This window comes from Cuculus canorus, chromosome 6 (assembly GCF_017976375.1).
Source record: "Cuculus canorus isolate bCucCan1 chromosome 6, bCucCan1.pri, whole genome shotgun sequence".
Taxonomy (NCBI): domain Eukaryota; kingdom Metazoa; phylum Chordata; class Aves; order Cuculiformes; family Cuculidae; genus Cuculus; species Cuculus canorus.
Window position 1 is genome coordinate 5100837 of NC_071406.1, and position 1153433 is coordinate 6254269.

General features: G+C 37.8%; 2 protein-coding genes and 1 long non-coding RNA gene across 3 annotated transcripts; 2 read left to right on the forward strand and 1 right to left on the reverse strand.

The window, feature by feature from the left end:
• Positions 1-74482: 74482 nt before the first annotated feature.
• On the forward strand, positions 74483-797127 carry LRP1B (LDL receptor related protein 1B). The gene is made up of 91 exons (XM_054070318.1): positions 74483-74623; positions 247599-247724; positions 356347-356484; positions 444800-444919; positions 446291-446419; positions 453682-453939; positions 475885-476047; positions 516273-516495; positions 519308-519479; positions 521915-522058; positions 523462-523698; positions 529675-529855; positions 532697-532916; positions 535527-535716; positions 540155-540277; positions 541910-542050; positions 544761-544886; positions 546768-546884; positions 551607-551687; positions 552974-553141; positions 554951-555133; positions 561705-561905; positions 565175-565420; positions 572535-572732; positions 575232-575436; positions 579377-579541; positions 579953-580197; positions 590936-591067; positions 592611-592838; positions 595427-595601; positions 595914-596008; positions 601293-601442; positions 614039-614179; positions 616267-616392; positions 618250-618381; positions 625346-625480; positions 625897-626026; positions 630849-630975; positions 631131-631282; positions 631574-631698; positions 634832-635203; positions 650167-650356; positions 651734-651938; positions 661631-661823; positions 662298-662423; positions 664810-664938; positions 667565-667684; positions 668701-668814; positions 669027-669176; positions 673166-673288; positions 674959-675078; positions 677342-677470; positions 678409-678531; positions 680955-681095; positions 682286-682473; positions 683886-684069; positions 686097-686182; positions 689364-689486; positions 693161-693342; positions 695219-695418; positions 703987-704175; positions 704952-705100; positions 707956-708049; positions 710965-711081; positions 711255-711374; positions 714212-714331; positions 720477-720593; positions 726405-726511; positions 727177-727306; positions 728010-728116; positions 728886-729018; positions 732207-732329; positions 732869-732991; positions 733250-733387; positions 733862-733996; positions 735008-735127; positions 737369-737610; positions 743876-744099; positions 744360-744466; positions 747711-747827; positions 750003-750176; positions 750697-750822; positions 759266-759430; positions 767855-768016; positions 772961-773135; positions 773742-773846; positions 786527-786603; positions 788687-788777; positions 790992-791136; positions 792156-792254; positions 794783-797127. The coding sequence occupies exons 1-91, from the start codon at positions 74557-74559 to the stop codon at positions 794921-794923; spliced, it is 13785 nt and encodes a 4594-aa protein (XP_053926293.1). The 5' UTR covers positions 74483-74556; the 3' UTR covers positions 794924-797127.
• On the reverse strand, positions 623262-629410 carry LOC128852542 (uncharacterized). The gene is made up of 3 exons (XR_008450454.1): positions 629226-629410; positions 624435-624748; positions 623262-623404 (listed from the first exon to the last, which is right to left on the reverse strand). It is a non-coding gene; the product is annotated as an uncharacterized LOC128852542 (long non-coding RNA).
• Positions 797128-930278: 133151 nt separating the features above from the next.
• Positions 930279-1111301, forward strand: LOC104065221 (von Willebrand factor D and EGF domain-containing protein). Its single transcript, XM_054070274.1, has 29 exons — positions 930279-930523; positions 969707-969891; positions 979739-979967; positions 982525-982757; positions 990889-990978; positions 992255-992390; positions 996015-996232; positions 998950-999023; positions 1005394-1005664; positions 1008728-1008906; positions 1012414-1013339; positions 1026707-1026843; positions 1027921-1028082; positions 1033038-1033142; positions 1035787-1035901; positions 1039322-1039572; positions 1040740-1040959; positions 1046823-1046960; positions 1048933-1049085; positions 1050539-1050703; positions 1064194-1065084; positions 1073049-1073144; positions 1073933-1074028; positions 1076934-1077029; positions 1078588-1078683; positions 1093588-1093683; positions 1094838-1094933; positions 1102069-1102166; positions 1109821-1111301. Exons 1-29 carry the CDS (start codon positions 930418-930420, stop codon positions 1109833-1109835), a joined length of 5673 nt encoding a protein of 1890 aa, XP_053926249.1. The 5' UTR covers positions 930279-930417; the 3' UTR covers positions 1109836-1111301.
• The last annotated feature ends 42132 nt before the right edge of the window (positions 1111302-1153433 follow it).

The window sequence follows — 1153433 nt, forward strand, 5'->3', positions numbered from 1 at the left end:
TCAGTACTGCATATAATGCAGCATATGTAGTTAAATATTCAGCAACGAGTGATACGAGGCTCCCCACCTTTTACCAGTCACTGTCTGCAAACATAATGATGAAAAATTGCAGTTGTTTTCCCATCTTACATTGTTCTTCACAACAGCTAGCATAGGAGAGGTATGACAGGAGACACAGGATGCATCCCTGTGATACTTCTTAGAGACAAAACTTTTCAATATATTATTCACTAAAATGCCCTTGTTGAAATGGTGATGATGCCACCTCTTTTTTTTCTCTTAAGGACAAAAAAGCGGTAAGCTCCAATACTTTTTAATACTTCGTTACATGTGCAGATGATGGAATGCCAACAAAAATCATGCAAACAAAACCTTCATCAGCCTGTCCTGGAGGCCAGCCAGAGACTAGATAATTTGGACAAGACCATGATGGGCTGGATGAATGAGTGGGAATGAGGTACTGCTTCCAGGCTTTGTAAAGCTGCTGTAGGCGGTCTGTCCCTTTTTAACATGTGCTTAATTTTTTTCTTTCAGAGTAAAAACAAAACTCAACACTTTTTCCTCGCTCGTTTGAAAATAAAGCCTCGAGAAGAAGGAGAGAAGCCACCTTTTGCTGTAATGGTGTTATCCAATTCAGTCATAATCTTATAGCACCAAAAGGACAGCACTTAAGAATCTGCTTTTTAAGAGCTGCCAGAATTTTTAACCTTTTCTCAAAATACATGAAAGACCTCTTAAATGTATTGCCTTAGCACATTGCAAATCTATTCATTTAGCAGTTGTATCAGATATATTTCTTTGTCAGTTACCCATTTAAGAAGGGATAATCTTAAAAGGCACTGACATAAATTGTTGTGTGGAAGATCGATTAGTTTAAAAGGTTTTTCCTTTTAACAGATCAGATAGCTATTATATCTTGCCATTCGCTATATGGAATTTTCATTGAACAATTTCAGTATTTAATGACTTCTTTAAACACATATTCGTTTTAAATGATTTCACCCAGATTCCATGATCATGAGTTACTTAAATGAGTTTTCCATTGTCTGGAATGGATGTGACCAAATGGCCAGGAAATTCTTCCAAAGAAACCAGTTGAATTGGCTAAGAGAGGCTTTTGGTGCAAGAATAGAAGTTATTCAGCTGAGGCAAGTAAACGCAGCTTTTACGAGGTAGGTCATAAATTATCAACCCTTTGTTAAGTGTTGGGGAGCACACAGATGAGCACAGCACATCTCTAGCTGTCATAGCAGGGGCAGTTTGTTGGATCCCATCCTCCTCAGTGTAAATTACTGAATTAATTCCTACAGGTGTGTAAGGAAGGGCAGACGAACTGTTGCTATTTACTGTTCTGAAAATCACACTTTTTGACAGATATGTAATTGTTATTGTTTCCTGAAATTAGTTCATAAGAAAGATGCTGAAAACAGCAATCTGGTAAATAACTTTAATTGAATTCTAAAGGCAAAATTCTGCCAATCATTATTCCCGTTGGGTAACAATTTTCTCTGCAATTAGTCTATCAATTTTGTCAAGATTACTGTTGAGGTCCACGTTAGGTACCACACAAGTAAATGACAGAGCAGGACTTCACAGTAGCACTGAAATGTGGCAAGGATGTTTCCATTCTCGGGGGGTTTCTATCTTGCACAGGCAGACAGACTTCATTCCCTGTCTTGGGCCACTACTCTTTATCCTATAGCAGGAGTTAGACAGGTCAGATCACAGAAGCACAGAACCATAGAATCATAGAATAGTTTGGGTTGGAAAGGACCTTAAGGATTATCCAGTTCCAATCCCTTTGCCACGGACAGGGACACCTCCTGCTAAATCAGGTTGCTCAAAGTCCTGTCCAACCCGGCTGAGTAGTGCTGAGCATCTGTGCCAGTAATTTTCCTTCCTTCCTGTCTGGAGAGGTCCTACCAGCTAGAACAAGAGTCCTCACATCCAGCAGCCATGACCCGTTTCTGCTCTGGAAGATGAGCCTACAATGTCCATAGAGCCACCCCTCTTTAATATCAGCTTTTATATTATAAATAGCATATACCAGAAGCATAAAGTTTCAGTAGTAGACTTCACTTATGTGCTTTCTTCTGTATGAATCCAAATGATTTTTTTTTCTTTGACCCAATAAAAAAAAAATGTTTGACAGCTCCGCAAACTTCAGACTCCCTGAGAATTAAATAAACAAACTGCGGTAGAACTATGATCTCATCAACCTCCCACACATTTACTTTTGTGTTGTACTCATTTATATTGCATGCCTAATTAATCAGGGGATTTGACAATTACAAAACTAAACTACCAACAGATTTTCTTATGGTTTTTAAGCTTTGGAAAAAGAAACAGAATCAAAAAGAAAGGATTATGAATCAGAAACTTGCTGGAAGAGATATAACCAAAATCCTTCATATTTAGAAATCATACAGCTCTCTTTTCAAGCCCACCAATGAATTTTCAGGCTAAATCTCACAGCAAACCCAGATTTATACCACCACTGAGGGATTTTTTTTATGGTTTGTTTTCTTGTGAAAGCCACATAGAGAAAAAAAAGCATTTCCATCTTTATTCCTTTTTTTAGCATACTTCCATAATCTCAACAGGAACAAGAAGATGTCACATTTCAGATGAGTTTATACAGATTCATAGAGTTTTGGAGGCAAGAATATCTCCATATGAATGGCATTTCAAAGCCAAATTCAAACATTATGCTGTAATTTCCTCTGAAGATTCTCTTTCACATGCTACATACCGAATAAGTCCTAAAAGGACTCCATGTTTCTAAAACTAATTTTTTTTTCTTATTGTGATAACTATTTACAGAGAAGCCGCACACTCCACATACAACACACTGACTTTCTGATTCCCCTTGAACCTCTTTTCTCTGCTAACCTATGCTCTTGTTTAAGCTCCTTGTTGCCTGATACAAGTTCCTTTTTAATGTTTGCTGTTTGTATTTCACACAAATGTCTGCTGGGGACAGCAGTTGTATAACAAAATGCAGATTCGCTTTCTAAAGCCGCTGACCTCCCAGGTGATAGAAAGGACATCTGTGCCTAAAATAATTACTTTCTTCACTCTTGAACATTCTTTTCGTCCTCTAAACATTTTAAGCTTGCATCATTATATACACACCATTGTGTTTGTACTAAATCCAGCTGGAGAGTAGAAAGGAACAAGACTCCTTATACACTTTTTGTGTCTATTTTCTGGACTCCCAGCACTGCTCTTCAGAAGTCAGCAGATGACCTGCATGGGAGAACTCTTTAAAATCAAAGGAATTTGTTACAATATTCCTATATTAAATGTTTTTCTCCTCAAAGTTAGAATGACACTAACTATAGCTTCAGCTACAAGGGAAGCAGAAGTCGTAGAATCATAGAATCATAGAATAGTTAGGGTTGGAAGGGACCTTAAAAATCATCTAGTTCCAACCCACCTGCCACGGGACATCATCCAGCCTCTATCTCCGTGGCTTCCCACGGAGAAAGGAAACAAGTCTGTGACCCTTCCAGTCCCTTCTTCACTGTGTCTTGGGCAACGCTACCCCAATTAGAGCAGCAGTTCTCCAAGCACAGCTTCTGCAAGAGCTTCTGCAAAGGCCACAAAGGTGATCAGAAGGCTGGAGCACCTCCTGCATGAGGAAAAACTGAGAGAGCTGGGCTTGTTTAGCCTGGAGAATAAGCAGCTCCGGGAAGACCACATAGCAGCCTTCCAGTACTTAAAGGGGGCCTGCAGGAATGAGGAGGAGGGACCCTTTATCAGAGGGTGCAGTGAGGATGATGGGTTGTGGTTCTCAGCTGAAAGAGGGGAGATTCTCTTCAAATATTAGGAAGAATTTTTTACTATAAGAGTGTTGAGGCACTGGAACAGGTTGCTCAAAGAAGTCATGGCTGCCCCGTCCCTGGAGGTGTTCAAGGCCAGATTGGATGGGGCTTTGAGCAACCTGATCCAGTGGGACGTCTCCCTGACCATGGCAGAGGATTTGGAACTGGATGAATTTTAAGGACTCTTCCAACTCAAACCATTCTATGATTCTAAGATTCATGTCCATATTTATTCACATTGTTTTCAGAACTACATTGTCTCTTGCTGTCCACCACAGCTGGTATTAAATGACTTGAGAAAAAGCAATTGTGAATTTTGCCTCCAAATGCCTAGCAAACTTTTTTCCTACATTGTACTTATTACCTTTTCCACTTATTACCTTCCTTTTGTCAGTCATAGTTTTTTGCCTTTCATGTTACTTTATCATACAGATAATCTTGACACGAGTATGTGTCAGCATGTCTAGCTCTTCACCGAACATTCTAGTCCTAAGCATAGAAACCAACTTGCTGAAATATTTTCCAGACATCCCCTTTGTGGGTTTCTCTTGAAGAACCACTTACAAAAAATTAGAGAGAACTGAAAGAAATCTGTCAGGAAAACGGACCAAATGTACTTTGACAGAAAAACCTCATCATTGGAGACATTTTTGTCATTGTTGGGTCCTTAGTTATGTACCCAGGCAGAGTACATGCCCTACTAAAACAGATAAAGCAGTTACATTGTGGATTAGTTGATTCAGGTTACAGTTTTCATTGGAATGGGCAATGTGTCATCTGGTATTTCTTATGTACCAGTGATGACCAGCACTTTCAAGTACATAAACAAAATGCTTTGGCAAAACAGGCTCATGACCCACATTGGAATTTGAGAATATAGCATTAGAGTTTCATCTCTAACCACACTAAACCTATGTTGTAGGACACATTCAAAATTTGCATTAGTAGCATGAGCTATATCCTTTCTGTGTACAAGTTAAAAGTAGGTAATAGTTCCCAATCACATGGAAGGAAGAATCTCTTGAATAATCAAAGGAGATTTGTATTAGTATTTCAGAGTTGTTTCTAACCCAGGGAAAGCACTAAGAACCTCTCAGGAAAAAGTGGCATATTGTATTACACAGGCAGGGTAAAGAGTCAGACCTGGTTTTAGATATATATAAGAACAACTGCAGTTAAAATAAGAATCCAAACAGCTCGTGTATTATGCTTGAGGGCATTCAAGCTCCTAATCAATAGATATAACGAGAAACTTCCCATTTAGCTATTATATTGTTGTGCTGTATAGGGTTTTTCTACCTTTATCTGAAGCATCTGGTATGGGTTATTGTCAAAACCCTACTTTGAGCATTGCTTTGGCTTAACATAATCATTTCTATGCTCCTGAAACTAGGACATTCTAATTATCTTTCAACATTACAGTACTGTGTTACTAAAGCCACTTTAATCTATAATAATGATAGAAAAGAATCATAAGCCAAAAGGCTGTTTACAAGTTGACACAAATGACCTAATCTTTGTGAAGAGCCATAGCGGAAAAAGTGTGAAAAATGTACTTCACAGAAGCATCCTTGGCAGAAGTGAATCCAGTGAAAAGGTTTAATACATTTTAACGAAAGCCTGAATTGGATGACAGTGCTATAAGAAGTCTATCTCGTACGGAAAGAGAGGCCAGAAAATATCTTGGAAAATATAGGACATATCTGCTATGTTACTGAACTCAGTTTAAAATAGCAAATATAATAAACAAACAAATGGCAAGAAAATGCCTGAACAGAACAAACTAATCTCTCCAAGATTCTTTCCATTTTATCCTCTTGTATATGACCTATGATTTGAATGTATATCAATATTCTTCTAGCAGTTGTATAGGTCCATTAGCCAAATGCTATTCTTCATAACAAAACCATTATAAATATATGGCCATAAAGTGCTTTGGGCCTGATTCCAACTGATCCCATATTTCAGCAAGCTATTTCAATACAGAGAAAAAGAAAGGAAAAGGGAAATCTTTTTTTGAGCATGCCGTACCTCCAAATCTAATAACGTGTAGTGGGACAGAGCAAGCAGATTTCAGCATTGTCCGAAAGTTATAAGCTAAACTTTGGAGAGACTGTTTAATGAAGTATGAGTGCTACCTGGCTTCAGTACAACGGGCAACCACGATGTTAACCTCCATACTGCTGTCTCAACAGCATTTATTTTCCCTTGTGGAAAGAGAAGTGAGATTTGAAATTCCGCACTCAAAGAAGAAATGCTTAATAATATTGCAGACTAGAAGAAGACAAATAGAAATAACTATTTTATGAAGTCTTATCAGGAATATTATTATTTTATTTTTATTTTGGTTAAGTAAGAGAAGTGAGAAAATTTACTGTCAAGTCACTGTGTGCTTACCACAGTGCTTTAAGTGAGCCTAACACAGTTCACCAATACTTTATCTCTGAGAATCGATCTTTATTAGCAAAATAAAGGGGAGGGCTGTCTCAGGCAGCATCTGTCATGGCACAAGCATAACTTCAGTGCTGTAAGGAGAAAAGTTAACGTGGGTAAAGGAAAAGGCCAAGGCCACATTTTCTTGACTACTATTTCCTAGATTTGTTGTTGTGGCCTCCTGCAGATTCCTTAAATTTTACTGTGTCTCAACTTCCACATCTATAAACTCGGCATAATTTGCTTTAGCTGCTTTGTGCATCTATTCAGTCTAATTCATTTTCCGAGTACCCGGGGTACGTATTGTCAGCAGAAGCCTTCTCTGCACAGCTACTGTTTTGTCACTCGCTATTGCGTTGTTTTCTCATTTCCATAGGAATCGCACATGGTGGAGCTACGGAGCAAGACTTCTCAGAAGCTGATCTGCAAGACGGTGTGAGCTTCTGCACACATTGAGCAGCAGCTGACCACTTCTGGTGGCCCAATGGCAGCAAGACTGTTGGTGAGAAAACCCTCTGCTACTTTAAAAGAAATCTGACAATCAGATTCAAGTCAGGGCCAATATTTATTTTCACATGATACCTCACATATGTTGACATTCCAGCGTAATCAGAATGTAATTCTAATTGTGGGCTTGTTGAAATAAAAGAAATCTATATGGGTTTTGTTGTTGGTTTTTCTTAAAACACAGCCTACAATGTGATATTAAGTAATTCCAGTAAAGTTAATGGAATCATGAACAATCAGCTGATCAGCCACTGGGATTTTCACCACGCTGAGGATGTCAGGTGTAGTATGGATTAAGGTAAAAAAATGCTAGCAAGAAGCAAAGTTTCTTGAAAGCATACAGACGCTAAGTATTATAATGACAAAGAGATACAGACAGTCAAATATAAGGAGCCGGTCCAGAGGAAGCTACAAAGATGATCGGAGGGCTGAGGCACCTCCCATATGAGGACAGGCTGAGAGAGTTGGGGTTGCTCAGCCTGGAGGAAAGAAGGCTTCACTGAGACCTCAGAGCGACCTTCCAATATCTGAAGGGGTTACAAGAAAGCTGGGGAGGGGCTGTTTACAAAAGCTTGCAGTGACAGGACGAGGGGCAATGGGAGCTATTGGAACGGGTCCAGAGGAGGGCTACAAAGATGATCGGAGGGCTGGAGCACCTTCCCTATGGGCACAGGCTGAGAGAGTTGGGCCTGTTCAGCCTGGAGAAGAGAAGGCTCAGAGGAAGACTTATAGCGACCTTCCAGTACCTGAAGGGGCTACAGGAAAGCTGTAGAGGAGCTGTTTGTAAAAGCTTGTGGGGATAGGAAGAGGAGCAATGGGTACAAACTGGAGAGGGGCAGATTTAGACCAGACATAAGGAAGAATTTCTTCACTGAGAGCGGTGAGGCCCTGGCCCAGGTTGCCCAGGGAAGCTGTGGCTGCCCCATCCCTGGAGTGGTTCAAGGCCAGGTTGGATGGGCCTTGGGCAGCCTGAGCCAGTGGGAGGTGTCCCTGCCCATGGAAGGAGGCTTGGAACTGGATGATCTTTAAGGTCCCTTCCAACCCAAACTATTCTATGATTCTAAGATTCTATGATTTTATGATTAAAAATAAACATCTCCACACTTAGTGCCACAAAATAAGATACCTATCTCTTTCCCTTGTTCCTGTGTTTGTCCTCCCCCCAAGAAAGCTGAAAAAGACCAATACATGTACAGAAAAAAAACCTGCACAAAAACAAATAGCACAGATGAAAAATAACCCAAGGGTTTGAAACTTATCTTATATAGTTGGAACAAAGAAAATATTCCATGATTCAGTTCAGTAATGAAAGGTAGGTATCAGAGAGGCCTTAGTTAGTTCCATCCAAGACAAAGACACTTTAGCCAGAGGTCTCAGAATAATGAGAGATTCCACTAAAGCAATCACTAGAAGTAAACAAATATTTGAGCCTGTAGTAAAAAGGACTTTGCATACATGCCTGACAAGAAATCCAATGAATAAACAAATTACATATAAACACTGCAAAAGCCCTCAGCCCTGCAGATGAAGTTCTGAAGCAATTTGCTGTTGCAAAAACATTTAGAAAACAGGAGAGATTCAAAACTGAGATGCCTTTCCCTGTCCCAGTTCGAAAGGTAGTTTGGCACTGGGAAAATGATGCTCGGGGGGGGTAATGACCTGCAGATGCTATATCTCGGTTGTCAGCTTCGTCACTTGCTGATTTAGTTTAACAGCATGGCAAAACAAAGCCACATCAACCCTGTCTGGAGTGTCAATCCACAAGACATTCCCGACACAGGCCTTCCTCCGGCACAAGCATCATGGTATTGGGCTTTACGCAATGTAGATCTGTTCTTTTCAAAGCTGTCTTCCAACAAACCAAATACTGCAGCAAAAATCAAAACCAGGGATGCTGGCATAAGGGCTCCAAACTGCAAATCCCCCACCAAATGCTGAGAGGAAGTGTCAGAGTTTCAGGTAAAAGTCTATTTTGACTGTCTGAACCATCAGGTTATGGTCATTTTAGCAAGGCGCTAACACATGATGGAACTGGGAAAAGAATATGTATTCATTTTGGTTCATGATTTTGCAATTTGTAATGTTTTTAATGATTTCTCATCAATAGCATATTCCTTCATTTTTCCAGTGTCTGAATCTGTCAGACAGCTCTGAACCAAAGCCAGACCACATCTACTGTCTCAACTAAATGAAAAAGGTGGAAGAAGAAAGTTCTGTTTCAAGTAAATTGAATAAGAAAGTTCTGTTGCAGGTAAACCGAACACACAAAAATAAAACCCAAGCAAGGCGAACCCATCCTTAATGGTTCTGAGAATCACATATTTTAAAGAAAAGTGCACAATTTTCCAGGAAAATGTCAAACCTATTAAAAAAAAAGAATAAAATTCTTGGGGGGCCATATCCCACGCTCCATTATGGCATTAGGTACATTGGGGAATTGTATTCTCAGCTGTGAGTTCAGCTCTGGTGACTCTGCCATGTGGCACCACACGAGCGGGCCTTTACACCAGCTGAAGATAAGCTTCAGTTCAAGAGGCATTTATTTTCTCCTTTAGAAACTCATGAAAATACGATACTTGGATTGAAACACTCATCTTGAAAAATAGCTCTTCCTTTTCAGATCTGCAAAAGTTATTTGGGTAGCACGTACTTTCTGGTCCTTCATATTTAATGGCCACAATACCTCCATTGTATGGTTGTCATTAAACATAACACAGCCTTCAGACCTCTGAATTGCCACTAGAAGCCACTATGAGCAATGTATATGCCAATCTTGATTCCCAGAAGAGGCTCAGGCACAATTTTTTGTAGCCTCTCCTTTTAAAATGTCCAGACATGCTTTGTATCGAAATAGAAAGCAATATACTTGTGAAGTACTTACCATTGATTACAAATATCCGTTGCAAAATTAAGTTGGTGGAAGGTTCTTTTATGCCCAGAAACTTTAAAAAATTGCCAAAAGCTGAAATCTGTCAGATATTTTAAGTAGGTTTATAACAGAATATTGTATCTTTGGCTTTAGCACGTCATGAGGATAAAGTTAAACTGACAGAATTAAAGCTATTCATACTGGCAAAAAAACACAGTGTAATTATCAGACTCCAGGAATCATATGCATAATGAAAAAAAGCCTTGTGATCAGAAGGGAATTAAAGAAAAAAGTTGGAGGAAAAACTCATTAAAGGATAGATCCTCGATGTTGATATGGTATTAGCACATGTGTTATTCACCTTTCCAGACCAAAGCCCAAAAGCATTAGATGCTTCAGATACCTTTCATAATCAGATATAGGTATTCTGTACTTCACTATTCTGTATGAACCATTTGCTTTATGAAGGATTTTGATAGTGGGAAGTGTTATGAATTATTTTTAATAATTATCCTTACTTTTTAAGACTTCAAAATTGCTTTTGTAGCCTTCGCAAAGGGTTTTCTCTTTTTCCAGTATTTCTCCTATCCAACTACCAAACCACTTTTAATCCATTTATTCAAAAGAACACTATAGTCATATCTTCTGTTTATATGAACAAGCACGGCTTCTTAAGCATCTTGAGTTCTTGTGCAGACCCGTGTGCTATTCACCGAGTACCAGAAGGAAGATGGGCATCAACACATGTACATCAGGTATTGCGCACTGCTTGTAGGATCCCTTTCATATTAGGGGACCATGAGATAGTCCCCACGGGCTCATGCTTTGAGACAGCACTAGATATAAGCATGAGAATAAAGTAGTCAGAAGAGCCAAAATGCCACTGTGCTCTGCATATTTTATGTGGTTTAATTGTATTATATTGATTTGAGTCCATTATAGCCTGGTTTGTTATTCTAATAAATTACATTGTTCTTTAAAACAATGATGGCTTAAGACTGAAATATTATATTGAGTCTTACATCTGAATGACACGCTTCAAATTTGATATTTACCACTGACTATGGAAAAAAAGTAATCAAAAAATTGAAAGATTTGCATCCTTTGAATGAAATCGCTAAATCAGAACCTTAACGTTTAAAAATAGTCCCCTAACATTGTTTAGAGTGGGAGGAGAACAGCAGAGACAACAGCTGGTTTTCAGGCTGAGATTTACAAATGGGATATATAAGCAAAAGAAAAGGAATACTTCCTCATTAAGATCCAAGGAAAAGAAAAGTGTTAGCTTTTAAACCCCAAATCAAGGTTTATTATAATAATTTTTCTCTAGTGCCTTTTTGTATATATATTGAGGCTTTGGAAGGGCTAATTAGTAAAAGAAAAACAACTTTCCAGAAACATACCTGTATATAAATATGTCTTTTATTATTGATTGTATGCTCTATGTGGCAATTCACAGGAAACCTGAAACTAGAAGGATTTGCATAAGACAGCATATAAAGATGAATGATTTTTATGACTGGGCTTTTTATTAAAAACAAAATTGAAAGTGAATATTTTCAAAGTACATACCAAAAAAAAAGACTGAGAAATTATTTTTTAAAAAAAAAACAACTGCTAGGCACCACACATTCCACATATCCGATCTGTTCTTCTGGAAGTACATATTTTTTTTAAGTGACGTAAAAGGAAAATGAGGTATTGCTGGAATGGAAAACAGCCTAAACAGGAGCTGAGAGTAGATTAAGAAAAAGAAAATTTGTGACATCACGCACACTTAAAAGATGAAGCTGAGTCATCAACACAAGATGAATACTTTATCTTTTAAACCCTATGGGACTCCTCTTTGATAAGCAGTAGTATAGTCACTGCAAGTAGATGCATGTTGAGAGGCGAAGTGCTGCATTGCACTAATTCCCTCTGCCAGAAGTTCCCACAGTAGCACTAAGGTGAGATTCTTGTGGGATTTAGCTCTTGGGATGCATCAAGCCTGGTGATGGGACCCTGCAGAGGTGGGTGCTCAGTGGCAGACCTGGAAGCTGTTATTGAAAAAGCAAAGACAAATTACTGAACACTACCTTCTGATACGCAGAATTTTAGACTTTATGCAAACTTGTTCACAAAAGTGAACTTCATTTAAAATACTCATACACCTCTTTCAAAAATACCACGAAAAGGTATGGCTGACAGAAATGGAATTTTTGTAATCGTGTTCAAAGCTGTTCATATTCTGTTGCTTATTTTGAAAATGTGTATATAATATACTTAGAATCATAGACTCACAGAATCACCAGTTTGGAAAGGACCCACCGGATCATTGAGTCCAACCATTCCTAACACTCCCTTAAACCATGTCCCTAAGCACTTCATCCACCCGTTCCTTAAACACCTCCAGGGAAGGCGACTCCCCCCTCTCCTCCCTGGGCAGCCTCTGCCAGTGCCCAATGACTCTTTCTGTGAAGAATTTTTTTCTGATATCCAGCCTGAACCTCCCCTGGCTGAGCTTGAGGCCATTCCCCCTTGTCCTGTCCTCAGTCACTTGGGAGAAGAGCCCAGTTCCCTCCTCTCCACAACCTCCTTTCAGGTAGTTGTAGAGAGCAATAAGGTCACCCCTCAGACTCCTCTCCTCCAACTTCCACTTCATTGATCATTTATTTTGTTACTATACTGATTGCCTTCTGATGAGTCTGACAAACACACTTATCACCTGAGAGCTGTTATAAAAGCAACTCTACGTGATCCCTCTGAATTGGACAAAGCGGGACTGGATTATTTGCTCCGAGTGCCTCCGCTTTGAACAGAAGCAGAACCGAAGCTGAAGAAGTCTGACACCCTGTGTTACACAGACAAGAGGAGCTGATGTCTGCAGTCCCTCCCAGTCCCTCTCCCCAGTTAGGCTTGCGGACAACTCAGGGTTTGGTGGGTTGTGCCATTGCTGGAATTACCACTGGGACTGACATTACAGAATTGGTCATTCATCATGTTTGACACCGGGGCTATTTCAGAAAGTACTGCTTTGGCACATTCAGGAATAATTATATCAAAGTTGGTGCTGTGCATTGCTTCAGAGGGAGGTCATGCAGACAATAATAATGCATCATGGTTTTTTCTCGATTGTAATGCTACCTATGTCTTATATATGTCTCTCGCCATTTGTCTGTAACCTTCCAGTCAGTGTGCCAGGGCTATTTGCCTTCAGACAGAGCCTGCACGCAGATATTAATCAAATAGCAGAGAAATGCAGAGAACAATACAGATGAAAACAAGAAGAAACAAACAAACAAACAGAAAAGCGTTTGGAAAAAATAGCATTCTTATACAAAATAATATATGTTAAATGTATTCAGGAGAATTCATAAGAAAATTCAATGTGACTTGCATAAATCTAAAACTTATAGAGGAATATGCAAGCTCCCATTACGGGTACAAAACAACATATTATGTTTCATTTATAAAGGCATATTTCTCAGTCGCAGGAATAGACACTACAAAATGATCTGATTTACGCAAAGTAGAATGTACACAGACCAAATTATAAATATAAACCAGAATATTTTAAATTTAATCAAAATGCCTATCTGTACACCTTCCATACTAATAGCAAAATTATGTTTGCAGCAGGCATAAGATTTGTTCATAATGGCCTAATCCCACCAGTGTTACTTACCTTGGCACAGTCTGATGTCAGCCTTATAAATAATTCTGCGGGTGTCAGGAAAGATGTAGCTGTTAAAATGGTAAGCCAGGCCTGATCATTGCATTAGCCTGAAAATCATGACTTAAAAAAGTTGTGTTTCTCACAATTGACTTCTGATGTAAAACCTTTAAATTCACAGAGATGTCTTTCTCCACCAAAATGTGCAATATAGGATTGCTGCTTTTTTCTTTCTCATTCTCTTCCCTTTTGAAAAGCTCAGTTTTCACCACTAACTGTATTGTGTAAGGGAGATTTAAAGAAAATATCAACCAAGACAAGATTCACAATAAAGAGGAGAGAATCAGCAACACGGAGTTTGCAAAAGATCTCTTCATTCACTGAGTACTGCCTTAAGGAGACACAGACTGTTCAGCACCAGAAAAATAACAATACTCAATCTTTTTATATCAGTACAAAGTGAACTTCAAGCTCAAGAAACTATATTTATCTAGTTATATTATGTCCTGTTCACAAAGATTATTAATTTGACAACCAAATCAGCAGAATAGAGATTATTTCAGTCCTTGCATGTACACAGTATCTCAGTTTTAACTGTTAGTGTGCACCACTGATAAACAGAACACCTTAAAACATGGTTAATTATATGTACTGCTGCATGCTCCGGGTGATATAAAAATATGTCTGTTTGTTAGGAAAAGCACTAGGACTTTGACCTGACGGAAGTTTACACTGAAAATAAAAGATCAAATAGCTTTCTAAACATTTAAAGACAAGGTCTTATCGTGTGAGATAAGAGCAACATTAAAAGAGCTGGTTATTATTTATCTTCTTCATAAAGAGAGTGAAAACAGGACATGAAAACAGTTCTTGAAAAAAAAAACCCTAAGAATTATCCCTATGCATTCTATTTTTACAGCTGCATATCACATATTGAGCATTTCATCATTACTGTCCTTGATTTCTTATAGGCAAAGCACTCCTAGGAGTTAAACTGCACACAAAAACCTAATAACTGTACCTGCTTTCACTTCACTGGTATGAATGCTTTAACATTTCATAAACTATTTTTTTTACCCTACAGAATTACAGCTGAACATACCCCACCGCAACATAAAGTTATGTTTTAACATCTTAACCACAACCCAAATACTCTGTTTCTGACACTAAGTCACACAGAACTTGTCTGGAAAACACAGAATAGGAGCTGATAATGAGGATAATTCTTTTTTGTAGGCTCTAGCATCTCTGAAAGAAGAATCTTAAAGGTACGGGTATTAATGAAAGCGGCAGATGGAGTTGGGAGTAGGAGGAAAGGTAATGTCTAAGCACGAGGAAGGAGGAGGCAATGCAGGAGTGTAGACAAGAACCGACCCTCCTCCAAGATGCATGCTCCGCTGGGACCCTACGTACAAAAAGGATAACCATTTTGTTTTAATATAAGAAAATTGTCAAAAGAATTCTACATGAAGGAGCTATGAAAATCTGTTTGAGACCCTGATAAAAACGAGCATGACTGAGTTTCCCAGTTAGAAAATGTAGGAAGTCAGAATGACAACAGTACCTGGAGAAAAACATGAGGTTTGGAACCCTGCAGTGAAGACCAACAAACCAGTCTCTGTATTACATCTAAATCATTAACCAAAAAGCAATCTCAACCTTAAACAGGCACTTCTTCTCCATTTCTGGTGCCAGGAAACAGTCTCTGAACTCGCTGTCTGGCTCAATTGCTTCCAACTGACCGTAGAAGTCAGTGGAAGGTGTGCCTGTACCTGTCTGTTCCTGACATTTGTAAGACCCTATGTGGCTTTAATAAAATGAGAGGATTTTACTTTCATTTCTTTTACCATTTCAGTGCAAAATTTGAGGACAATTATCCTCGGCTAAAGGAGAGGGGAAATTCAAATCTGTTCTCCTGTTTTGAGATTTAAGGCATACCCCTAGGTATCAGCTGTGGGGTCATATCTGCTGAGCGGGCACCCCAAAGTACATTGCACAATAGATGTGAAGCACAGCAGTGATGATATTTGGCAGGGTTCAGATTTCCAGCTGAAGTTACACATTCCAGAGCTTGTGAGAACCATGCAAAACTAAATCAAACAAAACTGATTCACGTAAAAACCCTCCATTATATTAAAAACCTCCTAAAATACTAAAAATGTACTATGTAAAATTGTCCTCTAAAACAAGAGTGATATTGTCCTTCTTCACCTACAAGAAAAAAAACAAAAGCTAGCCCTGGATTCTCACTTTTGAAAATAAGCCCATAATTTGGATTGAAACTCTGAGGAAAAGGTTAACACTTAGCAAGACAAAGAGTCTCCTTTAGGTAAATTCTCTGCTTCCCAATAGCCATTAAGAAGGGGAAAGACAAGGTTTTGGAACATAAAGGATACACAACTCCATCACTTATACTATAAGTTTCTTGGAACAAAAAATGAAAGCTTTATGTTTGATGAGCACAAGAAGCTTCAGTCTCTATGTCATGTAGTTCTTTTCAACTTTCATGTCAAACAAACAAAAAAGGGTAATTCTGGCATAAAATCCTCCAATAATTTATTGTAACACTTGCAACTTATTCAAGAAGTATCAGGTAGGGAACAAGTGACTTCGCTGCATCTGGAAGAATTGAATACATACACTGAATAGTAATGCAAGAAATTAATTTGGATTAAGGGCTAACACTTTGATTAAGCATAGCCGTATACAAGAAGGAATTTTTTATAGATAGATATGCTGGCTTGCATATTTGCCAGAGTTAACATAAAGCACCATAAATTGCATCTGTAGCCTGGAATTACCCTGTTTTACCTATGATATTACACTCACAAAATTAGAATGTAATTTAAGATTTCTTGCCCTTACGCTAATTGAACTGACATAGCTCTATTAAAATGCACACAGGCTAATACCAGCATTTCAATGGACGGGAAATACATTTGCTTGTTCTTCTTAAAAGAAAAGAAGGGAGAAAAAGATATTTTTGGGTTGGTTAAGCATCTATTCCCAACCCATAAGAAGGTTGTTATCAACCAGAAAAGCCTATTAAGCTAGAAAATGAATACTCAAAGCTTTCTAATTAAACACTTTCCACTTACATGATACTGAAAGAATAGAGTAGGAGATGGTTGTACTGATACTCTTAGTCATTGTATCACTGATATTATGTTGTTGTAATCAGCTTTCGGGATACTGTACATGAATAGCTCAGGTGCTCAAGCTGTGCTGCGATTCGTAATTGGAAATATATTTGGATAATAGGTGTCTCCTGAGTTGTTTTCTCTTAATGTCATATTTTTTTTAATGTTGTATGACTTCTTATTGAGTTTTTTATTAACTGTCACGGAATTGGTTTTGAAAACTTTAAGTTTGAGGCTGCTGAGCTGCTTTTTGTAGATTTGTCCCTGGCTGGAGTCGAGTATCCCTGTAGAAATTGTGCAGTATGGGTCCTGTGCCGCTGAAGCAGCTGGCAGGATTAGGGCTACAAGCTTTTTATTCTTTGAGAGGGGATATTATTTTCATACCTATCCACAAAGCAGCCTACGGCCTGATATTGTTGTTAAATTATTCCAATAACAACAGAGCTAAAGCAACAGCAGCATTCCCTTCCTTCAGATGGATTTCTCGTATCACTTCTTACCAAAATTTTATGTAGCAGAGGATCAAATGAGTCACAAAGATTTCATGACATTGAAAGGGTAGTGCAATATTCCAAAATGTCACTAACAAGAAGCATAACTTTTGCCGCAGCTGCCAATAAGTTCATAATTCTACGTATCTGGTTCATTTAAAACATAGTCATGACTTTTGTTGTTATATGTAGGAAAGGGGGAGGATTTGATGGGCAGCCTCATATGAAAGAAGCTTGAGAAATGCAGGAATTAAATCTTTTCTGAGTGGAAGGTTAAAAATCATACCATCTCTGCATGAAAACTGCTGGTAAATTTTAGATTCAAAGCACAGTCATAGTGAAATCCATAATATTTCAATTTACATAACTTATTTCCCTCATATTTTTAACGATGTTTTCCACAGATCTGCCACATACTGTTCATGGGCTTCACCGAGACACAGCACCAATTTACACAACAAATAATCTTGATCAAACCAAAAACTTCATTATTAGCTTTAACATTTTTCAAATATAAACTGTTTCTGGTATGCATTATTCTATGTAGTCTATTCAAAAGTTATTAAATTATGCAATAAGTAGGGTACTACAGGTACATGGGTAATGCACAGATGCGAGCACTTAATGCAGTAATTTCACAGAGGTGAAACGGATACGATGAGGGATAACAGTTTTAAGCTGAAAGAGAAGACATTTAGATTAGATTTAGGGAGAAATGTTTTCCTGTGAGAGTGGGGAGGCCCTGGCCCAGGTTGCCCAGGGAAGTGGTGGCTGCCCCATCCCTGGAGGTGTTCAAGACCAGGTTGGATGAGATTTTGAGAAACCTGAATCCAGTGGGAGGCGTCCCTGCGCATGGCAGGGGGGTTGGAACTAAATGGGCTTTAAGGTCCCTTCTATCCCAAACCATTCTAGGATTCTATGATTCTATGATATAAATATATAGTCAATACATTAAATATAATATTCTTGTTTGTTGAGGTTCTTCCAAATCCCTTCCTGAGGGTGATTGGTTTTCAGTTTTAGGAGTGTGGCTGTTGTAATTTCAGATTATGGTGATGGCTGATTATTTTTTTTTAATATAATTTTAGATAATGATTTGGTTTTGACCCAGAAGGAAAAGTGGCTTCCTGGTAGTGCTTCCCTGCAGAGGAGACTGTGCCATCAGCCTTCCTTGGCTGATTAACTACAGGGTGATATGTGAAAACAAAGTCCAAGCTTTAATTGCACTTTTCTTTGGAGAAGATGACTGTGGATTGTTGAAGCCAAGCCTTAGGGCTTCCTCACCAGGTTTTACTGGCCTGGCTCTGTTGTTTCATCTCCCTCTATATCTGGTTACACACAGAGATACATCCAATATTGCCTTATGCTGTACAGTGGCAGAAGCTGCCCAAAAAATTATACTTACTAGCCAAACAATTTCCGTGAGGCAATGAAGCTAATTCTTGTTCTAAATTCTACCATCATCACCCGCAAGGTCACTCTCTCCATCCCTGTGTATCAATCTGCAAGATGGGAAGCGAAATATGTTGCAATGGCCCAAAATTTTAGATCTAAATTGCAAATGTGCAAAAAAAGCACCATCTCAGTTCTTTACTTGCTGTTAAAATATAGAAACCTAAAACATTTTCCTTAGATGCAAATTCTGCAGTGTTTGACAGTGCAAAAGCTTCCTGCTCGGGGAGTTTGAGAACTTAGTTAACCATGCAAACATGTGGTCATTTATTCTAATGAAAGAGAATACATTTGGATTTGCATATCGATCAGCTTTTGCAAGCCCAGAAACAGCCTACAGAGGTTTTTACACAATTCACACAGATGTGCTGGTGGAGCACAGGACATGTTGGTCAGTGCAGAACATTGTAGGTACCCAGTGCTGGAGGCCCCAAATCTCTTTGCACTGGTTGCAGATCAGCTCAATGTCTTAGATACTATAAACACTATAAACTTCTGAGATACATTCCACTCCTGTCATCTGGAGAATATAAAGGTGTTACACACATGCACTGCTCATCTCTTTGTCATACCAAGGTGCTTGGCGTACAGTTCATCCCCGTAAAGTGCTGGCACGGGCAGAGGCATCTCACAAAACTCACCCATAACAGCAGCAGAACTTGGGTCTTCAGTAGTAATGAAACTTGATGGGACTTCTTATTAGCTCATTAATACTTTATTTGCATCCTGAAAAAAGAACCAAACTGACTTGAAGATGAGCTGAAAGAACAACTGATAGACTAGAAGTGCAGTAGAAGGATAAACAAAGTGGTAGGTTGGAAGAGTGGGCATCGACTTGAAAGAAGCATGAGGGGACAGAAGCTGCAGCCTCAAAGGCTGAAGGGGAAGGATTTGCACAACAGGGAAGGCTGAAATACCCTTTACAGGCAGCATACAGGAGTAACCCTATGAACAGTTACTACAGCTAATCAGCCTTAAAACTCATAAATGAGAACAAGCCGGTAGGATAGATGGTATGAATTTGCTATAAAAATTATATAAACTATTTTCACATAATGAGGCTTCCTATGCAGTCACTATATACTTCCTACGCACTTACTATGTATTTCCTATGCACTCTCTTCTCAGGAGAGGTTTCCCAACGTCTCTGACCCCTGAGAGACTGAACCTAATGTGTAACTGTAGTGGAAACCTTTTGTTCTGACAGAGACAGAGATCAGAAACTTGACTTAATTCTTCACATTTATAAAAATAAAACTCAAAAATGTAGATGAGTCTCCTTGAGCCTGCATAAATTAGAGCTGGCCTGTTCCTTTGTGCTTTGTTCCCAGTTGCTGTTACTTTCTTTTACAGACAAGATTTTATTTTGGAAGTCACAAGTTCTTAGTTAAAACAGGTTTAACTATTTAGCATCAGATTCACCCACCTACATAAAACTCTCCAACTGTTGAAGTTGTTAAAGGGACACTGTCAATTTTAAAGCTGCGCGTCTGTTTAAAAATCTTTTACCTTCTGTTGTTAGGAGTGAGACCTAAGGTTGTGTACTTGAAAGGCATTAGAGTGAAAATATCTCCTTTGACAGCATTTTGGGTGTCATCCATTTCATTGGTTTTTCTTCCTAACACACCTAGGCCAGATCCTGCAATGACACGCACTGATGTCTCCATGTGGGACCCAGGCTGGAGTGTAACTGATCTAGCTTTAAATAGATATTTTTTCCCTAAGTGATTGCCTGTCAAGGTGATATTCTTCTATAGTTCAAATATAGGACAAACCGTGGTGCAAACTTTCAATAATGTCAGCTGAAAAGATCTGCAAGAGGCAGAGTCAACTTCAATATTGCAGACCTTGCCTCCCATCCTCGCTGAGTCCCTTGAACCCAGCCCTTGATCAACTACTCCACATCTTCTGGTCCTTACCAACAATTAATTCTTCTAAAGACCTGTAGCGGGAAAGGAGATTTCAATGGTTTCAGGGATGTGGAAGTAATAAAGAGAGAAATTTAGGGGTGAATGAAGAAGTAATAAGATTTAAGGACAGGTGAGATAAGGCAAAGGGAGACTAATACCTTGAAGGACTGAGGGAGAGCTTCTGTGGAAAAAGGTATAAAACGATGTTATTAAAGACAGTATATTTCTTACGCAGATGGAGGCTTAGTTTGAAGTGGCATGAGGCAGCAGTGGTTTTTATGGCATTTCCAAACTCCTTAAGTGTTTGATTTTGCTAACTTCACATTCTTTTAATGTATTTTTTTATATGTAATATAGAGATTTGGGATGTTTTATTTTTTTATGAATGTAATGTATAATTCTGACTGACTCAGCTCTTATTTCAATTTCCTCTTCATAGTTCAGATGAAAGGACTTAAATTGGGCTGTACAATATAAGTGAACTTTCTAGCCTTTAACTGCAAAGGCATGGGAGATTTTGGTAAATATAGCTTTATATCAGGTAGAATAACTGGAACAAATAGTGAGAAACTGAGGAGACACTGGCAGGTGGTCAAGGAATACTCCAAACTACTAATGCCATAAGCTTCCGAGGTGGCACAGCAAGAAACAGCCACTGGAGAAGCCAAAAGAAACTCTGAGGATAAACTCCCTCAATGGCTCATCTCCATATGTTCGCATACTGATGTATGCAGAAGGGCAGAGAAACTTTTGTTGATGCTTTGAGAAGCAGAACTGGCTCCCAATGCATTTTAGATGTTGTATCAATTCCCTACATAAACCCATGTTGTCCTCATGTGATCCTTTGGATGTTTCTAAATAAACAAACCAATGTTTCTCAGCAGTTGCTTTTTTGAATGAAGACTAAGTGGGCACACATCATTGTGCTCCTATTCTGCAAGAGAATGTAGGATGCATATTCAGAAAAAGAGGGAAAAGAAGCATTTGGTTACTTTCTTTTCTTTCTAGGACACTCTATCTTCTTATAATTTTATATTTTTAAGCACTGTAAATTGTAGTAATAAGCACTAATGCCCTCTTCCACTTAATTTTAACTGAAGGAGATAGGAGTAAACTCACATTGACTTTGATAGGCAGATGGATACAACGGTTATTTAGAGGGACAAGATAAAGAAATAGATATAAACACATGTTCAGAATCACCGTTCACTATTTGTCAATAAAACAGCCTGAATAAATGCAAGCATTTAATGGGACTCCTCTTCTGAGTAGAGTTACATTGTGGGTATAAATACCTGAAGAACAGGGATATCAGCTAGCTGATATTTCTCTTGAGGACCATCACAAGGGATACTCGTTCTGATTTCGCTATCCCAGTCTACAAGATAGTAGAATTTTTATAACTATCAGATTATGTTTTCTAAATGACCTGATGAACTACGCATAATAGAAAAGGGAAAAGGAAGGCTTAGTGCCTATGTGAAGAACTTTACTCCTATTCTGGCAGAAGCAAGAATATTAACAAATTTTCTGAATAAAGGCAAGAAGTTTCCTATTAGATGACATTCATTTTCCCAAAAGATATAACTGCTCTACTTAATGCCTGATCGAAAACCTTGTGAAATTTTACTCACTTCATTGTACTCCCATCTTCTCTGTGGAAGACATATTTGGTCAAACAGCTAGCAATTAATTAAGTAAATTAAGTACTTTGGCCCCAAATTCTTTCCAGTAAGACTTGAGTAATAGTAGTAATATCAGTGTGTGACATATGTGCAATGAAGTCAGCATTTGACATAATACATCTAAAGAAAATTTCAGTGAAGTGTGTTGTATTAATGACGGTAAAGCTAAGAGAATAAGCTTAAAACTCTCATTCTCTTACTTAGCAGCTCTGATCCTGACGATCCCTGGGAATCTGTCAGATATATGTTTGACTCCAAAACATACATGAGTCACGGTTGCCGGAAGGCAATAAAAAAAATGTTTAATGGATTTCTTTCATAGTATATTTTCATAGCAACTTTAATGAGAATGAAGCAAGTTTATGGGGGTAGGGAAGGTAAGGAATTATTACCACATAAACATGCTACAGTATTAGTGCAAAGGGAAAACAGAATCAAGCAGAAAAAACTCAGAGAAGTCTCTAAGCACAACATACTGGAGTTACAGACATTCCAGATGACAGAGGAAAGGATGGAGAAAATCATTTTCTGAGCTATACTATGAATGAGAAATATCCTAAATAGTCCAGAGAGCCTTGGAAAGAATTTTGCTGCTACCATTTTCACTCAAAGTAAGATTTGTGTATTTGTAAATTAAAATAGATTTAGTTAATTTGCACATTTTTTCCCCTGTTGCAGCTTTATGATGTTAGCTGCTTTACTGGTGAAAAAAAACCAACCTGCCCTGGAGGTTTGGTTAAGAGCCATTAGTGTATACAGTAATTTACAGCTACTCAAAACTGTGCATTGAGTTACTAATTGATTGCTAATGTTGATGCGCTTGATTGAATGTCAAGTTATGTGTAAAATGTATTGAAAATAGTTTTGTTTCTCTCCTCTCTGTACAACTACAGTCACTAAATTGAGACAGATATGCAGGGTAGCTATATCTATCTCCTCGGGCCTGATCTTTTATAGAACCTCCTACCAGCTAAGACCATTTCAGATTATACAGTTACTAAGAATAAGCAAAATATAATATTCTTGTGCCCTCTTTTCCCCCACTATTTCTCATGAAGACGTGAGAAATGTCAATAGCAGCCAGTGCCGGGGGAACTATTGCAATGTTTCAAATCATATTCAATTTAATAAAAGCATAATGAAAAGTCAAAAAAATCACAGCGTGATCACTTCATATTAATTTTTCTTTTGTTTTTCTTCTTGGATTTTAAGTGAAAATAGAGCAAATGTGCCGAACACTTAATTCAAAGACCCAGTGTGCCATTGGGATTAATGAAAGGTTTTTGAGATCACCGTGATAGGAATTTCAGCAGTAAAAAAAACCAGCAAACAGTACAGCTTTCGATTTTCTAAACTTCCATTGACCTCTCTTCAAGTCGCTTCATTACTTGTATGAGAAGGTTTAACCTACTGTGCTTTGAAATCAGCGGGAACATTAACTGTGATACTTCTCCTTTCTGTGCGAGCTGCTTGAAGTCCCCACGGTCTTTTAAACTGGGAGTTCCAGGTGCTGAATTACCTATGCGAGATGAAAAAGCGATAGGTCTGAACTCCATCAGCTGTTTGGGAGGCACAGAGTATGGCACCCCAGGGAAAAAGCAAACCCGAGGAGCAGCAGCACTGGGGATGTCACAGCGCACAACCAGCAGCCCCGTTCGCAACAGGGTGTTATGTGATTTTTTTTCCCTGGGTTTGTACGTGTTTCAGGACATGCTCAAAATTATCAAGCGAGCGAAAGATTTTTCTAAACCCAAAAGAAATTGCAGCTATTAATGCACATCTATTGACTCAACAGTTGAAAAGGTAGCTCAGGATCAACACACCTTGAAGTTTACTTACTCTCTAACTGGTAGAGGGGAAAGATATTCTCAGGCATTTTATAATACTATTTGTTTCAGTTATTGAAGACCAAAATAGGACTACTACCCATCTAATCAAAGGGATAATTTTAAAAAGGCTGGACTTCATGCTTCCTGGCACGCTGAAAGGCAGAGAGGATTGAAGAGGAGAGAGGATGGACCCAGTACTTGCTCCTGCATCAACTTTGTCACAGCACTGTTTGTATTCAATACCTTAGGAATACCTCTGTGTACGTATGTTCATGGAACAGGGTACATTTTAATCTAGAAGGAGGAAAAAGTACAAATAAAATTTGACAGTGTTTAATAATAGCTTTTTTCTTTCCTCTCCAAAGATGAGCTAGACAGGAGAGCACAATTCATAAGAAAAACAAGTTAAGAGGAAGAAGAACAGATTTGATCAAAGTGCCCTAAGAAGCTCCCTGTCTTGGAGGAGACGTGGGATGATGTAACCAATACTTTTGTTTTAAAGATTCACTGAAAAAGTTATTTTCAAAAGGATTAAAATTACTAAGCAAAACCCAAAACTTATTGAAGTCTGTGACATTTAGATCTTCATATTTCTTTTGAGGACTTTTTTAATGTCCCTTCTGAAACAGCAACAGGATTGGAGCACGGTCCCTGTTTTTACAGTAACTATACCTGTATCCGCTAAAGGCTGTGCCGTTTGTGCTCTACAGACCCCACCACATCAGTCCAATGAGACAACAGCTCCACAGGGTAAATGTTGAAGAGATATTGCAACACCAGCCTGCTTCCCACGAGACCTCCCAAAGGAAAAGCCAAACTATCCTGTAAAGCCCAATTTAAGACTTTCCATGAGTTTAAAATGTGTTTTCTTTAAGGGATAACTAATACATATTACTTAAATACAGAAACTTAAAGACAGAAACTTTACAGAAGTAGGAGCCACGTCTGTAATTTTTTTTTAAAACAAATCGAAATATTTCAAATGGTTATTTTGAATCAAATGTTTTACAAGCTATTGTTGCAGTATTTTGCTGTCTAAACATCCTATTCTGTGCTGTCATCCTATTCATTTTTCAGCTTTCAGTGACAGATGCAAATAGCAAAATAGTGGCATGCCCAAATTAGCTTGTATAATCATGTGTAGAGCAGAGTAAATAATTTAATAGCAACTACGTATCTGGAAAAACTAGCTTATTTTTTTTTCTTTTAAGACTGCATTTGAAAGAAGTTCAGAATTTACATGAATTAATTCACATTCTGATCTTGTACGAAGAATATTTAGCTTGTAGTCTCATCTTGAATACCTCTTCATTAGGTTTAGATAATCCACATCTGAAAAGAAGGCTGCCCCAGTGCTTAGCGGGAACTGGGAGAACAGCATCACATCTGGGAGGGATTTGTCCTTAATTTCTCTGTGTCTATAATATCCACCTGAAAGAAAATGAGAATATCACAGAAGCACCAAGGAAGCCTCTTCCCTTGCAGTACAAGGGGAATGCTATGAAAGTGACTGTCTATGCTTCATATTCTTGGGTTCCACCTAGTGGCATCAACTTGGTTAACGAAGGATGCAACTAATTTACAGATCACTCCAGTGTTTGGTTTCCATGATTCTGAGATGATGTTTGCGTCCTTAATAAATGATCTTTTCAGTCTGTATAGAAAGCCATCAAAAATAACTGCAGGAACCCACAGAAAAAAAAAGCAGGCAAATATTCACAGACATTATACAGCAATGTTTATTCCAATCTAATCACAAGAAGCCATGTCCACCATTTCATTATAGTGCTCACTGTGATTAATCTAAGTCTTTTTCCTGAAATTTCAACTGATTTACTAGCAGTGAAACAACTTTAAAAGTTTGTACCAGTTTGCTACTGCAGGCATACTATTGTTATTCCCATGGAGAATAACTTCTAACTAAACAGGAGTATACCAGACCCTTTATGTGGGTTTGATGGTACATCCATCAGAAGGATAAACTATTCACAGACAATGCAAAATGCCTTCATTTTATAGATTCTTCTCCCAGTGTCCTGAATGAAATGCATATCACTAACCTATTAAGTACAAATCGTTTAAAGATGTAAATTTTTTATGACTTGCTAAATGTTAATGTATGACTCGTAAAATGTTAAAGTAGTAAATAGCTTCTTTGAGCCCATATACACTAAATTTTATTTGGTAGCCCTAAGCATTTAAGGTAACAGTCACAGGGTATTAGTCAGAAAGATTTCCATAATCCTCATTGGCTTTAATTTATTATTGTTAAAAAAAAAAAGATAATTAAGAGTTAATGTCAGTAGAATAGAAAAATAGACCATTGTCAAAGGATAATGGTCTCCAACTAATAGGAGACTGTTGAGACATTCACTGAGAATAAATGTTATCAAATATGAAACACATGATACAATACCATAATGTGTAATTATAGCTTTTTCATGTCAGATGTTCTGAATAACTCTAGAAGACGTTATCAAAATCTGATTAATGTTTCTACATTTGATACTTTTTGATTTATTGACGTAATAACCAACTGAGATGGACTCCTCAGAAACCAAATTTATTTAAAGTTTGCCATAGAAGCTCATCTATACCCTGCTTTCCATCTGCTAGAGTATTTCTTATATTTAGAATAATATTCATGCACAAATGAAAGCCACCGCATGGAATTTGTTCTGGCTAAAAGTATCAGAGGCTGATATGGCTATTTGTTGAGAAGGGAGCAAGCCAGTTCCAAAGAATATTGATGAATGGTTTCCAGATACACAGCAAAGAGCTAAATTCAGAGGTGTGAAACTAATGTGACCGCATCTGCGAATACTATCCATGAATTTGATGCAAAACGATCTTTTATGAAGATGGAGAGAGAACAAAGACATCGAGGGTTGGAACAAATAATGTAGCAAACCATGAAGATCCTACCATTAAAAAAAAAAAAAAAAAGGAAAGACAGTTGTTCTTTATCCCCCTTTGCTTAACTATTTCAAAGTTATCTATATATTTAGTACCAAATTTTGATTCTGCTTTTCATGGAATATTTTAATTCTCAGGGACTGTTTAGGAATTGATTCTTGCCATCAGTACAGGTTTCCCCTTCAGCTCCCACGTGAGTAGATGTGCTAAATACTTTCATCTTTTAAAATAAAGATCATTCTGTTTCAATTTTAATAACATTTTGAGAACAAACGTGATTCATTTAAACAAAAATCGATAGGTTTAGCCTCTTCTTTTAAATCATTTAGCACAACACTTTTTCATTGGCTCTTCATCGGGGGCCAAATTCTGCCCTGATTTATGCTCTGATTTACACTGCAACTCGTTGACTTTAAAGGATTTGCACATTGCATAAATTAGCACAGATTTGGCTCCAGGGATCTTTGGTAAGCGGCATAAATTAAGAACAGGGAAATTCTGCTCTCTTTTAAAACCCCATAAAGGTCAATACAAAATTGAGAACAAGATACAGCCCCAAGTCTCCTAGTTAAAATGTATTAAAAGGTTTCATGAAACCCTTTTATCCTCTCCATCGCCATCTACCCTCGTTCTCCTGTCCCGCGGTGTCTCATTTCACACCCACCATGCTGGTATGCTGAGAATAATATGAGTCAGATTTTTGCCCCCAGAGAAGCATATTTCGCATACTGTGTTGACTTCTAAATTGGACGATAGCACCTGGCATCGGCTTAAGTAAAGGTGACTGTGGCTGCAACAATCTTTTTAATCGGCTGCGATCCCACAGGCTGAAACTTCCGGCTGAGGAAAGGATTTACGCAAATGCTAATCTCAGCATTTCATTACAAGCATTAATATTTGAGGGCATCTGAGACTTTTCCTGCAAGACAACTGCATAAAAAAATCAGTAAAACCGAGGAGCCTTATTTATTTTGGTTTTTTTCTCTTTTTTGCACGAAGGCTCCTTTCTGGCAAGAGCATCTTCTCTCTCCTGTATCACTTAACACACAGGGAAACAGATATTTCTGGTCAGTGCCTAATATTATGCTCTCCTTGAGCAATCAATCACTTCCCCTCGGTCACCAGGACGGTGAGGGCAGATTGCCCACTGCCATTTGTGCTGACAGGGGCATTTTGGCAGAAGCAGAAAAGCCACAAAAGAAGGTGAGATTTGATTCTTTTGAGCTGTGCAGCACATATGAAGAAGGAAAGCTGTAGAGACCTGTATTGGAATTATTGAAGAATTTCTTAACACGCGTCAGCATCGTTTCCTTGTAAGATGTTGGGTCTCTTTTACTAAGATCACCAATGGTCAAAGTAATGCTCAGTTGCATCCACTATTTTTATGAGAACGACTGGATAAAAGAATGACTCTGCAGCTGTGATATGCAGTAATCTCACAGAGCCTGACTCCTGACCTCGTCCTAAATTTATGTGCTCTGTGAAAATATGTCCTAACTAGAACATTTCACATGAAGCAGTATGTTGTGCATTAACTTCTTGTAACATAAGCAATATCCTCCACCTTTTCCTTCTGAGTATGGAAGCAGTGGCTGTGGTGTATATTGTGAGATCCCATCAGTAGCATTAATGGCATGAAGACAACATTTTGTCCGGTATAATCTATGATTCATATAAAACAAGAACTAGGGGACCAGACATCAATTCTGAAATTAAAATTCAATTTTCTCACAAAGCTGCAGAAAACTAGGCTTTCTGATGTGTGAACAAGAGCAGCAAATAGTCCTGATGGACTGGGCTCTTTAATATATTGTGGACAGAATTAATGATTGCGAGAAGAGGATTTTTGTGCATTTGATGAATTCAGAATGATGAATTGTACTACTTTGCTAAGGAGAACTTTTGTTGCCCTGTTGAGAGAAGCACAGGGCTTATTACTCATACGATAAGTGATGCAAATGAATGCAAATATTTTGTGTGGGCTATAATAGAGAGAATTTTACCTTTAAAGAATAAGATAAATTCCTTTTTAATCCCAGACACGCAGCTATGTTTAAGCATCCAAAGCACTCAGTATATTGACAAGTTCATAAATGCCAGACTCCACAACGGTCCATGTAGTTCTCAAGAGTTATCTCCAGGCCTCCAAGTAACAAAGTTCAACTTTCAAATTGAATTGAGAATTTTTGTCCTTTCTTGAATCACGCTTAACATTTCGCATTGCTTGGCTTTGCAGGAATTGGCCTTCAAAAATTATTTCAGTGGGTGCAGAGATCCATCGTAGCTATGGTTTCTAGCGTTTGATACATTAAGTCCCTATTCTTCTGCAAACAGTAGTCAACAGCAAGAATCGCAAGCATCTTGCTGTAATACTTGAGTAGTGGATCTATGAAAATTGCATATTACATCTACATATACTATACCAAATGCATTTATAATGAGCATTGTCATTGTGGTGAACAGCAAAACAATGAACCGTGGTTAACCTCTTCTTGTGAAGTATTGCCATCGCTTTTGGCATTTACTACAGAAATACTTTTAAAATTTTACAAGAGATTTGAATAATTCTATTGATATTTTCGTGAGCTTTTTTGACTACTGAGAATTGAATTATCTGAACATTTTAAAGTCATGAATATACAAGAGATGAGGAAATGTGACAACATATATCAAAATGTTTTATCGACTTCATTAAAATCAGCTTTAAGGCATAGGATATAGGGAATTAAAAAGCTGGTCTAGCTAAACTGTTTATAACTATCTGATACTCTTTCAATCACTTTAGTTAACATTAGGCTATTTTGACAAAGACATAAAATAAAATCCTCATCACACTTAAATTCCTGGACTTCAAAGGCTTCTAGAGTTCAATGCTATTCTGATATTTTTAAGGAATAACAACTGAGTGAAAGATAAATTAATTGCTTCAAGCTCAGCTATTCAATTATACAAATATTCATCTAGTTTCAGAGAGTTTCCCAAGTTTTTCATCTGGATTCATTTTCAGAGGTGAAACTGGGCTTAACCGGAGTAGACTTAAGAGCTCCCTGACTTAGGTGAATCAGACATTCAAAAAAATGGCTAGTGGATGAACAGGGTAAGGGTTGGATCTCACATACCTACAGAAGTCTGACAATATTTCTTCTGTGCACCTTCAGGCAGAATTAGGGTAAGAATGCAGTTATTTGCTACTAATTTGTATCAATGTGAAATTCCAGAAGTTTATGCCTGATTGATGTTTTTCAGTAAAAAAGCCAGCAAAAATAATTGTATCTAGAGTATAATTCAGCAAGACAGGAGATTCCAGTGTCAAGGAAATATTTATGACAACACATAGCATTTTATTCAATTAAGAAAAATGTGGATTACTCAGTAGCACTTATCATTTATTCATACAAAGTAAAGATCCTTTCGGCCTTATGAGTTCAAACATATGTCAGATGTTTCAGATGGAAGAACAAGCCCTCTATCCTCCTGAGACAAAACACACAAATCAAAGACACTGAATACATAAAAGAATCAAAAGCAATGAACACATCTCTGAGAAACAAACAACAATCAGGAAGAAGTTATGCAAGAAGTTACTTCTGAACTGGTTGCCAACATATTTTGCAGTCAACTCATTCTCTTGTGAGCACAGAGCATCCAGTGACCACTGAGGATGAACTGAAGGCATGGAGGGGACAAAGAGCTGGCGGTGCCAGTGATGGGCCACCAGCCACTGTGCTATTGAGTAAGGGAAGAAGAGAGATAGAGTCTTGACTAGGTTTTTAGAGACTCCAGCCTTCAAAGTAGTTCTGCCTCCAGGCAGATAACCCAGAGCAAATCACCCAGAATAGTGGAAATAGCGGTGTGGGAGTATTCGGTTGATCCTCACAGATTAATCTCATTTGAGTGTGAGGGTCTGATTAAATTTCTAGATAAATTAAGTTATAATTTAATAGATTAGATAGTTAGGAAGAAGCAACTCCTGACTTTGTCCTAGAAGCCACAGAGTAACAGGCAGTCTAGCTGTGCTGAGGTACTAACAACTTCATTGAAATAATAAATCATCCTAAATTTTATACAGTAGTTTTCAAATAAATATTTTATATAAGGAAAACTATAGCAAGCTGAGACAATGTTTTAAAAGTTAGTAAAAGAGGAAGCCAAAGAGATTAAATATTTGCAGTAGTCAAAAAAGAACTCACCTTGTTTTTGACTTAAGGCAAACTCTCAGCAAAAATACCTTTAGAAAGGTCAAGAAAAAAAAAATCATGGGGCCTAGCTAAAGAACATGGTACAGGAGGCCATTAGAAAGAATAAGACACCGTTAAAAAAAGTTAAATCCAAATAAAGGAAATAGAAAACAGTATGAGCTCTGTCAATTTAAATGTAAAAGCACAGTCAAGCAAACCTGAGCAATATGAATGCTTTCTGCAAGGAGTAATGAAAGGATTTCACAGCGCTGAGTAACAGAGGAATAAAATAGGTAAAGAAATTATAGGTGTAGAAGTGTTATGGAAAGTCACTCACCCAAAGTCGGACAAGCAAACAAAATACTAGGATGTGTTAGGAAAGGTACAGAAACCATGAAGTCACACAGCATTGTGTCACTGCACAAAGCCATGGTATGCACACATCCTGAACAAATAGCGTAAAGGCATAGCGGAATAGAAGAGTTCTAAGAAGACAACTCGAGATTTTTTAAAAAATGGGATAGATGCTATATGAAGACCAACAAAATGGAATGACACCTGTGGTCTAGCCAAAAATTCCATTCTTTTCCTTTCCTGCTCATGACAAAGAACAGCAGCATGTGTCCAGCCTCATTTGTAGTGTTGGCATTGTTATTTAACATTTTTTTTGTGCGTGATGCCAAAATGTTGATAACATACAAAGCAAGGTGTTACATGGGAAATTTCAATCTTTTATATCACAGCTTGAAGAGAATTTAAACAGCCTATTTGTCTGATTCTTGATTTAAGGAGCCCTTACATTATCAATTGGCCTCTGTGGTCTGAATTCATGGGGTTTTTTCATATTTACACCTCAGTAGTAAATGGAAAGATGTAGTTCTCCAGCTTCTCAGCCTTGGTCACATTGAGATTAGATCCACATCTACTGCACCTTCAGTCTACTTGGCAATCAACTGAGTCACAGAAGGCACCTGTGCTTCTAACTGACACTTTCAAGTTTTTCTAAAGGCTTCTGGCTTGGATCTGGGCTGGAAATTTGTCATCTATTAATTCCTGAAGGCCGCGTGACCTGCCTCTAGGAAAGGCTACAGCTCATCCTGACCAGTGTCTTGTACAGGTTAGCAACGTCTTCAAAAGTCATTATAAATGATGACATTCATATAAGAATACTCTAGTAATTCCCATGTTTATGAACATTTAATGTACCCATATATCATTCTCCATAGGTAAGAGAAAACCTGGTCTAACACTGATCCCCTTGATCTGTTTGTATTTCCCAAAGTAAGTAATGTTGTTACCAGAAAGATACTTCAGTGATGTTTCATTCTGTCCTTAATGAGGATAGTCATGCCTAATGTAAATTAAATTGCAGGTTACCCTGAAAAGAAGGTAAACAAATAATAGATTGAATATTTTACTTAACATTATCTATTCACTGAAAGAATAAACTTTTTAAAGCCAACCTCTAACCTGTCCTTTGATTACACATCTCTAGGCTCCGGCCACACATTAATCAGAGTAGTAGGAGTGAAACCTGGACCATATTTGACCCTTATACACAATATCAATGCACTGTGATTTGTCCTTTCAAACACGTTAGAGAAAGAGCTGCATTTTAGTCAAAAAATTAGTAAACCCATCACTTTCTGAATAACATTAGGTAATCAAATGAAAAACAGAAATGATATAATTAAGTCAGAGGAGGTAACAGTTTGCAAGCCACAAGTTCTCTCTTTTAATAGCTTTTATAAGGCTTCACTTTAATTTTGTTTTCAAAAAAGCAATAAAGCAGAAGTTGTTTTCACCAAGCAGACAGAAAATTGATTCACTAAATGTTGATCATTTTCCAAGGGTAGTTCAGAATTTCTAAACTCTTGCATATTTAATAGTAATTTTGTTTTTATTTTAAACAGAAAATCTCAGTAAATAGATTAATGGTTAACTTCCTTACCATTTACACATTGATATGTTATTGTTTCTGGTACAATTATCTGTTCTGTTCTTCTGATTTCATATTTAAAAGTCAGACTTGGAACATTTTTGTCCTTTTTTTACATTGATTGCTCTTTATGCTCACCTCAAGTAAACTACTTCATAGTTGAAAATAAGAATCTGAATATAATAGCATATTGCAAGCAATTTACTGCTTCTACTGCTCATTTCAACCTTTTTTTCAGTTCTTTGACAGGAATGCAATTTGCATTTTCTTATTAATACTGATAAGAAGCCGGACATTACAGTTATTGGAAACACAAGTCAATTTGGTTTGCCCTTCAAACAAAATACTCCTTCGTTACGAGATTTGGCAGCTCTGTGTTAAAAGATTGATAGGTCTGAATGCGGAATTCTTTGTGAGTGAAAGGTTACCAGCAAAGACTATTTATACTGGGACAGAATCCGAGGCTACCTGAAAGAAGATTAAAAAAAAAATATTTTAATTTATGAATACGTGTCTATATTTTAATTCTAATTTTTTCTGAAACAAATGTGATTTTTAACCAGTGCAGTCAGTGTACAAGAGAGTGTAATCTCCACGGAGTTATTAGAGACGTGCTGAAATAGAAAGTACAAATGAATGAGCTACAAGAATAACACCCAAAACCTGTTTAAGGGAAGGGGATTTTTTTATGCAGTTCAGATTCGAGGGGTTTTATAGCCAAAGTCACATCATTTTATAGGTAACAAAAGTAGTGCCAAGCAGATAATAGGCTGCTCTGTTCAGAATGTTTGGTTTTCAGAAAAATTTAAAGTATAATGGTCCCACTTCTCTTGCCAGGAAACTGGATGTTTTATTTGTTAAATTTTGACAAAAAAAAAAAACCAGACACTTCTTTTTTTCACTCCCTTAGGAAAGCTGTTTTCTCAGCCCATCTCTAAGGACATAACTTGATTCAGAAGTAATATCTGCTTTGGGTTCTTCACATTTTTTTTTTCAATTGAAACCTTACGAATACTATTTTTGTGTCTAAAAAAAAAAAGCAGGGAAGATGGAACAGTGAAAGAGATCACAAAAGAGAATGAGAGAAAACTGAAGCTGACCATCAAAATAGTTTTTGGCCTCTTTTATTTTCATTATTGTTAATTTTTCCACCTTAAACCTAGCATCCTGAAATATTGGAAGAAATATCCATCTCAGAATAAATGTTTCTTTGCCCTTTCCAAACAACCCTTTGTTTAGGGTGGTGGTTTGTTGGGTTTTTTTCTGCATACACAGCAGGAGTAACACCAGCAGTGGTCCGAGCCCATTTCCAGTAAGAACACTACAAGTTTCGCTGCTGAGGTTTTTTAGGATTTTTATTTTGCAAGACTGTACCCATAAGTTGCTTTCCTCTCAGCTGGAAGGATCACTCAGTGTAAGAGTCACGTGCGACAACTGAATGACTCAGGCTTTGCGCTTGGCATACGACTTATGAGCAGGTCATTTATTAGAGTTTAGCCTGGGCAATGCATCACCATACAGAGAATGCCTTTATTGATAAAGATATTCTTTTTATTTAGATGCATGCCCCTGGCGAATGACAAAACAAAAAGAAGAGGTGCCACATAGTTCCTTCGGTGCTGAAAATAGAGTTTGCTTCTAACTTTATAGAAACACATCAGGGCTCGGAGATCATATGACACCAATTTGATTTATATAAACTAACTCCACTGTTTGCCTTTGTAGGTTGTACTAGACTTCAAGGACAGTTTTCATGTTGGAATGACAGAATGGCAGGATTCAAATAAACAGAACAGTCAGGGTTTTTTTTATTTTGTTCTCCTATTTAATATAATTGCTAGGTTTTTTCCCAGAGTGACCCTGAAAGTCACCCCAGTGGTAATGAAATCGAGCTGCATAAACAAAGCTGTCTGATTTGAAAAAAATAATTAAGGTCCTAGTTTTTCACTGCTAAGCAGCCCTTCACAGACTGACAATTTGGTTTTAAATTGACCATCTCCAACTGAATGTATGCCTTTATCATAAAAAGTACTACTGTTTTCTTGATTAGCCGTTATAGAAGAGAAAAATATGTCTTGATCTACCATGTTAACTGAATATGCTCTTTAACTTAACGATAACTTCACCACTCCCACTGCCCCCGAGATGTAAAGGAAATGTTAGGAGGGCTTGAATCTACCATGCTGTACATCCAACACGATAGGGTTTACTTAGTCTGCCTGCTTTCAAATTTGTGCTCTGGGCACAAGGTTTCTGTAGGATGATGGTGATGAGAAGGTGGCTGTATTCTTTCCAGGGTGTTGTCACTGCTCCTTTTTAATTCTGTCTTTTATAAAAGGATATGAAGGCATCAGCTGCATCATTCCCTATCCATGATCACAAAGCACCAGAGTGAGAAAATTTGCAGCTCAACTCATGAGTCTCCATGGGATAATCCTTTTGCAATGGGAGAGAGCTCAGAGTTCCCAAACAAGGAACGTTTGAGTTCAGTCTAGAGGAGACCTTAAATAAGAACCAACTTGTACGTTAGGTAGGACGAGTGGGACTAAGAGGACACAAAACAAGGAACTCACAAGGGAGATAATTTTGGTTCAATATCTGAGCAACCAAGTTAAGCTTAAAGCCACCTCATCACAAAGCCCAAGACCACACCCAGCTCAGGAGCTACAAGGACTTCTCTGTCCAATCACAGACATCATCTTCCAAGGATCCTGCTTCTGCCTACTGAAGCTGAAGGAGACAAACGTAACTGCTTAGCTTGAGTACCTAAATGGAGTGATATGGGGAACTGGGAGAGTGATTCCTGTTTCCTTAGGCACATGGGTACTCTCAGTCCTCTCTTCAGCATGTTTGCAACACTTTCACCCCCTGCAGTTGCTTTCCTCAGTGCCTTCCTAGATCACTTTAAAACATCAACACCTTTCCGTATGGATAAATCTATCATTTCTGAGGAGCTGAGAATGTTGCCAAGGATGTGAGCATTCATATGATATGCCCTATTTAATCATAGAATCATAGAATCGTTTGGGTTGGAAAGGATTTAAAGACCATCCAGTTCCAACGCCCCTGCCATGGGAAGGGACACTGGATCATGTTGCTCCAAGCCCCATCCAACCTGGCCTAGAACACCTCCAGGGATGGGGCAGCCACCATTTCTATAGGCAACCTGTGCCAGGGCCTCAGCATCTTCACAGGAAAACATTTCTTCCTAATATCTAATCTAAATATCATCTCTCTCAGCTTAAAACCCTTCCACTTCATTTTGTCCCTGCACTCCCTGATAAAGAGCCCCTCCTCACCTTTCCTATCGCCCCCTTTAAGTACTGGAAGGCTGCTATGAGGTCTCCCCGGAGCCTTCTCTTCTTTAGGCTAAACAAGCCCAACTCTCTTAGCCTGTCCTCATATGGGAGGTTCTCCATCCCTCTGATCATCTTTGTGGCCTTCTGTGGACTGACTCTAACAGATCCATGTCTTTCCTGTGCTATGGATTCCAGAACTGGATGCAGGACTCCAGGTGAAGTCTCATGAGAGCAGAGTAGAGAAGCAGAATCACCTCCCTCAACCTGCTGGTCGTGCTTTTATTGATGCAGCCCAGGATACTGTTGACTGTCTGGGCCACAAGCACATGGTGTAAACTCATAGGATATAAAAGGTACAGCCTACTCATTAAACCCAATTTCTCTGACTTTGGAAAGGAGGGCTATGCCTTTCCCCTATTTGTTGCTGTTGGCTCTTTACAACATTTCTGAACTATTTCTTATCTGTTCTGTTATTCTCATATCTGAAATGTTGACAAAGTTTTATACTTTTCACACTGAAGACAAGGGATGCTTTACTAAGACCACAAAAATCAGCAGTAGGTGAATTCGGCCAATTATTTGTAGATTTTTTTGCCTTTACTCTCTCCTAGCATTAAGTTTTCATTAAGTTGTCTTAATTGAAAGCAGCTGAGTTTAACTAACACAGCCAGTTTGCTTTTGGTTGGCTTTTCCAAATTCTGACTGTAGGCACTATGCACACTGTCTCTTCGACATAAAACCATATCTACAAGTTACTTCTGTGTTAACTTCCATCCAGTAATGATTTTTTTCCAATATCAATCAGAACCACAAAGCGGAATGGATAGCTAGAAATAGGAGCCAAGATTTTGATTGACAGTGAATAGCAAACAATATTTCCAGCTCAATAAATGTCAGTGAGCTTTTGATAAGCAAGATAAACTATAATAATCTCCGGAGTATAACATAGTACAAGAATAGTAAAAAAAAATATCTAAAAAATTTAATTTAGGTGAAAGAAGCAAACCCAGCTATTTGAAATGTTGTGATCGTTTCTGCACACTCTGGTTCACAATCCGACATGAACAGATGTATTTGGGAAAAGGAAAGGTAAAGATCTTGATTTCATTTATTCTGCAGATATAATTAAGTGACCTAAAAGACAGGCAGCAATGTAAAGGGAAAAAAGGCTAGCTTTGTACTCCCAAAATTAACGTTCACGTCTTATACTCAAACTATTAAAAGAGTAAGTTTAATCACCGCATTGAATATTATAGCCGGTCAAATGCAAGTGTAATAAAGTACATAATAGGAATCTTTAAGGATCATTCTCAAAAGCTGTACAGATAAAAACAAAGTAAAAGAAAGAATAGAAAATATTTCCAAACTATACATCAAAACCCTCTTTCTGTTTGTTTGATGTAGCTGACTAATCTTACTAGTGGATATATTTGGGATCTCTGGACATCCATTACCATTGTGCATATATTATATGTCTCCAAAAGTTGTTAGTGTTGAGTCTTGTCATGTACATAATTTTTCTTTCCTTTTGGGGCAGGGGAGAGGAAAAACACAGAGCATTGATTTCTTGTGCTTAGAAGTCATCATGTCATCTTCTCATTAATCAGGGATATGCCCAGTCCTAGACGATTACAAATTTTGTAGTCCATCCTTATATTTTCAGCCTCTAGAGATCTTTTCATGGAGCATGGCAAATCAGCAGTCAATACTTGGACTTAGGCAGACCTAGATTAATAAACACGGTATCTCTTCGCTTTCTGAAACCTGTCATGCCGTGCCATAACTTGCTTCAATAACCCAGCACAAAAAATAGAACCACATCAAAATTTTAAAGCAATTCTAAATCTTGAACTTCTACACTATTTCCCACATTTATTTAGTAAACTCTAGATTTAACTAGTGGATTCATACCTTATTCTCAGCTGAATAACTGTTTATATTTTTCCCAACATGCCATAAAAAAGTTGCAGAGAGGAAAGTTTTGGAGAATTTTCTGTGCCTGTGAAGAGGTATGAGGTATAGTATGTTTGACTGAGAACTGGGTTTAGATGTATAGTACCTTGTACAGATGTTTCGGGGGTAAGAAAACATTAATTTCCTGATAGAATATTTTTGCACAGTGCAAATAACACTATGATTTATTCGTCTGGTCAAAGTCTAGTGGACATAAAAATCAATAATGAAACTATGTCAATTAGCCTTCTAATGGCATATTATTATTTTGGTAGATTCAGGATTGTGATGGATCTGGATCAAGGCTTAAAAGGGTATTTTGGGACTTTTTGCATCAAATATTTAGTTTTCTATTGCAAAATGTCAATACTTAAAAAAGAAATTTTTCTGAGACACAGATTACTACTATTTAGGAAGCTGAAGAGCTTCTAAATTGTGAATAACCTCCTTAGATCTTGGTAGCTGTATGGAGTTTTGACCCACGCAAGCTAATAACATGCCATAGAGTCATATTGGAGGCTTCTTTGCAGTCTGATTTTGTGCATTGCTTTCATTTGGGTCTTGTTTGTCTGCAGTCCTGTCAACATCTGTGTGGGAAAAAAAGTGCATTAAAGATTTTTATCAAAACTAGATTACAAAAGAGGAGATCTTCAACACTGCAAAGTGTTCACTGATTTCTAGTGCCTCCATTGTGGGAGGCAGAGAGGGATAGGCACTCACTGGAGACATCTAAAACTTGTTCAGATATGTAAAAATTACTATAATCAGCCTCTACGCATAATCAGGATCAGCGAGTAAGTATTCAGCTAAACTAAAAATTGATCTCAAGAGTGTCTCTAGCTGCATGTTCACCCAGGACGCAGAACGAGCGAGTGCTCTTGGGGCTCTGGGTGCGCTGCCTGGCCAGGGTTGACCATGGAGGCTTTGGCAGCACTGGGAATCAATCTGCTCTAGTTCAGCTCCATTCTGTATCCAATCCTCCACCTCAGTTGAGATCAATTTACATCTGACTCAATTGCTCCGCTACAGAGAGCTGCTCCTGGTCATCACTGTGGACTAATGCAGATGCAGCCACTAATCGCACGCATAAATCTGGGGAAGGTTGCATTTTCAGTTGAGGTTCTGCACCCAACACCCTGATGCTTTTCATCTGGAGAGAGTAGGACAAAACAGAACTTTCCCACTAATAAGAGATCTGATAGTCTGGCAAATGCCTGGTATATTTTTTTTTTTGCCCACTAGTGGAAATGTTACAGTAACATACATTTTTAATTAACCAAATTAGCATGTTTGGTCTCTTAGCTATTCACAGCCATCACCTTACCTCAAAATAAAACAAAAAAACTTTAACTATTAGGATTCAGTGTCTAGAAACAATATCACCTCGCTGAGAGCCCTGGAAACAGCATTGTCATTTTACCACAACAAATAGCAACAATTTGTTCAGTGACACTGAAACCCACCCACCCTCCAAACTCTTTTACCTCTCACAGCATTGATTTGATGGGATCCATCTCAAAGAGAGACACAGTAATTTTAGCTATTAAATTCTTGCCTTTTCCCTTTCTGCAAGGTTGGCCACCAGAGATTATTTGGTGGAAATATCTCATCATCGTAAGACAGGCTGTGAGCATCAGTGAAGAACATAGTGGATCAGGTGGGATGGGTTAATAACAGTTTCCTCTTAGCAACAGAAGTGACCAGATTTAAGCAAGACCTCAAGTGAATTGTACCTATATGACACTGAACTTGGATATCCATTTTGGCCTGTTGTTCATTTAAATTAATGAAAGAAGGGGAGGGGGAGGGAAAGGAGGGAGTATTGGAGTGACCAGAGTTTTGCCTTTCTTCTTGTAAGTCATTCAAGTTGAGATTACCTAAAGTCTTTCTCTTAGCTATCAATTCGGCAAGTTTCTTACTTTTTAGGACATAGTCCATTGTAAACAAAAAAAGAAGACATCTGTTACAAGATTAAATACTTCTTATCCTGTTACCTATCCCCTCAACTATTAACTGCCTGCCCAGTTCCATCACGAGTGTCTCATAATTGCACTTTTCCCCTCACATACTGAATGACAACCCGTACCGATCTGGCAAAAAATCCTCTCCTAGTTTAAATCCCCTTCAAGCCTTTCCTCTGTTGTGATGACTTTGGGAAATCATCCAAGAAATGGAAAATTATTTGGATGAGGAGAGGCATGAAGAATTGTATCGTTAAAGACAGGAAGTGTATGTAAGCCCCATGTTCCTTCCCTTTTCCAGCCTTTTGCCGGTAAGCTGGCAGCACAACTGCCTCATTTTTAGGAGCCAGTTAGCCAAACTGGAGGGGAGGAGCTCCCTGGCTCTGCCCATCGGGAAAAATAAATATGGGAGCTATGCGGAGGATATCACTCGCATAGACTTTCTGCACAGAGTCAGCACTTCTCGCACTGCCGTGCTGCGGCTCTGCTGCCGCATATACCCACTCCTGGGCCAGATGTTGCAACATCTGCAGCTCATTGCTGTGCAACGAGCCGCAGAGGGCAGAAGGAGCAGAGTTCAGCTCATCATCTGTCCTGCTCTTCCCAGTGGCCATTCTTCGACTCCTGTCAGTCAAAAAGGGCAAGTCAAAAGGGACACCCAGTCCGAGAGCCCTGAACGAGGCCAGCACCACTACTGACACCACTGCGGTGCTGAACCTCAGGAGCTGAATGTAATATGGTGCATTGATTGGACCAAATAAATCATTTCACAGATGCTTTTAATGTCATCATTCAATCAATTTGGAGTTTGCTTACATTTTTAATGTCTCCTAAGTAATTGCCAAAGTTATCTGAGGATGAAGGTGCATGTGAATAACATGGTGCACATAGCCTACTGATGGATGGAAAGCTGACACATTTAGATTTAGCTGGTTTTTTCTTTATATATAAATGCATTCTTCAAATGACTTTGAACCTTTTTTAAAATATGAACGTACCATACAATATGTTGTGACAACCGGTTAATTAGACCTTTTTTTTTTTGCAAGTTTTCCTCTCGTGGGCACACTAACCTGTGAATTATGTTTACTTTCCAGTGTCAGTGATACCAAAAACTAAAAAACTTGTCACAAAATCAGCTACCAAAAGATGTTGTTGAGCGTTTTGATGATTTTTTTTCATTGGCTTGGCTATCATTTATGTGACATTAAAGAGAGAAATTTGTAACCATGCATATGAAAGAACTTCAACAAAACAGCCAGATTCATGCTGTCACAGTTGTTTGATCTCCCGCGTTTATTTGATCTTTGGTGTTCATTACACAGAAAGTCAGGTTTCACAGATTGGTGAAGTTGCAATCAATGTGTTGTATATCTGGTCAAGTCAATGGTTGGCAGTGGGTGGCCACAGCAGCCTGGGATGAGTTTTTATTGCTTCCTGAATTCATTGGTTTCCATGATCTTCTCCATCCCTATCTGTGGACATCTGCCCTTCCTCAGGTGACTTACAGTGCTCAATGGAAACCATGAGCCCACAGAAGTCACAAATGCCCCATCCCTGGAGGTGTTCAAGGCCAGGTTGGATGGGGCTTTGAGCAACCTGACCCAGTGGAAAGTGTCCCTGTTCATGCCAGGGGGGTTGGAACTGGATGATCTTTAAGGTCCCTTCCAACCCAAACCATTCTATGATTCCATGATGATAGTATCTGAGATAAACTACTGACTCTCCAGCCATATTAATGTAGACTGAAGCTAAGTTGTTATAATTGGTAACCTTAAAATCTACAAATCTGTGGGAAAATTATGAGTTGTGAAAGACATTGCATTCATCGTTAAGACAATTCATTTGATCAATACCAATTCTAGTGCTATTGACTGTATATTTCTTTGGAACAAGAAAATCCATATATCGATAGTCGTCATCTCTAAAACCCATGAAATTGAATTAGTGTTAATTCACATTTCATTATAATATTATTTTTATCTGTCATCTAAAGCCTGTTATGTAACAAAGCCTACAGTGTGCAACAGAGAAAGTGCCAGGAAATTAAATCAGAAAAACTTAAAAAATGCATTATCTATATTAAACCTATGATTCTGCAGATATTCAAATTCAACATAAAATTGATCCACAATATTCTAGAAGGAAGAAGATTGCATTCTGGTCATAAAAGTACCAGACTAGTCTCTTTTGTGCTACCATGCCAGATCTTATCTTCCTCTCCTTGGAGGTGGGGAGGCATGAGGGATGACAGTAGATATATACTTCCTATATCTTCCTGAGCACCTTTCAAAAGCAAAAGTATATTAACAAAAATAATAACTAATTTCATATATTGTCAGTACTTGTGCATTTTGAACAATTACATATCATTAAATCCTGAGGGTCTTTGGGGTTTTTTTCTCAGTTTATAGCCAAAACCCCACTCATACAACTATCCACCAAGACCATGAACTAGCAGTTGTAATTTCTCACCTTTGACATACGGATCCTAAAAATGTCAATCATCATTTCAATTTTAAAGAAGTTTCTATCTTCTTCTATGTATTGTAACAATTGCACCAAAAATTAGTTCTCAAAGGTTCTGAACTTTTGAAAAACATGACTTTACATATCTTGATTTTCTGAGACTATATCAACTGTGAGTCATTTCACCTCTTGTAAAACTGGGGCAGACAGGAGTAGTCCCCCTTCTCCTCCAGTATTCCTTGCTTCAGGAAAAAACATAGCTTGATGGGATTTCTGACAGCAGGAGTTGAAGAAGTGAGCACTGAAATCAGCTACTGTGCACCAGGGTGACTTCTTACATGGGAGAGAGTGAGGTCCTCCCTTTCACATCCTGCTTTTATTTGTGGGGTCAGTTGTACAAATTAATTGTGCCCTTGAAGTCTCCTTTTCATGTGTTGGAAAACAAGTTCATCGAATGCATTAGTGGATTCTGGTGCCTTCATGCATCAAGCACCAGCCTTCAGGATGGATTTCATGGGCTGACCCAACCTCACCAAGATAGGCATACTTCAACTCTTTCTAACCACAGAAAGTGTGGTAGAAGACCAAGTTACAAGGACATTTATAAAGAAATTAATCCTTTTTTTTGTTTGTTTGTTTTCCCAAATATAACTAAATATTCTTGCCTTGAAATTAATCCTTTTTTTTGTTTGTTTGTTTTCCCAAATATAACTAAATATTCTTGTCTTGAAAATTAATCTTTTACAGAGGGTTTCTTTTTATTGTACAATACTATTCTTTCAAACCTGTGCTGCATCCACACACTTTTGCACACACACGTACCCACATGTCCACTGCAAGTCCTTCTGCTGAAAACCTCCCCAGTTAGAAAGTATTAGAGCCATCACTGCTGCGCACATAATCAAACACGTCTGAGTTACAGCAGTTTAACTGATTGCACTTATTAACTGAGTGACTGTAGCTGACTTTGTACACAGTTTGGGCTCTTTTTTACAATGACAAGAGTAACGCTTTAGCTTAAACCTCTGTGGAGGTGATTTAAGTAAGGTCTACTGCTTTATGATTTCAGCTTTGAAAGTGCCTTTCTTGTGGTCTGAGCCAAATAATTTAATTTTACCCAATGATGTTTCAAACACTTTCCTCTAAAATAGGCACAGCACTCGCTTGACATGAAAGAGCATAAAATAATTAAAGTTGTTTTGTTAACCGTTTATTTAAAATGCTAAAAGGAGATCAATACGGTGATTTGTGTGAGCAGATACTGATTTGCATGAGCAGATATTTGAGATTGTGACTAAAGTGTTAATGCTCTTTCCTGACTAATTAAAACCTACGGAACACTGAAAAAAAAAGTCCTACAATGTACTGAATATAGGGGTATTTAAGGCTTGAAATTCCCTTCAGCTTATTCAGACATTTACTGCCAATTTTTTTTTTGTCTTAAAATGGTATAAAAGCTTCATCATGATGGAGTCAACGCAGTCATCAGCCAGGACAACCTAAAAACTATTCAATAATGGCACTTTGGGTCCAATTTGAAAAGTAGCCTAAGTCAGGAAGTAATTTCCTCATCCCATAAAACATTTTCAGATTACAGACGTCTGAGGTGAGGTATAACCAAGAGGTTTCAGAAGTTTTCACCATAAAGCATAATTATAAAAACTCAGTGTTGGAGGCATTCACCTAAGGTGCGCTTGAGCCAAGTTCAGCTCTCCCCATGTCTGGTTCAGGGACTTCAGTCTGGGCTCCTCCCAAAGACCAGTGTCTGCCCATCTATTAAGTATTCCTCTGTTGTCCTTCTCCTGCTGAATCGACTTCTCAGAGATAAATAAATAGTTTTTGAACAATTAGAGGTGTAAAGGTGAGGAAAGGAGGCTGACTCACTACTTGACTCAAAATAACGACTAGATCCTTTTCCCAGGTGTGGACCATAACAAATTGTTCAGAAAGTCTTTATCACAGCAGTTTCTTTCCATATAAATGCTATTTTGGAACAGGCAAAAAGAGTGAGAATGTGTCCTAAGGGGAAAACTGATATGGCGTTTGGGGAAGGGTGGGTTCAAGGGCCAACTGTGTCCTTTGGCACATCAAGCTCTGCATTGCTGCCCAGTTGAGGGAGGTCATTGTCCTGCTCTACTCCACACTTGGAGCAGCCCCACCTTGAGTATCGTGTGCAGTTTTGGGCACCACAGTATAAAAAGGATATAAAGCTACTGGATAGGATTTTTGGATACAAAATTGGTGAAGGGTTTAGGGGGCAAGCCGTATGAGGAGTGGCCAGAAACACTTGATCTGTTCAGCCTGGAGAAGAGGAGGCTGAGAGGAGAGCTTGTCACAGCTTACTGCTTCCTCACAAGGGCAGGAGGAAGGGCAGGCACTGATCTCTTCTCTCTAGTGGCCAATGATAGGACCTGAGGGAATGACTGAAGATGGCCCAGGGGAGGTTTAGATTGGATATTAGGAAAAGATTCTTCACCCAGAGGGTGCTGGAACACCGGAGCATCTCCCCAGGAAAGCAGTAATGGCCCCAAGCCTGACAACATTCAAGAAGCATTTGTCCTCAGATACGTAGTGTGAGTTTTATGCTTGTCCTATGCAAGGACAGGAATTGGACTCAATGGTCCTTGTGGGTCCCTTCCAACTCAGGACATTCTGTGATTCTATGAAGTCTCTAGATTGGATCGGATAGAAACAGATACTTATTTCTAGAAATAAGTTTCTCTCTATATAGCCAGAATCAGAATTTTCACCCTTAATTTGTAAAACATTTGAGGCAAAAGTTTTCTCCAAACTGGCACTTTCCCATGAAACACTTTATTTTGTTACAGTGAGTCAGAATTTCCTGACTGAAACATTCTGCTTAAAAGAAAATATAGAAATAATCCTGTCTGACTATACTGTAAATTTGTCCTTCCATCAGTAATCCTGTTAGTGGAATTTGGTACATACTGGCATCAAGGTTAGAAAACAATTGCCCGTATGTAAAATAAGCCATTGAAGTATGAAGTCTGCTGTACACCGAGGTCATAGTAGACTGACTTGACTTATTTGCACTGCAGAGAAGCAACAAACTATTATTTTTACCACCTTCTGCTCAGTCAGCCATCTCAGCTCCTATTGATTTCAACAGAGATTCACTTGCCTCAAGGTTTGGTTTGTAAGCTATACGTTCTGCATTTGACCTATTAAGAAGATACATTTTTACCCATTTTCTCCATTTCTATACATGTATTTTAATCTAATTACATCTAATTACATCTAATTACAAAAAAAAAGCCTTCTCTTTGAAAGCTAATTTACAAATATACAGCTTTTAAAATGTTCATAGAGGCCCATGGTTTTCTTTGTCATATTAATCTTTTCTGTATGATGATCAGAAATAGAATTAAAATAATTATCTTTGCCTCCATAACTGAGGAGCATCTTTACAGAATGGGGTAGGCTTCTAATTTTCTTCTTCCACTTATGACCTGATGTAGGAAATTATTCAGTGTTATTGTGGACAAGAACTAAACATGATGCAAGTACCTAAGGCGTGACTCTGGTGAAACTGAAGCACCTAAGTTAAAGATTTTGCTCAAAACATCCTCCTTGCTGCTATGTCCGGGGCCATGTTGGGTTTGGCCTCCTCTGCTGCCTACAGCTTCTGCCCTCTCAGCAGGGTGGTGCCTACTTTACCCATCAGGCTGATCAGCACTTGGAAACCAGCCTTCTTTTCCCTATCTCTTGAGGAATTTGATCTAATAGCTGTTCACAGATTATAACCAACAAACATGAAGAAAACAGATGAAGTCACTTTATTTTTAAAACTTGGCCCTCAAGAGCATGATTGGTAGTAGTGCTTATGTGTTATATACGCTAGCTATTTCTTGCACCGTCTGCACAAGAAACAGAGAATATATATTTAATTTCACCTTCTGCCGGGGAAAGTTCAAGCCCACATTTCCAGCCTCGCAGTGTAGTTCTTTAAACATTATGCTACAAACTACCCATGGGTTTCTGATCTCAGGACAAGAGGTGTTTTCCAAAGATGGTTTCATCTAGCAGCAGAGTTTAAATGCTGCTGACTGGGAAGGGACACGCACCCCAGGCTTCCGATCAAACCGGTTGGCTGTTTCACAAGTGCTGGACGTGACTGTTGGCCCTTCCTGAAATAAACAATGAACCTCAGTTGGCCTCTGAAGGGATAGTCAGAGGTTCCACTTCTAGGCTGAGGGCATCAGATGGACAATTCACCCACCATGGCCATCGGTCTGCCAGCAGACAGCTAAGCTGGGGTGTGAGCAGGAAAGGAAACCTCAGTGTTTGCCACCACCGGGCACATCATTGCTTTTACCAGGCTCCTTTCCTGAAGAACTTCTCAGAGACTTTCCGCGTAGTGTGGTCACTGTCCCGAAGATGCTTCATGCAAAGCAAGCGTCCCTCAATAAACTGCATTTGTTGAAACGCACCTCTCTGGCTTTCTTCCCCTTAGTCATTTAAATAGTATATTACTATAGCAACTAGTGCCTCACTATCTTTAACATATTAAACTTCATTACACCATATGAGGTAAGGGAATATTATTATCTTACTTTACAAAGGTGGAAGCAAGATATAGATGTTAAATGGGTGTTTACATGGAAAAGCTAAGCTAGGATTTCAGCAAAGAAAGCGTACCCATGTTAACAGCAATTTAGCAGTCACTGCTCACAGGAGCAAAGACAGTCTTGTGTGGACTGGCAACTGGGAGCAGGAAACTCCCAGCTCACACTGAAACCCATGCTGTCATCTGAGCCCTGTTCCCCTCGATGGGTCCATGTGGCTGACAGACCAAAGTCAAGGGAAACTCATATTCACACACAGTTATTATTATTTACGCCACTCATTATTTCGCCTGAATGATCAGAGGATGAAGTATGATGGACACGAGCTTTACTTTCATGAGTCATAATAATACGATATTTCGATCTCTACATTTCTGCATGTAGGAAACCAATTCTGGACAAAGCTGAAGCATCACTCAACTAAGAGCCATAGACCCAGCATCATGCTCCATCCGTGCCTGGGTCAATACTGTATTGAGTAGAAACGCACTACATCGCATGGCGCTTTGTGTGTGTATCACATATCATACAGTATTATACAATTGAAGATGCATCACTTGTAGAAGTCAACAGCATTTAATTGAGAAAGCACATGAATTTATAGCACTGTATTAGCATTGCTGGCACATCAGTGCTGTAAAGTAGAGTGGCAAACGAGGTCACTCCCTCCTGTGAAGAAACGCCTTGTATTATTCCAATGTTCATTTTGATCTTTAATTTATTTGCTTCATTTAAAAAAAAAACACCGGCAGATATGTTGATCCAGAACATCTGCTAGTGCTCTGAGGCTTATCAAAGAAAGGCATGTTTGAAAAGTAAGTTGTATTTTGAAAAGAAAGAAAAATCAGAAGTCAGATATAACACAAGGGTATTTTTTTCTTAAAATGCTGTGTGAAAATTATCCTTGAACTTTTAATAGCAGCTGTTGCTTCAAATAGATTTTCAGTTGTTTTTTTTTTTTTTTACTTTTTTAATTAAGATGTTAGAAAAACTAAGTTTGGACTTAGATTTAACCCAAGCAATCATTATAAAATTCTGCATATAATCAGGTGATCCAGGACCAACAAGAGTAGAAGGTGGCTACTCATATAGATAGCAAACGTATGGACTTGAGACATAGCCTGCAGAAGTCACCTGAAGTCTACTTACTGACTTTAGCAACCTGTAAACAGAACCACTGAATAGAACATTATAAAGCCTAACTGCGCCCTGCATCAGAATTTGCATAGAAATCTGTTCTTTACGAGGAAATGATTTTCTGGAGTCTCAGGTCAGGGTTTTGAATTATGATGCTGCTAGAAGTGATGGTTACAAAGGAGCTTGAAAAAGCTGGCTGAAGGTAAGACATGACAATAACATATCCCTGAGTTTTCAGAATCTGAAATAGTGTTTGTGAAAAGCAGGAATGTGACATTCATCTGAAAGACTTACGGAGTCCCAGACCCTGGGGTAACAGCAGGCAGAGAACTGCATGTGCGGCGACCTAAAGAAACAGTGAATTTCAAATCAATATAAAAATATATAATACAATTGTTACTGTAACTGAATTTTGTTCTTTTTTTTTCCCATTGAAACTCCACTTCTCCTTTGGCCATATTCCTGTTATTATTAAAATAAGCAGCAGAGATTTCTTTAATTTCACTACGCCTGTAACTAATCCACACCCTGAACTGCTGCCACAAACAAGACCAAAACTGGTGTTTAAGAACAGATGCTTATTACTAGGTTTACGAAAAAAAATATTATTATAATTTCTGGAAGCATTTATTACAGCCTTGCAAAGAAAAATAAAACCCCTAAGTGATGAGGGAGTCAATGCTGATACAAGGAAAACCCCCAGGATGTGTCTCGTACTGCAGCACGACTCAACACATCATCAGGGATGCTCTCTCTTTCTAAGGATGCCTGTGTGTGCTTTCCAGAGACCAAACCTTTCGCAGGCAGCGAGTCCTCTGCTGATTGTAAGGACGTGGGATGGAGGGGTTTGCTGTGGGGTGGAGAAACACAGCAGAGTGTTCCCACAGCCCACCTGGGAGGTTGAACAGATAAACCACTTGTACTGTTTCACCTAAAGGAAAAACTCCACGCTAGAGTGCGATGATGTGAAAAGACCTTAGTGCTGTTCCGAACCCTGGGAATAATATTGTGAGATGTCTGGGAGTACCAGAAAGGAGCCTTGCTTGGGGAACAGATTCATGAGGTTGCAAAAATTATTTCAACTTCCTTTTTGTCACTTTAAAGAGTATAATCTGAGGGGGTCTTATTGGTACATTTAAGGATTTATTTAAGTTTTCATCAGCATTTATTTTTTTAGTTCTTAACTCCTTCAGAAGATGTCTTGAAAATATAAATGGGATTTTAAAAAAGCAATCTGATTCCAAGGTTTGCAGGAGGATCACTGTTGGCAGCGTGGTACCGCACAACCAGAACCTAAGCAGCCACAGTCCTTCTTGCTCGTTTACTCACCTTATGACACGACCCAGCAAACACTGAGGCTCCAACACTCTTCTCACACTCCTCTTCCTCCTCCTTAGCTCTGCTCTGACTCTTTAAAATAGTCCATTTACCTCCGTGCACTGCCTAGGTGCTCCTTGTCCACTATATCCATCTTTTGTTGCTTGATATGAAGTGATGTGAACTCTCATAGTCACTGGCTTAAAAGCCGCATTTTCAGGAATCGTGTAAAAAGCATTACTTTTAAAATGAAAAAAAGCGAACAAAACATTATTTCTTTTTTACCTTCAAGGCTATAGATAAGAGCATGGAAATATATGAAAGTAACCAGCTTATTGGTGCTGTAGGTGTCTACTTTGGATAGATTATAAAACCCATCTTGAATTATTTCAAAGCACATTTTATAACAGACATTTGACTATTGAAAAAATAGTAAAAGTAAAAATAATGGAACAATTTTTTTTTTTAAATCAGGTTCTCTGTTCAATCTATAACAATATTCCAGTTAATGACTTGACCCATTACACAGTTCTGTTATATGCTAATAAACTTAATATAGTTCCATTTGAAAAGTGCTTTCCAAGCTTATTGTATCAATTATTCTTATTAAAGTCTTCTGATAGTCCTGTGCGGTGGGTTGTGCAAATTCAAGGTATGTTGTTATTCTGCCTCCCTAGCCCTTTAAAACACGGCTAGTGTAGATGCTTCATTTTGAGCATTATTATACCAAAATGTAGCTTTTGCGTATTACTAAACTCTTTCCCAGTAACACTGTCAAGGGAAAGTAATGCCATGGTTAGCTGTACATTGAGCAAACTAATGGATCTGAAAGAAATCACAATGTGGTAAATAATCTTCTGTCTACTTTAATTAAGGATGTAGTTGAGAAGAGGAAGATTACTTATCTGCTATCATGAAAGGAAAAGACCATGAATGAAAATAAGCTATGTGCGGCTCTCTGCAGTAGAGAGGATCTCCCCTAGGTGCTCGCTCCAGGAGATTTATGCATTCCTGATGACATTCCTGCATCTGCCCCTCTCTGGAGAGGAGCAGGCAGCTGTACCAGCAGCCGCTCCTGCTGGGTATGAGTCCTCCAGGAGGATGGAGGGGAAATCTGCAACTCCATGGCCACCGCTGTTCCCTCTATGACAGGAAAAGGCAAAGCCAACTCACTGTGGCAACAGCCTCTCCATGTTGCATAAGTGACTTCACACCTCATTACACCACATTAGCAAACTATTCTCCATTCAGATGTTGCAAGCACTGATAGGACATTTCTTTGGCTGATGTGACTTAGCGTACACCTATGTCTGTATTATGTCATATTAAACCATAGTAAGTAAGAGTTCTGGAAAACCAGGAAATATTTAAACAATTCCACAATAGCTATTCTTTAGCTACAAGATGAACTATTCTTCTCCTTGCCCTGCCTTTCAGAAGTTCTTACAGGATGCTCATACCCCAGATTCCTGCTCGCAGCACACATTAGGTTTGTCAGCAAAACCAGCAGGTAGGTGGAAAACAATTTCACCTTGTGATGGGTGCACACAAACTTATTTATGAGGAATATAGCACGATGTATTTTGGAGAGTAGTGAGCAGCCCATCTACTCACGTACAAGCCAAATAGACTTTATCATAGGATCACAGAATCATAGAATGCCAGGCTGGAAGGGACCTCAGGGATCAACTTTTTTTATGTGATATATTGTCTAAATGAGATGGTCCAGTACCCTGTCAAGCTGAGCCTTAAAAATATCCAGTGTAGAGGAATCTATCACTTCCCTGAGGAGATTATTCTAATGTTTAACTGTTCTCGTGCTGAAAAATTTTCCTCCGGAATCCAAACAGAATCTCTGCAGAATCAACTTCTATGTACTACCCCTTGTTTTTCCATCCTTTAGGTAGATACCCTTTATGTACTGGTACGTGGTAATAAGGTCTCTCTGAAGCCTTCTCCTCTTAAGAACAAAACCAATCCAACTCTCTCAGCCAACTCAGTACTAAGATCAAGCCAAAATAAACATTGCATCTCATCTCCTCTTTATTTGTGTGTTTTCTCCAGTGCACAAATATAAGGTCCTGGCTACCTCCAGCGAGGGACAGTGCTGAAGAGGAAGAAGTTGGGAGGAATAAGTTTTGGAACAGAAGACCTGGTTTCAATGAAATATTAAATTATTCATAGCCATAGCGGTTCAGGAATCCTGTGAGGTGTTGCTAATTCCTTTGGATGCAGCAAAATATCAGAGTCACTTGTCTTATATTTGAGGAGGCACTGTAATATCACTATGGACCCTGGCATGGTCAGAAAACCCCATAAATGTTCTTCCCTCCAGCACTCGTAAGAAGGACACCTCAGAAGGCACAACAAGGTTGCACAGAGATATCTTTTTTCCGACTGCAGTATGTGGTTGGCTGATCCCATGAAGTGTAAGCATCTTATGAAGTTGTCACTACTCATTTGATGGTGGATGCTCTTGTTATCTCCACAAATCCTTATTCTTTAGAATCCCAACAGGGACTGACATTGAGTTCCAGAGGTTAATACTGTGAGAAGAAGGTAGGAGAGAAGATGTATAATTTTATGTTTTCTGACATTTTTGAAAGGAGAGAGCTTTCAGCTTTATTGAATGTTTTATCCTTCTTACATTAGGAAAGTTTATATGATCTCAGAGTTTACCTCCTGGTAAGTAATACACAACACTTAGCATTTTATTTACTGCTTCCTTTTTATCATTTCTGCAGAATTCAAACCTTCTTATTATGTTCTATCTATTCATATTTAAAGCCAAAATTATCTGAAGATTTGTCTTTTATACTGTTTGCATCTTTTCTTAGTATATCCCTTTATTATTGTTACATGTTCTATGAAATAACCAAAATTGAAGACATAATTACAGGTAAGAACATACTATTTGGATGATTTGTTGATACTGTTAGCCTTCCAGTAAAAAATAGAGCAGAAAGACATCTTAGTATTTTGTTCGCCTTTCATTCTACCATTATGGCCAGATATATTATAGTATTATGTTTTCCACTAAGGAACTCAAGAAATCTGAGCGAATGGATTAAAATAGATATGTTTACTTTTACCTGGAACTGCAATGCTTTTAAGAGGCACTTTCTGGTTAAAAGGTGTAGACTTAGTGGTTATTTTTGTTCTTTTGCAATCATACCATCATCAGTGCTGATAAGCATCCTGGCTCTCACAGACCTTAGGAGCAGAAATACTGGCTCATAATCATTATGAAAGCTCCTGGAACAATCCAGAGGCCAAACTATATTACTATGCATCGGTACAATATTGTTTCACAGGAGAACCTGAAGAAATATAGTAATTTGAATGGATGGGAGTTCAGATGGAGGCTATATTGTCCAGAAAATCCAGGTGCGTAAACTAGAAGTTGTGACTCCATGAGCCAAAATGGGAAACAAACATCCTCTTTAATTGCAAAGGATAAATTCCAGCTCAGTTTACTCAACATTGTCTTTTCCTTTTTGCTTTACGGGTTTCCAGATATCCTACAGAATGCCCCCTCATCACTGCTTTCTAGAGCAGTGTGACGCTAAGAAAAATGAGGTACAAATCTTTTTTCTCCCTCCAACTTCTTAACATTACCCTGCCTGAGTTGATCAAAATTTGGATCTCATTTCTTATTTAAGTCTGTGCCAATATGGGTGGTTTTTTTGCAAAGCACTGGCTGCAAGAGTATCCATAAGCTGTACATACATATATATATATACACATATTATATAGATTCAGGTTCTCTGGTCATGCAGAAGCGACACAAACAGCGTAGAAGGTTTGCCAGGAAGAGGAGCTCTTATTTTACTGTAAGTACCAAACTAGAGCTCTCTGCTGTTATTTTTCTCTTCAGTCTAATTTCTAATTTTGTTTACTTTCTTGATATGACCACTGACATCTGAGGAGAAGAGACTGCTGACTACAAATGTATCCCTCTTTGGCAGAGTCATCCCAGTAATTTGTGCTGACCATATGAATGCATAGGTAGTTAATATAGCAAAGGAAGGTTTCACTTTTTTAAAGAGGGAATAAAATCTTTTTTTTCGTGGTGTCGAGTGAAAACATATGATCTCCTTGAACAATTCAGTTAGGAAGAAACTTTGAGTTCAAGTGAAAAATGCTGATTTTCACTTCCTCTGGTACAGATCTGAAATTATTTTATTGAAGTAGGTGAATTTATTTTTGTGTTACCTTGGGCTAAATGGTCAGAATGTAGCCACACTGCACCAGGACGCATTTTTCCCTTAATAAAAAGGCAGAATATAATACTTTACTTTTTAGTGGTGAAGAAGGAGATACTAGTACCGTATTTGAAGTGGAAGTTTTGCTCCTGTGTCTACGCAATTGCCAGGGAAATGTCACACATAAACACAGGTCTGCACCCTGTCTGTCTTGGGATGGTAATTACTTTTCTGGCTTGCAGTTGTTTGCTTGTGGTGTATTTCATTCAAAAGAAGGCCTTTTTTATATAGAGTCAGAAATATATATATATTACACACACACACATATATATATGTATATGTTCTGGCAATGACAAAAGCAATGTAGGAAATATGTAGGGGAAGTGCCATCCTTCTAGTAAGGTCAAGAACAAGTCTAAGAACCTGAAGACTGAAGACAAGTCTAAGTAAAAAAAAAACCAGCCCTGAAAATCATGAGACTTTCAGTGTATGAATTGCTTAGCCTAAAGTCAACCCAATTACTGTCTCTCCAGTATTGATTCTAATTCCTTCTGGATATTTTTATTCATTTCCTTGAGCTTCCCTCAGGCTGATTTCTGAGTTTTTAAGCTAATTTTTAGGTTTGGGGTTGTTTGCTTTGGAAACTTCAGAATATTTGTAGTTTTCGTGTCGCAGATATCATGGCTTAATGGACTAAACCCACAGCTCTCTATTTCACACTAAATGAAGGAGAAATAAAAATCTATTAATGACTTATTTTATAACAGCTCCTAAATTACGTGAATTATATTTTGGAGTGAAAACAGAAAGGCTTTTAAAACCAAAACTTAGGAAGCAATCTCTGTGTATTCAGATTGGCTCTTAAATCAAAAGACTGTTTTGGGTTTTTTTTACTGTTTTTAACATTTTTAAAGAAAAAGTTTGTAAAATAACCCAGTATTCCATTTCAAATCTACTGAGTTTTATAGGTAATCACTGCTTATTGGAAATTAATTTGCTGTAAATTCAAATGCCCACTGCAGCGTGAATGCAGTTATTAGCCTAGCTAGTGAGATTATCTGGATTTGGAGTTTCTTCTAAAATCATTGCAAACACAAGGGAGTGCTTGAGGAAAATACCCTGAATTCTCTGCTTGATAGACAGGAAAAACAAAAGACGAAGGGGGAGAGAGAATAGGATGGAGCTGATGGTAGATTAAAAACCCTATTGTCCTAACAGTCAACTCTGAAAAAGATCAAAGAAACATAACGCCTTTACAGAGAAAGCTTTAAAGAGAAAGGGAGTAAAAACCATCATTCTAAAATTGCTAGCATATTCACTTGTGGCTCTATAACTCCAGCAACTCTCTCACAGCTTCCCTTCATGCCAAATGCAATAGCGCACGTGCATCAGCAGACTGACATGACAAACTAACAACATTTTATGTAGGGAGCTATATTTGACATGGCTCAGTACAGTCTTTTATAACTCTATAAAAGTATAGTCGTGTTTTTTTCAAAATCACTGTTATCAAACCTATTTTCTTCATTTACTCATCCTGTCCAGGAAAGTACTAAAAGTACATGCAAAAGTGGGTCCCTTTTTCCGACCTAAATTTAAGACTGTTCTACCAACAGAATCCTGTAGCTTTGGTCTTGTCCTGAAATTCAGACTTATATGAATTCATTGTTACTATTAATGGATGACATTTATGACAAGGCCTTGCATAAATTTAAAAGATGACAATAACATTGAATCCATGCTAATGAAGTAATCATTTGGTAACATATTCAGGTTCTCTTAATGAGCAGAAGAGAAAAGTTTAACTTGAATCATGACTGCGTATGGCTATTGCAATATTATTTCATCTTATTCCTTAAGAAATGTGAGCTACTTGAGTCAAGTTGAGATTGAATGACAAATAGGATGGAAGGAGCGGCAGCATCTATTTTTCTGCAGTATAATCTCTTACAATACATTCTTCTTGTTAACTTTGGGGTGGGTCCTTTGTGTTCCGATGCATGCGGTTTAAGCTTCCACCTTGAAGTGAATTTTATACTACAGTAGGCAGAGCAGCCGTTATGTAGGAGCAGAATGAAATTCAGAGAAACTGGTTTCATGTGAGTGTGAGTGCTTTGGAGTGCTGTCGCAATGCAAAGGCCTGTCTTCCTAAGATGGTGAGGGAAGATGGCTCAGCAGAACACTCCTCTACGACCTGCGGAAAAGGAAACACATCTTGCTAAACAGCCACAAGTCACTTAAGTATAGAATTAAAAATGGTGAGAAATAGCAGGACCCCAAGAAACAAGGAACTTGGACTAAAACTTGAATGCTTTGAAACTGTGAGCTAAAACAACAATGCACTGAGCAGGGATGCGCTCTGATCTGCAACAAGAAATGCCAATGACAGAAGTAAGCCTAAAACCTGAGCTCTGATGCCCGAGCTGAGGCTGAGTGCATGGTGGCACCTGTGTTGCCTGGAATGAAGCCCAGAGGCATCTTGTGAAAGTAGCTGCCCATTGCTGCCCTTCCAAGTAGGGCTTTCTCCTCTTAAAACCCAGCTGGATGACGCGGTATTACTGACCCACACACAATGTAAGAGTTTCTGACCAAAAGACCCATTTCTAGAGTCACCCTAAGGAGATGCGAACTCCTCTTTCCTTGTGCCAGAGCGTTAACTGACTGCAGGGACATTCTCCAGGTCTGTTTCAACTTGCCAGAGGATCAGAAGTGGGGAAGAACATAGTTTTCCGAGCTTAATGTTTAGAGCTCTTGGTTGATGGAAAGCAGCTCTGATTTCATGTCTTATTCCCATACATCTCAGTCTTTATATTATAAATAGTTAACAGATATACATGAAAATAACACTGATTAACAAAGTGTTATCAGAGATTACAGAGCAAAACAAAACTATGAGAGAAAAAAATGAAAGATGGCATTTTGAGATGTCTAAGAAGTTTGGTTTTGTCATGAATACTTGGGTACTGCAAGAAACCTGCATGAATGGGATAACATATCTGAGTACATTCTGCAGCAAAGAATAAAACGGATTAAATTGTGAGGAATTCAAATTTGAACTAACAGTATTATCTTTCTCTTCTTGATATTTTTTTTTTTTTGTGAGGACAGGGAGATATTTAGGGGAGGGTGGTGGTGACCCTAGTTTTTCATGTGCCATTTCTCAGGTAAGAGACAGATGCTGGGAATTAATCAGATCTCCTGTGCCAAGGTCACCATTTTTCTTCACATAAAGCTGCTTTTGCCAATATGCTCCTAATCAATGATGTTTGCCTTGACCACAATCCAACTTTAGATCCAGTGATTCTTGGCTGTTCAGGTACAAAGAAACCTACCAAGCCAGTTTTGACATATATACAGATGCATCTCAGTACAGGATTAAAGCCTGATTTGCAGAATTAAAGCTTTGACAATAGAAGCTGTGAATGGGGTGTTCTTGGTATTTCTGGTGGGTATAGTAGAAATTAGTATTTATCTCTAGGTGCTTTCTGACTCTGTTCCCTCACCCATAGCCTTTACAAAGTTTATTGCTTTTACTGGTATGGGAGTGGAGTGATACCATGCTGGGTTGCTGCCAAGCTGAGGATGCTATTAAAACTGCATTTTAAGGTTTATATTTTGAGTGCTCTTTTATGCAACTTTAGATTTTGGCTGAAATGTTGTAATGCTAGAAAAATGTCTAAAAATAATACTTTATAATTGCAGTGTATAAATCTCACATAATGCTGCCTTTCAGCTGAGACAGGTACATTTGCAACGGGAAGCTGAAGCCCTTGCTACTTGAATCATATAATCATAGAACACTCTGGGTCGGAAGGGACCTTAAAGACCATCCAGTTCCAACCACCAGTCATGAGCAGGGACACCTCCCACTGGATCCGGTTGCTCAAAGCCTCATCCAATCTGGTCTTGAACACCCCCAGGGATGAGGCAGCCACAGCTTCTCTGGGTAACCTGGGCCAGGGCCTCAACACCCTCAGCAAAAAAATTTTTCCTAATATGTAAGCTAAATCTTCCCTCTTTCAGCTTAAAACCCTTCTCCCTCATCCTATCCCTGCACTCCCTGACAAAGAGCCTCTCCCCAGCTTTCATGTAGGTCTGCTTTCAGTGCTGGAATGCTGCTATAAGGTGTCCCTGGAGACTTCTCTTCTCCAGGCTGAACAACCCCAACTCTCTCAGCCTGTCCTCGTATGTGAGGTGCTCCAGCCCTCTGATCATCTTTGTGGCCTCCTCTGGACTCACTCTAACAGGTCAATGTTCTTCCTGTGCTGAGGACTCCAGGTGAGGTCTCACGAGAGTGCAGTAGAGGGGCAGAATCGCCTCCTCAACCTGCTGATCACACTTCTTTTGGTGCAGCCTAGAATTTTAACCATTTAGCAAGCAGCAGGCTCAAGTTTGGGATTCAGGATTTCCTTTTGCTCATCTTTTTGTTCATCCTTTATATTAATTTATGTGAAATATAAAACACGGTTGAAGTGAATTAAAATTCACTAATAATCACTAGTGAATGATTCACAATAATCATTAGACCCAAACTAAATAAGTTTTATCCATAGGAAGCATAAAAATAAACCGTGTATGTCTTCAAATACAAAAGAAATTTCAAAACTGAGCTATTATTCAAACATCTTTAGACTTTAAACAGAAATAGCATTTTTCCTGTTTTGTTTTGGTGAGGTGTGAGATCAATTTTTACTCTTCTGGATCCACTTTTTTTCATTCTTAATTTTTTAGTCTGGTAAACAAAAAGCATGTAATTGCCAGAGCTATGGCTATATCTTTGCAATTTAGGGATCAGAACATGTAAATTCTATCTTGAAATTATTGGATATTTTAATCTTCTCATCTAAGACCTTCAATACATGATTGTACATGTGTGTACTGACTTCCTAACAAGGTCCAAAATGCAAATACCTCTCAGTAAGCCATTTTTTATTCAGCAAAGAAGGAAAGCTAATAATTAAACCATTTTTTTCTCGGCATCATTAGGTGGGAGAGGAAAGAATACTGGACAAGTATAAGACACCTGCTCATTACTTGGTATGATATTTTCATATTCCCCTGTTGAGCATGTTATGAATAATGTTTTTTTGATAAATTCCACCAGCCTTATTCAAGGAAAAATTGTTGTCTTCATCAGCAGAGGCAAAAGAAATCTTTTTTCTCTTTTTCCTTTTGTCCAGATCTAATATTTCTGTGGTTGCTATACGAAGCTATTACTGGAACTCATATCTAATAAATTTTCTCCTCCATCATCAAATAACTCTGTAATACCCAGTTTTCCTAGGTGTTTGGTTTAGATATTGTTCTCCATGATCCCTCTCTTTCTTTTTTAACCTGTAAAAGGGCCAGACATCTTCTAACCTCAAAATTTCTGAATTTAATGTTATTCCCCCATTGTTAAGCAACAGCCACTAATATACACATCAAACCATTATTACTTGTTTTGCTTTTGTTCTGTAGTAAAGAGAGAGTTTCATATGAGTTCATGGTTCCTGCTGGAGGTGACAAGGACCAGCTTTGGTTGCCTGACATTTTCAGGTGGATTGATTTATGCAGGCTGGCAAGTCTTATTGTCTTTCTTCCATAGCAGCAGGGATGCTGTTAGGCTCTGCTGGGTCAGTGGGAGTCAGGATGGGCATGAGAAGTGGGGTGAGCAGGAAGAATTAAAAAAAAATATGGAGAAAAAAGTGGCAAAGTGCAGATTTAATGTTGGTTTTTTTTTCCGTTTTCAGACAAAATAGCTGTGGCAGCAGCCTTGCTTCTGAAAAGCTGATGTAATGTGGGTGACAGGAGAAGGGTGAACTTAAAAGTCTTGAAAGCAGCTCTTGCAAAACAGGAACCCCCTTTTTGTACGGGTGATTGTTGAAGATGGAGTTTCGCCTAGGGTAGCAGAGCCCCTCCCGCTTGATCATGTGAAGGGATTATTCAGGAAAGCTGCTTCTTAGTCAGTCTCAGGTATGTGCAGCAGATGATGCATAACTTGATGATGCATCATTTGTGCTATTGTCCTACAAGGGTTATGAATTCCAAAGTGTGAAAAGCACTGTATGACACATATCTACTTTTTCCACTCCCTTTAGTGACATACGGGACTAAAGATGTGCTAAAAGCAGAAATGTTAGCTGAATTATACCCCATCATGAGAGTTTTATGTATCAAACAAAAAAGAGTCATACTTTTAATTATGCAGATTCAAATGTAATAGTAAACTCACAGACTTTTTATCTTAATGCTTAAATGTTAAGCTAGATATAAAAAGGATGCATAAATAAATGATAAATTGTTGATTACTTTGAAAGCTTATTTGAAATTTGTGTGCTGTGTTGCTGACAGTGAGTGTCCTGAATTGGCCTAGCGGATGCAACTTAATGTAGAAAGCATCACAACAGCATTTATATGCACCTGATAGCAAGATGTGGGGGTTGCAGTAGGGTTCAAAGTACTGTAGTGATTCTGTCCACATGAAAATAAAGCCATTACATAATCTCCTACAACGAATTTGTGAGATTTTCAACACAGTACAGTGAGGGAGAAAAAATAACTCTAAATTCAGCCATTAAATCTGGCCGAGACGTGAAGTATGCATACAAAATTATGACCTTGATTTCCCTGTGTTGAGTATTTCAGTATAGTATAAATCTGTTTAACTAGTTCTCCACTCCCTGCCTTCATTTCTACCAAACATTACATTTGTACAGATGCACGCTTACACTTCACCATATGTACGCTCATTCCACAGCATCTTTTTAGGTGTCTGAAATGGGTATAGCAAGTGGCAGAGCATGCATTTAATGGTCTGACTTCAAAATTACACCTATTTTTCATGCATTGTGCATTCTCTCATTTCAAAAAGGGAACTACTACCCTTAATCAGTCCTTTCCTTTGGGTTGTCGTCATGTCTCCTCAATTGGTTCTGGTGGTTTTGCTCTAGTGTTGGCATTTATAGGCTCCTGGCAAGCTCACAAGTCCTCTCTCTACCACCCAACAGGATAAGCATTGTCTTCAACAGCTGAGGGCAAGGCAGGCAGGCAAGGAAGGAAGAAAGGAAGCAAGCAAGCAAGCAGGAACACAGGTCTTCTTTCTGCAGCCTGTAGACAATTTAGGTGTTACTGAGAGTTAACACGCCAAGAAATGGGATGTGAAGCTGACATCTGAATCTCTGTTTGCTTTTACAACTCTGTTATTTGACTAGAAAATCAGGGTTAGTCATTTCCCTCGGGAAACCCCACTCCCCTCCAAGGAAATTGCTGTGCTCTGGAAGTCTACATGAATATTGGCTCGCGGTGCCCTTCTGGGAATATAGATATTTGGTAAAGTGGAAAAGGCTTTTGTGCATTGCATGGAAAAGCCAGAGGAGCACACTGTCACAGCTGTTTCCCTCCACAGCTATTTTATAGAGCCGTGCAGGCACCGAAATCAGCTGCTCTTTGAAAGAGTTCAGACAAACAGAGAATATTTGATCCCGGTGATGTATACTTTTCACTAGATTAATCTCGTGCTATTTAGACCTCCCCTGGAGGAACTGGTAAATGAGTGGGGCAACCAAAGGCAATGCCTGACAAAGCTAGCACAAAGCCAGCATCCAGTGGAAGACAAGGAACTTGCCCCATAGGTATTCTCCCATCCATACTCCCCCCTTGAATGACCTTATCACGGGCAATCCGGCTCCATCTGTGCTACAGCCTTAGTGGGTTGTGTGCTTCCTATTGACACTCTGCAAAATTAGGAAGGCAGTTTTGCATTGGTCCATAATTAAGATGCGTTTTCGATCTGATGCCTCTCTGTGTGCCGAACACTGATCACATTTCCTGGATCATCCCCTGCTCCCTCCCTTGCCACCCACCACCCACCTCTGCTTGTGCTGGCTGCCTTCTGCACGGCACAGGGAAGGGCAACACACGCTCCACAATCAGGAACATCTCCCCTCTGAAATTTGGGATGGATGGGCGGCCAGCCACAGTATGACAGGTGACAGACAGAACGTGGATCGTGCGGAGGACCTAAGGGTAGGGGGAATAATGCATGCCAAAAATCTCCAAGGTCTGAGTGTGTTCCTGGAAGGTTTTGATGCTTGGCCAGACCTGCTGCTGCTTTGTGCCCTCACTCCTCTGGGGATAAACGAGGTGAGGCTGCATCTTTAGGAAACTTAGATAAGCCCCAAAGCTGGAGGTTTCAACTTGTGCCTCCTTGGAGAGGAGCAAATGCTTCTTTCTGAGGTGGTGATGAGGAATGTGGGTCCCAAAAAGTGGAATCACAGTGTCAGATGCCAAGGCTGACATCTTACAGCTATGGGAAGGAGAGCAGCACATCTCCTGAATCTGAATTTAAGGCCGTAGGCTGCCAGGATTTTGTTAAATAGATCTCATTCTCTATGCGCTGGACCAGATCTTGCACTTTGAGCATATCACTCCAGCTGCTGACAACAGGGTTCAGCGAGCTGAACCTGCAGGATCAAACTCTGCCCGGCATGTAAAGTCTGGGCTCAGGCAGCAGGCTGGGCTTTAAAGGAAGTAAATCTCATATTTATTCATGATTTAATTAAGAGAGATCAAGCTTTTCAGCCTGTTTTCAATATACATGAATACAAATACATAGATAAGGCTATCGTTCCTCATATCAGCCCTACGCTTCTAAACAAAACATAGCAATTCCAAATATTCTGGGTAGTGTGATTTAATCCATCATTGGGATCAGACTCCTCTTTCCCTGTACAGGGATTTAGAGTATAGCACCACAGGTTTGGATCCTGAACGCCAAATGAAAGACACGTGAAAAGCAAAAATCCCTCACTGAATTTTGTTCAAGCCATGTTTGAACACAAACCTCCCTGTGCTCTGGGTTTTATTCATTAAAATAAAGCACACAAAATAACTCTCACCTACTATTATTAATCATCAGGATTTGCTCAGGAAAACAAATATACTTGGGCTTTCAAAACAAATTAATTCAGAGAAAGGGACTATTTTGGCTGCCATGGCAGCCCAGAAGAGGGTAAAACCAAACATCTTTGCTCCTGCAAGCTCGTAGCTGACTCCGAGATGGACTGTTGGTGATGTGTGATGCTATTTTTAACTAGCGATTGTTTAATCACTTCTGTTCCCCTGGGCTGAGACTAAAAATGATGCCTCCAGAGCACTTTGTCTACAAGCAGGTAGAAATAATTTGATCACATCCTTTATGGCTGCAGCAGAGATGGAGCTGTACAAAGCATCGGCAACATGTTTCACAAAGAATCTAAATATTGAGCAGAAGTGAGAGTGTGTTGATCTAAGTGGTGCAATGTCACAAGTGATTTACTATGAAACATATCATGATCTCCAGCCGAAAAGGAAATAGCTCACTTAAAATTGTGATTTCTTTTCTGGTTTTCCCTTTTTTTTGCTGCAGAGTAAACTCTTGGGGCACATGCACCCACCTTACATGAAAGGGATAGGTTATTCTGAAGCATATATGTAATTGTATGTAAGCATTTCAAGTGCAGATATTTCTGAAATTGTTTATTGGATTTGCTGTTGGTTTGTAATAGCTGACAGCCCTACTGTGGACTTTGACCAAGGAAAGTAGAATTAAATACAGATGTACTTGCTAGGAAGATGGTGTGACAGTGTCTCACCGACAAGATCTGAATTGTAAGCTCCTTGCATTTCTTTACAGAAAGAAAAAAAACATTTCTGTGCCTGGAGTTTTATGGCATATCTGGAACTTACTCGTAATACAGAAACAATTCCTATTATTAATGTTAGTAGGAGTGACTCTTGCAGAAAAGCCTTCATTTCAGCAAACTGGAAATAATTCCACAGTCAAACTGTGATGTAACTCTGTAAATCAGCAGCATTATGCAAGTGAAAGACTTGACCTACCAGATAGAGCAAACACTTAAACCTCCAGCACATAGAGTAATGGCCCGGCTTCACAGATGTCAATGGGAATTTTACTATTGACTTCCACAGGGCCAGGATCTCACCCACATCTGCATAGATGATTAATAGCTCCCCTGTCTTTCAATATTCTCTCTGGCTAACAATAAATTATCTCTGCCAGTGATTACTTTTAAGATGTAGCTCATAAAAATTCTTGTGAAAAGCAAATAGTTTTGCCTTTGGGGCAGACTGTATTAAAGTAAGTATTGGATATTTTTGATATCTTCCCCAGATGGATTGCCATAGGGCACTACAAGATCTTCCTGCCTTCCTTTCAAATAGTCCCAGTCGCTCGTCCTGCTACAGTGCTATCCCTGTAGGTTTTTTTTCAGAAAGAAGGAATTAAGCTTTCTATCAAAGTGCATTTAATATGAGTGTTTGTTAAATGGTTTTACCTCCTTCCTTGTTTATGCATTTGCAGATACTTTTGTTTACTTTGAGAAAAGATATAAATACAATCCCTTGCGTCTGGTTTCTTTTTTTTTTTTTTGTTTTTGTTTTTTTGCATACATACATACCCCTAAGAAACAGTGCTCAGTACAAGTTGAAGGGGGGAATCTGTTATTGTAATTTTATGTTCATCATCTTAAAGTACTGGCCAAATGCCAGCTTTGGGACGTGCATTGTAGTAAGAAAAAGCCTTACTGATAAAGAAGTAAAGATGTAAATAAGCTCTGGTTTTGAAAGCTGCAGAAGCCTTTCATTCGATAATCTTCCTGTGGATCACTGCCTATTTAACACCTCTTTATGTCAGATAAGTACTTCCCATTCCTGCCTCTCCTTCCCTCTTTTCTTGATTTGAATAAGCTTTTAAGCTCAACCGCTCTTCATAACCAGTCCTGCTGCCAGCGAGTTTCTCTTCACCGTTCATTTCTTGGGTTACCCTTTCTGTCTTCTCTTGTTCTCTGTATCATTTACTCTTCTTCAGTCTCCTGCACTCTTATTCAGAGGAAGGGCACCAGGTTACTGGTGTACACAAGGCTTCTGCATGTATTAAGACAGACAAAATGTAAACCGCAATGTAAGTGATGTCTCCTTGGCTTGTATGTGATATTGCAGAAATATTCAGTCTCCTTGGGGACTCCAGTAGTGACTTCCACTTTCTCCACTGAGAAAATATCATTCACTGCTAACCTTTTATTCCTATCTTTTAGTTATTTATCCAAGAAAGAACTTCCTCTCTTACCCTGCTGCAATTTTATTTTAAGACTTCTATGACAGGAATCCTTGAAAGCTCTTTGAAAATGACCAGAGAGATGTTGAACCGTGTCCCTCTTACATGGAGAAGAGCAGCTCAGCCCCACATTTTTACATGTGGGGAGAAGAGCTGTCATGCTGTCACAAAGGAAAAAGGGCTAGAGAACAACAGGCCCATATTCATATGTTTGTGATTAGCCCTGAAAATGAAGTCTCAGTTTCTCAGGCCAGATCCCTCACAGCCACAGACACATATGTGTTTTGCTATCACCTGCCCTCTTTTGCTGCTGTTCAAATGTTGAACAAAAACTTTGCAGCCTTTGAAGTTACATTGCACGCATAACTGGCATTGGATATTACCTAATATTCAGTGCCCTTTTATTTCTGTATGAGTGCACATCCTGCTGCTGATTTCTCTTTGGATGGGCACGCAGCACACAGCCATGAAAGAGCTTCTCGGGTTATTGAAGTGAGTGCCCATATGAACCAGGGAAAAGGGATGAGTTTATCATAAAGGTCTTTTGTCTCTCTACTATTCTCCCTTTCCTCCAGTTCCACTGCCTGTATACTCATCCCAACTAAAGAAAATGGAAGATTTGCACTGTCCAGAGGAGGAGGATATCCACCCCTCAGAGAATGGAAGGAGAGGGGAAGAGGAGCACATCAGTATTTTGAATTACAATCACATTTTTCAATTTCTCTAAAGCCCCAGGAAGCGATTGTAAAACTGTTAATGACAAAGACCTACCCAGCAACCTGCTTACGGAAACTTCTTCCAGATCTACTCAGGGTACACTGCAGGGAAAGGGAAGGGAAACAAGCTTCTGAGTGTTCCACTAAGATCAGTGATGTCCAAGTGAGCAAAAGTCCTCTCTGCGAGGGAAAGCTAACAGTAAAGGATTTGAACATCAAACAGAGGGGAATCATTCTATGGGAAGAGTAACTGGACTTTGAGGACAGGGATTAAATTTGATGCACAGGGCTATGCTATTCTCATTTGCACACTTACATGACAGCAGATCTAGCTGCTTCTGCTATAAGAAAGAAGAGATATAAAGATGAATGTGATCTTCATTTAGAAATTTAATTTGAATTTTTGATCATTCTTGTTTCACTCGGAATCATTCGCTGCATTTTTCTCATTTCTAGCTCTTTTCCTCCATGTAGCAATTCCTGAGTTTCATTGTTATTCCATCTACTGACATGAAAGAGCAAATGCTGTGATTCCCTAACAGCATTAGCCAAATAAGCCTGGGAGATTTAACCCCTCAGAGAGTTTCTGTGCTGTTGTGAAGCTCGTCATAACATGCTTTGCAATGACTGCACCTCTTGAACTACTTTTTTTTTTATGTCACAGTTGATTTTTCCCCCAGTACTTTCCTTTGCCCCTTCTGCCACCTTCCTTCTTCATTTTCCATAAGCGCATTTATGCAGACGGAAGATGCTCCAAAGCTAGGCAGGTATTTGACAAGGAGATATCTGACACCCCCAAGGACAAATGCGAGAAGTTTCATTAGCTACTAAGTGCAATGTTTACTCAAACATTAACCCGCAGATAAAAAGACAATATATTTTAATGTCCTGTCAAAGATAAGTGGAAGGTATTTAGAAAAAAGAGAATATTCACATAACTTTAAAATCCCTACTTTTAAAGTATGCATCATAATTAACTCTTTTTTTTTCTTACGTTGATTCTCTTACTTTGCGAACTATATCATTGACAGTTACAATATCCTTTTGCAGTTTCTATTCCTATAAACCTTGAATTGTTTGATTCTGTTGGAAAAAAATAACTGCTCTTCTTTTTCTGAATATGTTATATATATGATGGAAGACAGTTTATCAGTTGGCCAAATATAAATAAGCTATATTTAGAATTAACTGAAGCCTTAACCCCTTTAAACACACATAATTATATACAAAAAATAGAGTGACTAGCATTAGAACCATGTAAACCACTGTAATTTTCCTTTGTCAGGTATATCTTGATTGGGAGAGGCTGTTTGTTTTTAAGGTTTTAGGCTCCTTTTCCCCAGGAATGAAAGATTTTCAGTTTCATGCCCAGTTTAATAACAATTATTTGAGCAGTAGCCTATGGGGGGCACTCAAGGACTGCAAACAGATCCTACTCCATCAAAGCAGTCGGACTGCGCCTGGCTGGAACGGGGCAGCCTTGGAGCACATTTTCACGTTACCTTTTGTAGAGAGAACACCACTGAGTAAAATAAACGAAAACATTTTTTTTGTCGCAGCCTTACTATTCCCTGACGAAAGACAAAGCAACATTAAAAGGTGCATTTAAATGACATTCGGAGCCTGATTATGCTAAAAGGGTAAAGGCATTGCGTAGACTGTGGAGCTTGTCTGCATTTTTTAATTCTAAACAAGGTACTTTGTACATTATGTTTGAATGGTAGATACAGTTATTAGTTGCCTACTGTATTTTTGGGATTGTTGTAAACTTTAATGACATTCAGATGCTCTGTTCTTGTTTTTATGGAGTGAAACAATTATTTATTCAAATTATTTTGGGGTTTTTTTGCTGTGGAGAAAAATTTTGCCTGCTGTGGTAGTGGTGGCTGTTTGCCACGGTCTTCATTTGGACTGCTACCGTAAAGCCTTTATCTGATGGCAAAAACCTTGTACCAGATGTTCCTTTATTTGATCTCTTTTATGATTAGTCAGATTTATCCCAAAACCAGAATGAAAAATCCCGCTACGACACCTGGCTGCCATCATACAATAATTTGCTTTGAAGTTGGAGGGAAGGCTCATTTAGTTTTTAAGATGCTTTGGTGCAAACCCATACGGTTTCATTCCGATAGATTTTGGAGGAAGATACTGTAAAAGTGAATATAATAGCTGTTGGCAGGATAATTTTCCAAACATCTCAAACTGGTAAATACTACTAATTTCTCCTAAAGGAAATGTTAAAGGAAGTTTGGATAGCAAACAGTTATGCGCACAAGCTCTCGCGTCTGGCCAGGCAACACTGATGCCACTGTAATGCAATAGGACTGGGACGGAGCCTGGTACGATGCACCAATAGCCATAGGGCTAAATCAAGCTAAGAACTCAAACTCGGCTTCAAGCTAAATCAAGCTAAGAAATCAAACTCGGCTTTTAAAAAGCCATGCTGGAAGGAAAGCGCTCATACAGGCTTCTTCAGTAATGCATGTGTCTAGCATTTGTCAAGAAGGGGAAACGTTTTGAGGGTATAACACAGATGAATCAGCCAAAGTTGTGGTATGTTTGGGATGGAAAGGGATCACTTCTTGTGGGAAAAGCACCTATAACCTCACACAGTCAGGAAATGCGAAGTGATATCACTGCTTTACTCCACACTGAGATTTTTTTTTGCAAGTGGAGCTCATATACAGTGGCAATTTAATGTTTAAATAAAATACATGTATTAGAATTGATTGTATTGTCATAAGGAGAATCGATTTATATAGTTCCAGGGCGTGTTAGATAACAACCAGCTTCCGAGATTGGTCAGTAGAGGCACACCCATTTGTGTCATATAACATCTTCTTCTTCATGATATGCACCGTGACTGTGAATGCACGATTGATATGTGTCACAACAAGATCCATTTACCGTACTTATTAAGTGGCACGAATTTCTCTAATTTCAGTACCGCCAGATGTCAGTCTTAAAAAAATACTTACTTTTAAAATATTACTTCTAGTTTCTGCACTTCTGGCAAATGGCAAATATATGCTCCTTGAGAGGAGTAAAATATGGAAACCTAATAGGAGATTGTGGAAATGGATAATGACTTCTGTCGAATGACATTATGCATTATGTATTATTATTATTTTAATCATTTGCTATCATGGAGAAAGATCCCACTAGGTTATTCTGGATGCTGTGCTTCAGAAATAAAAGAGGTAGATAAAGCTGCACACTTTACTTCACAACACATACATGATGAAATTGAAAATTTCATAAATTAGTGGCATTGAGATCTAATAAATAAAAGATGTCTTCTGTCCTTAGAGAGAATTTTCCTGTAGATTTCTGAATAGGCCCTGTGCGAGGGCTATAAACCATGAAATTAATTCAAAATTACTATTGGTAGGACTGGTTACCTCTGTCACTCTTTGGTACTACTGTAGCGGTACTTAGGTGTCCAAACCTCAATCATTTCAGTAACTGGACCTTCAGGACTAACGATGTGGAATATTTGCATTTGTGTTTAAGCATGTGCTCATGGGTATTTGTGAGATGAACTCAAGGTGTCCACTGTCTTGGAAAATCACATTTTATCAAACAAACGTAATTTTATTACAGTGCTCACAGCTACAGGGTATACTTATTTTTTGATAAACAGGAGAAAGAAGTATTTTGAATGGGTTAATACCCCACATGGTCTTGACACAAATTTTACTTTGAGAGTTTGAAACGGATTTAACCAGATCTTTCTCTCCTTTTTTTTCCCCTACTTTTCATATTTTTTTCTCAACACTGGCCATAAAAATTACTTTTTTGGACAAGATATTTCTGCTCCAAGTATGGGAAATAAATGTGATCTCTCCTTGCATGTTGGTGCAGAACCTGTAAGTGCAACAGGGTCTCAGGTAAGAAAGTTGGCCTGATTTATATAAGCAACTTAATTTCTTGAGTAGTAAAATACTCTGAAGGCTGCTTTTTAAAGGAGATTCTCTCTTCCCCCTCCCATAATTGTCTTTTAAACAGACTTCAAAAGATGCCGCGTTCTTCTCTGTTCAAATAACTTTTATAAGCCTATTTTTATGAGGAACAAACGTTGCAATCAGCATTAAGGTTTCCCACTTATGGCTTTGCTAAAGCATATTCAGTTAACAGCAAACTGCCACTTGTCCTAAGCAGATGTCTGGGTACCATAAGCTGGCAACAAGCTGCCTCGTCTTTAGCAGACTTGCATCAGTTCATTGCATTTCCCCTGAACCAGCGTATGGTCCAGTACCACCTCTCCAGCCTTTGCAAGCAAAATGATATAATGGAATTTCTTTATGATAGTCAGAAGATGGGGATTAGGAATAGCTCATGATCATGGTTTCGAGGTTTAGGATTTTGTTTTTTTCTTGCTCTATTTATTGTTGCACTTTTGAGGCAGATCTAAACACTGATCCAGTTTCATATGTTTTTCCAATACCTCCCAATTTATGTATTAAAGCCATGCCAAAACATCTTGAACGCCAGGCAGCAATTTCTTTCCATGGCACTTGGTATGCAAATATACACATTACAGCTCACACATGAAGAACTTTTCCAGCAGCTGTTGAAGATGCACATTCAGAAAGTCTTTAATAATGAAACCACTGTTGCACTGCAGTAATGAAAAATTCCTTTTGGGATGTTTTCTCCAGTAGGGACAGCTTGCAATGCAAACCCCTGAATTCAGGCAGGGTGGGTTTTTTTGTTCTTTTTTTTAATCTTTGGTCTTTCTCCTTTTCTCATTCCTCTGAAACACTTTCTTCCTTTTTTCTGCTCCTGTGTCAGCTGCTGCCTGGCAACTTTTCTCTATTTCCTGGGACAGGGCAGGGCACCCGATGGCCTTCAGACTGGCTGCCAGCACCATTCCCTAGCAACCCCGGCTGGGCACCCGTGATGCTCTCCAATTGGCCGCACACACTGCCAGCAACCTTCGGATCTACTGCACTGTGCCCGCAGCATACCTTAACTCACTCCCTGTCACACTGGGCAATGAAAGAACCATCAATACAACCATCAATACATACCTGTGTGGCCACTTGAAGGCCATGGCTGATCTTCAATAAATAATGGCACAACCTAATTTTCTGCGATGCAATCAAGGTAGTTTCATTCTGACTAATGTCAGAGTTACCTTTGGATGATAGTTAATATTCCTCTGTTGTGTTATACAGTGAGGACGAATGATTGGTTCTACTTTGTTTAATTTATCTCAATAAGAGATTTCATAATATTCTATAGCTTGATGAATTAATTTATTTAACCTGTCAGTGTTAATATTTCTGATTAAGAAGAAGAATTTATACAGCAGTGTAGCAGCAAACAGCATTTTTAACTTTGAATTTTCTGTCCAGCCGTACTTCACTCTAGTCTCCTACATAATTAACTTTCCTTTGGCTGTAGCAAGAAGAAGACATTTCTACACACTCAATTCCTTTTTGTCTCTCTCCTCTGTATCCACTCTTAGTTCAACTCCCCAGTGCTTCTGATTTGGTTCTTTCAAATGCGAGTGGCTGGAGACTTCAATAAATATTTGACAAACCGATCTGGTTCCTGATCTGTGTATCTGCCATCAGTCCCAAGTCTCTCGATGGTCACCCACTATGTAGAAGCCTGGATGAAGTAGGGTACATACAGGTAACAGCAGGGAGGCTGGAAGCGCAGACCCTGTATCCAACTAAAGTCTCCATTTCCTTTAGTTTTTCTCAAGTCTGAGGTATAAGAAAAGTATGTTACACAGTGGGTGGTTGTTGAGAGCATTTGAATTATAATATACAAATAGATACCTGCTTAGATTCTGTCTCCAGTCACTTCAGCAAACATTTTAGGTTTATTCATAGAAGATATGCATTATAACTTTTTTATGGCTCCTGGTGCTGCCTTTTTCTTTTTCTGTTTCTGTTTTTTTTTTTTTTTTCTTTTTGAAGTGGAGAGATGAGAATTCCAGTTACGCACAGGCATTTTTATTGTACTGTTGGAGTTGTCCCATCTCACCTTATAGAGATGTCCCATCATCCCACCACTTCACAGTGAGTGATGTTTAATGGAAATGAAGTTGAAGAGAATGATTTATCAAAGGTCAACTTGTATTTGTTCAACAGCCTGTATTTTAAAGCCAGGCTTCTATGGCAATTATTGCCTCATAGTGTTATCTTAAAGGAAGCTACACTTTTAGGCAGTAATTTGAACGATCACTTACAGGTAATTGCCTTTTTAGTCATAATTCTGACTGCTTACTCCATAGTGACACTTTATGTCCTGTAAACAAGGAGGCCATTGACTTTTATGATAAATATTATTTAAATATTTTAATAAGTTCATGTGCATATGTGATCTGCAGTGTTGAAAGCAAGATCAATAATTCTTCAAAGACGCTCATAAATGTTAATGTTTAAAATGGGCAGTAAATTGCACTGCATCATTAAAGGAAATTATTCAAGAAGAGTAGTGAGGAGTGTTGTTAAGTAAGTATGAAATAAGACTGAAAAGGAGCAAATTAGAAATGAAGCACAAGAAGCTTGAAAAGGATTTTAGTTGAGGCGGTTTTGTGACAAGGCATGAAAGGGCAGCACACCAAATAACAGATAACATTTAGGGGAAAAGCTGGACCACTTGTAACCTTGCAGACCTTGAGACTTTGGCAGAAGATGCAAGAAGTCAAGATGAAAGAAGACCATTCTGTTAAGATAGTTCTGTATCTGAGAATACAGGGACAGCACGTTCACTGGCATATACATGTTTCTTTATACCATGTGACAGTCCTGGCACATGGGAAATGTCGCTGATTTAAGTAGGAATTCCTCACAACTTGGAATTCCCTGGTTTTCCTTCACACATTTTCTCATTTGGCTCTAGCGTCTACTTATCTTCATATTTGAAATGCAAAAGGTTGCTCAAATAACATCATAATTGATGAGTAAGAGCCATATACATGGCTCTGGTGGTTTACAGAAAGATGCAAAGCAATTTCATCGGTAAATGCGGTGGGAGAATTCTTCAGTGTGATGTACAGAAGCATGACTTTATTTTGGTTATAAAAGCAACTGTTTTCCAAGACCATGGACACTGCCAGATTTTTTCACCTTAACTCAGATCTGCTTATTTCTGTGTTAGCAAAGGTTTTCTACGCTGGGATCTATAATTCTGCTCAGTTATGGCTGTATAAGTACTAATTGACTGTAGGGGAATTACATAGGCTTTATAGACAGCAGGTAAATGCAGAATTTGATCCAACTGGATTTTCCTCCTCAGCTGCAAATTACGCGCAGTGATAAAGCTACAATCAACCCTCTGTGAGTCCTGCCAGGCCCTGACCCCAAAGGAATTCCTGGGACCAGGACTTGGCTTTTTAGCTTTTGGGCACCCTTATCACAGGGTCTTTCACCCATTTCAATAGAAATAGTTAAATATTTCTCCTCAGTTATGTATTATACTGTCCTTCAGCATCACCTCGTCATTTTACCCCTGGAAGTCTCTTGGCTGCACTGTTTCATATAAAAGGTATTTAGGTTCAGCGCTGGGGAATACAAACATGAAGTTAAAAGGACTGAAGCTTTACCCTTGAAACGTAAAGGTCTCAGCAGTCAAGTTTCACACCTCGCCGTCTTCGAAGAAAACAAATATGTGAGGATGATGTAAGTTTCCTCACTTTTCATCTGCTAAAGGGCCTAGTTTAAAACAAACGATGTGAAAATGCAATAGAATCATAGAATCATAGAACCATAGAACCACAGAATCACCAGGTTGGAAAGGACCCACTGGATCATTGAGTCCAACCATTCCTAACACTCCCCAAACCATGTCCCTAAGCACTTCATCAACCCGTTCCTTGAACACCTCCAGGGAAGGCGACTCGACCCCCTCCCTGGGCAGCTGTTCCAGTGCCCAATGACTCTTACTGTGAAAAATTTTTTTCTGATATCCAGCCTGACCCTCCCCTGGTGGAGCTTCAGGCCATTCCCCCTTGTCCTGTCCTCTGTCACTTGGGAGAAGAGCCCAGCTCCCTCCTCTCCACAACCTCCTTTCAGGTAGTTGTAGAGAGCCATAAGGTCTCTCCTAAATAGAATCACTAGGTTGGAGAAGAGTGGTGATAAACAAAAACCATTTCTGTTATATGACAATTTCAGAGAATCATAGAATCATAGAATGTTTTGGGTTGGAAGGGACCTTAAAGATCATCCAGTTTCATCCCCTCTGCCATGGGCAGGGACATCCCACTGGCTCAGGCTGCCCAAGGCCCATCCAACCTGGCCTTGAACACCTCCAGGGATGGGGCAGCCACAGCTTCCCTGGGCAGCCTGTGCCAGGGCCTCACCACTCTCATGGTGAAGAAATTCTTCCTTATATCAAGCCAAAATCTGCCCCTCTCCAGTTTATACCCGTCCCCCCTCATCCTATCACCACAAGGCAATATTCTAAGGAGAAGTTAGGCTTCAGCCAGAGGATGAGCACCAAACATGGGCCTCATGTGCTTCAAGGAGCACCATCACCTGAGGCTGAGCCGCGGGAGCTGGTTTGGGTGCGAGCTTTCTGTTCAGGGACAGAAGTGGGTCCCTCCCCTCCTCAGGGCACAGCTGAACACAGGACTGCGATTTGGGGTGGTTTTATCTATTTCCCCCCCCCCCCCACCCCCCCCCCCCCCCCCCCCCCCCCCCCCCTTTTTGCTGACTCACCCACCCCGCCACCCTATTTCTTTCCACGAAAGCGCTTTAAACTAGAAAACACCAGAGGAGAGACGATGCCGGGACACGCTTTGGAAAGAAAACGCTTTAAAACCGTTGAGGCAGGCGGAGGCAGGCGGGGCAGCGGGAGCCGGGGCCGGGGCGTGCCGCGGGGCGGGGCCGGGGCTGCCCACCGCCCGCCACAGCCCGAGCCGCGCTCCGCCTTCAAAAGTGACTGCGAGACGGCGGCTCCCGCAGAGCCTCCGCCGCTCCGCACCCGCGGGAGACACCGAGGCAAAGATCCGCCTTTCCACCACCGCGATGTCCGCCTTCCTCCTGCCCCTGGTGATGCTCTGGGGATTACAGCCCGCAGCGGGAGCCCGCGGAGGTAAGGAGCATCCGCGGGGAGATGCGCTGCCGGATCAACTTTCCGCCGATCATTGGCTGCGGGAAGTTTTGAGCGCTTCCCTCTCCGCTTCCCTTTCCCTCTCCGCATCCCTCTCCCGTGGGAACTTGGGGCGCCGAGATGCGGCTCCCGGTGGACCGGGGAGGACGTCCATGGGGATGGGGGAATGGGATGCGCATCCTTCCCCGCCTTCCAGTGGGATCCGGATTGAGCGCACCCGGCTCGGAATCACCGGGTTTTAATTGCCGGGGGTCCGGTGCTCGGTGGCAGCGGGAATACTGGCTGTTAGGGAATGCTTGGGAAGCGGGAGAGGCCAGGGTCTCCCCGAGCGAGCCGCGTACCAGTGCCCGGCGCTTCCTCGAGGGCTTCCAAAGTTCCTTCCTTTCGTTTGGCTGAGTTGCCCCCCGCTCCGTCCCCGCAGCCTCAGCATCGCTGCCGGCGGCTGCTGCGCTCGGCGGAGCCGCTGAGGGAGAAGGGGCTCGGGACCCCTCAGCCGAGGTGGGGAACGCTCGCAAGTTGCAACTCTTTCCGTTTCAGAAGTCTCTGATGGAAGAAGGAGCGTTGCTCCTTCCGGAGCTAATCCCGGGCTTTCTCGTCGCGTTTTATCCTGTTACCGGCTTTCTCTTATTCCCCCGGGAGGTGTTTGAATTGGATGCTCTCTAAAGCAGAGCCCGTTCCGTCGCGCCGGGGTGCGGGGATGGCAGTGCGCTGCTCTGGCTCAGCTTTTCCTTAGCGTCAGAAAACAGTCGGCTTGTTTGCAGCCCTTTTGCCTTCAAAACTGCGTGTTCTCATGAATGAGACTGCTCTGAACGTCGCTATACCCAGTCTACGAGGAGCTGGCTGGGTTTCGGTAGGAATATAACTCTCGAAAGCATTGAATTCTCCCTGTTAGACATCCAGCTCCCCTCCATCACGTACACGCTACACACCAAATTGTTTACTAACTGCTTACAACTCGTTCGGGTGAGTGTGGATGCCTCTAGATAGTCAGTCTGGGGTATAGATTTCTCCTTCAGTCGGACTACCAAACCTTTCCAGTCCCTTTCCCACCTCGCTGTCTGAATTACGGAGGTGATTCGTGCTGTAAAAAGGAGAAAGAATTACCTATCGGAGAGAAAAGTGTTGCTGCAGCATCACAAACTTGAATGTTTAAACCACAGCAGCATAAGGTTCAAGGGTATTGCAAAGAAGTGGGAATAATATTTGCTATGATGGCACCTGAATAGCCAGATGGGAAAGGTTCTCTCTCTCGGTCTTAGGAAGGGAACATATGCGTTTACTTTGATGCATGAAGATTTTGTGGCTGTGATAGTGCTTGTTTGATAGAAGATATTTCAAGAACTTTCCATGGTTATTCACAAAATGGTCAGATTACATTTCAGCAGCTGTAGCGTGCGTCTGATTTTATGAATAGAAATCAAACTTTCCAGCATTTTGTGGAATTGTTCTGGAAATGGGATTTGTCGCTCTGCCTTCCTTGATGAAGATAAGCTGGTGCCAGTTATTCATAAATGTTAATTTCTGGCGTTTAGTTTTGCTTCCCTGTGTTTTGTTTTCCTAGCTACCTTGCTCTGATTTAGAGTTTCACAGAAGAAAAAAAAAAAAGTGCTGTCAGCTTCCATTAAAATCAATCCCATCTTAAAAGGCAACATCCTTGTAAATCATACCAGCCCAAAAAGTGGGATAAATCAAATTTGCTTAGAATCAACTAACTCATCATATCATAATGTCATGTCTTATCAAAACCGAGTGGAGTACAAATTAGGACTTAAAAGGCATTTTGTTTAAAAAAAATGTCAAGTGTTCTCAACCTAAAAGGGATTCAGGATGAAGCATCCAGAAAGAGAATTTCATTTGCACATCAGATAAACTTTATGATACACCGCAAAAATTATTGACCATACCAAGCTGATTTGCCTTTACTGGAGGAAATTCTGAGTCACTAGAGCATATGAAGCTTAATGTATGTGAAAGACACTGAAATTTGGAATGCACTGAGGCTCACCATTGGTAATAAGAGAATTGGGAAAATGTCATGGGTTGTGTTAATAGCAATGTTGTGGTAGCCATGGTAATATAAAATATTGGTGAGGTGCTGTAGGGAGAGATAACACCTTCTATTAGACCAGTAGATAACATCAGGAGAAAAAAAAAAGAGGTCGTGGTGGGAGAAAACCCACTGAAATGTGAATTATCCAAGGCTTTTCTCGGGGTTTGAAATATGGTGACATTCCTCCAGTCTATCAGGTTTGTCTTCAGCCAGGTTAAGACTCCTCCAATATTAGAGATATAGGAAAAGTTGGGAGGAGAAAATGATATGGAGATGGAAAAAGGAAGTGGGGAGAAGGGAATCCAGCCAGGAGGATGATAGGTTGAGGGAGAAGTCCTGCTAGTTGAGGTTGTGCTACTTAAGCCATGAAGAGGTATGATTTCCTTTTCTTGTGCTTCAATTAGGCTCTTCACCAGGAAGCTCATAGACTCAGATTCCCCTGAAACTATTCAGTGAAGGAGTTGCAACTGTTGCAATAAAGGGATTTTAGAAGCCTGAGGAAAGCCTTTCTAACAGCTCGTGAAACTGAGAAGACTGAGTTTGGTACCTGCTCTCTGGAAAGACAGGGGGTGAACTTCAGAGGTCTCCTCTCCACCTCCTGAGTGCTTGAGCTGGAGGTACTCTGCAGGCTCTGGTGGGCGTATTTCCTTCCCACAGCTCTCTCCAGCCTTGGAGCTTGGCTTTATGCCTAGGCTCCTACAACCCTTTTTCTGTTGGACTTGTTTGGTTTTTTGCGTTTCTGCTGCTGTGGAACAGCGTTACACGAATCCATTGTACTAACTGGCCTGATTACCTAGAGGTTATCCAAATTACATAGATGCCTCGGATAACAGGAGCTTCATTTGGATAATCTTCACAAATGTGTGGAGTTGTCAGTGAAACATATATCGACCGTAACATTAATGACTATGTCACTGATTATTAATTGACTTACTGTGTGTGGTGAGGTTGCTGGTTGGTTTGTGTTTGGTTTTGGTGGTAGATCACTTCTGTCGGCAGGGCTGAAGTGCTGCCTCACTACGGACTCTTTCACATGTGGTTTTAGCGTTTTGGATCTATCGCTTGAGTGCTGGTGTGATGAATCAGTGTGGCAGCAAAGTCTTGCAAGAGGCCTTCCTCTAAAGGGAGACTTTGCACTGAATGGGAAAATGTTGCCAGATAACTTAAAACTCTGGTTCCCCAAGTGATGGCATATCACATTTTTAGTTTTTTTGTTGTAACGTTTAAGCTGTTTTAAAGAACAAAAGAAAAAAATTTATGAATATGACTCCTCTAGGTAGTCACAAATGCTTCTAAAACTTCCGTCGTTATACCACTTAATAGGGAATTTTTCAGTGTCCTTTCACTGCATTTAAGTGAAAGCTGGAAAAAAATGACTTTGAAGTGGAATTTTCAGGTTTAAGGTTCAGCTGATGTGAGTTTGGATTTGTCACCCTGGTAGCAGAAACACAAATTTAGGTGAAATAAATCTGTCTCCTTGTCATGACTGCTGGTGGCCTTCTTTCCCTGGTAAGGTGTCACAGCAGGCAACAGCGAGTTCATTAGGAGGCTTTACAGCCATCCCATTAGTAGGAGCTTAATATTTGAATCTGAGTGTACTAAGCACTGCAGTACTTTACCAGCCTGAGCTCCAGACTGGCCATCCCTTAGAATGCATTCTCAAACCACAAAACTAACCAAATAAACAAACTCCATAATAAAAAGCTGTTTCTGTGTTGTACTACAGAGGTGTCTGTTTTCATACTTAAGTCTGTTATGTCTTAAATGTAGATAACAAGTATTAGTATCTTTCATGAAAAAAAAGAAATGCTTCCAAGGTCACGGTGACATTGCCTTTCATTTATTTATTCCAAGGAATGATATTACTTAAGAACTTAAATGTCGTTAGAGAAGCAAAACTACAGAGGAGGGGAGAAAATATGCTGAGGAATTTAGGATGACGGCTAGAAGGATATGTAATAAGAGGTAATTAAATACAGAAATTGTGATGTGCAATTTCATTGATGGGTTTTATAGGCAATCAGTGATGTATGGATGTCCTCAGTGGAGTGTGTGATGGCATGCATACAGCCCCGATGCTTCTGGAGACTGAACAAACTTTATGTGGTTTTCTGTGAACCGACGCCCGCGTTCATTCTTACCTGCGTTGTTATTTTCGGTTCAATGGTTTTGGAGAGTTTTAGTATAATAAAGAAAAGTGGTAGAAATGCAAACTATTTAAAATGCATTTTAAAATTCGACACTAGGTGTTAGAAGTGAAAAGGCCATATGTAAACTTGTTTTGTAGCAAACCTTTTACTAATTTATCACAGAGTTTCTGCTGGTACTCCTGCAGGTTGAAGTAGCCATCCCCAAAGACTTACAGCAAAGCTTTTGCCTCACACGGTGGCTTTTTTGAAGTGTTATGTGAATGTCTCTGTGTAAATCTGAGCGACTGTCATACCTTTAAGGTTCGCATGGGCCCCAGTCTTTCTCCATTTAAAGAAAGTGGCAAAACACACTGACATCGGTGAAGTAAGTCTGCAGCTTGGAAGTGCCTGTTCCTCTAGTGCCTTGTTACACGTCCTCAGATCTGTTGTTTGCAGTTGAAGGAAATAGGTTTCTTTATTGCATACGCGGTATAATTCTCTTTATTGTATTGAGTCTAAATGATGTATGTAATTTTAATTTGTGAATTTACAATTGTGTCTATCTGTAGAAATGCTAGTAATTTAGATAGTGAAACATTGGTTTTGTTACAGTAGCATACTTTGATTCCTAGTATGTTGTTGCTTTTTCTTATTTTTTTATGTATTAATCTGTTCTTTAATAGTCTTGTTCTCTCATGTAATTAAAAATTTTGCTTAGGCAACTCATTTTATTTGCACTTACTCAAAACATTCTTAATGATGAACAGTGAAGATGCAAATACCAGAACTTGGCTATTTTTATGCAAGTCATGCAGACTATTGAGTCTGTATTTAGTGTAAGTTTGGGCTAAGTGTAGACATTGCAGAACTAGGTCCTAAATTTGTAAGTGCAATTAGGAACTAATTGGATTTTTTAAATATAATTACTCAAATAATGACTGTGCACCTTCTGTCCAACCTGCTAGTTTGTTTTTTAATTAAACAAGTTGATTTTTTGCCCTTAAATTCTGTCTATTGAAAAGATGAAAATAATGTTAAATGTAGTTATATTTCTGCTAGCTAGTCAGTCGTTGACCATAATGGGAAAAATTACCAAGATATATCGAAACTTCCTAGTGCTGTAAAGCATAATCTTCCTTTTAATGTAGTTGGTAAAGTAAAATAACCAGGACTCAATACTGTAAAATAGGCTATCAAACTCAGCTGTGATCCCGCTGACAGGGTGCCTTCACTGTGTTTGTGCAAGGATGCTCCACGGCCTCTGTGGGCTGAGGAATGGCCGATCCTGTGGGTGTCGAGCTGTGTGTGAGCAGAATTGGTCCTTGGTAATGGAATTCCAATAAAACTCAGTCAGTGCTTTTTAATTAGATTTAATGGGAACTGAGAAGGATCATTAGAGAGACAAACACATGCTTTTGCCAGTAATATGTTCACTATATTATTAATCTGATTTAATTTGTAAGACCTCTAGCAGGAATAAGATCTTTCTATGTACCTGGGAAGTGTTATATGGGTCTATTATATTTTGTATATATATGTCACTGCTTCCCAGGCAGCATGCAAACAGAATTGAAATTGGGCTGTATGTTTGGTGTTTATGAAGCCTACCAATCCGAGGATAGAATTGGATGCTGGAAAGAAGGTTGTGTGTCTCACTAGCATCCACATTTTTATTGACCATTTTGTAGTAAATTACAGTTGTGTACTAATAACAAAACACTGCAATATGTAGAGTGTACTGCTAAGTAATTGGGCTTTTTAAAGATGATGTAATACCAGTATGGAAGCGAGGTACATTTTGAGATTTTTATTTCTATTCAGTTAGAAATACAGTGTAATACTCAGGTGGAAAAATGGAGATTATAGTATTATGAGTTCTAGATACGGTACATTGAATCCTAAAATGTGCTTCAACACCTGCTGGATGTCCTCAAACATCTCGCATGCTGCGTTGTGCTGAACGGCGTAGCCTTCCAGAGGAGCCAAACTGTAGGAACTTGGCTTTGTTTCAGGAGTTAAGAATGTACCTATTTCCTTTTCTTGGTAATGTGTAGTGATAAAACAAGGAGTAATGGTTTTAAGATGTAAGAGGGGAGATTTACATTAGATATTAATAAGAAACTTTTTACTGGGAGTGGTGAGGCACTGGCCCAGGTTGCCTGGGGAATTGGTGGCCGCCCCATCCCTGGAGGTGTTCAAGGTCAAGTTGGATGGGCCTTGGAGCAGCCAGATCCAGTGAGAGGTGTCCCTGCCCATGGCATGAGGTTTGAAACTCTATGGGCTTTAAGGTCCCTTCCAACCCAAACCATTCTATGATAATATCGATCTATTTTGGGCTCTCGATTGCCTGATTGTCAGGAGGGCATTCCTTGTTAATTTTTGTGTGTGACATTATTGAGTGACTTATGCTTCAAGTGTAACAGGATAAGTGCTGTAAACTAGATGTTAAGCTTTAGGAAGAAGAATATGTATAATTCTTCAAGGTTTTCACTGCCACTATGATACTTGAATAGCAGTTCCTAAGTGTTGCTATTGTTTCTTTTCATATGAACAAGGGAAACTTGGACAATGAAAAGGTGCAGTTTTGGTTTTCAAGGATATATTGATGGGGAATGGACAATGTGCAAGACATGCTGATGCAATGCTTTGCAAATGCAGCATTTCTGGTGTGAGATCTTCTGTCAAGAAGATGACTTCTGTTAACACTCCCACAGAATGAAAAGATACCATAAAACATTACACAGAAAATGGTTACGTTAATTTATCTACCTGCAAACTAGGAAAAATACTCTCGACAATAATTTTTAAGAGAGAGTTCTGATGTTGTCAAATACTTTGTGCTGCCACTTAAACTATGTTCTCAGAGGCTGTCACATGGTGGAGAGCACTTGGATTTCCACCTGTAGGTTCTTTAACATGCAGACAAGTTTTTTTCTTCAAACATTATTCTTCTGAGTTCTTCCAGGCACTGAAAGTACAACAATGCTACTGTTCCCCATATATCCTTGTTCAAATGTACCATTTTGGAGAAATGCTGTAGTGTTGCATAGTCATAAAAATACACATTAAATAAAGTTACATTAATGCAAGATCATGAAAAATCACCTTAGTTTCCTATATGATATTTTTTCCCAAAACTCTTTCTGCTTGCAAATACTGTGAAGATAAAAAAAGGAAAGAGCAAAGTAAGATCGTCGCTGGTTAGATGCTCTTTTGCATATGCAAACACACACTGATTTACCCAAAGTATATTGGTATTTGTGCAAAAATATGTGCTTTATGAAATGAAAGTATGTCATTTGTCAATGAAACTCTTTCTTCTCTGGAGAACAGTATTTATTTTTTGCTGTGTTAACAAATAGATCACAGACCTGAATCTACACCGTTGAAGTAAATGGATTCTTTGTTTTATACCTGGTTGTTATGTGGTCAGGCTGCAGAAGTATGAGGGAACTTCAGACCATTTTATTAAAATTAAATCTTAATTAGAAGACAGTTAAATTGTTGTCAGTATTGTCCTTTGGCTTTTATGGAAGAAATAGACATGTCTTGCATTATTTTTATTCCAAACTTTGATTCAGTTTTGCCTGGGTTCCTTTAATTGAACCCAATTTTGTATTTCCTACATCTAATTCTAAAATACATGAATCAAAGTTTTGATTGCTTTCGTTTCTTGGCTTGTAATAATCCTCTAGAAAATGAGTTAGTACGTACATGAGTTAGTACATAAATTATTTATTTTTAATATATAACTTGATAATTTCTCATTTTAAAAATAAATTTTTGTGAAGAGGCCACATTATGAGGTGAGAAAAAGGAAATTCAAGACAGCTCGGTGTGTATGGTCTGCTACTTGGAAGTCATTATGACACACCCAATTCTGTGTCATACAGATGATGCTGCTGTTTTATGTAGATGAAGAATGTACTTTTCGTTGTGGAAGGTTTGGTTGGCTGTTGGTGGATCTTGGTTCAACTTTGAAATGCTGATCTGGAAGGGGTGTGAAGGTGTTACCTCCTCATGTGGCATGTCAGTTCCCCATGGATCTTTGTGGACTTATCCGGGGATGAGCACAGTACTTTCTTTTAAGACCTATCTTAAAATAGCTTTTTTCCTAGCAGTATTTCACAAAGCATAACTAGGGATGGGTCAAATCTGCTTGTTCTCCAGCACTGATGCTCATGTAGTGCCTGAAGGGAAACTGGCCTTACCTCCAATTTAATTGGAAACACTTGGTTTATAGTACATTCACTTTGTGCAATTGTATTAAATGGTTTTTATGAGGGATGTTTGCAGGCATTGGGAGTTAAGGACTGGAAGTAACAGAAGAAAACTGTCAAACTGTACTCATTCCTCTTGGATCCCATGTTCTAAACTGAGTGGTTCACTCTTATATTTGGATTACAGAAGGAACGTGAACAGTGAATGGATTCTTCATAGTGGTCTGTTCCTCCAGTAGTCTTAGGCAAACACTCGAATATTAAATCGTATATAAGGGAGATGCAATATTAAATCATATATAAGGGAGATGAAGCAATCAGGACTACAAAAGTGTGAAAACTAAGGCACTATCCCATGCCTACACCTTGTCGGGTTAAATTGCTTCTATGATTTTGATAGAAACAAAGCAAGGTTGTATCAGAGCAAGAAGGTATTTTGCAGACTGTGTCTTGGAGGCTACTCTGAGCTGCAGCAGCTAACGGTACAGGGCTATAAGCCACTTATATGCGCAATACATTCTCATCTATATGTCTATATAAAACCTTGGATATGCTGTGAAAGGTACTATTGCTAAGTAAGCAAACCCAGCAGTGCCAGGGGTTTCTGAGCACACAAAATCTTATGTCCTGACCCAAGTGGCCCATTATCGCATTTCTTCAAATTGGAGCAAGCTATTCAGGTCAGCATGTGTGTACAAACCCGTCTGAATGAATTCCTTTGCTGGCACTGGCTGCATTACATTTCTTTCCCTGGGTTTCGAGTGGCTGTGACTTGAACAGAGTTGACAGTACACAATATCAGCCGTTTACTCTGTAGATTATACTCCTCCGGAGAATTGGTGTCAGCTAATCTGCTACTTCGGCGTTTTCAGAGACCTGTGAACTGCATCTCCAGTAATATCGCAGGAGAGTGTCAGATCTCAATTTCTGTAATTTTCCTATTTGTTTCCCCTAGTTTTCTAGGCACGTATGTCCACGTCTCCAGCCTTTGTCACTTACTTTGTACCACGAATCGTTTCCTTTCTGTGTAAAAACTCTGTCAATACCCAATTTTGGCCACTTTTAGGGAGGTAGGGAATCTGAAGCAGATGGTTGTCAACAGATGATGATGAAATTCTGAAATACTGCTCAAATGCAAACTGTGAGGCTCAGTATTTAAAGCACATTGGAGTGTATAAAACCTGCTTATATTTCTAATGTTGTTACTACATTTGTGGAATATTCATGGTATAATTCATAGATTTCCATGATAAAAATTCGTTTCTTTTACTGCAAACAGCAGAACTCCCCATACAAATTAGCTGTATACAGTAATGAGTAGAATACTATGAACCCTGGTATGTTTTCATGTCTGTTAGGATTGTTCAATGTACCTCAATGAAACTGCACTAATTTACATTAATTGGTGGCGTGTCTTCTTGCAGTAGGATTGCAGTGTGTCAAAAGTGCCCTGCAAGCAGTGTAATACAACGAAACGCGCAGCGATTGCCCCTATTTGCTATTCTGTTGTTGATTGGCGCTCTGAAGGCCACCAGTGAAAGACTTAAAAATTGAGGGGAACTTACTATGTGGCTGTGAATCTCAAGAGCATAACTAAAAGCTTCTTGCATAAAGTAAGGTGCTAAAGAGCTGGTAGGTCTGGCACAACTTGGATTCTGCATTGCGTTTTCAAATTCAACAACTCCAAGTAATTTAAGTGCGTTATAAAAGGCTGTTTATGTATCTATGAAAAGCATGATGCAAATATGCAAATTTAAGAGAGTGTCTTCCACAAGTTTATATATCTTAATGAAAAATGTCAGAGCGTAATAGATCAACAGTCTGTTTAACCACACAGTAGCCAATTTTTTCTAAAGACAGCACAGCCTGTCCTTGGTCTTAGGAATGAATTAACCCCACAGAGACCTTCCTCTGGAAGCCAGCTAATGACTCTTCCTCTGATTTTGGGGAGGAAATGCCTAGCTGCTGAGCCATCCCCAAGTGGTCACCACTGCCCGATTGTGCATACATACAAGTAATTTCTCTTACTAGTTTGAAAAAATCCCTTTATGTGTCATTCCATGTGTCATTCCATTCCTTTTGAGTTGGAAAGTTGCCCCACTTAAGGTGGCATCTTTTGAATACTTGTATTTCATGGGACACCTGAGAAGCGTGTAGTGGCCTTGGGCTTTGTGTTTGTGTTGTGAGCAGGAGGAGTGGTAATTCTACTTGTTCCCTTCTTACTTTACATTGACACCTCGAGTAGGAGATCTATTTCTCTCTTCTATCAAATTTACAGAATCTTCTGTCTGGGAAAATCTCATATAACTTCAGGTGACCAGACACTGCAGAGCTTATCAGAGAGTAACACTTTTCAACAATACAGGAGCCTGTTGAGTGCTGCTTTTGTTTGGGATTGCAGCCTCAGGGAAACAGACTGGAAGTGGATAATGGAAACAAAGAGAGGCAGGGAGGGTTACTGCTTAAATTATAGGATTATTTTATTCAGTAGGGAGCAAGAAGTGTCCAGTACAAAAAAACCCCCAACAGCTTCTGCAGTGCTTCTGAACCAAAAAGAGCTTGTATTGCTGAATAGGTGAGGAGATAAGCACCAGCATTTGGAATGTGCAGGTATTGTTTTTTTATAAGCCATGGGGAAATCAAGCTTCCTCCTTTCTTCCCTGAAAGTGCAGGAGAGCCTCCATGAAGCACTTGCTTTTGGGAATGAATGTATTGGTGAAGAAGAATTCATGGATGCTCTAGATCTAATTTTTATAGAAATGAATGGTAGCACACTGTGGGACTCAGGGTCTGCATGGTTTATTTTACATTCACCTGCCTTATTCTAGACATACACATTTATTTATTTTCTTTTTGTTTGTGACTGGTAAATACATGAAGGTTTTAAGAAGCTTATTCCAATAGAAATTGCTACCACATTCAGGGGGGGAAAAGTTGGTTGTAGTGCAGTGATGTTTTAATAACAGAAAGTAATCCCCCCATACTTCAGCAATAAAGTTGCATGGGTTGCAGTTAGCTTTCCCATCAGCATCTTTCTATTGACACCTTTCTGTCAAAACGATGAAGTGAAGGGTAAAACCCAACTCTTATTTTCTCTTACATTAAATGTATTCTGCAGAGCTTTTGTGAAATACAAAGCATATGGACTCTGCAGATAGTGTTTGCATTTGGGACTTGCGGGGAGATTTATGTGAACTTTGTGTTGTGGAAATCATTGCCCTTTAAAGCAACACATTATATTAAAAATAAACACATCCCTCAAAACTGTATTTTGTAGAGTAGTCAAATCTGTTTTTTAGGAGCAGAAGCGTATAATTATTGTGCCGCGGTTTTAACTTCAGTTGGCAACTAGGACCGTGCCACTCTTCTCGCCTCCCCGTGCCCCATGGAATGGGGACAATAGAGGAAAAAACTCGTGGCTTGAGATAAAGACAGTTCAATAGCACAACAAAGGACCTCATCATAAGGATGATGGTAATAGAATATACAAACCACGCGATGTGCAATTAATTGCTCACTGCCTGACAAATGATACCCAGACTATCCCCAAGCAGGGAAACCTGGCCCCTAGCCAACTTCCCATTAATATGTTGAGCATGATGTTATATAGTATTGAATATCTCTTTGGCCAGCTTGGGTCAGCTGCCTGGCTGTGTTCCCTTGCAGTTTCTTGAATACCTACTCACTAGCAGAGCTTGGGCAGCAACTAAAACCATCAGTGTATTGTCAACACTCTTCCTGTACCAACTAAATCACAGTGGTTGCTGGGAAGAAAATTAACTTTGTCTCGACTAAGCATAGACATTACCTGACAACAACTAAAACAGTGTGTATGATCAACAGTATTCTCATACTAAATTCAAAGAATATGAGCTACTGAGCAAAAAATTAACTCTCTCCCAACTGAGGTAAGGACATATTGGTATAAACTGAGTTTTCAGAATTGGCCACTTGGTAGATCTATTGACACATTCAATGTTTTTTGAGAAATTGGTTAGTGTTTAAAACCAACAGACAAAAAAACCAATGCTGGCAACCTAAGCCGAAGTGCTTTGCAGTTGTGGGCTGAAGCTGTCTAATAACATAGCCCAAAAACTCGTTAATATTGATCTTCTTAATTCTCTCAATAACCTGAACATTGTTTCTAATTAAGAGGAATAAAAAGTAGACTAATATGTCCTTAGATGTCAAAGTCTGATGGACCACAAAACATCCAAAAGAACATCCTTCAGAAGCAGTTAAGTAGAAGGTATGTGTATGAATTTAGTTAGCTGGTAACAATATGCGTACCCATACCTGGGCTAAACACCTCTTAAAATATGTACTTTGTGCTAGACCAGTGGGGCTCATATACTTCCCAAGGTTAGATCTTCTTGCCTCTCCTTTGCAGGCTTTTCTGCGGAAGTGGCTGGAGCAAGGCTTTGCAGAACTGTTAAGTTAGATATAATTTATAACTATAAATATAAAGTTCCTGAACAGTTAGGACTAAGTAAGGCGCTGCCATAAATATCGAGAGTTGGCCCGAGCTGGTGGTGGAGCACCGTTGCTCATGGGCGTATTCTTTAAGTTTATTTTGTGAGCCAGGCCAGCATCAGGAGTGAGGTTAGTTCTTAGAGCAAAGAGAAGTGTGCACTGAATGCATATTACTTAAAGGAAAAAGAAGCATTTGTGGCTTTCGGGGCAGTTGCATGGGTTATAGAGTGTGGGGAAGAAAGTCTTGATTTTTCCTTCCCTCTTTTCTCTTAGTGACTCTTTAATTACCAGATAATCTGATCTGAGAGCTAGCAATGCCTTCTGTGCTGGAGGTGGCGGTGTAGCTGTGCTGTAGCGTGGGGTCAGGGATGCACCCCTGCGACCTGCCTGTCTGGACTGTACCCTGTCTTTTGCCCAGAGAGAGATGTCCACTCCTCACACCTCTTTACCTTCTGTGACCGGGCAACCAACTTTGATTTTGAACTCAATGATCGATCTTCAAGGTCTTTTCCAACGAAAAATGATTCTATCATTTATGTCGGCTTTGAACCAAATACTGAGTAACACAGGAAGGGGCAGACCTTGGGCCATGGCAGTATTACCCTTGGAGTGGAGGATGCTCTTTCCACGCTCTCATTGGGTGGGTGATGCTGAAGTTTGAGATCGCTCTTAATTTTCAATGGCAGAAATTTAGAGAGGACTGGCTAGTAATAGCCTGGGGAGTAGAAACTGTCCCCCAGAAAAAGCATAGATATTGCTGAATAAGGAAACCCCTAGGGATTTCCTTCCCTGGGTGCTCGTAGCTGGGCTCTGCCCTGTATGGAGGAACGAAAGGAAAGGCTCCATCAATCTCCCTTTTACTAAACTGGCATGGCTAATATATTCTGCTAAAATGTGTTCATCATGCAGTTTAAACAACTAGGTTAGAAATCTAGTGACAATAAATGAAGATTTATTATTTTCAGTGTCGTTGGGGCACTTAATATAGGTTCGGAATACTAACTGGATTTCGTGAAAGGGGAAAAAAAAATGTCCCAGTGCCATTTAATTAACTATCTGGCCAATATTTCTCCCTCTTTATTGAAAAATCTGTAAGTTGCAACTGGCTTCAAGCACACTCTTGTAAAACTCTGCCAACAGTTCACAAATAAACACATTAAAATGCAGAAAGCCTTTTACAGCTCCACGTGTACCAGATAAAATCATACCTTGAGCTGCAGAGGTGGTTTGTTGTAACACCAACGAACCAGAATATCATAATTGCATTTTGTAGTCAAAAGACGGTGATTAGAAGAAAATTAGTATTTATTTTATAAGCATATCAGGAATATCTCTTGGTAAGTAGATCTGTGTGGGATAACCAAGAGATCAGTGCAGATATGAACAGTGTTTTATTTTAACTTGACATGCTAGTAGCCTGATGTCAATAACCTATTTTAAGTAAGTAACACTGCACAGAGATTTTTATTTCTTAATCTCTGTTATATTGTCATTCTAAGTTGCACTGCAAGCTGTGATCAAAATACAGGAGCTTCAAGTCTTGAAATTTTTATAAGGGTTTGAATCCAGGTTGTGGATTAATGCCTTACAAGATTTAATGAAAAAAAAAAAACCAGTGCGTTGTCTTTTTTGAGAGCTATTTTAAATAAACTTTCATATAATTTGTCTGAGCAATCTTGAGAGAGAACAGTATGAATTGAGTCCTTCCTCTTACTGAGATGCCCTAGAATTTTAAACTAGAAGTTTCTGTGCTTTGCTGGTAGTGGTCCTGTCTTGCTTTGGGAGTGTTGCCCTGCTGGCTTCTGGGTGGCTGGAGCTCCCCAGCCCTAATGGAGATGGTAACTGCTGTTTGCGGAAATGCTACAGTAAAAGAAAAATTCTGCATTTGTCACTCAAGGCCAAAGCACTGGCATAAAAATAAAGAGTTCAAGTTTTAGCTTAAAATGCTGTAGACAGCGTTTTATTGGCACAGAATATGTAAAGCTCAGCTTTTCTTAAGATCTACCAAAGAGGGAAACACCTAAATCTGTCTGGTGGCACGTCAATGCCACCTCGAGGGACTATGTTTTGGGGAGATAGAGGCCAAGTTTGGATAAAAGACAGCTAAAAGAAATCTAAAACTACAGAATTAACTGTATTAACATCTCTCACAGCCGGTGGAGCTCTTGCAGTCCTTCTGATCAGGCTTCCAGCTGTAGGTCTCAGGTTGAAAGGTTAACGACTCATTTACTAAACGGTGCAGTTTTCTTTCATTTTTCATTTGCAGTTATCTCTGCTCCTTTAAAAAAATGAAAGACCCCTCCAAAACTTATTGTACTTATGTTATTGCTGTCAGTTAAAGTTATTAAATCACAGACCCTTAAAAGTGAAATCCAAATATACATTAAGATGTTTGGTCTCTGTGTAGCTACTCTGTTCTAGAAGTGGCGAGTATCTTGCTGAGGTAGCTCTGGACATTGGCAGATATTTATTTCCGAGGACTGAAATGTTCATTCGGATTTTAATTCTGTGGGATTGCTGGACAGACAGGAGGAGGGGCAACTGGAGCTGGTCCAGCTGCAGCATTGGCTGTGGCTTTGGAGTTGCTGGAGCAGAAGCTCAGTGTAAAAGTGGAGAGAATTAATGTGAGCAGATGAGATGGTGATGCCTTGTATGTAGGGGTAATAAAAGATAAGAAAAGAGGAGCTACATCCTGAGCTCTGGTTAGAGGGGTGATAAGGAAGAAAGGAATCGCTAGTAACTTTTAAATCCTAGGCCTAAAAGACTAAAATCCTGGTGATGGTTTTGGGGTATGGAAGATGATGAGGGCAATAGCCAGATATGATACAGTACTTGTGTTCATACTCCTTTGTGAATTCCTTAAATTAGCAATTTCACTTTTCTGCAAGTCTACTGTACTTTGACTCTTAACTGAATTAAGTCCCATTATAAATGACATCTTTCCAACAGTAGGAATACAGGTTAGTGCTCCCCAGAGGGGTGTTTAATGAGGCTGTTGCTATGACAGCTCAGCTTCAGGTGGCACACGTGCCACTTCAAAATACCCTCTCTCCCCTCAAATATTACAGCAACTTCTGTGAGTGCATTTTAGAACTTCCCTTTTAGTGGAATTTACGACCAGCACTTTGTGTTTCTATTCTCCCAATAATACAGCTGAGGTTCCGACAGTCCATGCTGTTTATTTCAGCTTTTATTTCTGAAATCTTAAGAGCAACACATGGTTTGACAGGTTAAAGATAGAGCAAGGAGTTAACTCTATGACTATTTCAAAAAATGCTCTGTGGACTAAGTGAACAGATTTACAGAAAGAACAAGTATGTAGACAGAGCACTTGTTGTGGAAATGAATGGGGCCTGACTATCTTAAATTCACATTGGGGAACTCTTCAGTGGATGGAAATTGTTTGTTCTAAACTATCACAACTGGTAGGAATACAAGTGTTCCCATCACGGTGCAACTGTGTAGGTGGGTGCAACGATTTCCCTTTTCTGAGGAGCTGGCTGTGTTCTACGGCAGTGCTGTGTATAAGGTGTCTCTGTCTCAAAAATGTTAAATCATTCAGTCAGGCTCTGTTCCTGTCTGATGCCAAGTTCCTCATGGTTTAATGTCGGCAAGATAGTTCCAAGCCCAATGCTTTGAACCTCAACAAGGTCCAGAACAATGTTGATAGTAATGTGTTATTCCATGAAAACTTTTGGGCTAGGCTTTAGGAAGGATAGTAGCAAAGTAAGCAGCCGATAAAATATTTCTCTGTTGTTGCTAGTTTATGAAATGGAGAAATGTAATGCTTAAGCTCAAATGAGCAGCTCTAAAATGTATTTCTGCTGCTTCAGTATTTTCTGGTTGCTGTAGACTTAGGTGACTCTTTGTTGTTCAGTCTCCATTTCCTTCCAAGCCTAGAAAGTGAGTTTTTAGATGCAAGACTTTGACATACAGAAAGCAGTCATACTCTAAGCTACTGTGACCTATATAAATATTGCCTTAAATGTTAGCCTGAATGAAAAGGTTTATTCCCTTTCCATAGGTGTTCTGATTTCTTGTCTGCCTAGCTATGAATTGTTGCAGTTGCTTCTCATCTGACATGTGCCTCTACACCCCAGTGGGAGCTCTGCCACCTTGCTACCTGTTGGAAACAAGCTTTCTTATCACTACTCATCTCAGTGAAATTACACCTGTGACGTGGGGAGGAACTGTGTGTTTGACCCCAGAGAGCTTTGCTTTTGTAAAATTAACTGACTTAAGAGTTTGGGTTTTTTTTGTTTGCTGCTGCTTTAGAAACAGGGCACTATAAAGATCTCGATTTATTCTTCTGAGTATTTTTTTGTAAGCTAAAAATACCTTGGTACTAAAAAGGCTGGCTATATAAATCAATGCTTCATTGTATTTACTATGCTATTTACTAGGCCTATAAGTATACTAAATTTTTATAAATGCAGAATCATTGAGCTTTGTCCAAATTGGTTCAAAAGATGCTGATAAGAACATTTAAGAGCTTTGCAGGTTCTGATAATACTGTTTGCTGTAAGTGTGCTTGTCCCAGTTTCTTTCTATGAATGAACTAAAAGTGCAGTTTCTGTATAATTTTAATGACCAGTAAGTAGATTCACATATTTCACGCATTGTATTCTTTTTCCTATTCTCCATTTTGGCTTGCTTGGCCATTAGTGCCACTTATTCCCTGATCATAATTGTGTTCCCCTTGGAAATAAGTGGAGGTGGAGATAGGCAGGTGTCCTATCCCCTGCCTGTCTGTGTGTGTCCCCTGAAAAAAAAACTAAAAAACAACAGGAAAAGCAACCCCAGCACCCAGGATGCATCGACGAAAGGAGACCAGATGCAGAGTGAAAAGCACATGGTACGGATTCTGTCTTTTTGCTACCGAGATTGCTACAAGAACAGAAGACATGCTGTGATTTATTCTCATGGCGAAAAACTGCAAATGGAACAAGAAGTACAGAAATCTCAATATGTTGTTGCTAATACAATTTACATTTAGAACAGTGTGTCCTCCTTCACCATTATGCTCTGTTTAAACATAGCTAAATTAAAGTAGTCTATAGGCAGAGCTGCTTGAACTGCAGTCAGAACTTGCACTAAATGAACATCTAGCACTTAATTTAATGGTAATTGTACAGCTTCTCAAAAAATATTTTTTCCCATATATTATATTTGTTCAGTAGTTATCTCTGTGTATAATAATATCAAATTATTATGCTGTCTCTCAAAGTTGTAAATCGTATCGTTTTTACACAGACCAGAAAATGACTTGCACTTAAAGATATGTTTATCTGTATATATATGGTGGATTTTAAATTGAACGGTTCCAGACATAATTTTCCTAATATTGGTTAATCCATCTTTAATTAAAATATTAATTGCTAATCCAGCTATTACCCATAGAAAAATCAGCCTATGGTAAACCGCTCCTTACTTGCACAAGGAAGAAAAACTTGCAATTACATGGCACTGTGCTCATCAAAATTGCGATGTCGTTGTCTTTTATCTGCGATAAGCAGCTAAGAAAACTTTGGGGCCCTCAGCGCGGGAAGGACATGGAGCTGTTGGAGCAGGTCCAGAGGAGGCCGTGAAGATGACCCGAGGACTGGATCACCTCCCGTACAAGGACAGGCGGAGAGAGTTGATGTTGTTCAGCCTGGAGAAGAGAAGGCTTCGCGGAGACCTTAGAGCAGCTTCCAGTACTGAAAGGGAGTCTACAGGAAAGCTGGGGAGGGGCTCTTCATTGGAGAGTGCAGGGACAGGACAAGGGGTAGTGGTTTTAAACTAAGGGAGGGTAGATTTAAACTGAATATAGGGAAGGCATTTTTTACGACGGTGGTGGTGAAACACTGGAGGAGGTTGACCGGGAAGGTAGTGGAGGTTCCATCCCTAGAAACATTCAAGGTCAGGTTGGATGGGGCTCTGAGCAATCTGACTGAGTTGAAGATGTCCCTGCTCCTGCAGGAGAGTCGGACTAGATGACCTGTAAAGGTCCCTTCCAACTCAAATGATTCTGTGACGATTCAGTGACTCATATTGTTGCGTTATTGTACTAGTTGTTTACACCCCTAAAAAAGAGAGGGGGGAAGTTAATTTAGCGCTAGTTAAAAACTCCCACTTGGGTCACAGGAGGGCCTTATGTACTCTTTTAGGGGAATTGTTGCACAGAATGGGTTATGCCAGTGCTGCTGTGGCTGAAGTTGCTTCTGACAGTTGCTCGGCTTGAAAACACTGCTGAAATCATGTCTCCTACATAGTCCAGAACAGAACTGCCTCTGTGTCTGAGCAGTCTATGTCAGAAGTCAGACCCAGTCAATCTTGTTTTCCAGCCAAGGGTTACGGAAGGTAAAGTTAGCCAGATGAAGGTCGTGCTTGTCATACAGAAAGCGCATTAAGGCTGCTAACTTGCTTCGGAGGGCTGCAGTGAGGAGGACTCACTTTAGCTTTTCATCACTGAGATATCTATCAGTCCATGTGCAGCTCAGTTTACTGGTGGGTTTTTCTTTTGGTTCTGTAATTCTCTGTAGAGAGAATTAAACAAATAAGTTTACAATATTTCACGCTTAGTAAGTAATAATCCTGTGATTCCCTGTGCAAAGACACATGTGCAAATGCAACCAGTGTGTCTTTGTGGGGCATGAGCTGAATGGCCTTGTTAACAGAAGATAAATATGATCCTAGTGGCTGATAATTTGTTTCCTTAGTAAAATATTAGGGAATACTTCAAAGCTGAATGGAATAACATACAGTGCTTTGAAATCATTCAGAGCTTTTGGCACGTGCACATCTTTTTTCATCTGCCATTATTGTTCCTAACAATGCCATTAGAATTCAAATATGTTTCATGCAACTTTTTTTGAGTAGTCATGTTCAAATTGCAAACTTTTCAAATAGCACAAGATTTTTCAGTCAAAGCCATATAATAAATGAGGAAAATAGAGACTTGCCTATACAGTGCCATCTGTTGATTTTAATTTAATTAGAAAAACATTTTCATAAATCTGTCTAGATTATACAAAGTGTATAGTAATAGATACACTTTTAAAAATACCTTTTTCTTCCTAAAATCTGAAGAGAAAACCAGTCTTGCAAAATACATGTCAAATATTAACTATTGCTAAACAGCATCTAGCAAAAAGCATGTCTCTCCATTCCAGAAATCTTAACAATCTGTTGCTATTTGGGGTTTGTCTGAATACTATTGCAAAGACTTGAGCTTTTGGGTTTCGGATGTGCTTTTTTCGTATTTTTTTAACCTGTTCATTTTTTTTCATCAAAGGAGGTCACCTCTTCACCTTTCTTTTAATCTTTTCTCCCTTTCATTCCCCTTATTCCAGTGTTCTTTCCAGCTTGTGAAAGTCACTTAATCTCTGTTTGAATCTGTACCTGATTTGCTCCAGCAGCACGGCTTCTCTTAGCAAGTTCATCCAAATGGATAAAGAGGGAGATGCCTTTGACATTTCTGCTGTACCAGGAGGATGCAGCCACTCCTTGGCCAAGAGCTACAAAAGAGAGGTTATTTTAGGAATGGTATGGATCTGTATATATTGCTTTGGCTTGGTTTACAGTCACTGTCTTTGAGACCTGTTTGATTATATGCTACCGATGCATGAATAGTACTGCTATTTATAACTTGTTTTCAGGCAAGAAAACTGGCCACTGCCACCAGGAGAGGCAGTCTGCCTTCCTGCATGGAAATTGTGTTCACCTCAGTTCCTCACAAGGCCAAAATAAATCTAAATCGAGTCCAAACTCCACTACTTTTTCAAGGTGAGGTGGTGATTTTGAGCTGTGTCTCTTGGCCAGGCAGAGCCCTCTCCAGAATAGCTTATGCCAGCTGACCTATCCAGGCGAGCCCAAAGCCAGGCTCCTGGGGGAGCTCTCGTCTTTTAACCATCTCTAGTAATAAATGTGAAGTGTTGCTGTGTACTGAAAATGTGCCATCCTACCACCTGGTATCCTTATTTCTGCAACCTGTGTGAAAACCGATCTTCACTATGGTCTGATCTGCTTAATGCAGATGGGTAGTTGGGGCTCTGGAGCAATTTAACTTGTGCCTTTCTTTTCTTCTTCGCTAGACAGACCAGATTAAGAATTATTTCCTATTCTTCTTGTTCCTGTTCCTCTACAACACAAAATCTAAAGAATTTGCTATTACAGCAGTTATCTATAAGAGGATAGGATAAGTGATAAAGTTCATGATTCGCAAGGGTGTAGACACGCAAAACTGATCTTCATGAGATAGTCCCAAAGTCATTATTCGATGAATACTCTTACAAAGGAGAGAATCATAGGATTGTAGAATGGTTTGGGTTATAAGGGACCTCATCCAGGTCCACCCCCCCTTGCCATGGGCAGGAACACTTTCCACTAGACTAGATTGCGCAAAGTCTTAACCAGCCTGACCCTGAACAATTTCAGGGATGGGGCATTCATAGCGTCTCTGGGCAACCTATTCCAGTGCCTCACTACCCTCCCAATGGAGAATTTTTTCCTTATATTTAATCTAAATCTACCCTCTTCCAGTTTAAAGCCGTTATGCCTTGTCCTGTCACTGTGTCCTTCTAAAAAGTCCCTCTCTATCTTTCTTGTAGGCCCCCTTTAGGTACTGGAAGGCCACTATAAAATCTCCCTGGAGCCAACTCTCTCAGCTTGTCCTTTTATGGGAGATGCTCTATCCCTCTGATCGTCATTGTGTCTTTCCTCTGGACCTGCTCCAACAGGTCCACTCCATTCTTATGTTGCTTCCAGAGCTGGATGTAGTATTTCAGGTGGAATCTCATGAGAGCAGAGTAGAGGGGCAGAATCACCTCCTTCAACATGATGGCCAAGCTTCTTTTAATGCAACTCAGGCTACAGTTGGCTTTCTGGGCTGGAACCACACATTGCTGGCTCATGTTAAGCTTCTCATCCACCAGCACCCCCAAATCCTTAGTCTATTCACTGCCCAGGCTGTATTTATGCTTGGGATTGCCCTGGCACAGATGCAAGACCTTGTACTTAGCCTCGTTGAACTTCCTGAGGTTTGCATGGGCCCACCTCTCAAGTGTGTCAAGGTCCCTCTGGATGGTGTCCCCTCCCTCACTGGTGTTGACTGCGCCACAACTTGGCGTTGTTGGCAAACTTACTGAAGGTGTACTCAATCTCACTATCCACATCTCTAACGAAGATGTTAACTTGTCCCACTATGAGCCCTGAGAGTTTATCTAACAATTGCATTCTCAAGAATAATATGTTTTGTTCTCAGGAGTAATAAAGCTTGCCTTTGCAAGTGGATTTTTCTTGAACCTGCAGATTGAATTCTTTCTTAAGTGGAGGATCACTTAGGAAAATTGTGAAATTCATATAATTATGAAATGCTTATTGGATATATGTTGAGTCAAGAGTTATCTGGTGTAGGAAAAGGGATGAGTTTAGGAAGAGAGCAGGCAGATAAATCTAAGTTTGTCTTAGAAAGAGATCAGGGCACCCACTCTGAGGCTCAGAACTGCCAAGCTTCGAATGGCACCTATTAACTGGTGATGAAGTGAGAAGAGGAATGCAGAGGTCAGCCGACTGGAAAACAGTTTGAGTAGGTGTTTCAAAAAGAACAACAAAGGCTTCTGTTAGCATGATAAAAGGGAAGGATAGGAGCTCTCATGGGCTTTTGGTGGATAAAGTGGCCAGAATAGTCCTTAAGTTTAGAAGCAAAAAGATTAGATTGATGTAGGTAGTTCAGTGGGAGAAAAGGGACAAATGAAAAGTAGATGTCCTTAACTTCTTGAGAATGTTTTCATTTTCCTTGTTCTACATAAGCAGGTTCACTCTGGGTTTGAACCTCTCACATTTTATCTTGCAATAACTGTCCCCAGAGCTTCAACCTTTATACTAAACTGCCTTGGAAAAAAGCTCTAAGTGAGAGTCTAACAACCCCTCTCCTCCAATAAAGATTGTTCAGTAAAATCATAACAGTGTATGTCTTGGCCCAAGTCCATGTATCTAATTTTACAGAGATGCAGAGCAAAACGTGCTGAAAAGACTAGGACATCCTCTACACTTCCACTATTTGGTTTTCCTTTGCTTATTTTATCTCTGCATGTCCCTGAATTGCCTCCACGCTTTCCCTTTACGTTCTTTTGGTGCAGCAGAAGTTTGAGATGGTGTTTGTGTTCATAGTGTATGATGCCTATCTTCTTGCTAAAGGTATTTTGGACTAGTTTTAAAAAGAATCCTTTTCTGATTGGACACCCATAGCTTTATGTTATGGTGAACATGCTTCGTGAACAAACCCCACAATTCTCCTTTATTGCCAAGCAGCTGATGCTGGGCCAGTGTGCCATCGGCATCAATCCCATGTTGTTCTCTTTGTGGTGAACTGCTTATTTCTCATTTTAGTGTTTCAAATCCTACTAGCTTTATATTTAATATGCTATGCTTGTTGTCATCAATTTAGAATTTCCTTGCAAAGTAAGCACAACTCTTTTGCTCAGGCAGCACTTTAAGACCCAAAACTGTGAGTGCGGTTGTAGCAAAACATATAGGACAAAAGTCTCCCTTTTAAAAATATATCTAATAACTGTGGTTTTAGTTCTTCAGTGGTATAGCAATAACTTCTAAGTGCCTTCCCGCAAGTTTGCTGACAAAAACCCAGCTTACTGAAAATGTCACAATTAATAGCCTTCTGCTGGTACAAAGCAAGGGAATTCAATAGGATATCCCAGTTAAGCAGGGTACCTTGTTTGTGTTGGGTTCCTGCCCAGCAGCTGCTTGTGCTCAAGATCTACGAATAATACAGGAATTAATCAAGGTGTAACCATGGGGACAATTTCATGTTGATATTCACCCAATGTGAGTGTAGCCACCATAATGTGACCTGGAAAGACGAATTACATAATTCATCTGCAATTTGGTGTGATCATAGGTAATAAGCTACTGATTTCTTGACTGCCTTGGGGATATGGTAATGCTGTTGTTGCTGATGCTTCCTGGAAGAGTTGAAGAAAATGTCAAAACAGTATTTATTGAATTAGGGTTCCACTTTTTTAAAAGGTGTGTCCATAAGGTGTGAAAATAGGTTCTAAGTATATCAATGTACACCAGCATAAACATGTTTCTGGGTGCAAATTACATGATAACTTGTGCATGTTTTCTGAGTTAAAAGTGCAAGAGAAAAACAACTGGTTAGTATTAGTGAGCATAAAGTTCTTTAATTGGATTTTTCATTTATTTTTGTCATGTAAGATAATTGGCTCATTATGGGTAGGAGCTTCTAATTTTATTATATCAATGTGTATCCAAACTACATGCAGATCTCTGAGAAATATAACCAGTCATATAGCTTTTTGCTCAGAAAATGCTATAAAGAAAGGAATGGTTCAAATACATAAAGATGCTGTATCTAGCGAAACAGACATTTTTGGGGGGGCAAGCATCATTACGTTGTTATGTTAAATTAATAGTACTATTTCAGTTAACTTGGTCCTGCGTTTAGAGCTCATCAAGACACCCATGGGAATATATGAATTAGTTTGTTTTAATTGCATTATTTAATTTGATGGTCTAAATTGCCTTTCTATTTTTAAATGCAACCATTTTTTAGCTGAAAACATTTTCTGATTTGGGTTTGTGTGTGTGCTTGTTGTGTACGCTCACTACTTTGGTTCTTCTCCAAAGATCTTTTCTTGTTTCCTCAGAAAAAATAGTGAGAATTAATGTGTTGGCAAAACCCAGTCATGACTTCAGAGAGAGTTGTGAATAATGAATGCAGGATCTTTCTCTTTCACTGCAATGGCAGTAAAACATTAGCCAGCTTTTTAATAAAAATGCTGCATTTGTAATTATGCCCCAGAAAAGAACAATTCAAGCGCAGAAAACTTAGACCCTGATCCGCCAATATATTTTCTGCAATTGGACAGATGGGGCCTGATATGATGTAAATAGAATTTTGCAGTGGTTCAAACAGCTCTGTTACGTCCTGCTGGATCTGGGTTGAAATGTTCCTGGAGGAGAAACAAAGTTAGCTTTCAAACAGGGCTAGTTAGAAGATAAACGTGGGAGGGGATGAACTAGGGAAAGCTTTCTGATTGTCGTCTCCGTCTCACAGCGTGAGGTTGTGCGATTCATGGCACTGTTCTATAACAGTCTATAGAACACCTTTATCAGATGTGGCTAATGACTGTTTTAAGTGTGATTCTGGCAAAAACAAGCAAGAGTTTGGTTTGTGCAGCCTAAGGGAATCCTCCTAAACCATCTTTTTGAAGTCAACGGCAGCCTTGTCGTTAACTTCGATATTAAAAGGTTCAGTAAGGTAAATTGTCTTCAATCAAAGTGATACAGCTCTGATTTAAACCTACAAGCAGAAAACTTTGATTTAAATAATTGATTTTAATCTTACTGTGAATTTATAGTGTTTGCTGTTTTCTTAGAGACGAATTACTTGACTGGCGTATCAGTTTAAATGTTCTGATTTGTGATTGTAGAGAAATTTAACAGCTATATTTTTGGCCAGACTCTTCCCAGTTTTATGAGTCTTTTCTTGACCAGATCCATATTCAGACTTAATTTTTCATAAAATTTTAGCACCCGTTTGAAATGTAAATGAATGATATTTAATTCAGTGTCTCTTAAGTCAAGCCATGTACTGTTTTTTGTATGCCTTTGTTTTAAAACTGTATGTGACTTCGCTCTGATTCCATGCACTGTATTTGCCATTTGGAGTGGATTTTTGTGGACACTAGAGGGAGCACATATTGTTTCAGGAGCTTAGAAATTTTAGTTCTGTCAAACCTGGATGATATAATCAACAAAAAAAAAAATATAGCTGAATATATGAGATATTAGTAGTTGGGTTTGTATATCTCTGGTCCCTTGTCAAGGGGGAAACATGGGGTATTTGTATTTTTTAATCCTTAACAAATAAAATATTTTTTTTCTTATGTTTCCTAGCATGCAAGAGTAGCACCTTGTGTTACCCAGAATAGTATAAAATACAAACCAGGCACAAAACAGCAAGGAAGAGTAGGCAGATTTCAGGCATAGTCTGTTTCTCAGTCAGTACTGCTACATGGTTGGAGATGGGAGGAATGTACCGGCCAGTTGTTGTTTCCCATAGGACTCGGTGTTTTCCTTGCCTCATCACAAGTAACCCCACAAAAACCATAGCATCCAGGCAATATAGACATGTATTGATAGGCTATTTTTTTTTTAAACAATACTAAATTCCTAAAACACATAGGTAAATAAGGAAAAAATAAAAATAAAAGTAGGTGGTGCAATGCTCTTCAACCTTCATCCTCCTTTCTGTATTAGGGAAATCTATTGTCTGACTAAAATGAGATTTGCCGTGATGCAAAACATCCTTTGGGCAGAGACTTGGAGTTGTTGATATTGCATTAATTTATACAAGATGAATGAGGTTAGTGTTTGATGAAGAAGTGGAAATATTCCATGTTTTCTGATACATAGTAAGATTTGGAACACTAGTAGTGACTTTTTTTTAATTTTTTTTTTCCTTTCCTTTAGGCTTTTAACCATTTTTTGAGTTCAAATGACTTTAGGTTGGTTTCAGTAATGTTACATATGTAATCCATTCCAGGGGAAATGGATCGGTTATAATAAGAATATTTAATCTCAGATGTGATTTTATTGGCTTGTGTTAAAATGCATTGATTTTTTTGGCTGAAATATTTGAGCTTTGGGAGAGATGCATTTATTCTGGTTAGGAGTGTGCTGGAGTCAGTAGAGCTCTTGTGTTTCAGCAAATACATTTCCGTTTAAAAGCAAATGCAATGTTTGAAAAGATTAAATGGGCACAAATTGGTTGGGCATCATATTGTCAAACAGGCTGTCCTTTGTAACATGTAAAACATCATGACAGTTGTAAGAATGCTTTCTAGTCTTACATATATTAAAAATATTAATAGAGTAACTGTAAATCTGTTGTGTAATGTTTGTCTTACTAAAATATGTGTTTTTATCGGTGATCTTTGTCTTAACTCAGAGATAATAAGATTGGCTGACTAATGCCTATTTAATTTCTCTTACCTCTGTAATGTAATTGAAGTGAGATGTGAATGCAATGTCTTTAACCTATCATCAAACAACAGCCTTCAAGTTTCTGGTCTAAAGTAGTGCTATCAACATCATCTATGATAGCAGGTAATCAGTTGCACCTATTGATTTGACACGAATTTCCATCACTTCTGCCAAGTGTGCTGTAACCCCTCAAAGCCTCTGATATCTAAAGTTATTGTCTTCTCTTTTCTGTTCCCTTTTTAAAATGGGAATTCTTTCCTGTCTTGCATGGGGAAGAATAAATAATAGTTTTAAAAGCATTATAAAGTTCTAGAGCCTTCTGGCACCGTCAGAGTTTGAAACTCTGTCATTACTGCACAGAGTGAAGTTCTCTGGTGCCAGTGCTGGAATCCAATAGCTCTTGCATAAGAAACGACCACCTTTGAACCAGAATCAAGACCCTATGTTGGAGCTCAAATCAATGATTGTATGGCTTTTTTCCAACAAATTACTCTTCCTTCTGTATAGTTATTAAGCAAGCTCTTTGCTGTGGTCCTTAGCAAATATAAGTGTATATATATATAAAATATATTGAGCACATACATAGACTTGTATTTTCCCTTCCCACATTGAAGTCCATGGAAAAGGCTCTGACAGAGGGTATCTTCATTTATTTTGTGCAAAGCGCCTCTCCCCCCTTTTTGTTTTTATATCGTTTTCCTCCATGTAATTCTCCACCGGTCATCTTCCATTGGGGAAGTGTGGTCTTGCTTCCTTCTGTGTGACTATGTACTAGCTTAGATTATTGACAGGCCTCTGCCAGAGATGAAGGATCTGTGGAAATCATGGATGTGACAATTTCAGTTGAGCTTTGGCTGAGTTTGTTGTCTGTGTCAGCAGATGGAGCTCCAATAGACCTCAGCTCTTTTGCCAACACTGAAATTGCCTCACTGGCATGGCAGCACGGTTGTTGCACAATGCCTGGCAGTCTGGTTCTGGCTTCATAAGTTAAATGCTATATTTGTTGGGTTTTGTTGTTGTTTTCCACTATACACGTGACCAGCTATAACACAGATGGTGCGAGCAGGCTACGGTGGAAACGGCTTAGAAAGCCATTACTTCTACCTGTGGTGTGGCTGTAGACTGCTGTGGTCTGTGCTGTTTGGCCACATTGAGGAGGGTGGAGAAGCCTTCCTTTTGTTCCCTTTCTCCTGCCAAACACCCTTCCCCCTAATAAATCTATGCCCAGAATATGAGGAGAATGACATGAGCTTCACAGCTTGGTTGAAATGTGCATTATTAAGTCAGTCACAACACGTGAATAAGATGTGCAACGCATACCTGTTATGGAAATGTTGTTTTAGGTATATATCTCTGTCTTGTGAACTTAACTATTTTTTCCACGCTTTGGCTGCTAAGTTATTCTAAATATCATGCAAGTATTAGGTTAATATTCAAATTTTGTTACGGCTGCCATTAATTCATGTAAGTGTAAGAATATTTTTTTAAATACTGAAAGAGTTTAGCTACATGCAGAAGTCTTATCAACTCTAGTGGTTGTAACTCAAAGTTCAGTAAAGGAAAATAAATTTTTATGTGTTTAAATCCAACTGGGATGGCTATCAACGAATTAATGACTTACAACACCAAAAGCAATTCTGCTACATTTAATATTCTGAAACTGCTCGCCAATGTATTATATACATTAATCAATTTGTCATAAATGAACCCCTACTTTGTATACAGGCAAATAAAATGGATGTACCACAACATATTTTATTCATAAAGCAATATGTAACACACAAATAGACATAGATTTAATTTCACTTTTAAAATAAAATATACTTGCATCAATCTGCTTTTTATACAAATTTATGTAACCTATATGAATCAATATATGATATATATAACCTACTTTTAACTCTTGACATGTTTGTTACATCATCATTACTTCAATTTAATGAGAAGTTGCTGGTTTTAAGACAGTTTGAGAAGCAACTCAGATTTTAATTAGAAGTTTTAGTTTGGTTTTAAAAAGGTCATTTTAGCCAAGGGGAGATAATGTCCTTTTATAGTAGCACATCTTGCTTCTCTTCCTAATTGATGTTATTTGCTGGCTGCTGAAGAGTAATTCATGCTGCTGATATGGAGAGGAGGAGGAAAAAGATCGGTGGCGTTGCTGCAATTTTTATAGAATAGTGATTTTCAGAGTGTCAGAATGCTCGTGCTTTTCTTTGTCCTAGTAGGTAACTAGTGTTTGAAAAGGAAATACAGAACAATGGTCTTCATTTGTAGAAAAACGTGATATTTCATTAACAAAGTAAAAGTGAATTCAACAATGTGTTTATTGATGAGACGACAATGTGCAATGTGGCCCACTGGAAAATTAGATGTTGAAGCAAGTGCCTGTCCTGGCATTTCTTATCTCATTTCTTTTCATTTTCATTAAGGAAGGTGTATTGTCTGCAACATTCAGTGTGGAGTATTTACTCCGGCACTGTGCATGTAGGATTCCAGAAAGAGACTGGTAGATACCTTTAAAAAACTGCAAATTATTAAAATAGAGGAAAAAACTGCAAGAGCTCAGCATCATTCAAAGTCAAAATAGCCAGCCTTTAAATCCAACAATTTTTTCTGAGAAAAATTCCCCTCTGATGCGAAACACTTTCTTTAGGAGAATAAACACTAAGAGGATGTGTATCAGAATGTAAATCCAACCCAAGGGCAAGACAAACAATGGGTTGACAAAAGTGATTGAGGGAAAAGTAAGCAAAATAAGGCGAATATTTTGATGTCTTGATCATAAGGAAATCTCCTAGTCATCCTGGCATCTGAAAGAGTTGTCCTGCAATTGTGGTGTGGTGCCTGTTTAACTCAAGGGAGCCTTAGGGCTGGAATAACAGGAACTTGAAGGCAAAAGCTGATCCTGCGAGTACTCATCTCCACTAGCTAGATCATAGCTGACAAGGAGAAAAAGGAGAACTTCTTGAGACTTGTTATTTTTACTTTTGCTGTGTGTGTGATGATGTGCCCAAAGGCACAGAGGAATGTTTCAGTATCAGTCAAGAAATGGATGCATATGGCTGAATTTAATTTATTGATTCCATCATTGCTTCGGTATAAATAATCCCTGTGTATAAGACACTTCTCGGTCTTAAAATTATAAAGAGAAAATTCTGTTTCTTATTTATCAAGAAATTGGTTGGCTGCCTAGCTGGCAGTTTCATAAAACTCTGTTCACAAGGATTGACCACTGCAATGACTGATGTACATGGAAGTTGTTAAATTTTGGAAGACAAACTTGCAAAAAAAAACCCCTCAGACACCTTTTGTTAAGGCACTTACTGTTTAAGAGACAGATTTACAAATACTTGCTGTTGGCTTGCTCTGAGATTCAAGGATCCTGCTGAGCACTAAGAATTATTGAAAATCGATGAATCCTTAGTATGCAGAAGGTCAGATGTGTTTCTAAAATACAGAGATGTACAATTAAAGTATTATGGTGCATATGTGCCTTGTTTAAAAGATCTCTTTACGACGGATTGTTATTCCCCTCAGTCCAAGTAGTTTAATTTTAAATCCTAAGGAAACACATAACCACATCTATGTTACTCTGGAAAGGAAAGTTATGTTACTTTGGGCGTAGTAGTGCATGGGTTTAACATTGTGTGTGTGCTTCTGTTTTCCTGTCAAATGGCTATCAGAGCTGTTGTTATCTTTTATGCTAATTATGAAGTTATCCTCTTGCTGTTTTGTAATACATCTCAGGAGTTTTAAATTTAGACTTTTTTCTTCTTTTTGCCCCTGCCTAGATAGTGCAGTATTTGTCTTCACAGCTGACGCTAGCCTGACTGTTCCTGAATTACATTAGATTTCTTGATTTAGAATTGTAGAATCTTTAAGGTTGGAAAAGATCTCTAAGATCATCAAGTCTAGCCATCAGCCTAATGCCACTGTGCATACTACACCGTGTCCTAGAGTGTCATGTGTCCATGCTTTTTGAATGCCTTCAGGGGATGTTGACTCCACGACTTCCCTGTGAAGATTCTTCCAATGCTTCACCACTCTTTCAGTAAAGATTTTTTTCCTAATATCCAATCTAAACCTTGCCAGGTGCAACTTGAAGCCGTTGCCTCTGTCCCATCACTTCTCATGAGTGAGAAGAAACCAGCACCCACCTTGCTACAACCTCCTTTCAGGTAGGTGTAGAGAGCGATAAGGTTACCTCTCAGCCTTTTCTTTGCTATACTAAAAAAACCCAGTTCCCTGAGCTGCTACTCATAAGGCTTCTTCTCCAGGCTTTGTCGCCCTTCTCTGGACTCACTTAAGCCCATCAATGTCTGTCTTGTAGTGATGGGCACAAAACTGAACACAAGATTTGGGTGCAGCCTCATCTGTGCTGAATAGAGGGGGACAATCTCTTGCTGATCCAAACCAGGTTGCTGTTGGCTTTCTTGGCCACCTGGGCACGCTGCTGGCTCACATTCAGCTGCTGTTGACCAGCACCCGCAGGTCCTTTTCCACCAGGCAGCTTTCCAGCAGCTCTTCTCCAAGCCTGGAGAATTACGTGGGGTCTGTTGCAACTGAGGTGCAGGACCTGACACTTGGCCTTGTTGAATCTCATTTACTACCTTGGCCACTTGACCTGGAGCTTGGATTTTCAGAAATCTGCCCTAAAGCTTAGTGTACAAATTCATACCAGAGTACCAGAATAGGTAATTTGATCATCTAAATTGCACAGTTCCCTGATATTGCCATAAAGTCAGATAAGAGCTGCTCATTATTCATCAGGGTGAATTTAGCAGGCTGGGAATGTTTCTGGTTTTAGAAATCTTGGTCTAGATGCTCGTTTTTGCTAGGGTAATAAAGTTCGGCAGCCTGTCTGCCTGTCGCAGAAGGTACCTGCAGCATGGGGTAACGTTGCACCATTTGATTGTAAATTTTCAATGTATCATGGAACTGTATAATAGAAATCTTGCAGTATCTGTTCTTATTTTGTCTGCTGTGTTAACTGCCATTGTGCCACCGTGTGTCTGCGATCCTAAAATTATCTTAAGTTCTGAATAATCAGTGTAATAATCAGTAAAAAGCTTGTTTAAAAATAAATATTATTTAAGGGCTTCCCCAGTCGTCTCCAAGGACAGCAGCAGAGCAGAGATGGTTCATCCTAAAGCTGGTATCCTCACAGCTGGTAAACTGTGCCTGGTATCATTAAAAAAGAAAAGTAATAGACACACATTATTTCCCTTATATATTTAAAGTGCCTGTAAGCAATTAGGGACCGTGTGGAGATGAGTAGCATTTCTATGCGGGAGGTGGGAAAAGACTTTCTTTGCACATGAGTTGCAGCAAGGGAAACTCCAACTAAAGGTGACAAAGTTTTGCCACAAGAAGCTGTTTTGCAGTACAGGTGCCGAGAAGGGCTGTGACATCTCCATCCTTATAAATACTCAACTGTATACGTGGTAAGCTCCAGCACAAGCTGATCTAACTCTGACATTAATTCTGCTTTGAGCAAGGGAGTTGGACAAGGACCTTTGGAGCTCTGTTCCAACTTACAGTAGTGTATGATTTCCAAAATAGGAGTGTCCAAACACTATTACAGTCTTAAAAGACTTTGAACCACCTTCCCAGTTAAGTGCTTAAAAAGTAAAAGGTGCATGTCAGCTATTGAAAAACACAGGGGCTGTGAAAGAAGCCTTTCAAACTTTCCTGAAAACTGGGCCAGAATAAAGACAGTCCCGTAGTTGAGGTATACAATTATTTCCAGTTAGCTTAAATCATGGTTTATTTAAAAAAGATTTGTGAAAGCTATGGTATTTGAGCAAACCATTAGTATTAGATAGCACAATATATCAAAAGCTCAAGAAGGAGCTGCTGTGTATATTTGCAAAGGAAAATTTCTGAATATAAAAGGCTTTTCTTTGGAAAAGCCATTTTGCCTATGAAAATGCTTCTAACCAGTGCAGTAACTGCTACAGGACACATGTAGGGTAGCTGTTAAAGCAATGGCAGCACTGTAAGGTAATGTCAACCTCAAAGGTGGGTTTTCACTGAAAATCAACTTTAGGGTTGCAAAACTGATAAAGATGGATATGACGAGCAGCTTAATAAAGTGGAGAAAGGTTTTGCTTTGCATAGTGACATTGATTATGCTTGGAAATTTTACAAGGAAATGAATCTTGCCTACACAAAACAACTGGAAAAAAAGACTGGCAGGAAAGGTCCAGCTGCGGTAATTTAGCTTCTGACTGAAAGAGCCAAAAGTGTTGTTAATCCTCAGGCAAAGGTAGCCTTGACTTTGACTTGTCAAGACTGTGGATGTGAAGAGGAGGACATGATGTGCTGGCTGTGTATTAAAGGCTGCCGTAGCAGTGTTAATCTCATTGCCCTTGGACAACTGTGTAATAGTTGAGCCAATACAATGGAAGTGTTATTTGGACACAGCATGTAGAGCTCTTCATGCATAAGGGACCTTGTGACTGGAAGATAGAGGTCCTTTGAGTAATGCCAACTTTTGTTGGAAAATTGTCCTTCAGTGTAAAGTGCAAACAGCCGCTGAATGTATTGAGAAACTCTGCAATGATTTGAAAGTCAATGCTGAATGTAGTGGAGTAGAGCTAGTCCCAGAGATGTCCTCCACACTGGTGGTCGTTCTTTTATGCGTTCATCTCGCTCTTGCAAATGCTTTAAGGAGAAACTTTTTGAAATAGAGGCATGCATTGATGAAGCTAGCTAGGACGAAAACCAGACTGGCTGGTTGTGCTGCACACTGTATATGTCAGAAAATTGAAAAAATACCGCACGTAGAAGTTAGCTGTAAGCAGAGCCGAGACACATCGTGACCTGAGATTGACTTTGAGGGCTGAAATCTGCACAGGATATTGAAGTAGTAGTCACTGTGCAGATGTACTGAAGAGACTATAATAAGACAAGGACAGATGTAGCCTGTGAGGAGGCAAGAGTCCTGCTGAAACCAGAATTAAGTGAAGTTTCACAGCCACTGAGCTTTTGCCGTGTTTATGAGTGCTGAAGATTGAGAGGTGTGAATTAGAGGGGTTTAACAGTGATGAGGCCAACAGCTATGGGAGATCTAATAAGTGTCCTGAGCAGGTCTTAATGACTCAGTACAAAGGTTACTGACAAGTCCTGCTTGTTTAGGAAGAAATCTGTTTTATGACTGAAGAGCAAGGGTGTTTTGGTTACTGTGGTAGCAATCAGAATTTGGTCAAAGAATGTATCTTGGGACTCAACAAATACACCTAGTCTGTATTGCTGGCAAAGCAAATTAGAGAAGTAACATGGAAAAATAAAGGAAAAGTGTCTCTCCAGCTTTCCTGTTGGACTAGTGGTATTAATGAAGCTGCAGCTTAATGGAGGGAGAATAAAAAGAGAAAATTGAGAATAAAACTAAACTGTTCTGGAATAGTGCTCAATGGGGTCAACAAATACCTGTGAGATACTCAAAAGCTGATAGATGAATGTCCTGTCTAGTTGAAGGGGCTGGTTTAGAGACCATAGAGTTTTAGAGGAGGAAATGCTTCATTGGAAACAGATGATAATGTGGAAAAACGTTTGTAAATTATAATGTCATGTGCAGCACAATCCTTACAGTGCACAAGAGCTGGAGAGAGGGGCAAATTTTAATTAATGTGTCTTTGAGAGTCTGTAAAGGTTAAGAAATATCATCTGGAATAGTCTCTCTTTAGCAATGACCTTGTTTTGACTTACTTTCTTCTTATTTTATGTTAAAAAGCAGTTGGAAATACATTTATCTGGTAATTATTATTTCTAATTACAGAACTGATCTGTATGAAAGTGTTTATTCTCTTGTTTAGACATCCCTATCATACTTTATTGTTCTAATAGCCATGGGAAATTATTAAAATATGCCCAGTAAAAATATATCTTGTTAATGTCTCTGATAGTCCAAAATAATTGTATAAAATTGTGCTGTATAGTGAGAGATGGCCATACACTACCTGTATGGAAACTACTGTTCCTCTGCTTTCCTCACTTTAGACCTGTGATTTCATATGAACAGATTTTATTTTCTTTTTTGGCTGTGAATGCAATATGAATGCTCAGAAGAATGCCACTTTCCATTACCTTGGTATGTTCATCTAAAAGATTAAAGAAGTCCAGGTTTTAATTTTTTGACAGCACTTTTGGTCAATTCCTGGTTTAGCTAAATTGGTTCAGTCTTCCCAAGCTACACTAATATGAATTCCTACACGTAGAAAAAAGCTTTGTGGAGCATAACATGTCTACGGACTTTTTTGTAAGTGTAGCAAGATCAGACATAATCAGTACATCAAGGGGAAAAAATACTGGCTGAGCAGTTAATTTGCAATAAAAATAAGAAAAGTAAAGGCTGTATAAATTAATTGCTGAAGTAGCACAGTCTCCTTTTTTGAAGGGGCGGAGGAGAAGTGTAAGGACAAGAGTGACTCAGCTGAGATTTTATGAATCACAAACTTTAGGCATTCAGTTTGTTTTCAGATTCTGACATATATGCTAATCCCAACCAAACCACTTTTCTTTCAATATTCATGAATGAACAGTCATTTTGTTCTGAGGTTTGCTTCAAAGGAAATGGTTTCCAGTACTGAGAATGGCCTTTGGAAATAGAAAATTTTGGATGAGCAGATGAGTTGTGAGAGATGGGAACAAAATAAAAAAATGAATAAAAGTCATCCACAAACATAACTGAGGTGGTTTCCATAGGAACACAGATGTGTGGCTCCTGTGCATGACATATTTAGCCATTTGATTGCATGTTTGTTCTGACCTTACGATTGAAAAAGGCCATTCGAGAATTGTAGCGTTTGAGGATCCTAACAAGGCATCGTTGCGCTAATGGCTCCTGAAATATCCCCAAATTCCTATGTTAAAGTTCATAGCTGTAAATGGATCTGAAACATAAATCATTAAATGACTAAGTTCCACTTTACCCTCGGCAAAGTACTCTACTGACAGTTAGTACAAAGGAAATGTGCATGGAAATGTTCTTTAATGTATGTCATGGTGATCTTGAAAGCTGAAGTAGAAGTAATGTTGAGTAGTAACCTTTATCCAGTAAGTACTGTGTTTTCATAGGTTGCCATTATGGTAAATTTACCTTATTTTGTGGTAGCCCACCAGCAGTCACACAAAGCTCTTCTGGGGCTCTGCAGCTTCTCCTGCCTCTGACGCTCCCCTCCTTACTGCACTGGACATCAAAAAAGTCTCCCAAGGCAAAAGCTACATTTGCAGAGGTGCGTAACTCTGCAAAGATCTTTGGAAATTTGATTACAGATAACTCATCATAGAATGAATCATAGAATGCCCTCAGTTGGAAGGGACCCACAGGGATCCTCGAGTCCAATTCCTGTCCCTGCACAGGACACCCCCAACATTCACACCATGACATGTCTGAGGGCATCCAAACGCTACTTGGATATTGTCAGGCTTGGTGCTGTGACTGCTTCCCCGGAGAGCCTGTTCCGGTGCTCTACCACCCTCTGGGTGAACTTGTTGAAGAGTGTGAAACATTTCAAAGTGTTCAATAAGGTAGTTGTATAGGCTGAGTTTTGTACAGTGTACAAAATGATTTCAGTCTAGCCAGGTTGGATGGGGCCTTGGGCAGCCTGATCTAGTGGGACGTGTCCCTAGTCATGGCAGAGGGGGTTGGAACTACATGATCTTTAAGGTCCCTTCCAACCAAAACTGTTCTGTGATTCTATGATTCTATATAGAACTTCCTAATCTACATTAAGGCCAACCAGTCAATAATTTTAACCTCTGCTTATTTGAGGACAGGGAAAGTTCACATTGGTGAAAAAGCCTTCTGTGTAACTCATATAGCTTTGCATTTCATTTTTCGGATGTGCAGATTCAAAGCCACAACCTGAGCTGTGGCCCCTCTGTTGTGGCTCTCTGCCCCAGCAGGTGTCGGGGACACATAATCACCTCGAAGGCACCGTGCCACGACTTGACTCGCTGTGAAATTCTCTTATTTCTACTGTACTTATTAGGGGTATCTAAACTGGAGCATAAATTTTCTCTAGTTAATTATTTCATTAAATGAACAATGTTGACTGCTAAGCATTATTATTCCCATTTTACAATTGAAGAAATGAAGTTAGCCATGTCTTGCTGATACGGGTGTGAGTATATAGTTGCATATCTGGACTCTCATGAGTGTCATAAATAAGATCAAAATCTGGCAGGTTTCAACTGTTCTGGTCATTGAAAACAGACCGATAATGAAGATTAATCTGGCCATATGCTGTACTTGTTCTGAATGTACAATTGCAACTCATCTCTGCAAGAATCCAAGGCGAGGTCTGAACTCTGGCTATGGAATGCTGCGGGATAATTAGCAAGCCCCCCAAATGAATTCCTAAGTGGGCTTTAGTAATACTGCTGATGTAGGAAACTCAGGTGGTCCAGCAGAGTTTCTCTACATTTAGATCCTCTCTTTTGTCTGGCACATGAGTTTTTTCAGAGATAAGGATAGACATTACAATCTGGTGGTATTTTTCAAGCATCTTTGTATGTTTTCCTTTCTTTTTAACTGACAAAAAAGGTTTGTTTTTGTTGCAGATCACTTCTTTTAGTAAGATAGGTGTTACCTTTCAAAACAGTGGGAGAAAGTGACCTGACAGAGCGCTTGCACAGATTTCCTTACATTCCCAGACTTTTTCCTGCTAAGTCTGGACGATATATGGGTTTTAGCACTCATTTCAGTTCATCAGAGATGTCTGAATAGAACACCAAGGACACTTACCTCTCTGATGGGTTTGTGAGTGCTCTTGGAGTACTTGGGTTGTGAAAGAAAGAAACGGATTTCACTGGCTTTATCTTTCATGAGAAGACTTATTTAAATCCTTTATTTTGGCTCATCAAATAACCTTGCGGTGTGAAAACAGAATGTAAATTACTGGTGTAAAATGGCACTGATGCCAGCATTTTTTTTTTTTCCTCCAGTATGCACTGTTTTTTCCAGATCCAAATTTCCTTTTGTAGATTCCAAGCGTAGGCATTGCCAAAATACCAACACGGGGTGTACGCAGGGGTGAACGCAGGGTGTCATGGATTCAAATGACTGTTTTGTCTTAAGGATCATTGTCCACATAGCATGATATTATTATTCCTTGCAGTAGATGATTATGTTGTTAAAATACTCAAGGAGTACAGTATTTGCATAATAACCACAAATACACTTCAGTGCTGTAATTAAATAGTTGTGGGGGGGTTCTTCTTTCTGTGACCTTCCACCAGCACTGGGGTACTTGGAGGACCTTGTAGGCAAATGTAAACGCTCTCGATTTGTGGAGAGCAGAGTTCCTCGACGAGATGTATTTGTGAGATCCTGCAGGGAGCCGAGAAAATCTATGTTTCAAATGCACTGTGCCCTGCAGAGAGAGCTTTCACGTAGGCACTTGCTGCAGATCTCGGAGAAAGTGCTGAACTTTTAAGTGCTCGCCAGTGTGTATCTCATCCAGCCCAAGGGAAATAATTGGGAAGTGTTTCTAAAATACTGCTTTGCCATCAGCATTCAGGAGGGAATGGGATAAAATGAGATCCCATGTCGTGGCAACCGTACTTGTTATTGTAATAAAGCAACTAAAGAAAGAGGATTTGTTGTAACTGGAGAGAAGATGAGGAACTGCTGCGTCTGGAGGCTTGTTGTGGAATGAATGAAGAATGATTTTATTTCTGGTTTTATTATGATTATGCGTATCCTTTAAAAACTTTCTGAAGAAGAGTGGCGCACTGTTAGGAAGACTTTTCTTGTTTTACCTTTAAACCAGACACACCATGTACCCATCTGCCTAATAACATGACTTACAAAATGGCAGAGAGAAATATGATGAGTATTTTTAATTGCGAGGATCACATTTGGTTACTAAAATCTGTCAGTACTTTGTGACTGGTGTAAGATGTTTTTGCTTTAGGGCAGTTGTGTTGCATGGGGCTGACATAAATAAAAGCTCTCATTTAAGTGTTATTTTTAGGCATTGAATAAAGATGCAAGCTCTCATGTTCAACCTGGAAAGCAGAAGCAGGTAGGTGAAGAGTACAGAGTGTGACTTGTGCTGTTTTGTGGGGTGGGGTGTTAGTGCTGGGGGTAGCGTGCGTCTCAAGTCTTCTTACACTTCAGATGTGAGAGGCAAGACAGTTCTGCAGAGCCTCTGTGAATCCTGCTTCTTCCTTCCGTTCTCCCTGTGTAAACTGGAGGTAGCTCAAGGAAGCTGCAGGGTTTCACTGATGCAAAACGAGTGCTTCTTTCCCTGAAATGTTCAGGGTTCACAACTTCAGTAACATTTTTCGTGTAGCAATATTCACTCCTCTTCACATTCCCAAAACATAATAAAATTGATCACAGTCTGGTGCCTTTAGACCAGCTCTGCTGACTGTGCTCAGTGGTTATGTTAATCACCACGGGAAGAAAGTGGTGAATTTTCTGTTCACGAGAGAACGGAAAATATTTTTCATATTATTTCTAGAAAGCGTTTTAAGAAAGACTTCTTCCTTTCAGGTGCTCATACTGAACCAATCTTGGATATTGATGACTATCAGAGAGGATCCAAAAAGGAGAGTACTGGGTGACAGCAAGAGCAGTTGCACCTTATGAACATCTAGCAGGCTTTTCTGTCTGGAATGTGCAGACCTCCAGCCTGCCTGTCAAAGTCTGTGCTGGAGAATCAAGAGTTCTAGTGCAAAGTAAAGCAAACTCGGGGAAAAAAAGAGAGTTGGAGCTTTCAACTTTTGTCTTTGCCTTATGTTTCTGGCCAAATTGCTGTGATTAAGTGTATGCAGATGAATGGTGGGATAGTATTCTTTGGGTATTTGCTTCATCTACATCATCCATGGCCCAAACAAAAAAAGCTTGAGAATAGAAATGTCCAAATCTACTAATTCTGTCTCGCATGCATTGAGTTTAGAGGCCAGTTTTTTAAAACTCCATTACTGAAACAATAGTGGTTTAAGGCAAAGCAAATTAGATGGGAAAAGGCAATTTCTAAGTAAGTATTTTTCACACCCTCACACATTTGGCTTTTGGTATACTGACCTAAATAGTTTTCCTGAGGAAGCTGAACCTGCTCTTGTCCATGAGACAGCAGGCAGAGAACAGAGGTCATGGCCGGTTCAGATGACACAGAGCATCTCTGGATTTGCCAGGCCTAGAGAGGCTATCTTGCTTCTTCCTCAGATCTGTTTATCTGCTTTGCTGTTGAACTTTGTATGGATAATGTTTGAAAATACTGACATCTAAAGAGAAGCAGTTGTGTTGTATGAAAGGCAGCGTTTTACAAACTCAAGAAGATGAATCTTGTTATTTAATCATAGCATCAAAATCGTAGACCCAAATGTGTTTGATTTTTTTTTTTTTTCCCTCTTTGCATACAGTTATGATGGGACAGAATTTCTTTGGAAGGTATCGTATGAACTTGTGGAAAAGAAGGCAAAGGGGATTGTTTTGTGGCTCCATCAGAGTGTTTAAAAACCACAAATGTGGCATTCAGGGTATTATCGATCCATTGCGTATTTTGGCATTGTTATTATCATTCATGTCTTGGTTTGAAGATGAAATCAGAAGGTCAAGATTTCACAGGCATTTCTCTTCATAGACCTCTTTTAGGCATGCGGGTTTTTTGATTCAGAGATAGAAGGCTGGATTTTGAAAACTGGTTAGTATATAACAACTGTGAATGATCTCAAAGGGAAGATTCTTGGAGCCCTCAACAGGCACAGAGCAGCTATACCCTTCAGCAACTTAGGAAACTTAATTAAGCGATTGGGAATGACTCTGCTCAGGTCACCAGCTACCCTGGGTCAGTGCTTGGCTGTCAGGTATTGTGGGGTTTTTTATGTCATGGCCAGATAATACTTTTGAAGTTAGTGAGACTCTGCTTTGAGCATATTTGAAATCAGAAGCGTATTATCATCGTAAATACTTACTGATGTCATAGAAAGAAAATTGTGCCCTCTTCAAAGAGAGAGCAGGGCACAGATTAAAAAGACCCCAAACTCTCTTTGTTCTGACATCTCTTGGAGGGACATTGTCATGGTGCTATTCTTTATCCAACTCCACATCCAGTTATAAGGACTCTATTTTAACTATTTCATTATATTTTATTCTTAATTCTCTTAGAATGGCTTTTAGACCATTTACGCTTTTGTTACTTATTCAGTTTCTTGGTAAATGCAGTAGCAATGGATTTTATATTAATAATGTGGCATTAAGTTGGCCTAGTGTAAACTAATACAAAATTATTTATTCCCTTCTTATGCGAAGTACTACATGTTCCCAGAGGCTTGGTTTGTACATGTCTTGGAAAAAAAAAAGGATGTTACGCTACAATATCAACTGATATTTGGCTTTAAAGTATGTTCGTTTTGTCTCAAATAATATACCTTTCTTTTTTCAGTACAAAAGGATGATGATCTCTTCCTGCAGTCCCTTCCTGTAACACTGGAATGTAAAACTTGCTACCAGCTAATGTACAAAGCACCTGGCACTGAACAGAAAAGGCATAAAAGATTGACCAGAATTCAAACTACCACAAAATGAAATGAAAATAATCTCCTATCAGAGGCATTTCAGAAGTATAGTTTCCTTTGAACAAAGAAAACTAGCATTTAAGTTACGTAACAGCCCTGAACAGAACCACAGAGCATAAGAGGGAAATACAGAACACATAGGTCAGCAGAGCTCCTCTGAGCTTTTCTTGCCTAAAAGGAAAGGCAATGGCAGATGAATGCGCTTAAATACTGTAAAAGATAATATTGCGTTCTGGCATTTAATGCCTTTCACTGGAAGAATCTCCAGCTGTTTTTCTCTAAATAATAATTGTTCACATAGGCTTGATTATGACCTTTTATAAGTCCTAGAAACAGAGTTCTGTCCTCCTTTTTCCCAGGTTAGGAATATGGGAAATGGTAAATATAGGAATAAAATCAGTGTGTCATAGAGCAATTGGATGTTTTCACTCTAGCCTGTGAAAACAGGGGAAATTTAATTTCTTTCCCTTCAAGTTCAAATACTACAAATCATAGAATCACAGAATTATTAAGGTTGGAAAAGACCTCTAAGATCATCCAGTCCAACTGTCAGCCCAACACCACCATACCTACTAAACCAAGTACCGAAGTGGCATGTCTACATGTTGTTTTGAACACCTCTAGGGAAGGAGACTCCACAACTTCCTGGGAAGCTTGTTACAATGCTTGACCACTCTTTCCATAAAGAATTTTTTCCTAATACCCAATCTAAACCATGCCTTCACTACTTGAGGCCGTCTCCTCTCTCTCATCCTATCGCAAGTTACCTGGGGGAAGAGATCATCACCCACCTCGCTACAACCTCCTTTAGGTATTTGTAGAGAGCAGTAAGTTCTCTCCCCTCAGCCTCTTCTTCTCCAGGCTATAGAATCCCAGTTTCCTCAGCTGCTTCTTAGGCTTGGTCTCCACACCCTTCATCAGCTTTGTTGTCCTTCTCTGGATGTGCTCCAGCAGCTCGATGTCTTTCCTGTGCTGAGGGGCCCAAAACTGAATACAGAGGTCGAGATGGGTTATATCACAGGCTGTCTGATTGTGGATTTATCTTGTCGTTTCCCCAAAGTGGCCTCTGCTTCCATCCTTTCCTGCCGGGGAGTGCTCTTCATTTTGCAGAAGCCTAAATGTCCCAAAGAGAAGTTGCCCTTAAATTCACTTGACTGTATAAATCGATGAGTTTGAAAAATGGCCATAATCTGGATACCTGGTACCTTTTTCAATCATTATACCACATAATAGGGTAAAAGGAAATAAGAGCAAAATAAATTAGAACTGAGGAAACTAGGTATTTTTTAACCTCTGATTTTTAACAGGTGAATTTAATGGAAGATCAATAGTGCTGGCTGGGGTCAGTTTTACTTTAGGAAGGTAATATGCGCGGTTCTCAACATGGCCTTCTACAGCAACTCAACCATGACCATCAATACTCTTTGTTTGAGGTAGTGCATCAGTTTGAAACAAAAAATGCCAATCATGCTTTCTTGTGCACTGATGTATGAGGAAATCAATAATAATGGAATTTAGTCATCAAAGCGTGTTACAAGGTAGTGTACAAACATTAATTAACCTTTGCGAATAAGTATAAAAAAAGTGTAATATTGGTCCCATTTCAGAACTTGTGATGACTGGAATATAGGAAGATGAGCATGGCTGGGTTTTCAAAAAATTGCAGGGGTCCAATTGAAGATGAAGGAGAATGCTCAGATCCTGAGGTGCAATTTCGTGTGCAAGCCATCGCTAGAAAGCCTCAAATCATCTCTAAGGGCATCTAGCTTTCCTAGTCTTGCCTAACATACCAGTTACAGTAGAGTAGCGCAAGTCATTGGTGGCTGTAGAACCAGTGCTTTTGCTTGTCCATGCTTGATATAAGACTGGATCTTAGCTAGCAGCCTCTGCTTGGGGCACTGTGCTTACAGAAGGTTTTTCCTGGTAAGGAGAGGGAGTTTTATGTCCTTTTGCGTACATCTTAACAGTATGGATTTATGCTGGTGTCCAGTGTGAAAACATGGTGATAAGTACCCTGAAAGAGAAGCTTTGCATGCCCCATTGCAGTGTATTTTTTTTTAAGTTGAGGGTGTGGGTGTAACTCCGCATGCCTGTGGCAACGTCTCCTCTGGAAGTGTGTGAACTCATTACTTTTTTCCTAGTATATAAAATAATATGTCCTTGTGACAGATTATAGGCTCTTTCATTAGATTTAATTTCTTTTCTTGTTTATTTTATTGCACTGACTTAAGAAAAATATGATACCATGCTTGTCATTGCCTTAGGGTTTTTTTTCTGTATAAATATTATCTTTTTGATGATTCCGAGAATTCTGAGGAAAAAAAATATTGATTTCTCTATGTCAAAAGGCTCTTCTGTATCTCATAAATATTCTTTTTGTCAAGATTTAATAATTCGTTGTCCAAGCCAGTGCTTAAGTGGAATAGATTTATGTTAATACAAACTTTCTTTGGTATTAAGATGATCAATTTTTCAAGGGAAGAAAAAAGGGAAGGTGTCAGGAGCAACGACTGATCATATGCACTATGGTTTACTTGTAACCTCAGGTTCAAACCAGATGATTTTGAGGAAGAGTTCATTAGGTAGATGTCAAAATGCATAATACAGGGAAAGAGATACTTTCTGCATATCTACCTGTAGGGGAGGTACTAATGCTTATCCAAGTCAACAGATATTGAGTCAAAATGTTGGCAAGATGGGTTTTCCACACTCATCTTGGGTAACATCTGGGAACATGAAATCTGAACACTGACTCTAAGTTTCGATTCAACCTGAAGACCCCAGTCCAGTGGGCTTAAAAAGCTGTGGGAAAGTTCTCTGTGGTGTTCGCTGGGCTCTTAGCCAGGCTGCGGCCACACACTTGCGAGGCAGGAAGACACTTTTGATGGCCTTGAATAGAAGTCCCCAGAAGGAGGCAAAGGCATCCCTCCCCCCTGCTAGAAGAAAGAGTAATTAGGTTTTAAAGTACTTATTGTATCAGTGAAACCATGGCCATTCCAGGTGGGAGGATGAAAATGAGTCAAGATACTCAATTTTACTAAGTGTGATAAAAGGCAATTTGGGACCAAAGAGGTAGAGGACTGGTACAGTATTAATCTTTTTAGGCTGTTTGTGCCTATTAAAGGGATGCAGCTGATAAACTGAGAGTAAATGCATATTATATCTAAGATGAACCCTACAACTTCTATAGGAAAAGTGCAAAAAATAATTCTATATCTGTTGCCTTCACTGCTCTGCTGTTTCTTACGGGCTTTTTATGGGTGTTTTTTCTTATGTGTATTCTCTCTAAATGTAGGCTGAGTTTTGTTGCTGGCTTTCTAACCATGAGGAATGCAATTTAGAAATAAATCAGTTGCTGATTTAATTACCTGGGCTTTGTTTTTAATTATATGCTTCTACTAATCGAACAGCAAATTATGTAAAATAGAGAATGGAGAAATAAATGTGCAGGATATTTTTCTTTGCGATTCTGGTGACTCTTTTATGTTACACAATCATACTTTATTCACAAACTGAGTTGGGGGGCTGAACTAGAATGTAGGTATTTTGTTACTTGTGTATTGATGTTTTGCATTTTCAGATGACTGCAAGTTTGCCTTGTTGCCTGATGAAATGAAGAGTGTTATGGTTTATTCTGCAGCAATATTTCAGACCAATGAGCATCTGGCAGGATGATCCAAGTTAAGTTTCGAGGATGGCTGTACAGATTGCCAGATTATATTGTATATAATTAGCATATGTTGTTCAAAATTCTTTTTGGTTATACCAGTGAGAAGCCAGAAGTACTCTCTTGAGATCAATGCATTTTCTCTGCTATTTACACTGCTGAAATCACAGTTTAGCTTATTGTGTGTTTTTATAATATGTTGTGCACAACTGTGAATACATATTTGATTATAATAGAAATGTGATTAAATTTTAGCTTTGTTCACTTCACCTGCTTTTGCTCGCTATATCTCTACTGAGGTTTGTTCCATCGTTCAAAACTCTTCAGCTGCTTCAGATAGCTGCCAGAAAAATGAAAACAGCAGACAACAAACAACCAAAATCTCTTCTGCCAAGACCTTGATTCCCTTTCCTCCTACAAACACCAGTTTCATCTCTACTAGTGTGTCAAATTTATACATCGGCTATTTCCATTCTCTGTAATGACAGATAGAGGCTGGCGGCCAAACTATAAGAAATGGATAGGTTTTCAAATGCTAAATTTAAAAAAGTAGTCGTTTTATGTAACAGATAAGTATAATTTCCTGTATTTCGTGTGCAACGGCTTGTTTTCCAAAAGGAAAATTCTGAATTATTCTGATAACTTTAACACCATTTCAGTCTCCTGGAAGCGTCTTTCCATAGCAGGCGTAGTGGTGGTATTGGAGCGCCTTACCCACACACACATGAGCTGCCCGGCGTGAGCCTCAGCTTTGTCATTCGTGAGTACCTTTGCAATGCCGAACACCAAGGAGCTCTAAAATGATAAATAAAACTTTGCCAGAATTATTGTCCTGCCTGAAACGTGAGAGGCAAGCTCTTGGGGTAAATCAGCACTGTTGCTTTAATACCTGTTGACAGACGCCAAAGTTCTCTTGCTGCACTATTTTTCTTTTAGTATTGCATCCAGTTTTATGAAGTGAGCTTGTGTTTATTGTCATCATCTCTCGCTGTTTGAGGGAGAAAAATACAAGATATCTTTCTGGAAAAAGGAGCAGATATGGCCACGAAACTTGCTTCTCTGTAGTGCCCTTAATTTGCATGATATAGTTTTCCTTTTTTTTAGAAACAATGTGCCAGCCACTGACTGGATCAATAAAAATTGATTTTTGAATAGTGAGTAGAAGCAAACAATTGCATAAAAGGGGAAAAAAATCTTACGCTGACAGCAATCGGATAATACACGTTTTACCAGTAAGTGATGAGTGCATAGAGATAAATAACGCAGGGCATTGGTGACCTGGAGAAAAAAAGAAGAGTTAAATGAGGTTTTAATTCTGATTTGTGATATTCTTATGACTGATATGGAACAAAGTATCTAATTTTATACTAAGCAGCGTTATTCGGGGTATGGGTTTTTTTCCCTTTTCTTTATCTTTGCTGTCTTATTTCTGTTTAGTTGAGAGAGAAGTGTGCTAAGTAGACCCAGAAGGGCTTTCGAGGGATAGATTGCTAGTGCTTTCGGTTGTACAAAAAGGTTAATTATGGAGGTTGGGAAAATGTTGCTGCTTTAATGATAAGGGACTGCTATACAGAAATGACTAACCGAGCTAGTTTCCATGGTCATCTTAATTTTAAAATAAATGACAAAACATCAGGCTCCTTGATCATTCTGAGCCTTAAAAATGAAAGGTCCGACATGCATGAGAAATACCTAATGACCAGAAAATCTGGGATGGGTAACAGAGGAGGAGATCAATGAAAAAAATAATTCATTAGAATTTCTATGTAACACGGTCTTTCTGAAAACTAATTAAAAATATGTGCAAAACCAAAGTTGTAGAATTTTTGCGGCAGTTTACAGACTTAAACAAAACAGAATTTGTAATATAGTAAATTGTAATTAAACCTCCTATTCTTTATGCTTTTCATGGATCTTTTTCACCCCCTTCAAGAAAGTTAGGTACTGCAGGACGCAAAGGAGAACAGAATTTGGATTTTATTGTTGGCACACTAAAGTTGATATATTATCACTATTTTTTCTTTAGTGCTGGTCCTGTAGTACATGTTTTCAAACAGAAAATATGTATTGCCCCTCATTTTTGCACTAAGTGACTGAAAAAAAGAAAAGGTCTGTTCAAGGTTTGTGCAACATTTCTTTGCTGGGAATAGGAAACCTGTAAATGACAATGTTTACTAGAAAATGCTTGAAAGACGTAGCGGTCAGATTAAAGAATGATTGCTTAAGAGCATCATTCTTGAAAAGTGTTGACACCAATGGTGGATAAACCTCTTCAGGCACCAGAAATTCACATTCTACTTAAATAAGTGTTCTTATATGAATTCATTGAGTCCAATGAAAATTGCTCCAGGCTAGTGAACCTCTAAGAAGTCTTGCAATAACCAGCTATCTTCTGAGATTGTCTCAGCCAGGTGCCCTTCAGAATCACCTCTGTGAGCAGCACTAAATACAAGTTATTGGGACCAGGGGCTGCTCCCGTGTTAGGTATAGTTGGTGCTCTGCTGCCAAGCCAGTATTGGCAGAATTTCACAGCAAAGGGAAATCCTCAAGGGCTTGGATGCAATTTATTTTTTAATACTTTCTGTATCTATTACCTTACGGCTTTTGACTGCTGTCGTTATTTTAAGTCATTTGGTAGACTCTCAGTTTATGTTTGAGGGCCAAGCTAAGGCAGCCAAAGCTACAAGGAGTTTTGAGCTTTCTTGTTCTTTTCTGTCTTTGGAGTTGAAAGAATTTGCATTGAATTTTGAAAACAGACATGTTTTAGTCCTTTTCCCCCTCCACTTTACTGCCTTGAATGACCTGAAAAGCATTCTCCATCTGCCGACTCTGCAAAAGGACTATCTGTAGAAAATGACCACGCAACAATCTCATCCGTATTCCCAAGATACTATATTTGGTTGTAATTCTTCAAACTCTAATACCCTAGTATTTAAAAAATCTAAATTCCAAGCCTGTTGCTGTTGTAGTCAATGAAAAAAAAAATACGTTCAAATAATGCAGACCTGCTAATACAGTATAAATTAGCAAAGATAGATGTTCGGAAGTTATTGCTTTAATTTATAATTCATAAAATTAATGAGTTTTATATAAGAGTTAATATCTGGAGATGCTTTGAATGAAAACAGTTATTAGAAACATTATTAACATTGAAATGAAGAAACGTTTTGCTTTTCATATTCATTTTTCGTGCATGTCTTTTGCAGTTTTGAGATATGTTTGTCTTACAAATCGTGATGACGCAGGAACATCAGTTGCGGAAGTTTAGTGGTGCTGAGGCAGTGGTGAAATATGGGAACTCAGCAAAGCATTACCTATGTCAACGATTAGTATTTGCATATTTGACTTGTGTTTATTCCTGTACTAGTTCTTTAATATAAGTGAAAAAGTATTTTTCCACTGTCTAAGGACAGGACTTGCCCTGACTTTGAGTGTATTTGAAGCAGGTTTTGGTTCAGGTCAGCAGTGGTCAGAAGGTTGTAGCTATTGCTTAAAATTGCACATGTATGAAATAAATAGATATATGCGTGAGCTTCTGCACCTCTGTGGTTTCTTTTCCCTGTGTTCTTGGTAAAAGTTACAAGATTATTCCCAAAATTACGTAGAACATTGGCTACCAGAAACTACAACTAAAGAGCAAAAGTGTTTCTCGTTTCAAGGAATCATTACTGAGATCTTGGCAGAGACCAAATGTAGCTGCAGGAAGGGACTGATTGGTGGATAGAAAGGGCCATTGCAAACTAAAATAGGTGGCATTGCACTCAAAAATAGGTGACTAAAAGCAAGCCAAAGATGTGGAGAAGAAAAGAGTTCAGTAGGAAAAGCCTGTGCTGAGCAATGGGTTTAGTAGCTTGTGAGTTTGTGGTTTATCTAAGAGAATATTGGATGCTGAGAGCAATAAAAATTATGAAGCATAGGAAGTTGGAATTATGGATATTGATAGTCTAGAGTACAAGACTGAAAGGAGGAAACGGATTGAGAGGAAAAGAATTTTGGTGTGACTGTGTTTGCAGTGAATAGATAAAGCCATTGGTGAAGACTCCCCAGCGCCTGAGGTTTTCTTGAGGGGAGTAAGTACAGCAATACGTCTGTGCTCCGGAGACCTCGTGGGCGTCAGAGACCTCCCGTGCTCAGGCTGGCGCTTAGTGCCATTCACTTAATTTGTAAGTTTTTGCACACATAAAAATACAGTGTATATGTAGTAAGATACGAATGCAGTGTGTCTTTCATTGAATTATCTTCCTCAATAAATCTAAAATATATGCAGTTGGATTTACTTATTCTGAAACATGTAGTTTTGTTGTGACAAATAGCTCCATTTGCTTTTGTTTCACATAAATACAGGAAATAAATTTTTGTATTTACTGTAGCTATTCCTGACTAGCGTATGTTAGTTTGAAGCCTAAGCAGCATATACAGATATAAGAGTTAACCAGACTGAAGTGTAATTCCTTTTGAGCTTTTAGCTAACTTCATGCATAATACCACTGAGTTGCTTATTTAATGAGTTATTTGTTTATATGGAAAATCAATTAGTGTGGCCCCTGGAGTTTCCTTACCTTTTCTCTTCAAGGATTCTCGCCAGGAGGGGGACTGACACAGCGTGCTTTTGGCACCCACAAAGTCCCATGGGGAGCTCCTGGCGTAGGAACCTGCCAAGTTAATGCATCAGAGTTGGGTTGGAGCTGGGAAGTGAGACTTCAGGGCCTTTGAACTTACCCTTAAGGCTAGCATTAATAAATACCAGCCTCAGGTGTGGACGGGGAAGATAGATGTTTCCCTTTCCATTAACGTTTTATTTCATTTGAATAATTGGTGGCTCAAAAAGACTCTGTTCCAGACTGTGCTGTATGAGCACTTGCAAATATTTGTTTGCTTTTTTTTTGGCCTCCTTGTTTAGAGATGGATGTCCTTTAGGACATGTATGTACTGTGAAGAGATGTGCTGCAATAGCTCCGTATACACGTGAGGATGGAGGCAAGAGGTGCTGGGCACATCTCTCTGATTTGCTGCCAATTCAGCTGGTTCTGGGCCATGGTGGTTCCAGGTCTGGGTCTCCTCGGAACAGGAGCAGCCAAGTGCCAGTGTTTCCAAGCTGTTTGGAGGGCCTTTCTCTGCTTTGAAGCAGGCGCACATCCTCTCAGGATTCTTTCTTGAAGCCTCCAGCATTTTTTGTGCTGGTGACTATGCCTAAATTGGCCGAGGCATACAAAGCAGTCCACGTATGCTTGTTACGCTGAGATAAATCAGTCTTTTTTTTTTTCATGAAAAGTCATCTGTATTCCCATTTATCTGCCTGCATATGGTTATTGACAGGAAACCTTCCAGTCCAGGAATGCACAAAGCAAAAAGCATACGATGGGCAGTGAACCCCACACCTTTCTTCTGGTGTGAAGATATTGAATCAGCACCAGCCTGCACCAAGATAACACCGGAGAGTGGGGCCGTCGACAGCAGTATGTGCTTGTGGCTACTGAATCCCAAATTGAAAACATATGGCTGCAACAACATGAGCGAGATGTGTTTCTAATAACATTATTTTGATACAGCGTGCAAAGGACACAGTGGGTCCTCTTGGTCAGTAGACATTCAAGAATACTTGATTTTTAATCCCAGACTTCTCTAAACGATCACTGCAAATAACAGAGGAAACTACATAAATAATACAGCAATATCTGATCTTCTAAATTATTTTTATTGTTAGTCATTGGTATCATGGAGCTTCCTAAAGGCCGCGAAATATTTTGATGGTTCTATGTAGCTTTTTTGGAGAATAAATCTTTAATTTTTTTGTAGTAGAAATGGAGAGAGAACATTTATTTTTGCGGTGGCACCTACTGAAACAGTCTGTTTTAGACAATTTCTAATATATTCGATGGCTTAGAAGGAAACTGAAAAGTAAGAAATATTTAGACCTGTTTGGAAACACTACACCTCCAAGTGAATATTGATTTATTTAAATAATTGTGCTCAATTATGAAAGTAAAATTTTTAAAAGGCAAAGACATTATTATTCATAGAAAGGGTGTAATGAGTCATTTCACAGTTTATTAACCCATGCTGCTCAGCAGAGGAAAGGCGGGGGAGATATCAGTTCCAAGCTGAACAGAGTTTCATCATTGTGTTGGATGTTGATGAACTGAAACAGTGACATTCAGGAAACAGGTTTTAAGGCTTTTGTGGCAGATATGAAATGGAGAGTAAATATTCCTAGTGGACTGTATAAGCTTATCCCATCAGTGTCTTAGATTGCCTCAGTCAATCATAAACCCCTCCGAGAAAGCGCTGGAATTGGCCTAGTGTTACGCAGGCTCATTGACTTTCATTGTGTAATGTAGTTCATCCTCTGTGGGATGAAGACAGTGGGGCTAACTTAGTCGTGGCATTCAACTTGTTCTTATTTGCAGGAATGGAGATTTTTGGAAAGCAAATCAGGACAGCCACTTGCTCTTGGTAGAGGAGGAGATGCTTTGGCTATTTTAGGAGACATCAGCCTGAAATAGAATTAATTAATTGTATTTTTACAATACTCCACAAATACTTTCAGGTGTTGTATCTGTGCCCGGGGTGTCAACAATTTATATTTTTTCTACTTCTCTCAATTTTCACCTCTGCAGCTCCGTGAGAGCCTGACACATACAAAAGGCAGCCAGACTGAGACTTTATTCTGCCATCTGCCCCCATGGGAATATGTGTACAGTACCATTAAAGCGAAGGGATTTCAACATAGAAGCAGTGGTCTGCTTGGACACAGCTGGAAAACTGGAGCTTAAATAAATTTTTCAAAACAGCAGTGGTGAAGTTGGTTACTCACTACAAAAACTGTTATCTTACTATGCATAGTTTTTTAACATACAGAGTAAGATATGTATATAAAATACAGTTAAAGAGCATTGGATTACCTTTAAAAGAAAGTTCAATAATTATGGAGCCTAGAATTTCCCTAGGAAAAGTTCAGTTTCTTAGAAGTCCCAAAAGACAAATTACAATCATAGAAATCTTTGGGTTGGAATGGACATTTAGAGGTTATCTTGTCCAATTCCTTTAAGTACTTTAAGGGTGCTCTAAGGTCTCCCCAGAGCCTTCTCCAGGCTGAACAACCCCAACTCTTTCAGCCTATCAATGAAATAGTGTACATCACTAATTCTCGTTAAACCTGGAGATTGTGGGGTTGGAAATGGCTGCAAAAGGTGAGAAAATAAGAAATTTTGGATGTACTTGAAAGGAGCAAGATTGGAATAAGTGCTGGCGTTCAGAATGCATCGGTCGTTTTGAGTACAAGACCGAGGGAAGCTGGTGGGCTGGGCTAGAGGAAAATCATTCTAGGGGAAGCCCTTTAACTGCTCTGTAAGAAAATACATTCTTTGTGGTATTTATTACAGAAAAGAAAGGTTATATTCATAAATGTTATATTTCACTGTGGAAATACCCGATTCTATATTAGCAGTCTCCATGCCAAACAGGAGATAGACTTACGAAGCCTGCTGGCAAATGAATAACACATTTCCATTTAATGGAAATTGAATGATGTCACATGTAAGAACTTGGGTGCAGCTGGCCAAGAAAAGTAGAAGTAGTAAAAGATTATTTATCATTAAAGGCCATAAATCACCGTGGTCAGATCTCTTTAGCAGGGAATAGTGCCTCAGCTGGTTGGATGTCATCCCTGGTGAGCTATAACGGAATAATGGCATCCCTGTTAGGGCAAATTGAACCCAAGGAGAATTTTGAAATGTTCCCAGTTAATTAAGATATTACCAGTTCAGCAAAAATAATAAAAACATTAAAAAAATGGAACGAACATAGATACAATTAGCATGTTCTAATGGATTCATTCTTTGATCATTTATCTCCTGGTCAGCATTACTTTCAAATACAATAAAAAATGGAAGAGCTGTGGAGTGTGACTGGAATAAGTGGTTGTAAACTTCTCTAGGAGTGGTGTAGTGCTGATGCTCTTGACCACCACTCACACCTACATGCTGACACTTTAACTGAAAGCAGTTACAATTAAAAAATGAATCCGGGTGCCTGTTCATGTCAAGGAAAAGAGAGAGAGAGATGTTATATTTTCAAAATATCTGTAAACTATAATATAACACATCTGGCAGTAGGTGGAAAGACTTGCTAGTTGGATGGCAGGAAGAAAATCGTATTTATATTAGCTCTCCTACCTTTCAGATGCTTTTAGAAAGGCTGAAATGTATAGCTCAAAGGAAAAGCACTCTGCCTGAAGCTAGGAAAAAAAGAAGTCAGGCCTGTTCCCCTTTCATCTTGCTACAATTATAATACAACTGTAAACTATGTATTTCAAGAATTGTTTATGAACTCGGAGGTCTGAACTGAATAACCATCTGTAAAATTTTAAAAATTAAAATCCCTTTAGGAAATAGTGACCTTGCAGAGCTTAAATTGCTTATAAAATTCTGAAGGCTGAATTAGTTAGGAATAGCGATGAACTAGATAAAAAAAAAATACAAGCTTTTTCTCTTATTTTATCTAAAGGGCTTGAAGAAAAACCTGACTTCTTGTTGAACTGTGTAGACTATTTCTTTCTTCCGGTTTACTTCTTATTGTATTTATGATCAGACCCCTGAAGCTTTAGCAAATGGCTCCCACCGTAGCTCAGCTTGGAGTGATAAACTATCACCTGCCAGTGCAATTGATGTGGTCGGCGGGATGGTCTGGAACGTGTCGATGGGGAAGGACAAATGTAAAATGGTGCTTACCCAACAGAAGCTTTTCTGGAAAACTGTGGGTTGAAGTCACTTTACAAGAGTGGATCCATCACATTTGAGCTTCTGTTGGGAGGTGCTTGTGTTGCAGCTCATTGGTGTTCAGTTATTTTTTATCGAGTTCACGTCTAGATAAAGGCGGGGGATGCAGAATGCCTGGTCTTGCAAACTCAGCTGAGCCAAGGTAATGTTAAACCTCCTCATCTGCATACTGCAGACTCCACACTGTTAGTAGTAAAAGAGTTGTTTTCTTATCTCGGGTGGTGGTGGCCTGCTGCAGTAGGAAAGGTCTCGTTCCACTCTTTCTTTTCTACCTTTGTGGAAAGGGTGATGGTCCTGAGGAAGTTTTTGATGGCAGTAGAGGAGTTCCCAGTGGCCTCTGATTTTCAAACATTATAGACATTTTATTAATGGTAAATAAAAGATGTTATGAAGGAAAGCCATAAAGAGAGAGATCTTGGCCAAAATACCATACTGCAAAATGGTCTATAAATTAACATGCTAGTTAACTCAAACACCAGCAGAAGCGAAGAAGCTTATATTGGCCATTATGGGGCACTTAAGGTTTTTTACAGCACGCTGAACTTTCTGCCAGTTAATTTTTATGTTGTTTTTAAACTTGATCATCTTCACTACTGTTGTCCAAATGCCATCAATTTACAAAACTGTCAATCAAAGCTGATTATTAGTATGCAGGGGTTGCGGTGAGCTGCATAAAAGGCGGAATTCTTCGAAGACTGAAATGCTTTAGTTCGTTTTGTTTTGTGTACAGGGTGGAGATCAAATACAACAGTGGCTGTTAACAAAATGATGAAGAATCACACAAGGTTCACAACGTGTTTTAAAATGTACTTTGAAGTGGAATTTGGAGTTGTAAATCTCTGTTATTTAATGTTTAAACAATAAAAAGAAGTGCTTTCTAAACTGTAGGTAGCTGCAGTGACAAGATATAGTCATCTTTTTGTTAGTCTTTTTTTTCAGATGCAAACCAGAATTTGCCTAATTAAGAGTTTAAATCTGAAATGGACAGAATTTTTGTTGCAGTGGTGCAAAATTAAACTACCTGTAAGAATAAGCATTACTGTAAATAGAGAATAAAATTCTCTGTAGAAAACCCTAAGTATAAAGTCATTCTAATAGTTGAAAACTTTTACTTGCTTTATCTGGGATCTAAGAAATGGCTGAACCATGTTGGTTACAAGTTAGGTCTGTTGACTTCCTGCTCTTGATTATAGGTAGTGTCAGCTTTGTACTGAAAACAGTAATAAAACTCTGATATAACCAACAGAAAATCTCAATAGTGTACAAAATGTCACTTAGGAAACTCTTTGATGTTTGTGGAAACAGAGTATTAGCTTTATTTGTCAGCGCTTTCCATTTGCATTTCTGTGCTCTTTGCTTCCTGAGGAGATCTTTTTCCATTTAATTAGAAAGACAAGCTAAGATACATAACTTATTATCAGGCTTAATTTGCAGCGCAGTGCCAAAGGTTCTTTGCAAGTCTTTGTAGGGAGTGCGGGAATAGAAGAGAGTTTCGTATTGTTCCTGTTAAGCCCGAACAATAATGGATGTTGCTGCTTTCATGACACTCTCTCCATTATATCTGCTGTTGAGTTCCACACTTTTTTGCTTTTAATCAAATTTTATAAGGACTTCAACTCACCTCCCTCCGCACCTCAAGCACCCACCGATGTGCATGTAACACCACCAATGCTAGGTGTTGTTAAGGCTGTGATTTTCAAAAGCTCCTGACTTTAGTCAGGCATATGTATTATCAACTTTTTGGGAGATAAATTCATGAAAAAAAAGTTTTCCAAAATTTCCTAAAACTTTAACGTTCGCTTAGGATTATGGCCACCTGTTACCTTTATTGAGTTTTATAACCATGTAGAAAACAATAAGTGTGAAAGATTATGATGTTAATTTCTCCTGTGCACAAGAATACATACAATATGAACGTCCTAATTTGCAGTTCCTTCCTTTGTGTGTGGATTTTCTATACCAAATGATAACACATCTGCAGCATGATTCTTCATGCAAAGTAACTTTTTTTGGCAGTTCACATGTCCTCTCAAAAGGTACTTTCCGTCTTTCTTTATACAGATAGGTTGCATAGTAATATTTTGCAAATGGTAAGAAAAAATCACTCCGTCTATCAAAAAGGCTTAAGGAAGCTAGAGATTAACAATGACCTAGACAAAGTTATGTTCTCCTTTAAAAAAAGAATTTATCAACCAAATTGAGTCCTAGACTTCAGTCAGCTTGTTGATTCATTGTCCAAAACCCACTAAATCATTGACACGTTACCATCACAGGAGGAATTGCCATATTGTGATAGTCAGGACGAATGTCTCGGCCTGAGAGAGTTGCCCATGTAATTCACAGTATTCCATCTAATGAAGGAATAACTCTCAATCCTCCCTCCTACCCCCTCAATCTCCATTATCACAAGCCTGATGGCCAGCAGTAATTACTTGTAATGCTGAACACTAGTTGCCAAGCACATTTGTTTAAACTAATCCCCATTAGTTTAAACATCAGCAGTGTAGTCCCAAAAGGTAACTTCCAAATCATTTGGATTTCCAAGTGCTGGCAAAATGCAGCTGGGAATTGACTCACTTTGGGTGTTTTGTAATAGCAGAAGATGACTGGATTGTCAGAATTGAGACATCTAGCAGCAATAATTTGATTTCAGTAAAACGGTGATAGAATTGAGACAGAATTGATTGTTTTCTGCCAGCTTGCTCGGAGTTTTCCTTGCAGATCAGCAGAAGAGCTGTTAGCTACTGGGAGCCCAGGCAGTTCCTGGCATCACTCTGGCTTTCTCTGTCTGCCATCTCCTCTGCAGAGATGCTTAGGGAATGATTCTTAAGATTTAGACAATAATTCTGAAGATTTAGACAACAGGGTGATTAAATATCATTGTTTGTCTTCCAGCAAAAAAATAATAACTTGCCAGCCTGTCTGTGAGTTGTCCTAAAACTTCTTTATAATTGCCATGCTAAAAGTTTGCAAAACAGCCTTACGAGTTTATGGAGAAAGGCAGGCTGTAGCAGCATCCAGCCCAGCTCCTCCAGACAGCACTTCTCCGTAGACTTAGTGTGCAGATGTAAATTAAGGCTAACTAATAGCAGCTTGATAAAGTATACATAAGTAGTTTACACATCAAACAGCATATTGCCCTCATCCTCTCTTCTTTTTAATTCCCTTCTTAAAAATGATGTCCGCATTTCACTTTTTTATAGGCAGAATCCTCATGTTTTCCAGTATTTTTTGCAAACTAAAATTTGATTATTGTATTTTCTCCCTTTAGTTGGTTACTGCCTTTCCATCCTCTTCAAACAGTGATGTACACTGTAGCGCTTGAGACATATTTCACAGTGGTCCTGCTGAAATTCCTGGTGTTCGGTGCAGATAAAAGCGTCTCTACCCTTGGAAACAGCTGCAAGACATGGGACTTGGGTTTTGGATCTTTAAATCACCAGATGATGGTTTATATTTTAAAGCACAATGTACATTCATAGTACTGTTTGCATGGTAAAGAGTTTAGAATCCATGCTGAATGAATTCTCTTATTGTTTCCCAAATAATTGGTATAATTAATTATATTTACTCTCACTCCAGTGCTAAAAGCTACTCCAAAAGCAGGTTTTATAGCCACTAGGAGTGAAATAGTTGAATTTAATTCTGTGGTTACCCTTGCACTGTGCATTGGAGCAGCTCAAGCTCACGCTTTGGAGACCTGCAATTTGATCTCGATCCTTGACTCTCCACCCACACAGCATCTTGGGTTCAGTAGCTCGACATCTAAACCTGAACACCCGAAAACTTGTCACAGTTTCACAAGCAAAGATTTGGAATTCGGTTCCACAACTGCCTTTTTTTTTTTTCCCCCTTGGATGATTTTGAATAAAACCCTGTTACTCGTAGGCGCGATTGGCAGTCGGCCGTGCCACGTGGTGTTGGTTAGATTTGTGGAGACTCGAAGTGCTCGATTCAGTCCTCTTGGGTAGCCTTAGGAAGACTTTAGAAAGATACTTGCACATCGTTAACACACTAGTAGCTATAGAGAGACGTTTAGAAGGCTGTTTTGCAGCCTGGAGGAGTTGTCGTGTGTTCCACATAAAGAGCTGATGTAGCCTTCTTTTAGAAAGAACAGCTGGAAATCACAGTGCAGCAGGTAGGACAAGCTGTACTTGAACTGGTTTTGCAATGCCCGAGTTAAAATAGACAGAGCATCTATGCTGAGACCTGGGGCTACAGCTCCAGGGAAGAGGATTACAAGGTTCAAGTTCATGGGATGTCAAACTGCACAGGCAGAAATGCCCACAGGACATCCATGTCCCGATCCATGAGGGAATTTGCAGAGAAGCCACCAAACGGCTTTCACTGCATCCAGTTGCCACCACCTCTGCTGACTCGGCTAGGCTATACAAAGTTATCCCACTTTGGGACACTATTTCAGAGCAAAGTCCCAGCAAGTTTTGCTATGAGGCAATGCTGAAACATCCGATTTGATCATTTTTCAAAATATTTCTGGATTTCAATTTGATATTATTCTTTATTTTGCACTTACAAGATGTTATAACACAACAAGGACAGACTTGATTCAAAATAAATTATTTGGAGCCACTTAACTTTTTGAGAACATTCATTTGTGTACATTTTGAAAGTTAAAGGCTTGTCTGGAATTGAAACACAAATAAGTATTTATGTTATGTAGGGTATTGGTTACATTCTTCATATCTGATTCGACTAAAATTTGATTATGCTGAATCCAAATTACACCCTGCCCCTCTAATAAGTTAATGAAATACTTTCAGCATTTTATATTTGTAGCATTTTCCTGAATATGCTATATAAATTGAGTGTTTTTGATCAAGGAGAAGAAGAAGAATCGTTTTTCATCTCTGACTTGCATGTACACCCATTGTAGCATTTAGAGCTAGGGCTGAATTGCTGCTTAATTGAAAAACCCAAAGTGTAAGAGATTATACGTCTAACAACATTTCAGAGCCTTTGTGTTATTTGGAGAGAGAATCAATAGTCTGCTTTATCAGGCAATATAGGTTTTTAATTCCTACTGTCCTTTCAGTACTTACTGTCACAAATTAGTCATCATTTATAAGTTGGGCTACACAGGATGAGTCATTAACAGTGGCAATAGATACTGTTATCTATGATATCTGTACATATAAAACACATAAACCAAACTGCATATGTATGTGTACAAATACAGTTATAATAGTGTATATTTAAGGACATACTGGCTGCATTCTGTCAGATAAAGGATGGCTTTCTGCAGTACCAAATGAATTATAAAATCTCTTCTGTCTACTGCCAGTGTATAGATCACATTCTTAGAGCACCCATAAAGTCATAGTTACTGTCAATTTGAGAAATTTTTGCTCACTGCTCCTGTTCCTCTTTTGCTGTCACGGGAGAAAAGAAATCCTTCTTATTCGAAAGACAAGATGTACTACAGGATCGTACCTTGACAAATGACCTTTTCCTGGCTTTTATAGCTCCAGGAAGGGTATCCTTGAAAACAAGCGGGTGTTTACACTTGCTGCTGAGTGAGGAACATTGCCTGTTTCACATGGCCTTTGCGGGTAACCTGGGTGCAAATTGCCTGTCTGCATATGTATCCTATACGTTTCTCTGTGCTAAGGAGCAGTTTGGAATTTCTCCTGCTGCGTTTGTTTTACTAAACTCTTCAGTTTCATAAAAATAGCTGCTGAGAATCTTGAGGAAACAGATTGGTGCGGTATTACTGGTTGTAATATTGCATCGCTGCATTAAGTGGAAAAAAGGCATTATTGCAACTTTTCACTAAGGAAGGACGAAATACATCCTTCCTTATTCATTAGACCCTTTCAGGCTGCGGCTGTTCTGTCACAGCTGAGATGACAGGAGGCCATCCTTCACAGCAATGAACATGTCAGCCCGTCCTCTCCTCAGCTGTCACCGTATCATTATGCATATGGCAGAGGGAAAAAAAAAAACCAACCAGGATGCAGTTTGATTGAAACATGGATTTGTGCAGACATAAGGATCGTGGCTCAACAGATGTGATCCTTACGTTTGAAATAGGAATGAAAATACGAATCAGCCTTTATTAAAGTTTGCACAGCTGCCTCTTATTACTGACATATTGGGTGAGAGGGGTTCTGTTTCTTCAGCTTTCCTGCACGGAACGCTTGCCTTCTGATGCCATTCACTATTTGACCACCCACAGGATAAGGTCCTTTACTTTTAATAAGACCACAGCTGGGTCTTAGAGTGTTTGTAATAACAGATGCAGCTCCTAGTCCTGTCCTTCATGAATTAAAGCAGGAATACCTAGTTAAGACTGCACTGGGTAGCTTGCTGCCTGTCTGAGCCTTTAGAAAGCAAAGCTTTACATCATTCATGGTTGGACAAGAGTTGATCTCCAAGGGGAAGGCTGCTGTACATTGCTGTGCTGGAGCTGAGTGTGTGGCTTGCAGAAGGACCTTGAGTAAATGGCTGAATCTTAAGAATCTTGTAATAAGCACAGCTCAAATAATTCAAGTTCTATTTATTTTTGTGCAAATAATACCAAGCAGCTATACAAACCTTAAATGAAAATCTGATTGCAGTTAGAAATCTATATTATTCTTACAATTCACTACATGCTGCTTTGACCCAGACTGTGTATCTAGATTCTTAAGCACATTAGCTATACAGTTGTCTAGAGAGAATAAAAACATCCCTTGCAGTTTTCACAACTGCCTGGTGCCAGTAGGAGTGACATTGAAAGCCATTATATTTGAAGTCTGTTTTAGAAGAGGTTTTTGATGCAGCAAAATCATACATTGAATATACTGACGTGAAGTTATTTGAAAATGTGATGAAAATGTGACAGAAAAAATAAATGTGAAAACACGAAAATAAACTGTTGAAGGAAAGTAAATCAGATGTAATGCCCGTGATGACCACGTCAAAGCATTTGACATGGTGATAGGCGAAGAGGAAACAATTGCTAAAGGAAGGGCAGAGGAAAAGGGGAACAGGAAGGATTTTAGAAAAAACTTATTATTCTGACTTTATGCTTTCGTGTTATACTGATTAAGGAAAACCAAAGCCAAACCCAAACTCATGTCTCCGGAAATTCACATAATGCATTTAGGCTGGTTTGAGAGTTACCAGTGATGAAAAAGCTTGCTAGAGGATTCAGGGAGGAAAAAGAAAAATGTGATTCAGTGTCTTTGCCTAAACCTGATCTCATTTACTCTAGTTATTGGAAATTAGTGGAAACTAATTTAATCCTTACTGCTCAGGTGCTACTCTGACCGACAAAATCAGGAGGGAAGAGGAACTCCAGTATCAGCGGTCTATACGCTGCTTTTTCTTGAGGCCCTGAAAAAGCCCCACACTCAGTACTTTTTTAACTTACATCATGTGTTCCAGTCCCAATTGCTCTATCTATCTATTAACCTATATACGCCTATGCTGGGAAAAAAAAAAAAAGGGCAAATCTAAGATGCCATTTGCTATTTCAGTCTGTCCTTGAAACTTCAAATAAATCAGACAGAATAAGACCACTCTGATTTCTGCCAGCACCACTCACCGCAGTGTTTCACAGGGAGGGAGTATCAGGGCTCTCTCTGCAGCAATTCCATGGAGCTGCAACATATTTACAGGGAGGCTTTTTATTATTTTCAGATTAAAATGTAGTGTCAGTGATAATGCGCTTCCTTGTAACCACACTCTAGGCAATAACATCTTTTGAAGTATGATCAGTGCAGTATGCAAAGCTCCTTTCTTTTCCGTGACATAAAAATGCTGGGTATTTTTAACTATGACATGCTTTTAAAATACTACCCTCCTCTGTCACTAGACTTTAATAAGGGCAAACATCACACAATAAAATAAAAGGTCATTTATGACAAGAATGTAAATACGTGGTAAATCCTTAGCAATGATATGCCTTGAAGTTTGTTGGGAGAGTTCATTCCAGTCTCGCTTTCATAAGGGTAGAGTGTCTTAAGCTACTTGTTTATCAACAGACGTTATTCTTCATAAATTTCATACTTTGCCTAAGTCTTTCTTCCCTGTTTGCTTTGTCTGCAAAACCACACACTGCCTGTGGCTTCTTCAACCTGATCCGATGCAATCCTTAGCAGAAGGGCAGCTGGTCCAGCTCCGTGTTATTTATTGGGGATGAGGCTGGGGAGTTAATATTGTTATTTTTGTATAGAAGCATTTATTTGATTCAGCCAATATGAGCTATATTTGAAAAAAAAAAAAAAGGAAAGAAAAGGAAAAAACTAGGATAACTTAAATGGATGTTTAGGAGCTTTGCTAGCAGAGCTGCAGAGCTGTAATTGCTGCTGACAGGACTGCGCAGTTTAAGACTGCCTTGGCACAAGAGCTGCTCAGCTATATTGTGCATCCCTAAAAATTGCCTATAGGTCCCTCCCCCCTGCTGGCCTCAGGTACACAGTGGTACCCCAGGGATTAATTACATGGACTGACAATTAACAGGACAAAACTAGGTTCAGCTGTACTATTCCAGCTTTAAGAATTGCTGGCGTTACCTTAAAATGATGCTTTTCCTCAAAGGTTTGAAAGCCCATCTGAGCTTGAGCAGAACAAGAGATGAGACTAAGGAAAGCATAACCAAAAGTAAGAAAATCCTTAGCCTAAATCTGACCATTCAACAATTTACTTCATGCTTGATTTCATTCACGTCCAATGTGTCCCAACAGAGGACTTTGTTTTCTCTGTGCTTGTTAATAACACCACACGGGAAGACTAAGAAGAGGCAGAGAATGTTTGGGGGAGCAGGTACTGTTACTTTTTTAATTTGTTTCCATAGCAATTATAATATTTATGCATTTTTGGTTCCATTCTAGGACCATTTTTAAGAAGCACTTACATCCAGATCTCATTTTTTACTTTTCTGCCATTCTCTTTAAATAATAGAGGTGTTTATTTAAGGGCAAGTAAGAGGTGCTGGAATGGGCGGGCATCATAATTGAACTGTAGGCTCCAAATTGAAAAGACTTTTAAAGTCGGGTGTCATTAAGAGTGCAATTAATCAGGGAAAGTGACAAACAATTTGTTGCAAGACACATAAATGCTAGTGGGAAACTAATTTCAGTGGCATAAAAAACATTTAACTCTTGCATATAAAGTAGATGAAAAAAGGATATTCCTGCACGTTATTGCTGCTGCGGTGGGTACCACATTCATTTACCACAATTACTTTCTTCTCTTGACCAGAACAGCCTTTTTTTTTATCCACGGAGTAAGGCGGGGGCATAAAAATATTCAGAAAACATGGTAATAGGCAAAAGCACCATGGGATTTTCCTTTTTTCCTTCTTAGTTGGTCAGATTTAATAATCATAAACTGCCTTATTGCTTAAGAGCCTGACCTTCTCTGTTAGCAAAGCTCGCACCTAAAAATCCTGCAAAGTTTCAATTTCTAAATGTCACAAAATATCAAATGGGTGCAGAAGACAAGAAGCAAGTCAATAAATGTTTGTATTCTGCTCTTGATGCTCTTTTGTGTTTCATTTTACATGGAAAGAAAAAATTAACCCAAAGTGCAATCTCTCCTCCAAATACAATAAAGAGAGAGAGCAGAGCCTGGGGTAACAGTCAGTTAAAATATTGATTACAGTGCATAGCAATTTACTGAAAAATAAATAAATAAACCCAGAATGCCTTCAAACTATTTAGGAGAAAGCATGCTGTTTCCTATGGTGGGAAGAAGTATAATTAAAAAGCTATCAACAGTCTGGGATTGTCAAAAGTACTTTGTCACCTGAAGCACATTCCTTGTAATTATCTTTCGGGCTTTAAGCTAGATCACCATTAACCTCCAAAGAAGAAGGGTTACTATGCTTTCTGGTGTGAGAAATTGTATCATCATGTAAATTAAACCCTGTTAGGTAGTCAAATTGGATTTGGGAAACGATTGAGTACTAAACCTAGTCATGTATATTATCAAATGACACAAAGCATGAAATGCTAAAAGGGGAAGAAACAGAACATTATTTTTTTGCCTTCCTTAAAAATGTTAACATTCTGCTACAAAAAATATTTTTTTTTTGTGTGAAGGTAAAAACAAGAAATGGAAGTAATAAGTATATGTATATACATTTTGATTACACACTTCCCCCCCTAAATTTCTAGAGAATGAGACAACCCAGTGCTACCTGATAATAATGCAGCAGTACTTGAAGTCACACTTATCTCTTACTCGGGATCTCACACCCTGACATGTAATTACCAGGGCTGATCAGCAACATTTCCTTTTACCATGTGAATCTAGTTTCCCAAATTTCCTGCTAATGCCACTGCAGAAGTAGTAGGTGGAGAGAAGGCAGCTTTCTTCATCTCTGCAACTTAGTCTAGCTGGTATTATGGAACACATGAAAAAGTTCGAACGTAAATGCTGAAAAATTAATAATATCCTTTAGAATGTAGAAGTTATTATTTAGAAAAAAAAAGAAAGAGAAAGTGACTGAATCTTCTTTTCACTGTATAGTAAGTATATGTTTGAAGAATTCGTGTTTTGAATGCAACGAGAATAAATGGCTTTTAAGTATAGATTTTTTTCTTGTTAGCTTTTCTCGCTGTGTTTAGAAAGGTGTGGTATTTCAATGAGTGGCATAAATTAAAGGGTGGTTGCACTCTACTTGATAACAAGTTAGTACTTGGCAGTGCTAGGGGTGAGTCTGCAAAGAAGCAAAGTCTGCAGAGATGTTTAACGCTTGCGTGTTTCTGCAGTTGTTTTAGATGGTCTGAGTTGAGGTTTATATTCAAAATTTCAGGATTTCAAAATTGCTTATGGTGATATTGTCCTGTTTCATGCCATCCTTTGAGTCTATTGCCTGCTTGCTTAAATACTGTCACCTGTAACAGAAATCTCAAGCTCATAACAAATGTCTCCGTCTACCGAGCCCACAGGCTCCACGTGTTATCAGCTCTTCCAGCTCAGATATGTGAGCAGCTGCACTCGGCTCTGTGGCCATCGTGATCTTTGCCGTTCAGCCGTGCTTAACAAGGCTCTGAATTGACATGGCCTTTTTAATGTGTAAAAGGAAAATTTTTGCCTTTTGCAAAACATGGTGTGCAGAAAGGAGAATGCTGAACTTTGGTTAATGGTGAGAAGTGAGTGGGTAATATATTTTTCTCAGAAAGAGAAGTGAAACCCAGGAGTGAAACCAAGAACGTGCAGATCCATCATTAAGGATCTCCTTTGTAGTTGCTAAATACAAAAATAATTTACCAAACATCTCCAAAGCTTTCTGAGAGTTTAAATATTTTTTGTTTTTATTTAGAAGAGAACTTTTACAAAAAAAAATTCTGCCAAATTACCATGTGTTGACAATCACCTGCATTCAGCATTTGTAATCTTTCTAATTTCAACTTGTTGAAGGTGGGTAATTGAAGTGGTGTGCACAATAAATGAGAACATCCATTGGTTCCGTATAAACCTTTTAAAAGCCTCGGAATGTAAAGTAAGGCAGGCTAATATGAATTGCAAAAGGACACAATTAATTTGTACATGAAAGATGATTTTTAGTATGCCATTAGCCTCTGTAACAGCCAAAAATAAAAAGGCAATCAAGTATAACCTTGCCAAAAGTATAACAAACCGCTTGTCATGGAAAAGTTTTGTATTTTAAGCAAATGCATAATGTTTTTATAAAAATTATTCGGTTAACTCATGCTAGCTGCCAATGAAATTAGGTTTAAAAAATGATATTAAAAGGCATGGTAGTTTCAGAGTAGTTAAAAAAAAATAAAAGAAAGTCAAGAGCATCTGCTAAGGCAACTGGAAGTTCTCTTGCTGTTTGAAAGACTTTTGAGTTTTTACCAAACCAATTCTGTCTTCAGTTTGTCTGTGTCCCTACTCCTTTTCATGTGCTTTGCTAATGGAAGCATCACCTAAATTCATGAGGAAGTTGTGAATCTCTGTTCTGCATCCCATATCTTTAAGAAGTTAATTTTTCCCATCTTCTTTTTGGAAATGGAACTTAATCTTTTAGTTCTCTTTCTTCTCCTTAAGTTACTTAATCTTTTTCAGCATATTTTATCCGCATATTATATAGCATATATTCTATTTTTAGAAACAGCAAGTAAATTCAAATAAATTATGAATTGGTTTTATTTCTAGGTATAGCTAGCCAAGGTCATAAACAGCTCTTTGAGGATTCTGGCTAACGGTGAAAGTTAAATTACGCGACAGATATTAAAAGGACAAGATTGTGCTAAATAAATTATTTTCTGCATACCATGAAAAAAGGGAATCTAGGGATTTCAGTTGCCTGATTTAATCAATAACTCTGCAATTCCTGGTCAATCATAGCTTACTTTTATCCTTCATTACAAGAGCATAATAGTTATTAGTCCTCTCTGAAAGTATCTGACAGCATTAAATAATACAGGCAGGATAGGAGCACTCTCATGTAACAACAGGGAGTTGGTGTCATGTCAGGGACTGTGGGCAACTATCGTTTAATGTTAATAGCACTTAAAAATACCACAGTAGCCGGAACAAAGATACTCGATTCTTAAAGCAATAATAGGGATTACAAATTGTGTCTGCTGGAAATAGGGTGGGAGATATTTGCTGGAAAAATGTATTTCTCAAATATTGCATGGTTTGCAGTGCTTAGTGTGTATTTATTTGAAAAAAATCGTTATGATAATTTATGGTACAATAAACTGCAGTATGAGTGAATTTTATAAGCCTTTCTTGTGTGGCTACTAAGGAAGAGCCTTATCGATTATCAGTCTGTTTTTTTTCATCAATGCAGCTCATTTACAACTCCACTCAAAATCGTTTCATAGAGGGAAAAGGGACAGTTTCTCGATGCCTGTGGCAATCAGGATAGTTCGCCTCCAGAAAGAAATCTCCTTTCCAAGTCACAATGCTCCAGAAGCAGCTCTGTAACTTCTCTGTGAAGTCCTGGCTGATCTGAATCCCCTTCTCTCCTTTCTATTTACTCACCTTCATGCTCTTCCTATGCAAAGGTTTATAGTTTTTCTGATAGCTGTTTGGTTGTACATGTCTGCACGAATGACTTCTTACAAAGATCCAGTTCAGTCTCTTTGTATTGGGTAGATTTGTGATTGCCTGTGATAGCACTTTGCTTTGGCGTATTTTGCCATATACTTACATATATTTAGATTAACCGTATTAATTATGTTCTGAGTTTCCCTATTTCTCTTTTCTTCTTTGATGTTGTAAATCTGTAGAAAACGTGACTGACGAGAAACTTGCCGTCAGTGCATCTTATGTAGCAGAGAACCTGTTTCTCATCATTACACCCAAGTTTTTCTTCTCCCTCTGTGATCCTTCTTTGCCATTTCTGACAAATTTCTCCACTCTGCCGTGTTTTATTTCTCTCATTTTTCCTTCCTCTTCTGGATAAATGCTGACTTCTTCAGCCTCTCATATTTTCTCTGGTCGTGTACCACTCACGGCTGTGCTTGGCCCTGGGCAGTATTTCTTCTATCCTGTTCTCCACTACGGTCTGCACTCATTGCAGCCATGGCACAGATTTCATGTTTCAGTTTTGTGATAGCGTACATTTTCTACCACTTTTCCAGCTGTGGAGAATACCCCTCTCGATGAGCCAGCCCTTGCTGTAAAGCAAGTAATGACAATTACAAGCCCATTAAGGATTCCTTCTATACGTTGGCTATCTATAGCGCTAACCTCAGGATGGGATTGAATGGCGGGGACAAAGATTTACAACCTGATCTAGCGCCGGATTCAGCCCTTGTATGGGCAGGGGGTTGGACCTCCTGAGGTCCTTAAAACCTGAATTATTTTATAGTTCCAAATATAGCTTTTCTTTTCCCAAAGAATTCTTTTAAAGACACGTATAAGACTCCCTAAGGATGCATGAAGCATCTCCTCTTCTTCCCCATCTGGATTTCTGTGCTTCATTTTGCCTCCCAAAGAATCTGCACTTGAAAGCACAGCTGGGGTTTGGGCTTCTTTCCTAAAGAGTTAAAGAAATATCAAGTTCCAATTAGTCTTAAATGTCCTGATTTTTTTCTCTTTTGTGTTCTGATATAGGCAAAATTAATAATGACTGTTCCCATACAGAAAACTGGGAATTGTATAGAAAAGGATAATAATAATAGCCCTAGATTTTACTTGAATGATTCTCTCCAGATCACTTCAATATTCTTGGCTTATTTATTTAGATAAAAAGGTTAGGTGAAGGATTGCACCATTCGTACGATAAGTTATGAGAAGAAACATTGAAAGGTGAAGAGTCAAGACTCATGCTGGTGAAATTTGATCAATTTTGGTGAAGTTACACCAGGGAATAATTTGGCCCGAGAAGTTGGTAATCATGTACCACAGATGTTACAGTATTTGAAGGCAATGGTCCATAATAACAGGAGGAACAATATCATGCCCCAAAGGACCTATCAAGTGGATGAGATGTTAGTGAGGTTTTTTTTTTACGCAAACACTGAATCGTTACTGGTTGCAAGATCCAAGTGTGCCTAAGAAAATTAAACTTTATTGGATCTTAATATTTTAGATTAAACCTACTGATGCCTGTTTTCGAGCAACCAGAGGGCATCTTAATATTATTCCCGAACTGCCTATACAGAAATGGAGACTTCAGTATGGAAATGGCATTTCTATTTCTTCACCAGTAGTCTTAAAAATTTTGAACTAATGCTGCCTTCATTTGTAGCTCAAAATCTCGCAAAATTTGGTAGAAATTCTTAAGTATATTTTCAAATATTTATTGTAAGTAAATTCATATAAAAATCTACAGGGATTTATGTGTTTTGAAAACAAGTTACACAATTTATCATCTGTCTAGGGGATAGAGGTCAGAGATGTATTAGAAATAGAACAATTATGGTTTGTACTCTGTGATTAAATATCAGAAGCATTAACCAGCCACAGCATTACAGTCATAATATTAGAATAAAAATGACAGTTACTCTTGTAAAAGGCTAATGAGGTTGTATGTGTGTGTAGCTCTTCTGTAATTTAAAATCGGATACAGACCTGCACATACTGATTCATTCCTCCCACTCAAAAAAAAAAAAGGAGGAGACTTCCCAAATCTTTCATGTGCCCCAAGATAAACACTGAGTCCTTTGTTATAGTACAGCCAAAATCTGAATCACTGGGGACTCATTCCCAGCAAACCAGCTGGTAAAACCAGGCAGCTCAATAGCTCTGTCCTTTTGGGTTTCCTCCACCAGGCAGGTGGTAAGGGATGAAAGTTGGTGAATCTCAAAAGAAACTTTAGGTGTCCTTAAATACTTCTTTAACTGACAGTGGAAAGAACTTTCCTGGCAGGTCCAGTTATCCAGTAGAGTCCATATGCTTCTCCTGGTGACGGAATAACAATATGCTCTGTCTTATGCAGTTTCTAATTTCTTAGCCGTTTGGGTGGGTTTTTTGTTGGTTTGTTTGATTTTGTCAAACTTGCCCCTGAGAGCTCACACGAGTCTCAAATTCTGTTCATCTTGGCATCGGCTATGGACTGCTCCATTGTTTCTGGTTTACTGTGCCTGTATTTTATTTAGATTAAAAGGCAAAGCACCTTCATTCAAGGCTTACACAATTTAGCACAATTAATTGTGCAATACAAATAATTTAATTAAGTTTAAAGATTGCTGAATTAAAGTACTTGGAAACCACACGTACTGTTTTTATACTGCCAAACATACACACTCAGTGTTTGTTGGCCTTTTTTTTTTCAGTGTACACAGCACAAGAAAGTGCTGGAGACTAGGAACAGTCCAAACCCTCACCACATCCCAGTGAGGGCCCTTTGCACTTCTAAGAAGGGTGTGAAGGTTCTTACTGTAAGAGAAGTGATTCTCCTTAGCTGTTGGATGGCCATCACATTGAAAAGGCTGAAATGATGCGCGTCTCTCTCTGCCCCTTCAGTTTCTCGCCTGGAAACGTTGCCCTTGTCCCGTATAACAACGTCTGTTTTAATCTTGCATTTTGCACATCTGTCCTACTGAAAATGGCCTGAACATGTCTGTCAGCCCCATGAGGTCTCCAGACAACTATGATTTCTTCATTGCTCTTCTGATGACTGGATGTCAATTAGTGACTTAAAAATAAAGTCTTCATCAAGTTAGGAATCCCTTGAGTTCCTGAGTCTTCCAGCACCTCAATCATTTAATCTAATCTATTATACAGATAGAAATGAAGTAGTGTTGTTAGGTTGCACTGGGGAGAGAGAGCAAATGAGCTCCTGTGTGCTGTGAAGTCTTGGAGACGCTGCCAGTGCCCAGAGGGACCACGGCGCGTCCTTCGAGAGGCTCATCCTTGCACCAACTCACTCGCTTTGGCTTGGTGACTGTTTTCACCTTCATAGTATGAACCCTGAAATGTGCCCAGCACTGCATATTTGTGCCTTTTTGCTAGTCAAGAAAAAGGTTACGAATGCAAATAGCTGCCAGCTGAGGTCTTATCAACTGTTTTTTTAAGATCGAGCCCAGTTGAAAGATTTTGTATTGACAGCTGGTGAAATGTTCGTAGAAATGACATCTGCCCATTAAAAATATCCCCCTCGCTCTTCTTTGTCCTTGGGGGATTTCAAGACTGCAAATCATTTTCATAAGAGATGTAACCTCAGATCAAATTTTGTAAAAATATATCACTTCCATCAAGTGAAATAATCACAGTATGATACAGGAATATTAAACAACTGCCTTCCTGCATGGTATGCACAGGAATTTTCAGAGTTTTCCTCCGAGTGTCTTCGATTGTTATTTCATATTATGACACCTGTAATTGTATATAGCAATCTAGATTTTAAAATCCTGACAAGGCTGCTGTGGGTTCCACAGCACACATAAATCCATCACAGCCGGTGAGATAGATTTTAAATTGATGGTACTACACCACGCACTGAAATAAAAGCACTAGCAGCACTTATCCCTGTAGACTAATAGCTGCAAATGATTTTATGAATCATTAGTTCAGATCCTATAGTCCTACCCATTTTAAACCATTCTCAGATTAATGCTTTTTTGCTTTAATAGTGTGTTGAAGAGCATGTAGTTTCTAGCAGTGTGTCACAGCAACGTGTTAGTGATGGAAGGGAGATTGTAGTATTGCAATAACTCATTAATTGCTCTGATTTGAGTAGCCAGTGCTTTATCAAGAGACCACCTCCTGAGTGCTAGTATCCTGTGAACGGATCCAACTGCTGAGCACAGATTACCCGCTTCTGAGTAGCTATATTTGGATGATAACATGGGACAAAAAATCCTTCAATTTTATACCCCAAAAGTTCTCCCTGAAATAGCAATCCAGCAGGAACCAGCAATCAGTGTTTCAGCGTTCACCTGGTTTTGCACCAGGTTATGTTGGTAGAAGAGAGAGCAAACCTGATCATCAGTTATAGAATGTTCTGAATTGGAAGGGATTCACAAGTCTCTTTGAGTCCAACTCCTGTCCCTACATGGGACAATCCCAACATTCACAACATGTATCTAAGGACATTGTCCAAATGTTCCTGGAATATTTTCAGGCTTGGCACTATGAATACTTCCCTGTGAGCTCTTCCAGTGTTCTACCACCCTCTGAGTGAAGAACCTTTTCCTAAACCTCCCCTGGACAATCTTCCTGCCATTCCCTCAGGTCTTACTATTGCTAGCCAGAGAGAAGAGATCACTTGCATAATCTCTTGTTCTTCGTCTTCCTCCCTAAGTTCAACACAACGGGGACAGCTTACGGTAAATACAGCACCAGCAGAGGTGTGTTTTGCCTGTGCCTGGGATCGGGTGGGGAGCAGGACAGAGGAATGAGTGTAGCTGCAGCAGGTCCCCGTGTTTTGCTCCTGCGCCCTCTCCAAAATCCCTCTCTTTACGCTCTGACAACACTCAGGACTTTCTGTGCATGCCACAATGAAGTGCTGAGAGATGCTTTCTTCTTCAGCGAGTAAATAAGAACATGAATCAATTTTGTTGAGGAAGCGTCATCTCAGCCTCTGCTCTTTAGTCTGCAAAAAAGTTCCCATTACATGACAGTGCATATTTGTTCTGTACGGTAACTCTGCATTTAACCAGTCATTTTCTTGTTCAATTCAATTAGGTTTTCGCAGTATTTCTGTAAACACCATGGGGTAAATGTCATCAGTGGTTTGCAGCAGTTAGCTGTTTAGCTCTTGCTCACATGAGCTGTATCGTATTGATGAATCCTGATCCTGCTTTTAGTATTTAGCTGCTGTTTTCTACCCATTCATCTCTCATGCGATGAAATCTTCTTGCTCTGAGTAGGATTTCTCACAACTAGTGTTTCCTCTGTTGATGTAGACACGATGCCTATATGAGCTGTAGGGATATGCTTTAAGGACAGAATCAGCACAAGGAGGGCTGTGCGTTCAGGTGTTGGGGCTTTGTTGCTCGCCTTTAGAAACTGTGGGTGTCTTTCCTTCCGAGGTGTTGGTTGCAAAATAAAGGGTTGGGCTGACAGTTTAGAAAATCAGTGTTTACCACGGTAGAACTTTATCATTTTTTGCAGCAGAAGAGGATAATGGGGTGTCTTCCAATACTTCTTCCACCCTCCATATGAATGTGCTTTCCTGGATGAGGAGCTGTGGCAATGGCTATCTTGAACAGAGCTCTGTGGGTTTATCTGCCTCCTGTTATCAGGGACAATGACCACAGGCCTTTACGTTATGGTCTATGGAAAGGCCATGCATCCTAGCACATGCTGGGGTTTCATGTAAGCCTGATAATCACAGCAATTTCAAATACAGCTTCGTAAGAGTAGTTAACAATGACATAGAATGAGCGAAGCTATTGAAGTGGTAAATGAGTCACAACTCCTACCTTTTGGTTTAATAGGTATTTAATATTAATGGAACTAAAAAGGTGAAATAGAGCTGGGTAGAAAAATAAAAACCAGTGTGTCTGCTCCTGTTCAGGCAGGGAGAAAAATGCTTGTATTTTCCCCCTCCCTGTCATCCTCCCTAGAGAAGCTGAGCTGACTGCCCTTTGAAGGAACCTCTCTGCTCTCCATTAAGTGTACAGAGCCAAGGAGATTAGGCTCTTCATCTTACATATTTAGAAAATGATGGTATGATGTCACGTCTTCAACATGATGGCAGCAAAAAAATCTATGGATCTGTTGTTACTTAATTGGCTTTCTTTATTGTGCTCTTGAATCCAAGAGGATCAGAGGTTACTAATAACAATGTGATATAAGGACCTGGAGTGCTGGAGGGCTGACACTAGAAAAGGATGCACTTTCTGTAATGATGAGTTCTTGGAAACTGTTGCAGTTTTAATGTTGTTACTGCTGCATTTAATTTGCTTCTCCTTCTACACTGGGTAGTAAATGACGTTGAATATATTTTCTCCCGTATCCTGTCTCTCATTTCTCACATGAGAGACTGACATCCATCTATGCCTCATTTGAAGTGAAAGTTAGAACCATAATATTTTTTTCCCTTTTCTTCTACTCTGTTCTGAATTCATAGGCTATAGTGTCTGGTTTACAGTACTAAAAACAATAGAAGTCTGTGCATTTTCCAGATGTCTGTAAATAAAACATGCAGGCGTGCCCGCATTTTTAAGTTGTGGCATATAATGTTATCTTCTAGTAATAGGTGGAAAAGTCAGATTGTGCTTTCTACATGTTAACACTTAACTTTTTAAACGGATAGATAGGTAATTTCATATGTAGATCACTTTACCAGACACATTATTCAATCACTGCACTGCAGACCTTGAAAACGCGCGCACACACAGAGGCTGACATTGATAGCTGCGGAGGTTACAGAAGAGTTATCTCTATCATTATGTGCCTCTGTGTTTTTTAAATAAGCCGAAGGAATAAAAGAGGGAAGAAATGCAAGAGCAAGTTTTCTAGAGGATGCCTGTGTAAACCTGAAGAGATGGATGGGTGTTAAATCCAGTACACACATTCCTGTAGGAGGCACCTTCAGACCAATGTGACCCGTATTCTTGCTGCCGGAGGAGAGTAGAACAGCACAAAGTCAATTTTACTCCTCATCTTCCTGAGGCTTTTTGAGTTTTTTTTTCCCATTCAAGGTTAATCACTGAGGGATCTCCTGCCATATAAATTAGAATAACCCATCAACTTCAGTAGTGCTACCGGGAATTCCACCGGCTGAGGATCGGTTCTCAAGCCCTTCCAGAGGTTAGCAGGGGGTATCGCATACCTGAGTCAGCCTTCTCTGTCTAGTTGCCTTAATCAATTCCTGAACACTACGCTCAAACGTGTCATGATATTCATCAATTCCTCTCTCCAAATAAGCAAGAAAAATTCCAGGAAGGTTTTTTCTGTCATTGCTGATGTTTATAATGTAGTCAGATTGATGGATTGCGCTAAAATCCTCACTGTGGCAATGGTGCATTTTGAAATGCATTGGAAAAGAAAATGACTTTAATGCAGAGGTATGCAAGAATATTTAAAGGTGTTTTGGTGAAATGTGCTGGATTTAGAAGGGATATGGGAGTCTTAGGAAGAAACATAAAGTTAAACAAATGTGTAAATCATGAGATAAAAACTTGTTATTGAGATTTAAAAGGGTTGTATTTTACAAATGCATCCCTTTTATTGTTTAATAATTATTTTAATTTATAATAAAAGTGTGTTGTGGATGGCATTTGAGAAAACCTTGGTGTTTCTCTAACAAGCAAAAGCCTTCACAGGAGGTAGTTAAAGGGCTTTCCAGTAAATTTAAAAAATTAGTTCGATTAGGAGTACTTAGAGTGAACATCACACATACAGACATTTTTGCAGAAGGTAAATTGGTTTGTGTCTAAAAATGAGAAGGAAGCAAAGCACAGGATCAAAGTAAATGAGCTTTTAGATCATACAGTGTGTTGGTGGCAAATGTAACATCTGCTGATATTATTTGGCTCCATATATTAATCTACACGTTTGTGGAAAATGTGTATGTAACCATGAAAAAAAATCCACAAATAACCACTATACAACTGACCAGTTTTCCTTTATTTTTCACTAAAAGAAGGAGAATTTCTTATACAGTAGAGAAAATGATGTTTTTGTAAAGATAGAAGGCACAGATACTAAGTCACAGCAAACATCACTTGCAAAACTAACCTGCCACTTTCATCTGGAAAACAGCATTTCACCTTGAAAACTGTTTCTTGATCTTGAGCATTTGACACTCAGTCCACTCTAGTCTGGTCAACAAGATCAAACTATTAGGTACTTCCATGTAAAAGGTCACACAAGGCTATCAAGTCTGATTTAGTCATGTCTGAACAATCACAGCAAATCAAACCCCTCAATCCTGTATTGAAAACTCTACTTTCTGCCTCTGAGATCGTATCTGCTCTATCTTATTTTTTTTTTGGGAGAACATATCAAGCTTCCTTTCAAATCAATTTGCCTTTACCAGCCTCTTTGAGAGGTCTGCAAATTGTCAGAAATCTCCTAAATTCCAGTCTAAATTTATTCATGAACAATTTATAGCCCCTCAGTCTTGTAGGAGTATCGGCCTTTAAAGTTAAATAATTCTTCTCTCTCCCTGCTGTTTACTTCCAAATGCATCTATAAAGAATAATTGTATCCCCTCTCAGACTTCATTTTGCTGGGCTAAACAGACCAAGCTCTTTTTAATTTCCTCCTCCTTAATCATCCTACCAGGACTTAGCTGTGCTTTTTCAAGCCAAGGCACGTAGAATAGTGCACAGTATTCTGCATTGCATCCTGCTAATGCTTCACGTGATGGTCTTGCCTCTGCTTAAAACTTACCTTTGTGACTTAACTGTTACTAAATTCTGCAAATATGAAAATATACCTGCAAATTAATTGCAAAAGCTTAATTCTTATCCGAGTAAGGAATTATCCGTTTGATGACAATGGCTGTTACTGCCTAACTGCTTGTCTTGGACTCAAGCTTTTGCATTAAAACATGCAAAGGCTTCCGAGAACCCTGATTTCTTTAATTAGCTTTATTTTTATGTTTTCAAGAAAGAGGCATCTTCACTACAGGGTGCAATTTTTAGGTTGAATCGTAACTGCTCCAAAGCCTTCCTAAGTAAAAGTTCATGTCCTATCCTCCCTAATTTTGTCAGCTGTGGAACAGGACAAGTTCTTCAGCATGGGCCAATATCCATAAATGCCCCGTTTTGCTCCTTTTGCACATAGGTGTTGCTCCTTTTGCAGTTTAGGCTCCTTTAGACACCTCACTTGGTTCATCAGGTTAATTTAAGTAGAGTTTTTCACTAGATGGGTGATTAGCCAACATTCACTATAGTCCTCCTTTTGTCCTCTGGGATTTTCTGGGATTTTCATCCCATGCAAGGAAACTCATCAGTTGTGTCGTTGTAGATTGTATAAATATTTGTGAATATCTCGGATGTCAAGTACAGTACATAATACCAGAAATGCAAAAAAAAACCACCCAGACTCATAAATCTCCTTCCATGATCTCATTTTGTGAACATTAGGTGACCTGCCAGCCAGCCAGATGGTAATTCAGTGATCTTAAAATTTTCTGTCTGCTCCTGAAAGACCAAACAGATAACAGGGGAGTCTGTCTAGCAGCAGTGTGGACTCTCTTCCCAGGTCTGCCTACCATGACCTTCCCAACTTCTCCATCACCATAGCTATACATATGGTAAATTACAGTTAACCTAGCCCCTGGCAGGGTCTGGGGACCTTGGTTATTAAAGATTATAAAGAGCAGAGAAATATTACAGTCAGTCAGTAGAAGAGCTGAGATGATAAATCATGTTCTCCTTGCCTGGACCTTTGTGCTCTTTGTGCTGAAATTGAGGGTATTGTGGCAAGTGGCTCTTGGAGCAAACAGGTAGCGTTTTCTTGGTTGCTGCAGAAGCACATTGCAGAGGTACAAAATTCATGACGCTCCCCCAGGACCCGTGGCAGAGCTATATACAAGTGTCTTCAGACTCCCAGCCCTGTGCTTTAACCTCTGGCCATGCATCTTCTCAGGGCTTCATTCTGCCGAAGACAGGGGCTCGACCGAGTGACCTCTGGGATAAGAAGAGTGAGTGAACAGTCACAAGGTCGCCCACAGGCTGGTAATAGTAGGTGGCGGAGTAAAGAGGTGGCACAGAGACAGAGCATCGTCCTGCCGAATGAGTGAGGTTATTCTTTTTCTCTGTTAGAGATGGGCAGAGTTTATGGAAAGCGAAGCTCTCCGTTGAATTCATGCTCTTAGAGAGAGAAAAGTCTCATGAATTTTTTTTTTTCAAAAGTTAAGTGCTACTTCCTCAGAAATAAAAACTAAGCCTGTAGCATTTCATAATGGACCAACACATCTCCATTGACATCAATACCATATTGAAACGGTGAAAGCCCAGCGAAGAGTGTGCTCCCAAAGTGTCCCTGCTGTGGAGAGCAGAGATGTTTTCACCATCAAATCAGCATTCCCTTTCTGCCTGGCTTGAACACCAGTGGCCACTTCTGTTCTCTCTGCTGTGCCCAGAACGGATGGAGGGATGCTCACTGATTTCAGTAGGCTTCAGCTCTTGTTCTAAATTGTCAGAAAGCAGCCACTTGAATGTAGTAGTAGATGTTATGAAGAATGAAATTCACTCTTGATTATGAAATTCCCACCTTATTCACAATCCAGCAGCTGAACAGAAGATGCATGTGAGAGTGAGTTCTAAAACAGTGAGTTTCTATTTTGTTTAAGTTAATCATGCAGTACATGTCTCAAATCTCCAAACCAGGCATTTATGAAGTGTAAGATAATCAAACTAGTGTTGGGAATCCATACCTTGGTGGAATCACACCTGAAAATAGCTGATACTTTTTTTTAAACTGGAAATTGTACTTCTTCTGCGTGGCTCAGGTATCGGCAGAGCAGTTTTGCTCTTGGGATTTTCCTTTTAATGGCATGCTGCTGGAGAGGCAGCAGATGTCCATGGATGTCAACATGGTTTTCCCACCCCTTATCAAACCGTATATTGGACTTCTTCCTTAGGGTCTATGAGATCTTACCTGTGCAGAGGTACCTGCTTTTCCTTAATGTGGAGAAAACTGGACATTTGAAGGCGTGAGATCTCATTTGCTATGAATGCGTTTAGAGAAGCGTGCAGGGCATTATGTGTTTGCTGGACAAAAGGAATTAGAAAGTTCCTTGTAAAAGCACATGTTAAGGAGAGATACATAAGAGATGGAAATCACCTTCTTTCAAAGTAGCCTCAGAGGCTGCCCAGCTTGTTTCACTTGATGGGTGTTTCTGTTTTCTGCAGAGTATGTGACACCTGTATGTGTGCAGGATAAAGAGAATGGCTATTACAGGTATAGATTATATCACTCAATTAAAAAGAGTATAATGTAGATTCCTCCCCAACGCCCTATCACAATTGCAGTCCCTTGAAAAGGCTGGAATCGACTCCCCACAGATGCGTCTAGAGGATCGCATGATTTATACATCTGAAGGCTTCACTGTGGAACTACAATTGGAAAAAAAGCTACAGAAAAGCATATACGCGTTAAGTGCCAAAGCCTTCAGTCTGAAAGCAGCCTTTGGAAATAGTTTTTTTTGAAAGACCATATTGACAGGCTGAGTTCTAAGCACAGTTACACTGATTATATGGAATTATAGTCTCCTTTGGACTGAAATGTGCTGCTATCAGATGGATTTTTAGTCGGGTGTTACGCGAGTCTCAGAAGAACGACAACCAATATACTGACGCAGTTAGGCTTTCTTTTCTATTATTAGTGGCAATGTTCTCCTGAATATTGAAAGAAGCGTGTATTTTCCACTGAAAACCTCATGGATAAAAGACATCAGATAGCAGGGACTGGTGTGCCTGGAAGAATGTGTCCTGACAGCACAGGAAAAGGGGGTCACCAAATACCAACAGTTGATCTTTAAGGGGTTCTTCTATTACCCATATGCTGTCATTATCTCTCTTTTGCCACCACCTATGCTTTTAGTCGTATATCATTGATCATAAGGCTTACTCAATTTTTCTTTAAGTATTTCTCCACTTTTTTTTCTGGGCTGCTCTGTAGAGCTCCTGCCACCATTTGACCTCGGGTCCCTTCCTCACACTTGTCCCTGGTGTGGTATTTACAGCATCCTCAATAACAGCCGTGCATTTGCGCGCTGCAGGTGCTGACTGTGGCACTGATCATCATCATTTTGCTGTCATGCTGTATGGCTTTAACCTTTTGTTGTACCCATGTGTTGTCTCTGTCTCACCTTATGCTTTGCTTATGAAATTGTTGTTGTGGGCATTGTCTGTCTGGCGTTGCTGTTTGCTCAGCACTTAGTATACTCCAGCCCTAATCCCAAACCAGAGCTTTTAATTGTTGCTACAATACAAATATATTGACAAGGTCAGGCCAGCGGGTATAAAAATCAAAGCTACCTTTTCACTGTAATTCTCTATGCCGTGGCCTTCACTTACAGAGAGAAACACTGTGTGCCTGCAGGAAAGATGAGGAGGGGCTCTTTGTTGGGGAGTGCAGGGATAGAATGAGGGGTAATGGTTTTAAGCTGAAAGAGGGGAGATTTAAATCAGATATTAAGAAGAAATCTTTTACTGTGAAGGTGGTGTGGCACTGGCACGGGTTGTCCAGAGAAGTGGTGGCTGCCCCATCCCTGGAGGTGTTCAAGGCCAGGTTGGATGAGGCTTTGAGCAACCTGATTGAGTAGAAGGTGACCCTGCCTGTGGCAGGGGGCTTGGAACTGGACCATCTTTAATGTTCCTTCCAAGTCAAACCATTCTATGCTTCTATGAGTCCGTGATTCTATTTCTGTGCCCTCAGTTTTCATCTCTGGTGTTTCATTGCTATGACCTTTTACCAACTTCTCTCTCACATTTGAATTATTCCTGTAGTTTGTTTCTGATATCAGACATTCTGCTACGATGTCTCCAAGCCAGGGAGCATGCCTGATATGTAGGATGATTCCCACACGGCCCAGGGGCCTCCACAGGTACCACTTTGGGGGCCTTATCCTAACTCTTCCATATCTTTGGGAAGCCTCATGGAGATGTTGCGGACAGACATAGCTGTGATAATAAGTAGTTCTCACACCAGCAATCATGGGAAAAGAATACCTTTCCTTTTGTGCATCTGTGAATGCCTAGCAACAATTTTCCCCTGGGCTTTCAAGAATACTTTGCAGGCTACCATAATTTAAAAGGTTAGGTGAAATGGCTGGTGAATTTAAAACTGATAGCGTCGTCTCTTGTAATTTCTTTATGCTTGTTAATGAGCCTTCATCTCCTTCTGTTCATATTAGGGGGTAAAACAGTAGTGGAAGTTGAGATACATGGAACAGCTTTGACAAAAGCCAGTCTTCCATGAAATAGAATCTCAACTTTAAGGAAAATAATGACCCATTAATAAATTAGGTTTCAAAATGTGTCTTCAAATAATGCATGAAGTGTGATTTACATAAAAACATGTCTTGAAGCCGTTAAGCTCTCATTGTTCTGCAGCAAGCCAAGATCTCTTTCAGAAAGACAAACAAAAACTGTCCCTACTTGAAATCTTAGTGAAGAAAACAGAGGATTTTCCTATGTCCCCTGCTGTGATCGCATTGTTTTCCTAAAGTTAGTCTGTTGACAGAACAATGCAGAGTATGTCCAGAGTGCTTTGGAGTAATGGGAGTCCAGATATGCTGTATACGTCCTCCCAGAACCACAGAAAATCCACTGCACCTTTTGTTGTGTTTGATCACTGAAGTGGATCACACATGCAGGATGAGTTTAAGCCCTTAGAGAAAAGAAAGGAATATCATAGACGGCAGAAGTAAGTAATGATGCCAGCTAATGCCAGTCGTGATTAGGGTTTGTAGAAGAACACCCGTTATGGGATTAATCACTCTTCTCCTCTGTGCTGCAAAGGATTCTGCCTGCCTTACACCTGATGTGTTTCCACTCGCATGTGCCTGGGTTTGGAAGCACTGCACCAGGGCTGTGTGCACCAATTAGCTCTGGGGCAGCTCATCAGGTCTCCTACGGGCAGAAGAGCCAACATTTAGAAAAGTGTTGGTTTCTAGAATCTGGAGAATTCTGCTGAAGAGCAGCTTGATCGTCAGCGTTGTGGATTCAGTGAAAGGTCATTGTGTCTCACTTCCAGAGAGGCTTTTGTTGGGTTCTGCATTGAGCAGGATTTCTCCGCATGGTCACTGTAATGTGTAAATGGCACCAATTCCCAAAATACTCTGCCTCTAGCTAGTTTTCCGTCAAGCCCATGATGGCTGATTAGGCTCATTCTCTAGAAAATAGCAGTTACAGAAATACTGCTGACCCATAATGTTAGTTATGGAAAGATTAAGTAAAGAAAGCAACAAAAACAAACTTCCTTTATTTTCCCTTCATGATTGTGCTTTGTGGATGCAAGATGCTTTCAGAGAGAGAGGGGCAGCAGCTTTAGCTGGGAAATTAAGACGAACCCTCAAATGAATTAGTATTCAGTCTTGGTATCAGAGATTTTTAATCCTTCCTTAGCCTAATGTCTTCCCAGAACAGTCTTATAAGAAAAGCAGACCAGGAAGGAAGGAGCTTATAACAGCAACTTACAAATTTTCTTGAAGTTTAATTAATTACTATTAAGTACTGTAGCAATGAACAGTAGCTTTGAATTTGATAATGAAAACCAAAACAGAAAAAAAAAATAAATAAAAGAATAAGGAAAAACTCATACGGAACAATCCTGAGTTTGCAGATGTGTTTTTTTCTGTTCCCTCTTGGTAGGTTCAGTTTGCAAACCTAACTCAGACAATTTACAAATATAATTACAGCAGAGAATTAATTTAGGGGCTGTGCGGCGTGGTGGAAAGAACAAAATGTTTTCATTCGGAAATTTGAGACCAATTCTGTGAAGGGCTCAGTGAGTAAGACTGTATCCATGTGCTTCACAAAAAAAGGGTGATTTTAGGTAAGTTTGCTCCCTGATTTTTGGGTAATTTCTATTTAGATTAAAATAGATACTGAATCATTAGGGGAAAGGATGTAAGGCTCTTTTTTTCTGTTTTGCCTTCCGTTGCTCTTCTGGGCTAGCTGTGTTGGGCAGTTCTCCAGAGGAGTGTGTGCTGAGGAGTACAAACCCAGGACTGGGATAGCCCTTGGAGGGACTAGAATCACGGTTTCTATCTTCTCTTTCTCCTTCCAACTCAGTGATCTAAAGGGACTGCTGTCTGTTTGCTGTAAGGTAGCTCCAAGAAGCTCCAATCAAAACTTGTGGGCAAATGTTAGGAGATGGATTCTAACCTAGACAGCTCACGAGCGTGAAGGGTGGGGGATGGAGACAATAGAGGATGAAGTGATTTGTTCAAGGCTAAAGTAAGTGGCAGAATTAAAATCAAACCCAGAACTCACTGCCTTCATATTGGTGTGATGTTCCCTCTCTCACCTCCCTCTTTGCCTCTTGCCTATCTTGGTGACAGTGTTTGAGCTGGTGGTTCAGTTGAATACCCCTACGTGGTAGCCTGAAAATTGGTGACCAGGAGCACCGTGTCGCTGTCAGACCTCTGGGGATGCTGCAGAGCCCACAGCACTGATGAGTCGGAGGAATTCATAGCAGAATCTCCCCGCTTACCCTGGCCCGAAACAAGAGTCTCACCGTGCAGGGGAATTAATTTCGCTTGCTTTCTCATCTGCTGAACTAATAGGGTCAGATCAGTGGGGAAAGCAAAAACTATTTCTGAGTTTCCCAACTCCCTGAGAAGGATACTCTCTGGTTATGATGTGCTTACTGCTCCCACACTGATGTATTTATTTTACAGCCGTAGCTCTGAGAGTGCAGAACAGGGTTACACAACAACAAACTTTGCAAAAAGAGATACTTACCTCGAAAACATAAAGCTAAAATAACACGATGCAGGTACACTCGGAGGTATGTGAGATGTTGCTGGTAGTGTTTGTTCATAACAAACTCATCCTGTCATAATAAAGGATCCCTAGAGCCATCTCAAAGTCTTATTTCAAAATTTATTATGCTATTTAGCATATACAAGGTTAAGAAAATCAGCACCACAGCCAGATGGCTCGGGAATTGTATCATCCGGTTGCTCTCTTCCTTACTGCCAATAAATTCGGTGGCCAAGGCAGGGCACCAGATGCAAGATGCTGCCCATGGGACCAGCTGTGGGAGAGAGTGCTTGGAGCGTCTCTGTTCTGCTGCTGGTCGCTGGGGTCTGCCTTTGTGGTTTGGCTGGGTAGTCTCATTCACATGCGATGTTCCTGCTGCAAAAGGAGAGCACAACGGGGATGGGATCAGAAGAATCGGCACTTTATCTGCCCGTTAAAGAGGAAAAACGTTACCAGTGCTATGAGCTTGTGACAAAACGAATGAGATAAAGAAATAAAAAGTCATATTCAATTAAATCATGCCCTTTTCCTCTTCTAGACAATGTGACACTGAGACTATGCTTCACAGTTTATAGATTTGTATAGAAATTGGTGCTAATAGTTCAATTTTGTATAATTATCATGCTAGTAACATTGAAAACGAAGAATCTGGGTAGAGGGAGGAGGAAACAATATCTCTATAAATAGTTAATATCCAGAGGAGGCATATGGGGTAAAATTCTATTTAGAGATTAAACTGACAGCAAAGAACCTCCACTATCTAATTCCATCTCCGACCTAGAGTTTCTGTCCATCATGAGATGTCACTAACGCTCTCTGGGTTTGGGCTATTTTTTTTTTTTTTTAAATCTTTTACATGAAGATAATACCTTGCTATCTCACTGGGGCTTTGTGACAATTCCTGTCTGTATAATGCTTTGAAGCAGAGCTTGTAAAGTGCTAAGTATTATTAAGATGAGATGAGGAGAATCTCTTATCTCAAACATCAAGTTCTTCGGGGATGGGGAAGGAGGCAGTGATCTATTATCCATAATACTTCTCTTCAGCCTAAGTTTGATCAGCCTTAGTGTGATTCAACAAAACCCTGTTCAACTGTGGACAAATGGACATCTCTATTATAAGTGATGAAATGGAAAGCTGTATAAAGGGAGACATTGCCTGACACCGTCTTTGATCATAATCTATTTGTATCTCAAAGGAGAACGTAACAATACAAACATATTTGCAGGAGAAAGCCAAAAATAACTCCCGCTGTTGTTCTGCCTGTATGAAGCCATCATGAATGCGCACAGACAGTTGTTGTTGTTGTTGTTGTTGTTGTTGCCAGCATTATGCGGTGTTGCCGTGCCAGTTAAGAGGCTGCCAAGCAGCTCACTATTGGGGCTGTATTCTAGTGATGTGATCCCCCTTTGCAAAATTTGTAAAGCACTTAAGCACCTTTCAGAAAGGAAATGAAGAATTATGAGAAACTGCCCCTCAGTAATGATAAACACCAGCTAGACTGCCTCTGCATTAATTGAAAAAAAAAAAATAAATAAAGTCATGTTTTGAGGCAAACGCTGGTAGAGAAAAAGACAGGACAGAAGTGGCTGTGGCGGTAGATGGTGTCAGGGTGGGTGTTGATAAGTTTTAAGCAGTAGCACAGGTTCTCATCAAGTGTTTGAGGAAGAACAGAGGGAAGTAATTTTGTATGTAAAAATGCTCTTATCTGTCGATAACTATGTTATGAAGCAGCCCAGAGACACACTCAAACATTCAAAGGCTGTGCTTTGCTCTTTCACCAATTTGAGCTTTCTGGACATTATTTCAAGGTCATACATCACTGTTGCCCCTGTTATCCATCAAATAAGCAGCGTCTTGCTCACTGTTCCTTACTCTTTCTGTCTAATGTTCCATTCTGCATCCACGTGCACAAGGTCAGCCTTTGCAGCCTTAATGCCTTTTACTTAAAGGACTTGGTGGTTCAAAAAAATAAATAAGACCTTGAATTCTTCTGATCTGCAGATCTTTGAGTATTATGCTCTCCTTTTCAGAAAAAGTTTCCTTTAAGTAAAAGACTGGGGAATAACTGCAGATTCCTAAACGTAACTTGTTAGTCATTTGTTTTCCTTGTGAATCTACAGCACCTTTCTGTGAGACACTTGATGAATATTGACGTGGAAATAATGAATGCCCGTTGCTACAGTGTCACTTGCGTTATCCGTTGGAGCTAATGCCTTTGTAACTTAATAAAAATAAACTAATAAAATCTATGATATCCATTTACAAGGTGACCTATAAATTGTACCATAAATTCTTATCTTAAATAATCGTGTACTTCAGAGAATGAGTGTCCTGATGGGAGTAGAATTTTTAGAGTATTTGTAATCTCTAAGGGACGTATTTCAACCAATTTTCATTAATAATTAATCATGGCATACTGATTCTAGAAGGTTAACAAGAACATAACAAGTATATTACTTCCAGAATCACAAGCTTCAGGTGAACATGGCATTATATGTTGGCATCCTTTGCTGCTTTTATCTGCTGTGGCTGCTACTTGGGATGTGAATAGGGATGAATAATGGACAAGGGTTGGTTCTCTGCCCTTTCCTGCTGTGTGTGTTACTTTCATACCAAAGACATTTTTCCAGATCATTAATGATGGACTTATATGCACGTTCATTTGTGAATATGTAGGATATACTTATAGCAATATATATGTGGCAAATATATTTATGGGAAATACTAGTATGAGCATCTTTATTTGAATTTTTACCTTTAAAGTTTTCATCTGCACTCTTCAAAACTATCCTGTGAGAGGTGGCATTTCTCTTATTTTGTACTGGCATAAAAATTCAGGATTGTCCTAATTGTGTGCATCAGGTTTTGCAATGCAACCTATGAGCCCCTCCACACGCACCAAATAATGTTTCCGTGATAGCTAGGATGCTCCTTGCTATTGATGTATTGTTTTTTCAATGTGCACTTTGGAAATTTCAACTTACTAGAAGGTAAAATTGCATAGGGTAGAAGCTCTTAAAAGTCAGATTTTGCCAACCACAGACTTGTCAAAGGCAAGTATATAAGGCTAATGAAAGAAGAGTAATGGCATCTTGAATCTCTCTGTGCTTTATATTAATTGCTCGCAAATGCTGACTGCTGGCAACTATTCCACAGTCAAAGCATAATGGACTTGAGAGGCCAAACTTGCTTTCCTGCAGTGTAGCAATTTTTTATAATGCCGTCAAAATAATTGCAGAGGACGTTTAAGTGCCTCCGTCTGCCCGGCGTGGTTTGGGAGGTCTGCAGGAAAAGCAGCCTTCCTCTGAAGGCAAGAGAGGAGGAGCGGGGGTGGCACAGCTGTTAACTCTGCAGGTGGCCTTCCGTGGTCTTGAAAACCAACAAGAAGCTTCTTCCAGCTGGAGAAGTGACTGGTTCTGCGCGAGGTCAAAGTCTTCCTTTGCTCCTAGTGAGTATTTTTCAGACCTCTATACGGGCAAAACACCACCACACCAGGCATCTCTCTTGTTGGGTACCTGGCAGTCATTAACACCTACGCCTGCAGGTTCTGAAAGTGTGAATTCCCGTGTCGGCACGTGGAAGGGTGAAAAAGCATTAAAATCTTGGGAAGGTTTTAGTGTTTGAAATCCCAGGCTGCCAGAGTTCAGCTGAAGGAGACAAAGATAGACTGATGCTTTTTGCCAGATGGATAAACCAAGGAAAACCAGGTCCAGCTGTTACAGTACTGGCTTGCTATTTTGAGACTTTAAACTGAGCATTCATGCTTATTTCCATACAACTTAAAATAGCTCCAATGGGTAAAAAAAACATAGTCTGTGTTTTACGTTTTTTTGAGAGGTAAGAGAGTTTGTATTAATAACATTTTCATTCTGTTACAATTAAAGCCTTTTTTACATTTATACAAACACAGGATCTTATACACGTTACATTATCCAGTCTAAGAAACAATGAAAAATGCTTTTGATGTAATAGTAATAAAATAATCGTATAAAATGCAAATCAGCATACCTACCTTGTTATGTACACTGAAATTAGCTGTTAGCAAATATTCACATGAACCTTGCAGATGCAGGATGTGGAAAAAGAAGGTCCAATATCCTGTTGGCTCTTAATTTGTCTCAATTTACCAGCATAGTCAGAGATGATACACAAAATATCGTAGTTCAAAAATCAGAGAAGACAAATGGTGTTAAAGTTCTAGCCTTTGCCTACTCAAAATGTAATATTTTTTTTAGAAGAAGAAATAAAAGATATATTAAAGACAGAGGAGCATTTTTCATCCTGACTGACAGATAAAAGACTGTTGAGGGGCAATGGGTATATACTGGAGAGGGGCAGATATAGACTGGACATAAGGAGGAATTTCTTCACCAAGAGAGTGGTGAGGCCCTGGCCCAGGTTGCCCAGGAAAGCTGTGGCTGCCCCATCCCTGGAGGTGTTCAAGGCCAGGTTGGACGGGCCTTGGGCAGCCTGAGCCAGTGGGAGGTGTCCCTGCCCATGGCAGGGGATTGGAACTGGATGATCTTTAAGGTCCCTTCCAACCCAAACTATTCTATGTTTCTATGACTCTATGATTCTATGACAAGAGGAAGACAGACAGGCCTGGCACAGGGAATCTCAGAGCTTCATTTGCCTTTTTGTAAAACAGTTCTGAAGTTTTCAACAGTCTTCATTAAAATGATCCTTTTACCCTCCATCCGTACCTTGCAAACAAAGTGAATAAGCAGAAATGGAAAGGATAGGATGCCAGGTTATAATATGTCTCTTTTGCCCTCCTGACTTTTTCCCAGCTCAAAATATATTAATGTTTTTTCTGTAAAGGTGTTTTTGCAAGTTTTTTTTGCATATGATGCCTCAGGAGTTTTTAAGAGCTGCTAATGGACAAGTTAAAACTAAACCAGCACCATTAACACTTTGGGGAGTATTCCATTTATGGAACATATTTCCAGCGTTTCCCTTTTATCACTGGGAAGTGTTAGGACACTGTGCAGGTGTGTGTTCCAAAAAGGTGATGTTTACTTGTAGCCCTGTGCTGTGGAAATGATAAAGAATGAGCAGTCATAAATTCTAATTAAAAGAAATGGGGGAAAAATATCAGGAACAACGAGATCTTAAAAAACAAGACTCCGTTTTCCTGCAGGTTTCTTTAGCAATGGAAAATAAAAGAGAAATTAGTAATTACAATAAATTGCATTAAAACCTTGTTTCTCCCTTACTCTGGCCATAACTGGGTGGGTTAGTTACTAAAATGATGACTCGTTAGTTACTACAATGTTTGTGGGGTTGAGCGAGAGGTTGAGGTGGTCACCACAGACCCACTGCTGCTTGTTGAGGGATCGGCTGTGGTGTCTCCTGTGCAGTCCGGTTAAAGTTTTCCAGTTTGACAGGCAACTTGTTTGTCTGAAGCTGATCCTCCTTTGACAAATGTCCTCTGCTGCCAGATAGGTCTTGTGCAACGTGAGTCTTTAATAACACAGCGCCAAGACTTTGGGAAGATGGACAGGCTTGGAGGGTCCCTGCGTAGCATTGCTTGTGGTAGGCTTTCACCCATAAAAATCACTCTGTTGACATCAGAAGAAGCATCCATGTTAATCAGCTCATCATTGTCTTTATGAATAAGGTTGACACAGCTGCAAGCTCAAGGTTCAGGGCAGGGTTTCAATCAAAATATAGACCCACAGTCAGTTTTGTGGCTAGTTCTGCACCCTGTGCTGTGACAGAGGAGCTGTCTCTATCCGTGACATGCAGCATTCATAAAAGACCTTAAAAGCATCCTGCTGACCAAGGTGGACTGAATTGTGTCCCCTGCAGAACTAGCCAAAAGATGGATGGAGGCAGTCTTGTGCTTTTTTTCACCATGCCCTGTGCATCCAGACTGTCGCCCTTAAACAAACAATCTGGGTGGGCCTCCAGGTTTACCTGGAATTTAAATTTCCTTATAAATAACCACAGCCTACTATAGTAATTATTTTTTTAAACATTGGAGACTTTTTTTTTCCTCCAAAAACATGTAAAGGGTTTCTTAAAAGTTGCTAGAAAATATATCTAAAGTTATTTTTACTTGTGCTAGCAGTAAATCCTCTCATACTCAAATTAACTTTGACAAGGTCTGAGCATTCCTGGATCGTTTCATGTTATTTTACGTAAAATATGTACACAAACCCAAGAGTTAATATTCCTTCCTTTTGTGTTTAGATAGAAACCAGGTAGGTTTGCACATTAGGCAGCAAAAATTATAGCTCTAGCAGAACGATGGAGATAAGCTCATTCAACCTGAGTAAAATGTTGTCATTTTCAATAACTTTTCTTATTCTGCATGAAGAAAATTATGTTGAAGTCTCAAAAAAATTAAGCGAAATTACAGTTGCATAATGAAGCTAATCTTTTTATGGCTAGTAATAGAGGAGCAAGAATTTAGAGTTTAGTAAATTCATAGTGGCTCAGAAATGTTGTGACAGAAAGAGGGCAATGCAGATACAATAACAGAAGAACTTTCCATCCTGTGAGTTCATGCTTCCTATGAGCAGATTGCAAGTTCTGGCACAATCTGTAACAGAAAACAGATCTATTTTTTCATTTTCAATTATCAGAAAGATCAGTGATTCCTATTTTTGTAGATTTTTGATGGGGGAATTCAGCTAAGTTGTTCAGAAGCCAATCCTTAAGTGTTTTTAGAAATCGCGTGCATATATATACGTACCTGGTTGTGGTAACCCTTTGCTCAGTGAGCAGCTTCATCCAGATTCACAGTGACAGCCCCAGAAGGACCAGCAAAGCATAGCTCAAAGCAGTTCCATGGCTTACCCCAAGTCCTGGACTGCTCTCCTCCTCCCACAGAGGCTGCAGCCTAATCCAGCTGCAGTCTGAAATACTGTGCAGTGCGAGTCATGAAGTCATTTCATCCCTTCTGGTTCAAAATCGGGCTGGAAATCATAAATAAAGAGAATAAAGTTGGTGGAGCTTTTCTGAACAACAGCATATATGCAAGTTTGATTTTGGCAAAGACTTGCGAGCTCTGAGGTACAATTTGCAATGTTCTTTTATTTGTTTCGATTTGCTTATGCGTAATGTTGTCAAAGTGATTTTTTTCCCCCTCTGTAAGGCTGTTGTATCTATTGGAGCTTCAAAATCAACAGTACAGAAAGTCAAGCATGACGGTGTACGCCAAGTCATCTATAAGCAGTAGCTCTTAACACACAGAGGAGAAAACAAAAACTGATGAAAACTTCCTTCAAAGACCATGTTTCTTCTGCATCAAGATCACTGGCTGTGTGATGCAAGAGCTGATTGCTGAGATATATTCACAGAGAACAGCGAGAGCGTTGATACCGAACGTACACAGGCTACAGTGATTTTAACACTGCAAGTGCAAAGGAAGTCATGTACTTGGATTGTTCTGTGTTCTTTTAAATTAAGGAGTCATTATACTAATAAGCAAAACAGATGCATGGGTAAAGGTGTCTTGTAATGAATGTAGAAGGCTGTGTTATACATAACATAGCAGAGCATTGAAATACTCTTTGGCTTTCCCTTTGTGGATGCTCAGCTGCTTAATGCTGGGCTTTTTTATACTCACAAACCAAAGGAAGCTCTTCCGTAGTGCCTGTTGGCTTGGTGTTTGAGAGACATGCGTCGTGACAGAAGGTTTCATATTTCTTACTTTAGTCTTAACTGGTTCCTAGATGAACCATGGTTATCACAACTTGGGAACCGCTATGATTTGCATTGAGTACCGTCAATCCCTGCTGAGTGGGCACCAGCCACTCCATCCATCTCCATCCTTTTTTTCTGTGAGCTCTATTGAGATCAGGCAGCAGCTCCAGCATCTTCCTTCCGAGCAGAGCTTGGCTTGTTATAAGTTGTTATAACAACGGGTTGTTATAAACATAAAGAGCACAGATGGCTTAGTTCTTAACCTCTTGAGAACTTTTATTTTTAATTTCATTTGGGGTAATGGCAGAAAAGACATTTAACTTTTCATCATGGAAAGAGTTTCCCTAAATATTATTGCTGCAATACAGATAAAATTCAGGACAGGTAGGAAGAGGAAGTCTGTGTCACCTCTTTCAGGCCAAAAATTCATGCATGTTTGTGCTGAACACAACTGCAATGTTATTTTTGTTTTGATGTGCCGAGACCTCTAGGTGGATGTAAGTCGTGAGAAAGTGGTGAGGTTATTATTATTGCAAGGCACAGAGCATCTGCATACAGCCTCTAGATAGCAGGTGATGTATTCAGTTACACCCATCCTGCACCGAAATACTGAAGTGCAGCACTGTTGTGATAGTGGTTTGTCTTTTACTTTTTTCTTTGTACAGGTTCAAGCAGTATTTACTGCTCCTCTAAAACAAGGTGCTTGTAGGAGATCTAAACCTCTGCTATGTTTTCTTCAGAGCATAAAACAATATCCACAACAAACTTCTTCAACGTTACCTGCCTGGAAACAAGTCGGCCCCAGGGCTAACAATACAATCTCACACTGTTCCTCCTACATGAGAATTTCTCTGTATCTATTTTTCTGTCTACTCTGTAGTGGAGCTGCTCTCAAGGATTGCTTTTTCAGGTTAATTTTCGGCTCATGTCAGCTGGCGGCTTCATAAGAAACAGCACAGGCATTCAGGGAGCAAAGTGTTAACCCCAAACAGGAAGGGGAACCAGACAGAGAAAAACAGGAGAAGACAGCAGGAGGTGATATTCCTCACCTGAAGCATTCAGTCATGCTGTGTCTGACAGTTCTTTTCCTAAACTGCCGTGTCCCAAAGCCAGTGCCTCCGGGCACTTGGGACCCACGGAGCCCTCTGTTCCTGTCCCTGCTGTGGAGTGGCTGTGGTACCAATCTCTTACATTATTGCCCATCAAAACTAAGTGTTATTTAAGCACTTCATGAGATAAAAAGTGGGAATGCTGTTATAAATATAAACGCCAAAGGATGAGATAGTTAAGAAATACATTACTTACGAGTGGAAGGCGATGCAGCCCTGCGTGATGCAGATAAGAACTGGTTCTACCACCGAGCCCAACGTGGAGCTCGCAACTGGTGAAAAAGTTTTGTCTAATGCGAAAAAAAGCTGAAGCAATCAGTGCTGCAAAGTGCTGACTGGAAGAATAAACATTAAAGAGAGAAAGCAGACCAGAAGGCAAAAGCAATCAGATTTGTAAAAGAGAGCAGATTCTGATTTTATCTTATGGAAATAAATGCAATAAAAGCTTCCTAACTGGAGTTGTATAGAGCTGCAAATTTTTTTATGCACTAGGAGAAAAAATGATGCCAGTGGTTGTTTTAATATTTTATGGAAATGCTTCAGCAAATAAATTGAAGTGTTCTTTTATTTGCAAACAGAAGGTATATGAGAGAAGTGAAGCTTTTTTCTAAATATGTTTTTCCTATTAGACGACTTCACCCTATGGTTGAGTAGCTTTTGCAAATAGCATTTAGATACCATTTAAACATCATGAGCCAAACCGTCTCTGAACATCCAGGAGTGAAAATGGTAGGGGCTACAAATGCTTACCTCTGTTTTACCACAGCGGTGGACTTCGTAGCCATGAAAACCTATCTTAACATTTCACCAGAAGAGCAGTGGTGGATGATCAGGTATTCTGCATGTTGGCGTTTGCTGTCCTGAATTCACATCGGCACCCGAAGGATTTCAGAGCCTCTCTGAGCACGCTGAGTGTGGACCATTAATCTGACCTAATGGCCAGCATTCAGATCCTGTCTTGATGTTGCTAATGTAAAGCCTCTAGTATAATAAAAGCGATGGTGAAACTGCAGCACATACAGACATATATGGCTTTTCCTTTGAAAAGTAACAGAGCCAGCACAATGCATTAAAGCAGTCATTTCCTTTTATCTGATGGGGAGGGCAGAATTAACCCAACTAAAAATAGTTAGGGCATTTTGCCCTATAATCTCTCTTCATCCTATGGATCAATATGTCCTGAGCCTGCATCCAATACATAAATAGCTTTCATGGGGGAGATGACCTTGCTATGGAATAGATGGATCTTTAATCAACAGACCCGTGGTACAGTAGTGTGAGTAGGACAGAGGCTTGCGGAGTTTATAAATAACTGAATTAGATTAAATTCTAACCAAGATAAATCATAGAATGGTTTGGGTTGGAAGGGACCTTAAAGCCTATCTAGTTCCAATCCCCCTACCATGGGCAGGGACACCTCCCGCTGGATCAAGTTGCTCAAAGCGTCATCCAACCAGCAGATTATAGTGAAATAAGAAACTTAGGGCCGACAGTGAAATAAAACATCATGCTAAATATTTCTTTTATTTTAATGTGCAGGAAAGTTTGCACAGTTTTTATCCTTAAAATTAGTAAGAATTGAGGACACCTCTCTCTTTTTGGAGAACTGTGGTTCTTTCATCAGTAAAGTGCTGGGCGTGGTGTCCCAGGTGAGTCTTCAGAACATTGAGGTTTACCTGCATGACTCTGTGCTTTGGTCATTTGGTTTCGTACTAGGAGACATGTATTGTTAAAGCTAAGAAAGAATTATTTAATTTACTTTGAAATTTTATTGCTAATTGCAGGCTAGGTCCCACATTAGCAGAAAGAATAACCATTAATTTATTTTGTTTATATTATTTCTTTATCAATTTTTTCTTTTTTCACACGTGGGAAATCATTTTCTTTAGTAAAGTAAGTCAAGGAGTTTATAGGAACTGTAAAGTTCTCTGTTTAAGAAACAGAGAGGGGAGGCAGGATTAACATGCTTGGAAATGTGTGCAATGTGTGAGGGAGGCATGCAGGTTACCTGCAGGAAAAACACGCTTCGTGCATTTTTCCTTTCTCTCTGCAAGACTGCACCACGTTAATGCAGCCAGCAGTGAGGCAAATAAAATGCATTTGAAATGAGGAAAACCTGAGCGTAATAAATACAAAAACTCTGCAGCAAGTAATGTCAGACACGTTCAGTTCTAAATTACATCTGGAGTATGCCAGGGCTGCTTTGTGAGAAAATATAACCGGATGAAAGCGGGTAATATACTTCACACATTGAGAATGCACCAGAGTAGAGAGAGAAGTGGTCCAGGAGTCCACAATTACATTGATGCTCCAGCATTCAGCACTGCGTTGAATTTTTATGATTTCTGTGCTGCTGGTGAGATTCAGACTCTTTGCAATTCACAGTGCATGAACCAGCCTGCCTAGGGAAAGGGGACCGATAATTAACCCAGGCCATTAGGACGGCCAAGTTAGTCCAGTCTGATGGGTGTTCTGTCACATTTGATTTATTTAATTTCTGCCTTGATTAATATCAACTTTTATTAAACCTTCAATGCACAATTTTCATATCAGTTTTAAGCAAAGTTCAAGTAAAAGATGTAAAGAATTAGAATTAGATGAGATCCTTCATGTCCTGATTTGATTTCTGGAGAGTTGCAATGGAGAGGAAACATCCATGGAAGTGCAGAATGCAAATTGCTCAGCACGCAGCGAGTCCTCATGCACGCTGGGTGTTAATTTATTTAAAGCTCATGATACTGCAGTGAATTCAGGTTTTGCTTGACTTTGAGGTAGAAATTTTTTATGCATTGGGTTGCGGTAGGATCTAATGTTCAACTGGTTGGCCTGGCCTCTGCTCTTGTGGATAAAGCCCATGCTGCTTCCTCCTTCGTCCTTCGAAAGCAGCAGCACAGCTTCTTGGGGATAGGATCAAATCTTTATAAAGCTGCGCCCTGGAAGGAAGGCAAGTAAGAAAGAAGTCTATTACGGAGGTGGAACAACATCCTTTCAGTGTCGGGTATACCATGTCTTTTTATTCGGGGGAATCGCAAACTCAGATGAGGAAAGGCTAAGCCATTTAAATTTTATGGCCATATAAATTATAGATAGGAATCATTTCTGGAATAGGGTGAATTACAATTGCCATGTTCAAATGGAGCATTCAAATGGCAGCTGATGGTTAAGTTTTGCGAGGTGGTGATCACTGGTAATAGTGGCTAGTAATAATTTTATTTAAATTTCAGCAATGTCCAGACACTTCAGTTGATTTCAGAGCCACTGTGGAAGTCTTTACACAAACACCTGACATGAGATTTGCACAGCATTTTAGTATTGGAGATAAAAATTGTTATTATTCTCATTTTAGAGTCTTAGAGAGTTTGAGCAGTTTGGGTTATGGCTCCTGGAAAGTCTAAGGCAGAGCTGTTAGTAAGCAAAGAAATCCAGTTGATTCTGCAATTTAACTTTTGTGCTTTTAAAAGCCATGCCTTTTCTGCCTTTGTTTTCTGGAAATGTTTGGTGTTACAGTTCAACTCAGGAAAGACTTCCATTCAATCCTTTGGCAATGTTTTTCTCATGGTTGCAGTGTTTCATTTGTATTAGTCTATAACCACTGTTCAAAGGCAACTTTCTCTAATTTAATATGCCTGTATTTTTTATTTTATTCTAGTGTTATCTTTAAGTTCAGTATGTAAATTTTGAAGTTTTTCACCCGAAGTCCATATAAACAGAACAAGAGAATAATAAATATAACGTTGAATTACTCATGGCCCAATAGCGTGTTAACCACTTCAGTGTTCACCAAGTGAAATGGAGAAAAGCTATTTGTGTCTAAACAAGGGCAGTATTTTCACGTCATGGAGGTCACTGGAACATGTTGTACTCATTAGATACACAGCAACCTCAATAAGAAGTTGAATCCCAGATAAGCACAAGCAAACCTTTAATGGGTAGTCTGTGAATATATCAGCTGATTTGAGAAATGTAAATGTTTTATGAGTAATAGGGTTTTAAAGCTGATTTTGATTAATGAAATGCAATCTACTTATTCCTTCAGCAGTCAGCCCACAAGCTTCTAACCAACTAATTAGTTTGTTTAGGGAAAGTATTAAATCTGCCTTTTGTTTAAAAATAGGAGAAAGAAAAACAGACCTGCTCTGGAAAGTATGTGCAGTAAGGAGAAACCTTTACTTGTGTGAATGACCTAATTAGAGAAGTACAATGATTATGTAAAACTTTGCAAGGCTTTGTAGTTCTAAACATAATGACTGTTTCAATCTCATAAGTGAAATTATTAAGTGGAAAAAATGAGGGGAAACAAATTACATTTTTATATTTTGCAGACTTTTGCAGCCTAAGGCAAAGATGGTTTAGTGAAATCAGGTGATGTCATGAATCTTCGTGTCAGTTTAGTAGTCATTAAGATGGGCCAGTTCTGAAAATCTGAGTAAGTTCTCGTTTGTCCTTGTAATTTGCATCCATGCCCCAGATGCCTTAGTGCCATCAGTTCTGTGTGTTGCACACTATGGTGTTTGTGAATCGCATTTCTTAAAGGGTGTGCTGGTGGAGATGCTTCCGGCAAGAAATTGCTGAAAGCCATTGACACAGACCTTATCCATGTCTTACCACTGGTTTTGACGTTCATAATATTTGCAATGGGAAGCATTAAAGTGGATTTGGCTGATTAAGTTTGTTCCAGTTTTACCATTCTTCCTCATTTTATCCCATTAAAACAAGAAGACTAGTTCCAAAATTGTTCACTTCTAGCCTGTTCCTATCAAAAAGAGACAGTCATAAGACTGAAAACAGCAGGCACTTGAAAACAATGCCTGAATCAACCACCCACCCTGGGGTTATACTGTTTACATACCCTCATTAATGAAAAAACGGTCCAAGGCAGCAAGATAGCACCATACCTTCATCCTGTGCCAACGTCCATCAAAGACGGTGACTGAAGAGCAAAGACACTTTAAAAGATAGCAAGATGATGCCTTTGCAGGGATTAGAGAAGGGAGAGCGGCAGAGGGAGCCTGGAGAAGGCAAATGAAAGTTCATCTCGTTCCTAAGAACTCTTTAGTTTTCTGAAATAATGTGCTGGTTGGGCTTTTTCATTGCAATTTCTGATGGTGTCCTCTCAATGAGAGCTTGTAAGGAAGCCTGAGGTTAGATGAGGCCAGATACCAGCGTATTGCTCTCAATATGGTCCATTCTGCAACACTCAAACAACGTTGGAGCTGTTGAAACATTTCAGACACATTGCATTTCATCTTGTTTGACCACTGATGTTAAATAATCGCTCTCCACTGAACTACTGGTCTTTGCATAATTCTTTTATGTTTATGTTTACTTACTGTACTGACTGCTGCTAGGGACAAATGGTAATTTTCACCAGACATGATCTGGAATGATAGCAGTATTTCCTAAAACCTCAATGAAATTATGCCGTCCTAAGTCACTGAAGTCTCATTTGGGTATAGCTTGGACAAATGTAGAAGTTATGGATTGTCTGTAATCAGGTACGTTCATCTGCCTGAGTGACTGCTCCACTGCTGCGGAAGGAAGGTTCGGTCCTTCATCAGTGGCGGAGACTTTGTCTGTTGAGAAATTTCTCTGATTCTGTTTTGCATCTTCTCAAAAATAATGTTTTTTTCCTAAAAAAAAATATCGATTTTCTTTGTTCATATTTCGTTTCTTTCAAATATATTTCAGATATACCTCTTTTCCTCTGCCCTCCCATTTCCCATTAGTTCTCACAATAACAGGCATTGATTGTTTTTTACTGGTAGTGCCAAGCTCAGCCTGGCAGTACATCAGCTGTTTCCCTTAGGAAATGCATTTCTTCTTCCTGGAAGAGAGGGTAGTAGGAAAAAAAATATTATATATCCATTATATTTCTAAACCAATCTAAATTATCTGCTTCAGTACACGTGTAGACAGTACAGCAGAACAGAGTTAAACTTGTTTTTTCTCGATTCAGAAGTTTTCCTTTGCACATCTTGATCATTTCTTTCAGTGAAGAAACTTCTGCAGAGAACGTCACACAAAATCCCTCTGTTTCTGCATTTTGTGTGATCGGAAAGATTTGATACATAAACAGCATTTCGTCCTGAAGCTGTACTAATCCACACATTATTAATTTCAGTGTTTCCTCAATCCTACTTAGGATGACTTTGGTAAAGATCCTTTGGCTGTTATTCAACATGCTTATCCTGCTAATATTTTCATGATTATCGTATTCTGTCTCTTTTGGATGTGAATTAGGATTTATTCTTCCACTACTCTAGAACCTTCTCGCCCTTTCACATATCCCAGGGGGATCTTCATAATTCAGCTGCTGTTCCTCTGCAGCTCTGGCTGTGAAAGCTCAGGCAAAGCTGCTTAGCAAATAAGTGAGCTCACTTTTAGAAACAAAATTCTGGATTCACTAGGCTTTTATGTTTGACATATCGGTACCACATGTCGTTTTACTGGGGTCTCCGATTCCTTCGCTTCCTTGTAGCGCCAATGTCAGCAAAAAATGGGTTGTCAACCAAAAAGTGACATAAGCTGTGTATCTTGCCCTTTGCTTGCTATCAATGTATTTGTGGTCCTCTAGCGCCTTTCTGTTTTATTTCCCGCGAGATGCTTTTAGCACTTATCCTGTTTAATACCCTCTGAGCACTCAGAACGCAACAACTTTACATCAGAAAATGTTCACAGCTAAGTCCAAAAAGTGAAATGTTGTCATCTCTCCACAGTGGAGTGGCAAGTCCTTGGACCAGGACAATGCCTAAAAGTCATTGGTGGGGATGGAAGTGGGAAAACTGCTTTTATTCCTAGTTTTCTGGTGTGATGATATCATAAAGCCTCAGACCACTGCCGCAACAACGTACAGCACTTTGGCACTCAACTTTTATGTCTAAACAGTGCAACTGATGCTGCCCGTGGAAGCAGTGTCCTCCTCTGCAGATGCAGAAGTGGAGGAATCCCAAGACTATCCATGGAAACCCAGAAAAATTAAGGTCCATATGAAAACTGAATCTTAGTGAGCATGTCTGGGTTGATGGAGAACCCATCTGAAAAATAAGGATGAAAAAGCACTAGAAGGCCATAGTTAGTTCATGCTGCTGGTTCATCACTAAAATTACTAAACATATTCGTCATTGGGGTACATTCGTTTTAAAAAATGGACAAATGCTTTCTTGCTGCGAAGCTGTTAGACCATTTACAAAAGTCAAAATGGTTGTACATTCTGTTAATGTGTTACTGGAATAAAATCATGCTGCACATTTTAGTGCTGGATTATGTGGAGTGCAGCCAATACTTGTAGCATCGATTACAAGGTCTATGCCTAAGTAGTTCTCTTCCTGATTTATGAGCAATGCATTATCATTCATTGAGTGACATAGTAAGCTACTAGATTTGTTAACTGGACACTAAACCACGCTTTTATTCACATGTTACTGTGTTTTCCATTTAAAAAAGAGACACATCTAACATTTAATGAAATGCTAAATAAATAAATAGATACGGAAGTGTTGAATATAGACCCCTTTGCTCATTTCAGCAGAAAGTAGTGTACAGTGTTTATTAATTAGTCTGGCAAAATGTAATTAAAGGGCTGTAAGCACTGTGAGAAAGTTAACCAGGCTTATAATAAATGCCAGTCTATAGGTACGGCAGTTCAGCTAGTATTAAGTAAAGAGGTAACCTGCATAGAAACTAATTTTTAGCAAGGAGACAATATAAATAAGTTATCATCGTGAAAAATACAGCTGACCTTGCAGATTCAAAGGCAGCAGATTGCAATGTTTTCACAAGTTCACGTCATTTTTTATCTCCTAGCAACTGTATGTCATTTACATATTTTACCACATTGCACATCTTAAAGAGATTTTCTGATGACTGTTGTCGGAAAAAAGTCATTGTAGTGTAGTTCCTGGAAGACTGTTGTTTTTTATAACTGTGCTTAATGTCTTTATGGGAAGCTCTGAAGCTACATAAAAGGTTTTGGTGTAAGAAATTGATATTATAAGCACTTGCAGTTATTTTCTGGTGTTTACAAAACCACTCAGGTCTGAGTTCAAGAACTGGTGCGACTCCTACTAACGACAGTCTGAGATGCACCACTATAAAGTATACATACTTTTTTTGTATATGCATATATATATATATTGACATAGACATTTATACAGTGCATGTATAATTATATATTCGCTACACATATATTTGCTATATAAGTATAAAGTACTGTATTTTTCTTCATTGGGGTTTCTCTTCAGTAGTTTATCAGAAAAGTTCTGCTCATGAATTATCTTATGGCCTCTGCAGTAAAAGGTCACCAGGTAACACGTAGGGATCCCAGCGGTGCCAAGGGAAGGGCGGGTCATGGTGTGACACATATTAGTAGTGTTTCAGTCTGAAAGGATAGGCATGAATTAGACTGGATATTTTTATTTGTGTAGGGAATCTTTTGTTCTTGTACGACTAATGGTAGTAGATGGTGAAATTTCAGAAGACTATGGAAAAAACATATTCTTATCTACACTGATGCCAGGAAAGTTCTGGATCTTCATCCACAATACATGAGGAGAACTGAAAGTTTGTTGCTATGTCATCCATTCAGTCTTCTCCTTGCTGTAGCGGAGAAGCAGAAAGACTCCTTACAGGACTTGAGCTTCTCTGAGGAAATAATAAGGATAGGGTAGAGCCTCTCTCGCTGTAGCACATGGAAAATCACTTGAGCTCATTTGGGCCTCATCACCTGAGCCTGTGACATTGCAAGTGCTCCCCTCAGTTATAGGTAAATCTGATAAGAGCCGAACTCAATAAAAGTCTCATTCACTCACAGAGAGCAATATTAGGGAATTTCAAAGCAGACTTTGCCTTTGCAGAAGTTGATCTGGTGACTGAGCAATGTACCTCCCGGATGAACTGAACGGCAGAGTAAAGATACCAGTAGCAAAGCTGGTATTAGGCTGGCATCACTTGCAGAGAGCCGGGGAAGCAGCTCAGGGTTCAGCTTCACAGAACAAAATGCAGCCGTTTAAACACTGAGCACTGGCTTTTCGCTGTGATACGCACTGGAAGGCTGTGCTGTGCTGCTGGAGATTACCCTAGGCCGATCTGCTGGCACAGTATAACCAGAATCACTTCTTACGTGATATGTAACTTAACCATGATCCTAAGATGTGAGTATTGTACCTGTGCCTGCCATTAGGCTGCTATAAACCACGGCTGCGGTTGCTATAAATCGCTCTTCGGTCCCACCAATTTTCTATCAATGTAATTGATAGTGTGCTCGTTTCTCTATCCTGGCAATTTTGTGTAATCAATTACAGCACCCTAGTCAGAGCAGTTGCTTTGTGAAATTCATGAGATGACACACACCTCATGCAAGCTGTACAAAATTACCAGTTATAGAACTACACAATCTTTTCTAGGATGCCATAAAGTGTTGTTATTTACCCTAGAAAGAGAATGTCTAAACAGATCGGTTTCTCATCAGATGCCATTGCTCAGGGATCTGAAAAATATGGAAATGCCTGAGTTTAAATCATCCGTATGCCTGAAACAGCATAAGAAATTAGTTTCTTGAGCTATTTTTATGTTTTTCTAGCTTACAGCTAAATCATGCATTATGGTGAATCATTAACTACTGACTTTTATAGCTAATCCGTATATAGCCCATTTATAGCTTCTATGATATTTTTGAAATACAAGAATTTATAGACTACAAATATGCATCAGACAATGCAATTATCTGTTCTCAACATGTCTCCAAGTTTAGTCTTTCTCTGGAGAAAATATATAGAGAGGCTGACCTTTATTTATAGTGTGCTTTGTACTGTACTTTGATTCCTTCTACAGCCTCACCTTCACGGGGAGTGATTTTCCCATCATTTGGGAGAGATGCACAATTCAGTTCATGCTACACATAAAATCCCTGCCGATTTGTTGCACAGACTGAAATAGCCGACATCTGCAATACCAAGCGCTCTGCATTCACTCTTTGTCACCAGGGAGGGGACAAATCAGTTCAAACTGATTCCTGTCAGGATAAGATTGGAGACACCTATCTGTTTGCTCGCTACATTTCAATTGAGAACAAGTCAGGCCTTTACACTCGAATGCCATTTCTCCTGTAATTTCTTTGTACGGAAATGTAGGTAATCAAATCTTTTACTTGCCAGAGACAATGTAATTTTATGCTTTGATTTATTTTGAAGCATTCGATTTGTAGTTCTTCTTGGTCCCAAAGAGTCCTGTTGGAATTGAATAAAGCAGTGGCTAACATCCCAATGAGAATTTTCTGCAGGGAAATAAAATAAGTAAAGGAAAATCCGCTAGGAAGAGTTTCTTGATGAAACGCGGGGCTTGTAAGTGTTTTAGCACATGTAACTCTCGGTGACAGCGACAAAATACAGATAAAACTGAGGATGTAAATAGACAAGTATGTGGGTTTAACTCCATATGTGTGTGTAAACTCAAACTATGGAGAGATGCAGGAGCCTCAGTTGGGTCCACATGAAGTCCATCCACATAGGATGTTCTTATGCTGCCAGCAGAAAATGCCTGGCCAAGGTTGAAGCCTGGGTCTCCTGCTAAGAGCTGTTCTTTTGAACATAGCATAGTGAAACAATCAGTAAAATAAAATAGGAAAGGAGTGTGGGAGAGCAGGGGTGGCGGTTAGGTAGCACCTTCATTTCTGGATGCGGGGAGCAAGGACAGCTGAGCTATAGACTGGTGTGGTGCTCTCAGACCTCAGATTGCACTGTGACTTGTCTGAGCTGCAGGAGACACTTTGTAAGAAAACTAAGATGCTTTGGGGAAGGAGATTTGTGCTAAAAATGAACAACGCACTGGCCCTGCAGCAGGGCAGGTCTGCAATGAGCAGGGAGCCAAAGCTGGTGGGGCCATTGGTACTTCGCATGATATAGATATCAGAGAGTCCAAGGGTTTTTTAGGAAAAACAGGTATCCAAATCCTCTTGAACTTTCTCTTTTGAACGTACCTTCCAGAGAGAAAGGGACCAATAGAAGTATGCTGAAACATATAGCTGTTTTTTTGATTGCTCCATTCTCAAGAAACTCACAGCATTACTCACAACTCAGCTCATTCTCTTCATTATATTCAGAAATGCTTCACAGTATTTTATTTTTTAATGAAAATACCCCTTGGCAGTCCAGATAGTTCGACATTAATATTGAATGATTTGATTTAGATTGAGAAATTGAGATGCCTCAGTTAAACTTCAGCTATCTGAAACAAAAGTATTTGTTTCCATTTTCCTAGGAAATGATAGGAAAAATCAAACTCTATGTAAACTTCGTTTAACTTCAAACTTCACACGTAGCTCTGCTTCCAGCTGAGCTTTGGGGGGTTTGTGTCTAGGGCTTGTTCAAGATCAGGTTTGTATGTAGATGATATCTTTGTACCTCCTCTGTGGCAGCACCTCTATGGGCTCCTGTGTGGTACTTCAGGAACTAAGGAACTGGTCTGGTTGAACTCATAAAAAGAAAACAACAAACAATGGCAAAAGAATATATGAAAAAGAAAAAAAAGAGGAGGGTTCAGCTGAGAGAGCTGCTGGACGCGGCTGGTTGCAGAGGATGGAGTCTGGAGCTGGAGGCAAGGGCAGGGCAGCCTTGCTGCAGTGGCTGCAGGGATCCAGGTTGGCGTGGGATGAAGGTTAAACTGTGTCCTTGGTCTGGGAATGGGATGGAGGGCCCAGGGAATGGGTAAGAGGTGCTGGGTTTACATTGCTTCTGGTATGTGATGGCAAACACATACCAACTTACCTGTGTGTTGGTGCCCGTGTCTTGCTGGGCCAGTTCTAAAAAGGTAATAACTGGGCCCAGAGAAGTGAAAAAGAAAAATTTACTCATGCGGAAGCTGAAGTTTTATTATTTTTCAGGTGGCGGATGTGAAATTATTAAATAAAAGGAGAACTTTAAGCTTAATGTAAAGATAAGCTTCATCATAAGCACTTGTCTTGCCTCGCAAAGGTAAGGCAGGCAATTCATTCTCATATGCAGATGCACCAGCAAGGCTGGGAGTATTATGCAGTAGATGGTGGGTAATGATGCTTTAAGGGAGAGACTGTAACATTTCTGAATTTTTCACAGCTCTCCTTTTTGTTCTTCGTGGATGGGAAAACAATTAGACTTCTAAAGCTTTCTGATTAGCACTAGGATGGGCAGCGACGTATCAAATGCCTTTTCTCACGGGGAGGTTAAAGCATTGTCGGTAAACAGAAGATTTATTCACAGTAGTTGGGTGCCTTTCTTCCAAACTGAAGGCATCCCTTTTAATAAAAATTATTCAGTTCCCCCTTCCCCCTGTGGCCTCTGAGGGTGTGCGTCTGCAGGGGCGAGCGCAGGGAGCGCGTTCCCGCTGGCTTTGGATGCTTCACAAGTCTTTCTGTGTGTGCCTTAATAGCCTTCCGAGGGAACTGAAGTCTCATTTTGTGTGACTGTGAATTTAAATCCAGGTCACAGAGATGTTAAATAGCAAATGACACATTTACTGTGCCACCCAGCTGCCTTCTGTAATGCAGCAGGAATGCTTTCTGAGCAGGGACAGTATGCCAATATTAACTTACATACAGGTTGTTTTGTTGTGGATGCTAATGCTAAAAAATAAGGAAAAAAAAGAAAGGGATGCTGCTTACATTTAAATAGCTACTTATTCCCTTTACACCTTCTCTCCTGAAGTGCTAATGCTCTTTCCTGATTGAAGAATTCCTAAAACATTAGTTCTTTCTGGTTCAGACCTTTACATTTGTGTTTATTATACCAAAAAAAAAAAAAGGATACCGTTTTCCAGGTCACCAGAAATCAAAATGATGCTGTCAGTATGCTATTCTAACTCCTGTGCTTAGTTAAAACCCCAAATTACCTTTTCAGTTTATGATACTGTCTGTAATATTTTCCTTTTGTAAAGGCACATACTTCATTTCTCAGGGAGGAAAGTAGCTTGTCAGAGGCTGCTGCCTTGTTGCAGCCTTATGAGCAAATAATGAAGTTGGACACCTGCATTCTGTACAAAAAGGCTTTTATCAAGCAGATGGAGAATGTGCTCCAGGGCATCAAAAAGGCTCATCACAAGATAGAAAAGATGGGGGATATTGGGGTATTCGCTACACAGATGTCCTTTCTGGAATACCGTTGCAAAAAATATATACCCAAACAGCAGCTAAATTAACTTTGTACCAATAGGTGGAGACAAAAAGTGGTTTTCTTCATTAACCTTTCTGGTTCCTTCCTATTGAGTAGGTCAGTTTATCTGCAGTTCCCTCTCTGATAGCGTTCAAAGCAGGTGAATTTCTCTCCCCCTCCCTCCCCACAATAAATATTATCAGATGAGGGATTTAGCTCTGCTAAGTGCTTTCTCAAGCAACATGCTTTGCTTTCACTCAGTTCGTGATACTGTTCTGATGCTGTGGAAAAGCTCTTTGGGTTCAGGATTTCATGTTTGCTTCAATTTGTTTAACCCCATATGGACACTTGCTGAACTTCAGGTATGGCAGTCTCTATCTTGCTAACATTGGGAAATTTTCTTTCCAAATCCTGTGGTTCCTTGAGAGAGGGGAACCCTTCAGCCCCTGGGACCTGCAGCCAGTCTCCAGAAATGCTCTGGAATATATTAGGATGACTGTCGTCTGCCCCAGTGACGTGTCCAAGCCCCTGAGCTTGGCATTCAGGAGTTGCATAGAAAACCATAATGGTTTGGCACTAGAACAGGTTGCCCAGAGAATTTGCGTCTGCCCCATCCCTGGAGGTGTTCAAGGCCAGGTAAGATGAGGCTTTGATCAACCTGATCCAGTAGGAGGTGTCCCTGCCCGTGGCTGAGGGGTTGGAACAGGATGATCTTTAAGGTTCCTTCCAACCCAACCCATTCTATGCTTCTATGGTATGGGGTTCTGGAGGATCCGACTGCAACTTTCAGCTTATTAAGCATGTCTGTTTTAGAGCACCTCATATTTGCTGTGAATTTCACAGGTGTTTATTCCTAAATATGGAACAACTCAGCTACCAAATCCAAGAATGTACTTTACTTTATGGTTTTAGGCAATTCCATTGACTGTAGCGTTTTTCCTGTGAGCAATTGAAAGCACAGGTATGTGTATGTTATATGGGTGTGTGCATGTGTGTGTGTATATATATATATACACATACATTTGTGAGATTGTAGCTACAATTTAATATGGTAGGGTTGAAGGCAGAAAATCCACTAGATGCTAATCTGCCAGTGTCACCACTGCCCACGTGCAAGAAATGCAATTTCACAGACTGGACTGGGAAAGATCCCACACTTGGGAGAAATACAAGCTGTAGCCTCAGCGTAGAGTTCTCTTCCAGAGGTCTTTTCCCTGTACATTTCTGCTACACTTCCCTGAAACAGGGAAATGTGAACGGTAATTAGACTTGGCTTCATGTTTCTTCTCTGCTCATTTGCCAGTATTTTTGATTTAAAAGTCAATCTTGTATTAAAACTTCCCTTCTTCTGAATCTCTCCCTGCCTTCCAGGACTGAGTTACCCCACCATCTTAGAAGTTTCTTCTTCCAATCACCAGGTGCATGGCTTTACCTCTTTTTTCTTTCTTTTTTTTTTAATGAGTTCTCATTGTTTAAAACACACATTTATTACTGAATCCTTATTAAGCTCTGACACTGTTGTCTTATAGATCTAATGTAGATAAATGTGTGCTAAGAACTCCCCCCTACCAAATCTCAATAGCGTTCTGCCGTCTGTTGATTGTGTTTTGATATGTTGTACTGAATGAGTATGTATTTCTGATCCATGAATCGAAACATAATTTCAGTTGAGTTCTGATTTCCTCAAACCACAAGCTACCGTGTTTAATTTATAAATTGCTTCTAATATATTGCACTCATGGCTGGTGAATATAATTAACATTTCCTTGCAAAAAAACTGTAGCGATACATATCAAGAACACAACACGTTATGAATTAAGAAAAATGATGGGGGTTGTTGGTTTTGAAAATATATAAATGGCTTTCCAAAAGTGTGTAATAAATGTTCACATCCCCTTTCTAATAAGTATAAATATATATATATTATATTTATGAGGAAGAGGATGTAAGAATACTATAGTAGTGTTTAAATATCACAGCAGGAGCAAATCAATGAGACCTGGAATCACTGTTCATTACTAAACACCCCTTCCCATGCATGCAGTGGATTTTGGTCCTGAAGGAGGTTTTTAAGGAGTTCTCGTTAATGCATGATTTCTAACCTAGAATCAGAGCAGTCTGGTATTTCTACCCTTTCTCGATTATTTACTTCTTTTTGGCAAAATACAGCCCATTGCCCTTGAAATACTGTTTTTCTGTCTTTGGAACCATTAAAAATAGTCTTTAAACTGAAAGTTAATCAGTTAAAAATGTGTTGGGGGTATTAAATCTTTTGAATGACAGTGAAGTGTAAATCCAGGCTTGGTCTGTCTCAAGCAAACAATCAGAAGATGGACTTTGATTATAACCATACAAGCCAGAGTCTGAATTTCAGAGTAATCTTCTGTCTGTTGGAAAATAAACCAACTGACTTCAATAAATTTGAGAAAGTAAAGCTAGAAATAATCTGTGCAAAATGAGTTCTAATCCACACTCTTGGAGTGAATTTCTGGAAACCTCTTAGTGACTGGTGCGAGTCAGCTGTCAGAGCTGCTCTGCTTTTCCAGATACCTCTGCTTTCCTTGAGTTTTTAGGATTGTTATCTTGTCCTTTTTCCCCAAGACTTTCATCTCAGTATTTATACAAATTCTCTGGGCACCTAATATGGAAAGTTTACTTCTTAACACTCATCTTTTCATAATTAAACAGATGAGTTTTAAACACAGAGATCCAATTTTGAAAACTTACATACAAACATGCAGCAAAAAGTCCCTTTAAACACAACTATGTTTTTAATTGCCCACTGACTATGGATTTTCTCAAGCGTTGGTGGTGGTACAGCAGCAGCAGCAGCAACATGCTCTTCTGTCAGCTCAGGATGTAAGTTTGAGAGGATGAAGGAGTTTTAAGTGTCATTCAAACCCTTGCTCCTGAGTCTGCGTTCTCCTCTTTTCCCTGGCTTGGAGTTCCTATAGCTTTTCTTCTTTTCTTGGATAGATGGCAGATTCTTGAGACCTTTCTTTTCTTGCATGCACAAATAGGGCTTTTCTTCAATATGAAATATTCATAGAATAAAACACTTAACAAGATGTTAAAGGATAAATTGCATTTAGTCCTGGTCCCAGCCCTTCCACTAATTCCTTTAACTCCATAAAGGTTAAGCTGGGGCTCAACATAAAGCTGTTACTCAGAAATAAGGTAATGAGCTTCAAAACTGGTTGGAGTAACGATGCCGACTATGAAGTTGCTCATAATGTAGTGCTAAGTATTTAAGGGTCTTACTTACAACCACATTTTACTGCAGGTAAATGAGCAATGTAAAGTTTTAGCTCATTTTCTAATGTACCCTGCACCCAGTTTTCTGCATGATTTCATGCCATACTGAACTTGGCCATGAACAAGTCCAGATCAACTGGGAATTCAATTAGGACAAGAAAATTAATTTTTACTGGGATTTAGGGTTTATTTGAAGCCACTAAAGAGAGGGTAGCCCTATATTTCACCTTGATTAATGGAAAAAAAAAATCCCAACTATTATTATACAATTACACCAAAAGTGACATTATGATTTATTGTGTCAAGCCTTTCCTTCTTCTTGTAGTACCACAAAGGTCAGTGACAAAACAAGGCTGCTGCGTAAGATGGGGAAAGAGACTAGGGGCGTGAATAAAAGCCAGGAATGTAATTTTTAATTTTCAGTGCCCCTGCTTTTGTGACGGGGAGCCAGAACATAACATTTCACTTACTTGTAAAAAAATTGCACACAGTGGGTTTTTTTTTTCAGAGGACTAAAGCTGAACTCCCTGGAGAACTGGGGTCAGGGCTGGAGGTGTAGGTAAGGGCATGGTAGAAAAACTGTCCACAAACTTTTTTCAATGATGTAACCTACTCTGATGGGTTTAAGAGTGTTAATTTCTTTTTAGGCAGTTTTATGGCAAAAGGAGGAAAGAGGTCACTTAGAAAAACTTGCAGTGGCACATGTTGGCATTGCCCCGTTATATCATGCAAATGGTTTCTAATTCTTCAAGCTTATCATGAAGCAGAAAGAATGGCAGGCACTTGAGCTGATAAATATTGAAAATCAATATTATTTATAAATTAAAAGCTTAAACAGCAGAGGAAATAAACAGCAAATATGCAGAAGATACTTGTGCATGCAGTTTATGCTGTTGAGTTTCTTCTGAACTGCTCAGTCGTTCTTAATACTATTAGTAGTATGATTTCAATATATCAGAGTGACACTTCACCGAGAATTACAGAAGTCTTTTGATCATTAAATGAAAAACTTTGATTACTTCTATCTGCCTCTAATGGTAAACATGATTATCTTTAATGTGAAGATGCTGTCTTTGGGATGGAGAGCAGCTCAGTTCTCGTACCTCTTTTTTCTAATCTCCCAAAGTGTTTTATAAAGTGGCGTCTTTACATGTCGGACATTGGAGTGGAGAAGCACATAAGCAAAAGGTGACTGAGGTTAATAGTGATTTTTCAGCTGACTGCAGTGATCTTTGATGTGGTTGGCAGTAATTTAACAAAGTTTGTGAGCGCTGTTGTTCCTGTAGGTTAGGTTCAGAAGCTGCAATGCAGAAAGACTGGAACTAGTCAAATAAACCGATTGTTCTATAAAAACAAGTAATCAGCAATGTGCTAGAAAATCCCATTTTGGCAAGCAAACACTTCAGCTTTGTTCTTCTGGTGTTACGATGTTATGAAGAGCTCTCAACAGAGCTATTAATTTGTGTTATGTCATTGTTTATCTCTGGGCCTCCATGCATGTAGGGTATAATCTGAAACACTGTCTATGCTCTTTTCTTGTGCATTTGTTCCTTTGCCTCTCATGGTCTTTTTTTACAGGAGATCTCCATTTCATACAGGCTTAGGTGATTCAGATAAATTAAAACAAGCATCTCTAAAGACAGTGTTATTTCAGTTTATATGACGTATTCCCCTTTACCGCAGATTGCCTGTGGTGCAGAAATCTGTTACTCATGGTAACGAGTTGCTGTGTCCAAGACTTTAATCTGTTTTTTTTTCCTTTTTTTTACATTGATTTAAACCACGGTAAAAATGGTTTATAAGGTTTACAAAGTCTTTTCACTAGTTTAGCAAGATTAATTTAAAATCATGCTAAGTCAAATAAAAACTTGGGGTAGATAAGCCCTTATTATTTTTTATCTTTCTCCTTCACATGTTCCTTGTTCTTATAATCTCTTATGACTATGTATATTACATATTACTATGTCTTGGTTTAATTTAACAACAAGAACTTTTGAGCTGTTTTCCCCAGCAGCTGCGGGAGATGGCCAGGTTTTTGAAAGAAGATAGTTCCAGCTCACTGTAGTAAAAATTACACTTCTAGAACCTAAAGATCATGGAAACTAACCATGTGCCCAGTCAGCTAAATGGCTAGGAAACATCTCAGTCTTTGAAATCCAAACCGCGGTGCTCTAAATTTTGGTTTTGTTAAGGTAATTAGGTTTAACTTTGACTTAAGTAATCCCACTTTTGGGAATGAAAATAGATTGGCTCCATGATAGTATTGCTGCAAAACTTCCATCATCTGTGGACGGAAACATGATATATAATGTTCACATATCTAGGGATATTTGCACATAGAATCATAGAATCACCAGGTTGCAAAGGACCCACTGGATCATCGAGTCCAACAAGTCCTAACACTCCCTTAAACCATGTCCCTAAGCACTTCATCCACTCGTTACTTAAACACCTCCAGGGAAGGTGACTCCACCCCCTCCCTGGGCAGCCTCTGACAGTGCCCGATGACTCTTTCCGTGAAGAATTTTTTTCTGATATCCAACCTGACCCTCCCCTGACGGAGCTTCAGGCCATTCCCCCTTGTCCTGTCCTCATTCACTTGGGAGAAGATATACCTCATCAGATCAGTGCATGTGTGATGGAAAGAATGTGGCTGTAATACAGAGAATTACTGATTTGCTCACGTAGTGAAAATAAGTGGAGGGATAGGAAATCATTGTCAATTGAACCTAGGCAATTTCTAGTTAAGCATATTAGAAAAGAGTTGATTTTGGAAGAAATCTTAGCTTCAGGTAGTTGAATATAGTGATAGCACTGAAGAAAGCTGATCACACCGCACTGTGCTTAGAGAAGAGACTTTGTTTTAACGCAGCTGGAAGTGCCAAGGATAGGATCCGCCTCTCAGCAATGCATGACTCCAACTTGCAGCAATGCCGCGATGTCCACTGGTTGGGGTCACATTGCAGGGGATACCTGAGAGGTGTTACATTAGTTTGAGATAGGTACTGCATAGTATGTGAGAACGGTGGAGTGAAAGTAGGCAATAGCATGGATTATTTATGGAAAGTGTGGGGAAATGGTCATGGAAGGCTGAACAGGTAAGATCGGTAAACCTGGTAAAGGTAAGTGGAATGGATTAGCACACCTGTCTTAGGATCCTTGTCTTCTTTTTGAGCTTGTGAAAGCAGATACCTCTAGGAAAAATTAATACAATGATATTACCTAAATGTGCCCACTGGATTCAAAGACTATTCAAATGACTAAGAAAAAGAAGTTCAGAAATTTTCAATGAAAGAAAGTAGACTCTTTTCCAGAAAAAAAATACTCTTCAAAACTTCTTAAACGGTGACTCAACTCCGAGCTCTTTTGAGGGGATTCAATACGAGGCTAACTTAAATGTCAGTATCTATACGCAGCCAACGTGTCTCATCTGCTGTGCCAGTGGAGCCCTGATCAATAAAGCCAATGAACCCTGGGGAGTGGCTGGGCTCTGGCTCGCCATCGTGTTGCTCTGCAAATTCCTCTGCCTGAACGTGCTGGATCTCCAGTGGTGATGGCGTTTTAGGCATTGGTTTATATATAGGCATACACATACTGGCACAGAAATTTAATCTTCTCGTACCAGAGCTCTCTTGCCATGACCCCATATTTTTGAGCTTATAAACTTTTAACTCCATCTTAATGAAGTTGAGCTAGGAGAAGGTCCCATATAAATAATATAATAATATGTCTGAATGAAATGACTGCTCTCTAACTAGTAGAAATAACAGAAGTGATTAAATTAAATTCAATATACACATTAGCCACTGAACTACATTGCCGTAAAAAAAAAGAAGAGTGTGGTCTGAAAAGTTGTCTCCTTTCCTCCCACAGCTTTATAATTATATCTTCAGGGAAATGCCACAGCTCAGCATTTAACGATCTGCCATCAGAGACATTTATGAGAAGATTTTCAGGGAAGGAGAGAGCTGATGGTATCTTTTTCAGAAAAAAACCCCAGTCGTTGAATAGTCTGGCAATCATCTGCCGAGTGGAGCACTGATCTATATATTTACATATCATGTGAAGTTAATAATTCTAAGTTTTCTCCCAAGAAAATCCACAACAAGGTCATGATCTCCCAGGAAATATTTGGAAAATAGAGCGTTAATCTTGGACAATGTCAGTCTGTCACTGCCTACAGCAGATTTGTATGGTTTTAAAGGGCACAGCTGGTCAATTCAGTGACTCTGAATGTTTTCCATGAGGGATGGCTCCAGCAAAACCCAATCCCTTTGCAATGCTAAACCACAGGGTATGTGGGGAAAGGGAGACATTTGCAGTGTAGGAAACAGTGGAATGGAGTATTCATGCAGAATTAACAGATGGCATGGAGTAAACAAATGGAAAAATTAGCAGAATACTTCTCCTATTGCCAGACTGTAAATCAAATTGAAATATCCTTTGTAGCTGTAGCTGGTATGCATATGCACATATTACTATTACTTTTGAGGTGAAAACAAAAGTCTGGATGAAGACTAATCTATTAAATGCTCAGCATGAGTAGCTTCCAACTTAAATATATATGTGATTTCCCCACTGGACTAGAAAAAGTACAGGTTGTGGCTGTCAAGTGTTTCTTAGACATTTCAAAACATGGCTTGCATAACTTCTCATCTCTCTGGGCAGATTAGATTGTCCAAACTGATTCTAAGATGCAGGAAAAGATCAAGTACCCTTAAGAAGAAGAGGATAAACTTAAACGGATCTGTAAGTGCATTTATTTGACTGACTGTAACACTCAATAAGAGTTGAAGAAGTCTCTTATAATTAAGTTACATGCACTTCTAATCCAGTGAAAAAGGGATTTCTGAGACGGTTGTGTCAGATTCCAAGCAAGGTGCTAACAACATCTACTGCTTTGTCACTTATGGTGACCTTTTATCACTTATATTTGTCCCAGCATAGGTGGTTGAATAGGTTAATCACAATCATTTCTACTTACAGCAAAAATCAAAATACTTCACTATCTTTTATCCACTTTTAAAGTGGTAGTTGCTACTGACATCATTCATGGACTTGAACCTTGCAGAGCAGCTTTGCCATTTGTGTGAGAGTGATGATAGTGTGCTTTTTTCTTCTGAGCATTCGCTGCTGCAGCCTGTGAACAGAAGAGTCCGTCATCACTGCTGGGATTTTGCAGAGCAGGAAGTAACCAAAAAAGCTGGTTTAATTTCAAGCTCCATTAGACACAGTGTTTGCCAAATGGAAGACAACCAAACTGGTTGGAAATCTTGTCCTGAGACCTCTATGTTGGTATTAAAAGTCAGAAAGAGTAGGTAGTAATAAGCAGAAATCATGTAATATATCATCTGAATCATTTACTTTGAGATCACTTTGAGTATTTTAATGTTTGTGGTTTTCTTTTTTTTTTTCATGTAGAAGTGTAAAGTAATTGTTCTGGGAATACTGATTCCAGAACTGTGGTATCAACCCAGCTTTTCCAGTACCGGGTTGTTGAGATGAGTATTTGAATGACTTAAAGATAATTAAACCATGCATATATGTCTGTGTGTATCTAAACGTAAACTTTCCTTTCCTTTCCTTTCCTTTCCTTTCCTTTCCTTTCCTTTCCTTTCCTTTCCTTTCCTTTCCTTTCCTTTCCTTTCCTTTCCTTTCCTTTCCTTTCCTTTCCTTTCCTTTCCTTTCCTTTCCTTTCCTTTCCTTTCCTTTCCTTTCCTTTCCTTTCCTTTCCTTTCCTTTCCTTTCCTTTCCTTTCCTTTCCTTTCCTTTCCTTTCCTTTCCTTTCCTTTCCTTTCCTTTCCTTTCCTTTCCTTTCCTTTCCTTTCCTTTCCTTTCCTTTCCTTTCCTTTCCTTTCCTTTCCTTTCCTTTCCTTTCCTTTCCTTTCCTTTCCTCTTTTAAAGTTTTGCAAATGCATGTGTAGCACTATATTATTTGAACACTGTAATTAGAAGAAGAAAATAGTATAATTAATAAAGTGCAAAGCTGATTTTAATCCAGTCTATTATTTTTAACATGATGATTAGTTTGAGTGGCAAGATTTATTCCTCACTCTGCATACTGAAGCGCTTGTTTTCATGCAGAACTCTTTTCCCCCAGGAAGCTATATGTTCAAGTCTCATCTGATTCACTGCCATTGCGATTTTGATATGCTGTTCTTCCTGCAAATGTTGAATTGTCACAGATGCCGGGGGTGGTGAGCTCCTGCGCATGAATTGAGAGACAGGTCCTCCTGAGTGGAGTGGATGCCAGGACTTAAAATTTCCCATTATGGAAAATTTCTTCACCAAAAGGGTTATCAAGCATTGAAACAGGCTGCCCAGGGAAGTAGATGTATGTAAAAGATGTGTAGATGTGGTGCTTAGAGACATAGTTTAGCGGTGGACTTGGCAGTGTTAAGTTTATGGTTGGACTTGAGATCTTGAAGGTCTTTTCCGACCTAAATAATTCTGTGATTTACATTTAAATAATGAAGTTGTACTCAAGTTTTTAAGGTCAGAAGAAGTCACAAGAGTGCCCTAAAACAACATCCATGAACCTTCGGGCCCACAAAAGGTCATCTCCTTATTTTGCATCCATCGCAAGTATTTGTAGGGAGAGTTAAGTAATTAATGTATGAAATATCTCACTGACTGTAATACGCAATGGGTCGGGCTTCTGCTGTGATGTATTAGTTCAACTGATTCAGCAGCCAGAATGATTGATAGGAAGGTATTTGAACCCGGTCTTGCAATTTGGGCTGATAGTCATTAGCTGGGCGCACGGGCCCCGGTGTGTCATTTGTAGGTCTGCCAAGCCAGAGAGTAGCTGTTGGGCATCAGAACTGTGCAGTCTATTCTCCATTTTAAAAAGCTTTCCCTCGAGAGCTATTGCCAGGTAAAGTGCAATATTAAAACTATCCTTAGTTTGGAAAATAGGACCCACAAAAGGCGATAGTGACACAGGATCTCCAGTCATGTCCCTGTGAGAGAGAAGGGGCTTGGGCTGGAGGTGTCGCCACAAGTAATGCAGAAAAGATGGGGAGGAGAATTGAATTGATTTGGTGGACCCGATTTAAGTTAAATCAAATTTAAAATGGATATATATTTGTGTACTTGTTTATTTAGAAAGATGGAATCAGATCTCAAAGCCACCCTTGGAGTCTGTGCCTGCCGCCCACGTGCAGTGTTGATATGCAGTGCCAGCAGCAGGCTTCTGCATCCCGGAGTGCTGGAGACTGAATGTCAGCTCATTTAATCTTTGTCAGCATGGTCCTCCCTCCCTTCATCCTCTGAAAAGAAAGTTTAAAAAGATGCATTTAAAGAAATGTTTTCAAGATTCACTCAAGGAATTGTGCTTCTCGGCATCTCTCTGATTTAGTTTAACCTGTTGCTCTCCAGGCAGGTGATTTCAGAATCGCCTCCAATGCCAGAGCTAAAGTGTTTAGTTCTTATTGAAGCTCATAACACAGTGATTGCTCTGTAACTCAGGAGGGAAATAGCTCCGTGTGTTCTGGGCACTGTTTAAAAAGGCAGTATTTACCAGAAGGCAGCAAATCCAAGGGCTTGCTGTAGTCGGAGTGGGACCTGTGCTTGTCCCTCACTCGGATTTTGTATGTGTGCGTATGCATGCATGCATGTATATCTATATATGCCAGTATATCTATCTGTCTGTCTGTCTGTCTATCTATCTCTCTATCTCCCTATTTATCTATTTCCCTATTTATCTATCTCTATCTCTATCTCTATCTCTATCTCTATCTCTATCTCTATCTCTATCTGCATATCAAGGTTGGTAAGGAAAGAAGTAGATGTGGTCTCCTAGAAAGATCTATTTTAAATGAATATTTTCAAATCTGAGTTTCGCTTGAAGGAAATAATTCTCAGCACTTCGGGGCTTAAGTTGTTTAGGATCTGACGGGTCATTTTGAGAATATGCTGAATATATTGGTTTGCTTAGATACGTTGAATCATTTGGATGCTTTTTGTCACTGTGGGAGGATAGGAGACTTTTACAGCTGGGAAAGAGCAGCTCGTATAGTCTTTCCTACAGAAGCCTCCTCTCCCATACCAGAAATTTCTACTTCCCAGGGAGCGGAAGACAGCACACACTGCTCGGCTTTATTGCAAGGCACTGTACCAGCTGAAGAAATGGATCCACTCATTCAGGACAAGTAAGCAAATTCAGCTGGCTGATGAAAGGAAGCCTAGACAACGGTGTTCAAACACTCGCTCCCATTTCCTCCCAACCCCCAGCTTCCCCAGACGTCTGGTTTCAGTTTTAAAACATAATAACATTTCATTAAGGAGCCATAGCAACCCTTGACTAATTTGTGAAGAGTACATCGTGAGCTACACTCTGTACTTCGCAACGTTTGAGCACTTTAGATCTTGTTTCATCTCATTAGTGGATGTTTATGGGACCTGAGGGTTTCAGCACTCCCCGACTCATTAGTCAGCCTGTGGTGGTGCAGGTTATATACTACGGAAACGATTTCCCCAGCCTTCGCATGCTCGCACAACCTTCAATAGAAGTTCAGTTGGTTTGCTCATGTTAAACAGAAAGGATTATGCAAAGGTGTGTTCGGGATTTTTTTATATAAAACCACCACTTAGTGTAACACCGCGTATATCAAAGCCAACTTGTGCTCAATCACAGCCAGCTGCAACATCGAAGACGTAATTTCAAAGCGCTGGATATTTAAATTACTGGCTTTGGATAATTTAGCCGTGGGATGGCATTCACAGGAAACAGCAAATAAGAATGCATTACATTGGAATTTGGTTGATATTAACATCAGAAAGAGTAGGGATCTTGTTTCCTCAGTCATTAACTATATCGAAGCATTTTTTTCCCCAAATACCACAATTAACGTAGGTTCATGCATGATCTAATTTGTATGAGAATAAATGTTCTTTTTTCTCTACTAAATTTATTAAGCAGTGCACCATTTAGTAAAATGTCAGTGGCATCTGTTGGAGAAAGACAAATAAAACACTGATGCAGGAGGTAGTAGTTTGTCCAGATTACCAGCAAATAATTTCAGGTACTGTGGAAAAATTCCCTGGGTGCATAATTTAATAGAAAATAATCCTCCGATCTGCTTCTTTGTGATTTTGTGTCGAATATTACTTTTCTTCCGCATCATGATGTACGGTTCTCTCTGAAACGCACTAACAAATAGGAAAAACAAATACAAGTGTGAATTAACAATGTGATGTAAATGATGGAGCAGGAAATGGCATCTTAAATTTGTTTGCAATATGCTGCAAGTCAAAGCATAGGAAACTGCTTTATTAATAAACAGTTGATAGTCATGTTAATTAGGAAATCACAGAAAAAATGTGCCACTTATGTGATAATTGCCTTATTTACACTGCATAGCCTATATCCATTTTTTTGAGGATTAATGTGGAAGTCAGATTCACATGTAATTTTGGAAAATGAGTAGAGATTTGCTTTGTTATAGGTGGAGCTCTGGTACTGTGATTGGGAGAAGATAACTGTTAAGGCCCTTAAAAATCTCTGCCAAGTTGGAAATGTGGTGAAGATCAATATCGTATCTTATCTGAATAAATATTTCTGAATTTTCCAGTTGCTACATGGCAAAATGTGCTTATGGAATAATAACTTTACAAACTGGAAATCTCTTGCTTTTCTTCCGTGTCAAACATGTGGCCAAACAGCTTGTAGAACAACAAGCTTTTAAGTTTGAGCACGTTATCCTCTGAGAGCCTTGTGCTGCCGAAGTTGTCGGAGGACACAGCAGCTTGGCCACGAATCCCACTCATGTGAGGCAGAGGCTGTCAAGGATGCTGCAGGAGGACGTGCTGCAGCTCCAGCAATGGGATCAGGCACCAGGGCAGCACCAGTACACCTGCACCTACCGGCTTTCCTCTTGCTCGTGTGAAGCCAGAGTAATTGGTGGGCTCCAAATGGTTTACAAGACAGTGAGAAGGCTGCACTTAGGCCACATTTTACTGTTTTCAGCAGTTAGTTCGATGCTGGTCATTGTGATGCAAGGACCCTGCTAATTAGAAACAGTCCCTTGCAGTATCTGTGTCCCCACCGGAGTGGCTGTACTTCAGAACTAGGCAGCACTTGAGAACACCTTCAAGCTCTAGTGTTTGTTCCATTTTATCTACATTTCTTGATTCGTTTCTTCAGCTGCAGAAGTTTCTGTACAAAGTTTCTTTGTTTTACACAAAGGGTAAATGCTATGTTCATAGAGCTGCCTGGCAGCACAGCTTTCCAAGCTTGTTTTTTTTTCTGTTTTGTAATATTACTTGAAGGAAAGTGCTTGCTTGTCTGCTGAGCAGAACCGATGCCTCTGTCGCAGGATGGCCGCACCTGCACACACCTGAGCTTATGCCATCGCTGTATCATCCGTATTCAGGTGGTGGATATGCGATCAGTTAGAGGATTCCATGAGAAACCTTCTTGAACGGAAGCTGAAGGTTGGAAACCTCTGGCAGGGTTTGGGCATAAATGTGGTTTTTCATAGGCAAGATGTATGCTTGACCGAAACGATTGCAGCTCTGCCTGGAAGCAGAGCCTCTTCTTCCCGTGATGGGCTTGCAGCTCAGTGGAGGGAAATGGGTCTAGGGAATAATGAGGGAGAGCGTTGGTAGGCCAGAGAAAGTTTTGGGCACTGCTTTATCTTTAGATTTTAGCCCTGTGTTGCCACAGATTGTGTTGTAGCATTTTGTTCCATCACTGGACAGTTTTGTCACTCTGACTTCATGACCTGTCATGAATCCTGTTTAGGTGATCAGCCCTAACGAACCAAAGGAAGGTGGACTTCTCTGAAGTGTTTAGGGGCAGGACCATTAGCTGCAAGAGCATGATTAAGCTGTGCTCCAGATCTGTCATCCCGTTGGCTGTTGGGAAGACAGGGGCTACCCTACCACTTTGAGGTGTCCAGGTGGGAGAAGACAATGGGCCATGCTGAGCCATGCTGAACTGTGCTGGGCCGTGCTGGTAGTCAGCACCACATCCCCTTCACAGAGAATCCTGCTGCTGGAGTTATAATAGGAAATATTCATAATTACTTCAAAAATACTGATAAAAAAAATCTTTGTGGTTAAATTTGCCGCAGATTTCCATGATCAAAGCATGACTTCTAATTTAAAATCAAATTTAAGTGTTCTTTTACAAAGCCTGCCTTCTTATGAAGCGTTTGTCCTTGGCCATGGTCCATCCAGTGTCACATCTTGGCTCTGGCCTCAGATTTGATTAAGTAGATTGCTTACATCTTCTTTACTATACAGTGATACATCTGGACCGCAGCTCAGCAGACACTGAAGTGTTTTATTCAAGTCAGGGACATGTAAAAATGTATCGCTGAACTGCAGTAGGCAAAGTTCTTTGGTGAACTGGAAAATGAAGAAGAAGAAGTTGTCGCAGGGGCCTGATTCACCGTTTCGCTATGACTCAGTGAAATTACTGAAGTCACAGAGATGTCAGACTGGTGTGGCTCAGCCCTGAAACCGGTCTCTTGCCTTGCACTTAGAACCACCGGCGCTGCATTTTCCAGTTGCTTTATGGCTTTACCACGTCAATGCTGAGCAAGGAAAATGGGCGCAGATCTCATTTCCTGTTGTTATCAGTAACGGTGACAGTTCATAACTCCCCGGTGGGTTAGATAATATTTTTGCTCATTTTTTACTTTTATATAAATGAACAAAAAGGACTTGCGATAAGCGCAAGGTAGTCGAGAGCATCCTGATGCTCACCATATGCAAAATTTATACAGTGACCACAGAACTAAAACCAAATTGATATTCCAGTTTACAGCCACTATTTACTTTGGTCTGGTTTGCCTACATGGCAAAAAATACTCCTCCTAGCTGTGAGATAGATGGCACTTTTCCTAAAGATACAGGGAAAACCAGCAATTGTTCCAGTCAGTGATGACATTTGTCATTGCTCACTTCGTGAACTCAATCTCTTTACCGGTTCGAAGTGTTGTTTGTGAAACGCTTGGTATCTGACGCATTTATTTGTCCATGTAAAAAGCAGAAATACCTAATATTTACCAAAGAACAAAGTTTTCCAGCAGGTATCTTATTGGCAGATCTTTCTGGATCACATGGTGAGAGTTTCTTTACCTGCAACACAGAGGATGTGTGAAGAGGAATAGCGGATGCTGCCTTTTGGCCTCATCCCGCCACATCAATTTCAGGAACTGGGAACTGCTACAAGGTTCCCACTCTAAGCAAAACTTTAAAGTTTACCTCTGCTTCTTTTAGCATTAGCTCCTGTAGTCCCTTGATTACTGAGAACATTGTTTGTATAAGGCAGTCTTTCAGGTTAAAAACTGAAGCTAATATATAAATGTTGTGATTTTGATTTAGTAACATAACTGACACGTTTGCTGTTTAATATCCTATTCTGCGCTGAACAAAGTCCCTAGGCTCATCACGTGCCATTTATCTAAAGTAACAGCAAAATACATTATTTTCTATTTTAAAGGTCTATAAAGGAGATGTTAGCTGATTTTCAAATACACGTACATTGTGCTCTTGTGTAAAGAAATCAGTTTTTTCCAGTTCTGCTCAACTGCAATTCTACAGAACAATATTTCTTTTGCTCAGATCAATTTTTTTTTTTCCTGTGACTGTTTAATCTGGGGATGTGATTTGACTTCTTTCAACGTTTAGGACACCAGTACAAGTCATGCTGTGCAAATGTACATTTTACATGCTATTCTGCTTTCACAAAAAGCTAATGAACATAAGCATTTGGGATTCATTGGAAATGGTCTACTTAATGTGATGCTTCTGTAGCAGATACGGTACTTTCCAGAAGTTACTGCTTCTCCAGTCCTTGCAGCTATTCCTGCCATATACACAGGGGAGTACTGGCAAGGACATGTAGTACACTGGCTTTTATAGGGCCAAAGTGACTCTAATTTATATTAATTCTTATTTATTCTTCGCACTAACATTCAACAGAAGGACAAGCTCCAAATTATGACTTGTGGCAGTCCTTTCATTAAGACATGAGTAAGGAATCCACACAACTTCAGTGCTTGGGACACTTCTTAATTGACGTTTCTGAGTATTTCCATGTCAACAGGAGTCTAACCTGATCTTACTCATTCTGAAGCCTATGATGATTTTCTTATTAAATGTACTGGCACAGCCCTGGCTGATAATAAAAGAAGAGGGCAATTGTCCTTAACAGTAAACCTTTCAACCCAGATCATTGTAAAAGTGGTGTTAGTGTGATTAAGAAGAACCAGGCCAAGACTATTTAACTGCTTTATCTTAGAAATGAGATAGCCCAGATTGCATTGCAAATGCCTGGGCTGCAAGATCAGCACAAGACGTGTTTTTTTAATGCTGTGTGTGTGAAATTGCCTTGTCTGTCTGTGAAAAACACTGGATGAATGTATTTGTCCCACCTGTGCTGCAAAGGCAGCAGGAACGAAGGAAGCCCTGCCATCGTGCTGTGCAGAGAAATAGATCCAACTGTCCTCTGCTGGAAAGCTTTCTGGGCTTCTCTGAGGGACAGAGGTATAGCTCAGCAATTGTATAGCTGCTGTGCCTTGTGAAGGGAGCAGATCACAGCCATTCCTCTGCCCTGTTGAGCTGATCATTTGTGTCCAGTTCTGTTTTAGGTCAGAGGCTTTGTTCACCCAGTCCCGGTTTCCATCCACTTTAGATGCCAAAGCTGTGTGCTGCCAGTTCCCTAATGAATCCCTGGTTCTTTAGTGTATCAATCTTCATAATTCCTCTGTGAAGTTAGGAAAAGCACAGAAACTTTAATTACGGCATTAAAAGCCACCGAGATCCTTGTACTGAAATCCAAAGGTGCCTGTGAGATTTCTAAAAAATCTCATATTGGGAAAACTGACAGGGAACTGAATCTGCATCCTTTTCATTACCGACTATTGCTGTAATGATTCAAGCATCTTTTCCTCATCGGGGACAGCATATTTACTGTGCTATCCATTAGGGAGACAATTGCTTCTGGAAGATATGCCAAAATACCACTTTTTTTTTGATGTGTGAATGTTCACAGTCACCTGTATAAATAGCAGTGAGCTGCTAGAGAAAACTGTATTGATGCTTTTGCCTTTACTTCTGGGATTTAATTTATTTGCCTTTCATGATCACTGAGGTTTTGTAGAACTGCTTCCCCAGAACAATGCCTGTAAGAAACAGGGAGGCAGTGGGCGAGTGCCAGGATCCTGGGGGGGATGAACTATCAGTCGGAGCTGATTTCTGTCTGAAACCGTGAGCCTCATTTAAAAGAATATTTGATGTCTGCAACAAGTTTTTTTTTCCGGGACTTTATACTTTGAGACAGAAGATGGGCAGGGATTTGAGAGGAGTTATCTGTTATTGTTGCCCTGTATGCTGCTGCACCAAAGCAGCAATAGATGCCAATAGGTTTCTGGTAGATAATTCAATGGTAACTTTCTTCTGAGCACAGCAGCATGGGAGCTTTTGAAAGAAAGAGGTTAAGAGACAAGTAAGTAGGACTGGAGTGCTATTATTACAGCTATTTTTCTTTACTCCTAGTACACATCATCGTCTTTTATTAGGAGTTGGCTGTTGAACCAGGAAAACCGATGCCACGGTATAAAAATGACACGTAGACGTAGACAAAGAAGTATCATTGATAACTGATCGAAATGGTACTGACCTTTTGGAAACATTGAGTAAGAACAAATATGCCTTGAGACTTTCAAAAGTAGAAGATCACCTGCATCCTCTCATTCTGCTGAGAGCACAAGTGCTTCTAGCAGTAATGAGGAAAAAGCCACTGCGATCCCCACCGTAACCTCCCAGCATAGGGAATTAGTACATCAAGCACTGTATGTCGCTCAAGTCACGACACTCGCCTCACTGGGGAGCTGAAAAGGGAACTGAGAATACCTGAGATGTCAAATCTGAGTGAATGCTCCCCAAATCCCACTTGTACAACTGTTACACTCTCAGTACACTATTCAAATATCAATTAATTAATGTTTGCTATTGTGTGTGATTTAACCATATATTCAGGGCTTCTTTGTTCACTTAGCAGCAATAAGATGTCACTGCAAGATCTACTGAGAGACTGAGGAGGAAAGTCAATTTTTAAGTGCAGCTTCATGAGCTTTTAGTGATTTCCTATAAATTTGTCCTGGCACTCTCCCACATTCACATTCTCATCTTCTCTGATCCTCCATACCGATAGGCACCCAACCTTCTTGTTTCATGTATGAGATCACAGTGTTTTTCTTAAATATTAATTTTTTAAAGGTTAGATTGCGTAAATATAGTGTTTTATCTACTGGTCTGTTCAGACACATTTGATGTGAAACTTGCCTAGTTTGCTTTTCATCTCCATAAACCAAGTTTGCACATCCTGCTCTGCTGAGGCTGTTGCTCTCAACCTTCCAGGACTCTAAATAGGAGGTTTTGGCAGCATTTTTTTTGCTGAGGTTCTGGTTGAAGAAGCCTGGGGAAAAGACATTAGCCAGCTAACAGCAGCTTGCTACATCTCAGCTTTCTGCTGCCTTAGGAAAGAATTCTGTTTAGATTAGATTTTTGCAGCAGGGGAGGCATTCTAGGCCAGCTGAATATAGCTTGAACAGAGGAGGTTTTAGTCATATGCATCCCATTCTCTTAATGTACCCTAAACATGTATCTACAGAAAGAAAATGTAGGTGATAGGCTGGGGGCGAGTATGAGGGGGCTTTCATAATCATAGAATAATAGAATCCTTTGGTTGGAAAAGACCTTTGAGATCATCGAGTCTAACTGTACCTGTCCACTTCTAAACCGTATCCCTGAGCACCTCACCTACCTGTCTTAAGGTGTGGACATACACATGCATATGTATACACGTAGATAAGCTATTCACTAAGGATTTTAGCTAGGGAGATTGGTCAAATACGGCCCTTAAAGCAATCTGAGATGATCGATTGCTTTCTGCCTGCCTGCCAGCACAAGGATACCTGTGCGTCCACTTGCAGGAGGCTCAGAGGAGCCGGTGACTGGCTGAACGCAGCCGTGGGGATGCCTGAGGCATGAGAAGTGGCTGCTGATTGAGAAAAATAATTTACCCAGGAAATGGCATTCCTCAGGAAACATACAGAAATGAGGAAATAATAATTAGAGAGTTCCAAATCATCCAGACATGGATTTTCTTCTTCCAGTGCTTAGTAGCATTGGAGAATTGGAGAAAAGCTGATTTCTAGAGAGAGTGCAACGTAACATACTGCTAGGTACCTCAGAGCTGCCTAATTTCCCCTTGCTGTTTCCTTCATTTCTTATTTCTTTTACATGTTATCCGAATGAATATTCCCAGAAACTGGGAACAAGGAGAGAAAGAAATAGCTCCAATGTCACTTCGGAAGTTGGCTGTGCTACAGGCTTTGTGTTATGCTGATAAAAAAATCAACCGACTGAAGCGTTAAAAGATGGATTTTCTTTTAAATGAATTAGGTTGGATTTAGCTCGATGTTCCATATCACGGAACTGCCAGTCTTTCTTCTGTGAACCTGGAGGCTCACGGTCACGTGGAAGTGAAGGCCATATGTATGTAAGGGCAGTGGAATTTTTTCCTTTTGACCTTCAGCAGAGGTTCCTCTCGGTAACACTGAACAAAGTTGCTGAGGTCTTAGGGCTGGCCAAGGTCTTTGTCTCTGCTGGGATCTCTAGGGGCAAGAGCTCTATTTTAGGGACCTCTCTTTCTCTAAGCAACGGGAAAAAAAAAAGTAGTATGGAGACTGGGAGGTTAAGGGGAGCAGATAAGAGGTAAGGAATGAAAGGAGAGCCAAGAGGACTGCCGTCAGCCAAAGCTTGACTGAAGCATTGACTTGGCTCATCGGAGACAGTATGTCAGTCTTGGCCGAGGAATGGATGGAGATCATACTGGAAATCTAACTTGACATTTTGGCCTGCTGTTTACAGACTGTTCTGTCATTTTCCTGGGAAATAAATTCCCTCACTTCCAGACTGCTAGTGAAAATAAATAAATAAATAAATAAATAAAACAATTCTTTTCCTATCCAAGTCCTCCCTGTCAGGATGTTGGGTTGGTGAAAATTACTTGGCAGCAGAGGTCTCGTGTAATGACATTTCATAAGGCATTGACTCCTTAATAAAGTAGAATTAAAAGCGTATTTAGGGAATCATCACCTAAAGAAGCAGCCGCAGAAGGTATTGACAGCTGCATGTGATATAAAACACTTCCATCCCAAGCTCCTCTTACAGAGGACAACTATGAGCACCCTAACAGTCGCCTTACTCCAGGTGTGAATGCAGGTGTTTTAAGAGAGCTCAAGAGCAGAGAGAGAGAAAGGGCAAAACCCAATTTAATTTCTGGACACAGTTGGTATTATTGGGAATACAAAAGTTAGTCAAAATACATTAACTCTGCTGGTATAGAGATGACTGTTGCCCCCGGGCAGTGCAGACTGACTATCGAGGTTCTCGCCTCTCCTCCGGAGTACACCACACAGAACTAGAGCCTGTTAATTTAGAGATTGTAGTGTAAAATGAGGTGAGAAATTCAAGCCTTTAGGACAGGGTTTTTTTTAATCTTCGGATTTAATTTAAATTGTTGCTTAAGCTCTGCACTGAAATAGTGTTATGTGAGTAATTAGCAAATTAATAGCTCACCATGTTGTGCAGAAATGTCAGCCCCTAGAAATGTCATTGCTGTTTCTTTACTAGTTTAACTTTTCATTTTTAGACCAATAATTTTGTCTCCATTGAGAACGTGCTGTCTTTCTGCTGAATAATGGAACAATATTTATAAGAAGGCTAGCATTTCAGCGTTTTAAAGACAGCTTAATTGATATTAATTGACACTTAACATACATAAATACATTTTTTTCCCCAGGGTGATGTTTCATCACCTTCATGCAGGTAGGGGGAAGGTTTGTATCCTATCTCCTCCCGCCACATCTCCCAGATGAAGCAGAAGATCCTGGAGATTTTGATGCTTAGGCACCCTCAGGATCTAAAACACCCAAAGATGTGACCAGTAGCTAGTGGAGAGACCCACTATCAGCCATCAGGCTTGTCTAGGGCTTCATCAGGAGCAGACACCTTGCATCTCTGGCCTTTATTCTGAAAGCTCCTACACTACATGTTCCCCGAGGTGGCAAAGGTCCACCTGTTTGTTACACGCTGGCAATACTTTTTTTTTCCTTTGGCTATTCTCAGGCAGCCCGTTTAAAAATAATGATCGGGATGTGGGAGCACAGATCTGGTGGCATCCATGAGTAATACAGCACTTAGCGCTTTGTGCCCCAGCCAAGCGGTGAGCACTTAGCGCTTTGTGCCCCAGCCAAGCGGTGCTGGTACGGCCCCGTGGACACGCGCGTGATGTATGTGCCGCTCCTGCCGCTCCCCTGGAAGCAATTAGATTGCCCAAAGGGCACGTCACTGGGTGTGTTGACTGCACTGCTTGAAGAAGTAACAAGACATCTTATTCTCCTTTAAGCCATAATAATGGATGTTGCAGTTTGCGCTTCTCTGTTATGTACGATGCTCAGGGAGGAAAAAAGTCAGCTGGGGTTTGCTGGAGGAACTTAGTTGCAGAGCTGGGATAAACTAGTGAGGAATGAGAGGGTGGATCGTGGCTTCTATATCCAGAGAAATCAGCTTGAGCTCAATTGCAAAAGCCGTATTGCAATCTGGTAGGTCAGCGAGGAATTCTACTCTGTTACAAAGTGTGTGGCGTTATAAGAAAGCAAATAAATAATGGAAATACTGTATTGCATTGCTTTACACCTACCAGAAAAAATGCAGAACGAGGCCTGATTTTCCATCCTGGTATCTGCCATTTAAAATTAGTTACCCCCCAGTTAGCATTCAGTTTTGTTTTGCTGGATAATTAGACGACTCTTTCGTCTTGCTAGAGCAAGTGCAAAAAATTGATCACTTTATTTTCAAAATGCATTGCTTTCTTAAAAGTAATTGAAGAGCTGGGACCAGAAAAGCACCATCAATACCCATATTTAGCTAATTTAAAGTTTTACAGAAACTTTTCAGGAGGGGGAATGTATATTGAGATGACTTTTTGATGCTGATGAAAGTAACACTGGAGTTTTCTTTTATGTGTTTTTATTTTTTAAGCTAAACCTCTTTGTTATATACTCTGCTGTAAGAATTATTTGAAGGTTACTATGAGATAAAAACAAGTGGTTGGTAACTACTTTTTCAGTTGTTTTATCCTAATTAAAATCCGGACTGTTGTTTACTGCATAATATTTATTTAATTGAGGTTTGCAAACCCCGAGTAACAATTTACTTTTATTGTTTCAGCAGTTCAGCTTAGTTTCATTTTGATCACAGAAGAGCTACCAAATAAACAGTTCATCTGCATACCATAGATTATTTCTTTTTTCCTGATGGGAATTTTTTCCTAGGGGATTAACTCTTTCGACAGTGACTTTGACATTAGTGCAATTGCACCTCATATATACCCTATTACATCAGCAGGGGGAAAAAAAAAATAAGAGAAACAGCCATTAATTTCGTTCATTTAAATTGTGTTTGCTTGCAAGAATACACGCTATTATTTCTTCTTATAAAAGTCATAATGGGAAATTTTCTGAGCTGATTGTTCCGATCAAGCAAAGGGCAGTGTGCATTTAATTAAAGTCCACCTGAAGCCTCGAGCCCAGGCGTATCCAATGGGAAAGCAAACTTGGTTTCTAAATCCTGGAACAGTTAGGTAGGCACCAGACCACTGTCAGTTGGGGATTTTTAACAGAAAAAAATAATAAAATCTGTAGGGCTATATTGGCTGGAAAGGTTAAAGCTAAGTGAGAAGAAGAAAACAAACTCAAGAAGATCTACTGTGGGGACTTCATACCTTGGAAAGCACTGTTGATAAGACTCCGATAAAATCTTTTCTTGCCTAGGGTAGATACCACTTAGTTTTTTCTAAGTTAATTTTACATTCACTTTTTAGAGATTATTCCCCTCCTGCATTGTTAGTATCTCTGTTTTCCCACGCAGAGCACCAGGGAAATAACAAGCAATATGAAATTTGTAAAAATATCAGTCAGTTGGATGCCCCTTACTTGGTTATATCCATAATCTCCCTGGGTAGACATGCCATTTCACAGGAGCCGATCAATAAGGTAGCAGCAACAGGCTGTGAGCTCCAGCAGTGTGTTAATAAATCCCACTTTTCTGGTGAGCTATATATGAACTCACGTTGAAGTCACTTGGAGTTTGGTGCTCTGATCAATGTCAGGATTGGACTCAAAAGCCTAATGAAGAGGGGAAAAAAATATCCTGCCACTCCAAGTAGCATTGCCACGAGGAATATGAGGAACTTTATACTTGTATCATATAACTTGCGGCATGAAGTAAATTATTTAAGTATCACCAGCAGAGTTTTGCTGACGCTGAAGACTGTATGGAAGTTACAGAGAATAAGTTAAGGTGACATACCTCAATCCTAAATGCTTGCTTCCATTTATATTTACAAAAAAAACCCACCAAACCCAGGCAAAACATTTCTCCTCACAATGCACTCAGAGGAACTGCTCACCTTCTTTGTCCAACAGCAGTGCCTGCATTCCTGACTTTGTGGTCAGTTCAGAGTAGCTGGTAGGAAATTTAGATATCCTCAAGTGGATTTTTTTTTTCCCCCCAGGAAAAAGCTAGAAACAGAGGTTGAGGGAAAAGGTGAATAAGAAAAGGATGTCTTTTCAAAGCTAGCCTAGGAAGCAGTTGTGCGTTGGGCACTAGCCTGGTGTTGCCCTCCCTGCCCGCTGAACAGAGCTATTGGGTAAGACCTGGATGAAATCTCAAGAGGTACATTGGTGCAACTCTAACAGTGGGATCATGAGAACCATTAGCTATGGCAGTACCCTTCTATTTAATTTACTTCGCTATCTTTATTTTGTTGTATCTATCCCTATTAAGTCTACAAAGATTAACTGATGTCCTGGTAAAACAGCGGTGTTGAGAGGCACAGGGAGTATGCTCTATGTGTTTTGTAATGAAAAAAAATACAAAATTCACAGAATTGTTTAGGTTGGAAAAGACTTCTAAGACCATCAAGACCAACTGCAAACCTAACACCACCAAGTCCACCATGTCACTAAGCACCACATCTACTTGTCCTTAAATACCTCCGTTTATGGCAGGTGATGGTGACTCCACACTTCCCTGGGCAGCCTGGTCCAATCCTTGACAACCCTTTTGGTGAAGTAATATTTCCTAATATATAGTTTAAATCTCCCTGGTGCAACTTGAGGCAGTTTCCTCTGGTTCTGTGAGTAAAACTTTGCAAGCAAGCCGAAGAATCCCACGGAGAAGTGATAAGATTGCTCTCTCTTGAGTTACAAACTTTCCTGTCTCTGAAGAGGCTCAGAGGATGGTGCGTAGTTTATGCTTTTTGGTTTGAAAGGACTTGGCGTTACCATTCAGTACAGAAAAAGTGGTTCAGTAGAAAAAGCATCTACTGTAGCATCTACTTCGCCAGAACGTACTTTATTTATTGCCTTGTTTATTTATTGTCTTGTTGTAGTAGGAGCAACATGCACGGTGGATCTGCCTTGGAGTCCTGATGGCAGGGCAGAGTTTTGCGAGGATGTAGATGAGCCCTGTTAGAGGTAAATCAGACATCTCACTGTATTTTCTTTTCTCCTGAGCAGTGTCTCAGATAGTGTACAATCACACCAAGTCTCCATTTACAAGCTGACACCTGGTTTTAGATCAGGATCAAGCAACTCTGCTTAAAAATGAGCTATGGAAGTGCTTCCTCTGAAGGACTCCCATTGCGAAAGAGGTGGTGGTAGAGAATGGATCAGCTCTGGAGGGCTTGCTTTGCCCTAGTAGTTACACAACCTGATAAGTCTCATTTCCGGGCTAGTCTGTGTCCTGGTGGAGAAGTATATTCTTTTCAACTTGACCTGCCTGCAATCCTGATAATTTGCTTGTGGTTAATTGAAAAATAATTGAATTATTTTTTTCTTTTTTTTTTTTTTCAGCTGATATGTTATTTGCTGAAAACCACAGTTTTTACCAATGTAAAAATATTTGTGAAGCCTGCTGGTTTCTTCTCATACTTTCAGCTATTTCAGCATAAATAATTCTGTGTGCAGGAAAGGAAGTTTTGGAAATAGTAATTAAAAATCTGAAAATGTCAGGTTTCCTGGAAATGTCTCTGGCTTGATAACCATCTCATTTAAACTATATATTACCTTAAAAGTTGGACCAGATGATCCCTTCCAAACTGGCATTCTGTGTGATTCTGTGACACAAACTGTTGCCTCGAGTTGTAATTTCAGACATAAGGCTTTGTCTCAGAGCTGTTTGAGCGTTTATTACTGACGTGGCTATTTCCTTGTGCTCTAACAGAAAAGATGAGAATACATATGTGTAACTGCATCATCTTTCATTTCTCATTTTTTTTTTTTAGCGAAGGACAATTAGTGTTTTAGTGCTTTTATAGCTTGGTATTTGAAATCCAAGCTTTACTTGGATGCACCGCATCATGAAGCATGTTTTATTCTCCAGTTAGGTGTCTACTTCCATGCCCAGTGAAGTCAACAAAAGAACTTCTATTGATCTGACACACTTTGTCATCAGAATGAGGTTCTAGCAGGAGGTCGATGAGTGAAAACTATTAATAATTATTTTTGCATAAATACGATTATAAATTTAGAATTCACATCCTAATGAGAGTCTATTTATAGTCTGGGATATTAATTTTAAATGCATTGCTTCAGTGATTACTCTTGCCTTAAAATAAATGGCTGAAATATCGAAACCCAGGGAACACAAAGGGACAAGAGTGGAATCAAAAGAAACTATTTTAACTGGTTACTGTTCTGGGATTTACTTAGCCTTAGATTTTTTTTTTTCTTTCTTTCTGAGGTTTTGTTTTTTCCCCTTCTTTTTAAACTTGCTGACGTAAGTGAGGGCAGTGGGAGTTTTTCCATTAACATCCTTGAACTATGAAACAGGCACCACGTGTCATTGCATACAGCAACCTATCACTTTAACCTTAGCGTCTTATTTTTTTGAATGAAACAAAATAATAACTCTGCAGGGCAGCTGATCACCTTATTATTTTCTATAAATCTACATTACTGTCACACACAAGAACTGCCGCTCCGCCAGAGGAGAGATTCGATTAAAAGCCTGCCAGAATAAATGTACCTGCCTTGCATCCCAAAGTCAGCCGCATTTGGTTCCAGCAAAATAAAAGAGCGTATCTCTCAGGTGAAGGCCCTCCGGTTGAAATGTCTTGCCACTGTTTTTACTGAGATTCCTTGAGGAATCAACAGCTTTTTACTGTCATGATGGATCCTGAGTCACTTTTTCTCTATCTAGAAAGAGATCATATCATTACAGGGCAGAACCTTTCACTACAGCTGATAACGTAGTTTTGCTTTGCCAACTATTTACTAAAAAACGTCTGAATGTGTTCCTAGTCCCCATTACAAGGTATCTTAATCCTAGATGGGATCATGGTAGATGATAATCCAAAAAAACATAGAAAATAAGTTACTTTTTTCAGGAGCCACCTCTATATAGGGAAGATTTGTTCAAGTGCCCTGTGCTTCCACAAGGGTGCATTCCTAATGGTCTTACTTGGAAATAAAACCAACCGAACAGAACATCTAAATCAGAAATTATCTTTAAATTCCCTGGATTAGTGATGGGGGGATTATGTTTAAAGAGTCTTGCACATTGTAATTAGTTACTGACAGTATAATAAAACAGTATTGAAGCCACAACTTTAAAAGCTTGTATTTAAAAAGAATTTCAACTTTCTCTTTAATTATATATGTGATAGTTAAGTTTTTGCACCTTAAGTCAAAACTTAAAAGACTGATACATGATCTGAATACTATTTATTTCTTCTACTTGTTAAGAAGTTGGCATTTCCAGTGTTGCAGACTTAAATCACACTTTCAGTAGCCTTTGGTTTCTTATGTGAAGTATCTAAGGGTAGCATAAATGCTCACTGGAGTCTCATATTTAGTGTATCGTTCTGGGGTACTTAGTAGGCTTCTAAATACTTCACTCTGCTTACAGAAACAAAAGAAAGTCACCTGTCATCTATTTTTCCCATGCTAAGGGGCCTCGGACTTTTTGGTTCTGTGGCTGTTTAGCTATGTGCATATGCATTATCGGCTACGATGCTGTTAGTGACCACCTTTACTCAGGTGTCACATTATTAGTATTATTTTCCCTTTATGTGTTCTGCTGTTAGTTTATTATTGATTCAATTTAGCTCATTTTTAAAGCTGTCGGTGACATTATAGCAGTAATTTAGTTTCCTTCTGATGAAATTACTTGTACTTACCATAATTTCCTGAGTTTTAGAGAATTTTCTGGGAATGAGCCGTGTGTGTTCCCTTTGTGCTAGAAGGTGGGGTTGGTAGGGGAATAAGTTACATTCTGCTGTACCACCCAGGTCATCGAATAAAGTTGTTGTTTAATAAGAAAAGCTGCCTTTGCAGGTTCATAGCAGATATGTATCAGTACAGAGCCCATTCTGCACCCATTATTGGTGCAGGTGTCTCGAGTGGTAGGGGTTGGGAGTGGTTGTGTAATTGAAACAAAGAAAAACTGCAGGTAGGTTAAAAAACCAGTAATAATACTTGAATGAGATGCTTCTAGAATTAGAGCATTTAAAGGGAAATCGTTGTGTTATGACCTACCTTAAGGAAAACTTAAGGAAATCCTTCTGCAGTAATGCTCATCGGCGTTCCACAGAGTATAGCATCAAGAGGGGCCGGTAATTGTAACGTTACCTACATGGCGTGACAGGCAATTTAAGGCTAAGCCCACATATTGATGGTCTTTGAATGTAAGCTTCCCTTCCCTGGGTACCTTGGGGAATGACAATGAAGATGTGAGAAATATCCAGCCCCTTCCCTGAAACACTCTCCCTCTTGGGAGTAATTAAGCTCGGGGAGGCTCGGGAGGTGTGCAGACCTTTCTGCCTCCCTGTCCACCTTAATGCATCTCCTCCATCTGGGATTTCTTATGGGAAGCGTGTATGCACTCTGCAAGAATGGTTTTGCACTGATCAAAATACAGTGCTAAGGAAGCCTTTGAGAGATGCAGTTTCGAGCAGTGAAGTCGACTTCAAGCCTTCCAGAAAGCCTGCGGACACAGCAGGTATTTTGTAATGTTTTCCGGCTATCTCATCTCCAAAGCTGCACCAAAACTGTTTGGGGAGAATCAGTTTGGTCCCAACAAGCCAATTTAAGATAATTTTAAGGGTAAAAAACAGTGAAAACCTGTGTTGATCTTGTTGTAAAAGGGGCATATGTCACACCTGCTAAGTTTTCATTTCTTTGAACTTTTGGAAGTAATCGTTCTTATAGGTACAGTAAAAGAGTAGAAAGCTCCCCTCAAGCAATACATAGATATTTTTTGTCCCAGCAAATGACTAAGTGTATGATGATTTGTTTGATGATGTGAAAGATTTATTTCAAACTGCTTTATCCTTCGGTAGCTCATGGAAAGAAAACAATACCGATAGACCCGTACTGCATTTGAAGTCATTTTCTTTGCCCCCTAAAGAGCCATTACAGGATGTGGACATGAAGCTGTAGAGCAATGTGATGTATGTGCTGGACATCCACTGCATGTAAAGCAGAGGAGATGGCAGCAGCTGGGGTAGAGTCCAGGAGCAATTACTCCAAGTTCACAATGTTATTTTTCCATTTCCTAAAACAGTATAGGGAACAGGATAGTATTATTTCAGAGTAACAGTAGATGACGACCTGCAGAACGAATATGCTAGTGCCTCTTTGGAGGATGATCCCTTTACCCCTCTCTCTACAAGAAGACTGTGGAAAACAGAGTTCAGCATCCAAAATCTCATCTCCTGCTTTGAGATTTCTCTGCCAGTGAGCTGCGACTTCGCCAACTGTCGCAGAAACAAAAGCTCTTTGCAGTTCACTTCACCCAGAAATAGCCTGCTGTCTGAATCCCTTCCTAGCCCAGCTCTCTGCTCTCTATTTTAACATCCCCCCACCAATTCTGTGGGGAGGATCCTAAACCTGCGTGGCATTTTTACCGGCGGGTCTGGCCTCGAGCACCCTGCTGGCTGGGCTGCGGGATGCCATGCCACAGCCTCCTGTCAAGATGTAGGGCACAGAGGCTGCTGCAGAGACGGGTCACAGCACTTCACGACGAGATCCAAGTGAAACACGGCTTCACACACCCTCAAAGACAAAATCTTGCAAAGACTATCACAGAAACAGATATGTAGTATCTCAATTCTATTTTAGAGCTGCCAGACAATAATATAACACTGAATCCGTGGCCTGATAATCACATTCCAACCAATGTAGACAGTGGAAAAATACTTTTATTTCTCAGGAAAAGAAAAAAAAAAAAGATCGGATTATGCTGGTTGTATGCTGACATCCAGAAATCCTCAAAGAACAGCCAGTAGACACTGGAGGTAGATCTCCCATTTGGATTTGGATTTGCAGTTTGCAGATAGCTGGATTTAAAACAAATAATTCTGTGAAATTTTACATGCTAGTGCATGCACAGGGCTGTGTACTGACAAGTTTCCCAAAGTATACTTTGGAACAAATAACTCGTTGTGTATGGTGTTTGTGATGAAGGCGGAATGGGGTGTCCGGATCGGGTGCTGCTCTTGGTTCTCTCACTCAGAGAAATAGATGCAAGAATATTCTTCAGTGGAAAGATTACTGATGTAATCAGTATTGTCTGCTTAAATTAGAGTTTACAAGGCAGCTAATGGATTATTGATTCATAGGAAAGATCTGATTGCTGAAAGTTACTTGAAAGTTTGAAACATTATTTCAACCTCCTCTGATCAGAAACAGAGCTTTTTTGGGATTTTAAATGCATTTTCAGATAGAACTTTAAATCATTCCCATTTAGTTTGAGTGACTAAATACATCAGTTCCACCAGAACAGAATATATCTATTAGATATGCTGAACCCCTGAGCTCCTCTCCCTTGTACTTCACTGGGAAACTTTGTGCTGGAAACTTGGTGATCATGTATGACACTATTCCAGCTACCTACATCAAAATTTCTTGATTGCTTTACAGACTTGGCTTACTTTGCAAATCCTGCAAGTACATTTCAATCAAGCTTGAATTTGACTTAAAAATAAAAATATTTCATCCAAGAAATTGGATTTTTCAATTTATTATATCGTTAAAAAAAGATTCAAGCTAGTGTGGATGACCCAATATAGTATGACTATGATGTTTTAAAAATCATCAAAGCAATTCTTCTTATCCTGTGAATTTGCTTGCAAGTTTGACCTTACTTGCTACATCTTCTCCATGTACTGCAGTGCTTTAACCACATGATTTCCAGTAATCTTTCATGACTGTAGCTCTGCTTAGAAAGTCAGATGGCTAATAGCATTTCACTGATACCACTTTTCTTTATATCAACTTAATCTGAAAATTAAATACATTGAAATTAAAGGAAAACTGAGAGTTAAGCAGAAGCTCTTTTTTTCTCATGGAAATGATTTAAGATTTGTATATACAGCTCACAAGCCTCTTAAAAGCTGCAGTAGACAGAATGGCTTTCCTCTCTTCATCTGTGAAATACGGGAGACTGGAAATGATAGTTCTTATTTGTGTAACCTTAGCGTTGTTGTAAGGAAACGATTACTGTATATGCTGTACATGCTACCAGTTTGGCATTTCCTAGACTGATAAATCAGAATACGGCTTTTCTCTGCATTCAAGTGAGACTTGGAAGAACAGGCGACTGAACTTATCAAGAATGTTAATCAAGCTAGAAGTGGCTGTGATTCCATGAGCATACAGAGGATTGGTTTCTGAGGTTTCTAGGAAATTTTAAGGCATATTGATCAAAGCTCCAAAAACAAGGTAGAAAAATAAAATCTAATCTCTTCTTTTTTTTTGTTTCCTTGTCCTAAAATTAATCATCTTATGCTCCAGCCATAGTGTAGGACCCCAGCACTGGTGGTAAAAGTTCTCCAGTAATCACAGATCTTGCTTTTCAAAGCCATAATAAAGAATAGTAGGGAATGTGACATCAGAAATTCAAATTAACATAGCCTTGATCATCTCAGGTACTTTTCTGTCTTTTCCTGTGTTTTACTGACACCAAGATAGGGAAAAAAAACCCAAAACCAAACCCAATCTTTTTATAAAGGTCAGATGCAAAGTATAGTGATAAATGCTGAATTTTATAAACTAGGAAGCTTAAAACCATGAGCTCTAGCAAACTGTCTGCTCTCTGCATTGTATTTTATACTTGCCATTTTTGCTTACTGCACGAGTTTGTTCTTCTGAATAGTTTTAAGTGTTATAATTACAACTCTGCTGAGTGCATCATTCTTCAGGCCACAGCCCTCGGGCCATGGCACCTGTGATCCTGATGTTTGCAGAGATTTTGACCCCATTAGCTGGGCAAACCTGAGTGCCATTGAGTCACAGCTGTGCTTTGGGGAAATCTTTAACTTGATTCCAACATAATTAAAAAAATCCAGGCCACGGTGGTTAAACGTAGAGTGTTTTACGCTCACTCAAGTAGCATTACAAGGGACTGGAAGAGGTGTGTTAAAATCTCCAGGATTGTAATCTGTGACTTCGATCGCCAGGCAAAACACTGAGACGGGTATTTGATGGCTTGGATGTTACATTTTTTTACTTGTAAAGACTATATTGTCGAACGGGATAATTTACACTTCTGCAAATCTAGTTTGTGTATAATATCTATGGAATATATCAAATCTTTCTATAGTGCATTTTCTTGGCAGCGTAGCTGGTGCTACGCGGACAGGCCAGCTGTGACTGTGCGATGGGAACAGGCAGCCTGTGTGGCGTGACCAGAAGCACATGTTGGTCACACAGCCCACAGCATGAGCTGGACTTTTACTCTGTGGATCTTTGTGCGGCAAGAGAAAAGTGCAATATTGCATCATTTGCATGTCTCAAAGGACCGAATTGAAATTCCCCCTAGAACAAGGTCAGAATGATAAAAGTGACATGAAAGAGGGTCTTTCTAGAAAGATGTCATTGAAAAACATGGGCTTTAGAAGGAAAAGAAAAATGTCTCAGGGAGTTGGTAATGGGATACGGCTTGTATTTCCTATAGGTCACTGTCGCTATTCCCATATAGATCAGTAGTAGCGGCTGAACATCATTCCTAGCTAATAGCTGCGTTTGGCAAGGCAATGTGAATGTACTGACTGTTTTGGTCTGTTTTCTTGTGTGATTATTCACAACTTAAAAATGCCATCTTGACTCTGAGTAACTGCTGTCCCCATTAGCACTGTAAACAACGAGGTCAAGGACTGGACTGGAACAAAGGCTGAGCTATTGCCTCTTCTCAGGCTAGATTGAGCCTGGAAGCTCACAGGGAAGATACAGCCGCTCTGTAGTGAAGTTTCCATCTGCAAGAGACTCTTTTTAAAGTGCTGAAATGTCCAGCTGTTTCTTTGCCTTGACATTAGAAATTAAAATACTGGGATGAATAGTTCAAAAAAGGGTAGTTAAAGCTCACACAGAGATAACAAGAACGCTGACTTTATACCTGAGACAGAAAAAGCGTGGCATCGCTTTCGGGATTTTTTTTGTCTCAGTCTAGTGAGTAGCCTTTAAATATTGTAACATATTTACATTTCTAATTTTATATGTTTCTAATCCCATACATTTCTAATCCCATGCATTTCAGTGGATGCTATGCACTGAAATACATTTTATCCCATTCTCTCCTCACCAAACAGAATCTCTGCTTCAGGGCCCAACGTTCCCCTGATGGAGAATTCGCTGACACTTTTTGAAGTGAGAACATAAACCCTCCCCCCACCATGAATCTTCCAGTCTCTAAAGCTGTATTTTATTAGAACACAAACCTAATAATCTAAAAAAAGGTAAACTCTGGTTTGCTGAATGACACAAAGTGCAACAAAACAGTAAAAGCTAAGGAAACAGCATCCCATTTATTTCCATCCCTGTGACATTTGTAGTCCTCCAAGATGGTCCAACGGTGTGTAGGGATTAAAAGGAATGAGTAAGAAGTAATGAACATCTCCCTTCTCCAGTCGCACCCTGTTACTGAAACACAGAACAAATGCTGCTCATCCGCTCACTTAAATGCTTCTATCACCTGTCCTCAGTGGTAATACTATTTATCTCACAAGGATGTCAACGAAGGCGTTGAGCACTGAAAAGGACTAACTCTTAGGCCTTTGGGAAGGGCCAGAGTGCTCTACAGCTCAGCATGGTGGCGGCAAAGCACTCCACCGTCTCTTAGCGTTCGCAGTCACGGGGAAGTGCTTTGCCATCCTCATTGACTGGCCAAGGAGAGTTAAGTACTGGAAATGGAGTTGGCGGGGATCCCACCTGCAGCGACGGGTTGCGCTGCTCTCTTGACGGAGGAGTAAATCGGTACGTGAAGGGAAAGGTGTCAACTTGGCAGATGTTATACAGTTACTCAAAGCTTGGTTACTGAGGGCAGGGATCCCCTCTTTGCTCTGTGATAAACTCCGTTATCACAATGAGCATTTTGTCCTCTTTATTGCAGATAGAACTGCTTTTCTCAGATGTCTTCTATATGGTTTCCAGATGTGGTCCGGAGAAGCACATCAGTTCTACCTGAAGACAAGAATGGCCTTTTTTAAATGCATGTAGCTATTTCCAATCACTTTTTTTGCCTCTGCAGTTGTAGATACATTGGGCAGTTTCATATGAGAAATAAAAATGTGCTTTTAGGGTTTGCTTGGACCTGTTTGTGGATCTCATTCACCGCTGATTTGGTGATGGACAAGCCAGAGGTGCATGTGGGACAGAGGAGACCTTCCTGGATCGTGACAGGATCACATAATCCCTTTTATTAATTAATCAAACTCCATTTTAAGATGATTGAGTTTATGGTGTACTTTTTGTCTCTGCTGTCATTCCTGGGAGTTTGTCCAAGAAGGCGATGTCTTATAAGGAGCTGTCAACTTCTTAACCTTTGCTTTTCCTCGACAAAATATATAATAACTTACTCCTTGGCAATGTCATCCTTAAACTGACTACTTCTTTCCTCCTGATATCTACTCCTTTTTGCCCTATTCCATCAGAGAATGGGATTTTTTTAATGGGAAAACCCTGATTTTTTTGGTGTCAGGGCAATTATTGATATATTGGACCTAATTTTTTTTTTAAAGGAGATCTCAGGTAAGAAGTGTAGTATCAACATAAAGTCTGGTTTTTTTATGTCAGTGTTATCTTGGAGTGATTCAGTATACGTGTCTGCAATGTGACTAGAAGGTTGATAAAGTAATTACCGTTTTTATGAATCTTAGAGTTATTATTCCCTCAGTACAAGCCCTTGTAACTTGTAAGCTTCAGGGGGAACATTCATCACAATTTTTTTTATGGTGACATGATATGAAAATGGCTTATGCAAGAAAATTCAGCTTACATGTTCTAATAACTGCTTTCAATTTGTTCTTCCCATCAGCGCTATTAATATGCAAATATGATACAAAATTATGATGTCACATTATAACCTATTAGCTACATTCTACTTTGTATATGATACTCGCTATTCTTCCAGAGAACTATTAAGTATATGGAAGGAAATAATGGTGATCCTAATTACTGTTCACCATAACCGTGGCAAAAGAAGGGTAGAAAAGGAAAAGTGAACACTAGAAAAAAGAATTATACCTCTGGGTCAGCCACTGGCAGGCATCGTTTTTAGACAACGGAAATGTAGCAGTGATGTCCCTGGAAAGCATTAGTTTATTATATGATGGTTTTCTATTGCAAGAGTCAGAAGTTCATATTGACACTCAGATTTGTGATTTTGTCTGTTTTGCTCCGTTTTACTATTTTTCAATCTATCCACATAAAATGATTTTTAAAAAGAATATTCCTATGTGGTTGGAACAATAATAAATACACTGTTATGATATTTGTATTTAATTGTAAACTTTAACTTCTCAGTAAGTATGAAGCTTTTAAAGTATTCAGAGAAATGCTAATTTAGAATCTGTCTTTAATTCCTTAAAATTAATTTCCAAAAACCTGTGCAGGACACGTACAGAATGAGTGCAGCCAGCACAGAATTAGCATGTGTAAAAAAAAGAGAAAAATACAAAAAGAAGAAATCAGTGTTTCCAGCTGCTAATTTGAGATGTCTTCTCTGGTCTCTTACGATCCACAGGCTGTGGCGTAAAAATAATTTGTTGGAAATATCAATAGGCAGTAAGAAAAAGTAATGTCGAAAACAATACTGGAAAACCAGGCTTTAACCAGAAGTTCTAGCAACCTGCTGCTTTTTAAATTTTCAGGACCACGATACCCAATCCTGATGATGTGAGACTGACAGGTTTGCTTAAAGGTGTTGTTCTTGGGGTAGGAAAAATAGTCCAAGAAAGGCAGTGCATTAGGCAATGCTACAGGAAAGTTGCATGAACTTAGAATCCATTTTATTTTGAACCCATATATTAACATACTTTCCAGTTCTGTTTGTTTTGTTCTTAAATGGCCCTACTGGCAGGTGAGCCTGAACAAATCCATCATTTTCCTCTAAGCTTCATCTGATGGCAGTGATTATAACGTTATAAACGCCATCACTGGATCCTCCCTGCAAGACCCAGACACTAATGTGAGATTTATGAAGTATTTAAGTACTCAGTCTAGAACTGAGATCCAACAACCACCCTTCATCTCCTGATTTTTTTTGGCTAAGGTTTTCCCAGACATCTAAAGATCTGCAGAAGCTCCTCTCTCTTCTTGAAAGATGTAACTGGCTCAGAGTAGAGATAAGTCTCCTCCAGCATCCATAAAACATGCAGGTGGTGGGATTACCCGTTATGAAACACTCAAGGACTGAGGTCATGCCAGCAACTTGTATGCTTGCTCTTTCTCCTTCCAGGAAGCCCTGAGGGCTGTTCCTGGCCAGGGTGAGGGATCAGAATGAGGAGGCACTGCACGTTCTGAGCAAAACACTGCAAAAAGTACTCATGTCCTCCAACAGCCCCATAACCTAAAACCACGTACCATTGCGATAAAGCAAGCTAGTTCCATTTTTTTATCTCATATATGTGTGTTCTATAATGCAGTTTTTAAAAGACTGTAGATAAAAATTACATAGCAGGCTGCAGGACTTCCAAGTTTTCTTTAAGAGGGTAGAAGTTCAGGTCAGGTGTGATTAAAGAGAGGAGGAATTGAGGTCACCTGTGATTAATGAGTTGCCTCCTCATTGGACTTGGTGGAAAACACCTGGGCCGTGTAGGGATTCAGGAGGCAAGGTTAGAAATCCAGCAGCTTTTATGGTGCTGTAAAAGAAATCGGCTTCGGGATTCAGTGCCAGAAGAATGAATAACGAGAAATAGAATTGTGCCGAATGAACAGGGTGAGTAGTAGGAGCTTTACGAGTTTTAGATAAAATATGCAGTTTTGGGGGTGAAAGGAGAGAGCTGTCTTAACAAAAAGTGGAAAAAGAGTGTTGTTTGCTTTTAGTGTGGGTGAGGCTGGTGGGGGTCTGGGAAATGAAATGGGAAACTTCCTTGAGGCAATGATTACACTGAAAGAATAGCAAATCTGATGAAGATAAGAAAGGTAAGGCAGAGGATATTGACCCTGGGGTTGGTCTCCAGTATTCATGCCCCAGGGCCAAAAGCCAGGGAGGCTCCAGTGATCTTGGGTGTGGGATTCTCAGTTCTGCTGACAATTTAATGCACTGATACTTTCTAAATTATTCCTGAAAATAGCTACTCGGGGTACACTTAAGGGAAGAGCAAAGATTATTTTGAGTGTTCAGGAAAAGTAACTCTTATTCAGGTCTGTTGCTAAAAGAATTTTCCTAAATGTATGTGGAGCGTGGGATTGGGGTATGAAATAGAGAAACATTCAAATTGTGGGTTATTAGACCTAGCTGAACTGTGACTCCTGAGTGCTGTACAAAAGCAGTGGCACAACAGCACTGTAACAACTGGGGAGACCTAAGTATGCGAAAGGAAAAAGAAAACACCTGCCCTGGTGTCACTGGGGAAACTTAGACTAGAACTGGTGTTGACCTTGGCTTATCCCAGTGGCTTACAAAGCCTTGCGGAGCTGATCAGGTTTGTAACCTCAGAAACGCTTCTTGGTGGTTTCTTTGAAGTCAGCTGTTAAAGCAGGGTGGATTTTGTATGATGTGGAGTCAGCTATGAAGTTTGCTTGTGCAGTGATAAGACTTCTTGTGTGTGTGTGTGTGTATATATATATATATAATCACTGTCTTTCTATCAATTGGAACAAACTATATTAAATATACATACGTCTTAGAGGAACTCAGATTGAAGAATACCTGTTGGCGTTGTTCTGCTGTGTCAGAGCGCTTTTGCCGAACTAGACTGTATCTCTGGTCAAAGCAGAGGCGAATCATTTAGCTTCTTGGATATAAATGGATAGAGAAGTGGGATTGACTGTCTACTTGAAAGTGATTTGTGTGTCTGGGTTGTATCAATTCTATTTCCTGAGGCTTGATGCAGCCACTTTGAAAAGCAGAGGTAGCGTATTTTTAGCTTCAGGCACAGTGCGCTGTATCCCTACACCTAGATAATAACTATACAAATTTCCAGCAAAGATCTCACTCATGTTTCCTTTTATTTTGGAGAAGGGGGGAAAGGTCGAACACAAAGAGGATTCTGAAATAGCATCATTTAGACAGTCTGGAACATACGTGGGGCCCAATCCTAAATTTGGTTAGATAAGGCTAAATCCCATTGACACCCATGGCTGAATATTTTGGTTGGCAGGTGAACTGCTTTCATTTCCCTGTACTTCTATACATATCCCTGCATTTCATGTCCGTCAGTTACGTAATATTTTATTTTCAAGGTCAAACTTAAATTTGCCTCAGCAACTTGTTCCTTTATATTAAAATAAATGTTTCTGGTTGTGTCAGCAAAACCTATCAGTCTAATCAGCATCACACAGTAAATGCCTTCTTAATAAGAATTGAGAAGCACTATCTGGTGTTTGAGGCTGATTGGCAGTTGCAGTGATACTGTGCAATTTAAAATGTCAGGGTTACATCTTGGGATGCTGTAGCGTTCCCTTGAGTCCCAGAACAATCTAAATTGCTCTTCTTTTTTTTCCTGTCTGTGTTGTTCTGCACTGAGCGTTGTAGGACAGGGCTAATCAAAAATATGTTTGCCCAAAGGAGAAGGTGAGTTTTGCAGGAAGCACCTCCTTCCTTTTAGTTCAACTGATTAATATGTATATATAAAGAAATGTGTATATTTAAACAGATGTAATGAGGTCATTCCTTCACTGAAATACATGAGAACTTCTATGGTGTTTCAATTTTGTGCACTGGTGACAAAGAAACAGCATTCAAAATAGTCATATCTTATTTATTTGAAAGATGAAACTTTATCAGACTTTCAAAGCCTGGTTTTAAGTAAATGGAAGCATAAATATTATTTAAATTTTAGGGAAAAACTTGACCTTTTCCATGTACCTTTAAGTAATTTGATTTTTAGGCCACTTTGGACCTTGCTTCTCTATTGCAGTTAATCAGTGATATACTCAGGAAGGCCAAAGTGAAGCATTAAATGCAAAGAGGGATCACTCCAATTTGTGCACAACAGTTGTTGTAAAGGATGTGATAACCATCTTGGAGATATCTAGAGATTATTGGGAGTCTCCAAGAGATGGCCTCTGTCTCTAATTATCTGTTAATTAAAATCCTGATTATCTGGCCTGCGTCCAGTGGCATTTACAAACAGGATAATAACACGACGCATGTATAATTCTGTTATGTTAGAAAACTTTAAGTAGGTTTAACCAGCTGTTGTCACATAGCTGAACTGTTAAAACATCTTTTTTTTTTTTCCAAAATCTGTTTTCTAAAATACATTTATGAAAAGACCAGGTGAAATAGCTTTCAGAAAACCCAAACTGAATGGATGAAATGGCCCCAAGATCGTTGTACTAATGTAGCAGTTTTTCTTTTGTCTCTGCTTCTCTTGGAGTTGTTTCTTTCTTGCACATAGCTCACATTTGAGCCTGGAAAGAGCCTGTTATCAAGTTAGAAATATCAGGGTTTTGAATGCAGAATGCTGCGACTTCAGCTGCTGAGATAATGTAGTGAGAGGCTGGCAATGGGGAATCATCTGGACCTCCCCGTGTATCGGACTTTACGATAATGCTGTATTTTAAGATTCCGTTTCCCACCTCAAAACCTTTGTCCCTTGATTGTGGAGCTAATGCGAAAGCTGCTTTAATGCAGCTTATGTAATTCATTGAGCTTTTCTCCTTTCAGTGCCTGCCAGCATCTGTCATCGTTTAGTCCTTGGGGAATAGAGCGTAGTGCGAAGGAACGTGTTTCTGTTTGCTGATTACAGCAGTCCTGATGTTACTACATAATCTGGACGTTGTTCTGAAGTGTTAGGTGTTGCACGTTGTTCTCGGTGATCACAAGGTCAGTAACGTGCTGCCCTAATGCGTGGGAGATCATTTGCCTACAAAAATTGTTTCCTGAGAGCTTAATTGCAAGGGAAAGCGACTTTTACTAAGGAGCAGAATAATTTAATAGATTCTAGGCTACGTGGTGACTAACCACCAGCTATTTTCAAGTCTAGGTAACTTGTTGGTATTTTCAACGTAAGTTTTCTTACATAAGAACTGCAATAAACGAAATATTTTTAGAAAATCCTGTAATGTCTGCATTGTATTAGTTGAATTTTATTTCATTACAGTTAGCTACTAGTAGTTTTTTATTCAATTTAATGTCTAAAAAGACCGTTTCACTATCTTTTTGCATGAAGCCCATAAATGCCATGCCCGAGTGATTTGCTTTCTTCTATCTTTAACAGAAGATGATCTTCTTTGTCAGTTATTTCTTGTTGGTTGTTCTAGATAGGTTTATTAAACTTGTGCATTAAGTTTTCTCAGGGAGGTTTGAGCATCCTCCAGGAAATAAGAGAAAGATCTCACAGTTGAGGCTTTTCAAGGCAATTGTTGAATTGTTTTTATTGTCGTTCAGTAATTGTTCAAAGGAAAACTGTCTGAGCCCTCCTAGAAGCAGGGGCTGGAGCCCAGTCCTGACAGATGGTCTATGATCTGATGGGTTCCTTGGTGAAAATGCTCTCTCTCAACCAGAAAACCTTGTTATCAGCTGTGTGAAGTCCCTAGCCAAAAGCTCTGGTTTGGTTGTTCCATTTGGAGAAGGAAATTTTGGGTGAAATGTCTTCCTTAGCTGAGTTCGAGCTGTACGCCAACTGCTTTGACGCGCACACTAATCATTTGACTGCTATGGAAGTGGCTCTTCAGTGTGATTTGAAAGAAAAAAGTGAGACATTTCTTCTTATTCATCTAATGGTATTGATACCATCCTTGAGGAAAAGGTTCTAGTCTGTGGCTCTTGTGCAGATAGAAGCACATGCCAATATATTAAATCAGAAGTAAATGCTCTAGAAGGAACAAGAATTCAAGCCTGTGTGGGTGGCATTTTTCATTAACTTTAATCCTAGTTTAGTCTTTCTGAATGTGCATCCTTTAGAGTACCGGCACACACTCGCTCCCTTAGCTGGGGATTTTTGTCTCCACTGCTCTGGAACCAATTTGTGGTACCCCTGATAACCCTAGCAGAGATTGAGAGTGCATAATGGAGCATCTTCTGGCTCTGGGCAGAGCGTAGTTACTGGTTCAGCATATTTTTGTTTCTCTACAAGAGTGTGAGTGGTGCTGGATATTTTTTTTTTAAAATATTTATTTTTCCCTCTTTTGCTCACTGATTTCTCTAACATTCAAGTACTGTTAATCCTGTTAGTCTTAGTTTGGAAAGCATAAGGCATTTACTTTTCATCTATTGTCTCTTTAAACTTTTCTTTCTAGAAAAAAACCCTACTAAAATCAAATAAGAAAGTTCAGTTGGTTTTTTTGTCTAGCTGTAATGATAAAGTGCCATTCTGAAATGAAGACAGTGGTGATGTTAGGAGCTTGGTAAGGATACATGGTGAGGGATGGATCCATTTTCTCTGTTCTCCGTGATTTTCTCAGGCATGTTTTAAAAGAAAATAAACCGTCTAGAAGCAGGACGCTGCTGCTCTTGCACTGAGAGCTGGCAAGTGTTAATGGCATTGTGAGCAAAGCTTTTTGCTTATTTTATGCTAATCTTGTGAAAGTTTTATAGAAATAACAACTCTGTAGTTCTTTTGTACTAATTTTGCCAAGGGGAAGATCCCAACCCTTTTGAAGTTGGTGGCAAAATGCCATTGACTCGTTCAGCCTTTAAATCTTCCATGTATCAACCAGACTGTACAAGTAAATAACCTTTTCCCGTGACTTAGATTAAACCTCACTACACCCCCCCCAAATTTGCAGAACATTAAAACCAGGCAAAATGCAGCACATGTACTATTTATATGTTGAAGAATTCCAATTTTCTTCAAAGCCAGATCTTCTGCAGTATCATGCAATTACTTTCACCTGCGTATATGCTTTTACTTCCAGGACTTGCCTTAAATGTATTTAAAAGATAGGAAGGAATTTCTACCGGGAGATAGCATGAAAGATCAAATGTTTTCCCTGTCTTCATTTTCTTTATCTCTTTAGAAGGCTTAGAGACGGCGGCAGGTAATTTGGGGTCTATATTTTTGAAGAACTTCAGCCCGTAGCTGTTCCCATTACTAAACCAAGCCTTCAGAAAAAAACATGGTCACTGCAGAAGGACGTCTAACGAGAGCTGTCTTCTTTTGAAAGAGCAAGGTGTTCATCCTTAGCTTCTGCTTAAATAAAATTGAAATAACCTAAAAAGGAAAGCAAAAAGAGAATAATATTCAGCAAACACAGAATATATATGGTAAGGGTAGTAGCCTGTCTGGTCAGATTATAAGAGGAAAACAGATTTTTGCCTCACTTTGTCCTTGTGTAATCAAGTAATTAAAAAGGGGTGGCAGGTTTGGGGTTTGGCAAATGATAAGAATTTGTGCTAGCAGCACTGAGGGGGCTTAAATCATATTTTTGGAGTTTATAAAAGTTGTTTTCTAAGTCTAGTTTGAGAAAATATTACATGGTCTCTTTGGTGGCTCATGACAAATAACTGCAGTCGTAAACAGGTCATCAGTTGTTTCAAAACAAGACATGAAGTTTGTGTGGGGCGAAAATAGCGAGTGTCTGCTGGGTTGTGAAAGTTGAGTTTGGAAGAAAGTGAGGTTTTTCACTCTGAATGTGTTCTCGCACTGAATTTATCACATGCCACATTCCTCCTCTTCATCCTCCCCTTCACTTTTTCTCTCAATGATACTAAACAAAACACCATAAACATTTCTTAGAACTAAAAAAAAATATTTGCTACCACTCTGGTGTTTTACTTAAACAGGAAATGTGTTTAGTTTTCTTAGATGGACTCGTTCCCTTGCATATAGCTCCTTCAATTTTCCTGTATTATTAAAAATAAGATAGGTCTTTTTGAAAGCCAATCTGGCTTTTCATAGCCCTGCTCCCCAAATTCATCCTCTTGGCTTTGCATTGAGAACATCCATTGCACTGATAACCCCAACCGTAGACTGTCTTCACAGCCAAGGGACTGGTCAAATGGTTCTGCAAATGGTAGGCTTGTAACGCTGTGTAAATTCAGAAAAGCAGGATAATAAACAGATTTAATTTTGTTTCTGCTTGCTGGAACTTCATTTGTGTCTTTGTTCTTTTGCCACATTGCTTTGTATAGCATCTACCCTGTAAAATGTAGTCGTATAAAACCATTAAATTTGCTTAAATTCACTGTTGATATTAAAGGTGCAAGTTTGAAGCTGGTGGGAGGACGAGCGAGGTCGAACTTTTCTCCTCCTCTTTCTGAAATGGCACTGCTCACAATTTCTAGAAGGCTTATAGAAGTAGCTAATATTTTAATTGCCTTACATTTCTCCAGCTGAGATTAATAGTGCTGTCAGTGCATCAGATGACATGAAGCTGAAATCCATGCAGGAAAATGCATGGCAAGAAATGCAAATCTTCACTGTTTTGCTTTGAAGGGCCAAATCCTGCTCACTGGCTATGCTGCAGAGATTTAAGACCTGGCTGGTCATGGTTGTGTTATACAGCAGTCGGACTAGATGATCGTTGTATGTCCTGTACGATTGAACTGTTCCATCCTAGGTCCCCAACCCTTAACTATCATATAAAGGTGTATATATACATAATTATAAGAAGTTGCTCAGTAATTCCTAGTGGAAAATCCATACCCTCTGGCAGGGCACTAAGGAAGGGAGGGAACTGCTGTCTGGAGCTGAGTAGCAGCTACCTTCAGCTGGAGAGGTTCGGGCAGGTTTGAAGCTCTCTTCGGGTTTTCACTTGTAGCCCTACAGATGGTTTTAAAATCTGCTGCCTCCTTTCCTTATAATGAATAGTTCCCCCTCTAATTCCTGGTCTGCTGGCATGAAGATACATAATCACTTGCATTGTAAACCTGAAGGACACCACAGCTAAGTGGAAAGATGTGTTGCTCTTAGATTTGTTGTTTTTCCTCCTTAGTATGGATACAAATTCTTCATGTTGACTCTTCAGTGTACACTGGGAATAAAAAAAAGAAAAAGACCCTATTGTAAGGGAAGAAATATTAATAATAGAGGAAGAAAGCATCAGAATTTGCTATTTGTTGTTTGGTCCTTTGAGTGTTTTTAAGGTTGTCAGCTGGCAAGGGGCCTTCAGCCCAAACAGATGTCCCTTTTCTCAACCGGAGACTGAAAGCGGAGGGTTGAACTGGATTTTTCATTGCTTATATTTCTCATGAGACAGTGAGTGATATGAAACTTAGTTTCTACATTACCAGAGAGAAAACAGCTGTTTCTGCAAGCTTCAACTACAGATTTCCAGTCATCCTTCTGCTTAGCGCTGTGTCAAAGTGCTTTGCTGCCAGTAAATGCCGGTGGTTTCCATGGTGCAGAAGGATGGAGCAGAAGGTGGGGGGAGCTGGCATTTATGGGTTCCTTATAGCCCAAATTCAGGGCATTAGATTTATTTGTGTAACTAATGGGTTTTGTAAATTGAACTTACACTTGAGGTAATGCTCATCTCGAAGTTTTTAGCAATCGTGTGGAAGGGTTGAGGTTTTTAATAATATGCGCAACTAATTTGCACCCCTTTTTCCAGAGGGCGTAAGATATGGTACAAACATTTCCTAAACTTGTTCTTGGAAATCGAAGTTGTCAAATGTCTCTTGGAACAAAGGAGGAAAAGATAGGCTACCTAGAAATAAAAAAAAGAATAAGTGTGTTTGTATTTTATTTGTCATTTTAGGAGATAACGGGATAAGTCTGCAGAATAATGCACATTATTGTGGAGAAGTCCTTGTTATAGTCTCCTGTTTTTCTGTAGTAGGAGAGATGGATGTGAGCTTAGTCTCCCGGTTTTATTTACCCAGGTGAATTCCAGTCGTGATTCATTCTCTGCAATGAGATCAAAGCACAGACTTCCCCTTGCACTAACACACTGCCTCGAAGACGTTAATTACTTCTCCAAAATATATGTGTGTTGGCAAACCCACAAAACTTCATTTTGTTTTTGCAGGTGCTTAACCAACCTTTGAGCTTGAAAGAAAATATTATTTATTGTATTGCACTTTATGCCAAATGAATCGATGAGAGATTGCTCTCCAGTGTAGCTGATGTGAAAGCAAACCCTGGCAGGTAGCAGCTCTCGAGGAGTGTAGCCAAAGGTCAGCCCTGGGCAGGGTGTGGGAGCTGGTGTAGGACATGCTGATAGAGATAAGCGTGATGAACTTTTATTTTCTAGCCTGAGAAATTGTTAGGGCAGTGGAAATGGTAGGATAGCAGTGTAATGTCTTTCTAAATGGACTTAAATAGGATTGGAGCCGAAAAGGTGTTGGCAAATTATAGTATGTTCACATCTATCTTTGTGAAATGTGTTCTGGTTCATCTAAATTGGTTTTGACTGTTACTGTGAATCAAAAAAAGGTTGACCTATAAGACAATTATTTTCTTTAACTTAAAGAGTTTGGATTATGGACAGTGTTATGCTTAAAATATTAAAAAAGAAAAAAAATATTATGCTGATCCAGTCTTTCATAATGTAAGTTAAATTCCAGCAGATGTGTATTGCAGGTGTAGATGATCAATGCTTTATGACAATCCTGTTTCTAATTTTCCTCTAATTTCCTTGATTGCTTATGAGTTAATTGTGCGTGTAGTGATAGAAAGCCTTAAGAATGCTGTTTCATCAGTTAATTAAGAATAAATCAACACATTTTAAAATATGGTAAAATAATTTTAGACTTTTGTTTGTGACTTGTTGAGTGATGTTTTTCTTTTCTTTTTTTTTTTTACAATTTATCTTCTTCTGAACTTAATGCTCTGCAAACCTCACGTGTCATTGTTGATTGGCTACTGAATTGGAAGTTAACTGATAACCCAACTGTCATCATCTTAATTAGGAGAGAGGGTTATATTTCTAGATCTCTTCAACACCTCTGCTTTGCTTGTATAAAGAATATGGGGACTGGGTGATGGTTTGGTTTTAGTTCACTAAAGAGTTTACATGAATATAAATATAATTGCACCTTTTTTTTTTGCCAGTTGATTTTATTACAGTGCTTAATGGTTTGTTGAATAATTTTATAGGATAATGCATGTCATTTCCTTGTATTATACTATAAATAACTTGGCAAATTTTTAATTAGGATAATCATGGTAGCTTTCTCTAGTGCTGTAATCAAGCTTCGCTTTTTGCATCCAAGAACTAATGTACATCTATATCAAGTTAGACCAATTATGTTTTTCTAGAGAGTACAAGTTTTTGTTGATTGTATGTTTGGTCTTTTTTTAATAGCACTTTCCTTCTTGAATCTTGGCTCTGTTTCTATTGAAATGATAATTAGCTCCATTGGATGGGTTTTAATTACTTTAATATTTTGATTAGAAGAATGCAGAGGACAGAAGTTTTGTTCCATGAAAGAGTTTGAATTTTGGCTTTCTGTAGCATTTGAAGACAATCAGGTGTTTCCTTGATTATTGTATAAAGAAATTTAAAAAGCACTAGTAAAGGTAAACGCTTACTTTCGTTTCAGTTGTGATCTTAAAGCTTGTGAACAGTTAAAAAAAAATAAAAATAGAGAAAAAGAGAAGCAATTGAAATAAAAATACCGCATGGAGCAATCACCTGATTGGGGAATCTGATGCTGGGGCTTGTATCACCGGCAGAGTTCAGAAACGCGCAGATCTAAGGGCTGGCAGGATGCCGTGCTGCGCTCACACCCCCGTCTGATACTGTTATCCTGACTTTGAAAAGCATTTCTATGGCCACAGCACTGTATATTGTGAGGGAACAGATTCCATTTGCTTCTCTGACCACCTCCACTTTGTTTGTTTGTTGCCTGTGTAGTTTTTACTCCTTATGTGGTTCATTAGTGTATGACTGGTCTTTAAAAAAATGATTTGGTACCAAGGTAGTGGTGTGGATCTCATGCTAATAAAAGAGTCCCCCTAATGGCAGTTTTGGCTAAGTATATACTACAAATTTCTACAGATATTCATTTTTATGTGGAATTCCGTGCTGTTAATTCAGTGGGAGTCTTATTTACAGCTGAGGTTTCACTAGTGCAGCACAGGATAGATGTGAACCGTGCTGCTCTACAGGCATGGGAATGAAGCCTTGAGGTCGGTGGGAAGCAATGTGCAGCTGCAGTCAAGGGTTTCATTAATATCTTAATTTCAGTTACTGTCTTCTGCTTTTAGAGTTTAGAGGTCACCTTGGCAAAAACGCTCAGGGCTTCTTCAGTGCCTTCAAAAATACATTTATGTGCTCAGGTGAGTTTGTCAAGGACTGCAACCTTTAGAAAGTGGTTTTGTCATTCAAGAGTGAAATATAGTCCTGCATTTGATGACTTGTTATCTTTTGGAGCGCTTATGGAGGGATAATGTGTGGAGTTGCCCATGAGACAGATACTTGCAGTTGTGAGAACCCCCAGCCCTGTGCACCTCTAGTGCTGCTGTGCCATGAACTCATTCTCTTCGGAGTGTTTCAAAAGTTGCTGGTTGGAAGTTTTTTTTTTTTTAAATTAGGTAGATTTAATCAGAAAAGAAATCTGCTTGTCAAAAAGTGAAATGTCTTCCATGTATGTGGAAAGCAAACCACTCGCAGTGAAACTTTTAATTAAGAAGAGGGTCCTTGGATTCATGAAGGAATTCTTGACGAGAAAAAGATTCTAACTCTAATTTTGCTCTTTTGAGCAAGAAGCAGTTTTCTGCCACCTACAACTTCATAAAACATTCATGAAGTTTCTGTCTTACCATATTGCTCTATTGCGAATGATGATAGATCTACAGAAAGGCCAACTGCTCTTCGCCACAGAAACCAGAAAGTTAGATTCAAGTTTACTATTTCCTCTGTTACTTCTGTAAAAGTAAGGGAGGGACCGAGTTTATATTATGAGCTGCCTGGTTTCATGCTTCTACTATAGCTGACAGGATAAATACCCATTTCATTGCAGAGACGTGGAAGCTGTTCATGTGCTTCCACTGCATTGCAGAAGGTTTCTTCGCCTCTGTGGCCACAACCCGGCGGACATGCAGAGCTCTAGCTGCTCGCTTGCTGCAGTTTGGCAATTATGCCATCAAATACAAATCTAAACATATGGTCATTTCTATAAAATATGGAGCCTGAGACGACTGAAGAGAGCAATGATGAGTCAGAAAAAAATCCAGTGGAAATACAGAGTTAAATGTCAATGTCTGCATTGTGCCTAGTTAGTATTTCAGAAGAACACCGTAAACTTGTTATAGGGCCCAAAGGATTTATACGTTTTTCTGACAGATGATCATGATTCCCATCAGTATATTTAATGCCAACATCTGTAGGGTTCCACCTAATTTGAGAAACAAATATATTCTGTTCTCCACAAAAAAGAATACTTTGTATGTTCCAGGAAATGCTTATTACTTTAGGGTCATTGCAATTAAGTGGAGGACAGAGATTTTTTTAAAGGCGTATGGCACCATAACATTAAACTTTCCTTTTGGCTGCTGTTTTTAAATGCAAGTTGGCTGATGCCAGCTTCTGGTCTTCATAATGCAGTGAAAAAATGCTATTGATAATAACTCTGAGTAAACACATTAAATTAAAGTGCAAACTTGCTCGTTAGTACAAACTGTGGAAAGTTTCGGTCGTACGTGTTTTATGGATCAAGAGTATCGAGAATTGTATCATATAAAACAACTTTATACCCCATTCATAACTTTCTTTAGGGTCTGCTGTAATTTATTTATTTATTTTATCCCTTTATTGGTCTTCGGGGAAAGTCTCTGAAAATCTAGGTTTTTCTAACCTTCTTTACGTTAAGTCATGGCAAGTTTAGATACTAATTTACAAGGACACCTGTATAAACATTCCTTTTTCCAATGCCTCTTCCAACATCTTCATCTATGAAGATATTCCCATCAGCTTTACTTTCATTCTGCTAAATAAATTATTTTCACTTGGTCTCTTCTCTTGGTGCTCTTCATTCCCAAGATGACATTTCAGCAAGCTGAATTTCTGAATTATTTATATCAGTGTTGAACTCTCAAGGAAAAGTTATACTTCATGTTGTGCATGAATTAGTTTTGTATATACAAATATAGTTGTATGATACTGATATAGGATTACTGCACGTAGAAGTAGGACTTAGTGTTCTTATGTCCTTCTGTGGAAAGTCCAGAAGAAAAATAAGAGAAGATACGTCTGTTCGGTTAATGATATAATTGCATGCCTAGAGGAGGTGAAGCACCTCCAGAAAGTCTAAAAAATGGCAACAGGATTTCTGATGAACTAATTGAAAAAACAATAGAAGGTGCAGAAAGTGGGAAATATTAGCTTATATCTGGTAAGACAAAAGAAATGCAACTTGAGTTTATTCAAACAGGTTGTTCCTTACAAACTTTCCTATAATCTGTGTAATTTCTGCAGAGTTTTCTGTTACTCGTCACTGCTAAGTTATGTAAAGTAACTATCTAGGTTAATTTCAGTGTTGCTGAATTTTAATTTTTGCAGTGCTTAAAGCAGTTACCTTCAGGGTTGGGGGGAAAAAAAGGAATTTTTCATGAAGTTCTCTCTTTTATGTTGTTGTTTTGTGACCAAACCGTGATCAGAAGAACTTAAGGAGTTTTACCTGCCGCAGGATAGTAGTTGGGATATTTTTAAAATTGTTTTCTTTTGACTGATAAATGTACTATTATGTACTAAAATGTCAGCCTTGAGATTGTCTCGGTCCTCTGTTCTTTCGACAAAACAAGGAAGCACAACGATGTCTATCAGTGAATCTGATCAGAATAAAAATGAGCTTGTAGCAAAAAAGGGTGAGTCTAAAGCACTGTATTATTAGAAGCAGCGTTGAGTTAAACAGGAGTGATACTGCATTTGGCTTTGAATGATAAATACGACTTCAGTTACAAGTGTTATTTTCTCTGTCTTCTTGATGCAAACTTAGTGTAACACTGATGAAATGTTCCTTCTGACTCACTTGATTCCTCTCTGGGTTCTGGATGTGTAGGGGTGCAGTGTGTTTGTGTACAGGAGATCTTTTTTCACATAGCCTTTGGGCTGCTCTTTGGTTCACCTTCATCCTGATGTTTTGTACTATTTTTTTTTAATTTGTTTCTATTTTCATCTCTTTCTTTTCTGTCTTATCTCCAATATCATTTCATCTCAGTTTTGCTTCCTTATCAACTGTCCCATGGAACTATTTGCCTTTTCCCTCTTCAAAAAAGAGACACTTTTTTTCCTCGCAGCAGCTCTTCTGGGGCATCATTAAGTAATGTCTCTTTCTAGAGATGAGTGAGGACATGGTGTCCAGTGATGTGTTTGGGCCAGCACAAAAAAACATGAGGACCAAACAACATCTTTTTTCCTTGCTGAGGTCAAACACAATTAGGGTAATGAAACCATGAAAAGCTGTTCTCATGCAAGTATCCAATGAAAGCCTTAAACACCTGATTTTCCTAGGGTAAAATCAGTGGGGTTCGTAAAACTTTTGTGGCAACAGCTTTCTACCTTGCTTATCTTTGTAAAATATGAAAGATTTTCATTTTCCTCCGTATTGCTCACAAATATACAAGTATTTCTGCTGCAGAAATTAAGATTAATTTGGAATGGCAGGTGAATCTCCATGGGAGGTTAAGCTGGTTGCACGTCCACCAAAGAGGGAAACTATGGACCCAGCTCTGCCTCTTTGCTCCACAGACTGCATTGTGTCATGTCCTTTTTAGCTAAAACGGATTTGCGGTGTGATTTTTCTGATTGAACAAAGGAAAATGTTGCCCAAGGTCTGGGCTGAAGTAAAGTGGTGTGCTGACGTGGATCTCCATCAACGCGGCAGGAGGTGGAAAGAGAAAAAGTGATCTAACTGGCAAATGGAAGCCAATGGCCAAGGCTCTTTGAAAAATATTTCTTTTGTGAGGTATAACATAGGTGGTTTTACATGTTAATGCCTCAGGCCATAGGGATGATGGGAATGGTGTGCAGAGGTCTGAACAGAACCTTGAATCTTCTGCTATTTGGCAGTGGGATGCAGCTGACCTGGCTCATCCTCAGGAGGACTCGCTCTGCCCCCTCCAGTGACTGCTCAAAACACATGAGTGTTCCCAGCTGGAGATTTTGGGAAAGTCATGTTTACCTATATATGACTTACCATCTTCTCTGTCGTGTTCTAATAATAATGAGAAAAAAATCCTCGGTCCATTTAGCAAAGCGGTGTACAAAATATTGTGTGACTCGGGCATCTTATCCTATTTTTATTCTGATTTTTATCTCTGGCTTCCAAATTATGAATGTTTTTCTCAAGTGTTTGCGATATTACAATGCTATCTTCTTTCTATTTCCGTAAAAGATAGATTTCTAAAGTACTTTAAAATATCCAGTCATTTTTAATGTGTGTCTCAAGGGACCTTCAAAATAACTTTATACAGGTGGTGTGAGTTTAAAAAAAAAAGTCTTCCCTTTTGTATTCGCTGCATTTATCACCTTGGGTCTTCTTCAATATTCATGTCTTCTATTTGGATTACTGTTTTTGTCCTCAGTGATAACATGTGATTTTCTTCAAAATGAGACATATGGTTATTTTTGTAGTCAAATTGTCCTTAAAATCTCTCGGATTTTTTCTGGTATTTGTACCTTCCGCAGTTTGAACGCTTGTTTTGCTTTCTTTGTATTGATGATAGTGATCATTACTAGGTAGCAAATACCAGAAAAAAATATTGTCTTTGTGCATATGCACAAAGCAATTTTCAAAACTCCCTGTGTATGTTGCTGGATTTTGTCTAATGTTTCCTCCCAGCCCATCATAAATTTAGTCTTTCAGTGTGGTCTTCAGAAATATATGTGAAACCATTGTTTTTTTTTTATTTCTTTTCTTTAATGCCACTGAAGAAAGTGAATCTAAAAATATGTTCTTGAAACATAGAGTATTAGATGAGGGGAAAAAAAATAAAAAAAAGTCCTGTATTGTTATCAGTCAAATAGAATGAAAATAATGAAAAATTATTAATTTGCTAATTCCAAAGCCTGAGTTTATTTAGACTTGATTCAGTCAATATCAGTCTTGTGGTATCTGAACTTGTTTGCATATAGGTCAAAGAAACTAATTGTAAGGCAATTAGTTCTTTATACTACTCAACCCTTAATAATTTCATTAGAAATATATTTGAATAGCATAAAATAGTCATTGGCACCAAAGTCCAAGCCAAGCGAGGGAAAGCATGGACTTTTCTTAAAGTGAGAGGTTGAATTTGTCTGCTGATGCCGTAGTTTAGATGGGTGGAACTCAAGGCTGAGATGTCCACAGAGGGATTTCTTCCAGCCATGGTGCTCTGGAAGTGAACTCAGCAGTGAAGTCATGCAAGGTGCTTGATACCAATTTGACACAACTTCATGGGCTGATTTAATTGTGGTCCATAAATGATTGTGTAACAGTATCTCTGATTCAATTAAGGAACAAGGATTTTACTGCACTTCTTAAGTGGAAATAAATACACAGGTCTTTGAAGCTACCTTAGGAATTAGTGAATTTTGGTGGGTTATCGGTGTATTTTTTAATACTTTATTTTTTTTAGATAGAGAAGAATAGGTTCCTTTGTTCTGCTACAGGTGTGCTTTCTGTGCAATGACACTTAAAATCTACTTGAGCATCATTACTGAAAAAACTCAAACTGTTTAGATCTTAATTAATATTAATAGGAATAACCCGCAATGACGTGAACTTGGCAAGTCAGGAATTGCAGCTGTTCTCAGCAGCAGTGGCATTAACAAAGATAATTAATTGTTTTTCCCTGAGAGATATATTTAGATTATACAATCTAAATATTCCGTTCCCTGAGCCCAAAATCAGCTTGTATTTGGTCTGCAAATACAGTAAATGAAATTAAAGTTAATGATTTTTGACTCTTATGCCATAATATGAGCTATTGCAATTACTTTTAAGGAAGTATTTTTAATAAAAAGTTAATATAATATTTTAATAAAATATTTATAGTATTTATTACATAAGCCTTAAAATGATGACTGAAGCAGTTAATGCTGTTAATTATTTTATTAGTATGAGGTAAGTACTGATTTGTTTCTTTTCTAAAGAAAAAAAAAAGCTTTGTTAGTGTTGGTTTATAAGAACCAGTTCTTCAGCTGGCCCCAAAAGTACTGTACAAAGGGGATCATAGTGAACGTGGCAGAACATATGTTCCTGGCAGAGTTCAAGATAGAAAGTATTCTTGAGCGAGTACAGCTTCGTTTGCTAAGAATTTGCAGTCAACATAATAATCCGGGAAGATTATAAAAGAATATATCGAAGTTCAGTCTTGAAGCATTGAAGTGTGCAAGGATGTGTTAATGGCACTGTAAAACGTTGAGACCCATCATGCAAGAGACCTTCGCTTGGGTTATTGATTGCCAGGCTTTAAACCCCTTATGTTTTACTTTGTTTTGAGTGTTAAGGAATCTTCATGGGTAATTTTCCTCTGAAGGTAACCCAAATTGTGATGACCATTGAAATGTTTGGGACTAGGGACACTACGGCACCTGGAAGGGAATGAGGCATCAAAGTTGTGTCGCATCCGAACACCTCCTTCATCCTTTTCTTTATGGATGTTCTGTCATAAGCGGGTTGCAATCTTGGGGAGTATTTAGTCCTGGTTCTTGAAGCTGTCATAGATACGCCCTCAAGAGTGTATGTTCATATGCTTTAAGTGTGTCGTTTTTATTAACGTTATTTTAACAGAGATTGTAGAACTGGTGCATTTAAATGCTGTTCCATAAAGCGATATCATTCTGGGCCAGGGTTTCTTTCACTATTTATTTATTTCTACAGTACTAGGTCCCTAGTGTAGGTACGACTTTTGTCTACGCTGATAACATCCAGCCTGAAAACACAACATATACGGGATGCTGTATCACTTGCTACAGTAGTAATTTCCTACTACAGGTCTAAAATCTGTGAAAACTTAAAAACCAGACAGCAGCCCCTGGGGTGGGAGCTGCTGCTGCTGTTGTGGGCTGGTGATGGAGGCAGTGTGGGCTCTTCCTGAACAAAGCAGGTGCCCTCCAGCAGCTTCACGAGCACTGCCTAGTCAACATGTGAGACTTTTTTTCCCCCCTAAACTAATATGGCACTAAACCACCAAACTAAACATTTACCTTTGTGATGTAAGTATTTCCTAAGCTGAGCTTCTATCAATTTATGCATTTATTTATGCTGCTCCGTGAGAGATACAGACTTTGCAGCAGGAAGATCTGCTGTTTATGAATGGGATGAAGCATTTTTTTCACTTGCATCTTAAATGAAATCTAAATTATACATCATGCTTTGCATGCAACAAAAGTATTAGGTGTAATGAAAAAATGATTGTGTGTGATCAGTAGTAATGATTTGCATGTTTTGTCCTGTATCTTTCCTTCAGCCTGCTGCCCAGAAAAACTACTTTGTTAGTGTATTGAAAGCAGTTATTTGAATTCATCAACTGAGATATTTCAAACCTCCGTATCTCTGGATCTTCCTGTGTTGCTTTGAGCATTCTATGTCTGGAATATCGGTTGCTTAGGATGCATATTAAAAATGTTTCACAATGTAGGTTGGCATTCAGGTCTGCATCTTTTCAACAGCAGCAGATTTGAGAGGTAAAACTGCTTTTGCTGATGTCCTAAAGTACAGTGCACTGCTCTTAATGAAAGCAGCTGGGGGACTTCTAGAAATGTGATGCCATAAATAACAATATTTACAAGCACTGAAACATACTGCTGTTGATCGTAGATCTGGTCAAACCAGCTCTTTGTGGGCTGTATGTACATAGACCTATGTTTCCAAGGAATTATAAGGACTGTGTCTGCTTCCAATGATTTAGCCCAGTGGCTGACATTCTGTAGAGCAGCTGGAAAGAGTAACTAGTGCAGCACCAAAGAAACAGCCTTCTCAGTAATTCTCTGACTCAAAATCACTTGCAAGTAAAATTGTTCTACTGTGGAGCTCCAAAGCCGTGTCTGTTTTTCTGGGGAGAATTGCCTGGTCGTATAGTTCTGCATCTCTTTCTTTCCTGCTGTTAGGATATAATTAAAGTTGCTAAAAATACATACTTCCTAATATTGTTATTTCTATGTAGGCATCTACTGTTATTTTATCCTCAAGGGAAGAGACGGTGTAAGATTGCATGGTACTTTAACTGTATTAAGTGTTCCATACTACATAAAAATAGGAGCTCCTTATTTACATCCTGATCCAAAGTCCTCTGAACACTAGAAATTATAAAAGAAACTATATAAAAAAAAATCGGAAGTACTTGCTTTGTTAGTTTTGCACAAGTATTTTTACTCCTAGGATGTGAGGAGACCTGTGAACTATTGATTTCACAGTAGTCTGTGAGACTTCACATTTTTAGTGCTAAGGAAATGAGTCGAACAAATTGGAGCATTGTTACTGCGCTTTTACTATACCGGCGTCGTACCTAATTATGGCTTAATCTACAGAACATACTGTTTGCTTAGTAAGTCCCAGCATAGATAGTTTAAGCATATGTTTTCACATCACCTGGAGGTAGTTGGGAACGACAGTGGTAACACTGTCGAGAAAGTGACAGTTTTTGAGGTTTTCCGGCATGGCTCACCTTCAATAAGCATGAAATCACTTAAAGGTAAACAGTAATAAGCATTTAAAGCCAAAGTAGCTCAATGCGAATAAAGTCTTTGTTCCCCTTTATGTGTGGTAAAACCAAGGCATAGTTTTCTCGGTACAATCTCGGCAGCTAGCAAGGTGGTAATAAAAACCTCAGCACCCCTCCTGCTCAAGTGAGATCTGGTTATTACTAATGAAGGTTAGATATCGATCACCCTTTTGACCTGCTAAAATGATGATATCTGCGGGTTTTAGCCTGAGCTTGGTACCTGAGGCTGTTTTCTTTTGATTTTTATTTAAAGCTGGCCAGTTTTCCCCGAGTATGAAGCTCTCTCTGTTTCCTCTCCTGTCTCCTCAGTTTGAATTTTAATTATTGTTCCCCCACACGTGGAAAGTCTCAAAAGGAACTTAAAAGACTTTTGGAGGGAGGAGAGTTGGGACAGAGAGAGAAGCCTGAGTTTGTGTTTGTGATGGTTTTCCTCCAGCCAGTTTTGTTGTAAGGTGGGGCCTTCCTCTGCGAAAGCTGTGGGATGTCATATTTATTCAGGTGTCTGCTAACTCCTTAGTCAGCACGTCAGCCTTATGAGCCTGATTTCCGTGACTGCGGTGGAACTTCTTAGAAGTTAAGATTACCTTGGCCACCCTTCCGTCTCCACGTACCAGGACAGCTTGAAGAAAGCAGTTATGTTAAAAGTGAAATTATTTCATCCTTAGTTTTCACGCAGTTGGCATTTGTGCAGTCTTGCATGCCATCATATAAATTCTGTTGTTGATGCTGCCTTTAGTGTTCATTTGGACTGTTTCTGTCCTCTTGTCCATCTCGTGTGACACAAGTAGGCGTAGGGATGGCAGGGATCTGGACCAGCAATAAGGTGCTGTAAGTCTTCCCAGAGGAACACTGCCTACAGATTCAATGTTTCCCCCATAAGGATGTGGGGTTCTTTATTGCCAACACACACAGACACTTGACAAACTTTAAAAAAGTGATTTTTACAAAGTTGCTTGTTAACATTGTATCAAGACTTGTCTTTATTTTCCTTTTTATCTGTTTTACTGTCTTTTTACAGTATTTAAAAATATGAGTTAGCACTTATGAAGGATAATAGAATTTCAGCTAACACAGGGAATTATGTAATCTGAAGGTATTTTAATTCAAAGGCAAAACAAATAATTTATGTATCTGATTAATTTTCTAAAAAGATGTTGAAGTTTCAAAACATTCAATAAATATATTTCTTATGATTTTTTGTATAACATTAAATAATTCACAGAGATAGTACTTGGTTTTCCTTGCATGAGGAACCACTAATGATCCTAGTATTGATGTCAGAGAAGAGCAACTTTTTGCAAGAAAGCTTTAATCAGAGATGGGTGATTCCTAGCTTGCTTTAAAAATGAAAGTTTTTCTTATCAGTCCATGCTTGAGACCTGTGATAGTCCCCTCATCCTTTTATCAACTCAACTCTTCTCCCTAGTGTCAAAGCTTTGACACTTTCCTCCTTGTTTCCAGGGAGAAAATGGGCATATGTGCTCATTAATCCTTTGAGTCGTTACTCAAGGCTCACATAACTCACCCAATGCTATTCCTGTTGTCCTGGGTGGGATAATAAATCCAAGCAGGGGTAGTTCCAAAACTAGTTAGTAGGTAGCTGGGTGACACTGTGCTGTTCTAGTGATGCAATGTGTGTATGTGTTGGCTATATTTTTACGTAGAAGAAAGGTGCTTCAGATGTGAAGCCCATCCTTTATTTTGATGTGATCCTTCTTTGTAACTTTGCCATTTTAGACAGAATACGAACTGTTCTTGTGAATACCATTTGAAGTTTTCCAGTAGCAACTTTTTACTAAATATTTCATCTTTCATCTTTCGTCTACCACTAAATAACATGTTTGCCTACTCGGATATTCACATTCAAAGCATATTGGCAGCAGCAGCTAAAATCACAATACATTGTTCTCTCTGTGTGTGAAAGTTATTATTCAATGAATACATTTCCAAATTATACCTTAAATTATCAGTCTTTGATCACACTATCAAAACAGTCCGACCTGAACTGCAGAAGATCACAATTTTAACTACTTTTCCCAACTGTTAAATTGCAATTAAGCCTATATTAGGCAACCCTGTAGTGTACCAGTGACTTAATTCTTACAATTTAACTTAGAGCTGTTGATTGGAGTTATTTAAAATAATGGATAGACTTCAATATGGAACCATTTGCAAGATTAGAGTCAAGTTTAAAATTATTTTTATGAAACCCTTTTTTGTTCTTATAGCTGCAAGTTTCTAATGTTATTTTTTTCGTATTTGTTCTGAGCTTTTTTGTATTAGAGCTATATGATATCCAGTTTGAATTGAATACTTAGTGCTGGTAATAAGACTCTTAATTGTTTACGTTGATTGTAATTATAAAGGAAATTTAGCTTGGTTTTCTGTAGTTCTTTTATCCTTTTAATCATTGATTCTGGTATACGGTTGTTTTACAGTCTTTAACCTCTTTTCCCTGTAGATTAATTATTCCAATATGAAATGATCATGGATTAAACATATGTAGTTGCTTACAGTGGCAGATTTGGCTGTTTCATTTCATATAAATCTCTCGTTGCACAAAGCTAACCGTTCATACTTAAGACTCATCTAGTCATTAGAATTGAATTATGTAATAGGTGTCCATCTGGTATTGAAACCTGTTCATCGCTATTTCATGTTATTTTAAGTGGGATCGTTCCAAGAAATGCTTAGGGACGTCAAGTTTGCCACTCCTGACTGTGAGAGTGTGGTAGGACAGGGCTTCCTTCCTAGATGCAAAAATATTTTCATGTTTATTGCCTTTTGATAAGGTTTTCTCCAAGAGTTTAGTCCTCAGTCCTCCTTTTTTTCCATGCTCTGTGTCACTCTGTACTACATTTGAGTACTTTGGTTGTGTGCAAGTCGGAAGTTCTATACATCTCCCCCAACCCATTACATTAATCGCTGTGGGATAGAACAGTGTTGCTATCCATCAAGCTCGGCCACTATCTCCCTGACACTGATCATGGTTAGCAGAGCAGTTAGTATTAAATGATTGGCAATGGAATGACAAAAGAGTGGGTAGAGAAGATGGATAGCCCCGTGTTGCCGCACTTAAGAGCGAGCTGGAAGCAGCAGTTCAGAGCTGGGTAAAAATTATCTGATTGCTGTGATGACAGCTAGGCTGCCTGTTATGGCAAACGTTCTCTCCGTACGAATAGCTGAGTACTGGAATAGATGAGCTAAGAAGGACACAACTGTCACTGCAGGATTTAAGAACTGCATTGGTAACTATGTGGCCTTAGGAAATGAGGCTGTTGTTTATATCACAAGAGCTGGACTGGTAATCTCATGCGACCACAGCTAGTCCTGTGTGTTTTGAAGTTCTCTGAAGCTGCTGATGATTCCGAGTTGTTCCTGAAGCACATGGGTGAGAGGGAGGGGAGAAAAAAGCCTACAGAAGAAGCCAGAGTATATGAGCTCTCGGGATTTTTCCTGAACGAACTGGTTTGTTGCTGGCAGACTGTATAATTCCAGGATTAAATTATCTAGTACAATATTGAAAATGTTATTTTTTGACAAAAGGAATAAAATAAGCCTTTGAGTCCTAAAACAAAGTAACCAAGAAAATCGGCCGCCAATGATAAGAAAGTCTCAACATCCTTATCTAGGGAAATAAGAGAAAGCAAAGATGATGGTTCAGTTCCATCCAGATAGACTAGAGTTCCTTCCATGCTACTTTGAGATCTTTCATCCTTTAAGATAACTCACTGCTTATGGTTCCTTTTTTTCTGTTTTTTTTTTTTTTTAAGTATAACTTTATTTTCCCATTATATAGTCATCTGAATTACCTACATCTTACCTGTTTCTTTCCTTCATGAAGTTATCTAAAATTTTAAAGAAGACCCAAAACTTTACTTTATTCAAAGTGATGATAAACAGAGCAGAATTTTTCTATTCCCACAATGTTCTTGGTATCTTCAAATACTGCAACGCTTTTGTTTGTGCTTTTTGTTTCTGTCTTGGGCAGATGTTATTAGAGGTTGAAAAAAATCAAAGGAAATGGTTTTGGTTTTTTTACATGGTAATAAACCTACTGAATTGAACCAATGACATCCTTGATTAGCGTTTGGTATGTGAAATGTATCTAAATTTATTATCTTCCAGCATTTGCTAAAAATAATAGTATATGAAAACTCACAACTAGACAACATCTGCTCAACAGAAGACTTATCAAAGGTGTTGTAATAAACTATGTAATGAATGTTTTCAGCTTCCAAAAGAGAGAAAATAATGTGTATGGCATTTTTTTAAAATAGTTTGTCTGAAGTCAGGATTTCCATCCTAATTTGAGAAGAAGCAGCAGTTTCCCCCTGAAAACATTGAGTAAATTTGGAGTCTTTACAGCTAGCGCAGTTAGAAGTGTAACTTCGAAATCTCTGCGTTAAAACAGCTAACACAGATAGTCGATTACAAAGATTCATTTGAAGTCCTGCTTAGAGGCACAGTAAGTGGCCCACTGCATCGAACTGGGTTTGAAATTGGCTCAGGGTGACTTGTTCTCAGTCCCAATCCGTCTGCTCATTTCTTCTGCTTTTCAGGAGTTTGTCTGTTAGATCTTTTTGAGATTTGATCCTGGGAGTAGCTGAAAGCCTCAGTCTTTTTCTCCATTGAGCTTCTCAAAGAAGCAGCGAGCGTGTATGTGTACAGAACAAGAATGTATTATAGGATTTCTTCTGCATGGGAAAAGTTGTGATGTTTACCAAGGGGTATGCTTGGACTAGGAAGTGTATAGCGTAGAGGGTGTCCCCGGAAAGTTCCTGCTAAGTTCCTCATCATTCCTAATAGGAGCTAATTTCTTTCTTTCTTTATGTAAATATTTGTAAGTGTTCTCTTGCAACCCTTTCCTCCTGCCAAGGAGGCTTGCACTAAAGCAACAAAATGGTAATATCATGGTTGGACTTGATGATCCAAGAGGTCTTTTCCAAACTTAATGGTTCTATGAGTCTGTGATAATTAATACAGACCAAGGTGAAGAGGATCAGGGGTTTTCACGTTCCATATAAATGGTTTCTTCAAAGACATTTTGTTCTGTGACATGGGAAGAAGAGAAGACTTGTTTCAGTGGAAACCTTAGAGGAGTTTCCACAAATGAGAGCATTTTCGTTTGCGTTCACCCTGGCACTGTCTGGCTGTCAGCAGCTAAACGATCGTGTTGTTGGCTCTGTTATGAGGTTTGTCACCCTTCATACGTAGAGGAATAAGTGCTGGTCACTTTGACTCTTCATCCTGACGTTAGCATTCAGTCAAAATCTGGCTGTTTGGAAAGAAGGACGACTTCACACTGGGGAACGTGTTCATGTTTCCTCCAGTCTTCAAGGACGTAAAATGTAATTGTGAAGAACTGGTTCATAGTGAGCTTGTTGAGACTTGAGCTTCTGTTCTGCATAAGGCTACTGGGAGTGGCAAATGACAAGATTACAGGTAATGTTTTACTATTAGTATAGCTCTATTTTATTAAAGAAGGCATCTGGCTATTCTCTAGTATTTTTGTGTCATTAGAGAACATCACTATCATGTCATTTTGTAGTTTGCTGAGATATGTACTATTGTGTGACCCTTTGCCGATTAGGTAAAAAACGTATAGGGAATATTTGGGTCTTTCTCATTATCTGAATAATTCTTAGATTTCTCTGTCCACAAAGTGTGCCAAATTAAGGCTGAATAATAACCTTCTCTGCCTCAAATCCACAGGAGGGGACTCGGGGTCAGCCTCCTTAATGAAAATATGTTTCTGTCAAAGAAAGAGCAAAACCAAGAGGAACAAGGCTGTCCCTAGACTTAGCAGCTGCCCACCTCTAAAATACTTCAGGATTTGTATGAACCAGTGGATAGTTTTAGTCGTCTTATTAACACTGATCTCTGACAATGTTTGCTCAGCCTGATCCATAAGTAATAGTCGCACCGTGCGAGTCTGAACTATATAAAGAATTATTGTAGCTGTGTGATGTAAATGAGGGATTTGAGAGTGAATATTAAAGGTCTAGGTTATGGGTTGAGAAGTAGGGTAGCTGATGTCAATTAAAAGACTGACCAGATGCTAAACAAGATGTCCATGACCTTGTTGGGAGGAAGATGTGCAGGCTGAGGAAAGCTTGCACGTGGCGTTAAAAGATATGTAGCATAAACTGACCATATGGTGCTTTCAGTGACTGGTACCTGTGCATGTGCTTTGCCTATGGATGAAGCAATTAGTTGATTATTAAGTGCTGAATAAATGAAAAATACCATGCCAGCAACTGAATAAATAAACATAAATCATATATATATTCCTGTTCAGGAATGCTATAGTGATGTGAACACATGCAGCTGCTTAAGCCCCTTTCCGCAACAGAAGCTCAAATCGTGGTCTGGTAAATCTTGGGAGAGATTTTTGATTCCTGTGAATAAAACTTTACTCCCTGACGTTGAACACAGCATTGTGTTGAATCGGGTAGGACAGAAATAAATGATAACATTTTTTTTATACCCTGAATGTAAAAACTCTCTTTACTGTTTTGCAAGAGGCAAAAGGATTTTGTCTGTCGTTTAGTGTGGCCAAAACATAAATATTGTACTGTATGCTGAGCTCTAAAAATGTAGATTTAACTCAAAAGGTATAAAAGGTTGAAAAAGGATTATGTAAAAGTCTGAAAAGTCATAAATGGGAAATGCTGTGTATGCTTTTTCTTCCCTTCTCCTATTCAGTTACAGTAATTTAGGTTTTAGCATATGATGAATTCTATCGTAAATTACTACCAGAATATGCTTTTCAACTTTTGAGTAAATTTTTCAGAAATTAATCTGCAAACCCTTCCATGTTTCAGGGAGAGATCAAAGAAAATCCCAAATGGAAAACGTGCTTGGGGGGGGGAGAGAGGGGGAAGCTCTGAGTTTTCAAGCTCTTGTAATGAAGATAACTTAATTAAAATCAAAGCAAAACTAATTAAGAACTTAAAAGTACATGTTTTTGACTGCATAATATCCCTGAAACATGGCAGAACAGGCTTATTGTCATGGATGGACATTCCTGGCCATGCAGACGGGTGACACAGTCATTGGTGGATCACAGTGAAAATGTACAGCTCTGTTAGTTTTCTGACTATTCTTATTGGCCTTTCTGTTCTTTTCTTAGTCTCTGGCTTCCTTAATGTCTTAAAAAATTGCTATTTTGGCAGGCCATGCTCCCTCTTCCCTGGGGGTTTTGTCTGGGTATGCGGCTGGGGTCAAAGCGGCTGAACTTAGTGTTTATCTGGTTTGTTTTATCGTGGTTCTTCTCTTGATCTCACCCATTCCCAAATTATAAGGGAAAGTATGTTTATACACACATCCACCTGTTCTATACACATCTTTTCTTTCCCTTTCCTTTCCTGGAAGAGAAGATTGAAAACTCCAAATTTGTTTGTTTCACTTGAACCACAGAAAAAGTACCTTTAATTTCTTAAAAAGTGCAAGAAGTCATTAAATTGAATTAATTAAACATTCTTGATTAGTCTTCAGCTATTTTTATAGAAGCTTTAAAAATTGTGTTGTCATGATCTTTAATCCTTAAATATTAATTTGTATGGTACTATATCATATCACTTAATCCAAAAACCCACACTTAGAAGCTTTTAGTTTGCATATGTGTTTTTTTATGAACATTTAGTGAAAACCTAATGAGCATATTCCCTGCTATAATGGACCAAAATTTTAGTAGACTGAATTTTTTTCACTTTGAAAAGTGTCGCCATATGGTAGGTTTGTTTTTTTCAGGCTCTCAGGTGCTCTTAGCAGATGGAGATTGAAGTGCTCTGAAGACGGCGCACCAAGCAACTACCGTCGAAGCGGGGTGGTGGGGTCACCGAGACCATAGCAAAAGCCTGGCAGATCCATAGAGCCCAAACAGTGGAATTCTGAAAGTGGGGACAATGCTGATGCCTGCAGGGAAAAACAATTTAGAAGTACAACAGCTTCCCTGTGCATCTGGTTCCCCGATGAAAACAGATATTAATTAATTAGATTCACAGGAAATAACTTACATTCTCATGATAGACCTGAAGAAGCACTCAATTATATAAATGTTATCTCCTGTATAGTTCTTTTCAAGGACCCTGTTGACCTACTTTTCATAATTGCATTCCCTCAAATAAGGAAGATTTCGATACCTTTGACCTCTTCCAGTCAACGTGATCACAGCGGGTGACCTTCCTCCCTCATCACTTAGGAGCTGAATGTGTCTTTTCTTTCCCTTACTGAAGTGGGAGCATCCCTCTTGTAGGCAGGCACTGCTCCTGTCTTGTGTGCTGACTGTTTGGTTTGTTTGTTTGCCTTTTTTTGCCCCTTGTCTATCAACGGCAGAGTGGAATTCTGTTTTTCCAAGTCTAGTGGAACTGCATAAATTATAATTGCAATTACTTATTATAATGGAGATTTTGATCTTTATCTTCTTTTAGAAAGAAACATTTTTGGCTCTAGAAACATCGAGTTGGAAACAAAGGCACCTGTTTTTTTTTTTTTTGGTGAAACTTTCCTTCTAAGAGACATTGCCAGGTGTTCGCAACGTAGGAGAGGAGTACTATCCTTGGGGAGGCTGAGCTTTCATTTACCCATAAAGAGATGATTTCTAACCATCTGCTCTGTATCTCAAAGAATTGATATGTTAAAAATATGTGAATTTTCGCTTCCAGTGGGAGCCCTCCTGTGCAGCACACACAATACTGAAGGAAACGGTGTACAAGAAGTGTCACTGAAAATAACTGTTGTCTTCAGTTATAAAATAAAACCATCTTAGATGACAATTTTTTTAGCAAGTTTGTTAAAGAAAGCCCACTAATTAGTGCATGTGTATGATTAACTGCTCTAATTCATTTTGCAATGATAGCTGAAAATAAAGATAATTCTATAGATGCACTAAAAAAAAAACAGTTTGAAGAAGCAGTTTCAGAGCCAATAAAACCCTGAGCTAATATTAAGCTGCTTTATTCTAAACAAGATCTATTTTTCAAAGTGTGTTTTAAGTTAGTGTTTTTCTTCACTCTGCTAGGTTTTTCTTGAGATAGAGAGCATAAAAAGCTCAGATCTCCATAATTTCTGTTCTGCCGCATAAAATACAAACCAAGAATTTAATTGTATGGAAATAGCTAAATTATTATTATTATTTTTTTTTTAAAGTAGAAACTAAGCCTGTTTTCCAGGCACGTGTACTGGAATCTGCGCCATATAGGAAATAGCTTTTCAGAACTTGTTTATGTCCAGTTAGTTAGGCTGTTTTCATATATTTTGCCCAAAATAAGAACAAATGTAAGATTTATTTGTGTAGACACGTGACAGCTTTAGAAGAACCTGGTGCACTGACAGGCAGGGGATAATCACCAACAGTGGTGCTCAGTGACTGCTGTATCCATGTTGCTCTTGATATCTTATTTCCCATCAGTTCTTTGTGTCAGACACTTGTTACCCTTGAGCCTGGTGGTAGGTTACTTCTCTTTTCCGTATAGCTTCTTGGTTGAATGCCATTTACTCAGGCATTTATGGTGTTTCAGATGTTTCCATTGGATTCCTGTTCGTTACGGCTGGCAGCAGCGCTCTTTGGATGGGTTTTGACTGGCAGTTGACACTCAGAGAAGAGGGATGTTTATTCCTGATAGAAGTCTAAAGCATAAGGAGATGTTGCAGGGGAGAAAGGCCTTTGATTTAAAGGCAGTGTAGCAATATGTTTACTTCTGCCTTAAATTCTACATTCCCAGGGAAGATATCATAGAATAGTTTGGGTTGGAAGGGACCTTAAAGATCATCCAGTTCCAACCCCCCTGCCATGGGCAGGGACATCTCACTGGCTCAGGCTGCCCGAGGCCCATCCAACCTGGCCTTAAACACCTCCAGGGATGGGGCAGCCACAGCTTCCTTGGGCAACCTGTGCCAGTGTCTCGCCACTCTCCTGGTGAAGAAATACTTCCTTATATCAAGCCTAAATCTGTCCCTCTCCAGTTTATACCCATTCCCTCTCGTCCTATCCCCACGAATGGCCCCTCTCCAGCTTTTCTGTAGCCCCTTCAGGTACTGGAAGGTCGCTATAAGATCTCCTCTGAGCCTTCTCTTCTCCAGGCTGAACAGCCCCAACTCTCTCAGCCTGTCCTCCTATGGGAGGTGCTCCAGCCCTCCGATCATCTTTGTAGCCTCCTCTGGACCCGTTCCAACAGTTCTGTCTCCTTCTTATGTTGAGGATTCCAGAACTGGACACAGTATTCCAGATGAATTCTCACAAGAGAGGAATAAAGGGGCAGAATCCCCCATCTTGACCTGCTGGCCACGCTGCTTTTGATGCAGCCCAGGATACCGTTGGCCTTCTGGGAGTGATATTAAGGACTATGTACAATGGGATCTTTTTTTTTGTACCAGCTTCATCTCTCACTCCTAGGGTTCCTTCTGGGAAAGCCACAGGGCTTATGGACAGGGTTTGGTATAGACATTGCACTAAAAACCTACAAAAGAACAGCTCTGCACATTTCACAGTGATTTCATTGGCATCACTGTTAGGATTGTTTACAAACTAGGCTGAAATTCTTCATTGGTTTCAAATGTGATTTTCCTAACACTGGTCTCTCCTTGGTGCAGTATATAATTAGGCTGGGAGTATTAGATTTGGACATAAATGACAGCATTGATTTCTCCTTTTACCCGATTATTGACCAGACTTAGGAAAGAAACAAGGTTTCTTTTTCTGTAGGTATTTTGCATGTAGGTAATTAAGTTCATGTAGATCCAGCCACTTGCGTAAACTTGACTGTATAAGTGTTTTCACAAATTTACATTTTTTTTTATTTATTCTTTAACTTTTTCCTCTTAGCTGCCAGTTTAGAAATCTATTAAAAAACTAAAAAAAATCTAATTTGAAGTAATTTGATTTTATGAATCTTAATTCATTAAGTGAGCCATTTCAACTCTTTGTTTGCTCTGAGAAATAGTTGTTCTTGAGTGATATAAATACATGGACATGATAGATAACTACTTTTGAGTGAGTTTTAATATTCCCAGGTCTTTTACAAAGAAACGTGTTTTACTCAAAAAATGATACTTTACACTGTAGTAAATGTTTTCCATAAAGAAACAGAAATTTACTGTGGATTTCAAGAAAACAAATATTAAACAGCTCTTGAAACAGGTTTTGCTCACACTACCATGTATCTTTGAAATGCTGAAACTTAAACTCCTTCCTTCTTTCTAATTTCCAAGATGTTTTTCCAAGAAGTGCTTTCAAAGCAGGACCTTTAATCATCTCCCTGAAACATTTAAGAAAACCACTTCCATACACATGCAAACTAACACTTCTAATTATGCAGTCACTCATTTTATCCAAAGATAGACAACTGAAAGGACTGAGCGCTGTTTGTTGTTGTAGTAAATGCAAGGGATTAAAATGTAACAAAAACGCTTTGATTCCTACAGTTATAGATGCGGTGTTGTAGCTGGGTTAAGCAATATGAAGCCTGTCTGCGTAGTAGTTGCAACTTGAGAATTGTCGAATGGTTTGGGTTGGAAAGGACCTTAAAGATCTTCCAGTTCCAACTCCCCTGCCATGGGAGGGACACCTTCCACTAGAACAGGTTGCTCAAAGCCTCATCCAGCCTGGCCTTGATCTCACTTGAAACTCCAGCCATCGATAGTTTTAGAGACTGACCTTGGAAATGAGGTGTGCACGAATGAACTGATAGGTTCATTCCTAATAACAAAGGTTCCCTTTGTTATTTGCTGGAGTAATATTAAGTAGATGTCCCAAAACCTGTACTGTAAGAGTTTTCCTTTGAAGCTCGCAGGCAGTTTTACAAGGGTGTTTAGTAGTATATATTAGAGCGATTGGACGATGCAACATGTATATGGCGTCTGCAAAACAGATATTGTGTTCAGAGGCCAGTTGAGTTGTTCTGAGGAACAGTGGTTTTTTGTTATCGTAATACCTGTTGTTGTATCAGACTAAGAAACCAGTGTCATAATGCTTCTTGAAAAACCTAAGCCCTTAATCACAAGTTGCAGCAACAAAGGTCTTTCAAGAGAGTAACTCAGTTTGGCGGGCACCAAAGCTGGCGGTGTACGGGGCACCAACTTACAGCATTCTCATAGTGATAAGAAAGTAACAATATCTGTTGGCTTTCGATATGAACTAAACTGATGGATAGGTCTACAAGTGGAATTGAGCTTAATTCTCTCCTTTATTTATACCTGGTTTTATCTCTCTGTAACAGTATTGGCTTCACTGAAATTATTTCTCACTTACATCAGTGAGAAAGTAATCAAAAAACCTCTTCCCGGCGATCTGCAATGTAACCATGTTGAAGGCACTACTGTCATTTATATATTGATAAAACTAATGTTACGTATTGCACAGAGGCTTTGTGAGCTTCAACTAATGTTAAAATAGTTTTATATTAATTAATGAGTAGTCTTGAGCTAATTAACTCTAGATCTCAAGTACGTCACACTTTAATGGCTGAATGCAGCAAGCTCCTTGTGTGTGCCAGGGTTCCAAAACTGCCCTCTTTTTAAGGACTCAGGTTTTCAAGATGCCTCAACGTTGGCTTTTGATAACTAAATGCTTTGTTGGGAACTTTGGCAGATGAAATATAAAATAGATTTTATATAAACTGAGATAGGATTTGAGAATTAAAATATGTATCTGAAGAAATAGTAAAAACTATATGTTAATATAAAAAAATCTTTGCTTACCAAAATACGTATTTGAAAATTTGATTACTCGAAACAGCAATTTGCAAATATTATCTGGGATAGGAGAGGAAAATGGGGGTGCTGATAATATGAAATTAAAGCTTGCTGATTTCTATCAAGTGAATAGATTTACATCACAGTGAAATAGAGAAACACAGAATTTCTTAAGATTCTACTTGCTAGTGCTGTTCACGTCTGGTTGGGTTGGAACAGTTAGAAGGTGCTCCTACTGGAACACCAAAGTGGGATATTAGGACTCGACAGCCTAGGGAAGGGCATAGATATCTCGTTAAGTTATTATTTCCCGTTGTTTCTATTGCATACTTTGATACCTAAGTTCAGAATCACTTCATTTTCACTTTTTTTTTTACATTGTACCACTTTGCTTTCCTTCATTTTTAATCATTGCATTCTAAACCATTCTCATTTGCAGAAGAACATCAGTTATGTGACGTAGGAGAGTTTCAGTGTCATGATCGCGTGACTTGTGTCTCCCAACACTGGCTGTGTGATGGAGAGCCTGATTGTCCCGATGATTCTGATGAATCTTTAGACACATGTAAGTAAAGAAGGATCCACTCTTGTTTCATCTTCCTCTTAGCAGTAACCTTTATAGTTGTATTAACTGTATAGTTGAAAGAATGTATTCTTTCTTTTGTTTTGTTTTAATAAATCCTGAATGAATCGAGGGAGGGAAACGGGTTACATTCACTTTGCAGGTGAGAGACAAAAGAAATGGAAGAGATGGGAGGTGTTTTGCTCGTGTGCCACTTTGTAATTAACACTGTTGCCAGAACGTATGTTCCCTGTCCTTTCACTGAGCTGTAGCGAGGGCAGAGGCAGTGTCACGCACAGGGAAAAATGTATTCTGCTAAAAGAGGGGAGGAGGTGGGGTGGAACTGAATAGTGCAAAATGTTTTCAATAAAAGTATGAAAAGCATGCAAACATCAAAGGGAGAAATGAAAGAAGATGTGAAAACTATGAGGGGAAAAGAAGCAAAGAAAGGAAAATGAGGGAAAGCTTTAATAAAACATGTTTAATTATAATAAAAGACCTTGTTTTCTCGAATGTAGCTAAGAGTTTCTGAAGACCGGAGTAGCAACCTCATGGACTTTTTTCTTATCAGCCTTGTAGACTATTGATGAGGTGATATTAAATCTTAATGTTGCCTTGTTTCCTGCATTCAGAGGAAAATGAGGAAATCTCCTGATTTATCCCCAGAATAATCATTTAATATAGGAGAAGAACCCTGTATTTTGTATCAAAGCAATACTGGCAATCAGGAAGGCTAGAAATGTGGTTTGTTGCTAAAAAGAAAAGAAAATATCAAACATCAGACAGTATTTAGGACTGTAATCTTTAAAATGAGGGATAGAAAGTCGAGATGTCTGGAAACTGTTCCTGTCTGGGCAAACATCGCACTGATGATTGCAGCCTTCCTGCTCCCACCGTTTGTTCTTTGGAACAGATAGGAAAATTGCCTCCGGGGCTGTGGTGAGGGTGCTCTGATTCTCCACCTTTGAAACTCTTGGGACTCTCGAAACAAAAATGCGGTAATGGGAAGCACTGGGTGCATTTAAGTTTTTATGACTGCATTGATGATTGATTACTGTCTAATGCAATATTTTCAAGCATAGCGTTAGTATCTGCAGTTACAAGTTTTTCTCATAAGTAATGAATGTAGTGATAAAAGCACAAAAGCATTCACACACACAGTTTTTAATTTGCCTCCTAACATTTAACACATAGATCCAGATCCAGTGGCTTTCTGGATGCCCAAGTATTTTCTTCCCAGTATATTGCATGTGTATTATTTTGGACTAGATGATCTGTGTTCAGTGGTGCCATTCGAAGTCACAGCATATTAAAACCACAACTTTTGAAGTTTGTTGATGGCTTGAAGAAAGAGCGATGTGGTGGGAAAACAAGCCTACGCTCTTCCTGACATCAACCCAGCCTCGTCCTCTTGGAAACACCTTCCTTTTTGCAAATGCTAACAGTTCTGTAGGATGCGTTACTTAGGCTGTCCTACATCAAAGATAAGAGTTGGCATCGTTGCTTTTCTGGTTGTGGAGCAGAAATATGTTTGAATCCTTACGCGTGCACATCTCACACAGCCCTTTGCTGATGAGTTTCTGGTTAATGTGGTGCCTGGGCAACACTTAAAGGCTGAGATGGTAAATGTGGTGGGTCTGGTGCCCTGATTCACCTTTGCTGTTCAGCTCGGCCTCAGACCTTTGTGTGAGAACCAAGCAACAGCACTGGGGTGCTGGGTAAAACTTTCCCACAACTATATTTTGGTCTTGATGGTTCTGTATTTGTTCAGCAGCGTAATTTGCTGTCAAATGTAGTATTTCTTGAAATATATGTATGTACTTTATCAGGTAAGTTGTTTCTTGTTAGAGGTGAATATAATGTTCTTGGATTTTCCTGCTGATACTTTGCATCACAGTTATCTGTAAGGAGTTACAAACTACCTTAAAAATGTTCTCATGAAATATTTGAAGTCTGTGTTGGTAATGTAGGGTACGCAGCACCTTCCATTATCTATTTGTCAGCTTTTTGCTGACTTACCTAACAATGAATTATTTGATGTAGCCTGACAGATATTGTTAGTTGTTCCTATAGCCATAAACAAATGGAGTTTGATTTTTTTTTTGTTTTCCCACGTGGATTTGTGCCTAGTAGTATGATTCTCTGGGTTATAATAACATACAAGCATTGATGAAAGCTTTTCCGGCAAGTGGAAGTTCTTAACTTCTCACCTACAGCGATTGCAAGGTGTCTGAAGGGAGAGAAATTCTGATGCTCCATCTTTTCCCACAGTGGGAATATTAAAAGTTGTACTAGTCTCATCGCTCAACCATCTATTTGCAGAAAACTTTGAGGAACTAATATCTTTGTGGGCTCTCTCCTGGTAGCATTTTAACTAGGTTTTGCAATGGAACCTGAAAGTTATTAGACTTTACAAACACACGTAATATGACTAGATCAAGTAATTTCTTAAGGAATCCACCTGAAATCATACAATCTAGTCCCTTTATTAGTGTTAGTAAAGAGATGGAAAGGGCAGAAAAATGACACTGTTAGTTGTTGAATTCAGTGTCTGTGTTGGCAAAGGTTGGGCTTTATACAGCCACTGGTTTCGTGGGCTTTTAATGAGCATAATGCAGGTTTCCTGTCACTGCCTGTGTTCTTCTGAGTCAATGGACAGCTTCCATCACCAATCTCTTCTTCTACTTCTCCCATCTTCCACTAAATAATCTCACAAATAGCTTTGTAAAACCAAAAAATAATTCCTACAGTACCTGTACTTGTCTTCTCTCCCCTCTTTCTTAGCAGCTGTGATTCTTTCTACTCTCCCTGGAGCTTCTGCATTTTATAGTACTAAAGAACCTGATCCAGTAATTTGTAATTTAGTGAACAAATTGTTTTGTTTTTGTTTTTTTTTAGTTCGTGAGTTGTTCAGAAGAATATTGATTTAAAAAAAATATTAATAATACTCTTGACCAAGTGCTTTCTATCATTTCTTGGGTGGTTAAGTCCTTAGGTTGTTTATAACATTCTTGCAAATAGTCAGGATTCAAAAATCAATTTGCTTAACCTAATCGGATGATGTTAGGTTCTTCAGTAGAATAAATCAGCAAGCTCACTTGAAATCAATAGAACTCTATCAGATGCCCCAGAATCTGGCCAGACGTGTTTGACTTTTACAGATAGCTGTTGGCCTGGAGATTGATGAAAATGTTTAGAGGACTTCCTTACTGTAAAAAGAAAAAAAAAAAAACGAAAAAAGTCTTAAAAAAAACCTCTAACACTGTCTGTAGACTCATCTGCCAAACTATTTTGGTGGTACAATTACAAGAGTTGCATACTGGTGGAAAACGGAGTTTGTATATGTATCTTTAAATAAGCCATATCGTTACCTATGGAATATCAGTGACTTCTGAAACCTAAATATTTGATTTGATGTACTACTACCTTGTTTCCTCTTCAGAGTCCTACAGGGTTGAGATCTACAAGCTATAATGGCAAATGACTCCATCCACTTGGTAATTGAGAATTTTTTTGTGTTTGCAGCTTCAGGATTTGTCTGGTTTGCATATTGTTTTTTTAATCTTTGTTCACAAACTCTTCTCTGTCAGAATGCTTTGTGCTAAAGCAAGGTGAAACAAAGGAGCAGGAAAAAGAAATTGCTTATTTTCTAGTTTCCTTCTGGAACCGTACACGTTGATTATGTTTGGTTTTTGTAATGCTTGGTGCGACGGCAGTTCCAGCAGGAGCTGGTTTATTGTCTCTTAGCCATGAAGAAGGAAAAGTGCTGTAACACTGCCTAATACTTACCCTTTGAAGAGAGCCTTGAGGTCTTGCACAAGTATACCCTGAGCTCTTTTGTTATCCGTCAGTGGCGTGTTGCGGGCATCAGTGCTTAGTTATGGTACAGTTGCCTATTAGGAATATCTGTGACCCTAAGTACTGCTTGAATATCTTGAATATCTTATGAGAGGGGAAAAAAAAACAGTACAGTATGAGAATTACTACTACCAAGACGTGAAACTACTTGATGCTCAGTTATTTTAACAGCATCAACATTCTGAAAACAACTCGCTCTACGCTGCCAGACTGCAATTCTCTCCTTTGTGTTGTCCACAACTATTCATTCTTTGTTCTCCTGGCACTGTTCTTGTATTTGAGTTTTCTTAAATGCTATCGGAATGACTGCATACATGCCACACGCAGTTTATTGTAGCTGACTGGTCCTGAATTGAAAGAACCCCAGTTTTTATTAACAAATCATCAAATTTGAATGGTCATTGCCTCTTGAAGTTTGAGTAGCCTTACCATAGCATATTGAAATTATCTCTGATAATAATATTTCTCTAGGATTTTAAGAGAATATCATCTTCTATAACCATGATTAAAATGAAGTTGGAGGAGCAAATTAAATGTAGCAACCAGAAATAACTTGTTTAAAGGCTTGTGTCTCACTTTGTTTGCTAAAATAGCTTCTTTCATTCTCTGGATGCTAATTATATAAGGCTAGTTTCTCAAGCTTAACAATTATTAATTGGGTGCCTCAATTGTAGTTCTTTTACCAGCAAAGGATAAGATAATTGGATGTGATGTTGCTCCTGTAGTATGAAACAATAAAGATTAAATTTCCTAAAGCTCCTAATTCTTTTATGAGTAGATTCATTGAAATTCAGTAGAAGCCAGGTTACCAAACTGATCTGAAGTAGTTTTGGAAAATCTCAGATAAATAAATACCTTGCGTACATTGAAGATGAGCTCCATTTACCATGTTGAAGGTAAATGAAGAAAATGCTGGACGTGAGGGAAATGTGATCTTGTGTTATCGCTTCCATTTACTATGGAACAAGGAATCTGCTGTGTCTAATAGCTGCTCACACCTATTCTTCAGCCGGATACTTGACTGTGTTACTGATCATATTAATCGAAGCAGCTTTATTTGAGATGATGAATGCGTACTGACTTTTTCGGTCTGAATCATATCAGTAGAGTAAAAAAGTTATAAAGTTGTTATAGGGAGTGAACCACAACAAAGTAACAGATGTCCATAAATTTTGAGAAACTTCTGCTACTTTACATAAAATTAAGTTAAATGCTTAAGGCAGCAATGCAGTATTGCCATGGTGTTATGTTATCTGGTGAAAAGAAGTGCTTCTGACAGGACAAGATGAATGTTTTGGAGTAGGATTAACTTTCCTGATAGCATTGTTACAGACCTGAAAGAAAACACTGTTCCAACTGAAGGTCTCCTTGAAGTTTACCCTGGCAAACTTACTGTGGTGGGTAACTGCTGGTAAAGAAAAGATGCATGAAGATGTATTTATTATAACAGATGTTTTTTGCCATCCTGTGTTGTGGCCTTTAGACTGTCAGGTCTGCTGTACTCAGTCCCATTAAGGCAGTTTAACATTTTCTGCCCTCTTTCCCTGCAGTGAACACCTCCGTAGCTTCAGCTTCTGAACTCCTTTCTCCTTACTGTGTCGTTTGGGAAAACTGCTGTGCTCTGCCCCTCTAGGAAAGGTCATTTTGCTGGTGTGATGGGATTGCTGATGTTCTGGTAGTTAACCGAATATTAGAGCAAACAGTCTGGAAAGGATGAATGTTAATGGTGTTCACGCCCTCTAAGCATTTTTGAAAGGTTATAGAGAAGCACCCCATTGAGACAAATCCTGTATTGCAGTTGGTCTGGAAGAGTTCAAGTTGTTCTACTGTGGCATTTGGGACCAGTGCTGATGAGGCCAAGTTGTCTTCTTGAGAGGGTTCGTACTGTGGAAATATTCCTATGTTTCTCATCACTAATTCACTTTTCCCTCTGGATTGCCCCATCTTTGGGTGCAGGGGAACGCTCATCTCGGGCCAGGGAATAACCTTTGTGTGTTTGCACTTAATTTCTGCCACATCACATATAAGCGATGATATTGTAGCTCTAGAGAACATTTAGAGGCAATTCCTTTTTATGATTTCCCAACGGACGGTAATACTACTTCTGAGACAGAAGCACATTGTCAAATTACTGAAATACGTGTGTTATCCTTGTCTGAATTGTTCATTCTCTAGCTCGTTCATTCTGTGTGAGCGGCTGTGAATATTTGGTATGATTAAACATATGGCTGTGACCTTACTGTGGAACTTATTATTATTATTTGGACTTGGACCAGGTATGTGTATCCAGATGTTGGTGGCCAGGCCTGTGGGGGTCTCTGTGAGGAGACACTGAGGCTGCCTGGTGTGGGACACGTCCAGCCAGTTCCAGAGCGGCTCCAGGGCAGGACATGGATGGGCAGCAACGCTGATCATCCTTCGAGGAAGATGTATTTGGGAAAGAGCTGTCTGGCAGTGAGGGGTGTGGAAAGAAACAGCCCTGTGAACACCAAAGTCAAAAGAAGAGGAGGGGTTGGGGTGCTGTGGGTGCAAGAGCAGAGATTCCCCTGCAGCCCATGGGGAGACCATGGATGGAGCAAGTGGATGTTTCCTAAAGAAACTGTGGCCTGTGTAGAGGAGTTTGTGCTGGAACACGTTCTTCTGACAGGAACTGCAGTCCAGCTTAGAATTAAATGACTCTTCCTAAACTCAAGTATGTTTTTCTTGATGGTAACTGGTGATTGATCTCCTTGTCGTTATCTCAACCCATGAGCTTTGCCATCTTATTTTCTCCCACATGCTGTGTTGGAGGGGGGAGTGAATGAGCAGTTGGGTTGGTGCCTGGCACATGGCCTCAGTTACTGTCTCTGTCTGATCCTGATATTATACAGGCTGCTTTTATACAACCAATATATGTATCTAAGCTTGTGGCAAATGAAAGCCAAGCGAATGTGCTGATGTGGCACTGAATGAGAGTATAGCGCTGAACATGGGCTGATGGGTCCCACCAGAAGGAGGTGGCTTTTGCTTAGAGCTGCGTGGCATTTTGCCATCTGAAGTTTGGAATAACAAAGCTTATGCCTGCTTGAATTATTTTTTTTTTTAATAAATTTTTAGTAATAAAGTTTCTGGTTCTGTGTGTCCATGATCACTACGGGAAGTGGAGTAGGATAAAAAGACCAGATCCGTAAGAGAGAATATTTGAAAGATGAGTAACACGATGCTTATGGACTGCCACGGTACACTGAACACCTATTGTCTGTATCGTATTAAAGCCAGGTTACACTGTGGGAACTTGAATTTACACCATACCGAACACAAGAGCAATCTTGCAAGAGAAAGGTGGAAGTTTGTCCAACTGATAACAGAAATATAAAGAGTTTCTTAAAATTGTCCTTTACACAGACCCTACTCCCAGTCCTGTTTCAGCCAAACATAATGGCCTTAAAATAATGGTTGAGGACTTTGTAATAGATTTTCATTATCATTCTGAAGTTAGTGTGTTGTATATGTATAACCAATTATTTACAACTTACCAGAATAGTTACATTAACTTTTATTATACAACAGTAGTTGTTTTTGTAAGGCTAGCTCATTGCTGGTTTACTAGTAATGATTTACTCCTTAAAAATGCGTAGTGTGAGATCTGTGTGGTGATTAAAAACTTTAAAAAAAGAATAATTTCTCTATTTTATAAGTGCTTTGAGCTCATAATATGAAAAGATCTCAAGGTAAGATTTTCCCTTGTGCTCAGAAGAGCGCTACAGTTTACGTCACCATCTGAGAACATAAAAAGCAGCGTTATGTTTCTTTTTTGTTTTCTACATGGGGCAAATTTTTCAAAGTGTTGGGCGGGGTGGTAGTGCTGAAATCGCAGAACCTCTGGTCTACAGTGAGAACTACATAAGGAATCACAGTGTTGTTGCTGCAGGGAAGCTTAGCATCCCTGGCAAGAGGTCAAGGTTCGAACAAGTATAATTTCTGAAGCTCTCTGGATGCGTATTATCTTTTGGAATAACGTGTGCAACAAGAAGTTCAGATTGAAGGACTTCAAGGTCATTGTATTCTCTCAGTTACATGGTCATTAGAAATACTACTTTTCTTTTTTCTGTCTATGGCTGATTATCTTGTGCATGGTTTTCCAAAAGTGGTTCACAGGGAATTCAATTAAATGATTGCTGACAAAATGAGCCTCTTTTAAGGTCTGTGGAAACATGTAAGTATAATACAAGGCCAGGATAGAGCCTTTGAAGGATGATGCCCAATACCTAAAACTCTGAAACAGCTCATTTATGGATTAATTGCTTGCTAAAATTGCACTTTCTACACAGGAGCAGGTCTAATGGGATATATACTCATAAGACAAGAAAATGAAAAGATCAATCTTTTGAAAAACTTAGAAAAGTAATTCATACTTTGACCAAGACTTTGTGTTTAGGTTTTTAACTCAAAGCAATTTTATTTTCGTAGCTAAACTTTAAATTACACCTAAAAGATGTGCATGCGTGGAAAGAAAAGCTGGAAAGACTTGGCATGATTTCTCTTTTCATGAGGTTGTGCTGGCTGTTAAGTCTAACCTAATGACACCCCTCCCTCCCCCCCATCCTGTTGACCATCTTGACAGTATTTGCCACAAATAAGACATGTTTCAGTGTTAATCGTAGGCTGGACCTGGGCTGTCTTTCAGCTACAGATGCACAGGAGGAATGTGTCTCCTGCACTGTCAATGAAGGAGACCCCAGTGATGAGCTAAGAGGTAACATTGTGGTTGAAAGAAAATGTACTGGTGAATCTATAAGATTCACTGAGGCGAAATTGCCTGTCTGCCTGAAAAAGTGGGGCAGGAACTGTTCATCAGGCAAGCGATGGAGCGAAAGGATGTGAGGTTGCAGTGTGGGATTGTTTTCTTTTTAGTTTAGTTTGATATGTATACATCTGGCCTTTTTTCCATGAGGCTTTTGTCCCTATTTCCATGCACAGTTGTCTGTAATCCATTTAATTTGTATTCTCTTTTACAGTTTAACAATTTTATTGCATACTTTCTTTTCTCATTTTTGCTTTCATACTTAAGTCCTTGCAAGTCTTTCGGGGTTTTCTGTACTTCCGTTACCCCTTGCACTCCAGCTCAGCATTTTCACTCCTTTTTTTTTTTGTTTAGCCCTAATCCTCGCTGTGGCTTCATTTACTATTTTCCCACTCTTTTTTTCTGACTTTTTCGTTCTGCTGACAAAACTACTGAAATTACTATGAAAACTATTTTTCATCTTCTGTGTTCTTTTATTTTTCCTCTGTCGTTATCCTAAACAGATTCCATTTCCCCTCTCATAAAGCTCATTCTTTTCTCTTCACTCGCGTCCTAATTCTTATTCTTTCATTTTCTATCTCAGTTTTTATCTTACTGTTAACAGTCCTTTGTCTTTTGCTGTCTTATGATACCACTGTTCAATAGCGTCAGGAAAAGAGAGTATTTTGGGAAATGGGAAATGCACCTTAAGCAGCATAATTCAGCCAAATATCAAGATGATTGCGAGAGCTTTGATTGTTAGGCTGCCATTGCACTCTACCAGGAATAGCTACAAGGTAAAAGGGAGGCAGGGAAATTACTGCATGACAGCATTGTCTATTGATTAGGCATTGATCAAATTTAAAAAAAAAAAAACAAAACAACATATTTAGAAAAAAATCTAAGTAGATGGCATAATCAAAAGCCTTTTTGGCTTTGCTGGTATAAAAAGATAATTTTTGACAGTGCAGGAATTCATAAATTACAGCAATCGTATGGATGAAATTTCTTGTTGAGAGATTTTTATCTAAGGTGGTGCTGCTTCACTGTGGACTTCAGTTGCATTGAACCTCGTTACAAATACTCATTTATGATTATAATGATACATACGGCCTGTAGGTCCTGTACTGGGAGAAATGTAGTGAGTTTAAGTAGTGGGCTGATGGTATTCTTTATTTGTCACTTAAAAAGTGTTAAAGTGCAACAACCATTTTTCTTCTCAAAATTACTGATGAAAACAACTCTCATTAGCAAGCAGATGGCTTTCTGGAAGAAAAGTAAAATTGCTTTTTTTTGAAAATAGGGCTGTGATTTGAAACAAGAATTGAGATGTGCTATTAGCGTTAAAATGCTCAGTAGTTTGAGTCAGCAAAGGGGGCACTTTGCTATGGGTGAAGAAATAATGCCAGACAAAAACCTCTGCTCACATAGAATAATGCATAACTTTGACAAAGAAGTGCTACTCACTGAGGCCGGTGGTCTGAGTGCAGCTGGGTTACATTTCAGCCTTTTGATAAAGCAGAAAAGGAAATGATGGAAAAGATTTCATTTCCAAAAGTCTCCTTTAGGATTTAGTTCCTTATGTTAATCTATGGATATACGAGTCTAATCCTGAAAGTTCATGTTTTAGCCACTGTTTACTCATACTTCTGTACTTCTGGGTGAAGGTTAACTGTGCCAAATTAAACGTTTGAACGTCTGCATTGCTTAATGCCTTCGTCTTAGATTATTCAAAAATAAATCAAACATTAATGTGCATCTACTTTTTAGGACTGTGAGCTGTGCCCTCAGAAATAGGTCTTAAATTGTATGTAAAACTTGAATATACCCAATGTGAAATAATTTTAAGTGAGTTCTACTCATGAGAACAGGTGTTTATAGGATTGGACTCAAATTTGTGTATATGATTTCCTCACGGAGAATACTAAATTAATTTTTATCTGACATTTATAACCTCATTAAAGGCACAGCTTCTCAGAAGGTATAGCTGTTAATGTATTTGCAATAACTTGAGTCACTTCAAAGTAAAGATTTGGCAAACTTATTTTTCATTATTAAGTGTTGTAACAAAATCCAAGTGGAAGAAGTAATTTAGTTTGCAAGTGACCTTCATAATCTAAACCCATAGGTAAGTTCAAGTAAAAAAGACCGAGTACAAGTCATGGATAGTATCAATAATAGACATCTGCTGTACTGTTAAGAAAGAATGATACTTGTTCAGTACAAAAAAGAAAAAAAAAGATTTAATTAAAGTAATGCTCTATCTTCTCTGTGTTTTCAGTGAAATAAATAGTGCCTCTTGCTGTCTTTCCTCCCAATGCATTTGTCTCCAACTTTTACATCCCCTTCAATCGGTAGCGTTGGTGGTGGCTACAGCTCTGCTTTCAGTCCCTGGGAAGTCGACCACGCGGTGAGCTGGGACCGCAGGGGCAGCACATGCTGTGTCCAGCATATAAAATTAATAAGGGAACCTACTCAAATGTTGGATTTTCCCTAATAACAAATGCTTTGTTTCATTGATTTGTATTTCCCTGTTCAAAATGAGACAATTTGGTTTAATAACAGACATTTTCACAGTTGGGGTTTATTCAGTGATGCAGTAGTGAGTTCTCTCTCCATGCTGGAGAACAGTCCTCTCTGTACCTTAACCAAAGCCAGATTTTTAGGTTTTTATTTATTTCTGTGACCTGCATGTGGATCTAAGTGTACTGAAGCCTGACGACTTTACTCATTAGGCTCCTATAATGCCAAATCTAATTTCACTTTGGCTGCAGTGGAGATGTCGCTGAGGTCAGCCGGGTCAAAGCTGCAGTTGCTGCAAGGAACTACATAATTTCTTTCCTGCTAACAATCCTGGTGATTTGAATGCAACTGATGAATAAGGTCAGTTGAACTGAACTATTTTTGTATTTACGAAATTATTTAATTTGCCTTGTTCGTATCTTCGTTTGCAATGACTTTGGCCTGGCCTTCCACCCTGGTCGTTTCTTGATATGCAGAGGAGTTCAGGCACATCCTGACTATGTGACTTCCTAGCAGAAGAAGGAAATTACAAGAAGATCATTAAAGTGTGAAATTAAATGCTTGAAGATGAAACATCTAAAATAGCTAAAACGTTACCCCAAAAACAAACAGTGCAATTGATCCTACTTAATTACATACTTAATAATTTTATACCAATGTAAAGCACATTGACGATGTACTAATCCATTTCATATTCACTGCCACCACAGATTTCCTCCTTCTTATTTGCTTTGAATCTCATCATTATCGTGCACATAAAGCTAGTATTCTTAGAATTTTTATAGTATTATTTCCATATAAAATGAGGAAAAGTCTAATATATGAATACTAAACAGCTCATTAACATGGTTTGTAATATATCTATTCATGATAAAAGCAACTGAGAAACACTGATATAAAATAGTACTTTAGTCCCAGAGTATATTTAAGATTAGAAGAATCATGCCTTGGATAATAAATACTTAGGGGAAAACAGGAAATCTTAAATACAAATAACATCAAATAAAGAGCTTTGTATGGTTAATTAAACACATTAACAGATGCATTTATTTCAGTTAAATAATTAATATATTGCTAGTACTGGCAGTGAGAAATTTTTGCGATTAAAAAAAATAACCTGAAAAGGTTTTAATAACAGAGGAAAAAAAATGCTGTCTTAAAAAAGACATTAAGGACATTTTTATCTGGAACTGGCCCAAAGATTGTTAATGATTAAATTATACAGCAAGCAAAATGTGCAGAAGAGAACCTAATCTACCATGTCAAGAACCTTGATCTTTATATTTACTGTATATGGGCAAACTATTTTCAGCAGCCTAGGAAACAGGACTGGCTTTGAAACGATTCAGGTGATGAACGGTGTCTTCTCTACACATGTGCATTAGGGTTTGGTCCTTGGAGTTATTGTCTCTTGCCTTTTAGCTGTGCTTCTTGTGTCCAGGCTGCAGGAACAGACTGTTGTGAATTACCTGTCCAAAACCGTCCATGGGATGTATGACAGAGAAAAATTCTGTGGTCACCGTGAGCATTTGTTAGAGGTTAGAGCTCAAATTTAAGGAGATACGCTGCAGGATGAAATGATGTATTTGGGGTTTTAGGTATCATCAGTTTATATTGTGGTAAAGATTTAGCTATGTGCTCTTCACTTTCTGCAAGCTCTCCACACTGACCTAAAACGGACTTCTAACCTATGAAGAAACACCACTGAAGGGGCCAGGGGTGGTCTTAACCTTTGCTCAGATGAAAAAAAATATAGAAAATATAATTAAGATTAAGATATAAAAATGTTTGTTAATTTGAAACGCCAATACATAAATATCCCACAAATTATTTGTACTGGAAATGCATCTGGTATTGTTGACAGAAAATATTATGCAATGAACTTTCTATATACTTCAGAATACTGAGCCCCGAATTGGAAAATTCCCGCTGATATTTATTTTTTGCAGACAAACAAGAACTTGGCCTGCAGTTTTCAGCTTGGCTTAGCAGGAATGGGTCACCAAAGCAGCAAAAAATGGGAGATGATCAGAGGGAGAATGAGTTCATATATAAGTAAGGTAGAATGCATACTTGGGCAGAAGATCAATACAAGGACCATTCAAACTGTCCGGTTTTGCTTGTGAGAGCACAATTTTGGTGCTGAATTTGGAGATAGGGCTGCTCTCCAAGTGCTCCTTTCATTGTTCATGAGCATCATTCACACTAATCGTATAGTTAACCGGGAACGTTAAAAGAAGCCATTGCGTAGACAGATATGGAGCTGTTGGAACGGGTCCAGAGGAGGCTACAAAGATGATCGGAGGGCTGGAGCACCTTCCCTATGGGCACAGGCTGAGAGAGTTGGGGTTGTTCAGCCTGGAGAAGAGAAGGCTCAGAGGAAGACTTATAGCGACCTTCCAGTACCTGAAGGGGCTACAGGAAAGCTGTAGAGGAGCTGTTTGTAAAAGCTTGTGGGGATAGGAAGAGGAGCAATGGGTACAAACTGGAGAGGGGCAGATTTAGACCAGACATAAGGAAGAATTTCTTCACCATGAGAGTGGTGAGGCCCTGGCCCAGGTTGCCCAGGGAAGCTGTGGCTGCCCCATCCCTGGTGGTGTTCAAGGCCAGGTTGGATGGGCCTTGGGCAGCCTGAACCAGTGGGTGGTGTCCCTGCCCATGATGGTGGGGGGGAATCTGGATGATCTTTAAGGTTCCTTCCAACCCAAACTATTCTATGATTCTATAGTTCTTTAGTTTGCCACAGAAAAACCTGCTGGAGGAAGGGACTTAGCTAATTTGCTATGAATCATGGTAATAATTGGTTCACGTATGTATATAGATTTAAATGTTCTATTTAACATTCTTTTGTATTTCACTAGAAGCGCTGGAATTACATGAAATAGAGAAATCTTTCTTAATAAGCTAGAACAAGGTGAACTTAGACTAAGCCAAGCTTAAAGAAAAATGGGTTTGGTAGTTGGCTCTTTTTTGAGCTGATGATAGGTTGAAATGATACATGTAATATTCCTTGACCTTCAAGACCTGGTCTCTCTGTGTTTTGGCTTGCTGCTATCAGGAATGGTAGCTGGAAAGGTGTGACAGCACAGAGTGGTGTTGCGGTCAGCGTCTGTAATGCATCCTCAGCTCAGTAATGTAGGGAGCGGAGCTAATGCCGGCGCAATGATGTGCTGCAGCTGCCATGGAGAGCCTCGGTGGGACAAATGGCTGAGGAAGAGCCCTTGGCCTCGTGAGGGGAAACTGTAGATGGAGGAGCGACAGGATCTAATCAGTTCCCATGTCTCCTAGCAGCCTACACAGGTCAATGCAAACTGTGCAACCTTTACACCTCAGCCTGGATTACAAACGGCTGCTGCCAGACAGCGACACATGCAGTCTCGCACTCGTGATTCACCTGCCCCTGCCTGATCTGCCAAACGCTTAGTCACAGCGTGGCGTTGAGTGCTTTTCTTAGTCAACCAACTTTATCTTCTAGGCCTGTCTGCAGTCTATACTTTTTTGGGGTTTTTTTTTGTTTTTTTTTTTAAAAGGAATTAGTTTTCAAATTAATTGAGATACTTTGCTCTAATTGGAAGTGATCCAAGCCTAGGAAGGAAGAGAAAATTGCAGTGATCCAGACAGCTCAGTTGCTTTTCTGTAGTAAATCATAAAACTATGCATCATGGTATGTTTATTCTTTTTTTTAACATGACTCAGTTGTATTTGTGGTCACATTTTAGTTGCCAGTAGGCTTACAGTTTTAAATGCATAAAAAATACTGTGAGATTCTTTTTAAGAGAATTTAACTTTATTTTCAATCTGATTTTTTTCAACAGTAAATAACTGAAAAACTTCATGTCAGGAGGAATTTTCCTTTTCCATTGCGGAGAAAAATGCTGAGAGATGCATAAAATTGCAACTGAGGAGTCAATTGTGTAGAAAAAGCAGTGATGCAGCACCCGTAATTATCTTAAACTTTCACTTTTTTTTAAAATCCAGATTTGGACTCCTTGCATGTCTGAGCCTCATTGGAACAGGAGGGTAACTTCTTATAAGAGAAAGAACAAACACATAGTGCTTGAAGATCCTTGTGAAAAGTTTCTCAAAGCAAAAGAAAGCGTTGGATTTAAGGTTGCTATCAAGTAGCTGTGTCTTCTGGGACATTGCTTTGTCATTGAGCTCTGTTTACACTTTCCTGGCTGCGCGGGGGAACACTACGTCAGATGTACTTTTGTTTATGTTTGAATTTAAAGATTTTTTTTCTCTTCTTAGAGCAGTGTAAAAGAGCCTTCTCATAAATGTGTTTGTATTTTTCTATAACAATTCTACTTTTAGTTGTATATAGCACATAAGGAGCTCCATCCTTGTAAATGCACAGGGATGTGCGCAGATTCAGGTTAAGCCTGAAAGCAGATCTGGTATTACTCTGGGACGGTACTGTATGTACTCTTGAAGTTGAGATTAAAGGCTTTGCCCAGGGGAATGCAGTTTCAGTGCCCAGGAGTAGGAGGACTTCTTGGGCACAGGCTTACTAGTGGTACAATTTAATGATACTAGGATGTTGGAGGGATTTTGTCTTATACAGAATATATGCATCAAATAGACAGTAAGACCACTCTTAGCAACTGAAATTGCCAAAATAAAAAGTATATGAAAAAATAAAAAATCATTATCTGCATAGAAACATCCTGAGCAGCAAAGCTAACTCCTACCACCATGTGATGGCCTTGGTAAACTTATGACACCACGTGCCCGCTTTAGTGTCATTTATAATGATGGATATTTTTTATCAAGATGGTTTGAGCTTGTTAAAGCTTCATTAGTTAGTCTGCAGCTGGCAGTAATATTTGGACAGGGACCCATGCCCGCCCCAGTAAACTGCTCACGACGCAGGGATCTTTGGTGGAGAACTCCGTGCATGGTTGTGCTGAGCTCATTAGGATGTCTTAACCTCATAGAAGGTGTCAGCTATATTAAGTACAGCGTTCTGGCGATAAAAACAAATGCGACTTGGCATGGGAATACATTAACATCCCCTGGCTCACTGTAGTGTTGTGTTTTCAGGGAAACAAACAAAGGCGAGATAATAAACTGAGCTGGCATCAGCCCACTTACTCTCAGCAAACTGTAATGGCTTTCACAGGGTTCAGGGTTGGGTCTTCTCCATCATTAATACTCCTCTGAAGGCACACAGGATCTTTGTTATTGAAATGAAGAGTAAAAAAAACCACAAAAATTAGAAATCCTGGAAGGTTGTACAAGACCTGATGCTGATGGAGAGAGGTTTGACAAAATGAAGAAGCTTGGTGGTAGCGTAGACATATTTTCTGGAAGCATTTAGGGCCTCCTCCAGCCACCCACAGCACAGCCGGTCTGTGACGCCGCTGCAGTGCTCACTCTGTTGCCATTACTCGTTATTGACAATTCAGTCATCAGTTAAAGCCGGTCTCTTGCATTCCTGCTTTGCTTGGTGCCTACGCTCCGAGCGTTCCGTGTGGCTCACCGGCAACAAACTGTATAACAGCCATTGTACATAGATGGCCAAAGCATCTCAAAGACGTAATCCTCTGTCTCATATTGTGCCAGACAGAGGGAATGGTGGGCAAATCACGAGTGTGGCTTGTGCAAACTACTGATTTCTCCCTAATCGGTGTGGCACCCTCCACTGCCGCCTGGATAGCGGAGCGCATCCTGCCCGGCAGCGCTGGCAGTCACTGCCTGCTTTTTAGCTGGTGTTGGAAAAGAGTTTCCCTATCTGCTGAGTCTGCTTCCAGTCTGGGCTTCATGAATCCTTTGTCTACAGAGCTCAGGTGCTAAATTCAATGTGTTTTGAAGTTCCATGTGGAAACCCTCTACTGGCAACTGGATTTTTTTTTTTTTTCCTGATTTCTTTTCCCCTCTCTTCCCTCTCCAGAGGGGCTTTGGCGAAGGTGGAGTGCAGCTAATTCTGGCATCTTGTGAATATCAAAACAACACATTTTGTTTTTACACTAGCATAGTGAGGTCAAAATTGTCTTTTTATTCAAATAGACAAGCATTTTATATTTTTTAATAACCAGAACTTAAAAGCTACAGGAAGAAAACAGAAATTTCTAATACCGATATATTGATGCTTAACAGACTCTCTGAGGGAAACTTCTGAAGATAAAAATATAAACCCCTGGTATAGCATTCTAATATATTGCAGCTCTCGTTGAGTGCTATGTATGGTGGTACGATACTTGTAATGGTACAGTGAAAGGACTGTTGGTTGTTTTTCTTGGAGGCATTCTTAGCTCTATTTTCAGGATTGTTCCGTCTGTTAATTAAATCCCTTCAGTTTCCATACTTTATTTTGAGATTGGAGTCTGATATCCCTTGCATTTTCTGAAGAGTAGCTTTGTCATATTGCTGACGCAGTTGGCATTATTCCCCCAGTGTCAATGCATCTTATTTACTTTGTGAGCATCTATTTAGATCTTATACTCCCTCAGGGCATACAGGATCACTAATCCAAGTCTTCAGTTTTAGCTCACTCCTTTCTTATTCTTGCACTTTGATGTGCAATATAAATATTGTTGATTGAGCACTAATGTACAATTAAAAACCTATAAATACCCCATTTACTGAAGGCTAATAGTCGATTCGGAATATTTTCGCTGCGATATCACCTGTTACTTCTGTGAAAAATTTGTCTTCTGAAGAGGTGATTCTGTGGTCTTTGCTATGCTGTGCAAACTCTTGCGAAGTGATGTAATTTTGGTTCTTTTTTTTTGGCCAATGTGGTACACAGCCTCAATTGTTTGCTTTTTTTGTGGATTTAGCCTGATTGCCAGAGTGGTTCTGCATGCCAAGGCAACTGCTTGCCCTATGGCGATGCTTTGAGTGGTGGAAACATGGCACAACCCGACTCAGACTCTGGAGGAATTGATGCCAGTGCTGCGCGGACCCCTGCGCAAATGGAGCTTGTCTTGAGATGAAGGGTAACTGTACTGCTTGGTTATGTTCTCGGGTGTAAGACTGGGGACACGCAGGCTTTGCTTTATACTCAACGTAGCTTGATTTTAACGTTATGTTACCTCCAGTGAGTTAATCAGTGCTGCCCATCCCTATGAATTATAACCCTTAAGTTTAGTGGTTTTTTTTGTTTACATTTATTTGTTTAATTATTATTTATGGGCTAATTCACTCATAAGGAGTGTAATTCCTCATTTCGGTCTTGTATCACCTCAAATCTCTTCTGTATTTCTTCTTCCTTTTTGTACTCTGTAATACAGGAGAAATATATCTCGCTATTTTCTCGTATTTTAGTGAATTGCAGTGGTCCCTGGGTTTCATAGTTTGTTTTTTCTAATGCGAGTCACCTGGAAACTTTCTGCTGCTCTAAAAGAGTTTTCACTCCATATTTTGAGAGACAGGATAACCTTTAAAGGGCTCTATTTCACCCATGTCATTAAAAAACAGGTTTACAGTGCAAATGTTATTATGTAAGCATTCATCCAGGAAAGGTCTGAGGAAATTTAGTTAAAACAAAAATGTGACCAGCATATTGCAATATTAGCTTTGGCGTAAGATAACAGCCACTTTCACACTCTTCCCAGAGACTTCTAAATACACAGGTTTTGGCGTGCAAAGGCCACTCTGAGAAGTTCTAGGAATAAGAGGGAAAAAAAAATGGTTTACCCCTCTCTTTAATAAGAATTTTCAGCTTCAACTTGTGAAGTATGTTGTAACTTGAGTAGAAAATAAAAAATTAAATAAGTCCAGTAAAATAAGCTGTGCTTGGTTTTGAAATAGGGAGTGGTACATAAAGAATCTAGGTCTGTCTGGAAGGGAAATATTAAAATATGCGATACTTTATTATTTCAGGAATTGTCATTATTCAATAATGAGGAAAAAGGTTATTTTTTCCTTTCTTCTTTCTCTCTCTCTCTCTCTCTCTCTCTCTCTTTTTAACCAGTGAGATTATAGAGAATAGAGAATATTATAAAATTTGTGGAGTGTAGTGTTTATCAGACTATTGGTACTGGATAAATATCCATTGGAGTAGATCTACATATGTTAAAAGAATCTCATATTAAGTGAGAGTACTTGGTAGAGTACTCTGTTATAGGTGTCACAGGTATCACACAGTAGATATAACTAAAAGATAAAGCATTTTAAATTCTATTAGAAGTGATAATTCAGATAAATTTAGTAAAAAGAATCAGTAAAGCAGTTTTCCACTGTTTTCCCAGAAATATTTTTGTTTTACACTTCAAATTAAAAGTTAAAGCAACACATTATCAAATGGCCTATAAAACATTATTCAGAATGTTCTAAACACATGGACAAAGCCTACTGAATGTCAGATAGAGTGGGCAGAATTAGAGCCTGTGGTGACTTCATATTTGGCAGGTATCTGTCCCATCTATATTTGCTTATAGCTTTCCATAAACATGTTGGTTTTCTTTCTTTGGCTTTCAAATCTGTGTTGATTCTGGAACATCAGTTTGTTGGATGAGGGCTTTGTAACAACTGCCAGGCTTTTGTCATGTTGATGACAGAACGATAAGATAATTAAACTATTGATCGTATCAGGAATTCAGTCACAACTTACTGAACTTTATTCACTAATATTCCGGTCAACATATTTCTTTCTCTCTTCTAATCATAATGTACTTCAAGATTCATGTGACAGTTTTTGGGATACAAGGTTGTTTAAACTGTCATCTAAGAACCACTACTTTATTGCGATGGTTGGAAAACAGTTGTGGTTTATAACAGGTAAGAAGTGAATTAGTTTGCCTACTGACTTGGACACCTCCTTACTTTCTATATCAGGCAAAATATGCCTCACAACATCAGGTGACCTGTGTGATGTATTGAGCAAAATTTATTGAAAGAGTTGAAAAACCTTCTATGTCATGATGCACGATTGGTTAATGTGGTCTAGAGGATGAGGGTAAGGACCATTTAATAATAATGATTAATGACAATGATTTAATGATAATGGTTATTACTGGGGCACATAAATTGCTAATGAAGCAGGAGGCACACTCTTAAGCTTTCCTAACCTTTTTAGAAAGTCTTTTATTTACAAGGTAGGAAATAAAAATACGTGCATTTCTTTCACTGATGTCAACAGCATAAAATTGTTCAAAGAAGCTGTTGCAATATTTGTGGTGGCCCGCAGGCAAACTGATTCAGAAGGATGCAAACCTCGTGCTATAGTGATTGGCAAAAGAGAAAAATGCAGAGGAGTTGTTGTTTTGAAGCCTACGCAAGCGACGTGTATGGATTTGAGCTGAGCAACCAAAAAGAAGACAAAACTGAAGCTTTGATGATGTGCTTTTAATCTGACTGTGGGCGTCATTGTGTTTATCTGAGCGTTAGAGCAGTGTTGTGCAGAGCATATTGAATTGACTTATTGGGACAGTTGTACATTTGTCTTGATTTCCTCTTACACATGACAGCAAAGGATGACTTTCTTCAGTGTACCGGACTGAGACAGAAGTGTACTCACACGTGTGTTTCTCAGGTAAACAGAATCTGTAAAAACATATTTCAGAAAGAAAGCAAGACTATTATGATTATTTATGGCATTGCTCAGTGATCATAATATTTAGCTTGCTTTAAAGGCTTTTCTAAAATCTTAGATGTTTTCAGTGTAAAATATACTTTCGCTGTTTGTTTGCCTTTTTAATTGTATTTTTCATATGAAACCTCTAAAGTGCCCTTTTCAGCTTTCTTCCATGAAGTGTCACAAGTAAAGCTGAAGACTTAATCTACAATTCTCTGTCATGTCCTTTAATAAAAAGATGAGGAGAAGCTAGTTAAAGCTATTTATCACAGCATACTTGGCAAGTGTGGGATTTGTTAAGTTAGATAAATTGGCAACTACTTCTCCATTCTTTATCTTACAAGACAGAATTAAACCTAAGTGAGGCAGAGAGCCTTCTTCCTTTGGGAAGATGCTGAAGGTTACTACTGTATTTTTCATTTAGTAAATTCAAAAACTGTTGAAGTGAACTTAAGACGCTATACCTTCGCTTCTATTAAATTTTATCTTCAGCATAGTGCCTTTATTTAACAAGTATAATTTGCCTTTCAAATTGATTTTTTTTTTTAACTGTGTCTGTCATGAAATTATTACGTATACCTGGTCATTTCAACCACTTACACTGCATGCTAAATACACTCAATAAGCATTTCATTCAGCATTAATGGGATAATTATTGTATTTGAAATACTGATTTATGATAAAAGACACGTTTACTAGGATCTGACATTTGTTCAATTCATTACTCCTGTTAGATAGCAATTAAACTTTACAAGGTTATTTTAAATTGATCCATACAGAATTTTTGTGACAGTGGTTACTATAATACATGTGCAGTGATACATCGTCTACTGCCGCAGTGCCATCCTAACCAAACATTAAGTTTAGTTCATGTCTAGACATTCGGCTGCTAATTACAGCTACTTCATTTGTTTACAGTACGTTGTAGCATAGAAGACGAAGTATGTTAGTAGGTATAATGGGTATTTTGCCTAAGCATGGCTTTGAAATAAATTCTATTAAAACCAGTGACATGGTACTTTTGGATTTCTTAATTATGCAGCAAATGGCACACAAAAGCGATGTCACAGAACGGAAAATACATCAGAAATTGTTTCTCTGAGCAACGGTGCAGATGGACATAAAGCCTGCTGGTTTTCATGAAAGGCACTTTTAGCATCTCCAGCTTTAGTCTCTTATTTTCCTTAATTTCCTGTACTTTTCGGAAGAGCCTTGCAGAGTTAGTTTCATTTTAAAATTTCTATTAAATAATGTATAAAGTCCCTGTCCTTCCAAAAAAGTCAGAGACAGTGAACGCTAAGTTTCATCTTAAGAATAAGGGCGTGTTAGACAAGAAGCTGACCTTGATGTTGATCACTGCCTTTGAACAGCGAAAGTTCTCAGCATTCCTGTAGAGAAGAGTAATACCGCACTGGGAGAGGGGTATTGAGCTCAGACAAGGGAGGCAAATGAGCAATTGTGTAGCTTGTATGGGACTCCTGAGCTGCCTCTATAGCTTCTGCCAAGATTTTGTGTTGGCGAGCTCCCTGTGGCTGTTGAACATCTCAAAGGGAATGGACAACTCTGGGCTCTCTGTCGCCACTGACCGCCCCACAAATTCTTGCTCTTCCAGCTGACGTTGAAAACAGTTTGCCCTGAGTAGCTAGGGAGCCAAATACTAAAACTCTTTCACTTGTGGCTTGTTACTTGCTGTTTCTTCTCTTTCATGTCCTTGGTAGCTGTTGAGATTCCACTGCTGCATCTTTTTTTCTCTTTTTTTTCCTTTTCTTCTTTTTTTTTTTTTTTCTCCTCCAAAAAAAAATAAAAGGGAAGTATAAAAAGAACAGAATGCTGATGAAATTGGAGGATGCTCCAGAGACTAGAAAAAAGGAGCCTGAGTTTGGGAGGGAGTTGAAAGAAAACAAATCTTCCATCTAGCATTAAGTTAGGGTTGTGAATTCAGAAAACTGGTATTTCCAAGCCTTTTGAGTCTGATTTCTACAAATGATGACTTCCTTCTAGTAAGATAATTGGTCTTTATTAGCGAGAGAAAGCCCACACAGACTTTGCAGTATTTGGTTGAGGAACCAAAATGCATATTTATGAAAAATAGTGTGGATAACCACTAGTTAGCGACAACTCTGGTGTCTAATGGAAATCACTCTTAAATACAGACTTTTAAATTAGCATTATGGCTATTTAATAGCCATGATATGAGTCTACAAATACTTCTGTAAAACAGTTAGAAAAATAGTACTGTAACTGGCAGGTTCTTTTTTGTTTTGTAATAATGTGTTTTGATTTAAAAAGGAGGAAAAAAAATCCATCAAAACTGCTCACGCATCAGCCCTGAGTACATAGAGAAGAACAGCTAAGTGCAGCATGTTTGTAAGAAGCTGTCTGGTAGAGCATCTTTATGTAATGCACCCAAATTAATTCTGTATGTGATGAAGGAGGACTGTGAAGGAGACTTCTTGTCATCAGAAAATTTGGATTTTGAGCTCAATTTCTTTGATCAATTTGCCTTTTCAGTGGTCCAATAGGAATCAACCAAGAATAATTGAAAATATATGGGACTAGATTCTTACATATTGTATGCACTCTTTAGAATTTCTCTGGCTGACCTTTCATATCGTTGTGGCTTTTTGGTAACATCTGTCATAAAAATGGGTTGCAATTTTTTTAATCATGATGATATCTAATAGAAAAGTATATAAAAACAAGCCAGCAGAACATAAAGGTGCATTTACCTCTATGCAGTATACTTGCAATAATAATTACAGTGCAAATAGTTACAAATTAAAGGCTTGTTTTTTGGTTTTTTTTTCCTGTTTTGTTTTGGTTTTTTGTTTGTTTTTTAATTGATGGTTTTCTTATCACTGTGAGCCCATGGTTTAGTGTGCTAACTTTCTTATATTATCAGAAGTTATTTTACCTTTTAAAATCTCCTAGGATTAAAAAAAAAAAAAAACCCACAACAAAAACCTAAATTTTTTGTTAAAGTCAGATGGTTTCCAGAATTTATGTATTATGAAACACCATCTTTTTAAGCCCTGGAAACTGGTTCTTGTAGAGAACTCTTCTCAAGCTCTTGCTCTGATTTATGTAACATAATATGTATCCATTCTTTTTAAACATCCAATTAAATAGTTTCTCAGTCATTGTTACACTGTTCCAAGGAGGGAAAAAAAAATAATCAAATCATATGGAAGAAGAAGAAAATATTTTTGAGACAGATTTCTTAGTGCTTTTAAAATTGGCAAGTTGGATTTTATGTAACAGCCAGTGGCTGAAACATCAGCTCAGAAATTAAAACTCTTCTGTAGTTTTGAAATGTGTCATCAACTTCCGTATCACTTCTGGTTCAATGCTCTCATGATTCCAGAAAGAAACTAAAATACAAGTTTTTTTGCCAGAAGAGCACTGGAAATAATTATAGTTTTATTTTTCTCTCTGATACAGACAACCTAAATCACTTGTGTTGATAAAAAACCCCAAATCTTAGCTTTTTTTTTGTTGGTTTTTTTTTATGTTTGATGCAGATAAATGCTTAACGTTAATTGAAAGGGAAAAAAAAAAAAAAAAAAACCAGAACAGTTTGGATATAACAAAATGAATCATCTCCAGTTTTTTGAGGGTCTGCACCCCTCAACTTGTGTATCAGATTCTAATTGGTGTTACCTCTGAACTGTGATTTTTCTTTTTTTCTAATTTCTTTTATCTGAAACTCCTCACATTTATCAAAAGAAAACTTATTATTTCAATCTTATCGATAATTAGACTTTTTAAGAAATTACAAAAATATTGTGTCTTTTTTTTATAAAGGACATAATTAGTTTTTTTTTGTATTAGTCAATAATTTGTTTAATTAAGTGGAGAGCAATAAAGTGCTCCAAAGTATGTTTTTTTACAGAGGACTACTCCCACAGCATTATTTAATTTTCTCTGTTTGTATGTATCTTAATGAAGTTGCGTGTATTCCTTCCTTCTCTCTGCCTCTTTGTGCATAAAGAATCTTATTAGTAATTAGTAATTTGCTGTCCAGAGTCCCTTGAGGGGCTTTTTACGCTGCTCTCCCAGGTGTCCTTGTTCAAAGTACAATGAAGAAACCTCTGGTTCGCAACAGAAATCCTCCCGTATCTTCAAGGCACTCGTTCTTTTTTTGTGGAAGAGATACAAACGCTAATGTAATTGAATGGAAAGTTATAGCAAAAATTGCTTTCTCTCACAAACTGGTGTCCCTGCTCCAGGAGTAATAGTAGATTAGTATGGGACAAGGGAAGTTTTGCTTCCAGAGCTCGGGCGTAACTGGTCATAGGATTCAAGTGTTTTTACAAGTTTGGGTTCTTTAGCTTTACTTTGACGTTTTTAGCATGTCTCTCTTACGCTGCCTGAGGAAGTTCCTTATCTCTCTGGTCACAAAAGGGGAGCAGCGGGGAGAGCAAGATCTCCAGGGAGCAGCCGTTTGCTTTTTCTCCTATTGGAATTACAACTGGAGCTGTTCCTCTGCTTCTAGTAGAGGCTTTCCTACCTCTGGAGACAAAACACTTCCCCAAGTATCCAGGATTCACTTTTTACATTGTGTGTAGGTTATCAATTCAGACTGACAGGGAAGTTTCCTGACTATTTCATGCTTGGCGTGCTGTGCTTCACAACATCATCCGTAGCCCAGACTCCTCATGGACAGCTTGGTGTTCAGTGGGAATGCACCGTGGTTGAGCAGGACACGTACACGACAATTTTCTTATCTGATTGGGCTGCCAGGCACCGAAACAATTAAAGGCTACATCCCCAGAGTTAAGGCAGATGCCTGTCACTTAAGAAGTGTAAGTTCCGGCTTTTGATCCTCAACAAGCGGCTCAGCTGCCACTCAAACTGGCAGTTTCAACCAGCTGCTCGCGCTTTCCAAGGAATCGTGCTCTGCTACGCACTGGGTGTGTGACGGATTGGCTTATGTAGGAAATCCTATGGCAGCTGTAAATTAAGTATTTGGCATTTATTGGAGTGAGACTGCAAGTGAAGTGGTCGTCATTAGCTGAATGTCCTGACCGGCTTGTTCTTGAATATGATTTTTTTTGTCTCAAAATGCTCTTTTGATGCTGACCCGATGAATTTTATGTATGTAAAATGGAGCAGTGCCAGCAAGCAGAATGAGATTGCTAGCTGCACCTGGCTCAAAGACATTGCTTAGGGCAGCATGCGGAGCAGGATAAGTGGGACATGAACGGTTAGACCCTTCTGATGTGGTCTGGGTCGGGTTTTGAAAGACAAGCTATTGCAGAGGTGTGGTGTTAGGGCACTGAATTGCGAATGAAAGCACTACTGTGCTTTTATCTTAATCCCACAAAGTAAAGGACTATGTTTCATATCTGCTTTTTTTGTGTTTTAATTAGTCATAGAAAGATGAAAAATACAAGATCTTATTAATCATAAATGGCATTTGACCTGTTTCAGCACCTCAATTCACTTTCTGCTCTTCTTTTAGGCTATGACAGACTTACCTTAGTTTAAGTCAAAAGATGCTATCTCTTGATCTTGCATTTTCCTTCATCCTGACCTGAAGGTGTAAGGGGATGAACCAAAGAGAGAACTTTAGTTTCCCAAGAATAGCTCCGGTCGCCAAGCCGCTGCTTGGACCTGCGAGGCAGAGCCTCGTGGAGGCTCCGGTGGCATCCTGTGCTTTGCAGTGTCATCCGTAGCATGAACTCCTAATAGGCAGCTTGGTGTTCGCTGGGAATGAGCTGTGGTTGAGCAGGATGTTTACACAGCCATTTTCTGGTCTGCTTAGGCTGCCGGACACTGGAACATTTAAAGTCTACATCCACAGGGTTAAGACAGTTGCCTGTGACTAAAGTGTAAGTCCAGGCTTTTGACCCTCAACGAGCATATCCTCAGGAAAGTGCCTCTGCTAGGGCAGTTCCTGGTGGTCACCGTTTCCCGGGCAGTGCCAAACCTGCAGCCTCTGAGACTGAAAGCCCAAGCGCCGCTCTTCTACTGACGTTGAGTGATTTAATTTAATTGTAGGAGGAAAAAGATGAATGTAAGGTGTAGCAGGTTCCAATCCCTGTTCGTTCTTAGCTGTTGTCCGCAGAGACCTGGAGAGCTTTAACACCTTTTGACAAGATTGGCTGCTAAAAGGCAAAGTAAACCAGGGAAAGCTGTGGAATAGCAGTAGGGAGGCTGAGGCTGCTTTTAAATATAGAGACTTCATCCACTGTACATCAGCAGCAGCCATCCTCATGTTGTAACCTGTTCAGAATATGTGATTCACTTGGGAGGAAGATCTGGGAGGTGGTGGTGGAAATAAAAAGAAGGGCATGAAATCTTAAGTGATTTTGTTGTTTCTAGAAAAAGCTTATGTTTGCTCCTTTGCTCTGTGCATGGGGAAGGGAGAAGGGAGTGTGCAGCGTTAGCGAGGGATAGCAGTGTGCCGAGTTGCTCAAGAGCCTTCCCAACCTGCTGCCAGTTGGCAAACTGGGCTTGTGTTCAAGCATCAGCCAAGAGATTATGGGATGAAATTGTTTTGCAAACACTGCCTCTCCATGTGATTTTAATGATAAGCCTACAACATCTGGCTGTGGCTTTGGAATCAGAGCTCATACATTTGCATGCCCTGGTCCCTCCAGAAATGATTACGTTCGTGGAGGGTGAACAATGGACTCCATATAAACACAACACCAATGATTTGTAACATCGTCTCTTTTGATTGTTTCTTAGCGGCTCAGAACAGATATTTTGAAATTGGTTAGGAACATATTCATTTTGAAAGAGGTTGCTGGAAATTTCTCTGTTTAATTGTGCCCGATGTTGGTTACCTTGTGTTGTTTTCAAACTTCTCCCTAAGCTTCTTACTGTTGTTTCAACCAGTTCAGTTCCACCAGAACAGTGTTTTTTGTGTAAACCCAAGATGCCATGGACCATGCTACATAGAGCTGACGTGAAACATAAACACAGGCACTTGCATCTGGTATATACTGAGCTCCAAAAGTAACAATTCTGATGCAATTAAGATGTTAAAAATAATTTACGTTCTCATTTTCATGATGAATTAGTAGTGAAATCTGAATACATTTTTTTGGGTTTTGTTGTTACATTTTGGAGGTGATTTAATTATCTCAATGTCAACATTAAGAATCATTTCAGTGGCAATCATGTGGTCAGAAAATAAGTCACTTTGACTCACAGTCAGATCAACGTTTGTAAAAGGAGGAGCACGGGATGGATCGTGTCGCAATTGTAGTGAGGAAAAAAGTTCTGGTAATGGGACTAGAAGTGACTAATGATGCCTTTATTAGCAGTTCTAAACTCTGTCTTCTCAGGGCATGCTAGTGTATGGGAGATCCAGAATAAAAAGGTATCATTTAAAATGCATGTTTCGTAATGGTCCATCTTGCATCAAAAGTAATGTCTGATTTTTTGTGTGTATCAGACCACTGATTCATTCCTTATTTTTAGTATTAACTCATTTTCTTTTGTTTATGGTAACACATATAGGTTTATAGTTTATATGTATATACAGTGTAGATTCTTCATTTAAAACTCCACCATATCACAGAGTTGACAGGAATTTTGCAGCTCACATTTCTGTGATTTTTACTAAGTGAAACTACCAAGCAAGCCTAAAGGACTCCGTAGTGTGATACACGATGAGTGTGATATTTGTGGTTGGCTTTCTTCTACTCCCATCACCCTCTGCTTCAGCTGTAAGGAACAACCAGTGCAGGCCTGTGTGGTTTGGTTTGTGCCCTTGGAGCAGAAGCTGCAGTGGGTGCAGTTTGAAGTTTGCTGTCACTGAAGTCAATAGTAAAGAGTTCATTGATTCCAGTGGACCAGGATCAATTGCTCTTCAATTAGAACATGACCTTCATATTCTTTCTTTAATCGTCATTTCCCTATTGCGTGAGTGCTGCTTGGCACTGTCCTAGCTTCCATCTCAGTAATTTTTGTTTCTATGGATGTACATTACTGCTTTTAGATTATAGTGACTTGAAATAAGCTTCTTCCTTTGCTTTTATACCTGAACTTATGTGAATCATTTACTTAATGCAATCCATTAGTTGTCTTTCTCTCCCATCTATTATCCATTATTTTATTTGCTTTAATTTAGAAGCTGTAGATTTGCTTCATTAGTCTTTCAAGTTTGCTATGGATCCCATAGTAATTCTTATAAAAAAAAAAAGAAAAAAGAAAGATCATATAAAATGTGCATCGGCAAATACCCTACTTCTTAATATTAAACATATTTGTTACCTTTTAAAAAACAACTTCACATTTCCATAAACTCTTTATGTATGCTACTTAATTGCTATATGATCCTTCCTAAATGTGCCAGATCACTTCATCCTGAATTCCGTTTAGGGTTGTAAATTTTGTTTTCTGACTTTTAATCATTAGTGGTTACTCCCCTGATGATCTTATTAGCCTTGAGTACAAATACTTCATATATCCCACTGAATAACTGAAAGTCTGTGGAACTCCTTAAATATGCATGGAGGTCCAAAGTTATTTTTCATCTTTCCTTTTTTCTTCACAAAAGCTAAAATGAAGTGAGGCTGTTGCTACGTCATTTCATCTTCACTAATTCTACTGTTATAAGGCTGAGGATGGGCGTGTTTTGTAGGGATAGATAATATCTCCCGTTTGCTTGATATGGATGGAAAGTACAAGCAAGCATTGCACAGACAAGGTATTGAAAAGGCTCTTTATCTTATTTGTTTGTTGGGGATTCCCCTTTCCCACCCCAATTATACTACCTAGTCCAATTAAAGATACCACGTTACAAATTTCCTTTATTTCAAGTCTTTAGACTGTACATTTCTGGTGCTGTTTCAGCAAGGGATGAGTGTGGTCCAAGACCACTTTTTCTTTATAGATCTATGATGAGAGTTAACAATATGTAACTATTTAGTGTATAAAAATGATAAATTAGAATGTACAAGTGTTATTTTGATGAGTGTCCAGAAGAAGGCCACAAAGTTGGTGACGGGTTTAGAGGGGAAGCAGTATGAGCAGCTAAAGTCACTTGGTCTGCTGGGGCTGGAGAAGAGGGGACTGAGGGGAGACCCCACAAGGGGAGGAGGAGGAGCAGGTGCTGATCTCTTCTCTCTGGTGAGCAATGATAGGACCCAAGGAAATGACAGGAAGATGTGTCAGAGGAGGTTTAGGTTGGATATTAAGAAAAGGTTCTTCACCCACAGGGTGGTGGAGCACCGGAACAGCTCACCAGGGAAGCATTCACTATGCCAAGCCTGACAATATTCCAGAAGCATTTGGCCAACACCCTCAGACACATGACGTGAATGGTGGGGTTGTCCTATGCAAGGATAGGAGTTGGACTGGATAGTTGTTGTAGGTACCTTCCAACTCAGGACATTCTATGATTCTATGACATAGAGACTGTTATTTGGAAATGGAGGAAATTAGCTGAGGTTTTGATTGCACTTCTCTATGGTTTTTTTTTCTGTTCACTCTCAGACATTCGTCACTTCTGTCTTTCTGTGTAGACTGAAAGCCAGAATGGTTTTGTCATCTTCAGTGTTGGTTTTCTGCAGATTTTTAATCCTGGAATACTATGCACTGTATTTACAGGGACGTAGGGAATTGCTAGTATCATTATTGTAATTACAAATGCTACCTCTCTATGTAGAGTTTGAGAGGACAGTTAAAATTTCTTTGATGTTTACGCCTTTTTTCTTTTTCTAGAGTTAGGATTGTTTTACCAGGTACTTATACATTCTGGGACAGGTGCTGACACTGACTGCTTGTGTCAGCCTGGATGGATTGGATGCTTTTCTGGATTTGGTTTGCTCAGTTGATGGTGGTGGAATTTTTTTTTTGTCTTTTTTTTTTTTTTTTTTCATGTGGAGTTGTTTGTGGGTTTTGGTTTTTTGTTGTTTGTTGGTTTGTGGTTTGCGTTTTTTTTCTTCCCTTTTTATTGCTCTGTAATGGATCAAAAAAGTCCCACTAAAATCTATGACCAATTTGAACCAGTTAGCTTTTAATGCAACGTGGGAGAGAACGGAGGAGTTGGAACCTGAGACAAGCAAACAGCAGCAGGGGGTTTATTAAAAGATCTAAGTGTAAGGTCACATCAGGGAAGGCGCGGTTTTCCGAGCTGTTCGTTATAACTGCCAACCAGTTGTGTTTTCTCTCGGTTTCTGAGGATTCCTAAACACAGAAGTCTCCCAGTATACTTTAAAGTTTCATAGCACTTATTATCCTTGCTGTTTTCGGATGATACATTGAGGCACAATGGGGTTGTGTGGTTTCTCCAGTGAAAATGAGAATAATTGAACACTGGAATCCCGTTTTTAGCACTGAATGTATGTATAATGTGTGTGTATATATATATGCTTGTACATACACACGTAGTGCTAAAAGTGTATATTTATATATATTATTTTTCCCAGCTACCTTGTTTTGTTGTTGATCAGTTTAAGTTGAATTTTTCTCTTTTTAACCTACTTAAAACGTAGCCTTTCCTCAAATATTGCCAAATACTATGAAACATTTGTAGTTGTCCTAATTCAAGCTCATAAGCCATGCTAAAAATTGCTCCTTCAATTGACAGCTTTCTTTGCCAGATTATAATATTCCCAGCAGATTAGTTATCTTACCCGCAGGGTTTTTTTTCTGAAAAGTACAATTAGCAGAATTTGTTTCAAGCTACTGCCACCAGTTTGCTGTAGGATGTCTTTCTTTAATGTTTTCTGAGCAATGAATGTTATTTATGTAGTTTTGAAAAGTCTGTTGCTAAGAGTATATTTTCCTTTCTTTCCTTCTTCCACAATGCCAAAAAATAAAGTAGTGAGGAAATCCAGAACTAAGAACAGCCCTGGCATTGAACTGTGTGGCATTCTGGATGTGCAGTAGTGATGATTGTTGAGATACAATATTTATTTATGAAAATAACACCATGTGGAGAGCTGGGAGGAGAGGGGAAAAGCAGAGAACTTTCAGGAGTGCAGAGCTGGGGATTTCTATACCTCTGAGCAGGGTTTGCACACTGCGCTGATTTAGAAGAGGTTTCACCTTGTAGTTGAAACTAGAGAGAGTCAGGAATGAAAGTTGTGCCCTTTGCCAGCATGACCATTTCATTTTCATTCGTTAAGAAATCCAGAGTCTGTAAGCTATAAAGTAGAAAGCAGTTGGTTTATACCTCTTTGTTTATCAGCACTGATTAAAAAAGCAGGCAGCAATCTTGCGTGTAGCTTTTATAGAGCTTTACAAAGATAAAAACCCTATAATATATCCTTCAGTTCCAATACAGCAGCTGATGTTTGCGGAATGTCTGCTGAAGTGTGATTAAATTCTTGGGGGAGGGGGAAAAAAAAGAAAAGTTCCTGCAAAGAGCTTTTAAAAAGCATTAGAAGTAAACGCTGAAGACTGGATGTGTCTGGTTTCCATCGTGGGCATAACAGTGTGGTGAGAGGTAAGACTGGATCTGAGCGGAAGAGGGAGGATGCAAGGAGAGATTAGAGCTCGTCCCAGATTTCACACTGTCAAGTTGAACAAAAAGTGAAGTGATATTAAAAAAAAAAAACAAACCCTGTCTCGATGTGTATTATATACATCCCATGTGTTTATAAATTGGAGACATGGACTACTGCTGTAAGAAAGGCATGGATAGGTGTTCTGTTGCTCAGAATGAGGAAGGCGTAAACTCTGTCTACTGCTGTTTATACTTGATTTTTGTGACTTCATATTCCATTCAGACAGCAAGAAGACTGAAGTGCTACACAGGTACTTTGGCAAATGCTGTAATTGCTCTTTTAGCTGCCTAGAAAATCTAGATTTTTTTTTTTTTTTACCCTTTTATCAAAGGATCTGAATCTACTCTTATTGTAACCTTTCAATTTCACAAATCACTTTGACAGATTTGTTGAATTTAAAGATACTGTAATAAACATCAGATGGAAAGCTGGGCAGAGTATTTAAAGACCTAAGTAAAATTTTTATAGTCATTTGCACACGTTAGATGAAACAATGATAATTTTTACATTTACCATTTAGCGGAAGGCAAAATAGCTGTTTAAACTCAGGATATTTATTTTAAGTCAAATGGTTATTTTCAAACTCAAATCATGTGAGTTTGCAGCCTGCTTCTCTCTGTTTCTCTGTTGTCTTCTTTTTTTGTGTGTGTTTGCTTTTAAAAAGAAGTAAAAAACCAAAGAGATTTACATTGGCCAGAGTTTAATTTGTATTGACATTTATATGTTACCTCTGAGGTTTAGGAAAAAAAATGGAATCAAATTAGGTCAGACACATACAAATGAGAAGATATTGCTTAGAGCTGTGTGAGCGTTGAAACATCTAAATACAACTTAAAGAAAAGTGAGCTAGAAAGTCACCCCTACATGTGAGACATGGACTGGGGAGCTGCAGAAATCTGGTAATGTTTTACTGAATATTTTTCAAAGGCATGAAAGTCTGGTTTGGAAGGAAATAATTCATGATACTGAATTCATATTTATAATAATCTCATTGATTATATTTGTATAGGAGAAAAATATCAGTTAATCTGCCATCCTATAGATGATAGAGAATGTACAAGCTGAACTACTTTGCAATAATAATGCTGTAGCTCTTGGTCATCTCGCACAATTCAACACAGCATGTTTTCATAGGCATTTACATTACAAAATAAACTTGACTTTAGAGTATTATAACTTGTATTATATATAGCACAAAAGTAGCATTTAGGCAAGTCATAAGACCATACGCTGAATAATGTTCCTGTTCTAAATTATGATGGATTTTTCTTCTCCAAGTTATTATTTAGTTTTTATGAAAAAAATAATTGTACTGATTGGTTGTTACTGCTGTACCTTTTGTAACGCTGCCTCGCCTGGCACTTGGAACAGAACTTCATGAAAAAAACATTTATGGGAAAAGCAAGGTGAATTCTTAATACTTTTTTTTTTTTTTGTTTTGTTCTGTTTTGGTAAAATAGATGCAGAAATATCCCTAGGTTTCCTTCACGGTCACCCTCCTCACTACCAATTTGTGCATATGTTCAGTGTTCTCAAAAGCTTTTTGATTGTCTATTGTGTATTGAGTACTGAAACCGTTTTTTCCCCGCAGTGATTGCTTAAAGTGGACTGATGAGAATATCAGTTGAATTCTCAGTTATAGGGAGAAATTTCAGAGCTCGGCTTTCTGTTACCTATAAATTTCTACCTAGAGACCATTATTCCCAGAAACTTTGTGTTCATGTCAAGTGGGATAAATGCTTTGCTATTTATGTGTTAATACTTACGTGGTACTTGGAGTTAAATAACAACTGTTGCATCTTATGTAATCTATCACAATGATGTTGCTAATTGTGTAATTATTAATGATGTTTTTGATCAGCCAGTTATTGCAGTGATGCTGCAGGGAGCAGGGGAGTCATCTCTGGCCAAAAAAAGCCAAAGATATCATTGACATTGCTCTGTACATCCTGTCAATGAAATGGGTACTCTGAACATTCTCTGCTGACCCTGATGGATGATGATATTTTAAATATCACTAGTAAAAAGCTGGTTGTGGTGATAGGAGTTGTTGGCCAATGGGGAATTACGTGTCCCTTTTAAGGGAAGCTGTGCTGCCTCCATGTATCACCTACCTGCAAAAGACGCTGCTGGAAAATTATGAAGTATGTCATTGTAGAGATTCTTGTGAGATGAAAGCAGTGCTTGAAGAAATCTATTTAAATAACTTCAGTTTCTTTAACAGGATGTAGCTTGAATCACATTCCTTACGTTTCAGTATTAATGACCTTAAAAGTAAAATTACGTTTTTTATGAGCATTTATATCAATATAATTGAGAACTTATCCAACACCTGCACGACCCAGGAAACAACTTTGATGTAAAGCATCATAATGAATGAGCATTCGTCCTCTCCCTTCTTTCACTGATGTTTGAGCATAATAAAGTGTGGCAGTTTGACAGATATCTTTTGGGAGCACTTAGCACTTAAAATGGACTCTCTGTATTGCAATACTAAATTGTAGAGTTACTAGCATAAAACACCCCAAATAGATTTACATTTAAATTGTAACAGAACGAGGGAGATAATGTCACAATGAGGCAAGAAAACGATAAAGCAGATCCCAAAATACATCAGTTCCTTATTTCAGTATCCCATTAGCTGGGGAGTTAGGAACTTAATTTTATGTCTCACCTTGCCAAGAAATAAACACATTAAATTGTTGGTTTTTAGGTTTTAGGAATAATTTAAGTGCAATTTGTCTTCCTTGATACTGTGGGTGTTTTAGCGTAAAAGGGGTGTGTAAATAACTAGTTTTCGAGAATCTGGGGTAGAATATCTCTAAATTTTCCTCTGGTCCATAGAAGCACAGTGTATTAAGTCAATTCCAAATAGTCAGTGGCGTGATAGTGATTTTTCTGCAGCCCATCATTGTGACGTGGCAAAGTTGCACTACAAGAATCTGCACTACAGATTCTGTGATTCTGTGATTCTGTGATACAAATATTGAGAAATATCAGTGGAACTTTTATTTGAGTTGACTTCTACTTAGTTAACTCGATGACTGGCATGAGGGTTTCATTTCAGAACTGTGCTTTGTCAGGATGGATCTTCAGATTCATAAAGAAGTTGTGTGTTAGTCAAACTTGTGCAGATAAATTCTGCTTTAGCAAAAAAAGCATGGCCTTCCTGAACTTAAAAAATTGACTTTTCCATTGCCTGAATCTGTGGTCTTCCCTGAGGTCTGGTTAATTCACTTAGAAAACTTTCTAGGTAGCTTGTGATTTATGAATAGATGGAATTGTGCTTTTAATATAAGTGCTTTTTTAGTAATATGAAAATAAAGCATACATTTAAGAAGGGACTAGCCTGTAATAATATTTTCTGTCACTTACATAAAATGTATTTGTCTTAATAATAACATTGATTTTTATAGCTCTTATATCTACAAAAATAATTAAGAGCTTGTCACTGCACTAAGGAGGGATGTTTCCTATTCACTTGAGAATCAATTTAAATTACAAATGAAATAAGGAAAAGACGCCCTAAAAACTGATGTGTACATATTCGTACCGCAGTGAACAGATAGCAATTAGTGATAAGTGATTTGCCTCAAAGTTGCTTTGAATAGCACATGACACAAAGCTCAATACATAGCAAATATGCTTAGTCTCACTGGGGAGAAGACAGAGAAGTTAATCTTCCCTCCAGGGCAATAATGTTCCAGGTGATATATTTACGATGGATTTTGTCACATTGTGTTTTAATGCTCCTAAACAATGGATTTCTACTTTCCTGAGGAGGTTCTTTCGCAAATGATCTATTTAGCAAGGCTTAGGCTTCCCTTGGAAGCTTGAGTCTTTTCTTTCCAAATGAATCAATAGCATCAATTAGGATTGATTAGTTAGGTCAGACTTGGTATTGCACCGGAAAGATCCGTAACCAGAGAAGGTCATGGCGTGAGCATACAGCACTGACTCAATGTGCTGTCTTAGTGGGACATCAGAATTAAAAGCAATTGCTGCATCTGGAGACTACTAAAATAATGTTACACAGAAAATGCATGAAAAAGCCAGTAGCTAACCCAGAATTCAGCCTATCTGAGACTCCTAAGAGTGCTCTCTTGACAGTATTTTATCAATGAAATAAATAATTTTCTTTCAGTTAGTTAAAGAACTAAAGTTAGTTGCAATGCCTATAACAAAGTTTCAGCTACTTTGCTTCTACCAATTTTGTACAAATAACTAAAACTATTTACAGATTATAGAATTTTTATATCGTTTTGTCAAATTTACCACCTTTAATGGTGACAATTTTGAAGTCTTATTTTATGTATACATTTTTATATTGATCAGGTTTGAATCTGTTTTGTTTTATATTCTTCCGCTATTTCTTATTCTTGGTTTTAGTTTTGATTATTTATTTTGCTTCCTGAAAATTATATAGTACAATTTGACATTACCAGCAGAAATATGTTTGAAGGCAGATTTTTTTTCTTTTTCTTTCTTTCTAGTTTAGCAGAACTCGGAATACTGCATGTCTTTATTTCCCTGAATATGTTTATTTTCCCAATGAATATCTTTTTTTTGACTGGACTGGAAAACTTGACACCAGACATCCTGTAGTGTTGTTACAGGCAGTTTTTTTGGGATAGACTGGAAAACCCCAGGTCTGCTCTTGAACCAGAGTAGGCCAACAGATCGGTTCTGGTGCTCCCAGTGAGTCCAAACAAATAAGATACACCGAATACGATACATGCGGATGTATAGGTATTTCTGTCTAGATAATCCAGGACACAAATGTGTGAGGCTTAACGACATAGTAAAAAATAAAAATAGCTGGGGATCTTAAAGGTTTATTTCCTGCTAAGTGTCTCCTTGCAAGCAACTTTAAATGAAAGACAGTGGATGTAGATTAGATATTAGGAAGAGCTTTTTCACTGTGAGGCTGGTGAGGCAGTGGAACAGGTTGTGAAAGCCCCATCTTTGGAGGTGTTCAAGGCCAGGATGAATGACCTGATTCAGTGGAAGGTGTTCCTTGTGGCACGGGGGGTTGAAACTGGATGGACTTTAAGGTCTCTTCCAACCGAAACCATTCTATGCTTTTTATGAACTTTTATTCACCAGATAATTTCTCTGACTGATTTTGGTCATGTGTGTCTTTCACAAAGAGGAGAATATGGTCATGAGACTCTTAGCAAGTCAATTAAAATGTTCTGGGAAATATGGGTGACTTTGTGTACCCTTAAATATCTGGCTGCCTCTCGTGGGTGCTGAGGCCTCTCTGTCCTCGGCTGGCATGAAGCTGGCTCAGCTGTCGGTGCTGTGGTTTCCAGTCATCAGCCCGCTTCATCTATCCACATAAAATCAGTGAGGAAGTGCCGTGCAAAAAATTAACGATAAGGTTAGGTCTTCACACTGAGTGGCAAAGATGAAAGGAACCTAAAAAAGGTGGAAAACCAGAGCATGGCTTTATTCCAGTATACATCTTATTATAGAAGGTCTTACAGGAACCTGAAGTAGTCAAGGATGCCACCTGTGCCAGCTCATTTGCAAATCATCGTGGTGAGTTTGAGCAACTTCTAAGCTCCTCCACCCCCTTCAGACTCTACCAAGGGTATTTGCTGAATGCCAGATATGAACTGCTTCATTAAAACAGAAATTACTCACATTGATTTTGATGATGTTGGGCTTTATTTCAAAAGCTTGAGATGTTGCTCTAGTGTGGAAGTAAATAAAGGGCTTAAAAAAAAAAATAAATAAAATCCCTTTGAAACTCCAGGAGTAAGCTGGCAATCAGAAAAGCACTGGCACCTTTCCATGATCTGTAGTCTTATTGGAAGGAATGCAAATCATCTTTGGGCTAAAAGTTGCACATGTGAAAGCTTTTAATTTTGTTAAAGTGAATTACCTATAATTATCTTGTTGTTAATACGTAGAAGTGGAGTACTAAAAGACACTGAATATTCACAGCAATTTACAATTAATCAAGGAAAAAAAAAAAAACCATGGAAGACAGGTTAAAATCACATTACTGCAAAAACAGCTTACATCTTACATTGGTAATTTGCTATGTAAAATTCAAAACACAAATAACAGCAATGCGTGAGACTTTATCAACAAGGTTTGTATGAAGGGTTTCTTACAGCAGTAAAGTGTCAGAGAGGTACTTTGCAAATGAACATAAAGGCAAAAAAAAAAAAAGATGTCCTTAGGCCAACAGGCGCATATATACACATTTTCTTTGCAAAGAGTTGACCTTCTCCAAGTGGCTCGTTGTTCCCTAGGGACGTACAGTCTTTCCAGGAAGTTGATATCAAGTACTTAGAGGTGCTGCAGCACAAAGAGGGACCGTGCATCTCTCCACCTTCGTTTTAGTTCTTTTCTTCCAAAGAAAAGGAGAGCAAAGACAAATTGCACATTAGAGCGAGATTGTAGCCCTCTTCACAGTCACACAAAAGCAAAGAATCGGTATGTCTTTAGCAAGTGTTGCTGTGTCATGACCACCTGGTGTTTCACTGTAGGCTTAGTTCACCCTTCATTTTTATTTACTTTTTCGCCTTCCTCTAAGCATGGATAGTCTGGGCTTGGTCCGTATTCTGCCTCCTGGGAGCGATGCAGCACTGATGCTTGAAATGTTATGTTTGTTGTTCTGTGTACGATCAGGTTAACCTTATTTTTTGAGCTGCGATTATTAAAAAGAAGAGTGACATTTTGCAAGAAAGGGAGACTTCATTCTAATGAGCACACTTTCATAAAAATTCTCAATACTATTTGTTCTCACTGTTGTGATTTATTAACAAACAAGACAGAGAGCGATCTTAGTAATTCCTACAGCTAAAATTACAGGAAACGGATTCTGTTTCCTTTAATAGGCAAAACTTCAGATTTTTGATGTTTTCAAACATCGGAAACCTTTCCTATGGATGTCATGAAGATAGTTACCAGTGCTTTTACATTTCTCTTACTATAAATGTTGGCTGATATGTATCATAACAGTAATCCTTTGGAAGTTAGTGAATGCAATTGTACTTAAAGTTTGTTTGTCTAGTTTGAGCTATATGAACTTTACAGGGCCATTCCAACCCAACCCATTCTATGATTCTATGTGCTGAAATAGGGTTTTTTAAAATCAGGTTGTAAATGAGAAAGAAGTGCAAATTCTTTAAAGTCTGGTAATCACATTTAAACAACATGATGATTACAGCGCTGCTGCAAGAATGTGGGTCCACACCATTACAGGAAAGGTCCCTCCCATGATACAACTCCAAATGCACCTCAGCACTGAAGACTTAACTGCCTGCATCATTAAAGAGTGAAGGCGTGGACCCCTAAATCCTTCTGGTGCTTCTTTAGGCGTTGCTGCATAAGCTGCTATAACTTTAGGTAGTTCCCTATAATTTTATTCAACTTTATGCATTGCTGTGAAACTTTGATCTTTGTACGAAGCTGACAAGTGATGAGGAGGTTTCTGGAGTCATGTTCTGTTACTGTACGGTTTATCTTGTCAGGTTAGCAGCGAAGAACAAATGCTCTACTCAATCAGACGGATGTTGCAGGTAGGATTTGGTTACTGCAGCAAATGATCTGTGATTTTGCCTTTGCAGTTTCTCAAGTCCTTCAGTGTTTCTCATCGTAGTGTTTTAAAAACAAAAGCAGAAACATTTTTTACTCTGCTAACATGCAGAAACATTTAATAAATTATATATGAACGTCAGTAACGTATGACTGTTGATGCTAAACTGATAGAACATCTTGAAATATGTTATGCTAACATATAACATTATCCAGTTCTCATTTTTAGAGTTTCAGATTAGGTAATCACTTAAAATAGTACTTCAAAACTGCTTAAAAACATATTGTCATTAAGATAACTTAAATTTTTATGCACTATCACTGTGCAGCAGCTGCCATGTCCCGTATGCTGTTATAGATGGGTTTTCAGAGGCTGGTGTACTGCTTTTTCATCTGAAGTCGTTAATAAACTTTCTTGTCAAGCTCAGTTAAGTCAATGCTGAGAGTATATAAAAAAAATCCTTGGATTTTACCCTGTAACTAAGGATAGACCATTGAAAAATGGAAGGCAACTCCTCGGAAAGTTTTTTTTCACTATTACGTGTCACTGCACTAGGGAGGAGCAGTATATACTGATCCATGTGCAGGCAAACGTAGAGGTTACACCCTGAATACCTTTATCAATAAAAGAGTGGTAATACTTCTTGTCAGCTCAATAACATCTGAAATTTCTTTTCTTGCGCAGCTTTATGTGTTAGCTTTTCTGTCTATCCAAATGAAAAAAAAAAAAAAAAAGAGGCTTGAGCATTTTATTAATCAGGTAAGGTCATCCAAATTAGATTAATTTACTTGAAAAACTCTTTCAGGACACATGAATCTGTGTGATCTCACTGTTTTTAACAGGGAAGGGAAATCTAGATGAAAATAAAAAATGCAGCTCTAAAGTCTTGCTAATTCTTCTCTTAAAAAGCTGAACAGAAACCTAAGTTTCTCTTTGTGGTCACTGAAAGATGCGAAGCCAAATAGGTAATGTGCTTCACAGTCGAAAGAGCAGAAGCTTTTTGGTTATTTATGCTGATTTTCCTTTTGCTTTCAACATTTGAGGTTTAATTTTTTCCCCTAGCTTAGGATACAGTGCTCCTTTCTTAGAACAATATGGGTTACTTGTACCGCAGCATGGCCTAGGAAAATTCAAAGGGACATAATTAATTGGAATGTCTGAAAACAACACGTTCCCTAACCACAGTAAAATTCAAGATAATAATTTTGGTCTAATTTCTTTCAACTGTTTTGAAAGATAAAGTTGATTGTGAGATCAGGTGGACCTTGAACTTTCGTCCTTAAGACATTTTGGAAGATTTATTGTGGACAATGAAGGAATGAAAATATAAATGAATTATGTAATTTAGTCTCAGGGAAATACATACGTCAAGACTGAAAGCATTCATCGGTATTGCAGTCTACATTCCGACTGCTTTATTGGCAGGCATTGACTTGTGTTGCTTCTGTAGCTGACCATTCTAAACAAACACACATCAAAATTACTTGAAACAATTTAATAATTTCTTGTGCCACATGCATGTTTCATTTAGTATTTATGTTTCAATTAGGCTTTATATTGAGATGCAGGAGAAACCACACTTGTTTTAATGGATTTAGAATGGATTAGTGTGGTTGTATCCTTTTTATGCTGGTGTTAAATGTTTAGGAGTTTCAGTGCTGTCTATCAGTTTGACTGGTTTTGAAGCATTTTCATTTTCTGTTCACAAATGTAATTAATGTTAAACTACTTAATACCTTCTGTTGAATTCCGAGTAAGATGTTTATGCGAAATAGTGAATCAGTTCTATTTTTCATACTATTAATCTGTGTTTTTAAGAGCAGTCTTCCATGAAAACAGCCCAGTCAAACTCCTCATTTTCAGAATGCCTGGAGTAATTCCTGAGATATCAGTCTAAATTAGGTAAATCTTAGCAGGGTAGATTTTCCCTTCCCTCAAATACTGCTTCTTCTCTCTTTCACTGTTCCATATTTAGTGCCACAATTGTCCATATGTGTGGGGTTTTTTTCCCTTTCTTTTTTGTTTTCATTTTTGTTGTTGATGCTGATAAAATTGTATCATTTTGTCCAAGCTGGTATATTTATTCTCTTCAAAGCATGGCACTTGCAGGTTCACTTTATTGAAATGCATTTTTAGACGTAGACTGTAAAACTTAACAATTCTTTTGTTAGATTTTTATATGGAATAGCATTGGAAACAAAAGAAAAACAACAACACAGGCTAAGAAAAGGAGTATATTTGGAGTGTTTTGGTTTTTATTTTCATAGACACTATCCTGCTCTAAATCACCTGTATTGAAAGTAAAAAGATGTTACATTTTAGATCTCGTAGTCTTACTTATCACAACTGGTTTGTTCACAACATTTGGTGGCTTGCAGCATATGGAAGGGAAATCTTTTGAAGTGTTTGAAAGGGAGAATATTTTAAATATCAGGAGTACACATGCCCTATTCAAATAGGAATGTTGTCAGTATGGAATGTTTTTATTTTTATGGCATAAATCCAACTCCTACACTATTTTCTCCAAATCTAATGGAAGTACTATTAAATTTAATGTGGTATTATGGTGATTTACACCAATTCTTTACTACAATGCGTCTCCAGCCTTCAGTAGCTTCTACATTGACTAAATAAAGGGCTGCAGGTAAGGGATCCCTTTGAATATGTTTTATTTTTTTGAGTTGTGAGCAGTGTCAGAAATTTTGAGTGTTGTAACGTCCATGAGCCATAATCTGTTTCTGCCGTGCTAACGGTGACTCAGTGAGTTCTTAAAGTCAAGCTCTTAAAACTGACCTTTAAATCAAACCCAGGTAGTATGAGAAAACGTGGCCCTAGGGTGACCTGCTACCAAGACTATGGAACTTTAGCTGTCATAGCTGTATTTACAGTTATTGGTAACTTAATATAGGAAATGACTCACCTATTAAATCTATTAAGTCATTTCTTTGTGAGCTACTGGCTAGCAAGGTTGTTGGCAGTAAAAAGTGTCTGTTCCCTTCCCTTAGTAATGAAAGTAAAAGGAGTTTGCCAAATGCCAATTTTTTTTCCTCTATCCCTTGGCAGCATCTTTCTTTGGAGCCCTTTTGCCTTCCTCTAGTTGATCTTTCTGTAGGACCCTGAGCCCTTTAAGGGGGAAGTCTGTCCTGCTCTCTGCTCTTTAGAGGCGTAGGTAGGTTAGGACCTACGTGTGGAGCAGCAAAATGCATCAAAGAATCTTTAGGCTTTTTGAAGATTCTTTTTTTATCAACTCTTTTTTTTTTCATGCGACTGTTTTCATGACTTTGGCCAGGGCTCTGCCAAATGGCTTTAGAAATGTTGGTTATTGTCTCAGCAAGTTTCCTACCTCAGTTCACCACAGGTGGTGCCCTTATTGCCTAGGAGAGAGCCGTGCTATTAAAGGGTACCTGCCTGCTTACCTTGCAGAGCCAAACAGGACACAGCCTTTACTCTACAGCTCCATGAGCCTCCACTTAAATCCACCGGAAAGAAGCTTTTCTTCAGAGCCAAATCCCACTCTGATTCCTTGGGACTAAAATCCCCTTCTCGAAGCAAAGACTGACCTACTCGGGAACATTTCCACCTTATCTGTTGTTCCCCAAGGCTGAGTTTGTTCTTGCCATTTGAGTAAAGCTCTGGGATGTAAGGCTCAAAGTAGCTGCAGAGGAGGCTGACTGCATCCTTTCACGGAACAATAGCTCTCATCTCTGTTTGTTAAAGAAACTGAAAAGAAGAATCATAGAATAAAATGTTTATGCCTGGTACTCTTTGACAATGTTCTTCCCAGACAACTAAGCATCAGCGCAGGAGAGCTTGCAGAAAAGAAAAAAAACCAAGACTGCTGGGTATCTCAGTTGTTTTCACCTGCACTTTATCTTCTGGCCTAGACAGAAGGATGCTGGTTGTTGGGTGTTTTGTGGCCTCCCGTGATGGACCCTCTTCTCCTACTGTTATCCCCATGAGGGACCGTCCTTGTCCACGCAACCGGCCCAATTACTGTATGATTCTGGCTTGATGTGTGAGATAGTGTTATACTGCTATCCTGAACTAAATAGTTACTGAGGAGCAGCCTCTGGTTGCTCATTTGTGAGTTCTGCATGTAATCAGCTACAGTGGAAATAAATGTGTGGACAGTCACTCAAAGGGCAGCTCTGGTAGCTTGGTTGTATTCTCGGTGGAAAGTACAGAACAGGTTACTGTTCTTACTCTCCCTGCTTCTTCCGGAGTAAAATCTAATGGGCTAAATGGACATTGCCCCTTCATTATCAGATCTGTGATGTGTTCAGGAAGGGTTTGGGTTATGCCACCAAATAAAAATAGTCATAATACTCGAATAATATTTCTTGCTATTTGCTTATAATTGTGTTGCTTTAAGGCTTTCTGTACAGAGAAGGTAATTTCAGTTGTGGACAATGTTATTGGCTGAGGCACAAAAGTGGATTGTGGCAGAAACAAGAGACCCTCCTACCTGAATTCCATTATATCTAACTGAAGTGAAGAGAGAGATTATAATTACCACCCTAAATCCAGGGTTAGGAAAATGTCTACCTCTCTGTTCATGGCTGTGAAGGAGGTTTTTGTAAACATGAACTTTAGGTATTATTGGTGATTAATAAAAAGTTCTTAGTCGCTAGGAGTGGACGTTTAAGATGTCTTTCTGACAACAGCTGACAAGTAATAGAGGGCTGTGTGGTAAAGGAGGGATCTGTACATTTAATTTTATTCCAGGATGCTTAATGATTGGGATAACGTCAAGCCCCTTGTAAAGCTGACTGGGCTCAGTTGGCTGTTGCTTTTCTTGCCACAGCCCTTTTACAGAGCACAGGATGTGTGGAAGGTCTTCTGATTTGCTGCTTTATCCTTGTAGACCTGCTGGGGGTCAGGGGAGCCCAGAGATGTTTAGGATCAACTGCTCGTTTGTTCCTCCTCTGTGCATTTTATTCTCGATAAGTGGGTGTACAAGACTCCATAAAATAATTTGTACATGCAAATGAACAAACAAGTGAATTATCAATAACTATCAGTTGGGGAGGGGGAAAAAAAAAGTCAAGTGTCTTATCTTTCCTGGAAACATATGCTATGCCCAGATAAGCAGTTCATCTTCCCAGGTATGTTCCATTTAGTATATTATCCAATCAGCTAGGTTATAAAAAACATATTGCAACTCTAATCTCCTCAGGCAAGTAGTATTCAGTTATACTTACCATTTTAAAGAGAGAAATATCCTGATCATTTAGAGCGCTGGCATTTTTGGCACTCAGTCTTGTTATGTGAGGGCTAATAAAGAACATTCCAGCTAAGAAGGCAGGGGACACGCAGATGAAATATTGAAAAAAATAATATTATATAAGTCCTGAAGTGAAAACGTTCACGATCCCTCAAAATGGTTTCCTGACATCTTATCTAATGTTTTGAAATTAGGTCAAGGATGAAGACTGATATAGAATTGTTATCCATTTCTATGCCTATGGTGTACGTTTTGTGTGTATAGTTATAATTAAAATAGACATGCTGCTGAATACTTTGTTTGTAAGTGCCCTTTCTCTTTTTTAAAAGTGCATTCAAAGATGTACTTTGTTTTGTTATGTAAATTGCTTTTTGGATTGAATACTGTTCAGACAGACCAATTTTCCTGTTACTCTTCTAAGCAAATATTAGAGATGTCAGAAGTCTCTCTGTCCCAGCTCCTGCAAGCTCTCTTGAAGAGATGTCTGCTCTACCGCATAAGATGTAGCAAATCAGCAGCTAATTTCAGTCACAGACAGGTTCATAATTTGGTAGGAGACTACTACTTTTATTGACTTGACTTGAAAAGAATCTAATGTAATATCTTTGGAGGTTTATGGGAAAAACTCTGCTTCATATCTGTTACTGGAAGAACTTGCAACAGGGGTTAGAGTTGAGGTTGTTTACCGCCTTCCCACGTGAAACCCTATTTTCGGTTGTTTATTTTCTGCAAAGCTCTAAATATATTGGCAGAAATGTCAATGTGTGTAATGAGCTTAGCTAAATACTAAGATATTTCAGTCTAAAAATATGTCCATTATTTAAAAGAAAGAGAAATTAAGGAGAATTACATTGTTTGGCTGAGTATTACATACAAATGGTACAGACTGAGATGCTCTGAAGACTCAAGGAAACATTTCCCAAATTTCTTTATCCCTCCATCCCTCTCCAAAGTGACCCATGACCTTCTTTATTCAAACCACAATTAAAAAATGTTGTTGAGAGAATACGTATTCTATTTCTGCTCCTGCCCACGAGATACACCAGTATCTTAATTCTTCATTTCCATATTTGGCCGAGGTATAAACATCTGAAAATTCATGCATATTAACTAGATATTTTCTTATATTTTAGCATGTACATTCTTTAAAGAATATATTACATACTCCCAGGCAAGTGATTACACATACAGTGTTATTTTTCCTCCTCTTATCCTTTTTGTTCTCCATTGCTCCCCGAGCACAAATCAGACATTATCTCAGGACTAAAAAGAATGAGCCAATCCTGAGCTCCTCCTTTCTCCTCTTGTGTGTTTGTGCAACACAAAAGGTGAGGCTGCTTGTGGCCAAACAGATTCTCCCATATGTCCCCTTCTCTAAGACCTTCCATTTCCCCAGTTCTGGTGATCTGGGACAAGGAAAGGAGTTGTTTCCTGCTTCAGAAGCAGAGAAGAGAGATCCAGTGCAGGAAAGGGAATATTTAGAAATACAAACATGGTCTTATGTGTCATCCAGGAAAGGTCAACTAATAGAAGGGAATTCATCAAAATAAGTGTGCGTTATTCTGCTTATTAGATAGGGAGATTATTCGTATAGATATTTAGTCTTCAGATATGCCTTTTGGTGTGACTAGCCAGAGCTGAAACCTTGCAAAAGTTAACAAATCTTTAATTAGCCCTGTGTGAGCTGGAAGTAAGCAATGCACAATGTATAGAAGGTTTGAACGAGATTTTCGGTGTTATCAAGCACAGGGGGGAAATAGATATAAAAATGAGCTTCAGAGGATGTGTGGCCAACTTTGGTCTTATACGCTCTTAAAATATCCATTTGCAAAACTAAATTTGTGAAGGTAAGTAGTCAAGTTAGTAAAGGTACATATGTGTTAGTAGGAAAAAACAGATGTACTCAAGCTGAAATTGGATGCTGATACCAGAGGAGTGATATTTCCCTTCCCTACGTGTTTCTGTACCCCATAGTTGTTCTCTACTCCATTTATACTGTTCTCAGGGCAGTTCTAACCTAATCAAGTAGAACACATCTTTCCCCCCAGCTAGAGCACAGGGCTATTTTTAAATTAAGGTTTTTGGAGACTGGCTTTTTCCCTGGCTTACAGTTTCTCAACACAAAACCGAAATGAAAGAAAACCTCTAATGTGGTAAATAGGGCTTATTACTTAGCGACTTTGCCTTCCATTTCCAACATCAGCTTCCCAATGGGTCCAAAGTCCTCGCTAGCTAACTTTGCAATGAGCTGTTCATCTCTCTCAAAGAGAAATGGCTTTTCAGAAGATAAGCGGTTAAGACAGCATTAATCAAAACCTCTGTTGCAATGCTTCTGGTGGTCAGTTGGGAAATGCTGCCTTCTTTTACGTTACTTTGTTCCTGTGTTATGCAGGAAGGAAAAGTGTTTGTCTGATTGTCCCCATGGCTGTTGCAGTCCAGGCAGTCGCAGGTACTTAGGTCATACTGCATCTTTCCTCCTGAATTCAAATTTTTAGAAAAGTTCAAAACTCCCAGTGGATCAAATTAATTGAGGAGTAAACGCTGAATCAGTTTCTTAACCTTCCCTCTCCCATAGCCAATGTTTCTTTTGTCCTCAGGGAATCCTTTCCAGCAATCCGAATGTCATGAATTTCAAATAGCCAGTTTGTAAATAAGCAACCCAGGCTGCCAAAAATGCTACAAAATGTTTATTTCACTTTTTGTAGTAGTATGTTACACCAAGAAAGGTGCTATTCATGTGAAAATCTCTACTTTCTCTCTGCATGAGTTGTAGCAGAAGAGTTTGTTATATTACTTAAATCATTGCTGTTATTCAAACGCGCAAACTACTGAAGGAGCAGTAAGATTATTTGAAGTAAACAGATCTGAACTGGTTCTGTCCAAGCCAACAACTTTAATTAAACTTTAAAAACTAAATTTTACTCTTTGTTAACAGAATAATAATTGTAATGATGGATCTGTACGGTGCAGGCATTATGGGAAAAAAAACCCCAAACTTCTAATTTTTTATGCCTACCTTTCTATGATATCTTCATCATAAATATAGTAGAATAAATATCGTGTTGTATTGTTTGCCTTATGGCTTTACTGAGAAGAAACGGTTCATTTTCAGTTGAATTGTATGTAATATCTCCTGCTTAAGGGGCAATACTTACATTTGGCAAGCAGTTCTTGGTACTGAATTAAAAGTCCAACTGTTAAGAAGGTATTTAAATTTGGCAGAGTTCACACTTTCTACTGAAATTCATGTATTCCACAGTTCGGTGATGTTGTAGTACATAAGGAATACTTCTGTCATGAAGAGTAAACCTGAAATAGCTAATAACAGGAATCCAATACAGGCTCGGATCTGAAGAAAACCATACCCTCTGCTGTGAGACTTAGGTGCTGTAGTTTGTGCCTGTCACTCTTGCGTACTTACCATGACTGCAACTGAAAAAGCAGCTGTTTTGCAAATGAAAATATCCCTTGATCACCTGCGGTACAGGTCTGCGGTTCTCTCTACCTGCCTTGTAACACCTCAGTATAATTGATTGTGATGAAATCTCCCATGACAAAATGTTGAAAAGATTTTTCACCTTGGCATTTCGGATGCGTACTGTGTGCGCCAAATTTTCAAGCATTAGTTCAAAAATTGTTTGAAGATAGCTTATAGAGTCACTAGTGCACCTGAATGGCATTATTAGAAATTTGATAGAATTATTAACATTGGGAAAAAACCCTCTAAGATCATCAAGTTCAACCATCAGTCTAACACCACCATGCCTACTAAACCATGGCCCAAATGCTGTTGGAAAGATATATAATATCTTTCCAGCATATATATATAAAAATAAATAACAGCCTCTGGGACTAATGATTATTTAACCTGAAGTACACTAATTCTGTTTATTGTTCCTCAGAGTTATTGTTCATAATCATAAGAATTTGTAAGATTAGATTTCATATGGAATGTAGTGCGCTAAACAATAAAGCCTTTTATTATTTTTGGTTGATCACTGAATTTAGGCAATATTCACAGGTACCTCTGTAGGAGATATACTGAACTTTGTTCATAGACTCATGGAACGATTTGACTTGGAAGGAACCTTAAAGATTATCCAGTTCCAACCTCACCCTGCCATGGGCAGGGACACCTTTCACTAGATCAGGCTGCTCAAGACCAATTGTTATTTACTGTTGTTTTAAACCTACATCTCTGGGCTTTGAGCTTAAGGAAAAGGGTGGTACGATCTTGCACGTGAAACGCTTTATTTCTGTTCTGCCTTGGTGAAGCATCATTGATGTACGCTCTCAGCCAACCACTCAATATTTTAAGGTCACGGAGGAAAATAAAGCGTGGTGTGGTTTTGATTTAATTAGAAGCTGTTTCCTCTAGAAATAAGGTTCTGCTGTTGGTAGGTGACACCGTGCTTCTCAGCCAAGCAAACTAGCCTGTAGCTCCTTCTTAGGGGTGAAAATGGTGATCAGTTCAAAGTAACAGTTCCCTACAGGTTTCTGCTCCTGTTCAGAATCCAGGTAGTTGCCTAATTAAAGATAATGATAATGAAGATGTGTGACTGCTCAATATTTAAAAATAAAGTGACAGTAGAGATAATTTTATGATAATCACCACTGCAAGCACTTCAGTGATCTCAATTAAACCACCTTTTCAAGGACTGTCACTTTTTTCATATTTATATCTTCATGGACTTCTGATATGAAGTCCATCTTATGGACTTCTGATATGCCTTCAATATGACTTCTGATGTGAAGGCATATTGTAGTTTCTTGCTTTATATGCCTTCATACCAACAGCTTTCTCTTTCAGCTTTTAGTGCATAACAATCAGGTGAATCTAACCCAGAATAAACACATTTAATAGAAAAGGAAGATGAAGTAAGAGAAGTCAAAAGCATAACACATGCAAAGGTGTTTATGTGGATTTTGCACAGACACTTAGCAAGTGGAGGCTCTTAACTTTCTGGTTACGTTTCTCAGGTTCGTGAAAATATATGCTGCTTTAAGAAGGAAAGAAGAATATTGATGACTGAAATTTGTTCTTTTCTCCTTTCCTCTTTCAACAGCAGTTTTAACGATATATAAAATCAGCAAGCCTTTTAAAAATCTCTTTTGCTTTTTAGAGAAATAGAAAATCTTAACCTAAAGAGTTCTGTGGAAATATTGCCTGGGGATATCAAATTTATTCTGCATTTTAATGAAATCGCAAATGAGTCGATTTAAAACTAGTATACCATAAACTATGCTTCCTTCCTACATCTGTTCATAAACATAGGAGGATGTATACCTAGGGGAAACTTGGTTCTTCTTACATGCAAGGAGGAAAAATTCTAACTAGGAATACATATTTCTCTGCATTCCCTGTGGGTAAACATCACAGAAGAAAACCTAGTTAAGTTTCATTTCTAAGACACGGAGCTTCTTGTCAATCATCATTGTTAATAAGGTTTGTTGGAGACAGAAGTGTGTCAAGAAGTATATCTGTGTAGTGTAGCAATTTGCGTTGAGTCAGTCAAGCATAACTCTTGCCTAACAAACCATACAAACCATAATATCAAAACATAAGACTAAGAAAAGTCTTTCTTACTAACAGCTTGTTTTGCGGAAAGTTTCCTGGATTCTATAGTAAACAGCAACTCTGTTTTTAAAGAAACAAGACCAAACCAAACCTTGAAGACCTATTTAGTAATTACATATAATTAAAATGGATGTATGTAATTTCTGGGTGTAAGTGGATATTTTTGGAAGTCGGAACTGACACATACAGGGAGACTATAAATGAAACTTGTGTAATTGTGGTCTGCTTTTGTCAAAACTGGATCCTGAAACACTGCTGAATTGCAATGTATATATAGGTATTTCTAAAATACTTTTATATATTATAATTTGTGCTAACTGATATAGTCAGTGTCACAACTGATGTCTTGGCAGTCATCCATTAAGTCACACGATAATATGCTGCTTAGGTTGACTTTATTTAGTTTAAAATGAATAGACTAGTCTTTGCTCGCCAAAACTTGGGTCCTAACTGTGTCTCTTAACAGCAATGACTGGTCATAGTTATATTTGGTGAATAGAAGGTATGTTTTGAATGCTAGTTAGCTTTCCTTTTCTTAGTGACTCTTTGTGTGCTGTTATTCTTGCCTATCTCCTAACCCAGTCATCCGCCATATGACTTTAGAGAAGTAGAACTTATTCCATGAACCGCAAGTTTTTAATTAGGATTAAGCAGTCGCACCAGTAACTCTGTCAACTTAAATGGAACTGTACATGTACATACACAGTGCACAAGTATGGTATTATTGTGCTTGAAATAGAAATATTATTTGAAAAAAAAAAGATTTATTCTTATTGGTTCAAAACTGTTGCTTCATTATGTCATTAAAGTGTTTCCTGGCTTTTTGTGAGGTGCAGGTTATCATAGCATGTGGCGTATGGACTTCATGTGCTCAAATTACATAAGGATGGTGCTTCGTGAACCCAGCCACAACTAAATTACCCAATGGGGTTTACATTGCAGTAGCAATCTTGAGAAATCCTTTGATTGCGTAACCAGTCTTGAGCAACCCTGAGTAAATCTTGTTCCTGAAATGCTCAAAGGAATATAACTGATGTGTAGAAGGAAGATTCAGACTTGAGAATGTGAAGGAGAACTTTAGGGCTCACTGAATTAATTGTGGAAGTTTCTTGTCCCTAAAAGTATCCATAAACTTAATTGGCCCATGAAGATACTGCTACATTTCTTTGCCATAAGAAACAGTAGAGATGACAAGAGGTCTGCCAACTGAAGTGTTGATTCACCATCATCCCAGTATGATCTCCAGAAAGTGTTTTACAAACATTACCATATAGTGGGAATGCTACAGCAATACATACTTTCCTTAATTCCTGTAAATTAATTTTTTTGCATCTAATTTCTGTACTGAATCAATTAGAAATGGTCACAATATTTTATTTTAACAGCTTTTCTTCTCCTAATATGGGATTTTTGTTTGAGGTGAAAGTTGTGCTGCCCTCCATCTTTAATTAATTGTGCCAGCAGCCATAACATTGTATTATGTGATCCATACAGCTTTTATTTGGCATGAAATAGAAGAGAGCTAGCTTTGGGGTATAAGCTGTTCCAAGAGTAGAGCCTTTTATTTAACTCTCCTCACCACCACCTTAGAATGTATTTAAAGATTCCGTTTAGTCTTGTTCAGGCATTTTTAAGGACCTTGGTTGTACTCTTCAGAAATTGTTAGCTGACAGTTTGAGCATCAGCCATTCTGGTGATGTCCCTTTTCTTCTGCATACAGTGTTCATCTCCAGCCCTGCAGTATGGTTCTGCCAGCTGGTATCCGATCTCTGCTCACTGCAGCATGATGACAGGGCCTGCCAAAATACTTAGGATAAAAGTAAGCTTAATCCCTACACCAGGCAGTTGTCATTCATCGTTTCTCTTTTCTCAGCTCTGGGTATATTAATGCCTTGCAGTGACATCAGTTGTGGTCAAAACACTTATTGAGGGAAATAAACAGTAGAAGGGGAATTGCATATCAGGCTCTGTAGGCCGGCTCCTTTCCCTCTTGCTTTCCTACAGGGTATTGACTCAAACCACAGTGTCGTACCTCTGCCAGGGCTTGAAGGGAAAGACTGACTTCCAGTTACAGAGAGATAAAGAACCTAAAGGTAATAGTCTGCTTTCTTTGTAGCGATAGTAGAGCCATCATTAGTCATATGCAATTCTACAACACCTTCACTATTGGTTTTGATTACAATCCAGATCATTGCGTTTTGTAATAATCTTGCATCCAAGATAAGTCCATACAAGATTAGAATAGATTTAGTAGAATATTTTGCATGGTAGCAGCCTTTAACTCATCAAGGCAGCTATATTAGCTAAATGGGATGAAGACTTTTGGGTTCTAGTGGTTGATTAGCAAAGGCTGGATCTATTTGCTTTAAACACAAAATAAAGCAAGATGAAGGGAAAGAAATATATTTTATGATGGGTTCATTTTATGTGGCTTCCTTAAATCTCTGTCTTTTACTTAACGTCCTGTAGTTCAGTATAAAAAAAGTTCAAAATACAGATGATGTTAGGTCACTGTAGTTGCTGAAATGAATGGACCGAAGTGGAATAGCAATGCAGCGTTTTAACATCCAGTAAAGCTGAGATCTTGTCTCTAGTTCATGGTAAGATGATACAAACAATCACGCAAAACCTCAGAGTCTACGTGGCAGTTTTAAGAAGTCGGATATCCTATTCATGCACTTCTGTAGCAACCAAAGGGAACGATTAATCTTCAGCTCCTGTGACTTTGACACCTATATACAAAAATAATTGCATTTGAGAATAGTTACTATTCACCCCTGTGGCCATTACATGAATATTTAGCATAAGATCAAAATGCTATAACCGTGTTCTTACTTCTGATTCAAAACACACTATCATCAGGAGTGATTTGCTGTTAATATCAGAGGGCCTCCAGGTGACAACTGCCTCTCAGAAACCAACCATCATGAAATGGCATTCAAATGCCGTCTGATTTGCAAATGCATAATTCTCCAGGGTTTTCTATACAATAACCTCAGATACTAAGAACAGTTTTGTCTTCCCAGAAGTGGCTTTGGGAAGTTCTCTGCTTGAAGCTGGTTTTATGCGTGTTTTGTAACTTACTGATGTAATTCTTCAAAGTAAATTCCTTGGACCTTTTTCTTTTTAAGATCTATTGATTTACTAGAGAAACAACTTCAGGAAAAAGAGAAAACAGTCTAAAGTATTAAAAACTGAGTGGAGGATAGAAGAACAAGTCTGGTAAATGTACTTTGAATCACAGTAACACTTGCAATCTTATGATCTTTGAGCCAAAAAGAAAAGAACGACCCAACCAAAATGCAGACTGCTTGGAAATCTCTGTCCTCCAGCAGATTCCAGAAGGTCAAACCGGTCATTTGGATATTTAGGAGGTGCTATTCGAAACCATAAGTCAGATCTTGTGCCCATTTTCTCTTAAACGTTAGTACTTATTGGGGGAGCATTAAGAATAATAGGATAACATCACATCAATGTTAGCGTCTTTGGTGGAGAACAGCAAATCTTATTTTTTCTAATCTAAACTAATTCTCCCTCTAACACCCTCCCCCCCTCCAAGATATTAAATAGACTCTATCTTGCAAGTTGCCTCTCTATTTCACTTTGGGTTCTTCAGAGCGAAAAGGGTGAGTGGCAAATGCATGTAACCATTTAGATGTTTAACCATATTCCAGGGAGGTTTATATTCTGGAAGGGATTGTAGAATTAGATGAAAATGGCAACATTCACCATCAGTACAGAATATCTTGTTCATTTTTTCTATGCACTTGCTTTTCTGTATAGTTTATTCTAATAGCATTTAATTTAGCAAAACTATTAGCTCCCAAGAGAAGAGTTTGTAACATTTAACAGGAAGAAGAATATTTTACAACGAGGGCAATGATTTCAGTATTTTGTAGGCAATTTCCTTACTTCTAAGCAAAACTGATGGTGATGCACGTTGCGGTTTCTCCAATGCGTGTGTGCTTTCAGGTTTATGCAGGAATTAATAAGCGCTCTGCTGAATGGGGGTCAGTAGCCTGTGCAGAGGGAAGATGGACTTGAGTACATCCTTAAATGTAAGCACACAGTTATCGGCTTTGCTGGTTTGCCCTGAATACACTGCATTGCTAAATATTGCTAAGGAAAGATTGCTAGGATAATGAACTGTAAATAGTGCCTTCCCAAGAGTATAATGCCCTTTAAGAGATCTTTAAATGCATCTGTGTAAAGATATGTAGCTTTTTGCTTATTACAGTAGACTTGCCTTTGCTTCTGATTTGAATGGAATACGTGCCTAAAGATACGGTGTATTTACATGGAGGTGAAATAAGGGAGAAAGTCTTGTGAAGAAATATGTAGATTATTAAATGGACAAAAAATGACTCCTAAAGTTTGTGATCTGTGTAGAGAAATGTGTAAACTAAAAAAGAATTAAGTTACTCCACATAACAATGTATGATTTTTTAAAAATGAAATATTAATTTGTAGAAAAATCCCACACTACCCATCAGTTTACAAGCTTTAACAAGAAAAGTAACCCTTTGTTTGCTATACCTCCAAAAGCAGAAAATTAATATGATTGGATATTCCTCTAAAGGTGGGTTATCTTTCTTTGCAAGCATCACTGAAATATTTGCTGGTGGTTTGCCCCTTGCCTGTCAGTGTTTAAAACACATCCTGACTATTAACTTTTGGTCATCCCTGAAGTGATTGAACAGATGGATTTGGTGATCATTGTAGTCATCTTCCAGTTGAACTTTTCCATGCAACTCTCTTCTATTCTTTCTGGTTTGACACTTACAATTCACCGTAGTAGGAAACAAGATCAAATAGTTATAAATGTTGGAGAATATTTACAAAACATTCAGTTCAGGTGGAAATTGTATTTGGTCCAAGGCTTACATTGAATTATCGTTGCATACTATTATTTGCTCATTTCCAAAAGTAAAGTTTTTAGCCACCATGGGAATTAGGTTCTTGAACTGCCTTTGATAGAAACAAAGCTATAAAATAATTAACTAATTCTTAGGTAAAGACATCTTCATCAGCACATTGCACTGATAATCAAAACTTGCCCTCAATAGCAGAGACTGGCCACATGACAGAATTTTCCCTTGAAGTCTTGAGTTACCCATATGAGAGCTATTTGGAGATAAACCACTACTTCAAGTATTCTAGAACTTTTCCATGTCTGGCTGTGACATATAGTCAGCATTATCCGACTGACTTTTTACCAACAATATAAGCAAAGTTTGTTCGCTGTTACCTTGTCTTCTGTACCTCCGGGCAGTGTGAGCAGCAGAGATGTTCTCAGTTCTCTTCCTGCAGCTGCAAAATTCCAAAGTATTTAAACCACCTGAGGACAAACTATATTAACCACTCTACCAAATCAGCTCCTGAGCTTTGCTATCCTCACTTGCTGCTTCTTAATACTTTTAAGAACATGAGCGGAGGAGCTGTAGCTCTCTGGTCCATCCTCTCCTAACACCCTTCAGCTGGGAAGAACCATAGAGACTGGGGACACCAGTATCTGCCTTAAACTGGGATACCAGGACCGCTGAGATGCGTATCCTGACCCTAAGATCAAATATCACTTCACATTCTTACTACTTAGTAAAAGCAGTTCATGACTGAACACAGTCCTTCTCTGCAGAGTGCAGTCTCCCATTGTTTGCTCAGAATAGCTGTTACAGTGGGAAAAACTCGGTTCATTTTCGGTTACCTTGGAATGCCATTTTTTTTAATGAAATTATTTTACAGATAGATATATTAGTATTTAAGCTCAACCTTGACCGCCTTTTGTAAAGAAAGGAAAAGACAGAAAACTGCAATTTACTTCTAAAATATATAAAAAAAGTTCTCCGTTATCTCTCTCCCTGCTTGGTTCTCTTGCTGCCACAATATATAAGTGCATAAATATAAACATAGATAAAAATATATTAATAAATCCTACTAACCCGTGCACACAGAAGAAAAACGAACCCAAATTTCTGTATTTTTGTTGTGTAGAACCTGAATTTTGTTTTGGAATAGAACAAAAGTTCCATCCACAAGTGCACAAAGCCAGGATCTAGAATCTCATAATATACTTAATATGTTTGACATTTCTCTTTACTGATGTTTACACGTATTTAAGATCAGCCTTTTCTCATCAAATAAACATTCTGAAGTATTTTTATCATGACATCAAGCAAGGGTTTGGTGTCCATTTTTGTCTTTTCCTCAGCATGGAATATCTCTGTATTGCTTTTGCTGGGGATCAAGGTCGTTTCTTATTATATACATGGGCAGATGACCCATAATCTGTTGCCATAAATTAATGTAATTTACTGGTCTATTGAGAGGAATTTTTTCTTTAATTCCAAGCATAATTAAATTACATGTAATTAATATTTTAATAATAACACTGAAAATTGGAATTTCTAATTAAACATAGTAAAATAATTCTGATATGATATCCTTTAGTTTTCAAAATAGAACTTGATTACATCCTTTGGCGAAAATAGAGGAAGAAACATAATCTTTCTTGATTAATTTAAAAAAAAAAAATCCCATCTATTTTCATTGATAATAATGTACTCTGAGATCCACCTGAAGCAAAGTTACTTAAAATAGTCCTCTGTATATTTATCAGGATATTTGTCAAAGCTGTATCAGTACCATATTTGTTCTCGATGTGCTTCGCATTAACTGTGTTGTGTGTTGGATTACATACATGACAATTTAAAGAAGGGTCCAGTAAAAACAGTTTTTGAAGAGCAACTAGAGGATTTCTATGGTCGTGCAAAGCTCTACTGTTATTCTCACTGTACTGGCAACAGTGTGGTGGGACACTTGGGGGAATGCAAGTCAAAATTAGTAGTGGATATGTCTTACTAATGAAAAATAACTAGAATTTCAGTGAAATAGGAATTTAAATAGAGACATGAACAGACACATCATTATAGATGAGGTTTATTTAGATATTGGATCTGAAAATGATTTCTAACAGAAGCTTAACCTTTTTTTTTCTAGCTTGATTTGAAAGGACATATGAGAAGACGCTGGGTTGCAATAGAGCGTGTTTGGAAATGGGCCCTTTGTCTCCTCTGTGTTATGCCTACAATTGCACTTACCTGTTACAGCTTCTCATCGTTCAACAATTCCTGGCTAAGCAGCAATTACCTTTGGTGCAGGAAAGCAAGGGGTATACGGGGAAAGAAAGAACATTTTATACTCCTCCTATATTCTATAGATTGGTACTTTTATTTCACTTGACGGGAAGAAGCGCAGAAGATAAAATAGGCAGCATTAGGTTTTGATTTGGTTTTCTTTCTTCTTTTAATGTCCTGAAACACTAACATTTTTCAGGCTGTGAGATTCAGATTTTAAACACTTTTGTTTCAAGTGTCATTGCTTATCATTATGATAAAAAGACATGGCAACTGAGAGAAAGAAGTCATCTTTCTCTTTTCAGACCCTCTTTCCAGTGGATATTTTCAAACACAAGATCCCATTGAATTTGAATTGCACTGAGGTTGATTGATGTTCTAATTGATTTAAAGCTGATTTCTCTTAGAACTGTCATTGGAAGGCCAGAGGTAATAACACAGCTTTCATGGGGAGCACTATATATATTTACTGATAGGGAAACCGGAAAGGAAATGCTATATTTAAAAATCTTCAGGATCGAAGGTAGAAGAGAAGCTCTGACGGTGTCACTATTTCTGCTGCATCCAAACCAGCATCGAGTCCTGCATCGGGGTCAAAAGGATATCTGAAAAGCAAAGAACCGAGACCCAGATCAAAGGAAAGTGAAATAAGTTTTCAAAATAGCAGCACTTAGTTAAGAAATTAATAGAAAACCCCAGCATAGTGTTAAATTATTATAAGACTTGGATATTCCTCAAAATACTGCGACAAATTCCGCTAATGTCACTGTCTGATTTACCTTCTGCAGTCAGTTTAGCCCAACTGACTTAAGCTCTGACACGCAGATTTATATATATTTGTACCGGAATTTGCATTTTAAAAGGCGTATTATTTCCGACTTTGCTTTCTAGGTTTGAGATATCTTTAAATGCCTGAAAATGGCACTTATCTCTAATTTTCTTTTTTTTTCCCCCAATTCTCATGGTTTTGAAAGTTGCTCACGTTCATTCACACCTTCAGAAGAGCTTGAAAAATGCTTACCAGTCTTTTCCTGAAAATGTTTCTGATACCCAAAATGGGAAAAATGCAGTAAAACTGGCGGGTACTTTTAGAAATCTGAAGCTAATATATATATATACTATGATTTAAGTGCAAAAATCATAATAGTAAACAGTTCTTACGCTGTAATTTGTTAATTTTATTTTATCATTTTTATAGAAAATGACTAACCCCCCGGAGATTTGTGCCTTAATTCATATATCTGCTTTAAAAACTGGGTTTTTAGTTGTAGTGTCTCTCTCCAAAGTGCAGTAGGACATATGTAGTACCAGCAGGGGTTATTCTGCCTCCAAGGTTTTGATTCTTTATAGATAGTGTGCCAGCACTTTAGAACCCATATATAGAAATACATGAGGTAAGCAGATGTTATTTATAGCGATTAATATGTGTGAAGGATTGAGGGTTTTTTTGGGTTTTGGTTTTTTTTTTGTTTCTTTTTGTGGTGATACCTCTTGAATAATCCTTGGCCATAAAATAAAAGAACAGTGGCAATTAAATCTGTTTAATGCAAATGTAGGCAATGATCCATTAACCCATTGTATCAAAGCTATTTTCACGTTCATCATTCGGTGACCTTCCAATATGGGAAAATAAATACAATTCTAGGCTGTTCTGTTGAACTAATTCATTTTCTAACAGTATAATAAAATGAAATAATCAAATTTTGAATTATAGGTGAGGTATGAGGAGCTTAGTTGGTGACATACATACACTCTGTACACTCCAACCCCTCTAATTTAAACAAACCAAAACAACTTTAAAAGTGAAGTGGTTTACTTCTTGTTTTGGCATTTGGGTGTCAGCGTGTAAAGCGCAATACTGAATAACAACGATAAAAGAGAGAAGAGAAGAGAAAAGCTTGGTACGTAGTATTAACAGACAATGAAATCAAAGTCTCTTTTTTTAGCATTTTTCTACCCATGTGCATATCTTTAGAATATTTGTGACTGGAAAAGGTACCTGCATCTTCTGTTTTATCCATATGGTCCCATAGTAACAGATGTCTGAAATGGCTTAGGAAAGGTGTGACTCATACTATCTGCTGGATTTTTCCTGGCATTTTTTCCCTTGATTTGTCAAAATATTGCACAAAAGAATGTTCATTTATAGGATTACAGACTAAAACCTACATTTAGAAATGCTGTCATAAATGCCTGCATGCAGTCTGGCTGTCTCTCCTGCCAAGGACTGTTAATGCTTAAATTAGCCACCTGATGGTCTGGTGCCTTGTTGTTCACAAATGTCAACTGCTTATGAAAGAAATAACGTTTTTTTTCCCATCAGTTCACAGAATAACATTCTGAGTGAGCTCATAAACCACGCTAATTGCTGGCTAAAATTTGCATGTACTTACTTTTGCATTGTTTAGTGCTCCATTGTAGGTTAAATGACAGCACACAGAGCTGCCACCGAAACTGCGTGTAGGACGCTTCCAACTTTGTCTCTTTGAAAGAAAAAGTGGCTGAGACAAGAAAGCAGAAAACTTGATCTCAGTCTTGTTTCTAGTTATAATTTTATGTAATTATTTGGTAAAGGATTCAAATTACAGGCTTTTCCTCTGCAGAGAGTTAATTCAGATAAAAAAACATATTAATTTTCTGTGTTTTTCTGCCATGGAAGTACACTTAGTGTTTAGGAGGATTAATTTCTTTCTTATCATTTCCATTTCCTCTTTGCCCTCTCCCCTCTAGCTCTATATTTCCCCAAATCTAGAACCTATATCAAACTCCAAATGAATTTACAAAAAAACCTCAACCAACCAATCAACTAAAATCCCTAAACCCCATGTTTCCAATTTGGAAAACAGTATTTATGAAATTTTACTTTATAACAACTTTTATTTTGAGTTTTCAAAAAAAAAAAAAAAAACAAACTCCAAATCAAACTGTGATATGTTTCCTATAATGCTATTTAATTTTTAAAATCACATTAACAAAAGAGCTATTTAATTTGTATTTTTGAGCAATTTTAAAGTAGGCCTTTATTGTAGTCTCAGGAACTGTATACTTCACTTCAGACATATATTGACCCTTGAAGCCCACAGTCTGATTTAAAATGTGATTTTTTTCAGCTTTCTACCAAAGTATTCTGAGAACCAATTAATCAGTCTGGGTAGCTACAAATATCTAGAATCCCCCTAGCTCACTAGCAATTTATTTGGAAGTAAACAAATGAAAATATTTTCAAAGAAACAGAGGCTTTAGTGGTCAGACTGAGAAAAGAGAGTGCCCAGGTGGAATATTGTTGCTGTCGATGTGTTTTTATCGAGCATGTAAATAAGGTTTGTTATGTAGACTTCTGGCTGGCAGAGCCTCCAGAGATGTTCCTTAAATCTCTGCCTCCTCTCGACCTGTTGCAGAAAGGTTGGTCAGCATGTTTTAAAAAGAATGCTCTTTAAATTGGTTTAATAGTTTAATTTATCCAATCTGTCAAATAATTAGAACATGTTAAGGATAGGCACCCAGAAAAGAGGGATGGAAGCACTGAAGGGAGATCACCTTGGAGGTAGGAAATGACCACAATCTATTGAGTAGTGCCTTGTTGGCAGTGGCGAAGTTTACCTGAGCACCTTCTCTTAAAGGAGGTGGAAGGGAACTTTTTCTCAAGTAACTACTCTGTTGAACATGTCTTTATTTCAAAACCTCACAGCAAGTAAGAGTCTTGCTGAGTCTTCCTCTCAGAGCACCGTACCTAGGTTGGTTTTTGTCCTATTCTTGTTTAGAACAAGGACAGGTCACCAGAAAAAGGGGAATAACCACGTGTGTCTGTTCCCAAGGTGCCTATCTCCCAAGGATGGCATAACTATTCCATTTTATTTCCCGAACGCTATCAACACGTGGGATGGTAAAAGTATCTTGCTTTTAGAAAACAAGTGTGTTTGAGCCAGCATTTGGAGATGAAGAGGAGGGCACAAAGAGGTCTGGTATTCACAGCAGGACCTTTAATCCTCACGTCTGGCACGCACTACTTACTTTTAATAGCTTGTAGTCTGAAAATCTGTTAAACGCTCGTTATGCTAGTTAAAAACTGGTAATAATGAGGCCACAAGTAAATGTTTGCTTTGGACCATTATGGAATATGGCAGTTTCCTGACTGAACTCAGCACGATGAAAATGTTCCAACTCACACATTATGAATACAGTAGGGTAAAAACTAAAGGCTGACAATGTAGAATATTCTTCTGATATAAATAGCATACAGAAGGGCTGTATTGAAACCTATCTGATAAGAGTTTTGCAGCATATTTAATCTATGTTCGAGCTTGTTTTCTTAGCCATATCCTTTCCCTAATCTTGTTAAAGATGTAACATCATAATTAGTAACCTTCTAGGCTATTGTTGTAATAACAGAGTACTTTTTGAAAGGCTACAGGGATTTTCATATCAATTATATATATGATTGGGACAAGCAGGCTTGGCTAACTGAAGCTACACCGATGTTTGTAAGAAATATTTTATACCTTTCTGGTTTTCTGTGGATCCTATGAGAGGTTTCCAAGGCTTTCTGGAACAAATAGTTTTCTTAGTTTTCTCCCTCTTTCCTGGCCTGGATTTATTTGTGTCTAAAAATCAATGGACTCTAGATTACTCCTTTTGTTTCACAGCAAAAATAACTCATCATCTCTGTGTTGGCTTGTGAAAAATCATCCTGCTTCTACTACAAGACGTTGCTTTCGCTTTACTTGGATCAACTGCTATGCTTCAGCAAAGTACTCTGAGAAACAGTGCATTAAGAATTAATAGAAAAAAACTAGTTGACATGGGGTGTCTGTGGCGAGTCTAGATATAGTTATCTTTTGTTCTGCATTATTTATGCATCTTTGTTACAGTGGTGAGTGAAATGGATAAGCATTTGGCATTTTAACACTGCGTAGAGCACAGTAATGTGGAAAAGAATTCATGCGTGTTGAAATTGTTCCTGTGCCACATATTCACTTAAATGCAAACATCTCATTGTCGTTGTTACATAGGGTGAAAGTGTTGGAGACATCCAAAATTTCCCTTTTTGACAGGCTCCAAGACGATCCTTAAAAAATAAACAGAGTTCTATTGCTTTGAGGAATATATCATAGAGACTTTCAACTCACGTAATGTTTGAGATTTCTGAGGCAGATTTGGAAAAGTTTCAAAGACGTGTTCCTTGTGTCAGTTTAGAGCGTTTTTTTGATGTGGTTAAGTGTCATTATACTGTTTTTCTGCTATTTTCATTGAACTGTCAATAAAAGAAATAATAGAACATTTAGGCACAGATTAGCAGTAATTAAGAATATGGTTACTTTTAGTGGTGAAGTTAGAAAGGCGGTGAACAGAAACTGCTCCTATGGGTACTGTGTACTCTGGTTTACCAGTACTGCTGCCTCAAAAGCTTTGTAAAGAGAAAGCAAAAAGGAATTCTCTTGGGGAGAATATAGTTGAACATTGTAAGCAATCGATATCCCATATTTTGAAAAATTAGCTGATAGAAGAACAATCGTAGTCATTTCACTGATACTAGCATTTTAGGGAAATAAAGTTAAATAATTTGCACTGATTTGAAATACTGTATTGTTTGTGGGAGAATGGCTTTCAGAAAGTAGTATTTTGAAAAAAAATATTAAGAGATATGAATAATAAAGCAGATACACCAATTTCATATGCAGTGTTTATCAACAAAGTATGAACTTCTTTCAAGCTCTTAAAGTTTTATTATCTGCCCTCTGTATCTCTGCTCTCTTCAGTTACAGTAGGTTTTCATAAGTGCCTCATTTTCTTTTGGTAGTGTCAAAATTTTAAATTCGACATCTGCAGCATTTCATTTTTACTTCATAATTTTGATTCCTTACCTCTATTTAAATTATGATAAATCTATGTTGTATCAATATCTATTTCTTTTAATAAGATGCGTGGGTACTTATTCTACATAACACAGTACAGTATAATATCCAGAAGTAAAAGGAAAATAAAATGACGTTTCATTTGTTTCAGAACTTCTAATACAATTCATATTCTATAGGGATGCCAATTTTTATTTCGCTGCGGTCTTTATTTTTCAGTATATCAATAGAAGTGTGTTTGTGCCTATGGACATATAAATACATGAGTATATAGAAAAATACAGCTATATAAACAAAGTTTAAGAAATTGTAGGAGCAGTTTCCTTCTGGATGGTTTTAATCACTTGTGTTACTGTCTGCTCTGCGATAATTTTTTGCAATGCCTGACACTTTGTTCCTTAATCAATTAGAGACATTGATCTTCAAAAGCTTCTTAACTGCTAGAGTGCACTACCAAAATGCTGAATGCAGGGACTGGTGATGTAACTTTTCCCTCCACCCGCACCGGAGAGGCAGGTTTACTTTTTCCCCTCTTTTTAGCTCAGTAACTACATACGTCATGCATATAAAATGTGGTAGTAGAAACAGATGGAGTTGCATAATACACAACAGCATAACAGTTGGGAACCCTCCAAGGAGGTGTAAAATAGGGATTAAAGTCTGCTCAGCTGGAGGAGGATATGGACCAGGATCTCCCAAGGGGAATTTTTTAGCAGCAGGGTAGCGGGGCAGGGGGGCACCTCTATTTTCTCCTTTTCCTGAAATGATCAGAGCTCATCTACATGATGAAGCCAACAACTGAAAGAGCTGAGTGGAGTCTTGCCCTGATGAGTCCTGACCATAAACTTCAATATTCTCAGACCTCGTTTTTGTGTCTGCTCTGTAAGAGGAGCTTTGGGTGCCCAGAAGCGCTAGAAAGCTGGATGTAAGCGCTTAATGTTTATGGATTTAGATGCCTAAGGCTTCTTTAAAATGTATTCTAGAGTGTTATACCAAAAATGTCAAATTGAAGTTAATTCAGCAATGGTATTTTTATTGTTTGTATAGAATTGTTCTTTGTAATAACTAAAATAACTCCTCTGGGGAAGGTACAGATGCCAGACAGAAGGATAATGTTGTGCTAATATTTAAGAAGGGTAAATGCAACAGTCCTGGTGATTGCTGGCCTGTTAGCCTGCTATTGATCTGGAGCAAAATAATGCAGTGGCTAATACAAGGCTTGCTTAATAAAAGTGTAAGGAAGGTAATCTAATTAATGCCTAACAGCATTGATGAAGGGAAAGTAGATCCTACCAGGCTACTTTGATATTTGTTTTGATGAGATTACAAGCTTGATTGATAAAACAAAAGATGTTGACATCAGTCATATACCATGGAAAAAGTAGTACATGATACCTTAAAAACAGCAAAATAACACAGTTGCAGTAGATTAGAAATAAGCAACTGCTGTGGCTTAAAACAATTTTGTTTAAGGTAATTTTGACATCACTGAGCAGGTAAGTTTTGAGGGGTTTTTTTCTGTACTATTTAACACTTTTTATATAAATATGAAATGAGTATTCATTAAATTTTCGTATCGCACAGGGATTGGGGATGTGGTTAACGGTGATAGTAACTGATCAGATCCAGAGTGGCCAAAATTTCTTGTGTGCAAGCAAGCAGCGTGCAAAAAAGCCCATGCCTTTAATAAAGACACTCCATCCAAAAGGAAGATCCTACCTAGAAGGCCATTGCTCTTGCAGGCTGTTATTTTGATGGAAATAAATTAAATATGAGTTCTTAGTCCTATCCCCTCGTATGTATGCATACAGTGTATCAGGAATGGAAAAATGGAACCTCTGAGTTACGTTCATTTATAAATACTGTCAGAAAGTCACCCAGGTCTGTTCACAGTTCAAGGTGTGTGTTGACAACTTCAACAATATATGCTTTTCCTGTAACTGAAAACTGGAAGAAATGAAAAGATCTTAATTTGTCCAAATTATAGAAGTGAAAGTTAAAGCCTGATTTTGGTTTTGCATGGGGAAGAGTAACTGGACAGAAGATTGGAGGGGATGGGTACTTACCTTCCAAACAAATAGGAATAGCTAAAGGTTGAAACCATAGGTATATGGCTTTGGCTGAATTTCTAAATAGTGGAAAAATCAGATCGTTTTTTAGCCTTGGTTACAGAGCTGATGGAACTACCTTACTGCAGTGATCCTTTCCATTTTCCACTGAAGGATTATCATCATTATGGTGTTAGTGGTGTATTTGTCAGGCCAGCTGAGTTACTGCCCAACAAAACAGTCAGAAGTTATGGAGCCTGGAGCTTTGGTCAGTGAGGGCATCAAAACTTGTTCCAACAAAAGTTTCCGAGGACTGTAGTACGGGTAAATATGCACTGTCTCTTGTAATATTTCTGTCTTAATAATAAGAAGAAAAATATTTACTTTCTTTGTTAATACTTACTTAAGTAATAGTAAGAAGTGGAAATTTCTGATAGCTGAAGGCATGTTACAAAATTCCATGCACAAACGGAAGAATGAAGAAATTTTGGCTATGCTAGTGCTGCATATAAGATCAGGGAAAATCTCTGTCAAGTTAAGGAGTAAGCAGTTGTCAAGAAAGACCAATATATACCTTACTGGAATATATTATTTTGGGAAGCTTCAAGGCAGAAATGACAGTAAGTGGATTTTTGGAAGGTGAGAAAGAATAGAAGATAGACAGAACAAGCCCCATACCCGAATTATGCAAGACAAATTCCCAGTTTTATTTTTAGCAAGATAGAACAGTCGTAGAGAACAGAGCAATATGCTATAAGTGAATAGTGCTGACAAAAGCATATGTTGATAAAAAGTGAGGAAGGATAATGAAATAGGACAGAGAAGGCTGAAATTTTGTCAGCATTCCATAATGCAAATGAAAAGAGGCCATTACACTTGATCTTCCTTGAGGAAGTGGTTGACATATATTCATTTCTTAAATCAAGAAAGAGAATAAATAGTTCAATAAAAGTTCTTGATTTTCTACTTCGGTTTATTGTAAATATCATGACAGAACTAGATTTAAAGTTCTACAAGTAAAAGAGATGAAATGGAGAGTAATTCGCAAAGATTTTTTTTACATTATTTTTGTTATCTTGTGTTAAGTGTTGGTGTAAAATTAAGAGAAGTCTTTTTGAGGTAAGGGCAGAAGTAGAAGTTAGTCATGGAGGGAGAAGAAAAACTTGCATTAGGAAAGTAAGTGCTAATTTTGAATATAGGACTGACCTAAAACTTCTAAGTCAGATTAATTTTTCTTTTAAGAGTTTAAATTACTAAGATATGTCTCTGAAAGGATCCTAGACAATATTCTAAGTCTACTTTTTCAGCACACTTAAAATTACTTTTCTTCTCGGCTGCTGCCTTTGTGAGCAGAGAAGAATGAATGCGCTTCACTTGCTGTTCATATGCTTAAACAATAAGTGTTATAAATCTGTGTTCAGGTATGTGCTCCTGTGTATAGTGCACACTCTCAAGATAGCCATGCTTTTGATATATATTTTTTAAATGATCTTATTGTTTTGTGTGCAGTAGTCTATCAGGCTAGATAAATTCTGGTTGTCCTGAGAGCAGACAGGATAATAAAACTCTAGTGGTAGACTTAGCAGGGCTGGATCGATGTTTGGACTTGATGATCTTAAAGGTCTTTTCCAACTGAAACCATTCTATAATTCTATGATTTTAAAATAGGAACATCAGTACGCCCCAGACTACAAATTTGGGGAAGCCTGAAGCAAATAAGTTAAAATGTTCTTAAATCACCGTATACTTAGCATAGTGAGAATATATTTTGCTTGTATGGACTTACATACTTCTGGTGCATGACGTGACTTTAGGTTGAGGGGGAAATTGCTGAAAATAATCTAAGGCAAACTTTTCCTTGTGCTGTGCTTAGAAGTATGAGGGATGCTATAAATGTTTAATTGAAGGCAGCCTTCTGAGTTTCCGAATATTCTGTCTTAATAGGAGATTCTGTTGAACATCTGAAACACCACAGCTCTCTTCATAACTGAGCCTCAGGCTCTATTAATTTCATCTTTTACTGGTATTGAACAACTATCTTGTTGAAAGCAGAAGTATTTTTCATTTTTTTTGCCATTCCTACTAAAAGAGATTTAAAGTACAGAAAGATCCGGGTGATATCATATGGTCTCTTTTCTCCCCATCCCGTTGGTGTAATTCATCATCAGTATAGTTTAAACGTGAACACACATTCATCCTGCCTAGACCTGGGATCCCTTTAATCCCCTGACCCAAGCGTGCTAGCTGAATAAAAGGAAGCCTTAATTAAATTGTTATATAAATTCCCTTTGGGGAAGCTAAATACAATTCACTGGATGTAGGATATCCAGCTCTGATCAGATGCGAAAGGAAATCTGTAAGCCTAGTGAACTGGCAAAGAAATCCCAGATTTGAGCTATTGACCAATTGATGCTTTGAGAAATTATTATTTTGGAAAGAATTGCCTCCCCTTTTGAATCATTCTGTTTTTTCTCAACCTAGCTAGTGTCTGGGAGGTTTGTTTGGGTTTGATTAAATACGTTGTAGTCACGACTGACAGTCTAGTCAGTGCAAAAGAGGGGAGCATCTCGGTTTGCTGCCTCGTTGCTGTGCAGTGTACAAACTTGTCAGAAGGGCAGCCGAGAAACCTATCTGTTCCTCTGATATGACAGATGCTGGAGCACAGCAAATACTCTATGTAGAGCTTGTTGGCTTTCTGAAGGCAAAATATTTTGCAGGGATCTGTCAGTTTGATATTTTGGGTGAAGAGGGGAAGGGGATAAAGGACTTCCCAAAATACCGCGTCAGTATAAACTGTGCTGAAAACATCTAACGTGACTGTGTTTGAGTGCTCTGAATCAGATGCTGGGAGAAATGAAGAGCAGAACCTTGAGCACGGTCTGTGATGGGCACACATGTGCAGTTCCTGAAAGCGGGGAGGGACAGTATATATTTGAAACGAGACATTTCAACCTGCCAATACTGTGTACCTGTTCAGGACACTTTAACTGCTAACGGTTATACTTCGTGGCTTGTCATGAGTTTTAAGGGAAGAGTCATCTCTTCCATTTGGGATGGAGTTCTATAGCTCGATCTCTATTTGTCTGAATTCCATCCCACAAAAAATGTACTGAAGATGGCATGCATGAGGACCAACAATGTTACATCGTCTTTAGCTGTTGCATTGTATTTAGTACTTACAGCTGGGATCTTAACAAGATGTAGTCTGCTAATAATACTAAAAATACAAAACCTGACATGATCCTTCACCCACACCATGGTCTTTTGGTTCTCCTGTGACCTCTTAATGTCACTGCACGAGTAGCAGAGACAATTGCTCATTGACCCATTCAATTACTTTTATGTCGCTGAACATGTTGCTACTGCTAATCAATTAGGATCTCCTTGTACTACAAGGAGGTCTTTATCTATGAAACTTTAAGTATATTTAATCTCTTTAGAAAAATGCCTTTCTAGAGAAAGGCAAACGGTTGTCAGAAAAAATAAAGAAAACTCCTGTTTTTGTCTTTAGTAGGAACGTTTTTTTTCATGGAAATAAGATGTTATGGAACTATAGGCTGTTGTTTTACACCGAACAATAATAATAATGATGATAAAAAGTAGAGTGACTCAGACTATTTGCATATGGTTCCAGTAGCAGCAGCGCTTCTATTGTTTCCTTCTCCACTGTCACGTAAAATCTGTTCATCTGCAGAGTGAGCCACCCTGGGAGCTGATCTGTCTGCAGACTATTCAGTTTTTCAGTCAGTAGCTCAGCTTTTACACGTTCAAGCTTTCTAAGCAGGCTTGGATTGCACGGGTGCTGCTGGGTGTGGCGGGAGGAGGATAGCCAAGCCTGGCTTGTAGAGGAAGGTCAGGAGCAGATATTTTAAACCACCGTGGGTCTGCAATCCCGGTGTATTACCTGACTGATGTGTGTCTTGACTGGGAGGAATTTAGCAATTTGCTGGATATATTGTTGTTTTAGAGAAAAATACTGGATAATACTGTACAGTGGCTCAGGCAGAATCTCTTTCTGTTGATTTCAGTCTTTGACCTTTGCCATTAGGTCGCCTTTCACTTTTCACAGCACAGCAGATTTTCAGCCAGTTTTTAGCTCTCAGTTAGCTAATAGTTCTGCAGGAATAGGTCCACACCGGTTTAAACGTTTTCTCACACTTCACCTTGCACACGATGCTCTCACCGCCCCCACCCCACCCCCTTTGCACAGATATAAATCTTTGAGAGTGAGGTGAGGAACATGTTCTTCACATGTTCTTTCTGCCGCATCATAGAAAATGCAATTTAAATAACTTTTTTTTTGACAGCCATGAGAATGCAATATCAAAAAATAAATTACAAAAAAAAAAAAGGAAGGACAGAAAATGTTTGGTATGGGGAAATAGCTGTATAATTAACACTAACCTATTTCAACTAGATAGGATAACTCTTATCCAATGATAAATAATAGAATTATAGAATGGTGTGGATTGGAAGGGACCTTAAAGATCATCCAGTTCCAATCCCTCTTCCAAGGTATGAGGTTACTCAAAGGCCCATCCAACCTGGCCTTGAGCACCTCTGGAGATGGGGTTTCCACGACTTCTCTGGGCAACCTGTCCCAGTGCTTCAGCCCCCTGACAGTAAAAAATCTCTTCCTAATATCTCATCTAAATCTGCCTCTTAGAGGGGTAGCTAAGTCAAAGGTCAGTTGTAAGAGTTATGCACTTGTAATACATAGGCTTAAGCATTCAGAAGCATAGTTTAGAATGATAAAATCAGCTAAGCAATCAGTCCAGCCAATTCAATGGAGTCTTTTGGAAAGTGGCTGTTAGGGAAACACAAAAGATACAGGAGAAATAGAGAGGTACCCAACCTTGGGATACCTCACAGGTCTTAACTGATGACTAAAGGAGAAAAGAAAGGCACTTCTTAGCTGGAATTTGTATCTGTGCCATCATAACTAATAGGCAATGACTCTGCCCCTGACCTGTTTTTAAACCATTGACTTCCATCAAATCCTACAACAGTGTGTTGCAAAACTGTGGTTTCAGTGGTGGTTTTGCAAGAATCATTCTTTTTAAATTTATCCACCTTTTTTTTTTAATGAAATACATGAATTTACGTTTTCTTTCAATTTCATCGTGATGAAATTCATTAGCTTATATTCTCTGCTCTTGTTCCTGTTTCTTTATCAGCCTGATTTTTTTTACTCTACTTGTACGTGTTGGCTTTTTTTAAATATCTTTTTTTATCCTTATTAGAAACTTCTGTACAGTGCATCTTAATTCTTTTTGTACTTTTCCATAGTTCTGCTTTAAGACTCTCTCGAGGTAAGATGTGTAGGGTTGCATGGAAAATCCCAGATGTGATAAATCATGAATTTATACGACGACATAATGATGTTTTTGAGATATTCTTAATAGTCTTCTGTTTGCCTTTTTGAGTTCTACTTAGCGTTAAGGTGACCTCCAGAGAACTGTCTGACATGATACCAGATGTATTGTGTGTGTGGTGATGTATTATCTGGGGCCTATTATTGTGCTGGGTAGGGTTATTTTTACTTGTGTGCAGCTCATTGCCGTTTAGCTCTATCTACCACTTTTATCACCAGACGTTCCGTATTGTCTGTTCCTTTTCAATCAAACTTATGTACAAACACTCAAACTTGCCACGTGATTTACTTAGATGTTGAATACCATGGATCTGAGCACTGATCCTTGAAATAGCCTACATCTCTTATGATATGTATTAAATAAAGAAGTAGTTGTACTATCTCCTTTTTATCTTGTAGGGAATCATTAATTCACAAGATGACCTGCTCTTGCCTAGTGATCATACAGCTGTTTTCAAATATTTGGGTAAGGGGCACTAGCAAAAAAGGTTATCATAGAGACATAGCTTATTAATTACTCTTTTCTAGAAGCTTCTTCCCTTTTCAGTGGGTTCGTATACACTTTCCTTCCAACTCACGCTATTCTGTGATTCTATCCTTTTTCCTTCGTCTGTTAGTGCTTGGGACAGGAGTTGAACTCAATGTTCCTTTTGAGTCCCTGCCAACTCAGGACATTTTATGAGTCTATGATTCTTTTTTTGAGACAATTTCTAAAGTCTGAAATATCATTTTATGTCTATACCTATTTCCTTTTAGCCTATTTAGATAATAATAACATAGTAATTGCTGTAATACTGCATCTGCAAGTAATAGTTCAAGCATGTGAGTGTGATCTGTCACACGTAGGTTGTTCATTAGTCCTAAAAAGAGAAAGAAATGGAGTGAAATACTATATTTTAGTGTAGTATGAGAATATCTGAACAGTTTTATTTATCCCCCCTTTTTTTAAAGCCAGAGTGACCAAGTTGCTAACTCATTTTAAGCAGAAAACTAAGACAGTTAACTATGCCTGACCTGATAATGTAAGAATCTGTGTACAAATCTGATAATCATAGTTATTTATTTCTATGAAGGGGAGAAAAAGATGGTTCCCTTAGTAATTTTTTTTTTAAACTGGATTTTTACTAGGCTGACATTATGAAAATGACTTGCCTCTGAAGAATTGTTCTATATAAATTTAGCCTTTGTGATTAAATTTAGCGATGTAGTGAAACAGAATTTTAACTCATTTCGAAAATCTCAATCCATCTCTTAATGAAGGTTCTATAATCAACTTATATGGGGTGAAGGAAAATGAAGAAAATTCAATATTTAATAGTTAAAATGTGACACTGTGCAGACCCCAAGACACTAGGAGGAAGGAAGTCCTCCTAAGTTTTCCTTTAAAGAACGTTTTCCATTGCTCTCTAGAAGCTAATTTTCAAAGTTCATTTTCACCGGTGGAGTGATTCTGTGGTTTGAATAGCAAAATTTGATTTTTTTTTTCTTTTATTACGGCTAGAAAACTTGCTCAGTTTAAGGTAAAAAAAGATATTTTGATACATTGTCTTTCTCAAAGAAATTCCCAGCAGTGAGAAATTACAGATTAGTGTACATTGATGATTCTGTGTCGCTGAAATATGTTCTAAAATAGCAGCTCTGACAACATAAAGCTGTCTGGAATGGTGCTATGTAGTGCCTCAAATACAGTGTGCATTCCTAAGTTGTTCCTGGGGAGATGGGAGGTGGGGTAGTTAATGGGAGGTGGGGCAATTAATAAGCTCCACTGCTCTTAAAAAGATCTAATTTATCTCTTTTTTTTCCCCCTCTTCATTTTTCCCTTTGGAAGTTCTACAATAAAACCGAAAAATGAGATTTGGTATTAATAACATTTCTAACCTTCTGAATGATTAATATTTAGATGATGACTTAGTACGAATAAGATTATTCCGTTCTTCTGATTATGAGTCTTAATAGTGATAATGAACTCAAGGTTAAGTAACATTTATATAGTGCCTTTCAGTGAGAGAGTTCAAATGCTATGTACACATAATTAATTATGCTTTAGACAATTACTTTCATAAGTATGTAAGTATTATTAAGGAAAAACAAAAGTTAGAAAAAACAATATTTTGTCCTGAGTTTGCATTGTGAGCCAGGAAGACAGAGATGGGGAAAAAAACCCAAGCGATCCTGAGTTTCAGATCCTCTCTTAATCACTGGGCACAAATACTTCATTAAAACCAAATCAAAACACATCAAAAAGAGAAAATCAGCAAACTTTGCGCTCAAAATGCTATTCTGTTAACTTCAGCCGGCTAAATGCGGGGGAGTAGCAAGGAAATATGAGTAAAACTTTGAGGGAAGCAGGTCTTTTTATGTCACCTCAGTGCCACCACAGTGAGGTATGTGTGATGGACATAGAGCCTGAGCAGCAGATCACACTTGAGCACCAACAAAACATGAGGTTACCACTCAAATAGGAAATGGTGACTGTCAAGGAAATTGAGGACTTATTGCAGCTTTGCGGTTCAACTACAGGAACAGGTCCCTCTGGCTCAGGTTCCTCTGAAGTCAGCCAGCTTCTAAATGGAAACAAAGAGGTAGGGTTTGGGGACATTTGTTTATGATTTTTTTTGTTTTGTTTTGGTTTCTTGTTTGTTTCTGTGTGTGTATATGTGGTTTTAATTTTTATTGTTATTGTAATTTGTATTGTATTTTTTAAATTTAATTTATATTTTATACAACTTTAGTCAAATAGAAAAAAAATACAGATACACAGCTCACGGCATGGATGCCAAAGCAAAAATAAATCTGAACTATAAATTACTTTGAATTACTTCTCTCCTTTTAGCAGATGTAGAACTTTTTGATTTGAATGTATATATGTGAATTTGGCCTTTTTTTTTTTTTTTTGTTAGAAGAAGTGCAGAGGAGAAGGGAAAGGCATGGAAAACCTTTCTCACTTGGAGGAAGAGACATGCCACTTCCCAAAGTAATGGAGAATCAAGTCCCTCTAAAGGTGTTTTTTATGAGAGTCAACGCCACAGAATGCTGCCTGTTGCCATTGGCCCTGAGAGTGGAGGAGGTCAACCAGTGATGGGGATTTGGGAATCCATGGGGCTTAGAGTTTTACCCCTCTGAGCTAAAAGTGAGGAATATGCCATGCACATACTCAGGCACCTGAGAGTGTATTTGCTGCTGGAGTCCTGGAGCTCTTCCCATGGGTCTCCGGGGTGAGGGAAGGTTTTCTCCTTAGTTAGCTGAGAAGGAGAACACATTCAGCTCTGGCAATGTGAAATGAGTGCAAATTAAGGTAAATTAGAAAATCATGAACTATTTAATACTCCTATTTCCACATTATTTATTCAGAAGAAATTTCTATTAACAGTGCAGTGGACTCACAAAGCAATTAACTCCATCCCTTTCACGGGTCCCTTTACAGACACACTGACGTGCTCTGCAGAACAAAGGATTGGATCTTTTGGGACTAAGATGCTGTTATTTTTTTTTCATTTGCTTATCATTGTGTTAACATGAGAGGGATAATGATTAGTAACATTGCTGCATTCTGCAAAGATGTGGAAGGTCGGGAAGATACATCTAGATCTGCTTCCACTTCAGAAATATTTTCCATTGCTAATATTCAGAGCATCCACAATGATTGTCTCCCTGACAAATAGTGGCTGAACACACAGCTTCTGATTTCTACACTTAGTTTGCTGCTTGCCGGTGATGCAGAATAGATAACGGCTCCTCTTGAAGAGGACAAGTAGTGTTAGGCAAACTATCAAGTACTTAATTGACAGAAAAATGCATTCTTTCTCAATTCTGTGGGGTTCAGAAGTCAATTCTGGGGTGGTGGATGCTTTTTGCAAGATGGTTAGTTTTCTACATAGCTCTAATAAATACTGTAATGCTGAAGTAAATGCATACTTTAATTATTCTAAAAACATAATTTTATACATTAGTTTCCATAGTAACTTGTCATTGCCGGGGCAGGGTTGGAGCTAGTGACATTTGTGAGTGTAAAAAGTCAATTTGTGTGATGATCTATAATGTAGCATTTGATTTCTCAAGTAAGTATTTAGTTGTTGGTTATGGCCAGCTGCATCTGTATTGAAATCGTTATATATTCTGTAGGTAACAACTAGATGGGAAAATAAGTCAATGAGGTCACTCTATTCTAAGCATTAGGAAGTGTAATTGAAATCTGTTTCTGCAGAAGGTTATATTTTCAAAAATATACTACTTTGACACATGGGAATGTTGTTTCTTCAGGGCTTGCTCTGCTGTTAAATAAAGATTTAAGTGTTTGACTCTGAAAGAATCGTCGCTTTCAAGCAGGGACAATGCACTGTGTCGATAAAAAGGTTGTGCACAATTTCGAAAGAACAAGAAAACAACGTTCTTGGCTCTAATTAATTTTCTTGATATACAAGGTAATGTATTTTTCAGAAGGATATAAATGATACTAACACACTTATTTTTTGACATAAGAAGCCATCTAAAGAATTACTGAGTTTAAATGAGAAATACATACGGTACTTCCACTGTTATGATTGCATGAAAAAAACTCATGGATTAAACCGTGAATTATTGCTGCAGCAAACTTCTTATTTTTTTTAATGGGCATCTTTAATACATTATGAAAGTCTGCAGCAGTGGAACATCTTGGAGAAGAGCTAATTCATCCCAGAATAGATTTACACTAGTGAAAGAGAAGTGATGCACAAAATCTTGTCTTGACTACAGAATCTTATAGCCACAAAGCCACAAATTACCCAAGAGTGTTTTGACGAAGACACCACAGTCAATGCAGATAAAGTTAGAATGCCAAATTGCTGGGATTTGGTGCAGATTTATCTGTGGTTAGTTTACACTACAGTGAATATAACTCGAGCTTCTCTATGCTGATCTCAAAGTCAGAGTATCATATAGTAATGGGTTTTATTCTTCAAAATTTTAAAGGTTGCTTTTGGTAACAGGTTCATTAGGTTATCTGGTAGTACAGTGGATAAGAACTGAGTATGTTGGAACAGTATTACCATGTATGATAGTTTGGTTATAGTGTCAATTTTTAGAATGTAGGTAATTTGTTATTTGGTTTGAGGACAAAGTACAGAATGAAAAATAAAGGCAAATGCGACTTAAAAATATTTAAGCTAAGCTAATACAGACTAAGGAGGAGGGAAGTATTTCTGCTGTGCAGGTACCCTGGTGGAAAGGCCTCTGTGGAGGTAACAGTGTTCTGACAGTAATACAAACAGCAGTACAACAACCACAGTGAGAGGATTTCGTGTGGTCCCTTAGGTGCCTTCACCATTGTGAAGCTACAGGCCTTGCATTTGCAATTCTCCTGCCTGTCTTTTGCTTTAAGCTTTGGAACTTCTTTGTGCTGCTGCTGCAGATATGTGCTCCAGGCTCCCGTGGCAGGGATGCACCTTTCTGTTGTTACGCTTTGGTTTCGTTCCATCACCCCCGTCCAAGCCTGTGGTGCGTCTGCATGGGCAGCAACTACAGCTGGGGTGGGAAATGCCCTGCACCTCTATCCTTTCAAAACTGTTCGCTACCTCTTATTTTCTGTTTTTCATTAGTGGAAACTAACACTGGACACATAATGAAGCAAACAGCAGATTTAAATATCTCATAAGTTTCCCCGAGGAATACCTACCTATGAAAGTGTAGTCACTAATCACAAAACCACAGTTGGGTCTGATCGAGCACTCTCCAGTTGGCAGTAACGACATTGTAAGGATTGTGTATATATATACAATATATATTTTTTATATATATATATACACACACAATCTATTTTTTATATATAAAATAGATATTGTGTATATATATTATATATATAAAATATATTGTGTGTATATATAATATATATATGTGTATATATATAATATATTGTGTATATATAGTGTATACTAATATAATATTAGTATTATATATATTATATATAAAAATATATTGTGTGTATATATATAAAATATATATTGTGTATCTATATATACAATCCTTACAATGTTGTTACTGCCAACTGGAGAGTGCTATATATTATATATAATATATACACTATATATAGTGTATATATAGAATATATTGTGTGTATATATAATATATATATAATATATATTGTGTATATATATGTATAATATAACATAATAATATAACAATGTCGTTACTGCCGACTGGAGAGTGCTCGATCAGAGCCAATATAGATTAGAGCCAAGAATTAGAGCCTTTATATATATATATATACACATATATGGAGTAACTACTGTTTGTGAGCTTGAGCCATGGTCACTGAAAAGTGTATGGAACTTGGGGAAAGTGGAGCGAAAAGTCACTGGGGGCATCACCACCTGCTGCGTCGCAGAAGCCCATCTCAGCATTCTCTTTGCAACAAGTCAATGCTTAAACCAACTCATCGGTAAATTACTACCTGGATGACAGACCATAAAAAAACTCAGTTGTAACTGTGCCCAGTTTACAAACTGGTGTTGAATTGTGAAGGGATGGGATGGGAAGTGGGGATAGAGCAGAGGAAATGATCAGAAAATATCTGTTCTCCTCTCCTGAATACCTAAAAAATGCTCATTGTCCATTGAAGTGATTGCTTTTGTTCTCCTTTTCATTCTCATTTGATGATGGAGGAGTAAGAAATAGATTTGCTTCTAGGAGATCAGTCAGGACACCGATGGAGAAATAGATTGAGGCTCTGTTTTGGAGGAGATTTTCTAAGGCATTTGAATGTGACACTCCTTTTACGTACTTCCCTCCCCTCCACCTGCCCTGTTGCCAAAACCCACTGCTCAACGGAAATTGTAGGGAGACTGCTGGACTTCCACCAGCTACAAGTTCATTGGTATTTTTATATTTACCTATTCAGTGTGTTTCCAGCTCCTGATGGAGGTAGTGAAATGTTGAGCCTAGCATTACAAAAAGGATTGGGGTTGGGAGGGGTAAAACTTATGAATAAAATTGGAAAACAATAAAAAGTGATATCAGTGAAGCTTCTCTGGTACCTGACATGCTTTGTTATAGTAAAGTTCCTTAGTAGTTTCATTTCCTGTAAAAGGTTTATAGATACAAATACTGTAAATATTGTAATACTAAAAAGAGTGTCAAATTTACCATGAAAAAGGGAAAATATGGAAGACTTCTAAAGACCAACTGTATTTTAAAGACAGTGTGGAAGCAACAAAGGTAGAAATGAAGAATCAGAAGTTTATCTGTCATCATTTTGCTATTTTACTATAATGTCACAGTTATTTGATCAGTAAAATGAGGATAATAGGACAGACGTCTGCTGGGTGGTCGGAAAACAATCACATAGACAACTTACAGTAGTTGAGGAAGTTACTGCTTCTCAAATGAGCAGACAAAGATATGTGAATATCCCATCTTTTTTTCGAAGTAGAGTGGGATAGCTTAACCTGTGCGCATTATACTTGGGAAATGGAGTGGTTTTTAAATACACACATGCACATGGAGTTAATGACTGGGACTTGACAGGTAAACTATAATTTAACTGTCATCGCATGAACGTGACCAATGATTCGTATGCAGAACTGTGACACTGCTCACCAGCTTTATAATTCATGTTTTCTAAACATACAGATGTACACCATATGCGGATGCTCTTATGCCAGAAGAGAATGTTTAGGCTAGAACACGCAGACACTGTTGCTATTTCGGAGGTTTTAAGCAGCAGCTTTTTTGCACTGTTAGTGGTGTTGTTGGAATTGCTGCCATTAATCTAAGCCACTAAAATGTTTTCACTCTGGCTGGTTGCTTGAGATGTTTTGCTCCTTTACTCTTACTATTGTTAACGGTGAACCTAAAGGTGTCTGAATATTTTGCTAGTATTCGGTCGGTACCGCAGAAGTATTTTGGTAAACGGGTACAAAGTACTTTTCTGTATAGTAAATTCCTATCTGTGGGTCCGAAATTTGAGTGGCACCTATGTGAAGCACTAGGAGCAAAATTGCCTTTTTTTGAAGTAAAGAAAATGTCATAATTCCATGAGTAGTTTAGCTCTGTGTGATCCACTTGCCCTCATCCAGAAGCTGGAGGCTCTTGAAACTTTCTGGGCAGTTCTCTTTTTAAGAGGAAGTTGTGCTGGGCATCCAGAAACCACCTTAGCTCAAGGAATTAGGGATAAAGCCTCAGCTAAGCTCTGCAGATCTAGTCCATAAGTAAGTCACGGTGACAATTAAAACTTCAAGGACGCTTTTATTAACTTAGTGCTTGAGGTTCAAGAACTTGCAGTGTTGCTGCTGTCCCGCTCAGCTATAGTGACTCAGTTGTCAGAGTACTCTTTCTGTTCCCATTGCTTTCTTAAGGATTCATATCCATGCTTACCCCACAGGCTATGGACTAGAGGATTCAGTTTGGTTTCAGTCTTAGTGTCTGGTTAAAAGACATCTGATATGCAGCCAGTATTACCCCGTGCCTCTTTGCTCCATGTACATGTGTTCAGAAGATCCTTTGGGATTGTCACATTTTGTATGATGGAGAGACTGCAGTGCTTAATATTTAGTTGTGGATTCTCCACTGCTTTGAGATCTAACATCTCTTAAAAGGAAAAGGAGACTAAGGAAAGAACCTGAAGCAGTGGTTAAGCATTAGAACCAAGTGCTTTAATGAGCATGAGTCTCCTGTCAGGGTTTGTCTCCCCTTCATCTCTCGATCAGCAAGGAGAAGGACAAGGAGAATTTCTTCTCTAGTTTCTTATCATTTCATATCCACAGCTGCAATTTCTTTATTGAGTTCAGGGTTGTATTGTGAACTGTTTACGTTTGGATTTAAACTCTGGGTCAAATTTTCATGTCAGTGAACTGCATTGACATCAGTTTCCATTACTGTACAGTTCTGCTAAATATTTTGTCCCCACTTCTGTATCAGCAATGTGTTCTTCAATTAATATTTAAAAGGATTATCCAAAACATCCACTCTGTATTTCAGATTTAGTTCTAGAAATTCACAAAACACAGTATGTGAAATGCTGCACTATATAACACTCAGAACCACTGGACACCATATTGAATTTTGTATAATATCACTATTTCAGTTAATTATAGTGTTGTGAGTCTATTTAGCTACCTGAAAAAAAAAAAAACAACAAAAAACTATGAAATAATTTTTGTTTAGCAAAGTATTTATTATACAGTGATCAATAAAATGAAAAAGAATTTTAATGCATCTTTCAGTTTCCATTGAAAAACTGGTGCAGCTTTGAAATGCATGCACGACAGAAATTAGGTCTTCATTCTTTTACATGATATCTATATACATTAAAAACACATGTAGTCATGAAAATCGTAGCAATTTTCACCACATACCTCTTTATCCTGCCATGCTTTGGTGGTTGATGCATCAGTTTTTCACTACGAAAAGTGGCATATGTAATTATAGGGGAAGGCACAATTACAAATTGCGTGCAATTACATCCAAACAAGTAAACAAAATAAAACTGCATTCAGCACGCTAAGGAGTAGCTGAAAGCCTTTTAATGGAGATGCCAGAGATGAGCTTTTGCAGCTCTACAATTTCCCAGTCAAATTGTTGTCATTTAGGAGAACTTCCCCACAGAAGCCCAGAGTAGAGCAAACGATTGGCAAATTGTCTTTCTAAATTATTACATAGCGTTCTGATTGTTTCCCCTGTTGTTCTTTGAGAAGATCTTAGTATTTTCAAAGTTAAGAACTTGGTATTTTTCTTGGAAAACTTAACTTTCCTAATCCAAATGTCTCACGGAGTGAGACACAATGACTGTGTGGGGCGCATCTCAGGAAATAAGTAATATTTTGAAGGTCTGATTGTAATAAAAAAAAAGAAGGGTTTATGAAGTTTTAAAAGATCAAACAAAACAGGATAAATACTCCATCTCTATTGTTCACAATTTATCATTTCAGTAAGTGCTGTCTTCTGGATCTAAATCGATGGGAGAACTAAACAAACCTGCAGAGATGAGGCCATGTTCTTGGGTACAGACAGATCCTATTTTAAAGTAATTAAATTTTGCTTGTAAACAACCACTGAGAATTTCTTTGTTGCTTTCTATACAGTTACTAGAGCTGCAGTATAATTAATGCCGGTTAGCACTGCAGGACACACAGATCAAACGGATTTTTTTCTGTTGCCTTTTCTACCGTTAGATGCAGCTGCCTTTCTCAGAGAGCTGCGACTGCCCTAATGGAATATCTGATGCTTTCTTGTAACCAGGGACAGATTCCCAGGCAGGACACTTTTTGGTTTTTCATCTTCTGAAAGATTAAAATTTATTGAGAGCTTTGGATAAAAGGGAGAGCTGTCATCGGGATTCTTTCCTATTTCTTTAACAAAAAAGAATAATGAAAAAAAAAAATCTTCAGCCTGTTTTCACTTACAGGAAAGATGGAGAAGGTCTTTTCATGGGGAGTACAGGGATAGGATGAAGGGTAATGGTTTTAAGCTGAAAGAGGGGAGACTGAGATTAGACATTAGGAAGAAATTTTTCACCGTGAGGGTGGGGAGGCCCTGGCCCAGGTTGCCCAGAGCAGTGGTAGCTGCCTCATCCTGGAGAGGTTCAAGGCCAGGTTGGATGGGGCTTGGAGCCCCTGATCCAGTGGGAGGTGTCCCTGCCCATGGCAGGGGTTGGAACGGGATGGGCTCTAAGGTCCCTTCTACCCAAACTTTTGTGTGATTCTATCCAAACACAGATTATCTTATGATATCATGGAATGTGTTCTGCAGCTGCAACCTCTTGACAGATGATCCTCCCTCTCTGCCAACAGCACACTTCAAGATAATTGGCTGAAATCTTCTTAGCAAATAGTTATTTGACCAATTAAAGCCGTTAGTCTGCAGGGTAATGAATGGCGAATAGATTTTTAATTTCTGTGAAATCCTGCATTTTTACAAACAGAGGAAAGATAAAGAACATCTTAGAGTTGTTAAACAAATAAGTTCTTTTGAAAACACCGGAAAGATGCAAAAGTTTTCCTTTCTGCAAACACATGGAAACCAAATGCTGTTCAGAATTGGTGCTTAAGGGAAAAGAGCAGTAAAATGAGAGGTGAATACAGGCATATCACGTTTATAGAGTGTCTTTTAGACAGGTGTTTTGAATCCTCCTTTAGTTTATTTACCCAGAATCAAAGTAAAAGATGATCTGTGGAAGTCAAGACCTGTATATAAGGGTCTACAGTGTTCTGTGAAGAATTTTCCATTTAACTATTGCTGTGTTCGAGCTACTTTAAAATATTATTCAATTAAATGATACATCAAATAGAAATTCCACATGGCATATTTCTCCTTCATATGTGTAACAAATAAGCAATTTATATCAACGTTAGATTAACAGTCTGTGTTTGAGCTATGGGGCATGTCACCCTCTTATTGTTCTGTGAACTTAAAAGAGACCAGCAACGGAGTTTCTTTGAGATGAAACATCTTTAAAGGGACTTTATAATTGGGCGGTAATAGTTTCATACCTGAAATGTTTTCCTTTATGACATTTAAAGTGAATGGGCAAGTTACTGCAATGACTTGGATTAAAAATGCTATTGGAAGCCACCAGAAAAAATAAATAAATAAAGAAACAACTAGGAACTATGGAGAGAACTCCTGCTTGCTCTTCTATTTAAGAAATCAGATAACTAATAAATGTAGGTAGGAAGAAAAAAAAAAAAAATCAAATCTAAGAGTAGATGACCAAACCAGGAAAATCTGAAAAATAAATGGGAGATTAAGTCAAAGGAATATTTGCAAAAGCAGCAGGAACTAAAGACAAAAGGGAAAGTATTTTAAGTACAAGAATGGGAAAAGTAGCTGAAGACACAGCATTTATCAGACTGAAACAATGGCACATTTGGACCATCAAGTTCTGCAGTAATTTGCCTGTAGGACAGAAAAATATCTTATTTTGAAATCAGATGGAAATTAAAATATAGCACTGTCTCCCAGGTCCTTGTTTTAGGTAAGTTTTTTGACAGCTCTAATGTCAGAAAAAGCTTCCTATCTTAGTGTCTGTACTTTGGTTTAAGAAAAATAAGCAAGAAATAAGACATAGATTAATCTTGTGTGTACATGGATATAGATTTATGTTATCTGTTACTTTCTGGATAGGCTTCAGAGATGTTGCTGAGATTTCAGTGGTGTGAACTTAATTTAAACCAAAGGTAGTTAAAAGTTTAAATGTATGAAAATACGGATTCGAAATAAACATGCACTTTAAATATCATCCAAAAAAAAAAAATCTTACCTCAATACTTTTATTCACTGTCACATTAAACATTTGAGCTTAACATTTTATGATTTTAAAATTTTAAACTTAAAAAAAAAAAAGTTTTTTGTTCGATTACTACGTAAATCGCCAATGCCTCAGATTGGAAGGGTTAACCAAATTGTCCCCAAAGACCATCCAGCTGAATCTCAGCATTGGTTCTCCCAGGCTTCAAATTTGCACATCTGAAATATTCTGTAAGATTTGGTCCAACTGCAAACTGTCCTGACACTGACATTGTGAAGAACGTTTCGTGCGCACGTGTTCAGTTAACATTTTAGCTCATCCAATGTGGTACTGATGTGATTCCCACCCTGACTGCTCCACCATCTCCACCTTTATGCTGGCATTAGCTCTCAGTTGACCTCCCTGGGAGCTGGCACGTCTTGCCTTGGTTGGGACAATAATTCATCTTTATAAAATTTATTTTCCCTGTATTAATTATCTGCCAGCTTTGCTCAATGGAGACAGCAATGATTCTACTTTACTACCAGGCTGTGTCTATTTTAACATTTTTATTCAGCTTAGTGGTGTGCACTTCTTAAGGGAATAAAGGAGACCTTCCAGTCCTCTGAACAGACTTCATTGATTAAGTATTAGCAGTTTTTCAAGAGTAGTTTTTTTCTGTTCTGGCAAATTTGTATCCTTCCCACGCGTGTTTGTTTAAACAGAGAGCAACTATGTTGAAATGGTGCAAATTTTCTTAGCTCTATAACTTAATATTTTGTGTTTATCATATATAGTAAGGTTTACGAAGTTTGAGAAGAAGGAATGGAAGCAGGGATGCAAAGTTCCTTCCATCTCCTCTTTTTAATCTGGATAGTTGCATACACAATCTTTCTTCAGTCTTAAACTCAGGGTTAATGTTGGACAGCTTTATGGCTGTTGTGGAACTACAGAATGAACAACAAACAGCACAAGGAGATGTTAAAGCCAGTTCACCCAGTGGTGTAATCTAGCTTTCACCTAGTTGGTACTCAGAGGCTGCAGCTATAATTAGAACTGTAAGTAACCTTGATTTGATCTTTAGTTTAGCTAAAAATGCCATTACATATCAGCAATTACTCCGAGGCATTATTGCAAAAAGTTATTTGCCAGTCTGTGTTGCAAGAAAATCCTTTTTTTTTTTTTTTTTGTATTCATGGGGCCTTTTACTTTTGCCTTGCTTGTTTTTTACTATCTTAGTTAAAACATACTTTTATTCACAAAATTGTGCAAAGGAAATATCCACATATCCACCTCTGAACTGATGTTCGCAGCTGTCTTGATTGAAGGCAGATCAAAGCAGGGAAGGAATTCAGAAAGCAGTTATATGGCATCATGAGATACTTAAAGAGTTAAATTCCTACTAGGAAACTTATGCTGGCAAATGCATTGCATTGATGATTCATCTAATTTATAATAATGAGTAAATACGCTCATTCCTATTGTTTAGAGGCTTCTATATCTCTTGAATACTTTGCTCATGGGAAATAGTTGCCCCATTATCAATCAATACTTCCTACTTGAAACACAGCCATAACGAACCTTTATTCTAATGGAGTGGGTTGTCTTTACCCGCATCTATTTTGTAGCCTTGTAAGTGCCTTGATTTCTGTGAATTTACTCTTGATTTATGTCACTATAAATAAATAAAGAAAAATATTAACTAATATAGCCACACGATCTCCCTGTAAATATATAGATATTAGGTGTATTAGCCTCTTAGCATCATACTTCAACATTTGTAATAATGAACATCAGCTGCCTTACAGAAAGGTTAGAGAATATTAATAACTCCAAATAGAAGGAAAAAAAAATCAATTATGGTTCTAAAAAACAAATTGCTAGAAAGATGTATTGTGCATGAACTTAGTATGCAGTCAATTATGTATGATCTTGTATGATTTTTTGCTTTTCTTGTATATTCATTTACTTGATTTAATAATTTACATCTTGTCTCTCCATCAACATACCCTCGAGACCCTGATCTGATGGTTTTCAAGTTAAACTGTCATTGGTTATGTTAAATGGAGCTAAATATATATTTCAGAAAAATGAAGAGGACGTATCAATATTGACATTTCTTACTGGAATGCAGGGACTGGATTGAAAATCATCTTGAAATCTTCATCTGAGCCTTGTTGGGAGATTTTATTTAGATCTTATTTTCATATTATTCCATTAATTTTTCGTGATGATCATGATGATTTCTATAAATATATGTAGGTTTTGGCAATTACAGAGTGCCATAATAACAGTAAACTTTTTTTTTTTTAATTTGAAGCAAATGATGACTGTGATGATCATAATTGCACGAAACCACATGAATAGTTCTTATTAATGTGTGAGGTTAGTACAGAGGGATTATGTTATGTGAAGATTATGATGGTGTACCTGCCAGTTGTAGTTACTTACCTTACGACTAGTAGAAACATTTAGTTTAAAGGCAACTGAGCTGTCATTCTGCTAGTGTTCAGGTTTAGTTGTATGTTCCATGTGTATGTGTATAATTTGTCCAATAATTTTATATATTGTTTCAAACTGGGAATTTGACATTTGAACTTCTTTTATATAGTTAATAATAAACAAAATAATTAATCAGGCCGTCACGCTGGTGGTGTGTGTGGGATTCCCAGCCCAGACTTGACTTTAGGATGGCCATCCAGTCTGTATTACCCCTCAGCTCGTATGTGAAAGTGTTTATTTGGTGTGAATAATCAATGGCAGACTTAATACGTGTTATGTGCTCTTCTTAATGTAGTGGCATTACTGAGAGCTGCATGTAAAGTTCTTTATTATGTAGTTTGTAGGTTCTTGCATCAGACCTGCATCAAATTCTTGTGCAGTTTTTTTTCCTGTACTTTGTTGCTGTGTTTTCTGCTTGCTCCACTAGGGCTTGTTTTTGATTTTTCATCTAATTTCTATTTTTATCCTTGTTTCTCCCAACTAGTGATTTTTGTCATTTGATTACGTTATCTGCTTGCTCAGATTAAAGATTTTGCCTACACCAGGTCTGTTGTGTCCATACAAAAGGATGGAAAAAAAATACGTGAAAAGTGGCTTCTTCTGAGTGACTTCGTAACAGTTTTTAGAAAAGAGTTTTCTGACTAAAAGTTGGTACCACTTCAATAAAGGCTCAGCAACATGAAAGCTCTTGAAGGTGTATCCACTGAAGGACCTATCAAATCCACTGCTCTCTAAGCTTTTTTCTGTTATAAATGTAATAACTGTTCTTCATCCTTCCTGTTCTTGCTGTTCATCATCCTCTGAAAAATGTTTTCACATATATTATTTTGTATCTTTTTACTGACATTTGCCTTTTTCTTTTTTGAAGTCTCTCTCTGTCACTGTAAAAGGGCATTTTCGCGTGTTTTCTGTATGCCACATCTAATGCAAAAAGAGAAAAATCAATGATGGGTATATATCCCTACTCACTCTGTGCTCTCCTTTCCTTTCATAATGTCAATTCTTCTGACAAATTCGTACAATATAACAAATAAGCAAACTGTCCCACCTCTCTACCTACCTGCCTACCAATTTCCCCAGCTATTTATCTGCCTGCATACCAGTGTGGACAAGTTTATTTACATGTCTTGAAGACCAGTGGTACAACCTGGCCTTCACTTACTACACCTTGTAGTTTGTGTGGATTCACACGTGGCTTACTCATTTTCTAGAGGATGGAGAGATTTGATAAAACTAAAATAATGAACCCTGTCAGAATTAGGATCTCGTAGTTCTGGGAGAATTTGTGATAATTTTGACTTACTAAAGTTTGTTTAAATGCAGGTTATATAGAGTTAATTTGAGAGTTTTCAGTTTACTTTTAGAATTTTTCCCTTTGGATGTTTCTTTTATGGTTATTTTTGTATTAACCACCAAAACAGAGTCAAATCCTGATTGTTAGGTGGGCCTAGAGAATAAATCTCATGTGCACTGTGGGACTTGTTCTCCTGAGACCATATCTCTGTTCAGCAGTTCACTGAAGCTCTAAAAAAGACCGATTACAGTCAGATCTGACAATCATTTGAATCGCTGTGCGTGTCAACAACTGTCCTTAGATCAAGGGTGACGGAGAGCTCTCTAGCTTCATGCAAACAGATGTCAAGTCACTCAAGCAGTCTTCCTAGTTGTTGAATATAGATAAGTTGTAAATCACCTTAGGTCAAAGGAAAAACCACTTGCGAGAAGGCAGAAGGAGAGCTAAGTGAAAAAGTGAGATAACGGTTGTAAAAGCAGCTTGTAAAAGCTTCAGTTCCTTCAAAGCATCAATAGCTATAAAAGCACTTGGATTTTCTACCTTAATTAATGCAGCTGCTCGTGACAATGCAGCCTTCAGAGAAGAAGCTGGCTTTAGAAATTTTCATCTAAGGGCTTGAACTAGTGGTTACAGCATTGCCACCAGAAAAAAAAGACATGGATTTGAAGGATGGCATGCTTGGTTGAACAGGAGACGACACTTAAAAGTGATAATCCATTTCTGTAACATACAGTGCACTGTTTCATTCCAGGATGAATGTGATCGAACCTTGCCATGCTCAAGGGATATCTGAGGTTGTGCTGACTTTCCGGCATTACCACCCTACTGGATTTTTGTGCTGTCGAGTTCCTGTATAATAAAAGAGAACACTAGTCATAGTCCCGGCAAAATTGCATATGGGAGGGAGAAAGGTTTTAATTACCTACAGCTTTCTACTGGGAAGCTCTGTGAAGACATAATGGGAATAAAGTTTTTTGGTTTCAGGCTCTGTGAGTCCATAAATGTAACTGTGCCTCTAACTTTCTAACAGTCTTTGATGGGGAGAACTGTCTTTCCATAAAACCCGGAGGGAAACAGCAGACAAAAAAAATATTTGTTTTAAGTAATTTTCAAAACTCGGAAGATACAAAAAAAAAAAAAAAACACCCTTTTCTTTATGAAACAGTTTTTCCAAGTTCAGTGCAGGCATAAAATCAATTTCTCCCCATTGAAAACAGCTTTTTATTTCACTGAATTGTAATGCACACATGACGATGGGACTAGGGGTGGAGTTCCCTGTCAAGGCTGAAATAACTCTTGCTGCATCACTTATTCTTGGTATAAAAGTTGCTTAACTGATGACTCTACTTGTGGTTTGTGTGCGAAACAATGGGAGGCAGCAGAACATTCCAAACCGTTATCAAACTTGATTACTTATTTTCTTCTGTTCATATGCATGCAGTATTTAAAACAAATTGTAAAACAGTCCTTTAAAAGAGGGTGATTTCCTTCAAATTAAGGTAAACGTGGTTATAAACCAGGAAGACTTGCATTCCAAAAAAAAACATAGCCAGAGGATGAATGTTGCAATAACAACCAAATCTCTTTCTGTAAGTATTTATCTGTCCGTGGCATTTGTCCAGCACGAACCAGATGGTATCTGAGATGCTGAGCAATTTAAGCTACAGACTGAAGAAGTCTCAGCTTGCCCATTAAAAACAAATGAAAATTATTTACTTACTGATCTTACTTTGTTTAAGAGCTGCAGTAGAGCACAAAGTCGATATTTAGGGTGTAGTCCCAAAAATAATGACCTGGTGCAAGACAGAGATTTATGCTGTTATGTTTAAGAGTTGTGTGGTTGTCTTGGAATACGTGGACTTTGCTGGTGAACAGGAGATGCTGAATGTTGAAATAGGACGGTATCAGCTCTAATTAAATGCTGTTGAGAAATTTATGGCATCAGAGAGCCCAGGATAATCCAGTGGCTAGAGTGTTCTTCAGGGATATGGAAAATTCAAGTTCACATGGTTTTTCTGCTCCAGTTGAGAAACCTCAACTAGATTACAGAATTCTAGGAACTAGTTTTAGAAAACAAAACCAATTTTCTTGTTCCTACTGTATTCCTATTTGGAAAGGAAAAAGTAAGCTGTAGCAAAATGGCTAATAAAGATTAGCAACGGAAAACCTAGGGGAATTCTCAATAAAAAAGTCAACTTAAAAAAGGCCTAAGCCTCTATAAATTATAAAACGGGTCATTCAAAAGTTGTCTTTGTTTTTACTGAGATCTGCTGAGAAATCTACTTCTCTAAAAGATGAGAGAAAGATGGTAAAATGTACAGTCTCCCAGGAATTTCTGTGGCACAGAGGCTCACTGAAGGTGATGAAAACAAAGATGAAAAAATGTTCAGAGAAATGAAATCTTGGTGGTAAATAGTTTTAGAAATGAGGTGAGATGGTAAGTCTGAAGGGGGGAAAAAAAAAGACTATTAATAGTGCATGGTCGGTGGACTAAGATGACTGAGATGCCATTGTGAATACACATCAAGAAGAAAAAAAATGTATTTAGTTACCATTTAGATTTCTTTCTTCAGATATAAAAGGACACTAATTGTATAATTTGCAGTTCACGTTCAGAAAGGGAAGAGATTTTCTGTGAACTAAAAGTCATGCTATGAAATAGCTGTAGAGTAGCGAAGTTGGCACCCAAAACTGTGTGAAAGTCAAATTATGGAACAGGAAAGAGGATGTTCCGTGCAGCAATTAATCATCAAATAGCATAAAGCCTCTGAAGAAGAAGTTAAATGATGAACAGAATGCTGTGTCTGTGTCAAAATCCACATGTTGAACCAGTTAAAATTCTGGCGGAGGACGTGAATTTTGATAGTCTGATAAAATGATTTCGTGGATGTAAAATTTCAACTTTGAATAATTCACTGAGAACAAAAGATTTTTTGAAAGTCAGAATGTCTCAGACTTTGAATATCTAAAAAACAGGTTTGTGCTTTTATTACATGGGCAACTTTGTTCAGAAACCATGGCAATTTCTCTAAGAGCTCAACTGGGAACTGAGGAAGTTAACTTAGACCTCTGATTAAAACTCTTTCAGGTAGTAGTTGTTTGTATCTGTGCACCAGTAAACACACCAGGGAAGCAGTGTGAGCACTGTTGAGGTTTTGGAAACTTTATGTACCTCTACAAATCTTCCTCTATTTTATCTTTCTGCAAATAAAGGTGCCTCCTTGGCAGTCAATAAAGTATCTGTCTGTCTATTTATGGACATACAAATAAAGTATCTGTCCGTCTATTTGTAGGCAAACAAAAGATTTATTGAATATATCAAGAAGTGAGACCTTATTTTCGTCAACTGATTTATATTAAGGAAGAAGCTATTATCTTAGTCATTTATCAAAGCCTTTCAGTGAACATTGTAGGTCTTTAAGAAGGAAGTGCACAAAACCATTATAGCAAATGTAGGTCTGGAGTTTGAAGTAATACTTTCTTACTTTCTTTTTTTCTGTTACCTAATTTTTCATCTCTGAACCCAGGTTATATTTCCAATGTTTCTTTGACTATGCAAAAATGTTTGTACTAATACCATTTATTTTTAAAATGCATTTTAATATTAATATCTATATTTACTGATGGATTCTGTAGCTGTTCTTTAAGCAGTGTGAGGGGGAGAAACTTTTTAAACTAATACTCATGTTCCAAGGTAAACATGAGCCACTGCCGGGAGCACGAAGCCTCGAAACTGTTGTTTTATGAAAGTAAGTGGGGAAAAAACACTTCTGTTTGACTGCAAAATAAAGTCCTTGAAATGCATTTGGATAGTGGTTCATAGGCCAAGAGGTTCACTTATTACTGTTCTTCTGATAAAAAACATATTACCTCGAGGCAAACTTGATACAAGCAAAGTTGAAGAGCAATATCCTAAAGAACAGATGTGAAAATTAGGCGATATATTTGCAAGGAAAAACGGGGCCAATATTTTTACATTGTGATCTCAGCTTCAATACCTTTCTTTCAATGTGTAAAGTAAATGCACCAGGGTAAAACCAGTGTCTGTCAGAGAAAGGAATGTGAGCAGCAGCAAATAAGTCAGGACTAAAGAAGCGCTTAAAAGGGATATATTTTTTTTTTTTAAATAAAAGCCTTAAAAAACAAAGACTACCAGGATGTAGAGATAACAAAAGATGGGAGAAATGTCCCCCAAACAGCATATTGAATTTTTTTTTGCAATAAAAGCTTCCATAGGACAATAGTAGAGAGAAAGGGAAGCGTCACCCTTCAAGTATTTGTTGTAGTTAAGAGGTCCAGAGGCTGAGACTGTTCTTCATGGTGTGGGCTTCTCTTTTTTAATCATCCCTAGCACGGGAAAAAAGCAAAAAGCTTCTATGAGAAAGAGCAAGAGGAAAAGTAACATTTAAAGTACTTCCCTCTAACTCCATTGTTTACTTATACTCTTTATAATTGAGATGTGTAGGTCAAAGATCAGGAAAAAAGGCATTTTCTACATTCTTTTAAAACTGAAACGAATTTCAGCAGCACAGGAATGAAACCTCAGGTTTGAAACAGCAAAATGGGGATAAAGAGTCATCCCAGTTATTGATCTTCTTGGATTTAGAAGGGCTTAAAAAAATTCTCATGCAAGATGGGAGAGTTGACTGCCACAAATTGACAGTAAAACAAACACTATTGTTTTTTGTGTCTGTTTTACTCAGAGAACAAATGCTGGTTTTACTAGGGACAGGTTCTGATGGTTTTTTTTTTTTTTGGTTTTTTTTTTTTTTTTGGTTTTGTTTATTTTTTCCCTGTTTTAAGCAACATTAACAAAGCAAAAATGAGTAGATTGGCACAACATTGGATCCCTACAGGCTTTGTACAAAAATACTATGCCTGTTCAAAAAGTGTACTGCTGAACAGCTCTCAAAGAGAAGAGTGTGGTGAGGTACCTACCTCCATCTTTTTCCAGTACAATACAAAAAAAGATAATGAAAATTCTTGTCTATTATTATAGCAGCTCTCATACTTCCTAACCTGCAATTCAGTTCTTTGGTTAGGAAATAAGAAGTGATATTCAATTTCTTCTTTGCCTTAGGGCTATAAGAACTGGTATTAGTATAGTTGCAGCACTGAAAGCCCAGGTCGATCCCAGCTGAGGTGAATGATCAAGTTAAATAATTTAATTTAAAGTTTGTTTGTGGCAGCTGACTTAGCATCACTGCCACCATGTTTCAGTGTTCTATTTAGATACCTCAGGTGTTTCTACAGAGTGCTGCTTGGAGGTGAAAATGGATGTCACCCACTGAGCTTAGTAGACTTTTCCAATCTCAATATTGAATTTTGGTTTTGAAATTTCACGTAATTTCACTCCATTTGCCTTACGTGCTCTGGATCTAGACCCAGAACACCCAGAGGTGTGGGAGGTAGTGAACAGACACAAAAGTAAGTGTTTGCAAAAGCCCTGAATGTTTTTAAAGTAAAAATATCTGTGGATACCATTGATTGCTTTATGTTGGAAGGAAGTGAGAGACAGCAAGTTGGAAGAAATGGATCATTACAAAAATATGAACACGTGATATCTAAAATCACATCCTGCTCCTCTAGAAGTTGCTTAAGGTTGATAGGAGTTAAGCGTGAGTGATGCTGAGAAAAGGAACACAATTATGTGTTTTTTTAGGTCCTAACCCAGAAATATACAGCACAAAGGCAAACTTTGGAGATTAATAGGATAACGTTGTCAATGCAGCAGCCTGAAAATGGAATCCTTTAAATATATATGTCTTAAAGACTTTAGGAATGCCTTGAGATAAAGAATGACTATTAAACTCTTTTCTTTCTGAGGTATTTTCATCAGAATAAAGTGATTTTTGTGCTTCACCAAATGCCAAAGCAAAGCAGATAGGTTCAGTAAGTACAAAAGGAATTTCTTGAAATTATATTCAAGTAAGTGAACTACTACTCCTATAATCTGACTGTAAGGACTGTAAATCATTCTGACAACATTCAAACTCAACCATGCATCTTCTGTAGTTATTGGATATATCCTTTCTGTCATTATTTAGTCAACCATTGTAGACTTTTTTTTTAAAAAAAAAGGAAACCACAAACCACTGCTCTCCCAACAGTATCTGTTATGTGCTTTCACTTTCCTGGAAAATGTCCACTTTTTATTTAAAGTGAAAAGTAACTGCTCCTGCTCCAAAGATACTTAAAGCAAAGCACTCATATGGATCTACAGTAAGCCTATCCATGTTATAGGTACTGTTCATTCTCTGCAAGAATTACTGAATATTGATTCACTAGTAGTATTCAGGAACCACGTCTTAAAGATTTTGGGGGTTTTGTTTGCTTTCTTTGAGTATTTTTTTGTTTGTTTTTAATATAATAGCAAAATAATCAATTTAACATCACTGTGCCGGTATGTGTAAAGCTCAGTATAGAATTAGAGTTGAAAATACCAAGCACGTACCAGAAAATTAATGCATGCCAAAATGGCCTTGGTCTGTATTGCTACAGGTAAATCAATGGGAAGGATTAAATTTCTCTTTTGTAAATCATCGTGAAATTACAGGGACAATTGTATGCTTTTCCTGTCTAAATCTGAAAAGATTTGTTTATATGTCTGTACAAGAACTTTAGATTTTTTTGCTAAATATAGATCCAGTGTTAAATAATGTTTTTTCTATACTAACTTTTTCCTTAAGTGTTAAGTTGCAACGTATTAGGACAAGACAGTAAAAAAGTTCTGGACAGAAAGTCCACTTCTATTTTGACAGAGTAGCATGCTCTGAAGTTAAGAATATTATATATAAACCCAGCATAATATGCATCTTCTTTATAAACCACTTTGACACTTCCTTGGGCTTGATGTTTGAAAACATTACAACTATTCACCTGAATATATTTTTAAATCTTGTTTCTTGACAGTTAAAGCCCAATATCGGGGCAAATGGTCTTAACAGCTATCATAAGTCCAGCTCAGCACACTCTGTTTTTATTAACTGGAAATTTCTTTACAGGTCTTACCGTGAAAGAGATTAAATTCTTTCAAGAAACTGTTTTTTATGACTGTTAAAAATACAAGCATACCTTCTTTTCTCTCTTCAACACACTAAATTTAACTAATTATTTTTTTCACCATAAACTTCTAGTACAGAACTTAAAACCCTTCTAAAAACAGTATGCACAGATGTTCAGGCAAATTGCATTGTGTCCATTTTACTTTGTAATTTTTTTACTTTTTCATATAGATTTACATGGAACGGGTTTGATTTTATTTCAGATTTCACAAGAAGTTGGCTTGAGGATTTTTTTTTTTTTTTCGTTCTGAATAGATTCTGAACTTAGGATTTTTATAATGGCTTAGATCCACTGAAATACATTGTTATATAGACCAAAATGGTTTTTGGAGTATAATTTTTAAAGTCTTTTCCATGACATACAGCTCTCTGCTAGACTTCGATGAGTACCTGTAAAGGTTTACCTATTTAGTAAGCACTGTCTCAAGCTCCCCTTGATGGAAGTGATTTTCCTGGTCACAAATGATGAATCTTAATGCTTAATAACATTAGATTATAGAAGAGAGAGGAGAAGAGATTAAGATCAATGTCCTTTCCAATGTCCTTTCCAGTTCTGGAATCCTCAGCGTAAGAAGGATATGGAGCTGTTGGAATGGGTCTAAAGGAGGCTACAAAGATGATTGGAGGGCTGGAGCACCTTCTCTACAAGGACAGGCTGAGAGAGTTGGGGTTGTTCAGCCTCGAGAAAAGAAGGCTCTGAGGAGATCTTATAGTGACCTTCCAGTACCTGAAGGGGCTACAGGAAAGTTGGAGAGGGGCTATTCGTAAAGGCTTGTGGTGATAGGATGAGGGGGAATGGATATAAACTGGAGAGGGCCAGATTTAGACTGGACATTAGGAAGAATTTCTTCACCATGAGAGTGGTGGGGTTGCCCAGGGAAGTTGTGGCTGCTCCATCCCTGGAGGTGTTCAAGGCCAGGTTGGATGGGCCTTGGGCAGCCTGAGCCAGTGGGATGTCCCTGCCATGGCAAGGAGGGTGGAATTAGGTGATCTTTAAGGTCCCGTTCAACCCAAACTAATCTTATGATTCTACGATTCTAACTCCCCTGCAGGAGCAGGGACATCTGCAGTTTGATCAGGTTGCTCAGAGCCCCATCCAACCTGGACTTGAATGTTTCCAGGGATGGGACATCTGTCATTATGAAGTACAAGAAGGAGTACAAAACCCACTGACTTCTCTCTCCTCATTTAAGCTCCTTCTTGGGAGTGGGTGGCTCTCTTCTCCCTCTACAGTACCTTCTCACTGCATGTCTTGCGAGGTAGGAGAGCCTCGAGCAAGTCACGCCAGAGACTTGAACACGTTCCTCTTACATTGAACTGATCATTCTCTTTCAGGTGTAGCAGGTTTTGGTGAGAGTTTCTGTGTTACAACTATATAATTTCCTGATTTTTAGGGGATTCTTCCTTTTAGAATTAATGCTGCCTGATACAGTAAAAGATGAAAAAGCTGAACGTGTTTTGGATGATTGTCTTCCAGTGTTAAGTAGGCATTGGCATTCGGGTATTGCTATTCGTTTCCCTTTGCCTCTACCAAAGTCCTTGTGCTTCTGGATGTCCTTTCATTTTGAGTCCTCTGAAGTATTCAGCTCTTTTAGGACATGGTAGAAAGCATAAAATACATTATAAGCAATGAAAAGGCTAAGCGTTTTACTCCAAAAAACTGCATTATTGGCTAATGAGGGGGAAAAAGTCTCTGTAGCTCTCCTCAGGGACTGGAATTCAGCAAGCAAATAATATGTTTTCCCACTGTTTCTTCTGTGTATTTCACATGAAATTTTTCTTGGGTCTTCAGACTTTAATGCTCCTGTCCCCTTCTCTTGGTGAGGCTTCATTTACACACCAGGTACGGGCTCCTGGAAATTCTAGTGTGCTGCACTATTATTTTAGTGGTGAACTATCAATTTTTGTTTCAAACATTATTATATAGAATTAAACTGAAACTGACATTTTAAAGCATTACTTTAGATATACATTGAGCATTTCTACTCGTGGCAATCTTTGCCTGTGCGCCAGCAGACACCTCCGGGAATCGCAGAGCAGGTGGATAAGGATCACGTCTCTAGGTGTTTGTGTTCAGTCGCAGCTCAGGTGGCGCAGCCTCGAGTTCAGCAAAATCTTTTTTCAAAGGGAATGGAGCTGAATGAGCTGAAACTTCCACATGAATTTCATTGATATACGTCCAATAATGGGGAAAGATGTGGTTTGAAAGGGCTGGAGTGTGTTGGCTTGTTCACTAAGATTTAGTTCATTTATGTGTGATACGGGTTCTTTGTCTGCTTTCATCGTGCTGTTGTCTGTAGTCACTTTGAGTTTTGTATTGTAAACAAGATGAAGCTAAGGCTGAATCACGTCAGCTAATGCCTCTTTTGAATTATCCTAGGAGTACAAAAATGGGGAAGGAAGGTGATTTTATTTTGTAGCTGGTAAGCACACGAAACTAATTCTCTTTCTGAATTGTACTACCTATAACATTGCAAAGCCTTTTAGAAGGCTCAGAGAACTACTAATTTAACATTTCCTCTAAGGAATACAAGACTTTTTTACCAGTTGTTCTAATATTGAGGTCTGGTTCACCTCTGTTTGTTTCTAAGGAAGTAAAGACATGGATATTGTGCGAGAGATGGAAAGTTTACTTCCATCTGCATTACAGCATACGTTAATTTGTCTGAAATTAAAGGCATTCCGGGTCACAGGATCATAGAATGGTTTGGATTGGAAGGGACCTTTAAGCCCATCCAATTCCAGTCCCCCTACCATGGGCAGGGACACCTTCCACTGAATCAAATTGCTCAAAGGCTCATCCAACCTGGCCTTGAACACCTCCAGGGATGGGGTATCTATGAGTTTATAGTTATAAGACAATACCAAATAAAATAGGACCCCCACTAAATACAATATGAAGCCTTATAATCTTTACCATTTTCACACAGTTTATATTCCAACAAACCTGATTAAATCTTTTATAGTGTTAAATTTGGTACTTAGAACAATTAAAATTGGTTCACATAATTTCAGTGCGTAACTGCATATGAAGAAACAAGTCACACAATTTATTTTAATTAGATGTAATTTACATTTATGTGTCTGTGTACAAAATAGAAATGAGTAACTTTATGACTGCAAATTACCTACCTCAGTTTAAAAATGCATGAGAGATATTTCAGTGGTAAAACTGAATTAAATATATAAGAAAATCATCTTTAAAGTGAATAAGTGACGCAGATTTAATAACATTTTTTTTAAAGAAACAAAAAAAACCAGCTCAAGTACTTAGAAAATGTTGTGTACTCCCTCCCGTCACCCCACTAAATTTTCATGTGGTTATGAACACAATTAGGTAATTTAATGGTAAAATTCTACCCCAAAATCATACATAAAACATGCATGTTGATACCGACAACATCATCTATTAAAAAGTCTTGAAGTATTGCAAATGAGATAGAAACTTTATTTTTTGCTCTATAGAATAAGAAGAGACAGTATCAGTGTGTGTTCTAGTCCTTTCTTGCTTCTAAAACACTTGTGTCCTGTGTTATAAATCTCATCAAACTGTGAAATTTAACGTATTTTGGGACTTGAAAGCTACTTTGGGGCTTGAATTCCAGTTCTACTGAATTAAACTTTGAACTCAGTAAATTCTGTCTCAATCCATAGACTCTTCTGAGCCCGTGTGTGGGCACATAAATATCCATAAGATCGTAGAATAATAGATTGCCCTGAGTTGGAAAGGACCCACAAGGACTATCAAGTCAAACTCCTGATGTCTATGTGGTCCATTGAAGGATTTCCATCAAAATTTCAAGAGTCTATTACAGATACGATCCGGTCTGTAACTCCTCCTGTTCCCTTATTTTAGTAGAATTTCTGCAGTTTAATGAAGAGCTGACCTGGAATAAGATAGATGATGGACGATGTGTGCAAATATGGTCAAACACGTTTTTATGATGTGTAATGGAGATAATACGCAGCATTTAGATGTGTTCTGTGTTGTATTCAACCGTTCCATTACACCACTGATTTATTCTGTACAGAACATCAAAAGGTATTTTTCCACGGATATTGATACAGTTTGGATGCACAAATATCTATAACTTAAGTGTTGATGTGTTACGATGTTGCCGGTATTAGGTACTTTAATTGTGTAAGTAATTAACACTTCTTTTGTTCACCTCATTATAATTTTTCTCAAACTGAGACTCTATTAGCAACACATTCTGTATTGCACGTAGGCATCGAGTCGTTAGAACAGTTGACACAAGCCAGCCTTGAGATGTGTGACGCTAATTAAGTAAAAATCTCCAAATTAAAAATAGTTCCTTATAAATAATGAGGAATGACCATCTACATGAGACAGTATTAATTTTTTACTTCATTGATCATAAAGTATTTCTTTAGCATGTTGTAGTAGATCACCAAAAAATTCCATTAACAAAGCATTTGTGTCTCTGCAAGGATGAAGAATATTAATTATTTTTGCTTCCTGGAAACTGAGTGCATTTTTTTCCTAATCAGTCTACAGTCTTTATTGACAAATGTTTGCAAATCTGTTCCCCCTAAATAACCAGGGAATATAAATTTGCAATGATTTTCTTACGTATCAGTATGTACAAGGATCTTCCTTTATATTCTCATATACCCTTTGTGCAAGAGCTTAGTGAAACTGTTGTTTAGCTTTTTAGTTTTTAGAGACTGTAGCAAAGATCATAAATTCTCTCTCTCTTGTTGTCTATATGGTGAGTTTTACTGCACAAGTTGAAGCTGCGGTCATTGTGCAAGTATATAAAAATAATAAAACTTGTTGATGTGTAACTATATTTTTCGGGGTAGTTGTGATGGATGATTATGATGCTGAGAATTGTTTTATTGTTGTTTTTAATCAAACACCAATGGCACACTGAGTTTTGCAAGACAAAAAAGAAAACCTGATTTTTAAGAGAAGTTTATGTCACATATGCCCTCTTTCCGGTTTTTCATTCTTCTTGCTTTCAAATATCGGCCTGTTTTCTGTACATTTAGGGGTTTTTATTAGCATTTTCTGACTACAAAGAGGGGGGAGTTGATAGGGTGTGAGAGATAATGCATTTCTTCCCTGCGATGTAATTTTGCGTAGAGTATTTCATTTATGACAAATGCATATAAAATGTTTAAGGGTGAAATTAAATAATATTTAAAAAAAAATCAGAAGTTTAAAAACTACATGAGAGTCATGTCTAATACTGATATTTACAACTCCAGTGTATTATAGAATGGGGAATGGGAAAGTGTGATTTACTGTGTTAACACACTAATAGGTCACGTGTTCTTTTTCTGTATTTGTACATATGTGTGTATAGAGCCCATAAAAAAGAGGATAGTTGTTAAGTCTGGGACAATGAAAGTCAGATCATGTGTGCAGAAAAGATGAGGTGACAGCATCTAATGAAACAGTGAGAGAACAGGTTTTGATTTAGGCAACAGGTGAAAAATTATTAATTTGCCTTAACTTTGGTAAAGACCAGAATTTTTTGATCAGTTCTATAGGGATGAAGTTGTCTTGCAATGTGTTACATGCAAAGTACACTCTGTTGCATCTTATTGCCTAAAGATGCAGCCTTGCTGGGGATATCAATAAACAATGGAGGAAGGGAGAAAAAAAATCACATTAAAATGTATTTTTCTGTTGGACTTTAGGTCTTTATCTGTTCCTCTATAAAGTGCAGTTATGTATCTGCATTACCCTCTCCCCTAAACTAATTTTCGTTGTGATAGAGTGTGGCAGTCTTTAAGCACTATGTATTTATTAATTGATTTGTTACATTAATCTTCTGACACAGTGTATGAACTCTTTGGAAGGAATATTAGAGCACTCCAGGCGACTCCAGTCTTGTTTCCTCTCCATTTCTCTTTGCTTCTGCCAACACTTTTTTTTTTGGTTTTTTTTTCTGTAACTAGAGAGGATGCAGAAAAGTTGGTGGGTGGGCAATGTGCCCCTTGTGGCAATTGGTATCTCCCAGCACCCTTAGGTTTGTTTTTTAAAAAACTAAAATAATCACTTTGTCATGCTATTCAATCCAGAAATGGTTAATTTTTGATCTATTCAATGAATAATTACTGGTTTTGTCTGGGGACGTGGTCTTTTCTCCCTTTGGCTGAGTGAATTTTCTATCTGAGGTACTTTTTGGATGCAAGATGTCCAACTGCATTTAGGAATCTAAGTGGATCTTCCTGTTATGAGCTGATTTTATTATTATCAGCCTGATTACCTCCGTGGCTATCACAGCCTTAGTAGGTAGATTTATGCTAGGCAAACCCTACTTTTCATTCAGATCCTGATTCTGGTGGTTGGTTTTGGCTGGATCAAGAACTCTGACTCCAGCCCCATCCCATGTGTGCCCAGAGGGATTTATGGACAATGATCCATAGCTGAGCTGTTTTATAAAGATTTCCTCTTCCTCTTTTTTCTTCTTCATCAGCCTTTGTGCAACCTTGATCGTCATTTTTCTACTTCTCTCCAGTGGCTATCAGCTACATTGCAATAGAAGAGATGGGTCCTGTGGCTCTGTTAATTATCTACATCTGTGTGGGGACGATGAGCGAGTGTCTGACACGCAGCAAGCAGTGACCATGACAAAGGCAGCCAAAGGGAAAGTGTTTGCTGGAGAGCCATCTCAAACGCAGCTCCCGACACACTCATTATAATGGCAGTATGCAAACAATGACCATGTTTTTAGACAAAAAGAAGTGTTTAAACAATTAAAGTTATTGCGTAATATCAGATGTAGGCTGCCTGCTGTTTGCTGTTGTCTAGTGCTTACGAAAACACACAAAGAGGAGAAGGCAAATAACTGTTGAGCATCTTAAAGCCGATATCCATATGCTGTGTTTTGCACCTTGTGTATATTAGTAGCACCGACGTGAGAAACCTATCACAGGATTATAGAAACTGGAGTTTTGTGTGCCACTGCCAGGCTTGTTAAGCTTTCCAGATAGAGAACATTTTGAACTATGTGCTCTATGACAATAAACAAAATTGGAAACCATCCTTTAGAAGCAAATTTCAGTGGTAGCTGCTGCTTCTTCTTCTTCTTCATTATTATTATTATTATTATTATTATTATTATTATTATTATTCCTTGACTGACTAAATTATAAATCAGTGTTCTATGCACAGGCTAAGATCAATGCAAATCTGTGATTTGATTTAGCAAATTCCGGCTTGGATATAGCTGTGTTTCTTCTCTGAGCGCAAAGTACATTGAGGCAAAGCCTTCTTGAAAAGGGAGGTAAATACCAGAGGGCTGATTGTGTCTGTACTGCTTCATTTATAAAGAGAGAGGAGAGATGAGACACTTGGTGCTAGACGCTTAAGGGCTGTGAATCAGCACAGAAGACTGATTTTCAAGCTGTGATGACTCAAAGCCATCTTTTTTTATTGAAAAAACTTCTTCATTGTCTCTTTTGTTTCTGTATTGCTCTCTAGTCTTTAGCTCATCTCTTTCATTTGGTCATAAGTTATGAGGGTGCACTATAAGTATATTCCTTCATTTGCACACTCACAAACCTGCCAGCTGCCACCAGTTTTATTCTTTTTTTTGTGGTATTTTGGAGACAATACGCTGTGTCTGTGAGGTCAGATATTACAGGTATTGTTCTGCTGCAAACAGCACAATAGTCGCCTGCTTTCCTCTCCTTTTCAGTTGTCTACATCCAAGTTTATTATTAACAATCCAATGTTTATTATTCTCCTTCTTTCATGGACAGCCGAATGCCTGATTTAACTGAAGGTGACTTCAAACTTATTATCAGTCTATGTGATTGACTAAAGCATATGGATAAGAGTAGCAATGAATAAGGGGTTACTGATGATACCTAAATCCTTATTAAATATGAAATTCTTTTTTTTTTTGCATATATAAAAGATACCAAAGAGTAAAGAGTTTAAATAATTTCCATAAATTTATCCCAGTGTTTCAGAGTCCTGATATTAAAAGCGTCCATCTAGTCTGTGTGAAAAATTACTTTTTAAAGCAATTATGATACCATGGGGTATCATGCGCATTTAGTTTAGACTTTACACGTTAACCTGTAGAATCATAGAATAGTTTGGGTTGGAAGGGACCTTAAAGATCACCCAGTTCCAACCCCCCTGTGATGGGCAGGGACATCCCACTGGCTCAGGCTGCCCAAAGCCCATCCAACCTGGCCTGGAACACCTCCAGGGATGGGGCAGCCACAGCTTCCCTGGGCAACCTGTGCCAGTGCCTCACCACTCTCGTCGTGAAGAAATTCTTCCTAATGTCCAGTCTAAATCTGCCCCTCTCCAGTTTATACCTGTTCCCCCTCGTCCTATCCCCACAAGCCTTTATGCATAGTCCCTCTGTAACTACAGAAATTAATATGCAATATTCAACCTCTTGGAAGTTTTCAAACATTTAATGTAAAATTAAATAATATGGCAATGTAGTCCGTTTTTCCTTTTAGTCTCCAATTTTCACACAAAAGCAACTTCTAATGGCCGTAATTTAGCCCTAAACCTTAAGTATCTTTAAGGCACAGGATATTTTGTCTTGGCAGGGTCAGAAACATTACTTTAAAATGATGTGATTTCAAGTTTTTTTTATAATAACCTGAGTTATTGATGATGAAGTAGACAAAAAATAAATGTAAAAAAACACTTGTGAGGATGACTTCTCACACTTTTAAATCTTTATCTGATACTTTCTGTTACCTTGGCTGCATGTGGTAAATTGTTTCTTGTTGCTAAAAGTTATGTTAAAGACTAAGTATTTTTTCAATCAATTCTGCAATCTTAAATTTGTTATACTGTGTTCTGAGTCCACAGAAGAAACAGGAAACCAGCAATATTATGGATAACAGTGAGAAATGGATCTTATATACGTATTTGACAAACTACATCCTGTATTGTATCATAGTGGAGTGTTTTTCATTAAGTCCAACGTCATCCAGAGAGATCCCAAAAGTTCTGTGGGTTATTCTTTCTTAAACTTTTGGCTCTTTTTGGATTTATTACAGTCACTAAGCAGCTTCATTTGATAATACCACAGAGAAGATCTGGAAAGTTGCTGTGCCAGAAGTCCTCCAGGAGAATGTGTGCTGCAGTCAGGACAGTAAAAGTCTTTTTTTTGACCTTTATTTGCATCTAAATTATCAATTTTGCCTTTGAGTCAAATTCCATCCACTGTGTGTTGGTGTTTCTGTACTTGGAAAGCTACCTTTTCCAGGGTTCCCACCTACGAATGCAAAAAGATTAATTCAAAGGCCAAGCAGTGGAATAAAGTTTTGTTCAGAATAACTGCTCATATTGAGAAGATTGAGTCCATAAAAGCACTCAGGAGAGCAGGACCTACATCAGTAAGTCACTGATGTACAACAGAAGAGGGAATTTTGAAGGTGTCCCACACTTTGCTATAATTGTGTCTTGTGGCTGAGGATGGCATTGCTGGTCTTAAGAAAATTGAGTGCAGTGATGTCAAAGGTATGGACTACGTTTGGCTGCCTAGTCTCTTGTTTAAAAGTGCAAGCTGCTGCCTAACTGCTTACCTGAAATGTTGGGAAAAAAACCCCCGAAACACTGCATACAAACTTAGCTGAGAAAGACAAAGATGGAAAAATAAATGCAGAAGGAGCAGCTTTGACGCTTTTTCATAACAGCTGTCAAATATGAGCATGTCTAAATGAATTCATAAGAAGGGGAGGGTATGCTAGACTGCAATCTAATAACTTTTTGTGGACCTTGAATTAGCGCTGGGCTCTGTAGCATGTGTTCTTTTGTCTTGCTCTCTACAATCTTTGCAAATGGCTTTAATTCATACTTTGTAACTCCTTAGTTTGCTTAGCACGGAAAGTTGTACCTTAATTTACATTAAATTAGGGGGAATGTTTCTAGAAGAAGGAAGCGTACATAATGGAGTAATGTTCGTTGTAATTTTTTCTGAAGAACACTTGTATAGGGCTTATGATAACGAACCCTGGTGTAAATAATCAGCTTGTAGCTTCTCAGTTGCATTCTCTTGCTAGAAATTTATTAGGGGGGGGGGGGAAAATCTGTACTGAAAGAGTGGTGAAGATTTAGCACAGGCTGTCCAGGGCAGTGGTGGAGAAAGGTCTCTTCTCCCAACCAACAAGTGATAGGAGGAGAGCAAATGGCCTCAGGTTGTGCCAGGGGAAGTTTAGGTTTGACATGAGAAGAAAATTCTTTACCAAAAGAATGGTGAAGCATTGGAACAGGCTGCCCTGGGAAGTGGTGGAGTCTCCATCCCTGGAGGTGTTCAGAAAGGGTGTAGAAGTGGCACTTCAGGGCGTGGTGGGGTTGGGCTGATGGTTGGACTGAATGAGCTTAGAAGTCTTTTCCAAAATGAGCCTGAAGCGAGGCAGGTGCAGTTTAGGTTAAACACAAATTCAAGACAGATAGTGTGTCAAAAGTGTGTGGTAAAACGTCTCTGCTAATTCCGACAGCGGCCTTTAATACCTTCTCACAGTGCTTCTTCAGCAGGAAACCAGAGTTTGTGTTATTTTGATCCTATCAACTGCTGTTAGGGGATACCAGAGGGACTCTTACCTCTTCTCGTCCCCCACTGAATTAAGGGCACTTCCGTTGTTCAACCTTCAGATTCACTGTTCTCTGCACAGGTCTTGCTAAAACGTGGCGCAGTTTGCTTTGCTGTTTTCGCACGTGCTGGGAAAGTGCATTGAGCCTTGGCATCATGTGACAAAATCAGAGATGTCTGTCCCAGTCGATTTGACAGCTAAGGAAATCTGGATCTGAAATGAATCCCTATCCTTCTCATTTCAGTCTCGGAGCTGTTGGGCACAGCTTGCCTTCTGGAGGATTTAGAGAAAGAAGTAACGTCCCGTCACCCTGCTTGGCCATCCTGGGCTGTGTCTAACCTGGGTACCCCCACAGACCTGATCCTGTCCCTCACCCATGGGTGGACATCATGCCTCATCTCCATGGAGATACCCAATGTCCCAGGCTGGGGCTGTCCTGGCCACCTGCTAGTTAGCGTGGGGCAACCTGGGCTGAAAGCCCCAAGGGGATCCCGTACAGCCTCTGGCTCACCTTTTGCCAATTCAGATTTATTTTCTGTTTCTCATTTAACCATTTGTTAAGAGGCAGTTATACCAAGGAGATCATTAGGTGCCCTGTTTCCTGAGCCAGAGTCTCTTGAGTGGTGCAGCTTCCAATCTCTTCACCCTCCAAGCAATGTCCTGGCACGAGTGTTTGAACCATTGAGATAGGAGTGTTACCATTGCAGCCAGCAGTTTTGAGTATTTTTCCACCAACTGGCAAGGTTAGGAATTATCGTATCTTTTGAATAGAAGAAAAGACACCATCCATCTTTTATATTTTTAGCATTCTTACACTGGATGTAAAATACACTGAGATTATTTTCAAGAACACCACTTTAAAATTCCTGTTCCCAAAGTTCACTTGATAACACTGCCAGAAGTGGAATCTGCTAAAGGAAGAGGACTAAACGAGATAAAAAGCTACTCATCTTTATTTGCATTAGGCATTTCAGAAAGTGCAGCAGCTGTAGAAGAATCAGAGGGAAAAGCATGTGCTGCTTCAAAGGCATCACAACATGCAGCTTTGTTTGCCTAATCTTTTTTGTTCACTGAAGATGGTAGGAACGGTGGGAAGGGAGGCCTTGGGACAACCTGTCTTGTTCCACTGATGTCATTGGATGCTTGAGAGCAGTTCTGTTTTAGAGTCATTTTGCAGACACGATAGGTCACAAGCTGTCTATAAAACAGTTTTTTTTTAACTGGAGTTCATCTTCATTTGTATGTTGAGTTGACTTCCAAACTGTCATGCTAGTAAGGAAACACCATATATGAGTTCAACTTAATTGCATAAATAAATTAATGATTTTTAATGTTAACTTTCCTGTTTTCAGAAGTGGTGCACAAAATTTCTCTTGATAACAAAACAATGGGAGTACTACTTCTTGGATGGTATTTTGTTTTCTCCTCATATGCAGTTCCTAGTCAAAGAAGTCTAACTCAGGATTAGTTATTAGGATGCATCCCTACTCTTATTTTGCATTAGATAATATATTTAAAATTGCAGGATGTTTGTGTCCTGAAGGAATCTTGTGTTTTAAAAGCAAGAAGTATCAAATCAAAATTAAATACCCAAATCTGTAGACAGGATCATACCAGACTAGTCCTATCGAGATTTTAATTGTTAAAGGAGATCCCTTTCACTCATTAAATTTAGAAGATAAATGCATATGCTTAGATATTTTTGGTCACAGATCTCAGTTTTCTGTTTGACGAGGTATCAATGCTGAACACCCTCTAACAATCTTGGGTTTATATGTAAGTAATGTAACTACCATGCTTTATGTACTTCATAGATATAACATTTTTTACAGAAATTTCTCAGTTTTAGAAGAAAAGACCTTTTTTTTTTTTTTTCCCCACTTCGTTTTGGCAAATCAAAAAATTAATTAGGTTCTGTTAAATGTTAGGTGCTTTCAAGTCCTGATGCAACTGAAGTGGGAATCAAATCAAACTTTTCAGTTCAATATGACCCACCGGACGCTGAGCACTCGGCTATCCCAAGCTGTTTTATTTACGTTCCTCTTTGAGATCTCTGTAGAGTTAAACCAGTCCTGGAGGAACACTGGGAACTGCTAAGGGTTGTAGGTACTGTAGTGAGATTTATGCACATGAGATGCTTTGTGGGATGAAGGCAACACCTCCAGGTAACAGAAGAAAAAGAGAGTGAAATGTCCAACCAAAGTTGCAGCCAGTGGCATAAAGCTGCATTGCCCCCACCTCTTGTTTTCTTGCGTAGTGCGGGGGGCTTTGCCAGAACCAGGACAACAACCCTCCGATTCTTATTACCCTGGTCTTCAAGTCTTAATAACTAAATAACTTTTAAATACCTCTCAACTTTCTCTTGTTACTTCCCTCCTATATTTTACTGGGAAATATAGGAAAATTGTATTTTGTGAAGTGTTTTAGTGCCATTACATTTTCTAAGCACTTATTTAACATAGAGCATAGTGAGAATTGTTGTTTCTTTTCTTTGAGTTCAAAGGATATGTAGATCCTAATATCCTTGGCTTAGGAACGCGGTTTTCTTGCACATCCATGTGCAGCATATGGCCATCATAAATGTATGGGGTTTGTTTTTTTCATCCTGGAGGCGCACAAAGTGTTGGAGAGACAGAGTCCATTCATCCCCATATTCGTTGTCTTTTTATCCCTAGTACCACTGTGCTGTGTTTCTGTTAATTGGTGTTATCGAGGATATAATTAGTGTCTCTCTGTTGGTCCAAAGGAGTTGGAGGAGGGTATCCTTCCTGCTCCGCTGGGGGAAGGGGACCACCTGCCCTGTGCTGATGGGAGATGGGTAAAAGGATGCAGACATACACATAGTAAACCACAGATAACTGGTATTTATTGTGCCCACTGTAAATGGTGAACCGTTTCCTGATGTGTAGCAAGGCAGTGGGATTTTTTTACTTATGTTTTTCGATTGGCACAATTTTTTAAGTTGCTTTTTTTTTTTTTTTTATTTAATGGGCTGTGCCGAGAGTGATCTGTATTTGTTATATACACTGCAAATTCACCCCTGAAATCTCTTTTGCTTCTTCCTACTAACTGCAAGAGACCAGATCTGCCAAAGCTGAGATTTTCCCACTTATAAGGGAGCTTTCAGTTACCGTCTGTGATTTCTGTCCTTCGTTGAGGAGTCAGTGCCTCAAAGAAGGTGAAAGCATATTGTGCTTGAGCACGGAGCATCCTAGGGGATATTTCCCTTGAGGACTGTTACAAGCTGTCAGAGGTTAGCACAGACTCAAGGCTCCAACACATGCAGCAAGGGGCTTTAAATTGTTTCCTAAAGAGTTCTGCCTCCTTCAGTCCCTGTGTAGATTACTCATATAATCTGCACAAATTATGATTTGTCATCTAAATGAGCTAAACCTTTCAGACCTCGAAATGTTCTTTGCAATGCTAAAAATCTCAGAGGCTTTATGTTGTGAAATTCTGTTTGTTGGGGTTTTTATCATTCAGAACCCTATCTAAGAGATAAACAAAAGAGATCCTAAAAATTCCCTGAACTTCCTCAAAAATCCCTGTACTTGATATTTCGGAGATAAGGGGACACGCAGTGATTGCGGCTGGGGTAGTATCCCAAAGGGAGCAATCACGGCATCCTTATCCTCTCCCTACCATCCTCTACTGCACGGTTTTAGACTTCTGGGCTGGAAGAACAATTTCTCTGATCTAATGCAGCTGTAAATAAGTTACATTTATGTGCTGTTTTATCAATATCTAAAATTAAAATGAATATAAATACTGGTGCCTATTGCTCTTGATATGACTCCTTATATGATATTCATGAGGCAACTGAAAATTTTATGATACTTTTTTAATATTTGCAAGGTTTAATTTTAGCATCTACGAAACACTTGTATTTGGGGAAATAATCCTCTATGACCCATTGATTCCCTTTTTAATTGCACTAATCATTTCTCGATGATTTTAATTCTCCTAAATACATTGATGATAATGCACTAAAAGTCTGCAAAACGGACTCCTGTATGGAGTGGTGCCATTAGCTTTGAAATGGAGATGCAGTCTAGAACTTTCTTTGCCTTGTTGTAGGTATACAACGATATATTAAGATATTTTCTGTGTATTTTTTTAGGTCCTGAGGAAGCAGATTTCAAGTGCAACCCAAATTATGTTAGCTGCATCGGTACAAAGAAATGCATTCACTTGTCCCGGCTCTGCAATGGTGTTTATGACTGTTCTGATGGCTATGATGAAGGAGTACATTGCCGGGGTAAGTAAATTTGCTGAGGAAAAAAATGCTTTTACATTAAGTCATCTGCTATATTTTTTGTTGAGTTCAAGGAACACCGTAACTTTCTTAGTCTTGGGAAGACATATGAAACAAAAAGGGATTGATAGAGGCATATTTTAATGCATGGTTCAAGTAATTGAAACAAATAGTTTGTGTGAGGCAAATGCAAGTGAAAAGGCCATCCAAGTTTTCAGACTTTAATAGTTACTAACCTTGTATGATGGGAATCTGAGTTTTTGGATACTATGAGACGTTAACATGGCAGTTTTTTCAGTCAATAGACTTAACTTGGCAAATGATGGTTGACGATCCTCAACAGGTCTCGTGTTCAAATCCAGAAACTCAGGGGCAGGTCTTGGGACTCCTGCTGCAATCTGATGTGACAATATCTGGTAAAGAATACAATTAGTGGTATAGTTCAGGAGGTGAAATTAGAATTTAAAAGTTCATGTGTACAGATTTCCAGAAATGTCACAGTAAAATCTAAGCACACCCCAAAAATAAGCCAAGAGGGGAAAGAATAAAATAAAATAAGAAAAAAAAAAAAAGTCAGCTGGAATTAATCAGTATAATACTGCTGACTCCACAAAACTACTGATAGTTTTTTTTTATATTACCAGGTGAGGATACAGACTGTCATAAAATATATGACAGTTCTTATTCACAGTGATGGGAATCATTTCTTTCCTTGAAGGCTCTGCTTTGGTATAGTCCTTTTTCAGTGAGCATTTCACAAAATCAAAACTTGTGTCAGCAGATTGATTTTAGCACTGGTCTCAGCATCCAAGAAAACCCCAAAGTTAAAATGGCCAAAGCAGTATTTGGCCCATGCTGAAACTTTCTGAAGTTGCAAATGAATGTTTCTCAGAGAACAATATTGGCCCATTAAGCACTGCTTAATTCATGTATTTGTATATATCACTCTGGATTAAATGGCGGAGGATTAAAAACTTCTATTGTTGAATAATTATTTTATTGTAATTATCTTTATTTTTATTATAGTTTAACTCTTTGAATCAGAGATTAATGGAACCTTAAGAAAAATAGACTAAAAATAAAATCCTTTGTTAAGTATAAACTAAATATGGTTCGTACATGTAGCCTGTACTTTGGAATGTGATTGCACATAAAATACCTAATCTTTATTCATGCCCTTTTAATTTATGCTCAAATACACCTTGTAAGGTTCATGTTGATTCCCACTCCTTTCTTTACGATCCTATACGAATATGAAAACTTCCCAGTGGTAAAATTAATGTCTGCTCTAAAAAAATTGCCATGGAACTTAGTAAAATATACAGAGCAAACATTTGTTTTAAACCATAAAGAACACGTAGATAATGAAGTTCTTTTAGATTATATTTTATTAAGAATTTAAAGATTTCTCCCAGTACCTCATCTAATAAATGGTTAATGACTCATTAATATTGATTTTTGTAGCTGTTACTGTTTGGACTTGCTTATTGGAGGCAGTTCTTGAAATTAATGCACATCTTTCTATCAACAAAGGCAAAGAATATAGGAAACAGTAATTTTATATTATGATCATGCAGTTTGATACTAACAACTGCCAGTAATATGTCATTATGATACATTCCTGTATATTAGGTATCTGGTATGAATGTGGTATAGTACAAATTATTCTCTGTGTGTGTGTGTCTGTATGTATATATATATATATATATGTCAGAACAATGCATGAGTAACCACTGAGTCAGTCTTTTGCACTTTCTACGTCCTGAATATCCATTTCATATTTAGATCATCTGTATGGCCAAAAGCTGTAAAGTTGCTTCAGAAACCTGTCCAAATACTTAGCTTTTTCTTGATGTTAGTACCAAAAATGGCTAAGTATGTTCCTCTTGATTCCTGTGCAACTTTTGATGGATCAAGAGGATCGTATTGGTTTTAAATATTTAATTGCAAGCAACTCAGTTGGTCGCAGAGCTGATTGTGTTAAAATAACTTATTGGTAGAAACACTGCTCATGCTGTGTAAATAAGTCATGGTCTGTGCACAGGGTGTGTGACTGTGGCAAAGACTATTTCAGAGTAAAAATCATAACTCGACCTGTGAAAACTTCTAATAATGCTCAAGAACTAATGGAGTATAAGCATTCAGTAACTGGAATTATTCTGATTTCATCTCTAAGTTTAATGTTTTTGTCTTAAGTCATTATATTATGATCTTTGAGAGATATACCGAGGCCTGAACCTTTCCCCGACAAGTAAAAAATATGATTGTATCTGCGGTATGAAATGGTAATCTATGTGAAATTTCAAGGAAATTGTAGTAAATACAATGACATTCCTGTCTCATCATCTTTTATTTCAGGCACATATGCGTTTTTGCTGGTGAATGTAATGCATAAATTCAGGAGGGGTTGTGGCAATATGAAATAGGAAAAAAAAAAAAAAGTTATGTATGGTTGTTCCACGTTATGCGTTTCAATGTCGTTCAGAGGAGAAGGGGTGTGTAGTTCGCTGAAAAATGAAACTCACAGCATATAATAGTGATAAGACAACTGTATTTGGTCATTTTTGGTTCTTTGATATTTTTTTACTAAAGAATGCTTTAGAGAGACTGAGTAAGAAAGGGATCAAAGTATATACACTATCCCCTCCTGTGAAGTGTAGGTTGGGGCTGGGGCTGTTCATCTCTTTGCGCTGCATCAGATAATTTCATCATGATCCAGTCCTGCTGAATGGAGGAGCTGGAGCCCATCAGCTGTTTGTAGGCTTGATAAAGCTCGGATAGAATTCACCAATGACAAAACTAGACCCAATCTTGAGCAGAAGAATGATGCGAAGCTACTCTGGACAATTGAGCTTCTTTCTGTAATACAACTCTTCAGGTTTCTTTTGAGAACCAGGTCTTTATTTCAGTTGCGTTTTCAGCCACTTTTAAAGCTCAGTCATGCAATGAACTGCAAATTCTTCTCCCACAGAGGAATCAGCGAAATATTGCAACATGGACTATTTGACTCTAGGTTTTTCCTTCCCATGATTCACCTTATTTCCATATCAGTGAGCTCTTGATGAGCTCACATTGCCGGTACGGGGCTGGGGCTGGCTGTGCTCAGTTAAAGCAGGTATCGCATGATGACAGCTTGCTCCAGCCCCTGATTTTGCAGTCTTCTGCAGGTTAAAATACGTCATTTATTTTGCTGAAGACTTTAGGAGCAGCTTAGATAAATATCCGTCACGGATTAGATGGAGTAACCTGGCCTTGAGTAGGTAAAGGATTAGATATATCCTTAAGATAATTTCTAGACAATCCCGTTCCCATGAATCTTGGAAAAGGGTTTTTATAGGGCTGCAGAGGTGATCTGCGCAGTTTTGTAGATCAGAACTTTATAGATATGTATAGGGCAAAAAATTGAAGGTGATGGGGCAAAATTAGGTTTTGACCTGTCGCTGAGTTAGAGCTGAAGAAAACTAAAACTTTTACAGAATATAGAGATGTCCCTTTTCACTTAACTAACTTATCCCTTCAGATATTATTAATAGATGCGGGAATGGTTATGCTAAAATTCTTGATATTCCAGCCAGAAAATACTAAATAAATACTTAAAAAAAAAATGCTTACAAAAACTCTGCATGCCTTTGGCTTATGCCAATTTATCACTAAATGAAACATTTTTGCAACAATTACCGAGAGGCAAACCCAAAATGGTATTTAGAGGCCTAGGTAAGAGTTCAGTGAAGGCACCGATTACACGCGGATGCTCTGACTTTAAAGTTGAAGTGTATTTTATATTATTCTGCAGTATCCATTGCTTTTCAATGGACTGTGTTGTGTTAGGCAGTGGGAATTCTGCAGCAAGTTTGTCCATCCTGCTTGACAAGATGAAACAGTAAACAGTGTTAGTAATCTGACTGTACACTTCTCCAGTGAACACGTTCACTAGAAAGTATATTGAGATCTCATTAAATACTCTTCTGTCACAGCCTTGACATGGATTGTGCTCTGTATGACTTTGGGATGAGAGTAGGTGAGCCAAGGCTCTGTGAATGGGAAAGCAAGAGTGCTGTAGGCATTCCCTGGATGTCTACTTGCACAAAACCCCTAAATTGTGGACAGTTGAGCTGGTTCTTGAGGATGCTTTCTCTCATTCTAGTCACTGATTAGCTACTGATAGTATCTGACCAGTGTCCTAGCTCTGTGACGTGCAGGAGCTCAGTGAAGCTGAAGACACTGCTCTTCCTGGTCCTGAATCAGGGCATCCTTGGAAGATGGAGTTGAATGAAAAATGTGACTGCACATTTCCCATCTGAATTGCTGATTATTCAAATTGCTTATACCATCTCCTATGGAAATTAGTCATATAGCAAGACTGCAGCATCCATTAACCTCTTTGCTATCTGTAGAGTCACCATCGATAACGAAATTGTGTGCAAGTCCACCTGTCTGCCTGCCCGGCACCGTTGACAAGATGAGCCTGGGCATACGGCAGAGATCTGCATTACCTTTGGGAGACTAAGTATCTTATAAAAATAACTTCAAATATTTGTTTGATATATTAATTACATGTAACCCCGTGTATTTTAGTAGGTTCATTAAGATTAAAAATATCCAAGCAATATCACAGAGGTTACATGAGATACTTCCTTCTGCAATTCAAATTGAAATTTTGACTGACCATAACAGATCTCGTAGATTCCTTCCAAGTTTTTAAGATTATTCGAATCTTTATTAACTGTGGTCTAAACCATAATCTCTAGTGCATAAAATATACAAGGGCAAACTCTGAATCATTTAGTATTAAAAAACTGCAGTACACACATGCAGAAGATTTGGCCGAATAATTGCTGTGTTTGTAGCAGCCTATAATTAGGGTATTATTTTTCTGTTTAGGCCTTTTGAATGAATTGCTATCGTAAGACAAAGATAAATGCTGCTGTCATTGCATCATGGTTCAGTTCTGGCACTTCTACAGCTGGAACGCTGGGAATGTTTAAGAGGGGAAAATACAAATTTCAGAATTTTACGGAAACTTCGGGACTTTTGAGATTGAGGAAAAACTATAAAAATGAATGTTACAGAGCTCCTTTTTTTTTTTTCTTTCCTTTTTTCATGAAGTTGTGTTACCAGGTAACAAAGAAAATCTAAATTAGTGTAGAATTATAAATATTCCCACTATTTTCTCATGAGACTGTTTCTAGAAGTAGCACACACCTGCAAATGAAATCCATATAAAGTAATTGAATTTATTCTGACAAGCTTAAAATCAGTCATTCTTTAAGACTGTGATATACAAAGTGTCACATCAGGTTACCGAATCCTGGAACCTCCAGGAAATCTCTCAGCACTCCTGGTGTACCACTGGGGCTCCTGAAACCATCAGGTAATGTTCAAAGCGATTCCCTCTGCAACTGCTCTGCATTCTGCATCAAGCTTTTTACTTTTGGATATAAGACAGAAAAGAGAAAAAAACTGTAGGCACTAAAATAAGGCGATCGTAGGTATTTTTGCTTCGGAACACGACTGCTAGTAAATAACTACATTTGTCTGGGTGAAGGCTTACTTTGGATTTTTTTTTGCCTTTATTGTATCTTCTCATTTCACCACCCAAATATCCAATTTCTTTTATATTACTCTCTTTCCAATCTTTTTGCCTTAATAGAGCATGATGTGGCTCATTGAAATTAGCCAAGGTCATTTAGTCTATTCTGCTGTCAAGACAAAGAAGTCACGGGCTTGGTGATTTAATAACTTTCTATCACAAAATCCTATTGCAGCGAAGCAAATTAAAGGTGGCTGGCAGGGGGATAGAGCAGTGGAAGATGTTTCAGCGATGTAATTTCATCCCATCTTTTATGGGCTGTTGCTTAAGAGATTTTTTTAGGCCAGGATACACAAATGAATACCATTGTTAAGGTATCAGCATTGTCTGTGTGGCAAAGTAAATGTAGAACTTGAATGTTTGACCATATATGATAAAAATATACGATAACAGACCATTATGTGGTACAATTTGTTTAGAGTACTGTAATCTTGTCCATTTAAGAAGTAATGTATGTCTTGTCTGCTCCCAATGAGTGTTTCCATTTCAACATGCAGTATTCATTTTCCTGAGAGAAAATGATAGGTAATGTTTCTTACGGGCAAAGTCAAGTGTTTGTCAGTTCTGCCGCCGCCTTAGTACTAATATTGATCAGTTTTCCCATTTAGCACAGATATTAAATATATATACTTTCTTCAGGGTCATGAAAAACGTGTTTATAGTGGGAAATGCAGTTTTGAATGGTTGCACCATGGAGTTGTTTTTAATCTTCCTTATAAATGAGAGGAGTAGAGATTATAACTCCAGGATTCCTGTTTTCCTATGATCCCTTTGCCTAATAAAATGCACAAATTGTAACAGACACACTCCTGTGTCGTGTTGTGAACAAGATCATGGTGGTTAAGAGGGCCAGGAGCTCGTGATGGTAGATAACTGGCTCGTGTTCAGGGCTACAAAAACCTGATGAAAACAGCTCCAGTCAGAATGGTAGCGGACTGGGATGGAATGATCTGAGAAAGCTTTGTCCTACATTCCAGAGATTTAAGTTTAATGGTATTTATTGTTGCCTGCTGTTGTTGTTGGTTGCTGTGTCTGTTTTGAGGCTGCCCTCTACTGAGAAAACAAAAATTAAGCACTTACTATAAGCTTCCCTCTTGCAACTAATAAAATTCTTTAAGTAACTATCTTGGGTAAGAAATGCAAGATGATTTTTGTATAAATAAATTTTAAAGTAGTTTTACGATCATAAATACTCTGGGCATAATCTCTGTATCAAGAGTTTCAGATGTATTCATATGGCAAAAATCCTGACACTCATAAACTCACCCCGCAAGCAGGAATTGTAGCAGCTGCCCGGGTCCCATTAGGTCACATCACAGAGTATATCTTAACTGCATTTTTGATGTATTGACATCGAAGAGAGCTTTTTAATGAGGAGAAACTCGGGGCTGACACCAAATGCTTATGAAACACTGGTAACCTTGAGGCATAGGGAGAACAAGAGCACGAGGTTTGTTTTCAGCTATTGTCATCAATAGTCAGGCTGTGGGGGTAACTTGTATTTTCTGAAATCTTATTTAGAAGGAATAATGTTTGGATTTTTTTTCTTTTTCTGAGTATAAAGCAACTTTTAAATTTAGATCGATAGGATAAGAATTAAATTAATTCTTCTTACATTAACTAGTAGTAAAATTATATCCAATGAGGAAAAACACATCTGAAGCACTTGTCTGTCAATGAAATGTGTGATTATTAAATATTGTGGCTTCTTATTCCATTGATATTATTTACATATTCATTGCTCATACCAGCAGAGTTTTAAAATAATTGGCTGTCCGGTTGTTTGGAGTGAGGAAGAAAATTAAGTGAAAGGCACATGCGCTGAAAAACATGGGTTTGCTCCTACTAAAACTATTCATAAATTTGACCTAAATTTTCTGAATGGTATCAAATTGAAGATGGAAAAGAAGAAAGAAAAGAGCAAATTCCAGGGCTAACATCACATAATTTGTCAGAAGTGCAGTTGTCAGTTTTCTGCCCCAGGAGTCCTCAGCCAAGCTAAATTATGAAACTTTGTTTCAAGTTCTTTCACTCCCTGCCTGAGGGGATTTGGCTTCCCGGCTTCTTATCTTTCCAAGGTGAATAAACAAATGAACACACTCGAACATGCTCTGCATGGTGGGTGCTTTTGCTCCTCGTGGTGCTTTTCTTTGTGGAATAAACAGTTAAACATTTATTATTGTAAATACTTGAAGCTCCAGGAGTGTTCATTTGAATTCTCATGGCCAGGAGTAAATTCCGGTCTCCTTACTTGTTCCCATCTCAACAATTATTTGGTTTTGTTAACCAAAGTGGGTAAATTCTGGAAGTTGGGTAAGTGTGGAATACATATTCCTCTACACAAGATCCAGCTGCCTAGCCATGTAAATATGCTATACACTGTATTCTGCCTTTCCATACAGTAAAATCTTTGGCTGAAAAAAGAGAACTATTATTTTTTCTCTTGGACAAGAACTTTAATTTCTTACCAGATCCCACTTCTTACATTTTCCAATTTTAAGCTGGTGAAACTATAATCAAAAAATCCTTAAGTCATTTTCAAATCATGTAATATAGTTTAAAACTTAAAAGTTACTATCATTTCTTAAACTATGATAAACAAGTCAAAATGTCACCAGCGATCTTAAGTGAGATTGATAATACTCAGTCGTGTGAAGATCGCTTTGACACTTTGAGAAATAACTTTTGGGCTTCCACTCCGAAGGAAGAACATGCACAAAGCATACAAAACCTGATTTCCAGACCTCATTATATGCTCCTTGGAAGATTTCAATCATCTTTTCTCCACAAATATCTGTGTCAAGAAAGCGTAACTAAGTCTTTAGCTCACAGGTGTAACACTTTTAATTAGAGTTATCTGTTAAATCTACAGGTTAAATAATTGTGAAAGAGTTAAAAATTGTGAAAAGAGAAGAAAAAAAAGTACAACAGTAAATGACAAATAAAAATAAACACTGAAAGCAATCAAAAACTGGGAAAATAGACCAGTCAGTAACAAGGTTCACTGTAATCTGTTCTAAATATTCTAGGAAAATGTTACATCTGGAGAAATATGAGCCATATTAAAATTCTGGATGCAACCATGATTTAGTCTGTGCAAAACAATAATGTTTTCTGGTGTGCAACTATTGAATGCGACTGCTACAGGGGTGCTGGCTGCTCTCTGAGTGTTTCTTTTGACCTGTAGGATTGGTAGAACATATTCTATAAGATCAAACTTTCTAACACTACATTTATCATCTTTCTAAAATACTTTTTTATCTATCCATTCAGTCTTAAAATCTATTTACATATAGCAAAAAAAATAAAAATACTGTTTGGAAGATAAGACACCTTATACATGTGATGAATTAATGGAACAATTGACCGTTGTCAGCCCTCCGATTTTCTCAAAGGAATTGATGACCACTAAGATTATATAGTAAGAGGAATTAGCAGCAGACCAGATTATGATTCCAAAAATAGGTTTATGCAATGCACAATGACAGTTTTCTAACCCCTTTATGATGCAGTTTGATTTCCACGCTTGTATGAGGTTCCAGATGAGCTCATGTTAAGTTCCTACAGCCAAATCAGCCAGAGAGAAAATGTCTGTGCTTGGAGATAAAGGACTCATTTATAGTAATTTAAGCCCCATGTCTTTGCCCTGCTATAGAAGGTCAGAATCCTTGCTCATTAAGAACTATGTATGGTCTTTTCAACAAATGCACTTTTTAATTACCGACAGGCAATTCAGCACAATTTGTTGCTGTCTAAAGTACTTTTTATTTTCTAATGTTCTTGCATATTTGATAGCCTTTTTCAAAGTTAAGCATCAGATGTAGGACCTGGCACTTGTTTAATTGACTTTTTTCCTCTCTTTTAATGATGTGCATCTCTAGAATGTAGTAGAAGTGAATCAAGCTACACACGGCAAAAAAACTCTTGGTATCAGACACATAGAGTTAAAACACAGCTATAAAGGTGATGAGATCCAGCTGAAGCCTGCTCAAACCCAGAGGATCTTTTTAGACTGGTGACCCTGGAGCTGTGACCTATGTACTTTTCTCAAAGGGGATATATAAGAGAGAAAAAGCCCTCTGCTGAAGGACAAGAGCTGTCAGTGTCTTTGCCTCCTTTTTCTGGGAGTCTGGAATACATTCTACCTCTTCAGAAGCTATTCCCTGCAGGGTATTTTTTTCATGATTTTAGGGTAAAGCTCTTTACTTGCAGTAGCAATCTCAATCTGTTTATTAATTTTAAACATGATAAGAATGTACTGCCATTGCACACTGCCCCAGTGTTATTCTAAGATGATTTCAACAGCTGTCCCACGATAATAGCTTGTTCCCTGGATTGGTTGCATTGTCATTTTTGTAGTCATTTTCTTAGTTGCATGCTTTGTTATTGACTCTTACGATTTATTTATTAAAAACAAACATCTTCACTTAATGAACATCCAGATCTTGATTTACTTGCTAAACTAAATTCCTGAACAAAAATAAAAACAATCTGAAGTCACATTTTATGTTCTATTTTAAAGTATTTATGGTAGAGCAGTTCCATCTGGGATCAAGACATCATTATTTCGGAGGTGACGTAGACTTATGAATAGGTCACGGTTCTGAAATCACCAAATTTTTAGTTGTCTTTTAGAAAATCTGAGGCTTTTTTCCTTCATTGAAAGACAGTGACGTGATAGAAGAATGGCATGAAACATTTGCGTGCAGGTGATTTTTAGGTATAAGGATTGATTTCTACAGGAAAGCCATGAATATAGTTTTAAATTCTCAAACTAATGGCACACAGTGGCATCAGGAGGATAAAACAGGATGGGAATAAGTTCTGTTCCGCAAATTGTTACATAAAATGTGCACTGTTACATAAACCCAAAACTGTTCTGACATCCTGAGTGGTCCCATTTAAGGTAGGTTGTAATTAAAAATACTTTTTCGAAATGCAACCGTTCTACTTTCTGCCATGAACCGACACTAATATTTTATGGTAAAAAATAATCAGAGACTTACTTAAAAATTCAAGTAGATGCAACGCAGGCGACATACTTCTGCTTTCTGCTAAACTTGAATGCCTTGTGATGTGTAAAAATGCAAAGTGCTAAACCAGCCCTTTAGGAAAACCTGAGCTTGCTTCCTGCCCTTACCGTGGGAGCTGGATACTCTGATTTTATGAGAAGAGAACACAAACCCCAAACAAATTTCATATTGTTCATAATGTCTGGTATTAGAGGAAAGCATAAAACACAGTGATCTTCAAGCTGTAATTTCCCCCTCTTGAGCTTAATGGAAAAGTGCTTTAAATAGCAACATCCCTTTTAGTGACATGATGTGGATTACTTTTCAGATGAGGTAAAATGGGGATCACAGATGCTGCTTCTCCTACTGAAAAGGTTACTGGTTTCTGCATATGTGTCCTATTTGGGTTTACAGAGGAGAACTAGATGAAAGACAAAAAAAATGCTCTTACGTGATCCTTCAAGAAAATAGGCTTTCTACTACTTGAAAACTCTTCGTTTTGAAGTCCATCAATACGTGGTTTCTTGATGTTCTCTTGAAAATGCTGTAAAGATAGGAATCATTCCAGTGATAAAACTATTACATTTACAGGACATAAAAGCTATCAAACATTTCCTGTTAAATATAGAAATTTGCAATCTCAGGATTCATATACCTTAAAAAGCCCCCATACATTTGATTTAATGAAAAATTGTTCTGTCTCTCGATGAACTTTTTTCCCTTCTGATCCCAAGGGCTTCTACAGCTGGGAGGAGCCATTTGAAAAGTGCCTGAGGTATTCTAAGACTCATGACAAAGTCAGAAAGAACCTTTGCTGCATAGCTAAGAATATTCCTAATACATATGGTGTATACTTAAACATGTACATAAATCATATGCAAGTTCCCAACTTGCAACAGGAGGGAGAAGCGGCGTGTGATGTCAATTCACATCGAGCTGTCCAACAGCTGTGTTGTGTTGAAGCCCAGCTCTGTAGATATCCGTGTCCACCCCAACGTGCTTATAAAAGGAACCGTAGCACTTTGAAAGTGTTTAGCCCTCCAGTTCTTCCATAAGGCAAGTCAGTCTGTAGGTCTTAATAAAGCCACTGTCAGTGTTCACAAAAGGATTGTCAGCTCTCTTCAATATATGGACTGTAAATGAAAGTAGAAATTGATGTTGGCTTGTGTTAGCACGAGTTACAATCATCTTCCGAGTTAAAAGTAATGTGAATGAAATACAATCCCTGTTAACAGATACATCTGCAGTACTCTGCTTCTGGCTTTAGCTGGGAAAGCGCTTCTCACATCTTTCCTTTTCTCCTAATGAAGACACAGCTGTGCATTTAGGGACTTGACAAAGTGTGTGATTAGGAGTTTTAGACTTCCAAAATAATTTATCTGCTTCAAAAAGAGTTATTATTAGCAACTTATTCTTAGTGAGATGTACTGTTGTCTCATGTTGTGGGCATTTTTGGTGGCAGAGGCGTGGAAAAGCTGTAGCAGTTTCATAAATCTTTGCATCTTCCAGGTTTTATGTGGTGTTTCAATTTGATTTTGTGGTCGAGATGAACAAGTCACAGACTCTGTGAAACCTGAAAACGTTTAGTTCAAATAGAAATTACTGAGGGGTCCTTTGGTGTTGTTTTTTGCGGTTCTTTTTGCCATTTCTTGTTCTCCGCCACAAGTTTGACTGCTTTTGGATTGCCATTACTGTCTCCTGTTCGACACGTTTTTGGGGCTCGCTGGGTGGTTGCTGTAAGTCAGAAATCTAAATTCTATTTTAACTCATTCTCTCACAGCTTTTACACATACCAGTGGGAGTTTCCTCATTGTCATACCCTACTCCCAAACATAGGAAAAGGTGAGTAGGCAGCAACAGACCTAATAGCTTTTTCCTTACCGGCTCTCCCATTGGTAGTGGTGTCTACATAGACACGGACTCTACTCATCCATCCCACGCTGATTCTGTGCAGAGAAGCTACTGTGCTGTGATCTTTAGCTGTAACACATGTTTTGTACTGATTTCCTCTTCAAGAGCTTGCCTTCCTGTGTGAAAGGGTTATTAATGCAGACAAGAAGTCTATTTGGCTATGTAAAATATATCAGAGATTTCCAAGGAGCTGACGATGCTGATGTTCAGCACTGTGAATTCTGCCATCAAATAGCTTGGACATAGAGATTGTAGTGCTAAACATATATTGGGATTGTATTTCATGGGTTAAGTGTAAGAGAGACTATTTTCTGTTCTAAACTGACCTGTTTTTTTGAAAAGATCATTTTTAATTTTAAAAGCTACTGTTCAGTCTTTCCCTCTGACTCTCTTCATACCTGAAAGCGTGACCAGAACTAAAGCTCGTGTATTTTTAATTCAAATATTTGGAAAACTATGATCAGAACAAACTTCAACATTAGTAATAAGATCATAATTAGGACTTTTTAGATTCTACTGCAGTTGTAGTATATGCGTTTCTAAAGACCTGATCACTTACGGATACCTAGTGGAAGTAGATTGGAGTGGAATTGGTGACTGGGATTCAGCCACTGGACTGAATCACAGCCTGAGTACTTACTCTGTTTCTACTTAGATGTTTCTCAGGTGAGCTACCAGTGAGAAGGCTCTCACATAGGTAGTTTTGGCAAAGTAAGTGGTTTTCTTGAGCATAGCCGATATGGATGTTTTTCTTTTGTGGTGATTTATTGCTAACTTTGTGGAGGAAGGTAATTGCACCTGAATGTTAAAAATTACTTTTTTTCTGGAGAAAACTTGTGTGTGGGTGAACATTAACATAGTAATTGATTTTGTTCTTTCTGAATAGATACTATCCAGCAAGCTGGGGAGTTCAAATAAAAACCTGATCTAAATGTTTTAAATTTTTTGTATACAAAAGACAAAAATATTTGCAAATTAAAAAGTCAAAGGTGAATTTTAAAAACAATATTAGCTTTTTAGCCATACAACACAGAAACTGCCATTTTCAATATGAAGAATATAGGCTTTGGGTTTGTTTGGTTGGTTGGTTAGTTGTTTTTTTTTTCCTGTAGTGATGTATTTTAAAGAAAGAGTTACAGAAACCTCCTGTGAATTCATGCTGTACGTAGAGATGTTTACTTTAGAGAAAGGTCAGAAAATATATTACTATATTATTATATAGGGATTAGAACCTAGAATTTTGGAAAAATATATTTTATTCATTGTTCAAAGATTTAGAAGAATCACTAGAAATTAAGATCTCACAAAACGTGAAGTATTTTAAGACTTTGAAGGTTCCCTGCATTTGGATCAGCAATGTCTTGTCGCTGTGATATCAGCATCAAAACTTTCCTGTGCTACTTGCATCCTGGTTGTGAAGGGAGTGGAGGTGATGCTGAGATGCTGGAGACATGTGGGTCCAGGCTGGAAAATGCCCAAGGAGGAGGAAGAGAGCAGCACTGTGCTACCTCAATTCACAGAATTCAAACCGGGATTCTTCTTCCCGGAGCATCGTTATTCTTCCTGAGGTGTCCTCTCCTTGTTTGTTCTTGACAGACCATTCAGTGGACAGGAAATATCCACTGATGCTGATATATGAGCATAGAAACGTTTGAGAGCACTACCTGAAATAAATAGCCACACCATTGTAAAGAAGCTTACAAATTCTTTTTATCTCAGTCCACATATGCTATTTTTAAAGAGATGTGTGTCACCAGCTGCAATGTAATTTACTTTTAGAATATAGTGCTAAAATTTCTCTGGGCTCCTCAGAGACTCATCTAAAGATGCATGTTTCCAGGAAAAAAAAAGAGATACAAAATCAGAAACGCCGCAGGATAAAGCTTTGGTTACTGTTTTGAAATTAATTGGAATTCATAACATTTATTCGTATTTCTTGTCAAAATGGCTTTAAAAATAAAATCTGTCTTAAAAATTGTAGGCACTTGATCTCTCTAAAGAAATTGGGATATGTATTGATGATCTGGAAAGACGCAAAAAGGTCTAATTAGTCTGTATGAAATGGAGTCCTTGGCACATTAGACAATCACCTCTCATAGTGATCATCAGATTTCTGTCATTCATTATTTCCCGTCCTGTTTCTCTACATAACTGATTTGTCAAAGACTGGAAGTTTTCTAGGACAGAGAAAACTCTGACTTGATAGAGAAAAGCTTCTCTCTAGCTTGAACTCCTGGGTGTTAAGGTAGTAATTATTACTTTGTTATAACTATAACTAATCAGTCCAGACACAATTATCTCATGCATAAAAATGCATATAAGTGAAAAACCCAGTTGGTTATTACATGGAGAAAGGATCAATGAGCCTGTACGCTGCTGTAATACAAATTCAAACAACGTGACTTCTGTATTCAGAACACTCAACAGGCCTTTCTAACGTAAACATGTGCTAACAAGAGTAGAGCAAATGTTGCCTGCTGTGCCTCAGTCAAAAAAACAAAAGAGTTTATATGAAGTTGATTGATTTGCAAAGTAAATGAAAGTTTGAGGGGGAAAACAGCACAAAATTGTAGCAGCGCTTCACGTTTAAGTAAGAAGGATCGCAAGTTAAGGAAGAGATTTTAGAGGGATAGTTCAAAGGTTTGCTTTTTCTCCTTCCTTTAACAGTTTGTGTAATAAGAATCAATGACTGTTTGCTTTTTAAGTTCTCATAATCTCTTCATGGAATGAAAATTTCATAATGTGTTTACCTGGAACAGTGAAATGCTTTGTGGGTTTATATTGATGAAGATCTGTAGCCTATTTAGAGTGGTGATTTGTTCTCCTTTTAATCCATCCATCTCTCATCAGCGACAGAAGGTGACTGTTCTCTTTCTAGTAATAAAGTTAACTTCGAAAAGGAGATATCAGTAAGTAGAAGATAGCAATTTTCATCTTTTGAATATCGCCACAAACTCATTTTTTATTGATAGGTGCCAAAACAGGTTGCAATCATTTCACCTGGCTTTGAAGCAGTGATAGCTTTTCTTTAAGCACATTAAATCCACACTGGTGACTTAAAGAAGCCAGCAATCACCAAGTGGCTGTTGTTACTCATAGAGGCAAAATGATGAAATTCATAACTTCAAGATTTAGGTATTTTAATCATTGACTGGAATACTTAAATCTCTTAATCATTTTGTTGTTGCATGACTAATGTTCTATTGTTGGGCTTGACTTGCCAGTGCATTCATTTATTTCTAGTTATTTTGTCACTGAATTATAATTCCATTATTCTCTGACTTTGTTTGTCCTTTGTTCGTGCAATTGCAATTTAAAGGTGGTCGAAACTATTTGAAGAAAAGAAAAAAAATAACAATCCAAACTTTTGTTTTGCAATGAAACTGCACAGAACATAAATCTTAGTTAGGTTTGGCTGATTTTCTGCTGTTGTTGCAACTGTGACTTTTGGCGAGGGACCAAACACAATGAGACTGCCAACATGGAGAGGTACCTGCACAGGCAGGTGAACTAGAGCAGAGTGAACCAGACATCTCCAACACGTTTGTCGGTCCATCATAAATTAGTATAAACTGCAGCATAGGGACTGAAATTGTGTTTTGCATTGTTTTAAAGCTAATGAGCCAGCTATGTTCTCTCTAGATATGCATATTTTTATATTTCTGTTATTGCTTCAGAAGTTATTTACAGCAAAATGAATTGGCTTTTATTTAACTGCAAAATATCTGCAGCACCTTTCCTCTTCTACTTTGATGCCATAGATCAAATGTACAAAAATACTGTTATTTTAGAGTATTCCATGCATTGAAAAACTAATCTAATAGAGTAGTTATTCACGGGGGGAAAGGAACATATTTGTGCCCTAGTTGTCAGTGCGTAGGGAAGAGCTGATGCAGCATTTTGAAAACAAGAATTTTGTGCACTCCAAAATGTTAGAATTCTAATCTTCCCCGGAGTTCAAGGTTACTGGTATTTTGATATGATTTTCACCTGCTATTCATATTTTACGCTATTATGGATCCAGAGTGCTGAAAAGCCGGTCTCAGAGGACTTCATCTTAGGTTGCAAATTAAATTTCATGAGCAGTTGTATATTAGCATGTGTATCCTAACCCAGGCCAAGCTAATCAGTCTTTCTACCTGTAACTAATATTATGATGATGGTAATTAGTAAGATAATGGATATCACATTTGTGTGATAAACTTTTCTTTGGGGTAATGGGACCGAGTAGAGGAAAAAAAAATAACAAAACCTTTCACTTCTGAGGGGCTTTGTATCCTTTAAATTGGAGTTGTATGAGAGATTAGACGAGAGAGACTGTCCTTCCCTGCTCTGATAGCCTCCGAGATAACACATTTTTATGATTACAGAATTCACCTGTTCACCGAGGTTAATAACTGTTTGAAACAGTGGCTTCTCGTTGGTTTGTATCCTGTACTGCGGGAGGCATGTTAATAAATGGTTGTGTCTAAGAGCTCTATCTGGGCTTAAAGGTTTATACAGAAGAGTCCAACCCCAACTGAAACAGCGAGTTTGTGCCTTTTTTACGTTGTGTGGTAATGTTCTCACTAACGATCAGGGCACTGACTGCATGCCTTAAAATCTCCCGCAGCTCCTCACCTTCGAATTGGATTCGGTTCTAAGCCTGTCGTGGAGGATGATTATTATTGTTGCTAGTTAACTGCCTTCTCCATCTGTGCATCAATTGAAGGGATATCCTCCCAAACGAAAACAAATCTGGCGGCTGCCTGCAAAATTCCAGCAGCTGTGTCCTATATAGGTACGGTTTTATGCGTGCTACTGCTGAGAGATCTGCAAAATACACCACCACTGAGAATATTGCCTTGCTCGGGGTGGATTGGGAATGTGATCTGTTAAAGAGAAAATTAACAGCACAATGAAAGAAGAATGTTTGCTTTCAACAGCTCTTCTTTTATCTTCTTTTCAGAGCTTGTTTGTGCTTTATCTCCTTCATGTTACTGCAGAAGTTCTGAATGTTGATGAGTCAATGCAGAACCTTAAGTACTTAGACTGGGAACTGTTTACCTATTCATACAGCGGAAGCTTGAGTCGGATTCAGTCCATTTAAAAAAAAAATATTTCCTAAAAGCTGTCTACAGAGTTGTTTATGTAGCTTTGAGGGCAGTTTGGCTGGAACAGGCTCATGCGTGTTGCAGTTTTAGCCTAGGTGTAACTTGCATCGTGTCCCTAGTTGTAGAAAGGGCACCAAAATGCCTGTATTCCTGAGTGACAATGGGTTAAAGGTGAAAAAGCAGTAGATGAGTAAAGCAGAGAAGAATCGTCATGTCAGAGGCCTCAGGAATAACCAAGTGATGGGCCTGGCACTGCTACTTCTGCCTCACACGTACTCTGGATGTGTTGAAAACAGCACTAGACCTCCATATGTCAGGCTAGGAAAGCACTTGGTTCTTGCAGTATTTCATTCCAAAGTCCAGGTGTGCTGTGTTCATAATCATAATAATTACTTTATTAGTTCTATGAGATCTATATAGACTTAGCTTTCATTGGATGCTGTCAAACATTGGAAGAAACTGCTCAGGACAGTGGTGGAGTGTCATTACCTGGAGATGTTAAAAAATGTGTAAACACGGCAGTTTATGACATGGTTTAGTAGACGTGGTGGTGTTGGGCTGAAGGTTGAGCTGGATGATCTTAGAGGTCTTTTCCAACCTTAATGATTCTATGATCTTATTTTGTCATGAATTATGTTATCATGAACCATAAGAAGGACTGTGGCTGCTGTAACAAATGCCCTGCTTTCCATCCCAGACATGGATGCATTTCAATGGGAGGCTGACTCTTCGATAGCTTGCAGTTACTTTATGATCCTTTTGCCTGGGAGATTATTACTGTTCAGCACTAACCTGAATGTTTTTCTTGTGTGTAAATACAAGTGCACTTTGAAGCAAAATAGAAGAATAAAAGCATAACCTCCCCCACCAAAGAGCTGTGGTATGAAGGGATTATAAGAAACGGTTATAAAATCCTAATATCCTGCTCATAGTTTTGATTTTGGGGAAGGGTGATACATTGTTCCTGTGCCCAACTGTAGGATTTGTGTGGCATGAAAGCTGCTGTCCCCCTTTTGACATCCCTCATCGGGTGTAGGAGGGCAGGAAGGCTCAGTGTGCGGGTCTTGGAGGCTGCTGCAGTTTCCCCTCAGTGGCTTCTCAACAGCAGTGTCTGTTCGGTCATCTTGCTTTTTCCCAAAACACATTTAAATCTTCTACACGTAAACCAAATATAAAAGAAATTACTTTCATTATGTTGGTTTTATGTGTTTTCTGCCTTAATCTAGCACACAGGAGTATTCTCACCAAAATAAATTGCACGTTAGAAGAAGTAAAACAAAGAGATGCACTGTTTCAATGGAAATACATTGATATCAGCAAAAGTACATAAGCATGAAAGTCCAACTGTGCAAGCTAAGAAGACAATAAATGAAAGTAGGCTAGTTTTACACAATTTTTAAACCAAATTGTTATTCATTACTGCACTGTCTGTGCTTTCATCCTTTTTCTGTGTTTTTCACCACCTCCTTGTTATTGACTTCTGGAAGAATTATCATGTTCTACAGAAGATGGGTTTGTAGTTTGTGATTACAATTCACATTCTTCCCTAATACACAGCACCCTGCTAGAGTTATCCCGCCCTGGACTAGGGGTGGAAGCAGACTTTCTTGATCTCGCACCCCATTGAGCTGAATAATGAAGGTAGTGGAGAGCAGCCAAGGCATCAAAACCAGCCACCATCCACTTTGGTGTCAGATTCCCGCTTTTAACGCAGTGCTCAGAAATAATCAAGTGTATTGTTGTAAATATCAGCATGTTATTGCCATGGATAAGTTGTACTGAAAAATCTATATTTCATGGAGTCTAAATTGTGCTGAATATCCAGTGGTATTCACTAGCTGCTTCTACCACTCCTGCTGGGTTTTTATGTACTTCAGGGAAGTAATTTATCATGCTCGAGTCACCAGAATTTAAGGTGACATGACAACCCGTAAAAGCATTTCAGTCTCCTAGAGACACTTCCGTGCCATAAGAAAAGCAGTTAGACAGCTGAGGATCTTGATGTTGATTTTGCCAATCTTTTTTACTGTCCACTTTCAAAACAGGATTCGCAATTCAATGTTTCACACCGACTAACCCCTCTCTGCCCCTGAAGGACCAATGTAATTGCGTAGTTCACTGTGGCACCATGAAACCATCAGGCAGTTACCATCCGTCCTGCACGGGAGTGTTAACCTTGTGAGTGACCCCTGTAGCACGAAGGCAAGAACAAATGGGGAATGTGCTGCTCTAATATTCTATACTGCACAAAATTAGAATCTATTTTAATCATGTTCCATTTTTCTTGTGTCCACCCCAACACTTACTCATGAGATGTACTTTCTTTAAGGACAAGCTGCAGGGTCTTTTCTATTACAAATTTTTACAGTCTTTTCTACAAAGCCGGTTTCCCTCCTACATTGGAAGAATTGCAGTCTGCTACTCATGCTAAGGGGAACTCATGGGAGCAAGGGCACAGTGTGCTATCAAGAACATTCATTGGAGTATGCCTCTCCTTGCAGCGATGGCTATTCTGTTACTAGGGAATATATGCTGGGTTTGTTTTCGAAAATGAAGAGTTTTCTCCAGTCCGTGATCTCTAATCTCAAAACGGCCGTGATTCCAGGAGTTACTTTCACACTTCCAGGCATTGCCTACTGGGTACTAACATTCCAGCAATTCTGGTTTGAAGTTTCTTGGCCATCTTGATAGACCATGGTGAATAATATATTACTTCGTGATGAAAAAAAAGAACCTTGTAATAATTTTTGATTGAAGTTTTACACTTGGTTACAAAGCTTATTTGTGTACTTAAATCACAAGCAAATGCCAGTCTCTCTCCTTGCCATGTGTTTGATCTGTGCTTTAACCAGGTAGGGTATGTGCATGTGTAGAAGTACAGATGACAACCTATAAATGGAGCTGATTTTGACTGGAGATGGTTGTCGTCATTTCCACAGCACTACCCAGCATCACTTAAGCGTGTACACTGCCCTGCATTAGATTACTACTTTCCTGTTAGCTTTAACAAATAATTTTTATTATCAGTTAAATCCAAGTCCACATAGCAGTCTCCTGCTATTCCCCCAAATCTCATTAACCCTTGAATTCCAAAGAAGAATTGACTAAAAAGAGCCAATTTGCATATGCTCTCATATGTCCTCTTAATCTCTGACATCACCTTCATTGCACTTCAAGACTGTAATCCTCTAAAGGCTAAATTATATGCACCTCTCTCATTTTAAACATGTTTGGAGTCTTCCTTCTTCTTATACCATTCCCAGTAGTCTCTCATTAACTACCACTGAAAACAGCACAAGTCTTCATGTAAACTACCTTTTCACTTCAAGGTAATTTCTCAGTCTTTTGGCTTCGTCTGCTCTGCTCCATTCTCTAAAATTACCAGTGATTGTAAGCAGACGTCCAGTTGTACATGAGACTTTCTGAGTGATGGTGTAAAAGACAGCTTTGTGAGGTTTATCATATATTCTGTCTTTCCTCGAGGCCCCATCCAATAGTCTGTTTGCAAATGGCTTTTCTGACTTGAGTGAGTTACGAGGACGTAGATAGATGTCAGACAAGATCCTGACGACAGTGTGTTTCTTCTGTTCTTGTCATACACATCACGAGAGGATACTTCATGTTAGGTTGTTGTGATAAACAGAAGCACATGGATGCATGCACGTAAATTTTCCTCTGGTCTTAAGTCTCCAGGCATCATAGTCAGTGAGATATCTGCTTATGAGTGCCTATTTTCTGTAGTGTCTCCTAGATCTGCTCAAATAACCTCTAGTCTTAGTTTTCAGTAGATCCGCTGCACCTGAATAAAAGGCTACGGCTGGATGCTGGGGAGCTGTTTGGTCTCACCAAAATATTAAGTTTAGAAAAAGCTACTGAGTTATTGCAAAACTGTGCTTTCTTGAGCTGAGGGGAGGGAGTCAGCTGTGGTACTTACTTCCCCACTTGGAGTAAGTTATATTTTAAAATTTCACATGAAATCTTAAAAGTAGAAGTTATTTTTGCTAGCGGTTGTGTGTGTGCACATATAAAGGTATGTGTAGTGAAGTCTTGGTTAATAACCATCACGTGGGAGACTTTTTCTGCTGTTCTTCCAGATCAGATTGATTATATGTGAAATGTTTGCATTTTAAACATTTTTCTTGCAGATTTGCCTTTTCACTTACATCCCAGTGTCATTTTGTTCTTTCTTTTCCTCCTGATACATTTAGAGTCTTGTTTTGATTGGCTTTGTTTCATATACCAGAATTTTTCTTGTCCATGATAATCCATTTCTGACACTGGAAGCCGATAAGAGCCAGCAATAGAGGGAATTCATTGAAGTGAGGCAGCAAGAATGTATTTAATACAGATGTTAATGCTAAAAATCAGATTAACTTCATACACTTTGGTTGTGGAACAAATGCTGAGACAACTACAGAAGTCTGCATTTAAATTCCGTTTTCATTCCTGTTAGTGTATAATAAATAAATGCCACACATGACCAAGGTTGGTTGGTTCAAGACCAGGTTGGATGGGGCCTTGAACAGCCTGGTCTTGTGAGGGGTGTCCCTTCCCATGGCAGAGGGGTTGGAACTTGGTGATCTTTAACATCCCTTCCAACCCAAACCATTCTATGACCATAAGGGAACTGACCAAACAAGAACAATAAAAAAAAAAGAATCCTGCATAGAACTTTTCTGTTTTAGCTCCTCAGTTTTGGTGTTTGGAGGGCGTGTGTTGTCCCCCCCCCCCCCCCCCCCCCTCCCCCTGGCCAAATGCCATTTGTAGGTACATAAACTAAATTTAGTTCATTTCCACAGCTTTAACAGATGTTATGCTTTTGATAAGTATTCCCCAGCCAAAAGGCTGTGCATTTTAGTTATTTTAATGTCGTTTAGCTGATTAAAGATGCAAAGGAAAATAATACAGACATCTCCTATGACTCGATTGATTAAAATAGCATTCTGTCTTCATTCTTCCCTTCCCTTAGGTTTTATAGTTTAGCCATGCATTGATTAAAAGAAATTATACCCCAGGAAGACTCTGTGGGATAAACCAGGGGAAAAAAATATAAAAAATCTGTAATGGTCTTAATGATTTTTTAAATTTTATGAGAATTTGAGTTCAGTTCTTGGGAGCTTTGAGTCAGCGCAATTCAATTGAGTTCAGTGAGATTATTTGAGTTACAGTTGTCAGAACTTGCTTCCGAGCCTCACTAAACGAGCCTTTCTTAGAGGAGTACTCCACTAAAATGCAACGGAATATACAAACTTGTGTCCTTGTTCGTGCAAGAAAGTACATGGGCAACCTTTATCATCTGTTCTATGGGATGAAAGATAGTAACTCTAAGTACTTGGATAATAAATGTATAAATGTTCCAGTCTTACAGCAGAGCCTCTGAGTGCCTAGAATTTTAGTTAAAAGAACTAGACTCAGATGTTGTTCTTGCTGAACACATTTCTGGAGTTTTATTACCTCTATTACAAAGGTGCTGCAATGTTCAGTTGATTGTATTTGCCATTTTTCTATAAATTCTTGATAGAATTCTGGATGCAGGTAGACTAATTGTTGTAGGAAATCTAAGTTTATGATGAAGGAAATTTACTTTTGATTGTTTTTTTTCCTAAAGCACATCTGCATTTAATCTAAAAGGAAACAGCGGGTTCCAGAATACAGGAGGTATTAAGTTAATGTTATTTATTTACTAATTGTATAGTCTAGAGTAATCGGCAGTGCAAAAGGTCAGTGTAGTGATGATACTTTTTGAGATTTCAGAAAAGTTTCTGCTTTATGTTAGAATGGTGTGAAGACTCGTGTTTTTTCTTCCCTGCAAAACACAGGAAACTAGTGATAACCTAAAATACCCAAATGCCTAAATTAATAATTTTCACTGGTAATTTCATTGACTAGAATGTGATTAAAGTCAGATCACAATTTCAAAAGCTAAAAATCTGTCAGACAATATTGTTGTTTCCATTTTATAGATAAGAACCAAAGAGAGTTTAAGTGGTTTATCGGGAAGTCTATTACCTCACCAGGAAATAAAATGAAATTTCAAAGCACCTAAACCATGTGGTTATAGGTCCTCTCTGTATTATTATGGTGCTGTAAAAGTAGTGTATTTGCTGACTTTCCTTTCAATTGGTGCCAATGAAATTAATCACTGGGTTAATTCTGTATACCGTTTTGCTGACTTGCCCAAACTGTGCTGTCATACATTATTAAGACAATTTGTACATGCTGACGGTTTTATACTCTCGAGGATGAAGTTTTTAAAATGCAGTATTATTTATATTAGCATGTTAAGTGACAAGAAAAATCACTAAATATAAAAGCATGGTATAAAATTCCTCAGAGCTTTCCCTGCCTCAGTGACCAGCTAGTGAGATTTTATGTATCGTTTCACGTCCAGTTAGACAACTTGTCTTCATAAATCTCTTCAGCATCCCGCCAGGTGATAAAATTCATGTCAAACATGACTATGCTGTTTATCATTTCATGCGCAAGTTTGTACACATTCCCACTCCTTCCACTACTATTAGATCTAAGTAGACAAATATGATATATATCTCTTGTGAAAGAGTGCTGATCAATATATCTGCCAGTGCTTGAAAATAAAGATTTCAGGTTAACAAATTGATAGGACTCCACCGATCTTTGGGAAGAAGAAATCTTCATTGTTGGGCAGATTGTGAATTTCCCACGAGAACAGAGTAAAACTGAGACACTATCAGTGTGTTGTTTTTTTTTTCCTAGAGCAGAGTATCAATTAGTGTAAAGCATTGCCAAGGTGTTTCTGTCAAAGTATGTTCTCCTGTCTTTACAAGAGATTCCCTGAACACTCCAGAAAATATATGAGGACTTGTAATTATGGAAAAAAGTACAAATACATCTTTATTAAGGAGTGGGGGGACTCTCCTTACCTCCCCTTTCCAAGGTAAATAGTAATTTTCCCCTTTTTGACAAGTGATACTGAATATCAAATTTTTTTGTGGCTTGCTTCAAATGAAAAAAAAAAAAAAAAAAAAAAGTTCTACTTAATGCAATGAGTATATTTCACACTACTTGGTTGGTCTCCAAACCAGAGAAGCCTGGAGAGCCCAAATGGGCGATTGCCTCTCATTGGAGAACTTAAACCAGACACATCTTGGGAGATCACTCCATTATTGATTCTGGTTAGAGAAATAGAGGTGAGCAGAAAACTTCCTAAATAATTGTCAGAGACCTTCCTCAATTCTATCTAAAAACCAGCACAATAGCTTTTTTCTTTTAAGACTAAAACATTGCTTATCTAAAAAAAAACCCATAAATTTTTATCAGTATAATCTTTAAATGTTTAACAGTGCCATCTGGTGACCTTTGCCATAACAACAGCAGTGTACTTCAGAGCACCTTTCTTTTGAGGATCTAAAAGGACTGCACAAACAACTGTGCCTTGGGAATTGAAAACCCTGCCTGGGGAAAACCTTTGTTATTTCTTTTTGTCTTCCTTTACTCTACAGCTTCCAAAACTGAGATAAGCTGCTTCCACAACTGAGATAAGCTGATTCGTAAACTAATATTTTCCTTCTTAACAATAACACAATGGGAATAATATCTATGTAATATTTTCTAGGTATAAAGCTACCTGTCGAAAGGCACCAGCAAGTATTACTGGGTAACCAGACATCAACGCAATTGATAGTCCCTTACTAGAAGATTACTATGAACTATGGTGTAATTGCAGGCAGCGTCCAAAGATAAATCGCTTAAGTCACTGATGAGAACCCCATATCAAGTGATAAACCTTAACTGTGACAGTTCCTCTTCTTTTTTTAATCCAAACTGATATTTTTAATATTATGCTTTATTGTAAAACTCTGAAACATTCAGTTCTGTTTTGCCCCAGCGACAAGATATACGTAATGCATCTTCTTAGTCCTTTCCTCTTTAGTGCTTTGAAATTGAAACCTTGTGGGACAGGGACTCTCTCAATGTGAGTTGTGGGATTGTTGCTGTTGATCTCTGGAGACTGCTAGAAGTAGAACAAGCTGTTAGAAATATAGTTGTTTTAATTTAAGAATTAAATTTGTATTTGAATTTTAATTTTGAAAATGGTTTAGGAGGAAGAGTAATTAAAAATGCCACTGAATGTTGTTCTTCCTTCATGGTTACAAAGTCAGTGCAAGAATACTCCTCCCTTCAGGAGAGGAAAGAAGAAAATTAAGTAATTTAAGTAGTTTGGAGACTTGTCCTTAAGCATTTACTAAACATGACATAAGGAAGATGTTTATTACCTGCAGAAATGGTGGGAATGCCTTTCTCAGACAAACGTGGAGCACCTGCTAAGCTCTGAGACTTTCAGCATTCATTTGCCTGCAGCGTGCTTTGACACATAGAATAGATACCTCTAAATGAACAGAAATAGAAAAGTTACCCCTAGTCTAAAAGTGATGTATGTGTCTTCTACCTCATGAAGATGCACTTGTCAATTTGCTCTTAACCTCATCAAAGGACAAGTGAAAAATTGAAACCCAGACCCATGTCATGAGAGGCATCGCACTGCGTATTTCCTCAGTACAAACACATTTTTTACATCTCTTTTAGTGATACTCTTATTTCAATTGACTCGTCACTAAGTAATTATTGTCTATCCTGCGCACTCCATCCATCAGCCTCTTGTCACGCTTTGTTCAAAACTCAACTTTGACATCTCGTTCCCTTTCTGAATTTCAGATTTAGCACGTTGTTCACATCTAGAGATTGTGGGAGTGTGTTTGTTTGCATACTACACTTGGCTGCTGCCTTGCAAAATGCATTGTGTGAAAACATTATGTTCCGGCGCATAAAGAGAAACGCTGCATGTCACTGTTATGTAAGGTCTAAAACGTTGTAGGGAATAAACCTGGTGGTTTAACCTGCTGGTTAAAGTACTTGATTTAAGTACTTTAAAATATAGTACTTTTTTTTCTGGAACACAAAGGTTGGTAGCAGACTAGGGCTTGGTGAACTTTTTTTGGTGAATTTTAGTTGAAACTTCGCGTGTTACTTTACGGTTTGAAAATTATGGTGAATTTTAATGACATTTTCGGAACACGTTGTCCTGAGTTACACATGATTTTTGGGAAAGGGCCCTTAATAAAGTGTCTGTGCTTAAACTATATCATCAGGAAGCAAGACACTGTATCATATTTCTTCTGCTTGGTTCAACGTGATAATAAATACCAAAATTTGTCCTTAAGTTTTATCAGCTAACTTTATTAAGAATGGCTACAAGAGAAGTACAATACTTTGTAGAACTGGGGAGAAATTATAGGATCACAGAATCGTTAAGGTTGGAAAAGACCTCTAAGATCATCAAGCCCAACTGTCATGCCAACACCACCGTGCCTAATACGACATGTTCTGAAATGCCACATCTACTTGGTTTTTGAAAACTTCCAGGGATGGAAACTCCACCACTGCCCTGGGCAGCCTGTTGCAGGCCTTCACTGCTCTTTAAGTAAAGAATTTTTTCTTAATGAACACTTTTTCCTAATTAGTCAAGGGCATTTGAACAAGGATCATGAACTAATTTTGTTTAGGAGTAATAGAGCAGGCTAAGTCTCTTCATCCTTAAAAATGGTTGTCCATGTTGGTATATTTTAGGGTCTATAAAAGCATGAGTGATACAGATAGGGATTACTGTCAATATCTTTTCTATAATAACAAATACAGGGAATCATAGGAAGCCGATGGGTGGCAGGTTTCAGAACAATCAATAGAAGGTATTTCCTCAACACATTGAATGAGAAGCCCATGAAATTCTTCACCAAATAATGTTCTAAACGAATGAGTTTACGTATGTGCAAGGGCAAAATGTGTAAGTTTATGGAAGAAAAGTCCGCTGAGGGCTATTGGATATATAGCAAGTGCATCTCCTTTACTAAAATCACTGACATGACTCTGTGTAGAGTCAGAGACACTACTAAGGGGGAAGCGTCACATACATGAGCTGTTCTTACTGTTACATGGACATTAAGTGCAGTGATTGTTAGAAACTGACTTGCATCCACCATCAGCCAAATGCCTTATTAATTCTGAATTAGAAAATAGCTGAGGGAAAGGTTGTTCTGCCAAAAATAAAGAAATCAATACTTGAGAATATACATATCTGGCTGACACATTTTTTATTTTTTTATATTTTTTTTTAATTCCTGTTTTTCAGTTTGCTCAAGGGTTTTGGCGAAGGTAATATAATTAACTTGATATAGTCACATATACTTATATTCAGTCTTATAGGTTACAGATGTTTATTCATGGACAAATAAGGCATATTGATAACAGGAAAGATACGTAATTTGATGTTATTTCCTTTTAAAAGTGGTCAGATTTAGGCCTTATTCCAACTACAGTATTACTGTTTGTTTGGGGGGTTTGGTTTTTCTTTGCCTTTTTTTTTTTTTTAGTTTTTGATATCATCCTTAATTTATCCTTTGAATAGCAATAAATCACATTTCTAGAAAGAAAATAGACTATACCCTACCATACATCATTCCTAAACCTCAAAGTGAAAAGATCTCTCGTCTTTGAAACTCATAAACCCACACAGCGGCGACAGAGTTTGTTACATACCAGTAGGAGGAATTATCTGTGTCCCAGAGGATCCTTCTGTTTGTGCTAACGCTGATACCTTGTTTTGTACACAGGTCATGAATGCTCTAATGACCACAATTCATGTTGCCATTTAGAGACCAGGAGAGCACGCTGTGCCCCCCCTTGGCTTTTACAAGACTCACTGGCACAAAGAATCAGGGCAAAATCACAGGATGTTGCTTTTATCATACCAACACAACTAACAATGCAATCATTAAATGTGCGTAAGCATTTCCGTTAAAAAAAGGGTGTCTTGCAGTTAACATCTCAGATGTTAAAAACCGCAGTAGATAAAACGTAGGGTTTTTTAGCTTGTTTTTAAAAGACAAAATAAAAAGCTACATCTAATTAAATAAAACACTTTATGCTGATCAAACTTTCTTTTAAACGGGATAATGAAATGTTTTCAATGTGCTAGGCCACCTGATTGATGATTTTAAATGGTAACACTGCTTTATATTTATTATATATTATTTAAACATTAAATCAAAGCTAGGGAGTAAAGTAGTTCAGGGTAAGCCAGGAAGGAGTAGCAATGTATGTCATACACTGTTTCGCCTCCAGAGTTGCTCCGCAAGTATGTGAAGGAAAGGAGGGTGCAAGGGGCAGGGTGCTCCCGGTGTGCCTTCCAAGGACAGGCTCATTTTGCAGAGAGGCATGTAACCTCCTTGACAGGAGTGCTCAGGAACCCTGATTTAGAACCAGCTGAGGTGAGCTTATGTCTGTGGGTACGTCCAACCCCACCTGGGCAGCTGCACGGCTCTTATTGGTTGTCTCATCATTCTGTTTCCTATTTGGAAATCTTTTAGGCTTGTATCAAATACGGTGTGTGGTAGTTTACGTGTCAATTTACGCCTTTGCTCTCTTCTGATTGCCACATTGCAATGCTGAACTCGATAGCTCTTTTAAATCTTCTCGTTGTAATGTTGTGTATTTTATCCCGAACTACAACACCGGGACTACAATTTAACAATTATAGATTCTTCCTTCTTATTCAGTCAAGCAGGAGCCCATCTTTGCTGAGGGTGTAACCGCGTTAATTGGTGAGTGGATTACATGGAACAAGTTAGAAAAGAGAGGTGTATGAGCTGATCATCTGAAAGTGTTTTCCAGTGAGTAACCTTTATGTAAATGCTCTTGCCTGATCTGAGCTTGATAAAGTAAAATGCAAAGCACCGATGGTAAATGTGTCAAGAGCAGAACCATGAGGGAATTGAGTGGATAAAGGATATTGATGACAGATGAGTATTCTCAGGTGAGATATTGACTTCAGCGGTGTCTTCAGACGTTGCAGTTTTCTATTCTACCTTTGATTTCTAAAGAGAACAGTGCAGTGGGATGCTGAAGTTTGCTAATGACATCAAACAGTTGGGAGAAAGTCAGTTCAAAGGAAATGATGATGTTTCAAATTATATGGCAAGATTAAGGGAAAACACAGAGATGTAATCAAGATACAGAAGAAAATTCATTCTGAAAATAAAACAATTGTCAAGTTCTAACAAGGGTGTAAAGTCATCCTGTAAACAGCTACGTTCTGTAGCATCAAATTTCTGAGCTGAGTCATTAGTGGGTTTCTTTCATCTTCTCCGCACTTCTTTATAAATCTAACGATCTTCGATATTTAAAATACTGAGGCAGAGAGGCCAAAGACTGGGACCCTGGAATTGCTTCTGCAGCTCTGAGAGGTTTCCTCTAAAAACGTTCCTTTGAGCCACGAGTGCTGACTCCTTTGCTCTTTTGAGATACTGCTGAAGTGTATTACCCTCAACTGGAGTATCAACCCCAGCTTAGGTATCGGCCACACTGCTGAGAGTGACAGTGTTGGAACTGAGTCATTGGTGCTAAGGAAACTAAATTAAAAAGGAAAAAAAGAAGCTCTGTGTCAAAGCATAAACTAGAAAGGAACTGAGATCACAGACTTTTTTTTTTTTCCTTTTAGCTGTTTACTTCTCCATATGGATGACTGCAGGAAGTCTAGAATAGGATTTTTAAAGTGTTAGGAAAAATGATAAGGAATGCACAGTTTATAGTACACAGGGAGTTCATTAGACATCTAAGTTACTTTTGTTCCCCTTTATTTGCTTTGGTTTTGATCATGAAAGATCTACGGGATCTTATATAATAATTGCATTCAGCCAGATACATTTATTTTTCATTTGGTGGAAATTTAGTTTAATACAAATTCCACTAGAACACTGTGTTGTTTTGTCTAAATTGTAATGAAAAAAAAAATTACTATTTTTTGCTATGTAGATTTGCATATATGAGCATGCCTTTTTACTGAAGTTATGCAAGAATGGTGTTTTAGACCCCTTTATTAAATGCAAAGCTATATAATTTCATGTGTACACGCTATATACATTCTGTAGGCTGCTAGAGAATGCATACACCATTAAGAGAGAGGTTCAAGGACTAAACAGAAATGTCTGATAGTTTTTACATGCTGCAGGATACCCAGTCTTCAGCTGTTGCTCCACACAGGCGTTAAGTCTCGCACAGATCCTGTCAGCTGTGCCCGCCCTATGCAAAGGGTGTAATTTGTTGTGGAGATATGTTGTTATTACAAGAATCATTTACTGTAAGGACCTAAAGTGCTTTATCTCTGTTGATCTGTAGCTAGTCTCCATGATATAGTGATGTCCCTTCATCCACAGATTAGTGTGTAGCTCATTTATTTGATGAAATGCTTTTATATTTGTGGTGTTACATGATTTATGTAAGATTAAACATCCTCATTTAAATATATAAAAGCTATTTCTTTTCCTAAGAAGGAACAAACCTGAAAAAAAAAAAATGAATACCAGGTGCTGGTACAAGCTGTTTGAGTGGCTCGAATATATATGCCTTGGCTGGCTTCCAGTTTTGGCAGATAAAGTTTTCTTGTATTGATTGTCCTTCTTGCTCCACCCTGAAAAATGCGAAGTGTGTAAAATGAAGGAAGACAGACCTAAATGTGTCAAAACATCAAGAAATTTAAGTGGGAGCAAGTTTCGCTGTATCTTCTTCCCAGATGTTAGTTTTCTTTGTAAATATTAAAATACGTGAAATATTTTGCTCTGTGGTATTCCTTGAAACATTTAACAAAAATATGAGTCCGTTGTGACTGTATCTATTACATTTTATTGTTCCATCAATTTTTTGTCACAATACATGACACGCATGCATCATTGATCATACAATTTATATATGCTCTCATTCACCTGATGTGCCACATAAATCACTTCAGATAGTGAGATCATATTTTATAGAATTGACAGAACCAGTTCAGCCAGAATTGTTTTTCGTTTCTCTCGCTGAGATGATTCAGTGGAAATAAAGACTGAAAAGGTTCTTGGTAGGTCAAAGTTTTATGGTTCTTAAGAGAAGAAAAAGGTGTAAAGAATCAGTGAACCTGATTGACCTTGACATTAAAATCATTGTATGTAGGTAACCTATCAACAGAAGCAAAGATGTGTTCGTAGTGCCGGAGCAGAGAAACTGTGCGTAATCAAATACTTCTCATGACAAACAAAGTAAGAATCAAATACCTTGCATTCTAGAGAGCATTGCATGACTCGGTTGAACAGTACATGTTATCAGTGTGAAGATATCCTATGGAATACCCAGCCAAATCTTTGTGCAGACATTGAATAAGAAAGATTCAGACAGCTCTTCTCTCTGACTCTGAATGTAGAAATTTTCCAGGCTAATGATTTGACCTTTACGTTGTGTAAGAGAAGTACATAATTTTTCAGGAGTGCACAATATAAATGAAGTGTGATCTCCTTTACTAAGTAGTATTTAGAAATCTCTTGAGAGCGTTGCTTTATTAAATACATATTATATGCCAGATGCAGCTAAACTTTGGGAATGGATGTGTATGTGGTTAAGGATTTTGTTTCCTTTACGTGAACAGAACATACAAAGTCTGAATCTAATGCTTTCAACTGTTGGGACTTTACTCAATGAATTCAATCTGTATTGCAAGTGTTTGCTGACTTCTCATTCTAACAAGGTCCGCTGTGTCCTCTAAGGGGAAAAAAAATATTGTGTTTACTAGTAAGAAGCTTCCCTCAACTTTATTATTTTTTTTTTCATTTTTCCTTTTATTTGCCTTTCAAATATTTTACACCTTTGTCTATTTCATTTTCAACCATTCTTAATTGACCTTTTCATCACATTTGGATTTGGCCGGTGAGATATTGCTCATTGTCCCGGTAGCACTGGGCACTTCAGTGCTTTCAGTCATTGCTCTATATTTCTTGAAATTATCAAATATGGCCTTTTTGCAGGTAAAAGATGGAACCTGTAACCTTGCTGAATAACTCATGAAAATAGTTGTAATAAATAGTGTATATTACTAAGCACACATTAACCACTTGAAGATGAGCTTTCCTAGCATTGGGAATTGTGAATCTATTCAACTCTTTACTATGTTCTCTGCCTATGCTCTCAGTTGGCCCCATGCAACATATTTTGAGGATCAAATGCCCAGGATCCCAGCAGTTTACTAAGCTGCACAGGAGCTGTACCACCCTGCCTACACACCACACCACAGGAGGGAAGGGTCTCCTCACCAGGTCAGAGAATAGCATTAATTCCCAATGGGATGTTAGAATACATGTCCAAATCAGTGAGTTTTATGAGTTAATAATCAGATCTTAGCTAAAAGATGTAATTCACTTGACTTCATCTTTCACTTATGCAGGTCTAGAGAATGTCTTAAGTACAGTTTTAGAAATTTGCACTACCGTTGTGCTTTATTTCATTGGGAATTATGATTTTGACAATATCTTTGCGTACTTTTAGGGCGGATTTTATCATAATGTCAAAACTTTGCAAGCTCTATAATAAAGTCCCTTTCAACATATATGATGCATATATTATCTTAACCAATAAATCAGTAAAATACTATATTTTCTTTTTTTTCTTGTTTAAAGAGTGGAGTCAACACTCTGCCACTTAGTGTCTGGCCATGGACAGTTCTGCAGTGTCAGCATTTTTATTTATTGAGAGGAGGTTCTTGCTCACAGCATAGATTCACGGTGTTGGTTAGGTTTTTACAAAATTGTTCGCACATCTTTCATATATTTCAAAGGTTTTTGCCTAATATAACAAACAAACTGGTGAGGCAAATCATGCACTGTCACCACCATTAACCTTTTAAATATGATCAGGTTCAAAAGCCATGACTTTATATTACAACAGGCTTTCGCTTGCTCTGCAAGCAACCATCCCCTCTCCTTCCAGCTGCCAATACCTGCCTTTGATGTGGTGTGGAGGAAAGGATTGAACTTTCTGTTGCATGTAGGATGTTAGTGAACAAGAATCCTTTAAAATGATGTTGACCCTATTGAGATTTTTAACTTCGCAGAAATTCAAGCTGAGCAATTTAGATGCTTGAGAGACGTAGTTAATTAGCTGTTTTCCTGCTTGGCTTAAGTGGATCGAACTGTGGGAATGCTGATATAAACAAGTTACTGTATAACCCAGAAAAATTATTTAATTTGTTGGTCAGGAAACAAATGTAAGAAATTATGCAAATTAGTAATACGAGAAGGATTGATACTGATTAGCACATATAAAGCTCATAGAATAATAGGATGGTTTGGGTTGGAAGGCACCTTAAACATCATCTAGTTCATCATCTAGACACCTCCCACTGGCTCAGGCTGCTCAAAGCATCATCCAATCTGGCCTTGAACTCCTCCAGGGATGGGACAGACACGGCTTCCCTGGGCAACCTCACAGTAAAAAATTTCTCCCTAATACCTAATCTAAATCTCCCCTCTTCCAGCTTTAAATCATTCCCGCTCATCCTGTCCCTGCACTCCCTGATAAAGAACCCCTCCCCATCTCTCCTGCAGGACTCCTTTAACTACTGGAAAGCTGCTATAAAGTTTGTTTACCCAAAACAAAATTAGACAACGTATTGCAACAGTGAGTATAGAAAAGAAGTAGTTGGATGTATGCAGCTTTTAAGAATAATTCCCTTGAAGCGCAACCTGTGTGAAGTTTGGGATTTTATTTAGAACTAGGTGCAAACTTTCAAAATGGCCCAAGGCTCAGTTATACCTTTAATAAATGACCAAATGGCCTGGAAAGTTTCTGCCTTCTTTACTAAACACTCAAGTAGAGCCTCATAGAAATATTTATATCTGGTTTTGTTTTTTTTTTTTTTTTTTACAATTCCAATTTTTTGCTGTACCAGTTAAGTTTGTCTTTATTGCATAGTGCCAGTGCTGTCCCAAACTGGAAAGTGTCTTGAAAACATATTTGTCCATATGAAGGGAAATGCCACCTTCTTGTCATTTCTTGTATCACTACCTACTAAGGCTTCTGCTTGAGGTTTTCACCAGTGGTTCCTTCTTTACCATTTTCTGCCAGTTAAAACAGTCAGCAGGCGATGGTGGGTATGGCATTTCTCACCCATATCCACAAGAACTTTAGCAGGTAATATTCCCCCAGGCTGTTTCAGCGTGTCTGATATGATAACTGTTAAGTTTCAGCAAATATCTACTATTCCTGTATATAATTACATTACTAACATTATTATTGCTTCACAGTTAACAATGAAAATCGGAGGTGCAGAGGTAAACAGCACTTACAGACTGATGCCTCCAGTTTGTGTTGTCTCTTTCTCTCCCAAAAGGAAAGTGACTTTCAACTAATGTTTGTGTTATATTTGGTACGCGGTTTGCAGTATAACAACACTTCTTAAGGATTGTGGTGCATTGGGGTTTGTGACCATTCTCTTTGCAACAAGGAGAGTTAAATTATCACAGGAAAAAAACAACCAAACAAACATGTAAGGGCAGAAATGGGATTGGTGACATTCCTGGTAGTAATATTGATCAGTAGCTGGTATAACCCGATACAACCATCATTTTGAGATGTTCACTAGCCACTGGCTGTCAGTACTTGGGAAGATAAACCAGAGGCAAGATGACTCTGCGTGTCTTGTTGGTAATCTATTTCCCAAGCGTTTGCTTCTGGCAATTTTCAGAAACAGGACACTGAGCTGATGGATTTTGTGACTGAGTCAACGTGGTATTAAATAGATCTCCCTGAGCTACTTTCCACAGTTTTTTTTGACTACTTTTTGTTTTTCTTATTTTACAAACGGATCATATTTGTTCAGGAATGTCATGGAGCAGATGAGAACCCTGTGTCCCATGGAGATCTTAGAATCAGATCTCCTTTCCCTGACCTGGTAGGTGCTTTCTCTCCTGGTTACTTCTGGTTCCATGACAAATTTCCCAGCAGCTATAGAATGGATCATTTCTGGTTTATCTTAGAAACAACTAATCTCTTACTCCAAGGAGATGAGTCTCCAATGTCCTCTATCAGCTTGGACAGAGTTTCTTTTTCATATTTCCTCTAGCTTTCGGCTGTGCTTTACCCATCGCTTGACTAATGGCTGGAATGAAATTTTGTAAAAAGACCAGAGATGAATGTGGGATAACTGAGTCACATCAGTGCTATAAATTCTAAATTCTTTGGTACTGTTGGTTGGTTGCTGGAAATAGGATCGGGCTGTTTTTTTCTCTCAATATTCCAAGTATTACCAACTAAGCACTGCAGTCTTTCAGGTCCTCTCTCAGGTGCTTAAGTCCTTGCTGTGATTCTTTTCTATTAAGAAATTACAAGTTTCCTTTAACTGCTCTATCATTCGTCCATGAAAAATATTTTTGTCAGTAGTAATTGCATTACTAGCCACTTGGTCCTGATTTGTCTTACCGTTGTGAAACAAATGGACTTCATAATCTGTCTAGACAGTCTGGTTGTAACTTTAACAGATGTTTGATCTCCAAAATCAAGACATCCCTCAGCTCTCTTCGAGAAATCTTTCAGACATTGCTTTAATTCATTTTTTATGTGTTCAGTCCTTGTTTTAAGTCATATTTTTCATTTTCTGAGATATCAATGAACTGTGAAAGTACCTAAACCATTAACTCCATTATAGATCGTCAGGAGGCCCAATTCCTAGCTACTTTCCTGGGAAACTGAATTCCATATGTAGCATTTACAATGCATTTTTTTCTTTGAAGCAGTTAACCAAATCCAGGCTCTTGGGGTTTATTTCAGGTAGGAATTAAAAAATGACACCGTAAGTCGTATTTTTTTAACATAATCCTTTTTTTGCCACAAAGAATACTCAAAGCTCTTTTGCCTCTGTCGGAATTGCAACACAGATGATGTCTCTGGCTCTCCAGAATTCAGCCCAGAAGCTTTCCTTCTTAGCTTTTTTTTTTTTTTTTTTTAAGGACAGAGCTTCCAGAAGCTCTTTGGCTGTGCCTCGGGCTTATTTGCAGCTTTCTTTCTCTGCTTCACTGATCTTTCTACTTCTTTATCATTAATAGAAAAACAGTCACAAAATAATACTGAGTGAAACTCCTGTTCCCAAATGTCCTGGTGCATCCTATCAAGCCGAATAGTGATGGTTGCCAGAGTTTTAAGGAAGTCTCAAATTGTTTCAGCTACCTGGTTCCACAAAGGCGCTTACCAGCTTCTTACCAGTATCTTTAATGCATTCTTACAGGCAGCTGATTCTAAGTCCTATCATCCACTCAAGAAGCAGAACATAGCAAGCTTATAATCAAAGTAGCTCACGTTTGGGTTATTGAGTGTTTAACTCCATTATAAATAGGCTGCAGACAAAGATTTGCTCAAAGAAATTAGGGAACGATTTAAACCAAGAGATAGTTATTTTGGAACATAGAGAAGCCCAAAGAATTGTGGAGTTTCCTTTCTTAATGTGTATTTACTGAAGATTTTTTCCCCCCCTTTAATTTTAGCTATAGAAAAGAGGGAAAAAGCTTGTCTTTAAAAAATGATTTTTCTTCTGAGGCTTCCTTTCTTAACACTGTTTATTCTCCAGAAGGATTTCACTGTTTTTCCTTTGATGTGTTAGCATATCTTTTTATTTCTTGGTATATTTCCCCTATGAAAAGAAAAAAAGTATGCCTTCACATTTCTTTAACAGGACCTCTGTACGTGAATATTTTCCTCATTCTTTTAGTAAGCAAATAGTTTTGCACGATTTCAGCCATCTAGCAATACTCATAACATGTTCTGTTAGGGTTTTTTCAGCAATATTAGATTGAGTTCAGTATTGTGGAATTTTTAATTACAGAGTTTGGAAAGAAGTATAGTCTCTAGGCAGCTGGTTTTTTTGCTATAGTTGTGATGTTTTAATAATTTAATAATTAAGTATTTAGTTAATTAGGTGTAGGTTAAATCTGTTCATTGAAAGTTCTTGCTTTCCAAGTTGAAAGCTCTCTGAATTTATGTATGTGCATATTTCCCAACCTATACATGCCTGCATAGCAACACTTTAATTCCCCTCTTATTTTCCTTGGTTTTTGGATAGAGTAAATGCTTGCGAAAAACATTAAAAACTGGAAGAATAAAGTCTGAAACAGAGAAGCATGTGTTTTATTCATGCAGAGAGCTGTTTAGATCTTGGAACAAACCCATTAAATATTCTATACATTGTTAGCAGAGGGTGTTTGCTTTCATTCCCTGGCTGTTCCATATCTTTTCCTGTTCTTAACATAGTACCTTGCTCCTCCCTACCCATCCCAGCTCTGGTTACTTTTGTATTGAGAGTTTTTTCCCCTTTTTACTTTCATTCAGACTCCAGATCTGAGACTGGTGTTTGACTCTCTTGCCCCTGAGGCTGGAAGAGTACCAGAACAGAAGCAACTCTCAGTGAATGCAATGATATTTCTATTTCATATCTTACTCTCCGATGACATTGCGGAAAGGTTGCAAACCACTGTTATACACACATTACTCTAGTAGTTCAGGTGAACGTGCTTTTTGGTATATTCAAACTTCTAGCAGTTTTAGTGACAGGAATGCTTATAATAACTTTTTTCCAAATAATATTGCAGAAAATTTTGCTTTAGATGTAAAAAAAATTAGTATTCACATCAGAAAATAATTATAGTTATTGCAGCCATCCAAATACACGACAGAAACGTAATTTCTGTCTGTGTCTTTCTGATCTATGGTTTCAGACAATTATTTCAGCCTCTAAGTGCCGAATAACAAATGCCCCAGAGGATCCCTTACAAAACTACAGACGAAGAATTATTTACAGAAATAGTTCACAGAGTATTTCCAAAGGCAATAGTAAAAATATTTGCAAAATATGGCAATGGTCTTCTGGGTAAAATATTGGATCTTAAATGATCTAATAAATTGTTAATTATTTATCCATCTCTGCTTGGAAGTTCAAGCGAGTGTAATTGGTTGGTCCCTAATGAGATGTGGTGAAGATTCACGTTTTCCCTGTTGAGTTGATAAAAAACCTCTGACTATGTCTGTCAGTGTTGTGTATGCAGATGGACTCATTTCATCTGTGCCCGGGAAAGGTCTGTAAGTGGGAGAGGAAGAGAAGGTTGGGAGCAGGAGGAGGTGTTAAATTGGTGGCTGTGCACTTGTCTTTTTCTGTTTTGATAGAAATGCAAATTGAATACTTACTATCTGAATTAATGGCTGGTTTCCGAACAGAGAAAGTGCCGCTGATGTGTGCTATCCAGATTTCCAATGCGTCAGTAAGGAAAAAAAACAAAGACCCCAAACTAGATTTAATAATTTGTGGAACCGGCAATATAAACGTGCACTTCTACAGAAAAATAAAATCCAACATGAGATGGGAGCTATAGTCTAAAGTCATGCTTAAGTATTCAGTTTTGTATCAGGGCATACTTTTCTTCAGGTTGCTGTGCTTTGAGCCAGTGCAAAGTATCTGCATATCTACATAGGAAAAACACCTCAACCGAGCAACAACCAAGATTTGAAGTGCATCAGATGAATTTGCTTTTTTATTGCATTTATATGATTTTCATTGTAACAAAATAATGTTGTTTTAATGAATTTTAAAAACCTTATTTATCAGGATTTCATGTCATTACTATTCTGCACTGTATGCCTCAGAAGTGATATTTGATAGGGGAACTTTACCTGTATGTTTTCTTTACCTTCTTTCATTGATTTCCTTGTCTTCAGGTCTTATAGTTCGTGTTTCGATGGCTGTCACAGCCACAGTGACTACGTCTTTAGCAATACTTTCCTGTTTCAAATTTATACTATACACTCGCCTTTTATTTCAAACAGGGATTAAGATAGTCATGTAACCCAACAAAAGGAAGATTTCTAGAAGTACAGAAGTAAATTTCAATTTCAATTTACAAAAGTAAATTTCTAAAAACAGCATTGCTGAAATGTGCAGTGTTTGGGTTTTGCTATGTCAGTTTATTGCCACAAACAGAAGCGAGGAGGAAGCGCTGGCCACGCCCATGAAAGATCTCAAAAAAAACCCCAAACAACCCACAAAACCCAACAGATGTAATTAATGACCTATGGTGAACCAGGAGGTGAAGTCCTTCTGCTGTTTGATCCGCTTGCTGATTACACAGAGCTGCCCTCCATGCCAATAGCCTGTGGTGACCTTCCCACTGACCTTCCCATCTGCTACCCGCTATCGGCTGCCCTCTGCACCTGCTGGAAATTCACCTCCGAGGTCTATCAGATCCATCCACCTCAAATTCTTGTGTCTTGAACAGCGTTTTGTGGCTTCTTATACCCTGAGCCCCATTGAAAGTGGAGCCAGCAGGGGCAGAGTGTCCCCTGTTCTTTCCCCTGCCAATAGCCGTCTTCGGCAAATTTTCCAATACGGATACCAATTATATTAAACATCCATCTCTGTATTTGTAACGTGATGATTTAAACCTAATGCAAACAGCATGTCCTAGTGCAGATCCCCTGGCCTAAACACCCAGGCACAGCATTTCAAAGGTGTGTGCAAATCTCAATCCAGTGGTTTAGATTCCAGTTGGGATGGGAGCTGCCAGATGTAATAAATTAGAAGACCTTTACGACTCAGTCAACGGTCAGACTGTTCCCTGTGGAAGGCTTCTGTCCTAAATGCTGTCTGCTTGTCTGTCTCAGTCTATCTCAACACACCTGGTGAACATCTGACGAGGAGAGCTCTGGCAGAGGATTGAACAATGCCACATTGTTGTGAGCACGTTCAGCTGAAAATCTGAGCATTGCGTACAATTGCATAAGCAATTTTTTGTTACAGATCTATAAGCTGTATTTAACAATTCCATTTTCAAAAGACGTTTTGAAGCACTGAGCAGCAAACAATGAGGACCTTGATTTCCATATTGTTTCAGAGAAGCATTTTGTTTTGGAGTTGTATGTGGAAATGCTTAATTTTGCATTAAAAATATAAGTGACACATGGAAGTCTGACATGTACAATAGAATCTAAATTAATTCAATCGAAGAGACATAACATCAAAATATAAAACATAAACCATTTTTTATTGTATTGTGGTATAAATCCAAATAATTAGTCTTTATTTATATCAGTGTAAATTAATATAATTTGACCCCATATCACTGTCTTTTTACAATATTTGGGTTTTTTTGTCCTTGATAAATGTATTGGAAGATATTTATCACTATGAAACCTCTACTATAATTACTGTCAAATCCAAGTAAATAAAAGATTATGGTTAACTGACAATAATGAGATTTATTCAGTTTGCTGTGCCCTTAAATTAAAGCTGTAATAGCTACCTGGCCTTGTAGAAACACAGCAATCGGATCTGCTGCACCTGAGAAAGGTCACAATCTATCTCACACACTTCTTTTCCCAAATACATAAAAACCAGTCCTCAAATGATAAAATATTTTGATATGTATTTATGGAGCAGTTGTCACTGCATTTTATTCTTTAAAGAAAATAGTTGTCTACTGAAGGTAAGAATAGAGAGAGCAAATGATCTTTTGTTCTCTACTGTAGCTTCTCCTAAAATAAGCTCTTTTTTTTTACATGTTTGTTGAATGTAAAAAAATACTATCGGTTCCTACTGCTTTGGGCTATTAACTTGACTACTCTTCTGGCTAGATTTATATATACTATAATTTATATTTAGGAGTTTGTTAACACTTTCAACTCAAAGCTGGCTACTTATTCAATGGATCAAAATCCCATTGCAAATAAGGTGGTTTTTGGATTGATTGGTGAGTTCAGCTTTTTTTGCACTTTGCGTTTCATAGCATCTTTACATAGTTATCTGCTATTGCATTAGCTGTTGGAGCCTCAAAACTGATAAAAAATCGAAGTTTCAAAAGCTTTTAGGGTGAAATGTATGGTATTTTCCCCAAGTACTGCAAGTCAGAGTGGGTCAAATCCTGCACAACGGTAGATGTAACTTCCACTGAAAGCAACTGGAAGGGCAAAGGGGAACTCTGGTGAATTATGAGGGTGTGCTGCTGAAGCTTTTCAAAGGGGCTCTGATAGAGTAAAGCCGCCTGGATGAGGTGATCTTAAATAAGAAAGGGAAATAGTTAGAACATAGCTCTTTCTCTCCTGGCAAAGTTAGCAAAGGTCTCCTTTCTTTTCCCGTACATTCAAGAGAAGTCCCTTCACTCCACCAACTAGTGCACATAAAAATATCCCTCCAGTCTTTCCATCTTTACCTGTCAGCAGTCTAATACAAATTGAATGGATGAAACCTGTTATTCAGGATTTCCTTTTATTTTGTAAACTTACCTAACTGTGATCATGTGTTCTTTTGCAAGAGGACTGTGCAGTTTTATTGGTGTTTAGGATACTGCTTTTTAGATTAGTAGTGAAAGTATTCATCTATGTCTGATTTTACCCTCAGACTGCAAGACCCACTGAGTATAACCTTTTTCTTTTTTGTTAGAACCAATCATACATTGATATCTTCATTTCCTACTTTACTTTGGCAGTAAGGCATTTTCGTCAGCTGCTTTAAAGGGTACTAATAGTAGAGTCAAACTCATTTTCATCACATTATGGGATTTTGGAAATATTGCTCAATAGTTCACCCAATTATAGTTCATCCGTACGAAAAAGGAATCTTGACCCTGCTCTGTATCAGAGATAGTAGATACTTAATGCTTGCATTGTGTAACTGAGAGCTACAGATGGGGACATTATTTCCTCACTCCTGTAACCCCCAATTAGATGTTCAGATACAACCCTTTCAGCTTCAAGAGACCAAACTGCTGTCCATCTGTCAAGGCAGAGATTTATTTAACTAAAAATGTGTAAGATCTGAGCAACCAAATCATAATTACTCAAACGACTTCCCTATCAATTAGCCGTTCCTTTGATCAGCTGGCCGCTGCAGACTTGGGTGATCAGCGCTTTTTTCCCTGCAGCAGCCTTTCTACTGCAATGCAGAGAAACCCAAAGTCCTTGTCTTGATCTTCTTCATGTATAAGCCTTCATGCCTTGTCGGATGCATGGGATGATCTCTTTCAGCCACTTGATTGCTAACTTTGTTTTCTAATTTTGCTAAAGATATGCTCATATATAAGCTGTAGCAGTCTGATTGCTAAATTCAAACAAAACAAAAAGCTTATTATCCCGTTCCTTGATTAACATACTAATGGATGTAAGCAGCACCTTGACTGCTTCCCTAATTCTGTTTTTACTCTAAGGTTTTTCAGCTAGAGTTTCCATAGCCAAGATGTAAGCCTTTACATCAGTTAGGCAAAGTTTTGGACCTATGTTCAGCATCTGCATATCGTCTCTCTTAGGAATATGATTCCCTCTTTCTTGATGCAGTTCAGCGGGTTGTGCTGAACTACATTCTGATAGATGGTTTGCAATGATGCTGAAATCTGTAAATGTCCTGTTCGGGTAAGAGGGTGAATTATCTTGGGTTTTAGTTGTTTGTGAAATATCAGAGGTGCTTGTATTTGGAGAAAGAATATTCGATTAGGTGGTGCCATTAGTATGCATGTAATATTTCATTATGGAGAGTTTCTTACTCTGTTTAAACCATCATGAAAACACAATTCAAACAGGCAAGTCAGAATATGATAGTGTGTAGTTTTAGCTGCCGTAAGAGGAATCCTCTATATTTCAAGCCCTGTGCGTTCACTAAAAATTATCAAATGGGAAACCACAGCAGAGTTACAACACTATATCTATGTTTTCTGTATTGCTTCAGCCCCTGATATGCCACCAACTGTAAAGCCAGAACTGTTTAAACAAAAAAGTAAACACACTGTTTTAAGAGCTGGGGCAAAGGGGTGATTCTGTTTAGCGATGAACGTGTGAGATGTCTTAATCCTTAATGTGGTTTTGGATGCTGGGATCGATTACAGATTGTTAGCCATGAGGGAAAGTGCTGTCGTATGAAAAGCTCCTCAGACATGAAAAATACTGTTTCTCACAGATGGCAATGCCGAAGCTAGATGGCCACCAAGACAAGCTTTATACATTCATATATTATTACAGCTAAGTTTAGGAGGTGGTGGTACTTTGTCTTAATACATCATCATTCTAACAAGACCTCGCAGTATGAAACAACAGTGTTCATAGCACGCTATAAATCATTCTTAGAAGTAGAATAAGTTTTCATCGAGCATCCTGATGGGTGTCAGATCTCAGCAGAATACTTCATACAGCTGAAAGAGAAAGACTTCACTACCAGATTTCTTCCTGTTTGCTGTGTGAAGTGATAAACAAAATGTAATATCGTTTTTGACCAGCTTATATCAGACAGAATTCATGTACTGAGTTTCAGCTTAAAGGCCTAGATTTGCATTTTAATTGTAAACAATATTTGTACTTTGTAGTAATTTTTAAGTCTTTTTTTCCCTTGAAAAATATTGATAATAATCTGTGAATATAATTATCTTTTTTTTTTGTTTCAAATGGGTTTGGATTTGTGCAATACAACATAAGAAAGAGATAAGAATTAACTCTTTTAAATAGGGCAGAACCATTTCCTAAGAAGATTTTGTTACCAGGAGCTGGTAAATGGATAGCAGTCTGTAACAAAGAATAAGCGATTGTAATTCTTATAAAAGAGAATGTACAGGAGAAATTATGAATAGCTGAAAAGCAGAATTTTGGCGTAATACCCACTGATTTTTGTGGTAGCAAGGTTAATTTTTAACATTTCATTTTCAAACATTTTACAAATATTAATGGAGCTTCAGAGCATCCTGCTGGAGTATCTGCAAGTTAATAGCTTGTGTGAGGAGATATTGCAGGACTGCAGTTAAATCTCTGACATTCCTGATCTCATCTTGGACTGAGAAAACAGACTTTCCCCTTCACAGCTTGTATCTTCCTCAGAAGCACGGAGCCATTACCCTTTGACAAACTTTTCCTCACCTGTGTAGTTCGTTCCGTTTGATTTGCAGTTAATCTTTCCGCTCTGCTTCTCGTGCTCATCGTAGGCATGGCATCCTACTAGAGGCAATCGTGTCTGGTCTGTACAATTCTGAAACCTGACAGTTGTAATGGAAACACAACAAACTGTCACTCGTTAATAGCACCAGGTCTATTACTGCAATTGCAGCAGAGCCTGTTCGTAAAACAAGCTGATTTTCTTTATATACTCATAGTTAATACTGAGATATATGTGCTGTCACTCGAAATACGGCTAATATTTTTAATGCTTCTAAGGTTTTTATCATGCTGCGACACTCTGCAAGCAGAGATATATAGATCCCTGAACAAAGACAGCCATCAGAGACATCAAATACACGCTTTCCTCTCGGTATAGAATAGAAATAACTGATTCCGAGTCATTCAGGCTGATGGAAATTGTATTCACTTTAACACCTCAAGACACTTGTAAAAGCAGTTGAAAATCAGCTGTAGGCTATTCAAGAAGTTTGATGACTGGCAAAGTCCTGAGGGTGGCTATAAACTGCTGTTAGACAAAGAGACTGGGGCACCGTGTTGGTCCCGTCTTTCCTTTCATCCTGCCGAGTGGGAGGACAAAAATAAGACGGAGGGGAAGAGGCAGGAAGACTGTGTGCCTACACTCTGCAGTAGCTAGGAAAGCACTCGGGATAGCTATCGTAGGAGGATGTGGGTCTGGGACTCTGAAAACCAGAGAGAGGAATACAAGATGTGACTCAAAGAACTGTAGGAGGATTGGAGGGATTAAAGGCAGGAGTCAGAGAGAAGAGCTGCTGCTGCTGAATTCTCAAAGTAAGGCAAGAATGCAGCGTGCTCCTGGAAAGGAGGAAACACAGAGCCCAACTATTGGAAACAATGCAAAGACAAAGAAAGTCAGAATGTGAAAAGATCCTCACTCACCAAGGACCAAAAGAAAAAGAGGTGTTTCATAAAGACGTGTTTCATAAGCATAAATTATATTAAGAAATGGAAATTTATCTTGCATCTTCATCCATTCCAACAAAAAATCCAGGTTTCTGTTATCTTCCTGAAACCCACAAGTGTACCTTTCCCCTTCCTGTGCTTACCCAAGCCCTGTCCCTGCTGCCATCCTTCCAACCACAGTCTGCATGTCCCCGTCTCTCTGTAGTGCTTCCCTGTTTATCCCCTCGCTGTTTGTGCCGGTGGGGCGGGCAGCCCTGCGCGCTGTCCCCCTCTGAGCTGTCCCTGTGTTTGTTGGCAATGTAGAGTATGCGAGGTGATTGCCCAGCTTCACTGAGACAAACCAGGAAAGGAATTTTTTTCACAGCTTTCCTCTTAGCGGAGGCAGGGAGATAAATTTCTCACCTGCCAAGCTATTGATTTTCGCAAATCTTGTCAGAATTTAATACCTTTAAAGCTCCCAAACTTCGGTTTGAAGTAGACCAACAGCTTCAGAAATGGTAAACTGTCTGTTCAAGTGGAAAAACACTTGAAAAATGGAGCTGTGTTTTGAAGAGAAAAAGCTCTTCTTTTTTTAACATTAGTCTTAAATTCTTCATTATTATGAGTGCATAACCGTACATACAATGTGTTCCTTTCAGGCTGAATTCCCACTCTGAATTATACATGAACAGAAATGAATGTCTGCTCTGCCACGAAAGGATGTCATGTCAAGTCCCAGCATTTCTTTTGCGCATTTTTATATAAGACTTCTGATTTTGGAGATCATGAGACACAACATTAGCTCTGATAGCTGTAATATCAGAGAGGACAAGAACATCTCTGCAGGACTGGGGGATGGAAAGTTGACCTGAAAACACGGATGCAGGCAAAGCTGGCTTTACAATAGAGATCAGTGCAAGATATATAACATACTCTTCTATATTATGTGTATGTATATGTGTGTATGAATATATATTAGTTCAGTACCACATAAAAGCCTGCCCAGCTGAGCAGCACAACTGGAGCAGATAAGCAAATGGAAGTCTGCATAGACACTCTGCCTATTGACAGATTATTTTTAAACCACCCTCTGTATTCCCACAGTGCAGTTTAGTTTCACGGATACTTGCTGCACCTGCTAACAGACAGAGAGGAGCTGCACGCCAGTTGTTTTGCTGCTCCTCCTCTTGAGCACCACACGGAATTATCTGTATGGCTCCTGCATCCTTTATCAGTGCTGCTGCTGCTGCTTTCTCCTAGGTGTCAGTGCCACCTGGTCCCGCGGCGAGGTGATAGACAGGAAGAGCTTGTCTAGGAGGAAAGGCAGAAGAGAGAAGGTGAATGTGAAAAAATGTGGGAAAAAAAAAAGCATAGAGAAGATAGTCCTGCATATATTTACGATCTTTGGAGCATATTTCCATTACAGCCCGATAGGATAATATAACCACTGCCTCTCCTCTGTCACTACTTACTTCTCCTGCAGTTTCTCTTATGTCTTTCAAACCTGCTAAGAAGGACAGGGAACAAGGTTACTTTTTCCTTGTCCAAGAGAAAAGCTGATGCATGGAAGTTCTGGCTGGCTCTTGCCTGCAGACAGAATACTCTAAATCTGCAATGCGTGCATTTTCCCTAGGGATAGGAAACTGAACAACTGTTTTGCATTTGCAAACTATAATACAAGGCTTTAGCGAGATAGACTGAATGTGACAATTCCAGAGCCCTGAATTATACAAAGGAGTCTCAAGTCTGTGTTCAGATCTAAGTGTAAATGGAATTATATGCTGAATTATTGCTGCCTGCTTGTTTCCGACCAGAATCACAATGGGGAAAAAAAATGTGCAGAAGTACTGCTGCTTTATCTCAGAAAACATTTTAAAACCTATTACTTTAAGTAGTCATTCCCATTCAGCTATTACAGAAAATGGATGGGCCTGGGGTTCTCTACTGAAGGTATTATTCCCGAGGGTGTAGGTGTTGCTACTGTACTCTTTATTTCATTTGTACCAGAAGAAAACAACCTCCAGCACCCAGATCAATTCTAAATTGTAAGTATGCAGAAGGAAAATGTTAAATTCTGAGTGATTGTGGTACACCAAAAAGTAAACCTTGTGCTAATAATATCCCTGGGACTCTTCTGATCAGAGAGGCTCAGGGTGGTAATGGTTTAAGCCAAGGTTTTGCTTGTTTCTTTGCTTTTGAAGAGCATTATTGTTAGTACTCAGACAAGACCGAAACTGAGCAGGAAACTGGAGAATTACAGTGACATTATTACTCTGTGAAGTTATAGGAAGTTTGTATTTCAGTTATCTCAGATGCCCTTCTCTTATGTTTTCCCTCCCTCCCCCCCAAAAAAAGTGCTACTGAAAGTCATAAGGGTTTTAAATGTGGGGAAATGTATTTTTGCTGTAACTGAAGACAGCATGGGTAGCATTTGTGGTGCTTGAGCAACCTGGAATAAGCAATGGAAGAGGCTTTTTTTTCACAACTCCATTGTCCTGCAGTTCATATGACTTCCTTCTACTACTACAAAACATGCTTTTGCTTATTAAGAATCAAGTGACGTAGCTGTTATGTTCCTACTGATTGCAATCCACGGCTCTTTATGTATTGATGTTTATGTCCTTCTTGGATGTTATTCAGTCTTCTAAGAACAGCTTAATTATTCCTACAACAAGATAAACATAAAGAACAGTCTGCAAATACAAAACACATACCTATGGTAATCATTGTCATTCTGTTTTAATCCTTAGTACTGTGAATTTACACCAGCACAGTCTGTAATGATATTGCTGTGAATTAGGTCTGTGTTATTCAACGGATTATTGGCAAAAATGGTGTTAGATTAGGCCCATTGAGCGCTGCATGGTGTGAATCTGTTGTAGGATTTAAGAAACCAGAGTTAGGATAATTTTGGCCGGGTGATAAGACATCTTAAGGGATAGCGGCAACCCAGTTTGAGATAGCATTTTGTTAAGATACAGCTTACAGCTTGCTGATGACTTTTTCACATCATCAATAAAATATTATACTTTCTCTCTGCTTCTCTGTCACACAAATATAAGTTATCTTGGTCTTTAAAGCCACCTGGAAGAATTGCTTTTAGATGAAAGAATTAAAATATATCTTATTTGCTAAGGTTTATAAGCCACAGTGCACCTGTTGGAAAACCTGCTACAGTGCAGTGCTAGTTGTATGGCCCTGTGCAGAAAGAATGATGTTTTCATGTCAGACTGTGAGTTTGCACCGGGTGCAGAAGTGATAACCATTTCACATTCATGTGTCATTCTGTTGTCTTCCTCAGAGTTTGAATTCAGCCTAAATTATTCTTGCACATTCATTGTAAGGGCACATTAGGGAATTTCACGCACTACCTTAGCCTACTAGTGCAAATTATTTGATGCAGAATAACAATTTTTTGATGAATATAAGAATTAGAATAGAAGAGAATGACTTATTAAAAAAGCTAGAGAAGACTTCCATGTTTGTGATTCTCTGAAATCCTTCACAAATGATGCAATGATTTTAGGATGGTTTCCTTTAATAATTAGTAAAACTATTTCTTAAGTTGAAGATTTCTGAAGCATTTGAATACCATTTTCACATATTGCAAATATCCATTTTTGCTGAATGAAGCATTACTATTTTTTTTAACCTGGTATGGTTGGCTTATTTTCATCTAGCTACATCTGTTACATTTTATAAATAAGCCTTTTCTCCCCCTAAGAATCAAGCAGAACTTCTTCCAAGCCTTCTATTCTCAAGTGTAACTTCAGAAGTGTAGAAATAATAGCTTTAATACTTGGTCTTTATTGGCTAATTCAATAGCTTTATAGAATCATAGAGTCATAGAATCACTAGGTTGGAAAAGACCTCTTGGATCATTGAGTCCAACCACTCCTATCAACCACTAAAACTCGTCTACCTGTCTTTTAAGTACCTCCAGAGATTGTGACTCCACCCCCTCCCCGGGCAGCCTCTGACAGCACCCAATGACCCTTTGTGTGATTTTGGCTTTTTTGTTTTTTTCTTCTGATGCTTAGCCTGACCCTTCCCTGGCAGAGCTTCAGGCCATTCTCCCCTTGTCCTGTCCCCTGTCACTTGGGAGAACAGCCCAGCTCCCTCCTCTCCACAACCTCCTTTCAGGTAGTTGTAGAGAGCAATAAGGTCTCTCCTCAGCCTCCTCTTCTCAAGGCTAAACAACCCCAGCTCTCTCAGCCGCTCCTCATAAGACTTGTTCTCCAGCCCCTCACCAGCTTCGCTGCTCTTCTCTGGACACACTCCAGAGCCTCAACATCCTTCTTGTGGTGAGGGGCCCAGAACTGAACACAGTACTCAAGGTGTGGTCTCACCAGTGCCAAGTACAGAGGGAGGATAACCTCCCTGGACCTGCTGGTCACACCGTTTCTGATCCAAGCCAAGATGCCATTGGCCTTCGTGGCCCCCTGGGCACACTGCTGGCTCATGTTCAGTCGCTGTCAACCATTACCCCCAGGGCCTTCTGCTCCGTGCAGCTCTCCAGCCACTCTTCCCCCAGTCTGTAGCTGCACAGGGTTGTTGTGCCCCAAGTGCAGGACCCAGCATTTGGCCTTGTTAAACCTCATGCCATTGGTCTCATCCCATCGATCCAGCCTGTTCAGATCCCTTTGCAGAGCCTCCCTACCCTCCAGCAGATCGACACTTCCACCCAGTTTAGTGTCATCTGCAAACTTGCTGAGGGTGCACTCAATGCCTTCATCCAGGTCATTGATAAAGACATTGAACAGAGCTGGACCCAGCACTGAGCCCTGAGGAACCCCACTTGTGACTGGCCTCCAGCTGGAGTTAACTCCATTGACCACCACTCTCTGGGCCCGGCCATCCAACCAGTTTTCCTGTGTGTGCCTGTCCAGGCCAGAGGCTGACAGTTTTGCGCTCTCTTGGGTGGAAAACTGGTTGGGTGGCCGGTTATGTATAGCAACTGAGAAAGGTAAATGTAAGGGGGATTAGAAGGCAAAGGAAGAAACTTTTCTTCTAATTCTGACTCAGAAAGAATTTCTCTGCAAATGTCTGTCTGGCCAACAATCCGTCCTCTGTCAGGGGCTGGGAGTTAGCGCTGGGTAAGAATGTAAGAAGCAGTGCCGGTGGAGACACTAGGTGTAAGTGCCTTCCGTTTTGGGAAGATGAGCAGCTTCCAGAATCATGTTGCATCTGGATCACCCTTTTATGCTTTATTTTATGAATTTCTTTCATCTGTTTTGAAACATTTTGTGCTTATTCCCTCCATAACATTATGGCCATGATCTTGCCAATTAGCGATTAGCTCCTAGTAATGCAATCAATGACTACAAAAAGCAATCATAGAGGAGATCCGTATGAAATATTTTCAACTTCATCACAGTTAAAGAATCTGCAGCTTTTATCAGACTGCATGTGTTAAAACATGAGACTGCTCAGCCTGATGGATGAAGTTTGATGACTGAGATCAAGTCTTGTGCTCTGCACTGGTGTCATTCTTGCAGTCAGGGAGAATTTGTGGAAGGCCCCAGAGGAGCTGGCGGTAGCTCACTCGGAGCGGGAGTGAAAATCCTCCTCCTTCATTTGCCTTATCTTTACTTGGTGTCACTCGTGAAGGAGTGGATTTTAGCAACCCTCGGAAGGATTGCTATCATAACTTATTGCCACTGTCTAATTCAGGGACTGACACAGGGTAGATCTGGCTCTTTCCAATAAATTAAGCAATAGGTGACAGCTGTTTTGGCAAACAGTCATATATTTTGGTATATTCTTTGAGATTCTTAGTAAGAATCAAAGTCTTCTTATAATTAACTGTAGTTTATCATAGGAAAAATGCATAGTTTATTAATTTAATTTTTCCACTTAGTAATTACACCTGAAGGCTGTAAAACTCAGCATGTTTAGTGGCACACATCTGGAGTCTGTTATAGGCAGCGAGATAAGTTCACTGGTGTTGCCTTGTAAAAAATCCTTTGGGAATGAATGGTGGTTATTATCAGAAACCTGAATTCTGGTGCGATTTCAAAACTAAAAGTCTAGTCTAACAGAAAAATGATGTACTAATACACGCCAATATGTCCACATTAGATCCTTTCTTCAACAAGCACATTTACTCTTCCTTAGTGCCGTTTATGACATCTCTGTAATGTAAAAGGTTTATGGTGAGGTCAGTGAAATCTGCCCATCAAATTCTAGTCTGTTTAACACCACATTCTGAAACATCGAAGTTTTATTATTGGTTGTCGAAACCACTTTTCTCTGACTTCAGATAAAGTAGTTTATTGAATGAAATAGTCTAAGTCAGTTTTGAAAGCATCTCTTTGCTTTATGATTCTGTAATACCTATAATCCCTTTTTTTTTAATATTTCAAGTTGCACAGAAAGGATCCTTCTTTTGAAATATAAAGATAATTCAGAGAACAAAATATTCTAAGGAGAAGTCAATCTGCTGCTCACTCTACAACTCATTTTTTTTTTTCCTCAACTGCTGTCAAATGCGTCAGCCACCCATGCGAGTAATGTAATCCTGGATTTGGAATACGCTGGTGCTTGGGCATGTGTACAGCACCAGTGGGAGTCCTGCCACTGCTCTGAACCCAAGAGGTCATTGTCTTTTTCTGGTCTTTCTTATTTTAGTTTCCTTTAAGATGGTGTGAGATAATATTGAATAAGCCTGAACTTTTGAAAGAGTAAATATTTTATTTTTACATGATGGAAACTTAACGCAATCGGGGCTATGAAAGTAACTGCAAAATGGAAGAGATTGTGCCAATTATAGCAATACAGATATGGCCCTTTTCACTGAATTTTTCTGTGCGTAAGAAGCCTCATATAATAAAGAAAAGCACAATTCTAGCCCCTGTGCATGCATTCTACGGACAAGTCCACAGATTGGGAGCGTTTTCCAAATGACGTGGTATGCCAAGTTGGAGTGAAAATCACATAGGATCAGATTTTGGAGGGCAAATTCACAAAATGTTTTGATTTTAGTGAGATCAATACAGAGAGCATCTGTCATTAACTGCTGGTAAAAGAAATATGCAGTGTATTTTCCTGCAAATTATGTAGGCGAAGGAAACTGTAAGTTGTCATTGTACATTAAAACAGATCTGTAAGGTTCTGTATGTATATTGATCTAAGAAATTTTAAATAGCTCTCCTTCCTAAGTAAACCACAGCTTTGATCTTTATAGGTTCAGAAAAGTCTGGCTCTTTTGAGGTAGTCTTTCATATTCCACGTGAATACAAAAGGTGTATTTTTTATTAGAAGTAGTAGATCCTGTTCTTTGAAATTCCAGATTTATACTGAGCAACAGAGGTGGCTATATATTAAATTTTGCATTCATTATTACTTGAAGCTTGATGGAATTTCAGAGTGCCAAAAGAAAAATGGAGAATTAATATGCAGCGAAGTTGTACATTTAATTAGTGTTATCAATTAGGCACACTCAGGAGAACTCCAGCATGGATTTTGATTTAGTATATATACTGAAGTGTGGGACAAAATGCAAAATGAATATTAAGTTAAAAAATAAATTGATCAAATATTCATTTTTTTTCATCCCATAATCTACTAGAGGTAGTACAGAGGTAAATATTTATTAACTGGAACACTGGTAATCATCAGTTTTGTACAAGTACAGTGTGGTTCTTTAGTTGTCTCTACTAATTATTGTCAAGCGTAAAACAATTTCTAGATTTTGATCTAAAGACAGAGAATTTTTGACTATTATGGGCACAGTGTGACTGTCAGTCTATTTCTCAACTCTTTTAACAGTTACTATGATCAACTCACTGAGTTGTTTATAAATGAATCTAAGATATTAGAGATGAAATATTTGTGTCATATCTTCTGGTCATCCCTCTGTTAGTTCAAGATTGCTCCTTGTAGTATAATTTTAATGAGCCTTCCACCATTTCCCTTTGAAAATGAAGTAGCCGTTAATAGTATATTACAAAAAAAGAACCAAAATACTTTTTCTTTAGATTGTAAAGGATGAGAAGGTAGTTTAGGAGTTGGAGTTGGAAAAGCCAACTTGCTGGACTGATGTCTCTCTAAAGTCTGATTTCTTCAGCCAGTTGTTTTTCATGGGTCAAAGGGAAAAAGAAGGTAATATATATATATTCCTACAATTTTTAGCAAGGTGGTTTTTGTTTTAACATCGAAGACCATTCTAAAGAGTGGCATTAGAAATCCTCTACTAGTACAATGAAATGAAATTGAAATTCAATACATTTGCTCATTTGTCCCAACTTTAAAAAGCCTTATTGCTCAGAAGTACCCTTTTCTTTGTTGTTATTATTTCTTCTTATGTCTCAATTGTGTGTGAGTGGGAAGAAAGAAGAAGGGAAAATAGTCACCTCGTCTCCTTCCTTGCTATGTTTGCCTTTGGTTGTGTTTCTTCCTGTTTTACTCCTTAATTCCTAAACATTTGGGCCTTTGGCCAAACTTCTCAGTTTCCGAGGTTCGTACAGTGAACCAGAAGAAGAAAATGTTGAGAAATTGTTTTCTCACTGGCTGTAAGCTATGAATTAAGCTGGTATCAGACACCTGGGCAAGTGGAAAGGCAATTTTAAAGCGTAACTATCCTATTTAATAACGTAAAGCATAGAATCATAGAATGATTTGGGTTGGAAGGGGCCTTAAAGATCATCCAGATCCAACTCCCCTGCCATGGGCAGGGACACCTCCCACTAGTCCAAGCTGCTCAGAGCCTCAAAGCATCATCCGCAAGTGATCTGAAAGTAGTTTTCTTTATTACTAAGCCAGTAGAATATTTATATTTCCTTAACATCACCTTTGTTAATTAACACCTTAATACTTCAATTTTTGGTAGATCCAATGTACATCATCAGCCAGTAACAAGTTAATAAGAGGGTTTCTACGGAAATTCAGGTCTGTCAAAGTGGAGTCTGATTACAAGTTAAATCTGCCCCCTACCTGCATTCAATACAGTCAAGGAAAAATACCTGCTGCTTTTTTTAATAGAGGTACATCTCTCCTGTTTTTTTCCAAAACAGTAAGACAAATCGAGCTATTCATGCATCACCAAGAAAATGGGTAAATTATATTTATAGGGAATTCAGCCCGTAGTTCCTCACGAAAAGTAATAATTTGTATAATAAGATTATATTTATGTTGAATAACCACAGGGTAGCACACAGTCCACATTTTAAAATGTTTACCTTACAGAATTCATTTTTGAAGATGTTCGTTGGCATCCAAGTGCAAACTAGGATTTAGAGAAATGTAGATAGTGAGTTACAAAATTTTAGGAAAATATGTTTTATTCTGATGTTCCTACACTAACCACTACGGTATCCGAGACATAAATGCAAGGACTTTGAGCTATAGGACTAGCATATGTCACGTTTTATTGGTTATTGAGTCTCAAACTGAAATACCATCTCAAAACAAAAAACAGTTTTCTCATTACAAGGTAACTATTTGGGTATAAACTGGAGAGGGGCAGATTTAGATTGGACATCAGGAAGAATTTCTTCATGATGAGGGTGGTGAGGCACTGGCACAGGTTGTCCAGGGAAGCTGTGGCTGCCCCATCCCTGGAGATGCTCAAGGCCAGGTTGGATGGGACCTTGGGCAGCCTGAGCTACTGGGACGTGTCCCTGCCCATGGCAGGAGGTTGGAACTGGATGACCTTTAAAGTCCCTTTCAACCCAAACTATTCTATGATTCTATTTGAGTGAGACTAGCAGAGAAAATATTTTACCACAAGCGAAAATATAAACAATACATTTTATAACAAAAAGAGTTCTAATGTGATGCAGTAGTACTTTTAAGACTACTTCTGTGACCTTTTTTTAAAAAAAAAATAAATACCAATTAAAAATATGGCTGTAAAACAAAGCTATCATTATCAAATATAATGAAAAAAATATCATTAATAGTATCTAGTGATATATCCTTCTTGATTTAGAATCCACTAATAAAGAACAACCTGTGTATGTAGCAGCTTTCCATGTCTCAGCACCCATCTCAGTTTGCCTCGTTGTACCTCATCGCAGCCGCACCAAATATTGCCTGACCTGGCTTAGCTTTGAAGTGCCCTATTGGTATTGAGGGTTTTCTGTGTTAATTATATAGTTTGGACTAGTGGGCTTCTATTCTACAAATAAGAACTGGTCTAAGCATAAATTCTTTGTTCAATGTATATGGTGCAGTCCCTTTGGCTCAGAACAAGAGTTTTGAGTACGACTCTGCAAACCGTTACATCTCATTCCAGCCGATACGACAGCGCACATCCTGATCTGCTCTCTTGAGCACTGCTGGTAGAATTAATGTGTGGGCACGATGTTAACAACAGGGCAGTAGGCAACATTTTTATTTGCTGCTCTTGAATACTATAAACTAAATTCCAAATCCTTGAAACTGTATAAGCAGAATTAAATAATCTGGGAATATCTTTCCTAGTTGTATTATCCTCTAATTGCCTATAGCGTTTCAAAATTAAGCTTAGAAGGAACCGTATTCCCTCTTCCCTGGATCAAAACATGCATTTTAAACAATTTAGAAATAATAGAAGTGGCCAACATAGGGCTGACTTGTGTTTTTTTTCGGTAGAGCAGGTATTTTTATTTGTTCTAGGATTTCATGTATCAAGTGTGTAATATGAATATTTAAAGATTTTTTTTCTGCATAAAAGGTCTCTTATCAAAACTATGCAAGTTGTAGGAAGAACAGGGCACGAGCCTAGGCTAGAGCCAAGTGCATAAGTGAAGGAACAATGAAATGGGCAGAAAAATGTAAAGTTATGATAAGATGCTTAGAACAGTAGCTAGGCAGTAAAGGACTTGGCATTCACATTCCTGAAATACAGTGGGAAAAAACAATAACAGCTTGCAACGAGGAGCATAACAGTTCTCATCAAAATGAGTGACAGTCCTCTCCAAGATACAGAAAAGAGCCACTCTGCAGGAGTTGTGGGTTTGAGTTTAATTTGTATTATGCAACTTCTGTGGCTTTGCAGGTGGGCTCAGCACCAGCTCCTGTCTATGCCCATTTGCTGCTTTCTCAAGGTTTTCTTTTTGCACAGCTCCCAGAGGAACAAAGCTGTCATCCAGAGCATTTCTACTGTCCCAAACCTGAAAATCCTTAGAATGGAGAGTCCTGTGAGGATTCTTAAGTTCTTTGTTATACGCTCGTGTCATCAAGAGACAGGCAAGTATCAGTACAGCGCAGGGTACACAGACATTACTTGTGGATACAAAATGCATCTTTTGCCAGTTAGTTTTTTTTTCCTGACTACTCCAGTTGTCCTTCCTATCCTTTAAGTCTGTTTTCCTCCTAGTCCTAATCCATCTCTACCTCCGCCACTTCTTTCCATGTATTTCCCATAGGTTTGCCCAGCTTCTTGTGTTTTGCAGGTTGTAACAATATTCCGATTGACACTGGCAGTGAGATTCCTTTTTTTCTATGCCAGTCACAAAGAGCAGAGTGGTCTGAAAGAGAGAAAAAAAAACATATTGCAATGCTAATCTAAATCTCATAATGTAATATTGAAATTACAGGAGATGTCTGCCTTGTCTCATGAGACAGTGTACAAAGAAGAATCTTCGAGATCTCTGGTGTTATAGTAAAAGCTCAAGATCCTGCAATCTTCCTAACGGAGGGCAGCTGCTGGCTATGATATCATAGTTTTTATACTTCTGATTTAAAAGTGGAGTTGCGCAGAGTTGTAGATAAATAGATTTATACCATTAATAAACACGAATTTAACAATAAATTTGCACAGTAAGTGGCATAAGAGTCACTGAAACAGTAGTTTTCCACACTAGAACTCAAACCGTGTACAAGATGTTCCCAGAGGACAGTCTCTTTATGTACTAAATTTCTAGTTTTTCCTGTACCAGGACCACTACGGTATCTTCAACAGTAATTATTGTTCTGTGGTATTCAATAGCTCTTATCACGTGATATTAGATAGACTAAAATAAATGATGTTGCAGCAAGTGAAGGACAATCTAAAGAAAGAAAATAGAAGATTGAAAATGTGAAAGATTGTTTGTGTATGAACCATAGAGCAGTAGAATGGTTTGGGTTGGAAGGGACCTTAAAGCCCATCCAGTTCCAACCCCCTTACCATGGGCAGGGACACCTTCCACTGAATCAGGTTGCTCAAAGCCTCATCCAACCTGACCTTGAACACTTCCAGGGATGGGGCTTCTGCAACTTCTCTGGGCAACCTCTGCCAGTGCCTCACCACGCTCGCAGTAAAGTATTTCTTCCTAATATCGAATCTAAATCTACTCTCTTTCAGTTTAAAATGAACAGATACTTATATATGCAGGGAGTGATTTTAGGTTTAATACATTCTGGTTTTGAATACATGGCCATGGGCGGATAGACAGAGGTGAAACAGCTCTCATGGGGTGAGATGCTATCGCTCTCTGCCAGCTGGCTTCACTTGGAAGCAGATGAGCAGTGCTCATGCATTTGATTGACTCCACAGAGAGCAATGACAAATAAGTAAAATAATGATAGCTATCTGTTATTTACTTTGCTAGCTATTTGCTGTGTGAATGTGCCTCCACGCTCTAAAGGATTTGGAGCTCACTTTCTGCAGTCTTACATGTTTTACTGGAGGGCAGTTGGTCAATATTGTCCTAGTTTGCCTTTAATAAGTGAGCTGGACAGATATATTTGGGTTATTTAGAAGTTTTTTTCTGATTTGGAAACTTTCTTTACCAGATGCAGACATATTCTCTCTCCATCTTTAAAAAGTATATTCAGAGCTGTATATTAGAACTTACATTTTTTCTGCAAATACTCTTGTTCTTAACATTTCTTTTTCTTTTTTTTTTTTTTTTTCCCCTTCCTAATTTTCTTTGCTTTTTTTCACAAAATTGTATTTGTAGGGTTTGTAGCCTGATTTGGGTGTAAGACAGAAATTCTTAAGAAGTTAAAAGATATGGTTACATAAAGAGTGTTTCTTAGACTTGTCCAATATTGTTATAAGACTTCTACAGTATATTATATCAAAGTTTTAAAAAGGAATTTTAATCATGTAGCCTGATACTATATACAGTGGTTGCTGTTGTTGCTATTATTATTATTATTATTATTATTATTATTATTATTTCCTTCTTGTAGTCAAGAAGTAAGTAGTGACAAATTGTTTAGAGTTGGCAATTAAGTATTGAAACATAGCATGGAACAATGAAGAATTTAGGGTTGGGTTTTTTTTTGTCTTTAAGGATGAAATATGGATCATAGAGCTCTGTTATCAAAGTGTTGACTATAAGTACCAGGTGTCTGCACCTTATCCATGCCCAGGTACCATAACCCCCTTATAAACTTTTAGCACCAAAGACTCAGCGATTCAATCTAATCATACCATTTTAATATAAAATATTGCTTTTATCAAGAAGAAATATACTGTAGATTTAGGCTTTGTGTAATCAGGTAGGACTATCCATGAAGTAGTATCCAGCATTCAGTGGCTGTCACTGAACTGTTGAACTTAGCCTGGTAATTCGGTTGTCTCAGCGCTGCTGTTTGTTTTGACACCCTGGAGACTTAAGAGTGCATTTTAGATGTATCACCATTTACATAGAAACAAAGATATTTAAATAGATGAGAAGCGGATTGGAACAGAAAAAAAACACAACACTATAAGTTATTGCCACCCCAAAAATATTATGAAGAAGCACAGGATGTTAAAGGCAAGGGTGTGCACAGCAGAACATAATTCATGGTACTGGAAAGAACAGTAGAGTGTAAAAACACTTTCTTCCACATTTTTCTTTTCTGAGCCTGTCAATCAGGAATTTTCTAAGGTCTTTCTAGCTCAAATTAATTCTTGTTTGTTATATCTACTTGCTTTCTTTTTATAGATATTCAGTGTTGCTTTCCACTCAGTCTCTCATTCTGCTTTAATATCTCATTTTGTTATTTTTTAGTCTTATTTATTTAGATTTCGTTCTTGTAACACTTTCGTGGAACTCTTTACTACATCAATTCTTTAGTTTTGTTCAAATCAAAACTAAAGTAGATCAGTTCTGTGGTTATTACGGTTCTTACTTGTTCAGCATGTTTTTTTTGGTACTGTTTATTTTGGGATGCACAAAACAAGGAATTGTAGATTTGTTGAGTGTAGCATCTTCAGTTTACAAAAGATTATGAAAAAGTATAATAGGAATTCTTTAAAAACTCATAAACTATGGTAGCCAAAAAGTCTTGACAAGAAAAGACTCACAGAAGGTCAAAATAATGAGAGGGCCTAGAAGTTACGTTGGTAACTACAAGGCATTGAAGGTTAAAAAAACCTATATTTTTACTGGAAGACAAAATTATGAAGGAATTACAGAATTACTAAGTTGGAGAGACAGGAGATAGAAACTGGCCACAGATATTATTCCTTTTTATTAAAATGGATATGGGAAATAATAATAATAAAAAAGGTTGGTTAATTAATTAGATATGGAAAGTCTTCTGAGCATTTTTTTTTTTGATGGAGAAAATAAATAACTCTGCTGGTCCGCCTAGTGTTGAGAGGGGAGGATGGAACGGATACAACAGGGTAGATGAAGAAGTTGAGCAGTTGAAGAGCAAGATGTCAAAAGAGAAGGTGGAAGATGTTCAGAGCTAGAAAAAAGTGTCACAGAGGGAAGTGAGTGGGAGATATATTGGCAAGAATTAAAGACTCAGATTTGAGAGAGAACTTTACTTGGTGACATTGAAAACACTCTGTTAGGCATTTAGAAGTAATTCGCTGTATTGATTCTGTGCTCAGTGTGGAAATGATTATTGTGTTTGTGCACAAGCTACTAAGCGTGCTAAGCTGTTTTATCAGCATCTTTTAGTTTTAATATTCTCAAGGATAGCCTTTAGTCACCGTAGTCCCACGTAGAGAAAGAAATTCTAATCCCTCCTTGCACTTGATTTCATTTGATTAACACATTTCCTCTCTGACTGACAGGGTCCATTCATTTACTTAAGGAATCCAAATTAACACCAGGCTCTGTGTTCAGTGTCATTGTATGTCAGGGTCAAGGGAAAGTAGCCCAAATTATCCCGTTGGCTTTTTTCCCCTCTTTTTTTTTTTTTTTCCTTTGCAGATCTTATTATTTAAAATAACGATTGAATTGTATCTCACCTCTGTTCTAAAATGCTTTGATACCTCATTGCAGACAGCTTTAAAAAGATGGAAATACAGGTTTTTCTTCATACTCCCTGCAGAATTGAGATTACTGGCTAGTTTGAGAAGGGCCCACGGATACCCAGATGTATTTGTTTCCTGCAGAAGAGGTATCGAGTTCACCTTCTTTCACACCATAAAGCCACTGGGGCTATGAAGAGCTTCTGCAGCATTAGCCAATTTTGCAGCCTTTTGTGTTCATGAAGAGTGTGTGTGCGGGGAAGCATCTAACTTCTAAATTCTGTAAATGAAGTCTACTTCCCTTTCTTTGAAAGAAAATCGAGAGCCTGTTGCGTGGTAGATCTCAGCTGGGGCCGGTTACCTGAGCGTGATTAGGAGAAGATGCTTTCTGCCCACTCTTTTCTCAGTCAGGGAGCTCTTCTCTCCTTCGGAAAAAAACAAGATGGGGCAAAGCTATTGTTGCTGACCGGCGTTTTCAATCAGGTTATCTTCTCTCTTTTTAAAACTCTAAAAAAGAATATAGCAGCTGCTGCCAGTTGTTCTTCTTGAAGGGCTTTTTGAATGTCATTTTATTAAAGCAAAAAAAAAAAAGGCTGTTATATAAGGGTATAGTCATTCTTGTAAGAGATGGGAGATCATGAAAATACATTAGCTTTTTTTTTTTCCACTGTAATTGTCATCTTACCAAGTCTCTTCACTTGGGATTTTAGCCTTTTAACTTGGGATTTTTCCTACTATGCATTATTATTCCTGTTTTCGATTGCTTTACCACAGATTTTTATCAATACTCACTTTTTACATTTGCTTTTTATATTCATCTTTCAAAGAATTAAACAAGAAATAATCTGAACCTAAATCAATTAGATATGTAATGAAATGGTAAATGTAGCTGAGAAATACTTGCTACTCAATATACACAGCATGTATCCATCTAATTGTGGGCAACAACCAAAGGTGAACTGATCCCTAAAAGCTTGTGAGCTATCACTATCTTAAATATGGATTTGATATATTGATGGATTTTTTTTCAATTTTGAATCATATTTTGGGCATAAATAGTTTTATAGTCCATATGTTCCAGTAGTCCATTGTATGAGTCCATTGGCCTGCCTGCACAGCAATACTTAAGACTGTTGTGCCTCCTATTTTACTTTTCCAGTGAAAACAGGAATATTGAGTTCAGTATAGCCTTTTCCATATGATTATGCCTCCTTTGGTTAATTTACTTTGGGCACACTGTGTATGAGTTAAGTCCGTCATTGCTGTTTGTGGAAGTCCTGCTTTCCAGCACTGAGCGTTACTGTGTTAATGTCACTAGGAAGGAATTTTTTTATGTGAGCTTTTTATACAGAAAGTTGATAGTGAGTTCCTTGAATTTTTCAGAAACGTTTTCAAGAGTGACTATAAATTTTTCATATGTAGAAGATAAAATACACAGCCGACAGCCATCCTGTAACAAATGGCACCGTCTGAAAATGTGAAGTTATGATTGTCATATTTTAAAGCGCACGATTTTAGGCTGAGTTGGAAGCTGCACAAATCGCAGGGATGTGGATGCGTGTGTGTACCGTCTCTCAGGTTGCTCATGGAAAGCGGTGATGCTTTGCTCTGAAAGCTCCTTTCAGTCATCCTCCTGTTACACTGCAGTAGCTGAAGGCAGTTGTAACATCCTGCAGCTGCTGCTGCTTAGGTGGAGCACAGGAATGCCCCTTTTTTATAACAGCAGCAGTCTCCCATGCTCCAGATATATTCTGCTAATGGAAAAGATGGGGTATTTGCATACTCACTATTTTCTAAACAATCTGTCGTCTTCTGACTTTCCCAATTTACCTAAATGCTACATAGATTTTGTGACCTTCCTGCGCTGCCTTCTTGATGTTCAACAATGCAGATCCGAGTTCATCAGGCTGCCAGAATTGTAGAGCAGCAGTAGCAAAAGAGCAACTCAACGCAGCGGTATCAGCCTCATTAGTAGCAATAATGGGCTCTTAGTGTTGTCTTGATTCTTGTATAATTTTAATGACACAGTTTTCTGTCTTTTTTTTTAATGGAGAAAGCATGAAGTCAGAGAACTTTTGTCGCCAATAAAATACGAAGAGTTGCAGATACACATTTCTTATTCTCAAGGTGTAGTTCTCTTTGTTCTGAAGAACAGACCATTGTCAATAAAAAAAAAAAAAAGTCTTTGATGGGAGATTTTCATTAGGAAACTCTGAATTTGAAATATTCAGGTCAGGGAGAGCCCACTGTGATAGTCAGTATTTGGTTTGAACTTCTGAATGCTGGAAGGGTTTTTGGAGGTACTGCCTGAAAGAAAGTAAATCTCTGATCCCGGATGGTCTCACAATTTATTAAAACCCGGAATGAACTAATAAAGGCACTTCAGAGAGCATTATACATTGTAAAAAGTCAGTAAAAATAATACTGATCCCTTAAAAGTTCTTCATACGGATTTTTGGAAATAGTTTTGGATGTAGTTGTATTTTTTGTGATAGTTAAGCTTGATAGGCAGCCAGGGCCTGCAGAACAATTGGATTTCTTACTGGTTGACACATTGTGGGATATTGCTGCTATGATTTTAATTGGAAGTCTTGTTATTAGTCCTTACATCAGAGTATAATCCCAGTTTTGTTCTCATTTGTATTGAAATAAAGATCTGGGTTTGAGTTTAAAAGATGAAGGAATTTTGGCACCGCTTCGTTTGATACTGTGCCTCCTTCTCACAAGGAAATCGACTTTTCATTTTATCCATCCTCCAAGGAGCCAATATTATTATAATGATTAGCAATTTGTTTAAATATAGGAAAGTGAATCCCAGGAGGCAGCCAAGGTGTCCTCCCTTATCACCCGCGTGGGTCAGAATAGCACAGTAGCAAATGGTAGTAGGGATGTGATTCTTCACAATCCCAGTTTTCATGCCTGTGTAGCTATCATACAACTTGTTATGCTTATTAGAGGCAAGAAGAGCTCTACAAAGAGAGAAGAACTTTAGGAATGTATATCTCTTCTCTAAAAATGGTGGGAGCCCAAACCTTCCATCTCTTTTACCTACACTTCAGTTAACCGATGAAGGGGAAGTGGTAGTTGGCCCCTGTGTATATTTTTAGGAGAGATTTACTAACAACATCACATACTCGGGTATATAAAGCACATAAACTGTTGTAATCTGACATCACAGTGAACAGATATAATTTTAATACCATAGTATATCAACAGAGTATAAAGATATAAGCTGAGAGATGATAGCTTTAGATCAGATATTAGGAAGAAATGTTTTCCTATGAGGGTGGTGAGGCAGGTTGCCCAGAGCAGTGGTGGCTGCCCCATCCCTGGAGGTGTTCCAGGCCAGGTTGGATGGGGCTTGGAGCACCCTCATCCAGTGGGACGTCTCTGTCCTCAGCAGAGTGGTTGGAACTGGATAATCTTTGAGATCCCTTCCAACCCAAACCATTCTGTGATTCTATGATTCTTTGATGTATTCACTCGCTCAGTCAGTGGGATTTTTCTCCCTCCATCACTGCAGTGCTTAGGTCCACTCAGAACCATGCATTTTGGGTTTGTACCAACCATGCCAAACCCAAAGAGCTTGGTTATTTCTATTTTTATTGACTTTAACATCAGAATCAAGAGTATATGTATGAATCCTCTTCAGTCTTAGGTTGTGAAATTATTATTTTTTGACAGTGGTAGCCATTATTAATTTTGCTAAACTTAAATCAGTGTAGAACACAAAACTTGCTGGGTTGGACATTTTTAAGATGTTTCCATTATCTCCCTCACCCATTCCCCACAACGAACAACAACTTCGTATTGGGGGAGACTTCTAGGAGGATCGTGATTGTGTTTTATTAATATATCAAATTGTATTTAGAGGAAAGCTAGAATTTCTGTTTCTTCAGTATGTTCTTCATACTTCTTCATATGTTCCTGATATGTTCCTCTTTTTGAAATGTAAATTTTCCTTGATTGCATAGAAGCTTTTAAAAAACTGTATTCCCCTCCCTGCAAAAGTAGTAAGGGTTGGGATATGCTAGTAGTACTTAATTTACACAAATCCTTTCTTTGTAACTTAACAAGTTGCTTTTTTCTCCTGTATTTTACAGTAATGAGTGTGTATTTGAAATGAGTCTGGAGCATTATAGTAAGAAATTGTACACCAATAGTTCACAACCTGCAGCCCATCTGCATCCTGTAGCTGAATCCCCTGCTGCAGAGACAAGTAGAGCAAATGGGAGGGAGATAAGATATAAAATAGAAGAAGTAAAGTAGAAGAAGCTATTTACTACAGTTGATGGATGACCTAAAATTAGCACCACTTCTACGTCCCACAACAACCTTTATGTCACCTGAGTAATTATAATGATTTTCTATGTAAATATGCCATAGGATTTTACTTTTTCACCAATAACCAGTTATAGTACCCTGACATCTGAGTCAGGTCTGGCGTCTCAGCTGTACTAAGAAAAGTACAAGTCAGCACAGCAACATTTGGTCTCTGTACTGAAAAGTCTGTTTTCAGGAGATACTGCAATAAAGCCTTATGATGGTGCTGAGCCTTTAGAAACGTGTCTAAGGTGGCTTCTCATTAGCTCACTGCTATGCTGCTATTCATGTGCCTTGGCCAGAAGAAGGTCCCAGAAGCTGGGACTTGTCCTTCCCATGTTTTTCTGGGCAGGTTTTGGTGCTGTTGTGGGCTCTGCACAGCCCTATTAGCCAGGTTGGAGAAGGGTTTTGCCGGTGCTGAAATAACCAGCCCAGGCTTAGCTCAGTCAGCCTCCAGGGAATTTTCAAATGGATTTGTTCTAGTCTGTTTTCACTGTCCTCTCTGTTTCACTCCATACATGAACAGTTTGGGGGAAGGCAGGCAGCTCATGAGAAATCATTTCTACGCGGCTCATCCAAAGGCATAGGTGCATATGTAAATAATTCTACGTATTGTTGACCTGCAAACATGTACACTCAGATGAAAACCTATGCATCAGTATGCCTCTGTTTATTGCCTGCATTATATAAACCCACGTGGAAAATGTTTATATTTTTTCCTTTTAATTTTTTTTTTGGTTGAAATATTTGCTTTCAACACTGGTCTCTTGCTCTTTGATTTCTAGATTTCTTTTTTTGGGTCAAACCCACTGTTTTGTAGATCTATTTCACATTCCCATAAGATTTTTCAAGCAACTCCATGCATAACTGCATGTACTTAAAAATATTCTCCAAACCAGAAAACTTCATGGAAAAAAGGAAAGAGAATATCAAATAGGAAAAAGGTATACATGAAATAAACGTGCAATTTGTAGTAGCACTGTAAATATGGCTTATATACTCATGCGGCTTTTGCTGCGACTTGTGACACCTTTCATAGAAATGTCACCTCTAGGAGTCTATTTTTGGCAATGATGTTCCAGCGTGGGATTTTAAGGGTAACAGTGGGTATTGGACATATTCTCAAGAGATCACCTTCACATTCCCTTAAACGTTTGTAGCCATATTAAAAAATTATATAGTATATGTTGCTGAATAGCTATGCACACTCAGTTTATTCTTTCTCATAAAACCAGATTCAGTATAAACTTCGACAATAATGTGGCATATTTTCTGACAGCATTCAAAGCCATTACTTTCTTTGGATAAACAGCAGTTAGTAGAAATTTTACATATACATCTAGGAAAATATTCAGGCTATGTAACATTTGTCACTTGCAGAACAGCTAAAGCAACAGAGATGTCAGCCTGAGCTAGAAAAAAAATAAGTTAGTGTAAAACTTTATACCCAGAGAGTTTGGAATCTGCCATCTTTCGCTTTCTTTAGCCATGAATAGGAGGCATTTATGAAACTTAACTGACTCTTAGTTTTTCTTCTTTCTTCGCAGAGTATGAAACAGTTCTATGTTTTAGGAACCTGCTGGTTTCTAAAGGCTGGGTGCATACGAGCTGTTTAACAGAGCTCTGCAAACTCCACCAGCAGAGGCTTTGACATTTTCATGGCCTGCAGAGAAGTCAGTCATTACGGAGAGGCTGCTAAATTATGGAAGCAAATCTTATCTTCCAGTTCTTTGCTTCTACTGCTTCCTATAAAAGTGGAGGACGTTTGAGGAAAGAGTATTGGTGTACTTGGTTGGCGGAGTGGCTCCCTGAGTTACTTACTGTTGTTCATTTCCAGTCTGTTCACACCTTTCCTCTCTTGGCCTGTCCCCTTTTTTGGCCATGCAGGAGGATAGTCGTATCTCCAGCTCATTTTACAGCCAGGTCTAGGAGACTGCAGAGACAGGAAACCTTCTTTAGCCTTTCCTCACACCAAACTTGTTTTGAGGATTCCTTACAGAGCTTTGCTGCTGTCATTGCAGTCCTCTCTGTGCGCAGCCTCCAGTCATGGAGAAGATGAAAAATGGCAGAGATGAAAAGAATATTTAAAGAGGAGGCAAATTCTGTGACTTTCTGCTTTTCTGCTTCCTTGGTATGTTCCCTATCAAATTTTGAATTAGTAAATGGCGTTTCGAATCTATGTTTAGAATAGGAACTATTTTATTTGGTTAATGCCTCAAGTCAATATTTGTTAAGTCTGATTGATAAAAATATGTGCCTTTCATCAAGGTCAAATTAATTTGTGGAGATTTGCTTTTGCTTACCCTGCTGCTTTTACAGAGTCTCTGTCAGACTTTGCTAGAACTATGCAGGCATTTTCTCATTTAAATTATGATTATCTTCGCTGTCAGCTTCCCTGTGAACACTACCACGTTTGAATGTGTCTGTTCTAAAGGATGCCTCAGATTGGATTCCAGTTCGGGCAGATGATGAATCATCTGACTTGACCTAATTCATTAATTTTAATGGTATTTGAAGTATTTTATTTTTTTTTATTTTTTTTTTAATTCAGAGCTCCTCTGATAGACTTCTCTTATAGACATCTTTATTATAATGTCCATTTATAAGCTACTTAAAGGACATAACTGGAAACTGATTGTCCCTGCCAGGATGCATGCTGTTGACTTGTTTGGGTTGTGTTCCCTGTGTATGTTTTCAGCGTATTTTGCAGGTTGCATCAGGCACTTGTGAGGCTGACTTCGCATGAGATAGTAAGGCTTTGCAAAGAGGTTCTGAAACTGTTAAATATATGTGGATGGATTTATGTATATTCAAATGTTCATATAATGAAACTGTGTTTAAGCTGCTGTTTTCACACAGTGCAACCACACCATATGTTGTACCGTAGTTTTTAAGTTACACTGTGTGGAGTAGTATAGGACTAAGTAAATGGCATAATTTTGTAACTAAAGTAACTTCAGTGTAGGTTTATTGTATATAGAGATGGAAGATTTTTTCCTGATATTTCAGTTATTATTACAAATATAAAACTCATGCTATGCAATAATTAAATTAATTCTGGAAAGGAAAAAAAAAAAACCAAACAAACAACCCAACAAACCACCTTCTGTTGCCGTCTCCTCAATGCTAATTATTCTTGGGATCTATTGTATTCTCCTAATGTTTAAGCCTGCTGTCAGTCGGTTTCTATCATATATGTTCAGCCTTGTAGTCCTCAGCACAGGAAGGACATAGATTTGTCAGAATGAGTCCAGAGGCCACAAAGATGATCCAAGAGCTGGAGCACCTCTCATCCAAGGACAGGCTGAGAGGGTTGAGGTTATTCAGGCTGGAGAAGAGAAGGCTCCAAGGAGACCTTCGAGCAGCTTCCAGTGCTTAAATGGGGAAAAGCTCTTTATCAGGGAGTGCAGGGATAGGAGGAGGGGTAACGGCTTTGACCTGAAAGAGAGGGGATTTAGAGGAGATATTGGGAAGACATTTTCTACTTATCATCCTCCTCATCATCACTGTGACATGTTGTTGACACAGGCAGAAAAGATCTGATTAAGTTCATGAAAAATCTGTGCATTTGCCGTGCTTCAGGCAATGGCAGAATGGAACCACTTGGTAGTAACGTTCCTTGAGGAGTGGTGGTATCCAGAGCTGCTAGAGGGAAGGTGGCAGCAGGTACGTGTGGAGATAGGGAAGTTCACTCACAGTCATCACTAAAGTATGAAACAAAACAAAACAAAACAAACTATAGACTTAATATATATTAAATATCTTCAATAAATAGTTAAGTTATCATCAGGAAACAGTGAGGTGCTTTCGATAATGAATTTTCTATTCTGACTTGCCCTACAACTTCCTGAACAGAAAGGAGGTAGGCAAAGTGCTGCAAAATAATATATTTCTGCCTTCTGAAACTTTTATTTTTTAAAATACTTTTCACAGTTATGTTAGTATTGTACATTATTTATTTAGTTCCAGAGACTATGGCTGTTAGGGACAGCTGGAAAGAAAAGCCTTCTGTTTGTAGCATCCTTTGTTCTGTATGTCAGGCTAAGGGCAGTTAAACAGTTGGGAGAAGTGGGAAATGATGCCTTTGGGAGAACTGTTGAGCGCGTTCAGAATGGAGAACTTTTGAGTGTGCTGGAGAGAGAGAAAATGAGGAGCACGCAACAAAATTAAAACTTGGGAGATATCAAAATGAGGGCAAGACTTGCTCGCTGCAAGGACAAGACCCAAAAGTTGAAATAAAAAGAAAAAGAAATCCTTGAGACAGGAATGTTAGAATTATTTCAACCCAGACACCACTGAAAGTTGACGGGGCTTAAAAAGAACGCTGAATAAACAGGCACTTTGCTTGTTTCAGAAGACTTTATTTTTTTGTTTGTAGATAACGGTAGCTAAATTAATCACTTAAATTCAGAGTTATTTAATTAAATGCTTTCCCGTGATATGGTGAACAGCTACAACTCCCATTGAGTCAATTCCTTCTAGCAGCTGGAGTTAAAAAATTCTGAATGTTACTGAAATTCAACTGCTTAATTTTGGAACTAGATCAAGTGAACAGTTTAGAAATGAAGATTTATTTTGCTAGAAAAAATTCAAACCTCTCAGACCTTTAAGTGTTGTTGTTTGTTTTGTTTGACAATTAACAGATTGTCGCTGAAAACAAATAGTAACTGACTTCGTATTAGAAGTTATATTAATACATTTTTAGACAGGATCTCCAATCCTGGGTAAAAACAAGGCTTGTCTATTGAAACACACGCTGAAAGATAGAGTTCCGCGTAATGTTCTCAAAAATTAATACAGAAATATAATACATAACATGTAATGTGATATATTTTGTCTTATATACAATATTGTAGAAACCTTATCACTCTCTGCAGCTCCCTGAAAGGAGCAAGGTGGGTGCTGGTCTCTTCTCGCAAGTAACAAGCAATAGGATGAGAGGAAATGGCCTCAGGTTGTACCAGGGGAGGTTTGAATTCAACATGAGAAAAAAAAAATTCTTTACCAAAAGAATGGTGAAGTATTGGAACAGGCTGCCCAGGGAAGTGGTGGAGTCTCCGTTCCTAGAAGTGTTCAAATAGGATGTAGACATGGCACTTAAGGACATGGTTTAGTAGGCATGGTGATGATGGGCTGACAGTTGGACTCAATGATCTTGGGTCCAACTTAATGATTCTATGTTTATGTTATAACTGTGATATTGTATTATGTTATATAGTGTAAATATGTAAATATAATCAAGTCATACTAAATGAGTTACAGATATGTCATGAGAGCTTCCATGCGTAAATGAAGGAAAATTTCACCCTCGGCCAAAAGAAACTAAGAGTAGAAAAATCCAGGAGATGAATGGTGCAGCAAGAATCAGGAGTTCAATGAGCAGGACTGAGGCTCAAACTGCACAACAGTCAATCTTTCACTTAGAAGTAGTATTAAGGAGTTTATGCATCCTAGAAATAAACAACATCAAAGAAATGTATGTGTCTTTTGGTCTTCTATGTCAAGAAAGAAGGAAAGCACAGAAATGCCGCTGTTCCACTGACATAGACCATCCCCTTCAGTTACTGAGCAGCAATGATGGACCAACTGTAATTCTTTCTGTACGACATCGGGGTATCCCAGATTAATTTGGGCTGAGAGCCTTTACAAAATAAAGCAGGGCCTTTTCTGTTATGACTTTAAATAGATTAAACATTTAATTTAACATTTCAACTTTAAATAGATTAACATTCCAGTTGTTAGAAAAAGTGAAGGACTGTCACACTTAAATTTAGTTGCTGCAGAAAATGCTTTCCCAATTTAATTTTCAATTTATGTTTTCTTCATGAAAAATTTAATTCTACCACAACTATTATTATTATTATTTATATTATTCCCTCCCTAATTGCCTTTTTATTTCCACGGTAATCATCTATTCTGTTTTTCTACCGTACAGATTGTAGTTAAATTCATGTACTTAATTGCTTTTATTAAAAATCACTGAATAACTAAAAGACTTCTTTTTAATTATTGTTTTCTGAGCTACTCCAATCTCATCTTTACCTTCGAGTATGCCACTTTTCCTCTTGGCTTGGTAACAGGGAATAGCGAGAAGGTAATAAGGAGCCATGCATAATGTATCCAGTTTGTTTCACTGATGTTTTATGAAAACTTTTCTGCCTGTCTTTTCGCATGCATGCATAAGGATGTTGCTATCACCAATATGTAAACAGCATAATTTTTAAGGCACAAGTCCAGTAGTAATAATTCAAATACGCTGCAGGCAATACACTTGTATCCTGGTTTTATTTTAATATTACTTTCCAAGGGGGGAGGGAGGAGAAGTGGTTCTGTGACTATGAATTTCTTGCAATTGCTGCTCCAACTCCTAGCATGGTTGAATTTTCTAGAAATGATGAGACTACTTATCCCTGTAGAGAAAAAGTCTCTTTGAAGTCTGAGCATCCTCTAAGAATTTCCACTACTAAGTCAAGCAAAAAGGACATCTAATCCCAACTAAAGATGTTCCACACTTCTAAAAGGCTTCCTGCCTTCAGAGAGCTATTTCACTACAAGATTTTTGTTTCTCTTGTTGGTGATAAAAGCTGCTATAGATTTCTTTGAGTGCATAACTTATAAGCAACCAACAAACAAACATGGTTCAGGGGGAAAGTTTTGCTTCTTATTCTTCGATTTGGTGAGGGTTACAGAAAATAAAATAGTAATGAGACATTTAGTCCAATTTCAAAACCATATTTTATGAGGGCAAAACATAACTCTTTCTGAAAAGTCATACAATGGCACAATATTTACAACATACTGAAAACAGTCTCCTGTAAGAAGTGGTTACAGAGAAGTAAGAAAATCTATTCCAAATGATATGGTCTGTGTCTTCTGATGTGTAACTTCCAATGGTATTTCTAAATAGGAGAACCCTGCAACACAGATCTTCAAAAAATACCCTAACCTATATATTATACAGTATTTATTTTGTATGTCATATATTGATTATAATTAGGATGTAGTCATAATAAACAGTATTGTAACAATATTTTTACAGAAACATGTTGTTACAATTAGTTATTAGAACTATTAACTACGTCATCTTTACTTATATAGAGATAACAGTATTGCAATAATATGAGCATTATACTGAATAATTTTATTTCTCAATAATCTAATCTTGGAAAAAAAATCCATTCTTGTGATTCTGAGATGCCAAAAATGGCTAAAAACATGAACTAAAGCAATGCATTTATTTATTCACTTCCTAATTTGGATGCAGATGGCTCTGCCTACTGAGTGCTACATAGCTGGAGGATAATAGTTCTTTAAGGAGAAAATGATCAGGTTCTTTGCCAAACTTGGAATGAGCCAAGAGCAACTCGAGTTACATCCATCTCCTGTGTTTCTGCTTGAAGAATTCGGGAAAAGCTACACTGAGAGATACTAGAATTTCACTCTACTTTGTGGAGAGGATATATCAAAATTGTGTTTGAGAGAAGCAGTGATCTCCACAAAACCTGCACAATATTCATTGTCTTAAGCCAAGCACTTGGCACAGCTGGACTGCTCTCTAAAAAATTCAGAAGCTTTAGAAAGAGAAACTGGAGAAAAAAGAGAAAAGATTTTTTTTTCTTCTTTTTTTTTGCATCTTTTTGCTTTTTTTTTTTTCCCCAGCAGAAGCCAGGGAAGAGCCAGATTAACTGTTATTGTGCCAGAATGTGGCAGCCAAATGTTGAAGTAATACACGAAGCCCTTCCTTGTCTAAATGCCATGGCAATTCCTTAATTATGCTCAGTAGCTAGGAATAAGTCTAATATTTGTAGTGCAGTTTAACCTCTAAAACACATCACTGGAGTCCCTGATTTTCAGTGTTATTCTTTGCAGCCGTGCCTCTAATAATCTCAGGCTCTGGCATGCTTAAATTTGCCTTGAGAGTTTTTACATCGTGTTTTATTAACTCACATATCAGCCTTTTCTGCTTACACTTTACAGGATGAAGCTAAAGGGGCAGGATCTGGGGATGGCCTTTATTTATACTATCCCCACAAATAAAATGTGTCAATGAAATCCCCTGTGAAAAAATGTGCTTTTCTTTTCCTCTGCATGCAAAGGTACATACAACTACAAAAAACTATAACTGTAACCTAACCATAGAGACTACTCATGGCTGGAAAAGATTCATCAATAGAGTAAACTACTTAGCAACTGTTTGATTTACAGGATGGGAAAAGGTTGGGTTTGGGGCTGTAGAGGCTTAAAGTGGTTGAAAAAAAGTTCTGAAACAACAGCTGTGGAGCTCACAATAAAACTAACAAATATAATTGGAAAATATTGGGTAAAAATTAAGCTTTCCTATGTATTATTTGTGCCCGTGACAACAGTGTTTTGGCAATAATGATGCACAGTTTTGAGCATGGAGCTGCTGCACTGGGTAGATCACTGACTTACAACTAAATGAAGCAATGAATGAAAAGCAATTCTTGAGCTTCTGTTGCTTTCAAACTCGGCGACATTGAATCAATTACATATTGCCAAAGGCTAAAGTCTCGTTAGTTGGGTAAAATATAGGAAAAGCAATAAGGAAAGATGAGTCATGGTAAAATGGCAGCAAATGTTGCCATACTTTACAGTGTTATTGCCGATCGTGTTTTCAGCTGGTGCTCTAAGTGTATTTAGTTCTCCCAGAAAAGTTCCTACTAACCAATCCTAGCTGGATGCGGGGTGAGATGATAACAAATCACCAAACATACAATTGTGCGTTTCCTCCCGGACATTAGGAGAGTGGATTTGAATCACATTGATTTTCTAGGCTTTGAGATTGAAAGGTGCCTATTTTCTAAGCTTCTCTGAACATCTTCATTTGTGCACACTAGCGTACACGCATGAGACAAGACTCCGAGTCATAACGCTCTGATAAGAGAGCTGTTAAGAAAACCACTTGCAATGGTAGTTTAAAAATTGCCAATTGTGAATCTTTCCAGACACCAGCGGCAATATAGAACTCTAAGTGGAATTTGTCATGAATTGTGCACCTCCAATGGGGCAAACACGCTCCAGAAGCCAACTTGCAATCCAAGCCTGCTGGCTGCAGGGAAAAATTTAGATGTTCAGCCTCTTTAGCTGTCAGACACTGCAAATGATGCTTGTGAAAAAAATGTATCACTTATTCTAGCCCCTGCCACAGTTCAGAAGTAGATATGTCTGTCTCCCAGGAACAGAACTAACGTTTGGATAAGAAATTTATTTCTCCAGTATAGTTTTGCCTTGCTCCTGTTTTTTGTTTTGTGGGTTTTTTTTAATATTTTTTTTATTTTCTTCTAGCTTAAAATCTTTCTCATATCCTCCACTGGGTTTGGTTGTGCACATAAAAAAAAGTTCAGTTAGTGAATTACAGGTTCCATTCTCTAGGATCCTTTGTTATTGAATCCCTTTATATAATTGATTCCAAGTTCTTGGCTGAGTTTCCAGGAAGGCACTGCTCCGTGAGCCTGAGGTTTCTGCTTGGCAATTTTTTGAGGATTTTATCTGTCAAGTGAAGTTGTATTCATGAAGAGAAGCAATTTCTGAGGTACTACTTCCATGAAGAGGCATGAAATTGGGTGTTGGAAAAAGCTATTATAGTTGTCTTTTATGATTTCAAAATGATTTAATTATGTTATTCCACAGAACTGAGAACTGAGCAAAGTAAATAAAGATGCTAGTTATTTTTTTCCCAGTATTGGGGAAGGTGGGGGGAAGTAATATTCTCTCTGGAATGTTTTAAAACTCCCACAGCCTTTCCAGTTCTATTGCACCATTAAATCTGCAGCACTGTTTGGGGCAAGAGAATAAAGACAGAGGCTAAACTTGTCATTTATCTCTGCAAACTGTCATTCCAGAAGAGGACCAAGACATCTCGATGTGCCACATAAGGGTACTATGGCATTGCAGCTGCCAGGTTGAGGCACAGTACAGATTATCGACTGTACTTACTGGACCATTGGACTGGACACTTAGTATATATTGATGTATGAAAACACACAGATTCCTTGCTTTACGTTGTCAAATTGCGTGGGGGCTTCTACACGTGCCAGCTTCTACACTCCACAGAGCACTTGTGATGATGCACAATACTCCCCAGTGTTATTAAAGCTCATGTGAAAGGCTTTGGATCCTGATGTGAGAGTTCAGCCTGGCAGCACTGCCATCCCATTTTCTTGCAGTAGGGAATTAAAAGTGCCAGCTTATAGCCATCTACTCCTTCCATGCACCTTCTCCCAAATGTGACAGTGCTAGAAAGAGAAAGAGCATTTGTAAATGCCACCATTTCACAGTAGTCTGTATTCTGCAACAGTCTCATTGATTTTATCTTTAATAGAGGCTTGATATCTTAAAATATTTTATTTTTGATTCATAATGCAATGAAAGACTAAGCAGCAATTTACAGTGAAGACAGAACAGAGGTGTAGGAGCTGTGAGCAGAATATCTCCTCTTGTTCAGGCGATTTAGTGCATAGAATCATAGAATCACCAGGTTGGAAAGGACCCACCGGATCGTCGAGTCCAACCATGATAAAATATGAACTGAACATGTGTTTGTGGTACCTGATCTCAGAGCTCTTGGGCTCCACTGTCTAAAGGCCCATCTACACAGAATAACTTGGGACATTGTCAGTTCTGAACAGTGGTATTTTTTTTGAACTTGTGATGTATCTTTGCAAAACAACTGTGCTGAGTTTGTTTCTAATCTATGTTACTGACTTGCACAAAGTTTATTTGGTAACGAAACTCAGACACTTAGAAACCAGTACACTGTAGTTAGATAATAGGAAAAGTAGTTCTTAGAATGTATTACTTAATGGATATTTAATCTTTTTGCATAAGCAGAGTACTCAGCAGGAAAGAACTAAGTACCCCACAGCATAAATGTATAACGCAGTCTTCAAGACACATCATTGTTATCCGCACAGATAATGCTTTTGTAAATTTTTGTCCCTGTAAAATAATACATGAACTAGTCTGCCACTCTCTGCCTGCAGCTCACTATAGGGGATCAAAAAGTGATCAGTGATGGATGAAAGGCTAAAGAGATAACAAGAAGTGGCAGACAATTAAATCTGTGTAATTCGGGGGAAACTGGTAGGCATTCCTGACTATTAATGGTATTGTTTGTATAATGTAGGCAAAGATGACCCAACTGAAACCTAAGAAGATTTGTATGACTCGTAGTGACCTCGTGTGTGGTTCCCAAGTTGTAAAAAACATCAAAAAATTAACTTTCCTTGAACCTGCTGAGTGGTTGAAATTTTAATGCCTGTAGAGATGTGCCAGGTCCAAGACTAGCAGCCACTAGGAGTGAAAGAGACACTGTTGAGTTCATTAGATACAGGTAGCAGTACCCCCTGCTTTGGGTTCATGAAGCAGGGAGAAAGGTTGCTGACATGGAAGTCATCTCATAATTTCAAAGCAATTTAAACATCAGTTAAAAGCCTTCATAGTAATATTGTAGTCTATTTGATGATAAAACTCTGATTAGCGTAGAATGGCAACATGCATCAATTTGGCAACAATAGTGACAGTCTTGAATCTTCATTGATGAGATGTTAGGAAGTTTTATTTTATAACCTTAATAAAAAGCTTTTTCATTCTATTCTGTGACTCCTATAAATAATACTTTAAAACATAAATATTTCCCTTAATGTTATACAAAACTCTCATCAGAATTTCTCTCTGGACTATAAAAGGTGTTAAGATACATAGTATGACTTTGACACTGAAGTATATTTTAACAAAGGCACAATTTTCTTAATTCATATGTCATGTGATGATATATAACAAATTCATATTGCTTAATATAAATGGACTTTAACAATTGTTTTTGAATGAGATCTGCGTTAGGAAGTTAGATGTTCCAGTCATTACAAGAGACTGTTCTACGAGACGCATTGAACAGTGATGATGGCATATGGTGAGCCTGCTTCCCACCGAGTAGAGCTGGAAAACACTTATAAAACTACAGTAACCGTTGCAGTTTTTCCACTTAGAAGTCCTTGTTATCTGGTGGCTAGATGAGCTAAGTGCATCATATATAAGTGTGCATCACTGGTGAACTTAGATTAATTATGTAATGAGTGACTGTTACAACAGATGACTGTGGGGCTTCAGCTATTAATTAATGTTTCCAGAGCAGTATGAGAATCACTTAGTAGTTTTTAGTTGGAGGTTGTTATACTAAAAAAAAAATAAAATTATAAAAATTATAATTATTACTTCTGGAATGACTTCTTAAAAAGCGTTCAGTAAATGTTTAAAGTTGCTAACATGTAAGTATGCGTGCACATATGTATATACCTTTAGAAACAAACCCCTCAAAACTAAAGATCGTTAGTAAAAATGTTGCAAAATTCAACGGTGGTATGTTTGAGTACATAGAAAATCATCAGCAGAATGTGAAATAAGGTTGAGTATGTAAATATGATAGTGAACAAGGTCATTGAGATACTTGATAGCCAAAGTAAGTGGCATTTAAGAAGCTGAAGTGGAAGATATTGTTTCATCAGAGAGAAAGATGATGTATTACCTCTTTGAAAATTTATAACTTTACTTTTTCAGATGGAAGTCTCTAGCTTAATTTGTTTGACCTCCCACAAGGGGCACTCGTACAGCCCATTGCAATCTCCAGACCTTTCAGTTGCTTTCAGTTTTAAAAAATAACCAACACAGGAATTATCTGAGTATGCCGTTTCGGTCCTGTCAGTGTGTTATTTCTCCTCTTGCTCTGTTTCACATCCAAAGGTTAACTGTACAGAGTCTTACAACAGTATTTGTACAATAACATAGACCTGCATCATGTGGAAGTTTACATTTGTGTGCTTGTCCATTATGAAATTTCAATACCTTTTTTCTTCCTTCATTTGATACATATAGTTTGTATTTCCTATTCCCTAGTGTATAGCTTTGGTTTTTGTTGAATTAAGATACGAGAGCTGGCTTTATTTACTGCCTAAGTAGATAGCTGACTAGTGCAAAAGTCTTGAAGGTGATATGCTGTATGCTTTGCCTGGAGAAATGGAGATTTACTGTGCAAGGTTGAGCAGCCTCCTGTGTCCTCCCAGCTCTGTGCAGCTGTCACTGCTGGAGGGAAGTTAAGGGTTAGAAGAGACTTGGGAGAGGGAAGCATAACAGCTTCCACAGGGAGCAATCACTGTCTGATCTGCCTTCCCACCACCACCTCACCTGAGGGAGAAGCGAGAAGAAGAGAATGCTCTTCTGCAGCTCTTCACTTTATTCTCTTCCCGTTGCCCCATGCCTCTGCAGTCGGTATTTAATTGTGCCCCTTCCTTGTACATTTCAAGTTTCTGCAGGATGAAGTGGTGGTAGCAGATCTTTGCAAGGAACGGACAGCCTGTAGAGTCCCCTGGAGACCATCTATCTAACAAACCCTCTGCTGAAAGCAAGGTCACCTTAACCAAATTGTCCAGCATCATGTCCAGTCAGGTTTTGAATATCTCAAGGATGGAGTCTCCAAAACCTCTCTGGCCAACTTGTCCAGTGTTCAGCTACCCTCACAATGAAAGAGTGTTTTCTTATGCTCAAATGGAAATACCAATAAGATTTTTTTTCTTTTGTTTTTGGTGGCAGAACATAGGTTTCATGTCTTTGGGATGTGAATATTAAAGGACAAGTCTTAGTGAAGAGATAAAACCAGGAGAGGGAACCTGCCTCATATTGACGTATTTAGATCTCCAGAACTCCCCTCCAGTGGCTTCCTAACATCTTTTACCTCTCCAAAACATTACTGAACTTTTTTTCACACCAGTACCTACCCTTCTCCTCCAACCAAGTTACATTTCTTTCTTTCCAAGCATTCTGTGGTCACTGGAATGCAATTTACTTCTAAAGCTGAGGAATCATGATCTAACTGTGCAGATGCATTTTAGATGACTCGGGCCAGAGTATGAAGAAGGTAGTCTGCTTTTGTTGACTCCCAGTCTTCTCTATAGTCTATCCATTCTGCTAGTTTTTATCACCATTCATAGTCTTTATCGGTTACTACTTTCATTTCTGGATTATTAATGGGCACATCTGGTATTGACAGGCTTCGTATCTCTTTAGGCACAGTTTAATGATGATTCTCTGTAACTCAGTGAACCTGTTTCAGTATCTATTCAACACTGCAACAATACTGAAAACTATAAACTGGTTTATGTAAACTTAAATAAACATGGATATTCTTTTCACATAAACAATATCTATTATTTTTAAATCTGTATCTGTCATCCAGGTTAATAACCAGGTAAATGACTCTCTAATTCTCTTTAGTCATGAAATCGCTTACCCAGTTTAAATTTTCCCAGGTGAACTTCTCTTAAGCTTAATCTTATGCTCGTGTATGGCATAATTAAAAGACCAAACATTTGAAATAATGAGCAGTTTCCACTGGTGAAGGTAATATTTTACTGCATGCGTACTACCTGCCGATCTCATCTTTTAAAGTGTTTTTGTGATGCTATGGTTGAAGAATGCCACATAAAACAAATTATTTTGAAGCTCTGCCAAATATTGTAGGTCAAGATTTAGGCAGCAAGAAATTTCAGTAGTACATCCTTGAAAAACAGATTTCTCTATGAACATGGTAGGGCGATACTGTTGGGTGATATTTTGAAGATGGACATATTGACATAGGAAAAGTAATGCTGACTGGGGAATGGGTTTGGAAGGTTTGATTTACTTATTTAAACTTTGTTCTTCCTGGAATATTCCTCTTCTTTGTGACTTCATTATGTTGGAAGTGACAACGAGAATGAAAGAAAAAAAATAAGATCTGTCTTTTTCAAATAATATCTTGTTACTCACAACCAGCCTGAACTTACTCAGCAAGACATGCCTATTTTCACTGAACAGTAATCACAGTAAGACACTTCTGGTTTTGAGTGGACCAAGAAGTGCGTTAAACAAGACTTGCAGTTGTCTTGTAATAAAAAAAAAAAAAAACCAATCAAAAAAAAAAAAACCCCAGACAAATCTATTATAATATATATTTTTTTAAGATACTACATTAAGTTGTTCAGCAACTGATTGCCAACATACAGACAGTGATGTGTAGAAGGATCCGAATGAGGGCTGAGATACATCAGGTAGAATTTATGGAGTACAATCCACGTGCCACCATGATTTGAAGCACTTACCTTACGCAGACACCTTCCCTGTTTCAAGTAAAACTGTCTGCATCACTTGGTGTTGTGGAACCAGGTGTCCCCAAGTGGAAACACCTACAATGAGGATGAACTCTGATGTGCTATGGTTGAGACAACTTTTTCTTTTGAATGATAAACGATATGACAAAAGTTGATGCCCTGATTTTACGTGACAGTGTTGTCCTTGTAGCCCTTGCTTAGGAGGTGGGACCCATGACTACCTAAGTGGGCCTTCAGCGTCAGGGGTGTTCACACATTACACCCCATCAACCATTCCCCCACAGGATGCACCAGTTACTACAACTTCTGCAGTGTAAGTTGTTCCTATGTTGAAGCAATACTGAGAGGAAAAAGGGTGTTTAATGGTTTCAGAGAATGCACATTAAAGTGTGGCTCTTGCCTTATGATTACGGTAATGACAAAGGGTGGAAATCTCTAATCTATTAACAGTAGTCTGTTAATATGTTTTATCCAGTAGCTATTTTATGGAAATTTCAGGAGCAGCCTAGTAACCCGGACAAAGCACCGTTCTCAAGCATCATTTCTCTGCTTCATTCCTAGAAATGTTACTGTAACACTGTACTCTTAGGAAAAGACTCTGTATTCTGGAGTTTAACCAAATGGAGTTACCTAACAGCAATCCAGGCTTAGATGTCTAAGCTCTATAAAGGAAAAGGATTGCAATTCCACCCAGGACTTTTGCTTTATTTGCTTTAACTTGCTCTAAGCAGTTCAGGATGCAGAAATCCTGTACTGCTAAACAGGTCTCTTGGGGTGGGCAGCTGGAAGCTGGCTTGCAGACCCTGCTTGTAAATGTCTCAGTCATTAGTGTGTCTACATCTTAGCTCATTTTTCTGCACAGATGGTTTATTTTAGGTACTAGTAAAAAAATGACTGTAGTCTTACATTTTCCCAAGGCTCCTAACCTTGAGTCTGGGAGCAGCACTGACTCAGATGGTGCCCAGATACAGAGGCGGCAGCTTGACGTGAGTTAGTCATGGGAAACACAAAAGAGGTGGAGAGCATCTTCGTCTGAGCACTTGTCTAACGACAAACAGTAATCTTTTTTTGAAGCCTAAACTGTTGTTTCTCCTTTTGTCCCCTTTGCTTTGAGTATAGTGGGGCACATCTGCCGTATATTGGATGTCTTTTGAAATCTGACTCCCGATTCTCTGCTGAACTGTGACTGAGGTCACCCATAGCAGGACAATAAGTTTATGGATCTGATCTCTGATTTCCGTATCTCTATTGCAGTGGTATATCTACCATAACAGAGTTATGGGCTGAGGAGTGAGACAAAGTTCATTACATTTTTCTCTTTTTTTTCATGGTATAATACTCAAAACTAATAAAACGAGCAACAAATGTAAGATAAAAACATGCTGCTTTATCTCAATGCAGCAATTGAAATCTATCAATCAAGCTACCCTTTTCTGCTGGAGAAGCAAACTGTAGGGCTTGGTATTGCGTATATAACATAAACAATAACAAACAAACAAAAAACTTAGGGTAGATTACATTAAAGAGTCTAATCTGTAAAAGAATTGTACTTCAAAAGCTCGGAAAATGAACTAGAAAAGCAAAATAAGTCTTACAGCGTATGTGCGATAAGAATAGTCTAGACATCAGTGTATGAATATTGAATTACAAAAACTGAATGAGAAACACAGTGATAAGATCAAGTAAAATCATGAAGCAGAAAGCTGCTGAGAAGAATACGAATATTTAAGAGAAAAAAGAATATGTGTGGAGTACAATTAGAAGACTAGTTCAGTAACAAGCTCCCCTAGTTTTCCTTTGGGCATGTTCCAGAATCCAAGAAAAAAAAGATTAATCTTAGCTGCATAATAAAAAATGATGCTGTAGCATAAAGTAGCATATTGCTTGGGGAGTATGGTAGTAGAAGACAACTCCTGGGTCAAGAATGTGGTTTCTGGTATTTGAGGGGCCTTTCCATATGCTGTTTTTCATGAATCTATCATGATCCATTTATTTATTTTCTGTCCCTGCTGTTCATATTCAAAGAGGAGTTCCAGAACCTGATTATGGTAATAGCTAAGAACCTTCTCATTTTCAGCCAGAATATATTAATGGGCAATTTATACCCATTTGTACTTCTGCCAACAGCCCTTTAAATTAAATTGTCCCTATTTCTGCTGTTGATCCTCTGATATACTCATAGACAACAGTCAAAATTCCTCATTGTTTTCGTCGCCTGGCACTAATCAACTGAAAAGCTTGCCATCTCCCCTCAGACTGCAGCTCCCCACTCTCCTGTTAATCCCTGAGGCCGTTCTCTGATCCTGCTCAAATCTGAGTTTATTCTCCAGGTGTCCATCAGAGTGGGCACAGCCACGAACAGCTTCATCCTGGAAGAAAAGGACTCATGAGCGTCCTTGTTATCTACATATTCTCTATGGAAAATGTTTATCCCAATGCTGTCAGTGTTGCATTTCCCTTTTTCCCAAGCAACATTACACTGGTAGCTCGTCGTCATTCTCTGTTGAACTATTTGACAAGCATTTTTTGTTGTTTCAAACTGTGAAATCCCAAACAGAAAGCAGAAGCTCTGCTGCTATTCCCTATCCATATTATCTTGCACTTCAAACTAGCAAACTTCAGACAGTTTATATTATTTACTCCAACTCTGTATCACTGATGGTTATCAACATTCTGTATTATGATTTTAACATTCTGTAATTTAATTTACAGAATGCTGTAAAGTTGTCTATACTCTCCAGCATATATTGTCATTACAAAAAGAACTGTACAGGATTTATGTGTTACAGATGTACTTATGAAACATAATTGGGAACCCAATAGAGCCAAAAGGCCTTATTATCATCCGAGTGGCTCAGACATAATGGCATCTAAATGCATTTTGCTCGGGTGACTGTAGTCTTCTTTCATCCTCTCAGGAAAGGCAAAGCTAACCGAGATATCTTCATAAATCCCCTCTATTGCTTGACAATCCCCAAGAGCCAAAAAAAGTTTTCAATATTAAGAAACCACAAGCTGAACTGCTTCTCTTTTTAATAGAAACAGCCAAAACATCTAAGCTTGAGAAACTGGTGTGAAACTATTGTGAACCTCATGTCAGCTCAGGAGGAACTGACAAAAAGAATAGTCAGATGAATTCACTAATCCTTTCATTAAAAAGCCATTCAAGAGAAGATAGTTCCTTATATCATTCATCTTGGATTAACTCTGATGAGCAGTGTATTTACTTGAACATAGAAGGAATAAATGAAGCCGGGATTTTATTACTGTGAAGTCCTGTGGGAACAGTTTGTCCAAGAAGTTTACAGCTCCTCTGAGTCTTTGTCAAAGGTATATCACTTTAGGGGAGATGAGATGAGATGAGCAGCATCTTTTCCTGATTGACTGCTGTCCTATGAGAGTAGATACCTGGGAGTTAGAGGAATAGGAAAGTTGGGAGGCATAAGATTGACATGGGTATCTTTGACAAACCAGGGTTCCTTTTGTGGTAGACCTGGAGCACAACTTTAGTTCATTCATGGGGACGTAGGGAAGAAAAAAAAAAATGCCATCCTTCATGTCTCCTGTGGAAGAAAGAAAACATTGAACAAAATGACCTGAATCAGAGTTGGATGAATTGTCAGTACTCCCTGGGCTTTGAGAAAATAGATCATCCCAAAGGCACTCACAGCTACTTCTGCTACCCCGTATTTCTGCAAATCTCACAGCTTGCTCTGCAGCTGCGTGTCTTGAATTGTGTGTGTCCTTGTGAGCTATAAAGCTCTCTCCTGTTACTTTTCGTCAGTGCAGCTTCTTCCTTTAAATCTCACAGCAGAAATACTGTGGTTTGACAAATTCTGAGGTTTCTGTACCTGTGATAAAAGTGGAAAGTTCAGCGATGCTCATTCTTCACTGTCTATGTCCTTTGTAAACCAGTTGACATTGAGAAAAGGAGACTGAAATGCGTCCAGGATTTTGCACTGATCCAAAAACAAGCTAGCAAGGACAAGAAATGAGAGTTTCTGTCTTTTTTCTCTTTAAATTTCCTATCTGGAGCATTACAGTTATCAGTGTTCTACTTGATGATTTTTCTTTGCCTCCTCAACTCTTCCTAAAAAAGCCTGTTAGAAATATAACCAAACCATAAATGTATACATTGTCTTCCATAGCATGTCCATCAATACTTCAAACACTTCCAGAGGCAAGCAAACTCCATTTGCTTCCAAAGATTTTGAGGATCAGTTACTGAAAATAAGTAAAAGCTAGTAAAATAGAAAATACATTTTTAGTTTCAGTGTTTATTTTTCTATTTTTCTATTTATTAAGGACATCGTAACATGCCTTAACTTCTGGTCAGCCCTGAAGTAGTCACACAGTTGAACTACGTGGTCGTTTTGGGTCCCTTCCAACCAAACTAAATTAAACCGATCTAGTCCAGTCTTGTCTGTATTTGCCTATGCTCAACATTGTTGTACTTTGTGCTTCTCCACTTGTGGATTCTCTTGGCAGGTTTAACAGATCAGCAATAGAGCAAAAATTTTCCGAGGCACAATGGTGTCTGTCACAAAGGCAGTAAGAAAGCTCTTCACTGCAGCTGTGAATGGAGGCAAATTACAGTTGTGATAATCTGATGGATAATTTAGTGGGGGGAAACATCAGTTTGAAGTCAGAAACATATGGTGGTCAACAGTGTTTCTTAACTGGATTTGTGGGAAAGTCTGGTGGGTTTGAAGAATTCTTGGCTGGCTGCTGTTACCCTCCAGGTAAAAGTAGTTTTAGTGTAAAGCTTGAGGCAAGTAGTAGCTGGCTAAAATGAAAGGCGATGTTTTTTCTCACTGGTCCAGTTGTAACTGTCTGAAACCATTATTGACTATGAAGCATGTCTTTGGAGAAAGCAAATGTGAAATGGATTCAGTAATTGATCAATAGGATCAGAGAGTATTCACTATAAAGTGAGCATAATAGTTCTGCATGGGAGAAGGAAGTGTAAGTAGAATACCTCCTCAGAGAAGCCCTTTCTAAAAGTGTAGCAGATGGGATGAGGACACCAACGAAGCTGTGAGAGACAGTGTGAAAAATAAGCAACGTGTGGAAAGAATGAGAGTTGAGGTGTGTGACAAGAAATCTTTCTGTCAGAAAGTGTCTATCCGCAGCAATTCAGTTATTCTTACTGTAATGAAAATGTAACTGTTTTGTTGTTGCAAGCCATCCCCGTGATGCTGCAATGATTTAAAATCAATGAAATACAACAATTTTTGAGAAAAAACATGAGCAGATCAAGAGTTTTTATTAATTTTTTCCTTGATGTATCTCACTTGACAGTTTATTGTTGCTATTCCCCAGCAGATGCCTTTACTGGCTATGTGCAGGTCCCACTATTCTGGTTTAAGCTCCTGGCTGGCTGCATCCATTACGGAAAGAGTGCAAACAAGCCAAGTCCCGTTTGTGAGTCAGATAGTTATTATCCAGTAAAAGCTCCTGGCTGTATGGCATTAGACAAATATTTGAGGAAGGAAATTGTAGGTTGTAAAGGATGGTTGATCCATGTTTACTTAGAAAATGAAATGTATATGTCGATTTTGTTCAGCTAGAAATATTAAATAAACAGATACCACCTAATCATCCTTGGTTCCAGCTCCCCACCTCGGCATGCTGTCCTCTTTTAGGTTACTTTTAAGGGAAATTTCCTAGTTTGAGTTCTGCATAGGTCTTGTTCTTGGAAAAGTGTAATAGATTTGAGAACTGGACTAGGGACAACAACCCAACACATAGAGCTCTGGCCAATAAATTTATTATCTTTCTATTCACAAGGGCACAAAAGACAGAGAAATAACCCACAAACCACTTGGAAAATGGACAGATACAGACAATGGATGGTTTATCAGCCTCTAGTCAGTCTGTACGTTGTGTGAATTACAGGATTCTAGGGAATGCCTTGACCCCACCTGGAGTCCTGTGTCCACTTCTGGAATTCCCAGCATAAGAAGGATATGGAGCTGTTGGAATGGGCCCAGAGCACGGCAACAATGATGATCCGAGGGCTGGAGCAGCTCTGCTATGAGGACAGGCTGAGAGAGTTGGGGTTGTTCACCCCAGAGAAGAGAAGGCTTCAGGGAGATCTTTAAAATTGCCTCCCAGTACTGAAAAAGGCTGTAGGGGAGCTGGAAGGGACTTTTTACAAGGGGATGTAGGGATAGGGGGAGGGGGAATGGCTTTAAATTGAAAGGGGGAAGATTTAGATTAGACATTAGGAAGAAGTTCTTCACGATGAGGGTGGTGAGACACGGGCACAGGTTGTCCGGAGAAGCTGTGGCTGCCCCATCCCTGGAGGTGTTCAAGGCCAGGTTGGATGGGCTTTGGGCAGCCTGAGCCAGTGGGATGTCCCTGCCCATGGCAGGGGGGGTGAAACTGGATGATCTTTGAGGTCCCTTCCGACCCAAACCATTCTGCAATTCTATGATTCTATGGTAACAGTATGATACCTCTTTGAGTTTAGAACAGATGCATTATAGTAAGTAATAACTTTGGGTGGCAGCCACGCTGACCTTTCTCCCAGGATTTCAGCTTTATTTTGACACAGGCAGACGTTTAAGAATTGAAGCCCCAAGGCTCAGATGCTGATGCAAGCTTTTTTTCATTTTCATTTTCATTCTGCTCCCAAGTAGAACTTGATGAATAATGATCAGACAGATCGAAACTGCCCAAATATTAAAATGCATATTTCTCTTTTTCGTTAGGACATACCCAGTTAATATCAGCCAGCCCTGTAACAGAACCTTTCTCTGTCCCTTTGCAGATTATTTTCTGATCCATCTGCATATATGTATTTGAAAACATCTTCAGATGAACTCTTTAAGCCATTTTCCTCAATCCTTTTTTTTATTTTGTTTTATTTTTCTGGAGGATAAAATCTTGTTGCTCATTAAAATACTATTTTTTTTATCAGCAAAACTATCTGTAGACGTCATACATCTTGAAGCTGAGAAGTGTTTGAGTTTTATTAGTTTGTTTTCACTCTGTTTCATGCTGGAAATCATCACAGTGTGTATTTCTACAATATTTCCTCTGGTTGTTAGCATCATGCCTTGTGCTGATGGTTTGTATTTAAGCAATAGATCCTATGAAGGACTTCAGTAATGGCATATATAATGTCCACTGTTTATCCAACGTTATGTGTCCAACATTAAATTATTGAGCCAAAATGTATTCCCATTGATTGCAGTGAAGGTTATGTGTGTATCAGTAAATCAAAACAAGCTTTAAAAAGATAGAAAATCAATTGATATGAGGAATAGAAAAGATATAGATGTTGCTTTCTCATAACCTTGGCTGTTTTTTATAACTGTAATCTAAATGTTTGAGCTGGGGTGGTTTTTTTGTTGTTTTTTTTTTCCCCCAAATCGTTACTTTGAGTGAAAATGACCAATGTGCAAAAAATGGATGTCTAAGCAGAGCAGCAGTACACCTGGGTAACAAACTTGTGAGCAACTTTTGATGGAAATAAAATGCTGACTTCTATTTACTAACTGGCTGAAACACAGTTTCCGAAGTGTCACAATTTAGGCTCAGCCTGGGCAATTTTGGCAGCTAAAACTGAGCAATTAGGTCCCAGTTCCCTTCCCTCCCTCCACTCCTGAGAAAATGGGAAAGGGAAATGAGAGATAATGACTTGCAAGTTGGAAACTAAAGCTACATTTTTAATGAAATAATAATAAATTAATAATAGAGTAATTATGAAGTTGCAGCCCCATCCCACCCCTCGATGACTGTATGACACCACAAACTCTTCAAAGCAGACACAAGGGGACGGGTCTGAAGCTAGGAGGTAGCTGAGCTCAGGAACTGGTTTCAGGAACACACGGTTCCAGGATCAGGGGAAAACAGACAGACGAGGTCCTCACTGGGTGTTGACCATCGAGGAAGAGGAGCAAGACTCTGATGATCTCTCAGAACATGGGGTGGAATACTCTGTTAGTCAGTTAGGAATCACCTGTCCTGCCCGCCCCTCTCTGCAGGTGCCACTTTTTTCACCTCTTTGACTTACGACATCCCACCAACGCAAGGATGGCCTTGTTTGCTATAGGAATAGATATAAGCATTGGCCTTTCTGCATAACCGTGCCCCATGTAATCACTTCCAGAGAGAAGAAACACTGTCTGAAAAGCATGCAGTTATCTTTCAGAAAATGAAGTTACTTAGATGAGACTTAGCTGAAGTCAGAAAACTGATTCTACTTTAGCTCAAATCACAACAGAAAAGCAAGTGTTTTGCAATGCATTATGTGCTGTAAGTATATTTCCAAAACCAGCTAATGAAAATGGTGGTGATGTTTCTTCCAGAGACATGTGCTTATAGACACGTAAAAATTACTGAAGTTTGCAATTTAGGAGTATTAAATATATTTAGTAACATTTTCCTGTAATTAATATTATTTACAGAATTGCTACCGAAATGCCAACAGTTGAATTGCCAGTACAAATGTGCCATCACCAGGAATGACACCAGGTGTTACTGTCGGGATGGATATGAAACAAGCAGTGATGGAAGAAGCTGCACAGGTAAACAAGAAATACACTACACCATTAACACCCAGCATTCCTGATGGTTCCTTATGGCTGTTAGGGCAGAGAGCTGGTGGTGGGCTGCCAGCTTTGGCCAATGGCAAGCAGGTGAGCACAACTACATCCTTGCCCATCTTCAGAGATGTTTGCCACGGAATGAGCATGGGCTTGTAGGGTCAGACAGGGGTGAAAAATGCCCCTCCAAAACCAGAGTCATGGCCTTCCTGATGACTCTTCGGGCCTTCCATGCCTGTGGCCCAGCGTTAACCATTTATAAGTTACTGGGAGGAAAGCCTTCTCAGCTGGACCAGAGGAGGTGGGCATTGTTTGATCAATTCTGCGAGCTGCTGTCCAGATTTCGCTACCAGGAAACTCTGTAAAACTTGTAGTGTTTCACCTCATGGCCATTAAGTCACACCTAGATTAGAGTTTGATAAATGAACACTCCCAGATCATACAACTTAGCTGGCAATGTTATTTCAGCGTAATTAATTGTAGAATGAAAATGGTGCTCTTTTCCATTTTATAAATATATGACTTCTTAATTATCTATCCAAATATTTGTTTCCTGTTTTATTTTTAATCTTTTTATAAGCAGACAAGGGTTCTGTTGCCTCATGTATGCGCTCACTACCAATCATTCTCCTCTCCAAGTAATTGTACTAAGCCAGATTCTTCATAAACATAATTTATTATAAGTTCTTTTGCTCTATGTTTGTCATGTTTTGTGATTGAAAATATATCTGAGGAAATAATCTCAACAGCAGTATTTTAAAATGGCAATTTATTACCTAAACCCTCAACCACTGTTAAATAGCATATCTGGATTTTATGGTAGTATGCCTATATGCCCTAGTTGAGAAAATTGTTCTTTATATTTATTAGAGAAATATATAGTTTTTGGTGTAGTGGATGATAGTTTAATGTAGAAGTTGTGACAGTTCATTTAAGGAACTATAAGACATAGCCAGCATAAATAGGCTGAGAAGGATAATCAGTTATTTCTTGTCTTGAAATACTGCTTCTTTCATCGACTTGGATAACTAGTGGTCTCTAGTACTAACAAGAACCCAAATGTCTCTGTAACATGATGCAGACATTGTATACAATATGAACAAATAAACATTTATTCTTTCAATATTAATAGCTATTAAACTTGAAAACTTCTGACCTTCTGTTTGGTTACTGGAGCAAGTTTAACAGACAACATTTCTGATAATTAAAGCCATGACTTAAGAAGGGAGAAAACATAAAGCATCAGACCGTGATGACTTAATGACTTAAACTTTTCTCTTAGAAGTCTAATTTGTTGTTGAATTTCTCTTTATTTTCTAATTCTTAAACAAGATCTCGTTAATGTCTCTTTAGATTTGAATGAATGTAATATGTATGGAAGCTGTAGCCAGATGTGTATGAATACAGATGGATCATACACCTGCAGCTGTCTGGAGGGTTATGTACTTCAGCCTGATAACAAATCCTGCAAGGCCAAAATTGGTGAGTTTTAACATCTTTTTACCTTAATGAACATATTTCATAGTTTGATCCTACCTAAAGAATACATATGAAAAGATAGACAGAGACAAACATGGAAGAGATGGACTATTCTTCACTCTTCTGCGAAGAGCCACACAACAACCCTAGAAATGGTTTTCACGTATTCACTCCAAGGGAGATGTTAGAAGTTATTATATGGTTATTATTAATTAAAGTGAAATACTCAGTTCAGCCAAGATTAGAACAGTTCCCGGTTTCCCTGTTCATAAATAAATCAATGATTTTCCTCACACAAACAAAATAGGCTGTTTACTCTCGGAAGACAATGGAGATACCGAGAAGGCAGAGGAAATGATTGTGAGGTAATTATACCCTTAGGATAAAAGAAGACATGAGATTACTTTGTCCTTGCCATATCCCAAGAGGTGAATTTCATGATATACATATTCACACTAGGCTTTTTGTTGCTTAGTGAATGTTTTCATTAGTAATAGTAAATTGGGTATTTGAGGAAATTAGAGAATTATGCTTAATGAATCAATATTGTACATAGTATTTTCTTACTCAGCATGAATTAATTTTAGATTACCACTCCCCAAGAGTTCTTTAAGGATTCAGTCAACATCCAAAATGATTCAACACCCAAGTGTAAAGCCGTGTTTATTGTATTTTTTGTGTATGTTCTTTTTGTGGTTATGTAGCCATAAGAAATTGAGAAGGGTTTTTTTGAGGCTTCCTCGTTTAAAGAACATCTCTGAATATGTTCTGACTTGAGCGCCAGAGTTATGGAGTGTTTTACTGCCTCTACGAGGTTTTGTATTGATCCACAAACATAGCTAAGCAATCTTTAAAAAATCCACAGCAAAATATTGTGAGATAAGAAAGTCCATACAAAGTAGAAATATTTAATATTCTTCTTCCTCCACTACATGAAAATCAATAACACAATTCTGTATCAGGAAATCCTCATAGTGCCAGTGTTGGGCTTGAGTTGAGCCTTTGAGTTTCCCTTCTTAGATCCACCAGACTGTGTAACAACTGAGTGATGTAGTGAGCTGTCAGTGTCTTGGCGATGTTGGCTAAATGAATCAGATTAACAGAGAAGAACTACTGTTCTGTTTTTCTTATTACTTTGTCATGTTTATTTTACAATAGTTTTCATCTTTTCTGTTATTTTCAGAAGGGATTCACTAGTCATTAATCAGAGAAATCACTGCAGGACAGCACTAATAATAATAAAGATCATGTTGCTGCAAAGAAATGACTGTTGCTCTTATTGTGTTTGTGTATAAACACAACTTTTCCTTTAATTAATGCTGGATTGAATTATCAATATGATGAATAGTTGTGCTAAATTCTTCATAGGGCGCAAAGGTCAAAAGGATGCCTGGTATGGTAATGAAGGTGCTTTTATCATAGAGCTCTTCCAGAGCTGCCAGACTTGTAATAGCTTGTGTTGCATCACTGGGTCCTGCTTAGACTGTGGAAAATAGTGACGTTTCCATGTACCAGCCGGTTGTTTTCCTAGACCCTTATCATTACACTCCTGGTTCACTGATCACACACACTGCTTTTTCTGAGTTTCTGCCTTGCAGGATAAAGTTCAAGCAGGGACAAAAGCGAGGTGTGGCCATGCACAAATAGACTGGTGAAATGTCACTAAAACGTGTAACGGATCACAATTCCGAAATGAGTCCAGGTTCTCTTGTTGTGCATGGGGAGAGGTACTTCCCTGGTACATATGGCTATGATTATTACTTTCAAGACATATGAAGTAATCCCGCTACTTACTCAATGATGGGAAATCTTCAGCTGGAATAGGACATCCAATGAGGAGTAACCACACAAGGCAGCTATGGATCAGTAGAACAGAATTCAGGAAAAAAAAAAAGAAGGTGCATAAGGAAAAAAACAAAGAGCACTCAAAAAAAAAAAAAAAATAATAATAATAATAATAAAAAAAATCAACATTTCTTTCTTCTTAAAAAGCCTAAAGGTGGGATGAGGACACCAACAAAGTGTTGGAGAAAGCATACTATCTGCTTGGTCTATATTTGACAAAACTAGTTGTCAAATAGATAAAGAAAATGAGCTCAGGAATATTCTGCTCTGTGTGTAAAATCCATGAAAGATAAGAAGCAGCAATAGGAATGTAGGTTAGGTCAGGCATTATGTAAATCTTTCCATGTTAAAAGCAGCAGATCTGCTAAGAATATGATTTGCTGTACGCGTTGAGATCCCAGGCAAAAGCCAGCTATCGTCTCTTTGCCACATTTTAGTCGTCTCTGTAAATTGAGTAGAAGGTTTGTGACTATTCACAAGTAGAGAAGTGGGGTCCACGGCAGAGGCCCCACTTACGGAAGGTGCTGAGCAGGTTTGTGAGGATGTGAGGATCCCTGGCACAGGGATGGGGGCGGTGGCCGCTGGATATCAGCAGCATCTCTTGCACAGCCTCAGAGCCCATCCCTATAAAACCATCCTTCTGCATGTGGTGTGCAACAATTAGCGCTGAAGTTCATAGAAGCTTTTTTCCTACCCTTCGGGCAGCCAAATGCTTGGCTGCGAAGGTGGGAAGGTTTATCCCTCATTAAATTCTTCTTTTTCTTCCTCAGTTCATTTAAATAACTTTGGAACCAGAAACTTTTAGCAGCACAGTGTCTTTTGGAAGGATGTTAAAGCAAGTATCAAAACACCTGAGGGCACACTGTGTGTATTTCCAGACTTTGTAACCACACTTTCTTTTATGAATAAAATAGCAGTTAATGACTCCTTCCTAGGTGAAAATGAAACAAAATATAGCTCCGCTAACAGAGTTTTAGAACTATTTTGTTTGCCAAGGTTGTGTGCCTACTTTGCGCCTGCATTTGATAAAAAGGATATTTAAGGAAATGAAATTACAGAATTGAAAATATTCAATCGAGGGGGAAAAAATATAGTTATCAAATATTCCTGGAATCTGCGTATATTGAGAAATGCCATGTGATCGGGAACATTTGTCATATGGATAAAGCAGGATGAGCTAATAATGATTAAAGCAAAAAGCTTTTTATGATATTTAGAAAACATTCATCATTCTTAAATTGTTTTCACAACACGGTTTTCTTGTAAAGTCTCACAGAGGTGAGTTTTGAGGTTTTGAGAGTAAAGCAGCCTGTTTGCGAATTGTATTGTGGATAAATAGTGAAAATCAATTTAAAATTTTTTATTTTACACTAGTAAATATTTTTCAGACTTTTGTAAAATACATGCATGGCTAAAAGTAACGTACCCTACGTTTTTAAGCTGCTTGTAAACACTGAATTCTGGTTTTATCCTCTTCATATCATTGTAGTTTGAAAAAAAAATCCAAAAAATTCTGGCATTTCTGAGGCTTTCTTACGGAGGAGAAGTAGGAGTGTTTGCAGAGCAAAATGCCTTCATTTCTGATTTGTTGTGACATCGTTTATTGATCTGTATTTTAGAGAAGATCAGGGAGGGGGGAAATGTAAGTCTTTAATCTTTTCCACTACTCTATCTTAAACATAATTTAAAAGAAGATGCTTTCATTTTAGTCAAGAAGAATGAATCATAAAACTTTCCTGGATTAGAGAGCTATTCACTTCTTATCTTTCTTATAAAATGGGGGAAGAGGGAAAAAAATAGAAGAAAACTTGTGAAAAAGTAACACACATGAAGTCCAGTTATTTGAAAAGCTGCTGTCAGCTCCCTGTAACTCATCCTGAATCTGTCTGCTAAACTTTTAAGCTTTGTAGATTCTGTTCTTGAGTCCTTGAGAAACCGGCAGAGTTTTTGTGAAAGACGTGATATTTTTAATATTCTTGTTTTTCATCTGCATCTTCAACAGAATAAGACATTTCAAATATTTTTTGAGTGCTTTTTGTAGAAACTTCTATTTTTTATATGGTTTTATCATTAAAATAATTGAATTTATTTGCTAAATAAGTAATTATGAAGTCAGGCTCTGTCTGAGCCACACCGAAATAAGCAGGTTACCTACCCTACTGTGAAAAAACATGATTAACTGATTCAATCTATTGAATTATTTCGTGTATGAGCTGCTCTAAAAATACAATTTCAAGCTCAGGAATCTAGTTTCTGGATAAATTCTGCCAGAAAGCAGGTGTATTTTTAATGTTTAACAGTGCCTGCTGAGCAAAACCTCTTAGCAGTGCTGTGAGTCCTTATGATTCCTTTGTCTGCAGCCAGGTTTGATTACAACTGTTGCTCAGGAGGTTTGACACTAATTCTTTTTCAGAATTCCCTTATGCCTTAGACATTAGTGCTAAAATACAACCTTTCTCTGGAATTTAGTGAGGTATTAAATCCTTATTATAGTTTTTAATGGGTCAGTTCAAAGCAGGGTAAGGAACAATATGGTGATCTATTACAACCTGGTACAAATGAACAACCAAACTGTCTTTGTAACTGCAAACAGCTCGTGTGTAGCTGCCTCCTCTCAGTGGCTTTATAGGTCGCAGAGAATGGAAATATCTTACTTAAAACACAATATAAGAGAAAAAAAATAATAAAAAAAAGGATTTTTCATGCTGCTGCTGTTTGGGAAAGGAGTGATTGAATCCAGGATTAAGTAGTAGATGTATTTTGGGGGAAGTGAGAAGCTCAGCACAGAGCTGTTAGATGAAAACAAATCCAAAATTTAGTAGAATAGCTGATGCAAGCACAGCTTTTGTGCGGTTTGGAAACTGTCAGGGATGAGTGGGTGACAGAGGCAGAAGGAAGCTTTTATGTCTGTCTCTATTCTTCTGATGGGTAGCAGAAGTTTATCAGAAAGGTGGGAAAGAGATTCACATACACCAACCACTTGTGGACTGCAGATGGACCTACCTGGCAGATTTTAAACCAGTTTGATCGCTAAGAACCCAAATGCTTTGTCTTTTGGAAAAAAACAAGACTAGGGAGCTTTACTTTTTACACCACAAAAAGTTGTATCATGAATAAGACCCTTTAGTTGTTAGATATCTTCTGAACTGTAAAGAAATATTCTTAGGTATAGATATAACCGATTTGTTGGTGGAGGTGAATTTGAGGCAGATGAGGGCAGTCAGTAAATTCAGAAAGTGATGTTTAAGAGCTGAGGTTTTGCAGCTGTTGGTGTGGGATTTCCTGGAGAGGAAAAATGTATGTTCCGAGGCAGAATATACATTATGGAATGAGAAAATGGAATAGGAAAAGAGTAAATGCAATCCACTTTAGAAAGAATACATGCTGATCCATTATGGCAAAGAACATTTTTACGCAACAACAAAAAGTCAGCAAAAGAGATGTTGAAATAAAAGCCAATAGTGCCAAAGAACAGAATCTAACATCTACTTCTGTATGTGAATGAGACCACGGAGCACTTTTTTCTCTTTAATCAGACTTCCTGATGAAGTATTATTTGTCAAATCCCTTTATTTACGTAAGACAGCTAGAATTGCTTAGTAAAATTTTGAGAACTTTATTGAACGTTGATTTAAAGTACTTCATTTCAATACAGCATTTAAATGTTGATTTATTCCTTTGAATGCAAACAGATTACTTTGAAGTGAGAGCTCTTGGCTTGGCAACACAAATATTTCTCACATACGCTTGGAGTGTGACTTTCTAAGTTTTAGGGTAATTTTTTAAAAATACAATATCCAAAAGTTTGCTCACTTGCCAACATTATTTACTTTATCAAATGAATGGGACAAATGGATATGTTGTAGTGATGTTGACCATGTTGTAAAGGATAACTTTCCATTAAGTGATTCATGTGAACAAGCCTCATTGAAAAATTGGAAATCACTGTTATTCCAGTTAACCTGAAGTAATTTTTAGGACCATCGTATATTCTTCTCTCATGGAGTCTTCTTATCAGATCCTCCATCAGTTTAGTCTTGGTTGGAACTTCATCTAATAGGAAGGGGACTTTTCAGGAAACAGTTTCTCTGTCTTAAAAACATACATCTTTGTGATTGTTTTTTCCCAGGCGATTCACATAATATTTTATGTCAGCAGCGGTTCCATGTTATAAATTGAGTAACGTGAAGTTACTTTACTGTTTCTAATGAAGGAGTTCTTTCCAGGAAAACAGAGAAACCACTGACATGTGGTTTTGATATAGACGTCTCCACGATGATTATGGATTAACTGAGCTCTTATTTCACTTCAGAGTACTAGTCTAGATCTAGAACAAGATGCCACTCAACTTCAACACTAGAGCCATGTAGAACAGACTCCTCATCCTATGGAGACTAATATTCATTTGCAGTTGACAGAGTCAGATGCATAATTTCAACCCAGCCATTGGAATGTTTGGGTTGAATGTTTGAGACAATAGTGCAATAAGATACACCTAAAGCAACAACAGCGGCACTCATCATAATGCTAAAGATATTTTGTCTCAATGAGAATTGTTTGTTTTCTTGCATGGATAACTTTACATTTTAGAGTTTTAACTTGAACTGGAACATTGCGTATTTTAAGATCCATGTTCTTCACCGTCTGGGTATCATCATTTCCTTTCTTATTCAAATGTTGCTCCAGGATTTTTATAAATTCTAGCAGGATTTCTAGGCAAAGCGATTCAGGTGAACGCAGTGATACTTTAAAGTTGCATTAGATATCTTAATTGCTTCTTCATATTTTTTGTTTGTTGTTCTTTTTTTGTCACATTAATGGTAACCCAGTGGAAACCACACGTTTTCTATTCCCTTTCTGCTGTCAGAACACTCCGTTGCATGATGCTTTCTCCTTTATAATGCATGGTGTTAAGCCCATCATAACTATGATGTAGCCACCTTTTGCTCCATTCTTTTTTTTTGTTATATTTTCCAGCAGCAGCCAATCCTCATGTTTTGTCTCATTTTACAAACTCTAATATGAATATTATTTCATGTGTACTCATAAGTTTTTCAGATTTCCCTGGCCTTCATTCTTTTAGAAATTCTAGTAATCTGGATAGAAATAATTTGCATAGCTTGTATTTAATTTTACAACTTAGGCATGAAAAATGTTGTAATAATGATACTTGGAATTAAACAGAAGCTGTGAGGGTAGGGTAGTTAATTTTCTTTAATTATACGAACCATTAGAACAGCAGGATTAAATAGACTAGTAATTTGGAATATATGATAGTTATGAAAATAAAAACAAAGCTAATTTATTAAAACTCTTAAAACATGCATGTAAGACATTAAAAACTATGGTAAAACTGGAAAGAAATTAATATGATATACACAGTCTGTTAACCTTTTAAACTCTCTTTACTTGATTTTTAGAGCCTTCTGATAGACCTCCACTTCTTCTGATTGCAAGCTCTGAAACAATTGAGGTGTTATATCTTAATGGAAGCGAAGTGTTTGCCCGAACTCCTGTAAAAGGATCTGCAGTTTTGACTTTAGACTATAACTACAAAGAGGACACAATTTGTTGGATTGAATCAAGAGATCTTTCAAGTCAGCTGAAGTGTACCAAGATAACGAAAGCTGGGAAGTTAACAGATGAGTGGATAGTAAACATTCCGCAGTATCTTCACAGTAAGTATTTGACAGTGTTTTAGCAAAACATAGCAAAACAGTAGTGCCTGTCTTGGCAAACTGGTGGAGGAGCCTTCAGGCATATTTTGGGCATTGCTGTTAAATAGCCTTAAGGCATTAAATATTGCAGCTCCTACTGAAGCACTTTTAATGGTTTTCAGTCCTATATATATTCAGCATGAGTTGTGATATTCATATCTACGCAAAGTTTTTAAAGATGTGCATTTTTATAGATTAAATATAATGTGTGGGAGTTTCAGAAGCAGCAGTGCAATAGAAAAAAAGGATGTAAAACACTTCCTTTTCTTCAGCAAAGTAATGCTACATAAAGCTGGAAAATGATGCTTTGCGACTGGGACACCATTAACAATGAATTAGAGACGCATGTTTATCACATTCACTCTCAACTGCTCTATTATAGATATGTTAGTTCTTGAAAATAACAAAACATTTCTTGAACTACTGGAAATAAATTGTTGCACTGTATTACAATTAAGAAAAATCCCCAAAACTAAACTCATCATACTGAATTAGTCTTTGGCATTACTGCAATATTTCTCAATAACTTTTCTATTTGTGATACGCTGTTATCTTTGGAAGGAAGTGGTCATCCACTTACACATTATCCTGTGAACAGGCTGCAAAATAGCATGCAGCTAAAAAAAAGAGAATATGCAGATTTCTTCAGCTTTCACAGAAGAGTTATCCACAGATCAACTCATAAACTGCAGCACTGAGGAGAGCAATGATGGTGTTAGTAATGGGTTTCCAAAAAGTCAGAACTGGAACCTCCACTGTTTTGTATTGGATCAGATTTTGAAATGTCCTTCGATGGGCATCAAGCAGTATCTCTAAATGGATCACAAACAATCTGAACGTCCACTTCAGAAATATTCAAATCACAAATTTGATTATAACACTGAAAGGTGCATGTCAAAAGGATAAATTCTTCATTGAGATTGTGCTTTAGACTATCAACATAGCTGTTGTAAAATGTGATCATTTTACCTATTTTCCTGATACATTTACTAAAATAGAAAATAAACTCTAAATGTTAGTGGGTTTTTTGTTCTTTCTATTTTATCGAGGATTTTTTTGATGTAGTATTTTTGAGGGCTTTTCATACTTCGGATGACTAAGAGCCCTAAAAATCCTGGTGTTAATATTTGGTTGTGCTTTTTTAATTCACTTTGTTATTGATATTTTATTTTGTTTTCCTTTTAGCAAGAATAATCAAATTAACTACAGTCCTTAGCAAATATAATTTGTATTAAACTGTGTGTGTGTCTGTTCTGTCACGTGTCTTCATCATCAGAGTGACCTTAGCATTAGGTTTTGTGGTTCTCCACCAGTTCTCTGCTGTGTTCCTAACCCTCTGTTCTCTGCATGTGAAGATAATTGCTAATCTCTGTTGTGTTTGGATCTGCATTAATGCAGCTGTTTGCAAAATTAAAGCTATGTGATGGGTTTGAGATGAATACAGTGCCTGGAATTAATGAGGTAATCATTTTTCATAGTACTGGTACACATCAGCCTGTGGTCTCTAATATTTTCACTCTAATCATTCAGTCTCGTTCAAATGAAGAGTAGAAATTTCCATGGACATGAATTGACTGCAGAGAATATTCCAACTTCTTGTTTAATTTTGTTATGGGAAATATTGTTTGGAGGCTTAGAGAAACATTTCTTGTAGTTGGGTTTGGAGCTCTGACTGACAACATCTAGCAGATTTTAGCTGATTGGCTGGCTGAGCTGAGAGGATTGTGGTCAACGGGGTTCGGTTGGTGGCCGGTCACAGGCGGTGTTCTCCATGGCTCAGTGGTGGCGCCAGTTCAGTTTAATATCTTTATCAATGACCTGGATGAGAGGATTGAGTGTTTCCTCAGTCAGTTTGCAGATAACAGTAAATTGGGTGAGAGTATTGATCCTCTTGATGGTAAGAGGGCTCTGCAGAGGGGTCTGGATTGATGGGCTGAGGTCAGTTGTATGAGGTTTAACAAGGCCGAGTGTCTGGTCCTGTACAAGCTCTACAGGCCTGGAGAGGAATGGCTGGAAAGATGCCCAGCAAAGAAAGACCTGGGGGTATTGGTTGGCAGCAGCTGAACATGAGCCAGCAGTGTGCCCAGGTGGCCAAGAAGGCCAACAGCATCTTGGCTTGGATCAAGAATAGTGAGTCCAGCAGGTGTAGAGAAATAATCATCCCCCTGTATTTGGCACTGGTGAGACCACATCTCAAATACTATGTTCAGTTTTAGACCTCTCAGTACAAGGACATCAAATTGCTGGAGCACATCCAGATGAGGGCGATGAAGCTGGTGGAGGGTCTGAAGCACAAGTCTTTTGTGAAGCAGCAGGGGCAACTGGGATTGTTTAGTCTGGAGAAGAGAAGGCTGAGGGGAGACCTTACTGTTCTCTATAACTACCTGAAAGGAGATTGCAGTGAGGTGATTGCTGGTCTCTTCTCCCAAGGAACAAGCAATGAGATGAGAGGAAATGGCCTCAGATTGCATCTGGGAAGTTTTAGATTGAATAATAGCAAAAAACCTCTATATTTACTGAAAGAGTGGTGAAGCACTGGAAGCGGCTGCTGAGGGAAGTGGTGGACTTACTGTCCCTGGAGATGCTCAGAAAATAGGTAGATGTGCCACTTCAGGATATGGTTTGGTAGGCACAGTGGGGTCGGGCTGACGATTGGACTTGATGATCTTAGAGGTCTTTTCCAACTTTAATGATTCTGTAGTTCAAGATCTAACACATGAGACAGTGTAGGCAACTTCCTGCTCCTTAGGGGAATAGTAACTTCCAAAGTTTCAGTCTGAACTCGTCTGTTGCAGATTTGTTGGTTGTTTTTTTTGGTCTTGAATACTCAGTGCAGAAATTATCCACCTGATTAATATCTTCTCTTCCAGACATATATCTGGAGTTATGCCTGCAGGGACGTGGCAGGAGTCTGGTGTTGCTGTATCTATTATATGTATCTGCACACATGTATAGTTCATTTTGTTGGTACTGAAAAATTGAGCTTTAATTTTAAATTCTCCCTTTTCTTTCCTCCACCTTCTGTTACCCTTCTTGTGACTTCTGCTATTTCTCTTCAGTAACAGTACATCTGATGAGGCAAATTAATTCATTTTAACTCTTTGTCAAGAATTTCAGCCTAAGCATTTTCAAGTTTAATTGTGTTCTCTGACAACTCAAAGCAAATGGATGGTAATGCCCATGGAGTTATTCACATAACAATGTAAGGTCTGCTCTTCATAGGAAACGTTTTTGTGTGTTTGCCTGTAACCAGAAGGAGGATATTCCTCAAAGTATTGGGGGGGGGGGGGGAGTGAAGAAAATGTGGTCTTAGAAGTGCTTGCGGAATACTTTTTTTTTTTTTTTTTACCCCAGTCTTGTAATTTGTTCTTTTTTTTTTTTACTGGAAGAACATATGTTATCTGCATATGGCATAAAAAGCGGTAGCAAAGTCAGTTATAGAAAGTGAATGGGAATGAATGCTTGAAATGGACTTTATCAAAGTGTTTGTTTTAATGAAGGCAAGTAATTCTTGTAGTTAGGAATAAAGAATGTACATCACACTTTTGGATAAAAGACCATATTTAGAAAAGCAGGAACTATGAAAATGACTTTGTTTTCCTGGTAGGTCATTGAAGTAACAGGGCCTGATTGATGGGCCTGAAATGATATGGATGACCCATGGATGATCCATATTCCATTGTTATGTGCATCACTCAGTCTGTAACTTTCCACATTGCTATCATCAGTAGGGTTTTACTGTGCTATTTCTAGTACATAAGGGTGTGAGAAAGTGTTTCATTACCAGTAGAATCGTGCTGTGTGGAAGAGAGAGGAGCTAGGCAGGATTGTTGTATTTCTACAGCCCCATTAGCTTAACGATAAGAAACATTCAGCTGCTTTCTCCTTTCCTCTCCTGGGACCTTGGCCACATTCCATTGCCTTTCTCAGAGCCCTTGCTGTGAAAAAAGAAAGGGCCACCCCCACTGACCGCAGATCTGGATGATGTTAAAGCAATTGGTGATGTATTTTTCTTTACCACTGTACTTATTCTCTTATGGTAGTGATTAGACACATTGCCTTTACAAGCTGTTCCTGTTAACTTGTGATAACTACTAATACTTTGTTTTCTTTCTTGCTGTAATAACTTGAGTAAAACTTGTTTTCAGAGAGTATTTGAGAGGTTTTGGATAGGTTTGGTTTGATAGGCTTATCCTTTTAAATGAGGATAGGTTTATCTAAACGTGATAATACCGTCACTGGCATTCTTGTCTTAGCCAAGGCCAAGCATTGACATGTTGTTACATCTTTGTCTTTTTAAGACCAAGAAGTTTGTGGAAAAGATGCTGGAAAATTATCTCTTGGAAAGATTTACATAGACAGTGGCAGAGTCAAACAGGCTTTCAGGGAACAGTCCTGCATTAGGAAGATTGTGCAACCACTGCCCGTAAGAACAAGTGTGCTCCTTGACACTTAACACTAGCTCATTGTCCATTTTGAGGTACTACAGCAAGACTTGCTGGAACAATCATTTATGTGAAGCACAAATTCTTTTTAATGGCAAGAAAGTGGAGGATCTCTCATGATTTTCTGCTCTTCCCAAGCCATGATGTGCAATTTGAGAATTTTGTCTCTTGGAGGAGGGTGTGGAAAGAGCATCATCTTCTGGATAACAGAATCTTCTTCTTCACATTTTAATACGCAGTTTTTGACTTCATCATGACAAGTACCAAGCACCTTATGTGCTCTCCAAGCAAGCACAAGGCAGCGCAGCCTGGGTTTTAGCCACTATTCATCTGCAGAATATAACAAAATCTCTTCTGGAATGATGCTTCAAAGCATGATATTTTCTGCTTGGCTGGTATTTGATTCAGGTTTTCTTGGCATCCAGGTTTTCTTGGCATTCGATTATCACACTACACCAGTACAAGTCCTGCAACGCTTGTGTTTAGCTTTTTTTATGCCTCCAGACAGTTGATCATACCTTGCCTTGGAAGGCACACAGGCTTTTCTGTTGGCAGACATGCTTGTATGGGACTGGTCTGGATTAAAAAAAGGCATCTTGCTTTCCCCGGACTAATTCAGTTTTAATCTGTCTGCCTTCCCTGGCCTGCCCTACTGCAGCGTGGGGGAAGAGTCATGCCAAGGTTGGGAACACATGGTAGTCACCGGGAGTCGGTACTCTCCATTCGGCAGAAGTACTGGCTTCTCTGCTTGTGGAACCCAGAGCCTTTTTCTTGTCCTCACAAGAACAAGCCAAAGCATACTCCTTGGCACACCCACTTTTTGGATGTGGTTGCTGTGAAGACAATCAGGCAGAGAGCCCAGAGGATGTGACCAAGCTCAATCAGTATCTGGTTATGCCTGTATTTTCTTGTATGGTTTTTGCCTCTCTAATTGCTCCCCTCTTCTTCTACCCCTGACCTAAACCACTTGCTAGTAGTGATTAGCCACAACTGCTAGAGCTTTGTTAAACAGAATAGCTACAGGTCATTTAACTTGATGTTGATGAGGCTCCACCATTGAAGGCAACAATAAGCACTAGGGATGAGGCATCTGTCAGCAACCTTCCTGTGAAGTTCCTGTGACTATTCATGAGAAATCAAAGCAAAATTTAGCTTCCTCAGGAGAACAAATGTGAATATCTGGGGGGGGAGGCATAGAGTCTGCCCCAAGTTTGTCTCCAGACAGGTATTCTAAGCTGCCATATAGCCGTAGGCTGTGATTTTTCTTTTCATTCTGTGATAGACAGCCCATGCTTACAGACCTCCTTGAAGACAAATAGAAATGAGAAGCCTTCATTACAAAGGTCATATACACCTCAAACGGCATCAGAACATCTCTCACAGTAATGGGAGCCAGAATAGGTTGTGAGAGGAGGATCCTAAAGACATGTCACAGGATATTTGTCCTGTGTATGGCATCTGCTTGGCACTGCTGGAGCTCTGGCTGATCTTGCACTGCTGTTCTTGTATTTCTGGGAAGACTGAACAAATGCTGTTTCTGGGACAGTGACCTTTCTTACTTTGTCCAAAAGTGGGTTTTTTATAGTGTCAATATCTCATTCGTAAGTGCTCTAGACAGATCTGTTATTAAATATGCAGAACTAGGACACTTTTCTAATGAATTTCATGCTTATTCAGCTTGAACTTCCCATCTCCTCCTACTGCCCAGTCACTCAGTCTCCTGGGGTCCTACAGTTCGTCACATCTGACCCTCCTTTTTACTACTATGGAAACTTTATTTTTATCGTTGGCCTTTATCAGATTGTTATTCATATCATCTTCCAAGTGACTTGCGAATGTTATCTCACACAGGTTCCACCACAGGCCACTGTGTGGTACTTGGTGATGCTTAACAGGGAACCAGGTGTGCCCCCCACCTTAGGGAGATACATGAATCCATCAGCATCATATGTATAAGACTGCATCTTTCCTGATTGTTTCTACAAGACTTCCCGGATGGCTCTTGGGATTTTTGTATGTTTGCTAAAAGGGTAGTTCCTATCTTTTCTGGTAAACACATTCATTCAACCTTGCTGTTCCAACAATAATCTAATACCATGCTGGGTATTAGAAATCCATTTTCTTTTTTTTATGGATAGTACTGATTTATATGTGTATAACTAAATGTATGATGGTGTTTACAGAAAAGTTAAGATATGGTCTGTCTGACAGAGATACTTGCATATATGAGAAGCTTCTGTTAGCTGTGAAGGATCTGACTGCTTCTGGTACATCTTTTGGATACAGTCCACCCACTTTGACTTGGAGGATTGTGCAACTGGCTTAAATGGTGTTCCTGTAACACTGCATTAAGTCAATTTGAGGCACAAGCTTCCATGGCCGATGCTCTGAATTGATGTCATTTACCTCCAAAGTTAGGTTACCTGCATTTAATTCCCTTTGACATAAGAGCTATTTATTAACTGCGTGTTAATTGCCAAGAGTGAAATTTTTCAGTCATTCACAGGTATAATGCTACTGTTTCTTCGAGCTTTGTTACTTAGCCAGCATCCGCAATTGATCTTTCATTGTCGTCAGTCAAAACCGTGTTTCTCTTCTTATCAAAGCTGGCATGCTCTCTATTTTTTCTTTATATGCTTTTCATTAGTCATGCCTTGGACAGTTAATTCTCAGACTGCATACAGGAAATAAAACGTCTTAGCTCAATGGCATTTCTTAGTGACAGGTTTTTTCACCCTATAAACTCCTGGACTCTGCCTGGGACAGTCTCCTGAACGGTGCCTTTGTAAAGCCTATGCCTCTTCTCTTCATGTCCATATTCTTTTCTGCATTCCTGAATTCTCTTTTCCCTGATTTGTCAGCTTCCTAGCTGGCAATTTCTGGACTTCCATCTTTATTACCTTCATTATTGTCCTAACAGTTGGCCGTGACTGTATCTTTTCTGTGTGTTCCTTACATCCCAGCTCTTCCTTGAGAGCAAAGCTCTTGTACCAGGGAAGAAATCCGAGAGCAAACAGGCTATTTCCCACAGCAGAAGAAGGGTTCTGTAAATAAAAAAATATTGGAAGATTTGTCATAATATCAATAACCATGTAAATTTATCTTTATCAGGCATAATGCTGATGGACTCTGGTCTCTACTAAATTGAATTATTATACTGCTTCTACAACAGTAACATTTCTATTTTGTTAACCATGTTTGAAGATAAGATAAAATAATTATGGAGGCTGTAAAGATCTAATGTACAGATAACTGGGTTGCTGCAAGTATAAAATGCACAATTTTATAATGAATATTTTACAAATGCATTTATATCCCCAGATAGAAGAATAATGAAATGTCAGTTTGGGAAAAAGAGGAAAAAACAATCAAACCCAAACCACCAATCAGGCCTTGGGCAGCCTGATCTAGTGTCCCTGCCCACGGCAGGGGGGTTGGAACCAGATAATCTTTAAGGTCCCTTCTAACCCAAACTATTCTATGATTCGGTGAATCACAAATGTGAAATGTGGAATTAAATAGTGCATATTTTATGGGATTAGATGCACTTTTTCCCATAAGGCTTTGACATATATATGTACCATTCTGGGTTCATTTTGGTTTTTACATGATAGCCACTGGAACTACTCTTTGTAATGTAATTTTCACAAAAACTTGTTCTGCTTCTGAAAATTCACTGTGGGCTTCAATAATGGGCAAACGTCCAGGGAGACACAGGCATTTGCATAGCGCAGCCTTCGCAGAGATCAGGAAAGATGGTCCTTTGTTCCTCTGCTTCCAGCACTGGTTGAGTAGATTCTTTTGCTGTCTGTTGAGACCAGAAAGTCCTTTTTTTTGTTACAGGCTGCAAATGAAACAAGAACAGAATTGTGTTCACTTTTACATCTAAACCTTGGACCTCCTTCTGATTCCAAGTAGGATCTAAGCAACTATATAGCTACAGCAGTTCTTAGAAGCCCTCCATTCCTTATGCTATAGCTTTCAGGCTCTTGAGGTGTCCTCAGTATTCACCGAACCTTCTTTTCTGTCTTTCTTCTAAGAAGGAGACATCCAGAGGAGATTTATAGGAGCTATGTAGTTGTAACCATCCCATTTCAGTAAAGTTGGTTTCAGGTACACATTCTTAGGAACAAACTCCAATGACAATAAAATACCTGTTTAATATTTTAGTATTAAATAGCATCAACTAGTTATATTTGCCTGATTTTGTTTTTCATTTTTCTACTGGTTCTTTATTATTTTGTTTATAAATTTCACGTTTTAAGGTATAGCTAGTGGTTTTCTTCCTAAGTGGATATACTATTCTGTAAATTCATGTCACACATGATGCTAATCAAGTGTGCTTCAATTAGACTAATTGACAGCAAGTCTGTCACTGCCAGATATTAATTTATTAATACAAATATTTCATTAAGAGTTCACCCAAAAAAACCGTACTAAAATCAACTGAAGAATTAAAAAAATCTTTTTCTTTTGTGTAATGAACTTTGGATCGTGTCATTAAAATTATTTCTTCTGCTTCTTAGAGAGCTTTCTCTGAAACACAAATTACAGAACAGAAGTTGCACAAACGTTGTAATAAATTTGAAAAAAAAAGAGTCTGTGGCTTCTTCAAATTTTTTTTTGTCTTCATAGGAATGAAGGAGTAAAAATATAAACCCAAGATACTATTTCTTTACACCTGAAAACGTAATTTGATAATTTGATGATAAAATAGGATATCAGTTATTAATCACTTGAGCAGTTACAGACCAAAGTAGAGGCTGAGATTTATCCAATAGTGAAAGCATAAGGAAACAGTGAGTTTTCAGCAGAGAGACTGAGGAGTTTTAAGGACGCACTGTGCGGTGTCTGCTATGTACAAAGTTTCCGGACATCAGTGCAGTGACCCACAGTGAATTGACACAACCCCTGTTCCTATTACCGGGGACTTAATCACATGTAGCATGACTTTGCCCTTTTATATCAGATGCACAATGATACAAATCCCTCTGCCTGCTCTATGGCTTGGGGCAAGCAGCGGGAAGAAAAAAAATAAACCAACTTACTTTGCTTGTGCAAGGAAAAGAGTACTAGAATAAAAACATAGGTATTACTAGTTGTGATCTAGCTGGTTGCCTCTACTGATTGTTGTGGTTTTCAGCTCATTTTTTTTGGTCTGATGCCCTGTACTGCTACAGGGTAAAGGGTAAACAGAGACCATGTTTTTTAAAAATGAGTAAGAAATTGCATTAATCCAAGTAAAGCTGAAATCAGAAGCTACTTATCTGGTAAATAAAAAAAAAAGAAAAACAAAACACTGTTTTTGTCACTGTTTTTAAAGAAATTCTGTAAGCTCTATCTCTCTAAGCTCTGGGCTAGTTTGCTTTCAGCACTCACCGTAGCCTTCTGTACAGAGAGTCACCAGAAGGTCTGTATGGGTCAGAATAAAATAAAGGGCTTGCTCTTTACTCTGCTGTTTTATCAAGAACTCTTACAGAAAGAGGAATGATGTGTTTGCAAAAGTTAATAAAACTGTGATTACTATTTGTGCTGTGGTGACATGGCAATTTAAATACACCATCTGGTCTGGAGGCTTAATATATGATTTGTTTTTTTTTTTACCCCCAGTTTTTAAGTTCTTTGAATAGCAGAAGTGATGACTAGCTCCAAAAGTATTATGACCAGTTTGTAGGAATATCTTTGTCTTCTTAATGCACAAAACTTGCAAAGTGGATTTCTACTTAGTATGAGAGAAATTTGATTTAAAACTCTCTTTTGCCTTCAGCTTTTGAGTAGAACCTGGAAATGCTGAAAATCTTATGGTTCATGTCAGTTTTATGAAATGAATAAAATGGAAGAACAAATCCTATCCTCCCCTCTATTTGTCAGTTAGGTTGAATAAAATAAAATCTTGGGTTGGCTTTACAATTTTTAATGGCTGTTTTAGTGAAGCACTTATTCTGAAATAGGAAAGTTACATTGAAGAAATCTTTTAAGCAAAGTGAATCACTTCTGCTAAAGCCAGACTTAAGCTACATCGCTTCCTTAGTTCTGGGAAAAAAAATAAAAAAATAATAAAAAAAGATATTTTAATCAATCTGAGCAATTAGAAGAGAAGAAGAGAATATGCGAAGGTTGATCTGTTTGTGCAGAGCTGAAGCCCTAAAGCCCTGCATTTTATCAACATGTCTCAGAACAGCTGCATTCACCATCCGCGAGCTGATGATAAAGTTTGGATAGTTCTTCTGTGTGTACTTGTGTAAATCTCTGTCACGCTAAATACGCAAAAGTAATGAGCTGATTGAGGAGTCAGTGAGGATACCTGTCACCATCCACTTCTCCAGACACTCTTACGCTTTTGGGCAATTTTGGACTTGCTTGCATTGCTGTATGTTGATATTTTACTCAAGTCTATTATTCCATTTTTTAGTACGTGGGAGTATTTTTATGATTATATGTAAGAAAATAAATATAATGTGTTTAGAAAGTTTAGTGCTATTCCTCTACTAGTTATAAATATACTGAAAATATGTATTTTCACTTTATGATTCTTTCAAGGATATAATGGTTAATTGTTGAATCAGTTCATAGTATCACAGAACCACAGAGAATCATAGATTTAATCTATGATTGGTTGGAAAAGACCTTAAAGGTCATCCAGTTCCAAACTCCCCTGCCATGGGTGGGGACACCTCCCGCTGGAACATAACTGCTCATAGCCTCATCCAACCAGGTCTTGAAGACCTCCAGGGATAGTGCATCCTTGACTTCTCTGGGCAACCTTTCCAGTGCCTCCCCCCCCTCACAGTAAAATTATTCTAATAATCTAATCTAAATCTGCCCTCTTTCAGTTACAAGAAGTTATATGATCACAGTTTGGATTCACTTCCGTCCCTTCTTGTCCCCTCTCAACTCCATCTTGTCATCGCAGTCACTCAATGTGCCTCTCCCGGCTCTGTTGTAGGTCAAGCTCCTTGCACGAGCCAACAAACCATCACAATCCAACTGATCGCAAAATTCAGATTTGTTTTAAATAGTCATAATCACTCCATTGACTTAAACAACGAACCCACTGGGAAAAAGAGACTCAAGTAAGACAAAGCAGTGGGGAATCATTTTATATTGGTCTATGAATGCACTGTAATCCATGTTCTGTATCTTCCAGAATAATTGGTCACTGTTGAGTTTTGGGGTCTTTTTGTTTCCTTTTGCAAATATATACTTGAACAGGTAGTTATTCTTTCATGAAGTAGACTGAAAAAAAGGCTGTTAGAAGATAGGTGATCTGAGAAGATTTGAAATACACCTCTGCATGAACTGTCGGATTGTCAGCGAACCTCGTGCGAGGCAGAGTGACTGCCGGCTGGGAGGGTGCAGGGGAAGGGAAGGCAGAGCCTGGGCAGCACCCGGTCCCGTGTTCCTGCTTTGCTCTTAAGTACAGAGAGCATTAGCACCGGGTATCTTGCTGTCTTTGCCATAACCTATTGCAGAAGTAATTTAACGTGAAAGGAAGCAAAAAAGATATTACTACAAGGAAGAGTGCACCTTGCAGAGGGAACTGCAGAAGGGATGCAGTGCATATTCCTGTCTTCCTCTGTGTTTCTTTGCAAGGATTGGAACACATTCTTTTCACTATTTACATGAGAGGAGAATTGAATTGGGAAGAAAGGCAATATGCTGGTAGCCAGGAGATCATTGTTTTTCCCGAGACATACAGGATGGCTTTTAGCAAGTGATCTTGTCTTTTCCCTTCTAAAAGTAAAATGAGGATAACAGTATTTCCATATGGCGTAGGGATGCTGTGAAGTTTAAAACCTGAAATGCTTAAACAACAGGGGATACAAAAGGTAGGAGTAGTTAGCACAAAGTACACAAGGCTTCTGTGGGTGAGAAGAGGTGGGATTATGGCCTCATATCTTTCTAAAGAGGGTAGTTTTGGAAAGGGCTGGAAGCTTTCTGAAAGCAAAGTTCAACTTCTGCAAATATAAGAACATTGACTTTGAGCCATATTACTGGAAGCAGCAGCTCTCCGAGTGGTTTATGAGACTTTTTTAATGGAATATATGGTGGTATTCTGATTTAAGAGAATGCTTAGGTGGACCAGTACTTCAATCTCACCACTATAGTGATGATGATAAAAATTAAACAAAAAATCTGTGTCTTGATGTCTGGTTGATGATGGTTAAAAATAATTAATGCATAATTTTGAACTCATGTTTTATTTTCATTTCTTTCATTAATGGAAAGAAGTTAGAAAAAAAATATTGTCTAACCATATATTGCTAATAGCAAGTGTAGTGGGCTCAAAATGAAATTATCCTACCAAATTGTGACCTGCATTTTACCTGCAAGAAACTACAGCATAATCCAGATCCTCTGATCTGGTGCTGTCTGGCAAATGTTATTGTCTACATAAAAAAGTACAATATGAGTTTCCTTTGTTCCCTGACCCTTTCTTTAAAGGCTGATGAAGATAAGTCGCTTCTACATTATCCCCCCTTAAAGCAGTGTTGCCTACCTCTGTTATTAAACTCTTCAAACTTTTTCTGGGACTTAAATACTTCGTAAAAGTAACTCCATATTTTATTGATATGTCTTTAAAATTGCAATCATCTACTGCTTAGTATTTTTATGGGAAGATGTTTAAGTGACCTTATTTTTGTGTGACGATGGCTCATGAAGATCATAATACGTGCAGTAGGCATTCTGGGAAGGGGGGAGGTTGTAGATGTTTGCCTTTGATGGAGGGTGGTTAAAGGAGGCAAATGTTACAGCCTAATGTAGCCACGGCATTTTCCCCGCAGCAGTTCTCTTAGTCCACATGCTTGATAGGATGCCTATTGCCTCTGAATTATGCTTTAATTTTAACAGTGGATGACTTAACTGCTTTGAAGTAAATAACTGGGTTTGATTTACAGTCTCAGCAGATTTATAAGAAGCTTTTAAATGTGTAGTTAAAGAAAAAAAAAAAGAAAAAAAAGAGGCTGTTATAGCCATGCACCTCTATAAATCTGTCTTTATTGTTCAGCATGTATGCAGGCTACTGGGACCCCATTACAAGTTTAGAATCACTGTGCAATGTGTTTGAAACTCAGTAATGCAGAAATTGGAAATGTTATGGTTTTCGCCACTCTTACTTCTTTCTGACATGAGATTTATGTCAGAAAATTCGCTCCTTGTAAAAATCATAATGCTTAGGATTAAAAGATAGAGCCATTCATAAGGCACTTATTTAATTGTTTCACACTTTTTCCTTGCTCCTTCAATCTGTTGGCATCACAGTCAGGTCTCTGACTCAAGAGCCACTAACAAAACATTACACTCATTTTACTCGTTCTGGAAACTTGATGCATTTGTGTGGTAAATCATTTTACCACACAAATAAAAGAAGAAATACACTAAAAAATATTCGGATATGGTTTTGCTACCCTGCTTTAAAATTCTTGGCAAAGACATAGAGCCAAGCGTGCCTGGGGTCTGCCAGCATCACCTTTCCTCTGAATGCTTAGTAAACAGAGGGATTTGTTAGGAGAGTCAGATGTTCTTTTTTGTTATTATTAATCTGGAGCTCCCAACGGGAGGGAGAAGATCCTGCTCAATGTTCAACCTCAACCAATGAGCTATAGCACACCTGTCTTAATAGCACTTGGTTGCTTTACTTCCACCTGTAGTAACATGCCTCGTAGTTAAGAAACTAAGCCATAAACCCCCCTGAAAATGAGTAGCCTCTGTAGAAACAGAAGTGTTCACAAGGCTATTGCAAGGCAAGCTGTAGGTAGAACACGGCCAACGGATAGTCTAAGGTTGGATTTTGAACTGAACAGCAAACTTACATAGCTATCTGCTGTACTACTTTAGAGGCCTCAGACTGGCTTATATGACCATATCTTATCATCAATGCTCACATATTAATACATAGATATGAGGACCGATGGGGATCTTGTAGGTCAGACTGTGTCACGGTCTTCATCAAGTCGTTTGAAAGGTATGAAAACGCTAATTTTAGAAACTGCTGAATTACATGAAGTTTCAGGCATTGGATCTTCTCTTCTTGATAAAATCATAGAATACTTCGAGTTGGAAGGGACCTTCACAGGTCATCTAATCCAACCCTGCTGCAGGAGTAGGGGCGTCTTTAGCTAGATCAGGTTGCTCAGAGCCCCATCCAACCTGACCTTGAATGTTTCCAGTGGTGGGGAACTTACCACCTCCCTGGGCAACCTGTGCCAGTGTTTCACTACGCTCCTCATAAAAAAAATAAAAATCTTCCTTATATTCAGACTAAATCAACTCTCCCTTAGTTTAAAACCATTACTCCTTGTCTTATCACAACAGGCCTTCCTAAAAAGTCTCTCCCCATCTTTCATATAGGCCCCCTTTAAGTATTGGAAGATCTCTATAAGGTCTTCTTGGAGCATTCACTTCTCCAGGCTGAACAACCCCAACTCTCTCAGCCTGTCCTGGAATGGAAGGTGCTTCAGCCCTCGGATAACTTTTGTGTCCCTCCTCTGGAGCCGCTCCAACAGCTCTGTGACCTTCCTGTGCTGAGGACTCCAGAGCTGGAGGGCTGCATCCAGGAGAAGGATAAAAGTCTGATTTTAAACAGGAAAAAAAACAACAAAAAAACCCCATATAGAATAAGTGCCTAAAGGTATTCTCTGTGTGTAGCTGGAAGCTGAATGCCTGAATGGACATTTAGTCCATTCAGCAATGGACTATGTCTTTGAAAGACTAGGTGCATTTGTGAGCTATCAGGATGTTTTCATTAAGTATTCATAATATTTAGATTAGGCTCATATATATTAAGCTCGAGAACTCTTTGGCTTGACAACTGCCGTTGTCTAAATGTTCATCTCTATAGGTTTCTAAAGCACTGTCTTCTAATATCCTGTAGGACTGGAGGAATACCAACTGTATTTCCAACAGTAACCTAATTTATTGAAATTTAAATTATGTTACTCAGCAAACAAGAGGAAAAGCTTTCTTTTTGTTTGAGGAACTTGAAGTCTGGATGCTTTAAACTGCTTATTTATATTTCATATGTTTTAGGCTTTGCATTATACTCTTTACAAGCAGTATCTCAGAAGGCTGATTTAATTCAAAGGAATTAGATATTTGAGGATGAGTCATTTGGAAAAGATAGATGGATAATTTCCATTTGATTTTTCATTTTAAACATATGCAATAATCACTCAGGACGTGGCCGTTAAAAGTTTAGACACCAGTGTGCTTAACATATTGAAGGATGTCATTTTTAATAAAAATCATATTTCGTAAATGGCATTGCAGATGCAATTATGGCAAACTGCTGTCAGGAGAAGGGGCACAAAAAAATCTATGCCAGCTTCACTTTCCCAAGCCACGGTGTCACTATAAGGTTTTCTAGGCTGCTAATTAGGAACATTACGGTCAGAAGAGAGGCACAGCGAAGGCAGTGCTTCTGCAAGGTTTCATAGCCTGGCATTTAAGCGTGTTTTAACTACTGTTTACACAGGTCTCACCACTACTGGCTTTTTAGAAAAAGAAAGGCTATTTATCTTGTTATTCAAAACTTGTCTTTTTACTCAGGTGGAGGCAAAAAGCCTATCCTCAAGCTGCTTGCTCTTCTTCTTTGGAATAAATTTTGTTGATTCCTTTTTTTAACAAAAAAACCCCAAACTGGATAGTAATTAAACTAAACAGGTCTGCCCATGCCCGGCACTTTTAGCACTAACCTGCCTTATACAATTATTCACAAAGGCTCACCTCCTAAAATCTCAGCTTTCATTCAGAAAACTAAAGCATCCTTCTAGCTGTGGAGAAGTAAATGACATGTACGTGGAAAAAACACCCTGATGATTAAGAAAACAAAGGGAAAAAGCAAAATTTCTCAAATATATATTGTCCTATTTTTACTTTTTATTTATGTTATCACATTTTTCTTGGTTTTGCCTTCCAGTTTAATTTTCTTTTTTTCCTTCTGTTTTTGTCTCACTGCTTTTGACTCAGCTGAAAGCAGGAGATGCTTTCGTAGTCCAAATACAGTGAAACAAACTCTTATTTACACCGGGCTAGGTTATGAAAGTGGGCCCAGGAGGCAAACGGTTACAGACATAAAAAATTGTAGAGTAAGAGGGTATGAACTTGTCTAGGAGGTCTTCCTGACCTTTGGGGAAAGAGGGACCAGAAGGTGACTATTCGCGGCATGAGGTGCGTGAGTAATACCACCCTTGCACTCCCATCTTTATTGTCATGAGGGACTCTACCGACATCTTCCCTATGTTAGGATGCTCATTACAGAAATGTTAAGCTCGTGAATTTTTTATTACAGCGATCCTCTCTTGCTTCTCTGAAGTGTTTATTCCCCTAGCATATGGCCAACCATCCAAACAACTGTTCCACAGTCCTCAGAACTACGCTGCTTGTATAATAGAATAAATCAAACGAGTGACTCCTAAAAGACCTGTGACAATGCTGAGGTGCTCTTTGCAAATGGGAAAGAAAGAAAGAAACACTTTCTATAAAGAAACACTTGATGTTTCAGTGTGTGGGGGTTGCAAACTCTCCCTGCAAATGTGGTTTCGAGGCTGCGCTTATGGGAACTCGGGGTACCTGCCCACCATGCTCTTTTATTTAAGATACGACTATCACTCTTTAAACCATTTCCCATTCTCCTATCTACCCCAGGTGAACTCATAATACTTTCTGTGTGGAAGTTTGGAGTCTGGATAGTATTCAGAAGAGATGTATAGAGGTGGTGTGAATGAGTTTTTTAGACAAAACTTGTATTTAAATAAAAGTGTGACGTGATAGAGCTCAATGGTAAGGTCACACTGTTACTTACTGTGTGAACCAAGAAATCCCTGGACGATTACACCCTTACAGACAATTTACCTGTCCCCTCACACGATGGTTTGCTCCAGTAGTAATTTTTGGGTCTGAGGTCTTCTTGTTCCTCATGGGGTTTCTTTGCTCTCTTTCAGACAGGTTGCTTTCTTGTCTCGGTGCAGCTGGTGTTGATGATCTCTGTCCTTGATGTCTTTCTATTTTCCTCTTTCCATTGATCCTGGAGGCCATGGTTTGTCTAGACAGGTTATACGTGCTGGGAAAGCTTTTAAGTTGAAATACCCAGCTTGTAGCCTCGTAACTTCAGAGCCAATTTTGCTAAGAAAGCTTAGCAAACAGCATCCTAAATCACACAAAATTATAGCCCTAGAATGTTAAGCCAATAGTATACTGAGTCACACAATATTGTAACTCTAAATGATTTATTCTATTTATAAAGTTACTTATTTAGCCTAAACAACTAATCCCTGTTAAAGAGAATTACTTAGTCATACAGTCCAGCTGCCTTCCCGGATGGATTCAAATGGGGCTCACCAGCAATCTGTTGTCAAAGATGTCCCTTCTCCTGCAGTGGGGTTGAACTAGAAGTCCCTTCCGACCCAAAACATTCTATGATTTTTAATTTTAATTCTATTTCATATAAAATCTTTCCAAAGTTCACTCAGAAGTTTCTAAAAAAGCCTTCAACCAGTGTAAATTCTACTGAGTGATTTGTTTAGATCATTTCTCACATTAAAACCAAGAAATGCTTTCACTGAATGTAAACATGGAGAGAACTTAGTATTTTTCTGTTTCTGGCCTTTCTTCAACATTTGGAAAACAAGAAATCTGTTAATATTGATTTTAATAGGCAGTGTGTGTATTGAATCCTTAATTACAACAGTAGTATAAATACATTAGTATGGTGTTGCTTTTCCCTCCCTTCTGCTAACTGAAGGCTTCTTGTGCAAGACTTAATTTGAAATAGAAACAAATGTAGACATGCGTACAGTGCAAGATATATGCTTGAAAATTAAAGTGAAAGAAGACAGTCATTCAATATCACTCTGATATTCATAAGCTTTATTTTGGCCAAAAGACACGTATTTCCAGTACCCTTTGAAGATTTAGCCACCCTCATAAAATCACCATTTTCTCTAAAGGGATAATGATATTTTTGTGTTTAAAGAAATGGAAAAACTATACCTCTAGCCATTCTTTTGCTGGTACCCATGGTCTACATAATGTCATTAACTAGAGTAGAATTTAGACTATGTGATGTCTTAACTATTCTTTATGAAGTCCTTGGGAGGAAATCCTAGTTTTTAGAAAGTAATAAAAGAAGGATGATCGCATTTGGCAGAAATGCTCCAAGGAAAGTGTTATTAAAATAAGAAAAACTCTCAAATATACATACAAGATTGCTCAGAATAAATATGTGTGTTTTTAAGTAGAGGCATTTCATTTTAGGGACTTCTGAAATGATGTGAATGAAAGAAAAAAAGACTAATTACCTTAAAGATGTGAGTGGACTAGACTCCTGTATGTATTGAGGTTTAATATATGAATCCAGAAATAGGCATGAAATTAGTTCAGTTACTTTCTCAGTACAAGAATATACATTTTAAAAAATAAGTCTCCAGTGCAAAAAAACCCTTCTCTCTAGTAAATTCAATTGTATGATAACTGCAGAGCCATTTAAAGCAGCTTAATGCATAGCTGCTAGCAAAACCATACAGATTAAAAGTTTGATTCAGAGGAACTGTTATCTGCTAGCTAAGTAGCTACATGTTTTGTTTTTTTTTTTTCATGTAGAATATGATTTTAGAGGAGTAGGACAATTCTTTATGTTTATATCGGGTATGTCCAATTAACTGCAGAGTGCTTGGTACAAAAAAGTCAAACCTCAAACAAGATCCATGGTATCTGCAATACACAATGTGTTTGTAACAACTGTTAATTGGAAATGTTACTGTGTGTTGGATGTCCAGTACTGGATTGCAGTGAAGTACGGCTGCAGAAGGTCTGGTTTTGAGAGAGAGGTGTTCTTTGCATAGTGGGAGATCTCTCCCCCATTTCATTCAGTAGACTTCTGAAATAAAATGTGAATTAATGTACCTCTTTTTCTGGATATTGTGATAAAGTCTTGCACCACAACAGGCTTTGTAATGACCAGCTTTACAAGGAATGCAGCTGTAATGTTCCCACTTGTTGGAAACAAGCTGTGCAGCTTGTGTCTCCATGCCCATCCCAAAGGCAACCTGCAGGGAAGGGAAATCACATAAATAGGTGTTAAGAGCTACTGATGCTTTTGACACAGAGGGTTAGGGAGTGAAATTGCTTCTAGATGTCTCACTTCCCTGTCTCACTTCCTAACCTCAGTTTTAACTGTTTGGTGCAAACCTTCAATTAATTATCCTTGTTTTCCCTATCAAAACCTGTTTATTGCCATTTATTGTGGTATGTTCATGAATAACTAAGGACAAAAACAAAGCCCACATTTTATGAATGTGAATATTGTTATGTTGGATCAGCCACCTGTTCCAGTGGAAGGTGTCCCTGCCCATGGGAGGAAGGGTGGAGCTGGATGATCTTCAAGGTCCCTTCCAACACAAAACATTTTTGTGATTCTATGTTAACAGATCTAATAATTTCTTTGTGTCACGTCTTTCTGCTATATGTCACATTCCCACAAATTAAGAAGGAAACTACCTTCCTCTAGTGGGCCACTACTGAAGCTTATCTCTTTTCCTCCACTTCCCAATGTACAACAATCTTCCAGCGCTCTCATTGCCTGATTTAATTACTAGTTTCATTTCTACAAATATTTCCAATTGAATCCCTTTTGTAAATTTTCTTCTTTAGAAATAACATTTTCAGAATTGCTTCTGCTACAGGGCAGCCTGTATTCGATTTTCAAAAACCTCATTGAATCAGCGAGTAAAGTTTTAATTCCATGAATCCACCTTCTGACAAGGGAAAGGAAACACGTGGAAAATGCTTAAAATATTGCTGATTTCCGGAGGGACAGAAGTTTTTCTGATATTTAAAAGCATGTCCTATATTTTGTTTAGATAAGGGGGAAAAAAACCACCTTTCCTCCTTATTGTCTGAAATATATTAGTACTTGCATATGTCTCACAGTGCACCTGACATTGGTTTCCTCTGGAGGTTGAATACTGGACTAAATGGAGCATTTCTTTATTCTGCCTCAGCATATCTTTGTAATAGGAGCTATCAGAAGGGACGAGGCATAATATTCATTTTGAATTAAAAGGAAAATGAATAGCAGAAGGGGAGAAATCTGAGACAGGAGAGACAGCAGTGAACTGTGTAATGGGATAGCTGAGATGGAATACAGCTGGAAGCTATTCCTGATATTTTATTGAGTAAATCTTGTTTATGTTACCTGCAGTTTGAAGGACAACGCATGAGTCTCCGTGTCTCCCTCAAGTATTTAGTAAATGTGTGACTCATAAGCCCTCAGTTATTGTCAAAAATTTAATGACTACAGGTTTTATTTTTCTCCAGTGCAGCAGGTATGTGAAGGTAGCAAAAAATTCTTGTTGGAATGGGGAAAAAAAACCCTAAAAATTCAACTTCTGAAGGATGACAGAAATACAGAAAAAGTAACTAACAAAATGCTACTAAGTGAAATGACATTTTTTCACGTCTGGCTTCTCTCATCATGAAAGAATTTCAACTTATTCTAGCAGTATTTTGAAACCACAGTAATATAATGAAAATTTATATTTGTATAATACAAATATAAACAAATATATCCATTTATATCAATAATATAAATATAAATAAATACATAAATTTAATTTATATTTAACATTGAAAATATTCAACAGGAAATATTGTTATAGTAATTGAGTTATTCTTTATTTGTGAATAACTTATTCTGTGTCAAAGGATGATATCAATACAGTACTGTCAATAGGAATATGGAATGAAAAATTCTCGGTTAAATTACATTTATAAAGTTATGTTCTTTGTGCATCTTTATCCTTTTTCTTGCTGTTACATTAAGACTATGTATGGGCAGATGCACTGACTTATATGAAATATCCAGGATTTAGAAGATATTTACGAAGAATAAATCCCACTTCTCACAAGAAAAAAACCCAGCAGACTGTTTTAAAACAGTTGTGTTTTGTAGTTGTGACATCTATCTTAGTGTCTGTTCATAAAGGGCTGTTCATAAAGGCTTGTGGGGATAGGACGAGGAACAATGGGTATAAACTGGAGAGGGGCAGATTTAGATTTTATATAAGGAAGAATTTCTTCACCATGAGGGCGGTGAGGCACTGGCCCAGGTTGCCCAGGGAGGTTGTGGCTGCCCCATCCCTGGAGGTGTTCAAGGCCAGGTTGGATGGCCCTTGGGCAGCCTGAGCCAGTGGGAGGTGTCCCTTCCCATGGCAGGGGGTTGGAACTGGATGATCTTTAAGGTCCCTTCCAACCCAAACTATTCTATGATCTGATGATACTATGATTCTATATTTGTGTGTTGACAATTATATTCCTTATTACATGCTGTATAATACACACAAAAATAGCTTGAGCTCTATAACTGTGTAGAACATCTGCTTGTCGAAGCAGCTAACAGTTCAGTTATTTGTATTACAATTACACTTCTGAGCTTGTTTTTCTTCTTTTATTTTTCTGGCAGATGTACAGCAAATAGCAATCGACTGGATCACTGGAAATTTTTACTTCGTAGATCACGTCAGTGACAGGATCTTTGTTTGCAACCAGAATGGATCAGTGTGCATTACCATCATCGAGCTGGATCTTAATAACCCTAAGGCCATAGCTGTTGATCCGACATCAGGGTAAGATTATCTATCTGCATTAGGATTTATTATATGTTATGTGCTTGTTTCTGACTGCATGTAGTATATCTGTTTCATTCAGGTATTTTAGTAACTATTAGTTGCTGTATTGAGTTATTTGCACAGCTGGTATAACAAAACAATGATGTGTAATGAATTTGTGGCAAGTAGTTCACTATATTAATTGCAAAATGTGCCTTTAAATTCTCAAAATGGCCTAAAAAGTAAAAAAAAAAAACAAAAACCAATTTTATTCCTACTTGTCATATTTTCTTTTACTTCTGTTAGTGTTTCTAATTAAAGTTTGAGGAAAAGGAACTTTAGTGTTTTGAGTTTTTTTAGAGTATAAACTCTAAAGTTCCTTTTCCACAAACTGTATTCCCTCAGTTGTCCGAATATTGGAAGTGGCTTCAAAAAGTTTAATTTCATTAAAAAAGTGGAAGAATTTTTACTCAGCTTTAGATGGTCAACTGTAATGGTTAAATTACATTGTACTTGTTTTTCCTGTCCATGGATACATTCAGCATCATTTGGAAATAAAGCCTTGCTTAAAATACAGGGCAATAAAGTCTTCCATTACAGACAGTCACTACCTGGTATCTTCAAGCAAATGATGAAGTAAAAGCATAACCAAATAAGAGTAGGAATACAATCAATTTCATTTAAAAAGAAAAATTTGAGGAGGATTTTAGAAGAGGAATTTTATCTTGGTTTTATTAGTCTGCAAGTAGTTTAGACTGAAATAACCTAAACTGCCATAAGTGCCTTCTCAATAAATACAAAAATATTTACTGTAGAACAGCTTGTCATCCATATGTTGACTTTTGTCGCTCTTTATTTAAAGGCTGATTGAATATTAAGATATATTAACACAATGACTTTAATTGTGACAAGAACATCTTGCATGTAAAGTTTACCAAGAAGTTTTATAATGTAATTCTTGCACATAGCTGTATTTCTGTCTGCAGCAGATGACAAGCTTGACTTGATCTGACTGCAGAACTGTTTCAAAAGAAAAATAAAAATTCATATATAAATTGATTTCTGTAATTTCTGATTTGAAAGAACTTGAAGTTTTCAAATTTGCCAACAGCAGCCGTTGTTGCTATATGTTTGCCTGTATATTCTTTGCTGGATTTGCAGGATGAATCGGAAGCTTGCCTTTAGCTAATCTTGTCTGTCAAGAATGTAAGAATTGTAACCAACCCTCTGATTCTGTGAGAAAGGGTGGGATGGGAGAAGAGGGATTGCTTTTCCTTCATTTGTTATCTGCTAGCTACAAACAATCCTTATCTAGGTACTTTTCAGTACCATATACGAGAGTAATAAAGTCTGGTTTTAGTGTAGATGTGAGTGCTGGTCTGCAGGAAAGGCCAGAAGCAAGTATGATATTTCACAAGGTCGTCCTCCAGGTAGCGATACCAATTTTTTCATGGTGGAAACACTGGGTGGAAAATTTTCCCAGGATGCAAGTTTTGCATTTCAGCAGTTACATATTTACCTTTTTTGTTAGCAGTTTTACTAAACATCTATTGTATATTGTTTTCTTAATAGAGTATTTAATATCCATTTGACCACTTAATATATTAGTTGTGCTTGTTTGTGACTGGGGTTTGGGACAGAATTGAAACAGGTAATCAAAAAACATTTTGGCTTCTTAAAAATGTTTTGTTCCATTCTTTTCTTTTTTTGATTTTCTGTTTTGCTTTCTTTTCACTTTTTCATGATACTAGTTGAGAAATATTGCTAAGTCAAAGTATTAGCATGGTGTTGCTGTCTAGGAAAATGGCTGATTTTATGTTATTTAAAGAATCACAAAAAGCATCAGTATAAAGAAGTGTTGCAAGTTGAGCACTGAATGAGTGAGATGCATAAAAGTGTGCATGCAATGGGTATGTTTATGTCTATACACTGTAAACAAATGATGATAAATCCCTGTTCTAGGAGGTTTTATCTCCCATAAGAATTACATATTCAGGTGTTAAAAGTAAATACATTGTAAGGTATTTGCTTTTGTAACGTGTTGCTATCATAGTATGTTCATTGGCCCCAACATTCTTCTACAAGCTGCAGGTATTTGCACAGAGAAGACCATTTCTTATGCTACGGAACTCAGAGCTTGGTCACATGCCTTTATGCCTATGATAAACATTCTGCAGTATGTCCAGCCCTGCTAGTCTTACGTGCTCACATCTGCTCTGTTATGCATTTAGTTGTTTTGTGAACCAGAAATTCTGCATTTATCACTGGGGCAACTAAAGCGTTGGTGGAAAATACCTTCATTTTGAATGCTTCCTCTCTCTGCACTCAAGAATATATTTTGAGTGTGATTAATTCTACATATCTGTGCCTGCAACTTTTGTTAGATGTTTACTGGTGATAGTTTTGTATATTCTTCTTCGAGCTTACAGTGGCACTTGAGCCACTCAGCTTATTTTATATCATTTAATGAGTGAAAGAACTTCTATTATTCTTCTAAGACTGAACTTTAAATCAAGTGACGAAAGATTGTGCTCTTCAAAAATCTTTTCAACAACCATGTCTGTTAAGTTTCTAATATAAGCATAGAATCATAGGATCATGGAATTGTTTAGGCTGGAAAACACCTTTAATATCAAGTCCAACCCTTTAACCTAACACCGCCAAGTTCACGACTAAACCATGTCCCTAAGTGCCACATCTATGTCCTTTACATATACCTCCAGGGATGGTGACTCAAACACTTTCCTCAACAGTCTAGATATTTCCTAATGTCTATTTTTAACCTCCCCTCATGCAACTTAAGGCTCTTTCCTCTTGTCCTGTCAGTTGTTGCCTGGGAGAAGAGACAAACCCCCATCTCACTACAGCCTGCTTTTAGGTAGTTGTAATGAATGAATGCTAAGGTCTCCTCTCAGCCTCCTCTTCTCCAGACTAAACAGCCCCAGTTTCCTCAGCTGCTCCTCGTAAGACTTGTGCTCTAGACCCTCACCAGCTTTCTTGTCTTCCTCTGGACACACTCTAGCATGTTACCCTGGTTAATTTTTTTGTTATGCCTATGTCTAATGGAAACCCACCTAAAAATTTAGGAAAAAACTCAAGCCTCCTCCCCCAAACTATGAATTAATAATTTGCTTGATTAGAGGTTTCACAGTACTAATACTCATGTGCTACAACAACTTATTTTCAGTTAGGTGTAGCACAGTGTAAGTATCAAACCTGTGTTAGGGCAGCCTTTACCAGGGGGAACGGCTGTGTTCCTGCTGATCACTGTGAGTACGTCAGAGTCCAAACTTGTCAGTGAAGCATACATTTAAAAAAAAGCTGGAATAAGGCCAATAGGAAATAAAATTTGCCATCAGCAACAGAGATGTAGAATAAATTGTTTTGCAGTAATATATTATCTGTCAAATGCTTTTGAAGTGAGATGATTGGATCCTTATGTCTGCAGTTCATAGTCGGAAAATGGGACTTCTTTTCTTCAGTGGTCGAGAAACTGAAGCTATTGCTCTTATTGGACTTTGAAATTGTAGTAAAAATGATGAAGGCGCCGAAGACTGTCTAATGAAAGAAATGTGAGTTGAGTTAGAAGGATTTTATCCCTAGCCATGGTCTTCAGTATAGGTCTGCTGTACTCATGGGGAATGACTTTTTAAAAGATTCCAGGTAGTTTGGCAATCAGCTTGCATATTCTTGAGACTTTGATCACCGTACGTATGTGATAGGGAAGGTAATACATTTAAAACTCACAAGTGGATAGATTAGATTTAGGTTCTCTTCTAGACCTGTCACCGACCAGCTAAATGTCTATAAACAAAGTGTTTTATATTTTTGTCTCTGCATCCTCCTGCATGTAATAATTAATAATTAATAAATGAGTAATAATTAATAGCTACTAAAACACCTGTTGCTTCAGTTATCTAATATTTGGGTGCATCCAGGTACATTAGGAATTAATATTGTAGCAAATACTGCTAACTGCATACATCTACATATTTGTACTATCAATGTTAATTACCTCCAGCATTCAAACTAAATTGTTGCCTTCTTCTGCACCGCAATGGCAATGGAGAATGTATAATGACATTTTACAAAAGAAAAATACATTGGAGTACGGACATACTGCAGTTTCCCTCCTGACAGCAGCACTCGAGATCATACTGCTTAGAAATCTACTGTACGTTCAGTAATATATATATATATAATTAATTTACATCAAAGTGTCTTAATTTCTCCTTGAACCCATTTTCCAATTTCTTTGGGAGTACCGGCAAGTGAAGAAAGGCAGGAATAGCAGACAGGGCTGTTGGCTCAGGGCTACTCCTAATTCCAGTAATGTATGCCTTGCAACGATGGCTCTGATGGTATTTGGGATGTCAGTCAAAATTTCCTACTGTATTTTGTAGGCTTATGGTAAAAGATGAATTTTAAGGAGAGTGTTTGAACTGCAGAGAGAATTGATCTAGCACCCACTTCAAAAACTGTTCTGAACATAAGGAGATGTGTAGAGAAAGGGGGCGTAGGGTGAGATTACAAAGAGGATGTGCAAAGCAAAGCTGGCATGTGGGAGGACGCGTGGAGCAGAGCGTAGAGGAGTCCTGGGAGAGTGGAAATGGGTTAGATCCTTCCTACATGAATCACTCTATAGGCAGCGTGTACTGAAGGGGGCGTAGAGGAGTAGGGAGAGAAGAGTTAGAGAGGATGCCCAATTAGTGGCTGAAGTCATTGAAACAGGAGCTTGTAACTACCATTTAAAGAGTTGTATTAGTAACAATGGGGAGAAAAGATTTAATGCTAAAGAGATTTGTAAAAGGAGCAAGCTCACACTTTAATACTGCAACAGTGTGTGTCATGTAAATATTTGAATAAATCTTTTAATCGGCTTTTCTTACTGCTGTGTTGTAGAAATAAACCCCCCAAGCTCTGCTTATTTCTTTCACACAACATTTGTAAATGCATACAGGAAGAGATTGTGACATGGTGATGTTAGAGGAGCATTTATTAATGTGTTATTGTGTTATGTAGCATTTCTTAGTAATGTTAATAAGTCCGGGAAGAAAAAAAGAACAACTGCACAACAGTAAAAAAAAAAGTAATCTGTTGCATTTTCAGTCTCTGATAGCCATCAGTTGATACCTTTCTGATCCATAAAGGTAGACAAGAGGAACAATGGAAGCATTAATAGCCTACGTTTTCCCCTCCCTCATCTTAGAACTTCGATCTGAGGAAAAAATATAAAAATATCATTCCATTAACTTCCTCTGGTTCTGAGGATTCTTAGTGCCGATTTTTCTGTCGCTAAAATTAAAGTCACATTATTACTATTATTATCATCACCATCAACAACAACAACAACAATAACTTAATTACATAAATAAGGTCTTGAAACACAGTTGAGAAATTGACTTCAGTCTAAAAATTCAGAAAACATGAGAAAACGAGGAGAAAGATGGCATTTTGAAATGCAGCCTGCTGCATAAGAACATAGTTGAGCAGCATCCATAAAATACTGTGCTTGAGAGAAAATCCCAAGAAACAGTTGATTTTGCTTTTAAAGTTTTTCTTTTCAATTGTAAATGCGTTCCACTTCTGAACTAACCCTGGTAGGCATGAGAACAATAAATTGGGAGTTGGTCATGTGAACCCTGTTATCGTCCAAAGCAATTAGCTGTTGTTGCATATATTCTTAATCAAGCTGTGTATGATTATCCTCCTGGGATGTCTGCGTTTATTAGACAGATTGAAATGTAATGTAAGGTCCACTGAGCAGTTCACACAAAAAAGCCAAGGGAATGGTAAAGGTTTTACACATCATTGAATCAAAAGTTTTCCTTGCTAGAGAGCTGGGCACAGAGGGCTGTGCCTGGGGTACGGAAAAGCCAGGCCAGAGGATGGAAAACAGCCATTAGGAGGTCAGAGGGATTTAATTTTTCTTTTTTTTTCCTTTTTTTTTTTTTTTTCCCCCTGTGGAGATATAAATAGAATGAGTTTTGGGCTGACAGTACAACCTGTTTGGCAGCCTGTGAAGGCTTGTAAGCCGGTAAGAGCTATTCTGCTTTCGGGGATCTTAGAGATCTTTGGCAGAGAGATCTTTTGCAGGGACTAAAGTCTTTGGCAGAACATCTAACTAGATAGAGTCTGAGACTCATCCTGAAATCTTCTGTTATGAAACCCATAATAGCCAGAAAAAAGCAAGACAGCTGATGAGGAATGTGGAGAGAGACCTTTCTGAATCAAGTTAACTGAAAGTAAATTAATTTTTCTTGTTTTCTGTACCTATATTAAAAAAAAAAATCATAAATGCAGTATGTTTTATACACAATGAAATACGTGTACACAGATGAAAAAATGAATAGTGTTTGCATTTACCTTTTATTGCTTTGAGTTAAGCATGACATAAGGTGAATTGCTGGGTAACAAAACAAACTTACAGAGTAAGGCTGGATCCTGGGCCTCTCCAGGAGGCATTCTGTCTTTCCAGCACATCGCCCTCTGCATTCATAGAATCATAGAATCACCAGGTTGGAAAGGACCCACTGGATCATCGAGTCCAACCATTCCTAACACTCCCTTAAACCATGTCCCTCAGCACTTCATCCACCCGTTCCTTGAACACCTCCAGGGAAGGTGACTCAACCCCCTCCCTGTGCAGCTGTTTCAGTGCCTGACGACTCTTTCCATGAAGAATTTTTTTTTCTGATATCCAGCCTGAACCTCCCCTGGCAGAGCTTGAGGCCATTCCCCCTTGTCCTGCCCTCAGTCACTTGGGAGAAGAGCCCAGCTCCCTCCTCTCCACAACCTCCTTTCAGGTAGTTGTAGAGAGCAATAAGGTCTCTCCTCAGCCTCCTCTTCTCCAGGCTAAACAACCCCAGCTCTCTCAGCCTCTCCTCGTCAGACGTTCTCCAGCCCCCTCACCAGCTTCGTTGCTCTTCTCTGGACACACTCCAGAGCCTCAACATCCTTCTTGTGGTGAGGGGCCCAGAACTGAACACAGTGCTCAAGGTGTGGTCTCACCAGTGCCGAGTACAGAGGGAGGATAACCTCCCTGGACCTGCTGGTCACGCCGTGGTGAGAGAGGAGGTGCCACCCCAGGAGCCTATGAGCGGGACACCTGCTGCCCGGGGTCCCGAGTGCTATTGGTGGCCCTTTGGTGTGCAGCAGCAGACTCTGCACTGCGAGATTTTGAACCTTAGAAAGAGTGGTAAAATTATCTTTATTTTAAACCCCTACTTTTTGGTTTTCTTCATTTTTTTTTTTTCCCATTAGAAATGCTTTGATTTGAATAATTTCTTATCTTTAGCCCAACAAGTGAAGGGGGTGCCGTGCTCAGGCTGTGGAGGAGTGTGATTTTTTGTTCTTAGACAGTAGTGGGAAAAAGTGTGATGGTCAGGTGGGCAGAGAAGAAGAAAAAAGTCTTCAGCCTGACCTGGCAGAATGCCCTGACAGTGCAATAAGAGGCGATTGGAATGTGAGTGATTACTTGGACAAGGAAAAGGGAGAGAAAGTCAAGGAATTTGTTATCAACAAGGAGATCGAGTTTTCTTACAGGGGAGGAAGAGTGAAGAAATTCGAACAGCAGAGGAGGTCAAACCAGTGTATATTTTTCTTTATTTGCTTCATTGTTATTTAGACAGGGGAGTCTTTCAGGGTAAAAATAAAACATCTACACTTATTGTCTGCTGCCTTTTTTATTCTCTTTTTTACTCTCTTATTTCTGAGCATTTCTAGCAGCCACAAGGCTTGGGAGGGATCTCTAAGTCTTAAAATCTTTTTGTTTTTTTTTATTCTTCTCAAATAAGTCACCATTTTCTGGTGATCAAAAAGGAGTGTTATAATCATTAAAGCTCACTTTTAAACAGCAAAATCATTAGTATTTTAATAACATGACATAATTAAAAGAGCTCAGTTCCTTTTCTTGTCACAGAGTAGTTTCAAAGAGCTGTAAGATACATATAAGGCACACTAACTTTTAGGAAGTTTTAAAGGTGACCTGAAAAAGAATCCTCTTCATAAAAAAAAAATAAAAAGGTAGAAAAACTTTATAATAACTAATGGTAACATGAAAGTTTTCATTAAGAATTCAGCTTTTGTTTCTCATCCTCCCTCCTACACCTCTTTCAGGCTGTGAACAGTTGGAACCGGTATGATAGTGCATGCAAAAAAGGCTGAGAGGAGAAAAGATACTTACTGAAACAAAAAAGAATCTTTTAAAATTATGTTTACTTTCATTTCCATCTGTTTAGCTCAATTGCTTGCTAAACATTCAGGAATAAAGTTATATATAAAGTTATATATAAAGTTATATATAATAAAGTTTTTGTCTTATCTCAGCTTTTCAGAAAACTGCGTCCAGTTCTGTTCTATGCCATGTTTTAAGTTTATTTATTGCTAACTAAAGTAAGGCATAAACTCTTCTCCATCACCTTTACATTTCCCCCTGGACCTATCTCCTTGGAAGCTTTGTTTCTTGTGCAGCAGTACTGGTCTGCTCACTATGAAACCTTACTGCTATGCTGCTTTTAAAAAGAAAAAGGAGCTAAGGGTACTTCATCTGCACTCTTTCCCAAAATAATGTGATAGGGTTTGCATGTGCAGACATAAAATAGAAGAAAAAAATGTATTTTCTTCAATAAACTAAAAAAAATATTTGGAATCATGAATGTAGAAAGATACAGCTCTGCATGAAAAATATAGGTAACAGTTGACTTAGTGTTCACAGAGTATCCACTTGAAAACTGAAGGGATCAAAATATGAAACACCTTATGTAACTGCGTAAAAAGGGAATTTGTCTACAACATCAGGTTACAGAGTTGGATCCATGTTACTACAATAATCAAGGCAAGAAATACAATGGACTTGAAGAGGTTTGGTACATATGTTCAAGTAATTATGTAAGTGTGTTTGCCGTTGTGCATACAACAGCTTGTGATTTTTATTAATCAAACATTACTGAAATTAATACTGGATTGCTACAATTCCTATTCAATCTTTTGTCTGTATTTGAAGATGGACTGTACTGAAATACCCAAAGAACAAAAAGGAACTAATAGCAATGATAATCTGGGAGCGATAACCATTTTTTTTCAGTGATCATGGAACTTTGTGAAAGAGTTGGCAGAGCAAACGCTGGCAGTGTTATTAGAGCAGCTTACTGATGTTCTGGGCGATGGTATTATCTTTAATCAGTAATACCGTCCAGAGAATAAAAGGCTAAGTAGTGTAATACTGATGAAACATCCATTGCAACATGAACTTAAGTAATATCTTTTCTCATGTAGCATTTGCCCAGTAACGGATTCATAGCTATGTAACTACTAGTAGGAAGAGTATTTGAGTAGTATTGATTATTATGGAAGAAAATCAGTGAAAATATGATGCTTCAATAGATGAAATTTTGAAAAACACTGATGAAATAATAAAATAGCTGTAGTTTTTAATACGTTTCACAAAAAAAAATAGCTTGTAAGTCAGAAAACATTTTTTTAAACTTAATAAAAGTTGTCTTTCAGTTGCTTGGTCCCTTGAATGCAGCGTCACGCCTCCCTCACTTGGCAAAGGTTCTCCTGAACCCACCTGAAGAACTCAGCTGTTGTCTAAACTGTAGAGTCTTCATTGCCCCAACCTGGTCTTTTATAGGGAGTCCCTGGTGCTTTTGGTTCCTAGCTGTTTGGTCCATCTCAACAAACCAAGCTGAGCACAAGGGCAACAACAGTGCAAATAAAACTCCATGAGGTGAATTGCTTGGGGCAATCCACAGCTGATGCAGCACATGCCCTCTCACTTTAGGTTTAAACTGTCTCTGTGTAATTAGTGTAGTTACTCTTATGCCTGTCCTCAGATCTGTGTCCTTCAGTCCTTGGCTAATTAAGCTTCTGATCAAAACATTCAGCTTTTTACTGCAGTTACTCTGAATCTATGAATTAGAATTTGTTATTTGTGAAGGAGATGAAAAATGGGAATGCTGTTCTGCCTACTATGGAAGGCTTGAAGTACTTTTTTTTTTTTTTTTTTAATAACTGAAATGTCCAGGCAAAAGCTACATGATTTAAATCACCCTATCAATGATTTTCTTCAAGATGAAAGCAATTAAGCTAGAGAGAATTGAAGCCACTTTATTTCTGAATGAGAATATAAATGAGAGTTTAAGGCTTTATAATGCATGTACATTATATTCATGTCCATCTGAATTCTCTCTTCTTTTTTTTTTATTACCTGATTGTCTTATTATCTAACCAGCTACTGTAAGGTCATTTATGTTGAACAGAGATTCTTATAAGAATTAGAGCACTGCATGAGTGGAAGCACAAAAAAAAATCTTAAAAAATAACTGTTGAGGACACATCTTTTTTTATTTTCAAATTGTCCTTGCATTATCATGGACTTAGAGAGTGTGGGTTTACATGCGTGTATGCATGTGTATATGGAGAGAGAGAGAGAGACTTTAGTTTTTTCTCTAAAATGAACAAAAATTAAATCAATCTGAAAAAGTTAATGTTTAACAAAGATACTATATGACGTTATAAAGTTCTCCAAATTTTTATTTCTAGTGATAACTACACCTTTGCTGGTTTCACACCAGTCTTTCTGTTGTAACAATACAAAATTGTGTAAAGCACAGGTTTTCTGGTAAGTGGTTGTCGTGTCATTAATTTCCTTCTTCACTGACAATATATCACCACCTGTATATATGCCGGGTTCAAAGTATAAAACTATTGGCATTACTCTGCTTCTGGATTAACCAGAACCACCCCAACTCAGAAAAATGATGAAACCTATTCAGTTAATTCATCAGCAATACGATATCATCCTGATAAAAATTGCTGTTCTCTCAGGACTTGCTTACACGGAGAGTTAGTTTTTCATATTCTTTCTCCAAACTACAGAAAATCTGTAGCTACATTCTATAAAAGACTGGTTAAACAGAATGATGGTTTATTATTGTCCCTGTTAAAGAAAGGAAAGGGGGAAGAAAAAATTAATTAGCAGAAACTTTGATAGATACAGCAAAAAACTTACAAGGTTGAAGAGACATTACCGTATCTCATTGAAAAGTTGTACTCTGTCATTAGGGATGCTTAGGACTGATTCTGTCTGGCAGGGATGTTCTAGCCTTGTGTTACACTTCCTTAGTACGGGAGGCTCTATATGTGTATGTGTTTAGAGGCTGATAATGTCAAAGAATTGGATACTAGAAGAATAAATACAAATAAATGTGTTTACTAACATGTCAGTGTTGCTATTTAAAAAGTAGGGCTGAAATATTACCAAAGTACCAATTTGCTTTTTTTCCCCCACCTGAACTTATGAGCCAAAATAGTAAAAAACTGCTCAAAACCTAAATTTTAGGCACTTTTTTCCCTTTTCTTTTAGAAGAGGTAGGATTTACTGCAAATTGTAAAAGGATTTTAATACCAAAATTAAAAATGCACTACCGAACTTCTGCAAAAGTTCCCATCCAGCATCCTTGCTTTCTATGAGCTTCTTTTATTTTAATGGAGACTGCAATCAAATTCTAAGTTTAGACGTCACATTCATCTTTGCATCCATACAAAACTATGAGCAGTGTTTTAGAATGACAGTTGAGAAGTCTAATTACTGCCTTGGGTAAAATATTATGGACATTGTGGGTGACGGTTAGGTTTTCTTTAAAGATCAGTGTTGCCGTGCTACTGACAAAATTGTTTTTTCTCTTGTTTGATCAATTAAGTAGCTGTTAAATAACTTGTCTAAAGTTATCTATCAAAATACACAGCTATGTCAACTCACAGTGGAAATAGAATCAATTGCTGCTTTACCATATTGAAGAGTATGATGAAATAGTGGACAGTGGGGGAGCATTTGCTTTCTTTTGATTTAGTTTTAGTCTTATATGTGCTTTAGTAATAAAAACACTTTTTTTTTTACTTTAAGTTTGTACATTACCAGTTAGCTTTAGCTAATTAATTCATTTTCAGAGATAATGAATTGCAGACACAAACTTGGAGGCACAAACTTACACACACAAACGTGCACACACTCCGGTTTAGTGTTTCTAAGCTACAAAATTTATGAGTCTTGACAGCGTCCAGATCAGCACTCGAAGTCACGTTTACCTTGAATGAATTGGTAATTAGCTCACTGATGTTGCAAACTTTTAGCAGAGACAACCCTTAAATAAGCCTATGGAGAAACAAATGGTCTCATTGACTCTGTTTCAACTGGATTTAGGTAATTTTTATTCATTAAGATTTTACAGCATATGTGCAAACACCAAGCACTCAGGGGTTTATAGTCAACCAATTTAAAATGAGAACATTATATTAATAGTAGGATATTTGAAACTCGCTGCCTGTTTTACCTGCTGAAAAATAACCACTTGGGATCTTAAAGTTTTACAGACGGTACAATTTTGTTTGTGCACTTCTTCAGACACAAAAATTATATAGCACCACCTCTTGGCTGATCTTATCCAGCAGAAGGATGATACATGGTCATTTGTCTCAGCATATGAAGAGGAGGAAAACAAAGTGCTTTTCCAACAGGGATTACACTGATTTCAACAAAAAATCAGACCTCTAAACAAACTTTAAATTGAAACAGAAATTGGTCAACTACACCAAGCCAAGCTGTTGTTTGTATTCCTGAGTGTTTGACATGGTTTACTGATGTGAAAGCATTACATCGTCTGAAAGTCTAAGGATATTGTTTGTTTGTTTGTTTGTTTGTTTGTTTTCATATAATGTTCTCCCTGTAAAATTACTGGCTTATTATTTGTCAGGTAGGCAGTTTTCTGACTGTAGTAATATTTTAGTGTATCATAATACTTTAGTATACACAGCTCACATTTCAAAATCTGATATATATTCTAACATTTTGAAAAGTGAAATCTTAATAGCGGCACTTAAATGCATGTTTAAACATACAATATCCTGGCGGCTTTATTTTGAAAGATTTGAATGCCTACAGGTCGTACCCAATTCAGTTAACAGCTGGGGCTGTTCAGAATTGTGTAAAAATTAGGCTGCTTATATAGTATGTGTGTTCGTATATAATGTACACATAAAATATACACTCACCGACATTCGTTTCTCTTACCACAGCTAGCTTGCACGTTGTAGACTATATTAACTCTTAGGCTTATTAAAGCTTTCCTTATTTGTTGTCTCCATTTGGCAGGGAGGACAAGAGCGAGGAAAGGATAGTATGAAGAATTCTACTTAGTGTTTTGTCCAAGATTTTAGAGGTTTCCTGTCTGTTGCTGGTGAATCATTTTAGCCAAATGTTCTACAAGACTCTGCTAAATATATATTCTATATTATCTGAACGGCCGGGATGAGCTGCCTGTGTCCTTGGTAGGCAGAAGTTTTGATTCTGTTCAACTGCCTGTGATTTGGGATAAGGTTTTGAAAATATAGTGTCTCAGCATCAAAGGCAAAATCAGGCTGTGCCATATCAATCTTAACATACTTTGAGTTAAGCAGCCAGTGGATGGGTTTGAAATTCCAGGTTTAAATTCTGTGAGAGACTACTTGAAGCTTGGGAGGATGTTCTGAGAATTCGGTAATATATGGGAAGCAGTAGGAGACAGTGGTGCGAACACCGGTGAAGTGCCCGTTCAGAAATGAACAGTTTTGTAGTCCAAGCAGGATGTGAACAAAATGCATTTCTGTAGGGCATGAGCCTGAACATAATGTAAGGAAGCAGTTAGTCACTCCTCAGTGACTGGTCATTTCATGGAATAATTTAAGACCACACAAGAATTGTAATACTTGCTAACATTTGAATGCTTGGACTTTTTGCTTGTAACATGTTTCATGCAAGTTTTTATTTTGTTCTTACTGATCTCGTAGTGTGGAGATGAATTACATAAAACCACACCTGCTTTACCTTTTCCTGTCTACATGGAAAAAAAAAGAGTAGAGATTAGAGCTAGGGGCTGAGGGGTCATCTATTTAATCACCTTGTTTGGAGGCAGAACAAACTAACCTGCAACGTTCCTCAGGGAGGTTTCGTCTGATGGGTTTGTAATATTCAGAGAAGAGATTCCATGAACTTACATTTTCCTTGCCTCTTACAGCTTAAGCCTTTAATTATGCTGTGAACTGATATGAAGGAGAATTTATTTTCCTCCTTTTGTAGTAATTTTATAAATACATCAGGATAACTAACAGGCCTTCTTTTAATCTAGACTATGACAACTCACTTCTTTCAACGTTTTGTCATATATTCCACATCACCAGTATTTCCTTCAACCCAAACTTCTGATTACTTAGTGGTTGCACTTTGTATAGACTCCGTTTGGTCTCATTTTCATAGAAAGCAAAAGGAAGTTGGAAAGTTTGTTTGTTTGTTTCCTGTTGTAAATGCTTCAGCATAATTCTTGCTATTTTTTCTGGACTGTTCCCTTAGCACGGTGATAGAACTGACTCAGAGATAGATTCTGGGTTAGGTGTTACCTTAGTAAAAGTGATTCAGATGTTCTGTTTCACCTCTTTTGGTTACATATTTCTACTCTTATTTGTTCTTTATGTGCTCTTCCAGCTGTTACTCCTTCAACCAAGACAAGTCGACAGAGAGCACTTTGTGTTGCCACACTCTAAACCACCCCTGTAAAAGAATCCAAGATACACAAAGAAACCAGTTTTGAAATGAACATGGTCACAGCAGAAAGTGGTTTAGCAAAACAAAGTGTTTAAGTATCTGCCTGCGAAGATGCCAACCCTAACTATGCTATGATACTACTATGATACCATGCAATGGGCTCAGGGTGAGAATAAGACCAACTCAACCTGTATCTGTTGCTGTCAAGAGAAGACCAATGGGACTGAAACCTTAAAGTTTGCTCTGAGATCCTCCCACCCTTTAGGTCTTTTCCTGAAGACCTCTTGCTGAGCCATGTTCTCCCGTATCTTATACCTGTGTAGATGATTCACTAATCATTGAAAAGAGGGTCCAGTGCATTTTGCACAGGAGTGAGCCATTAGGTCAGTTCAGGCTCTGTTGAAATCAAAGTGCACATGCAGCTTTTCCTATGCATCCTTACTCAACTGTATCCTATTTCAATTGGAACAGTATGATGTCTAATTCTATTCACCGTATCGCTTGTCATCCCTTACTTTATCATGGTGTTTTTCAAAGCAAAATGTTCCATATTCTGTTATCCATTTTTCATTATTATGAAAGATCGTTTTCTTCTGCCCAGCAGAACAGCAGAAAATTGTTTCTGAAGTCTTTCCACTTCCATTTTTGGAACATTGGAAGGTACAGAGAGTCACAGCTGCCAGAGTGTGGGTAGTGCGAACTCGGGCTTGTCATCACCTGAGCGTTACACTGCTTACAGGAGAGCAAAGTTGGCAGTGGTTGCCTCTCAGTACGGTAGTGTGTGAGCTAGCTTTTGACCCTTCTATAATGAGGAAAGTAAACTCATACAAGATAACACTGATTTTAGTAGAAGTACAGATGCTGACAAATGCGATGCAAAAGCTTTTTGACAAGAGGTTTATCACCTTGAATATCCACACACAAGCCATGAGACTGGATAAGGATATTCATATCTTTCATCTAACATACTCCTTAGAGATATGACTGTGTTATCTGTTTCCCTGTTGCCAGTTAGTAGCAGGAAATATTACTTGACTAGATTATGTTAATACTTGTCAAAAACATTAGCTTCAGAAATATTTCCATTTAGTCCGTAGCTAGTTAATCGAGTCTATGTTCGTCTGCTCTTACAAGCTATAAAGTTCTGCAATGAACATCTAATTGTAATGAACATCATTGACCAGTTACAAGGCGTAAGCAGTAACGTATCCGCGAGTGAGTGCTCTGTACTTGCTGACAGTACAAGTTACACCAGATGGGGCCCTTGGTGCCTCTTGTGCCTCACGGCACTTTCTGCGCTGTCTGTGTCAGATGGTGCTTTTGCTTTCAGAGAGATCATTATTTCAAATGTTTTGGGTTTGTTTTATTATCCAAAGACCATATAGGTATAGCACCTTCCAGGCATTGGCTTTAACAGATGAAGGTGGCAGATGATCCTGCATAAGAAATGTTAATATTTTAATGTAAAGCTTTGCTTGCATTCTAGGATAGCAATGGTATAATTCAAAATGTCAACAACAAAGCGACTATGTACTGACTGCAGGCGCTCACTGGCGAGCTCCAGACATCTCTCACAATGTACTGCTCTTAAACGTGGTCTTCATTTTCATTGCAAAATGCCCCATAATCATTAACATCACTTTAAATATGGAGCGAATGCATGTAATGGCATTCAGTTTGAGACATAATGTTTTGCCCTAACAAACTCGTTAGTTAATAGGGTTGCAGAGAAGCATAAGAATTGAAGTGAAGACACAGCTGTATTCAAGCCACTGATGTCAAGGCAGTGGTCTTGTGGGGCAGACACTGTCGGTGTACTGACAAATCGTATCTTGTGGACCAGGCAGTGTTGTGTTTTGACTGCTTGAATTTATCCCTAAATCACACCCCAAAAACCCAAACATACATTCTTCTACATTTTTGGCAGCAATATACATTCTTCTCCTTTATTTTTTTTTCCTTCTACATTTTTTTTGCAGCAATAGGTCTGACCTTTAGGCTTCTGCAAAGTAGAGCTCTGAATTCCACAAAATTTAGGTACCCTCAGCACAAGCAAGGTCAAACCGGGATTTCGGTACACTGACAGTTTTCTTTCTTTCTTGTTAGAGAAATGTGATGATGATGTGTATATTGACACTTCTTTTCCTTTTGCCTCAGCTGGATCCAGCATCAGCTAGGTGAAAAATTGCATACAAATAAGTTTGGGCATTTGCATGCAAGTAAACGTATGAATAAAGGGGCTGTGGCACTGACTCTAATGTAGAATAAGCTACGTAAAGCAAGACAGGCAAACAGCTGCAGTCAAAATCTCCAGAAAATTCTGCTATCAGTTTCTGCAACTAGTTGAGAACATTGCAGAATAAACGTTCCTGGACTTCAACGTTCTGAGTAGCACAACTAAACAAATGCAACATGGATTATCCTCTAATATATTAAAGGGCAAACGTTATCTTGCAGAAAGCTTGAGTGTCCTGCAGAGAAGGATTGGAATCCCTGGCAGGAATAGGAAATTACTTACTTACACAGACATAAGATAGTACACTTCTGCAGCTGTTGAACATCTGTCCCCTGAAGATAATGATATAAATATATAACAAACAACATGTCAATATACCACAATTAATGTACCTAGAATCACAATGGGGGGAAACAAATCTGAAATAAAATTACTGGAGCTGGACCATGGATATATGGTAGTATAAAACTCAGAAAAATATCAAGGTGGTACAATCACAAGAGTTTATTCTAAGTCAGTGCCTGATCTGTGGGGTTTGTGTTTGTTGCACTGGCTTTTAACCAGCAGCCTGCAGGAAAGTTTGGCATTGCATCAGAGGGTTTGTAAAAGGAATGAGAAAAGAAAGCTCATATATAGACTATTGCACCATATAGAGATGGAATTTTGTAAGACAGCTTCCTTAGAGGTCCAGCTTTCCACTGGGAGAAAAAAACACCAACAACACAAAGCACCTCCAAATAAAACCCATGGGTTATTACTGTTGCAATACTTCATAATACTCCCACACATACAATTCTCTTTGTATCAGATCTCATTTTAATAATTCCTAGGCCTACAGTTTGATTGCAGTTTGTATAACTCCTTTCTATTTATCCTCCGTGCATGTAAATGCACCTTAAATGCTCAATTGCATAAATACAATTCAGATTATCACTTAATGTATTAAATGCCAAATACTATCTTCCAAAAGCCAAATAAACTATCAATTTCTGGTTTGGCTTACCTCCATATTCACACCTACTGGGGCTTAATGATGGGTGCTTTATTCCATCATGTTATTTCTTTGCAGTGATGTTTCAGGGGAAGAGAGACTGTAATAAAGATGTGAACTTCACACTTACGGGCTCTTGCCTACGATCAAGTTTAAATGTATGGGTTTAAGTGTCTCTAGGCCATTGTAGCTTCTGGTTTGAAACGTCTCTTTGGAAAGCTCCAATTCCTTTCTATTATCATGTATTGTAAAAGAAAGTACAGTTTAGTGCTTAAAATGAGTATGGACAGATGTTGAAAAGGAAATATGAAATGCCAGGTTGTAGGCAGTGCAGTAAAAATAATGTGAGATCGGACAAGCTGATAGAAGTGAAAATACAAAAGAAAAAGGAAATTGGATGAGATGGGACAGAAGTATGTGAGAAGGACGTGGGGAACTGTGTTTAGAGAAGAAAATAAGAACAGACAAGGCAAAGAAGGAGGAAAGTGAAGAAAGCTTCAGGATGAAGACTAATATTAGGATGTTGCAGATGCAGATGACATGGATAGGTATTAGGAAAAAGAAAAGATGCAATCCCACACAATCTCAAAAAATCATGCAGTTTGTGGATTGTTTCCAAGGCACAGGTTTCAGTATGATTTACAGCTTTTAGCATGAATTGGCTGCAGTTTGAACCCACAGTGTCCGCTGTGGAGAATGCTGCTCTTGAGATGGCCACCGGCCACCTCCCAGGGTGTACAATTTGAGTTCTTTGTGCTTTCTTTACTTGGATTTTACTCATTAACCGTAAAGAAGCACTGTAAAATCAGATAATGAAGTCTTCCAGGCTTCTCAGAATAAAAAAAATATGACAACTAGTAATAACCAGGGGCACCTGGAGTGTATATTCTTCTCAGCATGCGGTGAGTTTGAGAGCTCATATTAACAGTTTGCCATGCTTGATAAAGGTAATTTAGCCATTTTCTATCTGCTAAAAGAGAATATGGTAGGTAGAAAAGTGATGACAGTAGCTTCATATGTTTATGAAGTTGTAAGTTCTGTCTCAATATCATGCAAGTAATTAAATACAGTTATAAAATGTGCATGTATTCAATATTCCTTGGACACATTTTCAGTCTTCCAAGCAGCTAGAAAAGAACCATGATCCTATGCAAACAATTTATTTACTTAATGTCTTCCTAGAAATAGTCACACAGACAGTATATATGTTCCTAAACGAATGTCTGTCCGAACTCCTAAAGGAAAATAAAGGGAATGTATTTCTGTGGTATGAAAAAAAAATTTCTCCAGCGCTGTGACACAAATCTCCATTTGTGAATTATTCTTGGCTGAACAGCATATCAGCCTAAGTAACCCACTGCTGTTTATGGAAAGAGACAATAAGAACAATGGATGGGCCACTTCTTGTAAAACAATTAAATTTTTTTTTACAAGCATCACTTTTCCTTTACCGTGGGATGGCATCCAAATTTTTCCTGATGAGCCAAATCCTCGCTTATTTTTCACATCTGGTGTCTGGATGGTATTTTATTTTGCTGTTATGACACCACAGAAAAATAGAGCTCCTAATTTGCAATCTGAAATCCACGGGCGTTGATAGGTAGCACTTGCCACTGCAATGTCATATAGATTTCTAGAAATGGTAAGAAAACCTCAAGATGAAAATAGCAGAGAATTCCTTTTCTAAGCAGAGACCTTATGGGGTTTGGAGATGATACTGGATTAAGAGTACCTGTCACTGCCCAGAGGAGTTGTGGATGCCCCAACCCTGGGGCTGTTTGAGGCCAGGCTGGATGGGGCTTTGAGGAACCTGACCCAGTGGAAGGTGTCCCTGCTCATGGCAGAGGGATCGGAACTGGTTGATCTTTGAGGTCCCTTCCAACTCTAACCTTTCTATGATTCTGTGATTCTATGTTGGTGCCAAATTGTTGAGGAAATGTTTCTATTTGGATTAGGAAAGATTTGGGAGAAGAAAAAACCCAATACCTAATACTTCTCAATCACTATTTGTTTACAATCAAAATGAGTAAAATGAGAGCTACTTAAGCAATTTTTATAACAATAAAATGTTTTATCTGGCTCCTGGAACTGGTACCATCGTGGGATAGATTTTTGCTGGGAAGCTGCAAGCAGGGTAACATCAGCCACTGTGAATTATGGAAGAGAAGGAAAGGGAAATTAGCTCTTCTGGTGTTCAGCAGCCCTGTTAGCCTGGGTAACACTGACACTTAGTCTACCTGGAATGGCATTGTGTATACATCACTGAGCTCAGCCTGAGAGTTTCCATATTTTGTTTACCTCTCTGTGAAAGTAAATAGTATCATTTTAAACCCAGTACCGTCAAGTCCGATCTATTGAAATGCTAAAGAGACTGGCGCTGGGGATGTTAAAGCTAACCCTCAAGCTTCAAGGGATATTGATGGACCGTGTTTTCTGCTTCCTTTATTTCCCTAATCTAATTGTCAGGCAAACTATACTTCAAATTTCAGATTCTCTGTAGGATTAGGTCATTTTTGGAAGCTAGTTTGACAGAAAATATGCCATAAAATTGGGGGAGGGGAAGGTAAGATGCTACGTTTTTATCTGGGCGGTGGCTTTTACTAACTTTTCTGATTTCTTGCAGATACGTTTTTTATCTTGTCTGTGGCTACAAATTCTTTTCCTGACTAGGAAGTCTCGTGAAACTTTAGATATCTATGCAGAGCCCTATTACTTCATTGATTTATAGCAAAAGGTAGACTTGAAGAAACCCTATGGCGAACCCTTCTTGCGTGGCTGCTGGACTTAGACATGGCGGTTGTTCCAGTTCTGGTTTATGTAATTTATTTATTCCCAATTTATATATATATATATTATTCCTGTTTTATGTTTCTCACACTCTATAAGATAGACAAACCAAAGGTCAGACTGCAGTGCTGTTAGCACCAGGATGGTTTGCCAAGCACTTGTCAGAGGTCACTGGCTGACCATGCCCTGACCTCTGTAGATGAAATTCTCCGTGTAGAACGTGTATTTGCATATATGGTACGGTTTAAAGAAAACAAATCATACATAGAATTTGTTATAACATTGAAGTCTTCTCTAATTGTAGTTTAAATTTTAAGATTAGTGACATCTACGTTTCACCATATAACCTTATTTTTCGTTTTGTGCTTCAAGCCAGTGTTCCCCAAACTCAATGCTGTTTACAAATGCTTAATAAACAAAAATGCTTATTTTCCATCAGTGGATATATAGCTACAGTCATAATAGATTAAAGAAAAAAAATTAAACACCTTTGCGACAGAAATGAAGAAATATTTCTAATAATTCTATGCATTTTTAAAATTCCTTATGTGTTTAGAATACAATGAGTTTATCTATGTGCAACGTGAGTTCTTTTTAAAATTAGGCAGTTACTCTATATTGAATGCCAAAATCAAAAACAAGCTGAAAGAGTCGAGCCTTTTATCTCCCAGTTGAAGACAGCTGAGTCTGTTTAGCCTTCGTGGCTTTCAGTTGAGGGGTCATGCTTTGAAGGAGTGAGGTGACTTACTGGGGTAAGGATCAGCATCTAGTTAGGGAGCTAAGCATTAATGGGAAAGAATGGGTGGCTGGATAGACTTGGAAAGAACTTTGGGCTAAGGCAAAAAGGAGTAGCTGTCATTTTGTGCTTGAGGTAGATATGAAGAAACTGAATGGTTTTGAAAAAAGGCTCAGGTAAGTGATGCAATCTTAGTCTTTAATTTCAACCTACAAGTGTTCAACACTCATGGGGAAGATGTAGTGCACTTCGTTATTTATTGTAGTCAGTGGTGTAAAAATTGATTGGTGGGAGAACCCACGGAGAGCATATGCCTTTGTTTCATCAAGTGTATGTCCTTGAAAAGTGAGCTATGAATCCAGCATGGAAAAAGCAACTGGATCTCAGCAAAAATGAGTTTAAGGACCTGTGAGTGTAGGACAGTTTAGCTGCAAAATACCAGTCCCTCGCAGTAAAACTTCTGCACGGAAATGTGTCTGAGAAATTTGTTGGAGAAATGGGGAAAAACTGAAGAATGTACATTTACTGCATTGATAAAATTAACTGAAGAATGTACATGCACTGCGTTGACAAAATTAAGCATCTTGTCTTAATTACAGCAGCTGCCCTTGTGCCTATGCTGTATTGCCCATGGCAGAGGCCCAAAACCTTTAACAAAACAGTAAGAGTAGGTTGTAATGAAACCTTACCAAAATTGATTTGTTAATGAGTTTTGTAGCTGCGTGTTAAGGAAGAAGCAGAACTGAGCACTTCAGCTTGTGTTTATAATTTTTTGCTGTGTGTCACGGCCATGTAGACTCCTCCTCTTCTACAGCACATCAAATTAATTTTGCATGAGCCAAATCACACAATTTTGTGGTTTTATACTCAATAGATGTAGAAATTATTTTACGTCAATGCAGGGCTTGGGAAATGAAAGCAAATATTTGCTATACCTAGCAGAAAAAGGTAATGTGAATATATCTCTGTCACTTGATGATGTATTTAAGCTCCAGGCATGTTGCCAGATTGGTGTTTAGTAAAGACCTAACTATAAACAGATGAATAAGGCACAGGTGTAAGGGCGGAAATAATCCTGACTTGTTTTTTCTCCTGTTTTAATACTTGTCAATTGTGTGAGCTCACTGTTTTACAACTCAACTTCACCACCTCTAAAAATACCTTAGTTTTTCCTGAGTGTTTTGAGAAGGATGAAAATTAATGAGTATCCGTTATGAATGACTGATTAGTGACAGTATTTTTATTAGGAGAACATGAAAAGAAGCTTAATAAATACCATCCCTTTCAGTCCTTTTACCCTGTGATTTTCTTAGCTTTCTTGGCTGAGTGACTTTGTTATGTGACATTAGAGAATGCATTCTAAAAACAACTGCTAATGAAACACATGTATTCTGCTGTTATTGCTCCCATTTCTGTGCTTCAAACAGATCCATTCCCATTCAATTTGAAACAAAGATTAATGAATCTCTCACTAATGTCCAGTGATCTGTTATGAGCATTGAACAGCTTTATGTCCAATTATTTTTTTCTATAAATAGCTGGTGCTTTCATAAATATGTGATGGGGGTGTGAAGATTAAAAAATACTGAGCATGGATTTGAAGCAGCTTATCTGTTCCTGATTATGAGAATAGCCAGATATCCTTAACACATTAGGGAAACACAAAACGCATCAAACGGCACACTTACTGCCCTTTTCTTGGGCTCTACATATGATTCAAGGAAAGCATTTCACAATAAAGAATAATTTTATGTCTAGCATTTCCAGCATCAAAATGGGTCGGACTTTTTTTTTGTTGTTTGTAAACCAAATCTAATGATTTTTGTGTTTGTGTTTCAAAAGTAGAGCTGCGGAGGAAAGCTCTCTCTCCTGCAAAAGATTTTGTGCTTTACACTGAGGTGAACCTGGGAACTGACAAAGTTACCATGAAAGGGGAAACATCTTGGGAAAGCCTTGGCCAAAGAGATCCTCCTATAATGCCTGGGACTTCCAGGGTCAGGAATCTCCACTCATCCAACACATCAGACAAATACTTAGCCACCAGATAGTCTCCCATTGAAGCTTTTTATCTATGTATAAAATATTTTTTATCAGAGCAGAGATGAGTGTGTTTTTTAATTTATTTTTATTTTTTTTGTTGTTCCTCAGCCATGCTCGTACCGCTTTTCTCCTGTATGTCTAATTAGTAACAGAAATCATAACAGCTTCAAAAAGAAACACTGGGACAAGTTCTCTGACATGGAAATAGGTGCACACAGGTTTGGAAAACCTTGGTTAGCAATAGAGCTAACCAAGTCAGTGGGGTTTCTGTAAAACTATGCTGCCTTTTTAACAGAAAGTTTTATGTGATGCCATCTCTCTACTTGATAGAACATTCAAACGAACTTCTTAATGAGGAATAATGTAACCAATAAACAAAAGAAATGTCCTGCCCTCCCTGATCTACACTTCCTTTTGATTTTTTTTTTCTCCCCCCTTCTCAATTGTCCTTAGATCTTCTAATGTCATGTCGATAGTGAGATGAGTGCTACTTTTCCACAAATGTGTTCCATAGCAGGTGCTAAGATGGTAGTTTATTTCCTGTTTACAGCTAGTACTTGCAGATTAGATGTTCCAGCCTGGACTTTGAGTGTCAGAGTTTAGAGAGCATGTTTTGAACATACCCTGACATATTTGATTGAGGTCAGCACATAGAACAGCCTCAATTACTGGTTTAATTTAAAAAAAAACAAACAAACAAACAAAAAAAAAGGATGTATTTGCATTATAATTGAATAGTGCTACTGTTAGTCCTTGTTCAAAGTACTTCACTCCCCTCTAGTTGCTGTGCGGGCAGTTGGGGTTTACAACCTGTGTTGTGAATTCGTCTTTGAATCTGGTTTCTCGCAGATGAAGACTAGATTTTGAAGGTGGTTAGACATGGGAAGAAATCAACCAGGGTTTTCAAAGGCATCTACACAACTAACTCCCAGGTGTTTATCCTCTATACTGCCGTGGGTTTCCCTGGGACTTGGGCACTGTATGACCTGTTGTGCTGATGGTCACTACTGCTCTCTCTCTGTTATTCTTTGACAAATAAGCACATCCCTTGCTAGGTACCATCAAGAAGGACACTATATCATGCAATTACTGGCTGCCAAACACTGGAACACCTTTAAAGAATATAAAGTAGTATCTTTACTGCCTTTCTCTTTGCCTTATTTTGGAATGAAAAATCTTTTAATAAGATAAGAAAGGAAATAACTGTTTGGTACTCAGTGTTGTCTTGTTCGTCCCAACACAGGCTATCTTCCACCTTGTTCCAGAGAGCAGCAAGAAGTTTGAGTGATTAAAATAGTGCTGGAGATGGTAAGGTTATTCACTGGGGTGATGTCAGAGGAGGACAATTATGTTGAAACAAAATGGGGGGAGTGAAAAGCCTGAAGTTAATCTGTGCTCCCTTCACCTCAGGCTGATTAGAGTAAATTAACTGCTATTGCAATTAATATGCAAAGTAGATAGTTATTTTCTGATGGCAAATAAGGTAATGTATAACAAAAATGGTCTTGTAATATATTTTGTTATTTATGCCTGTGGGCGATTGCTTTCATTTTGTAAAGTAAGCAAGCAAACAATCAGCCCTTTGCCCCTCTTCTCCAAAACCTACAAAGCTGTTTTCTGATCCACTCCCCACTCATGTCAGTGCATATCAATTTTGGTTTAAAATAAAGACCTTAAACTATCCTGACGTGCAGGCACACCCTGATAGTTCTTTCAGACTTGAAGCTTTGCCTACTGGAAAAGGAATCCTTTCCTCAAACGGTATCAGTTGCTTTAATAAAAGGTATCTCCATTGATACATCTTGATTTGGTACATGTTCGCTGCTATACGTGCTCCCTTCCCTGCACAGTGTAGAAGGAGAGGTCTTTACCTCCTTTTTCTGCTGTCACCACAGCACGTGTAGTACAAGTAACTCATCACTCTTATTAAAGTTTATATTGTTTCTTCTTTTCCTAAAATTAAATAAATAGTTAAATAATAAGTAATTACTTAATTAACCCTGAAATACAGACGTGTGCATCACTGGATGCCCAGTGGCCTGGAGAGTGAAGAGAGCAGTATTGGAGCAGGGGAAGAGTGAGTTAGTGGCCACTCGCGCAGGTTTGGCATATAAAAACCTGGGAGACTAGGTGTGATGCAACATAAATACGCTGGAATCCCATTTCTTACGTATTTTAGTGACATGAGCTATAACTGTTGCTTCTTTGAGTCTGAAAATGGTCTTGGAGTTGGTGTTAAAATTTGTGAGGTAGCTTGGAGAGCTCAGCCATCAATGCATCTGCTCATGCTGACACATCTGATTACTTTGCACATTAGTATAATCCTATACTTGGCCAGAAAAAGTATTTTTATTTTCTTTATCTGCAATTCTCTCTTATTTTTTTTTTTCCAGTTTAGTCATTTTCAGAAATTCCTAATTCTATGTGAGCTATATTGGTGTTTGAGTTATTACAGGAATGGTGTATGCGGGTGTCACCAGGGTGTACTAGTTTCCCCATCCCTCCAAACCTGCTGCTCATTGTCCTCCAGAGTCTGTGCTGCTGATACATCTCTACAATTTTGCTCTTTCAGAAGAGTAATTGGGAGATTTGTGTGCTTGCTTCAAAATTGCTTGTGAAATTCCTTACTTGAGTTGGTAATTCGGGCACTGGATCGCTGCAGGGTACAAAGTGAAATGTGGGGTGAGGTTGTAGCCCGTGGCCATGTTCCTCAGGAACAAGTTTAGTCTGGTGCAGACCCTCTCCGGTGGGTGTTTTTAACCTGCAGCTGCTCTGGGAATGGAGTTTTCCTTCCCTGGGACTGGTGGTCTTCCAACCATGAGGCTTTCTGGGTGTAGACAGGCACCAGCCCTGTGAGTGGAACAGGAGGGGAAGTGCCAAAGTGGTCTTTATTTTTTCTGTTTTCTTAATTTATTATGAGTTTATGACTTTCTGGAGTTCTTTCTGTGCTGGATGTGCCGTTGCACTGTGCCTTTTCCCCCAAAGGAGCAGCAGGTGTGGAGCAGACATCGCAGTCTTGTAGCTGCAGATGTCTACCAGGTACAAATAGATAGACAGAGATATAAAGTTGTTCAGTATTTCTCTGGAATAGTCTTTTTTTGATGGAACTTGATGACATTTTCCCATGGATGGCTGTTTTGTGGTATCTGTGAGGGAGAAAATGAGGGCTGGGGCTTTTTTTAATCCCCTTGTAAACAAAGATAGTAAAATTTATCAGCACAAAATTATTTATTAACGCTGAATAAAAAGAAAATAAGGTGTTTGGAGCAGAAGTGTGTGCAATACCCTCGGATCAGCTGACAGCCTCTTTAATCTCACAATTCCCAGGTTGCTTCCTGCAGTCTCTTTTTCAATTCATTAGTTGTGTTCAAAATTCTGTAAAAAGTGTGGCTAATGTATTACAGATACAGATAGAAAAAATATTTTTTCATGCCAGCACAGGTTTCCTCTGTTCTGGAAATAAGACAAGATTTATGTGGAAAATAGCTGCAGAAGATTCAGTAAATAAAGATTAGAATGATGCACTCGAAGGAAAAGTGGAATTTCAAGCCAAAAATTAACTTTTTAAGAAATAAATGGTATATACATGCAACATTTCAGGCATCTTTCAGATCTTTCAAATTTCAGATATGCCATGCACTCATGGCTATTAACAGCTTCCACAAACTTCCTAAACCAAATGCATTAATTCTGACTTCTGATAGTTTCTTAAGCAAAATTAAGAAGAACAAATATAGCTTTTGTAATCCTTGGAAAGGGTGGTAGAACACAGGGCTAGAAGTTGCCCAATTCTATGTGAATAAAATGAGTTCTATGTGAAGCCATTAATTGGCTTTGCTGATATTTTAAAATCACCTTATGTATTCTTGGCAGCATCTTGGGTCATATGGCTTTGGTTGAGGATATTTTTGCGAGATATTTGAGTAACTGTTGATGCTGTGTTTTGGATGACCATTTAAGTTCAGTACTGTTACAGCCATTTGGAAAACGTCCATCTGTGGAACAGTTGCAAAAATCTTTGAATAATTGGGAGATGAAGTCTACTAAAAGTCATAAAATAGGTTAATCCCAGTAACAATCCTTTATCAGTTTTTAAACTGTATTCTAAGACTACGATTTGATTATCCACGTGCTGTTCATTGAACAGCTGTGAACACCAACAAATATATTAAAAAAAAAAAATAAAATTGAAGTTGTCTGTCAGATTCTACACCTGTGGTTTGTAGATACTGCATCTTAATCAGGATTGTGTGAAGAAAATGCAGATTTTTTGTTTGTTTGTTTTCTTCCAGAGAGGAAATTACCTTATTAAGCTTCTCATATTTTCAGTTGATTATCTTAGTGAATGAAATCTAACTCTGACTAGTTGACACTAATACCAGTCCTGTGATAAGGTGGAACTTTGGATAAGGATTTATTACCCACTGGACATATCTTACTTATATATAAAGTGTGTATAAATGGAAGATAATAAATGTTTTCATTCTTCCTATGAAATAGTAGGAATTTTGCAGGACTCGAAGGCATTATACTTTTCCAGCACTGAAGTAGATGCTGTAGCTTAGCATTTACAAGTACATGAATGAAAAGTGAGTATTCTGATCTTTGCCTACTAAATCATAACTCGCCTATAAAGACTAAAAAAAAACTTGTCCCACCTGTATGTCCCCTTCATGTAAGGGGTCATTAGGGAATGAGCCTCACCCTAGAGTCTTTTAATTACTCGTATCAGAATATAGTTTGTCTAGTTTGTACCAATATGCCTCTTTTCTGAATATGAGACTGACTGTAAACACTCGGGGAAAAAATAATTTACAAAGACAATGAAGTTGGTTTTAGTGCTTTTAATGTAGCTTTCAGAAGTTGTGTGTATTTGGCCATCACAATGAGTTGAGAAGTATCAAAATACCTCAGGACCGAAAAATAACCTTAAAAATAACCTCATATCACATCTTGGCTTGAGCAAAAGAAAAGTGACCATATTGCAGGTTCCAAGCAGCTGCATGACTGGCTGAGTTATGCCTTATTTTTTTTTATTATGTGATGGTCAAGTGTTAGTGAAATGGGAATAAATATGTGGAAATATGTCTAAATTCCCCCTTAGAAATAGTGTAACTGCTTACTTTCTGATCTCCTGAGCAGGGGAATCCACCTTAGTGTCAATGCTCAGCTGGGGGGAGCTATTCTCAGCTTGGCAAGAGCTGTGAGAGTGTTCTGGAAGTGCTCCCAAGAAATTAGAGTCTATTTAGTTGGACCATAGTGTATGGCTGTAGAAAGCATCTATTGGTTCTCATGTTCCTGTTCTTGTGACTTCACTTGGAAAAGGTTGGACCCATTCCTGCCTCAGCTTCTGATTGTCATCTCTATCTCTCAGTACAAAAAATGATTCCATATGCCAAATTCCTTAACACAAATTGTTTTATTTTGTATCTTGTCACCTGCCATAAAATATCAGAGTACCATAACTGTTCCATCTTTTCATCAATGTGGGTGCACAAGTATAGAATGGGCATTTCCGTATTTCCAAGACTCAGCTCAATGAATGGCATTTTGAGCATCAAAATACATAACGTCTGTTAATTTACCGTTACACTCCTATCAGTATCCGCTCATTATAAGCGATGGTCTCATATAGAAACATTTTGTCTTTGAGTTCTTCGTGGCATTCAGTAAAGCTTTGAGGAAAAGTTTCTGAAAACATTTGCTAACTAGACGAGCACATGTGGACATTTTTGGACAATTATTTGTGTTACTTCTCTTCCACAGTGGAAACATAATGAGTAATGTCACAGGTCATCAATGGACTCTCAGTTGTGTCAACCTTTGGGAGTCACGATTGAAATCCTTCTGTTGTTTATATATTTGTGTTCCAAATTAGCATACATTGGCTTTAAATCCTGCCTATATGCAAAGCTTTGTAGTGGTTTCATGTTAATTCTAGTAATTAGGCACTAATTATTAGTTGTATTATGAATAATTCTGCTTTTGCACTAAGACTAACTGCTGTAATTTAAAGGTTAAGAGATCAGGAATAGAGTAGCAACAGCAGAAATGCTAAAACCTTCTCCATAGTGAAAAGATAAATAAAGCAAATGCTATGATTCTTTATAAATTGTGCTTTTTTCTCTGTCTTAACTTTATAATTTGTTTTCCATGTGTTTGTTTCAGACCAAACTTTGATTTTTTTTTTTTTGTGGTTTTTTTGTGTTATTTCTTTGTGGCTTTTTGTGGTTTGTGGTTTTTTGTTTTTAAGTTAACTTGCAAGTCCAGTTTTGGGGAGAAGGTGACTTATTTAGTTGGTAGTTAATGGGGAAGCAGAGCTGCCTGTTTTTCTTTAGTTGCTGCCAAATGCCGAGGTGAGGCATGGCATCGAATAATTTGGTTGTTGCTGACATTAAATAATGCTCCCGCTAGGAATCTGTAGTGAGGAGATTATAGGCTCTGCAGACCTGCATAAAGATGTGCCATTAACAAGCCTCGCACAGAAATAACGTCCAAATCAGTCTCTCCAGCAGAAGACATTTGATCAGCAACTCAAGATGTAGGGCAAGTTCCAATATTCAGTTCTAAACTTATTACCTTACTAAAAACATTAAACAAAGGAGACTTCTAAATAGGAACATAGACATGTTGGATAAGAGTCTTAGTTTTACTTATTTTGCAGAGTTTTTATAGTTTGGGTAGATACTTTTTTTTTCCCCCTTGGTGAGCCCTGACTGTGTCCAATACTGTTTATAACTGGAATTATCAGTTGGATTGGAGTAATTCCCTAACCTGTAAAGTTTACTGCTTCATCCTAAAGGAAAGCTGCATATTGAGATAAAAATCCGCTCTATTCCTTGCTGCAAAATACAATTTTTTTCACTCTTATTTTCTGTTCTGCGGTGCACTAAATAGCCATAGGCTCAATTTAAACTAGCTTAAGGTTTCATCGTGTTAGCAGTGTTTGCTTGTGTAGATCAAACATGAAATGGATTTGTTTCCCTTTTGACGTAAGGTGAAATTATTAGCATGTGTAAAAATTGGTTTAAAGCATATATTTTATATCCATGAGAATTTTATAGATCTATTTAAAATATTAAACTGTGGTTTTTGTCATATTCTATATTCTTGAATTTTGTCAAATTTTGAATTTTGTCTATATTATAGAATTTGTCTATATTATAGAATTTGTCTATATTACAGAATTTGATTTTTGTCTATATTCTAGAATTTTGTCAAATTCTATATTCTATAGCATAGCCTATGCCATCATCCGAGATCAGTTTTGATTATAGTTAATGACTTAAACCTAAGCCAAGTGCTTAGAGAAGAGTGGTGCTGAAGAATCTACTAGAAGTGTGTTCCTTAGCACAGCATTCTACATGTGGGATTTCCCAACTGTAGCGAAATGAAATGCTTATATGCGAAAGTAAGAATAAATCAGGCATACAGTAGTACTTCCCACAGGAAACCTGTCAGCTTCCAGCAGGGTACAATATCGTGATTTTTCAGTTATAAACTTCATTGTATTTAATAGCCACCAATATGTTCTTCTATGAATTTGTTGGGAAGAAGAATATCCCAGTCCTTGCTGACAACTGCAAATTCATCATCGCTTTGTCATCAGTTTTCAAAGCTGGTGTCTGAAGCATTTGGGGTCTAAAGAGTACACCTCAAAATGTAATCCTAGCCTTTCCTGTCTGTGAAGGGGGAGCCCTGAGATTCCTAAACCACACTTAACTGGATTTTTTGATTATTTTGATATAATCCTGTATAATGATGATTATTGTAGCATTTTCTGTGTAAGATGGATGAGGCAGGTTCTCAAATGCCAGCTATTACTGACATTTAAACTAGTATAGGTCATAAAATACCAAGGCACAAGAATTCTTTTAATTTATATTTCTCATTAATAATAAATTTTAAATAAATTAGTGTCGCAAAAAATGCTGCCTTTTTCATTCTCTGTAACTAGAGAAAAGTTAGTTGACAGAAATCACAAATTTGAAGACAAAGCATTCTTATTTTAAAACATCTGTATGGTGATAGATATAAGCGATGTAGAAGATGTGATTTTAAAAATATTATTGTACATTTTTTGCATTTCATAGTGCCAAACACTCCATATCACTAATGCTTCTCGAACTGGGTTGAAAGAGCTCTGTCTCAAATAGTGGGGAAAAAAAAGCCCTTTCCTTTTCAGCTAAAGGAAAAAAGGTAGTTTAAGTGGAAGATAATATATTGTGAAAATTGAATGCCTTCAGGAAAAGAACCATGTTTATTTTCTGTGAAAGAGCTTCAGTACAATACTAATTGAATCTTTGAAAATACGTCTTTGAATATCTGCATTCTGCTATGTACTTTGGTTCATTTATAAAGGGTCAAGTGGCACCATTTTGTTGCTCCAGAAATAATTCGAAGCGGAATAATAAAAAATATCATATTAAAAATTCATATCTCCATATAGCATGTATGTCTGACCCTGAGTCTCCAGAGAAGAAACAGAATTCTAATTTTCAATTGCAAAATTATTTCACTGCATTTTATGTATTTGATAAAATATACAGTAGTTGAAATTAACCCCCTGATCCTCAAAAATAATTACTCAGGATAATCCAAGAATTATATTCATCATCATATTCTCTTCAGGCTCAGGTAGATGAGGAGTTCGAATGTCTTTAAAAATGAATTTTCCGAGTGGTTCAGCACAGCTGCTTTGTGGTAAACTGGAAGTAATCAGTTTTTCTTCATTCTTATTCCAATTGATCAGGTTGTGGTAACATATAAGAAAGTAGACATACAGTCAGAAAGGACTCTACAGCCAGATTTCTGCATCCGATTTAAATCTAAATATAAATACATTTTCAAATGTATGGCAATAACTTGATAAATTAAATATTAACTTGATAAATTAAATATAATAGGGCCCTTAATGGATCCATGAATGCATCTGCTATATGTCTTTCAATTAAAAAATAAGTTGTTATAACTGTGCAAATAGTTTTGAAAACAAAGCCATGTGAAAGGTAAAACTTTATTGACTTTCTCAGGTTTTATATTGGGAATAAATTTTCAAAATTCAGACAACTGTTCAGAAGAAAGAGAAATACAATGAAAATACACCATTGCTGCCCAAAATTACTCAAGGTAATTACATGGCTTTAATGAAAGGATATTGGATTGTGTTTAGATAGAAAACACTTTAAGCAAATATCAATTTGATATGCGCTAAGGGATGTAGGTTTTCAAGAGTGCATCTCGGCTCCAATCTTATTGTTCGTGGGAGAGAAGGGAAACAACTGTTATGATGAGAAAGTATGTAAGGCAGACTTTCTTTTCTTTTATCCTTTAGCAAAACCTATGAAGTGACTTTTCATTTCTGCGGTGTTCGTATCTGATTTATTGGTGTTATATTCTGGGCGTGCATTTTTTCGGCAGGTACAGAAGCTCATAGCTCTACGTAAGTGGAGCAAGAAATAGGGTGTGGTAGGGTTGATGTGGGTTTGCTACGTGTTTACTCCGAGTGTGAAGAAGTAGAGCTCATGAGAGAAAATTGAAACTGAAAAGATATCATAAGATAGAAAGTTAGCGGTACATCTTACTATTATATTTTATTCCTACTACACCCAGAGACGGTAGAGCAGTGCACTGGAGATCCTTTTGCAGTTAACTCCCTGCACAGTACACACATCTGGGTGGAAAGGGAGGGGATAAAACATGTTAAGGGTGATTTTGACCTTTAGTTTGTGTGTATTTGACTGTCTAAGACAAAAGAAAGTGAAGGGTTTTATCGCCTCTGAGGAGGAAAGGATGGAACTTTAAAATTTCTGTGCAGGATTTTGCTTTGATAAGGTAAAATAATAGTAAAGCATAGCTGTAACAGTGTAACAGATCCTGAATTATCATATTTTATTCACTTTTAAAACATCTCTGAAAATGTGTATTTCTAGGAGCCAAAGGAAGTTTTATTGGGGATGAGTTCCTCTTGGTGGCAAAACAATTTGGCTTCATAGTAGGCATATTTCTACTGATGGGCCCTTTTGGTAGGGGTAAAAAAATCCCCATATCTTTCTTGCTCTGTTCAATAAGAACACCACAGATTATGACAGTTTGTAGTGACTTTAGTAGTGAACCAGCTTTGCTCTTCTTCTTAATCCATTCTCAAATTCACAGCTACTTACCCTGTCTGCTGCTCAGAGGACCATGGCTCCAACAGCAAATAAGCAAACCTGTTTGAACTGGTGCTTTCTGTGTACAGAAAAAGGTATTCCATTGCCAACGTCCCACCCGAGGCATCTGAGTGGAGCTTTTGCTTTGTTTTGCCTCTGTTCTGTTGTGCGACAGTGATTGGACCTTGGCTCTGTGCAGTGAGAACGCTTTCTCTATCCGAGTTTTACTTTTATCTGCAGCTCAGCTCAGTGTCGCTTCCTTCGTGGCACTGCAACTGCAGTTGTCTATGAGGAGAACCCATTACTAGTTTAGTCTTATCCACTCATTGCTGGGATGTTATCGTTCTAGGAACACTTAGAACATACGTCCTCCCTTACGTTGCAGAAGTCACGAGGAGCTTTAATAGAATTTCACTCTTACGTAACACAGAAAGCACCCAACCAATATTTCCTTCAAAAATCCGTTGCAAAAATGAAGGCACGTTGCTGGGGACCCTGCTGGCTTCTAACTCCCCTGATAGAGCATGGATTTGCAAAAGGAAATTGTCTTCCAAGTGATGGATGCTGCATTGTGCTAGAAAGAAGGAGAGGGGAGTTGCTTTTGCCCTAAGCCTAGCAAATGCTTTAAACATGGATTTGTTAGCGAGTAGTACTCTTCAAGTACCTAAGATTTGTCTGATACGCCAAGGGCCATGGCTCCGTTACCACTAAAAATGGGTTAATTCTAAGTGCGGCCGATTTCTTTTGCTTTAGATGCAGATGAAAAAGAAAACTACTGAACTCAGCGGTTAAGAGGGGAAGATGTTCCTGGTCCATTCTTTAAAACATATTGTTAATTAAATGCAAGGTAAATTAAATTACATTAATTTTGATTAAATGTAGTAGAAATCAGATAGAGGACTGCATGGCACTTCCCTTCTGAGATTCCAATCAGTAGGTCTGCTACCATAAGCTTTAATTTACAAGCAAAGCATCCCATAGATGCCTTCACATAATCGTTTTAATTAGGTGTTCTGATCACCTCTGCTGAAGAATGTTCCCTGTCCACCACAGTCCTGCCATTTTGGTTATCCTACAGCATATATTTGTGTTTACTGGAGTATTTCTGTCTGCTGCCATTCAGTGCTAATGGTCTCATTTGTTTTTAAACAGACTAAATTGCACTCCATTACTGTTACTTGAATTCAGTGTGTTTTCCCACACTGTAATCCCTCTTCTAAATTTAGAATTTAAAAAAAAGCCTCTAACTTGTCATTCATTATTTCTCCCAAGACCAACAGACTTTCTATAGTAGCTTTCTGTCGTGACAATGATCCTTTCAGTGTAATTTCTCAGAATTAAATAACATCTTCCTCTTAGCTCCTGTTGAGGTATGCTTTCAACTATTTCCTGTTAATCTAGATAGTTTTGGTCTACAGCAGTAACTTTGACTAAGAAAGCAACCTTCTTTCTATATACACTATTATAATTTACCTCCAATAATATTGCATTGCAGTTGACTCTGCCCAGTGAACTGCCAAGCTCTCAGACTCCTGCCTTCAAAATCTGTCCCAGCACTCCCTTCTGCCATGGGCAGGGACGTCCCACTGGCTTAGGCTGCCCAAGGCCCATTCAACCTGGCTTTGAACACCTCCAGGGATGGAGCAGCCATAATTTCCCTGGACAACCTGTGCCAGTGCCTCATCACTCTCATGGTGAAGAGATTCTTCCTGATGTCCAGTCTAAATCTGCCCCTCTCCAGTTTTTACCCGTTCTCCCTCATCCTATCACCACAAGCCTTTTGAACAGTCCCTCTCCAGCTTTCCTGTAGCCCCTTCAGGTACTGAAAAGTCACTATAAGATCTCCTCGGAGCCTTCTCTTCTCCAGGCTTAACCACCCCAACTGTCTCAGCCTGTCCTCGGATGGGAGGTGCTCCAATTCTATAGAACACCACGTCTTCCCTCCCACAGAATGGGGAGGGTTTGTAATTTGGATAGATCTGCGTTAAAGAGTTTTGATTCCTGCGTCTATTTGGCCTCCTCTCTTGAATTTGCTCTCAAAACACCATACTACCGGATGTATGATGGTTTATTTCCTTTACCTCTGTCCTGTTTGAGCGTGCCTGAAACTTTGTTTTGCTTCTTTCTGTCGGGGATTGAAGTTGCTGTGTAATAACACATTCCTCTCCCAGACATCCACTGAAGAAGCACTTGTCTTTTAAAAGCAAACCTGGAATTAAAGGAACAATAAAAGGTGGGAATAGGCTGGCTTGTGAATTATACAAGGAATAGTTTAGAGTCTGGGGCCTGGCAGCTGAATAGATGAGCTTATGGATGTGGTGATAAGTGTACCTCTTCCCTATTACAAAGAGTAATGAGAGGCTGAGGAGAGAAAGAATAGAAAAATAATAATAATGACATATGAATACGCTCAACTGTGAAGCATAGTTGTATCTGTCAGAAAGAAATTGAAAACTACTTCATGATAACTTATAATATTGTTCTCCACATCGGTGGAGGTTTTGTTTTTGTTTTTTCTTAGCCGAAGAGTTGCAGAATTGTGAAATTTGCCCCACAAACATCTGATTGTGCTGTAGAGTATTTGGCTTCTTTAGGTACATCAGAAATTGAGTTTTCAGTCATCCAAATGTGGATTTACAAGGAAAACATACTACTTTTGCAGCTAATGGAATAGGTGAATTATAAAGGTGATGAATGAAAGCTTGGGAAACAAAAGGAACCGAAAAGGGAGAAGTTGCTCGGAAAAAAACAGTGGCGTTAAGGGGAACATATAACATTTGGCAGCTGAACTAAGTCAGTAGCTTCCAGGGTCTGAAAAGAAGTTTTTTTTGCAGGCACAAATGTCTTCAGTGACGAACGAGCATCCTTTTGAGGCTTCTCTTGTGTGTTCTCAGGGCCTGATAATGAAGGAAAGATGAATGTGTGACTGCTGGTATGAGACCATGGGCTGACATTCACTGTCACTTTTGTCCTATGATGGCATTCTCTTCCTCTAGAATTAATTTTACTTCGTAACATGACTTTATTGCTGTTTGTGGATGGACCTGTTATAGAGATTTTTGTTGCTCAGCTGTGGAGGGAATAAGCCCCGTGTTTTCCTGATTGAAACCAAACTCGTGTTGGAAAAACTCCAACCATAACTTCTTAAGGCCAGATTGTTAAGATATGAAATGGGTTGTATTTCGTAGACTGGAGAAAGTCAACTAAACTCTAGGAAATCAGCAGAGGGAGGAGGATTTGTGTAATAGCTGGTGAGAGGATGACTGTAAATCAGAAGTGTAATAGAGCTTTGAAAATAGCAAATGTCATGCAGTGCTGGCTGAATCTCCAGCTGATGCAGGGAAGTTACAGTGTTGTGATACGGACACGAGTGAACTCCTCTCTGGAAAAGCACATCTAATGCTGACCATGCTTGTTCAATAGCATGACCTAAAATTGGAATAACTCTACAAAAGGGAAACAAAAAGAGCCTGTCTTATGCGATGAGAAAGACTGACTTTCTTTGCTTATCTCTAGCTGCTAGGTAGAGTGTGAAAGAATTTGATTGCCATCTAGAAACACCTTTAGAAGAGAAGACAGATGAAAAGAACTGTATAAGCCAAATAAAGATGCTGCATAAATCAGTAGGTATAGTTTATCCTTGAAGATATCATCATTAGTTATTAGGTGTAGATTCCTAACTGTTGGAGCAACAATGAAACTATTATGGAAGAGCTTCTAGATGGAACATTGGGTCAAAACAACTAAATCCTTTTATAAGTTTAAGATGTTTGAAAAAAAAGAGGGGTATAGAATGCCTGCAAAGCACCTGGACTTGATGAAGAAGATGGCTCCTTTTGTTCTTGATTAACAATGGGCAGAACGTGGGGTTTGTACAATTTCAAAGAGCTGGGAGAATATTCAGAATTTCTGTGCAGGAAGAAGTCTGTAGCTTTCAAAAGATAACATACTTTAATAAAATTCAATTTAGTGCCAACATTTTTAGTACTTCATAGCATCCTCATTGGTAGTCTCAGGAAATAAAGGCTGTAATGAGCACAGCTCTCCCCGTCCCTGTCAGAGCTGGTCCCTCAAGGTCAGCACTAATGCAGAGTGCTTGGGCTGTGGTACAGGGTTAGTATTCCTGCTGAAATTGTTCTATGAATTGATAAAAGATTTCATCACCCCCAGCTGAGAGTGGATAGGCAAATCCAACACCATTTGTGGGCAGGAGAATTAGTCTTGAGCTGAAATATTGCTATAGTTTATCCTTGAGAACTCCCAAGGCAAAGGAAATATAGCGTAGTTGTGGGTCAGCTTCATATGTTATAAATGCAATTCTGCTTTAAACCTCATTCTAAAAATCTGCAGTAGTTTTTAAATACAGAATTGCATTTCAAGATTACATGGTAAAGCATTTAGTGTTCTTAATTCAATTTTCAGTATGCTTTGATCATACAGCAGGAGGTAGAGCAAGAAAGTAGTTGTCTTTCTTTTGCCTCTACGTTTAAAGATGAAGTTTTATTAGTGTCAGTCTCCAGGAGAAGAGTCTCAATTTGAAATTGAAAAGTATGTCATTTATACATGCTGTCGTGCCAGCTTCCTTAGCAGAAATAATATTCATCTATAACAGATATTTAGAAAACAAAGAGATTATCCCCATCCCTGAAAGCTGGAGAAGCATCTTAATTTAAGTATTTTTTACTGTGTCTGTTTGTTATTGACACAGAAACATTTTATTCTCTTTTCAGATCAAACAACAAATATAGCTGTAAAAGGCAAATAATAATCATTTGCTAGTTGTGGATTAGTCTGTTTTGTGATATCGTGTAGAAATATTGTCTTGTAGAAGAATATTGTGTGCTAAGCAACTGAGTAAAAAGTCAACCTGAAGTCGAGCTTAGAGTCTTTGTGATTGCTGTGTGTATGTATGTGTGTTTATATACATCTGGGGCGAGAGGGTGGGCTGTGCTTGATAGCAGGACGACACATTTGGTTCTATGACTGCAAAATGAGCTTTCTTTGAATTATTGGATCTTGACATGCCAAATTCCATCGAATAACCTGAATCAAATCCCCTGAAGTATGGATTATAGACTAGAGTATATGTTGTTTTAAATGTAATGAATGTTGACCTCCTTATTGCTGATAAAATATATACACACATATAGATATTTAAGTGTAAATACATATATACACACGTATGTTCTTTGGCTATTTTTGTTCCAAATTGAACATTTGCTTTGCAGATTTAAATTTGTAGATGTAACTTTTACTTTGCACATCTGTACTGTTCACATTTTGATTTATATGGACCTGAATGTTAAGTATGTGCTTTTTTAAAAAGTTCTTAAAGTAGAGTTGAGATACAGAATTACAATGAAGGACAAGATAGGAATATAAAATGATTCTAATAAATAGCAATACCTGTCAGGAATGGATTTATCCCTCAGGAGTGTTGTAGGTAAAGTTTATTCTGCCTTATGGCCTGATGATGGACTACATGACCTTTAAAATTCTCCTCAAACCCTACTTTATGGTTCTGTGATCAATTCATCTTGACGTTTGGCAGCTGCTGTACATATGCTATAGATTATATTCCTGCTTTCAATACCTTAAATGATTTTTTTTTAAATGTTCATATTTTGCCCATCAAAAACTTTAACTACATTGAAAATTTATTCTTATTTATTTAAAGATGGTAATAATAAAGGATATAGGTCTCATCTGGCTATTTAGCAAACATTTATTCTTTCGAGCCTAAAACCTACTACAATACTGATTTTTTTATGAGGGGTTACAAGGCTGTAAATTACTGCTCTTTAACATGGAGATTTCTGAAGGTTTGTCTGCTGTTGATTTAATGTTATTCCCATTAGTTGTAACAACTAGGAGATAATTGACTTCATTTGGAAAATGAAATCCTGGTTCTCAGAGTAGTTTTAGTAGCATTCAGTTTGGAGTCAGGTTATTCTTTATAGCATGTTGAAGTCATGACAAGGTGGTCTTCAGCTTGCAAGTGTAATTTAGTCTCACAAATAGGTAATCTTGTTAAAATATTGTCAGGTTAATCAAAATTGATTTGTGTGTAGTAAACCTGGTGATTGCTAATCAAGTATCAGCTTAGGAAGCTTTAGTAGCAATTTTAAGTCTTAGATAATTTCCCATCAATCCTAGATGGAGAGATTCACTGGATTTGTGGAAACATTTAAAGCCCGAGCATCCTTCCAAGACTGGATACAAATGCACTACAGGCTAAAGCATCTTCTTTAGAGATATATTTTCACAAACCTGACATTGTGGATTACTGTAGTGTTACGCCTAATACACAATGAATTGTTCTCCGAACCATGTAAATGCTTTGTTGTTTTACCACTCTTTTATATGTAACTATCTTGCCATTTTTTTTTCCTTAGAAATAATGGCTAAAAGGTATTTAAAGTTCTAATGTAGTCTCTGCATATATGAATAGTATCTATTTAAAAGACAAGTATTACACGGTATATTTGTGGTGAGGGTATTAAATTTGGCACTGCTGTATGTTCCTTTCGAAAGGAAATTCTATATAATTGTGAATTTATTAGAAGATGCAGTCATTTTCTTTTATAATTATACCATGATCAGCATTGGTTCTAGGAGTTATTGAATAGGTGAACCCCTAGAAATGACGAAGAACAAAAACTGAGGAGCTTTTCACTCTGCTCACACCCTTTGAAACTTACAACATCTTATTTTCTTTCAACAGAAAGCTTTTCTTTACAGACTACGGGAATGCTGCCAAGGTTGAGAGATGTGACATGGATGGAATGAACAGGACGTGGATAGTACACTCTAAAATTGAACAGCCAACTGCTCTTGCACTAGACCTCATCAATAAATATGTGTACTGGGTTGACATATATCTGGATAGTGTGGAAGTTGTTGACTATCATGGGAGAAAGAGACATACAATAATTAAAGGCCGACAGGTAAGTGTTTATTTGCCAATTAGTAAAAAGTAATGACATCAATAAATGAACATACATAATGTTAACAGTTACAGTAATTTCAGATATTTTTTTCTCTTTTTAGTTCAAATGCATTTGATGTTAAGAGATGTTTTATTTGTTTTGCAACTTATGAAACTTTATTTGTTTTGCAACTTCCATTCAGTGTCTCATTAACAATGCACCGTGGAAGTCTCACTCCCCTTTGTAGAAGACTTTGGGAGGGGAAAAAAATATGGGGTGAAGAAAAGATGCTAGGAGATAAATTATTCATGACAAGGAGATGTCCTTGCCTATTCAGGAAGAGGAGACTAAAAGGCACAAGAACATGACAAAACGGAATAGCAAAAGCTATTCACCTGTTCAGACCAATCTGGATGCCCTTAAATCATATTTTGATGATGACAATGATGCTTTCCCAGCTATTCCAGATGTTTGGAGTCATAAATACAAATGCTGAGACTGTGTGAGTCTTTGAGCAGGTGTATATCAATCAAACTGTAATTGTCGCTTCAGCTTGGAGAACACAGTAGTAGGAAGTGGGGAAAAGAAGTGTTCCCTGGGAAAAAAAAAACCAGCAAACTGTTCCTGGTTGCTACTTGGACTTCCAGAGCTTGGTGTCGGTACTGTTCCATCTGCTTTTGCCTGATGTTAAACAGAGTGTGTAAAACTGTCCAGACCGAATAAATTCTACCTATTCTACTCCTTTGCTTGCTTCCAAGTGACCACTGTTTACCAAGAGACAACTAGTTAGCATAACTACCATTTAAAATAGTCAGAAAATGTCCCAAGAAACGGTCTGGTTCACCTGGCTAAATAGCAAATGCATTCCTTTTGTTTTATCAAATTACTCACAGTCTTTAGGCAGTTATTCTGGAACAACAGGTCTTGTAACTCTTTTTTTTTTCGCCCCAGGTAATATTTTGAATGGCTACTTAATGAAAGCAATTTTCAGAAATAACTAAAATAATACTTTTATAGGTTTGTAACTGAGTTGTAGTGGTGTCATGGGACAAGGGGTCTTTCTTTATCCTCTTTCTGAAATGCATCTCAAAAGAGGATTCTTTATCTTTATTTTTTTCTTCTCTAAATTAGCTAAGAAAGCAGAAGGATGCCTCTTTATTTCAATGTGGGTGAAGGATGTTAAACATTTTGGCCTCTCACTTGGTCACTGCTGTCACAGAAGGAGAAGAATACTTGTCTTTCCACTCAAATGGAAAGTTGATAATTTCACTAGATTTTGTGCCTGCATTTCACCAAGGCTTAGAGTGGCTCTTCTCCAAGTTACTCCTCATTAGTCCGAGGAAACAGCAGACCAGAAAACCATTCTCAAAAAGTTATAGGAATTAAAGTTCACAAGAACAAACCTATCAAAAGACATGCCTTCCAAATGGTATGGGCTTTTAGGATTGATAGCCCGGGTCACTTTCAACGGATTGTTCTTTGTAGCAAGGAACATTTCCATTCACTCATAAGATAGCTAGAAAACTTCATGAGATGTAAAAAGCAACATATGCGTAATTTAAATACAAATAATTAAGTCATTATAAAATGCATTATAAATAGTTTAAATATTGAAAAGCTCTCATGGGAGTTAAATAATAAAGCTTTAAACTGAGTGCAAATGGAAGTAGGGAGAATGGGATTATAATGCAGAGGAGAATTCGATAATTTGGTACAGATGTATCATTATTTTGAAGGCTGTTTTCCATCTTATTATATTTGGAATGAATTTCTATTGGATCTTAATCAACCACTTCCACTGATCTTAATTTTTTTTTCCTGGGCAAGAGCAGAATACAGTGGCAAAATATGTGATTATTTCCAGGAATATTTGATGCATGGCAGGGGCTTTTTGTTTGACTTTTTTTTTGGTGACTATGTCTGGATTTGTGAGTAAATGAGCTAAGAAAATACTTCATGGTGACCAATTTGTGGATTAAACTAATAAGATGTTCAGCCTGTGAATATCTGAACATCTGCCAACAAATTTTCTTTAATTTTGTTCAGCTTTCAGAGTTGTCAATGAGGTACTCTGTTTTCTAGATCTATAAATCAAGCACAACTGCTAGATTATGCAACACTTCATGTTAGAGCTGTGATCAGATGACTGTAGAATGCTAGGTTATTTTTAATCAATGTACCAGGGACATCAAGGATTAATACTATTTTAGAATTCAATTTTTAAGAAAGTACCATGTGACCACAGCCATGTACGGATACACCAACACAAAAGGAATACCATCATAGCTAAGGGAATTTGTTTTATTCATTTATTTACTTAAGAAAATATTCTATGGGCATATCTTGCACTGTTGGCTTAACATAATGAAAAATACACCAATCCAACATTAAAATCGTGTTTTAAATATCTGTGTGTGCTATATTTACTAGTTAATGCTAGTTACTATTAGTTAATTTATCTTGTTATTAGTCAATATTTAATATTAAAATAAGCTGTTGCACTTAAAGTATGCAGGAGTTTTTAATTTAAAAGACAGAATCTGGGAAATTCAAAGGATAAATTAATTTGGGTTCCTAAATATTTTTGAAATTTTCTTCCTTTCTTGTACAAAGCTTTTCTAATTATAAACTTCAGACCACAAGAATATGAACTATACTACTGTAGTAGCATAGTTTGTGTTTAATATTTACAAATATCTAATAATTTACTCAGAAATCCTTTTGTACAATTTAACATGTACAAATGACGGTAATGTTTGGTGTTTACAAATTATGAGAAATATCTGAACTATTCAGCTAAAATAATTATATAATTTTCTTTCTTTTTCAGATTAGGCATCTTCGTGGTTTGGCAATATTTGAAAACTATTTATATACAGTTAATTCAGATAACCTCAGCATTTTACGAATAAATAGATACAATGGCACTGATGTTCAGGCTCTTGCTAAACTCGACAATGCTAAAGAGATCCGTGTATACCAGAAAAGAACTCAAACAGCAGGTAAGACCTAAATTCCTCTTTCTAGGAAACGTAAAACCAGATATTAGGTGGATGTGTGGTTTAAAAGTTACTTCCAGAAAAACACACCCAAAGATGACGTCAGTATTTGCCACTTTGGCAAAACTCTGTTCCTTCTTAGGAAGGAACAGTTCATCGTATCCTGTTGAGGCTCTGGAGCGTGTCCAGAGAAGAGCAACGAAGCTGGTGAGGGGGCTGGAGAACAAGTCTGACGAGGAGCGGCTGAGAGAGCTGGGGTTGTTTAGCCTGGAGAAGAGGAGGCTGAGGGGAGACCTTATTGCTCTCTACAACTACCTAAAAGGAGGTTGTGGAAAGAAGGGAGCTGGCCTCTTCTCCGAAGTGACAGAGAACGGGACAAGGGGGAATGGCCTCAAGCTCTGCCGGGGGAGGTTCAGGCTGGACATCAGAAAAAAATGTTTCACGGAAAGAGTCATCGGGCACTGGAACAGCTGCCCAGGGAGGGGGTCGAGTCACCTTCCCTGGAGGTGTTTAAGGAACGGGATCCGGTGGGTCCTTTCCAACCTGGTTATTCTATGATTCTGGTCTGCCCAGTTTTCTGTGTGTTTACTGCCCGTTTTCCTACATCTCTAAGCTCCTAATGCAACTGCTTGCTGAGCATTCAGCTTGGAGAACCACCAAGGAGCCCTGATCTGCAAGTTTTTTGGCTCCACACGCTCACAGCTTTCAGAATTTAACACCTTCAAAACTGTTAGATGTCCAATACCATCCACACGATTTGATCTCGGACCTCAGAGATTCCTGGTTACTCTGGGCCTGCTTTTCAGACAGACAAAACCTCAACAGAGCCCTCATCTTCAGGGCTGCCAGAAAAGCGTGGGAGATGTGAGCAGCTGGCCTGGTGAACTGCCAGCACAGCAATTGGTGAGATAAGAGGTTGCTGTTCTCCTTGCTTTGTATAAATATCATCTTTGCCTTCCATGAAAGAAGTCTTCGTTTTCGACTCAAATGAAAAACTTGATGTAATCTCAGAGCTCTCGGTTGAAGAGCGGTTTCTGAGGTCCATAGTCCTGCGTGACTCTAATCATGGCTATGGCCATGAGTACTTTATGCATTGAACGGCAGTGTGATTGGTTGGAACTTTGTGTAAAGATAGCAAGATCCCAAATGTTTACAGTGATACTTTCTGAGAATTTTTTTGATGTGACTGACGGCAATAAATCGTTTCTATGACTGCTTGGACAGAAAAGCTAACACATCAATTCTGGTGATAAACGTCAATGTTATGAAACAGACTGACTGCTTTAGAGAAGTTTCTGAAGTGGGAACAAACTATAAATTGATGTAGACTGAGTGAACTAATTTTCACCCTATAGCTGAAGGCATTGATTTGCAGATGTCGGTGATTGAAGGAGGCTGCAAAGACTCTCTACTTGCTGTAGGCCCCCCTCTTGTGCCCCTGAGGGAGTCAGAGAGGTTGAGTAGAGGAGAGACATGAGCACAGTGTAATCTTTTATTACATCCTGTGATTACTCTATTCCTCTTGCCCTTTGTTCGTTCTGTTACTTCTTTTGTTTTGAGTGGACATGTTTGTTGCTTGTCAAGATTTGCTGTAAAGGCTGTCTCAGGTTTCTGTATACCTTTAACAATATCGACCCAAAACCACTTATTTTTTTTTATTATTATTAATTTTAAATACCAAAACAACAACTAAAAAGCTTGAGGGAAAGCATAAAGAAGAGAAAAACATTTTTCGAGCTAAGATACAGTTGATCTGTTGTAAGCCAGCTTAGTAAATGTATAGACAGGTATATTTTGTTTTCTTGTAATACTTAGGTTGAAGAGTTGAAAAAAAATTGAATTTAGTGTATTAGTACACTAATGTAGAACCATGTATTTGAAAGTATGAAAACAAGAGAAAGGAATTCTTTGGCTTCTTCAGCTGGATTTGTATCCCAACTGTACAAATATTGGAAAATACTAGGAGATTTGTTCTGTTCTGTAGTTTGTGCACAGGTGTCTGCCCCTGAGAGGTGCTGTCTAATGGAGTCAAATGAATAGCAGACTGCGTTGGCGTAGGATTCATTCTCTGTTCTCAAAAAGCCAACCAACCAAATGAACCAAAGCAACAAATAAAAAAGGGAAAAAGTGTCAGCCACTCCAGGAGAGTGCTACCTGGCAAATGCTACGCAGAAGCTTATTCAAAAAAGGGATGATTGTATTCAGTGATGGGTATATAAGATGGCCCTTTTGATTGCTTGTCTGGTTTGGGTATCATCCTTAAGAGGAAAAAAAACCAAAACAACAAACCCTAGTTTCTGTTGTAATTATATTCTAGGGAATGATTTATTGCGACATAAATTCCTTTTTTTTTTTCCTGTCTAAATTTCTACATGCTGATGCATATAATTATCTTGCTTTAAATGGATTTCAATCGTGCTGTTTTTCACTTGCCGTAGTCAGAAGCCATGCATGTGAAGTGGACCCATATGGAATGCCGGGGGGATGTTCACACATCTGTCTACTTAGCAGCAACTATAAAGCACGGACTTGTCGCTGCAGGACTGGCTTCATCTTGGGGAGTGATGGCAAGTCATGCAAAAGTATGTTATTTGAATCAAAGCATGTTCCAGCCGCTAATATTTCAGGGCATGGTTCTGGGTGTTATTTAACATCCTTATCAATAACAATGGAAAATACATGGACTCTTTGGGATTGAAGTTGGTTTGCAACACGTACCTGACACTTTGTTCGTACAATTCTTTCATTCCCCTGAAATTATTTTGATTTGGCTTAGTTTTGACAAATCAAACCTGGGAAGCTGTTTAAAGAATTCTAAAAACCATCACCAGTTTGAAGTTAATCGATCTTAGTCTTTCATTACATACTATGAGGTCTCACATTGCGTAGGTAGACGCACTATTAAATAATTTGTCACATCTAATTTTTACCCATTCAACCAGATTGTAACTCAGAAGCAGACTATTTATGTGAATAAGCCAAGCAGGGGTTTTCTCATAATGCAATGTGAAAGTAAGTTGGATATGTATAACTACCTTTTTACCTAACATTATATACAATCTATTGGTCACCTACAGCCAACCAGATAGTCCTGAAAGTTTTTGAAAACACCTGTTTGTTTGTTTGTGGTTTTTTTTCTGGTTTCTTGATCGAATGGCATTGATTTAGTTCAGATGAAAGGAGTGCAATCAGATAGTTTGGATGCTGACATATATTTGCCCTCAGTCAAACCCCATCTGACTTTCACCAACAATTCCAACAAATATCCCTGAAAGGCATCAGAAAAAGTATATATATTAGAGAATTTTGAGGTATATTGATAGTTCTAATAATATTTATATATATATTTATGGAAAGAAGATTACCTTACTAAGCATCATTTGTAATTAACCTACTTGATTAAATTGTAAAAATCTCAGAAATGGGGAATAGTGGTATCCACGTTTTGTATCCCAATATGCAAGAACTGTTGTATTGCTTCCCCTTTGAAAGAAATTTACTGTAATCTTTTGTCTTATTATTTGTTTCTGAGAAACTTCAGGTGGAAAAAAAATGGTATTTTGTATTTGCTGGAGTTTATGGTCTTCATAGATTTAATTATTACTTCAGTCATGGTCTGCATTATCTTGATAGATCCTAATGAATTGTAAAATTAAATGTCTATGAAGCTATATATGTCCATTTCACAGCAGATTCAAAGTTATTTGGTGATTAGCGTTGCTTTTCAGTGTGAACTTTTACAGGAAAAAAAAATAATTACATGTAAGCAGCTCACTAAAGTAATTTGTATTTTAATTAAGGTAGTATAATTAGTTAGATTTCTTGAGTTTAGATACCTTCGGAATATATGAAAGTTTAATTTTTGGTATTGAATAACGTTCCTGCTCCCCGACTAATTATGCTGGTTAATTAAACAGTGACATTATGCACTGTAAGGAAGATTAGGCAGCATCAGTTGTTTATGTTTGTAATCTTTCTTTTGCAGGACCAAAGAATGAATTGTTTCTTTTTTATGGGAAGGGACGCCCAGGAATAATACGGGGAATGGATCTGAATACCAAAGTATCTGATGAATACATGATCCCTATAGAAAACTTGGTCAATCCTCGTGCTCTGGACTTCCATGCCGAAACCAATTATGTTTACTTTGCTGATACTACCAGTTTCCTAATTGGACGACAGAAAATTGATGGTACAGAGCGAGAAACAATCCTCAAAGATGGTAAGCACTGCTGATAGTGACATTCAGAGAATGTCGCTAAGGAGGGGTTGAACTGACATTTGCAGATAATTTAAAGCATTATTTAAACCTCCCATGGAAAACAGACCCAAACTAGACTTGAACAGAGTTGGAGATATTTCTTTTTGAAAAACTTCCTGTTTATTTTTCCAAAGTGCAAAAATATAAAGTTTGGTTAATTTGCTGTGTTGTGAAGTTTTACTTTGCCATTTAAGCTTGTACCCACCAGTGAGGAACTCCTACATCTCCACTATATTCTTTCAGTAGTTAGACACAATGGATCCATGATGTAGTTTTGCAATCGTTCACCGAGTCATCCCATGTCCTTGTGGACTTTATAGCCTTCTTCATTCTGACCTGTATCACAGTGTGGATTCTGGAGCTTATACAAATAGTTTGGCAAAGTTGAGACTTCCAGTAGTGCTTGCAAACTCTTTAGGAAAAAAGAAAGTTGCAGAAGCAATAGGAAGACCTAAACTTTTTTTTTTTCTTTTTTTTTCCTGTTTTTAGAGCATTAAGATATTTGTACCATTTATTATAGCGGTGAGAGAAAGTACCAGCAGTTCTCTAGTTCTCCAACCACACTTCACAATCTCCCCGGTCTAAAATAATGTCTCATAAAAGTTAATGTTGTTTCAGTGGTGAAACCTCCAATTAATCAACCCATATTTATTTTTCTTTTATGAAACCTTTTTATGAAATACTACTTTGGCAGGAGGTAACAACTGCCTCGGTCGAAATCCATTCCACAGTAATTATTTTCTAGTACCCAAGATAGTAAGTAGTGTGAATATTCATCTTGGTCTTCAGAGAGCTTAATATCTTTACTTCTAAACTGAAGCTCAAGACGCTGAACGTAACTAAAATACCATTGTTTTAGCACAGGGAATTTCATTCCTTGTCATACATAACCTGTGTTTTAATCCACTCATTTCAGAGAAGTTATCTCCAGTTTGCAGTAATATGGTGCTTGTTTGGTAGAAGGTCTCTCCACAGACCTGAGACTGCAAAAAGATCCCTTCATTAGTAGTTGCAAGGAATAGATGATCCCTTATAGTGGTGATTGCTTAATAAAAGACAGCTATCAATCCGGTAATTCTTCATTTTACTGTGAAAATGGAAATGGATAGTATACATGACAGAACTTCCATTGCTGACGTTCTTTTACTATATTCACATTTCATTTTACAGCAAAGTAATCCTAATGTGGGATAGAATAAGGAGCAGACGGTATATAGCTTTAAACGTTGCAAGGTAGCACTAAGGGCTATCCTTGCTGAAAGCTGTTGAACAGGTTGGAGGTGGTCTAATCAAACAGGCAAACATGAAAGGATTTATGTACCAAACAAACAAACTGAAGAGATTCTAAAATAATGTTTCACTGGAATCGCTACTCTTCAGAAGTACAACATAGCAAAAATACCAATGCAATACCAAAAGAGTTATGGACTATCCAATATTTTATTATTGATGGTCCTAATACTTACAAAGACAAAAAAAAAATGTCACTGTTGTTCTCCCCTCACTCCTTCCCCAGGAGGTTACATTGTTAGTCAGAACTTTGTGTGGTTTTGTAACTTTAAAGTATGTTTAAGGAACACTTGTTAATGTATTTTCATGATTTAAAAAATTGATATGGTCTCCAGCCATACCACCAGAGCTTTTATTCTTGTCAGCTCTCAAGAACTCGGCAGGACAGACTAAAGCATTCCTTGGTGGAAGGCTTTTAGAGAAAATCAGGTGGTTCAGGAGGTGGTTTAATATCGTCTCTGAATATCATGCTGCTAAGGAACATTATCTGTGGTAGGTGTCACTTTTCAGATTAGAAGTTGTCATTTTTTTGTGACTATCAGGTTTTGAAGGAACAAATATGGTGGCTCAAATGACACTGTAACTCAGATAATTACAGTTTGCCCACAGGTGAGCCTGATCCTATGAGCTGTTGGCTGGGAATTGAGAACCCTGAGCACCTAACACTGCTGGAGTTTGATTTCCCATATGTAGTTTCAGCTGTGATTTCTTATTCTTTACTTTGGCAAACAAACTGCTGTGTCGTATTGATAACTATTTGAAAGCCCACAGCACGGCCTTCCCTACAGTTGGTGGCACAACTGCAACAGCAGTGTGCTTTCACCGGCAACAGGAATTGCTGTAATTAAGGTTTCAAATTTGAATGTGAAATCATTTTTTTAAAGAAAAAACTTGGAACAAGTTAGACTTTTTTAAAGGCACTTAAATATTACTCAGTTGAAATAACATAGATGCAAACTCTGGGTTTGGTTTGTGGTTGTTTTTTTTTATTTTTATTATACTTGTCTTTATCCCCTTTATGTTGTTTAGAATCGCTGTGAGTCTCAAAGTGTTATATTACTTATTTGTAAATGTTAGCAGAGATGGTCAAGAGCCATTTAAACACATGAATACAGAAGTAGCCAGGCTTCAATTGTCCCTCTGCTCAAAGAACTACACATTTCAAAGCATACATTGGAGGTGTTAATGACCTATAATTCCTGCAACTATTCAGGTCACTGAAGGTGGTAGATTGTATTTTACAGTTTAAAGGTTAAAGAAATAGAACAGGTGAAACCCAGCAAGTGTGATGTACATCACTGTTTTATCTACATATGTACATACATCTCATATAGGTTACCCAGAGAAGTTGTGGCTGCCCCATCCCTGAAGGTGCTCAAGGTCAGGTCGGATGGGCCTTGGGCAGCCTGAGCCAGTGGGATGTCCCTGCCCATGGCAGGGGGGTTGGAATTGAGCTATCTTTAAGGCCCTTTCCAACCCAAACTATTCTGTGATTCTATGATCCCATGAGTGTTTAATTTAATGTAATCAGTATACATGGGATAGGATGATGACACTATCAATTGTTGATAGCAGTAAAGCTAGAAAAAACATCTAGGATGAATCCTGAACTACTTGAGACCTCATTAACTTCTTCAAGACAAGTAAATCTATTTCTGGATTACATTCCTATACAATTCTATGTTGATGACAAGAATTTACTTAATCTTAAACCAAAAAAATCTCATTTGCATGTTGTTCTTTCTTCATCTGCTCTGTTTGTCCACTGTTGCTGTGCCAGGACTGAGGGGACTGATAGGGGAAAAAAGCAATTTTGAAAGTTCTACATGGCTGTCCTGCTATGCCTTTCAGTAGCCACCAGCTTCTTTTGATTTTCTGTTTTTAAACATTAAATACTGAAATAATTAAATACATACTGAAAAGACACTTCAGTCAGTATCTCTTGTATCTCTATAAGGGGATCCTTGTTATTTTAAAATTTTAGTGTGCAATGTGAGTTTGTATCATAATCTTAATATACTTCAACATTATATTTAAATGCATTTTGATTTTTTTTTTAGAGGAAATAGTTATAAATTAAAAAAAAAAAAAACAAACAACAAAACCTGAAACACTTTGCAATGACAAAGTATTTGAAAACGTTATAACTCTGCTAATTCATTAGGGAATATGGTGGTACTATAATCCTTGAAAGAAATTTGGCTGTGAAGTATCTTATCATATTCCAGTGCTATTGGGATTGTAACTGAACCTTTTATAGATGTAGTTATTGCATCCACATGTACCAAAAGTGCAATATTTTATTTACTAAGTAAAACTAATGTATTTTATCTTAGTGTATTGTTGATAACTTACTGTGTTATCTGTGGGTTATAGGAAGCAGGAAGTTTTCTATACCACGTTGTTACGTAGAGTGAGACTTGGTAAAAAGATCTTTGCATTCCAGCTCATTAGTAATTGCTGTATTAAGGGAAGGCATCTTGGTGAAGTCTGTGAAAAGGTTTAGGTGATGGCAACGGTGCAACTGCACAGTGCTGTTGCAGTAAAAATGTCTTTGCTAACAACCTGAAATGTCCCAAACCAGTACTTGAGGAGTTCCTGTGAGGTTGTAATCTGGAAAGCTGACAGTTCAGTTATGTGTGTCTGGCAGCACAGTTCAAGTAGCAAACAGCTGTGTTCAGTTTAGCAGATTTTCGTGTGTGTATCTGGCATTAACCAGGATTTAAGTGATTTTGTTAGGTCAGCATTTCTTAGAAAATAATAATACATGTGTTTTTTTGGTGTGCATTGCAATAAAAAATCTCCCTGGGTCAGGTTTGTCATGAAGAAACCTCTCGAACTTTGACACTGATCTGAAAGCAACATCAACAGCGGTGAGGGAGAATGTATCCGATGAAAGCTTATGTCTAAATGGCATTACCGGTGTAAATGTGAACAGAAAAAGCAACTTTCATTCCTTATTTCGAGTCTTGATTATTCCTACCATTGAAATTTTACAGTAGGATTGTACAACAAACAAGTAATAAATTTTGTATTGTCAAGAAGCATTGCAGCAAGGAGGGGGGTTTTAGCTTGATTCTTGTTTGGTTTAGGTGTGTTGGGTTTTTTAACCTTTTCAGATTCCTGAGCTTAAGTTTTATCCACCACCCAGGCCCGCTGGGCGCAGTCCCAGCTGCCTCTGAGGAAATGCCAAAGGGCTGGTGTTGTGTCCGGTTTTTTGGGGGGCCACTGGGAATTGGTGCACCTGGGGAATGCCGTGGACATGGTGCTGTGTGGGCCAAACTGGGCTCCATGGGAGGAGCCGGGATGACTGAGCTGATCCAGGGAATCCACACGGAGGGCTCAGCTGTGGTATCAGACCCCTAACGGGGCTGTTACTGAGTGCTCTAAGCTGGACACAGGCCCTCACTTGGAGGCAGGAACCATCCCTGTTAGAGGGCGTGAGCTGAGGTTCGGGGGATTTTGGGCACGCACCACTTGTGAGCACTGCCCTGTGTTCAGGAGGGCGTCCGTGTTGGCTGGCGGAGGGGTGTATAGAGCAGTATAGCTCCATTCTGCCCAGATAAACGCTCCTTGGAGGAACTAGGGAATGGGGGATAGGCAAGTGAGGGATGCTCAGGCTGCTAGAGCCTCTTTACAGGCGATGGAGGGGGACCAGAAAAGGTGGTGGCCATCAAAACGGCCCCCACACCATCACTCCCATGAGTATTAACAGTCTTCTGGTATCGCCTGGTAAATGGTGGGCTCATCCTGTATCTGAAGGAGTGACCACACTTGGACTTTGAGGTATTTTTGAAAGTGAAGGGAAAGGATACAATGAAGAGAGGTGGAAAAACTTTGAGACCTCTCAGTCAAGGAATTGTGCTCATGTGGGAGAGGGCAGAGTTCAGTTAAGTGTTACAGAGTAGTTGATGGAAAACTTAATGCTTGGAGAATTGTTTTACCACTTCTCAAATGGGGAAACCTCCATGCTGTATGGAATGTACGGGTGACTCATTTTGGTTCTGGATGGAACTCTTCCACTATCAAACTCGTGAGCCAGTGGGTACATTCAGGAGTAGCATTGCTCTTTGCTCGTGTATTGCTTCCTATCATAATAGTTAGCTTATATAATTAGCTACATAGACTAATTCAGACTGTTGTGATGTTCTAGCTTACATGTTTTGCTAGGTCACGGGACAGTGGAACAAATACAAATGTCCATTTGGATTATTTTTTTAATAAGAATGAAACTTGTGATTTGGGTAAAACCAAGATAATTTAGAGTACTAGAGCTGATCCTGGAAGCTATTCTAGACTGAGTGTTATTGCTAATTAGGGTAAAAATCAAGTAGGTTGTTTTTTGTTTTTTTTGTTTTTGTTTTTTTTTTTTTAAATAGCTATTTGCCCGGGAACAGCATTCATTTACATATGAAGGCTTATGGTTTAATACACAAGTATTACAACCTTCTATATGACCTTTATGTCTTTTGTAGAGTGTTATCAGCACAGACTAATTACAACAAGCACAGCAAATATATTTGAGATTCAAGGAATAATTAATTTAGCCACACGGACCATGTTTTGTCCGTTGCTTATATTACTGCATAACGTTAGAACAGAAACATATAAATTAATCTCTTATTACTGTCTTCTCTCTCTCAACAGACCTTGATAATGTAGAAGGCATAGCAGTGGACTGGATTGGAAATAATCTTTATTGGACAAATGATGGCCACAGGAAAACTATTGCTGTAGCCAGACTGGAAAAAGCTGCTCAGAGTAGGAAAACTTTGCTGGAGGGAGACATGTCCCATCCTAGAGGAATTGTTGTTGATCCCGTGAATGGGTATGAAGTAGACTAATGTACATTATTAACATGTGTCTGTGTAGTATAAATATGGGACTGAATTTTTCTTAGGATGGGGTTTAGAGTTATCAAGTAGTTTGTAATCCTACAGTCATCTATAATATTTGTAATTCCTGTCCAGCATTCTTGCCTGAAAACTTCACAAGAATGTGCATGCCCAGACACCGTTAAATCTGTCAAGTTAATTTGAATGTGATTCACCTCATTCTCAAACAAATTGAGTTTATCAGACCTTTATGTACGTTAATATTAAGTGAACTTTATAATGCTCTCCTTTATTTTTCCCTTTGTAAGTCTCAATTTCTGAAAGTAATTATAAACATATCCTTGTACACATTTGTTTACAAACTGAACGAGACAGGTGCTTTTCATTACACACAAGCATAATTAATTGTGATAGGCTGCATAATAAAATAAATGTTATGTTAGCATGGAATAGTTGTAGTTTACCTAAAAATTCACTGTTACATTTATTCATGGAATTGTCTCTAGTAAATGTTGTAGGCAGGTGATTCTAGTGTGGTTGGATTGATTGTTGTTTTTCTAGTACTGGAATATATTTATACTATCAGGTTTTCACTTTTGAGCTTGTCCTTTGAGGAATAGAAGTGTCTGTAGAAAGGCTACAATTAATTAAGGTCAGACAGTAAGGATGTAAAATCAGACCACAAACCATAGCCATACCTACAATTACTTTGTTGAATTTTCCAGTTCAGTAAATGCCTGGCACGGGAAATAGTGTATGAAGATCTATTGTCTGAAAACGCCTATTATATAAAACACTTCCGTAATAAAATACTGTGCCCTTCATGATTATACTTCTCGTGGAAGCTTTTCCTAAGGGATGGCATTTATTCTGGCATTTTAATTATGTTTAGAAAATATTAGTCTCGATTTAACCACTGTAGAAGCATTAACTGCATTTTGAGATACAATTAAAGCACATTAATGTAAATGTCTGTTATTGTAAGCATGTTTTAGCTTATGACGTGATAACTAGAATAAGTACAGACAAAAAGTTAATGGAGAGAGGCTTAGTAATTGCTGTTAAGCAGTCAAGTAAATATTTGTAAAACATATTTATTCTTCCAATAAAACAAATACCATATTGACCTGTATCTGTGCCTGAGCTTTAGAACATACACAGGTTTTAGAATTCTACAACTAAACCTTTTGTTGTCCAAGTCAAGCGTGCAATGAAGTTTACGAGCCTCATGGATAAAGAAATGGTTCATGTTTAGTATATATTTAAAAAAATATTTGAGGAACCCAAACCAGTCTTTTAGTGGGTGACTTGGAAAAGGCAGAGAAGAAACAAAAAAGGTAGATTTGTGTATCTGTAAACCTGTGTAATGTTGATGCAATTCTTATTTTATCTTTTCCAATTTCTTATACGAATTCCCCAACTATGCTTGTACATTAAGTGTGTTTGGATAAAATGTTGACCATTAGATTTTGCATCATTTGCACAGATTTGATGACAAAACAGTATTGCACTTTGGTGTTTCATTCCTTTGTAAATTTAGAATTTAAATTCCAGGACTTTATTCTTCAGTGTAAAGACAGGTTAAGTGTGTTACGATCACAGAAGGTATTTCAGATGTTTGTAGAATTTCAAAAATGTAAATCTGCAGAAATCAAAGGTAAGGAACATAAATATCGCTTAAATTGTGACAACTTTAACAAGTAGGATCCATTTAAGATCCTTATGTTGTTCCTCCTCTACTTAATGCTTAATAATTGGAATCCTAGATTTTACTCTAAACGTAAATGTCTACTACCTAGTAAATGTAATCAGGATATTGATGTCACTGTGCATCTCATGATCTGAAATTTAGATGCTTCATGGCCCACATCCAGGATTCTATATTTCTTGCCATTAATCAGTTTTTCATTTGGGGGAAAAAAAAAGAGGTGTTCCGTTGCATATTTGCTACTCTTTGATTTTTGTTTGAGTTTAAGCTGTATATTTTAAGTTGCCAAGATCAAAGTTGTCACCAGCAAATTCTGTAATAAAATAAGGAAGAAAAAAAAAGAAATGTAGGGTGTGTAAAGAATGGCTCAGAGAACTCTCAGAAAAGTCATCTGAGCTAATAGTTTTAGATGACTTACTGCAACGCTTGTTTAATTTTTCCAAAGTACCATAGGTATTTATTTTTCAGAGTTGTTTTGGTTATCTGTATTGCTGCACCATAAATCATAAAACTATGCTAAAATTGCCTACTAGCTATTTTTCAAATGATTTTTATAGCCATCTATCTTTCTAAACATTTTTTTGTGAGGGACAGAGTGCTCATAACAGTTTTTTGAGTAATTTAGCCGCTTTCATGTGGACGTGAAGTTCACAGAATGTCAAGGTTATCCTGCGGCTATTAAAGTAGAGTGCAATTAATTCATGTATTGAAGCTTTTTTGATAGTATTAAGTGTAATAAAAAGCAGATTTGCATCAGAAGGCAAATTAGACATGGAAAAAACCCTGAACAAACAGTAAGAGGTTATACTTTGTGATAAAGTAAATAAAATTGTTGACTTGAAAAAAAAAATCCTAATTCAGTTGTTATTAAATAAGGTCTTAAAACATTAGCCCATTTTATGTTCATGTAATTCACTACAATATGAGCAAAACACTGTGTCGTTTCAGCATCATCCTGTACGTGAGGAACATAAACATAGTTCTAGAAACTGCAGTGGAAAGAAACATGCAAAATTCAAAATTGCTCTGGCTTGTGGATATCCTGTTGCAAATTTCTTCTAAAAATCTGCAGTATAATTCACGTGATTAAAGTGATATCTGAATGTCCATTTTTATAATTTCATAGATGGATGTATTGGACAGACTGGGAAGAAGATGAAATAGATGACAGTGTGGGAAGAATTGAGAAGGCATGGATGGATGGCTACAGTCGGCAGATTTTTGTAACATCAAAGATGCTTTGGCCAAATGGTTTAACTCTGGACTATCAAGCCAATGTATTATACTGGTGTGATGCCTATTATGATCACATTGAAAGGATATTTTTGAATGGGACTGACAGAAAGGTAAAAGGAAAATACTGCTGTTTTGCCACAGGCATGCTCTTTCTCTGGATTTTACTGTGTTATGTTAAAAATACTTCTCAAGCTTTCTAAAGTCTATATAGCCCTGCAGCATGTCCAAGCGATGCGGGCAGTCTCCTGTAGGAGACTAATAAAGCTTAAAATGTTCATCTTTAGAACGTGACAAAAAAGTATTTTTTTTTTTTAATCTGTTTTTCTTATGTGACAATGAATTACATTTTGATTGAGTCACAAAGCCGCAAAGAGCTTTTCTATAGAGAAAAAACTTCTTTTGGCTCTTCCGGAGAGAGGCTTTCATTAAACTTCACTGGATAAGCTGCTTTCGATGAATCTGCACCCCATTTTGAGTGTTTGTGGTAATACATAGAGGGGAAGCACTCAACTAAGCACTCAACAAGTGCACTCAAAGATGGGGAAGAGATTGTTTTAGTTGTTGCTAACGGCTATACTTGCTAGTACGAGTCTATATATAGTGTTCGGTGTTGTTGCGTAGGAGTAACACACACAGAACAGATACCTGGAAAATGTATAAAGCTAGGACTAGAGTCTGATAATTCAGGGAACGTTTAGCATCCACTTCATAAAATTAGTACCCTGACAACTGAAAGCTCACAGCTACTTGAGAATGCAAGGCTTTAAGTTCTTACTTGGGAGGATTTTGTGACAAAATGTACGTACCTTATGACTTCTCATTTATCTTTCACTCCTGATTCCCACTGTATGATGTCCTTGATAGGACCAACATGCGATTCTCTACTACTGAATGTGGTAACTGTAGACACAGTCCTCCCTGGAATTCATCCCTGTGCGAGCTCATAATGCTTTAATATTGCTTTTAAAATCCTTTGTCTTGAGTGATCTGTTGTTAAGCTTGTACTAATGCTGTAGCGTTGTAATTTGTCATAATGACTAGGATAGGTTTTATATCTAACACTTTGGCTTTTGCTCCAAATCCATTAAGGTCCTATATTGGAGTGGGGTGGGGGCTAAGCGTATTGGCAGAAAGGCTTTTTTTAATTGGAGATCCTTGTCTAATAGTAAAGCTAGACTTCCTGAGAAGTTCCTGGACAGAACCGGTCAAGGAAGGTTAAATAGAGCTGCTGGATTACATATGGTTTACAAGTGAGAACTCCTGGGTTTGCTGGTTTTACCTCCCATTAAAAGCAGTGAATAATAAGAAGCGCCTATCTCTACAGGTTTTATTTTTAATGGTTCTGGGTTTTGAAGTATTTTTCTATGATCTTGTGATTTAAATAAAACGCATAGTTATTTGATAAAAATAGATGTCAAAAATACCTAGAACATATTTGCTTTTGGTGTTGAATGATTTGTTGTTAGTATTTTGGTCAAAATATAGCTGGGTCAATAGCATCTTTGATTCTATAGTCAGTACAGAAGATTTTTGTGGGTGAGGAAATCCTACAAGTATTTCACCAGTAGTTGGTGGATAATTGACCGATAGATCAATTTTGATCAAAAGCAGTTAACTGAGATGAGGAGGTATGACCAAAATAATTCCAAGCCCAAAGAAGAACTTTGAGGGGCAAAAGAGGATGATGTTTGTCACCTCAGAGTAGTTATGTTCTAGTTGGCTTTATCTCTTTGTTCTCTTGGGTTTGTGTCTCTAAATAGAGATAAGTTAGGGCATCTGATGTACTGCTTCCTTCTTTGTAGAGGCAAGATGGAAATACTGTTGTGCATTAGGTCAAACAAGAACCCCAGCCAGCAGATGATGACTGGAATATAGTCATTCCAAACGGCAGCTGTTGTGATGAAGTCTAAAGGCAGGGCTCCTAAAAGGAGATGATTTAGAGTTCTGCCGTTTTCTGTCTTTTTAAAGTAAACCATTCTAATTACTGTAATTTACTTGGTGGTAAGTTTAGACTTTTTTTAAAGTTTTATTTTCACTCCATAAGGATAGAAAATATTTCTAAACCATTCCTCGCTATCAAACAACTCTTATGTAGTGGTAACTGCAGTTCTAGTGAAAGAAACCTGAGACTGAAGCTATAGAAAATTATATGGGTTTATAATATTTTTGCAGCTGATAAAATAAATATATTTTGTAGTTTGATGTATGAATTAATAAAGCAGAAATAGAAGATACATAGAAAAAGTTTGTATTATTTTGGGAACAAACTGTGGCCTTTTTTTGTGTGTATTTTTGCAATCTCTGCGGTTTTTTCACAATTCATGAACAATAAACTCCTCGTGAACACTGTTCTTTGCTGAAGCAGATATTTGATATACTTGACATATACTCAGTGTATACGAAGAACCACACGTCCTTGCCAGGGAAGGAGGTAGATATTTACTGAACATAGTGATTGCATGGTTACCTACCTTCCTCTGCCTTACCTGACAGGGGGCACTTAAAATGAATTTATATGGAATTTTGAAGTTAGATATTGATGTTTGTGCATAGAATGGCTGTACACTCTTTATGTGATTTTATTGCATTGAATTATGTTTGGGCACAGCACTTACCTCAGTTTTCCTATTTCTTATTTTATGTCCTCTGCAGAGTATACTAAGAAGAAATAGTAATTATTTTAATGTTGATAGTGCTCACCTCCCACTAATTAATTGCAGGTAGTCTACAGTGGAAAAGATTTGAATCATCCTTTTGGACTGTCACATCATGGAAATTATATTTACTGGACAGATTATATGAATGGGTCAATTTTCCAGTTGGATCTGGTTACAAGGAATGTGACACTGTTAAGAAGTGAGAGACCACCTTTGTTTGGGCTCCAGATATATGATCCACGTAAACAGCAAGGTACTTATAACATATGGTTTCTCCAAAGGTGTTATAAAAGGATGTTTCCCCTTACAGTCTTAAAGAAATTTGAGGTGACTAGATGAGCAACAACAGAAAAAATAATGACTTATTGCATGTGATAGATGCTTTCTGATGTTGTAATCTATTCTGTTGAAATAGATCACCTCCTACTTACTAAAAAGTAAATCACAGCATTATACCTGTCTGAACTTCTTCTGTGTACACTGCTTTTAGCACCATTTTTCTTGTGTGTCAAAGAGGTACTGTGAAAGTATAAAATAGTATAAAATACTGTTTAAAAGTGACCGTATTAAATACATGACATCTGTATAGATCGTCATTTTTGACATTAGAATATTTCCAGTTTAATGGTTCCTAAAGAAAAATCAGTGACACTGAGATGTCAGCACTTCAACTACATTTGATTCAGCACATGAACCAGACAAGTAATAAAATGTAAATACGATCATCTATCCAGCTGTTAGTATAGATTCTGTCTCTTATCACAGATGCTCTTCAGGCACTCTCTTACTTCCAAAGTCATGTGAAAACATGATGCCTTTGAGTTTTTTAGTTTGGTTTGGTTTTTTTCTAAGGGAAAATCTACTCCCAAATCTACCCTCAACTTGGACAATTTTGGAATACTTTGAACCGTGTCTGCTAAGAGAGGATGTGGTGATTGCTTTGAATACTTCTGCTTCTTTCAGTACTCAAAAAATTCTTTTGTTTTTAGAAAAAAAAGGGAAATTTAAAAAGGAATGCAGTTGCTATTACCTTCTAATTAAGCTAATGCCACAAATAGAAGACTAAAATATTACCTCTTAGACGTTTTTGCTGAATGAACTTAAAATCTTGAGACAGCAAATTTGGCTCTTTAGTAGATTCTTTGTTTGAAATTGCAATTGGAATTTTGTAAGCTAACTACACCCTTCAGGATCCTTGTGTTTGTCATGCTTGGTGAGGTTGATCTTGCATTGTTCCCAAAAGAGCATAAGCATCTTTTTTTAAAGAGAGTAAAGCTATTTTGTTCCTTTGTGCGTGTGTCTTATAAAAGACTAAAATTAAGGCTGAATATGTAGAACAGGGAAAACCGAAGGAGTCAGTGTTATAGTGTGATATGTATTTTATAGCATAAGCACACGTACCTTCGAAACGTTTGACTCTGATATTTTCAGGTGGCTGTTTTGATGCTGCTGTTATTGTCAGTGTCTACACAAGCAGAAACTATGTCAATTTGTTTTGGCATAGTTGAATCGAGTCTGGCATTTTTATTAGGAGGTCTCTTACAGGATAGTTGACCATTGCCAATCCTGCTTTGCTTAGTTACTATGAGTAGCGACTTCAAGATCTGCTTAAGAAGGGGTATTTTTCACCGTCTTTGTTTCTCATGAGGCATGATGCTCTCACAGAGGAATGTGGGTTTTTTTCTTGCTTTCAGAGATTAGAATTCACGTTGCCTTCTTAGGTACGTTCTTTGGTCTCTACGCATCAGGAGTACCTAAAAAATGGGAAGATGGCAGGAAGCACAGTAGTCATAGGAATGGATTTACAGTCAGTGTATAAACCTGCCAAGGCCTGTGGATATTTCCACTGCTATGAAAGGGGAGATTGCTATTCATATGTCAGTAATTCTTGTGTAAGTCCATTTACAGCACTTAAAGCAGCCTGTTTTGAAATCCGTTGATATTTTAACTCCTCAGATAACAAAGAAGAGCTGTTTGAGCCCCAGGCTACTGCTCTACGTATGTGTAGTACAGTCCTCAAAGTAGGCTTACAAAACTTGAGGTGAGCTTTATTGGGAGGTGCAAACATACAGTAAGACTCATGAAAACATAGAGGTACAATGCTTGCTAAGCAGCAATCAGTGTTAGTTTTAAATGAGAAGATTAAATAAAGGCATCCGCTTGCCCTATTTCTTTTTTTCCTGAGAATGACAGAGCTGCAGGTATGTTGGTGTCTTAACTGTGGCTTATTTTTTTCAGCAAATTAAACTGGAATCAGCCTAATTTATTCATCTGCAAGTGGCAGGGTAACAGCTCTTTGAAAAGCTGGCAATCCACGAAAAAAATATGATAATATCTTTGAAAGTTTGAAAATTTGGGCATTTTTTTAAGAACATCCATATAAAATAGCTGTTATGAATAGCAGCTGAGGAAATTTAATTTCATAAATATTTAGTAGCTAAAAGACTTGCACAGCTTGCTCAGGGAGACTTAACCTGTTTGTCTGCTGCTTTTTAGGAGGCAGTTTTAGCCTAGGAGTCTCTTTTGCAAGACTGATGGGACTGAAGTTCTCATTGCACATTCAGGCTGAAGACTTCCTTAAAGCTCACTTTGTAAACCTTTTTCTCTGGGATCTTGTATCCTTAACACTTGGTGTTTTCCTTGTTGTCATCTTCTCTTTTATTACCCACTTAGCTGTAGGTTGTCATCCCAATTATGAGGTTAAGTTGGAACTTTTCATCTTCAAAACCAGACAGTTGACTTTGATCTAGTGTTTTAATTTTTATTTTTTAAGCTTGCGTTTGGCATTAATAATCATTGTGGGTATTTGTCATAAATGGTCTTTTATTCTGTAGCCTTATTTTATTTTTTTATTGGTCTGGCAAGCTAATGTGTATTCTTTAATTAAATCACAGCAGATTTCTTTGGCTTATGCTCTATACTTTTGGATTCACTTTTGACTATTATATTTTTGGTCGTTTGTTTTGACAGCTTCTGATATCTTCTTAAGTTGTTTGTGTTACTCATATTCATTGATTTAGGTAATGGGTGGCCCAGTAAAGATGCAGAGTTTCAAGTCTGCTTTTTCTGGGGTGGTGTTGTAACTGATGTTTTCCAAGATTTAGATGCAAATACTTATTCTTTTGATGTTTTGTTCTTATTATTTGTGTTTCATTGTGCATACACGTAATGAAGTAAATCAAGATTTTTTGTACAATATTTTGGGTTGTAGTCTGAAACATGAGGTCAAGATCCAACACAGTATTTTAAGTGCCCGGTCTAAGTTGGAACTGTTCTATCTAAAACTGTAAACCAGCCCTCCCACTTCATAGAGTTTGGATTTCCCTGTTTATACAGCTGAATTGTTGCCATCTCCCTTTACCCTGCCCAGTGAAAGTATAAGTACCGCAGCGATCTACCATAGCATTCTGTGTTAATTATTTCACACAAATTTATTTGAAAGTTCAGTGGGATTTTAATGGACTGTGGACACATTCGCTTTTAAGAAATTGGGTACGGTGGATCAGAAAAAAGCCTATTATTAGATTACTATGTAATGATCAAGGTCTGTATTGTGACATGCTTTGAGGTCCACTTTAAAATTCAAAAATTTTCAAAATCTTTATTTGCTGATTGTCTGATGTTCCTTTGATAATTTGAAAATGTTTCCCTGCACATATAGGTATAGCTGTGACAGGACAGTTGAAAATGCATGTTCACAGCTACCTCTGAGAAATTAATATATTTTCTATGAAAAGTGAAGTTATAGTGTTTTGTCGAGAGAGGATTAAGTGGAATCTGTTTTAAACCAGGAAGCTGATGAAAGTTTTGTTCACCTAAAAATGAGGAGCAGAGGAAGAGACACCTGCTTTTCACTAGGACAGGAAGATTAAAAAAAAAGTAGTTTTAATTTGAAGTTTCCACAGACATGAAGTTTTGTAGCTTGCCTGATCGTAATCAGTTATCGTCAACACTTGAAATTAATAGAGCTTTGATCATGAGAAGTTGAATGCCCTCAGCAGTGCACATCTAAGCAATTAGGTCATGACCAAAGTGACAGAAATGGTAACATTTGCTTCAGTGGGTTTTGGTTTTAAGTCTACTTGCCTAAGAAATGAGGTAGTGAGGATGCAGTGGTCCTTGGCAGATGATTAAAACACCTGACGGCTGTCAGTGTCTTCATTTGAACAGCGTACAGCTTTTGGGAAGAAACACTGTCAGAAAGAGAACAGAGAAATAGCAGATGTGCTCAGAAGACAATGGAATAGCCACCACAGATCTCTTTTAATTCATGTTTTCTTTCTCTTTTTTCTTAGTCTGCATTTGTAGTCACGTTGTTTTAACATGTGCAGATGCCAGTCGACCGCAGAACATTCCTTTATATACTGTTTAATTTCTTAAAACTGAGTGCATGTAGCTATGCCGTATTAAATATTTTTTAATGTTTGTTACACACATAAGAAAAGGAGACAGAATATTGTGAGCTGATGGTGTAGTGTTGAGGGTTTTTTTATTCTTATAAGTTATTGCAACCTGTAATTAAGGTCATTTACATATTATAACTTGCAGTAACTAAACTATGAGAATAATGTGTCTAAAAAATGAGAGGAAAAGAATTATAAAAAAATCTTAATGTATTTACATTCTGAAAGAAAATATTCTAGTTCTAATATGGCTGTTAGTTTTTATTGTATTTATTTTTTTTTTAACAGGTGATAATGCTTGTCGTGTTAATAACGGAGGCTGCAGCACTCTTTGTTTAGCCATTCCTGGAGGCAGAGTTTGTGCCTGTGCTGATAATCAGCTGTTGGAGGAAAACAGTACAACCTGCATGAGTAAGACTTCTAAATAATATCAGTAACAGAGTTGATACTACTGTTAAGGGATCAAATCAAGTCTGACAACAAAATAAAATAGTACAGCCTCCTAGAGGCTTTTTGTGGTTCTGGAAGACAAGGAAATATTCCTTGAATAAAAATTCTGACTGAAGACAAATTATTAAATATAGGAAAGATTTGTACTTAATGTTTTGTCTTTTTTGGGAAAAAAAAAAACAAACAAAACATTTGAGGATAAAATGCATTGGAAAATATTTCATAATGTCTGATATCATAAAGCACTTATATATTTCACTGACTTCTTTTAAAGGATATCAGAAATACCAGAAAATGTTCTAACTAAATCTATATGAATTGGTTTCCGATTGTTATATGGACTAAGTCTCTTAAACTGAAATCTGACAAAAACTGTTCATGCTGAAGCTGTTCTTAAAAGATGCCAAGCGTATATATTTTTATATAATACATCCAGACACAGGCTTCACAAATTTGTCTGCCTTCCACTTGTCTCTTCCATTGATACCTTTATTGAAATGCCAATTATAAAACTGTGTAATAATAAAATGTGGAGTTTTCTATTAAAAAATAATAACTTATCTGATAACACAGGTATTTTGTTAAAATGTTTAGACCTAATATTTGTAACTTACTTGGAATTCTTTTTTTTATCTGATCAATCTATTTATCTATTTCTTGAAGTGTAGTGTGTAAATCTTGACATAAGTCTCCTGCAATAAGTCTAGTAGAGATGAGTAAAGTCTAAGGATTATTTCATAACATGATGAAAACTATTGAGCTTGCAGTTAGCTTGGATTTGACCCAAATATGTGGTTGGCAGAGCAATTGCTATTGCTAAAGAAAGCTATTTTTCTTCTTAGCAGAAAATACTAGAAGGTGGACTTCTCATTCATAAGATGGAAAGTAAGCTATAGGAAGAGAGTTTAGACATTTTCAGATCTGAATGAAGCAGGCTTCCTGCTTTTTCCCCAACGATGAAAAAGCTCCCTGCTTTTTCATTGCCTGGCTTGTTTCAAGGGCTTTGGTTTTCCTCATCCGGTCTTAAAGTGATGTGTCGTATTTACACAGTAAATATTCAGTACTCTATATTGACAAATTTATCTGCCTGGGTTTTTCAGTAAGATTATAGTTTGCTACTTCATTCTACCTCAGCAGAATTCTGTCCTTTCTTTTTGCCAAATCTTTACCAGGTGTTTGAGTTGTTGCTTGGATATAAGACACAGCCCTTCAGTAATCATTTGCTACCCCTTTAACATGCAACCGAATTTATCCCTGTCAGAATATTGTCTTTTTGCGGTTGATGAGACATTACAATGTTTTAAACTGATATTTTTACAATATCATCTAACACCAATTTAAAATAAGAGTTTAAGTGCCATTCTGTTCTGAGTTCTTCCATTTATTAAAAATATATTACCCAAGCATACACTCGAGTATGCGCACTGCTCCAGGCTTCAGATGGAGTTACCTCAAATATGCAAACTTTGGTAAAAAAGAAATATTAAAATCACTCTTCAGGACATAAGAAGAATTTATATCTGTTTGTGTAGAGGTAGTATTGTGTTCTGTGTGCTGATAAAATAGATGAGTTTCTTGGGTGTTTTTTCCTAGTTAAAAACGGAGAAGAGCTACCACAGTTGTGCAAAGCTGAGCAGTTTCAGTGTAACAATAAGCGTTGTATCCAGGATCGCTGGCGCTGTGATGGGGATGATGACTGTCTGGATGGCAGTGATGAGCATTCTGAAATTTGCTGTATGTATACTTTTACGTTTTTACCTACAAGCCATACTTTATTGTGAAAATTGGAAAAATACGTTTGAGGGGAGTAAAATAAAAGCAGTAATGCTTAAGTCATTCATGTAAACCTTTTTGTTTTCTTGTTTTCCTGCCTATAATAATAGTAGTGCTTTCAAATAACACTCATGTACTCATCCATAGCATAGTAAGAGAGCAGTCATGTTTTGGATTTGGCATTGTCATTTCTGATTCTTTAGATGTTGGCATTTTTTTTGCCTTGTTTCCTGCTATTGCACTTTTTTATATGGGTCACAGGGACTGTTCAGGTTCAAAGGGGCCTCAGAATCTCTCTGGTCCAACCTTCACAAAGCAGGGCGAGCCTCACCGCAATCTTTAAGAAAGTGATGGAGTAACTAGTCCTTGGAAACCATTTCCAAAGTCATGAAGGACAAGACGGTGACTTGGAGTCAGCATGGATTTATGAAGGGAAAGTCATGCTTAGCCAACCTTATAGCCTTCTACGGTGGTGTGACTAGCTTGGTGGATGAGGGAATATTAGATATTGTTTATCTCAGTGTTAGTCAGGCTTTTGACACTGTCTGCTGTAACGCACGTCTTCATATGTCCAGCTGACAAAGGACGGGTAAATAGACTGTGAGGTGGACTGGGAACTGCCTGAACGGCCAAGCTTTGGGGCTTGTGATCGGTGCTACAGTGTCCAGTAGAAGCTAAGACACTAGCAGTGTACCCCAGGGATTAATGCTGCATCCGGTAACCTCTTTATTAATGACTTGGACAGAGTGCACACTCCGCAAGTTTGCACATGATGCAAAGCTGTGAAGAGTCATCCATGCTCCACATGAGGGTGCTGCCATTCAGAGGAACCTTGACAGATTGAAGAGTTGGACAGAGAGGAATACAGTGAAATTCCGCAAGGAGAATCTGGGGAGGAATATCAGTACACATTAGTATATGCTGGGGGCCACCAGCTAGAAAGCAGAGTTGTGGACAAGGACCTTGGACGTGCAGTGGGCAATAAACTGGCCGTTAACCAGCAATACACCTCATGCCAGGAGCATCCTGAGATGCTTTAGGAAGAGCATTGCCAGCAGGTTGAGGAAGGTTATCCTTCCCCTCTCCTTAGCCCTCATATTAATAAAGACACTGAGAAAAAAAATCTTTTGGCAGAGTTGACTTGATTCTCATTTAAATTAGTGTAGTTTAGACCAATTCATTTATCAAAGCTTGTAATTCTTAAAGGATTTACACAGATATAAATGAAACAATAATATGGTCCCAAATCTATCTGTGATACATAGTTTAAGTGACCAGTATGATAACAGTAATCTCTTTTAAAGCAATTGCTATGGTAATTTTAATTGTTCTTTTTAAGTTAGTCTGAAATATTTGCAATTATGAATAGAATATGTGCACATTAATAAATATGCATGAGCAAAACCTTAGCTACCATTTAACACAGTATGTATGTCTGGTATTGAAGTCAGTTAGTCAATTTTTTTTTTATTAAAAGCCTTCTAATTTTAATTTTATTATGTGGATGATAACAGTTTTGTTCTCCTGTCACATTGTGGATTAGGTATCTTCATAAGATTATGAGGTTTGGAATGCCTTTCTGCTCAGATTCTTAGTTAATCTTTAGTTAATCAGTGTTCTCGCACTCTCCAACAAAACACCCATGAGATGTTCACGTGCTAATGGTACCACACTCGCTCTGTGTTGTTTTCAACAGGAGGAATACATAGAAACGTCAAAGATAAAAGCTACTGAAATGTCAAGGATAAGCCTGCAAGACGTCCTTTCATTTTAAATACTGTTTGTTTCCAGATATACATTACATTTTAAAAAATAGACGGTAGTGGCTGAGTAGGTGGAAAACATCTTAAGGTTATTTTTAACCCAGCATTTAGAATTGTGTATAGTTTACAGCTCTTCTGTAGGTCATGTTAATAGCATAAAAGAAGCAAAATATATATACTTACTACAGCTGCAAGTGCAGGCCAATAGTATTTACATAATATCTGTGCATTCAGTCTTCATCCTTTCCATGATACTTGGTAGCTAGCAAAAACACGTTTGTGAGATACCTTGTTAAATCTTGAATACCAGATTTCTTTTGTCAGTTTTACACTGTGTTGCATATCTCACTTCTTGACACCTACAATTTCATGGTAAGTAAACAGCGGAGCTATATGTGGCCATTGACAATAATGTGCATCATTTTAGAAGCGTTTTATAACCTGCCCAAATCCCTGTTCGCTGTGCTATAATATTTCATATATGCACTTAGCCACTTGCACCTGTTCCCTTTGGTGTTTTCTTTTGTTTATATGCACCTCAGTTTGCAAACCTCACCACATCGATAAAATGTGATCAAGGATATTTTTCTTTAATGAAATAGCAGCATTTTACAATGTTGCTATCTTTTGCCCCTTAGTCGTTGATAAACAAGGATCTTGCTACTGGGTGACAGGAGAATGGTATGACAAGAAGAATCTTCGCTATGTATTGCTTAGTTTAGGATCGAAGTGCTGTGGTATTTTTTAATTGGCTGGATTGCTGAATGATTTTTATATTGTGGTGATTATACATACAGGATAACCATACTAACTGCATCACCAGGGAATACAATCTAATATGATACTTTCAGCTATTTTTCTCTGATTATTTCTCTCTTTTTTTTCTTTTTTTTTTTCCCTCTCTCCAGTCAATCATAGTTGTCCTGATGATCAGTTTAAGTGCCAAAATAATCGCTGCATCCCCAAGAGGTGGCTTTGTGATGGAGCTAATGATTGTGGTAATAATGAAGATGAATCAAATAAAACCTGTGCAGGTAAAGATTTTACTTGGTTGTGCATACAGTTTCTCCAACTCCAGTTCCACAAACAGTTCAAGACTGCTCTGAAAGGAGCCAGTTTTGTAGCTATTAATCTGATTATTGCCATTTTAAATTATTTCACATTTTGAAGCCACTAAAGCTGGAATATAAATTATATTTTACTTAATCCTTAGGCTTGACTGCGCCTTCTGAAGTAATTCAGCACTTAATCTATCCATATGGGGTGACTGTCAAAGCACTGCTTAGCTACAAAATAGTCCCTGCTAAATCTGTTTTGGCAGTTAGAATTTTGTTTGCTAACATGCTGTGATGAGTGCCATGTCACCAGTAAATTTTATTTTATGTTGACAAAAGCATAATTAGCTATTCAGTTTCCCCTTGGTAGCTTGAAATTGTTTTCATTTGTAAGTTATTAACTGTATAGTGGATTTCTATGGCAATCCCAAGATAAAAGGTTGTTTCCCGATTCCGCAGTGATAAATCACGAAGTTCCAAATATGCCCTTTGCTTGTGTTTGGTGTTGGTCAGCAGAGTGCACTAAACAGTCATTAAATCACTGATGGACAAAATATCAGACATCAATAAGTTAATGACTGCTTTAAACTGAAATGCAGTGATAGATAGCATACGTTGTGTATTAAACTAACCCTTGAGCTCATTCTCTTCGATTTAAATTCTCATATGTGTAATAACCTTCTCACTTTGATACTTGTGCGGTTTGGCTAAAAGCCTTCTGGAGCAAATGCAGAGCTATAGTGTCTGTATCACCTCTACAGTATTATTGCATATTATAATACATCTTGATATCCTTTGATAGTCAATTGTTTGCTTTGTAGGATAAGAGTCTGGTTTGAAGACTGTATTTTGCATCCCTATGTCAGTTGGCCCTGGGTTGAATTTTGTGTTCCTATGTTTCCTTTTTTTCCTGCAGTGACAAACGCTACTCATGTTTAAAAAAAACAACTTATAAATATTTTAAACTTCCATTCTTCTATTGTATTTTGATCTCTCTCTATGAAGAAAAAGGAAGATTGTAATTGAGAATAGCAAGTGAAGAAATATTGTTTTGATTATTGAGGTTTCTGATGTATCCCTCATTTTCTTTAAAGTGTGTAATCACGTATAGATGAACTTTAAAAGCTTAAGTTTGAAACCAAAATCTGTATCGTTATCACTGGCATTGTGGTTATCACTTCACATTTTGAGTAAACAAAATTATAAGCAATGTCAATTTTATATTTTAGGGTTTTTTATTGAATTTTTACTGTTCTTCAGCTTTCAATGTAATTTATGTAGTTACATAGCATGATTCCTTTCAGTGATCTTTACTTCTTCAGAATAAAAACATCCATAGTTTTTGTTAATGGATCATTACAGTTGAATATTTGCAAAGGCAAAATTCTAAGAACTGTGAGGCTAAGTACATCACACACATGCTATATTGCCATTTTTCTCTGTAATTACGAATCTCACTAGATCATTGTTTGTTATGAAATACAATGTGTTAATATTCTCATTATGTTAGACATTTCTAAGCCCAGATTTTTGTTTACTTCAATTCTAGCACTAACGTTGTTTTATCAAACACTAATGCTCTTCTAAAACTTAATTTTGTATAATTACGCATAAAAATTCATGTTCTCCTATGTTGAAGAAACCACTGCAGATAGAAAAGGGAGAACACGGTCCTGCAGATGACCTCGGTTTTTCTCTGGAAATAAAGCAGGTGAATGATGTTCAGTCAGATCAGGTAAAATTAGCAGCAGGCAGGGAGGTATCTTCCAGATTTGCAGATTCTACATATAAACATTCACCAAGAGACCAAACAGATTCAGTCCATTTCCCTTGCATTTTTGGAGTGTTTTGTCTTGACAGCAAGAACGTGTCAGGTTGACCAATTTTCTTGTGGGAATGGACGTTGTATTCCGACATCGTGGCTGTGTGACAGGGAAGATGACTGTGGAGACGAAACAGATGAAATGACATCCTGTGGTAAGTCTGCTTCTTTTTTTTTTTTGAGGGGAAAAGTGAAATTATTCTATAAATAGTTAAACATATAAAGATCTCTTTTCATGTGAACTGACTGACAGTAAAAGTATGTGGAGTCTTATTTTTTTCTGTGAACTGATAATACTGAAATGGCAAATGTATTTATATGATTAATAAATAAACCCCAAGCAAAGCCTGCATTTTCTATCAATGAGTTTTTAACTACGATACCAAATATGCAGATGAGTCAGCTTAACACTTTCTAATTTACAGCCTGTTATCAAATATTGTTGCCCTCAAAAACTAATAGTTATCTCAGCCACATACTTCTTCACTTGGGCCCTCTCAGCGTTTTCTGGATTTCAATAAAATCTGACTGTTTCGAGTCTGAACAGAAGGATGTTTTGATGTTCTATTTTGCAGAAAAAAAAAAAATTAGTCTTCCATGATTATATCATGAAAGAGCATCAGCAGCTTTCCTGATTGCTGCTTTACTGAGATATTGCGAAGAGAGGTGCATTCTTTCTAATCAGCTGCTTCCAAACACTTCAGGGTTTCATAAAGGCATCATGATTGCCTTCATCTGTTTGGAAGGTCACAGGTAACTGCCGGGAGTCTGAGAGCAAAAGGGTCAGGGAGCCGTCTGCAAAAGACTGTATTAGAGTGTTCCTTGTTTACAAGGTAATATTTATGATATTAGACTTAGTACCATGAATTACTAAACATGTCACAATGGTAATAAGCTGCATTTCTGAAATGACTTTCCGAGAGTTTCAAAGACGGAGTGCTGACTGATTATTTTAGTAGCATCAATCATGTAAACATGAAGTGAGAGCTTGTATGCAAAAAAAATAAGATACGAGGTGTACTCATCGAAATACTTAGTAGTTAGACCTGTATTTTTTCTCAGAGCTGATGTTCTAACTTGAATCACTGTTGTAAAAATATACTGCTTCTTAATGGAAATCAATATGATAGCAATGTAGTTAATAAAACATAACCTTTGTTTTGCTTTTCTGAACCTTCTTATTGCTGTAAACCTTTTCAATAAAGTTATTAGAGTTCTATTAAAGATAACATTTTTTTTTTGTCAAAAAAATCTTAATACCATAAAGCACTTTCTGTGGAGAACAAGAAAAAATTATGAGGTAAATATGTAAATTAAGGTTGTATGCTGACACCATGATGCCCTGTGTTCCATAAACAAATCTCCAGGACCTCAATTATCCAGGAAATCTATGAGAGACCGCATGTAGGATCCAATCAGTAAATTCTGTTCATCCATAATCTCTTTAATTTGTTTAGTTTTGAATTATTCATGACTAGCAACCAGCTAATACCCATTAGTTGAGTTTAGATATGGACTTAAATAGTGAAAATACAATTCTCAGCATCTCCTTCCTCTATAACTGCATTCAAGATTTTTCAGGATTTTTACATATAAACAGTTATATATCCTGAATATTCACTTGATTTCTGTTGTCCCATTACTTATTACGTTCTTCTTTTTTTCTTCTGTTACTAGTGATATAAAAGCAGAGAAAAAGCCGTCTCATTTTATATTGACAGTAATTGATATCTGATGAGCTACTTCAAAAAAAAAGATATATTCAATAAAATCTAAATAAAAATAAAATAATTATATGAGTAAAAATGAAACTATTATCAACATAGAGTTCTAATTGCCCTGCTTCAAATCAAGTAAGCTCTGTTGTGTACAGAGGTACAATAGGTGGCCCCAGTGGACTTAACGTATTTTGTGATCACTAAAATCATGGCGTTGCAGTTTGGCATTTGGTACCAGAACAATTTGTGACTACCTGTGCCTTGTGTTCTTAGATACCTTCTCAATATACAGATGTTAACAGTGTTGTAATTTCTTCACGTGTGTTTTGTTTGGTATCCAGTCTGCTGAGCTGGTGTATGTCTTTGAATCAGTTAATCAGTGTTTATTTCACTTACTGTTTCTGAGATTGACCAAACTTTACATATGTTTTATGGTTCAGAATCTTGTTTCTTTATCCTTGGGCACTGTGGTTGCGCAAATGTGTTGAATATTTCATTTGTCGTTCTGCCTTATAATCTGATGGCTTATGCTCATGGCATTTATGTATTTGTTCTATATAAGGGAGTTTGCATTTTCTTTTGTGAAACAGTTTAAAATTATTTTTGTATTCACAATTTTTTAAATATTAAAAGTAAAATCAAGGTTTGCTTTATGTTACCGTTGCAAATCGCTGATTCCTACCTACATCAGTCTTCAGCTGTGAATGATTTTGGCTCCTACTCATGCAGGAACTTCAGCTTACGTATATTGGCTTATAGGTGGGGTGAAGAGGACTGGAAAGATGATGACCTTGTCATAATGCATACACTTTTTCTTAAGATAGAACCAGATTTACTGAGAAGCGTGGCATCTTTGAAGACAATTTGAATAGAGACCCACCTTGTTTTTCTACTGCAGTCCTAAAGAAAGCAAGACTTGGATATTTTTATAACCATTTGTTTATCAGTTCATTATTTTACCATTTGCACTCAATAATAGAAGTAATATAAAATTTGGTGAAAGAAGTATCAAAGAACTGGAGCTTTTACAAGACCACTGGATAGCAGAGAGGAATGAGATTGGTGTTGACACTGTGGAAAGACTTCACCATGAGCCTGTGGCTCCTTTCTTATTTCGTCTGTTCTGAAGAGAAGTCAGCACAGGGATGGCTGTGAATCAGCCGCAGGATGTGCCTCTCTGTTATGAAATAAGGAAAGGAAAGGAGGACTGAGGAGACCATAGGAACAACGAGGGGAAGTGCTGTATCTGTCCTGTAGGATGTGAGCGGAAGCTGTGGATGGTGATGGAAGCTGGGACTATGAGGAACAAATTGATATTGCAAAACATCCTTGGAAAGTCTGGTGGCCATGAGTCGTGAATGAAAATAAAGAAAATAAAGTCACGAAGTCATGTGTGGAAAAGAGGAAAAGCATTTAACAGCTAAAAAGCAAAATTAAAAATTGCTTTCAGCTCTGTTTGAAGCATATAAAGAACAAATTGTATCTAAGTACCATCATAGTTACGTATCTCCATTACTTGTCTTGAAACAGATTTTTGTTGTCACTGTAATATCTTCCCCCCAAAAAAAACAATTTTTTTTTTTAACTTCACAAAAAAACACCAGACCTTTCCTAGGAGTTATTGACAAAGTGTTGTCATCAGTGTTAACTTTTTCCCCCCACCCATTTCTGTGTTGAAGCAGAGTAATCACTTCAGTCTTACGGTGTTCATGATGATCTCCAAAGTTTTCTATTTGATATAGTTGGTTTGGCACTTGATGTGTGACTTTTTTTTTTTTTTTTTGAGGGGGGAAGCAAGCGTTTCAGTTAACTTTAAACATTTTCTGTGCTAAAGACTGCAAGAGACAGCAAACCCAAGTCAGAAGTTTGTTGACTAAATATTTCAGTTATTTTCCTAAGGAAATGTTACATTACTCAGCATGTTATAGAAGTTGAGAAAAATCCTTCAGTACAGACTAATTACATGGCCTAATTGTCAAAATATTTGTGAAGTTTATCTTTGTCAGCTCAGTTATAACAACACTAGAACAACCCAATGATGTTACTGCAACCGAGTATGGAATATACTCGGAGATTTTCTAGTCTTGGGCAGTTTTGGTGTGGCTGACAAGACTGTGTGCCTTGTTGGACTTTCCTTTCTGCTCATTTACAATGCACTGTGAACTTCCAGCCTGAAGTCCTTCAGTGAAGGACAAAATTGCTTTTAAGTAGCACTTCAGGCAGATTGTTCATGTTTTCATCTTGGTTTTATATTGGGTATCAGTAACTGAGAGGTGCCGCCTTCTCTTGATGGTCCATGTAGGAAATTTAGGCTCCTCCTTATTCCTGTTGAATCAAATTAGACTTTCATAATATACCCTGTGAATTGCCAGGTTTTGTAAAGTAGATCTTGTATTTTCCAAACTGAATGCATCCAAGCACTGTTTCACGTGTTAAGAGTATGAATGCACATACCCAACTATGCCATTAGTTTTAGAAGAAAAAGATTTCTGAGGGAAATTCAAGTTGTTCATTGCAGAAGCGCGTTAGACAATTACAAAAACAGAACTCTGTAATACAGATGAGTCTCTATGAATGATATCACCTCAGTTTTCTACTACTTCTACAGGAATGCTTGGAGGAAATGATTGTAAATACTGACATTTTACTTTGGATTTTATTATGTCAATGTACGCTAACTTGATTTCTCGATTGTTCTTTTGCTTGGTACTTGATTTTCTCATTTTATAGTCATCCATTGCCTGTATTTTACTGGCAGTGTTACTGCCACTGGGGAACTTTTGTATATAAACAAATGCATTGAAAATGTGGTTTCTGTCAGTCGTCCAGCTATAATTAGTCATCAATATTAGCATGCTTAGGGGCGAAGACAGCCGTGATATGATCAGAATACAGGAACATATTATATGGCACAGAATGCAGCTTCGGTAGTCCATGTTGAGGAAGGATAGAGTCTGGGACAGTATTTACAGTTAAAAGGCTTTTTAACCTCTCTTTTTGATTGTCAACCTTTTTTTCCTCTCCATATTAAATATCTGGCATGTGCAAATGTTTGATACAATACACTTATGTAGTTTATGTCTATAGGAGGGTTGAAAAATATTACCAAAAAGTGTATACATTATATATTTTTTTATTTCTTTTTGAACACTTTCACAGAATTTCCAACATGTGAGTCATTAACTCAATTTATATGCAGAAATGGGAGATGCATTAGCAGCAAATGGCTATGCGACTCAGGCAAGTATCAAGTGTTCTGTATCTGAAATGCATATGATAGATACCGTTTTGATATTCACTCTTTTCTTCTGAGACTGATATTGCCAGTTTGGTTTGTAAGTGGCCAGAGAATAAATATGGCATTTTAAAATTACTCACCTGACCTAGAAAGCAGCAATATTGAAGCTTCATAAACGGAATGATGCAGTGGATACAGTAATAGTCACAAATAGTATGTTCTGTAGAATGAAGGGTGATGTAAACTTTTATTATTTAGGAAAAAAAAAAGGCAGCTATACTATCACTTATGAGGATATTTCCCACTTTTAGAAAATGAAATAGTTCCAGTGACCAAAAATATTTTATTTTTTTTTGTTGTTTATGGGCAAGTGTAATCTAATCAGATAAATAGCATCCTTTGAGAGGGAATGTTAGGAAGACTTTACAATTTAGCAATTTCATCTGAAAGAGTACATAGTTGAATGGCAGCTGTTCAAATGAATCTTCTCTCAGAGCGTGTGATGTGGGAATGATGTCATGCCAGTCCTAATAACATTGGGTTTGTTCTTCATCCACCATAGCATTTGATATTACTATAATTTTGAGGCTACCAGGAATTCATAACTCTAAAATGATAGATTCCCCAAATTATCACAGTGTGCTTACTGAAATTCTTTTCAAGGGGACCTTTTAGTGTTTACCTAACATATTTATCTTTTCCCTCCCCTGGTGATCGTGACCAAATTGTGTCTATTGCCTTGAGATTGTTGTAATGACTATGAATTAGAGTAACCAGAAACTACATTTCACACTTATTTATGGGCTGCTATCTTTCTCTGCTACAACGTTGCACTGTTGCAAGTACATGGAAAAAGCATTTATAATACTGTTGAAAGAAATTCTGACACCAGGTTTTCATTTTGGTTAAGATGAAGTTTTGTGTGTGTGTGTGCGCATGCTTAACTAAGTTAACGAATCACTGGCAATAAAGTAAAACCACTACATTTGAAGCCTGAGTAGTTACACGTGAGTGAAGAAATGAAGCAAATCTAAAGCTTTCTCATGCCTACTGGTGTCTCTGATTGAATATGCATAGTGTAAGGGTTCAGACCATCCAAAATAATAGTCAAGTGCTGTCAGTAAGTTAGAGTTAAGGACTTATCTGCGTTAGAAATAAATTTACCTGTCTTTAGGCAAGTAAACATACTATTTTATTTACTGCACATTATTTTTCTCTTGCCTTTTCGGAAATCTCTTTTCCTCCTCACATCTTTTATTCAGATTTTTTATCTTTTAAAATAACGCAGATGATGACTGTGGTGATGGAAGTGATGAGCTGGGCTGTGTTCACTCGTGCTCTGCTGATCAGTTCAGATGTCATAACGGCAGGTGTATCCCAAGTCATTGGGCGTGTGATGGTGACAATGACTGTGGAGATTTCAGTGATGAAACCCAAACAAACTGCAGCAAAGAAGGTTAGCTTTTTTTAATTTTTTTCTCTTCACATAGTTTAATGCTTATAAACACAGCAAATACTTACATATAAGTACAGAGGACCCTTCTTCGGTCGGAAAAGAGAAAATGCTTTTAGCCTTGATAAAGTTTGGAATGGAGAATGTCAAGTGTAATATGATGATACACAAGTGTATCACAGAATTAGAATGCATTTGAAAACAAAATACTACTGAGAAGTTTTGTAGTTTAACCTTACTGAATTATGCTAATTGTGATGTTTTTCCTTTAACAGAGATTTTTGCTACCTAGATAAAGAGGCAGTAAGCAGTATCCCTTAAGTTAATATTTTTCGGGGAATTATCTGCATTAACACTCTCATTTCTGTGTGATCCAACTTTTTGTTGTTTTTTGTGGATTTCTTCCCTTTTTTCTTTTTTTTTTTCAGCAGTGTTCTGGAAGCATAAAAATGTTTTATCAACGTATAGTCCCATTTAAATTCCATACACTGTTTTTTTTTAGGGTGAGGAGACATGGCAGACGATGCTTGTAGCAAAGGATAAAGAACAGTCAGATAAGAATAAGGGAATATGTTTCGCTTATATTTTTCTTATAGCGATTTTTCCACAACAATGGAATTGCACACGATTTTATTGGTCCTTTTTCATGAGTTTGCATTTTAGATCTAGCTGCAGACCTCATACAAATAGATGAACTAGCAGAACGCTCTGCATGAGTACTGTGAAATACTTTGGTTTTATGTGTTTAAAGTAGCTATTAATAATATTTATCTGTATAAAAATAATTGAAGTATAACTAAGCTACTCACTTTCCTTTTGTTCACATCCATCTCAGAGTTGAAGTTCCCCTCTGTCATTATTACACAATGCCATATTATGTTGGGATTTGCACCACTGTCTCTGAAATAGTGCTTTTACACTGTTACTATTAGTTCAGAAATCTTCTGTGGTCTGCTCTACTATGTGAGGAATTGTTGTCCAGCAATTTGTCTTTGATTTATTTATGATAGAATGCAAGAATGCCAGTGATTTACAGGGGGAAAAAAAGGCAACTTTAAATAAAATAAACCAATAATTATAGACAGTGCGATAAGAAATTATTCAAGCAATAGGTTTTGGTATAAACAGGAATGTGTAAGTTGATCGTTACTTTTAAGTATATGCTGTTGTTGATAGTATGTTATGAAATACTAGAAATACAGTTGTAATAGTTTAGGAAAATGAGGGCAATGATAAAATTGAAAATGCCGTCATATAGAAAACACTTAGAGAATCAAGTATGTGATGAAATAATTAAAATCATATAGTTATTGTGTTTTGAAACATTCACGACTGATTCCACAGCTGCTTTCAGGTGGAGTTTGTTACTGTGGAATTCAGAAAGGATACAGCCAGTGCTGTAATAGCACAAGTCAGGGAGGCGTCGGGGGCAGCACTTGTGTCAATTAGAGCTGAGGTGTGACCTTTCCTGTTCTGTGAACGAGGAGATGGACCTTGTTGGGGAAAAGAGGAGAAAGAAGGAGGGGGGGAAATGTAGCTTGAGGGTGAAAGGCAAGGCTTACAAAGCACCAGGAAAACCTCATCGTTTACCTTGAGCCTGTGGCGGAGCGGAGAGTGAGCAGGATAAGTAAGAGAGCTTGTCTGAAGCTTGCATTGGAGCGATCAGTTAGGAAGGAATAGTGAGTCTTGAATGTTATACCCAGGGACTCTGATTCTGCTTCTGTTAGGAAGGGGGGTTCTAAGTCATTGTAGACTTGGCATGGACAAACCTTATATGAGCAAGTTCTTCAATGTCATTCTTATTTTTCTAAGAAACTCCCTCTCATGGAAGATGCAATGGGAAGGAATTTCAGTGCAGTCCTGAAGGGAGCTGTGTTCCTGAGTTATGGAGATGTGATGGAGAAAAGGACTGTGAAGATGGTAGCGATGAAAAAGGCTGTAATGGAACTATACGACTATGTGATGAAAAAACAAAATTCTCCTGCAAGAGTACAGGTATATGCTTGCAGATATCTTTTGCTGTCATATACTCATTGTGTGTGTGTGTGTGTCTGTGATTTGATCATATACCTACTATTTGAATACTGCTTTAAATGTTTGATACTACAGAGGTGATGTTAGTTATTGTACTCAGACCAGGAAAAGAATATTAATACACTACCCCCAGCCTGTTTTCTGATTTACAATAGAAAATGGATGGATTTTGAGATTACTTAAACCTGAAATGTTGTGTATGACGTGTTGTGTATAAAACCAAATACTTAAACGTAGAATCTAATAGTATGTCAAAGTCAAAGTATTTTCTTCTGGTTTCCATCTTTGGCCCTGGAAGTTAGGTGATTGAAATGGTATAAACTAAATAGCTAGAAGACTTCAAAGAAATAGAACTGCAGCACTGGAAATTTGAACCATGATATTGGGGAAAAAAAAGTGTTCTTTGAGAATGTTTAAAATCGAATTTTGCTAATTGTACTTGATGACAAATGTGAAAAGAATGTGACAATCTCTATATGAGGGTATTTTACAAAATAATGCTTAGATGGAACATTTTCTTAAGGGACCGTGCAGTTAAAGAAGAAATTAATTTCTGTCAGTATTAATATTTTTACAATTTATTTCAAAGATTAATGAAATATTAGGTGTAAAATAACGTTGAAAACAAAATTTAATTCAGGATATTATAAGTAGTAATACTCTTGTCATTAGGAAACTATAATTATAGGAAAGAAAGTCAATCTAACATCTCTGTTATAGCAAAGCATGATTATGTGAGCTCTGTGCAGAAGTATTTATGAACATGTATGGATACAGTTAAGATACTTTATTCAAATCTACATTGGGAACAGAGTTCATTTTCAGTACATAAACTACGTTAGGATGTATCAGAAATGCTTGGACTTTTGCTGCTGCTTCGATTTTAATGTTGTGGGAATCCTAAGGTTCAGGTAAATAAATTTGGAATACTGAATTTTTGTCTGAAAACATCACCTTGTGTGGTGTTACAGTTTCCATAAGGGTGTGTATAATAAGTAGCTGTTAAACGAAATAGCTTCAATAAGTAAAAAGGCATTAATAACAACTAAAGGAATTATCTGTTTCCTGGAATAGACTGATAAGAAACCCTGACACAGGAAATACACTTCTTGATGATACTGTCGTTTGTCGTAAATGGGGAGAAGGTCCCAAACTACGCTGCCTCGTTATACACTTTGTTTACAGTCATGCCTCGGGGAGCGCAATGTCTCGGTTTACAGGATGAAAGATGAAATGTGACTTCTCTGGCTGCCACATATAAAACAGCAAAAGTATTATTTTCGTCAAACATTTGCTAAATTCAAGGGTATATGACTTTGATTTAGAGAAAAATACGATAATGCTTGTTGGTTATATGGAAACATTGCTTTAGGAATCAGTTCTGACAGTTTCTTCCATAATATTTCTTTCTTCACTATTTTTCTTCCGTCAGTCCTCACAGGAGGAGCAAAAGTGCTCTTCTGGAGGGGGCACACTGGTAATGCGTTGGAACAGAAAACAGCGAAAGCAAATTAGTTTGGTGGGACAGATGAGTAATAATTATTATTATATGAGAAATAGCTTCTGTCATGGTCCTTTCAGGTTTCAGAATAAACATCACTCACTCTGTGGGTTATTCTAAAGAAATAATAATGTCTGGTTTCCACATTGATGAGAATCATTCAGATGAGGAGAAATCAGACAGTTCTCCTTTTAAAGACTGCTAGGTGATGGAGTTTGATTTTCTAATACATGATATAATGGGTAGGAACATGTGTATGGGGGAGGTGAAACAGCCGATACATTTTGAGGGAAATGACACTTAGTGGGAACAGTGAAAGTGAAATGTTACTGCCCACTTTTTTGCTTACTTCTTTGTTTTATGGCTGTAAATTATAACTGCAGAGTCTTTCCTCGCTATGGTTCTTGTTGGCTCTGGTTAATCTGTCACAGTGCCTCAGGCATGTCATGTTACAATCCCACCATTTGTCAGCCTTCATTCAGCCAAATCTGATTTTTCTGCTTAAAGTGATGGTAGTCTTAAGACTTTCATCATATCCAGCGTCTTTCTACTGAATAAGATCCAGCAGAGGGTATTCTATGGCTTGTGTAGATTGTCTTTCAGTAATTTGCCTCTAACAGTTGAACAGTTCTTTCCTAATAAGTTGTCTGAATCTTTGCTGCAAGATTAGTAGTCTTCATCTTTTTACTGACGTAAAAAGTGAATATTGAAATACTTCTGTCATATGTCTCCTTAACAACATTTTTTTGTTGAATAAACAATCCCCCCCCATCTTCTATTTTTATTTTATTTATTTAAACCTATAGTATTTTTGTTGGTCTCACTGGAGCTGTCTGACTTGCGCAGTTCTTGAGCTTTGCTATCCAAGGTCAGCCAGAATGCCGCAGGGCACTTAGGTTAACAAGTTTCAGAATTATGTTTCTGTTTTTCTGAAGAACTTCACAAGATTGTTTATGATGATGGTTGATGAAAAATATACTAGAGTTTGTTCAGAAGTAGGATATAATATGCAATAGCTACCTGATTGAGAGTGACTAGTTTTAGGCTGCTTCTAGCCAGTTATTTTCTGCTTTTAAATAAAATATATCAGGCTAGACTAAATTAGATTAGACTCAGATCCAACTTCATATTTTAAATTCTAGTTCTGTCCTCTAAAAATTATTACAGGCGTGCACTTCAGCTCAGTTTTATGTACTATATAAATCTATCGCTTTTATTCCATCTGCCTACTCTGCAGTTAGTAATACCGGACCAAGGGCAGAATCTGTGCGATCTCACTTAAGAAGTCATCTAATTACTCTAATGATCATAATCAAGTACTTCTGCGAAGGCAAATGCAAAGAGCTGTGAATACTTCAGTTAGTAAGGAATAGATCTGAACTGTAGTGTATATTTGTCATAATTACTGCTTTTTATATTTCTTTCAAGAAGCAGTTAATTTTGTATTGTACCATTTTTAATGCTTCCCTGTGTGCCATTATTTTATACTTTTTTTTTCTTTTTTTTTACTTGTTAATAATATACTAGAGTAAAAATAAGATGAAGGAAGAAGTAGGATTTCTTTGGAGTGGAAAATAAGTAATGTACATAGAGAGGAAATAAAGGCAAGCGGTGATCATCACAGTGGTACTTAAAGAGGAGAACTTGTCTGGATGGGGAGTGTAAGAGTCAAGAGGCAACTATTTGACAAGTTGAGAAGAACAGAGACATGTTGATACTGAAGACATCTGGGAAGCAACGGGTTGTGAAAAAGGTGATGATGATGAGGAAAGTGGTAAGGCTGCCTTACAGATTCTGTGAGGGTTGATGAGGAGAAGTGGTTACTGTAGAGAGATACAGAGAGTTTTGGAAAAGGAGAAGATTGAGTAAGAACATAAGAGTTGGGAATATGCATCTCAGCAAGGGATGGGTGGTATGAATATTGGACATAAGTTTAACGGTGTTACTTCCACTTGTTCTCTGCCCGCTCTGTCTATTCTCTCACTCCAAAACTTGAGAGCTGCACATCTCATACAACTACTTTAATGATCTTTTCGAACGCAGTGATGTTTCAGTGTAGTGAACTTTATGACCAGAGGGGTGGATTCAGTTGACATTAAGGATTTAAATAAAAAGAAACGAGCACAGCAAGTAAATTAGAAAATGACATATGTTGTTCCAAAACTGTTTTTTATCCTCAGTTCATAGTATTGTTTTCTGTGATATAAGCTCCTGGGAGACCTTATTGCATCCTTTTAGTACTTAAAAGGAAGCTTATAAGGATATTGGGGACAAACTTTCTAGCAGGGCCTGTTGTGGTAGGACAAGGAGTAATGGTTTTAACTAAAGGAGGGAAGATCTAGATTAGATATATACAATAAGGATGATGAAGCACTGAGACTGATTGTCCAGAGAGGTGATAGATGCCCCATTCCTGGAAATGTTCAGTGTCAGGTTGGATGGGGCTCTGAGTGGCTCAGTGCAAAAACTTCCTGGGCTCAGTATCCCAAAAAAGACTGATCAGTATATTAAAAGTTAATGTCTAATTCTGTTGTACTTGCTAATATTTGTAGGAAATGAAAAATGCTGGAGAAGTGTTTGGATCAGGCTTTCCCACATACTTGCTGCTTCAGAACTTCTGGTTAACTACATCTATTTCTTCTGTGTTACACAACAGAGCTATGGAAAAGAACAGTTACATCTATTCAGGCAATTAATTTGTGATGGAATTTTACTGAAAAGACTTATGGAAACCAAATTTGTGAATTTCAATAAAAGCCAATAAAGCAAAAGTACTGTAGTGAATTTCAAGTAATGACTCAAGACAGTCATAAAACTTATAAGTCCGTCTCTTTAGAATTTTGATTCCTTGTAAATATAGTCTGCTTAAGAATATGTCAAAGATATAGTGGAAGATGAATCTTTTGTTATAAAATATATTGTATTAAGGCAAGAGAAAGGCAGGAAAACTGATTTATACATACAAATGTTTACAGAGTAAAAGATTAAAGAACAGAATAGGAGCTCAATTAGAAGCAACATCAATTTACTTTGGGATCTGGTTAGTTTGATGCCGGTGTTCATTAACTTTCATTCTACCACTGTGCTGTAGCAATATAAAATCAATGATTATTTCAAGACAATAGTGAATATGGACACTCTTCAGAAACACTTGTGATTGCATGTAAGGATGAACTGCGTGCATCTCATGTATGCTGTTTTGTATCCGTGTGTCTGTGCCATTCTATCCTTTCAGCGTAGGAGATTTGGGACTTCGACCTCTATAGAAAATGGTAAAAGCTCTTCATTCTAAATGACGCTGCTCCCTGTTTAAGTTTTCCAGGTGATTTTGTATTGGTAAAAGGATGTTTTGTTGTTTGAAACCACACTCGCTGTAGTTTCCTGAAGTTTCACGTGTTACTTTTCTTCAGCAAAAGCAAAAGTGCTCATACATTTGCCTTGTGAGATGATACAGAAACATTTGTCATTGTCCCTGTTCCACAGTATTGTATTCCATTGCCATTCTGTGAGGATGTCAGCACCTTCCCATTAAAAGAAGGCTAAAATATAAAATGAAGAGCATTATGCTAATGCAGCTAACCGGCAAATATTTCTGTTAAAGGGAATGGAAACCTGCGAGTATTCTATGGCAGACAGTAGAATTACCATTAGGGTCAGTTGCTACATTGTGTGGACAGCTGTAACGAACCTCTTTTGAGGTCCTTTCATGTGGAACTGTGCCATGAATGATACAGAGTGAAAGGCAGCCTGTACTGGATTGGGCACCAAGGTGTATTAGAGAACCAAGGAGTTTTACCCTAACTGATTGTTTCGCACATTTACTCACTTGCTTCCCCTACAGTCATAATCAGACTCAATTTTCTGTTGGGAAGGTTGTTCCTGGACTGGGAAGGTTGGACAGAAAGTTGTATCAGTTCATGCTGTGTAACGGTTTGCAGTTACTGGTCTCGGGCATCCACCAGTCAGTCCCTGGGCATCCACCAGAATTTCTGTCAACAGATCCACGCGTTTCCAGGATCATCTTACCCATTCCAGCTTGATTTTTCTCTACCTGAATAGTTTGTAGGTGGAAACGCAGTGCAAGATCACTTCCTGACCTGTGGTTCTACCTGTTGTCTCTTTATTAATTGATGAATATAGTACGTAGCACTCCTCTTCAGTCCAGGTGTCATCAGAGTTTACAAGTAGCCCTTCCTGGGTATAGCTAGCAGTTCAGAAGTTTACACTTAAGACTTGAAGAATAGTTTGAGACAGGAGTGCACACCCCTCTGTAAAAAGAAGCATTCACAATCTTGGTTATTTTTCACCTATTAAAATCCCTGACTTGGATGATTCTAACATAATACCTATAGGATTTTTAAAGCACATAGCCAGTTTCGCAATCAAGAGACTGTCTTGCATCTCTGAACACTGATGATCAGCGCAAAAGTAGAAATTCCCCCCACCCTTTTTAAGGATTGGAAGAAATTATCTGAACCCTGCTTTGATAAAACTGAAATTAAATAAGGAATTTCATCTGCTACCGATATTTCATCTAAAAGCTAATCATTTATCTGACATAATCTGGTAATGTATTGTGTGTAATTTCTGGAAAGATTTTTTCTTTCTCAAACCCAGAAGTCATGTGTTGAAATATTGCTTCTATGGAAGGCTGTTGGAATAGAAGAGAAAGGAAGAGAGATGAAGAAAACCAATAAATAAATAAACACCTCTCCCAGCCCCCAAACCCTAACATTTTAATAGAATTTGGTATACTTAACAGATTATGCGGACACATCCTGCCAGTATGCTGCTCTGTTCAGCTCAGAATTAAGTAGGACTGATATGGTTTGGAAAATTACTGTCAACGCTGATGTGGATGAAACTTCAGAGTATAAGCACAAGTCCTTTTCTTTCTGCTCATCTAAAAGGAAAATACCATTACTAGAAAAGCATAATTAAAAAAAATATCTGTTTGATGTTACTGAAGGTTTTTTCCTTAAAGTTTGCGTCCAGTCTGATTTCCTGTGTTTATTGTCTCTTTTCTCCAAGGGAGATGCATTAGCAAAGCGTGGCTTTGTGATGGCGATATTGATTGTGAGGATCAGTCTGATGAGGATAATTGCGAGGGCTATATGTGTGGACCACCAAAATACCCTTGTGCTAATGATACCTCCATCTGCCTACAGCCTGAGAAGCTCTGCAATGGGAGAAGAGATTGTCCTGATGGATCTGATGAAGGCGATCTTTGTGGTATTTCTTTTAGACACCTTTTTTCTGATTGTTCTTGATATTGTCCGTCAAAATCTTTCCTGTTGAAAAAGCTGTTCTTGTGTTAATCTTACTAAAATTTTATCGCAATAGCCTATGTGAAAGGTTTTTTTATTATTATTTATTTTGTTTAAATCATAGTGTGGTTGTGCTTGAAGTGTTAGTTTTATTCAAATAAGGGAAAGCATAGTTCCTTAGGCAAATATTTCAGTTCCTAACCCTTTAAAATACTCTTGGAGGTAAACAATTGAGAAGGCTCTGTTACCTGTGAAAAGTAGTATGAAGATACGTGTTGGGATGACTAGGAGGAGTTAACTTGTCTCCCTGATGGTAGTGTTAAAAGGATTTCATGGCATGTCAGACAATGTAGATTGTCTCAGCAAAATTGTATTCAGTAAAAGTGTACAAAAATAATTGTATAAATCTGACAGAAGTAGAGATAACCTAATTGAATTATTATAAATTTTATGTGAAGATAAAATTAATAGATGTTAAAAGAAATTGCCATACTATAGCAGTAGTATTGTACTATAGTGATGGTTTAGGGATAAGAAGTGAAACACAGTTTGTAAGAAAAACTTAGATAATTTTATAATTCTTTTTTTGCTATATTAGCAATTTGCCTTTTCCCACTGACCTTGCTTTGCATAAGATGTTTTACAGTCTCCAGTGTTCTGTTATAAAACATTTGGAGATGTTTGCAAGCATTTTCACCCTCTAGGACCTTTGCACAGAGCTGTGCTGAGTCCCCCGAGTCACTTAGCGTAGGAGGCAGAGTCTGCTGCCTGGGCAACAGCTGCTGCAGGATACGGCAAAGAGATCTTTACCCTGTCCTGTTCTGCTGGTCTGCAGACTGTACTGTGAAGGGGATAGATCTTAAATTCAGTGTTTCTCTGCAATATGTTAAGGTTATGTTGTACCCTTTAAGAGAGCGAGCCCTCTCTGAGAGCCACACGTGAATCCCGTGCTGTGTAGACTCCTGATGAAAGAAATTATAGCATAAGGTTATTTATTTTGTCTGTGGTATTTCTGTGTATGGACAATTATTTTCCTACTAGTAGTAGAACATTGTGACACCTATATCTTTTTTTCTGTATGGTATGAGGCCAATCTTGGCTTTTAAACATAGATCCTAGAGTGGTTTAGGTTGGAAGGGACCTTAAATTCCATCCATGGGCAGGGACACATCCCACCGGACGAGGCTGCTCAAGGCCCGTCCAACCTGGCCTTGAACACCTCCAGAGATGGGGCAGCCATGTGCCAGTGCCTCACAGTAAAAAATTGCTTCCTAATATCTAGTATAAATGTTTTTGTTAATAACTTTCTGATGATATTTCAGCACTTGTTAATTATTTAATGAAAAAAGAAATCTAATCATAAACTGAAGGACAAATACGGGATGCTGGCCAATACATTTGCCTATTAGACACATTAAGGAGCTTAGCCTTTTTTGTCATGATAAATAAAAACTCAGAAAAAAAGCAAACTTAAAACATGAACAAAAAACTGTTAGAAGAAGGGGGTTTATTTTTTTTAAGAAAGATATAACTATTCTGTAGAAAACTCTTGTGTTTTATACATCTTATCATAAATCACAGAATCACTAGTTTGGAAAAGACCTCTTGGATCATCGAGTCCAACCGTTCCTATCAACCACTAAATCATGTCCCTCAGCACCTCGTCCACCCATCCCTTAAACACCTCCAGGGATGGTGACTCCACCCGCTCCCTGGGCAGCCTCTGAGAGGTACCAGTGACCCTTTCTGTGAAACACTTTTTTCTGATATCCAGCCTGACCCTCCCCTGGTGGAGCTTGGGGCCATTCCCCCTTGTCCTGTCCTCAGTCACTTGGGAGAAGAGGCCAGCTCCCTCCTCTCCACAACCTCCTTTCAGGTAGTTGTAGAGAGTAAAAAGGTCTCCCCTCAGCCTCCTCTTCTCCAGGCTAAACAACCCCGGCTCTCTCAGCCGCTCCTCATAAGACTTGTTCTCCAGCCCCCTCACCAGCTTTGTTGCTCTTCGCTCCAGAGCCTCAACATCCTTCTTGTGGTGAGGGTCCCAGAACTGAACACAGCACTCAAGGTGCGGTCTCACCAGTGCCGAGTACAGAGGGAGAATAACCTCCCTGGACCTGCTGGTCACACCGTTTCTGATCCAAGCCAAGATGCCATTGGCCTTCTTGGCCACCTGGGCACACTCCTGGCTCATGTTCAGTCGTCAGTCAATCAATACCTCCAGGTCCTTCTCTTCGTGCAGCTTTCCAGCTGCCCCTCCCCTCGTCTGTAGCTGCATGGGGTTGTTGTGTCCCAAGTGCAGGACCCGGCATTTGACCTTGTTAAACCTCATGCCATTGGTTTCAGCCCAGCGGTCCAGCACTGAGCAAGGTTTTCAGACTTGTTAGAATCAAACAAAATGACTAAGAAAGAAACACAAATAAATTAAAAAATAAGTGATGCCTACTTTACAGTGTAACAGTGCACCAGTCTGGCCCTCCCACCAAGTCCCAGGATATCAGAACTATGATGACTTAAGGAGTAGTTCTATGCTTTTTCACTCCAGAGGCCACAGAATTTCTCACAGACACAATTATCATACATTTAGTGTCAATGCTTTAAAGGTTTTACAAATCACCTTCAATCCATTTAGCAAAGCTTTGCAAATGATCGGTTACTTGTAGAATATAATGGGAAAGCACTGATACAGAGAAAACAGAATTAGTATTCTCTAGTTGCTGTTACTGGAAAAGAAGGAGAAAGAAATGATGATGTTTAAATGCTTTTTGTATATGTTTCTCTGAGAAGTTGTTTGGGATATAGATACGTAGAACTAAGAGTTGGAGCTTTCTCCCTGCAAGCTCTAGTGTCTGGAGGCAAGGGAAGTGTTGCAGAAAGTAGGCTTATTTCTCTGCATCAGCTTTTGGTCATCTTTGAAGGTGGTTGACCTATAATGGACTGACTCTGTATGGATACTCTGATTCATAGGTGAATGAAATAGTATGCATGAAAGTAAACATTTATGCATTGCTTGTCTGCCATTCTAAAATCCTGAAAGACTGCTGTAAGGCGACCACGCTGAATACTTGCAAATGAGATAATGTTAAAAATAAATATAGAAAGCTATTTAACAAATATGTAATTCAGTTTGCACTTCTTAGGGGCCTTTTATGGGTTTTATTTGACCTCATGACTTCAAGAATATGCACTATAACTGACAGCGTTGCAACCCTTAATGCTTGTTTTTCAATGTTATTTCAGATGAATGTTCACTTAACAATGGTGGATGCAGCCATCAATGTTCTGTGGTTCCTGGTGGAAGGATTGTGTGCTCCTGCCCTGCAGGATTCACTCTTAGTATAGACAACAAAACTTGTGAGATTGTGGATTACTGTACGAAGCACCTTAAGTGTAGTCAAGTATGTGAACAGCATAAAAATACCGTGAAGTGTTCATGTTATGAAGGCTGGAAGCTCAGTAAGGATGGAGAAAACTGCATTAGTACCGGTAAGTTGAAATTCAGTCTATTTTCAGTATTCCAGATGTTAATAGCTGTTGCATCCATTTAGTGAGATGTTATTTCCTTCTTCTAGTAAGAGAAATAGCTTAGATTATCTATATGTGGGGCCATTAGGGATCTGAAGAACACATTAAAGCTGTCCCTATTCTTGAGGCAGGATGGAGGGGTATTGAAATATTAGTTCCTTGCTTATAAAACTTTCTAAGAATGTCTACATCAAATAGTTTGTATGTTGTTTGAAATTTTATACAGTTTTTCATGTATATTTAATGTGCAAGGGAGATATGTGTGTGTATGGAACATGATGGATTGTTTGTATATTTTGAAGAAAAGAATCAATCTGTGACATCATGGTATTGGTCAGTTTTACTTTCAGAAGTTTGATTTTGAACACGCATGCACACACATATAGTCAATTATCTACTGCCTATTGATATTCACAATTTGAGCTATATTTTTCACCTGTGACATTCTGGTACTTGTTTGGTGGGTTTTTTTTGACATCAGTAAGCTCATTCAGCTCACTAATTAAGAAGAAATCTAACGTAAGGCAAGATGAGAAAGAGGAATGCCTTCCCCTCATTGTTCAATATTGATATGCACTCAAGCATGTTTTAGAAACTATGTTAGGGGGTGTCTTTTTCAAGTGCAGTGTGATTATATGTGTGAAATGCAAACACGAATGTGCAATATAAAGTGTCATCGCATCTTTACGGCCCCTGTAGGGAGTTAAATATAGCATTGGCTAGATTTAAAAAATTTGAGTTTAGGATTCTTTGATATTTTTATTCTTTATTATATTTCTTCTTTGATAGTATCTTATTAAAACTGATCAGAAATATCTCCCAAACTGCCTATCATTTACTTGACTATTTCATAATTCAATAGATATTGTGATTAAGATATTCTTGATCTGTTCCAGATAGTCACCATTTCCTCAGATGAATCACAGGAAAAAGTTCTAACTTGGTAACCTAGAAACAAAAGCCCAAGTTTCCTATTGCTATTCACCTGAAACAATTTAGTAGTTAGCAGCGAGCTTAATGGTTGATATTTCAGAAAAGGCAAATTCTAATCTTTCTGCTTTGATAATGTTACAGCTATTTTACACAACACTTTAGAAGTTTGTTACAGTAGTAATGAAGCCCATAATTTACTTATAGTCGAAGTATCTATTGTGTGTAATGAAAATAATGTTTCTCTTGGCAAAACAATGGGTAATTAAAATTTAGTCTTGTATCATGAACGTTCTCTTCAAGAGCTTTTAACTTGTGAATTACACATCTTGCCTTCGAGCTCTTTTTTTAATTGATTAGGAGTAGGACTTACATTCGTCAGGCTGGAACAACTTGTTATAATTTCCAGAATGATCTCCAAATTGAGTTTTCATGTCTCCGTAATTGTTACTATCACATGTAAATAGTTGCTACTACAGTATGAGGTCAGGAACATATATTGTTTAGATGTTACTGAGCTGTGCTTATAGTAGACTCTCGAATCATGCTTCACTGGTGTATGACTTTGGTTCTCTATAGGTGAACTTTATTTTATTACAGTTTAAATTCTTTCGTTGCTTTAGTCTTATTCTCTTAATTTGTTTTATTTTGGACATTTTCAGCTATTCAAAAAGTGTATTCTTATTGGGTTACAGAAATTACAGGATTAAAAGCATTAAGACAATGTAAGTAACTTGATGGATGAAAGCTTGAAAAAGACTTTAAATCAAAGCAAATCAAAGAGACTGGTATTTGGAAGCCAAAGGAAAAAATCCCAAAGTGAAACGTACTCACTTGTGCTGAAAAGTAAGAAAAGTGAGACTACAGTTTCTCATTTTTTCTTAAGCCCATGAGATATTTCTGCTTAATGTTTACTGATGTTAGTGAGAATCTGAAGTTACAAATTGATTTTTACAGATGTTCTCAAAACCCGTGATATTAAATATTTGATCTGAGACTGGAGATGTCAGATAGTATAAAGAAAAATGATACCTTTCATTCCAAACCATCCTAATGCCATCAAAGCTGCAACAAAATTATTCCATATTAAATATGTCATATGCTTTTATAGTCTCTAATAATCTTAGACCCTTTCATTTTGTTTCATTTTAAAGGCATAATAAGCACTCCTTAGAGTAGGACAGATCCTTATACTTTAGTTGTTGACTGGGTGAAGAGCTTTTTACTATAGTGAGTACAGTTATTGTCTAATTTGTTGACTCTTATTAGCCTCAAAATGTCCATACCATTGAATTTTCTGTGCATGAAATCTTAAATGAGCATAAAATAAAGGAAAAATAAACCAAAAAACCCTTTCATTTAATACTATTACAAGCAGAATTCAAAGTGATCTTGTGAAGATAAACAGTCCCCCAAATACCAAACTATTTCGTCAATATTGCCAGTTGTTATAAAGTAATTCTCAGAATAGCTACAGTGATTCAAATGCCTTGAAGCAGGAGTACATGTGTATTATATCAGAGCAGTAACTAAAAGTACTTTTTCCAGGAGAAAAAAATTGCTTAGAGGAATATGATGACCTTGCTCTTAGCTACATTTTTTGCTATTTAAAATAGCACTTTACTATACACAAACACTTCACTAGAGCTCAGCAATAGCGTGTGACGATAGTATGCAGCACTTCCCCTTTTCAGAATATTGTGAAAGCATTTACTAGTGTCCATCAGAAATCTAATGAAAATATTGAAGTTGAAATTGCAGTAGTGTATGTGATTGTTTTTGTTTGGTTGGGGTTTTTGGACGACCTATTAGAATTAAATTGTTAGTCAAAGTAGTCAAATGAATTACTCAAGAAATATAATGACTTACGGGACAATAAGTATGTAGAAAGAAACTGTTAAACTGAGCAGTTTTTTTCTTTTTACTTTCTCTTTCCGTGTCACTTTCAACAACTTTCTCTTAGATTTGCCTATTTTCCTTTGTTTCTGCTTAAGTTTTCTTAATTTCTTGAGAGTTTTAAGCACTTTTCCATTTTTCTCCTTTGGTGTTTCATCACTTTAAACAAACATCTTGTTTTCATCTAGTTTGCTTTTTGCTTTTCTGGCACATGTATTGGTGCATTACTGACTTCCCAAAGACTAAATGTTTCATTCACTGTTAAATTTGTATTGATTGAACTAAAAGTATGCTGTGGAGCTCCATTATTCAGATAGAAAGTCAATATAAATCTTGTCTTTCACACTCTTCTTCTTAGTTTCTCTTGGAACACATTTCAAAATAAGTTGTGCTGATATATTATACTTGGAATTCTTTTAGATGATAAAAAACATACAGAAAAAAACTGCTCTGGAAAGATATTTAAATTTTATGTTCAGGTTCAGCCTTTCAGAATTTGGTATGACAGAAATGAGATGAACTCAGGAGCACTTAGCTAAACAGCTAAAAAATTACTGACAACCTTTCCTAGCCTGCAGGAAGTCTTTTATATCCCTTGATATACACTTGGAAAAGAATATGATGTATCTGTGTGTTGTATCTGTATGTTTTATCTGGTTTTAAATTCATTTCAGTTATAATTCCAGGTAGGTTTTTATACTAAATTGGAGAAAAATAAAAAACAAAGGATGATCCAATCCTCTTTAAGCAATGTAAAACTTTTAATGAAGGGTTTTTCAATACTCCTTACAAAGCTGTTTTTCCTTTGAGGTAAATTTTACAAAAGCATAGTGTAGGTTGCTTGCTGTGCTACTGTTGTTACAGGAGACTTCAATATAATAATAAGCCTCAGTTAGCATTTTCTCCAAGAAAGAATTTAAAATTAAAACCAGTGGAGCAATTTAAACATTGTTCTTGCTTTACAGTCTTTTTTGACTGAGGTTTTTAGGTGTTTTATTCTATCAGAATTTTTTTCTCACAGTTGTTATTGCAGTTACTTATTTTGTGTTTGTATGTTATATTTTATTCACTCACTTATATGGCGAAAAAACTTGGTGCAGTGATGAAATCATAAGGTAAAGAACTGTATGATTTCTTTCTCAAATAAAATGTTATCAATTTCTTTTCTTTAAAAAAGCTTTAAAAAAACGAATCAATAACCATTGCATGGAATGTAGTTAAGGTGAGATTTTATGAAAATAAACAATTGGTAAAATAAAGAGTATTAGCATTCAATTTCCAGAAGAGGAAACAGATGGGAAAATAACATTAAATTTTTGTTTTGTAGGGTGTTGGAAGCATAACCTTAAATAACGATGATTCGATTAAGTCTGAGAATTCTAACTCACTATAATACAGCTCGTTTTTTACAATCCTTCAATGATAAGATTGGAAGGAAGATCAAAGTCTGTCTAACACTCTTGTTGTTTATCTGCTTTCAAAGACCTTCAAGACACTTCCAGTGGTGAACTCCAAGTTTGGCAGGGATGAGAAATTTTAGTGCCTCACTCTCCTTAAGATTTTCTTTCTAAGCCTTCTTGTTCCAGTTTAAGCCTTTAATCCTTGGCCTACTTGTAATTTGTATAGAAAAGAAGATATTATTTCCCATTTTCAAGTCATCGGTCTTTTATGTCTTTGGAGAATTTTATGTGCCTCCACTCATCATCTTATTCCTTTGTTTTTCAAACTAAGCAAGTCCAGTGTATTAATTCTTTCCTTGCAGACCATGCTTTCTAGATCTCTTGCAACACTTGCCGATTTCCTCTTTTATTCCTGTAATTGATTTGCATTTCTCTACATGAGCAGTGCTCAAAACCGGCTGTGATACCATACCAAAGCTTATGAGGAGGGAGTCAAAGAACTATATCATATTTATTTTGTGCATAATCCTTCAGTTGTCATTATTTACAGTACCATGTCATTGTTGATCTAATTTTCTAGATTCTTTTTTTCAACAGATCTGTTATTCCATCAGTTATATACTGAATTTTATGCATCTTCTTATCCTTGAAAGGAAGTACTTGCACATACAGTAATTGGGAGGGCTCTGTCAGTAATAAGTAAAATTCTAGACTTCTCCAGTTATCCAGGCTTCAGGCTATGGTGGTTGATAACGACATTAAGCAAGAGTGGTGCCTGGACTCTGGCTCACGACTCACCAGCAAGGCAATAATTACTGCTGTCCATATGGCTATATTTAAATAGCCTTATTGTAGAGGAACCTATGGGATTGGTTTCTGTTTGCCTTCAAAACTCTTTCCAGAGATATTTTGCGCTGTGATGCAGTACCTATTGTTTGTCGCGATATCAATCATTCTTTTGTTTTATGTAGTATCACATCTGTGACGTAACTGCATATCAGCCACAATAAACAAGGATTTGAATTTACATCTTTGCATTGTTGTGAGAAGGGTAAGAAAGAGGAGAAAGAAAGCTAGAATGCAACCTGCTCACTTAAACCAAAATGTTCAAATAAGCCAAGTGGTTTTACTTTACCTACACCTATCTTGTTACTCATTTCTCATTGTTGATTTACATGCGTAAGTCATGTACCTTAAATTTGTTGAGATCTCATTAAACTCTCACCTTTTTCTCAGTGTACTTGACAATTCGCACCATAGGTTATGTAGTTTAAACTAGAATTTGTCTACTTTCAGTGAAAAAAAGATCTAAAGTAGCACTGATTTATTAGGTATATTTTTTTCCATTGTGGTGTTAATTACTGAGAAATATAATAGCAGCTACTGGTGATGTCCGTCCTGTGTGTTCCTATTCATTGGAGTTGCCTAAACAGCAGTGTGCCACCAGCTTGCGGTCTCCTGCATAATAGCTGCCTATTTATCAGAGATTGGAAACTGCTATTAACACGTTTCTCAGGTTCAGATAGCTGGTACTTGTGAAACAGCTAATAAGGTCAGTTATCTTGTTCTTCATTAAATTATTTAAGTACTGTAGAGCTTTGAAAAATTGGCTTTGGAGAAAGTCATTAATTGCTATAGCAAATAAGAGGAACATTTGGAAAATCCAAGCCAGATTCTGAACAAGTACGTCAAGAGCAGAAACATAGCTCTAGGGAGGTACTTGCTTAACTTAAAACACCATGGATAATTTAATCTGTATGTGCAGTGGCTATCAGAAGAACACAAAATTAACCTGTTTGAAAAGAGGTATATAAGTGTTTTTCTCTCCGGTGATGATCTGTGCAACTTTCTTTGAATATTTTAGGAGAAAAATGCGGTGTCGCTTAGTGCCATAAAGCATTGATAATCTGCCTTTTATACAACATGGAGATTTAAATCTATGGAAAACAAATCCCCTCGTATCATTTGTGAGAAAGAACTGAAAAAAAAAAAAAGCTACTTTCTAGACAGAAAAGAATTGATGTGAAATATTTTCTTTATTAAAGTGGATATGTTGAGTTGATTGAATAGTTTACAGCATCTAGTTTTCCTCTTTCTTTTTTGTTTCATTAACACAGCTACTTGTTTGAAAAACTTTTTCTAATCTACGATGTGCAAGAACTGTGGTAAAAAAAATCAATTTTATAGTATGCTTGACCTATACAGGAAGCATTTATGGATATTTATATGTAATTTGCTATAAATTCAGAGGCACAAATAATCTAGTGTTAATTGAATAGCAGAGGAGGGAGAACAGTAGTGGTAGCAGAGTTTGTTATGGGATGTATCAACAAGCATATAAAATGTTCATTTTCTTGTTTGGTAGATGGGGTAATTTTTTTTAAGCACTTCAATTGGAAACAAAAGGTACATTATACATATACAAAAGGTTATATATATTAATCAGTTGTTTCAACTAACTTGTGTTAGAACAATGTATAATTCAATGGATTAATTTTTCAGGAAGCTTTTGAGAAAACAGATTTTAATTTTGATAACGTGAGACTTTTGAAAGCTCTAATTATGGATTCTTTGTGGTGCAAAACATAGTTAATAATTGAGCTTGATATTCCTGGATTTAATGTTTAATATCTCTAGTTGTGATCAAAGATAATGTTAGAAGGGAGAAGTGAGAAGTCTGTGGGATGAAAAATATATTTCAAAAACTCCTTATGATAAAATGAATTGTTTTAATCATCTGTTCCTCCTGATAAAGTATTCTGTTGGGTTTATTCCACTTGTCATTTAAATCAATATGTATCAATCTTTTCCTTATTATTCTTTTGAAATGTATAATCTTCTGCTTTCAGATCCATTTGAGGCTTTCATAATTTTTTCTATTCGACATGAGATCAGGAAAATTGATCTTCACAAACGTGACTACAGCCTCTTAGTTCCTGGTTTAAGAAATACAATAGCACTTGATTTTCATTTCAGTCAGAGTTTACTGTACTGGACGGATGTGGTAGAGGACAAAATTTACAGAGGCAAGCTCTCTGATACCGGAGGTATGAATTTAATCTTTAATCTTTAAACAGTTAGAACACCTTCAGTTACAGGGTGTTGAATCTGCATAATCGTAACTGAGCTACCATTCACGGAAAAGTAACTTATGATGGCATTCTTCCTTTAAAAAGGTGTATAACTAGATTGTACTTGATATACGGCTAGAAAAAGGATTTGTTTTAAAAGTTTCCATTTTACAATAGGCTATAGGAGGAAGAAAATGGCAAGGGGCTAATATTTCTTCCTGGTCCAATGAGTGCAATACTGATTTGTTTCATTTTGTTTTAATTTACCATAACCTTATTAAAAAAGTATAAGAATTTATCAGACATCTGATAATTTCATTTGCTCTCAGTAGGTGAAAGATTTTGCTCATAATTTTATAGCATTCAGAAAGACTTGTTCCTTGCCCTGGTGGCATAATTATGGCCTATAATTCAATATAATCTCATAATATATGCAAAAGTGTTTCTACAAAGTGCTCTTTGTTGAAGAGTATTTCAGATGCTTTCATTCCTTCAGGAGCTACTAGTCATATGCACGTTTAACTTGCTTTTGTAAAAGTTCACAGAATCACAGAACCGTTAAAGTTGGAAAAAAACTTTTAGGATTATCAAGATCAACCCTTAACACTCCCGAGTCCATCACTAAATCATATCCCTAAGTGCCACCTTTAGAGATCTTTTAAATACCTCCAGGGATGGTGACTCTATTGCTTCCCGGGACAGCCTTGTTCCAATGCTTGGCAACCCTTTTAATAAAGTAAGTTTTCCTAATATCTAGTTTAAACCTCCCCTGGTGCAACTTGAGGCCATTTCCTCTTGTCGTCCTATCACTTGCTACTTGAGAGAAGAGACCAACACTGGTGAGATGCGGCCTCACCAGAGCTGAGTACAGGGAGATGATCCCTTCCCTCATCCTGCTGACCATGCAATTTCTGATCAAAGCCAGGATGCTGTTGGCCCTCTTGGCCACTTGGGCCACTGCTGGCTCACGTTCAGCCAGCTGTCAACCAGCACTCTCAGTTCCTTTTCTGCCACGCAGCTTTCCAGCCATTCATCCCCAAGCCTGTAGCATTGTGTGGGGTGTTGCAGACCAAGTGTAGGAGCCAATACTGAGCCTTGTTGAACCTCATACAGTTGGTCTTGGCCCATCGATCCAGCCTGTCCAGATCCCTCTATAGAGCCTTCCTTCGCTTAAGCCAGTCAACTCACACTGATTGGTGTCATCTGCATGCTTACTGAGGGAGCACTCGATCTCCTTGTTCAGATCATCGTTAAAGATATTAAACCTGGCCCCAACGCTGAGCCTTGGGGAACACCGCTTGTGACCGGCCACCAGCCGGATTGAACTCCCTTCACCGCAGCTCTGTGGGCTCAGGCATCCAGCCATTTTTAATCCAGCAAAAAATTTGTTCTTCCAAGCCATAAGCAGCATTGTGTGTATGTTCTCTGACACCTTTGGGTTTGGGGCTTTTTGAGAGTGGTTGGGTTTGGTTTGGTTGTGTTTCCTTAGTATATTGTATTTGTGAGTATTTTTATAGCCACAGATCCAAACCAGGAAATAAATATCCTGCGCTGTTAAGTATGTAAAGGTAGCTGAAGACTTGCTAACTGTCTTTAATGGTTATGGAGTTTGTATGAAACTAGTAAAATAGTCTGTTGTTGTCACACTGTATTATAATCACATCGTACCAGAACCCAAGTGGCATCTGTGCTATGTTAAAAAAAAAAAATAATAATGTACTGCTTCAGTCTTGCAGCTGTCAAGAACTGACTTGCTTTTACAAAAAGCACTGTGCCTTCTGGAAGTCCTGAGGGCTAACAGGGTGCTTCTGTAGTTGATCTTTGAGTGAAAGATTTTGAGACCCTCCACAGAAAGTATTTGGTAGGGAAGAACTGTTTCTAGACTGGGAAAGAATTAATTGTACAAGTGAATTTGAATGAACTAAGGCTTTTTATTGCAAACCTTTTCAATATGTATAGTCCAAACAGGGTTCTCCCTGGCATTTCTCTCTTCATCACAATCTTTCAGCTTTCTCTTTCTGATTGAGAAAGAACTGAAAGAGAGCTGTGTGAGTTTTATTCTAACATGTTTAGTCACTGGGAGACAAAGTATGAACACGTCCCTCGCAGATGCCCTGGTGATACAGCATGTGGACGTCTCCTGTGTTACTCTACATGTGATCTCTGACCTTTATTGAATGTTTCAGACCTTTACTAACTAAAGCATCAGAGAACTAAAAATGTCTGTTGTTGTAGAATGAAGTTCATTTATATATTCCCCAAAGTGTGCTTACCTTCAACAGCTCTATTGCATTTGTAAAGAGAAAATGTCACATGGAATAAAGTATTATTGTCCATCAGATTAAACAAGAATTCACTCCAAGAGCATATGAGAACCTTGTATGTCCGTGTTCACTGTATCTATATTTGTTCTTTAAGACTCTTTTCCTTCTTTCTCATTTTATTTTTTCCCATCTTCTTTTTTATATTATTAAGGTGTTGGTGCCATTGAGGTGGTGGTACAACATGGCCTGGCCACACCTGAAGGTCTTACTGTAGATTGGATTGCAGGAAACATATACTGGATAGACAGCAATTTGGACCAAATTGAAGTTGCAAAACTAGACGGCACTTTGAGAACAACGTTAATAGCAGGAGCTATGGAACATCCAAGGGCTATTGCTTTGGATCCCAGATATGGGTAATTATAAAAAGATTATTTTTCGTGCTGCAGTGCTTTTTAAAAATAGACATATAAATGTGAGATTGTGTAACCTCCTTGCTGTGTATTATGGTTCCTAACTTATTTTTAATAGTTCTCGAAAGTATATTTTGAGTGAAATAGAATCCATTATTAGCGTGTTCCGCCTCGGTGAACAGGGTTAAGAAAAGCCAAGTCTGGAGACACAAGGATCTCCTTGTTGGCAAATTACTTCCCTTGTGATGTGATTGTTTCCTTTTATTTTTTCATGTGGTTGATATTAACTAGAGTCTTCGATGCCACTTTCCTCTGTGGTCAGTGGACAGGTTTAGGTATCCAAGGTGATTAACCTCACTTTGAGACTGAATTATTATTTTTTTGGTTGAAATATAAAAGTATAGCTTAGAAGTTAACTGAAGACTAGAAGTTAAGTGAGGTAAATCTCTTGGATTCTTCATATTGATAATGCTTGCCAACTCCTGCCAGTATCTTTTCTACCTATTCATAAGGGCTAGTCTATAAACTGCAATATTATTAATTACGAGCAACTGATTGTAGTAGATTCAACCTCCTGGCATAAATATTTATTTTATCTAATGGCTGCTAGAATTAAGTACTTCTAATAAATAGGAGAATGTTTTCATGTTCTACAATAAAATATTAATTAGACAAAATGTGTTTAAAAAAGCATGTTTAAATTAAAATATTATCAAATTTTGGTAATATACTAACACAATTAAAACTATTTTCCCATAAAGTGTAGTTTTAGCAATTATCAAACATATAAATGTATTTCACATTTCCATTTAAAAATCTTCACAGTAAAAAAAGAAACACTAACTAAGTAGATGCTTTGCTTAGGGTATTTTTGCTTCCTTTTAAAATTAGCCTCTCAGTTTTTGGTAGACCAAAAATGGCCCATACTCTTTATATTAAAAATTAAGTCAATAGGCTTATGTAGTGGAAAGGAAGTGAAACTGCTGATGGAACTCTCAGCTCCCTGTTGAGCTAGGTGTTGTTTCTAATTCTGTAATGAAATTCAGTGTACTACTACAAAAATTTTACAAGTCTTGGAGTTAGAGTGATGATTTGAAACTATATGAAATTGCAAACTTGTTACCCAATATCATGTGTAGTTGGATCCTTTCAGAGAGGCCAAGAGACAATGGTCGATAGCTACATCCTCTTCTCATAATTCTGTTCTTTCAAAGAGAAAAAAAGCAAACCAAACCACAAAATTGTGTGGCCAAAAATAATAGAAATTACAATGAGTTTGCAGAATCATGATATTCAATTTCATTTAGGTACCCTTGATATATTCACTGAATATTTCTTTTGGAAACACTGGTGTGGACATAAAAATAAAAGTTGATAAAGGTCCCAGATTCTGGGACCTGGAAGTCTGAATTGGGAAGTACAGGATTGAATAAGTGAAGACCCTGACCTCGCAATTGGGATGTTAGGAAGCTTGTTTACAGAGTGTATTTCTTATCTATAGAGATCATTAAAAAGAGACATCCTCTTGGCAGAAGAATTGGTAGATAAGTTGAAATTAAACGTTTGGGAAGAAAAAAAAACCAAATAACAAATCACCACTCTTTCTGAAACTGAAGGGTTTAATCTGCCTTTTGTAAAGCTAGAAGCAACTGTGCAACATTTTATTAGAAGTAAGGAAAGATAAAATCTTTTTAATGCAAATGTAAACAGCTTTTCAGTCGTTTCGCAAATAAATATGAATAAAGAAACATTGATTCAAAGTAGATGGTTGTGTTAGGATTGCACAAGTCCCGTATCCCAGTGGAGGTGCAGCTGCCATAGCTCCATTCATTGGATCATAAAATTGTAGAATGATTTGAGCTGGAAGGGACCTTAAAGATCATCCAGTTCCAACCCCCTGCCATAGGCAAGGACAGCTTCCACTTGGTCAAGCCGCTCAAAGCCTCTCCCAATATTGCCTTGAACACCTCCAGGGACGGGGCAGCCATGACTTCTCTGACCAACCTGTTCTAGTGCCTCACCACCCTCACAGTAAAGAATTTCTTCCTAAAGTCTAATCTGTCTCCCCTCTTTGTATTTAACACAGTTACCTCTTCTCCTAGCCTTGCACTCCCTGATAAAGAGCCTCTCCCCATCTTTCCTGTAGGGCCCCCTTTAAGTACTGGAAGGCTGCTGTAAGGTCTCTCCGGAGACAGTTTTTCCGCAGACTAAACAAGCCCAGCTTTCCAACCTGCAGTGAGGATGAGCATTTATTTTAGTCCGCTCACACACTGATGCACATATGAATTAACGTATACAGAAACACCTGTGGCCACAAACGTCTGCACAGGCAAAAGCTCTCAGTACTGAAACAAACAAACAGCACCAGTGATCTCATGCCGTTAACCTCTCTGGCTCTTAAGGATGAAGGTCTTTTAGTGGGAAATACGCATGCATGTAGAATGTGGGTTCCTCCAGCAGCCAGTTTTAGACGGTCGGTTTCCCCGGTGGCTGGTCTTCAGCTCGCTGGGCTGCCCGTCTGTTGGCTCCAGGATGTATGAGCCCCTGGGGCTGTGGGTGAGGATGCCATCACATGGGCTGTTGTAGCTGGGGTAGGCACCCAGTCTGTCCGGTAGCCATCCCTGGACCCCCGCTGTCCCCAGCTGCCACACACGTGTAAATGTGTCTCAGTCAGGCTCCAGACCTTGTGGCGTCTCCACCAGCTGGCCCGGCTGCCCTGCTCCCTCTGCTAGCCAACTGCCCCGGGTGCCTTGCTCCCAGCAACGCGTCCGTTTGACGTCCTCACCAGTTAGCCTGGCTTCCCCTTTGCCAGCGATCACACCCTGACATGCACGCCCTCGCTTGCGCCAGTGACGTGCTGTCTTGCTCCAGCTGTTGTGCCAGTGGCGCTGTGCCCTGCCGTCTTGCTCCAGCCACGGGCACACAGCGGACTGTCCACACTGCGCAAATGGGGCAGAGATCTTCACCCAGGGAGAGAGAAGTGGAATCTGGTAGAAAAACAAGCCTTTTTATACCATTAGCCCTCATTACTTAAAACCAGCATGTTCTACTGTTCCTGGGCACTAAATGGTGGGGCTTCATTACAATGTATGCTGAGAACTGAAGGTGTCCGGTGTTACTTGTCAAGTCTTTTTACAGTCTGACTCTATCCGATTAGCTCTTTACAACTAATGAAAAATTTTCCTATCATAGGAAAACATATTTTCCTTTAACAAAGAAAAAAAAAAAAAATGTGTGTATTGTTGAGCACTTAATAAGCCAAGAACAGGTAAAGTGTATTTTTAGCCTTTTGTTGACATTGCTTCTCTTACTTAACAAGAAGCTTCTTTGGTTATACAGGTGAATGTTCTATGTATTGAAGAAAAGTGTAGCTAAAACAAAAGTGAGAGAACCTAACATACAAAATGTCTTTCAGTTTCCTTAGCAAGACTAATCTGTATAAAACGCATTAGTGCCATACTGAAATCTAGAGGTCTTCAATGGAACAGTCTTAATAACAAATGGAAATCTCTAGCTTATGTTTCTTAATCCCTGCTGCCTTAAATCACCTTTCTCTCTTTCTCCCCATCTTTGGATTGCTTTAAAAGGCTCTCGTTATATTTTATTATTTTTTTTAATTAGGTGGATTTCTAATTATAGAAGGAAGACAAGACATTACGTATATTAATTAACATGAAAAGAGGAAATCTTTTAGACACTTCCTAAAAACCTCCTGAGTTTCATGATTGCTCTAATACTAATAATGAAGTATTACATCCATATTACTCTGTTACTTCAAGGAATTCTTATAGTTGCCCAAATTAATCTGTTTCTTCTTTTCATTTAAAAATGTGAATGATTGAACTTTTTTTTTCAGCTATTGCTTTACAGAGCCATTTGAAATCATGCTGTTTGGTTTAATATTTTCTTATGTTGTTTTTCTTTTCTTTTTTTCTCTCACAAGGATTCTGTTTTGGACAGACTGGGATGCAAATTTTCCTCGCATTGAATCCGCTTCCATGAGCGGAGCGGAAAGAAAGATCATATATAAAGATATGGATACTGGAGCCTGGCCTAATGGCCTTACTGTAGATCACTTTGAAAAAAGAATAGTATGGACAGATGCGAGGTAAAGTGATAACAGTATTCTTATCATCTGTTTATAAATCCTTATTCTTACATACAGAAATGTGAACTACATCGTAAGTGGAAAGACGTAAGATGTGTGGAAGACCTAAGCTATTTCACTATTTTTTCTGTAAGCTCATTGAAGTGGAAACGTTTTCCTGCTGTATTTTCACAGTATGGATGTAGATTTGACTTCTTAATAACAGTATGCAAGCAAACCAGTATTTCATATTCCTAGTTAGATTAATAATGTAAAATAAATAATCTCTGAAGTTAATGTTTGCACTGTAAACTTTCTTGAGTCTTACCTGTATGTAAGAGTAAGTTTTTATACATTTTGCACCAGTGACATACTGGTTGTGTGATATTCATTTTATGTTTATGTAATCATAAATTTGGGGTTGTCTTGTAGATCAGATGCCATTTATTCAGCACTATATGATGGAACCGGCATGATAGAGATTATAAGAGGTCATGAATATCTTTCTCATCCTTTTGCTGTTTCTTTGTATGGGAGTGAAGTATATTGGACAGATTGGCGGACCAATACACTTGCAAAAGCCAACAAATGGACTGGCCAAAATGTCAGTGTAATACAAAAAACAAGTGCTCAGCCATTCGATCTTCAGATATATCATCCAAGTCGTCAACCACAAGGTGACTATTTATATAATAATTAATTATTATTCCTACGAGTGAGGAAAAAAGTATTGGTTTTAAATACAAACATCTGTATATGAATTTGCCTTGAACAGACAATTCTTAATTAAATGTCGTATTCAGCACTGGTGTTCCTTGGGTGGTAATAGAATCTTTATTCAAACCAGAAGCTTCATGGCATCAGTGTCTATGAATATTGCCCATTTGGACTACCTTTCTTGATTTGTTACAAATAAATCACATTTATTTAAAAGAATTCCAATTTACTAATTTAGTTCGCTGGAGTGGCTACTCTGACAGAAGTAAACATAACGATATTAGCTGTCTTTTTCTTGCTTCTCTCCAGAGGAAGATGAACTTTTCTGTGAAATAAACTGTATAAAACTGTTAATTGTAAATATTCACTTTGTGCTATAATTTGCCTCCATTTACTCATTCACTTGTCTATTTTCCTCTCAGTCATCTTGTTCACTCTTAGGACTGCATAATTTAGATTCCACCATTGGAGACCACAACTTTTCTACCTAAATTGTCTCAATTGAGTGTTGTCCGTAAACTGTTGCTATTCCAAAGCATGTCCTATTCGCTTAACAGCTTATATTTTAAACTAACGTTTCTAATTTTCAAATTCAAACTAACACAGTATGTTTTTCATGGGAGAATGAATTCAACCTGCTAGAGGCACGAGTTTGAAATTTAAAACTTTAAGAAGCATCAAAACTTTATTTTGGTGTGGGTAACATTGAAAACTGAAAGGAGGTTCACAGTATCGTTCCTAATGAAAAATGCAGGAACCTGTGAAAAATTAGCTTCTTGACATGGGTTTACAATGTCTGTCACATATAGTTTATAAGACTAATGATTTTCCTATAACTGCAGCTGAAGCTTCTGATGATTTTATCACTGAATAGTGAATTTCTCATTCAGATGGTAAATATTTAGTCAAGAAATTTAAGATGCTGTCTTCAGTGGTCATACACATGAAGATTCATGGGGATCAAGAAGGAAATCACTCAGTAGCCCATTAGTTGCACATCTAGTATTTTTCTAGAGTATAACTGTATTTATTAATTCTCTGAGGATTATGAGGATTACAATTGCAGAGAGTTTATTTAACTGGTCTAAAGTTATTTTCTACTATAAAATTTCTGGTTTCAGTTACGCCAATATATAGATTCTACCTAAGCGCATTGGTAATAGCAGAAGCAATAATTAAATACAAGTTAATTGTAGAGGGACTTGGCACATACCGTGTTTCATCCCGTTACCTACTTGTTGGTAGCACTATCTGCTGGTCCAAGCACATCTATTTTCCTTCCTTCCTTCCTTCCTTCCTTCCGACTTCCGACTTCCGACTTCCGACTTCCTTCCTTTTTCCTCAACTGCTGTCAAGATGAGAGTGTGTGAGTCCAAGATGCTTAGTACAGTGCTGACAACTAGCAATATTCTTCCTAACAGTTATCTCTACTTCTACCATCATAAAAAAGAGAATCAGATTTTATAGTTCCTCCTTCTTTGACTTTTCAAAAGTTGAGCCCTTCAAAGTCCCTGTATCCCTGACTTGGGAATCATAAATGTTAATGGAAATAGAAGGAAAGTGTTAATACATAGTCATTTACTAAGAGTCCTTGGACTTCTGAATCAGATGCTTGACTTTATTCAGTGTGAAATAATGAGGATGAGGTGGTTAGATGAAGTAGTAATGAAAGGATATGATAGGATACTGAACAGAAGAAAATGGTCCTGATTAAACTTCCTCCATTATTTTGTTGAAAGGATACTTGGAGATCAATTATTTCATAGGTTACCTTGTAAAATGAAGAAGTAATGTGTTGGGTTTGGATGCGACCATAGCTATGTTGAAATTTAAGATAAATTTGATGTTACCAAAAAAGCAGTATGAAACAGGAAGACTTTATTATGATGATGCTGACAATTTCAAAATCCATTCTTGAGAAGAGATGCATTAGAGATTGAATAAAAAGAGGACAGAGCTTACAATCTTTCCACCAAAGCTTGAATGCCACCTTACTCAAGATAGCCTAACTCTTCAATATAGCTGTCCTGGCACGTGTAACAATTTTTTTGTTAGTTGCAGGGACAGGAGTTGGACTTGATGATCCTGGTGGGTCTCTTCCAATGAGGACATTCTGTAATTCTGTATGAGCCGTCAGAGGGAAGAATTAATTTTCTGTAGGCTTTTTTATATTTTTATGTCAACAACTCATGGGTTATTTGTAAACAACAAAACAAATCATCCAGGAAAGAATAAGTCATGGTTAATGAGTGAGGTGAGCTTTCCTCTTAGAGATTATATATATTTATATTTGCTCTAGCAACTGTTCTTCTGCAGTGCTTACTGTCACCTACCCATATGCTGTTCATTCTTCCTTAGTAACTTCAGCATTTCTAATTCTTCATCACTTGTCTTACACTTTCTGTTTGTTATTTAATGTAAATGGGCTTGAGGATACAGATTATCTAGGGTGTGGATAATATTTTATAGATATCACATCTATAATAAGATATTGTAAATATGTGAATGTATAGTTAAGTATATATATGCATATATATATACGTACTTCACATGTGCAAACATATACGTACATTTTTCTGCTTATTTTTATGACTTTGAGTTCAGTGTTACGTTCTGACATGCTAGAGGTTTGGTTCTGTTTAATGTCTTTATCAGTGATCTGGATGAAGGGATTGAGTGCAACCTCAGTAAGTTTACAGATGACGCTAAGCTGGATGGGAGCATTGATCCCCTTGAGGGACTGAAGGCTCTACAGAGGAATCTGGACAGGCTGGATTGATGTGCTGAGGCCAACTGTATGAGGTTCATCAAGGTCAAGTGTTGAGTCCTGCACTTGGGCCATAACAACCCCATCCAAAGCTACAGGCTTGGGGATAAACGGCTGGAAAGCTGTGCAGCAGAAAAGGACCTGTGGGTCCTGGTGGACAGCTGGCTGAACATGAGCCAGCAGTGTGCCCAGGTGGCCAAGAAGGCCAATGGCATCTTGACTTGTATCAGAAATGGTATGGCCAGTTGGATGAGGGAAGTAATCTTTTTTCCCCTGTACTCTGCGCTGGTGAGACTGCACCTTGATCACTGTGTTAGGTGTTGGGCCCTTGACTATGAGACAGGTATTGAGAGGCTGGAGTGTGTCCAGAGAAATGCAACGAAGCTGTTGAAGGGTCTGGAGCACAAGTGTTATGAGGAACTGCAGAGGGAACTGGAGATGTTTAGTCTGGAGATAAAGAGGCTGACGGGAGACCGTATTACTTACTCTTTACAATCTCCGTTCAGGTAGATTTAGCAAGATGGCTGTTGATCTCTTCTCCCATGTGGCAAGCAATTGGACAAGAGGAAACGGCCTCAAGGTGCCCTTGAGAATGTTTAGACTGGGTATTAGGAAATATTACTTCACTGAAAGGGTTGTCAGGAATTGGAACAGGCTACCCAGGGAAGTGGTGGAGTCACCATCCCTGGAGGTATTTAAAAGATGTGTGAATGTGGCATTTGGGGATATGATTTAGTAGTCGACTTGGCAGTCTTAGGTTAATGGTTAGACTTGATGATCTTTAAGGTGTTTTCCAACCTAAATGATTCTCACCCATAGTTTGTAGTGCTCAGTAAGCTATTCAGAATTTTATATTAGTAGGTTCTAAGTAATATTTGTTTGATAGGAATGGTTGGACTCAATGATCTAAGAAGTCTTTTCCAACCAAGTGATTCTATGAAAACATTAGATGCAGACAATTTTGTATGGTTTTGTAACTGTCTTAGAAGCCAGTTCTGTGTTAGTTATACATAGAAGACTATGGATATGGCTCTAATGTAAACGAGTAAGTAGGTAAAATTCTCCCTGCACGCTGGTAGTCAAAAGATTTGACAAATGATTTTTAATAGCATGCATTGAAAAATGAGAAACATTGCTGTTAGTGTGCGAGGCTAAGCATGATGACAACGGGGATGAGGACTCGCAGCGAACAACTGCTAATCTGCCTTGCAGTCTGTGGGATATGCTGCCAGGGTGCATTTCTTCTGATGGTTTTATTTTAAAATAATAATGAACTTGCACAAAAGAAGAATGTTGCTGCTTTTCAGTGGATGTCAAGTTCCTCGAGCTTTATTACTTTTTTAAATAAGTGCCTTATGAGAATTTACTTTTTAGGCCAGGGCACTGTTCTAACAAAGCTGTCTGACTGCTGGACAAAGAAGTATGTATGCCCAGGATATAAAAATATGGGTGAAGTAAATATGCATCTCTGCACGCCCCTTTCAAGTAACAGGTTTTGCTATATTTTTATAATTAGTCACTTTCCAGAGTAACCCTATTCTGTATTCAGTGTTTCCACAGTAGCAGTAGAATTCTGATTAGGTATTTCTAGCTGTCAGAAAAAAAAACCCAACTACTTTCTGCTTGGACTGGGGCCAGGCAATGTCATAGGAGTGAGACTATAGCCTGGGGGGATATCCGTCAGTGTTCCATAGTAGCAGATACCTCTACCTGAAGGCAAGGTGTAAGATGTAGAAGAGTTTTCCGTTGTTATTTGCCAGAATAAAGAAGTTTAAATATGAAGGTGTGTAATTGCATCTTTTATTTTATGATGTAGAAAACACCAGATTCTGATTTGACTTCTGGGTTTGCTTTGAACTATTCTCTTTCAATGCAGTTTCTTTCTACAAAACTCCAGTACCTACATTTATTGATGCTAGAGAAAAATGGTGATAATATAACTTCTTAATTTTTCTTTTGAATTTGTAGCTGTAACTGATGGCATGCAGTTTAGAATCCCAAAATAAAATTAACAGACTTACGCTGCAAGATGTCGGTTTAAATATATCAGTGAAGGACAAACATTTGTTAATGATGGCTCCATAGGTATACATCTGGGTCACCTGCGTACGGGCAAAGTTATTAGCTTTTAAAATATATCATGCAACTTGTTTTCATTGAAATAAAGTAGAGCAGATCTAAATGAGTTCCTGTAGTCTAAAGCAGCATTATTCCAGTTAATCTGGGACATATGCTAATTTAAGGTAGCAAAGTTACACTGAGATATTTGTATGGATGATAGGTTCATCTGTCAGTAAACCACAGGAGATCGGGTAAGGCTTCATGACCTTCATGCATTTAATGCAGAATGATGTCACATCTCAGAAATATGAGTTTAAGACCTACTCATCTTCACAGAATCAAAGCTGCGTGTCAGGAATGCTATTAACATAGCAAACACGGGTTTTCTAGGAAGAATATTTTCTGAACTACCATGATATATTAAAAATCCACTTGCTACAAAGAATAAGGCCTTCTATTTTAGCCACAAGAAGTGATATTTTTACCATGAGGAGTAGTGCTGAGAGTAGTGATGAAAGGAGTAAATATGGTGCTTTGGAAAGATCACAGCTTGAAAACAGTTAGAAAGCTGTGAATTTCTAACACTTCCCCGAGTGTTTTTTTGTGTTTCTCAAGGACATTACTTTGAATTAAAAAAAAAACAAACACACACACACACCCCCCCAAAAAATCAACCCAAAAAACCCCCCACATGACCATGGTGTTGTTTTTTTTTCTTTTTGCAGATTGAATTTTTATAGACTAAAAATTATGACAACAGTGTAATAACTGCTGGATATAAAGTATATTGGTAGCAGTAGGCTCTTTTGTAATTAAAACATGGAAAACATTTTACTCCATAGTACTGTTACAGTATTATGTTGAGTCCAGGATTGCCAGCTGTTTAACATAAATAGCTTTTTACAGAACTATAGCTTAAGATGCAATGTTTTGGCTATTTTATTTTGGGAGGATTTGAAAAATTTTATTAGGTTGAGACTCTACCACAACCTTTGTGTACATTCTTTTTACTTCAAAACCAGCAGCGAGAGTGGTGTATGTATTATAAATCATACAAAACATATGCAGTCTGTCTGAAGTTTACATTGGATTCATTGTACCTCATGAAAGTTCCGTCTTTAGATTAGGAATTATAAAGCAGCCTTTCCTACTAGTCTTAACTCAGCATCCTGACTTTGACAATGATGGATCAGTACCTACAGTAAAGTACGGACTTGAAGGAAGATTACAGCCGTGCTCTTCCCGCATAGCCCATCAACCTGTAGCTCATTGAGTTTTGAACCTAAAGAGGTATCTTTGTGGGTCAAACGTTTTAAAACCTTTGGCTGATTGATCTTGCATCAGTCTTTTTACTTGACTTTTGAACAAACTCATGGTATCTACAAATCTCTGGGCAGGACGTTCTGGTGCATAACTGTGCCCTGTTCGCGAGAGGCCCTTGTCCTGCTTTTTCTGACCCTAATAATGATAATTCTGTTTAGTGTGTCCCAGCTGTTGTAATGAGAGTGGTATTGGGCAGCCAACTATAAATACAGTCTGTTTATTCGGAGAAGGATTTTGGAGATATGAATGCTATTTCAGTGCTCATCCTCGTGTGTGTAACTTGAGATTGTTCAGTTTTTCCTTTTTATAATTAGTATACACGTATTGAATTTTATCAAACATTTTATTTCTCAGTTTGTCTGTCAAGTAATTTTTGTGTAACTTTTCATACTTGGATTTGATTTAATACCTTGTCACTGCTTTTTGTTACTTAATTTAGCAGTAAATGTCTGAATTTTTTAATTTTTTAACATTTCATATAAAGCATAGCAGGCGCTTCTAAAGGTACTATTGCCTTTACTCCTTCTACATGGTAATCCCTACCATTACAACATTTGTTATTCCTTTATATCTGCATTTCTTAACTGCCTAGTAGGCAAATGTGGGTTTTTTTTAAGGTCACTTATTCCAGGCAGTAGTTTTGGACTTGCATCATTAATTCTATTTTCCTCTTGTTTTGTTTTGTTTTTTTTTTTTCCCATGCCTTTTTGTCTAGGAACTGTTCACTGGGGTGGGAATCAGAGATTGGTTAAAAAGAGCTGCAGAATAAAGCTGTCATTCCATATAGCATCGTGAAGAACTGTGCAAACTTTGAGCTAATAATTTTCTTGTTTCTTTAGTTTCATGGTGAATGTGTAACTTTGTTATATGGTATACTGACTAATTCTTCAAGTGAATGATTAAAAAATGAAGTAGAAACAGTGGATATAGGAAATAAGTATGTGTTTTAGTATTTAAATCATTGTCTGGTCAATCCTAACTTGCAAATTCCGAAGATTGATGCTAAAATAATCAGATATAGTCAAGTAGTTAAAAGTTTCACTTGCCTGAGTGCAGCAAAAGGATCTCTAGCCCTGTGAAAAGCAACACTGCAGGAAGTATTGATGGTGATCTATAAGTAGTTTTAAATATGAGCGGGAACAGATTGGCAGCAATTTAAAAATATCCTTTTGATGTAACTGTATTGCATGTATTTGAAGATGTAGGCAGAATTTAATCATGTCACGCACCATTAAAATCCAGGATTAAGATTTTGCCTAGGTAAAACGTGATTCCAAGGAGGCACAGGTTCAATATGAAGTTAATATGGAGGATAACTTGGTCCATAGTGAATGTATATTCAGAGGCTGTCAGAGTAGCTGTTGATTTGTCAACCAGTAATAGAATTTCTGAGGATTTTTGTAAGGGTTACCAATCAAGAAAAATAAAGATTTTGTTTAAATCATGTTTTGGAGAGCAGTCAAGGAAAAAAATTATGATGGAGAGTGACATTATGTGTGTGTGTGTGTGTGTGTGTGTATATATATATATATATACACACACTGTGCTAAGAACTGTAAAAGAAATAGATTGACAAGCAATCAGAAGTGGAAATGAATTAAATAATGCAAAAGCCTGTCCAGTTGGTAAAAAATTCTGTGGGTTGTTGTGATCAAAAGGAAGATAGATTGATGGAAATGATTAGGAAAGGAATAAAGAATCATGGCTAGTGAACTGTGATGCTGTGTAAATCCATATCGTTCCTACATCTCAACTACTGGATACTGATCTTATAAAAGATACTGAGAAGGCTTGACAGGCTGGGAAGGTTTTTTGTACGAGGACAGGTAAGCTGATGCTTCTTGAAACACAGCTTGTGGATAGGTTGCTGTATGATGGCAGTCTGTGAAATCATAAATGGCATCGAGAAAGCGAGTAAGGAATGGCTGTTCACAATAGAAATAGATGGAAGTGTTAGAACTAGCACAAGGAATTAAGAGCCAGATTTTTAGAGTCGGAAGTGGCAGAGTACCTATTTGCCTTCAAGACAATTAGTTTTATTAGAAAGTAAAGAACGGACTTGCCTGTTATTCAGTAAAAGCAGTAGCAATGTGAAAGGAACATACGCATGTATTGATGTAAGTAATTTTAGATTATGGTAATTTCCCCTTCTAGTTGTGCATGTGAAAATAAATGCATCTACTTTATAAGCTTCTTTTTACACCCATTATGTGTTCTCTGATACATGAAGGAAACTGCGATATGGACATATAATACACATATTGTACTGTCTCCTCTTTGTTGATGGACGTAGCACACTTTAACCACAACTATTTCATTAGCATCATCATTAACCAGCATGGCTTTTATTTTTTTCTTCAGTATGTACTTCTACTTGAATTCCATAGTCAAACGGCAACTTTGACAAGGAGGAACATGATGCATTTCTTACTCAGAAAGACAAGATAGGGATTATTATTCTCAGATCCTAAGTAAATTCTTACCACAGTTGATTGTATGCATATAAAGAGGATGAGGTTCTACTGTAGTTTTGCTTTGTGTTGGCAAATAAATGAAAGGAGATGTTTTGTTTTGTTTTGTTTTGTTTTGTTTTCAAAATGGATGAGTACATTTTAAATCTTGCAGTAGTAGTGTTAAGAGCGCAAAGTAAGAAAATAATGGTGAAGGCTGAATCGCTAGATGATTGCCTGAGATCCCTTTAACCTAAATGGTTCTACAGCTTCCTTCACATTATTGTCAAAATCCTAAATTGTTTCTTCTTTGATGTGTAGTTCATAGGGGTAAATGACTTATTTACCTATATTAATAGCCATTAGACTGGACATTAGGAAGAATTTCTTCACCAAGAGAGTGGTGAGGCCCTGGCCCAGGCTGCCCAGGGAAGCTGTGGCTGCCCCATCCCTGGAGGTGTTCAAGGCCAGGTTGGATGGGCCTTGGGCAGCCTGAGCCAGTGGGATGTGTCCCTGCCCATGGCAGGGGGGGTGGAACTACATGATCTTTAAGGTCTTTCCGAACACAAACTATTCTATGATTCTGTGATTAATAGTTGATTCTTATCATGAAGGGCTCCTGGAACCTTCTTAACTTCAGTCTGTTTTCCTCCGCTTCACATTTTTTATCTTCCACACAAAGTTGTGAACACATTAAAAGAGAGCACCCCACATTTCTACTCACGTTGTTGCTACAGACACAGGAAAAGTGATGATGTTAAAAAAACTTTTCGCTTTTGTAAGTTTTGGGAAAGGCAGAATCAAATATAGTCGTCACATAAGGATAATAAGGTACTTACAGTCCATTACTAGTCAAAGAAGATGTTAAGTCATTAACCAAGAATAAGTATTTTAAAGCTTATTTAAGCTGACTTTTTGTCAGAGGTTGAGAAAAGCTGACAGAGAGAATGTGGGATACTTCTTTTTAATAAATCTTGGAATATGAGAAACTGCAAAGGGGCAAAATGGGTTAACTGTACAGAAAAGTATAAAAGCCCATGATTTTTTGATAGTAGGAAGGAAGATGCTGGGTGGGATTTCATTAATCTGTTTGTCTAAGATTTTGAAAGTTTCATTCTCCCTGAATGAAGTACTTGGTCAGACAAGTGAGGGGTTAAACGATTCTGGAGTTGGTGGTTAAAATTAAGGAAGCATGCGTTGATGAAAAAGAAATGGTTTGATGGAAGCATTGCAGGAATGTATGCTAAACTAATTGATTTTGTTAGTTATAAGATTGTCTTTATGTGTCAGTTATTCCCACTTCCCTTTTCATCGCTGTTAATTTTCTATGTTTTTTTTTAGTAAACAGAAAAATCGGCATTACTTTCTGTTTATGCGATTCAGGAGTGCTCAGGAACTGTGTATAATAGTTAATGAAGATAATAAGAATAGTTTCTAGGTTATGTAAGACTAAGTCATCTTCTCTGGTCAGCTTTCTTTCTGCTCATTGAAGCAATTGTAACACATCTTTTTTAGTCAATGAACTATAGGAAGCTTCTTGAAATTACCTGCACTGAGGAGAGGTTTTTTCTTAGAGAAAACTATCAACAATTTGGCATGGTTTTTTTTTGGTTTTTTTTCGAATTATCTTTGCATGTTAAATTTCCAACTAATATTCTAGTAGGTAGATCAAATTGAGAAGGAACACTGAATTTGCCAAGATCCACTTCATAATCTAATCTTTGACTCTTCACAAAACAAAATCTGTGGTTCAGGTCCTCCTCATATTAACATTTTTTTTTTTTTTTATCCCATGTGTCCTTCTTAGGAGTGTACAATTCTTTGTTTAAATGTTATAAATAGAATGCAAAATTAATATCTCACCAGGAAAATTTTATCTGGTGGTTTAATGAAAGTATGATGATAAATTTTGTGGCTGTACTAACAAAAGAAAATATATAAAAATCTATGCTAGAAGAAGTGATTAGAACAGAAAATCAGTTCATGAGGGAAGGTTTGTCTTCAAACAGATTTTTCCCTACTTCCTCATCGGTGTACCATATGCTGCTTTTCCAAACGCTGTTTTTATATGTCCTGTATTTCATTATTCAATTTTAGCTCCCAACCCGTGTGCTGCTAATCAGGGCCGAGGTCCATGTTCTCACATGTGTCTGATCAATCACAACAGAAGTGCTGCGTGTGCCTGCCCACACCTGATGAAACTTTCTTTAGACAAGAAAACATGTTACGGTGAGTTTTTCTTCCCATGGACTGACACAATGGTATTGATTTTAGAATTTTGAACTGGATGAATTAAAATATATGTAGACTTAAAAATGATGTCTACGGTGCATTTTAATTCTTTGCCTACAGGAAAGCTGAAGAGGGGCTCTTTATCAGGGAGTGCGGTGATAGAACTTGGGGGAAAGATTTTAAGGGGAAATCGGGTATTAGGAAGACAATTTTTTCCTGTGGATGTGATGAGGCCCTGGCCCAGGTTGCCCAGAGCAGTGGTGGCTGCCCCATCCCTGGAGGGGTTCAAGGCCAGGTTGGATGGGGCTTGGAGCCCCTGATCCAGTGGGAGATGTCCCTGCCTGTGGCAAGGAGTTGGAATTCAATGGTCTTTAAGATCTCTTGCAATACAAACCATCCCATGATTCTATGATATTTTTTAAAGCGACTTCTGGGTTTTGTTTTTTTTTGAAGAATTGGTAGTGTGTTCTAATATATGAAGTGTGTGTAGCTTTGATACTTATTCCCACAGCCATTTTTTCCTGTTGCTTATGTATGTGATGTGTTAGTAAAATTTATCTCTGCAAAGCAGAAAGACTTATACTGTAAAGTACGTCATCAGACAACGATGGTAAGCTGAATAACAAAAAGGTACTTAATCGCTTAAACGCTTAAATCTCTACCTGGTTTTCTAAAGTTGCCTTAGTTTCATTTTCAAGCATTAAGAAAATCTAATGAGGAGTAAATATTAGACATGCAGCCTTGCCAGGGGAGTTTTATAAAAAATTACAATAAACACTTCTAAGCTACAAAAGCCCTTGAAATGTCAAATAATTGTGTTATTATCTGCAAAAGCTTGTATTACATTGCTCTTTTCAGTGTTGATTAATAATGCTTAGGAAATACCAAAAAAACCTTTTGTCATTATCAAGGATATTGCAGAGAAAAAAAGTTACCTTTACTGATCATTCACGGACACTTCCTTCAATAGTTTAGGCCTTTTGAATAAAAAGCTTAGACTTCTTTTTTTGCCTTTAAGGTATCACCCTTTTTTCATTAGTGGATGTATAAATCGGAATATCCAATGTGTTCTTTATTCTTCCCCCCGTTTGCTGTTCACTGCTTACACCCATTGTGGATTTCCTCCTGAGTTTTACTTTTTGCTTCTCTGTTACAGTGGCACTTTGTTCCCCTGAGATACTAAATATTAGTATCTGTTATGATGTGCAAATGAAACAGTATTTTTTTTTGATTGGGATATGTGGGATAAAACTTTTAAAATACTATTTTATCATTCTTCTTTGACAGTCACAAGACCATATTCATCTAGTGGTGTATTAACTTTATGTCCATCATCCAGAATTAATATATTTTTACTGTGATTCTTATGCTATGTAACATTTTATTTCTAACGTGTCACTGGGCTGCAGGTTTTTTGATGTTCAATCACCTATATAAACTTTATGTACACATTTGTAAAGTGATCGTGAATGAATGACTTGGACTTCTTTAGCAATGTTGTGAAGAGGATGAGGAGTGATCGTTTCCTTTTCTCTAACAGAAAGGAAGAAATTTCTTCTTTATGCAAGGCGTTCAGAAATAAGAGGAGTGGACATAGAAAATCCATACTTCAACTTCATTACAGCCTTCACTGTTCCTGACATCGATGATGTGACGGTCATAGATTTTGATGCTGTTGAGGAACGCTTATACTGGACTGATGTGAAAACACAGACCATCAAGCGTGCCTTCATTAATGGGACTGGCTTGGAAACAATTATTTCAAGAGGTAAATAGCATAACATTGAAGTAAAAAGAATTAATTATTGGTAAATATGTGTTATAAGCATGCTAAAATACAAGCATGCAAGTTCTTGTCAGATGTACCTTTGACTGGTATTAGATAATTGATTTGAACAATAATAAAGCACTATTTTGTTTAGCATTATACTTCATTTTATTTATTTATAATTTTTTTTTAATTTAAATAGGTTGGGTTGCAATTGCAATATTGCTTTTATAAAAGATTGAAACGTGTAGTAAACAATGGAGATTATATCCTCTGGGGAAGGTAGAAAGTTGAAAAAACAGAAAAATAGCAGTATTCTGACAGAACTTTGCATTGAAGAATATCATGTGGATTTCCTATTGCCTGATTGCTTCAACCCAGTGTCAGTAGATAGCTCCAGCATTAAAATATACCATTTGTTATCTTTGCTAGTGGTGGGGTTTTTGTTTGATTCTTTCCAGCTACTGTCAGTTCCTCTCCCGGCAGCACATGATGTCCTTCTATTCTGTAATACAACTACTGGCTTGAAAATAGGAAAACTGTCAGTTAGGGACTACCTGGAGGCAAGTTTTGCAAACTCTGCTTCCTCAAATGTGTGTTTGAATGGGGAAGAGGAGAAAAGAAATAATTCTGTTAGATCAGACCTTATCTGATTTTTAAGAACAAATACAAAATAAAAATTATTTGGGGACCACAGAAAAATAATTAACTCTCTGTCTCCTGTGTCACTTCAGAAGAAATTTGTTCTACATTAGCATATTTTTGAAAATAATTAGACAAATGTGGCAATATCCTCACTTGGCTATGTAGATTGCTAATTTATTTATTTTGTGTGAGTATCTTTATTTTCTTCCTGCTGTTTCAGAGACAATTTTAGTAACAATTGGAGACATTTTTCAGTACCCGTAGTGAGGACAAGGTTTAAACTGCCTAATAGAGCTGCTTTTTACGTGATTCCTAGTTTTGTAAATCTTGGAAGAGTAAAACCAGTTTACTTCATAAAATATACAGTGAAAAATCACAGAACTTATCAAGAAACAATGAAGTGGAAATAAATATACTATGTGTGGGTTTGTCTATCAGCATTCTTTGATATTCTTTTTATGACACTGACTTCTGTGATTGGGGTCTTGGGGGATTTTTTTGTGCTGGATATAACTTATTTATAAAATTTGCAAAATTACAATGTTCTGACACATCAAAACATTATTAAAGACTACTTAAAAGTGTAAATTATCTCATTACTTAGTTATATTTTTATACTTCTTATAAGAGCATAAGAAGCTTTGTAAACCCATACTTGCTGGATGAAGCCTTATGCCAATGTCACAAAGATGCCAAAGTCATACTTTAATCTTTAAGAGTGTGAAATGCTTGTTTTCTGGCAAAAAAAGGAAAGGGATCTGTCTAAAGTGGGTCAAGGCTATGTATTCCGTGCTCTTTGTTGCATTCTCTAAAGTTGGCAAACTTCCCGATGCGCAGTCACTGTTTGACCTTATGTAGATACAAACCAATTCACAGATACTTCCCTGTTAGTTTGTCAATGACAATAATTCTGTCAGTGCAAATAACCCTTTTACATCGACACAGAGTTAGTGTACAGGCTCGGAACTATAATTAATTCATTAAATCACCCTTGGCCTGTTTCCTTATCTACAAAGATGCTGACCAACATGAACCATTGCAATGCCAAGGCAGAGTGGCATGTTGGTATCTCGATCTTGAATAGTATTTTTATACCCAGTACTTAAGGGAGATATTAACATGTATTAATCTTTTTCTTAGTTAATATCTTTTTAAGGAAAGGTATCGCATAAAAAGGCACTTTTAAGGCTGCCAAACTAACCATATCTTACCTGAGGTAGCAAAACATGAGTAGTACTCGTGGTGCGAGTTAACTCCAGAAAGCTGCTAAGCCATACACAGCTGGAGGGGGAAGAGAATTGGAAGGGTAAAAGTGAGAAAACTCATGGATTGAGACAAAAACAGTTTAATAGGGAAACCAAAAGCTGCATGCACAAGCAAAGGAAAAAAACAAGAAGTCATTCACTGCTTCCCGTTGGCTGACAGATGTTTAGCCGTTTCCGGGAAAGCAGGAGAATAAGTTGCAGCCTTCAAATCTTCAGAAATAATTCCCAGTGCAGGCTAACTCTTTCTACACCGACATGCCTTGAAAAAAAAAAAACCCACAGCAAATCACACTTTTTAATAATGCACTGATAAGTGCTTTCTTAAGTAGGAAAATACACTGCAAAAATTGTGTGTCTGGCTGATGATTATTTTAGGACAGTAGATTTTATGCTAATTTTAAAAGAAGTATTTATGGAGGATTTCCTGAACCTTCAGTGCAGTTCTGATGTTCATACTGCAAGTGTAACAGGACCAAAAAGAAAATAGTGATTATTAATTCTTGGTGACCAGTTTACTAATAAATCTGAGTATAATATTGTATAATATTGTTAACAAACTGTAGAAGAAATTGTTGTGGTGTTTTTTAAGTTTTTAGGGTTTTGTTCTTTTTGTCCTCTAAGACTGAGAATAAACCAGAAAGGAAATCAAAAGAACAACTGCTCTCACTTTTTTTTCAGATATCCAGAGTATCAGAGGTCTTGCAGTGGATTGGATATCACGTAATTTATATTGGATTAGCTCAGAATTTGATGAAACGCAAATTAACGTGGCACGTTTAGATGGTTCCTTGAAAACCTCAATCATCCATGGAATCGACAAACCTCAGTGTCTTGCAGTTCACCCAGTAAAAGGGTAAGATATATGTGGTTTTAAGAAATAAACTACAGTAAACTTGTCAGAAGATTTTTTCTTTGTTCACATTTTGAGTTTGCCCATTCTGCTTTCTTTCATATTTAAAGTAAATTCATACATTTGAAAGATTTTACTGAGAATTTCTTCACCAATTACTACTTCCCTACCAAAACTTACTGCCAAGACTTACTGCGATTAAATGATGTAATCGTTACTTGTATGTTTTCCCTGCTTCTAAATTTATGAGCGATTTCACTACTGAAAAATACTGTGTACACAAAGCAGTATTTTAATTGTGTTTGTTTTCTTTAGTAAACTCTACTGGACGGATGGTAACACAATTAACATGGCAAACATGGATGGCAGCAACAGCAAAATACTCTTTCAGAATCAAAAAGATCCTGTTGGTAAATACCTTTTTTCCTGTATTATTATTATTGTTATTACATTATTATTCATTATTCATTATTATTTATTGTTGTTATTCATTATTGTTATTTTATAGTGGTTTATTATAGGTATTAACTTCAAACACTCTTCAAGTACACTATGATGTTTCCCGTATGACAGTGATAAGAACAGGAATAAATACATGAAAAACAGTGATGTGCTTCTGTGTTTCGCAATTTTAAGAATTTTTTGGCCCATTTTATTTGCAGTCTACTGTAGTGGGTTAAGTACGTTATAATAAACTTCTAAGGTTACTGTAGGTAAACTGAAGGTACTGAAGGTGAAGGAGAACCTATCTATATTTCTCAGTCTGTAGAACATGGGTAAAAAACTTAGAGAGCAGTTTTTTAAGAAGTTGTGGATATACGTAAGATGATATTTTGACCGGAAATGTAGAACCTTCCCCACCAGAATCCCAACTGCACAGTCAAAAGCTAATTTGGTTCTTAGTTTTCATATATGGAAAGTAGCAGCAGTTGAAGCATACATTACATATAATGGCTTAGCCTTAGTTTCAGTATTTGAAAATTATTATAGTTGGTCATAAATTACTTTCTAAAAAAAATACTCAAAACTCTCTCTCTAGGTGTGTTATTTGTTTTTGGTTCAGGTCTCTTCCTTTTTATAATTTAATTTTTTTGAGAATTAAAGGGTTTGCATCAATTATTGTTGCCTTATTAATGGCCCATCAATAAGGTGATTAAATTTTAAAGTAGTTATGGGCTTTCATCACTGACTGCATTAAGCAAGCAGAGGCAAAAATGACTTAAAGAGTTAAATAAATACATGTAAAGTAAGAGCAATATGACATAAATTTTGGATCCCAAATTAAAAAAAAAAATAGACATTATTCTGTGACTGTTTTATTGTTTATATGATTTTCTGTCGATGCACTTGAAGCAACCGTTATCTATTTATCTGCAGAAAAAAGAGTGTTAAGCCTGCTAATTTTAAGGTGAAGCATAAGGACATTTAATAACATTACGATAACATTAAGAGGTAAAGCCGTGTGCAGCATTTTGCACCGAACAGCCTGTGATCATAGGTTACAAGGTCCTAAATTGCAGTCCTTATGTTTTCTGTCATCGAGTTCATTCTGAGTAGCAATAAAACCACTGAATGAAATACATGGTAGAACTGTAAGTACTCCCTTTATTTGTGTGTGTGGGGGGGGTTTCCCCCCTTTAAGCATATCAGTACTGTCAAAGGCTGCATCTGCAAATCCATGTGGGTTTTGTGATGTTTTTCAGTCTTATTGGTATCAGAATGACTATTCATGCACTTAAACTTAGCCTTAAGCCTTGTAGGAATGATGATTGTGACATAAGATTAAGCTTTTTACTCACTGCTGAGCTGTGAGACATTTTTTTTTCTTTCTGTATTATTGGATTAATTTTTAACACCTTTATCTGTTAAGAATTAGTTGGAATAGGTGATATTCCCCATTGAAGGTTCTTATTGCATAGTAAGGAGACCATAGAGATTTAATTGCTTTTTCCTTCTTGGCAGTTTGAAAGCTTGCTGAAATACGTGAAGTGTACAACATGTAGTTTGTAAAGAGTGTTTGTAAAGGGAAAATACAGCTTGCACCTGTCCAAATTCAAATATATGCAAGATTCCTCTTTTAATACTTTAAAAATTATTCTTACTCTTAATACAAGATATTCCCATGCTAAGAACAAGAAAACACTGCTGAAGAGCCAGAGGCTAGCAATCTTAAACCTTAATTTCATATTTCATTTCGAAGTGAGAAACTGCCTTTCTCCATGGGTGAAACTCTAGTTCAGGCAATATTACTTTTGAGTATGTGGGGAGCTAGGTGAATGAGCTAATGAGTTTGTTTACAGGTGGATAAATGAAAAAGGCAGCTTATTAGAGTTGGATATCCTTAGAATTGATAGGGGGTTTAGTTTTCTTGAGGCATAATTTCTGAATTTGGATGATGAAAGTAGGTTTTCTATCTGCATCCTGAAGTCTGCTGGTTGATTTTTTTTTTTTGTCTTTATTTGAGTTATGTCAGAAGGAGATTATTTCAATGAAAATATTTTGTATTAACACCAAAAGTAGATAGATAGTTTGGAGATTTTGGAAACTGATAATCTTAGGACAGCAGATTTGTTCTCCTATTTAATAATGTTAACTAGTATATACTGTATATGACTCGTTAGTCTGTTCTGCAGTTCTGAAAGGCTCAAATACTGACGCGGGTACATCTAGTCACTAACGTTCCATTAAACTGCATTCTTAGGGATTCAGAATTAGTGCTTAATTTTAAATACAAACCGTGCATCCATTGGATTGTTTTTAAAGAAGAGGCTGAAGTAACTTTAAGTTGTAAATTATTGTATTCTTATTAAATAGTTTGGATAAATAACATTTAAAAGCATACTGGATCACCCTCTCAGATATATATAAAGGACTTTGTAATAGGGAGGGAGGTGTTGTGTGGGGTTTTTGGGAGGAGCTTGTGAGATTTTTTTATTTTATTATTTTAAATAGAGCTTAATCCTTTCTCCTGAACTTAGAGTTTCAGTTTTGCTTATCATTACAGTAAATGTCAATGTGCTTGTTTCAATTGTTCTTGTGTAATTTTCTTGGCCGACTCTCTACCAGAATGTCCCTTCTTAATTCATTCTTTATTTTGAGCATGTAGCACATTCCACAAACAACATTGTTGCAGCCAAAAATCTTCTTGAGACTGACTGTTGAAAATTTGATCGTAAATTTATGTTGCAAAATTCAAAAAAAGAAACCAGTTTCTTAATTCTGTTTATGCATCATTTTAAACACTGGTTTTTTTCAACTGAAGTCTGATCAGCCATAAACAGTTAAAAAAACCTTTCCTTAGTAACTAAGGTAGAAAATGTAAACAAAAAATTTGAAATACTGTTCCTGTAATTAATCTAACTATAATAGCAGTGTCCAACATTTATTTGATTTAGATAGTTATAATGAATCCCATCTTTAATGTTCTTGGAACACACCGTTTCCTTAAGCTTCGGATGCTTTTTTTTCAGAGAGCATTTTCACACGTAAAAATAAAGTTAGGGGAATATGCATAATTTAAACCACAAATATATTAAAAAAGCGATCAACAGTCATTCCTTTGAACTTTAGGGATGCACCAAATTAAAATATAAAATCTGATTTTCTTGGGGTGGAAGCTACGACCTCATTGCATATATGGCTTTAAAGATTAGAACCTCTGTATGCGACTTGCTGGAATAAACTTTGTGATATACTTCTTAAACAGTAGCGTGTTTGTGGAAATTTGAGTAAGGAAAATGGAAAATGCATGTGAAAACTGTGATGACCTAAGTCAGAGTAATATTTTTTTAAAACTACAACGGAATTCTCAGAAACCAATATTTTACAATCCACGTGTTCAGGTTGACTTTGGCAGCTGGGATGGAAGGTGTAAGCCAGTCACCCATCCTAGAATGCACCATGAGTGTCTGTGATACATATGGCTAAAAAGTGACCTACTTTCATTAGTAAAAATAGGACAGTTCCTGATGTTTAATAAATATTTTTTGTCTAAATTAGAAATGGGATGTCTTTATAAAGATTTGTAATATGTGGCATAACACAACAGGAAAATACTTGGGGAAGATAAATGTGGTAGACTTGGGTAGAAGGAGATAGAAATGTTATTTCTGTCAGTTGGTGCTTTGTAATTGGAATACCCGTGTGTAGAAACAGCAGTTTAATATCTAAAGAAGTAGAAAACTTGACAAGATAACATTGTAATTGCTCTGTAGATTGCATTCACAGCAACCCCATAAATAGATCTGTCTAGGTGAAATCAGTGAGCCGGCTGGTAGTGTTCAGGAGTTACAGAGAACAGCAAATACTACCCATCTCGGAGCAAGGAAAGCTTTATACTTCCCCATTACCCATGTTAAGCCATGACAAGGTTCACGCCTAAGCGCTGCAAATGCTACTTGTCTCCAAGGTCCATGGCACTGTCTTTTCACCATGAGCAAGGCTTGTTATAGAAGCACAATTGTGTGGAGAGATGCTGGAAGGTGCCCCTTTCCTGAAGGCACCACTCAGAATCCTTATCCCCTCTTGAGCGTGCGTTGTTTTCTGCTCGGTAATACACTTGCAGAGATGGAAGGGGGGTGAAAAATATAAGTAACTGTAAGGGAACTGGAAATCTCTTTTTCAAAAGCTTCGAAAGCAGACACCTTTTGGCCTCCTATGTCAAATGTGCGTAAAGAAGTAGTGGCGTGTCGCCAGCTGGAAGTGCTGCAGCACACGGCACTGTTCTCTTCCACCAGGGGCTTGAAAATAGCTCTGGCTTTCCACCGAGAAGCTCTTTAACGGATGGAAGAAAAGTACTGTAAAACATCTAGAGGTTGCCCTATGGAGTGAAATACAATACTTTTTTTTTTGGCAACTTGCTGCTGGATATACCTACACAGGAGTTCTGGGAAAAGTCTAATACCAAAGCAAATTATTATGGCACATATTATCACTATGCCAAGCGTATTTCACTGTGGAAAATCTCCTGCTACAGTTACTTGAACATTCGTAAAGGATTATAGAAGTCTGAAACTCATTATCTATTAGTTCTATGCTCTTACTTCCAGAAAATTATTTGCTTTGTTCATTTAGTAGATGGTTTTTCAAGTATTTTTATTTCTACAGTTCTTTTGCTTCTAACTCGAAAGAACTGATCATGAGGTCAGTTCACTATGAAGCAAAATTAAAATTAATACTAGAAATTTACTGAGAATTCATATTAGTTTTTGATATTTCAGCATTCTAAGCAGAGAGCTGAGTATGTTGCGAGACAAGAGACCTTTTTATTTTATTTTTTTCCGAACCACAAAAAGTATCTTGTTTTTTAAGTCTTTATGAATTCATAATTTGACAATATGAATGATGGCTTCTGGTTTGCATTTACTAGTAGTTAATAACTTCACATAGGACCCAAGTTCATTCAGGTAGTTATTCATTGCTAGATAATGCTTTTTCATCAGTCAGTCACTGATTCATTGCTGTAGATGTTGGGAAAAATTAAAGGCAGAAATATTTAAAAGCATGGCCAAGTTTGTTTGAGTTTATTGATTTTTTATTTTTTTTTAATTTTGAGTAGACGTATGGATAGATAATTGTGTGTCTATAGATTTATTTAGTATACTTTTATTATGAAAACAGCTTAACACAGCTTAAACAGCTTAAGTGTATATTTTCTATTCATGACACAATTGAAAATGTATACTTTAATTACAGGTTTAGCAATAGATTATGGAGACAACAAACTTTACTGGATCAGTTCGGGAAATGGAACCATAAATAGATGTAACTTGGACGGTGGAAATCTTGAAATAATAGAGTCGATGAAAGAAGACTTAACAAAAGCAACAGCTTTAACCATTATGGGTAAGTTCAGTGGTAATAACTTAATTTTAAAATGGTTGGAAGCTAATTAGTAATGAATAAAAAAGCCTAGGGAAGCTACTTTGATTTTACATAATAAGATATACTGTATATTTACTGTTTTGTTTGCGAGAAAAGGGTTTTTTTTGCATGTCATTGAACAGACAGTTTAAAGTCTGTGTTATAAGTATATACTTCTAAATATAGCCTTGCATATACACATACACACAGGACTAAGGTAACAGACTGATGGCTTATATTTACTGTGGTTACTTGTAAAGCACGTTTGAACAAGGTTATGTTCTTTATTACAGAGAATTATCTATGACTTGTTTCTTCTGCTGCTCTCTTCTTTCTGCTGTGGTAGTTCAAAATAGCCCTAGTTCACTGGATTGCCTTCCACTTAGTGAGGGCTGATTTGGGTTATGAATTGACGATTGATGCTTTGGATTTTTAGCTCTCTGCTAATATTCTGTGTATTAAATTGTTTTAAAAAAAAGCTATTCTGCTTGTCGTACCTTGGACATCAGAAATGTTTAGAATCTTCAAAAGCATCTAAATTATTTTAAAAAAGAAAAAAAAAAAAACAAAACAAAACAACAGTAACTTAAGGAAAAATTCCTAAAAGAATCAAGAGGTCTTTAAGTTGCAGATTGATTGCTGAGTATTATGAGAAAATTACTTCAAATTAATTGTTTTACAAATGTATCGTCTGCTCTTAGCCCTTGCTTAGAGCTAGGATTCAGTGTGTTGAGTCAGTAGTCTGACTCAGATCTACTACTTTTACTGTTCTAGAGATAACTTTAGAGCTTTCAATGTTTACTCCCAGTGCTTTACTCATTTCTGTTCTGGTTGAATTAAAAATTATTTATATTTATCTTGGATAGTCCAAAAAAAAAAAGTCCAGTTCTTAAGTAGACTTTTGTCACAATAGTTGGGTCATTAACTGCCAGAGTCTTTTTAGAAAGTGTTTTATTTAATTCATTAATGCTATAATGTACATATAAATGGGCTTGAGAAAGATATGCTAAATGAAATCCAAAGAATTCATGGACATGGTGTAAACTAAGTCATATTTTAAAGCACTAACTGCTGAAATAGTTGGATTACACAGGTTTTCCCAGTATTGAACTCTAAATTAAGCCAGAATCTGTTGGAGAGGGGATGCTTTTATGCATATGTTCATAAACAAAAGCAAGTTTTATGTCAGGAGGAGTCATCAATGTTAATATAAAAAAAAATTAATTTATTTGACTGTGATTAGAAATACAAAGAATATATGACTTTTACTTTGCAAAGCTCTTGTAGTCTTTAACAGGAGACGTTGTAAAGAGTATTTGTTCATATTGTTACTAAGATATCTTGTATCAAGTCTTCGTCTGTGATTCACAGAAGCTTACAACAGTTATGATTCATCTGGGATATTCAATAAGAAGTTTATAGCTATCATTTATAGAAGAGTGTTTCATGCTTGTTTGTGTGAAAGTCGTTGAATTTTTGCAGGTGTGAGGATGTGAGAATTTCTACTGTGTATTTTTTAAATATATGTACGACTAATATTCCCGGTATGGGATGCTTTGTTTTTAGGGGTGATGACAATTTTTCCTACTCAAAACCAGTAAACGAAACTTATGTTTAGACTTTTCTGTTTGTTATGCTCTTGGGTTTTTCTTTGTCTAGGAGCCATAGTTGTGATAAACTGCAATATGATGTTGCGGTATGATTCCATATATAAAAGTGTTGGAGAAAAGTGCAGTTTTATAAACAGCATGGTGTGTGCTGATTGAAACCATGAACAGGTTCTGTTTTCGTTTCTCCTGTATGTTTTTATGTTGTGGAACATAACTGTAGCAACACAAATGCCGTCTATTTTCCTGAAGTGCTGGTGGCTTTATGTCAGCTTCTTTTAGTCAGGCTTTCATGCATTTAAAATGGATCAGAACAGAAAATCCAATGTGATATAAAGCAAAATAAGAGATCTGTAATTGATTCTTACCATTTGAATTGATCAGTGACTGAAAAAGAAGCAGATAAGATGTTTGTGTCCCAAACTCTTAAGTGTTTTGGGGCATGTAGGTTCCACTGAATGCTACAGTGTCCCATAGGCTTCTGCTCTCTTTTGCAGTTTTCTTTCTTTGGCGTTTAGAGTCCCCCCAGGGAAAGCAGTATTTTGAAGAGATTATTTTTTATGTTTCTTTATTTTAAGTATACGATCGTGTCGTATTGTTGGGCTGTGTTTCCTCTGGGCCAGAAAGAGGAAATAGAGTTGAGTATTTTGAGACTCCCTTTGTACAGCAGTCTCTCCATGTCTCACGGTTGGTCAGTTGTTGTTGATCATCAGAACCTTTGTGGGTCTGAAAAACTAGAATAAGGAAATGGTGAAGGAAAACTCATTGAATTGAGGAGACAGGATAATGTGACGTGAGGTAGTTCTGGTTCCCATGCCTCCTGCCTTGGCTCTGCCAAGAGTAAGTGCACTGGGGGAGAGAGGATTGTTAGAAAAAATTCTGAATTTCTAATAAATTTACTTCACTAGTAATCTCTTCAAGCGCCTTAATCATTCTTGATTTGAAAAAAAAGAAAAAATCTGTTTCTGAAGCATCTCCTTACTAGCCTTTTTCCCAGCCTTCTCTTTGTCAGAAAGCATGAGTTCCTGGAAACACTTGAGGATAATCCAATAGTCTGCAAGAAGAACTAGTGTCTTCAAGTCTTCGTCTGGTCAGCCTTTTGCACAGAAAGCTAAGAGATCAGTTTCCAGTGGGTTTTGTTGTATATTATAGTTTATATTCCAGAAGAATATAAAGACAGAGTCTTGGCCCACAATTGGCCTCTTTCTTGCTTTGGCATTCTCTATGCTATTCTGGTATCTGTGTTATCCCGATCTTTGATTATGTTAATTTCAAAATGGGAGAAATGCAAAGCAGTTAAACACTCCATGGTTCTGAACTGTGATATGAGCTCAATAAATAACGCCGGCTAAGTCGGTAAAGTTTGGTTTTGCTATTTAGTATAGCTTATGGAGTAGTTCACCACTACTTGTGAAGAGTTATGAAGTTTCAGCAGGCAATGACGAATGCCACTTTCCTTTAGTACTACTCCTCGATCATCTTATGGTGCTTCATTGCTTTCAATCCCTCTATTTTAGTGTTGCAGTTTAGCTGTTGTAAACTGTTTGGAAGTTACCACTCCTGTTTCAGATGTTTATTGCTTTTGGTCCTTTCCAGGCTCCGTTTAACATTTTCCTGCCATTATATCCTCTAGTGGGAGCGTGTAGAGGGTAGAAAAGACATGAAAATGCTGGCAAACAAGTTGGTGCAGACAAGTCACTCTCAGGTTTGTCCTTGAGAGAAATGAAAACAATTCATATCTTTCTGTAGTTTGGTTCTTTCATTTATTGCTTTTCTACTCAGTCATCTTTCTTTTTCCATCCACTGAGCTCCAAAATTCCGAGTCTTTTGGTGCCTGCTTTTGCTACATCTTTTTGAGCATAGTATAGATGGGATGAAAATTATGCTCCTTTTCAAACAAAGCATTTGAATACATACAAAAGTACTATGTTCTTCAATGCCCTTAATCATACAAAAGAAATATTTTTGCTGTTTCTATCCTATTTTGCAAAGATATTGCTCTAAATCCGTGCTGAAGTCACATTTGTTTTTCCGCTTTTCCCACTTTTTCTTTGAAGACACATTCACTGTGTAAAATGTCACGACATGCAACATCAGCCATTTTTAGCTAATTTACCATTTAAAAATGCATGCAAATGCTTTGTTGAGTACCTCGCACTGTTTGTCTTGCATTCAGTCAACAGTATTTTTCTTCTGCTACTATGTAAACTGTTCATTTTATTTTGTTCAAAAAAACTAGATCTAAAGTTTCTTCTGGTCTTTTAGAAGCTTTTCAAATTCTCAGCACCCTATGCCCCACATAATTTTCAATAGCTTCTACTAACACGAGTTGATAACAAATAACTGTTTTGGAGACTCGGGATATTTCACGAAAATAGATATTCAGGAATATCTAATTTCCTTGTACAGTACAGCAATAAACTTTTAGTCATTAAAAAAAAATGCTTTCTGTTCCTGGGTTGAAGTTTGAGACTAATATATCATATTCGCTATCTGATTTTAGTAGTTTTCCTGGTAGCCAGTGTTTATCATCAAAATATATAGATGTATTTGGCATTCTGCATAAAGTCTCATTTCTTGCCTTCCAAGTTAATGAATGAAAATAGTTCCTTGAAGGTAACTGAATCTGATTGGAAGTTTACCTTAATGGTAAGAACTGTATGTATTTCTGGATAGGTGAACAGTCATTCTATTGTAAGACTTGAATTACAAAGGAATGTGGCAGCAGTAGCCAATCTATTTTCAAGCTGGTGTAGTCTTTCTTGAATGATGTATAGCCCTGAATCGTAACCTGAGCATTGCTAGAAAAGTATTGATTAGTTACTGTAAGTTTGTAGCTGAGAAGCAAAAGATATTGAAGGCTTCTATCAGCAGTTTTGGTGGAGGCATTTGATTGGATTTTGTATCAGGTCTTTACAGAAATACAATTTACACAAAATCACAAAACTCAGCTCATTCCACTACAAAGTAGGAACACGATGTATATTGTGTAGCTTGTATAATGAGAATAGAATTTGTTGTGCATGGATGATTTTTTTTTTTTTACTTCCAAATACTTGTGAAAGGATTTGCAAAGGAAATATTCCGTGATGCTAAGTAGTATGCTCTAGTTGTTTACCAGTATAAAATGGAATAACTTCATGTAGTGAATGATTCTATGCGAGTGCTATTCTTGCTGAAATTCATGTTAAAAAAATTCAGACAGCAGTACAAGAAAATCAGACATAAAATAGCTTTTCGGTAGAAGTGTGTGTATTAAAACAATGTCTCTTGAACACAAACTGTATGTAATGCAGACATTAAGGTATATTATCAAACAATCAAACTAGACAGTAACAATTACAGTATTTTATTTCAGACAGAAAGTGTGGGTTCATTTTGCCAAAATATAGTCATGCTGCCATTTACATTCACCATGTGGTTAAATGGTATATTGATTATTTGATTTTTGTTTTATCCTAAATAAAGTTTCAAAAATATACCAGAATGTATTTCTAGTAATTCAAATGGTGGAAGCTGTGACTTCTCTGGATGCAATTGTGAAGTGAAAGGGGATGCTTAGATCAGGAAACCTCAAATACATACACCTTAATTTTCCAAGTCATCAGTCTTCTAATTGCCGTAACATCATTCATTACATTAACATTAATATATGAAATATATCTAGGCAATTTGCCCGGTTCTAAGTACAGTACATTGCTGTCTTCCATAAATACTCAAAACCACTGTTAATGAAAACTAATGGCCCATCAAAATTTCCATTCTGAGTACTGCTTGAAATCTCCAAAGGACTGTCCACCACGCTAACGTAGCCATTTTTGGCATTTGAATTGCTGTCTCCCAATATGTTGCTGTGCTTAATGCTCCTTAGCCAACAAAATGGATAAATGCAACAATTTTAATGTGTATTATGACCCAGTTGCATCAACAAGATTGTAATTAGTGATCGAACAACACTCGTGTTAGCAAAATCAAGCAAAATAGTGGTTTAACTTCAGTGTGATATTTAAAGGTTGTAATAGTGTTATTTCTTCCCCACTTTGTGAAAGCAAGTTGTCTTTACGCTAAAGTCAAGTGGGTTTGTAAAATGATGTACCATGTTTTAAAATGAATGTAGAAATAGATTAAATCATCTTCATACTAGAAATTGCAGATGAGCTCTCTACTGAGAGAATGTATTAATGCAAGGAGAAATAGGCAAAAATTCTGCCTAACTTATGGTCAAAAATAGCTGTGTAACGCGTTGAGGGAGGGTTGGTATGAGACTGTATTCTGGTGCGTATTGGCCGCTCAGCTCTTTCTGAGCAATTATAACCTGTATTTTTTAAGATCTTAGGGCTTAACTGGCCAACTGTGACCGGTTCATGTTATTTTGCAGGCACACGTAAGATATTTGACCTTAATGTGTACTTCAGAATTTGTGGATTGTTCTTTTGTTGTGTTTTCTTTTAGTTTGGCTTCTATTTGGGGTTGGTTTTGTTTGTGGGGTTTTTTTTTGGTTTTTTGGAGGTTATTTTGCTGTGGTTTTTTTTCTTTTGTTAATATACTTGTAAGGATTTGCATGAGCTTTCTCATTTAATCCCCCATACCCTATCCGTATCTCTTTCTAAAACCTGTAGTGCTGCCATGTAAAAAAAGAAAACACTAGTTCAGTAAGATTTTGTAAGCTGGATTTTTAATTAAGTGTTTATCCAGGTGCCATGATAACAAGGGTGGAAGAGGAAGATGAAAGAAACATTTTGAAGTGTATTTTGAGTATTCACTTGTGATTTGTCATGATTTGTCCTCTTGAAATGATACAGTTTGAGGTAGGAGACAACTCAAGCTCTGTGTTCACAGTCAAGTACTTCAAGGAATAGTGATGAGTTTATGCTGTGATGATTTCTCTTTCTTCTGTCATGAGGGAAGAACTCCTCTATGGTCTGACATGTCTGACACCATTGATGGAAATTGTCTAGGTACTGTTAACTGTATATAAAAGCAGGAAGAGACTCATTTAGTAGCTCAGTAAGAAAGAGTTACATGGTGGAACATTCAGTTGGTGACATGGAGAAGATTTCGCTCTATAATAATACTAAAAAGGAGAAATGAAACTGCTTGTGGTGTAAATAATTATTGGTAGGACATCTTGATTAAGCATATTTCTGTGCCGTCATCTCTTGGTAAAAGAATATGTTAAGTTGTTTGAGGTTTTTGTTTCCTTTCCCTAAAAAGACAGGCAAGTCAGCAAACTGCAGTTTCAGGAGGCTGTTGAAACTGTAGCCAAGCATGAGGTTTTGCACAAAATAGTAAAGAAATGCCTGAGAGAGTTTGATTGCTTTTTTGAAGTAAATTATGAAAATCACTAAACTCCGTATTTTGCTTCTTTACTGTAGTTCAGAAAAAAAAAAAAAGAATTTATGGATGGGTTTGGATGTGCAAAACAGTAAGTTCTAGTGTACTGTGCCCAAGACAGCAGTCATAACCGAAATTATTTAATGAGCCATTCTGATTCATGGTCAATTTGAATACTGGAATCTCTTCTTCATATAAAATCATTTCATCAAAAAAATCACCCTAAACCTTTAGAACAGATAATTTGTTATTTGGGGTCATAATCTCACCAAAAAAAAAACAAAAAAAAGAAGTCAAATACAAAGGATTTCACTTATGGATTATATCACATAGTCACTTTATATCGTATCTGTCTTTTTGTTATAATTCGCACTATCAGTATTGAGCACAGGAATTTTTTGTTCTAAGGAATGTCTGATAAAAGAATCATCAAATGCAAGCTTGCAAGCTAAGCCTAATTTAACAGACTGATGTCACCGGCTGATCTATTCACTCAGTCAATTTTAGCACCTTTGCATGCATAGGATGATAATTTCCTTCAAATTTTACCTGGGTTTCACTGGAGAATTCCATTTGTGCCTCCAAGTCTTCATATTCGGAATACTTTCATTCTGTAGATTGTCGTCTTGTCATATCCCAGTGACGACTACTCAGTAAATACTTTTTCTTTTCCCTTGACATTATCAGAGTTTATTTTCTTTTGTGCAGTAACTTTTTTCTGTTGCTGAAAAGGAAATTATTTTTTAGATCTGCAGTTTCCATCATGCAGTTTCCACTCAGCTGTCTGGCTTTATAAAGTAGTTATTTAAATATTAAAACTGCAGCCAAGGACACAGTTCATTTAACTGAAAAGAAAATGAACTAAAGATGAAGTTAATACACCATATTTGTTGGAAAGGCAGTGTTCCTGAAGTTGAGAATAGTTTTAGCTCATCTTCAGTTATAACTTTTTCTGTCTGAAATGAAAATGCTGATGATATTAAACTTGCAATTATACACATTTGCCCCATTTAATTATTTCGTTTAAGATGTTTAAAAGATACATAACTATTTAGAGGCAAAAAAAAACCTAAAAGAAATGTCCATAGTTTTTTCTTCATGTAGAACATGGCTGTGAGATTCTATTTCACAGTAATTAATACTTTAAATGTAGTTATGAGTGAAATGTTAACTCGCTGGAAAGCAGTACTTTGTTAGTAACCTGAGCATGTCCTACTGTCCTTATACTGCTGGTTACATTGTTAGAGTTTAAAAATACACTTGACAACCTTGAGATAAAGTTGAATTCAAATTGCTGCTATAATTTTGTCTCTGCGGTTTTCCCTTTCAAAGCTAAATTTACCATTCACCCAATAACTATGCCACGTTGCTTGTCTATTGGTCAGATCTATATCCGCGATAATATTGTAATTAAAATTGAGCTAGTTCAGTCTGTTTCAAATTGTTACTTTCCCAAAAGGCTGAGAGCAGAGGCGAGTTGTTTGCAATTTTTTTGATATCCTCTTATTTTTTTTTTCCCTTGAACTTAGAGCATATAACAGAGATGGACCAACAGAACCGTTTCCTTACTGAGGCTTCCTAAGTGTCTAGTACCAGAACTACATTATATTTTAATTGTTAAAATTTTACTAACAGAATAACTTAAATTTCTTTTTAATTTAGGAATATGGGAAAAATATCGATTGTAAATTTTCAGAAGCGTAACTCTAAATCCACCACATAAAAATCCATAACTTCTTTTCTGAAATGGTGAGCTACGGAGTGTTAGCTAGTCACGGAGGTCAATGACTTGACTAAGTCAAGACAAACGGATAACCAAGGATGAGTTGGAAGGGGGTCGCAGGACTGGTTAAGTCTTGTGAAGGAAGGGGGTAAGCACTCAGGTAAGGTGCTCCGGCATTCAAAAAAAATTAGAAATAGATGCTATGAAACATATTATGGACTGTGGAACTTGCCAACCTAGAACACCGAGGGCAGCTCATCCTACATCTGTGTGTACTTTACAGACAGACTTTAGATCAGACAATCAGTTAAGGTTTCTGTGTCAGTGTTTGGCCATTAGTTCACTGAAGTTTGAGTTTGATACCTAAGCTGTTGAAAATTATATTCTGATGCATTGGGAGATAAAGCCTGTTTTTCTTTTGTTTTTCGTGATTTCTTAGTTATCAGTTGTAATTTGGTTTTAATGAAATATGTGGTTTAGCCTTACAAGCAATTTTGTTCACTTGTGAAAAAAAAAAAAAAGTCTTCCGTAAAGACAGTGGAATTTCCATGTATAACGAGGCATTTTGATTCAGGATTTTGGATGGTAGTAGTCTCAAATCAGCAGTTTTTGCAGCAAAAGTCGAACTGATGATGACTGCTTTCGTATCTCCTGAATCTTAGTAACACAGTACCTTCAGCTTTTCTGTGTAACTTTCTCTCTATAGTACCTTCAGTGTAATTCCCCACATCTTTCATCCTAAAACCTCATCCCAGTTTCTCTCATGCTCTTCTGCACAACAGATGTCTCTACTGCAAGCACTTGTAGAGCCTTTTCCCATTCACAGTTCTACCATTTGCTATCACAATACCCTGTTTTCTTCACATATTCCTTAAATTTCTCCCCCCCTTTTTTTTTTCTCTCTCCATTCCCCATCTTCTTTGTGTCAAAACAAAGCATGAGCTGTTGCCGCTCTGGAACTACAAGTGGAGTGAAGATGCTGGCCAGCACGTGTGCTACATGACCAGCTGGCTGCCAGCAAACTGAAGGGCTGCAACCAGTTAGTCAATCATTCCACTAATTTGCAGTATACTGGGGCTCAGTCAGATGAGATTTTGTACGGACTGGCCTTTGAGTTCATCAAGGAAATACAGCATATGCATGTTCTTGTTTCACTTCGAAAGGAAATCTGTATTTTGACAAAGGTTGGGTTAGCTCTGTACATTGATTTTTTTCATTTTTATTTTTAATTTCCTTCTGGTTTTAAGTAGTTACCAAAAACTGTAGATGTATCTCCTGTCTTTATTGTGAAAAGTAGAATACAGGGTGGTGTTGTTCCCAATACACTTGATAGAAATAGCTGGCAGTGCTTTGCAGTGGATTTGTTTATCCAGTTTGCTAGAAACGTCGGGAAGCTCTTCACTGAAATAATGCTTTTATGCAATGTCTGAAGGATGACATTAAGAGTTAGCATTGGCTAAGTGTTTTCTCTGTGTTCGGTATGCTCTGTGTTTCAGTCTCACCCAGACAGGAAAGGACTGGTTTGCTTTGCTTCCAGCAACCATTGAGATTGATGAATAATGGGAACAAGCTGGCTGAAATTAATTATGATAAAAGTGAAAAGATTATGTTATAAGGGAAACAGCTGAAGGACTTGGCATTGGTTAGGTAAGGAGATCTTCACTGTGAACATTCAGTCACTATGAGTTAGCTGAGCTCTTGGTCTGGAAGCAGGTTTAACTTCTCAAATGTTCAGTCTCTTAAAATTAGACAGTCACCAGCGTTACTATGTTTATTATTCTTTTGGATCTGACAAAAGTTTCCTTTCCTTTCAGAAATACACTTTTGCAATTGCAGTGCATTCTTTAGTTTCCTCTGACCTGAACCATCACTATGCACCTTATATTTATGTAGACTGTGTTAGTCTGCATTAAGCAAATGGTTCCACCTTCCGTGTGCAATGCTGGTGTCTGCCGATGTCGAAATTTAAAGGCTGGTTTTTTTCTCTCTTGGCCCGTGGCAGGTCACACAAGTGTGCAATGGCTGATTTCAATGCCGTTTCTCAGGCTGTGATAGTCTCAAATGTGGTAGGAAGGGTAAGGAGCTGTAGAATCATAGAATCATGGAATGGCTTGGGTTGGAAAGGACCTTAAAGATCATCCAATTACAACCCCCCTGCCCTCGGCAAGGACAGCTTTTACTAGATCAGGATTCTCAAAGCCTCGTCCAGCCTGGATGAGTCCTTGGCACCGCTGGTTTATGACACTGGATTATACTCCCTAACAGTGTGGCTGTCACACCTACGGTGCCATCCTTTAGAGCTTTCCCATCATCACCCTACCATCTTCATTAAAACACTAGCGGGACATAGCTGGTGTAGAAAGTAGTTCTAGGATCTTGATGTCATCCTTCAGAGCTACAGTAAAGCTAAAAAATGTCACCATTTATATGCATAGGAGTATAAAGAAATACTAAGAGAGTGAAGGGCATTTCTACCGTTCTTCTGATTTCCCCTTATTTTAAACTATTTTACCTTCCAAGCCTTTGCAGTAGGGAATAGAAATGTTCTATGAGAGCTGCTGTGGAGGTTTTCAAAAGCATATATTTTCTTGTTTGCATTATTTTTTCTTGCTGTGTTTCCTGATAGGTCGTCTTTGCTTTCTTTCTTTTTGCTTTGTTGTTGCTGTGACTTATCTTCTACTCCCGTTTATACCATGTCAAGTGATGGCATGAACATGAAATATTAAAAACTTCTTAGGAACACCTCCCAACGCTGGTTTGGGGAAAAGTATTGAGGATCATTACCTTAAAGAAATTGTAAACTGTCCACTTCGAGGCGTGTTACTAGCTTTTCTTAGATCAATGAAAGACCAGCAAGCTCTTACACTGATAAGGTTGCATATTTCTGAACAAAACTAAAGCAGTCTCTAATGTTGATACTTAAATTACGATAATGGGGCTTCAAAAATAACATTTTCCTAAAATGATGTAAGTGAAATGAAGTAGAGAATATACATCTCATGTATACTTCTCAGTTTCTTGTCATTTTTAAATTGTTTGTCTTCATCCGCTGTTGTTTAAATTGTTATGAACATTATCTTTACATTAATTCACACATTTGTATCTTAATTTCTTTTTTAATGAAAATTTATATTCCACTATAATGAGTGTGGGCACAACCATATGATCAAAGCTAGTATTTCTGTCCTCATGTCACTTAGAAATCCTGTCTGAATTTAAGTGAAATCTTCATAACTAAAGTCAGCTAAAATCCAACCCTAGAAAAATATGTTGCACGTACTGCTATTGTGCATTGAGTGAGAATTCTGTCATGCATTTTTGACAAGTCCTTCATACTATGAGTGAAGCATTCTGCATTCTGTGGACTGACAAAGATGGTTTGAACTTTTATACTAGTATGTGCATTGCACGTCTCATTTTTCTCTGTTATCTTAAAATCTTGTGTAAATTACAGCGAAAAGTTACTATGAATGCAAGTTGGAAATGTCAATAATTTCTTATAGAACTCTAACAATGTTCTTTTTTTATTTTTATGGTAATTGTCATACTACTTAATGTAAATACTCATGTCAGGTAACGAAAACCTGGAACCAGAGTTCCAGCTTTGAGAATACGGCTTGTCTTCTAGTAGTATGTGATCTCTGAATAAGGTTTTGTAGCTTTCATTATAAATTTGGCTTAATTATTTTTTTCAACTTAAAAATGTATGAAAACCTGTCACCTAAAAAGAAAAAAAAGTAAATATATAGATCTAAAATTTCTAGGTTTAATTAATTTTTTGTTCCTTGAGAAAGTTTCATTGAAGTGGTTCTGAGAATTAACCTCAAATGCTTTTTCCTACCTTAGGAACATACCTTTCAAATATATATCTTGAGAGTGATAGTCTTAATTTTTAAAATTTGAATATTTTACAGATAAAAAGCTTTGGTGGGCAGACCAGAACTTAGCTCAGATTGGTACCTGCAGCAAAAAAGATGGAAGAAACCCAACTGTCCTGCGAAACAAAACTTCAGGTGTTGTACATATGAAAGTCTATGATAAAGCAGCACAGCAAGGTAGGTTCAATTTTAAGCGGGTTTAACCAGCTTTTAGACTCTGTAGTATCTTTTCACCTGTTATTCTCCAAATGTGGGTAGAACAAAAAGTATATATTTCATGGAAATTCAGTGATAAAATACTATAAAATATTTAATTATTACATAAACTACTGAAACGTGTAGGAAAGTTGATTTAGCATATCTGATGCTTTTTAATTTAGCAGATGTTTTTGAAGTGTTCTCTATAGTGAAGTTTGAATTTCTTTTAAAGAATCTAAGTTTAAAAATTTTAGTAAAAAAAATTCAGATGGTGTGTGAACCTCAGCTCAATTTATTGACATTTTAAATAAGTGAACTATTATGCTAGAATTCATTAATATTCTTTATTATCTAGTTGTGTCAAGGCAGTTTAATTCATCTAATTGACAGAAGTGACGGCAGTATAAATCAAAAGTGAGACAGCCGAAAAATGAGGCAATATTGCTAATACTGCCAAAACTTAGTTGGCAGAGCGGTAACCAAAATAATATGAAAAAGTGTTATTTGGTGTCATTAACAAAGTTTTATGAATTTAGAGATCAGAGATGAAAACATTTGGGAAATCTTTAGAAAGAGATCGTTACTGGTTTCAGCTACTGAAAGTGATGAGGATGGGCTCTATGTGAAAGAAATTATTTCATTTTGTGGAGAAGCTTCAAAAAGAGCACAGGGTGGTTTACTACTATACGTAGTCTATGTACAGAGTGCATTAATTAAGTTCCATTTTGAGCACTTCTGGGAATACTTGCCATTTTACCTAATCTAGGAAACACTAAATATGCTTTACCAGCCTGACCCTTAGTTTTAAATGTAGTGTAACAATAAGTAAATAATAATAATAATAATAATAATTAGGCACTCAGTAGTGTTTCTATCATTTTAAAATGTTCGAACTCCCTACAGTGGGGACATACAGGTAACCTCATGAGTGCCCAAATGTTACCAGTATTGGTTTCTGTGGCATTAATATGCATCTTCCATTGTACAAAGGTCAAGAAAAGGAACAGTTCTGTCTTTTTGTACTACTGAACTTTAATGAGAGTCCTTAAGTTGTGTAGTAAAATGTCACCTTGCTGATCTATATTTTACCAGAGAGCAATGTTAGGGATTCGGGCATAGGAATCGAACACCGTTAATGGAATTTAACTTTACAGTTACACTTTTGTTTTTAAAGAATCTTTGCATATTTTGTATGCATCTTGCATTTTCTTAAAGAAACATGAAATCAAATGTGATGTGAGGGCACTTAGAAATTTCTATATATACAAATCTGTTGTCCTAGATTAATTTTGTTTAACTGTACAGTTTTTTCCTCTGTCTGAGGATACCTGAGACTTTGAAACCTCACCTGCCTTTTCCATTAGCACAGTTGGATTTTTTTAGAAAAGTCCTACAATTTTAGATGAAGAAAGCTTTCTACTTTAAAATTAGAATGCCAACAGAAATGTAGCAAGTAGTGCCCTAATTCATATGGTCTTGGTGACTTGTAATCAACTAATTTCTTAAATGTCTTGGTAGACTTAAATGTTTCCTCACGAAGCTTCAAATTTGAGATGTGCTTATTGTACAGTGTGTAATGTTTATTATAAATCCTATTAAAGTGTTCATCTACTCCTTAAAACCAAACATTGGTTTAATTAAGAAGTAGGAGCGTGGATTTGCATGATCACATTGGAGCGTGTTTTAAATACAGTAAGCGAATGCTCATTTGTGAAGATAATGAGGTTCATATGACATTTAATAAATGAATACAATATGATCAATGATTTGCTCATGGTCTAGAATAAGATATACCTTCTAGACCACTGTCAGTGAGATTTCATCATTGCTACTTCAAAGTTAATGTAGTATTTTTCAGTTTTATCATATGCTTCTACTTTAAAATATGCAGATTCTTCAGAAAATTGATATATTTAATAAAAAAAGACTCCACTATTCTGTGTGCAGATAAAATAGAGTAAGAGTGAAGCATGGAAGGGTATGTGAATAGTAGCATAGCATTTTTAGTCAGGATTACACTGCTTAAATTTTGTTTCCCCCTTATCTCTTCTTCTGTCATTTTATAGGTAGCAATTCCTGCCAGTTAAACAACGGTGGATGCTCCCAGCTTTGTTTACCAACATCGGAAACCACCAGGACTTGTGTGTGTACAGTAGGCTACAACCTTCAAAAAAACCGCATGGCATGCAAAGGTAAAATGACTTTCCATATTTACTTTACCTCATTTCAGTTTTATGGAAACATAAATAAACTTTATTAATATTAATTTAAATAACTATACTTATGATTGATTAAAGCAGTAACAGAGAAATGCCTAATGGGGTTAGGACAGAATGTAAATTAAGCTTTTAATTTCTTTATTTAGTTCTGTATTGATTTTTGTGGCAAGTGTGAGGAATATTTTTTCTTTCTTTTTTTGAATGTAGGCAGAAAAACAAACCACCTGAGCCATTCCTAACAGCAGTACATATTTGTTCAAGGTCATATGCCTAAACTTTAATCTAAAATATAATCTACAGAAACTGAAAAGTTGAGTGTGTTATCCTATTGTATTGCCCTTCATGTAAAGTAAGGCCTGATTATTATTTTTTTTAATCTTTAGTCTGTTTGAGCAGGAAAAGACCAAAACATAGCTTACATTCAAAGTCTTACTTCTTGCCTAAATAATACAGAGAGATTTCCAGTCAATGTGCCTTGTATTTGCATAAATCTATTCCAATGAGGGATTGCTGCTTCACCACTTAATAGCAGCCTGTAGGTGGAAGCAGAATTTAGCAACATAAATGTGACTTCCCTACCTATTTCATATGTCACAGTAATGTGTTCTTAATGCTTTTTATTTTTTTTTTAAATACTCATTTTTACTTTTACAATTACTTATTCAGATGTTTATAACTTTCAGTAGCGGGTTAGGGTAAAACCGATAGGTGTTGTGTGTCAGAAATGTAATCCTTTATGCCTACAGATGCTGCTCTCTAGATTATAACGGCTCTTTATGATTAAATTTTCTTCCAATTATAAAGAGGTCATGAGTCAAAAACATTTTTATTTTGTCTTGAAAATTCGTGGGGAGAAACTGAGTACTATTCTGTGTGTATATACTTAACATTGATTTTTTTTTTCATTTGCTAGCTAAGTTTGTCTTGCTTTGAGTAAAACTTTGTAATTCTCTACTTGCAACTTCTTAGTCTGCATTCTTGGGGTGTTCTACTAGCTCGCTCTTTATGAAGAAAGCAAGCTTCAAAGAACTATGTGAACAAAAAGAAATGTTTTGTATGGTAGTTAAAATTCTTCAATAAAATGAATTTATTGGCATGCTGAGTGATTTCCCTTAAACTTAGAAGTTTTCTGATATATGAACAGATTAGAGCAATAAAGTATTTCTTCTAATTTTAGTTGTCAGCGATTAGGTGTGATTCATCTCAACTGAGAATGACTACATAACAAGACCTGTAGACCATAGAATTACTTCCTACTTAATAGAAAGTGTAGCATCTGGAGAGTGATTAATCTAGCACAAAAGTAGACATTTAAAATGCATCAGCTGCATTGTTCGCTAAAACTATGTATTCCTCTCTATCATCTGTAAAAGATGTGTGCATGACTAAGTGAGGTGAGATGAATCCCATGCCTCAAAAGACAATTTGCAGTCTTGAGTTGTGCTTCCCACAAGTTCTTTAAATTTGTCTCTTGCTGAATATGTACAGAAAGTGCAGATGTGCACTGAAAATATTCTTAAAATTTTTATAATTCAAAAGTGTTTTTTCTTAAGTTTTCATTTTTTTAACTGCTAATTACTTAACTATAAGATGATGCTTGAAAAGGACAGTGATTCCCTCTTTTTTATAAGACTTTAATTAGAAATGCACCATAATAATCCAGGGATGTTTTCTCAAAGAAATGGGATTATCATTCCAAAAACCTATGCAGCAGTCTTGAAAAACTGTCTGGCGCTCATTAATTCTTCAAGTCTTCTTAATTCCTCAGATCTTCCTAATTGGGAAAGTCCCCACTTTGCTCTCATTGGTGATTTTATTTTTTTTCTATAGGTATTGAATCATTTCTTATGTATTCTGTTCATGAAGGAATTAGAGGAATTCCCCTTGATCCAAATGATAAAATGGATGCTTTGATGCCTATATCTGGAACTTCATTTGCCGTGGGCATAGATTTCCATGCAGGTAAATGTTATGTGTAGTTCATTGTGTACGTATGATAAATATCGTATTCTATACTTATAAATGAAATAAACCCCTTGTTTTCAAGCCTGCTAAGTACTTACAACTCTAAAGGAATATGAAGTTGATTGATGTTACAGTGCTAACCTTTAGCTATTTATTATTTACAGTGAATAGAAAAATGTATTAGGTATCTGTAGATTGCATTAGCAGCATTATCTGCTCTTTTTCAGTGAAGACATCACTGAGAACTTGAGTAAGAAACTGGTGTTTTTACAGAAGGCAGTCATAAATCTTGTAGGAAAGCGGGTTTCATTAGTTCCTTTTTCATAGAAATAAAGCTTGTTCCTGTCATGATATTTTTCTTCTATGTATTGTACCTAGCAGGTTGTTTTGACAGCTGAGTGGAATAGTTTTCTTTCTGTCCACTAAAGCTCAGCCACTTCACTGCAGCATCTGAGCCATTTCTATATGCATTTCTTTCTTTTAGAAGTGGATGCTCTAAGAGCCTGAAGTAGGGACATTTCTGTCCTAAGTACACTCCATGCCTTTCCACTGCAGTATGTCAGTAGGAAACAAAGTTTTCAGTTCAGAGAGCCTCACAAACCTCCTATGAAATTAGGAGGTTTCCACTTTGCATGAGTTTGGAAAAAGGTGGAAAGAAATTAAAAATCAGATTCTGATACTAAAATGTCTCCAAATTTCTTTAGTATGCATTAGGAATTTTTGGTTAATTTACAGAAAATAAGAAATCTCCAAGAGTGACCAAAAAATATCTTGTATCTCCATATTCTTAACCCATGAGGCCTTTGTCGAGACTTCCTTCTAAACTGATTTTCTCGTCAGCTGTTTTTGCTACCCATAGAGTTTACAAACTGTCAGTTCAGAGATAAAATTTTGTTAGCTGTGTTAGATAAATATATATACATATGTTAGATAAATACACATACACGTGTATATGGCATCCTGACACATACAATTACTTTTTTCATACTCCATTGTTTTTCATTTCTAAATAAATATAAGTGTTTGTATATATATATATATATATATGTAAATATACTCTCATATTAAAACAGACCTTGTTCTACTTATTCTGTTTGACTACTTCATCACATAAATATCACTGATCTTTTATTAACGGGTTAGGAGTGAAATTCATTAAAATCTTCTTTTCCTGTGGCCTTTCTTCACTGATGCTCTTGCACCTCTACTTTGCCTCACAAAATTCTAAGTTCACTCAATATTTTACAGTGCCCTCACACTCGTATATTTTGCTTTCAACTCAGTGACAGCTGATGTACAGAGCTTTCATTATATCACAGGTGTAGTTCAGTCACAGTCCACTGAGACATAAAAATCACTTAAAAGCCAATAGCTTTATACACGTATCTTAGATGTGAAAGGCTATGATACTGCTGATTTCATCTATTCCTGAGATACAGAATGTTAGAGAAGTGGTAGCTATGCATGTTCATGACAGAGTACTGAGTCAATGCATCTCGATTTTCCTCAGATTATATTTTTTTATTGTAGTAACGTTGGCTTAAAAAATACTGTTTTTTAATTCAAGTCACACAATCTTTACAAAACTATGATGTGTAGTGGAGAAATCTGATTTTTTTTTACCTTTTCATTATGAAATACTAGTTCTAGGGATTTTGTTCAGCATTTTGTATCTTGTGTTTTCTTTGATTTTGGGATATGTATTTATTTCTTTTAGTAGAGTCTTCTTATAGAATATGCTCGTTCCTACTTTAGAGAGTTTTGTTTAGATGTTGTGTGTCAATATCAAATTAATATTTTGGACGAATGAGATGCATGTACTAATTTTACCTTTCTGAAAAATGAGATTTTGAGAAAGATGAAATCGAGTGGAGTTCACCAGGTTAGTGATGATCAGTTACAGCCCCGGGGACTTGACTATGAATGACAGTGACAAATGCATTGCTAAACATGAATGTAAATCTTCTGTAGCAATGAAGCCACAAGGGGATACCGTGTTCTAAAACATTACAGTACAACTTTCAACGGCATTTCAGCTTAAAAAGCAATTGTTTTTCTCATTTTGGTACCTTACTTTGAATTTTCTGAATTCATTACTAAAACTTTTGTTCATCAGATATGATTTAGAAGGCAAGTGGAGGTACTTTCAGATTTGCTCTTGGCTTTATTCACTTTGTGACCATTGCTCGCGTTTCATTCTTAATTGTGAAACATTCCCCAATTCAAGTCTGTTCTCGGTAATGTTTATTATTTTAGTATGGAAAAAAGGAGGCTGAGGGGAGACCTTACTGGCCTCTATACTTACCTGAAAGGAGTTAGTAGTGAGGCAGCTGTTGGTCCCTGCTCCCAAGTAATAAATGATAGGATAGCAGGAAATTGCCTCAAGTTGTGCCAGGGGACGCTTAGGCTAGATATTAAGAAATATTACTTCACCAAAGGGGTTGTCAACCATTGGAACAGACTGCCCAGGGAAGTGGTTGAGTCACCATCCTTGGAGGTGCTTAAAAGCCATATAGATGTGGTGTTTAGGGACATGGTTTGGTTGGTGAACTTGGCAGAGTTAGGTTAAGGGTTGGACTCAAGGACCTTAAAAGTCTTTTCCAACCTAAATGTTTCTGTGGTTCTGTAAGGATGCAAAGTGGCTGAAGTACATTAGCATATGCTAGTACTATAGTGTATCTTAGTCAAGACAGCTTGTTTTGCAGATATGACAGAGCTAGAAAATAAATGTACCTTTTTTACTCCCTATGTCTTGATACTTCTTATTAAAGAACTACAAGAGCAGTTTTGACCTTTGGACTTTTTTAGAAGTCACTCAGGAGTGGAGTTGTCGGTGTTATTTAGACATAGGTTTATAAAACTGAGCGTGATCCTAGTAGCCTTTCATTTCTGTATTTTTAAATAGAATGACATTGATTCTTCCCTGCCTATGAAGACCTCTTCACAGCATGTCAGGCAAATGCCCGTTGATATTTTCCTCTTGATATTATTCCGGGAAACTCACCATACTTTTTACCTTAGTATCTGGTTTGAGTTTGTTGAAATCATTATTTCATGTTGGGCAGCCGGATCTAGTGGGAGGTGTCCCTGCCCATCGCAGGGGGTGTGGAACTGGGTGACCTGTAATGTCCCTTCCGGTCTAAACTATTCTACGATTCTGAGTGGTGGGAGATACTCTGTACATAAGCTTGGTCTGATTCAAGGAGATTCTGCGTGTCAGAGAAACACTACTGCATTTGAGACATCAAGGGTGTTCTAATATTGGAGAAATTAGAACATCATGTTTATTTGCAGAATGATGGTCTTCAAATTGATGGGTGGAACTGTGTATCCAAGAAAGTGATCCTGTTTAAAACTACCTAATTGCTACTGACTAGAAGGCACAAACCACTTAATAAGTAGTAGCATTTCTGTCTTTTTAAAGTACAACAATGCAGAGTGGTTACATGAATGTTATTTGTGCTCAAAAGCCTCCATAAAGGTGGATTAATAGTTAAAATTGTTGATAATTTTGAAATAAGGTAGTGTTATTGCTAAGCCCTTTTCAGTTCTGCAGTTATTCATCTCAGAATAGCATAAGGTTTGCAAGATTTTGCCTACGTGAAAAGTAGAATCTTCTCAGTCCCTCATTGAGTTTTGTTGAACGTACTGGGAGCTGGGAACCAAAGGGTGTTCTATCACATTTTTCCATAATTTTGTCCCCATTTTCTGCCCCCCTTTTACTTATGCTATCATTGTGCATCCAGACTTATATCTGTGGTGTACATATAGGTATGTGTAGGTGGGAGGTGAATAGATTTTACTGTCTTCATTAAAATAAGTGTTTGGAACATTTACAGACTCAGCTGACAATGCCTGACGAAAGGGGTAATATTCAGCATGTACTTTGTACGCTGAATTTTGAGTTACAGGATTTTATTTAATACTGATGCATTAAATGGAATTAAGTCTTACCGCTTGCTGAAAAGCTGCCTGTGGACTGGAGAAGTCAATGTAAGGTCCTGGTAACTAATGCTCACCTCGTAGCAAAATGCTTGTAAAAGCATTGTAAAGCTGCAGACAGTTGTTTCCCATTTTATGGTGACCATCATTTCTGGGTAAGAATTGTCTTCTCTTCACATTTCAGCCACAGAACAGGTAAATAGATACTGAAGGCTCCAAACTGAGTATAAGCCTTCTTTGCATCCGTCTGAAGTCAGAGCTGACTTCAGGAACCAGATGCTGAAAGGAGTTTTTGTCTCACTGCCTGTTACTTTTCAGAGAAACTGGGAAAGCAGAGCAAGGTTGTGCATTTATAAGATTAATAGTGTGACAGGACAGAGACGACGTTGGCAACAGATCTGTGAAAACGTCGACCATTTTTATAAGTGAACGGGCTACAACAAAATAAAGGGCAATTGCTTTGTCTGAGTTCCTGTTAGCTTGGTCTTCGTGACATGGGTCTTCCATGGCTGAGTTCTGCTGAGAAGGGTCTGGGACAACTCTCCACAGAGAGTCCCTCTATGGGGACACCTCTACGCAGAAAGCCCCAAATCCTAACCTTCCCCGTGGAGAGCTGGCTGCCCCGAGATGTCCTTTTCTGCACTGACAATGTGACTCCTTGTTTTACTGAGATACAGAGCATGTTTATTATTAACAGAAAGGAACCCATAAAAATTGCAGTCTCCATAAAATGAAAGGGGTTTATAATTTCTATTGTACCATCTGTTTCCAAGTGCAAACTGAAACTCAGCAAATGCTGTAGTATTTATTGTAAATTATATTACATTATATATATTATATATATAATATATATATTATATATATATAAAAAATATAATATACATTTTATTACATTAAATTATATTAAATTAAAAAGTATGTATTGCTGTAGTAAATATTGTAGTATTTTAGCTGTATTTGAAACCCATGGGGATCTTTATTAGTTTGGTGACAAATAATTCCTTGGATATTTTCACACTGTAGAGCAAAAGACTATAGTTTGGGTTTTTTTTTCTTTTCTTAAGCTGTCATGAAGTACCTGAAAAATCAAAAAATATTCTTCCATGTAAAGTATAGAACATAGTGACTGAGAAGTTTTGGACTGCTGTGAATGAATAACCTTTACTGGTACTTCAAGGAAGAAAAAATTTCCCACCCCCACCTTGGAGCCTCTTTGAACAGTTATGTCAAAGTGTCATAGTCCTTGGATTTTACAGCTATGTTTAATGAAGATTTAATTAAGGATACAAAATATAGGCAAGTAACGCGTAGGACTGTAAAAGAATATGAGATTTTTAAGGAAATGATGTGTTAACTGAGGTATAATATGGTTGGCTAATTATTATCTTTGCATACTTGAGCTGTTAGCGTTTGGTTTTAAGGATACTTTGTAGGAGCAGTGAACTGCGTGTACTTTGTGAACTTGTAACATGACAAATATTATGTGAGTTTCTCTGAGTAGTTCCAGTCCTGGAACTGCTTACGTAGTTTGGTTTGGTTTCTTTTAACAGATACATTTTGCATAAAAATTCTAGCCATTTTACAGAAAGGATTGGACTGGTGTTAAAGTAATATTTCCTGTGATACTTACCTTGAAAATGTGCTTCCCTTTATTGTTGGGAAGTATTGTTACACATCTCCATCATTTTGTATGTCCTCACTATCCTTTTTTGTACATAACCATTAGTTGCTTTCTACCGATTTATATTCAGGACAAGTATATTGTGTTAAGGAAAAATGTTGATCATTAACAAAACAAAGCTGTGCCACAAAATACTGCATTTTACAGAAAGTAAATTAGTAACTTAGACTTTTAATGATTGTTGTGTGTAATGATATATTTTAAAGAGAAGTATTGCATTTTAGGTTTATTTTATGTCTTTAATGTTACTATCTGGAAGCAAATCCCTGTAATTCAGTTGTTTGACACTATTTTAAGGTAAGAGCACTACAGAGTCATTTATACTATATACCTGGAATTAAAAGCAGATGCATAAGTTATGAAAAAATAAAGAAGGAACAAATTTTATTTATCTCTGAGCAATGTCTCTCACTGAGGAGGTCCCCACCTGATGGCTTTAAAAGAAGAAGATGGGCTGCAGCGCATCTGTGCTCTTAACTCAGAGCTGTGTCAGTGGAAAAGCAGAGGATTCTGCTCGAGGGACATCATTGTTTTGTTTGCCCCATCTCTTTATCAAGGGTACATTTTGGCAACAGAGAGGAGTGCATGTCTGTGCTTTGGCCATTCCAAATTCTCAGCCTGGTTAATGAGTTTAAATGGTCAGTAATAATAGGTTTATACTCTAAGACTTCGTAGTGGTTCCTCGCTTCTTCCTTTTGGAAGCCAACTGCAGCGTAAGGGCAGGGAAGACAGCTGAAGTGCCTGAAAACACCAAAAAAGACTCTTAGTGAAAGCTTGTTAGGACATTAAAAATAAAAGATGAATTATGGATTGAGTTATCTTTCTATTCTTTTATCAGAGCATCACTCTCAACTGCAACATTTTTTTTTCCTAGTTTATTTTATACTGCCAAAATTCAATCTGTATGATTGTTGAAGGATAAGACCGTATAGACAGTTTTACATTGTCATTTTTCAGACTCCTAAATGTTTTGGAATGGTGATTTAATAAACAAAATAATGATTTTCAAATGTTTATGCCACTGGGGGTAGGGGAATAGGCAATATATTTGTTGTAATTTTTAATAGCAGTAGTAGTTTCCATCTGTGCGGCCCTATTGTGATATACGTGCACCACTAAAGTAGTAGAAAACCTAGAATTCTTATTTAGTTATTTTAGGTAGAATAAAAAAAAAAAAGGAAAAATAATGAGGAATTAAAGATGATAGTTTTGATACCACTCTTCTGTTTACTCTGAGACATATTAATAAAGTTATATTTGCAGTTTTTAGTTACTGATATAGATAATAGGAACAAAGTAACTGAATTAATCTAAGAATTATTGCCATGTATTTTGTAGGAAATGACACAGTATATTGGACAGACATGGGTTTTAACAAAATTAGCAGATCTAAACGAGACCAAACATGGAAAGAAGACATCATTACAAATGGCTTGGGAAGAGTAGAAGGCATTGCAGTGGACTGGATAGCAGGTAGGTCTTGACCTACTTCAGGGATTGTCAAGATTTCTGACAGTACATTCTTGCATCTTCGTCTCAAGACTAAAAAAAACTTGATTTGGTTTTAGCTCTGATTTCTAATATTCCAAATGTCTAGGTATTTTCCTTTGATGATACCACCGTGTTTGCAGTTTTACTACGGATAGAAACAATATTTAATTATCTTGCATGTTATTTCTTAGACGGGCAGTCTCAGTGATGACAACCACGAATACAGGTTTATACTTTAAAATGGAAGGTAGACTAGGACTAGAATTGACAAATGTAGGTTACATATAAGTTAATATACAGCAATTAATTTCTTGTCCTAACTAACTTATGTGCTTAAACCCTATACACTTTTAAAGTGGTCTTTTCTTTTTCCAGTAACTTCATGGTATTTTTCCTAGGTAACATATATTGGACGGATCATGGCTTCAACTTAATTGAAGTTGCCAGGCTCAACGGCTCGTTCCGATATGTAATTATATCCCAGGGTTTGGACCAGCCAAGATCTATTGCGGTTCACCCCGAAAAAGGGTAACATGACCATGGCTACTTGCATTTCTTTTAGAGTTTTCATGCCAGCATTGAAGTAAATAGTAAATAAATAAAGATAAATAAATAAATAAAGATAAATAGTAAATAAATAAATAAAGATAAATAAAAGAAATAAAGTTAAATAGTAAATTTATCTTAGTAAATAGAGGCCTTCATTCTAACAGATAAGCATTTACTAAACCCAAAAAGATTGGTTGGAAACTCTTGTACCGTAACTAAGGACAGGTGGAAGGAAGTGTTATTCTTATCATATGCTGAGTTTTTTCATTGGTCTCTGCATACATGACATACTGTACTTTCTTTGCAAAACAGTTTTCATTTTCTAAGACAATCATTTCAACTGAAGTGTAGGCATTGCTTGGAAGCACGCTTAAATCTCTTATGTTTCCAGCAGATCCAAGGAAGTCACATTATTTAATGAAAACCTCAATGTCATAATGAAATCATAGCAGAATATAATCCTTGGTAGTTATAAATTCTGTTATTGTGTAACATCCCACTACAGAAACCAAGGAAATTGCCCAGGGTACCTGAAATAATGTGAGATGAAACTTGTGGGTAAGAGAGTGAGGGATTGTCAAAAATGACATCTATATTCTTGTGTTTGTCGAGAGTACAGTTCACAGTGCTGCATTAACAGAAATGGAAAATGTTCTGTCCCCTCCCAGCTCCAAAACTGTTGTTAGCAGAGCTACAGCTGAAACACAAGCAGTGAATTCTGTAAAGAGTTCCCATCTTTTTTTTTCCATGGCAATACAAAATTGTGCTTTCTAAGTAAAAGGTGAGTGAGCAAGACTCAGTGAATTTAACTGCTACTCTTACCTTCCTAAAACAGAAACGCTAACTGGTGTTTATCAAAATCTTAAGGAAATATTTGAGAAACTACCTGCCCCCAAAGCCAGAGATGGCACTGCAGCTCATTTTTTCCCAGATTCAATGAAATCAGTATCTCCCTATTTTCAGAAAAGCAGTCTCTGTACTCAGAGGAGTTTGCAGCCATAATTATGGAGAATTCTGACTTCTCAGTGAGGCCAGATTGATCTCAGTGATGCAAAAAGCTATTTGGATCTTTGCCGTGATTTCTTCTGTGAGAATTTAGCCATAGTGATCTGTGTATTTTTCAGACTAGAGCATTGCAACTTAATGTATTTAAGAATGAAGGTGAAAGCAATAACTGGTTTTATTTTCTGCATAATGTAATAGCTTTTTCTATTATGGCACCGCTGGTTGCTTGGCAGTATCTACTAACAGTTTAGGATTCATGCTGTTCTTTGGAGCAGGATCTTCTCCAGATCCTAGTGAGGATCTGGCCGAATTAATTATTATGGTTTTGTCTTTAATGTACCAGAATAGGTGTGCTCTCTGTTAGGGAAGAAAATAAGAAGGTAAGTACATGGGTACTTGATAAAATTCTTCTGAACAGAAGAGTAGACCGATCTTATTCAAATCAATAGTTAATTTACAGTGTTATTTTCGTCAATATGTATATAATGTTTGCACGTACAGATAGGTTTTCACCCCTGACTTACAATCAGTATAAATGGAAATCTCCCTGTCAGGTCTATGAGGACTAAGTGCAGCAAATGCAGTTTCTCTGGAGAATACTTAGATACTAAAATAATATTAATTATATACATAAAATCCATTATTTTCAACTAGAAATAGTAAAAAGTGTAATCAGGTCTTCTGCAGTATTTGGAGAGGGAAGATTTATTGTAGCTGGGATCCAGTGTTTGACAGTTGCTGTAGGGAAGAATAAATGCAGAACCATTGACAGAATAATATTTAATACTGCTATTGATAGAAAAGTTGTTTTTTTAGTAAAGTGTAGTGTTTTTTTATTATTTTAATGACAATATCTTCACATGCTTTCTGATTTAACAGTTCATGGTTTTATTTTACTGGAATAATAAGTGTTCACATAAGGAGATGGATTAATAGCTAACAATTTTAACAAGATTCTTTGGAAAGAAACAATTCCTGCTGTTAAGTTAATGGATATTTAGAGTTGCCACTGAACCATCTCCTTTGGTCTTAAAATAGAATAGTGTAATGCCACCAAAAAGTAGATATTAATAAAACATAGGTAAAATGTACGTTCACGGAGTTTAACTTAAAAAACAGTAAAGAAGTGAATTGTTAAATGTAGAAATTAATTCAGTTGTGGAACTTTCTTTGAATGTTTTGATCTTGATGAATTTTATAATTGTTTTTTGGTTATGTTTAGAATACTTAAGAAAGAATAGGGTAAGAGAACCCCAAGTTAGTAATTGTTTTACGTGTCTGTATCTGCTGTGGAGGTAGGTGAGTGGGCTTCATCTCTCTTCTTTTAATACTGTGCTGCAAAATGATATCTTGAGATGTCTCCAAAATTTCTTCAGGAAAAGGATAGCAGTGTTTTGCTAGTGAAGCGCAAGTATGCCTTTCTGTGGGAAGATAAAGTCCTTTTCACCCTCTGTGTTATTGTCATCTCTTTATGAGGCAAAACTTTCAAAGGCATTCTTCCCTCCCCTTGCCCTGACTTCACGTTCTGCGTTTCTCTTGAAGCTTGAGTTGACAGCTATAAGAATGGAGAGGAAAAAGCAGTTACTGGATCTCATTCGATCTGCCACTTATACCAGGATATGAAGCAGACAGCATTGAGCTGGCTGGTATAACATTATTTATTGTTACTAAGGAAAAAGTTAACATGTGGAACTACAAAAGAACGTCTTTTTCTCTCTTCAAGTACCCCACCCCAATTAAATAATAGTTTTCTGATCAAGCTCAGAACTGTGAGAGTTAAGCTCATACTGAAATAATTCTTAGATTTTGAAGATTGTGTTTAGGGCTTGGGATGAGGGGAAGTTGAAACTCTGATTTAATTTTTTCTAAAGTTTTTTTGAAAGTAAATTCTAGGCCAGCATCACATTTTTACCACTTATCAGCTATTTAAATTGTATATAAGTTAGTTCCAAATTAAGTTGAGTCTCAGTCATTCTAGCGTTGCAGTAGATACATCAACTGTGTCAATAGCATATTGTTACCTACAAGGGTCCAGGAAACAAGTATTTTAGATGGTACTTCCCAGACCTTTTGGGAAGATATGGGAAGATCAAATTTTTCTGTAGTAGGTAGTAGTTTATTTGTCAATACATTCAGAATCATTAACGCTCTAAGAGAGTTTTAAGTAACTTACCTTACATTTTTGGCAGCAATTCAGGGTTTTCTTTGGAGGATTCAAGATTGATTTAACCCACTAATTATGGTTTTTAATTTATTCTTTTTCTCAAAGTAACTAGTCTAAGCAAAGAGCACAGAATGTTTAATTAAAATATATTGAATGCCTGCCTTTCTGTAGTCAGCATTGTCCTGTTCAAAGAAAGTCCCTGTGACTAAAGACCTGAAAGCAAGTTTAGTTCTATTTACAGTTGCTAATCTGGTCAAAGTTTAATGAAACTTAGACAGTGATTGTTGACATCCAGCTGGTTAATATTGTCTATTTTAACAGTTCAAAAAGATATTTTAAATGTGGCTAATTTCAATTTCCTAATGTAGTATAAGTTTTATAGTTAGTATTCATATTACTGTCTATTGTGTCAAGAAGTATGAGAACAAGTTTGGTTTTATTGTAGCCAGAAAGTGCTACAATTGGAGCCAAAGTAAGGTGGACGTTGTTTCAGAAGCTAAATTTGATGACCTAATTGTAGGATCCATATTTATTCTTTCATGTCCCATTTTTATCCCTCTCTATTTCACGTATCTGCAGTCATCTGATCAAATATAGCTATTTAATACCAGATTGGTATGATCATACCACCAGACCCAGGGCTAGAACTGGTTAGTTACGCACAGAAGACTTTTGCAGTCTATAAAAGCAGACGAATTCCTACATTCCACGCAGAGAAAAACAATGGAGAATGGCTTTGTATGTTCTGTACACAAAGTGAACAGCATATTAAACGTTTTAGTGCGTGCTTACAAATATTTGCCACGAAAATGCTTCTCTTCAGGTGATTAATAATGTGCTTGACCTCAATTATGTTATCTTATAACAAGATTTCTTGCTAACAATATATATATTTGTGTGTGTATAATACCCTTTAACACAAATATACATAAAGATTGGTAGACACATAGACATTTACTTAAAGCTATTCTGTAGGATACTGTTCAGTAAAGGAAGTGTTCTATAGAAGTTAACTGACCTGATTTGGCTATACCTGAAGCAACAGATTGAGAAATACGAGGTCAAGGCAGAAGCTTGACCTATCATCTTATCCCAGAATAGTGCTCTTACTGTGCCAGTAAGTATACAGTACTATAAAATGAGATAAGTAAGATGCAGATTCTTCCCATGGGCCTTAGAGAGAATAGGAAAAATATTTCCTTCCTACGCAAAATCTCTTTGCTCTACTATTTCACACAGTGCTCCTCATATTTAGGATATTTCCAAGTTAGACATGCATTTCTTGTATTATCACATTTGTTAGTAATTAGATTTGAGAGCTTAAGTTCTATTATTTTCCTTTTCTAATCTGCTTTTATTTTCCCAAGCATAAAGATGAATTCTTTAAGGAATAGAATTGCATATTGACTGATTGATTACAGTTGTTAAGAATTACTTCATATATGTGATCTGCAAAAAAATCTCTCAAGGTTGTTCTATGAAAGAAGTACTATGATTTTTAGAGATATGAGCCTTATTGTGGTTTTTTTTTTTAATACCTATTTGCATTTTGTTTGTGATTGAAGTACAGTATTAGCATAAAAATCAGAGCTAAAAAATATGACTTAATTGGTAATCTTTCCACCCTCTTAGGTATTTGTTCTGGACCGAGTGGGGACAGAGCCCTTGCATAGGCAAGGCACACTTAGATGGGTCTGAGAAGGTTGTGCTTGTGAGCGTGGGGATTGCGTGGCCTAATGGGATTTCCATCGACTATGAGGTTGGTTTCTCTGTCTTTTTAGTGTATATTAAAATGTACAGTATTCATTATGTTTCACTAAAGCCAGCTGGTCTTCCGCTTTGATGTAATCTTAATAAATCTTAATTAAATACTTGGACAAGACTGTTGATGTTTCCTTTAAAATTAATCTTTAGGAAAATAAATTATATTGGTGTGATGCTCGTACCGACAAGATAGAAAGAATTGACCTTGAGAGTGGAGGGAATCGGGAGATTGTGCTGTCAGGGAGCAATGTGGATATGTTTTCAGTCGCGGTGTTTGGAGCTTACATCTACTGGTCTGACAGGTAATTTATTTTTCATAAGTATTCAAGTCTCAAAATGCTATTTCAGTGCCACGTGCTTCACCTTTGTAGGATTAGCCATTCCTTAGCGAGGTCACGAAAGGGATCGCAGAAAGCTATGTAATTTGCAAAGAAAGGGCATTTCTGATGCTGAAAGCTTAAGCATATCAGTGTCATAGATGAGAACAGGTTTCTCCACTTTCTCTTAGGTGAACTTTCCACTGCCCTTCAGTCATTTGTTTGGTGTAAATTAGTTGAGGATTGTTGATGAGACATCTTCAACTTTTTTGGCAGAGCACATGCAAATGGCTCTATTAGAAGAGGCCACAAGAATGAGGCCACGGATGCTGTGACCATGAGGACTGGCCTTGGAATAAACCTGAAGGAAGTGAAAGTCTTTAATAGAGCACGAGAGAAAGGTTGGCTGTTCTTAAGGATGCTATTAATTGTTTTAATATCACCTGCTACTTTTTATGTATATTAAAGCATACCAAAAGTTAAGTAATCACTGATTTTATCTCCATTTTTTACTCTTGAAGTATTTTTTTAAGATAAAATTAATGTACTAAAGAAATCATAAAGCACAAATTCTACTAAAATTCTTCTGAGTGTTTTAATGAGAAAATCTAAAACAAAAACACTTCCTATCATTCCAGGTTTGGTGGTTTTTGGTTGTTTTTCTTATTTTTTTTCTAAAAAAAAGCCGAACAAAGCCGTGTCTTTAGAATGAGAGACACCTTAACTGTGCTTTATAGAGCAGTAATCTCAGGTAGTCTCAGATTTCTACTGGAAAACAAGCAAGAGATTTTTTCACAGCTACAAATGTCCCAGCCTCTGTCTCAAATATTTATTTCCTGAAATTACTTGAAATTGAGTCTTACTTTTTTTTTGGTTTTTTGGTTTGGTTTTTTTTTTCTTTTTTGTATTGGAAGTGACCCTCTAAATATGAGTTTTGTTTATATTCAATTTGTTTAGCGAATTCAAGAGACAAAATTTAGCATATACGCTCAGTGATTTATGGTACCGATGGTTAAATTTTATTCTCCACTACCTGACTGAGAAGAATTTTGCTTTTAGCTAACTTTTTCCTCCTAAAGTTCTAGTTTTGAAACGTGGATACAAATCTACAAAAAAAAATTATGCAGATTTCCTCAGAAAAACCTGATAAGAGGCCAGCCAGACAAAATTTTCTATAAATGTATTCAGAAAATGAAAAGGGAAAAAAAAAATTTACTGTAATATATCTTGGGTGTTGGTAACTCTCAAAAGTTGATTTAATCACAGCATTACATACCCAAAGATCCTGTTTATTTTATATACAACTTTCCTAAATAACTGCTTTAAATATGGCATGTAAAATAAATCTATATTTTGAAAGAAAGTATATTTAACAATTATTAAGAAAAACTGTCTTGTCTTTTTTTTTTCCAAGTGAATTTTAATTACTTTCAGGAAAAAATTACCTTGCAAACGTGCATATTAATTTTACTAAGAATTTCTGCATGTAATTTCAGAGCATTGTGCACTTCATATTTTGTGGATAAAAAAAAAATCCACACAAAAAATATTGTTTCTTTTAACTAGGCTAGAAATAGTTAATGTCTGCTTGCTTGGAAGGGCTGCTTTATAATATTGAGTTAGGAAAATAGAACAATTGGATTGAAAAGCTTCTTTATGTGTAGTATTTTTTCTTGATAGCTTTAAAGACTTGATCGCATTAGAAATAGGAGAAATGGTTACTGAGGCTTAAAATCTTTTGCTGTTAGTTTGAAAAAGATAACTGAATGGTTTTTTAATACGTTTTTCAAATTTTACTAGGGAACAAATGGTTAATGTCTTTGGGAGGGGCTGTCAGTGAGCCAGGAGGACAAAAGGGAAAAAGCAGGTGAAAAATGTTTTTGGAATGTTTTTCTATATCACACTATTTTATATATATTTTTTAAGTTCATTGAACTAGAAGTAGTTAAAATGGTTTAAAAAAAAATGTAATTAGCTGTAATTAGTCAGCTTTCTGACCTTCTGTTATTAAAACAAGAAAAGCAAACAAACAAAAACCCCAAACAAAAAAGAACCCCAGAAAAAAAAGAAAAAAACCAAAAGTACAGCCTGTGCTGATTGTGTTTAATAGTTTTTTTTCAAACACCTGTTTTACCCTTTCTGGTGATCCAGTCAGAAAGTGTAATTGCAGTATAACTCAAAACCAGATTCCTGTCCTTGAGTGTATTTTTCACAGATGCAAAGATATACCCTGACTACACTCATTCCAGAATTGGCCACTTTTAAAGATATTTGCAGCTGGTGAACTGTGGAAGCACTAAAGTTTTCAGAGAGAGATTTTAGAATCTTAAGGCTCTCTCCTCCTTTTTTTTTTCTCAACCTCTCATCCTTCCAAACAGATATTAACTTTTCTAGCCTAATAAAACTTTAAAATAATCTATCAAAAAAAAAAAGGTAAAAATGTATACAGGTAAATTTCCAAATGTTTTTATATCACTGTAGAGGAATATGTCTCACAGTTTTTCCTAGGAACACAAAACTCGGCGTTTCTAATTTTACGTGCGAGTTAATATCTGATATCTATTATTTTTTTCTTAAAAGTATCTTCACTTGAAATGTAGAAGTTAGGAAAGACAATCAACAGTACTTTCAGACACTACATATTCCTCAACGTTTATTATGGTGTTCTACCTGAAAATAGGCTTTTTAAATTGTTTTCTTCTCCTTCGCCTGTGGAAAACTTTCAGAATTGGGGAAGTGTCTCTATTGAAAGAGCTGAGTTCTTATCCAGAAATTGCTGTCAGAAACGAAATTATCTAAACTAACTATAATAATAATTCATACATAGTCAAAAAAAAAGACGAAGAAAAATAGCTCCTAATTATTGGCATTTACAGTAATTTTAAATATTGCTTGCAATAAGTGTAGTTTAAGTCATTGACGTCACTAATTTCATGATGATTTCTTAATGGTATGCATTTGTCAGGGAGCAAGCTTTTAAAGTCAGGTTTTAAAGCAAATTAGAACAAAATGTTAGGAAAAAATCTTTATTAAAAATAAACAGAGAAGTCAATTGACATAAGTTTGTACCTGTCAAGATATATGTTTTCATTTTGGTAGAAGTTACCTAAAACTAGTACTGTATTCTCACGATATCTAAATTTGACTTTTTGCCATTAACAGGTGTTTAAAAAAAAAGCAACAAAAAAAAACAATAAAAAACCCAACAACTTTCAAAGCACTTGAAACCGTCTCTTAAGTCTTCAGGTGGTTATGGAGGAAAAACCTATTTTATAGTTTTCTGTTAATAAAATATATGTTCTTGTGAATTGGAAAGGATGCTACTTATATTTGCTCATTAGTGCTATGCTTTAAAATTGTCTTGGTCTTACAAAAAATTATCTCGCACTCTTTCCTATTTTGGCCTTTGTTTTAGTTGTGAATATCGTAGAAACTTTTAAGAGAAGTATGCTTAGAATACATCAAATTACATTTTGTTTTAAGTTACCTGAGTGTAGTGTTATAAAAGATAGTTTGTTTGGGTTTTTTTTACAGGTACTAATGTTTGTGCTAAGAATAATGGTGGATGTCATCAACTTTGCCTTTATCGAGGAAGCGCTCAGAGGACGTGTGCTTGCGCACATGGCTATCTGGCAGAAGATGGAATTACTTGCTTGAGACACGAAGGTTACCTGTTGTACTCAGGAAGGACAATCTTAAAAAGTATACACCTTTCAGATGAAACCAACTTAAATTCACCAGTAAGGCCATATGAAAATTCAGAGTACTTCAAAAATGTGATAGCTCTTGCTTTTGACTACAGTCTGAAAGGAAGAGGTACGAATCGCATATTCTTCAGTGATGCACACTATGGAAATATACAAGTTATTAAAGACAACTGGGCTGACAGAAAAGTGCTAATTGAAAGTAAGTAAAATATTTCCCTTAATACGCATTTTATTTCAATGAACTTTATTGATAACTGCTTGATTGTACAGACATTTTTTGTTTTATAAAGTTTTACCATACTTAGGAATATAACACAAATATTTCAATTTATCCTATAGGATACATTTTAACATTATCTTTAGAATTACAACTTCAAAACAATTTATTTTGTAGCAATCTTACGATGAGTGAAGCATATTAGTAGAAAACAAAAGTGATCGTGACAGAGCTTAATTTGAATTGCTGTGATTTTAAGGAGATTTTTACTGTTCAAATGAAACATCGCTGTGCAATGCCTGGAAATGAAAGAAGTTCCCTTACCCTGTGAAGCTGTTGGTTGTTTATTTTTCTATTTAGCCGGGTAAAGTACTATAAGATATCTCTGCCAACATAACTATATCACAGTATAAAATATTAGGACTCCGATCAGTGTGTCCAGTTGACTCACCCTTCTTGTAGTGAGCCCAAGAAAAGTAATGCACTCTCAGTGACAATAGAAGGCAAATTCCAACCTATAAAACTGTATGGTTTTAGTAGAGGCGTAGTAGCTGCTCTGAGTGTTTACTATGCCTTCATTCACCATTCCAGTAGTGGGAGTTGTATGAACCTTAATATTTTTACAGCCTCTGGATTCTTGAAGCCTGGCATTGCTATCATGGAATTGCTGCCAATATCATCACCGAATTCTTCAGGGCAAGACACAAAACATATCTTGCAGCTGAGGCCTCAGTAGAATCTTATCAACGAAGTCTAACTTTAATACAAGGTGTATGCCAAAAGTTATCAGGGGAAAATTAGAATTCGAGGAAAATCTGAACGAAGGTGTGTTTGAAATACATTCTTAGTGCTAAACATCAAAAAAATTATGCTACAAAAATCTGAATTCTAAAAACATCTGATGCCTTTCATTTCTGTTCCAGTTGTTCTAAAATATGCAATAAACCTCCTTAGGTTTTTAGTCAGTTATCAGATGTGTTTGCATACTGTTTTTCGTCTCTTCCTTGTCATTTTTGAGTACTTTATGCTTTTTTGGGAGGCTGCAGTTCATTTCAGTAACTGTTCTCCAAAATGTCTGAAGTGTTGTATAGCTTTTTTCTCGTTACGTTCTGGGTAATTCTCATCTGCATTTCTCATGTCATTATATTGCCTATGGCATTGTTATATTTAGCTGTTTGTTTGGGTCAAACAGTTTAATAACAAGACCAAAGGAAGTGATTAGGAAAAATGGAAGTACGTTTGATGTGGAACATTTTGCCTTTTGCTGTTGCACGTTAATGGAAATTGCTTTAGAAAAGAAAGTGGCTAAACAGCTGCAAACTGACAAAATATTATTCTATGATGAACATTGCGTAATTGTATCTCTGTGCTGTGGTTCTGGGAGGGTATTGCTGGTCATGAAAACTGTTGGCATGAAGGAATGGAAAAGCATTTTGTCAAATATGATACAAGCCCTCCTTTTTTCCTTTAAGTTTTTTTTTTTTAAATGTGCATACTTTAGAGGAATTAATGATATCTATATCAAGATACAGTGGAGAAATGAAATTGAGATGAGATCTTAGAAAGAAATGTTTTGCTGTGGGGGTGGGGAGGCCCTGGCCCGGGCTGCCCAGGGCAGTGATGGCTGCCCCATCCCTGGGGGGATTCCAGGCCAGGATGGATGGGGCTGGAGCCCTTGATCCGGTGGGGGGTGTCCCTGCCCATGGCAGGGGTGGAACTGGATGCGCTTTGAGGTCCCTTCCGGCTCAGATCATTCTATGATTCTACATCCTAGATATCAGAAAAAAATTCTTCACAGAAAGAGTCATTGGGCACTGGCAGAGGCTGCCCAGGGAGGGGGTCGAGTCGCCTTCCCTGGAGGTGTTTAAGGAACGGGTGGATGAAGTGCTGAGGGACATGGTTTAGGGAGTGTTAGGAATGGTTGGACTCGATGATCCAGTGGGTCCTTTCCAACCTTGTGATTCTGTGATTCTGTGATGGTCTCTTTACTCCCAGGACAGCATGAAAACCTAGGGATTCAGACTTGAAGTTAACCTACAAGAGACACACGTCTCACAGAAATGTGTAGTAGTGACATACAAGCACTATTTTAACACTGGTGTAGGAGGATGAGATTAAATGTATTAGTGAAAAGCCACTGGAAATTTTTATATTTGAAAGAGACAAGAGGAGATAGAAATACTGATTAAATCCAGTGAAGACACAAATTGGGTCTTTTTAAAGAACAATAAAGTCTTCCTCATTACTTTATAATAGGTTGTACAAAAGCTAAAGACATTCTGTAAAGCATAGCTGAGAATTATAGTTTTAAGAAATTGTTAGAAAGTGTTTCTACTTGTAATCTTAATACGGCCAATTTCATTTTTCATTAGCAGAGTCAGCACTCTGAATAATTGAATGTCAGTTGAGTTACTGTCCTTGCAAAAAAAAAAATACTGTATATGCTTAGGATGTGCTTGTGAACGGTGGTGTTTGTTTTCTTGAAAAGTTTCAGTTGTGTTTTCATTGTAAATGAAAAAGGATATCACATCACAGCATATGTTAGTTTATTATTCTCTTTCATGCGGTTTAAAACCCTTCTCTTCATGTTGAGTCATTCATTTTCAGCTGCTATTTTTGTACTACACATCCTTTCTACAGTCTGTGCGTGGTTTCCTCTCACTGTAAACAGAGAACAGTTTATGACATGGAAGTATTTGACCAACAGTGACACCTATAAGAGGAAAGCAGTGGTAGGACTGATTGACAGCAGTGATTCCACTCACTGGACGACAAAAGATTCTAAATTTCTCTGATTTCTATCGTAACTTTGTGTGATTAGAAACTGATAAATGAAATCCAGCTGGAAGATTTTATTAGTAATGTTGCATTGCAGGATTAAAAATACAGTCTGTCATTATTTTTTTTTCTATTTTTTTACTCCAAAATTATTAGTATGTCTGTAATAAGTTTTAATTTTACTTTACTTTTTTTTAAAAAAAAAAAAATATATATCTAGCTTGGTTCTAACGACCCTATACCTTTTTTCTGCCTCATTAAGTCTACAAATCATGGAAACCTTTACTCAGTATCTCACTCAAATAGAGTAAATAGAATACATTACATACAAGACAGTATTGTCCTAGACTTTTAATTCACTGAATGTATATTTGCTTATAAAGAATCCATTACCTGATGGATTTCTACCTCGCTGAGATCAGATTTGCCACTCCCATCTAACACATTCATGAACTTTTCTGCACACTAAACACAGAGTTAAGACATGTAAAGAGCCTTTTATTAAGCAGATTTTCAGTTCACTAAGAACAGATTTACAACTCACGAGCAACCTATTATCTAATATGTTTTTAGCTCACTGAGAACAGATTTACTACCCAGAAACAACCCATTATCTAACATGTTTCCAGTTCACTGAAAACAGATTTACAACCCATACGCAAGCTATTATCTAACATAGTTCCAACTCACTGAATATTGATTTAGAATTCATAAACAACCCATTATCTGACAAATTTTCACCTCACTGAACAGATTTGCAACTCATAAACAACCCATTAGCTAACACATTTTCGGCTCAGGCAGAGTAAGTAGATTTACAGCATATAAACAACTTTATTTAACTTGTTCCAGTTCACTAAAAACAGATTCAAAACTCACCTGGACCCCAGTACCTGATAGGGTTCTGTGTTCAGCAGGAAGAAACTATAACAACATGAAAAAAACTGTTGCATATGCATGGTATGCCATACCCTAGCATGTGTATTTTTTGTGCAACAGAGGATTTTGGAGTGGTTTCTTTCCAGTCTCTGAGCTCTGCTGACGAAATGTGCATTATTTCCTTAGGTCAGTCAGTGGGGACATTTTCTTCAGTGTTTTTGTGAGTAACTTCATGGGGATAAGCGTTCTTGATTGACAGTTTTTTAAAATTTACCTTGTTCTTGGCTGTGATTTCCCACAAATATTCTTTTGGGTGATGAGTTAGCTAACTGTTCAGTATCATTTATTACTTTATTGCTCTAACATCATGTACACCTTAATCCGGTCAGCAGACGTTTTGAAAATTAACTTATCAATGCAGCAATACCTGTTTTGAATGTGTTGTGATCTGACTACCATCTGTATCACATTTTGATGTCAGTCTTTTCTTCCAAAAAGAGTGTAAAAGGTTTTATTTTAGTCTTTTTTTTTTTCCGTAAGTGCGCACTTTTGGAAGTATCAGACTACAATAGAGAGAGCAGATACTTACTGTGTGGTCCCACCCACCCACTAATTTCCACTTTTTACTTGTGAAGATGAGCCTTTCACTTTACACTGGTTGGAGTGATTCGCTTCTAACCTGGACCCTAAACTATCTATACCAATAAGTACCTTTGTATCCTGTTGTGTTATGAAGTCTTCATGAACTTGTTAAAGCAAAACATGTGAGAAAATCAATGATGTTCCCATTTTTCCTTGTCAATGGTAGTCCTTTGTAAAATAAAACACAGTCACAGGGATTCATGCTTTATGTACTCTTTCTCTTTTCTTCCAGTCTGAGGAATCACACAGGCTTCACTCTGCAAAAAAGAAGTAATTTTTCATTTCTGGAGCTTAGATTGTGAGAACCAGTACCTCAACAAATCAAATCATGCTTTCTAGACAAGATCCAGAGAGGTTATTTGCACTTTGGAAGTAGTTTTTGATTTAATTTTAGCCCCTGAAAGACTTCAGGCTTTTGAGATAATTGAAAGAAGACGTAGCATTAAATACAAAATGAGGTTAGAAAAAGTAAGAAATTTACATAAAGGTGACATTGCATTCAAATCAATATATTGCAGTGACTATCTCTGAATAATCTTTACAATTTCCATTCTTCTCTACCAAAACTAAGCCTTCTAATGGTTGCCATTCTCTCTGGGAGATTTTTTTTACTGAAAACCTGGATTAAAATGAGGTAATGGAGCAGTATACAGAAAGAAAGAACAGAAATCAGTAGTAGTTAAAGGTACAGAGTTACTTGGAAATTCGACTTGTACAAAATTGCTTTTATCAGGTTATCGGTTTCATTTGAAACAATAGGGCCTATTCTTCTCTCAAAGAGAGCCCAGGGGAGATTTAACTCCTATTTTCTTTGTTGTTGCTCACTTCTAAACAGAACACCACTATTATTCCAAACTTCTGGAAGAGTTTCTATAGTATTTCAGAGGCATTATGATAATCATGCATGAAGTACTTCAAATCTTTGTAGATCTAAATAGACTTATCTTCCATCTGCAAGTAATTTTGAAGTAGATTGAAATGACTGAAAATGCTTCAACAGAAGCAAGCATCTATTTGATATATGGGGTTTTTAATGTATTATCATCTCCTGTCATACCACATCTCCCACTGACTGTTGTTTGTTCCGTCAACTGATAAATGGTGAGTTAGCTTTATTTTTAATGATGTGTTGATCTGAATAGTGGTTTCTCCTACACGGAATTAGAGATCTCAGTTTGACTCAGAGGAAATGAAAAATAGTATATTACTCACAATATAGATTCCTCATGGTTTTGATGGAGCAATGGGAGTCTTCAAATCATGAAAAACAGTATGCTAAACTTCTTGTTTCCTACTACATGTAAGCTGATTTCCACTGTAGATTGACCCATTAAGCCAAAAGTACATGATATCGGAGAGGTTGAACGTATGATTTTTCTCTTCTCATATTGACGTTTTTTTCTTCTATAATAATCCCATATAATTTGCAAACCATCTGCTAAACTTCCCTTCTTCAGTTCAGCATCCTTCCTTCTCAGCCTGCCTAGAAGCAGAGTGCCAGAGGAGCATCTGCTTTGTTTCTTCCTTCCCTGGTGAACACGACATTGTGAGCTCTGAAAAAGTCTGTATCAATGAGTGTGGAGAGAAGACCATTTTACACCATCTCACTGATAAACCATCCGTGTGAGCTATCGTCCATCCCAGTAACAATGCAAATGAAGATTAGCTTTAGACAGTGGATAACATGCTAGGTGATGACTATTTTGCCGGAGGAAACAAGAAGCTCCTGCGTAGCGTTTCTGAAGATTGGCTTTGGTTGTCCTAAATTGTTTCCAAGCTGATGTTTATTCAAGGAAGACTTAACCTAGGTCTCGGTTTCTAAGCTAATAGTGCATCCCCTATTTCTCGTCACAGGTAGGAATTTGAGGTAATATCTTCACTAACCAAAGCCCGTCTCAGTGTATCTAAAGAAAAACAATGCAGCGTTCAAGTAAGTTTAGCGTAGTGGTGCAACACTACCCTGAATACCAATGAAGAAGTTAGAAACTAAAGGAGGGGAGGAAAAAAGAGAGAGGAAAGGGAAAAGAGCGCAAATGAGAAAGGAAAAAGTATTAAGATGAGATACTCTCAATAAGCTGTTTTTTCTCCTGTGTAAACAATGGCACTGAGACGTTTTGCCAGTGTGACGTCTTTCACAGCACAAAAGGAAGTGTTATGTGAAAAAACACTTCTGTTTTGAACATGAGGTGCTAGTGTCTATTGGAGGCAAAAATCTTTTCACTGATAACATAACGTGTCAGATACTGTGATGTATTGTAAGGCTTTTTACAGTCTGAATCTTTTAAAGGTGTTCCAATGTGTGCAACTATTCTTTCAAACTAAATGGGTCCAATTTAACTGTCAAAAAGGCATTTATGTTCCCATTTTTCTCACAGAGCATTAAATTCGGTACTTTGTATGAGATCATTTTAGTTTTGGAGCTTTTTTTCTCCAGGAAAGAAATTTTTAATCTGTTCAAAATAAATACTTTAATATTGTTGCTTTTCATTTCTTAAGTGTATTGGATTCATTATAATTGCATATGTCGGAATATGAGTCCAGTGATTTTTCACTGTTTAAAGGAGGGAAAGTGAGAGGCTGTTTTAAAGTCTAGAAAATTTAAGTAATAAAAACGTAAAATTATTTATTACAACTGCAATTCTGTAAGCAAAAAGCAAAGTGTCTGGTTTATCACTATATTTGGCTTCTAAATGCGTCTGCATATTATGATTAGGGGGTAAAATTTATGACCTGTTGCTGTAAGTGGATAAAGTTTGCTAATTTTACATTGTGTTAGTTATTCTAGAAATATGTATTTCTGCACATTTCATGCTTTGTTCAGCTGTTCCTGCTTTGAAACTCTGAAATGTGTTCATGACGGGAGCTGATATACACTTATCTTTCAGTTCAGTGTATCTTGAGCATTCCCAGTCTCAGTATCCAAGAAAGGTGCTTCATCCTATTAGACTTGAGGTTATTCATGAAGAATTAGTACTGTTTGTGGCTGCTTCGACTTCCTATATTGCCCTTAAATTTTTATCGATGTAAATATTTGCTGGTGTAAATTTTTACGTGAGCAGCTGTGACTTAGTTGTATAAAATGCAAAACTATATTTGAGGAGTTGTCGGGAGAAATGTATGTAAAGGAACATCTCTTGACATTTCTCCTTTGTTTTATTCTAAAGAGTAATGTGATACGGCAAATATTATTAGGTTATTAGGCTATTCTGCCATTAATTCTTCTAGTATCTCTGTACTGTTTGGTTTTACTTCAACCATAACAATAAAAATGTGTGATTATACATATATATTAGGAATCTTATTAGTCTTAGGTTAGTCACTCTAATAGTATTGATTTAACAGTGGTAAGGCTGAGTAGTAATTTTTTTTTTTAGAGTCCATGTATAACGCGTAAAACAATAATTTGGACTCTTGTAATTAAGGAAAAAAAAAATCTTCCATGACAATTCTTGGTATTTTTTTAAACTTAAGAAAACACTTCCTTCTCCATATTGTAGCTTTCCATTCTAAAACACGTTCTGCTTTTAAAGCCCCTTTTACGTGGATATTTTAGATGTTTTGAAGTTATGGTGATGTAAAAGTTAACTAGTAATGAGATATTGAAGTGTACTGAGGGGGTTACACTTATACAAAATATTCTTGTTCATTTTCTAATTTGTTGGCTTCTGTGTGTTTCCTTAAGTATGTGATCATAGAATCATAGGTTGGAAGGGACCTTAAAGCCAATGCAGTTCCGAGGATGATAGAGGACAGAATATTGCAGGTTTATATCTATTGGTTTGGTTTTCTTGAGCAAGCTGTCAGGGAACAACTATGGAAGGGCTATACGCATTGTTGGGAAAAAAATAATTGGAGGTAGATATAAATTTCCTCATAAAAAGTAGGTAGGGTTTTTTCTCCCTAATGATAAAAGGACCAAATCTTTCTTTGAAGCAAGATATTATTGTCCATAAGAATGTAGACGTAGAATTAAATACATATTTTGTTTAGTAACATAAATCAGACTTGATTTCTAAAAGCTGATTATGATGGCAAGTGATGATGATGATGATGATGATGCTATCTACTTTGACTTGACTTGTGTGGTTTTTTTAAATGCTGTTAACAGGGACCCAAAAAGAAAGCCATCATTTTTGCATATGTAAGCATAGTTCTGGGACAAGCTAACTGTTTTCAAAGTAATTTTTTTCTTAATTTCAAAAAGTTGATTACGTGTCCCATTTACATTCAGGTATGAATGGCAAAGTTAAAGGCATTACTTCTGTTCTCTCACTGTGAATTTCTGAGCTCATCTGTTTGATCCAGTTGTAAGATAAACTGTATAGCGAGATGTAGGAAAAACACCAGTGCTGGTAGGGGACCAAAAAAGGTCAAATAATCTAAAATTTGAAATGCTGCTATTAATTATCTTTTTTTTTTTGCATAAAACTTCTACTGAGCTTTGCCTGAATAATTGAAAACATTTGTAAGAGTGTTTAGTTAACATAGTTCTGTTAATCTCTATAATAAAATTAAAAACGATCAAAACGTTCCAGAAACACTGTACGACTTGCTTATTGATTCTTTGAGGATCAGCTTTTCCTTCTGATATCTGTGTCCTATTTACATCGCAGACACTCTGTGTTATGACCCCATAGTACTGAGGATGCAGGTATTCACAGAGCGTTGATGGGTCACTTGCTCTCAGAGGTCCAGCTTTGCCCAGAGGTGCTGGCTTGCCTTGTCTGGCTCCAAACTCGGTGTTACCAGTGTTGTCCCACAAGTATACAGGATTAATAGCTATTGCACTTCATTGCACACAAACATCACCCATCTATCAGATGCTATTCAGTTGGTTGGTTAATTAAAGTATGATTAAGGTCATCAGCCTCAGGTTAGGTCTTTCTCATGCTGAATTTTGATGTTTCTTGCTCTGAATAGTCTCATCAGTTGTTTTGTCTAGATTTTCCTAATTTCACTGGAAAAATATCCTACTACTTAGGCATCTGCCTGTCTTTCACACTGCACTTCCTTCACAGCTAAGGTAATCGCATACGATATTTTATATATATCTTCATTGACATATACTAAAGCAATGTTATAAATCTGAAAGATATTAACCTGGTAGAGTTTTTTTGCTGAATATATTAGAAGTGTTTATTGAGCAATTATCTAGTAATTATGTTAATATTTTTATTTACATGTAAACTGAATTTTTAATTCCATTGGGGAGATACCAAATGTTTTGGAAGATTTGAGACTTCAGTATTATACTTTCTACAAAAACAAAGGTGTTTTGGTTTGTTTGTTTGGGTTTTTTTTTTTTCTAGATTCTAAAATTATTTTATTTTCCTTTAGATTACTCCCAACAAATATTAATTCTTTCCAGTATTGGTTACCACAGTAAGCTTGAAAGAATAATAAGGTTACATCCATGGAGATATTTGTGGTATCTTAACTTAAGCTTATGGTGTTTAATATTATTTAATGTGTAATAGTGTGTAGCACTGTTGTATATTTTGGAGATGCAGAAAAATGATTACAGAATCATAGAATTGTAGAATGTTTTGAGTTGGAAGGGACCCGAAAGATCAACTAATTCCAACCCACCTGACATAGGCAGGGACATCCCATTGGATCAGGCTGCCCAAGGCCCATCCAGCCTGATCTTGAACACCTCCAGGGATGGGGCAGCCACAACTTCTCTGGGCAACCTGTGCCAGTGCCTCACCACTCTCATGGTGAAGAAATTCCTCCTTATGTCTAGTCTAAAACTGCCCCTCTCCAATTTATAGCCGTTGATACAGATGTTTGCTAATTTATGGTGTAATATTAGAAAAGCTTACATGTGCTGTAAAATAAAATAATATTTTTTAGGCTAAATAGGACAACTAAATAATTGATAATTGCATTTCAATTTTTATGCCATATGTGATATTTAATATTTCTGTTACAGTAGCGTATATGATGGCCTTGTTTTACATGTGACTGGCAGAAGCAATTAATAAATCAGGTCAACCCCTAATTTTTGAGACAAATGGAACTCATCTTACTTTTTTCTTTTATGGCAAATTACTATTGCTATTACTATTACTGCTATTATTGTGTTAGCATTTTTGTTTAGCAAGAAGTCCTCTTGCTTATGGCTACTTGCAGAGCAAAATACAAGCATTTTACAATTCTAGGTGTGTAGTTAATTAGAGGTGTGATCTATTAACCCTTTTCTTCAGGTAGTTTATTACTTGTGAGGCATTATTTTCACCTCAGATGAAACGTTGACCACCTCTTAGACCAACCACCGTAATCTTACACAAAGAGATTGATATGAAGCAGTATCATCTCCCTTGACCAGTCTGATATAACAATTAAGAGGCCATATCCTTAAAGGTAAACTATGAAAGCCAAGTCAGGGAATGAATAAAGATCAAGCAGGTGTTTAATGTTAAGTACCGAATATTAAAGCCTTCTCCAAAATTCTGATATCAAACTGCTGATTATGCTCAATTTTAGTACTTTGGTGGGTTTTCAGTATTAAAAACAATATCATGTTGACAGTTGTTATTTTTTTAAAACCCTGCTAAAGAAAGGGTGTTGATAAGAGTATGAAATCGAAGGAAAAAGGTAATTGAATAAGAAGGTTTGACTGTAAAATTCCTACAGACTTTTAAAAGTAGAAGACGGGAGGTAAAAATCTAGGAGACTGGGAAACAGTATATACATTAGCAAAGGTCAGTGGCCACAGGTATTGGATAAATTAAACTTTGTCCTTTAGTATTTTTATTTTTGTTTGCAATAATGATGGAATTCTAATCTGAATTCTTCAGTTATTGATTTGTTGCTTGTCCGTTCCCTGGGAAAGTCAGGTGAAGATCAGCATGACAATATTTATAGGCTGCATCTCATCTGTGGGATGCAATTCATCTTCGTTAAGTTCAGTAAAAGTGATAGATAGCATTTGGCAATGTAATGATGTGATCACTCTACCATTGCCTTTGTAAATCATAAGCTGTTGCATTCTCTTGTGTAGATATTTAATCAGTTATACACCCCATTACTGATTTAATTCAGAATGTCAGTGGCAGGTGAATAATGTGAGTATTTGTATATTAATATCATATTGTATTAATGTTCCTTTCATTTAAGTATGCTATTCATGTGAAAATCATAAACTGTTGCTTCATGGCTAGAATAAATTTAATCAGTGCTGTAGGCATCTAATGCCATCAGTGTTTTAATTCAATACGTCAGTGAAACAAATGTGTTTCTTTTCATTTCTAGTTTCTCTATGCTTTACTAATTCAGAATATTACATAATGCTGTGAAAATACGAAGCTGAGAATAAACAAATTGCTAATATTCATCCTGTCAGTAGATTTTGGGAATGAATCCCCTAATTGTAGCACCAGAGAGGATGACTACATATTTCTTAGATGTTTTATATTAACTGAATGATAAATTAACTTTATTAAAGTCAGTGTTTTAGAATATTCCTTAAGGAAGTGTTAAATAAATAAATATAAAATAATATCAACATACTGGTAATGATGTAACACTAGAAAGCAGTTGCTTTGGAATCTTTTCCAGTGTCCTGTATTTGGCAATATGAAGCAGCTGGAAGGTTTTAGTCTTAAGGAACCACCTGTGAATCTACACTCTCTGATTCCTGTAGAAGAACAGACTTTTTCTCTTTACTATAGAAAATATAAGTAAACCTGCACATCTCATATTTGAAGAGCACTTTCATCATTCTAGTTAAGTTCTCGTTCACTACATTTAGCTGTCGCAGGAACAACATCATTATCTTTTGTCTGCCTCAAAAGAGTTTTAGGCTATGTTCTATAAACAGTTTGCTTTGAAATTTCTTGACAGATTCAGACAAGGAACAAAGCTGAAGTTGATAGAAACTCAAGAGGTTACATGAGGGAAATGAGGGGGTGGGTTTTTTTTCTGATAGTCATCTTTGAAATGAAGAACAGGATTTGCAGCAAATCTTAGTTAAATCCTCACCTCCTAAAGGCTGTATCTTTAACTACAAGACAAAGACTTACTCATTTTTCTAAAAACTTCCATAATAAAGATGAGGAAACATTCGACAGTCATAGGTGCGGAAGATAACAGTAGTGCAATAAATGCTCTGATGGTTTGTTTGTTAGAAATGAAGTGAAGAATCAGTCAGAAAATGTCAATACATCTTCTGTCATTTTGTAGTAGAACCACAGAATATCCTGGGTTGGAAAGGACCCACGAGCATCATTGAAACCAATTCCTGATGCTACACAGGAAAACCTAAGAGTTAAACTATGTATCTGAAAGCATTATCCAAATCGTATCTAAAGAGCATTAGTTTTAGTTTAGACGGCTTTAATTAGTGTTAAAGTGGAATTCAGCATATAATTTTAATGTGAATTAGTAAATTAAGTTAGAATTATATTGAGCAGACCAGGTTTCCTTTGAATGCTATGTTGTGGTTTTCTGGCGTTGAAAAATAATCATTCTTTTTAAGATTTCTTCTGGCTCACGCTGCCTAAAGATGTGCGCTACCCGTATGTCGATCCTAAGATCTTGATGTCGGGGATATTTTTGCACATCCTGAACCATGGTGTGTCAATGTTAAAATGTGTTTGAGGTGTAGAGATTTCAGTGGTTGGGAGGTCTCTGTAGACCAAAGGAACAAAACCTGATATGGTCTTGTTTATATGCTCCCAAGGGAACGTTGTTGGGTTTTTTTTTCAGGAAGAGTATTGGTTATTTTGTTTAAGAACAGCAACCTGGTATAAAGTAACGTGCATGTGTGTTGGGTGCTCAGGGGGTACAAGACCCAAGAATGATGCAACTGAATTCTTTCATTTGTAGTATAGAGCCACAGACACAGAAACTGCATAAACCAGAGTTGATGATAACCTTTGTTTCCGACATGTTCCAAATGGGTTTAAAGCGCTTCAGTAGATGTTTGCACATCTCTGTCATGACCTTGGAAAGAACTCATTTCAATTGTGATTTTTGAAACAAAAAAATATGTCCTTCCCTTTATCTCAAAGTATTTTTGATGCTTAAAATTCGAAATAAATTAATAAGGCAACTAGATATTGCGTTTAAAGAAGGCATATCCATTCATCTTTATGAAAACCAGAATTCTTATCCAAAAGGTGTTCTTTGCAATAGTCAAAATATTTTTTTTCAATTTTCAAGTTGTTTTTATGCCATTTTTAAAGTTAAACTCAGTCACTTTTTTGTTACCTGTGAGCGAGCTGTTTTGTTCTTGTTTTCTTTTTTTCATAAATTCTCCTTAAGTAGGACGACCTTCTTTACATGCTTTCACCTCCCTTTGAGGAGTGTCATCCTATTTCTTTTCTCTATTTTTAAGATAAGTCACTAAGCCGTCTACATGAAAATGTAGTCAGAAGATCTCCAAAGGCTTAAGAAAGAGCAATATAAATAAAATATAAATAATTATTTCTCTCATAGTTTGTATTAATTACTTCATGGTTTTGATTTAGTGATAGTGCTTTCAGTGTGACCAAACTTAATTTGGGAATTTGTTCTGTTCTGTGTATATGAATGGCATGCTAAAAATTACATCTTCCAGCAAATCAAATGTAAATTGTAATAACGAGCACAATGTAATCCTTGTTATATGTCTAGATGTTTGCCTCTGTAGTTCATTAATAAGCTGCGTGAACCCTCTGGTCTAAAATTATTTGTTTCTAACAAAATAATAAGTGAAGTAATCAACGTACGTTTCTGTAGTAATTCAAAAATAATGGTAGGAAATAATTACTCCTATTTCTCACAGTCTGACACTTTTATGTATTAGAATCAGATAAAATTTATCTTTTCTGGATGTTAAATATATGCTTTAGCTGCTTATTAATATTTGCTTTTGTTTCTAGCTCACAGGTTTTTTTATGTAGAATGAAAAAGTGCTATAGTGGCTTATTAAAAGAATGGTTTTATGCTGAGACCTTCAGACTTGGTCTTTTTGCGGTACTTTTCAGGTGTTTAAAAAAGATGATACAATTAATAACAACAGGACACTGTGCTCCTTGTTAATACAACATGTGTTTATATTAGAAAATACATCAAAAGATAATGCTGAATATTACAAGTAATTAATGAAAACATGGCCAAGACCTGGCTTACCTGATGTTTGAAGTTGAAAGACACTAAATTATTGCTGTCTTGAATAAACGCTTATTATTTCTGATGTATTGTCTGGGGACAATATAGTAAAAATATTAATTTAGTGAGTGTTAGATTTGACAAATGTAATACCAGGGACATTAATGGTGATCTCACTTCCTATAGAATCATAGAATAGTTTGGGTTGGAAGGGACCTTAAAGATTCACCACCTGCCACGGGCAGGGACATCCCACTGGCTCAGGCTGCCCAAGGCCCATCCAACCTGGCCTGGAACACCTCCAGGGATGGAGCAGCCACAACCCCGTGTTGGTTTATTTATTTACTTATTTAAATATATGAAGAAACAATAAGCCTCTGGTTCCAATAAAAACTTAAAACAGTGAAATGATAACGTAAGTGACAGTCAATGGGCTGAAGCAGCTGAACTCTGGTTCTGCAGGATTGGCTTCAATAGAAAAGGAAAAAAAACACAATTGTCTTGCTCAAAGGAGTTTTATTTTCTCTGTCTGTCGCTGTCTCTTCCAGATGTTGGATCAGTGGAAGGACTTGCTTACCATAGAGCTTGGGACACTCTCTATTGGACCAGTTCAACCACATCCTCAATCACAAGACACACTGTTGACCAGAGGCGTCGAGGAGCTTTCAACCAGGAAGCAGTAATATCATTGTCTGAAGATGACCATCCACACGTGTTAGCTCTGGATGAATGTCAAAAGTATGTATTATAGCTTTCCTTTCTATTTTTTTGCCTAATGTCAAGGACACAGCAGCACTTCTTTATTTCACAGTTAACTAAAACTGCTGAACTCCATGAAGGTTAAGTAGATTTCTTAGTTTGGGAGACAAATGTTAGTATTATGTTTTTTAAAGTTCTCTAAATACCAGTTATTAAAAGTGAACATTCTGGTGATCTCTATTGTCAGCCGTGTCGCTCTCATTGCCTAAATAAAAATAAAATTATTTGAAGCCTTTATGAAAAGGAATCTGAGTTTCTTGTGTGGCAAATTTCCCGTGTGTTTATCAGAAAGATCAGTGTTGTATAAAATTATGTAACAAGAGGTGTAAATTTATGAATAGGTGGACAACTTCCTGTATCGATGTCTGGTTTAGTTCCCCTCCTGCTACTCCTAAGAAAACTAAGTTTCCTAGTAAGATAGTAGGAGGGTTTATCTTTTTACTTCAGCTTTATGCTAGTAAAAGGCTTTAAAATTTTAGATCTTCTCTGTTATACTGGAAAAAAAGACAACCTGCTTTTTCTGCTTGTAATTCTCTCCATTCTGGAAAAGTTCGGCTCCATTTCTTCCTTATTATGTTCTTTTTTTAAAAAAATTTGTGATAACTGAACATGCAAATCTGCATGGATAGTCAAGGAGTTTTATTTCCAAATGTGATTTCACGTACAGTTTCTGCAAATTAAGAGTTTCTGCCGTATCGTAAAATATGATTTATTTAGGTATCGTAAATAAACAGAACTAAATAGTGTTGAAGATGGCAATGATAGAATGGACAGGTTCTGAGTACTGTATAAATTACATCCACAGCTCATTTTGTCCACCATTATTTACAGTAGCGAGGGGCCAGTTGTGCCTCCTGTAGAGCATGTTAAGATCACTTGATTCCTCATTAACATTCTTCTGCATACCAGTCCTTTGGTCTGCATCACAGTTCTAATATGGGAAAAGCTGCAGATTAATTTCACTGATTTTTCACTGATAAATTTACTGATTTTTCACTTATAAATTTATTTCACTCATAAATTACTGATATAAACATCAGCAGAGTTAATTTTATATTGTTAAACAGCTTGTATGTGTCTGTCATGGTTTACTAGTATAGAGACACGATCAGAATTGAACAGACCTGTGATAAAAAAACTCTGTGCTCGTATAAATTTAATGAACTAAAACTTCTATAATTTATAGGATGTTGGATATCACATATTCTTATTCACCATTGATTGTCAAAGTTACTTATAGACGGCTTTCATAATTATCTATGAAAACATATGTTTTTACTGTTACCTGTTTCATAGAGAATTAAATTCTAAACTGTATATTACTCTTTTTTTTGTTTGTTTTTAATTTTAATGCAGCTTAATGTTTTGGACTAACTGGAATGAGCAGCTCCCAAGCATCATGAGATCTACTCTCTCAGGCAAAAATGCACAAGTTATCATTAGTACAGATATTCTGACACCAAATGGGCTTACCATTGATCATAGGGCAGAGAAACTTTACTTTTCAGATGGCACCTTGGGAAAAATTGAAAGGTGTGAATATGATGGATCACAAAGATATGTAAGTAAAACAAAAATTCTAAATGTGTTCATTGTAAATCTGCTTGTTTGCATTTGTTAGCATCTTTAGAATGATCAGGTAACATGAAAGATCATTAGTTACCTGAGTTTTTCTTAAGATCAATTGGATATTAGATTTTAAAGTAAAAATAATTCTGAACTATAAGTCATGCTCTATTTACTCAACACATTCCAGTTTCTGGATGACCGCCTGGGGTTGCAGACCCTTACCATGGAAATCTATTGGTATTGATATTAAGCCTGAAGCATCACTGTCCTAAATGGTCTATATCAACTTTGGGGGGAAAAAAAAAAAGCAACTTCAACAGAAAAGATGGAGAAATGTTCTGCTGTGCAAAGGACAATTCTAATTTTTCAGTAACAAACTTTTTTTTAAACACACTAGAATGTCTTCTGTGTAATGCTTGAGTGTTACTCTACAAATCTTATTTTTTTCTATTTCTAACTATCCATTTTGAGATGTATTCAGCCACACTCCATTACTCTTTTATCATAACATCTTTTGGTCCTTGATTGCTGTCTTGGTTTCAACTGCGATAGAGTTAATTTTCTTCCCAATACCTGCTATGTTTTGTATTTAGTATAACAATGATGTTGATAACACACGTTGCTTTAGTTATTGCCAGGTAATGTTTATGTTTGGCTTGGGATAAAGTTAATTTTCTTCCCAGCAGCTTCTGGGATTTTTAGACTTAATATGAGAAGAATTTTGATAATACACTGATGGGTTTAGTTGTTGCTAAGAATTTTTTCACTTTCTCACGTTTTGCTATTCTAGTATACAGATGCAGAGCCAGGACGGCTAACCCAAACTGGCCAATGGAATATTCCATACCATAATATTATGCTCAATTAAAAAAAAAAAAAAAAAAAAAAAGATAATTCACCTGGGGCCTGGGTAGGAGATCCTGGTTCAGTGTTCTACGCTCACTGTGATCTCTGTTCTCACTGCAATTGTTGTGGTCTATTTGTCCAGCAGTTAGCAGTTGTATTTTAATACATCGTTATTATTATTATTATGATTGTAGTTGTTGTTATTATTGTTATTGTCATCTGATTTTATTTTACTATTGAAATTGTTTTCTCTCAACCCATGAGTTTGCATTTTCTTTTCCGATTCTTCCAGGTGGGAAGGAGTGAGATAGTAGCTGCATACTGTTTAGCTGTCAGCTAATGCTAAGTATGACAACTGCTCTATTAGCTTCAGCTAAAGTAGACCTTTCACTTGGAATATGCTGAAGGCATTTGGTCTCTGCTCACAATTTTGTTGCGTATTTAGCTCTACATTTCTTGTATGCATCAAGTCTTCCTTTCAGGAATTTTGTACCTCCCATAGTGCATGATAAAAGAGACGAAGAGCATGAACTGGCTTGTGTTTTCAGTTCCCAGTACTACAAGATAATGTTTGGTAGATCAGCTCACTTTCATGTCTATTAACGAAGGGAAGAAAAAAAAGTCTTTCATATACTGAAAAAAGCTTTAAAACATTTTTGCATCTTAAATGAGAATTACATGTTTTCTGGAATCTCATCCAGGAGAAGTTCCACGTGCTTTTTTTTAGACAAAATTTCCTTATTAGAGCAAAATAAGAGAGCCAAGTTTACAACCACAGAACAGAAGTAAAATGAGCATGACTAGGCCTATGGATTTACGTCATGTTTTCAAATGCAGTAACTATATCAGAAACTGAACAAGCCAAAGCCATAGGGGTTCCGAAGTACACACTTTGTGTTTGCTGAGAAAATTGATCAACTTTCTGATTGTTTTTTTGCTCAATGCATTCACCTGTGTATCTGAGAATATCATTCAGAAGGCAATTTGATAGTCTTCTTTGGGTTGGATCTGTTTTGTCATCTGGGAGATGGAATTAATGTCTCTCCTTTCATATTATTCCTTGGGTTTTAGCCTGTAATAATATCTTGATTATAAATGTTATACAAAATCTGTACTTACTTTCTATTTAGGTTTGTTTCGTAGTTTCAGAGATGATTTGGGTCTGTGTGTCCTTCAGTTACTGCTGCATATTTTGTGAGATAATAAAACAGAACTATGCATGGTGTTCCAGATGTATGTGTAACAGATCTATATTGAACCATGCTCAATAGTGTTTGCACAATTGCTTATTTTTCTATCATCTCTTATGTTACTACATCTAAGCAATTAAAAGTTTTAATTGGGTTGTACGCAATGATCATGGCATTCCTACTTAAATCCAAAATGACATAACTAGTTCAAACTGTCTCTGTTTAGTTTCTGCGATCGGTTCTCCTAACATATATCCAGTCTTACCTGTTCTCATGTCTAACGCTGTGTCTGGAAAGTACCTCAATTCACTGTCCACCACATTAAAGTATTTTCAAATGGAATCTTGAAGGACCTATGGCTAACTTAATATTTAAAGTTATAGGAAATATAGGTAGAGGAAACTACCTGTTTTTCTCATACTCTTCAGCTTTCTCAAGTATTTCCTTTGTATGACTTTGATAACATTTTTGAAGTTCTAATATTACATCATCCTCTTCTTGATATCCCCTTTGTCTTCTATTTTGTTGTCATTTTTGAAGACTGACAATATAGTAGATAACTTCTTTGGATATCATTCCATCATGTGATGTATTGATTTACATTATTATAACTAAATGGCAAACTATCTTGAAGTAAGGTTCACTGGTCTAATTAGGCAAAAGAAAAACCAAAACCAAGACACCAGGCTGCTTCCTTCAAATCACAGTTTCATCTGTACTGACCTCCCTGGCAGTGTCTCAGCAGAGTGGCTCATGACTGCTGAGTTGCATTCTGACTGATACAAGAGTGCCAGAACCCAACCATGACATTGCAATTGTATTATTGATCAGCTGAAATAATATTTCCAGGGCAGTTGTTTTCCTTTATTCGTGTGCTGTTTAGTTTGACAAGATCTCTGGTTTCTCTAACATCAGGATAATACAAGGAATAATCATTCCAATATCCTGGTGATGTGAGATTCTTTAGGGTGTTTCAGCAAGGTCCTGCCACCCCTCAAAGATAGTTAAAACAGATTACCCTTTCCCTCGCTCTCTCTGCTTCGGTGCTTTCTAGTTTCAGTTAGGTGAACAAAGGTAGAAATTGCGTAGTAGAACTTGAAATGCTAATGTAACGTAATGAATTTTCTTCCAGGGTAACAGCAGCTTCTTTCTTCATTCTGCTTACCACGATAATCCAGTATGATGAAGGGGTAGAAAATAATTTAGCAGTATTGAATTGACTCTTCTAAGTGGATTGCAAGAGTTTATTGGTTTTGTGTTACATTGATATTTTAATACTAGTATTTGGTTGCTGGAGTACTCTTTCATGTTTGGAAGAATATTTTTATTATTTTTTCCTTTTTATTGCTTAGAAAATATCCACGGTTTATTTTTATAATATTTCTTCTTCTGCTCTGTCAGATCTTCCTGTATAAAAACAATAGTGGGAATTGTTTCTTTCACAATATTTTCTCCTTTTCTTCCATTTTTCCTCTTGCCCTTAGTTAGATTTAATATTGTGGCCCCAACTCTTTTTAGCTGTTTGGTTCTTTAATGATAATGTTTTCTCGTGAGCACAGAGACTAAACCAAGAGGAAATAAAGCTAATTTTATGTTTTTAAATTATTTTTCATATAAATCATGAGCTATTTTGATTTTTTTTTTCCCCTTTTCTTCTTCAGTGTTGAATATTCTGTGACACTTTACATATGAAGTAAATAGAAAAATAGTTAATATCCTGTAAAAAGAAGTCTGGTTATTTTCCAGCAACCAGGTTGGAAGATCTTGGTCTCAGTTATGTTTTTGGGGGATCTACAGGTGTGATATTCACAGTCGATATCGTTTCAGAGTAACTGTAACTGTTGTGTAATTGCAACCTTCCGGTAATTATAACTTTCAATTTACAGAATGTAAGTTTTTATTCTTTCAGGATTCTGTATTTAAGCAATTAAACAAATCTGAGGTTAGTGTTCAACTTCCGTTATCTTCACTAACATCTTATCAGATCTGTTCTTGAAATTACTAAATGCAGAAATGGAAGTTGAAGGTTTGGCTGTGCGTTTATGAAATATTTGGCTTTCACATCTAAAATTACTTTTCAGACATGTCATTATATATCTCTGTAGTATAAGTATGTTTGAGGACAAATGTAGTTTGTCATTGTAATTTATAATGTTGAAAAGAAGCATTATTTAATTAATATGCATGTAGTTGCAAAGAACTTGGTTAGTAAAGTCGTACTTTATGGAGATGTATATTTTCCGTTTGAATGACACTGAAAAGTACAGGCCTGTTATAAAGAGTTGCTTAATATATCATTCAGCTGAGCTGTAAATCTAAGTAGCAGCTGGAACACCGCAAATTTAGCATTGCAGTTTGATTTTTCAGTTTCTTAAACATTCATTTCTAGCGTGGAGAACAAAAAATAATTCTTGAAGAGGAAGCACTTCTGATTTTGTTGCATCTCACTTTGACAGTTCTGTAGAAACAGATCTTTCTGTTCTTGGTAAATGTGGTATTCTAAGATGTCCTTTGTACCCTTTGCTACGTGATTGCTATTCACGTTATTATGAATGTATTTTTGAAAGATCCAATAAATGAAAAGAAAATCAATGCATTAAAGATTTGGCGGTGATGAAAATACAGTTTTTATTCAGACCAATCAACAAAAACCATGACTATTTTTAGTTAGGGTATAGTAGTGATTGGCACTGTTTTTCTCACTGTTTTGTGGCAAAAGGCATGAAGGATCAGTAGACTTACAAGTGTTCTCTTCAGTAGCAAATTTCTTTCTCCTGTCTTTAATGTCCCCTCCCACCACACACACCATCCCCACCCCACCTCCCACAACTGGTTTCTTTCTGATTTGTTTTGTTTTGTTCCTAATAACATCAGTGTTGGAAGGGTGGGGTTCAATACTTCAGATAGGGGCGATGGATTTTTTTTTTTTTCTCCAGAAACAGACAGGATTTTTACTTTTCTAATGGGCAAAACAGGTAGTCTTATCTAAGAGTATCCTTTTTAGATGGCCAAATCAAATACGTAAAAGTTATAACTTAGATTATTTTGTTTTTCACCCTGGCTGTGCAACGGGTTTTCCTGTATCACAGTCTCATGTATGTTTATTTATTTCATATTCCCTGCTTATACCCTTAAAAACAGTATTCATAACTGAATAATAGATATGTCATGCTATTTTATGTCTTCCATTTGAGAAAATGAAATACATTAGCTAATTTTAGATGGATGCGGTGTTCTGTCTAAGTTGGTTCCGTCAGACTGAGTTCTCTGATTTTCATCTAAAATATTATCTATTTTTAGATTACTGATATTGTTCTATATTCATGTAATGATTTATTATGTGAGTGACTTTAATTTCTCATTAATTTTAATCTTAAGTGCAGTTTTCTTTACTAGCTTTGTCATTCTGTTATAGATCTAAGAGAAGATTTGGATATCTTTAAAAAGTAAAGAGCGCTTAAAAACTTCTAAAAGCTTTCTTAGACTGCACTTCCCATTTATTAAGCATTTTAAAAGAGAAGCATTATCAATTAAGCCAGTCATTAGACATAAAATACTTTAAAGCAACTAATATTTTAAGCTGACGCAGTGACTACATGCATTCATCTTTAAAAAAAATCCCCATCTTTCTATAGAAGTTAAGCTTTGTCATGGTAAGAATTGTTATTAATCTAATTCTTACTGACAATCTAATAAGAGTTTTATATAAATAATTCACATTATAGTATTCTGGCACGAATTCTTGTCTACCTGACATATCTTCCTAACTGGCTCCTCCCCTTTTCAATCATGTTTTTTCTAAGGAAACTAATACAAGTAGTATTAATACAAAATATTATTACAAATAATTTAGAGCAGCCGTATGTTAAAACAAAAGCTTTCTGGAGAACTTAAACATCAGAACTTGAAAAAGAAAGGATGATAGTTAAAATTCAATTGCCCTACTGCTTGTGATGTTCCTCCTCCAGCCTTGAGTCTCCTTATCTTTTTACAGGAAGCGGAGAAGACTTTTCATCTGTTATTCAGACCTCGAAGTGCATGCTGTAACTGAGTGTCAGTATCATTAAATATTGAAACATATGGTATGCTATTGAATGTGTCTGATTTCACTGGTTCAGGGAGAAGGGAAGGTAGGGAATGTCTTGTTCAGGTTTCCTTAATGTTTTAAAATAGCAATTTTTTAATTGATTTAGAGTTAGGATAAAATACGTCAGGACAGGGTCTTTATATGATTGATTTTGTTCTGTAGTGTTAAAAATGGTTTAAAAATTTGTTACTGTAAAAGAAAAAGGAAATATGTTCAAATCTTGGTGGTGCAGAATGGCAATGCTTTGCTTTTTTCAGTGTGCACAATTCTTTCAGTACCATATTTCTCTCTTCTGTGACTAAAATTACTGTTGATGACTATAACTGTTCTTGGTTTCTGCCCGTGGCACTGTTGCAGATAGGAATTTAAATTTATTTAGGTAATATTGAAAAATTCCTATTAAGGCTTAATTATCAATTGATTAACAATTATAATTATTAACAATTAAAAAATATTAAATGTATATAAGTTATGATCAAATTAGTCAGTGACGTCAGATTCATTCCTGTTTACTATAGCGTAACAAGTATATACGCAAGCACAGCTATAGAGAGATGTATACATACAAAGATATATCACAAATATATATATATATATATATTAAGATGTATTTAAGCATGAGGAGTGTGGGTCGTGACAAATATAGAGACGCTAGCCTGAAAATTTCTTTCTTAAGATAGATTGATGAGAACGCTCACCTATAATGTACTGGCATTCTACAAAAGGTGATGGTTGGCTCTCGAGGGGAGAAGTCTTTGCTTAAGGCATTTTTGTTTGCCGTGTTAGCACAAGATCATGCACAACATCCGAGAGGCATCCCAGCTTGGGGGGAAATGATGGGTCTCAGCCTTCTGCAATTCAAAATAGTTCAGAGGATCTTGCATTTAATGGCATACTTCTAGGATTTTGAGATAATTGACTTTTATCAGATATTTGAATATTTGAATCTTGATATTTCAACATTCACTTTGGCTGCACTTGGAAGATTCCATACGAGTGGAACTTTTCACGAGTTGCAACAGACCAGTTGACTTAAGCCGTGATCCAAGTATCAGATATTATGGGGTGGGTGGGGGTGACTGATGGTCAGTCTCTTTTTTGGGCAATTATGGAGCCTCTTCTCAGGCACACAGGACCCCAGTAGCGCTGCTCAGACCACCCACATGCTCTGGATTGCTGCATTGAAACAATGAGTGTTCTTTTCCTCCCTATCAGACCTGAGTAACACTCAGGTCGAGATGAGTGTTAATCAGTCCCCTTCTTCAGGCAAAAAGGGATTTTCTTTCCCAGTCATAGCAGATTCAAGTACACTGAAGAGGCTGCCCTGGCATCCGGGGTGACTGCCTCTAGACAATGGGATGACTTCTCCCTCTGAGGCCTGTGTTCCATTGGATCAGATCAGCCCAGAGAGGGGTGAGAAGGTGTTGGTCCAAGTGTGTCAAAAATGTTGTGCAAAGCAGCACAGCGTGGTCTGTGTGGCGAACAGGGTGGGAAGGAAACCAAGCACCACAGGCACGAAGTGCAGTGTTCTTTTGGTAGTTTTTGCCCATTCTCAAAAGATTCTGATATATTTGTACAGTACTGCAACAGTTTTGGGGAGTGCGTGAGTTGTGGCCTTTCTGTGTTAAGATTCGATTACACTGGGGTCTGTGCCATACTTGACTAAATATAGTGGTTGAGGTTGTTCTTTCTAGTTCTATTTACCAGTGTATTTTCTGCACAGGTTACAAAGTTAATTCCATGAAAGGTTCTCTGTGTAATACACACCCATTTTTTTTTTTTTTTAATGGACCTTTGTACTTTTTTTCCATCTGACTCAGTGTATACAATGTCTTTTTGATTCCAGCACAGTTTATGTACCGCTAATTAAGCAACAGGCAACATAAACTGCAGTTTTAAAATTGCAGATTAACTGGGCATTATGATTGTCTTGATAATGTGCTTCCAGATGGGATGTGTTAAGAGCTTTTTGCCTGTATTCTCACAAGTGCTTTGGGTTGTTTGTTGTTACTCAGCCACCAGTTTATATAAAACTTGCTGTCAGTTGATTGTCCCGGAGTTCATACAATTTGAAAACATGATTTTCCTTATTATACAATGGCGATCACTGATCTATATTGGCTTTCTTTGTGTAATGCGTTTGGGTGACTGCATTCTCTGAAAGACCGCAGCAGTCATCTTATACCTTGATCCAAATCTTATCATATTACTGACAAGAAGTCAGAGGAATACAATGAGAGACTTATTTTGGTTTTGTCATTGAGTTGAATATGGCATTGACCATTACTACTTCTTTCTCATTCCATCGTTTTAATTAAATGTTGCACCACATCCACTTGCAAGTAGGCTAAAGAGTGTACCAGTTGGCTCTGTGTGCACAGTGCAGCCTATGTGTTTGCACGCAGTCAGGTGAATAGCTCAAATTCATCAGATATGGAGTGTATATGCAGATAATTATCCCCTGTATTTCAATTGATTTCCATAAGATCACATTGTTATTACAACATTCCTTGGGAGAGAGGATAAAGGACATCAAGCAGAAAGAAGTCCATGGTGACCTAAGTAGAGACCTAGATTGAACAATAATGAATATTAAAAAGTGATTTATCTGGCTCTGTTAAAAGAAAGATATGATTTTTCTGGTTTTATCCCAATTTCCCTATAATAAGTAGCAGCTATACCCATTGTATAGGGGGGTGGGTTTGCTAGCCTGGGTCAGAACTGTTCCCACTTCATACATCTGTATACATACAAGTTTCTAATTTTCCCAGAGAAACATGGAAGACTACAATCCAATAATTATGTTCAGAATATTATTTCCATTATCTAATAGAGAAATTATAACCTCTTTCAAAAAAGTCTATTCAGCGATAATTAAGTTTTCAACTAGATCATTGACTAAAAATGTGTTATATTGTTAAGAACAGGAACTGTACATGTTAAATTTTTAATTCTGATGCATAGACAGGAAGAACACATATGAAAGCATTTTTCAGGAGCTATGATCTAAACTGGAATTAAATTCATTGTATTTCAGTTTTCATTCAAATGGTACTGTATAGTGAACTGCATTTTATATTTTCTTTCTAGATTTTAAACTTATTACGACTAAGGAAATTTTTTTTTAATTGGAAAACACAAAACATTTATTGTCTTGGGTTCAGTTGTCTAATGTGATCACATGCTGAAACATGCTTCTTCATTTGAGTCTAAAAAGCAGAATTCTTAGACTTTCAGCCATGCTACAATACCTCTTGTTCTCTTTTCTGTTCAGTCTATTAAGCAGGTAGTTTGTCGAATAGGTATTTTTACAAGCTCATTTAGATAAACTGATTTTTTACTTAAGGAACAAATGCCTGGATTTGTGAAATTTGGATGCTTGTAGCATCCTCTTAATGCATTTTAGGTGCTGTTATCTCATTTTTCCAGGTGCTGTAAGTATAGAATAATTGTTTTGTCTAAGACTATAATGTGATGTGAGTCACAGTTTGCGCTTTTAAAACTTCTTATTCAGCAACAACATTCCTCCTCACGCTTCTCTTCTGTACTTATGTATTTTAGGTGATTGTTAAATCTGGACCAGGTACCTTTCTCAGCCTGGCTGTCTATGCTGACTATATCTTCTGGTCAGATGGAGTGAGGAGAGCTATTCTGCGTTCCAATAAATATACGGGAGGGGATACAAAAGTTCTTCGTTCTGATATCCCCCATCAGCCAATGGGCATTATCGCTGTTGCCAATGATACCAACAGTTGTAAGTTACAAAGCAAAATATATTATTTTATGAATCCCAGTATCATTTGCTTCAAGAATTTTATTTAGCTTTAACCACTTTAAAGCATTTCAGAGTGTTTCATAAGTTCTTTGTGTTTTAGGAGCTGTTAACAAAAGATGGGCTGTAACCTCTTTCTCAAGTAAATAAATGTTATTGAATGACAGTTTTCTGCTGCTGACACTGTGCTCATTTGTCAGCAGTTAAATCATTTCCTGTCAAATATCATCAGTTTTGAATGTTGTGGGGTTTAAAAATTATTATATTTAAGGTAACTCCATTTGTTTATGTGTACTATGCTCACATCTGAGGCACGCTGGCATTTCGCTCTGACTGATACAATTTGAATCAGTTGCCCATGAGTCTCAGATACGGTGATCTTTTCTCTCTCGAAGACATTAGCCACTGAAGCAAATTTGATAAAATAGAGTTCATCTTTTATCGTTTATTTTTCAGGTGAGTTATCTCCTTGTGCGCAAATGAATGGAGGTTGTCATGATTTATGCCTTCTGACTCCTGACGGACGAGTGAACTGCTCATGTAGAGGGGATAGAATACTGATAGATGATAACAGATGTGTGAGTAAGTAATACTAGCTGACACAATGTTTTTCTGTGATGTGGTGCAGTTGGCTATCATAAGTAAAGTCAGTTGGCCCAAACCATTTATTTTATTGCTATTATACTGTAAAAATTGTTCTGGCAATTCAACACAAATCAAGCTTTTAAGTGTTTTATGTCTTATAAGGCTTCTAGAGGGTTAAAAAGCATTGATAATTACACCCTCCTTAAATTCTAGTTTTGATAGTTGTGTTATACTCAACATTTCATATTTACAGTTTGTTTCTGCTGAGTACAATATTTTAACTTAATATCCTTAGGCATAGAAAATAATTATTAACCAGGTGTTGTATTTAACCACGTAGAATTGATGGTTTAGTAATTGGGGAATGTGTCACTTTAAGTTGGTAGATTCCTTGGAGACTGGTTTTGTTGGAGAACATTCTGTATTACGCTAAGTTCTCCTCTTCTCAGCTTTTTCGTGGTTCAGAATATGTGGTCACCCAGTGCTACTTCTTTAGATCACATTGTCACTGCACAGATTTGATGTTTATGAACACAAAGTATATGCTGGTAATTCAGAAGGATACGAGAGAGATTCACACTTCGAACTCTTACAGCTTTTCTAATAATTTGGAGAAAATATCTGTCATTTTGCTAATGCTTTACCTTAACAGGAGTGAATTAACTGGAAAGCTTTGGGCTGCTTCCCCAGGGATGACCCACGGTCATAAGTGGAACATGACTTTGTGCTTTACCCTCAATAAATGTAGCTGCCTCAATTTGGGATGGAGGAAAAGCTGACACAGGAAGTGTGCGGTCCCTTCTGGTTTTGTTAATGTCACTATATTACAGTGCTTCTGTCACAGTTAGAGACCCCTTCCAAATTCTTTTATTTTAGTTCTTACAATGCTAAAAAATGGGGGAAAAGACAGAAGAAAAACAAATGCTGTGACAAACTTGATTAACATTTAAAGGGCTGTATACATCATCTTCAAGATCAGATCTCACCTTGTCCAGAATCTACATTTTCAGCACTTCTTTTATATTTTTCATCATGTTTGAATCAAACCAAAAAATGTTTTTGATTTATATTGTTTTAGCTTTTGTGGACATTGGTTCTTCCTGATTTTGTGCTGAAGTAATTATAACTGAAATGAGAAAAAAGCATAATAATTAGATATCATTCCCCTATTCTTGCCCTTGAGTTGTCCTATGTACTTCTCTCTTCTCTCAAGTTTAGTACTTTGTTTAGAACCACACACGAGAAGGAAATGAACTAACATGAATGAAGTTCATGACCAAATTGTTCTGTGTAAATTTTGTGATGCATTTTTAGTTTTTGTGTGAACTAACAGAAAATCTGTGTGCAAGAGAAAGCAGGAGTGAAATTTTTAAATGTACTTCTTGTTCTCTTCTAAAATAACAAATAGAACATACGCTCTGAGAATGTAAGAACACAAAAAATTGACATGTGCACCAATATTTCTTTTTGTGAATAAATAAAGAAAAAAAACCAAAGTAAAGTACAAACATCAGGTTTTCTTCATTGAGTGTTAGGCTATGTCTTCAACGTTGGATCTAGTACCTTAGTGCTGGTACCTGTGGATACACTGAGCAGCTGCACAGAGAGCTGAGAGTTCGAATTAACTGCTAGATAATGCTAAGGGTTTGCTTTTTGCTCTTGGATGTGCTGTGTTGAAGAGGTTTTTTTTAAACGTCATAGAATGGTTTGGATCAGAAGGGAACTCAAAAGATCATCCAGTTCAAACCCCCTACCATGGGCAGGGCCATCTTCCACTGGATCAGGCTACTCAAAGCCCCATCCAACCTGACCTTCAACACCACCAGGGATGGGACATCCACAGCTTCTCTGGGCAACCTGAGCCGGTGCCTCACTACTCTCACAGAAAAACATTCTTCCCAATATCTAACCTAAATCTCCCCTGTTTCAGCTTAAAACTGTTAACAGTTGCATACAAGCTGGAGATCGTGGAAAGGCATGTGTGGGTAGAGTGAGCTGAGCACAGTGTTTATAAAGTCTTACAAGAATCACTGCCTTTACATTGGTTCCCTGTGTGTTCCTTCATGGGTATTTGGCTACATATTTTTCATTTACAGACTCTTAATTTGGTTTGGAATTCACCCAGACATAAAGTTTCTGAAAATTGCTTGCTGTTTAGGTGTCTACCCTCAATCCTGCATAATATCAACAGATTCAGAGTGCAGCTATCTCGCAGGCCCTCACTCTGTCAAAGCTTTTAAGTTCTAATGCCATGGTGGAGCTCTTTTGCACTTAGGTTTACAAAAACTGTGTAGGAGATATTTTAACTGTATCCAAAGTTTTTTTTCATTTCCACTAGTTGTAAAAGCTGTTAAAAATTCCGTGTAATATGTTCTATTCTTAGCTAAAAATTCTACTTGCAACATTTATTCTGAATTTGAATGTGGAAACGGTGAATGCATTGATTATCAACTGACTTGTGATGGCATTGCTCATTGTAAGGACAAGTCTGATGAGAAACTTTTCTACTGTGGTACGTACTTCCAGACATTTCAGCTTCATGTTCTTACTGCTTATGATATTTTTTTCTGTGAATTTTCTACTCATTCATACCAGCCGGTCAACCAGATGCACAGGAAAAAAATGCCAATTTGAACATGACGAAAGCCTTGACACTATATGGATAGAATTATTTATACCAGAGCATATTTTCCCTACAAACTTTGTATATTATCTCACTTATATTTTAAAAAAAGTTCTCAAATGTTCTCTTATTCCTCTAAAACCAAAATAAGGAAAGCCACAGCTAACTGCTCTTTCAAAGCTGAATAATTAAGTATTTTCAGCTTTAATGTAGCAATTTTGATTTAGTTTTCTGTGTTTAATAAGATTTTCTCTGATCCTGAATAGAAAAATCATAAAATACAAAAATGGCTGTGTACTAGAAATCTTTCCAATCAATTTTCCTTTTAAGTTTATATTATCATTATTTTTTACACCAAACGGTGTTCATCTTGCAGCAAGTTAGATGCCAAGCTGTCTACTCTTCACTTCCATATCTTGACTTCCATAATTTTCACAAGGGATTCTATAATTCCTTTTTTTTTTTTTTTTGAGATTCTTTCTATAATAATCACTAACTGACTCACTTCCAGATTTTTTGTGCCCAACTGACTTTGCCTGATATGGTGTCTAAAACACTAATGTTTAAATAGTTTTCTAAATCACTGAGTTGCCTTAAGTGTATTCATGTATCCTGCCTGTAACTCTTGACCTTTATCTTTTTCTATATGTTCATATCACAGCTTTGTTATATCTTCTGTTTCCCATATGAACAGTTTTATGTCATTTAAAATCCACTCATCATGTTTATATCTGCCACTTCTATAGTTTTATGAAAATATCTGCTTCAGTTCCTGGAGTTCACCTCTCCCATTTTCGTAGAACTATAGAATATATGTTAAATTGGAAAGGACCCATAAGGATCATTGAGTACAACTCCATGATTGCTACTGGAATAATAATCAAGGCTGATACCAGAAAAAAAGAAATGGAAGAACTTTCTTCTTTTTTCTTTTCCTTAAAAAAATTAGCACTAACCACCTGAATATAGCAACTCATACATTGTGATAATGTTTTTCTTCTTTGATGTTTGATTTGTGCCCTCTTAGCTTTCAGACTTCTCTGTGATAATTAATTCCTTTGATTGTGTTGAGTAAAACTAATAGTAACATTCTTTCAGATTATCTACGTGGAGGTGACTAATAAGGTTTGTTTGTTTGCATCTGAAAAAAAGAAAACACATCAGATGAGGAAATAAGAATCTGGAATATACAAACCACTTGTAGTTACTCAGTTACCTTAAATTACAAGTTTACTGAAGAGTAAATGACATGCCTATGAATGCCTTCTTAGGTTTCCTCATTAAGTGTTGATATCTTTTGTATTTATGTATGCATTTTGCTTAGACTTAAGAATTACTTAGGAAAAAAAAAAATAGGAAACATAATAAAACCCCACACAAACCAAAAATGCCACCACCACCAAAAAGCCAGTCGGCTATATTTTTATATGGATTAGACCTCTTTGGCTCTACTATTTATTTCAGTCATTTATTTCATTCACAGTTCATGGAAGAAAGATTAAAATTTCTTATAGTTTCTTCAACTTTGTTAGGAGAGGAGAGTGGGTTGAAGAAATAAAAAGAAATTCATCTAGGAATAACTAAGAAAGATGTAGTTGGTGAGAATCTCAAAATACCCTTTCTTGTCATTCCAGAGATGTTGTCTTGCATGTCAGTGATATGTTTGAGGCTTACGAGCTGCTAAAACTATTTTATACTTTATTCTAGAACACTGAAAAAATACATGCAAGATCCAATTTGCCTTTCCATGGATTTGCTATATAATTTTATGAAGGACTTTACATTAATTTGTAGTGTGACAGTGTACAATTTGCCTGATTTCAATCAGCAATACTGAACTTTTTGCTATGCATCGGAAAAAGCAGGAAGAACCGTGGTTCTCTCATACACTGGGTCATATCTAGTATGTTGTTTTCGGAATCTAATAAAGTACAGGATGTTGACTCGTTATTATTGATTAACTCATCCAATGAACATTATTTATTTATTGTTGTGGCTTGACTTCTACAATGTTTAGGGCTTTAATAAATGATTCCTGCATTTTCAGACATATCAACATGCATCACAATCATGCACTCTTCAGTAGAATACCTGCTTAAACAGAGCTCTTGCAGTACTGGTATTCAGAAATCCAGAATATTTTCTGCTGTTTTTTTTTTTTTTTGTTATTTTACTCTTCATTTATTCCTAATTTGTTTTAGAGCAAATTTAGGATGTTTCATAAACACGTGTCATGAGATAATGGAAGCTGGGGATTAGGCTTTCCTTTTTCATTTGTCGTCATTCTTTCATTCTTTCTTATCCTGCTTCCATTTATTATTTTTTATCTGTTTATCAGTTTAAGTTCTTCAGCTGGACAATAAAGGAATAAATTATTCTTTTTATTTCCTGTAGCTTCAAATGCATTTTCATTTAAAATGTCCTTCTGCAATATTTGCCTGGTTTTAACATAAGGCTCATTTTATTATATATCAAGTGTCTCAACGAAATTATGTGCTTGTGCCTAACTTTCCAGAAAACAGAGGCTGTCGGAAGGGTTTCAAGCCGTGTTCTAATCGTCGCTGTGTTTCAAGTAACAAAGTATGTGATGGTGCAAATGACTGTGGTGACAACTCTGATGAATTTGACTGTAAAGGTAAATAGCAGAAACTTCCAAGGTCATTTCAGACTATTGCTCTCTAAATAATTAGTATGCAAATGCAGCTAGAAAATGTGTTCTTTTGGAATTATAAGTACTGGGATTTGTTAGAATTCAAAAACAAGTAGGTGCATACTGGTATGTGCGACAGAGCACATGTTGCCATTGATATGAAAACTGGTTTTGATTTACACCTGCAGTCCTCTAGAAGAACAGTTTTTGACTACGGAAAACTCGGAAAATACAGTTGCTGTTGCTTCTGTGAAGTAATAAATGAGAAAGTATCTTTACTATAGGAAAGGCTGAAAGATGAGGGATTTCTTCTCTGCATCTGCTGCACTGTTTCTTCTTTCTAGTGTTCTGTTTCTTTGCTCTTCAGAAGCACAACAATGTCTGTGTCCTGTGCAAAGCTTACCAGAATTGTTCTCCCTCTTATACCAAAATTGGTTTTCTTTTTACATCTTAAAATATGAATATTTATATGTTTGCATCAGCCACTAAATAAAGACTACCTTAGCAGAAAACATAAAGCCTTAATTACAATTTAGACAGATTGGAGGGGAAACTATTCCAGAATATATAGCTAAAACCTATGTAGCTATAGTAAGTAGCATTTTTTGAAAACACTGTGTATTTTTTAATCATTTAGCTGTATATGAGTGGAGAGAACAGCATTCAGGCAAAAAAAACCCCAAACCAGCCTGGTGTTACATGAAAGAAATCTGAGATTCATAGATGGTTCTGAAAGTGCTACTTCTTTCCTCACTTGGTGGTTATCTCAAATTGAGTCAATTTATCCAGACAGAGAATTTCAGGCTCAAAAAAATAAATATAAAAATTAGGAACTTATGGTTTCAAGTTTATTAGACCTTATATTACTACTGAATCTTTAGCTGTGTAAGGTACAGTGCCTCATCCTGAAAAGCAGAAGGTTTAAATGCAATAAATGTTATACACATCTGAAGAGTCTGTTTGGTACACCAAGTTACATCTTTTGTAACCGTATGTTATAGATTCAACGTGTGCTTCAACTGAATTCCGTTGCGCAGATGGGAGCTGCATTGGAAAATCAGCCCAGTGCAACCAGATCATTGACTGTGCAGATGCTTCAGATGAGAAGAACTGCAGTAAGTTCGTGATTGTCTGTGCTTCATCATTGCATCTGTTCCATGATTATTTCTTGTTATATATTTCTTGTCATATGCAATTCATAGCCATTGCTGGTTGGATACCAGCAGCTGCATGGTCTGTGCAAACTCAGACTACAAATCTGAAGACCAAACTACAAGGCTCTCAGTCTGTGTTAGATGTGAAACAGTAATTTACTTTCTCTTTTCAGATAATACAAACTGTGCTTACTTCTATAAACTTGGAATAAAATCTTCAGGATTTATTAGCTGTAATTCAACTTCGCTTTGTATACTGCCGGAATGGATATGTGATGGATCTAATGATTGTGGAGATTATACAGATGAACTAAAATGTCCAGGTAACTATGAAAAAGAAAAAAAAAAAAAATTAATCTACTTTTTGTAATATATATATATATATATATATATATATATATATATATATATATATATATATTCCTATATGTTTGGTTCTATTTATGTTGCAAAATAGTTATTCAGTCAATACTGTTACATTTGACACGGAGACTAGTAGAGTACTGAATGCATTTTTTTTCCTTTTTCTTTATTTTGTGTTTGATTAGATTATGCAAATTAATACAAATTGCTATTACATTTCTCTGAAGAAAACCATACTGCCTGGCTTTCTATTTCCTCAAGGTTAAGGTCTGTCTGTAATCATTTTTATTGAAGTAAAACATCAGTCATTGAAATGGCAAGCTGATCAAGAGTCAGCAGAATTACTTGGGAACATTTATTAGCTACTGCTTTAGCGGATGCTATTTCTTCTCTTGTTTACTTTTTAACTTTCTCCTTTATTTTGTTGAGGTTCTTGGGGTCGGCAGCGAGGGCAGGATCCAGGGTTATTGGTTTTGTTGTTGTTCTGCTCTTCAGCCGGTACAAAGAGATTGTGGCACACTGAAGTGTGTTACTTTTCTAGATTTTTTTCCTGTCTTTTTCTGCTCCTCTATGGGAAAGATATTACACCATTATGAAAAAAGAACAAGTCATAAACTGAGTGTCTTGGAAAATGAATCACATGAAAAACTTATTAAAATAGACATGGGCAAAGAACCAATAACAAGAAAAACTGAGGATAAATGTCTTGCATGGAAGAAACAAAAACCAATCTTACTGAACGTCTTAAGGTCTTACTTTTTTGACTTCTCATCTGACAATATTTCATGACAAGGCAGAACACTAACACATTAGAAAAATACATTTTCAAGATATATGTGTATATAAATTTGAAGGAAATCTTCTACTTTCACGAGGCTTTATGATCCATTTTTGTTATCAGAATGACTAGAATCAAGTGTTAATGAATTTCAGTGGTTAGCATAAAGTTTTTAATGTTTAAATACTTTTGCTTTCTGAACCTGCCTAGTAGCAATGGAGAGAAAGATTCATCATGCAGGAGTATAGGGCTTTAATGCAAGTCTCTGCTGCAGTGTTGAGAAATGCTCATTATCTTCTAATCACAATTTTAACATCTTTCTGTTATTTCTATTATTTCATAGGTTATTTTGATTACCATAAATTCTGTAGTGTTGTACAAAATCAAATTCTTAATGATGAATTAAAATAAATATGTCATGAATAAATATTTAGTTTCTAATTTGTTTGAGATTGTGGAATTATTAAGAATTATACAATCCTTAACCCCCATTGCTGAGACATTAATACCATATTTAATATCAGCCACTAAATTATTCACAATATTGCATTCTTAGTTAATGAAGGATGGCATTTAGAGCTTTGCTCCTTTATTATTCAGAACCTCTCATTTAAGTTTGATAAAATTAGGTACAATGTCTAAACATACCTGCAAATAAATAAGAGAGAAACTGTATTTGGCATGAGAATACATTAATGAAGGTTTATAATGCTTATTTGTAGGATTATGCCCATCCTGTGATCTAACTGAAGACAGTGTAGTAGCAGAAATACTCTGGGGCTGTCAGGCCTGTACCTCCTCTTCTGCACCTTGAGCTTCTATGTGAATATTTATAGAATTAAAAATAAGTAGTTTCTTGCCCAACTATTCCTATTACTATCATCTTCCAGAACCTCATATATTATTTTAATTCCTAGTTTATATATATTCCAGATTATAGATGTTCTTATGCTAAGAAAACCTTGAAGTCCTTTGTTAATCATATTCTTACTCTTTACTTGTAACGACAAGTAAGCCAAGACGTTTCAGAATTTCTGCTCTCAAATCAGGGATATCTCTATGGGTCATTTTAGTCATCTCAATCTGTATTTCTCTCGATTATACTAGACCATTATCCAGTTTATCAGATGAATTCCTGCTTTTTTCTTGTATCAATGAAATATTATGTTTGTTTCCATAATTGACCCTTGCTAGCTTGTCATTGTCTTCCTGTGGCCAATACTTGTCTCTTGCGTCAAAGAATTATTAATTAGTAAAAATAAATATTTACAAGTTAATAAATCGTATTAATTAGTAAGAATTACCTTTTGATTTTAAGTTGCCTTGCAAAAATTGGATGTAATTAACTAGTAATTAATTGGATTATTCTCATTTAATATTCTGTTTTTATTTGTGATGAGCCCCTTGTGTTGTCAAAAGCTTCTGTTAGAATTCTCATATATTTTGTGCCACCTTTATTGATGAAAATATTACCGAGATCCAGAACAAACGTAGAACTTCAGCAGTAATGTCAATCAACCTCACATTAGGAGCTTTCATCCTGTCTATAAGACAGATGCATATTAAACTATGTTTTTCATTCTAATCTCCATATTCTGCAGAACATCTAATAATTCTTTAGAATTTGCTTTATATGTGTTTCACTGAGCTCAAAATAGCTTAGATTTACTGTATTGCTTTTGTTTATGAGGGTGTTTTTTCGATATCAAAGAAGCTTGAGGACAGGATGCTATAGATTCAGTAAACTAATGTCGCATAAGTAAACTAATGTTCCATTTTATTCCATTGTCATTTTATTTGTATTACTTTATTCTGTCTTTCAAATGTGCGCCAAAAATTTCCATCACTTTAATGTGTGACTAATTGCCTGAATCATTCTTCCCTTTGCTTGAAAGCAATACCATTCCGATTCAACCTACATGTTATATCCTTTGCTATTTCATTCAAAACTGACCATCTTTGGCACATTAAGTTTTTGAGTCTCATTTCCATTATGAATATGATAAGTCCAAATAGCAAACTTTGTTAATTTTCTGTAAGAACAATGACACTTAAGGCTAAATACTCATTTAGGGGTTGCTATATTTAGACAGACTTTAGTATCTACCCAGTCATCATACTTCACTCTTTTTTTTTTATGGCTTCTACAGCTGTATGAATAGAAAGATGATAACTTTAACTTTCTTTTTAAAAGAGAGAAAGAGGGCAAACCCCAAAACCAGTGTCAATAGCCCCAGTACATTAAGAACTGTATACAGAGAACTAATAGAAACCTTGACAGAGAGCATCTGTGATCTCCAATGCTTGGAACTGGTATATATTGTCTGGGTCTTTCCAGGCAAAAACCTTGCTTAGTGTTTTGAAAATAACCTGTGCCACTTATTAGACTCATGTTTGTATTTACATCGTGACACTAAATAAATAGATTCTTTCGTCACAACTGTTTTCTAAGCATTCGTAAAAGTAAAAAATGACTTCCATGCTTTACAGAGAAAAAAGGCAAGGAAGAACAACTTTTTAATTTGTGATGAAGTCTAAATCTCTGGCTCCAACATCAGTGCTAGAGCTATGGTTAGTCAGTGCATGCATCGGACTTGTAGCTTATCCCAGTGCACGCGACAAAAATATTGCCACAAGTTAGTTTATCTTTTAGATGCTGGCAGAGAGATCAGAAGGACAATTTCTTCAGCTAGTGAAGAACAAGCAATGTCAACCTACCTGAGCGCAAAACCTGTGGAACAGACTCCCCAGGGAAGTAGTCATGGCACCAAGCCTGAAAATATTCAGGAAGCATTTGGACAACACCCTCAGACACATGATGTGAATGCTGAGGTTGTCCTGTGTAGGGACAGGAGTTGGATTTGATGATCCCTGTGGGTCCCTTCCAACTCTAGGACATTCTATGATTCTATGATAGTTCATTTAATTTAGGTTGAAGCTGTGCTCTGATTCTTCTTTAAATAAATAATTTCAGCTCCCCAAACTCCTTGGCTACTGTTATTTCCTGATGTGTATTAAAACACAATTAAATAATATCAATAGTATTTTTTGAAATTTTTAGATATAAACACTTTGTTGTCCGTCAGTATTCAGAAATTTATCAGAAATGTATTAGGTTCCTAATCATACTAGTAGAGAGCATTTTACATTACATTCTTTATTTTATCACAGTTCAAAACAAACCCACATGTGAAGAAAATTATTTTGGTTGTCCTAGTGGAAGATGTATTCTGACCACCTGGCTTTGTGATGGGCAGAAAGACTGTGAGGATGGAGTAGATGAATTGCACTGTGGTGAGCATTTTATCTTATTTGTATTTCTGTAAATACATTTATTTACACATTTAAAAGTGCACATTTAATGCACTTTTAAATGTGCATTAAATGCATATTTAAAAGAAAAAGAAGTGTGTTTTATATCTTGGAGATTGAATCTAGAGCTTCTTAAAAAGTTCATTTTCAGATTCAATTCTCTATTTCACACTGCCAGTGTTTTAAACCTTATCTCATGACAGTATGAAATCCCTGTTGTTTTTTTTTTTCTCCTAAAGGTATTTTTATATACATATATTTTTCTATTGTTTTAATATATCACAATTTCACTAATTCCTCATAATTGCTCATGATGACATTTTTATAGATGTTATCACTTTATATCAATATCTTGTGACCCCAACAGGAAGTAACCAAAATAGACCTTTACGACATAAAAATAGACATTTTGTTGCATCAGAGGCAATAAAGATATAATTATTTAAAGTAACAAAATAAGTGATGCAAATAAAATACATCATGAATTGTCACCCAGGTTAAGGGTCTGTTCTGTCTCAGATCTTTCAAGATTCTTAAGCACATGGAGCAACACAAGTTGATTTTGCTCATAGTGAGCGCTGTTCTTTTAACTTATATTTGTATGGATTACCTGAATGGATTATTTTTATAAATAAGTTGCAGCAGAACAGCAAAAGCAGTATCAAGTTTTCCCTACTCTTCTTTTTTCTTTACCAGTAAACATGGCAGAGTTATATGTTATCTCTTCATGACCTAGTTTCCATTAGCATGCTTCTGTGTTTGGTTGGCATTTTACGTTGTATATCCAGATCTTATAACTTCAAAATTAGTAACTACTGCGCACTATGAAAATCAGGTTTTATGTTGACAGCGTCAGAGGGAAAGGGATTTAGTATATTCTTTTTCCCCCTACTTATTTCTTTTAGTTGTTACAGTACTCTACTACTAAATTCAGGTTGTATTACCTAAAACTTTTCCTGTTGTTAATATTAAAATTTGTTGTCATCAGTTAAGCAAAATAAATTTTGTTATTAAAGAAATAAGTCTGTGAAAAGCAGATGATTTGAAGTGTTCGGGAAAGGTCATGATAGTAGTAGTTATTTATACTGATTTTGAAATGCAGAAGCATGCTATTATTTTCAATGTATGCTAAAGTGTGAGTGGGACAACGTAATACAAACACACAGCAAATTTTCTGGTAAAAGAAAAGAAGATGTAATCTTTTTAAGATGCAATTAAATACTGCAATGCCAAGAGGAAAGATGTGTTAGAAAACTTGGACTGTGCCACCTGTGTCCTTCTAGCAAATTAAACCAGTTCTCTACACTTATAACATCTACGTTAAATACACAAACCAGACTTATGTTTTTAAAGTATTTGTTCCCATCCCACTAGCAATATGTTTTAAAATATTAGAATGTAAGCATTTTGAATGTTTTACTATTTATTTATTTAATTAATTTTACAAATGTATGAGTAAATGTAAACTCTTAGACAAACTGTTAATATCCTGAATACCAAGATTAGGTTTATACTGTGTTTTGATACACTAAAATTAGAGGGACAGAAAAGAGCAGTATGGAGATGTGGAGAGTCCTAAACTATGGTAGAAAATACAGGGTACGCTATGCTGCTGTGAACCTAACAAATGCAGTGGCTGATGTCATTTCTAGATTCGTCTTGTTCATGGAATCAATTTGCTTGCTCTGCAAATAAATGCATCTCCAAACAATGGACTTGTGATGGTGAAGATGACTGTGGAGATGGTTTAGATGAGAGTGATGCTATTTGCGGTAAGTAGAATAAATTTCCTTCTATATTGTGCCAGATCATACATACTGAAGGAGTCCAAGTAATCCAGGAATGTGGTGGAAAAGGAACAACATCTCAAAAGAGGGTGTGCTTTAAGCATAGGGCCTTAGAGGGTATCTTCCCTCAGTCCCCATCTATCCAACAGATACCTTTCTGTGGGGTCAGTATAATCTGTGTGTAGCCTATCACTGAAGAGATAAAAGGCACACCAGCGTGGGCAAAAAGGAGGACTGAACTTTTATCCAGTTCCCATTCTTGAAGTAATACCCTTGTATCAGTATTTGATTTTTACATTTCAGTGGTAGGTGCCTGCAGACTGATGTTGTTTTCCCCCCTGTCTCACAGCTCTTTTCCCTATAACCTGTAATCTCTTTTCCCTTTAACCTGTAATTTTTTTATATATACAGTCATAAGCATTATTGCATAACATTCCTCTCAAATTCCCAAACCCTTCAAATCACATAAGGAATTGAAAAACTTACTTCATTCTGGGGTTCAGTTGACTGGAAATGTGTTAGTGAATTCTTCTCAAAAGAATATCACATTACATCAAGTCATGCTGTCACAATTTTATGATGTTTTATATGTTGTTTACATCCTTATCTGTGATATATTTAAGATTTTCTTTTTAAAATTCACCTTTTACTTCTTAATATTCGTTCATTTTCAAAAATCCTCTTATTTAAAGTCCATTCAAAAAAGACTGTTTCATTCCATGTTTCATGTGTGATAGTACGGTAAAAATATTGTTGATAACTTTACTGGAAGTGTTAAATAGACAGAGAAGAAGTCTCTTCAGCTTATGTTCAGAGTTGTGGTTTGTTAAAGTAGTTTCTTAATCAAACAGATGTAGAAATGCTAAGAAATGAAAAAGACAAAGGCAAAAATTATACTGTCCTAATATGGCAAAATATGAATGAATTACTGCATTAACTTCAAGTTGACATCCACCTGCGATAGATTTTTTTCGTGCAAGACTGGGGGGTTGGAGGCAAGGTCTGCGTGAAAGGAAAGATTTCTCCGAGGAAGAGGAGAAGATGTGGAATGAGAAGACAAGCATCTTCTCTGGGACTATTATAGAACAATGTGAAACCCTAAGAGACAACAAGGCCTGAAGCTCGATAGGAAACCTGGAGCAGAAAATAGGAAAAGGAAGGGGAAAACAAAGCAAATTGTAACATGTCACTACAACATACCTTTTTTTTTTTCTTTTAAGATTATCCAGAATTATTTCTTTTTATATCTTGACTTGCAGTACATTGCAGATCTCTCATTTAAAGAGAAATCCTACAGATAAAATTGTAGGCCATCTCTTCAAGAGGGAAAAATCCACACTATTTACAAAGAAGGGGGACTTAAGGCTGTATTTCTGTTTAGGAACAGGAGATAGCTCTGAATTGCAAGATGAAAAGAGATCAAGATGACTTTAGATTTTTCAGTCTTACAAAATCAATATTTATTCACCTTGAAGATGAACTTTAGAAGTGTTAAAATGGCCAATAAGTAAGCAAAGATGTCTTTCTTTTGCATAAATAGTACAAAATAATATCTTCTTTTAATTTGTTTTACTATTCTACTAATTTCTAATTAGAATTAGTAGAAAATTCACTGCCTCCTTTTTAGTGAAGTACATTTAACTTGCCTAAAAGAACACATTAAGTGTTGAAATTTGCAAAAGTTGTCTTCCAAAAAGAGTAAAAGTAATCCTAGGATATAGTATTCTTATCTAGAGAAAAGCCTGCTAAAAGAAAAATAGTCAAATAAACAATATGTTGAGTTACTTGCATTAGAACTGTCAAACGTTTTCTTCCTCCCACTACTATTGTCCTTGGTGCACATTGTTCTCTTCTACACGGGGCTGACTCATGCAAATTTTGAATACCTTCAGCGTCCTGGCATAGAACAGAGTGATGTGAGGATTACATGGTGTACAGAATTACTTTCTTTGTTCAATCAGTCCAAACACGCAGTCAAACATAAAGACCAAAGTTAGTTTGACAAGTTTTTCTGTTGGATAGTTCTGATGAAGTATGGTAGATTAAATTTCTTGACAGAAAATTAAGAGACTTAACAATGGGAAAGAATGGAATAGCTTGTAAAAATTTAAAGTAAAATATTCTTAGCCAGTATACTTTTCAAACTGTGGAGAATAAAATCTTTAAAAACACCTTGCCCAATCATTACCCATTAACTTAAAAAAATCAGTTAAAACACGTTCAAGACTCAGATGTTGTATTTTTTCAGGTTCAGTGACCTGTGCAGCAGATACATTCAGCTGTTTAGGCTCCCATGCCTGTGTTCCCCAACACTGGCTTTGTGACGGTGAAAGAGATTGTCCTAACGGGAGCGATGAACTGTCTACAGCGGGCTGCGGTACGTTTGCGTGTTAAAAATGTGTAGTATTTCTTTTCTTATAAGCTTTTCCTTTACAATATCCAGATGCTTTTTGTGTCTGTATTATTATACCCTTATATTGTCAGGATTGTCAGTAAAGATCGATAGACTGCACGTGAGCGTACGTAGTAGGATCCTTCAATGCTTTAATCAGCTTAAAATCTCCAGGCTTTGTTAATATATGCCGAGGCCCATCAGCTGAAGATCAGTATGTGTGTCACAACATAGATATTATACAGCATGTTCACTAACGAAAATTAGCCCATCGTTGACTATTGAGTTTTATTTCTCTTCCTGAACAAAATGTTCCGCATGTCAGCGAGTTTGCGCATCAAAAAAGGAGATTCTCTTCTGTCTCCAGTTTATTTTGGCCAGTTGTCCAGATAGTGACATCTCTTGCCCTAAAAGCTATTAATTCCATTCTTCTGAGATATATTTGTTTTAAAAGTGTCAGGAGTTCAGTAGTAATTTCATTAAGGAATTTGCTATATTAATGTATACAAAAGTGGTATAAGTTAAAAATATTGAAATACATTCTCTCCACTGAATTTTGAGTGATTATGGATTTTGAAGCGCTTTTGCTCAGAGCAGAGTAACATAGGAAGGACACCCGTACTTCCTAAATTTCTTTTCCTTAGAGGCAGACCTTAGGTTAGCTGCAGACAGTGTCAACTTCTGAAGCCTTTCTGCCTGGGTTATGTGTGATTTTAGCTATCCTTACTTCCTCAGTTATCTTTGTGGTGAAGAGTATCTTTTTCTGCTATTGAATTGTGCGGTGCTCTTTGCATAACTCAAACGTTATCATTATTTCCATCGAATCCACACAGACTACTTCTCATTTCATCTTTGTGCAAGAAAATTACTGTATATCTTACTGTTCTCAATTTAATTTTTTTTATGTACTGTATTTTCCTTAGCTCCTAATAACACTTGTGACGAGAATGCTTTCATGTGCCGTAACAAAGTCTGCATTCCCAAACAGTTTGTATGTGACCATGATGATGACTGTGGAGATGGATCAGATGAATCTCTGGAATGTGGCAAGTATATAAAGTAGAATAAACAGAAAAATAGCAAATTGTTAACACTAAGGCCTTCTGCCTTCTGTTACTTTCACACAATATTGAAAAAGAAAGCTAAGCTCTTTTTTAAAAAGATTTTAATGTTAACTTTTAAATAGTACATTAAAGAATACAGCTTGTTATTAACTTGGGGCTGGAGCTACAATGACGTTATTTGCTTTACTTGTGAGTTACAGTTGATTGCTAGTAACATTTAGCAGAATTTCAAATGTACATTCTACAATTTCTTGTTCATTATGTACGTCCTTTTTTGTCTTTGTGTCTATAAACTTATTTTTCTATCAGTGAAACATTTCTGCAGTTAAAAGATATCAACTAAAGCCATATGAGGATGTTTAATTTTCAGCAGTTGTATAAATTTAGGGTTTCTTATATTACATAAATGTCTGTACAGAACATCTAGGCCGTACTCAGAAACATTAATTTCTCTAAATAACATTTATGGAAAGCACAGAACAAATATGCTGTCCAAAAAGGCAAGTAAGTTATTGATCACCATGCACGGTTTGGTGCATTTAAAACCTGTATTGCTTCTTTACTCTATTAAATGTGCTGAAGAGATGAGAACCACAGCAGAAGATTTCTAGCTATGTGTTTTGGGCATTTCTATTGCACACATGACCTCAAGAGCGTATGTGCATAAATGATGGGAGTAGATATCCAAAGCTCATAAGAAAGAACATGTGTAGTATTTGCATTTTGTAAAATTTTTCAGGTACAGGTTGAGTCGAATGTGTAGTGGAATGTTATAGGAAAATAATATAACGTAGCGAATAAGAACTTGTTTGGTCATATAAAGAAAGGTTTCAGCCATATCAATATGTTTCATTCTACTCCTCCTCCCTTACTGTGCCACACTGCTTGCCAGCTTAGACTTCTAGATCCAAGAAGAAAGAAGGGAACACACCTTTCCTAGCTAATTCCATTTGCTTTCACTTATGTAAGCCATATGGTGTTTTGAAAGCTGCTGTTTGTGACCGTTCACCATTTTTCCATACCAAGCCAGCCCATCTTCTTTCAAGCATCCTCTATTTAAAACCAGAAAAACCTCCACACCTTCAGGAGAACGCAGAATTATTTGAATTCTAATAATTTGTAATTAATGGAATAGCATATTGCATTTTGAAAACAGTGCATTAACACACTGCTAAATCACAAATAAAGATATGCGAGAGATTTAAAGCTCTTGATGGAGAAGGATGTCTCATTCCAGACTGTCAAATAGTATGTTTCCATCTGCTATCAGAAAAAAAATCTATGCTATATAGCAGGAAACACAGTAATTGTGGGAGGGGGGGTTAAAAAAAAAAAGAATATTAACTTTCTAATTCTAGAGAGTAGAAAGTTATGAACGCACATTGTAGACATTCATAGCGTCAGTAGTTAAATCAAAGCTTCAGTAGTTATTATAATTTGGATTTATTCTTTGGAAGAATAATTTTTTTGGAAGTCTTCATTTTTTCAAGAGGAAGGAATGTTAAACAATGCAGCATAATTTTAAAAAATGTTGCAAAATTGTTCTTTAAATTCAGAATGAGCGTTGCTTCATTGATGTTACTTTATAATCATATTTACTTTTTTTTTTCCTTATTCTGGAATTCTAAACTAAATCAAGGCTTGCTTTCAGGGCACTTTTAAAGGACTACAGAGTATTTCAGGTAGAATTTATACACTTAGACTATAGAAAAAGTTACACTTTTCTTTCCCCAACAAGAACGTAAATTTTGTAGTTTTGGTTTAGTGTAATGAATCTTGCAAGTAAACATCTTACGAAATTGAATACGAAAAACTAAATTTGTGTTGACTTTTCAGACTTTTTCTACTGCTTTGTTGGTTTTGAGTCTGGGTTAGACCCTCTAGGTGTTGTAAGAAACAAATACCTGTCAGGTTTTCTCTCAGTATATATATTTCATTATATATTGTTATTCTCTGTTAGAAATCCACTTACCTTTGAAAATGTATAAATTTCATATATATTGGTTTTGTGGCCATCTTAGAAAATACATGTTTAGTATGGTTAAAATTATGAAGGTTCTGCATGTAGGAAAGCGTACAGTAGAACCCATATTTCGAAAATATTTGCTGGATATAGTTATTTCTAAAATGCTTGTTAGGAAGCTTTTTCCTAATAATAGCAAAAAGTTAAATTACACCTGAAAAAATCTGTTTAGGATCACAAGCTGCATGAATATGATTACATATGTGGGATTTGGTTTGTGAGTGTACTGTGCTGCGTGAGACATTTGATTTCTCTCTCTGTTGGTAGACTTTTGCGTATAAACAGATGCTTTGTACCTCTTTACAGAGTAAAAGATGCTTTTACTTACTTTGCGATGTATATACAAAGCAAAGTATGAACTCGTTGATTTGTTTATTTCCAGGGTATCGCCACTGTCGTCCTGGAGAGTTCACTTGTGCTGATGGGAGATGTCTGTTAAACTCCCAGTGGCAATGTGACGGTGATTTTGACTGCCCGGACCACTCAGACGAAGCACCTATAAACACAAAATGTAAAAGTTCAGGTTTGTATTTAGGTTTTTGAATGGTGATATTCCTTGTATCTTGCAAGAAGAACGTGTTGTCAGTCCCCAGCGCCCAAAACAGCTCAAAAAATTCAATCCGTAAATTCTCATAACATAAGATGGCTGCTGGTTAATTAATGCATACGTTTGGTTGGTACTAAAATAAGATTACATTAACGTGATTATTGTCAAAGTTTATAGCTTGCCTGGAAAATGTTTAATATATTTAGAGGGTGATGGAGCACTGGAACAAGCTGCCCAGAGAGGATGTGGAGAATCCCCTTCCCTAGGGGTATTCCAAACCTGCCCGGACGTGCTTCTGTGCAACCTGCTGTGGATGAGCCTACTTTAGCAGGGGTCTTGGACTGGGTGATCTCCAGAGGTCCCTTCCAACCAAGACCATTCTGGGATTTAATATACTCATCGCACAAGAGTAGATCATACAGGAAGAGCGACTTAACATCCTCTTTTGTATTAAAAACTGGCGTAATTTTATTAGCAAATTACTGACCAAATGTGATTTGTTTTGTTGATATTTTCTCCTGGCACAAGTTTGCTGAAAACTGAGTTTTGAGGGGAAAATGAGTATCCTCTTCTGTGGCTTTTTGAAAGACCAACTCTTTTGACTAGATCTTACGACTTTATTATACAGTAACGCGGTCCTCTATAATGATTTTGATTGAAATCATTCATTTATTTTGAGGTAAACCAACACACTTAACAACTGTTCTGATTCTGAATTGAAGAACCTGAATGTAGCTGAGCTGACTTATTCAAGTTTTGCCAAACAGGAAATAAAAACTTGTGTATTCATATCCTAAGACAAGGAACGCATCAGAATTCAGTCAGTCATGTTACTAAATCCGTCAGCATCCACAGGGGAGAGAAGCCATGCTTTTTAAGTTTTGTAAGTTATAGAACTATATTTTGTGCAGAGATAATGTAGAGGATTCTCAATTATATGAGAACAAATGTGCGGGAGTAATAAATTGAAATATTCACACGTTTTTCAGAAGAGGAATAACCTTTAAAGGCACTGAAAAGAAAAAGGTATTATAATGTTATCAATAAGAAATTAATACTCAGTTGTTTCATCTCAAATGCACACATTGCAGGTGGTCCACGAGAAAATTCATTCCAAATGCTAATAGACTACACCAAGTTGTGTTCTCTTTTTTTTTGTTTTCCAGAGCAGTCATGTAACAGATCTTTTTTTATGTGCAAAAATGGCAAATGTATTCCTCAAAGTGATGTTTGTGATAACAAAGAAGATTGTAGTGATGGGTCTGATGAGAAAAGCTGCCACGTTAACGAATGCCTCAGTAAGAAAGTGAGCGGCTGTTCTCAAGATTGTCAGGATCTTGCTGTTGGATACAAGGTGAATAATGACAAAATGTGCTGTAATATAATGCAGATTCTTAACTGTTTCTTAATTACTGCATGATTATAATAAAACTCCACTGTCTTGTACTTCCTTGTACTGAAGTAGCTTACCTACCACAGGAAGAACATTCACATTTTTATTTCCAGTATGCAAACAATTGAAAATTGTATTAAAAAAAAAAAAAAGCCTGGTACAATACGTACTTTATACCTATGGAAAAGAACATAAAATGCTTTAAATATAACAAATCATCCTGATACATACAGAGCATGGAAAATCAATTGTAAAAAAAAGGAAAACACATAGGAGTGAATAGCAGGAATAACAGTTTTCTCCTGGTATTTTTTTTAAGTCAAAGACACTTGTATAAATATTTAAGCAAAGTATAACTGCCTTAGTTGAAGAATAAAACAGTTGGTTGTCTGCATGTAATTGTGTTTTCTGAACCAACTACATCCGCTCTTTTGCCATGAGACATAAAGAGGCCGCCGACTACACTAGCCTGTAAATAGAAGCTGAGAATAGAAGAGAGATATTTTTTTTTCAGGGTTTTAATTCTGAAGTATCCCTAACTGCACTCATAACTGTTCCATCTTTTTAATAGTATATTGGCTCACTGAGACTAAATAAGGTTTGTCCAGCGTGGCTTAGCTCTGAAAGTAGTCAAACCTCTGAAACCCTGTCCTCGTCAAGAGTCCATAAACTAGAGAGCTGGAGACTAGGTTGGATATGACAAAAGCCTTGTTGAAGTAGTGTCATTGAGGACAAAACATATCATGAGTATCTGCAGAGAATAAATCAGACAATACAGGAGGGAACATGACAAAAGCTTTCCATTGATGAAACTATGTCCCTGTTTCAAAACCCCTCTACGCAGCTGTATCTTGCATCGCTCACGTTGCATGTGATAAGCTTGCCATGGTGATCATCAGACCTCAATAAAAATCAGCTTCAGGTCTTCCCTTATACAGTACTGTACCTGCTACACAGAATGCTAGATGTTATGGATACTTCAAGAAAATGCATTAAAAACTGTATATCTTTACCAAAATACACATATGTACTTGAAAACAAAGAACTCTGAAGGGTTCATTCATCATTATTTTCATGGAAGAATCCTAGTTTAAAAAGTTTAAAAAGATATATTTTTCTTCAATTAAAGAGGAAAGAATATTTTCTCATTACACAGGATTATTTGGGAAGGGATGGTTCTTAGGACCACGGCAGCAATACATGAAAAGAAATGTAGGTATTTCTGCCTCTAGGCAGTATAAATAGCAACATAATTAAACTGTTACCTGAGAAACTGAGAGTACATGAAAAAGTTCGATGTTAACATATTCTGAAGGAGGTACATAAGATAATAAACAGAATCAAAATGATAGTATTTGTTTTTTCTTTCCCAGTGCAAATGCTGGCCTGGATTCCAGCTGAAGGACGATGGCAAAACGTGTGTAGATATTGATGAATGTTCATCTGGATTTCCCTGTAGCCAGCAATGCATCAATGCATACGGAACCTACAAATGCTTATGTGCAGATGGGTATGAAATACAGCCCGATAACCTAAACGGCTGCAAATCTCTTTCAGGTATCTCTGTTTTTTTCTTTCTCTCTTTTTGATCCACTGCTGTATCCAAAATAATGTGTGAAGTACCTTAGCCCCAAGGTCAGAGTTACCTTGAAGCACATTGCTTCTTCAATGAGCAATAGGAATGTGATTCAATGTCTGAGTGTAATAAGTTCTATTTTTAGTGTGTATTGTGCTCAAATCCTTTGTAATGAATACTTAAAGGGGATTATGAAAGTTTGAGTTAGTAACTTTATTAGAAAAAATATAAGGAATGTTAAAATACATCACGTAATTCTACTTTTCAGTCACTTGATAGGAGATGCTTATGATAAATGTGTAAAAGACTTCTACTGTATTATTGCATCAACTGTAGAATATTGGAATGTACTTCAAACTTCCTGATATAGAAAGGAGGAACAGGAAAAAATAATAGACATTTCAAAATCCATTGTTCCTATAGCATATGAAATCCTCAAGTGTTACACATAATACACAGTACAGTTCAAGGTATATATGAACTCTGGTTATTTCCTCACCCCTCTGTGCCACTGATGTTATTTTTATGTGCTTCAGTGAGTACGATTCACTAGACCAGTGAAAAGGAAAGCAAAATGTCAACAGGAAAGAAACAAAACCCCTGTTACTGCATTCTGCTGTGTTTCCTTCACTGTGGAGGCAATCTTCAGCTTGAGCAGGCTCCTTCTTATTCCAGTCTTGCATAGAGTTGTTTGTTTGTGTTTTGGTTTTAAATATCAAAAAAAACCCTTCTACTTTCTTTCTAAATGACAAGAAGACTGGAATATCTGTCTGCATCGTATTCCTTTCTTGGGTGCTTCCCTGAGCGATCAGAGGAAGCACAGGAGAGTGCAGAAATATAGGACTCGGGTTTTTATTTACTCCTATATCACACCTTGTAAGCCACTCATAGATTTCGAAGCCATAGATCACTCAGATGAGAAGGGGAGCTGGAACACATCGTAGTACAGTTTATTGGAGCTGCAATATATCAAACTGCAGAAGTGGTCATGACAAAGCTGTTTGTGCTGTGGCAAGAACGGTTGTGCTGCGAGGAGCTGCCAACATGTGTGTTCCACCTAATGCCTATTTTTTGCATAAATTGGTTTGAACTCTTTACCACAGAGCGGAGCGTCACAGCCGTTCTCCACAACCCACTAACAGTCAGTGCTGAGGATGCTGCTTCGGATCGTTTAAGAACTGGAGTATGTCTTAGGTGTTGGACTTAAAATGCAAGCAAAGTGGTACAATGTATTCAGGACGAGAGCAGAGTAGGTTGAATGACACACTCCTTACATTCCAGAATGTATGAGGGAGCAGTAGGTATAAGTCATACATCTGAATTATTAGTACCTTTTTATTACTGTTATTTTAGCTGAGGTCTCTGTTAATAAAGCTAAAATGAAGACAGCTCTCTATATATATTTACTATTATGTATGAGTACGTCATCGTCAGAGATGTTACGAAGTAAGTAGTGTCACGAATGAGTATCTGAAGGAATACTTTTTTGATAAACTAGAAAACCAAGAGTAAAAAAGCCAAACTGGATTCAGTTCATAATTGGAGGATCAAGGTTTGTCCAAATAGCTGTTTCTTTATGTCTAAGATTTTCAAGTTTTGAAAACTCAAAAAGCAATGGTCAAAATGTGCTTGGTTTGCAACTGAACAAATAATAGTCTTGATGATAATTTGAAAGACAATATTGAAATTGAAAGAAGTGGTATGAAATATATTTCAAATTTAATCTCTGACATTAAATTAGCATAACCTACAGTATGGTTCCCATATTACAAAGGCAAAAAAAAATTACATTGAAAGATATACTAATTGATTGCTTTGTTCATTTTTATACTGCATCATTGATCTTTCTTGGAACATTTGAATGTTTTAAATATTTCTTTCATCCATAACATTGATCAGAGCATGTAACATTTATTTTTCAAACCATCTGTATTTCAGCATTGTATTCCTGATTTTCCATAAATTAACGTAAAATCTAGTCTAATATATTCTTTCTCCCGGGGTTTAGATGAGGAACCTTTCTTAATTCTGGCTGATCATCATGAAATAAGAAAAATTAGCACTGATGGATCCAACTACACTTTGTTGAAACAGGTATAATCATAGTACCATGCTCTAAGTTTAACTCGATACTTTTATTCCTTTCTAAAGTGTGCAACTGACAGAAACATCATCCTATAATTGGCATTGTGTGCATCACAGAACAACTGCAGCACCTTCACTTTTTTATAACATTTTAAATTGATGAATTTATCTGAGTTTGGCATGATTAAAGCTCAGGCAGTTGTTTCTTCAGTCATTCTGATGTACTAAAAGAATTACATTTTCTGTGATCCTCTTCCATCACAATATGTTTTCCAGAATTTGTATATTTTAGTTTGAAAAAAAGAAAAAACCCTATTCGGCCATGTGTAATTTGGGCTATTTACTATTAAAATCCAAATCTGGTTTTTTTTTATTTAGACACCCTATTCTAAGATTTACAGTATTACAATACATGAGTGCATATCTTTGGCTAAATCTAACTTTTTACATAATTACTTAAAATTATTATAGCAGAAAAAAAAAACTTACTTGAAAAACTACAAAAATAGAAAGTCATCCAGTAAGTACAGAGCTGTCATTTTAGCAGTTTCTGCTCTACTTCTATGCTTCACCTAAGTGTAGTTACTTACCATAGATTAGAGTTCCAAAATATGTTTCAATAAAAACGTGTTTCCTCGAGTACTAATTAATCAATTGATTAATTGAAAGAGAAGAAAATCAGTTATGCCAGTCATTAGCATTAGACTTTTTGTGACTTCCCACATGAGTAAACTGTGCATCTTAATGTCACAAGAGAGGTGTTCAGGTCTTGACAGCAGTAATTACAAAATTAACCATCTTCCATTGAACGTGGACTTTATTTAAGCATAACGAGCGTTATGTTAAAGTCGTTTTGTTCTTCTGAAATACTTTTGACTACCTCTCATCTGCATCTCGCTGCCTCTCTCCTCTTTTGCTGGTATATCTATTAAAAGAAGCCTGTGAAAAGAGGGGAACAACAGTAAATTTTCTTTACGGTCACTGCTGACAGATTGGCTCGGAGTTTCACAGGTCTTCAATTTAACGGGCTCCTCTTCAGTACATTAGAGACTGTGTAGCTCCAACCACTGAAGAGAAATCTGTGTTTTCCGTAAAATATTAATTTACTAGTCTAATAAATAGCTCTGCTATTGAACCTGCTGGCCTTTGATCCTGCAAATGTGGCATGTCTAAAAGCATCCAGATTTGAAAGTAAAATAGGAAGCTATACCAGCAGAACAGGTGAGCTGTCTTCCTCATAAGGACATCTTTTTGTCCTTGTAATGTTATGATGGATCAGCTCATTCTTAAACGTCTGCCAGATGAAGCCAAATACCAGGACTGCTCTGGCAAAGAAGCAAACCCACCCTTCTCTGTGTGTTTGATCTGTGCTTTGCCATTCTAACATGTGTTCATGTAAACTCAGAGTAAAGGTTCTGAAAGTAGGAGCTTATTCAGTCCTCTCTGAGTTGTTATGTGTCAGCTTTTTCCTCTCTTTTTTTTTCTTTTTTTTTTTTTCAAATATACATAAACCATACAACTGTTTGAATTGTCTCACGTATGTTCTTTGCCTTCCATTTTCTTCGCTCCTAGTCATAAAAATCCCTTGGGTTTACACAGACAGAGTAGACAGAGAGAATCTTCCTCCTCATAATTTGTGATTTTTACCTGCATATTTTTAATTGGGACGCCAAGGGAACACAAATCACATTGTAGGATAACATGTGTCGTGTGTAATGGAAACAGATAAAACCACAGGTTTAAGGTGAGAGAAAACTACTGAAGGTGTACACAATTTTACCTACATCTAATGTTATGATAAATATTGGAAATAAACTGACCCAAAATAAAACACTTGAAACCAAAGACCTGCAGGCAGTCAATCCTCTTTGTTAGTCTGGATAGTTAAATGTTTACTGTGTTGAAGAATATGATGATATAAGGCCAACTTTTCACAAATTATTGACCTTTATTTATAAAATGTTATAAACTTGTGATAGTCTTCTGTATTCCTTCACCTGTTGTTTGCTTTGTTGAGCGTTTGAGGTGGGGATTGCGTGTAAATGTATTTGAACTCCTAGTAGAAAAAGAGACAGGAAAAGTGTTTTGCAGCACAGTTATGACTGGAAGAACTGCAGTTGATTTTGTTAAAACGCTGTGTGCATGGATATGAGATTTTTTCAAAATGAGAGTAGTCCTCCAACACTGTGTTTTTTTAAGGCTTTCTTTAATGATGGTTGATGCCTCCTAATCTCTCTTTTCCTCGACAATTTGATCAAAAGATAGATTTACAGTATTATACTGTAGTACTTCACAGATAAGCTGTGTGTTGTGTTCTGTACAATTAAATATTGTGTTTCTTGGGTGTTTATTTTAGAGTTGGCTAGGCCAGCACAGTTCCCCCCTACAACTACAAATTACATTGATGAGGAAAGTTGTTGATCCACCTAAGAGTAGAATGTCATTGGGCTCATAGCAGAATTGATTAAGCAATCTTGTGGTTTTAAAAGGAGACCAAGCTGCATCTGTTCTTCTTATCACTGTTTCTACGTCTTTGACTGATATTTGTATAGTAAGAATAATTGTGATTTCACTATCAGAATGATCAGCAGATTATGGGCAAGGCTTTCCTCTTCTCAGATAAGGAAATAAGAGCCATGGTGGAATACCGCTTCTTATCTGCCATTTGCAATGAAAGGTCATTTTTATATGACTGCTCCTTCCAACCTACAGGAGTACCTCAAATGTGATCATCAATGTTTTGGCATAGAAATTGTAACCAAAAATTTCTAGATGTCTGCTGGAGGTCTAAATTTACTGCTTCATGTATGTAGTATTTCTTGTGTGTGTATACAGTGCCAAAGGTAGTAATTAACATAGAAATTGAGCAAAAGTAAAAATATTTACTGTTAAAGTTCATTTTAGTAATAAGAATGAAAAACGCAGAGGCTTCATTTAATTTTGTCCTTCTTCTGCAGTTTTGAAGAGAGATACTTATTTGTCACCCTATTTATATCTTTCACAATTTTTAATTTATTCTGATTGTTTGCAAGTAATGTATGGAAGAATGAGAGAGGTACTTCAAAAATACGCAGTCAGCAAAATGAAGCATTTGAATATTACCTGCAATGTAGTTTCCATTCGGAATGCTACCCAACAGTTTGTATTCAAACATTTGAATAAATGGACGTTTTATTTTTTCTGATTTTAGGGGCTGAACAATGTGATTGCAATAGACTTTGACTACAGAGAGGAGTTCATCTATTGGATTGATTCCAGCAGACCAAATGGCAGTCGCATAAACAGAATGTGTTTAAATGGAAGTGACGTCAAGGTAATTGGGGATTAATAAAGTCGCTGCAAGAATTAAATTTATTTGAGTATTTTGGGAAATGCTCCTTCATGCTTTTAACTCAGACTGTGAATTTTTTATGTATACATACACACAACATGAGCTAACAAGTCCTACTAAAATTTAATTGTATTTGTTTCTTATTTGAGATAGAGATAGGGACTCAGAGGACTGTATTTATGAGCTAAATCCTTATGACTTAATTGCCAGCTGACTGAATTGTCCGTTCACTGTGGTTTACAGGATACCAAAGGAAAAAAGAGGTATAATAAGATGTAAGCAGTGTAAATACACTGATGTATTATTTCTTCATATACAATTTTCCATGCTCTTTGGTTTTCTTTTTACCTCCACTACACTGAATACCTACACTACACAAAAATAACTCAACGTCTTTGATGTGAATAATCCAGGATAAAACTACTCCCATTTCTGCACAGCCTGTCTGTTTTGCCTCTGTAGTTGGAAGAATCCACAAACGCACTATTAAGCACATTTGTTGAATTATGTGACCTTTTTCCAGAATTTCTGATAAGCAGTAAGGAATTCTGTGCTTATTCTCTTATGTCTGACCGTCTTAAACAAGAAGCAAATAAGCAGTAACATATCCTGTGAATTTTATTGCCTTGTTGTACACCTTAATATTATGCAGGGAGAGGATATTTATGTTTTTCATTTGCAGCGTAGTACATAGACAGACATATCCTCGGAGAACACTGACTTTAGTCTTTTTGAGGATAAAGGTTTGGAACTGACTGGCATCAGTGAAACTTGTTTCCATCCTTCACACAGAAATAATTGATTTTGATACTTAAAAATCCCCTTCAATGAGCATAAGTTATGACACTATAAAAAAATGCCCTGGATGGGCATAAGTTACGGCGCTGCGATTGCACTGGGGTAAAACTAAAATCTAACATATATTCAGACATTCTAATGAGCCCCATCAAAGATCATTCCTGTAAAAAAGCAGAGACAAGGCAAGTGGGGGGTTCAAAATCCACTAGATCGTTGAATCATTTTTATTGCCTTTAAACATTTTACAAAGCATCCTATTCAGCTTCTTGTCCGTTCTGGATGAATCTGTATTTTGTTATTTTAGAGACTGTTTTAAGGACTGAGGATGACCACAGACTTTTTCTTTCTAATCTTAATTATTTCAAGAAGAATAAAGAATTTTTCCGAGTCAAACAGTTGCAATTGACTGGCGTGAGAGTACAAAATACACCTGTTGCTTCCCATTAATGTAATAATAATTCCGTGTTTAAGGGAAAGGTTTCAAAAATTTGAACAAACATTAGAAGAAAATTAGGTTGGAGGCATGGATGGTATTTCTTTTTTCCTTCATTAATATTTTGCATTTTACAAAATTGGTGTAATCTTGATGGAGGTTTTAGTCAAATAGGATACCAAAATCAAATCAAAACTTGTGAAAAAAAGTGCATTTAAGTTTTATAAGATTTTTTTTTTTTACTGAAAAACTTGACCCAGATTTGGCCTCTGAAAGCTAAAGATGTGCAAAAATTTATCAAGAATTATATATTGTAGCTGTCTGATATCCTGTCAGTAGGGTTTTATCTAGTGCTATATGATAACTTTGTCTCTTTGACTTCGATTTTAATAGGTTACCATAGCATATATTTAATAAAGTTACAAATAATTTGTTTCCCAGTAAACCTGTTTAAATATTTTTGTCATGAAAGAGTTATTATAGTTGTCCAACTCTTCCCTTGAAGTATGAATTTCTTATTTTATTTCCTTCATGCTTCTTTTTCTACTATTTATTATAAATAAATATACTATTATTGTAAATGATACGGTTTAATATATTAGATAGCATTTCCCTTTTCAAAGATAGCATCTTTTCGATGTACTAACATTAGTTTTCTTGATCTGGGAAACCTGATGGCATCTCATTTGTCTTTTCCATCTGATCACAGAGGAGAGATTTATCTAATTGAAGAGACAATTTTTTCACATAAATACATTCAAACATAAACACATTGGTTTATGTATAGTATTGTAGATTCAAATGAAATCTGTTATTGGAAACTGCTGTAGTAAGGGGGATTGTGTACCTTAAATGTCACACCGGTGATCTCAGTGACTGGAATAAGCTTAAAGTGATTCTCCAAAAGAAACGTCATCAGAGAAGAGAGACTTAATTACTTTGGTGCTAAATTAGCAGAGCTATGCATTTCTACATGAAATGCCTCGTTTTACAGTGTAGCAGTTGCTGCAATTACACATGTAAAAACAGTGAAGATGGTTGTGCTAAGGTATCAGAAAACAAAATATTTTATTCATATTAGACAGTCATTACATGCCTGAGTTGAATTTTAAAAAGATTTTATAAGGGAATAGATAGCATGATAGCCCCAAATGATACTTCTACACATACATATCTAAAAAACTGGTTTTAAAAATCTCACAGTGTCTCTTCTTATCTTGAAGGCTTTTTAATATCCTCTAATGGTAAATAAAATTAAAAATAACATGTTCAGTAATACATAATCAGGTTTATAGTTTATGCTCTATTGCACATGCTTTTAGTGGTGGAGATGACAATAAATTAGAATGCACAGTACAGTGATAAACCCATTATTAGTACTTAAGAAATGGTGAATATTTTCAAGTATCGCACTCTGATTTTTTTTTTTCCCTATGAGTTCTAGTTCATAGACCTAATCAGGTCATAATCAGGCATAGAATAGGTCAAAATAGACCTTATCAGGAATAGAATTTTTAAACCTTGAAGTTGGACTCTACTGATTGGGAACATTCAAATGTCACTCAACACTTAACATGACGTACTCCCAGTCAAGCAAGACTGAGTCGTACAATCATGATGAGATTTGTAATCATGTATATCTAGAGGCATTTGTTCAAGTCTCGATTATCCAGGTCATCAAAACCCATTAGAATAACACATCCCTGTCAGTAGAGCATAGGCTTTCCAGTAGGTAACTGGATTGCTTCTATCTCTTAATTTATTCCTTATTAATGTCGACCTTTTGAAATTTAAGTAATTCTTAAAAAGTTCCTCTTTCTTCTGCCATATGAGAGTTGGAAATAAAAACACAGTATTTACTTTCCAACTCGGTAATCTTTTTCTATTTGCCTGAGTTGGGCGCCCTTATGGTCTGTCGTGATGGCATATGGCATCACTGTGATATTAAAAGGAAATATATGCCAATGTAGACTGGTGAGTTAATATGCAGATAAGTTTGAGGGCAGTGTATACGAAGAGAAACCTCATCTCCATCCTGTTCTCTGAAATATAGTAAGGAGAAGAAAATATATTTTTCAAAATGAAGCCAAAAAAGAAAATTAGAAACTGAAGATGAAAAATTGAAGACAGAAAACTCTTAAAGTTTAGTGCATAATGCAGGGACGTTGGAAATTTCGTATTTACTGCATCATAATATTCTCCATTCTCCCTTACTGTAAGGAAAGGGTCACATTGCCTTAGTTACTTACAAAGTCTCAGTACTTCAGAAGTATCGTTAGTTAACAGGCAATAATACCTCATTCCATGTTGTGTGCTACTATATCAAATATCCTACGTTTCAGATTTCTGGTGTTATAAATTCTTGAATTGTTGTTCCTTTTCCCTGTATTTATATGAATAATTTATGACATTTGTACTTTTCTAGGTAGTCCACAATACAGCCGTTCCCAATGCACTGGCTGTCGATTGGATTGGGAAGAATCTCTACTGGTCCGACACTGAAAAGAGAATTATTGAAGTGTCTAAACTCAACGGCTTATACCCTACTGTCCTTGTGAGCAAAAGACTGAAGTTTCCTAGAGATCTGTGCTTAGATCCTCAGGCTGGGTACGAAGCAACCATTTTGCAGTAATTCATATTTAATACTAATTTTATATTTAAATATATTTTTATAAAAACAGAAGGAGAGAAATGCTAATTAGTTTTTTATTATCTAACTTTCAGCTACACTACGTCAGTCTAAAATGCTTACGATATCACCATTACATATAAAATTGTCATAATAGAAAGATGAATGGAGGTACTAAACCATTTTTTGTTATATTTGCTACTCTGTAAATGTTTTCTTCTGATGGGAAGAAATCATATTTTTCAAAAACTTTAAGTGTGTTACTAAATAACAAACGATTATATTACATGGAAGACAATTCTTAAGTTTTGTTTCTTTTTCACTGAACAGAGTGGTCTTCTTTACTAGTTTCCAACATAATTTAGGCCACATATTTGAAGGCTTCTTTCTAATAGTCTTTGCATGTTAATTTGAGAGTGAAAATGTTTAACCTCACATCATTTGCAAATATATTTTGCTTCTTTTACTCTATAAAATTAAACTTTTGATTTTTACACAAGTTTAGAGCTGCATAAATTGGATTAATAAACTGTTGTATCATCTTATAACAATCCTATAGGTTCACAGCCAATTAACAATTATTTTCTGTCTCTATATCCCAAGGCTCAAGTAATCATCTCAAGTGTCAGTGGCAGGAGAAAATTGTTGAGTTGGTCTGGACTCTACCTAAAAGAAAAACAATGTATTTCCTAGCCATGAAATGTAACCTATCTACTTTACTATTTTTAAAGATAAAATCCGTTTTCAAGCAGTCCTTAGGACTAGCATTGAATTTTCTTGTAAATGTACCCTTTCTTCCCTGTAAAATTTGGCCCGAGGGATGTAGATGTTTGTTAAATGTATCCAAGATATCAGTATATGGTATCACGATCGGTTTACCTGGATGACTCCAATATGATCCCTGTGCATGCAAATATTAGTTCGGCAAAGGTTGTACAGAGTCTCAGTCTTCCAACAAGGTTTAGATACACACAGGCATAATAAACTTATTGTTCTCCTGCTCAGTGCATGATATATTTATTTGGTTGTTCATTTATTTTAGTATGGAAAGCTGCCAACGTAGAGCACCTGTGTTTTGTAGGATACTTTTGGCTGTTCTTAGGGCACATAACTACATACCGGGTGGCTATTAAGGATATGAGCTGCATCTGGTTTTTTTGAGAGCCTGTCCAAAACCTGTATAGGCAAACCGGTTTCCAGGCTGGAAAGATCTTTCCTAAGGTTCTAAGTAATGGCATACAACAGTAGCAACATGCATCCATGTACCAAGTAATGAGACTTTCTCTTTACTTTCTTAAACTTGCTCTGTATTGTTAAATATGATATTGAAGAGGAAATTGCTACATCTACTACAATCTCAGTGCTTTATCCATTTTTAAGCCCTTTATGTGAGAAGCTGTTCTCATGTTTTGGAACTTGTACATCTTGAAATGTATGTAATTTGCGTCACATCACTATTAACAACAAAATAAGATTGTGTAATATACATTAAAAAAAGTTACTGCAATACATTATTTGTAGTAAGTGTAGTAGTGATAACATTTTTGCAGGATATGAGATTCTTGAAGTCCCGTCCGAGTGGTACCTCAAGTTCTAAGGGATCAAAACTAAGCAATTTAAATGTACTTTTTACTAGTCCATAAGGAATTTGATAAAACCGTATTCAACATAATGACTCTGCTATGTGACTTCTTTACATTAAACCACTCAGAGACAAATCTAGAGAAGTCAAAAAAAATCTATCTGAAAAATCATAGAATAATTACTGATTTTTTCTTGAGATCAACTGAGTAAATAATTATTTTTATTATTTTTGCTCTCTAAATGAGGCAACTGTTGTGTTTTGTTTTATAGATACTTGTACTGGATTGATTGCTGTGAGTATCCTCACATTGGCCGTGTTGGTATGGATGGCTCCAGTCAAACAGTTGTCATAGAAACACAGATATCTAGACCTATGGCTCTTACAATAGATTATGTCAACCACAGACTGTATTGGGCTGATGAAAATCATATTGAGTTTTCTGACATGGATGGATCTCACAGACATAAAGGTTGGTCAACAGCTTTTTTTTTTAATTTGTATTTTATGTATTAATTAATTTTTATATTGAAAATGTTTTGCATGTTACGTGTAATTCTGTTAAAAAAAGTACTTTAAAACAGTTTTTCAACCTTTATTGATACATTTTTACCAATATCTGAAAAGCTGCTTTTCATACTCATTTGCTGTTGTGAATACGAATAGTTTTTAAACATGCAGTAATAGATATTCATGGAAAAACTGTCAAAGGTAAACAGAAACTCTGTCCTGTGAATTCTGTACTCTAGTGTTTATTAGCAATATGCATTCTTGACTAAGTAACAAAGCCATGAAACTTGGTGGATAAAAAGCAGAAAGGATGAGTCCTGTGTGCCATGTGTCAGATTGTAGCTAAAATCAGCCTTTTCTCCAGCCTGGAAATGCCTATTAGTCTGCTCAACATGAGTCAATAAGGAGACCAGTATTGAAAATGTAATTTGGAGCGTTCCCGGTAGATGGGTAAAATAATAACTTTTTAAATATCAGTGTAGGGAGGTAATCTTTATCCCTGTGTTCTGCTTCTCATCTGAAAGATAATTAAAAAGCTACTATCTTCTATCTATAAAGTGGGGGTTTTTTTAAAGTACACTTTGATGAATAGTTCTCATGTTCCAAATGATATAATTAATGATCTTTCACCATAATTCAAATATAGGAAATAATCGTTATCAGTATATTGAGTTGTTTTTTGGTTGGTTCTTTTTTCCACTTTTTTAAGATGAAACACTTTGACTTGAGCTCCCTTCCACAAGCTTTATCCAAACCTCAGAACTGCTCCTATCCTGCTAAAATTTCATATATTTGGGGCTTTTAGGCTTTTATCTTATACTGCCTGCCTCCAAGTTTTCTCAAAATCAGAGTTCATGGATTATCTGTATTTTCAGCTTGAAGCTTCACTCTGAAATAAAACAAACAAATGGAAGTTTAATAGCCTTGTATTCAAGAATAGTACATTTTAAATAGACAACAAACAGTTCAGTGACAGTGATTTCAGATGGTAGATTGGAGAGACTACAGCAATAGCTCTGAGAACTGTAAACATTCCCATTAATCTCAGCACTAACTTCCATGTTTTTTGTAATGAACACAGGAGAGTCATAACCTGCTCACCTAAGCAGCACTTGACCAGACATACCCTCGAGTGCCAGCTGCAGTCCTGCTGACAGTCTATTTTTCTGACAGATGAAGCAAAGCCGCATATTCCTCTTGATATTATTCCCTGTGCTGCTATCCTGCTATTTTCTTCTCATGCAATTATCCTCTTAGTTTTCTTTCTGCATCTTTCAAAGGAAAGCAGTAAATGATGCGCAATGTGTCTCTCTTAACCCTCACCTGACTGCAGCGGTCAAACTTTTCTCAATTTCCTCTTTCAACCTGGAAGTTTCAGACTTTTTTCTTGCTCAGAAAATGTTTTCCTGTCGCTAAGTTTCAGAAGATATCTGGAAGATCCCAGTCGTGCTGTCTTTGCTCGGTCTCCAGTCTGTGGATTTCTCTTGCCCAAGTGGGTAAAATCAGCTTTGAATGGTTTTATTTTCACAGAGTTTGCACCTTCCCTTGAGGATATGTGAACCTAGAGAAGAAGGAAATTTGTCACAATTTTTCCACAGTTGGTATCAGTGAGGAGCAGTATTTCGTACAGCAAATTCTTCTCCTCATTCATGAGCATCCACCACTGCTAGTTTTAGACAGCTAAATGCATTCACGACTCTGTCTGATTCTCTGGGCATTCATAGAATCATAGAATAGTTGGGTTACAGTAAAAGTGTTCCAAGTGAAGTATTACCAGACATTGCTTAGGCTTTCGTGCCTGATAGTTTTACCATTTCCATTTGTGAATGAGAATTTATTAGACTTTGGTACTGGTTAAATATGTGAGGCAAGCTCCGAAAGCAACAGTGACTTTGTGTAAATCTGGTGTCTTACATTTTTGAGGGCATATATATTTTAAGTGCATTTGATTTATAATTATTCAAGCAATAAGAATCATGCTTTGGGACAAAGCAGCTAAGGTACTTAAGTTACGTGGGAGGAAGATTTTCTCCTTAGCTAGTGCTGTTTGTCGCTATCTGTTGTCAGCAGCTTCATTCAAAATGTGATTATCAAACCAAAATCAAGTTGTAGAGAAGTTTGTGTGGATTTAACAAAGAAGTGATAGAATTCTTGATGTCTAAAACAGCTGAAACATGCCTGTAGGTGCTCCAGAGGGTGCTTTGAGAGTTTTGCAAAGCTCCGACATTAATGATCTATTTGTCTTTCATTAGAATCTCCTCCTTGCTGCTCCCCTTCTCCTGGAACCAACTAGCAAATAAGTTTTGCATGTCTTCATGTTTCAGCACAAGACTAAAAGTATTGCTAGACGATAAAATTTAACAATTGCAAGTTAATTTTCTTAATAAGATAAATACGGGGATGTTCAGTGGTTGGGGTTTAGAGAAAGCAAAACTGTGGTTCTTCTTAGCATTGTGATATGAGACACCGTAATCCATCTTGATAAGCACTTAAATAGGAAAGATCAGTTTCATGTCTTGTGATAACTGTGTTTCTTGAAGGTGTATTGTTCACATGGATTTCACGGTCCGTTTCCTTTGTCATTTTGAGATGCTTTGTATTGTCAAAGGTAACCAAGGGTTAGTTGAGTTTGTTCTATCCTTTTACTTTTCAAATGGAGAATGATAGAGGCACAGATACAATGAACATAAAATACTTCCTCACAGAGCAGAGAAAAAAAATCTAAATGGGAATCATATGAATGATGCAACCTGAAGTCTAGTTATAATAAGTGTTTTTTCACCTATTTCTGTGACCTTTGAGGATAGGGCTGGGTTGCTATGAGGTTTTTCTGAGAATTACTTTTTTTTTGGATCTTTAATAGCCTCTTACAAAACGTATCAGAAAATGCCATGGAGATTTCATGAGACCCAGACAGTAAGTATTTTGTCAGAATGGGTGGATTTTGAATCATAAAGAGATATTATTGTATGAATAGGCTGCAGTGTTCTGTGCTCTGGGCCAGATACTTCTTGAGGACAAACAGAACAAATCTTATACTAATTGACATACTTGATGTTAAAACAAGGAGTGTTTATTCTATGCGAAGGGAATTTACATGTATTTTGGACATTTGAGTCTTAGTGTTAACATTTTTTTTGCAAGAAGTATTTTTTTTTTTTTCTTTCTTACAAATCACTAAGAATTTTGAGGAAGAGAGAACATCTGCTGCTTTTCTCTTGGAAAATTCCTCTGCATTTCAATAGAGAAATGGGCTTTTATAATTGTCAGGAGAGTCCTAGTGAGAAGTTTGAAAACATGCTAACTAGGCCAGAAATCTTAGAGTACTTGGGAGCTCTTCTTTGGCACTAGGGGCAGCAATGACCTTGCTTATCTATTTGAAGTTTAATGCTTGATTATGTAAACTGTCTTTAGAGCTTAGCCAATTTAGCAGTGCAGCATTCACAAGTGTTATGCACGGTAAATGATTAAGCAAGCATTGAAGCACTAATCTGGCTAAGCACTAAGCTGGTTTACTTCAGTGAGCTTTAAAAAAAAAAAAACACCCACATTTAAGAATTTGTCAGACTTAACAGCTGCTTTTGGTTCCCACTGCCCAGAGGAGATGCAAGCTTCGCAGTTCCCCAGGTAGCTTATTGCCTCGTGCCGGTTTTCCTATCCTTCAGAGCCCTTAAAACCCAGTAGCGCCTACGATTTTCCCATTTCGTTCTTTGAAGATGAGTATTTCAGTGTGATGAAACTATAAAATTAGAATCTGATAGTCCAATTTAGGAATTACAGAAGATTCACCAAGCTGAGGTTCGTCCTTAACTATGTTGAGTTCTTTGATGTTTTCTGCTGTGAAAACAAAAAGCGAGTACTGCGTTGCTTCACCTTACAGGAGCTTGAAAATCAAGCAATGAAAAAGTGTTGAACTTCACATGAATTCACTACTCGTAAATGACATCTTTATTTGTAAATAGTTGAGAGGAATTTTCCTGTGGTATCTCAGTTTGAAAAAAACCTCTTCAGAACTGGCTTCTGTCTGGGTGTTTACAAACTTCATTATTAGTGTTCATATATGCAGGTTTTAAAGTATCCTGTGTAAGGGCTGTGAGAGATTACAACCTTTTTTTCATCTTCAGCATCTGTTATTTCAATTGCTAATTGTAAGGTGTTTGTATGTAGAAAGCAAATATTTTTTTATGATTCTGAACTCTGCCACCAGCGTTTTGTAAAATAGTAAAATCCAGTTATTTATGAAATTGTCCTAATGTAAAAGTAATGTAAGAGATTACAGAAATCAATTCCTTCCAGATTCATACTGCAGTTTTCAGAGGTCAAAAATTACAGGAGTCTGAAAAGAGAGTTTCTCCCAGCAGATGAGAAATAAACGGTAGTTCTGGTATTGCAACAGTTTTTTCCCAACTTTTGAGGTGTCTATGGAATTACTCGTTATAGCCACATCTGATATCACAAACTGATAATGGCTTCACCTCGTCTACTGCAGTCTAGTTCAGTTTTCATAATCATTCAGGTAAAATCATACATCTTCCTAAATCTCATGATTTTATTTTATTGTATTCTATCCCTTTTAAAGGATGATATTTCTGAAAAATACACGGATTCACCTATGTTAAAGGCAATTCATGCAGTTCCAATATCCCAGCGTTCCACAGGCTCCAGTTTATGAAGACTGTCAACAAGTTTGTTTCTGTGTTTTCCACTGTTCCTGTGATAATATGCCCAAATTTGATTAGACTATGAAAATAGGGTTTTCTCCATGATCACCAAAAACCTGATAGACATTCACTGGTAAATGGTCTATAAAGTTTCCATATGAGCCGGGCATGTGCCATCGCAGATTTTAAGGGATGGGCATTACTTTCCTTGCGTTTGTTCCAGTCGGAAAGCAACCAGAAGAAAGAAGATAAACTACAATTTCTCTTAAATCGCTGTGTCTCCCTGTGTTCGTATGAAAGCGATCAAAAATGGGAGGCAGGACAGAGCCTCTCGTTTTAGATGGAGGAAGTTGCAGAGTGATGGACGGCTCTTAGAGTTGTGGTGGAAGATAAATGAGAGGAAACCAAAAGCGCTTAACACTTTACATACTCATAGTTAGATGATGGCAGGAGATAATCCAGGCAGGAGCATAGAGACAAATATGAAGGAAGGAATAGCTTGGGGGGCAGAGTGGGGATGAATACGGAAACCAGCAGCAAGATAGAAGTATAAGGTGTAGAGGCTGGTAAGCACATAAATGGTCTCTCTAAATCTGAAAATTACAGAATCTTTGAAACTCATTAGCACACTGAGATATTCCTCTCAAATAGTGACTTGTATGGATTTAAGAATAGCTTAATCACTCTTTTAACAATATGCTACTCCATATGACTGCACTTTAACTGATATATAAACAACTGCTGGCAGCAAAATTAAAAAGGCAAAAAACATTTAAAAGTGAGACAATAAAATATTTTGGTCCTAGATAGGATCAGCTGATTTTATAGGCAGATTTCTGAAAGCTTATTCATCTCTTCTCAGAACATTATTATAAGTCATGTGTAATTGTCAGCTTTAATAGCAGATATGTTTGTGCCTTCAGATGTTTAGATTTAAGTCTAAATTTCCTGAGCCTTTCATAAAAGTAGTTCTGGGATGCATAACAATTTTGTGTGAGCTTATTATACTGAAATATTCTCAGTTTTCAGTATTTCAATAACATTTTTGACTGACAAAATATCCCACCACTTAATGGTTGGACTTGTCTTCTGTGCATGGCCAGTATGGATATGTGATGTATATATTACATTTGCAGCAAGGAATACGTATGCATGCACATGTTCCTATTAAATGTGTTATATGAACATTTCTTTTCTGTTCATTAAGTTTGGCAGGTGTTTTTTTTTTTTTTTTAAATCAAAGTGTCAATTAAATAAAAGTAATAGTGATTATAAAATGTGTCTTCTTTAAAAAATTAGCGTTTTAATGTAACATGCTTAAATTTAATTACATCTGTCAAAATTACACACTTTTCCACAGGTTTAATAAAAATAATCTTACTGTCATTATTCATTATTCCTTGCATTGTCTAAGCACTTCAGATTCTTTATCAAAAGGAGCAAGTAGCAGGAGTAAGCACGATGCAGAGATCAAAAAGTACTGACTGTGTCTTGAAGAGATTACAAGTTGAATGTGAAATGAGACAAAAATGGTTACGAGGAAGTTCAGATGGAAAGGAGGACAGCCAGTAATTGCAGCACAAGAGAAGATCGGCAATTTCCAAGTTTGTTTATTTTGTAGGCTGTTTTCTTATTAAGCATTGTCCTTCCTTGATGCAGTTTGTCTATGGAGGATTCTTAAAGTTCATTACAGGTTCCGTTTGGGTCAAGATGTCAGTAGGCTTTCTGTTTACTTTTTTTTGCAGTTCAGGATATCAAGAGTTTCAGAGAATAGAAAGCAAATTAAAAGCCTTTTTTTCTTTTAAGATTTTTTCACCAATGTAAATTTTCTGCCTCTGACTGCCAAAATTCTTAAGCAGAAACTACTCTAACACCACTACGGGGGAATAAGGTAATTTATCACCTTCTTAGAAACAATGAGTTACCTTTAGCAGTTGCCAGCATCGGAACGCTAGCTGGATGAACGCATTTTCAGGAGTTGCATGACAGGAATATTTCACTCCTTCTCTTCTTGTAGGCTTTGCACTAGGGCGTAGCAAGGCTGCAGTCCCTTCTTTTTGGAAAGGGAACAGGCAGATCTCTTTCTACCTCCAAAGCGAAGTGATCAGTGAGCTTCAACTTGAAACAGGAGCCGAAAGCCAAAGAAAATCTAACCTTGATAGGGTACAGATACTTTTGTCATGTTTATTGATGAGAAGTAGTCAGCATTTGTCCTTTTTAAGGACATTTCTTCTTAGCACATGGATTTTACCTGCTGAGGCCTTTTAGTTGTTGTTGCTGCTGTTCGGTTTAGTTAAAATATTTGCTTTTAGTTTTGGAATACTTGTGTTTCAATAAGAGCTGAGTGAGACTGGGCTTCACTTCTTCTACATGACTTCTTCAGTAAGCATATTTTGTAGTTAAGAAATCCTAGGTGGTATGATTTTCACTCCTGAATTCAAATTTGCATTCTTTTATACTTAAGTAGAAGTACTGAAAAAATACAAGGGAGAAGAGTTCACACAAGAGAGAAGTATACATTTATATACCAGATACAACTTGCAGCATACAAATTTTTATTTTTAGGTCAAAATTAGTACAAAATACGGGAGATGGAAGGATGTACATTTTAAGTCTGTGTGTGCTTATCATATTTCTACATAATTGTGCTTATCATATTTCTACAATGCCCTTTTGGAGGTATTGTGTGTGGCTGTTCTTCCCTTAAGTTCATGCAGCACTTTATCTCCCTTTAGTATGTTATTGATAGTAATTTTCATTTGTGTTCAAGTACACAATATTTTTTTGTTTTTCACTGCTTCTAATCTGTTGCAAGTTTCCCATTTTTTTTTCCTTTTACTACTCACCTATATTTCTTCCTCCTATTTTATACAGCTTTCTGATAAGCCTGTGCCTTCCTTTTCTTTTCTCCCTTCTCTTTCTTATCACATTTCTCATCTTTTTTTGTTGTCAAGCGCTGTTTGGGATTAGCATTCAGTGTAAGATAATCCATGATTTATGTATAAAAGGAAATGCTAGTTGAAATCTATAAGTGGCCATAGGAGGCCTGTTGGAAAAGGAAGAATTGCATCTCTGGTAGGAGGAGGCTGTGGAAGGAAAAGGAATGACAAAAGCAAATTTGAGTTTTTACTCAAATTGCTCAGGGTGGTGATTTTGCATTCCATGTTTTTTTTTTCCATCGTAATTGTTGACTAAGTTGTTGAATATGCCCCCATGTTGCATTTTACTATGCAAATAAGAAGAGAAGGGTCTTGAAAATCAAAATAAGTATCATTTTTAATTAATAAGATTATTTTGCTGGCACAAAATAATTGGACTAATCATCGTATGGTTAGTTATGGCAGGAATCAGCAGTAAGCCTTCTTAATGCCATGTTTATTTTTAAGCAATCTCTTTTGTCGGTATATTTTGCCAAGACAAAATACTATTAAATGCCTTAAAAGGTGTTAAAGACAGTGCATCTGGAGATGTACAGCTTACATATTGTATGTATTCTAATAACCTTTATTCCCCTCAGACAGCAAATGAATATTGGCCTTCTGTAAAGAATAGGTTAAGTAGTATTTATGTTATGTTCTGCTTTAAAACTTGACATGTCATTGGTTTAGAATCTGGAGGTGATTTTTGTTAACTGAAACACTTTCATTTCCTTAACGCTGATTGGGCCAACTAATACTAAGGAAGCAGAGCTCACACCCCATCCATCTTTATCATAACTAGTAATAAAGAACCCTCTAGGCTTGACGTATTGTCATGACAATTATTCTCAAGACATTATATAGCAGTTGTATCTGTCAACCTATGCAGTATGGAATATTTTAACTGGCAGTCTTCCAAGAGTGAACATTAATCAGCATCTCTTCTTACAGTCCCTAATCAAGATATTCCAGGGGTGATTGCACTAACCTTGTTTGAAGACTACATATACTGGACAGATGGGAAAACCAAATCGCTCAGCCGTGCCCACAAAACTTCTGGATCAGACAGACTATCACTGATTAACTCGTGGCATACCATAACAGATATCCAAGTGTATCATTCTTACAGGCAACCTGATGGTAATTATTCTGCCTATACTTTCCGTATAGCCCATTGATACATTTCAAGTAGTAGTCAGTTGCTGAGTTAATGGAAGCTTGTTTGTCTCCAGTGATTTATTTTTATTTGGTTTGTTTCAAATTGTGGAAGCTTTCAAATTAGCATTTTTAAACATAAGCTTATGATTAATGTTGTAAGAATGTCTAGTATTAAATAAATATTATGTATCTTGTTCAATGACATAATACCAATTTGGATGGTTAAAAATTAACCCAGGTCCTGACTGGAAGTGCAGAATGTTAAGTTGCATTACAGTCTGGGATACTAATTTTCAAGATAGGAACAATGTGTTATGAAAACATTTAACCTTATTATTTGAACAGTTAATAATATAGAAGAATTGTGTTATTTAGAAACTTGTGGGACTGAGAGAATATCAGAGAATGTAGGCGTTACGATTGTGTCTGATCTCCTGATGTCCCTGTGTTTGAGTTGTAACTGAATACAATTTGGCACTTGACCTAGATAAGAGAATTTTTTGTCTCATTATAAAAAAAAAAAAATAGTTCTTTTTTCTTCCTCATTCTTTTGGTGTTGAATCTACATCCATAGCAATAATTAATAAAAAAAAAAAAGAAGTATATCTTAAAGGCAAAAAGAGAATGTTGCCTCCTACGGGTTTTTGTTTTGAAATGTTCCATTGTAAAAATAGGATGGGTAATACATTTTTCTTCCTCTATAAAGCAGATACCCTGAAATAATAGGCTCTGATGTTCTTCTCCTATTCTGTCCACAGTGTCTAAACATCTGTGTACTGTAAACAATGGTGGTTGCAGTCATTTATGCCTTCTAGCCCCTGGCAAGATGTTTACTTGTGCCTGTCCCACTAACTTTTACCTTGCTGCGGATAACAAGACGTGCTTATCCAACTGTACTGCCAGTCAGGTACGTGCATACGTAGGGAGGGGAAAGCTCCTGGGAATTATCTATTACAGTGCTTCCACCCGGTTTTAAATAATAAATGCTGGTGCCTGTGAAATCTGGAAGCATCAGTCAGAGGAGCTGAAGACAAGGTAACTCATGGGTGTATTTAAAGTGTTTCATCTTCAAGGTTATTAGACGAAAATAGACTTGCAATTGCCTTTTTTCCAGAGAGTGCGGAATTTGTTCCCTTTCAAATGTGGATGTTCCTGCCAGCCCCTAGAACAAATACGGCAACTAAACCCATAAAAATTGTTTTGAAAAAAACATTTATATAAAATGTGAAACATAAATATAGGTAGTGTTTATAACGATGATTTGGGAGTATTCATGCATGAACAAACTTTACATTAATATACGAAATTGAGCTCAGTTCAGTTAGCTAGATATGGTTACAGTAAAGGCAACCCAGGAGCTGAAATAGAAATAGCAGTATATGCAATTAATTAACAATTTCATCAGTTATAACATTGAGGTTTTTATGGGAGTTTGATTCCCTAATACTTGAAATAAATATGTGGTATTGTTTTTTGTTAAAATATGAGGTACAATAAGTAGACTGTTCTGCTTAATTGTGAAAGAACCACTGATGAAAGTCTTTGTACTGTTCTATGCAGAAAATTAGTTGGTTCTACATCATGACACATTTTGTCTGTACTCATTAGGGAAAGGATTTTATCCTTATTTTTTGGGGGAACAGTGATTATTTTAATAAATGGCATACAATTTCATTAAGTAATAGTGTTATTTAAGAAACCTTCCTGCTGTCTTCTTCTGTTTCCTTAAGATAGTGTTTGGTGTGATTTTACTTTGTGCATAATTTCTTTTCTGTTTTCTGTCTGCTTGTTACTTCCCATTAAGGATGAACATAAAGGAAGTGTTACACACTTGTAAAATGAGGAATTCCTTATTATTTTTCCCACATCTAGCTTCCCAAATTTGTTTCATTTAAAAAAACAGAACTTTCTTCTGTTTTTTAAATTTTTGTTAAATGGCACTGGAAGATTTTTCCGCAGTGAACTTATATGTTAACAGTTGATCAGATGGCTCTATTCCTTCCTAAACTGTTCATTAGTAGTGTGCATTAAAGGATAGCATCGCATCTTGGATCCTCTGGTAGCAATATTTTACCAGTTTTGGATTCCATAGGATGCATAGGAGGGTTATAGAGAAGAAGCTGCTTCATACAGAGAGTTACGGGTTGACATTGTTTATTATTTGCTTTCTTCCAATTTTGAATTCTGTTTGTTGTTTGATAATTTGTCAGTTTGTTATCATCAAACACAGACATCAGTGGCAAAAATATACTTTGTTACTTAAGATTTTTGTGTTATGCTGTGAGATTATAACTGTTCCTCTGTTGGTCTTGAGAATCCATTGTTTCTGAAGAAAAGTAGTAGAGTGGCTGATTATGCACATCTGTAAAATTTCAGCTGTTTTTTGATGGCTAATCTGACCTGAGAAATTGTTTATAATGAAACGCATCAGACCTTAGAACACAGACTCGGGTCATTCAGGGACATTCCAGGCACACCCATATGACTTTGACACCCAGTTTTGCATGGAGTCAGTTTAGAAAGGAATGTGAGCGTTTTCACGCAGAGCGTAACAGCATCTAAACACTTTAAAACAGTTACGTAGCTGGAAGACTAAGTCAGCAAATAGAAAATATTAAGAATCAGAATTATCTGAGTGTTTGTCTCCTAATTTTGAAGGCCTTCTGCTGAGCTAATCTGAGATGCATACCTTTGTGGAACAGTTCAACAATCTAGAATAGCTGCGTTTCAAACCCAATCTGTTACTCAGCATGTCCTTCAGTGGAGTACAAGACTGGTGTAGATCCTACTATGTAAACAGCCATGAAACCCTAAATTGTCTTGGCAGAAAAGAAAATTCTGAGCTAATGCACCAAATTAATATACTCTTTAAATACAATTTTATTGACTGATCAATTATATGAAAATGTGAAGTAATAAAAAATGGTGCATAGTTGCAAGAAATGAAATGTCTTGCACTTCTAAATCTGTTTTCTTTCCTTTCTATGCTCATACAGATATCGGGTAGAAAAAATATTTCCTAAAACTCACTGATAATTCATCCAGAATTTTCTCCTTAGTGTTAGCCACCTAATGAGCTCTAATTTGAGGTTTGGCCATAGAAGATTGCATCAAGTAATCCTACTCTTTGTTTTCTTTGTATTCCTCTTCTATTCAGAACAAAGGTACAGTGTTGCCAGAGCTCACAGTAGAGGCACTCGAAGGTCTTAGAATGGATTTTTCTTTTTTGTACAAATATTTTATCCTTTAGAAAGTTGGAAGGCCTAGCTTCTGGTTTTCTCATTTAATTCAAACGATACAAGCAATACTGTATGCAAGTACAGCGCTGCATGTTAAGGCCCTTTGCTGTAACTCTGTGTTTTGGTTTACACAGAAAAATTATATTAAGTCTAATTTAACAGCCTACAAAGACCATTTAAGAAGTGAAATGGCTATTTTGAACAGGATCTTAAAAGACTGAATCATAGAATGCAACAAAATGCAACGAATGGTTCATATCAGGGACACTGTAAGTCAGTGCAGAAAAAGTTGTTCAGAACTACATTGATTCTTATCAGTGGAAGTCTCAGAGCAAAACACCTCCGAAAAAAAAAAGAATATTTAAAAAATAAGTTTTGTGAAATTAACAGCCAGAGTTGGTTAATGAAACGCGTGAGTTAAGCAGTGAATATAATCTTTCTTGACCTGTACTATTTCTGTTTAAAAACTGGTAAATAAATATTCATATCATAGTTTCTCTTCCTTCTTCCTTTCCTTTTACAGTTCCGTTGCAAAACTGACAAATGTATTCCATTTTGGTGGAAATGTGACACTGTCGATGACTGTGGAGATGGCTCTGATGAGCCTGAGGAATGTCGTAAGTGCATGCTGAATTTGGAGCTCTTTTGTCTCAGTAGAGTCCAAATCAAATACAATGCTTTATAAATGTTAGGAAGGGGTGGGGTGGAGTGGTGGTGTTAAAGCTTTTGTTTGCAGAATTGTTTTCTTTTCCTTGGTCTCTATCAGATTTACAAAGGGCTCAGGCTCTTGGTTGTCAGCCTGTAAAGGATTTCCATTAACTTGTGTCTACTAAGGAGATTGAAGGTCTTTGGAAAATCATAAGGACGTGTTTTTCATGTTTTAAACTTTGATCGCAGTTATTTCTTTTGCTAGTAATTCAGACCTAATTTCTGAGGTTGCTGATTTTTATTTATAAATAGAAAATTCTGCCAGATTATTTAGTTTACTTTTGTCTATAGTAGAAATATAGAATTCTAATCTCATTTGCTTATATTTCATTGCAATTATGCAAGTTTAACTGCATATTGTTATTCAGTGCAATTTCCTGAACAAAAACATTCTCCACATTATTCCTACTAAGGTTTTGTGTATTTTTCACGATGTGTTTATATAAATAATTTCATTTTATTTTTTTTATAAATATAGAATCATAGAATAGTTTGGGTTGGAAGGAACTTAAAGATCATATGTTTCCAACCCCTGGCCATGGGCAGGGACACCTTCCACTGGATCAGGTTGCTCAAAGCCTCATCCAACCTAGCTGGAACACCTCCAGGGATGGGGCATCCCGCAGCTTCTCTGAACAGCCTGTGCCGGTGCCTCACCACCCTCACGAGGAAAACATTCTTAGTAATATCTAATCTAAATCTCGCCTCTTTCAGCTTAAAACCATTCCCCCTCATCTTATTGCTACAATCCCTGGTAAAAAGCGCCTCCCCAGCTTTCCTGTAGGCCCTCTTCAAGCACTAGAGGGCTGATATAAGGTTTCTCTGAAGCATTCTCTCTTCTCTCAGAAGAATGTTTGGATAGCTAAATCTCACCACTCCACTATGAACAATTTTATGCAATGAACTTTTCCATGCATCCTGTGTAATTTCGACACACTGTCACAGTATCACAGGTTCACAGGATGGTAGGGGGTGGAAAGAACCTCTGGAGATCACCCAGTTGCAACCCACCCTGCTAGAGCAGGGTCACCGACAGCAAGTTGCACAGGAATGCATCCAGGTGGGTCTTGGATATCTCTCGAGAAGGAGACTCCACAACCTTTCTGGGAAGCCTGTTCCAGTACTCTATCACGTTCAAAGTTAAGAACTCATGTTCAGGTAGAACTTCTTGTGCTCCAGTTCTTGCCTGTTGCCCAGTGTCCTGTCACTGGGCACCACTGAGAAGAGTCTGGCCCCACCCTCTTGACCCCCACGCTTTGAATATTCATAAGCATTGATGACATCCCCTCTCAGTCTTTTCTTCTCGGGGCTAAAGAGACTGAGCTCACTCAGCCTCTTCTCATAAGAGAGATGTTTCAGTCCCCTGATCATCTTTGTGGCCCTCTGCTGGACTCACTCTAGTGTTCCTTGTCTTGAGCTGGAGAGCCAGAACTGGACACAAGAGTCCAGATGGGGCCTCGGAAGGGCAGAGTAGAGGAGGAGGAAGATAACCTCCCTTGACCTGGTGGCCGCACTCTTCTTAATACACCCCGGTATACCATTCACCTTCTTGGCCATGAGAGCACAGTGCTGGCTCATTGTAAACTTGTCCACCAGGACTCCGAGGTCCTTCTCTGCAGAGCTGTTTTCCAGCCAGTCAACACCTAACCTGTACTGGTGCATGGGATTGTTCCTCCCTAGGTGCAGGACTCTACATTTGCCTTTGTTGAACGTCATTGGGTTCCTCTCCACTCAACTTTCCAGCCTGTCCAGGTCTTGCTGAATGGCAGCACACCCTTCTGGTGTATCAGCCTCTCCTCCCAGTTTTGTGTCATCAACAAATTTGCTGAGTGTACACAGTCCCCTCATCCAGGTTATTGATGAATATGTTGACTAACCTGAAGGTAGAGCAGATATACAGTGTATTTCTTGATAACCTCCCATAATCTGAGTAGTAGGTTACTGCAGTATTTCTCTTTTGAATCGTAGCCAGCTGGAAGTCAATTATAATGATGTTTTGAGCGTCACAGAGGATGGTTGCTGTGAGAGCTGACTGCAAGTTTACTTACTTGTTAACAAAGTACCTCTCTAGTGTACTGGATTTGTAAACAATAATATCAGTTGATTATATGTTTCAGTCCTAGTCACTGACTACCTTAATGCTATATTTAAATCCACATAAATCAAAACATTGTTGCCTTCTTTTCTCAAGCTCCTACACACAAAATGCTCTACTTTGTGTTTTACAATCTTCCAGTCAAGTAACAGTTCGTTTCATTTTTTTTTGTGTTAACCCATACTGTTACCATTTTATAATTAGTTGTCTTCTGCTGCAGAAGCCTTTGAAGCTATAAGGCTATAACGTATGTAACCATTCTGCATAAGATCGCATTTTAAGCTTCACTATGTTTATATGAAATATTACTATAGAGATGCATAATCGTTCATTCACTCAAATGGCAGTGGCTGTAAGAACAAAAACGTTAGACATTTCATGAGAAATGGAATTAGGCTGGGATAGATTAGTTTCTTACATGCAGACTTGAACTCAAGTGTTTATAGCCTAAATTGCAAGTCTCTGTTGAGCCAATAGTAGACATCAACCTGTAGAGGTTGCATTCTGTTTCACTAGTAAGGCAGAACCATAATTATGAAAATTTTAAATCTCAGACTTTGAAACTAATTTTGCAATAATATTGATACCAACATGTACTCAGATTGAGACTATATAGGCAAAGGCAATGGTTTGTAAGTTCTTTTGGTTAATCCGTAGTGGAAGAACAACACTATTGATACTCTAACCATTCCTGTGATAGTGTTGATAAGCAGTTTTCTTTTTAATCAGCTGAATTCAGATGTCAGCCAGGACGTTTCCAGTGCGGAACTGGACTTTGTGCTCTTCCAGCCTTTATCTGTGATGGAGAGAATGATTGTGGGGACAATTCTGATGAACTGAATTGTGGTAGGTGATTATTTATATTATAGACTTCAGAAACACGCTAAACTGATTTAAATGTTTTGCTGTAACTTTTGTCAAGAAACTAATGTTTATTCTTCTGCCTTTAGATTTTTAAGTCTTTTAATCTTTACCTTTTAATCTTTTTAACTTGATATTTTTATTCTTTTAACTTACAGACACACATGTGTGTCTATCAGGTCAGTTCAAGTGCACAAAGAATCAGAAGTGTATTCCAATAAATCTGAGGTGCAATGGACAGGATGATTGTGGTGATGAAGAAGATGAAAGAGACTGTCGTAAGTAATCTTTAGAGACTTGCTCTGCAAACCTTATCTGGTTTTAAACAGGCAACTGAAGTAAATTATGAAGTCAAATACTGTAAATGTTCTTTATGTAAAACAATTTGAGAAACATGCAAAGCAATTAATTCATGGGATGGTTTGATGCTTCATATACAAGAGAAAAAACTAAAATGCCATTTCTTGACTTCATTTTTTTAAGTCATTTCAAAGAAGACAATCTCAAGCATTTAATTGGGTTGCTGACTTAGGGTGAAACACCCACTTTACTCTTAGCCACCTCACAAGTGATTTGTCTTCTTGAGGCTTTCATCTTGAGGCTTGCCATGCCTTGCAGCAATGCATTTCAAGGCAAAAAGATGGTTTTCTGTTTTCTATTGAAAAGAGTGTAGATCCATAGCTCCTTCTGCATTCTTTTTCTTTGATGGTGTTTACCTTTTCTACTCCCTTTCCTCTGGCGAATTCTTCATTAATTGAAGATTTCCAATTACTCAACTTTTAATATATCTTACTTTTCATAAATTCATTTTCACTTTGTATTTGTTAGGTATAAGGAGAGAAAATATTTTCAGATTTAGAATGGAAATGTGTAGAACAGTTTGTGTCTTTGATCATTTTGTAATTAAAATTATGATGCTGTCTTGAAATACATCTCTGTCCTTCACTCGATTCATTATTCAGGTCTACTGCTGATCTAAGGTGCTTATTCCTGTTTTCTGAGTTATCTTTCTCAAGATTTGCATATGCTGCATTTCTGCAAAGAACGTGGCCTTCTCCAAGGGAAGGGTTGCTAAGGATACAAAGACTTTGTTGATCATCGTGTTTAATGACCGTCTTTCAAACAGCTCAGCAGAGCTGTAGCCTCTGACAGATGGTGTTATATGTTGTTTTGCATGTTCCGTTTCTTTAGAAACCGATTAAGTGGGGTCAGGTAAACTCCTGTGGAAGAGATTGCTTTTTTCATTATAAAGAACTGCACGTGGTATATGAAAAGTTTCCAAAAGCTTGAGGTATAGCTGACACAGATGAAATCAGAGCAGCGGAGTCTGCGGCACAGTACTGCTGCTCAGGGACTGTGGGAAAGAGAGGCTCAGGATCAGTCGTGATGGAGATGAAAAATTCTTAGGTCTTAGTGTGGATAGGACAGTCTACTGTGACATAAAGCAAGCTTTTGAATTGTCTGAAGCTCTGCCATATCAACTCACCTGCAAAGACACAGTGGGCAGTTGGGGAGGTTAATTATATACAGGTTTTATTTCTGTTCTGCCTTACCGAGCCTTTATTAGCTGCCCTCTTCAGAAAATTAACTATGCTAGTTTATATTTTAATAAGCCCTCACTCGTGGTTTCTGAGAACTCTTCAGTTTCCTTTGGGAACATTATGAAAAGGGGAGGTTTTAAGTAGGTCTGCCAAAAAAATCCATATTGACTTGGGCTCTGGTCATAAGATGGGTAACAGGTGAGATTATCTATTGCGTTCTATGTTCACTGGACTAGGATTCATAAGATATAGAGCTTTTCTTCAGCTCTACCGCTATTTGAGGTAGATATCAAATGACCTTGGAAAAGTCACTCTTTGTACTTAAAGCTTTCCATATGTAAAATGGAGATAATTACCCTGAATTTCCTTGTACAGCACTTTGAAATCTCATGATGCGGTGTCCTAGCTGAGGATCAGTAGTATTTCTTATAAGTATAGTTAGCAGGATAGCCAGATCTAAATGCTTTTTGATTTGAGCACTGTAAATTTATGGAAATATGACCCTGAAAGAAATGATTCACCAACTTTTAACTAACCTAAATTTTCATCTTGCCAAACCTAAGAGACATGAATGATCATATCAAGGATCGTTTTTAACAGGGATAGTAAAGTTTGTTAAAAAAACCTTATGGAGTTCACTAAGTAAAGATGGGACAAACATTCATGTGGGAAAACATAATTAAAAAAAAATAGGTCATGATGTTTTCCACCTATGTTCAATTGGGTTTAGAATAATTTGGAGTTCTTGTACATATGCATATCCCTGAATAAATAATTATGTGTCTGATCATAAATAGATAGCTCACAGTCCAGTTCATACATATATATATATACACACACACATTACACTTCTTGCTTCTTAGTTTAGGAAACAGTAAGGTGTGGCATACATACTTGTGTGGATAGACTCACACGAGTGCACTGAGGCTCTTTTTTTGTTTTCACGTGGCTATTCTAAAGTTAAAGCAGTTAAGTTTTAACTTGAAGCATCCTGAAAGAATAAGGTGAAGACTATCTGCATCTTTGCCTCTTTATCTTGCTGTACGATTAATTAAAAAACTTGTTCTGCTAAACTGATAAGTAAAATAATTCTCAAACTTTTCTCACTATTAACCCATGGTCTATTTCAACAACAAGCACAGAATTTACTAGAATTCTACGTAATTTTGATTACCTTTTCAATTAAAGCATTGGGAGATGCCGTAGAGCTTCAAACTAATTGGCCATCAGAACTGACAACTGATGGCCTAGGAAGCAAGGAAAAAGCTGAATGGCTTTACTGAAGTGGTTTGATTGTATCAGTGTCAAGTCTACTTGTTGTTAGAAGAACATCACAATAAATATTATTTTGTTTGTCAGATTTGTTTGACCTTACAGTTTTGTATAAAATAATATATAAATGAGGATTAGATAACAAACAATATAAACCTGAATACTCTTTTCTTGCAGATGCTACATAGGTCATGCTAGACACAAAATTTCTGACTTTTAAGTACTTAATATTCATTTCTTTAAAACAAATATTCTGAATATTTGAAATTTCTAGATTTAATTTTAAATTCTTTTATTTAAAGCTGAAAACAGTTGTTCCCCAGACCATTTCCAGTGTAAAACAACAAAACACTGTATTTCTAAACTGTGGGTTTGTGATGAAGACCCAGATTGTGCTGATGGATCAGATGAAGCTAACTGTGGTGAGTATGCCAATAGTTTTGAATATATTACTGTAGCTAGACCTTTGTTTTAAAAAAAAAATAATTAAAAAAAAGTAGCAAAAGGGAATATTCATCTCACTTAATATGTCCTCTTTCAATATCTGATACGATAGCTGTATGTGGCTCGTACAGTTCTTGCTGAATGGTAATCTTCATATGAGTAGTCTATAGACTTCATATACTGCATATATCTTTATTAGCAGGAGCTGTAAATGAGTATCTCACTTGAAATATAGGGACATTCTTGAATTTTCTCATAGTGTTATCCAGTTTTTGTCAATTCTCTCTGTACTTTGCTGCTGTTGGAGTTAATAAATAGTGAAAAATAGAATAATTTGCAATTTGTATTAGTTAAGATTGGCTGTGCAGGAGGGTCCAAAGCAGATTCCAACTTGACATGACAAACTTTTGCTTCTCTGTATGAGCTCCAAGGAGTTATGTGCCCTAACACACCACTTCACAAACTGCATCCCCATAGAACTTCTCCAAGAACCCTGATGCTTATGAAATTTTTGTACTTACACGTGATAGTTTGATTCGGCAGGGTTTTTTTTAGAATGTAAGTACTAGCTTTGAATCCAAGAAATTCTATCCTCATTTTTTTTGAAGATTTATTGTTGGATCACAACTATAACTCTACAGGTTATAGCGTGTTTGTCATTGACAGAAAGGATGAATTGATTATTTTTCTGCAGAAACAGTTAAAACTATTTTATAAGCAATATTCATAGAAAGTTGAAAATATATAAGCTGTTCTTACATTGATCTGTGTATGATATTGGTTTGTATACCTGCTGTTCATCATTACGTCATATGGAAAAACAGTTCACACTGTGTAGTAGTAGTAGCCGTTCTCTGTCATTGTTTACATTGTTGGAAAATACCAAGTCTCTCCTTTATTGTAATTGAAAGAAAACAGTAAATACAGTATTCCACCTGGGAAATGGATTACAAATAATCAAAGTCAGAATGAGTGGATCAGTATTATCGAAAAATCATTCAACGTGGATGTCAATTCAAGAACTGCACTCAGCAAGTGCGGAAAAACTTGCTGAAATTTGAAGACAAGTCTTTAAAGGAAAAGATGGAAGAATCTTCTGAGATGAAAGAGAACAGGAAAAAAAAGTTGTACAAAGTATTCAAAGCTGGCCATTATTTGTCCACACATCAATAAATGTTCTATGAAACACATGAGTCTGGACAAGTTTATGTTACCACTGGGAAAACAGAGTAACAAAATTACAGGCTGTAATCAAGAACAAAGCACTGAGACAACTAAATTTCCATGGATATATTTGAAGCAATTGACACAGGCAAATATGTGAAAATGCTGGAGCTGGTAAATATGCCTGGGAAACTGAATTCTTCATTAACACTGAAAATCCAAGACTATGGTTTGAATTGCCAAGAAAGGGACAATAATTAATCATACTAATTGGAGAGGTTGCAGTCAAAGAAATAATTTGGCTTGAAGAAACATTAAATGCAAAGGAGATGAACCTTTGTCATAAAGACTTTATATCCTCTTCTGGGCTACTACAGAACAACCCGCACACTCCTCACCTTCTGATCCACTTCACGGGTACTTTCTCCTGCACTGTCCTTCTTCACCCTGATGTCCAACATGCTGTTTCTTTCCAATTTGGACAGCATTCCAGGCTTCCAAACTGTGGATTCTTATTTTGAGTAACCCATGCAAGCCCAACTGATATGGCACAGAGAGTCTTAATTATCCATCTTATAATATCCTCGATACACAAAGATTGAAAGCAAAGAGGAAAACAAATGACTAAACACACTAACACCAAACAGGAAAAAAATGTATTTATGTACTTCACTTTGATTTGTAATTTTAGGCAATAGGAAGAATAATGTCTAAATTGCTCAAAGAATTAAATACTGTAGAGGTTCAGTGCTTGCAATCCCAAATGAAGTAGTTTTTTTCAGTCACAATATGTACAACTGGTTATGCTGGTTCATACCTAAGACTCATCTTGCCTTGTATTCTGTCTGTGGTAGTGACTGAAAGCTCTATAGGGAAGAACATGTGAGCAAAGCAGGCTTGTAATCAAACTTCTTACATCCTCTAACATTTTGAAAATCAGAGATATTGTGAGTCAACTATGCCTCATCACAATAGCCCTTGATGGATTTCAGTCTCCTTTAACCTTTGTAAAGTCTGCACAACATGGTGCAACAAGGACTTCCACAGCTCACAGACCTCCTTGCAAAAACACCTACATTTTTATTTTCAATCTGCTACCTGCAATAATCCTCTTATTTTGAGTGTTGGAGGAGACAGAATAATTTCTTCATATTCACAATCTATGCCACACGCAGTTACATGCACGTAGAACAGCTGAGCCCTGACAAGAGCAGGATGGATTCAATCTCATTTTAAAGTTTTCCAGTTTAGCATTTGAAATATGTTAATTTTACCTTACAATAGTAGCAGTTTTGATATGGCTTGGTCTTCTGTGTTGGTGTTTGGTTTGGGGATTTTTGGTTGGTTGGTTTGTTTGGTTTTAATTTAAAGATGATTATTTTTATGAACAAAGTTTGATATAATTCAGTTATATGGTTGCAAGCTGAGTATATTAAAGATATACATATGTTAGTGCTATTAATAACATGTTATCATTTATAGTTCATTTTTTTAAGTGCTTACAATGCAAAACTTGTATAAAGGATAATCTCTTTTTTGCTTAAGTGCTCCATAGTCATATATATTTTACTTAGTCTACATTTGCTACTGTGTGTTACAGGACATGTTATATCGAGTAAATTGTTCAGCCTGAATGCATTTAGTCTTCTGTGGTTACTTTCTGACCTAGACAACTGAAGTAGAGTAAGGAAACACATGCTTATTAAGGCACGTCTGTTGTGTTTTAAAGAACAGTAAGGAGAGTTAATTCATGCTTTTTGTCCAGGCAATTAAAAGAAGCCAGTACATTATGGTAATCCTTGCTCACAACGTGAAGGTCTTGAAAGGCCCTTCTTGAAAGGCCTTGTTTGAGCTAGAATCTGCAGAAAGCTGTGTGCAATCTTAGAAAGTGATTATAATCTGCTTTAAAGGTTATATATCTTTCAGGTCTTTATTAACATAATGTGTCAATATTAGCGTGACTGCTTTCTGCTTCCTCACTTTTTTAATATTAATTTTATTTTTAGCCTAAAGAGTCAAAGTTGTTTTTTTTCTGGTGATGAAGAATAAGTTCTTTGAGACATTTGAAGGATCCATTATATAAACTTAAACTTCCTTCAACAGGCTGATAATTTCCAGCATCGGTGACAGCCTGCCAAGCTCTAAAACGCCTAGCTAATACTTCATGAAAAGCAAGTTTCTCCTCATCTGGGATTTTATCACTCTCAGACACACACACTTGCACGCAAATGCTCCAACACACTCGTATATGGAATTAAAATCCCCAAACAGCAATACAGTGCAATTAGCGTTTTAATTCATAAGGATTGACATTTGAATCAAAACTCTTTTAGGGTACATATGTAATATTTTGGGGTTTGGCTTGTTTTCTTTTTAAGCCTTCTTCCTATTTTTTCATATCCATTTAGAATGATTTCCAAAATGAAGTCCCAGTTAAGTATGGACAAACGAGGAACCCAAACCAACCAGCAGCTACCTCAGGCAGTCATACAAATACCTGAGAAGAGGCCATGCCCTGTTGCAGTACATCAATGAATCTCAATAATTATTTGAAGAGAGAAATATGAAAATTGAGTTATCATGATATACATCTTTGTACCACGCCTGTCTGAACTTCCACGTGTTAATGTGGCCTTATTTTAGAAAAAATGGAAAGCAATTTGGTGTTGAATACAGCAATGATAAAATGTGTGAACTTTTCAGGGTTTCACTAGTAAAAAAATAAGGGTTTGCGCTTCCTCCTTTGAGTTGAGTAAATCAGTCTTTCTGAAAAATCAGGTATTTGTTACACAGCTTTCCCAAATCTATCTCTTTGTTATATCTTAGTTGCAGTAGCTTAGGGTCTTTGCCAGCTCTTACTAACATGGAGAAGGAAATACGAGACAAACAAGTCTGGCTTCTAAGACGTTGCAAAATGTAAGCTGCTGTGAGAGATCAGTCAACTTAAAGGAAGCGTAAAGCTTTCACGGTGGTGAAGAAGACAGAGCCTTGCAAACTTTAAAATATTTTGTATAAAGAAATAATTAAATATTTCTTCGTGTTTGCTAAAAGTAGAGTAAGAAGAGAATAATTAACATTCAAGTGGTAATCATAACTTTAGACTGTGCATAGATAAAGTAAAAAAAAAAATCCAGCTTTTCTTTACAAGCATAAAGAGAACAATGCTAGAAAATGGATTTAGCATCCTTGAGAACTAGATAATTCTTTATCAAGAATAAGAAAAGATATATTGCGTGTTCTCTTCATCTTAGCAGGTGGCTGAAATGAGGGGATGTCATCTCTGCTTTCTGTGTATTACTGATTCAATCTTGGTATTTCTATTGAATGTGGAGGATAAATAGAATATAATCTGTCATTAGTCCTTAGGACTCATTTTGTGGGCAGATGTGTTAATGGGAGATTGTAAACTTTACTAGAAATACTCTGATAAACATAGGATGTATTGTTGGTTTGAAACTTTATCTTTTGCAAAGCTACAGAAGATAAATACAGGAGTGTCTTCTTTTTGGAGGGAGGGGGGATATTTTTATGTGACGTAATGTTTAAAGGTTTTAAAGTGCTTGCCACTATATGCAAGTAAGTAGATGCCAGTATATGTAAGTATTTGAAATGCCATGAATGAAGTGTCATTGACTGTCATCTTGGGAAACATGCTAAAAAAGGTATTTGGGGAGATAACAGCTTACAATCACGATAGTGGCTGAGACTAAGTGCAAATAAATGGAAAAAGGCAGTAGTGTAATGACCAAATTTTTGAGTGTACACAGCTGAATTCCAACACCATTTACCTCCACCTTCTTTATATTCAAGGGTAGTTTTGGCTTATCACTCTAGTTCCAGAAGCGTGCCTAAAACAAACCACAAAAAGCAGTAGTTAGGGCCACGGCATCAAATCTAATACCTCTACTTTGTCATCCTTTCCATTTCACAGGCAGAGAAAGTAGGTTGATTTAAGCTATTGTTTCAGTTCTACTTCATTCCGTCAGTTATTAGAACTCGGTGAGTTGTTGTGATAGCAACATGAAGTCTGAACTGACATGCTATGAAATAGCCTAATGGAAAATTTAAAAGATTCTATTGAAATATTATCACAGTGGCATGTAATTTTAAATATGTCATTGAGGCTTTTACGCAGCAAACTTTTTTCTTCCCCAAAGAAAATGTCACTGATACCTTTTTAATTTACTTCATTTCATCTCAGACCTTAGAACCTGAAATAATTACTGAGGAAATAAAAAGTATAAATAAAACTCAGAAGCAGCTCCTTCGTGATGGAGTAGTTCAGGATATTCATGCATCTCCAAGAGGCTTTGCCTGTAATGCTACTCTGTAAACAGGAAAGCTCATTAAAAATATGCTGCGTGAAGAAACTTAATCTCAGTTTAGCTTTATATGCTTTATAATATTTCACTTTGTAAAAGTAGACTCCTAATCCAATACATCAGAAAGCGAATATGTAAGTCAAAATGCAAAGTTTTCTCTCAGGTGTGATTAGTCTTAACTTATTATATACAAACATAACTTTTGAGAAATAGATTTTATGTATTTTTTTATTAAAAATGTTGTTTAGTCTGATCTGATCTTTTGTAAAACAATTTTACAGTTAAATTCTAGTAAAGGTCAATGTGATTTTTGAGATTCAATGCAATAATACCCTCTCTTCAAACTAAGTTTTCATCACTTCTGAATTTCGTATTTTTACTTTAACTGACTGTGTATGCAGTCCGTATTTTAATTTTATCAAATTTATAAGCATATATCTTTTGATGTGAATGGATAAATAGAATCTTAAAGAATGGGATATGAGAAATTAGTTATTTCTGAAAGTAACGTTTCGAGTATTATGGTTGCTCCTTCTTAAATGTTCCTAGCAATATTGTCATGTCACTGTTGAGTAACACTCTTTTCCTGTTTACAGTCTGTCTGCAATGATGTAAGTGATATTCATCTTAATTACAGATAAAAAAACTTGTGGGCCTCATGAATTCCAGTGCAAAAACAACAACTGTATTCCAGATCATTGGAGATGTGACAGCCAGAATGACTGTGGTGATAATTCTGATGAAGAAAACTGCAGTAAGTGACTTTTACCTAAGTACACATTGTAAGGAGTGGGTTCAGTTTAACAAGATGTAAAAGGAAGCGTTTTAATTCTGATAAGCTGGACGTGTATTTTATAAAATGCCATCTGATCCAGAATTGAACATGGCCCTCCCTGAAAATCTCAAATTTTATTCATTCTTATAAAAATCTGTAGTTCCATATCACCTATGCAAAAATGCACTTCTCAATAAACTGATGAGGTCAAAATAAATTTTACAATCAAGTTAACTTTGTCAATAAGTTACACATTGCATTTCTTAACTCTCGATAGGAATCATACTACTGTGTGACAGTGATAAACACATGTTAACAATAAAGTTTAATCAAACACTACCTACCTATTACACTTGCTATATTCCTGAGCTATTTTGACTTCTTTTATTTCATGAGAAGTCCATTTCTATAATACTTAATCACATTAAGAAGTAGATGTTTTTATTCTAAATAGCTCCATCAGCCTAATTCTTTCCTACCTAGGAGGAACCTGAATGCATAATAAATCTCTATAATACCTTCCGAGTTAACTTTCACTGAGTTAATTCAGATGTAGTTCTTGGGAAGAAATGGCAAATGCTTAATGGTTTTATCTAATAATCGTTGTCTTTGTAAAATATTTCAAGAGCTGAGTTCCACCAATAATTCTGAAGCACCTTCTCTGCAGTTATTTCTGTTCTTTTTTCTTTTCTTTTTTACTTAGAAATCCAAGAAATTAATATCTTTTTGTGTAGGTAATCTTGAGTGCAAATTCCTGCTTGTATGTCATGAACGTATATTTAGAATCTTCAAGGTAAAAACCTAGAAATCTTAATAAATCAGTCATTATCGTGCTGAGTAAGTGCTGTCTGCCTCTTCCTCCAATTCGTACACGGAGTCCACAGGTAGAGGATATCTGAAGGCTACCTCATTCTGCATGAAAGATTGAAGTGGCTTTGTCTACCTTTTACTTACTATCTGCATTTGAAAATATTGAGTTACTGCAATTAACAGTGCCGTAGTTTTCATATGTAAGTGTTTCATCTAAGAGGGAAAATATCATGTGGCTCAGTAATCACTCAGAGCCCATCATTGCTGTACCTTGGGCAGTGGAGAGCTCACACAAAAGCTTTCTTAGCTTTGTGGGAGATTTTACTTAGGAAATGATTATTAGTGCCAGTGGGATTTTTCCATTTACATTTATACTATAAATAGCAAGAAATTATTTTATGTTCTTTTATCTTCATGTATAAATCACAGAAGGAGATATGATTTTGCTATGGTGGTGTATAGTCTACGTGACCAGATAAACTTTTGAACATTTGAAAATTTAAAAAAAAAAATAATAGTAACTGCCACAAAACATAATTGCTGTTTGCCGAATAAGTGTCAAGCACCTGATTTGAATTTGTCCATGTCTGAAGTGGGATTTATTTATCACAGACACAGCCAGTTCGTCAAACTAAAGGCTGGAGAGGTTGAATTGTAGTTTGTGTTAGTTTTTTTTTTTAATACCTTCTTTTGCTTATCAAATGAATATCTCACTTCTAACTGTTAAATCCCATATTCTGCTCTTTAAATTAAATGCAGTAGGCTGACACAGCTGTAAAATTCAAAGTCTTGGAAGCATTTGGAAAATGCATAATGTTGTTCGGTTGTTTGAAAGAGATGTATAAAATTCTTTAGAGACTGTCAAGCCACTTGTAGAATAAAGTGTAATGAAACAAATATATGTGAAATTAGAACTTCAAAAGTGTTTGACAAAATATATTATATTTCACATTATGATAAGTTGTTCATAGCATACGTGAATATACAAAGGGCTTGGCAGGCAACTACACCAGAAAATGAGTTGTTTCTCAAGAATGCAGAGTGAATTTGTTGAATTATAGGAATTCAGCTCAAGTATTTACATTTGTCTATGTAGTTTCTTCTCGTGCATGCACAGCATCCTGGTGAAGTTATCGGGAGTGAAACTGTGTGCGTGTTAAAAAATATCACATATGGGTGTGAAAAAATATTACTGGCGTAATGCAAATAGTTGTACCTTTTATGACTTTGTTCTTTAAGTGTGTTTGCCTTTTAGCCTCTTGGCCTTTAACTATGTTTGTCGTATAATCTGTAGAGGGAAACATCTTTCTTAGCTTATTTCTTTACTTTCTTGAACTTCCTGTATAACATTTAAATAGCTGAATGTGAATCTGTTGTGCTACTTAAAAAAAACAATAATGCCGGAAAGTTATTGGATGAAATTATACCCTCTCCCATGACTTTATATCAGAAACGGTGGGATAAGAGCAGCTCATAGAAGAGGTGAAACAGTCATGTTGATGGAAACCTAGGCAAGGACACATGGGAAACAGGGTTTACATGGGAGAGAGCAGTACTGATGGAAACTTATAATAAGTTTTCCATAAGTATCATGAAATGGCAGCTCAGTCTTCCATTGAATATGTACAAATTTGCAAGACATTTTTAGAACATTAAAGCTGAGGAAGTTTTGACCCTCCCATATAAGGAAGAGGTTTTAGGAAGGTTATAGGTCCATACTGAGTTAGTGCTAAGTGTAGTAGAATGCATTTTTAACTCTTCTTAAGAATGTAGTATCATTTTGGAAAGGGAATTTGCTTTTAGAGTTTATTTGGATTTTTTAAAAGCAAATTAAGGTAAAAAGAGTACTCTCTTCTTCATGGAATTTCAAAATGGACAATTCCTCAGTAATGACTGTCTTATTCCTACTCAAAAGAAGACACCAATAGTGTTTTAATGAATTTAATTTAAGAAAATATAGTGCCCTGCAAAATAAACCTAATAATGCTGTAGAAAGACATTCAATCAGTGTAGAAATATTACTGCTGCTAAAGAGTCTTCTCAATGCTCTTTTGTTGTTCCTAGAAGTTGTAAAGAGAACAAATTAGTTCATATTGTCCTGGGATAAGTTTGTGTCACAAATGCAATAAGAACTAGCATTTATTTAATGTTTAAGTGAAAATGTTTCAAAGAAGCATAAGGAGAGAAAGTAAGCTGGAATGTCTCGTAATGCCATTTTGAGTAAATTTTGAGTGAACAGTGCTGTAGATTCATGTTCTTTACAACGCTTAAGGCTTGCTGCAAGTCAGCCAATGGCCACCATCAGTTTTGTAGAAGCAGCTAGGTGTCAGTGCTAGCCAAAGGCAAGTATGCCACTTTAGTATGATCAAATGATGTCTACCAAAGATTTCTTTTATTTACAACTACCAGTGTAGATTAACAAAGACTTCTGTATCAGTACATCAGTCTCCTCAAAAATAATTTCAATTCATTACTTAGTGCAATATCTTTGCCTATGAAATGCAAAATTGAACCTCAAGTATGAAATAATTTCTTATGAGGTCCTTTTCTTGCTCCCACTTAAGTTGATGACAAATGTCTACAGATTATTTTCAGACTTTAATATGTAAAACAAGTAGATCATTTTATGCCCTTTGTTTCATATAACGTTCTTTCTAATAATTCAAAAATGCTTTTCTTGAGAAGGAGTTTCAGTGTCTTTGTAAAGCAGAAGCTGAAGACACTGCTTCATTAGTGATATGGAAGTCTATTAATACTTACTGCTTTCGCTAAGAGCCTGAGCACTGATGGGAAAGTACTCTTCTATGTTAGTATGTAAACCACAGAGATGTATTCCAGCAGCAGAAGCAATATTCCTGCGAACAGAATTGAGAAGTTAGCTCATTGTGTATATTTTTCTAGAATCACATCTCTGTTTATAAATAATGCATTACCAGTATAGAAAATGTATTTGCTTATATTTTGCAAATCAATACAGAAACATGAGTGCTGTTTATTCACATGTGAACTATTTTTTCCACAAATTTATTTCCTTTACATAATTTATCATATTGTGAACTTAACGTTTCCTGGCTTGTTGACAGCAAAAAGAATCAAATGTTACTGATTTACTAACATTTATACAACGAGCTTTTGCTTTGAAAGAAATTAGATGTAGTATGTGTATAATCTGAGTCCCTGTAAGTGCTAACCTTTGATTTGCTAAATGTAACATTGCTGGAGAACTGATGCAATTGCTGTAAATTTGCTCTTATTATGACTTTCCTACAACTTCAGAATGAGAAGTTGTGCCTACCTGAAAAATGAAATTTCTCTGGAAGACTTTTAAACATAGCAATTTTGACTTTTTCATGAAGTAAATTAAAAAACAAAAAAGGTGCAAAGTTCCTTAAAACAATTCCTTTCTTGAAACAGTTTTTGATTTTTATAAATGCAGAAAAAAAAAATAGATTCAGCTTTACGGTAGATCTGTGCAACTCACACCTTCCATAATTAGCTGAATAATCCTTTAGCATTACCCAGTCCATTGGTACTGTCTGTTCTGTCTCTCCGCTTTCTTTTTTACCCTAGCTCCATTGATTTAGTCACTGTCATTTGCCATTTGCCTGAAGTCCTTTCCCATCTCTCATTTTCAAAGGTATTACTTTTAATCCTTAGTCTTGATTATACGTTATTTACATAATTCAATGTTTACCGTGCTGGAAATAATCCAATGAATAATCCTTGTTTGCTTTTTCAGTCCTGCCTTCCCAAAGCTCTCGGACAAAATCTAAATTGCATGTAGAGACTTGCTGAAATTCTCCTTGATCCCCCACTACTTCTCTACTTTTGTTTAATCTCGTGGTCCAAAGCCTAGATGTTAACTCCATTTTATCCAATGTCTTTTGTAATGGTTCTCATTTTCAGGAGGAAAGCACGCAGTATTCCACTGGGGTTTTCTTTCACACCGATCCCCTCGCCAGTGGTTTTGTGGCAGCAGTAGCACAAACGCAGAGCGGTGCAGACAGTGAAGTAAATGGGCTGAAACAGCCAATCTCGCCTTCTCAGCATTACTCCATCACTCCCAGCCGCCTGCTTCTCCTGTTGCCTTTGCCTGTACCTTGAATTAATTTTGTGTCTATTCTTCCCCTTTATTGTGTCCACTTTTTATAATGACTTCAGACCACTCTCTGTTTTGTTTCTTCCCAGGGAGTTGAACAACATACTCATTTATCATGTAACATCCCACTTTCTTTCCAACCATTAGTCTATCTGTAATATCCGTAAGCTCCTTAGATTCTTTTACCTTTATTTTTTTCTTCTCTGTTTTCTAACAAAGTGACAGTAGTGGATTTTTTTTATAGAAGTATACTATGCATTTGCTTTTGCAACTCACTGTATTCTCATTCTGTTAAATCTCTAACAATTTTGTCAGTATTTAAGTCAGTGGATAATGGTCATTCTTCCTCCCATACTTAATATCTGGAAAACAGATTTCACTTGAAACTCCAACCCTTACCTCTTAGACACTCCACTTACCATCTCAATACTGTTCCTCTGAACGCTTAGCCCAGGGGAAGCTGACTCTTGACACACACACATATCTTAAAAGGTCTGCGATAAATGATATGCTATTATGTGACAAAAAGTCAAAGATCTCCTTAGTTCTAATTACACTGGTGCAAAATTAATTTCTACTCTGTGCTATGTATCTCACAAAATCTGTAATAACACACATGCTTTGAAATGAATAATATTTATATTGTCAGAATCATATAATTTTCCAAAGAAATTTGATAGAGAAATGAAAGTATTTTCATTATTAAATTACTACATGTAAAGGAAATTTACTTATAAAGTATTATGAAACAAATCCTGCAGAAAGTCTGCAAGTGGTTTTGACTTTGTTATAGCCATTCATTGATTGATTGAGGGGGCTTATGTATAAAATATTTTATGGAAATGCTAATAAACCTAGGGTTGTTGCTTTTCTTTATTCAGAGCCTCAAACGTGCACTTTGAAAGACTTTCTGTGTGCAAATGGAGACTGTGTTTCAGCAAGATTCTGGTGTGATGGAGACTATGACTGTGCAGATGGCTCAGATGAGGTAGGCTACTTCCAGGAAAAATGTTCCTTTATAAATTGAGTTTTTATATTGTTGGAGAATGGATTCCACCATATGAATATTTCAAAGAGCAGCGATGGGATTTCTAAACTTGAATCCATATATGCAAATGTCTTTACCTACTTAAAACTAAGCCTAATGAAATACTTATCCTAATGAGAGAACACAGAGATAAAATCAGCCATATTTAACAATAATCTACATCTTAGTGGCTCAACAGTGATCTGAATCTCTTCCCATCCTGGATATACTTTATGTCCTGGTTGAGGAACAACTCTTTTGACACACAGCAGTGGTTTGGTTTGGTTTGGTTTGTAAGGGTTTATTTTTTTTTTGACAAAACGCCATTTAGACTCTTTCTTGTGTAGCAAAAGCTCTCTGAATATTTTTCTGCTTTTCTATTCTTTCAAGTCCTTTTCATCCTGTCTTATTTTGTGCCAATGCTAGACATTGGGTGCTTCCCAACTACTTAGAGAGTGCAAACGACCTTTCATGAATCAAATCTATAAGGTATTTTATTTCACAAAGCATTACTGTGTTTCATAGTGTGGAGGAGTATAGGTTATAACTTCTCTGACCAACTGTATATTTACCAATGTTCACGTTAAACATTTGATCTCGTATATATGTTGTCTTTATTGTACCAGAGGTATTGTGAAACAGGCTGTTCGAGAGATCAGTTCCAGTGTTCCAATGGTCAATGCATATCAGCAAAATGGAGATGTGACGGTCATGAAGACTGCAAACTTGGGGATGATGAGAAAAATTGTGAACCAGGTACTGGTTTAAATAATGCCGAGAAATAAAATGAAGCAAGGATGAGAATGAACAAGGAGAAAATAAGTCAACCTCTCAAGATTCCTTGTGCACCAGGGGTAGAGAGGAGTGCAAAGAAGTCTGCATCTTTCTAATGTGTAGTGCTGTGACTTCCTACTCATGTTTTGAAAAAACCACTTACATAGAGCTATACAATATGACGCTTATTTTGAGTATGACAGCACTCCCCTGATTTACAACAAAAAAAATCCAGCTGTATTTTAAATAAAACTGATTAATATGTATTTCTTTTAATTGTAATAATTTGTACTTTCTAAAACCATGGGTTCTTAAAAATCAAGCTTATTTAATTAAAAACACATAACGTTAGCTAAACCCTAAGACTATTTTAAAGAATGCATTATTTTTCTATATACTCATGCTATGAATATATATATGTGTCTAGTTACCATTGCTACCAAGCATGAGGAAAACACAAAAGAAATTCCTTGTTGTTAAAACACAAATATCCTTTCACTATCATTTTACACTTATGAACCAACAGTTCAGTTTTGTCAAATATTTCATTGTAGTTTGTGAATGACTGGAAAAGCTCTGGTCAGCTACATGTTTGCTCACTGTGTTAACCAGATTAAAGCGTTAAATTATATAGCAACTTATAAATCGTCTTTCTTTTAATGCTAAAATATTTCTTTGTAACCAGCATCTCCAACCTGCTCTTCAAGTGAGTACGTGTGTGCAACTGGAGGCTGTATTTTGGCATCTTTGAAATGTAATGGAGAGTACGACTGTGCTGATGGATCTGATGAGGTACCAGGCAAATTTCTGTTGAGGTTTCCATCCTCCATGCCATCTAACGTGGAACTTGATAATATTTTTAGATCTGAAAATACTTTAAAGCTCAAATGGAGTTGGGGTTTTTTTGTGCATCCGTGGGACACTGAGATAATTTGGTTCCCTGGTAGTGACAGTGCATTACGTTTGTTTGCTTTGTGGCCGCTACTTTAAAGAGACAAATTTGTTTCCCTTTGTTGAAACGTGACTGGTTTTCCCCTGTGGTTTTGGGGAAGTTTGCTTCAGGGACTGCTCCATTCCGGCAGCATGGATACGTTTGGCTCCCTCTATCCTATAAATTCACCTAGTACGATCCTAGCAGGCACCTTCATGCCATACTTTTCCTACATGGTGCACTGTCAGTATCTTTTTACAATATCATCACCTTCATGAACAACTTCACAGGTCGATGTGGACGTGAGCCAGTTTGCACTAACTGGCTTCACGTGCAGGGTTGTTGCTTGCAAGGCAGTTGACTTTAGAAACGTAAATGTGACCCTTGTTTGCATTGCTAATTCTAAGTAACATAAAGAAGTAATATCAGAACATATACAATGTGATTACAATTTCTGTTGGACTTAAGTCACTGTTTATATTTCACATTCTGTAGTTAGGCACAACTTTATCATATTAAATACTTCAGGCAATAAAGAATTAGCGGTGGTCCGTTTTGTTAGGTTTGTATTGAAGTATGTTGTTGTTTTTCTCATTCATTAATACTTGGTTCATATCTGCATTCACGCAGATGGATTGTGTAACAGAATGTAAAGAAGGGCAGTTTCGATGCAAAAATAAGGCCTACTGTATCCCTGTCAGATGGCTTTGTGATGGGATCCATGACTGTGTGGATGGCAGTGATGAGGAAAGCTGTGACCAAGGTGAGAGACACTTTCCTTTAAAAGCTTACTTTAGCGGTTTGAGTTAACACACATTGTGAGTTTGTGCTACCCTGGCCATTGTGAGTGAGGAAATCAAAGGGGTTTTTTTCTGACAAAGAGAGTATATCAGCTTCACAAGTGATTTGCAAGACGAAGAGAGGCTTTAATTGTTTATAACTCATTGTTTCCTTCCGCAAGGACCAAAAGGTTTTGTTATTACTGGAAACATATTGTGTCTTATTAGAGAAATCTATAATAAGCCCAGTTAATTTACAGTTTTATAGACAACAATAAACTAGAAAGCCATGCAATATAACGAAAATTTGCTAAATAAGTACTCTTAAGACCCCAGTTTTCTATTTATTTCACAGAAATGAAGTGTTGCAACTAACCAGAACCCATAAAACCACATTTTGAATTCTCGTTCTCCTTATAGAGCACAACTATGCACATAAGTTGATTCACATGTAGCTAAACACCGTGTTTAGATTTTCTTTAGATTAAGCTTCCAAATATGTATTTGAGAAATACGTCCATTGGTCTAATTTTCAGAGTTGCTGCAAATTCGCAATTCTTGTTCTAATGTCTTTTCAACTGAGATTTCATATATGTACACACATATATCTGTGTATACATACAGATAGATACATGCAATCGAACATTATTAAACAAGTTCCCCATACTGTTTCTTCTGAGGATAAGACCATGCAAAAGTCTTTATTTCTGATTTTATTTTATTTTTTTAACTGAACTTTGCTTCAGCTATCAGGTAGGAGCAGCGTAAGAGTCTTAGGAAGGGTGATAATACAGTAATGGAAACAAAGAAAGAACTTCTCACTCAAATTCAAGAAATTTTACTCAGCATTTTGTCACCTTCGTTTTTTGGGGTTTTTCCCAGATTTTTTTTTTTCTTTAAATTGAGTAGTTGGGTGTACTGGTCATTTACAATCATATGACATGATGTATCTACATCAAGTACCAAAATAAATATTAATAATTAGAGATGAAACAAGCAATTGCAGAGTGAAATATACTTCACTTATTTTATCATAAGTCTATTAAGCAGCAATTACCACTGGGAAAAAGAAGTTATATGGGCAGATTAAGTTTGAAAGAGAGACCAGAAAACGAAGAAAACAGGAAGAATCTTAAAGCGATGTTTAGATGCAAAGAGGAAAACATCATATATGGAAGTGTTGAAGAATGAATTGTTTTAAGACTGAGATAAAAATGTTTTTAAAGGCTTCCAGTCCATTTTAAAACTGCTTTTAAAATATCTGGACTGTGTCTCTTTAAAAAGCAATGAAGTGTAAGTAGTAATGCACTTATTTTATTTGAAGCCCACAATATTCTTTGGATAGCATAATGGAGCTGCTGTGAACTGCAAATTGCTTATAATGCAATAAGAAGGCTTCTGCCTAGTTGGTTATTGCTATAATACTTTGTATTTATGTCACAATTATGATTTCTGTTACAGAAATCTATTATATAAAGGAATTATGACAGGCAAGGCAATCACATGAAACAAATGCCAGTTTATCTTGCTGATAACTAGTTTATTCTTCTTTGGAAATGCAGCAAACACAAATGCGGGTTTTATTTTACAGCATTCTAAAACAATCTCCATAATATTTATCTGTAGCCCACTGTGCATATTTATAAACATAGCTCTTTTCAATCTTATTATACAGCTAGAATTGTGGGTTTATTGTGATTACACACACAATTATTTATATTCATGGTTTTCATCGTGAGGAATACTTGATTTTTGTATTTTTTTTTTCTTGGGTGATAATAAAGAATGCTTTTGTTAATGTTCATAGCTTATATTTGCAATGGGAGTGAACTTTATTTGGTAACATAGTGTGAGAGTTCCCAGCATCCTCTTACACAGTGGGTATTACATGCAAATTAATTTTCTGGAAAAAAAAATTAAGCCATTCTGAACCCTTTATATCAAAAGAAAGACTTCTGTTGATTTTAATAGAGTGTGAACAGGGCACTTAATGTATAAGTAAAAAGCCACTGGAGCCTGATCTAACTATTAGAATGGGTGTAATGCGTTGAGGTAAGGCACAGTGAGAGTTTTGGTGTTATCATTTAAGAGTTCATTGTTTCCTCCTCTGCAGGTACACAGCTTTATTTCTTTTATAGCCTACTTCTCTCAGGAAGCTGAGAATTCAGCTACCGTGAAAATGTGTTACGTAGAAAATTAAATTCAAGAAGTTTTCATAACTTGGTTGATTAGTAGTGGTAAAATTTAGTGATAATTTTGAAACAAAATGCCTTCTTACTGCTGCATGTATTAAAACTGAATCCAACTTGAACCAATTTTTAAAGCTTGAGCACTCCAGCTTAGAACATTTTCTCTCACACGATGTTTCCTTTTGTTAGAGTATCCATAGTTCAATCAATATTGAAGTTACATGGTATAATTTATTCTTGCTGCATCTGTGTTCAGTAAATATCCTAACGAGAAATTTCAGAAGTTACAAAAAAGAAGAGACAGATGTCACCTAGTCTTATCTGCACCAAGTCTATTATTCCTCAGGAGAAGAAAAGATGCCACCTCATGGCTAAGGGATGGCGATCACTTTGTCTCTTCTGAACGTGATATGTCTCTCAGAAATGGGGAGTAAGAATAGGTGAAGGAATAGATATTAATGGGAAAAAAAAAACCTGGACTGAAGTTGCCTTTCATAAGTTTCACATATTTCTGTCTTCTGGATCATACCATTTTCTGATAGCACAGGTTACTGATGTACCGATGTACCGATGTACCCAGCCGAGTCTTTTCTGAAAGGTAGAATCACCAAAGAAAGTTAGAGACAGAAAGTTTAAGCATCTCCTGTCTAAAGGCAAGGGGAATCTGCCTTGCTGGTGAGTTCTCAGTGTCCATCTCTGGTTAACTGCCCTTTCTAGTCAAGCCAAATAGGTAATTTCTAGCTAACAGCTGTGAAAAGGAAGTGAAAGAAGTGTCTGGTCAAGGAAGTTGTTTTAAATGAGTATTTCTCTCTGCCTCTCCAACCCTTTCATGTGGAATTTGTTCACTTAGTTATGCTAAATGTGTCATTCTCTGTGTACAGTATGTCATAAGTGATTGTACTGGTTTTATCAAGAACTAACATTCTTTCTTTTCTCTTTCTGTTTTCCTGGGTTTTTTCCCTGTCTTCTTTTCATCATCCCAGGGGGAAACATATGTAGAGCTGATGAATTTTTGTGCAACAATTCCCTCTGCAAACTACATTTTTGGGTTTGTGACGGTGAGGATGACTGTGGAGATAACTCTGATGAAGTTGCTGAAATGTGTGGTATGATAATTAAATTTTTCAGTGCTTTACATGTATTAAAACAAGAAATGACATGTAACATGCATAAATATATACGGATGTATGTGTCTGAGTTTTTTTTATTTGATTTTTGAAAGGTTAGCTTGAAGTGTGGGATATACTTTTCGGTTGTTATTGCTATTCATGTAATTTCAGATAAGATATTTGGAAGAAATTATTCTTTTTGTGGTAATTGCACAGATGGGAAAGCATTACTTCTATATTGAAATATTGATTATCATTACCTTTCCTACTTCCTTTATTTCTCTGATACTCACTGATTCTCAAAAGGAGATGCAATTACCCTTATCACACAAAATAATTTCAGTCCTTAAATGACAAACTTATACTATAAATACTGTTCGAGTGCTATTCCATTAGGTACCTGAAGTTAAATTCAAGTATCGTTCATATATTAAGTGTAATGATGTTCTTATGCCTGCTTATTACTTTGATAAGGAGACAGTAAAGAAAGTTCAAGAATACTAGCTGGGTAATAGATTCTCTTTTTTAATATACAGTAAAGTTTCCGTGCCCTCCGACAAGGCCGTACAGATGTAGAAACAACAGGGTTTGTCTGCGGCGTGAGCAGATTTGCAATGAGGTTGATGACTGTGGTGATAACTCGGATGAAGATCACTGCGGTAGGTGATATTACCTTTCAAGGCATTCAGATCAAAGAAAACAACATGAAGGCAAACTTTGTTACAGAGATCTGCTTGTCCTTCAGTAAAGCTTAACTGGAGGTCAGTAGATCAGAGTTTGAAACTGAGAGTAATTAAGTTTGAAATAATCTCCAGTTGCTTAGCACTTCATGGTCATTCCCATCTTTATGTGTCTAAAATAAGCTAAGAATCTTAAGTACTGATTTATTTTTCTCCCATTAATTTGTAATTGCGTAGATAAAATCACATATAAAGCAAGACCATGTAGAAAAGATGAGTTTGCTTGCAATGATAAGAAATGTATTCCAATGGAACTACAGTGCGATTGGTTTGATGACTGTGGAGATGGTTCAGATGAAGAAGACTGCAAAATAAGTAAGTTTGACTGATAAGATATGGGTTTGTGATCGCAACAGAAAAAAATAGTTAACTGAGGCTTTCATCCGTGAAAAACTTACTCAACAACATAGAAGTTATTTAAAGTTATGGCTTATAGTTAAAGAAAGAGTTAATTCTTTTTGACATACCACAAAAGGAAAGCAAGTTTTATAGTAGTTCAGGTTGTAGTAGCATTTGGAGTAGTTCTCGAGTTTTTGAAGCAGTTTAGTGACATGTTTATTGCATTTTATTTCTTATCTGCAGCAAGATAAAATTTAGTATTAAATTCTTGATGTGAAATGAAGTATCTCAATTAAATACTGTCAATTAATATGCATGTGTAGTTAAATAAAGTCATGTCATATATTTCTTTAAAATTTACTTTGATGCGCTTTTAAAAGAATGATAAATTTCTCATTGTTTAAGCAAACCTACCAGGTGGGTTTTTTTTATACATTTTGTTATGGTTAGGTGTCACTGAATATACATGTGAAGATAATGTGAATCCTTGTGGAGATGATGCATACTGTAATCAAACAAAAACATCCCTACTGTGTCAGTGTAAACCTGGATTTCAGCGGAACAAGGGGAATAGACAATGTGAAGGTACTGATCTTTTCCATCATTCCTTGCTTTATTCAAAGTCAACTGTGTAGTCAATTCTCTGTGCTGGAGAAGGAGGTACAGATCACATACTTTTTTTCTACAGGGTAAAAACTGTTTCAGAGCTATGGGATTAAGGAATCAAGAAAAGAAACAGAAAGGATTTACAGGATGTAGATTTATGTGTTTTAGCTGGAGATGTTATCAAAGATCAACGTTAGTTGTGCATATAGAAAGGTTCAGGTCGGACCATTAAATGATTTTATAATTTAAGGACTAAATGGGTGATTTGAGATCTAGAAGGTTATTTAACTGAGCAATTGACATCGGCGTTTAAATTGCTATATGAGACTATTTTGAAGTGCTTAGAATAATGAAGATACATCAAACAGAAAACCAAAATGAAAATAAGCAGATTGAAAGACGAATACCTTAGAAAATGTAGTCTTAATATATAGGAGGCCATGCTTGCCAGAAAACAAGACGGAGTTGTTATGAAAGAGTTGATCAAAAAGAGAAGACAGATCTACCTTCCCAAAGAATGGTTTGTGAATTAATTTTCTCATTGGTGAGCAGTAACTTACAGGAAAAGTGGAGATCACCTCAGTGGGACTATCAAAATGAACAGATAGTTACAAAAACTTCACTGCTTGGCTCTTAAGAAAAGGGTGTTACACACAGAAGGTTTTCCAGTAAGGGGCAGTCACGTAGTTTTGACTGTAACAGAGACAGGTATGTTGGAGAGAACTGTAACAGGCATTTTCATTCTCAAACTTAATTTCAAGCTGTAATGATAAAATAGGAGAAATAATATAAAGTGTATTTCTAATTTATGTTGATTGCAGCAGAAATAACATTATTGATGATGGCAGAAGTCTTTGTTTTACTGTTGCAAGATGTAGCTATGCTTATGAGTTCTTTTGGTTCATCTGCTTTGTTCCATGATGCTCTGAACATGTTAAATAATAGTGTATTAAACTATAGAAATATTAAGTATGATTATTTTCCTCATAGATATCAATGAGTGTATGGTGTTTGGTGTGTGCTCCCAACACTGCCACAATATTAAGGGGTCCTACAAATGTGCATGTGAGAAAAATTATAAGGGGAGGAATAACAGTTGCATAGCAAAAGGTAAGGCAATACAAATCAAAACAAATTGACAGTACTACATCATTTGTTATGTACGTGGTTGGTAACGCTAATGTGTTACTTATACAATTTATTTTTTGCTCTATTTATCTTGACTAGTGCACAGAAATAATTCTCAAGACCTTTCAGATTTACCTTTCATTTCAGTAAGCAGTAAATTATTATCACATCCATGTAAATGAACTTAATTAATATGAAAGTCCGTTTCCACCTCCATCTTTCTCCATTTACAAAAATATATACACAAATAAGAAAACCATAGATTATGTATTATCAAGCAAGTAACCATTCTGGTGGAACTTTAGAAGCATGGGAGAAGAACAGACTCTTTCATAAAAATGTGTTTTAGAACTTTAGGAATTTATTCCTAAGTAGTATTTGAAGTTAATGTGTTTTGCTTTGTCTTGTTGATAAATCTTATAGAAGTCATTTCAGTGCAGTTTTTCCACATACAGTCACCTAAGATTATACTCCTCAAGCAAATCAGCCGCCTAGATCGCGGTCCAGTGAATGTAAAGAAATACGCACGTATAGATGTTATTTCTATCTTTCACAAGGCAGAGGTTTTGCCCAAATTGAGGGCAATAATTAAGTCTGGGCGTTCTTTAACTTTTAAAGAACTTTAGAAATGAAACAAGCAGTAATCCATCTGCTCGAGTAAAGTCAATGTAATCCTTGTGGATCTGTACCTGAATAACAGAAAGTGTATTCCTAGCCTTCTACCTGCAGTTTAGTGAGATTGGGGTGCAAGACCAGTGTTGACATTACAAGGTGTGTGCGACGTTACAAAGTTCCTTGTTCTTAAACACGCCTGCGTATACCTGGTGCACAACTACGAGCAGTACCTGATCTGAACCTCGTGGCCAGTAAGCACATGTCATGGATATGCGTCATAGAACCATAACGGACTGTATCACATTAATTCCAGCCCTTCCATCTTTGTACCGCATCCATCAGTAATGTAGGTACACTCGTACTGAGTAGCAGGATGGTGGTAGTCAAAGCTTGAAAGGTTTCTTACAAGCTTTGTTCACGTTTTCTTGTAGCAGACGTACCATGGAAGGATCATATGAAACAGTGATTAGTAATTTCCTCTGTACGTAACATGGACTCTATCAGGATTTAGTGTCATTGCCTGTTAAGAAGCAGTCAGATTATGACATGGAAAGAAACAAAGTTACTGATTGAATATAGTGGCTTGTTATAGAAACACGGACATAGTTGTGACGATTTATAATTTAAAAATCTGGGAATCATTATCCTACATCTGAATTTTTTGCAAGTTTCATTTCTATTGTAATACAATTAATGGTTCCCTCTGTTCCCTCCTTGATACTTGCTTTATTGGGGCTTTTCTTTCTTCTTGTATTTAGCAGGAGCTGGGGAACAAGTGGGTTGTGATATTTCATACACGTGAGGAAATTTGTTGGATAGACATTATTGGAAGTTGATTCTCTATGAATAAATGTGATATAAATCAGAAAACTAAAAAACTGCAAATGCATCCTAATGCATCAAGCAAATTTGACCTTTCCTCAAAACTTAATGAATAGATACCAAAGAATGTTTTCTTGTGAATACAACACAGATGTTGTACAACATCTGTCTTAAAGTGGTAATTAGATATCCATAAATACCACCCATTCACAGATATCCATAAATGCTCAGTGTCTGAAATGAGCAGATATAAGGCACAACCATACGTGTTCTGTAGCAGCTTTGGTCCAGTTTGCGCATGTTGCAGTCAATTTCAAAACTTTACTGCCCTCACTGAAGGTAGGATCGTTTCACTAATTTCCAATTAAGCAATTTAAGATGATGCTTATTGGCAAATTTGTGTAGCTTTAATATATACATTTAGGACCCTCTAGACACAACATGCCAAAAAAATATGTAGCCATTCATATGGACTCATTTCATATCCGCTGTTTTTGTATAGAGCTTAAAGGTTTCAAATTCTTGCATTACATATGCCCTAAAATATAGTCTTAGGTGACTAAATGTGGTCTTGGAGAGCATTGAAATAATATATATTGCTATCAGAGTATGGAGACTTACGTTTATTGCCCAGAGTGAGTGATTTTGCAGTCTTCAACAACCAAAAAAGAATTTTAACATAAGAAATGATTTCAGATAACCACGAAAGATCTACTTGAGTGAAAAATACTGATTTTGTGTTAGTTGACATTTACCTTATTTTTGTTTCATTATAATAATCCCTAGGCTCTGAAGATCAAGTTCTCTATGTTGCTAATGACACTGACATCCTGGGTTTTGCATATCCATTCAACTACAGTGATGCTCGTCAGCAAATATCACATATTGAACATAATTCAAGGATAACTGGAATAGATGCATATTTTCAAGGGGACATGATTGTTTGGAGTACTCAATTTAATCCAGGAGGGATTTTCTACAGAAAACTTCACGACAGAGAGAGAAGGCAAAGTAACAGTGGGTTGATAGTAAGTGATGAAATTCAAATATTACATGATACAGATTTCTTTTGATTTACTTTTCATTTCTGATTGTCTATAATAACATGTGCTGACTTAGTGAATTAACATGCCTGTCTGAGAATGATTTTATTCAATTGGTAAATGTGTCCACTAATGTCTACTTTCCTTTTAAGACTATGACAGACTTGGGCGAGTGTCTAAGTTAAAACAACCAGAGTATTTTAAAATTTTTCTACAGATAAATTCTCAGTATGTTAGAGACTTGAAAAGATCATATACCATCAAGGCTTTTTATTTTAAGAGAAAAATGGGGGATATAGTAGATGTATATAAGCATCACATGGTTTAAAGAAAAGCATGAATTTCAGATCCTTGGAAAACAGAAAATGTAGGTGGGACAAGGGCAGGCCTGATTTCTGTAGTGGCCATATAAGCAATAATATTGGCAAAGCTATGACAAACATTTAAAAATCAGAACAATAAGTATTTAGTTCTTTATGTGTTGAACTGCATAATATCTTCTTTAGACTAAGTACAAATCTCATTTCACACTTCACAGTGGGAATGTGGATTTTTATAACCTAAGGCAATTTCAAGTGGTCTTTACTAGAAGATAAAATAAATGCAGATTGATACTGATTTTACCCAATATATTTCTACAGAATTTTCAAGGAAGTGCTGATGCGAGATAGTAATATCATCTTTGCATCCGAGTTTCCATAATGCTTTAATTTATTTTTACTTTGCATTAAATGTGATGTCAGAGAAGAGAGTTGTTAGTTTTTTCTTGGCCAGAAATAAATCAGATTAGAAATCACACCTGTCTAGCTGTTTCCTTAAACGTGGAGAGGTTACAAGGATGAGCTCGTACATCACATGAATACTTTTATATACCCGGTAGAATAAACAGCACTAGCAAGAGTAGACTAATCTTTCATCTGTCACTCAGCTTCTTCACATCTCAAACCACTTCTAAGTACCTTTCACCCAAGGATATTTTCTTTACAAATGAACAGCATTCCTGACCTTTAATGCCAGGAGGGCAAAAAGCCTGGAGATGTAGACACCAATGGACACTGATGATACCTTAATTGTGTCATGGCATAGATATGGGAAGAGTGTTTGCAAAACAACTCTTCCATCTGCCCCGGCAGAAGAGGCTCTAGAATTTGTTGACAGGAAGTGTATGTAAAGCAGATCTGAAATAGAAAATTATTCCTAGCATTTCCAGAAGGTCAATGACATCATTTGAGTTGGGGGGAAGGATATGTTGAGAACCTAAGTATGTATTCCAGATGTGGAGTAATTCTACTGTGGCATTTTTCTTATTTGAATATGGCAGATAGCTGTGCCTGAGAAATCCTGGCATAAACATCTCTCTATCAAGTTCATTATTAGAAAATAATGAATTTGTAATATCTTGTGAAATTCAGAGTATCAGGGTGGTTTGTTCTTGGTTATTTTTATATTAATATGCTAATACCTTCTGCAAGGACAATGAGTGTAGCTGACCCACAACCTCTCTAATGGATCTACATCTTCTTCCAGGTCCATAAACCTGAACATAAGCTTCCTTGAGACTTCTTCATAATCCAGGGGTTGAAATTTTCATAGGCAATTTGGCATTATTTCCCTGTTTAACCTAATCAAGACAAAATGTTCTTAGAATTGCTATTTTTTTTTAAATACGGGAATTCTTTTTCTGCTTAACGTATCTCTGTTTTGCCATTATGTCAGAATACTTCCTCTTAATGCAAAATAGTTGAAAAGAAATGTTCTTCTTTATACATCATTTTCTCCTATCTTCTCAGTGCAGGTAGGTGCTTGTGAACATGCTTGATCCAAGCCATAGAATGCTTTTCTACAAACCTGTATATGGAAGATTCACAGCTTGTATCTGAATATATCTTGGACACGTTTCATTTATGTTTGTGAAGCATTTACTTCTCATCATGCTAACTTATTCAGAATATTTTCCCAGCATTATCTCATTAGTACTCAAATATTATTGCCTTATATATACATATATGGCATATATAAATATATATATAGAAAAATGATGATCAGTAAGTTAATTGGTTCTATAGTGTTACTTTAATATTGTCGCTTGAATTTGGTTTTGAAAAGCATGAGAATTCCTTAATTTTGACCCAAGTTTTTTAATGGATAAGTTTTCAAAGGTTACATTATGAATATTATATCCAGACTTTGAGATGTAAATCAGGACAGTAAACTTGAACAAAGTCACCTGCATTTTCAGGTAATTGCATTAATGCAAAAATCCATCTCAACTACAATTGCTCCGTGGAATTAGCATATCAAGAGCCTTTCCCAGAGAATAGCTTTAAGTATCTCTTGTATTTTTCTGTGAAAAGGGGTTTAAGCTCAGTACAAATTGAAGCATTAAAGAAAATAGTAAATATCAACTCTTCAGAGTTCTTGGCAGATGCGGGAGAGGATTGCATTCTAATCGAGTTAAGACAGTACAAGTGAATTGGTGACAACTGGTGTAGGTCTTTACTGGCATAATCCTTTGTGAGAGATTTATAAGTTCTCTGAGAATAATATTCAACCCACAGTGATGTACCACTTAAACTCAAGTGCAGTTTTTCAGGGAAGAGGATGCAAAGCTGAGCATTAAAATAATTGTACCATGTAGGAAGGAAAAACACAGGTTTTGTCAGTATATTAGTAGCTTGCTCCAGCCTCGCTGTTCTGAGATCGTAGCAAGGACCCTTCCCCCTCATGTGATACACCCAGGTATATGTTCCCCCAGAGCCCAGTGAAATTCAGTGCATCACTGCAAATGGAGACGATTTCTGGACTGTTTGTTCAAAATACACTATTCTTTAAAAATCTGAGAACCCGATATCTCTCATTTACTAAAAATATACTAAAAATATTCTTATTTGAAAACTCTGCCTTGTAAGAGTTGACCAAACTCTTACAGTTTCTATGAACCTCAGCCAAAATAGATTATAGCCTATATATGTTCTGTTAATACACACTACATGAATCAGGCAGGTGATTTCCTGTTTACCTAAAGGTGCAGACACTAAGTAAATTCTCTAAAATGTGACGTTTAATTTACAATCATTTTCCAGCTTCCCTTTAGAAATGTCTGCTGTCACTCCTCTGTTTCATTCTGTTAATCTAACCAACCTGGGGCAGGGGGGTGTTGCCTGGTGCTGTGTTATTTGTGGAAAAGATGTTTTCCAAGGACAAAGAGGTATTATTTTTAAGCATTTCCTGCTTACATCCATACTTTGGAATGTCTAGGCACACACCATGATACCGTTATTACAGGAGAGCTTCTGTATGATTGCTTGCTGATGATAGTAGGTATTCAGATCCAAGAAATACTTAAGGAACATCTGTGCGGCTCCTTTCAGCTCTTCACTAATTTCACCAGTATGCTTCCAGTAGGTTTTCTGCTTCTCCTTCAGTTGCGCTTGTCATCAAAATATTTTGGTGTACTTAAAGGTGATAGCATTAACTTTTGGGTTTGCCCTAAAGCTATAGCACTGTATGGATGTTGTTTAATTATGTAGTTAGGGGACCCTCTCTGTCTGGAATCATCGCATTGGCATTTTTAAATGTTCCTGCTTATGTAATACAAATGGCTTGGAGAACCATTCCCTCTACTGGGCTGCTCGTCTGTCGAGGAAAATATTCTGTTTCAGCAAGTAGAAATCCAAACATTTCCTAATATTATTGTTTCCCATTTATTTTTACAGTTCTAGGGATGTATCATTTGATAATGTATTATTTTTAATGAAAATATTATTTTTTATTGAATTATTATTATTTTTTAATGAAAATATTTTAAGCAATGCTAAATCATTGGTTTCCAAATTTCAGCTGTTACTGCAGCTTCTTTTTAACCCCTTCCCTTTCTCAATGGTTTTACAGTAGGCAGCAGTCTGATCAAAAGTTGACAAGCTGACCTGCTCAGCAGCTGTGCAGAAGCTTCTGTACTGCAGAAGGTGATTAGGCTTCAACCCCCAGTTTTGCTAATAAGTTGAATAACATACATCAAAGTGGACTAAAATAACTGTAGAAAACCTTAATGTGATTTTTTTCCCTGTATTTTCATACTTATTCTGTATGCAAAATCATTCTTTAAAATTAACATAATCCAAATAAGCTATTAGGTAAAAGCTCATTTACAGTAAGTAATTTTCTTAGAGAGTACAAGAAGATGCATAAGGCATGAGAAATATGGTGTAGCTAGGCTGAAACTTAATGAACAGAACTGAGAATTACACGGTCATGGCATCAGCGAGTGGTTCTTATTCTCTTTTTTAAATCTCTTAGACCAGATGGCTGCTTTCCGTTTCTTCTGGTTATCTCCTTGTTCATTTGATCTTTCACGTGCTCCCGGCATTACTGGAATTTCATTTCTGTATAGTTGAGAAGAATGAGAAAGGGTCATTGTTAGTAAGCAACCCAGCCCTGACCTTAGAATCTTTTTGGAACGTCCCGTTGAGTCCTCTGCTTCTACTAAGGCTTTTTGGGAACCGTGCCTCGCTCCGCGTGGTAACTCACATCATGTGCTTATCAGGTTCCAGAGGAAAAAAGTACTCTTACCATAAACAGTGGTTCTTGAGCATTCTCAAGAAATGCAGGGGACTGTGCTGACCACAATAACTCCTCTCCATTTAAAAGAATATTTGTTTCCAGTCTTGCAGGACGGTGCCGTTAATCCTGGCAGTCTACTGCGTAGTAAGTGGAGATCTCCAGGTATGAGAGGTTTCTCAACACTGGTACCTGAATGTGACCCAGAATTAAAAGGAATTTGGATTAAAAATACGATGAATCTTATCAGCAAATACCCAAATTTTGGAGTATCTTGTTACTTACATGAATGCTGCTTGGACAATGTAACAAAAAGAAGCTATTGCGTGCAAATGCTACATTTCTTGAAAAATAAAGTAGTTTAATTTTTGTGCTCTTTCTGGAAGCATATGCTGCCTTACTATTTTATAACAAAGAGTTATGATGAATTTATTTTTTTTTAACTTTAAAAAAATTACTCTAACCCTGGTTTTAAATACATACTGTTTTGTAAATGGAATGATTGATTTTGCTGCTTTAATACTTATCTAAATAGAAATTCAAGGTTCTTTAGAACATGCATTTGATGACATTTTTGCTGAATTAAATGTTTCTGAACAGTGAACTATCTACATTCACCCTAGTGGTCCTATTATTTCACCTAGAGAATGAAATGACCTTTATTTTATGACAAAAATAGTCTACAAATCTCTTTTGGTCCTAGGGAACTCTGACACTTGAGGAAAACAAGTTAGTTTAGGTTTTCTTTCCTGATTTTTAGTTAAAATAGTAGTGTTTCATTACTGCATTTGTCAAAAAAATGGACAGTTTTTTGTTCATAATTTAACTTGATATCATTATAGGTAAACACACAATTGTGTGTATATTTAGCTCATGCAAATCTTGAAATTCTGAAGATATGCTGCATTCATATATATCTTCTATTTGAAATGTAAACTATGCCTAGGACCCTGTTTTAGGATCTAAGCTGTATTCGGAACTGTAAAATCATAATAGAGATGCTGGATTTTATAATTTTAAACTTGTAGTCAGTCAAGCCTCATATACGTGAAGCTGAATATTGCACTAACTCTAGTTTTAGTGTGTGGTGGAATACAATAACAGTCAACAGCATAGGAAGAGAAGCATTTCTAATATTCCCTTACTCTTGCATGTTAGTATTGGTCAGAATACAGAGGTACTTTTGTGTAGTTTTCTAAATGATTTTATTTATCCTTGCCAAATCGCTGAGTAGTTGTACCCAGGATGGTCTTAAGCAACATTTTCAGTGAGGAATTTGAGATGGGACATTATACCATAGTTCTGCTTAGAGTATGATAGAAGTATGGCCCTAATTCTTCCTTTTCCTTTCCTTTTGAATTACAGTTGGTAAAATTTATTTCCTTCAGTATCAGTACTTGTGGTAGTTCATGCCTAAGTGCCTTTTTTTTTTTTTTAAAAGTAAGTAAACTTAAATGCAAGAAAACAGTTTTGAACCATTGACTGTTCAACTGCATTGCAGAGAGCTATCAGCAGATCATGTCGAGTTTATAACCTCCAGGGGGAGTTTCTTTCCAATGCAGTGTTTTTAAATATTTAACCACATTAAAGGTAGAAGTTACTTAAATGTAAAAAGTTACATAAATCTGTGGCTATGCAGCTGCCGTGGAAGATCATTTCCATAAAATCTGACTTTAACATCTGTTTCTTTTAGTGTCCAGAATTCAAAAGACCTAGGGGCATTGCTGTTGACTGGGTCGCTGGAAATATTTACTGGACTGATCATTCCAGAATGCATTGGTTTAGCTACTACACAACTCATTGGACTAGTCTGAGATACTCCATCAATGTAGGTCAATTGAACGGACCTAACTGTACAAGACTCCTCACAAGCATGGCCGGAGAACCATATGCAATTGCTGTAAATCCGAAAAAAGGGTACGTATGTTTCAACATTATTCTGGTTTGGTAATTGGAACAGAAATGCAAAGTAGAGTAAGAGAATGACTTCTACAAATGTCCGCACTTTTTCAAGTCATTCACTTAACTCTCCTGCTTACTTTGCCTATATGTAAATCAGGATCGGTTATTGCCCATCTCTCAAGCAGGTTGAAAGACTCGTAATAATTTAATATCAGTGAAGTGTTTTGAGGTTCTGTATAGGCATCCAGCTTATTTTTCACATTTAATACTTTCAGGATGATGTACTGGACAGTTATTGGGGATCGCTCTCACATAGAGGAATCTTCTATGGATGGTACTCTGAGAAGGATATTGGTTCAAAAGAATCTGCAAAGACCTACAGGTATACAACTTATCCATTTTTCCTAATTTGATGGCGCTTGCTAACTCAGCGTAGATTTGCTGACTGAATTCTAGTTTCTAATTTTGCAAAAAAAAAAGTATATATTTTTTAAAAAATATATTCTTGTTATTAGTATGGAGCTACTAATCAGATTCTTAGCTTTGTTTTCAAATGATACATCTTAATAAGAGTTAAACTTTTGTAACAAACCTTAACATGATGATTTTATAAAGTGGTTCCAAAGGACTATAATCAGTTAAAATATAGTTTATTCAATAACACTGAACAAGCAAATCAAGTAAGATAACATCAGTTAGTGGTAGGACACATTTTTTAAGAGTGCATATGAAATATCACTGCCTATTCTAGTTTCTTTCCTGAATGCACTGCAAAATAGTATAAACCAAAGTTTAGGTATTCAAAGAAGCAACAAGGTAATCATCTCAGTATTTTACAGAACTATATTGAAGCCTATTGAGATCTTGTGAATTATCATTAGGTTAGGCCTGCATTGGCAGGATAAAAGTCATTTTTATGACAAAAGAAATAATAAACCCAGAATGAAACGTGTCTCTGAAATAGCAGCATCCCCTCTTGAAACCTCAAATGACTTGTTCATGATCCCTTTTCTCATGCAATGTTTGATGTTTCTTCATGCTTACAATGATAATTTGTTATTATTGCATTGCAAATTAGGGGTTGTCCAACTTTGGTGCACATATCTTTTGAAACATAGGCTTTTTTTCGAGAGGATGCTTTGTGAATATCTAAACATCTCAGAAGCTGCCACTATCACAGCAATAAGTAATAATATTTTAACAGACTGTTAAGTCTCATGCTAAAGTGGGTTTATGATGTTGTGTATGCAGATTACACTCATCCATTACAGGAAACATTCTATCTTTATTGTCATGATTAGATTGAAATATAGAAACTTAGGAAATTACATATTCCTCTTGGAGGAGAGGAAGCTTATGGTCCTTAGGTAAGTAAGAAGCACAATAATAATAATAATAATGAATGCTATATAGTCAATACTAAATTCTGTAAGAAGCTCCTGTTTATTCAGATTGAAAGAGAACAGAATTTTGTTTGTCGTGGTTGTTGCATATTCTTTCCTGGACTACTTATATAAAACATTGTGAACGTATCAGATATGCAAACGATTAAATTTAGTTCTAATTGCTGGAATTGTGCTTTTTTTGTCTCTTATTGTTGGTCTGGTTGATTGCCAAGTTTATGTCCCACAGAGACACCACTTCATTGGTCATTAAAGGGTATTTAAACCCTTCCCTCGCCATCAGTATTGGCTTATTGAATTTATTGAATTTTGTAGATAATAATGGTCAAACCTTTGTGAAAATGCAATTATTTGCTTCTTCCCTTACAATTAAAGATTAATCCCTTGATTATTTTGTATAGAGAAGTTTCATGTAAACACTCAACCAGAACTTTGTCTCTTTACAAGGACAAATAAAAGGGAAATTAAGAATATCAGCAGAATTACCAAAAATGAGCAGGCTTTGTGAAGAGGGAATTTCGCAAGTTCCTTGCCACAGTATTGCACTCTCCTGTACCTACTCCTTGAAAACAGTTGTGTGGCATTTTTCTGTGCTTCTCTTCCTTTGCTTTGTGGTAGAAGGTACAGATCTGTGGGGTCTTTTAATTTTTCAAAAGATGCTTCACACAGATCCATGTCTTTGTAGAGGAAATGGAGAAAAAGGACTTCAAGCCATTTTTTCCTGTGTCTTTAATACTTCCTCCTGAATGAGACTTTAGAAGTATTCTTTAAATGAAATTGAAGATTTTCCTGAACATCTGTGTTCCACTGCTCTTAAATTTATCACTAAATATGATTTTCCTATTTCAAGTAAAGGAGAGTGAGAGTTTGAGGATTTTGGCTTGACTTCTCAGGATTTACATAAAAATTACTATTGCAGGACTGCTATCTGCATAAAACAAAAATAAGTACCTTTTTACATTGTGTTATCCGCGGTACTGTGAAAGACACATAGAGAATGCTATTTATATATTATTTACTATTTAAATATTCTTATTAAAATGCAAATAATTTAAAGCTGAAGACTGGGGACTGCTTCTAAAACATTCTCCCTTACAAGTGTCGTGTATTACAGAGTTGGCACATTGTGATTAACTTTTACCAGAGTGATTCTGTTCAGCTGCATGTCTGAATACCAGTGTTTCTTTAAAAGAGAGGTTTAGGGGTTTTTAGATAGAGTTGCAAGTGTAAACAAATTTTACTGGTCTGTGCATCAGACTTCCTTCGCTTCCTCTCATCTATCTGTAGGTGATTAATTTATGACCTTAAAAGGAGAATTTTTGCTGCTATGTATAATTTCTTTTGATGTATTTTTTCTGACTTACCTACTTACATAAATAGGAAGTACAATACTTTTTCCCATTCTTATTAAGAACACACCACAGCTTCAAAAGCTCAGAATTCAATTATGTTATGCTTCTGATATTTTTTCTTACTGACACTTTTGACGTGACCTAAAATGCCATATTTATGATCATCTACTGAAACACGGACTGCTTGGTTTAACTATTCAGTGATTGGCTAGAGGCTGGGTAGTCGCAATATTATCTATCTTTTAGTCTCTTTTGTGCTCGCAGTCACTCGCTCTTGTCCTTTCTTTTCATATATGTGTGAATATATACATCTGTCCGTATCGCTGTTTTAAGTCTTGCAAAACTAATTTAATTAAAATAATCTGACTTTTAAATCTGTAATAGTTACTACATGTGAAGTATTGGTGATAACATAAACACTCCCAATAGTTATATTCCTGTGGAAACAAGGCAGGTAGGGAGACCCTACAAAGTCCGAATGCCTTGTTTTTAACGCGTGGTCACACTGGTGCTACTGCTTAGAAATCTATTGGCATAATAGATTTTTTATTGGTAGAACAAATTACAGGATTAGATTCTATATTTAATTGCCACCTGGTATATATCCCTTCCTGCTGAGGATAATGGATTTGAAAAGGCAGTGACCTTGGAAGAGTAAGTTAAAGAAAGTAAAAAAACATGGTTGCCTCAAGGGGAAGGTTTTAGCAGAACGTGTTATATTTTATTCTCCTTAGTTTCAAGTTATGTTTTTTCGTTGTCACCATTTTTGTGTTCACAAGAATAGGAGCGGTGTAAAAATGTACAGTTATATAAAAATATTAAGGTTTTTTTCAGGTTTTATATACCTGTTTGCAATTTATTTTCTTTGTAGGTCTCGTAGTTGATCATTTCAGTCAGCGTTTGTTTTGGGCTGATTTTGAATTATCTGTCATTGGCAGCGTTCTCTTCGATGGTTCTGATTCAGTTGTGTCTGTGAGCACTAAACAAGGTATGGAGAGCTTTTATATGTTTTCTGATTTATTTTATTCAGCTGAAAGTTCACTATTCAGAGAAACTGTACAAAACCCATAGAGATTATTAAGTAACTCATTGCTTTTATTAGATAATACTTCAGTTGTTATCTAAATAAATAGATATTTAAGCTTTAAGATAAGCTGATAAAGCTACTTTAAGGGAACAAAGATTCAGTGGTACGTGCAGATCTCCAAGATTCTTAACTAATCAATAGTTTATGTATTACCAAATAATGTTGTGATTAATATTTATACTTGTCCTCACTTGGATTTACATAGTGACGGGAGGATCTTGACTAGTTGGAAATTAGAGCTGTCTGCCCAGCACAGGAATCCTGTAGTTTATAGAACAGTTGACCTGAATCAGTTCTGGGGAAAATAATGGGTTTAGCTTTCAGACCAGTACGTAATCACAGAATTCTGCTAACAGAATGTGAATGAGGAAAGTTCCTTTCATGAGGAAAGAGATTCTGGTTAAGCAGGCTTTGGTTTTGTAGCATTGCATGCTGGCTTTTTAGCAATTTGATAATATATGTAACAATTTGATAATATATATACCAATTTATGAAATTTGATTAGAAAAGAGAGGAACCACTGTAAAAAACATTGAGAATTTGAAAGCAGGCTTTTTAGGGGGATTTCTTAGTAGGCAAGCAAGAGAGTTTCATTAGGATGGTATTACATGTACTGCTACTGAGTGTTTTAAACAGCGCTTTAGAATTCACCAAGGGTTTCTGGAAGATACTAGGAAAAAATTCCCATAATCCAAATTAAGCAGGAACACATTTAAATAATCTTATTCTAGTTTAATAGCATCTCATTTCACAATTTGGATCGATATCCTTGGAACTAGTCCTCTCGGGGAGGATCTCTTTGTTGAAAGTAGGGATGTGACTACAACCTTTTGTAACACTGGAAAATACCGTGCAGATGCCTGACAAAGAGTTTAGAAGACAGTAACTGCTCCTAAAAAGCTTTGCTTGCACTTCACAGTGCAAGAATAGAAGGAACTTGAGTTGATGACTTTCAACGTATTTGCTAGCATGGAAAGACTGTGCTAAACAGTGCCAAACCAAAGAAAAGGGGGAAAGTGGAATGTAGAGACTTTTTTGCTTCCATACATAGCATTAAATACTTAACTACAAGATCAATAAAACAATGTCACCTTTGTCTCCTGTTGATATTTTTCATAACTAGGGAAAAATTAGAGAAATAGGACCAAAGGAAAGTGGAGAGAGTTTAGAAATCGCTTTACAATAAGACTAAAACCTTCAGCCCATTTAATTAAATAAGTATAAAATAGTGAATTACAATTAATAAATATGTTTATTGAAATAAAGTCTGAATGCCAAATATCAATAGGGTGGGAAAACAATAGGAGCAAATAATTGAATTGATTTCAATTGATAATTGAAACTGAATATATACAAGTGAAATAGAAAACCATTTTTAATGGAAAAGGCGATAATAGTATGAACAAGGTATCACAAGAAATGATAAGTTCTGTTTCCTTATGGCTTCAAATCAAAAGGGATGTATCTCTAGCAAAGAAGTTTTAGTCAGAAGCTATAGCCTTATTACATGGGTAAATATGTGAAATTCTACAGCCAGTTGTGCATAGGAAATCCAAGTTTGTGATCTAATTGACAGCTCTTAAAAATAAGTAATGGTTAGAGGCTTAGGATTTTATTTTGCATTACTTTAATATAATTATGAATTAGAAAATGTGGGATATGAAACTTAGCATTTCGAACTTGTTAAGAAACTGAAGAAATGTTCTGTCTAAATAGTTTATATACAGCAAAATAATTTGTTTCTTTCTTGTCACATACTTCTAGTTAAAGTGTTGCAGCTAAGTGTGTTCTAATTAGGTAGTTGTTACTGTGGGATTTCCCTAATTTTCAGTATTCAACCACTTTCTGAGGATGAATTGAGTGCAAAGCTAATGCCGAGTCTGAGATTTTAGTTGCTTGTAGTATGGGAAGAGTTCCTTTTTAGAAGCAGCGTTATAAGAGACTGTGGGTACAAAACAAGCTGTCTGAATAATATCTTGGGTGGTAATTGCAATAATGCAATTGAAGTTATTATTAAATCAAAGTTGTTGATTATTTCAGCTGAATAAATATTTATATTATTCATTTTTATTAAAGGTTTACTACATCCGCATAGAATTGACATTTTTGAGGATTACATATATGGAGCAGGTCCTAAAAATGGTGCATTTAGAGTACACAAATTTGGCAGGAGCCTTGTAGAATATCTAAATGTGGATGTTGATAAAGCAAAAAGTGCCTTGATTTTTCACCGCTACAAACAAATGGACTGTGAGTAAGCATAATGACTTTAAAGTTAATACTGAGCAAGTTCACACTGGGGGAGGTGGGTAAACAAGTTGTTTAAACATAAACCAAAGCCTGATGGTATAAACTGAAAATAGATTTAGTTGTATTTCTTTATCTAAGTGTAATTTTTTTTTGATGCATTTTCTCTCCATTGAGAAAGACCATTGGACAAATGATTGCCTTCTGTACCCATACTGTAAATGAGGTATGAAAAAAAAATCAGATGAGAGCGGATTGCAAATAGCTGGAGCCACAACCAGATGAGGGTTTTTACTGTGTATTACTAATGCATTTTTTGTTACTGGAATATATTCTGTCCTGGTTGTAAGTCTTGCACTGCCATTTGAATGAGCGCGTTCACTGATTACAGGCTGTAGATATTCTGGAAACTGGGAGTGTATCAGAATTTTTATATCTGACTATTTATTTTTTTCCTAGTTTGAAAACGCAGTGCAAATCTGGGGAAAAAATAACATTTTTAATGTTCTGTGTTTTTAAACAGTGCCTAATCCATGCTTGGACCTGACCTGTGAATTCATTTGTTTACTTAACCCTTCTGGTGCAACATGTGCTTGTCCAGAAGGAAAATCATTGGTGAATGGAACGTGCATTGAACAGAGCCTCTTAGGTAGGTATCAAAAACTGCGTGAGTTAACTGAGCATGAGGAAACAAAATACCTGATTCAGAAAAGCTTTTTATATTCACTAAAATGAAAAATGAGCTTTCAGCTGAACTGATTCAAGTTTACATTTAGAAGGTTGTGTCTATAGAATCATAGAATCACCAGGTTGGAAAGGACCCACCGGATCATCGAGTCCAACCATAATATGTGTTGACAACCATATGTGTTGACAAAATGAAGTTTGAAAAGCTCTGAAAAGCTTTGGGTTCCAAATAAGACATTAGGCATTAGAGAGAAAAAAATGACGTTGAAGACTATCAAGAAACACCTCTGCGAGGACTTCAGCAGCAGTCAGTGACAGGACTAGGGGGAATGGTTTTAAGCTCAAAGAAGGGAGATTTAGATGAGTTATTAGGAAGAATGTTTTTTCCTCTGTGGGTCGTGAGGCCCAGGTTGCCCAGAGCAGTGGTGGCTGCCCCATCCCTGGAGATGTCCAAGGCCAGGTTGGATGAGCCTTTGAGCAACCTGATAACAGTGGGAGGTGTCCCTGCCTGTGGTAGGGGTTGGAATTGGATGGGCCCTTCCAACCCAAACCATTCTATGATTCTATGATTCAAAAGGTATTAAGAGAAGAAAAAAAGTAACAAAAAAAAAAAAGAAAGAATAAAACAGCTGTAATATTTTTATCTAAAATTATATTTTACTGTAACATCTGTAATGGCTAATGTCGAGACACGGGAAGCCAGACTTCATGGTAAAAGAGCTACTCAGTTCTTGCTATGCTTCAGGGGAAAAAAACTCTTTCCCTAGAAGATAATATATTAAGTCCTGTAAAACTGTTTCTACTCTAATTGAGGCTAAACCTAAGGTGGTCAGACAATTGGAGTGAATTCTTAGTCAGCTTGAATTTTAAGTGTTTCTAGAAATCATAGAATAGGATTTCTTATGTGTGTGAGAAGTCAGAAAGTATTAGGATGGCTTTTTAATGTTTAATTCCAGGCTCAGAAGTGCAAGTGATGCATATTTTGGTGAGATCCTCAGTATTTAAAATGGTCAATTTAGCAATTAAATTAATTTACCTGAATTCTCATCATTCTGTGGTGAAAATCTCACCTATTTTTACTGTCTAGTCTTTAAATATTGAATTAATACAGCCGTGTTTTAGTGTTTCATGATGAGGTATTAATAAATCTATCCTGTGTAGCAGCAACTCTTTCTGTATCAAAAAAAAATGAAGAATAATTTAGGGAGTAAAACAGTATTGGAAAACTTGTCCTCCATAACAAGCCCATTCATGTTTTCTCCTTCTGTGGGAGTAAATTGTATGCAATGTGTTTACAGTGCCAACTTTTATGTGTACTTACGCTATGGTCTAGCAACAATACAGCAAATGAAAGCTTTATTACTGCACCATCTTGGCTGAATACCTATGAATGTGTATTTATTTAGTAGTTATACAACTACAAAGTATTTTATAGCTATTCTACCAATGTTTACACTGTATGGGGAGAAGTGATGTCACTGAAATAAATGTAATAGAAAACATTAGTATGCTGTACCAGGCTTCTCACTTTGAATACAAATAATAAGGTCTAAACACCCTTTGTCATCAGAGAGCACCCACTCTTCCTGCCCTTCCGAGTGTCAGCCCTTCGTTCGCCTGAGATGGACATTTGTCTGCTTGGCTACATCTGACTTCAAATGAGGAGCCAGAAACGCAGCAATAAAAATACCAACATTTTCTGCTGATACAGTACCACTAAAAATTATTTCAAATGACCCATAGTTACTACTTAGGTGCTGAAGAAAGAACAAATAAAAGAATATTGTTTTTCACTGGTGACTGGTAATAATTTGAACCTATAATTTCAGTAATGCTCCAGTTTTACTAGCAGGGCAAAGTATTGTGCCATGGTAGAGTTTTCAGGAGGGTATGCTTTTATTAGAGAAAGATCTGAAGAAGCTTTTAAATTATTTCACTGCTGGTTGTAAATTTTTATGGATAGACAGAAAATGCCTGTGGAAGCATTTTTATTATATTGATAATTTTCAGTATCTTCCCACAACTGCAATATCTGTTATACTTTTTTAAAAAGCTGATGGATAAGTGGTTTTTAGTTTTCTGATTACCGTTATATTAGAATTAAGGTCTAGGATAGGCTTTTTTGCACATTTTTTTTTCTTGTATGTTATTTTTGTAACAGTAGATTGCAGGTTTTGTAGCCTCACAGATTACAAATTATGAATTGAAACAATCCCCAGTATCATAGCACAGTCACAAGGGTGTGGTTTTGCACTATTTTGACGTTTTGTAAAAAAGCATAAAGGGGGTGTTAATTGTTAACACTTCACTTAGGCTTCCAAGGATCAATAGATATTCCTGGGAACATCAGAGTTGGCTTCAAGATCACCATCTTGAATTAATACAGGCTTATAATTAATGGCTGACTGGCAACCCACTTGCCATTAATAGGTCACTAATAGTCAAGTTAAGTTCTAAATCAGGTTCTTTTCCTTTAGGAAGTTATGCTGTATGGAATTAAAAAAACATAGGACTTGTAGTCTTCCTTTCATTTTTTAATGAAGAGCCAGAAAATTATATGAACTATTCCAAACCACATCCAATCAACTTGTTTAAATCTAGCATTAGATTGTCTTCATTATCTCAGAGCATTTTTGGCATAGTTATGGATGTCATTAACCCAAAACCAGCAATTCCTGCCTTACATGGCTAATAAAACTTGTATATCGTAATAGAGTGACCTAACATGAATTCAGAGGGAGGTTATATAGTCATATTTTCTGTTGGTCTGCAATAAAATCCTAATTCTAAGTCAGTTGAAATATTCCTGTTGATTTTGATGGTTTTCTGTTTTGTCCCTAAAAGAATGAAATCCAGACGATTTTAATTTGAGCCCTGAATATCTGTGAAACACTTTTAACTGATGTATTCATTTGGGTTGGTTACTGGTTTGGTCACGGTACAATAGCTGTATAATGGATAGGTTGCAATGATCTGCACAGTTTATATTTTGTGCGCTCAAAAATACACTACCACTAATTAACAGATTTGAAGGCCTAACTTTTTAAGTCTCTCTTAGTGGACAGAATTCATGTAGCAATAGAAGTGGGGTGTACTGATTGTTTTGTACGTGCATAGTAGCTGTTTCAAGTCATGTGAGAAATCTTTTAGTTTCACAAATCGGTAGCAGTTGTGGCTATCAAGAACAAATGTGACTCAACAGCACTTTTTGAGTGATAAATAATTGAATTTACAGTAGTAGACAGTAAATATTTGGACATTCATAATACTTTTTAGGGTCTTTAAATGATCCTTTGAAATGTAGTAGAGGAGCTAGTAGGAGTAGATTTTCAGGACTTGACAGATTCAAAATGGGACAGCGATCTCCAGTTCCCATCCATCTTGAATAGTCCCCCCAGGAAAGTCTGTGTTTGAAGATTCTGGTTTGATAGTGCATACGTCTCTGTCATGCCTTCCAACTTATAATGATTATTTTCAACATTATTATGCCATCCTTCATCTTGGTCGGCTTTGGCCTGACTGCTGTAAAGATGCCTTGCACGCTTTGTGAAATTCCTTATTAATCACTCTTAAGATTGGTCACTGAGAGGTAATCTCAATCTGTTCTGTTTCTTGTGACTGTATCCCAAAAACTCACTGAGGTTCTGGGTCGTTGGATTGTTGGTTGTTTATTTAACAAAAGAAAATGAAGGTAAGTCTTGAAATTCTGCATAATATTACTACTGGCTTGACCCACTGAATTGATTTTTCTTCCCGAGTCTTACATGAGGAATTCTAAATATTGAATCCTCAGTGACTTTCTGTAAGACCGAATCCAGATTGCTTCAGACAGCTGTTTCTCCAACATCTCACGCAACTGACAAGAAGCAGCTTTTGGGTTTGATTTGGCTTTTTCAAGCCATAGTCATTGCAAAATATGTGAGTTGTAGCTTTCAGAATGTTTTTATAACAAAATAAAAGTGAGTTCCTGTGTGTTCTTAGATAAGCTTCCATCTCATTTCTCCCTAGATGATTATGATTGACAGAGCACAGCTCTTTTGTGGTTTATTTATGGACTGTAACAGGGCTGGCTTTTTCAGCTACCCTTCAGTTTTCAAATGGGTAGAGTATCACTTCATTTTCCTAAATGAGACCACTGGATTTGCATCCATTAGGTTTATTGTATCTAATTGTCTGTAGCATAGTGAAGCTAAAAACGTGAAGCTGAGAGGATGAAAATGCAAAGACTTGCACTGGAGGAAGACAATGTGTACCACAGCTGAATGAGCAAAAGTAATGAACACTTCCAAGAGTTCAGTATTCTGGAGCTGCATGTTTATCACTTTCATTTTAAGAAAGGAATATTTGTGCTCTTTTGGCTGGATGAAAACCCTGAGAAAGATTACAGAGAATCAGATCTGACGTCGCTTCTGAACAGAGATAAAACATATAATTTATCATGGTGTTTCTTTCAGCAGTTCTGTGGGAATTTACCTACTGCACACACAGTTTGCAGTAGACCAAGTGCTCTGGCTGGGGATGAAGAGGTTAATCCCTATGTACCTGCTTTTTCACCTACAAAGTCTGCCTCAGGAAGCTGTACTAGCAGAAGCTACGGCAGTTCAATCCATGCTGTCTTCTTGAATTCTGTCCTGCTTTTCAGTCTTTTTAGATATCAAATAGTACTGGGGTCAAATACAGAAAGCTGTTTGGGTTTGAAAGAAATCTTTTGTTTACAGCTGTATCTTCTGTATTTACCAAGGGGTTAACACTGGGACTGGTATTTCACAGAACAGAAGAAAAAGGGTGATGTTGTGGCAGGCATCATTTTATTTCTCACTGTCCATCCTTTTGTTCTCCCTTCTTTTCCATTTAAAATTGTAAAGCAAACGGATTTTTAAAAGATAAAAAAATCTGAAGGGAAAACGGAGGCGAGTGTGTTTTACAGCATTCAAAATTTGAGGATTACAACTTGTTCTGATAAATTTTATCATATGGAAAACTGCAGATAACAAGACCCTCATTTGGAAAGACAGAAAGATTTATTATACAGCCTTGCCATAACGTTAGAACTCTGCACTCTGTCTTCAATAGGTGCATTCAGCTCAGGAAAGGATAAGCTATACCCATGACTGAAGGGTAAGCAAGAACAAATACTTTTCTGCCACATGAGATGAGTATTTTCCGCTGTGGGGAAAGGAAAGTCTTCTTGTCCCAACGGATGTAGTTCATTAACCTTGTGCTCCATGGCTTCACCTCTCCGTTTAACTGCCTAGTCTGGAAATCGGGGTAATTCAAAGGGGAAAAAAAAATAGCCAAAAGTAAGATGCATTTTTCTCAAAAAAGAAAGGGCTGTTACACAAATGCGAATAAAAGACGTGTGTGTGTGTGTGTGTGTGTGTGTGTGTGTGTGTGTGATTGGGGAAGATGGATGGAATATCAAAATATTGAACAAGTAAAAGAAAAAACACCAGTAGAGAGTACAAAGGTTTACTTTGCTTCTTTATTAGTGTTGCTTCTATGTAAGATTTTTCTTCTGCTTTCATTTAAAAGGAGGAGTCAAAGATGGAGCAAATAGGCCATCAGTCCATTGATGTTTGTGTCAGTCATATCAGAAGGAAGAGTAAAAGACAGAAGGAAAACTGCAAATCAAATAATTTGTTTCTTTGTTAAAGCTATGTTAAGATTGAAGTAGGCAAGTCAAGGCTGCAGAAGACTAAATAACAAGGCCAGGAGAGAATATATAAAATTACATGACCTGTAACCCTTTCCTTTCTGTTATGTTAGAGAGATTCAGTAACTAGAGTGGGAGAGCTATAACAAGTGAAATTATTTACTTCTGTCATTTCAAAAGTGAAAAGAGCAGCTGAGAGGTCTTTGGGTTCCAGCAAGCTCAGACCAGTATTAAACTGACTCCAGAGAGAAACTTTTCTGATTTATTTTCTTTAAAAAAACCCTTTTTTTCCAATAGTAGGTACTTACTAGAGTTGTTCTGAGCTTTTCATTCAGGAATTCAGGTTTATTCAGAAATTCAAATGAAGAGTATTGATCTTTTTATAACAATTCTTCTGTGTTTCTGTCCTGTATTCTTTTTCTTCCTGTCTTCTCCTGTGGGACCATTTTGTTGCTGTGTCCCAAACAAAGGAATCTGGTCCCCATTTGATGTGAATCAGCTCATATTTATCTTCAGGCAAGAAAGCAGCAGCATTAAAACTCATTTATTGTTAACATCTTAGACAGTATTTCAAAACTGACTTATCCATTACATTTTTCAATCCCATTTAAAATCCAAAAGTGTTGTAGCAACATTTTGTTTCCTATTAGATTTGTGTTGAAACTCTTGAATTTAAAATGTTTTATAGACAACAAAATCCTTTTTCTTTTTTCTTTTAATTTTCTATGTTAATTCTATGGAATTGCTCTAGAAGAGAAGTATGACACGTTCTTAATATGCTATCAGGAAGGTTCATAAAAAGAGCACTTGTCTGTACTTCAGTGTTATTTATTCTGTTTTTTACCAAGTTCTGCTCTATAAAGTTATGACTACTGATAAGTAAAACAGATAAGATAAGCAAAACAAAAATAGACCTTCTATCCAATAAGACATGCTACATTATCCATTTAAACAACTTCTGTAATGAGTAACTGAAGAATGGTTCACGGAACATCAAAGGATTTAATGAACCACCCAAATAAATAGAATACTGAGGCGTCCCCAAACTCCCAAATACAAAGTAGCTTTGTTACAGCAGATGTATATAAACAGGGTGGATACAAAAATATTAGGCACATATGATGTTTCATGTTTTTATTGTAAAACACTTGGAATAATGATTAGTCAGTCAGTTCTTGGATTTATTGTCTAATTTGAGCTTAATTTGGGAAAGAAGCAATTGCCTGAAAGATGATGTTTCCAGAAGTTTTGTTTAAATGGGTTTGATCCCAGGTTACATGCCTGCAACATCTCAGCAATGGCCATGAAAAGACCAGCCTGATTCTGCCCAACAGACATGGGCAAGAAAGAGACCTGGGTGCATCCGAAGAAAAGGCCGTTGCACAGTTATATCGCTGGACTCTGCAGAGTCCCTGTTGGAGGGACTTACTGAGCTATGGGATATCTGACATTCCTAAATTCTGTGCTTACAATGCAACGTGTTTCTTCATAGATCAAAAATAGGAGTTGGTGTGCCTGTGTCAGTTAGTGTTAAATCTCAACAAGTATGGGACAAATGGGAACCTTGACTCTTTTTTTATAAGTTATGCAACTAGAACAGGTTAATTCAGCAAAACATTTGCGGCTGGTGGGTGTATGACTGAGGAGCTCTTAGAGTTGCGATATCTTTTGAAAAGCCATGTAGGTTCAAATGTTGGAGTAGTCAGGCAGTAGTCTGACTTCACGGGATTTGTTTTGCTATGTAAGAAATAAGAAGTCTGAAAACATGTTTTGGGCTGGAAGGATGCTTATCTTTCTTTAGGATTACAGTTATTTGGATATTTGTATACATGCTAGTCTATAATTAATTTCTCGTTGGTGTCATTTTATATCTTGTTCGCTGAAATGAACAGAGATTTATTTTTCCAAGTGTTTCCAAGACAATCACAACTGGAATTATAAAGCAGATTTATTAGAAGGATTGAATCTGGCCTCATCAGGATTTTTGTCGCCTCGTACCTCACTAAGGTGGTGGCACTACTGCAGTAAGCACTCAGTGAATGCAGAGCAGTTAACGGTGTCTCTTTTCAGTGGCACAGACTGAGCAGGCAAGAATAAGAATAAATGGAAAATATGGTTTAGGAGCAAGAAGTTAGTATGCAAATATCAGGTAGTGAGGAGGATTTGAAGGCTGTATAATTTCTTTTTAAATATTTTGGGTAGGGTTTAGTTAAGAAAGGTGTTAGTTAGTAGAGAGAGAGGAAGAGAGATCTGAAAAATCAAATAAGAAAAGGCTGAGGTCACCAGAAAATGACTGGGAAATTTTCCGAGTTCCTCCAGGTGAAACCAGCATTCAGTTTTTCATTTCTCAAGCTGACTAGGAAAGGTAGTTTCGAGCAAGAAGTCACACTGTCATCACTCACTTAAGTTCGATGGAGGTCACCTTTCCTGTGGCAGGATTCAGATGAAGCCTGACTATCGTGCACAGGCTCCCAACTCAGTAGAGTACAAGCTCACATTGCTGTTGGACAGGCCAGCAAACTCCCCACCAACGCTGCAGAGCTCACTGATGGCTTATGGTCTACTAAGTGTATCCTTTTTTCTAGCCCTTTGGAAACAGAAGTAATAATTTACTTTCTCCATTTTGACAAGTGATATTTTTCCCCCCGTTGATGGCGATCTGTAGCTCTGTTTAAGATGCAAACAGGATCTTTTCTGCCAGTTACGTGAAATGGAATTGTTGGAAAGCATTCTGTGTGTGCTCTTGTTGCAGATGATACCTGTAAATTAACCTGTGAAAACGGAGGAAAGTGTATTATAAATGAGAAGGGGGATCCTCGATGTCACTGCTGGCCAAGCTACTCTGGGGAAAGGTGTGAAACTAACCATTGCTACAACTACTGCCGCAATGGAGGGACCTGTGGAGCCTCTCTCCTCGGTAAATACTTCTGAGCAGCTTACTACTCTACCTGCACTAATTGATATGTTTGAATTTATTCCTTGCTTGTGACAGTGTTTCTTTTTGTTCCTTATTTGCTTTGTCTGTACTCAAACTGTGCACTATAGCAGTATATACCATACACCACATACATTATAATCGATACTGTTTCTCAGTCACGTATCTCGGTGGTTTAGCAGAATTAAGTATCATCCCACAAAAAGGTGCGTGTAAGTAAGTATTCAGTATAAAGACGCACATGTCGTGGTGTGAAAATGGAATTGTAAAGCATAAGATCCAGTCAAACTACACCTGGAATGACACTATATCTCTTATCCTCTCTTTATGTCAATACTCCCTCTAAATTTTTAGGTGCACTGTGATATTTCCTTAAATTATAGGGTGGTGCAACCTCAGTCTTTTACCTTTGTCTCACTGGAATTCACAAAATAGACATTTTACTCATCTAATTCTCTGGAAGATTTGGTTGATCAGAATTCAGATCCTGAAGAAATTTGAAACCACATCTCTCATATTCAGGGAGGTTATCCTAACTGTCAAAACGCAGGCATTTAGCAGTTGGTCTTTGTTCTTATCATGTAGGCTGTTGTCACTTGAGAGGGCGCTATGGAGAAGAGAAGGAAACTATGATGAGAAGGAGCCTAGAATTTAGTAATTATGTGACAAAGGAGAAGTGGAATTCTATCTTCTAATATAAGGAATATTTAGATATTTGATTCTAAATAGATCAACTGAAGAAGAATTTGCTGTCTTGTCTCTTCTTGGAAACCTACCAGCTGCGGAAGATGTTGCAAATAGTTTTCTCCTATGTGATGAAATGACGAACCCCCTGATCTCTGTGAAAAAAAGTACAGGCACCTGACTTTGTAACAGGAGTTTGTGACTGTTTAGCACAACCAGAGAGCACTCCCTGTAGTGCAGGATTATGTATCTTAGTCTCTGTGGCAGAGGGGGCTTAGATCTCAATGTTTTTTCCTTAGCACTCCTTGCCAATTAAATTTAGCTTTATACAGCTTACTAATTTAGCTTCGTTTGCTGGCATCTTTGGAGCTTCCTCTTATTTACTGAGATGTGGTGGCAAAAAATCAAAGTGAATGCAAATCTAGTAACCTTACTTTTTCAATTCTGAGTGTTTGAGGGTTGTTTATAGTTAACATGACTAATAACGATGACTAAATATTAGAATTGAGAATTACTTGAAGTTGTTTAATTATACTTGAAACTGCTTCTAACAGCTGATTGAACTACTGACACAAATAATAAGCAGAGATTTTTATCAGAGTAGTGAGATCAACATACATTTAGTGAGAACATGCAAGTAAATGAAAATAAGTCACAGATGATTTGAATGATGTGCAGAACTTCCTTGTCATCTGGGGAGAGGATGTTTAGTCCCACGCCTTTACATGTCTGGCATTTAATTGATACTTTTGTGAGGTTAAAAGACTTCACAAAATTAATAACTCAGCTCCTAGAACTCAGCTTCGTTCTGAACCTTTCAGAGACCCCAGGGTTTTATTTAATCCTTTTCTTTTGGCAGCAGCCATAGGGCTCACTCACCTCCAGCAGCTCCTGTTTTCTTTCCCAGGCAGCTGACACGTGCTGTGCTCACACAGCTTTGCTATCGCCTGGATTTTGACTTAGTTTGTTGGGGTTTTTTTTCCCTCTACTGAATCCAGCCTCTGAAATCTCTCAGCCTTGCTGAAATGATTAGCGTCGTAGATTTGGTCACCAGTGAGCAAAGAAGATATATGAGCAGATTCTACAATATACCTACTTCTAAATTGTCAGTCAGGTCCCCAGCTGCTCCGGAGAGCCTGGAGATGCAGGCATTAGCCTTATTTCTGCTTGATCTCAAAGAACATAGTGTGTCCACATCAAAAATGCATCAGGAGAGCCAGCACGGGTGTCACCGCAGTCCACATCTCACTGTACATTCACTCCACATCGTACATTATCCAACTCAAATGAGTTTGATGCAGTTGATGTAGTGAGTGTCATGCTATATGCGTGCCCTTTGGAAAGCTTAAGGACTGACACTACATTTGGTCTCACAGGGAGATGAGGTCTCCGCTGCTGGGAAACTTCTGTAGGAGTCAGGGAATTTCCTTATTGTTGGCTTCTGGCTCAAAAACCAAGGAAGAGATATCCTGAAAACAAAAAACTTCATCATATACTGATATAAAAAAATGACACAGCATATAAAATACTCTTCTAGCAAATGTGCGTGTTGCGGTGAATGTGCGAATCCCATTTTCTTTCACCACCTAATATATAATAACAATGTGATAACCAATTAAGTAAATTGCAGAGTATTACTCATTTTTTAAAACATGATTGTGCTAAATCTTTGCAGGATGTGGTAAGTTGTAGAACCTCATTATCTGCACACAAATGTTAATTTGTTAAACAAATCCCACTGGCAATTCAGAGATTATTCACTGTTGGTTTACTTACTGCTAAGCCTTTTGGCCAATTCCTGTGTGAACGTTATATAGCTAGAGATTGAGGCAGCTTTAATTAAAATTTATAAGTTTATGACAGTTGTATTGAACTACAATAACTGAACAAAGAAAATGTCATCAGTTAATTAAAAGTACACGTCTGAGACGTGTAATTAAAAGTTTGGTATAATAAGGAACACTTTCCAGTATGCCAAATTAATCGGAATTTGGAAAAAATTAAATGTTGCCATAAAAATACACTTCTCTTTTCTCCTTACAGCTTAAAGTGAAAATGCTGGAGCAATAATTTACTTAATTTCTTGAACATATTAACTGGATCTAACTAGTTCATAAAATTGGATAAATGCATATTTATGGTGTACTTGCAGTACAACTAGTATGTCTACCAAATAGAGTTGTGATGTTTGTATCAAAATGATTAAAAAATTGTCTTTCTGCTAAATGAAGATCGATGAAATAATCTCAAAAAAATATATATGAAGCAGATATTATTTCGTATTCTATTTTATGAGCAAAATAAGTTGATTTGGGGGGACAGTGGTGCATACTGGGAACACTGTCAGAGAAGAACCTGTTTACTTTGCCAGTAGACTCAAAGTGGGATGCTACATGGTCATTTAAGCAAGAAAGAGGACTTTGGGAAGGAGAGAGAGGTGATGTTTAGCTACATATGATGATTGTCTGATCTGGTGTGTAGCTGATCTAAGGGTCCCAACAGAACCAGCACAGCCAGCGTTTGAGCAGTAAGATCAGCTTTTGAGACTACCCTAATGTATTTTGAGATTGTTCTTTTCTCCTGTTCTTTCACAACACGGAGAGAATGTTTATCTGTTGGGATAGATCCTAATCGGCTCACCTACTAATTATTGCAGCTTCTTTCCTCTGCTGTTGGTAAAGCTAATTATGATTCATCAGCCACGCAGAAATGAATTATTGTGATTCCCACAAACCACTGATAGCTGCTCCCAAGGACATGATACCACTTACAGCAGTGTGGTGGAGCGCCACATGGTTTTCTTTAGTAATGACGCCAAATGAAATGTGCAAATTAAATATACGTATTCACACGTAACAACTTGAAAACACTCATTACTGGCAGTGAATTTACCATTGACTGGAAGAAATAAATAATCCATGTCTTGGTACGGGTGTTCATCTGGATGATCTCATTCGCTGGAACCTCCAGAAAGCTTACAAAAATAGTGTTATAGCCCTGAAAGATTTTTCTTTTAAATTGCAAAATCCCTTATGTGGTCATACAAAATACAAAATATTTCTCTGTTGATTAGGCAATACCATGAACCCTTAGAGTTATGTTCATTACAAAATGAAAGTAGGTAGGATTTTAAGGTAAATGACTAAATTCCCAAACAAAATCATGTAGATATTGCAGACAGTGCACTAAAATATTTATTATCTGGTTTTGAAGATTATTTGAAAAGTTATTTGTTATTGTACAGCAAAATGAATTTGCAAACTAGTAGTAACTGCAGCCTTTGTAATCAAAACCTAATTGAACACTTTAGGACTTTGATCCCTATCATTTTCTAATGGATTATTTTTCTATGTAAGAAAAGGAGAAACTGTATTTCATCTTCATACCAAAAATTTCACATATTTGTCCATGTCCCACTGCCAAAAATAAGTTCTTAGGGTAGCATAAAATATTCTCATTTAATTAACTAAATTCCGTGCAAAACCTTTGGAAAAAAAAAAAAGATAATTTTATGCTTGTTCCAAGTTCTACCAGTTCTGGAATTAAGATTAAATTATTGTTGTCATTTTTTAAGAGAAGAGCTATATAGGGAATCTTTAGATAACAGAGACTTTTGAGTACGTTGTTTCCCCAGAGAATTTTCACTATTATTTTCATTATTTGTTTTATGTGTCTTATCAGGCACCCTTTAATGTATTCTCTGCAATTTATCTTTTTAAGAAGTGCTATTTAGAATTATTTTAACTACAAAGTACTCTCATCAATGTAGGGGCTACGTGCATTGGTTCCTCTTGCGCATCCATATAGTGAGAAACTCAGTCTATCCAACTGCTGGATTAGATAGCACAGAGCAAAGTGCATGTATGTTCATTGTAAGTCACTGAGAATAGGGAAATTATGGACAAAAAATGTGTTTCTTGCTCTCTAGATATTATTACTGAGGTTTTCAAGTTGAAACATTTACATTTGAGATGCTTCGAAGGTGCTGCCACCTTCTCCTCCTTGCCATTTTTCAACATAGGTAATTGAAGCAGCAATTTTTTCTTTAGATTTTTGTGTTACAAAAGAGACTAAAGAGGAGGACCTGTGAAAGCTAGGATGCTCATCTGTAGTAGGAACAGGAAAACAAGACATTCTCATATGTTTAATCCTGTTGAGGGTTTTACTAAAGAAGGAAGAGCTCGGAAGAGGGAAATTTTTTGTGTGGTGTTTCAGAAAATGGGGTTTGCTCATTTTATTTTTTGCACAAAATACACTATAAGATGGTTAGCTGAGTTTTAAACAGTTTAACATGCCATCAACCACTTTCCTTACTGATATTTTCCTGTACTGTAATGGTTTGTGACCGTTTCTGTAGTGATGAAGGTCTCGAATTAAGAGAGGATTTTACTTCTGCGTCTACACAGCTCTAACCCTGAAACTTTTCTGTGCATGAGATTGCCGTGCAGTGTTTGTTAGTTAGGATATGTGACATCCTGGTTAACTTGACTATTTCCTTCGCAAGTATAAATCAATATTCTGGTTCTGCAATACAAAAGCTTATGGCATTGTTTGTCATTGGTTAATACTGCAATTTTGTTAAACTGGTCTTAGAACCATCGTGCATCAGAAAATAATTTAGGAGAATAAGGCAGATTAGAATGACATTATTGGTATTATTTTAGGTGCCAACAGGCTCCGTATAAATGGACTATTAACATTACTAAAAGTCATGTTAAATTGAGTGAAAAAAATGAGGTTTAAGCTACACTGGATTAAATTTTCATGTAACCGTCAGCAGTTTGGCATATTTATAAGTCTACATTAGCAAAGAATAGAATAATCTTTTCTGCAAACTGGGAAAATATCATTGCCCCATTATTTTAAAAAACAGGGAAATATTAATAACAAAAAGCGATTTCAGGCCCCTAGATCTATGTGCAGTCACTATTTTATTTCAACTTTTTATTGAAACACTGATTCAGATAATGGATTATGTGACAACCCCCCCAGCTTAGGGGGAGAAATTTGAATACACATCTATACATGGGGACAAACAAAACGAGTCTTTGCTAACATCTGAGTTCAACATCTTTGATTTAATGTTTAGATCACAGGGGACAGATATGAATAACCAGGCTGATGCATATTAAACTAGTTGCTATTTTTAAGTCAATGGTTTTGTTCCTGCTGTACTCATTAGAGGAAGAGACTAACTGATCTCATGGCCTTTAGGATGATTTGCAAAACACTTTAAATTAGCATAGCTTAAAATAGAAAATACAGAAAAGAATTTTGTGAGGGGTTTCATGTAAGAAGATTAAGAAGTGAGTGAAGGAAAAGGAGTAAATAAATCATTCTGGATGAATCGGAGTAGAAAAAAAATTAGGACACTTCACTTGCATTGAAAAATTCTCCAACATATATGATATTAAATTATCACATAGTATTAAAATAAAGGCCGACCAGAAGAACATTAGAATTATGGGTTTATGGAATATTTAGTTTAATCTACATTATTTTAATGAGACAGCTAACTGAATAGAGAAGGGGAAAAAAGAGAAGGGAAGGCTTGCACATTTTGGAATGTTAGATGCTGTGGTAAAACACATCAACAGACAAATGTGAAAGTAGTGGATACCTACAGCAGACATCATGTTAAAGTGAGGAAACAGTGAATGAGACAAAAGATAGCAAAGAAGGGACCTGGTCGTAACACATCAGTAAATCAGGCAGTGATAAGGATTTCCTGGTAGATCAGTATGAAGATAAGAGCTAATCATTGTGGAAAAGTAACACTTAGATGTTATTTTTTCTGTATATTTTAAACCAAATCAGACTCAAGTCAAGCATAACTTTTCTTTTGTGCTTGCTAACCTACCCCTTCATGAAGTAGTATTGTTTATATGTAAGAAGTTAGTTTCTGCCTTATGGCATTTTGTGAAGTTTTTCAAGTGTAAATGCAGGGATAGCTGGAATTTCTCAGTCTCCCTGACTTTCTCGTATGTCCTTTGGATTCCACAGTTGTGTCATTATCCAGATTATGCTGTCAGTAATGAAAAATCATAGGCTAATTTTCCTGTTTATGCCTGTAATTCCTGTCCAAAGGCCTCCAACTAACACACACACAGTATATTATGTAGTTAACCTGCTAATTTGATTGGTTTTAACACTTCTTAACACGAGGCCCTATTCCATCACAGGCAAAGACTAAATATCAAGATGTGTATTGTTTTACACAGCCCATTATTCGCCTTCCTTTTCCAAATTTGCTATAGCCAATGATATTGATGTTCCCATTCAAGCCTAGACATTTTGCTTCTCCCATCTTAATTCTTAGACTTGTTAACATTCACATTAACACTTAAGTAAAGCATGTGTGTTATTTCAAGGCATTCCTTTCATTCTGCCTGATGCCTACTGTATGACTATCGCTAGCCCAGGTAAGGTCCCTTACTCAGAGATATAGTATTTCTGTGACTTTACTCAAAGATGTGAGTCTTAGACTGTCAGCTGTTTTTTCCTCTGCAGTCATTTAAATTCTGTGACTCATTTAAATTCTTGATTGTACTTGCCAGCAGGTTGGGTTCCTCATGATATCAATGAAGACCAACCTGTCTGCCCATTTATTTCAGATTTGTCCTCAGATCCTGATGAATCATCTCTTTACTTTCCCTTATCGGGTCATTTACTTGAAGAGAAGATCACAAGGGAGATAGAAAAGCAAAGCTGGAGATGGAAAAGCATTTATGGGATGTAGAAGTTTGTTTTAAAGATAAACCTTAAGAAAAAAGTCAGGGGAAAAGCGGAAGACTTAAATAAAACGGTGGAATTTTAACAAAGCTATAAATCCATTAGACGTGAGATTTAGATAAGGAAAAAAATGGGAAAATTTAAAAAAGGAAGAATCATAGGATAAAAATGCATTGGTGTTTAAACACTATTTCAATACAATCATAGAATAGTTTCCTCACCTAGTCCAACCCCTTGCAACGAGCAGGGGCATCTTCAACCAGATTGGTTTGCTCAGAGCCGCGTCCAAGCTGACCCATGGCAAGGTTAAGGTTAAAAAACAGCAGCAATTATTTGTGTTTTAGTAAGAATTGTTATCTAAAGTTGGCTATGAGCACATTAGTGAATATTTGTGTATTCGTGTGATTATATGTAAAGGTTTGTAGTTTTAAAAATAACAGTCAGTGTCTTCTGAAGAGTAATCAACGTTGATAATACAAATATTTATCCACAGCAACTGGAGGAACCCAGCCTGGCAGGATGATGTAAAGAGCTTAGTCATATCTTAAATTCCCACTTAAGACCATCTTTTGCAATATTGTCCAAATAAAGAATCAATGACCACACATGTACAAGTGTCAAATGCAAAGATATTGGTTTTGAGATCTCAGTATCTGGAGGTGTTCAAGGCCAGGTTGGATGGGCCTTGGGCAGCCTGAGCCGGTGGGATGTCTCTGCCCATGGCAGGGGAGTTGGAACTAGATGATCTGCAAGGTCCCTTCCAACCCAAACTATTCTATGATTCTATGATCTTACAATGCTAACTTGTTTTAAAAAACCTGTGAATTCCAGCAATATTTGCGAAGGCATCTTTTATTAGTGTCTAGACAAACGGAGTTGGGCTCATGTATTTCAATTTGCTACTGTTATGCTGTATATCAGTCTTTACATTACTGATTATTATTTTAGTGTTTGTTTTTATTATAAAATAGTTTTCTTTGTTCGGAATAGGGAGGCCTACCTGCAACTGTGCGCTGGGTTTTACGGGACCAAACTGCAATCAGACGGTCTGTGATCGTTTTTGCCAAAATGGAGGAACCTGCAGTGTCACTGCTGGGAATCAACCCTTTTGCAACTGCTTGCCCGAGTATACAGGAGACAGATGTCAGTATTGTAAGTAATCTTCACAATCTCTTAAATCTATACAGTAGTTTAACCTGATTTGAGTGATTTTTCTATGATACGTTTTGTTAAACTTGGCTCCAAAATTACTTGTATTGCTAAGGGAATGGAATTGAATGTATTCAAGTGATCTTTGAACATATTTCTTTAGTATCAATTGATGTTCACAGGTGAAGAATAAGGTTTTTAAAGAATGATTTGGTTTAGTATTTTCATAAACAAATACGTACGATGGAGCTGTACAAGACAGCTGACTTTGTCAGCAGAAATAACCATTAAAATTTTCTACTCCAGCTTCTCATATTTGTTATCTCATGCTGATAGAAAACTTAAACCTAGTGGATTAACATATTTGGTTAAAGAATTTCTCTGGTATCCCTTTTCTTTGCAGACCAACATGTGTGTCTTGAACTGCTACCTTACCTTTTGATTTTATTTCTAACTCCAGTAAGCAATATATCCACAACTGCTTTGAGTTTCACGCCTCTTTAGTCCTTCATCTCACTCAAAGATCACCTTGAGTATGATCTCTGCCCCCTCCTGGTATTGAAAATGAGGATTTCTAAGTATTACTCGTATTTAATTCTCAGGACTTGGGTTCATTCCTCTGGATCTGAAGTTCTCCATAGTTTTTCATTCCACTGACCCATCAGTCTCTTCTCACTGAGATACTGTTTTCAAAGGTTTCCAAGCCTTTAGAAAGACTCTTCTCACTTCCTAGAACTTTCCTTAATTTTTTCCTCTTTTACAGTGGAAAGGAAAAAGAAGATTAGCAACCAATAGGCTTTCTATTATTTAATTTATCTTTTTTTTGTTTCCATCCTTTCTTTTAGAATGGATTGCCATTGTCAGTTTTCCAGTGACCCAAGGCATATAATCTTGAATTTCTTCTTTTGGTCACTCACTTCAGAATTACAATTTATCTTCCACATGTCTTTTCAACATGATGACTCATTAGCAACCCTAACCCTAAATCTGATAATCTTTCTCAGACCAGAAGTATTCTTTTTAATCTTTTGTTTTGTAGTCCTGCTTTGCTTTGACTTTGATACTCTTAAAATAGGCTTTAACAGAATCACAGAATGGTCAGGGCTGGAAGGAACTTCTGGAGGTAGTCCAGCCCCTCCCTGCTAAAGCAGAATCACTCACAGCAGGTTGCACAGGAGTGCATCCAGGCGGGTTTTGGATATCCCCAGAGGAGACTCCACAACCTCCATGGGCACCTTGTTTCAGTGCTCCATCACCTTTACAGTAAATAAGTTTTTCCTCATGTTAAGGTGGAACTTCTTGTGCTCCAGTTTGTGCCTGTTGCCACTTATCCTGTTGCTGGGCGTTGTTGAGAAAAGCTTGACCCTATGGTCTTGGCATTGCTCTCTTTAGATATTTATAAGCATCGATAAGGTCCCTTCTCAGTCTTCTCTTCTCCATGCTGGACAGACACAGGTCTGAGAGATACTTCAGTTCCCCGATCACCTCTGTGGCCTCCACTGGACTCCCTCCGGTATTTCCTTGTCTTTCTTGAGCTGGAGAGCCTGGGAGTGGACACAGGGCTCCAGATGCAGCTTCACTAGGGCAGAGCGCAGGGGGAGGAGAACCTCCCTCGACCTGCTGGCCACACTCTATCACAGCGCTTAGTATAGAATAAAGCATTAAATGTGAAAGCCGTCGTCTCTTTTGCACACAATTCAGTGTACTTGCTGAAGGTGGCTAGATTTAAACAAAATAGAAGGGTTATTAGCTGTTATAAAGGACTGCTTTAGACTTATCTTCAAGATACAAGAAGTATTTTGTTATAGTAAAAGGTCTGTCAAACAAGGAAAGGGTTAGTTATGTATCTTAAATAGGATTTGTACTGAAATGAACTGAATGTATTTCCAGTTGGGAGACTATGAAATAAATTGAAACCTTTTGAATAGGAAAAAAAAAAAAGCAGCAATTGTGATTCCCTCCCACTTGGTATTAAACAAACTGCATGGATCCACAAATAACTATCTGCAAACAGAATTGGGTATTTGAAAACAGTATAGTACATAAATCATGCACAGACAGACACACAGATTAAGAAAAAATATTTACTTAAGACTTACCCAAAACCAAACAAATTGTTTCTAGATGAATGCTTCTGCAAACATCCTTTTTTTGTCCTCTTTTTTTTTTTTAAGAATTAATTTAAATGTAAATTTAGGGGTAGTTTTAAACAGTGCTTATTATCAGATTTGGATTGTCTGCTGACACTTTGGAAAAATGCCACAATACAGAGACTTGAACACATTATAAAATACAATAAAATTAAACTTTTTTTTTATTTAAATGTTTGTATTCTTAGGGAAATGAAGTTTTATGGTATTTTAGAGTGGGTTTGTGGTCAATAACGGATTATGAAATTTTACAGGTTTACAGTTAATAATTTCTATTTAAATTCATATCTATGCTTTTTTTATTTTATTCACATGTATGTATAATTTTTTGTTTTATTAATCATTCACTTTGTATGCATGTTGGAATATATTAATATAGCTTTATTGTAAAGATTGGTTGGCTCTATGACATCTTTTTCAGTCTGTCTGTGATGTGATTGAAACTATTTCATATGCAAAGGGTGATGCATGAATGTGCATAGGTATTTTACTCATGCTCCCAAGCTGAAAATATTATTAGTATTTTTTATGGCAGGGAGAAGACATTTACTTGCAGTATTGCCAGATTGCAGAGACCTTATTTTCCTCATACTTATCGTCTCCAATTACCCAATGCAGAGTTTCTCCTGTGATTAGTTCACATAAGGGCTAATAACCAAAATGTGCGCTTCGTGTCAAGGCGCTGGCACTGCTGAAATAAATTTAAGTGAATGAATTTACATAGAATTCTACTAACATTGTGCATGTTATTAGATACACATGGTTTTGATGTATTTGAATATAACTTCCTATTTTAAATTCCTGAAATAAGACATACGGACTAGTTAAAGTTCATTTCTTGTATCATTTAAGGCCTAAACAACCTAAAAAATAGAAAACGTTTTCATGCAGTTGCAGTCATTCAAAGTGCTTATAGTGATCTCACAAGCTGTTACTTTCCCTGAAAGTGAAATTCCTTTCTTTGGGAGGAGGGGGAGAGGAGGAAAGACTTTTTTTTTAATGTCATTTCAGTCTAAATGTAGCACACGGATTTTAGGTAGATCAGAAGATTCAAGATTCTTGTGACTACAATCAATACTGAGAACCGATAATTGGTTTAGGGCACGAAATTCCTCTGCTTGGATTTTGAGGGGGGATTTCCCCACTTTGCAATGCTCTTTTCATAGAATGTCTCTCAATATTTGCTTTCAAACTACAGTAGTTTAGTTCAAAGAACAGCCCCCCTGCTGCAAATTCCCATTCTGTACCTTGAACTGGGGATTGGCAAACAATGAACTACTTCATTTCGTGTCTTTTAAGCCTCTCTGGTTGCTCAGTAGTTGCTTCCACAAGCAGATGAGTCTACAGCTTGCATAGATAGGTGGAGACATACGATGAATAATCAAACAGAAATAACTCCTTCAATAATCCAGCTTTGTCCTTTTCAAGGCTCTTCCAGCATGGTGAGTGCCGGTGACGTTGCAGTCAGTGCAGACTTCTCTAAGAGAGGAAAAACTAAGGAAAAGTTTTTTTCTCTAAGAGAGGAAAAACTAAGCACAAAGAAGCGTAAGCAGAATGTGTTTACCAATTCATGAGACACCCTCACAAACCATCCATCTTGTATACAATCAGTAAAATATATCCATTTTAGTGGTGTTTCCTGCTTGCAACATGCCCCCACTCAAATGGCAGTTGGAGAATTTGCACTTCTGGACTCGATGTTCAAGCTGCCATTCGGCCAAGGTTTCGTTCTCTAGTGAACAGCTTGATAATACTCTACTTCTCACTGCTACTGACTCGCCCTCAGCCCTGTCTTGTGAGTTGAAGGACATGTATTGTTTAGTTTTGACAGAAAGGTAATATTTTATCAATATGGACCAGTTTAAGCTATTACAGATACACAGTTCAGAATCGCTATATCTTACATACCCATTACTTCATCTGTCCATCAGGATCACCACCAAAAGTTCAGTACAACATACTGCCTACACAGAACTGGAGAAAAATAGAGGCTTTGAAAGATTTGGCCCATTTAAGGAGCTTAAATGATAACTTTTCTTTTTTTTTTGAAGTTGTCAGTACAACATAAATGAATCAAAATGCTAAGATACCAGTATGTTGTAGTTCTGGAAGTTCCTTCAGTCAGGCAAGTTGTTTTCTTCAAAGGAGTATGAAAAAATCAAGGCGGTTACTGATGCTTCTAAAGAGTTAAAGAGTTCACTGCTTGAAATCTCAATCCTGCTGACAGTTAAGCAGTTAAATAAGATAATGGGGTCTTGCACAGTCTGTAAAGATAAGCTTGTATGTTGGGGTTTTATACAACTTATGGATTATGTCTTCATATATCACTATTAGAACTTAATGAAATTTTAATATGTGGAGAAATGAAAATAAAACTTAATTATTTCAAAATACTATTTCCATTTCCATTTAGCATAATACTGCTAAAGCTAATGTGAACGCAGCAAAACATTTTTATTCAGCCAATGTCCCATTAAATACATTAACATTTCTCTGATTTTCTCATCATAGTCTTTATATTATGTGGGATGATGCCATAAGTGGTTAGACATCTAGAAGGGAAAAAAAATCTCTTATAAGTTTATCTTTCTGTTTCACTTCTCAAGACTACATGGTTAATAGATTTTGTATATGTTTATGCGGTATTCTTGATTCTTGTAGTTGCTGATGAGCCACCAGCTGCATTTATAATTTTGTTTTTGTTATAGTATCTTTTAAAACATAGAAAAGTAAGCTATTCTTTGTTATATGATGATCCTTCATGTCTTTTAGTAATTAGCTTTCATGTTGCTTGCAGATGTTTGCCACCATTATTGTGTGAATTCGGAATCTTGTACTATTTCTGACGATGGGAGTGTAGAATGTGTCTGTCCATTACGATTTGAAGGTCCCAAATGTGAAGTGGACAAGTGTATGAGATGTCACGGGGGACAGTGCATAATAACCAAGGACAGTAATGACATAGTATGCAAGTGAGTATGTGTAGGGGGAGAGATTGTGTTCAAAATCATATGTTTAGTAGCAATTATATTGCATTATCCTTTAAATATCTTACACGGTTACTAGCCCTTGGACCAGTCACATCAGAACAGTTCCTTTCCGTGGCTCCTGCCCACACCAAAGCCACTGGCTCCTGCCTTTTTAAACCAACTTTTGGAGCACTCCCCACTGGGGGATGTCTAATATAGCAGGAGAGTGAGTGAGTCATCACTTGCGAAACTTGGAAAATTGGAAAAACATAAATATTTAATAAAGTTCATAGTTGAGTTGAATTTTTTCATTCTGCAACATCTGTGACAGTGATAGAGACATACTGTACACTAATGAAAGCATGTGCTGCTATATTGCTGAGTGTTTATTTTGTATAATAATAGTTTATTCTCATAAAAGGAAAAATTAAAAATATTTTTTGTAGCAAGCTCGCTGCCTGTCCTACCTTTTCAAAATGGAAATCTAGAATTCTTGCAATCAGTAGAGCTTACATATCATAAAATCAATTTTAATTGATAATTATAAGGGAATTCAACAGATTTAATAAAATAGTGATTGATATTTCTATTTTTTTTTAACTCTGCCAGTTGCACTAATGGAAAGATTGCCTCTACCTGTCAGTTATGTGACGGCTATTGTTACAACGGTGGTACATGTCAACTGGACCCAGAGACAAATATACCTGTCTGTCTGTGAGTATCCTGCATTGTGTAGATCATTAAAATAACTGCCAACAAATAAGAAAACTATTGTACATGTGTCTGTATTTTTGATCTCTCCTGGGTGCATAATGTGCCAGTTGCAATTGTAACTTAATAGTACTTAAAGCTGAAAGAAGGCAGATTTAGAATAGATCTTAGGAAGAAAGTTTTTCCTGTGAGGGTGGTGAGGCACTGCCCAGAGCAGTGGTGGCTGCCCCATCCCTGGAGGGGTTCAAGGCCAGGTTGGATGAGGCTTTGAGCAACTTGACCCAGTGGGAGGTGCCCCTGCCCCTGGCAAGGGGGTTGGAACTGGATGATCTTTAAGGTCCCTTCCAACCCAAACCATTCTATGATTCTATGATACTTTTTTTTAGCTATTTCTGTAACCTGGTGATTTATCTACCTTTTTGCGATATGAGTAATAGAAGACGTAACTAAGATATATATATAGTCAATACGTATAGATACAGAGATGTGTCTTCAGAGACTTCTAATAGTTTCAAGCCAGATCTCAAGCCCATTTAGGCATTTGTTCTGGAATGGAATCCAGGGATATAGGATTGTTGCCTGCCCTGCTCTCAAAGGTGGATTAAGTCTTTTCTCCTGTAACAATGGTCAGGGGTGGGAGCTGTATAGTCCTGTAAGGAACCTGATGGCTAGAGAATAGGAAGAATAATGTCAGCGATTTTTTTCCTTTATGGGTCTGAGGCTATGCTCGTCTAGCTCTTGTTTCTGCCCTAGCCTTCACACTGCCCGATGCAGCTTGGCTTTTCTGTGGTGAGATTGTTCTCTCGCTCCTGCACCATTGTTGGGAGAATACTTTAGGATGCTTTTCTTAAGCCCAGACATCAAATATCAAAGAAAAAAGTGATTCTGTAGTCTGGATGGTGAAAGTAAAGACTTAAGAGGTAGAAAAGCCTACATTTCTAGTACTTTCTTGAGAGCTATGGTGGATCTTCTTTTTCAGTTGCTAAATATAAAATGCAGAGGTATTTATTGTAGCAAGAATTTTTTTCTTTCCTTCTCTCAGTTACACTGAGCTACCTAGTCATACTCCAGCTTTTTTTCATTTTTACCTAAAAAATTATCTTTTCTGCACTGCAGAAAAGCTTCATTATGGAATAGTCTTCCACTTCTCAGGCCAACCTGGAGGTCAGAGCATCCTCCAGGAATATATGAGGTATTGGAAGAGAGATTTGGACTTGAGTGTCTTGTTTCCAGGGTGACATAAGTAAGTTATTGTCTAAAGGGATCTGTCATTACAACTATGTAAATACAGGTACAGCCATCCCTTTATATTGTTGGTGTGCATGAGGTGGGTGATCTTAGAGAGAGTGCCTGTTGTATTCAGACTGTTGAGGCTGTTAATAGAGAAATACCTGGGTTTTGTAGTCTGAGCAGTGTAAGAGACAGACCAACTCCTATTCCTTGTGAGAGCTCAAGCACTTCTGAATGTTTGAAGAGACAAAACTGTATTTACCGTGCTGTTGAAAAGAAGTTGTTGATAGATGTCTGCAGCTTCAGGGTTAGAGACAGTGGAATGCACTTCTCTCCTTATTTAGCAGAAAATGCTTGAAGTGCCTACGTCTCTCTCATAATTATTTTGATCTGGTCCTTTTTACTTGTTATTTCTATCTCATTACACGCCTTTAGCTAAGAACTAGGGAGTCATAAATCTCAGCAAAAGGAAATATCGCTAATGTGTAAATATCACTCTAATATGTAAGGCTCAAATATGATGACTAAGTCTGGTGATACATTTGCTTAAACACCTTTCCTTCTAAAACTGGTTTATTCTTTTTCAAATTTGTATGAAACACCATAGCATCTCAAGGAAAACAAGTTTCATACATTAATTTGTGTATAGATTTACAATACATAAGTGCTGCAGCATACACCAACATTGTTAACAATGCTAATAAAATGGTCATAAACATTTTTAAGGCCATTGCAATCTGAACCAATCAATACAAATGTATAGTACATTTGACAATAATACTTTGTTGAGGATGTTAAATACCTGAACCCATAAGTTAGTAGAGGTCCATTGCGTTAGAAGTGTTTGATCAATGCTTGTAAGCAAACTTTTTGGTATAGTCCGCATGGGCCTTCCATGAAAAAAGTATTAATTTTGTTATCTGTGGGTGTGAGCCAGTGTGTGTGGGGGTGTCTTGCCATCATTATATATAATGCATTTAAAATCTGTTCAGCACAAGGCAGAATATTTATATAGGTCTATTTTACTGAAATTCTGCAGATGCTCTGTGGGGTTTAAAAGTCAGCGCTGTGACCAGAAAGTGAACCCTTGTGATTACTACTGTCAGAATGAGGGAATTTGCACTTTAACCGCGTTTAATGAACCGAGATGCAAGTAGGTTTAACCTTCCACTTAATGCTGCACATTCTGTGACATCATTTCAGGCCACAGTTCATTGGTTCAAGTCATGCACATTCGCATACATTCCGCAATATATACTTAATCTGGGGGCTCATTTCTATAATACACACTTACCCTTTGATAGTTGCGCTGATGAGTATATTTAAACATACTTTTGGAGTACCTATAGCATTGGAGGAAGAAATCAAGAGCTTTATTTTTAATAAGTGAAATGAAAATACTGAAAATGCTACTTGGATTTTATTGTTCATATTTTGAGATATTTTACCAAGTTAGCCCTACACAGCATAAAGTTTAGCAAATAGTGACTTTGCACATGTTCTGTAGACCAAAACTGACTTCCTAATTCTTACTTACATAGGGAAAGGAACAGAATAACTACTTAGGTACCACTTCAGGAGTTAATCTTGTATTCTTAAGTCTCATTGTTAACTTTATAGAAATAATGCTCTAACATAGAAACTGTTAAACAAAAATATTTGAGCTACATTGTAACTTTGACTTCTCCTCTGATAAAAAAAAAGTGTATAAAATACGTACATTTGTTGGAGGATTTTAAGTGTATTTCTCAAAGAGAAATTTTTAATCCTCATCAGGGAAAGAAACAATGTCAGTCTTTGAGAATGCTCTAAGGCAGACGTGCACAGAGATAGGAAATACCAGTCAGATGAACATAGCTTTACTCAACAACAGTGATGCGAAACACAGAACTGAATTTGTGAGCCAAAGACCTAGAGTTGGGATAAAATATGAAGCTCCAACAGCTTTAATCTTATCTCATCTAAATGCATGGTTTATGAAAACAGAAGATGCTGTGGGGATGTCATTTGCTTGTCTGGTGGGTAGCAATGACAGTGGTTAGGTATGGTGAATGATCTAATTTTTTCAAAAGATGTGGTTACAATTCTTTTGTCAGTAGTCTTAAGCAATAAAATCCTATGACTTGAGTTTTCATAAATCCATTGGAAAGTAGATTAGTCTTCTAACCACCGCTTCTTAAACTTTGAAGAGTATGGAGTGGGTCTGTTGATCCACGTTTGTGTGGGACGCAATTGCGTATAAGAGCTTGTATCTCTGTGTCATACGTCAAAACGTTATTCACTTCCTCACATTCAGAATATCAGCAGAGACAGAACTAGTGTTCCTATTGTCTCTTCAGACTGATTGTTGGGTTAGTATGGCCACCTCTGCCTGTGTCTAGGAATTAAGACAATCTTCTAAACAGTTTCTTTTTTACAAAGCCAAGGTGGCTTATAGGAAAGGGAACAAAACCGATCAGAAGTTGTTCGGTGGAGCTGAAGACGGTTACAGACGTAGGAGGAAGTGTAACTCCGCATGTCTTGGTTGTCCTTTCAAACCTCAGTTCAAGCTTCAGCAGTTCCCAATATCTTGTGTTTTTCTGTCACCAAATTAGTCCTTAACTGGAGCTTGTTGATAATTTTACTGATCCGATACTGGCAAGAAGGAATGAAGAAGTCCCATGCTTTGCAAAAACCTTTGTGTCAGTGGACAAAAGTCTCAAAGATTTTCTCTACGTTCTGCCCAGTTGTTAGGGTAAATGTTTTTTTGCCTCCAACCTGCATGTCTGGCCACACTATGTAGGATATCTGTTGATCATCTCTGAAACACACTTAGATAAGGGCTAACATGTTTCTTAACTAATCTCCAATTCGTGACTGGTAATTTTTTAGAAGAAATACAAAAAGACTGGGTTTATTGTCATGCAGCAGGAACTCCTCTCACTCTCACAGCCAGATCGGTTGAGAATGCTGACTCTGTATGAAATCAAGCCCCTATTATCATTCAGTAAAGACAATACAGAGTAAGACTTATCTGTTCTAAAAGGCAATCCTGAAGCCATAATTATATAAAGGAGCTATAAGCTTACAAGAACATATTCTCCTTTCACCAGCCTCTACTGTTAAGGTTTATATTTTTATTTTATTTTCCTCTCTCAATTTTTTTTTTTTAAACTTGAATGCACTAAATATTAGGTGCACATCGGAAACAGAATTGGTGCTTCTTACCTAACCAGTTTAGGAATGAAATAAGGCCTCACTGTGGTTGCATATAAGCCAAAAAAAGGGAAGTTTTTGTGAAGTTGGTCTCCAATTTCATTTAATGCTCTGTCAGCTTTGTAAAATATACAGAATATATTGTGGTTTCTCTTTGGATGTAAGGTCCTACACAATCTAGATTCTTAATTTCTAGCATTATTTTTAGGTATATAGAGAACATTTTCTCCTCCCCGCCCCCAGTATTGTTTTTCTTGCTCAGTAACAGAGGTTGCAAAATATTTCGTATCAAAATGTTAAAATTTTAGGTACTGATCTTTTCTGAAAGATGTACACTGATAGAGTCTTTTAAAGAAGTATTATCTTAGATATCATTGCTGTCTTTTTAACATTTCACATATTGAGGTTTTTACAGATATCTGTATCTCAATAATGGTTTGGGAGTGTGTGATGTGTATTACACTAGAAGCATATGAGATGTGTCGGAATTGCTTCAGTAACTTCACAAATTCATTGAAAACAGAATGACCAGGAGATCAGATTTGGATAGAATATAATCAAGAAATGGGTTTTTTTCTATTTGTTTCCCAAACTGTCAGTTCCAGCTGTTCTATCAGTCTGTCTTTTGTGTTAATAATTAACTTTATTTGCCACTCTGTTTCCTTCTCGCTAATTATCTTAACTGCATATGCCTTCATGCAAGAGAAGCAAGGTTTAGGGAAATGTTCTATCTTGTATAACAATGAAGTGATTTGGAAAAAATTAAAACATTCAAATACACACGATTGTTATTGGTTGTTGCATAGGCAGTGCTCTATCAGTTTCTTTAGTACAGAATATTACTGTCTCTCACTTTTGTTTCTTTTGTACCTTCACCATAACTATAGATTGCTATAATTCCATCTGTTTTTATTACTGTTATAATTTGCATTTGCACATAGATGTGGTCTGTTTGTATTATTATGATTCTTACTAGTGTCTGCGAATAAACGGGATAAAATCCTAACCCCTTTACACTGGGCATCATAGAATTATTGTGAAGCATATTTCTGTTAAAGAGTTTGCAATCAAAACCAGTAAAAGATATAAATCATGTTGACCTTTACTTAAACCAACTCAATTGAAAGACAGTTTTGAAGTGCTCTAATGAGCCTTTGAGCAATGCTGCATGACTGTGGTTGAGGACTTTAAGGTGAAACAAGTAAGATTGTTTTACGCTGGCTAATTAAGAGGACAGTAATTTATTGCTGCTTAGGTTATTTTCTGCATAGATGTGTGTGCAGCTCTGTGTGTCTACAGTTCCAGAGTCTCTGTTTCCTAGGTGTCATCAGAAACAGAGAGAGAAATTCAGAGGACAATGTACAACTTTAAATTGCTTGCCTGTGGCTAGATGTGTTGACTGTTCAGAAGGCTTCAGGTTGTACGTGTTGCGTTTCTACATTAGGATGAACATCACTTCTTCTGTAATGAAGAACAAGTCATACTAGATAGTTTAATTGCTTGCAGTAAGCAGATGAATGACTTAGAGAGCAAATTAGATAAAGAAATCAGTGGTCTTTCAGTGGCCTTTCAGATTAATTAAAAGTCACATACCACACAGGAGCTTGACAGAAGCATAACATCAGTAGCAGAAGAAACTGAAAAGTGAAGGGCAGAGAAAGAATAAATTACTTCATTTCTAAACTGGGAATTTTGGCTTAGTGATATGTTAAAGACAACAGTGAACAAATGGAGAGAGAACAAGTCATGCAGTTTATTAAAAGTGAGAACAAGAAGCTTGAACTTGGAAGTGGAGGTGTGGTTAAAAAAAAACCCTGTAGAACAAAATATACAGGAGAGATGTTTTTACCAGCTTTAATTCCAGTAGGTTTTATGGAGGCGCTGTGTGTATGCCTGTATTTGTGTGGACGCACAAGTATGCACACGTGTATCACCAAAATTAGAAAGAAAAGAGTGCATTCCTCTTGATGGAAGAAATTCCTTCCAGCTTATATTCCTGTGATGCTAAACCTACGTCTTTACATTCCTTTTGTGTTCTAAAATCTTCAAATATGAACAGTTTTTATTTAAGTATATGTATGGCTTCTACAAACGCTGTTAAGTGCATGCGAGTTCGTAAGTAAGTGTATCACTGGTAAATACAGCAGAGCTCTGGTCTTAAAAAGCTCGAGGTACATCCATAGTCCAGTTGTGGACAGGAAAGAGACTGTGTCGTGTAATCACCTGACTGGCATTTGCTGAAAGTTGAGTAGAAAAAGCTACTGCAGCGTAGAACAATTGCAGCATTGAGAAGACTGCCAAAGAGTAGAAGGCAATTGTGAGCGTGACAGGCAGTATAAGGCACAGAACAGAAAATTCTATCAAGTAACTTGCAGTAAATGTTTTCCATATGAATTCCTAGGGTATTTTTAATGAGCTACCCAATTACTATTACAACAGGCCTTTTGTAGTATACTAGTTCTCTGAGAGCTTGCTTTTTCAACTAAAAATGCTTTTGTTATAAATGTCTTGGATTTGAACATAATCAGCAGGTTATAACTTGATATTATGGAAGACCTTTCTCTTTGTATTGCAAACTGGTATTAGTTCAAGAATTAAATGCAAACAGATATATAGAGAGTGGCTGTTCAAGGAAGAAATCTTGTAAAAGAGGAGTATGTGTATTTTCATTGAGCATTTACCAGCCAGGCTGTACTGCAGATATCTTTTGTCCATGACTTTAAAATCATTTGGATAAAACCTGTATTCTAGATACTGCTGTACATCACTACTTACTTTGCCTCTATGAGAAGGAGAGGAAAAATGTGATTTGTCATATACCTATTGATCCAGTCATTTCTCATTCTTTTCCCATTTTTACCACCTCAATCTATTCTTTTCCTTTTGCTTTGTTGCTCAGTGTAATTTCAGCCACAGCAGTAGTCATTTAGACATGCTTAATTTTCATGTATTTGCTCTATGTTAATAACACTAATATTTGGATAGCCCATGTGCATGTATTACTAATAGCACGTGCTTTAATGACCCTCAATTACATCTTTTCCTTATCTCGGGATGGTAAAGACTGAGTTTCTTGTTCCTTTGCAGTGAACACCATGCACCAGCTCTGAATGATGATTTGTATATAGTAATGTCATGTACAAGTCGCATTTTATTTTTTCATGTATGTTATTACTAAATTTAAGATTCTTTGGGTTCCTCAAAATTAACTTTCTGTTGTTATGCCTGCTTTTGAATTATGCAGTTCTCTTATTCTTAATTTATTGCAAGTCTATGTAATCTATATTTCATTTTCAAGTAACACTGTAACGTTTCTATCCCTTAACGTCTACATTGAATTCCTTCACTTTGTTTTCCTTCTAAAGAAAACAAGTGATAGTCACTAAACAAAAGAACAAAAATGTGGTCTGTTCTTGCATATAATATCATAGAAAAATTATTATTTGAAAACAATTAAACCCTACAAAATAGGAGGCGGTATAAGACGTGCTGTTGATCAAAGCCCGGGTGGGTTTTTGGTCTTTCATTTCTATGAAAGTTCTTTGTATCTTTAAGGGTTTACCTGTGGGTAGAACTCCATAGTATTGACTCTCGGTATGGAGAAAGCAAACTTCCAAAAGTATTGCGAAATTTATTATAAAAATTAGCTTAGAGATCTAGTTTAGTGCAAGGATTTTATCATCCTATGTCATCCTACAGAGTTTGGGGGAGAAAGGAGATTATTTTTATTTCCATTTTTCAGGTAGTAAATAAAAATAATCCAGATGTCCTCTTTTCTCGTCTAATGTATAGTTTTAATATCAATGATAAGACAGGTTTCAGTGGAATTTAATGTAAGTGTTCTTAAAATAATGAGCTTAGATACTTTCATTAATATGTTTTACTATACCTTACTATCTATGCTGTGATTAAAAGAAAAGTTAAAAATTTACTTTATATAATGAAGAAATATCATGTATAGGTAAGAAATATTTTCTATTCCTCTTCCACCTCTATGTTGTAATGACTGTCTCACAGCTGCTGTTATACTTCCAGACTACTCTTTCAGTGCTACTTTCTGTCTGTCTTTTTTTTTTTTTTTTAATACACAGTGGTATATTGAGTTGGAAAGCTGTCGCCTACAAGAGCACTTTCAACTGCATATTATGCCCGCTATATAATATTTTTATGACAATGCCTGGGGCACAAAAAAAGATTAAAAAAAGAGAATTTTTTTTTTTTTTAAAAAAAGCACACTTTCACCAAATTATCCCTTTTACTAGATTTTTCTGTTTCTTCAGACATTTCATATTCAAATGGTTCCTTTTGGTCAAATGTCCGTATAATTGAGTTTAGAGCGTTTCAGTGTACTGACCTTTATGGGTTACACAAAAAAAGAGGAGACATTTTCTCTCATGAACAGATTCTGTGACATCCATGTGGTCAATCTCTGAAATGTAAATATCCTAATAGTAAATATTCCTCATTACAAGTGGGACACCTTTATAATTGTAAAGTATTTTAAACATCTCTCTCCCGTAACGCTATTTCCTTGAAATAAATAATTCCTATCACATAGGCACTCTGTATCTCAGAACACGTTTCTTAAGCAGTCATCTCGTTATAAATGTAGAACTAAATTGTAACAAGGAGAGCTCTAGCAGAGTTTTATTAATGACCTTGGCAGCAGACCATGTACAACCTTTGTTTATTATTTTGGCGTTCAGTTTTTATGTTGATGTTCTCTTTGATATTGTTGCCTTTGATCTGTTCACCAATTCTGTTGGGAACTGGAGGTTTGCACCTGAAGATGTTTACTGTAGCGCCTTGCACCACTCAGCTGACTCCAGCCCGTCCTTCACTGTCAAGTTTCCCATCTGTTTCCATCTGTGTTTATATATAACTCAGATTAGGCATTATCACTGAGTATCTTCACAGTTCCTGATAATATGAATGCCTTCAATGAAGCCAGTGTCTTCATGCAGTTCTACTTCATTATTACCTCTTTGTTTGCCCTTACGGCAAATGTCCTGTCTCTGACTGTACAACTATTGTCAGAACAAAAGCTCCTGGTACCGAATGATCTGGAAAGGTACAAAATACTGTCCATCAGATTGAAGCAGAGGTCAGTTCCCATGACAGGTACTGAGCAGTCTGAGTTTAAATGTCCTAATATCAGAAAATCTTATTATTAAGAAGAGTTTCTGTCTACAGCATGATCTTTCTCATGTTCCTACATGAACAGTTGCCCATGTCCCAGTCCCATCGTTATTCACGTGCCTGCTCATGGCTAATATTCTGTGTCAAATTCCCTTGCAGACAACATACTTTTCCCCTGGGCTTTATTTCTTTTTCTCTTCTCTCTGCCCAAGATAAGACTTTACCAGCTTGCTGGACCGTAAAAGGGCAATCCTTTTACCTGTGAACACAGAAGGAAATGACTGCCATCCCATCAGCCTCAGTCACACCAAAGTTTGTTGGAGACAGCAGGCATCTGGGAAAAAAAAGAAAACAAGGCGGCAACTGGCTGTCGTGTTTTCATAAGATTTTTATTGAATACCTCAGAAGTGTTTCAATATTGCTGACTTTTGCAATTAAAATCCCAAGATAAATAGAGAAGTTCTACCACCCTTACCTTAACTTGTTTCTCCTTTTACTTACATACATAACAGGAGAATTTCTTTCTTCACCAGCTGTCATGGTGTCATATCTGCTGTGAGATTTTGAAGAGCATATTTCTAAGTTATACACAATTTTCTCATAAGCTTATACTTACACGCTTCGTAGTGATTCTTTTGCTAGTCACACTATCTTATATTCTTTAAAATGATTTAAGGAAGATTTATAGTAATGATTCTCTTAAACAGCAGAAGCATTAGAAGCCTTCAATATATGGATTTAGGTACAAAGTTAAGCTATGTCTAACTCTCAAAGACATCTTTCCCTTTCAATAGTGTAGTATTAAATGAAAATTATCTCTCATAACAAGCTTTAATCGCATAAGCTGAATCCCCAACAGCAATGATGCAAAACTTCCAGTAAGAAATATAGACTTTATTTCATGGTTGTCATATGCCAACAGTTTGGATCCCAGTAGGATATTCTAAGTATTAAGATTTACGGTATTTCTCTACAAGAATGGAGATACTTATTTTGCAGCTGTGTGTTGAATAGGGATCTTTTGAAAAAAAAAACCAAGTTTCTTGACTAGTGTTTTAGCAAGGCAGACTCTCAGTCCAATTTCCATTTGGTATAATTGATAAAGAAATCTGTAAAAAATGGAGCAGATACATCTTTTAAAGCAATATAATCATGTGTCCCATGTGACTTTGTGTGTGCTAGGGTATGGTAAGCAGGAGGGGAAATGTCAGTTGGGTTCAGTTTTAAAATATATCGTTGTGAACCGTAATATGTGTGTTTGATTAGTAATTGGGGGTTCCTTTGTAGTGAGGAAATTTGTGTGTATTCACCATGTTTATGTAAGTAAGCAAACTTGTTTCAGTAAGCATGAACTTCTAAATTATAATGCAATTTATCAACTGTGTGAAAACTTTTGGATCAACTACCATATAATAAATATATTTTTAAAGACTATCTGTGCTTTACCTTTGTAGAGTTTTAGTTAAGCACTTTCATAACATAACCTACCAAAAATGAAATTAGGTCCCCCCAAAGTTCAAACTTAATATCAAACTCAGGAAAGAGATTTGTCTGAATGTCGGATTGTTCTGGATCATGCTAAGGAGCAAAGAGAGAAATTAGCCATTCTTCTGCGGTCATCTGCGAGGACAAAAAGAGAATCAGAAGCATCACCAGCAAACCTGGCTAGGGCTCTTCTGAAAGAATTCGGCAATTTTTTGTCTGGAATATTTTGTACCTTTCCAAACCTTTCTGTTGTTATAGAACCAGATCAGCCATTAAGCATTTTCACCCCTAAACACTAGAGATTCTTAAATCATATAGCAGTAGTTGTAGGAACTACGTGCAAGGTAATGCTTTGTTGCATTTTCCAAAAGATAACCCAGGTTTAAATTCATAAATAATTCAAGAATACTTAGCAAAAATATGATTCATTGCACAATATGCAACAGAGGCAGATGAAAAGTGACTACTTCCTACCGTTTCTGCAAGGAGATTTTGAGGTTCTGTAGTAAACTTAATCATATTTCCAGCAGGATGAATAAGCAATTGAATTTCATTCAGGTATTTGTTTTCATTTTTTATGGATCTGCTGAGTGTGCATGCATGGGCTCCTGGGTTTGCTTGCACGCGTGGAAAGCATTCTGAATCCCAACTGGAAAAATATTTGCATACTGATATTCACACAAAGAAAGTATAACAGAATAACTGTGTGCTCATCCAGTCACCTGGCTCATGAAATATATAATCTGAACATAAACAGTGTTTAGGGCCCTCTGAAGCCTGTAAGATACTCTTGTCCCTTCAGGACAGCTCTTTATGCTTTAACTCTCACACCTACTTACACGCATAAGTGTATATTTTTCTATAAATACATATTTAGTTGTATAGTTCAAAATTTAAAGCAATAAAGCTATTAAACTGTAAAAGTTTCGGGAAGACATTTAAATCTGAAAGCAAAGATAAGGGCAACTTCAGTTAATTCGTGAATATTAGTCAAAGGTATGTCTTAATTGTTCACGTAAATTATTACAACCAGATCTGTAAGAACTAGTCCACTGTAAACATCACGTTGCTCAGAGAAATGGGGGCAGTAGAACCGTGGAAGAAGCCAATTGATATGGATACTGGGGGCTACTGGTTTTTGTGTATAGTAGTATGTGTCCAAGCAGGTATGACTTGTGTGATATAGAGGTGGCTGTTAGAGCTTCAAGGTCAAAACTGACCCTAAAACAATATGGTGCAAATAAGCCTTTCTGGACTGCGTTGGCTATGCATGGATCCAGTGTTCCTCCGTTATTACATTGTAGGTGGTATTTGTTTTACTAGGACATTAATATACTATTAGGTATGCCTGCTTTATTTTTCAAGAATTTTAGAAACGGACTCTGGAATGAAGACTGCAGCGATAATAACAGGAATTGGTGATACAAAGCCATGGTTTTAAACTTAAAATGTACTGTTTTAAGTACACCATGGCAGTGTACTGCCGACTCCTTGCATACAGCTTATTGTTTATTTTGTAGAATTACTGTTATCATTTGTGTTGCTCTTGAGATGATGCTGGTGGTCTTTTTAATAGGTTAGTGCTTTATCAGCTGACATCTATTAATTTAACTGTCTTGATTGGATCCTTTTAGATGTTCAGCCAACTGGTCAGGCACTCAGTGTGAGAGGCCAGCTCCCAAAAGCAGCAAGTCTGACAATATCAGTACAAGTAAGTACTTCAAATAACTGCTATCGCTTGTCAAATTTGTCTCAGTTTAGAAATTTTAACCGGGTGATATTTTAGGATGAGAGTTTGTGTCATGAAATGAGATGGTTACCTGTATTAAAAAAAAAAAATAATTAAATGAAACCAACCAAAAAGCAAATGTTGATCTCTCAACTTTTTGATTGGCATTCAATGTTTCATGAGGTGGTTTTTAATACGAGCCACACGCTATACACTCACTGTTTCACGGCTAGGCTGCAGTTTTCTTAAAGGAAGTGTATCAAATGTCAAGAGCTTGGTGATATCACCCCCGTGCAGATAACTAGTATGAGACCTCTGACCATTTAAGTCCCACTGAAAGCATCAAAAATAGAGCTGTAAGTAGTTCATAACATTGCATTGGCTGTCTAGAGAGGTTTGAATTTTACCTACTGTGAAAATCATCCTGACAGTCGGGATAACTCATATTCTGTTTTTTTTAAACGTGTGTATAAGCATAAAAAGATGGTATTGCTACACTACTGGTGGTTTAAACTGGGCGAGGTTCCCTGTGGTGCATTGAGTTTGCTGGTGGTACCCTGCTGTACATCTCTCAGTCACGTTTAACCCAACTGGATGAGTAGAATGAATCACCCACTATTCAGGTCAGCTTGATGCTTAGATGAAATCTTCCTGATGATCCAGACAGGTGAAATAACACTTAGAAGCTGGAAATGGGGGGGGAAAAAAGCAGCCAGAACCTAGGTCTGTGTTTCTTGTTGAAGGATTACCTGCTACAATATGGGAAATGGGCATTCCTCTTGTGCCTATGGCTAGATCCCAGGCTGCACCACACTCACCAGGTGGCAACTCATGCCTGCTGGTCTCTTTTTCAGGTTTTCTTCTGGAATGTTTACCTGCAATGAGAAAACAAACTTTTTCTTTTTCCCCCTCTTAAGTAGAACTTCATCCAGTTATCAAATGTTATCTCAAACTAGCATTGTTGTAATGTTCTTTACATACCGGCTCTTTATAAGCTGAAGTGATCTCAGGATGATTTTTTATTCACTAGTACCTCATTTTGGGCTTCTGACAGTGTGACTTGGCTCTCAGTAAGACACCTTCAAGGCATCTTTTTCCTTTCCTTCAACAGCTTGGTTTTTTAATAAATCAATAAACCTAACCAATGAAACAACTGGCAATATTTTTGTTTAAGGATTGTGATATTAAAGGAAAAGTGTGTCATTCATTTGGCTTCATATTGGAGTCTTGTAGTTGAAAAGGACCAGTTTTTTAAAACATAGAATTATTTGTTGTGTGTGTGTGTTTATTGCCAGACACTGACATAAATCTCAGAAATTCCTAGACGGGTATAATTGTGGACCTTGTTTTTGCAGGTAGTCTCATTCCAATAAAGTTATCTGCCAAAATAATGTTAAGCCCGTTTTCTTCTTCCCCGTTCCCTCCTCTCCATTAACATCACTGTCTGATCTGTGCACTGTTTTTCTGCTACGTTGGCACTATTGTAGTTTCCTTGATTGTCTATATCAACATAACAAAATTATTGCCTCTCAAGTACAACCCAGTAAAATGCAGGAATGCACTAACCGTCTAGAAATATTACTTACTACTTTTAATTTTCCCACAAATAAAAAATAATAAGTACATATAAATGCTAATAATGGAATTCTTCAGTCAGCGCCATGACTACTGAATATTTTAAATTAATAGTTGTGTGACTTAAACTACTGAAGATGATGACGGCAGTGAAAGGCAGTGGCAATGCCAAATTGTTCAGCAATTCCACACTCCTTCATACAGTATCGCTGCAAATGAGGGCAGGGAATCAGTCCAAAGTATGTTGGTATCCAGAAGCTCCTCTTTTTTTGATAAGAGTACTTGTGTATACAAGTATATTTATACACACTAATGATTTTTTTTAATTGATCAACATCAAAATCTTAAATCAGTGAAGCTCACCATGTGTAATTGCGTTTGTTCATGAGGGAAATTATTCTTTTTAAAATAATTAAGCTGTTTTACATCTCTGACGAAATTATTAGCTGTAGCTGTGTGTATTCAATGGTGTTTCCTTTTGTTGTTCTAGGAAGCATTGCAATCATTGTTCCTCTTGTTTTACTGGTGACTTTGATCACTACTCTGGTAATTGGACTATTTCTTTGCAAAAGGAAACGAAGGTAAGTAATTTTATACCAGTGTATAAAGTAAAAAAGCAAATAATTTAAGTATATATAAGTCCATATTTTTGATATGAAGAGTCTGCTTTATATAAATTGAGCAGACATTTAGGGAAAAAAAACAAAACCAAAACACAACAACCCCAAACTTGTTTCTGGATGTAAAGAGTTAGCTAAGTCTTGGTTCTTGCTGGAACAATCGTGTCTATGATTTATGATTATATTCCACATACGCTAGATAAGAAAATGTAGTTCTTTTCTTATCCAGTTTGCTTAGTCCTGCCAAGACTCTATAAGTGTTAATAATTCTATCCAGAGACTTAGTGAACTCAGTAAGCAGGATTTACTCATTTCTTTGAAACCATGTAATTAATATTGTTCATGTCTATAAATGCTTTCAGATAGAGCTTTTTCAGTTTCTAGTTACAGTTCACTTCAATTTAATTACTTTGGTTAGGTTTATATGCTATAGTGAAGATGTAAACAAAGTTCGAAGTATCTACTGTATAGTCCCAAGCCTTGTCATCAGTACTGTATTTCTTTTGTATCTCGCGTAGGAAGCCAGATTCAAGCCAGCGATCAGTGAATATTTCGTTCTCTTTAATTTAGCTGCGTTAGAGCTGATATTGAACAGAGGGAGACTTATTAGAGATTTTGACTTGGACCATTTCTTCAAAGGCTGTATTGGGTGGCAGGGAAAGTAAGGGTGTTTCTACCATACGCAGACATCTGAGAGAGCTGCAAACTTACTCATTTTCAGAGAAACGAGGGAGTGATGTTAGTCACAATGCAGATTTAGCAAGGTAAGATTCCAAATAATAAGGATGTGGCCAAGTAGGGAAGACCTGGACTACTTCAGTGCTCTAGACTAGAAGAATCTTTTTAAGTTACAATCATCTAGCATCATGCATAGCATCCCCCTGCAAACTATGGTGCTAACTAGTAAGCATTAATTTTTAAATCCTTTTTGAAAAACCAACAAGAGAAATATGATCCCTGACCATACTATTTTTAACGCTGACCCTGGCAGGCTCCACGGATGTCATGACATGTTGCTGCACCTATAGACTGAATCTAGTGATAGCCATATCATGAAAATTGTGTAAGTGGAACAAGTTCTTGAGAATAACTTGTTAAATAATAGACCTTCAGTAGAGAAGCAGAACTCATTTCAATAATTTTTTTTTTTCTTAAAATTGTATTTGAAAATATATTTTAGGGGTTTTTTTAATCTCTTCAAAGGAGATTGTTAAGTATTAAATTAGATGTAGAAGTTCAACACTTGCACACTGCAGATAAGTGGTCATTTTAGGAAATGTTTTTCTATGTAATTTCTGAAAAATACAGATCCTTTAGTGTACTTGATTTCAGACATTGACTGCATCTTACTCAACCAAACAAGAGGACTTGACTATTATCATCCTGTTACCTCCCTGTTATACCCCTGTAATTTTAGAGAACATATTGCATTGAAAAAAATTATCCTCTTGAGGTTATTTCAGTTGCTGAGACTAAGATCGCCTCCTTACCTAAAAGAAATGAGTTTGGTGACCAAAACTATTCAACACAATTTTTTTTCTTTATGCATACCTAATTCAAGGTTAAAAATAAGACTCTAGCTTTTATTAAAGTTAGGAAAAATTCAAATCGAACTTCAGCTTTCCAGTGATCACTACCAGGGAATACATACTGGAACTATGAGATGTTCATGCATTTTTAATGCATCGTAATGAATCCATTTGCTTGTCCTCAGATTACAACTGACTTTGGGCAACTAATGTCAAATGGAGGTGAAATGAATGAGCAAAGGAACGTGACTCATGTTTGTTCCATCTTCATTACTGCAGGGAATCTGCAATAAATTTGTAAGGCTTTCCTTGGGAAGTGAGGGAAAACTGCAAACAGTAGAGGGAAGTCAGGGTTATAGACGACGAGTGATTACCTTATATGAATTCATATCCACCACAGCCAAACTGAGAAAAACAATGAAAAGGTACTTCGAGGTAATAAGAGATCTAGACATAAACTCAGGTTGTACTTGGTTTGAAAAATGCAACAATTTTCTGATTGTCTCTGCAGGAAACACTTTAATCCTGTTGGTCTTAATGATTAAATAGAAATAAAATAAAATTTATAGTATTTCAGCATAAAGCGTACAAGAAGTTACCTGAAAAGTCACTAGCTTCTTTTTTTGTTTGTGTTTATGCATTATAGGACAAAAACTATCAGAAGACAACCCATTATAAATGGAGGAATCAATGTAGAAATTGGCAATCCATCATACAACATGTATGAGGTGGGCCATGATCACAGTGAAGGTGGTCTTTTAGCCTCAGATTTTACTGTAAATGCAGAAAAGGTAATATTTTCTTTTTATAATGGCAAAATTGCTACCTATTTTGTCTTGAAAAGGTTTTGTCTGTAGATGTAATTAATAGAAACATAAAACAATGTTTAGATTTAGCTACGCAGTGAATAAAGGCAAGTTAAATTTCATTAGAATAAATTTCATGAATATATTAACAGCTGGTTTGTAGTCTTATGCTTTCTGGTGTACAATATACCTAGTGCTTGTATTTTACCAAAACAGAGGTCAACCTAATCTACAAAATGAGTTTTTTGTCATAAATGTATCTACTTGAGTTGCCAAATCATAACCTATCTTTTTAATCTAGCTGCAAAAACTGAATGGAAATATTTTGTCATACAGTTTACATTTAGAAATGGGAAAGTGTTTTCATACATGTGAGGCAACGTATTTTATATATGAAAAATTCCAGAAGCTTTAAGGATTCAGAGTCCTGGCTGGATAGATAGATTAAATGTTTACACAAAGCTAGTAAGTATTATCATTTTCTTGTAAAAGATGCTGTCACTTCTGCAGTACCACTCTGCAGTGATTGAACTCCTTGAGTGATGTGACATGGGATGAACACGGTAATGCTGCGATATCTTTCCTAGAGCTCCATAATCAGACATACACCAAAGGGCAGCCATCATTCTGTGGCATTTCTGACAAAGCAATAACCGGATTACTGTTAGCTCTAGGAATGTCATCGCTGAATCACATAGTCAGTGTGCTGAGTACAAGAGGTAAGCTGAAAATGGAGTTACTCGCTAGAGGAAGAGCAACTAAGCCAACGCTTATTGTAAAATCTAGCTCTAATCCTTAATGGAAAATGATTTTAAATGCTGACTTTTATTTTCTTATTGAATACAAAAAAAATCCACGCTGACAAATACCTGCAAGTAGACTTCTTAAAATTCTAGATCAATCTAAAATAATGTTTTTAATCGGTGCACTGTTCATTTAACAGTGATAAGTACACGCGAGAGATGCTCTATTAGCAGAAAAACTAAAATTTTCTGTTTATACAGGCCAGATACATAGGGGGAGGGCCCACTGCATTCAAGCTTCCCCACACAGCTCCATCAATCTACCTAAACTCTGACTTGAAAGGACCACTATCAACAGGGGTGAGAAATGATGATTCAAATCCATTTCATTCCACCATAGCCCCTTTCTAAATAAAGTTTGTCTGTCATTTTAGAAAACAGGCCTTTTCTGTTTGTTTTTAATTTTGTTTTTCTTCTTTCAATGCCAAGAAGAATGACAGTAAATAATACATTTTCTATTTAAACTAAAGAGTTTCTTTCTGCATAGAAATTTCATCCATACCCATCGTTGTAATGCAGTCTAAAACTACAAATGTGCCTTTGCAAAGGAATGTAAAACCAGTAAGCAATATGATGCTTTTCCATAGCATTACATAATTTGGGTGTAACTTTCACAGCCATTACAATATAGTTGTAATTTATATATAACTACAGGCATTTAGTGAAGTTTTGCTAACTGCAAGAAATTCTCAAACAAAACAAGTCCTTCTAATTTAGAGAAATTTGATACACGCTAAAATGAACAATTTCCTTTAATATTTACAATGCAATTGTCAATTGTTCAGCTTTCAATCAATTTTTATCATAAAATAGTTACTTTTAAAACTTAAGAATTTGACTACAATTTAGCGTGATGCCTGAAAGCAGTGAAATTTAACGTATTAAAAAGGGGCATTAATATGACATTCATTTCCATTTGCCTCAATATATTCATCATTTGTGCCATTTGCATTCTTGTATGGTTGTAATATGTTGAATTTGAAATTTAACAATTTGTATATATGATATTTCTGATGGAGCGCAAAACTAGGGATGATGAAAGCTAAAGTATATACCCATCTCTAACATTAACTCCTTTTGTTGTTCATCACTCCAGTTCCTTTCCGCGCCTCAGTGTACCGCGTTAGGCTATCAGTGCCCAATCAAAGTGGTATCATGAGGCAGACACTACTATTATATATCATTTGAACAACTCCATGCAGCAGTATATAGATGACGACCATCTCTGTTCTGTTGTGGTTGTCATCCTTAACAATGATTGTCAATTAAATTATAAAGCCCTGATAATTGAAATAAAGCTAGATTTTTGTTTTCCTAAATTTCTGATGATAATCATTGACAGATGTAAAGATATTTAGTTCAATGGGGACAGATAGATATAACTGAGAGCTTGCTTCCTTAAATTACTGCAGCAGTTGATTGTGTATTTACGTTCCATTAATATAGAAAGAGTAGCTTCTTTCTTTCTTTTTTATTTTAAATAAATGTGACTTATCTTTTTCTGCCTTCGTTGTAGGAAAGTAGGAACACCAGGCAGTCGCTTTGTCATTTGTAAGAAATGGAATAGGCAGGTTTTACCTAATTAAATGAGTAGGTACCCCAGCTAGCCAGCCTAAGGAGTATCTGAATCCTGGATTCAAAAATGGGACAAGGAACAGGGAAAGGAAGAACTAAGATTCTAAACACCTTTCATTCCTTGTTATCCAGGCTCTATCCAGCTTATTTCCAAGTCAGGAAAACCTACCCCCTTCTTTTCTGGGTAATTCAAAGTTTTGTCACTTCTTACATGCACCAAACAAGTTAATTTACCTATTTTATAGCTTACTTCTCTGGTGTTCCACTCGCTAATTGTGTAAGCAAAACCAGGCTGGTTTGTTCGTTATAAGGAAAAGGAACATTTTGACCCCAAGGTACCTTTTCCAGTTATTACAAGTAAAAAGCTGAACATCAGTTGGATAGTAAAGGTCACTAGGAGAAAATAAAGGCACAAAGTTTAAAGGCATTATTGGACAGATTTACATGATAAACCTTAAATAGTGCTTTCTCCTTAGCAGGAGTGATAGAAGAGTTTTCATCCATGTTATACATCATTCTCTGCTGTCAGATTCAGGAGATTTCTCATATATTGAAGTGCTTTGCAGAATTTAAAATAGACTTGTCCTATGCTGAAGTACTACTCATTTCAGTAGATTTTTTTTCTATTACAGTCCAAACTACCCAAACTGTTGAGAGAGTACTTCTCAATCTGTAACTACTATGATATATTAACAGTTATGCTGGTTTATTTTTAAAGTTATTACAAAAGTATTGAATTTTTGGTCAAATCATGTTGTATATTTGGGCCACAGAATTCGAAAACATGGTCAGCTATTGATGGGATGCTGATGTCTTAGAACAGGTAATATATGGAAACTGTTGGTTGCAGTTTTCTACTGTTAAACTTGTCACATGGTCTCACGGTGCACCTTCTCTATAAACTTCTTCATATCTATTCTGAAATCTTCCAGTGTAATAAGGTGGACAAGTCAACTTCAGAGACATTTTTCAAGGTTTTTGTTTTATTTTTCATCATGGTTTTTATGGTTTTAATATCATAATATGCTGCATGTCATGCCATTGATTAATTTAATAGCATGTCTCATCATGAATTTAATTTTTAACCAAGTACTTAACTCATTATCAGATTTGCAGAAGTCCAGGTATCTATTAAGTATGTCCAATTATATTTTATGTGTTCTTGTTCTTGCTTAACAACACCATTTCCATTTCCATAAATATTTATTTTGGCTTAATCCAACTGATCTAACGTGTGCTTAATTTCTCTGCAGCCAACAAATTACGCCAATCCAGTATATGCAAAGTTATACCTGGATGGACAAAACTGTCGAAACTCCTTAGCAAGTGTTGATGAAAGAAGAGAACTCCTTCCAAAGAAAATAGATATTGGGATAAGGGAGACTGTGGCATAATCTGCTGTTACCTTTTATACTCTGTATAAATGTATAAAATATAAGGATTACTTTTCTATGTACCAACAGTATTATAATTGTTTTGGCATCAGCATTACCTCTGTTTTTGTTTGGTTGATTGTTTTCTGGGTTTTTCTTTTGCTGATGACTTTTGACTGACCATTTGTAAGGTATTTTTATGAAAAAAGAAACTGCACTACGGTACAATTTACAACAATGCTGCTGAAATAACACACCTTTAAATTTGTTAAAATTGCAAACAACATATTCGTTTGTAGCGTGAAAATGAGCAATCTATTTTCTATGAACTTTTTTGGTTCTACTTAATCAGTGAAGATGGTATCTGCACTTTTTCATTATGTAGTCTGGAAGCTGTAGTACAGTGTGTAATTTTGTTTATTTTAAATGGTGAAAGAATGATTGAATGGTCTACTCTCTTCATTGTGCCCATTAGAATTTCTCTTCAGATCCTGATAAAGCTAGATAACTTTTCACAGACAGACATAACTTGCTTTTAAATTAGCTTTAGGTTGCCAAGAAGTAAACAAGACTCTAGAAATGAAGCATCTAATGATCTGCATGAACACAATGATTATGTTTCAGAAATTCAGTGACTGTACATGATATACTAAACATATATACCATGTAAACGAGCTTTGTATTTATTAAAACCTTATAGAACATAGTAACAATATATCTTGGAAGCTGAAACCTTACTTGCTGTAGGACAAAGCGTATGAACTCCAACGGTCCTGTAGGACAGTAGCCACCCTAGAGCACAAGAGGGCATTGCCTACACATGCATTATATGTTTATTCACTTAATCTCATGCATTACATATGGATTAATAATTGCCCAACACATACCAAGCAGTAGGGAAAAAAATAACCAACCCCCCAAACCTTAAGCACACACAGACGATCACAGCATTCAGTTCTGACAATCACGAAACAGTCATACTTGTTTAGAGATGGTAAAGAATACCAAACACAGCAGTTTCTTTAAAAGAAGATAAACTGTGATATTGCTGAGGTAAAACATAACCAAGTTGCATATTAGTGAAACCTTACCAAAACCCAGTTATTGAAAAGCATCAGTATCAGTTTCCAGCACGTGCTCTGACCTGCTCTGCTTTCTGTTGTCGCTAAAAAGAAAAATCCGACTCACCTTTTTTAATTTTGATGGAAATAAAGAATACAATGTCTTTCAGATTTGAACTGAATTGAAATATTTTATACATAACTGTAAAGGCACAAAAGACTTATTCACACCTATACTGTAGAGGACTCTTCCTTCCTCTGCTAGACATGACTGACTTTTAGCTATCGTAATATATTAACCTAACAGATTACATATGTTTGTGGTTGCTCTTTATTCCCTTTGTACAAGCATTACAAAAATAACTGCTGTTTTATAAAAGATTTTTGTTGTACTATTGTGCATGCATACTACCTATTTCTAAACTTTGCCATATTGGGGCCTTTATAAAACTCTTGATTTCTGTAATACTAGTGCAATTTTGCTTGAACAATGTTATGCATATCATAAACTTTTTCAGGTTCTTGTTTAAGTACATTTTTTTAAATCGAACAGTATTTTTCATTTTGGTTATAATAGTCATTTTGCCTATGTTTCTACAATGAAGTGTTAAATACTTTATAAAAAAATTGTTGACTGATTTATTTAAATGAAAATCTACATACTTAATTCAGTGTGTTGACTAATTTTTAAATTTAACTTAAAATGAAAAACTAAAGAGAAAATTGAAGGTAAAGAACATGACTTTGTACAAAGAACCGAAGTCCTTTTCTTAATGACGGTTTTTGCTTTTTATACAATTTCTATTGGAATGGTTTTGCAGCTCTGCCCATGTTTGGATAACTTAGGTGTATAGCTGTATATTATGTCAATAGAATTTTAGAGCGATTTTATTTTCTATAAAAATACTGTATTAAATAGTTTCATACCATGCAGCTATGATTCCACAGGTTCTGCCTTTATTGCACTGACATCATCAGAGATGGGTTTGGCCCTCAATTTTTTGCATAATTGCAGTTGCTATGAGTTGTTATGAGGCACAAGTTCTTGGTCTTTTCAGAAACATTACTGTTTATTTTCTGGAAGAGAATCTCATCTCTCTACTGCTCAGGTAGAACTCAGGTTTAACTAGCGGGTATGCAAGCAGCGTGAGTTTGAAATCACAAATTCTTATATGGACCGGATGAAATTTATCTAATATTTTGTTTCAATGAGACATTTTTATTTATTTTAACCTTGCTTAAATGTAAATCACTTTTTAGGAAATTAAATTTATTTATTTCCTTAGAAATACAGAGTTAGTGTCAGTGGAGCTATTAGATATTTGATATTAGATCAGAATTTGGTTTTAAGCTTATAGGCAGAATTTTGACTGGGATACTGAGCTCTACTACTGCCATGCCTTAAAGATCTTTATAGTACGCATCAATTTGATAATCCCCAATGGATTCCGTTTGTGTTTTATTTTCCCAAAGTTCTCCATAGGAACTGTTTCTCACAGTCCTTTAACAGCCCCAGAATCCCGAGGCTCTTTAGCTATGCAAAGCACACAGGTAGCTGGAGGGTGAAAGATTGAGAACTTGATCGATAACCTATTTGTGCATCTTCATAAGTTCAGTAAAATAATTTAGGGCAGGAAATTCCACAAAGTTTTACAAAAAACAACAAAACTTTTTAACTTTCTACATTTTCACAGCTGCCTTGCAGTTATTAATGCCACAGATTCATGTTTGTTTTAAGTTGGCGTAAGCTCAGAAGAAAAAAAAGTGGATAGATGTGCCCATATCACTGACAAAAACATCTGTCTCTTCAGGGTATAGTTAAAAGACTTTTTGTCGTTGCTTTCCTGAAGACACTAATGACATTTCATGTGAAATGCTCCTACTGTACTATTTCACTGAATTCATCAGGGTAAAATTTTTCTTCCACAGTACTAATAATTTTTCTTAGCAATGTGAAGCAGTTTGTGGGTTCCATAAATATCAGGTATTAAAATTATTCAGGGATATTGAAGTTCTGATAAATCTAACCCTGAAATACGCTGTTCATTTACTTTTAACTCTTAGACTAAGGAATGACTCCAGGTTCCTGGGAAAAAGACCCTAAATGTAAGTTTGAAGAGTGATGTGATGTGCTCCATCACAAATTAGATTCTTAATTTCTTTGTTGGATGGAACATCTCCATGAAAACATATGAAAAAAAGCATTTTTGCCAAACTTTATGTAATTGTGTCTCATGGATCTGTTTTTCCCCCCATAGAGGTTATACTAGTGTATATATATATATACATGACAACACTGCAGTGCAGTTTCTGCCTTGTGATAGACTTCTTGTTCTGTGCAAGGTTTGCATAAATGGTAAATTATGATAACAGAAGTTCAAAATAAGAAATTGAGATGGATGATGCTCTCACTACTTTGATTAGTCATTCTGCACAATATTGCCAACATGAGTGCAGTCCTGTTGACAAAAACTCTAGGAAGAATATTTGAGAATATTTTTATGTGCATTTTTTTTAATAGGTCTTTTGTTTCCAAGACAGTCATGGGGTTTGATTTTGTGGAAGGAAAGCTCGTTAGTGGAATCCCTTTAGAACTTCTACCTAAGTTTGTTCTCTATCACTGAGATTGTGAAGAAGGTTCTAATGTAACAGTAATTATTTTACTTTCATCAGACTCTCAGTGAATAGAATCAGTGTGGTCACATATGTAAAAAAAATTTCTGTAAACACGTTTCAGAAATATTTTGTCACATAAAAGTGCATAATGGATCAGAATAAACCCAAGTATCTTCTCGTGTATCCTCCTTTTTGGAGGATGAGAAGATGATAAAAGAAAGAAATGTCAGTGATAATAAAAGGTACTCAAGGTAATCAGCTCTAAAAATAAAAATATTTTTTATGTAGAACAAGCAAACCAACAGTGAATCTTGTCTGTCTAGGCCTGGGCATCTCGGCAAAGATATTGAAGTATTTGGAATTTTTCAAGCCTTAGCTGGGCAGAAGTATGACTGATGGAGGGAGTGGCAATTTATCATTCTAGTTCTCTAATTTACTGCACTTACCATCTCCACGTGTGTGAAATACAGATCTGAAGAAAATAAGGGTTTCTAGTTTAGTGCCTAATTTAGTAAGGTGACAAAAAGAAGCAAAGAAGAATAAAGCACATTTTTCGTCCCCATGCCAGCTGTACATCACTTAGTGCACGTTGTGACTCTCGTGACTTATGACAGTGGTTTTCAAAGTAGTACTGGAATAGAAGGAACTGTCTGCTGGCCTGAAGAGATGTTGAATGCATTTCTCCTGGAGAGAAGGTAATGGTGATACTAAAGTCTAATAATGATCCATTTTTGTCCAAAAAAAACCCCACAATTTTTAAATATCAGGATCTGTACGTATAGACAATATGTACAGTATCAGACATGATGTGTAGTTACTCTTGAGTAAAAAAACCCTCATTTTTCACAGGTGAGTAGAAAGAAAGGTCTGAAACTGCTGTGGAAACTCAAGAGATATTCATTTTTGATTGCTGTTAAGCTCTTTTATAGTGAGTGTTCAACCTGAGGTGGGGGGGAAGAGTTCTACAAGATGATCACTGAATTTTTCTGAGCCTTAAACAATTCTGAATACTACAAAACTTTGTACCTTGAAAGATTTTAGGGAAAAGCTGTGCAATCAAACAGTTTCTCACTTGTGTTTCATGTCAGTAATACACGAGCACCAATCTTGTGTCACGTAAGTTGGTGTTTGATTATTTGTTCGAGATAGAATTAGATAAGCACATGTAGATTCACAGCAGCTCTGGCTGAAGAGGTTATCTGCTCAACATGATCATTGTTCAGCCACCTGAGGTTTGAAAGAGATCGCACTTGAGCTTTGAGGGAATGGGTTTCCACCTGCGTCATCATGCCTGGATGTGCTGATGTCTAAACATAGTGGGTTCTGTTTGTATGCCGCACGCTGAGCTCTGTGACGGGCCAACACCTGAATGGTCTTGCTCTGTCCAAAGAGCGGGAGACAATGTTGAGATACAAATTTTGAATTCCATTGATGACTGTAAAGTTTGGGCATCACCTACATGGCTGATAGGGTATCCCAGTCTAAGGGTGATGGAGTCCTGCTGCATTAGAGAGGCAGGAATGGAACTTTGAAGTGCACATCATTGCTGGGTGTCAGAGCAGTCACACCTCATAGGGAAGCTGTAGTGTGTCAGATGGAGATTTGCGTCTTCTGTCCCAGACCTTGTGCCCTACTGGCGGACATTATCATGCGCTGCCTTTCTTTCATGGTGTTAGTAAGAATAACCAAATATTCATTCTTCTGACTGAGAAGTTACAAGGTGTGGTGTCAGCTTGGAGACTGTTTCGCTGGATAATTGTCTGTATCTCGACTCGTGGGTCAGATTCAAGCAGAGTGCGCCAACTCCCATGACAGAGCAGCTTCTTGGAACCCCATTCACGCTTATAACAGGGCTTACTCTGACCAGGAAGCTGCTCTTCCCCTTCGTTGAGCTGAGCAGCCTGCACTTTCCCCTGAAAAACTGATACAGATATGGATGAAGTCTGGTTTTCTTCTGGGGAGTGCTGTCTATATGTATCTCATAACCCCATCCTGCATTTCACTGCCAAGAAACAGGGGATGGAAAACATTGTGACTTCATTTGAAAGTAAAACAGAAGAATGTTTACTGCATTTTCCTTTGCTGAAATCTTAAAAAATGCGGTGAAAGCTTAGACATGTAATTATGGTTACTGTGCCTGCAGCGTTTGCTGATAGACACGCTTCCAGTGTAAGTATACATACGGGCAAAACAACTTAAAGAAGACAAATGCCAGGTAAGTAACATTTCTTGCAAGTGGGGAATTATGTTGTTTAGATGCAATGAGTGCATCCCACCCTGCATTTTGCTGGAGCAGGTCTCTGAAGTGGTTTTCTGCCTGTCTATCTGAGGGGACCTTGATAATTTAATGGAGAGGTTTCTTTGAGATTTCACAGTGACCATTGTTACCCAATGTCTGACAGCGGCATGCTGATAACTCAGTTTAGGTGTCCTCTAAAGTTGGCAAATGGCATTACTTAGGTCATAGGTGACCCTTTTTACTGGGATACATGCTTTCTGGTGACGCCTATGAATCCTGAATTTCAAACTAGTTCCCAATGTTGGCAAGCGTGAAGCACAGCAAATACACCTTTGCTGGAATTATACACTGCCACTGCGAGAGTTTTAACATAAAACACCCCTCCCCAAACCCCACAAGATCTGCATTTGTTGATTCTGAAACCTGGGTCTTGTTACAAGCTTTGGGTTTAGTTACATGGCTGATGTTCATGTCCGGAACTTTCTGCCACAGAGTTAGCAAACCTCATCTGCCATGGGACCCAGCTCCCGTACTCTGGGATGTTGGTAAATATCCTGGAATCCTTGAAAAAGGTTGGAAGGGGGAGCTCAATATTAGTTTTGGAAATGCTCAATAGCAATTGTGCACACTTGATGAAATACGATATGAAAATAAGTATTTTGTAAATCAAGAACCTCAGGCTTACAGAAGTGTAAGTATAGCAGATAGAGTCTTGTTATTATTTTGAGCTGATAGAGGTCTAGAGCTAATTTTCTTTTTAAAAAGAAAATGAAGCAACGCTCAAGTAATTTTCCTAAATACTAGGAGGAGGTGTGCTACCTCTTACAATAATGTCTTAGAAGAGATGTGCTTAAGGAAGAACAGACTGGTGAGAGCGAGGTGGGATGGGGGGTCTTTTGTGTGTTAGGTTAAGGTTGCCCTTCTACAGGCATGTCTATAGATCCTAACACCTCTTTTTCTCCTTCATCCCACCCAAAAATGTCATGTGTGTGTGTCCAGTGACTTTCGTCAGAATTTGTCTGTGTGTGAGATTGGGTTCATACATTGTACTGCCCTGATGTGCCTTGTCTGATGCATTTCAGAAGACATTAAGCCTTTGTTAAAGATGTGTGATGATTTTTCTGTATATATTTAGCTATTCTAATCATCTTGAAATTCCTGAAGTCCTAATAATTCATGGCCATGAATGGTATTTTAATGTAAATTATTCTGCAATTGTAGCTTTAATTCACTTTCTTAGTTTATTTCATATATTGCAGAAAGAGATATCTATTTTTCCTCTGTTATTAATGAGCATGAAAAACATAAAGCGTCATAAAATGGCTAGTTTGAAATGGCTATTCTATATACCACCAAAGTTGTGTCTGACAGCATTAGATTGTCCTTTTTTCTGCTTAAAATTAAAACATTAATGTAGCTTTCAGTGATAGGCACTGAAACATCTTTATAAATATTTGAAAAGATGCTGCTCGATGAACTGTGCAAGACAGGAGGCTGACCTCGCACAACTAATTAATTATCACAATCAGAGGAACTCCAGACAAAGTACCTTCTCCAGCAATTTGGAAGATAATTAACATTCACGTCTCGTAAAAGTCACTTGACTTCCAATTATGATTAAATATGCAAGGTCACTGGGACACAGCAAGTAGAGGAGCTGAAAGTAATCCTCTAGTACTGTGGGGACAGCTAAAAAGTAATGTCATGCACTAAAGAACTGTGCAAGAAATACAGATTACATGTCATCGTGTCCCACTATGCTGTGTGAAGGATTGATGGGGACACCACCAACAGCAGTGGTTTTGGCCCTACTTCTGTAGACCATCTAAATGTTTACCTTATTATTTCTCAAACTGAATCACACTGGACGATTACAGTTGTCCGTAGGCCTAATCAAAAGATTGTCTTCCCAGTTTTCAGTGTATCTGTCAAACTATATAAGTGTTCTTATCATATATTTTACTGTGTTAAAGGACTGAACAGCATCTCTTGTCACTGAATGGTCCTAATGAGTCACTTCTGAATAGACAGTAGTGTCCTTCATTAAGAAATATCAAAATTAAATATCATTGCATTACTTTTAAGCGGTTATGAGCTGCAGGAAAAACTCCCTTTGTTCATACTAAAATGTTCATACATCCATTAGCATTTATATCTACTGCTGTAACTATTTTAAAATGTGAATAACATCTTTCAATATTTGAAGGAATTTTCTTCTTTCCTATCTTATAAAATACTTATTTTAGAAACGTATTTTTTAATGAATATTTTAATGAAAAAACATAATTTAACAGGCACATTAATGCTAAAAGAAATAGCAAACCATAGACCATAATGACAACATAATCAAAAAACAGCAGTTATACTGTCTGTTTAAAGAGCCATATCCAATAAATGCAGTATGACTGCCTGAATCTTGTCACATAATACTGTATCACATCCTATTTTTGTGGACATCGTTATTATCAGAACAATTGTTACAGTCTACCAAAGAGAAAAGGGTTGGTGTCAGTCATCCCACACTCGTCATCACTCCAGTGTCCCTCCAAAGGGACCGGAGTAGGAAGCATTGCCCTTCACTGGGACAAGGAGCAGTTAATTAGTCCATCAGGAAAGTAGATGGCTCTTGACCTAATAAAGCAACAGCTATGTCTCAGAGGACCTGAAATGACGCACTTCTTAATTAAGAACACCACCTACACAATCGTATAACAGCACATTTCAGAGAGTAAGGTTAAATCTGGAATGAGCCTTTGGGGGACTTGACAGATTGTGGTTGGTTTCATGAGCAAGTGTTGTGCATTGAGAAGGGACTGTCTCCAAAAGTGCCACTTCAGGGGCACAGAAACAGAGTTATACCCCAGTACTTGCCTATTTGCTGACCAGTTCTGGCGACCTGTGTAATCTTTTTAAACAAGAGTAGGAATTTAGCCAGTAAATCACATTTTATATTACATGCATTAAAAGAATCAGGCAAGATTATTTCATTTTCTTGTTTTCAGCTGTTTTAAAGAGCATCTGTGTTTGTTTTCAGCTGTTTTGAAGAGCATCTATGTTTATCCAATGTCTGTAGGACTCAGTGACCAGCAGCATCTTCATTTGCTTAATTATTTTCAACACCTTCAGATTTGTACTCAAATTCCTTTCTATTTCTTTATGGTTTTTTTAGGGTTTTTTACTTTCTACTCTCTGTGAAACAGTTCACTGGTAGGATAAAAAAATAATCAGGGAAATGAACAGGATTTCCATGGATACAGATAATATTAACTAAAGTTCTTAGTACTGAACTGTTCTTATTATAGTTTTAGAGTTTGAATCACAATTTAAAAACTTGTGATTTTTTGGCAAGATTTGAATGACAGAGAAACAGTGTCAGACTCATTACAGATGACAGAATCCCTGTAGATACTACTGAGGGAGGAACTATTTAATTAAGAATAACAAATACAGAATCACAGAGCTTGACAGGACCTCCGGGGGCCATCTTGCCCTCTCTGTGTTTCCCACACGGCATCAGCTATAGCTAAGCAAGCCTTTGGAGGCAGTTCGCCAGCATTTTAAGAGTGACAACTAATTCCAGTAATTGCTGTCCTTTTTTTTTTCTTGGTCATGCATACATCTAAATTTAAATTGCTGAAGTGTAAAGCTGCTTGTCCTATCCATCATGGACAAGACATACTTCTTTCTACATTCCTTAAAAAGAGAAAAGTTAAAATGAAGTACAGAAGATGACCCCCTTGCGGTGTACACATCTCAGTCCTGCTCCACATCCCATGAGCACAGGGGAGTCTACTGGAAAAACATCTTCAATCTGACTATGGGTGGTAGCACAAAGACCAGAAGTATCATGTTGTCCTCTTTCACTGGAGCTCTGGACCATACTTTTTATCTGAAGATGTCCATGCCTGACATAGGACTCATGCAACTACTTTTCTTCCTATCCCCTTTTTACCACAGTCCCAATAAACACACTTTGTCACTTCTTTACCTATGAATTTCACTCTCTAAATGAAGATATGCATTGATCCCTTGCTGATCAATCTGTAAGAAACTAATACTCAAACTGAAGTGGCACTGTGACCAAATATCTTCCTAGTTCAGCTGGAAAAAAAACAAAGCTATATCTAAAAAAAGGCAAGAGAGAACTCCTCTGCAAAGCTCTGGACATCAAAGAATAATGTAGACAACATTTAATTTATCTAATATAGCCAACATATCAGATTTAATTATATCTATACCTATAAATCCAAGACTTGTTTCTGCAAAGAATTCCTAATAATTTCTGCCAGAGAAGCCTCTGAGCTTCATTAACTGGAATAAAGCAGGATGAATCTATTGAAGCATCAGGTCAGTACACAGATAATTGATCAGTAGTGCCAATGGTGCAACAAAACTTCTAAATGTAATAAATTGAAATACTAACTCTATGAAACTGAAGAGTTATCTTGAACAGGGTTGCTGATGCAACAGCATAGCTAAGCTGTGGGAGTGGAATAGTTCATCGAAAAACCTTACCTATGGCTTTGCAAACTTCTTACTACAAAGAACGGCTTAAGGGGTCCTTTAATCAGAGTCTGCAGAACCTTCCATGAGACAGGATAGAGGAGTATAGATAAGACAAGGATCCATGGGATTGATTTTGAATCAGATGAGTGAAATTCGATGAAGTTCAGGATAGAAATGTATCTTTGTTTGGTTCTGAGGCTTTTGGTTTTGATTACTGAGGCTATTTGCCATGCAATCAAATTATCAAGGGTCATTGTTGCACTCACTATCACTGGAAATCTTTAAATCAAATTTAAATATTTTTCTCTAAGCAGACAATTCTGTAATTCAGTCAAGATTTAATTCAAGTATGTCTTATACAAGAGGTCAGTCTAGAAGTTCATGATGTTCAGGCCACAGGGACTACAATCATATGAGCTCAATGTGAAAGCAACTTATAAGTAGTTGAAAACTTGACAAGTGCAGCATTCACCACAAAAACCTTATATTAAACACCAATAACTTTCATTTTCATGTTTTATTTAAAAACAGTACCATTTCATTTTTGGGGTAAAAAACGACAGTAGTAAGCTGCAAGTCAAGTATTTTGCACGTGTAACAGGCTGCATTTAGTAGACACAACATTATTCAAAACATTTTAAATGCAGAGCCATAGGTACGTTTCATGATTAGGTTGTCTGATGATACTCATTGTATCAGCAAGAAAGCGATGAAGTGCTCCATTTGTAGCTGTGTGAGTGAGTCTATTAGCAGTTTAGCATTAACTGACTGTAAGAAGTACAACTGCAGATCCACTGGCTGCAGAAAACTCTCTCGGGCTGTGGACTGAGGGGCCCAGCTACTAAAGCAGGTTGGTACCCATGTCCCACCTAGCTCCCACTGCATGTACTTTGGTTCAAAATCCATAGGTTTCACCTACCGCCTCTCCCCTGCTACAATTCAGCTGAAAGATTAGGAAGGAAGGAATAGTTGAAGCCCATTCTGATGCAGATGTACTTTGGTGCAGATTCGGACTCAGGGAAGGGGGCTAAGGAAGAGCAATCCATGGCATTTACCAAGCACCCTGGGGCTGCTGGCAGTGGAAAGTCACAAATACCCCAGTTTGCTGCATTATGGAACTGTGGTTTGGGCTGTTATATTTAAGAATTGGATGAATGCTGTTAACCTTCAGGGGGAAAAAAACAGCATTATGTTTGCACAACAACAACAAAAAAGTATTTGTATTACTCTTTCTATACAACCAATAATGACCGGATTTTTCGTTGGGTTCAGAGACTCAGGCCATGAGGTGGCTGGAATAAAGACCTTCTGTAATGGGCAGGGCTTTCTCTGGGATGATGGTTCAAATAGCTAGTGTCTTGTCATGTTCCCAGGTTTTCTAGTGAGGTGAACTTTTCTTTGTTTCGTGTTCCCCTTACCCACTCCCTCAGTATTTATGCACACTCACTCCCTGCCAAGAAGAGGATTTCCGAGATCAAAAAAGAAGGTAAGAAAAGTGAACGTGGATGTGCAGAGCAACTCCAGGAGTACCCTGACCACACATTTCCTTCATGAAGGTGGGGAAAGCTTCTGCATAAATGCTGTAGTCGTATAAAGCATTATGTCTGTTCTGTGTAGTCGCTCCAGCTGGTTTCGGGGACACTTAACTGGCACTCCAGTCCCCTTCTCTCCCTTTTCACCCTCATCACTACTCTCATTGTTTCCTGCTCCCAAGAAATTGAAACTCTGCCATTTCTCCTCCTGATGGCTCTTGCTTTCGCTCTAAACTTCCACTTCCTGCTGAACTCCGCTGGGTATCAGACACACCAACTATGAAGGATGGCTGGTTCGGATGTCTCACTTCCTTCATGAGGAAAAGCTGCTTATGCATTTTGTGCAAAGATACATATCTGCTTTGAGGCAATCAGAGGACCACGATAACCTTATAAAGTACTAGAGTTCCTGAAAAGTTGTATTTCTGATGAATACGTAGGGAAATGGGAGTTTATCATCGTAAAGATATACTGTGTCTCAGCTTTCATTGCTGTGCCTTCATAGAAACTGTTTCAATTGAAAACATCGTCTGCCCTAATCTACAGTTCTGCAAAACAAGGTGCTCCGTTATTCTACTTCTTCTCTGGTAATTTCAGTTTTGAATGCTTTAAAGCATTCTGCACACCCACCCTGCAGGCCAGACTTGGGGGGAACCAGCAGTGGTCACTGTGGGGATGGACCCGCTTTACTGGATACTCTTTGTGGTGCTGCTTAGCTTCGTACTGGAGCATCGAAATGCACTTCTGTAAGTATCTTTTTACATCGGTATGGTGACACTCATCTTTTTAGGATTTTTTTTTAAGAATTTTGGGACTATTGTGCAACAGAAAAATATGAATAACTTCTAAAGTCCAGGCACATTGGCAAGTACATTTTTTGGTTTTCAGAGCCTTGTCTTACATAATTACATTTCTAATAGGAAATGGATATGTACATAACCTGCGCTTTATGAGTACTCTGAATTCCGTGTTTGCCAGGAACTAAGCAGTTATTATGATGTAAGTAACATGTATTCTGTATACATAACACAGCTGTTTGTGGTGCTTTCCTTAGACTACAGCAAAGAAAAATGTCACCCCTAGGACTAAACAGCTTTACTCATAAAACATTGCAAGTGTGGAATTTTAATCTAATCTACTTAGCTATTTTATCAACATGCTTGCAGCTGATTAAATCAGTTTCTTTATGCTCTGGGATTTAAAATCCTCTCTCTGGATGTTTCGTGTGTGAGCTTGGAGTTCATCACCCGGTGTGCGTGACAATGTACAGAGGAAATTAAAGACTGCTCAAAATTCAGTGTAGCAAACCTGCTTCTTAATAACAGATATTTTTTTAGGTTCACTGTGCAGTCAGGACACATGAGATTATTTTTTTTTTTTCCCCCTGAATGAGGTTTACTGCTGAAGGTAACAGCGTAGCTCACACTAAAGGATAAATCTGCAGCCTGGAACCCCTGTAAGAACACTCAACATTTCTGTTGAGAGTACTCAAGTGAAAAAATTGAAAATTATGTATTTTAAAGTACTTGTAAAACCCTGTTGCTCTATGGTTTGCTGATAGTACCTGCATCTTGTTTACTTTCATTTTTCAAAACCAATGAAAATAATGGCACTGTAATGAGCATTGTTTGGACGCTGCTGATGGGCATCTGGATGAGAAATGATATTCAAAGGCTAAAGGCCAAAAAGAGAGTGGGTCTTCTATCACTCTGTCAGAGCAGCACCATCTTCTCCACAAAGCTAGGAGAAAAGCATATACACCTCGGGACTCCCTATGATTTAATGCTGCCAGTAACAATTTGGCCATTTGGCGATCAGTCCTACAGGCTCTTCTGTGCTTTGATGGAGATTTTTGCTGTCCCATAATTAGTGTTGTCAAAAGAGGAGAGGCTGGCAGTATTTCACTAGCACAGGCTTGTTGAGGAGCGTTCCTACACCTACAATGAAATGTCACAGGAAAGAGTTTTAAACTGATTCACACCATGTCTACTTCTCCATTGTCTTCATTCTCAATAGCTTTTGCTCACGGGAATATTTTATACATTTGAAGTGTATTCATTATAGTTTCACTAGGAAAAAACATTGATCTAGAGTGTTTGCTTAGATTTAACAAGGTCTACAATATATAACGTATATCTGCTGGAAGAAGGAAAAAAATCTAGTTTTTGGGAGACAGAATTTAATTAACTTGAGTTAACCACTTACTGTTGTATTCATGGATCCAAATTTTATTCTCTTTGACATACCTTTTAAAAAATCCATTGCTACGAAAAGTAAAGTGCAGCTTCATTACTAAAACTCATTTTGAGTTGCTGGTTTTCTCAGCTACCAATTTGTCAGGGAGTCCTGCTCTGTTTCTGAGCCTGAAGATCTCAGGCTGTCAGCTGAAAGCAGTACAAGGTCATTAAAAATGTGTCCCTTCCTTTCCACCCACCCTACCCCTGGCACAACAAGATGTTTTTTACCCTCCTTCAGCAGTTCAGATGTTATACAAATAATAATGTTTTATATATATAATCAATTAATAAGGGACAATTAGATTTGTGGATGAGCCCCTATATCCAGTAACTTCTATTGTCTTTACCATTGCTCTTCTGAGACCAGTACACAGCTTGGATTGTACCGTGCCGCACTGCATTGTATTGCATTGCATTATATTAAATTATATTATTTATTATTATATTATTTATTATTTACAGTTTTCAGCTGATATTTTGAGTAGAATTCCTCAATTTCATTTCTTACACTGTTTGCCATGTGGATACGGCTGGGAATCGTGATGGTGTTGCTTAAACAAAGAAAGAAAATGGGTAACAAAAATTTTGCCTTACCACTTTACCCTTTTTTTTTTTTTTTCTGGTCTGTGTATGTCCTATCCATGTAAATATTCTGTACGTGTGGGATTCTCAGTGAGTCATACAAACTATGCTCACAAATCCCAGGCTAACAGTGTCACCGCTGCTTGTGTCATAGCAGAAAGAACAGCAGTGAAAGGCTCGACTGGTGGCACTCTCACGGAGAGGGTTAATCATGCTTAATGAACCCAGTGAGGTGGAAAACATAAATTCACCTACACTTAGCTTTAGTTCTTCATGTCCCTGGTAAATTGTTCAGTAAAACTATTTGTGGAGGAATAGGGGCTGCAGAATGCTGTTTTTTCATAGCAGGGTTTCGTGAAATGCATATAACGCTTCTCTTTCTTTTCTTATTGTTCTTTCTTTGTCTATAAAAATAAGGCGGATTAAGACACTGTGTTATTGTGTGTGTGTATCCTGACTATCATATGACACGTCTGGCTGTTACTGAGGGTGACAGTTGAAAGCTATGTACTCTGAAAGCCAGGTGCTCTAAGAATGAGCCTCTGCATTCCCAAAATAATTTTTCAGCTCTGGCACATTTTTTTCCTCTGTCTAGAAACCAACAGGAACATCTGTGAAATGGAAGAGGAAAAGCCAAACAACCACAATGAAGTGAGTGCCTGTTTCCAAATGATTTTACCCACTTCTGGAGGTCTTGGTTTGATTCGGTTCGGGGAAGGTAAGCTGAACACACTTTTCTGTTTGGAGCAATAATACCTGTGACCCCGAGGTGTACTTACGGCAAATATCTCCTGTGCCAATTTAGAAGCCCCAGACATTGCTGTTTAATCAACTGCAAAGACTGTTTATTGCTTTCTGTATACGAGTGTCTCAATGCCGCACTTTAATTAACTGTGTCGGGTTTGGCTGTCATTCAGCACAGGTTTTATTGGACCAAACTTTAAATTCTGTCTTTCATAACTGTCTTAAACGTATCTATACTGAACTCTTTTAAGTAATAATTACTTTTCATCAGCTGCGTTTTATTTATTTCATATTTGCTCATGAGTAGCCTCATTAAAGTCCAGCACAGCCTTCTTGCATGGCAACATCTCCCACCTGCTCAATCAGGGCAGGGAAGTTCTGGCTCAAACTTGTTTTCTTCTCTCTCGGGGAGCATGTCTGGGGCTGATCTGTACAAAACCAACCTTTTATTTGGGTTACTGAAGCTCCCTAAAAGTCATCACACGCCCAGGAGCTCTTCCTAGTGATTCCCACGGTAGTAGTTCAACATTAACTCTGGGTCACAGCTTGCAAATTTTTTCTACTCAGTCTTGCAAAGCCACAGCTTCCTCCTCACCTCAAGGTCCACAGCCATGTCCTCCACTCCCTTCTCTCTTCACTCCATGGGTGAGTGAGGCATGGGCATGTTGCCCACTCATGCAGACTGCCATAGCATCCCAGGCAGGCAGCAGGATGCAACCACCACCACCACAATATCTTATATTCCTCTTTATAAATTATGTCAGGGTAGAGCGTTTAAATTTCACTGTTGTGGACCCTTAGAGATTTTTTTTTTTAGACGGTAATACAATGTATTTCTCTCTTGCTTTAGCAATTTTTTTCAGAAGCAGGAAGTGAACTGAAGGTGACACATCTGACCCACCCTCCTCTTCCCCAGCCTTGTCCTGAGGACAGGCAGAGCTCTCTGAGGAGCCCCCAAAGTGCTTTTGCTCTCCACAGCTGATGATGCAGTCCCCTGGAGGGCTCCAGTCCCACTCCCCATACAGAGCAAGGCCACTGATTCGTCCGTAACAAAGTTGTTTTTATGCCTCCATTATCTCAGTGTTTGTTTTTCTTTATTTTTCCCTTCCTTTTAGCACTTTGGACACTCTCTGTATTTGTTAGCTAATACAGCTTGGCTGTTTGTAAGTGAAGCAAGGTGGCCAATTTCCCCTTCACAACACTTCATTAAATATTTAAGAGCACTTAGACACTAGCCCCATGCTTTCCTGTACGTGCACTGAATCACTCTCAAATACATGTGGTCTTCTGCAGTGCACAAACCCAAACCCTTCTTCTCCTGATATCTGAGACACGAGCCCCACCACTGCCCGCTCCTGGTGTTTTGCTAATGGGATAGGCAGAAAACAAAGACCAAAAAAGAAAGGCACATTATGTCTGACCCAAAACTATTACAGATTCTAGTGTCTTATGCTCAATTGTGAGGCTGAGTCAACATGCACACTTACAAATGTCCAGGGCCTTCATCTCAGTGTGAATTCATGATTTACAGGTTCAAGCTACCTTGTCATTACAGATCTCTAAATAGATGATAAGAAATTATTGGAATAAATTTGGCCTCACAGGAGTGACCCAAATAATAGGTCTTAAGGGGAATATTTAGTGTGCAGAAAAGTACATTGCTATGCACCATGGTACTTCAGTTTTTGTAATTGTATTTGAAGTTTTCCCATCATTTATGAGGTCTTTTGGGACATGCTACGAGACTCATCTTTCTGTATAAGGATATTTGTTGGTGAATCTGATCTGAACTGCCTTGAAAGTGTCATGCATTTATATTTAACATTTAATTAGTGCTACTTTCTCAGGCCTTTATGGCATTATCTATATTAGTAGTCCTATGATGTCTGTTAACTCAGCTACTAACGCCTGTAAGAAGAAAAACAACAACAAAAGAAACCCAGTCTTTTTGTCTTTATTATTCTAGAACTGACCCAAACCCATACAGCTGGCAGCTGTTTATGCTGGGAAGCCATAATACCAGACTGCCCCTAAGAGCTTACCTGGAAAGATGGTCGAGAAGCTGTCAAAATGGCTCATTTAGTGAGGAAACGAACTACTTGTGGGAAAACCTTGCCACTAAATGGTTTCTTGTAAAATCATAACAGCAGATGTGTGGATGTTTGGCCTTACTCCAAAGGGTACACATCCTAGAGTCAGAATTGGGCATATTTTGATTCAATACATTAATGCCAATGGGAGGGTAGGGATGATAAATTTTATATCCTTTCTGAAAAACAGATCTCCAGCCTAGGTGCAGGCTACTGTTTAGAAAAGAGAAATGATTTTTCTTTTTCTTTATATTTACGTATGATGTCTGTCTCCTGTTTCACTGAAAGCAGAGCAAAATTTGTGATTACCAGCTGTAACATCCTCACGGAGCCAGCACCACTGCCTGCCACTGCTTCGTGCAGTCTTTGCTAGACAGGTGTGTACTGTGGATAAATAATAGCTCTGAACACTGTACTCTCCTACAGCTGAAGTACATTGGTTTTGTGAGCTCTTCCTCCCTCACCGCCATATACCATGGCTTTTTTTACCCACGCTTATACTTCACTAATGCTATTAATAACATCCTCCTTCTTCCATATATTTCTTTTTTTTATTATTACTTATACTGCATTCCTGGTATTCTATCAGCACTTGTTCCATATTCACCTCCTTTCACCCCCGGCTTCCTTCTTTGCTCATAGAATCAGAGAATTATAGAATCACCAGGTTGGAAAGGACCCACTGGATCATCGAGTCCAACCATTCCTAACACTCCCTTAAACCATGTCCCTAAGCACTTCATCCACCCGTTCCTCAAACACCTCCAGGGAAGGTGACTCGACCACCTCCCTGGGCAGCCTCTGCCACTGCCCAATGACTCTTTCTGTGAAGAATATTTTTCTGATATCCAGCCTGAACCTCCCCTGGCGGAGCTTCAGGCCATTCCCTCTTGTCCTGTCCTCAGTCACTTGGGAGAAGAGCCCAGCTCCCTCCTCTCCACAACCTCCTTTCAGGTAGTCGTAGAGAGCAATAAGGTCTCCCCTCAGCCGCCTCTTCTCCAGGCTAAACACCCCCAGCTCTCTCAGCTGCTCCTCGTCAGACTTGTTCTCCAGCCCCCTCACCAGCTTTGTTGCTCTTCTCTGGACACTCTCCAGAGCCTTAACAAATACATGTCCAAACGCCTTGCAACACCTCTACAACCAGTAACTCCCCACCATATTCCCTATTGTGTCTGGGACCTAGGGGTGTTAGGTAGTGTTGCCCTGGAGTGTGACTCTCTGTTGAAGGCTCTCTTCACCCTGCTTTCCACCAGTCCTGTCTCCAGAGCAGTCCTCCACATCCCTCCCTTGCACTGTCTATGAAGACTGCACAGGAGAAAAAGCTCAGCAAGGGATGAGGCACCTTCTCTTCCTCCAGCCATGGCACCCCTTCACTTGTCCGTGCTGGTCTTTATCCAAAATCAGGAAGATGTTAAAGGACAAAAGAAATGCCTACACTGAACTAAGAGCAGAGTTTGGTTGTTAATGGAAAAAGATCTTCTCCCCATCGGAAGGAAACTGCATGGAGAGACATAGCAACTCTTTTTGAAGATAAAGGTGGGGAAAAAAAGTTGCTTCTTTTCCATAAAATTGTGCTTATATTCCAGAGATGAGAAGAGGTTTGTCACACACACCTATTCCAGCTGTGGCCATTGGGGTACAGGCTGCACTGCTGTCAAAGCTGCATGTGTGCCGACTGCCTGATTCTTCAGAACTACCTTTGCCTTCCTGCCCGGCCTTTTACCCTCACTCCAATCCACCTTGCGACTTCTAGCCCAGGTGGGAAGAGCCCCCTGTGAGGCCAATACTGAGTGTTTTGATCAACTGTGAGGTGTGAACGCCCTTTTGCTGCACAATGCACTGTATTAGTCAGCATTGAGGACTGCAAAAACTCCAAATTCAAAACTCAAAAACTCAACTTTGATCTAATCCCTCGGCAAAAGTACAAAAGTAGGTGCCTACTTGCATGCAGAACAGTCTCTTTGATCCTGCACAAGACCAGAGCCAGGCTCTGTCCTGCCTCTTGCGGTGGGGCAGGAGTCAAGATGCCCCACACCAAGCTTGGGGAAACCACTCCATGGAGCAGGTTAGTGACTTATCAAACCAGGAGCCAATGCACACAAGCCAGAGCTCTCAGGAAACCATTTTGTGGTGGTAGAGCCCATTTCTTCTCTTCCAGCAGCCACTGCAGCTCTGCCCCGCTTCCTGCTGCTGCTGCTATTATACAGGGGTCTCTGCGGTTGTTTAATTTCTTTTTCTGCTGCAGCCCAGCTGGAGACATAAGATAATATCCAAAATAATTAAGCACTACTCACAACACAACTCCTGCTCTGAGACATCTTCAACGGGAGGGTGTGCGAATGGGAGACCTGAGTGTCAGAAAGCTGACAGCCGAGGCGGACGCAAGAAGAATTATAGGCATTCAACAAACATTAAAAGGACAATAACACACTGGCTTATGGCTATTTATTTTTTATGAGCGACTTTGGCAGTATTTTGTTTGAAGTTTTGATGGCCATATGTTTTCCAGGGAGGCACAGCACTGTTTGTAAACTGTGCTATAATTGAAATTGAATTTTTATGAAATCTATGTGAAATACGATAGCACATTAAAATACTCTCCTTTGGAGAGTTTCCTCATTGATTTTTGTTGCATTAAATCTGTTTACACATCAAAGGAAAATATTGCATTCTGCCTGTCTTCATTTCAGTCGCACCCTTCCTTTTGTTTCCTGGAGACTACGCATGACAAAGCGAAATCCCCTCTGTTCAGAGCTCTTCCAGCACTCTCACTTCTTTTAGTGAAATGATGCTTTACACTATAATTGATCTTCTGTCTCCCATCTGCTTAGCAAGCCAAGAACTTTACGATGTCTCCTTCTTCCTTCATCTCTTTGACAAATCAACTATATTTATACTCCGGGACCAATCCTGCCCTACTGAAAATATATGGGATTTCATGGCTGACTTTGCTAGGATCAGGATGAGTCTGCAGAGGTATCTGCTATGGGCAAAATCTGTAGCTGGAGTACATGCAGTCATGGCTCAGTTCACTTCAGAGGAACTGTGCTGATTCCTCTGCACATCTGCCCCTGGAAAAGTTTTTTGTTACGGCAGAAAACCTTTCAAATTCATTCAGTATATTTTATCACAGGCTTTTCAGATGTTTCTGCAAAGAACTGAGCTCTCTTTAATCTTTATGTGTGAAAAATGCCATTTTGTATACATAGGTGTATGCGTGTATCTTAACTACTTTGTATGCTATCAAGAAGTGAATGCAAATCACAGAAATGGTGTGGGTGAAGGCAAAGCATAAGCATTAAATGATATTTAGCCTAATTCTAAGGAACCATCTTAATGACCAAACTAATGTGAAAAGTATTCTTATGTCCTCTAACTAGATCTATGATGATAAACCTTCCCTTGCTTTATTCACAGAGTTCCCTGTCAGAGAAACGGTGTTGCAATAAGATTGGTTGTATTTTGCAGTCCAGGATGTGAGTATGTGGAGCTAGGACAAAGGCCTATTTGAGACGCAAAAGAAATTATCTATTTTGATGTTTTTCTCTGTCACTGTAGGGGTAATAGCTAGATGCTGTCAACAGCACCTGTTGGATTTGCTTCTGAGTTAAAGCTGATCTCTAGCCAAATCGTATTTTCATTTCTCATCTTTTAATTGCAAAAATTGTCCTGGTTTTAATTCTCCTCCTTGCACTTGCCTGACTTTCATCTTTCTGTCTTTTCAGAACATTAACTATACTGCGTTAGACCCTAAACCCACCAAAGCTGACCCTGCACCGCAGCCATAAAGCCTCCCACAACCTTCAGGCGTCCTCCCTTGCAGAGGTCCCTGGGGCAGTGGGAGGCGCTCCTAGCTATCTGCCCTGCATGAGATTTCATTGCATTTATTATCTCTGCTTCCATGATTTTATTGATGACAAAAGTTATATAACTGCTGTTAAAATCTACCAGAAGCGTAGAGCATCGTGGCCTTCTGGGCAGATACACCCCAAGCTGTCAGCAGGCTACGTGATATCCGTTCTCTTTGTTTTTCTTTGCCTTAGCTTTGTTTTGGTTAATTTTGGTACATTAATGAAAAAAAAAAAAAGAAAAAGAAATGTGTTATTTTCCAAATATTAAATTTGCCTGGTTACATTCAAAACCCCAAAACCACACACCCTCAAAGAAATGAGCTGGAACAGAGCAGCAAAAAGGAAAGGGTTTCTGAGCATCTCTTTGTTGCTGTGCGCTTGCAGGTCTGTGCTGGCTTGTGGGATTTGTTTCGCTTTATTCGAAGCTTCTGAGAAGCAGCAGCAAACTGTGCAGTCCTCTCTCTCAACCCTGGCCACATTTATTCCCTCGTCTCCTCTGAGACCAGGCTGTCTGCTCCCTGTGCTTTACTGCTGCTTCTCTCCAGGAGCTACAGGCTCCCCTGTCTGTAATTTTTCTCTTCGATGCCTCTCTATCGCACGGAGTGTGGGGCAGGAGGCTCTAACCTGCTGCTGCCTCTCTGCACGTACGTCCACTTACTCCGCTCCCTGTTTTATTGGTCTCCAAATAAAATGGAAGAGAAACAAATCAAAACTGAGCCTACCAGAGTAGGTAAAAGGAAATACAGTGAATTAAAACTAACAAGGTGTTACAGACAAAAGGAAAAGACATAAAACTGAGATAATTTAAGGAAAAAAAAGAAAAAGGCTGTGGGAGAAAGTAGTAGAAAGAAAGGGCAGAGAAAATCCATAAAACAAAATGGGAAGGTAAATTTAGAAGAATGTGGTGCCCCAGATGATGTGAGACCAGGTAGGCATGCAGGTTGAGATGAGCAGGAAATCACCATTTGTGTGTGCTGCAAGCAGGAGATTTAAACAGGTTACTGTAGTGAAATGGCATGCACATGTTGTATGAAAAATTAATAATAGTGCCTCCTCTTGTAACAAATAATTAAATAAGACATTAGGGATTGCTGGGGCTGAATATACGGACTACCACTTCCCCCTTCCATACGTCGAACCCATGATTGCAGGAGAGCAGGCTGTAACCCCCGTGCTGTTAAATCTCACGGCCCCCTCGCCTGTGGAAAACAAAGATGTCTTCGCACGGGCACCCTCTATGCCCAAGCAGCGGCGCAAACTCCTCTTCCTTCCACAAATTGTGACCATGCCCTGCAGAAAAAACTATAATCTATGTTTCTGATGTGGGAGGAGGTGGAGGAGCTGAGACTGGAGGATTTGCTTCTGTAGAGATTGCACGTGAAAGTATATGCTTTGCATACATATATTAAAACTGTGTATAGATATGTGTCACTACTTGGATTACACATAAAGACAGACATTCCATTTACAGTAAATGATGCGTGTTTTTCAGGATAGCCTCTGTAGCGTTGGTTCCCAGTCAGGAGGAGATGCCAGCCCTGGGAAGGATTTTTCCTGCGCCTTTTTATGGGGCCTCCTGTGATGTCCAGCGTGCTCCGCGGATGCTTTGCCTGCCCTGCACTCACCTGGAAGCCAAGTAAACCCTTGAGGCCCTTGTCTGGGTTTAAACATGTCCCTTATTATATGCATAAAATATTTTGCTCATGCCTGGGGAGAAAAGTCTTCCTTGGTGATATTCTGGTGCCTAATTCTTATGAACTTCAGTGAAATCAGTTGGTCTGAGCCACAGATGTGTTGTACAGCACTTTAGATACTGCAGGGGAGACTGCCATGGCATTAGAAATATCCGTTTTAAAGGATAATAACTTGCTTATCTAATTACAGCCATTCTAAGGGTATTCCACTGCTTCTGGGAATGTGCTTAAGCCACAGTTTGAGGTCCCTGCACACGCGAGCAGGTGTCTGGGCAGCCAGCGTGTGGGTGGGAACAGGAGCCCAACTGTGCTTCAGTATGAGCGTAGCCTACATTGGAGCAGGATCAGTGCTGAGGACTAGGATTTCCTCTGGGGTAAGAGTGGCTGGAGACCTGCACAGAGGAGAAGGACCCGGGGGTGTTGATTGACAGTGACTGAACATGAGCCAGCAGTGTGCCCAGGTGGCCAAGAAGGCCAATGGCATCTTGGCTTGGATCAGAAACGGCACGACCAGCAGGTCCAGGGAGGTTATTCTCCCTCTGTACTCGGCACTGGTGAGACCGCACTGTGTTTAGTTCTGGGCCCCTCACCACGAGAAGGATGTTGAGGCTCTGGAGCGTGTCCAGAGAAGAGCAACAAAGCTGGTGAGGGGGCTGGAGAACAAGTCTTATGAGGAGCGGCTGAGAGAGCTGGGGTTGTTTAACCTGGAGAAGAGGAGGCTGAGGGGAGACCTTATTGCTCTCTACAACTACCTGAAAGGAGGTTGTGGAGAGGAGGGAGCTGGGCTCTTCTCCCAAGTGACTGAGGACAGGACAAGGGGAAATGGCCTCAAGCTCTGCCAGGGGAGGGTCAGGCTGGATATCAGAAAAATATTCTTCACGGAAAGAGTCATTGGGCACTGGCAGAGGCTGCCCAGGGAGGTGGTCGAGTCACCTTCCCTGGAGGTGTTTAAGGAACGGGTTGATGAAGTGCTTAGGGACATGGTTTAAGGGAGTGTTAGGAATGGTTGGACTCGATGATCCAGTGGGTCCTTTCCAACCTGGTGATTCTATGATTCTAAGAAAAGAAGGCAAAGCATTTTCTGCAGGAAACTTGGCACGCGTAATTGTGAAGTCGTGTTACAAGAAATGCGTAACAAAAATAGCAAAAGCGTGTAATTTAGGAAATAGTATTTCACAAGTGGATTAATTAGCTAGTCGCAGGTGGATGATAGTAAATATATGGCTGATTAGTTTTCATATAATGCAAAGTAAATGTAGACACTAATAAACGGTTATGCATTCCTGCAAGAACTTTGATGCTAATTGTAGATTATGTGATATACTTGTTGAAATGAAATCTATAATACATGGACGGTTTTTCTATTATTTAAACATATTGCACAAGGTATTTATTATATTAGCTCTCTATAAAGAGAATAAAATGCTACAGCTAACCAGAATATTTCCATTTTTTAAGTAAAGATGGAAATAAAAGTCTATACTATGAATGTATTGTCAAAATGATTTTCTGTAATGTTTGTTCATGTTTTGTTTCCTCATACCTCTTTAGCTTTCAAATCTCTCTGGAACTAGGTTCAAAATAATATTTAGCATAGAGAAAAATACTAAATATTTCATGAAATAATTATGTCTTATTAATATAATTGTCTGTATAGTTCATATTAAAAATTTACAAGAACAATTTTCCTTTTCATTAGAAGTTATAATTTCTTATGAATTTACATAAGTGTTTTTAACTTAATCCTCAGTTGTGGGAAGCATTTGAAGTTGATGTTAATTCTAAACTGCTTTACTCATATTATTATTTATCCCAGCCAGAGACGCTTTGTCACGGAATTAGTACTCATGTAAATAAGGTATATAAGAACAAGTGTTTGCTTTAACAGGGGTGGAGCTAGACTCTGGCATTTCATCTTTTCTGACTTTTAGCATTATATTTATTGTTTTTCTTGAGCAGAATTTTTTAAGGATTGGATACTTCTTGTGTTTCTACACTATGCTACGTGCAAGGCACATACAGAACGGCGTAAAATTTTAACTTTAAAACAAGTCTCTTTACACAACAAACAGTGTTTTATAACTAGGAAGTCCATGCAATTCCATGTTACTGCTCACTGGTAAGTCTGAAGAAATTGGTAATCTATGGACACAGAGGAACACCACATAGTTACCATTCATCACAATGCATTGCTTTCCTTACCCTACTAATATTATTGAAAACTTGTTTCTCTCCCTCAAGCTCTCTGCCCCAAATGTCCCTTCTGCTGCAGTCAGAATCAATATTTCACTCCTTCCCTGAAGACTGACATTTCTGACATTTCTATAGATATAGAGACTGCATAGTCACCATTCTTTGTCTTTAAAAATTTCATATTGTTGGATTGAAAAAAACTCACCTCAATTCCCCTTAAGCAGCACGAAGAGAAAACTTTTCTGCCTTTCTCTAATTTCTAAGACCTTTTTAATGACATTCAAATCCTCGTGAAGTTGTTCTGAATCCATCAAATATTCATCCAAATGGTTCTGTTTATTGGCATCTCCACATTAGCATACTGGTCTGTTAAAATTCATGTAACCATCCATCTGCCTCGTGGCTCCACATCTAAGCAGACTTCTATTCTGCCACCAGTACCACTAAAATCAGGTTTTTCACTTCAACTTGCTTTCATTTAAGTGACTGCTAGCCTAGAAAGAAACTCATTTAGTGATGCTTTTTCACCTTTTAGGTTAACTCTGAATGCATCATTAACAGAAAGATGTTGACTAATTTGGAGGGAGTTTAGAGAAGAGCTATGAAAATGGTTAGCAGGTCTGCAAAGCATGCACTGTGCGGAAAGATAAAATGAGCTATTTATGTCTAGGCTGGCTGGAAAATCATGATTAGAAGTTGTTAAAGGATATGAACGCGAGTAGCGGGAGGACTCAGTGTTAAAAGGATAAAGAAGAGTTGACATAGATTGTGTGGGGACAAAGTAGAAAATCCTTCTTTAGATGTTTATAGTGACCAGGTGGGGGTGGTGAGGACACTGCAGTGCTGGGGGACAGAACAAAGGATCCCGGGAGCTCTTGTCTAGTGCGTATTGTGAGTGTGTTTCAGTAGTTAAACAAGGAAAAACATCACCATAAAGCAAAAGAAAAAGCGTGAACGCAAGAAGGAGACAATCTCTATTTATTTGTGGCAACATTTTTTTCTGTCAGGACTTCTATTAAGTGGTGGAAGTCTCCCTTCTGAAATGCTGAAGGGGGTTAGCACACAGGCCTTTGGAAATCACAGCGCAACAATATAAAATAGGGAACAATCCCACATTTCCAGGATTCTTTGACACAATTCACCGCGGTGAGGAAGCTCTAATAATAACTGCCACCACTTGACAGTATTACTCTATCAGAGGGACTCTGGGTGGTCTGAGTTAGTACCTACTTGCAATTTATTGCCTATTTTATTTTGATTTGACTCACAGCTGTGCAAGTCAAGAACTCCGAATTTGCAATTTCAGTATCACTACAGAGTGACTTAACCTCATGCATCATGCAGACTTCGTCTTCGGTTCACTTTGCTTCATCCGTCCTTCATCCTTACAGAGAACAAGTTATAAAGTAGGGCCAAAATTTTGTGGCAGAATTCCATATAGGAGCTACTTTGTATGGTCACAAAATACTATTTACTTTGTGGATAGACTGCACAAATGCTGGATGATGGAGTTTAAAAAAGAAATTTAGTTTATAAAAATCCAAATGAAATATCATCTTTGGAGAATGAACTCATTTATATTCTAAAGCGTAACTATAAATTGGCCTCAGGAAACTCAGTGCTCCTTCTCGTCAGTGGTACTGGCAATATCTCGGCACGAAATCATGGATAGGTTTAACTTCCAAAGAGAAAACTCATTGAGAGGAAGGTGAAAAGCCCCGTAGAGGTGAACATTTGCAAAGTCAGCTGCCAACCACCCTAGAAATATTTAAAAAAAAAAAGCTTAGAAAATGTTAGTGAGTTTGCCTACAAATTATAATGTGCTTGGAGAGAAAAATGTAAGCTGACTGCATCACAGGATACAGTGATTAGGAACTGAATGAGACCTAAAGACCATGAATTTCAGTAATCTGTCTCTGTCAGCAGTAAGACACCTGAAAAAAACTTAATAAAGCTCTTTCCCTAAACTCAAGATACGAAATGCAATCCAGCCCACTAATATCTGCAACATAAATGTTTAAAATCCCTTTCAGCTTCTTTTGAGCCGCTAATTACATCTCTGGATACCTTGGATGTCCATAGGATTATCTACTCCCTTTGAAAATTCTTGCCCTGTGGCAAATTTAATCTACAAGTAAGGCTATAATGTAGAGACTACTTCTGCAAAGGTATTAAGTTGTTTGACTTCAAGCAGGGATGTATTTTATACACCGCTGACCATTTGCTTATAACTACGTTTCTGTGTAAGCTTACACCAAGTAGATTGATGAGCAAAACTTCTAATAACCTTTTATAAAAAACACACTCTTCAAAACTAAAACAAAATAATCACAAACAAACAAAAACAGAGGAGAGAAGAAACACCATTCTGCTGCACTTTACAACCTTGGAAGCTGGAGACCCTTCCCTGCTCACTCTATGAGAAGGAGTGGAGGAGCGTGGTGGCTGACTAGATGATGGATCAGGAGAGTAAATTATAGCAGTTACTTATAGCAGATGTTCGTGCAGTATCTGTTGCCAGGATTAGTGTTTGGCTGTAGTTTTCCATAGCCAAAACGTTACATGACAGAGGAAAGAAGCTGTTTGGTCTAGCTTGACCTCAGAGTCCACCTGAAACCAGGCACCTTCTTCATACAGGTGATATTTGAAAAGGAATAAAGTGAAGTAGCTTTGTCCACTCCAGTGGTTGTATATGCGTGTCTTTGGTTTATTGCTTTTTTCTGGATCATTGTATTCCTAAGCAAAATTTCCATAATGTAGTGGATTTTGCAGCAAATCCAAATTCACACTACTGTTCCAATGGGTATTGCAAGTGACATTTGCTCCAAAGGCCAAAGCTTCCCTTGTTAAACAGCAAAAAGGAGCGTATACTTTCGGAGGAGTGATGTGTGCAGGGTAGAAAGCATAATTTAATATCCTGTACTGCAAGCTGGATTGACTCCGCTATGAGATGGTAACCCTGAGATTGCTTTGTTGTGCTTAAAAAACTGGTGAAGCATGACTTTAGCTTGCGGGAAATGCTGATGCAAAGGATACTCCAAAAGAAAAATTATGGGTAGAAAATGTAATCTATCTTAACCTTCCTTCCTAATAGTTTCAATGCAAAAAAAAAAAAAAAAAACCAACAAAACAAAACAAAAAACCTCCAACCACCTCAAAAATCTCCAGAAAGCCGCCCACCAAACCAAAACAGAATAAAAGTAAAAAAAATAAGAGAAAAAGGAAAGACCTACTAAATGTCAGTAAGTAACTCCTTGTGTTTTATATGCTAATAGCAAAAATAGCAAAATTTCTAGAGGAAGTTTTTATTGAGTTAAAAATTCATTGATACTTTGTGGCAATGTTCTGATGAAAAATTCTTACGCTATATATGATCTGGATTAAAATCAGGCTTTTTTTCTAATAGCTTTTTTGTTTCTTTGTTTGGGTTTTATTTAAATTTTAATTTGGAAATAGTGAATTTAGGAATCAAAGTGGTTTATAACATGGTCTGTTTATAAAAAACTTCAGGGGTCTTTTTAAAGACTGGTGGTAAATTGAGATTTACCAAATATTACTGAAAGTTAGGCAGACTCCCTTCATTATACCAAAGCTCAGTGAAATTCAATGAATTAATAGGCTATGCTAAAGGTAAAAAATGTTATTTCACTATTAAAAGTCTTAAGTATTAGCACTCATAAAGGTTAGAAGATAAGAAATGTTAATTCTTTCCAGTGCCTGTATCTCTCTGCATTCAGCAACACTTATCACCATAACTAGTTTTTATATAAAGTGCAGTGTAAATAAGCTCTTGCAAGCAAATTTAAGCACGCCTTAAACTCTGCTTGATATTTCTTGGCTGGAAATCAACACAAATATATTGCAAACATTTGATCTACACCTGTTTAAGATCTATGTAGAAATGAGTGAATCGCAAAACAGCATCCTCCGTTTCAGCACCCGATCTTCCCCTGTCCTTATCCCTGTTTCTTGTTTGCCTTTCAGATAACACCAGCAATTGCAATTTTGCAGCCCCAATTAGAGAATTTACTTGCAGCTCATGGTAAGAGGGGGAATATAAGCACTCTTCTCTTTCTCATAGCAGGATTTTTAAGCTTGACAGTGCTGGTATCTAAACACATCCTGTACCTTCCCTGAGCGCTTCAGAAATGAGACATACTTTTGTGTCATCGTTACATCCGAAGTGCTTTTTAGGAGATCACGTCATCTCTTATTGATATGTACCCAGTTATCTAACAGTAATAGTGCAGTTCATGGAAAAGGAAAGAGAAAAAGCATTATTGTTCTGAAAGTAGTAAGAGATTTAGATTACGTCTACTTGATGGGAATTGCCTGTTCTAGCTATAAGTGGAAGAATTTTATTTCAGAGCTCTGCTTGGATTCGCCAACATGCTTGAGAAACAAAGAAAGCTGAGAGAAGTTGAGTTCTGCTGTACCACGGCCACAGCACTCCCACTATCTAGCGTAGTTCATATTATTATAATGTTGTTGTTATACTAAAGATGATGATATTATGAGCAAGTGTCTCTTTATTACAGGGAAGATGTTTTTGTTTAGGCACTCCAGTATCACAGTGCTGCTAATATAAATGTTTAAATTAGATGGGATTATCATCTGCTTTTTGAGGATTACCAGCATGTGATTTAGGAATAGAATGATTGAGAATAAAAAATCAGTTAAAAGGTAGACATGCCGAATCCCTTCTTCAAGTATCACACCCTACACTAAAGTGGTGGTGACTTGGAGGAAGAGCATCTGACCTCTAAGATCATGCGTCACGGAAATCTTCCATCCCAAACACTGCTGTTCCCCAAGTAACTTCTCTAAAGAGTTAAGAAGTCAATGCAGTATCGTGTAGGCAACACTTTGAGCTGCTAATATTATTAATAAGGATATTGTGACTTTTGGCAAACCTAAAACAAATTGTCGATGAACCTAAGTGATGCTTGAAACTAAATGTAGTTCACTTTAAATTTTAATGCTTTGAATTACATGAAGAGCTTTGCAAGTTCTAGTTCAATCGACAGTAATTGCAATTTGCCTTCAGCTACTCTATCAGTGTTATTTTTCCTTGTTGGTGTGGGAGATAACAAATGTGTGAATGACATTTCAGCCTAGTAATTGGGCTGTTTATAGCTCCTTGTTAGTTCTTGCTGGATAAAGCCTGTAATGCTGATTTTACATAAGGATCAAGCACCTCATTAAAACCTCAACGCTGAAAGCATGGCTGTGATACCTGACAGCAAGTGCTACCATGTAATACATGAAAAATAAATGACTTTGTGCTTGCCATTTTCATTAAAAGATGGCACTTTTGACAACTAAGGCAATTCCTTAGTCTTTTTCTGTATTGATCTCTCTGTTAGAGAAGGCTTCGTTGGTTAAATTGGTGTTACCTTCTCCTTGTCCTGGCCTTGTAGGACCCTGACTAGTTCCCTGACTCCTGACCCTAAGTCAGCCCTGTTCCTTGTTGTTTGCTGTAGTCAAGGCCGGTGCAAGGGGCAAAGATATGTTGGTGGTTCCTCTGTGCAAAGACCTGACTGCGTCTTGCTCAGTTTGAGTCTTCACATTGACGTGGAAATTTTGCGGGGCATTGTCTGTCTTTGGTATTTTTCAGCATCTCTGGTGGTGTGGTTTATTCATCTTTATGTGCCATTACCTCCTTACTCATGTAAGCCAGGACCAAGCATTGCAGTCCTGTTTTCCTCCCGAACTGTTTTCCCGATTTTTACACCAAAGACTGTGGATGAGCTCTGGATGTCACTTTAGAGGGAGATTTTTATTGTCTGTGTGTGATGGTGCCAGGGACAGTGAAGGTTAGAGCATTCCCAGTCTTGTTGTGAATTAATTATAACTGCTTGTAGGAAGAAGACCAATTGTTTTTAGTAGAGAGGGGAAACTTTGTTTCTCTCCTATTGTAAGACCACCACAGCTATTACACTGCTACTATCATAAAATTAGCAGAAAAATGTTAGCTGTTACTATTCAGCTGCAAGCCATTCCCTGATACCATCAGGGAATATGATTTTTATACTTGGATGTATAAAAACAAGCTGCTGACGTTATCAATATAGTTTTTGAAGGGAAAGATAATTCCCCCACAACTATCCACTGAAGGTTTGTAGCAGAGTTTTATGTTTGGGTTTGGCTGCATTGTTCAATTGTGGCTGCTGCTGGAAATTTTCAGTAGCAAAATGGGAAGAATTCAGTGAGCATATGGGAGAAAAATTCTGTCTAGACTTGCCGAGATTGTCACTTAGGGGAAAAAAACTATGAGAAATACAGGTTACAGTTAGCACTGTGCTAGCAGTGACTTGGAAGCCTTTTTATTATTAAATTCATGGTGTTCATGGTGCTTAAAAGTGAGTGTAAAATGTGCCTGACTTCTCTAATGGGTTTTGGAATCAGAAAAATATGTAAATGCTTAAGGATCTTTCCAGTGATGTTGTCACAGGCTGTGTATTTTTGCCTTAAAATACAAGATTCCTTCTTGGTGAATAGGATGCTTAAAGAGGAGGCTTTTATTGCCTTGTTTATTTATTATTAATGAAATCAGTGTTCTCAGTCTGTAAAGGTGCACACCCAAAATAAAGCTTGGCAGCAATAATTGCTTCTCTTAAATCATGACTATATTAAGAAGGGGAGATTTTCTGGAATGTTTTATGGTTTGTGAAAATTATGTAATAATCATTGCCTGATTTTCTGGGAATTTTGGGAAATGTTTGAAGGTTCTCAGGAGAACCAAGCACTTTTCTTTTTCTTGAATTTCCAGGCATTGAGTCAAGAGGAGTAGCTGAAATACCCCAACATATAATGGTGAAAAATGTGACTGCACTGAAGGGTCTTAAGAAAAGGACAGTATAGAAAACCATTATCTAACTCAGTAGCTAAGAATGTAGAGAGCAAGTGATTATAAAGAAATCATAGTTGTGTTTGTACTGTTTTTTTAAAGAGCAGTGATCATAGTATCACAGTATCATTGAATAGTTTGGGTTGGAAGGGACCTTAAAGATAATCTAGTTCCAGCCCCCCTGCCATGGGCAGGGACATCCCACTGGCTCAGGCTGCCCAAGGCCCGTCCAACCTGGCCTTGAACACCTCCAGGGATGGGGCAGCCACAGCTTCCCTGGGCAACCTGGGCCAGGGCCTCTCCACTCTCATGGTGAAGAAATTCTTCCTAATGTCCAGTCCAAATCTGCCCCTCTCCAGTTTATATACATTCCCCCTGGTCTTAACCCCACAAGCCTTTAACATGTCACAAGCCTTTGATGTGCCAAATAGCAAATAAATTTGCCACGTGAAGGATGCAGGCACACTGACAGAAGAAATACAAGCCTAGGCTGTGAAAGCACAGGCAAACACAGCCTCTACATCTGTCCTCTCCTGTGTCCTTGGAGCTGAAGAATACCCTCTGCACAGCTGAACCAGAACATGTTGTTTACAATGGGTGCCTTGATCTCTGCACATTTTAGTGATGAATATTCATGTGCAGATAGCCTGTGTGTATCCACTGTCACATTCCAAGTGGCGTTTTGTGTTCTGGACTGGGAGAAGCCCCCAGCCTGTGCTGGGCTTAGTGTGCAGCCTTATCTGTGGGCTCATCCCGTCATCATGCAAAGCAGATGTGCTCTGTAAAGCCTCTTCTGCGGCTGCAGGGCGTGTTCCCAGCTAAGCCAAATCCCTCTCTGTGGGTCAGCACTGCAAAACCTGAGATGTTTACAGTGGTTTCCATATGAATTATGAAATGATACCCAATGGCCTTTTCATTACTTTGGTCAACTGATGAGAGTGGTCGTTCCATTGCATTGGAGCAATGTACAAGTAGTGTGGTAGATCTCATCCTGATGCTCACTTCGCTGTAAGCTCAGGAATGTGCCTTAGTCACATGCATTTCCTTGCTCTGTCTTAGCATAAGCCATCAATTTACAGCAATATTTTCTTTCAATGGGAAAGAAAAACAGAGTTAACTTTACACTAATCTTCACCTCTTTTCTAAGAATCTTATTGCAGAGCTTTTGACAAAGACTGCAGATTTCCTAGGGGATCTTTACTTGACCAGGCATGCATCCTTAGAGACAAGGCTAAGATGCCTTATGCTCCAGAGTGTCTTGTCCTGATGTTACAAAGAAAGCCGAGGTTAGCTATAAAAGGATAGAATAATTTCTTATGAAGATGCAAGAATTGGCTTGACATTTTAAGTAAACAACTTTAGAATCAGTAAACAATTTTAGAATCGGTCAAAGCTGATTATCCACCTAAGTCCTGTGAGATCAAAGAAAATGATGAAAACAATTATTCAAGAGTTACTGGAGGAAGAGTTTTGGAAAAGCCAAAAAGGGTAAAATTTAAAATTTTAAGTGGCAAATGGAATAGCATTGTTTCTTCATGTTTATCAGGATTAACTGTCATTTTCTTTCTGGTTGCATAATCCCACCTCAAGTGGACAGGAGAAGTGTATGGTGGAGAAGCTGATGATATTTTGTCTTATGTCATGCTCTAATTATTCCATAAAAGCATTACAAGACACATTATAATGTGACTCTTTGGCAAAGTTTTTGGCTCAACTTCTTCCAAAACAGCAAAAAAAAAAAAATAGCAGCTAACACTGCAGATTGGTTTGGATGAGGCTGTGTCCCAGCATCTCTGCTGCTGTGGAACTGGGGCTGGGAGACGACTGACCATGTTCTTCCCTTACCTGCAGGAGCTTGCGCTTGTGTGCCATCCCTGCATATCACACAGCAGGAGACACCACCTCTGCCAGGCACAGGCTGATAAAAATCCTCATTCCCTTCCTTTTTGTCATTTCCCCAGTGTTTCCATGGCAGTGGGATCAGGTCGCCTAGTTAATATGCTGCAACACATGCAGTTAGGTTATAATTTTTACTGAGCTTGATGGTCGTATATCCTTTGTCTGGGCAAACATCACTGCATATTATAAGAGTTTCCATTTTATTTTTTTCACGCAGGACATTTTTTTGCGCTAAACATTTAAGTTTCTGAGGGTTTGAAAAGGAGCCAAAATGCTGTTTCAGGTCAGTTCATTCTTCTTTGAACAAAGAAAGACTTCCAGCTTTAAGCATGTCTTCTTAAATTCAGTTCTCACAAAAGCTTTGCATGGAGCGATCGCCAAAGCAGGTATTGTGTCTTTTTAAGTATCTTTGTAGGGATATTTCTTCCTAAGTTTGGCAAGGAAATTGCTTAAGAATTGCCAGATAATGACTGTCTATAGAATATTAATGTTTTTTAACTTTTTGACTCTGTAGTCAGTTGAAGGAAGATCAAAATACCACAAAAATATAATTTTCAGAGTTATCATTTTTAAAAAGTTTTGTGATTTTGATTGCAGGAAAACACAAAACGTCTGAAAATAGACACATCAGAAGAACAAGTTATTTGGGGTCTGTTAAGAAATGTGTGTAAGTTTTCAACTTTAAACAGGCAGAGGGATTTAGCTGTAAGAAGGTTTTTCTACAAGACATTTCTCAGGAGTAAATGTTCTTAGTATTTGAGGAATTAAGAGTTTAGAACGCTTATAAAAAGGATTAATTTTAGTAAGAATTTTTCAAGCCTACACAAAGGCTTCTAGAAATGAGATCTTTTCCTGCAAAGAGGGATGAGGAAAGAGCCACAGATGTGCCAGTTTTAGGGGGTTGCTGTCCTCCTGTTGTAAGAGCAAAAAAGGCATCTCAAGCTCCATGCCACAGGCCTCTGGTGGCCGTGCTGTGGTGGATTAGAAGACACTGAGATAAGACCAGGGTAGTCGAGGAGCTACAAAAGGCCGTCTGCTTTGTATAACATAGACAAGACTCCCAGAGTCTGATTTGTCATGATGTGCGTGGGAAGAATAAAATCCATGAATCAGAGACTCACCTCGCTATGCAGCATCAGCTTTACATCTGCTGTTCTTTGAGACAGCAGCACCATCGTCAGCATATCTGAGGGGGAGAAGCTTGGCATATCTCACACAGCTGTATTTAGATTTTATAGTTAAGAAGTTATTAAGCAGGTTTTGTTTTTCAGACCATCTCTCTCAAACCTTTCACCATTCCCATGCAGGGGACCAAGTCTATCAAATGAAGAATGATTTTATAGACGCATTTCACATCCAAACCCAATGGAAGGACCATGTTCCTTCTTCTCCTAGAAGGCAGAAATAAAGCAAAATAAAACTCGTCCCCAAAGACGTACCTGGATCTTTCTCTTTTTGACTTTCAGATGAAGAGCTCCCCCGTGTCTCTTGCCACTTCTCACAGACATCATCTTCATCTTCTCCATTCTATCCTGCCTCAAAATCACATCCCAGAATTTCTGACTATACCTATACTATATTAGAAGTCCCAGACTGATGGATGGTAACTGCCCGGGATGGGCTTTAGCCTTTCTCCATCTTTCCTGTCCTCACCTTTTCCTCTTCTCATCACTAGTGCTGAATAGGTCTAATCAATTTTAACCTTCTCCAGCCCCTTTCTCTGCCAGCTGTCCCACACCAGACCACTTCTGTTGACCCTCCAAAGTAAACAGGAGAGAAAGCGGAAGGAAGCATAAGTGCTTAAAGTCCATCTCACACTACAGGGACACGGGTAAAAGATCCTACCCCTTAGATTTATTTTTAAAGTTCTCATCTTTAAAGGTCACTTTGCACTTTGTCTGGATAATTTTGAACCTTTCCAGAAAGCAGAGTAGAATTTAGCATTAAACTGTTACTGATTTATGGCTTTGCTGTGTTTACGCTGTCTGTTATAACCCGGAGTTTTTCAAGTTACTATTGAATGCAGTATTCCAAGAGTATCACATTACGATATTGGTTTTGCATATGTAATGCATATAATTCTTATCTTAATGGAATTTTTACAAAGATATGAAGAGTTAAGTGTGCTTATAGATAATCACAATATCCCTGTGTGTTTGTTAAAGATGGCTATCATTTAATTTAAGTACATAGGATTCTTTTTCTAAAGGAAAACAAGATTTTCTAATTGATAAAAAGGATATATACATCCATGAATTCCCTGTATTTTACAATATCTTTCAGCAACAGTCTTTGAACTCAAGTAGTTATTGCAATCGAATATAAAAAAAGTACTGCAGATATTGTCTGAGTCATACGGAGTGTGATTTAATAAGTACTAAGTTATTTCTAACTCTACCAGACTATAGTTCTCTGAGTACCAAATCCTTCAGGTTCCCTTGAAAATTTCTGGCCTTAAAACTTAGAATGAGTTTTTGTCAGAGTGAAGTTAATGCTTCATCTTTCCTAGTTTATTAAGTTTTAGCCTTACACTACCAGTAAGAACAGTGATAGGTACATAGAGAGGGCAATTGACTGTCTCAAAAGGTTAACCATCTTCTGGCTGAAAATGAGTACAATTACTCACCAAAAAGAAAATTACTAAACCTTCATCTAAGGAATCTTCAAATGCAACTGGAAGAGACACTATTCATCTGAGGAAGAATGGAATTTATAGAAAGAAATAAAAAATATCTCCAGAAAGGAAAGATTAAAGTGATTCATGGTAGTGTTCCAAAGCAAATGTAGATTACTTTGGCTTTAGGAGGAGAATACACCATTTACTACCCATTCTGAACTTGGTTGCCTTGAAGTTGTATTAATTTGTTTAGCTGCATGGTGGAAGGTAAGCGAATGAGAGAAGAACACGGATTACTGCATGGATCAGTTCATCCCTGTTTGCAGTATCACGAGAAAAGATTATTTACTAAATTGAAAAGAGCATTAGATGTTGTTCTTTTTGAGCCAAGACGGCTCTTTCAAAACAATTGAAAGGTCTATTACGTAATTCTATGAAAGCAGAATCAGGATAGCCTGGGACCGTGGGAGTTAGAGATGCAGAAGCTGCTGATTAACTCCAGTGAGCTTAGAGCTTTGGTGTGCTGGAACTAGCACTGCAGAGAGCCTCCTGCACCACCAAAACCACCGGAACACTTAGAGGTTTCAAACCAGTGAAAAAAAAATAAAGGAAAGAAAAAAAAATATTAGTGCTGAATTACAAGGAAAATTTGATATTTCTTTATCTTATTCTCTTTTTCATTTCTTTCTTCCTGTTACAGAGGAGTTCAGTATTTCATTCTGCTCTAACAGCCAGCTCAGCCCCATCTGGACACAAGTGATGATAATTTCAGAAGTGGAAGAGTTTTCTGGATTTCTAGGATGATCCAGTGATGGAGGAATAAGAAAGAAATTCTGAATAGCACAAAATGTGAAGGCTGAAACAAAATGTAATTTGGACGGTCAGGAGTGTTGAATTCAACCTGATTTGGTAAGCCTTTTAGCACTTTCAGGATAGGAATCTTTTTACTCTTTGCTTCTTATTTTCATTGGAAAGAGAAATATTTTGTTAAAAAACCAAAAAATATTTCCTAAAGTATTGAAATGAAATATTTTCAAAATATTCCACTAGACTAAAAGAGAAAAAAACAAACTCCATTTAATTGAATTTGAGTAAAAAATACAGAGGACTTTCCTGCCCGAACCTCTGTGACTTTGTGCCTCAGAATCTCCAGCCCCCCTGTGTAAAAAAGCCTACTCCTCTTCTGTTTCTTTTCATTAGGTCTATATTTTCTTTAGAGATATCTCAAGTTTGTAATTATGGGTATGTTGCATAACAGCGTTGCTTGTCCCACAGCATTTGATTTTTGTTGCTCAAAAGCAAAGAAAGCGAAGAAAATAATTCAAGCAACTCTTCTATCATTTTGCCAGACAAAGGCAGTTGATGACTCAAAAATATTTGTAAGTCATAGTAGTTGCTGGCTCTACTCACTAGGAACATTTTCTGGGTATGCAACTCAGCACCCTGATGTCTGATCTGGAGAAATGATGGGCACTTCCAGATGCAGCTGACAGGAATAGGAGGGATGCACTGCACTAATGTCACATAACGCTGAGCCCTCTAAAAAGTTCAGATCCCAGAGGTCCCAGACTGCACAACAAAAATTGGCAAACAGATTTGACCTTCACCTGTTTGTACTTGAGTTTCGCACAACAAAATTAGCAGGTTACCATCCTGTCGTTGTGGCGTTGATGTGAAGATCAGACGGTTGCTCTACGCAAAACTGGGGAAATAATGAATGTAGTTTGAAAGTCAGAGAGGAGTTTAGCAGGTCTGTCCTCAGCATAATGTTTAAACAGGGTTGGTAAATGTGATACAACCACACAATTAACAGTGGGGCTGAAATAAAATATTGACTAGCTGTATTCATTAAAGGAGCCCTGGCTGATCCAAGCACCAAATGAGTCAAGGGTCCTACAGAAATAATAGCGTGTCACGGTGTAATTACAGATCATATCAATATAGTTCACGAGAGAGCAAAAAAGGTTACCCAGACAACCTGGCTTATGAACGTCTGACTTTGCAATATTAATGACAAACGCTAATAAATTATTAACATTTATATTTTGTATGTGGTGGGTATGAAAAGTAACAGAAAGGTTATCTAACCTTTCTGTCAGATGTGGTTTGGCAAGACACAGGCTCCATTCAATAGTTAAGACACATGCAAGTAGCCGTCACCCAGGCTTTCCTGGGACCCTAAAACTACCTCACCTGAGCTCCTACTAGGAACAGTTTTCCTCCAGTCACAGAAAACGAGCTAAGGGGTTTAAACCAAAAGAGGCTTTGCTAGGAGGGAAAGGAAATCCACAGAAACAGTAAGTTTAAAAACCAAAAAATTGAATACAAAATTGATAGCATATAAACCTACCCTCCCCTCAGGAACTTGGGTACCAACCTTGAGAACTGCGCTCCTCCTCATAAGGGGCTGTGAAAGAAGTCCCTTTATAAGTTACTGCCCCTGGTTCCCTCAGTCTTGTAGTTAATAAAATTTCCAGTAATGCCTTATGGAGAGTCAAGAAATTGCAATGCTAATATCATTAAGAAATAGAAGATTACATCAGAATATTGAAGGACAATAGGATACGTGGCTCCATCTCATGAAAGCGTGCTCCCACTCTGTGCATTGTTCTCTAGGACTGCATTTTCACAGGGTTAGACCACTTCTTCAGCCTGAAAACTATGCAGAGAACCTTTCTTAAAATTTCCCATAAACGCAAGTCAAGGGGCAGCCATGAGTTTTGTAGTGATGCAGTTCCCACGATTTGGAGACCACATAACCGCACTGCTTGCAAAGCTCCGTACACTGTCAGACAAGACACATCATTTCAGCAGTGGGCAACATCAACATTCTCAACAACCCACTACATAGCAAGCTACTGTGCTCCAGGAGGTAAGGAACTGCTCATTCAGTGGACCAGCATGAAATTACAAGGGCTTTAGAACTGGAAAACTCTGGTTTCCAGCGAGTAGTAAATAACTGAAGTTAAATATATTCAAGTACTCCATTGGCGGCAGATAAAGTTTGCTAGTTTTTCTCCACAGAAAACAGGTTTCAAAGGTCGCTCTGAGAAAAGGCATAGGCTAACTTCTCTCTCATTTTTCAGGGAAAAAAAAAAACCAACCCTGAATTTTTAGCACTGTTCACTTAAGTGACCGTTCACTGCTGGTATGATATCCATAGTTTTTTGCTGGATTCAATTGATTTCAATTATTTAAGCATAAACCATGACAGTTAGCTCTGGAATACACCTGCCAGCTTCAGTTCCTTCCCTGTGAGACATATGCAGCCTGTTCTGTCCCCCAGAGTCAGCGGGGGATACCTTCTGGTTGAGTAAAAGTTGCAGCGGATTTGGAGCTGTACCTTTATGTCTTCTGGCTTTTAATAACAAAAAAAAAGTAAAGACTTCTTCTTTTCTTCTTCCTTTCTAATTTTAATTGATCTTAACTGACCCATAGCATATCATATCATACAAAATGCAAGCTATTTCCTAGAGCTCTTCTGAGCATATGCTGTGTTGTTTCCTAAACTCGTTAACTGCTCCATCTGTTTCGCAATCTCCATTTTCAAACATCATAAGATACTCAGGAATAGTAAAAGGTCATTTAGGCCTTGCAGCTTTGTTCTCTCTGTCTCTGAAAGTTTTCTATCCAGCCATTTTACATTCTGTCTGGTCTCTCGGGCAATATATTTTAATAAGCCTTTAATGCAGAACTTAATTATCTGAATCTGAAAATCCAAGCTCCTAAGCATCCTTTTCCTTCTCTTCTTCAGAGAGTCTCAAAAATACAGAGAAGTACATAATTTTCTTAATTACAGATTGTTTTCTTTTGGTTATTAGCTGAACTTTAGCAATGTGTTTAGAAGCAAGTAATTTAGTAGTTTACGTGACCGGTATTAATTATTGGCGGGATTGCTGCCTGCTCAGTGCTGCATCCTTGGGCTTTCACTGGCGGGATGTGACTGCCTTTTCCTGCCGGGGGCTCGCTTGCTCAGAGGACTGTGTAAAGGGAAAACTCAGAATACAAACCATGAACTTGGTTTTGTTGGACGAGGCAATAAAGCCATCCAATTCAGAATTTCATCTTGGGCAGTGGCTATTAGCAAACACCTAAGGAATAAAAGCACACCTGTAGTTTGGTACTTCTAATCTCACCCTTGCAGTTTAGTGAGGTCTGAACCAGAGGTTGTATCCACATGTATGTAGATTAGCCCCAGAAGTGCATTTCTTCCCTGTGTTTGTTTAATTGTTTCTGAACCTTTTTATAATTTCAACACCTGTAACACCCTATAATAATCAGTTCCGCAGTATAATCATGAATGTATGGGAAAAAAAACTGTCCTCTGCCTGTTCTTAAATTACATAAATTAATTTAGTGCCCTATCCCAAAGCCTTTTGTGGCAAGAAATAGCGAATAATTTTTCCCCATTAACTCTTTGTTTTTCATAACTTTCCCCTGTGACATCGCATCCCAGCCATCTCTTTTCCAGATTACATAGCAACCTATTTAATCTCTCCCCACATAGAGGCTGTTCCCAATATGTAATAGTCTTTGCCTTTCTTTTATACACCTTTCCTAACACTACTAAGTATCTCACATTAAAAAACTACCTACTTGGTTTCCAGTCTCAGCTGTATCAGTTGAATTGTGTAAAGTCAACTCTGTGTTGTACATGTAAGAAAAACTGTTCTAAAATCATGCTTTGATGTTACTTCAGATACAACTTTAGACTGGAGATCAAACTAAAGCGCTAAATAGGGTCCCAGTGTGAATACATACATTTCCATGGAGCGGTACTTAGGTTTCTTTTACAGAAGACAGTTCCACGAATCCTGTTTCAAATAAATCTGCGACATGAAAGGTGTGAGCAAAATGAGAGCAAGACCCTTGAATTCTGTATTTGTTCCATTTATACGAGCAAATACACTCCTTCCCATCATTCACTGCTCATTATCATGGGCAAAGCAACTGGCCTTGCTGTTGGAAGAGCACGAAAGCCCCCATCTGTGTAACCAGGAGCAAGTTACACCATTGACCATGGAGGAGGATGGCGGAGTGCACCTAAACTGCTTTTACAGAAACTTATTTCTAAGGGAGGCTTCCGAGGTTTTGTACTAATTATATCTGAAACATTTACTTACGCTTAGAGGTAGTTCAGAACAACTTAACACTGAGATTTTAATTTAAAATGCGTTATACCTTTTATGCAGAGCACTGAGAAGATGCTGTTAGGCTGTTTCTCTGGTGCTTTGGCAGCTGGTGGAACAGCACCTTGCGGAATGCTACTCACAGGCACAAGTGATGGGCTTGCAGACCTAACTTAGGAAACTGGGAGGTTTTGTTAGGTTATGTGGTTAAAGGCTCAACCCCACACATACTCGAAGGGTTCCAGGGCCCAACAACACATGACATATGGTGGGATGTTTAGGGATGGAGGCAAAGCTGAGGAAAGCCATAAGTCAGGGCTGGCTCTGAAGGCCAGCAGGTCTGTGAGGTGGCTGCTGAAGGGACAGGGGTCCACATTGGCTACAGGGATGATCATAGAGCCTGAATGTTGGCTGGGAGACCTGTTTGTATGTGTGTGTGTCTCTGTGAGCCAGCATGAGGTAGGAGCATCTAGGACTAGCTGCTGGCTGGCCTAGGTATCACTGCATATATGTACGTACTTCCCATGGATGGGTTTGCATCCAGATCAACCAGAGATCGTTGGTACCATCTGTGTTAACATCACTGTCATGATCTTTGTTGGCTTGTATAGGTGTGTTTTATAGGTGTGTTTGTTGGGAATGCGTACTCAACTTCACTACTGGCTGAAGGTATGGAGCCACAGAAACAGCGTCTCCACTGGGCTACCGGATTGGGAGTCTTGTAAGATTTTTGAAGGGGAATTAGTAAAAATTACTTTTAAGCAGAAAATTTGATAATTGGCCCAATAAATGTCCCTTTCTTCTCTGTGTGCGTTCTTTTATCTGTTGGAATTTGCTTGGTTAAATGAAAGCATCTAGCTAACGCAGTTTCTTCATGAGAATGCTGATGGCTCAGGCTTCGGTTTTCTGGTACATTTATTCAAGATTAAAGAAAATTCAGTGTTTTACGGGAGGTACATTAGAATTTAGGTCAGGTCGACTTAATTCATACAGCTTTGATGGAATTGTCTATGATTGTATCAGTTGGCCCAGATATCAAATATATATTAAAATGCAAGCACAGAGATTTTCTTTGTTTCTTTTCGTCTACAGATGTATGTTTAAATGTACAAACCAATATGTTCCCTAACCTTTCTCTGCATGTTCCCCGCTAACGTGTTTTAGGAGAATGATCGGGCTTGCTGTGATTATGTCAGGTATATGATAAGTAAATTACAGGTTGCATGTTACCTTTTATTTTTACCAAAAAAGAAACTTACAATTGAGTGGTAATTACCACACTGACTATCTCTACATTTTTGCTGCCTTAAAGGTAGATAAATAGCATGTTGTAATTTTTTGTGAATAATAATAACATATTATACAATATTGGTCCTTCGCCTTCGGATCTGTCTCATGGGAACCACTTGCTAAAGCCATACTTTATGGTGAAGGTCTGGCTGGGTAGGACACCAGCCACCAGTGCTAATAGTTCTCTGCTGAGAAAATTACTCTGAAAATGTAAATGTGAAAGAAGATGCATTTCAGATAATCTTCGAAAATGAAGGAGGAATAAAGAAACCAGCTGGGACTCAGTGGCATTTTCTGATTTGTGCAGGTCCTGTTCCCCTCTTGTTACCAGCATGTGTGCAAACAGTGGCCGTGCATTTTGTACTGATTAGCCTGATTGTTTGAAAGATTAGCTTGGTTTGACGTGTAAAAGTGAATGCAATTAGGAAAATAGAACCATATGTTATAAGGACCTTAGGTGGATAATGAGAATGGAGAGACATGAGAAGTGTATTCCAAAGTCTCAGTGAAGTGATACATTTAGCAAACAGAGGCTGTCAAATCTCAACTGACTGGACAGAAGGGCTGCTGCATGTAGCTATTACCGCAGAGGATTTGCAGAGCATGATGAGTTAATGGCAGATAATTTCACAAAGCAAAGACAAATAAGTTAACAGAGACAAAGCCATCAAAAGTCTACTTGAACTGAAAATGACATGGTCACTGACGCTAGTTCTCTTTCACTGTAACATCTAAAGTTATAAATAGCACACCTGGAAGGTGATGATGATGTATAAGTTGTTTTGAAAATGAGTATCAAACCAATATGAACTTTGCACAATAATTTATCTGTGGTGGGTTAAGTTTTTCTTATTCAAAATAGGTAGTTTCTTTTTATCAGGCACACTGAGAACCCTTCTTTGTATTTCCTTTTCTTGACAGATTTGCAAAAGCTGCAAAGAAAACCAAGAGCAGCCTGTTCAGATACAATTTGAAAAATCTTGTCCTCAGAATCAGTCTGATCTCAAACATTTTTCTCCCCTTTGTCTTTGCTTGTGAAATCACTATCTGTAGCACTTCGCAGTTTAGTATCATGCCTCTTCCTTCCCCAGAGTCAAGGGTGGTAGCCATGTGTACATGCCTACACGAACTGCACGTTTCGTAAGCCTCTCAGCATCCTTTCTGCTCTTCTTGGCCATTGTTAGTTAAGCTCTGTGTATTTTTCTGATTTACAGCACCTGTAAAGAGGCGTTCTTCACCATTCTGCGTTTGTGCTGCTGATTGTTCCTCTTTAAACTTGAAATTTGTTCTTATTGAATATACTTTCATTTTCCTTTCTTTCCAGATCAACTCCACAATTCCTCAAGACCATTTTGAATATATCATTCAATTTCTTTTCATATTCCAGCATGCTTGCAGTTCTCTCTGATTCATGTTAAGTGTAAATTTTATAAATCTATGCTCTGACTTTCACTGCTCACTGATGAAACCTGTATTTGCAGGAAGCTGAGGATACAGCTCTCCCAAGAGCTGTTTGTCTGTCCTACTTCCGACACTCAGGGCTCTCCTTTCTTCCTTCTCAGTGTGAGTTTCTGACTGGTTTTCACTATCCAACCTAGCACACTCGTCTAAGCCATGTTAACGTAAGAAAAACTCATGCAAGTAACACAAGTCTATTGCCTTGTGATAGAATAAAATAGTTGATAATTCTCAATGAAGAATCTTGTCACAATTGTTGATGAACTCGTGTTGCTGTTACACATTTCTGTATTATCCTCTGGGTATTTGCAATTAGTTAATTTAACCGTTTGTTCTAGTATTTTTCTGGTAAGACAGGCTAAATTGTCTGGTTTGTAAATCTCTGGCTCTTCTGTTGCTTTTAGTTTTTGTTGTTGTTGTTGGGGTTTTTTTTCTTTTCTTTTTTTCCCCCCAAGGCTTTGGATTTTTTCAATATTTTGAAGATCTTTGACATTTTCCCTCTTCCTTTTCCTCACCCAGCTGCAGTGCGTTCTAGCTGGCAGACTCAGAGTCAGATAGAGCCGCACATCACAAAAGATCGTGTTATAAAACACTTTCTAAAAGTGCACATTACATTTACAAATGTTCCTCAAAATCCACATGCTTCATTCTTCAAAACATCAACAAAACACCCTCTGGAAGTAAAGAAATGCAAACACTGAGAGAACAGATGAAATCCCCAGAAAATACGGGTGTGTTATAGTAATAACCTGCTGATCTTACTAAAGGTTATCAAACATTTTAAAAAGACCTTTTCCCTAGTCTGAGTGGTTGTTCTTTTTCTCATTCCTCTTAAGCACAGAGAAGACAGGATTTTTTCTAATCTTTGCCTAATTAAAAAAAAAAAAAAACCCTCTAATAAAATAATGACTGCTACTTGGGGCCATCAGCTCTCCCAGCTACTCATTAATCCCAAGGAAATGAGCCAAGCTTGATTGTTATTACTAAAATATATTGCTAATGTAATTTAGAGCTTCCTAGAAGCAGATCTGTTGAATATATTCTAGTCCTCCTGTTCCACCTAAGAAACTGTGCATGAATTTATCCATCCACAAATTAAAGTATGATTGCTATAAAGAAATTTAGTGTGTTACTAAGAAAAGTAAGGTAGAATTTAAAATACCAATGGAAGTGGCAAATTTTAGTTTTAACATCTTTATACCAAGTCTGAGTGCCTTTCTGGAAGACAAGTGTTAGGTACACATTACAGAAGGTCAAAGACATTGATCCAGAGTCCCTCTGGTCTCTGAGAAAGCATAAAAAAGCAAACAGTCGTTAGGGAGTGGTGGTGTGTGCAAAAAGAAGCTGCAACACGATCGGTATGAAAGGTACAATTAGTCTGGTAACATTAGGAAGGAGAAGAAGGAAACAGGAGAAAACAAGGGTGAGGTGGTTTAGTACTAAGAGATAACTAGCACAGAAGTATTATTCCAGGGACTGAAAAGGTACATGCTTGTAAGCGCAGCACAGACAACAGGTTGAGAGCCTGCTGGTACGTTCTCCTGCATGTATGAGGCAATTTACTTTATCCTGGGGGACAAACCATGCAATCAGGTGTGATCTGGGTATTTTCTCAGGTGATAACTTTCCTGTGGTTAGTATGTGTCGAGGTGACATGACCTCTTGCAGCAGCACAACACTTGGCTCTTGTCCTTCAAGAAACCTCCTAATAAATGGATGGGGAGCTGCTGCTAGTTCCATCTTGCAGGTTGATCAGCACTACTAGCTCTGCTCGAGGGGTGGTCAGGGCCATGAGGAAGAGGTCTTTCCAAACAGAGTGAATCTCCAGAGGAGGGAGACAAGTTGTATTTGACACCTGGAAGCACCATACTGAAGCTTTTGCCTGTGCTGCCCCAAGCTTCCAACCATATTTTCTTTCTATGTCTGAAAGTTTATGAGTAGTTACTCTCTTTTTTTTTTCTCTTACTTGATTCTTAATTGCTAAATCACATTAATATGGATGGCTGATAAAAATCTAGTTATATAATGATATTGAGGATAGCTAATTACATAATTAATTTGAAACATTTATCCATTATAACTAGTAGACGCAGAAAGAGTCTGCAATCAATGAGACTTCTTATATGTGAATAGCTATTGAGCTTAGAGAGTTTAGTCTAAAATAGAATAAGATATAATTTAAAAAATCATATATGCCAACAAATTGGCTCAGAAATTTTGCCAATGCTTTAGAGGTAAAAAGCATTTTTTTTACCTCTAAAAAAAAATATTTAGAATTTTTCTAAATATTTCTCCATTTGCGGAGGATATTATGAATAACCTTTTGGAAAGACAGGAACAACAAATCTGCCTCTTTGTAATAATATGAACAAAAATGTAACAGTGAAGCATTTAAGACCTGAAAAGTTCTTCAGTTTGAACTGCTGTAAAGAGAGTAGAAGAGAACACCAGCTCCAGTCTCAGTTGGAAAGTGTTAAGGCAAAACTCAATGATTAACTGACTAATATGTGGTACAAATGGCAAAGGAGATACAGCAAACCATGATGTGAAAGTAATTTATTCCAGTCTTCTGAGTAATTAGAAGAATCCTCTGTCTTCTTAGAGCTTTATTTTGTCAAGGTGGAAATAGGTCTAAAGAGATCAGGATTTAACAGATGGGTCGTGAAATTGATAATGTATGCACTGTAACTCCAGTGGACCTTAATGTCCTTTCTTTCATGATTGTCACCTCCTAAATATATGTGACAGCAGTAACCCTGAATTTGGCCTGTGTTTTGCAGCTGGAGACGCTGTGTTAAGAAGCTTCACAGCTTGGTGGAAACCATGACCTTGCTGTTACCTGTGGTTATGTGCTCAGCGATTTCACCAGCAGATTAAGAAAAAAGAACCCAAACCCATATGACTGAAATCCCCTCAACACTCTTTTTGGTCTTGGAACAGTAATTTCCAGTGCATGGTATTTATACAGAAGATTTAGCTATAGTGCCCAGGTGTCCTTCTTGTGCTGACACTCCAGTACTGAGAGACTCTGCCCATCTCAGCCGCAGCCCTCCCGTATGATGCTGAGGTTTCAGTGGGACCCACAAGCATCCTTGTTGGGCCAGCAACACAGCACAGCTGTCCTGTGGGCTTCCCCAGGCCCCTGTGCCGTCCAGGTTAATGAGGATGAAAGTATGTCCTTTATCTGGTTAACTTCTAAAGTTGCACTTTTATATCTGGAAGATATTTACACTGACATAATTGCTTTCATAAACGACAGTGCTGTGTTGACAGGGTCTGAGGATTCATGCAAAAATTGGTTTTGCCATATCCTTGATGCATTTCATATGCTGTAGTTCTTTTATTATTTTTCCTCCCTCCAAAATGATAGCTTTTGGGTTATTATGATACTTATTTGATGATGTTGGCTGATTAGTTTGAACTTCTGTCACTGATGTTCCACGGATGTGTGATGGAGCTGATGCCTCCCCTGTGCTTTCCCTTGGGCAAACAGCAAGGATATTTGACTACCAAGTCATCAAATGATGAATGTAAAGTGTCAGCCAGGAAAATCTTTATATTACAACAGGAAGACTGTGAATATAAGATCGCATCACCATTACCTTAGGCCGAATGGAACAGGCTGACTAGTGATTAGCAATCAGGAAATAAGTAATACCTGTTTCTGTGCTAAAATCTAACTGTCTCCAAGTCATCGTCTACGGGCAATGCACAAATTATCCTTGCTATGCTGTCTTAAAACAGGGTTTCTCATATGTTTTACAGAAGTAACCCAATGCACACGTGCATACGGAGGAAGGTGGCTTGTACGGTGAAGGAGACATCGAGCAGCCATTCTCCACTTAACTGCTGTTTTTTGCGAGCCCCACTGCAAACACCTTACCCAAAATCTACTGAAGTTAAAGGAAACTCTTCTATGTGCTTCAGTCTATTTTTTCCTTGACTCTAACAGAAAAATGAGAAGGTTTGTCATTGAGGAAAGACGAGTTTTAGATGGTGCACTAAAGCATGCTTCATTCCTTTTGGTTTATTTATTCTGCTGTTTTGAGTATAAAGTTAGAAACTGGTAAATCACATCATTTTCAAGGCCCCATTGAAAAGAAAAACCCTAGAGAAAATTTGATTTGATGGACAGAGTAATTGCTGGACCTTCAGGCTACTGATGTACCCAGCACCTAGATCACATGCGAGACAGGGCATCTTTACGCATTGCGGTCCCATCTGCAAGTGACGAGGTGGTTTTTTTCTGCCTTTCTGGTGTGTGCAGAGTGATTTCTGCCTCGTTGATGACTGTAAACATTGTTCTAAGTATTATTTTATGATCCCTGTAGGAATAGCAATGTAAACAACGTAATTATGTTCACCTTTGAGGCATATCTAGAAACTTTGTTCTTCCAGAAGAGTGATAACAGAAATGCATACTGCTGACAAGGTAAACAAAGAGACACCACAACCTGCTTGTTAGAGACGGCTAATGCTTGAGGGAACTATGCATGCAACACCATAAAAAATAGCGTTATGTATTTATCCTGTGCACATGTTGAGATTTATTCATAAACGTATTAATAAACAGGAAAAATATTAAAAGCAATACATTTGGAGATCTTTCTTTCTGAAGAAAGCGTAAAGACATACTATTCGTAAATTGTATTTCTGTACAGAATTATTATGGCTGCCATAGATCACATGCATATCTGTACCTATTTTCAAGCACACTTTTGTAGCACTGGCAGGGTTCCTGCAGGGTAGATCTGTATTTGAAAGACACACACTGGCTTCAAATTTCAGCGCTTTGTCCAAACAGAGTATAGCAAACTATCTTGTTTTAGTCTCTTGGGCTGTTAGCTCTTCACAGCGAGGGCACTTCAAGAATATTTCCTATCCCTTGGACTTCTCAGTGTAACACAAATAGATCCTTTTTCACAGCTGCGGGTATTTTAAAGAGGTTTGGATATTTAAGATAAATGCATAGATATGGTTAGGTGTTGCAGGATATAATTTAACCAATTGCTTTAAATTTAGCTACAATAAAAGAGTAAGGGACTCTGGGGGATAGTGGTAAAGAAAAATGTCTGTATATAATTCTGAGAAAATTCTCTATAGCCAAGGCTGAACTTTTTTTCTGTTCCTGCTGAAGACACCAAAAGACTCTTGGGTCCTTGCACATAACTTTTAGTCCATTGCTTGCAGTTTCCCTCCTCTGCAGCTCAGAGTTGATCTAAACAGCAGAGACTGTACTGCAAAAGCAAGTTCATTCCTTCAGTTCAAGCCTCCTGCTAGTTGTTTTTTGAAGCTACCCTTTACTTCTCTGACTTTTGGGAGAAAGGCTAACATCTGTCTTATTTTTTTACGTGGGAGCCTGTTCCACTCTGCAAACCCAAGTGCTTTGAAAAATAAATTAGGATGAATTGGTTTCTCAGTTTTGTACCAAGGCATCTTCCTAATTTGAATATGAATCCTAATATCTTTATGATCCTCCATTATTACATTAATTTGGGTTAATTGTATTTGAGTCATGTGTTCCTATTGACAGGCCTGAGAATAAATGCTGGATGCTAGAGAGACAGAGGCACTCATGATACTGTAGTTTCATAGCACTGACGACAGTTTCATAGCATAAGACTTATTCCACAGATAGATGCACTTGGTTATCTGCAGATGGAGAATATAAAGTGTATTATTACTGTGGATCTTCTGAATGCAATTTATGTATTTGGCTTATTCATAAACTGTATTCACAGTTTTAGAACAAACGTCTTCAGCTTCCCACTGCAGAGAGAATTATTCTCAGCTTTTAGATACTGCTTTTCGGTAGATTAGTCCTTGTTCTAAGACATCATAAGGTAATAAAGGTACATTATCTACCTAACTGCATTTGAGGATGGAAGATACCTAACAATAACAATAACAACAATCCTTGGCATTACTATAGCAACTTTCATCCAAGGATCTCCAAATGCTTTCCAATAAGTAATTAATTAGGCCTCACAGCACCCTGGAGAGTTAATTACAAATTATCAAGCATAATCTCAAACTGTTTCCATTGAAACTATTCTTGTACTCTTTCCAGAGGAAAACAAAATATGCTGGCTATAGTTCTGTGACCTTTCTCTCCCCTGCTTCATTTTGAAAACATAATTAGATGAGAATTTGAATATATCCAGTTTTAGGGAAAGCTAATATAATTACTGCCTGACCACAAAACTCATTATAATTTTCAGTTTCTTCAGTGAGATGATACTTTTTAATCTAGATCTGCTCAATAAAACAACAACAACAAAGACAACAAAAGAAAAGCTGCTAAGTATTCCACTGGAATTCCAGAGAGATTTTAAATTGTGGCTGTCCATCTGTTCTTCTGTCACAAGGGTGTTTAGCTTCAAGGATGTTTGATCCAGGCTTTAGTTCTGACACAGCAAGAGGAGAGCGTTTCTGTGCTGCCTCCAGCCTGAGCATTCCACCTGGGATGCAGCAAACTCTGCTAATCCAAATGGCTCAGTTTGGGCTTGAGCAGGTATTTGTCAGAGCACGTTGTGTCCCAGGGAATAGCAGAAGAGAGCAATAGTATTTCAACTCATGTTTTCAAAGTGGCCTGGAATATAGGAAGCCAAAGCCATACATAGAGGAAGATGTTCTCATCTGGCCTTCTAAAGAAATTAAACTCTAATTCTTAGTAAAATAGAAATAGAAAATGGGAGGAGGCAGAGAAAAGGAAGGAAAAGATGGAAATCTAAAATAATATCCCAGACCAGCATAACTGGAAAAATCCTGGATTTTCACAAACAAGTAGAAGATGACACATAACTCCTGCCAGTTAGAGACCTGAAGCTGTAATTTTACCTTCCTATCGTACAATCACGGCAGTCATTAAAACCACTGTTATTTATGCTAGCTAGTGTCTTTTGTTGCAACGTGGTTATTGGCTTGCTTTTAGTATAAAATGAAACTAGTTTACTTGGGTAATTATCTCAGGGCAGAGATTTCTCTCTTTTAGTATACTAATTCTGAAAAAAATGATGGTCTTATTAGCAAGAATAAAGCTTGTGGACTATTTGTCATCCAAAAAAGTTCCGATATTTTAGCAGTGAAAATATGGTACACATATATTTTCATATACACACAGTCATACAGATAATTCAAAGGCTAGTATACTTAATATACTAAGTTAAAGTGAAGATCTTTTTGTTCTCTCTAACATAGCAGCCAGAAAACACTGACGAGAGAAAACCTGCTGCTGTGATGCCTGGTTGAAAGTTTTGCTCCTGTATGTGCTTAAGTGGTGAGAGTAAGTATTTAAACATGCAGATAACACACCAAAGTTGTGTAAATTCATGAGGTATCTTCCCTTCTTTAAAAATTTTAGAATGAAGTCATGAATAAGAAAATAGAATATTTACAAATTTTCATAGGAGATAGGAGAGTGATTCACCTTCTCAGTAAATTTACAGACAAATAAAGGTAACCCTTGGGAAAATAATTGAGGGCTCAGAGTTGTAAATATGTGTTTGCCGTTGATTTTGTGCCACTGCTTTATGCCAGCAGAAAAGAGAGCTAATTTTCTGACAGTGTTATTTTATGACACATCCAAAGGTCTTGATGTATTCTATTTTCATATCTGCTTATGCAGTCCCAGCAAAGTCAACAGCTTCATCCAGGTGTGACAGATAATTTGATCCCAGAAGTGATTCCAAAGAATAATAGGTATGAATGTTATTTGCCTCTACAGTTTTTTAAGTATAACCAAACTAATGAGAAAGAACGCAGGGTCTGAATTCAGTTTGATTAAAGCTCTAAATTTTGATGGGGCTGAGAAGATAATTTAGAGGCACACAAAGAGAAGTTTAGTGCTGGTCAAGGAATAATGAGAAGGAGAAGAAAGCCCTAGGAAAAAGCTGAACTGATATAATTACATGAGGGAACAAGGTTTTGGTGTGCGCTGTAAAATGCCCGTATGCAAATAGGCATATTAACTGCTCGGGCATTCTGTTTTTCTAACAGAAGATGTGTGGCAAGGAAGAAGAATTTGTAATTGCACTGTGGTACATAATTGAACCAAAGAATCTTCTTATAAACACTCAGAACAAGCCATAGCTCTTAAACAACTCTTACCAGCACAGATTCATCCTTCTCCCAGAAATGAATGCTTGATTGGCAGTCCTTCCTATCAAAATATTGAGCGAATAAAATCTATCTGCTCAGCTGTATGTACAAGTCAGCAAACGCTATACAAGGAGAACAAGGGTGACTTTATTCGCTGTTCTGGGAGACAGCAGTTCTGTGCTTATTTTCAATGGATTCAAGCCAATTAGAGCATTTTGAACAAAGTTTCCTCTGGCTCATGTTTACCATTACTTTTAATAAGAGCAGCAATATTTTTCTATATCAGAGATGGGCTAATGCTTGATATTTAGGGAAGCATAGATGATGACTTCTCCTTTATTGTTAGTCTTGAAAAGAGCACTAAAGTGTGTCAATACAGCATTAATCTTTTGCCAGCAAAACTCTTAATTTATTTATAGAATTTAAACCACTTTTATTCCCTTTCCTGGAAGTTATCAGATAAAAAGGAGCAATTATTAATAATACAATGCAGATTCAATACCAAGCATAGTATCTACTATGGGAGCTCAGAAAGGAAGATAAAAATCTCACGTATGCACTTACATGCAATTTAATAAAACTAAAAAATTATACATCCTGTCAAGATGAAATTAAAATAACAGTCACTAAGTAGCACTTCTAGTTTATTTTAAAAATATACACCAGCAGCATAAATTTGTGTGAGGCTATTTAGGCTCTACCTATCATTAAAAGGCTAAATGTTGGCTGTATCTTGAGTGCAAATGGGTTTAACTTCTTTTTTAGGTGCTGCATATATGAATGTCCGCATCTTATTTGGAGAACACAGGCAGCTGGCCAAGGAGAAGGTTGAGGGCTCTGGGTTGGACCAGAATGTGAGAGCACCAAAAGGAAACTGAGAGCTACAGGCTGGAAGAAGAGCACCCATTCCCAAAGGAGGGTCCCAAGCCGTCTCTCTTGGGGCTATGGACACAGAGCAAAGCAATATCTGGATAAGGTAAAAAAATCGGAGCCCCAGCAACCCAGGGAATAAAAGTCAGTGACTTGTTGCAACTTGGGTCATGGTAACTTTCTATGTTTTCATAATTTAGCAATCAAACTAAAGGTCCATGGAAATAATCGTTCTGTGGCCAAATCAGTCCAGGTTTCTTCTGGCTTTTTTTTTTTTTTTGGAGAGGGAAGGTGGCAGGAGGAATCAAAGGGAGGCCAAGGAAGTTTTTGCGGGTACTCTGTGGAATTTTAAAATTTAAAGCTTTATTTGCTTTAGGAGTGATGCTGTCAGGGAAGGAGCTTGGACTGGTGACATATTCCATAATTTAACTCTTCCTGGAAAAGGTAATGATGACATCTAGCCAAGTTTTACTCTACGTAAACCTCTTGGGATCAATGAAAATACTAAACAGGTGTGTGTCTGGGTTCACGTCAGTACTACATTTTCTCCCTGGGCCCTCATGTGAACCTGAGATGACATTAATCCTGTTTTTCACTAGGTTCTCTTTAAAAGTAATAGAACAAGCTTTTTAAAAATTTCACCCAGAGAACACAGGCTATGAATTACTTTTTAAAAGCAGAAAAGTTGAATGATATTAGCTTTAACAGAAACATTTTTTTTTAATGTAACAGCCATGGCAGTCTTTCCTTGAGGGTGATCATGACCAGACAGAAACAAAAACATACAATTAAGTGCAGGATTTTACTCACTGGACTTGAGTGATAGCAGAAAGGATTTCTTTCTTTTATTTCTGCTTTCTGTGGGAATGGGAATATCGGGTATTTCTGAATGTACAATGTTTGACAGTGGTAACACGGACGATGTGAAATACCACTCTTTTTTTTTCCTGAGCAGTCTTTCCTGGAAAGTTTCACATGGTCCAAGATAAATGGAGAAAGGAAGTTGGCTTCGCTGTTAATGTAATTGTATGAGAAAAAAGGTAATCAGCTGTTTCCATGCAATCTGATAACAAACTACAAGCTGTGTGAAATCAGCTCACATAATAATAAGATGCACAATAAGCTCTGAGAGTGATTAATTATCTGAGTTCATTTGTATCCAATTTAGCATCAAAGAGCGACACAATTAGAATATTTGGTCTGTGTGGAGACTGGAACAGACGTATGAATGAAGGAAACTCAAGTGCATTCTGGTGAATGCTGCACTTAATATATTCAGTTTAGAGTACAGAACCTTGGAGGTAATAAGTAGATGTAGTCCCGACAGCAGTATGTACATGACTCCCATTATTGTTAATGGTGAACATGTGCTTAACACCCTGAGTGATCTACCACAACTTTATTGAAATAGTTTCAAAAGATGTCCAAGATGCTGCAGAGCCTGGAGTAAAACAGATTGCTAATGCCAACTGACGTGTGCAATAAAATCCATGGCAGGAGAGCACACTGATTAGGTGATGTTTTTCAGAATCTTATCTTTGGAGCGTACTTACTAATCTTGAAAACTCAGTCAGCAGACACTACATTATATAAAGCATATCCTGCTCTATGATACAATTAAATGAATCCAACACCTCTCCATGCAAGTAGCTTCTACAACCATGAGAGAATAGACCTCACTCAATTCTCAGAATTGTAGAATACTGATGCATTCTTGTCTCTCTGATTTGTATGCAATCAAAGTTTAAAATTCATCATCTTGTGATGTCTGCTTAGTGCTATGGGCAAATCTTTTTAAAATCCAATGCATCTTGTTGAAGAAGATCAAAATTAAGAAAAGACAGTGCTCAAAGTGAAAATTTTGCAATTTGGGGGGAAGCAGGTCAAAGGTTTTGCAATAATAACTACCACCAACTGTAAGATGAGATGGAGTGTTACAGAGCCATCTGTGTTAATTTGCCTGGCTTTCCAAGGATGGTGTTATTTTAGGACTTCTGATGTAATACAGTTTTGAAACAAAAATTGTGATTGCCATTGCTTACACAATGGCAATTATCCTCTAATTTATGCTTGTACCTTAGGAGACCTCAAGATGCTCCCCTGTGCTCCTAGGGTCTCACTCCTTCAGCCCACATCTTTGCTGTCCAAAGATCAGTCAATGAGCAGCTCTCATAACCTTGATGTGGTAACGGTGGTGGACAGGCATCAGAGAGAAGTTACAACCATCATTCTGTATCTGTGGAAGCAAAACCCCTATTAGGTTTTACTGAAAACAGCAAGCAGCAGAAAGAAGTTAGGATAAGGGAGGAATTATAACCAGAGTAGCTTTCATAATGGAGCATTCGATACTTTGAAGGATGGGTAAAAGAATCTTTTCTGCTGTTCCTATTTATTTGTCAGGAACCCTACTATTTCAGAGTTACTCCTTGTGATCAATACCAGCTTAAAAACACGCAGAGTAAATCCGGATGGCTGGTGGTCAAAGGCTTATTAAATGGTTGGTAATGTTTCTCCTGAAACTGGCTCTTCCTCTGTGGCAAGGCAGGCTTTGCAGAAGCTATAGTAGGAAGAGGAGTGATTTAAGCGGGGAACGACTTAGGTTGTGCATACTATTGAAGGGGAAGAAAGAAAGGAACACACAAAGAGGAAATTGATTTTGCAGAAGTGTAAAGAATATGTAGCAGAAAGAGGTAATTAAGAGATGAATGGCTTAGTGGAGGAATAAAGGTATAGTGTATGTCTTCATGGAATAAACAGAGAGGGGATTTGTATGAAATTAACATACCTATGCCCATCTACTTCTTATTCTATGTAAAAATATGCACTAAAGCAAAATAACAAATGCTAGAAGAATTGCTTGGGAATGCTCTCAAGTTGTGGCTTCTATGTTCTTAAAAAAAGATGTGGAATAGACTGAATGTTCACTTCATGTGCGACTACCCAAAAGCTGCCTGAAGTTGATAAACAGGACCAAATAAAAGTACTTCCAGGCTACAAAGCTGCAGTTTGTTCTAAATGTTGAAACACAGTTAAAGAAACAGCCTCCTAATGTGCAAGAGGGAAGAAATGGTTTGGAGCAAAGACAAAGCTCTGCAAGATGCTTAACAGTTGTTCATTATCATTAGAGATAAGATGCATACAGAAATGTAAATACTGCTAGAAAATGTTCATCTGAAGTATTCATACACACAATGCACACAGACTAGGCTCACAAAGTAAAATATTTGCCAAACGGGAAAAGAGATTTTATTACACAGATGAATTTCAGCATATTAACATTCAAAGAAAAGGTGTTTATTTTAGTTGGAGAGCTGGGTGTTTTCATAATGATGATTTATCCAATATTTGTGCAACACTTCTTTGCATGTATCCTATTATGGTTTATTAAACTGGTTGAAGTGGTCAACAGACACTGCAAATGCATTTACTTTAGCTTTAATGTTGCATGTTACATTAGAAATGGCTGGATAAACGTATCTAAGACATTTAGCAGTGTGAAGTGCAACCTTAAAATTCAAGTAAATGTGTTTTTAATAGTGGTTGATGTGTTATGACTATTCAGTGCCATAAGTGTTATGCATACTATTTTTGAGATATTTACACATTGCTAGATTCAATCTATAGTCCTCCTGTGTTTGTTAAATTATATAAACAAACATTAAAATAAGTGGTAACAGTCAAGTGGAAAGCTCCCTCTCAGATCCAGACAGCAGATATCGGTTTGCATATTCCAGTGTTGTTAAGTTTTCCGGACCCTCACTGAAAACAGTAAGATCAAAACTATGCTTCAAACGAGCAGTTGAAGTATTGGCATGCTTACCCGAGTTTTGTTGATACAGAAATAAAGGAATGGTATCTTTGCTTTTTTCAATCCATTCTCAGTGAATTCAGAGAAAAGAGAACTCAATGTGTTAAGGTCAGCTCGTGAGGGCTGCAAAACAGCTTGTGCTGGATTATTTAATTAGATCTAGGCTTCTTTATAAGTGGCTTGGGTACCATATCTATAGGGAGAAATACGATATGTTTAAGTTAAGGTTGCCTAACAGTTCCCATAATCAAACTCTAATTTTCAGCTCCTTATAACTCTCTCCACACTTGAGTTTGCTTTCGGCTGCATAATTTAAGTCCTGTTATTTTGGATTTTAGTGCCAGCTATACCTATGGGAATACGTTATTTAACTGCAGACTCCTCATGTATCAAAGAGGTGATTTTTTTGCTGACTCTGTAATAAAAATCCCCAAATGGGAAATCCTCCCCCCAGCTTGCCAGAGATTTGTTGCAGAGCATTCCACTTGGTGTGCATAGTCCATACACCCACCACTCCTACTGAGAGGTGGCTCAGCCTGCTCATCTTGGGTCTCCAGCTGCTGGAGCAGTTGTTTCTTTTTGCATTTGGAGGTTCCTATCACAACAAGGATCAAACTGACAACAAAAAGCTTGTCTCAACTTTACTATTAGCCTTGCTGGTGCCAGAGGCAGGTAGGGGATACGAAAACTTATCTGATTCAAATGATGAAGGGTACGGAGTCAGATGAGTGCGAAGGAGGGGGATCAAACAAGGTCATATGAAATAGACGGGATATGGGGAGAAAGAAATAATAGGAAAATTGGTGAGAATATTAGAAACCATAAAGACAAGTGGACAGGAGTCATGACCATGGTAAAGGGTGGACTTGAATAAGTGCTATGGTGCTAGTCAGAGCAAAAGTGGGACAGAGAACAGGAAAACCAGCAGCAAATTGAAGGAGATAGGGGAAAGGAAACTGGAAATGAGGAGTGAGTTAGATCTGCGTAAAAACATAAGCCAGCCGACCACTGATGCACTTGGCTCAGACATGTCTGTCAAACAGACTATTTACCACCCAGTGCACCGCGAGTAAGGGCCCTTCTGGTAAAAGGTGCCCCTGTTCCTCTATATTGTGTACAGTTATGCAGCGAGTTGTAAAGCAAGTGCACAAAGAGGACACTGCAGTTCATAACTCCCTTAGTATTTGACAATCAATCTGAACACGCTCTTGAGACACAGAAACAAACACACTAAGAAATGTCACAAGATGTCCCTCTTAGATGTGTCCCAGTGGCTGCGTGCCTATGCTTTCATTTGTCTGTGATGAAAAAGATCAGTTTGGAATGGATAAGGGTCAGGTCTTTGTCCGTGCTAGGCAGACAAGCCTATAGTGAGCCTTGAAAGGACGCCACTTATGGGGAAGCAGTCCAGGATGAAGGAAAGGACCCACCAGGTGCCACCTGTGGGGCACCAAGACCTAGTTTTCATGCTGGATTTTATTTTCTGGAGGGGATGAGGGGGTGCTGAAGAAGTGGTAGCACGTGGAAGCTTTATCATTCCAATCTTGGAAGGGATTAGGAAGTCACCAAAGTCACCAAAATCACCCAAATCACCAGCCTACAAGCACACTCACAAAGTAGTGTGCAGCACATCAGATGGCTGAGATGAGAAGGTTTTATGCCTGTAATCAGGAGTGTCCACAATTCTCCATTGCATAAATGAGAAAACAGATCTCTGTCTGGACTGAGCACAATAATTTTAATGACTTTCCACACTGTTAAAGCTCTTACTGCATTGCCTACACTCTGACATTCCTTAAAGGAAACTTTTACATCAACAGCTTGTATTATTTGCAGCCTGAGAGAAGACTCATTGAAAAAAACCCAATTAATAATAGAACATTTCAATGCTGCCCACAGATTTTTTTTAGCTCTAAATTACAGAAATCTTGAATTAGCTACTGTCTGTTTTCAGTAGTTTTCCATTACAAGAGGTCAGACACCAGAGGAAATAGTTTTCTTAATCAGAAAGGAATATTAAATGACACAGCTGATAAGTATGAACAGTGGTGTAGAAGATTTATTGAGTAATGTGTTAGGTTGATGAATGATAACATTTATTTGCAATTTGAGGATGTGACCCAAATGACACTCATTAGCTCAGCTTGTGTAGAACCGATTAGTTTTGTAAATTTATTATTTGTCTGGTGCTATTGGAAGAAGAGTCTGTTATAATTGATTGGGAATCTGTTTTATTTCTGCAAATATTACGTAGTCTGTTCTTAATCGTATTCTATTGTTTCCTCCTGAATGTCAGGGCTATTATAGTCTATTACTTGAGCAGGGGAGTACTTGACATCCCACTAAAAGGCTATAGTGACTGCATTAATCCATACATAGAGAGATGGTCATAAAGTAAGCTTTCTACTCTCCACTGTACTTCTTAGTACACTGTGAGTGAAATAAGGAAGCAGCTGGCTCGTGGAAAAGCCACTTTCCTTCTGTTAGTGGAATCTGAACAACATGTGTTCGGTTTCCCAAAAAGATACATGGATTTAAAAGCACAATTCCAAAATACACAAAGGTTTTTTTTTTTGGCTGTACCCACCACCAGTGAGAGATGAGGTCACTGAGGAAACGTATCTAGCTTTTTTTCAGGATCCCAAATAGTGAAGTGTAGGAGTTTGGAGAATCTGAGAAGAAACTGTTGTATTTGGAGCTTCACTGTAAATATCCAGTGAAGGTTAAACAGTTGCAATTTTTCAATAGGTGTTTCAATTCCAGAAAATTCAATAGAAAATGGTACCTTTGTTTTAGGACGGTTCAAGGGGTCTAAATAAAGGGAGAAGTTTTCTGGGAATTGAGGTCCATGCAATAATATGAATTAGGGAAGAACCTTGTAAGGTCTTTCAATGAGAAACACTGCTCTGTTGAAATCAAGAAAATGTTTGTTTCCACAAAGATATTGATGTAAAATATTCAGACAGGAAGGCTTGAATGTTATTGGAGTGCTCCATTGCACCCTTTTCTAAACCTATTCTGGTGTTTTCAGAAGGCTGGAAATTAGTTTTGTTTTGCTACTTCATTATCCTTTACCTAACTATAAACATTAGGAAATCAAAACTGATATTGAACCTGAGAAAAATATAAATTTTGACTGGACTCACAAGAACTTGAGAGCAGAGAGAGCTGGGCTTGTTTAGCATAGGGAAGAGAAGGCTCTGGGGAGACTTTATAGCAGCCTTCCAGTACTTAAAGGGGGTAAGAGGAAAGATGGGGAGGGACTTGCTGTGAGGGAGTGAAGGGATAGGATGAGCGGTAATGGCTTTAAGCTGAAAGAGGGGAGATTTAGGTTAGATAATCAGAAGAATTGTTTTCCTATGAGGGTGGGGAGGCCCTGGCCCAGGTTGCCCAGAGAAATGGTGGCTGCCCCATCCCTGGTGGTGTTCAAGACCAGGTTGGATGGGGCTTTGAGCAGCCTGATCCAGTGGGAGGTGTCCCTGCCCATGGCAGGGGGGTTGGAACTGGATGGGCTTTCAGGTCCTTTCCAATCCAGACCATTCTATGATTATATGACCTTCCTCAGCCTTATAGCCTTTCTGGAACAGAGGGTGAGGCCTTGGCCTTTTTTTGTTGGTGCCCAGGTTTTCTAAGACACCACAGACTAACTTCAGAGTGAGAAAAATGTTCAACCAAACTCGAAAAAAATTCTCAAACCTCAGACACATCGCTTTCTTCATATCTGAGTTCCCCTGACCCTTAATTTAGCATTTACAGACTAGAAGAGTTCTGCTGAAAGGTGGCAACGCAACTCTTGACTGTCGGATAGTGTTGTTCAAAGAAGCATGATGTTCCTAAAAAGAAACATTTCCCTCATAAGGAGAATTTGTCCTTCCTGGAGGAAATATGGAGATTTAAATAATTTTCCTTGAGAAAGCTGAGGTCTGGCCTTTGGAAGCAAGGACATGAACGCTCACGTCATTGCACTGCTATTCCTTCATCTTCCAAGAGTGAGCCATCACCGTGGGGTTTCTGACCATTGTGTAGAGAGGGGCTTATTAGTTCCTTTTGTTTGAGTCATACAGGTGTACTCCTCGGAGAGGGACCTTTCCACACACATCTCTGTTGACTGTCCTGGGTATCAGTTTCTTCTTTACTTCAGGGGAAGTATTTTTCATCCTGAACACAACTTACAGCTAAAAAGTATTTCCTGACAAAAGGGTTTGCTCAGCCAGTGTTTTCTACCAAAAAAAGGGTTCAGCTATAATACATTATTCTCCACTGATGGCAATTCATTTTGTCAGATAGCTACGTAACACTGTGTTGTAACTTTTTTTGCTAACTTTGCTTCCTTCAAAATGATTTTCAGACCCATCTTAAGGAGAGATACTAACATTTTCCTGTCTTTTAAAATACTGGAAATATTTTAGATGTTTTCCCAAATGTGACTTTTATTTCCTTCAAAATTTACATCTTTCTTCATGTAGTTGTGAGGTACTAAACCCATGGAGCTCACTGAGATGAGTCCTACCTCATGTGCCTGAAAAAAGCAGCTGCATGGAGTCCTGGGGCTTTCTATACTTACTGATATAAATCCTGGCACTGGGGTTTAGGCCAAAATTTTGCTCAAGTAAAGCATGCAAAGTCTTTATATGAGTCTCAGGAAAGCTGGTCCATGCTGCTATCTCCAGGGTGGACTGCTTAAATTATATCTCCTGAAATTTTGGCTCCTGGAGCAGAGACAGATAAGGCTTAAAGTCCATCTCTGCCCCAGCTATTCTCTTGAGTGTCAGAGATGCACATTAAAAATACAGCAGAAGGTGGTACTCAAATGATGTTTTATTAATTCACAAAGAAATCTGTTTAATCCAGATTTAAATCTCCTGCAACAAATCTTGCATCTGCTATTTTAAGCAAACAGATCAGCTATTGCACTAATCTTTGGAACAGAAAATGTTGTATGGCTTTGAATGAAAACATAAATATCCTCATGACTCCAGAGGTGTTGTGTGCACCTCCATAATGACATTATCCCTTTTGTTGTTCACACATTTTCACTTGCAGTGCAAAATAAATATGAATAGTGAAACTGTTAATGAACAGCACTTGGATGCAATTTCAGGAATAGATCTTAGGCATGCTTTAGTAGATGGGAGAAAGTGTAGCTCTGTGCTCATGCGATCAGTCAGACTTGAACAAATAAGGGCAATGACAGCATTTTTTTGCTGATAACTATCATCTTTGGCAATTCCGATCTGGCAGTATTAAAAAAAATAGCTTGTGATGCTTTATCCATTACGTAGTCCTTTTCTGCTTAGAATTTTTCCCGTTTTTATACAAACACCAAAGAAGAACAAACAGCAGCCAAGCAAAGCAGCTGCGGCTCATACATGAAATTACAACTAGGAACAAGTATTTTAAAGCGCTGCACGGTGCGTGTCTATTATGCTAGCCTTGCAGCAAATGACAGCAATACAGACATTACCCCACTATCTTTCTTGCACTTGCATGCCCCTGTCCTTGGTGTGGCTGCAGCCTGTCCTAGCTACTGAGCATCAGCTCCAACAGTCTTTTATGTGTCTGACAATTCCTATCACATCTGCCTCTAAAATCAACAGCAAAGTGCTCTTATGTATACAGCTATAGTAAATACCACCCACCCTCACCCCGAATTATTTCTTTCCCTCCTTCAAGTAGAACAAATTATTATCTTTCCTTGCTACAGACCATGCCAGCCCCATGAGACTGTAGACAGTACTGAAAAATAAATAGAGCATTTCCTCTGGGTTGTCTACTGATGCTTTCCACACAACTCAGGGACACAGGAATTAATATTGCTAAACACTGAGGGAGAGAACATAGTCATTTCATTACCAGCTCACAGATAACACAAGAAGTAGTTATTGTTATTTTATGCTGCAGCAAATTCAGTGGTTCGGTTTCCTCTCACTAATAAGTCTATAACAAACAAGTCTTTTCTAAGAGAGCTTTTTGCATGCTTCAGACTGGACCTTGGGGTGTTTTGCTGAGGTTTTGCTCCATTTCCTCCCAAAGCTCTGTGTTCTGCATGGTCAGTAATAACAGAACAAGAATGCCTTGAGCCCTTACCATTTCTTCCGTCTAGTGTGCTGGATGCTGGTGAGGATAACCATCAGGCTCCAATATAACCAGCAGGAACAACCAATACGTAGGAATTAGGACTGGGGTTCTGGTGTTTGGGGATTTCTTTGGGTTTTTTTCCACTGGTGCTCCCAAAAGGCAGCTTCTGTAACAGTCAGCAGTATCCTGGAGGCAGATCTTCCTGCTTAAGAAAGGTGTAAGATCCATTCCTAAACTAAAATCATCTATTAACTCAAAAGTACAAAGATTGAAATACCACCTACAGCTTTGACACTTCAATCACTTTTTAGAATAGTGCAGGAAAGGTAAGGAGTTAAAATTATGCCATAGATAAGAAAAAGTTTCAAAAGCTATAGTATATTTAGCTTGAAAGAAAAAAAGCAGAGTGGATGATGATCTCATTACAATGTCTAAATATATAAAAAGATTATAGAAGAATCTTGTCATGACCTACCTGGCTGGACTATATGAAAATTAAGGGAAGATACATAGACCATGACGGACAATGAAATCTACACAGAAATGAAACCGAGAAAGACTTAATAATGTCTTCTGAGATGGACTGTAGCACAAAGTCTTGAGATAGAAAAATGCATGTAAAATAGTTTTACAAATAACTCAAGCGGAGATATGAAGAGTAGAGGTATATATGTGAATAGTGTTCTTATTACTATTTCTTAAAATTTGTTGATATATTAAGCAATGCAAAAATTATCAAGAGAGCCGGGGGGTTCATTTTTTTAGGTTTATTCTCATCTGTTGATGGTTGACATAGTAGAAGAGGATGGTTTGAAATACACAATTCATAGAAAGTGGGAAAAGGCTACTATATTAGGCAGAAACTGGTCATAGCTTGCAACTCAACTCAGGCTGTGTTTGCCTGTCCTATGCCCAGGCTGGTAGTAAGTCCCTGCAATACAGTTACTACGCGCAAGTGGGGTGTAAAAGTAAGGTTTCTTAAAACTTTTTCCAGACTCGCAGCTGCCATAAAACATTATAAAGGCTGCCTACAGATCTTTTAGTAAATTAACTGCCATTTTAAAAACAAGACAAACTTTTTAGCTAGTAAGATAAAGTAAAGATCCATAAATATAATGCTTATACCAGTAAGGAAATGAATAACTAGGGCAGACAGCCACACAACCTCAAAAACAGGAAATTAGGAGCAATGAGAGAATTCACTCAGGCAGGGCTTTTTACTCAGGATGGAAAACACAAAGAGTAAGTTATCAAGTAAAGCCATAAAAGGCAATGGCATAAATGAATTTAAGAGACAGTTAGACTTTTTTATGGAGAGAAAGGATTGAAGAATTCAGAGCCAGTGACAAATCAGGAAGATGGGGCTGAGATAAAATTAATGAGCACAGGCTTACTTGTGGCCAGAGGCATTTTACTGTCCCGCAGTATCTTATGTCCTTTGTCATCACATCCTAATCTGACACTGACATCTGAGGGTAGCATGGAGAGCAACCAGAATTTCTCATGACAGTTTCCTGCTTCTCAGGTGCTGAGTTAACTCATCCTGCTGTTGCATCAGCTTTGCTTGTTGATGTGTTGCCATTTGCTGACAAGGCTGTGGCAGATTTTGACAAGGTCCCCTGGACCACCAGCAGCCGGGCACTGCATCCAAAGGTGACTTTTATAAGACAACAAGGGCTTGGTGAAAAAAATCTGACCTTGAATAAAGGGAACAGAAACTCATGGTGTTAATTTTATCCAGAACTGGAAGAGAGAGCAATGTGCCAGTCAGGAAACTCTATGTATCTCACACTGCTTAGGAGTTAATGTTCATATAAGGAAGATTGAAAGAAATGGGCCTTGACGTTTTGAAGAATGTAGATTTACATTAGTTCAGGCTTAAAAGTACAGCGGACAAATAGAAGGCATTGACAAGGACATCCAGGATAACAGGACATCTTCACAGACTGACTCAAAAGCAATGTTATTGACAGCAGGACACAAGGTAGGAGGACTTTCCCCAGCATTTTATAAACCTCAGGATAACTTAGAAACCTTTCTGAAAGCCTGTTGGCCACCTCTGGGACACCGGATCTACCTGGCAGCCCAAATCTTTCCCTGGGTACAGGAGAGGTTTCCAAGACCAGAGAGATCAAGCACCAAATAATGTGCATGCTTTCCTCAAAAATTCATGCAAGTCCCAACTCTGTGCTTTGTGGGAAACGTCCATCTTTTTTTTCCACTGACTTCTCTCAGCTTTCTCTTTGTAGGAAGGGAGGGTAGATGAGCCCAGCCCCACCACGGTGACCGCACTGAGATGAGCGTGTAGCAGTAAGCGACAAGGCTTCTGAGCTACCCCCTGAATATGAGATGCAATGAGCCCAGACTCTAGGGCAACGTCAGAGGTGATGAGGTTTGCAATGTGTACATTCTGAAGGAAATACCCAGTTGCAAAACATTTCTATCATGTCGGTGAAATGCAGTGATGCTCTGTTATTGACAGTGTATGCAAAACATCTTTTTCATTCCTTCTAATAGTTTTACCTTATTCATACAGATTAAACTCATATAAAAACATGCATGTTTTTTTCCTTTCAAACACTTTTCCTAGATGTCTACAACTATACAGCTTTTACACCCCTTTGTAGAATAGGTTAAGAGATTTTTTAAGTATGGCATTTAAAGCTAAGCACATTGTGGTTTTACTGTAACAAACTGCTTAATCTAAACACTGTTAATTGAAGGCTAAACATAAATAATGTTGATTTGGAAAAGATACCTGATGTGATCAGACTTCTGTTGAACACAACAGCAAGACTAGAATGTATTTTCTTTCCTCTTTAGCTACTTCCACTGTAATCTGAATATCAAGATCTTAAATCCATCAGGAGCCCAGCAAGCGGTCCACCTTTACAAAGAATTTTATCCTTAAAAATAGAATGAAAATGGCTATTATGAGCCATCAGGGGACGGGCAGCCCTGCAGGCTCAGTGTGTTTAGCTAATATGGAACAGGAGGAGGTAGAAGTTCTTAGGTTTGTTTTTGTTTTTAACGGCCCCTCTGCTTCTCAAGGAGCTGCGTTGATGGACTCTGAAAGAAAGCTGAGGTCAACTCTTTGTCTTGATGAGTTAGTGGAGAAATATTTAACTGGAGCTTTATGAAAACTACTTAACTGTAATAATAACATCGAATCACTGTTAAATGTCTTTCAGAAACTGTCATTAGCAACATAGTTATACAGCCTAATTCTATTTGTTTAAGTAAAGATCTCCTGAGCTCACATTATTCCAGCATATATCTGGAAAGCTGAGCTGCTGAAAACACAAAACTGGAGACAGACAGAAGAGTCTGGATGATATCCAAGCTTTATCATATCCATTCTTCAGCGCAGGCATGTAGAGACAGAGATAGGGCTTTATGAGCTCTATAAGCAGTAACACCATATGATTCCTTTTTTGCCATTCTGTGATGCAGCTGCAAAAATGAAATCACCAGCTCCATCTTATCATGGGGGTCCTGACAGGAAATATTTATGATGGCTTGGGGGAAATTGTCCATTTCTCTCTTATTTCCTTGTGATCAGAGAATTGCTACCCAGTGACCACAGGAAACTTTAAAAAGCTGTTACTCAAAGACAGGATGGGGAGTTGTAAGTGCAAAAGTTGCTTAAGACTGAACCCATGAACAAGAATAAAATAGAGACCAGAATATTTTCACTTGGAAAGGACCTACAATGATCTTCTAGTCCAAACAACAGGAAAAAAAAAAACAAAAAGAAAAAAAATAATTTCTTTTTCAGTTATTTACATCCTAGTCTTTCTCTAAAGTACCTGGGATCTGTGACCCAATACTGTAATGAGGAGACATCCTTGACTATTACAATCCTCAACTGTACAATTAATGATACTTCCCCTTGAAATAAGTGAGGGGAAGACATAAAAAGAAGAAAACAGGAAGACATAAAAAGAAGAAAGTCCCTTACATACTGCCCCCAGGTCTCTCACTTGGGATTTTGGAGACATGCTATCATCCACATGCACCTCACTTCACAGTATTGAATGAAGAGAGGCATATACGTGCTTTCTTGTGAAGAATTGATGAAGATTGACTTAAGAACAGCATTGTGGCTAGATGTGGAACAGAACTTTTAGAAAAGAGGTAGTTTTGTGCTTTTTATTAGCAGACTGAGGTTATACCAGTAGCCTTGCGATGGGGCTGAAAGGTCTTCACAGCCACAAGTAAGATCGAATTTACGTCTCTTTCTCAGCAGTTTCTGGTGAGGATGCATTCGCCATCCTTCCCTCTAACTGTATTCCACATTTCAGAAATAATATAAGGTTCATTAGTCCAGGAAAGTTGAATGTGTGACCCAAAAAAGCAAGGCCAGCTGAAAAGGAATCACTGTAAAGGAGACGCAGGAGAGACCTTATAAAGCAATGCAATTAAGAGGATTGTTGATGGACTAATTTTACAGTAGGTATACAAAAGTATAGTTGATAATGGGGGGAAGCAAAGGTCAAAATTGTCTTAAGCGCTCCCAGACAACGCTGGATGGAGTGACCCTCAGTGCACTCAAAAGCCCTGCAAGAAACACTTTAGACCAATATATGCAAAAAGCACTTTTATAGAACCACTGAGAGGAGGAGATAAAAATGGTAAGTACTGTAGCTATTATCTGGAGTAATATACTTGAAGTAGAGAGATGAAAACCCAAAGGATCTTGGATGAACTGTCAGGATCCAAATGAAATGCTTAGCTAGGAAAATATTTCTTTTCAGTCTGGAAATTATAGCCAGCTACACTTCTTCTTCTGTGGATGAAACTGGAGAATCGTATTCTTAGGACCTTCTAAAAACATTTTAATTTGTGTATGATTGCTTTGAGTAAAATTCTTCTTCTAACCAATATTACATTTCTTTAACTGGTTTCCAAATTCTTTCACTCTGCACTCAGAATGAGAGCATATTGCAGATGACTGATGGTTCCTGAGCCTTCATTTGGAGTGTGACTCACCCATAAGAACAGTTCTTTGAGCTGGGAAAAAGGCATTGCCCAAAAAACTGCCAGAGCAGGACGTGGTCAAAGTTTGCTTTCAGTCAAACCAGTCCCGAAGTCAGAGATATTACTGTGGCTTTATCTGAAAGCAGAATTTGATCTAAAAACTTCATTACGTGTGAATTCCACCAGGATATTACATAGTTAAGGTCTCTGAACACATATAAAATAATCCTCTTTTGCTTTATTTTATGAATAGGATAGATGGAATTGCTTTCCCAGACTTTCTGAGGAAATTGAAGTGATGTGTTAAAGACTTAACAGCTTTTATTTCTCTTTTCTGATCTTAACCCAATACCAAATATTAAAGTTCTAATATATTTAAGGAAACCAAAAGTTGTTATAATTAATTTCCTTTCTGAGAAAAAAAGTATCGCCAACCCCTTTTGGAAAGAGTGCGAGTAATCCTTTAAAAGAAAACCAGAGCAAATGTCTGTGCATGTATTAAAGCCTTTTTCATCTCTTTTTATATCTCAGCCATAAAGGTACATTGTTTATGTCGTACATAAAGGCAAAGAGACATAATCTGAAATAAGCACATGATACCAGATCAGTAACATAAAAGTGAAAAATGCATTTAAAATAGAAAAAAAAATATGATGCTGCAAGACACATGGCTGCTCTGGTGGGAAAGAGACAGAGGAGTAAAAGTCGAGCAACCAGCCCTGATCCCACTGAAATTTCTACCAACTCTCCTCCTTGCTAAATAGGAGTGTAATTTCAGTGTAGGTAACGAGGAGTTATAAAATGAGCATAAACTGAACAATGGGTTGGGAATTATAGGGGAAGGGAGAGAAGACTGCTATCAAAATATCCAAACCAATATTTTGCTTTATTTTCAAATGGACCGTTAAAGTTACAGGCTTGTAGTAATCACCAAATGGTTTGTGTTTTCTTTCTAGCTGGAGACAAAGCAACACAAGTCTTGCCAAGTATCTAAAATATCTGATTTTTTGTGGTTCTAACTTCAATGTTGTGAATAGCCATTTGTTTATCTTTTAAGGTTTAATTATGGATTACTCAATAAAATATATGAGGATATCAAGAACATCAAGAAGGGTTTCTTCCTTTTCAGGAGTAAAATAAAGACTAGGGAAAATGTGGGCCTGCTGCTGAAAGAGGCGAGTACAGAGAAGGCAGGGCTACAGAATGCCTTGTTTGCTTCAGGCTTTATTGATAAACCTGATCCTCAGAAAACCCAGACAATGGAGAAAAGAGAAAAAGTCTGGAGAAAGGAAAACTGTTTCTTGATCAAGGAGAATCTGGTTAGAGATCATCTGGGCAAACTGGACATCCACAAATCCATGGGCCCTGATGGGATGCATCCATGAGTGCTGAGAGAGCTAGCAGATGTCATCACTTAGCTGCTTTCCACTGTCTTTGAAAGATCATGGAAAACCTGATCAGGAGATATGCCTGAAGACTGGAGAAAAGCCAAAGCCACTTAATTCTTCAAAAAACAGCAGGAAGGATGAACGTCAAACTACAGGCCAGTTAGCTTTACCTGTATCTCCAGAAAGGTGATGGAACAGCTCATTTTGGATGTAGTCTCCAAACATGTGAAGGTTGAAAATGTTATTGGGAGTGGTCAACACGCATTCACCAAGGGGAAATCATTGTGATGGGGAGAACGTTGAATGGTGTCTACATTGACTTCAGCAAGGCTGTTTACACTGACTCCCATAACATCCAGATAGTTAAGCTTTGGAAGTATGGGTTACATAAGTGGACAGGAAGGTGGATTGAAAACTGGCTGGATGGCAAAGCTCAGAGCTGTCATCGACAGTGTAGTCTAGTTGGAAGCCTGTAACCAGCAATGTTCCCCAGGGGTCAGTGCTGAGCCCAGTCTTGTTCAACGGATTCATCGATGACCTGGATGGGGGGACAGTGTGTACACTCAGTAAGTTTGTTGATGACACATAACTGAGAGGAGTGGGTGATACACCAGAAGGCTGTGCTGCCATTCAGCAAGACCTGGACAGGCTGGAAAGATGGGAACAGAGGAACCTAATGGAGTTCAACCAAGGCAAGTGCAGCAAGGTGCCATCATGGCCGAGAAGGCCAAAGGTATCCTACACTGGTTACCTCAGAAACTCTCACGTAATACCTGTGAACAAGAACGGAAGAGGAAAAATGAAATTTCAAAGGTGAGCAATAGCAATATTTTTTAAACAATTGTTTTTCTGTACTGTTTTTAGCACCAGAAGCTTTGCGATTTGAAAACAAGGTTGACCTCCTTACTGGTATCCCTGAAAAAATGGACATTGCATTTAATACATCGCGCATCATCCCACTGGAGAAAGAGGTGAAGCGGGGTGATTTTTGCTCATCTGTTTGGAGCTCCTTGGGGCAATATGTCCCCCCCTTAAATAAGGACTGGCAAAATCCCTTGTGTGGTGTCAACACTACAAATTCTCTGTGTGAGATCCCGGGTGAGGATTATGGCTTGGGGTGGTCTTCTGCATCCATACTGCATTTTCTTTGGTGCACGTAGGCATCCAGCAGGATAGAGAGGAAACATATTGGCTTCACTGCCTTTGGACAATCAACCTTCAGTTCAGTGGATCCAAACTTGTCGTCAGCCGCAAGAAGGTATTGCTTTGAGGGGGTTGGGTTTTTTTTTTAGTATAACATTTTGGAGTAAAATACAAAGCCAAGAAACAGGACTACCCTTTATGTATGCAATATATGAGGGAGGTTTAAATTATTATTATAATTTTCTTGTTTGCTTGTTCATCCAAAAAGTCAATGGAGACATCTGGTGCTTTTGCAACTAGATGAGCATCCCAAAAATACAGTAATAATAAAAAAACCCTGAACAAAAACTTCCTCAGGGCCACAGCTGGAAGGAAAATGATGTCTGACATAAAAGTGACTTACCATGTCACCTGTTTTCATTTACCCTTTGGTGTGCTGCAAAATAAGTATGTGACAAGGTAAACCCATCTAGCAAAACCAAATGCATCTGGAATGTATTGTGTAACTTTTTTCCCCTCTCTCCTGTTCAACTTCATCAAAGATTCATTTAAAATACTAATGTTCTTCAGTCTATTATTTGAAGTTAAAAGCAGCATATGGTGCTTCGCCACAGAAGATAATTAGATTTCTTGTCTGCCTTCAGTATTATAGTTTGTTAATGCACTTTAATGGAGTTTTCAGACAAAATAGGTGGGATAAAAGATAGAATAGATCAAGAGGTTTAAAATAATGAATTTTGATTTTCTGGGTGTGTTTCTCGGAATGTAACAACAGTCCTATGGTCCATCTACTGCAGCATCCTTTGGTCCTTTAGGCATTTCTTGATGTTTGAGAAGAACAATTATCATGGTGGAAACATTTGGTCATAACAGTATTTTCTTCCTAAGCACTGCAGTTAATGGTTGTGGCCTGAAGGACAAGGGCCTTGTAGCCCCTTCATTATGTCCCTATTAGATGTTCTGTCAATGTTCACTCCATCCACACCAATGGCTAATCATTCATTTAAATCCTTTTAAACACCTTCCGTGTATAATAATCTGACATCAACGAACTCATCAAATTGCATGTGTGTGGTCTAAAAACTAACCATTTCTCTAGCCTAATTTTATTTTGAATTTGTCGTGCTCAAAATGATGCCAAAGATATAACTAAACAATAAGTTAAGTCTTCAAAATCTTAAATAATCTGATCTATTCTCATTTAACTTCACGCAAACATTGTCTATACATTTTGATGTATCCTTTTCAACTCCTAAAAGAGGGCCTTGAGAAAAAAAAGTTTTGAGGGAAGATGTGAAACCATGATTTTTTCTTTAACATTTTATGGTTTTGAATAAAAAGAAAAGGAAAAGTAAATGACTATCTTGGATTTTGGCTTTCTTTGAAACATCTGACTTGGTATAATATGGGAAATTTAGGTGGAGAAGGTGCCGATGAAGTCATCAGTTTGACATATGTAAAAATGTAACACACAGTATTCAGCTGCATGCTGTGTGTCAGGTGCTCTGTAGAATGTTAGAAAAGAGCAACTGCAGCCTTTTTCCAAGTAATGAAATATTTAGGATATTGAATAAGTCTCTGAAGTGAGGTGCTGCATATATTACCGGTTTTCCATCTGCAGGTACAGTGAATCCAGACTGGAATAAATACATTTTGGGTTATAGGGTTTGATTCCGCAAAAAAAAAAAAAAAAAGGAGTAAAGGATTAACACTTGAGGAGATCTTGTTTACAAAATCAGACTTGGTTTTGCTAAAACATTGAATGAGGGAGATCTAGAATCATAGAATGGTTTGGACTGGAAGAGACTTTAGAGATCATCCAGTTCCAAACCCCCTGCCATTGGCAGAGACAACTTCCACTGGATCAGGTTCCTCAAAGCCTCATCCAACCTGGCCTTGAACACCTCCAGGGATGGGGCAGCCAGACTTCTCTGGGCAACCTGTGCCAGTGCTTCACCATCCTCACAGGAAAACATTTCTTCCTAAATATCTAATCTAAATTTCCCTTCTTTTCTTCCTCTTTTTCCCCTGTTCCACTTCATTCTATTCCTGAACTTCCTGATAAAAAAACCCTCCCCATCTTTCCTGTAGGAAGTCTACTATAAGGTCTCTCGAAGCCTTCTCTAGGCTGAAGGTACTATTGCCCTGAATAATTTAATTTGCTGAGATGACCGGTGGTATAGCCCTTTCAAATAATACAAACTCAAGAATATATGGGTCACAGCAGCTTTCGTTTCCTGCTAAAAGGACAGTGAAAACCAACATCTCCATGTCCCATGTGTTGCTGAGACGTGGGAGTCAATTAAACTTCACTCCTCTTTTTTGGAAGGGAACACATAGTTCTGTCTATATAATGTCTTCCACTAATGCAGCATGACCACAGTCTAAACCAATTTAATCATTCAAATTAGTATTGTATCATTTCCCTTATTTCTTGTCTAATTTCATTTTATGCTAGGAGGTTGCATGTAATCATTATTTTTGCATCAGCTTACTTTTCAAAGACTGTTTTATTTCTTAAAATAAACTTATAAGTTGAAACGTTAGACCTCTGGCTTCCTTGGCTAAAAGGACATAGGCAAAGTAAATTTTTATACTTATGTGGTAATTTAGAATATTAAAAAGACATTGGCTATAAAGTTTTATGTGTCTTCTTATTTTTATGTGGACTTCCAGCTGATACATTTACATTGCAGCATACTCTGGGTTATTTTATATTATTATTCTCCTGCACCATAATATGAAAGATACATGACTCCTTTTTTTTTTATTCGCTAAGGTTTACCTAAACGCTTGCTACAGGGACTTTGATTTTTTTAGTCATTAATGAATCCCAAGGTCTAGTTATGAGGCAATATAAGTAAACAGCCCCTCATAAATGATAAAACTGCAGGATTTCATCCCTTACTTGGAGAATACTGCATAATTTCAAGGCTGTATATGACCCATCTCGTCCATCTGTTTTTCTTCATTTAGGATGGAAAAGAACAAGATTGCTCTAAAAAACTTCAGAAATGGGTAAAGTGAGAAGCAAACTGAGACGCATCTAATAATAACACTGCAGTTAAGCTTTAAACTAGTGCATCTAAAGAAGAAGTTGCTGCATTCAGTGAGTCCTGATCTACACATATGATGTGAACTCTCCAGAACAGATGTAGAGATACATCTATTCAATACTATTATTCTCCTATGCAATATTGTTAACCATACATAGGATTTTAATTTCCTAACATTTACACAAACACTTGCATTGAATACTTCGACTGCTAGTCATAATGATTCCCCAAGTTTTAATTCCTTCCCAAGCAGACAAATTGATCCTCCAATAGGAGAGGAGGCACGAGCACAAGGGAAATGAGCGTCCCATCTTCTGCAGAGCAAAGCTCTGAAATTTCCCCTCAGACAACAAATTTGGCAGGGGAAAAAAAATAAGAAAAAAAAATCAAGGCTTAAAATGACTGTTGAAACCTGGCGACAAGGATGTATTAAAACTTGATTAAAAGAAAGGAGAAAAGAAATGTAACCATCTCTTGCCAGCTTTGTTTAAGCTGAGGAATGGGCATGTTTGCCTCCAACTCGTTTGAAATGGGTAATAGATATTGTGCCAGAAATAGTTTACTGACACAATTATTGTTTGTTCGAGTCAATGTTTGACCTAGACCCAGGGCTAAGTGTGTTTACCCTCCTAACGTAAACTCAAACCATTTTTTTGTCCTAGAAGGTGAGGAAGTTCATACCGAGAAAAAGAATCAGTGTGTACAGGCACACAGAAAGCTTACAAGCTGGTGCCAATCCAAAGCTAAAAATATTTGTAACACTGTGTAAGCACATACACATACCTATTTGAGAGTCAGAGCCTGTTTTCACAGCCAAAAACTTGTGTCCTAGCAATCTAGTCTAGAAAAATCCTTCCTTCTGCTTCGACTCTTTTCCAGCTGAGAGGCTGCATATAAATGTAGCATGACTGTCAGAACAGATCAGGGTCTGTGAAGACAATTCACATTAAGAAAATAGAGACTGGGTACTTGAGGGCTTTGGTATCTTTTGAAATTGTGGAAGGAAGATGTGTGGATCTATAGGAAAACACGGGTTGATTTCGGGATTTGACCAAATTGCAAATATATGTTTTCTATGAAAAAAACTTTTGTGTAAGGTCTTTAACTTTGCGAATGATGTCTGTGTTTGCAGAAGAAGCTACTAAATGTCCCAGTCTCTCTTTTCACTACTCTAGCACTCTTTCTCAATGTCTGTTCCTTTTGCTTGCTAACTGTTCTTTCTTTTCCTATGTACTCATTAAACTTCTGACCTCCTTTATCCACCCATCTACCGAAAGTGCAGTTAGAAAAGTATACGGAAACCTTTAAACATGACTAACGATTATGACTCTCCAGGGGAAGGGACAGCATAGTTCTTGACATATTTTCTACCTAACTGAGTAGTGTTAAGTCTTGCTGTACATCTTGCATGATTTCACTTTGTATTTATAATTTCATATATAATTTGCAGCTCTACTTCTATTTATTTATTACTTATTAAACTACTTGAAAAATTCAGTTCCTGTGCCCTGGTTCTTCTTTGCGCTAATGCCTTTACTCTCCCCTCCACTTTCCTCCCTCTCCTTTGGTAGATTTTTTTCTCTGTCTTGTATCAAAAAGGATAGACTTAACTATCCTCTTAGAAGATGCTCTTAATGCTGAAAATAAATATTCATTAGACACATTTCTGACGTCAAAGATGAACTACAATATATTTTACTGTAATTGTTTCTGGCCTCTGTAAAGAAGTTTTCTTCCTATAATAAATATAATAGCCTCAGTTCAGTTAGATCAAATTATTCCAACTATTTCCCCATGTATGCTTCTTTCTTTCCAACAGTGCTCTTGAGAGAATTATAGGGTCTACTGAGTGACTGGAGTGGGTGTAGATCATATGTACTTCTGTGGATATTCTAAAGTGTCCTGGAATATTCAGACCTTTGGCTGGAAATACATTTACATTATAATTCAGCCTTCTGACAATTGTTCCATAAGTAGATATTTAAAAAGAAAGAATAAACATTCCCATCTGACCCACTTATTTATAGTGCTCTGAAGAAGTAAAGCAAGAATGTGTAGTGTTTGAGCACTCAGAAAATATTTAGTTGTTTTATGCACAGTCAAATTGTTGAATTCTCAGCCATGCAAGGACGCTACAACTCAGTCTACAACTGAGACATGTTCGCCCTCACTGAAATTGTTGCAGTGAAAGTAAAAAAAAAAACAAATTTAAAATTTTAGAGTTTTCTTTCAAGGTAGCCAGGAAAACCTCAGTCTATAATATCTAAAAGATGATTTAAAACTTAGTGAGGAGCGATATAACTGACAGATTTTCTGTCAAGATACAATGAAACTTTCTTCTCTAGTTGTTTATCTCATGTAGGTGGGAAACATCTATTGGGAGGAAGCATTGTGTCAAGCCCAAAACAGAAATAAACTCCAGAAGGAGCTGACAAAAATAATTAACTAAATTACCTCTTTGCAAGAGAAATACGAACTGTTTCAATCAGATTCTGTCAAATACAAATGCAGGCTAACATGAAAAATACGTGACAACATAATGATTTGAAGTCTACACAGAACAGATGGTCAACTCCATGCAGTAGTTGAGGTCATTGATGACAAGTGGGGCAAAATAAGAGAAGAAAGAAGAAGGTATTTGGAAGTCTATATAATCCTTCATCAGACTTTCCAGCAAGAGATATACGATGATAAAGATTAATAATCACTTACAAAAGACTTCTTGTCCTTTGTGAATGTGTCGCTCCTAGTTATGGGCTGGTTTGTTGTGGGATTAATTTTCCAGAAACACCCCTTATTAGCACCATGATATTGCTTTTTTTGCAGGGCTGGACTATGTTGCGGATGGATCAAGAACATGGCTATTATTTAATGACTACATGAAGCAAATCTGTGAAATCTTTTGAAATTGTGACTGTCAAGGACAGCCAACTAATTTTGCAGTGGGAAGATCTGAATAGGAAAGCTCAACTTTCCTCAGAAGAGAAATTGCTATTCATTGATATAAGCATTTAAGAGTTGCTCAGTAGCAAATCCTAGCTCTATCAATGCCAGTGAGCCCAGATTTAAAGTTTGAGTTCTTGGTTTTCAGGGTGAATAATCTGAAGACCTTGGATCACGGTAGCAAACTCAAGTAGACCATCTTGATGGATTAGCTGGTGATTCTTGAGGTAAGGCTGAGTTTCTAACTCACCTCAGAGATAGCAAATTTACGCTGCTTTCTAGAGGTGTGAGTAATCAAGAACAGAACACAGATTCAAGACATGAATGTATTTGGTGTTTTCCATAAGATTTAAGACATGAATGTATTTGGTGTTTTCCATTATGGGTTCGAACTCCAGATTTGTGCGTATAAGAGCTGTGGGACAGGGAAACTTTCAGAAACAGGAAAGCTGGAGATGCGATGTTCAGTATTTTACACTTGTGAGACATGCCAATTTCAGAGGAAAGCAAAAAAATTCAGAGAAGGCAGTTTTGAGACCTGGATGGAATGAGGGCTTTTTTTTATTTCTGTTAAAATGTCTGATGTCAAACATGAAACAAAAGGGAGGATTCGGATTACAATGAGACGTATTGTGTCTGCGCCAAAGCAGGATCAAAGAAAGCAGTACATTATCTGGGAAAGCTTTAGACCTGGCAGTTGAATAAAGTGGATATTCTTCAAACCTTTTCTTGGAAAAAAATTAAAAATATGAATTGGAGCTTTATCTCATGTGTGACCCAAGAATGTAGGTCTTTTACTTTTTATTCTAGATTAAATCCTGTTATATGGCTGCCTTTTAAAGGACTGAATTGCTCAAAGGATTCATGCTTGTACAGCATTCTTCACCTCTTAAAATCAGGCCAAGACTTAGTTTAGCAGTGTTACACTTTGATGGGGATATTTCATGGCCTATGTAAAGTGGGTTAGGACTTTGCTCATTCCCTTGTCAAGACATATGAATGCTGGTCAAAATAAATGTCCTGTCTTATTGGCACAGACCATGAAAAAAATCTTGCTCTTATTGAGAGTATTGCAAATGAAGGGCATTTCCAGCCACGGCAATGTTTTTATTTCAAAGGCTGGAATATTTTGGACAAATTGTGGACATCACGATGACAGTTATTTGCTGCTGCTGCAAATAGGTCTGTTCTGTGGGTAAATAATACCTCCAAAGCTCTGCTTTATGAAAAAGAAGGTAATTGTTGTCTTCTGTATTGGTGGATGGTTAAGAGAATAGAGCCAGAAATGTGTTCAGAATTCCCATGAAAAATAAGCTGATGGTTCCTGAGGGCTCACAAAGGTAATATTATGAGAACAGGACAAAAGAAAAAGTATTTTAATTTTCCAAGGTCTTAATATTCAGAGTGCAACATTTGTCACAAAGAGCTTGTTTTTAACTCCAGGGAAAGATTTTTGGTTTTTACAATGGACTTCAGTGAAGCTGAGATCACACTGGAAAAGCTGACAAAGTAATGGAAAGCAGAAAAGCAGGAATTGAATATTACAAAGTATTTTTAAGTGAAAAATATATATTTTTTTCATTTAGATTTACTCTAAATATTTCTGCAAATTTATTACTTCTCTGTTCTGCTTTGGCGAACAAGTGATTCCACTTGCAGATCAGCCTGGGATGCATGAAATCAATGTAAGCATCCAATTTTCTAAATTAACAGTTTGAAAACTTTCCATACTTCTTTTCAATAAGATTTGAATCCATTATGTATTATATTTTGTAAGACAAAACTAATTTATTTTCTGTTGAGCAGATCTATATAGTTTCAAGTCAAACTGTCACTGAAATAAAGATTCAGTCATTATAATTTCCATATTTTGAATATAATCATCCATGAAGCAAATGAAGAACAAGTAAAATTGGAGAGATACAGCGAATTCTTTCTCTGGAAATCAAACTTGATTTTTTTTCCATGAAGAAAAAGATGTATTTGTGGTTCCATAGAAGTAATCGAGTGATTGATAGAAATACATTCTGATATCATTATTTTGATGTTTTTAGTGTGCAGACCAGAGCTTTTATAATATTTATGACTCTGTGACTGTACAGACCACCACATACTGTTGATTAATTGTATCAGACAGTGATGTGAGCAGAGATGAGAAAGCTGCTGCCAATAAAAACACAAGATAGCAATGAGAAATACAAAAATAATAAATACCTAAGGATGCACTGATGCTCCTAAAATTATGTAGCAGCCATCATAATATATGATAGATGATATATGATATTAAATTAGTATCACTTATGCCAATTTCAATGAGAAAGCATCAAAGAAGGTAGCATGACTTTATATATGTTTGAATAAGTGAGATAATGAAGATATTGTGTTGGTTTACGCACACTAAAATAAAAATCTCTCCCTGTAAAAATAACAGAAAGATGATTAAGAAAGTATAAAATTTTCAAAGGATATATTGTTGCTGTCCCATCCCCTGAGGTGTTCAAGGCCGGGCTGGATGAGGCTTTGAGAAACCTGAATCCTGAAAAAGGTGTCCCTGCCCATGGCAGGGGAGTTGGAACTGGATGATCTTTAAAGTCCTTTCTTACCCAAACTATTCTATGATTCTATATCTTTCAAATCCAAAATAAAATACAGCAATAGGTTTCTTTCAGTAGAATTTTTTTAGCCTTGCAACCAACTCCAGTTTGGTCTAAAACCCTCTCAGAGTCAAGTCCTTTGCAAACCATTGCCTGAAATTTTCAGTGAGGCTTTGGTCTGCTGCAAGTAGGAAAATTAAATATTTTACTCCTGTGCATTATCAGTATGCTTAAAGGTTTTTGGACATCTTAGGCCAAAGTCTGCCTTCAGATAAATGCGCATTAAATCCAATTTTTAATTTGGAGATTTATTTTACTGTTGCTAAACTTGTAATGTCATCTGCTGCTTTAATTGTTTATTTTACTTACATAAGCACTTACACTTACCCACATATGTTCACAGCTGACTTAACAGCAATGGTTCGGGGAATCTGTTTATGCAGGATTTATGAATTCTGGGTAGAGGTCTAAAATTGTCCCTTAATTGGATGCTTTGATATATGTATCTATTGAGTCCCATGCAGTCTGTCATTGGCAACATTTTCTCTGGGAAGAACAGAAAGCAGTTAAAGTTTGAGAACCATTCAGGCACATGGGCCACCAGCAGATCTGAAACATAGCCACTGTTCTGGAACAAAATCAAAGGGGAACACTTCACTGCCCTCCTGAGGGTGATCTGGAAGTAATTTTTAAATTAATTGAAATTATAAAGGGGAAGGTCCCTGTGAAAGGCATTTAAAAAAAGGTGTGGGTAGGAAAGAACTAAAAGAGAAGTGATATTTTTACAATAGGTAGCTCCTGTTCAGCTATGAGACTAGTGAGAGAAGAAGGAAACTAGTAAGTCAGGTGAGATAAGAGGTACTCGCTTAGCAGAAGAGAAACAGGGTGCAGGAAGGACTGTTACGGTCAAGGTCTATGTGTAAAAGTAATAGAGAACATACAGAGAATGAATACTTACAGATTTTTACTAAATCCAAATCAGCGTCTTTGTTACATTACAGCCAAGACAAAGAGTAATGAGCATCCAGAGGCAGATGTCTGCTTCTTTTGAAGTGCTATGTATCTCTCTTAAGTCAATTTAAAGGATTTGCTTTACTTTGAAAAAAAATGATTGGAATATTCATCTTAAAGAAAGATCTCAATGCAAAGAGGGGTCCCAGACGTAGCTGTTTTCATGGGGAGCCCTGTAACTGCTGTGCAGCATCCTGGTTTCCAAGGGCAACGGGCTGACAGCAGATGCCCAGCAAGGAAACCTGGTTCAGAGTAAAGGAGAGCAGCTCACCCACCTTATTTTGAAATAGAGAAGCTTGAAAACTTTCATATTTGATGGAGTGAGACCCAAATGCTGCAACTTAGTAACTGTCTGATTGAGTCCTAGCAGGACAATTCGAGATACGAAATTACTGCGAGGATTTCTTCTGGGCACGACAAGAAGGGGAGTGGTCTTACAATCTTCCTGCTATTGCTTTGCCCATTAATGTTATTATCATCATTATTGGTATTATTAAACAAATCTTTATTAAACAAAGCTTTAAACTGCATACATTCTCATAACAATAAATGACACTTTTGGTGTATTACCTTTTTAATACCACAGTAATTGTTTGTAATTAGTTATGACTAATAAAAAGACTTCTTGCTAACATGATCTTTTTAATTAAGTATTTCATAGCTTCCAGTAAAGGTAAAATATGCTCTGAGTTGGTGTTATATTAGCTTGGAACACCAGCCTTAACGGTGTATTTTTCCCACTCTTCTCAAAAGTTCTCTTTCCGTGTTTTTCTCACAAGAACTGAAGTCTCCTGATGTCACTTTCTTTGGATAATTGCACTGACTCCTTTTTACTTGAGATACAATCATGTAGATTTTGATACTTTGCATGTTCCCCTTCCTGTTCCTTCTAAAGTTGTTCCCAAAGGAGCTTAGAATTCAACCAAGGGGTTCCCACTTATTTAATGAGAAATAACGTCAGACTTATTTTCCAAATTATTCCAGAAACGAGAGTGAAAGCTTGAAGAGCTGTGAAAAATCCGGTGTTTCTCCTCTTCTGAATTACATTCTGCAATTCCTAACATACACATCAAACAATATGTAGATTAACAGAAACCAGGGATCTGACCGGATTATTGGCTTCTTAAAGGTTAAGGACACAGGCAGAAAGTCTATCCTTCTCCCTGGCCTCTCTAGTTCTCTGCCACATGTGGTTTATTAGAGGAAATGACATAGTTTTCTTATCGTATAAGAAACCCCAAGTTTCTTATTTCCATTCTGTTCACCCCAAATCAGGTTCAGATCATAATCAAATATTAATATCTACTTGAATAAGGTTTTCTTTAATGACGTTCCCAATATTTATGAGAATTTTCAAGAGCAGTGCTTCCCATTTCTACTTCATTTCAACTCAGTTTTTATTCCCTCACTCTCTGTTTACACTTACTGACAGTGGTTTTTAGGGCCTAAAAAACCCACAAAACTCTCTGCTATAACATTTGGAACCTCCTATCTCCAAGCATAGCCCTCTCTAATCCAGAGGTGTGTTCGTACCTAAGGCAAAACCAGCTTATAAGTAAGAGACACAACCTGCATCTCTTAGAATATAAATATTAATTCCTTGTATGTACTAACGTGTCCCAGAGCTGGGATGGGGAATTATGATTATTTTTTTAAAGGAAACTAGTTGAGGATGGCAGCCTACTAAGAACCTACCATGATCTGAAAGCACTCAAGTAGATGTCAGCATCAGGAGATGTAGCCCAGCTATATTGTCAGAGTACCTGGTCTAATCAATCAATGGAATCCATCTGAATCTTGAGTGCTTGATCACAATCTACAGACATTGAATGGTTGCAAAGGAAAAGCAGGTGGAGTTTCAGCCCATTTCTTAGATTTATTTTGATTCTGCTTATTTTTCCAAGCTAAGACGAAAGAAACTAACAAACCTTTCCTCATCTCGTAGCAGTAAAAAGACAACATTTCGAGTACACGCATACCTTCTGGAAACGGTTTCTTTTCCACAGCTCTTAGGCCACAGCTTTCAGTTTCTCAAATGCTTAGTTGCAAAGCTATGTTGACGTGGAAAGCTGAGCAGATATTGTTCGCAGAAGGGAAAAAGCAATCTTAATAGAAATGCTGAATATTTCCAGGGTCACTTTATACACTTTCACAGTAGACTTTCAGCCTCATGCTGGCCAGCATAGACTCCTTCAGGGAGATATTTAGGATATTTGTAGATGATATGAGAGGAAAGAGGTAAAATACGTAATAAAAATACTCCTGTAATTGGACTATTTATTATTTTTAGCTGGAAACTTGTAGTAAATATGGCTTCTTTTGGACTGCTCCTGGCAAACAAGCTAACTATAGAAACACAAAGTTGTGGAATTTCCATTTCATTTCCTGCCTCATTAATTTCATTAACTTACAAATAGATGAATAGATAAAATTTAAAAGTAATTTCCTTTTAATATTTTTAAATTACTCTCTCCAAGTATTCAAACCTTTTAATCTGCTTTTTTTTAAGGTCTCCTTATAATTGCTTTTACAGAGGCATAATTGAACTTTTGTGAATCAGATATCAATGTGATTGATTATAAGAAAGCTAATCAGAGGGTGCCATTCACCAGATAAACACAATTGTTTCCAAACCCTTTGCTTGCAGTCGGTGGCTTCTCCCTAACTTGGCAGCACGTATGAAATGACGCGTAGGTGGGATGTGTGAAGGTGTGGATTTATGTGGAGAAATCAAATCTAGCCATGAAGGCAATTTCTTCTTTTTTTTCTCTTATACAAGGACAGATTGCATGGGAATTATAGTGTTTCCCATTTAATAGAAGTAGCCTTCATTTTGATGCTTTTCACAACAGTGACAAATGGCAGCTGAGAAGAAAGGGAGAGAATGTAATCAATCTCGATACCTTTAAGAATAGTTGAAAACTAAAGCATTTCAGGGGAAAAAAAAAAATTAGTTTGAAACAAACAATTATCTGGAAGATAAGGGAAGCGCAGTAGGTGATTTGGGGCTAGCTGCTTGGTCTTGAAGGAGGCAAAAAAACCTCTTCTCTTTTCTTGCCTGTTTGGGACTCTAGTTTCCATGGACACAGCACTGTAACATGCATGTCCAGAAAGGATAATATTCCCCTAAAAAGCCACGGAGTGAGTCTGAGAGCACAAAAAGTGCAAACGAGAAATTAGGAAGAAAAATTGAACTCTCTTCCAAGAATTCCCAGGCATTGATGACTGTTACATAGCAACAGTGCTGAAGGCTGCAGCTGTAGTTCAGACTAGAAATCATTTAGCTATTTAACATATACTTAATGTTACTACTTTAATTGTGCATTAGGAAATTGTTAATATATATTAACATTACTGTTAAAGACATAACAATATAATTTTATCCGGTGACACTTTAGTGAGATTTTATAGCTATTAGAATAAGCTACAGAAACATATAATGCAAAAACTTCTTCTGTATCCTCAGGTATCCATTCTGAAATCTCATATTATAAAGGAAGGGTGAAAATAGGGAGTCTTGAACATTTCGCTGAACTCAATGGAAAAATAACTCCTGTGAGGATTAGATCAGACTCTGCTAGGTACCCTTTTGATGATGGATGACTTGGAAGGGACAACTCTGCATTTCTCAAATTATGTGAGTTGAAAAATTAACAGGTCAGAGCTGGAAAATGGTCATTTATTTATTCTGCTGTTCAAAGGACCCTCATACACTTGTGGGCCTCAGCTGGATTTGTAAACTTTATGTTAAGGCTTTATCAGACTTGGTTTTGTGCCTGTAGAAAATGTCAACCAAATATTTTCTCAGGGACACAGCTGAGGGTAGAAATTCTGTTATTGCAACGACTAGTTATTGAAAAAAAAAGACATGCACAGATGCTGACACCTCTAGAGTTTTACAAAAATTACCGTTCTTCCTTTTTAAATCAAATATTGATTTGGCCTGGGTTCAACATGTGTTTTAAACTAATGCACCATAATGAAAAGTCATGATAAAATTACTTAGAGATAAGTTTTTTAGATTTAGCTGAACTGAACTGTTTTCATAATTTTAATGAAGACACTTAGGAGCGTATTTTTCATGTAATGCCTGGCAGTAGTCCAATGTGATTTCCCTTTGAATAACCTGGTCTGAAATTTAAGGCCTTGGTGCTTGAAAACTGTAATTTTGTAAACAAATTATTTTTTCCTAAGTGACGTTTAAAAAACCCAAACCTGTTATTTATGTATTTTTTATTTATTAGATCAGAATTGAATACCATTCTTTAAACTTGTGGTAGAAGAGGATAACACAAGTTTATTTTTAATTATTACTGTAGATGTGAAGGACAAGTTGGAAGTGAAATTTTTGAGCAAATGCACAGAAAGATATGACAGCTAAGATATACATTGATTTTAAGGAACTAGTTTTCATAATACAGTAAATACTTGTTTCTTTTAGATTTTTCACGGCCATGGTTTTTTTTCTGCACATCCACATAGTTATTGGTTATGAATACCCAACTTTTCATCATAGTCTCACAATAAAATTTTTAGTCATTTCCTAAGAAGAGTTTATGATGGTATCTTGATATACCTGCCTAACTGAGGTTGTAGCTTCCCCACATGGCGTTTATAAGGCCTTTTCTGCCACTTTTTTCCTGGACTGGGGATAAAGATTTAATTGTTACACCATGCCTGGGATGTGTTCTTTGTTTCTGATTTTCTCTCTGCATTTAACCTAACCAAGACTTCAAAAAATCATCAGCAGCATTTTCCGGAGAGCTACACCACTTTCAGATACTCGTATCAGTGCGTTCATCATTATGCATTTGCAGATTGTTGGAATACAACATGGTTTGGCTACACATTTGTTTCTCTGCTGCACCCAAATGCATTATGGAATGTAAGTTTTCCCTTTGGGGGTTCCGTGTGAGCTGGTCCTGTTTTAGATCTCTATACCACATTTTCTCTCTTTGAGACATTGAAAACCTATTAAAGTTTTGCCATCACTAATTTCTAAGTTTACCTCACTAATTTCTAAATATAGGGCCATTTCTTATTTTGTGTGTGTCACTCTCTAGCAACTAACTTCCTTACATTTCAGGCATTACACTTGTCTAACAGACTTCATAAGCTCATCACACTCCATTCCTTCTGACACCTTATTTACCTCTCCAACTCTTTGGTCTACTTTTCACTTCTTGTACAGAAGTCTGAAAAGAGAAGAAAATCTTGAGTTGCTGGTCTTCTAGTTGGTGTTTCTTCTACTGGTCCTTTACCTGGTAGACCTTCCATAGGTTTATTGCCTCAAAGCACTATTTTGTACCTGCCAGTCACTAAGACGAGGGTAAGGTGGTCGGTAATGATGGTCCAAATTCCAAGGGACTTTACCTTTGAAATAGAGTGGAAATACCTTTAAAAAATCTGGCTTGCTCCTGGAGAAGTCAGGGCTTCAAATGAGTTATGAGAAAACATGAGTAGAAAGCCAATGCTCAAAGGAAAATTTAAAGAATAGCTGTTTCCCTCTCTGCTCCCTGATCTGCCACTTTGAGATGAGAAAGGCAGCAAGCAACACGTGTTTGGAGAGCATAAGGTGACACTGGCAGCCAAAAGCCGTGTGCAACTGAGATGAAAATTCAGTTTGCTGGGAACACCTTTGTCGACATCAAGACTTCCAAAATAAAGCTAACCTTCGTGAGGGTCAGGGAGAAAAAGTACTAAAATGCCAACAAAACCAGGAAATGCTGTCAAGGCTTCTGTCAAGCTCAGCAAATTCTAGAATTGCCTCCCCAGTGAAGTTTAATTAAAAAGTCTATGGTTTCTATTATTGCCTAGAGATTCCTCCAAAAGTAGAGCAAAAGTTTATTTTAGAGGTTAATTATTCCTGGATATCTTAAAGGGATACGGGATCATTTTCCTCTATCTCATTTGGTAACTGAACCATTAAGGAGAGTGAGGCAAGTGGTAGTGTAAGAATTGGTGAAAACTATTTAAGTCACAGAAGAAAGCATACCGTGTCAGATGTTGTTGTGCTTTCGCATGAAAACCAGTCTACTAGCAAATTAAATTAACTTTCTGTGCTGGAAGAAACTTGTCGATGACTTCTCCACATTTGCTTCTGAATTCTGAACAAGTCACAGCATGAGGAAATGCTGCAGTTGTTTTTGCAAACAAAAAATAAAATGCATCCATCAGGACATAGCACTCACTGTGCTGCCCCAAAAGCTTAATTCTGCATCCCTCATACTTGTCTGTGCTTATTCTCGTGCTGGGATTTGTCATCTATCCAACAAACCATACATCAAAAATCAAGATTCAACATTAAAACCTCTTACTAATGGAAAAAAGAGGTAAAAATTAATAATTGGTCAACACAGTGAATGGTGGAATAGATTATTGTGTGTTGGAAATACGTATTAGTTTACATTAGAGAAAGAAAAGAGCTTAGGATTTTTTGTTACACACAGGTCCCTTTATGACCTTAAGTTTCTACCGATTGCATGTCTTTCAGAAGTACATCAATCAGTACCAACACCTGACCTGTGGAGTTCATTCTTTCACAGTCCTCTACAAAACAATAAAGTGGCGACAATTATAAATGTCATAAAAGGCAGAATTTCCAAAACCAATTTCAGTTGTGTAGACCCAGTTATTTAAGTATACTTAAGCATCTTCTCGGTTTTTAAAGAAACATGCCATGACCTGCACCATCCAAACAGATGCAGGTTATAGATGTTATCCAGGTTAAGCAAGTGTAGGACATACTGAAAATTTCTTGGAGATAACAGCAATATTTCAGTAATAATTTTACTAAGATACAGTCAGCAATACAAAAAAAATGGAGCAAAGCCTGTCCCCTGAAAAGTCAATATTATAACCTACTCCACAACTAAAGCTATTTTCCATGTTGCAGATAGTATAAATATTAAATGAGTGGAAGAGTCAGAAAAGGAATTGTGTTTTAGCTTCGCAGGATTTCCTCTAAAGAACGCATTTTAAGTGGGTATTTGTGCAGGTTTTTTCATGCATAAGGTCAGCAGCTTTTCTGAAGTGTTAATATCTCTGAGGCTAATATATTTGATAGACAACCTCTAGCAGTCATCTCTTCTCCTGGCTAAGTGCCAGTAGGGTTTGATTGTTTTGGCAAGTCTGTGCTCAAGTGTAAGGTGCAGTTGATGTGCTGGCTGGGTGATGCTGCAGCATATATTTTTATATCACAAACGTTTATTCCATTTACATCTATTGTTCCCCTCTCTATTCACTTTTCAGGTCATCTCCTGGAGCACACATCAACACCTCTTATTTTTATTCATTATTATCATTGCTTTCTACATGGTATTGGTAGTATAAGCAATGTCCATTTTTCCCATTCAACTTTTATTGCTTGTATTTCCTGTGACAATGTGGCTGTATTAATCATTACAGCTAGGTTACCTGAGCATACAAGAAGCATATTTACTCTATTATCCTGTATTTTTAAAAGAACATTCCTTATCTTTGGTTGAATTTTTTTACCAGGTACTCTTAGCTATCGATGCTTATTTATCTTTACCGATTAAGTACACAGAGAGCACAGGGAAACTCTGTTAAAGCCTTGGGCTCTAAGTACCTTCTATCCTTTAACTTTTCTTATTTGCACAGTTTTTGAATGGATTTGAACCAACGACCTGGTAGTGAAAGATCGTTTTCCATCGGGAACATTTGTCTTTCTGGTATTGCCTCTGCGGCTTTGCTCCCTGTGGCATTTTCTTTCGCTCAGGCCCATCTGTGTATGTGTGAAGGTTAACTGTAGCAATCACTCACTTTCCTTCTTCTTTCCTCTTGTTAGTGTGAACTACCAGTATCCAGCAATGATTTTTGACACGGCGGTGTCTTCATTCGTTTATTCACTGGCATCGAGGAAATTGATCTCCTCAGGAGAAGATGATGGCATCTGACCTGCTAGAAAAGCAGAGATTTAATGTTCTGGGATGGGAACCGGAGTAGAGAGCCTGGGAGTTACACACAATTTGGTGCAGCCTTCACAATGACTTTTCAAAACCAATCGTGTCTTTCCTAAATGAGTAAAATTGTCAGTATTGATAACTGAGTGAAAATGATTCCTGAGTGAAAAATAGACACAACTCTTACTTAAAGTGCAGTCCACAGAAACTGAAAGAAAAAGGCTTCTAATTTTTTCTGCTTTTCTGTCATAAGTCGTTCCCTTTTGAGGACTTTAGATATCATAAAAGAACTGGAAAAGAGGAGGCCTCCTGAGGAAACACTGAAACAATATAGCTTTTTTCTTTTTAAGTCTTCCCGCAGTGGAGGAATATATAAGACTGCTGATTTTGTAGCAAAAATGTATTATACCAAGTATCTTGCTAAAAAGTAAATATTTAAGCTGTATTTTAAGCTAATTTTATAAGATTTTTTTTTTTTCCAGGAATGGGTTTATTTTCTTTCCAGTTAAAGCTTGAATTTCTAGAAGGTATAGAACTAGTAATAAAAGAGACACTCTTGAAGTTGAGCCTGAAAATCCCAATAATTTAGTTTATTCAGGCACTCGCATTTCGTTTATTATTTGCAATATAACAATCTTCATGCTCAATCTAAAACCTTTAATTTTCTCTCTTTATTTTTCTCTCTCATGTATATCTCCATAAAAGTGAACAGCTCAGAAGACTTAGAAGCTACAGACACGACAGAGGACAATCACTCTTCAGCAGTGCCTTTTTAAAAGCTCAATGTATCAGACTTTTCAAAAGTTTTTAAGGTTTCACTTGAAAAAGAAAGTATGTCGATGGGCCTTAATCGTTTTGGAGGCTTCGTATTGCCTCGTAGAAGGAAGGAACTTGCATTGGGTGTTTGATAGTTATAATTGCTGTGCTCTGGATGAAGGTTTCATTTTTTATTTGAGACTTAAAGATAGTTACCAGTGCAAACAGTATTTAAAATTCTTTCTTGTCCTCCTTTTTCTTTGAATTTTCAGTAAGCAAAATGTGATCCAGTGTTCTTGAAATGTTTGGTTCTCTTCAGTAAATTGCTCTATTTTTGTTTTAATGGCCTTGTAGTCTGGATATTCTCTAAAATTACCTGCCTCACTGTTAAGAAAAAATGTTCTTTCAGAGCCTGTTTCCCATTTCCTTATTAGAATCCTCTTTCTAAGCAAAAACGTAGTTTTGTTTGCCTGCTTGTTTCTTTAAAATACCTTTCTGCTTTTGATGCTTAAGCAGATTTCTTACACTAGCACAGTGCCCATTAGTCAGATCCACACTAAATTTACTTGCTGAAATCTGGCCAAAGGCAAGGGCAGTGTGTGATTACTAGATATTACAGATGAAGAACTGAAAAATCGTGATTTCTCTTTCATAAGTATAATTTTTTATACACTTGTTTAAGATATAAGCTGACCTTTACAAGGAAGTTACTAAAGTAAACTCATTCCTGTTGATGATTACAAAATGCCAGAGTACTTAATAAGTACAAGTTCCCATGTCAATTTATCAAGCATCGCTCTCATTTGGGCTTATGTTTTGTAAGACGTGCAGAGGAAAGAAAGCTGCTCAGACAACTGAAACTTGGCCCTTTCTGCTCCCCGAAGTATGATGAGCAAAGAGCTACTGACTTAGACAAGTTCTTTTGATACAGGTTTATAAGTCCTCACTTAAGGAAACATTTTTATTGAGGGAGAAAAGCCTCATGATGGTACTTGTTTTTATTGTAGGCTTCAGCATTGCAAGAGTTATGGACACCATCTAACCAGCACTAATGTGTAAAGGCAGTATCAGACTGATATACTGAGCATCATTACTTACTGTGGACTTTTAAAGAAGTTAGAAATTGAAGGCTGAAATCTCAAGTCCTCTCAGCAGTCCAAGGACTTGGGTTTAGTTACCCATAAATTTTATTTATGTTTATCCAATAAGAACTTAGTGAATTCTGTGAAGAATCATTTACTTAAACATAAATGGGAATTAATTAGTCTATCCAATGAAAGCAAAGGAAATTCTGAGCCAGGGATGCGCTCATAGTCACAGTAACACATCATCTCTTTGCTTGATGGGCCTAACATTTCTTTTAAGGGTGGCTGCCAAATTATCTTATTTCTTTTGTTTATTAGCCAATTTATACCAACCTCTCACTTGAAATGCGAAAACTTCCAGCCTTTTCTACGTTACCTATGACAGCCATTTTAGCGACTGGTATTTTATTGGAAAATATACCGCATTTTGCAGTTTACTGATTAATGATCATTTTTACTGGAGCTGTTTTGAAAAGATTCAGTATCGGCTGCATTTCTAACCTCCCACCGCCCTGTTCAGCCCATCAATTGGCTGACTCGGTTTGCCAGTACTGCACTAAAAGAAATTAATGGACTATCCTGCTCCATTTCATGGCATCATTTGGTTGATGGAGTACAGAAACTGTTATAAACACCGGGGTTCAGTGGAACTGCTGGCATAAGCAAGTTATGCAGCATTTGGCCCCTGTTTTGCATCATCATTGACCAAGCGCAGTTAAAATTCTCACAGCAGCCTGTCTTGAGTGAAGCAGAAACAGTGGTGTAGGCTGTGCACCATCCTGACCGTTAAATTGACCCATTCGCTCTTTTATTTTTCCTTAATTTTATCTCTATACAGAAATAAATGAGACTACTTATACCGTATGAGGAAAGACTGGTTAATCTGGCCAATATAACATATTAAAATTATATGTATTCCACAGTTTATAATCAAATATAATGCTGTTTCTGAAATAAGTACTATCTGGCTGTAGTGATAATCACCAATGGGTCAACTGGGTGCCAGAGCACTGCAAATTCACATGATGACTATGCAGGATTGCCGAAGATATTTTTTGCCTTTGTGTTATTTTAACAGACAGGAGAGTTAGGCAAATAAGGGAAAATTTCCTCGAAGGTATACCAATATAATCTCATTTAATTTCATGTTATAAATCTTATTCTAGTTAATGTGTTCCTAAATATTCAACACCTAGAATCACACTCTTTTAAAATGAATTTCCCTGAATGGGAAAAATATCATTATTCATAGACAGGAAGAATAACTTGAAGATGACATTTGAAGCTGAAAAAGCAGATGGAAAACAAAAATAAGACTAATTATTTTGCTGCTGAAGCTTGGCTCATGAATTCAGCACAATAAGGTCAACACTGCTGTCAAATAGTCCCTATACCACAATGAGGTACCCCGGGATCCTAAAAGCCAAGAGGGATGGGAGGACAGGATGGAAACAAGTATTCTCTGACTGGCAGCTATATTTTTACAGATATTGGGTGCTCACAGGGTACTTGGTTACAAGCCTGAGAATAGGTGCAACTATTTTTCGCTGCACTTGCAGATGAAGAAAATGCAGCAGATCAGAGAATTTCGCACTGCAGAAAGAGAGTGATGCAGCATTATGACTTATTTATAGTCCACACTTTGTGAAAAAAAAAAATAATATGGAGGGATAAGGGTGAAATCGCAGGCTGAGAGAGGTCAATGGAATAACGTCCTTAGTGCAGGACTTCATGCCAAAATTCAGCAGCAGACATATATCCAAGATTTCCTGAGTTCTTTATCATCAATAGCTTTTGTTACTTCAGTAGAAATTACAGGTGAGCACTCAATATTTTGAAACTCAATTGGTGCACTCAATACTTTGAAACTCCCTCGGCATGTTTTCTTTCCTGTTCTAATTCTGTCTGGTTTTTATTCCTCTATTGATTTTAATGGACTTCTATTAAGGTGTCTTATCTCTGAGTCTTTAGAGCTTTATTTATACGAAGCACAGGCTGCTAGATCACCGGTCTGATTTTTTCCTCCCTCAGACTCCTTAAAGCACTATTTTTTTACACTTGTCTATTATTTTAATTGGGCTGAGGGCTTAGATACCTTTCAAACCATCTGCAGTTTCACTGTTCTTTAATGACTTTGTCTTTATGGATACATTGCAATAATTGACAATTATGTCTTATTGCATGCAATCCAGTTCTGATGTTCTAAAAAGCTCAGAATTGGTTACATCTGTATTTTACTCACAAAGTAAATTCAGAAACCATTCCATCATTAACTACAGCAAATGGTAAGAGAGTTTTAGAGTGGGAGAACATTATTCCCTATTCATAAATTCAAATCACTTCCTCATGCTCATATTTCATATTTACAGGAATGTAGTTGGAATTTTAAGTTTAGCAGCTCTGACTACTGGAGTGTGAACTACCAGCTCCTCCCCTCATCTTTCCAGACACTGTAAATCTTCTGTACCCACTGCCAATGAGATACAATATCAATTATGTACAAATAAAACCATGCAAACTCGCTGCACAATTTCCTTCCAGGGGCTTGATAAAGCAAGAGCAATCACAATCAGTGTCAGTAACCAAAAATCTTCAGAAGTAAGATTTTTTAATTTTAATTCAGATTTTAATTCAGATTTTTACTCTTACTAATTGCCCAGACATTCAATATCATTCTAAGTAGTTATGTACATTTGCAGGTTAGAATTACAGAATCACAGAATCACCAGGTTGGAAAGGACCCATTGGATCATCGAGTCCAACCATTCCTAACGCTCCCTAAACCATGTCCCTAAGCACTTCATCCACCCGTTCCTTAAACACCTCCAGGGAAGGCGACTCGACCACCTCCCTGGGCAGCCTCTGCCAGTGCCCGATGGCTCTTACTGTGAAGAATTTTTTTCTGATATCCAACCTGAACCTCCTCTGGCAGAGCTTGAGGCCATTCCCCCTTGTCCTGTCCCCTGTCACTTGGGAGAAGAGCCCAGCTCCCTCCTCTCCACAACCTCCTTTCAGGTAGTTGTAGAGAGTAATAAGGTCTCCCCTCAGCCTCCTCTTCTCCAGGCTAAACAACCCCAGCTCTCTCAGCCGCTCCTCATAAGACTTGTTCTCCAGCCCCTTCACCAGCTTCGTTGCTCTTCTCTGGACACACTCCAGAGCCTCAACATCCTTCTTGTGGTGAGGGGTCCAGAACTGAACACAGTATTCAAGGTTGCCTCTAAAGGATCTGAGAGTAGCTCTCAGCAAGCAGAAATCAGTGAAGCAGGGTCTGGTTATAGTCTCAGTTTAACTTACTTTGTACATATACACATCAGTCTCTTAATAGGAAAAAGTCATATGCAGGAAATCCGTAACCTATTCTTCTGAAGACTTTAACCCATGTACCACGGTTCAGTTCCCAGAAAGCTACTCTGTCCTGGGAACTGCCTTGAAAGATGGAGAATAAAACAAAAGAATAAGTTCTCAGCTGTCTGACCATTTGTCTCAAAGGACCACTCTTTAAGGAGAACAGCAAATAATACTGTATTTTTTTCCAGACAAAAATTCTACTTTGCTTTCCCTTGGAAAAAAAACTCAAACCCAAACCTTTAAGACTGTCATTAACAAAATGTCCTGGTGCCTCCTGCCATGATTGACAACAGTGGAGCTTTTCAGAAAATTGACAGTGACCCCCTCTAATATCCATATCCAAATTCCTGCTTAGTAGTTAAAAGCTACTCTCTGACATGCCTACCCAGCTAAAAGTGGATAACCTACTCTTCATTATACCCCAAATGTCCAAAGTGGTTTGACATACACGGAAAGTTTCTCTTCTTCTCTCACAAAAGTGATTTTCCTTCGGTACGTTTACTTTCTAAAGAAATACTGAAATAAATTTTAACCATGTGGTCATCAGTTTGGAAACCCACTCAGCAATGTCATCCTGTGACTAAACTCCATCCTTATTAATCTGTCCTTAGGTTGTGGCAAGGAAAATCTTTAACCTGAGACTCAGGTATGCTATAGAAGATCATAAAGAAAGAAAGGTCTAGGCGAAAGCAATATTCCCTATTTCTCAGTGTGTGTCCTTTGGCGCTTGCACTGCTGGAGAAAGGGTGAATAGGAAGACTTCCTTTGGTCTTATATTGCTAATACTGATCATTAATCCTCTACTCCACGACGAGAGAAGCTCGACTTGCTGAAGCGAGCTCCTCGCCAGCAAAGCAACGGACACCATTGGACCTGATTCATCAGCACAGGGTAGATACCAGTGCCACCTCATTCAGCTTCCAGAGGATGTTTGCTTTTGGAAAGTTCCCTGCAGCAAGTCCCTTTGGCAACAGGAGAAGATTTTCAAGGCTGCCTCAACGCCACCTTTTCCTTTCTAGCAAGGCAAAGGTAGTATTAAACAACACAGCCTTTAAGCAGCATAATGTATTTCCAGGAGCAATACCCTACATCTTTATTCATGATGTGAATGATGATCTGAGTAGTAATAATGAAATAGGGTCATAAAGGCTTTTCATTGTGAACTAGTGTTAATCTAATTTCCTACAGGATGTTTACCTAACTCAGAAAAAAAAGCAAGTGGTTTAAAACACCTTGGCAAGTCTCTGATGGAAAGAAGCCTGGGAAGTGCTCAGGATCGCTGGAGAATGCTAAATTGCATTCACTCAGCTCTGCTGAGAAGGCTAAGCTGATTCTGGCAGGGCTTTGTAAGGATCCATCCAGTGCAAATTGGCTTCTTGCTTTTATGAATGTTAAGAATCATTAACATTTAAACAAAAATCCAGCAATGAGCATTCAGGGCTTCCATCCATCAATAATGACAATTTTATCATACTGAAGATATTGCCTAAATATTGCAAATTCTATGGGACTGTTAAAATTAAATAAAATATAGCAAAAAGGTAGATATTTTGCAGCTTCCAACAAAATTCTGTGATTATTTTTACGCACAAACCATTCACAACATGCAAAAGGGTATGGGTTACCCACTCTCCCATTAATATACTTTAGGCTGTCAAACAAGCGGGTTTTTGCTGCGATTGTTTATATTTGAGAGCAATTTCCCTATATGGCCAATACTGAACTAAAGCGCTCCTGAGCTCTGGCTATCTTTAAAGATCTGGACGCTTTTGAAGATGAGGCAGCCCAGCATCTGACAGGTGTCATATAAGTAGAAAAGAGTCTTTCCAGGAGAAAGACCACCCCATCAACTTCTCATTTGTACTCCAAGCAATTTTGTGGTTATCTTCTCTGCTGAGATTGCTTACCTTCTTGGGATGTGATCCAAAGCTAATTAAATTAATTTAAGGTTTTTAATGGCAATGGTAGAGCAGAAACCTGCCTGGGCTTGCCTCCCTGGTCTTGCAAAGACTCCAGCGGGTTCTAGGCTCACCTAGCCATAGCCCAGCCAGATGGGGTTTTGATGTCTCAGTTGCACTCCTTTTCCCATGAGCCATTCCCCAAGAGCAGGCTGATGGAAAGGATGCTTTGCTGTCCTGAGAGCAGGACTTTTGCTTTGTGTTTGTTGCAGGCCAAGCTGGTGCTGGCACTGGTAGGTCTTGAGCAAAATCCCTTTTTTGATTCCTGGAAGGTAAAAGCAAGGGTGACTTTGCCGGTGAGCGGAGCGTCTCTTTGCTGTACCAGCACAGAAGCAGTCGTTGAGTCTCTGGGATTTAAGAAACATCTCCCTAAAAGAAATGTGAGAAGCAATTCCCTAAATCACAGCATGGGAATGTCTTACATGATGTGTAAAATGGCTTGGGTGAATTAGCGTATCAGACAAGTGAGGAGTTTAACAAGCATTCAACCTCGTACTTAATGAATAGTCCATATGTCCAGAGAAGCAGGTAATTTATAGTCTAACATTTTCTTTTGATCTGTCATTTGCTCTCTCTCTTTAGAATTAAATCACTTCAAAATGCACAAGGGAAGAAGGCAAAGAGAAGTCTTTTTATTTTTAATTAGAATGTGCTAAATGGTAATAAAGTAATGTGAATACAGTGGAGACCTCTTAAATCCATAATAGTAAATCTGTTCCTGCAACAGGTCTGTCCTTTGTCTGGTGTTCATTTGAGAAGGTTTCACCTGAAGTGTAACAGTGACACAAAATGATGTTAATAGAGCAACGTATTTGAAGAATTCAATAAAGCATCTGTTGTAGATTGTGCTATGCCTTATAATTTTATTGACAGAGCATTTTTTTTTGTCCTGGGGCATATAAAACATTTGATTAAGTGTTTTGATTATATAGTACTTTTAAAAAATACGCACTCAGCTGATTCCACGTACTGTGCAGCTTGTCAGTCATTAGCCAAGATGATTTTTAAAATACAAATAATTGGATAGACTCTTAAAAATTAGGATTTCACTCACTTAGGAAGGAATTCTAGCCTGTTTAGCAGAAGAAGTAATTCAGAAATTACATTTCTTTGTATGCAAGTGTTAATATATTAGGTAAAACAACAAACAAGGATGTTTTAAAACCATATATGCAGAACAGAAGAGAGAGAATTTCCGAAACCTAAGAGAAACAAAAATATATGATTATATTTTTTTATTAGTTAGGGAGAATATGTGAGAGTTTAGATACATTTCTGCAAATGTTGTTTTATATGTGTGCTCGTGTATGTAAATATATATATATGTAGTTTGGTTCTACTTGAGTAAAAGTGGATTTTGGATATAACTGAAAGCAATTATCCCACTTTGTGTGTGCAATGGCCTATTCACTCAGAGTTCTCCGGTCCGGAGAACCTGAAAAAGGCCCTGGTGACATGAGCTGCTCTCTGTACCACTCACTCCTCTTACTTAGGGGAGATGTGCGGTGTTTGGATATGGTATAGACTAATATAGGAAGATTACTTTATTTCCAAGATAGCAGGAGGCTTAATTTTGGAAGCATTACTGATTTGTGTTCAGTGGGAGAGCTGCTTGGTTTGAAAGGGGTCTATTTTCCTAAAACAACTATCTTCTCTGCTTCTTTTCTAAGCAGTTGATCCTGGGCTCCGGCAGCTCTCCTCTGCCCAGGCTCATAACTGTGTTATGTCACGGGTTTTGTTAACTCTTCCTGCTCCTTGTTTCACTCAGATTTAGAGCAGGTGTATTTTCACCTTGTCAGCAGCAGAATTTATGACTTAATGTTTCAACACGATTTGTCAAAAGGAAAGAAAATGATTTCTTGGAGGGATTATTGGTCCTTGAAGACAGGGCTTAGAGGTGCTTATAGGATTCATGTGTGGACATATTGAAGAGCTCTTCTATTCAGTGTCTTGATTTATTTATTTTTGGTGCACTTCATAATTCTTTTGGTTTTAGCAGAAATATTTTTAAGAGATGTTGCTTCTTTTCCTTTGGTAGAAACAAGCACGATTGCACACATTGTAAGCGTTTGTACCACCAGCTTTTTGATTTGATGTTAAATGACAGCTACATCTGTTCTAAGTTTGTTCCTATCTCCTGTTTTGGTTTTTTTTTACAGACTTGATAGGTTGAAGGATCTCTTTTAATGATATTCTTAGTAGTTCTTTGAGATGCTCTTGCCAGGTTTTGAGCTGCTCAGCACTGGCTTTGCTCTCCAGCAGAAGTTTATTTAACTTACCCCAGCTTATTTAACTTACCCTGGTTGTTCTTTTGGATTTTGCAGGCTGGCTTTTGTCACATTGGGTTTAAACTCAGTGGACAGGCGTAAGGGTTTAGGTGGTGGGTTGTGGCCAAAGCCTGTAAGCCTGTCACAAGTTGCATCAACATTTTCAGTCAACTTTGTTCTGTTTTCCTTATTCTAGAGCCAAGTTTTGTTTCACCGTTGCAATTTCATGTCAGATTTTCACTGTTTATTCACTGATGATCGCAAGATCGTGGGCCATGGTACAATATATATTGCAGACATTGTAGTTAAAGATCATTGATATGGTTAATTCTCTACATAATATTTTGTTAAAGGCGTGGCACTGTTATTACTGTTAGAAAGCATAAAAATATGCTTAAACTTTTTGTGGTTTGAACTTCTTGAGCGTTATAGTGATGAGTAAAACATCCCAGAGAAAACAGAAAACAAAATGTTGGAAAGTGTGTTCTCCTTGCAAAAAAAAGACCGAAGGTGCTCTGTGCTAGCTGAGCCTTTGCTGACAAGGCAGAGCCAAAGGTATTTGGGTACAAATCCTCCTCAGGTATGCTGCTCCCCGATGGCCTTGCTGAAAGCTGAAATAATGAAGGCTCACAAGCCTGTGTGAGAAGCAATGCTTGATGCACCTCCCTCAGTGCCTATGATGAAAAAAAACTAGTCACCATTTAGCTTTTCATGTGTTTTCTATGCATATTTCCTTCATGGCATTCTCCTTTACTATTAGTTTACTCAACCAGAGGTTGCAATGGAAGATACTTGTCCAATTATTTTGAATTTGTTTAGGTTTATTCAAGCTGACATAATCATTTTCAGTATGACACACTATCAAATAGCTGAGACATCACCCAGTGTTTAGATTAAGCAGCAGAATAGTCCAAAATTACAAAACACATGAGCACAGCCTCTTTTCTACAGATTTTTTTGAATTTCAAAATATTTTCAAAAAGTGACAGTAAAAATCAAAATGTTATTGCAATAACACTAGGTGTATACATCTACAAAAATATGTAGATGTAGACTGGGTTTTAAAGTAGGATTTTAATCTTTTTAAGTGGTTGCAGAGTCTCGGGTCATAAGCTTTACATGGGGAACATTTAATTTCTTTTGAGCTTCTGCTTTTAAGATTCAGCTAGAAGTCATTAAATCCAGGACATCAAAAAACCCAGAATAGCTCCATGGATGCAATTCACATCCTTATTTAACCATTAGCTATGATTACTCTAATTGTATAACTTCATTAGTCTTTCTTTTCCCCATTTAAAACTAATATGGAATCTTCAGTCAATTATAGTGACTAACTACCATTGTCCAGTAGTAACACTAAGCCACTAAAATACTTTAAATGCAATCTGATAGTAATTCAATGTGAAATTAGCTACAAATTCTGCCACTATGATACCTCTTTCAATGAAAAGTTTTAACAAATATGTTGCAATATTAACCCATATTCACCTAAAACGTGGTGGGATGTGGGTAAATATTGACCTTGTTACCCAGAATATCGTTTCCCTGTACCTGACAGAAAGTGTGCCTTCACTAATACACTGTATTTTACACATAGGAAACTCTTTATGCTACTTCGATATCAACAGTCACCTGAACAACCTTGTTAACAGCTGCAGATATTTCTTAGAGTTGTTGCTAGTCATCCTTTGCTTGGAATATTCATTTCTTAAACAGAAATGTTTTTGCAAATATATACGTTAATATCTATCTGTGTAGATATCTATCTGTATCGATATAAGATATTGGAATCGGGAAGAGAGAGATGTACCATAAATGAGATACGAGGCTGGGAGCAACGGGTTTGATCACAGCAGTTTTGTTCTGTATTTATCAATATAGTTATATGATTTTATATATAGATGCATGTATACATTCATAATGTACAGAAGTAGTATGATAATATTCTATTTTGTAACAAAAAGGAATACATAGCAATATTTGTCTTATTTGTAGTCTTTCTTTACTAGATATTTTATGAACTAAACCAAGAAAAAATGCATGACAATACTAGAAATAAGCCACAGTTATAGACTACTGCCAAATAACATCATCTCAGTGTGCTGATCTCCAAGTTTATATAGTTTTCCTCTCCCAGTGAACAAGCACTTTAAGAATATCTGCATCTTTCTACACCCTTCCCAGAGCAGATGGCTATGTACACTATGGGAAGAATTATATCTTAATCCGGATTGTTGGAAAGTGGTTGGTTTATGGCTGAAAAGACATAAAAGGCAACAAATTTCGCTTATGTTCCTTGACCTGTCCCATGACTCCAGTTCTCATATCACTTCAGCTCCTGATACTTAGTCTGTACACTGCAAAACGCTTTGTCTGTAATCCAGCTGAAGGCAGATAAAAGAGCATTGGCAACGGTGCTTCTTCCAACTCCTCCTCCAGCTTTTATCCCTCCCGTATTTATTTTTCTTTCCTATTCAGGCCATTTCAAGTTTCTCTTCTCTTTCAAGTAGTTCAACATGCAAATATATTAGAAATGCAATCCTCTTTCACAGTAGTATTAGATTGGTTTCCTAACTACTTCAAAAAGCATGGAAATGCCCTTCTGTTGGTGCATGGCCATGAAATTATGCAACATCCAAGCCACAAAGACTTAACCAGCGTTACCTGCTGAGCTGTTTTTTTGGCAAGGTTTCCCAGCTGCGGTGCAAAAGTAACGTCTCTGTGTGTGGCATGATCGAGTGCAGGTGGAATCAGGAAGCATAAATCCAGGAGGTTCAGCACAAATGAGGTACAAGGCTGGAAGTAACAAATTTGATCACAGCACTTTGGGGTGTTTTTTTCCGTTTATCTCCGTCTATAGAGCTTGAGTCAGGCTCATCTTTAAGTATAGGCAGGTGCTGAACATAGGAGAGAGTCAGGGTCAGCAAAGCAGTCTCTGTCGGGATCCTGGTGTTGCCTCCACACTGGTATCTGCTCTCCTCTACACCAGGGTGGAGGTGAAAGTAGAGTAAAGCTGGCCTTTCACCACCACTGTGCAAGACCGGAGCTTCCTCTTGAACACTGAGCTGGGGAAGGAAGGAATAAGTGACAGTTTCTGATTTTTCAAGCCATTGCATGTATGCCAAGACCAGACCATACAGAGAAGATGAAACCCAAGGAAGGAGGGATGTAAGGTGTTTACTTGTTCTTTTGAAGACAGAGCTATGCTGGATATGGTCAGAGATATGTCGGAAAGATGTCAAAATTGCTTTTTCAAATGAACGAAAGAATTACTTACAATTTATTTATCAAAGACAATTTACACAGTGGCACATATGCTTAGTTAGGTACAAAAAAAAAAAAAAAAGCTGTTTTATTTGGCTTTCTACTTAACAGCACTGTGCCATTTAACCAAATCACTCTGACAGTGAACTTGGTGATACCCTTAATGAAAGTGCCAATGTGGGATCCTCAAACATAAGAGAAGCAACAATAGCTTGATTATTTTTGTGAGCTGGTTTGGACAATCAGCTGACCAGATGGAGGAGAGAGAGGCAAACACTTCCCTGCTGGCAGGCACCCAAAACTTCTTGAACCTCATGTACTTTTCCCTAATAAATATGCCATTTCAATATCAGCCACGGTAATGTAGTGATAACAGCAGGAGAATAACTCTCCTTATAATTGTGCGAGACATCCAGATATATTCCCCTGTCTCCCTGACTAATTTTTCCAACATGACTTGTTAGCTTCTGCAGTGATCAAGCAGCTATTAAAGATAAAACTGTGGTAACCTTTTCAAAAATCAGAAGAGCATGACTTTAACAGGAACTACAATGGCTTCCCGGAGACCAGAGCAAAAGGGTGAAAGATCATCCTGCTGAGACATTAGAAATAGATATATTATTTATTTAGTCTGTCTGGAATGCATATGAAAGATATGGTCCCATCCAAATGCCTCCTCCTCACTGTGCGATTGCTTTAACCAATGTAGGAAGGTAAGTAGGAAGATCCTGGATCAGTTTTTATAAGAGACATACATTATCTCTCCCCAACAAAGGGTCTACCAGACTGATTGTAGAAAAAGAACTCTTTAAACTCTGAAATCAACCACGTTTTTCTTAATTTTGAGTTTAAATTGGACCCCAAGCCATTTAATCCAAAGGAACTTGTGAGATCAAATAGACCCTCAGAAATTGTTCACATTTCTAACTTCAGTCACAGACCCACAAATTAGAACCTGACACAAAATTTAGTATAGCTATACCCTCAAAATTGACAGCGAGGGTGTCATGTCATTCTGTGAACTGACAAACCAGAAGTGCAGGACATTCACAAATTGCCTTGTCTGATGTCTAAGGTAAGGGAGAAATCCTTGACGTGCATAAGCTACAATAAAAGACAGGTCTTTGTTTACTGATAAGTATGATCTGGAGACTCCAAGCGACAAACAGGTAATAAATCCCAGCTAGAAATAAGAATGACTGACAGTCCAAAAATACACTAACTTAGTCTACAATGAAAATCTTTTTAGATTTTTTATTTTTAAATAAACTTTTTACCAAAGTTATCAGAGATGCTGATGGAATAAAGCTCATAATAAAAAAAAGAGATCATACCAGTATGAAAATTGCAGAAATGCAATATACAATCCCAGGCACATGGAATATTTATAAGGTCTGACTTCGATTAAACTAGCATCTCAGTCACATTTTTGTGATTTTAATACCTGCAAGTAATTAATTTTCTTCCCACAAGGACCAGTAAAAGGATCATCTAAATGAAGGTGTCCAAATTAACTATTTCCCTTTCTCAAGTCTGGTTAGTAAACATTGCGAACTATCCTTTTTGCAAGTTGGGTCTTCTTCCTGCTTTTGTAGAATGAAATGGAAAAACTAAAATCCAAACCAAAATAAATGAAGAGCTAAGCTGCCGTCTGTGAAAATGTTTCATAATGTAGGAGCTGCTGTTGTCTCAAGTAAAGCTAAAATGCAGACCATAAAAACTCAGGCAACAGAAGAATGGACAGGCAATGAAGAAAAGTGCCTGATTTATAGGTAAAAGAGAGGTCACTCCCTCAACTTGGACACTGGTGGTAATTGCCAGTATCAGAAATTTGCCCCAAATGGGCAGTTCAGGAATTGCTGACGTCCTTGTTGTGACACCTACCGGCACAGAACAATCAACCCCAGAAGTCACAGAAAATACAGGCAGTATCCAAGAAGGAGTGAATATTATGGGGGCTCTCCTGGTGACCATGCAGAAGACAATGAACAGTGCCAGTAATTTCTCACCATTTCTCAGATTATTCTTATTATTTTATTAGGAAATTTAAATACAGAACAAGTGTAAACTCTTAAATAAAAGTATTTTAAGGTCTAGGCAAGAGTACGTTTTTCATTTAGCACATTCTTACTTCTCCTGCTCTTCCTACATCACAAGACAAATAATTGTGCATTAACAAGCTAATGTTTATTCTGAAGTACACTAATACAGAAGGATGTTTTTAGACCAAAGGAGAGTGAGTACTACATCATTCTCTTCCTTCTCTCAATTTGTGTAGCTAGAGAGATGATCACATACAGGTGCATGAAACCTTAGCAACGTTCAGCCCATGTCTAGGAGATTTAATACTGGAAAGAGATGGGAAGTTAAAAGTTGCTGGAAAACGAGCTTGAATCTAATAACGAAAAACACTTGACTGTTCAAAGAAGTATCAGAGCATCTTTTCTGGTGTCTGGTTCCACCTCTAATCTGAGCAGAGCTGTGAGAAGTTGGTTCAGAATCCAGGAAACTCAACCTTATTCCCAGCACTGTATTTCAGTTGAGAGCTGAAATACTGCAGGCATAAAATTTCTGTTGAATTGAGACAAGAAATGGAGTACTTAATACTTGTTTATAAATTATAAGAGAGTAAGAGGGGAATGCTAAACCTATCAACTGGAAAATTACTTTAGTGTGGTAGCATATTTTTTTCCAACATAAACTTTGTGAATTCAGAGATATTAAGAAAAAAATCTATAAATCCCTCTGGTAACAAGAACTAGAATTAAAATCCAGGCAAAATTAAATTCAGGAAGATTAATGTTCCCTTTTATATTTTGATGACAGCTATAAACATAACATAATTTTGTAAATTTATAGCTTTAAAATGCAAGCTGATACCCCACAATGGTGCAATTCATGTCACAAAGCAAATAAGTACTTTTTATTCTAATGTCCCCACAGATAAATTTCACAGTAATAATGAAATGGCTTTGAATTTCTTGACTACCACTTAAAACAATACAGAAACAAGCAAGTAATTTGTAATTGAAGCCCTGTCTTGTTCAAAATATACATAGCAGCATGCTGATAAGAGTTGCATATCAACAAGGTATACGTCCCAGATGCTTAAATACAAAGTCTGGAGCATTATTCTCCAAAAAGATTTTGTAAAGATCCGTGGCTTATACTGTATAATTCCTTTTCTCAGTCCTCTGAGATATAAGCACTTCAGTGGCCATAACCTTGTTAAGTCTTTTGAAAAATCATTAAATAACCTGTGAGTTCACTGAAGGGTGGAAGGAAACGGAAATCCTGGTGGACCAGCTGGTATATTATGTCCTGGAGCAAAGAGGAGGGAACTGGAGGGCTTCTTCGCAGAAAAGAGGAATATCTCCCATAATTTGGTTTGTATACTAAATGCACCCCACTGTCACCAAAACCATATGCATATACGCAATTAAAAAAAGAGGAAAATTACAAAAGGGATGAAGAGAGACAGTAGGTAACGCAATCAGAAGACAAATGTAAAAGAAAGCACAACACGAAGGAGCTGCTCAGACACTTCATGGAACTTCAGCTGGAAGTCAAGTGGCAAAGGAAAACTCATGCTGTTTTCCTTAGTGCCATGCCTCTAGTCACAGTATTAGGGTTTTTCGCAGTGAGATTGAGTTGTAACCTCCTTCAGTGAAAACAAGAGTTCTGTACAAATAATGAAAAGAATGTCCCCATCTGTTTTCACAGAAAGAAATTCTGCTAAACTTGCCCTAGGTGAAATTTTCTCCTACAGAACATTCAAAGAAAATGGGCATTTTATCTCCACTGCTTCTCTAATTCTTTTAAAAATTGTAATTATGCTTCTAAAGGAATCTTAATGATCGGATCTCCCCATTTCTGAAGGCAGAACTTCTGGTATTATTAGATAAAATGCAAACAGAAAGGGCCGTCTAAATTTTTCTGTATGTATTTGACTTATCTATAGAATGTAATGTTAAAAGGATGTTTTAAATCTATTTTCCAGAGTGTTTTTTATTCCCAGAAATAAGCTCTTGCAAAGCACAAATGTGCATAATAATCCACTCTTATGAATAAGCGGTCAAAACAATTATAAGTGAACAATGTCATGTTGTTGCCATAGAAGTGACATAGTCATGCTGCAGACTAACAGGTTTCAGAAAACTCTGTAGGGGATTTCACAATTTAAAGTAGTGTTTCCACCAAAATTACAGCGAAACATCCATTAACATCAGGGAAACAGGACTGGCCCTGTGACAGCTGCAGGGTGGGCATGACAGCGAGAAGAGAGGAGACCAGGACAGCGTGAGCTACCAAGGCCAGGAAGGAGAAAGAGCCTTGGCACCCGCCTCTTGCTTCCAATTAAATCCATAGAGTCTTGCCAGCAAAAGAGGGATTTTGTGGTGTCTTGCTTGGAAAAAAAGAGACGGTTTGAGTGTTGGCTCCAGCATCCCCAGTTCCCCAGCGCTTGCTTCTAGGGCAGGAATCAGCCAGCTCTGGTGGAAGATTTTACCCTGACCCAAGAGCACCGGATCTCAACACCTTTGGGGCTTTCTTGCTCCTGTTCTGATTTCCCTCTGCTTTGCCGATTACCCTGCATTCAGCCTTGGCTGGTTTTGTTCCAGGCTCACTCACCGTCAATCCAGTTTCCAAACTAATGAACGCATCATTAGTTCTATCAAGAAGAAACATACGCAATACCCACCACTGACATCCCTACAAAAATATTTTTAAATGTGGAATTATAACAGCTATTAAATATTTAATATTAAGTAACCTGTGGGGATTTTAACGTATTATACTTGAAGAGAGAGGAAATAATAAAAAAAGTGAGAAGAAATGCAATAGCTGGTTCATCTGAAAGCATGTAGCACTTTTAGCTTGTATTTTATATAAGCACCCATAAAATTTATATGGAAGAAATTAAATGTATAAAATGATTTATAGGTGGATTAAAAAGACTTGCGGTTTTTTTTTAGTTTCATACATCTTCATGAAAACAGTTATAAATCTCTGTAACTTAAATTGCTTATCCAAGTTCTACAGAAACAGCATAAACAGATCAAGCAATTATCTGTAATAAACTTTTTCTTTAATATTGTGGCATTCACCCTTTTGTAAAACTACATACCATAATTTATCTTGTGTTAGTAAATCAGATTTTATTTGCTAGGCTCACGTATTTTTTGCAGTTGTGCAGAAAGTATCATCTGCCTGGTAAGGTGATCTAGTCATTAAGTGTTAATAAAATAATAAGGTAATATAATCTGTACCCCTGCGAATAAATTTTTATATATAAAAAGTTGTTTTCTCCCTCACACATCACAGAATTCTCAAAATTCTAGAAAAATCTCCTAATAAGTGTGTTTCTCGGAGTAGCTGAAAATTCATTTTCTTTCTAGCTGGTGCTGACATTTTAAATGATAATTCCAGCAGTGTTTCCTGGGGTTCAGACATTGACTTTTACAGTCAACAGAAGAGTTTGATGTTTTTTGTGGCAGTCATCTAAAAATATTCAATTTGATTTGGTGTCCACTATATTGAACAAAAGCTCCACAGTGGTGGAAGATGTGAGATTTTTTTAGAAAAGCAATCTTAGTCCTCAATCTACATCTTAAAATACAGATAACGTGTTATCATTTCCTTGGAGTAACGTCTGTGAAGGGGAATCAGGGCTCTGTGATGCACAGAACAAAACTCAGGGTGGAGGTGACCCAGGAGAAGAATGAAATCAATGCTTACCTGCTTTGAAGAGTAAAAACACTCAGATTAAATGCAATAGATGCAGAGTATATCACTTGTATATTGTGGTATGGAAAAGCCCCTGAGGTCTGCTTCAAATAAAGGAAAAGACAAAGTACACAAAATAAGGTTCATCTCAATGTTTATTATGAGGAGTTGTACTTTGGCCGCACGAGGGTTTCAGAGGAGAGGACACTTACAAGTAGAAATATGCCAGCAGTGCATCTCAAACTGTGAGATATGCAACCCTGGTTTCACGTAAGGAGATTACAGCCAGAAATACAATTTCAATTCAACAGAACGCTCTCCTAGCATACTAATATAGGCAGTGGCGTTCCTATGTAGTGATTGCTCACTGTCATATTCTGTGGTCTGAACTATATATGTTAAATTTCATGCAAATCGCTCAGATTTTGTGGTTGCAGCAGACAGTTTTGCCTTGGGTAACAAAAAATCTGATTCATTTGCTTCATGGACACACATCAAGCTGCTGCTGGTGGTATCAGAGACAGACCCTAGAGTCTGCAGATTCCAAACTGCAGCTTATAAATCATGGAATCATAGAATAGTTTGGGTTGGGGGGGACCTTAAAGATCATCCAGTTCCAAGCCCCCTGCCATGGGCAGGGACATCCCACTGGCTCAGGCTGCCCAAGGCCCATCCAACCTGGCCTTGAACATCTCCAGGGATGGGGCAGCCACAGCTTCCCTGGGCAACCTGTGCCAGGGCCTCACCAACACCATGGTGAAGAAATTCTTCCTAATGTCCAGTCTAAATCTGCCCCTCTCCAGTTTGTACCCATTGCCCCTTGTCCTATCACTACAAGCCTTTGTGAACAGTCCCTCCTCAGCTTTCTTGTAGGCCCCCTTTCTTCCTAATGTCCAGTCTAAATCTTCCTCCCTTCAATTTAAAGCAATCCCCCCCTCTTCCTATCTCTACATGACCTTGTGAAGAATCCTCGTAATGAGCTGACCTCTTTAAAAGAAAACTACTTCTGGCCTCAGCAGCTTCTGTGAATTCCTGAGATTTTACTAAGCCCTACTTACAGTTTAAGAATTGTTCTAAACTTGAGATGACTACATAGGTAAGGTAGCTGCTTAAAGCTTCTTACCTTGGTGCCTTCTGTTTACCACCTATAAAGGCAGATCCAACCCATCTTACAATGTATCAGAAATATCAGGAATAGCTTAGGCTGGATAACTTCTGTGGTTACTGTCCCCAGCTGGGTATTCCCCGAGTCACCACCCCTTTGTAGGATGCTGTAGATGATATGAAAGCTATTGAATTACTAATGTTTTCTGTCAAATGCATTAAGTGAATCCAATATCAGCCTCTCTTGAAGGCTAGTGACATGAACGCTCCTCTGGAGGAGTGTTTTTGCCTTAGTTGATTAGGTGATGGCTATCATACACAAGGCAGCTAAATATCAGTGATTCTGAGAGTCTGTATACAAAACAAGGGAAACTTTTAGGGGCAAATAAAGAGCAAACGGTTCTATTAGGAAGACAACAGTGCCATATTAATCACAATTGGTTTTTTTTTTCATGTGGAAGAACCTTATTTCCAAACAGGTGTTCCATCTTTCATCTCTCAGAACTGATTCTCTCAGAAAACCCAAGAAAATAGTTCCAAAAACCAAACAGGGGACTAAAACCTTAGAACTCAACTGATTAATGGAAATCTGCAAATGCTCTGCTTTTACAGTACGTTGCAATCTTCCTCACACCCACCCTACAACACTGCGCACCTTCGTGTTTCACCCAAGCTAAGGTGATACAGTGACCGTCCCCTGCCGACAGCCCTTGCTGTGCCAAGGTGCCGGCTCCCTTCTCTGCCACAAAGTGATTAACACAGTTAGGTTGAATTAAGAGTGGTTGGGTTTGACCTACATTAGGACAAAGTTTGTTCTTGTCAGACTGACAAAGGGACTCTGGCTTGAAAGTCCGTCTGTTTTCTAATTACATTATTTGGTTTAATAGGGGACATTACATTTCCCTATGAAAGTTATTTCTCTTAATGTTAAATCATGCATTCATTCACAGAAAAATTATCAGTATTTCACTAACTAAACTTCCCCAGACCAAGTGAAGACCATGTGGAAAAATGCCACTTTGGATATCACCTCCCCTTTCTCCTTCTTCCTCAGCGAAGCCATGTCCCTACCTTGGAGCTATAGAGTATTATGTTATCAGAGTTTGGGTGCAATGAGCCTGACTTGTCTTCCAGTTCATTTCTCAAGCCTGGTCTCTCCTGAGGCACCTTAATCCCAGCTGTAACGATGTGAGTCACATTGAGAAGTTGAGATGGTGAGATCTCAGTGGTGTCAGTTCATCTCCATTATCCCCTCCTGAAGAAGGGCTCTACAGTGCGCCTCTGTGAGATGCAGGGTTTCACTGCTCCCCATCCCATCAAAACAGAGGGGCCAGGAGCAGAGAAAGAGGTCCTTGATATAAAATAACAGAAGCTCTTTTTGCTCCATTCCTCAGTTTATTCTGCACTTCTTTTAGCGTGATGAGTCCTGCCATTTCACTGCAAATGCTCTGTATAGAAACTAAATGTACACTAAATCATCTCTATGACCATGTTCGACTTCCACTCTACAAATAAATGGGAATAGAGAGCTCTCGTCCTTTAGGAACTTCTGTCTGCTAAAAACTGAGAATCACTGGGATATGCAGATAGAACGGCTCTTTCTCTCCATCAAGATATGAAAGCAGAGAGCTCCTCACTCTTTTGAGTTTCAGGCCAAGGGGCTTTGACAGACACAGTAAATGGGAAGATGTGTGATTAGGTAACTTCCAAACTTCAGAAACATTTTCATTTCAAATTCTGACTTCCTGCCATGCACATATTCTTCTGTAACCACACTCTGAGGCAGTTTATTAACAACTCCAGAGGAGTGATATCTGCAGAATCTGTTTTTCAGCTTTTGACAGCTGAGCAGGGCTACTGTCTCAGAGTGCCATCACTCAAGTACTGTATATTCTATATATTCAGTGAAGAAGTGTCCTTTGAAGGTGCAAATGAAATAGCTTATCTGAGACAAAAAACTAAAAAACCTACTTTAATATTTTAGATCATTTATCAGCACATAAGAAAAAAAAGTGGGAGGAAATATAAACCAGACTATGTTTTCCAAAGAAGACTTTGAGCACAAACTGACAGACTTTTAAGTTGCTTATCTTTTTCACTCCACTGAAGAAAATATTTTAATAGTATGTACTGCATTTCCAACACTTCCAGTATTTTTTTTTTTTTGTTAAATAAAAAATCCCAGTGTAAACACTTAGCCTTGAAATTTAAAAAAAATACCTTTCAAATCTGAGCACTGAAGTGGGATATTTAAAATAAAATACCTGAAGGACTCTAAATATTATATAAAAAAAAGTTACAGAGGTGTTCAGGGAAGGAGTAAAGAGAGGGATATAAAATGAATGTGAAATCATGGAAGTCTTAACATTGTTCTTGAACTGTCCCAGAACATAGGTCTTCCTTGGATGAATGTTACAAGGAGGGCGGAAGAAGGAGTTAGACTAAAGCAGAATTGACATGCATGATGAATTACAGTTCATTAATCCAATTAATGAGTAATTCCAGAAGCTTTAATCCCAGATAAAGCTCTTTATTATAGTTCTGTTGGCTAGTGCACTAAGAGTCATCAGCAAATCCATTGTAAACCTCCTTTATACAAAGCTTGCCATACACTGCCATGGCTTTTTTGGTAATATTTTTTTTTAAAAAATAATGAGAAAAACAGAGAAGGCAGTGGTCTCCACCCTTACTTGACTGGATTCCCATAATAAAAGAACTCATGGTGCATTTATAAAGGCAAGGCTGAATATAACTTCAAATATTTATAAGTGCTCTTACTTTAGCAGGCAAATATATGTTTCCATTTCTGAAGTCATCTGTATGCATGATTTCTTCATGCACATCCTACTGAGTGATGGAAGCCAATAAAATATACCAGTTTGATTATGAAAATAATCTCTCATGCATTTTTACTCTATTTAATTTTTGGTAACACTATGCACAAGTGTGATGCTTTCTGACACTTCAGAAATACAATCCCTCCTCTGCAAATCTCACAGGCGAAGAGGGATAAAGAGAGGGAATAAAGAGTAGGAATGATATGAGTTGCTTGCCTTCATTCACGGTAGAGATCAGAGCAGAATAGAGTGTATAAGAGGGAGTTAAGTATGAGACAAGCATCTGAACTTCTACAGTATGCCTGAGAAGGTCAAACAATGAATTAAAATCTGTATAGCAGAAGGTATGGTGTTTCAGGACTTGTCAGAAAACCAGGAAGACTCCCCTCTAACAAAACCAGTTCAAATTCCCATCTGCCTGGACTCCACCCAGTATACCACTCGTTGGCCGCTCTAGACACTGCTGTGCAGTGATATTGATTCGGTGAGTACTTGGCTACTCAACACTATGACCAAAAACCCATCTATTTTAATAATGGGGAAGACTTGTGGTATCACGAGAGCCTGTGCAATATATTCAAAAGTTGCTTCTAGCTTCTTCAAGCAGCTATGATAAATTTTCTTCCGCATCCTCAGTTAGTAACAGTTCTATTACCAAGAACACAAGATCCTGCCATGATGACTGTTTAAGTGAATGTGCATCCCTTTCTGATGTTGCCAAAGTGCCTGTTGTGAGGGGATGACAGTTCACACCCAATTACACAGTGTGATGGATTCATATTTCTTGGTCAATGACATGGAAGCCTTCTGCAACAACACTGCACAACGACCCTTCATTTTAAAGACCAAATAAAATGATTAGTGACTCGCATGAAAAAAAAAAGTAAAAAAGTCAGAATTTCGTGCATGTCAGAACTAGTTTTAACCAGTCTCTGTCTGTAGCAGTGCTTCTGAGCTGGAAGAAACTTCAATCACTCCAGCACAGAGAAAGTTGTGTGATGGAAACAAGCAGCTGTAGGGATTACTGGAGCAAGAACACAATTGTCTCAAAAGGATTTCCATTTAGCAAAAGCAACATCACAATTTGAAATCAAAGGCTAAATACTCGTGCACCTTCAAATGCCTGGAGCGTGAAAATACAATGGAAAGTATGAACTTTGATGAAAACTCTGTGTGCTTCAGTGTGGCAAGGCATGCTATTACAGCTGACAGGTTTTTACTTACATGCTTGAATCAGGGACATGAAAGAGTAGATATTTAAAATGATCTTTTAAACTACTAGAGCTTTAAAGGACTTTTGGCTAAGCCACTAAAAGTTTGTCCTAGATCATCCAAAGGGAATGTTATAACCTTTGGAACTCGACAACCCGTAGAGTGGAAATGGACTTGTTCCTCATGTCTTGGTACTGTTGTGTATGACAACTATCCAGGAGAAACAGCGTGTGAATCAATATTTGACTAATGAGAACAATAATTTCTGTATTTGTTTTAGTAACAACCATGGCCACAATTGTTCAGAGGCACCAGTCAGGTCATGTTGAAGATTGTAAGCAGAGCAGAAAGCAAATTGAAATGAAAGTCCTTGTGAACTTCAAGGCCACTCACTCCAGCACTGACTGCAAACCACTCCTAACAGGATTCACACCAGATTCCCAGTGCAGTTACACATGATCAGCTCAACTCTCCAAAGGCCAGATTTGCCAGGTCATTCGGTTTTGCAAAACGCGTAGCTTGAGCTATGAATCAGGACACTGGTGATGCCTCAATCTGTTGGGAAATGAAGGAGGAAGAGGAGACTCTCACCTCTGCAAATCCATGAGGAAGAATAGACACTCCCTGGGAGCATTTCTGTGGGTTGGGTCTCATGAGGGCTGTTGGTAAATTTGCTGGTTCCTACCTTTTGCCCTCTTTCTGGTGTGCCTGGGGCAGTTCTGCTGCCATCTGTAGCACACCCACAGCTAATGGCCTCCTAGTGCAGAGGCAGAATTACCATTTTCAGAGACACAAGAAGAATTACAAAACATATGGCAAGTCACAGGCACAGCAAGATTTGACCTTGAGCAATACAAGAGCCACTGCACTGGACAGCCACAGTGGATTTCATACCTTGAGAGAGAGAAGGAAGCGAGAGATTATAAGTGTGTGCACTTAGAGAGGGTGAAATCAAAGAGAAGGTGAAAAACTAAAACCGATAAAAGCCCAAGATTAAGACAGCAATGGAAAGAAGAAAGTCACCAAAAATGACTAGGCTCTTCAATGTGGGGAGAAGACCATCATGTTGTAGTCTTTCAAATGCTTTTAAAGCCAAATAGGCATTTATATTTCTTTTCTTGCTCTTTTGAGACTTCAGTGGTAAAAGCTATGAGCGGTTAATCTGAAAGAAGCAAAACAAATCCTCTCTGTTCAGACCTTCAGATATATGACTGATATAAATTTCCTTAAAAAATGTCTTTTGTAACTAAGAAACTTGCTGCATGCGCACTGGTTTGTAAACAGGAAATTAAAGATAAGAAAGCCTGAATAAAGTAAGACTACTTGATATTTACATTCAAATCACTTTGCAAGTATCAGTCAATTACCTCACCATGATTTCTTACCGTCCCCAATGTGACTGAAAAATGCAAGCACACAACTTCGCTGCAAGACAGGGGTTATTAACCCATTTCCATAGCTGGAATCAGAGACACAGGAGAGGTGGGTGGCTCAGCCTGAGTCACTGTAGTTCTAGTGGCAGAGCTGGAAATAGACCTTAAGTCTTGATTATAGGGCAAGTTACAGGGCAGTTAGATTTGAAATGATGTTTCTATGTCAGAATTTTATGCGTCTCGTTCATACAGAAGAACTGAATTTTCAAATCACACAAAGCCTCCTGCTGCACACATAACTCATTTTTCTTCTTCTGTTAATTGTAATAGAACTCTTTCTCCTTTATGAACTCCTACTTATAGCTCAGTGTTTCCCTCCATCACTGACTCTCCACTGTATCAGGACAGGAATCTCTCTGTTGTCATAACTAGAATCCCACTTTTTCGAAGTGAGATTAAGATGAGCGGTGAGAGGAGAGAAGTATGGTCTGCTGATATTTGACAGTGTCTGTTGTCAGCTTGCGATATGATGTACGTGCCCAGATCTCACTGTTTGCACTGCTGGCAGGTTGTATGATTCCTCTTTATTGCCTTTTGGATTTTTCCTTTAAAAACAAACAATCTACTGTTCCCTGGAGAAGGACAGGTAGTTCTTTTCACATCCAAGAATGAACCAAAAAGGAAACCATTCTAAGACACTGATTTTCACTCTGATGCTGCTCATAAAAAACAGTACTTCTCTACGAGCAGTCATTCAGTTTGCTGTTCCTATTGAAGTATTGTATATGTTCTTTACCGCACATGGTTAAATGATATTTTACTTATGATATTTATTCTTGGTGACATTTCACTTTGTGCCCACGCAAAAGTATTTTGGAGTCAGATGAAGATTAACTGATTTGCATTTACTATCAGAGGGAATTATACCCTTTAACCTCCCCAGCTAAGCAGGGAAAGGCATCCAAGTAACATTTGGATCCCGTTGGCCAGATGCCAGGCAAATCTCTGTTGAAGACACTTCTAATGAGAGGTTTTAAATAGTTAACTAAAATGGATTCAAATTTTTCAGACATTAAGGTAGTTTCAAATACATGGCACATCTTTTTTTCTGGAATACCATGGTGATGTGAGTTTCCTGTTAAAGACTAAGGATGAAATAACTAAAAATGGCTAAGTGACCTTGAAAGTCGTGTCTTTCTGAAAGTCAATTAGGGGCTGTGCACATTAATTAGTGTTTTCCAAATTCTACTCTTAATATTTACTAAATCAGAAAAGCTTTCCCTCAGTCAGTCGAGGGCAGGACTGGCTATCCCGTGTCTGTTGACTTATTTGCCTTTATCGTGATTTTCTTTGTATGTTATTTAATTTGCAAAAATTCATTTAATATTTTGTTAAAGAAAGCTCTGTTGAAAAGAATATGTTTATGACAGATTCATTTAAAAACATGACAATGAATAACAGATTTTATTGTTGACATTATAGGGTAGATAATTCTTATCAATGATGGAAATATGGGATAAAGGACACAAAATATTATTTATCAGGAGGGACACTAGCTCAAGGGCTGCAAATGCAATTAGTTACATTTTATCAGTCGCGTTTATAACAATCCTAATTTAAGTATGACTTTAAAAAAAATCTTTGGTTTCATTGTATTTAATAAAAAAAACCCGTGAAGAACAGAGAATCTTCACATTTATTCACTTCTTGTTGGTTAGAGAAGAGTGAAATGACTGGCAAATGCCAATACAGAGCAATGAGGGAATTTTACCAGTAGTATCTATTTTGGTGTTAAATTATTTCAGAGGTTGTATAGTCAGGAACATGGGAGACCAGGGTAGACAAGACACTGAGGAAACAACAGGCAGAACAGCCTTGTGCTAATAGAAAAGAGAACAGGCTGAAGGTTTTCCATTCTGTTTAGTGGTTTTATGCTATGCCAGTAAATCATTGTAATCAAACTACAGAGAAAATCTCTTGTTGAGCTTTTGTTGTTACATTTTACCTACCTGCAATGGGTCTTTTAGTATTATTTTATTAGATTAAATGATGGCATGATTAGACTTTTATGAATGGTAAACAAAGTAAATAATTCTAAATAAGGAACTTTAATATATTTGTTTTTTATCCAATCAAAGGTTAATCGCACTGTATTTGTTGACTCTGAAGACTAACAACCTTACCGGGGGATGCTTAATTGCCAGCCAATACCATATGTGCTTGCAGAGTTTCAAATATGTACTTGTATTCATAAAGGTAGATCAAGGCCAGAGTCAACTCTCCATGCACAGCCAAATTTTGATTCTCTGGGAGAATTTGCCTGCCTGGCCCTTCTGGGGGCTTGAATTACTGCTTGGATGAAATGAACTGATTCAGTTCCACCAGATGAAATAAAAATTCCAGCTGTGAAGGACTTCTGAAACGTAACCCTTTTCCAACACGGCTGACTCGAAGTGCTAGTTTTTATTCTTTCTCCATACGGGGTGGTAAGACTTTATGTCACTGATTGTGCTCCTGTAGAGGCTAGGCAAAGAATGACATTCTTTTACTTTCTTCAGACAGAAGATATTGGGTAGAATATGCTAAATGGCAGATTGCCCATAACCATAGTAGTGTTTTGTGATGCCTATCAAGTGCTGGTAATGCATCCAGGACAGATATAACTCATTTATAAATGTACTTTAGCTTAGGACACTATGTTCTGCATGATCGTCTTTGAATTTCAGCGTGTAATCAATTTAAGTTGAAGACTAATAGGTAACATTGTGCAAGTAGAAGTATTTTTAAGTAAATATTTTTAAAACATTAATAAACTTATTTTTAATTAAACATTGTTCTACGCTGCAAGAATTTCAGCACAAAGCTGGTCCAAAAAGCAGCTAAATGAAAATAACATTTTCTCATATCATTATCTACGGTAGCTAATAGTTTCTGAAGATTTGAAATGGGCAACAGACAAGTCATGATCTTGCTTAGATTTATGAGCATAAAGCAGTTAGCTGGAAGAGCATGAAAACACAAATGTAAATTCAAACACATGCATTTGCTTACTCTTTCTTGTTCATAAATTTACTTTATTCTTAACAACTCTTAACAGTATCGAGTTAAGGGTAACCAGCTTGTATGGGGGCTGGTTCTCAAAATGCCATCAGGAATAAAAAAAAGATACTCGTCTTTGCTTTAGATTGCAGTAAGGGAACAGATTTCACACTGTAGTGGTAGTATTTAAGCTATGTCTTGTAATTACTTATTTCTTTGGTGTCATACACAGACATGTGGTATTATTGATATCTTTATACAGTTATTGCCAGTCGCTCTGACATATTTCTTTGCTGTACTTGATTTTTTAAAACAAATATTTCTATAGTTATGAATGGAATATCTCACACAGACTTTAAATTAAATCATGTTGATCTGATAAAGGTAGATCTCGGCACTACTATTATCCTGCTGCTGCAACTGTGACAAATGAAAGAGCTTTACCAAAAAGGAAGAACAAAACTCATTTCAAGACCCTACTCTTAAATTGACAGCAGCTCAGGAACAGTTTTCTGAGACAGAAAACTTTACTAAAATTCAGCTATCATCTTAGATTGAAATATATTTTATGCTGTCTACAATTCTTTTTGTAAACAAGTTCCATCACCTCCCTATTACATCAGTTGCAGATTTTGGATGAAAGGCAATTAAAGAGGACCTATGAATAAGACTCAGATCCAGACTTGCACATCTGAGAGAGTTTACCAGTTAATGCAAATGAAAGTGAGCTCTTAAGTCACCAAGATAGCCTCTTAAATAAGTTAATACTGTAACTAAGTCCCAGATGTTGCCCATGCTCAGAGATGATGCCATCATGCCCAAGCTGATCTTCTACCACTGAGCTGGCCTGAGCAGGGGAGCCTAGGAGTTTTGGTTGAAGGAACACCTGAAGTTCATCTTCTCCAGCCTTCTTGAAGCAGGACGATCACTGGGAGCACAGCAGGTCAGCCAAGGCCAAGACTTGAAAAACCTCTGGAGGATGTTTCCAAGGTTTGCAGATTTCCAAGCCTCCTTAGCTGTTCTGTGCAAGACCTCAGAGTTCCAGCAGACAGCTTAAACCTCCTGCAATGAGCTAACTGCAGCACTTATATAAATCATGCCTTTTGCCCACTAATCAGCTACATTAAAATTAATAAAATTTTAAAAAGAGGATCTTAGATTCATTAGAAATTGAGTATGGGCTGCATTTTTATTAGCTGTAGTTTTTAGGCAGTCACAAGAATATTTCTTTGTGCATAACACACAGCCAAAAGCTAAGATGTGCATTTATAAAACTCATAATTTTGTATAGCATTCTGTGTATATATAGAACTGTTGTTTGAGTGTACCACACACTGAACAAATCACGTTTTTGTGATCTACCTTTCTAGAAAATACTGCTATAAGCAATATCCAGTTTTCACTCTGTCTTTATGTAACCGCTAATTTTCCAGCTGGCTTGAGTGAAGCAAAAGAAGGTCAAGTGACTGGTCCAAAATCCCACAGTCACTCCAAGGCTCAGCTGGCTGCCAGGGCTTGCTTCATCCATTAGACCACGTATTAGACCTTGTGAGAAGATTGCCAGTTATTTTTCTCTATTAAAGTCTTATGATGTAGCATTTCTTACATTCTGTTTTTAATTTAGAAACTTCCAGGCTGAGGCTGCTAAATAGACTTAAAAGTGGAAATACCACAGAAGTACTTGAAGTAATATAAAGTATAACCCTTTTATCATGACCTGCTTGTTACAGCTATATTTGTGGTGTAGTCTTCCTGGTCTGAGTCTGTTAAATTGAGTTCTTGACTTGGATGAAGCACTGCAGAAAGGGTTTTGAAAGCACACTGACAAAGAGATGGAGGGCTGGAGCCTGTTCCCACAAAACCAGCAATAAAACCCTCATTGACTTCAATAAACTCAGAGCGAGCTGGGGAATGACTCGATGCAACCGGTTGCGGTGACCCTTCTTCCATGGGTTTGAAAAACATATTTTGAGGAAGACAGAGTCCATCCCGGTTTGGCCATCAAAATGAGATCAGTCAGAGCTGGTGGAGGCTAGAAAATCGGACACTGAGGATATCCAAACTTTTTGCAGGCTGATAACATTTTTCAAGAACAAATGTTGAGACACTTTGAAAGTGAATTGCATATAAGCAATTTAAATAAATTACTATATGCAGCTTATCTGTATCCCAGTATTTTTAATGTAATTAATGACATATCAAATCAATTGCTCTTTTGAAGACAGGTGAATTATCAGAGAGATGAGTGTTATCTACTACAAACATTTTTGGTGTCACGTGCTAGGGTTTCTGAAGGTCAACCATATAGTGATAGAGTGACTTTTGCAAATATTAGAGATTTCTGTCCTGTGTTTTTACTGTTATTATTATAAGGATTGTATAAATATTCAACCTTTGACACTTGGCTTTGGGAAAAAAAAAAGTATTGTGTGTCCCCTACAGTGATAGAGCAACTGTTGCATTTAGGAAACCAGAGAAGAGATTTTTTTCTTTCATTCATTGAAACTATAGGGTGAAATGACTGTTTGGGAGATTAAATCCCATTTCGAGCTGTACGTCAAGTGAAACAAGGAAAAATTTTGCTTTGACGAGTCGGATTTAAGAATGTTGCTGTAATGAAGGATAATTATGATGATGGAAATTAAGGACAGAATTATGATAATTGAAAACTCTGTTGTGGCAGATATTAAAAGACCCTGGAGTTCTTGGGGCTGTTAAACATTACTATTAAAGTCCTGGTAATTAGGAAGACTTCACAAAGGATGGGTGAAAATTTAGATGAACAAAACCTTAACTATTACATTCTGATAATCCTGTTAAATTGCATACTGTATTACATGTTCAAGTCTTCTGTGACTGAGACTGTTTGATGACACAGTGGATCTAAACCTTCCATCTTATTGCTTTGGAAATAGGTTTATAAGAAAATACTAGAAAACCTCTTGCACTTGAGCCCATCAAGCACAGACAAGATAGTTAAAGGTCTAATTTCCATGAAGGTCAGCTTGTGACTCCATGCTTTGCATTGTATGATTGAATTTTCCCAATCCCTATAGAGCTGTCTAAAGCTCAGTTCAGGCTGAGTTTGTGGCTTTATGGTATGCACTAATTACACTGTCTTTACTGATTTTTTTGGGGGTGCTTTTCCTCTAAGCAATGGAACCATTTATGTTTTCCACTTTAAGAGACATCCTTAGTTTTTGATCGTCCGTGTAGAAACCAAGTACAGTACAGAAACTCATCCAAAGACCAGGGACATGTCTGATCAAAAGGCTGTTTTCATACCGGGGTACACCAAGGTAATTAGATAACATTGGTTTAGTTCATGAATTATTTTAAACTGTGAAAGTGGAGTGATTTGGGTCCCGGAGCACAAAGAAGAAAGAAATAACTAGGATATTCCTATTAGAGCACATTTAGTAGAATTTATGACTTGATCAGCAAGTAGCTCCCATCATTTTAGGGGCAGCATGAGGTCTGACCTTGTAAACACATAATCCTGTCAGCCCCAGTGAAGAAGCCATTGTGCCCATAGCAACACGCTGCTGTATGAAGTAATCCTGCACCTCTTCAGCTCCCATCCTGGCACTGCTGGGGACACAGACCAGCTGTGCGTGACTGTTCCTGTTTATGTCACCACTATTTTAACTCCACATTACAAGCCTTGTTTCCCCTGCAAAGAGCATCTGCTCTCTGAGTGACATGTTTTTAATGTGCTGATTTATCATTGTCAGATACAGGATTTTTATTGCTGAAATCTGAATATTGTATTTAAGGCACTTTTGTGATTACAGATGTTTTACATATAAATTGCCTTATATTACAAAAAAAATATATTCTGTACTTCTCAAGCAGTCTCGTTTTCATGTGGTTTACATTTTTATACCTTACTCTGCATGGCTAAGTGGATGCGAATGGCTGTTTGCTTGGGATAACTGCAATCAAAGCTACGGGACTGCAACTGCCTCTTGATCATGTATGGACTGTGTTAGTGGAGGAAACACACTGGAAGCAAAAATTTGGGCCCTGCCCACAAATTGCAGCTGTGTCTGCGCTGTGGGTACTCCAACACTTCTATATTTCTGGGAGCTCTCACTAGAGCCAGGAATGTCAGAGATTGCAAGTGCATTGCTACCTCTATGCAACATGACCTCGAGGTAACTAATGCAGCCTCAGCATATTGCAAGTGAGCTGCTGACTTGGAGCTGTGGGTCTGCCTATGTCGGTGGCCACTGCGGATGCAAGAAATCCAGCAGCTAAATTCATGGTTAAAGAATGGAAAAAATAATAGTATCAAATTATGTTAACATAGATATATGTGTGTGTAGAACTCCTTTACTGTAGGTCATTAAGGGCGCTCAGGTTGTTTAGACTGTACGTCTTGTTATGGGTTTTGCCATGAAACAGGTTTTGATTCTAAAATTTTGTAGCTATTCTATAATATTTATAATCAGTTATTGTTTTCTTAGCGTTACAATGTGGAAACACAGACCTGAACAAGTGTTACACATTTCTACTCTTGCTGGCATCAGAAAAATCTCTTGCATCATGTTTCAGACTTCGAGTTCTTGTAAAGCATTCATGAAAATATACGCTGGTTAACTAAACACATGGATTAACTTAAAAAGTATGCACTGAAACATGTCATTCCTCAAACATAAATTAGTCTCCAGGTTTTGTGTTAGTCTATAATTGATTGAATGTCATCAATTCAGCAAACAAATTTCTCACACTGCCTTTGGATGATCATTTCCAGCTGATTACTGACCATGTTACACCGCAGTGGCTATCATAATTCTTCAATTAAGAAAAATATGAAATAAACTTTGTTTAGTGTTTGTAGAGAAGGACTTCACTCTAAAAATTCTATTTCCTCCCCTCTAACTTCCATATAAAGGGGAAAACACCATCAAACGTGTGATGGGGTTTACTACTCCCCTGTGGGATCTTAATAATAGATTGAAGATATTCAGCAGATCTACTGAGGCATCTGCTCAGGAGGAGACAAGAACAAAGAAGAGTAAAAGTGTTACAAGAACTGAAAGAGAAAGAAACAAGGTATTGCTGGTACTTTACCAGCATGAGTAATTAGGTTATCCCACATAAACTGCAGAGAAGACTGGAAATCCCAGAAGGAGGTGATTACATGACCAGACCAAGGCTGGAGCACAGCTTGTAGGAGCCTGAGATTTCTCGAAAAACCATCCTTCAAAGAAATATCCCTTCCTCCTTGTGAGAAGGGGTCCTTCCTTCTGCCACCAATATTTTCATCGAGCCAGTTAGAAGAATGTGTAATTTAATATATATATATAAATCAGTAGCATTTATTCCTACAGGGAGGAATATCAGGACATTTCAAGAAATGACCTGTAAGTGCAAAACTAAGCATTGTGAAATCCTAAAGTAACTTTTCCCATGGATGTACTGTGCAGCTTGGCTGCTTCCCAGGCGGCGCAGAGCGGAGTAGTTGAAATAACACCACCATCTACTGGGCAGCCGGTTAATACAGCGAACGGGAAGACCTTCCGGAGATATAAGTGTATGCGACTCCCGGTCACGGCTTCTTTGGTACATACCAGAACATGCTTGGTAAGCTCTGATCATGTAGCTCTTAATTATTTTTATTATTAATATTAACTGACGCTTCTCCAGCCTGATTTCTATGTAAAGCATAGCTAAATAGATACATAATGAAAAATGACTGCCTTGCATGGATGTACATGAGTAGGGAAAAGGGGAACATTTTTTATAGTGTTTCTGTGCAAGGAGCAGCCCTTGTACAGCAGCTGTAACTCCGAAAGATATATTAGTTTGATTCCCATCAGTATTGATATTATTTGCTCCTACAGATCCGTTGCTAGCTCACAGGCAGCTGCACACACCAAGCCTGCAAAGCAGAAACCTAGAAATAGTAACATCCACTGACAAGCTTAGATGCAAGATGTGGGAAACAACATGTGACAAAGACCTAGAAATTATTCTTGCAAGAAGTATAAATGCTGTGGGATTTTTTGCTGTTGGGGTGTATTAGACTTACTGTAGCCTTCGTCCATGCCTATTTCTGATAAAAAATGTTTCCAGCAATAACATGGGGTATCTGTGATACATAGGTGGTATTGTGCAAAAAGGAGCTGAAAAGTGACGGCTCCAGCAACTCCGCTAACATGGTTAAGGCACATAACTTCCTATACCATAAGACACAAAATTGGACAATGTAGGCAATATCGCATGAAACTTGTGCTCCCCTCTCCCCCACCCTAAATGACCAGGGCCTTGGGAAGAGTGGGATTGGTAGAGAATAGCTTTCCTGGGAGTCAGAAACAAGGCTAAAACATACATCCACTCATGTGGGAGACAATATGTTACTGTTCCTTAAATGAAAGTAACGGCCCTCACATGAAAGACAGTGACATTTCCTTCTTCTGCAGAGAAAGAATCGCTGGATTTATGCAAGACCACCTTTTACGTTTTCACAAAGTTATAAAAGCTGTTAAAGCCTCTAGCTATTTCAGACCCCCGCGGGGTAAAAGACAAAAAGGATGAAGTCATTAAATCTCCTCGTGCTCCCACCGGTAGGTGCTACTGAAATTTGAAAAGCTCTCCTTTACAGGAAGAAACATCCAGAGGAGACGCAATCTGCTACCTGAGCTGCAATCTGCTACCTGAGCTGCAAAGCTTTGCCTGGAGGCAGGACAATGCCACCTGCAATGCGATGCTGCTCAGTGGGAATCATGAGGCTGGATGGAGAATTTGGCCATTTTGTTATGGGATGCATGGAGACCTGAGAAATATTCACAATGCGAGGCTGAGGACAGATAGCTCCAATGTCATGGGCAGAGGTATGGCTGCAGCATCCCTGCTCTGGGCCTTCCCAGGGCTTTTTCCCATAAAGATCAGTGTAACCACAGCTGAAAAATATTCACTGGGGATATTTGAGGGTTTTTTTTTCTGTGTGGCTGTTAGATGAGATTGCTTAATATTAATGTATAGTTTTACAGATGAATGGTGGTAAATCCCTAGCCTCAGGAAAAAAAAAATAACCTTCCGTCTAATATAGTTATTCACTCATATTTACATATAAATGAAAATTAATAGCATCAGATAGCCAAGGTGCGTTTTCTCTGTCAGAAGCAACAGTAGATCCTGTGCATTTATTATGATTAAATATTATCGGTGTCTGCCACACATGAGTGAAGCTGTGTCAGGAGTGGATGGTCTGTCTTACGCAGAAAGAACTTGGAAGACAATTTTTTACACATTTTTTAAATCTGTTACCTATCCCCAAGCTCTCTGCTGGTTTGTGCCAAGGTATTCCTGTCGTCCCTGAGATGGATCTGCCTCAGCACGGTTTTTAATACTCTGCAGACAACATACGCAGCAACCTCGCATGATATTTATAAGTTCAGCAGAACTATGCAAGAATTGTTTTCAATAGGACAACCGGGAGCAATCAGATAACTTAATGTCATAATGTCATATGAGAGATTGTTTTAATATCTCCAAAATATTTATCAAATAATGTAGGAAGGGTGTATTTTCAGTTCAGTTGTGAAATGACCACACCTGAACACCTGTGATCCTGTAAGCATTTTTGACCTGAATTACCTTCAAGTTGTGATGACTCTGCAGACTCTAGATGTGTAAGTAAAGGGAAACCATTGCTTCCCTCCTTATACTGTTTCAAGGAACATTACGTGGAGGAAGGATACGTATTTTAATGCAGTATAACAATTGGCTCATTTTAAATAGTCCTGTGTGCTTTGCAATTACTTCCTTGCAGATACGAAGTGCCAGACCTCTTTTGCATATTTTCTTTCAAGAGTTTATTTTTTTTTATTTGAAGTCTGCTGTTTATTTTGAAGTGTCAGTTTTGCTCAGCCATCCTGTATGCATCATCAAAGAAAGTTGATTCAGTAAACCCCGGAAAATATGCTTTATTGGAAATATGAACACTAATATACTTATTGGTGAAATAGTTTTCTGTTTCTATGGAGATAAAGTAATTCAGTGTTTACTTTAGAAAAGACAATGCAACCTATGTTGTGAGTCCATTAGCAGCAACAAAAAATCTTTTCTGGCTCTAGAGGAAGAATTAATTATTTACATGTTTCTCATTAACTTTTTACCTACTGTTAACAGTAGGCTTTTAAAAGAATTCCTTTCAGTCTGTGATCAAAGTTTTCAAAAAGCCCATTTACAGGCAATATATTTCGCCATTTTTAATTATTTGCATTCTGTCACAAGATGACATTTGCAATTTGTATTGCAATTGCTGAAACACTGCAGGTATTCCAGAAACTCCTGACAAGCCTTTTTGAGTGGCCAATGCTTTTATTCACTGCCCCTAATGTACTCTTAGGGTTTGGTTTAATGTAACAAATACCTTGTATACTTTGTCTTCACCTTACAAAATAATACCAAAAAACTCATAAAAGAGTTGAAGGTGTCTATACTGTCATCCATGGAGCTGATGATCATGTATGCCTCTGGAGCTGTATCTCTTCTTTGATGCATTCTGGCAGCACTGTTAGTGGGAATTAGGGAAACAGAACATTGATTTGTACTGGTGTTTTTTGAACAAAATCCCAAGATTTTTCCAGGTAAACCTGAATAAAATCTCTGTGAAACTTGTGATAATACGGTCTTCATATTTCATCTGAAAATCCTAAACCAGGAAAATTCTCAGTAATTTCAATTTTAAAAAAGTCAAAATTTGACTGTCTGTACCATTTTCGTTCATTTAGATCTTAAAACCTGGAGAAAGCCTTAAAAATCCAAAGATATTTCCATTTATTGTTCAATTTATTGAACCACTTGCACTCTCATGTCCCTATGAGCTTGTGGAAGTGGGTCCTCTGCTGATCAATTCGTCTTCCAAACTATTTAAATAATTTTTTAAGAAAATCAGAGAAGGGTATTACAACGGGAAGCAGATTCTGAGATTAACTCACTAAGTTATGCTACAAAATGGACCATGCCTTCCCAAAATGCCTGTTGAGCTTCCTTTGCATCACTGATGTGTCTTTTTCCCCATCTGCTCATTCTCAGCACCTACTGCACAGCTCTCTAGGGCCAGGTTCCTTACTCAGGACCAGTAATGTGTGCCTTACACAAAGGTTGAAAATATGGTTAACACAAAAATTCCTGCACCATGAAACAGCTCATTTCTGTTCTGTGACCCACTCCGAACTTGAGAGACTTATTTGTGATGCGACAAGCCAGACTGTTGTTCATCGTGTCGAGCATAGCCCAGCACCAGCTGCTTCTGAGGAAAGTTCAGCAAACTTGATAATGAGCACTGGGGGAATAGCAGAAGTTTCTTCTTCTGCTGAACAGTAGTCATCTTAAATATTTTATGTCCATTATATACTCAAAAATGCTGCAAAAGGGCTTTGTAAGCTCTTGGTTTTCATACAGGCATTCAGCCTGCATTTAAACACATATAGTAAATTCAGTGTTGTGTAATGCTATTGAATATCACAGATTTAAGATTTATGACCAAAGGAAATTGCACTGAAACAATTTATTGGAAACAAAACAAAAGCAGTGACTTGATGATGGATGACTTTGTTCTCTAGTCTTAGACCAATTATTTAACAAAGCTTTTGTTACGTTTGACTTTAGGCCAAGCAACGATGTAAGTTGACATATTCTAGAATAATTAAAAAAATGGACCATTCATAATACATTAGAGAACCTACAAATTAGCAAAGCACATTTGTATAGAGTTATAAAATCAGCCACCTCGATAACTTAGCCAGTGGTATCCAGTCATAGTTTAGCCATCAATATTTAGTCAGTTCTCCTAAGTGTGTAAAAAAAAATGCCGTAACAAAATGAATCATAATTTCCACGTCCCCTAATGCTACTTGTTGAGTTAACTCTTCAGCAAGATGCCATTATCTGCAGTGATTACAAGTTCACGGCACGGAAGTCAAAAGCAAATTTGGCAGGTGCAAAGTCTGCTTCTTTTTTTATAGCTGAAGAGGAAAATGGTCCTGTAACCTAGTCTGGTTCAACTTGGTCCGGAGTTTAATAAAGCTCTGTGCACGTTAGGCAAAAAAAAGAGAAGTTATTTAGCTTCATCCAGACTGCCCAGCAGGGTAGGGAAAGGGTTTGGCCCAATTGTTATAAATTTCAATGCTGAAAATAGATTCACAGACAATTATTTTAGGATAATAAATAATATTACATATATATACTAACAGGAAACATTTATGGGAGTGTTTTCTTGTTGACAACGCACACAGAGCGAGTCTGTCTTCTTTTCGTCATGAGCACACTCCTGAAAAAGTGCTTTGTGCTTCTCTGACACCAAACTCAAACCAAAAGGACATGGGCAGCCCCATTAGATGGCTCAGCCAGAGTATGCCCAAGAAAATCAGAGTGAAACAACAAAAAACATCCCCTTTTCTCCAAAGCTATTACAGAAATAGGTACTTAATTGGGCTTTCAACCATTAAAAGACAGAATTAGAGGCTGGATTAGACTATTTAATTATTAGGCAATCAGGCGTGTAAAACCTATCGTGTGACACCGATGCTCTAAAATCCAAATACATAAATGTTATTAACGTCCCCAGTAAAGAAAAAAATATTTTTCTTGGGTTTATATAAATAGATACCACAATGCTTGTATGAAATCTACTGTGATAGCAGACTGATTTCAAGTACCTGTACTGTATCAGTTCGAGCCAAGATAAAAATATAAAACTGGAAAACAAAATATTTTCTCTATTGTGTTATGTTGTTTCCATGAACCTTCAGAAGCTGTGACTGCGGAGTTGTTGGGTGTTTAATAGCAAATCTCATGTTGCCAGTGTAACTGAAAGGATAGAAAAGCAACTTTAGAAAGGAACAATGAGAATAACAGACTCTAGGCAAGATCTGAATTTTATGAATATTAGAAGCCAAGGGCTGTTGGATTCAAGGTGAAAAGTCCCTTAAAAAAAGTGACTAAGAACAGTTAATCTAAAGTGAGGTCAGAAAAGTGTTCATGCCTGTTGAAATGGATGATAACAAAAAAGTTGGACCAAAAGAAAGGAAGCATTCAAAAAAAAAAATCCCAAGAGAGGTCTATGTACAGCGTGAGACGGTGACACAATTATTTAAGAGCAGCCCATTATTTACTGACCAGAAAGTCGAACAGGTTTGTAAAGCAGAGTTATGATTCCAATTTATGTGATATTTGGAATGAATGCTTACCTTAGGGAAAAAAAAAACCCCAAACATACAAAATAAACCTATTCTAGCAAATTCTTTTTGTCTAAAATGTTACTGGTCTATAAAAGTAAACGTTCAATTAATTTCATATTCCTAGGATTTCAAAAGCTGGTAAATTATATGAGATCTCTTCACAACAGATGAATTTATAAGATGAATTTATAAGACGACTGTTATTTATAAGAGCTGAAATAATGTGATTGGAGTGGTTCTGGTTTTATTTAACACCTGTTTTTTTCCCTACACCGAGTTTTCTTCAGAAAAATTCAGTAATGAATTGATTTTCACCCATCTCAAAAGATGAGAACCTGACATTTACAAAATGTCTGATTGAGAATACTGAACAGAGGAAGCCTCATGGAAAATAAATTGTTGGGCTGCCTATGAATTGCCCCTTAACTCCTGTGAGATCTTCCTGAGCTCTGTTGGAAACCTGCTTTTCCTATGGGCTGATGAGTATAAATCAGATTAACTCTACTGAGAGCAACGGAGTAAATTTATCTGAGAGAACCCAGCCCTGTATTTCCAACATTTCTCTGGTTTCTGTTATTTTCAAGGTGGGCTAAAGCCAGTGGCCACTTAGACATTTATAGCAATATTAGCAGTAAGACAACTAAGATTTTGAACACACAGTTTCTGTAAGAGGTGAAGGAGAATTTCCCAGCTATGTCATTTATGACCTGCATTTCAGCAGCTCCTGTTCCACCTTCCAAGACACCACTAACCACCAACACATGATATTCTCCATACCTCTTCGAATATAAAAAGTTGATCATTATTGTTTCACACAGAAAAGAGAATCTCATGAGATGTCCCATTACCCTTTTGCTCCCCTGAAACTGGTGTATTCTGTAAAATCCCTAGGGCAAAAGTTTTAGGGAAAAAAAAAACTAAAGAGGAAAGCAGGGAGCTGCAGGTCCCTGTGGATGATAGTTGAGGTGTCATCGTTGATTTATAGGTCTGGAAAATATTTGCAATGCCCATATTATACTTGTTCTGGGGATAAGGAGAGGATTTAATTCACCAGTACTATCAATCTGTTACCTTTCAAGGCAGTAAATTCACTAAAGAAAGCAATTCAGCTTCATGGAGTTGTTGTTGTAATATATCATTTATCATTTACTGTATGTAAGTACCAATAGCACAAACATTTAAAATCATCAATAGAACTATAAAGAGATGAAAGAAAAATGCAACCAAATAAATCCCTGCCTTTTCTAAAGCAACCTGCCCTGTGATAAGCTTACAGAGTGAAACAGATGCTACTGGGAGCTTGAAATAAAATTCCTATTTATTCCACTGCAAATGTTGTAACAAAATTGTTAAAACTCATTTTCTATCTGTGTATGATACTGATAGCAAGAAGAAGAGGGGGAATTTTGAAAGTAGGCTGACATGCCTTGGTTTCCTTTACAGTGATGCAGTGGCTTTTCTCCAGGGGATTTCTCACAGACCCAAAAACTATACACTGTCAGTATTATCCTACAGAGGAATCTACTATAACTGTCCTTATTAAATCTGCTGGCATGCCAGTCTTTTAAAGCTAAACTTTAGAGTTAATCTGATAGTGATGAATATCCCTATTAATACTTAGATTAAGCTGTCATCTCTGAAAAGAAATAATATTTGCAATATTTTTTCTTTCTTGAATGAATGTAGAAAGGCAATCAAATAAAATTAGGGGAGGGATCTATGCTGCAATACTCACATTTCTCTGCCACTTATTTTCATTCATCCACTAGTTAGCCATATTTTACATTCTGATACTATTTATATTGTTGGTTTTGGCACAGCTATGATGGGTTTTTTATTTACTTCTAGCATTCATTGCTCATTCAGCAGTCTAAAAGCCTTGAAGAGGCAACATCTGTGTTGAAGAAGTAGAAGCAACTATTAGGTCTGCTCGAGAGGAGCCCTGCCAAAGCCACTTGCAGTAATCAAGCTTTCTGTGAACATAGCATCTGCTTGCATAGACTTTCTTACAAGATCAAATTGTTAGCTTCCAAGATGAAAAAGGGGGATGGAAAAAGAGATGGCAGATACATGGACAGTGAGTTTTAATACCGGTTTTATGCTGGTTTTAAGCCAAGCCAAATTGCCACCTTTTGTTATTAAACCTGGTGGTTCTGCTCTGAACCTCGTTATTCTCCCGGCTGGAAGATCTCGGGGGGATTGCCACTGCACTGGTTGCCCTTTGTGATTTTGTTTTCTTCAAAATGAGAAGTTCCAGAAAAAAAACTTGAATGAAATGTTTCAAAGCAGGAGCGACACCTTTCCACTTTATGCCTTTCCATTGTTAATGCTGATGAAAAATTCCTGTGAAATACCTTTCTGCTGTCGTTTCAAAGGGAACTGTTTCCTAAAAGGAAAGTTCACTCAATGAGAAAATTCAGTCTGCAATTTTTCTGAGTAATAATGGGTTTTGTGTTGGTGTTATCTGTCCATAATCAACATTAGGAGCAGCGATTTTTTCAGTCTTTCTGTTTACTGTCCAGTCAAAGTAAGTCAGGACTTGGGGAGAACAGGTGAAGTTTTTCATAAGAAGTCCAATTGCTTTTCCCTACTATATTCTGTGTCAGTGGACTAATCCACCAGTGTAAAAGCGCTTTGTAAATTCCCACCCCATAAGAGTATTGTGATACTTCCATACTTATTCAGAGTAATTTTGCAGAAGAACAATCAAATCACAATTTATTTTTTTAAATCAAGTGTTCTGTTTCAGCAAAGTTGTGCAATAAACAGATTGCAGAAGCTGAAGCAGTTCCTTGTGGAAGACAGGACCATAAGTGATTCAGCTTCACAGCAGGTCACAAAAAAACCAAAAAAAAACCAAAAAAAAAAAAAGAAAGAAATACTGAGATGATCTAAGAACAAAAAAAGATAACTAAAAAAATTTATCTTCTTCCTGCTGATATTATGGAAACCATATACTTTTCTGAAAATGTATTCTGATGAAGGATCCCCAGGCAGTTCCAATATACACAGTTTGAACCTAAGTGTCCTCTTTTTACTTGTATTCGCTGTCAATGATAGAATTATAGAGTAGTCTGGGTTGGAACGGACCTTAAAGATCATCCAGTTCCAACCCCCCTGGACAGGGACATCCCACTAAATCAGGCTGCCCGAGGCCCATCCAACCTGGCCTTGAACACCTCCAGGAATGGAGAATCCACAACTTCTGTGGGCAACCTGTGCCAGTGCCTCACCAATCTCTTCACATAGAAAAGTCCTTCTTGCTTTCGAGCTGCTGAGCAATGACAACTATTCATTTAGATATGTCCTAGGACACTGGAGCAGAGATGAATTACAGATGTGATTTATATTGACATCTCTGCAAGTCTGGTGTTTTCTGCTAAAGTACAGAACACGTATGAAGAATGGACTCCTCAGTCAAGACCATGCCCTAGCACACATGGGTTCACAGGGGGCTTGGCTCATGTATAGCTCATTTTCCCTGGCAGAGGGGTTGAGGCTGAGAACGGTGGTGATGCTGCATGCGGAATCTTTAATAAGGGCATGCCATACCCCGTAAAACTTTATAAACTCACTTACGCGGTCTCAGAGCCCAAATGCTCATGCTCTGTAAATCCTTAAAAAAAAAAATTGAGATAAAGAATAGGTTTCTTCACTTAATCTCACTACAGAGTTTGAACTCCCACAGTGTGGCCCACTGGATAATGAAGAGTGATGCACTGAAGGCCATCAGAGTCCTCCCACAAGGGAATTAGAATCTGAAAGATAAACACACCAAATGAGTGAATGTACAAATCATTCTCTGTGCTCTGGGAGTTATGTTAAAGGCGATACGCTTCTGTATAATGAAATATTACCCTAAAAGCCACATCTAGTTCTCATTTAAATTAAGAGCTTGGTCCTGTAATTTACATGTGCTGCTTCTCGTATTATTTTCTGAAGAACCAGATATGCTGTGTTCTTTACAGTAGAACAAAAACCAGAGTAAAACACGGGTTTTAATCACTGTGTGACCACCATTTATTTCCCCAAACTAGGCGTAAGCTGAGAAGTGCCTCCCATTTAATGTCACTCACCTGTGCAGTCTTGAAATAAGAGTGGTGAGATAACGAGTAGTTGTTTGGCCTAACGAGGTGCGTGAACACTGTACTTCAGCTATAAGTGCATTTGGCAATCGGAGCCAAGAGCAGAGAGAGATAATCCCATGCCTGAACCCCTTTTCATGCTTTTTAGGAAAAATCCTTTGAGAGGAAGCCCCTTGCTGGAGACTTCCAGGACTTAGTTAAAATCTGTTATGCCAACCTTTCCACCTGAATGGAAGCTGCAGAAAGGACTGCAAGGGTTGGTGGACACAGCTAGCCCATATCTACAGGGAAGGGATTGCCCTGGAAGTACCGTCAGTTTATTTCTTGTCACCGGACTTGGCAGGTATATCTTACCAGATAAAACAAGCAAACAAAAACACAGCGTTGGGGTTTGGCAGATGTAAATGTGTAAATACAGACTTGCAAAAAAAATATATATACTGTTTAACGAGGGCATCTTTTCCCTGTGAAGGACTCTGTCCTGCTAGGAAAGTGTGTGTATAGGCAGGGTCATGGTCTCTGTATCTCCTACGAATGACAAATCTCTTCAGTGCCTAGAAAGCCACCCCAGGGGACACCCTCACAGTGAGGCTGTTCCTCATAGGAAGCAGAAGGAAATAATTCTGGACTGCCGTTTTTAGATCAGTTTCTGGTGAGTATGTCAGAGTTTAAAAGATTTGTACAACTGCCTGATCAAGTGCAAAAGGAAAGCGTCAGCCACACTCAATATTAGAGAAGAGAAGCATGGTACTTCCCCTCTCTGCTCCTTCCTGGGGTGGAAAGCATATGGAGACTTCCATATCACCTTCAGAAGATACCTGAGTGATGAGATTCATCTCTCAGAACCCCACTGCTGCCCAGGACTTCTGCACGCAACTTTGAAACTTCCTTTATTGACTCAGGAGCCTGAGCATTTCATACGTGCCACAAAACCCTCACATCTTTTGAGACCTTCAACATATTTGCATTTTTATCACTGCGTTATCATCCATTCCCATCCTGAGGTTTGGTTCTGCGTCTGAAGAAAAAAGCAAAAATTACTGTTCTTAATACTCTTCCCAGAGCCTTCCTCCTATGTCCGCTACATCTCCCTGGGCTGCCAAGTCCTCCTACCCCTGAGTCAACGCAGCTCCTCCAGCTTATCCCCAGCATCTCAGCACCAACTCACTGAGAAGGATGTTTCAGGCAAACACAGTCTTTTTCTCATAAAGTGGAGAGATCTGACTACCTAACGCATAACAATCAAATAGTTTGGAGTGTTGCTGCCAGCTTCCAGCTGTGACTTTTGGCTGGTTTTAACTCCCCATATCCATCTCTACCATTGAAAATCAATTTAATACAAGAAGGACTCGTGCGAGGCCTTCAGCGTTGTGTCATCTTTTTGTACAGACAGTGAAGATAATTGTTTCAAGTGTTTGCTACCCACATATGACTATACCAACTTTGTGGGGATTTTCAGTTTCTCCTCTTATTGAGATTAATGGTGTGGAGACTGTGAGAGCATTTTGCAATACTTTTTCTGTAGGTTCTCTGTAGTTTCAGTTTCCCATGATGTTTTTAGATTAATGCTTGAGGGACGGAGAAACGGTGTTAGCCGTTTTTCTGACTTCTGCAAGGTCTTGTCTTGGGCTGGAAGAATGGAAAATCAGGAATGTTTGCATCTCATTGTCTGTCTTGAAGCTCATTGTCCACCTGAATTGAAAGGATTCACATCCAGTCCAAGGAAACTCCTTGGCTGAGACAATGGGAATCTTCATTTCATCTTTACTAGGAGTAACCACCTTCAAAGGCTTTCTTTGATTAAAAACTGCTCAGGAAGACAATGGATAAGGGTATAAGTAACTCTACAAAGCTGTCCCTTTTCTCCTATTGCCCTGACTACCTTCCATGTACTTTTTTTTTGCCTGGTTACTTTTGCTTTAACAGAGGATGGATTGTTTGTGGACAAGTCTATTACTTTTTATCAATTTGTTATGGTTGCCAGTATTTTGACAAGAACAAATCTCAACCCACAACACATTTCAGTCTTTTTCACATTAAAGGCTGAACATTACAGCTATGCCTGTTAGCCCAAAATTTAGAGTCAAAGACAATTGGGCCCGTATCTGTTTGCAGAAACAGATATAAATAAGCTCAATCATTAGCTGAGAAAACTATTTAAATGTAGAAGTTGTGTCCTGTTGAAAATAAACTGGAAATTTGTCATACATTTGCACTCAAGAAATGAATTGTGATGTCTTAGGAAAAAAAAATCAGAAATACTGGGCTTGGCATCTTAATGATCTTGAAGGAACGTAATCTAAATATCAGTAAAATCAGTGTGAAGACTCACAAAGACTCCAGATGGGCTACAAGTCAGGCCTATGAGGCAGCTAATTCCATGAGATTATTAAAAACAATGATTTTGCAACATCAAAATCCAAAATCAAAATTCAGAAAAAACTTAGGGAAGTTTCTTCTTAAATAAACTGTATTTCCCTCGAGGAACCCAATGGTAAAACTCCTCAAGGTGTTTTGTTAAAACAAATGAACAGTATTTGAGTCTCCTCAGTTATACAGCAATTTTTTTTTAATAGCTTTGTTTATGCTTTCAGATGAAATGCTTCTGACAGTGATTTGCGTGGAATGTTTACAGACTTGTGTACTACTCTGTTGTCAGATAATTCACAATATCCTCACCTAAACAAGCAGACACCAAGTAACCAGACTTGACAAGTCAAAGAAAAGAAGTCCTAGCTGGTATGGAAAACACTGAACCGTGCGTGGGGATACAATATTTTCTAAATTAAACACCATGAATATCAAAGTATAGCATGTGATTGAATAGGAAATTCTTCATATTGTGCATTAGGCTGGCGATGTGCATTGTCACACAATAAACATTTTTCATACTGACTACAAGTAGCACAAAGGACGCATGTGGTAACAACGGGGCACTTTCTAACAAGACAAAACTTTAGAAAAATGTGATTGAGAGACGTGAGTGATTGAATTCTTTCACTGCTGTTTGCTTCTGTTTCTGATACCATTGCCGGTGAGCCGACCTTCTGAAAGGTACATCTCATTTTTCAGGACAGCTTGGCAGAGTAAATGCTGCAGCTCTTTATTTTAGCAGCAGCGGGCTATTCTCTAAAGCACCAAACAATGACACAGTGACTCAAGACACAAACCTTCAGGACTGCTCGTTACGCTGCACGGACCACTTCTGTAACAGCGTGTATGTCATTTCCAGCAATCTTAATCAAAACCCAAATGATTTGCAAGCTCGTATTTTAGCATCTTTTAAACCCCTTGCATATAAACACAGTGCCAGATATGACGGCAGTAACCCAAAGTTAGCGTTGTCTGCTTTAAAGTCCTCCCAACTGGGCACGTTTGGTTAACAACCCTAATTTCTGTAGGATCACCTCCTACCACTGATACTGAAGGTACATTCAGTTCTCACTCTCGGCGTGCGGGTGGGTGTGGGACTGGGTGTGTAAATCAGAGCAGCTGCAGCCGGAGCAGCTGCAGGGACATATGCTCTGGGCTGAGCTGTTTGGGTGGGTGCGTGGGTGAGTGTGGTTTCTGTATAGCTGGAGGGTTTCCCTCTTGGAAATTCTGGGATTAATGACACATTAAGCCCTCTCCAAGAAAATGGATTGAAAGGACAAAAGAAAAAGAAAAAAAGAAAAAAAAGTTGAAACAAGCAGGCAGGCTGATGGCTTTTCCTGCAAAGTTTAGTACTTCAAAAGTTAACTTCTAAGCAATTGCAGATGCATGGATAAAACCTATCCTGGACAATATGCAGCAGCCCTTTCCTTTCCATCAGCATCTCCAACGTGTTACCTACGTTACCTATCTCTGTTGGATTCCCTTGCTGGCCATTAGCACTGAGTCAGCTCCATTAGGTAAGGATTTTGTGCTTTTACATTATCTGATAGTCATTTGGGGGATAGAGTTCATGTGTATTTTAAACTAAGATATTTGGGGGATAGAGTTGATGTGCATTTTAAACTGAGATGATCTTGTTTACGTTTGCTTTTGAATGTGGGTTAGAGTGATAGAGGGTTATTTTTAGAAAGAGTCTCCAAAATGGAATGGAGGTATGATTAAAATAGCCAACTTCTAAAGTAATGAAGAAGGTCACAGTTATAACCAAGGATGCTTATGGTGCACAATGTTTATTATCTGTTAGAGAACTTTCACTTTTATTTAATTTTTTTAAAGAAATTACAGACTCCTGAGGATTCTTACTTCCTATTTGAAAAAAAAAAAACCCCAGTGATTTAAAGAATATTCATAACATTTCTCTATAAATGGAATACATGAAATGAACCATAAAAGAAGAAAAAGCTTTAAAATAACAACCTCTTTCTCTAAGGAGGGGAGTATATGCACCACATATCAGGCCGATGTTATAGATTAGTTAATTACACATATAATAATGCACAGCTATAAAGTTTCGGGCAATAAAAAGTTCATGAGTAATTTTTTTTGCTACTGTATGCATTAAGTGTAAGGCTTGTTTCACTCCAGCATGGAGTTCAAAGAGGACATAGATTTTACATACGTAGTTTGTCTATATAGCTTTATTAATCTACTGCAGGAATACATTGAAAATCAAGTTAGACATTATTCAGTTAGAAAAAACAAGAGTTAATAAGAAAACCCTGAGAAAAGCAGCATTAGATTAGCAGAATCTAATGCTGTGAGTGATTATGGACACAGTTCTGGCAAACCTTGTGCAGGCATCCTCCCCCTTAGCAGAAATACATTGCAATATTTTACAAAATTTATTTCTAGCTGAGTTTCAACTAGTCTTAAAAGTGATTGTCAACCAGCACTCATTACCTTTATGAAGACAGAACAATTTAAAGTAGTCTTCATTTGAATATCAAGGGGTCACTCAGAAAGGTTTGCAGGACTAAACACAAGGCAAATGACCCTATTGCCTTTATCTTCAAACAATGCCTTTAATTTCTAAAACCTTTTGAAGGGCTGCCAGTTTTACGGAGTGCAGCAGCTACTTATCTGATAGAACAAGCTTTTCATCAAGGTGAAATGACCTTTTAACTCCTACTAACTAAGTAAGGTATTTTTCACTGTGTTTTTGTTACTGAAGGTAATGTGTGTAGACACACTTATTAAGCTGGGAGCACAAACCAAGAATTAAGGAATAGCTTGCTTTCTTTTAGGTGACACAGAAGGATTCATAAGTCTTGGGGTTTTGTTTTTCATAGTGTGAATTTGAACTAAATGAAACTGCCAAAAAACTTTACATTCTGACAGATTGTGTTGTGACATTACAAGGATATTAACAGAGCCATATGCTGTTTACTTTTGTATTCTGAGTATAACAAACCTACTAATCCCATAAGAATTTAACTCTGAGTAAGGAAGGTCTGACCAAACAACTTTTTTCAGATGCCTTGTGAAGAAGGAGAAGATAAAAAAAGTCCTTTAAAGACAAAGGAAGAACTTTATCATCTTCTGCAGTTTTACTTCAGGGAATAAAGTTCCAAGTGATGGAGGATATTCTTGTTATTTGGGGGTTTTACTTCATTTCCTGTGACTGAGAAACATGAAAGTGTTGCCAGTAATGTTCATACCTGTTGTCTGCTAGAAGATTAAATTAAGCATCGGGGACAAAATCAACTCAGTGAATAATAGATGTGTGAGGGCTGACACAACACAGAGCTTGTCAGAATTTTCTCAGATGAAATTCTGTGTAAAAGTCAATAATAATAAAAAAAAAAAGACAACAGACTTTTTAAGGCAGTATTTTAAACAGAAGTTTTTATCTTAAAATAGATGGTTGCATGTAGCATCACTACTGAGATGGAATTGCTCCCCACTCAGTCTGGAGCTTTTACATAACGTACAATTGAGAGTGTTTTTAATTTGAATATGAGCTTTCTGTAAAGGCATCAGCCTCCCTCAAATCTCACAATATGCTTCGCCGCAAGGTGTTACATATACAGTAAAATCAGACACAACTAATAGTTTGCAAGTTCACTCCTGTGGATTTTCCTAAACTCTGAAACATGAGAAAAAAATGAGCACATCCTGAGGTGAAGAAAGAGGAGAATAGAAAGGATGGTGTCAAGGGAAGGCTGCCTGCCTAGAGCCAGTGGGAAAAGACAAGGCATTCTCAAACAATCCAAACGGTCTGATTTGATTTGAGAAAGTAAATGAGAATAGCCCAGCATGGCAAAAAATATTCATTATGTCTTGCAATTTTCCAAAGCTTCGTCTTGCTTTCACCAGAAGAATTACATGAAAATGAGAGTATCTAATCTGCTTTGTGTGCTACCCACAAGCAACCCACGATCTCACTTGCAAGCCTCTGTGAAATCTGAGTGCCATAGATCTTCTATGCTTTAAGCAAAAGTCTACTGGACCTGAGAAAACACCTCCCCTTGAGTATTTCAAAAGGAATAATTCAAACTATTCAGGAGCTTTCCTGCCTACTTTATGCACCTACTGCAGATGCCAAAGTGCCCCATCCCTCGGACCCTAAGCATGCCACCCTAGTCCCCGTGAAGCTCCAGGGTTCCTGCCGCTCTCTGGGTCCCTGAGCACAGCAGGGAGCAAACACCCCCAGGGGAGCCCCAGAGTATCTGGCTTGGAAACAGCTCACAGGATCAAGCTCTTAGGCTGTGAGTGGGTTTGGTCAGAGACATCCCTGTGACTTGAGAAGTTACACTGGGATTATTCCGGCTCCGCGTCTTCGCTCTGTGGAAAACACAACAGACATTTATAGTACTGTGCAAACAAAAAAAAATACCCTGCTGAATGCTTTCCTGCAGGAGTAAATCCAAGAATCCCTGGCCATGGCAAACAAGCAGTAACGACTGCCGAAGGGACAGGAATGACCTTTATAACATGTTTCTCTCCCAATATAATTTTTAATTATCAGAAGCTGTTTGCAGGTTAATATTTTATTTCTCTCTTACTGAAGGTTTTGTCAACATTAAGGAACTCCAGTAGTCTCATTGTCTGGAATTAATCCAGTTTGTATTGTTTCAACTAAGAGAGAAATCTGATTTTATGTGATTACGTGCGGTCAAACCAAAACTGCTAGCTGGGATTTTACAAAGACTTCTGCTTGCTGATAAATTTTTAGTTTCATTCCTTTTTATCTGAAAGACAACAGGGTTGTGCTTACTGCAAGAATAGAGTAATAGAAGGCAAAATCAAGTGGCTGTTGCAGTCTGGCATGAACGAACTTCTTTCATCTTGTAAAAAAAGTGTCCACGACTCTCCTGAGCTGTATCAGTGTGTCAATAAATGGATTACAGGACACTGAAATTTGGTAGTGAAATAATTTTTAGCTCAAACATTTGCCTTCCAATCATCTGATGAAAACTAATAGTTGTTTTCAAAGTTATACAGGCTTATAAATTGTTTGATGTGAGAGGGCTGAGGGAGGGCTGCCTTTCTACTGCAGCTCTCAAGTCTTTGCCGATCTCACATTCACCTGCCAAATGCGTGTGCTGTTTAAACTCCTTAAGAGCTATTTATTACTCTGTGCTCTACTGAAATTAGGGATTATTTTCTTAGACACTCTTCATAAAAGTATAGGATATTCACGGCCAAAATATTTGCTTTAATGGTTCAGTTCCTCAAAGTTATTTTGTCTCCAAATGCCATATAGGAAGAAGTATCGTGTACATCTAACTTCCTTTGCAATCGATAGGAGCTGCAAGTAGTCAAGACAAATCAGTGTTTGTTCCTAAATTGACAAGACAAATTGCTGTGGAGAGGAAGAATCATCGTTCTGTTTTACAGATGGGATGGAGACGTGAAGTGGCTCAAGGTCATACAGAAAATCCTTTGGTGGAGCTGAGATCTGTGCTGAGGCCACACGAGTCACAACCCAGCCTCGTTAAGTGCAGCACAACTTATAACTGGAAGGAAAGCCAATATAGTAAATAGGAGAGTAATAAAAACGCTGAACCTTTCTCCATCTACCTTGTAAACTCTGAAGTTGAATGGCTACATACAAAAACCCAAGGGGACACAAAGTCTATTTGGTGGGTTGGGGACTAGTTAATGTATTTTAGATGACTGAAACTTGAAATTTCACTCAAATGCCATTTTCTTTCAATCAGAAAAGGATCCACTCACTTCTAAAATGCTATATTTACATATTTTCATACAGATATCATTGAAGAAAAGAAGAAAAGTCTTTCCTGTGCTAACTAGATTAGAGACAGTATTTTTTTCCTGGTTTTCTTTATTTCTTCCAAAACCACTTCTGTAGCCTATTAAAACATTTCTGGTTTTGGAAATGGCTTTTTTATTCCACTATATTTCCTCCATATATTTCTTTTTTTCTGTGAACTAGACTTGTTGCTTCTAAATGATGAAAATATTGGGAGAAGTAGCACTTTATTTCAAACTAAGTTTGTATTGTACCCCTTTGAACAGTTTGTTGTAAAAGTTCTTAAGACAGTCAGAACACTGCTTTGTCTTACGTTGTCTACAGATTTGTTTCCTTCAACACTTGTAACTTTGTTCTGGCTCTATGGCTACATTTTCCTGGATAAAGTGTCTTTCTTGTCACCTCAGAAATGGAGGTTCAGCATTGGATATTGTCAATGCCCAGTCTGCTTCAAAAATGAATACTCGGTTGGCAGCATATATTGCTTGTATTGATGAATTTTAAGTTTTCTTCAAAGTAGAGTATTTTACCTTCAGTTATGTCTTTTATCAATTTCATTGTGGCCGCTACATTATGTGTTTTGCCCTAAATAGAGATTATTTACAGTGAAATCTTAAAAAAAGTAGATTAATTTGAAGAATATTTTTCATCTGACCTTGAAATAACAGTATAACCACGTGTTAGTGCATGCGATTGTTTGTACAGCCTTTCTTGAATGAGTTTAGTATTTTAAGCTCTTAGGAGATTTACTTAATGAATGTATCTACTCATTTGCTTCTTTCTGACACATATTATTTTGATTATTCTGATGTCTATTACTCTGATTGCTGTGTTCACATTGCGTGGCATCCACAGGGAGCCACAAGGGAATATCCTACATATTGAAAGGAAAAAAATTGATTGCCTAATATAGCTGAAGGATTGTAGTAGTCTGCTCTGCTCCTTTTGCTGGTTTTATATTAATTCATCGATTGAGTGAGAGTTTATCTTATTCCTCTATTTTGTTCACAAAGCGGCTTCCATGAGCTGGATAGCAATTTATCTGCGTACCACAATAATGTAATGTATCTCCCATGGTAGCTGGAGCATTTTACAACTCAACTGTCCCTTGACAGCTTTGTGTGCTGACAGTTTCAGTAAACGGTCCCTCATCTAGCATCTTGCTAATGCCTCATCGGCTCAGTAGCTCTTGCACTTTCCATGAACTAGTGGATTCTCCAACTTTTCCTCCTCCTTATGCTAACGAGAAAAGACGTAACATTTCCCACTCCAGACCTGTAGTCTCACTTTCTCTTATTTTTTTTAAATGGCTGATCAAGTTGTGTTTAATTTGTCTCAGAAGGCAAATGTCTACAGAAAAACTCTACAAGCTGATACAGAGACAAGAGGGTTCTGGAAGTTCCCGAATTAAAATAATAGCTTTATAATGAATTTAATTGTATATGTGCAGAATGACTCGGGATCTGAACTAGACCATTCCTTTTCAGAAAGGAGCCTGTATCGTATCAGCTCCTCTCCTGATTATTTCTCAGCTCAGTCCAAAACTGTATTTTACTGATGTTTGACTGTCGTACAAACTTTTCATGGAATTTTAGCTAATTAGGTTTCTACAGACCTATATGAAGAGCAAAGGGAGGTAAAACATTCACTAGTTTGTTTAATAACTAAACTAACATTTCATTTTCAATAATAATTAAAAATTTCTTTAGAATTAGCATTATTAGACCTCACTGTATGAGTTAGGTATGGGGTTTTTTTTGTTGATCTGATCCAGCTACCAGAACAGACAGATTTGCAAACATCGTTCAAGAGATTATTTTTAATAGTCTTTTTTTGTCCCTTTCCTCCAATTATTTGCTTTATAATCAACTATGGGTATGCTATAAAATTAGTTGGCTGTGACTCAGCCTCCCTCAATAACACACAGATACTTTGACTCATTGAGGCTACCTTATCATCTGCTCTGTTCTTTTCTTAATGGGCTACAGAAAAGAACACATAAAAAATCAGAGCCATTTGCTCTGTTCTTTTATTAGATGTTAAGATGAGAGCTAGCAACAAAAACATCAACAGGGTGAAATCTAATTAATTCCTTGTTTCTTTTTTGCAAGAAAAGCAAGGAGAATGAAAATGAGACTATTTTCTGCCCCAATGTACTTCCAACTCATTCTTCAAATGCTAAAATATGTGGACATTTCATTTTCTGAATGGGTATAAAGCAGAATAAAACCAAAAAGCTATCCTTCTCCCCTACCTATCCCATAGCCACCCCAGAAGCTGTTTATTCCTCCAACAGTCTTGTAAGTGCCAGTGGGACTCAGCCACCCACACCCCGCAACATTCCTGAAGGATTTGGGTTTCTTTTCTCTTCTAATATGATTTAAATGTCTCACTCATAATTTTTTGGACATAGAAATCCTCCAGTTTCAAATAATTTTCAGTCTTTGTCTTGGATTAGTTATTTTAATTGATCTTGTAAAGGAAATCTCTAATAAGCCACTGCAAAGAGTTACACTGGGAATGCTGGAGGAGCTTGTAGCATTCCCAGTCTGGAGCAAAGATGTATTTTGTTAATCTTTCAGACGCTGTGTGGGGTAACCATGCAGGAACATGACCTGATTTGCCCAGCAGGTCGCCATCTTCTGAAATGTGCCTGCCCAGTACATATCTCTCAGCACAGCACCGGTGCGATCCTGCCCACTGCAACACACCTCCTAGGAGTGAAGGTTTGATGTATCATTAAGATATCATGCTGAAAGACTATAGCCATATGGAAACACTCAATCTTGGATGTGGATGGCTGAAGTTTGACTTAATCCCTGTCCCTAGAGTGTGCTTGTGTGAGGGCATTAGGCTTAAAGGTACCTATGTAGTTCAGGATACCTGGATTCCAGTCACAGACTATGATCCCAGCACAAGCTATACGTCTCCCAGAGGAAGTTTACAATTATTTTCTGCTTTTGACTTGATTGCTCCCTTGCAATACAAAGAGTTTTGACACAAATCATAAATCTACTGCCCACCTCTATTCTTTTTCTTTTTTTCTTTTTCATGTTTTCCCAACAACTGATACTTTAGTCACGAAAATCACCCACAGTTATTTCTGCTGCTTCAGAATGTCTGTTATCTGCTACACTTCTTGTTCTGTTTGCTGTTACCTATATTCCTTGCATGGGTCTGTATACATTTTCTCTTATTAATACACTCCTGACAATATTATTCATCTGTTGTTTCAAAACAACTTCATCTTCTGTCTTAGGTCCGAACTTGCAGATCACCTCCTGAGGTCACCAAGCATCCTCATTAAGTGCTGGTGGGATGCAAAGGGACATGGCAAGCCATGCCCTGCCAAGCTCCCAAGGACACCAGAACAGAAACACAACGTCAAAAGCTGTGGTGGAAGGAGGTACTTTACCACTCAGAAAAGTTGTCATCAGAGGCACTAAAAAGTACTTTTATATACAATGATCAGCTGGAAAACAAGCTGTCTTCCAAAGTCTGTTTCCTGTTGGGGGTATTGAATTTTATTATTTTTAAGACTCTTGAAGAAAACAACTTTGTTCTAGCTTTTTTTTAATCAAGTTTGCTGAGAAATCCTCCCGTGATAGTGAAGAACAGGCTTTCTGAAGAACCTTTTGGTGAGGTTCTCAAATTTATAATCTTACAGCTGATCAGCACATGGGGATAAGTTATGCCTTTGCCAACCTTAACATTAATACTTATGTTGCTTTTGTTGTGGCTAAATTGAATACAAAACTAAACCTTTGCAATCCTGTAAAAGGTAGCACAGATGGTCTTGTGTCTACACAAGCATAGGAAATACAATTTTGGCCACTACTGCTATCATTGTTTCATGTAATTTTTACTAAAATCAGTGCAGCAGAAGTGCTGCAAGAAAAAATACAACTGTCAGAAAATAACTGTACAAATTCACTAATTATGCAGGATTTTTGCCTGTGAATTCATCAGAGACTCACCGCTGTCACAGCCCAACTCTCACTGTGATTATCTGCCTATCTGTTTACAGACTATACGGCTTCCCAAAGATAACCTTCCTCAGGTTGAGTAACTGCAGCTGATCCACACAGGAAGTTTTTTTCTGTCTAATTGCTTTAACAATTGAAAACAATCCAAAATTTACTTTCCCACTGAGACAAAACCGGGAAAACCTCAAGGTGCTAACTGATACCTTGATATTTGGTTAATCACTTCCGACAGAAAAGATGTTGCGTTTTAGGATACAGAAGCTGGATCAATCTCTTCTGTCACAGATAAGTGCCCTCAGAACTGGTGTATTGATTATGCCAGAGAGAATATCTTTAGATCTCTTATTTGAACTGTTTCACTTTCTATTAGTAATTAAATACATCTTGGAATGAGGACTTCAGTGTCAGAATATCATGCCTTTCCCTGCTCTAAAGGTGTATGTAGCTGCAACGGATAGCAGGTTCATTCATACTATGGCACAATGTATGTTTACTGTTTAGAAATCTTAAAACTAAAAATCAAGCAATGCCTGTACAGAGTTATACAACTGGATAGAATGATCATTCAGTTGGTCAATACATGTTTTTTCGGTCAAAAACCTACGCCCGACTGCATGAGATTGGAAATGCCTCCTTTCCTAAGATGAAACCAGTACCAAAACCAAGTCCAAGTCTTCTCAAAACTTGCATATTTCCATTAAATATTTCATTACCAGCATATAAAATAACCAACATTTAAAATGTCTTACCTGCTCTAACTCAAAATTACATTTTTTTAGCAGAATGAAGATGCTGAATGAAAGGGGCACTAAATTTCAATATTAGTAATGACACTTGTTTGCAAGTCCCCAACAGTGCAGAAAGAAGTGATTTATGTTCATTTGTACTTACGAAACAGTGTTCTAACACACTGATTTTCAACGACTTTTTAATCAAAGCCATGGACTATCCTGTACCCCCGACTGTTTTGTGTTTAAGAGAGAACACAGCGGAACTGGATATTTTACATAAAGTAAACAAAATAAAGTGGACTTGATTTTTGCTTCACAAAAATCATAATTTTCCTGGAAGCAAAGGAATCCTTAATCTGAGAGGCTTTGGTGAGGGTCTGCAGCTGGGGGCAGTAGGGACCTGCTGGCACACAGCGGACAGCCGAAAGGGAATATACTTGAGTAAATTCCGTGCTGAAAGGGCTGGAGACTGCTGTGCTATTTGTTACATGAATTGAAATCTGACATCTGAAGGGCCCTCATAGTTTAAGTAATATTTTAGCCTAGAAAACATGCCTGGGAACACCTCCAGCATCAGCAGGGCTGAGCGAGGGACTAGCGAGGTTTCCCCCCTAAGCCGTGCCGGCAGCTGGGGGGGAGACAGGCTGCGCTGTCTTGATCCATATCCATATCTAATAACTTCTTCAAGGCCATGGGATCATTCCTTCTCCTTAAAGCCACCTTCATTTCCTAAAGTGTTGTCTAGCACTAAAGTGTGCTCTTACGCTGCTGCCATGTTTTTCCATTCTGGTAGAAATTATTGTTCTATATAGTTTGATTTTAAGAGTGCGTTCTGGCATCCATTTGGGGAAAAGGCACTATATAAAAGCAAAATCAATATGAGGGACAGTTATATTTCCTGAGCTTTTTCATTAGCTATAAAATATATACATTTGAGAAGGGGGCAGGGGGAAAAAATATCAGTTTTACCTAGACTGAAGGAGGACAAAGCGTGGAAGAAGATGCATTTAAGTTCACTGACAGGAGTACGAACTGCACAGCTTTGCTGGGTGCTGGCAGATCTCTGCTCTCACTTCATCCAAATTCTCCTGCAAGATGCTGGCTCCTCCTGTGACAGGCATAACGCCACTGGGAAAATACAAAAACATATCTATTTTGGTAAATGTGGTGTTTCTTGGCTTGTTCTTAATTTTTGTTAAAGACAAACTGACTGTTAGCAGAATATTCACAAGGAAACTTTGCTTTTGCTCCGCACTAAGAATGACTAGAAGAGCAATAAAATAGTGCTGTGCCACGTTCTTCTTTAAATCCCTACTGATCTCAACTCATGATGTCTTTGTTCTTTTCTCCCAAAGTATTCCAAAGTATTCTTCCTTCTGCCTGAGGGGTCTTTGCCTTCAGGCATTCCTGGAGAAACTGCTGGTCCTCTCATGCAATACAGTTTCTAAGATTTGCAAGCACAGCTCAGGAACAAATTCTGAAAAGATAATCTAATCTATATTTCTACAATTATAAACTTAAAGATACTGCAGTCAATTTTTACCACCCCCCAAACATTACCACTTTGTTTAAATCCAGTTGAAAAATTAAAATTCATGCTACAGTCTTCTGACAAACGTTGCTGAACCAGAAAAGCAAGCATCTTAATTTTAGCTTTGAGTAAAATTTCAAATCACAGAGTCTTCTCAATATCATCATGCAATTATGTGAACAAGAAATTGCACACAAGCCTTTTTTTTATCCCTTTAGCATGGAATTTCTATAACTGCATTTTCATTAGTAGGATATACCTGCCATCTGTAGAAAAATAATTTGTCTTGGCTTTTGAAAACTAAATTATTCCTTATAAAAGACTAGCTGAAAACTTCTATATAAATTTATAAGCATCCCAGATTAAATATATTTTTTTCTTTTTTTTTCTGGTGACTCCTAGTGATCTATTTTGTGAGAGTTCAAGAGTGAAACCAACAAGTTATTTATTTTTGAAACTCAGATAAGGCATCTGTAAGGTATTATCAGCGTGACTTTGCCCCTAGCCCATAATTCAGGGAACTGGGAAGCAAAGAACCAGAAAACTTATCAGCGTGTGGTTGTTCACTTGAAACCCAAGCGAAGCTGCAAAGGAACATGCAAGCTGACAATAACTGACAGCACCAAATAGCAGAACAGCATTTGAAGGCCAGCCACTGTGTAAAAACTGGTCCCTTGGGTTTAACATACCGCTTACACTACGTGATTGCCATCAAGAAGCTTTACCTATATCTTCTCATGTTTTTCTTTTTGCCTTATGCTCTCAGATGTGTTATTTATGGAAACTCCCTCCCTTTTTTTAGCTTCTTTGAGGGCTCTCAGTCAGGTAAAATAGTGAAGAAAATGAGGGTTCTGCTGCAAATCTAAGGGAAAAGTAACCACTCCATTGAATTTCAATTTTATTATCACAAAGTATCCGGAATACAGAGCAAAACTTATTTCAAACCCATTTCATGAGGGTGCATCAGAGAGATGTCTCTCTCCTTGTTTGCACAAGCATCATGTTACGTGACTGCGAAGCATAGCTTGTTGAACATGAAATTTCACCATGAGACAGTGCTCCTTGCTGTGCACACACTGCTGTATCATAGGAAAGGTCTGGATTAAAAAGAACAAGCCTCCAGCTAGCACTACTCTGCTTCTGCAATTGTACAGCATATAAATAAGAGGCATTTGTCCACCAGATTAATTTCTCTCTTCTTAACGATTGTAAGTTGAGCTTCAGCGAGATATTTTGGCACCCATTGTGCCATTCACCACTATCCTAGGACTCTGCCTTCCTCCCTCTCTGCCCAGAGCCCACCCTGTCCCAACATCTGCTATTTCCTTTCTCCAGCTGCCTCTCAATCTTTTACTGGGCAGTAGTCGGACCTTGGAGATTTTGACTGCCCCAGAATCCTTCTTCCAGGAGGAAGAAAGCATTTCATGCTTGCTGTCTTTGAGCAACAAGGCAGAACTTTGTATTTGTAGCAATCCTTTTGCACTTCTCAATGTCCTATTCAAATAATCAAGTTTTGGGGTGATACCAAATAAAATGTGAGAGTGTGTATAATTGCTTACACACGGATCTCATGTTATGAACCCTGTAATATCGTGTTAAATACAAGGCTGTTGGTCTTGTCCAATTCTATTGATTTTCAATGGGAATATACCAGTCATACAGAGAGAAATTTGGCTCATTTTTGCATCATAACAGCTGCCCTCGAAGTAATTTTCATTAAAACAACATCAAGACCAGCCTTACATGTCACAGATTCCTGCTGCATATTTTTTAATTGCTTCTCCCAAATCAAACTATTGGAAAGAAAAACTATTCACCATCTGAATATTTTGATTGCTAATGTGAGGAAAGGGAAGAAAAGTTCCCTCTGTTTCTATAGCAGAAAGATTTATCACAGCTTATTAAATTCTGGAGTGATTAAGTCATATTAAAGGCAACTAAAACAAGTGTTTGGTTTCTGGCTTTTGAAGTTTTATACTTGGTTCAAGAACAGGTTTTGATTTTGAATGTGATAATATTTCTTCACTATAATACAAATATTGTTCTCCTTCCACAACTGGTCATAATGAAGTCAATAAAATTTGCACAGAAGAAATATAAGCAGCATTTGGCTCAATATAAAGATTGATAATGTAACCAGCTAAAAAAAAAATGCTTTTTATCATCGTAAGCCTCTCCTGTTCTTTTACACTTTTCATTGAGCAAAACAATCCATCATACTTGAACTTCATGCATGTTCCTGAAGCCAACAGTTAGTAAAAGTCAATTTTTAATTATGATATTTTTATAAACCCTACAATTTATTTCCTGATTTTGTAAAACACTCTAAGCAGCAAGACATCGATATAAATTATGTAAATCTCAAGTGACCACAAAGTCATTAGTCTGACTGGATTTCACAGTGAAACATAATAGAGCAACAAGCAGCTACTCTCAGCCTGACACCACAGCGCAGCAGAGATAGCTGCAGCAGTGATGAACAACGGGAAATCACAGGTTTGTTCTAGACTGGCATGATTTTTAACCTTTTAAATAAATTGTCCATTGTGATTAAAATACCTGTTGCAATCTGACATTTAGGGCCAAAGGAAAAAGGATCTGTTAACTCTGAAAAAGAGAATAAAATGTTACGGTCTACTGTGTCATGCAAAAAGCAATGAATCCCTACTCCAAAATACTAAGTTATACAGTCAGCCTGCCTGTTAATTTGTGCCTGTCCGTTTCCTGCAGAAAACCACAGCAATTCCTGCTGGCAGCAGGAGACGGAAAGCTGCCCAGAAGGACTGAGACTTGTCCTTAGGTAGCAGCAGCAGTAGCTCATGCCAGTTTCCAGCACTCCTCTCCTCTTTGAAGGAAAACCAAAAGGTCTATTGTGCCAAACATATTGTGTCTAAAGGCTGCAAAGCTGCTAAGAAGGTGTTTCCCCCAACCTCTACTAAACACAGGCTCCCCATTTTCCTTTCCATCCCCTGTTACAGCACCTTCCCTGGGGTCAGACCCTGGCAAGGTTTCCTGCTGTCTGGCAAGAACACCTCACCTCCCCAGACACCTGTTTGTCTCAGTTAATCCAGTTTATGTGTGCCTGCTTTAAAACCTCTTTTTTTGTTTCTCCAGCTGTTTTCTCCTTTGGTGGCCACTTCAGTCCTTTCCAGCTGCTATCTCTTTAGGCACATCTGTGCTGAGTCTGTCCTCATCCGCAGCCAGCAGCTTTCTGCCTTCCCTTCATTTGTGTGCGTGGACATAGCCTTTATCCTTATGGACTTAATGCTATTAAAATACCAGTCAATTACGAGAAAAAAAGCACAGGGAGAAAGAAATTTTGTGTTTTGTTTTTTGTTTTTTTTTTTTTTTGATGATGCACAGGAGAAAGAGTCGCAGAATTTAGCTTGTATTCTTCACTTAGAAGAGTACTTCATGGGTGTCAATTGTTTTTAATTTTAAAAGTAGGGCTTGGTTATTGTCTGGGCCTCAGTCTAGATGAACTAAAATCAGCCAAGTTCACATCAACCAAAAAGAAGAAGAGCTATTAGAGGGCAAAATATCCTGGCTGTTAGACCTTTCCTGCTTCTCTTATTTTTTCTTCCCTTTCTTTTACGATATAAAACTTTGTGCTGGAGACGAACGGGTGACAGGAAGCAACTGCAGCATTTTAGGATGTTTGCTGAAATGCAGCTGCAGAGTAGAACAAGGTGGCTTAAAAGAATCCGATGACTTTTTTACCTTTCCTAGGGCACAATTCCCACATGCTCTATTCTTTCTTCAACACTTGAAATGGCTTCTCTGCCGATTTACAGAGTTAGACATACAGTCTGTATTTTTTGAACTTCACATGCTCTTCCCGATATTAAAATGTCTCACAGGCAAATGCATATCCCTATTTATACTTCTTATATTAACCCAGTTACACAGTGGTGATAAAATTTCATAAGAAATAAGAACTCTCATTGCACATTCACAAAGCCATCCAAAGAACAGAGGAAGAACAGACCGTAAGTCTCATAAATCCAGCTTAATTTATTCATAGTAAGAGTCTACAAATCAGACATTTTTATATTCCCGGGTATTTACGATAAGATGGTGAATGCATAAACCCTTCCCAACAATAATTCAATAATTGATGATAAAGTAGCAAAATAGATAATAATTTTCAAAAATTTTTAATCAAAAAGTGAAATATCATAAACAATAATTTGGCCCTCAGGCATTAGATCAAATCAGCAGTGAGTGAAGGCAAGAACAGCACTTCAAAACTTTCAGAGCTCTGTGATCCTTTGAACCAGAACCTTCCAGCTTTGCTGCTTCAGTAGCTGCAGTAATATGCAGATATTTTCCCTTCACTAAATGTACCCAAGTAACATGTGGGGTGGTTTCTATGCATAGTGCTCCTTTTCAGTCTCAGGGATGTTTTGTAGGTGTTACAGCCACAAGAGAAAGGCTGTAGTCTGCTGGAGCTGTCAGTCCAGCCAGTGTGGTTGGAGGTATCTTTGGCTTTTAGGAGGTCACACAGAGGAGGAATTGTTTTGGCCATAGCCAGGTACTGAGAAGATATAATGGGAGGAGGATTTGGCAAATGCCACCGTGTAGCCTCCTTCACTTATATTATAAAGCCCCTCCTATATGAACCATGTCATTGTTCTTGCTGAAGATCCTTGCCAACAGAGACAGCCAGCAAATCCATCTTAGAAATATATATTTTGTTCAAGTCACCTAGATCATTACCTTTCAATAGGCAGAAATGTTCTGTTTTTCACCCTAAATATGTTCCTTCTGTAGAGGATGTTCTCCCTTATCCTACAGTTTCCCTCTCCATTATGTATGTATCAGCAACATAAAATGCATCCTCAGTCCTCCTTTTGCTAGGCTAGTCAAATTAATTTTAATCTCCACTTACAAAGCAAGCTCTTAATTCCCCTGATTATCCTAATAGCCATTCCCTCTGCTTGCACAAATCTGAACATGCACGCAGGGATCCAAATGAAATCTATGCAGTGGCATTAATTTAACTGTTGCTCTACTGTATTTTCAGCCCAGAAAGTAGCTTTTCACATCACATGGCAACAGCCACCTTGTAATCAGATAGTATATCCTTCTTTTATTGACCAATTCTATTCTTAATTCTCTTGCTAATGTACTGCTCTGCCCTGGAAGTATTCACATCTCATTTGTATGTGAACAGGACTTAAAAGGTTTTTCAGAGATAGTTCTAGTTAACAGTATATAAGGCACGTGCATACTCTATTCAATGGTATTTGTTAGAAAAAGGAGGAACACGAATGTGCAGCCACAAAGGAAAGTCTGTGACTCAGCTAGAAAGAAGGAATCCAGTAAATATCAGTCTTTTGAGACAATAGCTTTCACTGTTCACCTATTCTTCATCACTTCCTCATCTAGAGCTTCTGTGGCACACACTGATGAGAGAGAATTCGACCCACAGAGCCTCACATGAGAAAGTGATCCACACTTTAGGCCCTCTTTTCATCTGCTTAACAATTATGAATGTTTTCTGTTGATCACATAGGCTAAAAATCAAGGGAACAGGTCTTTCCTACCTGGAAGAAAGGTTCTGATTTACAGTATTTCTGCTTCTGGAGCCTATTTCTTTGATTTAAAATCATTCAAGTGTGTTTCAAGGTCAATTTTCTCTGAGAATGTAGTGGACAACAATGTAACATTTGTGCTTTCATGACTTTTGTGTGATTATGATATTCTCTTTATGCTCTTAGGAATTCCCACACAAATGATAATTTCTTTCTTACTCTTTCTCATTTAAGACAAGGTGAAACTCTCCAACAAGGTAAAGGCAAACGCAGATCAGCCTGCCTGCTGCCTGACAGCAGCTTACAAAACTGATGGTGAATGTCTTTACAGTTATGCCTTTTCCTGGCTGTCCTGGTGGGTCTATCATTCTGTAGGAAAGATAAGGCATCCAACCTGCTTTGATAAAGTAAAAATCAGCCTAATGAGTAACTTGCATCACTGTCAAAGCCCGTGTGCTTTTCCTGTCTCCACCTCCCAGAACACATCATCTACGCCCCAAGGAGGGACCAATCCTACCTTATTCTTCACAGTCACAGAGGGATTTCTTACAAAAAAAAAAAAGGACCTGCATGGGTGTTGAAGAAGCAGTACAGCAATCCCATAGCCTGGATGGCCTCAGCAGCTTCCACAGTTCCCTGCTCCACTCTGTGCATGAAATACGGGAGAGTCCGATAAAATACAGGAATGCTGGAACCAAATGGCGTTTTTTTCTAGAGTGAAAGAATAAAGTACTTCAATACCAATTTTATTCAAGACAGGCAGGAGATTTTTTGTTGCTGTCTGGTGTCTGCAGAGAACCATAGTCTTACTCTCACTTAACCTAATGACACGCTGGCATTCATGCTTTATCCCAGTCTTCAGCAGGCACTCACAATTAACACAGAAGGGAATACTTCTTTCTTAGTTTCTGTGTTTGATATGAAGAAGCAGATAACTAAAACTAAATTAATGTCAACTATTAGACGATGGGACTTAATGTGTTTTTGGAAACAGAAGACTGAATTTTAATTGCATACAGAAAGATTTCAAGATCATTAAGGTCAGCTCCATCTGATGCTAATGACTGTGGTTTCCCAAATCAGACCCCAGAATTTACAGCCAAGATCAGCACCCTTTTTCCTTAGATCACTTCTTATGAGCTATAATGGCCAGTAACGAAACAGCCAAAAGCCCAGGTGGCATTCCTACAAAATGTACGTTTTAGAGCCTTGAGACCTGATCCCACAGCTGCCAGCTTCACCCTGTGAAAACCATCAGCAGCTGGTTTCACGTCTAGAAAAAACGAAAATGAAATATGCTCTATTTTCACGGCCATCAATCAGGAGATGCAGTGCCAGGAAAACTTTGCAATGATGTAGATATTGCCAACTGACTTTGCAAAAAAATGTTCTTTTGGGGATAGAAACACGTAGGCGAAAAACAACTGGTGATGGCAGCGTACACTGGTGTGCATGAGGTAGCCATCCCTTTCTTGTTTGGATGGGAGGGGAATGAGACCAGAAAGCATCTCCTCTGCCAGAGCGACTCACCTTCACGCCAAAGGGCACCAGTGGAAGAAGAGTATACTTCTCAGCATGCTTCTGCACTACCCCTGGAAGTGGGCTTGCCCATGATATAGCACAGTTAGGAGAGTAACTTTTCTTGCCTTGCTGAGTTTTCTGTTGTTCATGCCTTAAAATGACCTTAAAATGAAAAATAATGGTGCAAAGCTTAGGGCTACACAATGGAGGCAAGCAAACACAGTGGGGAACAATACAAAAGTACTAATGAACAAGATGTTACATTCAGGGTTTGTTTTTAATATTCTTAGTGTTCTGCAAAATGAGTGAAAGATATCAACAGCATCACTGGTCGTAAATGTTGTATTACCACAGATTTGTCTGCATATACCCCTTTTTATTATCTTTACTGACTTCCTGAGAGATACTGAAATGTCTGGCATGACTCATGCTGTGAGCAATCCTTTTGTGAGAACTGAATGAAAATAGGCTGATAACATGGGTGATTTCATTAAAAAAAAAAACAGCCAGGTGACCGGTTACATGGGGCGTTATTGAAATTATGCATGCAGAACTCTAAAACTATTATATTGTCTTAGATCATGTTTTCCGTGGTGCAAGAGAAAGTATCTTTGTCAGCTCAGTGGAGAAAGGTTGGAGATGATTGAAGTAAAACAGCAGGAGGAGGCTGATATGATTAAGTCACATAGGCAACTGCCCATGTATAACACAGTAATGGAGGTGAAAGTAGAGGGCAAACTAAAATTAAGTTGAAAGGAGACACAGGAGACAAAGGGCTACAAATATAGGACAAGGAGAGGGTGTACAATGAGCTGATTTGTACAGCAGGCAGAGTGCAAAATTGTCATGCCTTGTATTTAGATATTTCCTGTTAATATTGATGCAAGTTCTGTACTAACTAGCCCTGGAATGGACAGTTTGTTTAGTGAGCATGCATGGAAAGAGGCATGTTTAATTAATTTTACAGTTGTGGACAGAGAGGTCAGATGACAGCCTGTGAATAAAATCCCCAGCAGCTAGATTGGACAGCAAGAGAAAAAAAAATAATACTTGGGAGAAAACCAGGGGTAGTTCTGGACCCACTCTGGTCAGTGTTCACACCTTTTCAGCAGAAAATAGGGTCTTAATTTTGCTCCAAGCCAGCAGGTAAGAATGTCATTATTGTAGGAAATCTTGGTTGCTACATGGAAAACACAGTCTAAATTTTAGTTTCCTCTGGGTAGAACGATGCTAGATACAAGCCACAATACAGTTGGTCCTATGACCCATAGGGCAATAAGGGTATTGGCACCATAGTGTTCTCCAAGGAAGAAATGATGCATAAAAAGTCATTAGAAACTACTGCAGTTTGGTGCAAAGGCTGCTGTGGGTCATGTCATGTCAAGTTGTTATTTGGTCTCCAATAATCTCAAGCCAATATGTTGGGAACAGAAAGCTTGCAAAGATCATTTTTGCTAGACATCTTCATGGTGTTATTTCAGTTTTTCGTTGTGTTGTTTCAGCTTGAGGCCTGAGTTCACCTCAGAATAATTTCTATTGACAGTTTGCATCACTGCGTACACCCACAGAGTCGTGCAAGTCACAGTTACCATCTTCGGGTATTCCCAGAAGAGAGTAAGACTGCCTGGTACAATCATGAAGTCATCAGACACGATAGAAAGGGCAGCTAGAAATTTGTATAAATTTATGCAGTCTCTAAGAGTATGTTATTCTCTCCATTCATGGATAAGGAACTACAAAAAAAGAACAGTAACAGGGCGCTAGTTACAATCTCAGGCAGAAGTGAAAGATTTAACTTCTTCCAAGTTGAGGAAGCAGTCAGTGCCGTGAAGAAGCTGACAGGACACTACGCAGCACTTGGGGCAGAGCAAATATTTCACCTTCCATTTATCAACACACAAAGTTGTGATGGGAAGTGCTTACAAATCAGGAAACCCCAAAGCTAATCCTGTTTGTGCTGCCTTATTATGCTCCTTGTGCTTGCAAATTCTGTTCCAGCATCTGTGGAACGACCATGCTCGAGGACTGGCACCTCCCTCGGTGCTCAGGATGGATGGCAGTCCATTACAGCGCAGTAAGCCAGTAGTCCATTCCATCCTTATTTGTGAGCACGTGGTATTAATTTGTGTATGCCACAATGTAGCAAAAATGATCTTGGAAGTTCATTCATGTCCTGATAGGCTTTTTACTTCTTTATTATAGTAACTAGTTGCTTAATGCTCACGACATTAATTTACTTTTACAGCCTTTGTGGAGTGAACAGCAAATATTATTGTTTTCAAGGCAAAGGAAAGTAGTTCAGGTCCATTACAGGGAAGAGAGGAGGTAAAATGATATAAGGAATACAGATGCACTTGAAGTCTTTGTTACTCCAATCTTCTCAGATACGTAGCACAGTTGATTTCAAGACAGTAATAGGAACACAAGGCAGAAAAAGAAGAGAGACAGGTAAAAATGGGCATACTCAGATTTTCAGTAACTACTGAATCCACCTTCAGTAACAGCCAAATCATTATTTGAACAATTAGAAATTATCTTCAAAAACTTATGGAGAACCTCTGAGATACAAAGAAAGACAAAGACGGAAGCACAAACTCAGTACTTAACATCAAAAAGTGAAAAAGGGATGATTTGGGAACTTACGAACCAGCCAGACTACCTTCAATATAGGTTCCTGATGTCTCGCTACCTGTAGAGCTATTAGGAAAAATTAATAAGAATAAAATTTCTTGCTGAGGGTAGTGCTCATAAAGGACAGGAACTCATTAGACCTGTGCACTTGGACTTGAGAGGCCACAGTTAGAGTACTATGGCTAATTTTGATCATCATACTTAAATAAAGCTGGTCAAGTTAGAGGCAGTTTAAAAAGTGAACATCAAAGCTAATAAGGGGACCTACAAGGAAAGTTAAAAGAAATGGGCTTATCATAGAAAAGAGCACTGAAAAAAGTTGCATTTAGTCTTCTAATAATGGGAAGAGAACAGACAGCAGTTGGTTATTCCCTACATCCCTGGGTGCAGAGGAAAGAGGGAGACTATCCTGATCTGAGCACAGGCGTAGGCTGGACACTTTCTAACCATGAGAGAGTTAAGTGAGAGTTAAGTCCCCACTTCATGCGGGGAAATCAGTGTTGTCAAAATTTCCTTCACCTGGAGCTGAGAAGGGGATAGGCAAACCTCTCAGGGGATGGTTTAGCAACATTAAATCCTGCCTCAGAAAAGGAGAAAATAAGGTGATACGAAAGAACTAAGTGCACCGTGTGATTCAACTTCCTTCTCTGAAAGTATTACTGGTAAAAAGTAAGCACAAAGCGTGATGCATCCTGACTTCACCACCATCTCCAGGCCAACAAGTTAGTGGTTTCATAGAAAGGGAAATGGGTCTAAAAGTGTCCCATCCACTGAGGTGTCTGATCTCTGAACCCAAAGCTGGCCAAAGGGGAGCAGGGCACGGAGCTGCTCCTTCCATGAAAGCACAAGAGACTTTTTTTTTCACTCTTCCCCACTGGAGTTAAACAAAACCCCTTTGAAATGTTTAGTCAAAGCAGTTAGAAAGAGAGGGAAAAAGAGAAAGATCCTCGCCTCTATCTTCCCTTCCTCCCTGCTGATCCTCTAATAGCCGTCGGCCCAGGAGATAAAGGTATTAATTTGGGAAGTTTTTCCTGAGAAGACTTAGAGCAGAGCCTCTCATTTTGCAGTCTCTCGCGCACTTTGATTATTCCACAGTGCAGAGCTTCCTCTCTTTTCTTTTCTCCCTTTTTTTTTCCTCCAGCAATTCCATGCTTAAAGTCACCCAACAATAACTTCAATGGAAAGACACATTTCTGTGAAAATCTCAGCTCTTGCAAGTCAATATTTTCCAACAGAAAAATTTTTCACCAGAAAGCTTGCAGCCACCTCTGACATGGAGATTTCAGTAGCAGCTAAGCTTCAAACTCCTCATATTTCTGCATACCAGGATCGTCTGTCAGGTACCCAGAAAACGAGGAGCATAAAAGTAATGATCACTTCTGACATGACTGGAGTGACTTATTCGGCGTGGCAGTGGCCCCCCTGGCAGGCCTATCAATCACCTCCTAAGGACAGCATTTTCAGAGCATTTTTTTTCTCCAAAATATCAATACTAGCTAACATTTTTTTAAACACTGTCATCCATTTCAGCCAATCTTCACCTTCATAATTTCAGCATCCTTCTTTTGGGAAATTTGGAGTTTATTTCACAGTATGAAGCATCAAGAGAACAACTGCATCAAGGAACAAGATCCTTTCCCTTGTCACTTATGTTTGTTTGCCTGTGAAATACGTACAGTAGCAGAATATACACATGCACCCAAGCAAGAGAGTAACAGTTCTGATGCACCATAGTGTAATAAACATCTCTTAGACATATTAACATACAGAACAGCCCCGCATGAAGGACTTGGGGGTGCCCGTCGATGAGAAGCTCGATATGACCCGGCAATGTGCACTCGCAGCCCAGAAGACCAATTGTTTCTTGGGCTGCATCAAAAGCAGCGTGGCCAGCAGGGAAAGAGAGGCAATTCTGCCCCTCTATTCCTCTTTTGTGAGACCTCATCTGGAGTAGTGTGTCCAGTTCTGGAATCCTCAATGTAAGAAGGATATGGAGCTGTTGGAACGGGTCCAGAGGAAGCTACAAAGATGATGAGAAGGCTGGAGCACCTTACCTACGAGGAAAGGCTGAGAGAGTTGGGGTTGTTCAGCCTGGAGAAGAGAAGGCTCAGAGGAGACCTTATAGCGACCTTCCAGTACCTGAAGGGGCTACAGAAAAGCTGGAGAGGGGCTATTCGTAAAGGCTTGTGGGGGCAAGATGAGAGGGAACACGTAGAAACTGGAGAGGGGCAGATTTAGACAGGACATTAGGAAGAATTTCTTCACCATGAGAGTGGTGAGGCCCTGGCACAGGTTGCCCAGGGAAGTTGTGGCTGCCCCATCCCTGGAGGTGTTCAAGACCAGGTTGGATGGGTCTTGGGCAGCCTGAGCCAGTGGGATGTCCCTGCCCATGGCAGGGGGGCTGGAACTAAATGATCTTTAAGGTCCCTTCCAACTCTAACTATTCCATGATTCTATGATTCTATACAAAATATATACACAAACCCCAAAATCTCTGCATGACCAGAGATTAGATTTTTAGGTAGTTTGATCTTCCTATCTCACAACCTACCTTTTTTTTTTTTTAACTCCTTCGTAACATTTGAACTATTTAGATAAAATCTTCATAGGGAAAACTACTGTTTTTCTAGTTTATGCATGAAATTAGCTTAAGTCATTTATATGCAATAATCTTACAAAGAACATACACTTTTCACTTTTATCAGCCAAAAAGCATACTGGAGTTAACATATGGTATCTCAGTCTATTCACTTTATACTGATTCCAAATACTTAGGGGCAAGTTTTTAGCAGACAGAAAGTTAAAAAAAAAACAGGCAACATCCATGCCAAGTCCTAAATAGACAAGAGTGTGAACAAGCCCTCCCTTGGGACTACTCTGGGCCTCTCCTTGGAGTAACCCTGGGGCAGTACCTGAGGATAAAAAAGGATTTACAAAGTTTACAGGGAATTTCTGGGAGCCCAGAAATATGAGTCCTCTGTCAAACCAGTACGCTCTCCTAAGAGTGCAGACCAAGCAATGGTAACGTCTCCAAGGTTCACAAAAGTAATCCCACATGTGGAAAATGAGATTATGTATAATCCATGATGCACATTGTTGAGTGCGAGTGGATTATGAGACCTTCCCCAGCACTTTCCTGTCCTATTTGCTTTGACCTTCTGTTGTATTGCTCAAGCATCCTGTAGTTCCTTGCTCCTGGCTCAGGCTAGGATAAGGAACAGACAGTTTGTTTTCCCCAATGTATTTCTCTTTTTCTCCTTCTAGCGAGGTTTTGTCTCATAGACAGGGATTTATTTTCCCCTGTCAGTGCAAGAAGCACTAACTCACTGGTAGTGTTAATTTTACTGGGACAAAAGAAATTGTTTTGCTTATTCTCTGTAATCTTAATGTTGTCTGCCAGCAGCTTCAACTCCTACTTGGTCTGGCAGGAAAAAAATCAGCTCTTTTTTTAGCTGTTGTACGTATATGTACCTATCATTAAAAGACTGCAAAGCAGACTCATCCATTATCTCTACATATACCACATGCACATACAAATCTGATCACATATCGGTTCTTTACATCTTATTCTCATGGGGAAGCAGACTTTGCTGATGACTAATTGCAAAGCTTTTTGCAAAAAAGATGGACTGCCATTTCTCATGAAATCACAGCTAAAATAACCTACTGCTGTAAGAAACCTTTGAAAGGATTTTGGTTATGCAAAATTACTGCAAATTATTTTTGCAAACAGGATTCAGTCTGTGTAAAACTGTAGGCACTTTTTGCCATATACCCATGAAGTCCATGGACATTCCTAGTAAAAGGTTTGTGTTGGTAAATAAAAGGTCATTTTTCCTGCCTTAAAAGAGGATTTTAAATGATGGGACACATTCCGAGAATAGGTCTGAGAAGAAAATATGAAAGCTGCAATCCTGTGATCATAGTGATAATGGCTTTGGTCCCTGATTAAAGGGAAATATTCAGCTTTGATGTACTCTTTGCAGTCAGGAATTCATAATGAAAAAGTAACAAATATCAAAAAATGAATTTGAGAAAAATATAGCAATTAACTGCTTTAGATGACCACTTCAAGTCAGACCTACACAGTGACTGTGATCTTAATGGCAGACCAGACTTGCTGGCAATTTGCATCGTGGCTAGCAAGAAACGTAACCTAAAAGAGTGCAAAAGTTACGGAGGGGCAATTGTCTCTCAGGACAAATGAAGATGGTTACTATGTCTTCATGTTGAAGCAATAAGTAAAAATATTGCAGATGACATGGATCTAGAGTGCTTTGGATGCAGAGCTAGATAAATAATTCATTTATGTGGCTGATCACTGCGGTATGGGAGACAGGTAAGAATTAGACATCCTTACTTGAAATAGAGGACAGGGATATACATCTATTATGGAAGTGGTCTCTCTGCCTCATGTTCCTATGCAGATGCTGTAGCAATCGTTTAAAGATAAGAAGGATTATCATTAAAAGTGATACTTCATCATTTGATGAAGTGCTGAGGGACATGGTTTAAGGGAGTGTTAGGAATGGTTGGACTCAATGATCCAATGGGTCCTTTCCAACCTTGTGATTCTGTGATTCTGTGAAAAGCTGTAGGCTGACCCTCATTTCAGCACTGTTCATGCCAAAATGCCTCCTTGGTCTTTACACCGGGTGATCAGGCTTGGGATAAGTGCCATGTCAGGACACACTTCATTCTCCTATATCTGCCATGTGCACGCATTGCTTTCCTGACACCAGAGAAATAGGACCTGTGTTCCAGCTTGTAATGTGATGTGTTGTGATGGTCTCGCAGGAGACCTGTGTTTTGCATCTGGCTCTCCTGCAGTCAGAATAAAAAGAATGAAAATTAAGGGCTCATCATACAGAACAGTTCATGTGAATGAAGGCAATTGAGGCAGGGAAAAGGGAAGCACAAAGGCTGTGCTCCTTGGAGTAAACCCAACTGATACGAGTGCCCTCAGGAGCACATTTCTGGTGAACAGAGCTTGGGATAAAAAGGTATTGGAGACAGTTTTCTCTACATCAGCAAGATCTACCATAGCTTCATTTTCAACATGCCAAAGTATTTGGCCTAGAGAAAAAGAGGCTAATTTTTCTAAAAGTTTAAATGTTTCCTTTCAACTCCTTTGCAAATGAGATGACTCAATGACTACAGTTTCTAAGATGTTTAATTTCAGGTTGGAGGGGAATTTGGTATAAGTTTCAATTACTATCAGTCTTGCTTTTTTATTTTACTGATTCTGTTTCTTTGGAAAAAAACAAAAGGATTTGTTTTAGACTGAAATAAGTCATATTTTCTCACTGCACCAGAGAACTGCAAGCCATCTACTTACTAAATTTTCCATGTGCCGATAACATCTGTTCAACAGTTGCATTTATCAGAATTTACTACAGCGGAGTATTATAGCTGTGCCTTTCTGTCCCTCCTACACGCAATCTTTTCCTTTCTGCTTTTCTCTGGTCTGTATTCATGTTATTGCAGCAGAAAAATGTAGAACATTAGAATCTGTTAATCCTTTTATACCTCAAGACTTCATGTTTGACCAACTCTGCTTTTCATTGTTCCTGTCTGTCTCTGGAATAACCTCAAACTTCCAGATACAGCAAAATAACCAAAGTGTAGCCTCGCCCCGTGCTACTGCCTGAAGGCTATTTCAAAATTAAGGAAATTCAATGGTTTAAATGTGTTTATTGGACCCCTAGGAGCAAACTTTTATTCCAGTTTGCAGGGATTTAGCCATTCAGTTCTTATTAATATTGAACTATGCTGCTGAATCTACATGTTCCGTAAGGAAATAACCTATATTTTAGTGCTTTCCTTTACACTAGACACTTATTTCAGCAAATAATAGAAAGGATGAAATGAAACTTGTCTTTAGCCTACAATTTTACAGTGGCATGACAGAGAAGAAATAAGAGACTAAAAAATAGCTAGCAAACACCTTCACAGTAAATTTGGATCCCGACTTTTCTTTTACACCACTTTTGAAAGTAATATGTGGGGTAAAATAGAGGGCTGCAGTTCCTGCCAAAAGGTTGTGTCAGAAATAGGTGAGTGAACAGTGGGTGCTGGAGTGAAAAAGGGAAAAGTAGTGGCATCTCAGTCCTACAATCTCAGCGTGATTCACTGTGGCAAGCCTCAGCGTTTGGTCTTCTGGTGTTCATGAAACAGAAACACAAACCTGCCTGCAGTGCCTCAGATGAGAGACAATACGCTCTGTGTTGCATACTTCTGCTGACGAAAAGCTGGCTTTTGGACTGCTGGGACCAAAACACGCCAAATACGACCAGCTGCAGAATTGGTCTAGCCAATGCAAAGTACTCCAAAGAAAAAGAACCTAACCCCTAACCTGAAAAAAGAAAAAACAACAACAAAAAAAAATTAAATTCATTTTTCTCCCAGAGGAAGTGGAATTAATTTAAGACCAGGCAATTAGGAGAAGTCTTTGAGAAGCATGATGAGGCCATTTTTGATGACCTCAATCAGCAGACAACCCTGAACTTTATTCACAACAAATGTGAGTACCGGTGTTAATGTTACTTAAACAACATGGGATGAGAGTGAGGGTCCAATAAGGACTCTCATGAAGTGCAGTATAAAGTACCCAGCCCACCTCTAAAACAGGAGAATGCACTTATCAAAGACAGTTTAGCTTTGACTGTCCATGAGATGCAATTTCTTTACTGTGTGGCATGTGAACCAGAAAGGCAGGAGAGCAGGATACACCATGACTGGGAGGCTAGAAGGGAGATGCCTAAATCCCCACAGTGAATCTGAAGCAAGCAGCAGCAGATTGACCGTATCCTTTAGGCATTTTGCATCTATCTTCCCCTCTCTTCAGAAGTCTCATCGGTGAAACCCTCTCCCTCAGCTTTGTGCCTTTGCCAGAAACTCTCTTGCCTATTAAAAAAAAGGGAGACATTTTCCATCTTGTTATAGCAAATAAGCAGAGGTTGAAGCAAAGAAGAAACTGCTTTTAATATCTCACTACCTGGTTTCTGTTCTGCGGGGATGTGATGAGGCAGCAGAATATTTTGGGATTCTTCGGACCTGTAGATTTTCGTGATGAAATTATAGATTTTATAAACATGACTGAATGTGCGTTGTCGCAAAGGAAAATAAAGAAAGCGAAATACCTTTGGAAGATGGCAAAGTTGGCATATTGTTATTTACAGTTAACAAAACTATATAAAAGAGAGCAGTTGTAGTAGGGTGGAGATTTGCTGTGGGATACCCAAGTGCTCAGGGCATTAACCCAGCATGTGGCAGACCTGGTTTCACATGTGGGAAAACCAGCCAGCACCAAATCTGCTAGCAGAGCCCAAACCCAGCAGAAGATGCTTGCAAGTCACTTCCTCTCCTCTGGCCTGTTGGTTCGCCTTTTGTTGCTCTTCTGCCAGGTCTGTTTTGCACACTGTCCTCTGAGCACATCCAGGGCTTCCCTGAGCACATATGCTGTTTGCAAACAATATTTATATAACTGAATTCCACATCAAGGCTATAAAAGGTTAATTGGGATCCATATTTCCGAATGCAGGAAGATGAACACTCTGGAGAATAAAAAATAGAAAGCTTTTGAGGTCACCTATGAATAAATGTGAACAGGTGTAAGGTCTGCACAGCAGCATGTGGCACCACCGCTTCTCAGTTTATAACAGGCAAACCCCTTCTTATTAAAGGCCTGACAGGCGTGTTATTCAAACCACAGGGTTAAAACCACTATTACATTTCTGTAATTTTCTACCCACACTGTAGGAGATGCAATAGTCAGTCTTGCACGTGGGATCACAGCTGATGCATGCACTGGTTTGGAGATAACAGGTCCACAGTTTGTCTTTTGAAGTAGCATGTACCTGCTTTAGCTGGAGCTAAACCTTCTCTGAATTGGGGTAACAGTAAAAAACAACAGAAACAGAGCTGTCGGGGTGTCCATACTAAGTTTTATCAATCATGATTGCACAGGATATTAGCAGATGCCAAAGAGATCTGCCTATACGAACCCAAAGTTCTCTGAAAAAACTCATAAAACACCACACAGAAATGACCAAAGCCTGACATCCACCAGGTTTCATATAATTAAATTTTACAGGTTTCAAAAGCAACTCAACAATGATTGCAAATTGCTAAAGAATATAGTAACAAATGATAAATTGATTGCCTGTCTGTTTCTTTGTGTACTAATTTGTGTTATGGTTTTCCAGTCTGAAATTGCTCAAGTAGATTTTTGCTGGTTGGTTTTGTGTTTGTCTTTTTTTTTTTTTAGCTCAAATTGCGAATGAAATTACTATGGTAAACTGAATGCATCAAGCGTAATGAAGAATTGATCAATTGTTATGTTGTGGGGCTTTTCTGAGCAGTTGTTTCTAGCCTATCTTCTTAAGATGAAAATTACAGTTATTAGCCAATTACCAAGTAAGAATGAAAAATTGAGTCTCTTTTTGATAACAGAAAGATAGTAAAAAACCTGAAATAGTTCATGTCTGCCTGTAATTATTTTGTTTTACCTCTGGATGGTGATGCATGGATAATATTTTTTGTGGAATTATTCCCCAGCAAAATAATTAAGTTCTGGCCACTTCTTCCTTCAGTAACGTTGGGAGTTTTAAACCATCCTTTTCAATAAATGGTAGGGTTCTATTTCATGAACTAAAATGTGAGCTCGCTGTTATCAGGCAAGAAGGAGGTAGAGGAGTAGAATTGAAAGCTCAGCATGGAGATGGTTCCATGGAAACAAAAAAAAAATTACTAGGATTCATCTTGTCTGGTGAGAAGAAACTATACCGCACTATCAGTGTCTAAGAAAGAAAGAGAGTGGTTCCTGTTTGGAATACTCCATCCAGCAATCTGATTCTCTTTTATTTACTTTCTAAAGAACTAGAAAGTGCCAGTGCTGCACCTCCTGTAAAAACTACCAACACCACATTGGTTGTAGCAGAGGAAATCCCCATCCCACTCCAACTCATCCTGACGTGGGAAACCCCACGCAGAGCCTGGTTAGCCATTAGTGGACGGAGATGGTTTCCTGGTTCAGAAGATCTTCTTCTGAGGACACAAATCCCCTCAGTGCATTTAGAGTAATTTTTAAGTGAAGATAAATTTTAAAACACCCAAAACTACACTGGTGATCAAAGTTACTTCAGCAAAAACAAGAAAAAATTCAGTTGGTTTACCTTCTGCGTGGCTGATCCTGATCAAAACACATCTGCCCATAATGTGCACCATACGGGGCAACAATTGTCTTGTGTTTATTCCTATGCCTCCCTAATCCCCTGTGCCCTCTGTAAGCGAGTGTATCTATACCTGCAGCTCTAGCTGGATGGCCAGAGAAAGGCATTTTGCTTTACACACACATAATTATGGAGACTTTTTTCTTATTATGGTAATTACATCCTAAAAGATTGTGCAGGTAGCAGCTGTAAGTGTAATGAAGACTCAGCTGATACCAGCTGAGCTGGATTTTCTTTTACATCAAAAAGCAGCTTACAGCTGAAGTCCTCATAGTTTCCTGAAACCCTGCTGTTTTTATGGATGCTTCTACTAGGCCTGGTAAATAAGCAGAGATCTGTGTAGCAACCAAAGCAGAAATGACCCTAAAGAAAAAGGAAAATTAGTGCATGTTAGAACAGTGAATGAGGACTAAATTCCTCTAACTAAAAATAGTAAATGCATTTATCTGGAGGTTTTCATGTTTCGATATTGAAAGCCTTGCTCTGTCATGGCATGAACAGGCATCAACAGATCTTGTTCAAGTGCTAGATGTAGAAGGGGTGGCATCTTCCACAACTAGAGGTATTAGACTTCCCTGAAATATCACCACGGCTGAGAGAAATCACTGGCTGGAACTGTGACCACACAGTTTCTGTAGGAGGAAGACATCAGTGTGTTTTAATTTTGAAGATAATTACAACCATGTGTACAGTAAAGTGTGTCTTTCAAATGCTGAAGAAACAAACACTAAGGATTGCTGAAAAACTTGGTTTCTGGAAGTCTCTTAGACTTAATGTCATGCTTCCACAGTTGGGAGTGCACAGCTTTATCTTATCATGCTGGCCAGGCAGACCAATAACTATTTCTAGCTCATGACCTTTTATTTTAATATTTTTAAATCCTTTCAAAGTGCTGTAATGCATGAGAAGGGTTTTTGCATTGGCAGCAGCAGCTGCTATGTGCTCAAGGCCATTTTGAGTCAATTCTCTCTAAGTTTCAAAGAGCAAGCAGCCTACAAGAGGGTGAAAGAGAGGGTCAAAGAAAACCTGAATTTTGGTAGGAAGATGGTGAGATCCTTCCAGGTTTGTCCATTGCTTGGGAAATCAAGCATGTCCATATACATTGCCGCAGAACAGTAACGAATAAAGCCTTATTCCAAAGGCAAGAACAGACCAAACCATTCTTCCTAAATGTCAAAACCCTGACAGAAAAGCCCATTATAAACACGTGAGGAGCGTGTGGCTGCTGCAACCGCTATTGTGCCCGTGAATGGAATGAATAGTAGCGATGAATAATAGCAAAACAATAGCAGGAAAAATTGCCTCGTCACCCTGCATGCATTAGGAACTAAATCACACCCAGGACACATGCACGACTCTGGCATTTGGCAGCACTAAGCTGCCTTCAGTCGGAGACCCCTTATCTTTCTGCCAGGCTCTGCTGCAGCCTGGATGCGCTGCAAATAACTTGGTGGTGACACTTTACTCTGAGCTCTATCTTCCAAATACAGAATTAAATTGAAGAAGTGGGGGGACATGTGGCCAAAATTCAGCATTTGCCATGGGAGCAGTCTGGAAAAATGTGTGGCTCGCAAATTGTAATTAGCCTGTGTTGCAGTTGAGGCGTGGAAACAGCTCCAGCTCTCAAAGGGGTAAACCATGGAAATCAAATTTCCATCTGAATAGAGCCCAGTGGGTTCTAAAATCAAATCACACGAGTTTGTTTTTGCTGCTTCTATTTAGGAAAGCTACATTTGCAAGTGTATGTTCAACTGAGATTAGGAGGTGAGAAAGCACCTTTTCATTTTGTTTCATGTTTTCAGTCTGAGGTATGCGAGCAAAACAGACCAATCAATAACAATAATGTAATTTTCTTTTTATTGATTGCTTAGAAGTCCTTAAAGGCATCATCATTAACTTAAAGATAACTTGAGGAAATTTATGGGGTTTTTAATTCTCCTCTGTCGCAGAAATAATAAGTGATTTCTATATTCAGATATTCACCTTTCCCGTATCCAAAGCCAAACTAGCAAAGATGAGTATACATAAAATTTAATAGAGTAATTGACAAAATTTAGCTTTGCTGCTTTTTGACTGGCACACTCAGCAGCTGTGGCTGCATTTCACAAAGCAGGAAAACTACAGGCTTGTGGGGTAGGACCAGGGGGAACGGGTATAAACTGGAAAGGGGCAGATTTAGATTGGACACTAGGAGGAATTTCTTCACCATGAGTGGTGAGGCATTGGCCCAGGTTGCCCAGGGAGGCTGTGGCTGCCCCATCCCTGGAGGTGTTCAAGGCCAGGTTGGATGGGCCTTGGGCAGCCTGAGCCAGTGGGATGTCCCTGCCCATGGCAGGGGGATTGGAACTGGATGATCTTTAAAGTCCCTTCCAACCCAAACTATTCTATGATTCCATAATTCTGTGATTCTATACAGAATTCACCTGTCCCATCCAGCTGCCCATCGATTTTCATGCACGTGATCATGTGTCTGTGTTGTGCCCTCCACATTCTTCATGAGCCATTTTCACACTGAGGAGAGAGCCTGGAAATCAAAACATTTTAAAGGACAGCACATCTGCTGGAAACTGCTTGGCTCATCCAGGTCAGTGAGCCGTGTGTGTGTTATTGACCCTAAAAACAAATACTCTGTTCACCTATCCTCTCTGCTTCTGGAGCACCGAAGAAAACACTTTCCAGCACATCTCCTGTGACAGCACTCCAAACTCCACATTAAACTGCCCAGAAGTTCCTCAGACTTTGCTCACATTTCTTGCAGTGACCCCTTGTTGTCACCTGCTTTGTTGGCTCCTCTTTACACCACTCCCGACTCCAAGAAAAATGCACAGCTCCCTCTCTCTGCCTCCTTCTCTACGATCTGTACATAGTACATTATTCTGCAAAGCATTCAAGGGAAGCACAGACTAGAAGAAAATTTTTTGTGTAATCAATTCTTCTTTCTAAACCACAAGTTAAAAATAGAAATGCAAGCTGAGATAAGAGACACTAGCATGAATAAATAATTGCTTTCTCTGGAACTGAACGCTGGCCCTTGGTTTGTCAATAGGATATTGCTTTACTTCATAGAAGACTGGGATAAGTGACCTTGTTCCCAGATAAATGAAACCCGAATGCATCACACAGACAACATCTTGAGACTGTAGGATTTTTTTGAACTACGCTTTCTCTCAGGGCCCCATGCTATTTGTGCAGAAAAAAAGAATTTCTTAAGAATTAAGCAATAAACTCACTAATCCACTCTCTAATAAACTCTCTGATGGGAGCAATCTGTACTGAGTTTCATTTACATACACTAAATACAAAATATCAAATGTGTCTTATAGAGCATCCATGGGATTGAGGGAAGGAGGAAGAAGATCTCTTCTCACATCGCTGCCTCTGTTTTTGATAGTCGGGCAACACTCAGGCACTGCAGGAGGATGTATTGCAGACTATGTATTGTTTCCAATATAGCAGATCACTAGAACTGAACAGTTTACAGCCTGCCTTAACGGAAGAGTGCTTGCCCTGTAAGACATGAAAGAGTCTTTAATTGCTTGCTAAGTTCCCCAGGTTACAAGAAGAGTGTATTTTCAAAACAGCATTATATCTAAGGGGAAGCATTAAGCAGCAGAATCCTAGAAAAACACATTCCTGCTTGGCCTGATTCACCTTCTTCTTAATTCTCTTTCTTATTCAGTACAAATAATATGTATGAAAAACATATTATTCCTCTCGGTGTGTTCTCCGCCTCTTTATGGGTCAAATTTTCTATAATTACATTCATCTTACACAATAGTTCATTTATTTCTATCAATTTTGTATTATAAAAGCATTATGATTTGTTCAAGACCTGGTCATTCTGAGTATGTATAATTTAGTTCCTTATCATTTCAGTTCAGTAGGAGGTTCTTCTGCTTCTGAATTATCTTAGAACAGCTTTACTTATTAGTTATCAAGGTTTTTATAAAATCATTATATTTTACCTACTTAGCATGCATGGTTCAAGTATTTTTATGTAGTGATTGCATTCACATTCACAACAAATCTCTGCCTCTGAACATTCTTAGGAATAAAATTTTTGTCATCAGCACACAGAATAATTGCATTAAAATCTTAGTAAATATTGGTGAAATAAAGCAGCAACTTTAATCTGCAATAAGCTGTCCGATGATTCTTAGCTACAAATGCCTTATCTATGAAGAAATTACTGTCCGTCTGGAACTTGCATCCACCAAAAGAGTGTTTTCAATGTTGTCAGATCAGATTCTTCTAATATTATTTTGAACATGTCCATTAATATCTTGGAAAGATTTTCCCTTTGCCAACATCTGCCTTTCTTTTCTGCCCAAGATTTCTCAATGTATGGTACATTAGAACACAGAGAATTGGATGTCTCTAACACACTGAAAGCTTCAGAAGCTCGAGCTTTGCCATATTAGTGAAATGCACCCAGTGGGCGTGGAAATGGCTGGTGATTAAAAGGTTTCCTTCTGTCTCAAGAACAGAAAAAGAAGAAAATGAACACTTCTTTTGTCCACAACTTATTTGGAGTTATGATTTAATAGCCTAGGCATTTTGGACTGATTTTTCCAAATGAAAATCCTTCATAATTTTCCTGTGAAGAGAAATTCAAACACTCTGAATTTTTTTTTTGTTCTACTATGAATTTTAAATTAAATTAAAAAAAAAATAATAGAAATCTGAAAATCTGCCAGGGAAGTATTTAAAAAAATTACCCTATGTCATACAAATGGCAAAAATATATGTATTTTCCTACATAATTTGAATACATATGTGTGTGTGTGTATATATGCACATTCATATACTCATACACATACTTACATATGCCTACATGTGCCTGTTTTCAAAGATTGCACTTCAAAAGCTCTGTGGCCACCTCTTCTCTCTGCTTTTGAGCAAAGCCATGTGAAAATCACATCCCCAGCCCTGGGACTCATTGCAGTTTGGGGAGAAAGGTCCAGCCTGGTCTCACAATGTGGGGGACCTTAGTAAGAAATAAATCTGCACCTGGGAATATCTCTCTCCGGGTCAGAGAACAACTACAGCACATCGCCAAATGGTGCTATTCGTTAGTATTACATGGATCAATCACTGGTTTTCATTCATGCTCCATAGGAAAATTGTTCTGTGATCCACCAGCTATTTCCCAGAGCTTTAGAATGCCCTTTAAATATATTGCGTGGCTGCCACTGCTTTGCCCAAAACAAACACGCACCTCAAGCTTGTGGACTATATTTCTTTCAAGGTTTTCAAGCTGCCATCACCTATTGATATTATTTGATTTGCAACTGCTATTCAAAGCAAACAAACAAAATCTCATAGCTTCTTAAACCTTCCTCCACGTAATCCACTGATATTTAGTGGGAGCAAGAGCAACAGGTACAGCTTGGTCACACTTGTGCTCACCTGTATTTAGAAATAAAAGCCAATGTTCAGCAAATTATTTCCTTTCAAGCTATCAGCCTGCCACTCTAATTTTCCTGGCATCCCTCCTCAAAGCATCTGATGTTTCCTCCCACGGTCATGAGCACCAGCCAGGACGGAGAGACCCTTTGTGGATGCCTGGTGGTCCCCACAGCAGTATCTTTCCCATCAAATCCACTGCACAAGAAGAGCGCAGGTGACTGCTTGCAGACCATCCACTTACCAACCTGCTTGAAATAATCTCCAGACAGCAGATGTTTAATGTGTTGAACGCGCGGGCCTGTGCTGGGGACAGAACAGTGCCCTAAAAACACCTTTCAAAACTTGTTTGGCTGGTCCCTGGTACAGCCTTGTAGAGTCCCTGTCCTTTCCAGCACAATATCGAGCAGCCCATCAAGATGGAAATTCTGGGCTGCTGCCCCCAGGACCTACTGCCATGTATGTCTTCTTCCAGCATTGTCACATTTCCTTTAGCTGAGAGTCAAACGTCAGATCCGCAACTGTATTTCAGCATGAAACACGAGTTCAGATATTCACTTTCTGATCATTTTCCATCAGACATTTCTGGATGTTTCTGCCTTCTACAGGAGGGTCTCCACACTGAGCCCACATATTGTCCTTCATTTCATTTGCACATAAGGACTTCCCGTACATTAACAGTGGGTTAACTCTCATGGCAACTTTCCTTATGGCTGCAACGGGGAGAGATTTTCCCTGCAGGACTTGCTTTATCACACCACCAGCACTATTCAAATGCCATTTTCCCTGAGCAGCTGCAACAGGTGTTGGTATTTGTTTGGCTTTTGAGTCAAAAAGGAGCTACTCAGTGTCTCTTTGCAGCAAGCTGCTGCCGCAAAAATGTTTGGTTAAAAAAAAATGCTTTAAGTCCAATGAAGTGAATGAATTCTTATGTCTTAGCAACAGCTCCTTGCCTATATTGGCGGTGATAGTGGTTCAACAAGCAGCTCTTTGCAGGAGACTAAAGCACCAGCTACCATGCAACATTTAATTCCAACAACACTCCGGACTAAAAGCAACAAAATCTCACTGCACGGTTTAGTTTCTTCCTGAAAGAAATCTGAATGGTCATAATGATGACTAACACTTGTCTCTCTGAAAAGTGAACATTTTTACCATAAACATTTTTAATCAAATTATAGGAATAGGGTGGGGCAATTAAATTAAATGTATAGGGTTCTTCTATGCAAAGAAATAAGTATTTTCTTCTAAAGGCAATCTAGCCTGCACACTACAGTGTTAACAATGACTCTGTAAATGACATGGATGTGGAATTTTATTGCTCCCCACTACCAGGGTGACGATTGGATTATTGAGCACTTCACCCGTGTACACAAGCTTGACATCTACATCTGACTCTGTCACAAATTAAAAGTGAAGAGGAAGGCTCCATCTGATTAGAGTGTAGACGCAGTCACCATACGGTACAAGTGGGCATCCCTCAGGTGAACAACCAACAGGGCTGGATTGTATCTTCTTGGGGTTTATTAAGTGACATTTTCATAATACAGTCTGATTACAGCGATGTCTTTATTTATTTATTTCTGAGGGAAAGGCAGTAGTAATTAATTTGTACCACGGCCCCCAATTTACACGTTGAAGTTTACAATGATTCTGTCGTAAGGTCATAATAATGACCATTTTACAATGGAAACTCGATAAGTGAGGGCTTAGTTTGCTCATGGCTTGCTGTAAACCCTGGGTGAGCTTTTATTCGCATTCCCTCCTGCTCCATGCTGGCACACTGCTGTCAACTCCGGTGCTGTTTGGTCTGATCTGCATCAGCGTGAGAACAAAATCCGTCAGTCTGGCTCCAGGGGAGCTGACAGCGGATCAATTTGCCTTGCCGCCTCCTCAGTGACAGCCTGCAAGCACAAGTAAACCCAGTCACACTTATATAAACATACTCTGATATTTAATACAGAATGAAATACACCTGTAGAGGTGGCGGCTGCTTGAGACAGGGCTTCACATACGCTCTCTACAGGGAGCAAACACATTGCTTTTTGTCCCAAATACTGTTAAATTTAATGAGTCAACACCCTGCTCCTTACTAACCTTGCGTGCCTCTCCTGTGTGCTTTTCTGAGTCACTTCCCACCCTTCGCAAGTGCCATCTGCAGCGTTCAACTCCTCTAACATTAATATGCGAAACGGCATTTTCTAAACTACTGCGAACAAAACGATGCAAAGGATGAAAAATAATTAGCCGTGTCTCAGTATCTAATGTATTTGCATTGTTTAGACAGAGTACTTAATCATTGGTAAGACCACAACACGTTGTGTGAGTTTGGATTATAACTAATACATAGCGAGCAGAAGGTTATTAATTACATTTAAAGGGAGTATTTGATATTATTATTATTGAGAAAGTGAATGCTATTAATTATATTACAACACTCTGGCAGGATTCCTGTGGCAATACAGTGCAAAGAGCTCTTTACTTTTAGACTCCTTTGTCTTTTTTCAGAAAGGAGGTACCTCGGGCAAGCAAAGAGCACCGCGAGCCAAAATCCTGTTCCCATCAACATTCTCAAAGCACTGAGTGATATTAACATTCCCGAAGCACTGAGTGATATTGTGGGGGTCAGTGAGGGTCTGCATTTTTTAGCATTTTTTAAATATAGGGTAAACTTTCAATTTGCTTAAAATAGTTGGTCTGCTGAAATGTCGCTTATTCCCTTGGACCGGGAATTGGCAAAGGACAGTCTCCATGTGGTCCCCGCTGCTGGGCCCAAATCCCCAGAAAGGACATCTGAAGGAGGAAATTGGATCCCAGATTTAATTAGAGACACAGTATTTTGAAGTGTTCCTTCTCTAAAACGGCTCTTACCTGTAGAAAATAAAAACTTAGAGCCCTTCTTTTTTATTTAAAAAAGCAATTCTATTAGTTCTGTAACAGGTGCATTTTGCATTGGAATTACGCTATTGCTTCCCTGAGAATTGCAATAAATGCTGTAACACTACATTTTGTCCCGATTTGTCTTGTATACCATCGCCTTGCCTTTGGCACAATAAAAATAATCTTTAAAAATAGTACCATAAGCGGATTGACTTTGACCTTCTGAGTATCTTGTCAATAAAATAAAAATGATAAATCTGTTTCAAAGTGCCGCTGGCATAATATTAAAGCAGAGTTATAATCTGAAAAATGACTTTTGATAAATGGCATTATAGGGAGGGGTCTTATTCCCTGTCAATGGTGTCATAAATAAGCTCTATTTGCAGTGCGTGGAGGTGATTTTGCTAACTAACAGGCTCGCTCCCAAAACCAGGTTATGCAATTCCTGCAATGTCCTCTCTGTCTCTTACATCATCATTAGCAATTAAAGACTACTGCAGCAAGAAATCAGCTGAGCCTTCTGTTACCAACACATAAAGCAGAGCAACTGCACCTCATTCTTCTCCCATGACCCACTCTGCAGTTCAAACACAGCAGAAGTGAACTTTGTATTATAGAGAAATTGCGAAGTTAAGCAATAAAAGGCCCTTTTTTCCTACATGACCTGCTTTTTTTAAAAAATAAACAATTTCTAAAAGGATCACTGCAAGTTTTCCTTTTATCAGGTGATAAAAGACTACTGAATAGTCTGTAAAAATCAAAATATGCATGAAAATAAACAGGACAGGTGTGCAAACAAACATACCTTGAGGGGCAGCAGTTTTGATTTAAACTTTGTGATGCATGCACAGAAATTTTGTTGCATTTGGCTTTATGGGTACACGACTCAGGCGAGCCTGACCTGTGGCTGAAATATTTACAAGCCTAAGTCAAGCTTAATCCTAAGAAACTATGGTCCTGTTGGTTTTCACTGTATGTTTTTCTCTTTTAATCATTTGTTGGTTTCATTGTTCTAAATATGCATTTAAAAGTATATGAAGAGCACTTTATACCTGGGCATCACTTTACATTGTGATTAAAATGTTCACACACATAGAAAAACTGAATTAAATAAAACACATTTTTTTCAGAGACCACAAAACTTTGGAACCTCAAAACATTACTTGATTTCTGAAGAGGAGCAATTCAGATGTTAATCCCTAAAATTAGACTGAGAGCACTTAAAGGGGTTAAAGTTTCTGTTTCTGATTCAGATGCAATGAAAATCCAAGTAACTAAAATAGGTTACCAAGCTTCCAATTTGACATAAGTAATTCCAGATTTGATCTTTTCCCGGTGTTTGCCTTGAAAATTAGCCCAAACTGAATCAGAGCATGAGTGTACCCCTCTTTAAGTGGTTCTTGACAATATCCTATCAAATTAACTCGAATTAACTTATGTAATCATTGTTCTTTTTCACTCTTCCCAGCTCCCGAGTGCTCGCCAAAGGGACACCGCATCCTCCGCAATCCCTACCGCAGCACCACGTTTGACTCATTGGAGCTGCAGCGAACAGCAATCCAGGACCTGGTTTGTGATCACTCCTTGCCACGGGCATGGTACCGTTTCATGATTGACAACAGGCCTGCGGAAATGCCAACGAGATGTGTCGAAGTCAGTAAAACTTAAGCTCTAACCCTGATGAACTTGACTAATTTTGATCTAATTACCCTTTCCAGCTCCCTCTATACTCTCATAGCCAGCAGAGTGCAATGGGGATAGGGGAGTGGTAATGGGAAATACCACTTTTCCAATAATAATAATAATAATAATAATAATAATAATAATAATAGAAATAATAAGAGTACTGTCACATCCAAGGGCAGCAGCCAGAGGCCAGGATCCCTATGTGAGCTTTATGCAAACACAAAACAAAGTGTTTTCCTTATAGAGATCCTTAGTAATTTGCTTGTCACTGTATGTTATACATTTTCACGCAATTCTGTTATTTTAAGAATGGATTTTGAAAGCTGACTTTTTCCCTATATAATTTATTGTGAATTAGAAATATGTCCTTATTATGAAATCAGGAGGAAATGTCAGAAAAATGGATATGAACAGAGTTTTGAAGAAAAGCTAAATCTGAGTCTTTTTCTGCTATAGCAATTTCTGGTGTTACTTAGTTTCAGGAGTATGCTAACTGCTTACTGCAGCAAAAAAAAAGCTCAACCACATAAAACTACTCTCCAAAAAAGGCAGAACAATCATTATTTGTTTTTATATGTGTTTAATATGCATGACAATAACATTTAATTTGCAATCGCTGCTGCCAGACTAACGTGAGACCCTAACTAAAGTCATTGCCATCTCAAACAACACAGCTGCAGGAGGTTAGGCTTATTTCAAAAACACTTTTAAATAAAATTATTCAGAAAATAATAAACTAATTACCATACATGACTTTAAAGATGAAATACTCAACCTAGCACACCAGGAAGTTTAATATTAGGTAATGCTACCCTAGATGGAGAACCTTCTCGAAATCAGCAAATAGCATTTCATATCCATTCAAAATGGACCTGTGAACTTGTCACAATAGAAGCATATCTTAATAATATAATGTTAAATGAAATGTTAAGAGATATGGAATGTTAAGAGTTTCTGTGGGATTTGAAACTCTCTGCATACACAAGCCATAAATCTAATTAATGTGAACAAATTGGCATGACTATTATTGAAATATTCATTTCATGGCAGGTTGTCCTTGAATATTCTAATGCCTTATGAAGTTTAGTTTTACAGGTTACTCTGTAAGTGTACATATATTCTATGATTTTTTTTTAATTTGCCATTGTATTTTGTCAATTTTGAGTATGTAGTTATGCTGGAAGGTATGAGAATTTTTTCCAACTGTACATGCTTCATTTCTTTTAATCTTTTCTCTGGAGTTTTTTATTCAGGTTTATAGAGCAATATTCATTAGTTTAGTTTCTTATCTCGTAACTTAATTCTTGCCATTGGTTTTTTCATTATTCTCTGAATGACAGTAAATCTCTGCTTCACTATGCTGATGAAGGATTACATCTGTTAGGTGTCACAACTGGAAGAATAAACTTCTTTTAGATCTTCACTGTCTAAATCTGCCTCCACGTTCTATCTCTTCCACTTAATTAAATCATTGTTTAATATGGTTTTCCATCTAATTTGTGCAAAACCTCTGGAACAAAATAATTTTAAATAATAACTGCACAGCTTTCACTCCTTAATAAGCAGATATTATTGAACATTCCAACCTGGCCAGAATGAGCTGATTTTAATTAAACAAGTCAAAGACAAAATCCTGAACAGATAGAAGAGAAAAGAGAGCAAATAAAGCCTGACAATACAGCTGTAGAGCAAAAAAATACATTACTCCAACACCTTGTAAAATACATGCCTGGTGATATCCTGTTGATACTGACCAGATACAATTAGCTGCTTATCAATGGGTAAGATTAACTTCTTAATTCAAAGTAATTGTAGGTAATGATTCTTGTCACCCAATTGAGCTCAAAATGTATTTACATAATAGAGATTTAGAGGTCCTGCCCAGCTTGTGAAAGAATTACAGCAGGACAAATGGCATGTGGTGGGTGGGAACAAGGAAGGTGAGCTCCCACGATATCCCTGCGGTGCCTGGAAGGGGGATGCTGACTCTGTCAGACGCACACTCAAACACCATGTTTTGAATCTTGCCACAAAAAAGCTCCATGATAAATATGTGACCACGTCTGAATAGTGTTTCATAGTCACAGAAGGTATTATATTCAACAGACAGCACAACCAAATCACTAACGGGAGTTTTGAGAGCCTCAGCCTTCGATCATGTCACAGCAAAGAGGCACAGTAAATTTTGTAATGAAAAACAACTCTTAGGAAGCTGCTTCTCATTCACTAATTTAACAAACAAGTGAAAAAAACAAAGGGAAAGAAAGACTGAAGAAAAATCCAAAAGCTTTTATGTTGGAAAGAGTGAAAATATGGATTCTATTCCTGAATCTGCATCCCTTGAATCCCACTGCTGTCCATAGACTTATTCCTCCAGTGGCAAAAACACATCTGATTGAAAGAACTCTCCAGGTTAGGCCTTGCCTGATGAATTTCTCTGAAGTAACAAACTATGTTGACCTTCCTCCCTCTGCTTCCTCCTCAACTCTCCCTCTGTGGTCCCAAAGGAGGCTCAGCTATTACCGAGTCCTGGGCATGCACTCTTGGTCAGAGCCACTTCCCCATCCAAAAACAAATCCTAGCAGAAATGCAAGACAAACTTGCAAATTTTATATCCCAAGGTATTGAGGCTGCTGCCTACAGATCACAAACAATAGTTTGTTCTTCAAGACCTGCAAATTCACAGTGAAAGGTAAAAACACAAAAGGAAGAAAGCACAGGGAAGCTTTTACTAAGATTAAGACACTACACTAAGAGCAAGAAACTGTGCACAGATATTGCCAGACACGGCAGTAATATGACCTTCAGGGAAAGAACAAAAGTGACAGAAAAATTAAAGCTCAACAGAAATTCTATTAAAAATACAATGAAGTATTTTACAGTCAGTATAGAAAAAAACATACATTGGTTACCGAAATATTATTTTAACTCACGCTTCTGAATTAAATTAATATGAGGTATACACATACATCTCTATATATGTACATATGGGCAAGCCTCAGGAAAGGAATGAATATTAGAAAGAAGTGGAAGAGAGCAAAAGCTACTAATGTTATTGAAGATCTGTTCTTCAGTCAGATAAAAGATTAGATCCAAATGCCGTGCTAACGACCGGCAAGCCTTGCAATGCTGGCTCTCAGCTCATGCTGAAGCCAGAAAGATGGCTGGAAATGCATTTCTTCTCATTTACATGGGAGTAAAAATGCATAGATCTTATCCATAAGGAAAAATATCAATTAAGAATTTGATTAGGCAAATAGCAATTGGACCTGGAGCCAATGATAACACTTGTGATACTGCATACATGAGTCAAATGCATTGCTTTTCAAAGAAATTCTAGTTTCCAGCTTTGAGTAGTCAATTGCAAACAGCAATTAAGCTAAAAAGGTACTAAAACCAGAAACATTACTGGAACTGTCACTATCAACCAATTGTGCTCTGAAGAAGAGGATACCATATTCCTTGAGAAGAGACATTAATACAGATGTTCCCACACTGACCACAAAAATCACTGCACACGCACTGCCACGGTGAGACAGCAGTCTCCAGATCTTCTGGAATGTCAGAGTACCTCACCAGCCAGCAGTCCACCCACAATACCCATCAAAATTGCCCAGATATACGTGTGCATACAAAAATATGCGTTCTACCTAAATTGATAGGCACACACCAGGTGCATAGACAGACACACATAGAGTACAACAATGCAACCCATCAGCTCAAGTTCAACCTCTCAGATCAGCCACAGCTTCACTCTTGATTTCCTTCCAGTCTTGAGGCAGCCCCTTCCCTGAGTTCACTTGACTGTCTGCAGTCTTGCTGGCATGCACGGCAGGATCCTCCAAGTGACCTCTTGCACTACTTGCCCCAGGTGCTCGTTCTTGTCACCAACTGAATGTGACTGTCTGGAGGGAAGGGCAGGATCAGGGCAAAAGTTTCAGCTTCACATTTCACCAGCCTCCAGGAACCCTTGGTTCAGGGGCTTCTGGATTCAGACAAGGGGGTTTTGAGACTTTAAGGAGATTTCTCTTCCATAAGCCAGTCCAATCACTGTAATTTTTTAGCATTCAGAATCCTGCAGCAAAGATTTCTACAGGATAGTTATGGATGTGACACTGTTTTGGAAAGGTCCAGTGACAATACCTGCCTGTGATGGTATATCGACAAATTATTATTCCAATATCCTTCTTCAGAAATTTCATTCTCTAAATGAGTGAAACTATCTCCAAATTTCTACATAAGAGTGGAACAAGAAGGATATGTTATGAAATCAAGGCCGGAGTTTTCTCAATAGCTGCATTTTTTAACAACATACATGTACTTTTACATGTATGCTAGGCTTAAACATGGGCTTAATTGCTTACCTTTAGTGTATAAAACAAGGTCATGTTTAAGTGTATCAAACCTAACCTGCCTATGAGCTTAACGTTATAGCCCTTTGAGAAGAAGATTATTCACTTTTGCCATGCTCAGTTTAATTTCCTTCTCTGCTCACCCTGCTGCAGAGCATTTTATACTCACAATCAAAACACCATAGCTCAACTGCATACTATTAATTTTGAATTTTATACCCATTTTTAGTTTTCACCGAATCTAGTCCTACCTTGATTTGCAATTGTTTTACGAACTTAAAAGCAAACAACTCTTTCAAGGTATTATTTCACGTTTTCATCTGTAATTCTCTTTTTCACATGTATACATGAATACTCCAAGATCATAATGGTAGGCATCAAGAGGTCTTGTTTTTCTTGTTTATTTTTCAGGCATGCAAAAAACCTTCCATAGAAATTACAATTACAGCCTTTATTGTTCAGAAGCATATACTTAAAAGAAACACGAGACAGACACTGGTTTAATTGCCACTACATATATTCCTGACATAAACTGATTTCTGTGTTCAGCTCCGGATTGAAATAAAAAACCTCATTTACTTTAACTTACGACAATAAAATGCAAAAAACTAAGACAAAGTAAGGTTTTGAGTGGATAACAGATGCAAAATCACGGTGCTTTAACTGCTAACCAACTCCACACCAAAAAAGTCTTCCATCTCCATCTAAGTAAAACAATGCATTTCTCACATATGGTGCTACTTATTTTTAACAGCATAATTTCAGTGCAATACCCAAGTGACAAGAACAATCAAGCTTGATTTCTTTGTGCAATTATAAAGAACTTCAGTGTGTTCAATCAATCAAACTAGTTGATCCTCCAAACTCCAGTTAAATGGAGGGAGACATCATTGGATTAAACAATAATGGTTTGTCCCATTGTTTTTGCAAAGTGGGCACAAATTTATATATTTTTTTCATTTAGGCATTCTGAACTGAATTATTTAAATGATTAGGTGGTACCTAATTATGAATCAAAAATACTTAATGAATGCTTACCTGTCACATAGAGGTGTTGTGAAGATTAATTAGGTAAGGCTTATAAAATGCTTTGAAGATTAAAAACACCACTTAATTATAATTGGACAAAGTTTGAAAGGATATTGAGCTCTAACGAAGCCTGGCAACAGCCTAAAAACTCCTTTTTCTATTAGATAAGTCCTCCTTCGTGCAAGCTGTGTCACTGGATAACTGATCCAGATGCACTGAATGACCTCATTTTAGGGTTTACAACAATACAGTTTACTTCACTGACTTACCATTGCACCAGAGAGTTGCAAGTCCAAGCAAATATGTCATCGGAAACAATTGAATGCTTGTGATCTCTTAAACAAACGCTCACCACAGGTCACCATCGAGGGCACTGCTTAAAGACAGGAGACAGGATCTATATAGAGAGACATTATTTCTCCTTAGAGCTACTCAGACACTTAGAAACTGTGGGGACAGACATTTTCCATGATGGTCACTGGTATTGCGGCTTATTTTGTAGCTTATTTTAGTTCCCACTGTGTAGCTTCCCTTTTGAGTGCCGCCACGCAGTCTGCGTTACGTAGCTCACCTGGCGAATCTCTGCAAAGGCATGGTCTGATCCTCACCACCGGCTCTCCAGCAGACCAGCCTCTGCCTGCAAGAGACTTTTGGAGCTCGGTCCTCTGTGACAGCACCTGTATGATTGCTCTTCTTCATTTTGGAAATGCTGTTGAATTTTGGTGTGAGATTCCCACAGCATTATGCCATTTTTAGAGAAGCAATGACTGTAGTTATTGCAGGTAAATGCTGTACCTTATATGACAATCACTTACTACCTCGGTATTCAATTTTCTGGTTGCTCTGCTGAATGACTGCTGCAAAATTTCATGTTAATTATGACACAGATGGGACATGAAAAATTTGGCTTTTTGAAGTAGATTTTTTTTAAATGTTTTTTCTTTTTTTTTCATTTTTTTTCCTGTTCTTATCTCTACCACTGGCTGAATAAATGAATATACGCTTGCCCTTGCCTCCCTAGGTCTGCTTACTAATTCATACAGATTTCATGCAGCAAATCCTTTCAGCTAGCATGGGGCAACTTGCCTGACTCAGATGAACAGCATGCAGCTCAAAGCAGAAAATAAATGCATGTATGTATAAAGCTGCGAGGAAAACAGAAATACTCAATTTAGACCAAAAGTCTTCCTTGGCCAGCCTGTAATGCTGTATCATAGTTTGTTACATCCACTTGCTTTCTCACAGCCTGACTTTTCCTGGGTGCAAAGTCAGTCAAAAGCGTTCGTTATTAGCTTGTAATTTGTGCACATTACATAACTAACTCTTTTGTTAAAATCGTTCCAGTGCAAGATTCACCAGAACAAATCCGGGGTGCTGCGAATCACAGCGGGGGGTTATCAGAAAGCCTGCACGCAGCGCTGGTGGCTCACACCATTGGTGCTAATCTCTACTGTCTCAAACACTGAAATGGCTCACAGCCTTGCAGCCAGGATAAATACAAAGAGGGAGAAAACCACTGTCTCCTATTTCTGTGTTCATTTTTTTATTTCTCTGTTCATTTTTTTATTTCTGTGTTTTGTTTCCCTCTATGCATTAGCAGGGGTTAGAACCCAAAGATCGTGTTTTGTCTTTTTTCACAGCCAGAATGCACTTACATCTTTCTATTTATCTACGAGGCCCACAGCACAGTAGATAGATGAGTGTCTCGTTAACGAATTTATCTTTGCAGCACCGCTGCAAGGCAAGGAGGTACTATTACCATCTCACCCTCCTCTGCTTCTGGTTTAGAGATAAGGAAGCGAGGTGCGTAAAGAGCAAGTGACTTGTTCAAGGTCAGGCAGCAATCAGGGAAACTGAGGCACCGTGTGTGTTTGGCCAGGAGCAATTCAGTGACCATCCTCCCAATGGAGCTGTGCTGATCTATTGAGCTCAGTTACGCTGGTAAAGGCAGAAGCAAATGGATGCAGCAGCTCATTTTGAGCAGCAAAAGATCTACAGAAAATTGCTAGAGGATTTTTTTCAGTTTGCTCTTCTGTGGTTGCAAATGTCCCATGAGACATAAGTATGTGCAAGAGATTGAGTCACCTCAAAGCAATGAAAGTCAGTAGTTGAATGTTGGTAAATGGTGGCAACAGCCCTTGGCAGCAGGAGTTAGCAACACTGGGAATGCTTCCCATGGCATAAATGGTGCTTCTTCCTGGCTGGTGGAGTTCAAAACACCCATACGGTAAATTCACAAATATCTGCATTTCAAACATAATTTAAAAAAAAAAAAATGATTCATTACAACAATCTTTACTCACACGTGCAGAGGCACTGAAGTCAGGGGTTAGCTGGAGTAAGAGGAAATTTGAGGTGCAGGTATCTCATCAAGAAGCAGAGACTGCTGAGCTCCAGCCACCGTCCCTCTCTCTGCACTCATCCTTCTTCCTTTGCACACAGTACATCTTTGGATGATGTTTGCTCCACTCTTCTGTGTTATTACAGTGTATGCTCATAAATGTCCTTTGGAAGCAATGATCATCCACATCAGATCTCTCTCTCTAGGCCAGAAGTTCCTGGATACAGAAGTTCCAGGATTCAATAGATTCCCAACATCTGGATTTTGCCCAGCAAAGAAAGCATCAGTGTCCCTTAGAGCTGTAAATAAATAAATAAACAGAACAAATCTCTTAAAAAGTTACACACAACATGGCTTTTAAATAAAGGGAGGGAATTGATTCATCTAAAATTCCACATAAAAGCATTTTCATGCTGATTTCCTCTTCTCCTTTGCTAGCATACTGCCAGCACACTGTTCTTCCTTGGGAATTTGTTGCTTTTGGTGAGCTCCAGTGCTTTCTGCAGGGATGCTGGTGACATGGGTACCCAAAGAGGAAGTCAGAATCAGCCCCTCTGCTGGGCGGCAGCCACAGTTCTAGGCGAAAAAATCTACTTTAGACAATTTTAATGGTGTCTCTCTGGAAACCCTATTTTTAGAAGCCTGAAAATAACTAGCCCTAAATGGAAATAAGACTGTGTCATACTGTATGATTTTCTTTTTTTCCTAATTCTTTTCTTTTTCTGGATGTGCAGCCCCTATTTCCCTGTCCTTCCTTTCAGAGATCCTCAGGTAAAATTTAAACTACAGGAGAGCACTGGTGTGGGACTCAATAAATTTATCCTTTGTCTTCCACTGCTTCCTCTGTTCTCACAAACAATTCTTGATCTTAAAAAGTGAAGCAGTAAACCAAGGCCAGTGGGAAAAAACGGTGGGTTTGGGGTTTTTTCCAACATGATATATAGCCAAATAATCATACCAAGATGAAGCATGTCCCCCGAGTTGGACTATTAGACATAGTCCACTATTGCTGGCTGAAGAAATGCAAAGCATAGGCAGCAGCTGTCACGCTCTGTGGAATATGACTGATATCTGAGAGTAAATTATTGTCAGTATTTGGTAATAATTTTCAAACCTTAGTTCTAAGTTCTAATATGTTTATGCTTTGCATGCTGGCAAATAGTAGATAGCAGTTCAGAATAAAGATTTGCCATCATAATTCACATTTGCTTCATTTATTAGGCTCAGGTTATACTTAATCTCATCACTGAGGTGCTTTAATTAAAGACGGCTTTGTACAATTGTGTCTTTGTATAATCGTGTAGGCAGCGTAAAGAGCCTGATGGGTATAGAGGGCAATTCAGATCTGAGATGCCTGATCCAGCTGTAAGTTGGGAAAGGTAAATCTGGAGGAGCTTCTAGCCATGACTCCAAATGATGTAGTTTAAACCATTTGAGACTAAACGTTTCTGTTTTGGGTTTCCTGTGTTCAGAGGATTCAGGAATTTAATGGAATCTATTAACAGCTGAAATTTGAAGGTCAAAAATTCCAGAGAATTTGATCAAATCATGTATATCCTGCATATATGTTTCCTCTCAAGAACAAGAGGGAGGCTCAGGCCCCAAATACACGTCCAGTACATGCTGGAGAGGTAGGGCAGAAGCTGTTCTGACAACAGCAGCTGAATTTGTAGCTGTTTTGGAGGAAGGTGCTGGTGCGTGATGCTCTGAGTATAACAGTGTCCTGCTTTGGGGTAGTCCTAATATCTTCTTGTCCCTCGTGCTCTGCCAGCCTTTGCTTTCTTCTGCGACAGATGAAGCATGGGTGGGAACATGGGCCAGCTGACATGGCCCAAAATGTGCTTCCCAGAGGAGGGATATAGCCTGTTTATGTACAGAGGAAAATACTTCGGAATCCAGCTGTATTTCTTGAGAATTTTATCTCTGTAACTCTGTAATATTACCTGTCTGAGCAAGACATTTTCATCCCAACCCACAAACCTTTTTCACCAACCCTCCTGGTTCACTGTACTCAAAGTCTTTGGGTTGTAATGATTCTTCACGGAGTTTTATTGCATTTGCTGTAAACAGTTTCTTTTGTGTGCATCCTCAGATGAATAAATGTGGGACACAAGCTCCAGTGTGGCTGTCGCTGAAGTCTGAATCCCTGCCAGTTCCCGGTGAAAGCAAGCGGCTTACGGCCTGTGCTACCTGGCAGGTCTTCTTTGGAGGCACCAAGGATTGCTGTTTGTTTCGGATACCCATCGCCGTCAGGAACTGTGGTGAATTCTTTATATATCTCCTGCAGCCTACTCAAGGATGCATGGGCTACTGCGCAGAAGGTGAGGAACAGCCAAGTGTAATATTTATCAATAAGATTGCATATGCCTCTCTGTCTGGGTGTTCAAAGGTCCTGGTGTTGCAATGCACATCTCGGTGACCTTGCGATTTAAACATTGCTCCCAGTAAGATGCAGACCATGTAGAAAATAAATCAGCAGCAGTCCAAGGTGTTTCTGAGGAACAGCTATTATTACCAGCACAAAATGTAATCTGCTGTGTATTACTGAAGTGTTCTTTGCTTGGTTACAGTTCACGTGTAACCTTTCCTACAGTCTTTGGCTCCACTTTGGCTTGAAGTTGCACAGCTAGTGAGCAGTAGCATCTCGGTTTTATTAAGACATTGTATGCAGGATAGTATATCTACAGTCAGTTCTTATCATCAGTAATACAGTATCTCCCCAAAAAGACAATCCGCAAACTCTGGAAGGCAAAACCCACAAACTGATAACATCTTTTTTGTGACATTTATATAATTACTCTCGTCAGAAATAATTTTCAAACTGCTAAAAGAGATCTAACCTGTGTTCGGTAACTAGGAAACAAAGGAATAGCAGAAAGCAATCGCTCACTCAGTTAAACCTTCTGAACTTCAGAGCGTGTTCAAGTGCATAAAGATTTAGTCAGAAAAGGCGACGCTTTCTCAAAAGACAAAAAAAAACCTCTGTATTTCGCTTTCAGCATTTTTGGACATAGACATGAAGCATGAGAAACTAGGGTTATCACCTCTCAATCAGGCAAAATTCAAGCTAAAATAAATTTTAAAGAACAAGATATCTATTTTTTTTATCCTTACCAGTATTTTAACATTCTCACATTACGGAGAAGAAGGAAAAAAGACCCCAAATAAGTCAGATTAATTCACTAAATAGAATAAAAATATCAATTAAAATAAATGGAACTACTCTTTAATTTCTGTGACTCTTTCTCAGAAATTAATTTTGACTCAATACAGCCATTTTCCAATTTAACCTTGGCTTGTTTTAAACTATAGAAAATCCACTGCCCTTTGCTTGAAGTACTTTTTACCAATACTTTTTGGGTGATTGGTTTTGTCCTTTCTGTTGATCCATACTTGTTCAGTAATGTAAATCTACCTGCATTTTTCATTAAAGAAAGTTTCTCTCTTCCCATCTATCCCAAACCAGTGGTTTTCTGCCTTTTTCTAATGACTGCTGCTGAAGCTTTCACCTTTCTTATGTGAGTTTTATTAAGGTCCAGCTCTCTTGAGTCTTTAAATTCTTGTCTTTAGGGTGTTTTTGCAGTATCATGTATTGGATGGAAAACACCCAAGGCTGAAGCATTATTATTAGGGGTGGTTAACTCACTGTCTTAAATTCAGCTCTGATCATTGTCGCACAGGAGCCTTTACACAGTCCCAGAGCTGAGTCCAGCTGCCACCATCACAGCTTCTTGACACAGGAATGTGGCACTGGTCAGCAATTCTTAACTGCAAAACAAAATGAATTTAAAGCTTCATAGCTCGGCAGAAAGGACATGGCTGGGAAAAGTGGCATACGTGCTTGTAATTCTGCTCACATCCTCCTGTGAGCTGATCAGTTAACTCTATCTTTCTGGAATAATTTCCTTGCAGAAAGTCATGATGTGAGCCACAGTGTGAGGCAGCTTCCCTCAGGAAAAAAAAAGAAAAGAGACGAATATAAACAACTGGCCGTTATTCAGATTTTAAGTAGCTTGTTTCTTTTTCTTATCTTGTTATTTGCCCTGGACACATGTTAACATATTGGTTCTTCATTCTGCTGTAATATCTTATTCTCAGCCTCATATCTTATTCTCTTCAGCTTTTCTTCACTCTTCCAAAAACGCTTCTTAATTTACCCTTTCAAAGCATCTGAACCAGCTTCATGTTCTGTTTGAGTCTGGGTCTCTAGAGATGAAAGAACATCACCCTACAGTCTTATACATCATTTTTTTTTCTACTTCCTAAGTGAGTTTAACAGGAAGAAAAGTTTCAGGCTTCAAAACTTATCGAATCTTACAGAAAGCATGTTGCATTTTTAGAGCAGTGGCATAATTCTGGGCAAAGGGAGATTATATTGAGTGAACTCAACCCAGGTACATCCCAGAACAGCCTGGGAAGGATTTTCAGAGCATGGCAATATAAACTCACTGAGAGTTCATTTACCTCTGCAATATAATTATTTTTCATATCTCTTCCGTACTTATTGCAAAACTTGGATCAAAAGGCTGTGCTTCAGGGGAATGCAAAGCTGATGGCCTTTGCCAGAGTAATTAATTTGTATTAATCTGAGTACTTCATTTCAATAACATTTCGGTTATTGAAAAATACTAAAAAAATCCAAACCACAAAACAAACAGGCAAATATTACAACAACGATGAGTAGTCAGTACACGATTGACAATTTTTGCGTTTCATATGAAATATATTTCCTTGCTTACATGGTTAACAGTCAAAGCACACGAATATGAAATGTAGCATTTCTCCTATGTTTAGGTATATTGACATCTTTTTGAGTGAATAATTATGATATTAAAATAAAGGTTTATGCTACTTCCTTCTTGTGTTTTCTCCTCCCAGATAAACTCACGAGCGTGGCTTTGCAACCAGTGGTAACTCCTGTGCTTGTGCAAGGTCGTGTCCACCTGAAGTGCACCTACAGCCATCCCTCCTCAAAGCTGCCGCTCCAGTATGTGGTGGTCTGGTCCCGCCTGTCCACCTCTGGCAGGAAAGAACAGATTCAGCGTGACACCACCCTGCAGTCATTTTCCTACGTAGAGATGAACGGCGTAAATCTCAGATTAGGAGACACGGTAATGCCAGCCCACCTTCAGCAAAGAAGGTCAAACACTCAGGGGCTTCAAAACCATTTCATAAATCTTTGTTGTGTTTTTCTTAGTGCTCCTTCTCACTCGGTACACTTACAGCTGCTCATAACTTACAAAAAACCTCACAAAACAGAAACTCTCTTGCAACATGATTATTAAATTGCATTTACAAGATGTGTGATGTGTAACACACCTTTGAATCGCAGTGAGTTCAGGGAAGCTATCCATTTTACTACTTTCTAAAGGCAACTTGAATATTTGCACTCACATTACAGCTTGAATGCCATGAAGTTGGTATAAGTAGTAGATACATGTGCCAATTTTTGCTCGGTATTTTTCGTCTCTTGCAGCAGTGAGAATTTGCAGTAGAGAGAGACTCAGCTATATGCATTCAGTAATTTTTATACTCACGGACCAGAGACACAATAACATCTTTTCACAGAAAAGAAAGATGGTACATTTTAAAATAGAGGGAGGTTTATTTTATGGTCTTTTTCATGGTATTCTGCCTCTCCGATTCCAAATTCTTGGTTCAATAGCATACTGAAAGATAGAGTTCATTACAAAACAATCTTTAAGAAGCATATTTGATGGCTTACATAGTAATGCAGTTCTAGTTTCAACAACAACAACAAAACAGAAGCCAATACAAGATGTGAAAAAAAAAAATGACTTGTGCATGAATTCATGGCCTTTCATGGTTCAGAAACAAGAATTTTAAAGCTATATTAAGATCATCACTTTTATAGGTAGAAAGCTACTAGTGATTTTACAATGAACTAAAGGAATAAACAGGTATAATGAGTTTGTATTAGAAGAAAGTTGAAAACAATCTTGGCATTTTGCAGCTCTTCTTTGAGGTATTTAAGATATTTAAGAAATGTGAATAACCTTTTTCCATTTCTTGAAAGGATGAGTCATTTATAACGGCAGCACAATCTAGATGGGTTTTTCTCCTATCTTCTTGTAATTATGCCTCCCGATTTCAGAATCTGACTGATGCTGCTCTCACTTGTGTTACAACATGAGGCAGACAATTCTGCCAGTTTAAGACAAGTTTGTGTTATGAAGAGATATTTTCATCAAAATAATTTCACTTGCAATCACTTCAAATACAGTTTTAACATTCCTAAGGGATTCAGGGAAAATATAGTTCTGTTAACTAGTAGCATCACCAAATCTTTATAAGACCATTTTTATTATATTAAGGTTTCAGTAAGCCCTTCTTTGTCCTCTGCTGAAGCTACATTTTTAATTTAGTGAGTTTAGTGAGACTGAAATGTTCTCTTCCTTGCTAGATTTTTTCCAAAGGTCTTCATGGCCTATTTGCCTAATTATAATTATCCATAAATCATCACTGGTGAAAACGAAGCAATGAAGCCTCAGCTATAACTGGGAATTCAGTTTTAAAAAAAAAATATTTCAAAAAGCCTTTCACTGTGTTTGCCATCCCACTTTGGGTGTCTAATAAGAGTCACAAAGAGGCAGAATTTCCTTTCAATTCCAGTGATGAATACCTGAAGCAACTTAGTAAGTGCTGGAAGGGTTAGAGGTAATGTGATGTCACTAAAGGGAGAATGAAACCCTGGGGACCAAACTTGGCTGCACAGAGGCAGATTTTGACCTTTCACTCACCCAGAAAAGGTACAGGTGGAACAATATTTTCTTAGGCAGCTTTAAAAGGAAGCCAGATCTCCACTGAAAAAAGCCATATTAGAGAGGAGATGATGAAGCAGGACCACTTTCTAGTTCTTTTTCCCCTTTTCCGTACACAGTCCAGCAGCAGCATCCCCACAGCCGTGCACTGCCAGGGTGCATGGGTGGCACTCAGAGTGGATTTTGTCTCTCAGGATGCAAAATTTAAATAAATAAATAAATTAATTAATTAATTCTGAAAACTGCTTGGTTATTTTTTAACCGACTCTTCTTTTATCTGTACAAAGCTTGAATTTGGTCTCAATGTTTTTATAGCCTGAAATCAGCATCTTGTCTGTTCATTACTTGATAAAAAAACCTACATCCAAGTGAGAAGATTTTTTTAAAATCACCTATAACTGATAGATATCTACACTTTTTTTTATCCATCAAAAGATCTCCAGGTAATAGGTCAGCCACTTAATAGAACATCTATTGATATATTTTAATACACAGTCAAACGGTAGAGAAGAGTTGAGATTTACTGGCCAACATTTCTGAACTTGTATTGACTAAACAGCCAGTCATTTTTTAATAGCCATTATATGTGCTTTTCTCTCCAATCTTTGGGCTCCAATTTCGTTATTTCAGACAGTAATGTTGGCAGTATAATGTTCATGAAATTATTGCAGGCTTAAATAAATCTATAACATGCAGCTATTTCTATACAAACACGGAAAGAAGCCTACTCCATCTGATATGAAAATCCTGGCATTCCTAAGCCTTATACATGCGATAGTGACAGAGGTCATTTCATTCCTGGAGGCACAGCCATCTATAAATTATAGCAGCACACTCTGAGTAATGAGTTACACTAAGAAAGAAAGGTGTTTAGAAGAAAACTGTGCAGATTCTGCTCAGCACAGCAATCCAAAAGTTCATACAGCAAAGAGCAATTGTCACCGTACATAAACCATGATGCACGTTGTAAAATAAAAATGTTTCAGGAAAACCGGCCTTTTCAAGCTTTATACCAGAGGTGGCGATTCCACATAGCAATCTGCAACAGCAAAAAAAAAATGTCTTAGCCAAAAAGACTGTAAATTAGTGCTTCAGTATACAAAATAACTAATTTTCATTTACAGAGGAAGAGGAGTGAAATTTCCCCTTGCTTTACTATGAATTCCAACCTGTCCACCAGATTTGACAAAATCAACAACAGAAAGAGGAAGACGCCTATTTGTAGGTCCCACCTGAGTTTACAATTTCTTTCTTAACCTTCAAGCAGAAAATGAGGAGCATCCCTGCAGAAACAGAGCTCAAGGTGGACTCGAACAGAGATTTTAAAGCAGAAAGGGTCAGAGAAAAGATGAGCAAAATTCTGAAGCTGATAAGACACCTCGCTGCTACCCTGGGAAAATGTGTTTGCTTAGGAGATGAATGACCTACACTCAGCTTTAACATACTGTTTGGCCTTTTGGCAACTGGAAACAGCTGCCTTCTTTATATATAGCAAGTAGCAAAGTGGCTAGAGCTGGACATCCTGCAGTGTCAGGTCATGCTCTTGCACCAGCTCCCTCCCTTCTGCAGCTAACAGCCCATCACAGGGAACCATCTGAGTTCAAAATTTTTGAGGTCTAGTTTATTAATTAACTCAAAGTCAGAATCTCTATTTTCCCGCCCCTGCTAACCCTTCTGGAAAGCTTTTCCAGAGACTTTGTTCCTACCACTTTCTGCAAATACCTACAGCCACATCATTTCTTCGAGCTAATGAGAAGGGTTTTTTTTTCCGCTCTGACTTCCCTAGAAATGCCATCCCTCAGCTCTGCTCATCTTTTGCTCTTTTCATCAAGGCTCTAAACCACAGTTCCCTCCCTCCTGCACTCCCCATCTCCCAGCAGAGTGACTCTTCCAGCCTTTTCTAACCCCAGCCTATTAGCATTTAATAGAGCAGATGACAGCATCTTGGAGGCTGTGATAGCCATCGTGAGAAACCCTTTCACCTGGCATGTTCGATTCCCTGCCCAACCTTTCACTTCCAAGCCATGAGGGTGGATGAGCGACTCTTAGCCTTGCAGCCCCAGCCTGCCTTTTGACAGAGTGATGGTGCTATGAGGGTGGACCCAATCCTGGAGTTAATAGAGCTAATCAACCGCAGCTTAGGCACTTGCACCTTACGAAGAACATGCAGACTTTCCTGCCCAGTAAGTGGGAAGAAGTGGGTATCCATAAATGGTACCTTATATCCATCAGGGGATTGGATGTCTGAGTAAGGAAAATGTTTCCTTCTACTTTTTAATCCAGACCTTCGAGTCCTACTGGGATGTACCTGGCTGTATATCATTCGTGAAAGACCACTACCAGTAAAAGCTAATATTTAAACTTGAAACCATCGCTGTTGTCACTATAGGAGCTCTGGCACCGCAATACAGCTCAAGTGTTAGCTGGAGAGATACGGGAAATGGGAAGCTGATCCTCCCAGCTGTGAGTTAGATGCATGTTCTGCCTTCCCAAGGGAGCTTTCCACCCCCAGGGATTAGGCTGCACTAGCAGAGGAGGCAGGGACCACAGCCAGGGACAGACATATATTTGCTAATTTTCCCTGGTGGCTGTTTAGTTAAAACACCAGAGCAGTCCTGATGGGCAGCCCCAACACTCCCATCTGCCAGCTTTCCCTGTTTCGATGACAAGTGTCAACGCCGCTGTGATGCTGTTGAGAAGGGTGGTGGCACCATTTCCGCCAGTGCTTTGAGAAGCATCCAGCTGAGCTTGGGCTTTCCGAGAGTTCCTGGAACTATCTGACAAACCCAGGAGACTTCACAGGTATCTGATGTGGTTTGGTCATGAGAAAAGTAGTGCCTGTTTTGCCTTCAGGAACCCAACCCCTTACCTGAGTGCTGCTGGGAGAGGCTGATGGAACTGGAGGCATGGCCGTGCTGGATGCACCAGCAAGCAACCCCCCGTGCCCTCGCCTCTGCACACGCAGCCTTTGAAGATGGCAACAAATGTGAATGCATCTGTCTTTGAGCTTTTTTGCCTCTGCCTTTGGCCTCGTGTCTCTCACTACAGGCTCAAGCTGCTGCAGATGAGCACTGCGATACATTCAGAAGTAATTAGGGGTAGGGAATAGAGTGAAACCGGAGGCAGTTTTATGTTTGAAATGAGTATAAATAAACTGATTTGGGAAAGTTTTGGATTGTAAGACTTATGAAAAAAAACCCCCACATTTTGATGTGCAAAAGACGTTAGAGGGAAATTTGCCAGAAATGGTGACACCTCCTAGGATTAAAATACTCTCTCAACTTTTTTTGCCAGATCTACCTGACCCCGACCAAATTAATGACTGAGATCTGCATTTAGCTAAATATGCTGCTCATGAAGTTCACAGTGAAGGGGGAAGGAATCTGATTGAGTCCACTTAAGGGCAGCAATCTGCTCCAAAACACAGGAAAGGAGAAATATCCTAGCTACCAGGGCCTTTTTTAATCAGAATTTTGTGCCTAAAACAAGTTTTTTACCTTATAGGAGGATCTGCTGGTGCACAGAGGAAAGGGAGCAGCCAGCACCCAGAAGCAATCCTGTACAAGGGCACCCGTACATTTCTGTCCCTTTAAGAGATGATGAAAAAAAATATATAATTTGTTATTTTTAACAGATCTAATGAGTTTGTAGAAAAATACTGCCTAACCTGTCACTGCCATCAGCATACTGCTGTCAGTGATGCTTTTATCCCTTTGCTTCAAAAAGGCTGCATCCTGAGATGAGGGAGGGGAAGAAGAGAAAGAAAAAGTTGATTACTGGGCTGTAGAAAAAGAGCTAGTATTTAGCTGAAGGCAAAGAAAAACTCCTCAGAGTGCCTATCATAATAATTACGTGACAAACTGTCAGCCCGAAGCTCAGTAGCCGATGAACATATCTGCTGATTGTGAAGCGAAGTGTGCACCTAACAAGGTAAAGGCACTACAAGGAGAGGAATGATATAAAAGATAGAAATAAAATGCAGCTCCTGATGGCTGTCCATATATCTTGAATTTCCAAAGTTTGTGCTAATCTCCAAAAGTGCTGAAGACAGAACCGGAATGGGCTGACAATCTTAAGAATATCTCACTGTATCATTATAGAAAAGTATTTGATTTTGGTGTTCAGTGCTTTATCAATAAAATATACCCTAAAGTACATATGTGAGAAAATACAATGATTGCAGGGAATCAGGCTGGCTTCTGACATATTCCAGGATGTCACTGTGGGGAGGTTCACCAGGAGATGCCTCTGTTGGCACCGGGCATCCTCGTGCACAGCCCTGCTGCTTCTCATTACAACCCCTTCCATGGCAGGAACACTCCACATAGCATACTCAAAAAGAGGTCTCTGTGTGAACATTTTTGGTGAAAACCATTAAAGCCAAACATGCAAACTGCCCAGCAAATATAAACACAGTATCTGCAATACAGGTGCATCGGTTTTGCTCAATAAGCTCTGCAAGGGGATCACTATTTATTTTTCTTTAATAAGGGGAAGATACATTACCTGAACTCTTTCTTTGTTGTCATCGGCTTGTCAGATCCCAATTTTGCAGATTCTCCCTGTGGCAGCTGTAGGAGAAGCAGCAGGAGGAAGATCGACGCTCGCCTTTTATCTTCCCAGCAGAAGAACTTTTTTGAAAACTTTGTAAGGTGAACATGATCCTTTAGGGAATGCTTGGAGATAATAAATATCTACCAATAACAGGGGCTTATTACCTCAAGGAGAAAACAACTTGTTCTCCTTTGGAGGCAAACTGGTTAACTACAAAGTATCTGAGGAATTTTAACTGCAAAGTATCTCTGTGAGAGCTGTGTCTTTTTTTTCCCCAGTACACCCAGTAGGATTTCTAGGCTTCCATCTAGTTAAGATAACAAGTACAGCCGTTTTCACGGGGCCAAACTAACTGGAGTTATCAGCAAGAGTTAGAAACTTTGTGAAGGTAAAAAAGGCCCAAAAGACACATAAACCTGGGACTGAACTGATCTGGGAATAATCCACATGAAGAGCACAGAAAACACTTGATTTTTTCTTTTTCCCATTGCCATACAAATGATGTTGTAGGAACTGTGGGACATTTTCATTTTGAGCAAATGAGCTAGGAAAGAGGGTTCTTCAGTTTCAAGGAAACTCATGACTTGGTGGCAACAAGGAGGGTTTCTTAGGGTGGTAAAAGAAATAATAGAGTGCAATGCAACTCATGACCACACGACCTTATGAATCAGGGAACGTCCTGATTTTGAGCCTGTTTCGCTAATGAAGGTCGTACCCGAGTTGAACATTTAGAGCTACCAAAAGCAGCACAGGCAGTGAGTGGTGCTGGAAAATCCATCCAAAGGAGTATATCACAATGGAAAATAAATTAGATTGGTCCAATTCCTCCTCACAGGTTATTTGAGGCTTAAAAAAGGCAGTAGCTATAAATATGCCATCTGACTACTTGGAATTGATTTAGTGTGTCACAATCTGTTGCTTCATTTCCGAGAAGAGGCAAAAAAAAAATAATAATTCAGGAGTATAGTTTCAGAGCTTATTGTCGATTGCTTTAAGGAAAATTTCTGTAGTTTAATCTTATGATCCTAGAAATGATGTTAGCGGTTTGGGTTTTCTGAAACCAATGGAACATTAAGATGGCAGATGGCGTGCGGGCTCAGCAGAGATAAAGGTTGTGTGACTGTGTTAGGAATAAAACATAAATGGCCTGGTACACTGTGTTTGGTGGGGTTTTTGTTTTGGAGAAATTTTTATTACATTTTTTTTTCCAATATAAACTCTGTAGGGCACATCTGCATCATCTTTTATAATACAAAAGGGTGAAAAAAGGTATTTCTTTTATTGCTGGGAGTTTCTTAGACCAGTTGACTGTCAAAATAATTTAAAAATCTTCTTACGAACAAGGTGCAGAGAGAAGATATTTGATCCAGTGGACAGACTGAGGTCTCGGGTGCCAATTAATGTCTTAATCTTGACAGCAATATCTCTGAACAATTTAAATCTTCCTAATATTTAAAAGAATTTAAACAATTTAAATCTTAAACAATGTAAATTTAAACAATTTAAATCTTAAACAATTTAAATTTAAAATCTTAAGCAATTTAAATCTTAAGCAATTTAAATCTTAAACAATTTAAATTTAAACAATTTAAATCATGATTTAAACAACTTAAATCTTCCTTTTCAAGCACCAAGGTGCTTGAAAAACTGCAGAAGGAAACACACTGGAAGAATTCAGTGTTATTAATTGTTGAGACAGACGCCATATTCCTTTGCTTATTAAATACATTAAAATACTCTTCCAAATTTCAAGTTTTGTGTGTAAACATTTTTAAAGCCTAAGCCCTAAAAATCTGTTTCAATGGTAGGAAAAAAAAAAACCTCAACAACCCAGACCACAGAAAGATGTATAATTATATGATTTTTCTTCAAGAGAAGACGTAATATATGCTGTTTATTGTTACAGGTCTTTTGCGCTGTCACTGCTTTTACAAGGGACACTCCTGAGCAGCAGTCGTTGCCTGAAGAGAGCAAAGGTTTCTATGCTGGGATTAAGGTAAAGCTGATGGCCCTGATTGACTGACTTGTCTAGTGTATCCCTGGAGAATATTTATACGTTATCTGACACGCTCTGAAAAACAAAACACAGAAACGTAAGCCTCGTTCATCATTACCAGTGCTCCTTTTGAGAAACTGTCTTAATAAATTATATGGCTTTCAGTCCATTTGTAACACACCCTAAAGCACCCACTCTGTGCAGGTGTTGACACTAATGTACCATAAACCGTGTGTAAAACTGTAGCTTCCACTAAACTCACCCCAAAGTACTCTGGGGGTTATGTATAACAGGAAGACACACCTACAAGGATACAGATTTTTGCCATAACTAAACCAGAACAAAGCAAACACAAAAAAAAAGTAGTTTTCAACCATCATCTTCTTACAGTCAGGTACTACAAAAAACCAAATTACTGAACGTAAGTTCACACTGACTGTAAAAGAAACCCAAGTCTAATCCTACTCAAGGATTAGAATGGCATTCTGGCAGTGCAGGAGAAATTGAGATCTGCTGAGTATCTAAGCTTCGTACCTCCATGAATGGAGTTTGAAAAATCTGGCAGCCCGTTCTGTCTAATGTTTGAAGAACAGTGTGAGTTTTCTTGGAAATATCAGTATTTCCCAGGGAATGGAATTTGCCGTTTCTGCCTAGCCCTGAGTGCTGTTTCTGCTCTTGCCCCGAGAGAACAGACAGACAGAAATGGCACAACCCGAGCTCTCTCTCGGCGCTCGAGTCACCAAAGCTGTAATACATCATGTATAGAGAAATTCTTCTTCCTGCCATAGCAGGGAAGAGGAATTGGGAAAAAAAATTGTGCTCACTTTGCACTTGCAGCAGAGTAAAAACTTCGAGTCCATTATCATGAGGTAATGTCATACTTTAGGCCACGATATTTCTCGTAGTACATCAGAATAGGGGCTCCATTTCACCAAGAATATTGAAAATTAATAAATTCCATAGTATCATGCTATTTTCAGGCTTCATAAAAAAATGTTTTGAGATTAGGAGATGGGAAACAAGTAGATATTATATATGACAAATACAACTACATTTTCCCAATCGTCAAAAATGTTAAAGCATTTTAACAGCAATTTCACCATATAAGGTTAAGATCATTATTACGATGATGATGAGGATTTTTACAGAAGTCATTATTATTTTACAAGCACTTACGTATATTCATAACTGATTGAAACCACTCAAAATTTCATAAACACCAATAATGCCTAATTAATCTGTCAAACTGATCTAAAAATAATTTTCTTATTTCCAGTTTTTACCAGAATCATTACAAATTGCAGAGGACGGCAAAGAGCATATTTTGACCATTCTGAGCACTGTACCCATTGCCTGTCCCGGGCACGATGATTCCTGTAAAATTACTTTGCAGCTAAGTACTGAGGATTTGGGTAAGAGCTTTATGTATTGGAATGGAAACCATGTGATTACCTTTTCCTTTATTTATATTACAATGAATCCTAATAGAAATTACAGGACTTAAATAACAAGAGAGGGCAAAAGCCATAAATCAGCAAACCAGGCCATAGATTTGTTTGCAACGTAAAATAGATGATAATATCACTCAGATTTTTGAGAGGGAGAGCAAATCTGACTAGCAATAACCTGAATGTTAGTCCATTGAGATTTAGGGATGAAATTACTGTGAGTAGAAGAACTTATTTTAAATTCCAGGAGTATAAAATTGCATTTTAACTTTTTGTAGCTGCAATGGTCTTAGGTAGAATAGTGTCATTAATTATCAATAAGAACTGCACCTGCAGATTTATTATTCAGTAAATTTGTACTGAAGCATTTTTTCTTTCTTTTGCTGGCTTAGAGTTTTTTGTCTAACCTAATATAAAAGAAAAAAATCACTCGTGCTTATATATTTTATTCTCTTTTTTAAAAGTACTTGAAAACACTAACAGTGTTGCTTAGAAAATCATCTTGCCCTTTTAATCAGTAAAAGTTTTCCCCAAGTTAATCCAGTGGAATGTCATGCCAAACTAAAGGGGCTATCTATTTTTTTTTTATTTCCATTTCCATCAAATAAAACATCCAGCCTCTTCTTTAACAAGTCATTCTTTTCTCTTCCATAGCTGATTCTATGAGAAAAATATTTAAAGATAGGATTATGGCCTCAGTTTCTCTACCCACAAAAAGCCAGCTCCAAAATACGTTGGCAAAACCCAGATAGTTCCTGATACTTTTCCCATTCTAAATCCCTTTCCTTTCTCTCCCCATCATCAACCAAGTGCTTAGACAGAAGAAAAAATAAGTCAAATGCTATCATAACACAATGATCTTAAATGGAATGGCACCTTATGGTTCCAGCAGCTGTGTTGGCTCTCATACTCAGAGTACTTTGCATTTCTCTGTGGCTCAGTGCTGTTTTGTTCTACATATTGCTCTTGGCTTGCAGTCTCTGCTGGTCCATCGGGCAAACATCCGCCGAGCTCATGGGAACAGCTTTCCTTAGATATTGAGGTAGGGAAGAATGCAGGTTGCTGTGTGGTGGGACATTCCCACAGACTCCAAGCAACTTAGACGCCTACTGTTTATGAGGATCAATGAGAGTCAGTCACATAAACTGTCAAAGTTATTGGTTTGCCTCACATTTTTCTTAGGCTTTGATAAAGGCTTTCAAAATCTCACTAACAATGAATGGATGGTCCTGGAGCTCTTGAGTGGAGGAGGCTGAGTTTGCTAGATCAGATTGAGGCCAAAGTCTTGCCAGGGTCTTCTCTGGTCCCAAAATGTGCATTTGACTAGAAGAAAGAGATGAGGCAAGACTTGCATAAGCAGTTTGATTTGCAAGCTGTCAATGAGCTTGATGTGTTGGTGCCAATAGGTCCCAGGATGGAGGCACGACTCCACCAATTAAATAATCTTACAGGGAACTTGTCACTGAAATGCAACATTTCCTTTGGTTTTAATCAAATAATTTCTGTAGTTCAAACTAATAACGAGCTCTAGCCCATGACTGCTCCATCCTGAGGCTATTTCCTAACATGACACTCGTGCCATTTATGATCAATTGAGATATCTGTTTATACTTAAGGCTGGATATCTGCTGCTGAATGCTTGCATAACCACATGTGAGTTTTGTGACTTTATTGTCTTTACAGTCCACTAGTTTACCAGAAGGAACATTGTGGGTTTCTGAAAAGCATAATGTCAGCCACAGTGCTTTAAATTGAAAATAAAAACAATTTTAGCAGAGATTCAGTCATACTGAATAAATTAACTGACAAGCTTCTTTTCTGACTGAATCCATATAACAGCACTGTTGTGCTAATTATGTGGGGAATAAGTGATAAGGAAGCTAATTACAAGCACAGAAATACGTCTCTGAGTTCAGACAATATCATAATGAATGTCAAGGCAGAGCAGAGCCACTGGAGTTCAGTTTTTGTTAAGTTTATCATTACTATTTTGACAAGATGGTTTTCTTTGATTTTAAAGTTTTGATCGGGGTTAGGAGCACAGCTCATGGGGCTGTAATGGCAATAACTATTCCTCATGGAAACCTCCAGATTAATTGAATCTTGAAAATGAGCCAGGACTTTTTTTAAGATATGAGGCAGCCTTTAAGCATTTGATATTAGAGATAATACGCTATTAATATTTGCAAATTTTTAGTTTATTTCTTATAGAACTTTAAAGGGTTAATTTAAATTATATTTTGTGAGCATTTTCCATAAGGAATGAAACAATGATTATATAATTGTGTTAGAAATACTATCTTTATATACTTGAATGTCATCTCCTATAAATTAAGCAATTCTACAAATGGGAAAAATGAAAGGAAAACCACTTATTTTCTTATTGGATTAATTCCATTAGCACCATTTCTAGAATTTCATTCTTATAAGCTGACAATTAATGATTCAGGACAGAAAACTAAATATTTGGCACAAACACTGGTGGTCCTGGTGGTCCTGAAGTCAGCAGCAAAATTCTGGCTGGCTTCAGCAGGGCCACGATTTCACTTTTTTACCCACAAAAGGATTCATGAAGGGTTGAGTGACTTCTTGAAGTGCAGACACACACTATATAAATGCTGAAGAGATAGATCAGAACCAGATGCTATCAACATTCAGTGCTTGTAAACAAAATACACCACTGTGGTAATAAAAATTCAGGTTTGTCCTTTATCTGGGACCTCAACATGAAGGGGCAGGACCCAAGGGAAGTGGACAATACCAGTCTTGTTGCTTGAAGAACTTCTTTAAGAAAGATATGATGTGTAGAAGCACAGCTGGATGAATGAATGAATGAATGAATGAATGAACGAATGAATGAATGGATTGCCATTGCCATATTGATTTTGTCACCATCCATCACTTCCCTTCCCATCACAGATACTTACATAGCCAGTACTGCCATAGCTTATTACTTTTCCACATTCTTTTAGGGAAGTTGTCTTCACAACACCTCTGTGAAAGACAGAAATAAAACTACCATGATTTTACAGACTGGAAAGTAAAGTGCCATAACCTAGCTAAGCCAAAAATACAAATATAAATCTATTGCATTTGCCATTCTGTCAGGGATCCAAAGCTCACTGGAAACTTACTAGATAACTGTCCCTTTCCAGATCAAAAAAATCTGTTTATTCTAAATTAAATAACTCCCCGCAAATACCTCTTCATAATAAAGCTCGTAAAAGATAAATGTTTTCCAGAATCACAGACTCATCTCTTTCTTTGACATGAGAAATACTTGTCTTCATTCCCTGGGCGTGAACCCATAAAGATAAGACTGTCATTCCAGAAATATTACCACCTGTGGAAAGAAAAGCACTGCTGAGTTTTAGTAAACTGCCTACTGCAAGGAAAATTAAAAAAAACACAGTAAAATGTGCAGGGAGACGCCAGATTGAGTCAGTCACTGCTGTCTTCGTGCAAAACCCATCTGGTTTCAAGGGTATGTGTATCCTGGAATGTGAAACATTCGTATTGGAAGGTAAACAGAGTACAGGGAACTGTTCGGATAACTCTTGTCAGACTCAGTCTTCATGTTCATTTTAGATAGCCAGTTCCTGGGGGCCCCAGACATCGCCCTTTCGGCATGCCAGGTGGATCTGCTGCGGGTGCCCTGCTCGGAAAGCAGCTGTGCAACTGCCACGCTGACCGTCACAGCCGTGACAGACTTTGCTAAGGATGGGAACCGCATAAGCCGCATCCGAGCTGAGCCAGTTGGACGGAAGGATTTGCTTTGGAGGGCTTACACACCAAAGGATGTGAAGGTCAGGTCCTAAAATAATTTGGCAAACGTGTTAAATTTAAATGGGAGGTTTAGTATTTCGGAAAACAACGATGAACGTTAACCATGTGAACATGTGGGGATTGCTGTCATCAGAGTAAACCAAACCAGCCTCTTTATACTCCAAAAGAAATTAACGTGTAAAGCCTTTTGTTTTAACAAATTTAGGTTTGATTATTGGTCATCACATCAGTCAGGTCAGCAGCCGGATAATAAATGTCACCAGGAGTAATTGAGTATGCTGGAAGAGGAGAGAGGGAGAAATCAAGTTAGAGAATTAGCACCTTTTTGAGAAGGACGGGGGAGGAAAAATCGAGGACTGGGAAAACAGCTTCTGAAAAAGCAAAGGAAAGGCAGTGCCTTGGTAATGAGAAAGGAGGACCAGGACTCTGCAGCGCTGCGTTCGATTTGTGACTGTGCTGGAAATCACCAGGACGCCTCTGACAACACACACAGCTTCCCTGTCTCTTCATTTATCCACGTACAAAATGTCTAAAATAAAAATAATAAAAATCAATCAGGGAGGCAAGCCATGCTTTCCCTGCCTAGAAAGGACTGTGGGAAGCAGGGACTGGCCCATTGTCTGTGAAGTGGTTTCAGGGCCTCGGCTGGGAGGTTTGAGTGCTATAATCCCATCACCCAAGAGAATTTGGCTCAGCTAAATTTCTCAAAGAAATGGCACATCCAAGCTGGTGTATTTTAAGTAACTGAAAGAACCCCCGCAATGAAAGATATAATTTCACTGCCCTGATTTTGATGGATTTGATCATGAGTAAATGAGATTAAACTGGACCAAAAGAATTTTTGTCTTCAAAGTTTCAATGTCTAGCATGTGACTATATCAGCATAGGCTTCTTTTGAACTTTTAAAGATTATTAAGTCAAAAATTACAGTTAATTCCATGGAAAACACTCTCATACTCATGTTTTTTCTTAAAGTTATGATTGTTTCCATTAACACATAAAAGTATAGCAAGTATGAAATGGAATTAATCGATTTTAATAATAAATCCTGTCTATCTCAGTTAAAACTTGATCTATGGAAACATAATAGACGTTGTCTTCCCTTTCCCCCATTTCTTCATTGTTGCTTTGCCGTTAATTAGAGGCTTTAATATAAAGCAATTTCTGCAACATATCAAGGGAAAACCTATATATTAAAATCTAAATAATCTTCAGTTCTTGTGCAAATATTTTTGATTTATCTGAAAATTTAATAGAAATGATGGGCAGAACATCCTAACACATTCAGATATCCAACAAAGTGCACTTCAGAAAACTAAGACTGCCAACAAGTAGAACTTGCATCTGCTGCTGTTATCATGCAAGAAAAGAGCAGAGCAAAAAGGGTCACACAGATTTGTTTATGCAAAAATTTTACTTAGGAAGGCTGCAGCCATGGAGAAGATGGGAAAATTCCGAGACGCTTCTTTATATCACACTGAGGATACAGACGATACAATTGACCTCAGATCAAAATGCTGTTCAAAGAGGTGTTGAGTTTTTCATTTCTCAAGGCCAAAATTTTGGGATGCCAGATGCCAGTGGGTGTCTAAGAAGTGGCTGTGCAACAGTTAATGGGCATTTTGAAATACAGCTGATGGATTCCCACAGGTGAAGAATTTTGTCAGGGAGTGTGGTTCTCTCTTCACCCTCTTCTTCATTTATTTAATTTCACCATTGTTCCTAAAAGCTAAGACTGAAAGACTGCACAAGGATATAGCATCGATTTGTGGACCAGGGCAGAACAAACTGAATGGCATCTCTGGATTTCTCATGGGCAGAGCAAAGAAATAACAACCCCGACCAAGAAATCAGCCTGGCAGTCTGGATATGGGAAAACCATAATACTTCATCATTCCCACCAGTATGACTGGGAGCTCTTCATATTGCAAATCACAGCTCAGTCTTGCCTTTCTGAGAACTCGATAGCAGAGTATAATAAACATTTTGAACAGACGTGGCTATGTCTGCCCAGCACTGCCCAAGATTCAGGTATTGCAGCTTTGAAGGGAGCTGCCCAACCTCTGGCTTTTGCAGAGACATTTGCTTCTTGCAGGGCACCAGGACTCTCAGACTGACCTTGTGCTCAAACAACCAAGTTCTGATGTAGCTAAGCTCTCTGTTCCTATAGCAGATCCTTGACCCTTTTTTTCACACTACAAAAGCGGGCAGCTCCAGCAGCCTGATTTGTCTCCAGGATCTGATCAATAACCTGCCCATCAAATAAGTAAGTCAGCTATTCCTATGCTGTATCAAGAAACATAAAGTGAAATTGGGGAACAGGCAGTGACTACTACTAAAATATGCTAATGCTACTTAATTACAGCATTTCTTGCACCATACTTCAGGCATTAAAATTAGTACAGTTTAATGAACACTCTACTCTCTTGATAATTTCAGTGAATCATCTACTTCTGAGCAAAAAAGTTTAATAAAAAGTTTCACTTTTTACCAGATAAAGGAAGAGAGTGCATTACATCAGGTGGAATAGCAGCACTTTGAACTCTCTCATTGCATATGATTGAACTCTGTTGCTTGAAAGCGAAGCCTATTTTGTACCCATTCGCAGTCATGTTTTAGAAGTCAGATTTTAGTTTGTACTTGACACATGAATCCTGCCCCTAATGTTTTGTGAAGAACAGTAATGAAGAAAAACTGCTGTGTAGACTGTATTCATTACACATTTCATTTTAACTAGGTCACAGTTCAAGACCTCCCAACAGGGAACTGCTACTCTTTCACTGATCCACACATTATCACGTTTGATGGATGGTAAGTATCCTACTTTGAAATAATTTGGCTCAATTACTGCACTTTTCAGTTTCTGGGTGTAGCATGCATTTGGTTTTGCATTAGAATATCAAAAGACAACTGTACTAGTTTGCTTATAGTGATTAGTGCAGTACTTCAATAACATATACGGTTTCCTTCCAGCTACTTATGCTCATTTTAACAAAAGGTCAAGAAATAGATTAAATTTACAAGGCAGCCTGTGTCCTTCCCAGTAGTTTGGTAACACCTGGTGCAAAGTCCCTCCGCCCAAGGATGCTCTTGCATTCTACTGTTTACTTCCAGACCTGGTTTATGCACAGCTGTATCTCTACATGGAGTTGAGAGTCATAACCACAAGCAAAATACATGAAGATGGCCATATTGTGTCAGAGAAAAGAATTCAGAAATGAGAAGTGGCAAATATTAGCCAATGAGTGGAAAAAAAAAAAAAGTTTTATATCCTCCGATATTGTCCAGATGTCCTCATATAATATCTACCTTTAAGTTACTTAAAGACTTACTGAGACAAAGGTGGTATCTTTGTGTTTGACAGCCCGTACTGAACAGCATTTTTCTCCAGTTCACTTCCCTAATCATTCATGAATCTATTTATCCCAGATATTTAACATAACAGAAAGTTTTTAAAGTTTGCATCTGGTATGTTTGATCCAAGGTTGCTAGTATTTCAGATCGTATTACAGGTTTGTCATTCTGCCATTAACCTCCTAATGGCACAGATAATGACTTCAGGCACACCAACATCCACAGGGGCTCAGTAGGCAATGATAGTCTAAATTTGATATCCTAATATCCCAATTTCAGTCCAGCATGTTCTGGAGGTAACGTATGAAATTGCATCAAAGCTGGAGAAATCTGTTGATGAAATGAGAGGAAGAAAGGCAGTGGTTCCATTAAAGGTTATATGTCTGACTCAAATAATGATATCACCTAAGATAGGTGATAGGTAGTCTCAGCTAGGGAATCTACTCTGCACATTTAGGGCTTTCCAGTTTCCCTCCTGTTTTGCTGAACACCATTCAAAATGTGGTCCAGCATCTGTTTAATTCAAGTTTGGTTGCTTGGCATGTAGGAGCTGCAGAAGAGCTGCAAGAGGTGGAAAGACACTCCCATGCCTCATTGTGTTTGCAATTATTTCAACTCTGGGATATTAAACTAGATTAGAATATTATTTCAAAACTCTCTCAGATTCTAAAATATTCCCTTCTGATTTAGGACTAAGAAAGGACAGTGATCTGTCAGGTAGTTCTCTTTAGAAGCTGATAAATTACTGAAAAGTGCCTCTTGGTATGGTGAAATGCTGTCAGCCACATACTACATTTTCATGTAGCTTCCATGGGAAAAAAGGCATAAAACCAAACAAAAAGTTTTATTTGAAAAAATCACTTTGCAACCTTGTTACTGATAGCACACAGAAATGCTTCTAAGCAATTTATGATTATATTAGAGCACAGGGAGTTTGAAAAGCTCATCCTTCTGTGGCACCCTCCCTCAGAGTCATGCAGCCTTGACATGGAAAAATCCCAGGATTAGCTTGATCCCTTGATAACTGCATGTTTCTTCCCTGTGGATGGACGTTCATTACTGCTTTGGCCAATGTAGCTTTAAATGAGCCAAGTTGATGGGGCTTCTGCCATCTCAATAAATAGGTTACTTCACTAAGATATATCACTTCTTGATGTTCAGCCAAGTTTCTTATCCATCATTTCACAGTCCCATTACTCCTACTTATATTCTCATTTATTATTGTAAATAATTTCTCTTCCAATTATTGTAATGATTATACCACCCTATTACACATCAGTTAAGCAACTTCTCTGCCTGTCTATCCAAAAAAATATTAACACATTAGCAAATTATTTTAAAGCTCGGTATCTAAGGAGTGGGAAGTGCAATTCCAGCGTCTGTGATATGAACCTATAATGTAAAGACAAAGGCTGACACAGAGATATGGAACTGAGACATTCATCTTTGGTCATGAAATGTTCGTAGTGAGAAATTGTGTTTGAAATGAGGTATGTGTTAGGTATTGTGAATGGAAGAATTATGCAAAAATCTTGTGGGTTCAAGTAAGACGTTAAGTGAGTATTCCTCTGGAATAAAAAGTATCAGAAAGAGACTGATCTGCAGATTGTAAACAGTGAGGAAGAGAAGAGAAGAGAAGAGAAGAGAAGAGAAGAGAAGAGAAGAGAAGAGAAGAGAAGAGAAGAGAAGAGAAGAGAAGAGAAGAGAAGAGAAGAGAAGAGAAGAGAAGAGGCACTTCTAAGGACTGTGAAGCAACAGGCTGAGAAGATGAGTAGAGCATCAGCTCTTGGACTTCAGGAGCTACATCAGCTTTAAGTGATCTGTAGACACAGGCTTAGGTGAGAACATGACACATGAGAGAAAAGAAACATCCAAAACTAGTCAAAGACAACTGAGGAAATAGCAGCCCTTACCCACCTCTGTAGGACTACAAAGGCAGTAGCAAACAAAGCTTCATGAACTATTAAAACTCTTTCTGTGATCAACAGCAGAGGGTCACAAACAATATAACCTCAGGAAATCTATTGTTCCCTGACAAAACCTGTAGGTCAGCTAGCCGGGAGACAGCAGATCGAAATGCAGGCAGAGCTGCTGTGGACGAGCGGTGATCCAAAATTTAAAGGAAAAGCAAAGCTTGTCAAAATTTAACTTAATTTAAAAAATATTGATTCTAATTATTCCCTTACCAAATTTGCTGGAAAATTGTAAATTGCCATAAAAATTAGGAAAAAATGGAAGATTTCTTTTCTGGCAGTAAAATTTTCCTACTGAAACAGCCAATTCTATTTCCACATTGATTTGTAAGACTTGTAAGATTTCACAATAATACTTCTATAATGATATTTTATGATATATTTCAATGATTTTTTTAACCTGATACACTGAGCTCATATTACACCTAAGGTACTTTACTGTTTGTTAGATAACTGAAATACTCGACTTCTAATGACAACACTCCTCTTTGGTATGCCTCTTGCTGCTATATTTCTGTAGAAATATTTATCTTGTAATCTTTTCATTCGTTTGACCAACAGAAGTGACTGAAAATCAAAGCAGAACATATCGTATTTTACAGTGTAAGCACAATCTATTTGTGTATATTGCAGCCTAGATGTGAAATAGCGTTAATTATATAGCTAAAATCCAGAGAGAGCACTTCCTTTAATAGCAAAGTACCTTCTAAATTAAACAAATGTGAAAGCCTGGTAAAGCAAAAGTATAGCCCTCATTACTAGTTATGGCACATTGTAAATATAAAAGCTTTTCATAACATAAATTGTAGAATCTTAAATATGAAGTACTGTCTTAAAACTAAATATGCAGAAAACCCTTTTAAGGCAAAATATAAAGAAGAAAATATTTCTTGATTGGTGAACTATATATATATCGTTCATATTATTTCCATTTTAAGTTAAAAATTTAACATTTTTTGAGTTTTCTCAAACTTTTACAGTAATCTATCCATCAATATCATGCCCGGGGAACGGCAACATCCCACAATCCCTCAAAATTCCCATCAAAATCCCTCAGCTTGCACAACTTCACGCTCATCATATGTTTTAATGGCATTCATCATAGCAGCCTGTAACTAAGTTCTGGACATAAATAGCCCTCCCAGAGGTGCTGTTCTTTTTGATTGTCTGAAGAAGTTTAGACATCCTCAAGCCATATCCAGTGGCTGCTGAATATAACCCAATATCTTCATTCCCTGAGAACACAATCAGATCCCAGTGAAGTGCACTCTGAAACCAGAGGACATCCTCCAGCATCTCCCAGCACTTCCTAGGTTCACAAGTAACACAAATAGTTCTCACTAGCAAGGAAAGAGGGAGCCTGGAGGGATGTGTCAGCAAATTGAGCTATTTGGTGGCAAAACTGTGGTGGAAAAACTTTGGGAGTAGCCACAATAATAACTGAATTAATAAAAAGATGAAATGCAACTTACTGAATACTGAATATTTAATCTCATGCTACTAATAGCAACTTTTTACATATATTTATAGTCTTTTCTGTCCCTCTTTTATCATAAACCAGCAGAAATGATTCCTATAGCACTTCACTGTCATATCCAAAGATTTAGTATTTTATAATTCTTAGATTAAGAGTGCAACTTCAGCCATAACTTCATATTGGGATAACAAAGTGATGCACTCCTTGAAAAATAACCCAAACACAAGGATGGGGAGGAAGGAATACTTTCTACCGAGTCCATCCATTCCTATAGACTATTAGGAGAGTAGGATGGGGAAGGGCACTGTGGAGGGCAATTTAAACGCAAGCGGTGGTGCCTGGTTCACAACAGATACACAAAGCTCTCTCATGCAAGAGTTCCAGTAACTCTGCCACATGCTTTTAGTGCCAGAAGCAATTTCTCAAACGTTGTCCAAAAAATCATTATCATAACCACAGTTGTATAAGCAACACAAAAGTTTACATTCAATTATCCCTTCAAATAATTCAAAGGCAGCTGAAAGATTCAATTTAGGTGTGTTGCAGATTTGTTATGTGCTATGCAATCTATGCCATGACTTAATTGAAGGACTCTAAGTGACTTCCAGGAAAGCTGGATTGGGTCCCCTATCAATGCTTATTAAGCAGTAAATGCCTCCCATAACTGCAATGATATTTATATGCATATGCTAATGCTAATGCAGTCTTATTTACCAGCTACAGCTGATTAGTCTGGGTACAGCCATTCTGATGCATTATTCTCCATCAAGCTCTCTAAACACCTTTCCTTCTAAGCTTCCCTCATTGAAGGAAACTGTGGAAGGTAATTCTCATAAAATATCCTGTCTCCTCGGTCTCTCCTGTGAAGGTGTCCAAATGGAACTAGTACTTGATTTTAAAAGAGTTTATCTACTTTTTATGTTGTCCTTAGTTCTAATCAGTCTTAGCAATAGCATCTGCAAAGTGTACTTAGGATTTATGTACCTGATTAGAAAATAAGATGAGACAGAGCCATTCAAAATCTCATCGTTTTATGGCCAACTTCAATAAGTTTTTCAAAATGAAAGATAAAGTCAAATGTGTTTTCTAGCAGAGAAAAGCAGCTGGAGTTTAAATTCTTACTATGTTTTAAGTTACTTAGTTTTCTTTGGCTTTTATTCTGAAGAGAAATAAAAAAATATTTACATGCTAAAAATCTTGGAGTTTGAGCCATTTGTTCCTCTATAAAGGAAACATTAACAGATAAAAAATTTTGATGTTTGTATGACAGTGCTTAAAAATAGTCCTCTTGTTAAGTTGATGTATTATATGCATTGCTTTTTACATTTTCTTTTTTTATTGCAGAAAAGAATAACGCTTATTATAATAAGCTTATGGCTTAGTTTCCATATTACTTAATTTCATAAAAGTCATGGTTAAATCTAAATACAATGCCTTAAAATGAGGCAGAAGAATCCATCACTTTTAGAGAGGGCAGCTGTTGGCTTGTATGGAGATAACTCCAGCGGCATAGATAAAGTGTGTAGCTACTGTTTTCTTTACTTTTATACATCATGATAGAATAAAATAGAGTAAAAAGTTTATGGAGGAGAAAACAGAGATACACCGGTAGAGGAGGATCCTAATGCAGGTCCCTGTTGTGGAAACTCAACTGCCTGCAGACGGGAGGAGTTTTACCTGGCTTTGCTGAGGGCAAACGCCTGCAAAGTGATTCAAGTCATTCTGCTGGTGGCCCCACTCAAATGGAGCAAAGACTTCTTGTACAGAGAGGAATGAAGGTCCAAAATTGTTTATGACACTGCACTGTGCTGGTTGCCAAGTCATTTAGAGAGAAAGTTGTGGTCACAAAGGAATCATAGAGGGGGGAAAAAATTTCATTTTAATAGGTGTTCAGTAACACCTCTGTTTTTCTCAGGAAGTATTCACTTAGCCGCAGTCAGTCTTGTAAAAGTTAGTGATTAGTCACAGACGAGGTTATTTGAGCACCAATTTTGCTTTGAAGAATATCATGCTGTAAAGCATCCGGTTAGAACCAAAACATATTTATTAAGGCCTGGAGGCAGGGACATTTTCCCATTTGCTTTTTATCAAATGTTTATCCTTTTTATCCATGCCCGTTGCCATAGCAGCAGCTGGGAGCCAGCCACCTGCTTTTCTCACAGATTCTTATGCACTTCCAGCTAATAATGTGACGGTGTTCCTTTGCTTACGGTGCTGGCAAAACGTTTTCCCACGTGTTGAATTTTCCCTCCTTCAAGGCCAACCACCATGCTGGTCTCAATAACAAACACAGTTGTACAAGCACCAATAATCAACCATCACAGACGGATGCTCTGGGTCTCTAAATCCTCTTTTTTTGTTGTTTATTACTCTTCAGGCGCTACGATAACTATAAAATTGGCACCTTCCTTTTGTGCCAAAGCATGCCACGGGCGTTTGAAGTGCATGTTCGACAGTGGGACTGCGGAGGTCAGCGCTCCGCAACCGCCTGCAATTGTGGCGTAGCTGCACGAGAAGGAGGTGACACCGTGATGCTGGACACCTGCAATGGCCACTTTTGGGAGAGCAGACCTCAGCTCACCATCAAAAGCACTGAAGCGTCACCACATGTCAAGATCCTAAAGTCGTATGGAGGGAGAAAAATAACAGTACGTGGATATTTGAGTACTCTTGTTGTTGTTGTTCATTAAAAATACGAGTTTAATAATTCTGAATTATTAATGAAGTTGCTACAAAAATATCTGAAGCCATAAGAGAGCCCGCAGCAAAATGTACTGAAAAATTAGACACAGGGAAGAAGCTGGTTAAACTGTTAGTTTAACAAACTGTAAAACAAAACAGAACAAATATCTCTGGAAATTTCTCGGAGATATAGTGGAATGCCAATATTGTTACTTACTCTGCAGTACGGCAATCTGTTCTCAGTTTGTTTATGCTAGGCACTACCCAACTGCATCACATAAAGCAAATTTCTTTGCAGAGCTTACAATATAAATATTCAAGGAAAGATCACAGGTAGCAGAATAATGTAGTTTTAGAGTGGAACAGTAAGGCAATATTAATCAGATCCAGATAGCCCCCAAAAGCCATGAAAATGGGCTGAAAATGTGCAACATTTGGTATAATTTAAAGTATTTGCCTAAAAATATACATGGCTACAAAATACTTTGCATGAGTATCACTTATCCACAATAATCCAGTGAAATCACTGGAAGAATGAGAGCAGGCTGCACCAGAGCCTTTAGAGAGAAGAGGAGCCATAAATTATGGCCAAGGAGAAAATTTTATCCTACAGTTGTATCATCAAGACTTTTTTTGCCAGGAAATATTTTGGGTGAAGACAGGTCCACAACAAAGCCAGAATGGTGCAGGGAGCGCCTGTGCTTGGCTCTCCTTGTGGTCTCACTTGGAATAGACCTTAGGAAGGTAGTCACTGAAAGTCTGTTAATTATAGAAAAGAGAAAAAAACAGGAAGCAAGCTGTCATTTCATTTTGCAACTCAATGCAATATAATTACTGTTTTATTACTAGAATAATCTTAGCAAGGAATCCCTGTTCTCGTCTACACCTCATATAAGTCTCAGTGAAACAAATCAGGACAACCCCGGGACACAAATATGAATCCTGCCCTGATCTGAATGGGAATCTGTAAGAACTGTGCAACAATGAACACAATCCCCGACCACGGTGCTGTGCACGGCGCATCCAGATTTGCTCAGCAGCTGCGCTGGATCCAGGATGCTGGATCCCTCACAGGTCCCACGCTGTTCAAAGCTGATGCTCTGGATCGGATTAAGTTGCTCTCTTTTCTGTGCAAAGTAAGACCTTCCAGCAGCCACCCACTATATGTCTCTGCAAATTGAGGTCCCAGCAAAGCTTCTTCAAAGCCTCAATCAGCAGCATTAAATCCAGGTGGGCTACAGAAAACTCAGGCAGTTCTCAGGTCCTCGGTGACAGATGGGATGCCTTGCCCCGGGGTAACAGGAGAAGAAAGCGTTACAGCTCTCTGAATCCCTGAAATGAATCCACACCTAGAAATATTAATCCAAAGAGCACAGAAGACTAAAGCAGCTCACACTGTCCTGACTGCAAGGATTTTATACACAGCCTTGTAGGAAATGGTCCTCCCTGTACTAAAGCATGTAATTACAAGGCACAGGTTTATCTGAAGAAGGAGATCAAATTGTACACAGCACTGTGTCCTCTGCAGTTCTCCTGCTCTACCTATCAAACCACTAAGAAAAAATTAACTCATCAAGCCATCTGAACTTTATGTTAGGCAATCTTTCTCTTTTTTTAAACTTACCTTGAGAAGAGAAATATACAGCTAAGGTGGAGGTACAGCCAAGACCTTCTGATGTACTCAAACAGCAGTGTTTAAGTGATGACTTCCATCTATTCACCAAGGCCAATCGTTTTTGAAGAAAGAGTGCTTTGAATGTCCTGCTCAAAACACAGATGGCCTGAGTTCAAAACAGAGTCTCTTTATTATTGCAATCTGTGGCACTTCACCGCTCTGTTCAGCTGGCCGAGGAGATCAACTCCTGGAGAGCTTCTCAGAAAGTATTCTCATGCTTGAAATTATGACTGGGAAGCTAAAATGGGCAAAACTATTATTTAGTGCAGCCAAAATGTAAACTCGGCATCCCAGCACGAAAATAAAAATATGAGTTAGATGCTTCTTGACAGAAGTGAACAGATTTGGTGGGGAGGAACTAATAAGGGACTAAAAACCCCCACAACAAGAAAGAAAAGCAACGGACATTATTTGACAGAATAAATTATTCTTAGGCAATGGTCACTTAAAAAAAAAAGGAAAATAATTATTCGGAAATTTGTAGTGAGATATTTTCAAGTATTTAAGATCCACCTTCATGATCAGCAGCTCTATCCCACAGATTTTAAGTTGGAGGGAAAACCACATCTTTGATTTAAGATTAGTGGAAACCATTTAATTTTGGATCAAAAAGGTTACTTATCAAAGTAGAGTGTTCCTGCTTCAGCTCCTGGCACAGATCAGTTTCAAAATAGTTTTCTTTTTACCTGCAAAAATAAAGCAAACAAACAAAAATGCACTTCAGTTGAACAGATTTTTTTTTTGTTTCCTTTTTTCATTATTTGGTAGGGACACCAATCTGAAAAATCCATTATCCACACAGTTACTTCTTTGTCTTAACCTCAAGATTTTTTTTTCTTGTAAAGGTCAGTGTAAGCCTGCCACAAGTTCTTTAATGAGAAAATTGCTTTATCCACTTTAAAATACAATCATTTTCTGGGTAATCTGGCCTTAGAAAATGAAACGATTTTTCAGAGGGAAGAAAGCTGTTTTTCAAACTTGGCAGTTTATCTAAAAGAAATGATTTCCCAAGCAAAGACACAAGGGTGGCCTTCTTGTCATAGAATTCACTTCAAAAATTAGCTGGTAACCTAACAGTGGGAAAACTTCAATGGTGTAATTATTAATTTTAAAAGAAAATACTTGTACAGTTTTATATTTATATAATGTTATCAGGAATTAGTGCTATCGAATCTGAAAGCAAACTACGTAATAGCACAAATAAATGTTTATAGTGTATCTAAGTGATCTTAAATTACCTCTGCCATCACAAAGTCCTACTTTGATATATTTGTTTGTAGAAAGGGACATTTTTTGTTGCATAAAAAGCTTGGTAATTTCTTCTGTTCACTGTTTTTTTTTCCTACCTCTTCAGATCCTGTTCCCTTCAGGAGCGTTTGTTCGAGCTGATGTGAGTGAGTGGGGAATGGGTCTGACGGTGAGGGTTCCAGGCAGTGACTTCAACCACACCAGAGGTTTGTGTGGCCTCTTTGATGGGATTGGTCACAACGACCTGAGCAATCTGCCAGAGGAAGACTTCATAGAGGAGTGGAGGTACAAAGCAAGAGTGACAGCCTGAGAGATGCTCTGTAATGCTGATTCAAGGGGTGTTGATGGGTTTATTGCATTACATACTCCCTTAATGACCTGACAGAGCAATGACCTGCCTAATCTAGAGAGTGAATCCTGTTGAACCACTACCTTCTGAACAGCACGAGGGCTTCATTTTCAACCAGCACAATAACCATAAGAACTTACAGAGAGAGGTTTTGTCTTCACAAGTCATGTCTTGCTAACAGCTGTGTTAAGATCCCACTCAGATGTTAAAAAAAATGCGGTTCGCACCCACACTAGAAAATATAGATAATTGACAATAGGAATTAATTAAGGGTTTGGTATTTCCCTTGTTCTTGTATTCCCGCATACTAATTACAGTATGTGAGTAAAGATTAAAAGTTACATTTTGTAAAAGTATGGTAAGATATGTACCATGGTAAGACTTAATATCTACTAGTGATGACAGTAAGCTCTAAAAACTTGCACCTTCTGAGACGGATTGTCTGGAACCAGAGCCAGGAGTCTGGCACTCTAACATATCCCTGTCCCTGTTTCTACCCCACAATTTAACTCCTCTTGCTGAACTCTAAACACACCTAATAGGTATTCCCAAAACTGAAATGGTTTTGTTTGTGAAGTATGTTTTGCAAAAAAAGAAAAAAAAACAGATGAACTAATTAATTGGTATTTTGTAATTTAGTAAAATCCTATAGGACCAATAAATTTTAGACCTATGGCATTTCAGAAAATAGACAATAATCCACATTATATTCTAGTTACATTCATTGGGCCTAAATAATGGCTATTTAATGACAATTTTGACCTGTCATTACAACTTGCTCTGTTTAGAAGTCAACAGCCATCTTTAACATCTTAATGATGTGTTAGTCAGAACTTGCTTTTGGGAAGGCAAAGGGAGGAATAGTTTGGTGCAAGAACAACCAATTGCTGACTACCCAAAGAGATCCTTAGGAGGACTCGTTCAAAGCAAGTTTGTTGAAAAATCAGAAGCCAAAGTACAATATATAGGAATTTACAAAACTGTGAGGAGTTCTCTGGGTCTCAGCACATATGATGGAGGTACTTCTGCTAAGTGGGAAGGGCAAGAGGGTTGATGAGTTTCATATCGCAACACTCCCAAGGATGGATTCTCAAATACTTTTCAGAACCTGGTTAAAAAAACAACTAATCCCATGTAAAGGCCAAGACCACCTCCAAAGGAGAGAGGATCAGTCTCTGATCCACCCACAGAGGAATGCCGCAGTAAAAATCCCAAACCTAGAGGGTGATTTTTCTGTTGCTGTTTTTAATTTCATTTTAAATAACACTGAAAGCATGTTAGGTTTTCTTCAGCACCTGAAGCGAGTCTGAGTGCTTACCATCTGGCAGATTGGCTCTTTCCCTGGCTCCCACATCTCTCAGGCAGCTGCAGGGCTCTGAATGGCACAGATCTCCTTCAAGCATCAGCTTCCCAATGAAACTTTTAAAGAATAAACCAACATCATATCCTCCCAGACATCAAATTGCATCCAGAAAAGGAAGAGATTAATTTTAAAACACATATTTTAAGTAGGGAAAAATACTTTTTTTTGGTAATCTTTTCAGAAACCGGCAACGCTATTAATTCTGGTCTCTCTTCATAATAGCATCCTACTCAGTTTAAAAAACTTGTTTTCAGTTCTTCCTTGATTATAATGGGCACCTAAGAGGAATGATAGTCCAGTAATCTTATGCAGAGGACAGAAGGCACATTGAAGCTCACTGAGGTGCTATCAGTATGCGCACCTCTGTGAGAAAGGATGGGGTTTCTAGTGCCTCCACCCATTCCACACCATACATGCCAGAGATAACCAAAAGAAGATATTTGGTTTCATATAGGAACAGTGAAGGAATTTGTTCCAATAAAATATCAAGGCAAAAGCAGTTCATTTTATTGAAATTTTAATTTGTGTTTTAAGTTTCTGTCCCAATCATCATGTGAGTTTTATTATTTATTACATATGTGATATTTATTCACAACCTCTAGTTTATGTAGTGCTCCCTTAAAGGAAGAGCTAGTTTGCTGCCTTCCGCTGGGTGTGCGGTTACTTCACGATGCGAGTCTGGGCATCTTCAGGTCCAGTTAACACCACCACGCACTGCAAGAGAAACAGTGTGTGCAGAACAACAAATCAAACACCAAAGCTCTGTTGTTCACAGGGCTGGAGGTCATTTGGGTACCTCCTCAACCAGCAAACATTTTATTGTCCTAGCCTGCAGGAAAGCACCGAATAGCTTGTGCGTTTTTGTGAGCACAAAAGCTGTCCTGTCATATCACATTGTATTCTGCTGTGCCCACACTTCAGGTAAAATGGTTTCATAAATGTCTAGACTCCCATTTCAGAAAGAGAAATTAGTTCATTTTGCCCCTGTCACTGTGAAGTTTTATTTAAAAGTAGTATTGTCTTAATGATCAAAATAACGCTATCATACATGCCATTTTCAGTACATGTTGGAAAAAATAGATAAAGGCAATTATGCTTGCTACAACAGTATCTAGTCTCTCGCAGCAAAATGTTGGTAAATGCTCACGGTTCCCTGAAATACCTACATTCAGGCTGCAAGGCAAAATTAATGCCAAAATAACTTAAGTTTTTGGTGATATTTCTAATTTGTTTGGAAATAAAGTGCTACCAGGTATTAGGACAAGAAGCATATTTTCTATGAAGCTCCAGGATTCCTCTGGTGCCGCAAAAATAAGATCAATAGGAGATCTGCTCTTATGAAATTTCTGAAGAAACTTTAATCATGGCTGTTTATTCAAACTGAACTCTCTAGAAGTTCAACCATCATTAAAGCTGGACTAAATTAAAAGGGAGAAAAAACGATAACCTTACATTATGTGATAGCCTAGCCCTATGATCAATAGAAAACGCCTTTGTGTCAAAACAAAAGTTCAAAGAAAGCTTCACTAAAAGACAAGAATGAAATTAAGTACGCATAAGAAAAATTTTAAAGGAAAAGAAAACAAGAGAACAAAAGTAATGATCCAAGTCTTAGAGGAAACACCAGGCAAGAAGAGCACAGGCAAACAGAAAAAGATGATTTTCATAACAAAGTATTTGAAACAAATACATCTCCTTTTTTTTTTTCACTCTCTAAGCTGTATCTGAGTCACACCAGGGACAATTCCAAGGCCTTATTTCCTGTGCAATGTGCAAAGGGTAACCTGTACCTTAGAGAAAGTTCTTCAAAGAGAAGTCAGGCAGTTAGGCAACACTCCAGCAAAGCACTTAAGCATCTGTTTATAAAAAGTCCTAATGTAATGCTAAAAAATGTAAACTCAAGAAGGGCAGCGCAAAAGTGACTAAAGAAAACAGAGATTAAACTTGAGCATTTTCTTAAGTACTTTGTTAGACTGGGTATTTATACATTTCCAGCCTCAGGGGAAGAAAGTTTACTTGGTATTGTAGACTAATTAGCTGAAAGTTTCCTTTCTCTAATATCTTTCTATTTTTAAATCAGGATACCTCCAGGGAAGAGTTTATTTGACAGGACTCCAGCATCTTCTGAGGCAAAGAAAAGGAAAAATTACTGCAGATGTCAGAAGCAGAGCACCAAGTCCATGCCTATGGTAGACGCACCGAATGCTTTCCACTCTCCTTTCTCTCAGTCTTCTGGTTGTCATTATGATCATGTGGATTACAGCTCTCCAATCCCTTATCTAGATGTTACACCAGAGTTTGTCACTCACTCAGAAACAGAGTCCACTTTAAGAAAACATGAGAAACTCTCAACCGGGTTTTTTGATCAAAGCTATCTGCCTAAATCAGTCCAAAAGCGAAGTAGCCCTGAGGATCAATTAAAACCCCTCTCGCACAATGTTCCAAGGAAGAACAATAGTTCCATTAACTCTATCAAACTAAAAGAAATCCTAAATAGAACGAAAAGGCAAGGAGACCTATCCTTTCACCCACTGGATGGCCCAAGCCAGAGAGACTTAGACACCTTTGCATATTTTTTCCCAGAGGATTACTTTGAAGGGATTCGGATGAAACTCCCAGTGGCGTGGCCCACTCCCAGTGGTCTAACCGCCACCAAAGCTTGGGACATTTGCCACCAAATTCTTGCAAATTCCACCATTGGCTTGGTGTGCAAAGGCCTCCTTGGAAAACAGATAGATGAGACGATTGATATATGCCTTTTAGATCTGCAGCTCAAAGATGATGTGGTCTGGGTGAGGGCCCTGATAGCCCTTTTGGAAAATGAATGTGAAAGAAGAGTTCTAGGAAACAGAGCGTTTCATGTAGGAAACCAGCCATCTGCTTCCCACCAAAAAATCCTCACAGCTCTCCGGTGTCCTGCTTTCTGTAACGGCAATGGACAGTGTACTGAACTGGGCTGCCAGTGCTTTGAAGACCACAGCTCCTATGACTGCAGCATCGCCAAAGGTGAGTAAAAAATTCTCTATGTTCCTACCCTGCCTGTCTTTTCATGGTATTAGAGTTACGAGGTAGAACATCTGCACAGAGTTGTTTGCTCTTCAAACAGTGCTACCAGTAAGATATTTGATGAATTAGTAATCAGTTTTTGACCTTGAAGAGCCGATCAAAATATCTGCTTGGCTGGTCCTTCACTTTTTCGCCTCAGTAACTTTTTAAAAATGGATTTTACAAGCCCCTTAGCAAATTGGTTTTGCAGAAGTGATTTTCTTTACATCTGATCTATCACCAGCATGCTGACAAGCGTGCTTCTGACAAAGAAGAGTCCTGCTCACCTTGTGGTCAATATTCATGTTAACACTGTAGAGATACTTCTTTTTTTTTTTTTTTTTCCTGATCAACTGAGAATAAAATTTTAAAATTAATTTAAAACACTGTACTAGTATAAAAAAAAATTAAAAGTGACAAAATGAGCAGGTAACATTGTCAAAACCATAAAATAGCTACAGGACATACTCGAACCTGCAGACCTTATTCTGCAAATATTTATGAATTACATTTACACAGGAGACTGTCCTGCTAGGTTTGTTTCTTCTTTACAGTTTAACCCCTCAGTGGATAAATCCAATGTGAGTACAGACAGTCCTTGAAACTAAGAACATGCATAAATGTTGGCATTAATTTCAAAGTGTAAACCCCTCCTCAGCAAACTACATAAGCTTATGCCTGATGTTACAAAAAGGTACTTACAACTCTACAACAGAGTTGAGTTCCAGCACCTCAAGAAGTAACAGTATTTCAGCTAAACTGAAATGACAAGGTGTGCTCTCCTGACCCATTCCAGTTGTGAGGGAAAGACTTTTTTTTATGATGCTTACACTGGTGGACATTATTCTGTATTTAGGACAGATCATGCTCATATCTAGGGTCAGTTGCCACGACTTAGCTGGAACATCGGAATTCTCATCGAGCCCTGGGAGCTCAGCAACACATCTGGCACCCCAACACACTTACTAGCCAGGATGAGATCACCCAAATGCTTCACAATAAACATGTCTTCAGTGTGCTGATTTACAGTGGTTAAAATATATACTGACATTTTCTTTTTGTTAACGGCAGAATAAAATTTGCAGTATCATTTCCAAAATTTGAAGGAATTAATTCTCTTTCACACAGAGAACAACTGATACCAGTGAATAAAAAGCAAGTTGAGCACTTTTGCAGTAATCTTCCAATACACAGTTCAATGTTTAACTTCGTTTCTCTGTGATACGGTTGGGCTAAAGGAGTTGCTTAGGCCAGATTTTAATTTTTTTTTATTTTTCTACAGTTGAAATCTCTCAAATTTGAGAAAAATAACTTCAATATGACCTTTCAAGTAAAAGCTAATGACACCTTGTCTTCTTGCTGTGACATCAAATATAATCAAAGACAGAGTACAAAGCACAGCCTGAGATTGCACAGGGAGGTGAAGAGTAGAAAACAAACACACACCATCTGTGGCAAACACACCATAAGCCACTACTACTCCCCAATGTGACTATTTCGAACATCTCTCACTACTCTTCCTTCCCTTCTCTTCAGCTGAGGAAAATATGGTAGTTGACCTGCTCTTTAAATCATTTCTCTTTTAGGGATTCTGATTTATTAGAGTTTAAAGTACATCAAATGATTCCTTCCAGTTTTCCAGGGAGTCACTATATCCCACCCATGGACTCCTGCCCCACTTGCCTGGAAACCCCTCTGCTCCACTGCTGTGGAGCTCCTGGGTGGTCTCTGCCGAGTAAGAGCTGCTCTACGATGGCTGAATTTTTAGCATGACTATTTTCATGTCTATCGTTGTCCCTGGGGCACAGGAGCTTGGTGTTGGACCCACAAGACAGCTGTCCCGCTGCTATTAAGAAAGCATAAATTTCCCCTAATATTTATATTGCTTCATTTACTGGGGTGAGTTTGTTAGTGTTGTGACAAAATTAACATTGGCAGCTTCAAAAGTTTTCCTAACACAAAGCAGAAGGAGCTTTTCCGAAACTCCCGAGCAGTTTTCCCCAAATTTCAAGGGCAATATTTGATTTAAAATTCGAATGGCCCATGTTCTTTCTATCACAATGTGTACAACTCCTATTACCTTAATGGCAGATAAGAGCCTGTATTTTTTTTTAACCAAGACCTGTAAATTTTTTTCTGTGGGTGTAAACTTTAGATACAAATATTATTTTTTCATTTAAGAACATATTAATAATCACTACTGGAGGAGAAGAATGCTTTCTACCTAAGTAAAGTAAACTCCTAAGAGAAAGCATTAAAAATGTAGTAGAAATTGCCATTTTGAGCCACGAGTGTTTGGGTTTTTTTTGAGGAAAAGGTAATGGCATAACTCGCTGATGTGTAGGATATATGTTCCCAAGGATGCTTCTGGCCTAGGGACTCTTAATTTTTCTTTTTTTCCATCATCCTAGTGAGATTATATGCTGCCCTCATCAATCCATCTCCAGAGGTGTAAGAAAAGAGTCACTCATAGTATGTTCCACACCATGAACATGCACTGGGAACTTACTTGATTGTACAGAATTAAAAAGAGAAAAAAAGAAAAAAAGGCAAGATATCACAACAGACTGTTATTAAGGCTAGTGGGATTAACTTCAATTACTAAAATCTTCTCTGCAAATAAAGATTTTATTATTATTATTATTATTTATAATCTATCTACATGCTTGTACAGGGTAAAACCCTGAACATGCAGCATGGTTTGTGGGGATTGGCCTCTCAGCCCCTGGAAGCCTATGAGCTGTTTTATGCATGAAAATTTAGATTTTAAAGAGAAACTGGTCTTTCCCAAGTATACTTGCAGAAAATAAAATTACTTAGCAATTCATTTCGTGCTCCACATACTAGAGAAATATTTATTCAAAATCATTTATAAACTGTTTTTCATTAAAAAATCTGCTGCCTAAGTTAATATAGCTTAAAACATATTTGCCACAAAGTGATAAAAAAACCCAAACCATTCACATTTCTGAGATTTGGTTTGTTAAAGAAGGAAACCTCTTTAATATATAAATCTGGGGTTTGTTTCACTGTATTTAGTTTGGTTTGTTGGTTTTTTTCCTGCGAAATGATGACACTGAAAATAAAGAAGATCTATTTGCTGCCCAAATTTACCTTAGACATCACAGTATTTACAGATGGGAACAACAATATCAGGAGAGTCGTAAATACCTTCTGTAACACATGTTCCACGGATGTAAAAGACTTCGGAAAATATACCTTTGAATCCCTAAATTGCTGTTGTATAACTCTTGCCAGAGCAAGTTGTCAGAGGGGTCCTCAGCTTCTCCATGTGCTGCGTGAGTGGGAGGCAGTATGATACTCCCTTGATGTCAATGGTAACAGGTTGAAGATTCTGATCATATCAGTCCCTTTAAAGAGAAGGACTTCCTTTTGTTTGGGGAACATAACATTGGAAATTCTCAGCACATTCAGTGGATGCTCGCACTTGGAAAAGCATTTTAAATGGTTTTGCGCCCTTACGGGAGGGTCAATAATTTAATCGGGAAAATTTGGGTTTGATTCTTGATACCAAAGATAGAAGCATATTTGATAAAGAAGAAATTCAGAACAAGGTGTGGTTTTTGGTACACATTATTCCACCTCTCCCAGACATCCTGGCACCAACAAGCATTAGACTGGTGAAATGCCAGTATATACTGGGTGGGTGATAGCTTGGGCAGCCACACCAGAGCCCAGCAGTGAGCGAGACCGCTGGGTTAATCCATCCCTGTACTACTGATATGGAGATAACATGATTGAGAAGGATTTAAACTTCAAGCTGACTTGGAGTAAAACTGAAGGGAAAAAAAATATCCAGAAAAATTAAAACAAAATTGTGGTAACAACCAGCACACGAGTTACAGAACCTCCACTTTTGTCTTTAGCATAACTGTAGAGAAACTAAGAGAAGACTATGTAAGATAAATTACTTTCAGCGTTAACTATGGAGAGGGAAAAGTACTGCCACAGTCTTGAGTGTATAGATGTGATGAACTGCAATGAGCTCCATGTACCACAGGCTATTCATGAGGGATCCAGAATATTGTTTCTACATACAAAAACATAGTAACTCTGCATCTAAAAATGTACATGATCTTGAAAATGCAAGGAAAAACAGATCCAGCCAGAGGTCAGATCCCCTAAAAGGAGAAATAAAATCTTAGGTCTGGCATGCCAATCACTCCAACATTATAATACTTAGAAAAGGTCAACTAGTTAATTTGGTACAAACGTGCAAGACAAGTATTAGCGTGAACTTCACTTTTAGCAGTTCTCAATTTCAGGGGTTTATTTACAACATTTTTTTACAGATGCTTCTTTTCACATTTCATAGGCAGAAATTTTCCACATAGACAGCATGTGATGCAATAATTTCTGTTTGTGAGGAAAAGTACTACAGTCTCACACGATAATGATGTGCTTTTTAAGCAGCAACTCAAAAGACCGGTAGTCCTCAAAGCTGAAGTCCTGCAGACGTCACTAAAGCCAGGATTTCATACCAGAAAAGGCTATTAGAGATGAAAAACTAAGATTGGTCTCAGAAATAAAGCTGTGCATTCCAACGGGAACAGCCTGAGCCCCCTGACTGGCAGCTCAGGCAGTGTGCAGGCAATCAGCACTGTGCAAGCACGGGCAGAACAAGTCTTTGGGCTTTTGTACTAATAAGCAGAGAAGAAAAGGTGGAGAAATTAAGAACATAGGGTTCTTCAGGACATATAAAACTGCTCCTTTATTTTATGTTGATTTTGGAAATGAAAATTCTTAAATGCCATTGTTAAGAAACTTTATTTTCCAGGAAAAGTTACATGAGTAATGAAGGAGAAAGCAATTCCTTTTGCTGGCTATATATTTTCCCATTAGCTCCATAACGAATCTCCAACTAATTTTCTCAGGCTGGAATTATACACATGAATTAAAACTCCCCCAAGATCAAGGAGGCCATCAACATAATTCAAACATCTTTTTCAAGGTCACTCGATTTCAGCTACGCTGTGGTACATAATAATGTATTCCGCCACTAGTTTTGACCAGAACACACACACGAAAAGACGTCCGTGTGGTATTTTTAGGGATCAGAATATAATCTGTTACATATTTGGCATAATTTTAAATGAAAACATCTAGAAAGAGAGAAGCTGCAAAGTGTGGCTTGCAGACACGCTGACTCCTCTGCTCTGCCTGACTCCAACCGGAGCAGTCCAGGTGGCCAGAGCTATAATTATCCTCACACGAAAACTGCGATTTGGAGTTGAAAGGCACCTCTGAAATTTGGCAAAGCTCCAGAAGCTTAGACTTTCTTAATGTTGCTTAACACTTCATAAACCCCCCCAACACCTGTATAAGGTGCTTAAAATGTCATTACCACCTGTAATTAAATGCAGAATCCAATTACTGCAGATAGAAAATCAGGTTGGTGTTTACGGTTTCTGTATATTGACCACGTTGCTTATAAAAAAAAAAAAAACCTAGTAAAGTACATATAGAGTGATGTAATATGCAGATTGTATGAAGCTCTAAAGAGCAATTACAACATAAAAGGTAATGAGGAATAATAAGGACAAATTAGTTTCAGTGAAGTAATGACACTTGCAGTTTAAATTTCTATGTGGAAAATTCTGGGGAAAAAATAGGCAGGAAAGAGAGCAAAAATGATGTTGAGAAGGTGAGAAGTTAATGCCTACCTATCAGACTTACGGATATCCCATTTTCATATCAATAATTGTGTCTGCCTATTTCAGGAGTGTTATTAAGAAGTTCTGTGAACCCAGCCACGTCCTCAGAGCTGTGAACCACAACCACAAAGGTCCCTCAAACCCATCCGTAACAGCAGTTATATGTATCACTCGCTGTTATTTTTAGAACGATTATATAGGCCCTTCTGAGTTTTTCATACTGCTTGGAGCTGAGTCTTCTTCATGTGCTCTAATTAAATAATATTGATTAAAGCACCAAACTTTTAAGAAAAATAATTATATTGAGTAGCAGCATGGGTTCAGCTACTACAGTTCCTCAGGTCGGGTCTTCTGAATGAAGGTGTCTCTCCCTTATGGAAGAATAAGCTTAGAGCTTTCATCAGGCCATTCATGCAAGTGTATTATAGAAATCTCACTGTTTATACAAGTGTGGTTTATTTTTAAGCTTAATTCCTATTTTCAAGGACAAAACATGAGAAAGAGGTTTAAAGAAAGGATTTAAATTGTTTTGAAATCCTTGTGTGCAAGGGTACAGAGTGTTTCAGTTCTCTATGTCAACCATCTGCTTTGGAGATTTTGTATGGGAACACATTGCCTTCGATATAAATATGTTTCTCCCACTTCTATCAATTCAGTAGTCTTTAAATTCCAGAACATGGGGTCATAATGATCTTTTAAGCACTGTTAGTCTGTCAAGTAAATGGATATTTTTTGGCACGTTCAATATGTGTTTCGCCTACGTAATACATCACAACAGCGCAAGCCGAAGCCATCAGGATGTACTGGGTCAATAGAAACTCTCCATGCATAAATTGGACTGTAAAAGTAAAAAATGCATACTTGACTTTTCGAAGAGAAAACAGTTAATTTCTTAAATCACCAAGATATCTACGAAGGAACATGCTACTCGCTATATCTTAGGGTGAGCTTACTGGATCATCTTGGCAAACAGAAAAAGAATACATATGAAAATATATATTAAGCAATTTAAAATATTATTGTTTCTAGTTATTAAGTTTTTTCTTAGTTAAACCAACTTATGATTTAATATTAAATGCAGACTGGAGAAAAATTAAAAAGTGTTTATTTACTAAATACATTGTTTATTACTCCCCAACATCTACTGAGGAGCAGTCTTCATCAGTGTGGGCTGTGAATCCTAATAATAATGACATATTATATGAATAAAATTACTCTATAGTATCTACAGATCTAGGTCATAAAAATTTACATTAATGTATTCTTTTCAATCTGCTAAAACCAAAAGTGGCGTTAGTGGTCATAATTACAAAAGGTAGAATGAGTAGATGTTAAAGCTTTAAAATTGCTCATCCAAACACAATTTTTTGAACGTAGGATTATCTGCTTCTGAAATTTTCACTTTTAGAATGAACTTACATCTCTAAACAGAATATTTTAGTAAGAGATACAAAAATTACAAAAGAAATACCGTTAAAATATCAAAAGAAAATAAAACTTTTGAACCTAACCTACTCTACTATTGATATATCCTGACTAATACACACATTCTCCACTTTATATTGATAGAGACAGATTTCTCTCAGCCACATAAAACCTATTTGTGGGTAATTCTCAGGGATCGACGTGTTTCATGCTAGTTTTGAAGATTTTCTTCTTTTCCTAACGTTTTTTCTCTACTTTTCAATGATGAAGATGCAATAAACATGCATCTGAAAAGGCGAACATCAATACCAGCCTTAATCTACTGTTTTAACTCCCAGTTCTTTCCATTCAAAATGCAGACCTGGCAGAGCAGGAAGAGGGTTATTAGCTTGATAGTTACAAAGTCAATAGTAACCGAATTTTAAAAGGATATCAAATCCTTATGATAAGGGACATGAAAGGTTGCATGCTTAGTGATCCACACTATTCCCTGCAAATCAGATCAGGGAGATTAGTCTTTTCTGGTGATTAGTTTATTTGCTTTAATGCAAAGCAATAAAAGCAGTTCAGGGAAATATGTAGCTAAACAAAACCATTTTCTGAGGTATATAGAATTAAATGCTAGAAAAGTTTATAGAATTATAGATCTGATTTAAACTGACCCAAGCCAGACACTCCAGATGCATGCCTATAACTTCTTTACATCAGAATGTTTGCAGGCACTGCAGGAAAATTCAGCCTTAAATCCTGTTAAATACAAAACAAAACAAAAAGTCCTGAACAAACAACTTCCTTCCTTAAAAACTCACACGCACATACACATGGCAGATAACAAATTCAGGACAGTTTATGGGCTAAAGAATTAAAACCTGCAAAACATTAAAAAGTCTGATTTAAACTGACTATAGATAAAACGTCAGAGCAAACCTATAATGCCTTCATATCACGTTTTATGTCACGTAAAGAATGCACAGTCTACCAGTACAGAGTGTTTAATCAATTGTGACTAAAAACCTAACCAAAATAACCAGATCTTAGTCTAATTCAAGTGAGAAAATAACTAAAAACAACTAATTCGATACTAGAGTGGATATAAGGATCATGATGACATCAACGAGCTCCTTTGTGCCCAGATCCCTTTGAGTGTCACCATGGCAGTCATTCATGGGTAACTTAAGATCCTGCCAGGGTTTCTGCCTTGAGGTGCCTTCAAGGGACTGAAACTGAGACTCACTTTGCTGTGCCAGTAAGTGCCATGAATATGCAACCAGATCTTACATTTTACCACCTCTAAAGACCATCTAGAAAAGAGGCAATATTCTGCAGTTAACAGCAAAATCCTCTTCCCTTCTACCGCTAAACTAAATTGCTAGTAAGCTTGTTAAAAATAGAAGAATCAGATAGACAGAAAATGTCATAGTGAGATTTCTAAAGAAAAAATAATCTACCATATTGTTGCAGCACATGGGTGCTTTGAGTGTGAAATTGAGCCGGTCCAGTCCTCGTAGGCAGTGAGAATTTGCAAAATGTCTTTCCCACACTCTCCAGGGCTCATTCATGCGCATCATCCTGGCTACCAGAGACCTGAGTATCTCCATTTCAGCTAAAGATCATAAGCCCATAGTTCAGTACTGTGACAAACTCTGTTTTTTTCAGAACTGGTTTTGGAAGCAGGGACAAACATATTCTTCATCCAGAAGTCAGTGATGTACAAAAATCCTGGCGAACAGAATGTAGCTGCTAATACTTTTCCTTTAACCAAACCAAATAAGCTTTGGGTTACAGATACCATGAGTACCAGAATAATGCATTCAATAATTGTGTATATGACTGCTCTAATCACCCTGCATAAGAAAGAAAGAAATATAATATTCGTGCATTTATTTGAATGGACACAGATTAAGACTTGCTGCATCCAAACTGTGAGATAACTAAAGACCAGTCTTCTCTGACCCAGAACCCTCCCAGCTGCAATGGTTATCTGTCCACAGCATGCCAGAAAGCTTCTGGCACTGCAGCTTGCTCAACCATCTATATGATTTCCAGGATAGGGCAACTGGACAATATAGAAAATTTTCTTTTACACTCCAGCAAAGTTGTGACCATATCCAGCACTTATGATCTGATTCTTGATTTGCTTTTCATGACTTTGTTTGCTCATTTACCACCCTGATGAAGAAATTCAGGGTAGTCCATTTCCTTCTCTTTATTTGAACAAAATTCTTGCCAGTTCTAATTTCAGGTTTGCTGCTCCAGCCCACAGTTGCATCTATAGTTTTCAAACACTCGCAGAAGAATGTTTATTTGTGCTAGGATATTTTTCTAATCAAAAGTGGAAACCAAACATGAGCCGTATCTATTCATCAGTAAGACTTCAATAAGTGTAGTTTTGCAGATTCTTGATTTTGTGTCAACTGTCTCCATTTTCATTCTATATTTGTGCATACTTATTATTGGCAAAGTATTATAGTCAACAAATTCCTATAAAACCAATTTTGTATTTATTCAGCATTATTTAAAATCTATTATGTAGCCTGTTCTCCTTGTCAGGTTTGACTCATGTAAATGCTTATAGAAAGAAACCATACCGCCAGTGCTGCCAGCAGCTCTGAACTAACTATTCCTTCCTGCAAATTCTTACTGGGGGTAAAGCAGAAGGAAAAGAAGGGATTCTGTCACTCAAGGAAGGCACAGTACAAATCAAACAGGATGGATCCCTTCTATCTAATTTCTTGAGGTCTGGAGGCCTTTCAGATGCAATCTTCAACTCCAGAGTTCTTCCTCTTTTTTATTCTAAGTTTTAAAACTGTTAAACTTAGATTCTGTTCTACCTTTTTCCCCAACGTCTCCTGCTGATCATCCCCAACGTCATCTGCTAACATCCTGCTGATGCACTAGCAGAAAACAGACACATTTCAGGTGTATTTACTCAACTTGTGTGCAGACCAGGGATTAGAAATATATCAAGGAATGTGAACATACAGCTGGTTAAATCCTCCTCCGTAACATGACTGCTCCCTGTTACCTATCTGAGCCCCAGGTATCACCTCAAGCTTCAGGTTTTTGCCTACCAGTAAAACCCTAAGTAAGTTTTTGGCCTATAGGCCATACAGAGAAAAAGAAGATGTTCTGTTCCAGATTTTGTTGTATTTTGGCATTCAGACTCCTAAACATAAATTATTAATGTTCAAACTGGTCATACTTTTCACAAGCTTGTTCCAGGCACTGCCTGATTTCCTGCATATTTCCCTCCTGCCTTTTTAACTTGCTCCTCCACTGATATCTGGTACTCATCCCAGCTCTTCATGACCTCTGCTTTTTCTGGATATCTGCACTTCTGCCCTTATTCTCCCCTTTGTGATATTTCCCAGCTTATTCCTTTGCTCCCGTCTTTCTCTCCTCCAGTCTTGAGCTGAACTACTTATAAATCTTTTGCTAAGGTTTTTCAGCCTCTCCAATATTTCCTTCTCATGTATCCACCTCTCTGGCCTGCAAGCATATGCCACTAATATTAACTAATCCACTAATTATGAACAACAGCCCAATGTTGGCTGTTTCCCTCAGCAGAAGCAGGATCTGTATGGGTGAGTACCCAGCTCGCGACTGCTATGAGACTTTTCCAAAGTTCATGTCATTGACATTTCACCTTCCATGTTTGGTTGAAACAGGCTAGTATATAAAAAAAGACCAGGAAATGGAGGGAAAGACCAAAAATTCACGTTTAAAATATATTCTTGAAATTCCTATGCCCATTAAATATGATATCTTATTTGAAAATAAATACAAAACAGCTTTCAAAAGGGATGGACTGCCTACACTGAGGTCTAAGGTCTGAACTCCAGGATCAATTTATTTTAAAAGGAGTCATTATGATTACTTTCATTTTTCATCAGAGTTTCTCCCTCTTCTTTCTTTCCTCACAACACCCCCTGTGAAAGACCCCGGTAAAAACGTGCATGGAGACTCCACCACCTTCTCCGTACCATATCTTCAGCTGACCAAAGATAAAAGAGCATTAAATTACATATGGTCTCCCATACAACCTTGCTGAGTAGTCCTCCCATTAAAGCACTCCCAGCTGAAGATGCTTTAATGTGTCCAGTTGAGGTAAGAGAAAAAGGCTCAGCTCAGTTCCTTCCTTCTTCCTCACCTTCATCAAACTACAGAAAACACAAGGTGCATTTTACTTCCATGGACCTTTCATTCCTTTTATCAGAAAAAGGAATCTCATTTTCATTCTCATTAACCCACAACATAGCAAATCTTGAGAGAAGACATCCAAAACAAATACACCCGTGTATTTTCTCTAGATTTAGATCAGTTTAAAGATGTACAAAAGTGTGTATGGACTGGTTTGAGAGGAACAAATATGAAACATTGTGCTGATACTGTAAGTCGTTTCAGAAAGCATGGACACTGGGTAATCTTGCCCGAGCCCTGACACAGTCATATCCTGGTAGTGGCAGGATGTTCATAAAGATGTAAAGAAACCCTCAGGGAAGTACATGGGGCTCATCTACAAACCTGAGAGGGCCTACCTGGAAGAGGAAGAGCTGCAGGATCCCACACCTTTGCCTGACTCCTTCCCAGGCTATGAGATTTTACTGCACCTCGAGAAGCCTGAAAACCTGCAACAATAATGAAAATGTTAATGCAATCCCAGCTACCTCAGTACTAGCGGGGCTAACTATTAAAATCTCATGAAAAACATAATGAACCTTTTTTTTTTTCTAATTTTTATGCACTAACCACAGAAGAAGGCAATTTATCAAAACCATACACTATATCTGACTAATAGTTTTGTACGTTACAGGAATCCACAACTAACTGATGAATGCTGATAAGCTGTAAACCATTTTACTTCTTGTAAATATTGCAAAGTCTCCAACAGTGCTGCTAATACTGCTGCAATAAAATCAATAAAAAAAAAATAAAAGCAAGAAAAGCTAAAAGCATTTCAGAAGTACACAAGTCTTTTCACTGTTTTTCACATTTATGTTGCTTTCCTTCCTTTCTCTGGAAAAAACGAGAGTCATGCAGCTATGTTTTTTCTGGGCTGCAATCTGGTGGGATCACAGTGTTGAAACTGCACTCATCCTGGTTACAGCTTAAATGGCAGAGCCCTAAAGGAGCGGTGAGGTATTAGGGAAGGTTATCAACTCAGCTAAGGGCATTTTGCACCTTGAATCAGAGCTGAACCAATGTACTATTAAAATATTAGACGATACAGAGCTTCTGTTTTAGATAAGCTACAGCTGTCAGAAAACTGATGGGCAATAATGCTTTGCCAGAGCAGTGGTGATAGGGAAGAGAGAAAGGAAAGCTAAGCAGCCTCTCCCCACCAATTAACAGGGAAAACAGCTTGCACTACATTGTGCTGGTGCCGATCTACACAATTCAATTTTTTCTACAGTAAAGATGTAAATTCTGCCACCCAAGACTTACATTTTGACTCCATAAAGACACACCCAATATAAATGCAATGAGCAATTTTAAATGGTGAATACCTAAAGTGCAACAGAATGCAAATGAATCTTTACTGAGAATCACAAAACATTATGAAAACAGTAATGAGTGAATTTCAACATAGTAAGAGGGATAGCACAGGCTGCTCCCTTCTTAAGGACTCAAAATAGAATTTAACTGAAACCGCTACGGGACATTTGTGTTTATGCTGCACAACTGAGTATCACCCATTAACGACTCAACCCTTGCAACCAAGCATTTCTTTGAGGATCATTATTTTTATTGCACCCACAGTTCTGGGGAAAAAAAGATTCTCTTTTGCTCTGCTTTTTTCAGATCAAGAAGAGCTTCGTGGCGCAGTCATCTCCAGGTACTTCCACTTCTCATTCTCAAACGTCTCTACCCTATGGCGTGTGTGCTTCTATTCTGTTACCTGGGTCAGCAGAAGTATTACCGCTGAAGAACTTTTATTAAGAAGCTGCTGCTTCAGTTAATTGATTCCATGAGCCTTATAACACACACTAATGCATCTTGCAGTATTGGGTGCACAGGGAATTTATTCGATGGAGGTTTGCTGCTTCCCATTTTGACAACTGTTGCTCCTCTTTTCAAGAGAAATTCACAGGGGAGCAAGGAAGACCCCAAGGAAAAGAATTAAACCAAAACAACCAGGAACAACAACAACAAAATCTCCAATAAACCTCAACAGAACAGCATGTAACTGCTAGTCTCTAAAGCTTTATATCTATTTCACCCTTTCAGAGCAAGCTTTGGAAATCACAGGCTTGGAAAATGGAGGTCTCTGCAACATCCGAGCCTCTGACTGCACCAGGATCCGGGTGTTTGGCCTTGGCTTCAAAGAGTCACCCAACCTGCACTGCGAGGTCACCAGGTTAATTGTAAGCAACTTCCAATGGGCTCGCAAAGTATTGATGATACAGTCAGACTTTGACATGCTCTTATTAAAGTCTTTTACCCTGAACTGTGCCAAGTGCCTTCATCTTTCACTGCCACAGCGGGGTGCAAAGTCCTTTGAATTCCATTGCCAATACATTTGCTACAAACAAAGTTGCTGAAGAGGCTCAGCCCTTTCCAGGACTGATTCCTTGGAAATGCATAGCTATGTGTTCTTGCTAATTTTCTCTCTGGGGTTTTGTATAATTCTTGTTTGGTTCAGTTGCACTGTAGTCCAGTGAAGCCTGAAGTTACAGTATTATTTCTCATTTTGTGCATCTGGAATTGGTATGCTTGGTTGTTTTCCTAAACACATTTGAATGCTAAGTCTTGTGGTTAAATATAAGATTTCCTCAGCACAGATACAGACGTTCCTATTTGATTTTTCTTAGTCATAGTTCAACATTAAGTTAGAGTTTTAATGGCTATTAAAGCCATCTCATCTGCGAACACTGTAATTTTGTTATGAACAGCTACACACAGGCAATGCCAAGACTGAATTGGTTGGTGTATTGGTGTATTGAGATAGGAAGGGTTTGGTTCATCTGATAAATCCACCGCTTAAAAGATGTTCATCCTGATTGCCATTTAGTACTAACGTGCTAATCAGGCATGGCTAAAATTTACCTACCATGCCTGCTTCGGGCTCGGCAGACGCTTAAGAAGCAGTGATGTCTTGTGCAGCTGATCTAAATGAGCAGCAGAGGTGGCCTTCAAGGAACAATGAGCTGTCTGCAGAGCCGCAGGAGCAAGCACAAAGTTGCTCTACCACATTACCCAGTTTCATCCCAGTTACTCATCCCAAGTGCAGACTGCAGCACTTCCTAAATCAATAGACCACTTGCATGCATAGACGAGAATGCCTTGCTTTTTACTGTAGCTATAGTAACAGCATGATTTCTTTCAAATAAGCCATCTGGAAATGCCTTATATTATTAACTAGATATATAAACATATGTTGATCACTGGAATTTCTTTATATGAGACTTCAGTTTCTGCACTGTCCTTCTGTTTTTCTGCAGCGTCTCAATGGTGAATGGATATCGAGAGAACAAGAAACCTCAAAAGCAGATTTTCTCAGTTCTGAGGCTGTTGACTGCCAGATTCCTCTCCTGAACGTTACAGAGACGGAGGCTGTGCACTTTGTGGCTGGTGATGAGCCGTTTGCAAGATGGCAAGTGAAAGTAGGAGTTTCTAATGTTTCTAAGAAATTATTTAGAAGGAGAAAATCAGTTGTCATGGTAAATTAAAATGCAAAGCACAATTTTCTTCCCTTCAGAAATGAAAATGCCTGTAGAAATACTCACATTAATGTCATGCAGGGAGAAAAAAAAAACACCAACCAAAACAATGTGAGTTAAAAACAGGTGTCTTTGTAGGCAACCCAAAAGTGCAAATTACAATCACTTTTCCAGGTAATCACCCAAGATTGATGCAGTTGGACTAATCAATTGTTAATCATTACTATTTCATTTCTGGAACCCCCAGCTCAAACTCATGATTAGGCAGCAAGTATAAGACAGCTTTGATACTCTGTCTGCAATACTGATTCTCGCTCAGTGCAGGAACACTGTCTGGCTCCTGGGCAGCAGGTGAGGGCTTGCATGGTATGAGCAGAGATGTCACTGTCTTGAGTGACTACAGAAAGAAGCATATGCAGCACCTGCTCATGCTGTGTTCTCTGCTATGGTTTTAGGTCCTTTTTATTCACAAAACAATATCTACTTTCTAAATATTTCCAGGAAACCAGTGCCTTAGTGACCTTGGACCTGCTATTCTTGGTCTCATTCCCAGCACGAATGGTTATTCTCTGCGGTTTGTTTAGTTTTTTTAAGACTGAGATCATTTAAACGATCCATAGCTGAGAAAAACATATTGCCATGGTAGAAAGACTGCAGATGTGCTTTGAAAATTGCAGCATGTAACAATGAAAAGAGTAAAACTCTCACTTCATTGCAGTGTTACTGCCTGTCCTGCACCCCACAGCTGTCTCTACCCCAGACTGGGGACATGTGCTGCCATGTGGCTTTAGGGGAAACAGAAGAGTGTTTGGCAGTGCATGTTTACTATCCAGTGTTTGATTTTAAATAGATTGGGATTGGTATTTTAAAAGATCGATGTAAGATCCGGGTGGAGGCAGAGTTTGACCGTCAGCGTCTGGGGTCGACCTTGAACCTTCCTTCTGGAGAAGGATCCATCAGAGTGGTCAGACACCAAGAGCGAACCAGGAGTGCATTTCCTGTGCTTAGGGCTCAGCACTTCTAAGGAGATACTGAACTCTGCCAGCTGTGAGATGAAATTCCATCTCATGATGGAGGGGTCCATATCAGAAACGGTGTGACCAGCGGGTCCAGGGAGGTTATTCTCCCTCTGTACTCGGCACTGGTGAGACTGCACCTCGAATCCTGTGTTCAGTTCTGGGCCCCTCACCACAAGAAGGATGCTGAGGCTCTGGAGCGTGTTCAGAGAAGAGCAGCGAAGCTGGTGAAGGGGCTGGAGAACAAGTCTTATGAGGAGGGGCTTAGAGCGCTGGGGTTGTTTAGCCTGGAGAAGAGGAGGCTGAGGGGAGACCTTATTGCTCTCTACAATTACCTGAAAGGAGGTTGTGGAGAGGAGGGAGCTGGCCTCTTCTCCCAAGTCATAGAGGACAGGACAAGAGGGAATGGCCTGAAGCTCCGCCAGGGGAGGGTCAGGCTGGATATCAGGAAGAAGTTTTTCATGGAAAGGGTCATTGGGCACTGGCAGAGGCTGCCCAGGGAGGGGATGGAGTCACCTTCCCTGGAGGTGTTTAAGGGACAGGTGGACGAGGTGCTGAGGGGCATGGTTTAGGGAGTGTTAGGAAAGGTTGGACTCGATGATCCAGTGGCTCTTATCCAACCTGGTGATTCTATGATTCTATGATTCTATGATTCTATGATCCAAGCGAGACACCCTTGAGTTTCCTGGTCTAGGAGGACAGCTAATGTTTTGCATGTGTGCAGAGCCTTTTCGCCAGTGTAACTAAAATAGCTTCCCTGCAGCTCAGGTATATTACGATTCAGTTCGCTTTCAAGTGCTGCCTTTCAGCCCTGAGGAGGTCTGTACATTTTTCTTATTTTTCCTCTCAAAACACATGTAGAATTTCTCTTTCCTTGCACTCAATTTCGGAAAAACCTCTACACCTGTAAGCCTTCTGCCCCTTCTCTTTCCTTCAAACCCTGCAATGAAAACAAGTTCACAGCTATGCAGCAAATAGACAATTAAATCATCTCAGTCTGTCCAGGTTGCTGCATGTGAATCCTAGTTTTCCTGTGGAACTTTTTGCTGAATGAATTGGGAAGGCAAAGCTCAGAGCTCAGTTTCCAAGGCAGCTGGCCTTACATAGTGGCACATAGAACAAAATAATGGAGCTTTTCAACATAAAAAAATTGAGACTAATTCTGCAGATGTTAAAAAAAGTTGTGCCTCAGAGAAGACTTACTGCAACATTGGTCTTCTGGGTTATGTTAATAGATACTTCTTAAAATATAGGTAAGATGTTTTTCAGAACCAAAAATCAACATAATTCTTTCTGGAAATATTACTGTTCAGTATTTTCAGAATCTCTCCCCACTCCCAAATAAAATTTCAGAGCAATCAACAAAGTTTCCCTTAAGCTTTTTTCACTAACGACATTGGGGAAACAAGGGCTTGACGAGCTCTTCTCAATGTTCTTTCATTTATCTGCTCCTGTATTCATGTTTCAGATTTTGTTCATTCTTTCCATGACATGCTGCTGAATGTAGATAAGAAAGTACAGGGGTCTACATCAGAGTGTTTGGTATAATTAGTTTAGATATCAAAATACAAATTCCTATTCGGGCAGCAGATGACTTGGGCTGTCCACACAGATGCCTGGGTGAAGAGGTGAGAGAGCTTGGCAGGCACTTATCTAATTTGGGAGACAGGTCTCTCGTTTATTCCCAATCCGTTATCATTGCCTGTATTTGTCAAGAACAGAAAAAACATTTGTTAAAAAGTCAGTGAGGCAGAAAACAAATTTGAATTCAGTAAGTTTTTACAGCTTTTGTTTTTCATTAGCAAACATTTATACGAGTCAAATTGTATGTAGATTATGAGTGACACAAATAAATAGCCAATGAAAAGTGAATGAAATACTTCAGGCAGAAGTGACGGATTTCCTTACTGTCCTGAGTGTTTATTCAGGAGAAGTGACTCTTTCTTTCTAGATGATACATAAATTCAAGCAATCAAGACACAACTTTATTTGGGTCTTTGGCTTTTAAGGGCCAGGCAGACTTGAAGAGAGGTTTGCTCAGCTTAGGTCTCATTCAAATACTTGTTCCACATCACTAAGGTGACTAATGGAAAGGCAATTAAAATAGCTATAAAGCAACCCAATTACAAAAGGACATCAAAATGTATGTTTATAAGAGAACATACAAAAAAAATCAGATTAAAAAGAAAAAAAATTGAATTGGCAAGAGTGACATTTCACTCACAGTGCTCACTTCAGACAGAACAATTAGTGCAATTTGATAGCATTTTATATTTTTCCCTGTCGACCCATTTCTTCACCCATTATTAGTGCACTGGTACTGAGACAACATTGGATGGTCTGGTAAAAGAATGAAATTAAATCTAAATTGCATTAGGAATAATATATTCTTAATGGAATTCTCGCTGCCTATAAGCACTGTCTTTCAGCGAAGAGCGGGTCTTGAGGTGGGAGTTGCCTCATTTATTTCTTCTCCTCTCAAACTACAGTATAAGTTCTTTATTTCTTTTAGAAGAGTTTTTACAAGACATCTAACTTCTCAACTGAATATGACACACACGATTTTTTTTTCCCTAAAGATATACCAATGTGTTTTACTTCAATTTAATTTAGTTCAGAGAAGTTGCCTCTCTTTCACAATTTCAGATTGTGAATATCCAGGAATACTGTTGTTTACTTCCTTGTGTTGGTTTCTACAAAAACCAGCACTCCGAGCTTGCTGTGCTTTCCAAGCTGAGAACCATCACATGCAGAAATTGTAGCATTATCTTCTGTATTATGTTCCAGGAGCTTTCCAATCAGTCTCAGTAAATTTATGATAACTGATGCTTTCCATGAGACTTATTCAAGTAATTTTTACCCAGTGCACTTCCAGTTATCTTTGTTCAATTTAACATACGTTCTTTCAGTGAGCTGAAATAGTTTATTAATTGATCAAAACCCTTCATATGCCTCACTTTGTAAAAGTCCTGTGTAAGAGGACTGAGGATATTTCAGCTTCAAGGTGACAAGAAAGATAAAGGAGGGCTTGAGGATTGTTTCTATAGCAAGAGGACAGAAGGAACAAGAAGACAGAAGTCTTTGCTTTCCTGCTAGTATTCATCAGTGTTTACAACATGGTTGTTAGAAGTATTTTGAGGTGCTCTTTAATGTTCACAGATCTCAAGAGGTGTCACAATGCGTTCTCAAATATTAATCCTTTCTACACTAGTCTCGTATATTTTCGTTTTTATTGTAGATAAAATAAAATATTAGCTTATTTGACCCTTTCTTATTGTGTAAACATTCAGATACGAAAAATGCCATTTTAACTTAACACTTTCTAGACTACCTGCGTGTACAGAAAACTGTAGGCTGGGATGGGAGGTGATCTTCTAATTTATCTTCCTACAGAAATGGGACAGTTGCTGTCTGGTACTATCCATTCTAGCATTTTTTTTTTTTTTTTAAATAGTGTGCATTCTCTTTTATTTTACCCCAAGGAGTAAAAACTGATTTGTCATTAGTAAGAAAGTGATCCTGAATTCCAGCCAAAAGTCTTAATTTCATTTCACAAGTCGTTGAAAGGTACCTTTGTGTGCTTGAGTATCTATGCAGTTTCCATACAGGTATTGAAAAAAAACCTCAGAAAAAAGAAACCTAACAGCAATCAGGAAAGTTGAATGCCAGCTGAGCCAAAAGATCTTTTGGTTATTAATGAATAGTTTGCAGTTTGGAGCGTTAAGCAATTTGTTAGCTTGCAGCAAAGCCACTCACAAGTGGTTTAATTTATCTTGCTGGCTGGCACCCAGTTCAAGGGGGCAAGAGAATATGATCCAAAATGAGCAGACAGTCTCCATACGAAACATTATTACTTATAAGGATGATTTTTGTATCATTTAGATCACTAATGATGGCTTCCAGTACAGTAATTCCAGAGCGCTGACCCTGTACGATGCAGTCTGCCAGGCCTGCCAATTCCATCCAAACGGACTTTGTAAATTAAAGGTAATTTAAAGAGCATAAAGGTTTAATATGGATCGTTCATCTCTTCCTTAGTCCCTGTCCTTCCCTTTGATGTACTTTATCTAATAAGTGCTTCAGAAGAGGAAAATCTATCTCATAGGTTACCTGCATAGCGTAACACTTCTATCTTTCAAAACCTCCCGTCTGTGGTATTACTTTTTTGTATTTACATGGCATATGAATACCTGATGGAGCCTGCTTTGTGATGGACCTGTCTCAGACAGACACTTTTATACTTTGCAGCTGTCGATGGAAGTAAATAAGACTGAGGAGCCTCCGCTGAAAGGCAGCTTAACTTCACTTCTGAAGCGTAGCTGCTAGGAAGCCTTTTACCTTTCCTATCCTGTTTGGTGAAGGCACTGTAGCTGTAAGGTATATCATTTCTATACCCACTTTCTGCCCTAGCAAGAGGTATAGTAAGATGTATGTTATACAGTTTTTGCCACGTGAAAACACCTTCCAGAGAACATAAACCATTCTTGCTTACATTAAACACTGCTAAGTACAAACATATAGTACTTTGACAGTTTCAAAACCATAATCAAAAGTCTAGGGCTACGTTTTAAACTGCTAACATGCTAGGAACTGCCTGGAGAGCACTGTAACCCTTTGTTTTCTTCTGGACTTATTTGTATAACACCTCCCACCCCCTAAAAAAGAGCTTTCGTGCTCTTATTTTCTCAAGGGTTTTGTCACACTTTTCTGTTTTCAGTGGGGCTTTAAAAGAAACTGTTGAAGGGTATGGGGATATTTGAATGTTTTCAATGCTTTCCTACCCTGAGGCAAGTATGAATGAATAGGAGACCACCAGTCTGCAGTTTTATAAAATGAAGATTAATCAGGTGTATCTCAACTCATTTGTCTCACTGTTCTCATTAGCACTAATAGGAAATTACAGTTTTGAAACTTGCACTGATTGCAAGAACATAACTGTTACAGAAGTAAAATAAAAGTTCACATTTTTTTTCAAATAAATTGTGAATGGAAATTACCTTAAAGGCCTAAACAAGGGCAAAACCACTCAAATTTCAGATTAAAATAATTATGTCAGAATCATATTAAAGTGGGGGCGGGGGGATGACAGGGGTGGTATCAAAGGCCTTCCTTAATTTTACATTTTTAAAACTCAGAATTTTATGTTCTTTCTCAGTATGTTGGTGTTCTCTGGGATTTATAACAATTTGTACCCTAAGATGCTTTAAGGGAGTGTTTTAACTAGGCCTCCTGTTGCATCAGACCACGTTATAATTACCCCTTTTATAACATTACCTTATAATACCTAAATTGCTTTCAGAAAATGTGTTTCAATTATGGAATATTTTATATCAGGCCATTTCACATTCTGCGTTCCTCTTTTATGGAGCCCATTCTGTACCATACTATCACATCAGAAAAAGCATCTTTTTCATCAGAACATCAAGCCTTTGAAAATAACAATGAAATACAATCTAATTAACATCCATATTTTAATGCTGAAGCTATGTCACATTCTACCACGTTAGGGAAATTACAAGAGGTTTTTTTGTTTCTCTACCTTAACCATTACTCTTAAAGTAGTATTATTTAAAACATTGACTAATATACTTTGCGAAAGAACTCTAAGAAACTAATAAAGTAGTGGATAGAAACCACAAGGCCAGTAACAGGACTCATACCGGTCTCAGAAAAGCAGTGTGTATTCAAAAGTGTGAAAAGGAAAAATCTATTTGGGCCCTCCTGCTGTCCTGCACTAGCTCGGACATCCGCTCTGGTCCCAACAGAGCTCCATGTTTTGCTGGGATTTTGCAATGTCAGATGAAGTCCCACCTGCAGGTGCTCCCCACGCAGCTTACAAGTGAAAGGCATAACTCTCCCATAGGACTAACTTGTGGTGGGAGTTGTTTAATTGCATCCATGCAATGTGTTTGCTCCTCAGAGAACCCAAAAGTCTCCAATCCACATGGAAGACACAGGGCCTCCCTGGTGGCCACCTTAACTAGGAGAGGACCAGGACAGCCTCAAAGGCTACTGTGCCCACAGTGCACTGTGTGGAATTCTGCTGGGGTGCTCCGCCTTTCCCAGCCACCAACAAAGTGTCTCGCTGTTGTTTACAGCTATCTCATGGAAGCCTAGAATATAATGCTGTTCTTTTGTATCATTGCTTTTTCATACTTTCATGAAGAACCTCCAGAAATAATTAAGTTACTAGAACAGGGTTCCAAAGTCTCAAATGGAGATTTTATCCAGCCTCAGTTTTTGTTAATCTCATGGAACTCGCTTCTGAGCACTACCTGATAATAATATTAATAGTCACAGATGGGAATAAAGGTCACATACACTACAGAAGTGTGGAAATGACAGAAAAGAATCACATTCTATTACATTCATCTATGGCAAGCAACATCACGTTGCCTAAGCTAAAACATTCACAGCTACAAGGTTCTTACACTGGAAAACTACAAAAATTATTTGCTATCTCCGTATTGGGAGAAAGTACCAGCATTTAGATTGCTGATATTTTATTGTTTCAAGAGACAAGAAATTTTCTGCTTATCTCCAGAAATTATTAACTGCTAATTTCTTCTGTTATTAATTTCTTTTTCCCTTACCTCCTTCTCTCACCCTCTTCTATTTCCTTTTTTGGCAGGAAAACACTTGTAATATAGATGGACTTTGCTATGGTGAAGGAGAGTCAAGCCCTACCAGCCCTTGTCTTCTCTGTGAACCTGACATTTCCAAGTTCACCTGGTCTATTAATGAAAGTAAGACTGTTCTTCCTAAGATTTAGAAGCACTTAGCTGGGAATTTATGACTCTATGGAATACATGGTTCCTTCATTTGGCTAACTTGAATCTACCTGCATAATAGTGCAAGTGGACTGTTTGCAATGCGAATAATTTAGTGTACCAGAAATGCAGACTGACCAGAAGCAGACAGTACTCCACTGTTTGCACTGTGCATCCGGGCGTGTATCTTGTTCTGGCTGAAACCTGACGAATCTCAAATTAATAAAAGCACACTAACACCTGAAAATGAAATTGTTGATATGTCAGCATTCCATGCAGTGCCCAAGCCTGTCAGCTAAAGGTGAGGGACCCCCAATACATCTGTCATCATCTTGTGGGGATAAATCTTTAAGATAACAATTTGGGGTAAATAATGTTTTCAAAACACTAGTGTATATTTTTGGTATTTGGAAGAATCGTTTCCTTTCTCTGAGCCAAATCCTATGACATGCCACAAAAATAACTTAGCTTGGCAGGGAGTCTTAGTGATAGGGATCAACCTCTCATTACCTTCGCTGCCACAGAACCTAAGGACTCATTCTGCAGCCCGTCATGGTAGGGGTCATGGAGAAGGCTGTTTTTTAAAGCACCACCATTTCTGAATGCTGAGGATTTAATCACAGCTTTTTCACAGCTACACCCCAAGAGTGAATGACAACCATTACTTACCTCTTGCTGTAGAGATCATCCGTGTTTCTGGCAGCATTATCCTCACAGCATCTCTCCCCACTTACACAAGCACATTATATATATCAATATAAAGATTATAATACCACTTTTATGTAATTCATGTGTTGGTTCTAAAAAGAGTTCCTCTGCACTTTTAGTTTCTGAAAACACAAGAAGATTACAGAAAGGCCATGAGTGATAGGACAGTTCGCTTTGTTTGTTTGCAGTTTAATATTCCTTTAGGGTGTCTAGGTCAGCAGGACGCTTCTGGACTGAGAGGAAGGTGCTCTTGTCCCTGGAAACAGCCGGAGGTGCTCAGGAACAGAGACTTCTAGAGAGTGCAAGGTATGGCAGCAGAAACAGCAAGAGCTGTTACACAGTGGCTGGAGCCCATAGCTCCAGTGGATACGCTGCCAAGGAGAGCAGTGAGCACACATGCTCTTCTCAGAAGTGACCGAAAGGCCCTTCAGAATCATCAAAAATGACCCAACAATTTTCAGCAACACAAGAACTCATAACTTGTCTGAAAACAGTTCTGGAAGCAGGGACACAATAGAAAGGGAGAGAGTTGTTCGTAAATCCTTTTAATTTGTTTTCCAGCCTAACCACTTCAATTTTTCTTTATTTAAAAACCTACACCTCTAGTTTATGCCCTAACAAATCCAGCTTTTGGAATTTAAAATTCACTGTCAGAAAAAGGTGTAGGCAGGTCTATCTCAAGTGTTGGCCAACTAAAATTCCTACTGCATGTTACTTGGATGAGTAGTTAAAATGCCTAAGGGTAAGCCAGACCTGAAGAAGAGCTTGTACACCTGAAAGCCGTGTTTTCCCCTCCAGGGATATAGTTTAGTCTAATGAGAAATGCTATCTGTGACTCACAAACCTTGCCCCCTTTCTGTCTTTCCATTGTGTTGGCCACAGCAGTGACACCTCTAGGGATGAGATGATCCTGATCGTTACTTAGAAAAACTCATTACCAAGACTGAGACAGTTTGATTTTAAAATTCAGAATACGGCTTACGAAAGAAAAGCTGCATTTGTTTTGGAATTTATAAAGCTAGAAGTGATTTGGGAAATCTGAAGCAGATCATGGTTCACTTTGCAATAATTTCAAAATCTAAAAATATTGAAAAGGTTTGTCAGACTTGTTTTCAAAATTGCAAAAACCTTTTTAAAAGCACTGCAGTAATTAGGAATATTTTTGTATTCAGTGGATGTCAAGGAGGTCTCTGTGGAGTTACAAACAGCCTTGTTCACAGACTACTTTCAGAACTCGTTATTTTTTTACCTACAACATCTCGTTACCCTCCATCCAGTTAAAACCTTTGTGTTTGTCTGTGAATGCATACCCAGCATCAATATTTTATTGATTACTTTGGGCACAACTTTTATGGGCTCCCTGGTTTAAGTGTTTGGGAAATAAAAGGTAAATTAATAGATGGAAGCTTTCAACAATTATGTCATGACAATCTGCTGGACAAGCAGTTTAGAAAGCTCTGAGAGCAGAGTAGCAATGAGTGGAGAGACATATTTAAATAATTGCCTGATGTGAGATGTGCTATGGAAAGCAAAACTTGATAAAAGGATATACACCACAAAAGAAACCCTAATGATGACTTCCCACGAGCATAACGCAAGGACATAAGAAGTCTTTATGAGAACACATATATAGTTCATAGTTTTAGAGTGTGACTTGAAATTAATCCTCAGTATTAGAAATGTTCCTTAAGTTAAACGTAACTACGGTCAAATTACTTTGTGAGAAGATTCCTTTAAATACCAATGCATGTCAGTTTGTACTCCTGTTTTAAAAAGGAAGAGACTAAGGAGGCTTAGGATATATTCCTAAAATATTCCTGGCCTCACACAGAGCTGCTGTCACATCAGGGAACTTGGTTGATCTTAATATTCCTTGGTTTCTAATTTTAAAATGGAATATTTTCTCTACTTTGTCTTTCTTAACTACTTATATTTTAAGTATATTTTAAGTTAGCATTCACCTTCTACTGTAAAACACCTAGTACAATTAGGCTTTTATCTTAATTAAGGAAATACTGAATGTAAAACACCAGAAATAACAATGCTAGTGGTCACTTAATAGGCACTACTGTCATTTGGGACACAGAATCTCAACAGCATGGATGTACCTCTGCTGGCACTGAGAAAACCTTTATTCTTGATGAAATATCCAACCAAATTCAGACAAACTGCTCAGGCTTAATTAATAGTCATGTGTAAAGGCAGGAGAGACTACTCAATGGAAGAGTTGCACAACTTTTTTTCCTCTGAGTTGCCCACCCAATTTATTCACCATTCAACACTTTGAGATTCAGTTTACTTAAATTTAAATTGATAGGTAGAGTTGTAGATCGAATAAATATATAAGTACTGGAATTACAATTAATTAAAGTTTTAGTAAGAACTGGGGAACTGGTGGGAGGTTATAGAAGTCATGTCTGATCTCCTCCCATGTATCAGGTAGTATACCAAAAGTAATGAAAGTTCAGTATGGGAGAAAAGTTCAATACGAGACATGATAAAAGAAGAAGTTACACTTTTTGATACAGCCATTTGCTGCCTTCAACATCTAAATTGCTTCCTCTGTCAGTCTCAGGGTACATTCTGTACCTTTTTCACTGAGAACTCTCATACAAACACCTGTTTGGTGATTCTTTATTTCGTAGACAGTGGCATTTATGTAATCATGGTTTCATTTTTACTGTTTAGACAACCTGCCTCCTGTGTTCCAGGCCCCCTCCAGCCAGCTGCTGACATTTATTGGTGAGAATTTTGTTTACCAGTTAATAGCAGTGGATCCGGAAGGGTCAGCCGTGTTATTCATCTTAGAGGCTGGGCCACAGGATGCCAGGCTCTCTCCTGCCGGTCTTCTTATCTGGAAAGTTGATTCAGAAGAAATACAAACCTTTGAATTCACAGTGTCGGATGAATGCAATGCACAAAGCAGATACTCTATTGAGGTAAGGCATGCTTTAAAGGAAAAAACAAAACAAACCTGTTTGTCATGTCATTGCTCTGGTGCAATTGTCATTATTGCTAATAATTTGTTACTGTCTGGAAAACTAAGACTTCAGCTATTTCCTCATAAGTGTATATTATCCAGCAAAGCAATAATGATCAATTAATGGAATAAATATCTCTGAGAACATAGAAACTATATATACAAGGAACAAGAGAGAGTGCTATTGATTGCTGTTTGAAAGAACACTCTTGCAGAGCCTTTTAATGGTTCATTAATCTGCTTTAAAATTCACATTCTGCATTTGGATTGCAGCAAAAAGCATATAATATAAAAGACCAAGTTTTATCTATAAAAAGGAGATTATAACTCATTCTCGATGATATTTTTAGAGGGTATCTTGCTCTTATGTCATTACTCCATACTTTAAGTTTCTTGGCAGAGCTCGTGCATTGCTTTGTCTTTATTGTGCAGCCTAAATTTAACCCTGTGATAGGATGAGTTAATGAAGCAGGATGCAGACTCTTCGCATAAGAACAGTTTAGTGAAGAAAAGATTTTAATTCCTAAAGATTCAATTTGCACTCATGCAAGAAACTATCATCAACATATCAATCTGCTGAACCCACACAGCCAAGAGGAAACTGGAGTCCAGATATAGTTTTAATGGAAACGTTTCAAACTAGACCTATGTTCAACTAGGTGAGATAGCACAGAGGTTTGAATCTCTTGAAATGCTGTTCTTGTATGTACATGAAATAAAACCATGGGCCTCTCTTCCCTGAAGAGAGGGACCAGCTAAGGAATTCCATGATCATGTTCCTGTAAGGCAGCAGGCAAAGGGAAAAGATTTTTCATCTCTTATTCCCTCAGACACCATGTAAAGTCTGCTGTTACAGCAAATAGGTATTTTTAATCTTATAAGTTAGAATGTGCCCCTAAATTCTGGAAAGACTAATCCCTTTAATGCAAGGTTTCGGTCCACTAAGTAGGTATGCTGAGTATAGGACCATCCATCTGGACAAAGGAAATAGGTTAGAAATAAGTTTTCATACTACTAGATAACATGTTTGCATTGCATATCTCTCCCTTCCTAAAGGGTAGCAATATACATCTCAACTGTGATTATTTGTAGGAATCTTACTGCAACTCCGTTTTGTCTCGCTTAGGTTGGAGTGAAGCCCTGCAGCTGCCTCAATGGTGGAACATGTGTTACTAATATTAAATTCCCTCCAGGCCTTGGTGAATACCTGTGCTTGTGTCCAAATGGATTTGATGGAGAATTTTGCCAGGAAGATGTTAATGGATGCAAATCAAATCCCTGCGGCAGAGGAACATGCGTGGACAGTGTGGATAGCTACTTTTGTAGATGTCCCCCTGGACTGGGAGGTAACACCTCAATGTTTCCATCTCTGATTTAACTAGAGATATATTGTGCTCCAGGACTTCTTGAAAGCAGCATAACCACAAGCACCTGTCAAATGGACTATATAAGCTTCCTTTTCTGCTCCCATGACTTAGCTTTAGGCAGATAGAAGACGTGCTAAACCAAGCTATCTAATTATCCATGCAAAAGGAAGGAAAAATTATCTGAAGCTCAGTTGTCCTGAAGTGATCATTCAAGGAGGCTGTGAACCTCCCTGATCTCAGTTTCTGCCTGCTTATTTCCCATGGATTTGTCCATCCCTGAGATGAGCTAGGAGAAGACTAAGTGGTAGAGGGAAAAAGCAAAAATCCAGGACCCTTTTGCACTGTGTAGGATTTTACTAAATTAAGCCAATGAAAGAGTTGTGAATAGGTGATATTTTCTTAAGTCAAGAAAGTAGAAATAGGTATGGAAAACATGCAAAAATAAATTGTTCTCTAGCCCCAGTTGAAGCTTTATTATATTTAAACATTAGAAAACCACAAAGCCGTTGTCAGACATATTAACGGAATGAAGTCTAACCTTTTAAACTGTTCAGATATGCAAGGAAGAGAAGTGGTCACTGCACGGAATAAAAAAAGATTCTTCTACAAAACCAGAATGAAAAGCATGAAGAGGAAGAGTTGGAGAAAAAAATGTAGTGAGGCCAAGGAGGTGGATGCAAGATACACAGTGCAAATAGAAAAACCTGAAATGTGAGGAGAAAGAGAAGCATCTAACAGATAATACAGATGGAAAAACATGTTGGTACCTATCATGCAATTTATAGTCAGCTTCACTGCACTCAGAACATCTGTAAATTATTCACACATGTGAAAAAAAACACTTGTGACATAGACACATAGACAACTCCCCCATGCTCTACAGCCTGGAACTGGTACAGCCAGCCATTAGACTCCACTGCGTTAAGTGTCTGGAGTTTGGCTGAGCTGAATCTCTGTTGAGTCTCGCAGAGTGCCTACCACATCCTCAAGCTGGGACACACACTCCAGCTGCTCATAACATGACCCACTTCCAACATAACAGATTTTCACATAGGTCTAAACATGCCTTCTCCCAGAGTTTCACAGAAGTTTTGGTCTTTTCATTTGCAGTTCAGCTCTTCAGGAGGTACAAGGCAAATCTGAACATAGAGGACTTGAATAGGATTTCTAAACCTTGCTCTTGCTTAGCTTTGCAGACAAAGGGCCAGTTAAAATAACAGCCACTCACTCAGCCAAGTTGCTACGCAGTCATTGGAAAGCAAAGACATTGTGTTGCCATCCGGTCTTGTCAGAGTCAAATTAGTCTCCCACAAGTGAAAGATGATCACTGAAATGCGTTAAAATATCTCTTTGATCAGAATCCTTTCGAAAACAGAGTAAGAAAATACCACCTTAAGCTGAGCTCAGATTTCAGTCCTCGAACCTGTCACAAACCCTACTCTCTTCCCACACAGAAGCACAAATGAACTCATAAGACACATAGTGACTGCTGTGTAGTGCTATAGGCTTGAAAAACTGAATAAAAGTAACATTAAATGCACATAATTATTGCTGCTTTTATTGTGTATATATACAAGAAACTCAATTTTAAACAAAAGCAATGAACAGCTTTTACTCCATGTAGTCACGTAGGCAGTAAAGATACTCTTTCTGCCTTTCAGCAGTTTATGGAACCTTCTTTGGTTTGGTCACGTGGGACTGTAAGTCCAGAATTCATTAACTGTAAAATTCCTCCAGAAATGAACTATAAAAAACATTCAGAAAAGGAAGTTCAGAAAAATGGCCTAAAGGAGATATGACACCTAGAGTGTAATGTTACCAAATAGCCAAAGCCTGCTGCTATCCAAAGTGTTTATGCCACTAAAACTGTACTGACGCAAGAGTACGCAACCCTAAGCATGGAGAATAAAGTTAGAAAATGAAAGTTTGATCAAAATATAAAAACCCCAAAATGAAGCAAACGTATGTAGAATGTCTCATATCCTTTGGAAATAACGTTCCTATGAGTGCAAAGAAATTTCGGAAGCCTTTTGGCTGTATTTGGTTAAACACTTGGAAATATACAATGAGAACAATTCTTCATTGTGTGTAAGTAGATTATATAACTAAAAAGCAGTGTAGTGATAGGATGAGGGGTAATGGTTTTAAGCTTAAGGAGGGGAGATTTAAGTTAGATATTAGGAACAATTATTTTTACTGTGAGGGTGACAAGGCACTGGCACAGGTTTCCCATAGAAGGCATAGATGCCACATTCCTAGGGCAGTTTAAGACAAGGTTGGATGAGGCTATGAACAACCTCATCCAGTGGAAGGTGTCCTTGCCCATGGCAGGGGGTTGGAACTGGATGAGCTTTAAGGCTTCTGACTCAAACCATGCTATGATTCTATGATAATTCAATGATTTAATAACCTGAGTGGATCTGTTCCTGTTGTTTCAAGTTTTCCACCTGTTTCACATTTTTGCCCTTCCCACTTTATGCAGTACTGCACATAAATGGTGTAAAATCAAGCTCTATTATGCGACACAAAATAGTCTGCCATAATTACAATGCATTGTTTATGGAAATTTACATGGAACATTTTCTGAACTGTTGTTCTCATTCGTACACAAATGGTAGAGTAAAATATCTAACTCTTCAAAATAACATGCTTGAAAGCCACATACAGCTGACTCCAGAGATAAGGGCACAGGACACCTTGATGGCCAGAGAAACACTAGATTTTCCTGAACCCTTAATTCTTGCCAGGTTAAATAAATGTGCCTTGGTTTTGCTGTACTTCTCTGGCCAAAAATACTAAAACACAAGTAACACAAGAAAAAAAAAATACATGATTGAGTGAAACAGGAATACATCTCAAAATTTTAATAGCAGGTAAAAAATTATAGGTAAGTGGAGCTGAAAGCCAGCTGGGAAGCAGATGATTTTACTTCAGGGCAGGTTCTGCGACAACAATAAAAGCTCATCCTTGATGCTGTGTTTATGTCTCAATTCCCCAGAAAACCATCAATAATCTAATGAGAAGGCAATGCTATACTGCTCAAGTGACAGCACCACTTCACCATCAAATGTTTACAAATGATAGTGAACAGGTAGTAGAAACAACAAGTTAACTCTTTTGAGAGCTTCCCAAACACAACCGCAAGAGAAGCAGCAGCGCCGGGAACACAGTGTGTTGCTAAGCAGGAGCAATTCAAGTGCATCGGTATATCTCAGGCAATGTAGGAGTATAACGTAGGAACAGAAGCCACTGGGAAATCTGGGAGAAGGATGACTTCAGAATTATTGTTACTTTTACATTTCTGCAGAGACTTATACAATTTTATCTCATCAGGTCTTCAAAACTCATTCATTTTTCTTTAATGTTATTAACAAGATGAAAGAATTCCTGTTGTTTCTTCCTTTGGCCATTGAAAACAAGAGTCTCACCCACCCGAGAGCAGAACCCATCCTCAAAAAACTGTATCTCAATCACAAAACCATTCTTTCTTTACTCATGTACCACTGATTAAAATAAAATTGGGGTGAAGGTGGAAGATGGAATTAGAATTTCATTTTTCTTTTCAGGAAACTGAACAAAATCACAAAGATTTTTTTCATTACATGTTAGAACCGCATCATACATAACATATCTTCACAGCCCATTTCCTATGAAGGGATGGAGAAATAGATTTGGCACAGAAACAGACGTTTCAATCTTGTAACCTGAAGAGCTTTTATTCCTATTATTTTCATATGTACGGTAGTAGTGCCAAGAGAATTGGGACTCTCTTGTGTTGCAATGCAATGGATGTTCTGCAAACAGAAAATCCCCCATTCTTGGTGCAGTTTTCTGACCATTTCTGCTGCTTCATCTGCAACCTTCAGCCAACTTTCAGACGTCGAAAGCATTTGTCCTCGGACTCTTCTGGATTATTATTATGTCCAAATTGATAAAATACTGTTTAAAATCGAGACTCTGAGTAAAATGAAGTGGTTCCATAGTTCCATCTTTATATTACAGAATTCAGACAAGTGGATTTTAAAATGTAGTTTGCTGCTTATGGTGTTCCTTTGCTTTTTGTAATTCTCTCATCTGTTCAATTTTTAAAGCCAGCCTTCTGCAGCAAAAATAGAGTATGTAGGAAGGAGGAGAGGGGACTGAGTGAGAACTGGCGGTTTTTACTGAAACTGGGAACTTTATTCCTGCTTTCATTGTCTCTGTTATTGTGTTTTCTCTATATATGATACTCAGAGAAAGAAAATAATTGCTAATCTAATCAGGGGATAACTCATTCAATGTTTTCCATTACATGATGTTTAATAATTCCTCAATGCATCATCAGAAAGCATTATCAGAGAAAAGCAGCCTGATGCTACATATGGGCTAATTAAATTATACAATAGAAATAGCAATCCAAAATGTAACAAGTGAGGGGAAAAAGTAAGTTAAGAGCAGCAATACCATGTGGTGTGCGACTTGAACGAAAGAAGCAGGCAAAACCAGAAAAACTTAGCTTGAGGTGGCACCAGAAAAAGGATGTGGCTTTTGTGCTGCTGTTTCTTTATCCTACAAGACAAAGCAGGCATGAAAAAGTGAAATCACCGGCCTTATTAGGCACCTCAATCAATAGAGAATTCAGTTTGAGATTTTTACATGGAGATGCTATTTTAGCTTGAGAGGAGTAGTGGAAGCTATCAAAATGCAGAAGCAATGAGAGATTATGCTGTAGGAGATGAATAACAATGTTCTGGTTTTATCATCCTATAATTCATTCCACTGTCACAAATTTCTTTTTTCAAGAAAAAAATGTTTTTATCCTTAAATCTTCCTTTGTGATAAAGCTGGATATTTGATAAGGAACAAGGCTTTCTGCACCTTGTGATATGTCTTGAAGCAGATATATGGACTCTCCAGGAGCTGTCCCAGTCTCCGTGAGTATTCCTACAAGGGACAAAGGGCATGCCTTAACAGAAGTGATATGGGCTACTTTATGACCTGCTATCAGAGCTGCATATTCTTGTATTAGCAACAGCCAAGTAGGTTTTCTCCAGTGCATAGAGGCAGCAGCACATATCCCTGAAGCCTGAGGGAGTTTTTAACAACGTTATATGTGATTACTCTGCATCATTTGCTGTTCAGATAGCAGTTTTAACTTTTGGGTCACCTTACCCTATAGCTATCCAAAAAGTCATCCGGAGTTGTGAATTCAAATATCAGTTGTTTCAAGGGATTTTTAAAACTCTCTTTCCAAAGCCAAGAATAGCCAAGCTATGTTACTTTGGGTTCAGAACCCAAAGCAGCTTATCTTCTGAATATTGGCGCTTTCAGAATGTTTCTTCAAATTTTAATTTTAAATAGTGAAAAAAGGTTTTTTTAAATACTCTGGTAATTTTCTAAGCTTTACCTTCAGCCAGACTCTATCAGACTGGTTCACAATAAGCCATTAGTTCTGTGAGGTTCACATAGAAATGAAAAGCACAATAGGTCAGCCGACGGCTCTTTGTGTCCTAAGGCCAAATGGTGACATTCACTGTTTTCTTCGGTATATAATAATGATCTCACATAAACAAGATGCCAAAAGCAGCAGCAAAATGCAGGGGAAATAATTTATTTAACGTGCACAGTTTTCTACAAGCAGCAGTCTCAAGTTCAGCACTTGTGATGCCAAAAGCAACAGTAATAAACAGTGTGATAAAAGCAGGTTTAAGTGAGACAGTGGGGAATTCGGCATTGACATGAGTGACACACCCTGTAATGAGTTTACAGCCAAGAAGTAAACCACAGTCTGCTTCAAGATCCGAGATGAGGAATAAACAAAGAATCTTTCCTGATTATTAACCTCCTCTTTGTTTTGCCACAGGGCTTACTTGTCAGGAAGACAGGAATGAATGTGAAGAGAGTCTTTGTTTTCCTGGAGTTTCTTGTATGAATACCTTTGGATCATACGCATGTGGAATTTGCCCAAGTGGGATGGAGGGAAATGGCAGAACTTGCAAATGTAAGTGCTCTGCATGATTTACTTTAGTGGCTGAGGAAATGAGGGTTCAATTCTCCTACTACTGTCTTCACGTACAAACCTTTAATACACAAAGCGCTCTATTGTCACGATATATGAATCTGGATAATTGTCTCCACTGCAGTTTACTTTTATTTTGATTAGAACTAATACAATAACATACAAAAAACTGTTTTCCAGATGCCAGCTAGATAATTCGCCAAGGACACTCCCCATGATCTCCACTGTTCCACTGCTAAATATAACATCCACTAGCAAATACTTGGGGATCACCTCCAGGATTACTTTTGTTATAGGAGAATACTGTGTAAGCAGGATGTAGGGTAAGGGGAAGAAGGTCTGTGTGTGAATCGTTCACATCCATTCTTTCATTTCTTTTTCTAAGGTGTGCTTTCATTAGAGGATGCAGTCCACAGTCACTGAGCTTATGCTTGGTGTAAAGTCACATCCCAATGTGACGGAGATGGCTAGGAATAATTTTACACATGCTCAGTATTTATCTGGGAGGCAACAGACTCTTAAGTAGGGAGATTACAGTGACTGTACTCTGTTTAGACCTCAGTGCACAGGATGTGACCTACTCACACGCTGCTTGTTTCAGGCTTATACACGTAAATCTTCTCTAAAAATAGCATTTGGTTGGCCAGAAGGAGAGAAATCAACACTTGAAGTGTTTCGTATTTGTTTGTTTGTTGTTTTTTTTCCATAGAAATCTGAGAACAAAAGATACTGGTATTAACTGTGACGACAGTAACTTTTCCTCATATTGGCTACCAAAAAGGAAAAAAAAACTGCGGCGTAGAAAGAGTCGGTTGTAACTGCAGGATCCTGACACCAGCAGGACTACCAGTGCCAGGCTTACCAAAAATACCTTCAATCACATCGACGAATGACTGTATAGAAATAGGGTTTTTTTCTTTATTATTTGGCCACATTGACTATTTAAAAGTGATTTTGCATCAGTTTCACTAACACATATTTTTGTAGTTCATTTGACCAATGAAAGAAAGATATAAAAGATAATACCCTTTTTTGAAATGTATCCAAAAAATAACTTCTTCCTTATTTCTGCCTTATTTCTGAAATGCACATTTATTAGAAGGCATAAACCTGAGGGCTTTGGGCTTTGTCCACCCAAAATAGGATAGAAATCATTCTTAGGGGTTCTGATATAGAGACTTAACATGCCTACTCCTGCTTCCCTTGCTGAAGAAAGTATAAAGGCTTCCAGGAGGAAGGAGGAGAAAACTGAAATAACTTTATAGCTGTTAGAGTAGGGTATAACTCATTGCATTATTTAATATATATAAAGAATCATAGTATCAGGCTTTGTTAAGAGTATTGACTATCCTAGAGTCCCGGGGCAGGGGGCTTTAATTTGCAACATAGATTCACGTAGACTTTACAATCTCCGATTCATTCAAGAAATTACTTTAAAATTATGCAGAAATCAATATTTTTTAGAGTCTCCACCAATCAATTTTTGGTTTTGCATCCATGCATACTTTATAGAGGTATTTTAATATGTACAGAGTTTGCAGCCGAATTAACCAAAGCAAACAAACATGCACAAAGGAGTTCCACAAAGGAGCTTTCAAGGAGAAGCTGGAATTGGGCAGAGCACAGGTCTCAGTATGAAATGTAACATCTTGATCCAAGAAACAACGCTGCCTAATACATTGGGACCTGAGGCTTTGTTACTCTATACTAAGTATGTCTCTCAGATAAGCAAAGTTCAGTGAGTCTGGGCATAGTAATTTTTTCTATATTTGTGATGAAGCTTTGCTGCGTCTCAGCATCTGACTCACCTGATTTGCCTTTATTTGTTTGATGGTTGTCTTCCAGAATAAACTCATGTCAGGTTATCTGATTTGCTGTTACTGTTGCTTTTTATCATCAATCACAGCTAAGCTGTAACACCTTGTTTTCTTGTCTCCCTGCTTTCTTTCCACAGCTGTGCTTGCTGCTGACATTACAAAAGCTTTAAGCATAGAAAAAGGCAATGGCAAAGGTGGTTCGAACAAGACGGAGGTTAAGCAGCTACTGCAACCCTTAGAGGCAAAGGATTCTCCTGTAATTAAGAATTTTAGCATAAGTGATAGACATGGTATGTATACAAGGATATGAAACCTTTTTCAGTTGCTGCAGTTTAAATATTCAGAAATATACATTTTACTATCGTAACAGGAAACATAAACTAGGTGTTTATAATATAATATATCACAGCAACATAGAGTTAACAATCAAAAACTCCCTCAATACATCAGATTGGATTGCTAAACAATTTTACATGGGAAGGGAGCCGTTATAGCAACAGCAATCAGAGTGGTCAGACTTAACTAGAAATCACATTGCTTCCAAGGTAGAACAAAATCACTCCCAATCTGAGTGATCAATGGAAAGTAGGTTGATAAGAATGACAGCTTATGCCAACTTACCATCTCCAAGTGATGTTGACATTTTATTTCAGTGTTTGACAGACAGTCACTGAGTTAAGGCTGAGTTTTGAGCATCAGCGAAGATCGACTCTTGAAGTATGAACTTGACTGTGGTAGCTGCTTTTCCCAGATGTGGAGCAGTACTGCAGTCTCTAATAGGGCTGTGCACCTGCATGCTGCTTACGTTGGCCTGATGCTAAAGGGTATTAAATTTTCAGTTGATTTTCCAGTGAGAGCGGGGAGCAGAAGAATCGAGGCTGGACATATCGGCTGTATAGGGGCACATGTTAAAGAAAATATATTAATTTTTTTCTCATCTTCTTTTGTATACCTGTACCAGACCAGCCAACACCTAAGCGAACTTGCCTCTTACAGGTAACCATCATAATGTTGTAGGCAAGGTGGAGAGTAATGTGGAAAATACTTGAGAATCATGATGGAGACCTCACTGGAGGCAATTTAAAAAGATCTACAACCATCATTAAGATTTTATTCATCATCTGTTCTCTGTCTTAACACTATTAAATACTTCACAGGCAGTTCATGTGCATTTGCTATTCTGTGACATCATAAGTGATAAAATATTATATACTACTGAAGTGTTAAATTTTGCACGTAGTTCTAAGATAGTCTCCTGTCATACAATGTTGACATATTAAGGATGATTTCTAGATCAGAAACATATGTACTTGACAGTGTATTTTTAAAGATACAGTATTTGTGGTGTAAGTTTTGATGATCACCTTCCAATTATAGAAGACCAAAAGGATGTCAGATGATACAGTTTCTCACTCAGTTAGTCTTTCACTTGTGCTGAAAATTACAGTTTCTGTATTATCCATGATAAATGCCAAACAACTTTGAGTAAGAAACTGAAAACTTGTAATTAGAGGACTAATAAATCTTGCTTTAATGAGAAACAGCTGTTCTGTTACAGTGTGCCTACAGGACATTCTCATGTTCGGCTCAAGGTTTGCGAACAGTCTGCCTTAAGGAGACTTTAAAACAATAAAAGAAGTTACGAAGCTTTAGTGGGGCTCAGGCAGCCACTGCTTAATTTTATATATGTGTTTGATTTGAGAAATTATAAATAAACATATCTGAACTCTCTTTTTTTTTTAGGCCAGGCAGCACCACTCTCACATGTTACTACCTGTGCCAATAGGCCATGTTTTCCTGGAGTGTTGTGTTTTGATCGGAAACCCCCTTACGTTGGATATGTCTGCGGCCGATGTCCAGCAGGTTTTTTTGGAAATGGCCGAATCTGTACCAAAGTCCCCAGACCAGGTACTTTCTAATTTTTGGAATTTTGAAAAGATTTTGCATACAAAAGCTGTAAGAAAATCTGAACTAGTAAGGCATTACAATACAATGTACTTTATAACGCAACATTTTTTTCCCTCTTACCTGAGAAATATCTAGAAGGTCTTATTTCAGGAATACCTGGCTCTATGAGTCAAAATTTCATAGATTAACTACTTCATCTGCCACTGGGGAGAATTCTTCACAACAGAACTTACTAGACGGTGTGAATCACCACATCTGTATCTGCTACAGCTCTGGCACAGGATTTCAAAACTTGTTTCTTCCTTAATAAGATCAGAACATGACACATGCCACTATCGCTCTGCTTTCCTTCTCTCCTAATTCTTTTGCTGAAAGGCATCTGTTCTCCAAGGTGACTTCTGAAGATGATAAACAAAGTGTCCTGCAAGAACAAATCTAACAACAACTAAAGGCAACAGATAATTAAAGCATTTCAGTAATATCATTCATACCTTGAGCAATAATCTTTCTTAGAGATCTCCAAACCTCAGCTGATCCCATTAATCTCTGAAGACTGATCATTAGAAGAGGTTTTCTGCTGTGATAAAAGAAAAGCTGGGTCCTGACCTCAGGCATAAACTGGCGATAGCATAGCAACCACTCATCACTCATCCAGACCTGCTCTCTCTCAATTAAAATCTCATAATTCAGTGTATGGTTCTCCAGGGACAGCATGGAGGGTTGTCCCCTTTTTATTGCGCAGAGTGATTTGCTAGAACTCATGTTTATTCCTTAACTTAGTAGTTCCTAGGTCAGATTCCTTGGTTTTCTTCTGAATCTTTTTCTTAAGTATTCAAGACAGACAGGTTTGAAACCTGTCAAATTGTTCCCCGACTTCCCAGACTTGAAAAACACATTCTGTATCCAAATCAATGAGTATTACCTTAGTGCAGTATTTTAATGCACACTATCAAAGTGGAATCAATTTAATTGTTCAGTGTAGGTATCATCCAATCTCTTTGAACTCTAAATTGATTTCAGTGAGTTTGCTGAATCTAAGGTCACAAAAATAAACCCAACATTTTTCTTTCTCTAGCAGTGAGCACGTATAATGTCTTGCTTAGTTTGACAGAGCCACTAAGTCAGTTATTGACTCTTCTATAACTTGGTGAGGCTGTAAAAGCAGTTGAGCAAAAACAAATAAATTATTGTGCATATAAATAAATTAACATTTCTGTTATTGCCCAAAGCTGCACCTTGTCATTAATGGGATAATGGGATACACATTGTACACTCCAAAAGTCATTTAAATGTTGGTGAGTAGAACAGATAATCTACAGCTGTAGATACTGGTATAGTAAATCAGACACACTTACATTGTTCTTGTATAAACATTAGCCAATAAATTTGTGCATGTTCTAAAGAGGGAAGTGTAGACAGTAGTTGCCACTTAGTGTGATTCATACCTGTCATACACTGCTCCAGGCAAGTCTTAAGAAATATCCGAAGTAGCAGGATCTAAAACCAACATATGCTTCTTACAAAAGCAAGTTGTATATCCCAGGCTCGGGGGGTTGTTTTTCTTTTTCCTCTCAGATACAAAAACCCAGTCTGGGACTTCATGCTGCAAAAGTGACCATGTAATCAGCTCAGGTGCTTCAGGAGGGAGTGAGAGGAATTTTATTTTTTTCTGTCAGAAACTTATATTCATTCACATGAATTATATCACAAAATAAATGAGAATCTTGTGCCTCAAGGTTAAATGAGAGTTGTCATTTGTTTTAATATTTAGAAATGAAAGCAATTGCTGCAGCTGTACAAGTGTCTTAATTTATGACCAAAATGCTCATTTTAACTTTGTTTTCCATGTGCTTTGCTAGTTCATGCAGAAGTATTTTATAGCATTGATGGTTAAAAGATATCAGACGAAAAAGAATGAACTTTTAATTAAATTTATGTGCCGTTATGGATTATTATTATTATTGTGAAATCTTCCCTATTAGAATAATAGATTCTTTCCCTTGTAATTTATGGTATCAATCTTCAAATGAAACAGAACAAACCCTCTTCAGCTTGTTCCAGCGCTTGTAAAAGTACTGAGATTATGTGCCACTTCTTTCCAACGCTAGTAATTTTAATCTAAAACTATACTTGTTAATCCTTATTTTGTACTTCTATTATCTGCTTTTGACATGAAGTCATACTCATTTGTTGTGATTCAAGGACTAAAGAATAAGTATTTTTTTTCATACAGAAACCACAAAAATTACCTGACTGCCTTTGTAGACTACTGAGGAGAAAAAATATGCCAGAGGAAAATTGTTTTCTAAGGTAGTGTTTGATGAGCTGCACCCAAAAGTCCTTCAGTTTTGATTTATAATCAACAAAGCACCATTTCCTCAGCATTGATATGTGATAGGTATTAATCTTTTGATATATTTGACTTACAGAAAACTGTGTAACTCCAGAAATAAGTTCCTGAGCTATATTTACCTGCAGCAATGCAAGGCCTCATTCTGTTCTCACTTATGTGTTTTACCTGGTTTATATCAGTAGTTTGTGCGAGTTTCAATCAGACATAGCAGCAATTGTTTTAGAAGTACATAAGATTAGACTTAAGGATAAAACTCACCAGTATCAAAGTCAGTATGGAGTTTCATATATACTGGGCAATTTTTGGTTTTAAGAATACATTCTTATAGCACAAACAAGAAACTATTTCTCTCCCTTCAAAATCCATAAAAGAGGTATCCTACTTTTTTTTTAAAAAAAAAAAATAGTAGCAAGATCAAAAGTCCCTTAATTTCGCTGACATTGAATAAAGCGGAAAGCCTAAGGAATTTAAATCTGTCCAGGCTTCACTGGGCACATTTCACATTTGTATAAAATATCTGTTACCTTTTTGTTAGAAGATGCAGGTCTATTAAATCAAACCATGCAGTATCATTGGTCATATTCTTGGCACAAAGAAAAGGAATATATCCTAATGGGAGATGCTGGTGATGTTACCGTATATTGCAGTATTTGTTCTCCTCAGGAGCTGCTGGTATTTCTCTAAACTGGTTTCATCACTCACAGTCAGAGAAATACCCATCTCTTTGCACTTTCTTTAGCAGCTTAGAGACGTTGGTGTCATTACAAAGGATTTATTTTTTTCCTATTAGTAAATTAGCAATTTTACTGGACAAAGCAGTGCCACATCCATCACTAATAAAATATTGTTTGTTCAGAGCCAGGTCTTACTGCCTCTCCTGGTTTAGGGAGCTGAAGATCAAGGGAGAGGATTATTTTATGATCTCTGTAATCGAGTTCTGCTTTTCCATTCTGAACACCACTGCTAGCTCTCCTGTCATAGCAGTTAATTTGCAGTAATGTAGACATTTGGCACTTGATATACTCCTGTACGTGCTAGCTATTTGTTATGTTTATGTACTCTATATTTTACACTATTCCAGTGTCTGCACTGTGCTGCTGAATTCACTTTGATTTTACATCAGAGAGACCTCTGTGACCCTCTCATTTGCACCACTGTCAGATCAGCATCAAGGTGTGGATTTAAAAGGAGAATAAAATATTTTGAATTAAAAGCATGTGTGTGTTTAAACACACAGTGCTCAGTCTAACACCAGAGGAACATATTAGTTTTAAATTTTACATTCTTAACTTTTAGCTTTGAAATCACTGCTGTCATTATTAACACTGGGCATAAATCACTGTCCACGAAAAATAAATAACTCCAGTAAAAGCTTTGGTCACCAAACCAAGGTTTCATCTCTGGACCTCTTACAGCCTGGAACCAAGCAAATGATTTTACTTCAAGAGATGACTGAAGAACATAACAGACTCCTTTCATCTCTATTCTAACAGAACTGATGACTTTGCACTAAAGACATCAAGGCTCAGGTTCCAGTCTGACTCACGCCAGTGTAAATCATAACTGATTCCATTAAATGAGTACCATTACCCTGATGGACTGAGCTGAGCACTGTTCCTGGAGGGCACATCTTAAAATCTGTCAAGGTAGGCACATCACACACAGAACTTCTAAATACGATATCTATATTTACTAATCAGTGTAAATAAGATGCACACCTTTCAGCATTCAGCAGATGCTTTACAATAAGTAATTAACCAGTCTTGCCTTGGTTTATAGAATGAGGTAGAACTCTCACTTGAAGGCAGGAACATTTTGACACTGCAGTCCATACCTGTGAAGTTGTCTGAGATCCTTGCAAAGAAGGCATAACAGAAATACAAAATAAATAGTAAATACCGTTCTGATTTACTTCAGTGTGGTAATAGCTCTCAGCTATTCTTGTGGGCTTCAAAACAAGGAAGCATTGCATTTCAATGCCATGGCTTCCAGCTCCATACTGGGACTCAGCCCATTGAAAATCTGCCCACAGTTCATCTTTGGAATTTATGGTGGAATTTGCTGATCCCTTTCATTAACTATGTGCCAGTGTTTCCAGTTTGCATGTTTTAGAACAAAATGAACATTTTTTCGAAGTGACCAGTTATGGTGTAATGATGTCTTCTTCAAGGGGTACATGATGAAATGTCAACTGAAGTGAGGCTAGAAATGCCACTCAAAGACATTTCATATAAATTTGGACTCATGAAAGACAGTTTTGTAAATGGTATACCAATAATCTTCACATAAGGCCAGGATCAGCCTGGAATTTTGAACTTAAGCTGTGACCCTTTCCTGCCCTCAGAGTATGTAATTGCCACTGAAAATCCACTCCTGTACTTGAGAAGATAGAAAGGGAAGCTGAGAGTCTTTCTGATGGCTTCCTTCTCCTTAGCAATATTTAATAAAATATTAAGTATTTTCAGAAAAAATATCAACAGAGGTCTCTACGGTATACGCTATGACCCAACATAACAACTAAAGTAGGCACAGTGGGAAGAATATGTTTAGATAATTTAAAAGATAAATGGTTTCCAGCTTCACTGATCCATACACTCTGTCAATCCAGAATTTTTTAAGTGCTTCCAATTCAGATGATATATTTAGGAAATGATGTAGCTCAGCAATAGAAGACCAATGAAGCCCAAGCCATAAAACCACTAGGGAAGAGGACTCAGCTATATGCCATGAATAATATTTACATTCAATCAGAACATGAAGTACAGATTATATTTCTCTCCTACCAAGAACGTGCCACCTTTTGCTTAAGCAATCACTGTGCCATCATGACTTTTAAGTGATAATAACAACTCAGTCTCCAACAAATAATCTATGGAGGATACAGGCCCTGCAGGTTTTTGCGGTGACAGGATAGAGAGCAAGATTATTTCCTTTTAAAATTTCCAAGCTCATTTAATCATCTAACTATAATAGCACACAGCCTTTAAAGCAAGTCAATCTTGTTTCCACAAATTTGATAAGACTGCTGTTTTGTTAAAGGCACTTAGATGCCCTTTAAAACTTTAAGTAACTCATACTGGACCAATATCTTGGCCCCTTTAAAGCAAGAAAGGACTTTTGCCACTAACTGCAAAAGCAAAGCAGTAGTTGAAGAAAAAGGATTCATAAGCAATGCCAAGCACGGTACAGTATGGGGGGTGAAAATAGGTGTGAAATACATAGACTCGTTATCGCTCAGGACAAATTTAGGACTAGTTCCTTAGCATCTTGCTGTTGTTGATGAACAGGTACCCACAGACATAGTAGCGCTTGCTTCACTGGACTTGCTTGCAGAATCAGGGGATATCCACTGCCAAACCATGTGAATTTTGGCCCCAGAGTTACACGTCACATACACAGCGCTAGTTCATTTCTGAAGGGACGCAGCAACAGCCTATAGCTGACACAAGACAACTGATCATCCTAACACTCTTTCAAAAAAGAAAACTACCAACATTATAAATGCAAGCCTCATGGTATGACTATCCCCAACCACAGTGTTGAAAGGGCAGAAGTCAAACTCTGTCAAGAGTTGATGCCTATGTTCGCTATAGCTAAATAACCATACTTCAGGAACTGTTGCATTAAGAGCATATGCTGTTCAGATGGAAGATAAGCTTAGAATTCTGCACTAATTCTGCTTAGCTTGGATTTAGATATGCCCGCCCCTCTTCTGAACTGCGTCCTGAATTCAATGCACATTGTTCATAGACTTTATGCACTGCTAAATGGACATACTGTTTATCATTGATAACCTGCTGGCAATAGTGAGAACTCCATTTGTTTAAAATACATACAAATTAGCAAAATTTACTAAGAACTTTTGTGACGTACCCTCTGAAAACTTATCAAAATTCAATGCTTTTTATTTGCGATGTTAGAAAGAAACTACAGATAGTTGTCAAACTTATCAGTGGAAATTGTGGAGAATTCCACAAAAGCATGATTTCAGAGTGGGTATTTATATGTGCTTATGTGGTATAAAAATAGATTCATCACTGGTCTCTAGCAAAGCATAGGTCACACTGTTTCTTGACTTTCACATGTAAAGTAACTCATTTTTATGTTTCTACAGCCCAAAACAACATAATTATAGTTTCAGACCATTTAATTCTTGAATCGAATAAAAGGCGAATTTCAGTAAATTATTCAAATTTAAGCTACTTTTTCTTTGAAGAAATACTATGGCTTTTCTTTTGAAGAAATGTTACGAACTTTCTTTGTAATCTATTGTTACCGTTCTAAATGATTCCACATAGATGTTTCAGAGAATTAGGCAGAGATGCTTCAGAGAGGATCCGTCTTAATTTAGACTATTTTGTATATATCTATCAACCTAGTCAAGCCATGAGAGACTCTGAAGGCCCATGAGGCATCATCAGATAAGCACACAGTTTTTATTAGTTTTTCCATCTCTCACATTACTGAGAAGAAGTAAAATATGCTTCCAATTCCTGAATAGAAAATATAATTAAGTTTTATGAAGTCTGTCTTAATGCTGTCTATTTAGCTGGTGAAACAATATAGTTGCAAACTCAAATGATTCAAGAATGCAGAACACAAGGAGGAGAATTAAAAGTTCAGACTTAGAAGATGGACAAAACATAACGAAAGAAAGGACAATAAAACAGTTATGAGGGGGTTAAGTGGGTGATCCACATTATTTTGAAATACAACTATACTTCTCCTTCACTTCCTGTTTTTTTAGCTGGGTGTTCTGAGAAAAGTACAGGAAGAGCACTTCTAAAACTGTGGCACAGAATGGGTTAGACCCCAGGAATGTAAAGAGCACAGAAAACGATCTAGTAACAAAGGAGCAAGAAGAGCAAGGCTCCTGTGCAAAGGGTGAGAGCACATCAAACGTTCGTTTTTTCCCTCCCCCGGGAGAGAACTTTTCAATTAAATCTTGAAATAAACTGGAAGATAGGAGAGATGTTTGAGAGAAAACGTGATTTGCTTGTAAAATACATAACTGGGTTTTAAATCTACATATATAGTCCAAAGAAGATACTGATAAAGAAAAATATTGGCAAAGGGAAAAAAAAAGTCCTAGTTTGGGGAGTGTGCTCATATCTTTGCAATCAGTAATTCCTACATTTTGAAAAACACTGTCTCTGGTGGCCCTGACATTGAAATTTCTGTAGAAAACATCACAGAAGTAGAAAGAAAAAAAAAACAAACTAATAAACAGAATCTGCAAAGAAATCCACAAAATGCATTCTTTTCCTTAAGACCCATTTTCTGTACAGCTATCACTGTGCTCATTGCCTTTTTACATTGTTCTTGCACTTTGGCTGCATAGGATCCTTTGTTCCAAGAGCCACACTAACCAAAAGCTGATGGATACCTCCTTAGAATGCAGATAAACATGCATTACGTGCCATGTGTTAAGATAAGTTTCATATTCAAAGCTATTTCTCTACTTTCAGACTCGAGCATCATTCTAGAAATCCAGCTTATAGCCTGATACTACTATTATCTACTCAGGACACCTAAAAAGGAGCCAATCCTTTAAAGTCTATGGAGAAACCTGTCTTAAATTAATATAAACTAAGTGGTATTAATGCCCCAGCTCTTTAAGCTTTTTATTTCTCTTAATCCCTAAATTATAATGTTTTCTTTTGAAAAATATTATGAATAGAAAATATTTCATATAAGGAAAGAACTACACCTAAGGAAAAATAGAACTTTCTGTGACATTGTTTTGATATACGTTGAGTATGAAAGGGATTATCTTTAATTATATGTATTCCTTGACATATCATAAGTAAGTCTGAAAATGTTTGCTGACATGTAATCAGAATCCTGCCTGAGCATCTCAGAACCCACATTTTGTTTAAATACATCAGTTAATGAACTGAGATATCAATTATATCACTCTGAAAACCTAGAGGCAAATGGGCTGTGTGTTGATGCAAGCAAATAAAAAAGACCTTTAAAGCAACAGAAGCAAACAAATAAATTTCTTCTTGAGATACTTTTTTCTCACATACTCACACAGGATTTCAATATCCCACAACTGACGGCGGAGTCTGGATCCCATTCCATTTGTGGGAATTATTTCTTGTAGAAATTATTTTTTGTCCTCCACAAAAAGTGTTGTGATAGAGAAGAACGATTACGTATTTCATACACACTAAACAAATTTGCATTGCAAATCATGGGTGGTGTTACAGAATTCTCTCCGTGTGTGTGCAGCTGCAACCATATTTGACAAACAAGAGTCTGCAGCAGAAGAATAGTTATAAACAGAAGTGGCTGAGTGATTCAGGCTCTATCGAATATTCCCTGTGGCTCATGATTTTGGTAGGTGAAGGGGAAAAAAATTGCTTACCAGGTGGCAACACCAGCAATACAATCTCATTCAGGCTGAAACATAGCTCAAGGACAGTGAACTAGGTGTTCACCTTCTAATTTTATCATTAAAACAATGAGTGAGCAAATTTACCCGTCACAGAAGTGGTGGTTTGAGAACATTTGAATGCGCTTGTAGAGATGGATACAGAGTCGTGCAACTCTTTTGCTCGTGTGCTGACCTGTCTGGATGAGACACATGCTAGGTCCACAAGCTGCCCAGCTCTGTTAGCCGAGCCAAGGCTAAGTAGCCTGGCCGGCTTACTCCGTCCATCTGTACGCACCTAGTGGCTCACACTCAGCTCACCATCATTTTCTGATTTGCGAATTCCAAATCCGGGCATCTCCTACGTAAAATTTATTATTCATACCCTCCTTTTCCACATTTTTCAAAGTGGGAATTGATTTTTGCCTGTGCCTACTTCCTGCATGTTGTGTGTTCCTAAACTCTTTTACAACACATTTAACTTATCAATTTTTGACCTAAAGACCCAATCTCAATAAGTCTTTAGAAGGCTTTTATTTCTACAAAAATATTCCTGGAAGTACACCATTAGTAAAAAGTGGGAAGTCAAAGCTGTACCTCACTTAAATGAGCTGAGGGATTTACCGTAGGTGTTACTGTTGGTGATTGTAAGAGAAAGGACATCGGTGACTGGGAAGTTCAACCAGCATCTGAATGCAGGGAAATCCTGGATGCTTAAAGGAGGAAGGGACAATCAATGCTATATTACTGAATTTTTGGGAGAGAGAAGATGTTAGAGTATGCTTGGATGGCTAAGGAGAAGATTTAGGTATTAAACACACTCTTACTGAAGTAGAAAGTTGTGCCAGAACTTAATCAAATAAAACGGCAGATTAAGAATTGATGGAAAACAGAATTTCCCTAGAGCTTCTATTGACAGCTGCTCCATTTCCCCTCTCTGACCAAGTAAATACAGAAAAAAATTAATGTGGAAAAGTGGAGAGAGCAATGGGATGATCCCTAATAATGTGGTAACAAGACTTCTTAGACCAGTGTAATTTTTCTATTCTCTCTTGACATTTTAAATAAGATTTACGTGCTGGTAGATGTTTCAAATTTTAAATGATGACCTGCATAGTGTAATATGTCAGAAGAGCATTCCTCTGTCGACATTCTTCTGAATGAGAAATGTGCTACACTGCATGTACTACTAAATGTTAATAGCTCTAAAACTACACAAATTGTAAATTTATTGAATTGTGTTAATAATGTGTCGAATTCTTAAACTATTCACAGAATTCTGAAGTAGCTGTAACCTGGCCAGAATTAAAGGTTCCCATAATCCTCTGAACTGACAGGCAGAAAAGATCAAGGCCAGACCATCTTGCTAAGGAGAAGGAGCCAAACTCCACCTGAAGAGCAGACTGGCTTGGGGCATTTTATTTGATTAAAGGAGAGAGCAGAACCTGAGATCACGTGGTGATGTTTATAGTGTTTCCCTCATACGATTACATGAATACCCTCCATTTTTTAAAAATGCAAAATGTAAGTTTCTAACTTTAACAGATGCAAAAAGAAGTGGGGAAATGAAAAGGAAATAACTGCTCATGTCCACATGAAGCTTAACCAGAGCTTGAGGTGTCAGCTCTTAGTTGTAAGTAAGGATGGGGCTGTCTCCAAGGCACATGGCTGTTTTCACTGCTTATATAGTAGTTTTATCACCTTCAGAATGAACATGATCTTATTCAACTATAGATATCTACTACTTTACTATAAAATACGATTCAAGTGAGGAAGAAATTAGAATTTGCTGGGTCTTAAGAAAGTCTGAATGGCATTGGCAAGCAGGAACCAGAGGCTGGTTATGATGATTCTGATTCGTGAGCTTAGCGCAAGAAGTACGAGCTATCTGAATCACTTGGCGAAACGAAGGCTGGGGGATTCTCACGTTGGGGAACACCTGCACTGCATGTGTGAAAAGTGTCCTTGTGTTGAGTTGGATGAGAAATGCCAAACCTCTGTCTCTGGAATCTGGCTTGTCACCCTTGATCTAACCTTCCCCAGATAGGGGGAAAACAAGAGGAATCTATCGTCTCGGGTCCTGATTCATACCTGTTTATTCTGTGTTTATACTGGTGTAACTCCATCAATTAGAATGGAGTTCCTGCCATGCTTAGCAGGAGTAAAGCCAGAGATTCTCAGTCTCTTATACACCTTTGTGAAAAATAAACCCAATTGTTCCACATGCTGCACGTTTCCCCGTTAGTACAGGCAGAAATACTGACAGTGAAAATGTATTTTTGCACCATCACATAACCTTGAGCACTTTGCCTTGTCATTTTTTTGTTATTTTCATCCAGTCCAATATGTAATCATACAGCGGCATCACAAAGAAAACCAGATTCATGCAATCACACTTCTGCATTGATAATGGGTTATACATTTGCAGATATTGATCAACTGCAAGAAAAATAAATTGAAGTAAGACAGGATTTGAGAAAGCTGCTGACTGCAGACAACTGAGTCTGCAGTCTTTTGGTATACTTCTTTGTTTTAGCTTACTTAGATGCCCGGAAAACTGCAGGAATAAAAGTTCAGGTATTCCAGAATAAATATGTCATATTTTAATCCTAACTAAACTGCGCAATGTCACTATAAGTAAAACTCTGAAATAATTAAAGCTGAGAGGAAACTGAAGTCAACGCATTTGAACGACGCCAACATCTTATGAAGTTTGGTGGTCTGTACAAAGTGGATCGGGGATCTTGGTCAGTATATAACATAATGAACAAACAACCGAAATGTATCATTTTTCTTCGTTAGTAGCCTTATTTGTGATATACAAACTGAATTGTCATAGATACACTCCAACAAGAGTGTGTTCTCCCTTACAGGGAAGACTGAAGCTTATCGGCAGGATGTCTCCCATATCATCTGATAAGGAAATAAAAGATTTCCCTTTCTCAGGTAGTCAGTCTGATCCTCATAATAGCTACTAAAATTTAGTAAGGAGGAAGCTCAAAGCTATACTCAAAGCTCATTTTAGAAATCTGTCAGAGGGTCATTCAGCCCTTTCCTGTCATTCCTGTTGATTTCTGCTCCCTGAATTGAATTTTCTCGAGGCAACAAAGATCACCTATTGCTGGTAATTTTCTATGGGGATATTTCTTTCCTCTTTCTCTCATTCATTTTAAAAAATCCTTTAACTTCTCCTTTCCTCTCACACTCCCTTTGCTGATGCCCTCCCTGCTTTACCATCTCTTTTCTTCAGTTCTGTGTACCTCACCATTCATCAGCATTACTTTTGACAGTGAAATCCATGTATTTACCTACTGCCTTACAAAATACCAAGTATTTACCTACTGATGTCTATAGTTTGATCCAGCACCATTGTAAAACTCCCAAACATTGTGCTTCAGGGCGGTAAAAACTCATCAGCCACCAGTACAATGACACTGTTTACCAGCCAGATAAACACAACTTTGGATTCCAGGATTTGCTTAGCTCTAGTCAGTGCTCTAGTTTTCATTTTGACCTTTGTCAAGCATCTTAATCTTTTACCTTGCTAACTACTGCTAATTTCTACATCAAGAGAAGTTTTAAAAAGGTGATTAATAATTATATTTAAAAGGTAGAGGTACACCCTGCATGAGGTTAACCCCAGAACCAAATGAGGTGGAGTTTTTTGTTCGGGATCCAATATATTCTGTTTCCTATGGAGTGAGTATGCCAGAACCAGTTAAAAATATCTTCTTCCATTCATTAGAGTCTCCAGATGGTCATTAATCTTCCTGAAAGTATTGATTCAAACTACTCGTCTCCACTTTCAAGGCCCTTCACAGACTACCCTGTCCCCATCTATCATCCCTCTTTACACAACTGAAAAGGTGGCTGGCTTTGTAACGAGTGGGTGACAGTTACAAACCAGCAGCCTCTCTTCCATGCTGCCCCTCATGTCTGGAGGGAGCTGTGCACAGCATTAACAAAGCTTCTCCATTTGTCTCCTTTAAACACTTTCCTAAAACTTTCCTCTGCCATAAGGACTACAGGAGCGTTACATAGTTATACGCTGGTGTGATATGGGACTACGGTCTCTTTAGGACATGACCTTGCCAAGGACCTTCTTAATGTTTATTTATTTCTCCATCTCTGATACCACTCTGTCCCAAACTGCAATGTCTCCTCTTACTCCTGAACTACAACAACTTGAATGCAAAGTTTCTGTGTTATGTACTGTCTAGTAGAACATTTCCCAGCACGCTATTGCAATATTGACAGTTAATAAGAAACAAATATTAGCTCGGGTGGTCAAGAGCTGTAGGGTGCACAACAGAGGGATGCCAGCGTCAATACCTCATGGAATAGTGTAAAGCAAAACAAGTAAACCAGCATGGCAAGTGGTTTTGCTTGGCTGCAGTTTAACCTCTCTCAGGCCAGTGCTGCACCTCAAACAATAATGCCTGAACTTCACCGAGATTACCTACCTTAAACTGGTTCAATATTAAGATAGAAAGAATATATCTCATCTAGTTCATGAACCATCAATCTGTTAACATTCAGTATTGCAGTTCCCCATGCATCCAGTGCTGCTGTTATCCACAGCAGAGAACACCATTTCATTTCTGTGCCAGTCAGCAAAAATGTGGCCTTAGCATATTGATCAACTCTTTTATTTCTAAAATTTATGTTCCGTTGTTGCTCATAAACTAAAGGTTCACTGCGGTTCCTTTAAAGTCTAGACCAGCACATTTGACTAATAATATTTTCCTTCTGCCCTAGTTTCACAATCTTCTAAAAGCCACATGGAAGTTGCTGGAAGAAATACTGAAGACGCTGGAGTATTTCATCAGGAAGACATTTTAAAGATGTCAAGAAACACATATTCCTTTCTTTCCCCAACCCCAATTCCAAGACAAAATGCTACAAATCTTTTAGAACGAAACCCCATAGTCTTTAACATTCCATCCCTTACAATGAAAAGGAAGAATTCCCAAGCACATACGTTGTCAGAAAAATATCCCGATATGAAATCCACAGCAACTGAGACACAATCTTTTCTTGAAAAAGGAAGTGACACATATAGTTTCCTTCTGCAAGAGCAGCCAGACCTCAGAGTGACAACTGCCGCTGTGGCAGCCTATACTGCCCTCCCTTTTGAAAAATATAAACCAGGTACAACCCAGACCATTCCTTCTCATCGCAAAACAAATGCAAGTTCATTCTTTGCAAGACCACATGGTGCTCAGCAACCTCGTTCCAAGTACAACTATTCTTCCAGGAAATGGCCTGGTAGAGTTGCAGCATCAAAGACTAAACCATTCCAAGATTTCCCAACAGAGCAACAGAGAGTATCTCCTTTGGCAACACACCTCACCTCCTCTTTCCATTTATCAAGTCATTCCCTTGATACAGCTCCCCGGAGTGCTATCATCCCACCAGAGTCTGCTCCCCAAGCAAGACTTCCCGCACAGACCACAGCGACCAGAAAGGTGAACAACAAGGCGATGGATCATGTGGAACTGCCAAAAAACAGCAGTGGGACGCATCACACGCTTGTTTGCGCCTATATGCCATGCTTCACCGGTGTGCTATGCGAGCCAGGGGAAGATGGAGCATTTAAATGTGGGCCTTGTCCCGCTGGATACAGGGGTGATGGAATTACATGTGAAGGTAAGGGGGAAAAACCCTCTTTCAAATTGTTTTATAACTTCAAGTCTACTAACTCTCCAAAGGAAAAAATAATTTTTATTGTAAGTCTGGAGATTTTTCTAGATGAGATCATTCTGGTTTTCAAAGCCAATTGTATTTCAAAATAACAGACAAACATTCGAAAAAGCTCCTTCCACTTACAGAAAATGACATATTTATTTGATAATATCTAATCTGTTGAAACCAGGGACAGATTGTGATCTTGCTTACCCTTGCTTAAGGCCAGATTCATTCTGCTGAAATCATTACTTTTGAAAACACATAAAATTTCTGTAGGAAAGAGTAAAATTGACTCCATTTGTCTATACAACACATATTCTAGGAAAAACAGATCATTCTACTACCTTAAAAAAGAACTTTTGGGGTATCTATCTAATAACTTACATGCAAACCTGAACTTGTTATCTGAAGAGTTTTCACAATGTATTGACTTATTTATTAAACAGCTTAGAACACCTCACTAAAAGGACGGTACTATGCACATTTTTTTGATCTCCTTAGCTTAGCTATCACTAATTACATCTTTTTTTCAAATCCTTCCTATAAGCTGATATCTTAATTGGCCTTTCACTACCCGATTCAAAAATGTTTATATGATTTATTGCATTTTCTTTCGTGTATGGTTTCTTGTGCTCCGTGCATGGAGCAGACACGCAGAGGGGTGTCTCAGCTGCACTGCACACCTCGGCAGTGGATCAGCAATTACCTGATGCGAGCAAGGGGTGCAAAGCCCCCAGCAACACTGCAGCCCTTTGATCTCAGAGAAGTCCTGGATACATATTATAAGATGCATAAGAAAAAGTTACTATAATCTTTAGTGCTATAATTTTTGCCTGTTTGCACATTGCTGAAATGCCCCTTTAAAAGGATTTAAGGTTACTGTGTGTGAAAGACCACATATCTGATGTCTTTTCTATACCTGTAGCTGGAAAAATACCAAGGAACTGTGAGCACTAGGAAGACCAAAGCAAGTTTGACTGCAGAATGACCTCTCCTCCAAGACCAGGCACATGTACATACAAATATTTATGAATATGGGCATACAGCTGCTTTGTGTATATTTAGCATGCCCATCAGTATAATCCTTAAAACGTAAATCTACCTCTGCCTTTTACTGTCTTGCAAGACAAGATGCTTTCTTCAATTACTGGTATTGCTGAAAACCTCTCTGGAGAGTCCTTAGGATGAAATACTTTATTACCAACATCACTCTTTGTCTCAGGGTTTGATGACACGATACACAAACATCCTTTATATGTCTCTTGTCACTGACCATGTCACCTGACTCTATAATAAGCCTGTCTGCTCCCTGCTCCTGTTTCATCCCAAGCCCCTCTGTGCACCTGCGAGCACTCTCCTGGATGGTGGCCAGAAGGGTGAAGAGCACCCTTTGTACCTCCAGCCATTGATGTCTCCCCCCATGTCAGATGCTGCTGATTCAGCGTGTCAGATGAAGTTGAAAGACGAAGATAATTCCTTGGATTAAGGCCTGTCATAACCTCTGCTATCAGCACTTTACAATCTTCCTACAGTTGTACTGACTTCCCTCCAAACAGTAATACCCTCTAAGAACAGGAGGCGGCAAAACTAAGCAAGCAATCAAAGCGTAGGAGAGACCAGAAGATTTGCAAAATCTTCAGGTTTCAATGCAACATCCATGGCAAGTGAGTTAAAATGTCGAGAGCCACAGACATTATTGATATGTCATCTTCCTATTTCATATCAAAATTCATCGAGATAAAAGAAACAGCCCATTGGTAGCAAGTGTTGAATACCTGTGAAGCTTGAGGGGATGTGACCTTTATTTAAGAAGAGTGTCTGAAAATACTCTAAGATAATAAATGTTTTACTGAGTGATATTTATCTTGTGACAGAATGTATATTTTTTTTCCGATTGTGCAGTTCAAAATCAGGCTTTAAGGACTCATAGGGAAAAAAATAAGCAGCATCCTGAAAATGAATTTATCTTCTAATATACATCATATCAAATTTTATTTCTGTCTTATTCTCACCCCTTTGGACAAACCTCTCTGTCTCCTCGTTAAGTTTTAGCTGGAAGTCCCCTCCCTTTGCTCTGTTTTCCTACTTTGGGAATCACAGACTCACAGGAGTCCAGGCTGAAAGAGACCTCTGGGTCCAGCATCCTATCTTCTTCTGGGAGAGCATAGCTTGCGGTCAGTGTGTTTGGCTTATATTCAGGTATCTATAGGGAGATGTGTTCGCACACTTTTAGTGATTTCCATTTAGATGGAAATCATTCCTTTTAGATTCACTCCATTTAGATTTCGTTCACTCCTTTGTCTTCTATAAAAAGTAGGACCTTTTTTCGCCTTCTTGTTTTCACATAATAAGCAGTACAGATTCTTAATTCTCTTACTTCTGGATGATTACTACGCCGATGAGCTAGGATGAAGTAGTTTCTCAAGGCTTTACTCATCTCTCCCACACCCTTTCGGACAGGTGAGCAGGATCTTAGCTTGTAGAGCTCTTTCACCTTCTGGCACAAAGGCAGTATAGCTATTCGTTAGTGTCCTTGAGAGACATAATTTCAGAGAAGCATTTTAGAGATAGCAACATCACCTACACAATAATAAAAAATAACCAGGAGAAATAAGGCATAGTGAAGCCCACTGGATTCTCTGCCATATCCTTTGGTATAAGATGCTCCTGGACTTCATGGATTCAACTTAGCCAAAAGTTCCTCTGGTGATGAGAGGGGTTACTAAATGCATCACTTCCACTCTGAGTGTCCTTTTTGAGTATATATAGCATAAAAGCAATGCATTACTATGGTACACTCCCAGCAGTTTGATGGGACAGCACCTATCACCTGCTGAAGTGCACTGCAGAAGTGCCATAACACTTTCAAAGCTTTAAATATTTCAGTTCAGTATGCGAATGGACTAAAAAATCTAGTATTTGATAATGCAGAAGTAGTCCAAACAGCGTTGTTTTCAGAATGTTTCTGATATTTTTTTTTAGTATATTACAAGTGGTACATGTAATGTAGCACTTTGTAACATTTGAGGCTAAGGCTCGTTAGTCACCTTAAAGCAATCATCTGCCCTGTGTTCCGCACTCTATGACAGGGACACTGGCCTGTGCTTTCAAAGATGCTGTACCCACTGGACAACAAACAAACGCTGTCTTTTCCCTCGGCTGCGTTTATTCACCAGAGTCTGTGCATATGGCACTGTCTGAGAACAGCTGTTGTATTTCTCGAGCTCCTTAGGATACCCTAAGGTGGAACACATCCTTTCCATTCAGTAACAGGGTTGAAGTTAACAAAAAAAAATCTACTCTGGACGTCATTTTTGTGTTTCATTCTGAGAGACGTAAACCCAAGACCTGCAGAAAAATAAGCATCAAGCCAAATTTCCAGTCATCCTTGGTTTTATTTCTCTAACCCCAAGTTCACTTGGTAAGGAGTGTCTGGTTACTAAAGTTGTACTACTAAAAAATTAGATTCCATTCCATAGAATACAGACAGCTAATTAAAACTATTTTTAATTAGGTGACAGGTAAAGACTATTATTGCTTGACTATTTTAGTCATTATGAAAGTTCCTCAGAATTCCTCTGGAAGTTATGCTACTTTATTTTCTTAAAAATGTTAAGTCAGTAAAAACTCTCAGATATTTCATAGGCTTTGCAGTCTTGAACAGGAGTAGTCATGCTTTCTGCTCAAGAAATAAAAACACAGCATTGCCTTGACATCACAAAACCACCGCTCAAACCCAAATAATTTTCAAAATAATAGGGAAGATGGAGTAGCTGGGAAAGTATTCCAGCATCAGGATGCACAGCTGGATGAAACAAGGCAAAGAAAAAAATCAATAGCTGACATTCATCTATTCTGATGTTTTTCCACCTAAAAACCTCAACTATATCAGACCAAAATTTCTTCTCCTATCTCCAACAGTTACCAAAAGCAGATGTCTGGCAGTATATGGGAAAGATGGACGGATACTGTCCAAATAGTCTCTCAGAAAGTCATGAATCATATGCTTCAAAAAGCAAAAGTTTGACATCTGATTTTGCAGTTTTCTATCCCATCCCTCAAGTCAAGTCTTTCCCAAAGACCTATCTATTTAATTGTTATTTGTACAAAAGCTCTTCTATAACTTTGATTATCTGGTTATCCCTGTTACATTTTTCTGCATCTTTTCCACTTTTACATTATCTTTTCTGAGCTGGGGGATCAGACGTGAATATGGTATTTAAGCTGCATCTCACTATGGATACAGACCATAACGAAGTCTGGCATTTGTGCTCTGCTCATTTCTTAACAATCCCTAACACTTTATTTGCTTTTTTGACTGCAGATGAGCCCACAGCTGACATTTCACAAAACAAAATCCATTAGTACAATTTAACCAGAACTCTTGTCTGCATTTGTATTCCAAATTTATTCAGTCAAGTTAACAGTGTTCATTTTCTATTTGCTATCATGGATATTTATTTCATAATTGGGCTCTGGACAGCTGAACTATTTAAATATACATATGAATTATTTTAATTGCACTGATCCATGCTTTAAATCTATTCTTTATTTCCTTTATCTGTTTGTCTTCTTACAAGCAAAATTCAGGCTTCAGTCCCTATGTGTTCAAAAGGAAAAACAATAATGTGGTTTGCCTGCAATGTAACTTTCTTTTAACTTTTTTCCCTCCTTTGTGCTGCACATATTCAGACTTCACCTGTACATTTAGGAAATCCGATGAATGCATCTTCGAAAGAAAATAAATAATGATTGCATGAAACAAAGTAGACTACACTCCTTCCAGTGAGTTCCCATGTTTTCAAATGGAATTGCAGGGAATGCTCTCACACCTCCAAACCTTACTTTGATGTCACGCGCCCAGGACCTCACGTGCCAGACGGCACGAGGAGTTTAGTCGCTGTTAAGATGTTAAACAATAAGTCTGTCCTGGAAGCCATTTGTTGATTAGGCTATTGGAGATGCAGAAAACAACACAGGATCTGGTATTCCTGAGTGCCCCCAAAGTTACCATGGAGAAACTTATAAAAAGTGCATGATCTCCTTTTAATGGGAAAAAAAGTAGTTTCAGGATATTTCCCAAAATCCCCTTTCAGATAAAACAACAAAGATTTCTCCATTTTAACCTTTGGGTTTTAAATTATAAACATATGTACATTTGACAGCAAGATTGACCATTTGCAGCAATGTTTTCATCTTTACTGCCGTTTTCCACCATCCAAAGTGGTTTAGTGTAAAAACACTGCAATACCTTTGCACAATTTAGCAAATGTTTGTGGGAAAAAAAATCGTTCCAGAAGATGGAAGACAGAAGTTTTGGGAAAGATTTTGACACAAAGAGTATATTTCTATTACAGAAGCAAATGCGTTGTAGGTGAATATTACTCTCACTCTCATACTGCAGCCAGTGTTCAGGTTTTACCTTTTGCTATTCACCAGTAATAGAATAGTTTTAAACATTTACTATTAAATGTCACCATAAAAGCTAAATGTTTTAATATCCAAAATATTATATTCTTTTCTGACAGTTCAGATGCATCTCAAAATGTGTAAAGGCCAGATGGAAAACACTCTATTCAAATGGACACATTCGCCTTAAGCACTACCTACAAAGTATGTTGGAAAAACATAATATGTTTCAATGTCACTGTGCTTGGCATAGCACTGAGGCACTTGAAGGCTTTATGCAACCATCATCCTACGAGAAAGGCAATTTTGTTTCACGTACTTCAAAAAAAGCGGTATACTTTTCTCAAGTTTTGAGTTTCACTGTCTCTGTGCAGAGAATATTATCTATTTCTACCTACAGTTAATTTCTATTTGCAAAGAAATTCCTTTGTAAGCAAGTCCTGCTCTTGCCCAAGCCCAGAAAAATGGAGATGTTTCAGACGGATGTGTGTGCGGTGGGTAGGTCAGCACCTTCCTTCAAAGCCCTGTGCCTGCCGTTGACTTGAGTGAGATACGGCGCAACTCCCCAAACACAAGTGGTGGCTTATAAACATAGAACCTCAAATTTAAAGGAATAACAAAATTCTCTGAAAACAGCTTTGATTTCTCTCCCTTTCTTCCTCTTTCCACTTCATACGGACTGCTACCTGCTGTTCAAATAGCATGATGCCCTGACCTGCTCCAACAGCTGCTTACCGGTGGCTGAATTAGAAGAACCTTGGGAAAGGTTAACACTAACTGCTTAAATGGGTCTAAATGAAATCTATTTAGTCGTCCAGAAAATGCCATTTTTTAAAAATTCTTTTTTTCTCCAGACATACATTTCAAATAGCAGCTAAACACATGCCGAATTGCAAATGTCTAAACCTTATAGCCAATCAAATAAAAAAAGATATTTAGCTTAATGACATTCTCAGCATGTACAGTATGGATCTAAGTCATATCTAGCGAGTTTTCTGTTCTCAGGCATGTCAAATCCTAACTTATTTTAACACAGCATTGAAAATTTCACTGTTAAAACTATATGGTAACAGGAAACGTAGATTTTAAAAGTTTATTTTAATGTGCTTTCTTGGAGCCTGTCTTTTTAACTGCGATTTTTTAACTACAATTGGAAAATGTGTGATGGCTCTTAACTTTTTGGATGGCAAAGTTCACATACTATGGCTTTATCTGAAGGCTTGATGATATCTTAAGAGGTGAGAAGGCTTTCAAAGCTTGAGCTTTGCTGAAATTATGTCCTGCCACCAATATTTGTCCTTCATTTGGCTTTCCAGTTACACAGAACATTTTCCAGTTTTAAGAGCAAAGTCTCATACATTTGGGTTTTTTTTCCTCTTGTAACAATACTTAAAATGAAGAATGCCTTGTTTCACATCTCTTTAGTTTTGTTTTGCATTTTCCTTGGAATAACCTTGCTTAGTTTCATATCCATCACAAAAGAAAAAATTCTGCCAGTAAAGTGTACCAAAGTAGAACATTTTTCTCTGTATTCAATTCCCACGCACAGGGAAAGATATTTTTCATTCTGTTATGTAAGGTGTTTTTTTCCTGAAGGGAGATGTGAAAGCCAGCTGACACACATGCCTTGCTCTGTTCCTGCACACAGCAATTCTTCTTCTTAGAGTAAGTGTCAGTGGTCTTTTTCTACCTTCAGTGCTCTTCTCTCCTCCTCTCTTGAGTTTGCTACACAAAACTACCTCTTATCAGAGGGCTACAATAGGAGCATTCAAGAAAGATAATGTCCTTAGAAATTAGATTTAAGAAGTTAAACCTTCGGAGCTACCTGCACAATAAAGCCATTAGGCTCATAATGATCGACATCTGAAAAACAAGGACGTGTATTCAGCAAATAGCCTCTTTCAGGAGCTGCAGTACTCTCCAATTTTATGCAATACATCTGCTTACCCTCCTCCTTCCACAGAATGACTTTGCATATTGCAATATGTCAAGAAATCATTATCTAACATGCTGCTTTGCAGACCTCACAGTGCTTATTAAACATTTAAATTGTTGCTTAAATGTTTGTTATTTTGCTGACAAATTGCCATATAATTCTTTTCTATATAGAATCCTTCATCTCTGCTTTAGTGTAATTTCTGACACCCATTAATTCTTACTGAACATCCACAAGGCAAATCTGTAGAGAAGGAGGGATGTGAGGTCTTTGGTATTAACTGCATTTGTACTTAATCCATCCTTAGACTTCAAAAATACGCACTTAAAAATGTGCATGCTCAGAAGTTATATATGATTACATTAAAATCATTCCCTTGCAGACGTAATGTAAGTACTCATTAGCTACTGCTACATTACTACTGTGATATCTACCTTTATTCCACAGTGTTTCCTCAGTAGCCAAACTACTTATTCAATTAATAAAATTACATGGGAACAGTAGTAACAAGTCTTGGGCTCATAACCACACGGAATGTAATATATTAACTGTATTTTTTTCTCATGTTTTATTCTTGCAGCACAGTGTGATCCACCGTGTGAGCATGGAGGAACTTGTCTGCCTCAAAATACTTGTTCTTGTGCTTACGGATTTGTTGGTCCTCGATGTGAAACAAGTATGTATGAGCTCATTCAGGTCTTGTTCTTTGTTACATGTTTGAATTTACAGAAAATTAGAATACAAGAAGAGCCTTTTATTTTTCTATGTTTCCCCTTAAAAATGATGATTGAATACAGCAAGGAAATGAAAATATAATCTATTGAGGTAATACAGTAACTGAACTATTTCAGAGCACATATTTACCAGCAGCATACTTATAGTATGTAAAAATACGCACATCTACATCAACATTTTCTACACAAAAGTGCTTCTGGAAAAACAAAGAACCAAAACCTCCGTGATATTTATAGTAACATTTATGAAATTCAAGGTTGTCTGAGAGAATACAGTAGTATTAATTTTCAAAACACAGAAAGACAACCATACCTATTAGGAGTCAAGTTATTGTGCAACACAGGTTAGAAAAGATGTTTAATATACAGAACATCTGGGGGAAAAAAATCAGCCTTCAAATGCTTTTATATTATCTGAATGGTGAAACATATGCGGTTTCATTATTACAGTCCTCGCTGCTTATTTAAATATCAAGTTGCCCTTGACAGGAATATAATTTTATCTCTGAACCAAGGTAGATGGAATACTTAAAAAGCAAAGAATTTTAGACTCCAGACTTCTGATGAAAAGAATGGGTAGAAAAGAGAAAGAAAACCAGGGAAAAGGACAGACTGATCCCTCAGTTTTCTTCTTGAACTAATAGCATCATTTATTTCACTAAGAGACCAGGTTTAGGATCTGCATTGATGTTACTGGTAATAGATTTTGATCCCTTGTGTCGTTTTCCAGTGGTGTGCAACAGACACTGTCACAATGGTGGGATCTGTGTGTCCCCCGATGAGTGCAAATGCAGAAACGGATGGAGCAGCCCTTCTTGCGAAACAGGTAAGTGAGTACAAAGGACTGGTCTCTCATTTCTTTTGCTGCCTGAAAGCAATGCGATTCCAACAATTCTGCAATCAGAGTGGGATTTGCTTAAAGGATTAAAATATAAGAACAGGAAATTTAGTAAAGGGCAAAACCTTGTAAGGCTTTGAGTTTATATAAATATTCGTAGGTTCACACCTTTATCTAAATATCAGGATCCCATAGATGAAACCCACAAATAAAACTTTTTTTGCAGGTTTTTTTTCTTAAGCTCATGTCATTCTGGAGTTTCTTATCAACATGCACAAAACCTAAAATAAATCTATTAACTCTGTTCATCATTTCAGAAGTTAAAACCTTCCTGATGCTTGGTAGCTTCTGCAAATGAGAATAATTCTCACTGGAGACTTTGGAGATACACTTACCGCGGACCTAAATCTCATTCTTTGTTGGTCTTGTTCAAGGAGAGTCTGAACAATGAGCCTTGTCCGACACCTGCAGTGGCAGAGATGAGGGCAAGGCAACTGCTCTCTCTTTGAGAAAATTCCGGTTTTCATTGCTTTTAACCGCACACATTTCTTTCAAGATATGGTGATGGGGTAGAAAGAAGAAAGGTTTGGCTTTTGGTGGTTTTTACCAGTATGCAGTCAAATCTGAACTTAAAAGTACAGTTTATGGAGACAGGAATAGGTGGCCAGATTATGTTACAATAAGAACACGAGCAAGCAATTGTGATTTCTGGTGCTAAGTTAGCAACTAGGTATTGCACAGTATTTTGAATTATATATTGTATTTCTAATATTGCATATTCTAAGGAAGAAAAGTGGCTATAGAAGAGTAAGCTGTCAGAAACTGAGACAGGCTACTCAGAGTTTTGTGGTCCAGTTCTTGGATTCAGTTTCACCATTCCAGAAGACGGCTTCTGACTGTTCAGGGAAAAGCAAAAGCTAGTTTGCAAGGAGAACGTAAATACTCTTCCTCTAACATTAACCATCCTGCTGCTACCAGCATTCAGGCTGCTCCTCCTGCATTTCATACCCGCAGACAACCTGCAAAGGCATCCACAGAATTGTGCGTGCTCAGGGAAAAGCCACCTCCGCCCATCAGTACAAAATGACAAGGTGACGATTGGAACTAGGTACCTATTTTTAGTCAGGACTTAAGAGTTTTCAACCCTGTTTTGAACAGATACAGCCCTTCCTCTCAGGGCCTAAGTGCTAAAAGTTGAGGTACATATTTTTCCTCTGAAGGCACAGTAACTGCAGCACTCACCTGGGACAAGGCATGCAAATAATGAAATAGGAAAAGAAGCAAGAATGAGGAGTACCATAATCAGTGCCAAACCTCGAGGCTACAGAGGCACTCTGCCTCTGCCATACTGAATATTAAATGACTAAGACACCTTCAGCCTGCATTACCTTTCCTGGAAGGTGGGAGATGTCATTTTAACCCTCATCTTCCTGTAAGCCTTGGAATGACAGACCTATTGAGGACGTGAATTAACCCTTCGAGATCCACAGTAAGGGACTGGGACTGCCACCAGCTGTTCTAGTCCCCACTATCTCCTCTTTTTCCTGACAGAGATTACTCTCCTCGAGTTCTGCAAATTTATTTTCAGGTGGCTTTGAACAGGATTATTCCAAAAGGAGGACAAGCAAAAGCAGCAGAAGCGGTAATTTCCAGCCCACAATTACAGCAGCAGGATTTGTTTGTCTGCCAATACATTATGTGAAAGACTATCAGGCTCACCTCTCCAGCACTGTTTTGTGTGCATTACACAGAGAATTTTGTGGATACTGTTGGGGTTTCCTGCCTCAAGTGATATGATAGAATTCTCTGGATGAACACAGATACAGAGCCAAAATGAAAAAGGGACTTACGGAACTTTACCAATGGAAATATAAACACTAACAGAGTGTAGGCATCTGTGAACTAGCTCAGACAATGAAGCAACTAATCCAAATTCACCATTAAGAACGAATGAAGTCCATTTTGACTTCATAAGTGATTGCTGCTAAGTCAGAAAAGCCTTTCATCTAGACTACAATTTCACTTTTGTCTTTTTCCAAATTGCCATTTTATTTCTCTTTTAGCTTATCTGATACATGTTAGTAACCCTTAATTTATTTAAGTTTAAATGTATTTAATTTATTTAGTGGACTATTCTGTGAGATACTGAAAGACAAAGGGAATAGAATTGTTTTAAAGTGTCACTGCTTTACCATGAAAACTTTATCAGATTCCTTATTCTTCACGCAGTGACTTCTCTACTAAACTGATTTGCAATTCTAATACCATTTTTTTCAACAGTGGGTGCTCGCCACACGGAAATATGCAAGACAGCTTTTGATGCATACTGCCTGTTATATCATCTACAGTAATAACAGATAAATAAAGAGGCAAAAGAAGCTCAGACAGCATCTTTGTTGGTGGTGTCGGAAACAATATGTTGCAGGAACTGGCATTTAAATGAGGCAGAACAAATGGAGTTTTGCAGTACATACCTATCCAGCTTCATGGAAATGCCATGATGCTCTGCCGAACTCAGACAAAGCAACAACTGGTTAATATCTCCAGGCTACTCGGGCTGTGTGCAATGTGACCACATTTTACTAATCTGGGATGGTATTTGGTGAGGCTGCTAGAGTAGAAGCAAATGAACTGTGCAAAGCAAAGGAAGGCATTAGAAATAAACTATTAAGTTGTATTTTATTTCAACCCCTAAGCTTTGCTAAAACACCATCAATATGCTCCCAGTGTGTTGACTATGAATAAACGCCACAGCACAACTGACCAACAAGGATTGTGTGAAACATATCACAATATTACTAGAAATGATTATTCTAATGACATGTGCAGCAGCAAAAGAGTGATTACTCAAAATTATAAGGTATTCATGGAGTTATCTTAAATTCGCATACAGCTGTGTGCAATCCCGTGTGCTTGAACGGAGGAGTTTGTGTACGGCCAAATATGTGTACGTGTCCTTATGGTTTCTACGGGCCACAGTGCCAGAGAGGTAAGAAAGTTCTATTTATCATTTTGATAAAGGATCCAGGCTTAAAATATAAACAGCAGCCTATGTCATTGCCTGCCCCCACATGAATTATATCCAGAGATTTCACTTGTCATAACTCCCTGTGTGAGCCTTGGATGTTATAGTCTGTCATAAATCCACATTATATTGTTCTTAACGGTATTTTGAAGGAGTAAGCACTTATTTATGATATCATTTATGGTAACTAAAGAATTAATCTAAAACTATTTGAAGTCTGTGATACCACTAATTAGCAACTATTCAATAAAATGTTAAAATATGGCTCTACTTTGTTCATCTTGCGTACTCTATAGTATGTACTATAATGTGTTTCAGAGCCAGATGATAATTTATCTTCAAATGGAGCTCAGAATATCACCTATTTGGCCATCCTAGAGCATGGTGGGTGGAACACTTCTTTAAGACTTCTTCAGATCCCTGCTCAAAGATCTGATCTGATATCAGTCTGCCTGACATAGATCAGGACATAATTTTGAATCTTTGTCCTAAAGGGAAGAGCTCTAGACTGAAGCTAAGAGTACCTTGGGCTTCTTGTTCTCTTTGTGCTGCAGAAGTCAAATTAATGAATATTTTAACTACCCATTAGCACAGGCAGAATAGATATGAAGAGAAACCCATGCTTAGGGCTTAAATGGCTAGAAGATTCCTCTACATATACTACATGCTTTTCATTTTTTTTTTTTTAGCTCAAATAACCCCTCCTGAATCGGGGAATATAAACACACTCATTACCAAACCTAGACTATTTAAAAATTAAAAGTTCTTTTCTCTTTCTCTCTCTCGTTTGTTTCCCTGGAGTTCCTAGATGAATGTAATCCCAATGCATATTTTTGCAAGTGAATGATTCACATACAAATATCTAATTGCGAATGGAACTTGCTGGAAGCTCTTTGTTTTTGTGATGTTGGGAGTGAAGGAGAGAGTGAAAATGATAGAGACTCTGTAATCTGATGATCTTTCTCCGGGGATTAACATGGAAGGTGGTTTTCAACATCTAGGTGATTTGGAATTTTTATCCTTAATTGCTGTGGTTTACCAGAACTAAAACTTGCAAATAAATACACAAAGGTTATGGAGAGAGAGAAGATGCATGCTAAAAAAACCCGAAGCTATTCTTTCTGCTTCATTGAGAAAGACGGAAGAAACAATGCCAAAACGAAGTTAGCAGATATCAAACACTGATCTATATTTCAAGGGCAGAAGCTTTTGAAGAAGTGAGAGTTAAAGACCTAAGAGATTCTGAGGGATATTCCCACTATTTAATGGCAAGCATCTAACAGAGGCACTTAGGTGCCAGGAGCCTTGTCCCACATTCCTTCCACAAACAAGAGAGAATGAGGATCTCCATCTAAGCATTTGTCCAAACCACCCTTTGGAGAGACATCTTTCCTACCCCAACTAAAAGAAAAGCTTCTGCAGACTGGTTTCCCAGCACAGGCACCTAAATAAAGAATCTATTTAGGCAATGTTGATGCCTGTGTGATTTCAGTGCACAAAACTTTTGCTTTCCTTTCACTAGCTGTTTGCATCCCCCCTTGTAAGAACGGAGGTCACTGTATTCGAACCAATGTGTGCTCCTGTACTGAAGGCTATACTGGAAGAAGGTGTCAGAAAAGTAAGTTACGAACTTCCCTTTGCTTTCCAGTTTTCTCTGATTCATACACAATTTTTTTCCCTTTTGTGCATGTTCAACAGAATGTTTAGTCTGGATTTATGCCATGCTCTCCTATATTTCTATCAGAGCCTGTATAGCACTACTATATGTCTAAAAGCAACCTGTTGATTTTAATAACCAACTTGTTAATTAGAATAACATTAAGTCAGGTCAACGATGGGAGTAGAGCGTTTTGGTAGAGTCTCTCTAAATATTTCAAGCAGTCAGAATGAGTAATGCTCTTGTTTGGAGATGAATTTATTACTTTGCATTAAAGACTTTTTTAGGAAAAGCTTAAAGCCGAAGGCAAAGCTGCCGACTGAAATCCTTAAAAATATTAGAACATCATACTTCTAGATCTGTTAAGACCATCAGTTAATAACGCTTCAGCTTTGCCTTTGTTCTTGTCACTGAAAACTCCCTTTTCAGCTCAGCATTGGTGTTCATGTTAGGTTCTTCTAGGGAAATAGGTTATTTGGGCACTTCTACAGACTCTAATGTTCAACAATGTCTTTCACCCAGAGAGTTTAGGGTATGTATGCGAAAACTCCTTTTTTGTGGTTTGTTTTTATTTTTTCTTAACCAGTTTGAAATTGGCAAAAGGGGAGCTGTGAAAACAACCATTCTTGGCAGGAAGAATATGTACGTTTCCAGAGCACTTTATGTCTCTCACACACAGAGGAAAAAAAGCTAGTAAAAAATTCCTTCCAGCAACAAAAGCCCTCTCAATCCCCATAGTAGAGCTCTCCCTTCCTTTCAGCAGGGAGAATCACGATGCACAGTTCTGCCTGGTTGCAAAGTACACAATTGAATAGTCTGTTCTGGCAGGAACAAGCTGGAGGGAAGAAAAGAGGAAAAAACCTTATGTTTGGTATCTTGTTTTTGAGGTTAGAGAACATTAGAAAAGTGTTTCCAGCTTTAAACGCGCTGCCACATCTCCAGACAGATCAAAGGAAAACGAGATGATTATGATTGCAGTCTAGCAAAGCACCCCCCTAAATTCTCCAGCTGCTACCAACCCACAGCCTCTTTCTTTCCACTTTCAAAAAGACTGCGAGGTTTTGTTGCCCATCTTCATATAATCTTTTGTAAAAAAGTTTTTCTGATGTGATGAAAATATTTTTGTTCTGTCCAACCTCAGGCTCCGTGCTACTTCAATAACCACTATTTAGTCTGTTTTATTTAGCCTAGTGTTATAAACTTAAAGAAAGGAGCCGTGTCTGTGATGAATGAAGAGAAACATGATTAAGTAGAAGGCAAATACTACTATTTGCGTACTCTGACTTGCCACTGACTGTTAATAAGTAAAAAATGTGGAGTAGCGTTTCTTTTTTCTTGCTTAAAATCAACTGCACATAGGACAGGTATCATGGTCCATAGAAAGACATAGATTATTCACAAGCTTGTCACAAGGAGCGATTGCTGTTAGAGTTGTGTGTCTTATCTTTGCTGTCATATGAAATAGCTTGTCTCTCCTCTGCCAGAGGATCCAGATTTTCCCTTTTCTCTGGAGCAAAGAATTGCAGGGCATACAGCAGAACTAAGCATCCCTACCCCAGCAAACAAAATGGAGAAAACTAACGCTCCCATCAGCTAAAGAATGCTCTCATTCCCATACATATCAGAGTTCAAATGCAAAAGGCACTTCATGTTTTTTTTTCAGGCATGATTTTATATCGTTTTCTATCAGGCATTGACTTGATTGCTGGGTCTGCTGATACACTTGACTTACACTTGAAAGCTAGGAGTAAATACATAAACACATGCTCATAACTCATTTACACATAAACAAATGAAAAAGTGGAAAATAAATTCCTAGAATGAAGAAGTTCCGCTAACCAGCCCCTTTTTTTCTTAAATGAAATGTATTAAAAGTACTACAATAACCATTTGACATCATAAAAAGATCTAATATATCACGTAGCTCATTTTGTCACATTTGCAGTGTCACTAGGGTAATATATATGTATCCATACATCTATCAAATTAATTTTGATAATCCTGCAGCTGTTTGGGCTTCTGGCTCTGTAGAGGTGAGACCAGACCCACAGGCTGCATGCCAGCTGGAAGGTGATCCATACAGTGCTTCCGCTAACCTTCCTGGAAAGGGTATGGCAAGAAGGAGATGAGGGGTAATGGTTATAAGCTGAAAGTGGAGGGATTTAGATTAGATATTAGGAAGAAATTTTTCACTCTAAGGGTGGTGAAACACTGACACAGGTTGCCCAGAGAAGCCATGGATGCCCCATCCCTGGAGGTGTTCAAGACAAGGTTGGACAAGGCTTTGAGCAGCCTGAGCCAGTGGGACGTCTCTGTCCACAGCAGAGTAGATGGAACTGGATAATTTTTGAGATCCCTCCCAACTCAAACCATTCTATAATACGATTCTATGACAAGAGGGAATCAGAAAAAAAACACAGTAGATTTCCACTTCACGGAGTGGGGATTTTTTCTGGATTTGAGCATTTTTTTCTTTACCTGTAAGGACCTCCTGTAACCCAGCTGTGCCCTGAGTTACACGGGGTATTACAGCTTGCACAGAGTGTAATGTCCTTGCACAAAGAGTCAGGAAAAGAAATACATACACAACAACAGAAAAACTCTAATTAAATACAAAATTTACTGGAATTTCAATAGTGCAACAACTCCCATTTGCAAATCACCAAGAAAATGTACCACATTTTCAAAGGAACTGCCAGAGCTGAACTTGTGGACCAAATCAAAGCCTGGTTGTGTCTAACACGTTGATGCCAAGCTACCCTACACCAAGGAATAGACAGCTGGCTTAGCCAAAAGGAGGAATGTGATGATTCTGAGAAAAACAATTCTTTGTAAGGAGATCTATCATTATTTTAGTTGTTCTTCACTCTCTGACTATGAGTTTTCATTTTCCTTAAGTCTTTTTACACTTCTAGCAGAGTTTCAGAAACCTCTGACAGCGAATCATCTTTACTATGTACTGACACTGAGTCTCTAATCTTAGAAATTTTGGTCAGATTTATTGCCTGCCGAATAAAACCTATCAAGACAGAGTGAATAAACTTAACATTAAGAAAGACAAGTCTGAAGAAATTTCCTACTCATGTATTAAATGCAGAGCAGCCTCTTGACTTTAGTTTGTGAGAATATTTGTGGGTCACAAAAACTGAGAAACAGTCTTTTCAGAAACAGTGTTCTGAACAAAAACATTGCCTTTCTGAACCTGTGGTGAATGCTTGAAATTGGCAGTCTTTTCAATTTTGCCATTGTTTATACACAGCAGTACACAGGTTTTGCACACTTATGTCTGAAACCTGCTACTAATGATATGAATTGCACCAGTAAACCTTAGATTTCAGCTTTAATATTCTCCAACGCAGAGTTCAAGCAAGGGGAAAATTCCCTGCCATGCACAGCCCTGGTTACAGCAGGGGTGTTACAGTTTCCAAGATCATGGTACCATAACACACTTCTGGATGATCCCTTTGACCGAGCTACATGGAGTCAGGGAAAACAGAAACATTTGGATGCCTATCCTGGAGAGAATTCAGACATTAGGCTTGTTCCTAAAGTGTGAAGCCAAGTGTCTTGCAACTCAGACGTAAGTAGCAGCCGGTCAAGTGGGACATACATTTGTCCTTGTGATAAGTCAACATAATACGGATAATAACAGTTGTGGGTGTCTCTCCAGTAATTAATGTTCAAAAGTACATCTTTCAGCTTAACAAACATCATTACAAAGGCACCTTATATCTGTAAATGAAACAACAGAATAAAGAATTCACACACTAGAAACAAATTGCCTATCTGTCATGATAACAGCTTTAAGATTTTTTGAGGGAGAAACAGTATTTAGGGGCAAAGATAAAAATAAGTCCAATAAGTTTTTTGGTCACTTACCCCTTGGATATTTTGGCATTTTTTCCACTGCTGTTAGACATTTCTCTGTCCTTCTTAGCATCTCAACTGCATGGACAGAGAAACAAAGGCTTCCGTTTGCTTTTGCCAGCATCAGATTCTCAGTTGAAGGAGATAATTAAAACTTAAAATCATGGCAGCCAATCAAAGACAGGTTATTCCTAAAATGAACCCAGACATTATTGGTTTTTGTTAAATAGATAGCAACATGCTTTAGGATTTTCACTTCAATCCCTATACATTTTGGCGTTTCTTATACTCTCTGCCTGACAGCCAAAACCACGCAGGACAGAGTGGCATCACGACACCTTTGCCACTCGGGCTTACTCTTCTTTGCATCCTTAGCGTACAGGGAAAGGCATTCAGCCTGAAAGTTTGTGTTTGTTTCATACATAAATAAACATCAACTCAAAAAAAAAGTGCAAATCAACCGATTGGCTGCCAGCTGAAACATAAGGCTTTGCCTGATATGTTCACTGATAAATAACGGCCCGGTGATTACGCAAAGCAGCGCCCACACCCAGGACGTGCAGGTGTCAGAGCTGACAGCGAAATGGATGCTTATGCCTCAGCAATTGTACAATCTTGTATCCTCACTTGGTTACACATTGTTTTCGGTATAATCAGTCTTGTTGAGCGGGAAGAGGAAAAACGCTGCCAGTACCTCAAAATAACACATATTTCTGGATCAACTTAGCATCAAACAAACATATTCTACATTAACAGTATAGAAAAGCTATTTGTGTGTGGGTTTAAATTGCCTTTTGAAAAAAATGCATAGCTGGGATATCTTTCCTGTTCATGAAGCTTTAAAGTGGAGTTCACACTGATTTCTACTACATTCATACAAAAATCTACACAGAAAGCAGATTAGATTTCATTTATTTACTACACTTCTTTTCATAGGACTGCTTTATAAACAACAAGCTAATAAAAGCCAAGTTTACTTTACTTATGAAGGGCTGAAGTAAAGAGAAGGCAATTAAAATGAGGGATTCATGGGACCACACGTTTATCCTTTCTCCACTGTTACTTGCTTCTAGTGAGTTTCTCTCTGTGTAAAAAAGCAAGCCATAGCTCCCTCTGGAGCTCATCAGCAAGCAAAGGTCATAGGAGAGCAGTGCTGAACATCCTTCTCCTCCTTTCTCCAGAATACTGAGCACTCTTGTAGCCTGACCCTGGCCTCTCTTACGGCTCATGCCTTCTTGCCTCTCGTCTCGCAGCTGCCTGGCTGGAGTTTATACACGTTTTAAAACAGAGACCGTGTTTCTGCATGCACCTATTTTATTGTGCCAGGTCGAATCCTGCCGACATTGTATCACATCAATCACCACACTGACATTGGGACTTTGCAGACTGGATCTCAAAGTCAGTAGATAACTATTTCTCCATTTCAGTAATTCCTGCGGGCAGGATTTATGGCCAACACACAGTGCATGCTATAACTCATGCTCATTCTTCCAGCTCTGTTTGCTCCTCTTCCCTCCTTCCTCCTATCATGAGGACTTTACTTGCATGAGAGCTAGAGGCAAACTAATTGGAAATTCGAACACTGGGTTTCAAAGACAGCTTTTTGCTAAGCAATGTCACGTTGTGAAAGTCACTGATTTCCCATATTCCAGCATTCCCATGTAATCTTTCTGGAGATTACTGCCTTGTGAGCTGCGGAAGAGGAAGCTTTACTGCTCAACAAATTAGACTTACACTAAATTATCGTCTTGACAATGGGTTATATATTTTCTGGAATTCCTTCACTGAGTAGGAAGTTTGACCCAAGCCACCTAAAATCAGCCAGTTTGCAAACCAGAGGTCCAGCGAGGCCTCCCACACAATTGAACAGGGAACAATCCACATATCTCATCCAAACAGATGGGGTAATCATTTGTGCTAGGCGTGCTTTTTATATGCCAAGGATGGGTTTAAAGGCGACGACTATTTGTCTAAGATTTCTGGATAGCCAATTTCCTTGGGCAGTGGGTGTTCGGAAATAAGTAAACAGTTGCTCATAGCAGAGAGACTTGTAGCTTACTGCTAAGAGCATTAGTTTTGCAACAGAAGTTGAAAGATAGGCAAGTTGGCTCAAGGTTTGGTTGGTGCTCAGTCTAGAGACGCAGGAAAGAGAAACGCTGATCTCAGTTCTTATTTGATTTTCCAGCCCACATAACAGAATACCTTCATATCAGTTATCTCCTTCCTTCCTTGGGCAGGAAATATAACAGAAGATGAAGAAAAAGAGAAAATTAGGGCTACTGCTGCCTTTCTCATTCAGCTGAGCAAAATACGATCCATGCATCTTGTCTGGGGAGAGAGGAGAGAGCTCTGACTTCCCCAGCAAAGAGAGAGAGTCAAACAGGAGACAGTGACTCCAGGTACAACCTGGTTTGTGGTCTCAGAGCTGTGCTCCTCTCTGCTCGCTCTTAGAAAGGATTTGTGATAAAATCATTAATTGGCCTTTCTTCAAAGCTACATTTTGTTCACATATATGTAGGAGGTGCATTTATTTTAATAGAGGGTTTGAGCACACGCAGTCATCTAAATTTATTTTACAGGAAGAGATCGAGAATATATCTCGGTAAGAACTGTTCATATATCCCGAATAAGCCCAAAAGCCTTATGAAATTTTTATTCATTCCATAAGCAAAACATTCACAAACTACAACATGAATTTTACCAGAGTAGAGAATCTGGGGTTTCAGCCGGTATTTCTTTACTTGCATCTTAAAGGCACTAAAGAAATGTGTCAGATATACTGATGTATGTAAAGGCATACTTTAAATAAAAGAGTAAGAACGCCTTAATTACTCCAATTGTCTTTGCAGTGGACTTCTGTGTGAGGATAAGTGCCTTTTCCCACTAACGGATTAAAGAAACAATACTTGGGGGTGGAGGCTGTTTTTAATTAATATTTTTTTTTAATTTAATAAATTAAAAATGTCTCTTTAAGAAGAGGCATGAAATCCGCCACTTGAGAAGCCCAAACAACTGACAGTTCTGGAGATTAACACTGTCTGTTTATCCATAAAAAGACATTGGCAAGACAATCCTCTCCAGCACCAATTCCAAGTAAACCTTATCTTACTTTCAAAGAGAGGTAATAACAGGATGACTAACAGATGGGTGCAGTGCCAATGCAGACAGCAGTCGTCTTCTGAACCCCCTGACCAGGCTCCCACCTGAGGCTCTTGCTCTTTGGCTGAGTTATGAGCCACACCGTAGCGGTTTGTGTCTGGTCATCTTCTTGGCTTGAGACTACATTGCCCTTGCAGTTTTCTTCAGTTACCCTCCCTGTACTTCCCTTTGTCTTTGTAGACATGAAAACAAACCAAATTGCATCAAGCATAGGCAACGGCTTAGCCTGCTCAGTGCAATGAAAACACGCCTAAGTGGCAGGTCATACTGCCAGCGTAGAAGCTGCAAAAATAATCAACAGAGGAAGGCAATGTATAGGAGAATCCTCTTTCACTTTTTATTCAGGCATGACAAGAAAGCAGCTCAACAGAACAATTTATACACATGCTGGAATGGTTCACTGACCTAATAAAACACAGAATATTCTTCAATGAAGAGAAAATGTTCCCAAACCCGAGACAGTAACAAGATGAGGATATAAGCTGTGCTGAGAGTATATTTTACAATTCCCCACATTAATTGTATACTAACAATTGCAAAGATGAGAATAAAGTATAGCTATACTCTCCTTCAAATTAATAGTTTCAGACGAAACCCAATCAGTAAATGAGAAAAAGGTTTTGCCAACTATCTCGAAATCTGAGAGTACCCAGCAGAAAATTCCTCAAATATAAAAATATGCACCTGCTTATTTTGTTTATAGTGGCTTTCATTCTGAAAGATGCTGAAATATTTTGCATTTATCCCAATATGATAATGTTATATCTCTAGAAAGAGTTTCACCTGACAAGAGACAATTGGCAAAATGAAGATATGATGACCCAAATGTAAAAATATTTCAGTCTAAGGAGAGTTGAAAGTGCACTGTATTTATTGGAGTAAAATTCCCTCACTAGTTTCCCAAAATTCCTGAGGCATCAGAGTCTTGCCTACTACCAGGAAAATTTTTGGAAGTGCATATAGAGATAAGGATCCTCTTTAATTGACAGAAAACATTATTATCTGGTGAGAGTGACGTGCAAACAGCAGCACAGCACCTTACACACCAACACTCAGATCTTAGTCTAATATCTCAGTAGTTTTGCCATCCAGCATTCATGATGTTTCCCATTTTTTTCCTAAAGTAACATCCAAATTAGATTTACTTCCTTCTTTAATGACTCTAAAAGGTCCCATAGGTATACCCATCAGAATGAAGACAGGACACAACCAGGCAAAATACTGGCATTGCACTGCTGTCTATATGGTCTGCAATTTTTCAGACTGCTTTTTCTTCTGAAATGCGTGCTAGGTCATGCAAACTAAGTCATTTTGCTAGAGCCATGTGGTAAAGTGAATATATTATAAATGCAAACTGTCACCACACCCATCACAATTACATTTACAGCTCCCTCTGTGTCTTGTAGTAATTTGTTCTCCTGCACTGCATCCCTCAGAGGTTTCTACCAGATTATTTTTATTATTCAGAAAGGTAATTTATTGAAGAAGTGCTTTGCATCTCTGTCAGAGATATGTGAAGCGACAAATAGGAATGAGCAAACCTCAAAATGATTGGTAGCTTGACATGGATAGGGATCCAAATTTTAGAAGAACCTCACACAAAAACTGCCAACATTTTCATTGCATGCAAATATTCCTTCTTCTCAAAATTTAATCTGTGGTTGTAATTACTGACATTTAGTGGATCACACACCTGAGGTAACTCAGAGCTGGGAGAGAAAGTTATTTCTTTATTTACAAATCCAAATCAAAATAGATGAGCAGTTCCAGGGAAATCCAAGTTCTGGAACAATATATGTGCCTAAAAGTCAGCACAGGCAAAACTAGTTCCTTACTGACCTTGGAAACAGAAAAAAAAGGGATTAGAAATCACTAGTGTCCCAAATCCATAACATGTTTTTCAGAGCAGTGTGCATTTGGGACCTTCACAGCAGCAGATATATTGGTACATCCATCTCGTTAATGATCTGTTGAACATCAGTTATGCCCTGTAAAGGGGAGAGTGACATTTTTTACCTCGACTAGTTTGTGCTAGAGTCAGGGCAGCAGAATCAGAACAATGGTGCCTTGTGTTAAAAACACCCTTTTCGTCCAGAATGCATTTGTTTTGCGATTCTGTTTTTCAAAGGATTAACAATCATTCAGCAAGATCAAATCTTTATTTGGAGCCTAGAAGCATCAAACCAATTGTTTCCTTACTGCAGTCAGGATAATGTTTCATTCGAGCAGCACTGCTGGCATGCATAACGCACCCAGAGAGATTGGGAACTTTCTTTCCAGTCAATCATTGAACTGTTCTATTTTGTGAAACTGCTGACCTGACCCTCCAGCTCTCGTCCTGTGAAAAAGATCAGTGGTATCCCCACATTTTAAAGCTACAATCTCAAGATTGTCCCATTCCTGGCACAGAGCATTTCCCTGGGCTTTGTGTTTTATTCAGTAGGTGATGTATATTACAAATAAACTTTGAAAAAGGACTAGAAGTGCCAGTTTTAACACAAAACCCACCGCTTTCACATCTACTGGTTTCATTTTTGTTCTCAGCTTGAGTTCTGTCATCTGTATTTTCTTGACGAGACCAGTCAGTGTTATTTTTAAACCTGTCCCATGCTCTATGTCCTTGCTGTGAAGTATCTCCCCAGCTACAGCTCCTTCTTTTTGAGAATGTCACACCAAATCAAGGTAACCACTAAGCAGAAAGGAGAAAATGAACATTAAAACTACATGTACACATATAAAAGCCCAAACTGTGACTGAACAAGTTTCCTGCTCCTCAAAAGAGCAAGAGAAAGCAAGCTGAAATATGCACTAGACCCACAGAGAAGTCAGTCCAAAACGAACTGCAGCCAGAAATAAAAGCAGTGACTGTGATTCACATATAAATGACAGCACAGGGATGGTGACTTAAAGGATATGTTGAAGTATATATCCACCAGCAGGTGTTCTTTTGACCGTATTTCCGTGTTCTTTGTCAGTAAAGCTGTAGCCTGATGCATTACCTTAGCTGGCCCACACAGATGTTACTGCTTGAGGCTATTTTCTCCCTTCCATCCAAAGGCAGAATGCATCCAGAAGCAGGTCAATTTTCTCAGCTTCTTCAGGGCATAAAAGAAAAGAAAAAGAAAAGTTGAGTTGAAAACTACATCTTCTAATCAGCATTGCAGCACGACACACTGTCTCCTCATCAGCAGCATGGCTCGGGATATGTGATGGCAGATAATTTTTGGTTCAGAAAGAAATAGTCTGTGCAGTCTCATTGTCAGGAAAGGACATCGATGTTCAGCTCTGGCAAGGCATATTCCTGAAACATTGCAGAGGATCCCTTTCTGCCAAGATTTTAGGAGCCTGGTTTAATATTCCCTGTGGTTTGACTTTCTGAGGGTGGTGATGAAGACCATCCTATTTCAACAAAATTAACTTCTCACTACTTACTATTATCTACTTCTAGCCAGAAAAGGTGTAATGAGGTACTTGCATTAAATGGTGCCTAAAAAACTTGAAAAGTATTTGTCTGATAACCCTCAGAGTCTGATGGAAATGTCTGCCCTCTTTTAATCACTGTAAACTTACCAGCAGCTCCTGCTGGCTAATACTGTAATTGTCAGAAAAAAGGGATTACTCTCAACTGCTTATAGTGGGTGCAGTCCAGCAAAGCATGCTTAACTCTGCCCTCAGTCCCTTTTGGCTTTGCTTAACAGAGACATTTTACCTAACACGCTTTATGTTTTAAGGGAAATGTTACTGTAAATCAACTGCAAGTACGGCAGGCAAGAGATGACACTGGAATTGTAGGTATCCATCCCTGATGCTACTTATTCCAAAAGGACCTACTTGATTTTACAGACAACAGTTAAGGTGGATTGGTGTTTTCTTAGAATTTAGTAATGTCTGGAAATACTTATTTGCACGAAAATTGTTCCCTTTGGCTGACAAAGCAGGAGGTCTGACTACCTTAAAGACATTAGGGTTGAAGAGTTGAGCTGTGGAGCTCCTTGGAGGTTGATAAAAAAAGTTGCAAGAAACACTTCACCGGGTCAACTCAGCCTACAGGGGATGAACTATGAAAAGGGTTGCAGGAAATTTTAAGTGATTGTTAGGTCAAAATGCATTAAAGCTATCCAGGAGAAATAGCTGCTGTATAAAACAGAAAACTTAGCAACTTGTGAATGCCTTTCAGTGCACAGAATTGTGTGCATTTTGTATGATGATCTGTGAATCACCTCGGTTTGATCTTAACTACCGCAGCTGCTTGATACCTTATCAAAATCACCCCTCACCTGAAATACAGCATGTAATCATGCTTTCGCTTTAACCTGCATTATCACCTTCAACATAAGCTTACTTTAGCTAACCTACCAGTTTGGGGAAACATAAGTTCATGGAAGCCCTTTCTAGTTTTAAGTGGTGGAGCACCGCAAAACTGAGTAACCTAATAGCATGTGTTTCAGTTCTTATTGAAAAGTGTGGAAATGGTGGTGGTGAGATCAAGGAGAGTGGGATTAAGGATTTAGAGATACATACAGGCTGCCAGCAAGCGTAGTACAGGACTCTCCCTACCTGCAGCAATATACCCTACCAAACTGCAACGAAGTAGAGATACAAACATGTTTACATCTCTGTCGTTAGGGCTAGTCCCCAAGGCAGGTGGAAAACCTATTAAACCACTGTTGTCTTTGGGTCAAGATGCCAGGCCCTTTATAAGAAGAGGGAAAAAAAGAAATGTGAGTCTTTTCAAAGTCACACCAGTGCCTGGGAGGATTACAGTAATTCGATGTGCTCTCCTAGTGCCTGATAATTTATTTAGTTTTCCTGTGAGAGGCTGTAACATTTTTGTTTGCTATTTTGAAATTGGAGCTCCTCCACAGAGGCCAAGGAGTGGGACTAGCAAGGATCAAAACTAGTTATCATCAACAAATGTTGAAGTCTGCCTGATGGGTATTGAGATAGGATTGTATTCAGGAAAGTTAAAGAAAGGGAGAACAAGGTGGAGATGTCAGACAGGAGAAAGGGACAGATAACACTGCATTTTGTTTTCATAAAGGTGCTCCTGAATTCCCTAGCAAGAAGGGAAGAGTCTGCCCTGGAAAGCAGGCAGTCAGAAGTGTCCCTCCAGTTCAGAACAGTTTTGGTACTTCTTTTAGTTCACTTTGAAGTCCTTTGAATTTATCACCTAAGCGAGGGATGCCATAAACAATTTAAGCAACTTCTTGCTATCTTTTCATAGTTAGATGTTCATTTGTAAGGCTGTTGAACTAAGAGACAAGCAGATTCAAAGCTGAAAGTTTGAACTGTCTTACTCAGACCAAAACTAGACCTCACCTGTCACTTAAAGTTTTGTTGAATTACAATTGAGTTGGAAAAAGTTCAGTTGTAAACAAACAGAAAACTAGTAATTAAACAGAAAGCACACTAGTTTGACTCCTTGTAATTGAGGGAAGAGTCTGTTGCTCTACGATTTAATAGATCTATTAAAAATCAACTCAGAATATCTTAAAATTAAATTGTTTGTATAAGGTGAAATGTACACAGAAAATGTAAGGGCAAAGAAGAGGATGAATCCTCATTTTAGTAAGTACTACTGTGCTTCTGGTTATATTTTTCTCGGGTTTCCTTTTTTATTGTTGGTGGAGGAAGACATTGTCCAAGTTTCATATGATCTCAAACTAAAATCCCTGGGCTTCAACAGTATGATCTGGGGACAGTAGGTTTACGATGGGCATGTTATCATCTGAGAACATCACAAAAGTTAAAGTCATTTAAAATCTAGATGCCACAATCTATGGCTTGTGGTTGCCTTTTCTAAATTCTGGATCTCTAACCGGTTTTATGATTGAAATAAGAAGTCAAATACAACACAACAGAAGATTGTAGGTCAGAAGTCTGTTAGCGGAGATATGAGATCAAAAAGGGGAGAAAAAGGGAGAGGGAAAATAAATGATTAATTTATTTCAGAGTTAAGGCTGCCATAACACCTTGAACTCATCTAGGTTTTAACTAGTGGATTCAACACTTTTTGATAGTTCAGCAAGAACTGTAGATCCCAGTTAAGTCTTAGTAAGCAGAGGCCAAGATTACAGCATGGATCAGGAGAAGAGGAGGAAGACGGAGAAAGAGGAGGACAGTTTAAGGGCTTGGATCCAAGCAGCCCTTATAAGCATGGGTAAATCTGACCTGCCTGAGGGCAAGTCCCCATGCTGAGGGATCTAGGAGGCTTGGCACAGAACAAAATGCAGATGTAGCAGCCAACCAAGAACAGCAATGTAGCACTGACAGCTGCCAGTGCAGCAGCATCTGCACTGAAGGAATAGACCAGGACACAGAAAGCCACAAAAGCAATATTTCAACACATCAGAGGAATAATTAGGGAATCTAAATCTACCTATCTGAAAATGCCTGATCATACCTAACAGAGGAACAGAAGTTTATTCTCCCATGACATAACAGTTGCTGGGGGGGTTGCATGTTATTTTTAAAAATCATTCCCTTTTCAAGGCTTTTTGCAGAATTCCACCTTGTCCTATAAAGGTCTGAGGGGAGGTTGTGGCAGTTTCAGAAGCCTGCACATAGTGATGGCTTGAAAATCAGTGTTGCTACAGCATTAATATTCAAGGTCTGTTCTTTCGGCTGATGTGCCAAAAGACATCACAACTTTAAGGCTAATAATGGCATGCTACGTTTTAGCTCTCAGCCCCCTCAGTGCCCGCAGAAGCAAGCAGTCTGCTCCTCGCTGAGAAAGAACTGGGTGCTCAGCAGCCACCCAGGTCCACCAGCGAGGAGGATGGCTGCTGATTACCACTGTTGCTAATGAGTCACTGGGAAATTCCATTGTGCTCACAAAGCATTAAACATGGGAGAAGCCATTTGACACAAATGAATCCTCAAACCTTCATTGTCAGATTCCTCCTGATTTGACTCATATTGCAGCCCAGCTATTTACTACATGACACAGCTTTATTGTCTTCCACTCACTATCAAATGCCTTCTTCCATGTAAAAGGCAAATTATTCCCACTTGCCACACACCAGCACTGTAATGTTTCTAAACTACATTGCCTCGGATGAGGCCTTCCTACACTAACAGTTACAGGGAAGGAGAAAGAGGAGATGAGGACTTTGGGTACCTGCTTATGGCATCCATTTATATCAAAGAAGGCTCTGATTGCAGATGTTTGTCTTGTCACAACTTTGTGGTTTTACTGTTGGATGATGTAAAACAAGAATTTTGATAAATACAAGGCTTTATCTTAAACACAATTAGATTTCTAATGAAACCTAACAAAAAATTACCTGGTTTCTTTTGGTTGAAAAGCAATCTAGCTTTCACATCTTATTTATATAGAAGAATATAGTAAAAAGGTAAGTACTTTAACAAATAATGTCGCAAAAAGGCCATGAAGGAATAGATTTTATTCTTTAAGCTTGGTTGAATGCAAAACCATTCCCAAAATAGTGTGAAACCAATCTATCCTCTTCAAGTCCTTTCTTATCCAAATGAACATCTGAGAACATGTTTTCCAATCAGGAAGTGAAAGCTCTAACAAGTATTCTGTTTGTCCACAGCTGCCACAGAAAATGTCTCGCTTGTTTTCTGAGAATTGTTCTAATTAATGTCTCTCTCATTTTTCTGGTGAGGCAGCTATTCCTGGAGCTTCCTCGAAAGAGCTTCCAGAGGATTTATGGGAGCTATCAAGCCTCTGTGTTTCAGAGTCTCAGATCCAAATTACTTTTCTGATTTTTAATTACAAGCAATTGAACCTTCCAAAAGGAAGAGAATAAGTCTCTAGTAAAGTTTTCCCTTAATTCCCAGTTCCTTTGTTCTTCCTTTGATACTTATCTGCAGGTGTCTGTGATCCGATGTGTATGAATGGAGGGAAATGTGTAAGGCCAAACGTCTGCGACTGCCCAGCTGGATGGAGAGGAAAACACTGTAATAAACGTAAGCACCTCTACTGCCCGTCAAATGGATTATTATTATTTAGGCCGGTCAACATCAATTGTAATCTTCTTCTAATATTAAAAAAACACTGCAGTAAATAGAATCTGTTCTGCTGCCTCAGCAGTTTGAAGAAAAACAGTTTTAAGTACAGGTAATACAAAATGCTATAAACATTTGATACTTGCGAAGGAAAAAAGCTGTGTAGGGGAACCCGCGTTCTGCTTTATGCGGCTGTCCGTTATACATCTTATTATGGAAAATCATTTTTATGGTATTAAACTTGAAGCATTGATTTTATGTTTTAACAGCTTCACATATTTTATTATATTTTACAGAGGAATGTCATCTATTTCAAAATACAAAACTATTTAAAGCCTGCTATAAAGCCTTCCAAACTGATAAATTCTCAAGGTCACCAGATACATTTTGGTGCATAATCTGGAGAATGATGTGTTCTTACTCTGTGACTCTACCAGACCTGACTACAGTTACATAAAAAATATAATTAAAAAAACTCTCACCCTAAAATATTTTCAAGAAATGTTTTTCCTTACATGGCTATTCATTACCATGATGTTGACAGACAAACGGAACAAATTTATACTCAAGATGACGTACTGTATGTAAACTGGATTAAAACATTGGCTTTTTACCCTTTAGATCCTGATAGCAAATATGATTTCAGAACCAGTGTTTTGAAATTATAATATTAATAATTTATTCAGAAATTCTGAAGGAATATGTGTCTCTCACACAGATACATCAAAACATATATTAACTCTTTCAGGATCTCTGAAGAAACAGTATAGACAATAAAGATATCAAACTTTATTATGAGAACATATTTATTTATAACAGAGAACACATATTATGTATATAACATATAAACATAACACATGGAAAGTATTCTTAGCTGATGGCAAGCTGAGTATTAGAAGTAGCAAAGCTACCAGAAGACAGTTATCAAGGATAAATTTCTCAAGAAGCAAATATCGAAGAATCTTGAATGCTGATTATCTGATTAATAAAACACATTCACTTCTTCAGAAATCAGCCATATGGAATAAAATGTACCAGGTCAGCTTTCAGGCAGATCTTTAACATCCAGATATATGGTGTGCAACATCTCATTTATTTCATGTCAATCTGTTCAGCTGTTTGCCTGCAGAAATGTCTGAACGGTGGAGAATGTGTAGGTCCAAACATCTGCGAGTGCTCTGGAGGATGGGTAGGAATGCTGTGCCAGATCTGTAAGTGCTACTTTAATTACTAAAGTTTTGTAGCCATGCACGTTGCACCAGAGATTTTTACACATTAGATTTTCTACTATGTGTGTATTATGTTGGGTTTACATTTCGACTCAATGATCTCAAAGGTATTTTCCAACCTCAATGATTGTATGATTCTATTATACGTAAAAGTCAAACGTGACATGATTAGCACCTACATTCTGCCTCTCGTTTGTCAGAACTGTCTTTTGCTTCCAGTAAAACTACTACTTTCCAAGACATTTCTGGATTAAGCATCAGCGTGAGAAAGAGATCTTATTCATCTTTTGTTCATGTGGATGCTGAGCTTAACCTGTCAGACAAAATTAGTAGTCTTTAAATTAAATAGTTTGAAATACAAGGTTAAAATGAGGGGTCAGGGGCAAAAGACAATGGAGTAGTCCATTCTGTGTACCTAAAGGGCATTAAGCACAGAAAGAAATTCTACATATCTGCTAACCTAAGAGGTCAACCCTGTAAAAGCTACATGTCCTCCAGACTGACCACGGAGATGGCTGTGGGAGTATTTGCATGTGGAAGGACTGGAAGAGCCGCAATAGAAAGAGACCTGTTATTGCCTATTACATACAGGGTCACTTCAGTTTATGTATGTTATTAGCTTTACAGGAAAAGGGCATGAGGAAAATATCAAGGCATTATCCCCTTTAAAGGGCAATTCTTCTTTCCTCTCACACTCGCAGAGCATAATTACTTATGGAAATCTTTTGTCAGTTAAATCCCAGTGGCTGTGTAATTGTTTCTTCGTGCCAGCTGTCTTCTAGTTCAAACATGGTAATGTTTAAAGTTATTTATTAGTTGATGAGATATACTTGACTGAGTTTATTAAATAAATAAGCAAATCCTGCTTGTTCCTGTGAAAGGCAAGTAAGAGTTGCTATCATTAATGATTTCTGCTGTCCTATGGAGCCTAGGCAATATTTTATATATCTATCACACCTTTGAAACTTTGCTCCAAGTCCATTCACTTGTTAGTTGCCCTGTTTTTGCTATTTCTTCTCTTGCTTTCGCTGCAGTGGGCAATTAAATCAGCTTTTTGACGAAAAGGATCTGGCTGAAACTCCTAGGTCCCACAGCAAACCCAAATAATCACCAAGTGGTTGGAGTTTCTCATTTTTTAAACAGAAAGAGAGAAGACTATTGTCAGAGAGCAGATGGTGAGGTCTTATAATGTTGCTCCAGAGTATTCACATGGAGGCAGGGAGGAAGCAGGGGAACAAGAAAGTCTTCATCCTCACAGATGTTAGGTATAAAGTCTCACATAGAAGTGTAACCTCTGAAAGCAGGTCTGGTTTTGTGTTTTAATGGGAGTCTACTCACCCAAACCCAGAACTCAATGGAAAAAAAAATACATTTATCTGCCTAAAAATAAAAGGCCTTCTGACTGCCTACTTTGCTGAAAGAAGTGCTCACCTTCATCTGGGCTCTGGCACTGCTGAGCAGGCTCCTAGGAGCAGCAAAGAGGACTGCAACCAACCTCTGCTTACATCCTTTTGTTGCTCTTGTGTTACTTTGGCCTCTCCCATCTCTCAGCAGCAGATGAATAGTGAGACAACTACACACGCCCTGCCGGAAATGGTGCATTTCTGGCAAAGAGGTGTTTGGTTCATCACATTACTCCCCTGTCAAATTTAAGCCCCCAAGGTTTTCTTGTGCTCAGCACCCCCTTTCTTGCTTGGATGCATATGTCCAAATTCTGTGCTCTGCCTGTATTATCCATAACAAAGCTGAATACAACCTTGATTTGTACCACATTAACAACAGATTTGGCTGTTAAACTCAACGACAAAGCAAAACATCCACATAACAAGACAAGAAAGTAGTAGCAACATACTCAATATTTCCAAATATTATTTCATATCCTACATTAATTTATTCTAGTACATATTATATAAACCATAATATATTACTTATTATATCATATATGACTTTCTTAATTTATATTCTCTGTCAGTAACTGTATTTTGCATATTATTCTTCTAAATTGTTTTCATTTCACAATGCAAACCTTCCATCTCACTCTACAAGTAACAATCCAGATGACAACTTTTCCCAGCAATCACCGTACCTTCTCCACTATCCAGAAGCAATTAGGGCTGCATTGTTTCTCTTGGGCTTTTTCAAGGGTAGGAGGAGGTTAGACAACCTCAGATTCACTTTTTGCATTCAGCCTAGGAAATCATGCAGCTGCCCTTATTGTGATGGCAGCAATGGGAATGCAGCTAGAGGTTTCACCTCTATATGGAACCTCATTTTTAGCTCATTAACTTCCTAACACATAGCCAGACCAAAACAATCTACGTAGACTTCTATTACTATTTTCTGGACATTTCTCAGAAGGAAAAAAACATTTCAGTCTTTTATACTGAGATAGCGAGCCAGAGCAGGACATTCAGCCAACAAAAGTGACAATGGAAAAATACTGAACAGTCATCTTGGACATCTATTTTTGATTTGTCCTTAATAAGAACTCACACATGATGTTCAACCGTGCATTTTCTAATTCATAAAGGTCTAAGCCCATGTAGACCATTCAAAATGTTTGGAGGCAGCAGTAGGTGCAGCTGCCACAGTAAAATCTTTTCTAAATCTTCTCTTTTCGGCTTTCTATAAAACTTTCGGGTCTCTAATAATTAACTTAAATATTTACAAGTGCAAATACTGATGCCTCTTTCACCAGGAAAAAGGGGCACAAGCCCAAAATCCTTCATCCTGCCAGCAGACAATGGACAAAAGCCTAGAGCAGATTTTCATTTCTGTTGCAATGAGGACTGGCGATGCACAAGTCAGTATCTTTTTATGTCTAAAGTACTTTAAAAATGCGTAAGAGAGCAAGACTGGACTGTGTTGTCAAATGTAGTCACCACGGGTCAAAAATCTTCTATGTAATTTGTAACAGGTCTGCTATATTTTGGAGATGCAATCACACAAGCAGAAACCTGACCTCCTTTGCAATGACATACAAAGAAATTGCATGTTCATCTAATACAATGAATCGTGAATTTCTTAAAGTTACAATCAATCAAACTCACAATGACATTCCAGAGACATCTATGCAGGCTGTTTTTCTCACAGTTTCACTAGTCTCTGGCTACAACTAAACTGTAGAACTTGCCCAGAGTAAAAGCAGAGACTTATAGGAGACGTTGGTAATGGATGAAACACAATAGTCCTCTTTTATCAGACTGTAAATAAAGAGGTCAGTCAAGAGAACAGTTTTCTTCCCCACTCATCTGTAACTGAAAAGAATCACTTCTGAAAGTGAATCAATAAAAAAGGTCATTTGTCCCAACAAATAAGGTGTATGGTGGAATACACATTATAGCCAATGAATACCTATGACTTTGATGGTCATAGTTCAAGGAATAATGGTCAAGTTTCAGACTGTATTGCAAATGCAGTGAAATTACCTTCCAGAAAGACAGGTTAAAAATTGTCCTTTGAAATATTCAACATGTCTCAGCTATAGAAACCAACAGCTCTGTAGATTATGAAGCTTCCATTAGAAGCTTTTTCTATCTGACTTTGTTTTTTAGCTTTTTTGATAGCAGCAGAAGTATTCCAAAAAATTCACTCTCTGAAAATACAGCAGCAGTATCCCAGGATCACCATGTTTTCAACAGTGATTTCCTTCCTATTCCATATTAGATACGCAGTATAAAGCTCCGTGCCTGTGGCTTCCCCCTGCCTCCTGTGGTGTAATTTCACATATCTTTTTCTTGAGCTACAAAAGAAATGTTAGACCAAAACAGTGAAGACCTGACAGTACAATCTGATTACCCTGACAGATACAGCCAAAACACAAGCCAGTAAAAGTCAGAAGGCTTCTGGCCAGGGATATAAGTCTGCTGTTTAAGGCTCTGAATGAAGGATCAAGGTATAATTCTAATAATTAATTATAAAGTATAAGAAGGTTATAGTTGTGAAGGATCTTCATCATTAAAATTCATGGTGCTATCTTCTGTTCTAATATTATTGAACCCACACTGGCTCCTCATTGCCCTTCAGAATATCTTCTCTTTATTTGCATGTTATAAGTGTCAAACTGATAGCTTTATAATTTCCTCAGTGTTCTTCCTCATTCTGTCTCTCTGCCTGGAACAACACCTCAGACAGGCTTTCTTCTAGCTTTCCTAAGTAACTTTTTCAAATCTTAAAAAAAAGAAAAATATTTAAAAAGACTGTAATTCACATGCAAATTACAGCTCTGTTCTTTTAATACCCAGGGATAAATCTCTTTCTGTAATGGACATTTATTGATTATAATTTTAGCATAAGCTTAACTTATTAAATGACTTTCTTTACTGAATCTGTACAGGATAATGCATACATAGCCTGTGTCATTTTTAGTGTTTAGTGGCTTAGCATCCCTTGTAAATACATTTATGAAATATTGATTTGAACTTCAGCTATGTTATTATCCTCTGTGATTTCAATTCCAATTTTCTTCCAAAATGTTTTTAACTTCTCTTCTTCCAGAGCTCTTGTTTTTCTGAGCAATACAGCAGGAAGCAGTGGGTGGAGAGGGAGAGGCAGGCAGGTAGCAAAGGAAATCTTTTCCCTTTTTTTCCTTTGTTTGCGTCAACTGAGTAAACCACAGATGGAAAAAAGCCTAGTGCCTTATCTAATGCCCATTCTTCTGCCCATGCATACCAGAACATCCATAGATGCTATTGAGGTCTCCAGATGAGTCCACATTTCTTTGCCTTACCTGTTCTTATTTTATCCACTACCAAGATGGAAAGACTTCCATTTTTCCTCAGCTCAAGTTCATATGAAAATGAATAGTAGTAATATCATACACACTTCTCTGCGATAGCAATACCATGCGCAGTTCTCTCTCTTACAGCTTCCTACACCAGTGGAACAAAACCATTGTGGGCACGAGGAGCCCCTTCTGCTGCTAATGCGCTCCCTCTTGGGTAACATTTTTGTTTCAGTGAATGAAACTCTGAGATTTTTCCAGTTATAACTCTAAGCTCTTTCAAAGCTGATGGAGCAGCTGAAATAGCAGTCAGCACATAATGAGTGTGCTGTTCTAGCTTGAGGGGGATTTCATCATTCCTCCTCTGCCCCACCCAGAATCCAAACTCAGGCCTCCCCCTCCCAGAAGATGGAGAAATTCAGAAGTTTGCAGCTCCTTATTCTGGGTCTCAACGAGTGTTTTGCAGCAGACGTCTAACAAAACCAAGCTGGCTTCATAAAGACTTGTTTCAACAAAACAGCACTCGGCTTTTCAAAATAGCAGAAATATATCAATAGCTGCCACACTAGGAAGGCAAGTCTCGAGCTCCAGGTCACCGGAGTCCTGCGGCAGATAACCACCTGACGCCAATGGGTTTTTAAAAACGAGAACCTGAAGGTCATCAGCATGTCTAGGTCTCCGCGTGTTATTGTTCTGGACATGGTATGGGTCAGTAGTTTTGACACAGCACGAACTCTCACTACCTGACTGTATTCATAAGAGGTTTTAGTTTGCCAGGCTGTTTACAGCCTCTCATTTGTAAGATGTGTAGAGTAGCGGGAAGTCTGTTTCTTTGCTTCTCTGTTCCATAGGTGTCAGGCCTAGAGTTCAGTACAGATATTTAGATTGTACTATTCCCTACTCGGGTAAAATCTCAACCTCCTCACTGAGCCTTAGCTGCTGCATCTGATAGTACAAAACCAATACAAATTCCAGATGTTAAACATCTTGTCGCTGGCTCTCCAAAGCCACTGTAACAATTAGTGTAACTCTGAGAATCATATTTGGATGGCTTAGAATCCCAGTATGTGATTTCTAAGCAAGTTTCACCGACCTATTCAATCTCTGAGACTTTAGATCAGAACACAAAGAAACTGCATGAGCTTAAATCTGTGTCAAAATCAGAACCCAAGTCCAAAACCTGAAAATTTCAGAATTTATATCTTCATCGCTTTAATTTGTTGAAACTGACTTTCTGTGAAAAAAATCTCATAGGGATGCATTAAACTATTTCCAATCTGGGGGAATATATCACTCCACAATGAAGGAGATGGTACTGGAATGTAGGCATGCGTCTACTATATTTTCAGGTGGGTCTTAATGGTGCATGGTTTGCAGCTTCCCGTATGGCTCTGTCAGTCAAGAAAATACAGGAAACCACTTGTTGATTTACACCTGATCAGTTTTGAAGACATTCAGTTTGACTGCCTGTAACTAGAACACAATATTCTGGCAATATTTATAGACGCCTTAACTCATGAGATCTAATTAAAATATTATGACATATGTGTTCTTCTTGAATTGGTGCCCTATGAATTGGTTATTCTCCTTTCTCTATGCCAAAACAACGTCATAACAATATAAACTGCTAATGAGGATGAGAAAAAGTGGCTGAAATTTCATCAATTCATTTGATTATCTTTTTTCTCTGTTAAAATGATGGACATATTCTTTTATTAAAAGAATACCTTCAAATGGATGAGCCTTTATAAGGACACTGGTGCCCAACATTAAAAAAAGTATTGCTGATTCCTTTTTACTTGGAATAAGTGGCTCATTACTGATTCTGTGGAACTGTGAAATAACATGTTCTTATGCCCTGGTTTCCAGAAGTGTAAAGTACACAGTTCAACAAATTCTCCCTTTTATTTATTGTGATAGCATCCCCTTTGGGAGTACCTATTTAACATATCTTTTCATCTCAAGTCAAGAATGTATTTTTAACAGCTGTTATTTTATTTCAGTTGGAACAAAATAAAAACCATTTGGCACAACTCTGATGCAACCAGCAATGCCCAGAACATATCCTGGCTTTCAAAATTGGGCCTTGCACTGATCCACTTCCGAATGAGCTTAGGTGATTACTTTGGCATAGTCTTTTCTTCCCCCGTCATTGGGGAGAAAAGTGAAAAATAAAGAAAATCGTGAACATAACAGATACAAAACCCTAGAAATCCTATTGCAAACCACCTTTAACATCTAAATAATTTTTTATTTATTGTGCTTTTCTCATCATATGAAACCACAGACTCATAATAGATTTTGTCACCTTTTCAAAAGTATCTAAATATTCTCTTTCTAACTGCATGACTTAGAATAAGTAGATTTCTGAGCAACCTTATTTTTCATTTGTAGCACTTTGTGAGCAAAAATGTCTGTTTGGAAGTAGATGCGTGAGACCCAACGTCTGTGCTTGCAGAAGTGGCTATACTGGTTTGGCATGCGAAAAGAAGGTAAGGTCCAAAACCACTGATTCTTACTGTAAGAGGGACAAAAATAATGAAAAGTAACTGAAATAGCTTACAGGAAAACAGATTAAAGTCTTGTTAACATTATGAAAGATGTAAATGAGGTTACAAAATAGTTTAAAGGAAGTTTAATGATGGCTAAGCTGCCAAAATAACCCTGTATCCAAGTGCCATACAAAATTTTCCCATAAGGAACAGTTTATTACTTCAAATATAAAACCCACAAAACTGTGTCTCTTCGGGTAGTTAGGGTTATCCTTAATACACTGTCCAAACCCACTAATCAACTGAACAGCAAACCCTGGAGGAAAATACCTGGTTGCAGGGCAGCCTGGTACTCTCCACCAGATGCCCCTCTGCTTGCTTTTCACCTTCCTAATTTTGCCTCTTATTCATAACATGAAATCACAGGCCTTGCACCCAGGAGGGCTCTGAGCAGCAATTAATCTTGGTCATTTCTCCTTTACTCCAGCTCCTGACCATCCACTGTCCTCAGATGGCCTGCTTCACCTTGCTGAGCTTGACCTCAAACTCTATATCATATATATCTATATCTATATCATCTCAGAGCTATCAAAAATGGCAAAACACCAAAACGATTTGTGTGGTGAGGGAGAGATCCACCTCTTTCTTCCAAGTAACTTTGCTGGAGGTTCTTTTCCAAGATGAGCTCTCCTGGCACCTGTTAGGACATGCTACTCCATTACCAAATGGGTGATCCTGCAGGTGCTCAGACAGAGCCAATGCAACTAAATCTTCTGTGCTCTTCCAAGGTAAATTATGGTCAAATTATTCTGCTTTGTATCTTCTTGCTGTGATACCTCCTCCCACTGCCTTAGGAAGAAACAATGATTTCCGTCTTCTGCAAGGAGCAAAAATCGACGTATTTTCATTTCAATTACATAATGCATTCAGAGAAAGCACGGAAATCTATTCAGATAGCCACTTTATTCTGTTAATGATAATTAGATTTTAATATCAGAATTAAAGTTCTATATGGATTTTCTTAACAAGTACATTCTCAATCTGAATTACAGCTCCTACATCAATACCGAAATGCAACTAATGTAGATAAGATGAGTGTTGAAATTTTCTATATATAAAAGAATCTGTTAAACAGGTTGGCTGTAGCCTGGGAAAATATATTGTGCATTTTCACAAATAGTTAACAGAAAGAGTCCAAATGGAAGCAGGACTATGCCAAGGTAAACTGGAGTTATTGTCTGCAAACATCTATATCCAGCAGATTTTTCCCTGGTAGGTCAAGAATTGCCATTTTTGGTACAGTAGACCAGGATTACCAGAATCACTTTAGAACATTATTCTAGTTGTTAGAGCATGAAGTATGATATTTGTCATTTCACAAATGAAGTGGAACTTTGTGCACCTAACAGAAAAATTAAATAAAAAAAAAAAAACAGGCTTCTTTTTCCACATGAATAAACTATTACACAGTAAATCAGTCCTGAAAGAAACAGAAAGTAGAAAAAGACATTGCATTATGTGTGTGCAAAATGCCAAGCCATCAACGATACATATAAACACATGGGTCTTTCTAGCAACCATTTATCCTACATTTTTTAACATTGTTTTAAGTACTCTTCAGTTTCATGGATTATTTTGCAGAAATACTGATTGGCTGCACTGATATGAACATGCAATACTTTGATGTGAAGAAGGAAACTGAATAAAAGAGAATTAACAGGTTTCCTTCAATCTATGTACCTAGGTGAATAATTGTTAATAATAAAAATGATGGATTTAATAGTGTCTAATTTAAATTACCTGGCTTATATTATATGAAAGCAAATAAGCTACCCCTGAAATAAAATGAAAATTATGAGAGAGATTAAAGTACAAAGCTCATTTACTACATAGTCTACAGTTAAATGTAAACATAGGAATTCATACACTTATTACCATAGAAAAGTTGGGATGACAGGCCTCCCAAGAACTGATTTATCAGACTGGATCAGGTACAAGTGGACAATCTGAACAGGCTTTAATCAATTTCTTCTCCAAACATGTCTGTCGTGGAAATCTCAATTTATCTAAGTCGTTGCTCAAGTATTTGACTACATTATTAAAGCACAGTTTTGTTTTTCCTAACACTGAAGATAAACCCAATCTGTTCTAAGTAAAACTGATACTTCTTGGAGTAACCTGTGTGGGCATGGAGAAAAGTTATCACAATTCTTTCAGTAACAACATTTGCATGTTTGAAGACATTCAGAGTCTCTGCTGCCTGATTTTCTCCCATTTTCCTCAGCTAACCCAACCAAGTTTCATATCTTGTTCTCTGTGGCTCTTAACCAAACTCTCTCCAGTTTCTCCATCTCCTTGATGTGCTGTAGCCCAGTGGCAGCACAAGCCAGTGCCCAGAAACTGCCTCTCTATGTGGCTCACCAGTCCCTCATTTATTTATACATTTATACATTATTCATTCATTTATAGCAAGAGATTTACATTTTTTCTGTGACAGCACTGCAGCCTGTTCAGTCTTTTCCACAGTGCTGATATTTTATTACTTATTTTCCCATTTGGCATTTGCGAAGTTGACTTTTCCTCTTCAAGCCATCACCTTTATTGTCTTTACTTAATTTTGTCGTACAGATTTCAAGCTGTTTCCACCCATTTTTGAAAAAGATTTTAAGTCCACTTGCACTGCCTCCAAGTGTGACATCCTTCAAAATTGTAATATCTCATTGTCTAAGGCAGTAATATAAGTAGCGCCTATTGATAAAGCTATTCCTTGACAATACTTTGTCAAATAGGCCTTGCTCCTTACTTTTTAATCTGAATCACGCTTATTGTCATGACTGTCATATCAGAAGTCTCCCTAAAGTGAGAGATATATCAGCTCTTGGTGGATAGAGTGGCTTATAAATTGATTGTTTAATAATTTGTGTCAATATCTTACCAGCTTAGTCTGAATTTTGGCTGTCATTCCCTTGTTTTTTCCCTTTTTTTTTTTCCTCGTCATTTAAAGACGTGTTGTGTTTATCGGGACTATTTATATGCTTTGGGAGTTCTCAAAGTAAATCACTGCTGGTTTAGAAACCACATCTATAAATACATAGGGATCAACTCCTCGAGGCCTTGTTGACCTGGAAAAGCTACTTCATGTTATGACCCTCTTATAACTAAGACTTTCCATATGAAGAGTTAATGCACAGTAGATAACATACCATAAATTCAAATCCCAATCATTTAACCTTGTAAACAGGCATTGAATCTTGACTTTTCTGAATCTAAATACTCGGTTCCTTCCCTACTCCCCCTTGGATTCCTGTTCCCTTGTTAATTCTGATCACGCTAAGCCTTTTGTCACATTTAACCTTCCTGAGGAGACAGAAGCAAAGGCACTGAGCACATTAGCCTTGCCTGTGCCATCTGCAATCTTCTCTCCTTCCTGTCAGATTTACCACTATGTTTTACTATGAGAGTTAAAACGTGTGCTTCGCTCTGTTTCTGTTATGAATTTTCAAATAACGGCAACAGTAGCAGTGACATGTAAAATTTGTTGAAAAACTGGATTAAATTGGAGAGGAGCAGCCTCTTCCCTTCCTCAGCAGCAGCCGATGGGGGATGCTCTGGGTGACTGCACCTGCAGCCAACTGAATCTCACCAAACTCCCTTCCTGGGGAAGAAGATGAAAGGTAATTGCCACTTACCCAGGTCAGAAGACTGATTTCCTCCTTGGAACTTAGTTTTTGGTCTTCAATTTAGTCTCAAAAATTAGAGTGAAAATTTTATTTTCAGCAGCATTATTTTCAGGGTATATTTGGAAAACCTAAGGAGATAGATAAAAGGAGCTAGGAAAAAAAAAAAATTCCCACTGCAGAACCTTTTTTCCACACAAACTAAATAGTGTCTGGAGTCTGTTTTTGCCAGTGCATTTGGAAAAGCTGGATGGCCCATATTCGCTTAATCAAGTTATTCCCCTTTCTCTTCTGTAATCTTTGGTATAGTTCCCCTTTGTGCAGTTAAGATTCCTGGAGGAACAACATACATTTTCCCAAATTATTCATCATCTACATCCTCATTCTCACATTATATTGCCAAGTGATTTGCAATTCATTTTCTGACATGTTTTGTTTACTTTGTTTTGGACTTCTGCTAAACAAAGCCTGCCAACAGCATTCCTCAGAAGGCTAATGCACTTGCTAAAATAGCAATCACTCTCTTAGAAACCTTTTGCGTGTTTTTAATTTCTATTGACTCTTCGAGAGATCCAGATAATTTAGCAAGTTTCATGGCAGACATGAAGACAAATGCTCCTGCTGACTTTTACGCTCAAAACAGCCATTAGTTTGTTCAGGGCTGGAAGGGGTGACCCAAACCAAACAGACTAAAAAGATCTTTTGTCCAGTTGGACCACAGTTAAAAACTTTGCACAAGTCCCCAAAGAGACTAAGATAATCACTGCATCGTTTGTAAAACAGGGTGTTTTTAAGAAAGCTGACAATCATACTGTATCTGTTATCCTCTCTGATACTATCATACTTTCCTTGTTTGTTTATTTTTTTCTTTACTAAAAGGATTAAAGTAATATCATTAATTAAGCCAACAGGATTAATTTTAGCTAAACAATGTTATCTAGTTAGATATAAATGGTACATAATTTTATACTACAAGCTATCATGACGGTATATTTTTCCAATAGCAGTTTAAATATTAATGTGTTAAACTTGCCCTTCTGTTGAATATTTATTCTAAGGCATAAAGGTACTTAGAGGTGTAGTTAGCTACAGAAATAATAATTAAGAAAACATTTTAGTACTGGGCTTTACTAGTAAATTGAAGAGCAACACGCCATCCATTCCCCATTAATAAAACCAGTGACTACCTTCCAGATATCAAACATACTATTGATTTCAATACAATATACAAGATGTTTTTAATAAACCTTTTTTCATCTTAGGTAACCCTGTGCTGCAGTTAGTGACCTTAATGTCACTATTAATTTGTTCGTGTATACATTAAGACACATTAAACCACAAATCAAGGGGCTGAAGTTAGACAAGCTGCGTTCAGCATCTGCGAATATACAAGCTAGTCAGCTGTGGAGTTTCAGGCATGCCGATTCATTAATTATTTGACAATTAAATGGAAGTAATATGTGATAAAAAAGGGAAAGTCAGATGTATGTGATACTGAGCTACACAGGTACATCAGTCAGACTGGTTGCTTGCCTATCATAAAAGAATGTAAGAGCAGTTAATGCTATTTCAGTAAGAAAAATGACTGTGACTTCCTCATCATATCACTGAACACCTCCAACACATATACTTGCTCACGTATTCAGATTATATTCAGGGGCACCCCGATACCTTGTAGATAGTCTAGACCTGGAAGCATCCAAGAGCTTGTGTTTCCAGGTGTGCCCAGGTAAATCCATGCACAGATGTACCTGACCAAGTAAACTCACCACCTCAAGTCTCTCCCAACTTCCATGCATGTTCCATCCTATTTATGGAAAAGCCTGCCACCGGTCCTTAAAGGACTTAAGGAACTATGGTAGTGCACAGTATGAATACTTCAACACACATGTAGTCTCAGAGAAGCTTAGGAAGAAAAAAAGCTTATAAAATTGTTCATTCTGGACTTCTGCCATTTCCCTGCAATAAAAAGATTTACCCTATATCTTCTCTTTAAGTCTAAATGGGACAGAAGAGCATTACTGATCTGGAAACCACAATGTATTTCTTAAGTTCTCATTGGAGTTTCAAGGACACAAGAGAAACCAGTCCACTGAAAGTCTTCCCTGATATGTTCCTACTCCAGTTGATACATGCCTTCAGAATGAAGTTTTGGGGTGACCACAGACAGGTCCATGTAACATGAATACTTAGAAGTTTCTGCCCTGTTTGGTACTAAATATATGGTTCAACTTTCTTCACACGCATTTCTACCAAAAGAAGGCAGAACAGCGCCTTTGCAGCATTTTAAGTTTTAAAATATGTCTGTTTTATATATAAACATGCATCTATACATACACATCTGGAGAAGGGCAGCGAACCTGGGAAAGGATCCGGAGCACAAGTCTTATAAGAGAGGCTGATGAACCGGGACTGATAAGGGAGAAGGGGAGGCTGAGGGGAAGCCTTATCTCTCTCTACAGCTACCTGAAAGGAGTTTGTAGTGAGACGGGTGCTGGTCTCCTCTCCCATGTAACAAAGGATACGATGAGAAGAAATGGCTTCAAGTTGTACCAAGGGAGGTTTAGATTGGATATTTGGAAAAAAAGTTTCACCAAAGATTTATCAAGCACCGAACCAAACTGCCCAGGGAAGTGGTTGAGTCACCATCCGTGGATGTATTTAAAAGACCTGTAGATGTCATGCTTAGGAACATGGTTTAGTGGCAAACTTGGCAGTGTTAGGGTTACAGTTGGACTCAATGATCTTAAGGGTCTTTTTCAACAACAGAGGTTCTGTGATTCTATGATTTTTATTTATATATTTATACATACAACTAAACAAGTGTCTAAAATCTAGATACGTATTTTAGTATAAATGTCTATATAGATAGGTTGAAATATGCAATATGACACAGACATGCACATACATTTTTATTTGACTTCATTAAATATACATCACTCCTCCAGATATTATACACATTTTTTCCAGGTAATATCAAATCCTTACTCTAAATAAGCCTGTCAAAATTCCAGCAGGCACTTGTAGAAGAGTGCTCTCTTTTCCTATAAAATAAATGTGCCATGTGCTATTCCCAAATTAAAAAACTGCTAAAGTATCAGAAAACTGCATGAGTATCAGAAATTAAGATAAGATATTCTAGAGTCAAACAGGGAAGCAAAATTTGGATACATGATGATAATATCAAGGTTAACCTGACAAATCAAATACAGGTACATCAAGATTAAGGAGCACCTTTCTTCTTGTCTTGAATAATAAATTAATATCAACATCTTAATGTGCTTTATAATACAGATTTCTATATAACTGCCCTTGAAAGCAGGTTCTTAATTCTATGCGTTAGGATAAAATAAAGCTTTTCATATCATCTATTATCTTGTTTTGGGATAGAGAAAATTCACTCATGTATTTAAACCAAGATGATATTCATGGACAACTTCTGCTGTATGAAAATGGGATAAGTGCACTGAAATGCTTTCAGGCAAGAAGCCAACAATCTCCATGTGTTATACAGAAGTGGCAGAGTAATTTTTTTTAAGGCACACCTGCTTTAGATGAAAGAAATTGAATTCCAACTGCATAACTGTCAAGTGCCACTGCATATAATAGAACCTAAGCCGAATCATTTCTGCAATATAGTTATTTTCCTGTTCAAGCGATGGAGCAGAAATCAGCCTTAGCTAGATGATATCACTTTATGTGCATGCTTTGGAAACAGTTCCATTCATCATTTCACTGTTTAATCCCTTTCGAAAACACGTTCTTCATTCTCTGGATAATAAGAACTTTGGTTACTTATGTCAAAATTGGGAAAAAAAAAAGGTAGATTGTGATTTTGTCATAATTACATAGAAATTCCAAAGAAAACACAATAAATCATTTGAATGCACATGACATTTCTCACATGACACCACATGCAGGAGGCTGCGTCTTCTTTGGTGCCTTAAACAGCTGCATTCTCATTTCTTCTTTTGCAGGTCCCAATAGGATGAAGATATCATAACAGCAGGACAATGAAGACAATCATTTGTGTATTGATAATCGTTTTCACTTGGGAAGACACAGGGTGAAGAAATTGCTAGTTCTTTTCCACTTACCTTCATACAATCACACAGAAGAATAGGGAAAAAAACCTCCTCCTATGCCAATAAAACTACACCTGTTTTCAAACCTGTCTATGGCAAAGCTCAGATTCATTATCCACAGCTCTAGTGACAGCATCACTACCACCACTCCCAACAAGATTTTAAAACACTACAGACCATTTTATAAAGATTTTTAGTGCCGTGATATTCAGTTCTCACTAAAATTTGAAAGCACAGAAACGTTTCCTAATTTCTTCCCATTTTTTTATACAGGTGTGTTTACTCAGAGTCTAGAGAAAAGTGAATAAATAAGATCCTGCTCCCACTCAGAAATTTCAGTGACCACCAAGGGAAACAACTCAACAACGTTTAACTCACATTTGTTCCAACTTGTAGTCTTTCTGCTGAGTAACTGCTGAACCAAATGCTTTAGTTCTCCGAGTTGCTAAAGTGTCACCATTGATTTGTGGAGGTATCAACGCAAAACCTAGTGAAATGCTGGCTTTTAGTTGCATCTGCATCTGAGTTCTCTTTGTCCCCTGTTATGGCTATACATCGCACCTGAACAAGTCAGCGGTTGACGTGCTAAGGACACGCAAAACCCCGTGTAGCCATACAGCCTTAATCCCTGGAAGCATTTTAGAAAACTAGCTTTCTAATCATACAATAGGGGCTTAGTGAAACACTGGAAAATGTAGGTGCTTTCGGAAATTTTCACCTTAATCTGAAAATTCTAATTTACAGAAATCTGCCATTGGGTCCCCTACCAGTGGCCAAAAGCTGAGCCTCTTGTTTCACCACAGGCAGCTGAACTGACATGGGGAGGGATGGGTTGGAGCAGCAGCAGAAAACCTTGGGGGAGGAGGAAGGATTGAGAGGAAGAGAATAAAGAAACCAATTATAAATTCACCTGGAAAAAGAGAGTTCTAAACTGTCATCTTGGACAGCTCTCAGGTTCAGTAAGTCAAATCGCAAACCACACCCTGGGCATTCATGCTCTCCTTTCATTTGTCTCACTGGAAGATTCAGAGCAACTATAGACCAAAATCTCAGTGCCTTGATGGAGGAATACTGAAGTTTTGACATTCCCTCACTCTTCCAGAGGTAACTAAGGGAAACAATGATACAAGGAAAGCTTTTTGATTGAGCCTTCAGGGGTGCAACAGCTACTAGGTATAAGATTTTATATGACCCTTACTGTCAATCTATAAGAATAAAAGATACTGACTGTGAGACCTTCAAATACTGCAAATTAATTGTTCAATAACGCTTGGAAAAACTGTCAGTACTATAACTCACGAAAACATTCCTCCTCCCTTTTGCCCAGCTGCTAACAGCAGCTTTTTTCCCTACTTTTACATGTATCTAATCTGTTTTACAATAAATGACTCATTATTCTTTATTTCTGAAGTTTCATCTTTCATTTTAAGTTATGAACTGCTCCAATGTAAATAGTATCACAAATGTAAAAGATTAACAAAGCAAATAACACTGTAATTCCTTGCAACTTTCCTACAAACACTTAGATGAAGGACCAGAGGTCAAAATACTTGCTATACTTTACTAATACGCACTGATCTAGATCATAGGTAGTAATGTTAATATGAAGGTTTTAGCATTTGCTTTAACAGTTCCAGGAAGACATTAATACTAAAACAGAACGTTGGCACCAGATGAGTATCTACAAGCTTAAATTTAGGGTCGCAATTACACCTTTCTTGAAGTACAGCCCCAATCAATAAAAAAAAGATTTCTATTACCTTGCTTCCATAATGTCTACAAGAGACTGTGCTAATGAGCAAAACCCCTTGCCAAGATTGGATTTGAAAACTTAAAACAGCTTTCAACGCCTTGCAGTTTCTCACTGTATATCTAGACGTGACTATTATAGACAATATACATCCTCATCTATTTTTAGACAATTAGAAAGTTACTTTGCATCACTGAGGATAGCGCACGTGGGGCTATAAAACAGAAACACATGCTGATAAATAGCAACGCTCGGGTTCCAGTATCTGATGCAAACTACAGGTAACCTATAGTTACCATAGTTTCAAAGATCATGCCCAAGTAATATTTCTTTACTTAAGGATGAATTTGCTACTGTTCCTTTTCTCCCAGACACTTCAGCACTTAACTGTTTTTCTTCCCTTGATTGTTCAATATCCTTTACTGGAAAATCACTAGATATGCTGAAGACTACATGTTTAATTTATATTTTGAACAAGATATAGAATACTGTAAGAGAAAAATCATTCTGTAGAATTTCATAGATTTTACAACTTGTTGAAAAATACCCAATTGGGACTTTTTCTTGCAAATACAACATCTTCTTTTTCTAAATCTTGTCTTATACTTCTAAGCTACTTCTACATGTTATTGGCCCAAAAAGACTGCAAGGAGCTTAAGATAGGAGTCAGTCTTATTAATTGCACTCTACCAAAAAGATGTACAGGTTTTGCATAGTTACTTGAAGTTGTAAGTTATTTAGTTCTAACTTCTAATTGTCATTATGACTTACAAAACTCTTCATTTGCTGAAGACTTATTTAAAAATTCTATTAACCCCCCAAATAAACTCAGCACAACATATCATGATCTCTTGTTATGGGAATAGCAGAGAGAACTCTTAGGCAGAAGGGGAGTGTCAGGCTTTCTTCCTTAATTCAAATGTTTTTGAGAGCACAGTCATTGCCAGATTTATCCTTTTCATGGCTTATAACATTCATTCATGTGGATTTTTAAGCATTAAAGTCCTGACTGTGCCTTTTTGAATTTTCGTTGTGTTTGTGTTGTTTTCAAAAACAAGACATCAATGCTTTTTCTGTTCAGAAAGCATGAAAATGGAATAATGAAGAAGGAGTTAATTTTTGTGTCTACTCTATGCCATTATTAACTTCTGCTGAAAAGACAGGGCAGGTTTTCCAGAATCATAGAACAGTTTGTGTTGGAAAGGAATTTTAAGGGTCATCTATTCCAACAGCCCTGCAACGAGCAGGAACAACTCCACTCGGTCAGGTTGCTCAGAGCCCCATCCAACCAGAATTTTAATGTTTCCAGGGATGGGACATCTACCTCCTCTCTGGGCAACCTATCACCCTCATCGTATAAAATTTCTTCCTAAAGGCAATCTAATTCTACCTTCTTTTAGTTTAAAAGCATTACTCCCGGTCCTATCACAATGCATCCTGTTAAAATGTTTGTCCCCAATCATTCTTTTAAGCCCCCTTCAAGTACTGAACAATTACAATAAGGTGTCCTCAGAGCCTTCTCTTCATTGCACATTTGCACGTGTGCATACGTGTGTGTGCCCCTGGTACATTAGCTAAAAACCTCCTAGAAATTGCTATGAAGCCAAGAAAATGCTTTTAATGGAAAAATAGCAAATGCTATTCAGTATTCCAGCAGGGAAAATACCATTTCCTTTTCATTTTAAAAGAGCTTTTTTCTCTCATTTTAGGACATGCCACATAAGTTGAAAGAAGTGCATGTACTCCCTTTTTAGAATCAGAAGAGTTTTACTCCAGAAATGTACCGCTTCCAGGGGCCTGCAGATGTCATTCCTTGCTTTCTCCATAAACAAGTACAGCAGCAGTTTAACAGTGGAAGCCACTAATCCTCTTCTAAGAAGACCACCCACAGGGCAGGGAAGTGTGATCTGGTCTCTGTATGTATTTAACATTCAGCCTTCCTGCCAGAAAACCCCGTTCTACATGTGTCACTGAGAAAAACAGCAGATGATGGACCCAAATGAGTATATTTTGAGGCTCGAGTCACACTGATGACACACTGAGAGGATCTGCCAACTCACATCCCCAATGAAACAGGCTTTGCAATATTCTATATACATAAATAAACACACATAGAAATATGCATGAAATTATTTTCACTTTAAATTATTCAACTACAAAAGCTGTAGAGCATAACATGCTCTCTGGGCTTTATACTACATCTTTATGGTCAATTAATTTTTTAACTTTAATATCAGTTGGAGAAGGAACAGAACATAGCAGAATACACATGGTGTGCATAACAATGTGTACTTCTAGGATTACAATTTCTACTTCAGCAAACTAATTCGTAGTCAGGAGCTCTGAGTAGGAGCTGCCACATCCAAAATTAACATTCATTATTCAGAATAAGTTTTTGTTGTGTTTGAGAATGGCAGCTCTGGATCGATCCCCTGGGCACCTGCGAAGAAGGTTTGGAGAGGAAGAAGATCTCTGCTTACAGAATGCATACAGATATTATTATCTTTTATACTGCTTCCGATTTGTATCAGATGAGATTTGGGAGACTTGATATTAGCCCTAGGAAGGGGAACACAGGGATGCTCTGTATGTTTTGTTTATATGGTTTCCAAGCCCCGCACTTTGAACAGAGGTGGGTAAGCTGCTGTGCAGGAGCTCCTCCTGAAGAGGTGAAACCAGGCTCCTCTGGCACAGCCCACTTCTCTCTTCTCGTGGAGCTTCCCTGCCTCCCTGATCCAAGAGGATATGTTCTGCCTCGGTACTCTTCAACTAAGACACAAATCATCCAGAGGTGCCTTTCTTTTCTGCCTCTGCCTGAGTCACAAGCAACTCAGTTTCAGATTAGATGTGTTAGTTCAGCTGTTCAGAGTTCAAGGAATTATTTCCTTCTCTCTCCCTTCTGTGCCAGAGACAGTTTCCATTTGATAGGTAACTCAACACCTTCCCAAACTCTGCAGCTAACCTGGCTTGGAGAAACTCCTCTATTAAAACTGATCAAAACCCAAAACTGCTTCTGAGGAAAAATCCCAACTAAACAAATTCTCAGCCTGAACCAGAAAGAACTTTTCTCTTAACCATTACAATTTTGTCAAAAAAAAAACTGTACTAACTTTACTCTTAAAATTTTACTTTCCTGTTCTGCTCGTGCTCCTGATGGGGTCAGCCAATTTCCCAGCTGATTTCTTTGACTCCTGATTAAGACTTCCCTCTTCACCTGTTTCAAAGTAATTTCAATCTAGCTATGTAACTTGCTAGCATTTGTACTGTAACAGGAAGATAAGAATAATTTGTGATAAGTTTACTGAGAGAATACAGAGGCTTTTCATTAGTTTGCCTTAGAGCCACTGGAGGAGCCACTGCTGGTCTGCTCCTAACCCTCACCATCTCTTTCCTGGCCTTTCCTGTACTCTGTGCCAAGCTTCTCATAGTCAACACAGGGTTTGTTACTAACATGGATGGCATAGAGGAAAAACATCCAAACCTTTCTGAACATCAAGCCAGTTTATTTCACGTTTTAACTGAGTCTGGGGTACCAAGAAAAGAAATTCAGTGGGCACAAAATGAAGAAATGTATCTGTTTAATACCATGAGCCATTATCAACCTAATAAGTTCATTTGCCCTTTAATATAGAGACGGTTTCAAAATGTTTCTCCTGCTATTAGAACACTTTTAAGAGCTTATGCCCTTATAAACCAAGCAATCGTTTTCCCCTCAACAGCTACGAACTACCATCACTTTTCAAGACCAAATTACTGCAGAAGACTGGAGGTTCATGGAGGCAAGTGACATGAAGAAACAGCAGAGATTTTCTGCAGGAGATAAAAATAACCAAAGCACTAGTCACACACAAAATATAACTCATACCTTCTTTGTTCTCTATTTCGTCATACACAATAAGAACTGTTTTTACAACTTCTTCTTGGAAAAATGTGAGAATAAGAATACAAGTCAAGTCATAAGCAATGAGCTAAATGGAATTGTTTTACAGAGAGTAGCCAGGAGGATCAAGGTGGAAAACCATCAGTTATTGAAATTATGCAAACTTCAAGCTATTGTAAAATAAAGCAATGTAATTAATAGTTGGCATCTGAACAAGGTAAAAGCACAGAGATATATACTGACATAAGGATATATATATAAGACCAGAACACGGATTTCTCTTTCCTTAAAAAAAAAGAAAAGAAAAATAAAGTAAAATAGGAGGAGAAGAATGAAACCAAAATTAAAAAAAAAAAAAAGAAAGCCAGATTCAGTCTCCAGATAGCAAAAACGGAGAATGAAATTTTGAGTCATAAGGTCTGGGGGAAAAAAAAACCCAAAACAAACAGAAAAAAACGTAAGCAAGGTTGCAGCAGCAGTAGAAGGGAGCTGGGGGAGGGGGCAGATGGATCAAAATTAGTAGCTATTACACTACACGCAGCTTAGATGAAAAAAGAAAGATAAAGACCATTTACATAAAATAACAGGAAATTATTATAGACCTCTAAAGTGGATTACAGTCTAAATGGGGAAATGTTTACATGTCTAGGGAAATCTCTTTAAAAGGTTAACACATTGATCATGAAGAGGCTGCATCCATGCTGAGCTTAAACTGAGAGCTGTCGTCAGTGGAAATGCTTATAAAATCTCTATAATCATGGTACGTGCTTTGGTTTGAAATAATGGAAAGAATCAAACTCAAATCCAATGAGTTAACTTGATATAATTGATCTGTAGATGCTAAACATCATTTTGCAGTAAGTACACCAATCTACTGCTCGGGCCTTTAGTACTGGAAATATCATAATAGGTATTTGGAAATAAAAATAATATTTGGAAACAGTATAATAAAGTTCTCTTTCGTGTAAGAGAACTGCACTTGTGTAAACCAAGGTTTCAATGCAAAAATAAACGAATACTGAAAAGGGCCTCAAGGGGATGTTAAAATGTTCTTCCACCTCAAATATATTTCTGGAGCTATTCACAAAGCAGAAGTGGCTGGAGTAAGGAAAATAGATTTTCTACTGAGCTGTGACAGGCCACTGATCACAACAGAAAGCAGTAGGATTTGAAAAGAGATTTGAATCCAAATTTTCAAACGCCGAGTCCTGACTGCATATTATATGAACACAAGATTTCTAACAACGTGTACACAAGAACTGAACAAATCAAACACACCTGTGAAATGAAGAAATCTGATGCAACAGAGCAAAGAAACTTCCACAGGTCTGACAAGATGCTTCTGCCAGATCCAACCATCTCTTCACTGCCAAGAGCCAAGAACCAACCGAGATCCTCCAAGAGCCTAAGGAAAAGGAAAATGGAGAGACCTCCACAGCCTCACAGCAAAATATGTCTTCTTCACAAAGGAAGAAAAGAAGCGATTCCTGGTAAGGTCTACAGGAGAGTAGAGGCAGCAGTGACCGTGCTCACACAGCTTTCTGGAAGCAGTGGTTTTCCCAGCCATTGGTTCTACTAAGCCAAACCAAACCTCTTCCGACACAACCTTTGGGCCAAGAGCTAAATACAAATCTGAAGTCCCAGATCAATGCTTGTACAATAACACCATCATTCTTTTCTAAAGACACCGACTTCGATTTGGTCTTGCTACATCAAATAAAAAAAGAGCCTATTACATCAAATAAGTAATGCTGACTACTACCAGGAAGTTTTAACTCTTTCAAAACCTGCATGACTGTGTTAAAGTCACAGGGCACCACAAAGGCAAAGTAAAACCTGACAAATCAAACTTCAAGACAAGTGTTTCTAAGGCTACGCTGCCCCAGTTCAGCGAAACAAACTTTAGAAAGCAAAGTTCAGGATATTTTAACCTCATCTTAATAGCCTGGTTATAGCATGAACCTAAGTGCTAATGAGTAAAAGGAGAAATAATAAATATTCTATAGACGTGTGAGAAATTGTCCCTGCGCTTGAAGGGGAAGTTTCATCCCAGCAGCCTGGCACTACAAACCACTCCTGATATTTGTGTGGTGGTTTGTGTCCATGAAAAGAAATCTTAATCTGCAACTTTAATAATGCACTGACAACTACAGTACTGCAATCCACTACAGCCTGAGAGCACGGGAGAATGTTTTGCCTAGATGCTGTAGGCTAAGTCCTGTCCTTGGGTGCAAGGGCACCGCAAGATGCATCTGTAATACATGAGGGCTAAATTTAGATGAAGCTGAAAAAGTCACATGAGATACAGAGTCCCACTTTAGATCATTTCATGCTTGGATTTGTAGTCAGTAGCTTTAAATTTTCCTAGTTAAGAGACGGCACTGGCGATACACTCAATTTTATGCAAGTTAAGTGTGCTCAGACTCATAGTACGCTGATAAAGTAACTCCTCTCATAGCAAAGTTAGTATAAAATTACTGACAGAAATGTCTATGGGGAAAACTTAAAACAACAGCAAAACAAATTAAGCAGGAGTTCAGAAACTTTTCTGGCTAATGTTGAGCTTAAACTTTCTCAAGATCAAACAGTCTCACTGCCCTTATAGACACAAAGGAAGATGCCTGAAGGAAAGCAGAATCCCCTCTGACACCACAGCTGTACAGAGAAGCGGATGCTTTGCCTGCCCTGCTGAAGCCAGGCCAAAAGGACTTCCAGCTCCTTGCTTTCCAGCAGCTCCCCGTAGCCTCTCCACATGCTTATCAACACCACCTTATCTATGCTGGAGTTTCAGCTACAGATGCTCTTGCCCATGTATCTCGCAGCCAGGGTCTATCGCATCAAGCAAACACTCGGTGTGCATCAGTTGACCTACCTGAAAACCATCTGCATTTCCCCCTTGGGCTCCAGAAAGACCAAAAACACAGGGAACAGGAACCGTTCAGTAGAACAGCTCAAGAGCTTAAGTGAACTAACAAGCAAGAGAACCAACAAGCAAGTGAACCCTCACAAAAGGGAGAATTTCTTTGATTTCAGAAGATATATTTTTTTATAAAGCCACAGAACTGAAGTTTAGAGGAAAGAAGAGCTTTTAACTGAGTTCTGTGCTGCGGATTTATCAGCCCATAATAGCAAATCAAAAATAAATCAAGTTATATGCAAATTAAAAACATGTCTAGCAGGCATTGGGATTTGAGGCCAACATTCCGTGTATTTTTATTGAAAAGTATAGTGTCATTATTGAATACGCTAAAGAAACTAAGTAGAGGTTACTTCACATTAACAATATTACAGAAGAGTTATCAAAGACAAAAGCTTATTATTAAGTAATATGTTTCCATTAGAAATTACAAATTGATTGTTTAGTCCTCTTTGATAAAAGTAGCGACTGGAGAACACAAATCCAACTGGACATTTATAAGGCATAATGTACTTTTTAATTAGTAGTTTATAGGTAAACTAAAGTATAACTCAAAGAGACACAATCAGATCAAGCCTGGTCTTTAGATTTTCCAAAAATTAGCTTAATATTATTTTTTTATCCTTATTTTATAAAATTTCCACCAAGATAATGTGAATATTTACATTTTATTTTTAGAAACATGTAAACAATTTCTAAGAAGGAAAACATGCCAGCTCAGAGCACCAAAATTTGGAATGGACTTGGATCAAAATATATAAGGAAAAAAAATTATTATAATTATTTTCTTTCATTTTGAAGACAGATTATAAATTTTCCAACCCACGTGAGGTTTCAAAATGTAAAGCTTTACATGGTACATGGGCAAAATGACTGTTTACCTATAATTGTAATATTTTTAATACCACAAAATACACCTTGATTGCTATCTCGTCCCTTTAGTACTCTGTTCCTATCAGCAGAGAATAGTAAAAGTCTGGTTTTGAGCTGAAGAAAGAATTAACAGTTAAATTTGGAGTTTACCAACCCTTCAAAATCAAGGAAAGCGTTATACCAGAAAAGTCTTACAGCTTGCACCAGCCTTTCTTGGGTGTTTTAAGATCTACCATACCTTCTCTTCTTTAGTCTCTGTTTTACCCACTCTTTACTCCCTCTTCTTGCTTTCATTGATGATCATTCTCTCTGCTCTCCACTGCACTTCTGTGCTGGTCAAGACCTTTCCTGAGGTCCGGTTTCACTGACTACAAGGCAAAAAGTGAGACCTTTTGGTGCCAGGCAGTATGTGCCAAGGTAATATCTTTCTTTATAGATCCCTGAGTGCTTTCTTACTTCTCTGTAGTGGGACACGACTGACCCATATTTTGTCTGTGATCCACTATAATCCTCTACAAAGTTTTTTACAGAAGAGCCATCTAGTCATCTGGTACTCAGGCTGCTCCCTTCTCTCCCGCAGCAAATGCACCTGGACCAGGTGCATTTACTCGGATCACTTACAAAAAGAGTTCTGAAAAAATTGCAAAAGACAATGAATTTAAGACACATATTGTTTTCCACAGAAAAGGACTGATTCGACAGGATTCTTTCTTAATAAATTCCTGTTGACCATTATTCATTTCCTCATTAGTTACCAGGCTATATACATACAGAGACAAAATCCCCTATCATTCATCTTTTTTCCGCTCTTTTCTTTAAGCAGATCCCATTGCATATCAAAGCCCTGGAGCCAGATGATATTCTTTGCTACTTATCTTTGATTTCAAAATGGAAGTATGATGGATATTCTGATAGAAATGAGAATAGACACATTAGTCCATAATACTCCTGTGTTCTCAAATAACTTAGGGCACTGTTTCAGCTCTATTCATTCAGCAACACGAAACATTATTTATTGGCTGTTAAAGAAAAATATGGCAGTTCTCCATGGCAAATTCATCCTTGTTTTGAAACATATGTTGTCAGTGCTCAGAAGGGAACTGTAAGTATAGATTTTAAAAATAGCCTTGCAAAAACATTGTCTCTGAAAAACTGAAGCCGAAGATGCCAGAATGCAGTTTGATACCCTACTGTTGATAACGCCTGGAGATGTCACAGTAGCACATTTTCTGTATTTCCAACATGATTTCTAAAACACAACCGAAAGCAGTGAGAAGTGCTGTGTTCCCAACAGTGATGGCAGGTGCTGGAGGAAAGGCAGTGCTCGCTGGGGCTGCCCTCCTTCCAGGCGTCCCCGGCCACAGGCTCCAACCGCAAACATGCAGCACAGGCTTAGGGCACATGGGACAGCACGCCGCTTGAAATTGGAACATTTTTAATCCTCTAGACACCATAATAGAGGTCAAATACCATTTACAGTGTTTAATATTTTATTTTTAGGAAGACTGATGACATTATAGCTCATTGGATATTTATGAAGAGACCGAGCACTCTCGTTTTCATGGGTAGCAGGCACTGCGCACAGAAATGTTCACACAAACCCCAGCTGTTGATGAGCTGCATTGGGAATTTTTTGCTATCCTACCTAACATCGGCATTTTTAAAACTGTCAAGGCTTATTTTGAGCCAAGCATTCTGTTTTGTTGGGGTTTCCGCACAGCAGAAGGCACATCGAGGGAACAGACACAGGCGAGGAGCGTTCAGAAACACAGGTTCATTAAGTCATTGCAGCACAACTTAATTTGGCTGTAGGACATTATTTTCCATGGAAACTCTGGTTTGCACTAACATGACTCTGCAGGAGGTCTAATAAAAACTCTGATGTGCTTGCGGGGAGCAGACAGAGGAGCTCCTTGCTGCACCCCGCAGGCTTTTGGCTTTTGGGGTTGAGGCTTCTGGGAGCAGAAATGTCTTCAGGTTTGTCTCCAATTTCTCAAAATACTGAAATTCCTCAAGCTTCCAAGACAGTCACGGGAGCTGAAAGGGCAAACTGCCTGCCAAGGGTTGGGATGCGGGGTGGCACACAGCACCACGCAAGTGCCCTGCTCAGACCCTTCTTTGCAGCAGGAATAACCTGATGAGTTATTTTGTCCCAGGCCTGTCCGGATTGGCTAAAGATGTGTCCACAATGCCAGGGAATTGCCTCAGGGCCAGCAGGACCCACAAGCCCTTCTGCCCCACTGTGGGCAGCAACACTGCCAGATAACATGACCGCTTATGCAATGCCAACAGGAGAATCGGGGTTGCAAGTGTGATATTCTGCAACATCTACCAAGACAATGCATACAGTTTGTTTTTCTGCTAAAAACAGGCCATTAGTCCTTGAAAATCTTCTGTGTCAGGCTGTCAGTGACAGATACTTGTCCTTTAAACCGTAACGATAGCCTCATGAACAGAGTCATACGGGCTTTAATTACAAGAACACACTTTTCCATAGGATCCCTGCTTCAGCCTTTGCGCTCTACAGAAGGAGGAAGGGTCCAGAGTCAAATTGCATGCAGTCTGCCTAATCTGGTATTTCTTACCGCAGAGCGCAGAGGAGATTCGCTCTTCTTCAGTCAGGCACTTTTCCTAAAAATACGGCACTAGCTCTACCTGCAAAATGAGAAAAGATTGTGGAAATAACCTCTGCCGCAGATACTAGGGGACAGGAGTGAAATGTAGATAAAGAAATAAATAAGGAAGAGGTGAGGATCTTTACAAATTTCAGTGCCTGCAGGCTTCACATAAAAAAAAAATATATAAATAAAAGGTAGAGTTATTATAATCAGAACAGAGTAATAAAGTATTATCTGCTAATCTGTTGAATTTTAAGTGTAGCTGTTGGCTCCACACAAGCAGGGTTTGCTACCTTTTAATGACCCTTTTAGAATTTCTGCTGTCTTGACTATTTTCCATCACATAATGTCACAAGTATGGTTTTCTAGCCAGTTGGGATACTTGACAGAATTTTTTCTCCTTAAAAAAGTTAATTTTGAAAGCCAGAAAAATCTTTGAAAGTGAGGTGGCATTTTACTAGATTAGTACATCATTTTCATTAACTGAATTTCATTTGCTGTGCTATGTGAATGAAAACAGTTAAGCATAGAAAGACAGATAGAAAATGGATTGAATTTAATTTCTAGAGTTATGATATTTAAAATCTGTTTATTTTCTCATAGTTGGAAAACCTTACTGTTTTAAAAGTAAAAGATTGTATTGAGGGTAAATACTATTGCCTCAACTAACACAGTACCATAACATTCAGTATTCATCTCGCTTGACATACATGTCACAATAACGAATAATTGTTCAATTTACTGATTGTATTCACATTAAAATACTTCCTCTTATTTGTAAGTCATTTGATCTAGGTTGTGCAATCTATTTTACAATTTTTATCATTAATAAATGCAAAGCTGATCTGTAACAACCCACTGCTTTCAAGTTTATGGGCTAGAATGTAATGTCAAGGAGAGCAGCCTAAATATCTGATATTTCAGGTTTTGGCCTACGAAAAAGAACTATTGTTCATTTTTTCTCATATTTTTCTTTAGTTTCAAATGAACAAAAGACAGTTATACTATTTTTAATTCTACTTGAGGCAGCATTTACAAAGATAACAAGACAATACATCTTTTAACTTGTTACAGTAGTTACAACACTTGCTTTCTACCTGAGCTGAATGAGAGAGTTATCAATAAACCCTGAGTTCATTTTAGCTTACTGTGGTTTTATGTCTAATACAACATATTAACAGAAAAAGAAGGGACCACCAGTGTGTTTAATTCACTACTCCTTCAGAACTACTTCACCTGGAAGCTGGCATCAATGCTAAAATAAAACAGTATAATGTGTGTAGTAGTCTGAAATACTGCAAAGTCTGTGTAGTAAAGCTTAATGTTAGCACAAAGTATTACAGAGTTCTAACCTCTGAGACAGCAAGAGGCAGGAGAAAAAAAAACAAGCTATAGGTTTATTTCTCTATAATTTCCCATCTTTGTGAGCATTGGTTTAGCTCCACTGGTTTGCAGCAAATTGAAGTCTGCAACATCACACAGCTCTGATAAAATGCATAATGTTCAATTTCTCTCTTTCTGAAACTTTTGTCCGTCATCATATAATACTTAAATATACACTGCTCGATTCTGAAACTATGTATTTAGCCTACAGTACAGACACACATTAAACACGGGTACAGGTTTATGAAAAACAATTCCAGCAAAAAACATGTTAAAAGCGTTACGAACTCTCCTAGGATCTCCATTACTAATATACACAGCTATTTATCCCCACCTCTCTGATTTTAATACAAATATTCTGACCTCAGATTGATAAACAAATGTAACTAAACTTTACTAAGGCTGTTTTACGTTATTATGAAATCTAGGGCTTTTAAAGAGATAAACAGACTATGAAAATACACTATAGCTACTGCACTTTAAAAAGATGTAGGTTATGACACATTCTCCAGCTATTCTGGGGAAAGCAATAACAATTATGAACATGTGCCTTAAGGTTATAAATGGATTTTCCATAAACTATCATATCGTTCCGACTATTATATTAATTTCCTTCTTACTGCCTAAGTTAACTTTACCGATAACATTTTTTTCAGCCTTCTTATGCAACAAACTAAGTGATATTCCATGCAGCTGAATATTTATTTATTTATTTTTGAGAGATCAGGCTCATGGCTCAGCTGAAGGCAGCTACAGGTTGAGAAATACCCTTTTAAGTGTGATGTTTTCTTCTACTTGGCCTTTTATGAAGACATTTTTATGCAGTAGTCATCTTCTGACAACATCTTGCTTGCACCAAGGGACATAAAGTGGTCAGTCCATCAACATATAAGTTTTTCACCTTCTTTTGTTTAAGATTAGCATCCATTCTGACTTCTTTCATTTCCTAGTATACATGGCTGGGTCTTGTTTACTATAGGAGGGAGCACACCTCATTGTAGGAATGAGTTAACAGTACATGATCTCTTGGAAGACCATGCCAGTCTTCCATTCCCACAGGTCTCATTCAGAAAGACCATGTTAGGACTATGGGAGACTGAGTTTAGTACTAGGAGAGAGAAAACATCAATTTTAATCCTAAATCTGCCACAAATTTACCATCGACATTCAGCAAAAGCATTAAAATCTTCTATACTTCAATAACCTACATTATTAACATTTATAAAGATCTTCCCTTGTTTTGAAAATCTTTCTTTTAAAAAGATAACCTCATGAAAGAACTAATGGAGCGTAAATCCCTTATGGTCCACCAGTCCTCTAGGCATGTCTCACCATCATCTGCTGCAACAGTCCCTCCAGAAGCATCACGCATATGTAAGGATTAGCAATGAACCAGGCTAGTTATGAACACACCTGTCTCCTTGAATTCCTCTGCTTCCCTACAAAGGAAAGCCACGGCAGTGTTTGAATCACCCATGGCTCAGCGACACATAATGCCTCCCCTGGCAGAGGCTGCCCAGGGAGGTGGTTGAGCGACCACCCCGGAGGTATTTAAAAGACAGGTAGATGAATTGCTTAGGGATATGATTTAGTATTGGACAGGTATGGTTGGACTCTATGATGTCAAAAGTGTTTTTCAGTGAAGCAATTCAGTGATTCAATGTTAAATACCTGTGAATCCCTTTGCTTTTAGATCGCACGTGAGGCAGAATCGTCATTTTGATCTGAATTGCAATGAGTGAAAATTCATCCTTGGCACGTGACAACCCAGTCTGGCAATAGTCCTCTTCCCTGCTACTTTTGATAGTCTTCCAGCAAAACTACTAACATCTGTAGCCTGGAATAAGCTTTCTAAGACTGTCCAAATTGCTGTTTACCAATATGCGAACTTCCAAGAGGTAACTGGCAAAAAAAATCCCTGGCATGAATACGATTTGTACAAGAATCCAGGAAAGAAGAGGTCCTTCCTTACTGCTTCAGCCCTTCTCCTTATCATTTGCAGTGAGGAGGAGAACGGAGGTGGACATAGAAAACCAGAGGTATGGGAAAGGAGAGGAAAAGGAGAGGGGAAAGGGCCAAGCGAGGAGATGGGAAAGGACAATTCGATTCTGGTAATGTCAAGATGGTAAGGAAAAAAGCTAAAAACAGCAGTCTCGAAGACCACCCAAGAGGCATGAAATCATTTCTATGTAATTGCAGCTTCCCTCCTTGGGTGAGCTTCCTCAAAAGCTCATATCCAATCAGCACATATTAAATTAACACACAATTACCCCTGCTTATCTTAGATATATTAGTTCAACAGAACTACAATTCGGGCCTGACTGAGACTAAATTTGGGCTGATTTTTATCTCATTTCAAACAACCAGCACCCATTGTAGATGGTCCAGGAAGACCAGCTGTGGGCCTCACTGCAGTTTTCACTGAGCTGATATGAATTTTGGTGTGTATTTCCACAGTGTGTGCCAAACCTCAGAGGAGACTGAGCTTCAAGGGGGTAAGAAGAAAGCTTAATTAAAAGCAAACTAAAATCATCGCATGGAATCCTTTGAGAGACTTTCACCTAGTCCTCTGTATTTAAATAATTTTGTAGCAGGACTTGCTGCAAGCAAAGTAACGATAAAACTTTTTGCAAAACATTTGTGACAATATTTCACAGCTAATTATAGACAAAATACATCACATAAAAAAGAGAATATCAAGCAGGAATCATGTCTCTTACCAAGATCAGTTGAAAAAACAATAAACCCTGTATGGCTAAATTGTCAAGCATGATTCTGAGACTGAAGAATTTAAGTAGACCTCATAAAAGTCCAAAGAAACATGGAAGAAAGTAAAAAGAACATTTTCTCCCTGTTTTTTTTTTATAGATTCTGTAAAAACATCACATAAGATAGACTAGTTATTTTTAGAAGGTAGCAACCTGCATTGTGCAAGCATTCTGCAGTTGCTGTTTCAGACCTGCCCATGATGGTATAAGAAATCCCACCAGAAAGCAGCAGTCTAAAGCCTGAAGCTAAAAACTGATTAATTGATTGAAGAGGTCTTTTTCTTCTCTGTCTAGATAATGGACCCCAGTGCCCAGCCATATATCCCATTTTGCATTGCAGTCTTACAAACTTATGCGCCTGGGAAGGATTGACGGTTTCTTGGCCCCAAGGATCCACAGATTCCACACTATATGGCTCTGTCTCAGCTTGTTATTGATTCCTCTGCTTACCGATGAGTCAGAGAACCAGTTAAGTCATTATAAACCTGTTTTTCATACTATTGGGACAGATGCTCCTCCATTGCAGCTTGCAGTTGTAAACTCTGTTTAATACATTAAACTTCCAAGCTAAATTGCATTGGTAATTTTATCTCCTTACTTTCCTGACCTTCACAGGTTTAAAAATCAGATACTTAAACTTGCATTAATGGCAGGGGTTTTATTGCACAAGATTACAATTTAAAGCCATTATTATAACCCCTGCTCCTAGGTATAAAAGGCTGAGAGGCATTCAAACACATGCCAGGAAAATGACTGGTAAGGAAGAAGAGGAAACCTTTCTTGCGTTATCTTTTTTTTTTCTTAACTCTGTTACTAAGCTTAGCTCTCCCAGTTTTTACTACATTGAAAGCTCTCAACCCTGACAAAATTATATGGTTATGCCTAATGTTTTTAAGAGTGACCAGTGCAATCTTACCTGCAAGATTGTGATTCCAGAGTCAAGCTTTGTCTTCAGGCAGAAAAGGTTTGGCATTTGCCAGTTACAAGTAAGATTCTAGAAAAGGCAAAATTAGCATCATCTTAACGTGAGTTTGTAATCTGGGTTAAATCACGGAATCATAGAGTGGTTATAGCCGGAAAGGACATTAAAGATCATTTAGTGCCAACCCCCCTGCCATAGGCAGGGACACCTTCCACCAGATCAAGTTGCTCAAAGCTTTATCCAAACAGTTGAACACCTCCAGTGATGGGGCAGCCACAACTTCAAGGTGTTCAAGACAGAAAGAACAAGCCAATCATAGAACCTCACTTTCTACACATTCTCTTCAATGGTCCCCACACTCACAAAAACGCCTTTCACCCAACCTTTGTAATATCTAAAATCCAGGTTGCTGGAGGCATAGAATGCAGCTTGCAAACTCTTCCCAGGATGCATTTGTTATGGATACAGTGAAAACACCCTTAGGCTCAGTCTGCTACCTCATACCTGGTTTTAGTAGGACTTCACTTTGAATTAAACCTGTGGAGATGCCCATGATGAGCCACCATTGTCACGCTGCTGTGGAGGTACGGTTTGTGGGCCAGGCCTGACAGTCAGTCATACATCTTGGAAATTAAATCTATTTTGCATAAACAGTCCCTTAATTTTTTTTTATTATATAACAAACAAGCACTTTGGTTGCAGAATTTCAGTTTCTGGGTCTTTGGAGCAAAGTAGACTGTTTCTAGCTGGAAAAGCCATTTGCCTGGTAATGTTATTCTTGTGTTGCATTAATTACCGCTTGTGACTCAGCATTACCCACTATATCTGCAATTTTGCATTCAGGTGGAGCAATCCAGTAGTTACCAGACCTTATCAATATGCAATAAAAGGTGGCAGCTCTTGTTCATGCTATCACTGGAAACGCCAGATGGCCTTTTTTGGCTCATGACCCAAATAGATTGCTGGTTATGTTGTTCATTTACTTCAAATGTCTATTTGCTTTAATTGCCACAGTGCTATGTTTTCTAATGATATTTCTTGAAAAAAACAAACCTGTATTTATTGTTTTCATTAGGCATTTCTCTCTCAAAATACAAAACTAACTATAAACTAGGATTCTATTAGCAGGATGGAAGTTACATTTTTAAAAAGAATAAAAACAACAGAAACTTAGAAAACAAAAAACTTTAAATTTCATTGTATCCGTGGTCTTTATGGTTCACCTTAGATGTACTAGTATCCTGTGGAGACATTTTAAATGCAGTAAAATATCTGCCCCAGGTAAAATTGCCAGCACTTTAGAACAAAGGTTTTGTAAGTAGTGGTTTATAATGCATGTGGGATTTGAAAACTACATTTTTTCTTGTCTTGAAGATAAGTCTTATTAAGATGGCATACCACCTTGGAGGCAATAATGGTTTTTCTTCCATACTTCAAGTTTGCAATAACACTATTTCTTGTGAGAAGGGTAAAAAGGGGATTTTTTTTACCCTAGATGAGGTTGATGCTTTCTGTCCCAATATTATTACAGTAAGATACACTTTAAAAGAATTCTTGATCTTCTAAACACAGACATCACCACTGCCAATATAAATCATCAATATTCAATCTATAGCTAGACTTAAATTTTCCATCTTTCATCCTCTATTTCTTTCACATCTTCACAGGTAAAGCTACTTGGGATGTATAATGCAATTTTAAAAGAAAAGAAATACTGGAGATGACAGAAATCTAGTATGTCATCAAATCCAAATCAGGATTTTAAAATACTTTTAATTATGATTCTAAGCAAGTATAATTTCAAAATGCTTCCAGAAATCAAATTTCAGGGCTCACTTGCACCTCTGAACCTTGCCAGTATCTCCAGGCTACAAGTGGACCCACCATCCCACCAACAAACTCTGCTCCAGAACTGTGTTTTACAGACATCAGGTTTCGAATGATGCACTGTCATTCCCTTAGCCTGTACTTCATTTAGTTGATTTGCCAAACAGAATTACAGTATTTTAAATATGCAGATTGTTCTGAAATGTTCTGTTGTATGACACTGGGTACTAAAGTAAATCTTGCTGAATGCATGCGAAGGCAGATGAATCACTTTAAACAGCATAACAGGCATACACACTTCAATTATTCTAGTGTTTCACCTGTAAAGTATTGTTTCAAGCAAACCAGATTTAACAGAACATTGGCTTTGTAGTAGCATCAATTTGTCAACTAAATTAGAACAATAAATATAAAAACCCTCTTGCAATAGACTTGCATTTTAAATCTGGTTTAAACAACACAGAAAACAATTACCAATACAAAATCTGTCATAAATGGCTTCTGATCGCAAGGCGGGATGGGATCATATGACTCTCCCACGCCCAGAGAGCTCAGGTTCCTCCAAGGGGCATCCTGGTATCTACGAGCTTTCCATGGGGTCCCTAAAAACGCTGTTTGGAGTTTGACTGAAATACGTGCAGCCTTTGACCGCTAGGTTCTTCTCAATTCCACTCAGAAATTCTCCTTATACAGGGTTAATTCACCACATTGTTCCCTCCTTCCCTGACCACCCTGCCTCTCTAATACCATCCCACATCAAAACCCAGCTGTAATCAGATACCCAGGACATTGCATAAAATCACAGGAAAAGGCAGAATAGAGGTGTTCCAGTCCAGCCTTTTCCTAGAAGCAGGGCCAGCTTCCCATTGAGGTCAGCGTGCCCAGGGTTGTGTCTGGAAGAGCTTAGAAAATCTTCACAGCTGGACTTTGGCCTTTGCTGCCTCTGTGAGGTTCCCAATGGCCATTGTTTCCAGTCCATTAATATCTCTCCAAGGTCCACCCTCCTCTTAAGCCATCCACCAAGCTCCTCCCGCCTCAGTTTGGCTATTGGGTTTCGGTGTGGTTTGCCTGGCGGCTATGCTGACATTAAGCCAAAGAGAACTTGTGGCTGCCATCCAGCTCAGAGCGAGTCCTTTCTTTGGGATGCCATTAGCCAAGCACAACTTTCCCTTTGCAAACCAATGCTGGCTGCTCTTGGGAATTCCTATCCTTTGTGTGCCTGGAAACATCATTGCATCCACAAAGACTTGACTCACGACTTCCTCAGGCACTGGGGTGAGGCTGACAGAATTGTAACTCCCTAGGTCCCCTTTCCCACACTTTTTAATAATTTCAGATACAGACAGTGTCTGATATTTTGGCCAAGGCTTGGGCTTGGGGGGTGTTCATTGATGAGAAGCTCGACATGAGCCGGCAATGTGCGTTCACACCCCAGCAGGCCAACCGTGTCCTGGGCTGCATCAGAAACAGCGTGGCCAGCAGGGAGAGGAAAGGGGTTCTGCCCCTCTATCCTACGCTTCTAAGACCCACCTGGAGTGTTGTGTCCAGCTCTGGAATCCTCAACATAAGGACATGGAACTGTTGTAACTGGTCCAGAGGAGGCTATTAAGATGATCAGAGGGCTGGAGCAGCTCTGCTATGAGGACAGGCTGGGAGAGATGCGGTTGTTCAGCCTGGAGAAGAGAAGGATTTGAGGAGACCTTATGGAGGCCTTCCAGTACCTGAAGGACAAGAAAGCTGGGGAGGGACTTTTTACAAGGGTGTAGAGTAATAGGATAAGGGTGAATGGTTATAAATTGGAGAAGGGAAGATTTAGACTAGACATAAAGGAGAAATTCTTCAGGATAAGGGTGGTGACGCACTGCAACAAGGTGCCCAGGGAAGTTGTGGCTGCCCCATCCCTGCAAGCTGTCAAGGACAGGTTGGATGGGGCCATGATCAGCCTGAACTAGTGGGAGGTGTCCCTGCCCATCGCAGGGGTTGGAACCGAATGATCTTTAAAGTCTCTTCCAACCCAAACCATTCTATGATTCTATGATTTTTTCTTTTCTTCCATTTTACCCTAGTATTATGATATTTCCTTCTCATTTTTCTTTCCAGTATCACCTATTGCGCTTGAGCTTAAGGGAAAGTTTAATAAGTAAAACCCACAACAACTTTACTGTATATTATTTCATTAGTTCCAGAACCAACCTCAATAATTCTTCTGCCCCTTCTATTTACATTCTGTACTTGCAGGCAAATACTGTGTCCTCTGCTTTAATAGTTGTTAAGCTATGCCATGCATATTTAACTCTTAATCATTTCTCATTAGTTCGTCTTTCCAATTCCTTGCTCACTTTTGTGAATATTAACTAGTTTGTTAAGGGCTTTGTGCGTCTCTGTCCTGCCTTTATGAAACTGAAAGAAAATTCTGGTTTAAAGGACCAGGTGCCCATAGTCCAATCACGACATCTCCAGATAGGAAGAAGAATAATATCATCCTTTCTCGTCTTTGCTCAGAGCGTTTCTGGCACTTCTGTGAGCTCCAACTGCTATTGACTCCCCAGACATCTTCAGTCCTGGGGGCTGACTTTTATTTCTGAAAAAATAAAGTAATTTATCCTCCCAATAAACAAGAGATGCGTAGGAGCCATTCATAGAAAGAAGAAAGAAATATTTTAGTTAAGTATTGGAATAGGCAGGTTGTTACACAACTGCTTGGTTAACAGCATAAATATGGATCAATAGCACAGAGTAATAATAAATCAAATGTTCTTTCTCATAGGGAAGTACAGCTAAGGAAAGAAATGTACACAAAAGATAATGTAATGATCACTAACAGGATTAAGAAATAGAAGAAAACTGCTAGAAACAGGAGAAATGGGCAAGCCTTTTAATTAAAAACTCTTGATTCTGTTCTTATTTTAAATAGCATCTTTAATAGTTCTCTTACTGTGCTTTTCCTTACTAGGATGGAAACAAACATCATTATGCCCTAACCAAACATTAGTAGCTTTTGATTTGGGGAAGTATTCTCAAATTTTAAAAATCATGAGAGGAAATCCATTTTTATCCAAGTTCAATTTAATTTTCTCACCAAGTAAACACCACTTGGTAGATAAAAGAAAACACATTAAGATGCTCAGTTTCCTGTTACCATTTAAATACTGCATGCTTTAAGTACTATGCAGTACCTAAATCATGAGAGGAAATGTTAGCTAGGACAAATAAAACCTAGGGAGGAATGTTTTGAGCTGAAAAAAGTTTGGATCAGTTATTACCATAGGTCACCTTCAACTTTTGTATTACAGAAAGCACTTATTTTTATGCAGAGTCTTCTCTGACAGAGGGGTTTGTATTTTCCTTTAGGATAAAAAACAAATGGTACTGAAACTCCTGCAAGTCCCTAAGCTCATTCATTATGTCGAGAGGACTACGATATTAGTGCAGGAAACAAAGCGTCTGAAGAAGAAAATGGAGGTGGTTACGGTAGAAAAATATCATTAGTGTGTTCCTCATCCTCCCAGGGCTCCACAGGCAGGAGGGGGACATGGATCCTTGAGCAGAATTCTAGGTCTGCTGTTCTCTCATGGATTAATTCTTTCTTTAGGAAAAAAAAAAAAGAAGCAAATATGAGAAACACTGATCTACTGTTGCAAATAAATTAAACAGCGTGCTCACATCTTTCACAGTGTTGTTACAAGTTTAAAACAGTGGCATTAGCCTAAGGTCTGTTTAAAATAATTTGCATAGTTCTATATGAATGGCTTTAAAAAAGAGACAGAGTGGGGGAGAAAGGAAGGATGACTTACAGGAGTTATTTTTCAAATCCAGGTGGAGAACGTCTTCATTGCCATACCTTAAAAATGTGGGGTTTGTTTGCAATAAGAAAGACGTGGGCTCAAATCTTTTAGGCTGCCTTAGGCTTCAAAAGATGTGAACCCTTCAGGGGAGATTTACATCTGTCCAGTTGTTGTTTGGAACCACCATCCCCTCCAGAGAAGATGAGAACTTCTCAAAGGGCTGAATATCTTTTGCAATCATTGAAAAATATGTTGTTTAGTTATGTATTCAAATGTAAATATTTTGTACTTTGTGATAAACACAAACACACACCCTTCTGAGTCCTTTGAGCTTAAGAAAAGCACCAGAAAAAAAAAACCCAACAAAACTGATGCAGTTTGGAGAAACTACACTGGCATTGGTGAAGCTTTTCCAACTGTACCAGTGTATCATCATTATAAGAGCATCAAGAACTTAGTTCACCTTATTTAACTGCTCAGAAACTCACATGATCAGTTGTTAACAGAACAGGGAAGAGTGGTTTACAACAGTTCACACATGCTTCAAAAGCTGGAGAAAGCTGCTGCCAGTTGGTAAAAAAAGTTCCCCTGGTCCTGCTGGATTTGTGCATTCCTGGGTAATGGATTATCTAATTAAATTAAATGGCTCAGTAACACTGTTACCGAGGGGTTTTTTAAGTGTTGGATGAGGTGGTTGAGATGTAAATAAGACTCAAACCCCACCAAAAAGTCAAATCAGGCAATTCTGACATCCTGAGCAAACGACTGGTTTGTATACCTTTGTGTCTCTGCATTAATCTAAGGGAGAAAGAAAAGGACTAATGAACAGAAAATGGCTCTGTCCGAGGATTTGAAAGAGCTTATTAATGTTTCAGGTCACTTAGTTTCCTAACAACCTGTAAGAAAAATATCCTTTCATCCCTATATGACACATGGCTGAACTGATCAGAGGTTTGGAGCAGTTTCCATATGAGAAGAGACTAAATAGAGAAGGACCCATCAGATAAGGAAAGATGTCAACTGTAAAAGCACGAATAGCACAGAGAACAATCGTCCATTCTTTTTCAAAACACGAGGCTTAGAAGGAATTCAAGAACACAAGCAGGGAATAAGTTTTAAAAGCAGGAGGAAATGGTGCAGTTTGAGGCCCATAACCTAAGACAATTGTGCCCTTTTAAAAGATCAGCAGCTTGGAAAAATAAATCTTTGTCTAATTTACCCCTTTGAAAACAGCAAAGGAAGTACGATGAGGATCAGAGGAAGGGAGAATGGCTTCTAGAAGATAAGAGGTTGTGGGACACTCACGTAATTTGTGTATGAGTGAATAAGAATTTCTTAAGAACAGAGATGTCCTGCAGACTATACAGTGAGGTACATGGTACTTTTTTACCTAATGCATTTTAATGATATAGCTCATTGTCAAAGAATTTTGCGGGAACCAAAAGAATAAATGGATTTTAAAAGGTATTAAGCAGATTAATCAGGACTGCCAGGCATAGTGCAAATGTACCCATTCCTCTGTAAGGCCCTAAACTGCTTCTTGCCTGGGCTGAATGAATAAGCCAAGAGTATGTTTACCTTATACTCCTATTGCTTTTCCTTAGCATCTGTTACACCTGGAGTCAGTGGTCCGTTTCAGTCCCTCAGTTTTTATGTTGTTGTCGAAGAAGCACAAATATGAAGTCCTGTCCTCCTGAAGTCAGTATGTATTCTGCCGTTGCCATGAAGGCATCCAGAGCATCACCCCAAAACCTACAGCCTATCCGTTACAGTAACAGCTGTGTGAGAGCCACGAAACAAACTCAAAAGACAGCATGACCTAGACTTTCCATAATCTGTATTTCAACACTCCTCAACTCCTAGGGAAGCTGTAAAAATTCGGTGGGATATTCTACCCATTTCCAAGATTTAAATGTTTGTGATGATTTGCATAAGTAACCAAACCTGATAATCCATAATTGACTGTGATATCCATTGTGAAAAGGTAATTTTTCAGAGCAGACTGAGATACAAAACTGTCCCAGGTTTAGGTGGTCTAAACTATTGCGCTGTTATCAAAATAGTTACGAACAACCAAAGTCCTTGGGCTGTGTGGTGAGCTGTAGACTGGCTGTAGCTGTAGTGGGCAACAAAGCATCATCATTCATACGAGAAGGACAAAAGTGGCAAAACAATCAACAGGATGTAATGCCCATTCATCCCTCATGCCAGACCTGAAATGATTACTCCTTGTAATATGCAACCATATTTTCCAAAAATAGTCCCTTAATATAATCGGTTATTGTTACATTCCCACTCGCTGAGGGATGTAGCGTAGGTAACGTACAGCTAATAAAATGCTTGCTGTGCAAACAAGACCCTGCATTCAGCGGTGAATGAAGTTTCCACATTAATTTATTTCTACTTTAAAATATTCTCTCTCCTCGCAGAATCAAACTTCTATTTGTGTAAATCACCGTGTCGGGGAACATGCATCATAATCTTTCAACTTTCAGTTGAATAACTGAATGTAGGGGTTTTCATCATGCTCATGTAAGAGAACCTGAAGATGTTTCTTGACAGCAGTAAAGGAACTCCAGGGAGTGTAGTTATCATGATTATCATCAGGCAATTACTGTCTAGCTACTGAAGGATAAGAGACTTTGAGGTGCATTACTTGCATCATAACACTGACATTAAGAGTTCAATTATCACATAATACCTGCTTGTTTATGCTGTTTCACTATTTAACTTTCAGGTATTCATAAAATGAGAAAGGCAACAATAAACACACACAAAGGGCAAAGAGTAACAATAAGACGGTACACAGAAAGAATGCATAATTATTAGGATGCTTAAAAGTTAAAGTAAGAAAAAATAATTAATCTTTAGAGAAAAACTATCCAAAGCTGTCTTTGGAGAGATTCTGCAACATTTTTTTCTGGATTCTAACTTAATAAACACTTAAAACACAAAAAGCTACTTGTAATCACACAACTAATCCCACTGTGAATCTGCAAGGCCTTGATCAAGCGAAGTGCTATTCACTGTGACTCACTCCAGCAAAACACTTAACTCATGCTTAGTTTTAAGCACTTGAGAATCCCTCTTTGACCTCAGTAAGATTTGAGCATGATTAAAATGAAGCATATCTTTAACCTGCTGTGGGACCTGGGGTTTGAGCAGCAAGGAGTTTAAATTTTATATTTTTCTATGAAGAAAAGGAAAAATAATATTTCTATAAAACATAATGTTGGGTTCTAAAATATTCAGAGGAAGCTCATATCCTCTAAGAAACGTGTCACTCTATGCATATATTACAATGTACTGTCAATTAAATGCACATTTCATACTACATAAAGTGTACTGTCTGTGTCATATGCCTATGAACCTTTGCTTTTCAGACTTTCTACCTGTAATTATGCTTTATCCTATTGCGAACAAGACAAATATTAACATGATTTGAAACCCCTTTACTTACATGGCTGAATCGTCTGGATCAGATTTGAACACTGGGCCTACATTTTTTTTTCCCAAGGCATATCTCAAATTAATTTTATGACATCCTATTCAGTTCCAATGGAAGGTTTTCCTCAGGAAAAAAAAAAAAAAAGGATTTTTGTGGTTGGCACCAAAACAGATTGAGATAGTTTAGAGGAACCACAGTTTCATACAAATATGTAAGTGTGAGCAATTTATTATGTTTCTTTAATAATAAATCTTTAAGAAACATTGTGAGGGTTTGACTGTCTTCATCATTTTCTTTCATAAGATGCAAAGGAATAATCAAAAACAGCAAAGAAGGCCTGTGTCTATGGGCAAAAATATACGCAGTCCAAGATAGGTGTACCTCTACTTACATTTACATGATTAAAAGCTAAGAAACAGAAATCTGTATTTTATTATCCTGCAATTCTATATGTCAGCCAGCACTTCAGATGTGAATATTAATAGCAATCGCTATTTATAACTATCATAATTGAGTTCTAACACAAATCTAGTACAAATTGCCCACTACAGGAAATGCTTTTCGCACTTAACCTCACTGCGATAAAGGCAATAAGAACTGAGGTTGAAAGGGAATGAGGTAAATCTGGAAGCAAAAAAAAGGAAGGAAACACTCAGGATATGGAAGCCCTTCTATTCCCTTTCCCTCAGTCATCGTGGCAACTATCTGTATAGTTCATATTGCATTTTCCCATTGCTAATCCAACTGGCACATCAGGTTCAAAGGATTCACAGAGGGTTTTTTTCAAAGCCAGAAGTACAGAAGTACAACACTCTGCCGTGGGCAGATAGGTAGCAGCAGGCTAGGAAGGAGTTTAGACAGCTTTTAAAACTAAAAGGCAGCCTTGCCACATTCGGTGACCTCCAAAGTGAATAGAATTACAAATGGCAAAGACTGAATTTAATTCAGTACCCAGGATGCTACTAATGTTTAACATGCATGATCAATGAGCAGAACTGGGATGTGAAAAGTGCTGAATATTCAGGGCAATGAAATTCTCTAACCCTAATTTCAAAGATAAAATACCATTTTCACTTTGACAAGACTGTTTTGGGTGTTTTCCAAGAATAGTGATCTACAAAAAGCTCATTAGAAACTTTAAACCAAATGAACAACCACTGTCCTTTGTCAGGCCCAGAATTACTTAGGATGTAATTGGTTATGTTCACATGACTTATTGGCTGTGGTGCATATAACACAATGAGCTATCCATGCCAAATCATCCTGGATAGCTTTCCACATTGTTATTGTAACCTTCATACTTCTTCTCCCACCCCTACAGTTTGCTGCTGCCACTTGAGGTTCTCATCTGCACTTAGACCTCCTAGCGTTGTCCGATTAAGTCCTATGGAAGCAGACCTTGCAGTTTGAATGCTATGGAGACACAAAAGCATCAAGCGCAAACATGTCTTCAACAGAGCTGTAGGAACACTTCAAATATAGGCTATATACTCTCTCCAGAAGGGATCATTACAATCAGGCAATTAGATGGAATCTTTATGATACCACCTGTTTGAGTTATGGCAGGGAAGATGAATTTCAGTCCTTTCTCTACCTATACTTCACCAGCAATTCATCACACACTCACCTCAGGCTGCTGGCCCTTAAGACAAGAGCTGTAGAGCAGATCATAAAAAGGGATGTCATGGCCTGTGAGATTTATATCATTGTCTGTCTCAAAGCCAGTGTGAGGTCTTGGTGCCCTGTACTCAGGTTCAGTGCAAGTATTGACCTATTAAATCTACTTATAATGTATCCATCCATTGTGATAAATTCAAACCATATTTAACCCAAGCTTCTAAGATTCTGCGAGAAGCCCCAAACCTACTGGAGTCAGGACAGTTATGTCCAGGCAGGAGATACTTTCTCAGTAATCAAGAAGAACAATTCATCCAGGATAGTCAATGATTCATTTGGGCACAGTAGACCAGATCCAAAGCAAAATGTTACACCCCATCAGGGGAAGAAATTATATCCCTGCTGGCACTGTGTCTCATCTTGAATTTCTTCCACTAATTTTTACTTTCAGCCAAATCACTTTAAGAAATCTCATACTAGTTTTAATTTCCAATGTATTTTTATGCAAATTTTTGTTGTTCTAGATGTCCAGTAGAGATTTTACTAGGGGATTATCTAGTTGTGGTCTATTTTTTTTCCCCAAACAATTTCCATTTTCCTTTAAAACTCTATCTTTAAATTCCATTTTTATTACTACAATTCCATTGAATACTAACAACTGCATTGACAGTTGCAGCTATGTAGCTTTCTGATACTACCTCGCAAGAAAAATGCCTTTTTTTCTATCCAGATAAAAACCTCTTTCCTATTGACCTTATCTTTTTCTACATCACAATATCCTGCAACACAGAAGATGTAACATATGTTTTCTGAGTTCTATTACCACAACTACATATTAACAGAAGCTTTCTGGGACAGTATTCACTCCCTTAAAAATCTCATACTCCACAAATGTAGAGGCTTAATCTCTTAACAGAAAAGATGGAAGGACATATTTCTGGGAGCACTAATGGTGCAGAAAAAGAGATTTGTGAAATTACAAAGCAAGAACACAGGCTCTGGTGACTCACATTTTGGAGAGGTGAATGGTGCTGTATTTTTACTACATCACCTGCTTGAGTAGAATTTTAGGGTTTTACTTGTTTCACTATGCAATTTCCCTGGCCTGCACATTTTCCCTTTGGCTCAAATGAAGGCATTTAAAGTATTTGAAATCCAGACAGGGAAACTATGAGATATATTTGTGGACTTCATGGTATTTCTGCACATGGCAGGCAGTGCAATTATTATCTGCTGAACCCAAGATGTCATTATGATAAAATTGGAACTGGAAACTACTTGTTTATTCTGAAAATAACCTTCTACAAACAGAAACAGAAGTTTAGACCACAAAGACAGGTGGCAAATTAATCCAAACCATACTGGGGAATTAAGTGAGGCTCCTCAGCAAGAAGAAACTAGACCTAGAGCTATTCAGATGTTTGCAAGCAGTGACAGAAGTTTGGCTGCCAAGCGTGAGAACAGCAGAAGTGACTGCAAGCTTGCAGCACGCTGTGACACGAGGTTTTGTGAGCTTTTCACCTATTAACTAAAGTTCCTCGTTGTTGAGAAGCAGCATCCCCAAAACCTGCTTTGACACAATACAATATTGTTGCGGGGAACCAGGTGAATTTGGGACGTGCTGCAAAGATTGCATTTGCATGTAAGCAAAGGTGTCCTGCAAAGCTCAGACCTTGAATGAGATCCAGCAGCCACAAGTCTGAATTTATTCCTCAATACTAATTTGCTTTCGAGCACAAGTTGTATAGTATGTGACAAGATCCATATCTATCCATATCATTTTAACGCCCATGGTAGAGCACTGGCGATGGAGTTTGTAAACCCCATCCTCATGCTGTCTTATCTTACCTAAAACGTATCCGTGCTGATTAAACATTCAGGCTTATTTTCTATTGTTCATAATACTAAAAACCCAGTTGCTCAGACATTTGCAGTGTACAAAATGCAAAGAAGGAGAATTATTTTCAAAGTTAATTCATTTGCAAATTCAAGATGACGTTCATGGCAAAGAAAAGATCAGTTACATTCACCCAGCTATTTCTCTAATGATTTTATTGCCTTCTGAATTCCTAATTAGGAAGACATATCTGATAGTTAAATACTGCAGGATATTATACATGAATTATTGCCTCTTAGTATTTCATCAAAAGTATAATTGGAAGCACGTTATGTGGGAGAAAAGCTAGTTTTTCAGATATTTATGCCTGTGGATGTATTTACCTTATGTCTCTGATGAAATTTGTAAATGTAAGGGTGGTTCGATTATCAAGAACATTTTACATAATTCATATTCACTCGCAGACTGGTAGAAAAGTAAATTTTCCTCTTTTTTCTCAGTCTGTTTCTGCATCCCTTGAACAAGCGTGCTACATAGTTGTTCCGTCTTTAGTATGGCTGGAGAACACGAGGCATCAACACATCCCATCTTTTTCCTCCCTATGCACCAAGATGCTGAAGACAGTGAGTAATGGGAACATGGTTGTGGCTAAATTGCTCTGGGGATGGTTCTTCAGCAAAGAGCATTATCTAGAGGCAGATAACCTCAGCAAGATAAAGTTCATTGTATCAATAAACTGTCTTTTTGTCTAATTATCATGTGTTGAACACATGACTGGGCTGATTTACCATTCCAGCCACTGGGATTTAGGCTGGAGCCCAGATTACTCGGAGCCCAATTCTGCCACTTCAAGGCCAGTGGTTCTTCCAAACACCAGCATCCTCGTGCAGTGGAAACAATGCATTTCTGCTGTGGTTTTGAGTGGTTATTCTTAAACTGCATGCAAATTCATCACTAAAACATTTATCAGAGATGAGAGCTGAACACTCACTTGGTTTTTATGGTGACCTCTAAGCAAGTTTATATTTTATATGAACATATTAAGGCATGAGTTTCTTTGATCTTAATGGTGTTTGACTACAGCTGCAGGTCAGGTGTCTGTGCTGACTGCCATACGACATTTTAAGTCATATGGTGTTTCAAAATCATATATATTTGCTGAGGTCTTTTTGGCATTTTAGTATTGGGTAAGGAAATAAAATGTGATGAGATTCAAACCCGGCTCCTTTGATATACATAAAGCTGAGGACTCATGGAAACATGAGCTGGCTTTGCTCCTGATGAGAAACGAGGAAAACAGAATAAAAAGTAGGTAAGTTCCTTCTTTGCTATAGTTATAGAAGCAGTTGAATAAATTTAAAGTTCATGACACCTGACAGCAGTGAAAATGGAGAAAAGTCATAAAGATCACATTATTATGACCATGTGCACCCTTAGAATTCAGAGGAGTAGCAGACATACCAGAAAGCTGAAGGTGCAGGGATTCTTGCAGGAGTAGGTTATACACAGCCCAAGTACACGCCGTCTCACACAATCACATCTTAATCTTCACTGCAGCTTACAGGCACAGTTGCACATTCACACTTCGTGACAATTTGACATGATTTTTCATAAATGATTGAGAGAAAAGTATTGGATAGAGTTTAAGCTGTTTCTGATATGTGAAAAAGAGCTTTGAACAGAAGAGCAAGGATTTCTTACCATGCCCTGTTGGCCTTTGCAAGTGAAAACTGGAGAGCCAGAACCAAAGGGCAGATATTGCCACTGGCCAGCAAACATCAAAAGGGATGCAGTTTACTATAATGTGCCGTGACATGGGAAGAGAGAAGAATCCTGAGGAAAATGGCTCATAAAGAGGAATACAGTCACTAACTAAGAAAAAAAAATATATTACCTGAAGAAATATTTGGGTCTCTAAGAGGTTCACAGTTTTATTAGAGCCCTGTTCTTAAACAACGATGCAGAAATACTAAAGCATCTGCTAAAGCAAATGAGATGACAACGCTTTAAATAATTTTCATTTGGGAATTTATCTCCACAGGAAAGGTTCTAGGGAAAAAGACTTTCCCTAGTAATCTATAGTTAAATGAGTTATTGTTCTTTGATGTACTAGGATTACCTGACACGTGGTGTAATACAATCAGAATCTAGACATTAGTTGGAAAAAAACCCATGTTATTTGGATCCAGAGAGAAGAGAAGAGAAAAAGAAGAAAGGGGTAGAAAAAAGAAGAACACTTAAGGAAGAAGAAAAGAGAAAAGAGAAAAGATAAAGTTTCTTGACTGTTGGTCCTCTTTGACTCCAGAGCACCAGTTTTAGAAACCCGAGTTGAACAAATCCTTTCATATTTGAAATAATGGAAAAAAGGCTCCTAGTAAATACTCGCTTAAGGTTTGAAAATAAGAAAAGAATGCATACATACATTGGGATAAAGGAAAGAAAAACAATACTACCCATGCAACCAGCGTGTTCAAACTAGTATCTCCTATACAGCGGAAGAAAAAGTAGCCAATGTTTCAGTCATGTACACGCTATATGAAAAAAACTCTCGCAGAGGGCAAACTCCCAACAGAGTTGTCCCTAGAAGCCTCGCACTGGACTCCTGGTACTCAAAAGCAGAGGGAAGGATGCAGGACTGGGCAGTAAACAGGTTTTGCCAAACATATGCTACTAAACGAGCAAGGAAGCGGAGAATAACTGCAGCACAAGACAGGCTGCGTTCCTGCAAAGAGAGAACATTGTGCCATTCCTTATGCCAAAGGCACAGGGGATTCAAGGTGTGATGATTTCTGTCACGCTGAGCCAGACTTGTTCCTGCTGCAACTTCATCAATGACAACAGATTTCAATCATGGATTAATTTGGACCACTGCCTCTCCAGCAATACAGTACAGCTGGAAAGCTGGAAGAAGGAAGCAATCTTTCTCTTGTTGCTGCAGGCAAGCTGAGGCTCGTTGCTCTCAGTGCAGTTAATGTATGCACTTAACTTTAGAAGGATCATTTAGTAGGACAAGCTACTAAAAACAAATATTTTTTTTTTAATAAAATAAAAAATATGTTACCTAGTTTCCAACACTCTAAAATATTTTTACAGGACAGTATTTGAAATTGGTCTGATGACAAAAGTATTCCTGTGGAGAAGCAACACTCCATTCCTGGTGGATTTCTCCAGCAATATCTTTTCCACCTGGTGGGCTTCTTTTTTTAATACAGAAGCTATTCACACTAAGGGATTTTAAACTAATCAGTTTGCAAGCTGTTCTTAAATATCTACGCTCCTATGAGACTAAAAATAATGTTCAACCATACATTCTCTATCTACATTGTATCATCCTCTAATTACATTTCACCACAAGGGCATAAAAAAAAAAGCACGACATCCTACATTTAACACTGCAAAGATGGGCAAAACTCTGTCGTCTCCATATTCGGGATCACTTAGTGTTACATTTTCTTCTGTTCTGACAGATTTTTTACTTGTATGGGCCTCCGTGTCAGCATGTGCACATTTCCTCCATGCTTCATCCCAGAAGCTTTCTACCAATTACTCGATCTTCTCCCTCCCCAGTGTGTTGGGTTAATATGGAACTAAACCAAATAAAACTAAAACAGAACCCTGTCTTTGGATTTTTCCAAAGAAAGTAAAAGTACTACTTTGAAAAAAAAAACCATACTAAAAAGAAAAAAGAAGCACACAAATAAGGGATGAATTTTTTTGTCTAATTATAACTATTATAGTTGTGGCTTGAGAAAAATCTAGCTTTTCTGGAAGAGGTGTAAAAAGAAGAAAAATTTAAATCTGCATTTTTCTGCTGTAAAGAAGGAAAAACACCAAACCAAAACAATTTACCTGCTATCAAGAGACAGTTATTCCTTCCTTTCTCAGGGTGCAAACAGAGCAATGATAAAATCAGATGTCCACTGGTTTAACTGATTGCAGTGCTTGCTTTGGTCTTGTGCCCCCAGTTTGCTGAATCTGTACAGACACAGATGTGGATCCAGGTCATAAACCAGTGTGCAATCCTCTGGCGCCATTCACCCAGAACAAACAGTCAGTCAGAGTTTGAGCAGTAGGATCACAAGGTTGACCTCATTCATAGTCTTCTTTCCAAAATAAGGGACCTGAATTTCCTCTTTGACGTGCGTAAAGCCAGGGTCTTCATTACCCACTCTTTTAACCAAAGTACCCCAGTTTCTTCAGTGGCACCTGAACCAGTTTGCCCAGTGGTCAGCCACAGCTCCTTGTGCATGACAAGCCTCCTGGGGAGGCAGTCTCCTGCCAAACCATGGTGGGAGCAGTCTGCCTGGATGGGGATGTTGGAAGCCCACAATATCTCCAAACTCAGTGGTCCTGAGGGAAGTACAGCCTAAGGACTGCCCATACCAGGTTCATTTAGTATCTCTGCGACAACTTCAGCTGGCAAATAGCTAGTAAAGAACATCACAAATAAAGCAGCACAGGAGAGCCTTATCAGCAAGAAAACATAGTGATTTATCTATAAACGCAGAATCATATTGTCAATTTCAACTACTTAAGGCATTTAAATAGTCAGCAACTATTAATTATTTATAAACAATGCTGATTGACTTTACAGACACACAGGCACACATACCTATATATACTTATATATACATACATCTATGTATATGTATAAATACAGCCCTGTGCAGGTACACAGGCATGTACAAAACCAGACTCTGTTTAAGCTGCATAGAACAGCTCCGTGCATCTGAAAACGTGCTCATCCAAGCAAAAAACATGTGTTGAGTACATTTCTGAGATAAGAAGCCTATTATATGTGAGATGGGTACTTGCATAGTCACAGCCACAGACTGTTCCCTAAGGAAATGCAAGCAGTAATCATTAAAAACAATCTCTTTTATGACTAGGTCACAGGTCACAAACTTAAAAGTTAAAAGTGGACAACGTAAGCATAATCTCAGAGCATGTGTCTGTACCAGGGAGTATTGTGGCTCATCCTCTAAAACCTCTAACTGTCCAAATCATTGCTAGGTTCCATTATAAAGCTCCTTCTCACTATGATCATAATTTTTATTCCCTAGTCAGCATAGGCATGATTAGACAGAGACAATTAACTCATACTAAACAGTTTATTCCAAATGAGGTCTTTCCATTACTTCTCCTCTGAATACACCAGTTCAAAACATTGATTAATAAAGAAAATTTATCTGTCTACTTTAACAGAAAAATAGCACATTAATGCAGGAAAAATGTAGTTTTCCTTTTCAGAAATGAGACAATACAATAAAATTTTCCACAGAGGGGTTTCTGTCCTATGGAGTCATTTGAAACTGGGGGTAAAACCCCCAGTGTGTAGCTCTGATATAAAGAACTGCTTCACATTCCCCAAGCTACTGCCTTTCCATGGCCCCATCCTTCCAGCGATTTGTAGAGGTTAGATTTGGGATCAGAGGCACTTCTTTGTAATCAGTATAAATGCTCACTTTTATAGTGACTCTTTAAACGGCACATGGTCTTAGAATCTGGATCCTTAGAATCCTAGAACCTACTGCATCTGGTTGCTAAGAGCCCCATCCAACCTGTCCTTGAACACCTCCAGGGGTGGGACAGACAACTTCTCTGCAAAGCCTGTTCCAGTGCCTCACCACCTTCACAGTAAAAAATTTCTTCATAATATCTAATCTAAATTTCCTCTCTTTCAGCTTAAAGCCATTGCCCTCCATCCTATCCCTGCGCTCCCTGAAAAGAGCCCGTCCCCAGCTTTCCCGTAGGCTCCCCTTTAGACCTCCCCTTCTAAGTCTTGGGAATCAGAGTTTAAGCACGAGGGAAAGAGTGCTGAAAGACTTTGTAGCCCAGTGCAAAAGAAATCACATTGACATATGTAAACCTATGTTGACCTCATTTATAAGAAACTCGGGAATTATTTTCAGCGTAGGCTGTTAGATTTATCAAAGCTTTTACAAGTTCCTTCACAATATTCCACCATCAATTTGAATTCCCTACATGAGCTGAGATTTTCAGAAATGAACAACAATATTAACAGTATTAATTCTTTAATGATTAAAGAACACAATGGTTCCCAAATACAAACAATATTTTTACATTTTCCCAGAGTTTTAAATATGTATTTTTAGATTCATATATATCAAAATATGGTTTTCTAGAAGCCAGTTAGTGTTTTTCCCCTGGCTAAGCACAAAACAATATTAGCATCTCTAGCAGAAAGCCCCACTAATTGGTTTGACAATTAAAAACACAAATATCAAACCTCTGAGGGAAGACTACGCAGGTCCAGTAATTTGCAGTTTTGTTTAGCAGGACAGGATGCTTAAGGGCATTAAACAAACAGCATAAAATGTACTGTGTAATGCCAGTGACATTTTCAGCTATCATTATCGTAAAAGGCAACAAAATACATATTGTCAGCTAACATACCTGCGCTGGCCTGCATCCACAAAGCATTTGTTCAAAGAAACCATTTTTAGAATTGTCGCAGATATTTGGGGCACAAGTTCCTTTACTTGAGAAAATTAAAGCCCATACATGAATCCTGACTTTGACAGACAGCTCTTTATACTGTTTTAACCACAACAGAACTCTAAAATAAAAAATGGCAATTCCAGGGGCTGAGAATCATAGAATCATAGAATCACCAGGTTGGAAAGGACCCACTGGATCATCGAGTCCAACCATTCCTAACACTCCCTTAAACCATGTCCCTAAGCACTTCATCCACCCGTTCCTTAAACACCTCCAGGGAAGGTGACTCGACCCCCTCCCTGGGCAGCCTCTGCCAGTGTCCCATGACTCTTTCTGTGAAGATTTTTTTCCTGATGTCCAGCCTGAACTTCCCCTGGCAGAGCTTGAGGCCATTCCCTCTTGTCCTGTCCCCTGTCACTTGGGAGAAGAGCCCAGCTCCCTCCTCTCCACAACCTCCTTTCAGGCAGTTGTAGAGAGCAATAAGGTCTCCCCTCAGCCTCCTCTTCTCCAGGCTAAACAACCCCAGCTCTCTCAGCTGCTCCTCGTCAGACTTGTTCTCCAGCCCCTCACCAGCTTCGCTGCTCTTCTCTGGACACACTCCAGAGCCTCAACATCCTTCTTGTGGTGAGGGGCCCAGAACTGAACACAGTACTCAAGGTGTGGTCTCACCAGTGCCGAGTACAGAGGGAGGATAACCTCCCTGGACCTGCTGGTCACACTGTTTCTGATCCAAGCCAAGATGCCATTGGCCTTCTTGGCCACCTGGGCACACTGCTGGCTCATGTTCAGTCGCTGTCAACCAACACCCCCAGGTCCTTCTCCTCTGTACAGCTCTCCAACCACTCTTCCCCCAGTCTGTAACACTGCACAGGGTTGTTGTGCCCCAAGTGAGGACTCACAGTCTGCACTGCTCCCTCGAGCTTCTCCCCCAGAGGAATACAGGTGCAAATAGTGCCTGTTGCTCCCTTGCCAGCACCCATAAAAAACACTTAAAACCTGGTGTTTCCTTCCTTGGGCATCAAGGACTTCAGTACCTGCAATATCTTCCCCAACTCTTCCATTGGTTTTCTAGGAGAATGCCACTCAAACTAATAAAAGGAAAGAGGCGAGATGCAGTTAGTACCACCCAGAATCCTACCTGTGGACAGCTAATCTGCAGACAGCCTAACCAACTGTTCCATCACATTTTTCTCATGAAGAAATAATTTGCAAATAGCAGTGGCAGAAGAAGAAAGATTACAGTTCCACAGGGAAAAAGTCCAAAGAAATGAGCTAAGAACATTGCACATAAATGAAAACATATTTTCTTTTTCTTTTCTCCACTTAGACAGGATTGGATACTGCCTGACAGAAAAAAAAAAAGCACTCTATTCAGTCTCCGATGAAATAAAACAGGTCTAGCTTTCCAGTTTGCATTTCTGCCCAATACAAAAAGGAACAAACTATTTTTGTCTCTTATATGTGCTATAGGGATGCAGCAATTTGCTGTAACTGATGTAAGGGATCAAACATGCTTTTACTATTATCGTTTGGGGTACAGATGTTCTCTCTTGACTCGGTCCCTCTTTTCACTGGTACATCATCAGCAAGATTGTGCAGTACTTTTGCTCTGCTACTCATTTTTCTCATTTATACACTTAATTTTCAGTGTGGCGGTACAGGGTTGGGTCTTTTATTATATTCCTTGCTAGAGTTCTGTTTTGAAGTAATAAAATTTTGGCATTACTAGGGGCCTTGAAAGGCAGCAGCCACAACTGGACGTAGAAGGTAGCAGTCCATATCTGCTGCTGTGGTGCATCTCCCTTCGAGTCCTCACAGCATCATTTTGTTTTACTCCACGTAAGGATGTGGTCTGAAGTTCATATCTGATGTAAAGTCTTACCGCTGAGATTTTCTTGGGCTAATGACAACAATCTTACTTGTTTTGTGTGGTGAGATTCAGCTTCTTAAATATCAGTTCAGCCCAAGGACACGGTGTGAGAGGAATACAGAGCATCCTCAGCACGGTCTGTGGATCTGTGCTACGGACCTCATGCCATCACAGCACAAGGCAGGACAGGGCACAAGCCTAGGGCATCCCAGCTGATTAAGGATCCTGACTGCTGGTCTGATGAGAAACAGTTGAGGGAGGAATTGGGGAAAAGATGTGAGAAAATCAAGGTGGGGGGTGGGAAGGAATGAAAGAACAGAAAATGAAGTGTGAAAACAGCACAGACAAAGATATAAAGCAGAAAAGACAATGATGAGCCAGGTAAGCAAGAGACAGAAAAAGATCTCGAAAAGAATTGGCAGGCATTGGAGACTGGAAAAGGTGTAGATTTTAAAGGTTGCATTCTCACATTTGGTTTGGGAGACTTTTGTTTTGGAGGGAAAGAGATTAATTGTAAGAATAGGTAAATAATGAGTCCACGTCTAATTTACTAATAAACTAAAGACAATCACCAACTCACCTAACCAGCTTGTAGTTCAATTGGAGTCCTTTATAAGACCACTGTAAAATTAATAAGGGGAATTCAGAACTATTATTTCAGTTACCTAACTCTTAATTACCCTTACCTTGACTACCTGTCTATGCAGCAGACCACTTTGATATGAGCATGTATATTGCCTTCCACCTTGGAGGCTCTACAGCCACCGACTCTAAAGCCATACCATTTTAATCCACCACTAGCAACGGTTTATTTAGACATCAACAAGATGGTTACAATATCTGAGGTCTTCTTTTCGAGATACAGATTCAAAGGCCAAGCTTGCAAAGATCAGGTTCTTCCTGAATGTGCAGTACTATGCCCACAAAGGTTTTATCAACCGGATAATTAAAAGTTGGCTAATAATAATTACAATAACTTGGTGAAAATGTATGCAAGGCACAGGGAAAATTCTGCCCTTCTAACTCACCCTTTATCTCCAGCTCATACTCTCAAAGCAAGAGTAGTCTTCTCCCCGAGAGCACTAAAATTTTCATAGGAAGAGAACCGCAACACGCCAGCCGTACGGACCAGGATGCCAAAGGTGAGAAAAAGAGAAATGGTAATGGATTACAGGCACAAGATGACAAGAATTCTCCAAGGGACCTATTACTCCGCTGCTAGCTGGCCTACAAGAAGTCTCACTCTGCTGCTACATCCAGGGGCAACTAAGTCATGTCAGTTCAGCAACTCCTGCCAGCTCATCTCCTTCCTCTGCTGGTGCACCAGGCTGCCAAGGAGCCACCAAGCCATCACTTTTCTGCAGGTTATCACGCTACATCCTTGCCACAGAGCTCCAATACTACTCCCACAAAAAAAAAACCAACCATACATTGGTCTTCCAGGCACCTCTACCACTGGTGTAGCTCATAAATATGCATCTGCCCAATTCACTTGTAAAGCACGCAATTATTTTTATTTTTAAGAAGAAACACTGAGGCATAAGTTTAACAGGAAGGTTGTAGAGGCAGGGTTTGAACAGGGATGCTTCCAGTCCCTGATAGGATTTAAACCATAGCAACGCTATTGCTTAAAGGTAATAAACTCTCCAAAGCAGGCAGTGTGTCTTCCTGTGTTAAGAATAATACTCTGAATATCTCAGGGATTAGCTAGCACTAGGAAAACACTTATTAACAACTTATAGTAAATCATGCAGACATTAGGTTTTGTCGATTTATTAAGGAAAATTGCATTATTTGAATGAAAATGAAAAGGATTTTAACCTACCCAGGCCAGAGTTTCAGCTAGGTATTTCCTTCATAAATAACAGTTAGAGATTAAATGCCTTTGCTTTTAAGCTGAGCCAGATGCGCTATTGGCCTAAAACCCAATCATTATCATAGAATCATAGAATCACCAGGTTGGAAAAGACCCACTGGATCATCGAGTCCAACCATAATTATGCTATAAAGCATAGCCGAAACAGGTAGCAGGCTCTGTTAAGCAGCATTCACTTGCAGTGGTTTCTTCTCTCTTTCCTCTCCTACTGAAGGGACAGAATGGATTTTTGAGAAAATTATCAGGCCAAATAGATGTTTCCCTCTATTCCCTTCCCAAATCTCTGTAACTGCATTCGCTGAAGTGCAATTTCCAATTGGCCAAATCTCTGTTGAAAGTATCTTCTGCTGCCCTGTTGTCTTGTTGGTTTGTTTGTGTGTCCTTCACCTTGTTATTTGCATATAAATTCTGTGCTTAATTTCTACAGCTGCAGAATTCTCACCCTCTATTCTAAACCCTGGATCAATCCGACATTTTCAGTTATGAAGGCAGCCTGCAGATTCTTCAGCTTCTGAAACTGATACATTTTTAGTGGTCAGATTTCCTTTTTTCCCTTCCTGATTTATTTTTCTCCTTGATTTCCTTCCTCCCCTCGGCTTCACAGGACCTGCTTTTATATGGATGACATCTGTGGTTCCAAGAAATCCTCAGTTGCTTTAGTGCTTGGAAAGACAGCCACCTATTTGTAAAGATCACAAGCAGTCTCCTCCATTAGAAGTGCAAACTTTCATTTCAGATAAACAAAGTTTTCTCTCCCTTCAAAGCAAGCAGCAGATACACCATATCACATAGTGGCCACAATAACTGATCACTCTCTCTCCTTTCTTATCATTGACACAAAAATGTACTTACTGGAACTTAAATTCCCTTTAGGAATATTCCTATTAACTACTCTATATATTACCCAAATGTTTGCTGTTGCAGAGTTTAAACCTGATCAGGCTCTTTCTTCAGCAAGTCAGCAAACTCACTAAAGTAAAACTCAAATATTAGATCAAGGCCTTAAATCTCAAATAAAACTTTCACAGATCAAAGCTGAACTCCTAAATTTGGTCATAGGAGACCAGCTCTCTAACAAAATGAAACCCATCTCCAAAACAAACAGTCAACACTTTAATCTGCAAAAATCTTATCGTTATCATCAAGAGTTGTGATTTTGGACTTGATGCATATTCCTTTGAATAATTCATGATTGATTTTATCATGAAAATTGCATTTATCAAGGTTAGACTGTGCTCCAAGAACCATCTGCAATGACTTGGATTAGAAATCCAAGGTCTTTAATTCCCGTACGAGGACAGGCTGAGAGAGTTGGGTTTGTTTAGCCTAGAGACGAGGAGGCTCCAGGGAGACCTTACAGCAGCCTTCCAGTATTTAAAGGGGGCTACAGGAAAGATGAGGAGAGAGTATAGTGATAAGACCAGTGGTAATTTTTTTAAGTGGAAAGTTAAGATTTTACAAAGCATGTCGCAATAGTACTAGGGGGAATGGCTATAAATTGAAGAGGGGAAAATTTAGACTAGACATAAGGAGGAAATTCTTTACCATGAGAGTGGTGAGGCCCTGTCCCAGGTTGCCCAGGGAAGCTGTGGCTGCCCCATCCCTGGAGGTGTTCAAGGCCAGGTTGGATGGGCCTTGGGCAGCCTGAGCCAGTGGGATGTCCCTGCCCATGGCAGGGGGTGGAACTGGAGGATCTTTAAGGTCCCTTTCAACTCAAACCATTCTATGATTCTATGACTTATATAAAGTTGTATGCAAGAAACAAAAAAAAGCCCTAACACTACAGTTAAGCTCCAAAGAGAATTTGTACAAGCAGAATGTAACTGTACCAGACCGAATTCGAGCTGAATTCATTTGAGCTGACACTTCCTCTCTTGCAAAAGTAAGTTTGAGAAGTATTCTGTCCTCTTAGTTCAAGTTAACAACGATCATGTACATTTCACATCTCTATCAATTAAAATCTACTTTACATCACAGCAGTTCTGAGCCACTCAATTATCATTTTACATCCTCATTACTAAATTGTGCTACCTGTATCTTAATTTATTATTCACACATATACTCTGAAGCCTTGCTTATTCCCTTTGGAAATCACTGCCTTCACTGGGATAAACTCATCCATGATAGATAACTCTGTTAGCATTTAGTAATCCAGATCAGATTATTAGATTAGGACTGAACGTGCATTAGTATAATTAGACAGAAATCTATTCCAAATAGAGTGCAAACAAGCCCTACTTTGAAAATAAATGAATGAAACTCATCTTTGAATACACCATTCAGCGGGTAACACTGATGTTCTGTTGAGAAAGCCTGGAGGAGAATATGATTTGTGGAATGGGCAGAAGTCCAGAAAGCATTACATCTTGCTCATTCTTTCTTCCTTTCTTTATAGCAAGATCATCTATAAAAGTCAGTGTTCACATATACAATAATTATAAATAAAAATAAACCATCTGAATTTTTGCCCTCATGCCGTAAAAAGATCCTACTTTGCTTTAGATGCGGTATATAAACAGCGACCCAAATTTCAGTTTCTTGGAGCCTTTCTTCCATAAATTTGGGCAACAAAAAGGCATAGATCTTTATGCAAGCCTTTCCCCTATAATTGTTTGTAGGGGCTTTTTTTTGCTTAGGGATCTTTCTGTTCCGTTCTATAATCTCTTCTGCCCCTAAGGGACTCTTCAACTCTTTATCCTTGCTCAAGTTAACAAGGCTCAGAGGATTTAGCAGAATAATTCTTCATCTCCAAGAAGGGCTCAATAGTTTCAAAGTGTGATGACTTAACAATATGCCTTTATCCACTGACAAATTTCTTGCTCTTCTCCCTCTTTCATAACAAAAAGCAAAATTCAGCTCAATCCATTTTAATTCCTAGATCCATTTTTCAGTTTTACAAACTACCAAGAACAACTTCCGAGCTGTAGTGTCTCTGGCCGAGATGTAAGGAAATGCTTCCAGCTACTCAACCCACTTTTTCAATTCAGCTCTACTTTTCCTGCATCTTGATTTCTCTGGGAAATGTTCCTTGAATTAATATCTTGATTTGATGATAGATGAGGCCTGGAGACAGCAAGGAAGGTTTAGTCTGTTTCACTTCTCCCGTTTAAAAGTTAAAGTACCCTCGGTCTGAGCAGCTTCTTTTCAGGTAAGCAGTTTTGCTGAAGAGGTCAGAACTGATTTCATACACCAGAAATAAAAATAAACACTCTAGAATTACATGTCAGCATTTAGACTGCAGTGTTTTCCCATCCTCCTGCATTTTCTTTCAGTATGTCACTGTGCTGACCTGGATATAGATCTGAAGGAAAGTGGAAAAGCTTGGATGCTTCAGACTTGAATCCAGCAGTTACATACTTTAGAACACCTGGCAAAGGGTTTGAACAGGAGCCAGTTCCTTGCAGCCAAAGCACAGAAGCTAACTTTCATCTAGCTGCCCTGTAAACCCTTGTGGGCTACTGCAGTAGCAAGAAGCCCAGTACAGATCACAAAATCTACCAAAGAGCAAGATAAATGAGCCTGTATGGAGCTGCATTCTCTCTTGAACCCATGGACAAGGTCTTGCCAGGACCTCCAGGCTGCCTTTCCTCTTGAGCTTCCAAGTTCAGGCTCATTCACATATCTTGCCCTGTATGAAAACAGGAGACTGATCTGATTTCAGTGCAGACTCAT

What these genes read in the sequence shown, in the direction of transcription:
- LRP1B (XM_054070318.1), top strand. Translation starts at nt 74,557, where the DNA reads ATGTCCGCCTTCCTCCTGCCCCTGGTGATGCTCTGGGGATTACAGCCC. An exon ending in GGATTTCCATCGACTATGAG is followed by an intron (nt 630,976 to 631,130) that starts GTTGGTTTCTCT and finishes ATTAATCTTTAG; the next exon opens with GAAAATAAATTATATTGGTG. An exon ending in TGAGGAAAGCTGTGACCAAG is followed by an intron (nt 729,019 to 732,206) that starts GTGAGAGACACT and finishes TCATCATCCCAG; the next exon opens with GGGGAAACATATGTAGAGCT.
- LOC104065221 (XM_054070274.1), top strand. Translation starts at nt 930,418, where the DNA reads ATGCAGCAGCCCTTTCCTTTCCATCAGCATCTCCAACGTGTTACCTAC. An exon ending in GTTTCTATGCTGGGATTAAG is followed by an intron (nt 990,979 to 992,254) that starts GTAAAGCTGATG and finishes TCTTATTTCCAG; the next exon opens with TTTTTACCAGAATCATTACA. An exon ending in AAAGCAGATACTCTATTGAG is followed by an intron (nt 1,039,573 to 1,040,739) that starts GTAAGGCATGCT and finishes TGTCTCGCTTAG; the next exon opens with GTTGGAGTGAAGCCCTGCAG.